Source organism: Dendrobates tinctorius, unplaced genomic scaffold (genome assembly GCF_039654945.1).
Source record: "Dendrobates tinctorius isolate UK_male_01 unplaced genomic scaffold, ASM3965494v1 ptg000231l, whole genome shotgun sequence".
NCBI classification, from domain to species: domain Eukaryota; kingdom Metazoa; phylum Chordata; class Amphibia; order Anura; family Dendrobatidae; genus Dendrobates; species Dendrobates tinctorius.
Genome location: NW_027361898.1, coordinates 26808117 through 27859185, shown reverse-complemented (window position 1 = coordinate 27859185; position 1051069 = coordinate 26808117). Strand labels below are relative to the sequence as shown.

Genomic DNA, 1051069 nt, shown 5'->3' with positions numbered 1-1051069 from the left:
TCTTCAATTTTTGCAATTTTCAAATATTTCATTTTTGTACCCTTAAATCAGAGAGTGGTGTCACACAAAATAGTTAATAAATAACAAATAACATTTCCCACATGTCAACTTCACATCAGCACAATTTTGGAAACATAATTTTCGTTTGTTAGAGAACATTATAAGGGTTAAAATTTGACCAGCGATTCCTCATTTTTCCAACAAAATTTACAAAACCATTTTTTTAGGGACCACCTGACATTTGAAGTGAGTTTGAGTGGACATTATAATAGAAAATACCCAAAATGACGCCATTTAGAATGGTAAGTCTTTCTTTCAAATAAAGTATTGTCGACTGTGTCTTTTTTTTACAATCTTACTATGGGGTTAGTCAAGGGGGTTTCTTATAAACGCCTCTCCATTACTAACCTTTGTGATTTATGGCTGCTGACCTCAACCCCACTTGCCACCACACCAGGGCAACTGGGAAGAGCCAGGCAAAATGCCATCATCCTTTTCGAGGGCAGCTGCAGGCTGGTATTTTTAGGCTGGGGGGAGCAATATCCATGGCCCCTTAGGGTGTGTGCACACGGAGTTTTTTGGTGGTGCGGATTTTGTAGTAAAATCCGCAGGACTAAAGTCCTGTGGTTTATCTGCAGATTTGCCTGCGGTTTCACACCTCATAATGGATGAGTGAAACCGCAGCGTTTCTGCACAAAAGAATTGACATGCTGCGGATTGTAAACCGCAGCATAACCGCACGGAAAAATCCGCAGCATGTGCACAGCGTTTTCCAGCTTACCATTGAAAACAATGGTACTGTACAACGCACCTAAATCTGCTGAAACGCGGATCCACAGCAGAATCCGCACCGTGTGCACATACCCTAACCAGCCTGAGATGTCTGCTTTAGCTTGGCTGGTTGTCAAAAATAATCACAAAAAAAGTAGCATGGGGACCCCTCTATTCTTGATAACCAGCCATGATGAAGTTGAGGGTTGCACCCCCAGCTGTCTGCTTTGCCTACGCTGGTTATCAAAAATGGAAGAAGTCGTCGGGTAGTTTTTTAAATTTATTTATTACACACACGCCGGCTGATGAATACTCCTATCAGCCGTGCCTGCTCTGTTATCAGAGCCAGCAGGAATAGGTTGATGAAAGTAGTACTGTCTCATCAGCTGTCGCCTGTGACCTGTAGTAAACTTTTTACAGCCGAACACAGCTGCTGGCTCACGCTGTCATCTGACAGCATGGAAACCACAGCTCTCTGACGGTAATACGTAATCTTACCGCCGATAAGAGCCGCCAGTGTTTTTCGCGCTGTCATGCAGATGACAGAGTGGAAAACGCTCAATGTTCAGGGTGTCAAACCTGAACAGAAACATGGACTACCTGCTCAGATCCGCCTGATTTATAACTTGGTCCCCGCATGTTGGACTGCATTTTCATGGTGACAGGTTCCCTTTAAGTTTATACTCAAGTTGATAGATTTGCTGTGCACACTGTACACCTCCATACATTCCTGTTACTGATGTAGTAGAAATTGTTTCCACATGCAAAATACTAAAACTGCAAACAACCCAGATTTAAGTCCTGGTAATAGACCTTAGACTACATTCTATAAAATCAGTAAAATAGGTGTAAACTGATGTGCCACTCACTTGCTGTTTTACCACTGTTTATCTTACAGAAGTAATGGTTGAATGCATTTTTTATTTTTTTTTATAGCAACTCACTAAGAAAACAGTGTGGTAACACACGACACATTATATAGAACTTTTTGTCTTTTTCAGAAGTTATAAGACTCTTCTGGTTTATATAAGTGGATATAAGGTGTGACTTTCATTTGTAACTGGTCTTTAAAGTAAACATATGGGCGTGAGCCATGCTTAGGTAATCTTCAGCCACTGGCGTCTTATTTTTCTGGATGTCCCAGCACACCTCTGCTTTACAGAAGACATTGATATCACTTGGCACTGTGCAATTATAAGTTTTCCCTATAGTCGCAGCACAGAAGAATTGAACACTTGCCTTGCAGATTAAAAGTGATTGCTTTGGGTCCAAGGATCTTATAACAATCTTTTGATTTATTTAAATAGAAAATCAAATCCACTTAACTTCATACAGCAAATTTAAGAGCTTTTTTCATTTAAGGTTTGAAAACCTCACCACGGGGAAAAAAGTGACGTCACTTTTTTGAGGCTGATTTTTTTTTTTGAAGTTCATTCCAACCTTATCACCTGATGAAGGCTCTGTCGAACACCGGTTTATGAATTTTTTTAATCCTAAATAAAAAGGTGTTTTAACTACTGCTTTCTCACCAACTTCATCAGTGGCACACCAACATAACTTTTTTGTTTCACTCCAAACTTGACGCTGAAGTAAAAAAAAAAAGGTTTCAAACTACAACTTGAAATAACACATCAAAAAGCTCTTCAAAACCACTTTAAAAGCAGATACCTTCAATAAATAAAAGCAGCGTTCTCTTGAAGTGGATTTACTCCTGAAAACTTCATCAAATTTTTCTGTCTCCAAAACCCTGTGTGTTTATAACCCAAAGTATTTTGCAATACTACTAATAGACCAATAGCTGACCAATACAAGAATCGGGCTGCTGGTACCTAGACAGAATCTCTGCTCAAATTGTCAAAATAGACTGTGGATAAATGTAAAAAGAAGGTAGCGCGCTCCAAACTGCATACAAATTAGACTAGAAACGGCCCAATGGGTTACAACAACAAGTTTGCCAGTATTATACGTAAACATTGGCCCATTCTTTAACAAGATAAATTGATAGGGGAACTTCTTCCTAGTAATCCTAGATTTGTGTAAAGGAAGTCACAAACGTTGGGGAGTCTTGTGGCTCCAACCACAAATATGGCTTTTAGAGGACCTAAAGGTCCACCAAAGGCCCTAAACCATAGCACTACAGGTTTCCTACCATGTGGAACTTGCTTTGGCTGTATCAATACCTCTTTTAAATACACGTCAGTTGACATTTTTTTAACTCCAGTGGTACTATTGAGTTCAATATAACAAAATATATCTTGTTTTTCTAGGGGGGTCATTTATTGCATCAGGTGCCCATGCAACAAATTGTATGTAGGCCGCACTAAATGCCGCTTGATGGACCGCATCAAGGAACATTTTTCAAATATCCACAAAGGCTTTATAGGACACCCGCTCTCACGCCACTTCAGGGATAAACACAACCAGTCCTTGAAGGGTGTCCTTTTTTGTGGTATTCAGGTTGTCCATCAGAACCAGAGAGGGGGTGATTTCCTCAAGCAAATTTCTAGAGCAGAGTCTTATTGGATATTCTCCCTGGACAGTTTGACCCCCAAAGGCCTTAATCATGAACTAGAACTATACGCTTTTTAATATTTTATATAAATAAACGTATATTGATGCCTGTAGCAGGCGTCATATACATTAATGAAGTATTTCTAATTAGCCTATGCACATTGGATATTTAAACATAAATTTTTTAATCATTATTACAGTTGGTTATTTAAAGAGTTAGTATGCCACAGATTTATATTTTTAATTAATATTAACATTTTGATATATAATCATGAAGGCTACGTATATTCACATAGACCAGCTACATCTATGTTATGTGGCTTTGTGAATACTTTTTAATTTGTATGCACATGCCAGCCCCTACCATACTTTTTATCCACCCCCAAAAAAAATTTCATGTTAATTTAATAAAGATCTAGTTTTTTTTAGCATTTATTATATTTGTTTCTACTACCATTATTTATCTAATATATAAAGCTCAATGTGGATGTGTGTGTATGTCCGGGATTGGCATCCGCACAGTCGCAGCTACAGCCACAAAATTTGGCACAGTCACACGTCTGGACCCCGAGAGCATCATAGGCTATGTTGTGAGGTGAAATTTTAACCCCACGCGTTCCAATTCACCAAACAATTTTGCCCCTATCTACATAATGGGGGAAAAGTGTATGTATTGGCATCTGCACCATCGTAGCTACAGCCACAAAATTTTGCAAAGTCACACGTCTGGACCCCGAGAGCGTCACAAACAATTTTGCCCCTATCTACATAATGGGGGAAAAGTGAAAGGAAAAGTGTTGGAGGCAAATTGACAGCTGCCAGATGTGAACAAAGGGAACTTAAAGAAAGAGAGCGATGGCGCCAAAGAGTATATACCGTACAGTTGCTAAGGTGGGGCCCTGACATGGGATACTCACCACACACGGGGATATGAACACACACAGAAAATGCGCCACACACTACCACGTGCTTCAACACATATACCACCCTCAGCACACATTTCACCACACATACACCAGCCTCACCACATAAAAGTTGAAACAAAGTCGCCACTCAAAACTCACCATGCTGTCCCAGAGCTGTTTAAAAGATGAAAAATGAGCTGTGATTGGTTGCTATCAGCAACAGTTTTCTTTGTAGACAGTTGTGGTAACTGAGGCCTATTATTATCTTTTCTATGGTGTTATTGTCCTTCTGTAAAGCTGGAAATAACACAATTTATTACCGTGCCAACACAGAACACCCTCTGACACAGACTGCAGAGGGAGCTCAGTATCACACAGGATAGGATTAGATACACGGCTCAGCAGTCAATATCATACAGGATAGGATTAGATACACAGCTCAGCAGTCAGTATCACACAGGAGAGGATTAGATACACAGCTCAGCAGTCAGTATCACACAGGAGAGGATTAGGTCCACAGCTCAGCAGACATCACACAGGATAGGGTTAGATACACATCTCAGAAACAAGATGTGCCAAAGGAGAGGACATTTTCATTCTAAGAAATCCACTCATTCCATCTGATTTGTTTTTTTATTTTAAACGCCTCCAGTTTCCAGCTCAACTGCTATTTGCAATGTCCATTAACAATGCCCAGGGACAGTTCTTGAAAGTAGTATGGATTGATTTGCAGTCTCCATGCTTTTCTCGTAGCCAACTTTACGTGGTCTGTTCAAGAGTTGGAACTGCCAAAAAAGTGTTCATCTTTGCACCAAAAGGAAAGACGAAAAATGTTGTTTATCAAAAGGCTCTTGAATGAGTTGAAAATAAAAAACTATCAATACTTGGGTAATCGTTTAGCTAATTTGTGTTGCAAGTCTGTAGTGTTGAATAAATGATGTAAAAGAAGGCCGACTTGCCTTCGAAACGCGTTGGTTTGATGGCCCCAGCTAGGCTCCGTAGCTCAGCTCTGTGATGTCACACGCTGTCAGCTCAGTACAGCGTCGACCATTATTCTGCCGAGTATCCAGGAAGCTTCCGGCCGGAGCGGCTCTGGCTCTGCCTGGCACCTCGATACATCTGTACCTCACACACTGCAGTGTGTCTGCTTCATGATCCCAGCCTGCTCTGCACCCAGCGTTCCCCATCGTGGACTACTTACCACGATCAGAACGGCACCTGCTCTTCAGCCAGAGTCAGGGTAAGCTTCTATGTGTTGCAGCACTAGCCTGTCACCGTGCACCAGTGTTATTGCAGGCGTGTTTGAATCCTACCTCCTTCACTCTTCTGAGAAGTGTTGGCTTTTTGTGATCCATTTACATTGGTAGCTCATTTACTTTCACTTTCACTCCTACTCTCATTGGGCCATTTCTAGTCTAATTTGTATGCAGTTTGGAGCGCGGTACCTTCTTTTTACATTTATTTTGCAATACCTTTCAAAGTTTAGTTAGCTTCTTCATTGGGCACAAAAAAAAGTTACTACTGGCCTAAGTTGACAATTGAAAGAAATCCTATTCCTATTGGACTTGTTTACCCATACCAAGTGGAAAAACATGATTGGTAACAAAAGATTAATTTGAGCTAAGGCCTTATATTTGGAGCAAGTGTGTCACATGGGGCCTAATGACTATAAAAGTAACTAGACAAGTATATCTGCTTTTCCTCCCCTGAACTCCCTATGCTGCTCAGGTGTAATCGCCGACAGAGGATAGATATCACGCTCAGTGTAGGATAGACTAAGTGGAAGGGGGGCCCAAACTAGGGAAGAAGGGAATGGAAATCCTTAGGCAGATCTAACGTCACCTTGTCTGCCATAAGAGACCCTAAATAGGTTCCCCACCTATTGCCGAGCGGGATACCTAGTCCCTGTCAGACCCTAATGGTAAGCCCTGCTTAGGAAAGGAAGGGGTGTGCTGGTCGAACCTCACTAACACTAAAGACAGCTAGGATACACAAAATAAGGGAAACACTTGGCTTGAGTACAGTCATGGCCAAAAGTTTTGAGAATGACATAAATATTATATTTTCACATGATCTGCTGCCCTATGGTTTGTATGTGTGTTTGTCAGATGTTTTTATCACATACAGAAATATAATTGCAATCATATTATGAGTAACAAAAGGTTATATTGACAGTTAGAATGAGTTAATGCAGCAAGTCAATATTTGCAGTGTTGACCCTTCTTCAGGACCTCAGCAATTCTCCCTGGCATGCTCTCAATCAACTTCTGGATCAAATCATGACTGACAGCAGTCCATTCTTGCAAAATCAATGCTTTTATTTTGTCTGAATTTGAAGGTTTTTGTTTGTCCACCCGTCTCTTGATGATTGACCACAAGTTCTCAATGGGATTAAGATCTGGGGAGTTTCCAGGCCATGGTCCCAAAATCTCTATGTTTTGTTCCCTGAGCCATTTAGTTATCATCTTTGCTTTATGGCAAGGTGCTCCATCATGTTGAAAACGGCATTGTTGATCGCCAAACTGCTCTTGGACGGTTGGGAAAAGTTGCTCTTGGAGGACATTCTGGTACCATTCTTTATTCATGGCTGTGTTTTTAGGCAAGACAGAGCCCATTCCCTTGTCTGAGAAGCAACCCCACACATGAATGGTTTCAGGATGCTTGACAGTTGGCATGAGACAAGACTGGTGGTAGCGCTCACCTGGTCTTCTCCGAATAAGCCGTTTTCCAGATGTCCCAAACAATCGAAAAGGGGATTCATCAGAGAAAATGACTTTACCCCAGTCCTCAGCAGTCCACTCCCTGTACCTCTTGCAGAATATCAGTCTGTCCATGATGTTTTTTCTGGAGAGAAGTGGCTTCTTTGCTGCCCTCCTTGAGACCAGGCCTTGCTCCAAGAGTCTCCGCCTCACAGTGCGTGCAGATGCACTCACACCTGCCTGCTGCCATTCCTGAGCAAGCTCTGCACTGCTGGTAACCCGATCCGCAGCTGAAACACTTTTAAGAGACGGTCCTGGCACTTGCTGGTCTTTCTTGGGCGCCCTGGAGCCTTTTTGGCAACAAGGGAACCTCTCTCCTTGAAGTTCTTGATGATGCGATACATTGTTGACTGAGGTGCAATCTTTCTAGCTGCGATACTCTTCCCTGTTAGGCCATTTTTGTGCAGTGCAATGATGACTGCACGTGTTTCTTTAGAGATAACCATGGTTAACAGAAGAGAAACAATGATGCCAAGCACCAGCCTCCTTTTAAAGTGTCCAGTGGTGTCATTCTTACTTAATCATGACAGATTGATCTCCAGCCCTGTCCTCATCAACACCCACACCTGTGTTAATGGAGCAATCACTGAAACGGTGTTAGCTGGTCCTTTTAAGGCAGGGCTGCAATGATGTTGAAATGTGTTTTGGGGGATAAAGTTAATTTTCTAGGCAAATATTGACTTTACAAGTAATTGCTGTTAAGCTGATCACTCTTTATAACATTCTGGAGTATATGCAAATTGCCATTAGAAAAAATGAAGCAGTAGACTTTGTAAAAATTAATATTTGTGCCATTCTCAAAACTTTTGGCTATGACTGTAGATTCAGAGAGAAACACCGTCGTACTTAAAACTCCAAAGAGGATGCTAGCTGACTGCTGCAGCTCCAAGCCTCAACAGGGAAGTGCAAATAGAAAATAACACTCGCAACTCCCAAAAGGCAGTTGGGAGATATAAACACCCAAATTCAGGTGACCGGAGATTTTCTGCAGCCAGATACAGTGTGATTGTCAGCAGTCTCTGACACAGCCATGACTTTAGAGATTATTCTGCTCAGATTCCTGTCCATTTGAATCTATGGCATGTCACCCTCCTGGTGCAACAATCGCCCCTTCTCTAGTATTCTCCCTACCCGATTACTACAGTCTTATAGTCTGTATACTTTGCTCAGTCTCTTCTTCGTGAACATGTCTGTTTGACATCATTACATTCATATTAATCTGTAGGAGTTATTTATCAGTGCTCCATGCGAAGATTAAATCACTCACAGGTAAAGTACATGACTGTAATTTGATTAGCGTTAAATTCTTGTGCTGGGGCTTTGCTCAAGGAAAATATCGTACCACTCCCCTTCATAAAGACACAGGATAAATTCCTGCCCGAAGCAGTGAAATATGAGAACAGGCAATTTGTTAAAAATAACGAGGCCTCATAAAATTTTACAACTAATATGTCCATAAAACAAATACACATGAACCATTTATCGAGGTTACTGTTTCAATGCACTATCGCTGCTGTTGCTTGGTAACATATTCTCAAATAAAGAATTATGTAAATTGTTGCATTTTTGTTACAATGGATTAGTGTAGTGAACATGTGTCACATGCAGGAGGGAAAGTAAAAAGGCTGGCCTAGCGCACGCTAGCGCAACACCAGTCTTGCTAGAGCGGGGGTCCCCAACCTGTAGCTCGGGAGCCACATGTGGCTCGCGGTCCCATGAGTTGTGACTCGTGACTGTCTGCCAGCTTGGTGCATTAGGTCCAGGTCTAGCAAACACGTATGAAGAGTACATCTCAAAATCGTGAATTCTGTGAGTAGCCCTGCACAAAAGAGCATATCTGGATGCACATTTACTAGTCTTAGGGGTTTAGAGATGTTTTAGGTATGTACGCTGGAGGATGGTACTACCTGTTAAAGGAGGTGCTCAAAGCTGGATTTGACAGTGTTGGGAGTCCTTGATGGGAGAATACTGAATGGGGGGATTGTGGGAACCCCTGGATCTCAATGTACTGTTTTGGAGTGATTTCTGTGGAAAAGCTTTGGTTATCATTATACCTAAAGTGGGGGCATTGGTTGACACTACTTTGAAGGGAGTAGGCGCTGAATGTGGCTTGCGACCCTCTCTTTAATCTGAATGTGTCTCTCAAGGTCAGAAAGGTTGGGGACCACTGTGCTAGAGTATATGGCACCAAATTTATTGACGCGTTCACTACTTAATGAATTTGGCTCGTCTTCTAAGAGGCACAAACTTCATGTGTAGTGCCTGAAATGCTACTCCAGTCACGGACTGATATAACATCTCTAGCATAACAAATGTCAGCATTTTTGATGAATTTGGCAGGCCTGCATGCCCAAGCCCTTGTCCTGCTCCAGCATCACCCATTTTAGCAGAGCTTATTCAAACTCCGGTGAAAGCGACAAAAGTTGTGAAATTTTTGTGCAACTACTTGTTGCATATAAATTTTACATCTTTTCAAAGCTTCATGTCAGTTTTCTGGCGTAAAAGTTTTGATTAATCGGACCCTTTGGAAATCTTATCTTCATAAGGACCTTCTAACATTTTCAGGTCCAATATTCTGTGTGGATTAATCTAATAATAATAATCAGAAGTCAGAACTTAAGATCTCCTGTACAGAGCAAGCCATCTGTAGAGGGAGTTTAGGGACTAAATGGCACACAGCTTTACTATTAAAGGGCTTCTGTCAGCACAGAATGACTGTTCAAACTAAGTCCCACTGCTCAATGCTTCACAGCAGGGCCAATAATTTATATACATGTTCCCACTTGCTTGTTTCTCAGCTATCTCCAAACCACTTATTTGATTGACATCTCTGGATTCAAAGAGCCAGAGATGTGGTGAAGATATATGGAAAACAAGCAGGTGGGAGGAGTTTATAAATGATTGGCCCCGTCATTGATGCATCGAACAGCCATTCTGTGCTGACAGTCGCTGTAAATAGTATGTACTATGCTTCTTCTAGTGGTGGTTGCAGACAGACTGTATCATATCGGTGAAGGATTGCTCCACTACTTTTTTATTTAGGATTTATCTGCAGGACAAGTCATCAGTATCAGATTGATGGGGGTTCTAACACTCAGCACCTCCATCGATTAGCTGTTCTCCGTACTGGTGGAGGCCGGATATTAGCAGTTGCAGAGCTAAGCACCATTGCTTAGTTGTGCAGGGGCCACTGCCACAAACTGCAACCAACTACTATTCATGTAAGTAGGGGAGTATCTACAGTCCAAGAAGTGGCCACTATTGGTCATCAATAAAAAAAAAAGTAGTGGCACAACTCTTTAAACCCTTTTTGGGGGAGGAGGGGTGGTCAAAACTGACATGGCATTATGTACAACTGTCTTGAACAAAAACCCTCTGGAGTAAGGGCCCCGTTACATTTAGCGATGCACCAGCGATCCCAACCACAATATGTCTTGGTAAGGATCGCTGGTGCATCGCTAAATGGTCACTAGTGAGCTGCCAAACAGGCAAATCTCAGCAGCGGTCGTTACCTGTCAGACACGGCGATGATGATGTCCTCCGCCCGCGTCCACGCATCGCTCGTTGGCGCCAGCAGGAAGCCAAGCAGGAAGCCGCCGAGAAACGGCCCAGGATGTTCTCGCGCGATCAGCGATAGCCAGCTGGGGAGCTGGTCGGAGGTAAGTATCACATGTAGCAATATCGCTAGCAATATCGCTGCTGCGTCACAAAATCGGTGACGCTTTAGCGATATTGCTAGCAATATCGCTATGTGTAAAGCCCCCTTAAGATGTGCCATATTTATTAAGAGGCAGACTTCTCTTCTCAATTGTGATTATCTTGGGCTTCCCATAGCAGAAGTAGATATAATTTTTGAACACTCAATTGAGCATTGGTATCTGCTAGAATTTATGCTGCTGACATAAATTGGTAGATGTCAATAAGCCTCATCTCCTTTTTAGAAAATGGCAGAGTTGGTGTAAAAACAAAAAAGGCACAGAACATCATACACAAAAATCTGCAACTTTTTTATAGCAGTTTTCTGGCAGTGATGCATTGATAAATTCCCTCCTATGTCTTTTCTTGACACTGGCCAAAAGTCCTGCAAGGAGTGTTCTGACTTGAAATGAGCAAATATATTCGGAAAATAATCGCAGAATCCAAATGTGCCTTATTGCTACCATATTTGTGGTAATTTTATGTTTGATAATAGTTTCCGAACATATTCGCTAATCTGTACTCCCGTTGACTAATAGCGTTTGGCTATGTTCGGCGAATAAACTGCAAATACGGCGATCGTAATCCGAACAGAATATTCAAATATTCGCACATCTCTAGTTCTGACTGCAATAGTGATAAATTAATATATATTCACAGACATTTTTATCCTGTTTAGAAGGGGACATATTAATTTTAAGTATTACAGAGAATAATAGACAGTGAAACTTGCAGCTAAACCAATTATTAATCTTCTGGGAAAGGTTTTCATAAGATTTGAGTATATCAGGGAATGGGTGATGATCCAGTCAAAAAAAGCATTTGTTAGCATATACTGAAGATGTGTAAGAGACAACATGCTGTAGACATGAATCAATGGCTAGAAAAGGAACTGAAAGACTTATACCCTAGAAACAGGCTCCGACTGGCACACCGGAGAACCGGAGGATTCTCCGGTGGGCCCAGGCACTGACACCTGCTGGCATACTTGCCAGTAGCTGCCTAGGGCCCCCACTGCTCCAAGGGCCCCCACTGCCCGAGGGGCCTCTAGTCAGTGGCTATGGGGCCCCTGAGTCAAGGGGGCCCACCCTGTGCCAGTGTAGCAGCAGCGGGAGACAGGATCCTGTCCCCGTTGCTAAATCAAAATGAATATTCACGCTTCCCCACGCGTGGAGTGGGCGTGGAGAGATGTCAATACCATTTCTCTGTAGCAGCGGGCAGCATTAGCCGCACCACCCACACACATAGCTGAGAGCACCGCACCACACACACACACACACACACATAGCTGACAGCACCGCACCACACACACATAGCTGACAGCACTGCACCACACACACACACACAGCTGACAGCATCGCAACACACACACACACACAGCTGACAGCACCGCACCACACACACACACACACATAGCTGACAGCACCGCACCACACACACAGCTGTGTGGTGCGGTGCTTTGTGTGTGTGTGGTGCGCTGCTTTGTGTGTGGTGCTTTGTGTGTGTGTGTGGTGCACTGCTTTGTGTGTGTGCTGCACTGCTTTGTGTGTGTGTGTGGTGCGGTGCTTTGTGTGTGTGTGGTGCGGTGGTATGTGTGTGGTGCGGTGCTTTGTGTGTGTTTGTGTGTGGTGAGGTGCTTTGTGTGTGTGTGGTGCGGTGTGTGGTGTGATGCTTTGTGTGTGGTGCAGTGCTTTGTGTGTGTGGTGCTTTGTGTGTATGTGTGGTGCGGTGCTTTGTGTGTGTGTGGTGCCGTGCTTTGTGCGTGGTGTGGTGCTTTGTGTGTGCAGTGTGGTGCTGAGTGTGTGGTGCTTTGTGTGTGCGGTGCTTTGTGTGTATGTGGTGCGGTGCAGTGCTTTGTGGTGCGGTGCTGTGTGTGTATGTGGGGCGGTGCTGTGTGAATGATGAGGTGCTGTGTGTGTGAGAGAGAGGGGTGTGTGGTGCGGTGCTTTGTGTGTGTGTGGTGCTTTGTGTGTGGTGTGATGCTTTGTGTGTGTGGTGCGGTGCTGTTTGTGTGTGGTGTGATGCTTTGTGTGTGTGGTGCGGTGCTGTGTGTGTGTGTAGTGCGGTGCTTTGCGTGCGTGGTGCGGTGCTTTGTGTGTGTGTAGTGTGGTGCTTTGTGTGTGTGTGGTGCGGTGCTTTGTGTGTGTCTGGTGCGGTGCTTTGTATATGTGTGTGTGGTGCGGTTGTGATGACACGGGTGACTGGATACACCGCCTCCAGCAAGGCAAATTTTATGACACCCGTGACCCTGGATACACCGCCTGCAGCTGGGTGAATTTAAACAATGTAACGTGCAGCCGGATACACCGCCTCCAGCAGGCGAATTTACAGAGTTAAGGGAAACACCAGGGAAACCGATACAATGGAGGGCCCTGCAATAGGGAACGGGGACGTGGAGACCTCCTGCACTCCCCTGAGTCAGTGTCTCTACACTCCTGACGGTCCCTAGGCAGGTTCCGCACCTGGCGACGAGCAGGATACCTAAAAACCCTAGCTCGCCCTGCACCTATCCCTTTCTAATGAATTGGACGGTGCAGAAACTAATCCCACGACTGCACTAAAACACACATAAGGAAAGTTACAAACAGGGAAAAACCACTTATCTTTGCTCTGTTGCTATTGCTCCCAGCAACAGAGTCCGGCACCTGAGTGCAGCTTTCCTCCTGAATAGCTGCTACTTCACCAAAGCTTTGTCAGAGCTGCAAGGAACTCCTCACTGTTGCTCCTTCCACACCAGGACTCTGACTTTGCTGTAAGGAACTCTTCTCTAGCTCCTTCCTCCACCAAGGATGGTTGGAAATTACCAATATCACCAACAGTGAGTGAAACCACCTGACTCTCATTTATAGGCAAGAGCCGGAGCAATCACACCTGCTAGTGATTCCCGTGTAATACTACTAGCCACCACCGGGGGCAAAACTAGAACTAAAGACACCACTGTGTAATGACCCTAATGGCCACCGGGGGCAAAACTAACTTTAAGCAAACAGCGTAAAGGAAATAAAAGGTTACTAGTGCTTTTATCTGTCACAATCCAGCATGGATCGTGACAGCGGTGGCTTGTGTGTGTGGTGTGGTGTGTGTGTGTGCATTGCTTTGTGTGTGTGTGGTCCTTTGTGTGTGTGTAATGCGGTGCTTTGTGTGTGTGTGGTGCAGTGCTTTGTGTGTGGTGTGGTGCTTTGTGTGTGTGTGGTGTGGTACTTTGTGGTGCGGTGCTGTGTGTGTGTATGTGGTGCAGTGCTGTGTGTGTGTGAGAGTGATGTGCTGTGTATGTATGTGAGAGGGGTGGTGAGGGGAGGCAATGATGGAGGTGATGGGCAATGATGGTGGTGGGGGGAGGCAATAATGGAGGTGATGGGCAATGATGGTGGTGGGGGAGGCAATGATGGAAGTGATGGTCAATGATAGCGGTGGGGGAGGTAATGATGGAGGTGATGAGCAATTATGGTGGTGGGGGAGGTAACAATGGAGGTGATGGAAAATGATTGTGGGGGGAGGCAATGATGGAAATGATGGACAATGATAGGGAGGCAATGATGGAGGTGATGGGCAATGATGGGGGAGGCAATGATGGAGGTGATGGTGGTGGGGGAGGCGGTGGTGGGGGAGAAGACAATGATGAAGGTGGTGATGAGGACAATGATGGGGATGGAGAGGAGCTGCATTATACTTTATGAGGGGGCTACATTATATTCTGTGGGGGACTGCATTAATCTCAGGGGACATTATATTCTGGGGGCTACATCATACTATATGAGGGGGCTACAGTATACTCTATGGGGGGCTGCATTATATTCTGTGGTGGTGCTACATTATATTTTGTGGGGTGCTGCATTATACCCTATGAGGGCGGCTGCATTATATTCTATGAGGGAGGCTACATTATATTCTATGATGGGGCTATCCCTCTATGATTCTACCCCAACCCCTGCTACATAATGAAGACGTGTACTACCTTATATTATACCCAGATATTAGCGCGTTTTATCGCACTATTGGTGGTCTTGTATTTATTTCTATGTAGCTACATAGTGGACCCCAAGAATGATTTTGTCTGCTGGGCCCAAGTTGCTCCAGTCCACCGCTGCGTAGAAATGTTCTAATTAGGTTGAATTTTCACCAATTGAGACCAAATAACAAATTATTAATATTTATAAAAGGGAAATGAAAGGAAACAGAAAATGCAAAATAGACTGAAGAGATTTTAAAATGGGTCAATGTCAGGTAGCAATATTCCTTATACTGATAGTTCTGAAACCAAGATAAACAGTTTTGTGACTGGGGAAAAACATTAAAAAAAAGTTTCAGAGAGCCCAGACAGAAAGAAAAAAGAGAAAAAAGAAAAAAAAAACCCTCAAGAAACATATTATATTTTTTTGAGGGTTTTTTATAAAAAAAATTTTTGAGAATTTTTTTTTCCTGTTATCTCTCTTTTCTGTTAAGTCAATATGCCACATTATTGTCTTATGAACTTCTATCATAAGATTTATAAGTATCATGCAATTTATAATTGGTATGTTTTTTATATTGTTTATCATGTTTATGTGTGTATATATATATACATACACTGCTCAAAAAAGTAAAGGGAATGCTAAAATACCACATCCTAGATATCCCTGAATGAAATATTCCAGTTGCAAATTTTTATTCATTGCATTGTGGAATGTCTTCAGAACAATAAAACATAACAATTGTCAATGTAAGGTCTGGATTTGTAATGATACTCAAAATCAAAGTGGAAAGTCAAATTACAGGCTGATCCAACTTCAGTGGAAATGCCTCATGACAAGGAAAAGATGCTTAGTATTGTGTGTGGCCTCCACATGCCTATATGGCCTCCCTACTGTACAACACCTGGGCATGCTCCTAATGAGGCAGTGGATCGTCTCCTGAAGGATCACCTCCCAGACGTGGATGAAAGCATACGCCAACTCCTGGACAGTCTGTGGTGCAACGTGACGTTGGTGGATGGAGCGAGACTTGATGCCCCAGATGTGCTCAATTGGATTCAGGTCTGGGGAACGGGCGGGTCAGTCCATAGCTTCAATGCCTTCATCTTGAAGGAACTGCTGACACACTCCAGCCGCATGAGGTCTGGCATTGTCCTGCATTAGGAGGAACCCAGGGCCACCCACACCAGCATATGGTCTCACAAGGGTTCTGAGGATCACATCTCGGTACCTAAAGGCAGTCAGGCTACCTCTGGCGAGCACATGGAGGGACCCACTGATAAACTGGTCATGCTGAAAGATGTTGCAGGCAGCAGATCGCTCTCCATGGCGTCTCCAGACTCTGTCACGTCTGTCACATGTGCTTAATGTGAACCTGCTTTCATCTGTGAAGAGCACAGAGCACCAGTGGCAAATTTACCAGTCCTGGTATTCTGTGGCAAATGCCAAGCGTCCTGCATGGTGTTGAGCTGTGAGTGCAACCCCCATCTGTGGACGTTTTACCCTCAGACCATCCTCATGGAGTCTCTTTCTAACTGTTTGTGCAGACACATGCACATTTGTGGCCTGCTGGAGGTCATTTTGCAGGGCTCTGGCAGTGCTTCTTGCACAAAGGCGGTGGTAGCGGTCCTGCTGCTGGGTTGTTGCCTTCCTAAAGCCCCCTCCACATCTCCTGGTGTACTGGCCTGTCTCCTGGTAGCGCCTCCAGCCTCTGGACACTACGCTGACAGACACAGCAAACCTTCTTGCCACAGCTCACATTGATGTTCCATCCAGGATGAGCTGCACTACCTGAGCCACTTGTGTGGGTTGTAGAGTCTGTCTCATGCTACCATGAGTGTGAAAGCAGAACCAACATTCAAAAGTGACCAAAACATCAGCCAGAAAGCATTGGTTCTGAGATGTGGTCTATGGTCCCCACCTGCAGAACCACTCCTTTATTGAGTGTGTCTTGATAATTGCCAATAATTTCCATCTGTTGCCTATTCCATTTGCACAACAACATGTGAAATTGATTGTCAAACAGTGTTGCTTCCTAAGTGAACAGTTTGATTTCACACAAGTTTGATTTACTTGGAGTTATATTCTGTTGTTTAAGTGTTCCCTTTATTTTTTTGAGCAGTCTATATATATATATATACACAGCTCTGGCAAAAATTAAGAGACCTCCGCATCAAAACCCTATCACGGGCAGCCCATTCTCCAGACCTGAACCCCACTGAAAACCTCTGGAATGTAACCAAGAGGAAGATGGATAGTCACAAGCCATCAAACCAAGGAGAACTGCTTAAATTTTTGCGTCAGAATCGGTGTGAAAGACTGGTGGCAAGCATGCCAAGATGCATGAAAGCTGTTTTTAAAAATCACGGTTATTCCACAAAATATTTATTTCTGAACTCTTCCTGAGTTAAAACATTAGTATTGTTGTTTCGAAATGATTATGAACTTGTTTTCTTTGCAGTACTTGAGGTCTGAAAGCACAGTTTTTTTTGGGGGGGTTTTCTTTAAATTTTGAACATTTTTCTTTGTCAGAAAAAAATACAAAATCTTTTGCTTGGAAATTCGGAGACATGTTGTCAGAAGTTTATAGGCTAAAAGAACAATTTACAATTTAATCAAAAATATACCTATAAAGAGAAAAATCAGACAAACTGAACATTTGAAAGTGGTCTCTTAATTTTTGCCAGAGCTGTAAATTTTTTGTATATATATATATATATATATATATTATCAACATGTAATTTTTACAATCACTGTTACGATCTGTATACATCTTTTTAGATATACAGTACAGACCAAAAGTTTGGACACACCTTCTCATTCAAAGAGTTTTCTTTATTTTCATGACTATGAAAATTGTAGATTCACTCTGAAGGTATCAAAACTATGAATTAACACATGTGGAATTATATCATTAACAAAAAAGTGTGAAACAACTGAAAATATGTCTTATATTCTAGGTTCTTCAAAGTAGCCACCTTCTGCTTTGATTACTGCTTTGCTCACTCTTGGCATTCTCTTGATGAGCTTCAAGAGGTAGTTACCGGAAATGGTCTTCCAACAGTCTTGAAGGAGTTCTCAGAGATGCTTAGCACTTGTTGGCCCTTTGGCCTTCACTCTGTGGTCCAGCTCACCCCAAACCATCTCGATTGGGTTCAGGTCTGGTGACTGTGGAGGCCAGGTCATCTGGCGTAGCACCCCATCACTCTCCTTCTTGGTCAAATAGCCCTTACACAGCCTGGAGGTGTGTTTGGGGTCATTGTCCTGTTGAAAAATAAATGATGGTCCAACTAAACGCAATCCGGATGGAATAGCATGCCGCTGCAAGATGCTGTGGTAGACATGCTGGTTCAGTATGCCTTCAGTTTTGAATAAATCCCCAATAGTGTCACCAGCAAAGCACACCCCACACCATCACACCTCCTCCTCCATGCTTCACGGTGGGAACCAGGCATGTAGAGTCCATCCGTTCACCTTTTCTGCGTCGCACAAAGACACGGTGGTTGGAACCAAAGATCTCAAATTTGGACTCGTCAGACCAAAGCACAGATTTCCACTGGTCTAATGTCTATTCCTTGTGTTCTTTAGCCCAAACAAGTCTCTTGTGCTTGTTGCCTGTCCTTAGCAGTGGTTTCCTAGCAGCTATTTTACCATGAAGGCCTGCTGCACAAAGTCTCCTCTTAACAGTTGTGTGGCATTGACCTGGTCTCTAATCTGAGCTGCTGTTAACCTTCGATTTCTGAGGCTGGTGACTCGGATGAACTCATCTTCCACAGCAGAGGTGACTCTTGGTCTTCCTTTCCTGGGGCGGTCCTCATGTGAGCCAGTTTCTTTGTAGCGCTTGATGGTTTTTGCCACTGCACTTGGGGACACTTTCAAAGTTTTCCCAATTTTTCAGACTGACTGACCTTCATTTCTTAAAGTAATGATGGTCACTCATTTTTCTTTACTTAGCTGCTTTTTCTTGCCATAATACAAATTCTAACAGTCTATTCAGTAGGACTATCAGCTGTGTATCCACCAGACTTCTGCACAACACAACTGATGGTCCCAACCCCATTTATAAGGCAAGAAATCCCACTTATTAAACCTGACAGGGCACCACTGTGAAGTGAAAACCATTTCCGGTGACTACCTCTTGAAGCTCATCAAGAGGGTGCAAAGCACTAATCAAAGCAAAAGGTGGCTACCGTATTTTCCGGCGTATAAGACGACTTTTTAACCCCTGAAAATCTGCTTAAAAGTCAGGGGTCGTCTTATACGCCGGGTGTCGTCTTTTACGCCGAGTGCATATGGCAGGGGAGTGGTCCCGATGAAGAAGGGAGGGTGTAGGTGGTGTTATCATCCCCTTTTACCTCATTGATGGCAGCGGTGCGGCGGTTCCTCCTTCAGCAGTTTGTCGGCTCTGTGCTGGGGGTCGGCGGCGGCGGCTCCTCTTTGTCCAGCTTGGTGGCGCTGTGCTGGGGGGCGGCTGCGGTGGCTCTCTGTCCAGCGTCGGGGCTCCTCCGGCATTTCCCCATAGCCCGGAGGCCCAGCCAGCTCCATTGCTGCGATGGGGTGGCCTCCGGGAAAATGGCCACCGAAGCCCGCGCACGCTCCCGAGATCTTGGGAGACAAGATCTGAATCTGAGCTCGCGCGGGCTCCGGCGGCCATTTTCCCGGAGGCCACCGCATCGCAGCAATGGAGCTGCCTGGGCCTCTGGACTAAGGGGAAATGCTGGAGCCCCGATGCTGGACAGAGAGCCGCCGCAGCCGCCCCCCAGCACAGCGCCCTCACGCTGGACAAAGAGGAGCCGCCGCCACCGACACCCAGCACAGAGCCGCCACACTGCAGATGGAGGAGCCGCCGATCCCCACAGCACAGAGACCCGCAGCACCGCTGCCACCAATGAGGTAAAAGGGGAGGATAACTCCACTTACACCCTCCCTTCTTCATCGGGGCCACTCCCCTGCCATATGAAGATTGCTCCGCACCCGGCATATAAGATGACACAATCGTATAAGAAGATCCCCGACTTTTAAGAAGATTTACTATTTTATCTGGAAAAGTTGGGGGGGTCGTCTTATACGCCTGGTCGTCTTATACGACGGAAAATACGGTACTTTGAAGAACCTAGAATATAAAACATATTTTCTGTTGATTCAAACTTTTTTGTTAATTATATAATTCCACATGTGTTAATTCATAGTTTTGATGCCTTCAGAGTGAATCTACAATTTTCATAGTCCTGAAAATAAAGAAAACACTTTGAATGAGAAGGTGTGTCCAAACTTTTGGTCTATACCATCTATCTGTCTATCTATCTATATTTATATATATATATATATATATATATATATATATATATACACACAGTGCTATGCAAATTATTTGAGACAAAGCATTTTGTGTGAGGTGTGAGTGCCTGTTCAAAGCAGTGAAAACTGGTTTAAATCACTGACTGGTAACCAACTTACGATTTTACTTAAAAAAATGCTTTCCCAATTAATTTGCACAGCACTGTGTATGTGTATATATATATATATATATATATTTATATTCTCCATTTCCATATACCGTACTTATGTATACTAATATATTTTGATATACTAACCTAATTGGAGTGTGGTGTTGATCCTATTTGATGAAAACACACCTCTTTGAAGTGTTAGTAGTCTCCAGTCTATAAAGACATTCTTCTTTTAAAAAATTTTTATAAGTACATATTATAGCTGATAAAGGCCGTTGCAGGCTGAAACGCATTGTTTTTTCTTAGGAAAGTGACCTAATAAATTCGATATCAAGCAAAATATCTCATCTTTAACCATCCTTGTCCTCCGTAAGCGCCGAAAAGGGAAATCTTCTATTTACTACTACATTCACATGCAGACCTTGCACCAAGGCTGGCATAGTTCCCGCAATCATGCTGCAGACAGGAGCATCACAAAGAGCTGATCCACTACACGGATCATTTGAGCGAATATACAAGACATCCAAAGGGTGAGTGCAAAACCATAATCTGTTGCAGCGGATGTAAACATAAACCTACACTTAGACTCTGCACCCCTTGTCTCCCCTGTTATCTTCCTCTTTATCCTTGCGTAGTGCTAAGACATGTCAATTTCAGGCTTCTCCATATGCACACACTCAGGGGAGCTGGGGGAGAGAAGCCGCCGAGGACGCGCCTGTCTGACTAGTCTCTCGGCAGCTCGATCCTCGGCAGCTATTAGATTATGGTTTTCTTGTTTCAGAGGTTACGAAGGTTACGAATAACATAATATTATAGGTAGATGATTGACCCAGCTTAGGGGAAGGAATTTTTTTCCCTATGGAGAAAATTGACTTCTACTCTGTGGGTTTTTTGCCTTCCCCAGGATCAACAATGCAGAACAGCTGCACTAAAAATAGGCTGAACTAGATGGACATAAGGTCTTCCTTCAGCCTTCAAAACTATGTTACTATGTATGTTAGAGTCAAGCAGACCTACAAGAAATCATACTGCCCTAGTCTAATGCACAGTGCCCACAGATCAGGCAGCATGTATCAGCGGTCTGGTTCACTTTAAGACTTAAAAAATACAGTTAGTAACAAATTTATCCAATAAGACAGTGGATAATCTAGATCAATAATGCACCCCTCCTCTCAAATATTGAATTGCAAATCTTTATATTTCTCCAGTGATTTTAAATGTGACACAGTTACAACTTCCCAAAAAGAGGTCCATTCTTCACTTTGCTCCCATCTGCGGATCGGCTTACACAGGTGAAAGACATTAACCTTTTTTTCCAGGAAATTGAATTACTTAAATGTAATAACATAAAGGAGTGTGTACTCAACTTTCTCCATAAGAAAGAGTATCAAAATCCCACAAAAGCTTAAGAAGAAAACATTGAACAAAACCATTGGGTCGATTAATGGTGCTACAACCTCAGCATGGACACATTTATCAAATCTGTGTCCACAGCTATCTACTGTATGCACATAGCAGGAAAAGTATTTTCCTAATTGAATTAATGATGAAAGGACAGCCCCATAGGAATTTAGGAAGAATGATGAGTTAACGGGTGGCCCCATGATGCAAACACAATACTGCAGCATTTTACAAACGTTAAAGGGGTTATCCGGGACTTTTATTTTTTTCCTTATGGACCTAAAAACCTGCAGGCAAGTAGTTGCTAACTACCTGTCCATTCTGCCTGGTGCCGATATCTCCCAGCTCAGAGCAGTCACAGAACGTCACGTTGCTTTTCTTCTGCTCGATCTGGTAAGGGGGTGTGAGTGTAAATGTCATGCTGATTGACAACTGGCTCCCCTATGCATAACTGCTGGAAGCTGGCTTTCAATCAACGTGACATCGACGGTCACAGCCCATCAACAGCACAGCCCAGAAGAGGAATACCTGTTCTGTTGAGGTAACGCTGCAAAAATCGCCGGCAGGAGATGGTCAAATCAAGCTGATAGTTAGCAACAAACTGCCTGTCAGCTCTTAGCCACATGAGAAAAGACGTAAAATAGTCCTCGATAAGTCCTTTAAATATGTGAATTTTGAATGACATCAAATCTACGTGCGCACGTTTAAGGTTAAGAGTGTATATTTTGATCTGTGTGGCGATCTGCCATTGGCAAAGCAATTTTACTTTTTAAGAGGAACCAGCACTAAACCATTTCAAATCTCTTTTTGCTCAGACCTCAAACCTTAAAAACAAAAAAAATTGGACAGATAGGTGGTTGGGTAGCAAGAACGAGATGGAGACAACCACACTCCAAAATACAACGCGGTAAAACAATATTGATCAGTCCTTTCTATAAAAGCAAATGAATACTCCGAAGCACGTTAGAATCATAGAATCATAGAATCGTAGAGTTGGAAGGGACCTCCTGGGCCATCTGGTCCAACCCCCTGCTCAAAGCAGGATTCGCTAAATCATCCCAGTCAGCCTTGGCTGCAATATAAACAAAGCAAAGAATAAGGATTTTTTCAAAGTTAAATAGCGATGAAAGACTAACTCTAGAGAAATTTAGGACAATCATGTCAGGTGGCAATATAGGGTGTTTGTCAGGACTAGGTAGGCATAGATCATCGTGAATAAAGAAATATATCCGATCATGACGGGATATCTAAAAGACTTGAGAACTCTGCATGTGTAAGCCAAAAAAGGTAAATTGATTTCAGGAAATGAACTGAAAATTCTGTATAATCATAATCTACTGCCACTTATAAATCATTACTAAAAAGATGCACACAAAAAATTCCAATTCCAGGAAGACTGATTGTTTCTGCATTTGGTGATCTTGCTGAGAGTGCTGGTCTCAATTTAGATCAAAATCGTCATTTATTCATGCAAGACCTTCTTTTCATCATGACACTGAGGACACAGGAATGACACCGTCACTGGAGCCACAAAAGTAGCAGGATTGGACATTGAATCTCTTTATGTTAATAAGCAACATCACTTAGTGGATGGCACACAGTGACCTTAGCACAAAAGGTATTCCATCTTCCCATTTCTTTGCTTATTTGAGGGGATTTATCACCCAATATGTGCTTCGGCTAAAGCAAATTTAACTTTTCGGGTGGTGGAAATGTTTTTCTTAGTTATTCATTAGAATATTTTGTACACTATTTGCTTTTGAGACATTACATAAAGATAATTAGGTTTATTTTTGTGCAGCCATTTTGTATGAAAAGAGATAGGAATAAATTTTACCTTTGAGGTCAATAATGAAGATATTATTTTTTTTAATTTGTAAATTAGCATTGATAAGGTTTTAGGGATCTAAAAAGATTTATTTAAAGGCCACTGCTATAAATAATTTGCTGCAATGGCAAAGCTAGCCTACCACTCGGACAATCCCTGCGTATTAGGAGGAACAGTCCAACTTAGGAATCCTTTTATGTTGAATTCAAAAATCTCTTTAATAGATACCAAACAAGGAAAGTTACAAAATAATACTTAAGAAAAACATATAAGAGAACAAAAGCATGGGAGAGAATTGGTATTGCCTGGACAGATCAGAAAATACTAACTTGCGGGATCAGCATCTGATGACATTGATTATGGGCTGAAAATGAAAATCATAAAAGTTGTAAAAAAATTTTTGCCAATTTCAAAAGCTAATTAAATAATCAGTGTTACTTACCCATTGTCCTTAGGATAAGTCATCAGTGTTAGGTTGATAGATTAACAACTTTATTAATGTGCAATCTAATTAAAATTATTTGTTAGATAAAATGTTAATGGTTTAAATTCCTCACAAAAAAGTTTTTTTTGTCTTCAAGGGAAGCAGTGAAGTTGTGATTTGAGTTAATTGTAGAGCCTTATATATTATCCTAATGTAGCATGCCAACCAATATTTTAGGCACTACAAGTAGATCACCTTTAAGGTTAACTCATGAAGCCTAGTGCTAATTGTGAGACGAAGCATAAGGATACAAGATTCCCTACGTCCCTTTATAAGATTAACTTTATTCATTCCCACATCAAAACTCAGCTGCTAAATCACCATAAAAAGTATTACGGAAAGAACAAGCTTTGCACTGTGATCAGAATAGGAAAAAAGCTTAATAACAGAATAAAACATAAGGCAGTGAGGAATAATATATACACTTTGAGAGATCATAAATATGTTAAAAACTTTTACCCACAGTCCATTTTTAATCTGTTGGATTTGTAAGTATATATGCTCCTCAACATTGAACGTGGAACACCAAGAAGGAAAGTTGTGGAATTATGGAAATAACAGGGTTTGTAGTCAAGTTAATGATGTGCAATTGATGAAAGATGGAAGCTAAATTTTCAAAAACATCTCAATTTAGCATGGAGTATGAGCTCCGCATGCAGAAATCCCCATGTTTACACACCTAGCTATTCTTAGCATAGGGACAAGATGCAGCTGTAGTGAGGGACGTTGTTAGGTTTTGCGTGTGCGCAGTTTTCCAAAAACACTCTCTATATGTACTCTGCACCTGTGTCTGTGATAGTACTGTGAGTAGCCAAAAGTTTTTATAATCTTCAACTGTGTCTGTGGCAGTGATGTGCACCTAAATATATTTTTCAACTCTTATGCAACCATGTCTGTGATAGTACTGTGCCAAAAGCCGCTGTGTGTACTCTTGAACCCATATTTGTGGGAGAACTGTACTTTTAAGCCACTGAGTGTACTTTTGTACTCTGCAACCTTGCCTGTGGGGGTATTGTACCCCATTGTCTGGGTGTGACATTTTTAATCCACTTTCTCAAGGAAAGGTGAAAACATGCTCTGTGGGTGAAATTTGTTATCAGCTTCTGTGGGTGAAATGTGGAAACATGCACTGTAGGTGAAATTTGTTACTAGCTTCTCTGGGGGTACTGTGCCCAAAAGCCTCTGTGCACTCTCTGGGCCTAATGCTCATTAAAGGATTTAACTACTCATTCCAATTACAGAGCCTCTAATTTCTCATGGATGGCTATTTTGACTCGCTACATCAACTGCTGACTCAGTTGAGAAATTGTTCATTTGCTTGACTACTGCCGTCCCTGGATGTGATACCAGGTTTTCAAGCTGCCGCACCGGAATAGAACCCAGATTCTCCGTTACCCGTGTGTACTCTGCAACCCCGCTTGTGGTGCCACCAGTTCCTTAACTTTGTGTTCCACTAGGTCCTCTCCTAATCATTGCCGCAGTTTGAACAAACTAGAAAATAGAAACGGAGTACAATTCCATTGTCCATAGCTAAAGTATTAAGGCATGGTTGCCTGCTGTGAACCGTAATATTTTCAACGTAAACTCTTAGGGCTTTGGGGCGTATTATGTTTTCCTCAGATGCATTTGCACTACACTCAGAACTGTAGCTTAAAGTTTTGAACATTTGGGGTATCATACCTATGCTCTGTGACTGAAATTTAGTGTAATCTTATGTGGGGATACTCTGCCCCATGCGCTGTGTCAATTTTTGAACTGGGCTGGCATTGGTGAAATAAGCCCTTTAAGTCATTTCCCTGTCCACATTTGTTTGCAGGGCGGGCATTTGTCCTGCTCTTACCCACAGTTTTCTTCCTTTTGCCGCCCCTGGCCCCTACTCTGACCATTTTACAGACATTTTACATCACTGAAGTTTGGGTTCTCATTGGCTTATATGGGGTTTGGTGTCCATGGTCAAGTTTGGATCAATTTCAGGTCTCGAACCGGACTTTTTAAAAAGTACGGCAGAACCCGAACATCCACTGGTTTGCTCATCACTAATGAAGAGTAAACACCTTGAAGCTGCAAACTGAATTTGTGGTTTATCCAAAGTCATGTGGCAAGGCTTGTTAAAGGGTCGATATTGACATTTGGGATTGCTAAATCCTATAGATGGCGCTAGAGATCAAGTCCTCTTCTTGTCTGAAGAGGCTATTTGCATATTCAACTAAATTCCCAGAGGTGCCTTGGTACTCTCCTCAAGGAGAAACCTTCCCGCATAGGGTCTCTGTAAACCCATGTTTTTTATGCTTTTATTCTGTGCAAATTTGTCACAAAACCTGAAGGATTTTTTTAGTACAAGCAAAGTGATTGAGAATCTTGAAATCTCATGCACATGTTGCTTATGTATTCCTAGGAATTTGCAGCAGCAATTTGCAGCATGTCAATTCTTTTAGTGTTTTTGCTGCAGATTTCACCCATACTAATGAATGGGAAATCGAATTAAAAAGCGTTTGAATTTTATGCTGCGTTTTTGCCAACACATCAGTATTTGCGGCTGATTTGCAGCCAATTTTTTTTCTGCTGCAAATACTAAATGTGTGCACATATCCTTTTACACACAATGTTAAGCTAGGAAATTTGAAAAACCAAAGTGAAGCAATCTACGGAAGAGAATAGAATGTTAATGCACTTTTGGAAAAGGTAGAAATGTTTTTGAAGTATCGAATTTTATACTCTGAATAAACCAATAAATCCTAAATAAGTCAGATACATAAATTAAATATTAAAATAGGTTTAGATGGTTTAGTGAATGAGTGCTATATCGGAAAATGGCCTGTAGACATAAGCTTTTTACTATCAGTATGCTAAATGGCAACATCATTATTATTCCCAAAGCAGACAAAGGTGGTGATCAGACAGACAACTTTCGATGAAAAAATCATTAATGACAGCACAAGGATACAGCACCTACAAGAAGTTAAAACATTGATGTCAGATAATCAAGTGAGTTTCATAGAAGGGAAACAGTCCCAATAGCCACCTGCATAGATCTGTAGATTGTGGATGGAAAAGATGGATGTAATCTTGTCAATAGATGCTGAGAAAGCATGGACAAAGTGCACTGGGGCTTCCTATGATTCATTTAGTGTGAATGCAATTAAAGCTTTGTATTCCCAACCTGCCGTCAAGATCGTTTCCAATGACTTCTAATGAGAAACGCGCCCCTTTTTCCCCACTATGTTTAACCTAACAGCAGAATCATATGCTTAAGTCATGAGGCACATTGCTGGTAATTCTGGAATCAAGTGACAGCTCTAAGAGCACTACGGCCCAAACTCATTAAAGTTTCCCCGTCCGGCTTCCTCTGTATGGAAGGGAATAAGGCGCCATTCGCAGTGCCTAGTTCGGGCCATAGGCCCTGGATATTATAGGAATGTCTGCAGGAAATATGGTACAAACTCATGCTACCAGAACATTATGTACTCCACGTGTCTCCAGCCCACAGCACCTTGAACTTCAACTTGTCACGAACTTCACACTACATCTCACTTAGACTAACGAACTCAAACCAGGAAGTGTTTCCCCTTTTTTGCTTGAACCATGCCTCACCCCATGCTGGGCTGATCCCAAACATTTAACTATATCCTATCCTATACTGTACACAATATCTTATACGCTCATAAGCCTACCATTTGCCATAATGTTTCTATTTGCCCTAATGTTCCTATCACTAACTAAGCCCTAAACTATGTGCTAAACTGTCTCTACCCCTGAGCTAAGTGTACCAGGTTACCTTAGGCATATCCAGTACAGTAGCCACACAGCAACATCAGTGGTCTATACATTTTTTACATTATACCATAAAAACGCAATGCAACCACATATCAGTATTAACACTAGAATTTTATACCTTCTGAAGACAGTGACAGCCCCTTACATTTACATACTATAGCGTTTTAGAGTGCAGCTTTAATGTGTTAGTTCAAATTAGGAGAGCACTGATTAGAGACACAACCAAGAGGCCTCTTGGTCACTCTGGAGGAGCTGAACAGATCCGCAGCTTAGGTGGGAGCATCTGTCAACAGGACAACTATTAGTCGCATATTCCACAAATCTGGCCTTTATGGAAGAGTGGCAAGAAGAAAGCCAGTTTTGAAAGTAAGCCATAAGAAGTCCCATTTGCAGATTCCAAAAAGCCAAATAGTGGATACGGCTATCATGTGGAAGAAGGTGCTCTGGTCAGATGAGACCAAAGTAGAACTTCTTGGGCTAAATGCAAAATGTGTGGTGGAAAAATAACACTGCATATCACCCTGAAGACACCATCCCCACCGTCAAACATGGTGGTGGCAGCATCATGCTGTGGCGATGCTTTTCTTTACCAGGGACAGAGAATCTGTTCAGAGTTGATAGGAAGATGGATGGAGTTAAATACAGAAGAATCCTAGAGGAAAACTTGAGAGACTGCAAAAGACTTCTAGTAGAAAAACAACAACCCTAAACATACTTCCAGAGCTACAATGAAATGGTTAGGATCAATGTTTCCCAAACTCCAGTTCTCACAACCCCAACAGATCATGTTTTCAGGAATTTCTTGGTATTGCACAGTTTCTGAAGTCTTGATGATAATTTCTGAAATACTGAAGAAGTCCTGAAAACTTGATCTGATGTGGGCCATCAGGACTGGAGTTTGGGAAACACTAGTTTAGATCAAAGCATATTCGTGTGTGAACAGCCCAGTCAAAGTCCAACCCATTGCAAATCTGTACCAAGACTTGAAAATTGTTGTTTACAGATGCCTCCATCCAATCTCAGAGCTGGAGCTTGTGTGCAAAAAAGAATGGGAGAAAATTTCAGCTTCTAAATGTGCAAAACTGGCAGAGACATACCCTAAAAGACTTACAGCAGTAATTACAGCTAAAGGTGGTCCTACAAAGTATTAACTCAGGGGGGACGGAATACAAATACATGACACAATTTTCAGATTTATATTTTTTAAATATTTAGAAAGCCTTATATCATTTCCTTTACACTTCACAAATACTTGCTACTTAGTGTTGGTAGATAAAAAAAACTAAGTTTGTGGGTGTAACATGCAAAAATTTTGAAAGTTTGGAGAAATCTTCATAACTAATCATACTTTAAAAAGTGGCAAGTCAAATTTACGTGCGAGATAGCCTCATAAATGATGGTAGTCTCACGTTTGAAGCAGTAGTGAAAGCTGAGGTATGGAGCCTGAAAGTCAAAAGTTAAAAACATTGTTACCCTATTGCTCATCACTGTAAAAAAAACATGGATTTGTCTGGAATAAGACATCGGCTTGCATATCAAGGATATCATTTTTTTCAGTTTACTATGACCTACATGCCTATAAAGATGGCTAAGGAGGGCTGATCCTACTGACAGATTCCCTTTAAATTTTTGGCAATGCCAAGGGTGCACCTAGCACCAGTAGTTGGGTTAAACAGTTATCCTGTGCCGATTTTTTTTTTTTTTTGTCCTTGAGAAAAGCTCCACATAGTAGAGGGTGGGCCATTTGTATTGATACACCTAAATATAATGGGAATGGTTGGTGATATCAACTTGTGGCACATTAGTATTTGGGAGGGGGGAAACTTTTCAAGATGAGTGGTGGCCATGGTGGCCATTTTGAAGTCGGCTATTTTGGATCCAACATTATAAATGGCCCACCCTGTAGATGAAAAATTGCTTGTACAATACCGGTAAATAAATCAAGTGCATTGCTTGCTAATCCGGGATTGCTGCCTTTTTCTTCACTATGTTGGATGGTGACAGCACAGTTGTGCTCCCTGAGGCTCCACACCCAGCCTAAGATACTATGCTGCCACATTTTCTTTTGTGTGACAACTTTGAGGTTCCACAGAACTGTAACGTGGACTTGTATGTGAGCTTATAAAGTGACTATATTATGACTATACAAGTCAGTCATATACAATGGAACATGGTTGAACTAATGTTACACTATATCACAAAATTTTAGCAATGTGTTTTTATAACTCCAACAAAGCTATACTATTGTTTTCTGCTTGTTTTTTATCCCACATGGACTTCATTTACGGATGCCTGATATAATGTGTTTATGCTGATCTGCATGCCATTAGGAGGGTGTGTCGGCCTTGTCACATCTGCAATATATTTTGTTTAGTCGCCTGTGCAGACATGTACTTAAATTCATAGCAAATCAGATCATAAAACCAAAATCCCCCCACATTTTAAAGAAAATATATACACAATATACTGGATATTACATTTTAAAGTCATATCTACATCTACTGTATGCAGGAGATATAAATCTACTGTATGCAAGAGATCTACATCAACTTTATGCGGGAAATTTACATCTATTGTATAAGAGAGATCTACATCTAGTACATGCAAGAGACCTATATCTACTGTATGCTAGAGACCTACATCTAGTGTATGCAAGAGATCTACATCTAGTGCATGCGGGAGCTCTACATCTACTGCTGCATGCGGGAGCTCTACATCTACTGCATGCAGGAGATGTACAGTTGTGGCCAAAAGTATTGACACCCCTGCAATTCTGTCAGATAATACTCAGTTTCTTCCTGAAAATGATTGCAAACACAAATTCTTTGGTATTATTATCTTCATTTAATTTGTCTTAAATGAAAAAACACAAAAGAGAATGAAGCAAAAAGCAAAACATTGATCATTTCACACAAAACTCCAAAAATGGGCCAGACAAAAGTATTGGCACCCTCAGCCTAATACTTGGTTGCACAACCTTTAACCAAAATAACTGCGACCAACCGCTTCCGGTAACCATCAATGAGTTTCTTACAATGCTCTGCTGGAATTTTAGACCATTCTTCTTTGGCAAACTGCTCCAGGTCCCTGATATTTGAAGGGTGCCTTCTCCAAACTGCCATTTTTAGATCTCTTCACAGGTGTTCTATGGGATTCAGGTCTGGACACCTTAGAAGTCTCCAGTGCTTTCTCTCAAACCATTTTCTAGTGCTTTTTGAAGTGTGTTTTGGGTCATTGTCCTGCTAGAAGACCCATGACCTCTGAGGGAGACCCAGCTTTCTCACACTGGGCCCTACATTATGCTGCAAAATTTGTTGGCAGTCTTCAGACTTCATAATGTCATGCACACGGTCAAGCAGTCCAGTGCCAGAGGCAGCAAAGCAACCCCAAAGCATCAGGGAACCTCAGCCATGTTTGACAGTAGGGACCGTGTTCTTTTCTTTGAATGCCTCTTTTTTTCTCCTGTAAACTCTGTGTTGATGCCTTTGCCCAAAAAGCTCTACTTTTGTCTTATCTGACCAGAGAACATTCTTCCAAAACGTTTTAGGCTTTTTCAGGTAAGTTTTGGCAAACTCCAGCTGGCTTTTTTATGTCTCGGGGTAAGAAGTGGGGTCTTCCTGGGTCTCCTACCATACAGTCCCTATTCATTCAGACGCCGACGGATAGTAAGGGTTGACACTGTTGTACCCTCGGACTGCAGGGCAGCTTGAACTTGTTTTGATGTTAGTCGAGGTTCTTTATCCAACATCTGCACAATCTTGCGTTGAAATCTCTTGTCAATTTTTCATTTCCGTCCACATCTAGGGAGGTTAGCCACAGTGCCTTGGGCTTTAAACTTCTTGATGACATTGCGCACAGTAGACACAGGAACATTCAGGTCTTTGGAGATGGACTTGTAGCCTTCAGATTGCTCATGCTTCCTCACAATTTGGTTTCTCAAGTCCTCAGTCAGTTCTTTGGTCTTCTTTCTTTTCTCCATGCTCAATGTGGTACACACAAGGACACAGGACAGAGGTTGAATCAACTTTAATCCATGTCAAGTGGCTGCAAGTGTGATTTAGTTATTGCCAACATCTGTTAGGTGCCACAGGTAAGTTACAGGTGCTGTTAATTACACAAATTAGAGAAGCATCACATGATTTTTCGAACAGTGCCAATACTTTTGTCCACCCTCTTTTTTATGTTTGGTGTGGAATTATATCCAATTTGGCTTTAGGACAATTCTTTTTGTGTTTTTTTCATTTAAGACAAATTAAATGAAGATAATAATACCAAAGAATTTGTGTTTCCAATCATTTTCAGGAAGAAACTGAGTATTATCTGACAAAATTGCAGAGGTGTCAATACTTTTGGCCACTACTGTACATCTACTGCATGCGGTAGATTTACATCTACTGCATGGGGGAGACCTACATCTACTGCATGTGAGAGATCTACTGTACATGTACTGTATGCGGGAGACCTACAGTTGCTGTATGCGGGAGACCTACGTCTACTGTATGTGGGAGGTCTACGTTTACTGTATGTGAGAGAGCTATGCCTCAACTGAATGTGAGAGACCTACGTCTACTGTATATGAGAGATCTGCATCTACTGTATGTGGGAGATCTACGTCCAGGGTCGGTCTGGCCTGGCGGGGTATCGAGGAAATCCCCGGTGCGCCCTTGGCAGTGGGGAGAAGGAGAAAAAGAAGAAGGAAAAAAAAGTCTGCAGTTTTTAGAGGCTCAGGCCCTTTAAAAGCGCAGGCAGAGAAGTAGGGGCGTGCACGAAGTGTTCATTACCTGAACTGCGGCGTCGCACGTCCCGATCGTATCTGTCAAGTGTGCACTCGTCATCATCGGCGTAAGACGTCAGTGTCATGCGCCGCATGCGATGGGCGCACATCAGCCGTCGGCCTCTGCTAGGTCAGCAGCCATTTTACTATGTGCGCACGGGATCTGCAGAGGAGGAGGACACCACTCTGTGCTGGGAGCACAGGACAGTAAGAAGAATCTTTTTTTCTCTCGCTCTCTCTCTGTCAGTCTATCTCTCCATGAAGCCAGCTTAAGGGGCCAGGATGGATATACGAGGGGCAGGGAAAAAGGACCAGGATGTATATAAGGGGGTGGTAGGAAGGATATATGGGGGCAGGACAAGATCGATATATGTGGGGCCAGGGTGGATTTATGGGGGGGCAGAACAAGAGTACAGGATACACATATATGGGGAGCCAAGATGCATATATATGGGGGGGCAGGATCGAAATGTGGGGGGCAGGATGAATTTATGGGGAGGCAGGACAAGGGACCAGGATGCATATATGGGGGTCAAGGATGGATATACATGGGGGAGCCAGGATGCATACACAGTGGGTATGGAAAGTATTCAGACCCCTTTAAATTTTTCACTCTTTGTTTCATTGCAGCCATTTGGTGAATTCAAAAAAGTTCCTTTTTTTTCATTAATGTACACTCTGCACCCCATCTTAACTGAAAAAAAAAACAAAAATGTAGAAATTTTTGCTAATTTATTAAAAAGAAAAACTGAAATATCACGTGGTCATAAGTATTCAGACCCTTTGCTCAGACACTCATATTTAAGTCACATGCTGTCCATTTCCTTGTGATCCTCCATGAGATGGTTTTATTCCTTCATTGGAGGTCAGCTGTGATTAATTAAACTGATAGGACTTGATTTGTAAAGGCACACACCTGTCTATATAAGACCTCACAGCTCACAGTGCATGTCAGGCCAAATGAGAATCATGAGGTCAAAGGAACTGGCCAAGGATCTCAGAGACAGAATTGTGCCAAGGCACAGATCTGGCCAAGGTTACAAAATAATTTCTGCAGTACTCAAGGGTCCTAAGAGCACAGTGGCCTCCATAATCCTTAAATGGAAAAGTTTGGGACCACCAGGAGTGATCCTAGACTGGCCCAGCCAGAGCCCTGACCTAAACCCAATTGACCATCTCTTGAGAGACCTGAAAATGGCTGTCCACCAACGTTCACCATCCAACCTGACGGAACTGGAGAGGATCTACAAGAAAGAATAGCAAACTTGTTGCATCATTCCCAAGAAGACTCATGGCTGTACTAGCTCAAAAGGGTTCTTCTACTCAATACTGAGCAAAGGGTCTGAATACTCATGACCATGAGATATTTCAGTTTTTTTATTCTAAATAAATTTGCACAAATTTTTACATTTGCTTTTTTCCAGTCAAGATGGGGTGCAGAGTATACATTAATGAGAAAAAAGGAACTTTTTTAAATTTACCTAATGGCTGCAATGAAACAAAGAGTGAAAAATTTAAAGGGGTCTGGATACTTTCCATACCCACTGTATAAATGGGACCAGGATGGATATATGGGGGAGCCAGGATGGATTTATGGGGGGAAGCCATGACAATGGACCAGGATGGATATATGGGGGTTCAGTTGAGATATAGGGGGGGCAATACAAAGCACATATTGGGGCCAGTATGGATAGCTGAGGGGCAGGATGGATATCTGGGGGCCAGGCTGCACAAGGGACATAGGGGGCCAGGCTGTGGCATATTATAAAATAAAGGGGGCCAGGCTGGGTGAGATGACTAAATAAAGGGGATCAGGGTGAGGGACTTAATTACTGTTTGTGGGACAGAATGAGGAACATGCTATATTAGTTTATGGTGACAAATGGGGAGCATAATTTCTTTAGGGTCTAATTAGGGACATTATTACTACTGTAATATAATTTACTTTTAGGACACTCTTTTCCATGGAGGGAACAAAAGGGGGTCCTGTTACTGTGCAGGGCGTCACTATGTCTCTTTTTTTCTTCATATGACATAGTGTAGAAATCAGGGAAAAAGTGGAGAAAGTGCTCTCAAAGCGATCAGCTATTGATGACTGTGTGTTATTTCTTTGCAGACAAGGGTCTTGGCTGAAAGAAGTGATGGCTGTCTGTTCTGGCTGAAGAAGAAAAGCAAAGAAGAAAGACATCAACTAGAGACATCACCGGTGAGTCAGTGTATTACATGTACACGCACACTATAAACTATAGACTGTGTACAGAGTTCCTGTGTATAATGTCACTGGTGATCACTGTATTATCTGTGCACTATACACTATACTGTATGCAGAGCTCATGTGTATAATGTCACTGGTGATCATTGCATTACCTGTACACTGCACACTATATACAGAGGTACTGTGTATAATGTCACTTGTGATCACTGTATTACCTGTACACTGACACTACAGTTGGGGAAAAAAGTATTTAGTCAGCCACCAATTGTGCAATTTCTCCCACTTAAAAAGGTGAGAGAGGCCTGTAATTGAAACCATACGTAGACCACAACTATGAGAGACACATTGAGAGAACAAATCCAGAAAATCACCTTTTCTGATTTGGCAAGATTTATTTTGCAAATTATGGTGGAAAATAAGCATTTGATCATTAACAAAAGTTCATCTCAATATTTTCGTATATATCCTTTGATGGCAATTACAGAAGTCAAACGTTTTCTGTAAGTCTTCACAAGGTTGGCACACACTGTTGGTGGTATGTTGGCCCATTCCTCCATGCAGATCTCCTCTAGAGCAGTGATGTTTTGGGCCTGTCGCTGGTCATCAAGGACTTTTAAATCCCTCCAAAGGTTTTCTATGAGGTTGAGATCTGGACACTGGCAAGGCCACTCCAGGACCTTCATATGCTTCTTACGAAGCCACTCCTTCATTGCTCTGGTGGTGTGCTTGGGATCATTATCATGCTGAAAGACCCATCCACATTTCATCTTCAATGCCCTTGAGGATGGAAGGAGTTTTGCAAAATCAAAATCTCACGATACATGGCCCCATTCATTATTTCATGTACATGGATCAATCGTCCTGGTCCCTTTGCAGATAAACAGCCCCAAAGCTAGATGTTGCCACCCCCATGCTTCACAGTAGGTATGGTGTTCTTTAGATGCAACTCAGAATTCTGTCTCCTTCAAACACGACGAGTTTTGTTTCTACCAAACAGTTCTACTTTGGTTTCATCAGACCATATGACATTCTCCCAATACTCTACTGGATAATCCAAATGCTCTCTAGCAAACTTCAGATGGGCCTGGACATGTACTGGCTTAAGCAGGAGGACATGCCTGTCACTGTAGGATCTGAGTCCCTAGCAGCGTTGTGTATTACTGATGGTAGCCTTTGTTACGGTGGTCTCAGCTCTATGCAGGTCATTCACTAGGTCCCCCTGGGTGGTTCTGGGATTTTTGCTCACCATTCTTGTGATCATTTTGACTCCACGGGGTGAGATCTTGTGTGGAGCCCCAGATCGAGGGAAATTGTCTGTGGTCTTGTATGTCTTCCATTTTCTTATTATTGCTCACACAGTTGATTTCATTACATCAAGCTGCTTGCTTATTGCAGATTCAGTCTTCCCAGCCTGGTGCAGGGCTATAATTTTGTTTCTGGTGTCCTTCGACAGCTCTTTGGTCTTCACCATAGTGGAATTTGGAGTGTGACTGTTTGAAGTTGTGGACAGATGTCTTTTATACTGATAACATGTTCAAACAGGTGCCATTACTACAGGTAATGAATGGAGGGCAGATGAGCCTCTTAAAGAAGAAGTTACAGGTCTGTTAGAGCAAAAAATCTTGCATGTTTTTAGTATTACCTGTACACTTACACTATATATAGAGCACCTGTGTATAATGTCACTGGTGATCACTGTATTACCTCCACACTATACACTATATACAAAGCTCCTGTGTATAATGTCAGTGGGGATCACGGCATTACATGTACTCTGACACTATATACAGAGCTCATGTGTATAATGTCACTGGTGATCACTGTATTATCTGTACACTATACACTATATACAGAGGTACTGTGTATAATGTCACTTGTGATCACTGTATTATCTGTACACTATACACTATATACTGAGCTCCTGTGTATAATGTCACTGGTGGTCACTGTATTACCTGTACACTATATGCAGAGCTCCTGTGTATAAGGTCAATAGTGATTCCTGTATTACATGTACACTGTCAGTACATACAGAGCTCTTGTGGTAATAACAGTGTTGTTAGTATTGTGGTTTGTATTCATGATCAATATTGTAGTATTCAGTCACTATGTGATGGTAATATGTTGTCTGGTCATGGTGGGATGGTATTCATCCCCTATATGTTGTATTATTTGGTCACTATGTGGTGGTAAACTGTAGTCTGGTCATGGTATGACAGTATTTATTCCCTATATGTGGTATTATTCGTCACTATATGGTGGAATGTGTAGTCTAGTTATGGTGTAGTGGTATTTCTCCTTGTATGTGGTATTATTTGGTGCTATATGCTGGTAATATATAGTATTATTCGGTCACTATGTGATCTGTTCATGGTGTGGTGGTATTTGTTCTCTGTATAGGGTATTATTTGTCTTGGTATAGTGGATTGTGTTGTGTATGGCAGTCATCTGTTCTCTTTGATATTAATTAGGAGAAGATCCTTTATTTCCATTAGAGATTAGATACTTGGATCACAGCGTCAGAGATGCTACAGGCGTTCTCCTGTGAAAAAAGTAATCATCTCGCCACAGGATTAGTAATAACGTATTGATTAGTGGTGGTGGGAGGGTCTGACTACTGGGACCCAGTCAGCAGAATGTGAAATTTTTATCCCCATTAAACTGGAGGGGTATGTCCGACTTGACCACTGATCCATTCATTCACTATGTGACTGCGAGCGCTGCTCTTGTTTTTTTCTGGAAGCCAAAACGAGAATGAATGGAGGTGCAGTCAGACATCTGAACTGCTTCTGCATTTTAAAATAGGGATAAGTGTCCTGTCATGGATTAAGCTTCCTCGTTCTTCCGATCTGTGCAGTTTCCAATGGTCGGACCTAAGCGATCACTTATCCTGTGGAGCCCAAGGATCGGTAATAATTTGTTTTAACCATAGAACCTTTAATGTAAAATACCGTAACTGTACATCCCAGTAATGGGGGCACACAGTAGATACTTCACTATAATGGGGATAATGACTTATAGATATTTGCATATAGCTGTAGGGTGGGCCCTTAGAGTCCATTTTCCTGGTGGGCCCCAGACACCCCTGTCCGAACCTGTCTACATCTACTGTATGTGGGAGATCTACATCCACTGTATGTGGGAGAGCTACATCTACTGTATGTGGGAGATCTACATCTACTATATATGGGAGATCTACATCTACTCTATGTGAGGGACCTACCTCTACTGTAAGTGGGAGATCTACATCTACTGTATGCGAGAAACCTATGTCTACTGTATGTGGGAGATCTACATCCACATACATCTACATACACTGTATGGTTCTAGAACCATCAACTGTATGCGAGAGACCTATGTATACTGTATGCGGGAGATCTACATGTACTTTATGTGGGATATCTACATGCACTGTATGTGGGAGATCTACATCTACTGTATGTGGGAGTACTTCATCTACTGTATGTGGGAGATCTACATCTACTGTATGTGGAACGAGGATGTGGAAAATCACACAAATCACGACTACTAGATCCAAATATTACAACAAATGATATACTTTATTGAGGAATGCGGACATTACAAGAGAAATGGGGGAGCATGTGCAGGGGACAATAAAGTGCGACAGTGCAAAAAGGCGCGCCAAACCTGACTGAGATCACACTATGTAGTGTCAATATATAAATGGCTGCAAGCAGACACCGATTGTAAAATTGAGTAACATGTGCCACATTACTATAATTTATGGTAACCCTCATATATGCATTCTTAATTTCATATTGGAACCATGATAAGAACTATAGGAAAATTAGCCCATAGGTCTATTAGGGAATGATAAGGTGATACAGTTGTCACCTGTCTCAGAGTATGACTGACATAATGTACACTCCCCACATGGTATCACAGAGGAGTCACAGACCAGGAAATGTTAGCTACATATAAGAAATGCACAACCCCCACAGGAGAGAGCACATATTGAGCTCCCACAACATGACAGGGGAAAGGAAAACAGAGGCCTTAATAATTACCTAGGTGGACACCAGTGCGGTCAGACAGACTGGCGGCGCGTCTCCCTGACGCGCGTTTCAGAGCAAGGCTCCTTCGTCAGCAGGCGTGACTCTGATGTGAGTGGAAAGGTAAAAATAGCGCCACGTCATGCAGCGGGAGGCACCGGGTGTGAATCCCGGTGTCCCCCACCTGCATAGAGACACCGCGGTCACCATACACGTCGGGGCATGGTGCACACGCGTGCAGGGCCGACATCATGGCAATTCATACATCATCAGTTCAGAAAGAGAGGGGGGGGACAAAGGAGGAGTAATAAAAAAATAAAAAATATTGTTATTCTTACCTTCCGGCATCCCGCGCAGCCTTCCCGCCATTCTCAACGCTCCCGGTCCCAGTAATCCTTTGCGAGAATGACCGCGATGGCGTCCGTTCTGCGGGATCACGACGTCTCGGGGTCATTCGCTATGACGTCGTGCTCCGACTTCATCGCGAATGACCGCGAGACGTCGCGATCCCACGAGAATGGACGCCATCGCGGTCATTCTCGCTAAGGATAACTGGGACCGGGAGCGTGGAGAGAGGCGGGAATGCTGCGCGGGATGCCGGAAGGTAAGAATAACAATATTTTTTATTTTTTTTATTATTTTTACATCCTATCTTTTACTACTGATGCTAAATAGGCAGCATCAAAAAATCCGGTACCACACAATGGTATAAAATTACAAAAACCACGTCTTTATTGAAAAATACATAATGACAAAGAATTGACTCAAGAAAGGTACAGAACAATAAAAAGGGACGGATAAAAATCCATGGGAAATCCTACCATAGCATATTGTCAGAGACATATAAGCACACCTATACAATTACACCACAAAATAAGAGGAAGCTAATAGTAAATGGATTTCTCTCAATCCCATCAATATTTGTGTATGGCTAATAATAAGGTTGTCATGCCGAAAAACACACAGACCCCTCAAAATTATGTTGTGAGTTATCCCCTGAACAGCGTTTGCCACAGGAAAGGTGAGCAAAAAAAATGTAATTGCCTGTAAAGTGTCAGCTAGGTGGTAAGTCCCAGGACGTCCCTTCTGCACTGCTTCTTCTGCTTCTTCTGCTATCTTTAGGTTACCATAAAGAGATTCAATTTATTGGTGGTATATTACCCCTAATTGGGATGTTATGATTATTGGGCAATTTTTGTGATTACATAGGCAGCATCAGTAGTAAAAAGTTGGTCACACTCGTCAAACACTATGTTTGACGAGTGTGACCAACCTGTCAATCAGTTCTCCAAGCGATGCTACAGATCGCTTGGAAAACGCTAGCATTCTGCAAGCTAATTACGCTTGCAAAACTCTAATTTTTCCGCGGGAAAGTCGCGGGAATTTAAAATGCAATTTTCCCGCGGAATGGAATCCGGAATTCTCGCGGTAACTTCCACGAGAGTTCCGCTACGTGTGCACATAGCCTAAGTGTATTTGCACACATTAACGTATTTGTTGCAGACATTCCTGTCCCAAAAACGTGTCTCTTGGCAAGAAAAACACAGCATAAAATACATAACTTTTTTACTTGTGTTTTTTACCCCATGAAGTGAAATGGGTGGAAAACACTAAAGGAATTGACATGCTGCAGATTTGAAACAGCTTCAAAACTCCAAGGAAAAAATAAGCAGCGTGTGCATGAGACTTAATGAATCTCATTCACTTTGTTCGTACTAGTTTGTGATCAAACTGCGTGGAACAAACAAGACAAAAATACAGAAAATACTTTACGTGTGCCTTTCTTTTCTCATTTTAGATTTTCCTTCATTTTGAATAATCTACTAGAAACCTGCATCTAAGGGTAATGCAGCTATACACACTTATGCATGTGATGATCTTTAGCATATTGTGGGCTCCATCACATTTGGACGTTACGTGTAAGATCCATCATTATTTAAAGTGCAAAAACAAATTTTTGTACATATCCTTTGGTATTTTGTGGATAATTTTCCATTTGTAACCAAAAATGGCACTAAAAATGTCCTGCATAAAAAATAATGCTTCATACAAGTGTCTGGAAAAAGAAACTATGGGCCTCATAATACAGCAAATAAAATTAGGCATTTTTTAATATGCACTAGGAGTCCGGTGCAGAACAATAAATCTGACAAAAGACTGACTGGCACATCCAAGCTAGTGTGAACAGGTGCATACTAGGAACAGTCATCCCCAAATACAGCAAACAAAAAAGTTGCACTCTGTAGTGCTAAAGCATGTAGACATGGAATATATGAAATATGAATAGCAATACTGCTTCTGGATACTAGGAAAAAACTAAGATGCATAGCACATAATTTGGCCAATTCATGCATGCCCAGCAGCCATTGACAAGGTGGTCTCAAATCTGCTGGGTCCTAACTGTGTCTAGTGTGAATACCTCCCTAAGACTGAAGTCTGAATTCCTGGGTAGATCTGAATACCTCTCTTCAAAGCAAGAATTTATGGGTAGGTAGGATCCTGTTTCAATTAAAATTCACCACATGCTGGGGGGGCGTAATGCTCGGTCAGAGAGCTAATATACAAATGACAAAAGACTGACTGGCACTAGCTAGTGTGAACAGGTGCATACTAGGAGCAGCCATCTCCATATACAACAAACAAAAAAAGTTGCACTCTGTAGTGCTAAAGCATGTAGACATTGAATATATGAAATATGAAAAGCAATACTGCTCTGGATAATAAGAAAAAATAGAGACGCTTAGCAATAAATCTGACCAGCGACCTCATCGGGACCTGATTGGATCAGATCTCGATGATGTTAATACCGTGTTATCTTCTAGATATTTTCACAAATAAGTACAAAAAATGTCAACCTAAACTTCCCAGAAACATAAAATACAATGTGTCATGAAAAAACAATCTCAGAATCACTGGGGCATATTGAAATTGTCCAGAGTTATTACCACTTGTGATGAGCTAATATGCTCGGATAGCATTTTCTTATCTGAGCACACTAGGGTATTATCCAAGCATCTGGGCGTGCTCGTATATTATGTTCGAGTTTCTGAAGCTACATGATTTCTGGCTGTTAGACAGCCTCAACACATGTGGGGATTGCTTAACAAACAGCTAATCCCCACATGTTCAGGCTGTCTAACAGCCACAAATCATGCAGCCGCAGGGACTATACAAGCATGTCCAAGATACTCGGATAACACCCGAGCATGCTCGGATAAGACGTTATCTGAGCACATTTGCTCATCACTAAATACTACATAAAGTATAGCAGAATTGAAAAGATTGGCCTGGTCAAGAATGAGAAAACAGACTGGGCACAAAAAGGTTAATGGTGCTTTGAAAATGTAGTGATTCTTAAAACCATGTTTGAAGCACTGAAGAATAGTTTGAACCTTTTATTTTGTTGCCATCCATGACATCAAAGCTTCAATTTGGTGCCAATAAAAAGCTCAAAGGGCCCATACACGATAGATCGCTGCTGGCCGAACCAATGTTTAGCTGGCAGCAATCTCTCCCATACACAGGAGAGCTTGCCTTGCCAAGAGCCCGTGATCCTTATAAGAGAGCCACTGTTATACTTCTTAAGCCCCCATCACACACAGCGAGATCGCTACTGAGTCACAAGTTTTGTGATGCAACAGCGATCTCACCAGCGATATCGCTGTGTGTGACACGTATCAGCGACCGGCCCCCCTGCCGGGTATCGCTCATCGTGCTCGAAAGCCCTGGACATTTTTTTGAACGTTGGTCTCCCGCTGGCCAGCACGCATCGCTGCATGTGGCAGGCGGGAGACCAGCGATCAGCGATCAGGTTTACCATGGTATCCAAGGTAAACCGCGCCGCGCGGCGCTTAGAAACCCGCTGTTTACCTTGGATAGCAGCTGCCTGCACCAGCACGCTGGTATCTAAGGTACACAGCAGGTAACTAAGCGACGTGAGCGCTTGTTACCCGCCTCGTCGCTGTCCTGATCACTGCTCACCAGCGATCATGTAGCGACACACCAGCGATCCTGACAAGCTCATATCTTTGTCGGGATCGCTTGTGCATCGCTATGTGTGATGGGGCCCTTAGGCAGCAGCTTCTCTTAGAGAACAAAAGGATCTTGCAGTCCAAAATCGGATGTAATGTATCCTTTTCTCCCCCGACATACAGTAACATGTCGATGGAGAGTCAGGAAAGCCCAATACACTTTAGACTGTCTGCTGAAGCCACCAATGTTGGTCGGTTTGCCAGACATTTTGTTCTGTAGCAGTAAAAAGACCGTTTGAATGTGGGTGTAATTGCCGATAGGAAATGCAGACTATTACATGCCGAGCAATTGTGGTTGTCTGCCATTTATCTTATCTGTATTTTACAGTTCCTGTCATGTCCATTGTCACTGGTTTACTTATTGTTATAAAGAAAGACTCAGAAGTTTGAGAGACTTTCTCCTACAGAGTTATACAACTGTCTACATCCTTTGTAACATTTATATATAGTGCCACTCCTAATTGATTTTTATTGAATACATTTAGTGTGATAAAGTCACACACAATAGGACTTGTGGGCTGGAAAACAGATCCAAAGAAGTGGCTCCTTCATTCATCCACTCAACTGCTGCTTCTGTAGGCCTCCATATTTGGTCAGTATTTTCCATCAGTGTTTGTATGCCCAAAACAGGGGTGGAACTTACAGAGAAAAGCTGTAATTTAAAGATTTACACCTCTTTTGTGTTTTGGAGACACTCCTGGTTTTGGCATACAAATACTGATGAAATACTGATGTATGAATGAAGCCTTACTCTGAGCTAAAATGTCCAGTAATTACCCATTTCAATTGACTCTAGTAACACTGGATCAGGCTTTATACGCACGTTCAGTAATTGGTCAGTATTTTACATGAGTATTTGTAAGCCAAAACCATTAGTGGTGACTCATCCACTCAATGCCGACTTTTATTCCCCATTGACTTGCATTGGGGTCGGGTTTCGGACGAAACTCCGACTTTTTTTTGCCCTAGTCGGACCAGTTTCATCAACTCAAATATTGTTTCATTCTGGTTTCACGAAACCCGATCCGACCAAAGTCGCTCAACCTTAGTGGTGACGTGTTTCTATGATACTTTTCCCCTAATTGTTCCTCTCCTGGTTTTGACTTACATATACTGATGTAAAATACTGACCAAATACTGAACATGTGAACGTGGCCTTAAACAAAATAAAAATATAAAAAACTTTATTGAAGATCACGAAGGTAACAAATAGATATATGCAAATTCCAGAAAAGGTCGTGCACATCTAGAAGTACTGTATAAAAAGCAAAATACATGTGTGGGAAGCAATTATTCTATACAAGAATATAATGGGAATAAGTGTATAGTACCTTAGATAGCTGTACATGTGGGCATAGCATTCAAAAGGCAAATGACATATAAAAACACATTTTATATGACAAATATAAATATATATAGTGGGCCATGTATATGGATACACCTAAATAAAATGGGAATGGTGACAGTTTTCTTGCGTAGGGTGTCTTGCATTGAACTCTGCTGCAATGACCCGGGTACTGCGTTCACCAGACATCAACACAATTTCTATCCGCTCCTCACGTGTTAACCTCAACATGTCAATGGCTGTAAACAAAGAGAAACTTGTAAATAACTAATGAAAGAATAAAGTTATGTTAAAACCAAGCACACCATTGTTTTTCTTGTGAAATTCTCAATAAATTTGATGTGTCACATGACCCTCTTCCCATTGGATAAAAATAAAAGCTGGATCCAAAATGGCAGACTTCAAAATGGCCACTATGGTCCCTACCCATCTTGAAAAGTTTTCCCCTTTTCGTATACTAATGTGCCACAAACAGGAAGTTGATATCACCAACCATTCCCATTTTATTTAGGTGTATCCATATAAATGGCCTTCACTGTGTGTGCGTGTGTGTGTGTATATATATATATATATATATATATATATATATATACACTCACTGGCCACTTTATTAGGTACACCTGTCCAACTGTGTGTTAAGACTTAATTTCTAATCAGCCAATCACATGGCGGCAACTCAGTGCATTTAGGCATGTAGACATGGTCAAGACAATCTCCTGCAGTTCAAACCGAGCATCAGTATGGGGAAGAAAGGTGATTTGAGTGCCTTTGAACGTGGCATGATTGTTGGTGCCAGAAGGGCTGGTCTGAGTATTTCAGAAACTGCTGATCTACTGGGATTTTCACGCACAACCATCTCTAGGGTTTACAGAGAATGGTCCGAAAAAGAAAAAAAAACAGTGAGCGGCAGTTCTGTGGCCGGAAATGCCTTGTTGATGCCAGAGGTCAGAGGAGAATGGGCAGACTGGTTCGAGCTGATAGAAAGGCAACAGTGACTCAAATTGCCACCCGTTACAACCAAGGTAGGCAGAAGAGCATCTCTGAACGCACAGTGCGTCGAACTTTGAGGCAGATGGGCTACAGCAGCAGAAGACCACACTGGGTACCACTCCTCTCAGCTAAGAACAGGAAACTGAGGCTACAATTTGCACAAGCTCATCGAAATTGGACAGTAGAAGATTGAAAAAACGTTGCCTGGTCTGATGAGTCTCGATTTCTGCTGCGACATTCGGATGGTAGGGTCAGAATTTGGCGTAAACAACATGAAAGCATGGATCCATCCTGCCTTGTATCAACGGTTCAGGCTGGTGGTGGTGGTGTCATGGTGTGGGGAATTTTTTCTTGGCACTCTTTGGGCCCCTTGGTACCAATTGAGCATCGTTGCAACGCCACAGCCTACCTGAGTATTGTTGCTGACCATGTCCATCCCTTTATGACCACAATGTACCCAACATCTGATGGCTACTTTCAGCAGGATAATGCGCCATGTCATAAAGCTCGAATCATCTCAGATTGGTTTCTTGAACATGACAATGAGTTCACTGTACTCAAATGGCCTCCTCAGTCACCAGATCTCAATCCAATAGAGCATCTTTGGGATGTGGTGGAACGGGAGATTCGCATCAGGGATGTGCAGCCGACAAATCTGCGCCAACTGTGTGATGCCATCATGTCAATATGGTCCAAAATCTCTGAGGAATGCTTCCAGCACCTTGTTGAATCTCTGCCACGAAGAATTGAGGCAGTTCTGAAGGCAAAAGGGGGTCCAACCCGTTACTAGCATGGTGTACCTAATAAAGTGGCCAGTGAGTGTATATATATATATATATATATATATATATATACATACTAGCTGAAGAGCCCGGCGCTGCCCAGGCATAGTAACTAACTGTGGTTAGTTATAACAAATTATAATTATCCTCCATCCCATAGTCCTGTGCCCATATACCCGTCATACATATCCACCATCCCATAGGCTCGTGCCCATATACCCATCATACATATCCTCCATCCCATAGTCGAGTGCCCATATACCCATCACACATCCTCCATCCCATAGTCCCATACCCATATACCCATCACACATATTCTCCATCCCATAGTCCCGTGCCCATATACCCATCATACATATCCGCCATCCCATAGTCCCGTGCCCATATACCCATCATGCATATCCTCCATCCCATAGTCCCGTGCCCATATACCCATCATACATATCCGCCATCCCATAGTCCCGTGCCCATATACCCGTCATACATATTCGCCATCCCATAGTCAAGTGCCCATATACCCATCACACATCCTTCATCTCATAGTCCCATGCCCATATACCCATCATACATATCCTCCATCCCATAGTCCCATGCCCATATACCCATCATACATATCCTCCATCCCATAATCCAGTGCCCATATACCCATCACACATCCTCCATCCCATAGTCAACCATTATGACATCATAATGAGCGGCGGGGCATGCAACCTATGATGGCATCAGCGTCGCCATGGCAACCATTATGACATCACAATGAGGGGCGGGGCTTGATACACACACACTTTTTCACCATTATGTAGATAGGGGCAAAATTGTTTGGTGAATTGGAACGTGCAGGATTAAAATTTCGCCTCACAACATAGCTTAGGACACTCTCGGGGTTCAGACGTGTGACTGTGCCAAATTTTGTGGCTGTAGCTGCAACGGTGCGGATGCCTATCCCGGACATACACACACATATACATACATACATACAGTTGTGGCCAAAAGTATTGACACCCCTGCAATTCTGTCAGATAATACTCCGTTTCTTCCTGAAAATGATTGCAAACACATTCTTTGGTATTATTATCTAATATTCTTATATAAAAGAATTGTCCTAAAGCCAAATTGGATATAAGACGGTGGACAAAAGTATTGGCACTGTTTGAAAAATCATGTGATGCTTCTCTAATTTGTGTAATTAACAGCACCTGTAACTTACCTGTGGCACCTAACAGGTGTTGGCAATAACTAAATCACACTTGCAGCCAGTTGACATGGATTAAAGTTGACTCAACCTCTGTCCTGTGTCCTTGTGTGTACCACATTGAGCATGGAGAAAAGAAAGAAGACCAAAGAACTGTCTGAGGACTTGAGAAACCAAATTGTGAGGAAGCATGAGCAATCTCAAGGCTACAAGTCCATCTCCAAAGATCTGAATGTTCCTGTGTCTACCGTGCGCAGTGTCATCAAGAAGTTTAAAGCCCATGGCACTGTGGCTAACCTCCCTAGATGTGGATGGAAAAGAAAAATTGACAAGAAATTTCAACACAAGATTGTGCGGATGTTGGATAAAGAACCTCGACTAACATCCAAACAAGTTCAAGCTGCCCTGCAGTCCGAGGGTACAACAGTGTCAACCCGTACTATCCGTCGGCATCTGAATGAAAAGGGACTGTATGGTCGGAGACCCAGGAAGACCCCACTTCTTACCCCAAGACATAAAAAAGCCAGGCTGGAGTTTGCCAAAACGTACCTGAAAAAGCCTAAAACGTTTTGGAAGAATGTGGAGAGATCTAAAAATGGCAGTTTGGAGAAGGCACCCTTCTAATATCAGGGACCTGGAGCAGTTTGCCAAAGAAGAATGGTCTAAAATTCCAGCAGAGCATTGTAAGAAACGCATTGATGGTTACCGGAAGCAGTTAGTCGCAGTTATTTTGGCTAAAGGTTGTACAACCAAGTATTAGGCTGAGGGTGCCAATACTTTTGTCTGGCCCATTTTTGGAGTTTTGGGTGAAATGATCAATGTTTTGCTTTTTGCTTCATTCTCTTTTGTGTTTTTTCATTTAAGACAAATTAAATGAAGATAATAATACCAAAGAATTTGTGAGTGCAATCATTTTCAGGAAGAAACTGAGTATTTTCTGACAGAATTGCAGGGGTGTCAATACTTTTGGCCACAACTGTACATACATACATACATACACACCCACATTGAGCTTTATATATTAGATATATATATATATATATATATATATATATGTATATATACTGTATATACTGCTTAAAGAAGTAAAGGGAACACAAACAGACTGTTTTTTGGAGCAATGTATATATATATATATATATATATAAACACATGTATATTGGTTTATACACCGCTTCAATAACATTTTTTATATTTTTAATCTTTGATCATATGGACTTTTATGATCAGTTGCTCCTTAATTTTTTCTTTATCAATTATTCCGATTGAAATATTTTTACCACTAACAGTCCTTTATATAATTACCCATGTAGGCTGATAATTATTCTGCATGGTCGCAGACTTACATCATAAACCTACCACCAGAATAACACTTCTACATGTTATTTTCTTTGTCATTCATCATTTGTTTCCATTTAAAATGGCAGAGTCTATTGAGTTTGCATTTGCAGCAGTCAATGAAAATACTATTGTGCATTTTGATTAATGGCAAAAAGCAAAACCTCGGAGTTTGTTACAAGTAATCTAAACTAAAATAGAAAAAGGAAAATAGAAGTAAAGTGCCCTGTATTTCAAATGGAGTTATATTGTATAAGATTTCCCATCCCCTCTAGAACAGACGTGAGAATACGATCATGTAATACAGGACAGACCTTATTATGTAAAGGTACCATTAAATAATCCATTGTGTTTATGATGTTTGTTTGGGAAGTGAAGGAAATCATGCAATGCGCCTCTGGAGCGAAACAACAGACCACATCAAAACACAGGAAGAGGCCGCTCGGCTGGACAAGGCTGACCCAATATTACTTCTTCAGTAATATTATGGAGGAAACCAGTTTGCTTAATGGCCATTTCAATAAAATCCCCTGTGCAATACATTATATCCTTCAACAGCAACAAGACAATTCAAGAGAAAGTATTCATTTATGAAACCGGAAAATAAACAAGGTTCTTACGGCAATCGCAGGCTCTCCAGGAACCCCAACGTGTGTTTGATCAGTCCTGGAAGACATTCCTTGTGTTAGTCACCATACATTGGTGTTTCCTGGACAAGGTCATGTAATGTCCATTAAGGGATTTTTCACACTTGAGTATGATTTGCAGTATTATTGTTCGTCATAAACCAATATACACTAAATGATGGTTACTAACGTCATTACCTTGTCAAAGGAGACGTGTAATCTTCTGAATGCAAATGTATGATGGTTTCCCAACCCAATAGATATCAACTGAAGACTTGGTTATTGATACCCAAAAATGTATCCAGAAAAATAATACAAAGCAAAAAATATTTATTTTTATAAAAAGTTGAGTTTAACTTGAAGATGACAATGTTAATTGATATACAACATAAGAGATTAGTCACATCACTATTTGCCTGTATAATCTAATTTTTAATTTACGCAATTTCTTGCATTTAACCCCTTTACCCCCCAAGGGTGGTTTGCATGTTCATGATCGGGCCAATTTTTACAATTCTGACCACTGTCCCTTTATGAGGTAATAACTCTGGAACACGTCCATAGATCCCGGTTATTCTGACATTGTTTTCTAATGACATATTGTACTTCATGTTAGTGGTAAAATTTCATTCATGTAACTCGCGCTTATTTGTGAAAAAAACGGAAATTTGGCGAAAATTTAGAAAATTTCGCAATTTTCCAACTTTGAATTTTATGCCCTTAAATCACAGAGATATGGCACACAATAAACTTAATAAATAACATTTCCCATATGTTTACTTTACATCAGCACAATTTTGGAACCAAAGTTTTTTTTCTTAGGAACTTATAAGGGTTAAAACTTGACCAGCGATTTCTCATTTTTACACCATTTTATTTTTAGGGACCACATCACATTTGAAGTCACTTTGAGGGGTCTATATGATAGAAAATACCCAAAAGTGATACCATTCTAAAAACTGCACCCCTCAAGGTGCTCAAAACAACATTCAAGAAGTTTATTAACCCTTCAGGTGCTTCACAGGAATTTTTTGAATGTTTAAAAAAAAAAAATGAACATTTAACTTTTTCACAAAAAAAATTAATTCAGGTCCAATTTTTTTTATTTTACCAAGGGTAACAGGAGAAATTGGACTGCAAACATTATTATGCAATTTGTCCTGAGTACGCTGATACCTGATATGTGGGGGAGAACCACTGTTTCGGCGCATGGCAGAGCTCAGAAGGGAAGGAGCGCCGTTTGACTTTTTCAATGCAAAATTGGCTGGAATTCAGATCGGATGCCATGTCACTTTTGGAGAGCCCCTGATGTGCCTAAACAGTGGAAACCCCCACAAGTGACCCCATTTTGGAAACTAGACCCCCCAAGGAACTTATCTTCACAGAAGTTTATAACGTACAGCTGTAAAATTAAAAAATCATATTTTTTTCAAAAAATGAACTTTTCACCCCCAATTTTTATTTTCCCAAGGGTAAGAGGACTCCAAAAGTTATTGTGCAATTTGTCCTGAGTACACTGATACCCCATATGTTGGTGTAAACGACTATTTGAGCACATGGCAGAGCTCGGAAGGGAAGCAGCGCCATTTGACTTTTTTGGCTGGAATTAAGATCGGACGCCATGTCGCGTTTGGAAAGCCCCTGATGTGCCAAAACAGTGAAACCCCCCACAAATGACACCATTTTGGAAACTAGACCCCCCAAGGAACTTATCTAGATGTGTTGTGAGAACTTTGAACCTCCCAGGGCTTCACAGAAGTTTATAACGTACAGCCATAAAATTAAAAAATCATATTTTTTCCACAAAAATGATCTTTTCACCCTCAATTTTTATTTTTCTTTAGGTAACAGGACCCCAAAAGTTATTGTGCAGTTTGTCCTGAGTACGCTGATACCCAATATGTGGGGATAAACCACTATTTGGGCGCATGGCAGAGCTCAGAAGGGAAGCAGCGCTATTTGACTTTTTTGGCTGGAATTGGGATCGGACGCTATGCCGCGTTTGGAAAGTCCATGATGTGCCTAAACAGTGGAAACCCCCCACAAATGACACCATTTTGGAAACTAGACCCCCCAAGGAACTTATCTAGATGTGTTGTGAGAACTTTGAACCTCCCAGGGCTTCACAGAAGTTTATAACGTACAGCCATAAAATTAAAAAATCATATTTTTTCCACAAAAATGATCTTTTCACCCTCAATTTTTATTTTTCTTTAGGTAACAGGACCCCAAAAGTTATTGTGCAGTTTGTCCTGAGTACGCTGATACACAATATGTGGGGATAAACCACTATTTGGGCGCATGGCAGAGCTCAGAAGGGAAGCAGCGCTATTTGACTTTTTTGGCTGGAATTGGGATCGGACGCTATGCCGCGTTTGGAAAGTCCATGATGTGCCTAAACAGTGGAAACCCCCCACAAATGACACCATTTTGGAAACTAGACCCCTCAAGGAACTTATCTAGATGTGTGGTGAGCACTTTGAACCCCCAAGGGCTTCACAGAAGTTTATAACGCCCGGGCGTGAAAATAAAAAAAATCATATTTTTTCCACAAACATGATTTTTAGTCCACAATTTTTTTATTTTGCCAAGGGTAACAGGAGAAGCTGGACCCCAAAAGTTGTTGTCCAATTTGTCCTGAATATACTCATACCCCATATGTGGGAGAAAACTACTGTATGGGCACACGTAGGGGCTCGGAAGGGAAGTAGTGACGTTTTGGAATGCAGACTTTGATTGAATGGTCTGCGGGTGTCATGTCGTGTTTGGAGAGCCTCTGATGTGCCTAAACTGTTGAAACTCCCCACAAGTAACCCCATTCGGGAAACTAGACCCCCCAAGGAACTTATCTAGATGTGTGGTGAGCACTTTGAACCCCCAAATGCTTCGAAGAAGTTTATAACACCCGGACGTGAAAATAAAAAAATCATATTTTTTTTCCACAAAAATGATATTTTTGCCTCCAATTTTTTATTTTTCTAAGGGTAACAGGAGAAATTGGACCCCAAAAAATGTTTTGCAATTTGTCCTGAGTAGGTTGATACCCCATATGTGGGGGTAAACCACTGTTTGGGCGCATGGCAGAGCTTGGAAGGGAAGGAGCACCATTTGACTTTTTCAACGCAGAATTGGCTGGAATTGAGATCAGACGCCATGTTGCATTTGGAGAGCACCTTGTGTGCCTAAACAGAGGAAACCCCCCAATTCTAACTTCAACCATAACCCCAACACACCCCTAACCCTAATCTCAACCCTAGCCCTAACCCTAGCCCTAGCCCTAACCCTCACCCTACCCCTAATGGGAAAATGGAAATAAATACATTTTTTTAATTTTATTATTTTTCCCTAACTAAGGGGGTGGTAAAGGCGGTGGTATGGCGGTTTTTATGTTTGGCAACTGTCACGCTAAAAGACGCTTTTTATTGTAAAAATAGTTTTTGCATCACCATATTTTGAGGGCTATAATTTTTCCATATTTTGACCCACCGAGTCATGTGATGTCTTATTTTTTGTGGGATGAGTTGACGTTTTTATTGGTACCTTTTTTGAGCACATGACATTTTTTGATCACTTTTTATTCCGATTTCTGGGTCGCAGAATGAACAAAAACCAGCATTTCATTCATTTCTTTTGGGAGGTGTGTTTACACCGTTCCGCGTGTGGTAAAATTGTTAAAGCGGTTTTATTCTTCGGGTCAGTACGGTTACAGTGATACCTCATTTATGTCTTTTTTTGTGTTTTGGCACTTTTATGCAATGAAAACAATTTTATATGAAAAATAATTATTTTTGCATCGCTTTATTCTGCATGCTATAACTTTTTTATTTTTTCACTGATGATGCTGTATGGCGGCTCATTTTTTGTGGAACAAGATGGCGTTTTAGCGGTACCATGGTTATTTATATCTGTCTTTTTGAATTTATTTGGGAATATTTTTTTTTAATTTATTTATTTAGCGATTTTTTTATAAATTATTTTTACACTTTTTTTTACTTTATTACATTGTCTCGGGGAGGGACATCACTGTCATGTGTCAGATCACTGATCTGACACGTCACACAGCGCTGTGTCAGATCAGCCATCTGACAGGCGCTGCACAAGGCTTCCTCATGCCTGCTCTCTGCAGGCAGAGAGGAAGCCGCCTTCCTGCAGGCCGCCGAAGGCCCCCACGGCAATATTGGATCTGGGGAATAGCGTAGCACATCGCGCTGCGCTGGGGGTCTCAGGGAAGCACAGAGGGAGCCCCCTCCCTGCCAATGCTTCTCTAAACCCCCGGTACACTGCGATAATGTTTGATCGCAGTGTGCCAGGGGTTAACGTGCCGGGGGCAGTCCATGACCACCCCTGACACATAGTGCCGGGTGTCAGCTGTGATAATCAGCTGACACCAAGCCGCAATCAGCGGCACCCCCCCGGAGTGCCGCTAATCGCGATGACGTATTATCCCATCCCCGGTCATAGGGGCCCGGATACCGTGGACGGGATAGTATGTCAGATGTCAGGAAGGAGTTAATTATTCATTATGTGACCAATTCCTAATCTATTTAGGCCCCCCTCACTTACTTTGTGTTTATAGTTTTGTTTAAAAGTGTTTTTTTAATTTTTACATTTTAATTGTCCATAAGCTTTCACTGTTCAAAAATAACAAACTTTGCTTTTGACACAAACAGCAAGTTTTAGTCTACTCTGGCTGTAGTGATCATATGTGCTATAGACGTGAGGTCAACACAGCAGCAGCGTCAAAGACCGGGGAGCCTCGTAGAAAAAGCCATGCAGAATCAGGTGAATGAACTGAATTTTGTTACTTTTGTCATTTTAAAGAAAGCAAGCGTATGGACAATGATATGTAAGAGAAAACAACCCCTTTTACTGTTTATGATAATTTAAATCATGAAAGTAGGGTATAAAGGGTTGCCCAGTCTAGCAAAAGTCAATAGGGAGAAATGGGCTGCACTTAGGAAGGAAGGCGAGGTGCTGGAGGAGTGGGTTGTTGTCCCAAATCGTCTGAGAAGCTATGTCCACCGCACTCTCAAAATCAATTTGGCAAGATGATTTTATTAAGAATGATTTTATTTAATAACGTATATACATTAAGGGTAAGAGAATCAAATGAGACAATAAGCAACAAAAATTAATGTTTTGAAACGTCCCAGGTAGAGTTGAGCGACTTTTGGTTTTTTAGGGTCGAGTTTCGTTTCGTGAAACCCGACTTTTCCAAAAGTCGGGTCGAGCAAGATCGGCCGATTATAGGGAAAAGTCGGGGTCGTCCCGAAACACGAAACCCAATGTAAGTCAATGGGGAATAAAAGTCGGCAGTGAGAGGAGGACAGGAAACACACCTACAGTGCCCATTTGAATGCCAAAAGCATCAATTCTTCTTACTTAAGCTTGTCAACCTTAATTAACTTCATAATACAAGTTACGCACTGAAAAATGGGGGTTATTTGGCTAAAGTTGTGGGGGGGTAGGGCTGGCTCCAGGTTTTCATGTGCCCTGGGCGAAAGAGCGCCCCTTTAACACATACCACAACTCATCATGCTCCGATACGGCAGAGAAATAGCGGTATAGTACAATGAAAAATACTTCACTTTTTACATCTCATGACGAGGCCCATCTATTTCTCCATACAGAATCATTGGTCCCATATAATGTTTGAAACAGTATATGATGAGCTCCACATAATGCTACAGTATATGTTGGTCCCCATGGATGAAGCTCCACTGTCTTATGGGCCCAAATAATGCTCCAAACATAATGGGCCCCATTTCTAATGCTCTAGTGTATAATGGGCCTTGTAAATGCTGCTCCAGTGTCTGATGTCCACCTTTGGAATGTTCCAGTGTATGGTGGGCCCCATCTATCATTCTCCAGAGTATAGTGCTCCCCAAAAATTGCTGTCCCAACATTGAAAACAATCAAATAAGTCTCCTCGCTAGGGAATCCCTGTACTAGTCTGGACTCCTCGTCGTCCCCATCTTCCATCTCACTGCACAGTATTTCAACCTTGCAAGTGCTGTGATCCTGAGCAAGCAGGGGGGGCCCACTCGTTGGCGACGGCACTGGCACAGGGCCCCTGATAGTACGGTGGTGTGTCTGATGGCGGGTGGGCCGAACCTGCACTTTCATCTGCAGCTTCCTCTTTGTCACCGTGTAAGATGGAACTGTATATGGGAAGGGTAACCTGAGTTTCATCAGGGTCAGATTCAGGCCGTGTAGCATGTGAGGGGAATGTAGTGGTCTGGGTCAATGTACCAGCAGATTCATCGAGCAGTGGCTGGGCATCAGTGCACTTGTGTCGCCCCCAGTAGTACGGTCGCCACAGTGGCATTACCTTCCTCCTAGGGAGTGTGATGTCATGCTTGGGAGCAACGAAGGATCTCTCTAGCAGGTTAACTGATTGGGCGGCGTTATTCCCACGAGTCATGACCCTCCAAACAGCGTTCATGAAGGCAAAGTGTTTGTTTTACGTGGGCAGTATGGTTGCAAAGCTGAACCTTAAAGGAGTGTCCAGAAGGGCACCACCAGGAGTGGAGCCTACGGTTAAATTTGACTCCACCTGGGAAACCTCAACCATGCCAGCTACAGAAAAGATGCACACATTGCAAGCTTAATTCCGTTAACGAACGAGACTCCGTCATGCCCCGCGGTCCGAGTCCGGCTTACTAGAGGGACACGTGAGGCTCTGGCACATGAGATTGGCCAATAACTGGTGTGTCATGCCCTTACATGTCCGTGGCTGCATGTGCGCTACACTGAAAAGGCCAGCGTTTGTCGCTTGCAGGTGCAGATAACCCGCTGAACAACGTTAGTGATGGGGATCACTGATTACAATTATTACCCGCGAACGATGATTTCCCAGTAAGTGCAGGTCAACCGCAGTTCCGGAATTAGGCCTAACCGTCATTCCTGAAAAAATGAAAAACTTACGTGTGCAAACCACAGGTGCTGTAGCTTGCTTAACAGCTCGCCAGCCGTTCTCACGCCCAGTATGGATTACACGTGATTGCACAAAGGTGAGAAAGGGTACCGTATCCCCGGATAACATGTATGGATAGTGTACACATTCAAAATATATGTCAATACATCAGGAGGCAGGCTCAGATGGTGTTAGGCCCAGTATGGCTTGCACGTGATTGCACAAAGGTGAGAAAGGGTACCGTATCCCCGGATAACATGTATGGATAGCGTACACATTCAAAATATATGTCTATACATCAGGAGGCAGGCTCAGACGGTGTTAGGCCCAGTATGGCTTGCACGTGATTGCACAAAGGTGAGAAAGGGTACCGTATCCCCGGATAACATGTATGGATAGCGTACACATTCAAAATATATGTCTATACATCAGGAGGCAGGCTCAGACGGTGTTAGGCCCAGTATGGCTTGCACGTGATTGCACAAAGGTGAGAAAGGGTACCGTATCCCCGGATAACATGTATGGATAGCGTACACATTCAACATATATGTCTATACATCAGGAGGCAGGCTCAGACGGTGTTAGGCCCAATATGGATTGCACGTGATTGCACAAAGGTGAGAAAGGGTACCGTATCCCCGGATAACATGTATGGATAGCGTACACATTCAAAATATATGTCTATACATCAGGAGGCAGGCTCAGACGGTGTTAGGCCCAGTATGGATTGCACGTGATTGCACAAAGGTGAGAAAGGGTACCATATCCCCGGATAACATGTATGGATAGCGTACACATTCAAAATATATGTCTATACATCAGGAGGCAGGCTCAGACGGTGTCAGGCACAGTATGGATTTGACGGCCCAGACTACACAGCGGAGGAGCAGGGAGAGGTAAAGATTGCAAATGCTGGGGCCCTGCCCAAGCAAGGGGGGCCCACTCGTGGGCGTCGGTACTGGCACTGGGCCCCTCATAGTACGGCGGTATGTCTGACGGCGGGTGTGCACCACCACCGTCAGAGACACTTGACTGCACTATGAGGGACCCTGTGCCAGTGCCCGCGCCCAAGAGTCGGCCTACCCACCTGTCCAGGGCAACGGCACTCACACGGTGTCGTGCGCTAGGTGGTGACCCCTGCCATGGGGGGTAGGCAGCACAGTTAGGGAGTTTTAGAAAGTGGCATATGTTGATGTTGGACATTCAGCTGATGCAAAAGGTGAAATAGGTCAAGTCCCAGGAAGAGGTGGACCAAAGCAAGCCATTTTTCTGTCACCCTATGTGTCATCAGGGGAAGGTGGGACAAAATCCTTGGAAACCCATGCATGGTTCATTTTAATGAAGGTTAGATCATCCACATTTTGGGTTGACAGACGGGTCCTTTTTTCTGTCAGGATTGATTCAGCTGCACTGAAGACTCTTTCCGATAGCACACTTGCAGCTGGGCAAGCGAGCTCCTGTAAGGCATATTGTGCCAATTCAGGCCAGGTGTCCAGTTTAGCGGCCCAATAGTCAAAGGGGAATGACCTGTGTGGGAGAACATCGATATGGGAGGAAAAATAGTTTGTAACCATAGTTGACAACTGCTGTCTCCTGTCACTTTCCATCGATGCAGTATTACCAGTTGTGTGAGCGGTACTTGAAAAATCAGTCCACAACATTGTCATGAAACCCCTGTCTCCAACGCCACTTCTGCTGTGTGCACCATGAACACCTCTGCCAAGCTGCCCCCGGCCTGTACGGCTCGTGTGAGAACCATCACCGCTGCTGTGTGCTGGGAATGCCTCAAGCAACCGATTTACCAGAGTTGCTTGTTTATTAGCCAATATTAGGTCAAGGTTCTCCTGTGGCATGATGTTTTGTAATTTGCCTTTATAGCGTGGATCCAGGATGCTGGCCAACCAGTAGTCGTCATCGTTCATCATTTTAGCAATGCGGGGGTCCCTTTTTAGGATCTGCAAGGCATAATCTGACATGTGGGCCAATGTTCCCGGTGTCAATGATGCACTGCGAGTGCTGGTTGGAGGAGCACTTTCTGGCAAATCCACATCCCTCCAGTCACGCACAAACCCTGTACCAGACCTTGCCACGCCAACATTTTCACTTGCCCCACGAGATGCATCCTCCTCCCCTAAGTAATCATCCCCATCATCCTCCTCCTCCTCCTCTTCTTCCTCCACCTCGTCCAGGAGAGGTCCCTGAGCAGACAAAGCTGAATGTCATCAAGGATTCCCTCCTCCTCTTCCTCCTCATCAACATTGGCTGCAGACGCCTGCTCCTTAAGGTGCGTCAAAGTTTGCATGAGCAGACGCATAAGTGGGATGCTCATGCTTAGGATGGCGTCGTCTGCGCTTACCAGCCGTGTGCATTCCTCAAAACACTGCAGGACTTTATAGAGGTCTTTCAGCTTCGACCACTGCACACCTGTCAACTCCATGTCTGCTCTCAAAGTGCCTGGCCATGTATCCTCCCACAAATGCATTATGGCCTGCCTCTGCTCGCACAGCCGCTCCACCATGTGCAGGGTGGAGTTCCACCTTGTTGCAATGTCGATAATGAGGCGGTGGTTGGGAAGGTGGAGCAATCGCTGCAGCTTCTGCATAAGAACGGAGTGTACAGGCGACCGGCGGATGTGCGCGCACAGTCTTCGCACCTTCTGGAGCAGGGCTGTTAACTCCGGATAATTTTTGAGGAAGCACTGCACCACCAGGTTCAAGGTGTGAGCCAAGCAAGGTATGTGGCTGAGTTTTGAAAGGGCTATGGCTGCCACAAAATTACGGCCGTTATCACTAACTACCTTGCCTGCCTCAAGATGTACACTGCCCAGCCATGACTCAGTTTGTCGCTTCAATTACTCGGCCAGCACCTCGGCGGTGTGTCTGTCGCCCAAACACATCATCTGCAACACAGCCTGCTGACGCTTTCCACTAGCTGCTCGATAGGGGGACACCTCGTGTGCAACAGTGGCAGCTGCAGATGGAGTGCTCGTACGACTGCGCTCTGTGGACGAGCTTTCGCTTCTGGAGGAGGAGGAGGAGGAGGAGGAGGAGGAGGGTCGAATGCCTACAGACAACTGTTTCCTATACCGTGGGCTAGGCAGCACTGTCCCACCACCGCTGTCCCCTGTGGACCCTGCATCCACCACATTAACCCAGTGCGCAGTGATGGACACGTAACGGCCCTGGCCATGCCGACTGGACCATGCATCAGTTGTGAGGTGCACCTTTGCACTCACTGACTGCTTGAGTGCATGGACAATGCGGTCTTTTACATGATGGTGGAGGGCTGGGATGGCTTTGCGAGAGAAGAAGTGGCGACTGGGTAGGTCATAGCGTGGTACTGCATAGGCCATGAGTTCGCGGAAAGCTGCGCTTTCCACCAACCGATAGGGCATCATCTCAAACGAGATTAGTTTGGCAATGTGGGCGTTCAAACCCAGTGTACGCGGATGAGAGACTGAGTACTTTCTTGACCTACTCTTAGTGTCTGGGAGGGTGAGCTGCACTTGAGAGCTGGATATGGTGGAAGTAGCGGTGGACAGGGTGGACTGAGAGAGGGTTGATGATGGTGATGGAGTTGGTGTTCTTTCTGATGGCCTAGATTCAGTATTTCGTTGATATAACAGTGGGATTCCCTGACTGCTGTGGCCTTGCAACGACACCTCAACATTTGCTGCTCTGCTAACCGGTGGGCTTACAGTGGGGGAAACAATGTAGCGTTGCTGACTACCTTCTTTGTGATCAGTTGCACATGTGGCACTTGAGGTTTGGTGTTGTGTCCACGCTTGCAAGTGCATGGTGGTTAAATGTCTAAGCATGCAACTGGTATTCAAATTTTTCAGATTTTTCCCTCGGCTAAAGGTCTTTGCGCACTTCTTACAGATAACCTTGGCCTTATCATGAGGATTTTGTTCAAAAAAGTGCCACACTGCACTCTTCCTACTTTGGCAGACATTTTGTGGCCTAGCACGCTGTGATCTTTTGACCCTCTGGACAAGCTGTCCAGCAACTCTTTTGATTTTTGGAACCTGTCTTTGGAGTGCTCCGGGCCTGCCAGATAACAGCTGTTGCGATGTCGATGTCTGCTGTGGATGCTCCTCATCTGAGCTATTGGAAGCAGCACCCTCTTCCCCCAATGGATGCCAATCTGGGTCAACAACTGGGTCATCCATCACCTCCTCTTCAATGTCATGTGCACCTTCCTCTGTGTCACCGTGTATGGTGGTATAGTGTGCGGGAAGGGGCACCTGAGTCTCATCAGGGTCAGAATCTGGCTCTGTACACTGCGTGGACAATGTAGTGCTCTGAGTGAATGTACCAGCAGAATCATCTATCAGCGGCTGTGCATCAGTGCACTCCATGTCAGATTCATCTTGGCCTGGGTAATTCACCATTTCACTTGATAATCCAGGCATGGTATGTGAAAACAGCTCCATGGAGTAATCAGTAGTATGGCCTGCATCATCCTTCAATCTTGGTTGGGGTGAAGGACACAAGGAAAGGTGTGGTTCATGAACATGAGCCTCCAATGACGACTCAGTGCTTTTACTTTTTACAACTTCAGAAGAGGAGGCGATAGAGCTGGAGACTGAGTCAGCAATGTAAGACAAAACTTTTTCCTGATGCTCTGGCTTTAAAAGCGGTTTGCCAACTCCTAGAAAACTAAGCCTTCGAAGCCTTATGGAGCCAGACGATGACGCAGGCTCAACACCTCCTATTTTGCTCTTGCCACTACCATCAGATCCACCACCAACACCATCATTACCAGCTGCCAACCCCCGTCCAATTCCATGGCCTCTTCCACCAGCCTTCCTCATTTTTTGTAGAAATGTAGACAAAATCCAACAAACTATATAGTAATGTAAAACAAGGTGTCTATAGGACAGGGGAGATTTTGAATTTCTGCACACACTTGTGGACACTGGACACTTATGGATTGTGTGAGGCCCACTGAATATCACAGCGCTATGTCACAGGCTCGATGGCACAGGTGTGAAAAAAGTGACTACAGGATAAGGGAGATTTTGAATTTCTGCACACACTAGTGGACACTGGACACTTTTGGATTGTGTGAGGCCCACTGAATATCAGAGCGCTATGTCACAGGCTCGATGGCACAGGTGTGAAAAAAGTGACTACAGGATAAGGGAGATTTTGAATTTCTGCACACACTAGTGGACACTGGACACTTTTGGATTGTGTGAGGCCCACTGAATATCAGAGCGCTATGTCACAGGCTCGATGGCACAGGTGTGAAAAAAGTGACTACAGGATCACAGAGATTTTGAATTTCTGCACACACTTGTGGACACTGGACACTTATGGATTGTGTGAGGCCCACTGAATATCACAGCGCTATGTCACAGGCTCGATGGCACAGGTGTGAAAAAAGTGACTACAGGATAAGGGAGATTTTGAATTTCTGCACACACTAGTGGACACTGGACACTTTTGGATTGTGTGAGGCCCACTGAATATCAGAGCGCTATGTCACAGGCAGAAATTGGCTAGTGTATCACAAACTACAAGGTGTATGTAGAATTGGGCAGAATAGGAATCTCCCTAGAGTGTAGGTCTGTAAGAACGGAACAAGTCCTCCACTTATCCTTCCACAGTGACACACAGATAGCTTCACTGTGGCCGTGATAACAGCCGTTACACGGTACTGAGAGGAGCGTGCACGTACACGGCTGTCCGGTGTACGTAAAATTGTCAAGCTCCGTGTTTTTTAAGTATACGGACTGACACACGCTGTCTCTCTATAGTTTTGAATGTGATCAAACAGCAAATATATTTAACTGTTTGAAAGCTAGACAAAACTAGTAGGTGCAGGTCTGTAAGAACGGAACATGTCCTCGACTTATTCTCACAGAGTGACACACAGAGAGCTTCACTGTGGCTGTGATAACAGCCGTTACACGGTACTGTGTGAGGAGCGTACACCGCTGTATGGTGTGAAAAAATGCACGCTCAGTACCTCAGCAGGACAAAAAAAAAATTGGGATTGCTTTTAAAAAAGCAGTTTGCAGAGCAGTGGGTAAACAGCAATGCAGCTGTCAGGAAGCCTTAGAAGGCAGCCTAACAACCAACACCGCTGATCCACCACAATATAGCCTCCCCTTGCACTGCACACACAGTGACTGGTGTGTTGTACAGGCAAAATCGCTAGCAGCAGAAGCAGTTTTTTTTTTCTTCTTCCCTGCCTAACGCTCTCCCTACAGAATCAGCAGCAGCAACCTCTCCCTATGCTAAGATCGGCAGAAGTAAGATGGCGGTCGGCGTGCACGCCCTTTTATAACCCCTGTGACGCCCACCAAAGCAAGCCAATCACTTGCATGCCCTTCTGAAAGATGGTGGTGACCCCTGCCTATGTCATCACGTTGCCCACAGTGTCCGTTGATCCTGATTGGCTGAAAAAGAGCGCAAAACAAACTTTTGAAACGCCTCATCCTAGGTCGGGTTTCGTTTCATGAAACCCGACTTTGCCAAAAGTCGGCGACTTTTGAAATTTTTCGACCCGTTTCGCTCAACTCTAGTCCCAGGTCTTTATCAAAAGTCACAGAATATCTGAAACTCTTAAATGCAGAACTTGGAGGCATAGACTTGTATGGCTAAGTACTGGATGTAATTGGTTCAGCTGACAAATAATGAATCGTAACACACGCATCTCGCGCCATCAGAGCAATAATGGTAACAGTAACTCCCTACATGCACAAGAGGTAATTAATGGAATATTCAAAGTAAATATACAATAAAGGATTAGATTTTCAATAGATTGGTGAATTTAATGCAGGGACAGTAGAAAAAAAAAATATATATATATATATATACAGTATATACACAGACAATAATTGCATAGATATATAGCCCATATTCAGTAAACATGCATATAATGGGAAAATAAAGGTAACTAAATAAGTATCACATATAGTAGTGCACCAGCTGAGGTAAAGAGGAGGGTGCCCAAAGAAAATCAGAATGGTGCAAAAACCAAAGTCTATAAAGCATAGAACAGGAGAACTAAGAGATTATACCTGAATCACTTAAATGCAAAGTTTGGAGGCGCAGACTTGTATGGTTGAGTGCTAGTGAAAGAATAAGGAAATATCGTGCATACGAGATAGAATAAAAAATCACCATCCCTCATAAATAAGAGAAAACAAGGGCGGGGGCGCAGACATAGGGCTTCACCTGGTATAAATCAATTAAAATATAAAAGTACTCTGGAGTACTCACCCTTTATGGGTTGTGTTCAGACACAACCACTCTCAACGTTTGTTGCAGTCATATAGCTGCTGCAGAGCTCGTGCAGGTGGACAGCATCCACTAGGTATCATAAGTTGAGGATCCAAGAAAAGCACTTCTGAGCATCCGCGCTGCTTTAGTGATAAGAATTCTTCAGAAATCCATATAAATCTTTCAAGTTCTTTATTATATGTACTACAGAAACTACGCGTTTCGAGGTGACAAACCGCACCTCTTCTTCAGGTTACAGTACCTATCCATTTCTGCATGTACTCCGTTCAGCTGAGCAGCAATGAATAGTAACGCAGACGTGTCCTGAGCCTTTGCAAAGTGTGTTGAGATTGCTGGTGAGGTGGTTCAAGTCATTTGCCCCAATATTACTTCTAGTGCCTAAAGGTCTCTGTGCCGGTCAGCTGATGCATAGTAGGTCAATGGCTGAACTCCGGCTATATATGTGATGTCATTGCGGATGTAGCAACTGGAAATTGAATGTTGAATATGAAGCTAGGTGATGTAGATGTCAATGGTGAGTGACACGGGTATCGTCATGTTAAGTGTGTCACTAAACATATAGGACATAGAGGGGATATCTAAATGAGGTGAACGCATCATAGTGGGCATGTTATACCGAAGATGACAGATGGTAATGTCATCACATAGAATAAAAACTAAAAGCGATAGACCAAAGTTAATATGTTGTAACGTCAGCACATAGCTGTAGGAGGAACTATAAGGTAATATACATAATGTAATACCAATTGTGCTAGATATCATGGTGAGAATATAAGGACAAACTTTTTAAAAATACCAATATTATGAAACTAGATGTGGGCCCGATGCTATCGCATTGGGAGGGCAGTGTGTGTGTGGGGGGGGGTGTCCTGCCGCTGCCTGCCCACCCACCTCCGTGCAGTCACAGCCAGCAAGAAAGACGGTGGTTTGTGGCCTGTGCTGGAGATCGGGTGGGGTGCCACCAGAGGAAGCCCGCACCCCATCTCCAGCACAGGCCACAAGCCGTGGTCTTTCCTGCCAGCTGTGACTGCATGGAGGTGGGTGGGCAGGCAGCGACAGGATCCAGTGCGGGTAGTCAGGTGGCGGGGGTTCAGTGGCGGCAGTGGCGGATTATAATGAGGTCAATTTGGGCAGTTGCCCCGGGCCCAGTGGGGTTAAGGGGCCCACAGCCCAGGCCAGTAAATTGCCCCATTATAATACGCCACCGCGCAGGGCCGGATTATAGGCAGGGCAGGCGGGGCTTCAGCCCCGGGGCCCCCACCACAAGAGCTTCTAAGGGGGCCCCCACCACATTCCTGCTGGCTGCTGCAATGGCACTCCATCTTCTCCCCACCTAAAAGTGAGTGACCGTGGGGGCGGCATTATGTGCTCTGCTACCAGCAGCATCTACAAGTAGCCTGAACGCTGATGCTGCTGGTAGCGTGCAAAGGCTTGTGATGAGCTCACAGGAGGTAAGGTGTCAGGGCCCCCGATCATGTGACCCCTGTCTCCTCCCCTCCTGTGACCTCATCACAGGTCCTGTGCGCACAGCACAGAGCACTGAGAGCAGCCATGTATGTGGAGTGTGGCTCTGCGGGTGGAGGTCGGTGCCGGAGGCTCCATTATTCTCTATGTGGAGTGGGGCTCTGCAGGTGGAGGTCGGTGCTGGAGGCTCCATTATTCTCTATGTGGAGTGCGGCTCTGCGGGTGGAGGTCGGTGCTGGAGGCTCCATTATTCTCTATGTGGAGTGGGGCTCTGCGGGTGGAGGTCGGTGCTGGAGGCTCCATTATTCTCTATGTGGAGTGCGGCTCTGCGGGTGGAGGTCGGTGCTGGAGGCCCCATTATTCTCTATGTGGAGTGCGGCTCTGTGGGTGGAGGTAGGTGCTGGAGGCTCCATTATTCTCTATGTGGAGTGCGGCTCTGCGGGTGGAGGTCGGTGCCGGAGGCTCCATTATTCTCTATGTGGAGTGGGGATCTGCGGGTGGAGGTAGGTGCTGGAGGCTCCATTATTCTCTATGTGGAGTGCGGCTCTGCGGGTGGAGGTCGGTGCTGGAGGCTCCATTATTCTCTATGTGGAGTGCGGCTCTGCGGGTGGAGGTCGGTGCTGGAGGCTCCATTATTCTCTATGTGGAGTGGGGATCTGCGGGTGGAGGTAGGTGCTGGAGGCTCCATTATTCTCTATGTGGAGTGCGGCTCTGCGGGTGGAGGTCGGTGCCGGAGGCCCCATTATTCTCTATGTGGAGTGGGGCTCTGCGGGTGGAGGTAGGTGCTGGAGGCTCCATTATTCTCTATGTGGAGTGCGGCTCTGCGGGTGGAGGTCGGTGCCGGAGGCTCCATTATTCTCTATGTGGAGTGGGGCTCTGCGGGTGGAGGTCGGTGCTGGAGGCCCCATTATTCTCTATGTGGAGTGGGGCTCTGCGGGTGGAGGTCGGTGCTGGAGGCCCCATTATTCTCTATGTGGAGTGTGGCTCTGCGGGTGGAGGTCGGTGCTGGAGGCTCCATTATTCTCTATGTGGAGTGGGGCTCTGCGGGTGGAGGTCGGTGCTGGAAGCTCCATTATTCTCTATGTGGAGTGCGGCTCTGCGGGTGGAGGTAGGTGCTGGAGGCCCCATTATTCTCTATGTGGAGTGGGGCTCTGCGGGTGGAGGTAGGTGCTGGAGGCTCCATTATTCTCTATGTGGAGTGCGGCTCTGCGGGTGGAGGTCGGTGCCGGAGGCTCCATTATTCTCTATGTGGAGTGGGGCTCTGCGGGTGGAGGTCGGTGCTGGAGGTTTGTGGCCTGTGCTGGAGATCGGGTGGGGTGCCACCAGAGGAAGCCCGCACCCCATCTCCAGCACAGGCCGCAAGCCGCGGTCTTTCCTGCCAGCTGTGACTGCATGGAGGTGGGTGGGCAGGCAGCGACAGGATCCAGTGCGGGTAGTCAGGTGGCGGGGGTTCAGTGGCGGCAATGGCGGATTATAATGAGGTCAATTTGGGCAGTTGCCCCGGGCCCAGTGGGGTTAAGGGGCCCACAGCCCAGGCCAGTAAATTGCCCCATTATAATCCGCCACCGCGCAGGGCCGGATTATAGGCAGGGCAGGCGGGGCTTCAGCCCTGGGGCCCCCACCACAAGAGCTTCTAAGGGGGCCCCCACCACATTCCTGCTGGCTGCTGCAATGGCACTCCATCTTCTCCCCACCTAAAAGTGAGTGACCGTGGGGGCAGCATTATGTGCTCCATTATTCTCTATGTGGAGTGCGGCTCTGCGGGTGGAGGTCGGTGCCGGAGGCTCCATTATTCTCTATGTGGAGTGGGGCTCTGCGGGTGGAGGTCGGTGCTGGAGGCCCCATTATTCTCTATGTGGAGTGCGGCTCTGCGGGTGGAGGTCGGTGCTGGAGGCTCCATTATTCTCTATGTGGAGTGTGGCTCTGCGGGTGGAGGTCGGTGCTGGAGGCCCCATTATTCTCTATGTGGAGTGGGGCTCTGCGGGTGGAGGTCGGTGCTGGAGGCCCCATTATTCTCTATGTGGAGTGGGGCTCTGCGGGTGGAGGTCGGTGCTGGAGGCCCCATTATTCTCTATGTGGAGTGGGGCACTGCGGGTGGAGGTCGGTGCTGGAGGCCCCATTATTCTCTATGTGGAGTGGGGCTCTGCGGGTGGAGGTCGGTGCTGGAGGCTCCATTATTCTCTATGTGGAGTGCGGCTCTGCGGGTGGAGGTAGGTGCCGGAGGCTCCATTATTCTCTATGTGGAGTGGGGCTCTGCGGGTGGAGGTCGGTGCTGGAGGCCCCATTATTCTCTATGTGGAGTGCGGCTCTGCGGGTGGAGGTCGGTGCTGGAGGCTCCATTATTCTCTATGTGGAGTGTGGCTCTGCGGGTGGAGGTCGGTGCTGGAGGCTCCATTATTCTCTATGTGGAGTGCGGCTCTGTGGGTGGAGGTCGGTGCTGGAGGCTCCATTATTCTCTATGTGGAGTGGGGCTCTGCAGGTGGAGGTCGGTGCTGGAGGCTCCATTATTCTCTATGTGGAGTGCGGCTCTGCGGGTGGAGGTCGGTGCTGGAGGCCCCATTATTCTCTATGTAGAGTGTGGCTCTGCGGGTGGAGGTCGGTGCTGGAGGCCCCATTATTCTCTATGTAGAGTGTGGCTCTACGATTCGTGACCCCCATCACGTGACGAGGGGGGCCCACAGAGTATGAACTGCCCCGGGCCCTGGCTACCCTTAATCCACCCCTGAGTGGCGGGTCCTGGCGGGGGTCCGGTGGCAGGGGTCCAGTGGCAGCAGTGGGGGGTCCAGCGTGCTGGATTGTGGGATTCGAAGACGTCCTGACGGAAGTGGATGAAGGCCAATTTTAAGCAAGTATATAATAGATATGATCATTATGAAATATGATCAGTGACAGTGACCTATGAGGATCAGGTATCATTAATCACTGCTGAATTGCATGGCACGTTATTAGAAATCAAGGAGTAAAAGATAAAAGACGATGAAAATAGAATCAAAACCGATGCTCTTACTATATCTGGAGCCTTCTAATTAAAGGGTCTGAAATATAGAAAAAACATAAGAGGGCATAATAAATCATGACAGTGGTATATCAAGATCCCTATTAAATCCGATAGGAGCCGATTCCCAAGTGTAAAGATCCAGTATAACTCCCTAGACTTTAGGAGTTTGATATGATCACCTCCTCATTTAGGTCTTAATACTTGCTCAATGACTTGAAATCGTAGCTGGGAAACCGAATGTCCCGCTGCTAGAAAATTATGAGGAAATGGGAGCCATGTCTTGGCACAACTCATTGAAGATTTATGACTCACTATGCAGTCTGTTATATGTTGGGTAGTCTTGCCAAAATATTAGAGACCGCACAGGCACTTGATCACGTAGATCACATTGTTGGTCTCACATGTGATGATGAAGACGCTGGGGCCACATACAGTGGGGCAAAAAAGTATTTAGTCAGTCAGCAATAGTGCAAGTTCCACCACTTAAAAAGATGAGAGGCGTCTGTAATTTACATCATAGGTAGACCTCAACTATGGGAGACAAACTGAGAACAAAAAATCCAGAAAATCACATTGTCTGTTTTTTTTTCATTTTATTTGCATATTATGGTGGAAAATAAGTATTTGGTCAGAAACAAAATTTCATCTCAATACTTTGTGATATATCCTTTGTTGGCAATGACAGAGGTCAAACGTTTTCTGTAAGTCTTCACAAGGTTGCCACACACTGTTGTTGGTATGTTGGCCCATTCCTCCATGCAGATCTCCTCTAGAGCAGTGATGTTTTTGGCTTTTTGCTTGGCAACACGGACTTTCAACTCCCTCCAAAGGTTTTCTATAGGGTTGAGATCTGGAGACTGGCTAGGCCACTCCAGGACCTTGAAATGCTTCTTACGAAGCCACTCCTTCGTTGCCCTGGCGGTGTGCTTTGGATCATTGTCATGTTGAAAGCCCCAGCCACGTTTCATCTGCAATGCCCTTGCTGATGGAAGGAGGTTTGCACTCAAAATCTCACGATACATGGCCCCATTCATTCTTTCATGTACCCGGATCAGTCGTCCTGGCCCCTTTGCAGAGAAACAGCCCCAAAGCATGATGCTTCCACCACCATGCTTTACAGTAGGTATGGTGTTTGATGGATGCAACTCAGTATTCTTTTTCCTCCAAACACGACAAGTTGTGTTTCTACCAAACAGTTCCAGTTTGGTTTCATCAGACCATAGGACATTCTCCCAAAACTCCTCTGGATCATCCAAATGCTCTCTAGCAAACTTCAGACGGGCCCGGACATGTACAGGCTTAAGCAGTGGGACACGTCTGGCACTGCAGGATCTGAGTCCATGGTGGCGTAGTGTGTTACTTATGGTAGGCCTTGTTACATTGGTCCCAGCTCTCTGCAGTTCATTCACTAGGTCCCCCCGCGTGGTTCTGGGATTTTTGCTCACCGTTCTTGTGATCATTCTGACCCCACGGGGTGGGATTTTGCATGGAGCACCAGATCGAGGGAGATTATCAGTGGTCCTGTATGTCTTCCATTTTCTAATTATTGCTCCCACAGTTGATTTCTTCACTCCAAGCTGGTTGGCTATTGCAGATTCAGTCTTCCCAGCCTGGTGCAGGGCTACAATTTTGTTTCTGATGTCCTTTGACAGCTCTTTGGTCTTCACCATAGTGGAGTTTGGAGTCAGACTGTTTGAGGGTGTGCACAGGTGTCTTTTTATACTGATAACAAGTTTAAACAGGTGCCATTACTACAGGTAATGAATGGAGGAAAGAGGAGACTCTTAAAGAAGTTGTTACAGGTCTGTGAGAGCCAGAAATCTTGATTGCTTGTTTCTGACCAAATACTTATTTTCCACCATAATATGCAAATAAAATGAAAAAAAAACAGACAATGTGATTTTCTGGATTTTTTTTTTCTCAGTTTGTCTCCCATAGTTGAGGTCTACCTATGATGTAAATTACAGACGCCTCTCATCTTTTTAAGTGGTGGAACTTGCACTATTGCTGACTGACTAAATACTTTTTTGCCCCACTGTACTTTGCTGAACTCTGAGTCCTGAATCAGCCCTATATCTGTACCCCTCCCTCACACAGGAAAGTGGGGAGTAATAGTGTATGAATATAAACAAAACAGGCTAACAAGGGAGGACATAAAGAGATAAATGAAATATCAAACATAGAAATATGCACTCACAGACAACAGAGAGGTACACCGGGGAGAAAAGAAAGGGAAAAAATAGGAGACGATTAGGATTTGTACACAGCTTGAGCACCAAGCAATAGTCACAGATCAACACTCCAAAAACCTCACCAACAACCGACTCCTCCACTCCGCAACAAGCAGTACAAGGCCAACCGTGAAAAAAATGGGAAAATCCAGCAACTGCAAAAATAATAAAACATCACATTTATTAGTTCATTAAAACATGAAAAGAAAATTTTTTAAAAACATGATAATGGTCGACGCATTTTGAGCTAAGGGTCTCTCTAACAGTTAATCATTTACATGCTACACATTCCCACTCCAGGCCAGCAGAGGGAGCTCTGAACCAGGATTGGGGGAGGAGCGCACTCTGAGGGTCAGGAAGGGAAATAGTTAGTTAGTGTGAGGAGGGCAACGAGTGTAGATGTGTGGAGAGAAGCTGAAGGTTGAGCTGAGGACAGAGAGCTCCCTCCTTGTGATTGCACATGATCTGGAGCCTGGTCTCCACGGTTGTATGGATACTGAAGGTCCTGCAACAGAAACCAGAGGAGTAGGAAGCTGTAAATGCTCTATTCCCACCTAAGACTCGGAGGCACAACAGCAACTGGTGAGCCAAGAGAGATAGAGGGCTACAGCTGTCTGCCATACGAGGTAGTTCTAAGAGAAGATAAGAAGGAGGAACATCAGTGTAACACAATACTGGATGTACCTCAAGCCAGTGCTAGGAAGGAGACTACACAACCCATCTGATAGAGAGATTCTTGAGTTGCTTCCAGGCTATCCTGCTCCTGTGCCATCTGTAACCAGAACCCTGGCCTGCATTTGCCAAGTAAAGGTAAAGAAACTGCACCCTGTTGTGTCCTCGCCTCCTTCCTGCAACATCCTCAGCACTTCTACATCTCTGTGCCAAACACTGCACCTTCTTCCTAACCCTTTATCTACACTGCCCTGGAACCACAGCCCTGCCTGTGGAGGGCTACCACATCATAGCTGCACTACACCATCAGTTCCAGAGGATCTGCATGCGGCGTCGGATTAACATCTTTAAATCACTTATAAACTTTATTCCCAACTCAACCCCTTTTACATGGGCGACCAGGGCCACGGACCGGGTCATTGCTGCTGTGACATTCCCATCTGAGAGACCGGCCCGGTACCAAGTACCCCACATTTTTGGCGTCATGAACAGGATTACGGAGCCCGGTATCCACGGGTCCTGTGTGCCAGTGACTGTGTTTTGTGCAAAAGACTGTTGGCGCCATTGCCGCCATTATCCCGCTGATTGGCACGCGGGAAACAAAAGAGGCGGGCCTTCTTGGGAGGAGCCTGCCGGAGAGCGCGAAGCAGTGAAGTACAGCACGAGAAGAGGACAGCGCGCGAGAAGTGAGAAGCTGGGGCCTGCAGTTCCGGTGTCCCCTGATCCAGCCGAGGAGCGGCCTCCGGTAAGCCAGCGCAACCCCGCGGCCTGGCTCACGTTAACTAGGGGGAGAGAAAATGTCTGAAGACAACGCCAATGCAGCCGCGGACGCTTCTGCAAACCCCTCAGTGCCGCAAGAAGCAGTGCCCACCGCAGTGGTCCCCATAATGCCTCTGTCCATGCCCTACATACCGGGAGCGGCCTGGCTACCGCAGTACTCAGGTGAGTCCCATACCCTGAGTGAATTTAAAGAGAGACTGTGCAGTTTGTTTGAGGTGTATCCTCTATCTGAAAGCCAGAAGGTGAACATCCTTATTGGACAGCTAACAGGTGCAGCACAGAGAGAAGTAAAAGCCTGGCAGGACACTCATAAAGAGACTGTTAAAAAGATCCTGGCTAAGCTGAGAAGCACCTTTGACACCCGCACTGCCGCTGAAATCAAGATGATATTCTTTGGATGTAAACAAAAAGCGCAGGACAGTATAAGGGACTATGCTCTTAACCTGCAGGAGGCGCTGCGAGCCGTCAAGCAAATTGATCCTGACAGTGTGAAAGAGGAAGACAAACTGTTAAAGGAGCAGTTCATTGAAGGACTCATATCCAGTACCCACCGAGCACAGCTGCGCATCATAACCCTACAAAACCCTGATCTAGACTTTGCTGATTTCAAGGACAGGGCAATCCGGGTGCTGCAGGAACCAACTGTCAGCCGTCCAGCGCCCCCTAGGCACCCAGCGATCACCTACCACCAGGAAGCAACATCTTTCCCTTCCATCCCTGTGGAGGCTGATGCACAGACTCTGGATAAAGATCCAACTGAAGAACTGCATCTTCAGGTCCAGGAGTTGACCAAAGGTATGGCTGCACTTACTAAAACTGTGCAGTCCCTGCAGGTGTCCTCCAAGGAGAAGATCCAGCTTGCTTCCAGTCCAGAGGATGTCCCGTGGCTCCGGAAGAGGAGAACCCCGCCACTCCGAGGATGGTACAACGATCGCTATGACCAGGACGGACGTCCCATCTGTTGTCACTGCCACGAGGCAGGCCATCTTGCAAGATTCTGTTATTTAAACGAGCAACCCCTGGGGCAGAGGGCCAACCCCCAGGAGTAGGACCACAAGTCCCAAGGAACTGGCGAGCCACGTATGTTGGAGGGAGACCGATCCTTCCAGTGGTGATTGACGGCATCCCCATGAACGCTTTGCTGGACACTGGCTCCCAGGTGACCACTATGCCCTATATCCTCTACAAGCGGTATTGGGCTGACTCTGAACTTACCCGAGGCCCAAGTTATGAACTCACAGTAGTTGCCAGTAATGGTTAGTCTTTACCACAAGTAGGGTGTAAAGAAATTACTGTTAAATTGGGTCGGGTAGAGTTAAAATCTCAAGGTCTGATAGTTGTGGATATTGATCGACGAGAATGTAATCCCATGATGACTCTTGGTACCAATGTAATTGAAAATTGTCTTTCCGAGGTTATTGTCTTGTTGCAACAGGTGGCTGAGACTGCTGGTTCCAGTGAACAACGAGTCCTGCAGAAGGAGATCAAGGCCCTGATGCAAAGACAGCAGATAGAACTCTCTGGCGGAGAAATTGGCAGCGTCAGAGTGAGTGATGCTTTCCCCATTGCAATACCCCCCAGATGTGAAATGTTGATTTGGTGTCGGGCAGCTATAGGTCTCAGAGGAAAGGATTACCAGGCATTGGTAGAGCCAGTAAACTCTGATAGCAGGCCTACTGTCCTGACAGCCAGAGGGGTAGTTGATGTACAAAAAGGGAGAGTACCTGTACACCTTTTGAATTGTGGGGAGGAGGAGGCCACAATACCTCGGTATGCAACAGTTGCTAAGCTGCTCACTGTCAGTAACAATGCAATGCAGGCAGCAGAGCCCTTGGTCTCATCTGACCAGTTGGAGGACAATGGCTCTGTTAAGCAGCTGGAGGAGTGGTGCCAGCAACTGCAGGTGGGAACTGACTCCACACCTTCATACCAGAAAAATGGGGTTTACAGAGTGACCCAGGAATATGAGCAGGTATTCAGTAAACACCCCCTAGACTTTGGGAAGGCAAAAGGGGTTCAACATCATATCCCCACTGGGAATCATCCTCCCATAAAAGAAAGGTACCGGCCTATACCCCCAACACAATATCAATGTGCCAAAGGTATTTTGAGAGAAATAAAGGAAGCTGGGGTGATCAGAGACAGTTGTAGCCCCTGGGCAGCTCCAATAGTTTTTGTTAAGAAAAGGGATGGTACCATGAGAATGTGTGTTGATTACAGGAAAATTAAAAGCATTACACATAAAGATGCCTACCCATTACCCAGAATTAAAGAGTCATTAGCTGCACGTAAAACTGCTAACTACTTTTCCACCTTAGATCTCACTAGTGGGTATTGGCAGGCTCCCGTGGCAGAGGCAGACAAGGAGAAAACAGCATTTACCACCCCAATGGGTCTCTGTGAGTTCAACTATATGCCATTCGGGCTCTGCACCACCCCAGGAACATTTCAACAGCTGATGGAGTGCTGCCTGGGACACATGAACTTTGAGACAGTCCTGTTGTACCTTGATGAACATTTCAACGGCTGATGGAGTGCTGCCTGGGACACATGAACTTTGAGACAGTCCTGTTGTACCTTGATAATGTCACTGTTTTCTCCAAGACTTATGAAGACCATCTGGAACACCTGGCTGAGGTGTTTGAAGCCTTGTCCAACTTTGGCCTGAAGGTGAAGCTTTCCAAATGCCACCTCCTGAAGCCCAAGGTACAGTACCTCGGACATGTGGTCAGTGCAGAAGGTGTGGCACCAGATCCGGACAAAGTCACAGTCATTCGGGACTGGCCGAAGCCCAATAACCTCCATGAAGTACGCCAATTTCTTGGGTTGGTAGGCTGCTACCGAAGGTTCATGAAAGGCTTCACTGAGATAGCCACCCCCATGCAAAATCTTCTGGTGGGGCAGTCCAAGAAGGCTAAACAGAAAAGTTCCACCTTTGAATGGAGTGAGGAGTTGGAGAGATCCTTCACCCGACTGAAGATGGCTCTCACAGGAGATGAAGTTCTGGCCTACCCAGATTATGACCAGCCCTTTGTGTTGTATACTGATGCCAGCAACATGGGACTAGGAGTAGTACTGTCACAGGTACAGAATGGCAAAGAAAGAGTGATCTCCTACGCCAGCAGGAAGCTTCATCCCACTGAAAGGAACTCTGACAATTACAGTGACTTCAAGCAGGAATTCTTGGCCATAGTCTGGGCGGTGACTGAGAGATTCAAGCATTACCTAGCTTCAGCCATGTATACAATCTTCACGGACAACAATCCGTTGATTCACTTGGAAACCGCAAATCTAGGTGCACTGGAGCAGCGATGGATGGCTCGGCTGTCTAACTATGAATTTACCATCAAGTACCGAGCAGGGCACAAGAATGCCAATGCTGATGCGCTGTCCAGAATGGCTTATCTGCCAGATGCAGGAGAAGACCCTGAGGCTCTTGAAGAAATAGTTACCTCCCTTCCACCGGCCAATTGCTGCCCAACGTGCTCAAGGAGTGAGAAACAGACAGGCTGGCTTGAAAGAGGTCACTCTAAATTCATTGCCCCATCATGACTGGGCAGAAACTCAGGATAATGACCACGCAGTCCGCTGATGAAAGAGCTACTGTCACAAGCTGACTCTCGCCCAGAGTCGGATGCTCCTGAAGAAACCCAGTAGTTGTGGAAGGAAAGAGGTCGGCTGTTCATTTATGAAGGAAAGCTGTGTCGGAGGAGTATCAATGCCCGCACTCCTGAGCTGGTCTGGCAGGTGGTAGTCCCAAAGAGAGAGGCATCAATGGTCTTGGAAGCATACCACAATGGAGCTGGACATTTCGGATGGAAGACGTTGGAAGCATTGCTCCGGGATAGATTCTACTGGGCTGGTATGAGGAAAGCCATTGAAAGGTGGTGCCGGGAGTGTGGACAATGTAACCTGTGCAGAAAGGATCGAAACAGACAGAGAGCTCCTCTGCAGCCAATAATAACCAAACAGCCACTCGAGTTGGTCGCCCTGGACCATGTGAAGCTGGTCCCAAGGCATTCAGGCTACATCTATGCACTTCCCATCGTGGACCATTACTCAAGATTCCTGGTAGCTGTACCTGTCAAAGATCAAACAGCCAGGACAGCAGCCAGAGCCTTTCAACAGCACTTCTGTAGACCACATGGATATCCTGAGCGAGTGCTTACAGATCAAGGTCCAGCCTTTGAGGCAGAAGTGTTCCAGGAATTCTGTAACTTGTATGGTTGTAAGAAAATCCGGACAACATCATACCATCCACAGACCAATGGCATGTGTGAAAAGATGAACCAGGTGGTGATCGACCTGCTGAAGACCTTGCCTTTGGAAGAGAGGAATCTGTGGCCAGAAAAGTTGCCAGATCTGGTAGACCTCTACAACCACATTCCTGTGAATTCCACCAACTGCACTCCAGCCTACCTAATGAGAGCGAGGCGTGGTAAACTGCCTATTGATTTGGATATGGGAGTCCTTACACCTGAGGTGACGTCACCAGATGCTGACTGGGAGACAGAAAGGCAACAGCAGTACCGTAGAGTACAAGAGTGTATGGAGAAGAGTCTAGCTCAGGCAAGACAAAAACAAGAAAGGCACTAAAATCAGTATGCACCTGCAGTTCCCTTGTCACCAGGAGAACAAGTCCTAAAGAGGAAAAGGAGGATGCATAAATTGGATGACCAATGGGAAGCTGAACCTTACACCATTCTACCCTCAAACTTTGACAATACCAAGGTGTGCCTTATTAGTAAAGATGGAGGAGAAACCTCAGCAGCAATATCCAGGGATCATCTGAAACTGTGCCCTGACCAGTTAAAAGAAAGAATGGAAGAACAAAATAATATCCAACCCATAGAAGAAGAAAAGGTCAGCACTATACTTGGAGAATTCCCTGCAAAATGGACTAAAGTAAATGATGCTATAGTGGTGCCAGTGTTGACATTTCCCCAACTGGTAGTACAAGAAGACGTGACTCAAGAGAACTTTGAGAATCAGGAAGTTCAGGTAGCAGATGCCATACCAGCAGTGGAGCCAGAGAACCCTCGCCCTGCCAGTGGTGAATCTGTCATACCCATGGTGAGTCTACGAGTTTGCAGACAGCTACTACCCAGTTTACCTACAGTGAGCAAAAGTGGACCTAGAAAATCTAGTATCCCTGTGCTACGTAGAAACATCAGTATTGTAGCCAGTTCAACACCAGTGGTTAGTACCAAACAACCAGTGAGGTCCCCAATCACACCAGTATTACGCAGATCCACTCGTACAACCCAAGGTATAACACCCATCAGATTCCGCATATAAATAAGTTCATGTGAATGTTAACCTGTACGTGTACATATGTAACTGTTTAAGTTTTGTGCCTGCAGATAATCTGTAAGATTGTTCCTTTTTGAATTTTTCATGCTTGTTTTCATGGACATTTTGACCACAGGACTGTGTGTGGTCACTACCTTGTAAATAGTTCACCATTTGCCCAGGAATGGACCATGGATGTTGATGCTGGACGTATCATCACAGGACTGTTTTTGGAGCTTGTGGTTCTTGTAATTTTTTCCTTTTTCAAATCTTGTAACCTTCATATTGTTTATCTGTTTATATGGTGTTCTATGTTTTTGTCAGCCCAGGAATATGGTGCTCTATGTTTTCTTCAGCCCAGGAGTGCTGACTTGCATTAGGGGGGAATGTGGCGCCCCCAGGAGTATGGTCGCCACAATGGCATTGCCTTCCTCCAGGGAGGGTGATGTCATGCTTGGAAGCAAGGAAGGGTCTCTCTAACAGTTAATCATTTACGTGCAACACGTTCCCACTCCAGGCCAGCAGAGGGAGCTCTGAACTAGGATTGGGGGAGGAGCGCGCTCTGAGGGTCAGGAAGGGAAATAGTGTGAGGAGTGCAACGAGTGTAGACGTGTGGAGAGAAGCTGGAGGTTGAGCTGAGGACAGAGAGCTCCCTCCTTGTGATAGTGCATGATCTGGAGCCTGGTCTCCACGGTTGTATGGATACTGAAGGTCCTGCAACAGAAACCAGAGGAGTAGGAAGCTGTAAATGCTCTATTCCCACCCAAGACTCGGAGGCACAACAGCGACTGGTGAGCCAAGAGAGATAGAGGGCTACAGCTGTCTGCCATATGAGGTAGTTCTAAGAGAAGATAAGAAGGAGGAACTTCAGTGTAACACAGTACTGGATGTACCTCAAGCCAGCGCTAGGAAGGAGACTACACAACCCATCTGATAGAGAGATTCCTGAGTTGCTTCCAAGCTAGCCTGCTCCTGTGCCATCTGTAACCAGGACCCTGGCCTGCATTTGCCAAGTAAAGGTAAAGAAACTGCACCCTGTTGTGTCCTTGCCTCCTTCCTGCAACATCCTCAGCACTGCTACATCTCTGTGCCAAACACTGCACCTTCTTCCTAACCCTTTATCTACACTGCCCTGGGACTATAGCCCTGCCTGTGGAGGGCTACCACATCATAGCTGCACTACACCATCAGTCCCAGAGGATCTGCATGCAGCGTCGGCTTAACATCTTCCTTGCCGAATACCACAGGTGGCATCACGAATCACTTATAAACTTTATTCCCAACTCAACCCCTTTTACATGGGCGCCCAGGGCCACGGACCGGGTCACCGCTGCTGTGACATTCCCATCTGAGAGACCGGCCCGGAACCGACTACCCCACAGCCCTGGGAGGGCGACCCAAGCTACACTAGTGTCCGATAATTACCAAGCTATCTCATGGAGATATTGTGTACGGTATAATACTGCAATCACCTCTTCCTTGTCCGAGGGTTTAATTATAGTAGTTATAAATCTGGTATCGCTGAAATCGCACTGTCCCTAAGAATAAAGTCGCCTAATAACTTATACCGCATGAGGAACGGCATAAAAAATAAAAACAATTCTTCATCTGTGGTGTTTTTTTTCATTCTGCTTCCTATAGAGCACAGTAAAGCTTGGCTCACTTTTGTCCTGTGCTCTGTGCTGAGCGCTTACACCAGGTTTCTGGCAGCGTCCGTCTTTTTATTAGAAGTGCATAAAAGTGCCGTTAGCTACAGTTTTGTGCACCTCTGAAAAGAAGGCCAGCACTGAACAGAGGCCAGACGGAGTCCAGAGTAACTTTGCTGCCTCATTATAGTGAATGGATCCCTTGCGGATTTCATCTGAATTATGTCACTCAAAGATTTAAAGGGTAGCCCCGATGTAAGTGCTCAGCATAGAGCGCCGGATAAATGAAATCCCAAATGTGGAAGTTCATTGAGCAGCAGGGTGGTGTACTGGTAAAAGGGAAAAAAAAACCAAAAAAAAACTTTTAAATCATCTGCCTGAGCGAGTGTGAACGAGCTGAGTGTGACCTGAGCGTAAGTGCGAACTGTGGTAAGTGTGTGACTTGAGATTCAGTGAAAAGGTGATTGGAAAACCTATAACAAATACCTGTGTGAGTTGCTGAATTGTAGGTTGCTGAGTGCTTTCTACCTATTCAATTTTTGGGGGGCTTGGGGGCTTGTTTAACCTATTTTTTTCTCTCTACAGGGTTAATCTCTTATTTTACTATCTGTGTTTTTAAGGGTTAACTATATTGCATTTAAATCTTGAGGTGTAACTATATTCACAAGGGGTTAATTAAGGGTGGGAGTTCATAATTAAGGGTTTATAAGGGGCAGCTGGTTGGGGCTCAACTCCTTTTGGAAGTGCATTGAGCAGCAGGGTGGTGTACTGGTAAAAGGGAAAAAAAAATCTTTTAAATCTTCTGCCTGAGCGAGTGTGAACGAGCTGAGTGTGACCTGAAAGTAGGTGCGAACTGTGGTAAGTGTGTGACTTGAGAGTCAGTGACTTTGGATTCAGGGAGTTTCCAAGGGAGGTATTACTGAATTGCTGTTATATTTTATTAATACTTTTTATTTATTTTTGCTTATCTTATTGTCTGGTGCAATCCCCATTAGGATGTGCTCCACTATTGCCAATGCCATCCAGTGCACATCTTGCCGCATGTATGAAATCCTTGAACAGCCGGTCGAGGGTGTATACTGCTGTGCGAGATGTGAGCACGTTGTGCATTTGGAAGCCCAGATACTGGATCTACATGTGCAGCTGGCAACACTGAAATCCATAGACAATATGGAAAGGAGTCTTCTGCTCACTGAGCAGACGCTCAATGGGATAGATGAGGGGGGGGATGCTAGGTTGGAGCTGCAGGACAATGAAGCAGCTAGCTGGGTGACAGTTAGAAGGCGGGGTAGAGGGAAGAGCACCAGTGAGGCTAGTCCTGATCTGGCACACCCCAATAAGTTTACTAAGTTGGCAGATGAGGGGAGTGTTAGTGCAGGAGTAGCACTGCTGCAGCAAGGCATGTCCTCTGAAAGCCGGAGGAGTGTCTGCTCCAGTAAGGGGGGAAATAGGAGAGCAGGGCAGTCCAGACAGGTTCTGGTAGTGGGAGACTCAATTATTAGGGGAACAGATAGGGCAATCTGTCACAAAGACAGGGATCGTCGAACAGCGTGCTGCCTACCTGGCGCTCGAGTCCGACACATCGCTGATCGGGTTGACAGACTACTGGGAGGGGCTGGTGAGGATCCAGCGGTCATGGTGCACATTGGCACAAATGACAAAGTTAGAGGTAGGTGGATGGTCCTTAAAGATGATTTCAGGGAATTAGGCTATAAGCTTAAAGCAAGGACCTCCAAGGTGGTATTTTCGGAAATACTTCCTGTACCACGTGCCACGCCAGAGAGGCAACGGGAGATTAGGGAGGTTAATAAGTGGCTCAGGAATTGGTGTAGGAAGAAGGGGTTTGGGTTCCTGCAGAACTGGGCTGACTTCTCAGTTGGCTACAGGTTCTACGCTAGGGATGGGCTGCACCTCAATGGGGAGGGTGCAGCTGTGCTGGGGGAGAAAATGGCTAGAAGGTTGGAGGAGTGTTTAAACTAGGGACGGGGGGAGGGTATTCCTTTTATAGGAGGGGAAGACAGTGCAGATAGAGACCTGGGTGCAAATAATGAAATTGGAGGTGGGGGTGGCATGGGGGGTGGGGTTAGAACAGTTAATAATTTAAGAAAGAATAGAGGTACAGAGAGATACATAAAGTGCATGTATACTAATGCCAGAAGCCTCGCCAACAAAATGGAGGAATTGGAGTTAATGTTGTTGGAACATAATTATAACATGGTGGGGATATCTGAGACATGGCTGGACAAGAGCCATGACAGGGCGGTTAATTTACAGGGCTATAGCCTGTTCAGAAATGACCGTACAAATAAACGAGGGGGAGGTGTGTGTTTATATGTAAAATCATCCTTAAAACCCATCCTTCTTGATAATATATATGAATCTAATGAAAATGTAGAGTCCCTGTGGGTAGAGATAAGGGGAGGGGGGAAAAATAATAAATTACTGATAGGGGTTTATTATAAGTCTCCAAAGATAATGGAAGCAACAGAGAATATCCTCATAAAGCAAATAGATAAAGCAGTGACTCAAGGAGAAGTCATTATTATGGGGGACTTCAACTACCCTGAAATACATTGGGGAATCGAAACCTGCAGTTCCAGCAAAGTCTTTTGACAACTATGAGAGACAATTACCTTTCACAACTGGTTCAGGACCCAACAAGAGGGGGGGCACTGCTAGACCTAATATTAACCAAAAGCCCAGACCGCATATCAAATGTAAGGGTTGGGGGTCACTTGGGTAATAGTGATCACAAATTAATAAGTTTTCATGTATCCTTTAATAAGATGTGTAGTAGTGGGGCTACAAGGACACTAAACTTCAGGAAAGCAAATTTCCAGCGGATGAGAGATGATCTTGGTGCAATTAATTGGGATGATATCCTGAGACATAAAAATACACAAAGAAAATGGAGACGTTTATTAGCATCCTAAATAGGACCTGTGCACAATATATACCATATGGGAATAAACAGGCGAGAAATAGGAAGAAACCACTATGGCTAAATAGAGCTGTAAGGGGTGCAATAAGAGATAAAAATAAAGCATTTAGAGAAATAAAGCAAGTAGGTAGTGATGAGGCATTAACTAAATACAGAAGATTAAATAAATTCTGTAAAAAGCAAATCAAGACAGCAAAGCTTGAGACTGAGAGACTCATTGCCAGAGAAAGTAAAAATAATCCCAAAATATTCTTTAACTACATAAATAGTAAGAAACTGAAAAATGATAGTGTTGGTCCCCTTAAAAATAGTCTGTGTGAAATGGTGGATGAGGATGAGGAAAAAGCCATTATGCTAAATGACTTTTTTTCAACAGTATTTACACAAGAAAATCCCATGACGGATAACATGATCAGGGATAAAAATGGTCCATTAAATATCACCTGCTTAACCCAGCAGGAAGTACGGCGGCGTCTAAATATCATTAAAATTGACAAATCCCCGGGCCCGGATGGGATACACCCCCGAGTACTGCAGGAGCAAAGTCATAGATAGACCATTATTTTTAATCTTTAAAGATTCCATAATAACAGGGTCTGTACCACAGGACTGGCGTATAGCAAATGTGGTGCCAATATTCAAAAAGGGGACAAAAACTGAACTTGGAAATTATAGGGCAGTGAGCTTAACCTCAACTGTTGGTAAAATCCTGGAGGGTTTTCTAAGAGATACTACACTGGAGTATCTGGAGAAGAATAACCTCATGACCCATTATCAACATGGGTTTACAAGGGACCATTCCTGTCAGACTAATCTGATAAGCTTTTATGAAGAGGTAAGTTCCGGACTGGACCAAGGGAATGCAGTGGACGTGGTGTACATGGACTTTTCAAAAGCTTTTGATACGGTGCCACACAAAAGGTTGATACATAAAATGAGAACAATGGGGATAGGGGAAAATATGTGTAGATGGGTTAAGAGCTGGCTCAGGGATAGGAAACAAAGGATGGTTATTAATGGAGCACACTCGGACTGGGTCACGGTTAGCAGTGGGGTACCACAGGGGTCTGTTTTGAGCCCGCTTCTTTTTAACATATTTATTAATGACCTTGTAGGGGGCATAGAGAGTATAATTTCAATCTTTGCAGATGACACTAAACTCTGCAGGGTAATCAATACAGAGGAGGACAATTTTATATTACAGGAGGATTTATGTAAACTAGAAGCTTGGGCTGATAAATGGCAAATGAGCTTTAATGGGGATAAATGTAAGATCATGCCCTTGGGTAGAACGAACAAGATGTATAATTATGTGCTTAATTGTAAAACACTGGGCAAAACTGTCACTGAAAAAGACCTGGGTGTATGGGTGGACAACAAACTCACATTTAGTGGCCAGTGTCAGGCAGCTGCTGCAAAGGCAAATATAATAATGGGAGGCATAGATGCTCATGAGGAGAACATAATTTTACCTCTATATAAGTCACTAGTGCGACCACACTTAGAATACTGTGTACAGTTCTGGTCTCTGGTGTATAAGAAAGACATAGCTGAACTGGAGCGGGTGCAGAGAAGAGCGACCAAGGTTATTAGGGAACTGGGGGGTCTGCAATACCAAGACAGGTTATTACACTTGGGGTTATTTAGTTTGGAGAATTGAAGGCTTAGGGGTGATCTTATTACAATGTATAAATATATGCGGGGACAGTACAAAGACCTTTCTAATGATCTTTTTACTCTTAGACCTGTGACGGGGACAAGGGGGCATCCTCTACGTCTGGAGGAAAGAAGGTTTAAGCATACTCACAGACGCGGATTCTTTACTGTAAGAGCAGTGAGACTATGGAACTCTCTGCCATATGATGTTGTAATGAGTGATTCCCTACTAAAATTTAAGAGGGGACTGGATGCCTTTCTTGAAAAGTATAATATTACAAGGTATATACACTAGTTTCCTTAATATTGCGTTGATCCAGGGAGCTAGTCTGATTGCCGTATGTGGAGTCGGGAAGGAATTTTTTTCCCCAATGTGAAGCTTACTGTTTGCCACATGGGTTTTTTTTGCGTTCCTCTGGATCAACATGTTAGGGCAGGTTAGGATAGGATATGGGTTGAACTAGATGGACTTAAAGTCTTCCTTCAACCTTAATAACTATGTTACTATGTTACTATATTCCTAACAAAAGCTTCAACTCAATCCACAAAAAAAGCAAGTTCCCACTCATGTCTGTCATTTGTTAATGGAAATATACAGGGCTTCCGTGTTACTGGTAGTACAAAGGCTCTGGAAAAGCTAAATGGCCCTTGGTCCCCAAAGGAAATTCAGTAAATTCTGTGTTATAAATTCCAAATGCCCCTCCCCCTCTGAGCACCAGTGTGCCTAAATCACTTTTGATGCCCACAAGTTTGGCATTTCTGTAGCAATGAGAGTTTCATGTTCCGCTACTGCGCCCCCTGACGAAGGACCGCTTCTGCCCACATCCATCTTTACTATCAGGTGATGAATCAGATATCTAGTACTAGTATGTTGCAGTTGCAACATTGAATACATTAGAAGATCAACTGAAGATAGTGAGAGAAAAACCTGAGATAGGCCATACATGTGACTAAATAAAAGTAAAGAGAACAAAATTGCTTAATAATAAAGCCTTTATTGTACAGAATGGCTCAACAGCATAAAAATATATATAATATAATATTAGTGCATGAGGCAATTAAACCGCTTTAATAAAATGAGTATGTAGGACCATAATAAATACAGATAGTGTATCCAACCAATGTATACTCAATACCTATACCCCACAGGCCTGTTGCAGGATAAAATGCAAATAAATAGCCAATGGTTTAGCAGCAAAAAAAATGCATATAGTGCTAAAAAGTGCAAAAAATCTGAATATTAACACAAAGAATGTGCATATAATGCAAACTACGCAAACCTATGTAGTGGTGCAGAAAATAGTGCAAGTAATATGCAAAATGTAGAGGTATCACCCGTCTGCAGAATGTGCAAGAGATGCAGTAGTGCAAAAAAATGCAAAAAGTGCAGAATATGTGTGATCCACAATCGTGAAAATTGTGTAATGTGCAAAATTGAAAAAGATATAAATACAAAATTTAACAAAATATATATATATATTAAACCAGGCCACATTTGTGAAAATCACATGTGCACTAATATGCTAAAGAATGGGCCAACACCATAAGGTTGCTGGCGGCAATAGTATGGAAATGGTGCTAAATACCTGCAGACCCAGGACAAGTGGGGGAAGCGGTGTGCCTGTATTACTCTCTATTTATGGATTTAATGATTTAATTATATACATTATATAAATCTATATATGTAACATGGGCAGTTGGTGTTTGTTGTGCCCCTATTTTGTAGGCTGTATAATGGTTTTACCATGCACTAACTGTTACTTGCCTGTACAATAAAGCAATTTTATTTTTTCATTTTTAGACCATTGGTTGTTATTTGTTTTTTCCTCCCCCCTTGAGCAATGAAAGTCCGCCTAATTTACGAGTGCGTGTCTTTAGAAGCACGAGCTGGGCACAATGTACTGGTCACTACAGTGTACTGGTCACTACAATGGCAGTTTTCAATCTTTACTCAGAATATCCACTGCTGCTTGATTCTGGAAAACACCCATGGAGTCAAAATGGTCACTACATCTGTAGATAAATTCCCAAATGGGTATTATTTCCAAAGTGGGGTCATTTAAGGGGGGATCTGCTCTTCTAGCTCTTAGGGGCTCTGCATATGGAGTCCACAAGCTATAATAGAAAATTCTGCACTCCAGGATGTCTCCTGTATAACTACTGCTTAGCCATATGGTGAGACTCGCGAGGGATGGGGCGCTATTTGCCAATAGCACTCCGTCCCAGCTGAGTCTCGCCATATGGCTAAGCAGTACTGTACAGCCACATATGAGGTATTTCTACAGTCAGCAGAAATTGTTGGAGAAATTTTGGTGCCATTTTTACAAATTTCCCAGTGTGAAAATGTAAAATCTGGAGCTAAAATTTTAATTATTTTCTTCATTGACCAATGGTATAAGATTCTGTGACCCACATGTGGGTCAATATGATCACTGCACCCCTAGATGAGTTCATTGAGAGGTGTAGTTTTTAAAATGGGGTCTCTTATGGGGGTTTCTGCTGTCCCGGCGCCTCAGGGGCTCTGATTAGTCCAGCAAAATGTGAACTCCAATATGGCGCTTCTTCCCTTCTGAGCTTTGCACTGTGCCTCAAAAGTAGTTTTCGACCACATATGGGGTATAGGCATACTCAGGAGAAATTGCACAACAAATTTTCAGGTCCATTTTTTCCTGCTATCCTTGTGAAAATAAAAACATTAGGGCTAAAATAAAATTTTTGTGGGGAAAATGTGATCTTTTTTATTTTCACTGCTCTATGTTATAAATTTATGTGAAGAAGCTGGGGGTTCAACATGCTCACCACATATCTAGATACATTCCTTGAGGGGTCCAGCTTCCAAAATGGTGTCACTTGTTTGGGTTTTCCACTGTTTAGGCACATCAGTGGCTCTCGAAGCAAGACATGATACCGGCAGACCATTCCATCAAAGTCTGTGTTCCGAAACATCACTCCTTTTCTGAGCCCTGCTGTGAGTCTAAACAGTAGTTTACCCCCCACATATGGGGTATCTGCCTACTCAGGAGAAATTGTGGAACAAATTTTGTGGTTGATTTTCTCCTGCTATCCTTGTGAAAATAAAAAACTTGGGACTAAATATTTTTGTGGGAAAAATGTAATTTTCTTTTTTATTTTCACGGCTCAGTGTTATAAACTTCTGTAAAGTTCAAGGTGCTCACCACACATCTAGATAAGTTACCTGAAGAGTCTAGTTTCCAAAATGGTGTGACACGTGGGTGGTTTCCACTATTTAGGCACATCAGGAGCTCTCCAAACACAACACGGTGTTTGCTAATTATTCCATAAAATTTTGCATTCAAAAGTCAAATGACGCTCCTTTCCTTCAAAGCCCTGCCGTGTGCCCAAACAGTAGCTTTCCCCCACATATGGCATATCGGCGTACTCGGTTGAAATTGCATGGTGCAATTTCTCCTGTTACCCTTGTGAAAATACAAAATTTGGGTTGCAGTGAACTTTTCTCAATTTTGAGAGAGTTTCACTGCAACTGAAACGTTGCCACGCCACATGGACTAAATAATGTCCACCTTATGTTTTGGCAAATAGTGGAGTGCTGCCTGATTTTTTGTTTTTATATTCTTGCAAATTGTGGATAATTTCTGGGAGGCCAAACACGCACCATGTTTGGATATACAGTGTGATGTTCCACCTTTTTAAATATACTGTATATATTCCCCACATATTGAGATTTATAAAAAAATAGAACTCACATATTCCAAAAAAATAAAATATTTGAATTTGTGAACTAGAAAAATGTTTTAGAGCTTTTAAAACTAAACGTATGAAAAAATAAATGTTCTAGGTCAAAAACAAGGGAAAATGGGCCAGTCTTGAACTAGTTGAGGCTTTCAACACTACAGTTCATTAGTGTTTCATTCATATGTGTAGTCAAAATGTGATGCATCACTCTACAAGCAACTGAACTCACTGCTGATCTGTAGAATTGCAGGCTAGGACACATCAGGGATGCCACAATCATTTCTCTCTAAACTTCTAAGACATTCTATGTTTTGCACCACACGCATAGTTGTACCAGTTTCTACTTGCATTGGCAACCTTGTGATCTCTTGAGTTGGCATCAAGATAGCGCTTAGTAAGAAAAAAGGATTAGTGCTGTACCTTAGTGAATAGAAATAGTATGACAAATCTATTACACATACAAAAAAATGCCAATGGGAAAGTAGTGGCAAGTTTTCTTAATCCAACTCTGGGAGAAAATTAATAGTCTAGCTGTTGGCATTTTGTGTTACTCCTTGCAAAATTAAACTTGCCTTAGGGCAGTTGCACATGTCAGTGTCTCCGGTACGTGTAGTGACAGTTTTCTCACGTACCGGAGACACTGACACATGTAGACACATTCGAATGAATGTGTCTATACAGATGTCAGCGTGTTTTCACGGACCGTGTGTCCGTGCGCAAAACACGCCGACATGTCCGTTTTTGTGCAACAGCACTGATCACACGGACCCATACAAGTCAATGGGTCTGTGTAAACACATACCGCACACGGATGCTGTCCGTGTGCTGTCCGTGTGCGATCCGTGTGCGTTTTTAAAAGTCAAAGGGTTAACATTGAAACTAATTTTTCAAATACACGGACACGGACAGCACACGGATGGTACACACGGACATACGGATAGCACACGGATGGCCTCCGTATGCACACAGACACACGGATAGCTCCGGTACCGGTTTTTCCGGTACCGGAATTATCTGGACGTGTGAAACTGCCCTTAAAGAGTTTTTCCCATTAGAAACATTGATGACATGTCATAGGAGGGAGGCCCACACTCATCTCAAGAAGAGTCTCCCTGATCACCTTTCTGCCCGGTAAGGTGGCCATCAGCTGTCACATCCATGCATGGAATGAATGGACAGGTGCTTGGTCATACATGTGTACGGGACTGCCCGTTAATTTATATGGGAATTACAAAAATGGCCAAGCAAATATCCTTTTAAAGCCTAACCGTGCCATTCTAGAATCGATTTTGGAATGTTGCTGGTTATGCTTTACGTGTGTAATCTTTATTAATGGCAGATCTGTTACATTCAGTTATTACTATAGATGAATCATAAAAAAAAAATATAAGACATGCGCCTGTAATGCGTTGTTGACTATTATAATTCCAAAAATGATATTGCAATGCAGTGTACAGCCTTGTGTTCCACGTGTTATCACAACATGTTATACTGCTGGGTGTATGTCAGCGATATTCACTACTAGAAACAATATATTTGTAAGATTATTTGGAAATCAACAGACATTAAATTCTGTATAATTGTTTGCAATCAGTATGGCCTCATTCTCCTCTCGGAGTTTTTTTTATTGCAATATTATAAAGTAGATGAGGACTAAGGCATTGGGCAAGTAAATTCATGTACAAAATTTTCTATACACTTGGAATAATAATCTTTATTTCTATATAGCGCTAACATATTCCGCAGCGCTTTACAGTTTGCACACATTATCATCACTGTCCCCAATGGGGCTCACAATCTAAATTCCCTATCAGTATGTCTTTGGAATGTGGGAGGAAACTTGTATTCTAAGAGTGGCTGTTTAATAACATATGTACTTATGTAAGTCTGTACCTGTAGGTACCTCTTCCCTGAGATTCATCATCATCATCATCATCATCATCATCATCATCATCATCATCAATGTTTGCTGCTTTTCAGCTCAGATCCACAGAGAACTGTGATCTATGACAGCTTCGATATAGTGTGTAAATGGAGTCTGAAATACACGTTCTTTCTGCAGCGGTCTCCCTACTCACTTCACCTCTACTGCCTCTGAACAGTGTCATTCACAATCTACTTAATGGTTAATATCTATAATAAGGTTGTATATGCGTATTACCATTTTCATCAATTTCTATGGATGGACCATCTGGTTCAATTACTTATTCTTTAGTGTATTGTGCCCAACCTAATTTACAAAGTGGTTCTCTGCTTAAAAAGTATTGGAGCATATATATCAATACTAGGGATGAGCGAACCTGAACGGTAAAGTTCAGGGTCCTTCCGGAACACCTAGTGTCGAGTACAGGACCCTGAACACAGACTTTTTAATGTTCGTCTGTTTTGCTGTTCGAGTTGCCAAACTAATAAAGCTTGTTGAAAGGGTGCAGCACAGCCATTCAACAAGCTTTTGGACTGTTGGCACTTCCGGAGCCATCACAACCATGGCTGTGAATGGTTGGCGCAGCACATAACCTAGCCTTTATACAGGCTGAATCATTATTGCCACCGCCATTCTGCTCTTATTAGTTTAAGGACAGGACACAGAACCTGACTGTGCACTCTGAGAAAAAGTGTGTGAGTACTCTGCAAACTCATCTATGGGAGCACTGTGCCAAAAGCCAATGTGAGCACTCTGCAACCCATATCTTTGGAAGTACTGCGCCTTTAAGCTGCTGTGTGCACTCTGCACCCACCGCCTGTGGTAGTAATGTTCTTCTAAGCTGCTGTGTATACTTTGCCCTACCCCCCGACTGTGGGAGTACTGTTCCTTTAAACCACTGTGTGTACTCGTCAGTAGTCTGAGAAATAAACAATTGGCATCAGCTGTCTCGTTGCCATTTGTAGGTTAAATAAATTATTTTTCTGGAAAGATTTTTTTTTCCTATTAGTGTTGCAAAAAAATAATTGGCGTTTGCCGTCTCCTTGCCATTTATAGGCTTGTTCACTAACGTTAGGAAAGACCAGGTCATGCACATTTCCCAGCATTATAAAAACTCAGCCTCCTCTAACTTTGTGCCAAAAACAGCAGTCATTGGTTCTTCTAAGCAGCTGCCCAGCACTCTAAAAATGAAAATGGTGGAGGAGAAGGCTATAATAAGATAGCAAAGTGTTTTCATGTTGCCCTTTCCTCAGTTGAAAATGTAATTAAGAAATGGCAGTTAACAGGAATAGTGGAGGTCAAGATAGGTTCTTGAAGACCAAGCACAATTTCAGTGACAGCTGCTTGTAGGGTTGCTAGAGAGGCAAATCAGAATCCCTGTTTTGACTGTAAAAGACCTTCAGAAAGATTTAGATTCTGGAGTTGTGGTACATTGTTCTACTGTTCAGAGACACCTGCATAAATATGGCCTTCATGGAGGCTTCATTAGAATAAAATCTCTCCTGCGTGCTCACCGTAAAATTCAGCATCAGAAGTATGCAAAAGAACATTTAAACAAGCATGATGTATTTTGGAAACAAGTTCTGTGAACCGATGATGTTAAAATAGAAATTTTTGGCCACAATGATCAAAGGTATGTGTGGAGAAAAAAGGGCACAGAATTTCAGGAAAATAACATCTCGGCAACCATTAAGCATGGGGATGGATTCTTTTATCAACTTCACCGGAATCACCCTTTTTTAACTCCAAAATAGATCGCAGAGCTAATGGATATTTCTTAATACCAGAATCCGGCCCAAAAGGAGTGTCCATCCTATACAGGGCTCTGAATGATCCTGATTTGGATATAAAACTTCCTTATATGTCTCTCTGGGATCGTTCACTGGGTATATCCCTGGAGCCGGGGGCCTGGAGGGATGCTCTGGGAGAGGTGTTACGGGTCTCATCAGGTCTTAACCATCTTGAACAACTGAAAAAAATTCACCTTCGTTGGTATAGGTTTCCGGTACAAGTGACTCACTTTGGTCCGGACCAATCCCCATTATGTTGGAGGAGATGTGGGCTTCGGGGGACACTAGAACACATGTGGTGGGACTGTCCAGCTTTGAATAATCTATGGAAGGATATTGCCAGATTAATACTAGAAGTCCTTGGGGTAGGCCTAACACTGTCTCTTAGCCTGGTAATTTTACATATTGGAACAGAGGGGTTTCCGCATATGATTAGGGGAACCTTATCTCACATACTGATAGCAGCTAGATTGCTAGTGGCGGCTAAATGGAAATTGTGCTACAGTTCCGACCATTTCAGAATTAGTTGAAAAATTAACTTTCACTGTGAGCATGAATTAGCCCTTACACAAACCGCCTCTGCAAAAAAGAAGACTCAGCGTATATGGGATCCCTGGCTGCAAAGCTGGTATTCAAATGTGTCGAGGTCATGTGATGTATAACATACGTTTGAAAACTGGTTCTACTGTTTTAATGTGTGATTTTTGGGTCCTACCTTTGGAATACGTCTGATGGCAAGAGGCTTATTACACTATCATACCGGGAGATAAGCCTGGGGGTTTTTTTTTTTCTTTCTTTTTCTCTTGTGTTAATGCCAGACATTTACTGTATGTTAATGCTTATGTCTTCTACTGTCGTGTTATGTGCTAATGTTGTAGCACTGATGTTTTTTATGTCAGTCTTTGTTTGTCATGTTTAAATACCAATAAATATGATGGGATCAGAAAAGCATGGGGATGGATCAATGATGCTTTGGGGTTGCGTTATAGCCAATGGCACAGGGAACATTTCACGGGTAGAGGGAAGAATGGATTTAATCAAATTTAAACAAATTTTTGATACAAACACCATTTCATAGAATCATAGAATCGTAGAGTTGGAAGGGTCCTCCTGGGCCATCTGGTCCAACCCCCTGCTCAAAGCAGGATTCGCTAAATCATCCCAGTCAGATGTCTGTCCAGCCTCTGTTTGAAGACTTCCATTGAAGGAGAACTCACCACTTCTCGTGGCAGCCTGTTCCACTCATTGATCACTCTGTCAAAAAGTTTTTTCTAATATCTAATCTGTGTCTCCTCCCATTCAGTTTCATCCCATTGCTTCTAGTCTTTCCTTGTGCAAATGAGAATAAAGTTGATCCTTCTACAATGTGACAGCCCTTTAGATATTTGTAGACAGCTATTAAGTCTCCTCTCAGTCTTCTCTTTTGCAAACTAAACAATCCCAAATCCTGCAACCTTTCCTCATAAGACAGGGTTTGCAGTCCGGTCACCATTCTGGTTGCTCTTTTCTGAACTTGCTCCAGTTTGTTGATGTCTTTTTAAAATGTGGTGCCCAAAACTGGACACAATATTCCAGATGAGGTCTGACCAAAGAGGAGTAGAGGGAAATAATGACTTCACGTGATCTAGAATGTATGCTTCTGTTAATACATCCTAGAATTGCATGTGCCTTTTTTGCTGCTGCATCACACTGTTGACTCATATTCAGTCTGTGATCTAGTAGTATACCCAAGTCTTTTTCACATGTGCTGTTGCTTAGGCCTATGCCTCCCATTCTGTATATGCTTTTTTCATTTTTATTGCCCAGTTGTAGTACTTTGCATTTTTCCCTGTTAAAAACCATTCTGTTAGTTGCTGCCCACTTCTCCAGTTTATTTAAATAAACAATACAGAGCCCTGTGGTACCCCACTTGAGACATTCTTCCAACTGGATGTGCAGCCATTTACGACCACTCTTTGGGTCCGATCACTAAGCCAGTTATGAATCCACCTAACAGTTGCCTGGTCCATTCCATACTTAGTCATTTTTTCAATAAGGATTGTATGAGATACTTATTTTTTGTAAAAAAACTGACGTAGAAAAGAGGATGGCTTCTACAAATGGATAATGAATGATCCTAAGCAGAAGTAAAAATCCACAATAGACTACCTTAAAAAGCACAAGCTGAAGGTTTTACAATGGCCCTCACAGTCCCCTGATCTGAACATCATTGAAAATTTGTAGCTGGACCTCAAAATAGCAGTGCATGCAAGATAACTGAGGAATCTCACAGAAAATTTTGCCAAGGAAGAATGGATGAAAATCCTTCAAACAAGAATTGAAAGAATCTTGGCTAGCTACAAAAGGCATTTACGAATTGTGATACTTTCAAAAGAGGGTGCTACTAGGTACTAACCATGCAGGGTGCCCAAACTTTTGCATTGACCCATTTTCCTTTTTGTAATTTTCAAAATGTAAAAGATGGAAATATATATATTTTTTGCCTAAAATACAAAGGAAATGTGTCATGTGTTCAACATTTTTATAAATGATCTAGATATGGGAATTGAAGGTAAACTTGCAGACAATGCAAAGCAAGGAGGGATAGCTAACACTAGAGAAGACAGAAAGGATTCAGAAGGATCTGGATAAGCTTGAACAGTGGGCAGCAACTAACAGGGGGAGTGCAAAATTCTACATTGGGTAAGAAAAATGAAAATTACATCTACATAATGGGAGGAATAGAACTAAGCATCAGCATGTGTGACATGAGTCAACAGTGTGATACAGCAGCAAGAATGGCAAGCACAGTTCTAGGATGTATTAAGAGAAGCATAGAGTCTAGATAACGTGAAGTTATTATCCCCCTCTACTCCTCTTTGGTCAGGCCTCATCTGGAAAACTGTGTCCAGTTCTGGGAACCACATTTTAAAAAGACATTGAAAAACTGGAGCAAGTTCAGAGAAGAGCTACAGTGATGGTGAGAGGACTGCAGTCTATGTCCTACGAGAAAAAGGATAAAGGATCTGGGAATGTTTAGCTTGTAAAAAAAGAATAAGACAAGACTTAATAGCTGTATACAAATATCTGAAAGGATGTCTCAGTGTGGAAGGATCATCCTTATTCTCATTTGCACATGGAAACATGAGAAGCAATGGAATGAAACTGAAAGGAAGAATATACAGATTAGATATTAGAAAAAACTTTTTCACAGTGAGGGTGATCAATGAGTGGAACAGGCTGCCACAGAGGTGGAGAGTTCTCCTTCAATGGAAGTCTTCAAACAGAGGCTGGACAGATATCTGTCTGAGATGGTTTAGTGAATAATAAAGTAACTTGGCACTCAACTGAATAATCCTTTGCAAATTAGATTTATTTTATAATTTATTGCAGTCTTGGAAACGTTTCGGCCTATTATCGGCCTTCCTCAGTCTGCCGACTGCTATCGCGAAATACTAATCCAGTACCCAAGTAAGGATTCTTCCTATGGAGATTTCAGAATGTCATGTTGATCTAAATGGTATTTCCTATTATTATAAGAGTGGATATACTGATTTAAATGCCTTGCAAAAAGGAATATATAACCATACATAGAGAAATGTATAAATCTCCTTGGAGGTATCATGGACGCTTAATCTGTTTGAAACTAGTGCTGTATAGTCCAGGAGGTAAATGGGTCCATATGAAGCTTGTTTAGATATGGAGGTGGCATACACAGGTGGGACGCGGTATTCCCCCGCTCGTCAGCTGGAGGTCCCTTCCAACTCTATTGTTCTATGATTCTCTGATCTTAAACTTTAGGTCTTTTAGAGATCATTTAATCTTCAACTTGCTTAACTTTTCACAATAACAGTAATTTTGACTGTGGGTGGCAAAACTTTCACATGCCACTGTATGATCTCATCCACACAACCTCTATTTTAGGGAAGACCTTGTATATTTCAGCAAGACTATGCTAAACCTCATATTGCATCCATCACAACAACATGGCTTTGAACATAAAGGGCTGCCTGCAGTCTAGACCTTTCTTTAATAGAAAACATCTTGTACATTTTGAGATTAAAAATCCAGCAAGGACCCAGGTCTGTTGAGCAATCCTACATCAGACAAGAATGGGACAACATTCCTCTCCCAAAACTTCGGCAACTAGTCTCTTCACTTCCCAGAGGTTTACAGACTGGTATAAAAAGAAGAGATAATGCTACACAATGGTAGACATGACCATGTCCATGTTTCAGCTTTTTTGAGGTGTGTTGCTGCCATCAATTTCTAAATGAGTTTTTTTTTCAAAAATAATGGAAAAATGTCGACCTTCAACATCTGATCTGTGTTTTTTTTTTCTTTTCTGAATAAAATAATGCTGTAGTAGCGTTCCAAATCATTGCATTGTTTTCATTACACTTTACACAGTGCCTCAACATTATTGAAACTGGGATTGCACATTGCACTCTAGGCCATACTAATCCATGCCCATTTCCTGCCAAACCATTACCCCTTGTTGAGCAAACTGCAAAAAAAGTCTAAAAGCACATAATAAATGTGATGTAAAAAAATGTAGCTTAGTAAGTCTCCCCCACTATATTGTTAGCCTTGCCTTTGTCTTTATCGATAAGCAGCATGGACCATCTGTGTGAGAGCTTGTGGTCGAGGGAAGGGACCTTGTTTTCTAGCCCACCCTACATATGTGTTTTAGACAGTCAGAGCCCAGTTTAGGACACTTGGGTCGCCCGCCAGGGCAGTGGGGTACTCGGTACCGGGCCGGTATCTCAGAGGGAAGTGTCACAGTAGCGGTGACCCAGTCCGTGGCCCTGGGCGTCCATGTAAAAGGGGTTAAGAGTGGCTGGTTAAAGTTTATAAGTGGATGATATGTGACGCCACCTGTGGTGCTCGGCAATAAAGGGGTTAAGCCGACGCTGCAAACAGATCCTCTGGGACAGATGGTGTGGTGCAGCAATGATGTTGTAGCCCGCCACAGGTAGGGTTGCAGTCCCAGGGCAGAGTAGATGAAGAGGATGGGTGTTGAGGAAGAGGGTGTAGTGTCTGGCACAGAGATGTAGCAGTGCTGGAGGGTTTGCAGGAAGAATGCAATGACACAACGGTGCAGTTTCCGTTACCTTTACTTTGCTTTGTAAATGCAGTCCAGGGTCCAGATTACAGATGGAACAGAGGCTGGCCGGCCTGGAAGCAACTTAGGAATCTCTCTATCAGATGGGTTGTGTAGTCTCCTTTTTAGCGCTTATTTGAGGTACACGCAGTACTGAGTTACACTGAAGTTCCTCCTTCTTGTTCTCTTTTACAACTCCCTCATATGGCAGACAGCTGTAGCCTTCTATCTCTTCTGGCTCACACGTTGCTGTTGTGCCTCCGAGTCTTATGTGGGAACAGAGCATTTACAGCTTCCTATTCCTCCGGTTTCTGCTGCAGGAACATCAGTATCCATACAACCTTGGAGACCGGGCTCCAGATCATGCGCTATATTTAGAAGTGAGCACTCAACTCTGCTCAATCTCCCAGCTCCTCTCCTCCACGTCCACACACGTTGCCCTCCTCACATGAACTCGCAATTTTCCCTTCCTGGCCCCCAGAGAGTAGCTCTTCCCCCAATTTTGGTTCAGAGCTCCCTCTGCTGACCTGGAATGAGAACTGTGCTGTGTGTTGTGATTAACTGACTGAGATACCTTTCATTGCTTCCAAGCATGACATCACACTCCCTAGGAGGAAGGTAATGCCACTGTGGCGACCATACTCCTGGGGGCGCCACACATTCTTACAGTGTGAATGTATTATACCTACCATTTAGTGTATTACATACCTAAGGGGACATATTTGCAGTGGATTTTTCCTCCGCATTAACTGGACACAAAATCACTGTGTACCAACATCATGGATGAGACTTCACAAAATCTAATTCACACACTGCGAAGAAAACTCACAGCGTAAATTGACTCGTGCATGTCAATTCAAGGCTTATTTGTCAGTGGATTGGCAACAAAATCAGTGTGAAACAGGGTTTGGCCACACAGTGTAGAGACACCATCATGTGTGATGCATTGAGACAAATTTCTGTTTAGGTAGCTTCTCTTCTAAATAAACACCATGGCACTAAGCAGAGGAGGACATGACTTTGGGAAGGATGGATCTTTATCTCTTGCAGCTGTGTTTGCATAGCGGTGTAGATTTTAAGCAAGAGTGATGTTGCTTTAAGAGGAAGGAGCTCAGTATGTCTGTGTCTGGTGTGTTACTGTGAGGAGGATGCAGTGGCGGATTATAATGAGGTCAATTTGGGCAGTTGCCCCGGGCCCAGTGGGGTTAAGGGGCCCACAGCCCAGGCCAGTAAATTGCCCCATTATAATCCGCCACCGCGCAGGGCCGGATTATAGGCAGGGCAGGCGGGGCTTCAGCCCCGGGGCCCCCACCACATTCCTGCTGGCTGCTGCAATGGCACTCCATCTTCTCCCCACCTAAAAGTGAGTGACCGTGGGGGCGGCATTATGTGCTCTGCTACCAGCAGCATCTACAAGTAGCGTGAACGCTGATGCTGCTGGTAGCGTGCAAAGGCTTGTGATGAGATCACAGGAGGGAAGGTGTCAGGGCCCCCGATCATGTGACCCCTGTCTCCTCCCCTCCTGTGACCTCATCACAGGTCCTGTGCGCACAGCACAGAGCACTGAGAGCAGCCATGTATGTGGAGTGCGGCTCTGCGGGTGGAGGTCGGTGCCGGAGGCCCCATTATTCTCTATGTGGAGTGCGGCTCTGCGGGTGGAGGTCGGTGCTGGAGGCTCCATTATTCTCTATGTGGAGTGTGGCTCTGCGGGTGGAGGTCAGTGCCGGAGGCCCCATTATTCTCTATGTGGAGTGCGGCTCTGCGGGTGGAGGTCGGTGCTGGAGGCTCCATTATTCTGTATGTGGAGTGCGGCTCTGCGGGTGGAGGTCAGTGCCGGAGGCTCCATTATTCTCTATGTGGAGTGCGGCTCTGCGGGTGGAGGTCGGTGCTGGAGGCTCCATTATTCTCTATGTGGAGTGTGGCTCTGCGGGTGGAGGTCAGTGCCGGAGGCTCCATTATTCTCTATGTGGAGTGCGGCTCTGCGGGTGGAGGTCAGTGCTGGAGGCCCCATTATTCTCTATGTGGAGTGCGGCTCTGCGGGTGGAGGTCGGTGCTGGAGGCCCCATTATTCTCTATGTGGAGTGCGGCTCTGCGGGTGGAGGTCGGTGCCGGAGGCTCCATTATTCTCTATGTGGAGTGCGGCTCTGCGGGTGGAGGTCGGTGCTGGAGGCTCCATTATTCTCTATGTGGAGTGCGGCTCTGCGGGTGGAGGTAGGTGCTGGAGGCCCCATTATTCTCTATGTGGAGTGCGGGTGGAGGTCGGTGCTGGAGGCCCCATTATTCTCTATGTGGAGTGCGGCTCTGCGGGTGGAGGTCGGTGCCGGAGGCTCCATTATTCTCTATGTGGAGTGCGGCTCTGCGGGTGGAGGTCGGTGCTGGAGGCTCCATTATTCTCTATGTGGAGTGCGGCTCTGCGGGTGGAGGTAGGTGCTGGAGGCCCCATTATTCTCTATGTGGAGTGCGGCTCTGCGGGTGGAGGTAGGTGCTGGAGGCTCCATTATTCTCTATGTGGAGTGCGGGTGGAGGTCGGTGCTGGAGGCTCCATTATTCTCTATGTGGAGTGCGGGTGGAGGTAGGTGCTGGAGGCCCCATTATTCTCTATGTGGAGTGTGGCTCTGCGGGTGGAGGTCGGTGCTGGAGGCTCCATTATTCTCTATGTGGAGAGCGGCTCTGCGGGTGGAGGTCGGTGCTGGAGGCTCCATTATTCTCTATGTGGAGTGTGGCTCTGCGGGTGGAGGTCGGTGCTGGAGGCTCCATTATTCTCTATGTGGAGTGCGGCTCTGCGGGTGGAGGTCGGTGCTGGAGGCTCCATTATTCTCTATGTGGAGTGCGGCTCTGCGGGTGGAGGTAGGTGCTGGAGGCCCCATTATTCTCTATGTGGAGGTCGGTGCTGGAGGCTCCATTATTCTCTATGTGGAGTGTGGCTCTGCGGGTGGAGGTCGGTGCTGGAGGCTCCATTATTCTCTATGTGGAGTGCGGCTCTGCGGGTGGAGGTCGGTGCCGGAGGCTCCATTATTCTCTATGTGGAGTGCGGCTCTGCGGGTGGAGGTCGGTGCTGGAGGCTCCATTATTCTCTATGTGGAGTGCGGCTCTGCGGGTGGAGGTTGGTGCCGGAGGCTCCATTATTCTCTATGTGGAGTGCGGCTCTGCGGGTGGAGGTCTGTGCTGGAGGCCCCATTATTTTCTATGTGGAGTGTGGCTCTGCGGGTGGAGGTCAGTGCTGGAGGCTCCATTATTCTCTATGTGGAGTGCGGGTGGAGGTCGGTGCTGGAGGCTCCATTATTCTCTATGTGGAGTGCGGCTCTGCGGGTGGAGGTCGGTGCTGGAGGCTCCATTATTCTCTATGTGGAGTGCGGCTCTGCGGGTGGAGGTAGGTGCTGGAGGCTCCATTATTCTCTATGTGGAGTGCGGCTCTGCGGGTGGAGGTCGGTGCTGGAGGCTCCATTATTCTCTATGTGGAGTGCGGCTCTGCGGGTGGAGGTCGGTGCTGGAGGCTCCATTATTCTCTATGTGGAGTGGGGCTCTGCGGGTGGAGGTCGGTGCTGGAGGCTCCATTATTCTCTATGTGGAGTGCGGCTCTGCGGGTGGAGGTCGGTGCTGGAGGCTCCATTATTCTCTATGTGGAGTGCGGCTCTGCGGGTGGAGGTCGGTGCTGGAGGCTCCATTATTCTCTATGTGGAGTGGGGCTCTGCGGGTGGAGGTCGGTGCTGGAGGCTCCATTATTCTCTATGTGGAGTGGGGCTCTGCGGGTGGAGGGCGGTGCTGGAGGCCCCATTATTCTGTATGTGGAGTGCGGCTCTGCGGGTGGAGGTCGGTGCTGGAGGCTCCATTATTCTCTATGTGGAGTGTGGCTCTGCGGGTGGAGGTCGGTGCTGGAGGCTCCATTATTCTCTATGTGGAGTGCGGCTCTGCGGGTGGAGGTCGGTGCTGGAGGCTCCATTATTCTCTATGTGGAGTGTGGTTCTGCGGGTGGAGGTCGGTGCTGGAGGCTCCATTATTCTCTATGTGGAGTGCGGCTCTGCGGGTGGAGGTCGGTGCTGGAGGCTCCATTATTCTCTATGTGGAGTGCGGCTCTGCGGGTGGAGGTCGGTGCTGGAGGCTCCATTATTCTCTATGTGGAGTGCGGCTCTGCGGGTGGAGGTAGGTGCTGGAGGCTCCATTATTCTCTATGTGGAGTGCGGCTCTGCGGGTGGAGGTCGGTGCTGGAGGCTCCATTATTCTCTATGTGGAGTGCGGCTCTGCGGGTGGAGGTCGGTGCTGGAGGCCCCATTATTCTCTATGTAGAGTGTGGCTCTACGATTCGTGACCCCCGTCACGTGACGAGGGGGGCCCACAGAGTCTGAACTGCCCCGGGCCCTGGCTACCCTTAATCCACCCCTGGGAGGATGGGACTTATATTGAGGAGGTAACTTTCCATCTCCCTCTTTCTCTCACCGGATGAACTGGAGGAAACATGTCTGCAGTGTCAGGGAGAATAACACTGGGGTTATCACCTCACATTACATTACAGCTGATAGGAGCACATTCACCTCAGACATCATGTACTAGTGTAGTATCAGCTCCTACATCATATATGGAATCAATATTACCTCAGAAATTCATGTTTCCTCATTTGTCAGCTAAAAGTTATCTCACACAGTGCAGAGGCAGCTGCTGTGTGACCTCCCTGCAGATATGGCTGACATATCACATATTACTGCTGCATTGTACAGAATCTTTATGAGTTTTGGGTGCTGCTGACTGTATAATATGGGGAACAAGGGCTGTGAGCAGATATCTGCCATGACACATACAGTGTCTGCCATTACTATGGCGGAGCTGGACAGTCACATGTACTAGAGATACTGGAGGGAGGGGAGCAGTTGGGGGATGGTATATGTATGATGATGAGAATCTGTACTTCATGACATCGCAGTGTATACTGATCCTGCTGTGTGCTGATTATTCCTCTTTCCAGTTATGGAGTCTGGTGACCTGTATGTGATCTCATCTCTGCTACATACTGATCATGCTGTGTATACTTGTAATAAACTGCAGGTACTGAGGATGTCGCCACGGATCCGATACAGATCAAGAGTTAAAGGTTTATTTACAGGGATTTTCTCTCCACGCAGGGAGGAGCAGCAGGTGGTTAAAGGTGACAGTATAAAACAGTAGTACAGGACAATAGAGCTATAGAAAGCAATAAAACAGTTATGCAGACATTGAAACGGTTAACCTCAGAAAAATAGAACTTCTCAGTCTGGGGAAAGCTTGATTGAAGGGATCTACTTCTCCCACGTTGGCACCGACAACAGCGGCACTTGCAGTCTCCAGAGTCTCTTTTCTAAATGAAACTGGGATCTCAGGGGTTAAAGCCAGGAGCAGGGAGACGCTGTGAACCTGACTCTCCCCTGCTCTGAGTCTCTATATGATACCCCGACTGTCTCTCCACAGGAACGATGCTACGCACACTGGGAAGTCTCTCTGCCACACTCAGGGACCCCAGCTTGTCACTGCGGTCTCCAGGACTGCGCTCTCGGGTCACTATCTCTGCACTGTCAGAGGGGAAGTCTCCTCTAGTCACGGAGGCTACTGGGTCCACGTACTTGCATACGGTGCTCTCTACATCTCGTCCTTCTGTCTCTGTCTCTGGACGGGGGGGTTATTGTTCTCTGGGAGTGCGGTGCTGCAGCCTGGCCTTTGTCCCGCGCACTCTGCTCTGCCTCTGGCGTGCTCTGCTTTTGCACCCTTTCCTTGCAAAGCTTCCTGTCCAGCACCTCTCTTGTCTCCCCCACGGTCACATGGTTCAGTCAGTCCGGGCCCGAATGTCTTCCCTCCGGCAACCCTGCTCTCTGGCTAGGTGGTTCCGGACGCATTGCAGGAAAGGTAACCCCTTTTAGGCTCTTCTTCTTTACCCCCTTACATTCCCCCTCTCTTAAAGCTTGCCATTCCACAGGTGAGGGTTCGTCATACTCCACGATGCTTACCTGGGGACCTAGAGCTGCCCAAAGCTTTTGCAATGCCTCCTGTCTCGCGGGCTCCAATTTCTTTCAGTAAGGCTGGTCGAAAATACTCCAGTCCTCATCTTCAACATCTGCAGAAGAAAATACTTTGGATGAACTTGGCTTTGTCTTCTTTTTTTTCTTTTTTAGCTTTGCCGCTAGCAGACATTTGAGTAGACGATTCGTCCTTTTCTCTGTCGTTATCGGAAACTTTAGGGATTCCTTGCTCGAGTTCCTCAGTCTGGGGGCTTAGTACAGGTAATTCTTTTCCATAGCTCCCCCCCTCTTTGACAGGAGCACTCTCATCAAAACTAAAACCAGATGGATTGACCATGCAGGCCGCACCCTTCATCATCCGCGTCAGGCTCTGCGGACGTCATTTCCCATGGCTCTTCAGCCACACTCCCTGTCTTACACAGCTGCTTCAGGAATTGAGGGTAAACTGATTAAATTTGCTTCATCCGAAAATGGGCAAATGGAAGCCAAGTCTTAAAAAATCTCAAATTTTTATTAAGGTATTATTTAAAAAAAAATTTTCATTAAATATGAAAATCAATTAGTACATAAAACATGAGGACACTGCAACAAGAAAAAAAAAGTACCGCTGCACCATGATGATAAATAGCATAAATGACTGAAGAAAATAAACATCCCAATTGATGTGAATTGATATTTACATATACAGGTAAAATATCCCCAAAAAAATACTGTGCAAAAAGCAGAGGTTTATTTCCACATGTATATAAAAAAATCCTGTGATTTAAATAAAGATACCATGACAGTATTCAACAGTGTTTCTAGCCACGAAGGCTACCTGGTCCACGTACTCAAATACGGTGCTCTCTACACATCGTCCTTCGGTCTCTGGACGGGGGGGTTCTCGTTCTCTGGTAGTGCGGTGCTGCAACCTGGCCTGTCCCCCGTGCTCTGTTCTGCCTCTGGCGCACTCTGCTCTGTGTCTGGCGTGCTCTGCTTTCGCGCTCTTTCCCTGCACAGCTTTCTGTCCAGCACCTCTACTCTCTTGTCACAGCCCCCCATGGTCACATGGTTCAGCTTGTCAGGGCCCGAATGTCTTTCCCCGGCAACCCTGCTGTCTGGCTAGGTGGATCCGGACACATTGCAGGAAAGGTAACCCCTTTTAGGCTCTTCTTCCTCTTCACCCCCTTACATACACATCCAGTATATCCAGGTTATTCTCACTATATATGTGATATCTGGGTACAGGCTCCATCACTGTGCTGTATACTTAACCTGTACCACAGGATCTGTATACATGATATCGCTTCTCACTATATATCTGGCATCTGTATGTGACCCCCATCTTTGCTATATATGGATCAATTTTTGTATACAGGTTATTTTCCTGGCTGTACATATAATCAGTACATGACTTCCAGATCAGCGCTTATTTCTGTAGCTATGGCAGCCTTTAGTCCTCTTATGTTACATGCTGTCCTGCCTGATATATCCATCCTGTTTCTGTATATTGTCCCCCTCATATGTTTACAGGATCGGTGTATACCCACCAAGTGCTTGTTTTATATTACCTAAGATGGTGGATAGCACAGATCTGAGTGATTTACCTGGAGCGTTATCAGATATGTTTTATCATATATAAAATAAATATTTGGGGAGTAACTCAGCACATGGCAGGGCGGTGAGTGGTACTACTCAGCACATGCGAGGTGGTGAGTGGGCACTAATAACTCAGTACATGGTAGGGCGGTGAGTGGGCACTCCTAGTGTGTTGCAGTACCTTGCTCTGGAGGACACATCACAAGCCCATTTTTCAACCCTGTCTCTCGTCTATTATATGTAGTGTGAGGCAGTGACTGGAGTTATATGCAAGGGTCACTATGTGTCCCAAATGATGTGCACAGAAGTGTATTGAGGATGCAGGAGTGCATTGCAGTCACAGGCATAGCGGTGATTGCAATGTAAAATAAAAGTAAGTTTTGATCTTGGGCAAGCTATTTGCCCAAGGCAGATTTAAGAAAACCCGCCATGGGCTTTTTTTTTGGAGCGTACTACAGGATGCTGGTGGGGCTGCCACTTCCTTCCGGCCAGGTCTTTCTTTTTGCAATAAATACATGAATAGTTTCTTAAAAGTATAGTTGAGCGAAACGGGTCGAAAAAATTCAAAAGTCGCCGACTTTTGGCAAAGTCGGGTTTCATGAAACGAAACCCGACCCTAGGATAAGGTCGGTCACGAGGTCGGCGACTTACGCGCCAAGGTCGCGTTTCAAAAGTTTGTTTTGCGCTCTTTTTCAGCCAATCAGGATCCACGGACACTGTGGGCAACGTGATGACATAGGCACGGGTCACCACCATCTTTCAGAAGGGCATGCAAGTGATTGGCTTGCTTTGGTGGGCGTCACAGGGGGTATAAAAGGGCGTGCACGCCGACCGCCATCTTACTTCTGCCGATCTCAGTATAGGGAGAGGTTGCTGCTGATTCTGTAGGGAGAGCGTTAGGCAGGGAAGAAGACCAAAAAACTGCTTCTGCTGATAGCCTGCACAACACACCAGTCACTGTGTGTGCAGTGCAAGGGGAGGCTATATAGTGGTGTATCAGTGGTGTTGGTTGTTGGGCTGCCTTCTAAGGCTTCCTGACAGGCTGGCATTGCTGTTTACCCACTGCTCCGCAAACTGCTTTTTTAAAAGCAATCCAATCTCCCTTATCCTCTAGTCACTTTGGTCACAGCTGTGCCATCGAGCCTGTCACATAGCGCTCAGATATTCATTGGGCCTCAAACTGCTTTTTTAAAAGCAATCCCAATTTTTTTTTTTTGTCCTGCTGAGAAGAAAAAAAAACTGCTTCTGCTGCTGATAGCAATTTGGCCTGCACAACACACCAGTCACTGTGTGCAGTGCAAGGGGAGGCTATATAGTGGTGTATCAGTGGTGTTGGTTGTTGGGCTGCCTTTTAAGGCTTCCTGACAGGCTGGCATTGCTGTTTACTCACTGCTCCGCAAACTGCTTTTTTAAAAGCAATCCAATCTCCCTTATCCTCTAGTCACTTAGGTCACAGCTGTGCCATCGAGCTTGTCACATAGCGCTCAGATATTCATTGGGCCTCACACAATCCAAAAGTGTCCAGTGTCCAAAAGTGTGTGCAGAGATTCAAACTCTCACTTATCCTCTAGTCACTTACAGTCATGGCCAAAAGTATTGACACCCCTGCAATTCTGTCAGATAATATTCAGTTTCTTCCTGAAAATGATTGCAAACACAAATTCTTTGGTATTATTATCTTCATTTAATTTGTCTTAAATGAAAAAGCACAAAAGAGAATGAAGCAAAAAGCAAAACATTGATCATTTCACACAAAACTCCAAAAATGGGCCGGACAAAAGTATTGGCACTCTCAGCCTAATACTTGGTTGCACAACCTTTAGCCAAAATAACTGCGACCAACTGCTTCCAGTAACCATCAATGAGTTTCTTACAATGCTCTGCTGGAATTTTAGACCATTCTTCTTTGGCAAACTACTCCAGGTCCCTGATATTTGAAGGGTGCCTTCTCCAAACTGCCATTTTTAGATCTCTCCACAGGTGTTCTATGGGATTCAGGTCTGGACTCATTGCTGGCCACCTTAGAAGTCTCCAGTGCTTTCTCTCAAACCATTTTCTAGTGCTTTTTGAAGTGTGTTTTGGGTTATTGTCCTGCTGGAAGACCCATGACCTCTGAGGTAGACCCAGCTTTCTCACACTGGGCCCTATATTATGCTGCAAAATTTGTTGGTAGTCTTCTGACTTCATAATGCCAAGCACACGGTCAAGCAGTCCAGTGCCAGAGGCAGCAAAGCAACCCCAAAACATCAGGGAACCTCCGCCATGTTTGACTGTAGGGACCGTGTACTTTTCTTTGAATGCCTCTTTTTTCTCCTGTAAACTCTATGTTGATGCTTTTGCCCTAAAAGCTCTACTTTTGTCTCATCTGACCAGAGAACATTCTTCCAAAATGTTTTAGGCTTTTTCAGGTAAGTTTTGGCAAACTCCAGCTTGGCTTTTTTATGTCTCGGGGTAAGAAGTGGAGTCTTCCTGGGTCTCCTACCATACAGTCCCTTTTCATTCAGATGCCAACGGATAGTACGGGTTGACACCGTTGTACCCTCGGACTGCAGGGCAGCTTGAACTTGTTTGGATGTTAGTGGAGGTTCTTTATCCAACATCCGCACAATCTTGCATTGAAATCTCTTGTCAATTTTTCTTTTCCGGCCACATCTAGAGAGGTTAGCCACAGTGCCATGGGCTTTAAACTTCTTGATGACACTGCGCACGGTAGACACAGGAACATTCTGGTCTTTGGAGATGGACTTGTAGCCTTGATATTGCTCATGCTTCCTCACAATTTGGTTTCTCAAGTCCTCAGACAGTTCTTTGGTCTTCTTTCTTTTCTCCATGCTCAATGTGGTACACACAAGGACACAGGACAGAGGTTGAGTCAACTTTAATCCATGTCAACTGGCTGCAAGTGTGATTTAGTTATTGCCAACACCTGTTAGGTGCCACAGGTAAGTTACAGGTGCTGTTAATTACACAAATTAGAGAAGCATCACATGATTTTTCGAACAGTGCCAATACTTTTGTCCACCCTCTTTGTTATGTTTGGTGTGGAATTATATCCAATTTGGCTTTAGGACAATTCTTTTTGTGTTTTTTCATTTAAGACAAATTAAATGAAGATAATAATACCAAAGAATTTGTGTTTGCAATCATTTTCAGGAAGAAACTGAGTATTATCTGACAGAATTACAGGGGTGTCAATACTTTTGGCCATGACTGTAGGTCACAGCTGTGCCATCGAGCTTGTCACATAGCGCTCAGATATTCATTGGGCCTCACACAATCCAAAAGTGTCCAGTGTCCAAAAGTGTGTGCAGAGATTCAAACTCTCACTTATCCTCTAGTCACTTAGGTCACAGCTGTGCCATCGAGCTTGTCACATAGCGCTCAGATATTCATTGGGCCTCACACAATCCAAAAGTGTCCAGTGTCCAAAAGTGTGTGCAGAGATTCAAAATCTCACTTATTCTCTAGTCACTTAGGTCACAGCTGTGCCATCGAGCCTGTCACATAGCGCTCAGATATCAGTGGGCCTCACACAATCCAAAAGTGTCCAGTGTCCAAAAGTGTGTGCAGAGATTCAAAATCTCACTTATTCTCTAGTCACTTAGGTCACAGCTGTGCCATCGAGCCTGTCACATAGCGCTCAGATATCAGTGGGCCTCACACAATCCAAAAGTGTCCAGTGTCCAAAAGTGTGTGCAGAAATTCAAAATCTCCCCTGTCCTATAGACACCTTGTACCTTGTTTTACATTACTATATAGTTTGTTGGATTTTGTCTACATTTCTACCAAAAATGAGGAAGGCTGGTGGAAGAGGCCGTGGAATTGGGCGGGGGTTGGCAGCTGGTAATGATGGTGTTGGTGGTGGATCTGATGGTAGTGGCAAGAGCAAAATAGGACCGAATGCAGGAGGTGTTGAGCCTGCGTCATCGTCTGGCTACATAAGGCCTCGAACGCTTAGTTTTCTAGGAGTTGGCAAACCGCTTTTAAAGCCAGAGCATCAGGAAAAAGTTTTGTCTTACATTGCTGACTAAGCCTCCAGCTCTATCGCCTCCTCTTCTTCAGTTGTAAAAAGTAAAAGCACTGAGTCGTCATTGGAGGCTCATGTTCATGAACCACACCTTTCCTTGTGTCCTTCACCCCAACCAAGATTGAAGGATGACGCAGGCCATACTACTGATTACTCCATGGAGCTGTTTTCACATACCATGCCTGGATTATCAAGTGAAATGGTGAATTACCCAGGCCAAGATGAATCTGACATGGAGTGCACTGATGCACAGCCGCTGATGGATGATTCTGCTGGTACATTCACTCAGAGCACTACATTGTCCTCGCAGTGTACAGAGCCAGATTCTGACCCTGATGAGACTCAGGTGCCCCTTCCCGCACACTATACCACCATACACGGTGACACAGAGGAAGGTGCACATGACATAGAAGAGGAGGTGATGGATGACCCAGTTGTTGACCCAGATTGGCATCCATTGGGGGAAGAGGGTGCTGCTTCCAATAGCTCAGATGAGGAGCATCCACAGCAGACATCGACATCGCAACAGCTGTTATCTGGCAGGCCCGGAGCACTCCAAAGACAGGTTCCAAACATCAAAAGAGTTGCTGGACAGCTTGTCCAGAGGGTCAAAAGATCACAGCGTGCTAGGCCGCAAAATGTCTGCCAAAGTAGGAAGAGTGCAGTGTGGCACTTTTTTGAACAAAATCCTCATGATCAGGCCAAGGTTATCTGTAAGAAGTGCGCAAAGACCTTTAGCCGAGGGAAAAATCTGAAAAATTTGAATACCAGTTGCATGCTTAGACATTTAACCAGCATGCACTTGCAAGCGTGGACACAACACCAAACCTCAAGTGCCACATGTGCAACTGATCACAACGAAGGTAGTCAGCAACGCTACATTGTTTCCCCCACTGTAAGCCCACCGGTTAGCACAGCAGCAAATGTTGAGGTGTCGTTGCAAGGCCACAGCAGTCAGGGAATCCCACTGTTATATCAACGAAAGACTGATTCTAGGCCATCAGAAAGAACACCAACTCCATCACCATCATCAACCCTCTCTCAGTCCGCCCTGTCCACCGCTACTTCCACCATATGCAGCTCTCAAGTCCAGCTCACCCTCCCAGACACTATGAGTAGGTCAAGAAAGTACTCAGTCATCCGCGTACACTGGGTTTGAACGCCCACATTGCCAAACTAATCTCGTTTGAGATGATGCCCTTTCGGTTGGTGGAAAGCACAGCTTTCCGCGAACTCATGGCCTATGCAGTACCACACTATGACCTACCCAGTCGCCACTTCTTCTCTCGCAAAGCCATCCCAGCCCTCCACCATCATGTGAAAGACCGCATTGTCCATGCACTCAAGCTGTCAGTGAGCGGAAAGGTGCACCTCACAACTGATGCATGGTCCAGTCGGCATGGCCACGTGTTACGTGTCCATCACTGCGCACTGGGTTAATGTGGTGGATGCAGTGTCCACAGGGGACAGCGGTGGTGGGACAGTGCTGCCTAGCCCACGGTATAGGAAACAGTTGGCTGTAGGCGTTCGACCCTCCTCCACCTCCTCCAGAAGCGAAAGCTCGTCCACAGAGCGCAGTCGTACGAGCACTCCATCTGCAGCTGCCACTGTTGCACACGATGTGTCCCCCTATCGAGCAGCTAGTGGAAAGCGTCAGCAGGCTGTGTTGCAGATGATGTGTTTGGGCGACAGACACACCGCCGAGGTGCTGGCCGAGTACTTGAAGCGACAAACTGAGTCATGGCTGGGCAGTGTACATCTTGAGGCAGGCAAGGTAGTTAGTGATAACGGCCGTAATTTTGTGGCAGCCATAGCCCTTTCAAAACTCAGCCACATACCTTGCTTGGCTCACACCTTGAACCTGGTGGTGCAGTGCTTCCTCAAAAATTATCTGGAGTTAACAGCCCTGCTCCAGAAGGTGCGAAGACTGTGCGCGCACATCCGCCGGTCGCCTGTACACTCCGTTCGTATGCAGAAGCTGCAGCGATTGCTCCACCTTCCCAACCACCGCCTCATTATCGACATTGCAACAAGGTGGAACTCCACCCTGCACATGGTGGAGCGGCTGTGCGAGCAGAGGCAGGCCATAATGCATTTGTGGGAGGATACACGGCCAGGCACTTTGAGAGCAGACATGGAGTTGACAGGTGTGCAGTGGTCGAAGCTGAAAGACCTTTGTAAAGTCCTTCAGTGTTTTGAGGAATGCACACGGCTGGTAAGCGCAGACGACGCCATCCTAAGCATGAGCATCCCACTTATGCGTCTGCTCATGCAAACTTTGATGCACCTTAAGGAACAGGCGTCTGCAGCCAATGTTGATGAGGAGGAAGAGGAGGAGGGAATCCTTGATGACATTCAGCCATTGTCTGCTCAGGGACCTCTCCTGGACGAGGTGGAGGAAGAAGAGGAGGAGGAGGATGGGGATGATTACTTAGGGGAGGAGGATGCATCTCGTGGGGCAAGTGAAAATGTTGGCGTGGCAAGGTCTGGTACAGGGTTTGTGCGTGACTGGAGGGATGTGGATTTGCCAGAAAGTGCTCCTCCACCCAGCACTCGCAGTGCATCATTGACACCGGGAACATTGGCCCACATGTCAGATTATGCCTTGCAGATCCTAAAAAGGGACCCCCGCATTGCCAAAATGATGAACGATGACGACTACTGGTTGGCCAGCATCCTGGATCCACGCTATAAAGGCAAATTACAAAACATCATGCCACAGGAGAACCTTGACCTAATATTGGATAATAAACAAGCAACTCTGGTAAATCGGTTGCTTGAGGCATTCCCAGCACACAGCAGCGGTGATGGTTCTCACACGAGCCGTACGGGCCGGGGGCAGCTTGGCAGAGGTGTTCGTGGTGCACACAGCAGAAGTGGCGTTGGAGACAGGGGTTTCATGACAATGTTGTGGACTGATTTTTCAAATACCGCTCACACAACTGGTAATACTGCATCGATGGAAAGTGACAGGAGACAGCAGTTGTCAACTATGGTAACAAACTACTTTTCCTCCCATATCGATGTTCTCCCACACAGGTCATTCCCCTTTGACTATTGGGCCGCTAAACTGGACACCTGGCCTGAATTGGCCCAATATGCCTTACAGGAGCTCGCTTGCCCAGCTGCAAGTGTGCTATCGGAAAGAGTCTTCAGTGCAGCTGGATCAATCCTGACAGAAAAAAGGACCCGTCTGTCAACCCAAAATGTGGATGATCTAACCTTCATTAAAATGAACCACGCATGGGTTTCCAAGGATTTTGTCCCACCTTCCCCTGATGACACATAGGGTGACAGAAAAATGGCTTGCTTTGGTCCACCTCTTCCTGGTACTTCACCTATTTCGCCTTTTGCATCAGCTGAATGTCCAACATCAACATATGCCACTTTCTAAAACTCCCTAACTGTGCTGCCTCCCCTCCATGGCCGGGGTCACCACCTACCGCACGACACCGTGCGAGTGCCGTTGCCCTGGACAGGTGGGTAGGCCGACTCTTGGGCGCGGGCACTGGCACAGGGTCCCTCATAGTGCAATCAAGTGTCTCTGACGGTGGTGGTGCACACCCGCCGTCAGACACACCGCTGTACTATGAGGGGCCCAGTGCCAGTACCGACGCCCACGAGTGGGCCCCCCTTGCTTGGGCAGGGCCCCAGCATTTGCAATCTTTACCTCTCCCTGTTCCTCCGCTGTGTAATCTGGGCCGTCAAATCCATACTGTGCCTGACACCGTCTGAGCCTGCCTCCTGAGACATATATTTTGAATGTGTACGCTATCCATACATGTTATCCAGGGATACGGTACCCTTTCTAACCTTTGTGCAATCACGTGCAATCCATACTGGGCCTAACACCGTCTGAGCCTGCCTCATGCTGTGTAGACATATATTTTGAATGTGTACGCTATCCATACATGTTAATCCAGGGATACGGTACCCTTTCTAACCTTTGTGCAATCCATACTGGGCCTAACACCGTCTGAGCCTGCCTCATGCTGTATAGACATATATTTTGAATGTGTACGCTATCCATACATGTTATCCAGGGATACGGTACCCTTTCGAACCTTTGTGCAATCACGTGCAATCCATACTGGGCCTAACACCGTCTGAGCCTGCCTCCTGAGACATATATTTTGAATGTGTACGCTATCCATACATGTTATCTGGGGATACGGTACCCTTTCTCACCTTTGTGCAATCACGTGTAATCCATACTGGGCGTGAGAACGGCTGGCGAGCTGTTAAGCAAGCTACAGCACCTGTCCAGACAAGTACAGGGATTCCCTAGCGAGGAGACTTATTTGATTGTTTTCAATGTTGGGACAGCAATTTTTGGGGAGCACTATACTCTGGAGAATGATAGATGGGGCCCACCATACACTGGAACATTCCAAAGGTGGACATCAGACACTGGAGCAGCATTTACAGGGCCCATTATACACTAGAGCATTAGAAATGGGGCCCATTATGTTTGGAGCATTATTTGGGCCCATAAGACAGTGGAGCTTCATCCATGGGGACCAACATATACTGTAGCATTATGTGGAGCTCATCATATACTGTTTCAAACATTGTATGGGACCAATGATTCTGTATGGAGAAATAGATGGGCCTCGTCATGAGATGTAAAAAGTGAGGTATTTTTCATTGTACTATACCGCTATTTCTCTGCCGTATCGGAGCATGATGAGTTGTGGTATGTGTTAAAGGGGCGCTCTTTCGCCCAGGGCACATGAAAACCTGGAGCCAGCCCTCCCCCCCCCCCACAGTTTGTAGCCAAATAAGGCTGGTTTCACATTTGCGTTTTTTAGCGCTGGAAAAAAACGCACACCTGCGCATGCGTTTTTTCCCCTATATTTAACATGGGTGCGCATACCTGCGCACTGGTCAGCGCATGTATGCGATTTTCATGCGCTGCGTTTTTTTGGGGTGTGCGATTGGATTTTCCAGACGCAGCATGTTGCATTTTTTGGCCCTGCAAAAAAGCGCATGCGCACATATGCGCACGTTTTGCGCTAAAAATGGCCATTATAGCCTATGGATGCGCATATGTGTGCACTGGCATGCTCATGTATGCGTTTTTTTGCATATGCGTTTTTTTTTTTAAACCATGGAATTTAGGGGTTTGGGTTAGAGTTAGGGTTAGTTAAGGGGGTTTAGGGTTAGGGTTATGGTCAGGGTTAGGGTTAGGGTTAGGGTCAGGGTTAGGGTTAAGTATGGTTTTGTTAAGGATTAGGGTCATGGTTAGGGTCAGGATTAGGGTTAAGTATGGTTTTGTTAAGGGTTAGGGTCAGGGTTAGGGTTAGGGTTAGGGTCAGGGTTAGGGTTAGGGTCAGGGTTAGGGTCAGGATTAGGGTTAAGTATGGTTTTGTTAAGGATTAGGGTCAGGGTTAGGGTCAGGATTAGGGTTAAGTATGGTTTTGTTAAGGATTAGGGTCAGGGTTAGGGTCAGGATTAGGGTTAAGTATGGTTTTGTTAAGGGTTAGGGTCAGGGTTAGGGTTAGGGTTAGGGTTAGGGTCAGGGTTAGGGTTAGGGTTAGGGTTAAGTATGGTTTTGTTAAGGGTTAGGGTTAGGGTCAGGGTTAGGGTTAGGGTCAGTTAGGGTTTAGGGTTAAGTATGATTTGGGTAAGGGTTAGGGTCAGGGTTAGGGTTAGGGTTAGGGTCAGGGTTAGGGTTAGGGTTAGGGTCAGGGTTAGTAAAGTCATGGTTTGGGTAGTGTGAGGGGCCACCTAAAAATGTTGGAAAAAAACGCAAACGCGGTAAAAACGCGCTAAAAACGCATACAAACGCATAAAAACGCTGCGTTTTTTTCATGCATGCTCATAAAAATGCTTGAAAAAAACGCAGCAGTTGTATGCTTATGTATGCGTTTTTTCAATGCGTTTTTTTGCGGGAAAAACGCGCTGCAAAAAAAAGCAAGTGTGAAACTAGCCTAACCCCCATTTTTCAGTGCGTAACTTGTATTATGAAGTTAATTAAGGTTGACAAGCTTAAGAAAGAAGAATTGATGCTTTTGGCATTCAAATGGGCACTGTAGGTGTGTTTCCTGTCCTCCTCTCACTGCCGACTTTTATTCCCCATTGACTTACATTGGGTTTCGTGTTTCGGGACGACCCCGACTTTTCCCTATAATCGGACGATCTTGCTCGACCCGACTTTTGGAAAAGTCGGGTTTCACGAAAGGAAACGCGACCCTAAAAAACCAAAAGTCGCTCAACTCTACTTAAAAGCATTAAACAGTTTCTATGGGCATACTTGTTTACCCATTCCTAAAATAGGTTTTTTGTTTTTTTTTTCACAGTGGCCACAGGTTCCTTGTATATACCCTGTAGCAAAGGGTTGGGTGTGTCAGTCTTGGTTTGCAACCTTGCAGAGCAGGAGGCTCTGCAAAGCTTCAGCCTGTGTGAAGCAACACGGAGCCAAGGGGAGACAAAAGGTCTGGCACCCCTCAGCGTACACAGCGGTGCTGTTGGTCTCGGATACGGATTGTCTTGTTTACCAGCTGCGATCCGGAGGATACCATTTGTTTTCCGTTTTGTGAGTATGCTGGACATTAAAGAGACTTTGCTCTTGAACTTTCCTGTGGTCACTGCCTGTCTATCACACTGCACCAACCCCGCTGCACTACATAAGGTAGCATGACTGACTGGGATACAGACCTTGCAGTTTTTTGCACATCCACCTATGACTGCAGGCAGCTTATACTAGACCTACATATTGCATAAAGTATTTAAGTGCATTAACACAAAGGTCAATATGCCTATTCCCGGTGCCCTTGAGCCAGTGGGAGCAGCTATAAGGGTAAAGTAATCAAGTGCAATAACATGAAGGGCAATATGCCTATCCCTGATGCCTTTGACCCAGTTGGAGTAGTTAACAGTAAATGTCATCAAGTGCCTGAAAAACAATTAACAATGGTGTGGCAGGGTTAGTAATAATGCCTTTGTAGACTTTATAGGTTTATTTCAATTACTATGATGTCCAAACATTATGAAAGTTATTTAATGGTTGGTTATAAAGCTGATGTTATATTGTGTATAGCTTTTAATTACTCCCTATTTATAAAATCTTTCTCTTTCTCTATATATACTCATCACTTTTCAGGTAGTAGTAAGTAGGTTTAAAAAAATATTACTGCAGAGCACAGCTACTGTACATGGTTCTAGAACCAAAAACTGAATTGGTGAATTATTGAATTATTAGAGCTGGCTACAATACATGCAGTATAATAGTTATTGAGGCATGACAGATGTCATTATACAGGTATTCAGACTGTGGCTACCCCTTTATTATGGATTACTTTCTACATTCCCCATTATGGGATCCTTATTGCAGGATGTTTTGTGACTGTTATTTCACTTTGGTTAGCGTATTATCAATCACAATTTGGTAACATTGCATTGATAACGTTAGGGCATGTGCACACGTTGCAGATTTACTCTTGTAAAAATCTGTGCGGATTCTTCCTCTCTTGGCAGAAAACGCAGTTGAAAATCTGCGCGTTTTTGATGCAGATTTTCATGAGGATTTTTCATGCGGATTTGTCTGCGGATTTGCAAGCTAAATAAAGATATATTATTTAACAAAAAAAAAAAAATATATATATACATACACATATGTATGTGTCAGCCAGATACCCTCATTAATAAAATGGTACATAAAGAGTTACAGTCATATGTAAAAGTTTGGGCACCCCTATTAATGTTAACCTTTTTTCTTTATAACAATTTTGTTTTTTGCAACAGCTATTTCAGTTTCATATATCTAATAACTGATGGACTCCGTTATATTTCTGGATTCAAATGAGGTTTATTGTACTAACAGAAAATGTGCAATCTGCATTTAAACAAAATTTGACCGGTGCAAAAGTATGGGCACCCTTATCATTTTCTTGATTTGAACACTCCTAACTACTTTTTACTGACTTCCTGAAGCACTAAATTGGTTTTGTAACCTCATTGAGCTATGAACTTCATAGCCAGGTGTATCAAATCATGAGAAAAGGTATTTAAGGTGGCCACTTGCAAGTAGTTCTCCTATTTGATTCTCCTTTGAAGAGTGGCATCATGGGCTCCTCAAAACAACTCTCAAATGATCTGGAAACAAAGATTATTCAACATAGCTTTTCAGGGGAAGGATACAAAAAGTTGTCTCAGAGATTTATCCTGTCAGTTTCCACTGTGAGGAACATAGTAAGGAAATGGAAGAACACAGGTACAGTTCTTGTTAAGCCCAGAAGTGGCAGGCCAAGAAAAATATCAGAAAGGCAGAGAAGAAGAATGGTGAGAACAGTCAAGGACAATCCACAGACCACCTCCAAAGACCTGCAGCATCATCTTGCTGCAGATGGTGTCACTGTGCATCGGTCAACAATATAGCGCATGCATAACGCCTTTTTGTATGACCAAACAACTCAATCTTTGTTTCATCAGTCCACAGGACCTTCTTCCAAAATGTAACTCGCTTGTCCCAATGTGCTTTTGCATACCTCAGGCGACTCTGTTTGTGGCGTGCTTGCAGAAACGGCTTCTTTCGCATCACTCTCCCATACAGCTTCTCCTTGTGCAAAGTGCGCTGTATTGTTGACCGATGCACAGTGACACCATCTGCAGCAAGATGATGCTGCAGGTCTTTGGAGGTGGTCTGTGGATTGTCCTTGACTGTTCTCACCATTCTTCTCTGCCTTTCTGATATTTTTCTTGGCCTGCCACTTCTGGGCTTAACAAGAACTGTACCTGTGTTCTTCCATTTCCTTACTATGTTCCTCACAGTGAAACTGACAGGTTAAATCTCTGAGACAACTTTTTGTATCCTTCCCCTGAAAAGCTATGTTGAATAATCTTTGTTTCCAGATCATTTGAGAGTTGTTTTGAGGAGCCCATGATGCCACTCTTCATAGGAGAATCAAATGGGAGAACTACTTGCAAGTGGCCACCTTAAATACCTTTTCTCATGATTTGATACACCTGGCTATTAAGTTCAAAGCTCAATGAGTTTACAAAACCAATTTAGTGCTTCAGGAAGTCAGTAAAAAGTAGTTAGGAGTGTTCAAATCAAGAAAATGATAAGGGTGCCCATACTTTTGCACCGGTCAAATTTTGTTTAAATGCAGATTGCACATTTTCTGTTAGTACAATAAACCTCATTTGAATCCAGAAATATAACTGAGTCCATCAGTTATTAGATATATGAAACTGAAATAGCTGTTGCAAAAACCAAAATTGTTATAAAGAAAAAAGGTTAACATTAATAGGGGTGCCCAAACTTTTACATATGACTGTAAATAAAAGACACACACACACACACAAAATCTGCTTCAAACGTAATATCTGTTTATTTTACAAAAAAAATTTTAAATTGCGTGGGTTCATGCATAGCTTTCATAACCAGCAGAGAGAAAGCTGAGGATGATGGTAATATTCTGGATAGAAGCCAATATCGATGGCCCCTTCCCAGGCTATTAATATCAGCTGACAGATGTTTGCTTAGCCTTTACTGGCTATTTTACAGGAGAACCCCAGAAAAAAATTGACATGGGGACCCCTATAAAAATCAAACCTGCAAAGGATAGGCAGACAGCTGCAGGCTGATATTAATAGCCTTGGAAGGGTCCATGGATATTGCCCCCCCCCCGGCTAAAAACATCAGCTCTCAGCCACCCCAGAAATGGCGCATCTTATAGATGCACCAATTCTGGAACTTAGTCTCCGCTCTTCCCACTTGCCCTGTAGCGGTGGCAAGTGGGGTAATATTTGTGGGGTTGATGTCACCTTTGTATTGACATCAAGCCCATGGCTTAGTAATGGACAGGCATTTATAAGATACCAATCGATTACTAATCCTACAGTGATATGGAAAATAAAGACAGACACCTAGAATAAAGTCCTTAAGTCCTTTATTTGAAATAATCACACAGACTTCTTTATTAATCTTAATTATCCGTACTTACTGCATCTCCTAATCCCCGAATCCCTCGATCTTCTGCAACAAAAATAAAATAATAAACCAACACAAATACTCCCTAGTCCGACGCAGTCTGTTATGATTGAGTCACCGAGGAGGAAAAAACAAAACACAAGCTCAGCCCAGAAAATTTAGAGAGGTTGGAAACTAGCGGATTGTAGACCCCTAATCCTATCACACAACTTGCAGTAGCCGTGGAGTGTTCCTACGGTGATCCTAGACACTTCGTCACAGCCGGAGATCTAAATAAGCCTAAAGAGAGAAAAGGGAAAAACTGACTGCCCCAGTGCAGACCCCAAAGCAATAGGCAGCCCCCAACATATAATGATGGTGAAGCAAGATGAAAACACTAACACAGATAGAAAGATATGTTGAGCAAACGATGGGGCCCAAGCTAACTAAAAAGGACAGGACAGAAAAGCTGCTGTCTGCAATCCGAGAAAACCCTGCTAAAAATGTTACCAACACAACTGATAAGCAAAAAGGACCCTGAAGTCACTAGACTTCAAACCCTATATCAGCACTCAGAATATTCTGAAAGCAGAGCAAAAGAGAACACTGATCAAGGTAAAAGAATCCAGCACACCCCCACCCGGGGATGGCTAAACTCAGAAAACAAGGTAAGCAAAACCAAAACTAATAAGTTCAATAGCAGAGCAAAAACTTATCTTTGGGAAGCAGGAATCAGACTGGTCTCCAAGAATCCAGCAGAGAAATCACCAGCCACTCAGAAGGGCATCGGCTGCCTTATATCCAGTCTGAAGTTCCCGTTACCCAGTCACAATCCACCTGATCAGGTGTTTGTTTTCTTTCATCCAAATCAGCCTTCCTTCACCAGAAGAGGGAGATCCTCGGACACAAAAGGTGAATGAACAGATGAGCTCACAACAGCAGTCCTCAATAACGAGTGTCCCATGACGATCTCACATTTATAACAGTCACATCGGGAGATGTGACTGCTCTACACAGCTCCGGTGATACACTGAGAGGTCACCGGAGTTCGTGCTCTCACTTATGGCACCACTGCTGTGAGAATTTTTCATGCAGCGGTGCTGCAAGTGACAGCAAGAGCTCTGGTGACCTCTGACGGTGGCGCAGTGATACACAGCAGGAGGATACCTCCTGTCACTGTATCACCATAGCTGTGTAGAGCAGTCACATCTCCCGATGTGACTGTTCTACATGTGAGATCGCCGAAGGGACACTCATTATTTAGGACTATGGCGGACCAGGGAGTATTTATGGTGGTTCATTATTTTATTTTTATTACAGGAGATCGATGCCATCAGGGAATTAGGTGTTTGGCGAGTATGAATGTGTTGGTTTTTTTTTTTTGTTTTACACTTGAACACTGTTGCCGGATGATGGGACTACTACTGTTATATGTGACACCAGGCATAGCCGGATGGGAGTAGTAGTCTCATCTGACGATGCCTGGCTACACACAGACACCCGCAGACAGACACAAACATACAAACACCCACAGACAGACACAGACACCCGCAGACAGATACCGGTAGACAGACACGGTCACGCACATAGTCTTCGCTCACACATTTCCTCCGCCCACACACTCTTTCTCCTCCCTATCTACAGCGCTTTTGGCACACAAATTCGCAGCTAATCCTCAGACCTTTTTTACACCTGCAGTTAAGCTGCGAATTTGACTGACTCAATATAAGTTAATGGGTGCAGAAACACTTCAGATCCGTAAAAAGAGTTGACATGCTGCGGAAAATAAAACGCTGCGAATCCGTGCTGAATTTTCCGCAGCATGTGCACACCAATTCTAGATTCCCGCTGATTTACATTGGTTGGGCAATACATTGCAGATTTGGTGCAAATCCGAGCGGAAAAAATGCTGCGGATCCACAAAAAAATCTGCAATGTGTGCACATAACCTAAATCTGTCGGAGCTCTGGAATTTTGTTACTTAGTTGAAAGAAGATCGGGCTGCGGGCACCTGTACCGAGTCGGGTTCAGAACCGTTGAGGCTGCCTCCCTTATTGACTGGGGGATGGAATGAGGAGTCAGACCAACCTCATGACCCAGGTAGGAGGGGCAGCTTAAAAAGAAAAGCATGTGCAACTGCAGGCAGTTTGGTGCAATCCAGCAGCAGCTCGCAGCCAGGTGAGCAGTGCGCTCCATTCTCTGAGTACCGGAGCCACGGCAGGCTGCGTTGTTTGGTCCTCGACGCCTCCAGCTGGACTGCTGCGGGAAGAAGTGCCGTGCGCTCAGTAACTGCCAGAGACAAGGGTGCCATGTGCTCAGTGACTGTGAGTACCGCGCACATGCAGAGGAAAGAAGGCTGAGTACCGGATAGACTCTGGCGGCATTCCCTGCCACTTGCTTCCCGCCCATTTACGTTTGACTCTGGCAGTGCTGTGGCCTTGTTTGCTTCAGCCGCACGTGCTTATGGACTAGGGGCTCAGCGGAAGGTACCGGAGATCGACTGCTGCTGCCAGAAAATATTCCAGCGTTTAAAGGACCCCATCTGAGGATATCTCCCCGGCCGCTGTCAGTTCTACAACCCCCCTGCGGGATCATCCGCTGCAGAGGAGCATACAGGACACGATAAGTGCCTTCATTGGACTGCTATTGTTTTACATTTGTTATACCTATTATCCCCCTTTAACCATTAACTTCCCTGTGAGGAGTGAATATCTTGTTCTATTAAATTGTTACATCTTGTTAACCCTTGCTCTGCCTCCTGTCTGTCACTGCATCCCGCAACCTGCTAACATATGCACAGTCTATCCATAGCATGTAGAACTGGTTGATGGCTTTATTAGGCATGGTTGATGGTGGTTGAGTTCATTTAAGGTGTCAAATGGCCTCTTTGGTGGCGGTTTAGGAGTCAGGTGGAAGTTGCAGACAAGTTAAGCTGGACTCATTTTAACTAATAGAGGATGTAAAACCTCATGGTGGTGAACAGGCTCGTCTTTGGTGGTCAGCCTCAAGGACGTTGTAATGGAAACATCAATCAGGGGCGGACACAGGGGTTAAGTACAGGAGTGAGGATAATAGGGTCATTGCTGCCCTGAAAGTTTACTGGCTCTGCTTGAATGGCAAGCCAGTGCGTGCCGCCCCTTTATGGCTGTCTGTCCTGGTGCTATATGTCAGACAGCTGCGGATATCACAGTACTTGTGAATCCCAATGTCCTAGCACTTCACCTGACTCCTACTGTGATTGTTTTAATCCTGTGATTTAAATAAAGCTGTGGCCATTTTGACAACCAAAAAATGTGCTTTGTGTATTTATTCCAGTGTCTAGGTTTATTGTAGTTATGGTTGTTTAAGATGGAGTACCCCAAATGAAAACATGTCTTTTGGATATGGGACGGACCCCCCGTCCCATATCCAAAAGACATGTTTTCATTTGTATGATAGAAGACAAAAGACTCCTTGGTGAAGTCCTGGTGATAAGAAACAGGGAAGAGTAGATGGACTCTGCTCACCTGGTGGAGTTGTGCATTTCTATTACTAATGGAATTTAGATGAGCAAATATATGTCGATGTTTGTGACCGTTATAAAGACATGTAGTCTAAGAGGTGAACTTTTCCTTTGTGCAGAGAACAAAGTTAGCATAAGAAGACTTATATAATCCTCCTCTGAGAGGAAGAGAACTGGAACAATAGTGCCACCTATTGGAAGTAGCAATCCTAAAAGTTGATAATTTAAGGGTCAATATTAATTTTTAGGATGGTTACCTCCAAGATGACTAGAGTTTCTGTCCTGAAGAGCCTATTTGCATATCTAAATTACATTGCAGGGCGTATAAATCTCCATATGCCAACATAGCACCATGTCAGAGACTTTCATTTAGCCACACCAGCTTTCCTTGTATTGCACTGATAAGGGAGAAAACACCCCAAACACATCTGGAAATTGAGTTTCTGGTTTGAATTCTTATCCGAAGTCATGTGGCAAACCTCTTTTAAGGGTAGATAGTGACTTTTAAGATTGCTACTCCAATAGGTGGTACTATAGGTCCTGTCCTCTTCCTCTCTGAAGAAGCTAGTTGGTTTGTTAAGACATTTAATACAGTTGTCTGGATCAGTTCTATTATTGAACAGCACAACTTTTTTGTTATTTGTGAATCTGAAATTGCAGTATGTGATTGGATCATCATGGATGGAGCTTACAGAAAGAGCAAAACATTATAAACTACAAAATACTAAAGCAAGACCTACCTGGGTAGTGGATTTTCTGAGTCTTCATGGATGGTGGTCTGACCCTCCAGTCTAAACTCCTATGTAAGAAATGGCCTCCTGTTAGCAGTGGTGACCAGTGAGTGGATTATAAGGTCACATAGACGCGAGCCATTGAAAGGAAGGAGACTGCAGAGTCAGGTTAGGGCTTATCCACACATCCGAGCTGTGTATAGCATCCTAGCATGTTGCCACACAGAATCTGCTGGATGTTGTAAATACAGAAATAGTCTCTGCTAAAACCAATACTGTGGCAGTTAATGAAGCATGTCCTGTTTGTCGGTATGAAATTCAATGCATACACTGGTATTTATGGAAGCATCTTTTCGCTCTATGCAAAACAGAGCGATGATATGGCGATTGCCTGAGGATCTATTTTGTTTTCTTGTAGCAAATCTCATTTCTGTGCTCCAGCTACTAAATATGCATCCATCTTGCTATCTCCAGCAGCTATATATGTTCGAAGTCTTAAAGGGGTTGTCCTCTACTCATTCCTCATGTTTGGCCCAGCTAAAATAAAAACACCAATACTCACTACTCACCTCCGGTGCTAGTGCTACTCCAGGGGTGTTGGCACTTGTGCTCCTGGGGCTCATGCAAGGTTGTTATGACAGTTGAGACTGGTGCCCAATCAGTGCCAGCTTCACTATCCCCGCCTTCAGACAAATCGAACATCAACAGGGAGTCAGGGCTTTGGCTGCTGTCTGACCTCCTCTTCATGTTCGATTTGTCCAAAAGCACTCAGCCTTCTATGATATATATGTCACATCAGCGTGTCTTTTTATCTATTCTCCCCACAGGTATGTTTGCTACTGCTAACCAGCTTTCCCTACCTGAATCCATCTGGTATGTTTGCAAGTGACCACTCCACTACCCCTCCTCACTTTTCTACATGACCTACTTGTTTACTCTGCCTATGGTATCTGTCATCTGTCTCTTCCCCCTGTTTCACACCTGAATGCATTTCTAAGGATATATATTGTGAGTAACAAAAATGCATAGACAGTTTGTGCTGCATCATCCAAGTGCATCATGTAAGTGTACTGCAATGAATTAGACCAGAATTGAATTACAAGGGAACTGAAGGTATCTGGATACATAGTCGCTGTAAACAATGTTTCTGCTTTTTTTCCAGTCTCACTCCCATGGGGATCCGACCATTGTAACTTCCATGGTCCCAAGAACTGGAGCTCTGAAGAGCATCATGTAAATGGAGCTGTGGTCAATCATGCACACTGCTGCACTATTGACATCTGGCTCTTCAAATAACTCCTTTAACACTCTTCAGACCCAAGCCAGTTTTCACCTTCCTGACCAAACAAAATTTTACAGTTATGACTAGTGTTACTTTATGAAAGCTGTAGGAGGAAATAGCGCAAAAAATAGGGTCTTATCTGGGATATAAGTGGCCAATACAATATGATTGCATTCATCAGACTTAGCTCAAATAAGGCATTATAAAGAATCGATGCAGCAGATCCAAGGGTCTAACGAGACCAAATGTTAGATGTCAGAAATGGGAGAAATTGTGGTTATTGTTCTGCGTTGCTGAATCACTGAAAGTCCAGACGTATTAATAATTGTGGTTTTATTCAATGCATTTCAGAGTACAGAAGACTGTCAATCATGTGTCTTATCATTGAACTTTGACATTGCTCATCAGGTGACCATATTGGCGCCAATATTTGAACTGTTTTCCTATTTAAAGGTCTGTATATGCTGTAGTGACACTTTTTGTGGTATTTCCTGATGGAGTCTTTTGTACTCTGAAACGCGTGGAATAAAACCACAATTATTAATACGTCTGGACTTTCAGTGATTCAGCAGCGCAGAACAATAACCATGTTTTCTCCCATTTCTGACATCTAGTGTCACTTTATGTAGTAATAACTCTTGTAAGGTAGCGCTGTTATTCAGTTAGGGGATCCTCGCTAGGCAGCGAACAAAACACATCCGGCACCGTGTTTTCCATAAAACCATAACTCCATGCGGTTTATTCCTCCATCATCATCCATCAGGCTCTTCAACCTCATAATTATCTCACCCACATCAGGGTTCTCTCATGGCTGTTGCTCCACGCTGCAGACATCCTCTCTCTCCTCTAGGACTCTCAGACGCTGGCAGCCATTACACCCAGCCACACACAGGCTGTTAGCCAGGAGACAACTCTCCTCACGGGACCTTCCGCTCTGGACCAACCAGGTCCCTGCATTCACCCCATGTGACCTACCCTGGCCACATTATATGGTCCAAAGCCACGCCCACCGGGTCACATAACTATGACCTCATCACAGGTCCTTCACACACACACATATACACTTTACAATAGCATTATTAAACACACCTCCTGGGTGGGTTTGTAGGTAACTAGTCCCTGACACATTGAACCAGCACCTCAGCAGTATCACTGCTGATTAACACACACACAAATCTCCATCTCAAGGCCACCCACCTTGAGATACAGTACAGACCAAAAGTTTGGACACACCTTCTCATTCAAAGAGTTTTCTTTATTTTCATGACTATGAAAATTGTAGATTCACTCTGAAGGCATCAAAACTATCAATTAACACATGTGGAATTATATCATTAACAAAAAGTGTGAAACAACTGAAAATATGTCTTATATTCTAGGTTCTTCAAAGTAGCCACCTTTTGCTTTGAGTACTGCTTAGCACAGTCTTGGCATTCTCTTGATGAGCTTCAAGAGGTAGTCACTGGAAATGGTTTTCACTTCACAGGTGTGCCCTGTCAGATTTAGTAAGTGGGATTTCTTGCCTTATAAATGGGGTTGGGTCCATCATTTGTGTTGTGCAGAAGTCTGGTGGATACACAGCTGATAGTCCTACTGAATAGACTGTTAGAATTTGTATTATGGCAAGAAAAAAAGCAGCTGAGTAAAGAAAAACGAGTGGCCATCATTAGTTTAAGAAATGAAGGTCAGTCAGTCCGAAAAATTGGGAAAACTTTGAAAGTGTCCCCAAGTGCAGTGGCAAAAACCATCAAGTGCTACAAAGAAACTGGCTCACATGAGGACGGCCCCAGGAAATGAAGACCAAGAGTCACCTCTGCTGCGGAGGATAAGTTCATCTGAGTCACCAGCCTCAGAAATCGCAGGTTAGCAGCAGCTCAGATTAGAGACCAGGTCAATGCCACACAGAGTTCTAGCAGCAGACACATCTCTACAACAACTGTTAAGAAGAGACTTTGTGCAGGCCTTCATGGGAAAATAGCTGCTAGGAAACCACTGCTAAGGACAGGCAACAAGCAGAAGAGACTTGTTTGGGCTAAAGAACACAAGGAATGGACATTAGACCAGTGGAAATCTGTGCTTTGGTCTGATGAGTCCAAATTTGAGATCTTTGGTTCCAACCACCGTGTCTTTGTGCGATGTAGAAAAGGTGAACTGATGGACTCTACATGCCTGGTTCCCACCGTGAAGCATGGAGGAGGAGGTGTGATGGTGTGGGGGTTCTTTGCTGGTGACACTGTTGGGGATTTATTCAAAATTGAAGGCATACTGAACCAGCATGGCTACCACAGCATCTTGCAGCGGCATGCTATTCCATCCGGTTTGCATTTAGTTGGACCATCATTTATTTTTCAGCAGGACAATGACTCCAAACACACCTCCAGGCTGTGTAAGGGCTATTTGACCAAGCAAGAGAGAGTGATGGGGTGCTACGCCAGATGACCTGGTCTCCACAGTCACCAGACCTGAACCCAATCGAGATGGTTTGGGGTGAGCTGGACCGCAGAGTGAAGGCAAAAGGGCCAACAAGTGCTAAGCATCTTTGGGAACTCCTTCAAGACTGTTGGAAGACTATTTCCGGTGACTACCTCTTGAAGCTCATCAAGAGAATGCCAAGAGTGTGCAAAGCAGTAATCAAAGCAAAAGGTGGCTACTTTGAAGAACCTAGAATATAAGACATATTTTCAGTTGTTTCACACTATTTTGCTAATTATATAATTCCACATGTGTTAATTCATAGTTTTGATGCCTTCGGAGTGAATCTAAAATTTTCATAGTCAAGAAAATAAAGAAAACTCTTTGAATGAGAAGGTGTGTCCAAACTTTTGGTCTGTACTGTACATAACGGTCATTCAGTATCTTGCCATTCATCCACTCTCCTGGGACATCCATACAGCGCCCCCTAGTGGACACAGTGGTCACTACACAACATACCTCCCCCTCTGTTTAAACTTGTGGGGTTGAACACACATTACACCAGGATCTCGAGACCGGGCACTCATTACACCTTGCCCCACAGGTCGAGAGATCCTTCTCCATCCATCATACGGCCTCCCCCGCCCCAGCGGTCATATTTCTTAGTTAAGCCTGAGTCTGACTCATTCGCGTTTCACAGGAACTACGGTCTCTCAACGTCATCCTGCCAGTCGAACTACCACTTGCTGACATTCTTCGGCCATCTGCCATGTCACTTCTTGGCGGAACCCTTCGGGTCCTTACATCTTGGGTTGAAGGCGGCCGCCACTTGGTGTTCCGAACCTCTTTATTGATTCGCCGATGGTCCAGCCTCAACTGCTCAATCTCTTGCAGGTACCCCACTCGATACTCCAAGAGCATCCGAAAGTTTCTCAGGCTTTCCACGGAGCCAACCACCAGGACAGGAATCCTACCCTCTTCACTGGATACCTGGTCTTCATCATCAGGAGGGATCCTGTTATGAGCTCATTTTCTGCTCCACCAGTTGAGAGTTCCCCATCCGTTCTCCCTCTGGTGGTGATGGGAGGTGGTGAGGTTGGTTTGAGTGGTAGTGATCTGCCACCTGGTGAGGAAGATAGTCATTGGATCTCTGGAGTATCAGACTGGATATAAGACAGCCGACTCCCTATCCTGTTGCTGGTGATTCAGTCTGTTTCTCAGGTCTAGGACTCAGCTCTGTTCCAGTCTTCTAAAGATAAGTTTGTTTTTTACTAATGTTCACACTTGCTCTTGTTGGTCTTTTCAGTTTTTTGTGTGGTCAGCCAGCCCGGCTGGGCTGTGCTGAATTTCCACTCTTATTTATCTGTATTTGCCAATTTGCTTTTTGTCCCTTACTAGTTTGGCCTCTTTTTGCTCTGTCTCAGAATATTTCAGAGTACTGATAGAGTGGGAGAAGTCTAGTGACTTCAGGGTTAATTTTGCTATCAGTTGTGTTGGACATTTTGTAGGGTTTTTTGGCAGACTGCAGACAGTGTCTTTCCTTTCCTTGCATTACCTTCCCGAATCTCCCAATGATTCTCCCAATCAGACCTTTGGGAACTGGAACTACCTCTTTCCGCAAACCCAACCGATCCATAGCCTCTCTTGCTAACTCTAGGTGTTGAGCAGCTTTCATATTACTCCACCTAACCAACTGTTTGACCTGGAGACAATGCATATGCATGTTTTTCAGGACAGCCACCCGCTTTGCTGTGTCTTCCCCGGCTGACATTATCACCAACTGCCGAGTCTCAGGCGCCCAGTGCACCTTACACGCTTTGACCGCCTCTTTGAAAGCCTCGTGCACACCTTCCTCAGCACAGGCCCCTTGCATGTCTTTTGGTACATCAATCACAAACTTGAAGGTCGTGGCCTTGCTCTCTTCCTGACCAGGAGGTTCTGGCTTTACCACGGATACTTCCCTCACTACAGTTGCCCCGACCGGGTGACTGTCTTCTTCAGTTCTCAGCTCTTCAACCTCACGAGATCTCCTCTCTTCCCGACCGTCTGCCAAGACGGGCACCGGCAGCTCCGTTCCACCACCCGTCGGACCCGGCCGCTGTACATCACTGTCCAAGCTCTTCTCCCGCAGAAGACCTCTTAGTTTCTTTGAGCTCCCTGACTTCTTTCTCGAGCTCCTCGACCCTTTGCTCGGCCGCCTGTCTCTGGTCTCTTTCTCGTCTGACATGTTCTTCCACCTCCTCTCTGAGGGTCTTGTTCACGTTTTGCCACGTTGACAGCTGACCTCTGAGCTCAGAGATTTCCTTCTCTAGCCCTTCTACTCTGTGCTCTCTTTCTCTCTTAGAGCCACAGTCACCCCCCGAGTCTGAGTCACCCAGGCCTGTCGAGTAACCCTTCCAGTTACCCACTAACCGTGTGAATACTTCAGCCATCTTATCAATCAGGTCAGCATCAGTCCTGTCACAAAACGTCAGATCCATCCGTTGGGCAGACGTACCCCTTCGTCCGGTCACATCCACCTCTGACCTGGTCATGTCAGGAGCCGTCACAGTCTCAATATCTGTTAGCCCAACAGTAGAAACGTCTCCAACCTCTTGCCATATGTCATCAAACACCACAAAGTCCCGGTCCTTCTCCAAGGCATAGACTAAGTCAGGGGGTATCCCACCCCCTTGGCACTCACCACCTATGGGCCCCTCAAACATCACTCTGTCTACTACATAGTTCACCGTGCCCCCGTGTTTACAGCAAACCTGCACCATTCTCTCGGTCAGACAGAGAGTGAGAGGAGATCCTGTCAGAGTCACCTGACACTTTGAGCCCAGCCGACCCGAGACTCCTTCTTGGTGCAGCATTACGGTACACACCTGTGGCCCCTCATTATCCGGAAAGAATATTCCACATTCCTCAAAACTCATACACCCACACTGCGGTTCCCCAGGGATAACCCCTGAGGTACCCAGTGCTGCCACTTTTACAAACTCGGCCCCTTTCTGGACCTCCATCCCAATTTGGGTCACCTCCCCCTTCTGGGACCCCACCCCTGTTTGGGCCACCACCTCCCACTGGGACTCCACCCCCTTTTGGGCTACTACCCCGGTTTGGGCCACCGCCCCCTTTCCGGGATTTCCCCATGTCCGTTATACCGGTCTTCTCAGACCACAGTTCACACAACACAGTTTGTCTCTTTTACGATACCACACAAGTCCTTGCTGGCACCACCACAGCTCCTGCTGTCACCGATCACCGACACTACCAGCTGCTGTTCACACACAGCGGCTGGTGTCCTGTTGTGAGTTCATTCTCTGGTTCACCAGTTGTGAGTTCTCCTTCCAGACTCTCTCTGGTGGTAACAGTAGGTAGTGAGGCTGATTTGATCGGTGGAATCTGCCACCTGAGAATGAGGATGACGATTGGACCTCAGGAATCTCAGATTGGATTTAAGACAGCCGACGCCTTATACAGTTGCTGGTGATTCCTTCTGGCTTGTCAGCTCTTGGTTTTCAGCTCTGTTCCAGTCATCTAAAGCTAAGTTTTTCTGCTAATGTTCACACTTGATTTTGTTGGTCTATTCAGTTTTTTTGTGTGGTCAGCCAGCCCCGGCTGGGGCTGTGCTGAATTTCCACTCTTATTTATCTGTATTTGCCAATTTGCTTTTTGTCCCTTACTAGTTTGGCCTCTTTTTGCTCTGTCTCAGAATATTTCAGAGTGCTGATATAGTGGGAGAAGTCTAGTGACTTGAGGGTTAATTTTGCTATCAGAAATGTTGGACATTATTTTTGTAGGGTTTTTTGCAGGTTGCAGACAGTGTCTTTCCCTTTCCTTTCCTTTCTAGTTAGTTTGGGCCCCATCGTTTGCTCAGTCTATTTTCGTAGGTACGCTCCACGGCTGCTGCTAGTTGTGTGGTAGGATTAGGGATCTGCAATCTGCATAGATACCAACCTCTCTGGTTTTCTGTTGCTTAGCTTGTTTTGCTTTTTTCTCTTCGGTGACCCATTCATAACAGAATCACCAGCCATACCGCAGATTCTAGCGTACTCAAAAGCAGGAAAAAGTTGTTAAAAAAAAATTTCTGACACTTTTTTTTTTTTAATATTTTTTCCTCTTTTTCTCTGGGGCCGTAGGAGAATTTTTTTTTTCTTTTTCCTAATGTAGATTGAGCAGTTGTCCGATTGTGTGGAGCAGCTTGCTGCTGAAGTGCAGGGAATTTCCACCTACCTCATTCAGTCACATGCTGCTGAACCTAAGATCCCTACTCCTGATGTGTTTTCTGGGGATCAGTCTAAATTTCTGAATTTTAAGAATAATTGTAAATTATTTCTGGCCTTGAAGCCTATCTCATCGGGGAGCTCTGTGCAGCAGGTTAAAATTGTCATCTCCTTGCTGCGCGGCGATCCCCAGGATTGGGCCTTTTCTCTGACACCTGAAAATCCTTTTCTGACTAATGTGGATGCATGTTTTCAAGCCTTGGGGTTGTTGTAAGATGAACCTAATGCTGTTGATCAAGCTGAGAGAACCCTGTTGGCATTAAACCAGGGTCAGGATTCTGCAGAGTTATACTGTCAAAAATTCCAAAAGTGGGCGGTCCTTACTACATGGAATGATAGTGCATTGGCATCTCTCTTTCGGAAGGGTTTATCAGAGTCCGTAAAAGATGTTATGGTGGGATTTCCTGTTCCCTCTGGTCTGGATGATTCTATGTCATTAGCCATTCAAGTTGATCGGCGTTTACGTGAATGTAAAACTACACGGGAGGAGCTGCCACCTTTTGAACAAACATTTGAACCTATGCAATGTGATGGGGTTTTGTCTAGGGTGCAACGTCAGGAGTTTAGAAGGTGTGATAAGCTGTGTTTTTTCTGTGGCGACGTCTCTCATACTATTTCTGTCTGCCCTAAACGAGAGAAACGTTTTGCACACACATTTGCTGTGGGCAGTGTACAACCTAAGTTTCTTTTGGCAATTACTCTGATCTGCTCCTTATCCACGTTTTCCATGAAGGCTTTTGTGGATTCAGGAGCAGCGTTGAATCTGATGGATTTGGACTTTGCTAAACGTTGTGGTTTTTCCATGACGCCTCTGCGGACGCCTATTCCTTTGAGGGGTATTGATGCTACTCCTTTGGCGGAGAATAAACCTCAGTTTTGGACCCAGGTGACAATGTGAGTTGCCCCAGACCACCAAGAAAATTGTACATTTTTGGTGCTGCATAATTTGCATGATACTATTGTTCTGGGTTTCCCCTGGTTGCAAACTCATAATCCAGTTTTGGATTGGAAATCTGGGTCTGTGGTGAGTTGGGGTTGTCATTGTGTTCTTAGGGATGCTCCTGTTTTCTCCACCTCTCTTCAGTCTCATGATATTCCTGATTATCTAGCCAATTTTTCTGATGTATTTAGTGAGAGCAAGTCTGCGTCTTTGCCTCCTCATAGGAGTTATGACTGTGCAATTGAGTTGATGCCTGGGTGTAAATTTCCCAAGGGTCGGCTTTTCAACTTATCAGTACCCGAACATGATGCTATGTGATCCTATATTAAGGAGTCATTGGAGAAGGGTCATATTAGACCATCCTCGTCACCTTTAGGTGCTGGGGTTTTTTTTGTGGCCAAGAAAGATGGTTCATCAAGACCATGTATTGATTATCGTTCCCTTAACAAGATGACGGTTAAATATCAGCACCCGTTACCTCTGATTTATTCTCCAGAGTTAAGAGTGCCTGCTGGTTTACTAAGCTTGACCTCAGGGGGCGTATAATCTTATTCGCATCAAGCACGGGGATGAATGGAAGATGGCGTTTAATACTCCGGAGGGACATTTTGAGTACCTGGTGATGCCTTTTGGGCTCACTAATGCCCCTTCTGTCTTCCAGTCCTTTATGAACGATATTTTCTGTGACTTTGTGGATAAGTTTTTGATCATCTAACTGGATGATATTTTGATCTTTTCTAGTGATTGGGATTCTCATGTGGAACACGTCCGGACTGTGTTCCGGATTTTGAGGGAGAATTCCCTGTTTGTTAAGGGATCGAAATGCCTTTTTGGTGTACAGAGGATTTCATTTTTGGGATTTATCTTATCTCCATCGACTATTGAAATGGACCCGGCCAAGGTACAGGCCATTTGTGATTGGGTTCAGCCTACTTCTTTGAAGGCCCTCCAGAAGTTTTTGGGTTTTGCTAATTTCTATCGTAAATTTATAGGTAATTTTTCTGGTATTGTCAAACCACTGACTGATCTGACCAAGAAGGGCGCTGATGTGCTGAATTGGTCTCCTGAGGCTATCTCAGCATTTCAGGGGCTTAAGCAGAGATTTACTTCAGCTCCAGTTTTGCGGCAACCTAATGTCTCACTTCCATTTCAGGTGGAGGTAGATGCTTCTGAGATTGGTGCAGGAGCTGCTTTGTCCCAAAAAGACCCTGTGACTTCTAAGATGAATCCCTGTGCCTTCTTTTCTCGAAAGTTCTCCCCATCTGAACGCAACTATGACATGGGGAATCGGGAATTGTTGGCCATGAAGTGGGCATTTGAGGAGTGGAGACATTGGTTGGAGGGAGCTAGACATCAAGTTGTGGTCCTCACCGATCACAAGAATTTGATTTATCTGGAGTCGGCCAAACGCTTGAATCCTAGACAGGCTAGGTGGGCCTTGTTTTTCACGTGTTTTAATTTTGTGGTCTCTTTTCTTCTGGGCACTAAGAATGCTAAGGCGGACGCCCTTTCTAGGAGTTTCTTTGCCAATTCTCTTAGTGTGACCGAGCCTACTACCATCCTAGGTGAAGGGGTAGTTCTTTCTGCCATTTCGCCCGATTTGAGACGCGCCCTGGAGGAATTTCAGGAGGATAAACCTGAGCGTTGCCCTATGGGAAAATTGTATGTTCCTGACCAGTGGAGAAAGAGAGTGATGTCTGAAATTCATTGCTCCGCATTGGCTGGTCATCCAGGTATTTTTGGTACCAAAGATTTGGTGAGTCGGTCCTTTTGGTGGCCTGCCTTATCTCGTGATGTCAGGAATTTTGTACAGTCCTGTGGGACTTGTTCTCGGTCTAAATCCTGTTCTCGTTCTAGTGGGTTGCTGATGCCCTTGCTGGTGCCCAAGAGGCCATGGAGCCATATATTAATGGATTTTATTTCTGATCTTCCCGTCTCTCAGAGAATGACTGTTATCTGGGTGATTTGTGATAGATTTTCGAAGATGGTCCATCTTGTACCACTCCCAAAGTTGCCATCTTCCGCTGAGTTGGTGCCCTTTTTTTTTTTTACAACAGGTGGTTCGGTTACATGGGATTCCTGAGAACATTGTGTCCGACAGAGGAGTCCAGTTTGTTTCCAGATTCTGGAAAGCCTTTTGTTCCAATCTGGGAATTCAGTTATCCTTCTCCTCCGCGTTTCATCCCCAGACCAATGGCCAGACTGAGAGAACAAACCAGACCTTGGAGTCTTATTTGAGATGTTTTTTTTCTGCTGATCAGGATGATTGGGTCTCATTTTTGCCCTTGGCCGAATTCGCACTGAACAATAGAGCTAGTTCTGCCACTTTGATGTCACCCTTTTTCTGTAATTTTGGGTTTAATCCTCAATTCTCTTCAGGGCAAGTGGAATCTTCGTCCTGCCCAGGTGTGGATACTGTGGTTAAGAGAATGCAGCAGATATGGGACCAAGTGGTGGATAAGTTTTCACTCTCTCAGGAAAAAGCCCAGCGGTTTTCCAACCGGCATAGGACCATTGGTCCCCGGTTTAAAGTGGGTGATATGGTTTGGTTGTCGTCTAAGAATATTCCTATGAAGGTTGCATCTCCTAAATTTAAGCCAAGATTTATTGGTCCTTATAAGATTTTGGAAATTCTTAATCCTGTTTCGTTTCGATTGGCTCTTCCAGTTACGTTCAAGATCCATAACGTATTTCACAAATCTCTGTTGAAGAGGTTTGTTGAGCCAGTGGTTCCTATGGCAGCACCTCCTGACCCTGTGTTGGTTGAAGGCAATGTGGAATATGAGGTAGAGAAAATATTGGATTCTCGTTTGGTTAGACGGAGACTCCAGTATTTGGTCAAATGGAAGGGTTATGGTCAGGAGGATAATTCTTGGGTCTCTGCCTCTGATATTCATGCCAATAGATTGGTTTGTGCTTTTTACCGGGCCCATCCTGATCGGCCTGGTGGCATGGATGAGGGTTCGGTGACCCCTCCTCAAGGGGGGGGTACTGTTGTGAGTTCATTCTCTGGTTCACCAGTTGTGAGTTCTCCTTCCAGACTCCCTCTGGTGGTAACAGGAGGTAGTGAGGCTGATTTGATTGGTGGAATCTGCCACCTGAGAATGAGGATGACGATTGGACCTCAGGAATCTCAGATTGAATTTAAGACAGCCGACCCCCTATTCAGTTGCTGGTGATTCCTTCTGGCTTGTCAGCTCTTGGTTTTCAGCTCTGTTCCAGTCATCTAAAGCTGAGTTTTTCTGCTAATCTTCACACTTGATTTTGTTAGTCTATTCAGTTTTTTGTGTGGTCAGCTAGCCCCGGCTGGGGGCTGTGCTGAATTTCCACTCTTATTTATCTGTATTTGCCAATTTGCTTTTTGTCCCTTACTAGTTTGGCCTCTTTTTGCTCTATCTCAGAATATTTCAGAGTGCTGATATAGTGGGAGAAGTCTAGTGACTTCAGGGCTAATTTTGCTATCAGAAGTGTTGGACATTATTTTTGTAGGGTTTTTTCGCAGGTTGCAGACAGTGTCTTTCCCTTTCCTTTCCTTTCTAGCTAGTTTGGGCCCCATCGTTTGCTCAGCCTATTTTCCTGCCTGTGTTTGTGCTTTCATCTTGTTTCACAGTCAATACATGTGTGGGGGCTGTCTTTCCTTTGGGGTCTGCTCTGGGGCAGTTAGTTTTCCCCTTTTTTTGCTTTAGGCTTATGTAGTCCTCCGGCCTTGATGAGGCGTCTAGGATCATCGTAGGTATGCTCCACGGCTGCTGCTAGTTGTGTGGTAGGATTAGGGATCTGCAATCTGCATAGATACCAACCTCACTGGTTTTCTGTGACTTAGCTTTTTTCTCCTCCGTGACCCATTCATAACAGTGTCCTCTTCGTAACCCCGCCAAGTTACAGGAAGCCGAATGTCCCCTTCGTAACACCGCCGAGTTACCGGAAGCCGATTGTCCCCTTCGTAACCCCGCCGAGTTACAGGAAGCCGCTTGTCACCTTCTTGACTCCCACTGAGCCACCGCAGGCTGAGTTGAGAAAAGAAAAAAAAAAAACACCACACAAAAAACTCACGTGTCCTGTCTGTGTGCTATTCAGGACGTACCGTTTCCACCTGAAACCGTCCAACACACAGGGCGCACCGGGTGCTATTCAGGGAGCCGACCCTCCTCCCAGGGTTTCCCAACACACCGGCCTCACCAGGTCCAGGGGCTCAGCAGGTGCTCTTCAGGACATCTGTCTCCGCCTGAGACTGCCCAACACTCACTCCTCACCAGATCCAAGGTCATACCACGTGCTCCAGGGAGACGATTCTTCTCCTAGAATCTCCCAACACTGACCCTCCAGGACCTTGCTCACTGAACCCTCCAGGTACACAGTCTTTCCCACTGACCCAGGTCAGTACAATACGAACACCTGTCCGTTACCTGTGTCGGCCCCACAGGTCCTTGGGTACCTCTTATCCGAAGAGGCACCCTATCAATCACCAGTCTCTTTCTCACTGACCCCGTTCAGTACAACACAGGGTTTTCACGTCCGTCACCTGCTGGCCGCGCAGGTTCTCGGACCCCTCTACCGCAGAGGTATCCTATAAGTCTCTTTCTCCTGGGGAATCGGCCGCACTGGGCTCACTGATCCAGACAGTGCCTTACTCACTTGGCCGCCCCACGGTTCCAGAACTGCAGCCGGGCAGTGGCTTCCCCAACCGTCAGCTTAGCAACCGACTTTGCAGTCCTCTTCCGTTGCTCCCAGCAACAAGGCTACAACAATGCCCATAGCTTTCTCCACCAATTGTGAGGTAGTGCTGTTATTCAGTTAGGGGATCCTCGCTAGGCAGCGAACAAAACACATCCGGCACCGTGATTTCCATAAAACCATAACTCCATGCGGTTTATTCCTCCATCATAAACCCACAGAAGCAACATAAACGGCATATAACAGCATAGCGTCCATTATAGCTTCACCCTGGTAGCAATGTCCAGCATACACAGGCTCTTCAACCTCATAATTATCTCACCCACATCAGGGTTCTCTCATGGCTGTTGCTCCACGCTGCAGACATCCTCTCTCTCCTCTGGGACTCTCAGACGCTGGCAGCTATTACACCCAGCCACACACAGGCTGTTAGCCAGGAGACAACACTCCTCACGGGACCTTCCGCTCTGGACCAACCAGGTCCCTGCATTCACCCCATGTGACCTACCCTGGCCACAATATATGGTCCATAGCCACGCCCACCGGGTCACATGACTATGACCTCATCACAGGTCCTTCACACACACACATATACACTTTACAATAGCGTTATTAAACACACCCCCTGGGTGGGTTTGTAGGTAACTAGTCCCTGACACATTGAACCAGCACCTCAGCAGTATCACTGCTGATTAACACACACACAAATCTCCATCTCAAGGCCACCCACCTTGAGATACATAACGGTCATTCAGTATCCTGCCATTCATCCACTCTCCTGGGACATCCATACAGCGCCCCCTAGTGGACACAGTGGTCACTACACCACACTCTAACGCTTCAACATATCTTACTGACTCGAATATTGCTTTTTTGAGACATGTTGTACTTCACGTTAGTGGAAAAGTTTGGTTCATATGATTTGCGTTTATTGAAGAAAATATCAAAAATTTTCCAAAAATTTGAAAGTTGTGCAATTTTCAAACTTTTAATTTTTATGCCCTTAACCCCGATGATGTACTTAAACAGTGGAAACCCCCCACAAGTGACCTTATTTTGAAAACTACACCCCTCAAGGAACTTGTTCAGAGGTGATGTAAGCACCTTGAACCCACAGGTGCTTCACATAATTTTATAATGTTGAACCGTAAAAACAAAAAATTAAATTTTTCCCACAAAAATGTTGATTTTGCCTCAAATTTTTCATTTTCAGAAGGGTAAAAGGAGAAAATGTGCAGTACAATTTGTTATGCAGTTTCTCCTTAGTACATTGACACCCCATACGTGGTGAAAAACTTCTGTTTGGGCGCACGGCATGGCTTAGAAGGGAAGGAGAGTCATTTGAATTCTGGAGTGCAATTATGGCTGAAATAGTTTCTGGATGCCATATCGCATTTGAAGAGCCCCTGGCAGGCTAGAACAGCAGAAACCCCCACAATGCCATTTTGGAAACTACACCGCTTGAGGAATTCATCTAGGCGATTCACAGAATTGTCTAACATTGGGCTGAATAAATGGAAAATTACAATTTTTCCTCTAAATGTTAATTTGGCCCCAAGTATATAATTTTCAAAAGGGATAATAGGAGACATTGAATGGCACAATGTGTTACAAAATTTCTCCTGAGTACGCCAATACCCCAATTGTGGTTGAAAATTACTTTAAAGGCCCAGTGCAAAGCTCAGAAGGGAAGAAGCCCCATATTGGAGTTCAGGTTTTGCTTGAATGGATTGAGGGTGCCATGTTATATTGGCAGTACCCCCATAAGTGACCCCATTTTACAATTTACACCTCACAATTAATTTATCTAAGGGTGCAGTGACTCAAAACTTTATACCATTAGGCAGTGAAGAAAAAATAATTAATTTCACACTAAAAATTTTGCAAGCCCCAGATTTTACAGTTTTACACAGGGAAATGGGTAAAAATGGCACCAACATTTGTCACAAAATTTCTGCTGACTGTGTCAATATCTCATATGTGGCTGTACCGTACTGATTAGCAACATGATGAGACTCAGGAGGGTAGGAGCGCTATTTGAGTCTTGGAAAACAAATTATTGTAGAATAGTCTGTGGACTCCAAATACAGAGCCGTTATGTGCCAGAAGAGCAGTAACCCCCCCCCTCAAGTGACCCCATTTTGGAAATTGCAACCCTCTCGTAATTTATGTACAAGTGTAGTGACAATTTTGACTCCATGGGTTTTTTTCAGAAACAAGCAGCAGTGGATGTTGCTGAGTGAAAATTGCAATTGTGACATTGCAGTGCCTAGTACATTATAGTACTCATACATTGTGCCCAGCTCATGCTTCTGCAGAAATGCACATGAAAATGCACATGAAAATTAAGCAGTTTCTAATCACTACAGAAATGCCAAACATGTGGACACTAAATATGGTTTAGGCACAATGGAGGTCATGGTTGGAGGCGTTTGGATATGGGAGCACAGAATTCGCTGGATTTGGTTTGGGGGGTGAGAACCCATAGCATTTTTTCCAGAAACTTTGTGCTACCAGTAACTTGAACACCCCCCTATGTTTCCATTGACAGAGGACGGACCCGAGTGGGGACTTGCTTTTTTGTGGAATGAGTTGAATCTTTACGCTGAGCATTTACATGGGGGTCTCCATCTAAGGTCACATTCACATGTTCAGCATTTGGTCAGCATTTTACATCAGTAACCCATGGGGCAGCACGGTGGCTCAGTGGTTAGCATGGAAGCGCTGGAGTCCTAGGTTCAAATCCCACCAAGCACAACATCTGCAAGGAGTTTGTATGTTCTCCCCCTGTTTGCGTGGGTTTCCTCCCACACTCCAAAGACATACTGATAGGGAATTTAGATTTTGAGCCCCATCAGTGTCCTTTTCAGAGGTACACAAAATTATGCTTTTATGCACACTTAAAAAGACGGGCACAGCCCTATCATAGGGCAGACCACATCCACAGTGCCTCCATCTGCCAAATTATAGGGAATCTTCCGCCGGGGGTTCTGTCTGAATCACATATTTGAGAAGTTTATTCTGAAACCCCAGTGCAAGCGCTCCGGACAAGATAAATGCAAGCCGAGCCTTACTGCGAACTTTGGGAGGCAGAATGAACTAATCACCAGCAGTTGAAGAATTGGTTTCATTTATTTTTTATATTGTTCCTTGTGCGGTATAAGCTATTATACAATTTTATTATTTTGGTTGGTGTTATTACAGCGATACAAGATTTATATTGAGATTTTCTCTTTGGCTGCTGTCACACACTAAAAGACAATATTTTTACCAAAGTTTTTGCATTGCCATATTTTGAGAGCTATAATTCTTCTATATTTCTGCTGATAGAATCATGTGATGTCTTGTTTTTTTGCGGGACGAGTTGGCGTTTTTATTGGTACCATTTTCGGGCACATGACTTTTTTTATTGCTTTCTATTTTGATTTTTGGGAGGCAGAATGAACAAAACCAGCAATTCAGGATTTTTTTTATGCCATTCCACGTGTGGTAAAAGTGATAAGGCAGCTTTATTCTTTGGGTCAGTATGATTACTGCAATACCACATTAAAAAAAAATCAATGTTTTTGCGACTTTAATGCAATAAAATCAATTTTATAGAAAAAAGAATTGCTTTTGCATGCACTATATTCTGAGAGCTACAAATTTTTCACCAAAAGGCGTCAGTTTATACTATATAGAATCTCTTGGTGTCCAGCACACTTATGTTTTACACTTTGGATTATTATAAGTTATTTTTTTAAATTACTTACGACTTCATCAGCGCTGGAGAAACTATGAAAGTTTTTGGTTCAGTGTATTATCGTAGAAAATTTTTTTACATCATTCACTAGGATATGTCACACGCATGTGTGAATGCAGACTAAAATAAATATGTGCTCTACTCACCCATTTAATCTCTGTTGTTAAAGTATCACGGCACCAATTCTGACTACAGGTCATTTATTTACTGGACTCATATTCACATTAATCTCTAGACAACCATAAAGCACTCATCACCCCTAATACACAAGGAAGAGAGTGCAATGGGATATTTCTGGCATCAGCCGTTACTACCTTTCTTTAGCAGGTGCATCTGTATCATGGTTGTGCAGCTGGGTGACTTCCCTTCCACAAACCTGCAGCACTAATCTGCTAAATAAAGACACACAATAGTGCAGATCATTCAGTTTGGGGAATAAAAACTTTAATTCTATATTCTCACAAGACTAACTTTTTTTTTGTTAAAGTGGGCCACTCAATTTTCACTCCTTAAGGACTAGGCAATTTTTTTTTTGATCTTTTGTTTTTTACCTCCCCTTCTTCAAAGAGCCATTACTTTTACTTTTCCATCAAAATTGCCAAAGGGACTTTTTTTTTCATAAGAGGAGTTATAATTTTGAATGCCACCATTAATTTTACCGTATAATGTATGTAAAACATGGTAAAAATGTAGCTGCTATATTGTGAGACTTTTTTTTATTGGTGCCGTTCTAAAATCCACTTGGCTTTTTGATCTCTTTATTATATATTTTGGGAGCTGATGTGGAGAGGGGAAAAAAAGTAAAAAAAAAAAAAGAAAAAGATTCTGCTATTTTTATTTTTGGTGTTCATGGTACGGATTAGGTATATATACATTTACATAGTTCAGACAATTATGAGTGCGGCAATACTAAATTCTAACTTTTTAGATTTTGCTATTTGCATTATGAGAAAATGGGATGATTCACACTTATATCTATTGGATTTTTTTAATGTGCATATTGTTTTATATTTTTTATTAGTTTTTACTTGTATTGAATTTCCAAATGTTCTAGTTGTGCTTATTTTACTTGCATTTTTTGTCCTTACAAATCCTGTGATTCATTGATAACATGATACCAATATTTCTCATAGAATGAGTTGTGATAAAAAAAAACAATAAAAATAGCTCACATTTAAGAAATTAGGAAAAAACAGTAGGTCTATGGTAGAAAAATATTATCAATTCGCAGAAAAATCACAAAAATATGCCTGACCTGAGGATTGTTGTATTTTTGAACAACTAACACAAAACATAACCTGAAAAAAATATACAGAAAGTGAATTCAATTTTATATTAAAAATATTGCAAAAAAACACAAAAAAACAACTGACAGGTAGCTCAGGATTTTAAATTGGTTCTGCTTTTTTTCTACAGTGTCAATCCTGTTGATGGGATATGTCATAGAGGTGTAGAACTGAAACTAGAACTAAAAACCATGTCTCGTATTACAAAAAAAAAACCTCAGATATTTCTGTTCCGAAGTTTTTCAGCTTTTAATGTGATTACAGGTCTAATTCCATAATGAGATGCTGAGCTTTGCATCCCATGCCGTACACCTGTCATAATAACTGGGAAGCTCCATCTCCTACCACACACACACAACCTGCCATATGTTATGTGGTCTTTCCTTGCTTATAAATATACACATTGTTCCAGGTAAAACACAAGGGAGACACGGCAAGAAATAACTTATTCAGCGCTCCATAGCTCCTACTCCCGACTAATGCATAGAAATAAGTCATTTCACAAAGTACATTGATATAATTTGTATAATATGCACAGTGGCAAGAGCCTGAATAATTAATAAGACGTGGATCATAATTGGATAATAATTCATAGACATCCTCTGCCGCCATAAATAAATCAGCATCCGCCACTTTCAAATAGGTTAAAGCTGATTTCTAAGCTGTTGAGAGTACTTAAGGAGCTGTAAAGATATCTTCTGCGCACAAAGTAGGTCTTTAATCTAGAACAGCTGTGGTACCTTATAATAAATTCTATTTATTGTACTAAAACAAATGTGGGAGTTTAGGGATTACTGTGCAAGGGAACACACTGGCTACATGGTAACAGGCCTTGGAGAAACTCCAGGACCTAATAAAAAAAAGTAACAAACAAGGTGAATTTCGTGTTCCGTAACAAGTTGCTGAAGACCATTCATCTCAACATAAAATAACGCTTAGTTCCCATATAATGACCCCAAGACGGGAACATCTAACCTCCCCCAATATGATAAATGATGGCCATATAGGGGATGGTGATCCCCCACCACCTTCTCTACCTCAAATCTGGCTTGATGTGTTGTGCAGCCATGACTCCTACAGTACTTAAGCAGTTAACTGCTCATACATACCCATGTGTTTTCAGATGTTCCTGAAAGAGGCAGACAGAATGTACTGCCAAATTATATTTCACCTCCCATGCTCCTGATTTGTGGAGAGCATTTTCATAGAGGAATAAATTCCTATTTCACTATCAAGATATCGGCTCAGTGATTTACTACTACCTACTGTAAAGTGCAGAGGTCCGCAGAGATTAGCAAACATCTCAAAATCAACACAAGATTAGTATTAGGCTACGTTCCCACGACAAGCTTTTGGGGAGTTTTTGATGTTGCAGGTTTTCTGCACACTCTGTCGGCATCATTACAGTCATCATTGAGGGAGGTTTGGACACAAGACCTGATGGAACCAATGAATGGGAGTCAAAACGCAATGTGGGGGATGGCACCATTACTGTCTATTCCCTTCTCTGTCAGCCATAATCTCCTTGCTCTTATGAGCTTGTAACACCAGAATTTGTCTCCATCCCTGGTTAGCTCATTCACACCACATATGATGGCACGGTCCCACATAGTGGTCATTGCATAAAGTTTCTATGTTAACGGCAAGCAAATAAATTAATTTCAATTCCTAACAAGTAACAATCCATTTGAAATCCACTTTGACTTTGATGGTAGAACCTCGATTGGGTCGAAGAGGGACAACTGTATAGAACAGGACACTAAATTAGGGCCCAATCCTAAATTTATTTGTTTGAAGTTACTTTTCTTTTTTGTATTGTTGTATTACGGTAGTTAAAGTTATCTGTGCCAAGATCTTCAAAATAGCGCACAAGTTTAATGAATTGCGCACAAAATCATCAAAGATGTCCCTTACTTTTTTTTTGTAGAGTAAGGATCCTTTAAAAATGTCACGTTAGTTTTCAACTGCACAGAATTAAAATTAGACAAATATTTTACTCCACCAGGGTAAAATTGCGCAAACATATTGCGATATTTAGAAAAGTCGCAAATGATTAATTAGGCCTCTTTCAGACATCCGTCTGTCACCATCAGTCAAAATCCACCGTTTTACAAAAAAAACGGATCCGCCATTTTTTTGGGCGGATCCGTTTTTTTTCCCATTGAGTTGCATTTCTGGCGGATTTTGACGGATGGTCAGCCGTTGGATACATTTTTATATGGATCCGCCAAAATGTTGGCCTCTCTCTCTCTTTTCCTTTAAATTTCTGCCTTATCCGGATCCGTCAAAATAACGGTCCGGTAACACCAGTTTGTTTCAATCCGCCAAGGGATCCGTTTTCCGCCATTTTGGCGGATTTCAACTGAGCTAAAACACGGATGTGTGAAACAGGCCTTAGGCTAGTACATCTGGATAACCAAAATCACGACCATATTGATGAAGAGAAACCAGACGAACCAAAGTAGCGTTAATGTAAAAAAGGCACAAATTACATAAAGGGTTAGGTGCAAACATAAAAGGTACTATTAGAATAATTTTTCTTCCAGTAAAAGGGCCAAAGACAATTATGAATTGGTGAGTTTGCTCACAACAGGTCCATTTGGTTGAGCCTATGTTTTTTTTTATGATGCATTTTTCTCAACTCAACTTCTTGCATAACAGCTCCAAAAATGAATATTGCTTTTTCTCCTCCACTTGGAAAAAAAACAGCACCATGTGTGCTAAAAAATGATTTTTTTATGTAGATTATGGAGCAGAATCTATTAAAAAATTCACATAAAAATCCTCTATGATCTTACAGCTTTAGAAACTAATCATTTTCTTGTTTGCAGTTGAGAAGTGTAAGGTCTCATTCAGATGTCAATTTTTCATGGATATTACTCATACCTGTAATTGTCTATGGGGCTGTACACATGTTCAATTTTTTTCCTCGGACCGAGTGGTCTGCTTAAGAAAACAGAGACATGCGTACAAAAAAGTGGGCATGAGGTGTCTATAAATCCTATTCACTTTGTTAGAACAGTAAGATGATTCTTGTTTAGTATAGCAAAAATATGCAGTGCCAAAAGCTCAGCAAAAACATCCATGGGCAGACAACCTTAATGTAGTGGTCTAAAATTAATATTGATTTTAATCCTTAATGTCTCTCTAATGTACTTTTTTCTTATATGGTTTAATTAAAAAGTCCCTTTCCTCGCTATTTTTTTTTTTAAACCTATTTCCAGTTTGGGGACACTTCGTTTGAGAATGGGATACCATCAGGGGGCAGAGGCTGCAGTCACTGCCTCAGCCTTTGTCCTCATCCTGAAACAGAGTAGTCAATGATGTCCATTTTTTGGTGGGGTGTCGGTTGTCAATTCTGACATATGCTCAATACAAGCTCCCTTGTCACTGTGCAATATTACTTTAAATACATAGTAACAGTGCACTCCCTCTTCGGCACTGATGAGGAATGACGAGCCAGCAAGAGAGCGCATTGTTAGGCCTCGTTCACAGGTTCAGTATTTGGTCAGTATTTTACATCAGTATCTGTAAACCAAAACCAGGAGTGGGGGATAAATCCACAAGTGTTGCCGTGTTTCTATTATACTTTTCCTCTGATTGTTCCACTCCTGGCTTTGGCTTACAAATACCAAGATAAAAAACTCGCCAAATACTGAATGTGTGCATGTGGCCTAAGTGTGGTGTATAAGAAGAGAATGTGGTGAGCCAAGAGAGTTGACACCAGCAGTGACAGCCCCGCCACTGAAACAGACATTATGACTTTTGGAATTCCATATTTAAAAAAACTTCAATCTAAAAGGATTTACAAAACACTGATGACCCATCCTTTGGAAAGGTCATGAATGTCAGATGGGTGGGGGTCTGACAGCAGGCACCCCCACTGATCAAATGTTTTAGGTACTCTAATAGGAGCTGTTCCGCAGTACGCGGCAGGGGCTGCTACCCAGTGAATGGAGCTGAGCAGTGCAGATTCATTCACTGTGTCCATATCCGGCTACTGCTGCCAAAAATAATAACAGCTGATCAGTGGTGTCGGACGGCCATCGATCTGATATCGATGATCTTTCCTTATACCTTGTGACTGGACAACCCCACCAAGGAGTGATGGAGATAGCCAAGAAAAGCAGAACTAATGACAGGTGTAGTGCACGGACTGGTTCTATCATTACCTGAAAATAATATTGAAACATCAATGCCATATGAACAACACTGCAGTGCAAGATATTTACACCCCGTCCCTGTAAATTCTAGGACTACTCCCAAACTGTTGTGAAATGCAAATTTTGCATAAATTCTCCCTTTTGCAATCGCTCTGCTGGAATTTGCCCCCTCAAAATTGAGACTGTTAGCAAGTCACGTAATCATGACAATTGCAGTTTGCTGCAGGGAAACCTTAAAAAAAGTTAACATTTTCAAGAAATCTTTGCCGGAAAAGCCACAAGAGACAAAATCGGTGTTCCGGCTGGAGTACCTTGCGCCCACCAGAGAAAAATCATTTCTGAGGCCCACCTTGCAGTTATACAAAAATAATACAAATTCTGTTGCAAAATGAGGTAATACCAAACAAAGTGTTTATTAGCCAATAAATAACCAATTTATCTTAATGTATAAATAACAAACTAAAGAAACACTCCAGGCAAAAAAAAACACTTGTGTCTGGTTCAGGGCCTGTTGGAAATTTGCATAACACAACAATAAATACTTTCAAGGTATATTTCCTTAAAGTATAAGTCCCACAAATGGAACTTGCAAATATTTTGAGCACGGGGCCCCGTCACACAGTGATGTAAGTGGTGAGGTAGACAAAATTCTGGCTATCGCTCCACTAACAGCAAAACAGATGCCTGATCCATTTATGAGAACCACATCTACTATTGTGGCACATCCAGGAAATATGGGAGTACCCATTAAAGTGCAAAAACAAAAAAATGAGTGTTATTTACTAGATAAAAATAAATATTATATAAAACTTTACTGAACAACATGTATAATTCCCAAAGAAATAGGAATTTCGCCTTTCCCAATTTTAAAAATTGGAAATCAAATTTGCCTACAAGCTATCTCAGCATATTCTTAGCATCTACTCAGTAATGCGAATACACAAAATTAGCTCAAAGTATGTTGAGAATATGCTGGGATCACCCAGCAGCACCAATGAAGCAGCACATCAAACTTGCCCCACTGGAAAAAGTTAAAAAATGATATGAACATTGTGAACTTTAGTTTTTCATGTTTCTTTCCCCTCTTTAGTACAATATCATTCAGTTGTTAAGATCTGCTGTATGGACTCATCATGTTAGATCACAGACTAAAGGTCATCACAGATTGGCTAGACTTAAGGTACTGTCATACTTAGCGATGCACCAGCGATCCCGACCAGCAATATGACCCGATCAGGATCGCTGGTGCATCGCTAGGTGGTCGCTAGTGAGCTGCCACACAGGCAAATCTCACCAGCGATGCAGCAGGGGTCGAGGCTCGCTACTTACCTGTCACACCAGGCGATCCTGGCGTCCTCCCGCCCGCATCCACGCGTCGCTCGTCTCCACAGCAGGAAGCCCCAGCAGGAAGCTGACGACGAGAAACAGTCCTGGACGTTCTCGCGTGATCAGCGATAACCAGCGGGGGAGCGGTCGGAGGTAAGTATCAGACACAGCGATATCGCTAGCAAAATCGCTATAACGTCACAAAAACCTGTGACGTTATAGCGATATTGCTAGCGATATCGCTTAGTGTGACAGGCCCTTTAAAGGGAATCTGTCACCCCTTTTTTCGAATATGAGCTGCCGGCACCGACATCAGGGGCTTATCTACAGCATTCTGTAATGCTGTAGATAAGCCCCCGATGTAACCTGAAAGTGAATAAAAAAGAGTTAGATTATGCTCACCGGGGGGGGTGGTCCGATCTGATGATTGTCGCGGTCCTGCTTGGGCAGGACAGCCGGCCAATCACAGCACTGCTCATTGCCTGAGCTGTGCTGTGAGGTCACACAAAGAAAACTAATGCTGATTGGCTGCATGTCAGCCGATCAGCATTAGACCACATCTGTCCACAGTGTTGAAGATGAAGAGCCAGAGACGGAGCACCGCAAACAGGAGACTGAGGGTCAGCTGTTGCATGCGTGTGTCTCTCTGGCTCAGCCTCACACAATCAGCTGTGCCTCTGACTGTACTGGGTGACTTGAGGTCGGCACTCTGCACACACACACATGCTGCGCACTGCTCTTAGCACATCAATAAAAGTGGGCAGTGGCAGAAGATGATGTGAAGGAGCTGCTGCGCAGCTACTCTTCACATCATTTGTTCTGTACAGCCTGCGCGCCGCTGCTGGCTATAGAATAAAGTGTGTATCGTTTGGTGCCAGGTCCAGTATTAGACAAAATGGGGCCCTGGGCAAAATTCAAAGTGCGGCCCCCAATCCTGAAATATTCCACCAACAACACTGTTAGGCCCCCTTCACATGTCCATATAAAACACATACGTGTTACACCAATATTGGTGTCACCAGTTTTTTCAATCAGTGTGTCATTCTTGTGCCAGCCGTGTTTTTCTGGTATGGATACTGGAAATGAAATTACAAAGCCTCTCACATACTTTCCATGTTAAACATGGACGGGCACACGTACAGTACATGGATGGCACACGGACGGCATGTTTACACGGACCCATAGACTTGTATTGGCCCTTGTCATATGTGCTGCTGTGAAAACATGGACAAGAATGCAGCACCATAGGTTAAATAGGGGACAAGTGGCATCCGTGAAAAACATGATAGTTCGTGTGAAGGGCGCTGTACAGTCATATAATAGAAAACATTAGCAGAATTGTCTTCTTTTTCTACATCCTACCTCACAAACAGCAGAATAAAAAGCGATCAACAAAAGTCCTACATGTCCTCCAAACTACTCTGCTAAATCCCCTCTGGCTCCGTGGCCAATGGTTTGGTGTCCCTGATTTTTATAGTATAGCTGCAAAGTGAATAATAACAAGGTGTTGCCACAAGACCACTGCAGCCCAGTGCTGAGACTGGTAGAGACCCCCGTAGCCATAAGATCACTGCAGCCCAGTGCCAAGACTGATGGAGATCCTTGGAGCCACAAGACCATTGCAGCCTAATGCAGAGACTGGCAGAGACCCCCCCCGGAGCCACAAGACCACTGCAGCCTAGTGCGGAGACCAGGGCCACCATCAGGGCATTACTGTCCTGACTGACGTATGGGGCCTGGTGGGCAGAGGGGGCCGCATCGGGCCCCGTCTCATCTGTTCACCAGCCCTACCGGCAGGCTAAACCGGGCCCTAGTGGCGCTGTGGCAGTTCAACTTTATTGATGTGCTGGCTCGAGCCCGCACGTCAATAGCTAATAGCCGCCAGCCAATCGGAGGCTGGCAGCAGGCGTCAGCCACATCGCGCATTTCGCTGGCGTCTGACGTCATTGTCATTCACTGGCGAGTGCGCGCTTCAGCTGCGTGAAGGGATCTTCGCCGCAGGAGCGCGGCAGGGTAAGAAGAATGTGTTTTTTTTTGTTTTTTTTATTGAAAGCGGCAATCCGGGGGCCCAGGGCAGAATGTGAGACACGGGGGCAGAATGTGAGACACGGGAGCAGCATGTGAGACACGGGGGGAAGAATGTGAGATACAAAGGCAGAATGTGAGACACGGGGGCTAAATGTGACAGTGAGACACAGGAGGGGGCAGAATGTGAGACACAGGGGGCAGAATGTGAGACATGGGGGCAGTGTTGTGAATTACCTGGCTCAGACTTCTGAGCTGAAGCTCCCCCTGCTCCCTCCGGTGGTTACTGGAGCTGGCCAAATTGACAGAGGTCTGCCAACTGATGATGATGACGATTGGAGATCTGGGGTAACTGATTGGAGTATTTAAGTCTGCAGACTTCCTGCAATCCCTGCTGGTGATTGCTTTCCTGTGCATTCAGAGGTCTGATGTCTCCTGCCCTGTTCAGCTAAGTGGTTAATTTGTTAATCCTTTGCATCTGATCTGGTTTTGTCTCTCTCAGCTTGCTCCTCTGGAGGCTGTGCTTGACCACCGCTCCATATGTTACAGCCTGTGTCAGTTTGTTCAGTCCCCTGTTATATTGGTCTCTTTTGCTTTGCTCCCAGTTCATACCGGAGTGCTGATATAGTGGGGGCGAAGTCATGTGAATTCAGTGTTTTTTTGTGCATCAGACGGTTTGGATTTTTCAGGGTTTTTGCGTGATTGCAGACAGTGTCTTTCCTTTCCTGTCCTGTCTAGTCAGTTGGGGCCCCATGGTTTGCTCAGTCTATTTTTCTGCCTGCGTTTGTGTTTTATCTTGTCTCACCGACAATATATGTTTGGGAGCTATCTATTCCTTTTGGGGTCTGCTCTGGGCAGTTACATTTCACCTTTCTTGCTTTAGGCTTAGTTAGCTCTCTGGCTGTGCCGAGGCGTCTAGGGCATCGTAGGTACGCTCCACGGCTACTGCTAGTTGTGTGGATAGGATCAGGGGTCCGCAGTCCGCTTAGTTACCAACCTCTCTGGTTTTCTGGTGGTTTAGCCTGTTCCTGCCATCCTCCTCGGTGACCCATTCATAACAGGGAAGAATGTGACAGTGGGACACAGGAGGGTGCAAAATGGATACGGGGCAGAATGTGACAGTGAGACACAGGAGGGGCAGAATGGATACAGGGGCAGAATGTGACAGTGAGACACAGGAGGGGGCAGAATGTGACAGTGAGACACAGAAGGGGGCAGAATGGACACGGGGCAGAATGTGACAGTGAGACACAGGAGGGGGCAGAATGTGACAGTGAGACACAGGAGGGGGCAGAATGTGAGGCACGGGGGCAGAATATGACAGTAAGACACAGGAGGGGGCAGAATAGACACGGGGCAGAATGTGAGACACAGGAGAGGGAAGGATGCGAGACACAGGGGGTAGGATGGGAGACATGCTGCAGGATCATGGGGCAGGATGGATACGATGTAGACAGATGGGGCAGGATTGGGAGATCATATGGGGGCAGAATGGATACTCATGAGGCCAGGATGAGAGAAAATATGGCTGGAGCCAGGAATGAGACAAACGGGGGCCAGGATAGGGGATATTATTACCATAGAGGCTAATTAAGGGATTTTATTACTGCAGTGATGTATTTATTTTATTTTTTTGAGGATACTGTTTTAAATGGGGGGAGGTCCTGTTACTGTGCAGAGCGACACTATGTCGCCTTTTTTACTTCATCTGGTGTAGTGTAGAAGTTGGGAAAAAATTAAGTAATGTTTTCTGCAAGTGGAGCTCTAGATAACTGTGTTATTTCCTACAGAGACGAGCCCTGGCTGGAAGACATGATGGCGATCTAGGCTGAATGAAAGATGAAAAGTGAAGCTGAAGGACTTCACCTAGAGACGTCACTGGTGAGTCAGTGTGTTACCTGTACACTGACACTATACACTATATAAAGAGTGCCTTTGTACAATGTCACCAGTGATCACTGTATTACCTGTGCACTGACACTATACACTATATACAGAGTTCCTGTGTACAATGTCACCAGTGATCACTGTATTACCTGTACACTGGCACTATATACAGAGGTCCTGTGCATAATGTCACCGGTGATCACTGTATTACCTGTACACAGACACTGCATACTAAGTACAGATCTCCTGTGTATAATGGCACTTAAGGTGATTGTATTGTTTTTATTAATGATCAGTATTGTAGTATTCAGTCACCGTGTGGTGATAATATGTGGTCTGGGCATGGTGCGGTGGTATTTGTCCCTTGTATGTGCTACTATTCTCTCACTGGTGGTAATATGTGGTCTATTCATAGTGTGGCTGTATTATTCCTTGTATGTGGTATTATTGGTCACCATGTGGTGGTAATATGGTGTCTGGTCATGGTGCGGTGGTATTCATCCCTTGTATGTCCTATTATTCTGCCACTGTGGTGGTAATATGTGGTCTGGTCATGGTGTGGCTGTATTTGTTCCTTGTATGTGGTATTATAGGTCACTACGTGGTGGTAATATGTGGTCTGGACATGGTGCGGTGGTATTTGTCCCTTTGGATGTGATATTATTGGTTATTTTAAAAATTGAAAAATAAATAAAAAATATACCTAAATTGTATTGGATATTTTAACAAATGTTTAATAGGTTAGAGTAGAGTAGGGCCTGGCCAAAAGAGTCTACCTTATCATAGTGGCAGATTTAAAAAATCTTTTGGCCAAGACAAGAGCTGCTGGCTATATATGTGATCTGGAGATGGGAACTGTTAATGTGTGATTGGTGAGAAGTGGAGTTTTTCCAAGAGAGAGTGGTAGGACTGTTGACAGTTCGAGGAGTGGAGGGCGGGACTGGGGTGGAGCCTGATCGGAGTCTCAAGGGGACCCCGAAAATTTTGCCAGTATGGGGCCATGAAATTCCTAGTGGCAGCCCTGGCTGAGACTTGCAGAGACCCCAGAACCACAAGACCACTGCAACCCAGTGCTAAGACTGGCAGAGACTCCCAAAGCCACAAGATCACTGCAGCCCAGTGCCAAAACTGATGGAGACCCTTGGAGCCACAAGACCACTGCAGCCTAATGCGGAGACTGGCAGAGACCCCGGGAGCCACAAGACCACTGCAGCCCAGTGCTAAGACTGGCAGAGACCCCCTGAGCATCGGTGCTGGAGCCGCAGCGGATTTATTATTTCATGCTAATTATTTTTACATTCTCAGAAAACCTCTGAAGTGTCTGTTCACACGCACCATTTTTGCTGTAGATTGATCTACAGTGTTGACAGGAAATATTCTGCTTTTTTTGAAGACTTTTCACTTGCATTTTTGTGTCCCATTCATTTGAATAGGGGAAAAAACGCTGCAGAAACGCTGAAAAGACGACAGCAACAGATTTATAAAAAAAAAAAATAAAGTGTCTCCTGGCTGGTGTCCGTGCCTGGCTGCTGAACTGGGATAGCACGGAATAGTAAAGTAGACTGCACTATTTCCACACTATAGAATATTAAGTCCTGTTCACACTGCGCTTCTGCAGTGCGTCCGGGGGCTCTGCTTGAATCCCCCTAAAATAGGATTCACATAAATCCCCTATGGGGCTACAGATGGCACTGACACAAGCAGAGGTCAAATGAATTTGTTTTTTATTCTGAAATTGACCGTCTGATTTATTTTCTCACGGTAGGTGCACATGATAAGGAATTGGCAGCACTTTGGACGCAGCACATGTCCGCTGCGTCCAAAGCGCTGCCGTCTATTGAACACAGGTTATTCCACATGTGATCACTGAAGCGTGCGGATTCACTGCGTCCAATACATTGCACAGGTGAAATTTATCTTGTGGAGACCAGCGTCTCTGCAACATAAATAGACATGCCGCGGTCTGGAAAGACGCGCCTCATGTCCATCTCCACGGGTGATTCGCAGGCGTCTGTGCACGCATAGTGGGCATGGGATTTCTTGAGATCCCATCCACTATGCTGTAACATCTGGATGCTGCACAAGTACACGGCTTCCAACCCGCAACGATTACTGATTGTGTGCACATACCTTCAGTCTGTGGTTTTTTTGTCAAAAAGTGTACACTTTTCTGTGGCTGTTGGAACAGACGGACACGTTCAGAAAAAAATCCATCACATGTGGAATTGATTTGAGCTCCATTCCTGTCATTACAGTCTATGGCTCTATAGGGGATTCAGGCAGAACCCACTGTCTGTAAGGAATGCTGTACACTGTGCACTTCATAAAGGGGCTGTAGACGCAGAGGGCCCCCTTTGTGGGTGGCAGAAGTTGGGGCTTGGGGTGGGCCCGGGCCCACCAGAGGATTCTCGGGTGTCCCGGTACCCCAGTCCGACCCTGGATAAAATGCTTGCTCTACTCAGGATCATAAAGCGATGGAAATGCATAGGAGCAGATATGGAGGAAAAGCCTCAGGAGAGCACTTGCCATGTTTGCATTTCATTTCCCATCAGTGATATAGATGTACTGTAGTTAGAATATTACATTTCTGGTGACATTATGGAGGGTAAGCTATATTCATGCTCTTCAATTAATTGTTTTCCAGTCTAGATTTACACCTTGTGAGGTTTAATGCAATCCAACCAAGAACGTCCGACTACAGCCATGACCAGTATATGTAATTCTATTCCACTCCTGATCAATATTTACAGTCTCATGAGCGTTTCGGTATAATAGTAATAAGTAAGTTATGAGAAAAAAAAAATGGATTTAGCTCAAATAACATTTTTTTTTTCTCCTGTCTACCAAAATATTCTTTTGTGTGTGAGCGATGACCGCTCAGAAAATGTGCCTTATAATTAATGGAGGGCTTATCTGATTGTGGTTAAAAGAAATCTTCCTTCAGAAAATACTAAATCTCCAGAGCCATACGAAAAATCAATCTGCTTTCTCCTATAAACAGCAAACAGCACCACACTTTCTTCAGGTTGTTTGTGGCATTGCAAATCGGTTGGATTCAAGTCAATGGGGCAGAACTGTAGCTTCTGACATAACCTATGGACAAGTGTGGTGCTGTTTCTGCAAAAAAAAAAAAAAAAACCTGTATTTTTTTGTAATCCTGTACAACCCCTTTAAAGGTGTTAAAGGACTTTAACTTTGATGGTCTATCATTACAATAGGTCATCAATAAAATCAACATGTGTCCTAATCATTTACCATGGGCACTTCACATAACAGTATCAAACCATCCCATAAATGTATATACAGGACCTCTTCTTTGTCCTGTATATACATTTATGGGATGGTTTGAATAGGTCATCAATGTCTGATCGGTGGGCGCGCAATGCCCAGCACTGATGAGGAGCTGAACAGCTCCATCGACGGAATAGTGGTCGCGGTTGGGTACTGCACATCCGCCCCCTATTGATTTGAATAGAGGGCAGCAATGTATGTGCGGTACTCAGCCGCATCCACTATACAGTCCGTGAACAGTTCTAGTCGACACCGATAACAGCTGATTATCAGGGTGCCAGGTGTCGTACCCTCACCGATCAGACATTGATGACCTATCTTAAGGATATGACATCAATATTAAAATCACGGACAGTCTCTTTAAGGGCGTAGTCAAACATCCATATATCACAGATGACAATTGCATGACATTGAACGGACTGGCCGGTGGCTCTCCTGACCTGAGCGTGACAGCTGCATAGAAATACATGCCATCACACTCGGGGGAGGAGAGCCGCCGGCCAGTCCGACCATTACGATGTGAGTCACTGTGTTACATGGCTGTGTGACTGCGCTCTGAGGCCGCTAACAACATTGGATTCTTTCAGGACAGCGTAAGAAACCTTTCCCTGCAGTGTCATTCTCCCAGAGATAGTCCCATATAGAATAAATGGAGCAGAGGTGCACATGCCCAGCCTCTGCTCTATTCAGACAGCGGGGGTCCCAGTGATCAGACCATCAGTGGGCAATATCTCAATTTGTATCCTTTGTACAACCCTTTTATCTTCAGGCGTGATCTCTGCAAGTATAATAGAACCAATTCTTCACCACCTTTGTGCCTTTTGTTTGCACCCAATTCATTATTTTATTTGTGGCTATTGTAAACTCTGTTTCAATTGTGCTCGCCTGTTTTATTTTGTTTTCCGCTTTGTGGGAGAAGTTTTTCGATTCCAGATGTTTTCAGCCGATTCATTAACTGCAGCTTTGAAATAGGTGCAAAATTTGGCACAATTTTACTCTAGCCACCACTGATGCATTTCTGAGTATGCCAGTATTTTGGTGTAATCTTTGCACCATTTTGCGACACATGCAACTTATGGCACCAAAGTCACAAAAATAGTTCAGGATAGGGGAAAAAAAAAAAAAAAATGAAGTTTTTTTTAAAAATATGAGACAAATTCATGAATCGTGTTCGGCGGTTTTAATAATTTGCCATTGAAAACTGCAACGAATACAAGAAGACAAAAAAAGGAGAGAAAGTGGCTTAAAAATGCAAACAATGGATTGGGGGGATTAAAAGGCTTAGATTCACCCAAAGTAGCCATTTTCTCAAAAATTTGGAAACTTTTCAAAGCGATTGCTGCCAGAATTCTGGAGAAATTACTTGGATGAATCGGGGCCTGTGGATTTTCCCCATATAATGTTCTAAAAAGCCACGTCACAAAGAATTTCTCAAAATTCCGGGATCATGGCTGCATATAATCGTGCAGCTGTAATCCTAGTCTTGGATTGTATGCATAATATTGTTTATTCTTACCTAATTGAATGTTTTAATAACAGTGTGCATAGACAAATTGTTCCATTATGCATTGGTTCATTTAATTTATACAACTATGCCTTGAAGTGAAATCTTCCTAGTCATGTTTCATTTATTCATGTGTTGCTGCATGTTACAAGTCATAATTAAATCTGGTCACAGACATCTGGATATGGGAGGCTGAAGGAGTCTGAATAACTGGTGTTAGTGAGCCCTCTAGTGGTTGTAATGGAAATGACATGTATCATCTGGTAGCCTATGTGACTCCAGTTTAGTAAGGTACTACCCCTAATGCAGGTTAGAAAGGAGTTTTCCAGCGATATAATGATTACAAACCCCTAAATCTTCTAGTGGCTGGGATTCGCTATTGCCACTCAGCCCCATTAACTTGAATAGGAGAGAGTAGAATTGGCAGCTGTTCCACTACATAATGTACAGAGCGGTGTCTGGTAAACAATGGAGATGAGCGCTGCAGACCCTTTTAATGGGAGTGCCAGGAGTCAGACCCCTACAAGTAAAAGAAAAAAAAAAGATCTGGAACACCCAAAATTTTCCATAAGGTTAGGCACCTAGCAAACTTTGGCGTCACATAAGCTGTTGCGGCCAAAGTCATCGTGAAATCCCAGCCTAAGAGTTTAAGAATGAAAACTGAACTCTGATTCATCGCTAAGGGGATACTTTTTTGTTAGAGTTTTGAAAAGAAATGCCAAATGTGTTCAGATTTGGTACGTTATGTTCATATGAATCCTTACATGTACTTTTTGCATGGAAAGCACATTCATAGGATGTGGAATTCACAACGCCAACCACATTAACTGGATATTGCCAGTTTAGTTCTCCTGAAAATAAATGACAAGATGACGTAAATCCGCAGCACATCTTAGTCAGTCTTGGATGTCCGCTACAGAAAACATACATCGAATCAATGGTGTGAACCCAGTTTTAGTATAGGCGCACATGGGTCACATACAGCCGGCGAAATAAGTATTGAACACGTCACCAACTTTCTAAACAAATCTATTTCTAAAGGTGCTATTAACAGGGGAATTTGCAACAGATGTTTGTTACAACCCATCCAATCCACAAAAGCAAAGCAATCAAACCATGGAGATCTATCACATGAATTATGTGTAATAATGAGAAATGACACAGGGAAAAAGTATTGACCACATGAAGAAAGAGAGGCGCAAAAAGCCATGGAAATTCGGAACACCGGCTAAAATCTATTAGTAACTAGAAAGCAAGCCTGCCAGTTAAATAATATTAGCTGGTTCATCTGACGGTCTCATTCCCAAGCCCCAGTTGGAAGAAGCTTAATGGAAACGGCGCTCGTCGGGCGCAGGGCTGGCCACAGCAGGCTCCCTCCATCTCCTTTCCATTGCACCTCCTCTCAGCACACTACTAATCAAGTAAACTTGCCCAATGACATTTTTATATACATGAATTTTCTTTTGTTGTGGTGCTATTTTTCCTAAATCAGCCCTGATAGAGGCTAATATGACTTCCTAGTCACTTTACGGGGAAAAAAACGTTTTCTTGTCCATGGTTTTTATGCAGCTGCACTAACAAAATAATATCACATTCTTTTGCCATGAAGGTGTTTCTATAGTCAGCCTAAGGGTGTGTGCACACGCTGCGGATTCTCCTGTGGTTCCGCAGCGGATTTGGCCGCTGCGGATCCGCAGCGGTTTTTGCTGTGGTGTACAGTACCATAATATCCTATGGATATTAAAAACCGCTGTGCAGCTGGTGCGGATTTTTCCGCACGGTTTCTAAACCGCAGAAAGAATTGACATGTCAATTCTTTCTGCGGATTCCACTGCGGTTTGCCATCTGCTCCATTGTGGAGATGAAAAACCGCAGGGCAGAACCGCAGGCTAATCCGCAGGTAAAACCGCAGGACTTTTGACCTGCAGATTTACCTGCGGATTTTACAAAATCCGCGCGGCCAAATCCGCAGTCAATTTGTACCACCATGGCACCTTTCCATGGTGGTTTTTGTGGTAATTGCTAATTGAAGTGCATCTAGCCTGACTTAAAGAGGATCGTGGGACTAATACATACAAGTTTGGTAATACATGTCACTTACGTGATCTAGCAATGAACCTCTTACACAATTATATCACTTTTTTTTGCCACACCCTGTGAGTCAACTGTGCACCATCCACCAGAGAAATGGAAGGGTGCTCTCATGGGTTGTTGAAAATCCCATTACCAGTACGTAATCATTTTCCCCATTCTTCATTACAGCACCATGGAGACTACAGAAGAATACCCAAGGGAGGGACTGCAGATTGTAGGACTTTTCTCCCAAAAGTAAGATCCCCAGCGCCTAAATTCAACCCATAGTGTTTGAATAAAGTGGAGGGTGAAGACCACTTGGCTGCCCTACAGATTTGTTCTAGAGAAGCGTTAGGCCTCTACCCAGGATGAAGAAACAGCCCTTGTGGAGTGTGCCTTAATATTATCAGGGGTGGGGGTGTTGGAGCCTCCTGATGTTTAGGCCAAAGAAATCCCTGTCTTGACCCATCTTGCTATGGACCCTTTGGACACTACCTGGCCTCTCCCTGGACCTTGAAAGAAAATAAACAGGGAGGTAGACTTCCTGACTTCCCTGGTTAACTCTAGATATTGTAAGAGGCATCTCCTAACATCTAGGGTGTGAAATTGGAATTCCCCTCATTTTTGGGGTCATCACAGAAAGATGGAAAAACTATTTCCTGGGACCTGTGAAATGTTGTAACTATCTTGGGGAGGAAGGCTGGGTCAGGGCTGAGCACAACCCTATCTGGGAAAGAGTCGTGTAAAGGGCTGGTTTATTGACAGGGCCTGTAGCTCCCCCACCTTAATGGCTGATATAAGGTTTGTTTCCAGTGTCAAGTCATAAAGGGTCCCTAGCACTGCAGCATGAACTTTAAGAGTACTCTTTTTCAGCACTTCCTCCAACCTTCTTTGTAAGAACACCCATAGAAATTGGGCTTTTTCTCAGTGGGTTTAATTTTGAAACTTTAAGAACTTACCCCATTCTCTGGAATAAATATCCGTGATTTTCTTTGTGGATATGATAAGAGTGGAGATCAAGTTTTCTAAGCATCCAGTAGCTGCTAGAAGCTTCCGCTCAAACGCCATGCTGTAAAATTGAGACCTCTATGTTATGATGTAACATGGGTCCCTGAGATAGAAGTTCTGGGATTTCTGGAAGTACCCAATGGTCTCCCACAGCCAGCTAGCATAGCCAGGTGAACAAGCCCTCATGGGCCACAAATGAGCTGTTATCACTTCTGCTTGGTCTGTCTGGATTTTCCTGAGGACTATTGGAATTAAGGAGAATAGAGGGAAAGCATAAGATATTCCCCTTGTGTCGAGAAGGGCACGAAGTTCTTTGGGATTTAGGGAGAAGAATTTCAGGGTTTTTTGTTTGCTCTGCTTGCGAACAAGTCTATTTGGTGTCTCCCCCAGCGATTGGCAATTCTTTGGAATATCCCTGGGTTTAAGGCGCAAAAAAGGGGTTCCAGATTCAAAGGTGTAAAAAGGTGTACAAAAGTTTATTTCAATTTAATTTAAAAAGATTCTATGGTGGAGAGAGACACAGTAAAGTGTTTTGAATGCATAAACTGCATTCTTTGTTGAGTTTTTTGTTTTTTTTGCAGTTTGCCACAAGTGTTTCCTTTATTTCCATGCTTCAGAACACTGGGAGCCTGGGTGAGCTGGAATCTTTCCTTTTTTCTTCCAAACCTGGGTTTAAAAGACCACTCGTCCTGGTCTATTAGGTGACAACTGAGGTAATCTGCCTTGGAGTTCTCCTCCCCCTTTAGATAACTTGCCAATATTGACCCTAGGGTTTTACACACAGCGATATCGCTAGCAATATCGCTAAAACGTCACTGATTTAGTGATGTTATAGCGATATTGCTAGCGATATCGCTATGTGTGATACTTACCTCCGACCGCTCCCCCGCTGGTTATCACTGATCGCGCGAGATCGGGCGGCTCCATTTCTCGTCGTCCGCTTCCTGCTGGGCCTCCTGAAGTGTGAGACGAGCGACGCTGGACGCGGGCGGGAGGACGCCAGGATCGCTGTGTGTGAAAGCTGAGTATCGTGCGCTGCGTCGCTGCTACATCGCTGTGAGATCTGCCTGTGTGAAAGCTCACTAGCGATCATTTAGCGATGCACCAGCGATCCTGACCAGGTTGGATCGCTGGTGCATAGCTAAATGTAAAAGCCAGAGTTACACTTGCAACTGCAATGCGAGAAACTCACGCAAGGCTCTCGCTTCAATACCCAGCACTGCCGCCGACACTCGGGACCAGATCGCTGAGCTGCATAGAAATACATGCAGCTGCAATCTCTGTTTCCGAGTATCGAGGTGAAAGTTTCTCAAATTACAGTTGCAAGTGTGACCCCGGCCTAAGGCTGGGGTCACATTGCATTATGGCAGTCCGTTAGATGGACTGTGTTACACCGCGGCATAATGCGGTGTAACGCAGTCCATTAACCCCTATTATCAGGCACATGGCCAACACATGCCATAATCAATAATCGGCATGCGCTAGCGATGTGCCGTCATTAAGTGACGGAGCCTCAGACGCGGGCTGCAGCGTCTGAGGCCCCGTCACCTGCTAGCGCAGATGAATCAAAAAACTGGTGACTACCTATGTAAATCCTGGGGAGATTAATGTACTATAGCGTTAACGCAGCCCGTCAATGCTATGCATTGAACGGGCTGCTTTAACGCAGTGTGACCCTAGCCTAAGAGAGATTTCTTTCACATTGCCATTTCAAAAGAATCTTTAAGATGGCTATCTCTTTTTGTCTGTTTTCTTCGGCTTTCGCCCCCTCTTCCAGAATTTCCCACTGAAGTTTCCTGAAGTGGGACTGTGCCCAAGTCACAGCAGTGGGGCAAGACATTAATCTCCCCAGGATTGACATAGGGTAGTCACCAGGTTTTTGATTAACTCAGATGTCAAACTACATACCTTTATTTTTTTCCCTTGGGAGGAAAGAAGTTTCACTCCTGGAATTTAACAAAATTTCCAAGAATATTTGCACCTGCTCTGGCTTCACCTAAGATTTTTTTTTTAAAGTTTATTATCCATCCCAGAAACCATTGTATCTCCCTGACTCGTTTTACCGCTTGTATGCACTGTCCTTCTGATTTTCCTATAATCAGAAAGTAGTCTAAAAAAGGGATTTAAAAAAAATGTTTTCTTCTCTTACATGAGCTGACATTTCTGTCACTACCTTTGCAAACGCTCTTGAGGCCATAGCTAGGCCAAAGGGGAGGACCTTAAATTGTACGTGTGTTAGGCATCCCTGAATGACAACTGCTACTACTGTAAAGTATTTTTGGTGGTTGTGACAGATAGACACATGGTATTAGGCAGCTCTGAGGTATTTAGTGGCCATAAAACATCCTGGGAAGAACTCCTTTACCATTGTCACGATCATCTCCAGTTTGAAGTGCTTGGGAATAAGAACTGATTTAAACATTTTAAATTTATAATTGTCCTGAAAGAATGGTATATTTTTCCACCTCAGAAATAGGGGGCTGTAGAACCCCTTCCCTTCTCCTTTTGGTAAGAGAGCCAACACACCTTTTCCTATCAGACACCATCTCCCTCTCTTTGATTTGAGCCAAGCACTGATCTTTCTGGTGAGGGTAGTAAAAAAAAATTCTAATGGACTTAGGGAAATCTGTTCCCAAGCAGGAAGAAAGTGTGTATCAGCCTTCCACCTACCTGGGAACGGGTGTCATTGTCTCATTTTTTTTTTTTTTTTGGAACCCAGATTATATATAAAAAAAGACACTGCTGGATTCCGGGTAGCCGTGCCCCTGGAACGGACGTCACGGCTTCTCTGCCGACTCCCAGGCTTGTACTGCGCACAGACAGGCCGTGCCCCTGGAGAAATATCCCAGTACGCCGCACTCCGTTCTCCAAGGACCTCTAAATGATAATCCATGCGATGCTGGAACCCTCAGGTAAGATCTTCCCTCCCCCGCATCACAAAGGAGCTGTAGCGTCTTCCTCAAGGACAGGAAACCACAAGCATACTAGTGGGCTCCGTCTTTTAAAGTTGAAAGGTTTCCTGTGCTTGGGGCGGCTCGTTTCTCGATCTCGCTCTCCATGATGCAGTCGTGGGGAATGGAAAAAACTCAAAAATGCAAAAAAAAAAAAAAAAAAATTTACTGACGTAACGTAGTTTACATAATTGGCACAGAAAATGTGCAAAATTAAAAACTCCTCAAAAGCTCATTGTGGGAACGGAGCCTAAAGGTGAGCTGGAAATTGTAGCTGCCACGCGGACTGATGCAGCATGACAGTTACATGGCCAGCTCTTTTCTTTGGGTGCGGTGTTGCATTTTTGATGTAGTAGAAAAATGAGCAGCCACAGATTTCTCACCTTTCAGAGGATCAGAAAATTTGCTGTGGAGGCTCATTGTGTGCATGAATTGTAAAAGTTAGAACTCTAAACATCAAGCAAGACTTTCAGAAATTTCAGTCACATTCTCTTCAAAAATCCTTTAGGTTCCTATCATCTCTGGACCATAATACACCATATGATCTTATCCTCTTTAGGAACAAGCGGGGGAAAAAAAAAAAAAATTGCCAAGACCTACATACAATAAACGCAGAAAAACAAAACCCAAAAAGGTGGACTTCCTGCTTTTCAGTACATTTTATGGTAAAGTAACCTACAAACTAAACTACAACTCATCTAATATATAAAGCTCAAAGTGTGTATGTATGTATGTATGTATGTATGTATGTATGTATGTATGTATGTGTGTGTGTGTGTATGTATCTGTGTATGTCCGGGATTGGGATTGGCATCCGCACCGTCGCAGCTACGGCCACAAAATTTGGCACAGTCACACGTCTGGACCCCGAGAGCGTCCTAAGCTATGCTGTGAGGCTAAATTTTAACCCCACGCATTCCAATTCACCAAACAATTTTGCCCCTATCTACATACTGGGGAAAGTTTGTGCGCGTCAAGCCCCGCCCCTCATTATGTCATAATGCCCCTATCTACATAATGGGGAAACAGTGTGAGCGTATCAATCCCCACCCCTCATTATGTCACAATGGTTGCCATGGCGACGCTGATGTCATCATAGGTTGCAAGCCCCGCCGATCATTATGATGTCATAATGGTTGACTATGGGATGGAGGATGTGTGATGGGTATATGGGCACTGGACTATGGGATGCAGGATGTGTGATGGGTATATGGGCACGGGACTATGGGATGGAGGATATGTATGGCTGGTATATGGGCACGGGACTATGGGATGGAGGACATGTATGATGGGTATATGGGCATGGGACTATGGGATGGAGGATATGTGTGATGGGTATATGGGCACTGGACTATGGGATGGAGGATATGTGATGGGTATATGGGCACTGGACTATGGGATGGAGGATATGTGTGATGGGTATATGGGCACTCGACTATGGGATGGCGAATATGTATGATGGGTATATGGGCATGGGACTATGGGATGGAGAATATGTATGATGGGTATATGGGCATGGGACAGAGGATGTGTGATGGGTATATGGGCACTCGACTATGGGATGGAGGATATGTATGATGGGTATATGGGCACGGGCCTATGGGATTGTGGATATGTATGATGGGTACATGGGCACGGGACTACGGGATGGAGGATAATTATAATTTGTTATAACTAACCACAGTTAGTTACTATGCCCGGGAAGCACCGGGCTCTTCAGCTAGTCTCTAATAAAACACCAGGTTAATGACAAAAAAAAAATGTTCTGGCCCCTGTCAGAGTAACAAAAAAAAAAAAAAAAAAAAAAAAAAAAAATCAAGTGTGCAAAAGTGAAAAAAAAATTACTTGATCCTGAAGTGTTATTGGGGAAATAGTTCTTTCCCCTCTAAAATATAAGGATTGCTCATTAATCGCAATACTGCAGAGGGGAACAATACATTTTGTTGTAGCAAAAATAAAGAAACTGCACGGCTGTTGCAATGTGTGAACATAGCCTTTAGGTTTTGTAGAGTAAATGTGAGAAAATGAGAGCCAAGGATAGGAAGAAAATGTCACTTTGTCCTTATTTCATTTGTGATACAGGTGTTTAGCATACGAGGTATTTCTAGGACAGACCGCCCTCCCACCCACTTTTTTTTTTTTAAACCAGATGAAGGGGGAGGATTGTCCCCCAAAACATGTTGTAAGCTAAGCAACTGTATCGCATATTAAATGGAGGATAGTTTCATAGTCTTCTAATCCTTGGAAGTGATGTGCCAACAACCTCTGCTTCTCATACATTCCTTACAAATTGCAAGAAAGATCCTCGGCAGCCATGCAAAGGAGGTCGGCAGGTGGCCATACTTGTGTACACAGGCTACCAAGGGTGCTGTGCTCCAGGCACAACCCCAAAAGACGAGACTCAGCGCCCCATATGGGTATTCTTGTCCCACATGTCAACGCGTTCTCCACTTTCTCTTCATTTCAGAGAGGGGTTCACTTATATGATCAGTGCCAGAGGGGGTTACAGCAGCCATATCTTGTCCACAGTGCATGGTTAGGATTTCTTCTAGAATCAGGGCAGAGGAAGGATTCGCAAAGACACTGGTGGAGTGAAACCATTGTTAGTGGCAATATCTGTAGATCTAATTGGAGGGAGCCACAATGATCACACACGGGGATTTTACCTTTAGGCTCTAATTCTGTAGGATCACATTTTGCTTTGCTCTGGTGTTGACGTATGTACACCATTGCCTTCCTGTCATGTGACCTTTACTCATAAGGACACATTCATATAAGGGGAGGTTACCTGACAAGTAGTGCATTCCCAGAATAGTTTCTTGTGTTTACATGGCTGTGGCACTAATACCAGGAAAAAAGACAAGAACAAGGTGTACATCAGACAACGGCAGGCCTCAACTGAAAAGCTACTGAGCTGTAGCAATGCCCCTTTAAAAAGTAAACAGGTGTGAAAATGGGCTTACAGATTGTATGGCATCAGTTTAAAGGGAACCTGACAATCCGTGGGCAGCAAATATAAGGCGCTGGCAGTGGGATCTATGCCAGATCTCTAAGCCAGGTATCTATGTAAGCATATAGGCAGAGACTGGTCAACCCAGGGGATCAGACACCTGTCCGACTAGATTAACGCATCCCCCGGTCGCTGACAGCTTCTTTTAAAATATTTTTTTTCTCTCCGAAATGCCAGTGTTTCCGTCAAACATACCTGGCTGAGATCATACAACCAGTGACTGATAGATGCGACTTGGGCAACTTCTTGCAAGAAGTGTGTATGAACTCAGGACCACTTAACAATGGATTCAAACAGTGCAGACAGAAGTGCTGTTCTCTAAGGCATGCATTAATCTGGTACATCAAGCAACAATAGCGCCTGCTAAGGTTGGATCCAGAAGGTGCTCCAGCACATTGGCTACACTTGATACATGTGTAATTCTACTGCACACAGTGAATGTAAATATACAGTTTTCTAAATGAGTTCCAAGAGCAAAAGTAGTACTACATGGCATCAGCACCCCACCTGTACTGCTTATGCTGATTTGCAGGTTGATCATACATTGCCAAGGCCACCAGAAAGCAATGGTCTGGTATGGGGTTGTACATCTAGTCAGTGTTTTGTGACGCTCCATACATTAGGATGTCCAGCTATAGGCATAGGTGGAAGAGGAGCAACGATCACCACTGCCACCAATGTAAATCTCAGTTACAATACACATTAGACTATTAGCATTCAGGTCACTCACTTTGTCATTTTAAAAGGAATCTGTCATCACATTTAACCCATTTAAAATGGTTACTATGGGCAGTAGGTTATAAACTGCTGATAACAGTCCTCCCTGTCTGCCTCATCAGATGCCTTGTTGAGAAATCATCTTTTATCACTTTATAGAAATTACATCTTCCAGGCTCTGGGTAGGATGGTGCCTGGAAGATAACTCTGCCTCCAGAGCTTGCTTTACATGAAGGGGAATTACCAGTGTGAGAAAAGTAACCAATACAGGAATTAAATTTGCCGTCTTAAAAACACATTTTGCTCCTCGCAGCTCTGCTGTATGTAATAATAGTGCAGCCCTGTCTGCCTGTTTCACACATCCATTTGTCACCATCAGTCAAAATCCGGCGTTTTACAAAAAGAAAAAAAAAGCATCTGCCATTTTTTCTTGGCGAATCCGTTTTTTTCCCCATTGACTTGCATTTTAGGCGGATTTTGACTAACGGTCGCCCGTTGCATCCGTATTTCTGCAGAGCCGCCAAAATTTTGGCATCCGCTGCCATCGCCGGACGGACAATGCAACTTTTTTTTTTGAGCCAGATCCGCATTTTTGCCTGTTGATACATATTTAACCCTAAATCCAATCTGGCTGCTGGAGAATATTCTCTCTCTCCTCGTCCCGCGATATCAGCGGTATTTTTTTTCAGTGCGGCTCCTTTAACTTTCCTAGATCGGCGGATCCCGGCGCACCAACGGTCCGGTGGCTCCCGTTGGCATTTCGATGGCTACGGATCCGTTCTCCGCCTTTTTGGCGGATTACAACTGACAAGAAAAATGTAAGTGTGAAACAGGCCTTAGCTGGAACCTGCCGATGTGTCAAGTGTAATCACACACAGCTCTGCAGTGATATCAGAACAGCTATCACATTGGTAACAATGGTAACCATTTACACATCACACTGGTAATTCTCCCTTATATTTAAAGCAAGCTCTGGAGGCAGTTAACCTCCAGGCACCATCCTCCCCAGAGCCTGGAAGAGGTCATTTATATAAAGTGATAACATGATTTCTCAGGAACAGCAAAGCTGATATGATACATACAACAAGGACTTTTTAGTAGTCTGTAGGCCCATATTAATAGTTTAACCCCTTTCTGACACTGGACGTACTATTCTGTCCATGTGTCCTGGGACTTAATTCCCACTGACGGAATAGTACGTCATAGGTGATCAGCCGCGCTCACCGGGGGATCACAGCTGAGTGTCAGCAGATTCTCACAGCTGACACCCTACACTAAGTGCCAGGTGCGGTCATGGACCGCTCCCAGCACTTTAACCCCCGGCACACTGATCAAACATGATCGCAGCGTTCCGGGAGCAAACAGAGGGGTTGTCAAATGTCACAGCCCCTCTGCCTTTTGTTCGGAGACCCCGCAGCATGATGCGGGTCCCAATCGCTCCCATGATAACCCGGATGTCGTCATGACGACATTGGGTTATCAGAGCTCAGAGGCTTCCTGTCATGCGCAGTGCATGTCAGGAAGTCTGAGGTTAGTGAGAAACTACATGCAGCGCTGACAGCTTCTATAGCATGCAGGTCTGCATGCCATATAAGAGATCAGTCTGCACAAAATGAGTGTCCAATAGTGGGACACAGTGTAAAACATAGAATGAAATAAAAAAAAAAAAAAAATGAAATTGTAAAAATATTAAAGGGAATATGTCACCTATTTTTAGCTGCGGCTTCCACCATCAGGGGCTTATCTACAACATTCAGTAATGCTGTAGATAAGCCCCCGATTTTACCTGAAAGATAAGAAAAATTAGTTATATACTCACCCTGGGGCGTTCTGGGTCCGATGGGTGGTGCGGTCCGGTGCCTCCCATCTTGTAGCGGTGACGTCCTCTTCTTGGCTTCCAGTCGCGGCTCAACAGGGCAGAGCAGCAGTGCGCCTGCGCTGGAACCGCAATGGGAAGCCAAGAAGAGGATGTCACCGCTACAAGATGGGAGGCGCCGGACCGGACCGCGACACCCATCAGACCAAAACCGGACCCAGACTGCCCCCGGATGAGTATGATCTAACTTATTTTTCAGGTTACAGCGGCGGCTTATCTAGAGCATTACAGAATGCTCTAGACAGGCTCCTGATGACTGTGGGCACAGCTGATAGGGCTAAAATGGGGTGACAGATTCTTAAGATTATTAAAAATAAATCAATATTTATTTTATCATTAAATCAATATTTGAATTAAAAAAAAATCTAAAAAGTACACATTTAGTTTCGCCGCGTCCATAACGACCCGACCTATAAAACTGTCCCACTAGATAACCCCTTTAGTGAACACCATTAAAAAAACAAAAAAAAAAAAACAATGCTTTATCATCATACCGACGAACAAAAAGTGGAATAACACGAGATCAAATAGACGGATATAAATAAGCATGGTACCGTTTAAAACCTCATCTTGTCTCGCAAAAAACAAGTCACCATATAGCTCCATCACCGGAAAAATAAAAAAGTTATAGCTCTCAAACTAAAGCAATGCAAAAATGATTTTTTTCTATAAACTAGTTTTTATTGTATAAAAGCGCCCAAAAAAAAAAAAAAAAAAAAAAAAAAAAAAGATAAGAGGTAATGCTGTCATCCAGGGCTGTGGAGACAGTAAGCCAAACCTGCGACTCCGACATATATTACTTATATTTAAGTGAAAAATGTATTGTAGTACAATGTGAACAGCAGACATTTAATCATTTTTATGATACAATAATCAAGATATTTAGATGGAACATAATATATATATATTGGAATACAACTTTAGAACACAAAAAACTAATTGTAAATATGTAATACACTATGTAATATCAATTACACATATATATTTTGTGTATATATATATATATATATATATATATATATATACACACACACACACACACACACACTATATAACACTATGTAATAAACTATGTAAGTGGCAAAAAACAGTTTTCAACAAAAACATACTAAATAACATTTGTGCAGTCTATGAATTTGTTCTAAGAAACAGAATTGCCTCCATCAGATCCTCCTTCATAGATGACCTCAAATCTAACCTAATAATTTTAGGACCAGAGAACAACCTCGATATACTAACTTGGGTTGGAGGCAAAGCCGTAACCACATGGGCAACATCTCTAACAATTTCCGGGTATAAAGGAGTTGCCTCATGCACAGTTCGTTTTGATGAACGGTTGAATTTTTTTATTTCTTTGAGAGCAAGTGAAACATTTTGCTGAAATATGGTCAATCCGCTTGCTATAGGCGACGGAGTGAAATCTTTTTCCTTGTGGCAACGCATTAACAAGTATTTGGATGACATGGAGCAGGCAAAGTCAAACTCCTCATCTGATGAGGATGAAGATATGGCAGCAGTAGCACTGTCAGGACCAGAGTCCTCTTGCGCCTGGCAGTCCTCCTGTAGGCCACTCTTCCTAACTGCTACCTCAGTCAGAGCTTCTTTTCCTTTAGTAAGCTGTTGATCATCAAGCAGTATACGATGACTTGGGTCCACATAAACAGCTGCCAGAAAAATTTTATTTTCCAATAGCTGTGTCTCTCTCCGTTTCATTGAAGCAGAAATGCCATCTGTGATTAAACCTCCTCTTTGGGACAGGCAAAATAGCAAGTTCTTCCACTCCCTTATGAAAATGCCAGGAGTTAAATCCTCAGCTTGTAATTTTTTAGTCACGGTAAATGGGTGATTAAGCAATTCCTTCAATTCAGCCACCTGTGTCAATTGACCCTCATTTAGGGTTACCTGAGGGTTCACCATATCTATAAGAAACGGTTTTAGTTCAAGCAATTGCTCAATCATTAAATAAGTGCTGCCCCACCAAGTGGCTTGATCGACATTTGCCCCTTTCCCAGCATGTCTCTTCAAGATGGAATCAATTTTAGGGGTCCTGGCGGCAATAACCAATTTCCTCACTTTTCCAATCAGTTCCAGCATGTCCCTCTTGCAGACTCTTATTGCCTGCTGCAGCGTGTGCACAACTTTCTCACTTTCTCCAGCTCGGTGCACAGGAATCAGATCCTATGTAGGGCAGACACCCCTCCCCCTCCTCTCTCTGGTGAAAACGTCAGAAGACAGGACAGAGGAGGGGAGATTGTCCTCCCGCCCCTCGCTGGCTACGGCCATGATTCACACAGCGTTTTTGCGGATCCGTTTTTTGCAGTAAAATGCAGTGACTCTGGGCATCCCAGCAAAGTCAATGGGTTTCAAGATATGACATTCAGACACATTGTTTTGTGAGGATCCATTTTTGGGCAGAATGAGCATGTCAGTTTGTGTGGCATTTTTCTAATCTGCTTTTACTATTGAAAACATTATCTATGAGCTCAAAAACCTTTCAGGTGATGCAGTTTTTTAAAAAGCTGATCTGCTATTGCAACTGAAAAACGTATCCTCAAAAAAAATGCAGCAAAGTAAAGCTGTGTGTGAATGTTGCCTTAGATCAGGAATAGAACAGCCATTTATAGGACATTTCATAACTTTCCAAAATTCCTATGAAAAAATATTCAGCACATTCTGCATTGAACTACTGTACCCATTTTATTATATATTTTAGGAGTCGGTCCATTTTATACCGACTCCGACTACACCAAAATGAGCACAGACTCCGACTCCACAGCCCTGCTGTCATCGTATTGACCCGAAGAATAAAACGGCTTTATCAATTTTAACCACACGCGGAATTGTATAAACGTCCCTCTGGAAAACAAATTCATGAATTGCTGGTTTTTGTTCATTCTGCCTCTCAAAAATCGGAATGAAAAGCAATCAAAAAAGTCAAGTGCCCGAAAATGGTACCAATAAAAATGTCAACTTGTCCCGCAAAAAACAAGACCTCACATGACTCGGTGGGCCAAAATATAGCTCTCAAAATGTGGTAATGTAAAAACGTTTTTTTGCAATACAAAGCGTCTTTTAGTGTGTGATAGCTGCCAAACATAAAAACTCGCTATAAATAGTAAAATTAAACCCCCCTTTAACACCCCCTTAATTAGGGAAAATAAATTAAAAAAAAAATGTATTTCCATTTTCCCATTAGGGCTAAAGTTGGGGCTAAAGTTAGGGTTATGGTTACTGTTGGGATTAGGGGTGTGTTGGGGTTAGGGTTGGAGTTAGAATTGGGGGGTTTCCACTGTTTAGGCACATCAAGGGCTCTCCAAACGCGATATAGCGTCTGATCTCAATTCCAGCCAATTTTGCATTGAAAAGTCAAACGGCACTACTTCTCTTCAGAGCTCTGCCATGCGCCCAAACATTGGCTTACCCCCACATATATATGGGGTATCAGCATACTCAGGACAAATTGCACAACTTTTGGGGTCAAATTTCTCCTGTTACACTTGGGAAAATAAAAAATTGGGGGGGGAAAGATAATTGTGAAAAAAATAGGTATTTTTACGGCTCTACAATATAAACCTCTGTGAAGCACTTGGGGGTTCAAAGTGCTCACCACACATCTAGATAAGTTCCTTAGGGGGTCTACTTTCCAAAATGGTGTCATTTGTGGGGGGTTGCCACTGTTTAGGCACATCAGGGGCTCTCCAAACGCGATATGGTGTCCGATCTCAATTCCAGCCAATTTTGCAATGAAAAGTCAAACGGCGCTCCTTCCTTTTCGAGCTCTGCCATGTGCCCAAACAGTGGTTTACCTGCATATATGGGGTATCAGCATACTCAGGACAAATTGTACAACTTTTGGGGTCCAATTTCTCCTGTAACCCAAGGTAAAATAAAACAAATTGGATCTGAAGTAACGTTTTTGTTAAAAAGTTAAATGTTTATTGGTTTTTTTTTTTAAACATTCCAAAAATTCCTGTGAAGCACCTGAAGGGTTAATAAGCTTCTTAAATGTGGTTTTGAGCACCTTCAGGGGTGCAGTTTTTAGAATGGTGTCATTTTGGATATTTTTTTTTATCATACAGACCCCTCAAAGTGTCTTCAAATGTGATGTGGTCCCTAATAAAAAAAAAAATGGCGTTGTAAAAATGAAAAATCGCTGGTCAACTTTTAACCCTTATAAATTCCTAACAAAAAAAAAAAATTTTGGTTCCAAAATTGTGCTGATGTAAAGTAGACATGTGGGAAATATTATTAACTATTTTGTGTGACTTATTCCTGTTTTAAGGGCATGAAAATTCAATGTCGGAAAATTTTCGCCAAATTTCCTTTTTTTCCCCAAACATGTCATATCAAAGAAATTTTTACCACCATCATGAAATACAATGTCACGAGAAAACGTCAGAATCACCGGGATCCATGGAAGCATTCCAGTTATTACCTCATAAAGGGACAGAGGTCAGAATTGTAAAAATTGGCCTGGTCTAATTAACATGCAAACCACCCTTGGGGGAAAAGGGGTTAAATAGGTTAAATATGGTGACAAATTCCCCTTAAAGATTCCCACATGCCTTCTCCCTTCAAAGTGGTCAGCGTGAAGAATTGTTGTGACTAATTATTAATCATCACTACAAATCCCACCCTACTCATGCAGGCTCCTGCCTTCTTACGCTTTCATACCGAAGTGGGCATTACAAAGATCCATGTGTCTCCTGCCAGAGATCTAGAAACCCTAGTAGGACTCTATGCAACTCTCACCTTGTATACACATAAGGCAATGCACACAAGGCCATTAAAAACAATTACAACATGATGGCTCACACTTCAATTCTTAATATACACTTTGCATATAATGCTCTAAAAGGATGGACACAAACCACAGGAAGTTAAAGCTCCCCAAAGTCAAATGCCTTTCTTAAAAAAAAAGAGTTTACATGGGTTGCCTACTCCTCGGACAACAGTTACTTAGGTAATATATTCTCCAGAGTAAAGAAAGAAAAAACGTTACAGTACTCATCCCTTGCATAATTCCAGTACTGTCAGCAGCAGATCCTAGTTAACTGCTTCTAATGGGTTGCTCCACTCACATTTCCTTAAATACAAAATATGGACATACGAGAGAAAAGTGTGAACGAAGCACACCATTAGCGGTTGCCGATTGGCTGCAGTTCTCATGTAGGCACATCGTCACGCATCCGCTTAATATACTTCAGCCTCACTGGTACAGCATGTGAGAGTCTTTTTAATTTTACAGTAAGTACAGAATTTAACGAGGTCGTCCACTACATTGTATGATACCCCAATTGGTTTTCACCTTTAAAGGGAATCTGTCACCCCTTTTTTCGAATATGAACTGCTGGCACCGACATCAGGGGCTTATCTACAGCATTCTGGGGGGGGTCCGATGGGTGTCGCGGTCCAGCGCCTCCCATCTTCATACGATGACGTCCTCTTTTTTCCGTCCTGTCGTGGCTCCGGCGCCTGCGCACTGCACTATTCAGCTCTGCCCTCAACAGGGCAGAGCAGTGCGTCTGCGACAGAGCCACGACAGGAAGAAGAGGATGTCATCGTATGAAGATGGGAGGCGCTAGACCGGACTGACACCCATCGGACGGAACCGCCCCCCCCCCCCCCCACACCCGGTAATCTAACTTTTTTTCTTATCTTTCAGGTTACATCGGGGGCTTATCTACAGCATTACAGAATGCTGTAGATAAGCCCCTGATGTCGGTGCCGGCAGCTCATATTCGAAAAAAGGGGTGACAGATTTTCTAACTATTTTTGTAAATATTTTCTACTGCCATATGTGCCCGTAAGCGCCACGATTGATGCTCGCTCAGTACACTTCACGTGACCCCGGATGCAGCCGCCACTGACATTCACTAATGTCACGTCAACTTCCGGATTTCCTGGATCCAACCAGGCATGACCCAGTAGCACGCACCTCCCGATTGACAGAGCTGTGGGGGCAGCATTTCACTGCACGTCACTGCCCACTATCCATGGATACTGTACTGTGACGTGCGGTGAAACGCACTAGCTAAATCCTTAAGCTTTATGTAGAAAACAGGATGTCTATTTTCCTGCATGAAAAAAATGATGAATGAACTCATGGAGATCAACATCCAACACTGCGGAGACACCATCACGTGTTTCTCAACGCAGTGATTCTAGAGCAAAGCCCCCATCCCTTATGGGAAATATGTAAAAATATGCAAAACAAGCCGCGGAGACACCATCATGTTTCTCAACGCAAGCAATGACTAGCCAGGTCTTTCCCCAGGAAGGAACCACGGGAAGGTCAGTCTCCAATGAAGGAAACCACCTATGCCAAAACATGGTATCCATCCACAGACAGCTGTTTCGGGGTATTGCCCCTCATCAGTGTGGAGTAGGAAACTGGCCAGTAGGAGCAATGCCTAGTAAAAGACTGTAAAAAATGAGGATGAATGAACTCATGGAGATAACATCCAACACTGTGGAGACACCATCACATTTCTCAACGCAGTGATTCTAGAGCAAAGCCCCCATCCCTTATGGGAAGTATGTAAAAATATGCAAAACACTGCATTGAGAAACATGTGATGGTGTCTCCGCAGTGTTGGATGTTGATCTCCAGGAGTTCATTCATCCTCATTTTTTAGTCTTTTATTAGGCATTGCTCCTACTAGCCAGTTTCCTACTCCACACTGATGAGGGGGCAATACCCCGAAACAGCTGTCTGTGGATGGATACCATGTTTTGGCATAGGTGGTTTCCTTCATTGGAGACTGCCCTTCCCGTGGTTGTTCCTTCCCGGGGAAAGACCTGGCTAGTCATTGCTTGCGATGAGAAACATGTGATGGTGTCTCCGTGGCTTGTGTTTTGCATATTTTCCTGCATGAGTCATAAGTCACTGCATAGGTCCCTGGCAGGAGTAGGGTCAGGAGTTAAAGAAGGGGGGGGGATGATAAATGAAGGGACAAGATTCCTCCAGTTTATACAAAGAGCAGAGAAAAAAAAAAAAAAAAAAAAGAATAAGACTGGGATTACACATGCGAGGATTATTAATATTAATGTTAATACCTGGCACTGCCGCCGGCACTCGGGAGCGGAGCGTTCAGCTGCATGTATTGCTATGCGGCCACACGCTCTGATCCGAGAGCCTGTGGTAGTGCCGGGTATTAACATGCGAGACTCGACCGTATTCCTCGCCTGTGTGATCCCAGCCTAAACAGGGTAGAAAGGCAAAATGAGCAATTGTAAGTACACAGTGCTATGTGATTGCAATATATTAGGAGGATAAAAACTTTGATGGCAGTGCTTCTTGCAATATATTAAGAGGATAAAAACTTTGATAGCAGTGCTTCTAGACAGAAGGGCTATATGATTGCAATATATTAGGAGGATAAAAACTTTGATGGCAGTGCTTCTTGCAATATATTAAGAGGACAAAAACTTTGATTGCAGTGCTTCTTTAAGACAGAAAATATTGTGACTTTAAAAACATACCTTCATTAGTCAATTCTTAAGAGATTTTGCAAGCCAAAAAAACCTAAAAGATGTAGTAAGAGACATGGGGAGGAGGCAAATCTCCACACAGCTTAAAGTACACAATTATAATACTTGCAGAACCTGATGAATGGGTCATACAGTTATGGACATGTTACTCTCACAAAAAACATTGTATACGTTCATTTATCAAAGTTTGGGAATATGTAATGAAACAAAGTAAAGCTAATGAAATGGTAACAAGAACTAAAGGAAATGAACAAGAGTCAGCAACTTGATATACAGAGCACTATGCGGCAGCACATGTACAAGTCCTGACCGGACAAGAAATAGAAGCATCGATCAGATTCATGGTTCAGCTTTAAAACTTTTATTCTTATTTGAAGTTAGCAGCCTCAGGTTTATATTTGACATAATAAAACAAGAACTACGTCCCCCGCTTCACGGTCAGATACGGATAGCCATGTGTATTATGTGAATTATGAGCAAGCATCATGTCAGACAGATTGTCTGCTACACATTACAAACACTGTGCAGGGACAGTGGCCGAAGGATGGAGCGATCGCTGCTGCTGCTACAAAAAGCTATACATTTTAAAGAAAAGAGTTTTCTTGTATTTTTTATTTCATCAAGCATAGACATTTGCTATAGTTCACAAGATAAATATCTCAAATTGAAACTAAATCAACAATTTCTACAGTATGTCAATTAAAATGGGCCATCAGACATACAGAATGAGAAAGAAAAAAATCTGACAAGTGTCTTTATTTACAGAAATCCTAACGTGAGTTTTACACATGTATACTTTGTCCTTGGATTTTCAACAAACTAATCTCTGACATTTAGAATCGTTGTGTGGCCATTTCACCCTTTGGTGCTGGAAGGAATTTTTTTTTTCAGGTTTTATAATTTTTTTTAAACCTCCCAGCAGCTTTTGTAAATAATACCCAAACCCACCCACCCCCCTAGAAGTTTAGGAATTATATACAAACCTAAATTAGATTAAATTCTGTGCAAAAGGAAAACCCTCTTAAAGAAAATTAAAAATGGTCACTTGTTAGATAAAGCTATGCTGAGTCATGTACTTGATGCGTATTCACTACCACAGAGTAACATCTAGAATGCAAGGCACAGATGCATCCGACACCCCATGCTACAGTGCAGAAAGACCCTTACCAGATTATAGAGAGCAAGTTGTTTTTATTTTTTTTGGGGGGGAGGGAGTATGACTGTTGGCATTAAAAGTTAGCTTGCTTCTTGAAGATTTTATATATGTTTTACGATATGGCGGGTACCTTCAAAGTCTAAGCGGCACTAACTGACCATTTAGTTGTCACACCCTAAAAAGAGCTTTTAAAAATACTAAAAAAGAAAAAAAAAAAATATATTAAACTGCTGCTTTCAACAAACCATGTACTGAACGGATTTACAAAAAAAAAAAAAAAATCGTGTGGTCTATGACATTACCATCTCAATAATTTATAAGTGCTAAGCACAAAGGATGAAGAGAGCGGCATGTTGCCATCTCAAAGGCGACTGCTCCAACCCAAAGCCTACTATGTTGTTGGAGCAAGCAAATAACCAGCCATTGTAGAGGGTTGCCCTGGGCACAGTTTGAGAGAGCTGCACCGCTTTACTGTTTCGGAAAATCCCCTACCTGCTGGGGTGATTGCAGACACAATGTCTTTTATATTCTAATAGTGTAATCTCAGTGCCATCTGCATAGCCCTGGCATATGTATATCTGGCATCATGGTTCTGCAGTGTTAGAAACTGACTATTCATGGACGGGGGACAGGGTGGAGGGTAGGAATCCAAAACCCCAGCAACGTATTTTTTCAACCTAAACCGATTCTTTTAGTACAGCGCCACTTATTGGTCATGTCCTCTGCTGTTTTATTAAAGCATTACCTTCACCTTGGAGTAGTGAAAAAGGAAAATACAAGAGAGACCTCAACTCTTATGTTCTTAAATGATCAGATTTCACTTTAGAGCCGAGTATGCTTCACTGCATGGGATCATGTGGGTGCTGGGCAGGTGCCCCGAAGGTTAGGAGGCGTCTTATCGGTTAAAACGCACGCATAATGCAACTAGAACCCAGGAAAGCACAACATGAGCAGTTAGCTGGTGCCTATTTACAAGTATTTGCTATGCTGGCAATGCTGTCATATGGCCAGAGGATTTAAGGAAGTCTAACCATCACATATTTTCATACAAAAAAAAAAAAAAATCTGTAGGCAAAGACAATAAGCATAAAATATACCACTGCATATATTTAAGGCTATTCCTGTAATTAAACTTTGACTTAAAACACAAGTGATTCTCACAATGATCCCGCTTGAAAAGTCCAGTACTGAGGCGCTCTTCCTAGGTATCATTCCAGCACTGAGCGTTTCAGCTTCTGCTCCTGCAGGGGGTGTAAGGAATGCCATCCTTACAAAATAGATATTTTGACTGTCGTGAAATGCAATGTTTCCATAAAGTCACTTTTTCCTCGTGGACCCCGTTTCTTAACAGGTTGTGAATTGTGGAGATTTTGGGAGGGAGAATTAGAAATGTTTAATTTCAACAGGACAACTCACTCAAAGCCAAAATCCTATTTTAAGCACCACTCAAAAAGTGGTCATAAAAAGCAATTTTCTCCTTCTCCGAGCCTAGAAACGATGGCAGCTTGGTAGACAGTTTGTAGCAACCAGTTCACACAACACTTTCTCTGTTTCCAGGCATCAGAACTGCACGGCGACAGATGGGACAAGTAGAGTTTTCAGAAAGCCAGCGATCGATACAGTGGACATGGTACTCATGTGAACAGGGGAGCTTGCGGAGCTTGTTACCTTCTGTGTACTCCGTTATGCACACACTGCACGTTTTCAGGGCATCGTTTTCACCATAATTACGGGTTGAGAGGTTGTCAATTTGTTCTTTGGTGAGGCCCCTGGGTTGATCATCATCATCTTCATTAAGCAAAAAAAATTGGGCCAGCCTAAGAAATGGCAGAGATCCACTTTCTTCAAATGTTACAGATCCTCGGTTATTACGAGCTTCTCTCCGACCACCGGATGTGGAAACGATTTCTGCATTGGCCTCTTCAGGTTCGACCACTGGCATGGGAGATTCGACAGGCTCTGGCACAGGAACAGGTTGTGGGACACTTTCGATAACGGGTTCACTGGGAGCTTCTACTCCCACAGTGACTGGCTGAGAGGCAGCAGCTGGAGTGCCAGGCTCTGCATCGTTATCACTGTACATGAAGTAGCTGAGCTCTCCAAAACCAGTCATTATCTGCCGGAGCATGGTCTGTATGGCAACTGAGGTGGTCTCGCTCAGGCCTGTGTTTAGAATCCGACGGATTGGGATTCTGATAGTACTGACATATGTCCTGACTCCAGCTCGCTCTGACCGCGAGAAAGTGCGACGGAATCCTCCACGTTCACTCTCATAAGTGACTGTATTGTTGGGGGTCTGAGAGCGCGAGCGTGTCCTGTTTGCAATGCTATCCCGTTGACGATACTCGCCTGGTCGTACCCTCCTAACCTGAAGGTCTAAAACTATGGTTGGTGGCCTCTGACCAGTACCTGCACCTTCTGCATTTTCTGGAGTCTCTGCAGGAGGAGGCTGAGGGGAGGCTCTGGTCTCTGGATTTGAAAGTACTACACTAGGATTCTGAGAATCAGTGGCTAGTACTTGTTGCCTGGAAATTACATGCTGTCTAGTTCTCGAGCTTCCCTCAGCCTCAGATGAGGAACTGCTCAGGTACGCAGTCACAAGCTGCCTGGTTCTAGAGCTACCCTCTGCTTCATCAACAGTGGGAGCTTCAACAGTCTGTGATAAACTATGCAAAGCCCTGCGAGTGGGTGGCTCCACAGGTCTATTCAAAGGTGATCTGCTTCTATCAGTCCTTGCCCGGATCCTTCGCTGGTCTGGGCTACGGCTTCTTGCCCTCCTTTGACCTCTCTGAGGACTTGGTTCCTCGGTAACTACTTGCTCTTGTACCACAACAGGGGGTGCAATTTCAGGTTCCGGTTCTGGCTCTGGTTCACCCTCTAGTTCCGTCTCGGGCTCTGGTTCAGGCTCTGGTTCTGGCTCTTGTTCAGGCTCTGGTTCTGGTTCAGGCTCTGGTTCTGGCTCTGGTTCAGGCTCTGGTTCAGGCCCTGGTTCAGGCTCGGGCTCTGGTTCTCCCTCACCTTGGCTGACAACTTCCATATCTTCAGCTGCATTGGTTTCTGATGACTGATCACCTGGAGGCAGATTCTGATTAGCAGCACTACGGTTCACATTTATCTCCAAACTAAACCTAAAATCTCCACTATTCGGATTGGTTCTGCTCACTGCCCTCCATGACTGGTTGCCACGCTGGCCACTTCTTGTTGTGTTTCCTGTCTGTCTGACTGAATTCAACCAGTCAATTATTGAATCGCCATTGGAAGAGTCCTCAGTCCCCTCTCCTGTAGGAGCTTAAAAAAAAAAAAAATGCATTAAAAATAGGTTAACAGTATAGAAATTGAGAAAAAAAAACAAACAAAACAGAATTGCAGAATTGTAAATGTTAAATCAGAATGCACCTAAGGCCGGGTTCACGTCACATTTTATGCTACGGTCAGTGGCTCAGTCAGGGTTTACATTTGAAGCCTGGGAAAACGAGATTTGAACATTTGCTCAGACAGTCATTGACTATTGATGCAGACAGGGTCACTGTGCTCTGTCAGACATCAATTTGGCCATATACGCCCATTTGTTATGGGCTCCAACATGCAGCTGACCACGTTCTGGAGCATGCTTAAAAAAATAAATAAAAATAAAATATCTAATAATTCAATCTGTATATCATTAACCCCTTAATGACCAGAGCTTTTTTTAGGCTTTGCGCTTTCGTTTTTCACACCCCTTTTTTCCAGAGCCATAACTTTCCGTCAATATAGCCATGTGACGGCTTATTTTTTTGCGGGACAAGTTGTACTGTTGAACGATACCATTGGTTTTACCATATCGTGTAACAGAAAACAGGAAAAAAAATTCCAAGTGCAGTGAAACTGCAAAAAAAAAAAAAAAAAAAAAAAAAAGGTGCAATCCCACAATTATTTGTTTGGCTTTTTTGCTAGGTACACAAAATGCTAAAACTGACCTGCCATTATGATTCTCCAGGTCATTATGAGTTCATAGACACCAAACATGTCTAGGTTCTTTTTTATCTAAGTGGTGAAAAAAATTCCAAAGTTTGCTTAAAAAAAAAAAAAAAAAAAAATTTACGCAATTTTGAGACCTGTAGCATCTCCATTTTTCGTGATCTCAGTAGGGCGAGGACTTATTTTTTGCGTGCCGAGCTGACGTTTTTAATGATACCATTTTTGTGCAGATACGATCTTTTGATCGCCCATTATTACATTTTGATGCAATGTCACGGCGACAAAAAAAAGTAATTCTGGCGGTTTGACTTTTTTCCCCTCGCTATGCCGTTTAACGATCAGGTTATTTTTTTTATTTTTTATTATTGATCGGGCGATTCTAAACGTGGCAATACTAAATGTGTGTTTTTTTGTTTGTTTTATTGTTTTGAACATTTATTTTATTTATATTTAAAAAAAAAAACCTAACTTTTGGCAGGCTTCAATAGTCTCCATGACAGATTAGAAGCTACTATAACTCGATCGGCTCAGCTACATACAGGCGATGATCAGTTTGTAAGAGATTATATATATATATATATATATATATATATATATATATATATATATATATATATATATATATATATATATATATACACACACACACTCACTGGCCACTTTATTAGGTACACCATGCTAGTAACGGGTTGGACCCCCTTTTGCCTTCAGAACTGCCTCAATTCTTCGTGGCAGAGATTCAACAAGATGCTGGAAGCATTCCTCAGAGATTTTGGACCATATTGACATGATGGCATCACACAGTTGGCGCAGATTTGTCGGCTGCACATCCCTGATGCGAATCTCCCATTCCACCACATCCCAAAGATGCTCTATTGGATTGAGATCTGGTGACTGAGGAGGCCATTTGAGTACAGTGAACTCATTGTCATGTTCAAGAAACCAATCTGAGATGATTCGAGCTTTATGACATGGCGCATTATCCTGCTGAAAGTAGCCATCAGATGCCTGTTCTTAGCTGAGAGGAGTGGTACCCAGTGTGGTCTTCTGCTGCTGTAGCCCATCTGCCTCAAAGTTCGACGCACTGTGCGTTCAGAGATGCTCTTCTGCCTACCTTGGTTGTAACGGGTGGCAATTTGAGTCACTGTTGCCTTTCTATCAGCTCGAACCAGTATGCCCATTCTCCTCTGACATCAACAAGGCATTTCCGGCCACAGAACTGCCGCTCACTGGATTTTTTTTCTTTTTCGGACCATTCTCTGTAAACCCTAGAGATGGTTGTGCGTGAAAATCCCAGTAGATCAGCAGTTTCTGAAATACTCAGACCAGCCCTTCTGGCACCAACAATCATGCCACGTTCAAAGGCACTCAAATCACCTTTCTTCCCCATACTGATGCTCGGTTTGAACTGCAGGAGATTGTCTTGACCATGTCTACATGCCTAAATGCACTGAGTTGCCGCCATGTGATTGGCTGATTAGAAATTAAGTCTTAACACACAGTTGGACAGGTGTACCTAATAAAGTGGCCAGTGAGTGTATAATATATATATATATATATATATATATATATATATATATATATATATATATATATATATATATATATATATATATATATATCTATATATATCTATCTATCTCTCTCTCTCTATCTCTATCTCTCTCGGAATTACTCACTTGTTATGAGCGCCGACCACTGGGTGGCGCTCACAGCAAAGTGGCAGTGACAATCAGAGGTCTTCAGGAGAACTCAGGTTATCATGCCAACCCACCGATGACCCGCGATCACGTGATGGGGCTCACCAGTGGGTAGATATCCGGGCCGATTGCCGGAATCGCATGTTGAATGCCGCTGTCCGTTTGACAGCGGCATTTAACGGGTTGATAGCCACGGATGGATCGCGATTCCACCCGCGGCTGTTCAAAACAGCTGCCTTGTGCCAGGAAAGATGTGGGCTCACCGCCGGAGCCCATATCAAAGGGAGGGAGTCCGACATCAGCGTACTATTATTGTTAGGTGTAGTTCACATTGCATTTTAGCCCACGGTCAGTGGCCAAGTCAGGGCTGACGTCTGTAACTCTGGAAAACTGATGGAGCCATTGTCTTTAACCCCTTACTTACGGAATAGTATGTCAGCTGGCGGTATCCCCCGCTTTGATGAGGCTCCGGCGGTGAGCCCGCATCAAAGCCGGGATATGTCAGCTGTTTTAAACAGCTGACATGTGCCCGCAATAGGTGCGAGTGGAATCGCGATCCACTCGCGCCTATTAACTAGTTAAATGCCGCTATCAAACGCTGACAGCGACATTTAAATGGCGCTTTTGGCCACCGGGCTGGAAATACGCGTCAGCATAACAACCAGAGGTCTCAGACTTCTATGGTTGTTGACGCCGGATTGCTGTTAGCACCACCCTGTGGTCGGTCCTCATAGCAATGTTGCCATTCTGCTACATAGAGGCAATCTGAGTATCGCCTCTTTGCAGCAGAGCCTCTCAAGCTATGGCAGCTTCTAGCTTCCCATTGAAGCATGCCAAAAGTTTAAAATTTATTTTTTTTCATATTTTTAAAAACAAGTTTAAATTATCCCCCTTTAGCCCCACTCAAAATTAAATAAAAGACAGACATTTGGTATCGCCGCGTTCAGAATCACCCGATCAATAAAATTTTTTTTTTTTTTTTTTTTAAAAAAAAAGGATTTTTTTTCCCCGTTTTCAAGTACCTGATATGGTAAAACCAAGGGTGTAGTTCAAAAGTACAACTTGTCCCGTAAAAAACAAGCCCTGACATGGCCATATTGACGGAAAGATAAATTTATGGCTCTGGGAAGGAGGTGAACGAAAGGCGAAACCGCAAAAACGAATCTACCTCTGGAAATTAAGGGGTTAAAAGAAGTGTCCAAGACTTCAAAGCGAACCTGTCATCAGGATTTTGCTACGCAAACTACAGGCATTGTCAGGTTGGCGCTGTTACACTGATTAAAATGATACCTGGGTTGAAGAAATTTGTCTTAATGTTGTTTAATGTATTACTATTGTGGCTTAAATGACAGGTCACTGAACATTCAATGACCCGCCTCCTATTTTAAGTACTGCGCTTGTGCAGTTAATACCGTGGTCTTTAAAAAAAAAATTCTGATTCCAGCTAAATGTTGCTGACGCATGCCCAGTACCATCTATCGCTGACTGGTAGATGCTACTGTGCATGCGTCGCCATTTTGGTGGAGTTAAATTTTGCATTTTTCTATTTGCTCCAACAAAATGGCGGTGGCGCATGCGCCCCAACCATCGACAAGTAATGCTCTCAATCTACATAAGCGTTGAGTGTTACTTTTTCCTTTTTTTTTTTTTTTTTTTTTTTTTTATTAAAGAAGACTGCAATATTAACTGCACAAGAGCAGTATTTAAAATAGGAGCCAGGTCACTAAAGATTCAGTGACCGGTAATTTAAACCCACAATGATAAATATGAGGCCAGAGCAGGGTGGATGAAAATCAATGTTTAAAAAAAAAAAAAAAAAAAAAAAAAAACGATTTTTTTGATTTAAATCGGATTTTTTTTTATTTAAATCGGATTTTTTTTTATTTAAATCGGATTTTTTTTATTTAAATCAGATTTTTTTCAATAAACTGCTTTTTGAGGAAAATATTTTACCATCCAAAGGTTCTGCCATCATGAGATAAAGCTGAGTTGTTTAACTCAGTAGAATAAAGGCTGTATATGTGTAACATTCACAATGCCATGCTCTTCCAAAGGTTTCTGTAGGATTAGTGGGCAGTTTCTCTCCTATATTATCACAGACGCTCGCTTTACTTGCGCAGTTCTCAAAACTGAATTTGACTTCGCAGAGGTCCCAGCCTCTTCTTCATGGCAAAAATGTTACAACATGAACAGAGTTGAGAAAAAGACCTTAATCCTATTGTTCTACAAACCTATGAATTCAGAATCAACCCCTTCAGTGCCAAGTCCAAGAAGTTAGACAATATGTTTCTGATTGTTTGGAGTGGAATAGATCTGCACAACACAAGAAGAATGTGAATCTAAGTGTGAGGAGGAGGAAGGGCAAGCAGACAAGAAAATGAAAGTGAAACTTTGAGCACAATACTGCAGCATAGCCACAGACAGACAAGTCTGGATCTGTTTGTGTGTACGATCTGAGGTTTATTACATTCTTTCCTTATAATGGCAGCAGGCCGTAAAAGAGACCCAGTTTGGGAATATTTTAATGAAGCTCCTTCGCCTATCGGTAAGGCAGGCATGCGTGCAAAATGCAAACGATGCAACAAAGAGATGCAAGGCCTGGTGGCGCGAATGAGGCAACATCATGAGAAGTGCGGTGATGAAGATGACCAAAGAAACACTTCTGAACAGGCAGGATCTTCAGGTTGGTAAACATTTTTATTGAATCCTATTTCTAAAGACTGAACTGTCACGTGTGAGAAAAATTATATCTCTTATTATTACTGCATGTTACTGTCATTTGGTACAGTTATGAAGAAAAACAAATATTCCTTTTGGGGCAGGGGCAGTGATGTGTTGTGTACAATAAGCAGAAATTGTATAAACAATAAAATAACAGCATTGACTTTTTTTGTTTAGGGGAATTCATGGATTCTGGAAACTATCCACCTCCAAGATCACCATCATCCTGTTCTACAGAGTTTCAGAGTTATCCATCCAGGATAGTGCTTCATTAGCAGCAGCATCATCATCATCAGACACCCACAGCCACATATCACCATCACCCAAAAGGAAGAAAAAAATCTTTACCTCCTGGAACCACCATAGATCGGTTTGTGATAAGAACTAGCAGATTAGAAAAAGAGTTGATTGATGAAAAAATTGCCCAGTTTATTTATGCAACAAACTCTTCTTTCCGTCTGACTGAGAACCCACATTTCATTAATATGGTTCAGTCACTGAGACCAGGATACAGTCCACCCAGCAGAGCTGATGTTGCAGGGAAACTGCTGGATCAAGTGTATGACAGAGAAATGAGCAATGTGCAACAGCTCTGGAGGGTAAAATTGTTAACCTAAGTATTGATGGGTGGAGTAATGTCCACAATGATCCTATTGTATGTGCTTGTATAACAGAAGGTGGTAAAGTCTTCCTTGCACAAACAACTGATACGTCAGGAAATGCACACACAGCAGAATACTTACAAGAAGTGGCAGTAAAAGCTATAACGACATGTGAACAAAAATTCAAATGTCTAGTACGCAGTTTGGTCACTGACAATGCTGCAAACGTATCCAAGATGAGAAGAGATTTAGAAGAGCAGGGAGGGAATACAAAGCTGCTAATAACATATGGTTGCAGTGCTCATTTGCTGCACCTCTTAGCCAAAGACTTAAGTGTTCCAGAAATAAAGGCTAATGTTGTTGAAATTGCTAAATACTTCCGTAATAATCATTTTGCTGCAGCAGCTCTGAAAAGGATGGGTGGAACCAAGCTAACGCTCCCACAAGATGTTAGATGGAACTCTGTGGTGGACTGTTCTGAGCAGTATATCAAAAACTGGCCTATTCTGATGACACTTTGTGAAGAAAATCGAGATAAAATAGATGGCACTGTCACGGCCAAAATCCTCAACATTGGGCTTAAGAGAAATGTTGAACATATGCTGAGCTTCCTGAAACCCATCTCTCAAGCTTTAAACAAAATACAGAAAAATAGCTGTTTTATTGCGGATGCTGTTGAAATTTGGAAGGAACTGAGTGAACACTTAAAAACAGAACTACACATGGACAGAATTAAATTACAAGCAGTAAACAAACGAATGGGACAAGCACTGACTCCAGCTCATTTTTTGGCAAATATTGTCAATATCCAATATCAGGGTCAAAACCTAAGTGCTGAGGAAGAGGAGTTAGCTATGACATGGGTATCCAGCAATCATCCATCTTTAATGCGAACTATAATAAACTTCAGAGCTAAGGGGGAACCATTCAAGAAATATATATGTTTGCTGAAGATATTTTAAGGAAGGTCACACCAGTAAACTGGTGGAAGTCACTTAAGCGCTTGGATTTAGAGACTGTTCAAGTAATGATTTCACTTTTAACAGCAGTAGCTTCTTCTGCAGGCGTTGAAAGAATATTCTTTTCCTTTGGACTCATTCATTCTAAATTGAGAAATCGGTTGGGACCCAATAAAGCAGGAAAGCTTGTTTTTCTTTTCCAGATTATGAATAGGAACAAAGAAGATGATGATGAAGATGACGACAAGTGAGCTACAGAGGACAGCAGGGACAGTAGTATTTAAGTTTTTCATGTGTCGGCTGGGCTGACAGTCTAAGTTTCTTAAAATATATATATATATATACTGTATTTTGTTTAGCCAAATTAGTTAACAAACATGGATGTTTGTTTAAGCAAATAACTTATGCTGTAATGTTGTTATTGTTTCAGTTGAATAAATCTATTTAAATTGTTATTAAGGTCAGGATTATTTTTCTCCTTCCTAAGTACAACAGAACAGTGGTGTCCAAATATGAATGATTAACCCATTAAACTGGGGAGAAAAAAGTTATATAAAAAGTGATTCTAAAAATCTTCATCTACTTGCATGTTAAAGTAGCAAGAACTAGTTTAGGTAGAAACTTTGATTTAAATCACTGATTTAAATCAAGCCTTACTGACTAGTGATTTAAATCGTGATTTAAATCAGTTAGATTTAAATCAAATCCACCCTGGGCCAGAGCAAGAAAAAAAAAAAGCCACCCTGGAAACCCCCCCCCCCCCCCCCCAGGCCACCCCGAAGCATGAGAACCTCAACTCAAAACTGAAACTACAGATTAAACAAGAACCACAAGTCAGATTTCTTCAACCCATGCATCATTTTAATCATTTAATCAGTAACAGCGCCAACCTGACAATGCTTGTTTACTTATCAAAATACGGATGACAGGTTCACTTTAACACTGATGCGTACCCTTAGAATAGATCATCAATATCTTATCAGTGGAGGTGCAACGCCCACCATCCACACCCATCTCAGCTGTTCCCGATGACGTCCAGAACTACTGCACAGCTCCAATAACTGTACAGTGACCGCAGTTGGGTACTGAAACTCTGTCCCTTATTCGAAACAATAGGGGGCAGAAGTGCAGTACCTGGCAGCGGGTACTATTCAGCTAAAGGAGCTTTGCAGCTCCGCAACTGAGCAGTTCCAGCTGCCACTGTGAACAGTTAATCGGCAGGGATGCCAGATCTCTACCGACCATGCATTGACCTTAGGGATAGGCCATCAATGTTAATATCCCAGACAAGGCCTTTAACTAAAGTGACACATTTATGACTTGTATGCCTTACATGCTCCCCCCGCCCAATCAGCGGTAAAATGTGTCAATTAACAAATGGGCACATTTTAACAAATGGGTACATTTTAATATATTTTGTGCTTTAACTGCCTCCTCCGGGTCTTCTCAATTTACCAATGTCTGACAATACTGCACATGAAATCAAACTTAGCCTCTAATAAATGGCCAGTTTCTTTAGACTCTCCAATCACAGTCACAAATTTATGTCCTGCAAATACAAAGTCTTGCAACAAGCTGCATGGTAAGGCCCCTATACACAGAATATTGGCTGAGCCTGCAGAAGTCAATGTGTTCGGCCCATGGTCTAATGCATACGGGGTCACCAGCTGACTGGTGGTCGGGAGGGATGTCAATTGTGCATATTCTATTTCAGTATTACCATCACAATGTTCTCCCAGAGATCAGCCCCTCAGCCTAACCAAAAAAACAGATTTCATAACCCCCTTGCAATATTAGTATTTGCTAGTGCTAATTAATATGCCATGCAAGTTTGTTATTTGTTAAGTACCTCTGTTTTCAGCATTTGGTTGAGGTGGTCCATCTTTAATTTGCTGCAACCTTCTCAGCAGCTCCTCCTTAGTAATTTCCCCTAAAGTGAGAAATAAAAAAAAATAAGTCAGATGTAAAGATATGAACCAACAAGCAAAAAAAAAAAAAAAAAAAAAAAAACCTATAACACAAAAACAATTCCACTTCCAGATGAGAAGCGCAACATTTTAAAAACACATGAAAATTATTTCAAGCTCATTTTGACTTAAGCAAAAGATTAGACTAGTACAAATTGCAAAGAAAGTCTCAGACGTGGTTTCAAATGGTCAACCTTCAACATTGTCAGAAACTGTACGTTTGTAGTGACAAGCCATTTTCAAGAGGAAAAAAAATGCTTTTATCCATCCATCCACATACAAACAAGAACAACCCAAAGCTCCTAGCTGGGGGAAGGCAAAAATCCCCACACTTCTCCATCACATCCCAATGAGAGCAGATGAGCAGGAAGTGCGGATCTGGGGACACATGTACAGGAGCTATTCTTACTGAAGGGTCAAGAGCACTCGTGTTTATGAGGCTAAATTCCTATGAGTATTTTAGGTGTATTTTGTACACAAAAACAGCGTCTTACAATTCTAGAAAGTTTATGGAATTTACAGACCTCTCGTGCCCACTGTGCTTTTTTTTTTGCGCTGAAGAAACTAACCTGGGGTGAGATCTTTAAATCTGCAACATGTCAATGTCTATTCATATCTTTCAGTATATATACATTTTGTGTGTGGATTTTTCTCCATTGACTTGAATGAATTTTTATTACTAGGCTTCCTGTAGTGCATTAGTATTGGGATCAGGAATTTTTTAAAGATGGCTACTTTTTCTATGATAATTTCCATGACTAGCTATGAATTCATACCCAGTATACTTCCTCTAGAGCAGTGTTCCCCAACTCCGGTCCTCAGGAGCCACCAACAGGTCATGTTTTCTGGGTTTCCTTTGTATTGCACAGGTGATACTTGCATCACCTGAACAGGTAATAATTCCATCACCTGTGCAAGGCTAAGGAAATCCTGAAAACATGACCTGTTGGTGGCTCTTGAAGACCGGAGTTCGGGAACACTGCTCTAGAGCAAAGAGCCAAATCTTGTGGATTAAACATTTAACAGCAAGAAGCAAGCAGACAATACTGAAATTCTTGTCTGGTGCAATGTAACGCCGAACACAATGTTCAACAGTAACTTAACCTGACATTTTTCAAGTTCAGAAAATTTCTTACAGGTCTCCATGCGAAGTTTGCAGAAACAGCACAAAAAAGACAAAGTAACAATTGTTGTGCTTGTATGCTCACAGTTGACCAAATTGGCTGTACCTGGAGTTCCTAATAAATTATTGTCCCTCATCAACCGGTAGTCCTCTTCATTTAAGTTATTCACAAACTGATAGAAAGCTTCTTCTCTGTCCAGCCGATCCATCTGACTCTGGCGCTGAGAATCGGATTGTTCAGAACTTCCCTTCCCAGGTGAATCCGTATTCTCCATGTTGATTTATGGATGTAAAGGTGAATCTGTCTAAGAGACAAGTTATGTAAGAAATGAGACTTGTTACATCAGCAACGATCGAGTGAAGGTTTCCAGTACATGTAACAATAGCAGAATGCAAGGAAATACTGGAGAAATCTCTGTCCTCTAAGGATGAAAACACACAGCATTTTCGTGGAAATATCACTCTCACTGCACTGTGGTCAGTTTTTTTTTAAACATTTAACGTTATGTAAACGCATTTCTTTCCCCTCTGCCCGTGGCTGCTGTTAAACCTTGTTGTCAATCACTGACAGCGTGATTTAAAACGCACCAGCAAGTCACAAATACCGCCCCATCTGCACCAGTCACGTGATCGCGGGGCGCCAATGGGTTGACATGACAGCCACTGGTCTGCAGAAGAATCCGATACCCGTCATTGTGAATCTCCTGTGAACGCCGACTCGTGCTCAGCGTTCATAAGAGATCATGATTTATGCTATAAATAGCAAAGCACAGGTGATTGGACGATCGCAGCTTCAAGTCCCCTAGGGAGACAATTCAGCAGAAAGTGTGTGTGTAATTTTTTTTCACCACTTTAAAAAAAAAAAAAAAAAAGCCTTTGTATGGGTGGTTTCTGCATACTCGTATTGACCTGGAGAATCATATTGCCAAGTCATTTTTACCATATAGTGAACATGGCTTCATGTTCGGATGGTACCCAGGGTCTGGAGGAGAGGAGACTCTCCTCCATGCCCTGGGTACCATATTCCTGTTAAAAAATAGAATGAAAATAAATAGGGATATACTTACCCTCTGTCGGCCCCCGGAGTCCTCCCGGCCCTCAGCGGTGCTTTGCGACAAAATGACTTTTTACGTCGCGGTACGTCACAAGCGGGAGCGCCGCTGAGGAGATTGGGGGCCGACAGAAGGTGAGTATATCCATTTTTTTAAAAAAAAAAATGTAACATTTACTATTGATGTTGCATAGGCAGCATCAATAGTAAAAAGTTGGTCACACTTGTCAAGCACTATGCTTGACAAGTGTGACCAACCTGTCACTTTCCCAAGCGATGCTTCAAATCGCTTGGAAAAGCGCTAGCATTCTGCAAGGTAAAAACACTTGCAAAACGCTTGTGTTTTGCGGGAAAACGCATGCAAATTCCGCATGCGTTTTATCCACGGCGGGGAGTTGCGGAAATGCTGCAGACAATTCCGCAGCATTTCTGCAACGTGGGCACATAGCCTTAAAGTTTCAGCAAAGCCTATGAGATTTCAGAAATCTCATTCAGTTTTTTTTGTCATTGGTAATTTGTGCTTTGCATAGTTTTTTGGACACATGTCACTTTCAGCGTTTTTCACCCATTGGAAGGAAAGGGTAATGAAAAAAAAAAAAGCAAGTACAGCAGTATATGAAACCTATTTGTGATTTTTACAGGTTTACCATCTTGTCTTGGTCACCTGACATGGCAGTTGGGATTAGTACAGATTAATTAAATGAGTGATGCATACAAAGTAAACACTGGCCGACAAAGGGGAGATTCAACACTGCTTGTAGCTGACCAAGGTGTGACACTGCACAATGCTTGAGCAAATCAATGGCAGACCAAAGTGTGAATAGACTGCCAGTGTCTTAAGAATCCAATTTCACATAGCGACGCACCAGCGATCCTGACAACTATACGACCTGGTAAGGATCGCTGGTGCGTCGCCACATGGTCGCTAGTAAGCTGCCAAACAAGCAGATCTTTTCAATGACGCAGCAATGATCCAGTGATCCGTATAACGACCTCAGCGGTCGTTGGTACCTTGTGACACACCAGCTATTTTGAACGATTCCAGCCTGCGTCCCTGAGTCGCCAACGAGATCGCTCGTTGGCGTCAAACACAGCGATGCTTGCTGGCCAGCGGGACGCCGATGATGAAAAAATGGCTCAGGACATTCCAGCACGATCAGCGATAACCAGCGGGGGGCCGGTCGCCGCTATGTGTCACATGTAGCGAGATCGCTGTTGCGTCACAAAATCGGTGACGCTTCAGCGATCTCACTAGCGATCTCGCTATGTGAGACGGGACCTTTAGGTAAATTATTCCAGGCCAATTCACCTCCCACACTGTTACATTTGTAGTGTATTTTTTCATTAACATATGCCTTGTATTGGTGACCTGTGTTCATGCATCTGTGGTGGAAGCAAAGCTGAACTTTAGGATCCACAAAAAGGCAAACATGCGTTGTTGACGATGCTTTTCTGCAGGTTTTGCTGCAGAAAAAAAGCCGCCTAGTGTGAACTTAGCCTAAAACTACTTGAGAGCTTAATCATCAGTTGAGCACTGAATGCAGAGTAATGATAAACACAATCATTTGTAATCTCCACATTTCCATAATTAAAAGGGTTGTCCAGGTTTACCACAAAAGTCTTAAGTCACTCTTTGTGGTTGTAGACTTATCAAACCTCAGCGTGTGCAACTCGCTGGTAGGGAGACCAAGAGGTGATGTGACAGCAAATATGCAATATTCAAACTATACACCCACAGCCTCATTCAATTCACTTGCATTAAGTGAGGCCATGAAAGTAGCTTGGCGTTACATTGACTTGGTGGTGGAACCAGTGGTATGGCCATTCACCAAAGTGTCCCAGGAGCTATTTGATAGGACAACACCAGAATGCATGTTTCTCGTACTACTGTGTAGCCTAAACCTGCAGCACCTGCGGACGTGTCTTCTATCGAGCACATCTGGGACATCATTGGTCGTCAATTACAAATGGAGCTGCCAGCAGCGGATCTTGATGAATTGCATTACCAATCTCATTTAGTATGGCAAAACAATCCTAGGACGTCCACTAGTACCCTTCATTGATAGCAGCCAAGGCTGCAAGTGCCAGGATTTCTGCCATGTGGCACTCATACTCCATAATTAGTTATTGCTTTGAAAAGGTTCTCGCTTTTCATCAATAGCATATCATTAAGATGTCTATCCATTTCATAATTTCCACAACTTTTCCTCCTCGGTTTTGCAATTTCAATATTGAGTGTACATAAAGGTCTTTTCTGGTCATTAGACCCACAATCGGCCCAGGACTTGTGCCCATACAGATAAAATGAAGTTCACAGGACCAATAAAACTGTTAGAGGGGAGTTGGGAGGCGCCATAATCATCAGATGTCGTGGGAAGTCACGGCTTGGGAAGTTTTACTTTAAACAGAAGATCTTTTTATTCTACCTGGAGATAACGCGCCACCAGAGAAGTCTGACAGCAGCTTAGTCCCTTCACCCTGAGGCAAACACATGAACACCAAGGGTTCGTTTACACGGACGGTTCGTGGCTAGTGCTGGGCGAGTAGCATGGTTGCTCGGGTGATCTCCGAGGATTTTGGTGTGCTCAGAGATTTAGTTTTCGTCGTCTTATCTGCATGTTTTGCGACTTGCAGACAGGCTGAATACATGTGGGAATCCCTAACAAACAGGCATTCCACACATGTATTCAAGCTGTCTAGCAGTCACAAATCATGCAGCTGAGATGACGAAAACAATCTTCGAGCACGCCAAAATACTCGGAAGAAACCCGAGCAACGAGTATACTCGCTCATCACTAATCATGGCACTAAATAGCCGGCGATGAGTAAACATTTACCGATAGGCAACTGTCATTCACAATAATCTTTCAGCATAAACCCACATAAACCCAGCTTCGTCCAGAGTCTGGAAATGTAGGAGAGTGGATAATCACGAACAAGTGTTAATAGTCTGAAAAAGCGATCCTATCTGCCCATTGGATAGTTTATATCTGCAAAAAGTCATTGTTCATCAGCAGCACATAGTCCTGTGTAAAGGGGATATGTTGCCAACAGCATGATACTGTATGGGGGCAGAACAATCGTGAGAAACAACTTCTAGCCAATTGGTGTTCACTAAGCTGCATTCATGGGCTGAATTGGCACATCTAAGTTATATGGGCACCTTTAGTCCGTTGAAGGGTTCTAGTCCTGTCTCTCAGACTTTACTACGACAAGAAAAAAAAAAAAAAAAAAGAGGAATCAGTGGAAATAGAACACGGCCTTTAGGTTGCTGGCAACAGCAATGTCTTGAAGGGGCATGTCACAGTTTTTAGACTTTAATGACTGTTCAAGACTAGAGAGTACCCCACACAAGCTTTGTAACCAGGTAAGGGATCAGCATATGGTCGCTCAAACACAGATCTACAGAAACAGTGACACTAAAGAGCCGTGTACCTAGCAGTACCTTTCTAGGGAGAGGCAGACACTAATATCTCCCCACTCAATTTTCCAGTGCTTCTTTCACCCTCGCCTTTTCCTCCCCTCCTTGCTGGACATATAAGGGCTTGATTTTTTCAGGATTTGCTGCATTTCTGAATGACATTAATTTTACCATTCACGGTACTGGTAAAAAAAAAAATCCAAGTGAAGTAACATTGTTTCCCCCCCCCTTCACCTCCCAAAATGCAGTTCCATCATTTGGAAAATCTACGTGCCTGTACACTGTCAGTAGTGGGCTGGGGAGTGTTTTTTTTTTTTTTCCAGTTTCAGGTCCTGAAACATGCCTGAAGAAAAAAAAGTCCAAGTAACTAGTGATGGGCGAGTAGCATTGTTGCTCGGGTGTCCTCCGAGTATTTTGGCATGCTCGGAGATTTAGTTTTCGTTGTCTCAGCTGCATGATTTGCAGACAGGCTGAATACATGTGGGAATTCCCTAACAAACATACATTCCACACATGTATTAAAGCTGTCTAGCAGTCACAAAACATGCAGCTGAGACAACAAAAACTAAATCTCTGAGCATGCCAAAATACTCGGAGACCACATGAGCATGCTCGGGGAAACCGGAGTAATGAGTATACTCGCTCATCACTACAAGTAACATCTTTTGAAGCAGCTCAAAAACTAAGCACCGTCCAATAAGAAGGCTGAAAATAAAATCTTCAAGAATAACTTATTTTATAGATCAATAGTTCAGGTGAGAATGAGCTTTGTTTCTTATTCTCATATCAGAGAAACCTGGTTCTTTTTTCTCATGGTCTGATATTTCAGTTTCAAAATCTGTGTTGGGTTGAATGTATGTCTGCCTCTAGCTCCTCCCTAGAGGAGGCAGAGTACCAACTGTCATCTTCTCTATCAGCAATGGAATAATCAGCTGTGTTCACTGAAAACAGATTTTACCTAAAGGCCCCGTCACACTAAGCGACTTACCAGCGATCCCGACACCGATATCAAGGTGTCAGGATCACTAGTAAGTCGCTATGTGATCGCTGGTGAGCTGTCACACAGACAGCTTCACCAGCGATCAGCACAGCGATGCCGAGCGCCCGCCATCGCTGTAAAAATAGAATCAAAATAAAAAATATAGTTATTCTCACCTTCCGACGTCCCGTTCAGCCATCCTGCCTCTCTCCACGCTCTGCTCCCAGTGATCCTTTGCACGAATGACTGCGAAATGTCACGGTCTCGCGGGATAACAGTCTCGCGGCCATTCGTGCAAAGGATCACTGGGACCGGAGCGTGGAGAGAGGCAGGATGGCTGAACAGGACGTCGGAAGGTGAGAATAACTATTTTTTTTTATTATTTTTTTACACCTGATCGCTGGTCTCCCGCCTGTCACTCGCAGCGATGCGTGCTGGCCAGCGGGAGACCAGCGACCAAAGAAATGTCCAGAGGTTTCTTCCAGCGATCCCGGCAGGGGGGCCGCTCTCTGATCGCTGTCACACATAGCGATCTCGCTGGTGAGATCGCTGCTACGTCACAAAAGTTGTGACTCAGCAGCGATCTCGCTACCGAGATCGCTTAGTGAGACGGGGCCTTAAGAATTGAGAATGAAAGATCAGGAAGAAAGAGAAGCAGATTTGTCTAGTAAGATCTTTTACAAATGTTGCTTATTTTCATGTGTACTATTGATTTAGGAAATAAAAATTAACATGACTTTTTCAGGAAAAAAGCTCTTCAAAAGTGCTTAACGCAATAAAAAACACCCAAAGGAGGAACGTTTCCTGAAGTGGTTTACACTTGAAAGTCATTTCTTACAGCCTCAAGAAAACCTCAGTCTGCACATGTGTGATACTTATGTGATATGAATGATGTATGATTGATATTAGAAAAGGTATCCAGATGGTAGGTAGGTGATCACGGGTCTTATTATTCCTTTTCAAAAGTATTCAGTACAACATTACAAGAGACTGGGGATTTGACCGCTGAATGACCTCTCTGAGTACATGATTAGGACATGCAGAAGGAATGTGAAAAACAACCATACAGCGCTTGCGTAACACGAGCAGAGCACAAGTTGAAATGTTCACTGCGCAGCTGTACAGCTTGTGTAAACATTACTTGTAGAAGTTGTAGTGCGCAGGACTAGATTCATATCTAGGAACAGTTTGTATATAACCGAGGGAATTTCCACTGGCGAGTAGGGACGTTCCAAGAGACTTATGGACGCATATCTTCTGTGATGGAGTTTTACGGGATATTTCCTCCTCGCCAATCGAGTCCCCCGATAGAGTGATGCTACAATATCCGGTAATATATTGATGCTTACTTTCTCTATGAATAGATGATGTATTGATCATGTAATATTAGACTAGTGCTGCTAAAATTCATGTGCAAATCTATATGTTAATTCATTAATATCTCTGATTTTAATAGAATAAAATACTATTGTTTTACGGAGCACAGAATTCTTGTCTCTTGCCTAATTAGTAAATTAGTATATTAGTGAGCGCTATGTACAGTCATGGCCAAAAGTATTGACACCCCTGCAATTCTGTCAGATAATACTCAGTTTCTTCCTGAAAATGATTGCAAACACAAATTCTTTGGTATTATTATCTTCATTTAATTTGTCTTAAATGAAAAAACACAAAAAGAATTGTCCTAAAGCCAAATTGGATATAATTCCACACCAAACATAAAAAAGAGGGTGGACAAAAGTATTGGCACTGTTCGAAAAATCATGTGATGCTTCTCTAATTTGTGTAATTAACAGCACCTATAACTTACCTGTGGCACCTAACAGGTGTTGGCAATAACTAAATCACACTTGCAGTCAGTTGACATGGATTAAAGTTGACTCAACCTCTGTCCAGTGTCCTTGTGTGTACCACATTGAGCATGGAGAAAAGAAAGAAGACCAAAGAACTGTCTGAGGACTTGAGAAACCAAATTGTGATGAAGCATGAGCAATCTCAAGGCTGCAAGTCCATCTCCAAAGACCTGAATGTTCCTGTGTCTACCGTGCGCAGTGTCATCAAGAAGTTTTAAGCCCATGGCACTGTGGCTAACCTCCCTAGATGTGGACGGAAAAGAAAAATTGACAAGAGATTTCAACGCAAGATTGTGCAGATGTTGGATAAAGAACCTCCACTAACATCCAAACAAGTTCAAGCTGCCCTGCAGTCCGAGGGTACAACGGTGTCAACCCGTACTATCTGTCGGCATCTGAATGAAAAGGGACTGTATCGTAGGAGACCCAGGAAGACTCCACTTTTTACCCCGAGACATAAAAAAGCCAGGCTGGAGTTTGCCAAAACTTACCTGAAAAAGCCTAAAACATTTTGGAAGAATGTTCTTTGGTCAGATGAGACAAAAGTAGAGCTTTTAGGGCAAAAGCATCAACAGAGTTTACAGAAGAAAAAAGAGGCATTCAAAGAAAAGTACATGGTCCCTACAGTCAAACATGGCGGAGGTTCCCTGATGTTTTGGGGTTGCTTTGCTGCCTCTGGCACTGGACTGCTTGACCGTGTGCATGGCATTGTGAAGTCAGAAGACTACCAACAAATTTTGCAGCATAATTTAGGGACCAGTGTGAGAAAGCTGGGTCTACCTCAGAGGTCATGGGTCTTCCAGCAGGACAATAACCCAAAACACACTTCAAAAAGCACTAGAAAATGGTTTGAGAGAAAGCACTGGAGACTTCTAAGGTGGCCAGCAATGAGTCCAGACCTGAATCCCATAGAATACCTGTGGAGAGATCTAAAAATGGCAGTTTGGAGAAGGCACCCTTCAAATATCAGGGACCTGGAGTAGTTTGCCAAAGAAGAATGGTCTAAAATTCCATCAGAGCATTGTAAGAAACTCATTGATGGTTACCGGAAGCGGTTGGTCGCAGTTATTTTGGCTAAAGGTTGTGCAACCAAGTATTAGGCTGAGGGTGCCAATACTTTTGTCCGGCCCATTTTTGGAGTTTTGTGTGAAATGATCAATGTTTTGCTTCATTCTCTTTTGCGTTTTTTCATTTAAGACAATTTAAATGAAGATAATAATACCAAAGAATTTGTGTTTGCAATCATTTTCAGGAAGAAACTGAATATTATCTGACAGAATTGCAGGGGTGTCAATACTTTTGGCCATGACTGTATGTAAGGACCATAAGTCCATCATATTGACTCGGTAAGACAACATGGCTCTAGGAAGTGAAGGAGTCAATGTCACCAATTTCTGTTATTTAGGGATTAATAGTTAACATGCGGCTCCTGTTAAAGTTCCAGTAGCGTCAGACAGATCTGTAACTAATGGCACAGCTGACATTACCACTGTGCATCTTACAAACTTCTCTACAAGGCAGCAGGCTGACCATGATGCATGTCGCAATCCACTTTCTGCCCTGCGCTCTAATGATCATGGCAATTAGCGGCACTCAATGATCTACCTGGTCAAAGTTGGCATGGGACCTGCCAATAGTGTTTGAAATATAAAACACAGGGACTTTATAGCAAGATTAAGGCCGGGGTCACACTAACCGACGCAAAATACGGTCAGTATTTTACATGCGTAATACGGATGAATGGCCCCTAAACAGTGCTCCGTATGTCATCCGTAATCAAGGTGTGGTCGCGTATTTTGCGCATGTAAGCATCCGAATGTAATCCGTATGGCGAGATTTTCTCGCAGGCTTGCAAAATGGACATATAATGGAGCCCTATGACAGGGTTTATAACAGAAACGAAAGAATAGATATAGACACGTATTTCTCACAAGTCACATGTGTGGTCCGTGTGTAATGCGTATTTTTTGCGCACCCATAGACTTGCATTGGCGTACTACGGCCGTAGTACGCTGACAATCGCAGCATGCTGCGATTGGCACGGAGCGTAGAATATGGATGAGAAATATACGGCTGGTGTGAGTGACCCCATAGAGAATCATTGGTCCGTGTCTAATGCGTGCTTTTAGCGCCTCTCACTCTGCCGTATTCCTCGCCAGTGTGACCCCGGCCTAACTCTCGACAAAGTGGGCCATTATACATGGGGTCTGACTATGCACCTGCAGTCATAAAGGAGGATTTCACCATCATTCTCTGTGCGGATAAGACAGTTAGGAATAATACTTTTCGCATGCCAATCATATTGTTTTACTAGTGTTCTAAGAGAGAATATACCCCACATGAAAGAATATGTCACCACAGAACATAGTTGTGTAGTATGCTGCCATCTATAAGGTGCCCTGAATACTAGGCGCTGCCACTATTCTGTTAGAGCTATATCAGCTTGCGCGGGTCTGTTGGGTACACGGCTCCACCTAGAGAGGTGCCCTCTACCTCATTCACTGTACACCCCTTCCATGTCAGTACAAAACTTAGTAAGAGATGGGAATAGAACATTATCTAAAACATGAGATTAAAGTCATTTGTGTATCTCAGTTCTGACAGATGTGCAATAGGTGCCATCTGGGCACTGTGTCCTGGCCCTTAAGCTATGTGCACAAGATGGCTTTTACTGGAATAACCTGCATTATTTTTGAAGCAGAAGCTACTAAAGTAAAACATCAGCTGTGCTTTTCCAGAAGCTTCATCTTTGCAGCTTTTTTTTTTTTTCCCCATTTCACACAAAAGATAGTGATAGCTTCCAAGCAAAAGCCGCCTGAAGAATGGTCAGGTCACTGAGCCACTCCACAGCCTTGGAAGCCTAAAAGTAGTAAAAAAAAAAAAAAAAAGTAGGGGAAAAAAAACTTAACAAATCAACAGTGTAATTTGTCTTAGTCCCCGGGACTAGGGTCCAACCCACAGTAATTATGAAGTTATATTTGATCACCTATTAATACAACTAAACTACACCAATGATTTTAATCTTGTATTTTTTTATATCATAAAAGTAATTTTTGATTTACATTTCTAACTGTTTCTATGTTTTGTACTGAGCTGTAATAGTTCATATCTGAAAGAAGCAAGGGAGCTCATGGTAGCCCACCAATGCCAATAATAAAAAGGATGCTATAATCTGTATGCCCATATTAATAGTTCAGATAAGTCAAATGTGGGGACACTTGTTTTAATCTGAGATTCTTGAATTAAGAGACTTCCCGCAAATCAGGACTGCAGACTCGGAGAGTCTGTCAAATTTGGTGGAGTCGGTATAAAATGGACAGACATCAAAAGTATATAATAAATTGGGTACAGTAGTTCAGTGCAGGATGTGCTAAATATGTTTTCATAAGAATGTGGTAAAGTTATGAAATGTCCTATAAATGTCTGTTCTGTTCCTGATCTAAGGATTTCAGCTTTTAGTTGAGATGAATCTGTGCTGCCCTTTATGTACATGCTCAGTAGTGACCAGTGCTGTGGAGTCGTAGATGAGATGAATCTGTGCTGCCCTTTTTGTACATGATCTGTAGTGACCAGTGCTGTGGGGTCATAGATGAGATGAATCTGTGCTGCACTTTATGTACATGATCTGTACAAAAAAAAAAAAAAAAAAGACAGATTGCACTCTGACCAATGTTATTCAATGGGTTACATCTTATCTGCTATTTTTTTCTCAGCTAACTGTACTGAGAAAAAAAATTGCAGCATGTTGCAATTTGACGCATATCTTGGACGAGACTTGTCAATGCAAGTCAATGGGTGTGAGGGAGAAAATAAAAAAATTGCACAGCATCATGTGAGTGCTCTCTGATTTTTACACATCGATATCCTTTGAAAAGCCGGCAATTCAGCAGCCGCGTACAACATCGGTGGGACCCCACAGGATAGAACAGATGGCTTACATACAGTATATACACACAATAGATATATAGATGTCAGTGACATATACAATTAGTGCAGTACATGTGCGGCTTTCTGTATTTGTATTTAATTACTAAAAGATTACTTTTCTGAAAAAAAAATGGCATTGGCTCCCGCATAATTTTCTTAGGCCAGGTTCACACTGCGTTAACACAGCCCGTTCAACGCATAGCGCTGACTGGCTGCGTTAACGCTATAGCATAACGCGATATGCGTTATGCTATACCACTAGCACTGACAATTCATCAGCGCTAGCGGTGACGGAGCCTCAGACGCTGCAGCCCCGTTCGCGATGTGAATGACAGCACATCGCGAACACGTGCCACTTTACGCCATGCGTCGTGATGCGTCACATAATGGGGGTCAATGGCAGCGTTAACGGACTGTGTTACACCAAGTTATAACGCGGTGTAACGCAGTCCGTTAAATGGACTGCCATAACGCAGTGTGACCCCAGCCTCAAGCAGCAGAGGGAAAGCCGACAGCCTGGGGGCCGATATTTATAGTCTAGGAAGGGGGTAATGCCCATGGAGCTTCCCAGCTATTAAAGTCAACTGACAGCTGTATACTTAGCATTTACTGGCTATTAAAATGGGGGACCTCAAAACAAAAATGAAGTAGGGTTCCCCTATCATAACCAGCAAAGGCTATACAGACAGCTGCGGGCTAATATACAATCCCTGAGAGCTGTCATAGTGCAACATTTCATTTAATGGTACAATCTATGCTACTACTACTGCTACAATCCCTGTTTGCTGTCATCTAGTGCAACATTTCATTTAATGGTACAATCTCTGCTACTACAATCCCTGTTTGCTGTCATCTAGTGCAACATTTCATTTAAAGGTATATAACAGTGCCTACTGAATGTTTGCTAAATTCATCTGTTGCATTGAACTCAATACTTACTGCTGCATAGCCATGTTGGGGCCAGTAGAGATGTTATCAGGTGTAAGGTGTTAAGGGGGTTTTACACTAAGCGATATCGCTAGCAATATCGCTAAAACGTCACTGGTTTTGTGACGTTATAGCGATATTGCTAGCGATATCGCTATGTGTGATACTTACCAGCGACCGGCTCCCCCGCTGGCCATCGCTGATCGCGCGAGAATGTCCGGCTCCATTTCTCGTCGGGCGCTTCCTGCTGAGACGACGAGCGACGCTGGACGCGGGCGGGAGGACGTCAGGATCGCTGTGTGTGAAAGGTGAGTATCGTGCGCTGCGTCGCTGCTGCATCGCAGTGAGGTCTTTCTGTATGAAAGCTCACTAGCGATCATTTAGCGATGCACCAGCAATCCTGACCGGGTCGGATCGCTGGTGGGATCGCTGGTGCATCGCTAAATGTAAAAGGGCCTTTACTAGCATATGGCTGTAGCCAGGCCCTGTGCCTTTGATTGTCTAACATCCCCTGGTGTGCTAGGCAATTGGTAATTTATTCCAAATCAGTTCCCACAATCCCTCTCACCTGATCCTCTACTCAGTCCTATATATTCAGATGCCTCCTAAGGGGGCACGTGTGTCTCCCTGAAGCATAAGTATCACCGCAGCAAAAGTATCGTGAAGATGCAGTATCACCGCAGCAAAAGTATCGTGAAGATGCAGTATCACCGCAGCAAAAGTATCGTGAAGATGCAGTATCACCGCAGCAAAAGTATCGTGAAGATGCAGTATCACCGCAGCAAAAGTATCGTGAAGATGCAGTATCACCGCAGCAAAAGTATCGTGAAGATGCAGTATCACCGCAGCAAAAGTATCGTGAAGATGCAGTATCACCGCAGCAAAAGTATCGTGAAGATGCAGTATCACCGCAGCAAAAGTATCGTGAAGATGCAGTATCACCGCAGCAAAAGTATCGTGAAGATGCAGTATCACCGCAGCAAAAGTATCGTGAAGATGCAGTATCACCGCAGCAAAAGTATCGTGAAGATGCAGTATCACCGCAGCAAAAGTATCGTGAAGATGCAGTATCACCGCAGCAAAAGTATCGTGAAGATGCAGTATCACCGCAGCAAAAGTATCGTGAAGATGCAGTATCACCGCAGCAAAAGTATCGTGAAGATGCAGTATCACCGCAGCAAAAGTATCGTGAAGATGCAGTATCACCGCAGCAAAAGTATCGTGAAGATGCAGTATCACCGCAGCAAAAGTATCGTGAAGATGCAGTTATTATACGGCAGTTAGTCACAGCAGGAGTCAGGACCCCACACTATGTACCTATCTCTTTTGGGTATGTCTGCTGAGTAAGCACTTCTTATTACTTGGACTTAGCTTTTCTTTTAACCTATCTTATTTCTTCACCATGCTTACATATGCCCTCACAGTGTTTGCGCCTTTAATCCTCACTCTCATTTGCTATCCCCAAGCCCCAGCACCCTCTAACCAAATAATCATCTCCCCTTCCCTCCCCACCTGACCACCTCTGCTGAACTGTTCCTCAACCTCAAATCTGTCCGAATGAAACATAAAACAAACTGCCCACTCTCCATCTGCTCTCCCTTTCTCTGCTTCTCCTCACTGCTGGCGACATATCTCCAAATCCTGGACCTCCACAGCTCATACGCCCCATTACTTCCCCTTCCTACTGCTCACTATCTAATAAGAACTACCGCAATCTTTCCAACTTAAAACCTGTGCCATTGACACCCAACCCCCTGCTCCCACTCTCGGGAGCACTTTGGAATGCCCGCTCCATCTGCAATAAGCTCCATGTGATTCATGACCTCTTTCTCTCTCGCAATCTTTCCTTCCTCGGCCTCACAGAAAGATGGCTGACACCCTCTGACACCGCCTCCCCTGCTGCGCTGTGTTACGGCAGCCTCCACTTCACCCACACTCCTCACCCTGGCAATAGACATGGTGGAGTGGGTCTTCCTCTTTCTTCCAACTGCATCTTCAACCCAATCCCACTACTTCCCTCCCTAATCCTCCCCTCTTTTGAAGTCCACTCTGTCCGCATCTACTCTCCCTCCAACCGGCCGTCATATACCAACCTCCAGGCCCGACCACTGCCTTCATTGACCAATTCTCTACCTGGCTTCTTCATTTTCTTTCAACTGACACCCCCACTATCATCATGGGTGACTTCAACATCCCCACTGATACCCTTCAGTCAGCAGCCTCCAAACTCCTGTCCCTTACTTCATCCTTTGGACTTACTCAGTGGTCCTCCACAGCCACCCACACAGACGGACACACATTAGACCTGGTCTTCACCCGTCTCTGCTCTTTCTAACTTGACCACCTCCTCTCTCCCACTATCTGACCACCATCTACTCACTTTCTCATCCCTGTCCTCCTCACCTGGCACCCATGTCCAGCAACACGGGCACCCCCACAGAAACCTTGCACACCTAGACACCCACGCGCTCTCTGACTCTATTCTACCACTGGCATCCATATCCTCATTCCACGACACAGACGGCGCCACTGCTTTCTACAATGCCACACTCGCATCAGCTATTGACGCAGTTGCCCCTCTCGCTCATAGCAGAATGCGACGTATCAAAAGACAACCCTGGCACAATAACACCACTAAAAAGCTCCAGCAAATGTCCAGGATGGCAGAGCGGCGCTGGAAGATAAATTCGCAAGATGACTTCACCACATTCAAACAGGCAACAGTCGATTTCAAGTCTCCCCTCTGCTTAACAGGCCTACTTCACAACCCTCGTATCTTAGCTATCTTACAACCCCAAACAGTTATTCAAAACTTTTAACTCCCTCCTCCGCCCACCACTGCCTCCTCCAACCTCCCTCATCTCTGCCAAGGACTTTGCCACACACTTCAAAAATAAGATTGACCAAACAAGGCAAGTCTTCATCACTCAACCACCACAACCCCTTTGTATACCAGACCAATGCTCAAGCCCCATAACCTCACTGAAGGGGAGCTTACTCGTCTCTTCTCCAAATCGCACCTCACAACCTGCGCACTCGACCCCATCCCATCTCCTCACCACCACACTTAGGCTTGTTTCACATTAGCGTTTACGGCCGCAGCGTCGGGCTGCGCACGGCCGCCGCTAAGCCCCGCCTCCGCCGGTAGCTCCGCGTACGGGCGCATGACGCTGCATGCGTCCCCTATCTTTATCACTGGGGACGCAGGCCGTGCGCAGTATGCGTTTGGCGGCGCATGCGTCCTTTTGATGGTGCACCGACCAGCGCCAAACGCAACCTGTTGCAATTTGGTTGCGTTCGGCGCACCGTCAAAAGGACGCATGCACCGCCAAACGCATACTGCGCACGGCCTGCGCCCCCAGTGATAAAGATAGGGGACGCAGGACGCATGCAGCGTCATGCGCCCGTAGGCGGAGCTACCGGCGGAGGCGCGGCGGGGCTTAGCGGCGGCCGTAAACGCTAATGTGAAACTAGCCTTATCCCATCCCTAACCCACCTCTTCAACCTATCACTAACGTCCGGTACCTTCCCTTCTGCTTTCAAACATGCCACAATCACGGCTATCCTTAAAAAGCCAACCCTCGACCCAACCGCTATGTCCAGCTATCGCCCAATATCGTTGCTCCCATTCACTTCCAAACTCCTGGAACAGCATGTCCACGATGAACTTTCCTCCCACCTCTCCTCTAACTTGCTCTTTGACAATCTACAATCTGGTTTCCGCCCCCATCACTTCACTGAGACAGCCCTGACCAAAATTACTAAAGGCCCCGTCTCACTAAGCAATCTCGGTAGCGAGATCGCTGCTGAGTCACAACTTTTGTGACGTAACAGCGATCTCACCAGCGAGATTGCTGTGTGTGACAGCGATCAGCGAGCGGCCCCCCTGCCGGTATCGCTGATCGCTGCAAGAAATCTCTGGACATTTCTTTGGTCGCTGGTCTCCCGCTGGCCGGCACGCATCGCTGTGTGTGACAGCGGGAGACCAGCGATCAGGTGTAAAAAATAATAAAAAAAATAAAAAATATAGTTATTCTCACCTTCCGATGTCCCGTTCAGCCATCCCGCCTCTCTCCACGCTCTGGTCCCAGTGATCCTTTGCACGAATGACCGCGAGACTTTGTTATCCCGCGAGACCGTGACATCTCGCGGTCATTCATGCAAAGGATCACTGGGACCGGAGCGTGGAGAGAGGCCGGAAGACTGCGCAGGACATCGGATGGTGAGAATAACTATATTTTTTATTTTGATTATTTTTTACAGGATGGCCAGCGATGCCGGGCGCTCGGCATCGCTGTGCTGATCGCTGGTGAAGCTGTCTGTGTGACAGCTCACCAGCGATCACTTAGCGACTTACTAGCGATCCTGACACCTTGTTATCGGTGTCGGGATCGCTGGTAAGTCGCTTAGTGAGACGGGGCCTTAACGGCCTACTTACAGCCAAATCAAATGGACAATACTCTATAATCCTGCTTCTAGACATGTCCTCTGCATTCGACACAGTTGACCACTGCCTCCTACTACAGATCCTCTCCTTCAGCATCAAAGGCCTTGCCCTATCCTGTATCTCCTCATACCTTTCCAACCGCACATTCAGCATCTCCCACACCACCCTCTCTCTGTTGGAGTCCCCCAAGGCTCTGTTTTAGGACCCCTACTCTTCTCAATCTATACACTTGGTCTGGGGCAACTCAAAGTCCCACGGATTCCAGTACCACCTTTATGCTGATGACACTCAGATCTACCTCTCTGGCCCATACGTCACCTCTCTGCTGTCCAGAATGTCTATCAACCATATCCTCCTTCTCCTCTCGCTTCCTCAAGCTCAGTGTGGACAAATCTGAACTCATCATCTTTCCTCAATCTCACAGATCTTCTTTACCTGACCTAGCTATAACAATTAATGACGTCACACTTTCCCCAGTACTGGAAGTCCGCTGCCTCGGAGTAACCATTGGCTCTGCCCTGTCCTTCAAACCGCACATCCAATCTCTTTCTACCTCCTGCCGCCTCCAGCTCAAAAATATTTCCAGAATCCGTCCTTTCCTCAACCCTCAATCTAATAAAATGCTTGTGCATGCCCTCATCATCTTCAGCCTCAACTACTGCAACATCCTTTTCTGTAGTCTCCCTGCTAACACCCTCGCACCTCTCCAGTCCATCCTTAACTCTGCTGCCCGACCAATTCATCTCTCTCCTCGCTACTCCTCCGCTTCTCCCCTCTGCAAGTCTCTTCAGTTCAAATTACTAATACTGACCTACAAGGCCATCTATAACCTGTCTCCCCCCATAAGTCTCTGAATTAATTTCCTGATACCTTCCCTCACGTAATATCCGGTCATCCCAAGACCTCCTTCTCTCCACCACACTTATTCGCTCCTCACCCAACTGCCTCCAAGACTTCTCCCGAACTGCCCCTATTCTCCGGAATTCTTTGCCCCAACAAGTCCCACTATCAACCACATTTGGATCCTTCAGATGGAACCTGAAAACCCACCTCTTCAAGAAAGCCTACAGCCTGCAATGACCCCGCTACCTCCTTCTCTCTCACCACTACCGGTGATATCACCTCAACCAACTGTCTCCTTCTCCACCATCCCTCCACCATCCTGTAGCATGTAAGCCCAAAAGGGCAGGGTCCTCTCTCCCCTATGTATCAGTCTGTCATTGTTAGTTTGTTTACTGTAAGTGATATCTGTAATTTGTATGTAACCCCTTCTCATGTACAGCACCATGGAATCAATGGTGCTTTATAAATAATAGCCCCTCTCCCCCTCAGCTAAAAACCAACTCTCGGCCGCCTCAGAAAAGGCGCATCTATAAGATGTGAGAATTCTGGCGCTTGGCCTTGTTCTTCCCTCTTGCCCTGATGCAGTGGCCAGTGAGATAATAGTGGGGGGGGGGGTTGATGTCACCTTTGTATTGTCAGGTGACATCAAGCCCCGAGGTTAGTAATGGAGAGGCGTTAATAAGACGCCCCATTACTAACCCCACACTTTAATTATTGTATTATCTTTATTGTTGTTACAGAATTTGTTGGCGATATACAAATGAACATTATTATTTTTATTATGTAAATCAGATGTTAGGTCAAAAAAAAAAAAAAAATTCGGATTGTACTCGCATGAAAATTGCAAGACACTAGTCCTACTTTTCTGGATAAAAATCGGAATTTTTTTCCCTCCCAACACATGGGTATGAGCCCTTAATGTGAGATTTGTGTCCACTGCAGGGGTCTAATGTGACCAGTAGGAGAGATTAGGCTGAAGGCCACAGCCATTGTGCCATCTGCCTGATTCAGGTCAGACAAGACACAGAGGCAATACAGAGCACTTCCTGCATTCCTCACTATCCCATCTTCTCCGATGTCACTGTCCAGCTGGATTACGGCTGTTATTACTTAGGAAAACACTGCAGCCTTTCCCTATGCCTCATTCACAGGCTGGGCCGCCATCACCACACTAATATTATGGGATTATCGGTAACATTGTCACCCACATGATAAAATCTTGTACAGCTTGTAGCAAACACTACAACCACTGTCTGAATGAGAAGAACTGCAATGGGCAGCATTGGATAATTTGGAGATATTTCACACAAGAGTCCATATCCACATGAGGCAGAAATGCTGCAGATATTCCATGCAGATCTACGCACAGAAGAATATCTTTAGTACCAGGAATGAGTGTCACAATTTTCACGGGTTGCGAAAGGTCTCCGGACCGAGGAGCTTAAAATCCTCAGCATCAATTTCTGTTGCAGATCTCACCCTGTTCAAAGTAAAGTGGAAAAATCCCCCAAGAATTCTGCAGCAAGTCATTATTACACAGGTGGATATTCCCACTGAATGTAGGAGACATTGCAGTGATACAGCTCATGCAGCTGAGGATCACTATATCCTTCAGATAAATCAGCAAAAAGCAAGTTACAAGGAAATCCAAGCTTTTACTACGACTTGCTTGTGGCGGTCATGGTACCCAGCGGATCACAACACAGTACTACGCTGCCATGTAACTGCAGTATACAGAGATTAAGTCCACAAGAGCTGTGCAGCCCAGGCCTAAAGGTTCTTGCACACAGAAGAAAAATGTATCAGTTAATTGCAATCTCCTACGAATTGCACAAGGACAGTACAGCAGATTTTCCACTAAACACCGAGCCATTCATTCCACAGCGCTTTACAGACCTTATGGGATCTGTCCTGATAATGGGGCTCACAATCTACATTCCCTATCAGTATGTCTTTGGAGTGTGGGAGAAAGCACACACAGGAAGACCATACAAACTCCTTGCAGGTGTTGTCCTTGGCACTTGAAGCCACAGTCCTACAGCCTGCTCTGCTTCGCTAATCCCCAACGTGCTCCTATGTAAATAACCCATATAAACAGCCTCAGAAGAGGACAGGATCTCTACTGCCACCTGCAGTAGGGAGCAAGAACAAGGACATCTGTAGCCAAGCTCTGGCAGATCCAGCCACACAGGAATGTGGAGGAGTCGCCACAACCGCCAATCATATCGCTGCTCTCATTTCTTCTACATAATGACTATAAAAAAATGAATTCTGATTGGTTGCCCAGGACACCATCCCATCTAAGGTAAGCTATATAACGGCGGGGGAGATCCAGCAGAGCATTATATAACCGCTACCCGGACAGGGGACACGATCACACGGAGCCAACAGGGTGTAATGGCCGTGCGCTGTAGAGGAAGGAGCTCCTCACATGACGCCGCACTGCCCTGCAGCACAGTCGTGGGCCTCCATACGGGAGCACATCATGGAGCAGGGCCGCCCCCTGTACACAAGGCCCGGGCTCTCACCTCCCGCTCACGGCCGCCATATCCCGCCATAATCCGGCCGCGGCTGGAAATACCCGCTCCTAACACATTGGGCCTAGTCATCCCCCTAAAGCCTGGGCCTCGCGTAGTTTTCCCAACCGAAAGTCCGCCACACAGCGAAGCCCCGGTATACGTGACCCGGCCAGGAAACCGACGACTGTTTTAGCTCCCACGCCTTCCATAAGCTTTTTCTCACGGTACAGACCTCAAGTAGAGCCCTCTTGCTCCGGTATCCGCTCTATTCCGGCTCCTCCACCCAGACCTCTCCTTATTCCGCCATCTTCTCCATTGTTACGAAGGCAGCCCGGAAGTAAGAGGAAGGGGTGTGGCCTCAACTAAGCTCAGGATGGTGGAGCGCCGCGAGACAACGCGGGATCTCTTACGTCACGTCAGTGTGGGGGCGCCATATTAGTTGTGGCAGGAAAATAGGATCTCGCGCCATCTAGCTGTGGGCTTAGATATTATGTAGGAAAAAAGTCGCTTAGTGGACACAATCTAGGAACAGTGATGGCCTGTCCGCCTCAGATATGTAGCTGGATATCATGTCATCTGCTAGTTATTGTTTCTATCATGGAGACAGAAGTCACAGAACACGGACACTTCTCACATAGAAGTTACCTACAATGTTTAGTCCAATTTTACAGGTTTGAGCCAGCGCTGCAGGCTTATACCACAGGCCGACACTGTACCTATGCAAACCATACCTATCCACACCGTACCTGGCTACACTGTACCTGTTCACACTGTACCTATCAGCACGGGGCGGCACGGTGGCTCAGTGGTTAGCCTTGCAGTGCTGGGGTCCTGAGTTCAAATCCCACCAAGGACAACATCTGCAAGGAGTTTGTATGTTCTCCCCGTGGTTGCGTGGGTTTCTCTGGGTACTCCGGTTTCCTCCCACACTCCAAAGACATACCGATAGGGAACTTAGATTGTGAGCCTCATTGGGGACAGTGATGAAAATGTGTGTAAAGCGCTGTGGAATTAATGGCGCTATATAAAATGAGTAAAATAAATTGTGTATTAGGTAGGGAGAGGTTAAAATGTTCTTCCAGTGTCCATCTTAATAGACCTCTTGTTAGAGGTAAAACAATATTTTGGAGCAGCCAGTGCCAGGCAGAGTTGCCAAGGCAAACAGGATTATGGGGTCAGGGGCACACCTATAATGAGGCCATTTGAGCCTGTTGCCTCAGGAGGCAGGCAGCTGCTGTGCACAGGGGCGGCATGTGCGCTCTGCGCTGCTGGTAGCTTGCAGAGGCTAAATTGTAATTGATGAGGTCACAGGAGGGAAGGAGTCAGGGCCCCCTGATCATGTGACCCCTGACTCCTCCCCCCAGTGACCTCATCACAGGTCCTGTGCGCACAGCCCTCAGTGTATGCAGGACTCTGCTGTGCTGGTCGTCATGGTGTTGGATGAAGGAAGTTTATGTGTGGGGTCAGGGGGGGTTTACAGGGTGGATGTAGCAGAGCCGTGTGTACAAGGTGTACAGAGCGGAGCCATGTGTGTACAAGATGTACAGAGCATGGCCATGTGTGTACAAGGTGTACAGAGCAGAGCCGCATGTGCACAAGGTTTACGGAGTGGAGCCATGTGTGTACTGAGTGGAGCCGTTTGTGTATGAGGTGTGCATACAAGGTGTATGGTAGGGAGCATTCATACTTCCCAACTGTCCCGGATCCAGCGGGACAGTCCCGATTTTGAGAAAGAGTCTGTCCCACTGCCCCGTGCCGGGAGCTTACTTTTCGCTCGGACACAGGAGTACACGGTGGAGCCCCGAGGAACACTTTAAAATTCGCACGTGACGTTCCACTGGACGTGACATGTTAGAAGCTGACCGGAAATGAGGTAATTTCTGGAGGAGATTGTGACAGAACCATGGAGGCAATTCAGGGAATGCTTCAGATCCATCACCGTGTCCTCCTCCGACAGCGCGGACAGCGGGATCGCCTTGGACTCAGGGATGTCGGCCATGTGAGCGGATCATGATATGTCCTGCACCAGAAGGCTCAGGTGGGCACTACAATGGGAGTCAGGATGCTATAGTATCTTTATAGAAGTTTTCTTTCTTTCTCTCTGTTTCTTTCTCTCTCTGTTCTTTCTTTCTCTCTTTCTCTCTCTCCGTTCTTTCTTTCCTCTTTCTCTTTTCTTTCTTTCTTTCATTCTCTCTGTTCTTTCTTTCTCTCTGTTCTTTCTTTCCTCTCTTCCTTTCTCTCTCTGTTCTTTCTTTCCTCTTTCTTTCTCTTTTCTTTCTTTCATTCTCTCTGTTCTTTCTTTCTCTCTGTTCTTTCTTTCCTCTCTTCCTTTCTCTCTTTGTTCTTTCTTTCTCGCTGTTCTTTCTTTCTTTCCCCTCTTTCTTTCTCTAATCTTTCTTTCTCTCTGTTTTTCCTTTCTCCCTCTCTGTTCTTTCTTTCTCTCTTTTCTTTCTTTCCCCTCTTTCTTTCTCTCTGTTCTTTCTTTCCTCTCTTTCTCTCTCTGTTCTTTTTCTATCTGTTCTTTCTCTCTCTGTCTGTTCTTTCTTTCCCTGCTTTCTTTCACTCTCTGTTCTTTCTTACCCCTCTTTCTTTTTTCTCTCTCTCTGTTCTTTTTTTCTGTCCACTGTTTCTTTCTCTCTCTCTGTTCTTTTTCTTCTTTCTTTCTCTCTATTTCTTTCCCTCTCTGTTCTTTTTCTTTCCCCTCTTTCTTTCTCTTTCTTTCTCTGTCTTTCCCCTCTTTCTTTTTTCTCTCTCTCTCTGTTCTTTTTTCCTGCCCCCTCTTTCTTTCAATCTCTGTTATTTCTCTCTCTGTTTCTTTCTTTCTTCTTTCTGTCTCTTTGTTCTTTCTTTCTCTCTCTGTTCTTTTTTCTGTCCCCTCTTTCTTTCTCTCTCTGTTCTTTCTCTCTCTCTCTGTTTCTTTCTCTTTCTTTCTTTCTCTCTCTGTTCTCTCTTTCTTTCCCCTCTTTCTTTCTCTCTCCTCTGTTCTTTCTTTCCCCTCTTTCTTTTTTTCTCTCTCTGTTCTTTTTTTCTGACCCCTCTTTCTCGCTCTGTTCTTTCTTTCTCTCTCTCTGTTTCTTTCTTCTTTCTCTCTCTTTTTGTTCTTTTTTCTGTCCCCTTTCTTTCTCTCTCTGTTCTTTCTTTTTCTCTCTGTTTCTTTCTCTTTCTTTCTTTTTTCTTTCTTTCTCTCTCTGTTCTTTCCCCTCTTTCTCTCTCTCTTTTCTTTTTCTTTCCCCTCTTTCTATCTCTCTCTGTTCTTTCTTTCTCTCTCTGTTTTCTTTTTTCTCTCTCTCTGTTCTTTCTTTCTTTTCCTCAGAACCAGTCAGTGTGCCCACAGTACCAGCCACTGTGCCCATAATGACAGCCACTGTGCCTTCAGTACCAGTCAGTGTGATCAGCAGCGCTAAATGTGTATGGTTGGGGCGTGGACATGGGTGTGACTAGTTGTGAAATGGATGTGGTCGGGGGCATGGCCAAAAATTTGCTTATATACATATACGTACAAAAATACGGAAGCAAATGCCAATTTTTTTTTTAAAAAATTGATAAATCTTTATTAAACAAAAAATTACATAAAATTTAAAATTTCAATGGGAAAAACAAGTTACAAAACAGATCTGCAAACACAGGGGTAGCCATACCTAAAGTATATTGTTATGAGCGGTGGAACGCACTAAATAAAATTAAAATAAAGTACGTTCACCGCTCGGGGTCCACCGTGCGGTAGATGACAAAACCGCTGCTGAAAGAGGCAGGGCACTCAGGCGGTGATGTGCACAGGACTTTAGCTGCAGTCAGTGCACCAAAGCGGACTCTGTTATATGCACAGAGCTGCTAACACATCATAAATACCGCTGAATCTGTTTAGGGTCACAGACTTCAGCGATGTGGACACGGTATTAAAGGTCACATAAATAGCCTTAAACACCAGGACTATCCCCTCTAGACCTACCGTAAAACTTAAGGGACGAGGTGTCGCAACTGCGAACACCCGGGAGGCTGCAACCGCAGCGCGGCGTGAACAGAGCTGCAAGCAAGGCGCTGCAAGGACGCTGGCGCAATGCAGGACGCTTAGCTGCTGCAAAGGTATGGCTGTAGCGCGCTGGCGCTAGCGCTGCTACTGGCGGTTGCCCAATCACTCACACAATCGTAATGTCAGAGGGAAGGGGTTTCATAATAAGTCATCCACCAGTCCAAGCATCCATTACCATACACACAGCAGCAGTATGAAAAATACTAGCACATGGCGGAACGGCCATGCGCACTTTTTATAGCGTACGGGACCTGCCGGAAATCTCCAGAGCCCTGAGCATAACCAATGGAATCAGGAGCAGGACCTGAGCACCTGACTCCTGAAGTCCAATGGGAGCTCATCCCATGAGCATGCTCAGAAGAAGGGACGAAGGACTTAGCCTCTGGAGACAAATGTGAGGATATGTGTTCCTGCATAGGTATTGTGGACACCAGATTCCTAACATATATGGTATGTTTAGTATCACTTTTTAGAAGTAATTAAAATCCTTTTTATATAAAGGATGAAAAGGTGGTAAAAATGATCAAAAAGTACTTCCCTTATGTGAATTTAACCCACATTCATTACATCAAGAAAAGTGGTTAGACTCTCTCAGGACATATATTTGCGTGGTTAGTGCTTGTGAGAGTCAACGTACAAAAACCAAGTACTAGAAAAAAAGAGATTTTCTGATATGGTCAGATTAAATTTTTAAGGCCTAATAGCAGTCATTGGAAGTCCAAAGATTGCTATATGTTGAACAGCAGTTAGAATATATATCCAAATGGACACAAATTGAGTGCAATAATGCGGAGGTCTAATTTAGAGAGGACACTACTGTGAAATTCAACACCAAGAAATAAAAATGGGTATTCAGTCAGACATATTTGATATCACGGTTAGTGCTCATAAAATTGATGTATAGAGCAACCTAATCATCACTGAAAGTAATGCACACATACCTTATACATCCAATAGGTAAAGTATACTAGAAGGTAAAATTTACAATGCTCAAAGCTTCCAAATGAAGTTAATGGCAGTAAATAGTATCTAGGATGAGTCCCATAGTATCAAGAGTATACATAGTGCTAAGGTGCATGGTCATGACCACTGACCCCAAAGGAAGAAGCTAACGCGAAACTCAGGTCGGAGCGCTACTATGCAACCAGGTCTTGTATACCTTTTGTTTCTAAGAGCTTTTCTCTCTCCCTTGCCATCTACCTAACTGGCTAGCACTTATAGTGGCACCATGCACCTTAGCACTATGTATACTCTTGATACTACGGGACTTGGTTTTTGTAAGTTGACTCTCACAAGCACTAACCATGCAAATACTGTATATGTCCTGAGAGAGTCTAACCCCTTTTCTTGATGTAATGAATATGGGTTAAATTCACATAAGAGAAGTACTTTTTTGCTCATTTTTACCACCTTTTCATCCTTTATATACAAAGAATTTTGATTACTTCTAAAGGTGATACCTAACATACCATATACTTTAGGTATAGCTACACCTGTGTTTGCAGATCCGTTTTGTAAATTGTGTTTCCCATTGAAATTTTACATTTTTTGTTCAATAAATCTATTTTAAAAAAAAAAATTTGGCATTTGCTTCCGTATGTTTGTAGGTATATGTTTAAATGTGGAAGTGCCACTAATAGCTAGTCCATGTTTCGTTTGTTTGTATAACAAACACAGTCACAGTATCATCTATATAATGTACTAGCTGTACTACCCGGCTTCGCCCGGGCTAATAACTGCTATTAGCAAAATAGAATGTGTTAACAAAAATTTATTCTGCACACAAAAACCACAAAACAAATAGATAGAAATATAATTATTAAAAGGCAAAAACTAAGCCAATAGAAGCATTTCACAACATATATTTCAACACCAGAGATATTCCACACAGATTTAAATAAATTGGCCAAGTAATGTGAAGTAATCTTCTACTACTTATTCAAGTGCCTTTTGATAAACGACATTCTTAGTTTTTCCTTCAGGTGCAAAGACCAACAGATTTTTGGCTGTTCCAACTCTTGAACAGGCCACATAAAGTTGACCATGAGAAAAGCATGGAGATTGTAAATCGATTCCAACCACTTTCAAGGATTGTCCCTGAGCCTTGTTGATGGACATAGCAAATGCCAGTCGAACAGGAAACTGGAGGCGTTTAAAATCAAAAGGCAAATCAGATGGAATGAGAGGAATTGTTGGAATGAAAACATCTTCTCCTGTGGCACATCCTGTCAAAATGGTTGCCTCAATTACATGTGGAAACAGGTTCTTAATCAAGAGTCTTGTTCCATTACACAGCTTTGGTGGATCCAAATTTCTCAATAGTAGAATAGGTGCTCCAGGTTTTAGAAAGAGGTTGTGAGGAGGAAGTCCTTGTGGCTCTAAGGAATTGAGGAACTCAGTTGGATAAAATAATGCTTGAGCAGGGTCTATTACTGTATCCACTGACTTGTAAGTTGTGCACACACCTGGAAGGAGATTTAGAATTTGAAGATTGATCTTGTTGACGCTGTCATTTTTGGGAGCTAGAATAGCCCTTTCACACAGCCAGACAGAGTTTTTGAAGTGGAGTTGAATGTTTGGAAAACCCTTTGCTTTCAACTCCTCAATGGAAGTCACAATGCAACAAAAGTTGCTTGGGAAGGTGATCTGTCCAGTGGTTGAGTTTACTTGTGCCTTGCCATCTCCAATAGTCAACAGCTGGCTCGAAAACAGTCCAGCAGAAACATCGCCTGTCATGTAGACCCTCATGTTTGTGTTCAGTGACATTTTGTTTACTTTTCTCCAAAGGTACGATGCTTTGAGACAGGCATTGAGTTCGTCTGCAGGGGTTGATCTTGGAATAACAGGTAGTGTTTGGCGGAAGTCACCTGCCAAAACAACAACTACTCCTCCCATGATATATTTGTTGTTACGCAGGTCTTGCAGCAATCTGTCCACTGCTTCCAGAGCCCTTTTGTGTGACATGGTGCATTCATCCCAAATGATGGCACTGCATTTTTGAAGCAATATGGCCAGTCCTGATCCCTTGGCAATATTACACACGGGGCTGTCACTATGAGACAGGTTAAGTAGTAGTTTGAATGTCGAATGTGCTGTCCTGCCACCTTTTAAAAGCGTAGCTGCAATTCCAGAAGATGCCACTGCAAGTGCAATCTTTTTTTGTTGTCGAAATATTGCCAGGAGCAAGTTGATTACAAATGTCTTTCCTGTTCCACCTGGAGCATCAAGGAAGACAATCCCACCTTTGTTGGTTTAACTGAGACTTAAAATGTAGTTATAGGCGTCCCTTTGATCTGGGACCAATATTGGCCCGTTCTGAGACACAAATGCTGTCAGTTCATCAATATTGTAGTTTGTTTCTATGAAAATCTCCCTACACATTTGGATGCCTTCAGGATTTCTTATTGGAGCAGGAAAACCAAGCAACTGTAAGGCTTTTCCTGACATTGCTATGCATTGATCTTCAAGGAGCATTAAAGTTTCATTGAACATTTCCTCAGTGCAGTTGATGAGTTGCTGAGGATTTTCCCTTCTAATCTGCATGAGAATGTCCTCGCTGAGATCATTTTTGTACTTTGTCCAAATCTCAAGAGGATTTGAAATGCTACACGTTGTTAGAATAATACCAAAGAGGTGTCTTAGTCGCTTTGGAGTTTGTGTGGCTGCTGCTTCATTGAGGGTCATGTTCCAGTGTCCATCATTTTCCAGAAGTCCTTGTCTTTGGCAAGCTTCCCTAAATGTTTCAAACACATGGCCTCTGACGGCCTTCCGGTCAGAAAATGATGTAGGACCTTTGACAACATGAAGTAACATGCGCAGGTAGAAGCACTTTGCATTTGACGGATGAACAGTGTAGACGCGACCCAGAGTATCAGTTGCTTTCACCCCTGGATAGCCTTCAATATCAAGCCCCCGTTTCCTCCATTCCAGTGTTTTTCTGCAGGCATTTCAAGTGTAGTACTTTGGTAAATCACAGTAGAGAATTGTTTTTGCAAAAGGGTCTTGTTGACACAGCTCAAAAAATGCCAAGAGGGTGGTCTTAGGTGGTGTTAGGAGCTGCTGCTGTAAGTTTGCTGGGTTAAAGTAAATTCTCGGTCCATTTTCCAAGTGCACACTCAGATGCACAACTGGTGGGTAGCGCTCATGAATGGAGAATCCTAGTATTCTCCAAACAGCTTCATTGCTGCTTATGTACCTGCCCATCTGGAATGCCTCCACTTCATCAATAATAGGTCCATTTTTCTGCAGTTCAAAAACTGCTTGATCACTTCCTTTGTGGACATATTTACAGATATACTTGATTGATTTAACAGAGTGACAAGATTCGACATTTATGTGGGCCTGGAAGATTTTTGACAGCAAAGGGTTGTAAGGCACTACCCACCTGTTGTCAATTTCTATCTCTTGCAGTGATGATCCAACACGCATTTTCAGCTTTGCTGTGAAACCACCATCCCCTGGCTTTCTTCTTCGGTAGACTGGATATCTATCTTGTCCTGTTTGGGTTTCTTGGACCAGGGATCGTGGGTAATGCTTTGAACAACTGCCATCAATCATACAGGGAGAATTTTTGTTGAGACTCCCACACAGACCATGGATTATTTTTTTGTGATGGTGTCAAATAGCAATGGGTCAGTCTGAAGGTCTGGCAATTCGGCACTGATGATATTGTCAATTTCAGAAGGCTGTATTTTTTGCTTCAGCCAGATCAAGATGTGGGCATGAGGAAGGCCTCTTTTTTGCCATTCAACTGAATACATCCAGCACTGTGTCTCACCATAAATATGTGATTTTGTGATGAGATTAGTCATTTTTGAAATTTTCTGTTTGAAAACCCGAGCAATAAGGTCATGGCGATTCACTGTTTTTTGGCCCGGCAACAGGTGCCCTCCAATTTCCTCCCAGGCAGGATTGCAAGTAAAGGTGTTGAAAGAGGAGTTTGCATTTTAAGATGTGATTTTCCCCTGCAAATCTTGTCATGATCCTATATGCATAGAAGTCCATGGCAGACACTTTTTTTCCTGAAGGGTTGCCTGTTGTAGGGTCTGTCTGAGGTATTCCAAAGTGATAGCCATCCTGTCCCTGCCAAAAGATGATTGGATATTGCAGTGCATCATAGGACCTGTGAGTTTCTGCTACTCGTTGCAAACTATTGTTACTTTTCTGAAGCACAATGTCACGGCTTTGAAAATCATTACCTACAATCAAGATGGCAACCTCATCAAATGAGGGAGCATTGAAACTTCGCTGATGTTCACCTTGTGGTGTTTTGTCAGCTCGAATGATAACCTTGTTATCGTCATTTGGCATGCATTCAAGTGCAGTCTTGAAAAGTTGAACATATGGATTGTTGGAGTGAAGGAACTGCTGCAAAATAGTGACAATATCAAGGGGAGTGTTAGGAATTAAAGAACATCTCTGCTGAGCCTCTGCTTCTGCATTTCCCATGAAGAAGAGTTGAAGAAATTGAGGTTCTTCTCCTTGTAATGGAAGCAGTGAGCCAATTGAGTGGTAAACCTGTCCTTGAACTTTAAATGTCGGCATAAATCCTGTTATAAACATTTCTTTTGTTGCACCAAATTATGTCATTTGGAAGCAGGACTTGTACTTCCTGATGTTGTCCAAGAAATGCTTTGATATTCTACTGGTACCTGTCATCAGAGACTTTGGGGGATCTGGTGGTGACAGGAGAGGTGGAAGTTTTATCTTGCCATTTGTACAGCATAAACATGGCGGTTCATCTTTCCATTTCAGGGCACTGCAGAACATGCAGACCACATCCATTTTTCCTATCTGAACTGTAGGATTATCCTGATAGTTTATGTGTGACTGGTAACAAAAGGCAGCATGTTTCAAATCTCTAACCTGTGCCCTGGTGGAAGAAATAGCAATTCTCCTAGTGGCAAGTAGGCCTTCTCTCTGCTGAGATGACTCATTGGCCCTTAAGGAAGCAGCTCTTCTCTTGTCTGCAAGCCTCGCTTCCCTCTCCTCAGAAAGTTCATTGGCCCTTGAGGAAGTAGCTCTTGTTCTCTTGTCTGCAAGCCTCGCTTCCCTCTCCTCAGAAAGTTCATTGGCCCTTGAGGAAGCAGCTCTTGTTTTCATGTCTGCAAGCCTCGCTTCCCTCTCCTCAGAAAGTTAATTGGCTCTTGAGGAAGCAGCTCTTCTTCTCTTGTCTGCAAGCCTCGCTTCCCTCTCCTCAGAAAGTTCATTGGCTCTTGAGGAAGCAGCTCTTCTCTTATCTGCAAGCCTCGCTTCCCTCTCCTCAGAAAGTTCATTGGCTCTTGAGGAAGCAGCTCTTCTCTTGTCTGCAAGCCTCGCTTCCCTCTCCTCAGAAAGTTCATTGGCTCTTGAGGAAGCAGCTGCTATTCTCATGTGTATCAGCCTTGTTTCTCGGTCTTCACATTTTTCATTGGCAGCTTTTCTTTTTGCATCAGCTGACCTTCGTGCCATGGACTTCCTTTTCTTATGAGGCATTATTGTTGTAAAAATAGTCTAGTATACCCACAGCCCATATACCCATCACACATCCTCCATCCCATAGTCAACCATTATGACATCATAATGAGCGGCGGGGCTTGCAACCTATGATGAATCAGCGTCGCCATGACAACCATTATGACATCATAATGAGGGGTGGGGCTTGATACGAACACACTTTTTCCCCATTATGTAGATAGGGGCAAAATTGTTTGGTGAATTGGAACGCGCAGGGTTAAAATTTCGCCTCACAACATAGCCTATGATGCTCTCGGGGTCCAGACGTGTGACTGTGCCAAATTTTGTGGCTGTAGCTGCGACGGTGCGGATGCCAATCCCGGACATACACACACACACACACACACATATACATACATACATACATACATATATACACACATTGAGCTTTATATATTAGACTAACTGAAGAGCCCGGCACTGCCCGGGCATAGTAACCAACTGTGGTTAGTTATAGCAAATTATAATTATCCTCCATCCCATAGTCCCGTGCCCATATACCCATCATACATATCCGCCATCCCATAGTCCCGTGCCCATATGCCCGTCATACATATCCTCCATCCCATAGTCCAGTGCCCATATACCTATCACACAACCTCCATCCCATAGTCCCATGCCCATATACCCGTCATACATATCCTCCATCCCATAGTCCAGTGCCCATATACCCATCACACATCCTCCATCCCATAGTCAACCATTATGACATCATAATGAGCGGCGGGGCTTGCAACCTATGATGACATCAGCGTCGCCATGGCAACCATTATGACATCATAATGAGGGGCGGGGCTTGATACACACACACTTTTTCCCCATTATGTAGATAGGGGCAAAATTGTTTGGTGAATTGGAACGTGCAGGGTTAAAATTTCGCCTCACAACATAGCCTAGGACACTCTCGGGGTCCACACGTGTGACTGTGCCAAATTTTGTGGCTGTAGCTGCGACGGTGTGTGTGCCAATCCCGGACACACATACATACATACATACACACACTTGAGCTTTATATATTAGATATACATCAATCTATATACATTATATAGGTGATACTGCTGTAATGTATATACATTATATAAGTGATACTGTGACTATACACAGCAGTTGCAGTATCACCTATGTAATGTATATACAGCAGTCTGAATGTGATAGGTGACACCGCATGTGCTGAATATATATCATATTGAGACTACTGCATATACATTATTTAGATGATACTACAACTACTGTGTTTAGTCACAGAATCACTTATATAATGTATATACAGCAGTGTCACCTATATAATGTATATAGATTGGTGTATATACATTATATAGGTGATACTGTGACTATTGTATATATTTTATGTACAGTAGGTGGCACTTCAATTATACACAGCAGTCTATCTATATTTCAGCAACTGCTTTGTATAATTACAGTATCGCCTATATGATGTGTACAGAATGCTGTATATACAATATATAGATGATATTCCTGCATATACAATATATAGGAAATACTGTGCAGTATCACCTATGTAATATACAGTTTTGTGCAAATTAATTGGGACAAAGCAAAAAAACACATATTTTTGAATATTTAATAATAAAATGTTATAATGCACGGTTACATACTAATTTTAGTAAGAAATATGAGATTTTCAATGCGTTTTGGCATTGATTCTACCAAGTTTTTGCATAAATTCCTCGATTCTTCATCATGGAACCACACTTGTATGGCAGTGTTTATCATGCGTTCTTTGGTTGTACAGTCCATTTTGCCAAGACCTCTCCACAATGCTCCACAAATTTTCTATAGGATTTAAGTCTGGTGAATTGCCAGGCCAGTCCAGCACTTTTACTTTATTTTCTTCCAGGAATTTCTTCACACTTGGAATTGTGGCATGGAGCCAAATCTTGTTGGAATCTCCCTTCAAATTTATGCATGAATGGCACAATAAAACGTTTTAAAACGACTATGTATACAGTATTTGGATGAATTCATCATACCATCGACAGGAAATAAGCTCCCTGTACCATTAGCTGTAAAATAAGCCCCAAAACATCTGTTTTTGAGGGTGTTTTGCAGTTTGATCAGCTCGCAATGTTTCAGTTTTGCTTCTTCTAACAACACTTGCTCTGTACCCTTGAACAAAAAGATGGGTTTCATCACTGAAAATTACCTTTTTCCACTAGCTAGTTGTCCAAGATTTATATTTTTTTGCCTATGCAAGTCATTTTGCCTTCATTGGAGATGTCAGAAGTTGTTTCTTTACTGGTTTTGTTGCCCTCCGACCAACTTCCAGAAGCCTGCGCCGTACAGTCGAATCGCTAATATCAATACCTGCAGCGAACAAGTCTCTTTGGAGGTCTTTACTTGTTTTTCTTGCATTAATTTTCCTATTTCTGATAAGTGTTTTATCAGTTCTTGGTGTCGTTTTCCTTTTTCTTCCACATTTCCCTTTTCGTTTTGGAGAAAACGATCCAGTTTCATTGTGTCTGCAAATTATTCTTGAAACAGTAGATTTTCCAATACCAACGGTGGAAGCAATTTCTCTTACAGTCAGACTTGTATGTTCATTAAGAGTAATAATTCTAGCCCTCTTCCGTGGAGTAACATCCATTTTTACAGGCACGAATCAAACTGAGAGAAAAAGTACACTAAACCACTCCTCATAGAAACAAGCTCTCAACTGAAGCTGAGGGGGCAGCTAGCTGTTATTTTCTGACTAAAACCAGTCAAACCACATTTTGTTACTCAAGGTTGTACGCTCACACCTGTTCAAAGCAGTTAAAACTGGTTTGAATCACTGACTGGTAACCAACTTACGATTTTACTTAAAAAAATGCTTTGTCCCAATTAATTTGCACAGCACTGTATATAGAGACATAGCAGTATGACCTACATAATGCACAGTGAGCATGTCATCCTACAAAATGGAGAGCAGGAGCACATAGCTCAAAAGAAAGAAAATAGTACATAAAATTGACAAAGTCTGTATAAAAATGTACAAAAGTCTTTATTATTAAAGTACTCACATACAAAAGGTATGGGCATAAATAGCTACAAACGACAACAGGACAAGAATAAGAGGGGTAGGAAACTAGGTGGCACTGGTCACATTGAGCCTCTCATACTTTTTACTGGTGTATAAACATATGCTCTGCGCACCCCCATAAAGTGGGCCAGCCCCAGACAACAGGGTACAAACAAATCACTATTACATATATTATATATGGGGCCCATAATACTGTTTGGAGCATTATGTGAGGACAGGGGATGACTTTCTGTGTGTTGTGGATCTGACCGCTGGGACCCCCATGATCTTGGGAAACGTAGCTTTGAAGAGCACCATGTAAATGGAGCTGTGGTCAATCATATGCACTGTGGTGCCATTCACAGAGCTCCTTTAACCCCTTCCCAACCAGTGACACAGTGAAAGTTGGTGCCAATCCAACCAATGACGCATATGCTGTGTCATGACTTGAAAGCCCCCTGCGGGTCAGGTGACCGGGGTCACTGAAAGGTCACCCAACCCGCGCACACACAGGACCCTTTGTGCTTCACCCCAGGGGGGTGGCTTAGCCCCCCCGTGGCTACGATCGCTCTGATTGGCTGTTAAAAGTGAAACAGCCAATCACAGAGCGATTTGTAATATTTCACCAATGAAATTTGGTGAAATATTACAATCCAGCCACGGCCGATGCTGCAGTAGCACCTGCCATATCAGACTGGATATAAGACAGACAACGCCCTATCCGGGTGCTGGTGATTCAGTCTGCTTCTCAGGTCCTGGACTTCAGCTCTCTTCCAGTCTTCTCAAATTTAGTTTGTTTTTTGCTAATGTCCACACTTGCGCTTGTTGGTCAATTCAGTTTTTTGTGTAATCAGCTTGCCCCTGCTGGGGCTATGCTGAATTTCCACACCTATTAATCAGTATTTGCCAATCTGCTTTTTGTTCCTTATTAGATTGGCCTCTTTTTTGCTCTGTCTCAGAATATTTCAGAGTGCTGATATAGGTTTAGAAGTCTAGTGACTTCAGGGTTAATTTTGCTATCAGAAGTGTTGGACAATATTTTTGTAGGTTTTTTTGGCAGATTGCAGACAGTGTCTTTCCTTTCCTGTCCTTTTTAGTTAGCCGGGCCCCATCGTTTGCTCAGCCTATTTTCCTGCCTTTGTTTGTAATTTCATCTTGTTTCACCGTCAATACATGCGGGGGCCTGTCTTTCCTTTGGGGTCTGCTCTGGGGCAGTTAGTTTTCCTCTTTTCCTGCTTTAGGCTTATGTAGCTCTCCGGTTGTGACGAGGCGTCTAGGACCATCGTAGGAACGCTCCACGACTGCTGCTAGTTGTGCGGTTAAGTTCAGGGATCTGCAATCTGCATAGATACCAACTTCTCTGGTTTTCTGAGACTTAGCTTGTTGTTTATTTTTTCCTCCTCGGTGACCCATTCATAACAGAATCACCAGCCATACCGCAGATTCTAGGGTACTCAAAAGCAGGAAAGAATTGTTAGAGAAAAAAAAAAGTGTCAGAATTTTTTTTTTTATTATGTGTTTTTCCTCTTTTTCTCTGGGGCCTTATGAGGATTTTTTTCCTAATGGAGATTAAGCAACTGTCTGATCATGTGGAGCAGCTTGCTGCTGAAGTGCAGAGAATATCCGCCTACCTTATTCAGTCACATGCTGCTGAACCCAAGATTCCTACTCCTGATGTGTTTTCTGGGGATCGGTCTAAATTTCTGAATTTTAAGAATAATTGTAAATTATTTCTTGCTTTGAAGCCTAACTCATCGGGGAGCTCTGTGCAGCAGGTTAAAATTGTCATCTCCTTGCTGCGCGGCGATCCCCAAGATTGGGCTTTTTCTCTGACACCTGAAAATCCTATTCTGACTAATGTGGATGCATTTTTTCAGGCCTTGGGGTTGTTGTATGATGAACCTAATGCCGTTGATCAAGCTGAGAGAACCCTGTTGGCATTAAACCAGGTTCAGGATCCTGCAGAATTGTACTGTCAAAAATTCAGAAAGTGGGCGGTCCTTACTATATGGAATGATGGCAGCTCTCTTTCGGAAAGGTTTGTCAGAGACCGTAAAAGATGTTATGGTGGGATTTCCTGTTCCCTCTGGTCTGGATGGCTCTATGTCATTAGCCATTAAAGTTGATCAGCGTTTACGTGAACGTAAAACTACATGGGAGGCGCTGCCACCTTTTGAACAAATGTCTGAACCTATGCAATGTGATGGGGTTTTGTCTAGTGCGCAACGTCGGGAGTTTAGAAGGCGTAATAAGCTGTGTTTTTTCTGTGGAGATGCCTCTCATACTATTTCTGTCTGCCCTAAACGAGAGAAACGCTTTGCACACACATTTGCTGTGGGCAGTATACAACCTAAGTTCCTTTTGGCAATTACTCTGATCTGCTCCTTGTCCACATTTTCCACTAAGGCTTTTGTGGATTCAGGAGCAGCTCTGAATCTGATGGATTTGGACTTTGCTAAACGTTGTGGTCTGTCCATGATGCCTCTGCAGAGGCCTATTCCTTTGAGGGGTATTGATGCCACTCATTTGGTGGAGAATAAACCTCAGTTTTGGACCCAGGTGATAATGCGAGTTGCCCCAGACCACCAAAAAAAGTGTAAATTTTTGGTGCTGCATAATTTGCATGATACTATTGTTCTGGGGTTCCCCTGGTTGCAAACTCATAACCCAGTTTTGAATTGGAAATCTGTGTCTGTGGTGAGTTGGGGTTGTCAGTGTGTTCTTAAGGACGCCCCTGTTTTCTCCACCTCTCCTCAGTCTCATGATATTCCTGATTATCTGGCTGATTTCTCTGATGTTTTTAGTGAGAGTAAGTCTGCGTCTTTGCCTCCTCATGGCTTTTCAACTTATCTGTACCCGAACATGATGCTATACGATCCTATATTAAGGAGTCGTTGGAGAAGGGTCATATTAGACCATCCTCGTCACCTTTAGGCGCTGGTTATTTTTGTGGCCAAGAAAGACGGTTCATTAAGACCATGTATTGATTATCGTTCCCTTAACAAGATGATGGTTAAATATCAGTACCCGTAACCTCTGATGTCTGATTTATTCTCCAGAGTTAAGAGTGCCTGCTGGTTTACTAAGCTTGACCTCAGGGGGGCGTATAATCTTATTCGCATCAAGCACGGGGATGAATGGAAGACGGCGTTTAATACTCCGGAGGGACATTTTGAGTACCTGGTGATGCCTTTTGGGCTCTCTAATGCCCCTTCTGTCTTCCAGTCCTTTATGAATGATATTTTCCGAGACTTTGTGGATAAGTTTTTGATCATCTATCTGGATGATATTTTGGTCTTTTCTAGTGATTGGGATTCCCATGTGGAACATGTCCGGACTGTGTTCCGGATTTTGAGGGAGAATTCCCTGTTTGTTAAGGGATCGAAGTGCCTCTTTGGTGTACAGAGGATTTCATTTTTGGGATTTATCTGGTCTCCATCGACTATTGAAATGGACCCGGCCAAGGTACAGGCCATTTATGATTGGGTTCAGCCTACTTCTTTGAAGGCTCTCCAGAAGTTTTTGAGTTTTTCTAATTTCTATCGTAAATTTATAGGTAATTTTTCTAGTATTGTCAAACCACTGACTGATCTGACCAAGAAGGGAGCTGATGTGCTGAATTGGTCTCCTGAGGCTGTCTCAGCATTTCAGGAGCTTAAGTGGAGTTTTACTTCAGCTCCAGTTTTACGGCAACCTGCTGTCTAGCTTCCATTTCAAGTGGAGGTGGACGCTTCTGAGATTGGTGCAGGAGATGTGTTGTCCCAAAAAGACCCTGTGACTTCTAAGATGAATCCCTGTGCCTTCTTTTCTCGAAAGTTTTCCCCATCTGAACGCAACTATGACGTGGGGAATCGGGAATTGTTGGCCATGAAATGGGCATTTGAGGAGTGGAGACATTGGCTGGAGGGAGCTAGAAATCAATTTATGGTCCTCACCGATCACAAGAATCTGATTTATCTGGAGTCAGCCAAATGCTTGAATCCTAGACAGGCTAGATGGGCCTTGTTTTTCACGCGTTTTAATTTTGTGGTCTCTTTTCTTCCGGGTACTAAGAATGTTAAGGCAGACGCCCTTTCAAGGAGTTTCTTTGCTGATTCTCTTAATGTGACTGAGCCTACTACTATCCTAGGTGAGGGGGTAGTTCTTTCTGCCATTTCGCCCGATTTGAGACGCGTCCTGGAGGAATTTCAGGAGGATAAACCTGAGCGTTGCCCTATGGGAAGATTATATATTCCTGACCAGTGGAGAAAGAGAGTGATGTCTGAAGTCCATTGCTCTGCATTAGCTGGTCGTCCGGGTATTTTTGGTACCAGAGATTTGGTGAGTCGGTCGTTTTGGTGGCCTGCCTTATCACGTGATGTCAGGAATTTGGTACAGTCCTGTGGGACTTGTTCTCGGTCTAAACCCTGTTCTCGTTCTAGTGGGTTGCTGATGCCCCTGCCAGTGCCCAAGAGGTCATGGACCCATATCTCAATCCATATCTCAATGGATTTTATTTCTGATCTTCCTGTCTCCCAGAGAATGACTGTTATCTGGGAGATTTGTGATAGATTTTCGAAGATGGTCCATCTTGTACCACTCCCAAAGTTGCCATCTTCCGCTGAGTTGGTGCCCTTGTTTTTACAACAGGTGGTTCAGTTACACGGGATTCCTGAGAACATTGTGTCCGATAGAGGGGTCCAGTTTGTTTCCAGATTCTGGAAAGCCTTTTGTTCCAATCTGGGAATTCAGTTATCCTTCTCCTCCGCGTTTCATCCCCAGACCAATGGACAGACTGAGAGAAAAAACCAGACCCTGGAGTCTTATTTAAGATGTTTTATATCTGCTGATCAAGATGATTGGGTCTCATTTTTGCCCTTGGCCGAATTTGCGCTGAACAATAGAGCTAGTTCTGCCACTCTGATGTCACCCTTTTTCTATAATTTTGGGTTTCATCCTCAATTCTCTTCAGGGCAAGTGGAATCTTCATCCTGCCCAGGTGTGGACACTGTGGTTGTGAGAATGCAGCAGATATGGGACCAAGTGGTGGATAAGTTGTCACTCTCTCAGGAAAAGGACCAGCGTTTTTCCAACCGGCGTAGGACCATTGGTCTCCGGTTTAAAGTGGGTGATATGGTTTGGTTGTCATCTAAGAATATTCCTATGAAGGTTGCATCTCCAAAATTTAAGCCAAGATTTATTGGACGTTATGAGATTTTGGAAATTCTTAATCCTGTTTCTTTTCGATTGGCTCTTCCAGTTACGTTCAAAATCCATAACGTATTTCACAAGTCACTGTTGAAGAGGTTTGTTGAGCCAGTAGTTCCTGTGGTGGCACCTCCTGATCCTGTATTGGTTAAAGGCAATGTGGAATATGAGGTAGAGAAAATATTGGATTCTCATTTGGTTAGACGGAGACTCCAGTATTTGGTCAAATGGAAGGGTTATGGCCAGGAGGATAATTCTTGGGTCTCTGCCTCTGATATTCATGCCAATAAATTGGTGCGTGCTTTTCACCGGGCCCATCCTGATAGACCTGGTGGCATGGATGAGGGTTCGGTGACCCCTCCTCAAGGGGGGGTACTGTCATGAACTCATTTTCTGCTCCACCAGTTGAGAGTTCCCCTTCCGTTCTCCCTCTGGTGGTGACAGGAGGTAGTGCTGTTGGTTTAAGTGGTAGTGATCTGCCACCTGATGAGGAAGATAACGATTGGATCTCTGGAGTATCAGACTGGATATAAGACAGCCAACGCCCTATCCGGGTGCTGGTGATTCAGTCTGCTTCTCAGGTCCTGGACTTCAGCTCTCTTCCAGTCTTCTCAAGTTTAGTTTGTTTTTTGCTAATGTTCACACTTGCGCTTGTTGGTCAATTCAGTTTTTTGTGTAATCAGCTTGCCCCTGCTGGGGCTATGCTGAATTTCCACTCCTATTAATCAGTATTTGCCAATCTGCTTTTTGTTCCTTATTAGATTGGCCTCTTTTTTGCTCTGTCTCAGAATATTTCAGAGTGCTGATATAGGTTTAGAAGTCTAGTGACTTCAGGGTTAATTTTGCTATCAGAAGTGTTGGACAATATTTTTGTAGGTTTTTTTGGCAGATTGCAGACAGTGTCTTTCCTTTCCTGTCCTTTTTAGTTAGCCGGGCCCCATCGTTTGCTCAGCCTATTTTCCTGCCTTTGTTTGTAATTTCATCTTGTTTCACCGTTAATACATGCGGGGGGCCTGTCATTCCTTTGGGGTCTGCTCTGGGGCAGTTAGTTTTCCTCTTTTCCTGCTGTAGGCTTATGTAGCTCTCCGGGTGTGACGAGGCATCTAGGACCATCGTAGGAACGCTCCACGACTGCTGCTAGTTGTGCGGTTAAGTTCAGGGATCTGCAATCTGCATAGTTACCAACTTCTCTGGTTTTCTGAGACTTAGCTTGTTGTTTATTTTTCCTCCTCGGTGACCCATTCATAACAGTGCGTCCATATAGGTAGGACTGCAAATGTTGCAGCGCCCAGACCATGGCCAGGCACTCCTTCTCAATGGTGGAGTATGCCACTTCCCTCGGCAGAAGTTTCCGGCTCAGGTACAACACGGGGTGCTCTTGGTTCCCCGAGTCGACCTGGCTGAGCACAGCACCGAGGCCAAACTCGCTGGCGTCGGTCTGTACCAGGAATGGGCGACTGCTGTCGACCGCTTTCAACACTCGAGAGTTGCACAGGGCTGTTTTCAAAGCTTGGAAGGCCGCCTCGCAGTCGGCCATCCAGATAACTGTTTGTGGTGGCCTCTGCTTGGTGAGGTCCGTCAAGGGGTATGCAAGGGCGCTATAGTCCTGTACGAACCGCCTATAGTACCCTGCAGTGCCCAAGAAGGACATCACCTGTTTCTTGGTCCTGGAGGTGGGCCAGGACACGATTGCGTCCACTTGCGTCTCTGGTTCTGGACTCATGGAACCCCCGTCTACCCGGTGCCCCAGGTAGTGGACCTCGCTGATGCCCATTTGGCACTTTCCCGGCTTGATAGTCAGACCTGCCTGGTGAATATGCTTGAGCACCTCCTGGAGGTGCTGAAGGTGTTCTTCCTAAGTGGAACTGAAGATGGCAATGTCGTCCAGGTACACCACAGCGTACTTCTCCAGTCCCTGAAGCAGGTGGTTGGCCATCCGCTGGAAAGTGGCTGTCAGGAACACCACACTGCACTTGCTCACTGAGCCAGTGAGCATGTCCTGAGTACAAAAACTGTGCACAAAGATACCTGCGCAGAGGGACAGCAGTGGTGACGATGCATGCTCCAGGCTCACAGGACCTGAAGCACGTGACTGCTGGGGACGTGGCCTAAACTCCACAGAGCTAGGAGCTGCAGGGAAAGTCCTAGAAAGGTAACTACTGGACAATGTTACCAAGGGGCATAGACAGAGACAGAAACCAGATCAAGCCGAGGTCAAAGCACGAGATCACACGACAGTACCAAAGGGTTAGACAGAATGGATAGTCGGGATGTAGCAATAAATCAGAAAACCAGAACAGGCAATAGACGGTACAATAGGGACAAACTGTAACGGAGTAATGATAGCCAAGCCAGGAGGTCAGAACCGGAAAAGACAATAGTACCAAAACGAGAGATGGAGTACAGAGTGAGGGGACGGACTGGGTCATACACAGGAAGCAAACAAGCAATGCAATATACAAGCACACCAAGGGCGTCAGACACACAGCCAGAATAACAGTATAGCTGACCGAGAACCCAGGTAAAGAGTGAGTATAAATACCCCTCCCAAATCCAGAAAGAGGCCACGTACACTTAACCCTGTGAGTCCAGGGCAAGAAACCTGATCAAACCATGACAGTGGCAGGGGCTTTTTTCATGCCAAAGGGCATGACCGTGGACTCGTACAGTCCAAAGGGGGTGATAAAGACAGATCTCTCCTGCGCCGCAGGGCTCAGGGGAATCTGCCAGTATCCCCGACTCAAATCCATGATGGCTATGTATTTTGCGTTCGCCAACCGCTCAAGCAGATGCTCGATGCGCAGCATCGGGTGTGCATCAGAGGTTGTGATGGCGTTGAGACCCCTGTAGTCCACACAGGACCGGGTGGTCTGATCCTTTTTTAGGTGAGGCCCACGCACTCTTGAACCGTCGAGTCACCCCCAGCTGTAACATCTCATCGATGCCTAATGTCACTGTTTGAATTGTCTTAACTTGTATTGAATTTATTGTCTGTACATGTCCCTGCTTAATTGTAAAGTGCTGCGGAATATGTTGGCGCTATATAAATAAAAATTATTATTATTATTATTATTATTATCGATCTCTTGGTGCATAACCTGCTGCACCTCCTCAGAGATCCGATAAGGTGTTCGCCGTAGTGGGGCATGAGTCCTGGTGTCCACCTCATGTACCGGTGACTCAGTCCATTCGGGTGGGTTGGAGAACACGGTCCGGAAGAGTTCCAGGATGGCCAACAACTGTGACCGCTGGTATTTGGATAGTGAGGCACTTACCTCCATGTCCTCAATGGACCCATTGGCCTTGGCTTGGGCCAGCATGTCCAGGAGGGGATCTTCCTCCCTGCCCTCGGGCAGGTTGCAGACCGGTAGGACACAGGCTTCACGTTTGTGATGAGCCTTCATCATGTTGACGTGAAAGGCCTTGTGCCTGCCCCAAGCATGGTCAAGCATGACCACGTAGGTGAAAAGGGTTGAGCTGTTGGTGGGCGACATATGGACCTTCCCAGGCTGCCTGAAGCTTATCTGTTGGTACGGGGACCAGCACCCACACCTTTTGACCCACCTGGTAGGTCCGCTTCTGGGCGTTCTGGTCGTACCAGTGCTTCTAGTCAGCTTGAGCCTGCACCATGTTGTCATGCACCAACTGCGTCAAGGTCTGCATCTTGTCACGGAAGCGCATGACATACTCCACAATGGACACTTCCGTGGGGTTTGGCTCATCTTCCCAGGATTCTCTTACCAACCCAAGGGGTCCCTGGACTCGCCTGCCATACAGGAGCTCGAAGGGGGAGATGTGAATTCTCTTAATCTGACTTTTGAGTCGGGGCTCCCTCTGGTGGTTACTGTGGGTAGTGCAGCTGGCCGGGTTGATGAAAGTTTGTCACCTGACTATGATGATTGGAGGTCAGGGGTTACTGATTGGGAGCATATAGGTGAGCAGGCTTCCCTCAATTGCGGCTGGTTAGTTTCTCTCAGTGCATTTGGAGGTCTGCTGTCTCTGCCTTATCCTGCATTTTTCAGTTAAGTTATTCTTTTGCTAACACTTCGCATCTGCGCTGGTTTTGCCTTTTTCTGCTTTGTGCTTTGCTTTGAGAGTTCAGCGTGCTCCCTGCTGGGGCAGCACTGGACCCCACTCCATATGTTACAGCTTGTGTTAGTTAGCTCAGTCCCCTGTTATATTTCTTTTGCTTTGCTGCCAGTTCACACCAGAATGCTGATATAGTGGGGGAGAGATCGTGAGACCTCAGTGTTTTTTGTACATCAGACGTGTTGGATTTTTTAGGGTTTTTGCGTGATTGCAGGCAGTGTCTTTCCTGTCCTGTCCTGTCTAGACAGTTTGGGCCCCATCATTTGCTCAGTCTACTTTCTGCCTGTGTTTGTGTCTCATCTTGTCTCACCGACAATATAAGTTTGAGGGCTGTCTATTCCTTTGAAGTTCTACTCCGGGGCAGTTTAGTTTTCACCTTGCTTGCTTTAGGCTCAGTTAGCTCTCCGGCTGTGCCGAGGCGTCTAGGGCATCGTAGGTATGCTCCACGGCTACTGCTAGTTGTGTCGTTAGGATTAGGGATCTGCAATCTGCTCAGTTACCAACCTTTCTGGTTTCCTGGTGGCCTAGCCTATTCCTGACATCCTCCTCAGTGACCTATTCATAACAGCAGTTGCCCTGCTACTCCCAGAAGACAACTGGGAACTGTATGAGTGCCAGGAACGGACGCAGTTATCCTTACGGTCCCGGCCGGGCTCAGCATCTTGCCGATCATTGACACTGGGGAATGTGACACCTGCGGTGACCCCGGAGCTACTAACACTCCCTCGAGCACGGGCATGGAGCCCGCTGGTGACAGAGTAGTACGGGACCACTGGGACAATGACTGGTAATGTGTTGTGAGTTCATTTTCCCCTTCACTACTGAGGCCCGAGGAACTCCCTCTTCTGGTGAAGAAAGGTAGTGAGCCTGATTGTCAAACACCTGGGTCTGATGATGATGACTGGCTGAGTGGAGTTAATGACTGGATATAAGGCTGCTGACGCCCTTCTGGCCTGCGGGTGATTTCTCTGTGGACTTCTAGGAAACCAGTCTGATTCCTGCTCATCTAAAGCTAAGATTTCTGCTTTGCCTTTTTGCATTAGTGTTTTGTTTTCCTTGCTTTTCTGGATTCTGCCATTCCCTGCTGGGGTGAGCTGAATCTCCTTTTGCCTGTTGCTCTGTCTTCAGAATATTCCTGAGTACTGACATAGCTTTTTTGAAGCCTAGCGTCTTCAGGGCCTTTTTTACTGTCAGTTGGTTGGCTCTTATTTTCATAGGGTTTTTCACGGATTGCAGACAGCAGCCTTCCTGTCCTTTCCTATCTAAGCTAGCGTGGGCCCCATCTTTGCTCAGTCTATCTTTCTGTCTGTGTTTTGTTCTTTCTTCTTGCTTCACCGTCATTATATGTGGGGGGCTGCCTTTTGCTTTGGGGTCTGCTCTGGGGCAGTTTAGATTTCCCTTTCTGTCTTTAGGCTATGTAGTCCTCCGGCTGTGATCGAGGGGCCTAGGGCATCGTAGGAGCCCCCCACGGCTACTGCTAGTTGTGTTGATAGGTTCAGGGGTCTGCAATCCGATAGCTGCCAACTTCTCTGGTTTTCTGGACTTAGCTAGCATTTCTATTTTTGCCTCCTACGGTGACTCAATCATAACAGAATCACCCGCCATACCGCAGATTCTAGGGTACTCAATAGCAGGAAAGAATTGTATAAATAAAAAAAAAAAAAAAGGTGTGTATATTTTTTCCTCTATATCTCTGAGGCCGTAGGGGGAATTTTTTTTTTTCTCTCAATGGAGAGAAAGCAATTGTCTGATCGTGTGGAGCAGCTCGCTGCGGAAGTGCGGGGAATTTCCGCCTACCTTGCTCATTCACATGCTGCTGAACCAAAGATTCCTACACCTGATGTATTTTTTGGGGATCAGTCTAAATTTTTGAATTTCAAAAATAATTGTAAATTATTTTTTGCCTTGAAGCCTAACTCGTCAGGGAGCTCCGCGCAGCAGGTTAAAATTGTCATCTCTTTGCTGCGTGGCGATCCCCAGGATTGGGTGTTTTCTTTGAAACCAGATGATCCTATTCTGACTAATGTGAACGCATTTTTTCAGGCCTTGGGGTTGTTGTATGATGAACCTAATGCCATTGATCAGGCTGAAAAGACCCTGCTGGCATTGAACCAGGGTCGTGATTCTGCAGAATTATACTGTCAAAAATTCCGAAAGTGGGCAGTACTTACTACCTGGAATGATAATGCCTTGGCTGCTCTCTTTCGGAAGGGGTTGTCAGAAGCCATAAAAGATACTATGGTGGGATTTCCTGTTCCCTCTGGTCTTGACGATTCTATGTCTTTAGCCATTCAGGTTGATCGGCGTTTACGCGAACGCAGAGCTGCACGAGAGGTGTTGCCACCTGTTGAACAGATGTCTGAACCTATGCAATGTGATAGAGTTTTTTCCAGAGAGCAGCATCAGGAGTTCAGAAGGCGTAATAAGTTGTGTTTTTTCTGTGGAGATGCCTCGCATATTATTTCTGTCTGTCCTAAACGCGAGAAACGCTTTGCACACACGTTTTCTGTTGGTGGTGTTCAACCTAAGTTTCTTCTGGCTATTACTCTGATCTGCTCCCTGTCCACATTTTCCGCCAAGGCTTTTGTGGATTCGGGAGCAGCTCTAAACCTAATGGACTTGGATTTTGCTAAACGTTGTGGATTTCCGATGACACCTCTGCTGATGCCTATCCCTTTGAGGGGGATTGATGCTACTCCTTTGGCTAAAAATAAACCTCAGTTTTGGACCCAGGTGGTAATGCGGGTCGCCCCAGACCATCAAGAAAATTGCAGGTTTTTGGTGTTACATAATCTGCATGTTACTATTGTTCTGGGGTTTCCCTGGTTACAAATTCATAATCCAGTTTTGGATTGGAAATCTGTGTCTGTGGTGAGTTGGGGTTGTCGGTGTGCCTTTAGTGAGGCTCCGGTGTTTTCCACCTCTCCTCAGTCGCATGATGTTCCTGATTATTTGGCGGACTTTTATGATGTATTTAGTGAGAATGAGTCTGCGTCTCTGCCTCCTCATAGGAGTTATGACTGTGCTATTGAACTGAGCCCGGGGTGTAAATTTCCCAAGGGTCGGTTCTTCAATTTATCTGTACCCGAGCACGAGGCTATGCGATCCTATATTAAGGAGGCGTTGGAGAAGGGTCATATTAGACCATCCTCGTCACCCTTAGGTGCTGGGGGTTTTTTTGTAGCCAAAAAGGATGAATCATTAAGACCTTGTATTGATTATCGTGCTCTCAACAAAATTACTGTTAAATATCAGTATCCGTTACCCCTGATTTCTGATCTATTTTCCAGAGTTAAAGGTGCTTGCTGGTTTACCAAGCTTGACCTTAGGGGGGCGTATAATCTTATTCGCATTAAGCATGGGGATGAATGGAAGATGGCATTTAATACTCCGGAGGGACATTTTGAGTACCTGGTGATGCCTTTTGGGCTCACTAATGCCCCTTCTGTCTTCCAGTGCTTCATGAACGATATTTTCCGAGATTTTGTCGATAAATTTTTGATTATCTATCTGGATGATATTTTGATCTTCTCCAAGGATTGGGATTCTCATGTGGAACATATTCGGACTGTGTTCCGGATCTTGAGGGAGAATTCCCTGTATGTCAAAGGATCTAAATGCCTTTTTGGAGTACAGAGGATTTCTTTTTTGGGATTTATTTTGTCCCCGTCAACTATTGAAATGGACCCAGCCAAGGTACAGGCCATTTACGTTTGGGTTCAGCCCACTTCTTTGAAGGCCCTCCAGAAGTTTTTGGGTTTTGCTAATTTTTATCGGAAATTTATAGCAAAATTTTCTAGTATTGCCAAGCCATTGACTGATTTGACTAAGAAGGGTGCTGATGTGTTAAATTGGTCTCCGGAGGCTGTTTCTTCCTTTCAGGAGCTGAAGCGAAGATTCACCTCCGCCCCGGTTTTGCGGCAACCTGATGTCTCACTTCCGTTCCAGGTAGAGGTGGATGCTTCTGAGATTGGTGCAGGAGCTGTTTTGTCCCAAAAGGATCCTGTAACATCTAAAATGAATCCCTGTGCTTTCTTTTCCCGAAAGTTCTCTCCATCTGAACGTAACTATGATGTGGGGAATCGGGAACTGTTAGCCATGAAATGGGCATTTGAGGAGTGGAGACATTGGTTGGAGGGAGCTAAGCATCAAGTCGTGGTCCTCACTGACCACAAGAATTTGATTTACCTAGAGTCGGCTAAGCGCTTGAACCCTAGACAGGCTAGGTGGGCCTTGTTTTTTACACGTTTTGATTTTGTGGTTTCTTTTCTTCCTGGAACTAAGAATGTCAAGGCTGACGCCCTCTCTAGGAGCTTCTTTACTGATTCTCCTGTGGTGAACAAGCCTGCTACCATCTTAGGCGAAGGGGTAGTTCTTTCTGCCATCTCGCCCGATTTGAGACGTGCTCTGGAAGAGTTCCAGGAGGACAAACCTGAGCGTTGTCCCAGTGGAAAGTTGTATGTTCCTGACCAGTGGAAGAAGAGAGTGATGTCTGAAGTTCATTGCTCTGCTTTGGCTGGTCATCCAGGTATTTTTGGTACTAGAGATCTGGTGAGTCGGTATTTTTGGTGGCCCTCCTTGTCTCGTGATGTCAGGAATTTTGTGCAGTCCTGTGGGACGTGCTCCCGGTCTAAATCATGTTCTCGCTCTAGTGGGTTGTTGATGCCTTTGCCTGTCCCCAAGAGGCCATGGACCCATATTTCAATGGATTTCATCTCTGATATGCCTGTCTCTCAAAGGATGACTGTTATTTGGGTGATTTGTGATAGGTTCTCTAAGATGGTTCATCTTGTACCACTCCCTAAGTTGCCGTCTTCCTCTGAATTGGTGCCCCTGTTTTTACAACAGGTGGTTCACTTGCACGGGATTCCTGAGAACATTGTATCTGACAGAGGAGTCCAGTTTGTGTCTAGATTTTGGAGAACTTTCTGTTCCAAGCTGGGAATTCAGTTGTCCTTCTCCTCTGCTTTTCACCCTCAGACCAATGGGCAGACAGAGAGAACAAACCAGACCTTGGAGTCATATTTGAGATGTTTTATTTCTGCTGATCAGGATGATTGGGTTTCATTTTTGCCCTTGGCCGAATTTGCTTTAAATAATAGAGCTAGTTCTGCCACTTTGATGTCTCCTTTTTTTTGTAACTTTGGGTTTCATCCTCGATTTTCTTCAGGGCAGGTGGAGCCCTCTGCCTGCCCAGAGGTTGACACTGTGGTGGAGAGAATGCACCAGATCTGGGACCAAGTGGTGGATAAGTTATCTCTCTCCCAGGAAAAGGCCCAGCGGTTTTCCAACCGACATAGGACCATTGGTCCCCAATTTAAGGTTGGTGATATGGTGTGGTTATCATCAAAAAATATTGCTATGAAGGTGGCTTCTCCTAAGTTTAAGCCTAGATTTATTGGACCTTACAAGATTTTGGAGATTATTAATCCGGTCTCTTTTCGTTTGGCTCTTCCTGTCACATTTAAAATCCATAATGTGTTCCATAAATCTTTGTTGAAGAGGTTTGTTGAACCTGTTGTTCCGGGGGTTGCACCTCCAGACCCTGTATTGGTTGAAGGTAACATGGAATATGAGGTAGAGAAAGTACTGGATTCCCGTCTGGCTAGACGGAGACTCCAGTATTTGGTTAAGTGGAAGGGTTATGGTCAGGAGGATAATTCCTGGGTCTCTGCCTCTGACATTCATGCCAAAAGATTGGTGCGTGCCTTTCATCGGGCTCACCCTGATCGCCCTGGTGGCGTGGTTGAGAGTTCGGTGACCCCTCCTCAAGGGGGAGGTACTGTTGTGAGTTCATTTTCCCCTTCACTACTGAGGCCCGATGAACTCCCTCTTCTGGTGAAGAAAGGTAGTGAGCCTGATTGTCAAACACCTGGGGCTGATGATGATGACTGGCTGAGTGGAGTTAATGACTGGATATAAGGCTGCCGACGCCCTTCTGGCCTGCGGGTGATTTCTCTGTGGACTTCTAGGAAACCAGTCTGATTCCTGCTCATCTAAAGCTAAGATTTCTGCTTTGCCTTTTTGCATTAGTGTTTTGTTTTCCTTGCTTTTCTGGATTCTGCCATTCCCTGCTGGGGTGAGCTGAATCTCCTTTTGCCTGTTGCTCTGTCTTCAGAATATTCCTGAGTACTGACATAGCTTTTTTGAAGCCTAGCATCTTCAGGGCCTTTTTTACTGTCAGTTGGTTGGCTCTTATTTTCATAGGGTTTTTCACGGATTGCAGACAGCAGCCTTCCTGTCCTTTCCTATCTGAGCTAGCGTGGGCCCCATCTTTGCTCAGTCTATCTTTCTGTCTGTGTTTTGTTCTTTCTTCTTGCTTCACCGTCATTATATGTGGGGGGCTGCCTTTTGCTTTGGGGTCTGCTCTGGGGCAGTTTAGATTTCCCTTTCTGTCTTTAGGCTCCAGCTATGATCGAGGGGCCTAGGGCATCGTAGAGCCCCCCACGGCTACTGCTAGTTGTGTTGATAGGTTCAGGGGTCTGCAATCCGATAGCTGCCAACTTCTCTGGTTTTCTGGACTTAGCTAGCATTTCTATTTTTGCCTCCTACGGTGACTCAATCATAACAGTAATGGCTTTTTAAGAAGTAAAGTTGTGCTTGTTGCACCCAGGAATGAGGAGTAAAAAAACAGGACTGTTCTGCGTCCCTGTGGGCAGAGGAGCCCTGTAACACCAGAGTCAGGTGCAGTGTTGAACGTTGAGCATTTCTGTTGAACATTGTTTTTCTTCCAAGGGCACATAACCCCTCAGTGTTAGGATCCTGCAATCCAGCTGTCTGTCTTTCCGTCTTTCCCTCAACCACTCCTTTTGGGATTCTCCGGGCACTGTCTCCCAGTACAACCTTCCTCTTTCCCAGAACACCCTCTCCTTATCAGTCGCGGAGGTGGGCATCTCGGCGAGGTGTCTCAATTTCTCCAGGCTCGCATCTGAGTGCAGAGCAGCCTGGAACTCGAGGCTGGAGGCAGCCAGAAGTGACGTCCAGGTCCCTTCCTCACTGGGACCCTCTGGAACCTGCTCTGGGTTCACTTCTGGTTCAGTCTCTCCTGTAGTGGAGGAGGGTCCAGAAGGCAGGGCGCTACGTGCGATCCGGACACTCTGACTGCGTGTGACAGTGGCTACGTATGCTGTCTCCCCGGGGATTTCTACAGACCCACCAGCCAGCGCTGCCATTGGCTTTACCTCCCCATCCATCCCCAACATTTCAGGAGCAGTGCTACTTATGGGCAAGTTACCTTCCTCGGTGGCACTGGTCAGTGGCATGGCATCACCTTCCTCATGGCTCCCATGCACCTCCCCATTTCCTGTAGCACCGATGTTTGCCCCTGCTAGGGGTTCCTCAGCCATCTCACTCCGCAGAGAGATGGGGCTGAGCACTCTTGTACCTGTGGACACATCAACCTTTGCAGAAAAATGGTTATCAGCTTCAGTTGACACAGATACATCATAATCAGCATCCTTCCTAGGGAAAGAATGGTTATTAATTTCAGTTGGCACATTTAAAACCTCTATATCAACAAATTGGTGAGATCCCTCACCCGATAAATATCATAAGGGGATATTCATAATATAACTGGTTACACCTACAAGGATAAACGAATAACCCCAAATACAAAACCAAATGAATGGAATAATTAAAATATTTTATTAAATACTGTTTAAAAAACAAAGGATAAAACCAGCAAAATGGACAAATATAATACCATAAACATAAGGCGTTACATGGTAGACAAAGGGCAAATGTAATATATAATATAATATAATATGCAATCTTAGTGAAACAAAACATAAAGTGCAGTAAACAAATACACCTGAATGCAATGCATAGTATGTAAATGAGATATATATACCAGTATAAAGTGCCAAATGCCTCTCCAACTCCAAGTTGGAGTTGGAGAGGCATTTGGCACTTTATACTGGTATATATATCTCATTTACATACTATGCATTGTATTCAGGTGTATTTGTTTACTGCACTTTATGTTTTGTTTCACTAAGATTGCATATTATATTATATTATATATTACATTTGCCCTTTGTCTACCATGTAACGCCTTATGTTTATGGTATTATATTTGTCCATTTTGCTGGTTTTATCCTTTGTTTTTTAAACAGTATTTAATAAAATATTTTAATTATTCCATTCATTTGGTTTTGTATTTGGGGTTATTCGTTTATCCTTGTAGGTGTAAACATTTAAAACCTCATCAACGTCATTCCTAGGGAAAGAATGGTTATCAGTTGCATCATTACTCATCAAGGCATTGGCAGGTAACACATTCAGTTTCCCATCATCATGATCAGAGTGAACCCTTATTATCAGGTTGGGGAGGGGTGGCAGGGACGTAGTATGCAACCATCCTCCCCAAATCAGTCCCCAATAAAACATCAGTAGGCAGGTTTTCGGACACCCCCACTTCCCTCACCCTGCTCCCAGCATCCCAATCAAGAGAAACCCGGGCCACTGGCAAGGCACAGCAGGTGCCCCCAATCCCATTGACAGTTAGGGTTTTCCCCTCAATAAACTCTTTAGTGGCCGCCAGTCCAGGACGGATGAGAGTTCGTTCAGCCCCGGTGTCCTTGAGGCCTGTAGCAAGACAGGCCCCCACCCGGACATGCTGCATGTTGTCATCAATCCTCCCAACCACACCTCCCACCAAAAGAACAGAGGTGTTGGGCCTGGAGGCCTTGGCTGGGGGGGTCTTCTGCTCCTCCGGACAGGTGGCGCTGATATGTCCAGTCCATTTGCAGAAAAAACACTGGCGAGGGTCTGATGTAGGCCTAGCGTTGGCAAAAGAGGCAGGGCCTCCGGAGGGACGGCTGGCAGGGGCACTGGGGTTGGTTGCAGGCTTACCCCCTCTCCAGCTGCCTGTGACTTGCTTCCGAGTCTCCAGTTTGCGTTTGGCCTCATAGTTGTCAGCGATCTGCGCTGCTTTGTCTGCATCCATTGGTTCTCGGTCCAGTATGAACTGTCGGACCTCGGCTGGGCAAAGATGCAGGAACTGGTCTTTTATCATCAGGTCTTTCAGCCAGTCAAAGGTGGTCACTGACAGCCCTTGGATCCACTGGTCAAAGTGGGTCCTTAGTCCTTGCACCACATCGGTATAGCTGTCGTGTGGGACACGTTGGAGGTTCCGGAACTTTCTACAATAAACCTCAGGTGTTAGCCGATATTTGGCGATTAGGGCCTGCTTTATGGCATCATAATATCATTGTTCGCTTGTGGGAGAGAAGCAAAAGCCTCCAGGGCTTTGCCCTTTAACCCTGCGGTCAAGTACCTGGCCCATTGGTCCATAGGCAGCTGGTACTGTCTGCAGGCTTTCTCAAAGGCCCACATAAACGTGTCCAGGTCCCCGTCCTTTTCCATCACGGGAAAATGCTCTGGCTGGGGTTTAGGACTCTGAGCACTGCTAAGCTCACTGCTCCGGGCTGCGGAGGGTGTTTCCCTCAGCCGGGTCAGCTGCAGTTCATGGGCTCTCTGAGCTTGGGCCTCTGCTTGGCACTCAGCTTTCTCTTGAGCTTGCAGGATCAGCTGTAGGTGCCTGTCCGTATCGTCGACGGAGATCTGTTGCAGGGCCATTTGCAGATAGCGGTCCATGACTTCCTGGCTGCCGGTCAGGTCGGCCTGCACCAGCTGGACATATGTGGCTGCACCATCGGCACTGGTGCTGCCTTCTGCACCCTGACTCCGCTCCCATTGCACCAGAGCCGCGACCAACTGTGCTTTGGTCTTGTCATCAATCTTGTCATCAATCTTGTTTTCTGTGCGCAGGGCCCTAAGGGCATCCTTCTTAAGCTGCTTATAATGAGATTCTCCCCGCGCAGCCATGGTTGCCAAATAAAATATAGGATAGAGAAATGAAGAGGAGGAAGGGGGTAATCACAAGTACACACAAGTGTCTCAGAACTAATAAGCACTGAGTTTCGGTCTCCAAAACTTTTGCTGCAGGGTCCTCAGAAGCACCATGCAAGTCTTTAGTGAGAGGAATGATTGCTCAAATCAAATCACTAATGCTCTATGATCCCACCGCTCTGCCACCAATATGTCACGATCCCACTGCTGCCACCAATATGTCATGATCCCACCACTGATACCATATGTCACGGACAGGGGGATGTGACTTTTGGCCGCACACGGCTATCACAGGCACAAGGGGGTTATCTTAGTTATCCCAAAGCTGGCACCATGTGATAAAAAACAGCAAGCTAGTCTTGCCCTAACAATTTACCACAGGGGGGGTTTATTTTGGTTATCCCACCACTGCCACAATGTTCCAAGCTGTCGGGATTTACGGATATCCCACTTTCTCAGTTCCACTTTGGAACTCGCAGCTCTCCGACGCCCCCTTATCCTCAGGTCAGTCAGAGAACTACACCTAGGATAATTAGTCGCCGGATGAGCTGCTTGTTGTGCGCTGGCGGTTAGGCTGCTGCAGTGAGGGAATTATAAATGCTTCGGCCGCAGCCACACAATCAGCTTATAAAACCCCTTCTGTCACTGCCAGCTAGACCATCTGGCCAAATCACACTTCGCTGCCACCAGCTATGACTCTCTTAATCAACCCCCAAATTAGTAGCGTAATTATCTTATAGGCACGTGAATTAGTCACAGAGCAACGAGACAAAACTAATAAGTTTTATAGTTTATTCCCAAAAATGGGCAGTGTTTATAGAAGATAAAGAAAGACTTTACAAAATGATACAGTAATATATGTACAATACAACTACAAATAAAATAACGGTTAAAACAGAAGATACACTTACATAATGCTTAGATCATGTCTGGCAGAACCATGCTGGGGGGTGGAGCCACATGTCACCACTCATTTGAGATCTTACTGGCACGGCATCTCAGGCAAGAATGACCTCCCAACTGAGTGAGTGTACTCCATAGTTCTGGGTCATGACATCATAAAAGGGACTGAGTTACCGAGGTCGTCCCCTTTTCTGTAAGTTACACTTTTGGTTCTGAAACCTTCTTGGCTATATAACTGGGCTTGGAAACTTAGCAGGGTACCCCCAGGGTACCATCTTCTCTTGAAATTAGCTTTCCAATGAGTCCACACACCGGCTGTCTATTTGCCTTCGTCCCAAAGAAATCCATTTCTCGGTTTCTGTTGGGGCTAGAACTTAGCAAGAACCACCGTAGTGAAGCCGGATTGGAGCACGTCGCAGAATTGTCTGTTTCATTTTTCTTTTGCGAGCGGGGTCCGAGGTAGGCCCATTTCACTATCTCCCATATATCTATGAGGGCACATGTTTCTCTTAGACAAAGGGAATTCTTTCTAATAGCTAATTAACATTCCTTTGGAGAGGGAGGTGACAGGAAAGACCTGGTGTAGGGTTACCAGCTGCAAGTGAAGCTGCCGGCAGGGGGGAGAATACAGAGCTGTAGCTGTTACCAGGGGGAAAGAAGGGGGGGTCTGTGCTGCTATGACTCCTTCTAGAAAGTGTAGAGAATGGAAGATTCTGGAATGTTCTGTAGAAATCATACATATTTTACATTACCATCACACCGGTGTCCAATATTAGGCTAATGTTATGCATTTTTTGCCTTCCCCAAAATATTGTGCTATGGTAGTTTACATACCTTTATTGTTAATGTTTGGCTAGTAATATACAGTATGTACACTGTATTCACATTGTATCCAGGTGACCCACCTCTGGTTTTTATTTGTGGTGCTCACTGGTTTATTTTTAACATGTTTTTATATATTAAGTACATTTGTTTATCCTATTAATCATCCAATAAAGTATTTTTTGCATTTTATTTGGGGTTTTATTGGATTCTTTTTGGTGTTATGTATTGATTTTTCAATATAGGTGTATTTATATTTTGAGGATCTTTTGGTCTATTTCACTTTGTCAGGTAGGTCCTATTTAAGTGATTTCTTGATTGTGAACAGGTATGGCAGTAATCAGGCCTGTATGTGGCTAGGGAATTTGAACCCAGCTTCCCAAATATGTGATAAACCACAGTTAATTTATGTTTTAAGGGGGGCAATCACTTTTTCACATAGGGCCCTGTAGGTTTGGCTTTTTTCCCGTAATAATAAATACCTTCATTTAAAAACTGCATTTTGTGATTACTTAGGCACAGAAAAACACAGTAAAACAAATGCGAAAATACTCTGTTGTAAAAAAGTAACAGTAAACAGCAAGTGATAGTAAAAAGATGATAACAAAACAGGGTATTTGGTTAATACGTTTTTTTGCAAAAAATGTATACTAAACCGCTCTACCAAACATCAAGGTATACCCATCTTAGAGCCATCCTAACTGATGTACTTAAAAGCCTGATCATGTGTATGTATAGTACTTGTATAAGCAGGATTCAGGCAAGCAACGTCCGATGTGGACACGCTTTTGTGATTACTTGTGTTATCCTCATCCAATATTTTAATTTGTTTGGTGATCTGAAACATTTAAGTGTGACAAATGTAAAAGAATAGGAAATCAGGAAAAGGAAAAACACCTTTTTACACAACTGTATGTTAATTTTCTTGTTTATTTACTTATTGTGAGGTCTTTTTTTACATTTTTAAACTTTTTCTTACTATCTCTACTAAAATGTAGTAATCGCAGGTACGCGGGATGCAATGATGAGACGGGAGACGGGATGAACTTAAGATGTAACTTTTATATATATATATGCCTTTAGGGCTATCTCAAGCAACCAAACAAGCTAACAATAGTTATCGCAGGGATCAAAACAAGAATACACTGGCAAAGCGAACACGACTAACCCGGCAAAGACCTGTCACTATAGGGCCACGGTATAGCCGATTATGGGTCCTGAGTATTAACTACAACGTGTAACTTATCCTCTCTGACGTCCGGCAGAGTGGTGGTCGGTGTTGCTTCAGCGATTCAGCCGCTGGGCCCAGTCGACGAGGATCTGGCGGAGACTTCGGGTGTTCCTACTCCCAGGCGAAGTGGGGGAACAGCAGGACCCTGAAGAGTTCCTCTGTGTCGCACCTCCTGGCGGAGGCGGGATGGCATTGCCCGAGGACCGGACGTGTAGGTCGCAGACACCAGCTGGGGATGGGCAGTGGCAGCCGCGCCGGAGCCGAGCTGCGGGGGCCGCGGGTGGAAGCGGACAGGCCGCAGCTGCGGGGTGGAATTGGGTGGCGGCAGCCGCGGGCGGCAGCGGACGGGCCGCACTCGCGGGCTGGAGTCGGGCGGTGGCGGGCAGCAGCGGATGGGCCGCACCCGTGGGGTGGAGTCGGTCAGTGGTGGCCGATGGGAGCGCGGTCAGGTGGTCGGTGTCTCTCCGTTGGACGGCTCGGTGCCGTTTCTCTTCTGTCGGCAGTGAGTCTCCCTTCAGTCTCTCCCGTCGCTGCTCTGCTCTCCTTGCTCTGGCTCTGGCTCTCTAGCGCCCTCTAGCTTCCTTGCTCCTTCTCTCCTGCTCCGTCAACTGACCTCTGCTGGCATCCTCAGCCCCTTTTATATTGGCTCCACTCCCAACCTTTCTAGAACTCTCTGTATTCCGTCCCCTTACTATGTCCCCCAGAAACAGTCCCCCTAGGAACCTTGGTGACAGTCCCCCTGGTTCCGGGCCGGATACACAGCGGGGATTCCTCCTCCTACACTTCCCCATCCTGTATGATCGCCAGTCCTCGGGTGAGGGCTTAAGGCGGCCTGGGCCGGTTCCTTGAGTTGACAGCCTTTTCTGCCATATGAACTGGTCCTGTTCATAGCGTTCAGGGGGTTTGCCAGCTGTAGACCGTTCGAAACATCATGGTTCAACTGTGATGGAATCTTCTGGGGTGGTGGAAGGTGGTGGGTCGACCGGGCTTGGTCGGTCAATCAGGTCCGCTGAAGTATCGTCTCTCGAAGTGTCCGTTTGCGCGGTGGGGTGATCTTCCTCGTCGTCCTCATCCCATACTGTTGGCGGGAGTTCTGAGACTTGAGGAGGGGCCTCGGGTTGTGCGGGACCAGTGGAGGTACAGGGTCGTAACATATTACGGTGGAGTGGTCTCCGTCTTTTTCGGATTGTATTTCATACACCGGTCAATCGGGGCTTTCTCGGAGTAACACCCGATAGGGACTTTCTTCCCAGCAAGGTTCCAACTTGTTTTGAGGGCATTGATCTCGTACAAGTACCCGATCTCCGGCCTGGAGGTCGATGGATTGAGGCAGAGTCCCCCTGGATGTTCCAGGTCCTGAAATTTTGTGTGAACGATTCGGTGCAGGGTTTGCAGTCGATGCCAGTGATTCTGGACCCACGAGGAGACTCCTGTCCACGGTTGTTCCTCTTCTGGGTTTAATTCCACCTCCGTGATCCCCTTGCCTTCCCGGCCAAATAGTAGCGAGTAAGGAGTGTAACCGGTGACTCGGTGTACCCGGTTCTTATAAACCCAGACCAGTTCAGGAATGTATTCAGGCCAGCGGGCCTTTCGGTCACTCTCCAGGGTGCGCAACATTTGGATCAATGTCCGATTAAATTGTTCGCAGGCCCCATTCCCTTGCGAGTGGTACGGAGTGGTCTGGGTTTTATCAATACCATATAGATGGTGTAGTTCTTCCATGACTTTTCCCAGGAAGCACGCACCCTGATCCGAATGGATTCGTTGGGGGCAGCCGTATACTTGAATAAAGTTTTTTCAAATCACGTAAGCGGCTGACTCCGCAGTTTGAGCTCGAGTAGGGGCTACTACGGCGAATTTGGTGAAATGGTCCACCATGAACCATGAGGAGACAGGGTTCATACCCCTGGTGCGTGGGGCCAATGGTCAAGTAGTCTATGTGGAGAAACGGGGTTAGTGGATGCTCTCGTCCCCTGGCACGGCTGTCTTTAGCAAGACTGCATGGACCAGGGCTCATATCACAGAATGCCCGCTCTATCACCTTGTGGGCAGTTCAGTGATATGAGCCCATTCGGGTCACGGCCCAGGCTCAAGCTGCTAGCGGCCACCACCTGACGAATGCAATCACACTTGGCCTAGAATGGCCGGTGGCACAAGCTCAGCACCTCTTTGAGTGTTTTCAAGAAAAAAAATATCGGAAGGGAAATTGGACCAGTCTCCCATATGGGACCCAAGCCAGGCTCAAACTGCTTAGCAGCCTCCACCTGACAAATGCAATTACACTCAGCCTAGAACAGCTGGTGGTACAAGCCCAGCTCCTCTTTGGGTGTTTTCAAGAAAAAAAATCGGAAGGGAAATTGGGCAAAATGCATGACCCCGGACCTGTGAGCGCAGGCTGGTCTCCCATTCGGGTCCTGGCCCAGGCTGCTTAGCAACTTCCAACTAACAAATGCATTCACACTCAGCCTAGAATGGCTGGTGGCACAAGCCCACCACCTCTTTGGGTGTTTTCAAGAAAAAAAAAATCGGAAGGGAAAAATGCATGACCCTGGGCCTGTCTCCCATTCGGCGACCGCCACCTGACGAATGCAATCACACTTGACCTAGATTGGCCGGTGGCACAAGCCCAGCACCTCTTTTGGTGTTTTCAAGATAAAAAAAAATCGGAAGTGAAATTGGGCAAAACGCATGACCCCGGACCTGTGGGTGCTGGCTCGTCTCCCATTCGGGTCCCAGCCCAGGCTCAAGCTGCTTAGTGGCTGCCACCTGCCAAAAGCAATCACACTCGGTCTAGAATGGCCAGCGGATAGTGTTGAGCATTCCGATACTGCAAATATCGGGTATCGGCCGATATTCGCTGTATCGGAATTCCGAAACCGAGTACCGATATTTTTACAATATTGAATACCGGACTCGGAAGTTCCCATAATGCAATGAGCCAGTGTTGTGGATGTGATTGGCTGCTGAAATGATGTCATCATGATGCGCGATCTGTGCGGGCCTGCCGGGGGTCTGTGCGGGCCTGCCGGGGTCTGTACGGGCCTGCTGGGGGTCTGTGCGGACTGCCGGGGGTCTGTGCGGGCCTGCCGGGGGTCTGTGCGGGCTGCCGGAGGTCTGTGCGGGCCTGCCGGGGGTCTGTGCGGGCTGCCGGGGGTCTGTACGGGCCTGCCGGGGGTCTGTGCGGGCCTGCCGGGGGTCTGTGCGGGCCTGCCGGGGGTTGTTTGTGTGTGCAGGCATCGGGCGATGCCTGCTACAATGACAGTGATTGACACTTTAGCCAATGATGGGACAGTAGTAGTCCCATCCTCCGGCTAATGTGTTGAATGTAAAATAAAAATCAAAACCATACATACTACATACATGCATACTACATACATACTACATATATACTACATTCATACAACATACATACATACTACATACATACTACATTCATACAACATACATACATACTACATACATACTACGTATATACTACATTCATACAGCATACATACATACTACATAAATACTACGTATATACTACATTCATACAACATACATACATGCATACTACATACATACTACATATATACTACATTCATACAGCATACATACATACATACTACATACATACTACATATATACTACATTCATACAGCATACATACATACTACATACTACATATATACTACATTCATACAACATACATACTACATACATACTACATATATGCAACATTAATACAGCATACATACTGCATAATACATACATACTACATTCATACAAAATACATACATACATACTACATATATACTACATTCTTACAACATACATACATACTACATACATACTACATATATACTACATTCATACAGCATACATACTACATAATACATACATACTACATATATACTACATTCATACAACATACATACATACTACATAATACATACATACTACATATATACTACATTGATACAACATACATACATACTACATACATACTACATGCTTACTCCATACATGCAACATACATACAACATGCTACATACATACAACATACATACTACATACAATACATTCATACAATACATACATATAGACATACAGTACATATAACATACTCACCATCACTTGTCACTTTGAACCCCGAAGCCACTGTCATCTCACTGTAAAAAATAGTAAAATAAAAAACAACTGATATACTCCCTGATCTGCAGAAATTCACGAGTGTCCCACGATGATCTCCTGCAGTGCATCACTGAGAGGTTACTATAGTTCACTGGTCTCTCTTTATGGCAAAAGCTGCATGGGAACTTTCTCACACAGCAATGCCAAAAGTGAGACTAGGAACTATTTTTTTTACAGTGGCGGAGGAATATAGTGCGGAAGGATACCTACCTCCCATCATTGTATTCCTGGGGCCCCTAGAGAGCGGTCGCATCAGCTGATGCTGCTGTTCTCCACGGGAGATCGTCGTGGGACACTCGTGGATTTCTGCGGATCAGGGAGTATATTGCTTGTTTGCTATTTTAATATTTTTTACAGATGACACTGGCTTCGGGGATCAAAGTGACAAGTGATGGTGAGTATGTACTGTATGTTGTATGTACTGTATGTCTATATGTGTGTATTGTATGAATGTATTGTATGTAGTATGTATGTAGTATGTATGTTGTATGTCTGTAGCATGTTTTATGTATGTTGTATGTATATAGTATGTACTATGTATGTATGTATGTATGTATGTTGTATGAATGTAGTATACATGTAGTATGTACTATGTATGTATATATGTTGTATGAATGTAGTATATATGTAGTATGTATGTAGTATGTATGTTGTATGAATGTATTATATATGTAGTATGTATGTATGTTGTATGAATGTAGTATATATGTAGTATGTATGTAGTATGTAGTATGTATGTATGCTGTATGAATGTAGTACATATGATGTATGTGTGTAGTATGTATGTATGTTGTATGAATGTAGTATATAAGTAGTATGTATGTAGTATGCATGTTGTATGAATGTAGTATATATGTAGTATGTATGTAGTATGTATGTATGTATGTTGTATGAATGTAGTATATATGTAGTATGTATGTAGTATGTATGTACAGTGGGGCAAAAAAGTATTTAGTCAGTCAGCAATAGTGCAAGTTCCACCACTTAAAAAGATGAGAGGCGTCTGTAATTTACATTATAGGTAGACCTCAACTATGGGAGACAAACTGAGAAAAAAAAATCCAGAAAATCACATTGTCTGTTTTTTTTTCATTTTATTTGCATATTATGGTGGAAAATAAGTATTTGGTCAGAAACAAGCAATCAAGATTTCTGGCTCTCACAGACCTGTAACTTCTTCTTTAAGAGTCTCCTCTTTCCTCCACTCATTACCTGTAGTAATGGCACCTGTTTAAACTTGTTATCAGTATAAAAAGACACCTGTGCACACCCTCAAACAGTCTGACTCCAAACTCCACTATGGTGAAGACCAAAGAGCTGTCAAAGGACACCAGAAACAAAATTGTAGCCCTGCACCAGGCTGGGAAGACTGAATCTGCAATAGCCAACCAGCTTGGAGTGAAGAAATCAACTGTGGGAGCAATAATTAGAAAATGGAAGACATACAAGACCACTGATAATCTCCCTCGATCTGGTGCTCCACACAGAATCCCACCCCGTGGGGTCAGAATGATCACAAGAACGGTGAGCAAAAATCCCAGAACCACGCGGGGGGACCTAGTGAATGAACTGCAGAGAGCTGGGACCAATGTAACAAGGCCTACCATAAGTAACACACTACGCCACCATGGACTCAGATCCTGCAGTGCCTGACGTGTCCCACTGCTTAAGCCTGTACATGTCCGGGCCCGTCTGACGTTTGCTAGAAAGCATTTGGATGATCCAGAGGAGTTTTGGGAGAATGTCCTATGGTCTGATGAAACCAAACTGGAACTGTTTGGTAGAAACACAACTTGTCGTGTTTGGAGGAAAAAGAATACTGAGTTGCATCCATCAAACACCATACCTACTGTAAAGCATGGTGGTGGAAACATCATGCTTTGGGGCTGTTTCTCTGCAAAGGGGCCAGGACGACTGATCTGGGTACATGAAAGAATGAATGGGGCCATGTATCGTGAGATTTTGAGTGAAAACCTCCTTCCATCAGCAAGGGCATTGAAGATGAAACGTGGCTGGGTCTTTCAACATGACAATGATCCAAAGCACACCGCCAGGGCAATGAAGGAGTGGCTTCGTAAGAAGCATTTCAAGGTCCTGGAGTGGCCTAGCCAGTCTCCAGATCTCAACCCTATAGAAAACCTTTGGAGGGAGTTGAAAGTCCGTGTTGCCAAGCGAAAAGCCAAAAACATCACTGCTCTAGAGGAGATCTGCATGGAGGAATGGGCCAACATACCAACAACAGTGTGTGGCAACCTTGTGAAGACTTACAGAAAACGTTTGACCTCTGTCATTTGCCAACAAAGGATATATCACAAAGTATTGAGATGAAATTTTGTTTCTGACCAAATACTTATTTTCCACCATAATATGCAAATAAAATGAAAAAAAAACAGACAATGTGATTTTCTGGATTTTTTTTTCTCAGTTTGTCTCCCATAGTTGAGGTCTACCTATGATGTAAATTACAGACGCCTCTCATCTTTTTAAGTGGTGGAACTTGCACTATTGCTGACTGACTAAATACTTTTTTGCCCCACTGTATGTTGTATGAATGTAGTATATATACACTCACTGGCCACTTTATTAGGTACACCTGTCCAACTGTGTGTTAAGACTTAATTTCTAATCAGCCAATCACATGGCGGCAACTCAGTGCATTTAGGCATGTAGACATGGTCAAGACAATCTCCTGCAGTTCAAACCGAGCATCAGTATGGGGAAGAAAGGTGATTTGAGTGCCTTTGAACGTGGCATGATTGTTGGTGCCAGAAGGGCTGGTCTGAGTATTTCAGAAACTGCTGATCTACTGGGATTTTCACGCACAACCATCTCTAGGGTTTACAGAGAATGGTCCGAAAAAGAAAAAAAATCCAGTGAGCGGCAGTTCTGTGGCCGGAAATGCCTTGTTGATGCCAGAGGTCAGAGGAGAATGGGCAGACTGGTTCGAGCTGATAGAAAGGCAACAGTGACTCAAATTGCCACCCGTTACAACCAAGGTAGGCAGAAGAGCATCTCTGAACGCACAGTGCGTCGAACTTTGAGGCAGATGGGCTACAGCAGCAGAAGACCACACTGGGTACCACTCCTCTCAGCTAAGAACAGGCATCTGATGGCTACTTTCAGCAGGATAATGCGCCATGTCATAAAGCTCGAATCATCTCAGATTGGTTTCTTGAACATGACAATGAGTTCACTGTACTCAAATGGCCTCCTCAGTCACCAGATCTCAATCCAATAGAGCATCTTTGGGATGTGGTGGAACGGGAGATTCGCATCAGGGATGTGCAGCCGACAAATCTGCGCCAACTGTGTGATGCCATCATGTCAATATGGTCCAAAATCTCTGAGGAATGCTTCCAGCACCTTGTTGAATCTCTGCCACGAAGAATTGAGGCAGTTCTGAAGGCAAAAGGGGGTCCAACCCGTTACTAGCATGGTGTACCTAATAAAGTGGCCAGTGAGTGTATATAGTATGTATGTAGTATGTATGTTTTTTTTTTTTACATTCAACACATTAGCCGGATGATGGGACTACTACTGTCCCATCATTGGCTAATGTGTCAATCACTGTCATTGTAGCAGGCATAGCCCGATGGGACTTGTAGTCCCATCAGACGATGCCTGCACACACAACTCCTGGCAGGCCCGCACAGACCCCCGGCAGCCCGAACAGACACCCGTCAGGGCCGTACAGACCCACGTCAGGCCCGTACAGACCCCTGGCAGCTCACACAGACCCCCTGCAGCCCGCACAGACCCCCAGCAGGCACGCACAGACCCCCGGCAGGCCCGCACAGACCCCCGGCAGCCCGCACAGACCCCTGGCAGGCCCGCACAGGCCCCCGGCAGGCCAGTACAGGCCCCCGGCAGGCCCACACAGACCCCCGGCAGGCCCTCACAGACCCCCGAGAGGCCCATACAGATGCCACCCGCACACACAGACACACACAGTGTCCGTCCACGCACCGCCCACACTCTTCCCCCCTCCCAAACTGGATGTGCAAGTAAAGAAAGGGGTTTTTTAATTCCGATATTTGTGCCCCATTGACTTGCATGGGTTTCCGGTATCGGAATCAGCGATACCCGATACTTTTTGGGTATCGGTCCGATCCAATCCGATCCGATACTTCACGATATCGGATGGTATCGCTCAACACTACCGGCGGCACAAGCCCAGCACTTCTTTGGGTGTTTTCAAGAAAAAAAAAATCAGAAGGGAAATTGGGCAAAACACATGACCTTGGGCCTGTGGGCTGGTCTCCCACTCTGGTCCCGGCCCAGGTGCAAGCTGCTTGGCGGCCACAACCGGACGGATGCAATCACACTTGGCCTAGAATGGCCGGTGGCGCAAGCCCTGCCCCTCTTTGGGTGTTTTCAAGAAATGAAAAATTCAGAAAGGAAATTGGGCAAAACGCATGTCCCTGGACTTGTGGGCACCGGCTGGTCTCCCATTCGGGTCCCGGCTCAGGCTGCTTGGTGGCCGCCACCTGACAAACGCAATCACGCTCGGCCTAGAATGTCCGGTGGCACAAGCCCAGCACCTCTTTGGGTGTTTTCAAGAAAAAAATTTGAAGGGAAATATGAATGAGCCCGTACTTGTGGGTCCCGGCCCAGGCACAAGCTGCTTAGCAGCCGCCATCTGACAAATGCAATCACACTCGGCCTAGAATGTCCGGAGGCACAAGCCCAGCACCTCTTTGGGTGTTTTCAAGAAAAAAAAAATCGGAAGGGAAATTAGACAAAATGCATGACCTCGGACCTGTGGGCATGGGCTGGTCTCCCACTCGGTCCCGGCCCAGGCGCAGGCTGCTTGGCGGCCACAGCCGGACGGATGCAATCACACTTGGCCTAGAATGGCCGGTGGCGCAAGCCCTGCCCCTCTTTCGGTGTTTTCAAGAAATAAAAAGTTCGGAAGGGAAATTGGGCAAAACGCATGACCCTGGGCTTGTGGGCGAGAGGTTGGTCTCCCATTCGGGTCCCAGCCCAGGTTGCTTGGCAGCCGCCACCTGACGAATGCAATCACGCTCGGCCTAGAATGTCCAGTGACGCAAGCCCAGCACCTCTTTGGGTGTTTTCAAGAAAAAAAAATTCGGAAGGCAAATTGGGCAAAATGCATGACCCCGTACTTGTGGGCGTGGGCTGGTCTCCCTTTCGGGTTCTGGCCCAGGATCAAGCTGCTTAGTGGCAGCCATCTGACAGATGCAATCATGCTCGATCTAGAACGGCCAGAGGCGCAAGCCCAGCACCTCTTTGGGTGTTTTGAAGAAAAAAAAATTCGGAAGAGAAATTGGGCAAAATGCATGACCCCGGACCGGTCTCCCATTCGGGTCCCAGCCCAGGCACAAGCTGCTTAGCAGCTGTGACCTGACAAATGCAATCACACTCAGCCTAGAATGGCCAGTGGCGCAAGCCCAGCACCTCTTTGGGTGTTTTCAAGAAAAAAAAAATCAGAAGGGAAATTGGGCAAAATGCATGACCCCAGACCTGTGAGCGCAGGCTGGTTTCCCATTCGGGTCCTGGCCCAGGCTGCTTAACAGCCGCCACCTGATGAATGCATTCATGCTCAGCCTAGAACGGCCAGTGGTACAAGCCCAGCACCTTTTTGGGTGTTTTCAAGCAAAAAAAAAATCGGACGGGAAATTGGGCAAAACACATGACCCCGGACATGTGGGGCGGGCTGGTCTCCTATTTGGATCCCAGCCCAAGTTGCTTAGTAGTCACCACCTGACAAATGCAATTACACTTCACGCTCAGCCTAGAATGGCTGGTGGCACAAGCCCAGCACCTCTTTGGGTGTTTTCAAGAAAAAAAAATCAGAAGGGAAATTGGGCAAGGCACATGACCCGGGACCTGTGGGTGCGGGCTGGTCTTCCATTCGGGTCAAAGCCCAGGCTCAAGCTGCTGCCACCTGATGAACGCATTTACGCTTGGCCTAGAATGGCCAGTGGCACAAGGCCAACATCTCTTTGGGTGTTTTCAAGAAAAAAAAACTCGGAAGGGAAATTAGGCAAAATGCATGACCACAGACCTGTGTGCACATATCCCATTCGGGTCTCGGTCCATGCTCACGCTACTTAGCGTCCACCACCTGATGAATGCATTCATACTCAGCCTAGCATGGCCCATGGCACAAGCCCAGCACCTCTTTGGGTGTTTAAAAAAAAAAAAAAATCGGAAGGGAAATTGAACAAAACGCATTACCACAGACCTGTGGGCACAGGCTGGTCTCCCATTTGGGTCCAAGCCCAGACTCAAGATGCTTAGCAGCCACCACCTAACAAATGCAATTACGCTCAGCCTAGAATGGCCGGTGGCATGAGCCTTGAATGGCCGGTGGCACGAGCCTAGAATGGCCGGTGGCACGAGCCCAGCACCTCTTTGGGTGTTTTCAAGAAGAAAAAAAAATTGGAAGGGAAATTGGGCAAAATGCATGACCCCAGACCTTTGAGCACAGGCTGGTCTCCCACTCGGGTCCTGGCCCAGGCTGCTTAGTGACTGCCACCTGATGAACGCAATCGTGCTCGGCATAGAATGGCCGGTGGCACAAGCCCAGCACCTCTTTGGGTGTTTTCAAGAAAAAAAATCAGAAGGGAAATTGGGCAAAACACATGCCCCTGGACCTGTGGGTGCAGACTGGTCTCTCACTTGGGTCCCGGCCCAGGCTCAAGCTGTTTAGCAGCCGCCACCTGACAAATGCAATCATGCTTGGCCTAGAATGGCTGTTGGCATGAGCCAACAGCCACCTTTTTGGGTGTTTTCAAGAAAATAAAAATCGGAAGGGAAATTGGGCAAAACACATGACCCCAAACCTGTGGGCGCAGGCTGGTCTCCCATTTGGGTCCCAGCTCAAGCTGCTTAGTGGCCACCACCTGATGAATGCAATCACGCTCAGCATAGAATGGCCGGTGGCACAAGCCCAGCAACTCTTTGGGTGTTTTCAAGAAAAAAAAATCTGATGGGAAATTGGGCAAAACGCATCACCCAGGACATGTGAACATGGGGTGGTCTCCCATTCGGGTCCTGGCCTGGGCTCAAGCTGCTTAGTGGCCATCACCTGCCGAATGCATTCACACTTAGCCGAAAATGGCCAGTGGCAAAAGCCTGACACCTCTTTTGTGTTTTCAAGAAAAAAAAATCGGAAGGGAAATTGGGCAAAATGCATGAGCCCAGACCTGTGGGCGTTGGCTGGTCTCCCATTCAGGTCCCAGCCCACACTCAGGTGTCTTGGCGGTTGCCACCTGACGAACGCAATCACGCTCAGCCTAGAAGGGCCGGTGGCACTAACCCAGCCCTTCTTTGGGTGTTTTCAAGAAAAAAAAATCTGAAGGGAAATTGGGCAAAACACATGACCCTGGACCTGTGGGTGCAGACTGGTCTTCCATTTGGGTCCCCGCCCAGGCTCAAGCCGTTTAGCGGCCGCCACCTGACAAATACAATCACGCTCAGCCTAGAATGGCTGTTGGCATGAGCCCAGCACCACTTTGGGTGTTTTCAAGAAAATAAAAATCGGAAGGGAAATTGGGCAAAACGCATGCCCCCTGACCTTTGAGCGTGGGCTTGTCTCCCATTTGGGTCCCGGCCCAAATTGCTTAGCGGCCACCACCTGTCGAATGCATTCACGCTCGGCTTAGAACCGCCGGTGGCACAAGCCGAGCACCTCTTTGGGTGTTTTCAAGAAAAAAAAAATCAGAAGGGAAATTGGATGACCCTGGACCTGTGAGCACGTGCTAATCTCCCATTCTGGCCCCGGCTCAGCTGCAAACTGCTTAACAAATGACACCTGATGGGAGCACGCACACACAGCCTAGAAGGGCTGCTGGTGCAGGCTTAGCACCTCTCTGAGTCTTTTCAAAGGAAAAAAACTCAGAAGGGAAAGATGGGAAGAACGCATGACCCCAGACTTGCCCATCTGCAACCTGCTTAGCAAGTGACACCTGACGTGAGCTCTCACGCACAGCCTAGAAGGGCCGCTGGCACAAGCTCTGCACCTCTCTGGGTCTTTCCAAGAGGAAAAAAACTCAGAAGGGAAAGATGAGAAAAATTGGTAAAAAGCATGACCTGTTGACTTGCTCACTGGTCTCAGCCTGGCTGCAACCTGCTGAGTAACTAACACCTGACGGGAGCACTCATGCACAGCCTAGAAGGGCTGCTGGCACAAGTTCAGCACCTCTGTGGGTCTTTTCAAAGGAAAAAAATTCAGAAGGGAAAGACACATGACCCCAGACATGTAAGTTTGCCTGCTGATCTCCCATTCTGGTCCTGGCCCATCTGCAGGCTGCTTAGCAAATGACACCTGACAGGAGCACTCACACACAGCTTAGAAGTGCCACTGGCACATGCTCAGCACCTCTCTAGGTCTTTTCAAGAGGAAAAAAACTCAGAAGGGAAAGATGAGAAAAATTGGTAAAGTGCATGACCTCGGACCTGTCGATGGTCTCCCATCCTGGTCCCGGCATGGCTACAACTTGCTTAGCAAATGACACCTGACGTGAGGACTCACACACAGCCTAGAAAGCCCACTGGCACAAGCTCAGGACCTCTCTGGGTCTTTTCAAGAGGAAAAAACTCAGAAGGGAAAGATGGGAAAAATTTGAAAAGCACACGATGTGTAGATTTGCCCGCTGATCTCTCATTCTGGCCCCAGCCCAGCTGCAACCTGCTTTGCAAAAAGCACCTAACGGGAGCACTCACGCACAGCCTAGAAGAGCTGCTGGTGCAAGCTCAGCACCTCTGTGGGTCTTTTCAAGAGGAAAAAAACTCAGAAGGGAAAGATGGGAGAAATGCATGACTCTGGACCTGACAATTTGCCCGCTGGTCTCCTATTCCGGTCCTGGCCCTGCTTCTCGCTGCTTAGGAACTGACAACTGATGGGAGCAGTCATGTACAGCCTAGAAGGGCCGGTGGCACAAGCTCAGCACCTCTGTTGGTCTTTTCAAGAGGAAAAAAACTCAGGATGGAAAGATGTATGTCCCTGGACGTGTCGCTTTGCCCACTGGTCTTTCATACTGGTCCCAGCCTGGCTGCAGGCTGGTTAGCAACTGATACCTTGCATGAGCAGTCACACGCAGCCTAGAAGGGCCGGTGGCACAAGCTCAGCACCTCTGTGGGTCTTTTCAAGAGGAAAAAAACTCAGAAGGGAAAGATGCATGACCCCAGACCGGTAGATTTGCACACTGGTCTCTGCCCAGCTTCAAGCTGCTTAGCAACTGATGCCTGACGGGAGTGGGATTTACGTGTTTCACCCCCAGCAGCTAGCCCTCAGGTACATTTCGTCCCCAGCATTTGGCTCCCCAGGATGTTTCGCTCCCGCACATTTCACCCTCGCACATATCACCCCCAGCAGTCCCCAGCAATTCTCCCCCAGATGTTTCGCCCCCGGCAGCTCGCCCCCGGATATTTCTCCCCCGGCAGTTCGCCCCCAGCAGTTTGCCCCCAGATGTTTCGCCCCCGGATGTTTCGCCCCTGGATGTTTTGCCCCCGGATGTTTAGCCCCCAGCAGTTCTCTCCCGGATGTTTCGCCCCCGGATTTTTCCCCCCCGGCAGTTCATCCCTGGATGTTTCGCCTACAGCATTTTGTTCCTGGATGTGTCGACATCTGATGTTTCACCCCTAGCATTTTGACCCCAGATGTTTTACCCTCTACATACCCTCTACATGGTGTCAACATGCAGGGAACAAAACATCTAGGGCTGAACATACCTGGGGGTAAAATATACAGGACCCCAACTGCTGGGGATTCCTGTGGCTGCCTTTTCAGCAGCTCACGCAGTATCTCTTCTGGTTGGCCTTAAAGGAGTATTTTCACCCTAGAACCCAAAAAACTGACATACTTACCTGTCGCAGCTGCAGCTCCTTGGGTCCCAGAGTGCAGTCTAGCGGTTCCCCGTGACCTATTCTCCTGCTTCTGGCTGTCTTTTCATCTTGCCTGGATCACTGATCCATGAAGCATGAAGAATACCGTGGCAGTGAGGCCGAATGTCTCCTGGCCGCTCACTGACATGACATCACTCCTGCCCCATTCATCAGTCAATTCAGGGGACAGAATGCCTCTCCTGTCACCAAGACACTGCTGCACATGCGCAGTGCCGCGATGAGATCAGGCAGAAGAAGAGGACGCTGGGAAGGAGAGGACTCTTGGTGGCCTCCGGATCCAGCATGATGATTGGCAGCCCACACAGCCAGGAGAAGATCATGCAAAAATGAGCAGAAGACCTCTAGGTAAGTACCAGGATGAGAAGATCAGCAGCATTCTTACCGCAACATGATTGCTGAAAGCATGCTGCCTTATTTTGCTGTTCGGCATGAGAATACCCCTTTAATGCAGGCTATGTATGGAAGCAGGGGGACTGTTGACTGACAACAGGGTTAATCCCACCAACCATCTCTGCAGAACTGAGATATTTGCTTTGCTGAACTAAAGTGGTGGTTAACCAGCTTCTACAGAACCTCTTTATCAGGTCTTCAGAAGGGGGGTTTTGGGATTAGCCCGCACAGAACACTCTGCCTGTATACCAAAGAATGGAGCCACAGATAAAAGTGGTATTCTCACTTCAGGATCCCTTTTTCTATTGATGCCCATTCCTCAGATTAGGCCAAGAATAGGCTCCAGTTGTATTCTGCATTGAACCAGCTGTTTATCAGCAGCTTTCAGTACCAACGACAAGTGACTGGAAGCTGCAGCCATAGCTCTCCATGTTTTCAGTGAGATCCAGGGAAGATGAGACAGCGCCTGGTAAAGAGCTGATTCACCGTGACATGCCTTATACAGGGGCATGCACTGCTCTGTGCTGAGAAATTCATGTTCTGGACAAGACTTGGTTGTGGGCATCCAGTCTTTCAGTAACAAACGGCCCTTTGGGGACAACCATTAAATTGGTGTGGCCCTTGGTGAACATGAGTTTGACACCCCTGGTCTAATACAAGTGACCATCATTTTACTGTCATGTATTATTGGTGTTACACTTAATGGCTTCTTTTTGTCATCCATTACATATCATACTGTATCTAGTGATGAACAAATCCAATCTGGAAAGTTCAGGCTTCGTATCGAATATTGCCTGCTCGGGTTCAGCCACACTGATCCCAAACAGGCAATGTTTGGAGTTTGCTGATCAGAAAATAAAAATCACTTCTCTCCCCTTTGCTGAGGTCCTAAAATGTGTGGAGAGTCTTCTTGACCAAGGGAATCCCTGTGAAGCTCTTGTTGATTTTTCAGACAGTTAATGAATCGGTATATATTTGGGAAAAGAGTACCACATGTTTCTTGAAAGCTACGGTGCCATCCTTCAACATCATTATTTGTTCGCTGTTGATCATTTAATGTTCGTTCATACATATTCCAAAGTTGAACTGGAAACAAAGGTGCCTGACGTCCTCTGCGAGTTGTAGTATGTGTGCCGACAGGGGGTGGTCCCTATCGGCTGCAGAACAGACGGGAGACAGACGCAGAAATCCGTTCAATCAGGTCCAAACTTTATTGGGTGTCCTCTTGACATCCACAGCAGACACAACAGCTTCTGCTCCCTGACCTGGGTACCTGTCACCTTCCTTCTGCTCCAGTCGGCGGAGACCCCTAGGTTCCTTCTCTGTGGCTGCCTTTAGGCCCACGGCCACAGCACTTCCCCCGACCAAGTCTGCATGCTGTAACACTTACTCTTCAGTGTCCAACTGTACTGTACTCCAGACCTCCGTTAGTCACTGCAGTCCTGTCCTGCAGCTGTCCTCTCAGGGCCACCCCCCTCGCCGAGTAACCATCTCTTCCTCTTCTGTCTTTCCTGAGCTTCTCCATCCTCTCCTGAGCTCTTCCCGCTTCTCTCTTCCTCCTGGGTGTCTATCCTGCCCCTGGGACTCTCCCTCCTAATATCTCCTCCTTCTGGAAATCCCCTTCCCAGTCCCGTAACTCCGCCCACCATGACTATGCAGTTTCCCTAGCCTAAGGCTTGCTGTTGAGTCCTTTTCTCACTACTCTATGTCCTCATCTTATGGCCAAAACCAGGTACTACACCATCTTGCACTAATTCTAGCTGTTGACCCACACATATACATACAAGTCAGAATAAAGCATTGTATACATCATCTCTTTTACATTTCCATCTTTATCAGACAGGTCCATAGGTCAGTCCACCCCCTACAGAGTCATTAGACCGATATAGGTATCTTCAAAATAGTTGGCAATGGGTATGGTTTCTTGTGGAAAGTAAGGATTTTCCACTAACTCTTCAAATGAAGGCACAACATTCTGTGTTGGTAGAAAGGCAAGAGCAGGTATCTTGCAAATCCAACGAGCAAATTCATGGTCACCTTGATATTGCACCTTGAGTCCTTCATTTTGAACTTTATGCCAAACTGACTGTGATAGGTGGAAGAAGCAACCGGTCTTCTCGAGGTTGGGGAATTCACTCTCAAATGCCTGGATTGCAGCTAGTTCAAAATCTAAAATAAAACTGTGTGGCTGCATGTTCTTCAGCTCTTGTAGCAATCTCTGATATGTTGAATGGCTCTTGTGCATCAGCAAGGCGTACACTACAGGAACAACAAGGCCACTGTGGACTATATGGATTGTATAAAGTTGCTCGAACAGGGATGGTGCAGTGGAAAACATGCCATCAGCAAACCACTCTTTACTTTAGGCCAGTAGATGGAGATTGTCTCTTGTTCCAAACATCAAGATACAGTAGTTGGGTGTCGGGTTTCTCCCTCTGAACAGGAGGAATCACGAGCCTTGCCTTCCGCAGTCTCCCATTCAGTCCCAGCCACAGAGGAGCCTGCTCAACAAAGACATCATTCCCAGGGTTGGATGCTGCTGCTGCCATCCCTGGTTCAGCTATAACAGCCTGCACTAGCCAGCGGTGAGCAGCTTCTGGGACTAAGTCCATTTTTTGCTCCACTGAGCATGCCCGTGGCTCAACCTCCCATTGGAGTTCAGGGGTCACATGCTCAGGTCCCGTGCCTGTTCCAATTGGACCACGGGGAAGGTCCCGAAGGTCGCCACTATAAAAGACACATGGCTGCTCGGCCATGCACTAATATAGACTCATATTGTCAATGGAATGTGTGATGATGGATGCATGTATCTGGTGAATGACTCCTTATGACTCCCTCTCTATGCTTGTGCTTGTTATAGGGTTTAGAGATAGAGTCAGCGCCAACACGTGGCTATGCTCTCGCCACCATGCTCCTAAGTATCAGCACACACTAGCGTCTGGTAGTGTCGTCCTGTACGTGGCACTACCGTACTGCACCAAGTCATAGCACCCGCCAGTGCAGCGTCATGTGCAAGTTGTGTGCTGGTTAGCCCAACCCTGGCTGCTTAGTGGTGCATGCCATAGTGGTGCCTTGCACACTTGTTCGCTACGTGTACATTCATATTACTTTTCTGCTGGCATCACAGCCATGGCACCGAGCACTGATGGTCTAGAGGGACTCTATCCCTTGTCTCTGGGGCAGGGTCCTGTGACCATTTAATAGCGCTCCTCCTGCCGAGTCCTGTGAAGTTAACAGGCTCTGGCATCTGTTCCAGCTGCTCTGTGAAGTAACAGAGTTCGCTCCTGTACACACTGGGTCAGTGGTTAACCTGCCAGTGTTCAATTAGTTCTCCGCCATTACCGAGCAGCAGGTTACTATCTCTGCACGGTGGACCCCGGGTTGCGATCGCACTTTCTTATATTTTATATTTAGTGCGATCCACAACCCTAACAATGGCTGTGTCCACTTCCTAATTAAAAGTGAAAGTATTAGTACAGGAAATAAAGAGAGACAAAATAAAAAGTAACAAGTAGCAGACAGAGAATTTCATGATGAATTCACAATAAATTTTCCTGATCAGAAGCATCTGTTGTTCATATCTCACATTAAAAACTCACATTTTGCTTCAGATTTTCTGATTTTATCAAAGAAACTTTAAATTGAAACAAAATCTGGCGTGAAGGGGCTAAATAATAGCTTTTTCTACGACATGTATTATCCCAGTGGAAATAATGTATTCCTGTTTGAAAATGTGACATTTTTGAAGCTTGGAAGCATTTTTAAAGTCGTGAAAGGATTAACGGCAGCAAAAACTAGCAAAATGCAGAATTCCATGACAATAAAAGGTTTACATCAGGAAAAACGAGCAAACACGTAAGAAGTATTTGTGAAAAAAGCATACTAACTCAATGGTTCATTAGGTCGGGGTCATATGCAACGTAAATGTCTAAATCCCATCCACATGCTGATGAAAAAATGCACAGCTAAAAAAAATGACAGACAGTCCAGCAGTGGTGTACCTACCATGTAGGCAGGGGACGCCACTGCCCCTGGTCTGTCAGGGGGTCTGTCGCCAAGGGGTCTAATGCACCCATTAACAGCTGGCCCCCTGGATCTATCATGCTCTGGTAGGTGCCTGTCACCTACTGGAGCATGGCAAGGATAAATTAATACCGCCTGCTGCTGCGCTGCGTTCCTCACTCTGCTTTGATGCAGATCCTGAGATGTGAGCGATCACATGATTGCATACATCATTCCAAGTCCTGTATCGCAGCAGAGCAACGCAGCGTGTGGCAGCAGGTGGTGAATATTAATTCACCCCCTGCCAAGCTCCGGTAGGTGACAGGCACCTACCGGAGCATGGTGTACCCTCTTCCCAGCACTAATTCAGCATTGGAACTTCATTTCAGGCTGTTGGCAGGGGGCATGGCTAAAGGGGCAGGCCATCGTGGAGGAAGGGGGGCCCAGGCCCCTTCAAAACTTTGCTATGGGGCCAGGGTCAAGCTACTTATGTCCCTGCATGTGAATGTATGCTGCCAATATGCAAAGAAGATTCCAGCCATTCAAACAAGGGGCTAAAATCCTGCACTAAAACCTGCACCTAAATCTATAGAGCTAAATAGAGATTTTGGTGTAGAATTATCTACACCAATCTAGCTGTAGATCTAAAGTCATGGACAATCCACAGAGGTTAGGAGACATGTTAATGAATCCTTAAGGTCCATTTACATGCACTAAATAGTTGCAGCAGACAATCTGCAGCTAATTTATAGCAGAAAATTCTACACTAAAATTGACATCTAGTGATGCGAGTTTGATGCGACAACCTTGTCCTCTGGCTGTGATTGACAATGGCTGGATACCTGCAAATCATGGTTGGTGGACAAGGTTACCACTCTGCTTATGAACAAGGCAGCCCACTGTATCTTAAAGACAGGACTTCTACTTTGAAGCTGAGCAGAGAATCAGACTGCAAATAAACAAGTGAGGCATAGTTGGAATCAGTAGCATTCACCGTACATTATACTATCCTCAAAGTTTCCCTTTAAGGCTGGAGTCACACACAACCATTAAAAAATCGGTCCCATTTTAACGATACGAAATCGCACAAAGAATTCTTGGCCAGATATCCGTCTGTCATCCCATTTTCCGGCAAGGAACCAATTTTAATCGCATCTAAGCATCAAATTGACATCCAGTGCCAATGCCTGATGCCCTATCCTGTAGACCTGGAGAAGTTGTGCGATTTAATCGCAAGTCACACGTTTGGTGCCTTTTCCATGCGTTTTTTTATCGCATCCATAGACTTGCATTGGGGAATCCGATCCGAAAATCGGTGACAATCGCAGCTTCCTGCTCTAATATCATCAAGTCTGACACAGTAACCCACCCACGTACAGGAAAATCATTCCCCATTCAGGGATACTATACCTGTGACTCAAACTTTGTTGTCTATGTGATTAAAAGCCCGTGTGGCCTCCTGTACGTGAGAGAGACGGCACAACATGTGAGGGATAGAATTGCGAGCCATAAGTCCACCATACGTTGTGGCAAGACATGGTTACCGTTACCGGACCACTTCATCAAACATAAACACACAGTAGCACAACTTAAATATCAGATCGTTGAACAGATATCAAAACCAAGGAGAGGGGGCAACCACGTTAGATTATTAAAATTAAGGGAAACATTTTGGATTCACAAACTTGATACCCTATCTCCAAAAGGCCTGAATAGGGAGATGGATTGGCTATTATGATCCTAATAATGTCTATTATTTTTTCAGACACGATAACCAACTGCCACACTTGGTAAGTGTATTATTTTTTTCCACTTAATTAATTTTTAATTTTTAATTTTTACTTTTATTTTATTTTTATTTTTTCAATTTTCTCTTATTTTTCTTATTTTTATTTGCAATTTTCTTTTTTTCTTATTTTTGTTTTTGTTTTTTGTCTTTTAGTTTATTTTTATATTATTAGGTCTATTTATTTTTAATTTTAATTTTAATTTTCATTAGGGGTTACCTCCATTTCTCTTAGCCCATATCTCATGTGCATATTCAAAATTCCCCTCTAATATTTAGCCTGAATTATTCTCTTATATAATTTTTGTCCTTCTAGTGGATATACCACTAAGTATGCTTTTCCCCAGCCTTCAAGCATGTATTCTTCCCCTAGACCGTCCTACTTGTCCTCTATTATGGCCATTATTGCCGCTGTATACTAAAGTTTTTTTCATCTACAGCCTCCTTCAATATGGCGGCCATAACCGCTACTGCGCCTGCACCACCGCTCTTCTACACATGCGGTACTTCCAACCGCGACCTCCTCCAACATGGCGGCCTTAGCCGTTAGTGCGCCTGCGCCGCCTCGTCACTTCCGGGCCGGATGACGCACTTCCGGTCCGGCGGTGCGCGCCGGCCTATTTCAATGCCGCTTGTCAGCTCTGGGCCACACTGGCATCCCCAGAACTCATATGGCAAGGCGCGGGAGTGCCGCCCCTACCCAGGCTCCTACGCATCTCTAACCTTCTCCCAGGTAACTCTCTTCACCTCCCCTCCTGGAACTAGATCTTCTCCAGCGTTGGGTTCCTAATGTTCTGCCATTTGCTCTTTAGGACTATTATCAGAAACGGCCCGCAATCCATTTATTCTGCCCTGACAGCATTCCTCATCACTGATGAACCACCAATGCATATAATATAATTTTTCTAATAGCATGTTGCTTACTCTTTAGGACTGCTATCAGAAAAGGCCTAAATACTATCTATTCTGCCCTGGCTGTGCTCAAAAGGTATTGACTCTTTTCCTATAGATGAATCACTTGTCTAAACACTAAACTAATGGGTTTTCACCCATCCTATAGGTTTACCTCATATAACACCCTCTATACGGCTGCAACAGATTATTTAAGGTAAAAATACCAAGGCCGCTTTTGCTCTCTTTATACTGAAGGTATATTCTCCGATCATTTACCTTCCTTCTATATGTGGTTGGTCCCTCAGGTCAAAAATACTATGTGATGGCTACTATAGCCCGTATTCAATCCTGGATTTAATGCTGAGGTACAACATAATACTTTGGTTACATCAATTTCCTTACACATGGATCCCAAACCTATTAATATTTGTACTGCTCTTCAAAAGCCTAGGCAGTTACAGTCGTATCTCATCTATATTCAACATAGTACCTGGGAGTACCTGGAAGGGTGACCTTCTTTTTCACATAAAGTGACTTATGCTGACTCTCTTTTCTTCAAGGTAAATCATCTTTGGGTCTCTCTCCCTCTCGGAACCTGTGTTCTTTCATAAATACAGTGCTATTTTTTATTTATTATATCTCTTTTGTTTGATATATATTTCTGAGTTCCTGACAAGTATTAATTCCTGGTGTACTATTATTACTGTCTTATACATATCTGTTTTCGCTATTGCCAGTCTACAGTCCTTCTTTTTGCTTTCCCTTGTATATGACCTCTTTGTTTATGTGTACCCCTGCTTTAGTGTATGATTTGTAATTTTATGCACTGTTTTACTTGTTTTGTAGTACCACTTGAGTAAGATTCGGGAGGATCAAAACGTTGGGTAGCTTATTGGAAAACTAATGTATATACACTGTCATTGTAAATTGTGGCACTTTTTTTGTCTTGACTGGAAAACTCTTTTTGAATAAAAATTCACTGATTTTTTGCAAAGTATCAAGTAGTTGTGTGCGGTGGATTACAACCTTTTCATATACCTGTTGAGAGTAGACACCTACAGCCAAGAAGGGCCATGTACGAAAGCTCAGTGCCACCGGGGGTCTTTTCAAGAAGAATATATTCAAAAGAGAAAGTTTGGCCAAAAACATGGAATGGAAAATGGATTTTGAGCTGGTCTCCCATTCCGGTACTGGCACGGCCTCAAGCTGGTTAGCAGCCACTACCTGGCGAGACCAGACATCTTCCGCCTGGAAAGGCCGTGTTCACAAAGTCAGCACCGCCAGTATTCTTTTCAAGAAGGAAAAACTCAAAAGGGAAAGTTAAGCCAGAAACACGGACAGGATCAGGGTTTTCTAGCTGGTCTCCTATTACGTTACTGGCCTGGCCTCAAGCTGCATAGCGTCCGCCAACTAATGAGAGTAGACACCTTCAGCCTAGAAGGGCAGAGTACGCAAGCTCAGCACCGCTGGGGTCTCTTCAAGAAGAAAAAACTCATAATTGAAAGTTTGGCCAAAAACATGGATGGAAACACAGATTTCTAGCTGGTCTTCTATTCCGGTAATGGTCCAGAGTCGAGCAGCTTAGCAGCTTCCAACTGATGAGTGCAAACACTTTCAGCCTAGAATGGCTGGGTACACAAGCTCAGCACTGCCTGAGGTCTTTTCAAGAAGAAAAAACTCAAAAGGGAAAGTTTGGCCAAAGATATGTGTGTGACCAGGGATTTCTAGCTAGTCTATAATTCCGGTACTGGCCCGGCCTCAAACTGCTTAGCGCTTGCCACCTGATAAAAGCAGACACCTTCAGCCTGGAAGGTCCTTGTACGCAAGCTAAACACCGCCGGGGGTCTTTTCAAGAAGAAAAAACTCAAAAGGAAAAGTTTAGCTAAAAACATGGATGGGACCAGGGATTTCTAGCTGGTCTCGTATTCGGTTACTGGCCCGGCATCAAGCTGCTTAGCGGCTGCCACCTGATAAGAGCAGACACCTTAAGCCTAGAAGGGCCAAGAACACAAGCTCAGCACCGCCGGGGATCTTTTCAAGAAACACTCAAAAGAGAGTGTTTAAGCAAAAACATGGACAGGACCAGGGATTTCTAGCTGGTCTCCCATTCAAGTACAGGCCTGACCTCAGGCAGCTTAGCAGTCGCCACTAGACTTGGGCGAAACGGGTCGGTCAAATTCAAAAATAGCCGACTTTAGCTAAAGTCGGTTTTCGCCGATAGAAACCCGACCATAGCGTGAGGTCGGCCATGAGGTCGCCGAGCCGAGCGCCAAAGTCGCGTTTCAAATAATGCTTCCAGCACCTTTTCTCAGCCAATGATGGAGGACGCACACTGTGGGCAACGCGATGACATGCGCAGCGGCCACCACCATCTTAGAGAAGGGCATTGAAGTGATTGGCTGGCTTTGTATGGCATCACAGTGGGTATAAAAGGCCGTGACCGCCATCTTACTTCTGGCGATCTTAGAATAGGGAGAGGTGCTGCTGCTGCTGATTCTGAATAGGGAGAGCGTTAGGCAGGGAAGAAAAAAAATTGTTTCTGCTGATAGCGCTTTTCACTGTACAGTTAGTGTGCAGTGAAAGGGGAGGATTTTTTTGTGTGCAGCAGCGCTGGTGGTGATTAGGCTGCCTTTTAAGGCTAGCTGCATTGCTGTGTGTACACTGCTGTTCAAACTGCTTTTTTCAAAGCACTCCAACTTTTATTATTTTGCTCTGGTGAGTTACTGAGCGTTAATTCTTTCACACACCGTATAGCGGTGTACGCTCCTCACACACTACCGTGTACCGGCTGGTATCACGGACAAATAGAAACTATCTGGGTGTGACTCAGGTAAAACAAGCCGAGGAGATTTTCCATTTTTCCAGACCTACACCTTATAGAGCTGTCCGCTTTTCAAACAGTTTCGTATATCTGCTGTTTGATTTCGGTCAAAACTAGACATAGACAGCATGTGTCAGTCCGTATAAAAATAGACAGAGATTGACAATTTTCCATACACACACCGTATAGCGGTGTACGCTCCTCACACACTACCGTGTATCGGCTGGTATCGCGGACAAATAGACGCTATCTGTGTGTGACTCTGGAAAAACAAACCCAGGAGATTTTCCATTTTTCCAGACCTACACCTTAGAGAGCTGTCCGCTTTTCAAACAGTTTGGTATATCTGCTGTTTGATTTTGGTCAAAACTAGACAGAGACAGCGTGTGTCAGTCCGTATAAAAATAGACGGAGATTGACAATTTTCCATACACACACCGTATAGAGCTGTCCGATTCTCAAACAGTATTGTAAATCTGCCGTTCGCATTACAGTCACATCTATACAGAGTCAGCGTGTGCGTGTGACACTCCGTAAATACAGATACGTAGATTGTTAGTTACACAAAAAACGTATACAGCTGTACACTTCTGATACAGTTCCGTATATCTGCTTGTTGGATTACGGTCAAATACATACTGTGAGAGCGTCTGTGACTAACAAAATATATACGTAGATTTAATTTTTTTAATACACCTTACACAGGTGGACACTCCTCATACAGTACCATCTCTCTGCTGATATTTTTGGTACATTTTCCCAAACATGAAGAAGTATGGTGGAAGAGGCCGCAGACGTGGGCAGGGGGCGCAGCTGGTACTGATGATGGTGGTGCATCGGCTGGTTCTGGCAAAAGCACAATAGCAGCTAAGGCAGGAGGTGTTGAGCCTGCGTCATTGTCTGGCCCAAGAAGGCCTGTAAGGTTCCCTTTTCTTGGAGTAGGGAAACCGCTTTTAAAGCCGGAGCATCAGGAACAGGTTTTGGCGTACATTGCCGAAAAGCCACCAGCTCTATTTCCTTCTCTTCTGAACGTACGAAACCTGCAAGCACGGAGTCGTCAGTGCAGGGTTCTGGTCAGGAAAAACACCTTTCCTTGTGTCCTTCACCCCACCAAAAGTTAAGGATGCGGCAGCCCACACTTCAGATTACTCTATGGAGCTCTTTTCACATACCATGTCTGGGTTATCGAGTCAAATCCTGAATTCCCCAGTCCAAGATGAATCTGACATGGAGTGCACTGATGCACAGCCACTGCTAGATGATTCTGCTGGTACACTGACCCAGAGCACTACATTGCCCTCGCAGTCTATTGAGCCAGAATCTGACCCAGAGAAAACTCAGGTGCCCCTTCCCGCATACTATGCCACCTTACACGGTGACACAGAGGAAGGTAAAGTGGAAGGTTCAGATGACTTTGAAGAGGAGGTGATGGATGACCCAGTTCTTGACCCGAATTGGCATCCATTGGTGGAGGAGGGTGGCTCTGGCAATAGTTCAGATAAGGAGAAGGATCCGCAGCAGGCATTGACATCGCAGCAACAGTTATCTGGCAGGCCCGTAGCTGTCCAAAAACTTGGACCAAAAACTAAAAGAGTTGCAGGGCAGCTTGGCCAGACGGTCAATTTAGCACAGTGCGCAAGGCCAGAAAATGTATACCATAGTAGGAAGAGTGCAGTGTGGCACTTCTTTGTCCAAAATCCTACTGATGAGGCAAAGGTTACCTGTAAGAAATGCGGAAGGACCAATAGCCGAGGTAAACAACTCAGAAATTTGAATACCAGTTGCATGCTTAGACATTTAATCAACATGCACTTGCAAGCGTGGACGGACTACAAAACCTCCGGGTAGCACATGTGCACTTGCTCCGACTGAAGGTAGCCAGCAACGCTCCATCGCTTCCCCAACTGTAAGGCCACCGCCACCGTTAAGCACACCACCAGCACTAAATGTGGAGGTGTCGTCGCAAGGCCAAAGCACTCAGGAAATCACAATGGTTTTGCAACACAACACTGAATCTAGGCCATCACCACTAATACCATCACCAACCCCCTCTCACTCCGTCTGGTCCACTGCTACTTCCCCCATATGCAGCTCTCCAGTCCAGCTCACCCTACCAGACACTCTGAGAAGGACAAGAAAGTACTCATCCTCTCATCTGTGTACACTGTGTTTGGACGCCTACATTGCCAAACTAATCTCATTAGAGATGATGCCCTACCGTTTGATTGAAAGCGAAGCTTTCCGCAATCTCATGGCCTACGCTGTCCCACGCTATGACCTACCCAGTCGGCACTTTTCTCGAAAAGCCATCCCTGCCCTCCACCGGCATGTGAAAGACCGCATTGTCCATGCACTAAAACAGTCAGTGAGTGGAAAGGTGCACCTCACAACAGATGCATGGACCAGTAGGCATGGCCAGGGCCGTTACGTGTCCATCACCGCTCACTGAGTTAATGTGGTGGATGCAGGCTCCACAGGGGACAGCGGCGGTGGAACAGTGCTTCCTAGCCCACGGTATAGGAAACAGTTGGCTGTAGGCTTTCAACCCTCCTCCTCCATCAGCGAAAGCTCATCCACAGAGCGCAGTCGCACGAGCACTCCATCCGCAGCTGGCAGTGTTGCACACAAGGTGTCCCACTATCGAACAGCTAGTGGTAAGCGTCAGCAAGCTGTGTTAAAGACGTTGTCTTTGGGCGACAGCAGACACACCGCGGAGGTACTGACCGTCTACTTGCAGTGACAAACTGAGTCATGGCTGGTCAGTCCACATCATGAGGCAGGCAAGGTAGTCAGTGATACTGGCCGCCATAGCCCATGCAAAACTCACACACATACCTTACCTGGCTCACACTTTGAACCTGGTGGTGCAGTGCTTCCTTAATAATTATCCGGAGTTAACATCCCTGCTACATAAGGTGCGAAGACTGTGCTCGCACATCTGTCGCTCAAACGTCCACTCCACTCGTATGCAGAAGCTGCAGCGATTGCTCCACCTCCCCAAGCACTGCCTAATCAAAGACGCTGCAACAAGGTGGAACTCCAACCTGCACATGGTTGAGAGGCTGTGCGAACAGAGGCAGGCTGTAATGCATTTGTGGGAGGATACACGGGCAGGCAGTTTGAGGGAAGACATGAAATTGTCGGGTGTGCAGTGGTCAAAGCTGAAAGACCTCTGCAAAGTCCTTCAGTGTTTTGAGGAATGCACACAGCTGGTAAGCGCAGACAACGCCATCATAAGCATGAGCATCCCACTTATGCAAAGTTTGATGCACATTAAGGATCAGGCGTCTGCAGCAGGGGAGGAGGAGGAGGAGGGAAGCCTTGATGACAGTCATCCATTGTCTGGTCAGGGAACTGTCCTGGACGAGGTGGAGGAAGAAGAGGAAGAGGAGGAGGAGGGGGATGAGGGGGATGATTATTTTGGGCAGAAGGATGCTTCTCAGGGGGCAACAGAAAATGTTGGCCTTCCAAGGTCAGGTACAGTGCTTGTGCGTGACTGTAGGGATGTGGATTTGCCAGAAAGTGCTCCTCCACCCAGCAGTGGCAGTGCAGCATTGACACCTGGAACATTGGCCCACATGTGCGATTATGCCTTGCGGATCCTAAAAAGGGACCTCCACATTGCCAAAATGATGAGGGATGATGACTACTGGCTGGCCAGCATCCTCGATCCATGCTACAAAGGCAAATTACACAACATCATGCCACAGGAGAACCTAGAGATAATATTGGCTAACAAACAAGCAACTCTGGTAAACCATTTGTTTGAGGCTTTCCCAGCACACAGCAGCTGTGCTTGTTCTCCGACGAGCCATAGTGGGCACAATGGAAGAGGTGTTCGTGGTGCACACGATTTCTCAAGTACCGCTCACACGACTGCTAATACTGCATCGATTAAAAGTGACGGGAGACAGCAGTTGTCAACTATGGTTACAAACTACTTCTCCTCCCATATCGATGTTCTCCCTCACAGGTCATTCTCCTTTGACTATTGGGCCTCTAAACTAGACACCTGGCCTGAATTGGCACATTATGCCTTATAGGAGCTCGCTTGCTCTGCTGCTAGTGTGTTATCTGAAAAAGTCTTAATGCTGCTGGATCAATCCTGACAGAAAAAAGGACCGTCTGTCAAAACAAAATGTTGATGATCTAAGCTTCATTAAAATGTACCATGCATGGGTTTCAAAGGATTTTGTCCCACCTTCCCCTGATGACACATAGGTTGCCAGAAAATTGCCTCGCTTTTGTCCTCCTCTTCCTCAGACTTCCCCAATTCCGCCCTTTGCAGCAGCTGAATGTCCAGCCAACACATCAACATATGCCATTTTTTAAACCTCCCTAAGTGGGCTGCCCACCCACCCCCCAATGGCTGGGGTCAACACCCGGCGCACCCAGGCAAGTGCCGTTGCTCTCAACAGGTGGATGGGCCCACTGATGGCCGACGGCATTGGCACAGGGCCCCTCATAGTACAATACAGTGTCTCTGATGGTGGGGGGCCCACTTGCCATCAGACACACCAGCGTACTATGAGGGTCCCTGTGTCAGTACCATCGACCATGAGTGTGCCCCCCCTGCTTGGTCATGGCCACAGCACTTGCAAGTTGCAATACTTACCTCTCCCTGCTCCACCGCTGTGTAGTCTGGGCAGTTAAATCCTTCACAGGGACGGCCACTAGAAATTTGGTGTATTGATCGATGATGGTTAAGATGTAGCTATAGCCTGTCCTGCTGGCCTCTACCTTCAGGTGATCAATGGCTACCATTTGTAATGGATGTCAACTTACAAGCGGATGCAGTGGTGCTTTATGATCACCTTTCACAGTTGTGATAGTCACAGACGTGTGACATTCCTGCCACCATTTTTCAATGTCTCCTCTCATGCCAATCCAATAGAATCGCCTACGGCTTGTGGCTTCTGTCTTTTGCACTCCAAAATGACCAGACACATCATGATAGGCAGTGAGGACCATGTCTACATCTCTCCCTGTGATCACAATTTGATGGAGACGAGTAACGGTGATGTGATCCACGCTACTGCGATAAAGCAAACCTTTCTTCACAAAGAACCATTTTCGCTGTCTCCACAGACACAGTAATTGAGGGTCTGCATCGCCTCTGCAACATCTACCGGGAGGTTTTCCCGCGATGAGTAATTCCCAAATTTCTACTAACACTCGACTTTCCGTTTGTACTTGTATCCATGTAGTTTCCAGTAGCAGAGAGTCTGGAATGGCTTACTGAGATTGAAATATATACAAAGATTTAAAAGTACCACAACACTGTATACTGTTGTATGCTTCGACTACCTTTCCCTTTTTCTGCTTTTTAAATTCTGGTGTAATACATAGTGAGCCTGTGAGTGTCTGAGTCTGACTCCGGAAGTATAGATGGAAATTTACAATTACCCCTAGACTGGATACACCTGGTATGTGCTGATAAAGTAACTTTGTTCAAAATTTTGTATTACGGTATCATCCATAGTGAGTGAGTGTGTGTGGTTTATGCCTTCTATATATACAGTGAATCGGAGATACCAATTTTTACCCTATACTCGATACAGCTTGTATCTTGTTATACAGTACCTTTGTTCGACATTTAGTATTACGGTCAAATCCATACTGAGTAAGCGTCTGAGAGTGACTACGGGACTATGTATACAGAGATTTCAATTGTACCCTTTAATATATATACTTGCTATCTTGTTATCCAGTACCTTTTTTACAACATTTTTTATTATGGTCAAACCCAGACTGAGTGAGCGTCTGAGGGTGACTCCGGAAATATATACCGAGATTTCAAATTTGGCCAACACTGTATACAGCGGTACACTTCTGATACAGTAACCGTTTTAGCTATTTAGATTCTGGTGTAATCCATAATGAGCCTGTGAACGTCTGTCTGTTACTCCGGCAATATATTAGGAGCTTTAAGATTACCCCAACACTGTATACAGCTGTACGCTTGTGTTACATTACCCATTTACAGCTTTTCATATTCTTGTGTAATCCATACTGGGCCTGAGAGCGTTTGTGTCTGCCTCCTGAAATGTATACGGAGATTCAGAATGTTTACACTATACTATATATACCTTGTATCTGGTGATACTGTACCCTTTTTCAACTTTTTATTTTATTGGGTAATCCATACTGAGCCTGTGAGCGTCTGTGTATGACTCATGAAATATATATGGAGATTTACTGTTATCCCTAGACTGTATAGAGCTGTACGCTTCTGATACAGTACCATATATCTGCTGGTATTTTGGGTCCATTTTCCAAAACATGAGGAAGTATGGTGGAAGAGGACGTGGATGTGGGTGTGGGGGGCCACCTGGTACTGATGGTGGTGGTGGTGCATCTGCTGGTAGTGCCAAAAACACAATAGCAGCTAAGACAGGATGTGTTGAGCCTGCATCATGGTGTAGCTCTGGAAGGCCTGTAAGGCTCTGTTTTCTGGGAGTAGGTAGACTGCTTTTAAAACCGGAGCATCAGGAAATGTTTTTGGCTTACATTGCTGAAACAGCCTCCAGCTCTATCGTCTCCTCTTCTAAAGTTTAAAAAATGCAAACACTGAGTCGTAAGTGCAGGCTTCTGGTCAGGAGCAACCCTTTTCGTTGTGTCCTTCGCCCACACCAAAAGTGAAGGATGCGGCTGCACACACTTCAGTTTACTCCATGGAGCTCTTTTCACATACCAAGCCTGGGTTAATTAAAAATGGGGCCCATCATATACTGGAGCATTATAAATGGGGCAGATCAGACACTGGAGCAGCATCTATGGGGCACATGATACACTGGAGCATTAGAAATGGGGCCCATTATATATGGAGCATTATTAGGGCCCATCATACACTGGAGCATCATCCATGTGGAAGAGGCTGGATGAGTGTTACGGCTCAGCAGAGGTAATAGAGAAAGCCTTGTTCAAAAGAATCAATGACTTTCCTAAAATATCTAACAAAGGTCTCCAGAAACTTAGAGAACTAAGTGACCTGCTAAATGAAGTCCAAGTTGCCAAATGTGAAGATGACCTACAAGGACTTGCATTCCTTGACACAGCCAGAGGTGTTAACCCTATAGTCCAAAAGTTGCCCTACAATCTACAGGAGAGGTGGCTCATACATAATTTCACGTACAAATACAAACAAAGCGTTCCGTTCTCCATTTTTGTAGACTTTGTACACCAAAGAAATAGAAACGATCCCAGCTTAGACTTTGCAATGCCATATGCCACACCATCACCAGCTGCAAATCCACGCAGAACGTCTGTGGCAGTGCACAAGACTTATGTTTCTTCTCCAGGTTCCAATTACAGGTCTGCTGGCTGCTCCCAATCAGAGACAAAGGTGCAGGACCCTGACAAGCAGTGCCCGCTCCATCAGAAGCCTCATCCTCTCCTGAAATGAAGAGCCTTCAGAGGAAAATCTATTCCAGATCGCAGAAGCTTCCTGAAAGAGAACGGTATCTGCTAAAAGTGCTGCGCATCCACAACTCATCTCACCAAGGATTGCAAGGTCAGTGTAAAATGCACAGAATGTGGTACCACAGATCATAACACTGCTCTACACCCTGGCCCAGCTCCATGGAGTACACAAAACACGCCAGCTGACAGTGAGCATGGCGGGGAGGAAAGGAACACTGATGCAGCTATGCCAGAGATCACTTCACGATGTACTGAAGTCTGTAAAGGGACAATAGACAGTAGGTCCTGTTCAAAAATATGCCTCATCAGTGTACCAAAAGGGCCATAGAGACAAAGCTGTAAGACTGTATGCTATCTTGGATGATCAAAGTAATCGATCCTTGGCTAGATCAACATTCTTTGACATCATCAAAGGGCCAAGCACCCCCTACTCATTAAAGATGTGTGCAGAAGAGCTACTGACTACCAAATTGAGTCCTTAGATGGACAATTCTGCCTACCACTACCTACGATCATCAAGTGTAACCAGATCCCAGACAACAGATCTGAAATACCTATGCCAGATGTAGCAATCCATCACGCTCACTTGAAATGCATAGCACACCTTATACCAGAACTCGAACATCAGGCCCAGATAATATTGCTGTTGGGAAGAGATATCCTACAGGTTCTTAAAGTGAGATGTCATATCAATGGACTCAACAATGCTCCCTATGCCCAAAGGCTAGACCTAGGATGCGTCATAATAGGAAACGTATGCTTGGGACGCATGCACGCCCCATCTTCTGTGACAAGCATGCTGACAAATACATTAGAGAAAGGACGCCTATCTCTGTTTCAACCTTGTAACAACGAGTTCCATGTCAGAGAACTACCACACATCATTCAACTGCCCAATCATTTGATAGACTTTACTCACGACAGCAGTATAGTGTCAGGAAGCTATGAGGATCAGTTAGGGTGCACAGTCTTCCAGAGAACTAAGCAGGACAACCAAGAGGCAATATCGGTAGAGGATAAGTTGTACTTAGAGGTAAAAGACAAGGGACTTGTTAAAGATGAGACCAACAGCTTGGTCGCTCCTCTTCCCTTCAGAACCCAGAAACCACATCTACCGAACAACAGAAATCAGGCATTAAAACGTTTATCCTCTCTCAAACATAATCTGCAAAAGAAACCAGAGATAAAAGATCACTTTTTCTCCTTCATGTCATGATTTTAGAGAATTGTCATGCAGAGCAAGCTCCCATTCTCAAAGACTCTGAAGAATGCTGGTTCCTACCCATGTTTGGAGTATACCACCCTAAGGCTGTGTGCACACGCTGCGGATTTTGCTGCGGTTCCGCAGCGGTTTTGGCCGCTGCGGACCCGCAGCAGTTTTTGCTGCGGTGTACAGTACAATGATTCCCTATGGGAATCAAAAACCGCAGTGCAGACGGTCAATTCTTTCTGCGGATTCTCCTGCGGTTTGCCATCTCCTCCATTGAGGAGATGAAAAACCGCAGGGCAAAACCGCAGAGCAATCCGCAGGTAAAACCGCAGGTCTTTTGACCTGCGGTTTCACCTGCGGATTGTACAAAATCCGCGCGGATGAATCCGCACCTTTTCCGCAGCGTGTGCACACAGCCTAAGACACCGGGCCAGATTAGAGTGGTGTTTGACTCCATTGCTAAGTTTGATGATGTGTTACAGACAGAACCAGACCTCAATGACAAATTGCTGGGAGTACTTATGCGTTTCCGTAAGGATTCCATTGCCTTTATCGCTGATATCCAGCAAATGTTCCATTGTTTCCTTGTGAGAGAGAGAGAGACAGGAACTTCCTAAGATTCTTCTGGTACAGAGACAATGATCCTACTAAAGAAGTCACAGAGTATCGCATGAGAGTGCACATCTTTGGCAACAGTCCTTCACCTGCAGTCACCATTTATGGACTCAAAAGGTCAGCTCGAGAAGGAGGAGCAGAATATGGATCAGATGTCAGACAAGTCATAGAAAAAGACTTTTATGTTGACGACTGTCTGAAAGCCATGCCTTCAAATGAGACTGCCATCAGTCTTATCAAGAGAGCCCAGGAGATGCTTGCTTGCTCAAACCTCAGGCTTCACAAAATAGTCTCAAACAGCCAAGAACTCATGGAAGCATTTGCTTCACAAGATTTATGTAACGGTCTCAGAGACCTGGACTTGGGGTCAGACCCCACACCAATGCAACGCAGCCGCGGGCTTCTCTGGAATATACAGTCAGACACTTTCACCTTTCGCACATAGAGGTGTCTTGTCCACCATCAACAGTCTGTACGATCCCCTGGGTTTCGCAGCTCCTGTCACTATACAAGGCAAAGCCCTACTAAGAGACTTAACTAGGGAAACATCTGACTGGGATGCACCTCTGCCACCTGATAAGAGAATCCAGTGGGAAGAATGGAAGAATTATTTATCAGCCCTCTCCAACCTGTACATGCCAAGACCATACACCCCTCTGCAGTCTACAGAAATACAAAGCCAAAAACTATGTATTTGCAGATGCTTCCGTCAAAGCAATTGCCGCTGTTGACTATCTCAAAACTATAGACTCCAAATGTCAGAGCCACATTGGGTTCATTATGGGGAAGACCAACCTTGCTCCACAACCAGTGCACACTATAGCCAGGTTAGAGCTTTGTCCTGGATTCTTAGCCATTGAGTTAGCAGAGTTCATCGCATCCGAGATGGATATCGACCTGACACAGGCAAAGTTCTACTCAGACAGCAAAGTAGTCCTGGGATATATACACAATGAAACTAGACAATTTTACGTTTATGTCAATAACAGAGTACTACGAATTAGAACAGTTCATCCAAAACAGTGGCATTGCATTCCCATGGACCAAAATCCTGCAGATCACGCAACTAGAGCAGTTGGCACAAGTCGACTAGGAAGCACAACATGGCTCTCAGGACCAAAACTATTGTACACTGAGGAATGTTTTCCAGACACCTTTGAACTAGAAGGAGAGAACTCAGATGCTGAAATCTGGCCTCAGGTGTCTACACTTCTTACAATTACTTCTGCTATCCAGCTTGGATCTCACAGATTTGACAAATTTTCAAGATGGAAGTCAATTATTCAAGCCATTACCTGCCTGACCCATGTAGCTCGCTCATTCAGGACCACCAGAGCTTGTGACACAGAAAAATGTAGAGGGTGGCATCTTTGTAAAAATACCAATGTTACCTCCGACTTAGAATTTTCCAGAAACGACATCATCTTTACTGTTCAAAGAGAGACCTACTTTGTGGAAATCCAATGTCTTATTAACAAAGCTCCAATACCAGCGAGCAGCGTATTGAGAAAACTCGACCCATTCATTGACAACAATGGCCTGCTGAGTGTAGGATGCCGACTCAAAGAAGCTAAAATGGAGTTTGAGGAGAAATTCCCTCTTATACAGTACTTCACGGAAAATGTAATGTTGCCTACTGTGAAGAAATCAGAGTATATCTTAATTGCCCAGACAGTTATGTTTTTGCAGGCCTGGAGGAATTGACTTTTTGTCTGTATATTTGGCTTGTGGATTTAAGTGTGGATTCTGGTGGGTTAAGAAGACTAACTTGCACAATGATATACCATGTAACTAAAGCCCCCGTTACACACTGCGATATTGCTAGCAATATCGCTGTAAAGTCACCGATTTTGTGACGTAGCAGCGATATTGCTAGCGATATCGCTACATGTGATACTTACCTCCGACCGGCTCCCCCGCTGATTATCGCTGGTCGCGCGAGAAGATCCTGGATGATTTCTCGTCGGGCGCTTCCTGTGGCGCCGACGAGCGATGCGTGGATGCGGGCGGGAGGATGTCAGGATCGCCGCATCTGACAGGTAAGTAGCGACCACCGACCCCAGCGATGTCGCTGGTGAGATCTGCCTGTGTGGCAGCTCACTAGCGACCACTTAGCGATGCACCAGCGATCCATATCGTTGTCAGGATCGCTGGTGCATCGCTAAGTGTAACGGTACCCTAAGTGTGTGCTTATCTGATGTTTGTTTATATTCTGGAATCAGTTTGTTGACTCTTAATGTAGATAGGGAAAGGCTGTGAGGGTGTACTGAAGGACACTGTGTAATTCTAAAAATAGCTTACCTGCCTCGAGTATAAAAAGACCATGAGACAGAGAGACAGGGTCTCATATCATCACTTAGAACTCCCAGTCAGACATTCTGCTAAACACCCAACGGACAAGAAACTCTTCAGGATCCCAGCTGAGGGTATGTCAGACCAAGCTGAAAGAACACAGGACTGCTCTCGGTTATCTCCCTACGCTTGTCGTGACCTCCTCTCTGTGTGTTATCACAGGTGGAATAGCGACCCTGGGAGCTCTGATATATCATCCTCTAGCATCCCGGTGAGTCAGTGGAGGGGTGAGACCTTGTAATGTGCACCATCTTGGGGAAATTGCTGGAATTGTTCTGTTTGTTAGTGGACGTTGTGGTTCAATAAAGCTTGGCGACACTGTTTTACCCTAACCCAGTGTTGTCTGTGTAGTGTTCTGCCCACAAGGACCGGGCCGGCGGATGAGAGCACCCACTAACCCCGTTTCTCCACACCTACTTAATCGTACATCACTACCACAATCTGGTCAAGCACCAAGGAAGACTATTTATAGCAGGAGCCATCAGAGCTGCTGGCTTGTGGATTGTCGGTGCAAAGAAACTCATCAGTAGTGTCATCTACAAATGCATTTCCTGCCATAAGCTTCGTGGTTCGACTCAAACACAAAAGATGGCTGACCTACCAGCAGATAGACTCAGCCCAGACCCTCCTTTTACCAGTGTTGGTCTTGATATGTTTGGGCTTTGGTCAGTAGTTACACATCATACAAGGAGCGGACAAGCCAATAGTAAACGCTGGGCTGTCATGTTTACCTGTATGTCAATTAGAACCGTCCACGTAGAGCTCATTGAGTCCCTTGACACTTCAAGCTTAATCAATGCTTTAAGACGTTTTATTGCCATCTGTGGTCCTATCAAGCATATACGTTTAGACAGAGGTACTAACGTCATTGGTGCAGCAAAAAAATTAGGAATACCTTCAAATCTAGATTATAAGACTCTCGAGAGGTTCCTCAGTGACCAAAGTTGCACATGATCATTCAACCCGCCTCACTCTTCACACATGGGTGGATCTTGGGAATGAATGACTGGTCTAGTACGGAGAATTCTTGACTCCACTCTTCTTCAAGAAGGAGCAGAGAGGCTTACCCACGAAAGCCTAATCACCTTCATGGCGGAAGCCACAGCTACAATCAATGCAAGGCCCTTGGTTCCAGTCTCTAACGACCCTGAGGAGCCCTTGTTATTGACTCCATCTACTCTCCTTACCCAGAAATGGGGACTGTCCAGTGCCCCTCCAGGAGGATTCGACGCTAAGGACCTCTACAAGCGCGAATAGAGACGGGTACAAATTCTTGCAAAGACATTCTGGGACAAGTTGCGCAAACTGTATTTGTATACCCTGCAGCTACGGACAAAGTGGCAATCTAATAGGCCTAATCTGGGCATTGGTGACCTCGTCCTTGTGAAAGACTCCCAAGTCCACCGGAACCAGTGGCCACTTGGTCTAATTACCGCAACATTCCCGAGCAAGGATGGTAACGTCCGCAAAGTTGTACTAAGGATGACCAAAGGGAATGAACCTAAGACATTTTTCAGACCCGTAACTGAACTGGTCCTATAGTTGCGTTCAGAAGGAAGGGATATTGACATCCGTTGATGCCAGATGGGGAGTGTTCTGTCTCCGACATCTAATTTGTAATCTCTGTTATCTGTTTGCTAATATTTGAAGTGTTTTGGCTCCCTCTAGTGGCCAGAGTCATAATCACAGTCTTATCATGTTGTTTTTTTCCTTTCTTAATGTCCGAATCTCCTCCCTTCTTTTGCAAAGCATTATGGTAGCTTTCCCTCCACTTTCCTCCATTTTCCTTCAGCCTGTATCTGAGAAGGATCTCTCCCATTGCTGTCCCCTTGCGATTGCATTGCCGGTAGGTGTTTATGTTCTTTATAGCTGATTCCTGTCCTAATTTCAGCCTGGTTTAGGCAGTCCTGCTCCCTGGTCAGCTGCTGGTGTATAGATGTTCATTCACAATGTATGTCATGTATAATGTGTATATCTGTTGTACCCTGTACTGATTATGTGTATTATATTGTTTTCAGTTTCACCGCATCATTATACCATCAAGATCAATAAAAGTACAGACTCAACTACAGTCTCCTTATTGGACCCCGGTATAGTGGTTTAGCTGTCTGTATAGCTGCAATAGTCTGCTTCATTCAGTGAGGACAGAACAATATTATTTTTATCTTTATGTCTACGACTGATTTTGAAAAAATGAAAAGTGCAATTACTCTTTCAATACTCCTATGAACTACTATGAAGATGTACTCTTCATTGACTTTTCTCTAGTTTGCCACATATGGTTCAGGAGACTTATGCCAATATGTTGGGTTACCAGAGGTGGCCACACAGTGGCCAATTAGTATTTACTGGCCCCTGCTCTGCACTAGGCACCATTCTGCTTTTTTTGCATGAAAACAGCATGTCAGCAGCCACCAGACACAGGCAAGTATATTATCATCAGATAGTTATGGCCACACGGAATGCCATTGTGGGATACATGAGACCTCTTGATCACAGGTTCTGCATCTATTCCCTAGGTCATGTCAATTATTTTTACCAAGTATGTAGCAGACTATATGATATAGAAATGCCCTGTACTTTATGTCAATTTCTAGAACTCCCACAACACTTCCTAGAAACTGAACTAATAAAGTAGTTGGTAAAATAGTTTATTTAATTTGTGGTACAAATATTGCTGAAATTTTGTTTAAAGCTTGTAGTTCTATAAACTGATGTCCCAATTGTAGTTATAAAGTTATTGGCCCAAAAAGTTTCTATCCATAGCTTCCATAAACTTCCCCGAGCTGCTTTGCAGATATCGACTCGGTTTCCCAGATTTGCCAATGCTGTGCAGGTTTTATATTTAATTTGTGTGACATTTAATCAGCACATGTTGAAAACCAGGGCTTAGTTTTTCATTATATCTCATTGTAGATTATGAGGATAGCTTAATACAAGATATCCATCTGATGCACACTTCTCCGTCAGGATCACTAGACTGGCTTCCAGATCAGAGATACTCATTAAGCTTTTTTACTTGGGAGGGATAAAAGATTTACCTATTTAATTAATAAACTAATCAATTTATTTTAGACTTAGCACCCAAAGCTTTCTCTCCTGACAAATATGGTGTAAAAAAAGACAAAATGATAAAATAATAAACCAGGTTTTTATGTTGTTTTGACCTATCAATCTAACAGTAAAATTCTGCTGACTCAGAATCTAAAAGCTCAGTGTCCACAAAAGTAGTCCTGAACATATTTAGTTCAACCCATGTTTATGTAGATTTCTTCTAGATGATCTGCTAATCTCTAAAAGATGCAAAATAGCATTTGGATAAGTTCAGTGCTGTCGTTCTATAGGTTCGTACATCACTCTACAGCGCTTATGCAGGAGTTTTGTGCTTTTACTTGCTAAATTGCACACTTCTTAGCCATTTTTTTAGTAATCAGCTCTTGTATATTAAAAAAATAAAATAAATGATAGATACGCTTAAAGAAGCACTTCCATCAAACTGTTTATCATCTCAATATATTGAAATCATCATATTATATAGTTATGTGTACTTACAATTGCTCCTTTTACCCTTCTACCCAATTAATCCTTCTGCTTTTCATTAGATCTATGACATCATTTAATTAAAAACTGACAAGCTGAATCCTTTTAATCTGTAGAAATAGGGAATCTCTTTTCCTTGCATGAGTCATCAGTAGATCTACAATTCTACATCACTGCAAGGTCCCTGTCAGCCCAGCACGACCCCCTCTTCAACTCCCAACTAAACTGCTCTGCTCCTCCCCCTGCCAGGGACTTTGCAGTGAGGTAAAATTGCATTTCTAATGATGTCTCATGCAGGGAAAATAGACTTCCCATCTTTACATAGAGCTTAGAAGGATTAAGCTAGTCAGCTTTTAATCACTTCAACAGGTCCTAGCAGCTTTATACTAGAACCCGTTGAAGTGTAGTGTGATGCAAAACGTCCTTCATCATGCATGTAGCTCACATACTCCTGCATCCATGGTTTTAAGTTGGTTTTGATTAAAAAAAAAAGTTATGGAACAGTGAGTGCCTCCTTTCAATCTCTGCTATTTTTGAGTGCCACTTGTTTTGGTGTAGCACTGCTGGTCAGAAGTTCCATTTAAGCAGTCCATGAGTGATGGTGACCCAGCAGAGATCGGCTCTATGGCGCCACCACTTGCCCCAGGTCAGTCAGGGAACTGCACCGAGGGCAAATAGTCACCGGAAAGGCTTCCCTTATAGATACAAGTTATTGAGGTGGTGCCAATGAGGGGGATATACAGCTCTGGCAAAAATTAAGAGACCACTGCACAGTTTTATAAAAATCAGCTTCTCTACATGTCTGACAGCCATTCCATTCCAGTGTCAGTTGAAAAACCAGAGTACACCTCATTCTACTTAATCTCTTAACCCCCAAGGGTGGTTTGCACGTTCATGACCGGGCCAATTTTTACAATTCTGACCACTGTCCCTTTATGAGTTAATAACTCTGAAACGCTTCTATGGATCTGGGTGATTCTGACAATGTTTTCTCATGACATATTGTACTTCATGTTAGTGGTAAAATTTCATTCATATAACTTGCGTTTATTTGTGAAAAAAATGGAAATTTGGTGAAAATTTTGAAAATTTCGCAATTTTCCAACTTTGAATTTTTATGCCCTTAAATCACAGAGATATGGCACACAAAAAACTTAATAGATAACATTTCACATATGTTTACTTTACATCAGCACAATTTGGGAACCAAAATTTTTTTTTGTTAGGAAGTTATAAGTTAAAAGTTGACGAGCGATTTCTCATTTTTGCAACACCATTTTATTTTTACGGACCACATCACATTTGAAATCACTTTGAGGGGTCTATATGATAGAAAATCTCCAAAAGTGACACCATTCTAAAAACTGCACCCCTCAAGCTGCTCAAAACCATATTCAAGAAGTTTATTAACCCTTCAGGTGCTTCACAGGAATTTTATGAATGTTTAAAAAAATGAACATTTAACTTTTTTTCACAAAAAAAATTACTTCAGGTCCAATTTATTTTATTTTACCAAGGGTAACAGGAGAAATTGGACTGCAAAAGCTATTGTGCAATTTCTCCTGAGTACGCTGATACCTGATATGTGGTGGGGAACCACTGTTTCGGCGCATGGCAGAGCTCAGAAGGGAAGGAGCGCCGTTTGACTTTTTCAATGCAAAATTGGCTGAAATTCAGATCGGACGCCATGTCACGTTTGGAGAGCCCCTGATGTACCTAAACAGTGGAAACCCCCCACAAGTAACCCCATTTTGGAAACTAGACCTCCCAAGGAACTTATGTAGATATGTGGTGAGAACTTTGAACCCCCAAGGGCTTCACAGAAGTTTATAACGTACAGCCGTACAATTAAAAAATCATTTTTTTTTTCACAAAAATGATCTTTTCACCTCCAATTTTTATTTTCCCAAGGGTAAAAGGCACTGGGCAGCCCCCCTATATGGTGTTACTAAGAGGTTGTGAGCCAGAAGCCCTGCATTCCCTGTGTGAACACTGCCACATGCGGATTATTTTTTCTGCACTGGTGTACCACACGGCCAATCCCTGATTGTAGGCTGGCTGTTTCATTTGGTATTTATGCACCTGTGCAGCTGCCATTTTACTTGGGTCCGCTGCACCCTGGATTAGTGCAGATGCATTTGGGCCTGTCTGGTTTGTAACTGAATTTTTTGGAGGATTTTTTCCTCTTTTTGTGGTTTCCAATTTATTTTAATTTACCAAGGGTAACAGGAAAATTGGACTGCAAAAGTTATTGTGCAATTTGTCCTGAGTACACTGATACCTGATATGTGGGGGGGGAAACTGTTTCGGCACATGGCAGAGCTCAGAAGGGAAGGAGTGCCGTCTGACTTTTTCAATGCAAAATTGGCTGGAATTCAGATCAGACGCCATGTCACGTTTGGAGAGCCCCTGATGTACCTAAACAGTGGAAACCCCCCACAAGTAACCCCATTTTGGAAACTAGACCCCCCCAAGGAACTTATCTAGATATGTGGTGAGAACTTTGAACCCCCAAGGGCTTCACAGAAGTTTATAACGTACAGCTGTACAATTAAAAAAATCATATTTTTTTTCACAAAAATGATCTTTTCACCCCCAATTTTTATTTTCCCAAGGGTAAAAGGACCATAAAAGTTATTGTGCAATTTGTCCTGAGTACGCTGATACCCCATATGTGGGTGTAACCGACTATTTGGGCGCATGGCAGAGCTTGGAAGGGAAGCAGCGCCATTTGACTTTTTTGGCTGGAATTGAGATCGGACACCATGTCGCGTTTGGAAAGCCCCTGATGTACCAAAACAGTGGAAACCCCCCCACAAATGACACCATTTTGGAAACTAGACCCCCCCAAGGAACTTATCTAGATGTGTGGTGAGAACTTTGAACCCTCAAGGGCTTCACAGAAGTTTATAACGTACAGCCGTACAATTAAAAAATCATATTTTTTCCACAAAAATGATCTTTTCACCCTCAATTTTAATTTTTCCAAGGGTAACAGGACCACAAAAGTTATTGTACAGTTTGTCCTGAGTATGCTGATACCCCATATGTGGGGGTAAACCATTATTTGGGAGAATGGCAGAGCTCGGAAGGGAAGCAGCGCAATTTGACTTTTTTGGCTGGAATTGCGACTGGACGCCATGCCGCAGTTGGAAAGCCCCTGATGTGCGTAAACAGTGGAAACCCCCCACAAATGACACCATTTTGGAAACTAGACCCCACAAGGAACTTATCTAGATGTGTACTGAGCACTTTGAACCCCCAAGGGCTTCAGAGAAGTTTATAATGCCCGGGAGTGAAAATAAAAAAATCATATTTTTTCCACAAACATGATCTTTTAGTCCCGAATTTTTTTTATTTCCCCAAGGGTAACAGGAGAAATTGGACCCCAAAAGTTGTTGTCCAATTTGTCTTGAGTACGCTGATACCCCATATGTGAGAGAAAACTACTGTATGGGGACACGTCAGGGCTCGGAAGGGAAGTAGTGACGTTTTGGAATGCAGACTTTGATGGAATAGTCTGCGGGTGTCATGTTGCCTTCGGAGAGCCCCTGATGTACCTAAACAGTGGAAACCCCCCACAACTGACACCATTTTTTAAACTAGACCCCCTACGGAACTTATCTAGATGTGTGGTGAGCACTATGAACCCCCAAGTGCTTCACAGAAGTTTATAACGCCCGGGCGTGAAAATAAAAAAATCATATTTTTTTCCACAAAAATGATATTTTTGCCCCCAATTTTTTATTTTCCTAAGGTTAATAGGAGAAATTGGACCGCAAAAGTTGTTTTGCAATTTGTCCTGAGTAGGCTGATACACCACATGTGAGGGTAAAACACTGTTTGGGCACATGGCAGAGTTTGGAACGGAAGGAGCACCATTTGACTTTTTCAACACAGAATTGGCTGGAATTGAGATCAGACGCCATGTTGCGTTTGGAGATCACCTGATTTGCCTAAACAGTGGAAACCCCCCAATTCTAACTCCAACCCTAACCCCAACACACCCCTAACCCTAATCTCAGCCCTAACCCTAGCCCTAACCCTAGCCCTAATGGAAAAATGGAAATAAATACATTTTTTTTAATTTTATTATTTTTCCCTAACTAAGGGGGTGATAACCGGGGGTTTGATTTACTATTTAAGGCGGGTTTTTATGTTTGGCAGCTGTCATACGCTAAAAGACGCTTTTTATTGTAAAAATAGTTTTTGCATCACCACATTTTGAGAGCTATAATTTTTCCGTATTTTGACCCACCGAGTCATTTGAGGTCTTATTTTTTGCAGGACGAGTTGACGTTTTTATTGGTACCATTTTCGGGCGCGTGACATTTTTTGATCGCTTTTTATTCTGAATTTTTGGACGCAGAATGAACAAAAACCAGCATTTCAAGAATTTCTTTTGGGGGGTGCGTTTACACCATTCCATGTGCGGTAGAATTGATAAGGCGGTTTTATTCTCCGGGTCAGTACGGTTACAGCGATGCCTCATTTATGTCGTTTTTTTATGTTTTGGCGATTTTATGCAATAAAAACAATTTTATATAAAAAATAATTATTTTTGCATCGCTTTATTCTGCGAGCTATAAAGTTTTTATTTTTTTACTGGTGACGCTGTGTAGTGGCTCATTTTTTGCGGGACAAGATGACGTATTCAGCGGTACCATGTTTATTTATATCCGTCTTTTTGATCGCGCGTTATTGCACTTTTTGTTCGGTGGTATGATAATAAAGCATTTTTTCTGGCTTTGTTTTTTATTTTTATTTTTTAAGGGGGTTAACTAATGGGACAGTTTTATAGGGCGGGTCGTTACGGAGGCGGCGATACCAAATATGTGTACTTTTATTGTTTTGTTTTCTTTATTTCCAAAAAATGAATTTATTAGGGGAGTTCTTTTTTTTTTATTTATTTAGAGATTTTTTTATAAATTATTTTTACTTTTTTTTACCTTTATTACAATGTCCCAGGGGCAGCGCAGTGCCTGCGCTTTGCAGGCACTGAGGAAGCCGGCTCCCTGCAGGCCCCCGAAGGTCCCCGCCGCCATTTTGGATCCGGGGACCTGCAAGGAAGGAGGCCCCCACAGCAGCACTGCACATAGCGCTGCTGTGGGGGTCGCAGGGAAGCACGGAGGGAGCCCCCTCCCGATGCTTCCCTAAACCCCCAGTACGCTGCGATCGTGTTTGATCGCAGTGTGCCAGGGGTTAACATGTCGGGGGCGGTCCGTGTCCGCCCCTGACACATAGTGCCGGGTGTCAGCTGTGATAATCAGCTGACACCCGGATGCGATCAGCGGCGCTCACCACGTGAGCGCCGCTGATCGCTATGACGTACTATCCTGTCCCTGGGAATTAAGTCCCAGGGCACATGGATGGGATAGTACGTCATATGGCAGAAAGGGGCTAATATGCTTCTCATTAGGTGATCACCTGAACCAAATCTTATTTAACCCCTTCCTGACATCCGACGGTATATCCCATCCATGGGACCTGGGCCCCTATGCCCATGGACGGGATAGTACGTCGGGCGCGATCAGCGGCGCCCACGTGGTGAGCGCCGCTGATCGCGGCCGGGTGTCAGCTGATTATCACAGCTGACACCCGGCACAATGTGTCAGGGGCTGTCACGGACCGCCCCCGACACGTTAACCCCTTGCACACCGCGATCAAACATGATCGCGGTGTACCGGGAGTTAAAGGGAAGCATCGGCAGGGAGGGGGCTCCCTTCGTGCTTCCCTGAGCCCCCCACGGCAGCGCAATGTGCAGCGCTGCTGCGGGGGGACTCCTTTCCTCCAGGCCCCCGAATCCAAGATGGCGACGGGGGCCTTTGGGGGCCTGAGGAAGCTGGCTTCCTCAGTGCCTGCAAAGCGCAGGCATGAGGAAGCCTTCTGCAGTGCCTGTGTCAGATCGCTGATCTGTCACAGTGATCTGTGATGTGACAGATCAGCGATCTGTCACAGGACAGTGATGTCCCACCTGGGACTATTTAATAAAGTAAAAAAAAAAATAAAAAAAAGTGTAAAAATAATTAAAAAAAAAAATCGCCAAATAAATTAGAAAAAAAAAAAATAATATTCCCCCAATAAATCCATTTTTTGGAAATAATAAAAAAAAAACAATAAAAGTACACATATTAGGTATCGCCGCGTCCGTAACGACCCGCCCTATAAAACTGTCCCATTAGTTAACCCCTTTAGCGAACCCCTTAAAAAATTAAAATAAAAAACGAAGCAAAAAATAATGATTTATTATCATACTGCCAAACAAAAAGTGTAATAACGCGCGATCAAAAAGACGCATATAAATATCCATGGTACCGCTGAAAACGTCATCTTGTCCCGCAAAAAACGAGCCATCATACAGCATCATCAGCGAAAAAATAAAAAAGTTATAGTTCGCAGAATAAAGCGATGCAAAAATAATTATTTTTTATATAAAATAGTTTTCATTGCATAAAACCGACAAAAACATAAAAAAAGACCTAAATGAGATATCGCTGTAACCGTACTGACCCGAAGAATAAAACCACTTTATCAATTTTACCACACGCGGAACGGTGTAAACGCACCCCCCCCAAAAGAAATTCATGAAACGCTGGTTTTTCTTCATTCTGCGTCCCAAAAATCGGAATAAAAAGCGATCAAAAAATTTCACGTGCCCGAAAATGGTACCAATAAAAACGTCAACTCGTCCCGCAAAAAATAAGACCTCACATGACCCGGTGGGTTAAAATACGGAAAAATTATAGCTCTCAATATGTGGTGATGCAAAAACTATTTTTACAATAAAAAGCGTCTTTTAGCGTGCGACAGCTGCCAAAAATAAAAACCGCCATAAATAGTAAATCAAACCCCCCGTTATCACCCCCTTAGTTAGGGAAAAATAATAAAATTAAAAAAATGTATTTATTTCCATTTTTCCATTAGGGTTAGGGCTAGGGTTAGGGCTAGGGGTGTGTTGGGGTAGGGTTAGGGCTAGGGTTAGGGTTAGGGTAGGGTTAGGGTTAGGGCTAGGGTTAGGGTTAGGGCTAGGGTTAGGGTTAGGATTAGGGCTAGGGTTAGGGCTAGGGTTAGGGTTAGGGCTAGGGGCATGTTGGGGTTCGGGTTGGAGTTAGAATTGGGGGTTTCCACTGTTTGGGCACATCAGGGGCTCTCCAAATGCAACATGGCGTCTGATCTCAATTCCAGCCAATTCTGAGTTGAAAAAGTCAAATGGTGCTCCTTCCCTTCCAAGCTCTGCCATGCGCCCAAACAGTGTTTTACCCCCACATGTAGGGTATCAGCCTACTCAGGACAAATTGCAAAACAATTTTCGGGGTCCAATTTCTCCTGTTACCCTTAGGAAAATAAAAAATTGGGGGCAAAAATATCATTTTTGTGGAAAAAAATGATTTTTTTATTTTCATGTCCGAGTGTTATAAACTTCTGTGAAGCACTTGGGGGTTCAAAGTGCTCACCACACATCTAGATAAGTTCCGTGGGGGGTCTAGTGTCCAAAATGGGGTCACTTGTGGGGAGTTTCAATAGTTTAGGTACATCAGGGGCTCTCCAAACGCACATGACACCCGCAGACCATTCCATCAAAGTCTGCATTCCAAAACGTCACTACTTCCCTTCCGAGCCCCGACGTGTGCCCATACAGTAGTTTTCTCCCACATATGGGGTATCAGCATACTCAGGACAAATTGGACAACAACTTTTAAGGTCCAATTTCTCCTGGTACCCTTGGGAAAATAAAAAAATGGTGACTAAAAGATCATGTTTGTGGAAAAAATACGAATTTTTTATTTTCACGCCCGGGCGTTATAAACTTCTGTGAAGCACTGGGGGGTTCAAAGTGCTCACCACACATCTAGATAAGTTCCTTGGGGGGTCTAGTTTACAAAATGGTGTCATTTGTGGGAGGTTTCCACCGTTTAGGTACATTAGGGGCTCTCCAAAGGCAACATGACACCCGCAGACCATTCAATCAAAGTCTGCATTCCAAAACGTCACTACTTCCCTTCCGAGCCCCGACGTGTGCCCATACAGTAGTTTTCTCCCACATATGGGGTATCAGCATACTCAGGACAAATTGGACAACAACTTTTAAGGTCCAATTTCTCCTGGTACCCTTGGGAAAATAAAAAAATGGTGACTAAAAGATCATGTTTGTGGAAAAAATACGAATTTTTTATTTTCACGCCCGGGCGTTATAAACTTCTGTGAAGCACTGGGGGGTTCAAAGTGCTCACCACACATCTAGATAAGTTCCTTGGGGGGTCTAGTTTACAAAATGGTGTCATTTGTGGGGGGTTTCCACTGTTTAGGTACATTAGGGGCTCTCCAAAGGCAACATGACACCCGCAGACCATTCCATCAAAGTCTGCATTCCAAAACGTCACTACTTCCCTTCCGAGCCCCGACGTGTGCCCATACAGTAGTTTTCTCCCACATATGGGGTATCAGCATACTCAGGACAAATTGGACAACAGCTTTTGGGGTCCAATTTCTCCTGGTACCCTTGGGAAAATAAAAAAATGGTGACTAAAAGATCATGTTTGTGGAAAAAATACGAATTTTTTATTTTCACGCCCGGGAGTTATAAACTTCTGTGAAGCACTGGGGGGGTCAAAGTGCTCACCACACATCTAGATAAGTTCCTTAGGGGGTCTAGTTTCCAAAATGGTGTCATTTGTGGGGGGTTTCCACTGTTTTGGTACATCAGGGGTTTTCCAAACGCGACATGGTGTCCGATCTCAATTCCAGCCAAAAATGTCAAATGGCGCTGCTTCCCTTCCGAGCTCTGCCATGCGCCCAAATAGTGGTTTACCCCCACATGTGGGGTATCAGCGTACTCAGGACAAATTGCACAATAACTTTTAGGGTCCTGTTACCCTTGGAAAAATAAGAATTGAGGGTGAAAAGATCATTTTTTTGGAAAAAATATGATTTTTTAATTGTATGGCCTTATGTTATAAACTTCTGTGAAGCCCATGGGGGTTCAAAGTTCTCACCACACATCTAGATAAGTTCCTTAGGGGGTCTAGTTTCCAAAATGGTGTCATTTGTGGGGGGTTTCCACTGTTTTGGTACATCAGGGGTTTTCCAAACGCGACATGGTGTCCGATCTCAATTCCAGCCAAAAACGTCAAATGGCGCTGCTTCCCTTCCAAGCTCTGCCATGCGCCCAAATAGTGGTTTACCCCCACATGTGGGGTATCAGCGTACTCAGGACAAATTGCACAATAACTTTTAGGGTCCTGTTACCCTTGGGAAAATAAAAATTGGGGTGAAAAGATCATTTTTGTGGAAAAAATATGATTTTTTAATTGTACCGCTGTACGTTATAAACTTTTGTAAAGCCCTTGTGGGTTCAAAGTTCTCACCACATATCTAGATAAGTTCCTTGGGGGTCTAGTTTCCAAAATGGGGTCACTTGTAGGGGGTTTCCACTGTTTAGGTACATCAGGCACTCTCCAAACGTGACATCGCGTCCAATCTGAATTCCAGCCAATTTTGCATTGAAAAAGTCAAACGGCGCTCCTTCCATTCTGAGCTCTTCCATGCGCCGAAACAGTCGTTCCCCCCCACTTATCAGGTATCTGCGTACTCAGGACAAATTGCACAATAACTTTTGCAGTCCAATTTCTCCTGTTACCCTTGGTAAAATAAAAAAAATTGAGCCTGAATTATTTTTTTTATGAAAAAAAGTTAAATGTTAATTTTTTTTTAAATATTCAAAAAAATTCCTGTGACGCACCTAAAGGGTTAATAAACTTCTTGAATGTGGTTTTGAGCACCTTAAGGGGTGCAGTTTTTAGAATGGTGTCACTTTTGGGTATTTTCTATCATATAGACCCCTCAAAGTGGCTTCAAATGTGATGTGGTCCTAAAAATAAAATGGTGTTGTAAAAATGAGAAATCGCTGGTCAACTTTTAACCCTTATAACTTCCTAACAAAAAAAAATTTTGGTTCCAAAATTGTGCTGATGTAAAGTAAACATGTGGGAAATGTTAGTTATCAAGTTTTTTGTGTGCCGTATCTCTGTGATTTAAGGGCATAAAAATTCAAAGTTGGAAAATTGCGAAATTTTCAAAATTTTCGCCAAATTTCCATTTTTCTCACAAATAAACGCAAGATATTTGAATGAAATTTTACCACTAACATGAAGTACAATATGTCACGAGAAAACAATGTCAGAATCACCGGGATCCATGGAAGCGTTCCAGAGTTATGACCTCATAAAGGGACAGTGGTCAGAATTGTAAAAATTGGCCCGGTCATGAACGTGCAAACCACCCTTGGGGGTGAAGGGGTTAATCAACAAAAGCATAAAAACCCTGCTATGGTGTTCACAATCCTCTTGCAATAGAACAAGCTGGATGGCAAAACAAGTGCTATTAATATCCCAAAAGTAATAGTAATGAAAAAATAACTCTTAACAGTGCCAAAGGAGTTGAAAAGAAAAGTGTTGAGTGAGGAAAAGAAGGGCTCCAATTTGGCTTTACTAGCAGAGGGATAAAGTGAGCATCATGTTGCCTCCATCCTTAACATTTCTAAGACGGCAGTCCATTACAACAAGGTCAAGCAGCAGACATTGGGAACAACAAAGCTACAGACCGGCAGAGGGCGAAAACTACTCTCCACTGACCGTGATGACTGTCATCTTATTCGAATGTCACTCAGCAACTGCAGGATGACCTCAAGTGACCTACAAAAGGAATGGCAAATGGCAGCTGGGGTGAAGTGCACAGCAAGAACAGTTCGTAACAGGCTCCTATAGGCAGGGCTCAAGTCATGTAAACCTAGAAAAAAGCCTTTCATCAATGAGAAGCAAAGGAGAGCCATGCTGAAGTTTGCCAAAGACCATAAGGATTGGACCATAGAGGCCTGGAGTAAGGTAATCTTCTCTGGTGACGAGTCAAATTTTCAGCTTTGCCCAACACCTGGTCGCCTAATGGTTAGACGGAGACCTGGAGAGGCGTACAAGCCAGTGACTTGAATCCACTGTGAAATTTGGTGGAGGATCGGTGATGATCTGGGGATGCTTCAGCAAGGCTGGAATTGGGCAGGTTAATCTTTGCGAAGGAAATATGAATCAAGCTGCATACAAGGTTATCCTGGAAAAACAGTTGATTCCTTCTGCACAGTCAATGTTCCCCAACTCTGAGGACTGGTTTTTCCAGCAGGACAATGCACCATGCTACACTGTTAGGTCAATCATTGTGTGGATGAAGGACCACCACATCAAATCCCTGTCATGGCCAACCAAATCCCCAGACCTGAAGCCCATTGAAAACCTCTGGAATGTAATCAAGAGGAAGATGGATGGTCGCAAGCCATCAAACAAAGAGCTGCTTAAGTGGCATAAGGATACCCAGAAGCATTGTGAAAGACTGGTGGAAAGCATGCCAAGACGCATGAAAGCTGTGATTAAAAATCATGGTTATTTCACAAAATATTGATTTCTGAACTCTTCCTGAGTTAAAACATTAGTAGTGTTGTTTGTAAATGATTATGAACTTGTGTTCTTAGCATTATTTGAGGTCTGCAAGAACTGCATTTTTTTTGTTATTTTGACCATTTCTCATTTGCTGAAAATAAATGCAAAATTTAGTGCTTGGAAATTCGAAGACATGTCGCCAGTAGCTTATAGAATGAAAGAGTAATTTACATGTTTCTCAAAATATACCATATTTTTCGCTTTATAAGATGCACCTGATTATAACACGCACCTAGGTCTTAGAGGAGGAAAATAAGAAAAATATTTTGAGCCAAATAGTGTGCAAAAACCTTTAATTAACCCCTTCATGACCCAGCCTATTTTGACCTTAATAACCTGGCCATTTTTTGCAATTCTGACCAGTGTCCCTTTATGAGGTAATAACTCAGGAACGCTTCAATGGATCCTAGCGATTCTGAGACTGTTTTTTCATGACATATTGGGCTTCATGTTAGCGGTAAATTTAGGTCGATAATTTTTGCGTTTATTTGTGAAAAAATCAGAAATTTGGCAGAAATTTAGAAAATTTCGCAATTTTCAAATTCTGAATTTTTATTCTGTTAAACCAGAGAGTTATGTGACACAAAGTGGTTACTAAATAACATTTCCCACATGTCTACTTTACATCAGCACAATTTTGGAAACAATTTTTTTTTTTGTTAGGAAGTTATAAGGGTTAAAAGTTGACAACAAAATTTACAAAACCATTTTTTTAGGGACCACCTCACATTTGAGGTCACTTTGAGGGGTCTATATGGCAGAAAATACCCAAAAGTGACACCATTCTAAAAATTGCACCCCTCAAGCTACTCAAAACTACATTCAAGAAGATTATTAACCCTTCAGGTGTTTCACAGGAACTAAAGCAACGTGGAAAGAAAAAATGGACATTTTAATTTTTACAACAAAAGTTTTCTTTTAGCATCAATTTTTTCATTTTCACATGGGCAACAGGATAAAATGGAGCCTAAAATTTGTTGGGCAATTTCTCCTGAGTACACCGATACCTCATATGTGGCCATAAACCACTGTTTGGTCGCACGGCAGGGCTCCGAAGGGAAGGAGCGCCATTTGACTTTTTGAATGGAAAACATGCTGGAATATTTAGTGGTTGCCATGTCACGTTTGGAGAGGCCCTGTGTGCCTAAACATTGGATCTCCCCCACAAGTGACCCAATTTTGGAAACTAGACCCCCCAAGGAACTTATCTACATGCATAATGATCACTTTGAACCCCCCAGGTGCTTCACAAATTGATCGGTAAAAAAAAAGTACTTTTTTTTCACTAAAATTTTCTTTTAGCCTCAGTTTTTTCATTTTCACATGGGCAACAGGATAAAATGGATGATAAAATTTGTTGGGCAATTTCTCCTGAGTACACCGATACCTCATATGTGGTCATAAACCACTGTTTGGGCACACGGCAGGGTCCGGAAGGGAAGGAGCGCTATTTGACTTTTTGAATGGAAAATTAGCTCCAATCGTTATCGGACACCATGTCGCGTTTGGAGAGCCCCTGTGTGCCTAAACAGTGAAATCCCCCCACAAGTAACACCATTTTGGAAACTAGACCCCTTATGGAACTTATCTAGATGTGTGTTGAGCACTTTGAACCTACAGGTGCTTCACAGAAGTTTATAACGCAGAGCAGTGAAAATAAAAAATCATTTTTTTTCCTCAAAAATGATTTTTTAGCATGCTATTTTTTACTTTCACAAGGGTAACAGGAGAAATTGGACCACAAAAGTTGTTGTGCAATTTGTCCTGAGTACACTGATACCCCATATGTGGGGGGGAACCAATGTTTGGGCGCACGGCAGGGCTCAGAAGGGAAGGAGCGCCATTTGACTTTTTTAAATGAAAATTACCTCTAATCGTTAGCGGACACCATGTCGTGTTTGGAGAGCCCCTGTGTGCCTAAACATTGGAGCACCCCCAGAAATGACCCCATTTTGGAAACTAGACCCCCTAAGGAACTTATCTAGGTGCATAGTGAGCACTTTGAACCCCCAAGTGCTTCACAAAAGATTATAACGCAGTGCTGTGAAAATAAAAAATATTTTTTTTTCCTCAAAAAATTATATTTTAGTGCGCAATTTTTTATTTTCACAAGGGTACCAGGAGAAACTGGAACCCAAAAGTTGTTGTCCAGTTTGTCCTGAGTATGCTGGTACCCCATATGTGGGTGGGGACCACTGTTTGGGCACACGTCGGGGCTCGGAAGAGAAGTAGTGACATTTTGAAATGCTGACTTTGAAGGAATGGTCTGCGGGCATCATGTTACATTTGCAGAGCCCCTGATGCACCTAATCTGTGGAAACTCCCCACAAATGACCCCATTTTGGAAACTGGACCCCCTACGGAACTTATCTAGATGTGTGGTGAGCACGTTAAACCCCCAAGTGCTTCACAGAAGTTTATAACGCAGAGCCGTGAAAACAAAAAAATCATTTTTCTCCTCAAAAAATGATTTTTTAGCTCGCAAGTTTTTATTTTCACAAGGATAACAGGAGAAATTGGACCCCAAAAGTTGTTGTCCAGTTTGTCCTGAGTATGCTGATACCCCATATGTGGGGGGAACCATTGTTTGGGCGCATGTAAGGGCTGAGAATGGAAGTAGTTATGTTTTGAAATGCAGACTTTGATGGAAAGGTCTGCGGTCGTCATTACGTTTGCAGCGCCCCTGATGTGCCTAACAGTAGAAACCCCCCACAAGTGACCCCATTTTGGAAACTAGACCTTCCAAGTAACTTATCTAGATGTCTGGTGAGCACTTTGAACCCCCAAGTGCTTCACAGAAGTTTATAACGCAGAGACGTGAAAATAAAAAAATCATTTTTTTTCCACAAAAATAATTATTTAGCCCCCAATTTTTTATTTTCCCAAGGGTAACAGGAGAAATTAGACCACCAAAGTTGTTGTGCAATTTTTACTGAGTACGCTGATACCCCATATGTTGGGGTAAACCACTGTTTGGGCACACGTCAGGGCTTGGAAGAGAGGGAGCACCGTTTGACTTTTTGAATGCAAAATTGGCTGGAATCAATGGTTGCACCATGTCGCGTTTGGAGACCCCCTGATGTGCCTAAACAGTGGAAACCCCTCAATTCTAACTCCAACCCTAACCCCAACACACCCCTAACCACAGCCCTAACCCCAACACATCCCTAACCCTAATCCCAACCTTAACCATAACCCTAACCCCAACACATCCCAACCCTATCCCTAACCCTAATTCCAACCCTAAGTGTCATGAACTCATTTTCTGCTCCACCAGTTGAGAGTTCCCCTTCCATTCTCCCTCTGGTGGTGACAGGAGGTAGTGCGGTTGGTTTAAGTGGTAGTGATCTGCCACCTGATGAGGAAGATAACGATTGGATCTCTGGAGTATCAGACTGGATATAAGACTGCCGATGCCCTTATCCGGGTGCTGGTGATCCAGTCTGCTTCTCAGGTCCTGGACTTCAGCTCTCTTCGAGTCTTCTCAAGTTAAGTTTGTTTTTTGCTAATGTTCACGCTTGCGCTTGTTGGTCAATTCAGCTTTTTGTGTAATCAGCCTGCCCCTGCTGGGGCTATGCTGAAATTCCACTCCTATTAATCAGTATTTGCCAATCTGCTTTTTGTCCCTTATTAGATTGGCCTCTTTTTGCTCTGTCTCAGAATATTTCTGAGTGCTGATAAAGGTTTAGAAGTCTAGTGACTTCAGTGTTAATTTTGCTATCAGAAGTGTTGGACAATATTTTTGTAGGTTTTTTTTGGCAGATTGCAGACAGTGTCTTTTCTATTCTGTCCTTTTTAGTTAGCCGGGCCCCATCGTTTGCTCAGCCTATTTTCCTGCCTTTGTTTGTATTTTCATCTTGTTTCACCGTCAATACATGTGGAGGGCTGTCTTTCCTTTGGGGTCTGCTCTGGGACAGTTAGTTTTCCTCTTTTCCTGCTTTAGGCTTATGTAGTTCTCCGGTTGTGACGAGGTGTCTAGGACCAACATAGGAACGCTCCACGACTGCTGCTAGTTGTGCGGGTAAGATCAGGGATCTGCAATCTGCATAGTTACCAACTTCTCTGGTTTTGTGAGACTTAACTTGTTGTCTTTTTTTCCTCCTCGGTTTTCCTTTCATAACACCTAACCCTAATTCCAACCTAAACCTAGTTCTAACCCTAACCCTAATTCCAACCTAAACCTAGTTCTAACCCTAACCCTAATTCCAACCCTAACCCTATTTCCAACCCTAGCCCTAACCCTAGCCCTAACCCTAGCCCCAACCCTAGCCCCAACCCTCTTTCCAACCCTAACCCTAATGGAAAAATAAAAATAAAAATAATTTCTTTATTTTATTAGTTGTTCCTGCCTATGGGGGTGATAAACGGGGGGTTTATTTTCTTTTCATTCTATTTTGATCACTGTGATAAACTCTCACAGTGATAAAACTAGAATGAATGAATCTGCAGCCATTTTCAAGATGGCGGCGCACATGAAGCAGCAACGCGGGACACCGGGAGCAGGAGAGAGACATCGGTGGTACCGGGGGGTGAGGGGGGTAGCCTAGAAAAGGGGGAGGGGAGCAGATAATAACGGCGGTGGCACATTGCCGCCGTCAGTCGATATCGGGGGCCGATCGGCACCGTGAGTCGTGGGGGGGACGGATCACAGATTCCAGCCATGTCTGATGCTACTGCAGCATTGGCCATGGCTGGATTGTAATATCAATTTTCATTGATGAAATAATACTATTGCTCTGATTGGCTGTTTCACTTTTAACAGCCAATCAGAGCGATTGTAGCCACGTGGGGGCGAAGCCACGCCCCCTGTGGTGAAGAACAAAGCCCCCTGTATCTGCAGGTCGGGTGACCTTTCAGTGACCCCGGTCACCCGACCCGCAGGGGGACTTTAAAGTCATGATGCTACATAGGCATCATGGGTCGTTTTGGCACGACTTTTCATGACGCCTATGTGGCGTCAAAGGTCGTGAAGGGGTTAAATAATAAAATATTATTTTAACATAGTAGAATCAACAGCAGCACTGTGGGTAACATGTAAGAACAGTCCCATGTACCATTAGTAACAGCAAGAACCATGTTCTGGCTAACAAGTGAGGAGAAACTGTAAGGCTGTGTGCCCACGATGCAATTTTTAAGCGTTTTTGCCGCGATTTTTGGCGCGAAAATGTTTAAAAATCGTGTCCAGAACGCCCCCATGCATTCCTATGGCATTCCGCACATGCTGTGCTAATGCTGCGCTTTTTTCCGCGGCGGAAACGCATTGCGGAAAAAAATCGCAGCATGATCATTCTTTTGTGCGGAATCGCAAAGAATTGCCGCGATTCCGCACCCATAGGAATGCATGAGAATCGCTTACTTCACGCATGTGGCTATGCCCACCATGCGGGAAGTTAAGCGTATCATGTACGGTCGGTACCCACGGTGTGGAGGAGAGGAGACTGTCCTCCAGGCACCTGGTACCATACCCCTGTAAAAAAAAGAATAAAAAATCGGGGTATATTTACCTTCCGACGTCCCGCGCTGCATTCCCGGCCTAAGCATTCCCAGTAATGCCTTGCGGCAAGGTCCTGTGATGACGTAATCTCGCGTGACTCTAGCGGTCTCGCGAGATCGCTATAGTAACGCGAGACCAACGTCATCACAGGTCTCACAAGGCATTACTGGGAACGCTGATGCCCGGGATGGCAGCGCGGGACGTCGGAAGGTAAATATACCCCGATTTTTTTTTTTTTATCATTTTTAACATTTTATCTTTTACTATTGATGCCGCATAGGCAGCCTCAATAGTGAAAAGCTGCTCACACTTGTCAAACACTATGTTTGATGAGTGTGACCAACCTGTCAATCACTTTCCAAGCGATGCTTCATATTGCTTGGAAAGTGCTTGAGAAAATCGCGGCAAAATCGCGAACAGAATCGCGGTAAAATCGCGCGGAAAAAAATGCGCGATTTCTGGGAAGGAGTCCGGTTTTCAGTGTGCGTTTTAACATGCAACGTGGGCACATAACCTAATACTCAGGCACCACAATCTTCTAGTCAGGGAATCCCAGGAATTCCTCATCAATGCCAAATAGTGTGCAAAAACTTTTAATTAAATAGAAAAATATTAATTTAACATAGTAGACTCAACAGCAGTCAACAACATTGTGGGTAACATGTAAGGACAGTCCCATGTACCGTAAGTAACAGCAAAAGGCATCTTGTGGCTAACAAGTGAAGAAAAACTTTATTTGTCAGACACAGGAATCTTCTAGTCAGAGAATCCCAGGAAATCTTCATCACTGCTGTCGGAGTCTAGGAAGCTCAGGTTCTAACAGTCATTAAAATGTGTCACTTTCTCCACTGTCCTCATGAAGCAAACCATCTTTGGTGACATCTAATGCATTGCTAATCCCACATTTCTTTGAATGAATGTATAACCGTCTCATCCTTTACTGATTGTCATTATGTTTCCACCCACTTACAAACTTGAGTGATAGTGGGCCTCTTCATGCGTCCAGTTGGTGTCAGGTCATGATGCCAGCAGCCATCTAGTTATTCAACTTTTCTCGCATGTAGACTTTAAACGGCTTGTTTATAGAAACATCAAGAGGTTGCAACTGGCTGGTAAGCCCACCTGGAATTACTGCGAGATGGGTCTTCACTAGTGTTGAGCATTCCGACACCGCAAGTATCGGGTATCGGCCGATACTTGCTGTATCGGAATTCCGATACCGACTTCCGATATTTTTTCAATATCGGAAGTCGGCATCGGAATCGGAAGTTCAAAGTTGATTGACAGCCTGACGTCATCATGATGCGCGGTGTGTGCGCATCATGATGCGCCGTCATTTCGGGCCTTCCGGGGGTCTCTGCCGGCCTGCCGGGGGGCTGTGTGGACTGCCCGGGGTCTGTACCGGCCTGCCGGGGGGCTGTGCCGGCCTGCCGGGGGGCTGTGTGGACTGCCCGGGGTCTGTACCGGCCTGCCGGGGGGCTGTGCCGGCCTGCCGGTGGTCTGTGCACCCTGTGGGGGTCTGTACCGGCCTGCCGGGGGGCTGTGCCGGCCTGCCGGGGGGCTGTGCTGATGTCCGGGGGTCTGTGCAAGCATCGTCCGATGGGACTATAAGTCCCATCTGGCGATGCCTGCTACCATGACAGTGATTGACACATTAGCTAATGATGGGACAGTAGTAGTCCCATCATCCGGCTAATGTGTTAAATGTTAAAAAAAAAAAAAAAAAAAAATACTACATACATACTACATACATACTACATGCATGCTACATACATACTACATGCTACATACATACTACATATATACTACATGCATGCTACATACATACTACATGCTACATACATACTACATATATACTACATGCATGCTACATACATACTGCATGCTACATGCATGCTACATACATACTACATACATACTACATGCTACATACATACTACATACATACTACATGCTACATACATACTACATATATACTACATGCATGCTACATACATACTACATGCTACATACATACTACATATATACTACATGCATGCTACATACATACTGCATGCTACATGCATGCTACATACATACTACATACATACTACATGCTACATACATACCACATACATACTACATACATACTACATACATACTACATGCATGCTACATACATACTACATGCTACATACATACTACATATATACTACATGCATGCTACATACATACTACATGCTACATACATACTACATATACATACATACTACATATATACTACATGCATGCTGCATACATACTACATGCTACATACATACTACATATATACTACATACATACTACATACATACTACATGCATGCTACATACATACTACATGCATGCTACATACATAACATATATACTACATGCATGCTACATACATACTACATGCTACATACATACCACATACATACTACATACATACTACATACATACTACATGCATGCTACATACATACTACATGCTACATACATACTACATATATACTACATGCATGCTACATACATACTACATGCTACATACATACTACATATATACTACATGCATGCTACATACATACTGCATGCTACATGCATGCTACATACATACTACATACATACTACATGCTACATACATACCACATACATACTACATACATACTACATACATACTACATGCATGCTACATACATACTACATGCTACATACATACTACATATATACTACATGCATGCTACATACATACTACATGCTACATACATACTACATATATACTACATGCATGCTACATACATACTGCATGCTACATGCATGCTACATACATACTACATACATACTACATGCTACATACATACCACATATATACTACATACATACTACATACAATACATTCATACAATACATACATAGACATACAGTACATATAACATAGAGTAACATACTTACCAATACTTGTCACATTGTTCCCCAAAGCCATTGTCTTTTACGGAATAAATATTAACATAACAAACCACAAAAATACTCACCCACGATCCGAAGCAGTCCACGAGTGTGTCCCACGACGATCTTGGGTAAAAAAAAAAAGTCCCTAGTCTCACTTTATGTCATTGCTGTGTGGGAATTTCCCACGCAGCAATGGCATAAAGTGAGACTAGGGACTTTTTTTTTTTAAGTGGCGGAGGAATACAGTGCGGAAGGATACCTACCTTCCGTCATTGGATTCCTGCAGCCCGTAGAGAACGGCAGCATCAGCTGATGCTGCCGTTCTCTACCCAAGATCGTCGTGGGACACACTCGTGGACTGCTTCGGATCGTGGGTGAGTATTTTTGTGGTTTGTTATGTTAATATTTATTCCGTAAAAGACAATGGCTTCGGGGAACAATGTGACAAGTATTGGTAAGTATGTTACTCTATGTTATATGTACTGTATGTCTATGTATGTATTGTATGAATGTATTGTATGTAGTATGTATGTAGTATATATGTGGTATGTATGTAGCATGTAGTATGTATGTAGTATGTATGTAGCATGCATGTAGCATGCAGTATGTATGTAGCATGCATGTAGTATATATGTAGTATGTATGTGGTATGTATGTAGCATGCATGTAGTATGTATGTAGTATGTATGTAGCATGCATGTAGTATATATGTAGTATGTATGTAGGATGTAGTATGTATGTAGCATGCATGTAGTATATATGTAGTATGTATGTAGCATGTAGTATGTATGTAGCATGCATGTAGTATGTATGTAGTATGTATGTGGTATGTATGTAGCATGTAGTATGTATGTAGCATGCAGTATGTATGTAGCATGCATGTAGTATATATGTAGTATGTATGTAGCATATATGTAGTATGTATGTAGCATGTAGTATGTATGTAGCATGCAGTATGTATGTAGCATGCAGTATGTATGTAGCATGCATGTAGTATATACACTCACTGGCCACTTTATTAGGTACACCTGTCCAACTGTGTGTTAAGACTTAATTTCTAATCAGCCAATCACATGGTGGCAACTCAGTGCATTTAGGCATGTAGACATGGTCAAGACAATCTCCTGCAGTTCAAACCGAGCATCAGTATGGGGAAGAAAGGTGATTTGAGTGCCTTTGAACGTGGCATGATTGTTGGTGCCAGAAGGGCTGGTCTGAGTATTTCAGAAACTGCTGATCTACTGGGATTTTCACGCACAACCATCTCTAGGGTTTACAGAGAATGGTCCGAAAAAGAAAAAAAATCCAGTGAGCGGCAGTTCTGTGGCCGGAAATGCCTTGTTGATGCCAGAGGTCAGAGGAGAATGGGCATACTGGTTCGAGCTGATAGAAAGGCAACAGTGACTCAAATTGCCACCCGTTACAACCAAGGTAGGCAGAAGAGCATCTCTGAACGCACAGTGCGTCGAACTTTGAGGCAGATGGGCTACAGCAGCAGAAGACCACACTGGGTACCACTCCTCTCAGCTAAGAACAGGCATCTGATGGCTACTTTCAGCAGGATAATGCGCCATGTCATAAAGCTCGAATCATCTCAGATTGGTTTCTTGAACATGACAATGAGTTCACTGTACTCAAATGGCCTCCTCAGTCACCAGATCTCAATCCAATAGAGCATCTTTGGGATGTGGTGGAACGGGAGATTCGCATCAGGGATGTGCAGCCGACAAATCTGCGCCAACTGTGTGATGCCATCATGTCAATATGGTCCAAAATCTCTGAGGAATGCTTCCAGCACCTTGTTGAATCTCTGCCACGAAGAATTGAGGCAGTTCTGAAGGCAAAAGGGGGTCCAACCCGTTACTAGCATGGTGTACCTAATAAAGTGGCCAGTGAGTGTATGTAGCATATATGTTGTATGTATGTAGCATGTAGTATATATGTAGTATGCATGTTGCATGCATGTAGTATATATGTAGTATGTATGTTGCATGTAGTATACAGTGGGGAAAAAAAGTATTTAGTCAGTCAGCAATAGTGCAAGTTCCACCACTTAAAAAGATGAGAGGCGTCTGTAATTTACATCATAGGTAGACCTCAACTATGGGAGACAAACTGAGAAAAAAAAATCCAGAAAATCACATTGTCTGTTTTTTTTTCATTTTATTTGCATATTATGGTGGAAAATAAGTATTTGGTCAGAAACAAACAATCAAGATTTCTGGCTCTCACAGACCTGTAACTTCTTCTTTAAGAGTCTCCTCTTTCCTCCACTCATTACCTGTAGTAATGGCACCTGTTTAAACTTGTTATCAGTATAAAAAGACACCTGTGCACACCCTCAAACAGTCTGACTCCAAACTCCACTATGGTGAAGACCAAAGAGCTGTCAAAGGACACCAGAAACAAAATTGTAGCCCTGCACCAGGCTGGGAAGACTGAATCTGCAATAGCCAACCAGCTTGGAGTGAAGAAATCAACTGTGGGAGCAATAATTAGAAAATGGAAGACATACAAGACCACTGATAATCTCCCTCGATCTGGTGCTCCACGCAAAATCCCACCCCGTGGGGTCGGAATGATCACAAGAACGGTGAGCAAAAATCCCAGAACTACGCGGGGGGACCTAGTGAATGAACTGCAGAGAGATGGGACCAATGTAACAAGGCCTACCATAAGTAACACACTACGCCACCATGGACTCAGATCCTGCAGTGCCAGACGTGTCCCACTGCTTAAGCCTGTACATGTCCGGGCCCGTCTGAAGTTTGCTAGAGAGCATTTGGATGATCCAGAGGAGTTTTGGGAGAATGTCCTATGGTCTGATGAAACCAAACTGGAACTGTTTGGTAGAAACACAACTTGTCGTGTTTGGAGGAAAAAGAATACTGAGTTGCATCCATCAAACACCATACCTACTGTAAAGCATGGTGGTGGAAACATCATGCTTTGGGGCTGTTTCTCTGCAAAGGGGCCAGGACGACTGATCCGGGTACATGAAAGAATGAATGGGGCCATGTATCGTGACATTTTGAGTGCAAACCTCCATCCATCAGCAAGGGCATTGAAGATGAAACGTGGCTGGGTCTTTCAACATGACAATGATCCAAAGCACACCGCCAGGGCAACGAAGGAGTGGCTTCGTAAGAAGCATTTCAAGGTCCTGGAGTGGCCTAGCCAGTCTCCAGATCTCAACCCTATAGAAAACCTTTGGAGGGAGTTGAAAGTCCGTGTTGCCAAGTGAAAAGCCAAAAACATCACTGCTCTAGAGGAGATCTGCATGGAGGAATGGGCCAACATACCAACAACAGTGTGTGGCAACCTTGTGAAGACTTACAGAAAACGTTTGACCTCTGTCATTGCCAACAAAGGATATATCACAAAGTATTGAGATTAAATTTTGTTTCTGACCAAATACTTATTTTCCACCATAATATGCAAATAAAATGAAAAAAAAACAGACAATGTGATTTTCTGGATTTTTTTTTCTCAGTTTGTCTCCCATAGTTGAGGTCTACCTATGATGTAAATTACAGACGCCTCTCATCTTTTTAAGTGGTGGAAATTGCACTATTGCTGACTGACTAAATACTTTTTTTCCCCACTGTATATGTAGTATGAATGTAGCATGTATGTAGTATGTAGTATGAATGTAGCATGTATGTAGCATGTAATTTTTTTTTTTTTTTTACATTCAACACATTAGCCGGATGATGGGACTACTACTGTCCCATCATTGGCTAATGTGTCAATCACTGTCATGGTAGCAGGCATCGCCCGATGGGACTTGTAGTCCCATCGGACGATGCCTGCACAGACCCCCGAAGCCTGCACAGACCCCCGGCAGGCCGGCACAGCCCCCCGGCAGGCCGGCACAGCCCACCGGAGCCTGCACAGACCACCGGCAGGCCGGCACAGCCCCCCGGCAGGCCGGCACAGCCCCCCGGAGCCTGCACAGACCACCGGCAGGCCGGCACAGCCCCCCGGCAGGCCGGCACAGCCCCCCGGAGCCTGCACAGCCCCCCCGGCAGGCCGGCACAGCCCCCCGGCAGGCCGGCACAGACCACCGGAGCCTGCACAGACCCCCTGGCAGGCCGGCACAGCCCCCCGAAAGGCCCGTACAGACCCCAGAGAGGCTGTACAAGGCAAAAACAGGGTTTTTCTTATTCCGATACCGGAAGTCCCATAGACTTGAATGGGACTTCCGGTATCGGAATCGGCGATACCGATACTTTTTTTAAGATCGGCCGATCCATTCCGATCCGATACTTTGAAGTAACGGACGGTATCGCTCAACTATAGTCTTCACTTCTTTAAACACCCTTTTTTGTGTTTTCACTAATATGTGCTCTGAACTGGTATAGCACTAACAGGGGTGTTTTTTTCAGAAGCCCTCCAGGTCGTTTGGACCACACTTTATCAACCCACAATCTCATTCTGTTCTCATCCATCCTTTCTCGTGAAAGTGCACAACAACTCCTCGTGGGATAGCTTCTTTGGGCATGTTCTTTCTTTTAAAAATTAACATTGGTGGCAGTTTCGTGCTATCGGCATAGCAGGACAACACAACTATGTAATGTTTTTTTTCATGTCCTGCAGTTTTTACCATTAGGCCGGGGTCACACTGGCGAGGAATACGGCCGAGTGAGAGGCGCTAAAAGCACGCATTAGACACGGACAAATGATTCTCTATGGGGTCACTCGCACCAGGCGTATATTTCTCATCCGTATTCTACGCTCCGTGCCAATCGCAGCATACCGTAGTACGCCAATGCAAGTCTATGGGTGCGCAAAAAATACGGATTACACACGGACCAGACTTGTGACCTGCGAGCAATACGCAGGTCTTTTGGCTGGTGACAGGAAATGGGCCAATCCATCATCAGGAAGCCTAGACATGCAAATAAGCTCAAAAAGCGCTCCAGACATCCCGGAAGTACGCCTCCACGGAGTACAGCAGCAGCATGGCGTCCACTTACATAAATGTGGAGATGCTCATTGTCCTGGTGCAGGAGCGTCCCGAAATCTGGGACCAACGCGATGCCAATTATGCAAACCGGGCAAGAAAGGAGGCATCATGGAGGCGCATCTGTCGCCAGATGTACCATGACTTTGGTGACCGACCACGTGAGGAGCAGCATAAAATTCGTAAGTACAAGGCAAAACATGAGTAACCTTAGCGCACAACAAAAAAGGAATATAGAATCAGCACCCCCCCTTCCTGTGCATGTACTTTTTGCCTCATGAGTCCGTTAGATTTGGATGTGACACGTGGATTCACACAGCCATAATTTGGGGTTAGGCCACAAGCTCCTCATCCTCCTAGACAAACCAATTATTAAGTGTAGCTAAAGAGACCCTGTGTATCTGCCCAATTAGATATGCCACCATGGGTAGAAAGCACACCCCAGAAGGCCCCATGCCTAGACTACTGGTAGCAAATGTGACCAATCAAATATGTGAATTTGACAATATTTCCTGTCACATTGCAGTGGAAGATGTGATGAAATGCTGGCGAAGCATCCGGGACCAATACCGCCGGGATCGCCAGCAGCGGTCCAGGAGTGGGGATGCGGGATACGTCAAAAGGAAATACATCTATTATGACCAGCTCTCCTTCCTCGCCCCAATTCTGGATCTGTGACCGTAAGTAGATACCTCACACCACATTACACAAATACTTTACAGGGCTAAAAATATTGATGTATTTTTGCCTCTGTTCTATTTCATAACAGAACTCAATCCAACCTTACGGATCGAGGAACGGCCTCAGAGACAGAGCCCATAATTGATCCTGTAGGGGATGAGGTGGCTGGGCCATCTTCTCCCCCTACAAGAAGGATGGCAGAAGATGAGGCATCACAGGTAGTGTTGAGCATTCCGATACCGCAAGTATCGGGTATCGGCCGATACTTGCTGTATCGGAATTCCGATACCGACTTCCGATATTTTTTCAATATCGGAATTCGGCATCGGAATCGGAAGTTCAGTTGATTGACGGCCTGACGTCATCATGATGCGCGGTGTGTGCGCATCATGATGCGCCGTCATTTCGGGCCTTCCGGGGGTCTCTGCCGGCCTGCCGGGGGGCTGTGCCGGCCTGCCGGGGGGCTGTGCCGGCCTGCCGGGGGGCTGTGTGGACTGCCCGGGGTCTGTACCGGCCTGCCGGGGGGCTGTGCCGGCCTGCCGGTGGTCTGTGCACCCTGTGGGGGTCTGTACCGGCCTGCCGGGGGGCTGTGCCGGCCTGCCGGGGGGCTGTGCTGATGTCCGGGGGTCTGTGCAAGCATCGTCCGATGGGACTACAAGTCCCATCGGGCGATGCCTGCTACCATGACAGTGATTGACACATTAGCCAATGATGGGACAGTAGTAGTCCCATCATCCGGCTAATGTGTTAAATGTTAAAAAAAAAAAAAAAAAATACTACATGCATGCTACATACATACTACATGCATGCTACATATATACTACATACATACTACATACATGCTACATACATACTGCATGCTACATACATACATACTACATACATACTACATACATACTACATACATACTACATATATACTACATACATACTACATACATGCTACATACATACTGCATGCTACATACATACTACATACATACTACATGCATGCTACATACATACTACATATATACTACATACATACTACATACATGCTACATACATACTGCATGCTACATACATACTACATACATACTACATGCATGCTACATACATACTACATATATACTACATACATACTACATACATGCTGCATGCTACATACATACTACATACATACTACATACATGCTACATGCATGCTACATACATACTACATATATACTACATACATACTACATACATGCTGCATGCTACATACATACTACATACATACTACATACATGCTACATGCATGCTACATACATACTACATATATACTACATGCATGCTACATACATACTACATACTACATATATACTACATACATACTACATACATGCTACATACATACTGCATGCTACATACATACTACATACATACTACATGCATGCTACATGCATGCTACATGCATGCTACATACATACTACATGCATGCTACATACATACCACATACATACTACATGCTACATACATACCACATATATACTACATACATACAATACATTCATACAATACATACATAGACATACAGTACATATAACATAGAGTAACATACTTACCAATACTTGTCACATTGTTCCCCGAAGCCATTGTCTATTCCGGGATAAATATTAACATAACAAACCACAAAAATACTCACCCACGATCCGAAGCAGTCCACGAGTGTGTCCCACGACGATCTTGGGTAGAGAACTGCAGCATCAGATGATGCTGCCGTTCTCTACGGGCTGTAGGAATCCAATGACGGAAGGTAGGTATCCTTCCGCACTGTATTCCTCCGCCACTTAAAAAAAAAAGTCCCTAGTCTCACTTTATACCATTGCTGTGTGGGAATTTCCCACACAGCAATGGCATAAAGTGAGACTAGGGACTTTTTTTTTTTTAAGTGGCGGAGGAATACAGTGCGGAAGGATACCTACCTTCCGTCATTGGATTCCTGCAGCCCGTAGAGAACGGCAGCATCATCTGATGCTGCAGTTCTCTACCCAAGATCGTCGTGGGACACACTCGTGGACTGCTTCGGATCGTGGGTGAGTATTTTTGTGGTTTGTTATGTTAATATTTATCCCGGAATAGACAATGGCTTCGGGGAACAATGTGACAAGTATTGGTAAGTATGTTACTCTATGTTATATGTACTGTATGTCTATGTATGTATTGTATGAATGTATTGTATGTATGTAGTATATATGTGGTATGTATGTAGCATGTAGTATGTATGTGGTATGTATGTAGCATGCATGTAGTATGTATGTAGCATGCATGTAGTATGTATGTAGTATGTATGTAGTATGTATGTAGTATATATGTAGTATGTAGTATGAATGTAGTATATATGTAGTATGTATGTAGCATGTAGTATGTAGCATGCATGTAGTATATATGTAGTATGTATGTAGTATGCATGTAGTATATATGTAGTATGTAGCATGTAGTATGTATGTAGCATGCATGTAGTATGTAGCATGTAGTATGTATGTAGCATGCATGCATGTAGTATATATGTAGTATGTATGTAGTATGTATGTAGCATGCATGTAGTATGTATGTAGCATGTAGTATGTAGCATGCATGTAGTATATATGTAGTATGTAGCATGTAGTATGTATGTAGCATGCATGTAGTATATATGTGTTATGTATGTAGCATGTAGCATGCATGTAGCATGCATGTAGTATGTATGTAGTATATATGTGGTATGTATGTAGCATGCAGTATGTATGTAGCATGCATGTAGTATATATGTAGTATGTATGTTGCATGTAGTATTTATGTAGTATGAATGTAGCATGTATGTAGTATGTAGTATGAATGTAGCATGTATGTAGTATGCATGTTGTATGTATGTAGCATGTAATTTTTTTTTTTTTTTTTTACATTTAACACATTAGCCGGATGATGGGACTACTACTGTCCCATCATTGGCTAATGTGTCAATCACTGTCATGGTAGCAGGCATCGCCCGATGGGACTTGTAGTCCCATCGGACGATGCCTGCACAGACCCCCGGAGCCTGCACAGACCACCGGCAGGCCGGCACAGCCCCCCGGCAGGCCGGCACAGCCCCCCGGCAGGCCGGCACAGCCCCCCGGCAGGCCGGCACAGCCCCCCGGAGCCTGCACAGACCACCGGCAGGCCGGCACAGACCACCGGAGCCTGCACAGACCCCCTGGCAGGCCGGCACAGCCCCCCGAAAGGCCCGTACAGACCCCAGAGAGGCTGTACAAGGGCAGGAAAGGGTTTTTCTTATTCCGATACCGGAAGTCCCATAGACTTGAATGGGACTTCCGGTATCGGAATCGGCGATACCGATACTTTTTTTAAAGATCGGCCGATACCATCCGATACGATACTTTGAAGTATCGGACGGTATCGCTCAACTCTAATCACAGGAGAACCAATTGGCTGCCCAACACACAACACCACCAGGACGGTCTGCTGCTGCCCCATCACCCATCCTGGAAGAGCCGGGCAACTTGAGCAGCAGCCCAACTGGCCATATCAGGGGATCCCCACAGGCTGCTGTTACATCCCGGTGAACACGAAGAAGGCGACAGGTCACTGTTCAAGAGAGCAGGACCAATGTGGACACAGGGGTGCTAAATTATTTATCAAGAGTAACTACAGATGATGGGGAGGAGGCCTACTCACGTAGCCTCACCCTTTATCTCCGTGCCCTTACCCGTGAGGTCAGGCTCCATATTAGGGGATGTTTTCAGATCCTGCTTGATGCAAGCACCCCCCCCAATACCCCATATGAGCTTTTCGAATATCTGGAGAGGTGGCAGCTTTCCCCCAGAAATCTAATGCGCATGAGACCATCCACACAGATGCTTGCTCAAGCAGGGTCCGAACATCCTCTAATACGTGGGCCTACACCTCACCCCCTTCCTCCCACTACCCAACCTTCTATTCAGCATCCACAAATGTCAGCCTCTAGCCAACCACACCAATATGGCCACTTGTACCCACCCAGTGTTGGAGGCTGGTCCCAACCTGGTTGGGGACGATCTGGCTATCTTGGTGGGTATGAGCCACGTGCCTACCACAGCCAACAAGATGCCCCTCCCCATCATTACTCTGGCCAGTATCCCCAACAATCCCAGGAGGCAGGACAATTCCCACATCATGGGCAACACTATGGCCCCAAACAGGGCGATGTTGGCCACAGTGTCCAGCAGCACCCACAGGCTGCGCTTCCACGTTCCCCTTCCCCAACCTATGAGGATTTATAAGTCTGATGGCCGTAGATGTCCAGTGCGGTTTCACTGGTGCTCCAAATACAAAGGAAAAGGTGTTCTCCATCATCAAACTTTGTTACAAAATTTAGCATTCTAATTTTTTAACAATGTTTTCCAATCATATTAAGAATCCATCATGACAGGCAAGGCTACCTCACGCCTTTCAGACAGATATTACATGTGTGTACAAAAGAGAATATTTAAACGCGCTATACTGTAAAGTCAAAGGATGAAAATACACTACTCACTTGCTAATGCCTAGGAAAGGCGTGCTGGCCTTAGTGAAGTAGTCACCTTTTTTGCTAGCAATCTATAGTAACAAATCAAGGCGACCAGCCTTCAGAATATCACGCTCTCTCTATGTCTTAACAAGTGAGTTTTGTTTTTTCATCCTTTCCAGTATAGCATGGTTAAATATTCTCTGTTCTACAGACAGGTAATATCTGTCTGAAAGCCGTGAAGTAGCCTTGCCTGTCATGGTGGAATATTTCTATGATTGGAAAACATTCTGAAGAAATGTGAGTGTTATCTTTTAGCATTAATTTTGTTGATGGAGCTCACCTATTTTTTTCCTTTGTATTTAAATATTCTCATGCAGCAATGTTGTTATTGCCTAATGTTTTTTTGGGTTATGTTATATAATTTTACTTTTCAAAAAAGTTTAAGAAGGCAAAAAGGGCCATTTTGCCCATTGCCAAAATGTTCATATGGCAATATTATGTTTGGCTTTAAGAAACAAAAAAAAAGGCAAAACTAAAAATTTGTCTACTATAGTTAACGTCTCTGTATGATTTCTCAAAAACCCTGTCAACATACTAACATACACTAACCAATGCAATGAAACAGTCATAGAATCATAAGGGGTTGAGTAATATATATTTAGACACACTTAAAGAAACAAATTATAACATAGACACAGCATGCTCTTGCCAAGAAGTTGCCCCCTCAGGTGAGATAAAGTATTTAGTGAAAATATCACGCACTTTTTAGGCCAGAGAGCAGTCTACGTTGAAGGTTCATAGGTGGTCTCACCCTGCGCACATTGTCCGGCCTACGCACAGCACCATCAGAGGAGGAACAATCATGTATCCTGGTGAAGTTATGCAGAACCACACAGGCTTTCACAACTTCATTCACATTTTGTTCACTCAACTGAATGGCAGACTGGAGTACCCGCCATTTGGCACAATGTATCCCAAAGGAACACTCCACCAGTTGCCTAGCACGTGATAGGCGCAAGTTAAAAATTCTGCGCCTGTGGTCAAGGTTGCGCCGGGGATATGGCCTCATGACATTGCGCGATAACTGAAACGCCTCATCTGCCACAAGGACATAAGGGACTGATTCTTCAGGGGAGCCTGGTAGCTGGCGTGGTGGTGGTAGATCCAACTGGTTGGTGCGTAGCTGCCGAGCCATTATGGAAATATTGAAGACTCTAGAGTCTCCCGTCCTTCCATAGGCCCCAATGTCAACAATTATAAACTTGTATTGAGGGTCTACCAGAGCCAACAATACAACAGAAAAGTATTGTTTATAATTGAAGAATTGGGAGCCAGAGTTCGGCGGCTTACGCACCCGGATATGTTTGCCATCCAGGGCCCCAATACAATTTGGAAACTGGCAGTCCTCCTCAAAGTCCCTTGATATCCTCAACCAGTCTTCCATCCTGGGCTCGGGCATGACCACTTGATGGAGTCTTGTCCAGATTTCTGTACATGTAGACCTCACTATGCCTGAAATGGTTGATCTTCCAATGAGAAACTCATGGTGGAGGGCGGCATAAGACAGGCCAGTGGACAGGAAGCTGTAGAACAACAGAAATTGATAATTTTAGAATGCATAAAGTCCAAAAACATCAGTTACATGCTGACCAAACTTGGTAGGAATTGAGATAGAATAACACACACATATTTGGTTGCACAATGACTAAGTGATATGCAGTACATATTAGAGCTAACATTCTGGTGTGCAAGTTGAAACATATTTGGAGTAAGATGAGGGCATTAAACTTAGTCCAAGAAGGCAAAAAAACATACTTTAGCCCACACATTATGAACATAGAGAATGTGGTTGTGTAGTACATACCGTATTGTGAGTAGAAGTCGCTCCTCTGCAGATATAGCTTTGCGCATCCTTGTGTCCTGAAAGATTATCCCAGGGCGCACTGTCTCCAAGAGTCGATCAAATGTGGAAATGCTCATGCGACAGTATTGGTAAAATTTCAGTGGATGCTCCTGCAGAGAAGAATAGAGGCGGTGAAAATGACCTCTTGTGAGTCGTTGCCTCAAAAGTGGATGGACCCACATGCGTCTCCTCCTCCGCGGATCCACTATCACTGGGTATGGTTGCCCAAAGCGCCGTGACAAAAGCCAGTTGGAGAGAACCTGCTCAGTTGTATTGAATCTCAGACCCTCTGCCATGTTGCACAAAGAACACCAACACACCTCGTGAAAGCAAGGTCACATATGGACAGAATGGAGGCAGCCACCTGTTTCTGATTGTATAAATAGGGTGCAGGCTAATGATTTAAATTGTTAGCAGGCCTCAAAACCGTTAAATGTCCATTTTGCAAGGCAGCGAGAAAATCTCGCCATACGGATTACATACGGATGCAGACATGCGCAAAATACGCGACCGCACCTTGCTTACGGATGACCTACGGAGCACTATTTAGGGGTCATTCATCCGCATTACGCCTGTAATCTACGGACCGTATTTTGCGCAGGTTAGTGTGACCCCGGCCTTACGGTTTTGGCACCCTTTGCATCAACAGTCCTGTTGGATGGCACATCAAAGGTTAGAGGGACTTCATCCATATTCCCAATCTGGCCTAATTCATATCCATTTTTCTTTGTGCAGACAATTAGAAACTTGTGGAAAGACATGATCTTGGTTTCATATTCTTGTGGCATTTTTTGGGCAATTCTAGTTTTGGTGCGCATAGCAAGGTCACATCTCTTCATAAATCTGAAGCACCATGATGGTGATCCAGTAAAGTTATTGATGCCTTTCTCAGCAGCAATCCACTTGGCTTCGCATATGATCATTTTTGTTGAGACCGAAAGGCCATTATTTCTGTGGTGTATGATCCATTCTTTTATATCCACGTCTAAATCTGGCCACTTTGGACCACGCCTGTGAAGACCAGATTTGCTTTTTCCCATTTTTTTGCAGCTCATCCTCCTGTTTCCTCCACTCTCTTAACATTTTTTCATTTGGATGCGATCTGAAATGTCTCTCCACTGCTTTGTTCCCATGCACTTTAGCGTATTTTATGACCTCCAGTTTAAAGAGAACCCGTCACCCCTCACAGGCGTTTTTAAGTAAAAGAGCCACCTTGTGCAGCACTAATTCTGCATTCTGTCAAGGTGGCTCTTTTATTTAGCGTCCCTTCCACCGCCAAAATAATCGTTTTTAAAATTGGTCAGACATACCTGATATTTGTCAGAGGGGCAGGACTTTCCCCCCTGGACACACAGCCTCACATACGTCAGTCATGTCCAGCTTTTGAATTTGGCACCGCCTCCTCAGTGTGCATTTCTTTTTCTCGCACCTGCGCTGTAATATTCTTTGAGTGGTGCAGCAGGACCTGTGATGACGTCAGCACCATGTTACCAGTAGGGGTGGAACTCAGCAAGCAGTGGTGCCAGCAGGGCCTGTGAAGACGTCAGTACCATGTGACCAGTAGGGGCGGAGCTCAGCAGAGCAGTGGGTGCAAGCAGGACCTATGATGACGTCAGCACCATGTGACCAGTAGGGGCGGAGCTAAGCAGGGCAGCGGTGCAGCAGGCAGGAGAAAAAGAAATGAACGCTGAGGAGGCAGCACCAAATTCAAAAGCTGGACATGACTGACGTATGTGAGGCTGTGTCCAGGGGAGAAAGACCTGCCCCCCTGACAAATATCAGGTATGTCTGACCAATTTTAAAAACAATTATTTTGGCGGTGGAAGAGACGCTAAATAAAAGAGCCACCTTGACAGAATGCAGCATTAGTGCTGCACAAGATGTCTCTTTTACTTAAAAACGCCTGGGAGGGGAGACGGGTTCTCTTTAAAGGGAATTTTATATGCAAGCCTTTTCTGCTTTGACATTCTTGAAAAATGCACAATATGGAGCAGCCAACTGTATGGTATTTTTCTACAACAAAATACAGTATTGAAACAACTGTTAGCTCTGTCCTTCATAGTTATGGGGGCATTGCAACTGAGAACATGAATAAATACGGTACCATTGCCGTAGAAAAGACATGAGCTGCACATCCAAAATTGATCAAGTGGCAAAAATATACTGTATTGAACTGAACAAGAAGTTTTTAGGTTAAAGGGAATCTGTCACAAGTTTTTGAGCCTTTGAACAAATGCCACCACCTCCAACTGCTCCTGTGCTGCATTCCACAAATGTGTCTGTCAGCTATTGACTCCCCCTGAATGCCCCCAAAAATACCATTTTACATGCTTCCACGCTGTATGTAAATAAGAGTGGTCCGGTCCGATGGGCATTTTTGCTGTGGCATACGTCCCTCCTCTCTGCTCCTAATCACGTCCTCCTGCTTTGATTGATATGATTCATCATCCACATAGCAAACCTAGAGCTCGCGCCTGCGCAGTAGCCTCACAGGACTGCGCAGGCGCACGCTGCTCTGCCCTACTGTGAACAGAGCGTAAAATGGCAATGTGCAAGCACATAGTTGTGATTGATGTGAATGGCGAACCAAGATCTCGCGCCTGTACAGTAACCTCATTCAAATGACATCGCAATGCGCTAGCACAGTGCTGTTTAATGCTCTACTCACAGTAGGGCAGAGCACGGTGCGCCTGCATGGTCCTGTGAGGCTACTGCGCAAGCTCTCAGTTCGTTATGTAAATGGACGCATCACATCAATCAAAGTAGGAGGACGCGATTAGGCCATCTGTGGTGATGCACTGTTATGGGGGATCTGCATGATGCACACTTACTGGAGGATTTGCGGAAGACACACTGTTATGGGGATCTGTGGTGATGCACTGTTATGGGGGATCTGTGGTGACACACTGTTATGGGGTATCTGCATGGTACACACTTATGGTGGGATCTGCGGATGACACACTGTTATGGGTGATCTGTGGTGACGCACTGTTATGGGATCTGCATGTTACACACTTATGGTAGGATCTGCGGATGACACACTGTTATGGGGGATCTGTGGTGACGTACTGTTATGGGGGATCTGCATGGTGCACACTTATGGAGGGATCTGCGGATGACACACTGTTATGGGGGATCTGTGGTGACACACTGTTATGGGGATCTGCCGGGTACACACTTATTGGGGATCTGCGAATGATGCACTGTTATGGGGATCTGTGGTGACGCACTGTTATGGGGATCTGCATGGTACACACTTTTTGGGGGGATCTGCAGATGACGCATTGTTATGGGGGATCTGTGGTGATGCACTTTATGGGGGATCTGCAGGGTACACACTTTTTGGGGGGATCTGCGGATGACGCACTGTTATGGGGTATCTGTGGTGACGCACTGGTATGTGGGATCTGCAGGGTACACATTAATTGGGGGGATCTGCGGATGACACACCGTTATGGGGATCTGTGGTGACGCACTCTTATGGGGGATCTGTGGTGATGCACTGTTATGGGGGATCTGTTACCCCAAATATGGCTTCAACACCCATCATCCGTCAGAATGCACCCATTGGTACAGTATATTCTGAAGGATGATGGGGGTTGTGCTTCCCTTCAATGTGTGCTCACCTCTCCCAGGGATCTCGGACTAGTAAATAACAAGTGCTACACTATATATTGTGCAGAGATAAGATATCTGATTGGTGGAGGCAGTTCAGCAACAGTTCCCTCCACCAATCAATATCTATCCCTGCAAAGGAGGAGGAGAATCATGCTTCTCCCCTCCTCTGCGTTAGGTCTCCGTGTGCAGCAGAGCCCAAAATTGTCCCTGCTGCCAGCTACTGGTATTTGCCGAGAACTACTGCAGTGCATGCGCAGATCTAGAGCTTAGTGACTGAGCGCTCTATCTGCACATGCGCTGGTTCGGCGGCCATTTTGTTGAAGTTCTGTGCAGTAGACACAGGCACTCATTCCGGAAACCAGAAACTCTGGATGCCGGAAGTGCAATGGCGCCGGCCTGCATTATGCCACCCACACACAGCCAAACACCATAGATAACCGCGCCGCCACCCCCAGCTCCAGGCCTGCTGCATTGCCCCAGCGGTGACCTTACCTACTACCAGTCTGCTCCGCAGCTGCCGCCAGCCCCTCAGTAAGCAATGTTTTCTTCACTTTTTCCCTATTTTTTTCCACTATTCCGATTGTAAGATGCACCCCAATTTCCCCCCCAATTTGGGGGAATTAAAAGTGTGTCTTAGGCTAGTTTCACACTTGCTTTTTTTTGCAGCGCGTTTTTCCCGCAAAAAAACGCATTGAAAAAACGCATACAAAAGCATACAACTGCTGCGTTTTTTTCAAGCATTTTTATGAGCATGCATGAAAAAAACGCAGCGTTTTTATGCGTTTGTATGCGTTTTTAGTGCGTTTTTACCGCGTTTGCGTTTTTTTCCAACATTAGGTGGCCCCTCACACTAACCCAAACCATGACTTTACTAACCCTAACCCTGACCCTAACCCTTAACCCTAACCCTGACCCTAACCCTAACCCTTAACCAAACCATACTTAACCCTAACCCAAACCCTAAACCCTAACTAACCCTAACCCTGACCCTAACCCTAACCCTGACCCTAACCCTTAATCAAACCATACTTAACCCTAACCCAAACCCTAACTAACCTTAACCCTGACCCTAACCCTGACCCTAACCCTAACCCTAACCCTGACCCTAACCCTTAACCAAACCATACTTAACCCTAACCCTGACCCTAACCCTTAACCAAACCATACTTAACCCTAACCCTGACCCTAACCCTGACCCTAACCCTAACCCTAACCCTGACCCTAACCCTAACCCTTAACCAAACCATACTTAACCCTAACCCTGACCCTAACCCTTAACCAAACCATACTTAACCCTAACCCTGACCCTAACCCTGACCCTAACCCTAACCCTGACCCTAACCCTTAACCAAACCATACTTAACCCTAACCCTGACCCTAACCCTAACCCTAACCCTGACCCTAACCCTTAACCAAACCATACTTAACCCTAACCCTGACCCTAACCCTAACCCTAACCCTGACCCTAACCCTAACCCTAAACCCCCTTAACTAACCCTAACTTTACCCAAACCCCTAAATTCCATTGTCTAAACTAATGGTAAAAAAAAAAACGCATGTGCAAAAAAACGCATACATGAGCATGCCAGTGCGCACATATGCGCATCCATAGGCTATAATGGCCAATTTTAGCGCAAAACGTGCGCATACGTGCGCATGCGCTTTTTTGCAGGGCCAAAAAATGCAACATGCTGCGTCTGGAAAATACAAACGCACACCCCAAAAAAACGCAGCGCATGAAAATCGCATACGTGCGCTTACCAGCGCGCAGGTATGCGCACCCATGTTAAATATAGGGGAAAAAACGCATGCGCAGGTATGCGTTTTTTTCCAGCGCAAAAAAACGCAAATGTGAAACCAGCCTTAGGCAAGCTTCACACTAGCGTTTTAGGCCGCAGCACACGGCCGCCACTAAGCCCCGCCCCTGCTGCGCCCCCTACTGTCAGCTCCGCCTAGTAGCGCACATCGCTGCATGCGATTCTGCACACCTTATCTTTAGCATAGGGTGCGCAGACCGTGCGCTGACCGTGCGCTAGTAGGATTTTTGCGTGCGCTGCGCACTTTTGAAGGTGCACTGAGCGCACCAAAATGCAACATGCTGCGTTCGGCGCACATTGGTGCACCTTCAAAAGTGCGCAGCGCACGCAAAAATCGTACTAGTGCACGGTCAGCGCACGGTCTGCGCACCCTATGCTAAAGATAGGGTGTGCAGAATCGCATGCAACGATGTGCGCTACTAGGTGGAGATGACAGGAGGGGGCGCGGCAGGGGCGGGGCTTAGCGGCGGCCGTGCGCTGTGGCCTAAAACGATAGTGTGAAGCTAGCCTTACAAAGCGGAAAATATGGTACCTCTAAAGAAAAAAATCAGACAAACTGAAAATTTTGCAGTGGTCTCTTAATTTTTGCCAAAGTTGTATATCACCAGTCCAGGTTGGGTGTTATGATTAGGTCACCGAGGAGGATAGCCGGGGAATAAGCTAGGCAACCAAAAACCAGAAAGGTTGGTAACTTAACGGATTGCAGACCCCTAAACCTAACAACACAACTAGAATTAGCTGTGGGACATGCCTACGATGTGCTAGATGCTTCGGCACAGCCAAAGAGTTAATTAAGCCTAAAGCAAGAAAGCTAAACTGCCCTGGAGTAGAACCCCAAAGGAATAGATAGCCCCTAAACATATATTGCCGGTGAGACAAGATGAGGCACAAACACATGCAGAAAATAGAGTGAGCAAATGATGGGGCCCAAACTGTCTAGATAGAACAGGACAGGAAAGATACTGTCTGCAATCACGCAAAAGCCCTAAAAAATCCAACACGTCTGATATGCAAAAATACTGAGGCCACACGACCTCTCCCCCACTAGACCAGCATTCTGGTGTGAACTGGAAGCAAAGCAAAAGATACTGATATAACAGGGGATTAGCAATACTGAACAGACTGACATAACCTGTGACATATGGATCAGGGTCCAGCACCGATCCCAGCAGGGAACAGTACCACTACACTACTCACTGCTACCCTCACGCTGACTGTCACTTACTGCACTTGCCACTAATGCTCAGTTCCCCCTCCCAAACTGGGCCGGCCACTACAGTTAACTCTCTCCCAGCTAACTGCAGCTCCAGTGGGTGTAATACCTTTATTACATACATGGGGATCAAATACACTTAACCCTTAAGAGTCAGGGAGCAATCCATTAGCTCCCACCACTGTTACAGATATTACACATCACACTGGTAGCATAGGTCAAATGTGGGGTCATATTCCCTTTAACCTCCCCCAAGCTACACAGCAGGCATCGCTGACAGAAGTTAACTCCCGAGCATCCCAGCCTAGAACTCTAAGTGCAAGATGACCCTGAACTACAGTAGCTGCCCCGCATCAAACGCAATGAAGTACAGTGCTGCACAGCGACAAGCAAAGACAGGAAAGGAAGGCATTGGTACAGATATCACAGTACCACTCTCATCTTACAAGGGGCCTCCAGTCCTTTAGGGCCAGGCTTGTTTCTGGAATCTTCTGACAACGTTGTCAGCATTGATGTTTCTAGCTGACACAAAAGATCTTTCCCCTATTGCATAAACCAATATATTGAAGAGATTCTCTCACAAAATGAAAGTCAAGTATCTTTTGTGAATTTTATTCAAAATCAGACTGGGAAGAGGATTATTGACCGGGTGAACAGGCGAAAGGTACATCCTGAACAGAGATTTATGAAATGCGTTGGGTATACGGAAAGAAAATGGGAGTTTTAAACAGATGGCTTTGGGGTTGATGATATCAGTGATTTCTTGTGGACCAATACATTTGGGCCCTTGTTTACTGGAGGGAATCTAACATTTAATAATTCTGATGGATATTCACACCTTGTCACCAACCCCAAAAGAAGGTTCATCAGAACATATTCTAGTTGCAGAAGATGTTTGTCTGCCCTTGCCAGCATCAGGGGTGTGACCTTTGACCACATACGGCTATCACAGGTGCAGGGGAGCTTATCTTAGTTATCCCTCCACTGCCACACTGTGATGAAAAACAGCAAGCTAGTCTTGCCCTAACAATTTTCCGCAGGGGGGCTTATTTTAGTTATCCCACCGCTGCCACAATATCACGAACTGCCGGGATTTATGTATATCCCACTTTCCAGTTCCACTTTGGAACTCGCAGCTCTCTGGCTCTCACCTTACCCTCAGGTAAGTCAGAGAACTGCAACTAAAACCGAACGGGCTACTTGTTGTGTGCTGGCTATTAGGCACGCTGCAGTGAGGGAATTATAAATGCTTTGGCCGCAGCCACACAATCAGCTTATAAGACCCCTTCCGTCCCTTCCAGTGGTACCCACCAGCCCAGAACACATTACACCGCCACCAGCTCCGATTTCTATATTAATATTACTCAATTAATAATAATTAATAAAGGGGTCTGAAGCTAACCCAACTTAGTAGCGTAATCACTTCAGGCACGTATGAATTCATCACAGAGCAAGGAGATAGAACTAATAAATGTTATATTTACTCCAAAACAAGGTAGGCAGTGTTTACAGAAGGTATAAAAAGGATTTTACAAAAATGAGACAATTAAAAGTATTCACAATGTGAATGCAAAATGAAGAAGATGAAAACAGAAAATGAACATGCACATGATGCTTAGATCATTTCAGGCAAAACCAGGCTGGGGAATGGGCGACACATCCCAATGCATGTGGAGGTCTTGAGACAACAGCATCCAGGCAGCAACTGGGCTCAGTTGCAGACTTATATGTCTGGGCTTGTCACATCACTAAAGGGGCTGAGTTATGGCCGCCCTCCCCCTCTCTCAGAGTACAGACTTGGTTCTGAAAACTTATATTAATCATATCTCGCAGAGGGTACCTCGTATAGAAACACACATAGTATCATCTTATCCAGCTTGTCGCTGGCATTCATTCAAAACCAAGCACGGAGCGTTGGGCTGCCCCGGCTGTACAGAAATCCACTTCTCGGATTCCGTTGAAGTTAGAACTGGGGAAAACACAGGTTTCAGGTAGTTTTCATTCCCCTAGCACAACCTCACACCATTTTATGACCAAATCATTAGATTCTCATTATTGTCTATGGGGAGTGAGAGCACATGAGAGGACAAAGAAGCCCCCTGCTGAGAGTTGGGAATTCAGTCACTGGTATTTCAGGTTACACTGAGTGTGTGTGTGAGCTGAAGGGGGGAGGAACAAGAAGGAGTGAGGAGAGCTGTAGTCTCAGGTTACAGGCTGTGAGTGAGCCGAAATTTGCAGGCAAAGGGAAAAGAACAGGGGGGTCAAACCCTCACCACTGACATAGCAGATTTCAGTATGTGAATAGCAGAGTCTGGACTGTTCCAGAAAATGTGATCATCAGGGAAATCTTACATCATATTTTACATTATCATTACACCACCCCCTTTTAGAGTGCGCTAAGGAGGCAGGCCCTGTCGGTTCACATCCATGCGCACCTCAGCGGGTTTGCCCCAGAAGGACATTGTCACAGATAATGTCACGATGTGACTTGGCCCTGTGTGACGCGACCCGACGATCGGTCGGTCACTAAAACAACAAGACAAAACAAGGGGACACTGGGGACACAATTACAATGGTGGGCCCTACAATAGGGAACGGGGGAGTGGACACCTCCTGCACTCTCCTGAGGCCATGTCCCTGAACTCTCCTCATGTTCCCTGTACAGGTTCTTTTAACCTGTCACCGACTAGGATACCTCAGTCCCTCATGAGCCCTGCACCTGTCCCTTACTAGGGAACTGGATAGTGCGGACACTGGTCCCACTGCTGTCCTAAAAAACAAGGAAAATAACAGACAGGGAAACCAAACAACACAGCTTTGCTCAGCAGTCATGCACCCAGACACAGTTTCCAGCAGAAACACCAACGCTCCAGATAGCTGCAACAGCACTGCTCCAGATAACTCCTCTCTTCAGCAAGGTTGGTTAGTGAATGACCAGTATCACCAACAGAGATCTAGAGCACCTACTTGCCTATTATAGGAAGGAGGGGGTGATCACACCAGCTGGCTACTTTAAAAGTGTAGTAACACCAGCGGCCACCGGGAACAAAAACCCATTAGCAGAGCAACTAAGGTTGTAGTAACACCAGCGGCCACTGGGGGCAAAAACTAATATTAAGCCCAGATGGCTTGAAAGAAAAAAAAGGTTATATATGAGCCCGGATCTACCACAGATCCAAAAATGGATCGTGACAGACATCACCTGTTTCTTGGTCCTGGGGGTGGGCCAGGACACGATTGCGTCCACTTTCTCTGGCTCTGGACTCATAGAACCCCGCCCACCTGGTGTCCCAGGTAGTGGACCTTGCTCATGCCCATTTGGCACTTTCCTGGCTTGATGGTCAGACCTGCCTGGTGAATACGCTTGAGCACCTTCTGGAGATGCTGAAGGTGTTCCTCCCAGGTGGAACTGAAGATGGCAATGTCGTCCAGGTATGCCATGGCGTACTTCTCCAGTCTCCAAAGCAGGTGGCTGACCATCTGCTGGAAAGTGGCAGGGGCATTTTTCATGCCGAAGGGCATGACCGTGGACTCGTACAGTCCAAAGGGGTTGATAAAGGTGGATCTCTCCTGCGCCACATTGCTCAGGGGAATCTGCCAGTATCCCAACTCAAATCCATGATGGATATGTATTTTGCTTTCGCCAACCACTCAAGCAGATCCTCGATGCGCAGCATCGGGTGTGCATCAGAGATTGTGATGGTGTTGAGCCCCCTCTAGTCCATGCAGAACCGGGTGGTCCGATCCTTTTTGGGCACGAGAACTACAGGTGAGGCCCAAGCGCTCTTGGACTGTTGAATCACCCCAAGCTGTAACATCTCATCGATCTCTTGGCGCATAACCTGCTGCATCTCCTCAGAGATCCGATATAAGGTGTTCACCACAGTGGGGCATGATTCCCGGTGTCCACCTCGTGGACTGCTAACTCAGTCCATCCGGGTCGGTTGGAGAACACAGCCTGGAAGAGTTCCAGGGTGGTTAACAACTGCAACCGCTGGGATTCGGATAGTGAGGCACTTACCTCCATGTCCTCAATGGACCCATTGGCCAGGTTGCAGACCGGTACGACACAGGCTTCATGTTCATGATGAGCCTTCATCATGTTGACGTGTAAGGCCTTGCGCCTACCCCGAGCGTGGTCAAGCGTGACCACGTAGGTGACCGGGTTGAGCTGTTGGTGGAAGACGTACGGGCCTTCCCAGGCTGCCTGAAGCTTATCCTTTGGTATGGTGACCAGCACCCACACCTTTTGACCCACATGGTAGGTCCGCTCCCGGGCGTTCTGGTCATACCAGTGCTTCTGGTCAGCCTGAGCCTGCACCATGTTGTCATGTACCAACTGCGTCAAGGTCTGCATCTTGTCACAGAAGCGCATGACATAATCCACGATGGACACTTCAGTGGGGTTTGGCTCATCTTCCCAGGATTCTCTTACCAACCTAAGGGGTCCCCGGACTTGCCTGCCGTACAGGAGCTCGAAGGGGGAGAACCCCGTTGAGGCCTGCGGAACTTCTCTGTAAGAGAATAGCAGGTGTGGGAGGTACCGCTCCCAGTCGCGCCCTTGGATCTCCACCAGCATGTGGAGCATCTGTTTGAGGGTACCGTTGAAGCGTTCACACAAACCATTGGTCTGTGGGTGATACGCACTCGATACCATATGCCTCATCTGCATTTTCTCACAGAGAGCCTCCATTAGGTGAGACAGGAATAGGGTCCCTTGATCAGTAAGCATCTCCCTGGGAAATCCTACCCTTGTAAAGATGGTCACCAGTGCATCCACCACCTTATCCGCCCTTGCTGAGGACAGAGCTACTGCCTCTGGGTACCGGGTAGCGTAGTCTACCACGGTGAGAATGTATTGCTTTCCAGAGCTGCTGGGGATAGCCAGCGGGCCCACAATGTCCACGACGATTCTCTGAAAAGGCTCCTCCATGACTGGCAAAAGGATCAGGGGAGCCTTAAGAGCAGGCCCCGCCATCCCCACTCTTTGACAGGTGGCACAGGAACGGCAGTATTGGGTCACGTCTGTCCTCATCTTGGGCCAATAGAAGTGTTGAGACAGCCGGGTGTTAGGACGGCGGAACGCACCAAATATAAAATAACAGGAGGTGCGTTCGCCGCCCGGAGTCCACCGTGTGGTAGGTGACAAGACCGCTGCTGAACAATGGCAGATGCACCTAATCAATGAGGTACTGCGCTCGGGTTAACGTCACCCGAACGCTAAGGACGGCTCTGTTCTGGCACAGTCGCAAGAGGCAATGTGATGCCGAGACGCGGCTCTGTTAATGTCACAGAGGCCTGCGTATGGAGTCGCAACAGCGACCAAGAGTAGCTGCGGTTAGTGCAGCGCAGCGGTAGGTAGAGCCGCAGACATCGGCGCTGAGACACAGGCGCCGACGGACGCTAGTGTAGGCGAGGATCACGTGGCGTGTAGCTTGCCACAAGCTGAGACTGACTATCCAACTCTCTGTCACCATTTGTAATATCCGAGGGAAGGGGTTTCATAATGCGTCAGTCACCAGTCCACACATCCGTCACCATACACACACAGCATAATATGCTACACTTGCGCATCGCCGAGCCGCCATGCGGGCTTTTTATAGCGATGCGCTTCCGGGACCTTCCATTAGCTTGGGAAGGACCAATCAGATCCTATGTAGGACCTGAGCATGTGACCCCTGCTCTCCAGTGAGAGGTCAAGTTGCGGGCATGCCCAGTAGCACGGCATGAGGACTTAGCCTCAGGAGCAGATCCCTGCAGAGCAGGTTGCGCTGCTATTGCTGCACCAGAGGTGGCAGCAACATCTATGCTGTCAGAGCGAGTCTGAGCAGCAAGCCTGGCTCGCCGTGTTTGCTGAGCAACACCCTGAGCGGTTGATGAAGAATGGGAGACCGCAGGATGTCTGGCTCTGGACTCCCGCTGTGCAGTGCCAGGAATCCGATGCCTAACACCGGGCCTTAGTTTTGCTGATCCAGTGTGTCCAGCGAGTGGAATCTCATGGGCAATCCGTAACAACTCAGCCCAAAATTGATAGGGGACTACCAGCTGTCTTTCCCTCAACCATTCCTTTTGGGATTCTCCGGGTACTGTCTCCTGGTACAACCTTCCTCGTTCCCAGAACACCCTCTCCTTATCAGTAGCGGAGGTGGGCGTCTCGGTGAGGTACCTCAATTTCTCCAGGCTCGCATCTGAGTGCAGAGCGGCCTGGAACTCCTGGCTGGAGGCAGCCAGAAGTGACATCATGGTCTACTCTTCACTGGGACCCTATGGGACCTGCTCTGGGTCTTCTTCTGGTTCAGTCACTCCTGTGGTGGAGGAGTGTCCAGAAGGCAGGGCGCTACCTGCATTCCGGGCACTCTGACTGCGAGTGACAGCAACTATGTAGGATGTTTTCCCGGGGATTTCTACAGACCCACCAGCCGGCGCTGCTATGGGCGTTACCTCCCCATCCACCCCCAACATTTCAGGAGCAGTGCTACTTATGGGCCAGTTGCCTTCCTCAGCGGCACTGGTTAGTGGCAAGGCATCACCATCCTCACGGCTCCCATGCACCTCCCCATTTCCTTGAACACAGTCGCTTGCTCCTGCTAGGGCTTCCTCAGCCGTCTCACTCCGCAGAGCGACGAGGCTGAGCACTCCTGTACCTGTGGACACATCTACTGTTTCAGAAAAATGGTTATCAGGTTCAGTTGGCACAGATGCATCACTATCGGCATCATTCCTAGGAAAGAATGGTTATCAGGTTCAGTTGGCACATTTACATCACTATCAGCATCATTCCTAGGGAAAGAATGGTTATCAGAGGCATCATTATTCAATAAAGCATTGTCAAGTAGCACATTCCGTTTCCCATCATCATCATCAGGGTTGCTGTTACCCTTTGTATCAGGTTGAGGAGGGGTGTCAGGGACGTAGTATGCAGCCATCCTCCCCAACTCAGTCCCCAATAAAACATCAGTGGGCTGGTTTTTGGACACCCCCACTTCCCTCACCCCGCTCCCGGCACCCCAATCAAGAAAAACCCGGGCCATTGGCAAGGGATAGCGGGTGCCCCCAATCCCGGTGACAGTTAGGGTTTCCCTGGAATTATCTCTTCAGGGGTCGCCAATCCGGGTCGGATGAGGGTTCGTTCGGCCCCAGTGTCCTTGAGGCTTTTAGCGAGACTGGTCCCCACACAGACGTGCTGCACGTTGTCATCAATCCTCCCAACCACACCACCCACCAAAAGAACAGAGGCATTGTGCCCAGAGGCGATGGCTGGGGGGGGTTCTTCTGCCTCTCCGGACAGGTGGCAGTAAGATGACCAGTCCGATTGCAGGAAAAACACCTGCGAGTGTCTGAAGTAGGCCTGGTGTTGGCAAAGGAGGCAGGGCCTCCGGAGGGACGGCTGGCAGGGGCACTGGGGTTGGATCCAGGCTTACCCCCTCTCCAGCTGGCGGTGACTGGCTTCCGTGTCTCCGGTTTCCAGTTGGCCTCATAGGTGTCGGCGATCTGCGCTGCTTAGTCCGCATCCATTGGCTCTCGGTCCAGTATGAACTGTCGGACCTCAGCTGGGCAAAGATGTAAGAACTGGTCTTTGATCATCAGGTCTTTCAGTAGCTCAAAGGTGTTCACTGACAGTCCATGGATTCACTGGTCAAAGTGGGTCCTGAGTCCTTGCACCACATCACTATAACAGTCATGTGGGCCATGTTGGAGGTTCCGGAACTTCTTTCGGTATACCTCAGAGGTCAGCCGGTATTTGGCGATCAGGCCTGCTTGATGGGGACCTAGTTACTATCTTGTTCTGATGGGAGAGAAGCAAATGCCTCCAGAGCTTTGCCTTTTAGCCCTGGGGTCAAGTACCTGGCCCATTCATCCATAGGCAGTTGGTACTGTCTGCAGGCTTTCTCAAAAGCCCGCAGAAACGTGTCCAAGTCCCCGTCCCTCTCTATCACGGGAAAATGCTCTGGCTGGGGTTTCGGTATCTGAGCACTACTGGACTCACCGCTCTGGGCTGTGGAGGGTATTTCCCTCAGCCGGGCCAGCTGCAGTTCATGGGCTCTCTGAGCTTGGGCCTCCCGCTCGGCTCTCTGCTCTTCTCGAGCTTGCTGGATCAGCTGCAGATGTCCAACATGGTCTTCGGCAGGGAGTTGCTGTAGGGCCATTTGCAGATAGCGGTCCATGACTTCCTGGCTGCCGGTCAGGCCGGCCTGCACCAGCTGGACCTCTGCGGCTGCACCATCAGCACCGGTGCTGCCTTCTGCGCCATGGCTCTGCTCCCATTGCACCAGAGCCGTTACCAACTGGTCTTTGGTTTTCTTGGCGTCGTCAATCTGGATTGCCCTGCACAGGGCCCTAAGGGCGTCTTCCTTAAGCTGCTTATAATGATATTCTCCCCTTGTAGCCATGGTTGCCAAATAAAAGATAGGATAGAAAAGTAAAGAGAAGGGAGAGGGTAATCGCAAGTACACACAATTGTCTCAGGACTAATAAACACTGAGCCCGTTCTCCAAAACTTTTGCTGCAGGGTCCTCAGAAGAACAGTGCTAGTCTTTAGTGAGAGGAATGATTGCTCAAACCAGATCACTAATGCTCTATGATCCCACCGCTCTGCCACAAAATTGTCACGATCAGGGGTGTGACCTTTGGCTGCACACAGCTATCACCAATGGCGGATCTTAATAGGGGTGGATGGGGCGGTCGCCCCGGGCCCAAGGTTTTTTGGGGGCCCAGGGGCAGGGGCAGGGGCGGGCTGGGCCGGGTGGCAGAGAGACAAATGCCACCCGGACCGCTCCCCCAGCACCTGTACAGGGCCGGCCGTGCCCTGTGCTGTGACGCCGCCGGCAGCAGACAGCCGCCCGTGTCACATTCTATGAGGGGCCGGGAGCTGTGCATGGCCGTCACCTTGACGGATGCTCAGCTCCGGCTCCCTCTGGCTGTACTTCCGGGTCAGATGTCGGGCATGCGCGATGATGTCATCGTGCACGCGCCGACATGTCCCGGAGGATGCTGAAAGCAGAGGCGCTGCTGGGGAGCGAGCCGGCTGTGAGGTAAGTATGGGGAACTTTTTTTATTTTTTTTTATTTATAAAATGAATTAAATGGGGGAGGGGGTGAGTGGGGGCTGTACACAATGAAGGGGGGGTGACTGGGGCCTGTATATGATGACGGGGGGTGACTGGGGGCTGTATATGATGAAGGGGGGTGAGTGGGGGCTGTATATGATGAAGGGGGGTGACTGGGGGCTGTATATGATGAAGGGGGGTGACTGGGGGCTGTATATGATGAAGGGGGGATGACTGGGGGCTGTATATGATGAAGGGGGTGACTGGGGGCTGTATATGATGAAGGGGGGGTGACTGGGGGCTGTATATGATGAAGGGGGTGACTGGGGGTTGTATATGATGAAGGGGGGTGAGTGGGGGCTGTATATGATGAAGGGGGTGACTGGGGGCTGTATATGATGAAGGGGGGGTGACTGGGGGCTGTATATGATGAAGGGGGTGACTGGGGGCTGTATATGATGAAGGGGGGATGACTGGGGCCTGTATATGATGACGGGGGGGTGACTGGGGGCTGGATATGATGACGGGGGGTGACTGGGGGCTGTATATGATGACGGGGGGTGACTGGGGGCTGTATATGATGACGGGGGGGTGACTGGGGCCTGTATATGATGAAGGGGGGTGACTGGGGGCTGTATATGATGACGGGGGTGACTGGGGGCTGTATATGATGACGGGGGGGTGACTGGGGGCTGTATATGATGAAGGGGGGTGACTGGGGTTGTACAGGATGAAGGGGGTGAGTGGGGGCTTCACAGGATGAAGGGGGGATGAGTGGGGGCTTCACATGATGAAGGGGGTGAGTGGGGCTGCATATGATGAAGGGGGGGTGAGTGGGGCTGCACATGATGAAGTGGGGGGTGAGTGGGGCTGCACATGATGAAGTGGGGGATAAGTGGGGCTGCACATGATGAAGTGGGGGATAAGTGGGGCTGCACATGATGAAGTGGGGGATAAGTGGGGCTGCACATGATGAAGTGGGGGATAAGGGGGACTGCACATGATGAATTAAGGGGTAAGTGGGACTGCACATGATGAATTAAGGGATAAGTGGGACTGCACATGATGAATTAAGGGGTAAGTGGGACTGCACATGATGAATTGGGGGTAAGGGGAACTGCACATGATGAATTAAGGGGTAAGTGGGACTGAACATGATGAAGTGGGGGTAAGAGGGACTGAACATGATGAATTGGGGGTAAGGGGGCTGCACATGATGAATTGGGGGTAAGGGGCACTGCACATGAAGTGGGGGTAAGGGGGACTGCACATGATGTGGGGGTAAAATTAACTGCACATGATGATGGGGGAGTGGGGCTGCACATGAAGTTGGGGGGAAGGGGACTGCACATGAAATGGAAGGGGGGATAAGGGGCTGCAAATGATGAAGCGGCACTGCAGATGAAGTGAGTGGGTGATAGGGGACTGCAATGGATGAAGTAAGGGGACTTCAAATTAAAGTGGGGACATTAAAGTGGATCCCCTATGGCCAGGATCACGTTGGGCGATTTTGTGCGTATTGGCCGTAGGCCTACAGCTTATGTGCAATGTCTTTTTAGGCCATGTCCACACGTGGTGGAATGGTGGCGGGTTTTCCGTATGGACCCGCAGCAAACCAAGTGCTGCGGTCCGTACGGCTGTCAATTCCCGCACGGGGACCGCAGCGCTCAGGTGGGAAGGGGGGTACAGGGGCCCAGGTTTTATGAACAGCCCCGGGCCCATAGTCCACTTAATCCGCCACTGGCTATCACAGGTGCAGGGGGGCTTATCTTAGTTATCCCTCCACTGCCACACTGTGATGAAAAACAGCAAGCTAGTCTTGCCCAAGCAATTTACCGCAGGGGGGCTTATTTTAGTTATCCCACCGCTGTCACAATATCACGAACTGCCGGGATTTATGTATATCCCACTTTCCAGTTCCACTTCTGGACTGTTCCAGAAAATGTGATCATCAGGGAAATCTTACATCATATTTTACATTATCATTACAGCCGTGTCCCATCCTCAGATATTTTTCTGAATTCAAACCAAATTAGTATTAATTTGTCTATGAATTTTCCAACCTCAGGTATCCAGTTCCGACAGCTAAGGCTGTGTGCACACGCTGCGGATTTTGCTGCGTTTCCGCAGCGGTTTTGGCCGCTGCGGACCCGCAGCAGTTTCTGCTGTGGTGTACAGTACAATGATTCCCTATGGGAATCAAAAACCGCAATGCAGATGGTGCGGAATTTTCCGCGCGGATTATCTGCGGTTTTCAATCCGCAGAAAGAATTGACATGTCAATTCTTTCTGCGGATTCCGCTGCGGTTTGCCATCTCCTCCATTGTGGAGATGAAAAACCGCAGGGCAAAACCGCAGAGCAATCCGCAGGTAAAACCGCAGGTATTTTGACCTGCGGTTTCACCTGCGGATTTTACAAAATCCGCGCGGATGAATCCGCACCTAATCCGCAGCGTGTGCACACAGCCTTAAAGGAAACAAAGTGATGATGATACTCAAGATGGCAGAAGAATGGATATGTCTTAATAGAGTCTTGATACTGATAGTTAATGTTGAATTCAGCAGATTGATGGTCAGAGATATAACACCAAAGAAATTTCTTGAGCATCTAATTAGCACATTTAGTCTGACCTTTGGTTTGTGGATGTATGCAGATGAAAAGGACAATTCTATTTTGATCTTGTCACAGAGTGCCTTCCAGAATTTGGAAAAAAATGGGTTTCTTGATCAGAAGCATGTAGACAACTACAATAACCCCGATTCATTAACACTGGGGTTTACTACGTCAGTCTTAATGAGAGGCATGGAGGAATAAGATGCTTCAAATTCATTTAGAGATGAACACGACATAAGAAATTCGGTACAAATAACCTGAGGAAGCCAAAACTCAGCAATAGGGATTTCTCTTCCCCACAGGGATTTTTTATATTACTTAATCCATTACCGCTCTCACCTGGACTGCAACTACCTCTGTCCCCTGGTGCTTTTATTGTTGTTGTTATTATTATTATTATTAACAACATTGTTCATGTGTTTTTTGATGTTTTGTTATTTTTTTCATTATTGATTTTTTTGTGTCATTATTTGAGCCTAGAATGTTATTTCTATTATGACATATTGTTTTGTGCATTTTTATAATTGGTTTTAACTTGTATGTATTTGGTATTTTTCATATTTTTGAATTTCAATAAAATATTGACTTTATTTTTTGGGTTGTGCCTATTTACGCACAGTTTCCGTTTTTTTCCCTAATTGACATAATAAATTCATTGGTGTACACCCCTGTGTGCTTCGCAATAAATTTTTACTCCAGTAAGAGACTAGAGCAATATTTTTGTCATAAGGAACAATGCTACTTTTGCTGAGTTTAACTGGAAGACATTGCCACTCCCTGTCCTTCCAGGCTCCTCCCCAACGTGTTTAATAAACAACTTAACCTCTTCCCGTCAGAGCAATTTTTCATTTATACGCTTTCATTTTTTCCTCTCCTTCTTCCAAGAGCCATAACTTTTTTTATTTTTTCCATTAGCATAGACTTATTAAGGCTTGTTTTTATGCAGGACAAATTGTACTTTTGAATCAATCAATGGAAATTGATGGAAGAGCGTGGATTTAATCTACGCCACTGAATAACTGAAAGTCCAGAAATGATCACATACAAAGTGTGGTTTATTCAACAGGTTACAAAGTATTATGACTTCATCAGGAAATGCCACATACATTTTTTTTCTCCAACAGCAAGAATCAATTGTATCCTGTGATGTACTCGAAAGCGGTAAAAAAATTCCAAGTGCAGTGACAAAAATGCGCAATTTCAACATTGTTCTCTTACAATTTGTATCTATAGTGTTCATTATATGGTAACAATAACCTGGCAATTAAACTTCACAGATCAGTGCGAATACTGCGATACCAAGAATACGTCATTTTCTTTTCATTTAAGTGGTGATAAAAAATGTGAAAATTTGTGAAAAAAAAATGTGTTTGTGTCACCAATTTCCAGTTGATGGAGTTGTGGGAGGGCTTGTTTTTTTGCCTTAAGCTGACTTTTTTTTATTGATGCTATTCTGGGATAGACAATGTTATGGTTGCCTCTTGTTGCATTTTTTTTGTGGAGTTGAGGCTGCCCAAAAAATATTGGCATTTAGAGTTTGTTTTTCATTATTTTAATAGATAAGACTTTTACAGACGTGGAGATACGTTTTTTTTTTAAATGTTTCTTTATTTTTAATAGGGGAAAAGGAGGGTGATTCAAACTTTTATATATATAAATATTTTTTCATACTTTTAAAAGCCATTTTTAATAGCTTTGTATTGTTTTTTATAGTCATCTTAACACTTGTACTAAAGATGGCAATCCTAGAGTACCTCTGTGTATAGCAAAAGTCATGGCCCCAGGCTGGCATTCATAGGAATACAGTCATAACAGGTCTTCAGCAGTCCCCTGGCTGTCATTGCAAATCATCAGTGCTGTGTTCTGTACGTGCGACTATCATAGATTGACAGCAGCATTTATCAGGTTAACAGCCAAGGGCGGAGTTCTGCTTGCAGTAGGGCAGAGCAAAGTGTGCCTGCACGGGCCGACGATGCTACTGTGCAGGCGCGAGATTTCATAGGCGTATGTGAATGACACAGGAAGCATCATCCACATTAATCAGGGCCAGAGGATGGCTATAAGAAGCAGAGAGAGGGCACAGATGCTGCAGCAATGACGCCAATTGGGCTGACCATCCTCATTTAAATTTGACCAAATCAAATGGTATTTTTGGGGTGCACAGCAGGAGTCAGGAGACAATGTAAACTTTTGTAGAATGAATAAATGTGGTGACATTTGTCGAGAGATGCAAAAACCGGTGACAGGTTCCCTAAAAGAAATGCACTGTGTATATTATAATGGACTGGACTCACAAATGTACAAAGGACAACATACATGTTACTCAGTGAGTATCATTGGAACGGATCTACACATTGCTAATGAAATGAAAGTAAATTACAACTGTTTACAAGTAATCTGAAAATACACATGTATATCTCTGGATATGATTTGTAAGTGGTATCTTATATGCCTTCCAGACTCTCATTCAGGCCCATAGGTTCTAAAGTCTACAACTTAAATATCTAAAACATCGCACTTTTTTAAGTTACTAAAACAGTGTCTTTGTTACTTATTTTATAGGAGTGAGCTTAAGGTCATGAAAGTTCCAGTTGTGATGTCTGGCACCATGTTAGGAAACACTGTGTAACGGACAGGCGTTAGTGATATTCTTATATCAGTTAACCTGACACATCAGAGTCAATTGTTTACAGCCTATATACTGGAGGACACATGTACACTCATGTAAATAATGACGTCTGAACCATAATTGAGAAAATAAATTCTCAAAAACTTACTTTATTGTATTTGAGTGGAATTCCTTCTCACGATGGGTGACATCATCTGCATTTCTTATGGTTGCACATAATGGTTACATAATTTGCCTTAAAGTATTTTTTTACGTCTCCATTGGTTTGTCAGGGATGTTACCTCTTATACAGGGGTCATACTTGAGTATATGCCAGGCTTTCAATTATCTTTTTATGTTCCTTAGTAAATATAGTTCTGAAATTAGTGAAAGGTCCTTTGTATGCATATTGGGCTGCCAAGACTTCAGGCCTTGATCTTGACCAATAAGGCTAGCTTTCCGTTTTGAATTTAGGATAATAGATTTTGGATAACCTTTGGGAAGGAATCTGTTTGTGAGGATATTGCTTTGGATTGTGTAGTCAGACTCAGGTGTACAGTTTCTATACAAGGGTGGATTAAGGGTATCCAGGGCCACGGGCTGTTCAGACTCTGTGGGCCCCCCGGTCATGTGACGGGGTCATGTGATGGGGTCGGGAAGTCACTAAAATACTTAAATACTGAGGTAAAAAACTCAGCAAATACACATCGTGTGTACGAGGCCTCACAAATACTGAGGTAAAAAACACCAAATACTCAGCGTGTCCATGAAGCCTTACAAATACTGAGGTAAAAACTCATCAAATACTCAACGTGTGCACGAGGCCTTAAAAATACTGGAAGGCTTCCACCCAACATCTAGTCCTGACTCACCTGTACCTAACATCGAAACCAGCTAATAGTCTGCAATCACCTGCTGACCTGGACCCATGACCTGTCAGAGAAGTTACTTCACATGAGTCACACAGAGCCTTCTGCTTCTTGAACTTCCCCAGATAGAAGAAGCAACCTCCGATGTGCAGCCTGTGGCCGAATACACAGGAAGAGACGCTACTTGTCACAGGCTGTGCCCAACATGGCAGCAGAGGGGTTAACGCCACAGACAAGTCGCCGTTTCCTCACACACTGGATATGACGCTGCATCTGGCGATGAACAAGCGCGCATTGCGCAATGTTAGTCATGTCCCAGATGTTCAGCATGTGGAGGACCAAGAGGGGACCAAAAAAGACCCCAGGATTGGAACAGGAGCATGGGAAAGTGAACGGCGGTCAGAGGGGAAGGGTTTATATAGGGGTCGGAGTAAGTAAATATTTATATACAGTATATATACACACACACACACAATACTACATGTGGGCAGCGCACACATGCACAATCCTCAGGTTGTATAATTTTCAACTGGTCAAAACATTTCTCTCAGTAGGCCAAGAAAGAAATGTGGCAGGAATAAAGTACACCTCATAGTAACTTATGTGTGAGGCAGAGGTGACAAGACCCACCATCTTGTGCCCACCTTTCTAGAGGTGCCCACTGCCCACATATAACAATGTTGATGGAAACAGACGACTTCCACTATGATGATTGGTTACTGGCCACCTGACCACACCCATTTCACAACTAGACACACCCATGTTCATGCCCCAACCACACCCATTTAGCACTGCTGATCACACTGACTGGTACTGAGGGCACAGTGGCTGGCATTATGGGCACAATGGCTGGCATCGTGGGCACAGTGGCTGGTACTGTGGGCACACTGACTTGTACTGAAGAAAAGAAAGAACAGAGAGAGAAAAAAGGAAACAGAGAAAGAAAGAAGAAAGAGAGAGAAACACAGAGAGAAAGAAAGAAAGAACAGAGAGAAAGAAAGAGGGGACAGAAAAAAAGAACTGAGAGAGAAAAAAAAGAATGGAAAGAAAGAACAGAGACAGAAACAAAGAAAGAAAGAGAAAGAAAGAGGGGAAAGAAAGAATAAAGAGCAAAAAAAAGAGAAAGGAGAGAAAGAAAGGAGAGAGGAAAAAAACAGAAAGCGAGAAACAGAGAGAGAAAGAAAGAACAGAGAGAAAGAAAGAGGGGACAGAAAAAAGAACAGAGAGAGAAAGAAAGAAAAGGGGAAAGAAAGAACAAAGACAAACAAAGAAAGAAAAAGAAAGAAAGAGGGGAAAGAAAGAATAAAGAGAAAAAAAGAGAACGAAAGAAAGAACAGAGAGGGAGAGAGAAAGAAAGAGGGGAAAGAAAGAACAGAGAGAGAGAAAGAAAGAACAGAGAGAGAAAGAGAAAGAAAGAGGGGAAAGAAAGAACAGAGAGAGAGAAAGAAACAGACAGAGAAAGATTCTATAAGGATACTATATCAGTCCGGCTCACATTGTAGTGCCCACCTGAGCCTCCTGGTGCAGGACATATCATGATCCAATCACATGGCCGACATCCCCGAATCCAAGGCGATCCTGCTGTCTGCACTGTTGGAGGAGGACATGGTGATGATCTGAAGCATTCCCTGAAGTGCCTGCATGGTTCCGTCACAATCTCCTCCCGAAATTACCTGTCACTTCCGATGGAATGTCATGTGCGAGTTTTCAAGTGCTCCTCGGGGCTCCGCCGTGTGCGCCTGTGTCCGCAGGAAAAGTCAGCTCATGCTCGGGGCAATGGGGCAGACTCTCAAAATCTGGGACGGTTGGGAGGTATGAATGCTCCCCATCATATATCTTGTACACGCATGGCTCTGCACACCTCATGAACACACAGTTCTGCTTTGTATGCCTCGTACACACACAGCTCTGGTCCGTACACCTCACACACACACGGCTCCACTTCTTAAACCTCGTACACATGCGGCTCTGCTCCGTACACCTTGTACACATGCGGCCACGCTCTGTACACCTTGAACACACGTGGCTCCGCTCCGTACACCTCGCACATGCCCAGTTCCGCTCCGAACACCTCGCACACGCGCGGCTCCGCTCCGTACACTTCGTACACACGCGGCTCCGCTCCGTACACCTCGCACATGCCCAGCTCAGCTCCGTATACCTCGCACGCACACCTCGTACACGCACGGCTCCGCTCCATACACCACTTACACACGCAGCTTGCTCCGCTCCGTACACATGCAGCTCCGCTCCGTACACCTCGCGCACACACAGCTCTGCTCCGTACACCTCTGGCTGGCTCTGTTCTGTACACCTCGCAGACGTACGGCTCAGCTCCGCACACTTCGTACGCGCGCGGCTCAGCTCCGCACACCTTGCACACGCGCTGCCCAGCTCCGCACACCACGCACGCGCGCTGCTCAGCTCTGCACACCTCGCACATGCGTGGCTCTGCTCCGCACTCCTCGTACACGCGCGGCTCAGCTCCGCACACCTCGCACACAAGCGGCTCAGCTGCATCCACGCTGTAAACCCCTCCTGACCCCAAGCATACTTCCCTCATCCAGCAACAATGACAACCAGCACATCAGAGTCCTGCATACAGGACCTGTGATAAGGTCACAGGAGGGGAGGAGTCAGGAGTCACATGATCAGGGGCATCTGAGGGCAGGCAGGAGGGCGCAGCAATGATGCAACATTACCAAGGGCCCTGGGCAGGCAGGGGAGGGCTGTAGCAAATTGCAGGCAGCAGGGATCACTCGGAGCTGCAGGGGGGCCCGGCCCTCATATTGTGTGTGGAGGGGGCCACAGCAATGATGCAGCATTAATTTCCACCAAGGGCCCAGGGCAGACAGGGGGGGTGCAGCAATGATGCAGCATTAATTTCCACCAAGGGCCCCAGGGCAGGTGGGGTGGGGGACCGCAGCTTTCCAACAACAGGGCCCAGGGCAGGACACAGTATAAAAGATAGAATTTAAAAAAATAAATAAATAATTGTAAAAATATAAAAAAAAAAAAAATTCTATCATTAAATCAATATTTGAATAAAAAAAATCTAAACACTAAAAGTCCACATATTTAGTATCACCACCGCATCAGCAGCGACCTATAAAATTGTCCCACTAGTTAACCACTTTAGTGAACACCATAAAAAAGGCAAAAGAACAATGCTTTATCATCATACCGCCAAAAAAAGTAAATAAATAAACGTGGCACCACTGAAAACGTCATCTTGTTCCGCCAAAAACAAGCCGACATATAGCTCCATCACCGGAAAAAATAGAAAAAAAATATACTGTAGGTATCAGAATAAAGCGATGCAAAAATAATTATTTTTGCTATAAAATAGTTTTAATTTTATAAAAGCACCAAAACATAAAAAAAATAAGTGAGGTATCACTGTCATCATACTGACCCGAAGAATAAAACTGCTTTATCAATTTTACCACAAGCGGAAAAGTATAAAGGCCACCTCCCAAAAAGAAATTCATTAATTGCTTGCTTTTGTTCATTCTGCCTCCTAAAAATTGGAATAAAAAGCGATCAAAAAATGTCATAAAAAATGGCACCAATAGAAACATCAACTCTTCCCGCAAAAACAAGACCTCATATGACTCTGTGGGTCAAAAAATGGAAAAATTATAGCTCTCAAAATGTGGTGATGCAAAAAAATTTTTTTGCAATTAAAAGCGTCTTTTAGTGTGTGACAGCTGCCAAACATAAAAACCCTCAATAAAAACCTGCTATAAATAGTAAATCAAACCCGCTTTATCACCTGCTTAGTTAGGGAAAAATGATAACATTCAAAAGTGACCAAAACATCAGCCAGAAAGCATTGGTACTGACATGTTGGCTGTGGTCCCCACCTGCAGAACCACTCCTTTATTGAATATGTCTTGATAATTGCCAATAATTTCCATCTGTTGTCTATTCCATTTGCACAACAGCATGTGAAATTGATTGTCATTCAGCATTGCTTCCTAAGTGGACAGTTTGATTTTACAGAAGTTTGATTTACTTGGAGTTATATTCTGTTGTTTAAGTGCTCCCTTTATTTTTTTGAGCAGTGTATATAATGATACAGATTTTTATTGTCTGTAGCTAAGGGTACATCTAATCTTGCTACATTATTGCCTTTTTCTATTAAACCGTTATGACTACTTATCTGGATGTATGTAGGGTTTTATAGGGCATCTTAGGGTCTGCCACCTTATTAGCCCAATAATAAGGTGAAGATAGTCCAACTATGCTTTCTATAATTGTGTAGCAACATACCTGGATTTATACTTCCCTCCCCCTGTTTTTTCTTGCTTTTTCACCCTCCCCCCCCACTCACACACACCTATTGAAGGAGTGGGCATTCTTGACTTTTCTGCTTGCTTTGACAAGTTAGTGTTGTTCTATTGTGGCTAAAGGATTTTGGTCTTGGATGTTTTGTTATTCATGAGGGCACACTATGGATTTCAGGGAGAGCCGCTGAGGGGCGGGGACGCCACTGTCGCATATTAAGGGTGCCAACCTCTGCTGTTTAGGCTCAGGAAGGGTATGTAATAGGGTGATACATAGGATCCAGGATTATCTACACTTTCTCTACATTTTAAGTATGTCATGTGTGAGTCTAATTTGTGGTTACTCCTATTTTATGTATTCCATTAATAAAGTTAATTATTTTAAATTAAAGGTTTGCACATGTTAGCTACTATTGACCCTTGTTTTGCCCAGCTTTTGTAAGTGCTTTGAGCAGCAGGGTGGTTTGTTGGTAAAAGGGGAAAAAAAATCTCTTTTAAAATTTTTGCCTGAGCGAGTGTGAACGAGCTGAGTGTGACCTGAGCGTAAGTGTGGACTGTGGTAAGTATGTGACTTGTGATTCAGTGAAGAGGTATTTGGAAAACCTTTAACAAATACCTGTGTGAATTGGTATGAGTTGCTGAATTGTGGGTTGCTGAGTGTTTTTCTACCTGTTCAATAGTGGGGTCTTGTTTAACCTATTTTTTTCTCTCTACAGGGTTAATCTCTTATTTTACTATCTGTGTTTTTAAGGGTTAACTATATTGCATTTATATCTTGAGGTGTAACTATATTCACAAGGGGTTAATTAAGGGTGGGGGTGCATAATTAAGGGTTTATAAGGGGCAGCTGATTGGGGCTCAACTCCTTTTGGAAGTGCTTTGAGCAGCAGGGTGGTTTGCTGGTAAAAAAGGGGAAAAAAAATCTCTTTTAAATCTTCTGCCTGAGTGAGTGTGAACAAGCTGAGTGTGACCTGAGTGTAAATGCGAACTGTGGTAAATGTGTGACTTGTGATTCAGTGACTTTGGATTCAGGGAGTTTTCTAGGGAGGTATTACTGAATTACTGTTATATTTTATTAATACTCTTTATTTATTTTTAGTTATCTTTTCTGTCTGGTGAAATCCCCATTAGGATGTGCTCCACCATTGCCAATGCCATCCAGTGCACCTCTTGCCGCATGCATGAAATCCTTGAACAATCGGTCGAGGGTGCATACTGCTGTGCAAGATGTGAGCACATTGTGTATTTGGAAGCCCAGATACTGGCTCTAAATGTGCAGCTGGCAACACTGAGATCCATAGACAATATGGAAAGGAGTCTTCTGCTCACTGAGCAGACGCTCAATGGAATAGATGTGGGGGGAGGATGCTAGTTTGGAGCTGCAGTACAGTGAAGCAGCTAGCTGGGTGACAGTTAGAAGGCCTTTTAGAGGGAAGAGTGCCAGGGAGGCTAGTCCTGATCTGGCACACCCCAATAAGTTTGCTAAGTTGGCAGATGAGGGGAGTGTTAGTGCAGGAGTAGCAATGCTGCAGCAAGGCAAGTCCTCTGAAAGCCGGAGGAGTGTCTGCTCCATTAAGGGGGGAAATAGGACAGCAGGGCAGGCCAGACAGGTGCTGGTAGTGGGGGACTCAATTATTAGGGGAACAGATAGGGCAATCTGTCACAAAGACAGGGATCGTCAAACGTTGTGCTGCCTACCTGGCGCTCGAGTCCGACACATCGCTGATCAGGTTGACAGTTTACTGGGAGGGGCTGGTGAGGATCCAGCGGTCATGGTGCATATTGGCACAAATGACAAAGTTAGAGGTAGGTGGAAGGTCCTTAAAGATGATTTCAGGGAATTAGGCTGCAAGCTTAAAGCAAGGACCTCCAAGGTGGTATTTTCAGAAATACTTCCTGTACCACGTGCCACACCAGAGAGGCAACAGGAGATTAGGGAGGTTAATAAGTGGCTCAGGAATTGGTGTAGGAAGGAGAGGTTTGGGTTCCTGGAGAACTGGGCCGACTTCTCAGTTGGCTACAGGTTCTACACTAGGGACGGGCTGCACCTCAATGGGGAGGGTGCAGCTGTGCTGGGGGAGAAAATGGCTAGAAGGTTGGAGGAGTGTTTAAACTAGGGATTGGGGGGAGGGTATTCCTTTTATAGGAGGGGAAGACAGTGCAGATAGAGACCTGGGCACAAATAATGAAATTGGGGTTGGCATGGGGGGTGGGGTTAGAACAGTTAATAATTTAAGAAAGAATAGAGGTACAGAGAGATACATAAAGTGCATGTTTACTAATGCCAGAAACCTCGCCAACAAAATGGAGGAATTAGAATTAATTTTGTTGGAACATAATTATGACATGGTGGGGATATCTGAGACATGGCTGGATGAGAGCCATGACTGGGCAGTTAATTTACAGGGCTATAGTCTGTTAAAAAATGACCGTACAAATAAGCGAGGGGGAGGCGTGTGCTTATATGTAAAATCATCCTTAAAACCCACCCTGCGTGATAATATATATGAATCTAATGAAAATGTAGAGTCCCTGTGGGTGGTATGGTGTAGTGACCACTATGCCCGCTAGGGGGCGCTGTGTGGGTGTCCCAGGATGGGCCTACAGGCATATCCATTGTGGTAATGGGTATAGGATGCTGAATGACCGTTATGTATCCCAAGGTAGGTGGCCTTGGGATGGAAGCTTGAATATGTGTATTGATCAGCAGAGGCACTGCTGAGCTGTTGTTACACTTTGTCAGCGAGAGCTACCCACAAACCCACCTAGGGGGCGGTGTCTAGAATGCCTTAATAGTGTGTATGAATGCTTGTAGGACCTATGATGAGGTCATAGCCATGTTACCTTGTGGCCGTGGCTACGGACCATATAAGGTAACCAGAGTAGGTCACATGAGAGAGAGCACATGGATCTGATTGGGCCATGTGGAAGGTCCCGGCAGGCCTAGGTGGAGGAAAGTGTGCTACCTTCCTGAAGACCACATGCTGAGGCTGCTGACCCTATGAGGCCTGTGGATATTGGCTGTATGTGAGGATGGATAAGCCTCCTATGTTTGCTGAGGCTCCAGGACTGAGCCTGAAATTATGGACACTTATGCTTGCTTTCGCCTGAGCTAAAGGCTATTCCTTGTGTTATGTGCTGCTGTATGGGTTATGAAGCAATAAAACCTGTGAACTTTTAAAAGGAACTTGCCTCCCGATTGACTCCCGTGGCTCCTGAGCGAGTTGAATCCCTACAATTGGTGACAGACTGCGGGCAGCGATTCCAAGAAGCACATACTAGCCTACTAGCGGCTCTGAGCCAGGAGAACAGACGGTCTGGAAAATCGTGAGTAATACTGAGCGGGGTCAGAGAAAGTGACTGAATTGATATTTGTGGGATACCTCTGAGGAGAAGAGGAAGAAGAGGAAGAAGAGGAACCTGTGTGGCCATCACCAACAGGTAACAGACAGGAGTCTGTGGTATGTTGACCTGGGTCAGTAGGAAAGACTGTATACCTGGAGGGTTCAGTGAGCAAGGTCCTGGAGGGTCAGTGTTGGGAGGTTCTAGGAGAAGAGTCGGATCCCTAGAGCACGTGTTATGACCTTGGACCTGGTGAGGCGTGAGTGTTGGGCAGTCTCAGGAGGAGATGGATGTCCTGAAGAGCATCCGTTGAGCCCCAGGACCTAGTGAGGCCGGTGTGTTGGGAAACCCTGGGAGGAGGGTTGGCTCCCTGAATAGCACCTGGTGCGCCCTGTTTGTTGGACGGTCTCAGGTGGAGACGGAACGTCCTGAATAGCACACAGACAGGACACGTGAGTTTTGTGCGGTGTGTTTTTTTTTCTTCTTAACTCAGCCTGCGGTGGCTCAGTGGGAGTCAAGAAGGTGACAAGCGGCTTGCTGTAACTCGGCGGGGTTACGAAGGGGACAAGCGGCTTCCGGTGGATCAGCGGGTCCACGAAGACGGCGTAGCAGGAGCTGCAGTGACACCAGCAGCTGCTTGTGAGTGACAGCCGGAGGTGCCGGTGATTTGTGACAGCAGGAGCTGTGGCAGCGCCAGAAGGAACTGGTGTGGTGTAGTGCTTAAAGGGCCAGTACCAGCCCAAAAAGACAAACTGTACTATGTGAACTGTGGCATAAGAAGTTCTGAAGAACGGACATGGGGAAATCCTGAAAGGGCGCGGTGGCCCAAATCGGGGTGGTAGCCCAAAAGGGGGTGGAGTCCCAAAACGAGGCAGTGACCCAAATTGGAGTGGTAACCCAAAAGGGGGTGGAGTCACAGGAGGGGGCGGCGACCCAAATTGGGGTGGTTCAGGAAATGGCAGCACTGGTTGCCTCAGTGGGTATGTCTGGGGAACCGCAGTGTGTGTGTATGAGTTTTGAGGAGTGCGGCATGTATTTTCCTGATAACGACAGGCCACAGGTGTGTACCGTGATGCTGCATCGGGAAGGAATCCCTGGTAGGCTGGACTCAAAGAGTCAGGTGACTCTGACAGGAACTCCTCTCATTTTATCTCTGACCGAGAAAAACGTTAGGGTTCGCTGTGACCATGGGGTCATTGTGAATTATACGGTGGACAGAGTTATGATTGAGATGACAAAGGGGAAGTGACAAGGTGGTAGTATGCCACCAAACTTAGTGCATACCTTTGAGAGGGGCCGAGACTTTGTCGTGTTTGATGACGTATGGTCGGACGATGAAGACGTTTCAACAGTGAATCCAGTAGACACTGAAACAGTGATGCCTTCTAAAGTGGACAGGTCAGAGGTAGAACCGACCGGAAGAAAAGGTACATCTGCCCAACTTAGGGACCTGACGTCTCTTGACATGACAGATGGTGGGCTGGGAGATGAGACTGATGGGACTGACCCAGTGGTACCCTTTGACAATATAATTAAAGAGGTAGTGGTGCGACACGTGCTGGACAAAAGAGAACAAGATCATGAGATACAGGTAATAAAGGAGACAGTGGAAGAACATCTCGAACGAGAAAGAGTCCTAACACAAATGGCCGAGCACAGGGTGGAAGGGCTTGAGAAAGAAGTCTTGGAGCTCAGAGGTCACCTGTCAACGTGGCAAAATGTGAACAAGACCCTTAGGGAAGAGATGGAAGAACTCAGAGGAGTAGTAAAAGGTCTTCAGCGGGAGAAGAGCTTGGATGGAGATGTACAGCGGCCAGGTCCGACTGGTGGTGGAACGGAGCTGCCGGAGCCCGTCTTGGCAGAGGGTCGTGAAGAGATGAGATCTTGTGAAGTTGGGGAGCTAAGAGCTGAACAAGATATTCCCCAGGTCGGGACAACTGTATTAAGGGAAGTTTCCGTGTGGAACCCAGAGCCGTCTGTCCAGGATGAGAGCAAGTCCATGACCTTCAAGATCGTGATGGAGGTACCCAAAGACGTGCGAGAAGTATGTGCCAGCGAGGGTGTGCATGAGACCTTTAAAAAGGCAGTAAAGGCCTATAGTGTGAACTGGGCACCAGAGACAGACCAGTTGGTGATACTGGCAGAAACGGAAGACACAGAGAGAAGGGTGGCTGTCCTGAAGGAGATGTACCTACAATGTCTCCGCACGAAACAGATGCTCGTGGTGCGTAATAGGAAAGCCGCTCGACGTGTGGAGCTTGCGAGGGAGGCTCAAAGTCGGCTGGGCTTTGTGGAAGACATAATTCCATTACCCAGAAATCTGGTGGGGAAAGTCGTTGGCAGACTTGGAAAGGTGATGCAGGAGATGGTAAATCGATCCAGTGTGAAGAGAGTGAGGATCCCACCTGCTGGGGAAAGCAAAGTTTCTGTTGAAGATGACATGGTTCCAGTCATTGTGGTTGGCTTGATGGAAAGCATTGGGAAGCTTTGCATGCTCCTGGAATATCTGGTAGCATACCTGAAGGAGATAGAGCAGCTAAGACAGGACCGACTGCAGTTGAATAAGCAGATACAGAACGTCAGGTGGCATCCACCTCCAACCCAAGGTGTAAGGACCCGAAGGGATCCTCCAAAAAATGAAAGGACAGGTAGTTGAAGGCAAGAACGTTGAGAGTCCGCAAGTGGCAGTTCTAATCTTAGTAGCATAGGCACGAGACCCGGTGGTGGACGTAGCGACAGAGGGTCAGACTCAGACCAGCCAGTTAGCCCAACTGGACGTGGGACTCATGACTGTACGAACCGGGAGAGCCGGCCAGTGAGAGAAAGGTCGGGTGACGGAGCGCATTGCAGACAGGTGGAGACTAAAAAGTGTGTGGTCATGCTGACGGACGTTGACGGGAAGGCCAAAGCCCAAGGCCGAGATACTGACCGCTGGGGGTGGGGGAGGCCTAACGTAAATATGATGCAGTATGACTACCGAAACAGACGGAGATGGTCCTCTCGACTTGTAGGGCAAGGTGACATGGGTGCCCGGTCTCGAGATCCCTGGGTGATGTCGTGTTCAACCCCACAAGTTTGGAAAGAGGGGGGAGGTTTGTGGTTTAGTGACCACTATGTCTGCTAGGGGGTGCTGTGTGGGTGTCCCAGGATGGGCCTACAGGCATATCCATTGTGGTAATGGGTATAGGATGCTGAATGACCGTTATGTATCCGAAGGTAGGTGGCCTTGGGATGGAAGCTTGAATATGTGTATTGATCAGCAGAGGCACTGCTGAGCTGTTGTTACACTGTGTCAGCGAGAGCTACCTACAAACCCACCTAGGGGGCGGTGTCTAGAACGCCTTAATAGAGTGTATGAATGCTTGTAGGACCTGTGATGAGGTCATAGCCATGTGACCCGGTGGGCGTGGCTACGGACCATATAAGGTAACCAGAGTAGGTCACATGAGAGAGAGCACATGGATCTGATTGGGCCATGTGGAAGGTCTCTGCAGGCCTAGGTGGAGGAAAGTGTGCTACCTTCCTGAAGACCACATGCTGAGGCTGCGGACACATTGAGGCCTGTGGAAATTGGCTGTATGTGAGGATGGATAAACCTCCTGTGTTTGCTGAGGCTCCAGGACTGAGCCTGAAATCATGGACACTTATGCTTGCTTTCGCCTGAGCTAAAGGCTATTCCTTGTGTTATGTGCTGCTTTATGGGTTATGAAGCAATAAACCCTGTGAACTTTTAAAAGGAACGTGCCTCCTGATTGACTCCCGTACCTTCTGAGCGAGTTGAATCCCTACAGTGGAGATAAGGGGAGGGGGAAAAAATAATAAATTACTGATAGGGGTTTGTTATAAGTCTCCAAAAATAATGGAAGCAACAGAGAATATCCTCATAAAGCAAATAGATGAAGCAGCGATTCAAGGAGAATTCATTATTGTGGGGGACTTCAACTACCCTGAAATACATTGGAGAACCGAAACCTGCAGTTCCAGCAAAGGTAATGGGTTTTTGACAACTATGAGAGTCAATTACCTTTCACAAGTGGTTGAGGACCCAACAAGAGGGGGGGAACTGCTAGACCTAATATTAACCAACAGGCCAGACCGCATATCAAATATAAGGGTTGAGGGTCACTTGGGTAATAGTAATCACAAAATAATAAGTTTTCATGTATCCTTTAACCCCTTCACGACCAATGACGCCACATAGGCATCATGAAAGTCGGTGCCAATCCGGCCAGTGACGCCTATGTGACGTCATGACTTTAAAGCCCCCCTGCGGGTCGGGTGACCGGGGTTACTGAAAGGTCACCCGACCTGCAGATACAGGAGGCTTTGTACTTCGCCACAAGGGGCGTGGCTTTGCCCCCACGTGGCTACGATAGCTCTGATTGGCTGTTAAAAGTGAAACTGCCAATCAGAGCGATAGTAATATTTCATCAATGAAAATTGATGAAATATTACAATCCAGCCATGGCCGATGCTGCAGTAGCATCGGACATGGCTGGAGACCATGATCCGACCCCCCCACGACTCACGGGGCCGATCGGCCCCCGATACCAAATGACGGCGGCAATGTGCCGCCGCCGTCATCATCTGCTCCCCTCCCCCTTCTCTCCGCTCCCCCCACCTTCCGACCCCCCTCACCCCCCCGGTACCTCCAATGTCCCGCTCTGGCTCCCGGTGTCCCGCAGTCTTGTTCCATGGGCGCCGTCATCTTGGAAAATGGCGGGCGCATGCGTAGTGCGCCCGCCGGCTCCAGATTCCATTCATTAATTTTGATCACTGTGATAAACTCTCACCGTGATCAAAATAGAATGAAAAGTAAATAAACCCCCCGTTTATCACCCCCATAGGCAGGAACAACTAATAAAATTATTTTTATTTTCATTTTTCCATTAGGGTTAGGGTTAGGCTTGGAATTAGGGTTAGGGTTGGAATTAGGGTTAGGGTTAGAGTGGAATTAGGGTTAGGGTTGGTATTAGAGTTAGGGTTAGAATTAGGGTTAGGGTTGGAATTAGGGTCAGGGTTGGAATTAGGGTTAAGATTTGGATTAGGGATGTGTTGGGGTTAGGGTTGGGATTAGGGTTAGGCTTGTGGTTAGGGTTGGGATTAGGGTTAGGGGTGTATTTGGGTTAGGGTTATGGTTAGGGTTGGGATTAGGGTTAGGGATGTGTTGGGGTTAGGGCTGTGGTTAGTAGTGTGTTGGGGTTAGGGTTGGAGTTAGAATTGAGAGCTTTCCACTGTTTAGGCACATCAGGGGGTCTCCAAACACGACATGTGCAACCATTGGTTCCAGCCAATTTTGCGGTCAAAAAGTCAAACGGTGCTCCCTCCCTTCCAAGCCCCGACGTGTGCCCAAACAGTGGTTTACTCCAACATATGGGGTATCAGCGTACTCAGGAAAAATTGCACAACACCTTTGGGGGTCTAATTTCTCCTGATACCCTTGTGAAAATAAAAAATTGGGGGCTAAAAAATTATTTTTGTGGAAAAAATTGTTTTTTTATTTTCACGTCTCTGCGTTATAAACTTCCGTGAAGCACTTGGGGTTTCAAAGTGCTCACCAGACATCTAGATAAGTTCGTTGGAAGGTATTGTTTCCAAAATGGGGTCACTTGTGGGGGGTTTCTACTGTTTAGGCACATCAGGGGCTCTGCAAACGTAACGACGACTGCAGACCTTTCCATCAAAGTCTGCATTTCAAAACGTCACTACTTCAATTCTGAGCCCTTACGTGTGCTCAAACAATGGTTCCCCCCATATATGGGGTACCAGCGTACTCAGGGAAAACTGGACAACAACTTTTGGGGGCCAATTTCTCCTGTTACCCTTGTGAAAATAAAAATTAGCGAGCTAAAAAATCATTTTTTGAGGAAAAAATGATTTTTTATTTTCACAGCTTTGCGTTATAAACTTCTGTGAAGCATTTGTGGGTTCAAAGTGCTCACCACACATCTAGATAAGTTCCTTGGGGGGTCTAGTTTCCAAAATGGGGTCACTTGTGGGGGGGTTCCACAGTTTAGGTACATTAGGGGCTCTGCAAATTTAACATGACACCCGCAGACCTTTTCATCAAAGTCAGCATTTCATAATGTCACTACTTTCCTTCTGAGCCCCAATGTGTGCTCAAACAGTGGTCCACCCACATATGGGGTACCAGCATACTCAGGACAAACTGGACAACAACTTTTGGGGTCCAATTTAGCGTTTTACGTTTGTGGAAAAAAAATTGTGGGCTAAAAATCATTTTTTTTGAGGAAAAATAAATTATTTTTTATTTTCACGGCTCTACCTTATAAACTTCTGTGAAGCACTTGGGGGTTCAAGGTGCTCACCACACATCTAGGTAAGTTCCTTGGGGGTCTAGGTTCCAAAATGGGGTCACTTGTGGGGGGTTTCCACAGTTTAGGTACATCTGGGGCTCTGCAAATGTAACATGACGCCCCCAGACCATTCCATCAAAGTCAGCATTTCATAATGTCACTACTTCCCTTCCGAGCCCCGAAGTGTGCCCAAACAGTGGTCCCCCCCCACATATGGGGTACCTGCTTACTCAGGACAAACTGGACAACAGTTTTTGTTGTCCAATTTCTCCTGGTACCCTTGTGAAAATAAAAAAATTGCGCAGTAAAATATAATTTTTTGAGGAAAAAAAAATATTTTTTATTCTCACGGCTCTGCGTTATAAACTTTTGTAAAGCACTTGGGGGTTCAAAGTGCTCACTCTGCATCTAGATAAGTTCCTTAGGGGGTCTAGTTTCCAAAATGGGGTCATTTCTGGGGGAGCTCCAACGTTTAGGCACACAGGAGCTCTCCAAACACGACATGGTGTCCGATAACGATTAGAGGTAATTTTCCATTCAAAAAGTCAAATAGCTCTCCTTCCCTTCTGAGCCCTGCCATGCGCCAAAAAAATGGTTCCTCCCCACATATGGGGTACCAGCATACTAATGACAAACTGGACAACAGTTTTTGTTGTCCAATTTCTCCTGTTAGCCATGTGAAAATAAAAAATAGCGTGCTAAAAAATCATTTTTGAGGAAAAAAAATGATTTTTTATATTCACTGCTCTGCGTTATAAACTTTTGTGAAGCACTTGGGGGTTCAAAGTGCTCACAACACATCTAGATAAGTTCCATAAGGGGTCTAGTTTCTAAAACGGGGTCACTTGTGGGGGGTTTTCACTGTTTAGGCACACAGGAGCTCTCCAAACGCGACATGGTGTCCGATAACGATTGGAGCTAATTTTCCATTCAAAAAGTCAAATAGCGCTCCTTCCCGTCCAGACCCTGCTGTGCTCCCAAACAGTGGTTTATGACCACATATGAGGTATCGGTGTAGTCAGGAGAAATTGCCCAACAAAGTTTAGGATCCATTTTATCCTGTTGCCCATGTGAAAATGAAAAAACTGAGGCTAAAAGAAAATATTTGTGAAAAAAAAAGTACTTTTTTTTTACGGATCAATTTGTGAAGCACCTGGGGGTTCAAAGTGATCACTATGCATCTAGATAAGTTCCTTGGGGGGTCTAGTTTCCAAAATGGCATCATTTGTGGGGGAGCTCCAATGTTTAGGCACACAGGGACTCTCCAAACGCGACATGGCAACCGCTAAATATTCCAGCATATTTTCCATTCAAAGAGTCAAATGGCGCTCCTTCCCTTCTGAGCCCTGTCGTGCGCCCAAACAGTGGTTTATGACCACATATGAGGTATTGGTGAACTCAGGAGAGATTGCACAAAAAATGTTAGGATCCATTTTATCCTGTTACCCATGTGAAAATGAAAAAAATTGATGCTAAAAGAAAATTTTTGTTGGAAAATGTCCATTTTTTCCTTCCACGTTGCTTTAGTTCCTGTGAAACACCTGAAGGGTTAATAATCTTCTTGAATGTAGTTTTGAGTAGCTTGAGGGGTGCAGTTTTTAGAATGGTGTCACTTTTGGGAATTTTCTGCCATATAGACCCTTCAAAGTGATTTCAAATGTGAGGTGGTCCCTAAAAAAATGGTTTTGTAAATTTTGTTGTAAAAATGAGAAATCGCTGGTCAAATTTTAACCCTTATAACTTCCTAACAAAAAAAAATTTTGGTTCCAAAACTGTGCTGATGTAAAGTAGACATGTGGGAAATGTTATTTAGTAACTATTTTGTGTCATATAACTCTCTGGTTTAACAGAATATAAATTCAAAATTTGAAAATTGCGAAATTTTCTAAATCTTCGCCAAATTTCTGATTTTTTCACAAATAAACGCAAAAATTATCAATCTAAGTTTACCACTAACATGAAGCCAAATATGTCACAAAAAAACATTCTGAGAATCGCTAGGATCCGTTGACGCATTCCAGAGTTATTACCTCATAAAGGGACACTGGTCAGAATTGCAAAAAATGGCCTGGTCATTAAGGTCAAAATAGGCTTGGTCATGAAGAGGTTAATAAGATGTGTAGTAGAGGGGTTACAAGGACACTAAACTTCAGGAAAGCAAATTTTCAATGGATGAGAGATGATCTTGGTGAAATTAACTGGGACGATATCCTGAGACATAAAAAGACACAAAGAAAATGGGAGACGTTTATTAGCATCCTGAATAAGACCTGTGCACAATATATACCGTATGGGAATAAACATGCTAGAAATAGGAGGAAACCACTATGGTTAAATAGAGCTGTAAGGGGTGCAATAAGTGACAAATAGAAAGCATTTAGAGAATTAAAGCAAGTAGGTAGTGATGAGGCATTAACTAAATACAGAAGATTAAATAAATTCTGTAAAAAGCAAATCAAGACAGCAAAGATTGAGACAGAGAGACTCATTGCCAGAGAAAGTAAAAATAACTCCAAAATATTCTTTAACTACATAAATAGTAAGAAACTAAAAAATGATAGTGTTGGTCCTCTTAAAAATAGTCTGGGTGAAATGGTGGATGAGGATGAGGAAAAAGCCAATATGCTAAATTACTTTTTTTCATCAGTATTTACACAAGAAAATCCCATGACGGATAACATGATCAGTGATTAAAATTCTCCATTAAATGTCACCTGCTTAACCCAGCTGGAAGTACGGCGGTGTCTAAAAATCACTAAAATTGACAAATCCCCGGGCCCGGATGGGATACACTGCAGGAATTAAGTACAGTCATAGATAGATCATTATTTTTAATCTGTAAAGATTCTATATTAACAGGGTCTGTACCACAGGACTGGCGTATGGCAAATGTGGTGCCAATATTCAAAAAGGGGACAAAAACTGAACTTGGAAATTATGGGCCAGTAAGTTTGCCACTTGGGTTTTTTTTGCCTTCCTCTGGATCAACATGTTAGGGCAAGTTAGGATAGGATATGGGTTGAACTAGATGGACTTAGTCTTCCTTCAACCTTAATAACTATGTTACCATGTTACTATGTAATGGCTCTATTGCTGCATCTCCTCTTGGCTTGATATACAGGGTGGGCCACGTACAGTCATGGCCAAAAGTATTGACACCCCTGCAATTCTGTCAGATAATATTCAGTTTCTTCCTGAAAATGATTGCAAACACAAATTCTTTGGTATTATTATCTTCATTTAATTTGTCTTAAATGAAAAAACACAAAAGAGAATGAAGCAAAAAGCAAAACATTGATCATTTCACACAAAACTCCAAAAATGGGCCGGACAAAAGTATTGGCACCCTCAGCCTAATACTTGGTTGCACAACCTTTAGCCAAAATAACTGCGACCAACCGCTTCCGGTAACCATCAATGAGTTTCTTACAATGCTCTGCTGGAATTTTAGACCATTCTTCTTTGGCAAACTACTCCACGTCCCTGATATTTGAAGGGTGCCTTCTCCAAACTGCCATGTTTAGATCTCTCCACAGATGTTCTATGGGATTCAGGTCTGGACTCATTGCTGGCCACCTTAGATGTCTCCAGTGCTTTCTCTCAAACCATTTTCTAGTGCTTTTTGAAGTGTGTTTTGGGTCATTGTCCTGCTGGAAGACCCATGACCTCTGAGGGAGACCCAGCTTTCTCACACTGGGCCCTACATTATGCTGCAAAATTTGTTGGTAGTCTTCAGACTTCATAATGCCATGCACACGGTCAAGCAGTCCAGTGCCAGAGGCAGCAAAGCAACCCCAAAACATCAGGGAACCTCCGCCATGTTTGACTGTAGGGACTGTGTACTTTCTTTGAATGCCTCTTTTTTCTCCTGTAAACTCTATGTTGATGCTTTTGCCCTAAAAGCTCTACTTTTGTCTCATCTGACCAGAGAAAATTCTTCCAAAATGTTTTAGGCTTTTTCAGGTAAGTTTTGGCAAACTCCAGCCTGGCTTTTTTATGTCTCGGGGTAAGAAGTGGAGTCTTCCTGGGTCTCCTACCATACAGTCCCTTTTCATTCAGACGCCGACGGATTGTACGGGTTGACACCGTTGTACCCTCGGACTGCAGGGCAGCTTGAACTTGTTTGGATGTTAGTGGAGGTTCTTTATCCAACATCCGCACAATCTTGCGTTGAAATCTCTTGTCAATTTTTCTTTTCCGGCCACATCTAGGGAGGTTAGTCACAGTGCCATGGGCTTTAAACTTCTTGATGACACTGTGCACGGTAGACACAGGAACATTCAGGTCTTTGGCGATGGACTTGTAGCCTTGAAATTGCTTATGCTTCCTCACAATTTGGTTTCTCAAGTTCTCAGACAGTTCTTTGGTCTTCTTTCTTTTCTCCATGCTCAATGTGGTACACACAAGGACACAGGACAGAGGTTGAGTTAACTTTAATCCATGTTAACTGGCTGCAAGTGTGATTTAGTCATTGCCAACACCTGTTAGGTGCCACAGGTAAGTTACAGGTGCTGTTAATTACATAAATTAGAGAAGCATCACATGATTTTTCAAACAGTGCCAATACTTTTGTCCACCCTCTTTGTTATGTTTGGTGTGGAATTATATCCAATTTGGCTTTAGGACAATTCTTTTTGTGTTTTTTCATTTAAGACAAATTAAATGAAGATAATAATACCAAAGAATTTGTGTTTGCAATCATTTTCAGGAAGAAACTGAGTATTATCTGACAGAATTGCAGGGGTGTCAATACTTTTGGCCATGACTGTATATTGATACACCTAAATAAAATGGGAATGGTTGGTGATATCAACTTCCTGTTTGTGGCACATTAGTATATGGTGTTAGGCGTTGGGTTCCTGCCTCTACACAGGAGGAATCCAGAGCCTTGCCGTCTGCGGTCTCCCATTCATTTACGGCTGCAGAGGAGTCTGCTCAGCAAAGGTGTCGTTCCTAGTGTCTTGCTCAGTCTACTACTGTCGGCTTGGTTACTGCTGCTAATCAGGGTTCAGCTATAGTAACCTGCAATAGCCAGCAGCGAGCAGCTCCTGGACTAAGTCCTTCTTTCGGTCCACTGAGTATGCCCGTGGGAAGTCCTCTCATTGGAGGTCTGATGTCACATGCTCAGGTCCTATTGCCGCTCCCATTGGATCACTAGGAAGGTCCCGGAAGGACGCTGCTATAAAAGAGTTGCATGGCCACACAGCCATGTGCTAGTATAGACTCTTATGCTTATTTGTGTGTATGATGATGGATGCATGTATCTGGTGACTGACTCATTAAAACTCCTCTCCCTTGGATACGCATGTTGGTTAGGGATTCAGAGTTAGAGTCAGCGCCAATAGGTGGCTATGCTCACGCCACTGTGCTCCTAGTACTCTGCACACACTAGCGTCCAATGGTGTCGCCCACTGCGGGGCACTATTGTACCGTGGCAAGTGGCAGCTACTGCCTGTGTAGTGCCTTGCGCAACCTGTGCGCTATCTGGCCCAACCCTGGGCGATTAGAGGCATCTGCCTGAGCGGTTCTTTGCACACCTGCACGTTTATCTGGGATTATTATCCCGTGCTGGCACCGCTGCAGCGGCGCCGAGCGCTAGTGGACTAGAAGGACTCTAATCCCATGTCCTTGGGACAGAGTCCTGTGTCTGTACTCTAGTGCTCATCTGGCTGAGTCCTGTGAGCTTAAAAGGCTTCGGCATTTACTTTGTGCGGCACCGCGGTTCTGTGAAGTAACAGAACTCGCATTTGTACACACCGGGTGATGCTAAGCTGCGTGTATTCATTTATTGTCTGCTGTATAACCTCCGCCATTACTGAGCAGCAGTTCTACACCTCTGCACTGTGGACCCCAGGCTGCGAACGCACCTCATTGTCATTTTTATTATTTAGTGCGCTCCGCCAGCCTAACATTATACTAGCGCCAGGGTCTGGCTAGTAATGGCGGACGAACAGCGTCTGCTTCAGTATAACCGGCAGCTGGAGGGCAGGTTGGCGCAGGGGTGGATTAAGGGTAGCCAGGGCCCGGGGCAGTTCAGACTCTGTGGGCCCCCCTCGTCACGTGACGGGGGTCATGAATCGTAGAGCCACACTCTACATAGAGAATAATGGGGCCTCCAGCACCGACCTCCACCCGCAGAGCCACACTCTACATAGAGAATAATGGGGCCTCCAGCACCGACCTCCACCCGCAGAGCCGCACTCCACATAGAGAATAATGGAGCCTCCAGCACCGACCTCCACCTGCAGAGCCCCACTCCACATAGAGAATAATGGAGCCTCCAGCACCGACCTCCACCCGCAGAGCCGCACTCCACATAGAGAATAATGGAGCCTCCAGCACCGACCTCCACCCGCAGAGCCGCACTCCACATAGAGAATAATGGAGCCTCCAGCACCTACCTCCACCCGCAGAGCCGCACTCCACATAGAGAATAATGGAGCCTCCAGCACCGACCTCCACCCGCAGAGCCGCACTCCACATAGAGAATAATGGAGCCTCCAGCACCGACCTCCACCCGCACTCCACATAGAGAATAATGGGGCCTCCAGCACCGACCTCCACCCGCAGAGCCACACTCCACATAGAGAATAATGGAGCCTCCAGCACCGACCTCCACCCGCAGAGCCACACTCCACATAGAGAATAATGGAGCCTCCAGCACCGACCTCCACCCGCACTCCACATAGAGAATAATGGGGCCTCCAGCACCTACCTCCACCCGCAGAGCCGCACTCCACATAGAGAATAATGGAGCCTCCAGCACCGACCTCCACCCGCAGAGCCGCACTCCACATAGAGAATAATGGAGCCTCCAGCACCGACCTCCACCCGCAGAGCCACACTCCACATAGAGAATAATGGAGCCTCCAGCACCGACCTCCACCCGCAGAGCCACACTCCACATAGAGAATAATGGAGCCTCCAGCACCGACCTCCACCCGCAGAGCCGCACTCCACATAGAGAATAATGGAGCCTCCAGCACCGACCTCCACCCGCAGAGCCGCACTCCACATAGAGAATAATGGAGCCTCCAGCACCGACCTCCACCCGCAGAGCCGCACTCCACATAGAGAATAATGGAGCCTCCAGCACCGACCTCCACCCACAGAGCCACACTCCACATAGAGAATAATGGAGCCTCCAGCACCGACCTCCACATAGAGAATAATGGAGCCTCCAGCACTGACCTCCACCCGCAGAGCCACACTCCACATAGAGAATAATGGGGCCTCCAGCACAGACCTCCACCCGCAGAGCCGCACTAAACATAGAGAATAATGGAGCCTCCGGCACCGACCTCCACCCGCAGAGCCGCACTCCACATAGAGAATAATGGCGCCTCCAGCACCGACCTCCACCCTCAGAGCCGCACTCCACATAGAGAATAATGGAGCCTCCAGCACCGACCTCCACCCGCAGAGCCACACTCCACATAGAGAATAATGGAGCCTCCAGCACCGACCTCCACCCGCAGAGCTACACTCCACATAGAGAATAATGGAGCCTCCAGCACCGACCTCCACATAGAGAATAATGGAGCCTCCAGCACCGACCTCCACCCGCAGAGCCGCACTCCACATAGAGAATAATGGGGCCTCCAGCACCGACCTTCACCCGCAGAGCCGCACTCCACATAGAGAATAATGGAGCCTCCAGCACCGACCTCCACCCGCAGAGCCACACTCCACATAGAGAATAAAGGGGCCTCCAGCACCGACCTCCACCCGCAGAGCCGCACTCCACATAGAGAATAATGGAGCCTCCAGCACCGACCTCCACCCGCAGAGCCGCACTCCACATAGAGAATAATGGAGCCTCCAGCACCGACCTCCACCCGCAGAGCCGCACTCCACATAGAGAATAATGGAGCCTCCAGCACCGACCTCCACCCGCAGAGCCACACTCCACATAGAGAATAATGGAGCCTCCAGCACTGACCTCCACCCGCAGAGCAGCACTCCACATAGAGAATAATGGGGCCTCCAGCACCGACCTCCACCCGCAGAGCCGCACTCCACATAGAGAATAATGGAGCCTCCAGCACCGACCTCCACCCACAGAGCCACACTCCACATAGAGAATAATGGAGCCTCCAGCACTGACCTCCACCCGCAGAGCCACACTCCACATAGAGAATAATGGAGCCTCCAGCACCGACCTCCACCCGCAGAGCCGCACTCCACATAGAGAATAATGGGGCCTCCAGCACCTACCTCCACCTGCACTCCACATAGAGAATAATGGAGCCTCCAGCACCGACCTCCACCCGCACTCCACATAGAGAATAATGGAGCCTCCAGCACTGACCCCCACCCGCAGAGCCACACTCCACATAGAGAATAATGGGGCCTCCAGCACCTACCTCCACCCGCAGAGCCGCACTCCACATACATGGCTGCTCTCAGTGCTCTGTGTTGTGCGCACAGGACCTGTGATGAGGTCACAGGAGGGGAGGAGACAGGGGTCACATGATCGGGGGCCCTGACACCTTCCCTCCTGTGATCTCATCACAAGCCTTTGCACGCTACCAGCAGCATCAGCGTTCACGCTACTTGTAGATGCTGCTGGTAGCAGAGCACATAATGCCGCCCCCACGGTCACTCACTTTTAGGTGGGGAGAAGATGGAGTGCCATTGCAGCAGCCAGCAGGAATGTGGTGGGGGCCCCGGGGCTGAAGCCCCGCCTGCCCTGCCTATAATCCGGCCCTGCGCGGTGGCGGATTATAATGGGGCAATTTACTGGCCTGGGCTGTGGGCCCCTTAACCCCACTGGGCCCGGGGCAACTGCCCAAATTGACCTCATTATAATCCGCCACTGGGTTGGCGGCTCTAGAGCGTTGAGCCTCAGCTGCGGATGTTACTGCGGTCGCTGTTCAGACAGCCATGGAGGCTGTCTCCCGTGTGACCCCTGCCATCCCTGCCCCAACTTTGTCCCACCTCCCGCTGCCCGAGAAGTTCTTGGGTGACAGGGCTTCCTGTAGGGGCTTCGTGAGCCACTGCTCTATACAGCTAGAGCTGCTGGCGGCACGATTCCCTTCAAAGTGGGCTAAAGTGGGATTTGTAGTTTCCCTCTTGTCGGGCAGGGCTTTGGAGTGGGCTAAACCGCTGTGGGAGCGTGGCGATCAAGTGGTGCAGAGCGCTTCTCAGTTCTTGGCCGCTCTGAAACAGGTCTTCTAGGGACCGCGAGCCACCCATGACACCGCGCTCCAGCTGCTGGCATTATCACATGGCTCGTCCTTAGTCAGCCATTTTGCCATCCAGTTCCAGACATTGGCCGCAGAGTTGGAGTGGCCAGATAAGGTCCTCGTTCCGGCTTTCTGGAGTAGTCTGGCTGACCATGTGAAGGACTCCCTGGCCACCAGGGAGGTTCCCACCACACTGGAGGAGCTTATCACCATCTCCACCCGCATAGACCTTCTCTTTCCAGAGCGAAGGCTGAAGCGGTCACAGTGTAGGCAGAGGTTTAGGTTGGCACCTGGTTTTACTAAACCTCTAGAATCTCCCGATCAGTCGTCCAAGCCTCCAGAGGCTTCCCGTGCAGGATCTAGGCCCCGGCCCGCTCGAGCTCCTGTGACTAGTCATGTTTGCCAGATTATAGAGGAAAAAGTTTATGGATTAAAAGTGCGCTGCTTGACAAATCAATTCTTCCAGGTTTAATAAACTGTACTTTTATTTCCCTGGGAAATAAAAGTACAGTTTATTAAACCTGGAAGGATTGATTTGTCAAGCAGCGCACTTTTAATCCATAAACTTTTTCCTCTATAATCTGATGATTTGTGGTCACGGCGTGGCCCTTTGGATGTGCAGCAGGCTGACTACATACTTCTATGTGTCTGAATCTCTCCTGTATAAGGTGAGTATAATGAATTGATTTCATATCAATCTCTACTTGGGTAAGACCCTATTACGTTCTTTTCTTTTCAGTTTTTTTACCATAGTCATGTTTGCCGGCAGTCTGGTCACCTTGCCAACCGGTGCCCACAATGGTCGGGAAAACACCCGCGTCTAGTAGCCATAGGAGGCGGCTCACTAGAATCAGCGGCGTTTTCCTCCAAGCTTTCCTTTAAGGGGACGCTTGAGTTTGGTTCTTCCACTCTTGTGGTGAAGGTTTGCGTGGATTCCGGAGCGGAGGGCAACTTTATGTCATCTGCCTTCACTCAACGGCATGCAATACATCTGATTATGATATCTAAGCCAGTCACCATCAGAGTGGTGAACGGCGTGACTCTGCCCTAACAGATTACCCACCAGACCACCACTTTGATACTCTCAGTGTCTCTATCCCATCAGGAGACGATATCCCTCCTCGTCATGCCCGAGGGTATCGGCCAGGTCCTTCTAGGAGTCCGCTGGTTGTGGTATCATTCCCTCATATAGAGTGGTCCTCGGGGGAAATTCTGGGTTGGAGTAAATCATGTGAGGGTAGATGTCTGAGGGAGTGCATCCAGGTTGCCTCCACTGAGGTCCCCGCAGATCTTTCCTCGCTCCCCAAACACTATCGACAGTATGCGGACGTGTTCTCCAAAAAGGCGGCGGAAACCCTTCCACCGAATCGCCCCTATGACTGTCCTATTGACCTCTTGCCTGGTGCTGAGCCTCCCCAGGGTTGAGTCTACCCTTTATCTCTCCCGGAGACAGAGGCCATGTCTCAATACATCAGGGAGAATCTGGCAAGAGGATTCATTAGGCTACTTTCACACATCAGGTTTTCGGCGTCAGGCACGATCCGGAACGCCGGATCCGGCAAATGTTTAGTAAAACCGGATGTGACGGATCCGGTTTTCTGCCGGATCCGTCTTTTTCTTGACAGACAAAACCGGATCCGTCTCATCCGGTTCATCCGTTTTTCTATCCGTTTTTCGACGGATTACGCCGGATCCGGTTTTTAAAATTGACCCTTGTGGCCTTCCGAACGGGATTGGCTACTGGAAAACTATATATAGCATGTTCCTACAGCCCTTCTTTGACAGGTTGTAGAGGAGAAAGTGCAGGTTGGAGAGAAGAGCAAGTTACTGGCGAAGATGGATGTTGTCATTGGAAATATTTTGAAGAATTTGGCGGATTTTACAGCGGAGGCAAATCGTTTGAGGGTGATTGTTCTGGAGAAGGAGAGAGCGAGACAGCAGCGCATCAGGCATCGTAGACGACGTTTGTGGATCCACCCCATCACAGCCAAGAGAATGACGCGTGGGGTCTATTCTACACTATGCATGGACCTTCGACGAAACCCGGATAAATTTTTTGGATATGTTAGGATGAAAATGGAGAATTTTGATTACTTGGTGGAGCGCATTGCACACCTCATAAGAAAAGCGGACACCTATTGCCGCTTCTCTGTTTCACCCGCAGAGCGTCTGATGGTGACTTTAAGGTAAGCCACATTTATTGGATATGATCGCATCAGAGCACACTTTCACTGCAATCTTGTTGGTGGTAATTTGTATCTCCAAGTGTTAGGTCAGTTTTGGTATGTAATGCTGTGATTTAAAACTAATTTATTGTTTTTTAATTCCCCACAGATTTCTTGCAACTGGAGAATCCCTTTCGTCACTGCATTTCCAGTACAGACTCGGGATTTCCACCATATCTGGAATTGTGAAGTACACATGCCGTGCACTGTGGGACTCCTTAGCTGAAGAGTTTTTACCAGAGCCCACAACAGAGAGGTGGATTGAAATTGCTGACAAGTTTCAACAGATATGTCAGTTTCCAAACTGCTTGGGCGCTGTGGACGGGAAACATATCCGCATTGTAAATCCAGCTGGATCGGGATCGGAATATTTCAATTACAAGAAATATTTTTCAATTGTCCTCATGGCCATCGCTGACGCGGAATACAAATTTATTGCGGTTGATATTGGGGCCTATGGCCGCTCCAATGACTCTCAAGTTTTCAAACTGTCTGCCATGGGGCGTAAACTGTATGGAAACACCTTCCAGTTCCCACCACCTAGACCGCTGCCGCAAACATCTGGTCCACCTATGCCATTTGTCTGTGTAGGGGATGAAGCCTTCCAGCTGTCAGAACACCTTTTGAAACCATACTCTAGCAGAGGATTGACAAGACCAAAACGCATTTTTAATTACCGCCTCACAAGAGCAAGAAGAATGGTTGAATGTACCTTTGGTATTCTGACAGCCAAATGGCGGGTCCTATTGACTGCGATCAACCTCAAGACAGAAACTGTGGACGAGGTGATCAAAGCGTGCGTGGTACTCCACAATTTTGTTATCTGCAAGGAACCCATTTCCATTGAGGACACCTCTGAAGAAACCACCTTGCAAGATTAGGAATTTAAAAGTTCAGCCTTCTCAACATCCTGTCTTACCATTTCATCATTTTCATCCAGGGGAACAGTCTTGAGGAGATCATTTGCATATTCCCAGTGCCTTCTGGGATAAGTGAAGAGTCTCCGCGGGCTCAACGATCACTGGGTTTTGGCCGTTACAGCTGAAAAGAGGAAATCGGAAAACCAGGGGAACAGTCTTGAGGAGATCATTTGCATATTCCCAGTGCCTTCTGGGATAAGTGAAGAGTCTCCGCGGGCTCAACGATCACTGGGTTTTGGCCGTTGCAGCTGAAAAGAGGAAATCGGAAAAACCTTTGGCTCATCTTTCATCGTTTTTAAGAAATCTCAAGATGGAAGAGGCCAGGAGCCATTTGGTGAGCTGCATTTCTTGCTACATGTTCACAGATTTACCAGTGGAAAAGCCAAACTTCACATGCCACAAATGCAAGCTGGTGTCCCTGTTGGAGGAAAAGTTGCAAAATCTCGAAGAGAGGTTAGCTACGTTGAACATCATTAAGGAAGGTGAAGAGTTCTTGGACAGAGCAGAATTATCTCTTCATGTTACAGAAAGAGAAGAAATTCGAAGTGCACCTGAAGAAAAAGAGGAATGGAGACATGTGACCCAGAGAAGCAGGAGGATCAGGAGGCAGTCAGCACCCATACTTCTCAGGAACCAGTACCAGGCTCTCACGCAGGAAAACGATGAAGAAATACATCAGGATAAGACTTTGCCAACAAACAGCAACCTTGTACACCTTCAGAGTCCTCCTGGATGGAGAAAGAAAAATGTTGTGAAGAAGAAACGGAGAGTGGTGGTCATGGGGGATTCCCTGTTGAGAGGAACAGAGGCCGCTATCTGCAGACCGGATATAACTTCAAGAGAAATGTGCTGTCTTCCAGGTGCAAAAATTAAAGATGTGTCTGACAGGATATCAGGACTCTTCAGACCTACAGATGACTACCCATTCCTGCTACTACATGTGGGGACAAATGACACCGCAGGAAACGACCTGGAAACCATCTGCAGAGACTTTGAAGACTTAGGCAAGAAAGTGAAAGAACTGGGAGCGCAGGTGGTCTTCTCTTCCATCCTCCCAGTGGATGACCATGGAACAAGGAGGTGGAATAAGATTCTGCAGGTGAACAACTGGCTACGTCGATGGTGCCGTCAGCAACGATTTGGATTTCTGGATCACGGAGTGGACTACTTATACGATGGACTACTTGCTAGAGATGGGGTGCCCCTTACGAAGACTGGAAAGCATGTATTTGGAAGTCGCCTTGCTACACTTGTAAGGAGAGCTTTAAACTAGAACAACATGGGAAGGGAAGCAAAAGACCAGAAAAAGCCATACACCTGACAAATGCTATTGAGAACTCTGCTATTAGAAGTGGAAAGGAAGAACAAAGACGAAAGAATCTAATTAATAAAAACATTGGAGAAAGAGAAACCAATCACAAACTAAAATGTTTCTATACTAATGCACAAAGCATGGGCAACAAACAAGGAGAATTGGAACTACTAACACAGGAAAAGAAATATGATGTCATTGGAATCACTGAAACTTGGTGGGACAATACACATGATTGGAATACAAGACTAGAAGGATACAACTTATTTGCAAGAAACAGATTTGATAAGCGAGGAGGGGGTGTCGCATTGTATGTTAGAAACGCGTATATCTGCACAGAGATTGAAGCTTCAGAGACTGGGAGTTCTGTGGAAACTGTTTGGGTAAGAATACAAGGACAGAACAATGGAAAGGACACCATTGTAGGCATTTACTACAGGCCGCCTGTGCAAGCTGAAGATATGGATGAACTCTTTATGCATCAAATGGCCAAGTTCTCCAAAAAATATGACATAGTTGTCATGGGAGATTTCAACTATCCAGACATTTGTTGGGAATCTCTCTCAGGCAAAACTAACAGGTCAAGGAAATTCTTATCCTCTGTTGCTGACAACTTTATCTTCCAAAAGGTAAGGGAGAAAACAAGGGGAACTGCTACCTTGGATCTAATCCTTATAAACAGGGAGGAAATGGTTGAGGAGGTAAAAGTGGCTGGGACCCTAGGAGGTAGCGACCATGCTATTTTAGAATTTTGGATAACTAGAGGCGGAAGACCTGTGAAGACTCAGACAACAAGGTTAGATTTCAGAAAGGCAGATTTTAAAGGATTCAGAAAGAGAATTGGAGGGATCCAATGGCTGGATATCCTTAAAGACAAAAATGTCCAGGAAGGATGGGAAATCTTGAAAAATGAAATTCTCAAAGCACAGTTGTTAACAATTCCGAAAAGAGGGAAGAATAGGAAGCATTTAAGGAAACCAGGATGGATGAACACAGAACTTAAGTACATGCTAAAAAGGAAGAAAAAAATGTTTATAAAATGGAAAGAGGGAGGCATATCTAAAGAAGAATATAATGCTGTCTGCAGAACCTGCAGGGCACAAATCAGATTAGCTAAAGCTGAAAATGAATTGAGGCTTGCAAGAGATGTCAAAAGCAATAATAAAGGATTTTGGGGATATGTCAAAAGTAAAAGAAAAGTCAAAGATGCTATAGGATTTTTACAGGATGAAAATGATGAAATGGTAAGACAGGATGTTGAGAAGGCTGAACTTTTAAATTCCTATTTTGCATCTGTTTTCTCTCAGAAAGGAAATGTAACATCAACTGTTATTCACTGTCCTATTAAGGGAATAGAAGAATCCAGGATATCTATAAACAGAAAGATAGTGAGGAAACACTTAGCTAACCTAAATGAATTCAAGTCTCCAGGTCCAGATGAATTACATCCCAGAGTACTGAAGGAGATAGCAGAAGAAATTTTCGAACCCCTCTCCATAATCTTTGAAAATTCTTGGAGAACAGGAGAAGTGCCAGAAGACTGGAGAAGAGCAAATGTTGTTCCTATCTTCAAAAAGGGGAAGAAGGTGGACCCAGGCAACTATAGGCCGGTGAGTCTGACTTCTATACCAGGAAAGATCTTTGAACAAATTATTAAACAACATGTATGTCAATACCTGGATAAGAATGAAGTGATTAAACAGAGTCAGCATGGGTTTGTAACTAATAAGTCATGTCAGACTAACTTAATTTCCTTCTATGATGGTATCACTGATTGGGTGGATCAAGGAAATGCTGTAGATATAGTATATCTTGACTTCAGCAAAGCATTTGACAAAGTCTCTCATACAATCCTTATTGAAAAAATGACTAAGTATGGAATGGACAAGGCAACTGTTAGGTGGATTCATAACTGGCTTAGTGATCGGACACAAAGAGTGGTCGTAAATGGCTGCACATCCAGTTGGAAGAATGTCTCAAGTGGGGTACCACAGGGCTCTGTCCTGGGCCCTGTATTGTTCAACATCTTTATCAACGATTTAGATGAAGGAATTGAGGGTAAACTGATTAAATTTGCTGATGACACAAAGCTAGGAGGGATAGCTAATACTAGAGAAGAGAGAGAGAGGATTCAAAAAGATTTAAATAAACTGGAGAAGTGGGCAGCAACTAACAGAATGGTTTTTAACAGGGAGAAATGCAAAGTACTACATCTGGGCAATAAAAATGAAAAAAGCATATATAGAATGGGAGGAATAGGGCTAAGTGACAGCACATGTGAAAAAGACTTGGGTATACTAATAGATAACAGACTGAATATGAGTCAACAGTGTGATGCAGCAGCAAAAAAGGCAAATGCAATTCTAGGATGTATTAACAGAAGCATACAGTCTAGATCACGTGAAGTCATTATTTCCCTCTACTCCTCTTTGGTCAGACCTCATCTGGAATATTGTGTCCAGTTTTGGGCACCACATTTTAAAAAAGACATCAACAAACTGGAGCAAGTTCAGAAAAGAGCGACCAGAATGGTGACCGGTCTGCAAACCCTGTCTTATGAGGAAAGGTTGCAGGATTTGGGAATGTTTAGTTTGCAAAAGAGAAGACTGAGAGGAGACTTAATAGCTGTCTACAAATATCTAAAGGGCTGTCACATTGTAGAAGGATCAACTTTATTCTCATTTGCACAAGGAAAGACTAGAAGCAATGGGATGAAACTGAATTGGAGGAGACACAGATTAGATATTAGAAAAAACTTTTTGACAGTTAGAGTGATCAATGAGTGGAACAGGCTGCCACGAGAAGTGGTGAGTTCTCCTTCAATGGAAGTCTTCAAACAGAGGCTGGACAGACATCTGACTGGGATGATTTAGCGAATCCTGCTTTGAGCAGGGGGTTGGACCAGATGGCCCAGGAGGTCCCTTCCAACTCTACGATTCTATGATTCTATGATTCTATGATTACCATGACATTACCACTAGAAGTTCTGTGACGGTTTCAGTAATGAGGGACAATTTTGCACTATACTTTATGTCACCTCAAGGCAGAGTACACTGGCAGGATGACAGAGTGTGAAAGATTTGTGCCCTAACCAAACTTGTGTACCTTCTGTACCAACAGTATATACCTTTGCTAACCAAAGTTGGCTATCTTGTCATGGTCTCTATTTTTAGCTTTAGGCCACAGGTGTGTACCTGGTTGTGTTTTATGCAAAGTATTTCACCTTTTAACAAAAGTTGTGTACATTGTTAGGAAATCACCAACAATAAACACAACTTTTTAGGTGAAATACTTTGCTTCAAACACAACCAGGAACACAACTGTGGCAAAAAGCTAAAATTTACCCACAGTTATATACCTAGTTTTGAATACCATTTCACCTTTTAAATACCCTGTATTTAACCTTTTTCGCCGCAGAAAGAAATGACAGACAACCAGTGTAAAATAATTTAACTTTTATTGAAAAATGTTTTTTTTAGTAAACTTTTTTAAAATTTTAATAAACTTGTTTAATAAAACTTTGAAACTATAAAACTGAAACCATAAAACTGGTCATTTTTATTTAAATACACACATTATAATTCTGTGTAGTGTGTGGTGGAAATACTGCTGTAGGGGCTGCGGGACACTTCGACACTGGGAGTGTGGAGAGAGGACTGGGATCGTGGTGGGGAAGGAACAGTTAGAGGTGAAGGTGTGGAAAAAACTACAGAATGGGTGGACATGTGGGAAGCAGAAGAGGTGGTGGGTGGTGGAGTGGAGGGTTGGGCAGGGACTGTAGGAGCAGATGATGTTGATGGCAAGTTGTATGGGGAAGGAGTTTGGTACGGGGCAGGTTGCTGGAAGTGGGGAGATGTCTGGTACGGGGCAGGTTGCTGGAAGTGGGGAGATGTCTGGTACGGGGCAGGTTGCTGGAAGTGGGGAGATGTCTGGTACGAGGCAGGTTGCTGGAAGTGGGGAGATGTCTGGTACTGGGTAGGTTGCTGGTACTGGGGAGTTTGCAGGTACTGTGGAGGTTGCTGGTACTGGTGAGGTTGCTGGTGCTGGGGAGGTTGCTGGTGCTGGGGAGGTGGATGGTGCTGGGGAGGTGGATGGTGCTGGGGAGGTGGATGTTGCTGGGGAGGTTGATGGTGCTGGGGAGGTGGATGGTGCTGGGGAGGTGGATGGTATGTAATAGGAGGGGGAGGATGGAAAGTGGCTGGAGGTGGATGGTATGTAATAGGAGGGGGAGGATGGAAGGTGGCTGGAGGGGGTGTAGATGTAATAGGAGGGGGAGGATGGAAAGTGGCTGGAGGGGGTGTAGATGTAATAGGAGGGGGAGGATGGAAAGTGGCTGGAGGGGGTGCAGGTGGAGGAACTACTGTGGTGGGAGGAGGAGGAGGTTGGGAGGTAACTTGCTGGAGAGCAGCGTGGCATGAATGTATTACATGCATCTGCTGGGCAGGAGAGAGCGTTTCCATGCGCTCCACAACAGACCTGAAGAAGGTGTGGTTTGGCGAAGATCTTGCTTCTGAATGCATGGTTTGCAGAAGTGTCTTCACCTCCAGAATGCTGGAGTTGATCTGCTGATAGCCTGCGGAGATTTGCTCTGACAAGACTTTTAGACAGTTCTGGAAAGATGCATTCAGATGCAAGAACTCTGGCACATAAGTCTTTTCCTGACCCCTCTGCCGCTGCCGCCCAGTACCCGCAGGTGTACTAGAGGTGGCAGGGGCAGAAGGGTGGGGTAAAGGGAAAGCGATCTCCTCACCAGCAGCTTCATGTAATGTAGGCGGCCACGATGCTCCTGTGCTGGTGGATGGGACAGATGGGTCGAATGTGTTGGAAGGCTGGGAAGGTGCAGCTGTACCGGGGCGGTCGAAGTGTCCCTCGGTGCCAGTCTCCTCAGGGATCGCCTCAGAAGGGTCCAATCGTGCCGGCTCCCGAGTGCTGCTCACCGTGCAGTGGAATAAAGAGAAAAAAAAACAATTAAAATACTGACATGGTATGGCCCTGGCTGAAAAAAAAATTTACATCTAACATTTTTTTTCACATGTGGTGTGTAATATTTACCTTCTGGTGACCATTGTTTCCCGGAGGAACGACAGGGCTTCTGCGTACTTGTACTTGCTCCTGCGTCCTCCAGATCCACTCGCGGCCCGCATCTCTTTATTGAACTCCTTCTTGAAACGATCTCTCACAGACCGCCACCGATTCACAATTCTGTTCCCTGAAACGAGAAAGGAGTGGTTAGTATACAACATCAGTGTTTCGCAAACTCCAGTCCTCATGGTCCCTAGGGGTCATGTTTTCAGGATTTCCATAGTAAATAGAAATCCTGAACACATGATCCGTGGGGACCACGAGGACTGGAGTTCGGGAAACACTGGTTTAAATCAAGCAACCGGTACTGTATATACTTACGCTCTGTAATCTGGGCCCGAACATCGAGGTCCTCCCAGTGGCCCACAAGGAGCGAACAGATTTCCTCCCAGAGTCGTCGGGTAACGATCAGGTCAGCGTGGCGGCGGTCAGCCATATTCCAGAGCGGCTCCCTTTCTCTGACGAGATCGATGAGGCGGTCCACATCAATCCCTCCATCCTCAACGTCAGAGTCGGGAGCACGCTGTGAAGGCTGTTAAAGAAAAAGACAAAAATAACATAATTAGCCTCCACAAAAGAAATGAAATAAAAAGTGCAAAAAAACAAAGCAAAAATATTTATACTTACACGCTGGTGACCGCCGCGTTGCTGTCGCCGACGACCCTGGGAGGCACTGCGAGGACCTCTTGGCCAAGCACCAGATTGGGAAGACTAGAGAAGAAAACAAAAAAAGTTATGTCTTTGGATGTAGGCATTTGTTTGCTGTGTGTGGTCTGCAGAACATTGTTTTCTATGTGTTGTGTGTAGTGTGATGTTGTGTTTCTGCGTTTGATGCAAAAAACTTACCAATTGTGAGCCCACTCCAGGTGTCTGTCCACCCCTTCCTTCTTCTTCTGGGAGCTCCTCTTCATCTTGTGATTCCTGTTTTGAAATAAAAGGCCATGAATAGACATATATTACAGAGAAGATGGATTTTGGAAATAAAAACTTACCGTCAAACGCTGACGATGCGAGGGAGGGCTCCCAGAAGATGATGTGCTGTCTTCCTGGTGGCCACACTCCATGCCTGTGGGTGGTGTTCCAGCTGCTGCCATTGCTGCTGCTGCTGCATCTATTGGGCGGCTGTTGAATAAAGAGAAACAAAGGGCCAATGACTATCTTGATATTCAATAGCCCTAGTTTGGAGGAATGGGTGATTTGATAATTACCGTCTCTCATCTGCTGCTGGACTCCCCTCCCGTTGTTCAGCATGCTGCTCCAATTGGGGTGGTGCTGATGGTGCTGCTGCAGATGTCTCCTGCCTTCTCCTGCGCCTGGTTGCTGTCTTGGGTGGCATGTTGGGTGTGGCTGTGGGTCCCACTGTCTTGCTTTTATATATGTCTTGTGGGCAGAGCTACTGAGCATGCTCAGACCAAAAAACCGGATCCGGCCGCCGGATCCGGCTTTCGCCAAATCCGGCGCATTGCGGCGCTCATAGGCCTTCATTGTGTGAAAAAGCCGGACGCGCCGGATCCGGCGTGTCCGGCTTTTTCGCCGGAGACAAAAAACGTTACAGTAGACGTTTTTTCCAGACGCCGGATCGCGACACATTGCGACACATTGCCGGATCCGGCGAAAACCGGATGAAACGCATGGCCATCCGGCGCGATCCGGCGCAAATGCAAGTCAATGGGGGGGAAACCAGATCCGGCATTGCATTTCGCCGGATCCGGTTTCTGTCAAAAGCGCCGGATCGCGCCTGACGGCGAAAACCTGATGTGTGAAAGAGGCCTTAGAAAGTCAGTGTCACCAGTGGGGGCGGGATTCTTCTTCGTCCAGAAGAAGAATGGAGAACTACGTCCGTGCATCGATTACAGGGGTCTTAACGCCATCACCATTAAGAACAAGTATCCTTTGCCCCTGATATCGGAACTGTTTGATAGATTACGGGGAGCGAGAGGTTTCACCAAATTAGATTTGCGGGGGGCCTATAACCTGATACGCATCCATGAGGAGGACGAATGGAAGACGGCATTTAACACCAGGGATGGCCATTATGAGTACCTGGTCATTCCCTTTGGTCTCTGTAATGCTCCGGCCATCTTCCAGGACTTTGTCAATTATATCTTTTGAAATATGCTATCCACCTCGGTGGTTGCCTATCTGGATGACATTCTCATCTTCTCCCCAGACATGGACTCCCACCGGAGAGATGTTAATGAAACAAAACAGGGCGCATCCACTGTGTGAAACCTTTAAACCTTTACAACACAATTGTAATGGTGAGGCAAGGAGAGACTCACCTGATAAGGTTGTGAGATTTCGGTCACAACACCTATAAACGCATGAAACAGCTGCTGCAGTCTGCACGAGGTCCAAGGACTTGTAAGTGGAGATGGCTTTAAAGTGCAATAATACACTGCGCTGCTGTAGGTATATTTCAAGAAGCTTTAATGGTGCCTACACGTTTCCTGAGCTGTCCCAGCTCACTTCATCAGGGCATGATACAAGCATACAATGCAGGAGTTTATATACAATCCAAGAAGAAAAAAAAAAAGAAAAGAAAAGGGGCAGGGCAAGTAACTGCCACATCAGCAAGGCAATGATATAAAACACACTAAAATAATTACGTTTAATGGAATATATTAAAACCGCATATAAGATTACGACTCAAAAAGCAATAAAAAAGACAATATATATATTTCTTTAAAAATAGACACGGGGGATCACGGGGTCCAATAAAAAATAGTTGGAACCATCCTCAAAGGGTCTAGAACACAGTTCTAAAGTTCTAATGTTGAAAGTGTATAGTGTTTTAGTCCAAAAGACCATGGTGACTAGTGAGGAATGGGGTATGATTTTTCGGTTCAATGTTAAGATCAATGCATTCTCTTCCAAAAGAAAAAACACTAGATATAAGAAGAAAAAAAAAATATATATATATATATATATACGGTATATATATATACACTCACTGGCCACTTTATTAGGTACACCTGTCCAACTGTGTGTTAAGACTTAATTTCTAATCAGCCAATCACATGGCGGCAACTCAGTGCATTTAGGCATGTAGACATGGTCAAGACAATCTCCTGCAGTTCAAACCGAGCATCAGTATGGGGAAGAAAGGTGATTTGAGTGCCTTTGAACGTGGCATGATTGTTGGTGCCAGAAGGGCTGGTCTGAGTATTTCAGAAACTGCTGATCTACTGGGATTTTCACGCACAACCATCTCTAGGGTTTACAGAGAATGGTCCGAAAAAGAAAAAAAATCCAGTGAGCGGCAGTTCTGTGGCCGGAAATGCCATGTTGATGCCAGAGGTCAGAGGAGAATGGGCAGACTGGTTCGAGCTGATAGAAAGGCAACAGTGACTCAAATTGCCACCCGTTACAACCAAGGTAGGCAGAAGAGCATCTCTGAACGCACAGTGCGTCGAACTTTGAGGCAGATGGGCTACAGCAGCAGAAGACCACACCGGGTACCACTCCTCTCAGCTAAGAACAGGAAACTGAGGCTACAATTTGCACAAGCTCATCGAAATTGGACAGTAGAAGATTGGAAAAAACGTTGCCTGGTCTGATGAGTCTCGATTTCTGCTGCGACATTCGGATGGTAGGGTCAGAATTTGGCGTAAGCAACATGAAAGCATGGATCCATCCTGCCTTGTATCAACGGTTCAGGCTGGTGGTGGTGGTGTCATGGTGTGGGGAATTTTTTCTGGGCACTCTTTGGGCCCCTTGGTACCAATTGAGCATCGTTGCAACGCCACAGCCTACCTGAGTATTGTTGCTGACCATGTCCATCCCTTTATGACCACAATGTACCCAACATCTGATGGCTACTTTCAGCAGGATAATGCGCCATGTCATAAAGCTCGAATCATCTCAGATTGGTTTCTTGAACATGACAATGAGTTTACTGTACTCAAATGGCCTCCTCAGTCACCAGATCTCAATCCAATAGAGCATCTTTGGGATGTGGTGGAACGGGAGATTCGCATCAGGGATGTGCAGCCGACAAATCTGCGCCAACTGTGTGATGCCATCATGTCAATATGGTCCAAAATCTCTGAGGAATGCTTCCAGCACCTTGTTGAATCTCTGCCACGAAGAATTGAGGCAGTTCTGAAGGCAAAAGGGGGTCCAACCCGTTACTAGCATGGTGTACCTAATAAAGTGGCCAGTGAGTGTATATATATAAATTCAATTGCGGTGGTGTTTTAATATTAAATATATTAAATCATATAAACATGGTAAAAATGATAAAATGAGAGAAAAAAAAGAGGTTGTAGTGTTATAAAAAGACACTAGATAGTGCTATCACAAGGTTCAAGAAGTGTCAAAAGCTTGAGAAGAATACTACAGTTAAAAGAAAGGGCTTTCTATGCAAAACCGATGTGTGGGATAAAAGGATAAACCAAGATGTTCAGGCTAAACATCCCAATGGAGGGTTCAGTATACATGGAAGACAAGGACAAAACACTCCAAAAGGCAAAATGGCCATTTAATAAAAGACATCAGATATAATATTTAGTCCAAAGGGTTCCAGGGATTTTAACTTGTAAATCCAGTACACCTCTTTCCTATTAAGTGTCTGGATTCGATTTGGTGTATTGTCTGGTATCTGTTCAATGGGGTAAATAGTCAGTTTCTTGATGTCACGACCATGTATAAGGTCAAAATGATGTGATAGACCATGTTTCTGAAAGCCAATTTTAATATTATGTCGGTGGGAATTTAGCCGACAATGAAGTGCCTGGGTGGTACGTCCAACATAGATTTTGGGACAAGTGCATGTAATAATATAAATAACGTGTGAGGACAGACATGTGAGGTGATATTTAATAGGGAATTTTTCTTGAGTGATAGGATGCAAAAAAGTGATAGTCTGATGTGCAATATTGTGACAGCAACTATATTTAGAGTGATGACATTTATAGATGCCAGGGGATAAGGAATTGTTCTACTTATGAGATGGAACAGTGAGCCTGCTGGGTGCCAGTGTGTTTTTTAGTGATTTAGCCTTCCTGAAAGTTATAGCAGGATTTTCTGGGATGATTTTGTTTAAAATAGGGTCTCTTTTGACGATATGTCACAGACCTTCTATGATGTTCCTGATAGATTTGTGTTGTGAACGGTAAGTGGTGATAAAATTGGTACAGAATTTATCACCTGAGGGTTTGGGGGTGGGTTTTCTAGACAATAAAAGATCTTGATTAGAATTTTTAAACACATTCTCACATGTGGAAGAAACTAATTTTCTAGGGTATTTCTGACTTAAAAACCTCTCTTTTAAAATGTTAGCCTGGTTAGTAAAATCATCATCACTAGTACAGTTCTTGCGGATCCTTTGGAACTGGTTATGAGGGATATTAAAAAGCCATTTCTAGTAGTGGCTACTACTAAAATGGACATAACTATTTGTATCCACCTGTTTAATTTAAGTCTTGGTGCAAATCTTACTATTCTTGACATAAAAAGTAATGTCTAGAAAATTCATGGTATGGTTACTAATATGAGGGGTGAATTCCAATCCCCAGTTATTATTCTGTATGGTGGAAATAAACTGATTAGCACTTATAAAACGTGTGTCCCATATTAAGAAAAGGTCATCTATATATCTTTTATAAAGGATTATGCTTTTTGCAAATTCAACTGTAGTAATAAAAACCTCCTCAAAAACACCCATGAAAAGATTTGCATAAGTAGGTGCGACCCGTGATCCCATGGCTGTCCCACGTGACTGATGATAAAAAACCCCTAAAAAAGTAAAAAAATGATGTGTTATTGTGTAAAATAAAATCCATACCTCTCAGTGCAAACATTTTTTGAGTATCAGACAGTCTAGCATCAGAATTAACAAATTTCTCAAAACACTTTAAACCTAATTGGTGATCTATATTTGTATACAGGGCAGATACATCAACGGAAATAAAACAGTATTGGTCATCCCACTTAATGTTCTTTGTAAGGTTAATCAATTGAGTGGAATCTTTTAGATGACTATTTAGACTCATAACATGGTGCTGCATAATCCTGTCAATATAGAAAGCTAGACTGCTAGTGAGTGACCGTATGCCAGAAATAATAGGTCGCCCTGGAGGGCTAGTGGTATTTTTATGTATTTTTGGAAGGTGATAGAGAAAAGGTGTGGAGGGGTTTTTTATGGTAAGAAACTTTTTTTCTTGTTCATTTATGGCATTGTTAAAGAAGGCTTCAGTTATTAAATGATTGTATGAAAAAATAACCAATGGCATAGGGTCATTTTTAACAGGTTTATAGAAATTAGTATCTGAGAGGATTCTATTGGCCTCTTTAATGTAATCAGATCTATATTGTACCACAATTGCTCCCCCCTTATCAGCAGGCTTTATGATGATATCAGTATTTTTCTGCAACTCTTTGAGGGCTAGAACCTCTTTTTTAGTTAAATTAGATTTGTCAGGCATAGAAGAATTCAATTGAAGATTGTGGAGCTGATCTAGAAGGAGGTCAGAAAAAGTTTCTAGATGGTGACCTCTACTTTCAACAGGATACTAATGAGACTTAGCTCTCACATTCAGGTGTAGAGAAGAAATAGTATCATCAGTTGGAACATTAGTCTTACTATTATCATTGGTATTGGAGGGGGCAGATAATTTTTGAATCTCAGTGTCTGATCAAAGTCAATTTACGGATATATTTTTGCACATCTAAAAATTGTTCAAATCCATCACTCTTATTCGTAGGACAAAAGGATAAACCTTTTCTAAGTAGTTTTTCCTCATCACTGGTGAGAATGTGAGATGACAGATTGACTATATTGGTTTTTACTGGAGAGAGGGATCGCTTTTCCCTTTCTTTTTTACTTTTGTTTCCTTTCCCTCGGCATCCTCTATAAGATGTTTTCTTTTTAACTGTACTTTTGAAAAAAATGAGTAATGTCAGGGTTTTTTACAATGGTATTTCGAGGAGTTTTAATGGCTGCAGGCAGAAAAGATACTGCTGCAGAGGTGCCAGAGAGAGGTTTGCAAAGTCTTCACCCGCTTACGAGCTAACTCCCTCTATGCCAAGTTGGAGAAGTGCCTGTTTGAGCAGGAATCCTTGCATTTACTGGGCTATATCATCTCTGCCCAGGGTTTGGCTATGGATCCTGCCAAGCTGCAGGCGGTAATGGGCAAGCAGGAACCCCACTCTCTCAAAGCGGTGCAGCGCTTTTTGGGGTTCATTAATTACTATCGCCAGTTCATTCCCCACTTCTCCACCTTGGTAGCTCCCTTGATGGCCCTCACCAAGAAGGGAGCAAACCCCAAGTTGTGGTCGGAACTGGTCTCCAAGGCCTTCTCCTCCATCAAGACCCACTTTGCTAGTGCTCCCATTCTACATCGCCCCGATGTAGATAAGCCATTTATCTTGGAGGTGGATGCCTCCTCCGTCGGTTCCGGAGCGGTCCTCTTCCAGAAGGACGCTCATGGTCAGAAGCAGCCTTGCTTCTTCTTTTCCAAGACCTTTTCACCGGTGGAGAGGAATTATTCCATCGGGAACAGGGAGTTGCTAGCTATGAAGTTGGCCTTTTCGGAGTGCAGACACCTCCTGGAGGGGGCCCGGTTCCCCTTCCAGGTGTTTACCGACCACAAAAACTTGGTGTACTTACAGACAGCCCAACGGCTAAACTCTCGCCAGGCCAGATGGTCTCTGTTCTTCTCCCGGTTCCACTTTACCCTCCACTTTCTCTCTGGAGAGAAGAATGTCCAAGTCGATGATCTTTCTCTCTCCGTGGTGTCATCGGTGGAGGAGGAGACTGAGCCTCATCTGATTGCACCATCTGAGAGCCTGAGGACCGTGGCTCTGGTCGCCCTCGAGTCGGTGCCTCCCGGCAAGACGTTTGTCTCTGCCCCTTTGCGACCAGAGGTCCTCTCTTGGGCTCATGCGTCCAGGGTGGGTGGACACTTTGGGGCAAAGCGGACATCTGAGCTCCTGGCGAGGACGTACTGGTGGCCGCATATGGCCTGTGACGTCAGAGACTACATTTGGGTGCGCGTCTCTTGTGCCAAGAATAAGTCTCCTCGGCAATGGCCTGCTGGGCTGCTTTACCCCCTGCCAGTGGTGGACAGGCCCTGGGAGATGCTCGGTATGGAGTTTGTGGTGGACCTACCCAAGTCAAGTGGCATCCCGGTCATCTGGGTCGTCACCGACCATTTCTCTAAAATGGTGCACCTGGTGCCTCTCTCACGGCTACCTTCTTCATGGGCCTGGCAGCACTGTTCATCAAGCATGTTTTTCGCTTGCACGGCATGCCAGACAAAATTGTCAGTAACCGGGGTCCCCAGTTTGCACCTCGGTTCTGGAGAGAGCTCTGTCACTTGCTCAGCATTGAGCTGAATCTCTCCTCGGGCTATCATCCCGAGACGAACGGGTTGGTAGAGAGGGCAAATCAGACTCTGGTGACATATCTATGACATTTTGTCTCGGCCAGGCAGGATGACTGGGTATTCTTGCTGCCTTGGGCGGAGTTCACCCTGAACAATGCTGTGGCCGACTCAACCGGTCAGACCCTATTCCTCCTTAATTATGGCCAGCATCCGCGCATCCCTGTACCCATGCCCGTGTCTTCCACCGACTCTAGGGTGGCAGACTGGACGGTGGAGGCACGTGATATTTGGAACTGCACCCAGGATGCCATCCGGGCCTCCAAGGAGAGAATGAGGGTCTCCACAGACGCAGACTGGCACCCCGCTCTGGCCTTCGCTCCCGGCAACTTAGTGTGGCTCTGCGCCCGTAATATCAGGCTGCGGGTCGAGTCCATTAAGTTCACACCTTGTTACATTGGTCCCTTCAAGGTCCTCGAATAGGGCAACCCTGTGATCTACCATCTGGCCCTTCCTCCACACTTGTGTATCACTGACACCTTCCACGTGTCCCTCCTTAAGGCCGTTCACATGTCCCGATTTTCAGAGTAAGGACATCAAGCATGTCCTTGGACGAGTACAAGGTGAACACCATCGTGGGGTGAAAGGTGGTACAGGGCAGAAAATATTATCCGGTGGATTGGAAGGGTCATGGCCCAGAGGATAGGACCTGGGAAGAACATTTGTGCTCTCTTGCTCATTGGGCCTTTGAGCATAGCGAGGCACATGGGGAGGGTAATGTTAGGTTCCTGCATCTGTACAGGAGGAATCCCAAGCCTTGCCGTCTGTGGTCTCCCATTCCTCTCCGGCCGCAGAGGAGCCTGCTCAGCAAAGGCATCTTTCCAGGCATCTTGCTCAGTCTACTACTGTTGGCTTGGTTACTGCTGCTAATCAGGGTTCAGCTATAGTAACCTGCTATAGCCAGCAGCGAGCAGCTCCTGGGACTAAGTCTTTCTTTCGGTCCAATGAGCATGCCCGTGGGAAGTCCTCTCATTGGAGGTCTGAGGTCACATGCTCAGGTCCTATTGCTGCTCCCATTGGATCACTAGGAAGGTCCCAGAAGGATGCTGCTATAAAAGAGTCTTATGCTTATTTGTGTGTATGATAATGTTTGCATGTATCTGGTGACTGACTCATTAAAGCTCCTCTCTCTTGGATATGCATGTTGGTTAGAGATTCAGAGGTAGAGTCAGCGCCAATGGGTGGCTATGCTCTCGCCACTGTGCTCCTAGTACTCTGCACACACTAGCGTCCGATGGTGTCGCCCACTGCAGGCACTATCGTACCGCAGCAAGGGGCAGCTATCGCCTGTGCAGTGCCTTGCGCAACCTGTGCACTATCTGGCTCAACCCTGGGCGATTAGAGGCATCTGCCTGAGCGGCTCTATGCACACCTTCTCGTTTATCTTGGATTATTATCCTGTGCTGGCACTGCTGCAGCGGCGCCGAGCACTAGTGGACCAGAAGGACTCTAATCCTGTGTCCTGGGGACAGAGTCATGTGTCCGTACTCTAGCGCTCATCTGGCCTAGTCCTGTGAGCTTAACAGGCTTCAGCGTTTACTTTGTGCGGCACCGCGGTTCTGTGAAGCAACAGAACTCACGTCTGTACACACCTGCGTGTGTTCATTTATTGTCTGCCGTATAACCTCCGCCATTACCGAGCAGCAGTTCTACACCTATGCACGGTGGACCCCAGGTTGGGAACGCACCTCATTGTCATTTTTACTATTTGGTGCTTTCCGCCAGCCTAACATATGGGAGGGGGGAACTTTGCAAGATGGTTGGTGACCATGGTGGCCATTTTGAGGTCGGCCATTTTGGATCCAACTTTATTTTTTCCAATGGGAAGAGTGACACATCAAACTTATTGAGAATTGCACAAGAAAAACAATGGTGTGCTTGGTTTTAACGTAACTTTATTCTTTCATGAGTTTACAAGTTTCTCTTTTTTTACAGCCATTGACATGTCGCAGAGGTTAACACGTGAGGAGTGGATAGAAATTGTGTTGATGTCTGGTGAGCGCAGTACCCGGATAATTCCAGCAGATTTCAATGGAAGACACCCTACGCAAGAAAATTGTCACCATTCCCATTTTATTTAGGTGTATTCATATAAATGGCCCACCCAAAAAAGTTTGCCTCATTACTGAACATAACGTTCTGTGTAAACTGAGGGTCCTTTTCCAATTTTTGTTTTGCCCATTCTGCAAATTCAGCTCGCCGGTCTGGCATCAGTCGAACATTCCTTTGGCGGATATTAGCAACTCACAAATGGCACCCTTACAAAATCGAACTGCTGCAGCATCTCAACGAGGATGACCCAGAACGGCATGCTAAATTTGCAGAATGTGCCATTTATTAGATAGCTCAGTGTTTGCACTTGGCTTTCTATTGCATTTTATCTATTCGGTGGCACATCGGACTAAATTACTATGCTCATATTCACAGTCATCTATTGATCACGGGTTCCAGGTACCATATTTAATGAAATAAAAGCGCTCCACATATTTGATTTTTTAAAATAGATTTTTTCATTTCTCGGAGTCTCAGTTTATTTATTGATTGTATTGGTTCATTGAATTTAATAGTCTCATGAACAGATTTGCACATTATAAACATAGTTGTTATTCATAATTTTTCTTTTTTATATTTTTTTATTTAATGATCACTATACATGTTTTTTATATAGATTTTTTATAAAATTTTAAAAGTTAAGCAACAATAAATGCAATGTATAAACAGTTTACATTATTTCACAAGAAAATCCTATTTTCTTTGTCTGTTTTCTTTGTCTTCAGCTCTTTAAAATAAAGTAGGAAGAAGCAAAAGAACTTTGACTTGTCAGGTGTCTCTTTGACACCAATTTTATTTTTTGCTAAACCATGTGTATAACTATGTTCACCTTCCACTGTCTCTATATATAGTTTGTGTCCTGAGGAAGAAGTGTGGAATGATCCACCCGCGGACATTAACCTGTTAAATGCCGCTGTCAAACGCTGACAGCGGTATTTAACATGCACTTCCGGCAATCGCGCCAGAAATCCGCCCACCGGTGACACCAGTCATGTGATCGCAGGTCACCGGTGGGTTGGCATAACAACCAGAGGTCTCCTGGAGACCTCTATGGTTGTCACTGCTGGCTTGCTGAGAGCACCATCCTGTGGTCCATGCTCATAGTAAGTTCATCTGCATATAGGCGAACTGATCATCGCCTGTATGTAGCTGAGCCAATCAAGTTTTGGCAACTTCTAGTCTCCTTTGGAGACTATTGAAGCATGCCAAAAGTTAAAAAAAGTTTTTAAAAATATAAAAAAATAAAAAGTTCAAATCACCCCCCTTTCGCCCCATTCAAAATAAAACAATAAAAAAATCAAACATAGGCCTCTTTCACACATCAGTATTTTTGATCAGTATTTCATCAGTATTTGTATGCCAAAACCAGGAGTGTCTCCAAAACAAAGAACAGACATCAGTCTTTCAATTATATTTTTTTCTTGTTAAGTTCCATTCCTGGCTTTGGCATACAAACACTGATGCAAAATACTGACCAAATACTGACGTGTGAATGAGCCTATACACATACTTGGTATCCCTTCGTTCAGAATCGCCTGATCTATCAATAAAAAAAAGACTAACCTGATCACTAAACGGTGCATCGATAAAAAAAAGTCAAAACGCTAGAATTAAATTTTTTTGGTCACCATGACATTGAATAAAAATGGAATAATGGGCGATCAAAAGATCATATCTACACCAAAATGGTATCATTAAAAACATCAGCTCTGCACGCAAAAAATAAGCCCTCACCCAATCCGAGATCTACGAAAAATGGAGACGCTACGGGTATCGAAAAACGTTGCTTTTTTTTTTAACAAAGTTTGGAATTTTTTTTCACCACTTGGATAAAAAAGAACCTAGACATGTTTGGTGTCTATGAATTCGTAATGACCTGGAGAATCATATTGTCTAAGCATTTAGTGAACCTAGTAAAAAGAAGCCAAGCAAAAAGCAAGAGTGGGATTGCACTTTTTTGCAAATTCTTTTCCCATTTTCTAGTACACGACATGGTAAAAACCAATAATGTTGTTCAAAAGTACAACTCGCCCAACAAAAAACTAGCCCTCACATGGCCATATTGATGGAAAAATAAAAAGTTATAGCTCTGGGAAGAAGGGGAGCGAAAAACGAAAACACCTCCAGGAGTTAAACCTGTTTTGAAAAATTTGTCAAAAACTTGGTGTATTTATTTCATTAAAAGACTTTTTAATTAATGTCTGTGTGAGGTTTTTAACCCTTTAGAATCATAGAATCATAGAATCATAGAATCGTAGAGTTGGAAGGGACCTCCTGGGCCATCTGGTCCAACCCCCTGCTCAAAGCAGGATTCGCTAAATCATCCCAGTCAGATGTCTGTCCAGCCTCTGTTTGAAGACTTCCATTGAAGGAGAACTCACCACTTCTCGTGGCAGCCTGTTCCACTCATTGATCACTCTAACTGTCAAAAAGTTTTTTCTAATATCTAATCTGTGTCTCCTCCCATTCAGTTTCATCCCATTGCTTCTAGTCTTTCCTTGTGCAAATGAGAATAAAGTTGATCCTTCTACAATGTGACAGCCCTTTAGATATTTGTAGACAGCTATTAAGTCTCCTCTCAGTCTTCTCTTTTGCAAACTAAACATTGTCAAATCCTGCAACCTTTCCTCATAAGACAGGGTTTGCAGACCGGTCACCATTCTGGTTGCTCTTTTCTGAACTTGCTCCAGTTTGTCGATGTCTTTTTTAAAATGTGGTGCCCAAAACTGGACACAATATTCCAGATGAGGTCTGACCAAAGAGGAGTAGAGGGAAATAATGACTTCACGTGATCTAGACTGTATGCTTCTGTTAATACATCCTAGAATTGCATTTGCCTTTTTTGCTGCTGCATCACACTGTTGACTCATATTCAGTCTGTGATCTATTAGTATACCCAAGTCTTTTTCACATGTGCTGTCACTTAGCCCTATTCCTCCCATTCTATATATGCTTTTTCCATTTTTATTGCCCAGATGTAGTACTTTGCATTTCTCCCTGTTAAACTAACCCTTTCTTAGTATAGGGTTAATAATGGATCAGTGTCTTATTGACACCTCTCTATTATTAATCGGCTTAACGTCACCTTACAATCGAATAGTGACATTAACCCTTTGTTACATTAACCCATTCGCCACTGCTACAATGGGAATAGAGAGGATAAGTGCCAGAATTGGCACATCTTATAGATGCGCCATTTCTGGGGTGTCTGGGGGCAGATTTTTGTAGCCGGGGGGGCCAAAAACAATGGTCCCTTTCATGGCTATTAAAATCTGCCCACACTCACCTGCTTAACCTCTGTGGTTGACAAATCACAGCGGGAGCCCACGCATTTTTTTACAACAAATTAACCCCTTAAAATAACACCTACACATCCCAAATTTTGCACACAAACCCTCATCTAATTATTAGTCAGGGACATATAAAAAAACATGGAATTAAATGGTTTACTGAATGTAAACCATGTGTCATTTCATGTCGGGTTGGGGAATGATTTGACAGAAGCCGGCAATTGAATTAGCGGCTATTCTGCTATGAAGAACTCTATGAAATATACATATATATATATATATATGTTTGTCTCAATGACTTGTGTGTGTGTGTGTATATATATATATATATATATATATATATATATATATGCATTCTATGTGTCTATATCTATTCTTTCGTTTCTGTTAGAAACCCTGTCATAGGGCTCCATTATATGTCCATTTTGCAAGCCGGCGAGAAAATCTTGGCATACGGATGCCATACGGATTACATACAGATGCTGACATGCGCAAAATACGTGACCACACCTTGCTTACGGATGACATACGGAGCACTATTTAGGGGTCATTCATCCGTATTACGCATGTAACCTACGGACCGTATTTTGGGTCGGTTAGTGTGACCCCGGCCTAAGAGAGTCATTGTCTCAAGTGTCATTATGTTTCAATTTTTTTCACAGATTCTGTCAGTAAAAAACAAACATTTGCACTGCCTCATTGAATAACATGGGTCAGTATGATATCCAATAAAAAAAAAAATTGGATAACTCTCGTCTGATTTATACAGTGGTGTGAGCGAGCCCTAACATCTCCACTCATATACTTTTGTTAATCACCGACCGTCCATAATTACCTTCAACTTTAGCCATTAAACTTCCCTTAAAATCTCACTAAAATTGACCTGGCCTATTAAAACTACTGTTACCCCCATCTCTAGTACTTCTCCAGTGAAGTGCTACCTATCTTTATGTAATTTCCACATGCTCACTTACCTTTTATACACTAAGAACCTGATTAATCAAAGCTTTGAAAAGTTGCTAAATTTTGGTGTAATGTGAGGCTGGGTGTCATGATTCCTGTTCAGAGTGTCTAGGACGTGGTGATGGAGCCCTGTCATTCTATCCTGTGCTGGGGTGTGCTGAACTGTCAGTGCTTTGATTGACAGCTCGGTTGACCTATCTGAGACTGGAAGGGGCAGAGATTTCCACAGGTGCTCCCTGTTCTTGGTGATTGCCCTGCTATTTAGGTGAGCTGCCAATCAAAAGCTTGTGCTCCCTGGTGTGTGTTTACCTGTTCCCTGTGCTGCTGCTGACTACAACATTATTTATACTGTGTTCTGACTACTCGTTTGTATTTGCCCCTTTGCATCTGATATTCTGCTGCTGACCTTTGGACTGTGTTCAGACTACCTGTTTGTTATTGCCCCTTTGTATCTGATATTCTGCTGCTGATCTTTGGACCGTGTTCTGATTACCCGCTTGTTATTGCCCCATTGCTTATCCACTATTTCTCTGGTATTCTGACCCTGGCATGTGACCTGACTTACAACTTCGCATTTTCCCTTGGTTTACTATGTACTCTTTTGGGTATTGACCCCGGAGCGTCTGAATTCACTGACTTATGGCCTGTCCGTGAGTCACATTTTGACTGGCCTGAAAAGTTTTTTTTTTTTCTCTCCCCCAATGGATCCCATTCATGCACTTTGTAATCAGTTGGCAAATATAACCCATATGGTTCAGGATTTGGTAAGGGAACACCAAAGACTAGAAACTTCACAGTCCCAGCTGCAAGGTCAGGTTTCTAGAACTATGGATGCTTCCCACCACTGACTGTATCAATGACTCCTGTACCTTCTAACGTGCAGTTGGTCTCTCCCGAACCTGTAGTGGCACTTCCTGACAAATTTTCGGGGAGAAGGATCAGTTTAGGGTGCAATTTATTTTTTACCTTACGACCTGGTCTTCAGGGGATGAGTCTTAGCGGATGGGAATAATTATGCCCCTATTACGAGGGGGTCCTCAGAGTTGGGTATTCTCTTTGTCCCCACTAGCCCCAGAATGGTCTTCCATTGATGCCTTAGGGATGATCTATGATGAACCTGAAAAGGCCCAGGTCGCAGAAGCTAAGATCATAAACCTGACACAGGGGGGCTGCACCGCAGAGGACGATAGCTCTGAGTTCCGGCAATGCTCCTCTGAGATTTTGTGCAATGTTGCAGCTCTCAGGTGTCAGTTTTACCGTGACCTTTTGGAAACTGTAAAGGATGCTTTGGCTTTGCATACTCCACCCTGTTCCCTGGGGGAGGCCATGACCCAGGCCATTCGAATGGATCGCCGAATTCTTCAGAGACATGGTGAATGACGGGGTTTCAGTCATCCTGCCCAAGTCTGTTCACTTACCAGAGACAGAACCAATGGAGGTTAGAACAGTCCGCTCTAGGGTCATGGAGAGGAGGCGTCAGCGTGATCTTGGACTCTGCCTTTATTGTGGTCATGCTGGACATTTCCTCAAAGATTGCTCGATACGCTCTCAAGCCAGCAAGCCGACGGTAAAACGTCTAAGTCTGGGTGCCCTTTTACTCGTCAGATAAAGTATTGCTGAACGTGGAACTTTGTTTTCTGAACCTGTGGTTATATGCTCTTGCTTTTGTTGACTGTGGATCTGCTGCCAATTTCATTGATTTTGGACTGGTTTTTAAATTAGGATTATGGACAGTTACCATATTTTTTGGACTATAAGGCGCACTTTTTTCCCAAAAAATTTGGGAGGAGAATGGGGGGAGCGTCTTATAGTGCGAACACAGGCTTACCGGGAAATTGCGGCAGAGATGTGGTGATGCGGTGGGCGGTGCAGAATGCACCTGAGCAGGGTCCCTTCCTCAGGCGGCAGAAATGTGTCCACGCCGCGGCCCGGTATCCACACCGCGACCCGGTGTCCACACCAAGTGCATCACCAGTTTCCCTATGGCCATCTTCCTCAAGTTGTGGGCCGCTGGAGGCTTCAGGAGAATGACCGCCGGAGGCCGCGCATGCGCAGATTGAGATCTCGGCAGAACTTGGCTTCAGGAAAATGGCCGCCGAGATTTTAAGCTGCGCACGCGTGGCTTCCGGCGGCCATTTTCCTGAAGCTTCCGGTGGCCATTTTCCTGAAGCCACTGGCTGCCCATGGCTTCAGGAAGATGGCTGCAAGGAAACCAGTGATACACCAGGCCATAGCGTGGACACATTTCTGCCGCCGGCATCCTCAGGAAGGGACCCTGCTCCCATGCTCTGCCTCACCGCCGACACCAGACCTGCAGCATCGCATCCTGGGACTGCAGCATTGCCCCACTTCTGCCCCCGCCAGCTTCCTGTGTAAGGGACCATGCCTCCCTTGACCCTGCTGTACCACCACCAGCCCTCAGGTAAAATATCTTAAATTTGGACAATAAGACGGACCCCTATCTTATAAAACTCTTTTTTCTGCTATTTTCCACCCCTATTGATAAAACACTGCTACTCCAGAACTTTGTCCAGCTGGTAATGGTGGAATTCACTCTTGGGCCACATGCACACATTCAGTATTTGGTGATTTTTTTACCACAGTACTTGTAAGTCAAAACCAGGAGTGGGTGAAAACTTCAGAAGTGGTGCAAATGTTTCTATTATGCTTTCCCTCTGACCATTCCACTCCTGGCTTTGGCTTACAAATACTGGGGTAAAAACTCACCAAATACTGGATGTGTGCATGTGACCTTAGAGTGGGAACTCTTCACTCTGAGTCCATCTCCTGCTATGTGTTCAATAATTTACTTGCTGGGTTGGTGTTGGGATTTCCATGGCTGCATATATATAATCCTGTAACTGATTGGTGTCGGAAGGATATTGTTAAATGGAATTCATGCTGTCATCAGAAATGTCTTAACTCTGTGCAAATTGCTCCACTAGTCTGGAGGGTCTGCCGGCTTACCTGAAAGATTTCGGAGATGTGTTCTCGGAGAAAGAGACTGAGATACTACCGCCCCATTGTCCGTATGATTGTGCTATAAATCTTTTTCCTAATGCCAAATTACCAAAAGCTTGCCTGTATAATTTGTCAGGACCTGAATGGACCACCATGAAAGAATATGTAAGTGAAAGTTTATGGAAGGGACATATCCATCCTTCCTCCTCACCTATAGTTGTGGGATTCTTTTTTGTGAAAAAGAAAGATGTAACCTCCGTCCTTGCCTCGATTTCCGTGAACTTATCAAAATTGCGGTTAAGAATACTTACCTGCTTCCACTTATCCCCGACCTATATACGGGTGCAAAATGGTTTTCTAAGCTTTACCTTAGCGGGGCATATAATCTGATACGTCTCTGGGAGGATGATGAGTGGAAAACGGCATTTTTAACGTCAGAGAGTTTATTTGAAAATCTTGTCATGCATTTTGGTTTAATCAACGCACCTGCAGTCTTTCAGTACTTTATGAATGACATTTTTTCTGATATCATTGGAAGGTTTATGGTGGTATATCTGGATAACATTCTAATCTTTTCGCCTAATCTGAATTCTCACTATGAGCACATTCGATTTGTTTTACAGAAACTCAGGGAAAATTCTATGTTTGCTAAATGGGAAAAATGTACTTTTTCTGTTCAGGAAATATCGTTCCAGGGATTCCTTGTGTCTGCTGAAGGGTATAAGATGGACCCTGGGAAAGTGCAGGCTATAATTGATTAGGTTCAATCTCGTGATCTGAAAGCATTGCAATGATTCTTAGGGTTTGCTAACTACTACAGAAAGTTTATTAAGGATTTTTCTCAGATCGTGAACCCGCTTACTGACCTCACACAAAAGGGGGAGGATCTTAAGGTTTGGTCATTGGATGCTGTTGGCTCCTTTAATAAATTAAAGGAGTGTTTCATGTCAGTTCCAGTTTTGATTTAACCTGATCTCCAGAAACCATTCATCGTAGAAATGGATGCCTCAGAGGTTGGGGTGGGGGTTGTTTTGTCTCAAGGTTCCAAAACTCTTAGCAACTTGCATCCATATGCATTTTTCTCCAGGAAATTTTTATCTGCTGAAAGGAATTATGATGTGGAGAATCGCAAGCTGCTAACTGTCATGTTGACTTTTGAAGAATGGAGACATTTTTTGGAGGGAGCTATTCATCCTGTTGCTGTGGTGACAGATCATAAAAATTTAGCCTGTATTGAATCTGCTAAACGTTTAACCCCTAGACAGGCCAGATGGTTCTTATTTTTCTTTAGATTCAATTTTTCCATCAGACGGGGTCTAAGAAAGTTAGGGCTGAAGCTTTGTCACATAGCCTTGATTCCGTTTTCCTCCAGAACCTCCATACTCCATTCTTCCTCTAGGAATTATTTTATTGTATCCTCAGAATTGGAAGCTGAAATTTATGAGGTCCAGCCATTGGCCCCATCCGCGGCTCCTGAGCTTAAATTAGTCCCCGTGTATCTTAGATTACGTCTATTGCAGGAATTTCATGACTCTGTCTTAGGTGGTCACCCGGGAGTCACTGCTACACAGAAAGCTTTTGCTAGACTCTTTTGGTGGCCATCCATGCTTAACGATATTAAGGGATTTGTATTCGCTTGTGAGATTTGCGCTAAAATATATCATAACTGGCAGGCCGAGGAATGGGCTCCATTGCCTATTCTGGAAAGGCCATGGACTCATTTGTCCATGGACTTTATTACGGATTTGCCTTTATCTGGTGGAAAAACGGTTATTTGAGTGGTTGACAGATTCAGTAAACAAGTTCACTTTGTTCCAATATCTGGGTTACTTAATGCTGAAACACTTTCCAGGTTATTTATCAATCATGTGGTGAGATTACATGGTATTCCTTTAAACATTGTATCTGATAAGAGGGTGAAATTTGAAGCAAAAAGTGCTGCGTGCACCACAATGAGACTAATCCAAATCACTTAAATAGCAAGGTGCTACTAGATGCATGGAAAGGAAGCTACAAACCTCATGCGAAGAAAAAGGCCATGACATATGACTAGTGCACACTTGTATGTCAATAATCATAATACTTTATTAACATCACAGAAACACACACAAGGTTAAAAACAATTAAAACCAACTGTCCGTACCCATGTCCAAATGGGGACAACCTTAAGTAGTTAAATTATGTGCATCAAAAAATTATAAACATCGGGTAGACATGATGATATAGTCTGACTAATGACCCTGACCTAATAGAACAATGCCTAAAACATAACTGACCCCAATGGTGGGGGACCATGAAAAATTCTGGTATCATTGAAAAAATTCATCAGTACGAGTCCAAATCCCAAAAGCTGAGAAATATATATGCCCCTGAGTCAATCAGAATATAAATATATGGCTGTCAAGGGCGTCCACATAGACAGAAATAAACCAACTTCACAGGAGAAACATAAATGTTGGAGCACTGGGTTGTCCGCCTCCCTAACTCTCATTGAACAGTGAAGAGACGGTAAAGAGAGGGCTCTAATGACCGAAGATAGTAATAAAATATGCAAGAAATCCTAAGTCCGCAAAGGGACAAGGCAAATGAGACCAAATGTAAACGGTCAGCCCAAATTGTACTCAATAGATAAGAAAGAAAATCACTTCATGTCAAATCTCCTGTGCCCTGTTCTTAAACCTCTCGTCCCTGTATTATGGGTGTTCTCTCATTGGTATCTCCTTTTGGAAGTCGCAGATTCGGGTAATTTCTTTCTTATCTATTGAGCATGAAATTAGGAGGGTGAAATTTGTCTCTAAATTCTGGAGGGCACTTTGTATGAAGTTGGGGATTGATTTGTCCTTTTCTTCTGCTTATCATGCTGAAAGAAACAGTCAGACAGCGAGGACAAAACAATCACTAGAACAAATTTTAAGATGTTTTGTAGCTGTGCAACAGGAGGACTGGTCCTCATTTTTGCCTCTTGCTGAGTTCGCCTTTAACAGTTGGGTCATTCAGTCCACTGGAACTTCTTTTCTTTTGCAACTATGGTTTTGATTCTCATTTTGCTGAATTCTCCAGGATGAGTTCTGGATGCCCTGGAGTGGAAGTGACCATTCAGAAACTTGGGGATGTTTGGAGGAAGGTTCAGAGGAATATTGGGGTGTCTCAGTTTCGGCAAAAACATAAGGCCGAAAGGGAACATTTGGCTGGTTAAACTTTCAAAGTTTGGTTATCGTCCAAGAAGATTAGGTTAAAAGTACCTTCGGCAAAGTTGGGTCCGAAATTTATTGGCCCGTACAAGATTCTGGAGGTGATAAATACAGTTGCCTTCAGATTAAAGCTTCCGCAGTCCCTTCGTGTCCCCAATGTTTTTCACAAATCCCTGTTAGACGTTTGTTCCTTCTGTGTTGCCTGTCTCTTCCCCTCCTCTTCTGGTCTTTGTTGATGGAGATTTGGAGTACGAGGTGCAGAGGATCATGGATCGTCAGAAATTCCCTCCAATATCTTGTTCACTGGAGGGGATACACAGACTCGAGGAGAGATCCTAGGTTCCGACTCACTCGGTGAAGGCTGATTGTTTGGTCAGAGCTTTTCATCATAGGTTTCCCGGGAAACCTGGGGTTCCGGTGGTCCCCCCTTGAAGAGGAGGTACTGTCACGATTCCTCTGTTCAGTGTCTGGGACTCAGCGATGGACAGCTCTGTCTTCCTATCCTGTGCTGAGGTGTCAGTGCTTTGACAGGTCGGTTGTCCTATCTGAGAGTGGAAGAGGCAGAGATTTCCACAGGTGCTCCCTGTTCTTGGTGATTGCCCTGCTATTTAGGTGAGCTGCTAGTCAAAAGCTTGTTCTAAGCTTGTGCTCGCTAGTGTGTGTTCGCCTGTTCCCTGTGCTGTAAGTTCTGATCTGCTGCTGACCTTTAGACCGTGTTCTGACTACCTGTTTGTATTTGCCCCTTTGCATCTGATATTCTGCTGCTGACCTTTGGACTGTGTTCAGACTACCTGTTTGTTATTGCCCCTTTGTATCTGATATTCTGCTGCTGATCTTTGGACCGTGTTCTGATTACCCGCTTGTTATTGCACCTTTGCTTATCCGCTATTTCTCAGGTATTCTGACCCTGGCGTGTGACCTGACTTACGGCTTCGCATTTTCCCTTGGTTTACTACGTGCTCTTTTGGGTCTTGTCCCCGGAACTCGTCAAATTCACAGCGAGCAGCGATGGTGTTCCTTACGCCATAATTCTTATTCCAGTCACCAACTGGAGTAATATTTATGACACAACAGATGTAGAGTTGTGTGCACCTCAAATCTGCAAAACTGAACTCACCATTAGGCCTCGGTCACATCAGCGTAAATAAAAATGCTCCAAAGTTGTTCCTGAAAAGTAGGACGAGTGTCATGCAAGAGTCTTACGGGTACAATGCTTTTTTCACATCAGCTTTTAAATACAGTAATTCTCTGTATCATTTCAAGCTAGTTTTCTAACTAGCAAAACAATCTTAACTACAGTGTCACAGGTTTACCACGACGAATGTCATTTACCATCCCCTGATGAAGCTGTGGGTGTCACAGCGATACGCGTGTGGTCCTTCTCGTACTCCCCCGTAACCCTTTACAGCACCCCTCCTGGCCTCTGTCACTATAGGTGCCAGTAGGTTTACTCTGACCCCTCTCTATCTCATGCATTGATACTTCATTTCAATTTGTGTTTGGCCGCATCTCACTCTCCACCTAGTGATTTGGGCCATAGCTCTATTCTTTTCTTATACCAGCTATCTCTTATTTACATGATAGAGTAGTTATCCCATAATGTATGCTCCTATATTTCATTTGATATATTTTGCACCTTGTTTCCCATTAGACCTACATGTCAAGCATATTGTTTTGTATACCAGTTGGGAACTTCATTTTGGGGGGTACCTTTCTTTCTGCCCCCTTTTGAGTGTACCAGGAGGTTTAAATAACACGCATGACACATGGGTTTATGTTTTTAGACCCGTTTATTATATGTATGATTCTGTACCACTATTGGTGGTTCTGGACACTATTGTTTTTTATATTTTAACCAAAGGAATCTGTTCGTAACACAGGCTGGTATGTACTGTGGTGCGTACAACTGGCACATTATTGCCTAGGGGGTTGTTACATAGTAATTATTTGTTTTTTTTCATGGTTTTAGATGTCTATGTTTCTCAATAAACCTTTGCATATTTTATCTCCTCTTGCTTCCTCAAACTCAATGTGGACAAATCTGAACTCATCATTAGAGTTGAGCGAAACGGGTCGAAAAATTTCAAAAGTCGCCGACTTTTAGCAAAGTCGGGTTTCATGAAACGAAACCCGACCCTAGGATGAGGTCGGCCACGAGGTCGGCGACTTACGCGCCAAAGTCGCGTTTCAAAAGTTTGTTTTGCGCTCTTTTTCAGCCAATCAGGATCCACGGACACTGTGGGCAACGTGATGACATAGGCAGGAGTCACCACCATCTTTCAGAAGGGCATGCAAGTGATTGGCTTGCTTTGGGGGGCGTCACAGGGGGTATAAAAGGGCGTGCACGCCGACCGCCATGTTACTCATGCTGATCTCACAATAGGGAGAGCTGCTGATGATGATGATTTTGTAGGGAGAGCGTTAGGCAGGGAAGAAGACACCACAAACTGCTTCTGCTGCTAGCGATTTTGCCTGTACAACACACCAGTCACTGTGTGTGCAGTGCAAGGGGAGGCTATATAGTGGTGTATCAGTGGTGTTGGTTGTTGGGCTGCCTTCTAAGGCTTCCTGACATTCCTGCATTGCTGTTTACCCACTGCTCCGCAAACTGCTTTTTTAAAAGCAATCCCAATTTTTTTTTTGTCCTGCTGAGAAGAAAAAAAAACTGCTTCTGCTGCTAGCGATTTTGCCTGTACAACACATCAGTCACTGTGTGTGCAGTGCAAGGGGAGGCTATATAGTGGTGTATCAGTGGTGTTGGTTGTTGGGCTGCCTTCTAAGGCTTCCTGACATTCCTGCATTGCTGTTTACCCACTGCTCCGCAAACTGTTTTTTTAAAAGCAATCCCAATTTTTTTTTTTTGTCCTGCTGAGAAAAAAAACTGCTTCTGCTGCTAGCGATTTTGCCTGTACAACACACCAGTCACTGTGTGTGCAACGCAAGGGGAGGCTATATAGTGGTGTATCAGTGGTGTTGGTTGTTGGGCTGCCTTCTAAGGCTTCCTGACATTCCTGCATTGCTGTTTACCCACTGCTCCGCAAACTGCTTTTTTAAAAGCAATCCCAATTTTTTTTTTTTGTCCTGCTGAGGTACTGAGCGTGCATTTTTTCACACCATACAGCGGTGTGAAAGTTATCACAGCCACAGTGAAGCTATCAGTGTGTCACTCTGTGAGAATAAAACGAGGACATGTTCCGTTCTTACAGACCTGCACTCTAGGGAGATTCCTATTCTGCCCAATTCTACATACACCTTGTAGTTTGTGATACACTAGCCAATTTCTGCCTGTGACATAGCGCTGTGATATTCATTGGGCCTCACACAATCCAAAAGTGTCCAGTGTCCACAAGTGTCTGCTGAAATTCAAAATCTCCCTTATCCTCTAGTCACTTTTGTCACAGCTGTGCCATCGAGCCTGTGACATAGCGCTCAGATATCAGTGGGCCTCACACAATCCAAAAGTGTCCAGTGTCCACAAGTGTCTGCTGAAATTCAAAATCTCCCTTATCCTCTAGTCACTTTTGTCACAGCTGTGCCATCGAGCCTGTGACATAGCGCTCAGATATCAGTGGGCCTCACACAATCCAAAAGTGTCCAGTGTCCACAAGTGTCTGCTGAAATTCAAAATCTCCCTTATCCTCTAGTCACTTTGGTCACAGCTGTGCCATCGAGCCTGTCACATAGCGCTCAGATATCAGTGGGCCTCACACAATCCAAAAGTGTCCAGTGTCCACAATTGTGTGCAGAAATTCAAAATCTCCCTTATCCTCTAGTCACTTTGGTCACAGCTGTGCCATCGAGCCTGTGACAGAGCGCTCAGATATTCAGTGGGCCTCACACAATCCAAAAGTGTCCAGTGTCCACAAGTGTCTGCTGAAATTCAAAATCTCCCTTATCCTCTAGTCACTTTGGTCACAGCTGTGCCATCGAGCCTGTGACAGAGCGCTCAGATATTCATTGGGCCTCACACAATCCAAAAGTGTCCAGTGTCCACAAGTGTCTGCTGAAATTCAAAATCTCCCTTATCCTCTAGTCACTTTTGTCACAGCTGTGCCATCAAGCCTGTGACAGAGCGCTCAGATATCAGTGGGCCTCACACAATCCAAAAGTGTCCAGTGTCCACAAGTGTCTGCTGAAATTCAAAATCTCCCTTATCCTCTAGTCACTTTGGCCACAGCTGTGCCATCGAGCCTGTCACATAGCGCTCAGATATCAGTGGGCCTCACACAATCCAAAAGTGTCCAGTGTCCACAAGTGTCTGCAGAAATTCAAAATCTCCCTTATCCTCTTGTCACTTTTGTCACAGCTGTGCCATCAAGCCTGTCACATAGTGCTCAGATATTCATTGGGCCTCACACAATCCAAAAGTGTCCAGTGTCCACAAGTGTCTGCTGAAATTCAAAATCTCCCTTATCCTCTAGTCACTTTTGTCACAGCTGTGCCATCGAGCCTGTGACATAGCGCTCAGATATCAGTGGGCCTCACACAATCCAAAAGTGTCCAGTGTCCACAAGTGTGTGCAGAAATTCAAAATCTCCCTTATCCTCTAGTCACTTTGGTCACAGCTGTGCCATCGAGCCTGTGACAGAGCGCTCAGATATTCAGTGGGCCTCACACAATCCAAAAGTGTCCAGTGTCCACAAGTGTCTGCTGAAATTCAAAATCTCCCTTATCCTCTAGTCACTTTGGTCACAGCTGTGCCATCGAGCCTGTGACAGAGCGCTCAGATATTCAGTGGGCCTCACACAATCCAAAAGTGTCCAGTGTCCACAAGTGTCTGCTGAAATTCAAAATCTCCCTTATCCTCTAGTCACTTTTGTCACAGCTGTGCCATCGAGCCTGTGACATAGCGCTCAGATATCAGTGGGCCTCACACAATCCAAAAGTGTCCAGTGTCCACAAGTGTCTGCTGAAATTCAAAATCTCCCTTATCCTCTAGTCACTTTGGTCACAGCTGTGCCATCGAGCCTGTCACATAGCGCTCAGATATCAGTGGGCCTCACACAATCCAAAAGTGTCCAGTGTCCACAAGTGTCTGCAGAAATTCAAAATCTCCCTTATCCTCTCGTCACTTTTGTCACAGCTGTGCCATCAAGCCTGTCACATAGCGCTCAGATATTCATTGGGCCTCACACAATCCAAAAGTGTCCAGTGTCCACAAGTGTCTGCTGAAATTCAAAATCTCACTTATCCTCTAGTCACTTTGGTCACAGCTGTGCCATCGAGCCTGTCACATAGCGCTCAGATATTCATTGGGCCTCACACAATCCAAAAGTGTCCAGTGTCCACAAGTGTCTGCTGAAATTCAAAATCTCCCTTATCCTCTAGTCACTTTTGTCACAGCTGTGCCATCGAGCCTGTGACATAGCGCTCAGATATCAGTGGGCCTCACACAATCCAAAAGTGTCCAGTGTCCACAAGTGTCTGCTGAAATTCAAAATCTCCCTTATCCTCTAGTCACTTTTGTCACAGCTGTGCCATCGAGCCTGTGACATAGCGCTCAGATATCAGTGGGCCTCACACAATCCAAAAGTGTCCAGTGTCCACAAGTGTCTGCTGAAATTCAAAATCTCCCTTATCCTCTAGTCACTTTTGTCACAGCTGTGCCATCGAGCCTGTGACATAGCGCTCAGATATCAGTGGGCCTCACACAATCCAAAAGTGTCCAGTGTCCACAAGTGTCTGCTGAAATTCAAAATCTCCCTTATCCTCTAGTCACTTTGGTCACAGCTGTGCCATCGAGCCTGTCACATAGCGCTCAGATATCAGTGGGCCTCACACAATCCAAAAGTGTCCAGTGTCCACAAGTGTCTGCAGAAATTCAAAATCTCCCTTATCCTCTTGTCACTTTTGTCACAGCTGTGCCATCGAGCCTGTCACATAGCGCTCAGATATTCATTGGGCCTCACACAATCCAAAAGTGTCCAGTGTCCACAAGTGTCTGCTGAAATTCAAAATCTCCCTTATCCTCTAGTCACTTTTGTCACAGCTGTACCATCGAGCCTGTGACATAGCGCTCAGATATCAGTGGGCCTCACACAATCCAAAAGTGTCCAGTGTCCACAAGTGTGTGTAGAAATTCAAAATCTCCTTTATCCTCTAGTCACTTTGGTCACAGCTGTGCCATCGAGCCTGTGACAGAGCGCTCAGATATTCAGTGGGCCTCACACAATCCAAAAGTGTCCAGTGTCCACAAGTGTCTGCTGAAATTCAAAATCTCCCTTATCCTCTAGTCACTTTGGTCACAGCTGTGCCATCGAGCCTGTGACAGAGCGCTCAGATATCAGTGGGCCTCACACAATCCAAAAGTGTCCAGTGTCCACAAGTGTCTGCTGAAATTCAAAATCTCCCTTATCCTCTAGTCACTTTTGTCACAGCTGTGCCATCGAGCCTGTGACATAGCACTCAGATATCAGTGGGCCTCACACAATCCAAAAGTGTCCAGTGTCCACAAGTGTGTGCAGAAATTCAAAATCTCCCTTATCCTCTAGTCACTTTGGTCACAGCTGTGCCATCGAGCCTGTGACAGAGCGCTCAGATATTCAGTGGGCCTCACACAATCCAAAAGTGTCCAGTGTCCACAAGTGTCTGCAGAAATTCAAAATCTCCCCTGTCCTATAGACACCTTGTACCTTGTTTTACATTACTATATAGTTTGTTGGATTTTGTCTACATTTCTACAAAAAATGAGGAAGGCTGGTGGAAGAGGCTGTGGAATTGGGCGGGGGTTGGCAGCTGGTAATGATGGTGCTGGTGGTGGATCTGATGGTAGTGGCAAGAGCAAAATAGGACCGAATGCAGGAGGTGTTGAGCCTGCGTCATCGTCTGGCTACATAAGGCCTCGAACGCTTAGTTTTCTAGGAGTTGGCAAACCGCTTTTAAAGCCAGAGCATCAGGAAAAAGTTTTGTCTTACATTGCTGACTCAGCCTCCAGCTCTATTGCCTCCTCTTCTTCAGTTGTAAAAAGTAAAAGCACTGAGTCGTCATTGGAGGCTCATGTTCATGAACCACACCTTTCCTTGTGTCCTTCACCCCAACCAAGATTGAAGGATGACGCAGGCCATACTACTGATTACTCCATGGAGCTGTTTTCACATACCATGCCTGGATTATCAAGTGAAATGGTGAATTACCCAGGCCAAGATGAATCTGACATGGTGTGCACTGATGCACAGCCGCTGATGGATGATTCTGCTGGTAAATTCACTCAGAGCACTACATTGTCCTCGCAGTGTACAGAGCCAGATTCTGACCCTGATGAGACTCAGGTGCCCCTTCCCGCACACTATACCACCATACACGGTGACACAGAGGAAGGTGCACATGACATAGAAGAGGAGGTGATGGATGACCCAGTTGTTGACCCAGATTGGCATCCATTGGGGGAAGAGGGTGCTGCTTCCAATAGCTCAGATGAGGAGCATCCACAGCAGACATCGACATCGCAACAGCTGTTATCTGGCAGGCCCGGAGCACTCCAAAGACAGGTTCCAAACATCAAAAGAGTTGCTGGACAGCTTGTCCAGAGGGTCAAAAGATCACAGTGTGCTAGGCCGCAAAATGTCTGCCAAAGTAGGAAGAGTGCAGTGTGGCACTTTTTTTAACAAAATCCTCATGATCAGGCCAAGGTTATCTGTAAGAAGTGCGCAAAGACCTTTAGCCGAGGGAAAAATCTGAAAAATTTGAATACCAGTTGCATGCTTAGACATTTAACCAGCATGCACTTGCAAGCGTGGACACAACACCAAACCTCAAGTGCCACATGTGCAACTGATCACAACGAAGGTAGTCAGCAACGCTACATTGTTTCCCCCACTGTAAGCCCACCGGTTAGCACAGCAGCAAATGTTGAGGTGTCATTGCAAGGCCACAGCAGTCAGGAAATCCCACTGTTATATCAACGAAAGACTGATTCTAGGCCATCAGAAAGAACACCAACTCCATCACCATCATCAACCCTCTCTCAGTCCGCCCTGTCCACCGCTACTTCCACCATATGCAGCTCTCAAGTCCAGCTCACCCTCCCAGACACTATGAGTAGGTCAAGAAAGTACTCAGTCTCTCATCCGCGTACACTGGGTTTGAACGCCCACATTGCCAAACTAATCTCGTTTGAGATGATGCCCTTTCGGTTGGTGGAAAGCGCAGCTTTCCGCGAACTCATGCCCTATGCAGTACCACGCTATGACCTACCCAGTCGCCACTTCTTCTTTCGCAAAGCCATCCCAGCCCTCCACCATCATGTGAAAGACCGCATTGTCCATGCACTCAAGCAGTCAGTGAGCGGAAAGGTGCACCTCACAACTGATGCATGGTCCAGTCGGCATGGCCAGGGCCGTTACGTGTCCATCACTGCGCACTGGGTTAATGTGGTGGATGCAGGGTCCACAGGGGACAGCGGTGGTGGGACAGTGCTGCCTAGCCCACGGTATAGGAAACAGTTGGCTGTAGGCATTCGACCCTCCTCCTCCTCCTCCTCCTCCAGAAGCGAAAGCTCGTCCACAGAGCGCAGTCGTACGAGCACTCCATCTGCAGCTGCCACTGTTGCACACGAGGTGTCCCCCTATCGAGCAGCAGTGGAAAGCGTCAGCAGGCAGTGTTGCAGATGATGTGTTTGGGCGACAGACACACCGCCGAGGTGCTGGCCGAGTACTTTCAGCGACAAACTGAGTCATGGCTGGGCAGTGTACATCTTGAGGCAGGCAAGGTAGTTAGTGATAACGGCCGTAATTTTGTGGCAGCCATAGCCCTTTCAAAACTCAGCCACATACCTTGCTTGGCTCACACCTTGAACCTGGTGGTGCAGTGCTTCCTCAAAAATTATCCGGAGTTAACAGCCCTGCTCCAGAAGGTGCGAAGACTGTGCGCGCACATCCGCCGGTCGCCTGTACACTCCGTTCGTATGCAGAAGCTGCAGCGATTGCTCCACCTTCCCAACCACCGCCTCATTATCGACATTGCAACAAGGTGGAACTCCACCCTGCACATGGTGGAGCGGCTTTGCGAGCAGAGGCAGGCCATAATGCATTTGTGGGAGGATACACGGCCAGGCACTTTGAGAGCAGACATGGAGTTGACCGGTGTGCAGTGGTCGAAGCTGAAAGACCTCTGTAAAGTCCTTCAGTGTTTTGAGGAATGCACACGGCTGGTAAGTGCAGACGACGCCATCCTAAGCATGAGCATCCCACTTATGCGTCTGCTCATGCAAACTTTGACGCACCTTAAGGAGCAGGCTTCTGCAGCCAATGTTGATGAGGAGGAAGAGGAGGAGGGAATCCTTGATGACATTCAGCCATTGTCTGCTCAGGGACCTCTCCTGGACGAGGTGGAGGAGGAGGAGGAGGAGGAGGATGATGGGGATGATTACTTAGGGGAGGAGGATGCATCTCGTGGGGCAAGTGAAAATGTTGGCGTGGCAAGGTCTGGTACAGGGTTTGTGCTTGACTGGAGGGATGTGGATTTGCCAGAAAGTGCTCCTCCAACCAGCACTCGCAGTGCATCATTGACACCGGGAACATTGGCCCACATGTCAGATTATGCCTTGCAGATCCTAAAAAGGGACCCCCGCATTGCCAAAATGATGAACGATGACGACTACTGGTTGGCCAGCATCCTGGATCCACGCTATAAAGGCAAATTGCAAAACATCATGCCACAGGAGAACCTTGACCTAATATTGGCTAATAAACAAGCAACTCTGGTAAATCAGTTGCTTGAGGCATTCCCAGCACACAGCAGCGGTGATGGTTCTCACACGAGCCGTACGGGCCGGGGGCAGCTTGGCAGAGGTGTTCGTGGTGCACACAGCAGAAGTGGCGTTGGAGACAGGGGTTTCATGACAATGTTGTGGACTGATTTTTCAAGTACCGCTCACACAACTGGTAATACTGCATCGATGGAAAGTGACAGGAGACAGCAGTTGTCAACTATGGTTACAAACTACTTTTCCTCCCATATCGATGTTCTCCCACACAGGTTATTCCCCTTTGACTATTGGGCCGCTAAACTGGACACCTGGCCTGAATTGGCACAATATGCCTTACATGAGCTCGCTTGCCCAGCTGCAAGTGTGCTATCGGAAAGAGTCTTCAGTGCAGCTGGATCAATCCTGACAGAAAAAAGGACACGTCTGTCAACCCAAAATGTGGATGATCTAACCTTCATTAAAATGAACGACGCATGGGTTTCCAAGGATTTTGTCCCACCTTCCCCTGATGACACATAGGGTGACAGAAAAATGGCTTGCTTTGGTCCACCTCTTCCTGGGACTTGACCTATTTTACCTTTTGCATCAGCTGAATGTCCAACATCAACATATGCCACTTTCTAAAACTCCCTAACTGTGCTGCCTCCCCCCCCATGGCCGGGGTCACCACCTAGCGCACGACACCGTGCGAGTGCCGTTGCCCTGGACAGGTGGGTAGGCCGACTCTTGGGCGCGGGCACTGGCACAGGGTCCTTCATAGTGCAATCAAGTGTCTCTGACGGTGGTGGTGCACACCCGCCGTCAGACACACCGCCGTACTATGAGGGGCCCAGTACCAGTACCGACGCCCACGAGTGGGCCCCCCTTGCTTGGGCAGGGCCCCAGCATTTGCAATCTTTACCTCTCCCTGCTCCTCCGCTGTGTAGTCTGGGCCGTCAAATCCATACTGTGCCTGACACCGTCTGAGCCTGCCTCCTGATGTATAGACATATATTTTGAATGTGTACGCTATCCATTCATGTTATCCAGGGATACGGTACCCTTTCTAACCTTTGTGCAATCACGTGCAATCCATACTGGGCCTAACACTGTCTGAGCCTGCCTCCTGATGTATAGATATATATTTTGAATGTGTACGCTATCCATACATGTTATCCGGGGAAACGGTACCCTTTCTAACCTTTGTGCAATCACGTGCAATCCATACTGGGCCTAACACTGTCTGAGCCTGCCTCCTGATGTATAGACATATATTTTGAATGTGTACGCTATCCATACATGTTATCCGGGGATACGGTACCCTTTCTAACCTTTGTGCAATCACGTGCAATCCATACTGGGCCTAACACCGTCTGAGCCTGCCTCCTGATGTATAGACATATATTTTGAATGTGTACGCTATCCATACATGTTATCCGGGGATACGGTACCCTTTCTAACCTTTGTGCAATCACGTGCAATCCATACTGGGCCTAACACCGTCTGAGCCTGCCTCCTGATGTATATACATATATTTTGAATGTGTACGCTATCCATACATGTTATCTGGGGATACGGTACCCTTTCTAACCTTTGTGCAATCACGTGCAATCCATACTGGGCCTAACACCGTCTGAGCCTGCCTCCTGATGTATAGACATATATTTTGAATGTGTACGCTATCCATACATGTTATCCGGGGATGCGGTACCCTTTCTAACCTTTGTGCAATCACATGCAATCCATACTGAGCCTAACACCGTCTGAGCCTGCCTCCTGATGTATAGACATATATTTTGAATGTGTACGCTATCCATACATGTTATCCGGGGATACGGTACCCTTTCTAACCTTTGTGCAATCACGTGCAATCCATACTGGGCCTAACACCGTCTGAGCCTGCCTCCTGATGTATAGACATATATTTTGAATGTGTACGCTATCCATACATGTTATCTGGGGATACGGTACCCTTTCTCACCTTTGTGCAATCACGTGTAATCCATACTGGGCGTGAGAACGGCTGGCGAGCTGTTAAGCAAGCTACAGCACCTGTGGTTTGCACATGTAAGTTTTTCATTTTTTCAGGAATGACGGTTAGGCCTAATTCCGGAACTGCGGTTGACCTGCACTTACTGGGAAATCATTGTTCGCGGGTAATAATTGTAATCAGTGATCCACATCACTAACGTTGTTCAGCGGGTTATCTGCACCTGTAAGCGACAAACGCTGGCCTTTTCAGTGTAGCGCACATGCAGCCACGGACATGTAAGGGCATGACACACCAGTTATTATCCAATCTCATGTGCCAGAGCCTCACGTGTCCCTCTAGTAAGCCGGACTCGGACCGCGGGGCATGACGGAGTCTCGTTCGTTAACGGAATTAAGCTTGCAATGTGTGCATCTGTTCTGTAGCTGGCATGGTTGAGGTTTCCCAGGTGGAGTCGAATTTAACCGTAGGCTCCACTCCTGGTGGTGCCCTTCTGGACATTTCTTTAAGGTTCAGCTTTGCAACCATACTGCCCACGTAAAACAAACACTTTGCCTTTATGAACGCTGTTTGGAGGGTCATGACTCGTGGGAATAACGCCGCCCAATCAGTTAACCTGCTAGAGAGATCGTTCGTTGCTCCCAAGCATGACATCACACTCCCTAGGAAGAAGGTAATGCCACTGTGGCGACCGTACTCCTGGGGGCGACACAAGTGCACTGATGCCCAACCACTGCTCGATGAATCTGCTGGTACATTGACCCAGACCACTACATTCCCCTCGCACGCTACACGACCTGATTCTGACCCTGATGAAACTCAGGTTACCCTTCCCATATACAGTTCCATCTTACACGGTGACAAAGAGAAAGCTGCAGATGAAAGTGCAGGTTCGGCCCACCCGCCATCAGACACACCACCGTACTATCAGGGGCCCTGTGCCAGTGCCGTCGCCAATGAGTGGGCCCCCCCTGCTTGCTCAGGATCACAGCACTTGCAAAGTTGAAATACTGTGCAGTGAGATGGAAGATGGGGACGACGAGGAGTCCAGACAAGTACAGGGATTCCCTAGCGAGGAGACTTATTTGATTGTTTTCAATGTTGGGACAGCAATTTTTGGGGAGCACTATACTCTGGAGAATGATAGATGGGGCCCACCATACACTGGAACATTCCAAAGGTGGACATCAGACACTGGAGCAGCATTTACAGGGCCCATTATACACTAGAGCATTAGAAATGGGGCCCATTATGTTTGGAGCATTATTTGGGCCCATAAGACAGAGGAGCTTCATCCATGGGGACCAACATATACTGTAGCATTATGTGGAGCTCATCATATACTGTTTCAAACATTATATGGGACCAATGATGCTGTATGGAGAAATAGATGGGCCTCGTCATGAGATGTAAAAAGTGAAGTATTTTTCATTGTACTATACCGCTATTTCTCTGCCGTATCGGAGCATGATGAGTTGTGGTATGTGTTAAAGGGGCGCTCTTTCACCCAGGGCACATGAAAACCTGCAGCCAGCCCTCCCCCCCACAACTTTAGCCAAATAACCCCCATTTTTCAGTGCGTAACTTGTATTATGAAGTTAATTAAGGTTGACAAGCTTAAGTAAGAAGAATTGATGCTTTTGGCATTCAAATGGGCACTGTAGGTGTGTTTCCTGTCCTCCTCTCACTGCCGACTTTTATTCCCCATTGACTTACATTGGGTTTCGTGTTTCGGGACGACCCCGACTTTTCCCTATAATCGGACGATCTTGCTCGACCCGACTTTTGGAAAAGTCGGGTTTCACGAAACGAAACTCGACCCTAAAAAACCAAAAGTCGCTCAACTCTACTCATCATCTTTCCTCCATATCACAGATCTTCCTTACCTGACCTATCACAATTAACGACATCATGCTTTCCCTCGTACCAGAAGTCCGCTGCCTCGGAGTAACCTTTGATTCTGCCCTGTCCTTCAAACTGCACATCCAAGCTCTTTCCACCTCCTGTTGCCTCCAGCTCAAAAATATTTTCAGAATCTGTCCTTTCCTCAATCTGCTAAAATACTTGTGCATGCCCTCATCATCTCCCACTTCGACTACTGCAACATCCTTTTCTGTGGCCTCCCTACTAACACCCTCGCACCTCTCCAGTCCATCCATAACTCTGCTGCCTGACTAATTCATCTCTCTCCTCGCTACTCCCCCACTTCTCCCCTCTGCAAATCTCTTCACTGGCTCCCATTCCCTCAGCGTATCCAGTTCTAATTACTAATACTGACCTACAACGCCATCTATAACCTGTCTCCTCCATATGTCTCTGAACTAATCTCTCAATATCTTCCTTCACGTAATCTCTGGTCCTCCCAAGACCTGCTTCTCTCCTCCATACTTATTCGCTCCTCAACCAACCGGCTCCAAGACTTCTCCCGAATATCCCCCATCCTCTGGAATTCTTTTCCCCAACATTTGGATCCTTCGGACAGAACTTGAAAACCCACCTCTTCAGGAAAGCTTACAGCCTGCAATGACCCCACTGCCTCCTCAGCACTACCGGAGCTACCACCTCCCACCATCCTGTAGAATGTAAGTCCGCAAGGGCAGGGTCCTCTCTCCTCTGTATCAGTCTGTGATTATTTGTTTACTGTAAGTGATATCTGTAATTTGTATGTAACCCCTTCACTTGTACAGCACCATGGAGTCAATGGTGCTGTATATGTAAATAATAATAATAATCTATATTTAGGTGTGCTCATCATTAAGTGGTGTCTCTTTCTTCTCTTCCTTTAGCATCTATTTGTTTTCCACATGATGTAGCATCCTACCTTTTGATATTTGATTAGTGGTACACCCTGCTTTCCCTTATATATCTAATCAGTGCTTTGCGTGTGTATTTTTCCTGTACATTTAGCTACTAAATAAATATTTTTTAAAAAAGGGCATTTGGTTCCCCTTATTTTTATTAACCAGTTGAGGAATGGGACTTTTAAGACCAGATCTCAGCTGTCTGCATTGTTTCAGCTGGTTACTAAAAATAAGGGGGATCCCACATCATTTTATTTCTTTATTTGATAGCTAAATACATGTAGAGTAAGCTACACACGCACTGCATTAATTTTATATCTCACTGACATCTTTCTATCTATTCTAACAGTTTAAGCTGTGAATTTACTGTACTCAGCTGATGAAATGTAGGGTTTCATAAGAGAATAGATGCATAAAAATCACACGGCACACACATGGTCCCATGCTGTCCCATTTTTTAATCACACCCATTGACTAGCATTGGCGGGTCTTGTCCACGATACATGGCCACTCGCAGGATGCTGCAATTTTTTTCTCAGTCCATTCTGAGCTGAGAAAAAAATTGCAGATGAGCACTGCATCAATGAATTACATTAGTCAGCATTCAATCCAGATTTTTTTTTATCAGACTGCACTCATCAGATTTATATGTAGTTTGTGTATGAGCCCTTAAAAGGAAATTAAAATCTCGTACATTTATTCCATATCCACAGGAATGTATATTATGACGTATATTAGATGCAGATCCAGCTAATAGGAACATCTATGTCGAGAATAGGGCACTCTCTTGCTGCTTGCAAAGATGTTCAAATTTCCTATACAAATGAATGACAGAATTCCATAACATATGCAGTTTATATTCTGAAATCTGGTGACCAATCTGCTCCAAAAGTGATGCCATTTTAAAAACCACACCCCTCAAATACTTCAAAACTGCTATCCAGAAATTTTTTAACCCTTGAGCTGCTATATAGTAATTAATAAAAAGTAAAATGAAAACAAATTGCAATTTTTAATCGTTACGTTAACCCCAATTTTTTCATTTTTACAAGAAATTTACATTTGTTACCTAGTTTCTACTGAGTGATCTGATACCCATATTTGGTCAGAAACTACTATTTTGACAAATGTCAGGGCTTGAAAGTGAAGGATCACCATTTGAATTTTGGAATGCAAATTTGGCTGAACTAGATAGCGGGCACCATGTTGCATTTGCACGGCCCTTAAGGCAACCAAACAGCAGAAAACCCCAACAAGTGACCCCATTTTGGAAACTACACTCATCAAGGATTTTATCCAGGGGTATGGTGAGCATTTTGAATCCTCAGGTACTACACAGAATTTGATAACATTAGGTCATTATATTGAAAATGTTAATTTTTTTTCACAAAAATGTTGCTTTAACACCAAAGTTTTCACTTTTGCAAGAGGTAATACAAAAAAGTGGAGTCCAAAGATTGTTACTCACTTTCTCCGTAGTGTGGCAGTACCCCACATGTAGTCAAACAGTTTTGTTTGGACATATTGCAGGGCTCGGAATGGAAGAAGCCACACTTGCTACAGAACTTTTTAAAATGTTGATGCGAAATTGAAAATTATGTTTCTACTGCTAAAATGTTGTTGTTAGCCCCAAATTCGTAATTTTCAAAATGAATAACAGGGAAAAACGGATCCCATAATTTCTTATGCAATTTTTTTCCTAACACAAAGATACCCATATGTGGAAAAAATTGCTGTTTGGGCACATGGCAGAGCTCAGAAAGGAAAAAGCGCCATTTTATTTTCGGGGTGTAAATTTTTCTACAATGCCATGCCGCATTTGCAGAGCCGCTGCCATGCCAAAATAACAGAACTCCCCCCCATAAGTGACCCCATTTTGTAAAGTATACCCCTCAAGGAGTTCATCTAGCATTTTTAACCTACAAATTATTCACTAAACTTTAAAACATTTAGAAGTGAAAAGAAAAAAAATCCCACTAAAATAGTTTTAGCACCAAATTTTTAATTTCCACAAGGAGAAAATGGACCCCCTAATTGGTTATGCAATTATTACTGAATGCAGATGTCACTGGATTTTATTTGAGGTGGGGGATATTGCTTTTCCAGAGTCTCTGTTCTACCAGTAACATGGGAACCACTATATTTACAGTGACAGATGATGGACCTAAGTGGGGGCTGGTTTTGTGTGAGATAAGTTAGGGTTTTTATTGGTAACATTTTGGGGTACATAATATTTTTCAATGGCTTCCAGTATAAGACGGGAATTGCATTCTTATGTTCTATGCTGAGCAGTTACCTTGGGGTTTATGTCTAAATCCCACAAAAATATGATTCAGACGAAACCACCGATGGAACCACTCACTACATTATAATGAGGCAGATGGACTCTGTTTGCTGTTTGGTGCCGGTGGCATCCACCTAGATGGACTCTGTTTGCTGTTCGGTCCCAGTAGTATCCATCTTCTTAAGCGTTCACATAACAGTGGTCGACCATGCTTGTGCACTAAAAAGACACCTAAAATCATGGGACACCAGCTGAACAGAGACCAGATGGAGTACAAAAGTGACTCCATCTGCCTTATTACAGTGAGTGGTTCCTTGGGGATTTTTGTCTGAATCACGGTTTTTGGGTTTTCACGGAAACCCTGAAGCAAGCAGTCAGGGGAGAATGCAGGATAAATGTGCACCGAGCCTTATTCTGATTTTTGGGAGGTAGAATGAACAAATAGACAACAGTACAAGAATAGTTCTTATTTATATTTTCCAGGATGTCCCTCCTGACAACACCACCAGGAGGTTTCTATAAACCTAAAGAAATTGAGTTTCAGACCAGAAAGAAAGCAAGTGTTTCTTGGGGCACTCCTGGATTCTGAAAAGGATTACTCATTCCTTCCACTCCACAAACCGACAATCAAACAGGACATTCAGATGGTACAAAAGCTAAAATACATTTCCATAAGGAAATCCATGAGAGTCCTGGGTTTGATGACATCATGTTTTCCTAGCGTCCAATGGAGTCAGTTCCATTCAAGGAGCTTACAGCTGTGAGGTCCTTTCAGCATGGAATGCAAATGAGGCATCATTTGACAACGGGATATGATTATCTGGAGAGGTAAAGCGGTCATTGTCATGGTGGACCATTACAGCAAATCTCAAGAGAGGAAGACCCTGGAGAGCATTCCCATGCGTAAACAGCACTATAGATGCAAGCCTGAAAGGTTGGGGAGCTCACATGGAAGGACGTTACCTCCAAGGAACTTGGCCCACATCAGTGTGCAACAGGTCCTCAAACCACAGGGAACTCAGAGTAGTCTGGGAAGCATTGAAAATATGCCAGAAAGAGCTACAAAATCAACATATCAGGATCTTCTCGGATAACTCGACCACAGTATCCATCCTTCTACATCAGGGAGGTCTGAGGTACCGACACTTACAGAATTTGTCAGACACAATATTTTCCTGGGCAGAACTCTCTGTAAAATTAATCATGGTAGTACACCTGACAGGTGCAAAAAATCAGGTGGCAGACTTCCTAAGCAGGGAGAAGGTTCAACCCTCAGAATGGTCTCTAAACAAAGAGGTCTTTGTTCAGCTGACCCAGCACTGGGGGACACCAGAAATAAACTTTTTCGCCTCAAGGAAAAATACAAAAGCAAAAGAATTTTTCTCGTTAAATCTAGGAGACAACCTGACCAGGCTAGACGCCTTGGCACAGAGCTGGAACATGGGGCTTGCTTACACTTTCCAATCACTCACTCTAATACCGAGAGTCCTGAGGAAGATCCAGAAGAGTCAAGCATCAGTAATCCTAAAAGTCCCATACTGGCCCAAGAGGAGCTGGTTCTCCCTATTAAAGTGAATGACGTTGGAAGACCCAATGCTCCTACCAACAAGACCGGATCTTTTCGTTCAGGGCCCTCTAGTTCATCAAAATCTAGAGATGTTACAGCTGTCGGCTTGGATCCTGAGGAGATCCTGAGGTCAAAGGGTTTGTCGGGATCTGTCATCTCTACCATACAAAACACCAGGAAGCCGGTAACCTCAGCAATATATTGGAAGGTCTAGAAGAAATTCTGTTCACAAAGTACAGTTCCAGTATCCATCACTCAGGGTCCAGATATTCCTCAGATTCTATACTTCCTTCAGGCTGGCTTTAATAAAGGTCTGACCAACCACCCTCCTATACCACAGAGGGGGAGCTGAGCCTACTCAAACTAGGGAAGGTCAGCGACCAGGATTCTGTGGCAGCTAAGCATGTGGACAAGGGGAAGACACGTAGGACTTGATAACACCGCACAACTTCTGGTATAAAGAACGTAAAGTTTACTAAAGTAAAGTCACGCAGTACATATATGAAACAGGGCTATGCCAGGTTCCCGATTCCACACCTCCCAGAAGGGTACCACCCAGTGGACCCCAAGGCACCAACGGATCACCGAGTCACACATAGGCAGGAAATTGGGACACAGGCAGGACATAAGGGTACATAAAGACATCAGGACACAGGCTGGACATCAGGACACAGGTTGGACATCAGGACACAGGCTGGACATCAAGACATCAGGACACAGGCTGGACTTGAGGACACAGGTTGGACATCAGGACACCGAGACACAGGTTGGACATCAGAACATCAGGACACAGGTTGGACATCAGGACACAGGTTGGACATCAGGATATCAGAGTCACCGGAAGACATAAAACAGGAGTCGTTCGGTTCCAGGCATCCGACATGACCTACAGGCACCACTGCAGTCATCAAGCTCCAGGCAGCGGTCATCAGGTTCCAGACTGCGGTCGTCAGGCTCCGGGCATCGGACCTAGGAAGGAACTCAAGCGTGATGGTGCTAAAACCGCAGGATTGCTGGGCCTGCATGGAGCTAGCACTGAAGGGAAAGATTTTCCAGCTCACCGCTTCTGCATCTTGTTAGTGCCTGGAGCACGGACCCGCTGTCAGGGCGTGAGGAATCCAAAATGAAGTAGAATGTCCAGCTCAACAGCGTAGTGAAAAACTGATCTGACCATCTGTAACCTGTCATGCTGATGTTTTATCCTCTGTTTGGAATGTGTCCATGGTGAATAAAATTTTGTTTTTCACTACGCTGTTGAGCTGGTAGTCTGAGCACAGGGTAGTAGATGCTCAGCAGAAACACCGGTTACAAGAGACTCAGTCACTGGGTGCGAGGCTCCAGACACAGAGGGATTCCAGGAACATAACACAGCAGACAGGGTCAGGTACAGGACAGGTACAGGATCAAGGATTTGGGCCTGGATATACCGCCTCCAGGGCAGGGTGCAGGAACAGGACAAAGCAGGAATCAAGGCAGGGACTTTGGTTCCAAAACATAGACAGGAGAGGTCCAGAGACACAGACACAAAACACATATGGCAAGGTTCAGGAACTCTGAGAGAAGCTCTGGCAACGCCCAGCAGGGATGGGGAAGTTTATATAGGAGCTGCCCCTCAGCAATAGGCTGGGGACAGAATTTCAAGTACACACAATAACCCTGATAAAAGCAGGGGAGGTGTGGCCGCGCACGCCCTAAGCACAAACAGAAACCATTACAGCACAATCCGTGCAAGAACTGAGGCGCAGAGCACCTGGCAGCGGCTGCACGCCCATACACACGTGGAAAGTCATGCACCAGCTGCAAATGACCTCGCAAACGGCAGACAGCTTCCACAGTGGCAACCAGGGACTGCACATGTGGATGTGGTCATGCAGCAGAGCAAAGACCTAACACATGCACGGCTACGCAGCAGAGCAGGGAATGAGCAGGCTCCATACAGGTATACAGGTAACAGCCAGCAGTATCCCAGCTCAATAAGGGGGAAAGGAGCAAAGGGTTAAAGCAAAGATATGCATTGTCACGCTGACAACCACGTACAGAAAGAATGGTGTGACACTTTCCATAAGAGACCCATATTTAAAGATTCAGGAGGACTGTATTGTCTTAAAATTGGATCCTGCTTTCCTTCCCAAAGTAGTTTCTGACTTTCACAGGAATCAAGAAATAGTGTTACCCACTTTCTGCCAAAAATACAGAAATGAGAAGGAACTCTCTCTTCACTCCTTGGACAAAAAAAGGACAGTTCTTCAATACTTAAAGCTCACAGAGAGCTGGAGAGTGGACTCTAACCTCTTCGTCCAGATGGCCGGAAAGAACAAAGGGAAGAAGGCTTCAAAAGCTACTTTAGCCAGATGGATAAAGTCGACTATTAGCGTAGCGTATATCTCGGCGGGAAAGACTCTGCTGGAAAACCTCAGGGCTCACTCGCTGAGAGCAATCTCGGACTCGTTGGCAAAGAGTGCTGGGGCTTCCATGGATCAGATCTGCAGGGCTGCAACTTGATCTAAGTTAAATACCTTTTGCAGACATTATAAGTTGGACGTTCTGTCAAACCAACAGATGGCCTTTGGGAGGAAAGTCCTCCAAGCAGTAATCCCACCCTAGTATGAGTTATTTGGTATTTCTCCTAATGGTGCTGTCAGGAGGGACGTCCTGTAAAGTAGGAATTAGTCCTACCAGTAATGTTGTTTCCAGCAGTCCATCATGACAGCACCCCTTCTGTACCCTCCCTTGGATTTCCTGTCTGATATGTGATATGAACATGTGTAGAGAGGAAGTTCAATAAAGTAGTGTTGCATCCATCCTGGTGTGGTACTTGGGAAAATCACTGAAGGGTGGTGGTGGGGAGGGACTATTTAACCTCTTCTGCGTTCCTGTCCCTATCAAGGATACGAAGGACAACCTCCTGGTGGTGCTGTCATGATGGACTCCTGGAAACAACATTACTGGTAGGACTAATTCCTACTTTTGCATGGTTAACCTTACACTATAAGGGATAAGACAGATTTATTCTTCGGGTCTGTACAATTCCAGCTATACCAGATTTAAATATATTTTTTTGTTTTGCTACGATCATAAAGTAAAAAATTTTTTTTAGAAAAAGTAATTTTTTGTCGCCATATTCTGAGAGCTGTAACTTTTATTTTTTGGCGAGCAGAGCTTTATGAGGGCTTTTTTTTTGGCTGACAAGTTGGAGATTTTTTAGGGACTATTTGGGGAACACAACGTTTTTTGCTCACTTTTTATTCAGATTTTTTTACATACAGATTGAACAAGAACTAGCAATTCAATTATTGTTTTATTCTTTTGCGCCGTTCAACCGTGCAGTAAAAGTGATAAGATCGATTTGTTCATCGGGTCAGTAAGATTACAGCAATACCAGATTTATATTTTTTTTAGTTTCAACGATTTTATTGAAAACATGAATATCTTTTAACATGAAAGACATTGATATCAAAGCACAAGGATCCCCTCGCAGGGGGACATATGTGTGAGGATAACTGGAAAAATATACAATATCCTTATTATCATAGTCTTAGCTTTATAAAACTATAGAATAACAGTCTTAACACAACTAAGTTTGGGTTAATGGGGAAAGAGGGGGGATGGACAATGAGTGCTGTTATTAAGAAATGAGTCGATGCGAAATAGTGGAACATTTGTTTCATGTCCTATGTTCAACAGTGATAACTATATTTATATATTACATGGATAGGGATATCATTCTAGGTAGATCATCATTGTTTTGTGCCTGGATCCAAGGTTCCCATATACCTCTGAAAACATTAACCCCTTAAGCCCCAAGGGTGGTTTGCACGTTCATGACCGGGCCAATTTTTACAATTCTGACCACTGTCACTTTATGAGGTAATAACTCTGAAACGCTTCCATGGATCCCGGTGATTCTGACACTGTTTTCTCGTGACATATTTTACTTCATGTTAGTGGTAAAATTTCATTCATATAACTTGCGTTTATTTGTGAAAAAAACAGAAATTTGGCGAAAATTTCGCAATTTTCCAAATTTGAATTTTTATGCCCTTAAATCACAGAGATACGGCACACAAAAAACTTAATAAATAACATTTCCCACATGTTTACTTTACATCAGCACAGTTTTGGAACCAAAACTTTTTTGTTGGGAAGTTATAAGGGTTAAAAATTGACCAGCGATTTCTCATTTTTACAACACCATTTTATTTTTACGGACCACATCACATTTGAAGCCACTTTGAGGGGTCTATATGATAGAAAATACCCAAAAGTGACACCATTCTAAAAACTGCACCCCTTAAGGTGCTCAAAACCACATTCAAGAAGTTTATTAACCCTTTAGGTGCGTCACAGGAATTTTTTGAATATTTAAAAAAAATGAACATTTAACTTTTTTCACAAAAAAATACTTCAGGTTCAATTTTTTTTATTTTACCAAGGGTAACAGGAAAAATTGGACTGCAAAGTTATTGTGCAATTTGTCCTGAGTACGCTAATACCTGATATGTGGGGGGAACCACTGTTTCGGCACATGGCAGAACTCAGAAGGGAAGGAGCGCCGTTTGACTTTTTCAATGCAAAATTGGCTGGAATTCAGATCGGACGCCATGTCGCGTTTGGAGAGCCCCTGATGTACCTAAACAGTGGAAACCCCCAACAAGTGACCCCATTTTGGAAACTAGACCCCCCCAAGGAACTTATCTAGATATGTGGTGAGAACTTTGAACCCACAAGGGCTTCACAAAAGTTTACAACGCACAGCGGTACAATTAAAAAATCATATTTTTTCCACAAAAATGATCTTTTCACCCCCAATTTTAATTTTCCAAAGGGTAACAGGACCCTAAAAGTTATTGTGCAATTTGTCCTGAGTACGTTGATCCCCTATATGTGGGTGTAAATGACTATTTAGGCGCATGGCAGAGCTCGGAAGGGAAGCAGCGCCATTTGACGTTTTTGGCTGGAATTGAGATCGGACACCATGTCGCGATTGGAAAACCCCTCATGTACAAAAACACTGGAAACCCACCACAAATGACACTATTTTGGAAACTAGACCCCCAAGGAACTTATCTAGATGTGTGGTGAGAACTTTGAACTCCCAAGGGCTTCACAGAAGTTTATAACGTACAGCCGTACAATTAAAAAATCATATTTTTTCCACAAAAATGATCTTTTCACCCTCAATTCTTATTTTTCCAAGGGTAACAGGACCCTAAAAGATATTGTGCAATTTGTCCTGAGTACGCTGATACCTCACATGTGGGAGCAAACCACTATTTGGGCGCATGGCAGAGCTCGGAAGGGAAGCAGCGCCATTTGACGTTTTTGGCTGGAATTGAGATCGGACACCATGTCGCGTTTGGAAAGCCCCTGATGTACCAAAACAGTAGAAACCCCCCACAAATGACACCATTTTGGAAACTAGACCCCCCAAGGAACTTATCTAGATGTGTGGTGAGCACTTTGAACCCCCCAGTGCTTCACAGAAGTTTATAACGCCCGGGCGTGAAAATAAAAAAATCGTATTTTTTCCACAAACATGATCTTTTAGTCACCAATTTTTTTATTTTCCCAAGGGTACAAAGAGAAGTTGGACCCAAAAAGTTGTTGTCCAATTTGTCCTGAGTACGCTGATACCTCATACGTGGGAGAAAACTACTGTATGGGCACACGTCGGGGCTCGGAAGGGAAGTAGTGACGTTTTGGAATGCAGACTTTGATGGAATGGTCTGCGGGTGTCATGTTGCTTTTGGAGAGCCCCTGATGTACCTAAACAGTGGAAACCCCCCACAAGTGACCCCATTTTGGAAACTAGACCCCCTAAGGAACTTATCTAGATGTGTGGTGAGCACTTTGAACCCCCCAGTGCTTCACAGAAGTTTATAACGACCGGGCATGAAAATAAAAATATCGTATTTTTCAACAAACATCATCTTTTAGTCCCCATTTTTTTATTTTCCCAAGGGTAACAGGAAAAATTGGACCCCAAAAGGTGTTGTCCAATTTGTCCTGAGTATGCTGACAGCCCATATGTGGGAGAAAACTACTGTATGGGCACACTTCAGGGCTCGGAAGGGAAGTAGTGACGTTTTGGAATGCAGACTTTGATGGAATGGTCTGCAGGTGTCATGTTGCCTTTGGAGAGCCCCTAATGTACCTAAACAGTGGAAACCCCCACAAGTAACCCCATTTTGGAAACTAGACCCCCTAAGGAACTTATCTAGATGTGTGGTGAGCACTTTGAACCCCCCCGTGCTTCACAGAACTTTATAACGACCGGGCGGAAAATAAAAATATCGTATTTTTTCAACAAACATCATCTTTTAGTCCCCATTTTTTTATTTTCCCAAGGGTAACAGGAGGAATTGGACCTCAAAAGTTGTTTTCCAATTTGTCCTGAGTACGCTGACACCCCATATGTGGGAGAAAACTACTGTATGGGCACATGTCGGAGCTCAGAAGGGAAGTAGTGACATTTTGGAATGCAGACTTTGATGGAATGGTCTGCAGGTGTCATGTTGCCTTTGGAGAGCCCCTAATGTACCTAAACAGTGGAAACCCCCCACAAATGACCCCATTTTGGAAACTAGACCCCCTAAGGAACTTATCTAGATGTGTGGTGAGCACTTTGAACCCCCAAGGGCTTCACAGAAGTTTATAATGCCCAGGCATGAAAATAAAAAAAATTGTATTTTTTACACAAACATGATCAATTAGTCTCCAATTTTTTTATTTTCCCAAGGGTAACAGGAGAAATTGGACCCCAAAAGTTGTTGTCCAATTTGTCCTGAGTACGTTGATACCTCATATGTGGGAGAAAACTACTGTATGGGCACACGTCGGGGCTCGGAAGGGAAGTAGTGACATTTTGGAATGCAGACTTTGATGGAATGGTCTGCTGGTGTCATGTGCGTTTGGAATGCCCCTGATGTACCTAAACTATTGAAACTCCCCACCAGTGACCCCATTTTGGAAACTAGACCCCCCACGGAACTTATCTAGATGTGTGGTGAGCACTTTGAACCCCCAAGTGCTTCACAGAACTTTATAACACCTGGGTGTGAAAATAAAAAAATTATTTTTTTCCACAAAAATTATATTTTTGCCCCCAATTTTTTATTTTCCTAAGGGTAACAGGAGAAATTGGACCCCAAAAGGTGTTTTGCAATTTGTCCTGAGTATGCTGATACCCTATATGTGTGGGTAAAACACTGTTTGGGCGCATGGCAGCGCTTGGAAGGGAAGGAGCACCATTTGACTTTTTCAACGCAGAATTGGCTGGAATTGAGATCAGATGCCATGTTGCATTTGGAGAGCACCTGATGTGCCCAAACAGTGGAAACGCCCAATTATAACTCCAACCCTAACCCCAACACACCCCTAACCCTAGCCCTAACCCTAATGGTAAAATGGAAATAAATACATTTTCTTTTAGCTTTATTATTTTTCCCTAACTAAGGGGGTGATAACAGGGGGTTTGATTTACTATTTATGGCGGTTTTTATGTTTGGCAGCTGTCACATGCTAAAAGACGCTTTTTATTGTAAAAATAGTTTTTGCATCATCACATATTGAGAGCTATAATTTTTCCGTATTTTGACCCACCGAGTCATGTGAGGTCTTATTCTTTGCGGGTCGAGTTGACGTTTTTATTGGTACCATTTTCGGGCACGTGACATTTTTTGATCGCTTTTTATTCCGATTTTTGGGATGCAGAATGAACAAAAACCAGCGTTTCATGAATTTCTGTTGGGGGGTGCGTTTACACCGTTCCACGTGCGGTAAAATTGATAAAGCGGTTTTATTCTTCGGGTCAGTATGGGTACAACGATACCTCATTTAGGTCATTTTTTTATGTTTTGTCGGTTTTATGCAATGAAAACTATTTTATATGAAAAATAATTATTTTTGCATCGCTTTATTCTGCGAGCTATAACTTTTTCATTTTTTTGTGGATGATGCTGTATAGCAGCTCGTTTTTTGCGGGACAAGCTGACGTTTTCAGCGGTACCATGGATATTTATATGCGTCTTTTTGATCGCGCGTTATTGCACTTTTTGTTCGGTGGTATGATAATAAATCATTTTTTGCTTTGTTTTTTATTTTTTAAGGGGTTCGCTATAGGGGTTAACTAATGGGACAGTTTTATACGGCAGGTCGTTATGGACACGGCAATACCAAATATGTGTACTTTTATTGCTTTTTTTTATTTTCAAAAAATGAATTTATTGGGGAATATATATATTTTTTTTTACTAATTTATTTAGCGTTGTTAAATTATTTTTACACTTTTTTTTTTTTTTAACTCTATTACATTGTCCCAGGTGGGACATCACTGTCCTGTGACAGATCGTTGATCTGTCACATCACAGATCGCTGATCTGTCACATCACAGATCACTGTGACAGATCAGCGTAGTGAATGAGAGGTGTATGGCGAGTGTATATCCAAATCTTTTGGTAAAGGTCCCGTGGCCCAAATCAGACTTTCCAAGGTGTAAGGTGCTATGTGAGAGTTTTCTATTTGTGGCCAGATAGGTACCTGCTGTTCAGCGTTCACCACTGCCAATTGAGCAATCTGGGCCGCCTTATAGTAGAGAGCAAAATTCGGTAGTGAGAGTCCTCCTTGTCTTTTGTGTCTAAACAAGGTATACTGAGATATACAGGGTTTTTTATTGTTCCAAATAAAGCGCAGAATGTGTGAGTTTATCATTTTAAATGTCATTTGAGGTATCAGAAAAGGCAGGGATCGCAATAAATATAGAAATTGAGGCAATATAACCATTTTTACCGAGTGGATCCTTCCCAAAAAAGAAAGGGATGGGGAAGACCATTTTGAAAGAGTTTGCGGTAATTTATGATGGAGAGGGGCATAGTTATATTTAAACAGAGTGGATTTGGACGTTGTAAGTTTAATTCCTAAATAAGTGATATGTTGCTTTGCGCGTCGGAAATGAAAATGACTTAGTATGGAAGCTTGGACCGTAGGTGAAATATTCAGGAACATAATCTCTGATTTATCCATATTAACCTTAAGTCCAGAGACCTCCTCAAAATGATTAAGTGTTTTTATAAGATTAGGTAGCGATACGTGAGGATTCTTTAAAGTTAATAGGAGGTCGTCGGCAAAAAGATTGACCTTGTATTCATGTTTACCCACATTTTGGTCCACTATGTCGGGGTGTAGGCGGATCTTTTGAGCCAGTGGTTCCATCAACATAGCGAATAGGGCAGGGGACAGAGGGCACCCCTGCCTAGTTCCCCTGCTAATAATTATTGGTTCGGGGGTGGTCGAAGGTAACTTCAAGTAAGCCACTGGGTTATTATAGAGGAGCTTAAGTGAGTCAATTAATTGTTGTGAAATCCCCATTTTATACAGCATATGGAACATATATGGCCAGATGACAGTGTCAAAAGCCTTTTCTATATCTAAAGCCAACAGGACCAAGGGAGATTTTTGTTTATTGGCGGTATGAATAAGATTTATTTTCCTGCGAATATTATCTGGGGCCAGTCTTGTTGGGATAAATCCGACCTGATCTTTGTGAATGAGGCTGGGTAAACATTTATTGATCCTATTGGCTATTATGGATGAGAATATCTTAAGATCTAGATTTAATAGAGAAATAGAGGTCTGTAGTTCTGGGTAAGTAAAGGATCCCTCTGTTGCTTTGGAATAACTGCAATATGTGCAGTATAGAATTCTGGTGGCATTGGCAGACCTGTTAACATGCTATTACAGTATGCTTGGATATGTTTAGTCAGTATTGTTGAAATTTTTTATAATATAGTGCCGTTAGCCCATCAGGGCCTGGGGCCTTCCCAATTTTTAGATGTTTGATAGTAGAGGCAATTTCCTCCTCAGAGATAGGAGAGTGTAGTGTTGTAGCCTAAATTGGGGTTAAAGAGGGTAGGGGGACATTAGACAGAAAGTCATTTAGTTTGGGCAAAGAGAAATTCGTATTATCAGTGTACAGCTTTTGATAATTTTGGAATGTTTTGTAACTCCTGTTTGGGTTAAAAGTAGTTTTGGACTGCTAGTCTTTTATAGAGAAGACAGAGTTTAAACTCTCTGTTGTCATGATCCATGGTGGATCTGACAAGTAAATGGACAAAGTGAACTTTTTTTCCTTTGGCTTGGTGCCAAAGTGGGTTGATTGCCCCTGGTGGCCATTAGAATTATTACACGTGGTGTCGTTTGTTCTAAGTTGCCCCGGTGTGGTGAGTGGTATTACACTTTAGTTTTAATGTGCACGTATTACAAATCAGGTGTGAGGCTCTATAAAAGTTTCAGGTGTGTTTGATGATCGTTGGTGATATTGATAGTTCGTCATTTGGGAGCAAGCTTGGGTGATGAAGGAGCTGAATGAGAGTCCTGGGCAGCCCAGCCAGAGGGGTTGAGTCAGCTATAGAGTCTGCAAGGAGTGCTGGCATGGGTTGGTGGAGTCCAACGATGTGGTCTGCAAGAAGGGCTGGCATGGCATGGTGGAATCCAGTTTATGGTGTCAGCAGGAAGTGCTTGCATGGCTTGGTGGAGTGGCGACTATGGTGAGAGTTGCACTCAGCATGCTGGACTTGGTTGCTGAAAACTGGACTCAAGCATGCTGGACTTATTGGCAGAAAAGTTGGACTCAAGCATGCTGGACTTTTTGGCAGAAGCTGGACTCATTCTTTGGGACTCTGTTTACGGGGCAGCTGCAACTGGTGGTGGACTCTGCTCCAAGGCTGCACTATGATGATGGATCCGGTTGGCGAAGATGCACGCAGGTGGTGGGCTCTGTTGCTGGGAGCGTAAGCAACAGAGCAAAGCTAAGTGGTGTTCCCCCTGTATTGTCATTTTCCCTTATGTGTGTTTAGTGCAGTGGTGGGATTAGTTTCCGCACCGACCAATTCCCTAGTGAGGGTTTAGGTGCAGGGCGAGTCAGGGTTTGAGGTACGCGTGCGTCGCCCGGTGCGGAACCGGCATAGGGAACGTTAGGAGTGCAGGGACACTGGCTCAGGGGAGTACAGGAGGTCTCCACATCCCTATTCCCTATCGCAGGGCCCACCATTGTTATTGTTTCCCAGGTTTCCCCTTTATTATTTAAATTCACCTTACTGGAGGCGGGGTTTCCAGACTACTGTATATACAACGTGTATTACCTAAATTCGCCAGTTGGAGGCGGTGTATCCAGCTGCACGTTTTATTATTTAAATTCGCCCTACTGGAGGCGGTGTATCCAGGGTCACTCGTGTCATGGGTTCGCCTTGCGGTACTCACTGCGTCCAGACACACGTGACCGTAACATCTGTTTGCTTTAATTTTCTTGCAAGCATTCGATCCATTTTGTTGGAAAACAGATAAAATGTCGCTTGTGTCCACCGTATTGCTCTTTCAGTACGAGTAGTTAATAAAGTACTTAATTGCAATTTTAAATCGTATATTCGTTTGGTTAGGTATAATGAGGAGCATGACTGGCGATTTCTAATTTAAGAAGCTCATTTTCAAGTGATATTTGGTCTTGGAGACGATCTCTCTTTTTTTGGGAGGCGATCCTAATAAATATACCCGTGATGTATTTTTTGTGGGTCATCCACACGTTACCCACAGACACATCAGGAGTAGTGTTCGAGAGAAAGAAGGTTTTAAGTTCGCGTTCAACTAATGATCTCGTTTGGGGGTCCGATAATAAGGATTCGTTTAATCTCCATTTATAGAGTCGTGAGGCTGCTAGGTCAAATTTAAACATAGAGAGTAGACTATCATGGTCAGACCATGAAGAGGGGCTATGTCTAGAGTACAACAGTGAAGGTATATTTTCTGAGTTAGTAAGAATCCAGTCTATCCTGGAATATGAACGGTAGACTCTAGAAAAGTAGGTATAACCTCGTTTGTCGGTGAGTTTCTCTCCATGTATCAACCAAGTTATGAGCTTGGAGAATAGCTTTAAGTACAGTTTTTTCTTTCTGTGATATGTCAGATCTCTTATTATTAGAGCTATCAAGTGCTGCATCTATGGTCAAGTTGAAATCTCCCCCCATATGATATCGTATGGAACAGAGTTCAGTGATCTTGCAATTGATTTAATGGTCTTCATTTGTAAGGTTGGGGGTGCATAACAACTAACGAAGCAAACTAGTTTCTCCTCCACCTTACCCCAGAGGATTATATAACTGACCTCTGTGTCTTTAATTATGTCCTCTTGTATAAACGGAAAAGAATTGTGAAGCAGAATGGCGACTCCTCTAGTTTTTTTATCATGTGAAGCTAAAAAGAATCTTGAGTAAAGCTTATGGAGGAATTTGGGGGATGAATTATTAGAAAAATGAGTTTCTTGTAGGAATATCACATCAGGGGAATGTTTTTGATAATCAATATGCTAATTATGCAAATTGTCTCTTCAGAGAGGAAGAGGACTAGAACTCTAGTGCCACCTATTGGAGGTAGCAATCCTAAAAGTCAATGTTGACCCTTTAACGAGCCTAGTTACATGACTTAGGATAAAAGCCAAGCCAGAATCTCCATTTGCAGACACTGTGTTTCGGGGTACTGCCCCTCATCAGTGCAAAGTGGGAGAAGATCTGGTTTGGCTGTGAGAGAGGCGTCTGACCGATATCCAAGAAGTATCATTTCTCCTTGCGGAGAATAACATGCTAAGCATGTCGAGGTGTGGAGACTTAAAGCCGCAATGCTCCTCTGGGAAATATGCTAATTATGCAAATTGTCTCTTCAGAGAGGAAGAGGACTAGAGCTCTAGTGCCACCTATTGGAGGTAGCAATCCTAAAAGTCAATGTTGACCCTTTAACGAGCCTAGTTACATGACTTAGGATAAAAGCCAAGCCAGAATCTCCATTTGCAGACACTGTGTTTCGGGGTACTGCCCCTCATCAGTGCAAAGTGGGAGAAGATCTGGTTTGGCTGTGAGAGAGGCGTCTGACCGATATCCAAGAAGTATCATTTCTCCTTGCGGAGAATAACATGCTAAGCATGTCGAGGTGAGGAGACTTAAAGCCGCAATGCTCCTCTGGGAAATATGCTAATTATGCAAATTGTCTCTTCAGAGAGGAAGAGGACTAGAACTCTAGTGCCACCTATTGGAGGTAGCAATCCTAAAAGTCAATGTTGACCCTTTAACGAGCCTAGTTACATGACTTAGGATAAAAGCCAAGCCAGAATCTCCATTTGCAGACACTGTGTTTCGGGGTACTGCCCCTCATCAGTGCAAAGTGGGAGAAGATCTGGTTTGGCTGTGAGAGAGGCGTCTGACCGATATCCAAGAAGTATCATTTCTCCTTGCGGAGAATAACATGCTAAGCATGTCGAGGTGAGGAGACTTAAAGCCGCAATGCTCCTCTGGGAAATATGCTAATTATGCAAATTGTCTCTTCAGAGAGGAAGAGGACTAGAACTCTAGTGCCACCTATTGGAGGTAGCAATCCTAAAAGTCAATGTTGACCCTTTAACGAGCCTAGTTACATGACTTAGGATAAAAGCCAAGCCAGAATCTCCATTTGCAGACACTGTGTTTCGGGGTATTGCCCCTCATCAGTGCAAAGTGGGAGAAGAGCTGGTTTGGCTGTGAGAGAGGCGTCTGACCGATATCCAAGAAGTATCATTTCTCCTTGCGGAGAATAACATGCTAAGCATGTCGAGGTGAGGAGACTTAAAGCCGCAATGCTCCTCTGGGAAATATGCTAATTATGCAAATTGTCTCTTCAGAGAGGAAGAGGACTAGAACTCTAGTGCCACCTATTGGAGGTAGCAATCCTAAAAGTCAATGTTGACCCTTTAACGAGCCTAGTTACATGACTTAGGATAAAAGCCAAGCCAGAATCTCCATTTGCAGACACTGTGTTTCGGGGTATTGCCCCTCATCAGTGCAAAGTGGGAGAAGAGCTGGTTTGGCTGTGAGAGAGGCGTCTGACCGATATCCAAGAAGTATCATTTCTCCTTGCGGAGAATAACATGCTAAGCATGTCGAGGTGAGGAGACTTAAAGCCGCAATGCTCCTCTGGGAAATATGCTAATTATGCAAATTGTCTCTTCAGAGAGGAAGAGGACTAGAACTCTAGTGCCACCTATTGGAGGTAGCAATCCTAAAAGTCAATGTTGACCCTTTAACGAGCCTAGTTACATGACTTAGGATAAAAGCCAAGCCAGAATCTCCATTTGCAGACACTGTGTTTCGGGGTACCCTAAGTCATGTAACAGTGTTCACAGTATAGAATAAATTACATGCCAGTTTTATAGATTGGGTTGCTCTGGACACGGTGATAGCAATTATGTGTACTTTATGTTTGCTTTAACACAAACACTGTTGTTTTAGTAGCTAAACAATGTTTTGTGATTTGTGTGCACGTTTTTGCTTTCTTTTTTTACACATTTTATGATTTTTTTTTACCTTTTCACTTATTCCCACTGTTGAGCATTTATAATTTTTACGCTGATCGGTGGGTCTCCTGCATTGCAGTACTTGTGTCAGTGAGTCACTGACAGAGCCTGTGAGACCTTGCTTCTATAGCTGGATCTCACAGGTGCACTGGACCCTGGGATCATCAAATGACCTCAGCGTACCATGGCAACGATTGGTACCCGATCACACTTTCAGATTTGCTGTGGACTTTCCACAGCAAAACCACAAGTACCCACAGTGAAGTCAGCACATCTTGCTGCAGATTTCCATGTGGCCTATTTTGCTCAAAAATACAGTAGAAAAAAGATACTCACCCCTGAGAGTGATTTGTCCGATCTGAGTGAATATTAGCCTCCTGTGCCAGCAATTCGTTTTAAAATGTGACCACTACAGCATTTGATTGGCTGTAATCATTACATGGGGCAGAACTTGTTTCCAGGAGGCTGGGATGTGCCGAGACTGGGAAATAAGCCCTGCTGGGATTGGAGAAAACCGCAGCAGAGGTGACTTTATTGTGTTTTTGTTTCGTACTTGTATGTAACTTTTTTTTTAACGTCTTCCATTTGAATTTCACTGGGTTTCCCTGGGTACCAGCAGTAAACTCCACTGTATGGAGTATTTATCGTAGATTTTTATTGCTCATTTTTGCCTAGTGGGAAAATCTGCAATAAATCCACATTATTTAGGCCGGTTTCACATTAGCGCTTTTTCAGCGCACGCACGGCCGGGGGTAGCTCCGCCCCCGAGCCGGCTCTCTGCCCGGCGTGCCCGCCCCTTGCTTGTAGCGCCGCCTACTAGCGGACAGCGGCGCCTGCGATCGGCGCACCCTATCTTTAGCATAGGGTGCGCAGATCGTGCGCAGGCCGTGCGCTAGTTGCGCTTTGACCTGCGCTGCGTACTTTTGACGGTGCGCCGTGCGCGCCAAAATCCGAAAAGTTTGATTTTGGCGCGCACGGCGCACCGTCAAAAGTGCGCAGCGCAGGTCAAAGCGCAACTAGCGCACGGCCTGCGCACGATCTGCGCACCCTATGCTAAAGATAGGGTGCGCCAATCGCAGGCGCCGCTGTCCGCTAGTAGGCGGCGCTACAAGCAAGGGGCGGGCACGCCGGGCAGAGAGCCGGCTCGGGGGCGGAGCTACCCCCGGCCGTGCGTGCGCTGAAAAAGCGCTAATGTGAAACCGGCCTTACACAGACAAAATTGGCATCTCATGGATTGAAAAATTTGCAAAACAGATACATGTCCAGCCTGAAAATAGAAGCAAAGTGTGGCTGCGATTGGAAGTGTCACCCTAATAACTATTTTATACTATATTGAGGTACATTTGCTTCTGGCGCTCCTCGCTATCCATTCACTGCCTGCCTAAAATTTCAACTTTAATAAATAACAAATTTTCTACTTTAATTTTTACAACTCTTCTAGGACTGTTAGGCCATATTTACACGCTCAGTATTTGTAAGCCAAAATCAAGAGTGGGACAATCAGAGGAAAAGTATAATAGAAACCCGTCACCATTTCTGTATTTATCACCCACTCCTGGTCTTGGATTACAAATACTGATTTAAAATACTGACTAAATACTGAATGTGTGAACGTGGCCTAAGGCTGTGCCCACAATGAGCTTTAGGTGAGTTTTTCACACTGCCTATTTTCACTACATCAAAAACACAGCATCTTTCAGTTCCAGCAAAGTGGATGCGATTTATAGAAATCTCCTGCCTACTGTTCTTTTTTACTCAGCATAAACTGAACTGCGGTGCATGTTTAAAATCTGCAACATGTCATTTTCTCTTGCAGGTATGTAAGGGATGTGTTGGGATTGTGCAAATATCCTTTGTTCTCATGATGGTGTAAATGTAAGTTATATTCTTGTTTTCCCCGGTACTGTATGCTATAGAGTATATAGCTATACAATATGTTGTATATATGTGCATTGCTGTAAGTAGAGAGAGTGTAGTGCCCAACCTCAGCCGTTAGATGGGGGCACAGAGACCATAGTTCTGTATATAGTATAGTAGGCATAAGGGAACCAGTGTGTAGATAGTTAAACATAGGAGGGGCATGGTGGGATAAGTTAGGAAGGACTTCCTGATAGGAGTCAGTCAGAGCGAGGGCGCCCATTAGCTCTGGAGGGCTGGGTAGCCCTGGGCAACAGTGTCACGCAACGTTCTGCATAAGCCACAGGCACAGCATATAGTATCCGTGACCAGGATTGTTGCAGAGGGATCTACAGCAGCAGTACTGGCAGTGCAATATAAGTGGGTCTGCAGTTCTAATGAAGACTAAGCAGTATGGGCACATCACTTAACATGTGGCAGCTTATCTCGTGGGCTGATGCCCTCACAGTTGGGGCAAAATGGCTGAGGGAACACCCAACTGAGTGAGGCTGGGCACAGAAGATGCTGTGGGACCGTTCGACACGGTCCGCCCCGGAAGCGGGCTTAGTGACAGAGAGAAGGAAAGGGACAGAAGAGAAGTTGTATGTAAAGAACTCTGATGATGATGATGCTGGAAAGAATATGAAAATGCTGTGTACAAGTCTCAGTAAAGTTGCTCAGTTTAAAGTTGAACTGGATTGTGACTCCATTATTTCTAAAGTGGATCCTGAAGTCCTCCAGAAACGTACAGAGAACTCTGATAGAGCTGTGAAAGGTGCTGCAGGTATGCTGAGTGATGGGCAGCTTGTTTATGTAATGGGAGGCCAGGGCACACTGTTGCAAATGTTAGTGGCCATGACTACAGCCCTGTCCGTCCCTCACTGGTATGCCGAATTTTGTGTGTATATTTTTCCCATAGACTTGCATTAGATGTGGAAAATCTTCAGGTAAAATATGCACATATGTCTTTAGTGTGTTTCAGCAATGAAAATGCATCAAAAACACATGTAATCTGCACATGGATATCAATAAAGTTTTGTTATCGACAAATACCAGGAAGTATCAAAACCAAAGCAACTTTGTTTTAAACATGACATACCAACAAGAGACAAAAAAAGGCAGCGTCCAAAACGTGTTGAAAATGCAATGAAAAATACGCGAGTATCCTAATATAGCTAATAGGTGCAGAAAATCTATAACATCAAAATATCATTGTGGAAATGTAGCCAAAAATCTGGAAAAAATACATTGCATACCTTTCAGTCCCTACTTACCTTTCTAGGCCTTAGTTAGAAGATAATGGTGGTCATACATATTATCATACATGATTATGACTTTTTCACATTATCTACAGTATATACAAAAAAATAGAAATCAGACTGACCATTAGTCCTAATACAGACGTATATTTTTTTTTTTAGCAGCTGTATGGACAAGCAACAATACACCGCCTCTGACCATACTGACTCGTATACAAACATTTTCTGGGCATGCTCTGGTTTGGCCTGAGGTCATTGTGAAGGGAGGGGGAGAAGATGAGCCGAGACAACACTTATTTGTGAATAGTGGATCATGTGTTATACACTATATACAGAGCTCTTACTGTTTGTAGAGTGTCACTGTAAGGGCCCACTCACACGAGCATATAAATCGGAGGAGTGCAATGCGAGAAAACATCACAGTGAACTCATCTACGAGTTTTTTCTCAGCTCGGATCAGACTGAGAAAAAAAGTCACACCATGCTGCAAGTGGATGCAAGAATAGGATCGCACTCACCAATGCAAATCAATGGGTGTGAAAAAAAAATTGCATGGCGCACGGATCATGAGTGTGCCATCATAGGCTGTGAATTGTGATAACCTTACTGATGTCAGCGCTCGTCACAGCAGCCAGATTCAAACGCTACTCTCGGTGTATTCCAGCGGCCGTGCTGAGCAGTCACATTACTGATGTCCCCACTTAGCGCAGCCTCTGGATGTAGCAGTGTCGGGGATCATTGTGAGAACTCCGTGTTATGGATTTAAGACAGACCCACTTAGATTATTTTATTTTTTAATGGTATTAAAGGGGTAAAAGAGGGTCAGGGAATCGGAGATCATTGTGAGACCTCGGTGTTATGGATTTAAGATGGACCCACTTAGATTATTTTATTTTTTAATGGGGTAAAAGAGGGTCAGGGAGTGCTTTTTACAGTTAAAGGACTTTCTCTGTGTGCATTTACTTCGACTATGGGGTTAGGTATGGGGGTTTCTTATAGACACATCTCCATTACTAAACCCTGGGCTTGATGTCAGTGAACTTTACACAGCTACCATCAACCCGAAAACTACTACCCCAATTGTCAATGCACCAGGACAATTGTAAAGAGGCAAGGCTAAGCATCAGAATTTTCTACATCTGATAGATGCACCATTTCTGGGGCAGCTGAGGGCTGGTGTTATTAGTTTGGGAGAGGGCAAATATCCATGGCCCTTTACCAGCCTATTAATATAAGCCCACAGCTGTCTCCTCAATCATTACTGGTTATTAAAAATAAAGGGGACCCCACGTCATATTTTTGGGGGTAACCAACCAGTAAAGGCTATGCAGTCAGCTGTGAGCTGTTATTAATAGTCTGAGAAGATCCATGAATAGTGGCCCCTTCCCAGTATATTAGCACCAGCCCCCAGCTGCTTTTCCTCAACTGGTTATTAAAAATAAAGACGACCATACACCATTTTTTTCCAATTAACTATTTATTAGGTTTAATAAGCCTAAACTCCCTTTAGTGCCACATGAAAGGCACTAAAGGGTGCTAGTTTATTATATGTAGGGAGCTTGCGACATTAAATATCTATAGAACAGCTATCCTATCTATCCATCTATCTATAAGATTGCTTTATTAGTTTGTAAACAAGCTTTAAATGACCGAGAATTACTGTCTCTAAAAGCTGATGTTAAAAACGCATTGCGTACGTATTGCATACGCATGTCATATGAATGCTAGGTGAGAAATCGCAGTGTACTCACATGACCTACTTTTCTGGATCAACATTGGTAGTGAAAGAGTTAAAGAGTTCACAATAAATCCAATGAGAAATATATACTATAAGCCAAGTTCACACGGTAAGTATTTGGAAGGTATTTTATCTGTGTTTGTAAGATAAAACCAGGTGAGGAACAATCACAGAAAAAGTGTAATAGAAACACGTCACCACTTCTGTATTTATCCCCCACTCCTGGTTTTGACTTACAGATACTGATGTAAAATACTGACCAAATACTCAATGTGTGAACCTGGTCTATAAATTGATTTCAACATAAGCTGTTGGAGTGATACTGAGCAGGGCTGGACAGTCGGTTATAGATTTCAAGGCATATAAATGAATGACGTACATCAACACAAAAAAAGATAAAAATAAAATAAAACGAGAATTTCAAATTAAGAACAGTTTGTTTTTATTTATTCCATAAACAATATACCAAAACTCAGCATGTTAACAATGTGACATTTTCACCATACAGGATCAATCACAAATATTGAAAAAACTTTGCAACAAGAACAACAAAACCTCAAATCTTACAAGAATAATTTACAAGGGAATCTATAAAACAGCAAAGAGCTCACAAAATTCTCAATGAATCTTTACACGAAATCACTACACTCTTTCACAATATTTGTTTTTATTACAAAATTTCCAACAAAAATTACTTTTTTTTTCTTTGTATTTTGGTTTTTAAAACCAGGAACCTTTAAATATACATCCTTTTAGTGACACCCCAGGGTGCCAGAAAAGGAATACCCACACATACAGACACTTCACAGCACTTCTCTAAGAAAAATATACACTTACAAAATATATTACAAATTGGCACACTTAAAAATATACAAGTTTTTTTTTTTTTGTAGGCGTCTTCGAGTGATCCCTTAAAGAATTATACTTCGATTGATTCTACAGATATTTATAAAGCTTATTCTAAAAGAAAGGCAAACCAAAAACGTTAACATTGCAGAAGTTCATCTTAAAACAAAACATCTGTTGTTACATTCATATAATGGGGCCTGCATTAGTTTATGTAATACTGAAGGAGAGTACTGCAAACCAACTATCATTAGCACCTTGAAACCCCTTAATTATTTTGTTAATATTATTTAAATTTTTTTAATAGTTTTTGCAGGGAGATTGTGAGAAATCGTATAGTAATCACCTCTCCAGGACTGCACAGCTTAAACAATAATAGTAATAACTTGTAAAGGCGCATGCAATGATAAGAAACTAAAACAGGAGGGAATACATTCAAATTTCTGTAATCAAAAAAAGCAGACAGTAGAAGGCTGATGGAATACCCAATATGGCATAGTACCTTCCATGGTAGCTGTGCGTACTTCTGAATTTGGGATATACTTGCTTTAGGTGTGGCAAGTCACACTGCTGACAAAAACATTTTTATTTGTATATTGGAGTGACAATTAATTCCAGAAACACTATGTATTTTCAACTCACAATTAGAAAAGTTTTTTTTTTAATTTTAAATGTCAAGAATTTGGGTTGATGCATTTCTGACTTTTGACATCTAGAGTTGCTAACCTGTAATATATCAGTAGGTTTTCTGCATAAGAACAAATGAGTGGTTACTAAAGGCGCCAGTAAAAGGTCAGATTTGGACATGCAGCTCATCTGATGCCACCAGCTGGCAGGAATCTAATATATTAAAGTCTGTTCTCTTGTTACTTTTAGCTATAAAATACATTGCAATCTCAATTCAAAACTACTTTGACAATGAGCTCAAATAATGCAGTGTCAGAATAAGGGCTCCTTCAGACGTCCGTGATCATCGGTCAGATCTCAGATCACAATACATGAACTGACTGCACGCCTGTCGAACCGAATGTGACCGCCTCACAGAATTATATAAAGCCATCACGGGAGACATGCATTGTGATCCGAGATCGGTGCGATGATCATGGACATCTAATATCATCCCAAGGCTGAATTCACATAAATACGTCAACGCATAGATGGCGTGTATCTCCTGACCTAAGCCTGATGGCCTCATTTATGTCTGAGGTTGATGAGTTTGGGTCAGGAAGCCGGCAGCCAGTCTGTGAATCATTGACCGTGCCCTATGAATGTAGCATTAGGGTAAAATCACATGCCCTGGCTGCTGTACGTGCCTGACTCTCTCCCATCCTTTTGTGGCCAATGACTGCACAATTTTAAAGGATTTACATGCAATACTGTGCACTCATTGACATTGCAGGTCAATGATAACGCTGGATGTCCCCCTTTAGCTTGGAAAATATCAACATACACTTTTTTATGCAATGATCTGATCATTTGATTTCATTATGTCCTAAACAATTTGCATTTTAGGAAAGTAACAGATTTCCAATATATTTCACACTGCTCATTAATTTCTTCCTTTATTATAACATTAAACCTCAATGTCCAGATGAGCAAACCTGAGAGCTTGTTGTAATAAAATGACCTAATTCATTCAACGCAGTTATACACAATGAAGTACAGTAATCATTTCACAGATGCTTTCAGAGCCCTAATTGGCATCCCCCAGTCTACGGCAAGATTCATACTAAGCATTTCAAAAGGAAGGTAGTGAGGGGGTTGCTTTGATAAGATAACATGTTCTTTAAGGCCCTTTTACATTTAGCGATGCACCAGCGATCCGACCAGCGATCCGACCCGGTCAGGATCGCTGGTGCATCGCTAAATGATCGCTAGTGAGCTGTCACACAGGCAGATCTCACCAGCGATATAGCAGCGACGCAGCGCACGATACTCACCTTTCACACACAGCGATCCTGCGTCCTCCCGCCCGCCTCCACGCATCGCTCGTCGTCACAGCAAGAAGCCCAGCAGTAAGCGTCCGACGAGAAATGGAGCCGGATATTCTCGCGCGATCAGAGATGGACAGCGGGGGAGCCGGTCGCTGGTAAGTATCACACATAGCGATATCGCTAGCAATATCGCTATAACGTCACAAAACCAGTGACGTTTTAGCGATATTGCTAGCGATATCGCTTAGTGTAAAACCCCCTTTAGTTGTCAAAATGTAAAGTTACAAACCTGGCTATAAATTCTAAATACTGCCCAATTTGAGACCATCCCATTTTTGGATCTAGAATCTCCACTTCTACAATCTGCCCCCTTGTCTTGTCTCAGAAGTGATGGAAAAGGGGACTGGCTTAGCTAATGAACTGAGCCAGACAAATAGTATGTTACTGCCAGAGACAATGGCAAGAAAGCTTTCTAAACAAGTATAGCAGTGGAGGCCTTGAATCAATGACTTCGCACAATAATACATTTCAATAAACTAAAAGACTTATTTTATCACCAGACAACTCCATGGGAATAAAAGAAGCTATGACTAAATAAGATTCTGTATTGGGCTACAGAGCAAAGGGGACCAATCTTAGACTGGGCTCACACATCCAACTTTCACAGTCCAAATACAGACAGCTAAGGCCTGAATATTTGCAAATCACCAGATCTGAGGTCAGTAGCCTCATAAGCATAAATAAGGCTGTTGAGTTTACGTAAGGAAACTTAGACAGATGTTATAGTCCTTAGACCATATGGGATATATTTATGGTATGAAACTAAATGGGAGAAAATACAGATTTGATAGTAGAAGAAACTTTTTGGCAGTGAGGAACCGGAATGACTGAGGAATGAGTGGTGGTGAGTTCTCCTTCAATGTAAGTCATCAAACAGAGGCTGGACAGATATCTGTCTGAGAGGGTTTAGTGAATCCTGCTTTGAGCAGTGGGTTGGAGGCGATGACCCTGGAAGTTCCTTCCAACTCCAACATTCTATGATTCAATGAGCATGAAAGTTGGATGTTTGAAACTGGCCTAAAGAGAACAAGGGTTTTAATAAAATAAATATATCCATGGAGGATCTACTAAAGCCTTGTACAGTAGCGTGTTGCTCTCTACTGATATACACAATTTCTTTGTAGTTGAATTCTATTGAAAACTAAGCTTATAATGTGGTTACAATGATTTTGACTTTCTGTGTTGGCATCAATATATAAAATCCTTTAAGGTGCTTGTAACATATTTTTGCAGTATGTAATACTTTAATTCCCAAAAGACTCCATTAAGAAAAGTGAATTCTGTTTTCACACATGCACAAGGCTCTCTGTATGAGGTGTAAAATAGACCTTAGATAAAAAAACCCCATAAAACTTATGTTGTATGTTTCTATAGTACTTGCATTGTAGATCACAGCATTTCATCGTGTTGCTAAGTCTAAAGCTACATTCACACTTATGTTTTGAACTTCTGTTTGTCTGTTCCATTTTTAGGAACGGACAAATCGAATTAGAGCTCCTAAAAATCAGAAGAGTGCTATCCGTCAATGAGGTTGCGCACATATCCGATTTTTTTCCTCTGATAGAAGAAAAAAATCGGTGTGCATGATTTGCCTCCGATAACAGGAACCCACTCGACCATTCAAGTCTGTGGGTCCGATAAAAAAAAAATTGGACCACACTTGGATGACATCCAAATGTAGTCCAATTTTCACAAACAGACTGAATGGAGAAGATGAAGAAACTTTTTTTTTTTATTCTTCACATCTGAGAAAATGGGACCACACTCTGATCACATTTTTGATCAAACTCAGATTAGAATAATTGAACCAATTTATTCAGATGAAAAGAGGTTGTGTGACCTTAGCCTTAATGTCCAAAATAGATCTGTTGCATTGCTGAAGCAAATATAAGCAGAAGAGTGGTCCTGCTGATTAATATGGGGTCCATCAGGGTTCCGGTTTGCGTCCAATTTCGGAACACAATAAAAAGCTTAGCATGCAGAAGATTGGAACCCAGCCGCAGCCATAATAATCGAGTGGGCCCCCTGCTTTTGATTCGCTTTTAACATGAAGGTTGTCTGTTAATAAAAACTGACATGAGAAACAGAAAATCAAAACACAAATGTGAACGTCATCTGAAGTCTGTTACACATGGCAGAAACATTTACAAATTTGCTAAAGCTTCAGCCTCCTAAATAGAACATCTTCTGTTTTTTCCCCATACGTTACTTTAACTGAAAAGTACCCAAAAATATCAAAACAAAAATTAACATATAAAAAAATTCTTTAGAAACTGTCAGCAGAATTGTCTATTGCCTTCCCCAGAAAGGTTTACACTTGAAAATGTACGGTAAATTAGAAATGGAACCATAATCTGTTTATGAGTTACGACACGTCCCCAATTCTATAGAATGTTTCACTTTATACATTTGGATTTTTTTTCAGTATTTTAATCACTTTAAATATTGTAAACATTTTTCATACCAGCTACATTTATAACATGCACTTTTCTGGTGATTAGTGCTACGGAGAAGCTAGAAAATGCCATACACACAGAGCATTTCTCCGAAAAGGTTTTTTTCTTGTGGCATTTTTCAATCACATCTTTAAAAGCAAATTTGCTTTGCCAAAAATATCATACCAAGAAGTGACCTTAAGTCTATATTAAAATATAAAATACATACATTGCATTCTCATTTGTGGCGTTTTATTGGCATTTGTTCCAAACACACCATGCTCTGGTCATGTTGTCTATTTCTTTCTTATTTATAGCCTTCTTTATGGGATTCAAAAATGACAGGAAAAATGCACGTGCAAAATGGAATAGATAGCAGAACACCACTCAAAATCCTCATATAAAAAAACCTGCTGTGAAAAAAGCTTGAATTACGGTGTGTCTTAAAGTGCCCTTATTCACAGTCTTTTTTTTTTTTTTTAAGTGTTTCATCAACAATTAAAAGCTGAAAGTTGCAGAGAAAAATACGATTTAGACCTCTTCAGGGTTTTGGAGCCCCTGATTTTGGCTTATAAAATACCAATGAAACATGGATAAAAAAAAAAGGTGTAAGTAAAGCATAAGCCGGCTTTTTCTAAAGGCTCCTTTTGGATACGTTCGTACAGATTTTCTTGACAAGGATTTTGTTGATCTGCTCCAAAATTCTCATAAAAACACAATTCAAAGACTTTTTGATGAAGCTTACTATTGATTTTAATGGAAAATGCTGAAAATAACACAATCGCCGTGTGCACTAAAGAAGTGTTTTTCTCTTTGCAATCAATAGTAAGTGTAATCAAATAGTATTTGACATTGTTTTTCATTGGGATTTCGGAGCAGATCTACTTTAAATCCTTGTGAAAAAAAACAACAACAAAGTTTGACCCTACCCTAATAGGTAGGCTACAATTGTAACAAAATGAAGAAATGCCCCCAAAAACGCTTGTAAAAAATGCTACAATAAAAATGTAAACGTATGGCTTTTTTTCTATAATAAAAAATGGCCTAATAAAGCTTTTCACTGTATTTTTGGGGTTTTTGGCAAAGCAAAAATGTTGCAGGAGATGTTACATCCAAGTCTGTATTTAGGGTCATTGTAATTATTTTTTGCACGTTTTGGCTATGGCTTTTTCTCTTGTGCTTTTTTTTCCTCAAGGGCTTCTTGATAGGACTTGAAAGATGTTTGTGTATGATTGGGACCTGCACCGATCTTGAGAATGAGGCTCGGACTAGCGCCAGTCTGAACGGGTAGCTGGCGGCACATGTGCATCTTTCTCCAGTCGCTTCTACAGGTGCTGCAAAAACGGTGGGATTTACATCTATTACACATTATGGATGTCTGAGATGAGGACACCCCTTTTATACTGAGACATATCACAGTCTGTGGGAACACTTCCATATAGGTTGCATGTATTGGTACGGATTGAAATATTACATGTAGAATTGGTTATTTGAGCACAGTATTGAATCAACCAAAAAAAAAAAATCGATATATTGTACATTAATGTTTTGTACTTTATAACCGATATTATATTTAACTATAATGAGATAATTATGATATTGTCTAACCAAACGAGAAGATATAAAAGCGATACTTGTAATTGGAGGGATAATTAGCCAGCAGTACTTTATAGTGCCTCTAGATGTCACCTTTATTTTACACTTGCTAAAAAACACAGCATGGAAGAAAAAAAAAGTAAAAGCTTTTCTAATACTAGGCGACTACAAAAAATACCAGGTCATCTAAAAAATAAAGATGGCTAAAATAAAAAAAGTGAATAAAATATGAATGATAGAACAATTTCTACACAGTCAATTTTCCAAGGCTTTTTGCCTGAATATATAAAGAAGCCATAATGCCTGATGTAAAAGATACCATGGTAAAGCGAAATTAGAAAATGGAAGGTTCCCACTTGATCATGTACCTGATACTACTGCAATAAGGGATGAGATATGATTATGGAAAATAAGAGCATGGGAAGGGGGAATCTGGTGAATTGATTAGCCGGACGGACGTCTTTGGATCAGATATGAAGGTCAGAGAGCATTTCCAGGGATAGGTAGACACATACGATTTGGTGCAAAATGGTTTCCCTATATTTCAGCTACTATATTGATGAGGTTAGGTTCACATCTGTGGTGGGGGCTCAGTCTTATTTCTCTGTCACAGGTTCCATCATATTTGCTGGAAGTAGAGCGCAGCACTAGTTTATGGCCGCTAAAGTGATTGGCACCATATCGGAGCCCAGTGCCCCCTAGGATAGTATGTGGGGTCCGTCGTGCTCCACTGCTATCCTTTATATTATGGATCCTGCACAACATAATTTTCAGTTATCTGCTCTTATGATGGGAGTGGGAATTGGAAGTGTTGAGATGTGACATGAGGGCTATATACCTAGACATCTATCCGGAGAGTCCACATCTAGCTGGAATTACACTAGATGCTTAACATTGGCACATTTCACTGGTGCAAACAACTTCATGAATGCATCTGTAAAAGGGACATAAATATCTTGTATTAGGAGCCAAGAATACAAGTAACCATTGTTGTGCACAGGAGATGTACATAGAAAGACATATTTTCAAAATTGCACAAATACCCTGGTATGTACAGTCATATGTAAAAGTTTGGGCACCCCTATTAATGTTAACCTTTTTTCTTTATAACAATTTTGGTTTTTGCAACAGCTATTTCAGTTTCATATATCTAATAACTGATGGACTCAGTTATATTTCTGGATTCAAATGAGGTTTATTGTACTAACAGAAAATGTGCAATCTGCATTTAAGCAAAATTTGACCGGTGCAAAAGTATGGGCATCCTTATCATTTTCTTGATTTGAACACTCCTAACTACTTTTTACTGACTTCCTGAAGCACTAAATTGGTTTTGTAACCTCATTGAGCTTTGAACTTCATAGCCAGGTGTATCAAATCATGAGAAAAGGTATTTAAGGTGGCCACTTGCAAGTAGTTCTCCTATTAGATTCTCCTATGAAGAGTGGCATCATGGGCTCCTCAAAACAACTCTCAAATGATCTGAAAACAAAGATTATTCAACATAGCTTTTCAGGGGAAGGATACAAAAAGTTGTCTCAACGATTTAACCTGTCAGTTTCCACTGTGAGGAACATAGTAAGGAAATGGAAGAACACAGGTACAGTTCTTGTTAAGCCCAGAAGTGGCAGACCAAGAAAAATATCAGAAAGGCAGAGAAGAAGAATGGTGAGAACAGTCAAGGACAATCCACAGACCACCTCCAAAGACCTGCAGCATCATCTTGCTGCAGATGGTGTCACTGTGCATCGGTCAACAATACAGCGCATGCATAACGCCTTTTTGTATGACCAAACAACTCAATCTTTGTTTCATCAGTCCACAGGACCTTCTTCCAAAATGTAACTGGCTTGTCCAAATGTGCTTTTGCATACCTCAGGCGACTCTGTTTGTGGCGTTCTTGCAGAAACGGCTTCTTTCGCATCACTCTCCCATACAGCTTCTCCTTGTGCAAAGTGCGCTGTATTGTTGACCGATGCACAGTGACTCCATCTGCAGCAAGATGATGCTGCAGGTCTTTGGAGGTGGTCTGTGGATTGTCCTTGACTGTTTCCACCATTCTTCTTCTCTGTCTTTCTGATATTTTTCTTGGCCTGCCACTTCTGGGCTTAACAAGAACTGTACCTGTGTTCTTCCATTTCCTTACTATGTTCCTCACAGTGGAAACTGGCAGGTTAAATCTCTGAGACAACTTTTTGTATCCTTCCCCTGAAAAGCTATGTTGAATAATCTTTGTTTTCAGATCCATTTGACAGTTGTTTTGAGGAGCCCATGATGCCACTCTTCATAGGAGAATCAAATAGGAGAACTACTTGCAAGTGGCCACTTTAAATACCTTTTCTCATGATTTGATACACCTGGCTATGAAGTTCAAAGCTCAATGAGGTTACAAAACCAATTTAGTGCTGCAGGAAGTCAGTAAAAAGTAGTTAGGAGTGTTCAAATCAAGAAAATGATAAGGGTGCCCATACTTTTGCACCGGTCACATTTTGTTTAAATGCAGATTGCACATTTTCTGTTAGTACAATAAACCTCATTTGAATCCAGAAATATAACTGAGTCCATCAGTTATTAGATATATGAAACTGAAATACCTGTTGCAAAAACCAAAATTGTTATAAAGAAAAAAGGTTAACATTAATAGGGGTGCCCAAACTTTTACATATGACTGTATATTGCATTTTATGAGAATGAGAGTTTTTTTCAGTTTACCAATCTTCCCAAAAATTAACGTATAAGGCTGGGGCTACACTGTGACTTTGGCTGCGATGTCAGTCGTGCGGCCAAATTTTGCTAGGTGTCGTTGTTACTTCGCAGCACAATACAAGTGAATGGGGTCATGTTTCGACCCCTGAGGAATGTATCTGTGACAAGATATTCACAAAAAATCCAAAGCGGTTGTACTTCTTGAGACTTTCTTGTGGCACTCGCATTACCTTTGTGGTTGCGATGCATCCCCATTCATTTGAGCTTGTAGCAGTGACACCTAGTGAACTTTAGCTGTGCAACAGGTGACGCTGCAAAAGTCGCTGTGTAGCCCCAGACTAAAAGATATACCTGAAAGTAAGGGATGTTATGCCATAAGCATCAAAGATATAAATGGATCAAAAATAGTGTAGTAACAGACTCACCACATGTACCAGCACTGACCAGTATAATGTCACTATGTCTTTAATTGCACGATTCTCTCAAAATGTCTGCCAAATGTTGGTTCAGAATATGGGAAACAAAAAAAAGCCCTCACTGGGGCAGGCACAACAAAAAGAGGACAAAACTGCCAGTAACTGAAGTTGCAGCCCGGGAGAAGTGGTTTCTCCTCGAGTCCCCATGACAGCACTTCCAGTTTTGACCTACAGTGGTTTAGAATCACAGGGACCCTAATACCCAATTGGACAAAAAGTTGCAGGAAATGTGAGAACCAATGAGTTTCACATGCAACACACGTTCTTTGTCAATTTAGTAAAATTTTAGTAAAATTGAAAGTTTTTATTTCTTGCAAGATCGAACCTCAATGGCTGCTGTTAAATAGTATTGGGTAGGATGAGGCATCTCAGTGAAGGGAAATCTGGATCCACATGTCCCAAAAACAATGATGAAACACCAAGTTACAAGGCAAGAATCTCCTTTTAAAGGCATTCTGTTATGTCAGCTGCTGACGACTTAGCACATGAATAAGGCGATTTTCTTCAAAATTAATAAAATTAAAAAAAATGTGTGCGAGTTTCTCCCTACTTGCTTCCGTTTTCCTTTTTTCTGATCCTTTTTTTTTCCACTGAATCAGATAGACTGTCCTATTTTTTATCCATTGACTCTTAACAATGTATCAATTAAAGTTCAGATGAAGTACAAAGTCTGTCTTCCTAGTTTCATCCATGCCTCACAGATCCCCGTAAACTTTAATGGCTGAGATTGATCCTCAAAATGGATGAGAATAGGACCTGCTCGGAGTCTAAAGGCTGTTTCAGACATCCGTGACCATCGGTTCCATCTCAGATCATAAGGAACGGACTGGCTACGTGTCTCCCAACCCGAGAGTGATGGCTTCATACAAATCTATATCAGTCTGAACATTGCGGGCAGAGATTGGACAGATAATCACGGACTTCCGAAAGACCCTTTTATGGATCAGAGACACCAATCTGTTTTTAAAACTGATGTTTGTATAGCTCAATAAAACTATGGGTCAGTGTGATGCCCAAGAAAAAAAACACTAATATGTCACACGAACCGCACATGGACACGTCACACGGATGTGTGAATATTGCCTAAGGAGGAAAGGTGGAATCTGCATTTCATGGTCAGATTAAATATTCACTACCAATGATTACCGTGATCTCTAGTAGATCAGCACTGTGTATTTTATGTAAAAAACTGTCACAAAATGGTTGTCAGGAAATCGGCAGACATAGGAAAGCTCTGTAACAATGGAAAGTTCCTGTGTGACAATGTATGGCTTTTGTTCTAGAATTTTCCATATTTCAATAGTGATATGTACACTATGTATATCTTGTGTAAACAGCAAGCTTGGATACATAAATCCGCAATTGTTTTACAAGACATGCAGCGGTATAACCAATATCACAATTCAATATATATCATATCCTTGGGTAAAATCCCTTCATATAATGGCATGGTCAAACATGCAATGACATAAAAGTGAAGAAGAAATGAACATTAAGCCAAAGTATAAGTGATACAATAATCTCTTCTAAACACATATTTCTTTTCAGCTTGTAGTCTCGTTATATGATTGTTCTGTAAGAAAGGCCATTGGGATAAAACAAAGGGCGGCGCTGTCTGTATATAAGGTTGTCAATCATTGGCTCAGTGTAGAAAGACAAACCTGCTGAAGATCAGGAAACCTTTGCCTCGATTCCACTCTAAAGGAAAGGCTTTTCTATTAAGAGATTTACAGTGGCTGCTTTTGGGAAGCATTGCTTTATATAAAATACTGGCATTAGGAATCAAAGTCTGTGCAGTACTAAAGACTTATCTATGTCCCCATTTTTTTCTGGGGTTCTGCAGCATATTGCTCCGCACTTCAGTGCTGAAATGTTTCAGGATGAGATGAAGACAAGGGATCTAGATTCTACGTCACCTTTGGTCTTCTGTGGGTTCATAGATGATATCAAACTGATATTTCCTCAAAATACCACGTACCTTGCCATCAGACTATGATATGAGGTAAGATAATATGGCACTATATATTCACCTTTATGAACGAGTCTGTCCCCGTGTAATGGTCACTTTAGGTTTTTCAGGTGCTTTTTCAGGTGACTTTCTATATGGATTTTGGAATGTTTGCAGTAAAGCAAAAGGCTCAGATCCAGACTGAGAATACCCACTAATGAAATGCAGTAATATATATATATTTGTGTCTATATGTATATATATATATTATATATATATATATTTAATAAAAATATGTACAGTCACAGATCAGAGTTTGGCACAATTTCATTTCTTTTGTGGGTTGTAATAGTGCATTAACTACTGTACGACAGTATGACTTTAAAACAGTCTTTCACAGAGAATACCAGATTAAGCTGCCCTTCAAACAAGTCATCACAATGTAAACCCTGGATTTCAGCACTTAACAGATCAACAAACCACAAGGCATATATTTTTTTTTCCCCAAAGAAACAAAAACATAAACATCAATGTATTTTTTTCTAGAAAAAAAAGGAAAGTCTATTTTTTAATTCAAAATGTTTTTTTTTTCCTTCTGCTTCGAATGCATTCGTAAATTCCTGCAGAGGAAAATGCTTGGTGTCAGCTCGTTACAGTAGTAGGGACAATAAAGAGTTTAACGCATTTGGAATCTCCAATGCAGATCCTGTGAATGTGCAGCAGGGGGAGCTGAAGAACGCATCATGGGACCACGTGAACCTAACCAACATAGGCGTTGCAAATCCTATAGACTCCACATTGTGGCATTTCAATGCATAATTTTCCTTTTTGTACCTTTTTTTGTTTAATTTTACAAGGTTTTTGGAAAAAAAAGTAAATATTGTGTTAGAAACAAAGAAGCACAAAATGTAAATAAAGAAGCCAAAGAGCAGAAAGTAGAAGTTCGTGTTAGCCTTCAGTCGTTGCAAACCCCAGCCAAGTCGGGAACCAGTGATCTTAGGTAGCTTGTTAGCATTTGTCATGCGTGCACTCTTCTTTATTTGCAAGGCAGTGACTATCATGCAGCTTTAGGCTTTTTAAGATTGTTTAAAAAGAGAAATAAAAAAGGACCAGCAGGCTTAGCAAATGCAGAGAAAAGAAAAAGATGCACTTTAGAGCTTTTGGTACAACATTACCTCAGTTTTTCAAATGCAGCTGTGATCACGGGGTCCTTGTGTGCTTGGTCCGTTCTTTTCCCTTTACAGTTTTCATCTCGCAGAGACTTAGATGTTGATTTATGACGATACAACTTTTTGTGTGTGGGTACGTTATTGGTTAAAATACTGAGGTTTCCAAAGTTCTTATCAAAGAAGGCTGCGTGAAGGTTGGCTCCATAACCTAATGTACAGCTTGGATCAAAGCCTCCAAACTTAGCATTGTTCTTACCTGAGCCCTTGTTGGTTGACTTCTTGGAGCCCCCCGCCGCACTGCCATTTGCCTTTTTCTTGAAATCTTGTGGTGTCCCAGCTAAGATTTTCAATGTTTTTAATTTTAGGCTGTTTGACTCTGGAGACAATAGTATATCGGGGATGTCACTTGGTCCCACAGGGTTGTAAAAAGGCTCCATTGATGCCATCATGAACCTCTGAACATCAGCCATTCCAGATGCGATATTGGAAAGAATATTAGACGGTTCCTCAAATTCTCTTTGATCATCGTCAAGAAGATTGTTTCCATTCCCTACCTTAGGTTCAGGCCAAGGAGTCTTGTTACCTTTATCAAGCGTCCATTCATTGACCCCAGCTATGTGCTTCCCTGTTTTGGATGAGCCAGGCTCATAAAGCTGCAAGCAGTCAGTTAAAGCCTGTTTTGTAGGGTTTGCATTATTCAATAGACCTGATTGATTGCCTGCACTTTGGAGTTTTGTGCCGTTGGCATTTTTTCCTTTCTTGGGTGTTTTAGGAGCTGTTTGTCGAGGAGTCTTTGTTTGTGTTTTATCTCCCCCTTTGTAGGCTTTAGGGGTTTTCTTCTTGCTACTTTTTGGAGAAGAACTTTGGTTGGCACCTGTGTTTTTGCTAGTAGACAGTTTCTTTTTTGACTTTGAGGCTTTACCATTGGTATGAACAGGAACAGCAGACTCATCAAATGGTAAACATGGACCTTTCTCCAGAACACTGACAGAATCTTCATCATTAAACATATGAAACTGAAACTGATGGTTATTTAGTGCAAAACCACTATTGTTCTGCTCCTGTGGAGGAAGAACAGTACAGTTCCACTTGGTCTTCTCTGATCCATTAATCACTACCTGGGAACCATTCTGAAAAGCCTTTATGTTCCCTACTGACTTTGCATCTGTTGCTGTTATTTGAGGAGAGAGGTTGGGGGTATCTGGTGGAGACATCTCTGATAGGGATGAGTGGCGGAATTTGTCAGGGGTGAAGTTGGAGATGTCAAGAAGGTCAGTAGATTCCTTCAGTGGGGTGATTTCATCAATGCTCTGCTGAATTACAAGTTTTGGGCTGCAGTGAGCTAAGAAATCATCACTTATTTCATCTTCCCCATCTTTTTCACAAGATTTCATGCTTAAAGAGCTATAATTACTGGAACTAACTGACAATGAGCCCACTGAGTCAAAACTAATAAGCCTTCCATTGTCTGTACTGAGTGTGCCTCTCTGCAAAACAAAATGCCCATCTCCACTGTTATAATGACAGGACTGATAGGAGTCATCCTGCTGCATCTGGCCTTCTTGCAAATATGTTTTGTGGTACAGCTGTTTGCTGCTGTTTGGCTGAACTTGACTATATCCAGAGGCTGTCATGTCTGTATCCGATACAGCAGCAGGACCACCAAAATCTCCGGGAATGATGGTCACTTCCCTAAGATTAGATATGAACTCAGCCTGACTGCTAGGGGGTTTGCCATGCCACATGTCTGGGAAGTTCTGTTCCATATCCAAGTGATGGGGTGACTGCTGAAGCTCAGACTCTGAAGGGGGGGAAAGCACACAGCTCTGCGCAAGTTGAAGGGAACTGAACTGTTTTTCTGTCGGCATGATGTTAACTGAGTGCTGCCCCAAGGGATGAGGGGCAAAGTATGTTATACCAGTGCCACTAGATGAATCTGATGCATCTAACAAAGTCTGTAGATACCCTCCAGGGATTACTGGTACATTGGTAGTGATGTGAGCAGATGGTAATGGCTTGTCAGGAGAGCAGGTGGCTTGTAGAAATTGAGAATTTTTAGCTTCGTTGTCAGCATGGCACTGAGATGGATGGGAACTGTCTGATGCATTGTGAATGGTTTCCTGTTTCAACAGAACCGCTGTATCCTGGTTCTCAATCGCTGGGAAGTTTTCAATTGGATCGGCTGTACTAATTTCAGTCTCCTGCTCTCGCTTGAGCTGTTTGCATTTCAGCCTCGCTTCACTTTTAAATTTTATTCTTCTTATCACTTTACGGTCAGCACATTTTAATTCCCTTTCTAAAGATCTACATTTTACTGGCACCACATCTGCTATGTCACTTAAGTGTAAACCATTTAAACAGCTTGGGGTTTCCAGAGTTATAGAACGCAAGTCATTAAGGCTAGCCTCATCTTTGCTACTGCATCCCTGTCTGTGGTCATAAGAAGAGAGCATCTCCCTGCTCAATGGTTGCTCTATAGTTTGTATCCTCTGTAACCGATGCCGATTTGCTAGCTGTCCTTTTCTCTTCCTTGGTGGAATGGCATTCTCACTTCCATTAAGAATTCTCTGTGCATTCATGGCTGACGCGTTCCTCCTTTTTTCTTCCCAGTAGTCTTTAAGTGGAGCAAGCTTTTGGTATTTTCCCAACTGATCATCACTCAAAGTGACTGTTGACTCATTTGCATCAAGCTTCCCAAGCTTTATTAACATGTGCTTCTCACCTTTGAACCTATTGATAATGATGTACTTGATGATTACAGGTGGCTCCTTCCTACAAACTTTCCGACGTTTCTTGGGACACCAGTCATCATCGTCTTCTTCTTTGGGTCCATCTGGTGCTCCTTCCTTCTTCTCAACAACCTTTTCATTCTCCAGTGAATCCATATCGTACAAGTAGTCATCACTGTACCTGACTTTTCTTTTAACCCTCAGACCATAATTTGGTTGAATCAATGAATGAGAGTGTTCACGTGAAAGATATCTTGTACAGTCCTTGATGTCTCCTAGCACATCATATGAAGATTCACTGTATGAGCTATCATCACTATACTCGCCTGAGTCTTCAGCTGAGTTAACGGAATCCAGAAAGTGACTTCGTTTGGTGCTTATATATTGCACCACGTCCATGTTTCCACAGGTCTTATTTAAGCCAGCTTTTACACCTTCAACCTCTTCTTCTTCATCTTCTTCATCATCATCGTCTTCCCAAATCCCACCTTCTTCCAGTTTGAATTGAGAAGGGTCGACTAACCTTTTCTTTGACCCTTTACTTTCTCTCTTGGGACAGTTGGTGAAGACACTTGGAAAGAAATTAAACTGAGCATCTTCTTGTAGGGCATTTGTCTTCTCTCTCACGTTATCCTGAAATGATTCATACCTGATTTTTAAGGAGCATACATCACTGCCAAGTGTTGAATCATCGTCATCAAACATGTAATTATCCACATCTTCTTCTGAAAACAAATTAACAGACAGCTCATTTTTAGAGCACAAGTCAAGTAGTTCAATTTTGCTTTCACTAATAAACGACTCAAAGTATCCCCATTCCTGGTTAGGGTTAGCCAGCAGAGCTTCATCTCCATTGCATTTGTCCAGTAGTAAACCATCATAATAGTTCTTTTGAGCCGAGTCCTCTGAATCACTGTCAGATTTGTCATGGTCCCTTTTATCAGACTCTTGTGACTTGTGGACAGGGAAGCTTAAGAGCTGGTCTGAGAGTAGTTGATCACCATATTTTAGACTATCAGCCGTACTCATGCAGTGAATCCCCATGTCTGAAACTGGACATGTGTCATAATCTCTACTTATATCTCCCATTTTCAAACTGACGCCAGGCTCTGGGTCTACTCCATCCTTTGTTTCTATAAAACAACCCAAGCAAGTCCGACTTTGCTGCATCAAGCAGTCACCAGTCAAGGTTGACATTGTCCCAGGCTCCATGATGGCGAAAGGTGTTTTGTCACTATCGCTGGGCAAAGACCAAGAACTGAGGCCTTTAGTGACACAGGTTGTCAATGATATGGCCTGAGCTGATGGGTCACTGCTAACATGTTCTGCTGTATCTGACAAACGTAGGGGAGAAGGTGGACCCAGCAAGCAAGGCTCTTTGGAAATGATGGGTGGCAATGCTCTGTTACAGGCATGGATTTCTTTCTGATTTAAGGCTGGAAATGTGACAGGAGCATCTGCAGCATCAAAGGACTTCACATCATCCACAGGATCATGCGGCTCTGCAGGGGGGGGATAAAAGATACAATGTTTTAGCTGTTTTGTTCATCAAGCTGTTCAATGTATAAATGTATATAAACATCAATACACAGCAGGATACAGTCACTAAAATGCAAAAGCTATTAACGATCGTTAACAGCCATTCAAGTGAATGACTGTTAACGATTGTTAATAGCCTCGACACTGCAGAGAATGGACCCCTAGGTATGTAAACTAATTATATTTCAATATAGGTTTGATCAATAATTATCTGACATATGTATACAAACACACATAATGACATTATTTATGTGTGGGCATGTTCTTAAAAATTATATCCCAGTCCAATTTCTCTTTTGTTAATAGCTGAATGGGAACTTAATTATAAATGTTACAACATAGATGACATTTGTCATATAAGTGCCTGTAGCTTTTGGCTACTATTTATAACATATAATTCTACATATTTTTTTTTTATTTAACAGAAAGACACAGAAAGCCACATATTTTTTTTACATGCTCTCCAGGACTTGACCTATAACGAACATTGGTTCTCATAAAGTTTTAAAAGGTGTTTTCAAGTTTTGAAGTTAACTTGTATCCATAGATTAGGGGACAATTCCCTAATGACTGGAGGTCCAACCACTGGAAGCCCCACTAATTTCAAGGACCTCTGATGAGCACCGTGTGAGTATAGAGGTGTGCACTACCGCTCTATTCACCTTTATGGGACCACCTGAGATAGTGAGACTCAGTGCTCGGGTGTTCTTCAGTACTCCCATAATAATGAATATAGCAGCAGTCCGCATGATCAACCACTGCGCCGCTCACATGGGACTCTTCAGAGCCTTAGTTCTCGGGATTGGCAAGAGTCCTAGCGGTAGAGCCCCTAGCAATCAGGAAGTGATCCCCTATTTCATGGAAAAGGGATAATTTCCAAACTTGGGAATCCCCAGTTTGCTATTAAAATAAAAAATATAAATCTTTATTTTTATATAGCGCTAACATATTCCGCAGCGCTTTACAGTTTGCGCACATTATCATCATTATTAAAGATTATAAATGTGAGTGCTCTTCACATAGAAATAACTTTGTACATTTCAATAGAAAACACAATGCAACAAAAAAAAAACAGAATCACTTGTTTTCCCAAATGTAGTGACTACTGGTGCCCACCTCTCAAACTTGATCCATAATCTGAATGCACACACATAATAGAGATAGGGACCACACTGTGTTTATTTTTACTTGAAAGTCTGTCTCTATATCAATTCTGACTTTCCCCAAAACCCAGTTCCACAGCTCCCTATAATTCCTTTGTAGAACATCTAAAAATAATCTTACCATTTCCACTAATCCCATTTATTAGAAGTGTGGTGGCTGCTTGGGAAGCAGACTCGCTATCGACCTGGTCGTCCATCAAATTATCTTTCTGGGTCTCACTCCATATCTCTCCACTTGTGTCCAATCTGTAAAATAGAAGGGTCAGTGTTACACCATTATGACTCGGTTGTAACAGTATCATTTTGATGTAATGTAGTTTGTTTAAATAGTTATAAGCAAACAGAAGCTTTTGTTTTTACAGTACCAACAAAAGCTAGGTGATTTCAGATGTCTTATGCTCAAGCTTGTTTCTTTCCTGACTGAATTTGAGCCTGGCAGTGTTTTTGAAATCTGCAGCATGGCAATTATTTCATCATTTTTTCAATTGTAGAAAGTAATGAAAAAGTGCAAATAACACTGAAAAAAAGCAGCAAAGTATTTGTGCTGTAGAGATGTACTGTAGAAAAATCACGTGATCATACCTGAAAAAAACTGCAAAGAAATGTCATGTGTGAACACAGCAAAAACATGCCTGCTTTTTTCTGGTATCAGGGATAAAAAGAATCATAGAATGTTAGAGTTGGAAGGGACATCCAGGGACATCCAACCTCCTGCTCAATGCAGGATTCACTAAACCATGTCTGCCCAGCTTCTGTTTCAAGACTTCCATTGAAGGAGAACTCACCATCTCTCGTGGCAACATGTTCCACTCATTGATCACCCTGTCAAAAAGTTTTTTCTAATATCTAATCTGTGTCTCCTCCCATTCAGTTTCAACTCATTGCTTCTCGTTTTCCATGTGCAAATTAGAATAAAGCTGATCCCTCTACAGTATGACAGCCAATGAGATATTTGTAGACAGTTATTAAGTCTCCTCTCAGTCTTCTTTTTGCAAGCTAAAAATTCCCAAACCCTCTAACCGGTCCTTGTAGTACATAGTTTGCAGACTGCTCACCATTCTGGTAGCTCTTCTTTGAACTTGCTCCAGTTTTTCAATGTATTTTTTTAAAATGTGGTGCCGAGAACTGGACACAGCATTCCAGATGAGGTCTGACCAAGGAGGAGTAGAGGGGAATAATTACTTCACGAGATCTAAACTCTAAGCTGCTGCCAATAGAAGTCAATGTGTCCTTGAAAAACACGTGCTGCACATGGATTGCGTCCATGTGGCAGCTGTGTGCAGTCCATATTTAACATTGTAAAGGATACGTGAAGCTTTGTAATTTATTTATCCATCCATGAAAAAACATCGATAACACACTGATCCAAAACACTGATGACACACTGAGCAAATACTGATACACTGATCCAAAACACTGATGACGTTGATACCATTTTTATGCGTACATGAACACTGATGTCTGAATTGGGCTTAACATACATATAATAAAAGTAGGCACCAATAACCAAATAAAAATTGTACTGAGTGATGACTTATATAGTTAACTTTCAGAGCCCCAGCTGTATGCCTGACTATGTAGGATAGGTCATTAAAAAGAGAGCTCGGAAATGTGAAGATCTGAGATTGAAGGGAGAGCTCAGCTCTATTCTGGGGAGCTGAATACACTAATGATCAAGGTTTCTTCAGCAGTGAACGGATTTGGTTGTTACATGGCTTTCCATATTTTATTCTGCTACAGATTTGAAATAGTTAAAAGCAAATACTCTTATATTGTGTATTTTTAAGAATCTGCAAAGTCTGGAATCTATCACGAATCAGCAAAGATGAATGTAGAAATATCTGAATATATTACAGCACGGGTTTGGGAACTTTTGGTTTTAGATTGTTTTTATGTAAAGTGCAATCTCCTAATAGGTCCAGAATATCACAATCAATGGTTCAGTTAATAGAGTAGTGCACATACATTTTCTTCCGATTCCCAGCAGATTCTCTCTTCAGATGCTCTTCATAGCGTCTGTGTCACTGGAGATCACAGCTGGACACTCTACATTGACGTCGATGTACTACATAACCACACAACCATTCCACTGATATCTCCTAAATCTCAGACTTGGGAATACATTGCCGCTGAATATAACAAAGTTGCTAAGTCAAATGGGAGTTATTTATGAATCCCAAAGTACCCTTGTAACATGGGTCGTTGTATCCCGTCTTTGCTTCTCTTGCCGTTGTTTTTTATGTCTTTATTTAAGAACCCTTTATTTGGCTCATGGGAAACAGACACAGGAGGTGTTGGATTATTACATTTCCAGATAGATATAGAACCACTGGGGTACCAGCGTTCAAAGATGTCTACCACAGGTGAACTTTAGGCAATTCATTGTTTTTTCATTTAGTACTGCCATAAAAATCTAGAGCTTCTTTTTCAACAACTCTCATTTTTGTCACATTAACTTACCCCAATTCATAGCTTATGCCTGTCTGAAATTCAGATGGATTGTTAAATTCATGGCATCATCTCATTTTTTGAGCTTATGTAATGTGAACATATTTTAAAGGTCTTTCCCTTTTCCCCAACTGGCTTCACAATTTTATTTCCTTAGCTCAGCCACTCAGGGGTCAAAGTTATAGGGAACCCATTAACCGATCTGTATGCTTTTGAAGTAAAGGAGGAAAGTACATGAAGGAAGCCCACTCATACACCAAACGCCATGAAGATGATATACTAAGTTGGAGTTGAACCCAGTACCCAAGTTCTGAAAATGCTAACCGCTGAGCCACCATGATATTTACAGACTTGTACAGGTTATGTAAGGTTAGATAAATTAACTGATAAATATGGGGATCTCATCTAAGAGCTAGTGTAGACTATTTTAGAATCAGGTTCAAATTTATGACATTGCAATGATGTTTTATATTGTGCACGCTATACATAAAAGTACAGGATTTGCAAGACCTGTTTTGGAGACTCCATTTGCAGCCATTTTCATTGCACTTGTCATATTTGCTGGAAATAATTGCACGAAATGCAGGGTTGTATTTTCTGGTAAAATGAAGCTGCATGCCACACTTTTTTTTTTGCAACATACTGACAGACTATGAGGTCCGTCTACCATCATTTTTCATTTTCTGCTCCTATGATGAGACAAAAATGTTTAGAGTAGATGTGCAACCAGCCTACGCCTACAGGTTCTGCATGTGCTTACATGTAATAAATCCAAGCGTATGTGCTTCTGAGTGGTGCAACTGAGAAATACATAGCACTTACTTAGCAAAGAAACATCATTAATTGTAAGTATGACCGGATCTGTAATCAGGACCCTGTAGGGATGCTGCAGAATCTTTATGATACAGACTTCCTACTAAACAAAAGGAACAGCAATACCTCACCGATAGCATCATATTCTAATGGCGTCATTGGATTTATCTGCATACTGCAGCTACAATTTACAGCATAAGGTTATGTTAGCAAAAATAAGAAACAATGTCAGATAATGTCAATTATTCCTAGTTGTAGCATAGCATAATATTATGACAGCATGACTGGTCGCTAGCAATGACAAGTTACAGAAAAATCTTAAAGTAGTGCAGCACTTCTCAAAGTTGCCATAGCAGTTTTCATTCCAAATATTGTACAATTCCTATGCGTATTTTTACTTGGTTCGCTATAGAGAGGAACCAGGGTATGTTCTCATTAAATGCTTGAAAGTAGCCAAGGCTTCTCTAGTCAGCATGACGCCTCATAGACAATGCTGACATTTCCAAAATACAATTCAAAGAACAAACACCGTCAAAGGTTTTGATTCTTAAAAAGTTGTTTCAAGACCGAAGTGTATGGAGCAAGGCTGCGCCCACCAGACAGCTTCTGCTCAGGAGTATGCATATCGCATGCATCACCGTCGCTCAGAAACCGGTCTAAAGGGGCCATAAAACAACACATCTTTATATATAGGTTACTGAAGCATGCAGACATCATAGACTGCCCTGAACAATTCTCTAAAGAGGATTTCTCACCAGCTTTACAATGTTAAGGTTGTCCTTTCTTTTGCTAAATGTCTGCAGTCAATATGACTTCTGAATCCTCACAGCGTGTGGAACACACACTGTCTGGATTCTCCAGTGTGGGCTATGAGACCGGGTAGTCATGTGACCACAAGAAAGCAATTTCTATCCTTCCTGTCACATTAGGACTAAATGTGTGCAGCCTCGCTTCATATAAGTGAATTGAGCATGTTTAGTCGAAATGTGGCTGAAAGTATAGCGGGATTGCATACTTTAACCCCTTTCTGACATCTGACGTACTATACCGTCCATGTGACCTGGCACAATTTGACCTTGAACGGTGTAGTACGTCATAGCGATCGGCCGCGCACACTACTGGTGTGCGGCCGATGGCGGCCGGGTGTCAGCTGATTCTCACACAAAGTGCCTGCAGCGGTCACAGACCACTCCTGGCACTTTAGACCCCCGAAATGCTGCAATTGAGCACGATCACAGCATTCTGGGAGCAGGCAGAGGGCTGACAGCCCCTCTGCCTTTGGATCGGTGACCCCACGGCGTGACGCGGGGTCCCGATCGCTGCCATGGTAACCCGATGTCGTCATGAAAAAAAAAAAAAAGGCAAAAAACAATGCTTTATCATACCGCCGAACAAAAAGTGGAATAACATGCGATTAAAAAGACGGATATAAATAAACATGGTCATCTTGTCCTGCAAAAAAACAAGCCCCTATACAGCTCCATCACCGAACAAATAAAAAAGTTAGAGCTCTCAGAATAAAGCGATGCAAAATTAATTATTTTTATATAAAATAGTTTTTATTGTATAAAAGCTCCAAAACATAAAAAAAGATATAAATGAGGTAGGTATTCTGTAATCGTACTAACCCGAAGAATAAAACCGCTTTATCAATTTTACCACATGCGGAACGGTATAACCGCCCCCCCCCAAAGAAATTAATGAATTGCTGGTTTTTGTTCATTCTGCCTCCCAAAAATCAGAATAAAATGCGATCAAAAAATGTCATGTGTCCAAAAATGGTACCAATAAAAACGTCAACTCGTCCTGCAAAAAACAAGACCTCACATGACTCTATGGGCCAAAATATGGAAAAAATATAGCTCTCAAAATGTGGTGATGCAAAAACTATTTTCTGCAATAAATGCGTCTTTTAGTGTGTGACAGCAGCCAAACATAAAAACCCGCTATAAGGCCTCTTTCACACGTCCTGATATTTCCTGTACAGCAGATGCGCCAGGGAAGACGTTTTACAGTAAGCGCTGTTCCCCGGCGCAGGGTGCTGAACACGGCTCTCATCATTCTCCCCTGCTCTGCCAGCAGTTTGCACAAGCAGGGGAGACCAATGAGAGCCGTGTTCAGCACCCAGTGCCGGGGAGCAGCGCTTACTGTAACGCTTCTTTCCCAGCGCCGATCCATGTCACATGGATGACATCCATGTGTGTTATGTGTATGCACGTGTGCTGGATGCTTTGTGGCCCGTGCTGACATTAAAGAACAGACATGTCAGCATATTTTGCGCACGGACACACTGTCCGTGGAAACACACTGACATGTGCACAGACCCATTCACTTGAATAGGCAAATAGTGCTCCATTCCTCCCGAGTCTCTCCGCATGGCTAAGTAGCACTGTACAGCCATTCAGTAGAAATTGTGGGACAAATTTTGTTGCCTTTTTTACCCACTTCTTGTGTGAAAATGTAAAATCTCTGACTAAAACAAAATTTTGGTGGTAAAAATGTAGTTATTTTGTCCTCACTGCCCAATGGTATAAAATTTTGTGACACACCCATGGTGTCAATATGATCACTGCACCCCTAGATGAATTCATTGAGAGGTGTAGTTCGTAAAATGGGGTCACTTATGGGGGGTTCTGCTGTTTTGGCATCTCAAGGGCTCTCCCAGTGAGTCTTGGCACCAGCAAACCACAACAGTAAAATCTGGCGCTCCTTCCCTTCTGAGCTCTGTCATATGCCCAATCAGTGGTTTACCCCCACATATGGGGTAGCAGCGTATTCAGGACAAATTTCACAATAACACTTGGGGTCCAATTTCTTCTGTTACCCTTGGGAAAATAAAAAATTGGGGGTGAAAAGATAATTTTTGTGGAAAAAATGTTTTTTATTTTTACGGCTCTACATTATAAACTTCTGTGAAGCACTTGGGGGTTCAAAGTGCTCACCACACATCTATATAAGTTCCTTAGGGGGTCTAGTTTCCAAAATAGAGTCACTTGTGGGGGGTTTCCACTGTTTAGGCACATCAGAGGTTTTCCAAACATGACCTGGCGTTCGATCTTAATTCCAACCAATTTTGCATTGAAAAAGTAAAACGGCGCTCCTTCCCTTCCGAGCTCTGCCATGCACCCAAATAGTGGTTTACCCCCACATATGGGGTATCAGCATACTCAGGACAAATTGCACAACAACTTTTGGTGTCCAATTTCTCCTGATACCCTTGGGAAAATAAAAAAATTTGGATCTGAAGTACATTTTTTTGTGAAAAAAGTTAAATGTTCATTTTTTTTAAACATTCCAAAAATTCCTTTAAAGCACCTGAAGGGTTAATAAACTTCTTGAATGTGGTTTTGAGCACCTTCAGGGGTGCAGTTTTTAGAATGGTGTCACTTTTGGGTATTTTCTATCATATAGATCCCTCAAATTGACTTTAAATGTGATGTGGTCCTTAAAAAAATGGTGTTGTAAAAATGAGAAATTGCTGTTTAAGGTTTAACCCTTATAACTTCCTGACAGAAAAATATTTGGGCTCCAAAATTGTGCTGATGTAAAGTAAACATTTGGGAAATGTTACTTATCAAGTATTTTATGTGACATATCTCTGTGATTTAAGGGCATGAAAATTCAAAGTTGGAAAATTGTGAAATTTTAAAATTTTTCGCCAAATTTCCATTTTTTTTTCACAAATAAACGCAAGTCATATCAAAGAAACTTTACCACAATCATGAAGTACAATATATCATGAGAAAACAATGTCAGAATCACCGGGATCCAAGGAAGCGTTCCAGAGTTATTACCTCATAAAGGGACAGTGGTCAGAATTGTAAAAATTGGCCCGGTCATTAGCATGCAAACCACCCTTGGGGGTAAAGGGGTTAAAGAAAAGTACGGACAAGCCCTTTAACTGGTAATATAATATTTCTTTTATTTTTTAAGTACTCATCTCTAAGACATAGATATTAGCTTGTAAAGTTTACATTCTAATTTTGCACTGATTCTTCTCTGGGAGCATTTACTTTTTACTCTGCATTACGCCCAAATATAAGCAGACAGCCCTGCTCTCATATGTGATTTCACTGCCGGTAGCAGGGCCAAATTCAAACTCTTATGCCCGTCTAGCAAAGCATTTCCTAATATGTTTTTAATTTAGTAAGAAGAATTTAAATTCCAATTAAATCTTATTAAGCAGAACAAAAATTAAGGTAATCAAACTAACTTAATTATAACCCAGAAAAAGTAATTAACTAAAGTCAAGCTCGGGCGTCGGCCTATATATACTCGTCTGTATTCCTGAAGCTTCTACTCATGAATGTTCAATTATGATCTAGAGATGTCGAGATCCCATGGCCACTTAAATTTCCTCCACTCCCATTCCCCGTTCTGGCCACTCACAGTTGCCATGTCTGATGGCATAGATGCCCCTCCTCCACTACTCTTTAATTCTTGAATATATCTGACAAAGCCAAAACACTACTTCACTGCCGTTTGCTGTAATGTTCCCTTTTGGGGGCATTTAACCGCTTAGTGACAGAGCCAATTTGGTACTTAATGACCAAGCCATTTATTACAATTCTGATCACTGTCACTTTATGAAGTTATAGTTCTCGAATGTTTCAACTTATCCCACTAATTCATAAACTGTTTCTTTATGACATATTGTACTTCTTGCTAGCGGTAAAAATTTTTTTGATATACCTTGTGTTTAATTATGAAAAAAAAGGAAATTTGCTAACAATTTTGAAAATTTTGCAATTTTCAAACTGTAGATTTTTTGTGCCCTTCAATCAGAGAGTGTTGTCACACAAAATAGTTGATAAACAACATTTCCCACATGTCAACTTTACATCAGCATAATTTTGGAAGCATAATTTTTTTTTGTTAGGAAGTTGTTTTTCATTTTTCCAACAAAATTTACGAAAACATTTTTTTAGGGACCACCTCACACTTGAAGTGAGTTTGGGGGTCAATATAACAGAAAATACCCAAAAGTGACACCATTCCAAAAACTGCACCCCTCCAGGTGCGCAAAACCACATTCGAGAAGTTTAGTAACCCTTCAGGTGCTTCACAAGAACTAAAGCAATGTGGAAGGAAAAAATTTACATTTTACTTTTTTCACGAAAAGTTTAGTTTGGAACTAAATTTTTTTATTTTCACAAGGGTATCAGGAGAAAATGAACCACAAAATTTGTTGTGCAATTTCTCCTGAGTACCCTGCTACCCCGTATGTGGGGGAAAGCCACTGTTTGGGCTCAGAAGGGAGAGAGCACCATTTGACTTTTTGAACCCAAAATTGGCTGGAATCATGGTGGGTGCTATGTCGCGCTTGGAGACCCCCTGATGTACCTAAACAGTGGAAACTCCCCAATTCTAAGTCCAACTCTAACCCTAATCCCAACCCTAACCACAACCATAACCCTAACACACCCCAATCCTACACTCAACCCTAACCGTATTCCCAACTATAACCCTAACCCTAGCTTAACCTAAACCTAATTTTACCCCCAACCTTAACCTAGCCCAACCCTATCCCTAATGGAAAAATGGAAATACATTTTTTTTATTTTATTTTTACCTAACTAAGGGGGTGATAAAGGGGGGATTGATTTACTATTTTTTATTTTGATCACTGTGATAGACCCTATCACAGTGACCAAAATGAACCAATAGGAAAAATTTCCTATTGTTGCCGGGTGCAGGCCTGGAGATCTCGGCGGAAGCACTGCGCATGTGCCTGCCATTTTCTTCCCAAAATAAGACGGTGGGGGACAGGACCAGGGGATGCAGGAGGGTACAGGGACACCGGAGGTACCGGGGTGGTTTGGGGGACAACATTTCTCTCTCCTCTGATGTGCTAGATCACATCAGATGAGAGATAAATTAAATGGAGAGAGGGGATCTGCCCTTCAGGGACAGGAAACATACAGAAAAAAGGGCGGTACCTCTCCCTCGAATCAGTTGGTTTCCTGTCGGCAGTCGTTAAGGGGTTAAAACATTTAATAACTTTTTTAAATCTGAATGACCCTGTAACTAGGCCTGTTATATTAGCCACAATTACAGTGGAAATGCAGCCTCCTAGCTACTTAGCATTGCTGTCTGGATCTCCTAGACCCAGTTCCTGCTCCCTTACGAGAGAGAGTGATCATATGACCGCTGGGTTAGGATGATGCGCTGTCAGCGCTTCCTATATGCTGTGTGCCCCCTGCTAGTTCAGCACTGTGTACACTTCGGTCCTCTACTTGCAGCTTGCCTCCCCACTCATGCAACTACAGTCACACGCAGCTGCAATACTACGCTGCAATACTACGCTGCAATACTAGACTGCACTTTACACATCTGTGCAGTCTGTGTTCTCCTCTGCATTGACGCTCTAAAGTTTACGGGTGGCTTGCATGAAATTAAAGGGGGTGTCCACCTTTCTTGTCATTTTTTTAACTTAAAGGAGTTTTCTCATGAACAAAGTTAATTTTTTTTTTAATTAAAATGTTCGTGGGACAACCCCTTTAAATGCAAATAATTTGCTCTAAAAAGATAACTTTTGCAATTACGTTACATTACAAATTTTGCCCCATTTGGCTTTTACAGACTTTCTTTCCCTGCACATTTAACTTTCATGTACAGTAGTCTGTGGCCATAAATCAAGCTGAGAGGAGCTTGGAAAAAGACAGAAAAGAGTTACAAACTCTCCTGTTAGACAATCAGAATGAGCTCACTGACTGATTCTCCAAGCTTTCTCATGTCAGGGCGGCTTTCCTCACACACTGACCAGCTCCTCTGTCCATACAATGGATGCTGGCGGGGGAGCATGTGACCAGGGCGGTCCATCAGCTTTCCCATGTGAGGTGTTTTGGAGGCCTACTGTGTATGTTGATACTTGAAGACGGCTGCCAAAGAGGAGCTGAAATTCTGCTTGTGTCTTAGGGAATGAGCTTCTCTTACTTCACCCACATCTATGGATTGCTTCTACTCTCTTCTTCTGTAATATAGATATACACATACACTCTACATATTCTTAAGTAAATATTTTTGAATAACCCAGAACATAATATAACAGAATTCAACCCATTTTTTTGTAATTCCTAACGTCTTACAATGACAGATAGAAATACAGAACAGCTTTGCTCTTTAGCAGGTCCATTTGCCGTTAGTACTTGGTCTTGTTTCCTGTGTGCTACACGATAGGCGGCTTGGAGCTGACATTCTCCGAGCCAAGTGCAATCTATCATGATTAGCTGGCCCAGCTAAGGAGAGCCCTGCTGTTCCAGTCGGCAGGTGGGGCTGCAGGTCAGAGCTGGCTGAGAATAACTCAGCAATGCCAGCTGGCTTTAGAAATCCTTCTTCAAAGATTTCCTTGTTGCACTGACTATCCGTTTCACTGCTGGCTAGAATTCCCCTTCCTTGTGCAAATGAAAGTAACTCATTCAGAGCTGATCCAATAAATGGAGCTATACGTGTGCATTCATTATGCATACAGCACAAGATGTCAGGGGCGTTGGGCGTCTTTCTGTCTATCTTTGAGGGCAATTTACATAATTTAGCTTGATATGACCTACAGGAGAATGACAGTTGTGCTTCAACCCATAATAACATAATGTGTGACTATGGCAGCATAACGTAACATGTGTTTGTATATATTTGTGTGTGGGTATATCTGTCTATGTATGATGTATCTATGAGAGCATGTGTGGGTAATTAATACAATATATAAAGCTCAATGTGTGTATGTATGTATGTATGTATGTATGTCCAGGATTGGCATCCGCACCGTCGCAGCTACAGCCACAAAATTTGGCACAGTCACACATCTGGACCCCGAGAGCGTCATAGGCTATGTTGTGAGGCGAAATTTTAACCCCACGTGTTCCAATTCATCAAACAATTTTGCCCCTATCTACATAATGGGGAAAAAGTGTATGTATTGGCATCTGCACTGTCGTAGCTACAGCCACAAAATTTTGCACAGTCACACGTCTGGACCCCGAGAGCCTCATAGGCTATGTTGTGAGGCGAAATTTTAACCCCGCGAGTTCCAATTTACCAAACAATTTTGCCCCTATCTACATAATGGGGAAAAAGTGTATGTATGTATTGGCATCTGCACCGTCGTAGCTACAGCCACAAAATTTTGCACAGTCACACGTCTGGACCCCGAGAGCATCATAGGCTAGGTTGTGAGGCGAAATTTTAACCCCGCGCGTTCCAATTCACCAAACAATTTTGCCCCTATCTACATAATGGGGAAAAAGTGAAAGGAAAAGTGTTGGAGGCAAATTGACAGCTGCCAGATGTGAACAAGGGGGACTTAAAGAATGAGAGAGATGGCGCCAAAGAGCATATACCGTACAGTTGCTAAGGTGGGGCCCTGACATGGGATACTCACCACACACGGGGATATGAACACACACACAAAATGCGCCACACACTACCACGTGCTTCAACACATATACCACCCTCAGCACACATTTCACCACACATACACCAACCTCGCCACATAAAAGTCGAAACACAAAAGTCGCCACTCAAAACTCGCCACGCTGTCAAAGAGCTGTTTAAAAGATGAAAAATGAGCTGTAATTGGTTGCTATCAGCAACAGTTTTCTTTGTAGACAGTTGTGGTAACTGAGGCCTATTTTTCTTATCATTTCCATAGTGTTATCGTCCTTCTGTAAATCTGGAAATAACACAATTTATTACCGTGCCAACACAGACCACCCTCTGACACAGACTGCAGGGGGACCCTAGTATCACACAGGATAGGATTAGATACACGGCTCAGCAGTCAGTATCACACAGGATAGGATTAGATACACAGCTCAGCAGTGAGTATCACACAGGATAGGATTAGACACATGGCTCAGCAGGCAGTATCACACAGGATAGGATTAGATACGCAGCTCAGCACACAGTATCACACAGAATATTAGATACACGGCTCAGCAGACAGTATCACACAGAATAGGATTAGATACACGGCTCAGCAGTCAGTATCACACAGGATAGGATTAGATACACGGTTTTTATGTGCAATATAATCATTATAATTTGTTATAACTAACCAGAGTTTGTTACTAAGCCCAGGCAACGCCGGGCTCTTCAGCTAGTATATATATATATATATATATATATATGTATATACACTCACTGGCCACTTTATTAGGTACACCTGTCCAACTGTGTGTTAAGACTTAATTTCTAATCAGCCAATCACATGGCGGCAACTCAGTGCATTTAGGCATGTAGACATGGTCAAGACAATCTCCTGCAGTTCAAACCGAGCATCAGTATGGGGAAGAAAGGTGATTTGAGTGCCTTTGAACGTGGCATGATTGTTGGTGCCAGAAGGGCTGGTCTGAGTATTTCAGAAACTGCTGATCTACTGGGATTTTCACGCACAACCATCTCTAGGGTTTACAGAGAATGGTCCGAAAAAGAAAAAAAATCCATTGAGCGGCAGTTCTGTGGCCGGAAATGCCTTGTTGATGCCAGAGGTCAGAGGAGAATGGGCATACTGGTTCGAGCTGATAGAAAGGCAACAGTGACTCAAATTGCCACCCGTTACAACCAAGGTAGGCAGAAGAGCATCTCTGAACGCACAGTGCGTCGAACTTTGAGGCAGATGGGCTACAGCAGCAGAAGACCACACTGGGTACCACTCCTCTCAGCTAAGAACAGGAAACTGAGGCTACAATTTGCACAAGCTCATCGAAATTGGACAGTAGAAGATTGGAAAAACGTTGCCTGGTCTGATGAGTCTCGATTTCTGCTGCGACATTCGGATGGTAGGGTCAGAATTTGGCGTAAACAACATGAAAGCATGGATCCATCCAGCCTTGTATCAACGGTTCAGGCTGGTGGTGGTGGTGTCATGGTGTGGGGAATTTTTTCTTGGCACTCTTTGGGCCCCTTGGTACCAATTGAGCATCGTTGCAACGCCACAGCCTACCTGAGTATTGTTGCTGACCATGTCCATCCCTTTATGACCACAATGTACCCAACATCTGATGGCTACTTTCAGCAGGATAATGCGCCATGTCATAAAGCTCGAATCATCTCAGATTGGTTTCTTGAACATGACAATGAGTTCACTGTAGTCAAATGGCCTCCTCAGTCACCAGATCTCAATCCAATAGAGCATCTTTGGGATGTGGTGGAACGGGAGATTCGCATCAGGGATGTGCAGCCGACAAATCTGCGCCAACTGTGTGATGCCATCATGTCAATATGGTCCAAAATCTCTGAGGAATGCTTCCAGCACCTTGTTGAATCTCTGCCACGAAGAATTGAGGCAGTTCTGAAGGCAAAAGGGGGTCCAACCCGTTACTAGCATGGTGTACCTAATAAAGTGGCCAGTGAGTGTATATATATATATAATGTCTATGTATCTGTGTGTGCAGAACAAGGAACACTTAAACAACAGAATATAACTCCAAGTAAATCAAACTTCTGTGAAATCAAACTGTCCACTTAGGATGCAACACTGATTGACAATCAATTTTACATGCTGTTGTGCAAATGGAATAGACAACAGATCGAAATTATTGGCAATTATCAAGACACCCTCAATAAAGGAGTGGTTCTGTAGGTGGGGACCACAGACCACATCTCAGTACCAAAGCTTTCTGGCTGATGTTTTGGTCACTTTTGAAAGTTGGTTGTGCTTTTACACTCGTGGTAGCATGAGACGGACTCTACAACCCACACAAGTGGCTCAGGTAGTGCAGCTCATCCAGGATGGCACATCAATGCGAGCTGTGGCAAGGAGGTTTGCTGTGTCTGTCAGCGTAGTGTCCAGAGGCTGGAGGCACTACAGGAGACAGGCCAGTACACCAGGAGACGTGGAGGGGGCCATAGGAGAGCAACAACCCAGCAGCAGGACCGCTACCTTAGCCTTTGTGCAAGGAGGAACAGGAGGAGCACTGCCAGATCCTTGCAAAATGACCTCCAGCAGGCAACAAATGTGCATGTGTCAGCACAAACGGTTAGAAAACGACTCCATGAGGATGGTCTGAGTGCCCGACGTCCACAGTTGGGGGTTGTGCTCACAGCCCAACACCATGCAGGACGCTTGGCATTTGCCACAGAACACCAGGATTGGCAAATTCACCACTGGCGCCCTGTGCTCGTCACAGACGAAAGCATGTTCACACTGAGCACATGACTCTGGTCTGGAGACGCCATGGAGAGCGATCTGCTGCCTGGAACATCCTTCAGCATGACCGGGTTGGCAGTGGGTTAGTAATGGTGTGGGGTGGCATTTCTTTGGAATGCCGCATGGTGTTGGGCTGTGAGCACAACCCCCATCTGTGGACATCGGGCACAGTAAAATGTCAGTGAGAGCTGCTCATAGGATTGCTAGAGAGGCAAATCCGAACCCCAGCTTGAAAGCAAAAGACCTTCAAAAAGATTTAGCAGACTCTGGAGTTATGGTACATTGTTCTACTGTTCAGAGACACCTGCACAAATATGGCCTTCATGGAAGAGTCATCAAAGGAAAACCTCATATGTCCTCAACATAAAATTCAGCATCAGAAGTATGCATAAGAACATCTAAACAATATGATGCATATAGGCAACAAGTCCTGTGGATCGATGAAGTTAAAATAGAACTCTTTGGCCACAATGTTCAAAGGTATGTGGGGAGAAAAAGGGCCCAGAATTTCAGGAAAAGAGAATCTCGACAACTATTAAGCATGGGGGTGGATCAATCATGCTTTGGGATTGTGTTGCAGCCAATGGCACAGGGAACATTTCATGGGTAGAGGGAACAATGGAGTCAATGAAATTTCAACAAATTCTTGATGCAAACCTAACTAGAGGATGGCCCAAACTTTTACATGCCACTGTATATCTGTATAAATATGTGTTCATCTGCCCATGTAATATATACAGTGGGGGAAAAAAGTATTTATTCAGTCACCAATTGTGCAAGTTCTCCCACTTATTTAAATGTGACATCATAGGTAGACCACAATTATGAGAGTCAAAAAACAAATCCAGAAAATCACCTTGTCTGATTTGGCGTGTGTATATATATATATATATATATATACACACATACATATATATATAATGTCCATGTATGTCTGTGTATAAATATCTAAGTGTGCATGTGTGTATATACACTCACTGGCCACTTTATTAGGTACACCATGCTAGTAAGGGGTTGGACCCCCTTTTGCCTTCAGAACTGCCTCAATTCTTCGTGGCAGAGATTCAACAAGGTGCTGGAAGCATTCCTCAGAGATTTTGGACCATATTGACATGATGGCATCACACAGTTGGCGCAGATTTGTCGGCTGCACATCCCTGATGCGAATCTCCCGTTCCACCACATCCCAAAGATGCTCTATTGGATTGAGATCTGGTGACTGAGGAGGCCATTTGAGTACAGTAAACTCATTGTCATGTTCAAGAAACCAATCTGAGATGATTCGAGCTTTATGACATGGCGCATTATCCTGCTGAAAGTAGCCATCAGATGTTGGGTACATTGTGGTCATAAAGGGATGGACATGGTCAGCAACAATACTCAGGTAGGCTGTGGCGTTGCAACGATGCTCAATTGGTACCAAGGGGCCCAAAGAGTGCCCAGAAAAAATTCCCCACACCATGACACCACCACCACCAGCCTGAACCGTTGATACAAGGCAGGATGGATCCATGCTTTCATGTTGTTTATGCCAAATTCTGACCCTACCATCCGAATGTCGCAGCAGAAATCGAGACTCATCAGACCAGGCAACGTTTTTCCAATCTTCTACTGTCCAATTTCGATGAGCTTGTGCAAATTTTAGCCTCAGTTTCCTGTTCTTAGCTGAGAGGAGTGGTACCCAGTGTGGTCTTCTGCTGCTGTAGCCCATCTGCCTCAAAGTTCGACGCACTGTGCGTTCAGAGATGCTCTTCTGCCTACCTTGGTTGTAACGGGTGGCAATTTGAGTCACTGTTGCCTTTCTATCAGCTCGAACCAGTCTGCCCATTCTCCTCTGACCTCTGGCATCAACATGGCATTTCCGGCCACAGAACTGCCGCTCACTGGATTTTTTTTCTTTTTCGGACCATTCTCTGTAAACCCTAGAGATGGTTGTGCGTGAAAATCCCAGTAGATCAGCAGTTTCTGAAATTCTCAGACCAGCCCTTCTGGCACCAACAATCATGCCACGTTCAAAGGCACTCAAATCACCTTTCTTCCCCATACTGATGCTCGGTTTGAACTGCAGGAGATTGTCTTGACCATGTCTACATGCCTAAATGCACTGAGTTGCCGCCATGTGATTGGCTGATTAGAAATTAAGTCTTAACACACAGTTGGACAGGTGTACCTAATAAAGTGGCCAGTGAGTGTACATGTGTGTCTGTCTATGTATGAATCTATTTATGAGTGTGTGTTTGTATATATAGTTGTATGTTTATATAGAAAATGGAGAAGTTTGCCATTTTTATTATAGGTACATTCAACTGTGAGAGACAGAATCTTAAAAACAATTCCAGAAAATCACATTGTATGATTTTTACATAATTAATTTGCATTTCATTGCATGAAAAAAGTATTTAATACAACAGAAAAATAGAACTTGCGGTAATATTTGGTACAGAGGTTAGACCTTTCCTGTAGCTCTTGAATAAGTTTGCACACAATGCTGCAGGGATTTTGACCCACTCCTCCATACCGATCTTCTCCAGGCCTTTCAGGTTTCGGTGCGGCTGTCGCTGGGCAACATTGAGTTTCATCTCCCTCCAAAGGTTTTCTATTGGGTTCAGATATAGAGACCATTCCTGGACCTTGAAATGCTTCTTACGGAGTCACTCCTTAGTTGCCCTGGCTGTGTATTTCAGGCAGTTGTCATGCTGGAAGACCCGGCCAATGCACTTACTGAGGGAGGTTGTTGGCCATAATCTCGCGATACATGACCCCATCCATCCTCCTTTCAGTATGGTGCAGTCGTTCTGTCCCCTTTGCAGAAAAGCACCCTTAAAGTATGAAGTTCCCCCACCATGCTTCACGGTTGGAACGGTGTTCTTGGGGTTGTACTCATCCTTTTTCCTCCAAACATGGCGAGTGGAGTTAATACCAAAAAGTTCTATTTTGGTCTCTTCTAACCATGTGACCTTCTCCCATGCCTCCTCATCCAGATGGTCACTGGCAACTTTCAAACGGGCCTGGACATGTGCTGGCGTGAGAAGGGGGACCTTGAGTGCCCTGCAGGATTTTAATCCATGATGACATAGTGTGTTACTAATGGTAATGTTTGAGACTGGGGTCCCAGCTCTCTTCAGGTCATTGACCAGGTACTCCTGTGTAGTTCTGTGATGATTAATGACCTTTCCCAGAATTTTCCTTACCCCATGAGGCAGAATCTTGCATGGAACTCCAGACCGAAGAAGATTGACAGTCATCTTGAGTTTCTTCCACTTTCTAATAATTGCTCTAACAGTTGTTGCCTTCTCACAAAGCTGCTTGCCTATTGTCCTGTAGCCCATGCAAGAATTGTGCAGGTCTACACTTTTGTCCCTGGTGGAGAGGTTGGAGTGTGACTGAGTGTGTGGACAGGTGTTTTTTATACAGGTAACGAGTGAGAGACAGAATTCTTTCTGGTTGGTAGGTGATCACATACTTATTTCATGCAATAAAATGCAATTTAACTATTTAAAAATCACAGAATGTGATTTTCTGGTTTTTATTTTTAGATTTTCTCTCACAGTGAAGTATACCTACAATAAAAATTACAGACCTCTCCATTCTTTGTAGGTGGGAAAAATTGCAAAATTGGCAGTGTATCAAATACTTATTTTTCCCACTGTATATGTCTGCCTATTCATGCATCATATAGCCACCTCCATTATCTGTCGATGGTACATCCCATGCAGTGGCTTGTATTGCCATGGTGCTTCATGTTCCTGTTCTTCCTTCCAGATCTGCCATTGTTGCTGCCATAGGCTTTCTATCAGCATCTCATCTTTTGGCGCCATTCTTCTGATGTATTCCTGGATACTCCTTGTTTCATCCGTGATGGTGACTTGGATGCTTATCAACTGGCTGCACTTCTCCAGTCCAAAGGACATCCCGATGTTTTCACTGTGGATCCTTTTCAGGTGGATCAGTGAATCGATGTCTCGTTTGTTTTTTGCATACAGCTTGATGTCATCCATGTAGAGGAGGTGGCTGATGAGGCATATAAAACTTCTTTCTCACCCCCCACCGGGGGTGATCTCTTTTGTCCTTCCTCATTCTCGGATCCTCTACCAGAGGCCTGGAAGTTTGAGGGTTCTGCGCAGTATCTTAGTTGTTCCCAGCATTGCGCTTTTATATATATATATATATATATATATATATATATATATACATACATACATACTTACTGTCATGGCCAAAAGTATTGGCACCCTTGAAATTGTTCCAGAAAATGAAGTATTTCTCCCAGAGAATTACTGTATATATTTATATATAACTTACATCTATCTATCTATATATGATAATAGAATTTAAGATGTCGTGTAATGAACTGCCTTTGTACTTAGCTCACCTATAAAAGGACATGGTACAAAAATGATGAAATGTGTTTGCCAATTTTCATTAGGTACATAAAGCCATTTACAAGGCGCCAAGGCTAAAGAAAGAAATATAACATTTGCAGACAGATCTGGGAGATTTGCTTGGAAGGAGTAAAGGTCGGCCATCACGTAATAATGTCTGATTTTCCATATGAGTAGCATGAGTGGCAGTTGTGCAGGAAAGGAGGCAATGCTTCAGGCATGTGCAGGGGCATGAGAAGATTGATTGCAGCCCTGAAAATAGTTGGGTAGTTGGGCACAAGCAGATTGGCCAAATCTGGTTTTCTGACAAGTGCACCTGCTAAAGCTCAGAGATTGAGATTTAATATTCCAGGCAGGAGTCTGCCAGCTATAATCATCCCGCGCACGTTACTCTACACAATGGTTAGCCGGGCGATGAGGACACATGCTTGGCTTTATGAACCCAGCAGTGGATTTTACCTGTGGCTTCAATTATTGGCTAATTCACCTAGTGAGACGTGCCCGGTCCTCATGCCAGAATTCACAAAGCTAATATTACGCAACAATCACATATTCTAGATCTGTATGTGATATACATTCATGTTACTTCTTGTATATTATTACCAGGTTTACAAAACTAAATCACAAGTCAAGCACTAATGAGAACATCCACTGGCTAAAACGTCAGAGGAAAGGTGGACAATGTGACATTTCGGGCACATGTGATTCTACATAGCTTTCATTTGTTACTCAGCTGAGAATAAAAATATAAGAGAGGAATTGTATTTAAAAATGCCCCCAATCCCAACTAATGCATGAGAGAAAAGAGGACCTGCCGGCTCTTTGTCAGTATTTATTTTAGAACTTTGCATCGTGCCATTCCTCAGATATTAAGGGGGTTTTACACATAGCAATATCGCTAGCAATATCGCTAAAGCAGCACCGATTTTGTGACACAGCAGCAATATTGCTAGCGATATCGTTATGTGTGATACTTACCGCCGACCGGCTCCCCCGGTGTCTGTCACTGATTGCACAAGATCGGCCAGGTCCATTTCTCGTCGGCTTCCTGCTCGCGCCGACGAGCGACGCGTGGACGCGGGCGGGAGGACGTCAGCATCGCTGCATGTGAAAGGTAAGTAATGACCGCTGCTACGTCGCTACATCGCTAGTTTGGCAGTTCACTAGCGACCATTTAGCGATGCACCAGCGATCCTGACCGGGTCGTATCGCGGTGCATCGCTAAATGTAAGGGGGCCTTTACTCCTGGAAAAGTTTAAATATGTTTACAATGCTATTTTACCATTCCCCTTGACAATAAGGTGTCTCTCTACACAGTCTGTCCTGTCTAATCAATGCTCATAATGTGAGACCCACCCTGCTGGTAACAGAATTGTAACACCCTGCTGTCAATTTATTCATCTGTTTCCAGAATAACTAACAGAGGAACAGTAAAACATGGTGTTTTAAGAAATATTCTCCAGAATTGCTATATTATGGGGGAATACAAGTATTCACAAAAGCAGACCTTTCAGGAGGGTTGACAGATCCTCTTAAACTGAGCTTTCTAGAATCAGAACATTGATGGTCTATGGCTGCAGCCTTTACAACGTTTATATCTGATGTCTAGTAATGAGCGCAAGTGCTCATTACTCGAGTTTGCCTAGGGTACTTGTGTATGCACCGAGTATCTCAGGTGCTCGAGTGACATGTTCAACTCCCTGCATGTTTTGTGGCTGTTAGACATCCAAAAAACATGCGGAGATTGCTTGTCAAACACGGGCAATCCCCGCATGTTTTATGGCTGTCTAACAGTTGCAAAACATGCTTCTGCGGGCAGGGTGGCCACTAGGAATTTCGGGGCCCCATACCGGCAAAATTTTCGGGACCCCCTTGAGACTCCACCCAGGCTCCACCCCAGCCCCGCCTCCACCCCTCAAACTGTCCACAGTCCCACTGCTCTCTCTTGGAAAAACTCCTCTTCTCACCAATCACAAATTAACAGTTCCCATCACCAGATCACATATATAGCCAGCAGCTTTTGTTTTGGCCAAAAGATTTTTTAAGCCACCACCATTACAAGGTAGACTCTTTTGGCCGGACCCTACTCCAACTTATTAAACATTTGTTAAAATATCCAATACAATTTAGGTATATTTTTATTTATTTTCAATTTTTAAAATGACCAATAATATCACATACAAGGGACAAATACCACCGGACCATGTCCAGATCACATATTTCCACCACATGGTGACCAATAATACCACATACAAGGAACAAATACCACCACACCATGACCAGACCACATATTACCACCACCTAGTGACCAAATAATAGCACATACAAGGAACCACTATTGCCATTAAACACAGGAGATCTGTACCTGGTATGCAGTGTCTGTGTACAGGTAATACAGTGATTACCAGTGACATTATACACAGGAGCTCTGTATACAGTATCAGTGTACAGGTAATACAGTGATCAATGACATTATACACAGGAGCTCTGTATAAAGTGTCAGTGTAAAGGTAATACAGTGATCACTGGTGACTTTGTACACAGGGCCGCTCTATATAGTATACAGTGTATAGTATCAGTGTACAGGTAACATACTGACTCTCCAGTGACGTCTCTAGGTGAAGTCCTTCATCTTCACTTTTCATCTTCATCCAGCCCTGGCAGCCATCACTTCCAGCCAGGGCTCATCTCTGCAGGAAATACCACAGTTATCTAGAGCACCGCTTGCAGAACACATTACTTATTTTTTCCCAACTTCTAAACTACACCAGATGAAGAAAAAAAGGCGACCTAGTGTTGCTCTGCAAAGCAACAGGACTGCCCCCCCATTTAAAACAGTATCCTCAAAAAATAAAATAAATACATCACTGCAGTAATAATATCTCTTAATTAGCCCCTATTGCAATAATATCTCCCTTCCTGTCCCCATATGTTCTCCCATCCTGCTATCATGAGTATCCATTCTGCCCCCATGTGATGTTCCATCCTGCCCCATATGATCTCCCCATCCTGCCCAATGATACTGCCCCTTCTGTCCCATGATCCTGCCCCATAAATCTCCATCCTGCACCATCCTGCCCCATCTGTCTCCACCCTGCCCCCTTGGTCTCTATTCTGCCCCGTGTCTCCATTCTGCCCCGTGTGTCCCCCATCTTGCCCCTGTGTCTCCCATTCTGCCCCCATGTCTCCATTTTGTCCCACGAAGGATGGAGACACATGGTTCATGTGGTGCCACTAATCTAAGTTTCCTGTAACCTGTCTTCTGTTATCGGCACTGCTCCAGACAGTCTCCAGCAGTTTGTAATCTGCCAGATCATTCAGGTGTTTGCTGGGTGCTCTGGAAGTCACAACCCAATGTAAGGCTGAGACCCAGAATGTGGAAAGGACAAAGCTCTCATAGACTTACACTGAGAGCTTGTGACCGTTACCGCTGACTTCCGCTCAGTCAAGAGCTGCTGTCACAAAATTGGCGGCGTGGTGCCGGAGCGGCACCAGGAAGAGCAGAAGACAGTGGCTGGTAAGTAGAATACTACGGATAGGAAACTTACATTAGTGGCACCACTCCAGTACTAAAATAAAAAATTATGGGATGGTGCTTGAAATGTTTTAATTAAAAGGTACAACTTAAAGAGGGTTTTCTCATAATCAATCTTCAGGAGCAAACAGTTCCTCTGACACCAGGATTCTTGGTTGCAGGGGTTGTGTGCTCTGAATGATTGTCATTCTGGACCCGCGCCATGGTTGCACCACTGGTCCAAACTATGTCGTCTCTCAGGGTACCAACAGAAGCAGAGGCAGTTTTGCATCTGCAGCATGGGAGGGACTAAAGCTGGTTGGAACCAGTGATCCGGCCAACTTCAGAATGACACAAGCAGGCTGTAAAGCATGGAGCCTACAAGCGGCGAGAGCTTCTTGCCAAGGTGACCAATTACTATGAGGCTGCAGGTTGGCCCGTTGACCTAGGCAACAAAATGTAATGTAATAGTTTACATTATTGAGAAAAGAGAGGGATTTTAATAAGAGGTAAATTGCAATGTTGCTGTGAGGCTCTGAGCCATGTTCCTGTTCTGTTTGACTTTGCCCTTACTTTTGCCCTTATCAAAGATGGAGTAAGTAGCTTCACAAGGGGCCATCTTGTTCCTGTTTGACTTTGCCCTTACTTTTGCCCTTATCAAAGATGGAGTAAGTAGCTTCACAAGGGGCCATCTTGTTCCTGTTTGACTCTTCCTGTTTCCTACCTGCTGTGTACAAAAGGGACTCAGCACATTATACCTGTGCTTGTGTATCTGGATCTTCACCTGCTGCCAAGCTTGGAGAACTCGCATTGTGCCTGCTTCTTCTATACCTCGGGATTCCCCGTTTGTTACTTACCTGCCGTCCTGCCTGACCGCCTCTGCTTCATTCATCTCTGCGGCCTGCTCTCCGCTTGAAGCCTGGTCCAGGCTCAGGACTTTAGGACTGTGTGCTCCCGGACCTCAGACTCTCGCCAGTTGGTTCGTACAGACTCTACCTGTTGCCAGAACTTATATCTGCTTACCGTGTAATACTGAAGCCTGCTTCCTGCAATACCCCTGAACTATCTTTGCATAGTACTGTGACCTGTTGCTACAATACAATACTGAACCTTTGAACATATACTGTGTCTGTCTTCTCTGACCCATGCTACCGAGTTCCATAGAATCTATAGTACCAATTTGACAGTTGCTTTTTTTTACAAGCACTTTACAATTCTACCCTTCTAAGAACTTGAGACCCTTTAAACCAGAGGAAAGTGACCAACAAAAACATCTATTCTGAGGACAAGAATGAACGTTTACTTTGGACTAAGTACACTTTATGTTGGAGTCGGTGTAGAATGGAGCAGCACAATAGGTTGCATTTCACTCTACGAGATACAAATCGGTAGTGGTATCAAGCACAGAAAGAAGTAGGGTGCTGCCCTGGGACAAACCATGGTGGCAAAGTCCAGTAACTCAATCCACAGAGGTCACTCCAACCTCCCACTCCCACAGAAAGGCGACATTCTGACTGTGTGCAGCCATTATAGGAGTAATGAGCCCCAGTAGATTGAGCAGTCATGACAAATGACACGATCAGGCCATCAGAAGCACGCTGGATTATTGCTTCAACTATTCAAGACGTACGGATTCCAGAGCACTGCTGCGAGGCGGCTTCGTCACACAGTGAAGCAAGCCGAGCTGTTAAATTAGGATTTATTGAGATTTGCAAAGAGGGGAAAAATAGATATTTATAGTACAAGAGAGACTGATGAAATGATTCATTTCTGATTTCCAGAGGACAAGCAATGATTAACTCTTTCTGTGCTCATGAATATCATCGCTTGCCCCGAGGAGAATGCATGTGCTATGCTAAAAATCACAATTTATAATTCCTGTTACAAATCTGTAGCTAAAATCTGCCTGCATACTCATTCCCTCCCAGCATACATGGGTCAAAAACTGTTGGCTACAGATGCTAACCATTGGTCCTATAGAGGGCGCTCTTCAACAAGCCAATTACAGTACATGAGGAAAAAACCCTGTTGCAAATACATGGAGGTAACAGTGCTATGTACAGCAGAAAATCTCTCACTGCTTTCCACTGTGTCTTAATCTGTCTACTATATCACTTTAATCGTATAAACCGATCATGAAGATTTGCACATAAAAGAACATAGGCTGAGCGCCATATGAAGCAGGGTTCTAGCAGATTATGTAACTGGATGATGTCTGGTCAGGAGTAAACAAATTATCTGTAAAAAAAAAAAAAAAAAGCCTTGAGAAGAAGAAAAAGCAAAAAAAAACAACTTAGCACGTTTTTTTTCCCATCATGCTGATCTAGCTGCCAATGTCTCATTCTTCTGCAGGACTTATATAAATTCCAAGGCTTCTATTTCATTGCAACTAGATTTTAATTGTTCGTTTTGCTGTGAGTTTCCTTAGAGGCTGAATAGCTTGAAAGGTGTTTAACATATATAGAAAGAGAATGACACAAACTGACATATTTGTAAGACTGTAATAAAAAAAAGTTGCCTCAAGGAAACCATTGTTCAAAACTCAATAGAGAGTGTGAAAAGAAGTGTATATGCAATATACATCAATTAAAAATGGCGCGTGGTTGCATATATACAGCACTTTATATTTTCCTCTGTAAGTGCACTGTGCCATTTCTCCTATTGTGGAATGTTGGTCCAGCTTCACTGCATAGTCCGGGCATAAAGAACTGTGTGCAAAATAGTTACTGTATGTGGATGTAAGAGGGAGTATGCATATACAGACATGTGCAAAAGCTAGCCTTATAGCTAGTCAGAGCCGATGTGGATTTACGTAATAAGTTGAATAAGTTGAAGGAGAAGTAGTGCATATGCTCACATGCACACTAGGAGTAAAAAGATCAATGGAGCTATGATAAAGAAGGCAGTGGTATATTAAGCGAAAACCTCATTGTCATGAATTTGCCACATTATGCTGGGACCTGTGGTACATTTGAGATTAAAAGATCGTGGCGATTAGCTGAACACAAGTCTTGTGGCATGGAAAGGGATTAGAGTTCCTTGTGGTCTATTGGCAGTACTACATATTGGAGCCACACTCTTCTATTATATAAACTTGTGTCTGGCTTCCCTCTATGCAAGCATTAGAATATTCAGTCTGTTCCTGGCTGCATTGGAGAAGGTGTTTCTGGAGTGTCGCTTTTCTCGTTTTGAGATTGTTTATGCAGTTTGGTGTGAATACCTCTTCCTTCCACTTGTTGGCGGTTCTTCAAGGTGCTTTTCTGCCCCGTTACTGAGTACCCATCTTCCCTTTGTATTTTATCCTGTGTGCCTGTCGTTTGATTGTGCCTTGGTTTGCCCGTCTGTCCAGCCGGTGTTACCCCTGCCTTTCCTCACTAGGGGAAGGGTGAAAGCTGCATAGGATTTCATGAAATCACAGAGAGGTACAAGAACGAGGCATCTCCACCTTCAGGGGTAACCCCCGGGGTTAGGGATAGACTAGGGTTCCTTTTCCCCGTCATTCCCCGTAACAGTGTGACACTCATAATCACAAAAATAGGTGGGTCTCCATCTGTAGACATAAATAAATGGAGTTTTGATTTCTGAACCACCCATCATGAAAACATATGTAAAAGTAGGATAAATATATGATAAATATAATTAAACTGTCCCAAAAAGATGTGAACAAGTGCAGGAAATTCTGCAGCTAGCAGTATTTCCCAAATCAAATGGATCAGAGTGAATCTGGACCACAAGGTCAGGGAGGTAGGTGGAAAGTATCCAGCAGGCAGATAAACAAAGAAAATGAAGGCAATACATCATTTGAAAAAAAAAAATACTATTTAATAGCTCATAATGGTGATGTTTCCAGGTGTGAGCCTTTCTCAAGGTTAGCTTGACACTTGGTGTCTAAACGTCACCATTATGGGCTATTAAATAGCATTTTTTTTCCACTTTTTTCAATTGATGTACTGCCTTCATTTTCTTTGTTTATACATTAAGGACTTGGTCCATGCCTGGGAGCCTTAGCATCCTAATTCCATTACTGGTGCTGTTTCTATTTTATTTAGATAGATAGTAGATAAATAGTAGAAAAAAAAGATTAACAGTTCAGAATAGACCGTGCTGCTGTAGAAAGGAAACATAGATTGTGCTATGCAGTTTGTTTTTTTAAAAACGAGCTCGGTGCCAGCACGAAATGCATAAAAATAAAAACTACGAAATTGCTATTCCACACTGGAACTGCTTCCTTTCTGCAGCAGTGAGGTCTACTCTGAAACGTCAGATTCCTTTTTCTACTATCGATATCGATAATTTAATTGATATGCAAAAGAGGGTTGACGTTCATTTGCCAACAGGACTGCAGCAGCTGTAATATTCATGGGCAATTATTGGAGTTGTGACAATGACAACTGTTTCAGGTGAGCATCTCCATAATTACCTTCTCATCTGTGCCTTTCAATATCACCCTATGTGGGCTTGCCCCCTCCACTCCCTTTTTTTAATGATAGATAGATAGATAGATAGATAGATAGATGTAGATAGGCAGAATGAGGTGAGGTGCTAGCAGAAGTTGACTTCAATGCACTCCAAACTTCTGCCTGCCCACATCAACAGAATAAAGACCACAGAAGCAGAGCAATTAAAAAAAGTGGAAGTGACACCGGGCAGTGATGTTTTTGCATTGATACGGGTTAAATAGATGATGTGCTTAACTTCAAAGATTTTTTTTCAATTCTTGTAATAACCCTTTAATGGAGGGTTCGCACAAGACATACGGTAAGTTGCAAAAAAACAATTGTTATAGCGTTCACTGCAGTAAATGATTCAGTTTTTTAACTCAATATTCACCATAAATTTCACCCTGCTCATTCAAAATGAAAATGTCGGCAACATGCATTGACATGCTGTATAATAATTAAACGTTATTGTATTATTAGTATTATAATCTATTAGTATTAGTATTATAATCTACACCGTACGTTCATTTCTGCTTAGATTGTTTCGATCTCATCTACAATGATGTTTTTGTAATAATCAGGGTGGAAAATTGCAGCGTATCTTTCCTATGTAAAGGTGCCAAAGGGTTACAAATAAGAACATCTTTAAAAAATTTCCTACCTCTCCACCGTTGTGGTGCACCGATGAATGTATGGCAAACCTTACTTTCCAATTACCTCCTCCATCAGTTTAGGTTATGGTGCTTATGGCCCTTACTCTTTGTCTTATGCATGGACACATAATTTTACTCTTGCATTTCATTCTCAACTGTCTCTTCCCATTGAGGCTTCTGAGGTGCTGGATCCTAAATTATTGATAGTTGCACCTCTGTGCACAGTGTACTCCCACCAGATCAAATCTTACCAATCTTGAAAAACATCTCGAAAAAGTTCTTTGGCTGCCATTCCTCACTTTGGACTTGTGGGCTAATTGGGCATGATCTAAGGAACTGCACAAATTCTTACACATTTATATAACTGCTGGTCTACTAGTCACCTAGTGATAACCTGCTGGTCAAAGTGTTTTTTGTTATTTGGTGTGTTTTTTTTTCAAACTACAGCAAGTAGCACAGTGCTGAAACATAGCTAGGATCATGGTCGCTGTCTCTAGAATATACTGCTCTCCGATTAGGGGAGTATTTCAATCGGGTTGAGGTCTGGACTTTTAGTGGGCCATTATAATACCTTGATTCTTGTCTTTTTTTTGGCAATTCTGATGTAAAAAAAAACAAGCTCATCACCTCACCAGTATCCTGGACAGTTGGTATGTATTTACACTGATAATTTTTGGTTTGGTTTTTCCTAACTTGGGCAATATGGCCAAACATCTCCACTTTGATCTTGTCCGTCCAAAGGACATTGTTCCAGAAGTATTGTGGTTTGTTCAGATGCAACTTTGCAAGCTTTAGCCATACAATTATGTAATTTTTAGAAAGAAGTGGCTTTTTTTCTGGCAGCCCTTCCAAACAATTCATATTTCTTCCTTCTTCAGTCTTTAAATAATTGTACTGTCATGATCTTGAACATTTTACATGGTAAATGAAGCCTTTAGAATTTTGAGCTGTAGCTGTAGCTGTTTTACAATTGCAAGATCTGACCCTGTGGTGAATTTGCTGGAACATCAACTCCTGGGAAAATTGTTAACTGTATTGCATTTTCAAGACCACCAAACTGCCAAAACTCCTGTTTTTATAGAGGTGGCCACACTTGCTAATGACCATTTGAACATTTAATCTAGGGCATTTGATTGTAGGCACCTGGCTGCTACTTACCCTATTAATTCCAATGGAAGCAGTAAGGGTGTACTTAATTTTTCACACCTTGCTTCTGCATTTTGCCCTAGTTTTTGCTCTATAAATAATTGCAATTTGTCAGATTTATATCAATGCATACATATTACATAATATTATCAAAATGTTCCTTCAATAGAATACTGCTGCAGTAAAACATAAGTAGACTCTGATGTCATTTTAGTGCTATTTGGTCACAGAAACTGCACGGATTGTGCTGAAACATAAAACGTAAACTTGTAGTCTTCAGCCTATTGACTCTCAGCAGTCAAACACAACAACATGTAGCCTGATGGATCCACAAGCCAACCTTGGGCTACATGATGCAGATAATAGAGGACTGCTATTAGTCCAGTCATTTTAAGTGCATATGCCATTGTGCAGGTCAGCATGGCAACAAAAAGCAAGTTGTGAATTTGGAAAGCCAGAAAGCTCACATTCATGTTCCACTGTGTTCTCTTATAGAATCTCAACTGTCCTTCATTTAATCTGTACAATGCACAAACAGAATGAATAACATTTTCTCCATACCCATTCTGTGCTTCAGAAATGTTGTCTACACCTCTTCATGGGCATGATACCTCTACTACTCATCCTAGTGAATTATTCTTGTCATTTCACATCCTTATGATCTTTTGTGTCACGGTCATTCAACCTTAAATGGTTGAAAGACTGGGTTCCAGTAAGCCTACTGTATAGCACAATGATGGCGAACCTTTTTAGAGACCGAGTGCTCAATCTGCAATCAAAAACCCACTTATTTTTTGCAAAGAGCCCTGAATACTGAGGTTTTAGATTAGAAAGACAACTCGTACATTAGCGTGCTATAGAGTCAATATCAAAGAGCTTGTAAGCACTGCACTCCAAGACTATGATACTAGCCACCAATTGTAGTGATGGTCTGTTCTTGAGAATGGAGAGGATTTTTAATCAAAAGTAAAATTGCAAAGTTGTTCCCTACAAACAAAAGTGCTCCCAAACAGAGTATGATACTCCCACAGTGAACTCCTCCACAGTACCCTCCACACACACAGTATGATGACCCTACTGTACCCCTCCCTCAGTTTCCCCAACAAAGAAAGGTGACCCCCATCACAGTAAGATTCTCCAACTGTAATCCCCACACAACCCTCCATACAGTATAACGGGAATATATAGTCCTCCATACAGCATAATGGCTCCACATAGATCTCCATAGAGTATAATGGCTCCACATAGTCCTCCATACAGTGTAATGGCCCCCACATAATCCTGCATAAAGTGTAATGGGTCCCACAAAGTGCTCCATGCAGTATAATGGACCCATGAGATGCTCCATACTGTATAATGGCCCCAAATAGTGTTTCATACTGTATAATGCACTCTTAGTGCATCATACAGTATAATGGCCTCACATTAAAACTAAATAAATACCGTATATACTCACGTATAAGCCAACCAGAGTATAAGCTGAGACACCTAATTTTGACACGAAAAACTGGGAAAACATATTGACTTATGCATAAGCTAGGTATGCATTGTCTCTTAATCTCTATTCTGGTATGCATGGTTCCTTAGCTCCATGGCTCCTTATCCCTATTCTTGTCTGCATGGCTCCTTATCCCTATCCTTGTCTGCAAGGCTCCTCATCCCTATCCTGGTATGCATGGTTCCTCATCCCTGTCCTAGTATGCATGGCTCCTCATCCCTATCCTGGCATGCATGGCTCCTTAACCCTATCCTGGCATACACGGCTCCTTATCCCTATCCTTGTATGCATGGTTCCTTATCCCAATCCTTGTCTGCATGGCTCCTTATCCCCATCCTTGTCTGCATGGCTCCTTATCCCCATCCTTATCTGCATGGCTCCTTATCCTCAGCCTTATATGCATGGTTCCTCATCCCTATCCTGGCATGCATGGTTCCTCATCCCTGTCCTGGTATGCATGGCTCCACATCGCTGTCCTTGTATGCATGACTCCTTATCCCCATCCTTGTATGCATGGCTCCTCATCCCCATCCTTGTATGCATGGCTCCTCATCCCTATCCATGCATGGTTGGTTCATCATCCCTATCCTGGTATGCATGGCTCCTCATCCCCATCCTTGTATGCATGGCTCCTCATCCCTATCCATGCATGGTTGGTTCATCATCCCTATCCTGGTATGCATGATTCCTCATCCCTATCCTGGTATGCATGGTTCCTCATCTCTATCCTTGTATGCATGGTTCCTCATCCCTATCCTGGCATGCATGGCTCCCTAACCCTATCCTGGCATACACGGCTCCTTATCCCTATCCTTGTATGCATGGCTCCTTATCCCCATCCTTGTCTGCATGGCTCCTTATCCCCATCCTTGTCTGCATGGCTCCTTATCCCCATCCTTATCTGCATGGCTCCCTATCCTCAGCCTTATATGCATGGTTCCTCATCCCTATCCTGGCATGCATGGTTCCTCATCCCTGTCCTGGTATGCATGGCTCCACATCACTGTCCTTGTATGTATGCCCCTCATGAGAAAAGCATTAAAAAAAATTCCTACTTACGTTCCCTGCACGCCTGCGCAGCATCTTGTTCCGGTGCCAGCAGCTGCCGGGCGATCACATGTCCCCAGCTCATTAAGGAAATGAATATTCATCTCTCCAGCCTATGGGAGAGGAGGGAGGTGAATATTCATTACCTTAATGAGCGGGCACCCGTATTAGCCCGGCAGCTGCTGGAAGCCGGTGGCTGTGGTTGAAACTGCAGGCTATAAAAGAAATGAATATTCATTGCCAGTGCAGTGAATATTCATTTCTCTTTAGCAGCGGGCACAGTTACAGCCACAGCCGCCGGCTCCTGCCTCCTGTGATCCGCTGCTCCCCTCCCCTGCCATCTTCTAGTCCTGAGGAGATGGCACGCGTGCCCACCGGGAGGGCTCTGCATGCTCACTTTGGCACGGATGACATAGGTTTGCCACCACTGTTCTATGTCATTCCAGTAATACCCTTTGTCCTTGTGTATCTGTCACCCAAACTTACCCTACCCCTGTGGCTTTTATGTGCTGACTACCCTATTGTTTTTGGCATTCTGAAGTATTTGACCCTGCTCTTCACAATATTCTTTCTCTTGTCATCCATTCATGATTTTATGGCACTATGACCCTATTTATAGTCTTCTGCTTAGTGTTCTCAAAATCCTTTTTATCTAATTTACGCTCCTTCTTTTGTCTTCTTTGAATTTTTTGAAGATTTTTAGGACATTTTGGGATTTTTCTGCCTCCTTAATTTTACCACAATGTCTGATGATCAGTCATGGGTACTGAGATACCATCACATCCTAGGACCTTAACTGTGCTGCTAGTTGCATTATTCTTTTGATCAACAAAACCAACCTGATATTCCTCCAAATATGGATTTTGGCCCAGTTTTGCACTGAATTCATGTCTGATATAAAGGTACCTGAACGCTTACACACTACTTTAGCAGTTTCCTTATTAGGGTAAGTGCACACGTAGTTTTTAGGGTGTGCGGATTTTGTAGGAAAATCCGCAGGACAAAAGTCCTGCGGTTTATCTGCGGATTAGCCTGCGGTTTCACACCTCATAATGATAAGCTGTGAAACCGCAGCGGAAACCGAACAAAGAATTGACATGCTGCGGATTGTAACCTGCAGCAAAACCGCGCGGAAAAATCTGCAGCATGTGCACAGCGTTTTTTTTTTTCATAGGAAATAAAGGTACTGTACAACGCAGCAGAATCTGCTGCGGACCCACAGAGCCAAAACCGCTGCGGATCCACAGCAGAATCCACAGTGTGTGCACATACCCTTAGGCCAGTCTGTAACATGATCTACTAAGTCTGTAGTATATAAAAGATTATTGTTGTGTAATCCTAAATTGCATTTCATAAAATGTATACACATATACATCTGCATTGTACACATTTTTACATCCACCTGCTCGCTCTCCTTTACTGCTCTGCCTCTGTGCCTCATTAGTTTTGGCAATACTGTATTTCTGGTAACTTATTTAGGATCTACAGTATAGTGCTATAGTCCCTTTCCAAATACAGTAGTAGAGCGCAGCAGTGCATGAAAAGATAATGGAAAATCTAAGCTTTAGATCTAAATATAAAGTATTGTGTATTTAGAACCAAAGAAAAAATAGACTCTTAAAATATAACGTTTAATTATATACTAAAAGTGAAAATTACATTTTATACTTAAAAACGGTGCACAAGACAAATAGGGGCCATCAGGGAAGGAAGGAACTTGTAACAATTCTAAATATAGTGACCAAATGTGAAGATAAAAACTAGTTTCTCCCTAAAATGCCCTGAGAGTCACCCTACCTATGAACGGAGGTTGGCACCCTAGTTGTTGACGTGAGGACCCCAATGCACCCTTAACATACTAAACATAGAAAAAACATACACATCCATAGACAATAAACGTCAAGATACCCCTATTGGGGAGACAAAATAGTCTCATGGGGGAGTAGGTCAAAAGGCTGTAGTCCTAAATATGTAAAGAATAATATGCTGCTATGATGCTCTATTCCCCCTGTGTATAGTAGATCCGAAGAGTATAGCAGTGTGAATATCAAAGCATTGGTTCATATCCTCTACAGTGTGCCTACTTCCAGAGAAGATGTAGGTTGCAGACAAATAATACTAAAAAAAGGACTAATCTTGAACAGATACATGGACCACAGTGTAAATAGGTTATTGATGATAGAAAACCCCATATCTGAAAGATAGACCCCTCTTCCCAGAGGTTCAAACAAAATTGTACATTACCGACTGTTCTGGGCATCCAATAGATAATGCAAAGTGTATAATGACTGGTTAGGGTTACAGCATTGATCTCATCCATTGCTGGACATTGAAACCCTCAACTCTGGATTCCCTGATGTACCCTGACATTTTAAAAAGACTGGTTCCTGCCAGTTCTGAATTGATGGCACTGCTGGACACCTTCTGATTTTGAAGGGGAGTGTGATGCAAATTTAATTAAAGGGGTTGTCCGGGCTTTTCACATAATCTCAGTACATATCTGGGCTGCAGAATTATGACAATAAGTAATTTACTTTCTGTCACTAGTTTGCACGGTTTTCTAGATATTCTGAACAGAACGTCCAAGGGGGGTGTGTTATGGCATTGAAATGAGAACTGGTCGTAACCTCCTACTCTACTCCAAACATGCCCTCTATAGGAACAACCCCACCCTCCATAGCTACAGGCCCTCCCCGACCACATGAAGAAGCCCTCATCACACAGTAATAAATCCTCACCCTCTAGCAGCCTCACTGCAGAGAGCAGACCACCCAGCTGCTCCTCCCCCAGACACACGCTGAACAGTGATCTATGGAAAGTGAAACTAGTGAGGAGGGTAAATCGTAAAGTAAATTACTTATTGTCATAATTCTGCAGCCCAGATATGTACTGAGATTATGTGAAAAGCCCGGACAACCCCTTTAAGTTTTATTGGCTGACTGCTGCATCCATGGCCCTCACCAGCACCCATTTCTTTGTGATTCTTCAAAAGTGTTTGTACAGCACATCTTGAAACCTGAGTCTGCTGTTAAATCTTTGCTTGGGAGAAACCTTACTGATGCAGTATAACTACCTTGTTTCTTGTTTCTGTTCTGTCCTCAGTCTTGCCATGATGTATGACCTGATATATCACACTGTCTTCAGCAACGTCGCAGAGTTTGGCTGTTTCTCACCCGGTTTTAAGCCTACTACCCCCATTTGTTTCTGTTTCAGTTAATGACTGTTTTTCTACCTACATATGAAAATGACTCATACACTTGACTATAATGCTACAAAATCCCTGACTTCGTGCAAGTGTACCTTGAAAAATTGATTCTTTAAAGTGGCTTTTGAAGGTAAAGGGTGGCCACAGCAAAAGTTGATTTAATTTAGATTTCTCTTCTGTTCAATCATTTTGCATTGTGTTCATTGTTAAAACAATACTACATTGTTAACACTTCTATTTATAAAAGCATTCTTAGTTTGCAGCATCTTTCCACCCCTGCCTAAATCTTTTGCACAGTAAAGGTTTGAAATTGAACTTGATTATTAGTAAGCCACGCTGAATCATTAGGTTTCCTGGCAATACTATTTAACATTTATCTCAAGTTCTTTCTTTATTCTCAAATTCCTAATTTTTTTGCCAACAAACCTGCCCCATCTTACCAACCTGCGCTTTCTTGAACTATCGCCAACATCCTACGTCTTCTTGACATGCCTACCTTCAATCTATTGCGCATTGCACCATAAGGGACTCTAATTTACGATATATGAGGCTTAGAACAGGCAATATATGTCTCAGAGCTGTAAGGTGCATTTCATTAGTGAGACATTTCCAGGCTATTAGTGATGAGATGTAATTTATGAATATACAGCAGAGCAGAAATAGCCCTTTTGAATTGACAGTGAAATTTTAAGGCTTCTTCTGGCATACTCAGTCTTAATCAATGTGCTTTGTGTCTTGACCATGTCATGCCCTGCTTTGGATACCTTGGAATTCTTACGAAGAGGTGAAGATACTAAATACCCCAAATTAATGCAGAACTTTATAGCTTACATGGACTTCAGAATGCCAGTGGGTTAAAAAGTAAATCTCAAGGTCCCTTTCACTTAGGACGTACATGTACATTTTTCAGCTAAATGAATCCATGTCCTTTAATACATTATGTAATGGCAGTCATTATAAGAAAAGTTTGACAGTGAGACAATATTGTTTTTCATTGCATCTATCTGAATAATATACCATGGGGTGAAATTATAAACTGCACACTATTACGTCAATGGCAGTGCTGAATTATTTATGCTTCTAGCGCTCAGTGCTAATTTTTAGCCGTTCATTAATGTGTCTGGTTTAGATGGACTGCAAACATTCAGACGCATTAAATAATTCAGCAGTGCACACAAGGGAGGTATATATCAGTGGTGGAGTAAGAGGTCATTTGGATAAAGAAAAGGTGTGGAGTCAGAGGAGCTGCCCTGGATGGAAAAGTTATAATGAAGTCAGAAGCATTTCTATCTGAACACCAACAGACAAATAATGTCTAGAGGCGTAGTCAACCTTTGACACCCCAGTTTTTGTGGAACTGCAACCCATTTCATTCCTGCTGCTACTGGGCATGTTGGAAGTTGTAATGCGGTAGGTTCTTGATCCCGTGGCCTAGAGGATTCTTGTTTTTGCAGTACAAGATGTTCCTGAAGGCTCACACTTCTTAACCTCCCCAAACACCTTAGCTGGCTGACAACCAAACGATGCATTTCCAGAGAGCTCCTTTGGTCAAGTGGTCCTGCTTTCTCGATCAGATAGCGGCCACTAGACATGTTTGGCAGCAGTTTATCTTTGGGAAAAACAAAACGATTGGCAGGCCAAATTCTGACATGTCAGATCCTTAACTCCTCTGACAATCAACTGGCCCCTCTACAGATAAGGCTGTCAGCCGAACAAGTTGTTACCATCAGATTCGGCCGACGTTAGTTTACTGTGTATGGGGGACTTTATTCTGCATTGTGTTGACTATTTTAAACGTAGGCAGAGAATTGTATGGGGTTATTGACGACGTGTTGACGTACTTGTGGCATCACTCAGATTCTAGAGACTGTCAAAGTCTAAAATCATTTATGAAAACTTTTTTAAGTTTCTCTTATCTTGCTTTTAAGGTCTTTGCTCCAAATTTGTAATCTTGACTCATCTATACATCTCATATTTACACATAAGTATTATTTTCCAAAGTTGTGCACATGTAGTTACATATAGTACATGCTATAGGTTAAAAAAAACTGTACTCCTGCAGATTTACCATGGTCCAAACAACTGATGCAGGTACCAGTGCCAGATTTTACATAGCACCATATCTTGTACTGGTATATTTAAGTCCTGTAGCCCCTTTCATTTGAATAAGCTCCAATACTAGAAATGGACCAAAAAGATTCTCCTTTTTTGCTAAAACTGTGCAACACACGTTAATTAGCTATACAATTATGTGACGTACTGGTACCTTCTCATTCAGGCTTCTGAACTTACAGCGACTTTGCCGGCACATTCTGTATCAATGATGCCTTCCACTACCTTCAGACTATTCTGAAACACAACATTGGAACATGTAATTGTCCCAAGATAAGAAGAGATATATGCAATATATGTATTAAAAATATAAAATTTTATTGAGGCAATTTAAAAAGATATATAATAACACACTATGGCTGTAAAGAGAAAACATCAAAAAAGAGGCACTTGACATGAGTTTCTTACAGAGCCAAGGAATGGAAAGTGCCCCTTTTTTGAGGTTTTCGGTATAAGTGTTTTATTATATATCTTTTTAAATTGTCTCAGTAAAATTTATATTTTTAATAGATATTTGGCATATATCTCTTCTTATCTGGGGACAACTATGTGTTCCAAAGTTGCGTTTTCAATATACCTTAGAGAAGTGGTATGCACTAATTATCGTTAATGAATTGATACATTAATTAGGATGTGTGGCTATTCTCTGCCATGGACTTTGGCGTTAGGATGCCTTCGTTTTGTACGATTCTTTTTCTGTAGGACCAATATGTTTATACGATAAAAAATGTATGATAATTATAGTATATGTATGTCCTCAGTTAATAATAATATAATGATGATATAAAAATATTTATGTATTATGCTTTGTAAGATCTGAGCTTTGATGTATAATTGTGCATGCGCTGTCCTTTTAGCCATAGACATATATATGATGTGTTGTATTTTATCTATCCCATTCATTCTATTTATCATCTATTTTAATAGAATGTGGGCTTTTATGGTGGTATTTTATGTTCCTTTATGTGTCTGGTTTAATACTGCACCTGTATATATTTATATAGAGGTTTTTCCTCTTTTGCCCTTCTTCCTATATCGTCTTCTCATGCTTTACCCATTTCCAAGATGGCCGCCGGAATCTTTGATCTTTAATGCGCATGCACCACCTATGCCCCGATTTTACTGGCTCTGGCTGCCTCTGTACGTCCGGTGCCTGATTACGTGGGGCCTCGAGTGCTTCCGGCATCGGCGGTCATGTAGGAAGTCATCCATTATTATGATAATTGCGGCGTCTGATGTAATGTCCGGTAGTGTTACTACTTATATGTGCGTCTTTCATATCTAAACACGCCCCCTAAGGAAGGAGTTACCCTCCAAAACGCGCGTCAGGGTGGGCCAGTATACCACCTACAAGCCATCTGCAATTTCACCACTTTACTCTGCATAGGTAATTATTCCTAATGTATTAACGCTGTGATTTGGTCTCTTGATTCTGGCTTACAACTGGTGTAATTGTATCTATTGCCTTCAATGGTACCTCATTATATTTTGGGGATAATTTTTTTCACTATGATATATTATTATCATCATTATCTCGCATATATCTATGGTGGTTTTTACCGGCTCTTATAAGGATGCTGTTTGGATTTGTACATTTACCCTTTCCATGCCTTTTCCTGATTTTTTGCTAAATAAAGATTTTTTGATATTTATACCCTTTTGGTCCATATGACTGTGCTTATTTCTTTGTCTGTATATATTTACTGTTCTGCAGTTGGTCCAGATTTGTGGTCCTTATTGATACCAGGATGTTAATTTATGAGAATAGATGTTCTTATCACCACTTTGACATGATACTATGGGCGATAATTTATCATTTTGATTTTTGTGGTATCATCCTGGTATAATATGCTTGACATCATTTATTATTTAATTATCGCTAAGGACTAGCGGTTAATATAACTTAACCTCATTCTGTGCTTTCATAGAAGTGCCAAAGTCTCCTTCAGCCCCGTAGATAAAAATCAGTATTTAGCATCCCTGGAAACTTTATATAAATTTCTACTGACAAAAACTTTGTGGGAAAAATGTGTGAAAAGCCCTAGAGGAACCACTCAGCAGAATTTAATTGTTAAAATCAGTAAATAAAATTAACCATGTATTTGTTAATGACTCAAGCACAAGAATAATTGAAAGCTATATTACCAATAAATATTACTTTTTATCTTTGTAATTCTAAATCGGCAACATATTTTGTGCTGAAAATATCAACTAGAAAAAAAAAAAAACACTTTGGGCATGATATTTTTATAGCAAAAAGCTGTAAATTTAAGGGCTAAGCTGCAGGTCGGCTCCTCTCTGTTCCATCTTGTCACATCTTTCAGTTGGAAAAAGCGTTACTTACAAGAAACGCAGAATCCACTCAAGTTTCTCTGGCAACAAGGTTAAAGTTAGCTCAAAGTTGTCAGCTTAATTGACGCGCAGAAAATGGCAAAAAATAAATGCGACGTGCCGTATAATCAATAGCTGTCATAATATGTGTGTGTGCTCCCTGCCACTCCTGTTATTATGCAGCAAAACGCTCAGACATATCATTGGCTCCTGCAAGTAGGCCGCAATCAGCACAAATGGCCGGATAAAGTGTTGTGACACCTTACACAATTGTCTGTTTTACAGATACTGTGAAGCACGAGGCCCTTTCACTCCGCGGTTTGAGTAGCAGTCAGAATTCACAAATGCCCAAATTGTAGAATCAAGAACTGTACTTTACTAATTAGAGGTATGCAATGGGATAGCTAATGTTAGACAAGGGCCAGGCACTTATTGCTACATCAGTCTGACTAATTGAGCTGTCACCATCCCGAAATAATTCCTTCTTAATAGTAGATCGATTGTTCCCAATTCTCTCTCTTTTTTTTTACTATTTCTTTCAGAGAAACTTCTTTTTTCGCTGTTCTATAAAAACAGAAGAATGACCCAGCTGCAGACTGTAGTAAAAGTCGTACATAGAATCAAAGACAAAAGGCATCTCTTACAATTTAAGGGTTACTTCAGTTCATTAAAGGGAATCTGAGAGCACTATAATGTAGGAGCGCAGACCCTGATATCAGTGATGTGACCCTTACTAGTTCAGTATTTTGCTGTTTTACCAGCAGGAGATTATCACTTGAGGACAACTGTCCTCGTGGCTTTCTAGTCCAACCGTGCCCCCAGAACTGGTGAGCTGCTCTCTGTCACCACGTATCATAACAACCGCATGAGAGCCCCAGAAACGTGAGTGCCAACACCACTGGAACGGCGCCGGCACAGGAGGTGTGTATAAGTTTTTATTTTATGGGGCCCAAGCGTGGGGTATGAGAAGGGGTTTCCCACGTAGTGGACAACTTCCTTAAAGACAGTAAGGTATAAGTCGCTCTATTCTCCACTCCAAACCGATGGGCATATGTTTTGAAAGGAAACCGTTTGGATGTTCCCAATTTGTAAATTGTCAAGCTTGTAATGCCATATGAGATGCTAAAACATTTACGATTGCAGTAACAGGAGAAACATCCGCATTATGTGACTTAATTGCAAGTCCAAGGGGGTTGTCTACATCGCACATGTCCAAGTTCAAAAATGATATTAGTAAAACATTTTGTGAACTTAAACAGAGAATAAGGAAACTTGTAGGTGACATGTTCCCTTATAGGAGAATACACTTATATCTGGACTTAGGAGGATGGTACATAATGGTAGATCAGAACAGTTAAGGTTTTGTGGTGTGGAACCAGTAGGGCCACCCATGGGAAAGGGTGACTGAGACTGGATTCACCTGCAAAACGACATGTGGATGTTTACAAACAATTGTAAATATACTATATTCACAAGGGTGTAACTATATTAGGAGCAGGGGTTGAAGTTGCACCCAGGCCCTGAAGTCCAAGGGGCCCAATATGGTTGCTTTAGCCCATATTAGAAGACAAATTTTAATACAGATGCATAATAGTTAGGGGCCCCGTTGGAGATTCTGCATTGGTGCCCATGAGCTTCAAATTATGCCATTGTACATTGATCGAGACCTTCTGACCTTTTTAGGGGGTATGCTTTTTATTGTTCGTTATGTTTTTATATTTCATAGCACTGGGCTATCAACACAACCCTATTCATTTTGTGAATGATATTGGATCACTCTTATGGTTTACAATTGGCATAAGGTAGAGTACAGAGAACCGACAGAGTACCAATAATGATGTAGGAGATAATGTAATAATACCCAGGCTATTAAGAGCCATTCATTGGTTTCAAATCACTCAGTGTGATTGCCAAATATATTGTTCAGCACCTTGGTCAGCTCCTCCATGTACAATGTGCAAATTGCCTCTTCAGAGAAAAAGAGGACTTGAACTCTATAGCGCCACCTGTTGGTAGTAGCGAACCTACAAGTCACAATCAACCCTTTAACGAGTCTTGTAATATGACTTGGGATAAAAGCTAAATCAGACTCCATGTACAATGGGCATACATTGCACTCCCAACATGTTAGGCACTGTATGAGCACAGAGTGACGCTTTCTAGCGTGTTCCGGAAGAGTATAATGACTGAATGAGGGAACATTGCAATATTACCGTAAGACAGAAGGCATACCCCAGATCTGAGCATGAACAGTCTGAACATGGCTACTTTGGGCACATCATATGAAGACAGAAATCACTGGAGAAGGACATAATGGTCAGAAGAATATAAGGAACAAGACAAAAAGGAAGATCAGCAACCCGATAGTTTGCTATTATCAAGATAACGGAAGAGAAGATGGATCATCCTACATCCATCAAGTCACCATGGCTCGAGATCGAGCCGAAGGGCATTAAATAAGTAATTAATTATAAAGGTTGGATCATGATTGGCTGGTTTACATATCACGTGCACTAGCAGCAGGCGCTCCCATTCGTGACATTCTATCAGCTGTAACATAGTAACATAGTAATTAAGGTTGAAGGGAGACTAAGTCCATCTAGTTCAACCCATATCCTATCCTAACGTGCCCTAACATGTTGATCCAGAGGAAGGCAAAAAAAAACCATGTGGCAAACAGTAAGCTCCACATTGGGGAAAAAAATTCCTTCCCGCCTCCACATACGGCAATCAGACTAGCTCCCTGGATCAACGCAATATCAAGGAAACTAGTGCATATACCCTGTAATATTATATATACCACGGCCATTGCTAGTAACATTTTTGAAGCCCACTTTTTTTGTGTATGACAAGCTGACAACTGATTATGACATCAAGACATCACACCGACTACAGGCTGATCACTATTAAAAACAAAATGGCCTTTAATCACTGCAGCACAGGGTACTCTACATCAGGTATTGATCCTGTTCTTATTATGACAGTCACATGGCTAACTTTGAATTATACCCCCTAACTTCACCCCAACCTGAGCCTTGGCCTGTTGTGGAGTAGGTATCTGTTGACCCTTACTATTATAGCTCCGTTCAATGGTAGGTATGACACCCGGACTGCACTATTGTATGGCAACGATTACTGCTAGAGATCACATCAGAACAAAGTATGGAAGAAAATTATGGTTTCAGTTGGACACTATACAGAACATATCTTCCCAGTAATGAAGAATGAATTAACTAACAGAATTGTGTTTGGTATATAAAGGTCTTGAACAATCTTTTGGGAAATAGATTGTTCTTGTGATTTATTAGGGAAAGTTACTAGAATACGAGCACTACATGGACATCCAATGGACAAGCACTTCAGCAAGGTATGTGATATAACACAAGTTGACCACACAGAATGGTGAGGGCTGACGGCTTATGAATAACACTTAAGAGAAAAACCTTTGGCAAAGACTGGATATCTTGCAAAAAATGTGATTTATTGTAAACACATATTTAGAAGATAACAGAACCCGATATTGGCCTTTATCATTGACTTTTATGTGAGACATGCCAACCTCTTAGAGGCTTCTCCCTCGCTCTCATCTACTATAAGCATACAGATTGTACTTCTGCCTACTTGCACAATACAGATAACCTTGATTAAGGCCAATATCGGCCGAAACGTTAGGTTCTGTTATCTTCTACATATGTGTTTACAATAAATACACTTTTTTTTTTTACAAGATATTCAGATAGTCTGTGCCAAAGGTTTTTCTTTTAAGTTGAATTGACGTCTTTCCTGATGGCACTATTATAGAGTATTGCTGTTCCCCTTTTTCACTATATATAATGGCTTATGAATAACAATTCATTGTATATCTCACTGTCCTTAATGATTAACGCATTACAATTTGCTTATGTAACTCCATAAGTTCCACAACTTAGTTTACAAAATGTTTTACCAATATCATTTTTGGACTTGTGCAACGTAGACAACCCAATTGGACTTGCAGTTATTAAAGTCACATAATGCGGATGTTTCTCCTCTCATATAGCATTACAAGCTTGACAATTTACAAGGTCTTATCGGACTATGTTCCATTCATCACTAATCCTGATGCCAGGGTCAGGATGCTGTCTGACGTTGTGCCTGAGAGTGAAGAGGAGGGCAGGAATGGGGACAGGTTAATGTAATGCTAAAAAGATTCAGGATCTGGGGGATCTGCATAAGAGAAAAAGAGAAATCAATGTGAAATTTTACATTTAGTATGGTACGAGATCTGGGAATGAGTACAATGTAAAGAAAAGTCCAATCATGCGGGTGGCAGAATGTTGTGTTTCGGGTGAAGGTCTTCAATATTGAAAAAAAAATGGTTGTAAAAAAACCATTGAGCTAAACCTTCCATACACACTCTAAATGATAAAATAGTAAATCCAATGGATATTAGGGTATATCACAGCCAGAAATGATCTAATAACCCATCAGAATTAGTCTACATCCTCACATCTAACAGCACATGGACCCAGAGTTTCATGGATCCAACACACATCCGACTAAACAAAGGATTCATGTGTCTGATCCGTGAGACTCGGAGCTAGCCCTATCCTCATCCATTTTTCGGATCAGACTCGGCCTTTGAAGTCTACAGGGATCCATTAAAATAGATAAAAAATAGAAGATACTTTTAACTTCACTTTTCCTTCCATGTTTCATCCGTTTTGAAATAGAGTCAATAGATAAAAAAAGTTCAATCTACTTGCTTCAGGTTTTTACAAATGGATGAGCTAAAAAAAAGCAATGCAACAAAAATGTAAAACAGATGCAAGATGCAAGTATGAGAAAAACTGCCCGTTTCTGATGGATGTAAAAATGGAAACAGATGTGTGAATGTAGCCTTATTATCTACCTAACTGTAAGTGGTATAATAATCGAGCATTGCCCAGCAAGACCACAGCAACGCAGCCTGAGACAGCTGTCAGACCGCAAGGAAACCACAGGAAATTGGATTTTCCCAATCGCTTGCAGCTGTGATATCATGTTGCTGTCATTTATAAAGGGAAAAGCATATTACACTCTACATAATACAGACCAGTACTCACTAATATACAAGTGAACATGCACATATATACGTAGATGCACAACTGATTCCTTAGTGACTGCTACGTACAACCATACAGGGGTTAAAATAACAAACCCAGCTGTACTCATCCTCCACTGCTCCAGAGCTGCCACTCTGTTGCTTATCCTAGTCTTCATTGACAGGCTGCAGCAATAATGTCACAACTACAGTGCACATGATCGCTGCAGCCGATCACTGGGTGCAGCGGGCTCGTGATAACTAGCTTGTTATCACTGCCGAACTCAGTGAATTGCTGCAGCACTACAGTCGTGATGTTACCGCTTCAGCCTGTCAACCAAGATTGCAGCGCTGGAGCAGAATTAGCTGAGTATTAATAAGGTTGCTCTGAGCCTTTATAAGTCCATAGAAAATAAAGGAACTTTTTTATAGATTAGGTATTATTTTTTATTATTTTACTGTAGTGCAGAAAATAGAGTACCGTTAATAATAATAATCTTTATTTTTATATAGCGCTAACATATTCCGCAGCGCTTTACAGTTTGCACACATTTTCATCACTGTCCCCGATGGGGCTCACAATCTAAATTCCCTATCAGTATGTCTTTAGAGTGTGGGAGGAAACCGGAGTACCCGGAGGAAACCCACGCAAACACGGGGAGAACATACAAACTCCTTGCAGATGTTGTCCTTGGTGGGATTCGAACCCAGGACTAATCACTGAGCCACCGTGCTGCCCTTTACTGTTTTCTATCAAAGATGGTATTAAAATTGTTCCCATTAGATATGAGAGTGTTGTGGTTGTCACATCAGAACCCATCCTGTCGACATAACATAAGCTCTGCTTGGGACCCCACTATTATCTAGTGCAGATGACCCCACACAGAGAGGGCTGAATACACACAAAAAAAGGCAGATCACCAACAGTATCCCACACTTTAAGGCTATGTTCCCACAATGAGCTTTTGGAGCATTTTTGGCTCTGCATATTTTTGCTGCGTCAAAAAAGCAGCATGTACACATTTCCAGCAAAGTGGATGGGATTGATAGAAATCTCAGTGAAAACTGACCTGCGGTGCGAGTTTCAAATCCGCATTATGTCAATTTCTCTTGCGGGTACGCTGAGTCTTATGTACGGATTTTACCCATAGACTTGCATCAGATTTGGAAAATTTGCAGGTAACAAAAACACATGCGTTTTAGTGCGTTTCCGAGGAGGAAGCACATGTAACCCGCATCTAAGTATATCAGTAAAGTTTTCCCAAATACAAGGAAGCTTTAGTTAAAAGACACACCAAAGAGAGACAAAAAAATGCAGCGTCAAAAACACGATAGTTAGGTTACGGTTATGCGTTTAGTTATTGGACCCATGTATTGCCCAATCAGTATAATGGTCTCATATAGCGTGCCATACGGTATAATGGAACCCATATAGTGCTCCATTCAGTATAATGGGCCCCACACAGGGCTCCATACAGTATATTAAGCACAAGATATTGCTCCATACAGCATAATAGGCCCCTTATATTGCTCCATTCAGTATATTGGCATGACATAGTGCTCCATGCAGTGTAACGGACCCTATATATTGCTCCATTAAGTATAATGGCCTTACATTAGAGCACCAAACACAATGAAAAAAAGGCAAGTAACCTAATTAAAACAATAGGTGCAGAAAATCTACAGAGTCAAAAACTCACCAAAATCTTATGGTGGAAACTTGGCCTAAAATCCAATTCTCTTTGCATATACCATTTACATATAATGTAATCTATATAGGGTTTGTGATACCATTACTTATCTTTATCATTTATCTCATCTCCTTCAGAAATAGAGCAAGAAGAATTAATTTAATTTGATATAAAAAGGCATGATGTTCGTGGCCACTACCCTCTGCTGTCCATCCATACAAATTGTATCAGCAGACATAAGATGCCACTCTAATTGTGCGCTGTAGCCTTTGTGTCACAGCAGGTATTAGAAGACAGCCTGCGGTCCCCTGGGAGTTAAGGTACATGCATATGTCCTCCTAAGGCATCTGTCAATGGCTGACAAAGTGTCAGACCCTCAATGCATCCACTGACCCCAGTAATACACGCAGTGGTAGGAGTCCATCGTGCCGCTGTGCAGGTGCTGCTATCAACAAGATGTTTGGGCATATTCGATAATGTTTGGAGGAAGAAAAAGGCAATATAGTGAAAGGTTAAAGGTACTTGTGACAGGGGAGAAGACAAATTAAATACATTGTGCAAGAGAATGGCAGAAGCCTGATCAAGGCACAAAAGACAAAGGGGTGTAATATGTTTTCCCGTGAACGCAGGTGTCCGATGCATACTGAACAGTTTTTTTTGCTGCTGAGTGCATTTCCAATAGTAATATTATCTGGGAGTTTTAATAATGCAATTACACTCTGTTGGAGTAATTAGAGAAAAAAAATGAATTGGGTTAAAAAAAAATTAAAAAAGGGGAGATAAGATGTGGCAGAGATTTCTGCAGTTCTGCAACTTAATATATGTTAAACACAACAAAAGCCCTCTAGAATTTATGGGTAATTTAACCCATAAGATATATTTTTCAAAACAAAAATGGTTAAAAATAACCAGGAGAGTATAAACCCTTAACATTTATTTTACTAAAATAAATAAATATTAAAATTGTTTTCATACAAAAATACTACTGGACATTACAAAAATGGAGACGCCAAACCATATATCATATCATGTCACATAGCATCCTGTGCCTTATATGCAGGAACACATAATATCCGGGGCTTTCCCCACATGTGAATCAATACATTATAACATTAATCCATGCATTATATCATCAGTAGCAAGATGGCATTACTTATGGTACTTAGAAATGGAGTTTTAGGAAGTGTCCCCAAAGCACGTTTCATCTCAATACTTCATCAGGAGGCATGTGTTGGGGAGGGGGTTGACGCCATATTTAAAGAACAAACCACCAATCGGAACATTACAATAGGGAGATGTGTATAATGGACAGAGTAACCATACAATCAGAAGTAGCACTGTTCGGCTCGTCATTTTTATATGTAAACAATTTTAATATTTAATTTAATAAAATAATTGTTAAGGGTTTATACACTCCTGGTTATTTTTAAAAGTGTCCTTCTGTACCTTTCCATTTGGCTTCACATAACTCCAAAATGTGTGGCTCAAGTTGAGTTAAAATAATAAAAACAAACAAAAATAAATAATTTTGTGATACTCTGTTGGGAGATACTTGTGCTATACATGTTTGTGGAGCCACGCAGTGGACGTGAAGTGAATTGCAGCCAGGGTTTTTGATAGCACATTGCATCAATCAATTGAATTTGTATTTTGAGAATTTGTGAATCCTTAACAAAATTTTCAAAATAGTAAAAGTGGACATGTTATATTATCCTTATATGTTATATTATGCAGTGACCTTGAATTCAGCCCAATATATGTTTTGGGAGATAATTTTATGTCGATGGTGAGCTAAGTCTCTGAATCACTCTACCTGACCATGACATGATGTGTAGAGCAAGAGAGCACACAATAGATCACATCCTCTGTGAAGTCAACTTAACACATCTTTTGGGAGATTATTTTATGTCTAAGGTGTGCTATATGCTTCTAGGTCACTGGAAGATGATCAACAATTTGATGTGAGAAGCAAGGTGCACACTATAGATCAGTTTTGGAGGTGGAAGTAGGGGGTGTTGGGATATATTATTTACAAATAAAACCCTTTTTCACAGTCTATGTTCCCATTCGAGGCTACATCCATCCCCATTCTTGCCACTTAATGTGCATCAAGACAGTGATACTTGAAGTAATGGTAAGCAAACGTTGCGAAAGCAGTGCCATGCACAAACTTGCCAACAATTCTGCTATACAGAAGGGCACCTTTTTTCCAGAAGACTGAAAAAGAATTGGAAGTATAATATATATATATATATATATATATATATATAGAGAGAGAGAGAGAGAGAGAAGAAAAAGCCTTTATTTTGTTCAGCAGCAAAAGCAAAGAAGAGTCAGCTATTTGGAAATGTCTTCAAATCAAGAGAAATCTTTACACTATTTGTTTAGTAGGATATCTACAGGAGATCTAAGTTAGAGCAGTTGTCACGAGGGTGTCACGTCCCCCTGGAAGACCTGGAGTTAGACTGTCACCGGAAATGGATGGCAGGTTTTCTGTGGAGATGGCGTGATTTGTGTCCCAAAATAAATGGATTTAGTTTTTTCTGATGTTGAAGCGGTTAAAGACCCTTTCTATGCTGGTCTGAAACATGCAGCTCCATCTCGGCTGCGTCTGATCTGATTATAACCTCTTCCTATATAAACTGGTCAGACCTAGTTGTCCCTGCTGGTGAAAGATTCGTCTTCCTGTACTGTGTGCTAAACCTAAGCTGTAGGAGTGGAGTTGGTGTAGTGGTCTGTGGTATATATGCTGTAGTATGTGTGTGTTTATCTCCTGGTCCCTGTTCCCATTTACTTTATTCCTCCCTGTCCCTATCCTCCTCCATATTGTTGGCTAGTGGTTTTGCTTGATAGAGGTTTTCTTTTATCCCTGTTTTGTCTTTGTGTCTGGTTTTCATTACATTTCTGTCCCATGCCTCATGTAGTGGAGGTGGGGACAGATCAGGGTTTAACAGAAGCATAGTAAGGTTGGAGACACGGGCCTCTCTACCTTCAAGAGTACCTCTGGGTAATAATTAGGGTCCCAGTTCCTGGGAGTTTTAGGCCCCCCTTCCTTACGGAAGACTGTCATTGCGTGACAGACGTTCAGTTCCCTAAATAATAATCCATCCGGCCACCATTTTAATACTTACTGTATATCCTAACCACCTTTCACACAGGCTGCCACTAATCAGTACCCTCACATAGGTTAGCAAAGATCTCCTCCAATAACCGTACATGACGTTTCCTTCTCCCAGTTTTGCAATGGCTTTTTTTTTTGTCCTGATGAATGGAACAGTAAACGGTCAAAGAAACAAGACGTTTCCCAAGAAAATATGCAGTACATACGGCAACAGTCAAGAAGCACAAACGTCTTCTAAACAGAAGCTTTCCCTGTAAGGGTTAATAAATCCCTAGCTTCTGCAGATTTTTTATTTCAGCCTGCAGACTTGGGAAATACTGAATGTCAGCGGTCACTTCATCAAGATGAACTGCTCATTACATACAAAGAGGAGATACAGTCTTCAGCCGTGTCCTGGTCTCTGCCATCACAAGTCATAAATCTTGGAGAAGCTAATTCACTTCACCACAGATAAATACAAGGATGTGTGTTAGACGCATTATATGTGATCCCTAAATCCTTTAGCTCATGGGGAAAAATAAGTCTGCTAGAGCAGGGATATAAATCTGCCTCTGGGGAGAGTAGATAAATGGAGTAAAGGGGAATGACACTTCCCTTTTTAGCTGATTGCGTGGTGACATTAAAACTGGCGCATAAGTTTCTGCAAGTGCCACATCATTTTATTAATTAGTTCCCTAAAGAAAAGAATGGCTATATTTAATGATGCTCATATATTAAGGAATGTCACTCTATCCCCATCTTTTGTGTTTCGGGCCAACATGGAATAACTACTTCTTGGTCCCGGCCACCAATGGTGGAGTTCTGAAATCAGCCACTGTACCACGGTGTTTTGCGTAACTTCCATCAAAGAGCAGTTATTCCAATCTCAGCCATGAAAAGCAGAAATGAGAATAACCTTTTATCTTAAAAGTCTAGATTTTTAGGACATATAAAGGGATCCATGTATACATGTTTACTCCCTTCCCGACTCCTTCAATTTTGCAATCATGTATGCCCTTTCTACCTGCATCTTACCACCAGCAAACGAAGACCAAGAGTGACCACTGGCATTGGTCACAAATTAGTATGAATGTTTTATTTCCAACACTACCAAAATTATTCAGTCTTTCTTTCATATTTTTTGTTCTTGTTACCCCATTTTCCCAACCGACCTGATTAAAAGGGAAAAGTGGAGAAAACAAAACATAAAAAGCAAAAAAAAAAGCAATTTATCAATACGGTTGTATTTTCTCAACCACCTTTCCCAGTACTAGTGCAGTTCTTTCCTCTTTGAACTTTAGTGCATTTTTCTCAACTAGCTTCTCTTGTCATAATCTGAACTCAAGCTGAGACAGCTGGTGGGTCAGTTTTCCAATAATGAGTCTCAATCCCAAGACACAAGTGTGTTGTTAATGGGCCTCAAATCGGCCTTGGGAAATGATGTCACATATCCACGTTGGACTACTTGCAAAACCTGATGTGGAGCACAACAGAGGGCAGAGGACCCAGGGGAAGGACAAAAATTTCACATATAGCCCTACGCACCAATAAAATCAAACAAGAGGTAATAGAGAACCTGAACATGTAAAAGTCAAACAAATGAACCAGTAATGTTCAAACACAGTGAAACACTTGGGTTTGAACTATGAGACCGGCATATTAAATATCGTAAAATGATAAGATAGCAATTATATTAGCATATCTTGGTACATTGATGAGGATAAGAAGGATTCCCAATGAAACCATTTTGCAGCCACTTTGTTAGGCTGGTTTCACATTGGCGTTTGGAGGCGCAGCGGACGCTCGCCGTGAAGCTCCACCCCCTGCCGCGTCTCCTCCGGTCAGCTCCGCCTATGGGCGCACGACGCTGCATGCGGCCTGCGTACCCTATCTTTAGCATTGGGTACGCAGGCCATGCACAGGTATGCTTTTGCCGCCGCATGCGTCCTTTTGACGGTGCGGCGACCTGTGCCTAAATGCAACGTATTGCATTTTGGTGGGATCGCCGCACCGTCAAAAGGACGCATGTGGGGGCAAAAAAAACCTGAAATCCATCTCAGCTGTTACAGACAGATTTCACTTGACAACAGGCAGCCAAGAAAAGGTTATAAGGAAAACTAGTAGATGCCTTTTTAAAATGATTTTCAGAGAAAAGACAAAATACCACATCTAAATCTGTCTGTCAAATGAGATTAAAATGTCTTAAAGAACAGAGGCCGTTTAGGCAACTGATTACGTTACCCAATATATATCGCAACCATATGAAGTGGTGTAGTGAGTAAAGATACATGTAATTGACCCTTTACCGGTATGAAAAAGTTATTTTAGTGCCAAAGAGCTTCTTAATGGATAATTCCAAAGGGAAATCTGTTTAAAATAAAACTCACAGAGCTTACCTACAGCAACATGTCCTCAATGTACCTACTGCAGTCTGACATGACACTCGCTCTTTAATTACCAATCCTATGGGACATCCTTGTCTTCTGATTTGAATGCCCATAGGTGAATCCAATGGTAGAAGCACTACCTACATCTCAGCTCTGGAAAAGCTTAATAAGTTGTCTAGCTGAGAATGTCTAATTACTAATATTAGAAAATTCTGTCTAATGGAGCCCCTCTCCATTAGACAAAGTGGAGAGCAGTTACTACGGGAGTCTCTCAGTGATCTAACATGTCTGTGCATTAGATAGACAGCCCACAAATCGTTATTGTGAAATCTTTCCTCTGGGTGCAACAGACATCCTGGCAAATGGTCAATGTTGCGGGAATAATATAAAGAACTAGCTGAAGAGCCCGGCGCTGCCCGGGCATAGTAACTAACTGTGGTTAGTTATAGCAAATTATAATTATCCTCCCTCCCATAGACCCGTGCCCATATACCCATCATACATATCCACGATCCCATAGGCCCGTGCCCATATACCCATCATACATATCCTCCATCCCATAGACCCGTGCCCATATACCCATCATACATATCCACGATCCCATAGACCCGTGCCCATATACCCATCATACAAATCCTCCATCCCATAGTCGAGTGCTTCACTGAAGTGGACGAGTGAACAGCCACCATAATCCTAATTATTGAGGTTTTGTTGCATTTATTTGGAATTCTACATCACACAGGAGGCAGGCTATTAATGAAAGATTATGATGCTGTCCTATGAAATAGCAAAAACCTGCAGACAGATTCCTTTTAATAACTCTTATATGGTACAACCATAGTAAGAGAGGACAAATGAGCAGCTAGTGTACTGTAGTTCAGAATATATTTCAAAAATAGATGATCACATAGAGCATTTATATACAGGAAAATGTGATTTGACCTAATGCCAAAAAAATGGAAGCCACACCAGTGGCATGCTCCAGGTGTGAATGCCAAAGCATATGCTTGGAATATCAAGTGAATCCCCTAAGGAAGCTATGGTAAGTGGTATAAATAGATAATATCTCCTATTAACCCTCTTGCTTCCATTTTATGCTTACCCTTTGTATCAGTTTAGCACATTATAAACCGCAACATGTCTATGAATAATACATGAAAGTTAACAAGTTTCTATGAGCTGCCTTTCATCACTGACAACTCTTAGGCACACACAATGTATCACTGACAAACAGCACAGTGTTACAGTAGCTTTTTAGGTCTTTGGGTATAGAACAGATAGTGCTAAAACGTTGCCGGCACAGACAATAAAAGCAATGAATCGACTCATCCATCAACTGTGGGAGATTTACGGTTTGGGTCGCCACTAACGGTACTTTCACAATGTGTTCAGCGATTCCTGTAATGTAAGTTATTAGTGAATAGCTGACACCATAGGTTATAGCTTGTAACTTAATACCTGCGTAGAGTTACAGTAAAATTGAAGATGAGTGTTATGACGAACGCCAACCAAGGTCTGAAGAAGGTAACAGCTCAGTGGCTGCAGGAACTGGAGGCACAATGGTTGATATCCACACTGGGTACTATTCGCCAGGCAGGGCATTGTGAGATGTAGTCACTTTATGGCTCCTAGAAGCAACATTTCTACTGAGTTGAAGTTACTTTCACACTTAGCTGTCATGTTTTCCCAAAGCAACGATAGGAAACCACATAATGCTACAATAAATTCACAAAGTGCTACCAACTCCAAACTCAAACTATAGCAATTTTTTTGTGAGTTATGAAACTCATTTCTGCTACGTTTTTATTGACCGGGTGGACAGTTACATCAGTGTATGATTAATCGCTTACTATGACATAAAAGGTGTATAACTGCAAAACGGCAAATAAATTGGTAATGGGATTTTGCAAGATACAATTTTTGATCCTGCAAAATATATACTTGTATATCATGTAATTTGTGTTACACCTCTGCACCAAGAGTTTTCGCGACGCAAGTTGTGGGTCCCCTTTTCAGAAGCGTAAGACATTGTGACATATATGATATCAACATAAGACATGAGCATCCATTTAATGGAACCAGTGCAGCTACACAAACCAGTGTAAATCAAGGAGCAGAATTACTGATGGTGATCAGAAACCAAAGGTCATGTCTCATGAAATGCCATGGATTCTGGTCTGTTATTACAAGAAGGAAAATGTGAAATCTACAAAATGCAATGACATTTTTTTGTGTACGAGCAAGATTAGGTGTCCACACTAAATAATGACATAGTAATGGGCTGGTTCTGATTACGGAGAACTTCATTCTTTAACACATCACCCTGATGTTACAATGTTTCCCCTGCAACATTTCAACACATAACGTACACAACCTATACATCATGGATGGATCAGTAGTTGGGAGCCATCGCCTCTGTGTGCTGCACTACAGGCTCCACTGGGTCTATATAAACCGGGCTATTCTGTAGGAGAGAATATTTCACAGAGAATTTCGGCATTTCCAACTTCTCCACACCTGTAATAAATCCTGTAAGGACCACCAGACTGAAAAAACAAAATGGCTTTGATTGAGATCAGGGATTAACAGGAGCATAGTAAGGTTAGAGACTCGGGCCTCTCTACCTTCAAGAGTACCCCTGGGGCAGGGCTAGTTAGGGTTCCAGTTCCAGGGACAGTTTGAAGCCTCCCTTTGTTACTAAAGACTGTCACAGCATGGCAGGCCATTCCTCTCCTTCCACCCCATCTCTCCAAGCGCAAGTGTTGTCCTATGATGTGCCGTCTTAGTTTTTTTTTCTTTAGATTTAATGAAGAGCGAGTATAGTCGTTGCTCGGGTCTCCCCAAGCATGTTCGGGTGGTCTCCGAGTATTTTGGCGTGCTCGGAGATTTAGTTTTTGTCGCCTCAGCTGCATGATTTGCGACTGCTAGACAGCTTAAATACATGTGAGGAATGCCTGTTTGTTGGGGAATTCCCACATGTATTCATCCTGTCTACAAGTCGCAAATCATGCAGCTGAGACAATGAAAAAGAAATCTCCGAGCACGCCAAAATACTCAGAGATCACCCGAGCAACAAGTATACTTGCCCATCACTATTTAGATTATGATATCAGAGGCAGTACAGTACAGTAGAGGCCCTATACATTATAGTGCTAGTCCTCATATGGCTTTGTACTAATCAAGGATGCTGGCATTAGGCCATGCAAATATATAACATTATATGTGAGTATTTCAGCAAAATGTGAATTCATTTATGGTAACATCATATCAGCATTTGTGAAAAAAGGTAATATTGCTTTAAATCTTAAGTGCAACAAAACAAAAAAATCCTTACAAATATCAATTTCCCCTTATAAAAATAGAGCGTGCTACACTAATAAGCCAGAAAGAACTTGATAATCAATTCTCTTTGTGCTAATGATGCTGTTTATCATGAGCAGACAATGTGTGCTGTGATTATATGGGGTAAAGGACTGGAGGTGTTACCTGCAGCTCAGTATTCCTGGAGCTGTATCATTCTAGCCGAGCATCCAGTCATGTTCCTATATACTGTATATAAGACATACTGGTTTTGTCGGCAATGTAACAAATGTTAAAATGGCTGTCCACTACTAATAAGAGAAAAGCAAACATAGCTCGATTGCTCCGAGCACTCCATCCCCCTGCGATTTCGCGACAATGTGTCACATGAACGCTGCAGCCTATCAGTGGCCATCGACTGGTCCATCTGACGGACCTGGGAAGATTACAGCCCATGAACAGCTGCTGATTACATGCAGCACTCACGTGATATAAGCGTGAGATGGCGGGGGGAAACAACGCTTAGAGCTGCACCAGTCCAGGAGGTAACAATGCTTTTTTCATACATTATTACGCATATTTGTGAGATTTAAATGGGGTTGTCCAGGAGTGACCTATGTTTCACACGGAACATCTCCAATACGTGTTCTTCATATTCTCCAGATGTATCCACACACACATTTTTATAGAGATTTTGCAATAAAGCATTCAGTATTTTTTAACAGGGAAAAATGCAAAGTACTACATCTGGGCAATAAAAATGAAAAAAACATATATAGAATGGGAGGAATAGGGCTAAACAACAGCACATGTGAAAAAGACTTGGGTATACTAATAGAACACAGACTGAATATGAGTCAACAGTGTGATGCAGCAGCAAAAAAAAGGCAAATGCAATTCTAGGATGTATTAACAGAAGCATACAGTCTAGATCACATGAAGTCATTATTGCCCTCTACTCCTCTTTGGTCAGACCTCATCTGGAATACTGTGTCCAGTTTTGGGCGCCACATTTTAAAAAAGACATGAACAAACTAGAGCAAGTTCAGAAAAGAGCGACCAGAATGGTGACCGGTCTGCAAAACCCTGTCTTATGAGGAAAGGTTGCAGGATTTGGGAATGTTTAGCTTGCATAAGAGAAGACTGAGAGGAGACTTAATAGCTGTCTACAAATATCTCAAGGGCTGTCACATTGTGGAGGGATCATCTTTATTCTCATTTGCACAAGGAAAGACTAGAAGCAATGGGATGAAACTGAATGGGAGGAGACACAGATTAGATATTAGAAAAACTTTTTGACAGTTAGAGTGATCAATGAGTGGAACAGGCTGCCATGAGAGGTGGTGAGTTCTCATTAAATAGCAGTCTTCAAACAGAGGCTGGACAGACATCTGTCTGGGATGATTTAGCGAATCCTGCTTTGAGCAGGGGGTTGGACCAGATGGCCCAGGAGGTCCCTTCTAACTCTACGATTCTATGATTCTATGAGTATAATAAATACTGCTTACATAATACATAACTTCCTAAAGAAGGGATTGCTTCATGGTAAATTGATTGTGGTGCTGCAGAACCTCTTTAAGCTTCAACTCAATGTACACTTATTACACAAAGCCTTTATCCTACTCTCCCACAGAACAGCTGGGCTGTTCAATATAACAATTCAGGGTTAGCAAACTGGATACTTACCCAGGCTCCCCATTTTCTAAGGTAGCATTAGGAATGGAAACTCCAGGTGAAAAATGAAAACACCTATTAATTTAGAAGTATAGTGGTATTTTAAGGCAATTAACAGGATCAACCCTCCTAAGCCGTCTATATGGCCATGTAGGTCATAGGAAGCTGAAAAAGATAATATCTTGATATCTGCAATCAGATGTCTCATTACAGAGAAATCCGTGTTTTTCTTATACATAAATGAGCTGTTTCAGGCTATGTGCCGGACACTGATCTGCATGAGAATTTGCCTCCAGAGATTATTATATAAGAAAGGGAATCACTGATAATCTGCTCTCTTAATCACACATAGCTCTGCAATGAGATCACAAGTACAACAGAATTGAACTATGTCTCATTACAAACCTTTGCAACAGTGCTTTTTCTCTCATAGTATTGACAGCTCTGCTTCAGAACGGTGCTTGATTAAAATCAACACAGTACAGCAAAGTTGAACCTTGTATAATTACAAACACAATAAACACATTTGCTGTTGTCTTCTCACAGTACTATCAGCTCTGCTGTACTGCCTCTTTCCCACTATGTTTACCCATGAGATGGAAGCGGAAGCATTGAGAGAAAACAACTGCAAATGTTTTAGTAAAGAGACAAATTTCACTTCCGCTGTATTGTGTTATATTGTACTGTGTTAGCTCTGCTGAACTGTATTAGCTTTGCTGCACTGTTAGCTCTGTTGTACTGTGTCAGTTCTGTTGTACTGTGTAATTTCTACTATACTATATTAAATCTGCTGTGCTGAATCTGCTGTACTGTGTTAGTTCTGCTGTACTGTGTTAGCTATGCCATACTTTATTAGCTTTGCTGCACTGTTAGCTCTGCTGTACTGTTAGTTCTACTGTACAGTGTGATTTCTACAGTACTGTGTTAGGTCTGCTTTGTTAGAATTACTGTACTGTGTTGGCTTTGTTGTAGTGTTAGTTCTGCTGTGCGGTGTTATTTCTGCTGTACTGTGTTAGATTTGCTGTGTAAGTTTTGTTGTACTTTATTAGCTCTGCTGCAATGTATTAGCTTTGCTGCACTATATTAGCTCTGTTGTACTGTATTAGTTCTGATCTCACTGCAGAGCTGTGTGTGATAAGAGCTGACTGTCAGCCATTACATGTCTCACACTAGTAACTCCCCCTTTCATTTGTAATAATCTCTGGAGGCAGATTCTTATGCAGATCAGAGTTCGGCCCATAATCCTGAACAGCTTATTTACATAAAGAAAAATGTGAATCTCTATTTTCTATGACCTGCATGCATATGCAGATGGCTTAGGTGGGTTGGTCCTACTGACAGATTCCTTTTAAATTGTAGTATTATATGGGAACTCCATTACAGTATTATGTGGGCTCTGCAACAGAAATTTATTTGAATGCTGCATATCACATGGGTGCCTATGGCACGTGCAGGCACGGACTGGCCTACAGTGGAACAGTTGAATCCCCCGTAGACCACTGTGGACCACCACCCCTCTATATGCGCAATACACTTGATTTACTATGTACAGACACAGGCAGCATGTCATCACTTATATTACACACTCCCCAGTTTATTATTACATAAAAGTTTAGGTAAATTTGTGAATATAATACTTGCATGTAAATGAATAGTAGGCCTCAAAAGTTCATATTACCAGTGGGTACCTATATATAATCACTATGTTAATGAATAGGAGAACATTAGGGTGTTAATAAATAGGAGTTAATATCCCAAGCATTGCAGGAAAGCATTGTCCTCTTGCTTTTTCTATTTGTCCCCTGACGTTTTACATTGACCCATTTTTATTACAATACATAACGACTTCAATGCTAAGTAACCTGTACACCGCGCTCTTCCACAACCCGAATTTATATAACACAATCCTGCCATTCAAACCAAAGGAACAAGGATCTTGCAATTGTAATCAGAGCAGCCCCCCCAACAAGCTCGGCCCAGCGTGCGTTTTCAATTATATTTGGATTACCATCATTCCACTAATTGTTTTTATTTTCATGTAATGCTATTATGCCAGTGTGTGCCTCCTTCTCTTCACTCAGTGTTATCAATTACTCACACAGGCGCTGTGAGCGGGTGCAGGTGGTCGCGGGGGGCATAAAATGCAAAGAAACTATCATTTCTTCTCTGAAAGCAAGATCAGAACAGCTACCCAAAAAAAGTGTGTGTAACATGGTGTCACCGCCTTGGCAGCAATAGCACAGCAAAATCATATCTTCATATACAGTCAAATAGGATTGATTTTTTAAGCCCCGCTACTATCTCACGGGCTAATGCAATGCCGCAGCACTCAGCAGTAATCTGTCCTCTGTCTGCTGACTGCTAATGGGGGCTTCTATCTCACTGAGAGCAGACGAGGTTAGCTTCTCATGGTTTAATAAGAGCGGTGTATACATTTCACATAGTATACTGCAGGATATATGCAACTGTATGGCTATAGAGACGGTCGGGCCCCTCTGCTGCATGCGAACATGTCATGTACAAAAGTAGTAGGAGGGGGTCTTTTTAATATTTTGGATCCAGACCATAGCTGGCTCCTCACTGCTCAGCACCTTCCTACGATACAGACGGAGCAATGGGGAGATACATAGTGGTTGTTACATATTAAAGAGAATCTGTCATTTGGCTTTTGCTATCACATCTGAGAGCAGCATGATGACGGGGCAAAGACCATGTTTCCAGTGATGTATCACTTACTGGGCTGTTTGCTGCAATTTCTGCAGTTCCTAATTTTCTATGCTGCAGATCTAGCAGTTCTCTGAATGCTAAGCTCTGTATACCCCTGCCTATACCACTGATTGGCAGTTTTCTGTGTGCACTGTGCATAGGCAGAAATCTATGGTGGATGTGAACTTTTATAGAGCTCATGAATATGGAGGACTACATGGCAGCAGGTTTACTAGTCCTCAAATGATAATCTTCTGATAGTAAAACAGGGACTTTATCAAAACTACAGCAAGCAGACCAGTAACACATCGCTGGTTTCAGTTTCTCTGTCTCTGCATTATGTTGCTCTCAGATTATGTAGCAAAAAAAGATGACATATTCCCTTTAAGTTGGGGCTAATTTTATAATTAGATAGCCCTATGGCTGGCTGATTATATATATATATATATATATATATATACAGTCATGGCCAAAAGTATTGACACCCCTGCAATTCTGTCAGATAATACTCAGTTTCTTCCTGAAAATGATTGCAAACACAAATTCTTTGGTATTATTATCTTCATTTAATTTGTCTTAAATGAAAAAGCACAAAAAGAATTGTCCTAAAGCCAAATTAGATATAATTCCACACCAAACATAACAAAGAGGGTGGACAAAAGTATTGGCACTGTTCGAAAAATAATGTGATGCTTCTCTAATTTGTGTAATTAACAGCACCTGTAACTTACCTGTGGCACCTAACAGGTGTTGGCAATAACTAAATCACACTTGCAGCCAGTTGACATGGATTAAAGTTGACTCAACCTCTGTCCTGTGTCCTTGTGTGTACCACATTGAGCACGGAGAAAAGAAAGAAGACCAAAGAACTGTCTGAGGACTTGAGAAACCAAATTGTGAGGAAGCATGAGCAATCTCAAGGCTACAAGTCCATCTCCAAAGACCTGAATGTTCCTGTGTCTACCGTGCGCAGTGTCATCAAGAAGTTTAAAGCCCATGGCACTGTGGCTAACCTCCCTAGATGTGGCCGGAAAAGAAAAATTGACAAGAGATTTCAACGCAAGATTGTGCGGATGTTGGATAAAGAACCTCCACTAACATCCAAACAAGTTCAAGCTGCCCTGCAGTCCGAGGGTACAACGGTGTCAACCCATACTATCCGTCGGCATCTGAATGAAAAGGGACTGTATGGTAGGAGACCCAGGAAGACTCCACTTCTTACCCCGAGACATAAAAAAGCCAGGCTGGAGTTTGCCAAAACTTACCTGAAAAAGCCTAAAACATTTTGGAAGAATGTTCTCTGGTCAGATGAGACAAAAGTAGAGCTTTTAGGGCAAAAGCATCAACATAGAGTTTACAGGAGAAAAAAGAGGCATTCAAAGAAAAGTACAAGGTCCCTACAGTCAAACATGGCGGAGGTTCCCTGATGTTTTGGGGTTGCTTTGCTGCCTCTGGCACTGGACTGCTTGACCGTGTGCATGGCATTATGAAGTCAGAAGACTACCAACAAATTTTTCAGCATAATTTAGGGCCCAGTGTGAGAAAGCTGGGTCTACCTCAGAGGTCATGGGTCTTCCAGCAGGACAATAACCCAAAACACACTTCAAAAAGCACTAGAAAATGGTTTGAGAGAAAGCACTGGAGACCTCTAAGGTGGCCAGCAATGAGTCCAGACCTGAATCCCATAGAACACCTGTGGAGAGATCTAAAAATTGCAGTTTGGAGAAGGCACCCTTCAAATATCAGGGACCTGGAGTAGTTTGCCAAAGAAGAATGGTCTAAAATTCCAGCAGAGCATTGTAAGAAACTCATTGATGGTTACCGGAAGCGGTTGGTCGCAGTTATTTTGGCTAAAGGTTGTGCAACCAAGTATTAGGCTGAGGGTGCCAATACTTTTGTCCGGCCCATTTTTGGAGTTTTGTGTGAAATGATCAATGTTTTGCTTTTTGCTTCATTCTCTTTTGTGTTTTTTCATTTAAGACAAATTAAATGAAGATAATAATACCAAAGAATTTGTGTTTGCAATCATTTTCAGGAAGAAACTGAATATTATCTGACAGAATTGCAGGGGTGTCAATAATTTTGGCCATGACTGTATATATATATACAGTGGGGCAAAAAAGTATTTAGTCAGTCAGCAATAGTGCAAGTTCCACCACTTAAAAAGATGAGAGGCGTCTGTAATTTACATCATAGGTAGACCTCAACTATGGGAGACAAACTGAGGAAAAAAAATCCAGAAAATCACATTGTCTGTTTTTTTTTCATTTTATTTGCATATTATGGTGGAAAATAAGTATTTGGTCAGAAACAAAATTTCATCTCAATACTTTGTGATATATCCTTTGTTGGCAATGACAGAGGTCAAACGTTTTCTGTAAGTCTTCACAAGGTTGCCACACACTGTTGTTGGCATGTTGGCCCATTCCTCCATGCAGATCTCCTCTAGAGCAGTGATGTTTTTGGCTTTTCGCTTGGCAACACGGACTTTCAACTCCCTCCAAAGGTTTTCTATAGGGTTGAGATCTGGAGACTGGCTAGGCCACTCCAGGACCTTGAAATGCTTCTTACGAAGCCACTCCTTCGTTGCCCTGGCGGTGTGCTTTGGATCATTGTCATGTTGAAAGACCCAGCCACGTTTCATATTCAATGCCCTTGCTGATGGAAGGAGGTTTGCACTCAAAATCTCACGATACATGGCCCCATTCATTCTTTCATGTACCCGGATCAGTCGTCCTGGCCCCTTTGCAGAGAAACAGCCCCAAAGCATGATGTTTCCACCACCATGCTTTACAGTAGGTATGGTGTTTGATGGATGCAACTCAGTATTCTTTTTCCTCCAAACACGACAAGTTGTGTTTCTACCAAACAGTTCCAGTTTGGTTTCATCAGACCATAGGACATTCTCCCAAAACTCCTCTGGATCATCCAAATGCTCTCTAGCAAACTTCAGATGGGCCCGGACATGTACAGGCTTAAGCAGTGGGACACGTCTGGCACTGCAGGATCTGAGTCCATGGTGGCGTAGTGTGTTACTTATGGTAGGCCTTGTTACATTGGTCCCAGCTCTCTGCAGTTCATTCACTAGGTCCCCCCACGTGGTTCTGGGATTTTTGCTCACCGTTCTTGTGATCATTCTGACCCCATGGGGTGGGATTTTGCGTGGAGCACCAGATCGAGGGAGATTATCAGTGGTCTTGTATGTCTTCCATTTTCTAATTATTGCTCCCACAGTTGATTTCTTCACTCCAAGCTGGTTGGCTATTGCAGATTCAGTCTTCCCAGCCTGGTGCAGGGCTACAATTTTGTTTCTGGTGTCCTTTGACAGCTCTTTGGTCTTCACCATAGTGGAGTTTGGAGTCAGACTGTTTGAGGGTGTGCACAGGTGTCTTTTTATACTGATAACAAGTTTAAACAGGTGCCATTACTACAGGTAATGAGTGGAGGAAAGAGGAGACTCTTAAAGAAGAAGTTACAGGTCTGTGAGAGCCAGAAATCTTGATTGCTTGTTTCTGACCAAATACTTATTTTCCACCATAATATGCAAATAAAATGAAAAAAAAACAGACAATGTGATTTTCTGGATTTTTTGTTCTCAGCTTGTCTCCCATAGTTGAGGTCTACCTATGATGTAAATTACAGACGCCTCTCATCTTTTTAAGTGGTGGAACTTGCACTATTGCTGACTGACTAAATACTTTTTTGCCCCACTGTATATATATATAAATATATACAGCTGTGGCAAAAATTAAGAGACAACTGCAAAATTTTCAGTTTGTCTGATTTTTCTCTTCATAGGTATATTTTTGAGTAAAATGTAAATTTGCCCTTTTATTCTATAAACTACTGACAATATGTCTCCGAATTTCCAAGCACTAAATTTTGTATTCAGGCGGCGTTCACACGTTGCGTTTTTTTCGCGGCGGTTTTTAACGCGCGTTTTTGCCGCGAAAACGCAAAAAAAAAGCATCCCATGCAATCCTATGGGATTCCGCAATGCTGTGCTAATGCTGCGGATTTTCCCACGGCGGAATTGCATCGCGGAAAAATACGCAGCATGCTCATTAATTTTGCGGAATCGCGGGGATTCCGCCCACATAGGAATACATTGTTCTGCTTACTTTCCGCATGTGGCTGTGCCCACCATGCGAAAAGTAAGCAGAACATTTGCGTATGGTACCCACGATCCGGAGGAGAGGAGACTGTCCTCTAGGCTGTGGGTACCATATTCCTGTAAAAAAAAATAAAAAATAAAAAATCGGGTTATATTCACCTTCCGGCATCCCGCGCAGCCTTCCCGGGCCTCAGCGATGCTTCCGTTCCCAGTAATGCCTTGCGAGACCTTTGATTACTGTAGCGATCCCTATTCCTCGTGAGATCGCTACAGTATCGCGAGACTGCGACGTCAAAGGTCTCGCAAGGCATTACTGGGAACGGAAGCATCGCTGAGGCCCGGGAAGGCTGCGCGGGACGCCGGAAGGTGAATATAACCAGATTTTTTTTATTTTTATTATTATTAACATTAGCCTTTGCTGAAGCATCCCCAGATCATCACCGATCCTCCACCAAATTTCACAATGGGTGCAAGACACTGTGGCTTGTACGCCTCTCCAGGTCTCCGTCTCACCATTAGACGACCAGGTGTTGGGCAAAGCTGAAAATTGGACTCATCAGAGAAGATTACCTTACTCCAGTCCTCTATGGTCCAATCCTTATGGTCTTTGGCAAAATTCAGCCTGGCTCTCCTTTGATTCTCATTGTTGAAAGGCTTTTTTCTACCTTTACATGACTTGAGCCCTGCCTCTAGGAGCCTGTTATGAACTGTTCTTGCCGTGCACTTCACCCCAGCTGCCATTTGCCATTCCTTTTGTAGGTCACTTGATGTCATCCTGCGGTTGCTGAGTGACATTCGAATAAGATGACGGTTATCCCGGTTAGTGGGGAGTCGTTTTCGCCCTCTGCAGGTCTGTAGCTTTGTTGTCCCCAATGACTGGTGCTTGAACTTGTTGTAATGGACTGCCGTCTTAGAAATTTTAAGGATGGAGGCAACATGACTCTCACTGTATCACTTTGCTAGTAAAGCCAGAATTGAGCCCTTCTTTTCCTCACTCAAGACTTTTCTTTTCTACTCCTTTGGCATGGTTAAAAGTTATTTTTTCATTCCTATTACTTTTGGGATATTACTAGCACTTGTTTTGCCATCCAGCTTGTCCTATTGCAAGAGGATTGTGAACACCACAGCAGGGTTTTTTATACTTTCCTTCATTAAATAAGATTTGGTTCAGGTAATCACCTAATCAGAAGAACATTAAGTACAGGGTGGGCCATTTATATAGATACACCTAAATAAAATGGGTATGGTTGGTGATATCAACTTCCTGTTTGTGGCACATTAGTATATGGGAGGGGGGGAAACTTTTCAAGATGGGTGGTGACCATGGTGGCCATTTTGGATCCAACTTTATTTATTCCAATGGGAAGAGGGTCATGTAACACATCAGACTTAAGGTATGTTTTCACGGTCAGGAAACGCTGCGTGTTTGACGCTGCGTACAGCCGCAGCATCAAACACAAAGTGTCCAGATGTTACAGCATAGTGGAGGGGATTTCATGAAATCCCGTCTCCACTATGCATTAAAAGATGCAGGCGGCAGACCCGCGTAAACGGACATGCGGCGCGTCTTTCCAGAACGCAGCATGTCTGTTTATAATGTGGCAACGCTCTGTGGCCGCACCATAAATTTACCATAGACTATCACTAGATGTGGTAAAACTGCATCTAATGATTAGTCACATGCGTAATAACTGCGTAAACTCAGCTTACTACGCATGTCTACTAATTTAAACAAAGTTCTTACCTGTCCCGCTGCCGGAAATCCGCGTCCACTGCAGTTCTCGAGATAACTTAGCTTATCACGAGAACTACCATGTTATCGCGAGAACTGCCATGTACGTGACCAGGGGTTATCTCCAGTCACTAGGCTAGTTCTCACGGTCAGCTGACCGTGAGAACTACAGTGTAGATGATCACCGGACATCTCCAGTGGCCATATACAAGCTTTGCTATATCCGGAAGTCATGCATCCAGATCTAGCAGAGCTGGACTCGTCGTGGGACATTCGTGATTAAATGGACTACGTCGGAACAGGAAGTATTTGTGTTGGTTTGTTATTTTATTTTTTCAGGAGATCGAGGGCTTCGCTTGGATTTGGGTGTGCAATAAAAAGATGGAAAACTGTGTTGTGTTTTATTTCATTAAAATACTTTTTCTGGTTGTGTCTTTTTGTAACCCTTTAACTATAGGATCAATAATGGATAGGTGTCTTATTGACACCTCTTCATTATTAACCGGGCTTAATCTCACCTTACAATCAAAGGTGACATTAACCCCTTATTACCCCATATGCCACCGCTACACAACAGTGGGAAGAGAGAGGCTAAGCGCCAGAATTGGCGCATCTTAGAGATGTGCCATTTCTGGGGCAACTGAGAGCTGGTGTTTGTAGCCAGGGGGGGCAATATCCATGGACCCTCTCTAGGCTATGAATATCAGCCTGCAGCTGTCTGCATAGCCTTTCTGGCTATAAATTATAGGGGGACCCCACTTCATTTTTTTTTTTTTTGGGGGGACCCTCTATTTTAAAAGCCAGAAAGGCTAGCTGCGGGCTGATATTCATAGGCTGGGAAACTCCATGAGTATTAACCCCCTCCCAGGCTACAAACATCGGCCCCGGCTGTCGGCTTTCCCTCCATGACACAGAAAATTGCGCGGGAGCCCACACCATTTTTATACAAAAATTATTTATTTATTAAAAAATAACAAGGAAAGGTCTGAGTGCCGGTGGCAGTGTCGGGTATTGACATGAGAGACTCGTAGGAGTTTCTCGCATGTCTGACTCCGGCCTAACGCAGATTTTGTGTATGTCTTTAATTCTTTATGTACCATTTTATTATATTCATTACTAAACATCGGGCTTGGTATTATCTATAGATAGATATATCGATAGATCTATCTATCCCATATCTATCTATCTATCCCATATCTATCTACAGTCATGGCCAAAAGTATTGACACCCCTGCAATTCTGTCAGATAATATTCAGTTTCTTCCTGAAAATGATTGCAAACACAAATTCTTTGGTATTATTATCTTCATTTAATTTGTCTTAAATGAAAAAACACAAAAGAGAATGAAGCAAAAAGCAAAACATTGATCATTTCACACAAAACTCCAAAAATGGGCCGGACAAAAGTATTGGCATCCTCAGCCTAATACTTGGTTGCACAACCTTTAGCCAAAATAACTGCGACCAACCGCTTCCGGTAACCATCAATGAGTTTCTTACAATGCTCTGCTGGAATTTTAGACCATTCTTCTTTGGCAAACTACTCCAGGTCCCTGATATTTGAAGGGTGCCTTCTCCAAACTGCAATTTTTAGATCTCTCCACAGGTGTTCTATGGGATTCAGGTCTGGACTCATTGCTGGCCACCTTAGAGGTCTCCAGTGCTTTCTCTCAAACCATTTTCTAGTGCTTTTTGAAGAGTGTTTTGGGTTATTGTCCTGCTGGAAGACCCATGACCTCTGAGGTAGACCCAGCTTTCTCACACTGGGCCCTAAATTATGCTGAAAAATTTGTTGGTAGTCTTCTGACTTCATAATGCCATGCACACGGTCAAGCAGTCCAGTGCCAGAGGCAGCAAAGCAACCCCAAAACATCAGGGAACCTCCGCCATGTTTGACTGTAGGGACCTTGTACTTTTCTTTGAATGCCTCTTTTTTCTCCTGTAAACTCTATGTTGATGCTTTTGCCCTAAAAGCTCTACTTTTGTCTCATCTGACCAGAGAACATTCTTCCAAAATGTTTTAGGCTTTTTCAGGTAAGTTTTGGCAAACTCCAGCCTGGCTTTTTTATGTCTCGGGGTAAGAAGTGGAGTCTTCCTGGGTCTCCTACCATACAGTCCCTTTTCATTCAGATGCCGACGGATAGTACGGACTGACACCGTTGTACCCTCGGACTGCAGGGCAGCTTGAACTTGTTTGGATGTTAGTGGAGGTTCTTTATCCAACATCCGCACAATCTTGCGTTGAAATCTCTTGTCAATTTTTCTTTTCCGGCCACATCTAGGGAGGTTAGCCACAGTGCCATGGGCTTTAAACTTCTTGATGACACTGCGCACGGTAGACACAGGAACATTCAGATCTTTGGAGATGGACTTGTAGCCTTGAGATTGCTCATGCTTCCTCACAATTTGGTTTCTCAAGTCCTCAGACAGTTCTTTGGTCTTCTTTCTTTTCTCCGTGCTCAATGTGGTACACACAAGGACACAGGACAGAGGTTGAGTCAACTTTAATCCATGTCAACTGGCTGCAAGTGTGATTTAGTTATTGCCAACACCTGTTAGGTGCCACAGGTAAGTTACAGGTGCTGTTAATTACACAAATTAGAGAAGCATCACATTATTTTTCGAACAGTGCCAATACTTTTGTCCACCCTCTTTGTTATGTTTGGTGTGGAATTATATCTAATTTGGCTTTGGGACAATTCTTTTTGTGTTTTTTCGTTTAAGACAAATTAAATGAAGATAATAATACCAAAGAATTTGTGTTTGCAATCATTTTCAGGAAGAAACTGAGTATTATCTGACAGAATTGCAGGGGTGTCAATACTTTTGGCCATGACTGTATCTATATATCTATCTATCCATCTATCCCATATCTATCTATCCATCCCATATCTATCTATCACATATCTATCCATCTATCTATCTATCCATCTATCCCATATCTGTCTGTCTGTCTGTCTGTGTATTATTTTTCAATGGAGTACGTAAAAGAGGAGGTTGGACAAGGAAATGACATCACAATTCTTTTTTTTTGGTAAATATATCTTTATTTAGCTTTCAAAAACGCATGTAAAAAACACATAAAAAATGCAGGTGACCTACCAGTGACCTCAGGTGCAGAATTGGTGCAGATTTCACCTGCGTCAAATCCTGAGCCATTCCTGACCATGGAAACATCACACTTATTGAGAATTTCACACGAAAAACAATGGTGTGCTTTGTTTTAACGTAACTTTATTCTTTCATTAGTTATTTACAAGCTTATGACCACTTATAAAATGTGTTCAAAGTGCTGCCCATTGTGTTGGATTGTCATTGCAACCCTCTTCTCCCACTCTTGACATACTGATAGCAACACCGCAGAAGAAATGCTAGCACAGGCTTCCAAACCTCCTGTGTATAATGTCACTGGTCATCACGGTATCACCTATACACTATATGCAGAGCTTCTGAGTAAAATGTCACTGGTGATCACTGTACTACCTGTAGGTGCTCTGTATATAATGTCAGTGTGAAGGTAATGTAGTGATCACCAGTGACATTTTACACAGGAGCTCTGTACAGAGTGCAATGTCACTGGTGATCACTGCATTACCTTTACGTTATATACAGAGCTTCTGTGTATAAAGTCACAGGTGATCACTGTATTATCTGTACATTGACACTATGCACAGAGTTCCTGTGTATAATGTCACCGGTGATCACTTTATTATCTGTACACTGATACTACAGTGAAGGAAATAATTATTTGATCCCTTGCTGATTTTGTAAGTCTGCCCACTGACAAAGACATGAACAGTCTATAATTTTAAGGGTAGGTTAATTTTAACAGTGAGAGATAGAATATCAAAAATAAAATCCAGAAAATCACATTGTATAAATTATATACATTTATTTGCATTTTGCAGTGAGAAATAAGTATTTGATCCCTCTGGCAAACAAGTCTTAATACTTGGTTGCAAAACCCTTGTTGGCAAGCACAGCAGTCAGATGTTTTATGTAGTTGATGATGAGGTTTGCGCAAATAACAGGAGGAATTTTGGTCCACTCCTCTTTGCAGATCATCTCTAAATCATTAAGATTTGAGGCTGTCACTTAACAACTCGGAGCTTCAACTCCCTCCATAAGTTTTCTATGGGATTAAGGTCTGGAGACTGGCTAGGCTACTCCATGACCTTAATGTGTTTCTTTTTGAGCAACTCCTTTGTTGCCTTCGCTATATGTTTTGGGTCATCAACAAGTAATCAACAATAAGGCCACGTTCTCACATTCGGTATTTGGTCAGTATTTTACATCAGTATTTGTAAGACAAAACCAGGAGTGGGTGAAAAATACAGAAGTGGTGACGTGCTTCTATTATACTTTTTCTGTGATTGTTCCTCTCCTGAATTTGGCTTACAAATTCTGAAGTAAAATACTGACTCCATGCTGAAAGTGTAAACGTGGCCTAAGGATAAGTGATAAGTTATTGATTGATGGGGGTCTAACAAGTGGGATGTGCACCGATGGGCAGTTTATGCAACTTTTATCCCCATTAGCATGGAGCGGCATGTGCGACTCGACCACTGATCCATTCATTACCTAAGAGGTTGGGAGTGCTGTATTTGGCATTTTCTGGAAGCCTCAAAGAAAATGAATGGAGGTGTGGTCAGACATCCCACCTGCTGCTCCATTTTACAATGCAGATAAAAGTGCCTTGTCAGGGATAAAAGTTCCCCATTCTTCCATACACTGCTATTTCCAATGGTTGGATTCCACCGATTATTTAGTGATCACCTACCTAACCTGTGGATCGGTGATAACCTGTTTTCATCAAAGAACCCTTTAATGCAAATTACCGTAATTATACATCCCATTATGGTGGTGCACTGTAGATGTGCAGGAGCCGCCTGTGTTTTACTATCAATGCTCCACTCTATCTGGGATAAGGGCCAACAGATATTTGTATATACTGTAGCTGTAGGGTGGGCCCCTACAGTCAATTCCTCTTCTGGGCCCTAGACACCCCGATCCGACCCTGTGTGACCCTAGCCTTAGGCCATGTTCAAACGTTCAGTATTTGGTCAGTATTTTACATCAGTATTTGAAAGTCAAAATAAGACATGGAATAGTCAGAGGAAAAGTATAATAGAAACATGTAACCACTTCTGTATTTTCTACCTTCTACTGATTTTGGCTTACAAATACTGATGTAAAATACTGACCAAATACTGAAAAAGTACTATAAAAGCAGGCACGGACACTTCAGGGTTACTTCCCTTAAATTTCCAGAAGCAAAGGGATTTCAACACTGAGCAGGGGGTTGGACATAATGACCCTGGAGGTCCCGTCCAATGCTAACATTCTATGATTATAAACCAGCACAAAGAATATTCAGGGTCAGCCATAGACCCTTTGTACATAGATGGTCAATGCATGTCATTTCACAGAAACTAATATGATAATCTGAAGACTTTGCAGCAGGCACAAGGACACTAACATGAACTGCATTTAAGGGACTATAGGGTAAAGCCCCCTATGCACTCACCCCTAGCTCCATCACGTATCTGTATTCCTACATTTAGTGATCCATAGAAATCCATTGGCAGAGAAGGGAAGAACGGTAAAGAACACTTGTAATTGCAGCATGAAGTGGTGTTCAGCAATCACAGCTGGTGTCAGCCGACTGGGGGCCCTCGGGTGCTGGAACAGCTTGTCACAGAGCTAGGCCGCTGCTTGTTCTGTGGTAAGCTGTCTTGAACGCTGTGCAGGTTTCCTATTATTCTGTTTCCAATGAGATTTTCAGTCCATGGTCAGACCTGGTAATGGGAGTGTTGAGCCTCCAGACATCATGCATGTGTCACAGCTAGAGTTGAGCGACCTTGGTCGGATCGGGTTTCGTGAAACCCGACTGAAACAAAATTTGTTTCGGATGAAACTGGTCCGACTAGGGCAAAAAAAATCGGAGTTTCGTCCGAAACCAGACCCCAATGCAAGTCAATGGGGAATAAAAGTCGGCATTGAGTGGATGAATGTCATCCGCTCAATGCCGACTTTTATTCCCCATTGACTTGCATTGGGGTCGGGTTTCAGACGAAACTCCGACTTTTTTGCCCTAGTCGGACCAGTTTCATCCGAAACAAATTTTGTTTCATTCGGGTTTCACGAAACCTGATCCGACCAAAGTCGCTCAACTCTAGTCACAGCCCATTCATTTCTTAATGAGATGTATTCAAGCCACACAGACCATGCGGAGTTAACTATAGACTGACAACCTTTAGTCTTCCAGCTGTTCTATAGAGCTACATCTCCCATGATCCTCTGCCAGCTAACAAACTGCTATTTTGGACCTTTTTTATATCTGTATGGTACATTATCCATCATTTTCCACTTAAAATACGTGTTAGATATCATGTCACAGGAAATCAATGTGAAGTGATCAGGAAATAACAATCAATACTCCTGAAATACTCAAGTAACTTGCATCCCACTGCTCTGATTGTGTATCAGTCTTCACAACAGCGCTGATAGTCTTTTCATGATATCCAACGATAAGAATTACCAGGCCTATCACCAGATAGCAGATTACCGCAGTGAATGGACTTGTGGGAAATATACAAGAATGTAAATGTCAAAATGAATAAAAACGTGCGATTATCATGATTAAGCAAGGCCACATCAATGGTGAGAATCCATGGAGGCCTCTTTCACCAACTCAAACATGAAGGCACACACACGATGCAGATGATCCAACGCACGGTTGACTTGCTTCAGTTCCCAATTCTACCCCCCAAAACTTAACATAGATGGAAGCAGCACTTGGCACATAGCATATTTTATGTTCTTGTTCTTATTTTGCATTGTACCTTGTAAGAAAATCTAATTAAAAAACACATCTGATTGAGTTCTTCAGATGCTGTAAAATTATGGATCTGTTTCTATAAAGCTTAGCGATGGGCACATACGTAATAACCCAAGATCTGATCACAGGTGTGATCCAAGGAATCCATAAATAAAGGTAGCTACCGGGACTACTATGTGACCCTTGTAAATGAGGGCCCATAAATAGTAAAAGTAAACCACTTCTTTATCACCGGATACTCTAACAGTATTAATAAGATAGTTGAGGCCCAAGCAGCCGTTAATTTCTGTAAGGCACAGAAAGGGGCAAATAGAATCAAAAATCATAGAATCATAGAACCATAGAGTTGGAAGGGACCTCCTAGGCCATCTGGTCCAACCCCCTGCTCAAAGCAGGATTCGCTAAATCATCCCAGACAGATGTCTGTCCAGCCTCTGTTTGAAGACTTCTATTCAAGGAGACCTCACCACCTCTCGTGGCAGCCTGTTCCACTCATTGATCACTCTGTCAAAAAGTTTTTTCTTATATCTAATCTGTATCTCCTCCCATTCAGTTTCATCCATTTGCTTCTAGTCTTTCCTTGTTCAAATGAGAATAAAGATGATCATTCTACAATGTGACAGCCCTTGAGATATTTGTAGACAGCTATTAAGTCTCCTCTCAGTCTTCTCGTCTGCATGCTAAACATTCCCAAATCTTGCAACCTTTCCTCATAAGACAGGGTTTGCAGACCGGTCACCATTCTGGTCGCTCTTTTCTGAACTTGCTCCAGTTTGTTGATGTCTTTTTTAAAATGTGGTGCCCAAAACTGGACACAGTATTCCAGATGAGGTCTGACCAAAGAGGAGTAGAGGGCAATAATGACTTCACGTGATCTAGACTGTATGCTCCTGTTAATACATCCTAGAATTGCAATTGCCCTTTTTGCTGCTGCATCACACTGTTGACTCATATTCAGTCTGTGATCTATTAGTATACCCAAGTCTTTTTCACATGTGCTGTTGTTTAGCCCTATTCCTCCCATTCTGTATATGCTTTTTTCATTTTTATTGCCCAGATGTAGTACTTTGCATTCTTCCCTGTTAAAAAAAATACTGAATGCTTTATTGCAAAATCTCTATAAAAATGTGTGTGTGGATACATCTGGAGAATATGAAGAACATGTATTGGAGATGTTCAGTGTGAATAATAGGTCACTCCTGGACAACCCCATTTAAATCTCACAAATATGCGTAATAATGTATGAAAAAAAGCATTGTTACCTCCTGGACTGGTGCAGCTCTAAGCGTTGTTTCCCCCCGCCATCTCACGCTTATATCACGTGAGTGCTGCATGTAATCAGCAGCTGTTCATGGGCTGTAATCTTTCCAGGTTCGACAGATGGACCAGTTGATGGCCACTGATAGGCTGCAGCGTTCATGTGACACATTGTCGCGAAATCGCTGGGGGATGGGGGATTTCACGTGTGCTGTTGCTTAGCCCTATTCCTCCCATTCTATATATGCTTTTTCATTTTTATTGCCCAGATGTAGTACTTTGCATTTTTCCCTGTTAAAAACCATTCTGTTAGTTGCTGCCCACTGCTCCAATTTATTTATATCTTTTTGAATTCTCTCTCTTCTCTAGTATTAGCTATCCCTCCTAGCTTTGTGTCATCAGCAAATTTAATCAGTTTACCCTCATTTCCTTCATCTAAATCATTGATAAAGATGTTGAACAATACAGGGCCCAGGACAGAGCCCTGTGGTACCCCACTTGAGACATTCTTCCAACTGGATGTGCAGCCATTTACGACCACTCTTTGGGTCCGATCACTAAGCCAGTTATGAATCCACCTAAGAGTTGCCTTGTCCATTCCATACTTAGTCATTTTTTCAATAAGGATTGTGTGAAATACTTTGTCAAATGCTTTGCTGAAGTCAAGATATACTATATCTACAGCATTTCCCTGATCCACCCAATCAGTGATTCTGTCATAGAAGGAAATTAATACATGGTGGTTTTCCTGTTCTAAGATGGAGTTGTGTGATCAACACTAGTAGGGAATCTCCTTCTTTTTTTTACTATACTTCCTATTATAATTTTTTACTATACTCCCTTTTAAGTACAGCCAGGATGCTAACAGATATAGAATCCAGGTAATGATGAAGAGCATTAAAGGGGTGGTCCGAAACTAACATTTATTTTAGTCCTAAATGTCTATTTATAATCTAATCTCTTTTCCTAGTATATTTTAAATAGAAAGTTCCCTCTGCTTTACTTTTTTTTTACCTACTTTCCGTTTGATGACAATTCATTTGAGAGCCCCCAGTGCGTGTACTGAGCATGCATCGGTTTTCAATTCTGACGTACACGCAGTAGGATCTTGTCACTGTGCAATATTATTTTTAATGCGCAATGACAGTGACTACCTAGTAAGAGAGTGCACTGTAACATAGTAACATAGTTTTGAAGGCTGAAGGAAGACCTTATGTCCATCTAGTTCAGCCTATTTTTAGTGCAGCTGTTCTGCATTGTTGATCCTGAGGAAGGCAAAAAAACCCACAGAGTAGAAGCCAATTTTCTCCATAGGGAAAAAAATTCCTTCCCCTAAGCTGGGTCATCAATCTACCTATAATATTCTGTTATTCGTAACCTTCTATACTGTTACTCACAAGAAAAGCATCCATTCCTTTCTTAAATTCATTCAGTGAGTTGGCCATCACCACTTCCTCAGGAAGAGAATTCCAGAGCCTCACTGCTCTTACCATGAAGAACCCTCTTCTATGCTGGTGCAGAAATTGTCTCTCCTCCAAACGAAGAGAATGCCCCCCTTGTTCTTGTCACAGTCCTTGGTACAAACAGTTCATTGGAGAGATCTCTGTATAGCCCCCTGATATACTTGTACATATATATTAAGTCTCCCCTAAGTCTTCTCTTTTCTAGAGTAAATAGACCTAATTTTGATAACCTTTCTGGGTATTGTAGTGAACCAACTCCATTTATCATTTTAGTAGCCCGCCTTTGAACCCTTTCAAGTTCAGTAATGTCTTTCTTGAGCACCGGCATCCAAAATTGCACACAATACTCCAAGTGTGATCTGACGAGTGATTTGTACAGAGGGAGAATTATGTTTTCATCTCGTGTCCCCAGACCTCTTCTAATGCATCCCATGACCCTATGTGCTTTGGTGGCAGCTGCCTGACACTGGGCACTCCAATTTAGCTTCTTATTGACTAAGATGCCTAAGTCTTTTTCCATGTCTGATTTCCCCAGCAGTTTCCCATTTAGTAAGTAATTGTAGCATCTGTTTCTCCTTCCCATGTGCATAACCTTACACTTATCTGTGTTAAACCTCATTTGCCATTTTTCAGCCCAATTCTCCACACTGTCAGTGTGCATTGTAAGGTGAAAACACGGCTAGCAGAGACCAGCCCAGCCCCTGCAATGGACTAGCCCAGCACCTGAAATGGACGTCACTGATGACACTTCACTTGACAATTATTGTACTACAAATTGGTGCAGACTTATTGTGCAGAATCCACACCACAATCCACAACATGTCATCTTGGCCTAACAGTAACTGTGTAAATCGCCACCAATATCCTCTCCCTTAAGCTGTATAGCAGCCATCATCATGTGGGTATAGATAGGATGACCAAACTTATGGGTCAATCAATCAAAAAAGGAAGAAAAAATAAAACAAAACCAAATGCCTTCTGAAAGGATAAATAAGCACTTTCCAGCCTTGGAGGGACTTGGTATCTCCAAGGTCTGCATCAATCAATCAAGCAATAGCATCTTTTATATTTACTGGCATATCATTGCTTTGTATTTCAAAAGGGCTCTCTTCATTTCCATCATACAACCAGGATGTAATAAAGACGGTGTCAGCACAAACATGACATTCTCACACCCAAAGAGCATTTTTGATCGTGTTTGCCGAGAGTGGCTTTAAAATAATTCCAGGGGAGAAAAGTACACACGTATTCTACAGCGGCCCCATCCTAGCCGTCAGCCTGTCACTCCTCCATTGTTGTGTGCACTCTCCTCTCACCGGGTAATCACTGCACATCCAGGACAAATTGAATATGATTCCAGGTCATAAACCTTGAGGAACATTTGTGATAAAACTTCAGCACTTCACCAGTGTGCTTTAAGCTTGAATGCAGAACCAGAACCCTAATAAGGTTTCTTGAAGAGTTTCTCTACTTGGGTAAACATCCCAGCTTTACGTCCACTTCCAGACAATGATCTACTTAGTTGGAAGACTGAGATAAAATATTATTTCACAGAAACTGGAACTTCAAAGGTACTTTTCATTCTATCCATTAAAATAAATAGTCCAAGATCATGGAATGCATTAAGTAGCAAAAAAAAAACAAAACTTAGACTCAACAGCTAAATCACCTGCCATTCCAGCAGTCTTATCTGTCTATTTTTTATCTGTCCTGAAGTGATATAACAGGACTGTAGTTTATTTTTAATCTTTTTTTAATCAGATGTTTTTATTAAACAAAACCACTTTACATACAGTTTTCAATTTTCTTTCTCTAAACGGGAAGAGGAAACAATAGCATAAGGTATTGACATAGTTATAGATTAGTTCAAGGCAATCATAGTATTTGTATATATAGATGTCAATTAATCAAAAGCAACCATAAAAGAACAGGAATTGGTATTAACTAGCCTTTGAGTACAGACAATATCCATCCATGTAACCAAGAGCTGATTCTCATTAATTGTTCGGTCATAGAGTTCTAATTTTGGTTATCCCTTCTATGGCATCCCACATCACGTGCATTAAGTAACCATTCTCGCTATCACACCTAGGGCAAGCTACATTTTGAAAGGGAAGCTTGGATTTGTATACACCCTGTGGACAAGATATATTTGGGACAATCTTTGGATTTCAAACAGGACTGTGTTTACCTGGGCGCTGCAGTCAATCACTGGGTGCACTGGTCACATGATGGTAGTTGGAACGCAGTCATTGCAGGAGGGCTAACAACGACAGGTGGAAGCACTTACGAAGCGGGTTCTTTTCTAGGTAAATATAAATTATTTTTTCATTTTAATGCACCCTCTCTGCTTTCTAACTATTTTTGAAAAATCTTAGGCAACCTGTTTAAAGAACTGGAAATATCCTAGTGAAGCAAAACAAACAGAAATAAGCTGGCCATATAGAGACACAAGCAAATGCAATTCTATGTAAGGGCTAAGCTCTGTTCTTTAACCCTCTTCAGGAATAAGGTTGTCATGGAGGAGGTTTCCTACCCAGTAGCCCCGTCTAGTTACAAAGGCCAAGAGCAGCTGCAATTCGCGGTTATCTGTTCACAGTAGCTATACTTGCCCATTGACCAAAATTAAGGTAGTAATACATCTCACCACATTGTGAATGTGATCGTTCACCATCCCGTTGGTGGAGCAATCACTCCTGGTGAAAGCTTTAACCCCTTAACGACCAGGGGTATTTTTGGTTTTGCATTTTCATTTTTCCCTCCCCTTCTTTCCAGAGCCATAACTTTTTTATTTTTCCGTCTATATGGCCATGTGAGGGCTTATTTTTTGCAGGACGAGTTGTACTTTTAAATGACAGCATTGGTTTTACCATGTCGTGTACTCGAAAACGGGAAAAAAATTCCAAGTGTGGTGAAATTGCAAAAAAAGTGCAATCCCACACTTGTTTTTTGCTTGGCCTTTTTGCTAGGTTCACTAGATGCTAATCTTACCTACCATTATGATTCTCCAGGTAAATTACGAGTTCATAGACACCAAACATGTCTATGTCCTCTTTTATCTAAGTGGTGAAAAAAAATTCCAAAGTTTGCTAAAAAAAAAAAAAAATTGCACAATTTTCCGAGGCCCATAGCGTCTCCATTTTTCATGATCTGGGGTCGGGTGAGGGCTTATTTTTTCTGCGCCGGGCTGACGTTTTTAATGATACCACTTTTGTGTAGATACGTTCTTTTGATCGCCCGTTATTGCATTTTAATGCAATGTCTTGGCGACCAAAAAAACGTAATTCTGGCGCTTTAAATTTTTTTCTCGCTACGCCGTTTAGCGATCAGGTTAATGCTTTTTTTTATTGATAGATCGGGCGATTCTGAACGCGGCGATAACTAATATGTGTATGTGGGATTTTTTTTTACTGTTTTATTTTGATTGGGGTGAAAGGGTGGTGATTTGAACTTTTAGGTTTTTTAATTTTTTTTATTTTTAAACATTTTTTTTTTTACTTTTGGCATGCTTCAATAGCCTCCATAGGAGGCTAGAAGCATGCGCAACCCGATCGGCTCTGCTACATATGGGCGATGAGCAGATCGCGCATATGTAGCGGATTACTGCTGTGCTTTCAGCGCCGACCACTGGGTGGTGCTAAAAGCCATATGCCTGGAACAACCATAGAGGTGTCATAGAGACCTCTGGTTGTCCAGGCAACATGAAGCCGACCCCCGATCACGTGACGGGGGTCGGCGATGACAGCGGGATTTATCTAGTTAATAGGCACGGGCGGACGGCCATTCCGCTTGCGCCTATTGCGGGCACAAGTCAGCTGTTCATAACAGCTGACATGTCCCGGCTTTGATGCGGGCTCAGCGCCGGAGCCCTCATCAAAGCAGGGGAGATGTCTGATGACGGACTGTGTCCATCATTGGACATTAAGGGGTTAAATAAAGTGCGGAGCACGTAGTTTTAAGCCATAGGTCTGCACTATTATGTTACTGTTCTCCCTATCAGTGGTCGTAACAATGGATACCTAAGTTCCTGCAATGCCTGCACATGAAGAAAGATACATAGCGAATCAGAAAAACTATACTACATTTCTAATTGGAGGTATTTTCTAATATTATTATTACACCTACTACATATTGGAATATGATCTTGGAGACAGGAATACCCCTTTAATGATGCTCTTATTTTTCCTAGATAGCTAGTAGATACTGCAGGAGCATACTGGAAGTGGGGGGGAGTCCAGTATTCAGGGCAGAGAGGATAAGGAGGAAAGCAAAGTCCATAACAAAGAAGAGTTTCTTGAAGAGCAGACAAGATCCAAATCCAGAGCCCTTCACCTCACCGGAAGACAAGACAATCTCTGCTTCCTTGTATTGCCGTCCCCCGCGCTGCCATACAGCCAGGTCTATAGAGCAGCAGGGGGAGGAGTCGGTTGCCGAGTGTCAGTAGACAGGAGGAGGGAGGAACTGCAGGAGCAGCCTGTTGTCAGATGAGCTGCACTACTGATCTATTCTCCCTCTGGTGATTGGCACGGCAGCGGAAGCAGGGAGGTGGAGCTACAGGAAGCAGGGAGGCGGAGCTACAGGGTGCAAGGAGGCGGAGCTACACAGGTACGCAAATACAAATACCACTTGCCGGGGAAAGCCTCAGTGTGCACCTGGGTGCAGCTGGCTAGACATTCGGAGCAGGACACTTATGATAGGAACCTAGCGACACCACTGCCTGCTGTTCTGTAGACCTCAGGCATAGGCCGGGGTCACACTGGCGAGGAATACGGCCGAGTGAGAGGCGCTAAAAGCACGCATTAGACACGGACCAATGATTCTCTATGGGGTCCCTCGCACCAGGCGTATATTTCTCCTCCGTATTCTACGCTCCGTGCCAATCACAGCATGCTGCGATTGTCAGCGTACTACGGCCGTAATACGCCAATGCAAGTCTATGGGTGCGCAAAAAATACACATTACACACGGACCACACATGTGACTTGCGAGAAATACGCACTCGGTGTCTTTTAGCAAAGCCGGCAATTCAGTGCGCTATACAGTAAACTCACCCTGACAGGTTTAATAAAGAAAGAAAGAATAGATATAGACACATAGAATACATATATATAGATATAGATATATATATATGCATTCTATGTGTCTATATCTATTCTTTGGTTTCTGTTATAAACCCTGTCATAGGGCTCCATTATATGTCCATTTTGCAAGCCTGCGAGAAAATCTCGCCATACGGATTACATACGGATGCTCACATGCGCAAAATACGCGACCACACCTTGCTTACGGATGACATACGGAGCACTATTTAGGGGTCATTCATCCGTATTACGCATGTAAAATACTGACCGTATTTTGCGTCGGTTAGTGTGATCCCGGCCTTAGAGCTACCTGCAGTCTACAGAACAGAGAGCGGTCGTGCAGGGTGATTGCGGTATTGCAGGGCTTAATAATATCGGTGCGCTGTGCACGCTGATATAGTTTACAGAAACAGCAGCTGAGGGTGGGCCCCTCACAGAGCGGGGCCTGGGTCAACTGCCCCCTCGTACGCTACTGAAACCAATGCATCTAAGGGGAACTGTTATGAGTCAGTATTTGTATGATATGGTCACCACTATGTGCTGCAAAAATGACAATATTCTGCTCATGCACACGGGGCGAGAGAACAATGTTGGAAGTTTAGGCGTCGATCCAAGGAAGGTGTGAATATCCATTTTCCTGGTAAGTCATATGTGCATTCACGCACACACAAAGCTCATTTGTGCACAATAGAAAGCAACATAATGAAAGGTTTGAAAACAACAAACCGGAAGCATATTCAAGACATAATTCATCATCCCCCCATTCCTCTAAGCTATTTAGCTCATACTTGTCATTCATGTTAGACAAAATTCTAAATGTAATAACACAAAATGATTAACAGTCTGACTGCTATGTAATTATCATGTTATATCATTTTTAATGACTATACCATTCTCGAGAAAAACCCACCATAAATCGCTGGCCCCCAACCTATATCACACATGCATTAGGCAATATGTGTGTATACTAATTAAAAGGGCTGTCCATGGTGGATAACCACATTTCAAATTGCAAGTTCCTCTGAAATAAGATTAAGGCCTGTTTCACACTTCCGTTTTTTCAAATCCGTCAAAATCCGTTGTTTTCCGTAAAAAAACGGATCCGCCATTTTTTGCAGGATCCGTTTTTTTTGTCCCATAGACTTCCATTACGGTTACCGCGGATCCGTCAAAAAAACGGATCCGTTTTTAAAAAAACGGATCCGTTTGCATCAGTTTCCGTCAAAAAAAAGGAAACGGATCCGTTTGGCGGACACAAAAACGGAAGTGTGAAACAGGCCTAACGAGTACCAGGAGTGTTCAGATTCTGAGATTTTATAGAATCGGCTGTTATCTTTGGGCTACAGCACTGTAATTACTAATTTTTTTTTGTGGCCACAAATACATATAGGGCCTCCATAGAATCCCATGGGCAGCTATGATTTGACTGTCTGCCTGAGGTCCTCCAATGTGGGCCAAGTCCTCCAAACCTGTGGACCTTATTTTGACAATAGTGCTGGATGCAGATCTCTGCTGTAGAGAACGTGGGTAGGGAAACCCAAAGATGGTGTCAGCATAGCATGGTATATGAAAGGGTCAGCCAAATCATTCAAGCTTGAATCCATTGTTATACGAAGTACATTTTTTTTTAGTAAAGTTTTATTTACTTTTTAGGACAACCAAAGCTCTTTATATATTATCAACTGAAAGTATACACAAATGTAGACAAAATTGTTGGTACCTTTCTGTTACCGTAAGGAAAACCCACAGCAGTCACTGAAATAACTTGAAACTGACAAAAGCCATTTTCAGTTTCAATTCATTGAGTATTAACTAATGAAAATCAGACAATGCTTTCATTTTTGGTTTAACAGAAAAATAGAAAAACTTATGAAAATGGCCTGGAGAAAAATGATGGTATCCCTAGAAAAGATTGAAAATAATTTTACCATAGAGATAGGTTACACTAAACTGGTTTCTGTAATTAGCATCACAGGTGTCTACAAACTTGAAATCGGTTAGTTGGGCTATTTACAGGGTGAAAAGTAGTCACTGTTCTTTTTGGTAACATGATGTGTATACAGCCGGGGTCACACTAGAGAGAAATACGGACGAGTGAGAGGCGTAAAAACAACGCATTGCACTCGGACCAATGTTTCTCTATGGGGCAGCTCCCATCAGCCGTATATTTCTAGGCCGTATTTTACGGGCCGACACAATCGCATGCTGCGATTGTCAGCGTATTCGGGCCGAAATACGCCCATGCAAGTCTATGGGTGCGCAAAAAATACGGATTACACACGGACCAGACGTGTGACTTGCGAGAAATACGCACCGGTGTCCTTTAACAAAAGCCGGCAATTCAGTGCGCTATACAGTAAACTCACACTGACAGGTTTAATAAAGAAACGAAAGAATAGATATAGACACATAGAATACATATATATATACGTGTCATTGAGACACACACACACACACACACACACACAAACACACACACACACACATATATATATATATATATATATATATATATATATATATATATATTTATATCACTATTTAGGGAACATTTCTCCATATTACGCATGTAAAATACGGACCGTATTTCTCGTCGGTTAGTGTGACCCCGGCCTAACACTGAACAATGAAAAAAGAAAGCTAAGGAGAGAGTTGTCTCAAGAAATTAGAAAGAAAATGATAGATCAACATGTTAAACGAAAAAGGGACATAATACTGTGTGAAGGCATCCATGTTGAGCATCATACTGTGTGGAGGCATTCTTGAGGGGCATCGTACTGTGTGGAGGTATTCTTGTGGGGCATCATACTGTGTGGAAGCATCCATGTGGGGCATCATACTGTGTGGAGACATCCATGTAGGGCATCATACTGTGTGGAGGCATCCATGTGGGGCATCATACTATGTAGACGCATCCTTGTGCGGCATCATAGTATGAGGAGGCATCCATGTGGGGCATCATACTGTGTGGAAGCATCCATTTGGGGCATCATACTGGGTGGAGGCATACAAGTGAGGTATCATACTGTGTGGACACACCCTTGTGGAGCATCATAATATGTAGAGGCATCCATGTGGGGCATCATACTGTGAGGTGGCATCAATGTGGGGCATCATACTGTGTGGAGGCATCTTTGTGAGGCGTCATACTATGTAGAGGCATCCATGTGGGGCATCATACTGTGTGGAGGCATCCATGTGGGGCATCATACTGTGTGAAGGCATCCATGTGGGGCATCATACTATGTAGACGCATCCTTGTGGGGCATCATAGTATGAGGAGGCATCCATGTGGGGCATCATTATAGCGTGTATAAGCATCCATTTGGGGCATCATACTGTGTGGAGGCATCCAAGTGAGGCATCATACTGTGTGGACACATCTTTGTGGAGCATCATAATATGTAGAGGCATCCATGTGGGCATCCATGTGGGGCATCATACTGTGAGGTGGCATCAATGTGGGGCATCATACTGTGTGGAGGCATCCATGTGGAGTATCACTGTGTGGAGGCATCTTTGTGAGGCGTCATACTATGTAGAGGCATCCATGTGGGGCATCATACTGTGAGGTGGCATCCATGTGGTGGGGTATCATACTGTGTGAGAGGTCTATGGGGGCATCATACTGTGTGATGATTGGGTAAGTGGGAGCATTATACAGTGTGGTGGGCACTGTTGTGGCATTATACTACGTTTGAGGTACTCTGGGGACAACTTCCTGTACACGGAGGACTGTGAAAACCATGAAAGACGTACCATATTGTGTGGAAACAATAAAGAGCAACACTAGGAGCAATACTTCAGCGTAGAAGCATATAAAGAATTGAGCGAGGTTAGGGTACAGGCTTAGTGCAAAATAAAAATTGCTGTAATGTGTCCATTTCTAATTGTTCAAAGTTAGGAGGTATGCACTGATCTTACCATTGTCAGTAAGCACTTGTACCCTTTTTGCCTGCGTGAGAGTCTCTAGACAGTGTTTAATAGAAGGGAGAAATAGTGAGGGCAGCAATGTATCCATCTTGAGATTGTATAGGAACATCAAGAAGATAGGTGTAGGTAGAGTGGTCGGGCATGTGTGAACTGTAGGGTGGATACAGCCTGAGCACACTGCCTCCTAGGAAACGTAGTCTAGAGCTGGCAGGAAGTTTACAGTCTGACCAATAACAGTCCAAAAGGTTGTGTCTAATGGGGGCTGAAGGGGATCCCCCCAAAAAAATAAAGGAAAAAAGTTTTTTTATATATCGTATATATCTTTTGTGCCTGGAAAACCTTTTAAACAATATAGTATCCGTTCTATTAAAGAATATGGTGGATGCGGCACTGAGAGAGATTGGCCCAATTTTTGCGCAGTTTGCCAGTATTAATACAAGTTTTTACTATTTTGACTGTAGAGATATAGGACAATCATACAAATATATTGCCTTTTCTGGAGTGCAAATAATAATTTGCCATCTTCTTGGCAGAGAATAGGAAGAGGGCAACCTTATTTAAAGTATACATGGCTTCTGAGAGGTAGTAGTCCTAACTATTATGCTTTTTTTGTATTTCCCTGGGAACCATATATGGTCTAAATGACAAAGACAGGGGTCTCCTTGTGCCATTAAAGATCTGGACATAGAGGTACGACATATCTAATACATATCTGATCCTTGAAGGTAAGTAATTCTGTAATTGCAGGGGGTGGTTGGCCATCTTCTAATAAGAGCATGAGAAGGAGTCAACTGTGCTGACTACTGAGCCATTTTTTATGGATATTAATGAAGGCAATAACTGCGGCACAGTTACACATGTAATAACATTAGTCCAGTATCTGCACCCAAAGGACTCATATCCATACACAACCCCAGAAAGTATCCCTCCAGCTGAATGACCTGTCTGCTACGAGCCAACTACTACATTACACGACTGGTTCATTTTTGGCAGCGTGTGTTGGCTGTCTCTGTAGGGCTGGTGCGTCCATTGTTTGGAAAGAAAAGCATCTGTCTGAGCTTGGCCCTATACGCAGCTCTAACAGCAGCCTTTCACCTCTTCATTATCCCTTGTTTTGTATGTCAGCTGGTCCTGTAGCTCGCAGCGGTAGCTTTGTGAGTTGCGCTATCAGGCTGCCATGCAAAGAACAAAATAAAAACACCACTGAATGGAAGGTGGTTGCCTAAATGTACAATAAGCAGGACTCACAATGAGAACCTCTGTTCTTTAGAAATTGCGTTATTTTAGCAGAGGTATAAGAGAATCCAGAAAAACAAGGCTATGGAGCCAACATGGACCTGCTTCATACATAAAGGTCAATGGGAAAGTATTTCCTAAGACTAACATTTCGTACATCAGAACAAACCAGTTAGGGGGCTCAGACCGCTTATCCAATTAGTTGCATAGTTGCTTGCCCATGTGCCAGAAAACCAAGCCTACGTAGATCCCATGTGTCTCCAGCCATTAGGTGGACTATCATCAGCACTTCCTGTGCCTAACAGGAAATGGAAGAATGTTCTATTTCTTAGCATTTTACAACATTCCCGATGAGATCTTCTGATAATAGACACATAACTTCCTCACAACAAATCTTATTGCGTAAGCGGGCTTTATCTTTGTGCGGGGTTGCCGGGGAGAGAAGGCCTGTTCTCGGCAGTCAGGAAGCGTGCTCTCAAAGGCCGCAGAACAAACCATGTTTGTCCTTGAAAACCTTTTAGCATGTGACAAGCGGCGCGGCTCACCAGTTATGCAGTGACGAAAATCAATACTGAAGGTTGAACATTATATGTGTGTGGAGGTAGCAGGCGACAGGCGTACGCTTTTACATGACAAGCTCGCAATGCTAACGTGTTCTCAATACCACTGGAGAGTAGAAACACAGCGACATGTCACTTCCATGTACATGGATGTAATACGGTACACATCATCCTCCAGACTGCGGATATACAGAATTACATTGTTTACACTGGGTACTTGACATCTATGGTCATTGACCCAAACTCATTTTAAAACGCTAAGCATCATTTACGGATGAACACTTAATTCCAATGGGAGAACAACAGTAATGAAATAAGTGGTTTTATGTATAATGCTAAATTATCTGTTACACATAATAGCTGAGTGGACTAATGATAGTGAAATGGGGTGGAATTGTCTTAAATGTTCCTTTCTGAGTAACCATATGGAAGAAGTATATTAAAGGGAAAATGTACCCCATCTGAGTGCAGTGACAAGCCATCCATTTCTGCATTAGCTCCCCTAATAATAGGCTTTCTCCAACCCTCCATTCTGCCCTTACGCACTAAGAACATTTACTACGCTTCACAGACATTGTAGACGGTGACCTCCGACTAATGTTAGTTGCTACACTTGAACCGTACTTATAAAATACATCATAAATACGAGTGGGTTCATGGTCATCTTCATCATTTTAGTACACTGAGCTAATATTAAAGGTGACTGATTCTTCAGGTAACAGATATAGATCTAGGAATGGCGATAGGGTTAGTTCTTTATCGTAGGTCAAATGAATCAAGAATTTTACAGTTCTCCGGACAACTAAACTGTTACTATTACTGACACACTAACCATTGCATTAACATAATAATATGTATTCAGTTCATTGGTAGGTGGCCATGTTATAAGATGATACCGCTTTGCGCCATCAATCATTTAAACAGTAGCTCATTTGTTGTAGGTTAAATATGTACTTAATCCGGAAGAAGAATCATAAAGGAAAATTCAAAGTGACATGGACTGTTCCGCTCAAAAAATGATAGTATGCTTACAATAGGAACATACACAACTTGGATCTCATACGATCAGCTCCAGCCCTGATCCACTTCCTACTTGGTTTGTACAAAACAGAGAATTACCTGTGACCAGTGTGTAAAGGGGATAGCTAAACCAGCAACTTATGTATATCAGCATATCTATATATCATATCTAGTGATGGGCGAGAATGCTTGATACTGTTAGATATTCGAACGATCATCAGTGTGCTCCATCGAGTATCGAGCAGTGCCGAGTATCCGAGTATTGTGTGGTGCTTGAATCCCATCTGACCCGCGGGCCGCACTGGAGTGCAGAGAAATTCGAGCATTTTTTTGTGACAGTCAACTCTTCCCTAGAGTTGTTCACAAAGAGTCCGTCGCTCTCTGGGTTTAACCAGTTCATGAGCTAGGGTCCTTATTCTCGCTACTCGACTCGAGCCCGTCTGACCATCCGATGTGCTCGATTCTGGCTTAGCTACTGAAATGACCATCCGATGCGCTCGATTCTAGCTTAGCTACTGAAATGAGACAGTGATTAAACTCACAGTGTAGTGGGTATGTGTAAAAATAAAGCATCAGTAAAAGTAAGCAGCATTGCTCAGTTTGTAAAGAATGGACCAACTACTGCTCCTCCTTGTGCTAATTATGAACAATGGCAACCGCAATAAGTGCCGTAGAGCGGCGGTACTTGTTCGGTAGCCTCAATGACCATACTTCTACCTATGAGCCGACATCTTTTCCCTTAACGCCCAATGGTTCCTTGTTTTTTGTCTATTAAGTCTGGACCTAATATCTTGATATCGGAACACCCCTTATTATCTCAAATATCTTAGTACATTGTATAATCTCTCTTATCATTGTAACGATTGTACTCACTTATGTGCGATAGGAGGAAGACAGGAGGCACGTTCCTTTCAAAGCCAATGTGGGTTTATTTGTTTCATAAACCCGGAAGTACCAACAAAAAGGAAAACAGCCTTTAGCGCAGGCCAAACAAATATTAGTGCCCATAGCACAGACCTCTAGCTCCTCCGAGAGCTATGTGGGAGTTCCTGCTCTCCCAAGACACCAGCCACTGCTAACTCACATGGCCAGGTCACATGACCCTGACCTCACACAGGTCCTGGCAGGATTCTGCTCCCTCAGGCCTGTGGGCACACAGGCTGGTGTAATGTCCAGCACTCAGGCTTTGTCTGGAGCCACATACGCAGGAAGACTTCTCCCTCTCTGCACACAGACCATGTGCCAAACAATTACATAAGCTGTAACCACACCCACCTACGAGGTTTATGGGTAGCCAGACCCACCCATCTCTCCTCATAGCTACCCGCAAGCCGGACCCAGGTGCACTAAACGACATCTTAGTGCTCACGTGCACTAAAGCAAAATACTCCGGGTTGCATTGCAGGGAGCAGCCATCTATGCGACAAACACCTCCCATCGATTATACGGCCATTAGCCTCCTTACACCATTTAAAACACATAAAACACATCTTATATGCATTTTTCAACCTGGACAACCTTGCAGTAATTCTTTATTGTAGTCCAGAACTGCATTCTCATTTCTGCTTTGGACAGACACATTCAAGTTTTAAGTCACTGTAACTGCTTAGCCAAGCTCCCACTATATAGGGGTCACAGTTAATTTTTCTATCTTCAGATGATTGCACAGTCATGGCCAAAGGTTATGAGACTGATACATAATTTGGTTTTCATAGGTTGCAGCTTCAGAATTTTTTGATCTTTTAGCCAGATGTGTCTATAGTTACTGAAGTACAATTATAAACATTTAATAAGTTACTTTTAATAGCAAATACATCAAGTTTATGCAAATCCCTAAGGATGGCAAACCATTCTTAATCAGTGTTTGGGGTTTATTACAAAGTTCTACATTTTATTTGTCCACCCTCTTTTGAAGGTTGACCACTGTTCAAAAAGCGGATGGACAACACTGTAAATATTGTCTTCTTACGTAATCTTGATGAATTTGTCTATAAAAGCACAATAATGTCTGAAATGCTTATAATTGTACTTCAATAATCCTAGAAACATCTGACTCAAAGATCTAAAAACACTAAGGCAGAAAACTGACGTGAAAATCAAAATTGGTGTCACTCTCAAAACTTTTGGCGAGAACTGTACAGTAAGCTGTAAGAAAGCTAAAACAAGTAGTCCAATACAAGATGAAATCATTATGTGTTTATTATCATCAGCAAAAAGGTCTGTGTGCGGTCCGCCAATGTTTCGGTCACGTGACCTTGTTCACGGCCAGAAAAGGATACAGACTGACGCAGGCTCATGTAACATGCTTCCGCAGTAATATTTACCTTGATATTGAAATGATCGCTGTTGTTTCAACAAACTTTCCACAAATCAACAGTACACACTACTATAACAAACTTTGCAATACATCCTAGAGAACCATGCCATGCTTCTTCCCCTTACACCTCCCACCGGAACTTAAGATCCAACCTGAAAAATAGCTAAAATTTGTCTTGGTCAAAGAAGGACTGACAGCACGGTGAGGTGTCAGGTTTCACCTCCTTTCATACGCTAGTAAGCAGGGAGAGGAACTGAGGAGCAGAGGAAGAAAACAAGCAGAGGCAGACAGGACAGGCAGATCCTACTGCAGTTACTGAGTGATTTAGCTTATGGCAGAGATGGATCCACAGTCACACAGCTAAGTACCGCTGTCTAATGTTCTTTATGCTGTTGCTACTACTTCTGAACATGTGCTAAGCAGAAAAGCAATTGTCACTAGATGTGTGGAGTGTATGGTTCTCAGTAGTGTGTATTAAATGTATATATGTCATTGTGTGTGAAGTATTTGTGTATTCACGTGCACTGAAATCGTTTTCTACTACCCAGATAACCCCTTCTGAATCCCTACATTTTCACCTCATAAAATACTTCCATTGCCAGCGCTGTTCCAGTGATGTTGGGACTGGCTCTCCCGGGGATCGTGTGACATTGTTACATCACATGAGCCCTGTGGCCTATGAGTGCTTGCTTCAGCAGCTCTCACTTCCTCCGGATGTATATCTGATTTCTTCGAAGGTGGGGAGAGTGAAATCAGCGCTGATTGGCTGCAAGGATCACATGACATAACATTGTCACATGAGTCAGATGAGATCCAGTGGCGACACCGCTGGAACTGCGCCAGTAATGGAGGTGAGTATAAGTGTTATTATGTTACGGGAGTAAACAGAGAGATTCAGGAGGGGTTGTCCGAGTAGTAGACAACCTCTTTAAGGTTTTGTGTAGAGTTTATGCAGAAGTGTAGCTTTGTTCTATTACTAAACTTCCACTATGGTGACACATTAGCAATCTCTCAGTGCCTATTCTGAAGTGTATACGGTTATCACTATATTTGCATATAGAGATAACAGGACCTTAAAACAGCAGCAGTGATTAGTAGATCTGCTCTGGAAACTGCTGATGCCGGAGGCTGGTAATTTTGCAATATTGATAACAGCAATACAAGCATGAACTGAGATGGGGGGGCAGCTACCTGATGTATAGAAATTAATGGGCTCGAGAGAGAGAGAGGTGGCTGGAACCTCAGGAAATAACTCCTCAGCCAGCAAGGTAGCTACTTCGTGTACTTGGCCAGACTATGATGGTTGATCTCATTGGTTAAAAGCTGTACTCTGTGTAAGATAAAAGCTCTCATAGCATGAGAATGATAGCAGAAAGAAAAAATAAGTTAACTGAAATCCTGCTTATTTTCATGTCTATCTATATCAATTTCATAACATGAGAATAACCCTTTAACCCCTTTCTTACCTTAAACATACTATTCCATCCATGTACCCTGGGACTTAATGCCCATGGACGGAATAGTATGTCATCGGCGATCGGTCACGCACAAGGGTGGTGTGAGGACAATCGCGGCTGGGTGTCAACTGATTCTCACAGCTGACACCTGGCACTAAGTGCAGGAGCGGTCACGAACCGCTCCCGGCACTTTAACCCCCAGAATACTGCAATCAAACGAGATCACAGCGTTCCGGTGGCATAGAGAAGCATCGCACAGGGAGAGGGCTCCCTCATGCTTCCCTCAGACCCTCAGAACAAAGATATGTGATTGCGTTGTTCTGAGATTCTCCCTGCCTGCAGACCCCCGGATCCAAGATGGCTGCGGGGACTTTACAGGTCCTGCAGGGATGTGGCTTCTCAGTGTCTGCTGAGAACAGGCACGGCAAGCCTCCTTCACTGCCTGTCAGATCGCAATCTGACATTATATAGTGATGTCCCACCCTGGGACAATGTAAAAAAGTTAAAAATAAATAAATATACTGTGTAAAAATATTTTTTTTAAAAATTCCTAAGTAAGAAAAAAAAATACATATTTTTCCAATAAATACATTTCTTTATGTAAATAAAAAAAAAACAATAAAAGTACACATATTTAGTATCATCGTGTCCATAACGACCTGACCTATAAAACTGTCCCACTAATTAACCCCTTTGGTGAACACCGTTAAAAAAAAAAACAAGGCAAAAAACAATGCTTTATCATCATACCGCCAAACAAAAAGTGGAACAACACGCGATCAAATAGACGGATATAAACATGGTACCACTGAAAACATCATCTTGTCCCACAAAAAATGAGCCGCCATACAGAATCATCAGCGAAAAAATAAAAAAGTTATAAAGCGATGCAAAAATAATGATTTTCTATATATAATAATTATTATTGTATAAAAGCTCAAAAACATTAAAAAAATGATATAAATGAGGTATCACTGTAATCGTACTGACCCAAAGAATAAAACCGCTTTATCAATTTTACCACATGGAGAACGGTATAAATGCCCCACCCAAAGGAAATTCATGATTTGATGGCTTTTGTTCATTCTGCCACGTAAAAATCATAATAAAAAGCGATCAAAAAATGTCATGTGCCCGAAAATGGTACCAATAAAAACATCAACTCGTCCCGCAAAAATAAGACCTCACATGACTCTGAGGGCCAAAATATGAAAAAATTATAGCTCTCAGAATGTGGTAATGCAAAAACTATTTTTTGCAATAAAAAGCGTCTTTTAGTGTGTGACAGCTGCCAAACATAAAAACCTGCTAAAAATAGTAAATCAAACCCCCCTTTATCACCCTCTTAGTTAGGGAAAAATAATTATTTCCATTTTCTCATTAGGTTTAGAGCTAAAGTTAGGGTTAGGGTTGGGGCTAAAGCTAGGTTAAGGTTAGGGTTGGGATTAAGGTTAGGGGTGTGTTAGGGTTAGATTTGTGGTTAGGGTTAAGGTTAGGGCTGGGATTAGGGTTAGGGGTTCTGTTTGGGCACATCAGGGGCTCTCCAAACGCGACATGGCGTCCGATCTCAATTCCAGCCAATTCTGCGTTGAAAAAGTCAAAAGATGCTCCTTCCCTTCCGATCTCTGCCGTGCGCCCAAACAGTGATTTACCCCCACATGTAAGATATTGGCTTACTCAGGACAAATTGGACAACAACTTCTGGGGTCCAATTTCTCATGTAACCCTTGTAAAAATAAAAAATTGGGAGCGAAAAGATAATTTTTGTAAAAAAATATGATTTTTTATTTTTACGGCTGTAAGTTAAACGTCTGTGAAGCACACATCTAGATAAGTTCCTTAGGGGGTCTACTTTCCAAAATGTTGTCACTTGTGGGGGGGGTTTCCACTGTTTAGGCACATCAGGGGCTCTCCAAAGCGATATGGCGTCCAATCTCAATTCCAGCCAATTTTGCATTGAAAAGTCAAACGGCGCTCCTTCCCTTCCAAGATCTGCCATGCGCCAAAACAGTGGTTTACCTGCATATATGGGGTATCTGCGTACTCAGGACAAATTGTACAACAGCTTTTGGGGTCCAATTTTTCCTGTTACCCTTGGTAAAATAAAAAAAATTGGACCTGAAGTAATTTTTTTGTGAAAAAAGTTAAATGTTCATTTTATTTAAACATTCCAAAAATTCCCGTGAAGCACCTGAAGGGTTAATAAACTTCTTGAAAGTGGTTTTGAGCATTCCTACTGTCGGGGGGGAGTGGATTATTTGCAATGGTAAAATGTATTTAGCATTGTAATATCCTGATGCTCATACACTAAATAGCACTGTTGCTTGTATGTCTGAGGTCATATATTGAAATGACATGCCAGCGCTGCAGCAGAATTTGAAAACCCTGCATTTGCCAGTAGTTAAAATTGCCATGGGGATGTGAAATATGTATTTCTATTCTATTTACTTTTTTTTTTTTTTTTTGCTGCAGTGCTGCAGTAATTTAGGAGCATGCTGTGCTTTGTGAACTGCAGCACACTCTGGATGTTGAGTGCTTGGCATTGATCTTTCCTGTTGACTTCAAATATACAATGTCTAAAATAAAAAAATAGATGTGTCTGTGATTTTTCTTGGTGTGCTTGTGCAGGTTATTTCCGTGCTCATATTAGTATTCTGCACAATAGATTTTCAGTTTTCCTTCAAGCAGATATAATGCAGTTCTCAAACACAATACTATTGTAGAGCCTTAAAGTGGCTGTGCTACATTACAAAAGTGTAGAAACAGTGACCCTTTTTACCATAGGCTATGAGTAGTAACTACAATACCACACATACTTTGTGGACAGAAGTGGAGATGACTGGCAGAGAATCCTTCTAATGCTATGACATATTAATAACATTGCTCCTCTATATACAGTGCGCCCACATATTGCACCAGTTGGTAGCTGCAATGAAACAAGAAATCTGACCTAGTTGCTGCATCATTAGTTGTTTGTATGCATGGCATTAAAGGGAATCTGTCAACAAGTTTTTGATACTTAATCTGAATGTTGCATAATGTTCGGACAGAGACCCTGATTCCAGGTATATATCATTTACTGGGCTGCTTAGTGCAGTTTTTATAAAATCACTGTTGTATCAGAAGATTATCCTTAGAGAAGTACGTGGCTTGCTGCCAAGTAGTCCAGCCTCGCCCCCACCAAAGATTGGCAGCTCTCTGCCTATGCACAATGTACATGTAATGCTGCTAAGACATTGTAGTGCGCAACCTCCACCAGGGGGTGTTGGTGGGGAAAAAAGGTTGCACTAACAGTAGAGCACCACAACGCCGCAGCACAGGCGCCACTAGGTGGCCGAAAAGAAGTCAGACAGGGTCAAGAACCAACAGGAAAGGAAGTACCAGGGGACACAGCAATACACGTGGTCAGAAACAAGCCAGAAAAGTCAGAGCCGATCAGGAGCAGGAACGCCAGAGATGGAAGACAGATAAACAGGTCAGAGGGCAAGCAGGGTCAAATACCAAGGAATCACAATACAAAAAGCAAGCACTAAGATGAGCGTAGTCACAGGGGAGAGCGGGAACGGGACTAGGAAAACGGGCAGAGCACAAATCAGGGTACAACGGGGTCAGCTGCTCAAGCCAGAGGCAGGAACTATAACTGATGCTGCCTGCAGGCATCAGCGGTCTGAAATAGCTAAACAGATCCCAAAATGAGGTAGGGAAAGTTATCCCCCGCATGACCAGACCGGGGAGAAGATAAACAGAAAAAACCCCGACCTGGATCATGACAGTACACAGAAAGCTGCCAATCAGTGGTGTGGGCGGAGTTATACAGAGTTCAGCATTCAAAGAAAACAGTTTTTAATTAAAATGCAGTAACCAGTAAAGTACAGGTGCGTCTCACAAAAATAGAATATCATCAAAAAGATAGAGTCATTACAAACAAAGTGATCTATTTCAAGTGTTTATGTCTGTTAATGTTGATGATTATGGCTTACAGTCATTGAAAACCACAAAAGTCATTATCTCAGTAAATTAGAATACTTTATAACACCAGTTTGTAAAATGATTTTAAAATCCGAAATGTTGGCTTACTGAAATGTATTAAACTTTAAATATTATCCCAAATAACAGTGAGTTTATTATAGGTAAATAACTCAATATAAATGACATAATACTAACAATCCCCTATTGGTCAGTAAGGACAAGGAGGAAAAAAAGAGTATTTTATACCAAATAAGATTTTTATTTCAGTCAGAATGCATACAAAGAAAAAAATACAGAATAAAATCTGCCGAAGCAGGAGTAACGGGGAATCCACAGTAAAGCATAAACAGCCAGTAATTAAATTCTCCAATGACAATGCCTCAATTATAATGGAGGAGATGTGAAAGTGGCTCATAAAAATATATAAAGAACGCCATAAAATTTAAGGCTAAAGCATGCCTGGCGGTGTTTTAGATTAACCACAATACAAGATAATACTTCCAAGATAGCCATATAGTAATGCAGCGAAGGCTAAATGTACTCAATGAAAAAAATAAAGTGCTAGAATAGTGCTAATGGTATATAAAGCCACAATAATGAGAAGAATACTGTGCAATTACTTACTGATGATTTCAAGTGAGGGGACCCCTGCCTGCCGCCCCAGGCATGGGTCCCCTCAAGCAGCTTGGATTGTCTGTCTCTCCACTCTTCCTCCAGACTCAGGGACCTTGATTTCCAAGGTCTAGTGTGAAGTTTCCACAATCAGTGATGGTTTGGGGAGCCATGTCTGTGATTTATCAAGACCAAAGTCAGCGCAGCAGTCTACCTGGAAATTTTAGAGAACTTCATGCGTCCCTCTGCCGACAAGCTTTTTGGAGATTTAATTCTCCAGCAGGACTTGGTGCCTGTCCACACTGCCAAAAGTACCAATACCTGTTGTAAAAACAACAGTATCACTGTGCTTGATTGGCCACTAAACTCACCTGACCTTAACCCCATAGAGAATCTATGTTGTATTGTCAAGAGGAAGATGAGACCCCAGACCCAACAATGCAGACGAGCTGAGGCTGCTATGAAAGTAACCTGGGCTTCCATAACACCTCAGCAGTGCCACAGGCTGATCGCCTCCATGCCATGCCGCATTGATGCAGTAGTTGATGCAAAAGGAGCCCTGACCAAGTATTGAGAGCATTTACTGAACATACATTTCAGTAGGCCAACATTTCTGATTTTAAAATCATTTTTCACACTGGTGTTATAAAGTATTCTAATTTACTGAGATAATGACTTTTGGGTTTTCATTGGCTGTAAGCCATAATCACCAACATTAACAGAAATAAACACGTGAAATAGATCACTCTGTTTGTAATGACTCTATATATGAGTTTCACTTTCTTTATTGAAGAACTGAAATATATTAACTGTTTGATGATATTCTAATTTTGTGAGAAGCACCTGTAAGTGATACATCGCTGGAATTAGGATCTGTGCCCCAACATCATGCTGCTCTCAGATGCTGCAGCAAAATCTTGGTGACAAATTCCCATTAGGGCTCGCTCACGCTAACGTATAAATTGGACTAGTGCACTCCGATAGAAAAAAATAGGACTGCACTCGGACCAATATTATTCAATGAGGCGGATCTGCGTATTTTTTCTTTCATGTGTTCGGCATGAGAAAAAAAAAAATCTAGATTTCTCTCTGATAGGTGTGAGAAACATATTTGGAGGCCATACAGACCATCAGTACAGCATCTGATTTTTCCGGATACATTACAATTCTGCAATAGGAAACTGTAAATGATCCTGTAAAAGATTAATAGCCGCTGCTGTAAAAAAAACGGATTGAACGCGGATGACGAGTGAGAAAAAAAATCGTCCCGCTCTCCTGGATGAGAATGGGACCGATTCTTATACGCCCGTGTGAGCGAACCCTCGAGATGACACTTTCAACGTAACGATGTGATCTGGCTCACCTTGAAGAGTGCATTCCCGTCTTATCTCTGGGCCTCCGAGAGAAATCTGCAGGCGGCTTGTCGGACACTTCGTATTGGCATCCTGCATTCTTCAACACCTGCAGAAACGTAAGATAGAGAACCATCAACGACAAAGTCTTTGCATTATATCTACTATGTATGAAGATAGCGTGTTTACAATGGAAATGTGACCTTCTTAGGTATACGGTATATATTCTGCGGTGCCCCACTTAGATGCAGCTGTGCATATACTCCTGACGGTGGCATACGAACATGACTGTACGCTACATTATTATTATTGTTTTCACAGCAATTTATTGAAAATCAATTCAAATAAATCAGTTCCACTTAACTCGTTATGTCTCGTCCATGTAGTATCGACATCTACTAGAAAGCCGCTAAAAGCGGGTCCATAAACCAGAACTCTGGTTGACCTGTGTCTCATGGTAACATATATACTGCAAATTTCTTTTGCTCAGACTTTCTACTATATGTTTAGTGGACATCTGTGTACTGTATTATATTGGATGAGAATGACTATATGTAGTTATGTATTACGGAGATTATCATTGAATCCCAGGAGGGCAACAATTAAATAGATTGTACTGATATTAGTCTACCAACAGTGCCACACCTGGCTATAGGCAGAATCTGGAATTGCAGCGTGACCCTATTTATGTAAATGGGCCTCATCTGCAATGTCAAACATAGCCCACCAACAAGAGAAGCTTATAGAAAAAATCATATTTTTGGATTCCCATATAACCTTTTTAGGGTAGGAATTTTAACACCAAAATGAATAACCATGCTTATTTTTTATTCATTTCCCCCCCCCCATAATTATAGCACATTGGGCAATGATGAAGTCAATGCACATAGAGTTGGGCTATCACCCCTCCGAGAAAACCAGAAGATCATCAGATCTGACACAATAAGGAGCCGCAAAGGGTTATCACCCGACAACCTATTTGGATATTTTGCCACAGGGTCTATGAATTATTAATATATTTGACACTATTGATGAGGACAACAGTAAAGTTTACAATGCAATTAAAAGTGGATCTGCCAAGCTCCTGTACAGATGGAAGAACAGTCCGACATTGAGTGTAATGATGTTGTCAGTGCACCAATGATATGCCGTGCCCCTAACAGAAAACGGAAAGGAGCAGAAGTGGAAACAAATGCTGCATGCTAAATGTATGTGAGCCTTATAGATATTCATTCCTGTTATGAAACAAGGGATGCAGGCTTCTTTTTATGGTAAATATTATATGGAATCTGTCAGCAGGTTTTTTGCTATGCAACCTGAAATCACAATGAAGTACAATCGGAAACCCTGATTACAGGGATGCGTCACTTAATAGACTGGATTTTGCTATTTCAAAACAATCAGTGTTTTATTAGCAGCGGATTTTCAGTACAGAACTAGATAACCCGTGCGTCCTAGTCTAACCACATCGTCAAAAAGCTGTGGTGTGAATGATGTTGTACACAGCTCAACAACTGAGCTCTGCTAAAGCTGCAGAGGAGAAAACTGAGACTATATCATAACTGCTGCACCCAGCAAACTAAGTATCACATCATTTTAATCAGGGTCTCTGCCCCATATCATGGTGCTGTCAGATTACATAGCAAAAATCTGCTGGCAATAAATAAAGATGCATTGAATTTATTTGCCTTTGTAGATATACAGTAGTTTGTGAAATAGTCACAAGTACATGACGGACTGGGTAGAAACAGGGTCTCTATACGTCATGCTGCCGACAAAATTGCTGCTGACAGATTCTCTTTAAGGAATTGCCAGACTAGTATTACACAATCAAGCATGTTCCATAACTCCCATGTTTATTATCACATAAGAAAAATGTTTTAGATTTTAATGTCTCCATCACTGTCAAACGTAGTATTCGTCCATTTCTATACTTTTGCCTGAAGTTGGAGCACTGGATATATGGGCCATTAAACGCTAGGCCAGACTGCCTGCACACGGTGACAACTACATATGTGCTGTATAGATAGATTGATACTGTACTCATCACAAGTCATAACGGAGAAGAAAACGCTGCTTTTCTTGGTGTCGCGGAGCAAAGCAATTCACATACAAAGACCGGATCCAGAAGAGTTTGATTCCAGAACTGTCTATCTCCTAATCAGATTTCAGGCAAGACGGCTCATCTGAAGAAATGCAATATTTTGAATTCTCTTTTTCCTTAAAAATGCAAGAAATCTCCTCTGCTTGGAGCATAAATACCCATTTCACAGATGGCACTGATTCAGTTACTGTGTATGAAATTCATTTTGTACACAGTATGCAGACAGACAGTTCAAAAGAGATCTGAAGGCTCCATTCGTATGCATGACAAGGGTCCCCTGGCAATAACTGTGACCAGCACAGGAGAAAGATAAGCCAAGCACTGAACATGTGGTGCGAGCGGCAAGAAGCTCTGCCGGGCCCACAGTTTATCTATTTGTGTTTTTTTTCTGTAAAGGAAGTGTCCTGGATATACAGCATTATCATCATCATCACCATTATCATCACTTTCATCACCATCACCATAATCATCAGCACCATTATCATCACCTTCATCATCATCACCATAATCATCATCACCACCATCATCATCACTTTCATCATCATCACCATAATCAACAGCACCATTATCATCACCTTCATCATCACCATCACCACCATCATCATCACTTTCATCATCACCATAATCATCAACATCACCACCATCATCATCACCATAGATAGAACCATGCAATTAAGAAATAATTACACTCTAGTGAGAATTTTATTACACCACAGCCCAACATATTCTAAGACCTAATCATTAGTCTATGTGACTACCTATTTCTTCCGTACCTGGTTATAGACTACCAAGGGTGACATTAACAGCAGTATGATAGACGGCCCCGTTTACTACTGCATTTGTGCATTTATTTTTTGTTTACTTTTTGGTGTTTTTCATTTTATATGTGCCTTTTTTTACTCTCATTTATATCTGTTCACCTGTTTATTTTCTATGTCGGTATGTTCTTTTTTCTCTGTTTTCTGTGGGATTTGACGGGTCCAGAGACTCCAGGTGTTTTGTTCTGTTTCATTAAAGAGGTTGTCCACTACTCGGGCAGCCTCATCTGAAGCCCAATGTCCCCCCCCTAGTAAAATAATAACATTTATACCCACCTCTGGTGCCGGCGCCATTCCAGCGGCTCTCGCGGGGATTGCATGGCATTTTTAATTAGCGTTGGCATCGCTGTCCTCGCCTTTGGACAAATCAAGACATCTGGAGGAAGTGGAAGAACAGCCACAGCTCTCACTTCCTCTTGATGTCAATTATGTCTGTAAGAGAGGTGAGGCCAGTACTGACTGTTATGTCATACGATCCCTGGGAAAGCCAGTGTTGACACCACTGGAAAGGCACAAGCACCGGAGGTGGGTATATAAGTGTCATAATTTTACTGGGGATAGACAAAGGGATTCAGAAGGGGTTATCCGAGCAGTGAACAATCCCTTTTTTTCAACTTGTTAAAAATTCACAAATTTTTGGTGCAAATATCCTCTATTCCTGACTCTCCCTAAACTGACTTGTGTAAATTTCGCATCATTTCAGCAGAAGATGCAACAAGTCACAAGAAATAAAAAATAAAGCGCATTTTTTACTCTTCACAAAATTCATGACCCGACTTGAAGAATTTGGAGTAAAAACATCAATGAATACCAACAGACAAAAAAAGAAAAGTGACTTAAAAAAACCCCCATACAAATGAAGAATAGGGTCCATTGACTACTAGAACAATGAGAAGAATAGAAGAAAATATACATAGGACTTCAGAATTTGCCTGGCTATCTAGTGATACTTCTGGGATCCATCATTTGATTTTATGTTTGGAACATACAGCTTATTGCTTGTGCATTACCAGCAGATGTACCACGGATCCAACTGAATGTTTGTGGCTCTTGACATGTTGTAATGTTAATGCAAAGTTCACGCATAATGGAATTATACTGTGCTGACAATTCAGTTATTTGACCGTTTTTTTTTCATCCTTTTCGTTGCATGGCATTTATGGCAAGAATCCAAAGCATGCAATTTAGCAATTTGGAATGGATACAGTTAAGGTGACATTTTAATGACTTCGACAACAAATTTTCCCTTTAAAGGGGTAATCCACTTAAGCAAAAAAAAAACAAAAAAAAAAAAAAACTTTAAGCATATTTCAAATCATAATATATACAGCTTACTAATATGGGACCAGGAAGAAGCGCCTGCTCAGCGCGAAACGGCTGTCGTCCATATCCAAAAGTATGCCGTTCACTACCGACTTGGCATAATGTTTTCCGAATTTTTGGCGCACAGGTGAGTGCTGCAATTTCATTTCTTCTACTAATATAACCAATATACATCCACTTGTAAAGATACCCTAATGTGAAAGTATCAGCGGCAGTGCCGGCAGCTCTACTTCTGGATCACCTGTACCTGTGCCAGCACATGGCCCGAACTGTGTGTTAAGGAGGTTCGCATTTTTCCCTGACTATGAATGTAGGGGAACTCCCTGACTATGAATGTAGGGGAACTACGTGCCCATTTAAGTGCCATCCCCACCAAGACTGACATGGAAGGCTACATCCAGCGTTTGGAGGCAGTCTGCAAGGGGGAAATTGGCTCCCTCAAAGAGTACGTTTCCAACATAAATTCTACCATCACTGTGTTAGAGGCTAAAGTAGATGAGCTATCTTCCCAGCTTCATACTCAGCAGCAACTCTTAGATCAGCATTCACAGAATTTTGATCTAGTTATGGACATGCTAGAAGACTCTGAAAACAGAAATAGGAGAAACAACATTAGACTGCGTGGTCTCCCAGAGTCGGTGGCCCCACGGGACCTGAATTCAGCCCTACAGCTTGTTTTTAATTCATTGCTGAGTAGATCCACGGATGAACGTATTGAATTGGACAGAGCTCATCGATCCCTGGGCCCAAGGCACCCTGACCCATATAGATCGAGAGATGTAATTTGCAGGATCAATTTTTTCAAAATTAAGGAGGACATTATGCGTAAAGCTAGGGAGAAAGACGCTATAGACTTTCATGGCATAAATATTCAACTTCTAGCGGACCTCTCCCCTATAACTCTGGCTAAGAGAAGGGCCCTGCGACCTCTCCTGGAGGCTCTGCGCGAGAAAAACATTGCCTATACGTGGGGATACCCTTTTCAGCTACAAGCTCAGGGGGACAGTGGCATGGTGATCCTGAGATCCCCGTCGGATCTCCTGGATTTCTCATCGGCTCTGGGGTTGCCACCGGTCACCCTGGGGGAGTGGCCCCGTTTTTTTCTCTTTTGGGTTCAGGGGAGTTCGAGGAGGTGGGAGAGTACCATCGGAACGTGGGAAGAAGAGGAGAAGAAATCTACGCCGTGATTCCGGTGGTCCCTCGGGTGACGCCTGAGCACTGAGGAGTTTGTCCTATATTAATCTTGCTCTCTCCACTGTCCTTTTCCTTGGGTCGGGGAATATTGGTGGTTTTCTAACGGGGGCCTTGTATCCCCGGTGTGGAGCCTTATTATGCATTATAGTGGTTTACTATAACTAGAAAAATATTCTGCAGGGATCCTCATCACCTCTGAGTTGCCTCTGGTATTATGTTGTGTTTGTGGGGTATTTGTTTGGATCCAATACATAGTCAGTATAGCCTTGAGGCCTGGGGCACTGAATCTGTTTGGTTGTTTAACATGTATAATTACTGTAACTTGCTGTGGGGGCCTGGCGGTTCGCTCTGTTTTAGAGTCCAGTCACCTCCCAAGTTAGGGTGTGTCTTTGACACTTTCTTCAGAGTATTTCTCTGCTTAATTCTTAGCCCATAGGAGTAGCTACCTGTGGTCTAATAAGACGGAATATTCTGCTCCGTCTGAAATTTTTGTTAATATTTCTTCATACATTATATTCTGCTCTCTTCTATTCTTCCCTCAGAACTTCCTTCTACATCCTTTTTCTTAAGAGCTTTCTCTTCTTTACCCAACACATCTTCCCCCCTACCACCACCTAGTCCCACTACTGATACTTGTACTAGTTTACGATGGCCACCTTGAGCCTTTGTTCCTTGAACATCAGAGGGTTTAATACTCCTGAAAAACGCTCACAGGTTCTTTATCACATGCACAAGAAACGGGTTCATGTGCTGCTTCTGCAGGAGACCCACTTTAGATCAGATCGGATACCTTCACTTAACCATAAATTTTACTCACACTGGTACCATAGCGGCAACCGAGACTCAAAATCCAAAGGAATTAGTATTGCCTTACACAAGTCGCTACAGGCTCAAGTAATTGCCTCTAAATCTGATATGCAAGGAAGATATTTGATTATAAGATTAAAATTATCAGAGATGTATTTACCATTGCTAATTTTTATCTCCCTAACCAGGATCAGATCAGAACTTGTAAAGCTTACCTACGCGACCTCTCGGCATTCGCAGAGGGTGCGGTAATTGTCGGAGGAGACTTCAATTTTACATTGGATCGAGTCCTGGACTCATCTTCGGGTAGGTCGTCCGTCTCCCCCTCCCAGTTGGAGAGTCTGAAATCTAAGCTAACGGAATATAGACTGGTTGACGTTTGGAGACTGATCCACCCAACTACACGTGACTATACTTTCTATTCTGCGGTACATGATTCGTATAGTAGGATAGATTATTTTTTAATTAGTCACGGGCTGCTCTCGTTTCACCCGACGACACAAATTATGACCCCACAGCTTTGTCATATCAGTGGGAGGCCTTAAAAGGAGTTATAAGGGGAGTATTCATCCAACAGGGGGCACGATTAAAGAGAGAAAGGGCTTCTGCCATTCCTAATTTGATGACGCACATCCAAGCTTTAGAGTTGGAACACAAAAGGTCACAAAATCCACAAGTCATGACTGACCTGTTGAAAGCTAGAACCGACTTAAGCTTATTGCTAGATACAGTAACAGCAAGACAGAGAGACCGCTTCCGCAGATACCTATACGAATACTCTGACAAGCCTGGTAGGGCCTTAGCACGATTTTTACACCCACGAATTCCTACTACCTATATACCTACCATTAAGTCTGGGTCAGGTAAATCCCTCCACTCCCCCTTGGAGATTGCAGACTCATTTAGGGGTTATTACAACTCCCTTTACAACCTTAGAGGACCTTTGGCAGACATGGCTGTGTCCGACTTCCAGGAAAGAGTGGATAACTATGTAAATAGCACTCTGATTCCTCCTCTTCCATCTGAGGACGTAATGGCCCTTGAGACCCCGTTCTCGGAACAGGATACAGTCAGGTCTCTGGCAAATGGCAAAAGCCCCGGTCCGGATGGATTCCCGGCTAACTTTTATAAGATATTTGCATCAAATTTAATTCCATTTATGACGAAACTCTTCAACTCTATCTCTGAGAATTGCCCTTTTGCCCCCCAAACTTTAGCTGCCACGATTGTCGTTACTCCCAAGCCAGGAAAGGACCCCTTATTATGCGCTAATTATCGGCCTATCTCCCTAATTAATGTTGATGTAAAAGTATTCGCCAAAGCAATTGCAAAAAGACTAAGCCCCCTACTCCCTGGCTCCATTCACAGGGATCAGGCTGGTTTTGTACAATGCAGGGAGGCTAGAGATAATACTGTGAAAACATTGCTCCTTGCCTCTCATATGCGTAAACATAAAATTCCAGCATGTCTATTGTCCATTGATGCGGAAAAGGCGTTTGATCGTCTAGGATGGACCTTTATGAGATCTGCCTTGACACAGCTTGGTTTGGGACCTGACATGAAGGGTAGGATTTTGGCACTATATCAAGGCCCCACAGCCCGACTTAGAGTTAATGGTACTTTGTCATCCCCCTTACAAATAGCTAATGGCACACTTCAGGGGTGCCCTCTTTCGCCCTTACTTTATATTATTGCAATGGAGCATCTTGCAATCGCACTGAGGAATGCTCCTGATATCAAGGGCCTTCAGGTTGGTTGGAATCATGTTAAATTGTCTATCTATGCAGATGACCTATTGATCTATATCACTAACCCGACCATTGCCTTCCCAGTGCTGATGAGAGAGTTCCAACGGTTTGGAGAAGTATCTAACTTTAAAGTTAATTATTCAAAGACAGAGGCCCTTAATATCTCTCCCTGATGACCTGGTCCAGAGACTCCGGGCTTCATTCCCTTTTAAATGGAAAGATAAAGCTATAAAATACTTGGGAGTTTGGATCCCCAGAAACGAAGTGGATCTTTTTTCCCTAAACTATGTCCCACTTTTACACAAAACTCTATTGGATCTTTCGGTTACAATCTGCTATTAATAGTTTTGTCTGGGGAGCTCGTAGACCCCGAATTAGGCTTTCGGTTTTGACCAGACCCAAGACACAGGGGGGTACAGGTCTTCCTAGCTTCAAAAGATATTATCATGCTATTCTCCTGACTAGAATAGTTGACTGGAGATACAGCGACTTACATAAACAGTGGGTGATTTTAGAAAAACTCCTCTCTCCTTGCTCTCTATACTGGATACCATGGTGTGGTGCCAATTTTAGGCCCCCGATCTCGGACTTTCCACCTCTTACGCAGATAGTGTTGAGATTTTGGGATAGAAATCGGGGGAGACTGAGACTTTGTAACATTCCGAGTAGACTGGGCCCCCTCTTTGACAACATTGCTTTCCCTCCAGCAGTGGACAGGACTGTGTTTCTATGCTGGAGATCTGTCGATCGGGTGAGACTGGGCCAGGTGGCGGACAGACTCTATGGGCTCTCCACTGTGGGGGGGTTGCGGAACACCTGCCATAGCAAATCGCTATCTTGGCTTGAATTCGCTCAGTTGAAGGACTTCCTTTCGGGTATTTCCTTTAACACATCGACCCGATTTAAGTCCTTGATGCTGGCCGCGGAGGGTCCTACCCACACAGTCTCCTTGCTTTACAGTTTGATCCTGGAAACGTTATCTATTGACACCCCCAGCTTTATTACAGCTTGGGAGAGAGATCTGCGGATCACCCTCTCTGAGGCAGACCGTCCGAAGATCTTTACCCTTACCCACAAGACCTCTATATCTTGCAGATCACAAGAGAAAATTTATAAAATATTAACGCGTTGGTATAGGTGTCCTGTGCTCCTCCATAAAATAAATCCTGCAATTTCAAACTTATGCTGGAGATGTGACAATGAGGAGGGGTCTATGCTTCATATATGGTGGTCTTGCAGTCTTCTACGTCCATTTTGGGAAGCTGTTTTTGGAGCCTTTCACTTGATGACGGGCGTTCGCTGTGAGCCATCCCCTCAAATAGCTCTCCTTTCATTGATTCCTGGGTCTATAACAACCATAAAGAAAGGAATTATGAGGTTCTGCTTAATAGCGGCCAGAACAATTATTCCCCGGTACTGGAGAGCGACAAGGGTTCCGTCTGAGGTAGAGTGGGTGTCCGAGATGGATAGAGTGAACCGAATGGAGTCGCTGATGGCTCAAGATGATGAATCTGTGACCGAGCGGGGACAAATGTGTTTCCTCTGGGAGACATTCTAGGAGAGTTCGGAGTTTCCGGGCTGGTTAACTGAGTTTCCATAGTTTTCGTAGGGTAGCTGGGACTGAGGGTGGTTTATTTCCCACTCCCCTTCCCCTATTTCTTACCCACTTTCTCTATTCTCTTTCCCTCTTCTTGACTTTATTTCTCTATATCTGCCTTTTTCCTACACAATCTCAGAATGATTAGTCCAAAGGTTACTAAAATGTGAATGGACATGACGTGTCTGATTTGAGATATCTAGGATTACAAGCTTGTTTTGTCCCTCACAATGTTGTATCTTACCTGTCTGTATATTCTGATGTATTCATATGTATATCATCTTTCTGGATTGTTGTACCCTATTTTGAAAAGTTTAATAAACACATTTATGGAAAAAAAAAGGAGGTTCGCATTTTTATTGAAGTGGACAACCATTGAACACTAGAGAACTACTCTGTAGGTTACGCTTTAACATTGCCAGTTGTGAATGCCGATTTACATAGGTAATATTGGATATTTACTCTGCACAATAATAGACCGCTCTTTGGCTGTCAAGGTTTATAATAGCTTTTATTTCTCAATGATGCCTATATGCATTTTTTTACTCATCTCTCTCTCCGACCCTGACAAGTCTGTTGCTTTTTGCCAATTATATGTCCCACTACATCTTCTAGTCATCGTAGGGTTGTGACATTGCATCCTCTAGCACATGACCATGGCAGCCAATTTCTGGTTGGCATGGTAACCAGTTGTTTTTTAGTAGTTTAGAGCCAGTTTATACATATTGTTAAGATGAATAAAAACTTGTTAATTCATAAGGATGCAAAAATTCAGTTCTTGAGAAGGGTGGTAACTATGTATGTGCTGTATGTATTTATACATAATGGACTTAGATACATGAGCTACCATAACGGTACCACAGTGTCTGGGACTGTAATTGGTGACTCTTGGTCAAAAAATAAGAGAAAGTCTTATTAGCTTTTCGCACCCTATTACATTGCATTGAAGTTCTTAAAAAGGAGAATTTAGGATGCTAGGAAAATCTTCTGTGCAATATCACCTTCTGATCATCCATAAGTTCCACGAGTCAGTAAGACATACGGTAACTCCGCGTAAGTAAATTTCCTATAATTAAGCACCGATCCTAGGTAAATTCCATACAAAATCCAACAAAGGGGCTATCAGTTTATAAAAAGAATCGGAGGTAAAGTCTCAAACATGAAGTTAAAAATGTCTACCGCGTTACACTCATTTGGAAGATTAGTTAGGGACACTTCACTAGCCACTTTATATTAAGGGTGTAAACCAAAATTAAGAGGACCAGTGTGTCCACATTAGTACAGAAGCCGTGAGAAAAATCCACTGTTCAGGTCAGCCATCTCTATATTCTAGACCAGATTGGAGGGTAGCACTTTATCGCCTCCAATCCAGGATATTCAGGCCTACTCACTGCTGAATACTGAACACAGACAGTGCAGACCACAACAAGCTCAAAGTAGTATAAAATTTTATCTCATTCACAAAAGTAGATTTAAAGCGCATGGTTTGTATGTTTTTGTAATTGGGACGTTCAGGGTGTGTTGTATTTAAAAGACAGGAAATTCTTAGGTCATGCCCCTGGATGAAGACTCAAAGGAGAGGCGAAACCCTGGGTCGGGCAACTAACTAAAGTGCCACGAGTTGGCTTTTTAGTGATCTGTTTTGTGATTTTCTACAAGCGATTGTATGCGCTTCTATATCTATTTTTTGAGTATAATACAATTTTGCCCCACTTTAAGCTTGCTGGGGTCTGAACTATCGTTATTCATTACTCAGCAGCACAATATACAGCATGTTCAGAGGAGAGTAATCAAGGTTATTAAAGAAATGGAAGGAATACAATACCAAGACAGGTTATCACTAGTGATGAGTGCTGGGGTAAGATATTATCTGAGCACCCTCGTGTGCTAACCGAGTGACTTCGGTGTACTCGTACTCGAAAAATATGTTCGAGTCCCCGTGGCTGCATTTGTTGAGGCTGTTTGACAGCTGCATCACATGTAGGGATTGTCTATTAGTTAGGCAATGCCGGCGCGGTGACTCAAACATATTACGGTATTTGAGCACGCCGAAGACACTTGGTTAGCACCTGAGCATGGTTGGATAACGCCTTATCAGAGCACGTTTGCTCATCCCTAGTTATCACACTTGTGGTTACTCAGTTATGAAGGCTTAGGGGCAATTTTATCACAATGTACAAATACAATACATGAGGCGGCAGTACAGAGCTCTTTCTAGTGATCTTTTTACACCTACGACTGCAACACTGACAAAGGGGCATCCACTATGCGAGAGAAGGAATAATTGTCAGACGGCGATTCTTTACTCTAAAAGCAGAAGACTATAGGACTCTCTGCCACATGATGTTGTGATGATTGATTCACCAAACATATTCAAGAATGGTTTGGATTATTTATTTTAAAATATGAAATTGCAGTTTTTCTTTGGTTCTAGACTTCTGGAGGGAGATAGGACACTGATATATGACTTTTTTTGTGATTTCTATAATTTTCCCCCCCCGAATATTGGGCCATTAGCATCTGCATCATTGGGTTTTTTCCTTCTTCCGGATAAACACATGTAGATAGGTGATTGGACCTTTTTTCAACCTTATCAGCTATGTAACTAAGTAACAATGCCCCATTACATCATTCTACGATTAACAGGACTCTCCACCTAGCTGAAAAAATGTCAGCATAGAAAAACACTCTCATCTTTATAATATATCTTGTTTGATGCTTTTACTACCATACTATTATATAACCTTGTCCAGAATAATACAATGCTTCCTATTGCTATCTGGAAGCTATCAAGTAGCTAGTATTAACAGATCTATTAAGAGGTTTTTTTTATTGTTATTTTTTATTCTTTAAGATTTTTAAGTCCCATGAGCACAATATGAGGAGAAATCCAAGGCTGCAGTCCCGTATTTTCGTATTGTTCAGACCGCCCCATGCATAATGACTACTTCTTCTGCAGACCTGAAGGAGTAGTTGGAGGGAGTCCACGAGCATTGATAAGACATATGACCCATCACTCTTGCTCAGTAACTCAAGAACCGATAGTCGGCAAGGATATAGGGACCATTTGGTAAAGAGTTGGAAGGAGAGACAAAGTAAAATTAAGTAAATCCAAATTGAAGCTTCTTTTTATCTATTTTTATTTCTCTAATTAAAGTAAAGAAAGTAAAATTAGGAAATGTACGTTTTGATTAAAACTTCACTGGGCCCTGACAATGGAGCTATATCTGCGACAGAAGCCTAATATTCTCTGTATTACCAACTAGATTGTTCATACTTTCTTGTGTACACAAGGATACGAATAATCCCTTTGTATTCCTTCATATTGCTCTGGCAGCAGTAAGATTATGTAAACTGTCCATTGCTTCAGAAGATTTATAGCAAATTCTATTCCTATTCTGTTCCCTGGGAAGCATTTGACATCATATAGTCACCCACTCCATAAAAAGAGTCATCAACACATTTACAACTTGATGCTGGAACTAACATATGTCAGCAAGTGACTGACAATACTGGAACATATGCATTTCATAATTGCAACAGATGTAAAATGTTATATGCTCTATACGCTGCCTTCTAGTAAAAGACAAAACAGCAGATAAACGACTTAAAACGCACCTTATAATTCTCTAAGTCTATGTGCAATGATAACTGCTGTAAAGCGGATGTACACCTTGACAATTCCTACTTATACAAGAAGTGACCCCCAGTGATCAGCTGCAATCTGTGGTAAAACCTGTCATTAAGTGTTCAATTTTTATGTACAGTAGCATCACTACAGGGGAAATTAAGTATTACACATCAGCCATGTAAAGGCAATAAGAAAATAACCTAATTGTTTGTGTTAAATTCAACTGCTCAAAAAAATGATGGGAAAACTGAAACAACACAATGTAATTCAAAGTCAGTCACACTTCTGATAAATCCTGTCCAGTTATAAAGGAACATCGATTGTGAATCAATTTCTCCTGATGCTGTGCAAATGAAAAAGACAACATGTAGAAATGATAGGCAATTAGCAAGACAACCCCTATAAATAAGTAGTTCTGTAGTGGGTGACCACAGACCATTTCTCTGTTCTCATCCTTTTTGGCTGTTGTTTTGGTCACTTTTGCATTGTGTCATTGCTCTCACCTCTAGAGGTACAGTTGAATGAGGCAGTGGCTAAAACCCACAGAAGTGCCTGAGGTAGTGCAGCTCATTCAGGATGGCACATCAATGTGAGCTACGGCACTAAGGGTAATGTGAGCTATGGCACTAAGGGTAGCTGTGTCTGTCAGCAGTGTCCAGAGCATGGAGCAGATACCAGGAGACAGGCCAGTACACCAGGAGATGTGGAGAGGCCGTAGGAGAGCAACAACCCAGCAGTAGGACTGCCACCTCCTCCTTTGTGCAAGGAGGAACAGGAGGAGCAGTGCCAAAGACCTGCAAAAAGACCTCCAGCATCAATGTGTCTGCTCAAACTGTCAGAAACAGACTCCACGAGGGTGGTATGAGGGCCCGACTCCATAAGTGGGCATTGTGCTTCCTTCATGATGAAAGCATTGATGCTATGGACTGGCCTGCCCAATCTCCAGACCTGAATCCAATCAAGCATATCTGGGACTTTATGTCTCGTTCCATGCTCCAACGCCACGTAGCACCATAGACTGTCCAGGATTTGACTGATGCTTTAATCCAGGTCTGGGAGGAGATCCTTCACCAGAACATCCAGCACGTCATTAGAAGCATGCCAAGGCATTGTAAGGAGGTCATACAGGTACGTGGAGGCCGCACACACTACTCAGCATCATTTCCTTGTATTGAGGCATTTCACTGAAGTTGGATCAGCCTGTAATTTGATTTTCCACTTTCATTTTGAGTATCATTCCAAATCCAGACCTCTATTGGACATTAATTTTAATTTAGGCTACGTTCACACGTAGCGGAACTCTCGCGGGAGTTACCGCGAGAATTCCGGAATTCCATTCCGCGGGAAAATCGCATTTTAAATTCCCGCGATTTTCCCGCGGAAAAACTAGCGAATTGCAAGCGTAATTAGCTTGCAGAATGCTAGCGTTTTCCAGGTGATCTGGAGCATCGCTTGGAGAACTGATTGACAGGTTGGTCACACTCATCAAACATAGTGTTTGACAAGTGTGACCAAGTTTTTACTACTGATGCTGCCTATGCAGCATCAGTAGTAAAAGATAAAATGTAAAAAATAATAAAAAAAATAAAAAATATTGTTATTCTCACCTTCCGGCATCCCGCGCAGCCTTCCCGCCTCTCTCCACTCTCCCGGTCCCACGTTATCGCAGTCATTCTCGCAAAGGATTACTGGGACCGGGAGCATGGAGAGAGGCGGGAAGGCTGTGCGGGACGCCGGAAGGTGAGAATAACAATATTTTTTATTTTAATTCAATGATTTGCAGGGATATGGTACCCACAGCCCAGAGGACAGTCTCCTCTCCTCCAGACCGTGGGTATCATCCGCAAATGTTCTGCTTACTCTTCGCATGGTGGGCACAGCCACATGCGGAAAGTAAGTAGAACAATGCATTCCTATGTGGGCGGAATCGCCGCGATTCCACTAAATTAATGAGCATGCTGTGTTTTTTACCGCAAAGCGATTCCGCCGTGGAAAAAAACGCAGCATTAGCACAGCACTGCGGAATCCCATAGGATTGCACGGGATGCTTATTTTTCCCGTTTTCGCGGCAAAATCGCGTATTTAAACCCGCCGCGAAAACGCGAAAAAAACGCGACGTGTGAACTCAGCCTCACATTGATTATTTTTATGTTTTATTGTTCTCAACACACTCCAATATGTAATAAATAAAATTTGGAACTGGAATATTTCATTCAGTGATATCTAGGATGTGGTATTTTAGTGTTCCCTTTATTTTTTGAGCAGTGTATAGTTTTTAAAATGTTGACAATATTTTATCTTTTCTTTTTTACATATCACATTACATATGAAAAAAAGAGAAATCTTGCAATTTTCACACCAGCCACTGGGACTTTTTTAAACTCAAACTTCCTGTTGTTTCAGGAAATTCACATGAACATTAGCAACAATGAAAAGACTCTGACCCTACCTTTTGTATTGAAGCATTTAATGAGCATGTGCAAAGGTCATTGTGAAGGGAGGAGTAGCAGGGGAGCTGTGATATTGACTGTTGTGATTGGGAGATCCTGTGTTATCAGCTTTATAGTGGGGTTTTGCCTGACATTATAATCCTGATCAGTACATAACAATGGCTTACACAGTGCTTACTAGTGTTTCAGACTAAAATGAAGCATAATGTACATTATCAGAAAATTTCGATGGCAGTTCTGGCTTGATAATTTACTTTGGAAATCAACTACAAGCAATGTGTCAGTGGATCTGATATTTACGGTAGCTCAAAAATGTATTCCTTACTGGTCTGACATGGACACCCACTGCTTCTACATGAGCGGAATAGAGCTGATGGATCAATCACACTGAGTATTGACGCTTGATCATAATCAATACTGCGTGTTCTTGTCAAAATTAGTGCAGTTTTATAATAAGTACATCCTTCAGATAAAATCAACTAGGTAAATCTAACGAGTCAACTCTTACCAGCATCATTCTACCATATGTTATTTGTTATGATGCTTCTTTGTCGGCCTTAGTTGCCCTCTCCTCCACCTACTCCACATAGTGACTGAATAAAGAGTAGTGAACTTTCCTCTGCAGTGGTGAAAGTTAGCAAATGACAACTGTTTTGACTAGGGAGGTAATCACTGTAGAAGTAATATGGCCGCCGCCTGTCCTAGAATGTTGGGAAAGGCGCTTGTGAGCATGTGCAGTAGCTTATCAGTGTAACAAGGCGGCGGCCATATTCATTGTATAGTGATTACCGGTACCTCCCTAGACAAAACGATTGTGATTTTCTAATTAAATGTATTTAGGAACTTATTTATAATGATATTTCCTTTGTTTATTATTATTATTTGTAATTTTTTTTTCAAATCCTAGAGAACCCCTTTAAGTTGAGTATTGTGAAATAAAGCTGCTTCATTCCATGGTTTACATGCTATTTTCATTTCCACCAATTTGTTGCATTTAACCTATTTTGTAATAATGCACTTATCCTTTCCCCTAAAGAACTGGTTATCACAGTAATGTAGTCATTGGATTATAGTGGTTTAATAAAATCAATGTACTATTATTCTGGGTCTTGGATTTCGTGCAGAGAGCCAAAACTTTGATTTTTAATGTATTTTTTTTTTGCTAGTTAAAAAGATGCTAGCAAAAACAGAAAAACACAAAAATCACTCCCAGTAGACCCAGAGAAAAGGCAATACAAGTCAGCAGGGGTCAGTCTCTGGCAGAGCTAGTGGGAGAAGTGTAACTCCTGCTGACCTCCTTCCCAGCTCATGGACCAATTAGCTGCAATTCTGCCTATTAGTTGTGGAAAATGCAGAACAATTATGGAGAAACACAACAGCTTGCACGCAGAATACACAGCAGAGACTGAGCTGCCAATCATTCCGATACCCCCCCTTGTTCCAAGCACACAGCACAGCAATGTTACAATCCCAGATGTCCTGTTTTTTTTCTTTGTGAACGCTGTTGAAACGAATTGCTAAAAAAAAAAAAAAAAAAAAAAAGCTCTGAAATCCTAGGACATGCTAGATTTAGTCTCTATTATTCCGTAATGTTTCCGAAATAACACATGAGACAACTGCAAAGGAAAAAAATGTCATTTTAAGGATTTTAAGAAATCTGTAGACAAAGGCTGAACATATAATTTAGAAGGAAATCAACAATCTTATCAGGGCTCAGTCTATACGATGTGATCAAATACCCTGTACATTATCAGTCATAAACTTGGGGGTCCTAAATTATAAGGACTGTGGAAGTCACCTGACCACGGCAGCCAATCACAGGTCCCCTCTGCTTTAAATGGTGCTGACTTCCCGCTGGGTAAACACAGACCATGGAGTCGCTGCGCTGGATCCATTTAAGTGCCGGGAGGTGAGCATCTCTTTGTCATTTTTTAACATACAAAACTATCGGGAACATTTTCATTTTGATCAAACATCCCCTGTAATGACCGATGATCAAAAAAGAAATTTCTGATTGCCGGTTGTTTAGTTCAAATATTGTAAAGGATGCTGTACGGATTATTCTAGTAATGACACATGGGTCAAGTAAGTTGTCAGAGTAGGCCAAAGATTACATTGTAATTTATGTTTGGGGGTATAAAAGGATGCGGCAACATGTTTCCAAATGCACCGCTTTATTTATTTGCCCATTTTGTTATAATGGCGCTATGTACAACAGTCAGTCATGTATTTGTGACTAGTTCATAGTATATATACGTACAAAAGCAAAAAAATTACATGCATCTTTACTTATTAAAGGGAATCTGCCAGCAGTTTTTTTGCTATGTAATCTGACAGCACCATTTTGTAAGTCAGAGACCCTGATTCCAGTCGTGCGTTACTTAATTTACTGGGTGCAGCAGTTAGATATAGTCACAGTTTTCTTTGCAGCAGATCTAGCAGAGCTCAGTTGTTGAGCTGTGTATAACCCCCCCACACCACAGCTTTCGGTGTACAATGCACTGCTAATTAGTGCTGGGGGTGAGGTTGGACTAGGAGGCACAAGGACAGTTGTCCTGTAGTGATAATCTCCTGATGATAAAACACTGATTGTATGGAAACAGCAAAACACCGCCCAGAAAGTGACACATCTCTGTAATCAGGATCTCTGCCACTCCATCATGTTGCTCTCATATTACATAGCAAACACTCGCTGACAAATTACCTTTCTCTTCCTTCTTTTAGTGCGCCTATATTGATACCCAGTTGCATAAAGGTCTGAAATTATTCATGATTGCGAGAAGGAGCAAAGCAACATAAAAGTCATGTACGCATACAGATCAGCTCAGAGAGAAGACATATTTGGCCATGTGAGCTCCTCGCAGAAAGGAATCAATAGATTTTACAGAGCTTAAACATTTTTTAAAAATGTATTTTATTTTCATGACTAAGTCTAAGACCGAATATAAACGCTTTTACATTGCAGTGAGGGTGGCACAAGAGTTAAGTTGGTATTTCCTGCACTCTGTCTCCAGGAATGATATCTGGTTACCATGGTAATGAGACCACTTTGCCGGCTTAGAATGGTTAATGATGATTAGTGCAAATCTGGGGTCTCTGAACCTCGATGGCTTCAAACTGTTAGGTGCAAAATCATTTGTGAAAGTAGGCAATCGCTTAAAAGCCTGAGGTGAAGTAATTACTCCTAAATTTTGGAATGGGTCACCTTATCGCTGGCTAGAGTTAGGTGACGGACCCCCAGTGAATGCTCCACCCTGTATAACAATTATCATCTCCCTCCCAGGAAAACTAACAAGAAAAGTTTCTGGAATAGGAGGACGTCGACCAACTTACATAACACTGACGAAGCCTGGGAAAAGTATTCAGCTCCCAGTTATCAGACCAGTGTCCAATTTACGGTAATCATTAGTGATGAGTGAGCGTGCTGGGATAAGGTGTTATCTGAGCATACTTGTGTCCTGAAAGAGGAGATAGAAGAGGGTTCCAGTGCACGGACAGTATATGGGCCCTTTGCCCACAGCTCATCCTAATGCTTCTGTCTGTGACAGAAGATGCTCTATGCTTTGAAGGTGGAACTGGGCCTCCTTGGCTCCTGTGCCCCTATGCAGCTGCAAACATGGGGGGCGCCAGTCTTAATGCAGTGTTCGCTGGAGTATACTGAAAGGATGTCGCCAGAAATGTCAGCCATCTGGAGACTGGTGTACAATTGTGGAGTATGTTAAGGTGGCGTAACTTATGATGAATTTGACCATGTCCCTTCGACGCCACCCAAAATGGTGTAACTGTCCAAAACTGGCCTGAAAGCGCCAAAAGTTGCATTATTTTTGCAGAACTGCTGAGTTTTGTAAAAATTTTGCAACTTCTTAAAATTAGCAAAATGATTAAGATTTCTGGTGTAAGCACCTTAAGGCTATGTGCCCACGTATGCAGAAAATTCCTGACTAAAAACTGGACTCCTTCCCAGGAAAAATGCATTTTTTACGCATTTTTTTTCCGGACCATCCACATTCTCATAGAATATAGTTGGAAATGTGTTTTTTCCCGCAAAATTAATGAACATGCTGCTTTTTTTTCAGCGATGCCTTTTTTGCGGAAAAAAAACGCTTCATGTGTACAAAAATTGTGGAATGCATTATAAGAATGGGATGCTTAATGTATGCGTTTTTTAAGCGTTTTTGCAGGGAAAAAAATGCTTAAACGCGAAAAAAAAAACGCTTACGTGGGCACACAGCCTAATGAATCGCCCCCGAAGACTTTAGATTCATTTTTTACTTTGTTACTTCCATTTTTGTGGCTTCTTGGGCCCACCAGAGGAAGGAATTTCTTTTCATCTATACAAACCATGGGCACCGGAGTACAATGTGACATTATTTTTATCACTGTACTCACAGCACAAATAATTCATAAGGACTAAAAGGGAATTTGTGAATTAACCCATAAGACTCAAATGCAAGGCTCTGATGTCTGCACCAAATTAAGATTTCTCCTGCTAGACATTTGAGGTCTATTATCGTACCAGAGACCCCAGTACCCTGCTGGGCCAGGCCATCCCTGGTAATTAGTTTCTGATGCCATTTGTGAAGCCATATTCAGAATCATATAGAATCGATTGCCAAATATAATTTTTTTTATGGTATTATGTTATAGCTTGCACGTCCTCCTTTAGATAGTTGTTCCCTTAGCTAACGCAAGAACATATTAATTATACGTTACCTTCCAAAATGACAGCTGTGCTTTTCATGCACGTGAAAAATAATGTATATTATGCAGTATACAGTACGTTGTTTTACGATGCGAGTCTAACGGTAACATATGCATACAACGGCATGACAACTGAGCGTAAATGACAAAACTAATCCAGCGTACAACAATAAACCAGCTTACAAAGACGCACTAATCGGAAGATTTCCTAAATGGCTTTAGGAACATTTTGCACCTGATTAGACACTTTTGTGACACGTTTAGAAAAACGGCATGGCTAAGGAGAGGCATCAAATACGGCTTAATTAAAGAGTGCACACATTTTTTGCTGCAAAATAAGTGGTGCAAAGTAATCTAAGTTTGAGAAAATGCAAGGAATATAAAGAGTCTATAGGCCCCCATACACATTAGACTAATGTTGGCTGAGCCCGGCGATACCTTTCGACAGTCTAATGTGTATGGCGGCACAGGTCGAATATTGATCGGGAGAGATGTCAATCAGGCATGTCCGATTTCGGTCTGTTGATCGATCACATTGTTATCCCAGAGATAGGCTAAAGGCAGAGAAGTCCGTCAGTGACTTTCTCATAGAGAACACAGGAGCGCATGGCCGAGCGGGAATCGTCTGAGATTGCTGCTGGCCGAATGATGGGCCGAAGCATCGCTCGTCCGACAGCCATCCAATATTTATGGACAGCGTTCAGTATAGCAAAATGCGACAAATCAAACAGTGCTCACAGCCATGATAAGTCTTCAGTCTGCCTCGTCTACACAGCATTAGGAATTGTGGGTCTATATTTTTACCCCGTGTGGATGTTAACAAGTAGACAACGTAGTATATAGTATTACTGAATCCTTTACTGGCTCAGCAGACAGATGAGGCTCAGACATAGTGCTCTGGTGCTGAAGCAGTTAACAGAGGAAATGTGAAAAATTCATAATGCATGAATGCGATGAACTCGATCAATGCAACCATGCAGAATGCAAGAGGCCTGGAATCTGGCCTATGTGAATTACAGAGAGTTCAGTGTGTCATATTCCAGTCCCTCGGAAAATCACAGCAATATTATAGGATTTACTCTGGGGTAACCTGAATGGCGGCCTCATTTGTAATAACCCACATGCAATGAGCTCTAATAAACGTCGTACATTGGGAATTCAGCGCCGCTCCACGGCTGGGGAGGAAGGGAGGGGGAAAATCTCTATCAAATGGCATCGTCAGGCAGAAATCCACTCCGTGCCCAAGCTTCGTAGATCTTCAGATGTTCTGCAGTCAGCACAAAACCTGGAGTTCCCTTTGAATCAGTACAGTAATAATAGATGGCGGTAACGCTCACGTCCTGTACATCCGACAGACTCACAACGCACCTACTACACACACTTCTGTCCTAAAACCTGCCACATATGCAATCCATCTACAATGTACACAACAGTAGATATAACAGCGGCTTGTATTGATCAGTTATTTCCAATCAGTGGTCAGTCCGACAGACTGTGTCTAATCCCATAAACAGGATTAAAACGGACCATACCATAGTAATGTCATTTCTGCTCCGAGACGTTAGGCAGATGATGACATAAAGTCATTAAATTGGCAATTCTCCTGCCTAGTTCTGCCTACACTATACTTGCAGGATATATCTATGGAGGGAGGAGGGCTTGACACCTTTGGCACTGCTCATCTCTGGGGAAAACAACAGATGATCATCCAAAAAAATACAACATTGCCAATCCTATTTTCCTTCCTGAAAATCTGCAGGCATCAGACCTATAGACATTAGTTCTTCCGAAAACAATGGGACCCGCAGACAAAAGGCCAATATCGACCGGCCATCCAGGGAAAGTCTCGGAAGGGGAAAATTTGTTGCATCTTCAATGATAAAGGTCTGGAGCAGGGAATATCGGAGTTGCACTCGGGGGCAAAAATAGCAGGAATGTATCAGAAAATACAGACATAACTTTAAGATTTGTTTAAAAGAAATAGAAGCACAGTTTATTGCACATTTGTTTATTGCACATATTTCCAAAGATTTATGAAGGCAGCTTGACAATGGTGGATGCATCTTAACCAAATGACCCTAAGAAGGTGATAAAAGTAATATAAATTTCTACATATTCGTGTGCATAAATCTTTCTCTTTGTTTCATTGTCAGTGCAATAAAAAGCACTTAAAGGGTTCAACAAGAAGCTGGAAAATTAGCCTGAAGCCTCAACAATAACACTTGTCCTTGTAGCAATTCTCCTGGCAAAAGTAATTTTGTGTCTGCTCCAGGATTCCATTATCCCGTATTAGTCAATGGTGCTACTATCTGATTAATGTCGACACTGTGCGCCCCGATGACACATCCCATAATATATAAATATTATTTGAAGATACTTCTCCTTAGATTTCCTCATTAATGACACAATAACAGCTTATTTGGAAGATGTCAATGTTTTGCAATTGAAAGCACAATAAGTGATGCACAGGTTGGGAAAAAAAACAAACATTGGATGTGAGGAAGATAAAGGGGGGAGATGTGAGGAAGGGTCTCACTTGTTTTCTTTGCTCAAAATTTGCCTCTTACACAAGACTGCAGAGCTGTCATGAAATCAATGTAGCTGCCAACAATTTGCACAGATTTGCAGGAATTCTGGAATTAGTGCTGATTAAGGTGCGGTGCACAGATACCCAACTTTCTGTGAATTACTCAATATGCGCAGGATGCCATTCTGTAAACAGGATTTCCTTGTCAAATAAAAAGAAGTCCCTATTTGTGTGCAAAGGTCCTATATTTTTTTAGCGGTCATTTCTGTATTTTTTTTTATGTTAAAGAAGACCTGTCACTTGTGCAAAAAATTGAGAGAAATACCTTGTAAGAATCCCTGAGGTCCCCTGATTCTGACACTTTTTTTCCCCATTTTGCACTGTGTCATTCTATTACAGAGATTTTCACAATTGTTTCTCTTGGAGCACAATATGTGAAATCTCTGCTTACAGTTGAACTGGGTGTTTCCTCAGGCAAGTGCTTTCAACCCTCCCTCAAGCCGCAAACCACAGGTTAGCAGCGTCTGGGACTACTAGATTAGTTGCTGAGTTGTGTTTGGCAGTGCATGAGAAGCAAATTTGAATGCATATGTCCCAGAGAACACTCTAAAGTGACAATGGTCTGCCAGCAGAGATTTCACATACTATCTCCAAAAGCAACAATTGTGAATAACTCTGTAATGGAGTGACGCAGAACAAAATTGAAAAGGTCATCAGAATCAGGGGAGCTCATGGATTTTTACAAGGTATTTATTGAAATTCCTTTTTTTAGTACAGGTCCTCCTTAAAGGTGACCTACCATATTTTAGTTAGACTATTTTCGTCAATATTTATGTTCACTATAAAAAAACAAAAACAAACAATCTCCAGCATCTTTTCTTACAACCTTGCATTATGCTGCTCATCTAGTATTACTCCTGCAAATGTATGTATGTATTATTGTCAATAGGCTGTCACCCCACACCCTCTGGCGGTGTCCAATCAATGAGGCTAGTGTCAGTCTATGTAAGCACCTATGGCGATGACAAGGAGATAATACCCAAAATACGTAGAAATATAGCAGTAATTAAATATTCCAAGTGTAAATACCGTACTTTACAATTAGCAACTATTCTATAATAACACAGGCAAATCACCTCCTTATGTGACGATTTAAAGCAGGACAATAATGTGCACAGTGCAAGAAGCATAAACCTGAGCAAAATGTCATCAGTGACCGAGCTTACCACCAAAATGCGCCATAACTCCTTAATGCTCTAGAATTAAGAGTTCTAAGAAATGATGATTTTATGGTTTTATAAGCTCAAAGTATTGATTAAATCTATCATACAAATGTAAGTACATATACACTCACTGGCCACTTTATTAGGTACACCTGTCCAACTGTGTGTTAAGACTTAATTTCTAATCAGCCAATCACATGGCGGCAACTCAGTGCATTTAGGCATGTAGACATGGTCAAGACAATCTCCTGCAGTTCAAACCGAGCATCAGTATGGGGAAGAAAGGTGATTTGAGTGCCTTTGAACGTGGCATGATTGTTGGTGCCAGAAGGGCTGGTCTGAGAATTTCAGAAACTGCTGATCTACTGGGATTTTCACGCACAACCATCTCTAGGGTTTACAGAGAATGGTCCGAAAAAGAAAAAAAATCCAGTGAGCGGCAGTTCTGTGGCCGGAAATGCCATGTTGATGCCAGAGGTCAGAGGAGAATGGGCAGACTGGTTCGAGCTGATAGAAAGGCAACAGTGACTCAAATTGCCACCCGTTACAACCAAGGTAGGCAGAAGAGCATCTCTGAACGCACAGTGCGTCGAACTTTGAGGCAGATGGGCTACAGCAGCAGAAGACCACACTGGGTACCACTCCTCTCAGCTAAGAACAGGAAACTGAGGCTACAATTTGCACAAGCTCATCGAAATTGGACAGTAGAAGATTGGAAAAACGTTGCCTGGTCTGATGAGTCTCGATTTCTGCTGCGACATTCGGATGGTAGGGTCAGAATTTGGCGTAAACAACATGAAAGCATGGATCCATCCTGCCTTGTATCAACGGTTCAGGCTGGTGGTGGTGGTGTCATGGTGTGGGGAATTTTTTCTGGGCACTCTTTGGGCCCCTTGGTACCAATTGAGCATCGTTGCAACGCCACAGCCTACCTGAGTATTGTTGCTGACCATGTCCATCCCTTTATGACCACAATGTACCCAACATCTGATGGCTACTTTCAGCAGGATAATGCGCCATGTCATAAAGCTCGAATCATCTCAGATTGGTTTCTTGAACATGACAATGAGTTTACTGTACTCAAATGGCCTCCTCAGTCACCAGATCTCAATCCAATAGAGCATCTTTGGGATGTGGTGGAACGGGAGATTCGCATCAGGGATGTGCAGCCGACAAATCTGCGCCAACTGTGTGATGCCATCATGTCAATATGGTCCAAAATCTCTGAGGAATGCTTCCAGCACCTTGTTGAATCTCTGCCACGAAGAATTGAGGCAGTTCTGAAGGCAAAAGGGGGTCCAACCCCTTACTAGCATGGTGTACCTAATAAAGTGGCCAGTGAGTGTATAATAAAAAAAGGAAAGCACTCAGGTCCTTTTAGAGATGGGAGACCACCATTAAGGCTGATATTGCAGTGTCCACAGGGACTTTAGCCCATCATTCATAGGATCCATAGTGAAAAAGGTGCCACGTTGGGCAACAATTGCTCCACTCCTACCAAGCAGCCAACTTATTGACAATTCCTTTGGAAGTTGTGATCACAGGTACGTTGGTTGTCACAAAGCTATCCACAGATATAACGAGAAACAGCAAGATTTTTTATTGTATTAAAGAGGACCTGTCATTAGACCAAAAGTTTTTTGCTCCTATTTTGTTTCTTGCTGATCTCCTGAGTATACTTGTTTTTTTTTTCTATTTAAAATCCAACGTAAAGTTGTAGAGATATGGGCCTTTTTATTTAGTACCAATGCTTATGGTCTTTACAAGAGGGCGTGGCTCATAGGATTCTCTGGGGCGTGTCTTTATACTGCTCAGCATAATTACCCTGTGAGCCAAGTGTCATTGGTAAAAATAATACAAATTATCAGTAAACATAAAAGGCCCACATCTCTTTAGCACTGTGTAAACAGCTATCAGGAAGGCAGAGATGATAACATCTTGGTGGCAGCCCATTTTCTAGACCACCATGGGGGTTCCCCGGACTCCCTGAGAGTCATGGGCCTACAGGGGGTTCACACCAATATCAGGGGGGGGAACACGGTTGATAAGCTTCTCCGACGGGAGGCTAGATGGATTTTCCAATTTGGGAGCCTCTCACCTTATGGGCTCAATGAGGAGCTACTGTACACTGGCTTCTACAGGAAGTATTAATTTGGGACCCCCTTGTTTGACCAGTGTGCAGTGATGATAACCATTGTAGCTCCTTGGTCCCTTCATAGATTTTCCCTGGTTCCTTTACAGATTTTCTCTCTTCATTTCTTTTAGGTCTCTAGGACAGGAGGTTTTAGAGAATTATTGTCCAGATGGTTCAGGATACATCAATATCAACATGAAGATCCTTGTTTACCAATCAACGGCCTTTTGTCATGTGTGGACTATTACCTCTAATGGACATTTTTTACACTAAATGATTAACTTTGTACAATGCGGGACTTTTTCTTGTATATATCCCCTACTGGGGCTTTGAATACTATTCCCTAGAGTTTCAACTGTGCAAGTATGTTGCTGATATATGGCATATGTCCCTTTCTGGTTGGCCCAATTTTTCTTGGGCGAACAGTGCTACATTTCCAGTTGCCATTGTGCACTTTGTGTTGATCTATACCATGATGTTGCGACTGTACTGCACTTTAAAATATCCATTACTACTACTATTGCTATTTAGGTTGGCTTATGGTACAATAATCTGTATACTTTAAGTTTCTTTGTATATAGATAAAAGGGGAGATAGTTTTGCCTTGAACCTCCCTAGAGGGGATTTTTACCCTACAGGATTTCAGATTAATTTATGGTTTGGTATAACGATTGTCATACTTTGATTGCTTTGTAGTAAAGGGCCATATAAGATAGGCTTGTATGGAGTGTTTAATACACTAACACACTGCTACTGTTGATGACTAAACAAATTTACTTTTATATAATAACTCTACCTTATTATGGGGTCTGATGTAGGACTTACTCTGTCTGTGTGTCCTTTTGGTCTAATATGCTGACCACTTTGGTCTGTACAAGTCCATATTATTTTAATACTCATGTCACTTTCAGGAACCTTAATCTTCATCCACTGTATAGCACACCTCATCAAAGGAGCACCGCCAGCACTCCTCATCAAAGGAGCACCGCCAGCACTCCTCATCAAAGGAGCACCGCCAGCACTCCTCATCAAAGGAGCACCGCCAGCACTCCTCATCAAAGGAGCACCGCCAGCACTCCTCATCAAAGGAGCACTGCCAGCACTCCTCATCAAAGGAGCACCGCCAGCACTCCTCAAAGAAGCACCACCAGCACTCCTCATCCAAAGAGCACCGCCACCAATTCTCCTCCTCGGAGTCCCGCCAGAACTTCTGCTCAGATCACCGACACGACTACATCTCCAAGCATTACCGCCACTTCTTTGAGCACTGACACGATTTCGTCTCATATGACATCCACCGCCGCCACTTCTATGAGCACCGACACAACTTTGTCCCCTTCTAGGAGCACCGCCACTGCCACTTCTAGGAGCACCGCCACCACAGAGCAGCAGAGTGGTGACCCGCATTCGATATTTTACAGGTCAACGCCACGGTCCACCATCTCCAAGCGGTCGAGCAAAGTAAGGCGGTCACATGGTGGAAGTCGGTCCAGGCAGGATACTCCTGCGCCAAAGAAAAGAAAAAAAAAAAACTTTGTTCGTCCATCCACCCTCTCCTCCTAATGTGTCTCAACCTGCCTCCATGTCCATTCCAAAGCTCCCTTCCCCCAGTACTTTCGTCACCCCTTCTCCTAGAACCCCTTCCTCAACCTCCAGCCGTTCCTCATCTCTCCACACCCCCAAAGTATCCCAATCTTCCCCCAAACGTCATTCCTAATAAAATCTTTTTTTTTTTTGTTGTAAAAATAAATGTACAATTCTGCTTTCAAAATATTTGGATTGGTTACTGTGTCAATCGCCGACTACACACACTGTGCTGTACACTTAGCGTTTTTGCCACCAGATATCTCCATTACTGAGACATGTTTCTTGTGTCAGTCTTGGAGATTCTTGTGTCAGTCTTGGAGATATGTGTTGTCAAAACAACCAATCTATATGACTTGTCTTTTCCACAGCAGTCTCTAAATTCTTGTAATATTGCACAGACTGGATCCAGCAGGGTTCCCCAACTCCAGTCCTCAAGGGCCACCAACAGATCATGTTGTAAGGAAATACATATTTTTATTTTTACAACAATTTAGTTCTAGACCGACACAAGAATAATCAGTAATGGAGATATCTGGTGTATTGCACAGACTGAATTGAGCAGGGTTCCCCAACTCCAGTCTTCAAGGCCAACAAACAAATCATGTTTTAAGTAATTCCATTACTCTGGTGATAACTGCATCACCTGAGGAAAAAAAAATTAAATCCTTAAAACATGATCTGTTGGTGGACATTTAGGACTAGATTTTGGAAACCCTGGCATAGAGGATGGTGTTGAGTGCAAGGCATATCTGTTGTTACCTTGCCTATTTTGTACCATCATAATTTAACTATTAGAGATAAGGCAAGGAACTGTAGATATACCTTGTAATTAACCACATACTCTATTACGTGTGTGTTGAAGAAACTGATTAATGATGGTGAAAATAAATGTTATATATACTTCACAAATACCCTGACCTTGTATCATCATCACTATCACACCTGGGCAGGTGAATACACATGAGTTTGAACCTGCAGCGTTGCTTAACTCTCCATATATTTGAAGAACAGTGTAGTGATGCTGCAGTTTAATGTGTATTCTCCTGCCCATTTGTGATAAATTTGTGAAGCATTCGTCACTTCAGCATGACACCAGGCCTGGGTATTTTACCAGTGAGCTTTCAAAATCCAAGCAACAGTGCTGATCCTACAAATAATATTTATAGTCACACGTTTCGGTGACATAAAAAGTGAAGTATTCCAGTGAATCCAAAAATCACTATTTGTAAAATCACCCCATGTGACACAAATATTAGTTGTGTTATCTCCACGGTTGCTGTTAATTGAACACACACTGTAGAGATTATAAAGGTAATACAACTTGTGTGTATGTATAGTTACCTACTCAGGAGTATTAGTGAATTCATGATGCACAAAACACAGCATCATAAATTCACTGATACACCTGGCTACTTGCTAATAGTATTGGGAGTGTAAAAACACAGAATGCACTCAGTACAGGTATCAAAACAGTGTTTTTTATTAACATACCAACAAGACAATTTTTTTTTACACCATTTGCTCTTGCCATTCCACCCACCCTACATCTGATTTGAAGTCGGCCGCAAATTGGTCCCTCATTTGGCCAACTTCAACGGATGACCTGAGAGGGTGCTGAGTAAATTCAGGCAATGGGTTAGGAGCAACATCATCAAGATCTAGGTTCGGGTGCTCTCTAGGAATTACAAAATTATGTAGAACGACACACGCCTTCACCACCCACTGTTTCCAGTTTCAGATTAATGGCTGTGCCAAGAATGCGCCATCTAGATACAAGTATACCAAATGCACACTCTACTGTTCTTCTGGCCCTGGTCAGCCTGTAATTAAAAATTCTTTTGTTGTGGTCCAAGTCCCGGCTGGAGTAGGGCTTGAGCAGGTTTTGGCACATCTGGAATGCTTCATCACCAACCATTACAAAGGGCTGTGGCGGACCTTCGGTGTTGGGAAGAGGCCGTGGCATGGGAAAATTGAACTGGTTGCCATACAACCTCCTGCCCATGTCCGATGTCTTAAAAGCCTGGGAGTCATTCCCACGGCCAAATGCCCCAATGTCCACAGCAATAAACATACAGTCTGCATCCGCAATGGCCATTAGTACAGTCGAAAAGTACTTTTTATAGTTGTAGTACTCAGAGCCTGTTCTTTTGGGCTTGATAATCCGGATGTGTTTCCCATCCACCGCTCCCAAACAGTTAGGGAAATTGCAGACAGTCCAGAATCTTTCGGCGATTTCCAACCACTTTTCTGCGGTGGGCAGGGGCATGAATTCTGGACAAAGAACGTTCCACAAAGCCCGGCAGGTGTCCGCTACAATTCCAGACAACGTGGAGATTCCAATACGGTACTGGAAGTGCAGTGAAGAGAGGGTCTCTCCAGTAGCCAGGAATCTGTGACACAAAGAAAAAAAAATTAATATTTGTGAATAGGGATTTTTGTACACACTTAAAATTCAATAAAAAAAAAAAAAAAAAAAAAATATCTGCAGCCTTTTGTTCAATACATGCCATAAAAAAATTACAGCAGCCTTTTGTTAACTACATGGCAGAACTATAATTCTGCCACATTTGGAAGAGTACATGTCACAACAAAGAAAATTATGCAGGCATTGGTTTTGCAAAACTACGCACCGTAATGTAACCAGGAGCCGTTCCTCAGGAGTAATCGCACGCTGGAGCTGCGTGTCCTGTATAATCCGTAAATTTCTCCGCGTTTGCCTGTAGCTCACTGTAGAGGGTGTGGTACGCTCCACGGCTCTCCCGGAGTTCAATAATGGGATGTATCCACAAACGCCGCCGCTGCCGTCTTCGCTGCCTCTCTCTCTCCCTCTGTTTACGGCAAGCAACTGCATAAGCCTGAGCCATCCTGATGTCCAGATCCAAGTCAAAGTAAAAACTCTTCCAGCGCAGATCCATGTTTCACAAGGCAAATGCAAGCAAATGTGAAGAATTCAGCTGTAAAAAGGGGCTATATAAAGAATTTCCATAAGACACGCCCACTGCTGTCCCATTGGTGGAGTGTGTTGCAAGAATTTTTCAAGGATTTTCCTCCTGTGAAGTGACACCATTGCGTATAAAAAATGCAAATGCATGAAAAACGATTACAAACGCATAAAAACGCTGCAATTTTTTGTCGTAATGTGCACAATAATGCTACAAAAAACACAGCGTTTACAAGCGTTTGCATGCACTTTTGACATGCGTTTCATGTGCGCTCGATACGCTGCGCAAAAAGGCTGAAACTAGCCTTAGAGCCTGTTTGCTTCATCATTGCTTTGGTGCTTATTTTTGGCAAGTTTGTGGTGGGTTTTTTTTTGCCTGTTTTTCCTTTGTTCCTTGTTATTCTTTTAATTTGTGACATTTTAAAGTCTATTTTATGTGTGCTCAGTTGTGTTTTTTTATGTTCATCATGTATACTGTAAGGATTGGTGTTTCTGGATGTTTTTAGCTAGTTTATTACCATATCTGCAACTTTTTTAAAAGTCACAACATGTTTGTGCACATGCCCCCCTCTATGGAGCAATTTTATGTACATCTGATTTTTTTCTTGCACATAAATTTGCAACATTTAGCAAAAAGTTGCAAAAAAAAGTTATAAACAAAAAGAACATTTGGGATTTTTTTTTTTTTGCATAATTCATGAACTATGTGTGCCATTTTTAAGAATTTGTCAAAAAAAACAAAACAACCCAAAACACAACATAAAAATAATAAAAGTGGGTTAAAAAATTAAACGCAAATGATAAATTGGGTGCTATGTGTTTCAAGTTCTGAAATCCATCCAATATTTCAAAGATTTTAATACCTTTTTTTGATGAGGACTATGTAAAAGGTGCATCAGTCAGGTGTTGAAAACGGACCTTTGGAAATGCACTGACATGAATGTGTCGCACCCTGCTAGGACCTGTGGTACATCTGGGATTAGAAGATCACAGCGGTTAGCTGATCACAGGTCCTCTTTGGTATCTGAATGGCCATTCATGAGTTAAACAAGTTTATGGTTTCTTGTTTTATGGAAGGGGTTAAGAATTCCTTGTTTAAATTTTGACTTCCATGGGCTCTAGTGTCATCTATTGAGGCTACTCCCCTTTCATTACTGAAACCCTCTCCTAGCTTCCCCCCCATGCCAGCTATAGAGTTTCTACCCTGAGCCTTACTTTTATGGAGGTGTTCCTTGAGAAGGTGCTGTGTTCCTTTAGATACTTATGGAGTTCCATTTGTTTCCCCTTGACTATCTCACTCCCTATATTATATTATTGTAGTTGTAAGACTAGTGTCTTGCTGTCCTTCACACTATCCACGGCTTGGTCCAAGGTCAGCTAGGGTTTAGGCACATGACGGCACACAGGGGGAAATACCCATCAGGTGCGATAGGGAGCGCAGGGGTCAGCATTATGTGAGTGTGTAGGGGTCACCATCTTCTCCCTATCGTCTGGGCTCCCCTTTACCTGTTTTCTCACCTCTCCCTTTGCATTGCACACCGAGCCTCTCTCTGCCCTTTATTCCTAATATATACTGTCATTATGTGTTTTCTCCGCTGTCAGGACATGAAATTAGCCAAGCCATATTCTCAACATTACACATGCATATTCATATACATAAACATTTTATTCTATAGGAACTGATTAGTTACATTAGTTTTGGTTACAAGACACAATTGCAATTATTAAAATTAGCAAAATAAATAATACAATGTATCACATATTTTTATATATATATTGTAAGGTAGCGCCTATTGTTCATGTTGGGGAGCACTCACTTGGCAGCAAATAAACCAGGTCCGGCACAGGCTTTTCATATAAAAACAGTCCATACGGTTTATTGTGCAGCATAAACCATAGCAGCATGAGGAAAACGATAACAGTCTTACAGCAGACAAAAACGAATGTTCATAGTGGAGCTCCGCTACCTTAGCCCTGTGTTCACACAGGCTGTGCTTTATCCAGCCATCAGGTTTTACAGTCTCTCAGATAATTCCCCCCTCTGGGGTTACCTCATAGCTCCTTCTCAGTCCTGACATCCCTTTCCTCCTGGGGACTCGCCAGCACTCACAGGCTATTACACAGGCCACACACGGTCAGCGGCGTCCACATGTGCGCATCAAGAAGGTAGCACACCTCCTAGCACGTCGGCCTTCCAGGACCTTCTACACGGACCAATCAGATCCAGGCATTCCCTCATGTGACCTACCCTGGTCACCTTATATGGTCTGTAGCCACGCCCACAGCATCACATGGCTATGACCTCATTGCAGGTTAAAGATGAATCCCAAGATCACTGTGGTTGAGCTCCACAGATTAAGTAGGAAGATGGGAGAAAGTTCCACAAAGTCAACTTTCACTGCAGTCCTCCACCAGTTGGGCCTTTATGGCAGAGTGGCTCGATGGAAGCCTCACCTCAGTGCCATACATATGAAAGCCCGCATAGAGTTTGTAAAAAAAAAAACACATGAAGGACTCCCAGACTATGAGAAATAAGGTTCTCTGGTCTGATGAGATGAAGATAGAACTTTTCGGTGATAATTCTAAGCGGTATGAGTGGAGAAAACAAGGCACTGCTCATCACCTGCCCAATACAATCCGAACAGTGAAACATGGTGGCGGCAGCATCATTCTATGGGGCTGTTTTTCAGCTGCAGGGACAGGACGACTGGTTGCCACCGAAGGTAACATGAATGCAGCCAAAAACAAAGATATCTTGGGTGATAACCTCTTCCAGAGTGCTCTGGACCTCAGACTTGGCCGAAGGCTCACTTTCCAACAAGACAATGACACAGCACACAGCAAAAATATCAAAGGAGTGGTTTCAGAACAACTCTGTGTTAATCTTGACTGGGCCAGCCAGAGCCCTGACCTAAACCCAATTGAGCATCTCTGGAGAGACCTGAAAATGATTGTCCACCAACGTTCACCATCCAACCTGACAGAACTGGAGAGGATCTGCAAGGAAGGATGGCAGAGGATCCCCAAATCCAGGTGTGAAAAACTTGATGCATCATTCCCAAGAAGACTCATGGCTGTAGCTCAAAATGGTGCTTCTGCTCAATACTCAGCAAAGGGTCAGAATACTTATGACCATGTGATATTTCAGTTTTTCGTTTTTAATAAATTTGCAAAAAATGTTTCCATTTCTGTTTTTTTCAGTCAAGATGGGGTGCAGACTGTACATTAATGAGAAAAAAATGAACTCTTTTTTTATTTACCAAATGGCTGCAATGAAACAAAGAGTGAAAAATTTAAAGGGGTCTAAATACTTTCCGTACCTCGTGTGTGTGTATATATATATATATGTACATACATACATACATACCATATGCATATATGTCTAGAGAGAGAGAAAAAAAGAGAGGTCATCTGGAAGCTCATGAGTTAACAATCATGTATTCCAGGATTGATTGCTTCGAAGCAATTGTCTGGGTCTTGGTCTTGCCCGTGTAATAATCAGCGTTCCTGATGCTGTAGATCTGCACTGCAGTAATTCTACATGTGACCAAACACAAGGAAAACAATGCTGTCGGCTCCTCCGCGCTCAGTGAGCTGTTAAAGCAATAACAGGTTAATTTCCCACTGTGCGGGCAACCCCTGACTAGATCCGGCCTCACAAGCGGTGGCCAGTACGGGGGGCCAAGAAGAATTGGGGATCTGGGATAATAGACTGACATATTTAGATCATATCGTAACGCACAGGATCCACATCATATTTGCTACCCTCGCCCAGTATTCCTCTGCCTGGAAATGTCCTCACACCTCAAAAGTACGCTCTGAATATACCGTAAGTGTTTGTCAGATGTCATAAATCTATAAAAGGAAACATAAGCGTACGGGCATACGGCGTCTTTTCCAGGCGGTCGAACCCGCTGAGTCCTTCAAGAGAAAGATGTTTGAAGAAATGCTAGCATTTTTTTCTGAAGCTTATTTTTTTTGCATTTTTTTGGTCATTACATTAGTGCTGTTTATGTTTTTGATCGCCGGTGGGTTTTCTGAGTGTTTTCCAGGGTTTTTTTGTGGCATCTGTTTTGCTGGCATTTTTTGACTCTTTTGTAACATCATGCATCAATGAAGAAAACCCTAGCAGCTTTACGAGGAAATGCGCTGACAAAACGACACCCAAACGTCTTACAGGGGTCTTTTTTGAGCCTTGCCATTTAGGCTGGAGTCACACTGGAGAGGAATACGGGCGCGTAAGAGGCGCAAAAAACACGCATTACACACAGACAAATGATTTTCAATGGGGTCACTCGCACCAGGCGTATATTTCTCATCCGTATCCTACGCCCCGTGCCAATCGCAGCATGCAGCGATTGTCAGCGTACTACGCCCGTAGTACGCCAATGCAAGTCAATGGGTGCGCAAAAAATACGGATTACACACGGAACACACGTGTGACCTGCGAGCAATACGCAGGTCTTTTGGCTGGTGACAGGAAATGGGCCAATCTATCATCAGGAAGCCTAGACATGCAAATGAGCTCAAAAAGCGCTCCAGACATCCAGGAAGTACGCCTCCACGGAGTACAGCAGCAGCATGGCGTCCACATATATTAATGTTGAGATGCTCATTGTGCTGGTGCAGGAGCGTCCCGAAATATGGGACCCACGCGATGCAAATTATGCGAACCGGACAAGAAAGGAGGCTTCATGGAGGCGCATCTGTCGCCAGATGTACCATGACTTTGGTGACAGACCACGTGATGAGCAGCAAAAAATTCGTAAGTGCAACCATAAAAACATCATTAACTTTAGCGCGCGCTTAAAAATGATTCTACAATCAGCACCCCCCTTCCTGGGCATGTAATTTTCTTAGCCTCATGAGGCCGTTATATTTGGATGTGACACGTGGCTTCACACAGCCATAATTAGGGGTTAGGCCACAAGCTCCTCATCCTCCTAGCCAATAAAATTAGTTTCAGTGTAGCTAATGAGACCCTGTGTATCGGCCCAATTACATATGCCACCATGGGTAGAAAGCATACCCCAGAAGGCCCCATGCCTAGACTACTGTTAGAAAATGTGACCTCTCAAATATGTGATTTTGACAATCTTTCCTGTCACTTTGCAGTGGAAGATGTGATGAAACGCTGGCGAAGCATCCGGGACCAGTTCCGCCGGGAACGCCAGCAGCGGTCCAGGAGTGGGGATGCTGGGCATGTGAATAGAAAATATATATACTATGACCGGCTGAACTTCCTCGCCCCAATTCTGGATCTGAGACCGTAAGTACATAGCTCGCACCACATTACACAAATACATTACACAAATACTTTACAGGGACAAAAATATTGATGTATTTTTGCCTCTGTTCTATTTCATAACAGAACTCAATCCAACCTTATGGATCGAGGAACGGCCTCAGAGGCAGAGCCCATTATAGATCCTGCAGGGGATAAGGTGGCTAGCCCATCTTCTCCCCCTACAAGAAGGATGGCTGAAGATGAGGCATCACAAGACCACACAATGGCTGCCCTACACACCACACCACCAGGACGGTCTGCTGCTGCCACCTCACCCATCCTGGAAGAGCCGGGCAACTTGAGCAGCAGCCCAACTGCCCAGATCAGGTCCTCCCCACAGGCTGTTGTAGCATCACAGCGAACAAGAAGAAGGCGCCAGGTCACTCTTCAAGAGAGCAGGACCAATGTGGACACAGGGGTGCTAAATTATTTGTCCAGAGTAACAACAGATGATGGTGAGGAGGCCTATGCACGTAGCCTCACCCTTTATCTCCGTTCCCATACCCGTGAGGTCAGGCTCCGTATTAGGGGATGTATTCAGATCCTGCTTGATGCAAGCACCGCCCACCAATACCCCATATGAGGTTTTTGAATTTCTGGAGAGGTGGCAGCTCTCACCACGAAATTTAATGCGCATGAGACCATCTACACAGATGCTTGCTCAAGCAGGGTCTGAACAGCCCCTAATACGTGGGCCAACACCTCAACCCCTTCCTCCCCCTACCCAACCGTCTATACCGCAGCACCAAATGTCTTCCTCAAGCCAACCCCACCAATATGGCCACTTGTACCCACCCAGTGTTGGAGGCTGGTCCCAACCTGGTTGGGGCCGATCTGGCAATCTTGGTGGGTATGAGCCACGGGCCTACCAGAGCCAACAAGAAGCCCCTCACCATCATCAGTACTCTGGCCAGTATCCCCAACAGTCCCAGGAGGCTGGACAATTCCAGCATCATGGGCAACAGTATGGCCCCACACAGGGCGATGTTGGCCACAATGTCCAGCAACACCCACAGGCTGTTCTTCCACGTTCCCCTTCCCCAACATATGAGGATTTATGATTCTGATGGTTGGAGATGTCCAGTCAGATGTAACTGGTGCTCCTAATCTAAATGTAAATACAGGTGTTCTCCTTCACCAACATTTATAACATAATTTAACATTCACATTTTTAAACAATGTTTTCCAAACATATGAAACAATCCATCATGACAGGCAACGCTACCTCACGCCTTTCAGACAGATATTACATGTGTGTAGAAAAGAGAATCTTTAAATGCGCTATGCTGTAAACTGAAAGGATGAAAATACACTACTCACTTGCTAAGGCATAGAAAAGGCGTGCTCGCCTTAGTTAAGTAGTCACCTTTTTTGTTAGCAATCTCTAGTACAAAATTTCTAGGCGACAAGCATTCAGAATAACCCGCTTTCTCTATGTCTTAACAAGTGAGTTTTGTATTTTCATCCTTTCCGGTATAGCATGCTTAAATATTGTCTGGTCTACAGACAGGTAATATCTGTGTGAAAGCTGTGAGGTAGCCTTGCCTGTCATGGTGGAATCTTTCTATGTTTGGCTAACATTATGTGGAAATGTGAGTGTTATCTCGTTGCCTTTATTTTGGTGATGGAGCTCACCTTTTGTTGGCAAATCTAGGTTAATCTAGTGATGCAGCAATGTTTTTTTTGCCTAATGTTTGTGGCTGTTTTGTTCAGTAATGTTCATTTTACAACAAGTTAAAGAAGGCACAAAGGGTCATTTTGGCCATTGCCAAATTTGTCTTATGGCAAAATTATGTTTGCCTTTAAGCGAAAAAAAAAAAGGCAAAACTAAATATTTGTCTACTCTACTTAACGTCTCTGTGTGATTTTTCACAATCCCTCACAACATACTAACAGACACCAACCAATGCACTGAAACACTCATAGAATAATAAGGGGTTGAGTAATATATATTTTGACACACTTAAAGCAACAAATTATAACATAGACACAGCATGCTCTTGCCAAGAAGTTGCCCCCTCAGGTGAGATAAAGTAATTAGTGAAAATATCACGCACTTTGAGGCCAGAGAGCGGTCAACGTTGAGGGTTCATAGGTGGTCTCACCCTGCGCACATTGTCCGGCCTACGCACAACACCATCAGAGGAGGAGCAATCATGTATCCTGGTGAAGTTATGCAGAACAACACAGGCTTTCACAACTTCATTCACATTTTGCTCACTCAACTGAATGGCAGACTGGAGTACTCGCCATTTGGCACAAAGAATCCCAAAGAAACACTCCACCAGTCGCCTAGCACGTGGTAGGTGCAAGTTAAAAATTCTGCGCCTGTGGTCAAGGTTGCGCTGGGGATATGGCCTCATGACATTGCGCGATAACTGAAAGGCCTCATCTGCCACAAGGACATAAGGGACAGATTGTTCGGGGGAGCCTGGTAGCTGGCGTGGTGGTGGTAGATCCAACTGGTTGGTGCGTAGCCGCAGAGCCATTATGGAAGTATTGAAGACTCTAGAGTCTCCCGTCCTTCCATAGGCCCCAATGTCAACAATTATAAACTTGTATTGAGGGTCTACCAGAGCCAACAATACAACAGAAAAGTATTGTTTATAATTGAAGAATTGGGAGCCTGAGTTCGGCGGCTTACGCACCCTGATATGTTTGCCATCCAGGGCCCCAATACAATTTGGAAACTGGCAGTCCTCCTCAAACTCCCTTGATATCCTTAACCAGTCTTCCATCCTGGGCTCGGGCATGACCACTTGATGGAGTCTTGTCCAGATTCGTGCACATGTAGACCTCACTATGCCTGAAATGTTTGATTTTCCTATGAGAAACTCATGGTAGAGGGCGGCATAAGACAGGCCAGTGGACAGGAAGCTGTAGAACAGCAGAAATAGTAAAGTTTAGAATGGCTAAAGTAAAAAAAAATCAGTTACATGCCAACCAAACTTGTTAGGAAATGATAGAGAAGAACACACACATATTTGGTGGCACAATGACTAAGTGATATGCAGGACATATTAGATGTAACATTCTGCTGTGTCAGGTGATTCATATTTGGAGTAAGATGATGGCATTCAACTTTGTCCAAGAAGGCCAAAAAAACATAATTTAGCACACAAATTAGGAATATAGAGAATGTGGTTGTGTAGTACATACCATATTGTGAGTAGAAGTCGCTCCTCTGCAGATATGGCTTTGCGCATCCTTGTGTCCTGAAAGGTTATCCCAGGGCGCACTGTCTCCAAGAGTCGATCAAATGTGGCAATGCTCATGCGACAGTACTGGTAAAATTTATCCGGATGCTCCCGCAGAGAAGAATAGAGGCGGTGAAAATGCCCTCTTGTGAGTCGTTGCCTCCAAAGTGGATGGACCCACATGCGTCTCCTCCTCCGCGGATCCACTATCACTGGGTATGGTTGCCCAAAGCGCCGTGACAAAAGCCAGGTAATGAGAACCTGCTCAGTTGTGTTGAATCGCAGACCCTCTGCCATGCTGCACAAAGAACACCAACACACCTCGTGAAAGCAAGGTGACAAATGTACAGAATGGAGGCAGCCACCTGTTTCTGAGTGTCTAAATAGGGTGCAGGCTAATGATTTAAATTGTTTGCAGGCCTGAAAACCGTTAAATGTCCATTTTGCAAGGCTGCGAGAAAATCTCGCCATACGGATTGCATACGGATGCCACACGGATTACATACGGATGCACACATGCGCAAAATACGCGACCTCACCTTGATTACGGATGACATACGGAGCACTGTTTAGGGGTCTGTCATCCGTATTACGCATGTAAAATACGGACCGTATTTTGCGCAGGTTAGTGTGACTCCAGCCTAACTTGTAATATAACATATTTTGAGCATAAAACGCCTGAAGAAAGCTCACATCACTTCCTTAAGCCGCTTGGCTTCTTAGGAAGTCTGAAATTTAAAAGAAGCTCAAAAGACAGAACATATCAACAGCAAGTCGCTTTTAGGGCTCGTTCACACAAACGTATTTTCAGCCAGTGGAAAAAACGGACAGCACTCAGACAGTTGTTATTCAATGGGACAGTGCAGATGAGGGATTTTTTCTTTCACTGATTGAATTTACATGTGAAAAAAAATCACAGGGGTACTAGTTTCTTCTGTAAATCACATGAGGTTCAGGCCAGGAGTTTGTATATCGCATACGTGCTGTCACGTGACTGCTGCTACCGGCTCTGACAGTGGAGAATCCTCACAGCGCTAAGTGCATGCACTGGGGAGATTCACAAGTCTGCAGTCACACAGAGTAACTGCAGACTTGCCACTTTAGACCAGAAAACACCTTTAATCCCTTCACAACATATTAAGTACTTATATTTGTTGATAAGGAAAAACGTCCTCAATTGTAGACATTGTTTTAATAAATATCAAAGCTGGCCCGCAACTTCGCTTAAGTTTTTAATTTTGGCCCTCTGTGCATTTGAGTTTGACATGCCTGCTCTAGGGCTTGTTCACACACTGTTTTTCCCATACATTTTTCAAGGGTAAAAAAAAAGCTGCACTGTACAGGACCAGTAAAGTGATTGATATTTCTGAAACAAGCTGATTATATTTTTCTTGCAGATTTGAATGAGTAAAGTGTTTTTGTTTTTTCTCCCCCAAAATCTGCAGAATGTCAATATTTTCAACGTTTTTACAATGTTTTTCACCTGTCCAAATGAATTGGGGGGAAAAAAAATCACTGGCAGACACAAACAGAAGAGTCCCCTGTGCAAGAACAATAGATCATAAGAATGTACAATTTCACTGGCTCTGGAGGTATGACTGGGCCCCCTTACCTTTTGGGCCCCTGTGCGGATGCGCAGGCTGCATCACTGATCTATCCGCCCCTAAAAAATGCATGTAAAAATGCAACAAAAACAAACATAAAATGCTACATAAAATGCATCAAAAACCTGTGTAGTTTACGCTGAGTTATTGCTGCCAACACTTTTGGTTGGTTTTTGGTACAGAAAAATCTGCTGCAAATACTGAACGTGCGCGCATACCCAAAGGTGCACCACATTGTTATAGTGTGATGGTGTAAAATCTGTGGCACTGGTTTAACAAAGAAATGGCGAGGAACCCCATTTATTGAAATATCCTTAGACTGGATGGAGCAGATACAATGGACACGCAGAGTTACATTTACAAACTCAGCTCTACATCGTCATCTTTTATTGGATTATTTATACACTTGCAGACATTTTGACATTATAAATCCTATACAAAAGGAGACAACAGATTTATTTGTTTTTGGTCCTTCATGTAAGATGTAGGAGCTATAGCACTTGTAAGGTGGCAGCACAAGGAGATGACAATTGTCCCGAGCACGGATTACCTTGGCATACAAAAGTCCCAACAAGGGAGGGCCTACTTCAACTGCAATAGTCAAACCTGACAATGACTCCAACACGGCTCGTATGTTAAACTGAGTGCTACGTGAGCAGCCTTCCATTGGAAACACCTAACAATGCCATGTTAAATGTAACCCTATGGCTAGCGCCATACCTCCTGCTGCATTCTAAATAAAAGCACAAATTCATGCAAGACGTTCTGTCTCTCTGTATCAGCGCACAGCTCCTCTACCATCTGCATGATTCACTGTGCACAAGCCTCTGCCAGTGCAAAATGTTACATTTGGCTTATAGGCTTCACAGAAACCTGTGACATCTCAGATGCTATACGGGCCAGGAAGAAGAATTGGCTGTCAGCAAAGCCTAGTCATTGCCATCTACAATAACTGATGTACCTGGAAGATGTAGGAACATCCTGCGGATGCTTGATATTTCTAGCAAGTATGAAGAAACTCCTACAGGGTGTTCAGACAGCCATATTTTATGCTCATGCAAATCTTGCTATCTACTTGTGATGTTCCGCCCATGAAGATAACAAGATCTTGCATCATAATTGAATTATTGTGAAGTCTTGCTATCTGAAGGCCCTCTGACACTGTCTTTAGCTCTGCGGAGAATGTCAGAGTAAGCTAGAAATAACATTTGTTTTTTTATTGACCACTGTAATCATTTAAAGGGATTTTCACAACATCAATAACGGTTAAAGTACGAAGTACTTGTAAAAAAAAAAAAAGCAACTTTCCAATTTTGATCTTATGAACAATCCTCTCTGTTCTCAAGAATGTAGAGATTTTTAATTTTATTGCTTAATGCTCATTGCTACCGTCCATGGCTGTAGTCTAGCTCACATACATACAGGCTCTTTCCAATAAGCACTGATCAATAGCTGGCTGCATCACTGGGGTACACAACCTGACCAGCATCAGTGTCTCTGCACTCCTCCGATTATCTGAAAGTGCATATTTTGGGCCAGCGGCACGATTATGCTGCTGGTCCCAAACTGTCAATCTTCACGACTGCTCCACCCCTGGCAAACAGGAAGCTAGGGTGACAGGAGAGTGGTGTGTTTCTGAAGATTAAACCTGAGAACAACCATGTAATTGCCACTATACCTACTAATTAACATAAAACCAACAGCACCAATAAGGAAGCAAAAAGCTGTAAAAGCAGTAAAAGAAGGGGACACCAGACTTTCTTTACTTTTTGACATAACTATACTCTATGAAATACCGGTTCTTATCAATTTTGTTAATGCACAATCCTCATAAAAGTGTATGGAAAGTTTTCAAAATATGGATTCATCTAAATATCATCAGTATTGCATTAGAAGGCCAAGTTCACACAGTATTTTACATTAGGAATTGTAAGCCATGCAGTCAAGCAGAGGTTCTAATTTGTCTCTCTAGCAATCCTATAAGCAGTTCTCACTGAAATTTTGCTTAGTCTTCCAGACCTTATCTTGACCTCCACTGTTCCTGTTGACTGCCATTTCTTAATTACATTTTGAACTGAGGAAATGGCAACTTGAAAACGCTTTTGCTATCTTCCTATTAGCCTTCTCCTGCTTTGCGATTCTTCACCATTTTCAGAGTGCTAGGCAGCTACTTAGAAGAACCCATGGCTGCAGTTTTTTGGCACAAGGTTAGAGGAGGCTGGGTTTTTATAGAGCTGGGAAATTTGCATCACCTGACATTTTCTAACAGTGATGAACAAACAATAACCCTAAAAGGCTATTTATGGTCTGAAACCTTGGCCAAAGTTACCTGAGCACACAAATCTGCAAGGGTGACCAAACTTTTGCATTGGCCCTTTTTCCTTTTTGTAATGTTTAAAATGAAAAAAATTACATTTTTTTGCCTAAAATACAAAGCAAATGTGTCATCTTTAACTTAAGGTCTTTTAGAGATATTTCATCTTCAACTTGCTTAACTGGTCACAAGAACAGTAATTTTTGGCCAGGGGTGCCCAAACTTTTACATGCCACTGTATGTATTAGTATGTATTGGTATGTATTGGTACTATTATGTATTAGTATGTCATTGGTACTATATCAGTAAGTCCTCATATCACCAGGACTGTAGCCATATCCCATTAGCAATACAATTGTATGTCATCAGTATTGGGTTACATTCACAATAACGTCTTTTCAGTCCGAATGGTGTCCATGAAAAAGATTGACATCATACATACAGCACTTGGACCGATTTTATTCAATGTGTCTTATCAAATGTCCACATGAATAAAATTACAGCGTGCACTAGTCTCCTAAGTATTTAGGATGAGACTTACCTATTAAAGTCTATGGATGCTCAAAAAAAAACAAACAGATCCCATATGATTGAACCATAGAGCATCCGATTTTTAATGATACATTGTCATTACTACTCTAGAAAACTGTATTTGATCCTGTAAATTGTATACACTGCTGATATATAAAAACACAGGCCATACAGATGACAATACACATAATCAAATCTGATTTTCAAAAAGGAAAATAAAGACTTGCGTGAACTCACCCTTAAGGTACTGTCACACTAAGCGATATCGCTAGCAATATCGCTATAACTTGTGACGTTATAGCGATATTGCTAGCGATATCTCTGTGTCTGATACTTACCTCCGACCGGCTCCCCCGCTGGTTATCGCTTATCACACGAGATCATCCAGGACCGTTTCTCGTCGTCAGCTTCCTGCTGGGCTTCCTGTGGAGAGACGAGCGACGAGCGTGGAGCCGGGCGGGAGGATGCAGGATCGCCTGGTGTGACAGGTAAGTAGCGACCCCCGACCCCTGCGATGTCACTGGTGAGATCTGCCTGTGTGGCAGCTCACTAGCGACCACTTAGCGATGTACCAGCGATCCTGACCGCGTCATATCGCTGGTCGGGATCGCTGGTACATCGCTAAGTGTGACAGTACTTTTACACTGCTACATCCATATGTAATCAGTTTTGCATCTGTATTTGAATGGGTTTGCTTTACAGATATCTTGTTCCAGTCTTAAGATAGTCTTAGTTTGCAAAAGAGAAGACTGAGAGGAGACTTAATAGCTGTCTACAAATATCTAAAGGGCTGTCACATTGTAGAAGGATCAACTTTATTCTCATTTGCACAAGGAAAGACTAGAAGAAATGGGATGAAACTGAATGGGAGGAGACACAGATTAGATATTAGAAAAAACTTTTTGACAGTTAGAGTGATTAATCAGTGGAACAAGCTGCCACGAGAAGTGGCGAGTTCTCCTTCAATGGAAGTCTTCAAACAGAGGCTGGACAGACATCTGTCTGGGATGATTTAGTGAATCCTGCTTTGAGCAGGGGGTTGGACGAGATGGCTCAGGAGGTCCCTTCCAACTCTACGATTCTATGATTCTATGATTCATCAGTACAAAAAAATTAAATGCAATACTGGTAACATTTGAATACCATTTGACATATTTGATAGAACTATTCAATGACACTCCCATGATCCCTACTATGAGAAACTCCTCTTCTTCCAAGGACACAGCACTTATCTGATACTTGGCCAATACATGGGCTATGTACTGAAAGATTGATGATCGCATTATCTCTCGATAGACACTAGATGAGAAGAGAGTGGGGAAATGGATTTATTGTGGAGTTCTATTATTTTTTGGTGTCATGTGACAAATCCCTTTAATGGGTCAATATTGACTGTTAGGATATCTACCTCTAATATGTGGATCAAGAGTTCCTGTCCTCTTCCTCCCTGAAGAGGCTAATTATATATTTAATTTTTCAGAGGAACGGTGCATGACTAATAAGTCTTCCTATGCCAACTTGGCTCTCTCTAAAAGGAGAAACTTTTCCCCTCTTAGACTATCACTTACTGAGCAAACTGTTAGTAATATTTAAAGGGAACCTGTCACCAGGTTTGTCCCATATGAGATAAGACCATCACCTCTCAGCCCTCATATGCCATATTCTAATATACTGTATATATGCCCACATCCGGCCTGCAACAAAAGAAATGCACCTTTTATTATACTCACCCGTGGGGCGGTCAGGTCCGACAGGTGTCGCTGGTCTTGGTCCAGGGCCTCCCTTCTTTTTTTGATGCTGTCTTCCTTCTACGCGTCTTGTGGATAACGCGTCCCTACGTCATCTACACAGGCTCCCTGGCATGGCGTTCCTGCACAGGCGTACTTTTGTGCCCTATTCAGAGCAGTGCAAAGTATTGCGGTGCACAAGTGCCAGGAAAAGTAAAAGAGCCCTGGCGCATGCGCACTGCAGTAATGTACTCTGCCCTGGGCAAGGCAGAGTAGCACGTCTGCACAGGAGCACGATGTTGGGGAACACTGTGTGGATTATGTAGGACGTGTCATCCAACCAAAGCACAGAAGGAAGACGGCATCGAAAGATGAGAGGAGCCACACCAAGATCAGTGACACCCATCGGACCGGACCGCCTCGCAGGTGAGTATTATAAAAGGTGTTTTTCTTCTCTTTTGCAGGCCATATTGGGGCAGATATTCAGTATATTAGAATTTTGTATATCAGGGCTGAAAGGTGGTGGCCGTATCTCATAAGGGACAAACCTGGTGACAGGTTCTTTTACCACTAGATTGACTATGCTTGTGCTTCTTTCTCACACACAGATTTCCTCTATCCTAGAGTTGTTGAAATATCAGAAGTTATCTTTGTACAAAATTAGACTAATGTGGTTAATTCTCTAGCTTCTTTCAAGCTCCACCACTGAAATGTTCTACACATCAAGCTATATGTTATCTACATTTTAGCCTGAACCAGTTTTTAACTATAGTATAATTATTCTGCTAAAACTTCTTTCCAAATGTTCAACTGCATTCATAAAGCCCAGACCATAAAATGAATCAGCCTGCCTTGTATGATGACAACTTATCTTCTAAAGAACCTATTTTTTTACTTATAGTTCTTTAAAATCCATTTCTCGCACAAAATCTGTCCGTATTTATCTGCAGAAAACACTCTCTAAGCCTAATCACAGGATTGACAAAAGCCTCTGTTATCTAAATAGGCAACGAAAACAACAGTCAGATGGTAACGATTTATCCTGACAAGACATTGTATTACGCCCAACACTGGCAAAACTTAACTGTGTTCATACCGATGCTGCAAGTAACACCACGTCGAGGCTGGATTTATACAAAATGTTGACTTGCTTGCCACAGATACAAATCAGAAAGGAAGACCTAATCAGCGCAACTTTTCTATGTGGAAAAATGTTAAACGGTACAAAACAAGATGGAACTTAGCTCATGGGTGCCATGTCAATGTTGGAGTATAAGAAGGGGAAGTTCGGGATCTAGCAGCTTCCTATTTCCTCCTTAAATATACAATGGATACTTGGTGTTGACTGAAGAAGCAGAGATCTTGACTTTACATGCATGACGACAAAAAAAACTTTTGTCGGCATCTAGTAAATGAAAATCAAGGACTATGCAACAAATGAATACTATACACAGTTGAAAAATTGGAATAAAGAGGACTAGGAGGGTGTAGATTTTCTTTGAGCACTATACAGTGGCATGTAAAAGTTTGGGCACCCCTGGTCAAAATTACTGTCATTGTGAACAGATAAGCAAGTTGAAGATGAAATAATTTCTAAAAGGGCTAAAGTTAAAGATGAGACACATTTCCTTTGTATTTTAGAGAAAAATATATATTTTCATCTTTTACATTTTAAAAATTACAAAAAAAAAAAGAAAAAATGGACAGATGTAAAGTTTTGGCACCCTGCATGATTAGTACCTAGTAGCACTCCCTTTTGAAAGTATCACAGCTTGTAAATGCTTTTGGTAGTCAGTCAAGAGTCTTTCAATGCTTCTTGAGGGATTTTCATCCACTCTTCCTTGGAAAATTCTTCCAGTTCTGTGAGATTCCTGGGTCGTCTTGCATGTACTGCTATTTTGAGGTCTAGCCGCAGATTTTCAATGATGTTCAGATCAAGGCACTGTGAGGGCCATTGTTAAACCTTCAGCTTGTACCCTTTGAGGTAGTCTATTGTGGATTTTGACGTGTGTTTAGGATCATTATCCATTTGTAGAAGCCATCCTATTTTCAACTTCAGCTTTATTACAGATCGTGTTATGTTTGCATCATTTTTTAATTACATTGAATCCATTTTTCACTCTATCATTGAAATATTCCCCGTGCCTTTGGCTGCAAGCATGATTGATCCACATGCATGCTTAATGGTTGACAAGATTTTCTTTTCCTGAAATTCTGGGTCCTTTTTTTTTCCACACATACCTTTGATCATTGTGGCCAAACAGTTCTATTTTAACCTCATTGGTCCACAGAACTTGTTTCCAAAATGCATCATGCTTGTTTAGATGTTCTTTAGCATATTTCTGATGCTGAATTTTATGATGAGGATGCAGAAAAGATTTTCTTGTGAGGTCTCTTCCATGAAGGCCGTGTAGGTGTGTCTGAACAGTAGAACAAATTACCATAACTCCAGAGTCTGCAAAATCTTTCTGAAAGTCTTTTGCAGTCAAGCGGGGTTCTGATTTGCCTCTCTAGCAATCCTATGAGCAGAATTCAATTACATTTTGCTTGGTCTTCCAGACCTTATCTTGACCACCACTGTTTCTGTTAACTGACATTTCTTAAATTCATTTTGAAGTGAGGAAACGGCAACTTGAAAACTTTGCTATCTTCTTATAGCCTTCTCATGCTTTGTGGGTCTCCACCATTTTCATTTTCACAGTGCTAGGCAGCTGCTTGGAAGAAAGCATGGCTGCTGTTTTTTGGCACAAAGTTAGAGGACGTTGGGTTTTAATAAAATTGGCAAAATTGCATCACCTAGCATTTCCTAACAATGATAGTGAACAAGCCATAACTCTAACAGGTTAATTAAGGTCTGAAACCTTGGTCAAAGATATCGGAGTGCACAAATCTACAAAGGGTGCCCAAAATTCGGCCCATCTTCCTTTTTGCAATTTTTACAATGAAAAAATAACAATTTTTTTGTCCTGAAATACAAAGGAAATTTGTTATTTTTCACTTTTTGCCTTTTATAGATTATTTCCTCTTCAACTTGCTTAAATGTTCACAATAACAGTAATTTTGACCATGGGTGCCAAAACTTTTACTTGCCACTGTATGATGTTCTGATCCCACATTAAGTATTACATACTTTAGGTGACAAAGTCTATATACAATCTATTATTTCCATATTTCATTATTCTGTGAACCTAAGTGCATTATAAAAATAAACTTGCATGATCCAGTAAAAATAATCCTTTGACAGTTCTTTAAAGTTCTAGGTGTTTCATCCAAAACACTTCCATCCTAAGACAAAAGAAACTGGGGCTGTCGGCTCTTCCAAGCCTACACATTCCACTGGGTACTTTACTGATGCATTAGGGACATTCGGCATAGCAAGTCCTTTTTCCCTTTTGGTTAAATCTAGCCACTGGGACTGAGTTCTAAACATATGGGGAATTATACATAAGAAGTAACTACTACAAAGTATAAAAAAGGGAATAGGTTAGTCACACAAAGGAAAGAATTCAATCAAAAGTTTAGTTTAGAAGAAAGGTATGAAGAAGCCACAGCTATCCAAAAGGAGTCGTCAAAATTAAGATTTTATTTTAAAACAACATTAGGATTAAATAATGACCATTACCACTGTTACTACCACTTTACTGCATAGACTTTTAATTTTGACAAGAGGTGCACAGCCTATAGCCCACGTTGATGTTGCATGTGACCCCCAACTATCACGGCAGAGAGATCACTGTGTGCATCCTTACGAGTGAAACCCAACTATCATGGCAGAGACATGATTGTGTGTGTCCTGACGTGTAACTGTACCGCCCCAAGAGGGCCGCTACAGACACGGTACTGGTGCATGGCGGTCCGAGTGCTGGTATGGTTCTCTGCTGTAATGTAGTGTAGCCTTCCTGCTGCCAATTATACTTCTGGTAAATGATTCTTTGGCTCCTCAGGGGTCCAAAGTAAACAGTTACTGGATCCATGATCCCTTTCAGCGAGCACGCAACATGAATCCTGTCAGAACACTTACTTCTTACAACAGTGTCGCTGATTCCATGCAGTTGCTGAACTCATGGGTAATAAGTACTCTTCTGCTAGTTACCGTATATACTCGTGCATAAGCTGAGGCACCTAATTTTGCCACGGAAAACTGTGTAAGCTTATTGACTCGAGTATAAGCCGGGTATGCATTGTCCCCTCATCCCTGTCCTGGTAGGCGTGGCTCCCCCTGTCGCTGTCCTGGTATGCGTGGCTCCCCAGTCCTGTTATGAGCTCATTTTCTTCTCCACCAGTTGAGAGTTCTCCTTCCGTTCTCCCTCTGGTGGTGACAGGAGGTAGTGAGGTTGGTTTAATTGGTAGTGATCTGCCACCTGGTGAGGAGGATAATGATTGGATCTCTGGAGTATCAGACTGGATATAAGACAGCTGACGCCCTATCCTGGTGCTGGTGATTCTCAGGTGTTGGACTCAGCTCTGTTCCAGTCTTCTCAAGTTAAGTTTGTTTTTGCTAATGTTCACACTTGCTCTTGTTGGTCAATTCAGTTTTTTGTGTGGTCAGCCAGCACGGCTGGGCTGAATTTCCACTCTTATTTATCTGTATTTGCCAATTTGCTTTTTTTTTGTCCCTTATTAGATTGGCCTCTTTTTGCTCTGTCTCAGAATATTTCAGGGTGTTGATATAGTGGGAGAAGTCTAGTGACTTCAGGGTTAATTTTGCTATCAGATGTGTTGGACATTATTTTTGGTAGGGTGTTTGGCAGATTGCAGACAGTGTCTTTCCTTTCCTGTCCTTTCTAGTTAGTTTGGCCCCATTGTTTGCTCAGCCTATTTTCCTGCCTCTGTATGTGTTTTCATCTTGTTTCACCGTCAATACATGTAGGGGGCTGTCTTTCCTTTGGGGTCTGCTCTGGGGCAGTTAGTTTTTCTCTTTTCCTGCTTTAGGCTTATTTAGCTCTCCGGTTGTGACGAGGCGTCTAGGACCAACGTAGGAACGCTCCACGACTGCTGCTAGTTGCGTGGTTAGAATCAGGGATCTGCAGTCTGCATAGTTACCAACCTCTCTGGTTTTCTGAGACTTAGCTTGTGTTGTTTTTTTTTTCCTCGGCAACCCATTCATAACAGAATCACCAGCTCTACCGCAGATTCTAGGGTACTCAAAAGCAGGAAAAAAAAAAAGTAACAGAATTTTTTTTTTTAAATGCATTTTTTCCTCTTTTTCTCTGTGGCCGTAGGACGATTTTTTCCTTAATGGAGATTAAGCAATTGTCTGATCGTATGGAGCAGCTCGCTGCTGAAGTGCGGGGAATTTCCGCCTATCTCGCTCAATCACATGCTGATGAACCCAAAATCCCTACTCCTGATGTGTTTTTTGGGGATCGGTCTAAATTTTTGAATTTTAAGAATAATTGTAAATTATGTCTTGCCTTGAAGCCTAACTCATCGGGGAGCTCTGCGCAGCAGGTTAAAATTGTCATCTCCTTGCTGCGCGGCGATCCCCAGGATTGGGCGTTTTCTCTGACACCTAAAAATCCTATTCTGACTAATGTGGATGCATTTTTTCAGGCCTTGGGGTTGTTGTATGATGAACCTAATGCCGTTGATCAAGCTGAGAGAACCCTGTTGGCATTAAACCAGGGTCAGGATCCTGCAGAGTTATATTGTCAAAAATTCCAAAAGTTGGCAGTCCTTACTACATGGAATGATAGTGCATTGGCAGCCCTCTTTCGGAAAGGTTTATCAGAGACCGTAAAAGATGTTATGGTGGGATTTCCTGTTCCCTCTGGTCTGGATGGCTCTATGTCATTAGCCATTCAAGTTGATCGGCGTTTACGTGAACGTAAAACTACACGGGAGGCGCTGCCACCTTTTGAACAAATGTCAGAACCTATGCAATGTGATGGGGTTTTGTCTAGGGCGCAATGCCAGGAGTTTAGAAGGCATAATAAGCTGTGTTTTTTCTGTGGAGACGCCTCTCATACTATTTCTGTCTGCCCTAAACGAGAGAAACGCTTTGCACACACATTTGCTGTGGGCAGTGTACAACCTAAGTTCCTTTTGGCAATTACTCTGATCTGCTCCTTGTCCACGTTTTCCACTAAGGCTTTTGTGGATTCAGGAGCAGCTCTGAATCTGATGGATTTGGACTTTGCTAAACATTGTGGTTTGTACATGACAGCTCTGCAGACGCCTATTCCTTTGAGGGGTATTGATGCCACTCCTTTGGCGGAGAATGTAGTTTTGGACCCAGGTGATAATGCGAGTTGCCCCAGACCACCAAGAAAATTGTAAATTTTTATTGCTGCATAATTTGCATGATACTATTGTTCTGGGTTTCCCCTGGTTGCAAACTCATAACCCAGTTTTGGATTGGAGATCTGTGTCTGTGGTGAGTTGGGGTTGTCAGTGTGTTCTTAGGGATGCTCCTGTGTTCTCCACCTCTCCTCAGTCTCATGATATTCCTGATTATCTGGCTGATTTCTCTGATGTACAGTGGGGAAAAAAAGTATTTAGTCAGTCAGCAATAGTGCAAGTTCCACCACTTAAAAAGATGAGAGGCGTCTGTAATTTACATCATAGGTAGACCTCAACTATGGGAGACAAACTGAGAAAAAAAAATCCAGAAAATCACATTGTCTGTTTTTTTTTCATTTTATTTGCATATTATGGTGGAAAATAAGTATTTGGTCAGAAACAAAATTTCATCTCAATACGTTGTGATATATCCTTTGTTGGCAATGACAGAGGTCAAACGTTTTCTGTAAGTCTTCACAAGGTTGCCACACACTGTTGTTGGTATGTTGGCCCATTCCTCCATGCAGATCTCCTCTAGAGCAGTGATGTTTTTGGCTTTTCGCTTGGCAACACGGACTTTCAACTCCCTCCAAAGGTTTTCTATAGGGTTGAGATCTGGAGACTGGCTAGGCCACTCCAGGACCTTGAAATGCTTCTTACGAAGCCACTCCTTCGTTGCCCTGGCGGTGTGCTTTGGATCATTGTCATGTTGAAAGACCCAGCCACGTTTCATCTTCAATGCCCTTGCTGATGGAAGGAGGTTTGCACTCAAAATCTCACGATACATGGCCCCATTCATTCTTTCATGTACCCGGATCAGTCGTCCTGGCCCCTTTGCAGTGAAACAGCCCCAAAGCATGATGTTTCCACCACAATGCTTTACAGTAGGTATGGTGTTTGATGGATGCAACTCAGTATTCTTTTTCCTCCAAACACGACAAGTTGTGTTTCTACCAAACAGTTCCAGTTTGGTTTCATCAGACCATAGGACATTCTCCCAAAACTCCTCTGGATCATCCAAATGCTCTCTAGCAAACTTCAGACGGGCCCGGACATGTACAGGCTTAAGCATTGGGACACGTCTGGCACTGCAGGATCTGAGTCCATGGTGGCGTAGTGTGTTACTTATGGTAGGCCTTGTTACATTGGTCCCAGCTCTCTGCAGTTCATTCACTAGGTCCCCCCGCGTGGTTCTGGGATTTTTGTTCACCGTTCTTGTGATCATTCTGACCCCACGGGGTGGGATTTTGCGTGGAGCACCAGATCGAGGGAGATTATCAGTGGTCTTGTATGTCTTCCATTTTCTAATTATTGCTCCCACAGTTGATTTCTTCACTCCAAGCTGGTTGGCTATTGCAGATTCAGTCTTCCCAGCCTGGTGCAGGGATACAATTTTGTTTCTGGTGTCCTTTGACAGCTCTTTGGTCTTCACCATAGTGGAGTTTGGAGTCAGACTGTTTGAGGGTGTGCACAGGTGTCTTTTTAGACTGATAACAAGTTTAAACAGGTGCCATTACTACAGGTAATGAGTGGAGGAAAGAGGAGACTCTTAAAGAAGAAGTTACAGGTCTGTGAGAGCCAGAAATCTTGATTGCTTGTTTCTGACCAAATACTTATTTTCCACCATAATATGCAAATAAAATGAAAAAAAAACAGACAATGTGATTTTCTGGATTTTTTTTTCTCAGTTTGTCTCCCATAGTTGAGGTCTACCTATGATGTAAATTACAGACGCCTCTCATCTTTTTAAGTGGTGGAACTTGCACTATTGCTGACTGACTAAATACTTTTTTTCCCCACTGTATTTAGTGAGAGTAAGTCTGCGTCTTTGCCCCCTCATAGGAGTTATGACTGTGCAATTGAGTTGATGCCTTGGTGTAAATTTCCCAAGGGTCAGCTTTTCAATTTATCTGTACCCGAACATGATGCTATGCGATCCTATATTAAGGAGTCGTTGGAGAAGGGTCATATTAGACCATCCTCGTCACCTTTAGGCGCTGGGGTTTTTTTTGTGGCCAAGAAAGATGGTTCATTAAGACCGTGTATTGATTATCGTTCCCTTAACAAGATGACGGTTAAGACCCATTGCCTCTGATGTCTGATTTATTCTCCAGAGTTAAGAGTGCCTGCTGAGGGGGGCGTATAATCTTATTCGCATCAATCACGGGGATGAATGGAAGACGGCGTTTAATACTCCGGAGAGACATTTTGAGTACCTGGTGATGCCTTTTGGGCTCTCTAATGCCCCTTCTGTCTTCCAGTCCTTTATGAATGATATTTTCTGAGACTGTGTGGATAAGTTTTTGATCATCTATCTGGATGATATTTTGATCTTTTCTAGTGATTGGGATTCCCATGTGGAACATGTCCGGACTGTGTTCCGGATTTTGAGGGAGAATTCCCTGTTTGTGAAGTGATAGAAATGTCTCTTTGGTGTACAGAGGATTTCATTTTTGGGATTTATCTTATCTCCATCGACTATTGAAATGGACCCGGCCAAGGTACAGGCCATTTATGATTGGGTTCAGCCTACTTCTTTGAAGGCTCTTCAGAAGTTTTTGGGTTTTGCTAATTTCTATCGTAAATGTATAGGTAATTTTTCTAGTATTGTCAAACCACTGACTGATCTGACCAAGAAGGGAGCTGATGTGCTGAATTGGTCTCCTGAGGCTGTCTCAGCATTTCAGGAGCTTAAGCGGAGATTTACTTCAGCTCCAGTTTTACGGCAACCTGATGTCTCACTTCCATTTCAAGTGGAGGTAGACGCTTCTGAGATTGGTGCAGGAGCTGTTTTGTCCCAAAAAGACCCTGTGACTTCTAAGATGAATCCCTGTGCCTTCTTTTCTCGAAAATTCTCCCCATCTGAACGCAACTATGACGTGGGGAATCGGGAATTGTTGGCCATGAAATGGGAATTTGAGGAGTGGAGACATTGGTTGGAGGGAGCTAGACATCAATTTGTGGTCCTCACCGATCACAACAATCTGACTTATCTGGAGTCGTCCAAACGCTTGAATCCTAGACAGGCTAGATGGTCCTTGTTTTTCACGCGTTTTAATTTTGTGGTCTCTTTTCTTCCGGGCACTAAGAATGTTAAGGCAGACGCCCTTTCTAGGAGTTTCTTTGCTGATTCTCTTAATGTGACCGAGCCTACTACTATCCTAGGTGAGGGGGTAGTTCTTTCTGCCATTTCGCCCGATTTGAGATGGGCCCTGGAGGAATTTCAGGAGGATAAACCTGAGCGTTGCCCTATGGGAAGATTGTATGTTCCTGACCAGTGGAGAAAGAGAGTGATGTCTGAAGTCCATTGCTCCGCATTGGCTGGTCATCCAGGTATTTTTGGTACCAGAGATTTGGTGAGTCGGTCGTTTTGGTGGCCTGCCTTATCTCATGATGTCAGGAATTTTGTACAGTCCTGTGGGACTTGTTCTCGGTCTAAACCCTGTTCTCGTTCTAGTGGGTTGCTGATGCCCCTGCCGGTGCCCAAGAGGCCATGGACCCATATCTCAATGGATTTTATTTCTGATCTTCCTGTCTCTCAGAGAATGACTGTTATCTGGGTAATTTGTGATAGATTTTCAAAGATGGTCCATCTTGTACCACTCCCAAAGTTGCCATCTTCCGCTGAGTTGGTACCCTTGTTTTTACAACAGGTGGTTCGGTTACACGGGATTCCTGAGAACACTGTGTCCGATAGAGGGGTCCAGTTTTTTTCCAGATTTTGGAAAGCCTTTTGTTCCAATCTGGGAATTCAGTTATCCTTCTCCTCCGCGTTTCATCCCCAGACCAATGGGCAGTCTGAGAGAACAAACCAGACCCTGGAGTCTTATTTAAGATGTTTTATATCTGCTGATCAAGATGATTGGGTCTCATTTTTGCCCTTGGCCGAATTTGCGCTGAACAATAGAGCTAGTTCTGCCACCTTGATGTCACCCTTTTTCTGTAATTTTGGGTTTCATCCTCGATTCTCTTCAGGGCAAGTGGAATCTTCGTCCTGCCCAGGTGTGGACACTGTGGTTGTGAGAATGCAGCAGATATGGGACCAAGTGGTGGATAAATTGTCACTCTCTCAGGAAAAGGCCCAGCGTTTTTCCAACCAGCATAGGACCATTGGTCCCCGGTTTAAAGTGGGTGATATGGTTTGGTTGTCGTCTAAGAATATTCCTATGAAGGTTGCATCTCCAAAATTTAAGCCAAGATTTATTGGACCTTATAGGATTTTGGAGATTCTTAATCCTGTTTCTTTTCGATTGGCTCTTCCAGTTACCTTCAAAATCCATAACGTATTTCACAAATCACTGTTGAAGAGGTTTGTTGAGCCAGTAGTTCCTGTGGCGGCACCTCCTGACCCTGTATTGGTTAAAGGCAATCTGGAATATGAGGTAGAGAAAATATTGGATTCTCATTTGGTTAGACGGAGACTCCAGTATTTGGTCAAATGGAAGGGTTATGGCCAGGAGAATAATTCTTGGGTCTCTGCCTCTGATATTCATGCCAATAAATTGGTTCGTGCTTTTCACCGGGCCCATCCTGATTGGCCTGGTGGCATGGATGAGGGTTCGGTGACCCCTCCTCAAGGGGGGGTACTGTTATGAGCTCATTTTCTGCTCCACCAGTTGAGAGTTCTCCTTCCGTTCTCCCTCTGGTGGTGACAGGAGGTAGTGAGGTTGGTTTAATTGGTAGTGATCTGCCACCTGGTGAGGAGGATAACGATTGGATCTCTGGAGTATCAGACTGGATATAAGACAGCCAACGCCCTATCCTGGTGCTGGTGATTCAGTCTGCTTCTCAGGTCTTGGACTCAGCTCTGTTCCAGTCTTCTCAAGTTAAGTTTGTTTTTGCTAATGTTCACACTTGCTCTTGTTGGTTAATTCAGTTTTTTGTGTAGTCAGCCAGCCCGGCTGGGCTGTGTTGAATTTCCACTCTTATTTATCTGTATTTGCCAATTTGCTTTTTTTTGTCCCTTATTAGATTGGCCTCTTTTTGCTTTGTCTCAGAATATTTCAGAGTGCTGATATACTAGGAGAAGTCTAGTGACTTCAGGGTTAATTTTGCTATCAGATGTGTTGGACATTATTTTTGGTAGGGTGTTTGGCAGATTGCAGACAGTGTCTTTCCTTTCCTGACCTTTCTAGTTAGTTTGGCCCCATCGGTTGCTCAGCCTATTTTCCTGCCTTTGTATGTGTTTTCATCTTGTTTCACTGTCAATACATGTGGGGGGGCTGTCTTTCCTTTGGGGTCTGCTCTGGGGCAGTTAGTTTTCCTCTTTTCCTGCTTTAGGCTTATTTAGCTCTACGGTTGTGACGAGGCGTCTAGGACCAACGTAGGAACGCTCCACGACTGCTGCTAGTTGCGTGGTTAGAATCAGGGATCTGCAGTCTGCATAGTTACCAACCTCTCTGGTTTTCTGAGACTTAGCTTGTGTTGTTTTTTTTTCCTCGGTGACCCATTCATAACACAGTCCTGTCCTGGTATGCGTGGCTCCCCCATCCTGTCCTGGTATGCGTGGCTCCCCCGTCTTGTCCTGGTATGCGTGGTTCCTCCTTCCTGTCCTGGTATGCGTGGCTCCTCCCGTAGCTGTCCTGTTATGCATGCTTCCTATTAAAAAGAAAAAACCATCCTACTCACCCCTCCAGCATGCTCTCGCAGCATCTCGTTGGTGCTGGCGCTCTCGCAGCATCTCGTTGGTGCCGGCTTCCTGCAACTCTTCCTCTGCTGAGCGATCACGTGGCACCGCTCATTAATGTAATGAATATACGCTCCACGCCTTTAGGAGAGGAGACGCGTGCATATTCATTACCTTAATGAACGGAGCCACGTGATCGCTCAGCACAAGAAGAGCTGCAGGAAGCCAACAACAACAAGATGATGAGAGGGCGCCGGGACCAATGAGATGCTATGAGGGCACGCTGGAGGGTGAGTAGGATCAGATTATCTTCTGGAAGCTGGCAGCTGCAGCTGTCACTGTGCTATATATTCATTTCACTTTAGCAGCGACACAGGCTTTAAGCCACAGCCGCTGGCTCCTGCCTCTGTGACCCGCTGCTCCGTTGCTCCCCCTCCCTCGCCGGATTTGTGGGACAATGATTTGGGGGTGTTTTCAGCACTAAACAATGTGCTGAAAAACTCGGCTTATACACGAGTATATACGGTATATAAAGACTGAACAGAGTAACAGTTTAGCACTGACTATGAAAGTCTCTGTGCTTCAGGGACTGGTACCCTGCCTTATGCAGCTGTCCTTGCAGAAAACACGCTGCTTTTCTCTGCATGCAGGATCTCCATCACGCTAGTTCTTCTTCCTTCAAACTACAACTTCACAAGCCCCTCTGAGGTATCGTCCACACTTCCTGGTTCAGGCAAAGGTGTACAATCAGCCAGTAAGGGATTGGGTAAAATGTGTGGATGCAATTATAACAGTATTAAACTTAGCCCTCACCATAACTGGCAATGCCGATAAATTATACACAAGCAGGCATTTTGTGGCGCTACAGGCACAGACGCCACATGACCGCCAACTGTCATGGCAGAGATATGATTGTGTGTGTCCTGATGTGTAACCCCCAACTATCATGGCGGAGATATGATTGTGTGTCCTGACGTGTGACCACCATCTATCATGGCGGAGATATGATTGTGTGTGTCCTGACGTGTAACCTCCAACTATCATGGCGGAGATATGATTGTATGTCCTGACGTGTGATCCCAAACTATCATGGCAGAGATATGATTGTGTGTCCTGACGTGTAACCCCCAACTATCATGGCGGAGATATGATTGTGTGTCCTGACGTGTGACCACCAACTATCATGGCGGAGATATGATTGTGTGTGTCCTGACGTGTAACCTCCAACTATCATGGCGGAGATATGATTGTGTGTGTCCTAACGTGTAACCCCCAACTATCATGGCAGAGATACGATTGTGTGTGTCCTGACATGTAACCCCCAACTATCATGGCAGAGATACAATTGTGTGTGTCCGGACGTGTAACCCTCAACTATCATGGCACAGATATGATTGTGTGTCCTGACGTGTAACCCCCAACTATCATGGCAGAGATATGATTTTTGTGTCCTGACGTGTAACCCCCAACTATCATGGCAGAGATATGATTGTGTGTGTCCTGACGTGTGACCCCCCAACTATCATGGCAGAGATATGATTGTGTGTCCTGATGTGTGACCCCCAACTATCACGGAAGAGATATGATTGTGTGTGTCCTGACGTGTAACCCTCAACTATCATGGCAGAGATATGATTGTGTGTCCTGACGTGTAACTCCCAACTATCATGGCAGAGATACGATTGTGTGTCCTGACGTGTAACCCCCAACTATCATATCAGAGATATGATTGTGTGTGTCCTGACGTGTAACCACCAACTATCATGGCAGAGATATGATTGTGTGTGTCCTGACGTGTGACCCCCCAACTATCATGGCAGAGATATGATTGTGTGTCCTGATGTGTGACCCCCAACTATCACGGAAGAGATATGATTGTGTGTGTCCTGACGTGTAACCCTCAACTATCATGGCAGAGATATGATTGTGTGTCCTGACGTGTAACCCCCAACTATCATGGCAGAGATACGATTGTGTGTCCTGACGTGTAACCCCCAACTATCATATCAGAGATATGATTGTGTGTGTCCTGACGTGTAACCACCAACTATCATGGCAGAGATATGATTGTGTGTGTCCTGACATGTGACCTCCAACTATCTTGACATAGATATGACTGTGTTTGTTTCCTGACCACATAGAAAAAAAACTTTTGAAACGACAAAAGGGTTCATCTCTGTTCTCCGTTCTCTGGCTGGCAAAGTTATGTATTACTGGCACTATGTGGGTGGTACTGTGAGTTGCCAGAATGCACAACCACTTTATCTTTAGAGTGCAGAACAGAGGAGTAAGGGTTCCCATTCTCCTGATTCATGGGAGGCACAAAATGTGAAGCCATAATCTCTGATTGGAACACCCCTTTAAGTTTTAAGGCACAAAATGTGAAGCCATAATCTCTGATTGGAACACCCCTTTAAGTTTTAAGGCGGTCCTTAGTTTTAGTGCAATTTGATAATGTGGTCTTTAGACTAAAAAAGCCTCTGATTTAGATATATAGTTAATAATAGTTATAATGAGCCGTAAAAACATTTAGCCAATTAGCAACAATTATTTTAACCCCATTCTGACATGGGACACAATAGTCAGTAACTGAGCCTGCTCCATACCAAGTGGGTGCTGCCTGCATAATACAGCCAGTACTAACCTTTAACAACAGCGACTGGAGCGTGCTCCGATAGCTGCTGTTTAATCTTTTACATTCTGCTGTCAATATCTGACAGTGATAGCAGCATATAAATGGTTGCACTGGGTCTGCACACTTATTCAAGAGCCCTCTGACACCCTATGCAATGACATTTCAGGGTGCTAATAGGCAATCATGGCAACTGTGAACCCTTTGAAGGCCTCCATCACCATCATGATAAGGCTTCAAAGAAAATCGCAATATTTGGCATACTGTGCAATACTGTAAAGGATCAATCAATAGCAGTTTACGTCCCCTAGGAAGACTAAAAAACATGAGTAAAAGTTAGTTTAATAAGAAAAAAATATATAATTTTTTTAAAATTAACATTTTAATACCCCTCATACTGCTTTTAATTTAGAAATGGAGTAAAAACAATTTTAAAAAACACACTTTTAACGCAACATCCTTAAACCTATTTATGACATTATAAAAATAATTATCCTGTATTGTAAATGCCATACTGAAAAGATCGAAACTGAAAAAAAAAAGTAATAACAAGCAATGAAAATGTTATTCCAAAATGGTAGTAATAAAAAATACAACTAACCATGCAAAAAAAAAAAAAAACATCCATTACTGGAAAAATACAACATGAAGAATCATAAGTGCTGTAGACATGTAAGCGAAAAAACGTCATCATAATTTCTTTTTTTTACTATTTCTCCCCACTCTTTCCTGTTTCTTATTTTTTTCCAGGACATTATAGGGTAAAATGAATGGTTTAATTCAAAATGACAACTTACCCTGTATAAAACAAGTGTAAAAAAAAAAAAAAAATACTCATGACTCTTGGAAGAAAAGGAAAAAACTAAAGCTTAAAAACGAAAAGAATGGGCGGAAAGGGGTTAAAGATGTATAACAACAAAGACTACATTGTGTCCTGTACATTTCTATACTAGGCTATCCCTCTAAACTTGCTGTCTGTAACAGAAACACAGGGGCTCATTATAAGCGTAAGATTGTATCCCAGAGTGAAAATTCTTTACAAACAGTATATCTTTAATAACAGTATATCTTTTAAACATGGGTATAAAGTAAAATAATGGGTCCACTTGCAACATTTTCTCAATTCAAATTATTTGTTGCCCGAGTTAATGGACACACGGGACAATAGAGAATCTTAATTTCACAGTTTTGTCTCAATATCCATCAAATATAAAAAGAATAACATTGCATAGTATCTATAATAAAGGAACAAATATGAGAAGTGCTGAATGATGCTTATGCCACATTTGTAAGACCGTTTGGCCCACGTATGAAAGTACAATAAGCCAGTTAAACAAATACAATTCATAGCAGCTCTTTCGTGCAGATTTTGTATCTATTATCCGGCCAATATTTTGTGCCAAAAATAAGTGTTATGCCGCCTTCTTCTACAGTGACAGGGAAAGATAAGCAGGGCGTAGAAAGCCTCATAAATAATCATATTCCAACAAACATTGCTTACTACTTCCAGAATGTAAAGTTCCAGACAAGCAATATTTAAATGGAAGGAAGAAGTCACTTGGGCCCATTTATATTGTATAACTCATTAGCAAGATAAGAACCCTGATTACTGCACCTCTTAATTATCTATCAGCTCTTCTGTTGGATGTTAGCTCTGTCTTTTACATCTAGTGTAAACACTTGATGTGAAGAGATATTCACAATTAAATTATATGTTATAACTATTTATCAAAAAGCCCTGACAACAGATTTTCGATTCATACATTATTAATCAGATATCTTAAATCTAAGGAGAATGGTGTACTTACTTTGAAAAGCCTTGTCACAATAGCTTAATGATCTTTATATTAAAATGAACTTGTTATGAGCCTAGCTGAAAAGTAAGGGAGCTCATTCATCCAAGTGTATTCAATCTCATACTCTTCAACCTGAGAAGCTCCTCAGTGTGCCTCCTTCCTGCTGAGATCTCACACTGATCAGTACAAGCTGCAGCTATGAGTCGGGCTGGGTGGGCAGAAAGTGAATATACTTGGACTCGAGCTCTTTCACTCTATAGCCGGACTTATAAACAGTTAATTTCCATGTTGGTTTCGAGGATATCCCACATACACACCGTACTATAGTGTTTCATACTCTCACTGTAGGTTAAAAACTGGAAAGAAGAATAAAGATAAAATCTAGTGGCAAAAGCAGAGCAAAGGAAAGCAGAATCAACAATGTTGCTTACATGTGGCAACGCACATCTACCTACTACCTAGAAACATGCACATTTAGCTTTGCTGAAGATGCTTAATCAGTGGGGTAAAAGGGAAAAGGATCGGACATGTCAAAATTGAAAATGGCCAGTCCCTTTTACCTCAATATTTCCCCTTCAGGGAGAGTTTGGAGGTTGTTCTATGCATTAGATCATTGATGGATCCTGCCACAAAGGGATTGCTTGGCAAAATATTGTCTAATGTGCATGGACAGCTTAAAAGAGATTTTAGTAAGGAAAAAGTCATTAGCTAATCGCGGGTTAGATGGTAACTTATAGATTGTGGGGGTCAGACTGTTGGGACCCCACCAACTGCCAGAACAGGACATTTTTTATTCACATTAGAATGGAGCGATATTATACATGCTTAACCGTCACTCCAGTCATTCATTATGTGACTGTGACATAAAGGGGGTAGAGTGAATGAACTGAGCGGTCGATCATGCAGACTGCCCCTCTATTCTAATGGAAATACAAGTGCCCCGTTCTGGCGATCAGTTAGGTCTTCATAGTCGGTCACTCACTAATGTACAGTACAAGTTATCAGCTGGGCAGCATATAAATGATAATTACTACCTACCGGAACACAACTTTAAAGTGAACTGGTCATCAGGATTTTATATACATAACTGTGATATGTGTGTAAAGGTCATTTGCGTAAATTTTTACCTTCCATGTAAGTTTTAGAGAAATCCAGTGCTTATGCTAATCAGTCACAAATGCAGCATCATGAGCACTGCGCCAGCGCTCCTGCCTCTAGCCCTATTCCTACCCACTGCTTGTCTGCAGTCTGACAGAGAGGACACTCTTGTCTCAGGGAACGGGATCCCGTGCCCCAGATTTCACACAACCATCATCACTGACAGCTGGCATGCGAGACATAGGGAGAGAGGCCGGAGAGTTTTAAGTGCAGTATCTTCAAATGTGATTAAAAAATTATGTTAATTTATTAGTGAAAATAGTCCAGAGAACAAGAGAAACGTTTCGGTCTAAAAATCGACTTTCATTAGTCTTCGCTCGGATTATAGAAAGACTGCACGTGCAGCGCTGGGAAGTGTGGGGTGTCCACCACTGTAAGGTAAAGCGCTTCACCTTGTGTACACACACCACACTTTTGTTTTCTGCATTATCTACGTGAATAAATTAACATCATTTTGAATCACATTTGAGTGCCAATGGGATAAGATCCAACTTGTGCCCCAACACTCCAGAAACGCCATGCTTTATGTTTTCGTCAGTGCAGTCTCCGCCCCACTGCACTTGTGACTCATCAACATAAAATTTTGCTGGATTTCTCTAAAACTTCAAAACATAATTCTGTAAGCAAGGTACGGATTTAATCAGCATTACTCACATGCCATTAGGAGCATAAAAGAAAGGTTCCCATTAAGCGCTATATGAGCAAATGGATTAGGGGTCCATCCAAAGTTAACAACAGTGATCCAAAGTGTTTTTCTTTTCCATAGATAGAACTGCACAGTTCTCATTTTCCTTCATCAAGTTATCATGTGCTATTAGTACACAAAAAGCCCTGCTCCAACACATATACAAGGAGCAATAATGCATTTTCACAATCTTTGTCTGACATTGTACAGGGTGATACGCAGAGAGCACCGGGTGAACCTCCCATCAGTATGTTATCTTTAGATATTAAGAGGCCATTCACATTATGGGAAAACTGAACGTATGCACTTCTATTGGAAAAGAATAACAAGTTTACTCTTACGGAACGTTTTGCTGATGATATAATGCGATGTGCCAGGAAAACAGATTCCATTTGGCCTCACAACTAAACCTAGTAATTGTATGTACGATGTCCTAGCACGACGCGCACATTTACTCTGATTTTGACTCGTGATTCACCATGTTGATTTTAAACAGCAGCATAACAATGGAGCATATGTACATCACGTAGAGACAGAAACAATTGTCCTCATGTGAAAAATCCACAAACTTAAAAAAAAAAAAAATATATATATATATATATATATATATATATATATATTCGCAAAACACTTTGCAAAAAAAAAAACAAGAGTCTCTAGATTCTCCACATTGCAGGCTGAATGGGTTAAATCCATTTTAATTGCCTTTTATATTTCAGTTTAATTGTGACAGTTTGGTTATATTGATTGATATCGCCCTGCATTTGGAAGCAGGCACAATGCCTAGTTTTCAATTGAAAGTTTTAGCAAATAATTACAGATAACAAGAAGCTGTTCTCCGCACAATTACCGCAGGACTCGGCTCTAATTTGCAGGCGACGTGTAGAGAACATACATGATCAGGAAAGTGCCACCAAGACTGCAAACACAACATTATTGGACCTGGATCAGGAATTATGGTAGGCCTCGTAGTATCTTACATCAATAAAAAAAAGACAAAATAATTAAATTAAACATGCATGGTTTATGTCTGATTCACAGAACATAGTACAATAGAGGTCACATCTGCTCAAATAACTGTTTGGTGTCTCCTTATCATTGTTAGTTTTCTCTACATCAATGTGCATGTCACATATATGAAGTATTTTCATGGAAAATACTACATTTGCATTTCTTTTTGAATTTATTAAATAGATTAACATATTAAAGATTATAAAGTTATCTTGGTGGTGATTAAAAGGAATCAGAAAGTAAGATCAACTCCCCAAACCGTATACATGCAGGTCTTTGAAAGCTAAATCCGTTGACATCTTTATATCATCTATCTGTTGCTGCATTCCTGAGAAATCGGTGGTTTAATTCATATGCAAATAAGCCATTAATTGTTCTGGGCATGAGAGAGCACTTTCTGAGCCTTCCCAAACACCAGCCTCTTTAGTTTGATTGATAGTTCAACCTCTGATTTTTTTTGCCTGGCAGCTAATATCACACAGACAGTGAGCTATCAATCAAAATAAAAAGACTGGTACTGGGGGAAAGAGGAAACAGTTAACATGAGAAAGAGGCTCGGGAAGTGCCGTCACACCCAGAGCACTTAATGTTTCATTTGCATTTGAATTAAAACACTAATTTCTAGAGAATGCTGCAACAGATAGAACATATAAAGGTGCTGATGGATTTAGCTTTCAAAGAACTGCATGCCCATATACTGTAGGCAGTTTGGAGTGGAGAGGGGAAATTGGTCTTAATGACAGATTCCCTATAAAAGGAATGTGTCACCACATTTGAGCTATCTGATTTACTAATATGGGCATGCAGGTTATATACTGCTGAAAAACGTGATACCTATATGCCTCATACCAGATGCCTTGTTATGGAATCCCACGTTGTCACTGTGTCTGCGCCAGAAAACACCGGTGAGCATAAGTTACAGTGACTCTCCGGCGACTGCGCAGAACAAAAGTGAAGCCAATGCCCATAGAAGGGAGGAACAGGAAACAGGAGGTGCAGGATTTACAGCTGCGCACCTGACGTCACAGTGATGATGAAGAGGAAAGATAAGATAATGAAGCTCTGGAGGCAGAATTATTTTCTGGGCAGCTTACGCCCCATAGACTTGAAAAACTCATTTACATAAAGCAATAAAAGATGATTTTTTCATAACAAGGCATCTGACATGAGACATAAGCTATGACGTTTTTCAGCAGTCTGCAACCTTTAAGCCTGTATTAATAGGTCAGATCACTAAAATGTGGTGCAGATTCCCTTTAATTAATACTTCAGACAGACTATATCTAACAAGTAGTTGATGAGCACAGTGATATATACTCACATGGAAAGGCTATTATGGATTCAGAAATGACATGACTAATCCTCTATGGTCACACGGTAGGGTTATTATGGACTCCCAGAAGACATAACTAGCCCTCTAGGGTAACTTGTCATGATTCTAACAGACTCATAGAGGATATGACAGTTCCTCTATAAACACATGGCAGGTGTATTATAGATTCACAGAGGACATACCTGGTGCTATGTGATCAGATAGCAGGCCATTACAGACTCACAGGGGTCCTCTGTAGTCATATGGAAAGGCTATCATGGATTCACAGAGGACATGACCGGCTCTCTATGGTCCCACGGCAGGTCTATCATGGATTCACAGCGGGTATGACCGGTTCTCTATGATCCCACGGCAGGGCTATCATGGATTCACAGAGGGTATGACCGGTTCTCTATGGTCCCACGGAAGGGCTATTATGGATTCAGAGAGGACATGACCAGTTCTTTATGATTCCACGGCAGGGCTATCATGGATACACAGAGGACATGACTGGTTTTCTATGATCCTACGGCAGGGCTGTTATGGATTCACAGAGGACATGACTGGTTTTCTATGATCCTACGGCAGGGCTGTTATGGATTCAGAGAGGACATGACCAGTTCTCTATGATTCCACGGCAGGGCTATCATGGATACACAGAGGACATGACTGGTTTTCTATGATCCTACGGCAGGGCTGTTATGGATTCACAGAGGACATGACCAGTTTTCTATGGTCCCACGGCAGGGCTATCACAGAGAACATAACTGGTTCGCTATTGTCCCTTGGCAGGACTATCATGGATGCACAGAGGACATGACTGGTTCTCTATGGTAAAAGAAAAAAGCGGGAACAGCTCCTAATAGTTATCAAAGAGTAATAAGGGGTGCAACTACTGCACATGTAAACATGTAATGATCCAAAGAGAAAGAAAGACAAATGGAAGTGCACACACCGCAAATAGCAAGTGAAAAAGGCTTCCATTGAGATCAAATAGTGCACAAAAATAAATTAAAAACAATTAAAAAGCATAAATAGACATACACAAACTCCAGATAGAGTATACATGAACAAATTAATAATAACAATGCATCCTAAATAGGATAACTATACCCCCCGTGCAAGGAAATCACAAGTAACACGAGTGAAAAAAACCCCCAAATGAATGGAAGACCATGCAAGCATCCAGTCAATGTGTGGACGGTAGTAAACTATATATCACAATATAATAACCACCTTGAGTCAATTAATAATAGATATAATATTACAAAAACAAAGAGTGTGGAAAACAAAAGTGATACAAAGTCTAAGACAAGATAGTCATAGACAAAACAATTCTGATTACCACAAACTGACCCATGCTAGTAATCAGTAAAAAATATACATGATGAGGTATATACTTGCCACAGCACAGGATATGGTGATGCCCAAAGTTCCCAATGCGTTTCACTAACCCATGTTGCTTCATCAGGGCTGGTCATGGACCAGTCAGTCATGTCAGGTATATATACTCTAGCAAGTGCACTTACTACCATTCTCATGATTGCAAACACCTGGAAGGGGCAATCACAGAACATTTGATAGAGCTATCGCTGGTAGTATGTTTGCACAATGGGTGGCGTTCAATACAAATAAGCTTCCGGTCATGTAGTAATGTGTAATCGCATGAAAAAATGCCGTCGGCGCGCAGGCGCAGTAATCATGTGTTCTGCTAACAACTGGCTGTGTATGCGATCCATCAGCCGGGAGTTGACACAGCGCAGGCTCGAGCAGCCAATATGCGTTCCACATAGAGGAAACACCAGAAGATGCGCTCCAAATACCGGAATGACGGCACCACACCTGCGCAATAGGTACATATGCATTCCAAGAAGGGTCCAGAATGTGTGCCACCACAACAGACATAGGCAACATATGTAAAGTCTTAGGACAGAGCAATGAATATTGGCATAACATAAGATTCCTACAAAAAAAAAAGTTGTATGTAAATAGACAAACAAAAAAAATTCAGGAAACTGAAAACACAGCATATCCATAGCAAAATAACATACGTAAGTATATATTGCAAAATAACCAATTATAAATAAAGGCAGCAATTGCCGAACAAATGAAATGAAAAGGGGGAGGAAAGGGGGAAAAACAAAAACAAAAAAACCTGCATGGAAAAAAAACATATTAGAATTAAGACATCAAAAATCCTATAAATAGCAATTCCTCATTTAGGCCTACAGGGGTAACTGTATTGAGTCTGTAAATCCACCTGGATTCCAACCTCAAAAGTTCACCTTGGTGATAAGACTTACGTACGTTATTGGAAAGTTTCTGCAAGCCCACCACCCGCAAACCTCAGGTACTGCTTGAGTGCATCTACAAAAAATGGTTAGCAATAGACAATATCGTCTTACCCTTCATCAAATCCTGTCTGGCCAAAATTAATATTAGAAATATGCCGTTTTGTGCGTCTGCGGAGTTACTGTGAGGTCTGACCCACATACACCTTGGGGCAGGGGCACACAAGAGCATAAATAACAATATCAGATTTACAATTAATGTACTCCCTAAGTCCATGTACAGAAGAATCCACAGGATTAATAAAAGAAGTACAACGTGTAACAAACATTGCAATCCCCGCAAGGATAGGAACAACGTGGAGAAGGCCAGAACAAATTTTAGTAGTGGGTCTCACAAAATGGCTTCTGGACAGGGAGTCATGAAGATTTGGTGTTCACCTGGCAGTCAAAATTGGGAAATCAGGCAGCAAATCTGAGACTCTGGGGTCAGTTTTCAGGATACACCAGTGGCGCTTAAACAATTTAGTGACATTGTCCCACTGATTATGAAACGTAGTAATGAATCTCAAACGATCATCTGGACATCTAGGTGTTGGACTGAGCAAGGCATCACTGGACATAGCATTCATGCGTTGAAAAGCCCATGAGACAACAGATCTTGGAAAACCCCTTGCATAACACCATTCAGTAAGGGGCTTGGCTTGGGTAAGGAAATCACCCGTCCGGGAGCAACTGCGTCACAATCTGGAAAATTGTCCAACAGGTATATTTTTAAAATGTCTTGGATGGAAACTCCCAAAATCAAGGAGACTATTCGTGGCTGTAGCCTTATGGAAGAGATCCATGCCAAGCAAGTCACCCTGGCGAGAGAGCCTCAAATCTAAAAACTCAGCTGTTGAAGAAGAGATAGGATAAGAAAAATGTTTAAAGGGAACCTGTCCCCCCCCAGGTGGTTTTAAGTAAAAGAGCCACCTTGTGCAGCACTAATGCTGCATTCTGTCAAGGTGGCTCTTTTATTTAGCGTACCTTCCACCGCAGAAATAATCGCTTATGAAATTGGTCAGACATACCAGAATTTTGACCGGGGGGCAGGTCTTTCCCCCTCTGACACCGACGCCTCGCATCCATCATTCATTTGGTCCTTTTGCCTTTGTTCCGCCTCCTCTGTGTTCAATTTCAAAAGCTGGCGCCTGCCCTGTAATATATTTTCTTGGGCATGCGCAGTTAGCGCTGCCCGTTCTCTCACATCACTTCATGGCCTGGCTATCGCACCTGCGTGGATGTGCTGCCAGAGACCCCGCCCTGCAGTCGCTTATCATTTATTCACACTGCGGGGCTGGGAATCTTGGGCATGCGCATTAGTTCTCTGCGGCTCTCATGTAGCTCGACGCCAAGGCTACCAATGTCCGACATTATAGGCCTACCCGTGCTGTGGCAAGTATATGCCTCATCATGTATGTTTTATACTGATTACTAGCATGGGTCAGTGTGTGGTAGTCAGAAATGATTTGGCTATGACTATCTTGTCTTAGACTTTGTATCACTTTTGTTTTCCACACTCTTTGTTTTTGTAATATTATATCTATTATTAATTGACTCAAGGTGGTTATTATATTGTGATATATAGTTCCCCCTCTTTGTTTCATGATTTTGTAATATTATTTCTATTATTAGTTGACTCAAGGGGGGTTATTACGGTATATTGTGATATATACTTTCCTGCCGTCCACACATTGACTGGATGCTTGCATGGTTTTCCCATTCGGTTTTTTTTCTCTCTTGCTACTTGTGATTTCCTTGCACGGGGGTATATTTATCCTATTTAGGATGTATTAGTCTTGTTCATGTATAGTCTATCGGGAGTTTGTGTATGTCTATTTATGCATGGTTTTTTAACTGTTTTTAATATATTATTTGTGCACTATTTGTTCTCAATAAAAGCCTTTTTCACTTGCTATTTGTGGTGTGTGCACTTCCATTTGCGCTGTCTTTTTTCTTTTTGGCTGGTTCTCTATGGTCACACGGCAGGGCTATCATGGATGCACAGAGGAGATGACTGGTTCTCTATGGTCCTTCGGCAGGGCTATCATGGATGCACAGAGGAGATGAGATGACTGGTTCTCTATGGTCCTACGGCAGGGCTATCATGGATGCACAGAGGAGATGAGATGACTGGTTCTCTATGGTCCTATGGCAGGGCTATCATGGATGCACAGAGGAGATGAGATGACTGGTTCTCTATGGTCCTATGGCAGGGCTATCATGGATGCACAGAGGAGATGAGATGACTGGTTCTCTATGGTCCTTTGGCAGGGCTATCATGGATGCACAGAGGAGATGAGATGACTGGTTCTCTATGGTCCTACGGCAGGGCTATCATGGATGCACAGAGGAGATGACTGGTTCTCTATAAGCTCATGGCAGGTCTTTTATGTATTCACAGAGGACATAACTCATTCTCTATGATTACGTAAGAGATCTATCCTGCTAACAATGAAATACAAAAGATTCCAAAAGGGTGAATTTCTACAGGAGGGTTATATATAAAAGAGTACTGAAGTTGGACAAATAGGCACAACTCCAGTTGTAGCAGATAGAATTGCTGTAGATGTAGCTCCATCAGCCGACACTGGTGATCCAGAGTAGAAAATGCTAATGTATTGAAAGGAAAATCGCGGTGAACAGAAGTTCTGGTGGGACTGAAGATGAAGTTCAAGATCTTGTTTAACATGATTATGATAATTGAGTTTTGGCACTGATCTCTTCCCTTGATCCAGCATCTTAGGTCCATCATGGACTTGAGGAAGAAATCAGACCAATCTCGAAACTGATAGTAATAATAATACAGATCTTGAATGTTATTTTCTGTCCCAGCAGTGCTTCTGTTCACCGCGATTCTCCTTTGCTGTACACTGGCATACCCTACTGATATGGCTGGGACTGTTGTCCAGTGACCAACAATGACGGTTGTCCTGTAAGTCCGGGCACATTTTGTATTCACCATTGGTCTGTAGTTATTCCTTGTCTTGAAATCTGCAATATTACAGATATCGTAATTGTCACGCCTAACCATTCCTGAAGGTGAAATTCAGAAAAAAATACATGTACAGTATAAAAATACTTCTTATAACTGAAACAGCAGTACATTTCAGGGCTTAAGTTCTCTGACAGAATGAAAAAAAAAAAAAAGTTTAATGGAAGAGAGTTTTTTTTCTTTTTTTTTGCCTCAATTCATTTCCTGAAATGTAACAACCATTATTTAAACCTTGTGTATTATCTTCTAAAATTGCATGCTGTGCGTCTGAATTCCACTTTTAGAGAAAGAGGAAGTGAATGCATTTCTGAAGAGGATAAACTAAAAGCAAAGTGAAAGGGGAGAGAGAAAAAAAACACATAAAAAAAAACTACAATTACACTTTTCAGCCATGAGAAGTAAATCAGATGGTGCTAAAATCCCCGCAGAATACACAGATTAATTAAAGTCTGCTCTTTCCAAATCTGTTATTCAGCTAAACACAGCTGCTGGAAAAATGAAGCCTTTCCTATAATTTCCTTGTGCTATCACAGAGATAAAATACAGTAGGCTACAGACATACAGTATACAGAATGGATGAGGCGCTCATTGGACAATATCGGTGCCAGTTGTAGTCTGCAATCAACATTGGAATACTGGCAGCGACCCCCGAGCAGACGTCCTGGTGCGCAGCCATACAATAAAGGCATCTGCATTGCTAGCGATGGATTTACCTTAATGTTACTGCCCAACGATTGTGTCTCTCCTCTATGTACCCAATGCCTTATTATATCTAATTAACATATACTCACTTCACAACCTGCTCTGTAGGCCGAAGTTCAGTCTGATTAGACATTAAGAGGCAATTTAATGTACAAGGGGTCTGTGCAGGGTGAGTGCTTCCATTGATTCTACGTCTCACCGTATCTGCAGTGTGGTCATGGGCATGTGTCATTTTGGCTAATAGGCTGTCACAATAAGGTTTTATTCTGTGTGAAAAAGTTCTATGCTTAGAAGGAAACTTCAGAAAATAGTGGAGATCCCCATTGTAATGAGTTGTGAATTAATAATTTTTTTTTTTTTTTTGTGTTAGTTGTGACAATTATGTTTTAAAGGAAATCTGTCAGCAGGATTTTACCCCCTCTCAAACTATTTATATGTACATGTAGCTCTTTTAAATACAAGTCTAGCAGTACATTTATATGGCCAGTCCGTTCCTCCGTTACGGAGATATCAGTGTTTGAATTGATATGCAAATGAGTCTAAAGAGCTAGTGTAGATCTGAAGCCTCTGTCACTCCAGCTCTATTCCATGCTCAGCGGTGCCTCCTCCTGCTTGACTGCAACTCCTTGGAGGCTATCGGTCAAACAGGAGGAGGCAGCATTGGGCAAGGAATAGAGCTGGAGTGACAGAGGCATCAGTTTCATTTTCATACCAATTCAAACATTGATATCTCAGTAACGATGGAACAGGCTGGCTATGTAAAGGTATTTGTTTGAAAGAGCTACATGTGCATATAAAGTCTGTGGTGTGAAATCCTGCTGACAGATTCCCTGAAGCAATATTTAGCAGCACAGAAACCCGGTTTTCAGAGGGCTTCAATTGAAGTAGCAAATCTACTTCAATTGAAGCCCTACATCAAAATGGCGCCGGTGGCTGCGCCTGTGCATTAGCATCTATCGGGTACCAATAGATGCTACTGCACATGCGTCGCCTCCGTCGCCATTTTGTTGTAGTGTAAATTTTTTTTGGCTGCAGCAACAAGGAGCCGTCGGAGGTGCTTGCGCAGTAGTAGCTATCGGAAAGCGATAGAGGCTAATGCACAGGCACAGCCGACAGCGACATTTTGATGGTGATTTTTTTCTTTTCAACACAGCAATATAAGAGGCACTAACTGACAAGTGATGGTGCACAGGCGCCACCATTTTGATTAAGTAACATGTTTTTTTTCAAATACACACATTAGTACATTCATTATGCAAACTAGGGGGCAGGTCAGTGAGGGATCAGTGACCTGTCAGCAGGCTGTATTATGAATATATAATCAGAGCATACACCAACCCCACCTTAGGACATGGGCATATCATTAACTAAACACAGAAAATAAGGATTAAAAAAAAGCACAAGATGGATTTCATCAGCTTGGCATCATTTTATTCAGTATAACGGCACCGACCTGACACTGTCTGTAGGTTACTATGCATAATCCTGCTGACAGGTTCCTTTTATGGCCGGGGTCACACTAACCGACGCAAAATACGGTCCGTAGTTTACAGGCGTAATACGGATGAATGACCCCTAAATAGTGCTCCGTATGTCATCCGTAAGCAAGGTGTGGTTGCGTATTTTGCGCATGTCTGCATCCGTATGTAATCCGTATAGCATCCGTATGCAATCCGTATGGCGTGATTTTCTCGCCGCCTTGCAAAATGGACATATAATGGAGCCCTATGACAGGGTTTCTAACAGAAACGAAATAATAGATATAGACACATAGAATGCATATATATATATATATATATATATATATATACACACACACACACACAAGTCATTGAGATAAACATATATATATACATATATATATATTTCACAGAGTTCTTCATAGCAGAGTAGCCGCTAATTAAATTGCCGGCTTCTATCAAATAATTCCCCAACCCGACATGAAATGACACATGGTTTACACTCAGTAAAGCATTTCATTTCATGTTTTTTTATATGTCCTTGACTAATAATTTGATGCGGGTTTATGTGCAAAATTTGGGAGTTGTAGTTGTTATTTTAAGGGGTTCATTCTTTGTTAAAAAATGCGTGGGCTTCCCATTGCCCTGTAGCGGTGGCGAATGGGTTAATCTGACAAAGGGTTAATGTCACCTTACAATCGAATGGTGACATTAACCCTTTGTTAGATTAACCCACTCGCCACCAATATAGGGCAATGGGAAGCCCATGCATTGTTTAGCAAAGAATTAACCCCTTAAAATAACAACTACAACTCCCAAATTTTGCAAACAATCCCTCATCTAATTATTAGTCAAGGACATATAAAAAAAACATGAAATGAAATGCTTTACTGAATGTAAACCATGTGTCATTTCATGTCGGGTTGGGGAATGATTTGATAGAAGCCGGCAATTTAATTAGCGGCTACTCTGCTATGAAGAACTCTGTGAAATATATATATGTTTGTCACAATGACATGTATGTATATATATATGTATTCTATGTCTATTCTTTCGTTTCTTTATTAAACCTGTCAGTGTGAGTTTACTGTATAGCGCACTGAATTGCCGGCTTTTCTAAAATACACCGTGTGCGTATTTCTCGCAAGTCACACATCTGGTCCGTGTGTAATGCGTATTTTTTGCGCACCCATAGACTTTCATTGGCGTACTACGGGCGTAGTACGCTGACAATCGCAGCATGCTGCGATTGGCACGGACCGTAGAACACGCCCGAGAAATATACGGCTGTTGGGAGCAAACCCATAGAGAATCATTGGTCCGTGTGTAATGCGTGCTTTTAACGCCTCTTACTCGTCCGTATTCCTCGCCAGTGTGACCCCGGCCTATGAAAAAAAAACAACAGGTATCATCCAGCCTTCTTAACAGCGAACTTTTCTTCTTCATTTCAGAGCGAGTACATTTTATGCCTCGCCCACAGTAGGTCCAGCGGAGGTGGTTAGAAAAACAAAGTTATAAATTACTATTTAACCAAGTCACCGACGGCTCAGTCACATTCTTATTACCTTGTTTCAGCGATCATTGAAAATCTTGGTTTATAGCAATTTTTATGATTTCCGTCGGTGACCCTTAAAGAGTTGGCTTCATTAAATCGTTAACGCTATCATCTGCCAACAGTTTCCATTATTTCAGCCTACATTACAGTGTACAATGATTTACCGTATATACAATGATTTACCTATATTCAGTAAATTAGAGCACTGCAAAATCAGGCAGTAGAAGTCCATATAGACCTGTACAGAAAAGGTGACTCAATTACTGACCAATCTCATCACCAATCAAATAATATCATATATGCGTGTCCAATGATTTCAGTAACAAGCAGCAGAATTAGGATTTCTGCTTTGGAGTAACAATATGTTATAACTCATAATAACTCATAATAATAAGTATACAATAAGAGTAATTTTTAGGTAAAATTCCAGTAATTGTGGTTTTACATCATCGGAGAGGCAGGGTTTTTTTTTATATATCTACAGGCAAACGTTTGTTTTTCAGATTGCTTTGTGTGAAGCTGAAATGCATTCTGCCATATCCGGCAGTACTTGTCCTAATCTGAAGTCTTGTTAACTTTCTAATGAAGTCAGCCCACATTCATTAACCTTTACTTAACTGTCAGTTCCTGGAATAATAAAACTGGAATTGTGACATAAAAAAAAAAAAGGTTATGTGCACAACTAAATTATAATGTGTCTGCAGAAGTATAAAGTCATCACCCATGTCAGGGGCTGTCCCCTTTCAGAAAACTTTTGCCTGCCGGCTAAGTCATTGCAAAAAAACAAAACAGAAAAAAACGCACTTTAGGCTACGTTCCCACGATGAGCTTTTGGCGAGTTATTGAGGTTACATATTTTCTTCTGCACCCATTAAGTAAAAAAAAGTCACTTGCATTTTTTCGAAAATTTGCGGCGTAAAAAACGTACTAAAAACTCATCATGGGAACGCAGCCTTACTTACCCGTCTTAGTTCAGTTTGGTGATTGTGTACTGGCTGCAGTGGTGAAGTCACGTTGACCACACTGCAGCCAATCACTGAGGTCAGCCGATGAAGACAGCAAGAGCTGCTAAGTTCAGTGATTGGCTGCAGCGCTGTCAGCGTAAAATCATCAGACAGCGCCAACACTGGAGACACAGTGCTGGACCTGGGGAGGGTAAGTAAAGAGTGGTGTTGTTTGTTTCCTTACAATGAACTTAGTCAGCAGGTAAAAGTTTTCTGAAACAGGACAACTCCTTTAAATAGAGCAGAAAAAAAGCATCTCAAGCACAATTTGATGGCGTATTAGGGCACATTCACACCAGTTTTTGGCGTTGCATATTTTCACTGCGTCAAAAACCCAGCGTCCTAAATCTCCTGCCCACTGAGATTTTTTTTTCGCAGGGAAAAAGGACCTGCGGTGCTTTTTTGCAATCAGTAACATGGCAATTTCTCTTGCGAGTACACTGAGCTTTATGCCTGGACCGTCTCCATAGAATTGAATTATATGCAGAAAATCCACAAACAAAAAATGCATTTGCGCTCTATGTGCTATTTACACACATAAGTCAGGGAAAACACGGTCTGCATTTGGCATTTCTTCCTCTTCAACTTTTACAGACAACACATCTTTTTTCTCTTTTTTTTAAAAATACCAGCATCACTAAACAACCTTTGTGGTGGGTGATTCACACTCAAGATGAATATTGTTGAAAGGTAAACCCACATAAAAAGTATGATTATCTTCCTATCTAATCATTTCATTTTTGAAACTTTCATTTTCTTTTTTTTAAATGGAATCTGTGAATACATTCACGATGCCCGAACCAAATCCCTGACAGGCTCCCTGCTTACTCCATAACAATACTGAGGCATTAAACCTATAGAAAAGACCACTAAGCAATATATGGGAGAGTAAAGCATCGCTGACCGAGATGAGAAGTATAAGGGTATGTGCACACGTTGCGGATTTGTCTGCGGATCCGCAGCGGATTTGGCCCTGCGGATCCGCAGCAGTTTTCCATGCAGTGTACAGTACCATGTTATCCTATGGAAAACAAAATCTGCTGCGGAAAATTCTGTGCAGATTTGCTGCGGTTTATTTCTGCAGCATGTCAATTCTTTGTGCGGATTCCACAGCGTTTTTACACCTCTTCCATTATAGGAATCCGCGGGTGTAAAAATGCAGGCGAAATCTGCAGAAAACCCACAGGGAATCTGCAGGTCATTTTACCTGCGGATTCTACAGAATCTGTGCGGAAAAATCTGCAATGGAATCCGCAACGTGTGCACATACCCTAAAGGGACACAGCAGCACATGTGTCCATGGTGGACATGTGCTGCTGTGCCCTTTCATCTGTGTCAGGTATGCTTTACTCTAACCATATATGCTTAGCCGTCTTCTCTATAGGTTTAATGCCTCAGTATTTACTGGGCATACCTTATAGGCTTGTGACCAGCATATCGCTGTGAATATCAGTATGAGCACTTTAAACTGTTGGCCCACTGCCAAATATAATTTATATACTGTATGACATTCAGCGTGCACATTGTGTCCTTGGATTATTTATTATACATATGCACTTTCACCTCCCCATTCAAATCTGTTCCTTTATTTGTAATATTTACCGTAATAAAGTATTTACATTTTTATACCTTATTGGACCGTTTGATCGTTTTCTCTTCTTGCTTTGTTTGATGTTCGTTTTGGCGATCGGACCCCTTATTTGTCCTCCATATGAGCGCTACAATGAATAATATGATATTGGAATGTACTCAGTCATTTGGCAATGCTAATTTTCAGCTGCTTTTTACAGTACCAGCAAAGCCTATGAGATTTCAGAAATCTTATGCACAGACATTGTTTTTTGTGTCATCAGTATTTTGTGCTTTGCTGCGTATTTTGGACATAGAGCATGTCACTTCTTTCAGCGTTTTTGCTGCGTTTTGTCAGCGTTTTTCACCCACTGAATGGGTGTTAAAAACAAACGGTTTCATTTTTTGCAGCGTTTTTGCTGCAGAAAAGTCATGGACATTAGTATGGACAAAGAGACAAAAAAAAAATGCACCAAAAACGCATAAAAAAACTCACCTAAACCTGCGTTTATGCAGCAGCTTCTTTCCTGCCAAGAAGATCAGGTTTTGCTGCAGAAAAAAAGAGCAGCAAAAGAGTCCTGTGTGAACTTACCCTTATACTGCACTTGATTCGAGCTGTATGAATGTTCTCTTTAGGCGGGGGGTCACACTTGCATGTGCAATGCGAGAAACTCATGAGTCTCTTGCATCAATACCTGGCACTGCCGCCGGTACTCAGGACAGGATTGTGCAGCTGCATAGAAATACATGCAGCCATACACTCCAGGCCCGAGTGCTGTCGGCAGCACCGGGTATTGATGTGAGAGACTTGCGCGAGTTTCTCGCATCACACTCGCAAGTGTGACCCCGGCCTTATAGGGAATCTGTCACCAGGTTTTTGCCACCTAATCTGAGAGCAGCATACAGTAATGTAGAGACAGAGACCCTGATTCCAGCAGATTATCATTGAATGAATTGAATGCTGCCATGGAGTCCTCCATATTCATGAGATCTCTGAAACTCCACCCCCATCACTGATTTGCAGCTTTCTTCCTATGCACAGTACACACAGAAAGCAGCCAATCAGTGGTGTGGGTGGGGTAATACAGAGCTCAGCATTTAGAGAACTGCTAGACTTGCAGCAGATACAACAGTGATTTTATCAAAATTGCAGAAAGCTGCTCAGTAACTGATACATCGCTGGAATCAGGGTCTCTGCCCCCCTACTTCATGCTGCTCTAAAATTGGGGTCACAAAACTTGGTGACAAATTCCTTTTAATTAATAACTATATATTGACAATCTGCTTAAAATAAATGAGGTTGTTACAGCCATAACTTTGTGATGAACAGGATTATGACTGGCAAGTACTGAGGTGGATAGTCAGACATTAAGTCAACTTTTACAAACAAATGGAAGATATTTTGCCCACGGCCATGAAGTTGAAGAAGTAGAATAGTTTCTGGAATAATTATCCTGGTGGCTGGGTCTTTCCTTATAACAGTGAGTGGTAATAAATTATACATCTGGCCAGTATCTAATAACCTCTGCACTAGTCACTTTCTTGCACCCTCCCTGACGAAGGCAACACCGAAACGCACGTTGGGGTGGACGCTGGTCTTCCACTTTTCACCTGGATAACATTCTTTATATTTGGATATTTTACTCTGGCGGTGTCTCTTTGGCACATTATTTCAGGGAACCATTCTGTATATTTTGCTACTCGGGTGCTTATATATTGTCATCTGTTATGGTCATTGGTCTATTTTTATACTTATGATGTATGTCTTTACACCAATATGATTATACATATTATAAGACCATCCGCATGCACTTTGTTGTCCTTGGACTTTTTTAATGCACATATGCACTTTCTCTCCCATTCATTTGCTCTCCTCAAAAATCTAATAAAATATTTGCAATTTTTAAAACTACCCTGGACCTGTCTGATCACTTCTTTTCTAGTTTTTTCATTGTTTAATGCTGCGATTGGTCCGTTATTTGTCCTATACTTTAGCACCTATAATGATATATCTGTCATGCATGTTTGGTCTATTTCTACAATTATGGTGCTTACTGTTTTGCTAAGTTTCCTTCTCTCAGTATCTAATAATCCCTGACAACTTCTCTTTCACAAATGCTGCAGTTTCTTATAATCTCCAGCATTTCAGCTGCATGGAAGGAACCACACAGAAGGAGCAAGGAGATGGCTCTGTATGTGTAACATGCAGCTGTGGCTCCTGCTCCTTACAAAGGAAACAGAGGCTACTATCTCAGAGAGTGTCTGTGACTGACAAGACATTAAGATACTGTTAGGCTAAGTTTACAGTGGACTGGGATTTTCCTTTGAAGAAACAAGCTGGAAAATTCTCAATATATTCACATGTATAGGGAAAGAGCTGCATACATAAGAGGCATAAAGTCTATCAGCCTGACCACAATGTCAATTTTGCTAACTTTAAATTCCAAATGAGTTGGTCACTGTGTATTTTTTTTTCTTTTTACAAAACGTACAGGAAAAGGCCATTTGTTCCACTTAAAGGTGTGGTCTGATATACAAATTAATTTTAGTTCTAAATCTCTAATTATTTTATGCCATAACCAAAACTATTTTTGCTGTCTTTTGCAGAGAGGCGCTGGTCTCTGCATGCCGGGGTATTCTGACAACGCGCGCTGACAATGCGCTCTGTTGCTGGCTGAGCCAGCGAGAGTGCACTGTCATTGTACAAATCGCACAGTGTACATCATGCAGGGACTAACTCAGCCTCTGAAACAAATGTCACTGTTGACACTTTGTTTAAGGGAAAGGGAAGAGGCAGTGACCCCAGCCTCTGCCCCCTGATGATTCTGATTCTTTGTTTGAGTATCCCAGCATGCACTGGGATTCTTATAAGAAGCATCATCAAAAAAGGAAGTAGTAAAAAAAGAAAAGCAGTTAGATAGTGATAGTCTATGAAGCGGAATTATTAATCCAAGCATATTAGAAAATAGTTTAGATTATGTCATTAAATAAATAGGGATTTAGAAGGAAAATTATTTGCATTTTGGAACACCCCTTTAACGATAAAATGTTGCTATATACAGTGGGGAAAAAAAGTATTTAGTCAGTCAGCAATAGTGCAAGTTCCACCACTTAAAAAGATGAGAGGCGTCTGTAATTTACATCATAGGTAGACCTCAACTATGGGAGACAAACTGAGAAAAAAAAATTTTCATTTTATTTGCATATTATGGTGGAAAATAAGTATTTGGTCAGAAACAAAATTTCATCTCAATACTTTGTGATATATCCTTTGTTGGCAATGACAGAGGTCAAACGTTTTCTGTAAGTCTTCACAAGGTTGCCACACACTGTTGTTGGTATGTTGGCCCATTCCTCCATGCAGATCTCCTCTAGAGCAGTGATGTTTTTGGCTTTTCGCTTGGCAACACGGACTTTCAACTCCCTTCAAAGGTTTTCTATAGGGTTGAGATCTGGAGACTGGCTAGGCCACTCCAGGACCTTGAAATGCTTCTTACGAAGCCACTCCTTCGTTGCCCTGGCGGTGTGCTTTGGATCATTGTCATGTTGTCATGTTGTCATGTTGAAAGACCCAGCCACGTTTCATCTTCAATGCCCTTGCTGATGGAAGGAGGTTTGCACTCAAAATCTCACGATACATGGCCCCATTCATTCTTTCATGTACCCGGATCAGTCGTCCTGGCCCCTTTGCAGTGAAACAGCCCCAAAGCATGATGTTTCCACCACAATGCTTTACAGTAGGTATGGTGTTTGATGGATGCAACTCAGTATTCTTTTTCCTCCAAACACGACAAGTTGTGTTTCTACCAAACAGTTCCAGTTTGGTTTCATCAGACCATAGGACATTCTCCCAAAACTCCTCTGGATCATCCAAATGCTCTCTAGCAAACTTCAGACGGGCCCGGACATGTACAGGCTTAAGCATTGGGACACGTCTGGCACTGCAGGATCTGAGTCCATGGTGGCGTAGTGTGTTACTTATGGTAGGCCTTGTTACATTGGTCCCAGCTCTCTGCAGTTCATTCACTAGGTCCCCCCGCGTGGTTCTGGGATTTTTGTTCACCGTTCTTGTGATCATTCTGACCCCACGGGGTGGGATTTTGCGTGGAGCACCAGATCGAGGGAGATTATCAGTGGTCTTGTATGTCTTCCATTTTCTAATTATTGCTCCCACAGTTGATTTCTTCACTCCAAGCTGGTTGGCTATTGCAGATTCAGTCTTCCCAGCCTGGTGCAGGGATACAATTTTGTTTCTGGTGTCCTTTGACAGCTCTTTGGTCTTCACCATAGTGGAGTTTGGAGTCAGACTGTTTGAGGGTGTGCACAGGTGTCTTTTTAGACTGATAACAAGTTTAAACAGGTGCCATTACTACAGGTAATGAGTGGAGGAAAGAGGAGACTCTTAAAGAAGAAGTTACAGGTCTGTGAGAGCCAGAAATCTTGATTGCTTGTTTCTGACCAAATACTTATTTTCCACCATAATATGCAAATAAAATGAAAAAAAAACAGACAATGTGATTTTCTGGATTTTTTTTTCTCAGTTTGTCTCCCATAGTTGAGGTCTACCTATGATGTAAATTACAGACACCTCTCATCTTTTTAAGTGGTGGAACTTGCACTATTGCTGACTGACTAAATACTTTTTTTCCCCACTGTAAGAAGTCTAGTGAAGCCTCCACCAGGGGGAGCTGGTGAGGGAAGAGAGGTTACACACTACGAGTAGCAACACTGAGCAACCGCATAGGTGTCACAGGTAATGAGAGACTGGTCAGACAAACTGAGTCATAAACGATCAGGAGCAGACGTACCAAAAGTAGCAGCCATACACGTAGTCAAAATACCAAGCCGAGGGTCAAAAAGCCAAACATGTGCACAGGGTCCAAAAACGTGAGGCGAAAGACGTGGTCAGGGTACAAGCAGGGGAAATCAAAAGCCAGACAGAGAACGTAGCAGCAGAGACGAATAGCAAGAGACGGGGTCAGAGATCAGTCCGGGTCATACACGTGGATACTAGTCAGAGGCAGGAGGATCACCAAGGTACAAGGGTCAGAGGCTCTAAACTGGAAGCTTGAGCTATCACTAACACTGGTCAGCAGGCTGTGACAGACTGATATAGCCCAGCTAGCTCCAGAACGAGGCAAAGGAGATTAACCCCCGCATGACCAGTCGAGAGAGGACAGCAGAAAATAAACTCTGGACTGGACCATGACAAGAAGTATATATCTGCTAGTATTAAAAGAGGCATATATTAATGTAAGGTCTTATGCACATGACATCGCTATGTACACAGAAACAGTCCCTTTGTATGCCGCCTGCATTTTGCACCATAATAAGGAAGCTATGCTTCTACAGGAGAATATATCCATAACAAGACATCTGAGGAAGCATGCCATCAGTGTTTTGGTTAGATTGACATAATGTTTAGATCTCCATTTCCAGTGCTTACAGCTTACAAAGCAAAACGATGACACTCCTTGCATCATTACCCAAGACCAAATCTTGGCATTTAAAAAAAAAAAAAAAAAAAAAAAAAAAAAAAAAGAGTCAATAATTAGTAACAGTGAGTAAAGCAAAATAACAAGCGAATGCCACAAACAGGGAGTCTATAATTATAAAACAAGGAGCTGGAGCTTGTACTCTGTGTATACATGTTGTTTCCTCTGTAATGAGACTGAAATGGAAAAGGCAGCCATAATTTTGCCAGAGGAATGCATCAGCGCAGGTCAGATTAGTGCACATCATTCCACTAATGCTCTTTTCATTATTCGCTGCGCTTACAATAAGGGTAAAATGCTTTTCTATTTCAAATTCCCAGAACATTGTAAACTGTCATTATTAAACAGCTTTAACAAAACAAGAACACTTTCATCTTTTTCTGGGAGATTCTGCTGCACATTCACATCTTTAGAGCTTGGTCTTTATATACTGACTGCAGTTTCATCGCTCCTTGGTATTGAAGGGGATATACTGCAGATAAGTATAATGGAAAGACAAAAATAAAACATCACAAGGCTGACTTTCAATACCATGTAACACACTAGGCAATGTCAACCAAGTTCATCAGATGCATCCAAAATGGTGGACAACCGGAGCTGTCCATGGTGGCTGTCCTGTATATATCCCACTGCTCGACATGGAAAAAACGACAATCTGCATTACTTACAACAGTTCGACCATAAATGAAGGGGCAGATGTCTGTACTTGCAACTAATATACATTTAAAAGGTTGATAAAGGGAAGGACAGCGCTGCTTATCTTTACTAACTTTGTGGACCTCTGTGCAGTCTATTCTTTTTTAGAAGAGTTGTCCAAGTAGATGACATATTGTATCCATTTCTGAACCAAGTTTTGTATCCATTTCTGAACTTTTGCAATAAATTAAAGGGGTTGTCCACTACTAGGACTACCCCTTCTTGATCTAAATGTTTGACCCTGATAAAATAAAAAAAAGCTTATACTCACCTCCCGTGCCGTCCTGGTGGTGTCGGCACTCGTGGTCCCGGGATTCTTGTGTGGTGCTGTGACACACGATGCTTTGCGCCCAATCAGCACTGGCGTCACTGTCCGCGTCTTCATACGAACTAACATGAAGAGGAAGTCTGAGATTAGCCGCAGCCCGGACTTCCTCTTTATGTTCAAAACGTCCGAAGGAGGGGACTGTGACGCCAGCACTGTTTGAGCTCCGGGGTCATGTGTCATAACAACTGCATGTGAGCCCGGAATCACGAGTGTTGATACCATTGGATTGGCTTGCACTATAGGAACAGAAAAGCGCAAATAGGGTCTTATCCGATAAGATTATAGAAATATATAAATTCTACTCACCCGTTGTGGGAGAGAAAAGGCACATAGGATCAATGATAAGCTGCTGCACATCCAAGGCTCAGATAAATGACCGCTGAAGTATAAAATCCAATGGAGCTATTTTTGGACTTTGTGCGCTGCTTTAAATAACATACAAGATTACAGTTGAAAGATCAATGTTTTTATTCCCAATGCGTTTCGAAGTATGAGCTACTTCTTCCTCAGGGGATGACAGACATGAAAAAATAGCGCTGCTTCCAGACTAAATACACTCCACATTTAAAATTTGGCGCCGATAGTCACAAGTTTTTACAAGAAGTCAAAGTTCATATCATGACGTATAAATCTATCACATGGTAAAACACGATCTTGAAAATCTTTATAAAATAACATTCTTTTATTTATTCACAGATAAAATTTAAAAAAAGAAGAATTTAAGAGAAAATATATATAAAAAACGAAAAAGAGGAGTTATATCAGAAAAAGGTACGAACCAAATGAAAAAAATCAGAAAAAAGAAACGCGTTGGGAATAAAAACATTGATCTTTCACCTCAACTGTAATCTTGTATGTTATCAAAGGAGCGCACGAAGTCCAAAAATAGCTCCATTGGATTTGATACCATTGGATTGGCGTCGGCACGGGAGGTGAGTATAGGCTTTTTTTTTTTCACTTTATCGGGGCCAATCATTGAGATCAAGAAGGGGTTGTCCTAGTAGCGGGCAACCCCTTTAAAAGTTATTGCAACAGTTCAGAATGTCATCTACTTGGACAACTCTTCTAAAAATGAATAGACTACATGGAGTTCCACAAGGTTAGTAAAGATAAGCAGTGCTGTCCTTCCCTTTATCAACCTTTTAAATTTATATTAGTTGCCAGCACTGACATCTGCCCCTTAATGGTTGTACTGTTGTAAGTAATGCAGATAGTCCTTTCTTCCTTGTCGAGCAGTGGGATATACACAGTACGGCATCATGAACAGCACCATGGACAGCACCGGTTGACCACCGTTTTGGATGCATCTGATGAACTTTGTTGATATCGCCTTGTGTGTATCTATCTATATCTATCTATTAATCATCTATCATTTATCTATACTGTATATAATCTATTTATTTTCTATCTATCTATGTACATCTACCTCCATGTAGACATATGTATTTACAATATGTGCTTGTGTTCCTATGTTACAAAATTTCTCCGAACTGCGTCCATTCCAAATTCTATTCTATAATTCTGTAACATGAAGGAAACCTCATCGCCAGGTTCAGAGATAAGGATAAGGCGCTGTGAATCAAACGCTTCCATTCACAGATAGAAACTGCTGAAGTACAGTCAGTTTGAGATGGAAAAACAATGTCTCAGTGCTGCCAGGACGGCATTAGCATTCAAACTTCCATTGCTGTGAAGAATAAATAACTTTCATGTAAAGGGACAGACAATTGCCTCTACGACTCTACTGTCAAACTTGGGTTGATCTGTATGCAATTTCCACCTCATCCAGTCTGCTCTGTAGTTTTAAATCTGGCTTTGTGCATCCTAATGATTATTTTATATTCTGCCTTTGCTTCACGTCTCACAGATGTCTTCAGCACAGAGTGGTTAAACAGTTCTCTAGGAACCGGGGCTACTAGAGCAAAATAATTGGAGCATCTTTCTGGGTCAATGTGGCCAGCTGCTTGTGAAGAACGGTGACGGGATACACAGGTCTCACATGCCCTCACTCTTACAACATTTTGCTCCATGGGTAAGCTGGGTTTTAGCAGCGTGATTTCCTCCGCTAACACGATGTTAGGCTTTTGGCTGGTGACACGTCAAATATCCGAAGTCTATAGACCTGTAAGGCCCCGCGGAGGAGGCATCACAACGGATCATTTAATGCATTCATGCTAACAAAAAGGTAAAGTATTACGAAGGGTAATGGCCGCATCATTAGTAAATCTCAATACAGTCAGGTCATTTATGGTGACGGTGAGCTGTCATGGGACTGAGTACAACCAAGACGTGAGGGTGTGAGCTTGTTTTTTGTTACAGGCTACTTCCAAATACATGGTACATGTTTTATCATCATTCAATGGCACGGACTAATAGGCTAGGGCTGTGGAAATCCAATATATTGCCATGTCTGCTGTGGAGCTGTGCCGTATATAATGCATCCTTCACTTATAGCACAAGCACTGGTGTACAACGTATTCCCATGGGATCGTAGAATCCGCTCTCTGTATCACTACACATAGTCATTAGATATAACATCCATGGCCTAGAGGAGATCGGAGGTAAGTATTCAAAAAAGTGCTCAGGCTTAGCAGAAGATGGAGGAGCCCACTTGTCATGCAACAAAAAAGGTCTAAGAATTTGCATCAAGAGCTGGAATAAATATTAGAACACCATGACACCTGCACTGACAGGTAAGGAAGTGACAAACTTATTAAGAGGCCTAAGCATTTTCAAAAAATTGTGACATTTTACTCTTTTGTGCTTTTAGTTGCTTTTAGTTTTTGCTACCCCATCTGAACACAGCATAATGTAGGGGCAGATACCCGGATTCCAGTGATGTATCACTTACTGGACTGCTTGCTGTAGTTTTAATAAAATCACTTTTTTTCTGCTTCTTCTCTAATGCTGAGTTCTGTATAACACCACTAATTGGAAGCTTTCTGTGTACACTGTGCATAGGCAGAAAGCTGCCAGTTAGTGATGGGGGTTTGGTTGGACTACATGGCAACAGGTTCACTAGTCCTTTAGTGATAATCTCCTGCTGATAAAACGTATGAAAACTACAGCCCAGTAAGTGATGCATCCATTATGCTGCTTTCAGATTAGGCGGCAACAATCTAGTAACAGATTTCCTTTAATGTATAAAATTTTAATATACCGTACTCCTTCCACTGTTTTCTGCTGTATATTTCATTCACAGATTTACAAGGCAATGGTCAGACACTTAAAGCATGGTGGCTCATTGGGTAGCACTGCAGCCTTGCAGCCCTGGGTTCAAATCCCACCAAGGAAAACATCTGCAAAGAATTTGTATGTTCTCCCCGTGTTTGTGTGGGTTTCCTCCCACACTCCAAAGACATACCGATTTTAGATTGTGAGCACCATCGGGGACATTGATGATAATGTATGCAAATGTAAAGCGCTGTGGAATATGTTAGCGCTATATAAAAATAAAGATTATTATTTGCTTGTACACTACTATTGGGACACTTATATTCATACAGAAGAAATTTTGATAATACAAAACAAGTCAAATAAGTAATAACTCCATGGAGTTATTTGTGTAATAATTAAGTATAGGTTCAGCAAAACGTTCATTTTACATCTTTATACTTTTGGATTCCATATATTAGGATCCTGTAACGATAGACATAATGCTGGACAAAATTTTGGAGAAAGTGTTGTAACACTGCAGTGCGTAATTGGTAACATTAACGGGGAGAAAAGTAACAGTGAAATTCTGAAAATGTCAGATTTATCCTGGGCTGTTTGAATAATGTAACACTTGACCAGTGATGAAATACTTTGCTTTCTGCGTCTTTTTTTCCAATAATGTGAGTGCATTTTCAAGTGCTTTTTAACTCACTGGACTGCAAACAATAGACAATGAAAACTATTGCAAGAAGTGGAACCATATAGTCTGATGCCAAAATTCTACGATGTCTTAAGCACGTACAACTGTGTCAGGGAACAGCACATCTACTCTCTGGATACTGCAGCACCAATTTTATATACAGTAGTGGCATGCACTTTATTGCTTCTCGGGGAGTATATTGACCCCTCATGGATGCACCATACAACAGCACACGGACGCAGCCCATTTTAGTTTTTGCATCTCCATTTTTTCCTCCCCTTTTGCAAATAGCGATAACATTTTTATTTCTCTGCCGACAAGGACATATGAAGTCTTGTGTTTTGCAAGACGAATTGTGTTTTTGAATGACACCATTCATTTTGCCACAGTAAGGAAAAATTGCACACACAAAAAATTCTAAGTGTGATGAAATGGTGAAAAGGCAACTTCAATCTTTTTTTTTAAAAATTGGGATTTATTTTTATGGCATTAATTGTACATTCAAAATTATATGACAGCATGATTTTCCATGTCAGTATAATTATGGCGATGACAAACATGTTTTTTTTTTAATAATTTATTGGCTTAACAGTCTTTGAGACCCAAAACTTTTTTACTTTTCTATCACTGAAGCTGTTTAATGGTTTATTTTTTGTTTGGCACTGTGGTGTTTTTATTTATATGATTTTGGGGTAGATACTATATTTTGATTGCTTCTTACTCCATTTTTTGCATTTTTGTGGTGACCAAAATACCGTACACAAATCTGTCATTTTTTTTAGTTTTTTCCTCTTTACATTGTTTACCAATCAGGTTAATTAATTTCATAATTTGATAGATCTGAATTTTACAAATGCTGTGGTGCCAAATACAGAATTCTTTTTACATTTCTTTATTTATAACTGTGTAAAAGTTCAGGCCACTTGTGTCACAGCAGGGGATCTCACCTTTAGCTTGGCGTAGTCCTGGGCGTCCTCCCGACTGAGGTCCAAGTAGGCCTTTAGCGCACCACCCCTCAGGAACGGAGCCACCACTTCAGCCCACTGTGATGTTGGCAGGTTCTGCAATACGCTCATAGACGGTGAGGAAAGCTTCCACATCATCTTCTGGACTCAGTTTCCTCAAAGCGGAGAGGACCTTGTCTCTTTTGCATTGCGACATTCTGGGGTCGGTGCCTCACGAAGGGCTGCAATTTGCTGCAGCAACAGGTTGTTTGTTGCTGTTGTTGCTGTGTGAAGACCAGCTGCATCAGGATCTCCTCCGTTTTTTCCATTTCAGGCCTGGGTTGAAATGTGGCAGGCCTAATGACAGACATGCAACTGGTGGTGGGGTATGCCTCAATTCACACTGCCCGCATTCTCCACCATATGTAAAGCAGCTGTGTCCACACTGTGCAGTGATGAGGCAGTGATCCAAGCAAGTTCAAAACAAAACGTGTTTAATGTCCAAAACTCACACAGTGCTCAGCATGCTGTACCCTCCGCATCGCAGACGAGATAAACACAAAACAGTTTGGGACAGGTTGCCGTGAGCGACCGCGTTGCCGTGTAATGCAGGGGTGCCAGACCCTTTAGCTCCGCTTGGCCCTGTGTTGCCTCACACAGGGAGTGCTCTGCAGACCAACTGCTCTGTCTGCTTGCAGGACCCAAAACTGACACACCCAAAACCCTCTTGTAGGGTTTTTTTCTCTTTCCTCCAGACTCTGTGGCCATGGGCCAATTATAACATCTGAGCTGGAGGAAACGGACCAGCCCCACTACCTTCCTGCAGTCCGTTTAAAAAATAAAATCTCATACCTGGTTTTCCTGAACAATTCCTTGCTCACATATCGACCACATTCACACTCACTTTTATTCTGCCTTGTGAATCACAGGCAACTTGCTGTGAGCACAAGGCACTCCAGTGGATCTAATACACTTCTGAGCACATCCTTGGGGACACATAGCGACCCTCACATATGATTCCGGTCACTGCCTCACACAATATACAGTGGCACCCATCACCACTGTTAAACACAGATGCCATCTATACAACATAGTGGACATCTGCCTTGTGTGGTGAAGGCCCAATTCTTGAGAGAGCTCCAAACACCATGACACACTCAATGATATAATAGTGTCATGAAGCTTTAAGGGGTCAAACACATGGAACTCAATAAAATGGCAGAAATCTTTATTGTATACAAAAAGCTGACAGATTTTCATCAGATTCTTAGATCCAACTTTAATCAGTACTTAGTTGACTTATCAACTTGTACCATCAATTTCATCAGTTTTTTTGAGTATGAAAAGTTTCCTTAAGCTTCTCCTATGAAACAAACATGAAAATAAGACAGAAAATGGATGGAAAGTACTATCTGATTTTTTTCATGGACCCGAAGACTTGCAGTGGTGATTTTGATCCATGTCTCAGGTCAATATGGGACAAGTCTCCATGTTATGCTGTGAACTACTTGGTCTGCAAAAAAGCACAGGCATGTGAATAAACCCACAGACTATAATGGGAATGAGTTATAACCATGAAAAACATGGAAAGAACTTGCATGTGAAAAAAAGGAAGTATGAATAAGGCCTTACTGTGGCGCCACACATGGTCCATACATGAAACAATGCCATGAACATGAACCCTGGAGCAGAATAATATGTATAATAACAGTGTTTGCAGCATACAAAGTTATCACAGGCCACACAGTACCAGATCACTTCTTCAGGACACTCCTCAGAACTGTCCCACCAGGCCCGGTTTACTCCATACAGGATGGTACTAGTTGATATGTCACAGTACTGCTAGATGAATTTTCAGACGAGAAGGAAGAATTTCTAGACTGTTTTAATGTACATTACAAGGAATGTTTCCTATCAACATCCGTTGTCAGGATCTTTTACAGCACTTGAATGAGTCGATATGTGGTGGCAAGCACAAGCCGTTCCGATTTTTATTAGCACCTGACTATTTCAATGAAGGTTTTATCTTTAGTCCATGAATTTGTGCAGATTTGGTTCTCTGGGAATTAACCAGAGAGTAGCAGTTCGATTTTTCGTCTACTTTTGTTACATTTCATTTAATGGCTTTTAACAGACTCTCCCCATCACAGTCAACACGTATTAATTACTTGAGAGTATTCTGGCTCCTGATTTACTCATGCGAGAGATGGGAAGAGCTCTGTGGCAGTGATGTAATTAGTTTTGGCCTCCCTATCTTTCATTTTAAACTTTAATCATGGATTTTAAATCAGACTGACAAGCACATGGACTAAAGTAAAAGGCCAGCAACTTGGTATAAGATTAGTGTGCAGCAATCTGGGTCTTAATATTAATATGAAACAAGCTATGACAATGTCATGCTACATCCTAGCTCAGCTTACCGACCCTTCATATACACAATAATGATCAGATAATATATTCATAACTAAGCTTTATAAATAAAATACCTACCTTGGAATGATTTTTAACAACATATCTGAAAAGTACCTAAAGTGAATGTTTAAAGAGGACTTTTCACCAATTTTTTCATTTTGAACTACACTGTGACACACTATGTATTAGTGGCTGCAGAATAAAACATTTTAATTTCTTTGCATCTCCAGTTGTACACATTAGCAATAAAATATGAATCACCTAATGAGTTAACTTTAATTAAGTCCAAGTGGGTGTGATTAGATAGTTTTCACTGGGGGCGTGTACTTCTTCCTGTCGCTGACCAATCATAAGCAGTGAGCAACATAGACGTGCAGAAGGATCTGTGATGATGTCATTAAGTTCACATCACCCACAGGTTCTGTCAGCCGTAGTGTGCAGCATAAATAGGCACTGAAAATATGTTACGCAGCATGTTAATGTGGAAATCTTTAGTCCAGTTATCATTTCCACACTTCTGTGCTTTTTAATATCTCTTCAGTGGTTATTTAGGCTGTGGACTCTGGTCATGTGACCATGATGACATCATTACAAGGCTTTCTGCACTTCTATGTTGCAGCCTGCTTATGATTGGTCAGCGTCATAGAGCAGGGTTCCCCAACTCCAGTCCTCAAGGCCCACCAACAGATCATGTTTTCTGGATTTCCTTAGTATTGCTCAGGTGATAATTGCATCAGCTGTGCAATACAAAGGAAATCCTGAAAACATGATCTGTTGGTGGGCCTTGAGGACTGGAGTTGGGGAACCCTGTCATAGAGGATGCAGAAGTACACGCCCCCAGTGAAAACTATCTAATAACACCCACTTGGACTAAACAAAAATTAACTCACTTGGTGACAAATAGTTGATTGCTAATATCTCCACAACAGAGAGGTGGAAAAAAATCCACTCTGCAGCCACTATTACATGGTGTATCCAGTTCAATGTGAAAATGTTATGAAAGGTCCTTTTTAAGACAATGCAATCACAGAAGCACAGAAAATAGTAAATTATACGCTTCTGTATACCTACAGTCACCACTTCCGGAAGCTTAGAAGTGTTCTACACAGTCAGATTATTGACTTTATAGCAGATCTGTCACCATATTTCACATTACAAATTGCATATATTATGAAATAGATAACTTAGATCTGATGAGACTGGTGTAATTATTTTGAAAGTCCATGTCAGAAAGACTGTATAATTCTGATGTTAACATGAGCATTTTATGAGTGAGAGATCTCAAGTGTCCACGTGTATTCAGTCTCTGCCCACACAACCTACCTGACAGCTGCAGCATGTACTGAGCGCTGTGAGATCTCACCAGCAGCAGAGAGGAGGGGCACTGAATGTCCCATTATGAATAGTGATTTGAAGGTGACCAGACCATTCCCAAGTTAGCGTAACTCATATTAGCTCTTAAATCCAGTAATGTTTAAATATACAACTATACTGTGGTATATTTTGTGTTGCATACTGTATGTTTCTAAGAAATTACATTGATACAACTGTCACTTTCAATAATAAACTTTACTTAAATGATTGTTCACTAAGCATGGAGGTCAAACTCAGGTAGGATTTCGAGTGCGGTAGACTGTCTGATTACTTACAAATAAGCAGAAGTTGGTCAGGAGGAAGCATCTGCCTGACCGTGCTTGAGATAATCCACTAACATGAAAAGACACTCATGTGCGTCTCAGGGGGTGTTACACTGTGACCGCCACTGGCAAGGACCCGTCTAAGTGAGCTTGACTTCACACAGTTTGCTGATTCAGATGTCTAACTTATTCCTCTCAAAAAACGAAGCAACTTTAAATCCCAATCACACAAGTTATCCATTTCTTGAATATAAGTGTATCAGATTCTATTAAACTATTTACCAGTGAGTGAACAGGTTCAGCGACGACTATGTGTGACTTATACATCAGATGTAATGGAACAAAACTGTAGTCAGAATTAGGACCTGGGAGAGAACAGGGCAGAGAAGCTCAACTAAGTGGAGTGCTTGAACTTGGGGTTGTATTGCAGATAAGTAATGTAGAAAATAATGGTAATGTGTTTAGACCTTGAGATTTATTAGACTGGTAAAAAAAAAACATTTTGCAGAGAATGTTAGCTTGGGTTGCATGCAATGGTTTTAAGTCTAATAAAGGCTTCATCTATCCATAATGAAAGTGTGCAATATTAGTATTAGCACACTTCAACATGAGGGTCCGTGGTACACAGAACTTGGACTGAACTTCATCAATTACAAAAGAACTGTGGCAGATGAGCATCATGTAACCGGGTTTGAGAAGAGGGTGGAGAAGCAGAATATTAAAGGTAAAATATTTACACACTCACGGACACTAAAAAGTAAAAAATTATTGAATTTTTTTGTTGCAAACAGTTTAAAATGACTCTGTAATTGGGGCTCCCAAAAGAAAGATATCTGCACTCGCGTAACCAGATATACTGATCTGTATTGGCTAGGCCCAATACTCTGTACAGAAACAAGTGCCTCTAGCTTGCTGATATTGGTGTTCTGAGGCGATAAAGAATATGTTCTTTTTGAAGGGCTTTGATTTGCATATTCTTCTCAATAAGAGTTGACTAAAGTCCAATTCTTCATGAAAGGAGTTTCCTGAGACTGCTTCACCAGGGGTTTCCTTACATTATAACACTGATAATTTATCCTAAAAGGGTTTCCCCAGCAAATGCTGTAATCAATTATCCATAGGATATGTGATAAGTGCATAGTCGACCGTGGAAAGCCGTACCAAAGCCAAGAATTGGGGCTCCTTGTGTGAATACTGCCGTCTATATAGAAGTGAACAGAGCATTAGCCACACAAGCACACTACCACTTAATTCACACAGGAGACTTAAGGACCCCCATTCATCGTATTGATAGGGTTCTAGGCAGTTGAGCCCCTTAATTCATTATTTTATCACCTATCCAGTGGACATGTAATAAATGCATTCAGTGGGAAAAACACTTCAAGGTCATCAAGGCCTGGTCAATGGGGTCTAATGCCTTGTATCCATGCCAATTAGAAAAATGAAATTATGTTTTGCATTGCAGTTCAGACTCATTCAGGAATATTCTGAAAATGCAGGCAAAGCCAAATGTTTGGTGTTAAAACCTGGGTAAACAATAAAGGGTATGTAGAGCTTGAGGGAACAATGCCCCTGTAAAGAAACACTGACTGTGTGTCTTTAAGTGTACGCACCAGAGGGAGAGTTGTAGAGGGGGCAGCAGTCTCGTGTAGGAGTGTGAAGCCGCCGCTGTGCGCAAAGTCATACCAGAGCAGGACCTAGTGGGACACGTGACCACAGAGTGAGTGGCCTGAGGTGGAGTCAACCCCCGTGCGAGAGAGGGAGAGTGAAAGCCGGCAGTGCAGGAAGAATAGCCAGAACAGCCGAGGTCAGTAACCGGAGGGTAACACAGGAGCCTAGGGATGAGACAGGAGTAGAGTACAATACGAGCCAAAGTCAGAAGCTGGAAGGGAACGCAGTAACCAGGGACACAGACGAGAGGGAAGTCAGGAAACAAACCAAGGGTCGAGACTGGAGAGCTATCAGTAGTACAGAATCATGATACAGACACAGAACGAGGAACAAGCCGAATCAAACAAGCACACAGAGGAGCAAACAGTATACACAAGTATAACTTGGGTCAGCTGCTCAGCCGAAGAATGGAAGTATCACTGACAAAGAGCCTGGCTCAAAGTAGATTTAAATAGCACTCACCAAACCAAATAGAGACCATACAAAGTTAACCCCAACAAATCCAGAACGGGGAAGGAAATCCCATCCTGAACCATGACAGCCCCCTTTTTATCTAGAAGAAAGAGGTACTAGAAGTGCTATCAATATAACAGTGTCAGAAAATGATTTTGAGAGGAAGCAACTGTACTACTAGGTGGAAAAAATCTGGAAAGGGACCAAGCTACTAGAGAGGAGCAAGTAAAGAAGCTTCTACTCCAATCTGTACAGTTGAGGGTGCGACCTTCATATTGAATTAATCAGATGTCAGATGTAATTGCCTTTTAAAACTTCTGCAGCTTAGTCTAATCTGAGAAAGCCATTTTGAAAACATTATTATCATCACTGCCATCTTGTGGGTGTCATCATAAGAAATGGTATGGACAGCGCTTGTTTTGAGGTGCTGGACCTTCCATCTTGACAGCTAGGAATACTGAAGTGTTTGGACAGTGGCCAGACGATCTAGGATTTTATTTTATAGTGTGATGTAAATTGTTTTGTGGCATATGAGAAGATGAAGCTGGTTGATGTCACTAAGTGAAAGCGTTGTAGAAAAGATTCTTTGCTGTGCCAACCATCCATGCCAAGGAGATGGCAATCTCATGAGATTACCCAAAGTTGTCAAGAATTGTATCTACGGATGAATCTAAAAGACATATTACATGTTGGATGATGTTGTAATCTTAGAAGAAGAGGGCAAAGGTTGAATATTTGTCCACAAAGTGATTAGTTCTGGGATCTATTTCTTTTGTGAAACATTGACTTGAGTAGTTACGTAAATGTAGCGATATAGGGAAAATATTCTTCCAAGAAGAAGTAATGAAATTAGGTCATATGATTGGAACTATCACCTATATAACCTATAAGAGTATGTGCAGACAATTTCTATTAAATGCCGGCGCACTAGCTGAGTTTTCCCAGGTGGAGCTGCTTAAGAAAAATGCAAGAGGTCGTTTTCCTGAAGAGACATTGCCGGTTGGTTCTGCCATCATTCTTGCCCGCGTCTTTTATTCTATGCTTCCAAGTGTAGGGAGTAGAAACTGCCCGAAGACAGGTCGCTCCTTTTAAGCTATTCAGGGATTTCGGAAACCTGAAAACATGACATAAGAACGAACATGTTCACAGCAATGACACAATGATTTCATGGGCGCCTTTGCGGCACTTTTTCAGGCCTGAAAAGGGCGCTGTGTGCACACAACCTAACAGAAGGCATCTGCTTGGCTCAGATCACCATGATGTTCTTTGCCTCTCAGACAAGACTGAAAAAAGAACTGTAATGCTGCCTAACAAATCCTAGTAAAACATAGCAGCTTCTACCTTCACCACCATCATCTTCAATGCCATGATCCGTTTTTCTTAGATTATCTTAACTGGGCAGAATACAAGGCACTTGATCCACTTTGCAGCCACCACACGAGCCGGAAACATATGTTCCAGATGAGAGCGGGGCTGGATTTCCCAGCTGGCAAGGAGCTATGCAGATAGCAAACACAAATAGAAGATGGGATTAGTGGAGGGGTCAGTCTAATGATTAGACAGGATCTCTTTGAAAGGACTAAAAAACAGAGCTTTAATTATCTTTGTGTACAGCAGCAGACGCCGCTGGGGAAAGATGGATAAACATTAAAAATAAAGCTATCCAGCTTCCTCTTGAACTCTGCTGCCTGCCATGACGGACAGCAAATAGGGGCAAAATGTGCACGAGAAGAGATGGCATCTATGAGTTCTGCAGAAGGAAAATATGACATCTAGGCAACAACTCAGAAAAAAGTGGAAAAAATGAAATGCAATTTTTTTTTATAAAGCTTAATACTTAGATTATTCTGTACATCATGAACTCCCAGTATATGGATAGGAATACCTTAATATAGCCTCGTTAACTCATCAACAATTTTTCTCACTATTATTTTCTCCAGAAAATTAAGGAAAACCTATTACAAGTTAGTGATGTCAGTAATCTGGTGTAAACAGTGTACTGACATTTCCTGTGTTATATCCCCAAGTGATGTCATCCTATGGGACACTGATCTCCCAAAGAATCTGCCTCCAGAGCTTGTTTTAAATTAAATAAGGAGTGTTAGCAGTGTGAGACATGTAACGACTGACAGTCTGCTCTCCTGGTCTACATGACTCACACTGGTAACTCTCCTTTCATTTATAATAATCTCTGCAGGCAGAATCTCCTAAGGTACTGTATCCAGCTCATAGATCTTAACAACTCAATTACATATTAAGAAAAACAGATTTCTCTGGAAAAAAAAAATTGGATCGTAGATATCAAAGTACCATGTTGTTCAGTTTCCTATGACCTACATGCCCATACAGGCGGCTTAGGAGGGCTGATCTTACTGACAAATGCCCTATATGAAGAAAAAATAATGCTGTATTAACAGAACTTTGGAGAGATATCCTCTACTCACACTGATATGACCATTGAACAGTGAGATGTTATTGCTCAAGGAAATCCTATTTGCTGGACATTAATTGGAGCATTAATCATATGTCAGCTCAATGCTACACCCATGTTCACATAATCCTTATGGAGAGTCATATTGGATGTACTGTCCATGGGCTTTGATACCCAAGTCATTATATGAGGAGTATTTTGTGCACTGTTACCAGTCTCAGGTTTGGTTACTCTAATCAACGATTTATATAATAATTTTCATTTCTTTTACTCTATTCATTTACAGCCTACACATGGCAGCATTGTTACAATTTGAAATAATTGCCATTTGATTATACATATACAATTGTATCTCTCATGAGCAAATTAATTAATAAATGACTTGTCCTTCATGCACTTAATCCTTAGAGTGCACTTTATGGATGTATAGTTGTGTTAATTGTTTTATTAATACAATGTATTTCAATATACAGCTAATCACTTATAAAATATTTTCTGTGCTAATGTAGATATGGAGTTTTCTTTCTTTATTATCATATAAACCAGAAAAGCACACAATCGATTATAATATATTATGTATAATATAAAAACCTATATTCATCCTAGATATGTCCCTCAATTTTTGTGGTCTTGGTTTGTACTATGAACTGGCTTGCTAATTATGGTGATGATTTTTTTTTCTTTTTTTATTAAGGAAAAACCAAGATTGGCGTCTAAAGAATGGATTGCTAGTTTTTGGCTGATAAAGGCAAAACAAAACTGCACGTACAAACTGCAAGGCATAAGCGTGAATAAGGGTGGTCCTAAATTTCCTCTACGGATGATATAAAAACAATTAGGAACCTCATGCATAAAAAAAAATAACAACCAACAACTCTTTAATTTTAAAATATTTTGGGGAGAATTTTGTAAACCAATAGGTTGCATTTGAAAAAAAAATGTTTTCTTAGAATACTTGTTAATGCATAAGCCCTAAAATGTTCGTGAAGTGGTACACATTGAGATTTATTAGAACTACATACATAGTAGACGTATACATATACAAACTCTACTAAGAAAATATAACTGAAATGGTTCTTACTAATCATAATATTCTACTATATCCTAAACACATTTTAGATGAAGTAACCACTAGAAACAAAACAATGGGATTCATTAATCTCTCCATACATACCGTATTTTGAAGATTATAAGACGCACCCCAAATTTTGAGGAGAATAATAGGACAAAAATTTTTTTTTACTAAAATGGTGGTGCTTCTTATAATCCATGCGTCTTATTGCTTACCGGGGGTGATGGCTGCGGGGAAGCGGGGTGCCAGGGTCGCAGCTGTTGGAGGCAGGAGTGGGGCGATGCTGCGGACCCATACTGGGAGAAAGGGGTGTTCAGATGTGTGAAGCTGCAGGTGTTCGGTGGTGCAGGGGCTCCGACAACATTTTGTGAAAGCCCAGAGCCCCGGTACTTCCACGGTTTACTTTGCGGTGGACTCCGGGAAAATGGCTGCCGGAGGTGGCGCATGCACAGATGGAGATCCTGGCACTGAGATCTCATCTCCTGAGATCTTGGTGCTGAGATCTCCATCTGTGCATGCGCCACCCCTGGCAGCCATTTTCTCGGAGTCCACTGCAATGTAAACCATGGAAGTGCAGGGGTCCCGAGCTTTCACAAAATGTCAGTGAAGCCACTGTGGGGAAGGTGACTTGACGGACAGACTTGACTGAAGGAAGAAGGGACAGTTTGTGCACTATAGACGGATATTGGCAATGACAGAAGGGAAACAGCTGGGGAAGGTGGAAAATGAGTGCAGTACCAAGATTTGACCACAAGATAGCAGGGGGGAGCGTAAACCAGGACTTGACAGCAGCTTAGGGCTATGAAACCGCTTAGTCATGGGTGGCGGGGAGATAGGAACCCAGGAGGGAAATTCCCGAGGAAGGGGATAAATAGGACAGGACAGGGTTCCAGGCTAGGCTAGTCCCGGGAGGACCTCAGGAGGAGAAGACTCAGTACAGAAGACTGACAACGGTGGAGAGCTTGACCAGGGGACTGACACTAATAGACAGTCAGAGGGGTGGCCCTGACACGAGGAACCGCAGGACAGACGAGGCCCCAGGGGTACCGATTGGACGACGACCTCGGACTGGTGAAGCGCTGGCAGTAGATAAGCCTAGGGCAGCCCCAGCGAAAGATCCGCGAGGAACATCACTACGACTGAAGGAAGGTGAAGGCACTCGGGCCTGAATACGGAGAGCTGTAAAGGAGCTGCGGTGTATGGCTATGGTCGTCAGGAGGACGGCCAATAAACTCGGACCTGTTGCAACCGAAAATCTGCCTCCGTCTCGTCTGTGTCGTCTGTGCGCGGTAACCAGTGGACCACCCCCCAATCCGGGCCATTACCACACCACCGAACACCCGCAGTGTTGCACCTCCAATCACCCCCTCATCCCAGCCTGCAGCAATGTGCCACTCTTGCCTCCTCCAGCAGCGACCCTGGGACCCTGCTCCACCACGGCCGGTAAGGAATATTTGAATTATAAGACGCACCCCATTTCCCCCTCAAATTTGGGGGGAAAAAAGTGTGTCTTGTAATCCGAAAAATACGGTACATAGAGCTGTGTGTTAAGTTATCCACTTGCTTTCTTATGGCCAGAACTTTAAAACCATAGATACGCTTTCTTTATTCGGTCACTTCTTGCGGCTTTTTGCTTTGGCTTGAATGTAATATTAATCTATGTGCAATTTTATTAACCAATAAGTTTATTGACCTCCAGATAACATTTTATTGCAGTACTTTTACATAGGCTTTGTTTCCTATGACTAGTTATTATTTTTATATCAAGTTCATGTTTCTTTCAAAAATGTACTACTTAATTGTTTCCAAAAAAACATTTTATTATAAAGTATCTTAAAGGGAACCTGTCAGGTCTGATAAGGTTATTAATCTGCAGATATAGGGTTCTCCTGAGAGCCGGCAGCTTTCAGTCATGCAGGTATATCCAGAGCAATTACTCACCGCTGAGAGCGTCTGTAGGCACGCCCTTGTACGGATTGCCGGCTCTGCATTGTCATAGTGCTGGGGCGTGATAGCAATGTGCTCACTGTAATGTCAACGGTGACTGTAGCTCCTACCTGCACTGGCCCTGATAACTGTAAGCAAGCAGCTGCAGAGAGAATAACATTTCCTTTTTGTAAATTAATTTAGTGGTGAAAACATACAGAAATTGATTTGAATTCTTTTTTTTTTGTTTGTGTTGCTATTTTCAGAGACACATAACATTTTAATTTTTTCTTTGATGGAGCTGTGGGAGGGGATGTTTTTTGTGGGGCAAGCTGCTGGGCTTTTTTATTATACCATTTTTGTATAGATTCAACATTTTGAACGCTTCTTATTGCTTTTTTTATGTAACATTGTGACGACCAAAAAAAAATCATTTTAGACATTTTAAATGTTTTCTGTTTATGGCACTTATCATTTGGGTTCATTGATTTCATATTTTATATTTTGATAGACAGGACTTTTATTGAAGCGGTGATATCACATATGTGTATTTTTTAATATTTTTTTCAATATACTGTATTTTTAATGGGGATGATTTGAGTTTTGATGTTTTCTTTACTATTTTTGTTAATATTTTCTAAAACATTTTTATTTAATTTTTACTGTATTTTCTAGTTCCCTTAAGGAGATTGAACCTGTGATCGTCTAATTGATTGTAATATACACAGCAATACCTCAGTAGTGGTGTGTCCTTGGAAAACCACTGTTGAAGTTCAGACACAGCCTGGCTTTCAAAGGAGCTTTGTTATGTCAGCAGACCCCTGGCTGTCAGGGCAACACACTGGTGCCCCACAATCATGCTGCGAGTGGAACAATAGGCAGGGGAACGGTGCACCTCCTAGTCTGCCCATCTTGACTAGACTGTCAAGACTAGACTGCTGCAGTTTGGTTGCGCTCAGCGCACCGTAAAAAAGGAGCATGCGCCGCCAAACGCATATTGCGCACGGCCTGCGCCCCCAGTGATAAAGATAGGGGACGCAGGACGCATGCAGCGTCATGCGCCGGTAGGCGGAGCTACCGGCGGAGGCGCGGCAGGGGGCGGGGCTTAGCGGTGGCCGTGCGCAGGCCGTCGCTGCGCTCAAAAGCGCTAGTGTGAAACTAGCCTTACATGCTGCTGTCACAGATTGACATCCGTTGTAGGAGCTCTGTCCACAGTTGTTAGAGGCAGATCCTGACTGTGACACACAGTCATTATATGCCGGGCATGGTGCAGACTCATCCTCTGAGCCTGCTCCATACACCATGCGCCGTACATGTACAGCAGCTATCGATAATGGGTTAAAGGGAACCTGTCACTTTATACATGGATCTCTGGACAGGTCAGGATATAAAAGGAGAAACTGAGTAGAATGGTGTATCGGTCTATGGGAAAAGATTCAGCATCATTAGTGAGTAATTCCTTTAATTTGCTGATGTTTGTATGAATATGAGTCCAGTGGGTGGTCCTACAAATGACTGACAGCTGCAAAGTCATACAGACAACACTGCCAATCACTAATAGCTCCGCCCACTGGACTCATATATATATATATATATATATATATATATATATACAAACACTAGGGATTTCAATGAATAAAATACAAGTTTTACTCAAATTTTTCCACAAAAATGTATATTAATCTGATCACCTACTCCCGCTCTATAACACCCTACCACTTGGGGCATTTTCCCTAAAATGGAAAAGGACGCAAGTGGTTAACAGACAGGATAAAAAATGATAAAAGACTTCTTATGTGATTTGCTTCCATTTAGTCAGCAGATTTGGTTTAGCTGTGGGACAGATTAGTGTAACTTCAGATCTCCCCGGCAGTCACAGGGAACCTCTGGTGCAGTTACAGTACAAACAAGTGTCGCTTTGTACAAGGTTGTGTACTTTATCATTCTGCACATTCCCAACACTATATGGAGAAGAAAACGCAGTGTTAACGCCAGCATGGAAAGCTGGGATTTCACTCTAGTCACTGAAAATGTTTGTTCAAGCTGCCGTACAGTTTTCTATGCTCTTTTAAAGCTCTAGAGTTGCTATTGTTTGGCTGCTGCGGGTTTTTATAATTAAGGGAAATTCAATTATAACAGCCCTACCTGTATATTCTGTCCTGCCTATGGCACCGCTGGGAGGCTAGCGGGAGATAGTGCCAATAACTGAGATAACCTTTTCATTCTGAAATACAGGAATATTAATATGTAGCTTATAATAAAGGAGAAATCCGGTATTAATAAGTAAAGGTAAAAATCCAAATTGTGTCATATTTAGTACTTTGTACACATCTTACGTGCTATAAATATGGCAATCTGTACTTATGAACAAGACAACAGATATCAGCAGTTTCTCATTCCGGCACAAGCTGCATAATATACAGGGGTCAGATCCAAATGGGAAGAGAGATAAACAGTTTTCCATTATAAGTCCAGATTCAAATGGTAAATGCTAGTCATGTCCGAAAATGGTGGATGCGACTGGCTCTGCGGGCTCGTCCGCATTACGGATAGATGCTGAGCTGTCTTCCATTGCATGCACTAATCTTTTTCATTACGTGTACGCAATGGAAGACAAATGGTCCATATGGAAATTTGCCCATATGCATTGGTAGACTGGCTATAATGGGTCTGAAATGCACATGGACAGCACACAGACTCAATATAAGCTCATGTGAACAAGCCCTAAAACAGAGCTATCCGATTCTCACACTCCAAAGATATGCTGATATGGAATTTAGATTGTGAGCCCCAATGGGGACAGTGATCATAATGTATGTAAAGCACTGAAGAATATGACGGTGCTATATAAGCAAACCATAATAATATAATACGTGCAGAAGGCAGGACATAATGTCCCTGGGACCACAAGCTATGGCGCCAAAGCCCTTAACCACATGCACGTTACTTGACAAACAATAAGGTTTTTAATATTTGAGTTAGGACTGTCCGATTTAGGGTCACCGTGAAGTGGTGGGATGGCTTTTGCATTTTTTTTTTTATCAAAAACATGTTAACTAAGTACCATATATGTTGTGAGTTCATTTTTCCCTTCACCATTGAGGTCTGATGAACTCCCTCCTCTGGTGAAGGAAGGTAGTGAGACTGATTACCAAACACCTGGGCAGCTAGATGATAACTGGGTGGCTGGAATTGAGGACTGGATATAAGGCTGCTGACGCCCTTCTTCCTGGCTGGTGATTTTCCTGCTGGGTTCTTGGAGACCAGTCTGATTCCTGCTTCTCAAAGCTAAGTTTTTCTGCTCTGCTTTGTACTCTTCAGTTTTGTTTTTGTTTTGCCTTGTTTTTTGGGAGTTCTGCCATCCCCTGCCGGGGGTGAGCTGAATTCCATTTTTGTCCCTGATCTGTTGATCTTTTGCTCTGTCTTCAGAATATACCTGAGTGCTGATATAGTCTTTTGAAGCCTAGCGACTTCAGGGCCTGTTTTTCCTATCAGTCGGTTGGCTCATTTTGATAGGGTTTTTGCGGATGGCAGACAGCAGCTTTCCTATCCTGTCCTATGTAGTTAGCTTGGGCCCCATCATTTACTCAAACTATCTTTCTATCTGTGTTAGTGTTTTCATCTTGCTTCACCGTCATTATATGTTGGGGGCTGCCTATTGCTTTGGGGTCTGCTCTGGGGCAGTTTAGTTTTTCCCCTTTCTGTCTTTAGGCTATTTAGCTCTCCGGCTGTGATCGAGGGGTCTAGGGCACCGTAGGAACCCCCCACGGCTACTGCTAGTTGTTGTGGATTGGTTCAGGGGTCTGCAATCCGATAGCTGCCAACCTCTCTGGTTTTTCTGGACTTAGCTGGTATTTTGTTTTTTTGTCCTGCGGTGACTCATCATAATACATATATTATTGTCATGCACTATAGCTGTTTATTTACTGCGGGGTATTCAATCATCATTTTTCTGTCTTTGTTTTTTTCCTGTTCAGTGGCTAGTGAGAACGTGCACTTACACGCTGCATGCACACCAGTTTATATCCCAGTTCATACTTTCAGTTTTTTTTAACTCTATATGCCACTATACATCCTTATAGGATAACATTACAAAAATATTCTCGTCTAGAATAAAAAGGCAGAATATAGAATTTAGCATATAAAAATGACTGTATATCTTCACATTAATCAGGGGTACACAAAGGCCTCATAAAAGTCTTTTAGCAAAGTTTGGGACTTCCCAGGGTCACCCTAAAAAAATGGCTGTTTTTCGGTAGCATCCTACCAAGCTCTGCCCCTTTGAACCCAGTCAAATCAGGACTTTTGGCAAGTACGTGATTTATAAACAAATCTGTAGAGTTGTAAATTAAAAAACAATTTACTAAAAGATGCATGTCCTGTGTTAGTACCCAAGTAACTAGTGGCTGTTTGCTTGCTGGTTGCCGTGGTTACATATGGGGACAGTATTCCTGCACGCACACTTTCTCCTCTAGTTTATTTTAGCAAGAGCACAGATGTTTCTTTTTCTTTTAAAATGTAAAATGAAAGGAGCTTGATCACTGTGGATATATATGTCCCTGGACATACAATGGCTTTCTTCATCTAGAAAAGTGGAAAACAACAGACGGCAGACATGAAGGGTTTATATTACACAGTGAACCAGTCCCGCTCACTGTAAACATGTCACTTTGTGATGGTGCCTACCAATTTTTACACCACAAAAATTGTGGTTATTTATTGTTAAAGACTATACAAGTACAGCAGCCATTAGTGAGGAAGACAATGGCTCTGATTCATCAAAGGGATTACACCAGAATTTTAGAGCAAATCACTTTGAAAAGTCCAAAAAAAATTTGAGCAAAAATCTTGTATCTTTTGGTGTTTTCAGACCAGTTTTCTTCAGTTCTGCCAAAAGGAGCAGCACTAAGGCGGGATGGGGGCGTGAGACCACAGCTTGTTTAAATTATGACGAGCTGTGGAATACCTTATGCCACAAATTTTACTCTAGTGCCTGACTGGAGTAACATTTGTGGTGAAGAGCAGGAGTCATGCACAACTTGTCAGACAGACGATTCTGATTCTTTTAGAGACATGCACCTCTTTATGAATCTGAAGTCTTTGATTCCAATGCTTCCCTTCATAAAGACTAGTATCAGCAGGTGAACACCATCATTTTAACCCCAGTGACAGCCTTTCAGAAACTACATACGACTCTCACTATCATTCATAGAAGGGAGTTGAATCTTTGTGCCAGATCGGTAACGAACCACACATCATTAGTCTAAACTCCATTCTTAATTGTACTGTTTCGAGGGTCTGTTCAGGCAAAATACATTCCAAAGCATTTGCTAGGAGGGAGGAATGAAGGGCAGATGCGTTTCAGACCTTAGGGCCTTTAGTTATTGCAATCATTAAAGACCCTCCTATGGAGTTGTGACCATTATGCTTGAATTAAATTCTTTTTAGTCCTTTTTCAATAAACGTTTGAATTTTTATGGGAACCGTGGAGCTGGATCCTTCTTTCCACTATCGACTTATCTTCCTGCTGCACTGCTGATCTTTTGTGCTGCAGATCTCCATATGGGTGAGCTGACTTTATACTTTTTCTTTTCCACATTTGCAAGTATACTTACCTGTATTTGGAATATGCTAATTTACTTTAGACCTTTTACTAATTAGGCCTTTAATTTTAATAATTATTCTTAAGCTGTATCTTGAGCAGGACAGAGATTTCCAGTCTTTTTCACTTCTTTGTTGCTGGAGGCGGGCACTCCTCCTTGAGTGACAGTTCTGGTCTATAGCCTTGTCCTGGTACTGTGACCCATAAATGGTCTGACAGTGCTTGTTCTGAAGTCTTCAGTGTTATCACTATATTTGCATATAGATATAACAGAGCATTGAACACATGGCTCTGGAAAGTGAGAGTAGTGATTACGAAAACAGTTTTGGAAAATGTCCAATGCTGGGAGTCAGGGGGCTGGTGATTATGTAGGACTGATAACAGCAGCTTGGTCAGGAGCTTTGAGGGAGGTAATCAACTAATTGCTGTATAGAAATCAATGGGCTGGAGAGAGGTTGCTAAGATCTCAAGAGTTAACTCCTCTCCTGGAATGCATTTACTGGTCCAGGCTCTGGTGGTCGGTCTCCTTGACAAAAAGCTGTACACAAGGTAAGGTAAAAGCTCTCACAGCAGGAAAATAACAGCAGATAGAAAAAGCAAGTAAATTGCAAACCTGCTTATTTCCATGCTATCTAACAAACTACCGCAATTTACTAATTTAAGTATATGCTTTAGGGAAAAGCTGTATCTATATTTTATAGCACTAGTTCTGGAGATATAGCTAGCTACAAAGATAAAAAGAAGAATGTACAAACATATGGGGCACTATGCAATTATGGGAATTAACCCAGTGTTTTTTTTCACTATGTGATGGAAATTTTCAGGGAACCTGATGATCAGCAAGTTGTTTTGTTGCTTATAATCCCTTAGTCCTTTCATATACACATCGAAATCCAATACTGAACTACAGGCAGTTCCTAAAAGTGATAGATAAAAGCCTATCACGGTGATGCACAATGTGAATATATGCACTGGTAGTTTATTTTAATAAGCAGCTGAGCATTTTTTCTTAGGTTAATATCATCTCCGAGATCTGAGGAGAGAAGCGATCATTATGCTAATACAGTCAGCAGTCACTTACCCAATGCTCAATTATCTGATTCTTTCAGTTAACTGGAAGCACATAATACAACAGAGATGCAGGCACCAGAATTACAAATTACGGTACTGGCCTACTTTGCTCCACGCCCTTCATTGGTGCAAAGGAAATACAAGACTCTGCTTACTAGATGTTCTGCTCATTTCTAGCGCCATTCAGTTATGATAACACTGAATCTATAGCAAAGCTGAGTTGGAGGTAGGAGAACACACACTGAACTGTCTCCTTCTGTCATGTAAATGTGAGGAATCCATAGTAGGCTTCATTCCAGCGGAAGTGACTCTCGCTTTCTCAGCCATTCATTACTCACAATTTTATATAATAAGGTTTTAACTGGAGCAAACAAAATGCTTTCTTACCTCGTTAACCACATAACTGTGGTCATGTACATGGATACACGGAGCTTGTCTGTAATAATGGTGCCCTTCCTATAGTTTACCCAGGAGAAGTGAAAAAATAAAAAGCCTATCACTTTAGATTAATCATACCCATAATCCTAAATAAATAAGGCAATAGTCACGTCAGTAAATATATCCAAACAAAAATCAACATGAGGTATTTCATGAAAATTGAAGAAGTGAAGACAATAGTGAATTATTAAAAAAGTTCCCCCCTTATAAGAAATAGGCCATATCCTTCTATAGTGCTGCTGCACTTTATTTAGCAATTTCTTGCATTTATTGGTGATTTTCTGTCCAGAAAGGAATTTTTCTATTGTTGGGGGTCTACGGGCATTATAGACTATAGATGTAATATCATGTTCTTAAACTGCTACCATACTCTGCACCTCATGGGGAACTAAAATATTTATTTTTGCTGGTCATCCTTATCCCCCTTTTTTGTTGGGACCCCTCATTATGTCTTTTTTATGCAATTCCCTACTGATTGTCTTCACTTCTTCAATTTTCATGAAATACCTCATGATGATTTTTGTTTGGATACACTTTAGATTAATGTTAATCTGTCAAATAGAAAGCCCTGCAGCCATTTACTTTTCAGAGAGTACAAAGTACCAGCAGTCCCATAGACTATGAATGGAACAGTGGTTGAGCACATAAACCTCTGTTCTATTGAAGCCATGTTCACAAGGTTCCACAGCCCAAATCTTGGGATTGATGAGGGTCCCAGTGGTCAGATCTCCAGTGAAAAGCAAATAATCCCCTATACTATGCATTGGAGATAAATTGCTTATTTGGGGAGTAACCTGTAAAGGGCATTCATTAGATACTATGAGCAGACATTACTCAGCAAAATGTGACTTATAACATAAGTAGTGGCCTAACTAAGGAAAGCTCACTGCATTCAGATGTATACAACTCCCACTGGATCCAATATCAGCTGCATAAATCCATATTCAGTTAGCCCCTCTTCATGGTGACAGCCTGCTGTCAGAATTATACCACTTATCAAGAAACAAAACAGAGGTCAGTGAAGCTGTAAACTCAAAATAGGCCACCACGTACAAACTTTGTAATAACCACTCTGTTTAGTAAGTCCCAGGAGCACCAAGAGTTTACCGCTAAATCTGGCCTTCACGGCAGGGGCTCCTGGGTTGGGTTCATGAAGTAGCTACCAAGTGATGCAGTAAGCAGAGAGAAAAACACGTATGTCTTCACAATAACAAAATCAGAGCAAGAACATGAGAGATAGCCCGATTTAATCACAAAAATAATAGTGCACCAGCATAGTATGATATGCAACAACTGCTAATGGCAGAGACCAAAAGGAGTATGTAACTAGAGAGACCAGAACATCCATTGGCCACCAAACCCCCGCTGACTTTCTGCCGTTCAGTCCTAGCATTAGGCCAGGCAGCAGATCAACACGGAGACTGTCAAACATGGTGGCAGGAAGATATGTGCCCAACCAAAAAAAGCACCATCTTCACCATCACCGCCAGAAATGGAAAGTCAGCATCTGAAAGCAATCACTGGCATGGGAGGGGGGTGGAGCATGTATGCAATCGCTCTCCTACACAGACATATTATAAAATAAATCAGCGCAGAAGTGGGTAGCAGCTTTAATAAAGTCAAAATACTTTTTGTGGAGTTTTAGTTACATCATGGGGTTTTTATGGGGCCCTATGGTTTTTGTGAGCACCTCATTATCATTTCTGTGCTGTGTTGTGTGTAAATATGTGATTCTTCAGATGTTGTATTGGTCTAGCCTGATGAAGAGACCTGAGTAGTCTTGAAAGTTCGCAATTTGTTACCATCTTTTCAGTTAGCCATTAAAGGGTATCAACCACTGTGGACTCTCAAATCTTAATATTTTCCCCTTTATCTAAGTCGTTTGTTTTAGAATGCCTGAATTACAACAGAAAACACATTGTTACAAAGAAAGACAGCATACATACAATTTCAGGTGGAATTTTCAGAAATAACAGTCATCAACAATATCAATGAGAACGTGTTTAAAAGGCCATGTAATTAAGGCCCTTAACGCTTCAAGGCCTAACAGATTTACATTTTTCACCTTGCCCTTGAGTCAGTTTAGATAATACGCAGTAGTCCCAATAGTCCCACACTATATCCATGCATTATCACTGTTGACAGCAAATTCAGAATTTGCTTTCTGTGTCTTGTACTACAAAATTTTGGGAAAGATCACCTGCAATTATGTAGGAGACATGGGTAGCAATTAAATGAATGCATGTAATGGAAGTAAGATTATTTTGGTTTCAATACGATTTATGATTGATTGAGCCTGTTTTCTCTTCCGCAGGATCTATCTCTAATTTTCAGTTATCTCTGAATGAGTGAGTGGAGATTAGTTACTATGATGTCTCCCATACACAGTACACTGAGACAACAGGGATTCATTCCTGCTCCCATATCTTACTGTAACATACCAGACTAAGACAACGCAGAAAAGAGGAAAACATTATATCGCAATACTGAACGGTGTAACTGTAAATCCAGCTCTTTGGACAGGTAAGTCACTTACTAGAAAGCATCAGAAGAATCTGAGTATCGTTCTTATTGGATGATATGCCCTTAGCTATTTACCTACCTAATTAAAAAAAAATAAATTAACCATTTTTGGCAAATAATTTTAAACTTTTTACGCTTTTCAATATGACTACATGTATGTGTACACGATGACGTTTAGACACCTTGTGAAACAACATGTTTTTTTGCTATAATAAGATGCTTCAGCAAAATGCCTATGTTGTTTTCTTTGAAGCGTCTTTTCTTATATCTTTTTGTGTACAGTGGCTTTTCTACCAGTTTTTTTTCATAATTTCACATATAATATAGTAGGGTTTTCAAGTGGAAGCGAACAGAAGAATGGAACGGTCACTTCTTTTACCACTTTACGGCTTTCAAAACTCATAGCGGTAAAAAAAAAAATGAAAAAAAGATGGACCATATGCACAGCAAGTTACTTTCATATTGTTGTGCATATGTTAATTATTTCTGGTGTTTTTTTAGTGCTTTTTCAGGCGAGTTAGGATATGTTTCCACAGTCATTAAATGCTGCGGATTGGACGCTGCGTACATCTCATCTCCACTATGCGTGCAGGGATGCCTCCGGCTTCCCTGCGTATATGAATATGCGGCTCGTCTTTCTATGCAGCAGCATGTCTATCTATCTTGTGGAGACGCTCAGTCTCCGCAAAATAAATATCCCAGTCCAATGTATAGGATGCGGTGATTCCGAGAGGGTTCAATGAACACATGCAGAATCACCGTGCATACAAAAGCCGACAGCTTTTTGGACTGAGCAGACATGTGCTGCGTCCAAAGCGCTGCCAATACTGACCGCGGAAACATACCCTTAAAGGTGTCGTGTGCACAGATACTTAGGTTGGAGAAATTGATCTACAGCGATGAAACTACTGAGGCATTACTGCTGTTACTTTGTGTAAAACTTTTGAGATAGAGACGTTTGTGTTTCCTCTTCCTCTCATTCTCTAACTAAAAGTAATTATACTTCATCATTCCTTATACAGTGAAGGAAATAAGTATTTGATCTCTTGCTGATTTTGTAAGTTTGCCCACTGACAAAGACATGAACAGTCTATAATTTTAGAGGTAAGGTTAATTTTAACATTGAGAGATACAATATTAAAAATAAAATCCAGAAAATCACATTCTATAAATTATTTGCATTTTACAGTGAGAAATAAGTATTTGATCCCCTACCAACCATTAAGAGTTCTGGCTCCTACAGACCAGTAAGACGCTCCTAATCAACTCGTTACCTGCATTAAAGATAACTGCCTTAAATAGTCACCTTTATAATAGACTCCTGTTCACAGACTCAATCAGTCAGACTCTAACCTCTACAACATGGGCAAGACCAAAGAACGCTATAAGTATGTCAGGGGCACGATCATAGACCTGCACAAAGCTGGAATGGGCTATAAAACCATAAGTAAGATGCTGGGTGAGAAGGAGACAAGAGTTGGTGAATAGTAAGAAAATGGAAGAAACACAAAATGACTGTCAATCGACATCGATCTCTGGCACCATGCAAAATCTCATCTCAAGGCGTATCCTTGAGCATGAGGAAGGTGAGAGATCTGCCTAAAACTACACAGGGAGAACTTGTTAATAATCTCAAGGCAACTGGGACCACAGTCACCAAGAAAACCATTGGCAACACATTACGCCGTAAAGGATTAAAATACTGCAGTGCCCACAAGGTTCAGCCTGCTCAAGACGGCACATGTGCAGACCCGTCTGAAGTTTGCCAATGAACACCTGGATGATTCTGTGAGTGACTGGGAGAAGGTGCTGTGGTCAGATGAGGCAAAAATTGAGCTCCTTGACGTTAATTCAACTTGCAGTGTTTGGAGGAAGAGAAATGCTGCCTATGACTCAAAGAACACCATCCCCACTGTCAAGCATGGAGGTGGAAACGTGATTTTGGGGTGTTTCTCTGCTAAGGGCACAGGAATACTTCACCGCATCAATGGGAGAATGGATTGGGCCATGTACCCTAAAATCCTGAGTGACAACCTCCTTCCCTCCACCAGGACATTAAAAATGGTTCGTGGCTGGATCTTCCAGCAAGGCAATGACCCAAAATAAACAGCCAAGGCAACAAAGGAGTGGCTAAAAAAGAAGTCATGGAGTGGCCTAGCCAGTCTCCAGACCTTAATCCCATAGAAAACGTATGGAGGGAGTTGAAGCTGCGAGTTGCCAAGCGACAGCCTCAAAATCTTAATGATTTATAGATGATCTGCAAAGAGGAGTGGACCAAAGTTCTTCCTGATATGTGCGCAAACCTCATCAACTACAAAAAACGTCTGACTGCTGTGCTTGCCAACAAGTATTACCGTATATCCGTATATAGTCGAGTTTAAGCGGACCCGAGCATAAGCCGGGGGCACCTAATTTTACCACAAAAAATTTTTTTTTGATATTCTATCTCCCAATGTTAAAATTAACCTACCATTAAAATTATAGACTGTTCATGTCTTTGTCAGTGGGCAAACTTACAAAATCAGCAATGGATCAAATAATTATTTCTTTCACTGTACTTATTTTTACATTTTCTATTTATATTAGAAATTAGGTAAAAAGCTAAATATTTGGCTTAATTTGAACACAACTCTTGCAAATCTTCCCATTTTAGCTTGAGATTGGCAAGTGCTCAGTAAGATGGATTATGGACGCCATTCACATATGAGGAATTGTCAGCGTGTTGGTCACAAAACCTCACTATCTGTGTTCTTAATATTAAGTCACGTTCCACCCAGCAAGCATTTTGTTGGAATAAATTACTTTACTCCCAAACATCCTGGAGTGTTGTTCGCAGTCTTCAGTCTGGGATTTGAGCAGAGCTACAGCAACAAAAAACTAATGTGCAGCCTGTTCCGAGACGTACAGTATCCTCAGCAGCATAAAGTATCCAGCTTTAAACTTCCGATTTACACGCGCAGCTCGTCCATAACTGCTCTCCGATGATTTCTGTTGTTGCATGACTCCCAAGCATTAAATGATAAGTTAATGGTCTATACATCAGCAGATGCTCTTCCTATTCATCCACCAAGTACCCTTGAGCCAGTAATAGATCTCACTGTGAGGCTGCAATGGAAACTTCACCAAACTGATATCTCTTCTATTAACCCTAGGAGTGCTTGCAGATCTTAATCACTGTGCCATTTATTTCACAAGTTTGGTTTACAGTCTTTTATTTCTATCGATCTTCTAAATTTCACATTTCATTATCCTCCTTTCCTAGTGTCTGTCTGACTCGACCACGGTCTCCAACAATTTCTTATAGTTTTCACTCAATGTCCATCCTTTCACCAAGAAAATACACCTTGGGTCTTATTCAGACATCTGTGTTTCATGCATGTGTTTTACTTGTCTTTTTCATGGCTGGAAGATGAACCCATTAACTCTTAGGATTTTATAGGGAAGTAACCTATGGGCATATGGACACCTTAGGCCCTGATTCATCAAGACTGGTGATTTTCTCCTTGGTCTTGATGAGGAAATGTGATGGAGTCAGATGCCACTTCATGAATCCGATGTGTCTGCCGAGTGGAGTGCGCCTCCGTGCGACAGAAACCATAATCAAGTCTGACTTGAGTAAACAGAATTAAACGAGCTGTGGCATCATGTCCTCACCGTGCACCCTTCCAACCCCAGCTCTGCCCATTTTGGCAGAACTTTGAGAAACTAGAGTGAAAACGTCAAAAGTCGACTTTTAAAAGCACTTTATGCTAGAATTCTTGTGAAAATTGCTTTGATGAATAGAGGCCTTAACGTAATCTCTCTGCAATAGAAAAAATACATTTTTCAAAACTGCATATCATTAGAAGGACTTCCAACGTTCTAGGGAATAAGGTGGACTTATTCCTCTCGGATTCTTTAACTAGATCTCGGCTGGAGATTGCCTATTGGCTCGGTCAGAATTTAAGTTTTTTTTTTCTTCTATTCTGATTCTTTTCCTCTTTCCTCACCTATCCCCTCTTCTCTTTCCTCTTTTCCGCTTCTTCTTATCCCTTTCTATGGTCTTTATATTGTTAGCTCCCTACCATAGGGTCCATTATAGTAAAAGTACATGATCCCCTGCTGGCTGGAAGGATTCCTAACCCCAGAGGACATACAGTAAACATTACATTATTCCACTTATATTGTCTTCTCTGATTGTTATTGATACTTATAAAAGTAATGCTTTTGTATTATTTACTGATGCAATTGCTTTTACGTGGATACAACCTCCTGGGTCAATTATGTCTGTATTTTTACTGCTTATGACAACTGATGAGTGGGACTAGGTGGTCCAAGTGATAATGTACATCATTTTCATATGTAGGTTGAAACACAGTTACTAACTGAAACAGAAACAACTGTGTAGGAGGCTTAAAACTGGGTGAGGAACAGCTAAACTCGGCTACAAAGGTGAGGTTGTTAAAGAGAATTTCATTCCACTGGCCATACACTATGATACCACAGTATATGGCAACAAGACACTAGGTAGTTATACTGCATCAACAAAGTATTTCTCAAGCAAATATTTTAAAGCAGACTGAGATTACAAGATGTGCTCTTCAAACGCTTTTGAAAAAGGACCAAAAAAAGGGCAACACTGAGGACCGTAGGCAAAACTGTCAGCCAAGTAAACAGTCCAGCAGATGAAAGACACTTCAGACACTAGGTAGTTATACTGCATCAACAAAGTATTTCTCAAGCAAATATTTCAAAGCAGACTGAGATACAAGATGTTCTCTTCAAACACTTTTGAAAAAGAACCAAGAAATGGGCAACATTGAGGACTGTAGGCAAAATTGTCAGCCAAATAAATAGTCCAGCAGACAAAATAAACATCATGCTTACTTCTCTTTGAAATCAGAAGATGTTCTGGAGTGCCATCTGCTCAGAACTGTTAGCAAGAAAAGTGGCGCAAACAGCTGGTAAAGGAAGAGTGGTGCTGGTTGAACAGGAATAAACCAAAAAATTGTAGAGAACAGTCAAGCAGCCACACTCTTGTGGATGCAAAGAAGAAAATTGAATTAAATTTTCCTCTTTGCATCCACAAGAGTGCGGCTGCTTGACTGTTCTCTACAATCTGCTCAGAACTGGCAACAACCAGTGGGATCCAGCTATATACATCTTCTATTTGGAGATGCCTGACCAGAAATGGACTTCATGTTAGCATTGCAGCCAAAAACTCATACCTTCAACATAGCAACAAGGTCAAGGAACTCAATTAAGCGCAAAAACATAAGAGCTGTGGTGCAAGAAGGACAGCAACAAGTGCTCTGGCAAATGGGACAAAATGTGATTTCAGATCTCCAAGATGTTTGGAACAACCTCTCTGCCAAGTTCTGTCATTAAGTGAATCTAGAAGAATTGATACTGAAGGCAAAAGGTGGTCACACCAAATATTCATGCGATTTAGATTTCTATTTTTTTCCATTCTCTTTGCAGTTTGTTAATTGAAAAAAAAAATAAAGTAACACCTCTTTTTTATAGCAACCCATCTTTGCAGCATTTTTTTCATACCAGCCTCAAACATTTTCATAGAATTGTGTGTTTGCGTATATTGCGTATATTGCGTGTGTGTGTATATATATATATATATACAGTGGGGCAAAAAAGTATTTAGTGAGTCAGCAATAGTGCAAGTTCCACCACTTAAAAAGATGAGAGGCGTCTGTAATTTACATCATAGGTAGACCTCAACTATGGGAGACAAACTGAGAAAAAAAAATCCAGAAAATCACATTGTCTGTTTTTTTTTTCATTTTATTTGCATATTATGGTGGAAAATAAGTATTTGGTCAGAAACAAGCAATCAAGATTTCTGGCTCTCACAGACCTTTAACTTCTTCTTTAAGAGTCTCCTCTTTCCTCCACTCATTACCTGTAGTAATGGCACCTGTTTAAACTTGTTATCAGTATAAAAAGACACCTGTGCACACCCTCAAACAGTCTGACTCCAAACTCCACTATGGTGAAGACCAAAGAGCTGTCAAAGGACACCAGAAACAAAATTGTAGCCCTGCACCAGGCTGGGAAGACTGAATCTGCAATAGCCAACCAGCTTGGAGTGAAGAAATCAACTGTGGGAGCAATAATTAGAAAATGGAAGACATACAAGACCACTGATAATCTCCCTCGATCTGGTGCTCCACGCAAAATCCCACCCCGTGGGGTCAGAATGATCACAAGAACGGTGAGCAAAAATCCCAGAACCACGCGGGGGGACCTAGTGAATGAACTGCAGAGAGCTGGGACCAATGTAACAAGGCCTACCATAAGTAACACACTACGCCACCATGGACTCAGATCCTGCAGTGCCAGACGTGTCCCACTGCTTAAGCCTGTACATGTCCGGGCCCGTCTGAAGTTTGCTAGAGAGCATTTGGATGATCCAGAGGAGTTTTGGGAGAATGTCCTATGGTCTGATGAAACCAAACTGGAACTGTTTGGTAGAAACACAACTTGTCGTGTTTGGAGGAAAAAGAATACTGAGTTGCATCCATCAAACACCATACCTACTGTAAAGCATGGTGGTGGAAACATCATGCTTTGGGGCTGTTTCTCTGCAAAGGGGCCAGGACGAATGATCCGGGTACATGAAAGAATGAATGGGGCCATGTATCGTGAGATTTTGAGTGCAAACCTCCTTCCATCAGCAAGGGCATTGAAGATGAAACGTGGCTGGGTCTTTCAACATGACAATGATCCAAAGCACACCGCCAGGGCAACGAAGGAGTGGCGTCGTAAGAAGCATTTCAAGGTCCTGGAGTGGCCTAGCCAGTCTCCAGATCTCAACCCTATAGAAAACCTTTGGAGGGAGTTGAAAGTCCGTGTTGCCAAGCGAAAAGCCAAAAACATCACTGCTCTAGAGGAGATCTGCATGGAGGAATGGGCCAACATACCAACAACAGTGTGTGGCAACCTTGTGAAGACTTACAGAAAACGTTTGACCTCTGTCATTGCCAACAAAGGATATATCACAAAGTATTGAGATGAAATTTTGTTTCTGACCAAATACTTATTTTCCACCATAATATGCAAATAAAATGAAAAAAAAACAGACAATGTGATTTTCTGGATTTTTTTCTCAGTTTGTCTCCCATAGTTGAGGTCTACCTATGATGTAAATTACAGACGCCTCTCATCTTTTTAAGTGGTGGAACTTGCACTATTGCTGACTCACTAAATACTTTTTTGCCCCACTGTATATATATATATATATATATACACACACACACACACACACACTGTGTATATATATATATATATATATATATATATATATATATATATTACACATTATTACAATTTATTGTTTGTTCCTACTTTTTTATTCTTACTGTGTATTCCTAAAGGAGCTTGCCAGATATATACAGAGTCTTAGCTATTCCCTTTTGCTGAGTCCATATCATTGTAAGTGCACTTTTAACACCTGCTCAGATTTGTGAAGCTACATGAGGACAAGTTGTCATGTAGAGGCCAGAAACTGTGCAGACATGTAGCTTTCAAGTTGTTTGTTAATGACTGCACTTAGGGAGGAACACTCTATTTTACCTCCAGAACAATGCAGACATTAACAATGTGCAATATTTTTTTTATAAAACCACACTTTGGCATGTTGTTTTGGCCACCATATTGCTGCTACTCATCTCAAAGGAAATCTGTCATCAGGTTTTTGCTGCCCCATTTGAGAGCTACATAATGCATTGGTTGGGACCCTGATTTCAGCGAAGTATCACTTACTGAGCTGCTGGCTGTAATTTTGATACAGTCACTGTTAAAATAATTTCCCAGTTTTCTGAATACTGAGCCCACCTGATTGGTAGCTTTATGCCTATGCACTGTGTAGATGGAAAGATGTCAATCAGTGGTCAGGTGTGGGGATAGGTAGAGCCAGGGCCGGACTGGGACTAAAATTCAGCCCTGGCATTTGAAGTTACACAGGCCCACTAGTCACATGGTGACTATATAATATCTTTGTACACTTGTAGGTTATAAGAAGTGAGAGGATATTAACACGACTATATAACATGTAGTCACAGCTGTGCCCGGGATTTCAGCTCAGTCCTATTTATTGCTTTTAGGTACAGTACTCCTCCCAAAGCTCTGTCCCCTTTTGTACGCACGGTGACAGAATTCCTGGCAGAACTGCTATCCATTGGGCAACCAGACCCCCTGGTCATAGCTGCCCCTATCATACCTCCCAACTTTTGAAGAAGGGAAAGAGGGACAAAGACTGCAGCGCGCAGCTGCAAATTTTAGGCCACGCCCGGCCACACCAATTTTGCAACTAGTCACACTCATATCCACTGATCACACTGACTGGTACTGAGGGCACAGTGGCTGGCATTAAGGGCACACTGACTGGCACTAAGGAAGAGAGAAAACAGAGAGAGAGAGAAAAAAGAAAAAAAGAGAGAGAAAGAAAGGAGAGAGAGAGAAAGAAAGAACAGAGAGAGAAAGAAAGAGGGGAAAGAAAGAACAGAGAGAGACAGGGAAAGAACAGAGCGAGAAAGAAAGAAGTAAAGAAAAGAAAGAACAGAGAGAAAGAAAGAGAGGGGAAAGAAAGAACAGAGAGAGAGAAAGAAAAAAGAAAGATTAGAGAGAGAAAGAAAGAACAGAGAGAGAGAAAGAAAATGAGGGAAAAACAGAACAGAGAATGAGAAAGAAAGAACAGAGAAAGAAAGAAAAAGAGAAAAAGAAATAAAGAAAGATTCTATAAAGATACTATAGCAGCCCGGCTCCCATTGTAGCGCCCACCTGAGCCTCCCGATGCAGGACATATCATGATCCGCTCACATGGCCGGCAACCCCGATTCCAAGGCGATCCTGCTGTCTGCGCTGTCGGAGGAGGACACGGTGATGGATCTGAAGCATTCCTGGTTCCGTCACAATCTCCTCAAGAAATTATCTCATTTCCGGTCAGCTTCCAGCACATCACTTCAGGTGGAACGTCATGTGTGTGTTTTAAAATGCTCCTCGGGGCTCCGCCGTGTACTCCTGTGTATGTGGGAAAAGCCTGCTTTGTATGCTTCATACACACTTGGCTCCGCTCCGTACACATATGGCTCCACTCCGTACACACACGGCTCCGCTCCGTATACCCCATACACACGCGGCTCCGCTCCATACACCTCGTACACGCGCGGCTCCGCTCCGTACACCTCGTACTCGCTCCGCTCCGTACACCTCGTACTCACGCGGCTCTGTTCCATACACCTCATACACACACGGCTCCTCTCCATACACCTCGTGCACACACGGCTCCGCTCCGTACACCTCGTACACACACGGCTCCGCTCCGTACACCTCGTACGCACACGGCTCCGCTCCGTACACTTCGCACACACACGGCTCCGCTCCGTACACCTCGTACACACACGGCTCCGCTCCGTTCACCTCGTACACACACGGCTCCACTCCGTACACCTCATATATAGATTTATAGATAATTAATAGATAGATAAATAGATAGATAGTGGATAGATAGCTAGATAGATAAATACTAAAGATACATAGATAATAGATAGCTAGATAGATGTTTCCTTCCTTAACTTTTGGAGCAAAACATTGAACAAACATGAACAACAATTCTGCATCTGATGGACATTCTGACTGATGACATGCTCCAGACATTAATGATATGAACCCTCCATATTTGGGTTCACCCTGACATGGCTGGGTTGCTTTTGCACTTTGTGATCAAAAAACTAAGTGCCTTACGTTTTCAGTGTGAATAGCATTAGTGGAATTCTCGTATTCATTAGGGCACAACTTATGCATGTCCTTCACCATCCGTCTCCAATACTTTCCCAATGTGTAAAATAAAATCTGTTATTGTATGCTTTCTACTGGATGGGGCAAGATTGTATTAAATTAGTATCATGAAAAAAAAAATGAACACATTGTAAGTAAAGTTGATGATATCTGTAACTTACGACTTTTAATGACGGTCTTCATGCAGTAACAGGTGATATGATGCACTGTAGCTTCTTGATGACTTATCTGACCGATTCACAGTCATTACGGTTTTATTATTAGTAAGTTAAATAATTAAAACTTTTTCTATTCTTCATTCTATAAAGAGAGGCCAATATTGGTCTAGTGTGATACGGCAATAAATACTTAGGAAATATCAATATAATAATATCATTGCAGCTGCCTCCAGAACAAATCCCTGCAATAAATCAGCGGCAAGCCTTCGTTCTTCAGGCTTGTCCAATTTCAATCTGTGCGCTTTGCAGACGAAAAACAGATGGATCACTAAGTGACATAATGAATAGCACACTATGTGATTGCTTCGGTGCAAGTAATAATGTTTTTAAACTTTTCCCATTTTATTCTCCTTGTTAGCAGAAATTGCCACAGTGCCCAGATATGTTCCAACTACTAATCCTCAGAAATAAACTCTGTCAGGCAGAACTGGTCAGCAAGTTAAAGAGTAGAAGAGAGTGAAATCTTTGAAATTCACTATATGACATGGCATTACCAGCAGCGCTGGATTCTAAAAAATGGCAATGGCTAATTATGCCAATTCAGTGGAGTGATTCTATCAAACATTTGTGCACAGATGTACAGCAGCAGAGCTAAGGCTAGGCTCACATTAAATTTAATCTGTGACCAGGTTTTTGCCACCCCATTTGAAAGTAGCGTGATGTCATTTACTGAGCTGCCTGCTGTCATTTTGATAAAATCACAGTTTTCCCCGCTGCAGATATAGCAGCCCTCTGAATGCTGAGCTCTCTATAACCCTGCCCACACCACCAACTGGCAGCTTTCTGTGCTCACTGGGCATAGGCAAAAAGCTGCCAATCAGTGGTGAGGGTGGGGTTTCACAAAGGAAAATTAGATTGTAGGCACTAGGCAGCATGCAGTAGTATAAGCAGCGTCCGTCCGTGTACAGATGTGTCCTTCCTTACTTTTCTTCCTGGTTGGAAAGACACCAAAATTAATGGTGCAGGATTGCCAGCTTTATATATAAAAAAGTTTTGGTTGCTATGTCATGCCAAATGTTTTTTTTCTCAAAGTTGGTCATTTTGCGCCAATCATACTGAGATTGAACTAAACAATAAAGAGGGCACTTCGCAATAAAAAAAAATCAACTTTGAACATAAAAAAAGAAGTACAATATATAGAGAATAAGAAGTATGTACATCCAAGAGATCACCTATTAATATTTATTGGCACGTAAGCCAAAAACATACATTTAAAAACATATAAGAAATAACTAGCCAAAAAGCCAAAAATAAGGCTTTAGTCTCACCCATCTGTCACCGTTTTGAATAGGAAACCACTATAAACAATGATAAAGAATGACCAACCAGTAAAATAAATATAAATGTCAGTATGACAAATGCTAAAATTACACAGCATACCCAGATACCATAATAATGGAATATAGTCCAAATATATATGAATTTGAGAAGGATTAAAAATGACAAACAACATACTACCAGCACAGTTATAGGAGTAGTCCAAGCGGAAAATATTATGGTAGCCCATAAAAAGATAAGTGAACAAATAGGGAGAGAGACCCAATCCGTATTGCCACTAAAACTGTGGCTTCATCAGAAACAAAAGTGTAATGCTGAAGGCTTATGATGTACTACTTATATGCATATAGATAGATAACAAATCAATTAAATTATTACCAGGCCTTGTGCACATGCGTATATCAGGGCGTATAGATGTCAGTTATTGTGTGCTTGCGCTAATTGTACCAACATATGAAGCGTGATCGTGTAGTGACCCGGTCCAGACTGGGTATGTCCCTTTAAGTAACCCTGGACCGTGAGTAGGTTTTGTACACCTCAACTCACCCCTAAGTTATCCTTTTACAGTTATATGGTTTAAATGAATCCATTACTCATTAATCTCATATATTCATAATTTATATACTAATCTCACTATGTGAAGTCTGACACAACAATTGAGAGTTATCCTATTGGTCGGTGACCCTGTCACCAAGGGATCAGTGGGAGGAGCTACGTCCAGTCTCTGTGGAGACAAGACAGGGTTCTGGAAAATTCCCTGAGGAGTCTGGTTCAAGATGTGACCCAGAGCAGACCTCATGTGAGGGGTCTCCTGACCCCCTCCAGGCTCCAAGCCTGGAGGTTCATCTTTCTCTTCATCTCAAAACTTACATCCAGGTCTAATGCCTTGGATCTTCCCATGACTTCTACAGCCAAGATAGCTGAAGACTTTTAACCATTTTTTTAACCCTGGATCCCCGCTGTCCAGTTTAAGGCGTGCTTCTCCAGCATTAGGATGCACTAAATGTGTACAGAAGAACCTGTTGCTCTGCGTGTTGAAGAAATTGAGGGTCCCCCGCCTCACCGCAAATTATCCGTTATTTACTTCAAGTATATTTCTGCTTATGCCGTGACCAGCTGAGGAAATAAATATGGGATTTCAGGTCTGTACATATGGCCATATATTCCCTCTTCTGCCTTTATGCCACCCCTTTGAGCTTCTTATAATTCCCTGCAAGTACTGCTCCTAACTAATCCAGGATCTTACAGCTCCAGAACCTCAATTCTGTCAGTATCCAATCCTGATCTGTACTGGCCATGGATTCCCCACGTGAACTGTTACCATAACTCCATGTTATATCTCCCTGTTCTGCTGAAGTAAAGCAGCTGTTATCCCCGAGACCTGTTGTCTGTGGTTATTCAATCGGCTGTGGACACTGCGTGGGGGTGGATAACAGTGAACGGAATGGCCCCATACCAGTGCTGTTGCAATCGTATGAAGCTTCTTTGGAAGACTGAACAATACACCTGTCTGATTACATTGCGCAAATATCTTTACGATGAAGCCATACATTTTCAACATACAGCAGAGGAAAACGTATGATAATATTAATACACCAAAAGTTGGAGCTAAAAATAACAGATCATTTGTTCCCGAAAAACAGGGCCGGACTGGCCATCTGGCAATTTTGGCAAATGCCAGCAGGGCCTGTCTGGTTGTGGGCTGCCTTGTCTGCTACATTGCTAACAGAATCCATGTCTAAAGACATACATAGTATTAAGAGTTGTAATGGAGAGCAAAGTTGCTGGCTCCGTCACTTACCCCAACAGGCCACGGGTATTATTAGAAATATTGGTCTTGTAGTAAATCTTGCTTTCCTCCATCAAGGGTAATATTAGTAATATATCCCATCTGGTGCGTGGGGACAGGGACAGCTTGGGCCTGTGTGATTTCAAATAGCAGGGTTGAATTTCTGTCCCAGTCCGTACCTGCCGAACAATCAGCACATACACATTGTACCATGGATGGCAGTTGTATGAAAATATCAGACATGTCCGATCAATCTGTCGGACGACTGTGAACGTTAGTCATCCAAAAGTCCATCATGTGCCATCTAGAGAACTGAACGACAAACAACCGAGCTAGTTGAAATCGTCATTTTGGTACAACTTTGGTCTAATGTGTATGAGGGTCTTAATAGAAAAGCCAAACTGGTTCAATCTACCAGAAGGCCAACAACAATCAAAAGTTCCACTTTTCTCCATTAAGCAGTATATGGTTGTTAGCCGTACACTGCTGCTAATGTAGTCATAAATCAATACTACCCCTGTGTTCACATTCAGCATCCTCACCTCCCAGTATAATTTATATGTGCACACCCAGACTGTCCTCCACCCAGTATAATGTACACAGCTCCTTCATAACACAGCTCTCCCTCCAGTATATTTACACATCAAGAGTGAGGCGCCCCCTACATGAAAAAACAGTGCTGTGAATACAATACACATCCAGAGAACCCCTCATAATATAATCACATCCATAGGCTTCCTGCCAGTATTATTAAATACATACCCCCCTGTATAATTGCATCCATAGGCTCCCCAGTTTAATCAAATCCATCCATAGGCTTCCCCCTGTATAATCACATGTGTAGCCCCCAGTATAATTGCATTCATAGGCTCCCACAAGTAAAATCACATCCATAGGCATATCCCTCAATTTAATATCATCCATAGGATCCCCCAGTATAATCACATGTATAATTGCATTTATAGGCTCCACCCAGTTTAATCACATCCATCCTTAGGCTCCCCCCAGTATAATCACATCAGTAGTCCCCCAGTATAATTGCATTTATAGGCACCCCCAAGCAAAATCACATCCATAAGCTTACCCATCAGATTCAATATCATCCACAAGCTTCCCTCAGTATAATTACATCTGTAGCCCTCAATATAATTATATTCATAGGGTCCCCCTAGTATGATCACATCTGTAGCGTTCCAGTATCACATTCAGAGCCCCCAATCATAATTGCATTCATGACTCTCCCTAGTAGGATCACATCTGTAGACCCCATATATAATCATATCAGTATCCCCTAATATAATCGTATTCATAGGCTCCACCTAGTATAATCACATCCGTAGACCATTGCCTAATCATTTTTAAACTTCCCCCCTGAAGATCACATCCATAAACTCACCTCTCACCTCTAAACCCACTCACCTGTATAATCATATCAACAGACTCCACCTTTTACCCAAAATGATCACATTCACATGCTTCCCTAGTGTAGTCACATCCATAGCCCCCTCCAATTTAACATCGATAGTCTCTACAGACCCCCTCTGAAAATAATGACATACACAAGCTCACTCAGAATAATCACATCCATAGGCTCCCAGTATTACGGCTTCCATAATTCCCTCCCAACCATTGCATCCAGCGGTAAGGCACCCCCAATCCGCCCACAGTTCACAGCAGTAAGTTCCATCTCACTCCAGCAGCTCTCCTCTGGTGGTAACAGCAGCTCTTCACCCGCTGCACTGTTTGATCTGTGTCTATCCTAAAGAGGTAAGTCATAAAAATATATATATAGTCCACGATAACACACCCTCGCTAAATCGGCTACTAGGAGTAGTAGAACTGCCTGTTGTGTTTCCGAGATAGCCCTTTAAAGTGTGTAGTAAATACAGTATATGCCATGTATACCTCGTGCCTGTGTGGTACAACGCTTAGCGGTAAAAGGCTTATTGTCAGACGTTGTAAAGACAGAACCTTCTCACAATATTGACGTGAATTTGAGTACAATATATTCTGTAGTATGGCAGAATACTGAAGACGGCCCTGGGAATGAGTAAGTAGGCAATACCGACATGGCCGGCAGGCAGGAAGCCAGACTCTCTGAGTCTTTGGGATTTAAGAGACAGGTGCGTTGGGGTCAGGAAGCTGCCCAAAAATTGGCCCTGGGATTTATCTGTGCATTTGCCTCTGTTTGGTAGAGTCTGAAAGTCATTACTCTGTGACAGGCACCAACTGGGCTAAGTGAAATAATGTGCTTTCTGTATCCTCCCTGGTGGGCAAGCATCCGCATTACAAAACTACCAATAAAACTGACACTAATTGGCCGCTCGGATGATGGGTCCTGAAAATTCAGAGGGAAACGTCTGCACATTAAGATCTCAGGGGCAGATTCACCCATCCTCGGAAAGTTTAAAGTCTGGAGCACATGAAGTCATGCCCTGAAAATCTGCTGCGGTGTGCGTGACACGAATATCCAATTTAACTCCTTATTTCCTTGACTTTCTCTGTGCTTCCTTGTTACCTAACAGTTTATTCAGATCAGCTATCTAAAAATCAACCTAAAAAAACCCCCAAAATGTCTCTTTCCTTTTATAAAATGTGTCAGATCCAGTTCTGAGTAATAGGGAATCACAGGGAGAAAGTGTTACAAATGCCTTCTAACAAACGCTTTCTATATAGCAATACAAGTGAACGCGTTTGGCACCTAAGGACCGGTAAGGCTGGATTCTGACGAGTGTATGACTGTTTTTCGTCCTGAAAAAAGTGACGTTTTTACACCTGCATTGTAATCCGTATGTTAGTTTTTTGTATCTGTTTTGCATCCTTATCCTTATGTCTATTTTTACATCCATACGTCATATGGCATAAGAATTTTATATGGATAATTTAATAAAAAATTAAATCCGAATAAAGTTTGCTATGTGAATAATTGTAACAGATCCATGAAAAACACACCTTATGGATGGTAGTCCATATGTGATTGGGTTTTTTGCACATATTCACTTAAAATGGGGGAATCTGATCCAAAATACAGATCACGGTAGTGCAAGCTGCAATTTTTTTCTACACACAAGTCATCAATTCATGAGTAAAAACGTTCATGTGTACTACTACACTGATTTGCTTTGGACCTTGTGCTGTCTATACCCTGTCCGTTTTGCATATGGACATTTCATATGCTCATCTGAACAAGGCCTAAGGCTACTTTCACACTAGCGTTTTTTTGCGCTGCGTTAGGAGCGCACATGAAATGCATGTGAAAAGCGCATACAAACGCTTGTAAACGCTGCGTAGCATTATTGTGCGCATAACGACCAAAAATCGCAGCGTTTTTATGCGTTTGTAAGCGTTTTTCATGCGTTTGCATTTTTTATGCGCAATAAACTAGAGGAAAAATCCTTGGAACATTCTTGCAACACACTCAAGCAATGGGAAAGCAGTGGGCATGTCTTATGGAAATTCTTTATATAGCCCCTTTTTACAGCTGAATTCTTCACATTTGCTTGCATTTGACTTGAGAAACATGGATCTGCGCTGGAAGAGCTTTTACTTTGACTTGGATCTGGACATGAGGATGGCTCAGGCTTATGCAGTTGCTTGCCATGAACAGAGGGAGAGAGAGAGGCAGCGAAGACGGCAGCGGCGGCGTATGTGGATACATCCCATTATAGAACTCCGGGAGAGCCGTGGAGCGTACCACACCCTCTACAGCGAGCTCCAGGCAAACCCGGAGAAATAAACGGATTATACCCGGATGACCAAAGAAACCTTTCACTATTTGCTTGGTCGGGTAAAAGAAGTCATCCGGAGACAGGACACGCAGCTCCGGCGTGCGATTACTCCTGAGGAACGGCTCCTGGTCACATTAAGGTACGTAGTTTTCATAAACCAAAGGCTGCAGAATTTTTTTTTGTTTTTGCTTTTTTAATTAAACGTGTGTAAAAAAATTATGTATACAAAAATATTAATTATTGTTTTCTTTGTGCTACAGATTCCTGGCTACTGGAGAGACCCTCTCGTCACTGCACTTCCAGTAACGGATTGGAATCTCCACGTTGTCTGGAATTGTAGCGGACACCTGCCGGGCTCTCTGGAACGTTCTTTGTCCCGAATTCATGCCCATGCCCACTGCAGCAAAGTGGTTGGAAATCACCGAAAGATTCTGGACTGTATGCAATTTCCCAAACTGTTTAGGAGCGGTGGATGGGAAACACATCCGGATTATCAAGCCCAAAAGAACTGGCTCTGAGTTCTTTAACTACAAAAAGTACTTTTCTACTGTACTGATGGCCATTGCGGATGCAGACTGTAAGTTTATTGCAGTGGACATTGGTGCATTTGGCCGTGGGAATGACTCCCAGGCTTTTAAGACATCGGACATGGGCAGGAGGTTGTATGGTGATAACTTCGATTTCCCCATGCCACGTCCTCTTCCCAACACCGAAGGTCCACCACATCCATTTGTAATGGTTGGTGATGAAGCGTTCCAGATGTGCCAAAACCTCCTCAAACCCTACTCCAGCCGGGACTTGGACCTACAAAAAAGAATTTTTAATTACAGGCTGACCAGGGCCAGGAGAACAGTAGAGTGTGCTTTTGGTATACTTGTATCGAGATGGCGCATTCTTGGCACAGCTATTAATCTTAAACTGGAAACAGTGGATGAAGTGGTCAAGGCCTGTATTGTTCTACATTATTTTGTAATTTCTCGAGAGCACCTGAACTTTGACCTTGATGATGTTGCTCCTAATCCTTTGCCAGAATTTACACAGCACCCTCTCAGGTCATCTGTTGAAGTTGGCCAACTGAGGGACCAATTTGCGGCCTACTTCAACTCAGATGTAGAACGGGTGTAATGGCAAGAGCAAATGTTGTAAAAAAATTTAATTGCATGTTGTTGGTATGTTAATAAAAAAAACTGTTTTGATACCTGTACTGAGTGCATTCTCAGTTTTTACACTCCCAATACCATAAGCAAGTAGCCAGGTGTATCAGTGAATTTATGATGCTGTGTTTTGTGCATCATGAATTCACTAATACTCCGGGGTAGGTAACTCTCTACATTCGTGTAATATTGCACAGACTGGATACAGCAAGGTTCCCCAATTTCAGTCCTCAAGGTCCACCAACAGATCATGTTGTAATGAAATAAAAAAGAGGATTCCATACAACATGATCTGTTGGTGGCCCATGAGGACTGGAGTTGGGGAACCGTGCAATATTACAAGAATGTAGAGATTGCTGTGGAAAAGACAAGTCATGTAGATTGGTTTGGTTTTTTTTAAACCAATCTATATGATTTGTCTTTTCCACAGCAGTCTCTACATTCTTGTATATTGCACAGACTGGATCCACCAGGGTTCCCCAACTCCACTCCTCAAGGTCCACCAACAGATCATGTTGTAATGAAATAAAAAGAGGATTCCATACAACATGATCTGTTGGTGGCCCATGAGGACTGGAGTTGGGGAACCGTGCAATATTACAAGTTTTAGGGGGAGTTTTAGACAAGTGTCTAGACATTGTTTACTCAAAGTGCGTGTGCGCACAAGGCGCTGAAGTGCGCGGTGCCAAGCGCTCGTCAACGATCACATAGACTGTAATGCTATTTTTGGGCGCACATCGAGCGCACACGTGCGCGCGCGATTTTTTAAAGTACGTAGGCGGAACAAAAAATGCAATATGTAGCGTTCGGCGCGTCCGGGCACACACCTGTAAAATGCGCAGCGCACGCTAAATGCTGATGAGCGCGTACATTCGCAAGACCCTGCGATCACCATGTTAAAGATAGGGGAACATTGCGCGTGCGCCCGATAGCACACGATGCGCTGCGCGATCAAACGCTAGTGTGAAACCAGCCTAAGAAAGACAAAATACTTTAGTTCTTACTATATACTGATATCGTTAAGATGAAAGTGGGTTTTACCACTCCATGATTGAAAAAAGTGTGAAATGCGCCATGATCTCCTGAAATAAAGTATTCTTCTCCTATGATCGATAATAGGTTTTTTATTAACCACACATTTCAGAGTTAGATCACTGTCTTTTTCAAAAAAAGTCAACGGTCCGAAATGCATAGTTAACAAAATAAACCTTTGATCGATTATTGGAGAAGGATCCTTTATTCAAGCAGCTCAGCCCACATGTCGTGAACTATCCCCTTTGGTCAATCATCTCCTGGAGTTCGGATTCTCCAGCCAATGGGCAGAGGTAGCTGGTTTTCATGTTTAAACCTGCATAACAGTTGAGCCTAAGGGTGCTTTCACATTGCGTTCTGTGTCCCCGTCAGGCATACAGCCGAAATCACCTGCAAAACGGGGTCCAGACATATGCACCGATGGGGCCAATAGACTGTAATGGTGATGGCAGAGTGAATGTGCGCTCTGCCGTGCATCATTTTCGGGACTGTATGCCTTTTTCCTTTTGATTGGCGGCAAGCAAATATGGTACTAATATTCAAAAATGGGTGTAAAAGGGAACCTGGAAACTATAGGCCGGTAAGCTTAACATCTGTTGTGGGTAAAATTTTTGAAGGGTTTCTAAGGGATACCATTATGGAATATCTCAATGTTAATAAAAGTTTAACTCCATATCAACATGGAATTATGAAGGATCGTTCCTGTCAAACTAACCTGATCAGCTTCTATGAGGATGTAAGCTCTCAAATGGACCAAGGAGAATCATTGGATGTCATTTATCTCGACTTCTCTAAAGCATTTGACACTGTCCCACATAAAAGATTGGTAAGTAAGAGGAGAAAGCTTGGGCTAGGGGAAATGTGTGTAGATAGGTAGGTAGCTGGCTTAGTGATAGAAAACAAAGAGTGGTTATTAATGGTGCATACTCAGATTGGGCCAGGGTTACTAGTGGGGTACCACAGGGTTCTGTATTGGGCCCCCTACTATTTAATATATTTATTAATGATCAAGTGGATGGCTTACACAGTAAAATATAAGTATTTGCAGATGATACAAAACTATGTAAGGTAGTTAACACAAAGGAGGACAGTTTGCAACTACAGACAGATTTGAGTAAATTGGAGAATTGGGTTGAAAAATGGCAAATGAGGTTTAACACAGATAAGTGTAAGGTTATGCACATGGGAAGGAGAAACAGATGCTATAATTACTTACTAAATGGGAAACTGCTGGGGAAATCAGACATGGAAAAAGACTTAGGTATCTTAGTCAATAAGAAGCTAAATTGGAGTGCCCAGTGTCAGGCAGCTGCCACCAAAGCAAATAGGGTCATGGGATGCATTAGAAGAGGTCTGGGGACACGAGATGAAAACATAATTCTCCCTCTGTACAAATCACTCATCAGACCACACTTGGAGTATTGTGTGCAATTTTGGATACTGGTGCTCAAGAAAGACATTATTGAACTTGAAAGGGTTCAAAGACTCGCTACTAAAATGATAAATGGAGTTGGTTCACTACAATACCCAGAAAGGTTATCAAAATTAGGTCTATTTACTTTAGAAAAGAGAAGACTTAGGGGAGACTTAATATATATGTACAAGTATATCAGAGGGCAATACAGAGATCTCTCCAATGAACTGTTTGTACCAAGGACTGTGACAAGAACAAAGGGGCATTCTCTTCGTTTGGAGGAAAGACAATTTCTGCACCAGCATAGAAGAGGGTTCTTCACGGTAAGAGCAGTGAGGCTCTGGAATTCTCTTCCTGAGGAAGTGGTGATGGCCAACTCACTGAATGAATTTAAGAAAGGAATGGATGCTTTTCTTGTGAATAACAGTATAGAAGGTTACAAATAACAGAATATTATAGGTAGATGGTTGACCCAGCTTAGGGGAAGGAATTTTTTTCCCTATGGAGAAAATTGGCTTCTACTCTGTGGGTTTTTTGCCTTCCCCAGGATCAACAATGCAGAACAGCTGCACTAAAAATAGGCTGAACTAGATGGACATAAGGTCTTCCTTCAGCCTTCAAAACTATGTTACTATGTTACAGGATGTGGACACTCAGACGTAGTAGACTGCATCTCATTGTCTGCCTCCTGTAATTGTACATTCTGGAAAAAAGTACACGGGCAGAGCACACGTTCACTCTGCCTTCACCATTACAGTCTATGGAATCATCGGGGAATGCACCCACACACGGTTTTGCAGGGGGAATTTCAGACATATGCCCGACAAGGACACAGAACGCAATATGATAACACCTTAACACAATAGCCTCAGATCTTTGCACTCCCTCATAACGGTATCATGCTATGTTCGTTCACTCAATTCCCATTAGTTTTCTTCTAATATTCCATAATGACAGCATTTTTTTAATGTAAGACCTTTAAATGCTTAAGTCAAACATGTCATTAGACCCCTATTGGCCAGAAGCTTGCGAGAATACACTGCTCAAAAAATTTAAGGCAATAGTTAAATCACACATTGGATCTCAATAACCAAAAGTGTCAAACTTAAAATCTTTAATGACTTTCTTATATATCATTTATGGAGATTAAAATAATGTATCAATGATCAAAGAAAACCAAAATCATCAACTACTGAGGGCTGGAGTTCAGATCAAAGTTCACTGCAGTTCAAATTCACCGCAGTGAACTTCTCCCGGTGAACTTGCCTCTGCACCGTGAGACTTTCTCACTTTGCTAGCAGTGATCTCACCAGTTCATTTGCCCGGTTAGGAACGCAGCCTCAGTGACCCGCAGTAACCCCGCAGTAACCTCAATGACATCACATTTAGTCACTGAGGCTGCGCTCACAGCAGCTAATTCACCACTGGTTCTCAGCCTGGACGGTCGCTTCATGGCACCATCCAGGTTGAAAACTATTTACCGTATCTCCCAGACATGGCCTACGGTGTGGGACAAAACAATGAAGGGGTGAGAAATGCTGTTTTTTATTTTTGTTTCATTACAGGAGACAAGGTATTCAATGGAATGGGCGTTAACTGAGTTTGCTATTTTTAAATAAAAATTGAAAACTGTTTTGTTTTATTTCAAATAAAATACTTTATTCTTGCTGTGTCTTTATTTACCATGTAAGGCCAGCTTCACATTTGCATTCCTCAGAGCTGCGAAGGGCTGCAGAGTTCCTCCGTGAAGCTCCGCCCACTGCCGCACCTCCTCCGGTCAGCTCCGCCTATGTCCGCATACTTCTGCATGCGGCCTGCGTACCCTATCTTTAACATTGGGTATGCAGGTTGTGTGGATGTATGCGGATGCCTCCGCATGCGTCATTTTGACGATGCGGCGACCGCATCAAATTCTAACATGTTGCGTTTGATGCTGTCCGTGACAAAAAGAGAACAGTGAGGTGGGTTTACTTATCTAGTCAATAACTTTATAACCCAAAAGTGTTTCTCCAGCAGCAAGAAACTGCATTTTGAAGTTGTGTCTGGACGTGCATAGGTGTGTGATGCACTCACAGCTTCTGAACCTCACGCTGTATTTCATACCTAGCAACAACCTGTCCTGGCCGACTGATAGGTCAGTGGCCGTTAACCAGAGCAAACGACCTGTCAATCAGCCGGGTACTGTTAAGTAGGAAACACACTGTGAGGCTGAGAAGCTGTAAATGCTTCATCACACCCCAATGTACTTCCAAATACAACTTATCTAACTGATTTGGGTTCACAAAACGATCGACTGATTTATCTTTTAACCCCTTTCTGCCATCCGACGTACTATCCCGTCCACGGTACTCGGGCCCGTATGACCGGGGACGGGATAGTACGTCGGCGCGATCAGCGGCGCCCACGTGGTGAGCGCCACTGATCGCGGCCGGGTGTCAGCTGATTATCACACAGCTGACACCCGGCACAATGTGTCAGGGGCGGTCACGGACCGCCCCCGACACGTTAACCCCTTGCACACCGCGATCAAACACGATCGCGGTGTACCGGGGGTTAAAGGGAAGCATCGGCAGGGAGGGGGCTCCCTCCATGCTTCCCTGAGCCCCCCACGGCAGCACAATGTGCAGCGCTGCTGCGGGGGACTCCCTTCCTCCAGGCCCCCGAATCCAAGATGGCGACGGGGGCCTTCGGGGGCCTGCGTAAGCTGGCTTCCTCAGTGCCTGCAAAGCGCAGGCATGAGGAAGCCTTCTGCAGTGCCTGTGTCAGATCGCTGATCTGTCACAGTGATCTGTGATGTGACAGATCAGCGATCTGTCACAGGACAGTGATGTCCCACCTGGGACTATTTAATAAAGTAAAAAAAAAAATAAAAAAAAGTGTAAAAATAATTAAAAAAAAATCGCCAAATAAATTAGAAAAAAAAAAAAAAATATTCCCCCAATAAATCCATTTTTTGGAAATAATAAAAAAAAAAAACAATAAAAGTACACATATTAGGTATCGCCGCGTCCATAACGACCCGCCCTATAAAACTGTCCCATTAGTTAACCCCTTTAGCGAACCCCTTAAAAAATAAAAATAAAAAACGAAGCAAAAAATAATGATTTATTATCATACCGCCAAACAAAAAGTGTAATAACGCGCGATCAAAAAGACGCATATAAATAGCCATGGTACCGCTGAAAACGCCATCTTGTCCCGCAAAAAACGAGCCGCCACACAGCATCATCAGCGAAAAAATAAAAAAGTTATAGCTCGCTGAATAAAGCGATGCAAAAATAATTATTTTTTATATAAAATAGTTTTCATTGCATAAAACCGACAAAAACATAAAAAAACGACCTAAATGAGGTATCGCTGTAACCGTACTGACCCGAAGAATAAAACCGCTTTATCAATTTTACCGCACGCGGAACGGTGTAAACGCACCCCCCCCAAAAGAAATTCATGAAACGCTGGTTTTTGTTCATTCTGCGTCCCAAAAATCGGAATAAAAAGCGATCAAAAAATTTCATGTGCCCGAAAATGGTACCAATAAAAACGTCAACTTGTCCCACAAAAAATAAGACCTCACGTGACTCGGTGAGTCAAAATACCGAAAAATTATAGCTCTCAATATGTGGTGATGCAAAAACTATTTTTACAATAAAAAGCGTCTTTTAGCGTGCGACAGCCGCCAAACATAAAAACCGCCATAAATAGTAAATCAAACCCCCCGTTATCACCCCCTTAGTTAGGGAAAAATAATAAAATAAAAAAAATGTATTTATTTCCATTTTTCCATTAGGGTTAGGGCTAGGGTTAGGGCTAGGGGTGTGTTGGGGTAGGGTTAGGGTTAGGGCTAGGGTTAGTGTTAGGGCTAGGGTTAGGGCTAGGGTTAGGGGCGTGTTGGGGTTCGGGTTGGAGTTAGAATTGGGGGTTTCCACTGTTTGGGCACATCAGGGGCTCTCCAAATGCAACATGGCATCTGATCTCAATTCCAGCCAATTCTGAGTTGAAAAAGTCAAATGGTGCTCCTTCCCTTCCAAGCTCTGCTATGCGCCCAAACAGTGTTTTACCCCCACATGTAGGGTATCAGCCTACTCAGGACAAATTGCAAAACAATTTTTGGGGTCCAATTTCTCCTGTTACCCTTAGGAAAATAAAAAATTGGGGGCAAAAATATCATTTTTGTGGAAAAAAATTATTTTTTTATTTTCACGTCCGAGTGTTATAAACTTCTGTGAAGCACTTGGGGGTTCAAAGTGCTCACCACACATCTAGATAAGTTCCGTGGGGGGTCTAGTGTCCAAAATGGGGTCACTTGTGGGGAGTTTCAATAGTTTAGGTACATCAGGGGCTCTCCAAACGCACATGACACCCGCAGACCATTCCATCAAAGTCTGCATTCCAAAACGTCACTGCTTCCCTTCCGAGCCCCGACGTGTGTCCAAACAGTAGTTTTCTCCCACATATGGGGTGTCAGCGTACTCAGGACAAATTGGACAACAACTTTTGGGGTCCAATTTCTCCTGTTACCCTTGGGAAAATGAAAAAATTGGGGACTAATTGATCATGTTTGTGGAAAAAATACGATTTTTTTATTTTCATGCCCTGGCATTATAAACTTCTGTGAAGCCCTTGGGGGTTCAAAGTGCTCACCTCACATCTAGATACGTTCCTTAGTGGGTCTAGTTTTCAAAATGGGGTCATTTGTGGGGGGTTTCCACTGTTTAGGTACATTAGGGGCTCTCCAAAGGCAACATGACACCCGCAGACCATTCCATCAAAGTCTGCATTCCAAAACGTCACTACTTCCCTTCCGAGCCCCAACGTGTGCCCATACAGTAGTTTTCTCCCACTTATGGGGTATCAGCATACTCAGGACAAATTTGACAACAACTTTTGGGGTCCAATTTCTCCTGGTACCCTTGGGAAAATAAAAAAATGGTGACTAAAAGATCATGTTTGTGGAAAAAATACGAATTTTTTTATTTTCACGCCCGGGCGTTGTAAACTTCTGTGAAGCACTGGGGGGTTCAAAGTGCTCACCACACATCTAGATAAGTTCCTTGGGGGGTCTAGTATACAAAATTGTGTCATTTGTGGGGGGTTTCCACTGTTTAGGTACATTAGGGGCTCTCCAAAGGCAACATGACACCCGCAGACCATTCCATCAAAGTCTGCATTCCAAAACGTCACTACTTCCCTTCCGAGCCCCGACGTGTGCCCATACATTAGTTTTCTCCCACATATGGGGTATCAGCATACTCAGGACAAATTGGACAACAACTTTTGGGGTCCAATTTCTCCTGGTACCCTTGGGAAAATAAAAAAATGGTGACTAAAAGATCAAGTTTGTGGAAAAAATACGAATTTTTTATTTTCACGCCCGGGCGTTGTAAACTTCTGTGAAGCACTGGGGGGTTCAAAGTGCTCACCACACATCTAGATAAGTTCCTTGGGGGGTCTAGTATACAAAATGGTGTTATTTGTGGGGGGTTTCCACTGTTTAGGTACATTAGGGGCTCTCCAAAGGCAACATGACACCCGCAGACCATTCCATCAAAGTCTGCATTCCAAAACGTCACTACTTCCCTTCCGAGCCCCGACGTGTGCCCATACAGTAGTTTTCTCCCACATATGGGGTATCAGCATACTCAGGACAAATTGGACAACTTTTGGGGTCCAATTTCTCCTGGTACCCTTGGGAAAATAAAAAAATGGTGACTAAAAGATCATGTTTGTGGAAAAAATACGAATTTTTTTATTTTCACGCCCGGGCGTTGTAAACTTCTGTGAAGCACTGGGGGGTTCAAAGTGCTCACCACAAATCTAGATAAGTTCCTTGGGGGGTCTAGTATACAAAATGGTGTCATTTGTGGGGGGTTTCCACTGTTTAGGTACATTAGGGGCTCTCCAAAGGCAACATGACACCCGCAGACCATTCCATCAAAGTCTGCATTCCAAAACGTCACTACTTCCCTTCCGAGCCCCGACGTGTGCCCATACAGTAGTTTTCTCCCACATATGGGGTATCAGCATACTCAGGACAAATTGGACAACAACTTTTGGGGTCCAATTTCTCCTGGTACCCTTGGGAAAATAAAAAAATGGTGATTAAAAGATCATGTTTGTGGAAAAAATACGAATTTTTTATTTCCACGCCCGGGTGTTATAAACTTCTGTGAAGCACTGGGGGGGTCAAAGTGCTCACCACACATCTAGATAAGTTCCTTAGGGGGTCTAGTTTCCAAAATGGTGTCATTTGTGGGGGGGTTCCACTGTTTTGGTACATCAGGAGTTTTCCAAACACGACATGGTGTCCGATCTCAATTCCAGCCCAAAACGTCAAATGGCGCTGCTTCCCTTCCGAGCTCTGCCATGCGCCCAAATAGTGGTTTACCCCCACATGTGGGGTATCAGCGTACTCAGGACAAATTGCACAATAACTTTTAGGGTCCTGTTACCCTTGGAAAAATAAGAATTGAGGGTGAAAAGATCATTTTTGTGGAAAAAATATGATTTTTTAATTGTATGGCTTTATGTTATAAACTTCTGTGAAGCCCATGGGGGTTCAAAGTTCTCACCACACATCTAGATAAGTTCCTTAGGGGGTCTAGTTTCCAAAATGGTGTCATTTGTGGGGGGTTTTCACTGTTTTGGTACATCAGGGGTTTTCCAAACGCGACATCGTGTCCGATCTCAATTCCAGCCAAAAACGTCAAATGGCGCTGCTTCCCTTCCGAGCTCTGCCATGCGCCCAAATAGTGGTTTACCCCCACATGTGGGGTATCAGCGTACTCAGGACAAATTGCACAATAACTTTTAGGGTCCTGTTACCCTTGGGAAAATAAAAATTGGGGTGAAAAGATCATTTTTGTGGAAAAAATATGATTTTTTAATTGTACCGCTGTACGTTATAAACTTCTGTAAAGCCCTTGTGGGTTCAAAGTTCTCACCACATATCTAGATAAGTTCCTTGGGGGGTCTAGTTTCCAAAATGGGGTCACTTGTAGGGGGTTTCCACTGTTTAGGTACATCAGGGACTCTCCAAACGTGACATGGCGTCCAATCTGAATTCCAGCCAATTTTGCATTGAAAAAGTCAAACGGCACTCCTTCCATTCTGAGCTCTGCCATGCGCCGAAACAGTCGTTCCCCCCCACATATCAGGTATCTGCGTACTCAGGACAAATTGCACAATAACTTTTGCAGTTCAATTTCTCCTGTTACCCTTGGTAAAATAAAAAAATTGAACCTGAAGTATTTTTTTTATGAAAAAAAGTTAGATGTTCATTTTTTTTTAAATATTCAAAAAAATTCCTGTGACGCACCTAAAGGGTTAATAAACTTCTTGTATGTGGTTTTGAGCACCTTAAGGGGTGCAGTTTTTAGAATGGTGTCACTTTTGGGTATTTTCTATCATATAGACCCCTCAAAGTGGCTTCAAATGTGATGTGGTCCTAAAAATAAAATGGTGTTGTAAAAATGAGAAATCGCTGGTCAACTTTTAACCCTTATAACTTCCTAACAAAAAAAAATTTTGGTTACAAAATTGTGCTGATGTAAAGTAAACATGTGGGAAATGTTAGTTATTACCTCATAAAGGTACAGTGGTCAGAATTGTAAAAATTGGCCCGGTCATGAACGTGCAAACCACGCTTGGGGGTGAAGGGGTTAAAGGGCCACATAATTACATTAATGAATGGTGTAGGCAGTAAAAGCTTCTGTCAGGCTCCATTGAGTCAGACATGAACTATAGTAGATTACAAGGTGACTATACATTTTAAGCCCCCGTTACACACTGCGATATCGCTAGCAATATCGCTGTAAAGTCACCGATTTTGTGACGTTGCAGCGATATTGCTAGCAATATCACTGCATGTGATACTTACCTCCGACCCGCTCCCCCGCTGCTCATCGTTGGTCGCACGAGAACTCCCTGGACCATTCCAGGCATGGAGGCGGGCGGGAGGACGCCAGGATCGCCGTGTCTTACAGGTAATTAGCGACAGCCGACCGCTACGATGTCGCTGGTGAGATCTGCCTGTGTGGCAGCTCACTAGCGACCACTTAGCGATGCACCAGCGATCTATATCGTTGTCGGAATCGCTGGTGCATCGATAAGTGTAACGGTACCCTTAGATCTTGAACATTAAGCTTACATTGATGACTATGCCATTCAGTATATGACTGCTAACTAAAACAATGAAAAAGAACAAGGTTAACAAGTCATAAACCGAACTGGCGATTTTTCAAAATGCCAATAGACTAACCAGTATAACACATAATTTGTTGCATTTTATGGGTGCAGACACAGGAATGGATCAAGCACAGTCTGTGACAAGTGAGAACGGGGTCTTTTTAGAGCCAATGTGACCATAAAATCTCATTGTAAGACCACGTCCAGATGGTCCACCCGTTATTACATTACACAAGATGTTTCCGAATGTATAGACAGATGCTGGGGTCTGTCTTGGAAATAGACAACATGCTAAGAATTCATAAACGCAAAAAGTCAACGGGAAAGCCTTTGTGTCGTCCAGGTGTTTACGAAAACAGACGACTGGAGTATGGAGAAGAATTGTAGTATACTGGAAATGAGGTTTTATCAGGCATTAAATGCATATGAAAAAAAGTGCAGGGCGGAATTGCCATTGTAGGCTGTGAATGTGAAAACATTATTGTTCAGACTGATGAATTATACACATTTTATTATTTTCATGGAAATGTGTTTTTTTTTACTGTACAAGCTATAATCACATTTAGCATTTTATTGTTTCCTCAATCACTCAGCTCGAGGTGAATATAACATAATTGAGTACAAATGGTCCCGATCTCTTGTCTACAAACCGCATTACTTTTATTATGGCATTTCTATAAAAAAAAAGGGAGCATGCCATATTAATCTGAATTAATGAAATAAGTAATAGGTTTGTGTGGAGCACAGGAATATTTATGGAACCACAATACAATATGAAAAATCTGGTTGACCGAGTAGTGTTCTTAGTAATAAGTGGCTATTTAGTACATTCAGATGTTTTATAAATTATATAAAATACTTACCGTAATCCCATTGCAGGTATTATTACAACACCCAAATTGATGGCCCCTGGAGCAGGACCCTCCAAAAAGAAACCTGTGTCTTGTATATTCATTTCACACACTGCAAGGCATTTATGTGCATACGCAGTGCTAAGTCAGGCACAAACTGTCACAGAGCATTGATCCTTCAGTCCATTTTGTTCTCAAATGTCCATAAGTAGTGTGGTAACTTATTAATAAAAGTAGAGATATTATTAACCCCTTCACCACCTTGTGATTTCCCATTTTTGTTTTTTGCGCCCCTTCTTCCCAGAGCCATAACTTTTTTATTTTTCCGTCAATACTGCATAATGAGATCTTCTTTTTTTTTTTTTTTTTGTAGCGAGACGAGTTGTACTTTTGAATGACATCACAGGTTTTACCATACAGTGTACCGGAAAACAGGAAATAAATTCCAAGTGCGGTGAAATTGCAAAAAAAGTGAAATTCCACAATGGTTTATTGGGTTTTTTATTTACCATGTTCTATAAAAACTGACCTGCCAATATGATTCTCCAGGTAATTACAAGTATGTAGATACTAAACAAGTATAGGTACTTTTTTATGTAAGTGGTGGAAAAAAAAAAAGGCGCTATTTTCCGAGACTTGTAGGTTCTCCATTTTTCGTGATCTGGGGCTGGGTGAGATCTTAGGCCTGTTTCACACTTCAGTTTTTTGCGTCAGTTGAAATCCGCCAAAAAGGCGGAATGAAGAATTTTAAAGGAACCGCTGCCTGGGAAGGAGAGAGAGAGAGAGAGAAGAGAGGAGAGAGAGATAATTTTTTATCTGTCCGCCAGAAATGAGTTCAGGGTTAAATTTCCTCCTGACTTCATTCCTCCGGGCATGCGCTGTATTAAAATGCGGATCCTGCACTACAAAAAACGTTACATGGTCCGTCCAGGCATCTGGGCGGACGCAAAAAAATTGACGGATCCGCCAAGAAACGGATCCAACGGATGGCCATCCGTAAAGATCCGCCGGTAATGCAAGTCAATGGGGAAAAAACTGATCCGCCAAAAAAAATGGCGGATCCGTTTTTTTGCAAAAACGGCGGATTTTGACTGATGGTCAAAAACGGCAGTGTGAAACAGGCCTTTTCTTTTGGGGACCGAGCTGGTATTTTATTGATACCATTTTGGTGTAGATACGATATTTTGATCACCTGTTGTTGCATTTTATTGCAATGTTGAGTCAACCTCAAAAAAATGTCATTCTGGTATTTCGATTTTTTTATTGTTACGCCGTTCACCGATCAGATAAATTACTTTATGTTTTGACAGATCCGACATTTCTGAAAGAAGCAATGCTAAATATGTGTTTTGTGAGTTTTTTTGAATGGGGCAAAAGGGTGGTGATTTGAACTTTTATGTTTGTTTAATTCTTTTAATATTTTTTAAAACAGTTTTTGCACTTTTTATTTGCTTCAATAGTCTCCATTGGAGACTAGCATAGCATAGAAGGGCTATGTGAACCAAAAATCACAATCTATGAACATCGGCCTCGGGCCAGGGTTCATGGAAGATCTAAGAATACAGGCACAGAGGTCATCTGTAGACTCCCGGCTGTCATGACAACCCATCGGCGCCCCATGAACATGTGACAGGGGTGTCGAAGGGCGTGTCTTATGACAAACTTCCGATTATGCGAGTTACATGCCGCTGTCAGAGTTTCACAGCGGAATTTAATATGTTAACAGCCGCGAGTGAGCATCATAAACTGTTTGGCTTGTGATTGGTTTAAAGTTCAAACAGTCATGTTTTGCTAGCAGACTCTCTTAATGTCTGGTATGAACCAACTATAAATTCAGTCATTCTTGGGTTGCTCTTTAGAAAAAAAAGTTAAAAACTAAATCTCAACTTTTTCAAATTCTTTGAATATTTTCCAAGAAAATATTTAACATAACAGAATAAAACTCTAGATATAAATGAATAATTAATCCTAATATTCTGTCTTCGATCACTGCCCCATTGAATATAATGGAGAGGAAACCATACTTATGCTTTCCAATTACATCCAAGTAAGTTACTGAAAACCATCAAGGGGCAGACAGCACTTTCTTTGAGGCTACATTCTCACAACTGTATTTTCGGTCTGCGTGCCATTAATGGGGAAAACTGATACAGTAGCTTTAGGGTCATGTTATTCAATGGGGCTGCAAACATGACCATTTTTTTACCAATGAAAACCAAGAACAATATCATCCGTTTGTTTTTTTTGTCTGGATGAAAATCAGACGACTTTTTTTTATATGCTCCTGTTAAATTATCCTCATTTTTATAGATTTTGATTGGGAAACTGGCTGCAAACAGATATGCAATAAATGTGTAAGATGTATAAGATTACAGTACATCATAAAATTACATATTAAGGTATTTTATAATAAACATTTTTTTTAAAAGATTATTTTTATCTCCATATAAAAAAAACCTTGAAATATTCTAGGCCATAAAAAAGTTACTCCTACATATAATAAACCTTGTATTTTCAAACAAGGACAAGAACGCTGGAAAAACAGCCCAAACGGAACGTATTGAAACCACTTTTGTCTCGTGCTCTATGGCTCTGGATAAGCTACAAGCTGAACACTGTCTGAACATTTTTGGGGAATCAAGACAAAACACCTAACGGAAAGGCCCAAAATGTGAAAAGTCCCTAAAATTCAATACTTGAGACATTCCTTTTTATGTTTGCATAATTTATAAAATGTATTGGAGCAAAATATTTCTAAACAGATTTTTAACAATACATTATGAAAACTTAAAACTAAAAAATTAATCATCAAGAAATTGCTGTCAAAAAGAAGAATTTGTTCCTATTACTGCTATTCTTGTATTATTAGGAATAATACTATTTAAGCAACTACCACTTTATTGTGGCTTATTTTAACAAAAAGACAAATTCAATTGGAAAAATCGTCTTCTAATCAACCGGAATGTTTTTTTTCCCATTTAGTTTTAAAACAAAGGCCACTTATCTTTGACATGTTTCTGCTGCCACTAAGCCCATTATTTATTGCAGTCGCTGTGCGTTATACCATAAAAACATGATAACAGTTCTGTACAATGGAAAATGCTAATGGGATTATGGATTTCATTGGAAAATATCAAGTGTGCTATTAAATAAGAAGTTATTTTTCTACTTACCGGTTGCTAAGAGGACCCATTCGATAACGCTTCTCTTCCGCCTCAATGTGGACTGTGGAGCCTACACAAAAATGAGAAAAAAGTGATGGTTGAGTGAGATTCAATTCGAGTGCACCTGCTTTCTACTCAGAAGCCAAAAAAAATACACAGGTGGGGACAGAATTCAAGGCTGCGCTCACACGTTCTAATCACCGCTGGGAAAGCTGACATGGTAATTGCAGATCAGAAGCATCAGTTGCACTGTATTTATCTTTTATCTTCCCATTCCTATCTTGGGCTGAAACAATGTCGTTATATCAGCTACAAATTATTTTTTATTGCAAGCCATTGTGATGTATGGTTCCTGCTGATGGAAATATTTTGACCTATTGTGTCTATTGTGTGAAAATGGAAATTGCCTTGTATTTATGGTGATCCGACTTTTTTAGGAGTGTTTTGTGTATAGGCATCCCCATCCAGCTGTCTAAAAGCAAGTCAATAGGAAGGACGTAGGAGTACTGATAAACGAGATGTAGCCGTGTATGCCTCCTATCGGCATCTGTTCTCCTTCTTTTAAAGAGCATTTTCCCATCAAAAACTCAAGTTCTAGTATTCTGCGCAGTGGTTTCGTAGTTATTTCAGCATCTTCTGAAGTTGGCTGGAAATCAATAGTCATCGCGACAGCTACAACTTGGGTTATCACATAGCTTGCTCAGACTTGTAAATGACAATTTTACCTAATTATTCAGTTAAAATGGATGTTCCATCCTTTTCTTTACTTAATACATAGCCCAAATGTGCTACTGAAATAGTTAAAGGTGTGGTCCGAAAGTAATATTTTCATCCAGAATGTCTATTTATTTTAATAAAATAATAGTTTTTATAATATGATAAAATTAAAAATTTCCTGCTCTTCACTCTCTAATCTGTCTTATTTTTTTTAAGTATTTCCATTTTGATGATGCTTTGTTTGAGAATCCCCAATGCATGCTGGAATATTCAAATGGGACATCGTCAGGGGGCAGAGGCTGCGGTTACCACCACAGCCTTTGTTCCCACCTTCAAATGAACCATCAGTGATGTCTGTTTCAGGGGCTTGGCTAGTCCCAGCTCTACTGAGCATGCATCAGTTGTCAATTCCAACATATACTCAGTATGAGCACCCTTCTTACTGTGCAATATATTTCTCAGTGCACAGTGACAATGCGCTCCCTCACCACCTCAAAGTAGAAGTGACGAGCGGCAACATAGTGCACTGTCAGTACATATTGTAAGGTGATAACCTGGGTTGCAGAGACCAGCTCCATCCCCGAAACAGCCAGCGAGGGAGCGCACTGTCACTGTGCACTGAGAAGAATAAAAAAATAAAGCAGTTATACTAGACACAGAAGGGTACTGACTTTTTAATGAAACCATATAAGAAAAACTATTATATTAATAAAATACATAGAGACATTTATGATGACAATCATTATTAGTTTTGGACCATCCCTTTAACATCAAGGTCAGGAGGCAGCTGACCAGCAGTAAGGAGGAGCGGCAGTGCAATGATAGGTGAGCATGTGCTGGTTATTATTGGATAGTACACTAAGGCCATATGTTAAATAAAAATAAAGGGTGGGAACACTCTTTAAACATACTTTGATGTATTCCTATTTGATATTCTGAATTTAACTTTCACATAAAAATATAAGTATAAACATGATTTATTTTTTTATACACAAGCAGTATTTTGACCCTATATTCACAATGTGTTTCGCCTGATGCGAAGACAGCAAATGTTTACAGTTCCTTTAAGAGTTATGGAGGTTACAATATTCAGTCCTTTAAAGAAAACAATAGGAGGTGATCTAAAAAAAAAAGCTCATCCCATGGGGTTAATATGAAAAGAGATGGTCTAAATACAGACCACGAAGAACAACGTGGTTATATGTTGAGTTTAGTACTTATATAATACAGGACGTGAACGGACTTTCAGTAATTATTTAGACTAGTCTTTGCCCTAGCTAATAAACAATTATTGAGTGTGATACACGCCTTATTAACTTAATTTAGTAAGTGCATCTTGTACTAAAGATTTGTACCGAGGTTCTATGTTATTACACTACGTGGTGCTATTTTTTTTCCTTTATTTTATAATATGTATTAAAATTACTTCTTACTTTTTAATTCATCCCATGAGAGTGCAACAAAGATAGATGACATTCCGATGTCCTATGGTGATATTCCCATCATTCTAATATTGTTCTTTTCATTTGCATGCCAATTCATTGGGTCTCATTCTGACATCTATGTTTTTAATGTATAAAAAAACCGAGAGTCAGAGATTTTCATCTGAGCTTCATCAGTGCTTGGGCAGGGTCAGGTTTTTACCATCAGTGTTTCATGAATGTTTTTCACAAATGGATAAATGACTACATTACAAAACTTCTCCCATACATTACAATATTAGTCATGGACAGCACTTGGACTGCACACTGACGCCAACTTTGTGCTTGCCAAGATTTTCATGGACCCACACATGGATTTGTATTGGTACTTTTCATCCGTGATGACAGAAAAAAAAAGGTCCACAAGACTGTTATGTAATTATGTAAATAATAATTTATGTATTTTACAAGTAAGTTTAACATTTATCTCTTTGTCACCTGCATTTTTTGCATAAATATTTGTAATGAAGGTATGTTTTTTATGCCTGATGAAGATCCTAGTTTGGGATTGGAACGTGTTGCTTTTTTATATAACAAAAAAAATAAACAGAACATCTTTATTCCACCAATACGATTCAGCATTGATTCTATTGGATGGAGTATACAGGGGAAAGTCAGCCACATCCAGATTCTCTGGATAGGAGCTAGTGTAAAGGAACGTGGGGCCTACTGATTGCACAACTGGATCAGGTCAGGGTGTAGTGTGACCAACTACATTGACAGCTCCTATACCTAATGATATTGGTCTAGGGAGAGTCCCTCTGAGGAGAAGTCATCTATAACACATTGGCTTGGGGCCATCACTCGGCACCCCCTATCAATCAGCTACTTTAGGTCTTATGGATATCCCATCAATATTTAAGTTCCCGAAAATCCCTTTAATGCATTCAGACATACAAGTACACTAAAGAAATACTGTCACCAGTGAACCCATTAAGCTGAGTATTTCCTTAAATGCCATTTTTATCATATTATGTATGACACTGGCTGAAAAGTAGTGATGTTACCCCCGTTGTATTACCTATATGTTGTGAGTTCATTTTCCCCTTCACCATTGAGGTCTGATGAACTCCCTCTTCTGATGAAGGAAGGTAGTGAGGCTGATTACCAAGCACCTGAGCAGAATGATGATGACTGGGTGACTGGAATTGCTGACTGGATATAAGGCAGCCGACGACCTTCTGCCTTGCGGGTGATTTCTCTGAGGGATTCTAGGAGACCAGTCTGATTCCTGCTCCTCAAAAGCTAAGTTTTCTTCTCTGCTTTTTGCATTTGTGTTTTGGTTTTGTTTTGCCTTGTTTTTCTGGATTTCTGCCATTCCCTGCTGGGGTGAGCTGAATTCCTTTTTGCTCTGTCTTCAGAAAATACCTGAGTACTGATATAGTCTTTTTGAAGCCTAGCGTCTTCAGGGCTTTTTTCCCTATCAGTCTGTTGGCTCTTGTTTTGATAGGGTTTTTGGCGGATTGCAGACAGCAGCTTTTCTATCCTGTCCTATTTAGTTAGCTTGGGCCCCATCATTTGCTCAGCCTATCTTTCTATCTGTGTGAGTGTTTTTTCATCTTGCTTCACAGTCATTATATGTTGGGGGCTGCCTATTGCTTTGGGGACTGCTCTGGGGCAGTTTAGATTTCCCTTTCTGTCTTTAGGCTATTTAGTTCTCCGGCTGTGATCGAGGGGTCTAGGGCACCGTAGGAACCCCCCACGGCTACTGCTAGTTGTTGTTGATAGGTTCAGGGGTCTGCAATCCGATAGCTGCCAACTTCTCTGGTTTTCTGGACTTAGCTAGTATTTCTGTTTTTTCCTCCTACGGTGAGTCATTCATAACACCTATATGTTCATGTCTTTACATATTAAATTAAAAAAATATAATGTCTGGTGGGTAAACACAGCACAATTTCAGTAAGATTATGCCTAATGAGGACGCCCTAGGCACAAGGGCGTAACTTCCATGGTCACAATGGTCGACCATGCCTGGTATGTGAAGGACCCCTACTTCAGCTTGATGCGAGTCCTTGAACGCACATTGAGCTGAAATGTTTTGTAGCATACAGACCTGTTGTGAATTCGCTTTCTGGTCTACCTCTGGTTACTGATGGTGGAGCTGGTCAGGTTGACGGAGGGGTTGCAAGTTCTCTTTCTGGGCTCCCTCTGGTGGTTACTGAAAGCAATGGAGCTGATTTGATTAACAGAGGCTTGCCACCTGATAATGAGGACGACGATTGGAGATCTGGGGTTTCAGACTGGATTTAAGACAGCAGACTCCCTCTATCCCTGCTGATTTTTTCCTGCCTCCTGAGGTCTTAGTTTCCAGCTCAGTCCCTGCATGCTCAGCTAAGTGTTCTTTTGCTATTCTGTTCACATTTGATCTGGTTTTGTCTATTTCAGTTTTGTGTGGGTCAGCCAGCTCCGGCTGGGACTGTGCTGAATCACCATCCATATGTTACTGCTTGTGCCAGTTTGTTTATGTCCCTTATTAGATTGGCCTCTTTTTGCTCTGCTTTCAGAATATACCAGAGTGCTGATATAGTGGGCGAAGTCATGCGACTTCAGTATTTTTGCATCAGACGTGTTGGACCTTTTTGCAGGGTTTTTGCGTGATTGCAGAGTGTCTTTCCTTTCTTGTCCTGTCTAGTCAGTGTGGGCCCCATCGTTTGCTCAATCTATTTTCCTACCTGCGTTTGTGTTTTCATCTTGTCTCACCGACCATATATGTTTGGGGGCTTTCTATTCCTTTGAGGTCTGCTCTGGGGCAGTTTAGATTTCCCCTTTCTTGCTTTAGGCTTAGTTAGCTCTCCGGCTGTGCCGAGGCGTCTAGGATCATCGTAGGCATGCTCCACGGCTACTGCTAGTTGTGTGGATAGGATCAGGGGTCTGCAATCCGCTTAGTTACCAACCTCTCTGGTTTTCTGTGGCTTAGCTTGGGCTTGCTCTCCTCCTCGGTGACCCAATCATAACACAGACCCATTAGCTCCATGCGCTGCAATACACACTGCCGACTCCCATCACACACCGAAATAAGCTGCTAATTTCAGAAGTGGACGCTGCGGAGCGTCAGAGCGCTGCAAAGGTGGGTAGGAGCATTTGTTGCTTTTTTTCTGCGTGTTGAACAACAGCAGGGCCATATACCAGGATGAGGGCCATATTTATACCAGGTTGAGGGCCATATACAAGGATGAGGGCCATATACCACGATGGGGGCGATATATCACGATGGGGGCGATATACCAGGATGGGGGGGGCATTATACCAGGATGGGGTAACATATACCAGGATGGGGTAACATATACCAGGATGAGGACAATATACCAGGAGGGGAGCCATATACTAGGATGTGGCCATATGCAAGGATAAGTTCATATACCAGTATGGGGGCTCAACATGAGGGCCATATACCAGGGCGGGGGCCATATACCAGGATGGGGTCAATATACCAGGATGGGGGCCACATACCAGGATGGGCCCATATACCAGGATGAGGGTCCATATACCAAGATGAGGGCCATATATCAGGATGAGGGCCAGATGCCAGGATGGGGGACATATACCAGGATGGCTTTGCATTATACTATATGGAGGCCTATGGGTTGTGCATTATATTACATGGATGACTATAGGCAGTGCATTATACTACATGGATGACTATGTGGAGAGCATTATACTGTATGGAGGACTATGGGCTATGCATACTACATAGAGGACTATGGGGGTGTGTCATATTTTATGGAGGGTGCATTATATTATTTGGAGGACTATGGGGTGCATTATACTCTATGGAGGAGTATGGGGAGAGCATTATAGTATATGAAGGACTATGGGGGTACATTATACTATAGGGCGGACTATGGGCTGTGCATTACACTGTATGTTGAACTATAGGGTGCATTATACTATATGGAGGAGTAAGGGGGTGCATTATACTATAAGGAGGACTATGGAATGTGCATTATACTGTATGGAGGACTATGGGGTTCATTATACTGTATGGAGTAGTGTGGTGAGTGCATTATACTATATGGAGGACTATTGAGGTACACTATAATATAGGGCGCACTATGGGCTGTGCATTATACTGTATGGAGCATTATGGAATTTATTATACTGTATGGAGGAGTATGCATAGTGCTTTATACTATATGGAGGACTATGGGGGTGCATTATACTGTAGGGGGACTATGGGCTGTGTATTATTCTATATGGAGGACTATGGGAGTTAAGCTATTGACTAGGCAAATGCCTGTCATGTAGTTTTATACGAACAGAACTTGCATCATAAATATCAATTCGATTTTGCATGATTTTCTTATAAAATAAATCAGCAAGGGTTAATTCTATGAAGATACAAAGTGTACAACCAAATGCGCATTCCTCTCTTGACCTCCCCCTAAGCATTCTAACACTAGCCCTCTCTCTGTGAGCAACGGCCTCCCATATTACATCTGTCAATGTGTTGGAAATGCAGATTTTGTATTTTGTTCAGCACCAGGCGGTCTGAAGATGAGCATTAAAAGGCAAGAACCTGATCAAAAGGTCACTGGCTCCCTTCTCTTTGCCAGATTACCGTACTTGTATTATTCGCATGACTATCCATTTCCAGCCTAAACAAGTATAGAGGAAATGAGTATGACCATATAATTCTGCAAACACAGACTGACTCTATCCCTCATACCTAAAGAACAGTAGACATGATTTACTAAAGATGTCTGTTAGAGACAGACAACATAGACAGTCTTAAAATGTGCCAAATTTGTCACAGTGGCTTATGCTGGTTGATAAATCTGGTGAATCTTGAGACTCTGCTCTAGCTTACACCATTTGGTAGCAGGCTTGTTTTGTTCCACAAACTTTAAACAAATGTTCACTTTTTGATAAGCCATGTACCCTTGATGAGCAAGTCCAAAATGTGTCTACAATGTGTCTAAAACATAATAAATGTGGCAAAATAACATGGAAGACCTTTTTTGCCATTAATTAGGCCACACACATAGCTTATCCCCAATGAATTTATAGAATTGCTTGTCTCTCAAAGCATTTTTTCAATATTTCAAAAATCAAATATACAGAAAGGTTTTCTAATGCTGCGAATCTCTTCTACTTATCTACTTGTAGTCATCCACTTATCCATAGATTACACAAGGTTTTTTTCTCCATTCACATATGCAATTTAAGGAAAATTCTTCTTGGTGCTCGCTATTTCAAATTTGTCTGAAATATCACTACCACACATAGACGTTTCATCTAACAGTTCTGTTACTGTACTCTCAGCTCCAGAAATGCGTGGTAACAATTGCTTTAGATGTAAAAGGAAAATCATCAATTAACTCAAAATCAACTACCTTTGCTGTCTGGAACTGGCTAGATGAAGCTAGATATTGTTGCCCTCCACAACAGTTACAGTCTCTCATGTGGTTCTCTACAACAGTCACACACTGTGACAGTCTTCAGTAAGGAAGGGGGGGCATCGTACTGTCCCTGGAACCCTAACTATCCATGTCCCAGGTGTACTCTTGAAGGTAGAGAGGGCGGAGTCTTCGACCTTACTATGCTCCAGTTAAACCCTGATCTGTCCACTCCCCCACCCCATGAGGCATGGGACAGAAATGTAGGGTAAACAAGATATAAACAAAAAAACTGAAAAAACAGAAACCCTCAATCATGCAAAAGCACTAACCAACAATAGGAGGAGGATAGGGACAGGGAGGAATAAACTAAATGAGAACAGAGACCAGGAGATAAACACACATGTACTAGAGCAAACGAAAGAACACTTCTAAACAACTCTACTCCACTTAGCTTTAGCACACAGAACAGGAAGACAAATCTTTCACCGGCAGGGACAAGAATGTCTGACCAGTTTTTATAGGAAGCGGTAATGACCAGATAAGAAGCAGCTGAAATGGAGCTGCATGTTTCTGACCAGCATAGAATGGGTCATTAACCTCTTCAGCACCATTTAATATGAGACACAAATCACACCATCTCTAAAGAAGACCTGTGATTCATTACCCAACGTGATCGTCCAACTCCTGGTCTTCAAGGGGGACATGACATCCTCATGATACAGTCTCTCATGTGGCCCCTTGGGAAAACTAATTGCGCACCCCTGCTATAGAACATAAAAACATGTCACTGCAGGTTATAGTATCAAGTTTATATTTGGGGTAGACTATACATATGACGTAGAGCATGAATGGTGCACAGGTAGCAGATCAAGGACTGTGGTGTCTTAGGCTGGTTTCACATTAGCGCTTTTGTGCGCAGCGCATCGTGCGCACCCGTGCGCATGCGCACTGCGCACCTATACTTAACATGACGTGCGCATGGTCTTGCGCATACTTGCGTTTTCGTGCGCATGCGTTTTTTTGTCTTTTGCGCCAGACGCAACATGTTGCATTTTTGGTTCCGCCCTGTCTCGTCAAAAAAACGCATGCGCACGCTTGCGCACGGAATGCGCAAAAACACCACATTGGAGCCTATGGGAACGCATGCGTGCGCATGGTCTTGCGCACGCTTGCGTTTTTTTGCGCATGCGTTTTTGAGTTAAACAAGTCTAGAATGTTCTCTAGACAATGGAAAAAACGTCACACTTAAAAACGCATGAGCATAAAAAACGCCAACGCATGCAAAAAACGCATGTAAAACGCAAACAACGCTGCGTTTTTTTTACACATCAGCATGCGCATGACGTTAAAAAAACGCGCGTTTGTTTTGCGTTTTTCTTTGCGTTTTTTATGCGCCCGATGCGCTGCGCAAAAAAACGCTAATGTGAAACTAGCCTTAGCAGGTACAGGAGGTAAGACAAAGTACGGTAGTTTAAGTATTCTTCTGCTGGTCTGCTAAGATGTAGTCATTCATTTTCAGTTTTACATCAGTACTTTTCTTGGCTCAGACTGCAGCTGAGAGCTTATACACTTGCGCAACAACTCCATCTGCCTTTGCAAAACTCTGGTCCCGTCTGTGCTCGGCGGGGAGGTAAAAATCTAAAAAGCGTTATTGCAATATGAGTTATGTTTTCCTTTTTTCTTTTTTTCTAGCTTTCTCATATTGATTTGGCACTCTGCTGTTTGGAATGTGTGAATGTGGGGAGGTGAAACTGAAATTCTCTGCTATAATTCTAGTCTTCCATCCCTATTTAGCTTTTCCTACACATGGCAGAAGAGTGGAATGAGACTAGAAACATGATTGCTTCACAATTTTAATAGGAACTCAACAACACCTTTTTCAGAAAAGCCCACAGTACACAAATATCTCTGTATTTATACATATTAGACTTTTTTCACATTTGTTTTTAGCTTCTCTTAAAAGCTGGGAAAACTTACAACATACTGTACATGGTTACTGGCATACTACACCCATAGGATTTCATTGTAAAAGAACAAATACCACACCTGCTGAACTATCCCATACAAATTAAAGACAGAAACGAAACACTAATTTATGCTACTGTTTGCATCCGAGAAAATATGAAAAGTGGCACTCTCCAGATATGCAATTAAAAGTCCTTTATTCCTTACTCCATAGAACATGTACAGACTAAGCGGTTGGCAGAGAGTGTGTGGGAGAGAGGGAGAGGACTGTCCTTCTGATTCGAAGGATGTATCACTTATTACGCTGTGTGCTGTGGGTTCAGTACAATCAGTGTTTTATCATCAGGAGACTATCACTGCTGGCCTAGGTCTCATGTCAGGCCAGTCCAGCTATTCAGGGCAACCCCACCCCCAACGGAGATAGACAGTTAGCTGACAATGTACAGTGTACACAGGAAGCTGCTAATCAGTGTTGTGGGCGGGGTAATACAGGGCTCAGCATTCAGAGAACTGGTACATCTACCAGAGAGAAAAACAGGATTCTAGTAAAACTGCACCAAGCAGTCCAGTAAGTTATACATTGCCAGAATCAGTGTCTTTGCTCCTACATCCTGCTGTTCTCATATTACATAACAAAAACCTGACAGATTCTCTTTAATTGAATACTAGTCTCTCCTGTACATAAGTTTGGGTCGGCCAAGCGAACATCTATTCTAAATATTGGAGTGAAATAAGCTACTACCAGACATATTGGTAGGAACAAAAAGATTGAGTTTCTTGAAATACTACTGCTACATCTTTCTACCAACATCTGGTGTTGGAAGACAATCAGAACTTCCACATACAAGTCAGAAGATCAGCAGACTTGGCTAACTTTAATGTGCATGACGATCTCAACATAATGATGCTAAAGTCCAAGTGACTTCTTTATACATTACAACCCACTGATTACCTAAAATGCTTTGTATCCACAGATCTTCAAAATAGGTACATCTAAATGTGTAAATAGTACAATCATAATTTACTCTATGAAAATACAACACAGGTTTATAACACAACACCTTCACAAAGGAGAAATCATGGACTCATATTTCCAGGTACTCTTACTTATGCACTATGCTGTTAGATGTAAATAGAAGTTACAGAAACAAAGGAGGACAGTGCGCACTTCCAAGTTACAGAAACAGTAGGAAAGTGTGCACTTCCAAGCTACAGAAACAGAGTAGGACAGTGCGCATTTACAAGTTACAGAAACAGGGTAGGAACTACGGCACTTCCAAGTTACACAAACAGAGTAGGGAAGTGCACACCTCCAAGCTACAGAAACAGAGTAGGAAACTAAGCACTTCCAACTTACAAAAAAAATAGCAAAATTCGCACTTTCAAGATACAGAAACAAAGTTGGACAGTGCGCACTTCCAAGCTACAGAAACAGAGTAGCAAATTGCGCACTTCCAAGTTACAGAAACAGAGTAGGACAGTGTGCACTTCCAAGTTACAGAAACAGAGTAGGACAGTGTGCACTTCCAAGTTACAGAAACAGAGTAGGAAACTACAGGAGGAGGACAAAAGAGCACCGCGCTGGAGTTGTAAAAATCTCAAAAGTAGATGAAAGAATAGTCTGCCTACCTTGCAAGGATTGAATGGTCCAGTGTAAGTAGGGTGATCCTATGAAGGAGATTCCTGATCCACCAAAAGATCCACAGAAGCGGCTGCAGCAGAGGATTCTGTGCACTGGAGCAGGGGGGTGGGAGCCAGTGAATATGTAGATACTGGCAATAGACACCAACGGCACAAAGAGAGTGCTGTACACTCCAGGCAGAGGACAAGTGGGGACAGGGGAGCATCCCCCCCTGGATAGTGGGTCCCACCTGAACCTCACCAAGAGTGGAGGCGCGCGGCGTGCATCGGCTGAGAGACGCCGCTGACAGTGCCGAAGTGTCGGGGGGCGTGGTCTGGGTGACGTCACCTAGAGCAGGGAACTGAACACAGGGGGAACGGAGGCTGGGAGAGACCAATTGCCTACGCGTTTCGAAGGTGCACGGACCTTCTTCATCAGGGCTGTTGGTCTGGCCACCGTCCTAACCCTTAAATGTGGAGACAAGGTCCCTGCCTCTTTTGTTGTACTACACCCACCTCCCTAAAAGCTCCTTGGCAAAACAGAATAATATTTCTGTTAAACTTAATCTGAAATTATTTAATAAGGTGCAAGAAAATATTCTAAAAAAATTTTTTTTAGAATATTTTCTTGCACCAGCGCAGAGGCTGTCCCAGCGCCTGCAGCTCTAGTTTGCATTAGGTGGAGCGCCGGTGTTTACTTTTAGAGTAGAAAACTACGCACTTCGATTAACAGAAACATAGTACGAGAGTGTGCACTTCCAAGTTACATAAACAGAGCAGAACCCTACGCACTTCCAAGTTACAGAAACAGAGTAGGAAACTACTCACTTCCATTTACAGAAACAGAGTAGGAAATTGCGCACATCCAAGTTACAGAAAGAAAGTAGGAAAGTACACACTTCCATTTACAGAAACAGAGTAGGAAAGTACGCACTTCCAAGTTACAGAAACAGAGTAGGTAGGGCAGTGCACACTTCTAAGTTACAGAAACAGAGTAGGACAGTGTGCACTTCCAAATTACAGAAACAGAGTAGGAAATTACGCACTTCCAAGTTACAGAAAGAAAGTAGGAAAGTACACACTTCCATTTACAGAAACACAGTAGGAAAGTACGCACTTCCAAGTTACAGAAACAGAGTAGGAAAGTACGCACTTCCAAGTTACAGAAACAGAGTAGGAAACTATGCACTTCCATTTACAGAAACAGAGTAGGAAACAACACACTTCCAAATTACAGAAACAGAGTAGGAAAGTGCGCACTTCTAAGTTTCAGAAACTGAGTTGCTCCGTGTGATGCATCAGGGATCCTGACCATGCACAATTTTTTATCAGCATTATTTTTCACTTAGGCTATGTGCACACGTTCGGAATTGCCGCGGCAATTCCGAAACTCCCTGCCGCAGGAAATACGCATGCGGAATTGGCATGTGTATTCCCGATAAAAACTAGCGTTTTGCAAGCATAATCAGCTTGCAGAATGCTAGCGTTTTCCAAGCGATCTGTAGCATCGCTTGGAAAACTGACTGACAGGTTGGTCACACTTGTCAAACATAGTGTTTGACAAGTGTGACCAACTTTTTACTTTTGATGCTGCATAGTAAAAAGATATAATGTTAAAAATTAAAAAAAAAATAAAAAATCGTGATATTCTCACCTTTCGGCGGCCCCCGCAGCCTTCCCGATCCTCGCAATGCTCCTGGCAAATCCCATTCCCAGCGATGCCTTGCGACAATGACCCCAGATGACGTAGCATCACTCAAGACCGCTACGTCATCACAGGTCATTGTTGCAAGGCATCACTGGGAACGGGAGCCGCCGGAAGGTGAGAATATCACGATTTTTTATTTTAATTCTTTTATTTTTAACAGGGATATGGTACCCAGGGCCTGGAGGAGACTCTCCTCTCCTCCAGACCCTGGGTACCATCCGCACATGATCCGCTTACTTTGCAAATGGTGGGCATAGCTACATGCGGAAAGTAAGTGGAGCAATGCATTCCTATGGGTTTAGAATCGCCGCGATTCCGCACAGAGAATGAGCATGCTGCATATTTTTCCGTGATGCGATAACACCGTGAAAAAATACGCATTAGCACAGCATTGCGGAATGCAATTGAATTCAATGGGTTGTGTTGTGTAAGCGTTTTCGCGGCGAAAAAATGCGGCAAAAACGCTTACAATCCGCAACGTGTGCACATAGCTATCAATTACACAAGTAATTGCATGACTTTTTTAAAGTATTTTTATTGCTTTGCATTTTTTCCTATAGAAAAGTCTTCGAAAAAAGTTCCAAAACACACTCCTTGCATGCTGTGTTGTGAGAAATGCTACTGACCCTAAAAAAGCCATCTATCTGCAAGAAAATAAAACATACTATAAGTAGTGGGTTTTATATTGCACTTGCCAGGACATCTTTTTGAGGGTTTTGTCAGTGTTTTTGCTTTAAAAATTTATCATTTTTTCATTCTTTTAAAAATGTAAAAAAAAGTAGAAATAGTCAGTAAAAGTATGCTGAAAGAAAGGCTCAAAAAAGGATGAAAAAGTCCTACAAAAGATGCACCAGGTTGATAAAACTCGAGAAAATCAGCGATTCCTGGAGCGTCTTCTGTTTGAAAAATGAACATTTTAGACCTCTGGAAAAAGACTCAGTGTGAACATTAAGCTAAACTTTTTAGGTTAAGACTCCACAAGCTTAGAAAAAAGTAACAGAAAAGTGTATTCTGTAATACTTCATACCTTACATATATTTCTTGATTTACAGCAAACATCTAGATGCATTTTTTTACAGCAAAAACCCACTTGTCACAGGTTCTCTAAGATTTGAACATTCGCAAATAGTTTTTCTTTGTGTTTCTGAGTTCCAAGTAAGTGATATGCCTGCCATGAATGCGAAGAGCAATCTTATTTCAAGAAACAAGTAAAGGTCTAGAAAAATAGAATGTCTGCTTTTAGTTGGTAGAATTTACTTACAGTGCCTTGAAAAAGTATTCACAGCCAGCCCATGAGCTTTTCAAAAAAATGTTCATGTTACACCCACAAAATTAAATGTATTTTCTTTGGGATTTCCTGTGATATACCGACACAAAGAATGAAATATTCGTGAAGTGTAATGGAAATTATATATGTTTTTCTAATTATTTAAAAAATATAGATCTGAAAATTGTGACATGCATTTATATTTAGCCCCCCTGTAGTCTGATACCCCTACATAAAATCAAGAGTGGCGAATTACTTCCAGAAGTTACATAAGTAGTAAATTGAGTCCACATGTGGATAAATTATTATCAGTATAACTAAATCTGCTCAGTGAAGGCCTCAGATGTTTGAGAATATTAGGGATCAAACAGCATCATGAAAACCAAAGAACACACCAAACAGGTCAAGGATAAAGTTGTGGAGAAGAGTTAGGCTATGTGCACACGTATGCAGAAAATTTCGGCATAAAAACAGGACTCCTTCCCAGAAAACACGATTTTTACGCGTTTTTGCCGCGTTTTTTTTCCGCGCGTCCACAGACACATAGCAAAAAGCCAGAAATGCCGAATTTTCCGCGAAATTAAAGAGCATGCTGCGTTTTTTACCGCGAAGTGCAAAATGCATTAAAATGAATGGGAAGCTTCTTTTAACCGTTTTTTAAGCTGATGTTTTGGTAAATCCGTGAAAAAAAAAACGCGAAAAAAAAACGCTGTGTGTGAACACAGCCTAAAGCAGGGTTAGGTTATAAAACAAAAACACCAAGCTCTGAACGTCGCACGGAGCACTATCCAATCCATCATCCAAAAATGGAAGGTGTATGGCATAGCTGCAAACCTACCAAGACATGGCAGTCCATCTAAACTGACATCTCAAGCAAGCAGTCAAGAGATCCATGGTCACTCTGGAGGAGCTGCAAAGATCCACAGCTCAGGTGGGAAAATCTGTCCACAAAACTACTAGCTGTATACTACAACTGTGGAAGAGTAGCAAAAAGAAAGCCTTTCTTTTAAAGTAAGCCATAAGAAGTCCTGTTTCCAGTCTGGAAAAAGTCATGCAGGGGACACATGTGTTTTGCATCTAGTGTTTGGGCTAGATGCAAAACACTATGTGTGGGGGGAATATTACCACTGCACGTCACCCTGAATACACCATCCCACTGTCAAACATGGTGGTGACCGCTTCATGATGTGAGGAGGCTTTTCTTCAACAGGGACAGGTAAGCTGGTTAGAATTGATGGAAACATGGATGGAGCTAAATACAGGGCAATCCTGGAGGAAAACCTGTTAGAGGCTGCAAAAGACTATGATCCAGACCGAGTTTTGTATCCTGTCTCCCTTTCCCGGTCTGATCATGTTAAGGGTTAATGTTTCCCTGCCTCGTTCTGGTGCCAGGCTGGCAATTTCTCTTCACTGCATCCTGCAGGCAGTGTCAGTTATAGTTTCTGTTTACACCATGAGTAGCTGACTCCGTGTATACCGGTTTGTCCTTTTGCTGTTGCTGACTTTGCCCTTGTCTGTTTTGTTCCCCTCTTCCCGTTATGACTCTGTGTTCCCCCTTTCATGTTTTGGACTCTCTGGTATTTGACCAGGATTGGTCCCTGACCTGCTGTTCGTCTCTTGTCTTTGGCACATCTGCTCCTGACTGGTACTGACCCATTTGGCTTGGTTCTGACTCTGTGTTTGTTTATTCCTTTGGTACTGCGCTACAGACTAATATCGACCCGGCTTGTTTGACTATTCTGCTGCCACCTGCTGGTAGGCTCGCAGCTGCGCTGCAGGTCTCCTCTTGCTGTGTGCAGTCCTCCCTCCACTCTATTCCCATCTAGTGGAGCTTGCATCTACCTGCATAGCAGCAGCGTGACACTGGGGAATAGATTCACCTTCCAGTAGGATGAGAACCCCAAACATACTGCCAGAGCTACAGTAGAATGCTTTTGAGCAAAGCATATTCATGTATGTGAATTGTCCAGTCACAGTCCAGACCGAAACCCCATTGAGAATCTGTGGCAAGACCTGAAAACTGCTGTTCACAGACGCTTTCCATCCAATCTCACTGAGCTGGAGCTAGTTTGCAAAGAAAAATGGGCAAACATTTCACAGCCTAGATGTGCAAACATGGTAGAGACAGACCCCAAAAGACTTGCAGCAGTAAGTAGGTGTATTCTATCTATTCTATTATAACCTATTTTATTCCATACTGTACCCGGGAGAACATTTGCCGGCTTTTACTCTATCTATTATATATGTTTTGATGAATATTTTGTTTTAAAACGATGTGTAAATGAACATTTCTCTATGTAAAATCTCATGTTGAAATCGCATTGTAGTCGGATAGCAATCGCATTGTAGTCGGATGTAAATCGGATGCTCAGTGTGAAAAATCAGATTGTACTCGCATAAAAAACACATGACACTCGCATGACAATTGCATTACACTCGTACCTCGTACCAGACTGATTTTTAATCACTAGTGTGTCTCTGCCCTAAAGGTGGTCCTACAAAGTAATGACTCAGAGGAACTGAATACAAATACATGTTACAATTTTCAGATTTATATTTTTAGAATATTTAGAAAACCATGTATCATTTCCTTTTACACTTCACATATACTTGTATAGCACATAAAATCCCAATAAAAAACATTTACGTTTGTGGGTGTAATGGGAAAAAAAACATGTATGGAAAAGTTCACGGGGTGTGAATACTTTTTCAAGTCACTGTAAATGCTTGTAAACAGAACACATCTGTTTAGCTGTCTACTGTGCCATGTCTTTGCTGAGATTTTGGACAGTCATGGCAAAAACAGTGCGGCACAGTCAGAAAATCATGGTCTCTGCCTGACAATAGCATTGGACCCTTTCTAGTTCACTTACGCATCAGAAAGGCGATGGCAGGGTCATGTGGGCAGTGCAGGGGTTAATAGCTGAACAGCCATGATTGTGTCTGCTCAGCATGGCGGTGTACCTGCCGCAGCTTGTTTTCTGAGATTTGCGGCTGTTTCCTCACGTCCTTTCCCCTTCTATTTTTCACTTGTCTTGTGGTGCAATATTAAAGTAGACAAGTGCGAAAGAATCAGAGGCAGAGACAGCATTAGGTGCAGCGGCTGACAGGTCAAGGGCGGATAACGGATCGTCTCCAGGGGCAGAAGCGGAGGGGAAGGATCCAATGTACGTAAAGGTGTATGTCAGCGGATGACGGCAGGGAGAGATAAAATGTGCCCAGGTGGCATATGGCATCAATACATAATTCACTGTTCTAATGGTATGAGTTTGCAGTCAAGCAGCGGCAGTGATAATGAGGTGCCAGGTTAATGTTGCTGTCATGTGGTATTAATAAGGTAGCGCATTTTCATTCCACCATCAGTAAACAGACATTTATATCCATATATAATTATTTCTTGCTCTTTTTTTTTTTTAAAGAAAAGCAACATGAGGGATATGCTGCATACAGTGAAACCAGAGAGATCGGAGTGTTGTGTTGCTATGAATTAGCGGCAGGGTTCAGCCTAGTGATTGTCCTGACCGCACGGGTCCTATTCACTCCTTACTCCATACACAGCACTGAGAAACGTTATATTGTACAGCGGCTCCTGGCACTAGTAGGCGTCACAGCTTAGATACACCACACACTCACATATACTAGGAAGCCATACTGTCTTAAATAATCTGTCGCCTGGTTTTTGCCACCTATTCTGAGAGCAGCATGATGTCGGGGCAGAGACCCTGATTACAGAGATCAGCAGGAAACTATCACTAGAGGACTAGTAAACCTGCTGCCATGTAGTCCTCCATATGCATGATTTCCGTATAACTCCCCTCCTCGCCACGTATTGGCAGCTTTCTGCCTATGCACAGTGTACACAAAAAGCTACCAATCGGTGATGTGAGTGGGGTGATACAGAGCTCAGCATTCAGAGAACTGCTAGATCTGCAGCAGATAAAGCAGTCATTGTATCAAAACTGCAGCAGGGAGCCCAGTAAGTGTCACATCACTGGAATCAGGTTTTTTTGCCCCTATATCATGCTGCTTTCAGATAGGGTAGCAAAAACATGGGAACAGATTGTGGCCCAAGAATATCTCTTCTTTTTTTTTTTTTTTGAATTACAAAATATCAGTCGCCTTCTGCCCCACACTGACATGCTGTCATCTGCTATGCATCATACTGCCTGGTCGTGCCATACAGGCCTGATTTAGGACAAAAAGAGAAAATGGGCAAAAGGTTGAAGATCACAGTAGCTGACATGAGTGACAAGGGACAGTGTATCCCCGTGAGCCCGTTCTGTGCAGGGATGAGTACGGTATGTGAAGCAGCGTGTATTTTTCCTTTCACCCAACGACAGAGAAATGATATTTGTGTGTTTATTGTGCATCCTATTTACCAGTCTTTTTGCATTCATGCCTGTTGTTAAAAGCCAAATCCTGCCAAAAAAGCTTTGTATCTCAAACCCACGGAGACTGACTCAAAAGGAGAGATAATTGCCCAGCAGAATCAGGCGTTTTACGATCTCTCTATTTCTGTAAATAATCCCACTGGCATCGCATCAGATTTGTTTTTTACTATTTAATCATAGACATTAGTAATATTTTGAACCATATCATTGGCCATTTCCAGCTGGGTGCAAAAAGGTTTCTAGTTCGGAAGTTTAATTAATAAAACACAAACAAATGCCTGGTCATATTATTAGCAAACCCTTGGAGAACGCCACATTTCCTACTGGTGACTAGAGAACTAAAACATTACATTTTCGTCATGTCACTTTTTTTCAGTTGTTTGTGCACAGTACATTTTCACACTTTTTAGGGCCAACTTATTTACTACAATTGGATTAAAAACACATGTGACATGCACACATATGAACAAGTCGGTAGGACACTGTTCATACCACCCACTGACTCAAACACAAACAGAGAGCACAGAATGACAATTGTGCAGAAATACCCTGCAGTAAAACATATAACAGTAGTCAGCAAGTGCCAAATGATAAATTATCCGCATCGCTTGGCTTTGCTTTACCTCTTAGTTGATATTCCTATTAGCTCACACAGCACATATCGAGCCACACTCAATTCCATTTAAGCCACACCCCTTCCACTAAGCCAAGCCCTTTGGCTAACACAATGGAAAATGTGTCTAAAACACTTAAAGGAAGTGTGTCAGTGCAAAATGATGCTCAAACCGCAAAAAGGCATTTGGTGCACCTTTGGAGCGGCCATACTTCTCAGTGCACTTTCCCACTTACTTATTTGCCATCTATCTCCATTCTCCTCTGGGTCCTGCAAAGTGAGAACTGTCAATTAAGGAAGAGGGAGGCGGAGACAGATAGAAAACAAGTAATTGGGTAAGTGCACTGAACTGTTTGAATACGCCAAGGGTGCACTGAGCACCTGTGCTTAGTATGAAGAGTCATTATGGGACTTCCTTTAAAAAATGAGGTATGCAACATATGTGCTAAAATTCAGGCTGAGATGGAGTCAGGTTTTTGTTGTATATTGAAAGGTAAATCTGTTCTAATGTGTGGCTTTTTACTCTCAGGCAACACATCTACATTCAAAGAGAACCTGTCTTAGGAAATAACTGTATTTCTTAGTGAGACATGAATTTTGGAGCATCTTTTCTTAAAACTTTATTTTCTGATAGTCATCTGTTAAACTGACAACTGGGAGTTCCCCATCAGTGCTGCCAGTACTAGGCTTTGTAAACACACACCCTTTTGACAACTGGAATGGTAACACAAACACTTTGTTAGCCTCTAATGAGTTGTAACTTACAATGCCACAGTCTAGTAATCTATTATTTTCTGCTTGTAGTTTCTCGTTATTGTCGTTTGAGGATTATGACACTTGCATTTAATTAAATCATAGCCACATTAAATAGTAACTAGAAGAATAACACTGCTTTCTGCCCAGCAACGGAGGACTTGGGAAGACAGCACAAGAAATTATTCTGTTTCAGAATAAACATATGCACGGGGCGTAACAAACGCAGATTGAGACCGCGACCCCAAATGGGCCCCTGCGGGAGGAGGGCCCTCTGAAACCAGTGCCTACTTCAGCTGAATGTGTATCCGAGAACAAATATTCAATAATAATCTTTATTTTTTATAGCGCCAACATATTCCACGGCGCTTTACAGTTTAACAGTTCCAAACACAACAGTCAAAAGTAACAACTTTAACAATAATACAATGATTAAAGCAAAATAAGACGACCATGATCGTGAGAGCTTACAATCTACAAAGAGGTGGGGGAGATACAAAGTGCAGGTGTGTATTTATAATGATGTATTTACAGTGATGGTCCAGCCATCTTCAGGGGGTAGGGGATGGATGGAGATAGTGAATGGGCTACACACACACACTTACACATAAAATGACTGATTAGGGAACGTGATAGGCTGCTCTGAACAAATGTGTTTTGAGGGAGCGCCTAAAACTGTGCAAGTTGTGGCTGGTCCTAATTTCTTGGCGTAGAGCATTCCAGAGCATTGCAGCAACGCGGGAGAAGTCAACTTCATTCAAATGAAGTTTACTGCTGCGCAGAGACCCGTCATTTCCCTGCACTTCAATACACGCCGCCGGCCAATCAGAGACTGGCAGCTAATGTTGGTGTGCAAGACACCAGCAACATATGGCAGTGACATCATGCGCTGCCCATGCCAGCAGAGTAAAGCCAGTCACAGAAGAGGACGCCACACGTCTTGTGATCAGAGGAAGGTAAAAACAATCTTATTTTTTTGCTTGCTTTTTTTATTTAATGTGTTGAAAAAGAGCGACAGAGCATTATACCAGCATGAGCATTATAAAAGAAAGGGGCTTAGGATGGAGAATATTATACAAGAAAGGTGGCCAGGATGGGGAGCATTATACAAGGATTGTCCGAAGATGGGGATCTTTATACAAGGACTGGCCCAGGATAGGGAGAACTCACGCCTACTCACACTTTATTGTCAGTTGATTGAAAAAACACCAGACGCTAATTTCACTGTCTGTTTATCTTACAGGCTCACATACTTTTGCCACTCAGACATGTGATATTGAATCATTTTCCTCAATAAAAAAATGATAAAATCTAAGATTTTTTATTTTTTTTCTCTTTATCTACTTTTAGGACTTGAGTGAAAATCAGATGGGATCTACTGTATATGAGTTCCGTTATGTGTCAGTTTTTAGAACAGAAAAGGTATTCATGATACGGTTATTTGACACACAACAGAACCCAGATGGATCCCAAGATAATCAATGGGGTTCTTCTGCTCCTGATTGTATCACTTATGCAACAGATAGATTTTGGAATAGAGTTCCGTTAGTTTGTCCCTAAGGCCGGGGTCACACTGGCGAGGAATACGGCCGAGTGAGAGGCGCTAAAAGCACGCGTTACACACGGACAAATGATTCTCTATGGGGTCCCTCGCACCAGCCGTATATTTCTCATCCGTATTCTACGCTCCGTGCCAATCGCAGCATGCTGCGATTGTCAGCGTACTGCGGCCGTAGTACGCCAATGCAAGTCTATGGGTGCGCAAAAAATACGGATTACACACGGACCACACATGTGACTTGCGAGAAATACGCACCAGGTGTCTTTTAACAAAGCCGGCAATTCAGTGCGCTATACAGGAAACTCACACTGACAGGTTTAATAAAGAAAGAATGAATAGATATAGACACATAGAATACACATATATATATATATATATATATGCATTCTATGTGTCTATATCTATTCTTTCATTTCTTTATTAAAACTGTCATAGGTCTCCATTATATGTTCATTTTGTAAGCCTGCGAGAAAATCTCACCATACGGATGCCATACGGATTACATACGGATGCTTACATGCACAAAATACGCGACCACACCTTGATTACGGATGACATACGGAGCACTGTTTAGTGGTCATTCATCCGTATTACGCATGTAAAATACTGACCGTATTTTGCGCAGGTTAGTGTGACTCCAGCCTTACACGAATTCCCAAATGAAGGTGTGTACACAGCCTAAATAAACAACACATGAAAAAAATATGATTTTCTAATATATTTTTTGTAAAGAAAATTCGTCACAGTGTTTAAAATCTCTGCTTGTAGGGCACTGAATGGAAATCAATAGTTTATTTTCAGAGGATAAAATTGAGCCGTGGTCATGTGATTGTCAAATGACTTTTTACAAGACTGAGCTAGCAAACAATGAAGAGCAAATATCATACCTTTTTATTACACAATGAGGATGCTTTATTTACTGAATCTGGAAACTAAATTTTAGCCACTACATAGGAAAGCAACCTATGAATCCGGCATACAAAAATGTAGAAACACTGGTCTTACGGCTATCTTTACATACTGTAGAATGGAATAGCATGACAGAGAACAGCACAAAACCAAATCCAAATCTACCTATTCCTTGTTAGTACGCTCCTACACAAGCCACATCATTGTTGAGGCTGCTGTAATCACAGGACTCTACAATCTATCAAGGTCTACAGTATCTAAGATTTTCAACTCATTACATCTATTTCACTCTTGTTATCTATATGCTGCTGCAACTTTCATAGTCAGGGAAAACGCTAAGGACTGAAGTAATATCAAACCTCCTCCTCTGTCCTATATTGAAATGAATGGAGAATATAGCCTGCAAGTGAATGAAGCTGGCAAATAACAAAGCACTCCTTTTTAATTCTAGATTTGAAGCCTGAATTTACACCCTCACGTCCAATTCCTAAGAAGGTTGAGAATGGATCAAAGCTTTAATTTTTTAATACAGAACATGATATACTTGACCTTGCATATTTCTAAGTACATACAGTATTGATTTATCATCCAATTTATACAACAGGAAACTAAGCTAATTTTGCTGCAGTGTTGTTCCAAAACATTCACATAATAAATGTTGCAGGAAACCAGAAAATCATCAACAATCTAAGATCATGAAAAAAAAACAACTTATACTTTATACCCAACTACACATATGCTAAATTTCTTACTACTATGATAGTCAAAGATTTACTACAACTTAGGGCCAAATAAACAAATTACCCTTTAAATTATCTGGCAACAGAAATGTGCTTTACACTTGCTGTAGCTGTTATTTGAATTTTCATTCTATCAGGAATCTCCAACACACGGCTTCCAAATAGTCAGGCTACCACAGTCCCATGTAGGGCGCCAAAACTGTTGTAGTAGTTTTGCTCTGATTCAAAGTCAGATTGCCAGATCACCATTGAGGCTAAATAGAGACTAGGCCCTCCTGTTGTGAACACTTTTGACCTGGCTTCTGAGTTTGGGCTCCCTCTGGTGGTTGCTACTGGTAATGGAGCTGGTCTGGCTGACAGAAGTCAATCACCTGAGCAGCATGATTGGAGGTCAGGTGTTACGGACTGGAGTGATTTAAGTGAGCAACATTCCCTCAGCTCTTGCCGTTGATTTGGTTTTCTTGCTGAGCTTTTTGGAAGTCTGCTTGCCTCCTGCTTCGTCCTGCATCTTTCAGATAAGTTATTTGTGTGCTTGAACCTTTTTGCATTTCTGCCTTGCTGGTGTTAGTCCAGCCTGGTTCCCTGCCTCAACTTATGTCAGTCTTTGCAGTATTTCTAGTCCCCTGTTATACAGTGGGGAAAAAAAGTATTTAGTCAGTCAGCAATAGTGCAAGTTCCACCACTTAAAAAGATGAGAGGCGTCTGTAATTTACATCATAGGTAGACCTCAACTATGGGAGACAAACTGAGAAAAAAAAATCCAGAAAATCACATTGTCTGTTTTTTTTTCATTTTATTTGCGTATTATGGTGGAAAATAAGTATTTGGTCAGAAACAAAATTTCATCTCAATACTTTGTGATATATCCTTTGTTGGCAATGACAGAGGTCAAAAGTTTTCTGTAAGTCTTCACAAGGTTGCCACACACTGTTGTTGGTATGTTGGCCCATTCCTCCATGCAGATCTCCTCTAGAGCAGTGGTTTTTGGCTTTTCGCTTGGCAACACGGACTTTCAACTCCCTCCAAAGGTTTTCTATAGGGTTGAGATCTGGAGACTGGCTAGGCCACTCCAGGACCTTGAAATGCTTCTTACGAAGCCACTCCTTCATTGCCCTGGCGGTGTGCTTTGGATCATTGTCATGTTGAAAGACCCAGCCACGTTTCATCTTCAATGCCCTTGCTGATGGAAGGAGGTTTGCACTCAAAATCTCACGATACATGGCCCCATTCATTCTTTCATGTACCCGGATCAGTCGTCCTGGCCCCTTTGCAGTGAAACAGCCCCAAAGCATGATGTTTTCACCACCATGCTTTACAGTAGGTATGGTGTTTGATGGATGCAACTCAGTATTCTTTTTCCTCCAAACACGACAAGTTGTGTTTCTACCAAACAGTTCCAGTTTGGTTTCATCAGACCATAGGACATTCTCCCAAAACTCCTCTGGATCATCCAAATGCTCTCTAGCAAACTTCAGACGGGCCCGGACATGTACAGGCTTAAGCAGTGGGACACGTCTGGCACTGCAGGATCTGAGTCCATGGTGGCGTAGTGTGTTACTTATGGTAGGCCTTGTTACATTGGTCCCAGCTCTCTGCAGTTCATTCACTAGGTCCCCCCGCGTGGTTCTGGGATTTTTGTTCACCGTTCTTGTGATCATTCTGACCCCACGGGGTGGGATTTTGCGTGGAGCACCAGATCGAGGGAGATTATCAGTGGTCGTGTATGTCTTCCATTTTCTAATTATTGCTCCCACAGTTGATTTCTTCACTCCAAGCTGGTTGGCTATTGCAGATTCAGTCTTCCCAGCCTGGTGCAGGGCTACAATTTTGTTTCTGGTGTCCTTTGACTGCTCTTTGGTCTTCACCATAGTGGAGTTTGGAGTCAGACTGTTTGAGGGTGTGCACAGGTGTCTTTTTATACTGATAACAAGTTTAAACAGGTGCCATTACTACAGGTAATGAGTGGAGGAAAGAGGAGACTCTTAAAGAAGAAGTTACAGGTCTGTGAGAGCCAGAAATCTTGATTGCTTGTTTCTGACCAAATACTTATTTTCCACCATAATATGCAAATAAAATGAAAAAAAACCAGACAATGTGATTTTCTGGATTTTTTTTTCTCAGTTTGTCTCCCATAGTTGAGGTCTACCTATGATGTAAATTACAGACGCCTCTCATCTTTTTAAGTGGTGGAACTTGCACTATTGCTGACTGACTAAATACTTTTTTTCCCCACTGTATCAGTGTCTTTTGTTTGCATCCAGTTACACCAGAGTTCTGATTTAGTGGGGGAGCGGTCATGTGGTCTCAGTATTTTGGCATATCAGACGTGTTGGAGTTTTTCTTAGGGTTTTTGCATGATTGCAGACAGTATCCTTTCCTGTCCTATTCTATCTAGACAGTTTGGGCCCCATCATTTGCTTATTCTATTTTCTGCCTGTGTTTGTGCCTCATCTTGTCTCACTGGCAATATATGTTCGGGGGCTATCTATTCCTTTGGGGATCTACTCCGGGGAAGTTTAGCTTTTCCCTTTCTCTCTTTAGGCCGTTAATTCTTTGGTTGTGCCGAGCAGGGCTGTGGAGTCGGTAAGCCAAACCTGCGACTCCGACTCCTCAATTTCCCTTACACCGACTCCGACTCCAACTCCGACTCCGACTCCACGACTCCGACTCCGACTCCCACACATATTGCTTATATTTAAGCGAAAAATTTATTGTAGTACAATGTGAACCTCAGACATTTAATCATTTTTATGATCCAATAATCAAGATATTTAGATAGAACAGAATATATATTGGTGTACTACCCGGTTTTCATTCTTTTTGGTACAGATACGATATGGATAGACAGATATGGATAAATGGATAGATAGAGCAGATTTCTAATCTGCTTTTGCTATTGAAAACATTATCTATGAGCTCAAAAACCTTTCAGGTGATGCGGTTTTTTAAAAAGATGATCAGCTTTTGCAGCGGAAAAACGTATCCTCAAAAAACACAGGAAAAACGCTGTGTGTGAATGTAGCCTTAGATCAGGAATAGAACAGCCATTTATAGGATATTTCATAACTTTCCCAAACTCCTATTAAAAAATATTCAGCACATCCTGCATTGAATTACTGTACCCAATTTATTATATATTTTAGGAGTCGGAGTCGGTCCATTTTATACCGACTCCAACTCCGACTCCACGAAAATGAGCACCGACTCCGACTCCACGACTCCGACTCCACAGCCCTGGTGCCGAGGCGTCTAGGGCATCGTAGGTATGTCCCACGGCTAATTCAAGTTGTGTTATCAGTTTAGGGGTCTGCAATCCGCTAAGTTACCAACCTCTCTGGTTATCTGGTTGCCTCGCCTATTCCCGTTATCCTCCTCGGTTACCTAATCATTACACCCTCCCAAATAACGAGTGCTCGCAGAAAAGCATGCACACTTGTGAGCCAAACAATCCTGTATATTATTCTGTGAATACTTCTTATACCATTTACAGACAATGTAATTCTCATTTAGAAATCTCCACCCACCGCACTCTATAAGCAGGTCATGATAACTTTTATTAACTTTCAAAACACTGCATATGAGATAACAAAGTATTAAATCAAGTACGAAACCTTGAATATGAGACTATAAAGCTTGTTAGTACTAAGCAAAATGTAGAACAGAGAGGAAAAACATTAACCCTTCTATATTGGCCCCCTGATAAAAAGGATAGTCCTTCTTTAGATATTTATGACATATACTGTATACGGCAGGTTAAACCTTTGAAACCCACAATAATCTAAAAAAAATGGGGTCCTACATAATTATTCGGCTGTTACCGAGATGCACATGCATACAACCCCATTTTCTGACTAGATTCTCTTACCTGGAGATAGGTGTGGGCTATATGGATCGCATAGATCCGTTGACAATTCTTTTGCTTTCCCCATGACTCATAATCCAGAAACGTCAGTGGCTGGATGAAAGATACAAGAGTCTGTCTGGATCCCAGAAACTCACTTAGCTTTTATGCACACATACTGATTACAAGCAAACAGGTCACAGGTGAGGATGTTACCTTTAGTAGCCAGTCAAACCTATTTGTGTCAACTTCTGTGCATGTTATCAGGCCAAAATCACCAGGGTATGTAAACTTTTGATCATCGTCATTTGGATGTTTTGGGTTGTCATTAAGATTTAAAAAGAGAAAACACCGTAGTTTGACAATAAATGGCTTCACCCAACCACTAATCATGAGAGAAGAAAAAGTTTTGGTGTTATCATTCATATTCTCTGTAAAAAGCCCAAGAAAGCAAAAATTCTGCCGGGTTATGTAAACTTTTGAGCACAACTGTATATATATATAAAATATATTCAGTAATGCCGCATCTGTAAAAGACCAATCTATTAAACTAAAATTAACCTATACTATAAACGCTTTAACTAAAAAAAAAAAAATTAAGTTGCTGTTTTTCAGTCTTTGCATCCCAGTAAAAAAAGAGTGCAACAAAAAGTGATCAAAACATTGCACGTACCCCAAAGTGGTTTCAATAAAAAACATCAGTTTCCTATTTGAAAAAACATTCAAGACCCCACACAGCTCAATCGACAGAAATATGAAGAAGTTCTCGGCCTCTGAAAATGACGACACAAACAAACTATTTTTTTTTCTATGAATTTCAGAATGTTTTTTACAACACTAAAATAAATTAAAAAGATTAGTGTTGTCGTAATCATACTGACCTGTAGAATTTTTACTAGGTCACTTTTATCACACTAAGTACACTGTAAAAACAAACAAAAACGGCTTCAGATACATATATATAAATGTAAATTGATGTGATAAAGTAAACTTCCACTGTCTTTCTGGAGACAGAAAATGAATTCTAGAGTTCAAAATCAAATAGTCGGCTTTTCATCTTCCCTCTATTAGGAGAAGGTTATAAAGGCAATCATTAAAACTTCTTCCTGCTCTGTCTTTGTAGCGTTGAGAACACACAAAAAAAATAAAATGATGGTTTGCATAATCAGCTGCAGTAAGATTTTTGAACCAAATCCTGCTGTAAGATTGGCTCATTCAGGATTAGCCTCACACACAATAATAACAGAACCGAGGTGTCTGTGATAGAATAATGGCTCTATTGTTTTTATGAAATTGCAAATATTCTGGGAGAGATAAAGGTACTGTTCAGTGCATTCAGCAGAAATAATGGTCCTCTGCACAAATAATGACACTTCCATGTGCTCGTGAATGTTCTACAAAAAAAGGAACAAGAGGGAGCAGAAGTTTATGCTCCAGAGCTATACTTCCACGAAAGCAGGAAATTGCAGCCATAATCAGCTATTCTATTTATTAAATTGCTAGAATGTTATATACTTATATTTCACCAGTCTCTAGTACCAGTGAAAAGGGCATACATATATATCTTAGGCGAAGGGTTCCAAGGATCATGGGTGCTAGAAAACAAACATTTTACACTCCTATCCAGCAACATCAATTAACAAAACGGCTCATTTTAATCTTTTCCATGTCCCCCTCTTCTTTAAGTAAGCCACTGAAAGTTCCATGTTTGTAAATCTTGTGTATGTTAGTTCCCAAATCCTCATACCTCTGTCCTCTGGGTCTTTGCAGATAAGTACACAAGTGGCTTCTATTTCAGTCATGCTGCTCCCCTGAGTATTCCAGTGTTTGATTTTTTTAAAATCCGACATTCGGTCCCAGAGATATGGGTCTTTGTATTTAGTGTTATTGTTTATGGTCTCTACAAGGGGGCGTGGCTTGCAGGATTCTGTGGGGGGGTGTCTTTAGGCTGCTGTACATTATTACCCTGTGAGCCACGCCCCTTTGATAAAATCCATAAAAAATAGGCACTAAATAATAAGGCCCATGTCTCTGGAACTGCATGGTGGTTTTTTAAAAAAGAAAAGAATAGAATACTGTGGGATAAGATACAAAACTGTCCACTTTTGACCTTGCGACAAGACCCCTTTAAATACCTTGTAGTGGTATTATCATTATGCACAAATCTAAACAGAATTTTATTTTTATTTTTCCTACCATAATACCTTGATGCACATTTCTACAAGCAGAAGACGTGCTTGGATCCATCCACATACTATATAAATATATCATAATCGGATAATGTGATACCAGGCAATAATATATAACAGTATAGGACATCAGTTGTGTGACGCCACTAAGTGGGAGAAAAAAGTTTCTTTCATATAGGAAAGTTGAATCAATGAACGCAGTCGTTGCCAACATCCATCATACGATACTAAATATTATTACCCACTTTTCAAAGGCTGCACCTTCGAATCAATAACTTTCCCAGGAAATGATATTGAATCTTTTGGCCCTGCAATGTTAGAAATCCAGGAGATGTCAGCTCTGATATCCCTGTATAAGTGTTCGAAGAACAATGGAGTGACAGGGACCAATATATTTCCTTGTGCTCTTGGAATTGAGAAAGGTCAAGTGAGCGGGCCTGGTGATAGACTGCTACAAGCCGCACCATCAATCTCCTACACGGAACAGCTTACTGCAATCATTCTGCAATCCCTTCAGTCACGCAGATATACGCAGAATACACTGTCCTGTCCGTGGTCTTTTACACTGTGTATTGTGAGCGCTTACACAGCGGAGCGCTACGTACCGACCACTCTGTGCAGGTCAGAAGAACAAACCTGTGCACACCGTAATCTCATTAGGAAAAATGCAGCCAGACAGTGACAGCTGTCATCTTACATTATATTTCCTAATCTACCGGCATATGTTGTGGAATCATTATTCATGCATAAAACATATCTGATGGAATCTGTGCTGATAGGGAGGATAAAAAGAAACGTCAGGAAAAACAGTCTAAACAGGTAATTGGGCAGATACCATTCTAGCTTTGCAACATAGCAGAAAAAAGTCAGCTCTATTTACCAACACAGGACAGAAAGCGAATGCACTACAGACCCCCATGATAACGGCGGAGGCAACATTGGTGCAAAGCACTGATGAACAACCACTCCCAGAATGAAAGGAACTGAATACTCAGGCGAACAGTGGGAATAAAATAAGCAGAAGAACTGGCCACTTTTACTTGGTGACAGGTCCTCTTGAAGCAATGCTAAGTCTATTTTGATCACGAAAATATAATGATGTTGTTTTTTCCTTCTTGGGCTAGTATTCTTTATGCTGGACTTAAACAGTATTTGTCAGCATAAAATGACCATTCAAACCGTGCATCCTTATTGTGGCAACTTCCCACGTACTTGTTCTGCATCTACATCTACCTCCTTCTTCCGTGATAGACAGCTCTGGCTTAACAGAAGTTATAGAACCACAGGGTAAGGCTGGGTTCACATAACGTTATGGCAGTCCATTAAACGGATTGCGTTAGACTGCGGCATTAACAAGATGTAACGCATCCATTAACGCTGCCATAGACTGCCATAATGTGGCGCATCGCTAACGTATGTTAAAATCAGCATGCGTTAGCGATGTGCCTTCATGCTGTGACGGACCCTCGGACGCGGTCTGCAAGAAGCTGCGCTAGCGCGATCGCATAACGCGATCCAAAAATGAAGTGGCGTTAGCGCAGTCAGTTTAAATTCCCTGAACACATGGGATTGGTTTGAACAGTCACTTATTGCTGACAAACTCCTTTTAATGTCTTGGAGAACCGAGCAGTTGTAGGTTAGGACCACTCCTTAAAGGAGTTTTCCACTTTTCTTACAACAAAAGTGAATTAAAGGGAATCTGTCAACAGTTTTTTTCCACCTAACATAAATGCAGCATGATGTAGGGGCAGAGACCCTGATTCCAACCATGTATCACTGACTCGGCTGGTCAGAGTAGTTTTGATAAAATCAATGTTTTGTGAGCAGGATATTACCATTAGGCTATGTGCACACGCTGCGGATTCTGCTGCGTTTCCGCAGCGTTTTTGGCCCTGCGGAACCGCAGCAGTTCCGCAGACATGGTACAGTACCATGTTATCCAATGTGATTTCCAAACCGCAGTGCCCACGCTGCGTTTTTTACAGCGCGGTTTTTAATCCGCAGCATGTCAATTCTTTCTGCGGATTCCGCAGCGATTTGGCACCTGTACCATTGTCCAGGTGTCAAACTGCAGTGGAAAACCACAGGCAAAACCACAGGTCACTTTACCTGCGGTTTTACCTGCGGATCCGCACAGAAAAAAAACGCAGATTAATCTGCAGCGTGTGCACTTAGCCTTAGATTACTCGTAAATCTGCTACCATGTAGCCCTCCATATTCATGAGCTCAGTATAACCCCGCCCCCATCACTGACTGGCAATTTTCTGTGCACACTGTACATGGGCAAAGAGCAGCCAATCAATGATGTGGGTGGGGTTATACAGAGCTGAGTATTCCAAGAACTTTTAGATCTGCAGCAGATAAAACAGTGATTGTATCAAAATGTTAACAAGCAAGTAAGTGACACATAGCTGGATTCAGGGTCTCTGTCCCTACATTATGCTTCTGTCAGATCAAGTAGCAAAAACTTGACTACAGATTCGCTTTAAGGAATAAGGGACTGGTAACTGTGTACACAATGGTGAATTGATAATCACTTGTCTGAATGGTGGACAAGGAATACAAGGAAGGTTATGTTCTGTATAAATCACAAACGTATAGATATGTATGTAAATCTAATCCATAGATGACGATACTCATGTTAATGCATATGTATGAGAGCAATACACAGGATCAATTAAGAGCAGCCACTGCTAATGCATTTGATCGCAGCCCATTCATGGCGGCCCATGCATTGTTTAGGGCAGATAACCTTGACAGAAAGGTCTGCTATTGTAATTGGCATGTTATCCAGATTTACAGCTGAATTATTCAACATGCACTTCACATAGGAAAGCCTTTTTGCTTAAGGTCCTGACACATTTCTACCACAAATACACCCTGTGTGCCGCCGCTATTATCAGCTCCACAAGGACCCGTATAGGCTTTACTTTAAAATTACGATTAAAATGTCACAAGCAAATCCTTGAGCTGATGGGAATGCCTCGGAGCGCTGTCCTGGCAGACCGAGCTCTTGTTTTATTACAGCACATCAGTCAGAACAGGACCGGGATCCGTATTGCACATTTGCTTTTGCCTACTAGGACGTGTTGTTTTGGATTGATAAGTTTACAATTATCCAAGGATGTTCATTGATAGAATTTACCATGAATTTCTAGTGATACTTCTCTATGTGTCAGGTAGTCTTTGGCATACATGTGGATCCATTAGCAGGAGGGATATATGTGATAATATGGCAATGCTTCTTTATTAAATGCCGTAAATCCTAATATAAAAGAATTTTCTTTTGGCATATTCATGCCCAGATGAATCAATTATATTCTATGATTTTTTGTGAAAATAGAGTTCAGAGAAGAGAAATTGTATTATTCAGTAGGTGATCACGTGACTAGAACTGCAGAGAAAAATAGCAAATCCAGCAAAAAGAATCCTTAAAAAACAATAAAAGTTTATTGAAATCCATTAAAAACCAAACTATCATTTTGAAAATCGCAGACGTGTTTCAGACAGCATGCATCGACTAAAGATGTCTGAAACGCGTCTGTGATTTTCAAGCTAATTGATTGGATTTTAAGCCGATTTTTTTAGGGATCCTTTTTACTGGATTTGCTATTTTTCTCACCTGGGATATATGCCATACTACAAGGTTTTCTGTACAAACAGGACTTCCTACCTCGGGTGAAATGATGGTTTCTTTATTTTGACTTTGGCTGACTATGATTACAACTTCTTGTAGCTACCTACTGTGCGTATGGGGTTAGGGGTAATTCAGATGTCAGCGATTGTTCTGTTTTTGATGCAATTTTTATCAGAGTTTGGCCTGTATCAGTTTTGTACCATCGTATTTTCTCAAATGAAAAAACAATGATGACGTTTTCTTAAGCTTCTCCCATCTTAAACAGTCCATGAAAAACAGACAGCACAAAAGCACGAACATGTGAAAAGCCCCACAAACTATAATAGGTACGAGCTCCATATACGGATAGAACTGGTACGAGACGAGGCCATGGTCATGGTCTTAGGGTCATGAATCAAACCATTAACCTAAAGTAATTACAAAATACTACTCTTAATTGCTAATGCTAATGCAACCTCTTTGAAAATGTTGAACCCTAAGGATATATACAGAAAAGCAAAAGTCTGACGTATTTATCGACCAATCATAATAAAACAACAGTATCCTCATGGTGTCAATAAGATCCTTTAGGGTGCCTTGTATCTGTCATGGATGGATACCTTAAAACCAGATACCATGATAGCAAAGACATCAACAGCAGTTTACAGCATAACAATCTTTTATCAACTGACTCCAATGCTTTTTACAGGCGCGAAGCAGTCGCGGGCATGAAAGGGTTAACAGACCGATGCAGTTAGCAGGTAAAGTTGCGGTAAATTGGTGGCATGCACCTTTTTAAATCAACATCTGGATGGAAAGGAATTTCATTATATGTGCCCTTTCAGAAAGCTCAAGAAGTAATATTGCTGTGGTAATAGTCAATATCACATTGCAATTTCTTCCCTGTCACCATGAAATGCCAGAAAACACTTTGGTGCCCTTGTATCGCTCAGCCGTCTGCTTCATCCCTCTCATAAAAATTGAAGCGTTTCTACTTTTATATTCCATAGAGCCTAACGAATCGCGCCATCCTGCCATTTTAAGCACAATTTTTTTCCCCAAGATTTCAAAAGTCATGCCCTTAGATGCATATATACATATCTCTATATACATGAGAGGTCAATAGAGTAACAGTCTTCTTCACTACGGTTTGCTCTGCCTAATTACCAACATATGCCTGTCTAGAATGACATAGAAGAGAGACACCGTGCCAGATATCGCCCCCTCCAGCGACAGTCATAACACAATGGCCCCGATTCATCAGTTCTGGCATAAAAAAAACTTTGAAAAGTAGCAAATTTTAGAATCACTGAATGTTCGAGTTGGAAGGGACCTCAAGGGTCATCGTGTCCAACCCCCTGCTCAATGCAGGATTCACTAAACCATCTCAGATGTCTGTCCAGCCTCTGTTTGAACACTTCCATTGAAGGTGAATTTGCCACCTCTTGTGGCAGCCTGTTCCACTCATTTTGCAGCCTTTTTGACCTCTTCTCCGTTCTTTGCCTATCGGCTGCAGAAATAGCCAAGTGCTGTACTCAGCTTTCTTAGATCGGACTTTGCAGAACCCAGTTTTCCAGGGAGCTTCTCCGGTTGTCCCAGTGGTTGGACCTCAAGCCATCAGTAGATTATCTCCGATCTTAAAAGAAACGGGGGGGCTTTAGATTCACTTCTAATTTCTAGCTTTTATATACAGATGCATAGAGAAATAATGAGAGGATGTACTGCTTGATGCGCCACTAATATGCTCAAAATGCACAATTGGTGGAGACAGGTTGAACTTGATGGACCTAGGTCTTTTTGAACCTATGTAGATAATACTGTATTAAACGCTTATTAAAAGAGAAATATATTCCAGATACGTCTATGTAAAATTGTTAAATTGCCATATTTGTCTACTTTGCGCTCGTCTCAGCGTAGATCACGTCTCTCGTTATTAGTTTTAATTACAGCTATGGTACAAAATCCAGAGTGAGTGACTAGCAATAAAGGCCCACGTCTGCCTGTGTGTCACTGAGAAGACTCGTATTTGATGTCACAGAAGATGGATGGATTTTGCATTTCATTCTGACATCACAATACTTTCTTTGGACCATTTGGCGTTCTCACTTGTCACATTTCCGTCAGCGGTTTTATCATTTGGATGGTTTCATAAAAATCAATGTTTTTCTTTCTTTTTCCTGGGACTCGTTTCTCTGGAGGTCCCACTGGTACGGCCCTGTCAGCCAGTGCAATATTATCAATTTGTTAGCCTGGGGCGAGGCCCACATTGAGCTGGCTTGAAAAGGAGGAAGGCAGCTGCAATGCAATTATTTTCCTCAATCCCTGTGTAATACCAAAGATAAAACCTCCGAATTGCTACTTACCATTTTGCGACATTGTTTCCAAAGTCACGTTAAAAACAGCTGCACAGTCTTATCTTTTAGCACATCTAAATAAAGCGATGTGTGCAGGCACTAAGGTTAACAAAATGGATTATGCTCCTCTATGCTATACGATATATGTCGTCCAAATTAATTTTTGATTGAAAGAAGCTGCTAGAATAATGTTTTTCTACTTAAACGGTGTATAGGTATATCAGTACTCTATTACATTTATTTACGGCATTTTCTTGCCAGTAACCGTGTTTGATGTACTATGAGATCCTTTCAAAGAACAGAGTAGGTTCCATGAATGTCACCCATATTGAATGTATCACACTTTGAGCAGTGCCACACTCCTACATTGTGGAATCCTAATTTAAAGGGGTACCTGGGGAGCTAAAAATTCTTGTACTGTTCCTACACTCATACACTATAAAGATGAGATGTCCAGTGCAGTGCTATTATCTTTATAACACGTGTAATTCAATGTGACAGGAGCTGCTCCTCACTGCTCCCCCTCCTGTCTGGGACAATATGTCACAAAGCAGTGTGAAGCTCCATGCTGTTACTATCAGTCAGTCTCCTCATAAAAGCTGTTTCTTTTCAGTCCGATACTGGGGGGCATGGTGGGGGGGTGGCCTGCGGCAGGCTGTTCCTAGCTGACAGCCCCCTGATATCTGTCTTTATTCAGTTGGATAATAGGAGGCGTGTCAGGGCCATGGTCTGCAGCAAGCTGTTCTATCAGCCCTGCCTTGCTCTGCAGAGAAACAGATTTTATAAGGAGAATGGCTGATAGTAACAGTATAGAGCTGTGTGACATATTTCCCCAGACTGGAGGGGGCAGCAGTGAGGAGCAGCTCCAGTCACAGTGTTCTAAAGATAATAGCACTGCACTGGGCTTATCATCTTTACAGTGTATGAGTGCAGGAACAGTACAAGAATTTATTATCTCCCCAAAGTACCCCTTTAATATATCCAGTGCACATCATACTGTATACTCATACATCATACATAATACTGTATGTTTTACTATTAGATAGCAGATTCCAGGACGGTGACTGTAACAGAAAATGCATCCACTTAACGTCAGAGTTCTTGTATATACACACATATACAGTATATGTTTACTGTAAATATCCATTCTTAAATTACTATGTGGAATTAAGAATAATAGAGTTAATGCATTGGCATTTATTTTGAATACAAAAATACCCAGGGCAAATCAAAGTGGAGATCCCTTTGTGTGTTGCACCATTGGTGCACTTTCCTAGACACTTGTTGAACCACTTGGCAAAGAAACCACTTGGCACTGTAGCCAATGATCCGATAGGTGAGCGACGTGTCCACCACCCCTGTCCCCTCCATGCTTACGCAGCAGTAACCACTTTACCCAGGAGCCACTAAGCATGGACCCTTGTGCTTTCTAGCACTCCCATCACACTGTACATTTCTGTACAGAACTTTGATATGTGCACGAAATGCAGCAGGAGGAGCTGAGCCAATTGCACAGGTTAGTGTAGCGGAAGACATCACTCCTACACTGCTGAGTGCAGGGCACAGTGATGTAAGTTTGGAGGATACGGCTTCCTTCACAACCCACCCCACAGCCACCTAGTACCACCCAAGTCATGCTGTATATTCCTGTACTGCACTTCAATGCGGAGCTGACTGTGAGTGTAGTAGGAGTCGTTCTACGCTACACTGGTGAGAGGATGGCATGGCATTGTTCTCCCTCAACCCCCACACTGGGATAGTGAGTGCAAGGGACAGTGTTCTTTAGAGTATAAACAATTAGGTGTCAAGTCCCTCTTTACTAGCCCTCTTATATTAATGCCTTAGCATGTCAGGTAGTCATCTAACCGCATAGTGGCAGTATTTTGGCTACAAGCCAACACAAGACATGCTAAGGCACATGCAATATGCTGGACACCTTGGATGCTGCAAGGGCACAAAGTGAAGGTAAGTAAGAGTTTTGTTTTTTTTTCATGCTTTTCTTATGGGAGGCCATGCATTCAAGGATAGGAATGAGGAACCATGCATACAAGGATAGGGATGAGGAGCCATGCATACAAGGATAGGGATGAGGAGGCATGCACACAAGGATGGGGATGAGGAGCCATGCATACAAGGATGGGGATGAGGAGCCATGCATACCAGGATAGAGATGAGGAGTCCATGCATACAAGGATAGGGATGAGGAGCCATGCACAATAGGATAAGGATGAGGGGGGCCATGCATACAAGGATGGGGTTGAGGAGCCATGCATACAAGGATGGGGATGAGGATCCATGCATGCAAGGATAGGGATGAGGGGACAATGCCTACTCGAGTCAATACGTTTTCCCAGATTTTCGTGGCCAAATTAGATGCCTCGGCTTATATACTCGAGTATATACTTTAATCTTATATTATAACAACAATCTGGAAAGCATGGGCAAGGTTGCATTTTCCTCCTGATCACACACAACAGTGCAAGAATTCCATTCAAGTGAACAGGGCTGTGTTGACATTTCCAACACAAGGTAGCCAGGAGTGATACTGTGAAGGGAAAATCAACAACGGTGTCAAGGCATTTAAAGGGATGGTTCAGGACTAGAAAATCACAGCTGTTTTCTTCCAGAAACTGTGACACCATTTCACAGCTCAGCTCCACAGAAGCGAATGGGTTGCAAAACAATATACCCTGTGAATAAATATGGATACGTTTTTGAAACAAAGCAGCCATGTTCTGCTTACCCTGTACATCTCCTTTAACTAGCATTGCAATCTCTTTATTCCATGTGTTCTGGGGGTTTCCTCAATGATCAATAAGTCATGGCATATCCTAGCAATACGTTTTTCCTTACTTTAGTAGTCATATTTGTATCCAGCACTACAAGCCAATACCTCATTTACGCAATACAATAAGATTAACGAACTATAAAAGCCGAAGGGACATAAAATTCTAAAAAGGGGTCTTACTTCACAGACCCCAACCAAGGCAATCTTCTGACTTGCCATACGTATGGCATTTCATAACATTGTTTAAACAGGTCAGTCACTCTAGACCCCCAATCGTGCTATTCAATTTATGCAAATAATCTTTTCAGAAAGATGGAGGCCACTTTCACCTATGGGAGGTAGCAATCTAATAGTTAGTAACCACCGTTAAAAGGGCTTTGCCACATGACTTAGAATAAGAAGCCAAACCAAACACTTCATTTGCAGACACGTGTTTCGAGGTGTTTGCCCTCATTAGTGCAGGGTGTGAATACTGATTTGGCTGGGTGAGAGCCCTCTGACAGGGGACCTAAGGGGTAAACTTTCTCCTAGTGAAGAGTGCCAAGTTAGCATAAGGAGACTTATAATTCATGCAATGACACCAATAAGTAGTACTAGAGTGCAAGTCTTATTCCTCTATAAAGATATTGGCATATTTAAATTCCTAAAGGAGCATTGCATGGTCTTTAAGTCTCCTTATGCCGGGTTGGCACTTTCCAGAAGAACAAGCTTAGAGGCCCCTCACATAGCCAAATCAAACCCCCTGCTTTGCAATGATGAGGGTCAAACACCCAAAAACCATGTCTACAAATGCAGTGTCTGGTTTGGCTTCTTATCCTATTGACGTTTAGGATTGCTACCCCATTGGGCAGCACTAGAGTTCCTATCCTTCTCTGAAATATTGGCATATTTAAAAGGCTAGAGGAGTAATGCATGGCCTTTAAGTCTTCTAACACCGACTTATTGCTCTCCACTAGGAGAAACTTTTTACTTTATTCTATTTCACACACGTATCTAGACTAGATCACTTTGGAGAAGACATGTTTTCCACCCACTCCACTTGTCATTAGGTGGGAACGACATGGCACGCATGTTTTTACATGGCAATTTTAATAGAGAACATATGCAATACTTAGGTGATTGACACACTTTTTAAACCCATCTGACAGGAACCCACATTTTTTTAACAATGTTTTAATGCCTCCATGGCAACCATAATCTGAGTGGCTTCTACTGATCTCTTGACTAACAATGGCAGACTAATTAGCTCATAGATGAGAAAAAGTTACTAGTTAGGGTGAAAACGAAATGACACTAAAACTAAGAAGATACTAATTCTGTACAAGTAAATAGGCAAGATGACTGGTAGAAAAGAGAACATCTGCCTGAGGGATTCCAGTATTAACAGAGCCAGTATGTCTTCTAATGGCTTTAAATAGCTATAAAAGCCAGCAAACAAGAAATTACAGGTTTCTTACAACTGAATACTACAGACCGATCAAAAGGCGACATGAGGATCCTACAAAAACCTTCCATGGGCAAAAATACTCCCCATGGCTCTTATAAAGCTAAGGACAGGCCAATAACGTATAACCCTGTAAGTCATAAAGATTCAAAAGACTTAGATATTAGTCATTCTGATCAGTTCTTACTGATGGCAATTTGCTTGGTCAAATGCACTGAACCATAGACTAAAATGAATGTTATGACGTGCTGCTCATATTGGTGCAGTCCACTGTCTAATGCAGATGAGGGCTGCCAACTGATCCCCAAATGCACATGATTGAAAAAAAAGAAGAAAAAGACATTTTGGATTTTAACGTGCCTCATCCACAGTCCAATCTGGATTTAAACCTCTCTCAAAATTGCTTAGAATTAGCTTTTCTATCTCCCCAATAACCCTTTAGTGACAAGGTCATATTTAATTTTTGCGCTCTTTTTTCCTTCCATTTGCCCCAGGAGTCATATCTTTTTTTATTTTTATGTTGACCTAGCATCATAAGGACTTGTTTTTTGCGGAATGAATTATAGTTTTGAAAGACACAATTCCTTTTACCATACAATGTCCAGGAAAATGGAAAAACATATAAAGTGCAATGAAATTGCAAAACAAACAAACAAAAATCCTTTGCAGTTCTGAAATTTTTTGGGGGTTTTGCATTTTACAGCATTCATTGTGTGGTAAAAATGATTTGGCAACGTGATTCTACAGGTAGGTACAATTACAGCGATACCAGACTTGTCCAGTATTTTATTAATTTAGCAAAGACATTTTTTTTTACATTTGTGCAAAAAATTGTTTGTTGTCACTTTCAAAGAACTTTAACTTTTTTTTTATTTTTCCAGTAAATGGAGTTGTGTGGGGGCTTGGTTTTTGCACCCTGAGCAGACATTTTTATGGATACCATTTTGTGGTACATAAAACATTTTGACTGATTTTAAAAACACAGTTTAAAAAATATATATATACCGTATTTTGATAGGCCGGACTTTTTTGGACAAGTTTTTCCAAATTTTTTTTTTATTTAAATATTTCTTAAGCAAAAAAAGTAGATGATATATGATATATGATATATATATATATATATATATATATATACACCTTTACTTTTTTTTAACTTTCACTATATAGTTTAGTCCCCCTAGGGGACTTCAACATGCAACCATTTAATTACTTATACTATATACTGTAATAACACAGTATTGCAGCACATAGAAAGATTGTAGTTTTGCTATAAAGTCAAGCTGTGACTGTGCTTCCTAGAAGGAGCAAGATGGCCTCCAGCCGGCCCCCAGCTCCGAGCCGGTGTAGCAATAACGTCTTTTTAATGTCACAGAGCTTGAGAGTGGCATTTAAATGGATAAACCGAATGATAGGAACAAGCCCTAGTCACTGCAGTTATAGGCAGATGTCGGCTATATAGCACAGCCAGTGTCAGTCGGCTATATAGCACAGCCTCGTATGGTGCAGACTGCACCTAAGCCGACACCATGCTTTGTTTTGTAACTTAGAACGAAAAGGTACATCATAGGTTGTTTACTAATTAATATGGAATTCAACAAACAATTAAAATCAACTTTTCTCACTCAAAGCACAGCTTGGAAATTCTTGTTGTCATTTGGGCAGTGGTCAACGGAGGTTGCCATCTTGGTGCTCTTCTCCAAATAACCATTATGGACAATTTCATAGGAAGTTAATAAGATCTTAGTTTATTTTTGGTATGTGGGACAAACTTGGAGTACCCAGAACATTTTTTAACAAACATAGGAGAACACGCAAACTTCATGCAGATGTTGTTGGTTATATTTGACCCCAGCACAGTAAAGCAATAGTGTTAATGGGAACCTGAAAGCAAATATATGCTACCAGTACCATGGACAGCAAGTATCAGACACTGGCTGTATGAATTCAGCCATGTATGTTTGAGACAGAGAAAAACATACCGGTACCCTACTTTAAAATTTGCCTGGGATCAAGGCAGATGGCAGACTAGTTGAAAAGTTGAGTTGCCTTAATCTTCTCCATGTCCACTCTACTTGTGTGACAGATCTCTACCTGCAATTGTATATTATGTGAGCATATTTTACTCGGAAAAACACACTCCTAAATAGAGCCATTTTCTTTATGGGGATGTTGCTCACAAATTATGCAAAAATCCGTGCTTCTTAATCTGGCCTGTGTATATAATAATACAATGTAGTAATAATATCATTAAAAGGAAATTAAAGTGAAACTTCTGCACTTTTAATATGTTCATAAAAACACCCTTTATTGATAGATTATTAAAAGAGCTTAACATACAGTACATAATAGAATAGCTGACATGTTTCTGATGTCTCCCGCGCACTTAGTGTTAGGGGCTATGTCTTAGACACAATAAGGATGCAGGAGGCAGCAGTGACATGTCAGTGGTTTCAATGTAATTTGCATTTGTTGTAGATAACCAATAATGAATATTTTTATGAACAGACTCAAAGTGCAAAAGTTTCAAATTTTATTTCAATTAGTGGAAACGAGCACTCCTGAACTTTGGACCCATGAAATGAGTAATAGGAGGAATTTAAGTACAGTTTCAAGATAACGCTAAAAGCAGCATACCAGGTGACTGCTATAGCACCCACCTGCCATCACAATTTGGATGCAGATACAGTTGAAAGTAATAATGGAACAGGGAACACTCAGCTCTCTCCTCCATCATTCTCCATGTCTATCTGAACTCTGACGTCTCAGCACAGTGGAAACGATGATCTGACTTCCCCGCGCCCACTGTGCAGAGCTATATGGGAGCCTGTGAAGAAACAGCATTGTATCCTAATTAACTAGATGTCTATTTTAAGTAAGCCAGAAAGAATAGACTGTTATCTATATGTTGACTTTTGAATTTATGTGTTTCTTTCTGGTTGGTTAATAAAACAGACTTTTACTTTTGTAAGCCTGTAATATTGACTTGTAAGTTGACAATTTATTATAATATATTGTGCATTTATCCTGGATGACTAGTCAAAAAGGGTCACGGAACTATGATGCTTGCTGATATGTTGATTACACATTGTCTAGGCCAGCTAGTTTGTTGACTTTTAAAATAGAGGAAGAAAATCTATGCAAATAGATTAAATACTCAAATGATGCTACATGATCTCATCACCATTCTTCACTTTTACCTGTGAATACTAAATGAAGGATACTTGTTAACTCTAAAAAGAGGTTTTAAGCCACAGTAAAGGGCCAAGTAATTAGCCAAGACATCCAAACATCCAAACAACCAGAGAATCTTTATAAGACAGCACCTAAGACATCATGGCTCAATCATGAGGGACACAGAATTGTCATTCTACAGGATGCCAGCTTAGGGGACCATGGTCCCGACTGTAAAAATACAGATCTGCTAAATTGACAATCATTGAACTATGGATACATTTGTGAAAACCAGGAATGCGACCTGCTGGTCACCTGGCTTCAAGGAGATGTTTGGAGAAGCCAGGTTGTGACCCTCCGGTCAACTGGCCTCGTACCTGAATGGACTGTCATCTTCCTAAGCTTGTCGTTACCTTCTACTGTGCCTGCCACAGGTGGGGTAATTAGGCCTGGAAACTCTGAAGTAACAGCTACTCTCATCCCAGTGAGTCAGCGGAAAGGTGAGACTCTGAAATGGGCAACATCTTGGGGTACTTTGCTGGGACTGTTTTACGTATTATCTGCCTCTTTTGTGGTTCAATAAAGTATTGCCATACTGTTTTACTCTTATCCTGTGTTGTCTGAGTAGCATTATGGAGAGCAGGCATTCAGTGGGACGATCCCTGGTCAATGTGGTTTTGGCTAGCAGACCAGGGTGGCCGCCGACCCCCTGTGTCACCACAGGGCCATCATACTGTTTAGAGGGCTGTGGGTGGCCATTATACTGCTTGGAGGGCTAGTGAGGGTCATTATATAGTGAAGGGTACATTGTGAAGGGTTGTGTGGTGTGCATCATAATATTTTGAGAGTTGTGTGGCGGCTATCATACTGTGTGGAGGCTATCATATTGTGTGGAGCCCATTATACTGTATGGAGGGCCACAAGAGAAGAAACGTACATGCATAATGAACCAGGATCACCACAATATATAGAAAAGTACAACAATATATAGAAAAGTACAAAAAAGTTTTTATTGTTTTGTACTTTTCTATATATTGTGGTGATCCTGGTTCATTATGCATGTACTTTTCTTCTCTTGTGAGCTATGCTGTGTTTTACATGCATCTGGTGATCCCATACTTAATATTTCCATGGTTATTTAAGCTGATGGTGCCCGCTCTATATTGATTGTTTGCTGTATGGAGGGCCATCATATTGAGTGGAGGGCTGTGTTAGGGCTATCACACCGTGTATGGGGGCCATCATACGGTGTTGGGGTTACCATGGGGATATCATACATTATGGGGGGAGTACTGTAGGATCATGATGCTCTGTGTATAGAGTACTGTGGAAGATTTCACTGGGGGGAATCATACTGTGTTAGGGGGACATTTTTGTTTCCATCACAGTCTAAGGGGGATATGAAAGGGGCATGTTAGTGTGTGGAAATACTAAGGAGTTGTGCTGTCTGGATTATACAGTCATTGTAATTTCATTTTTACATGCCAGCTGTGACAGACTCAGCTTCTGCTGAGCCGATTTTTTGAGTGGACCCTCTGGGTCGTGGCACCCACCCACCGAGGGCGAGCTTTCCTTGTGAGAAACCACCCCCTATACAGGGAACGTCAGGGGCAAGACCAAGGGTGTGAGCCACCACAACTGCTGGGACCAGACGGCCGGCTCAGGGGAACACTATGTGCAAGTGTCTGACGACAAGGACGAGCAGGAAGCAAGACAAGACAAGAGGTAAGTTCAAGGTATCTTCATTATGAATTTTAGGATAACATTCAGTGTGAACGTGAAAACAAGCAACACGGCAGGGTGCGTGGGCACGCCAAGGTCCATAGCATGGTACGGGCCAGGAGGCATGCCTGGATACAGGTAAAGGCACAATGGCATCGGACTCCGGACAGCTGGCAACGATCGACACGATCAGGGCATCAGGCTGCGGACATCAGCTCTGGACATCAGGCCGCAGTCATCAGGCCTACGATCTCTGGCAGTGATCGACAGGTTCCGGGCATCCAGCAGGCAAACCAGGGTTCAGGCAAGGAGGCATGACAGATCTCCAGGCATGGTGCGTGTTAGGGAACATGCCGAGGTCCAAGGCAGGATTCCAGGCAGGATGCGTGCTAGGGGCACACCATGGTCCAGGGTAAGGTGCAAGGCTAGGTGCGTGTGTACGGGACACGCCAGGGTACAAAGCAAAGTGCAAGGCAAGGTGCGTGTGTAGGGGACACGCCAGGGTTCAAGGCTTAACAAACGAGACAGGGCGCATGTGTAGAGACACGACAAGGCACAAGGTACAAGACAGAAGGGTTCAAAGTGCAACAAACAAGACAGGGTGCTTGTGTAGAGACACACCAAAGCACAAGAAACAAAGCAGAGTCCTGCGCGTGCAAAGAGTCACGCCAGGGTTAGGGTTCAAGGCAGGGTGCGTGCTAGGAGCCACGCCAGGGTTCAAGGCAGGGTGCGTGCTAGGAGCCACGCCAGGGTTCAAGGCAAGGGTGCATGCTAGGAGCCACGTCAGGGTACAAGGCAGGGTGCGTGCTAGGAGCCACGCCAGGGTTCAAGGGGGGGTGCATGCTAGGAGCCACGCACAAGACACCTCACTGGCCAGTGCACACGGCTGTACACAAACACGAGGCACGACTCAGGCACAGGAGGCGGCCAGGGGAACCCACGCCGGGGTTCAAGGCAAGGACAAAGCAAGGAACTAGGCAAGACAGGGTACAGAAACAGAGCCAGGTCAGAGCGAGGACAAAGTCTAGCAGCGGAGCGTAGGCCGAAGCCCAGAGCCGGGCCAAGGGAACACCTTGGGACTAGACTTGGAAACGAGACATAGAACTAGCAGCGGAGCGTAGGCCGAAGCCCAGAGCCGGGCCAAGGCAGAGCCTTGGGACTAGTCAGGGAGTGTGCTAGAGAGCACCAGAGGACAGAGTCTAGCAGCGGAGCTTAGGCTGAAGCCCAGAGCCTTGGGACTAGACATAGAAATGTGCAAGAGAACACAGAACACAAGAAACACGAGAAGTACTACAAGGCTCAGAATAGCAAAGACGAGACATGGCGAAACAGGCAAGGCAGAGAACAGAGGAAGGACTACAAGTCAAATAATAGCTAAGGCGAGACATAGCAAAACAGGCTAAGGCGGAGAACAGCGGAAGTACTACAAGTCCAAGCATGATACGGACAAAACATGGCACAAAGGACAACACAAGACATGGCACAAGACAAGAGGCAGAATACAAGCACAGAGCGTGTGCAGAGAAGCACTACAGGGCAGAGTGCAGGGGCACAGAATACAGGGAGCGACCGAGCAGACCAAGCAGCCATGCAGGGAAGCAACACAATAATCAGGCCCTGACCATAGGGAGAGGCAGTCTGATATAGGGCATTAGCACCTCCACTTCCGGGTCAGGACCAGGGGAGAACTTCCAGTTCAGATCCTCCAGGATCACAGAGAGCTGTCACATGATTAGGGATTCCAGACATGCAGAGATGATTGCAGAACCAGACAGTGCTGGAACCTAGGAAAGGACACATGATCAGGGATTCCAGACATGCAGAGATGATTGCAGAACCAGCCAGTGCTGGAACCTAGGAAGGACACATGATCAGGGGTTCTTGGAACACAGAGATGATCACAGCAGGCAGAGCAGAAACGCAGGCATCTTGCAGCCCAACAGTCATGAGGTGAGTGTGCACACTGCTCTAGGGAACATGCAGGATAGCAGACATGAGATGTGCGTGCACACCGCTCCAGGGGTCATGAGGCAAACAGACATGGTGGACATAGCAGACGTGACACCAGCCTTGGATGAGGGGAATGCTGGAGTAAGTAGTGAATTTCAGCTGGTATTAGCCAGCACAAAGAAATGTACTCCAGCTAGAGGCGTACATGGAAGTCATGGAACCCAATAGAGGAACTCCTAATTGGGCCACCTTACCTAAAAAATATATTCGGCGGAGTCACAAAAGAGCATATCTCACAACTTTACAGCCATTACAAAGTAATTTTGTTGCTTGTATGGTATGGATTCACATTCAAGGGGCGCTGAGTATCTACAAATATAGAGAAACAGAACCATATTCTAGAGTCTTACAGGTTTACCTCAACCAAATATTTATTTTTATATTCCAGACCTCTAAAAAAACACTGCTTGCGTTATTATGCCTATTAGTAATGTTTCAGGTCAAAAAACTCTCATCAGGTAAGCCATGTCAGTAGTCATGAGGGTCCTGTAAGGAGGCACTAAGAGGTTGGTGCTCCCAATGGCTCTGATCTGGTAATCTGTAGAATGCTAGTGAGCAACAGTGAAAAACACCAGCCCAAGCCCCTCCTGACCAGGATCGTCATGACTGTTTCACGTATTCTGTCTGATGAAGGGTCTTTGACCTGAAAAAAAAAATATACACCGATATATATATATATATATATACACTCACTGGCCACTTTATTAGGTACACCATGCTAGTAACGGGTTGGACCCCCTTTTGCCTTCAGAACTGCCTCAATTCTTCGTGGCAGAGATTCAACAAGGTGCTGGAAGCATTCCTCAGAGATTTTGGACCATATTGACATGATGGCATCACACAGTTGGCGCAGATTTGTCGGCTGCACATCCCTGATGCGAATCTCCCGTTCCACCACATCCCAAAGATGCTCTATTGGATTGAGATCTGGTGACTGAGGAGGCCATTTGAGTACAGTGAACTCATTGTCATGTTCAAGAAACCAATCTGAGATGATTCGAGCTTTATGACATGGCACATTATCCTGCTGAAAGTAGCCATCAGATGTTGGGTACATTGTGGTCATAAAGGGATGGACATGGTCAGCAACAATACTCAGGTAGGCTGTGGCGTTGCAACGATGCTCAATTGGTACCAAGGGGCCCAAAGAGTGGCAAGAAAAAATTCCCCACACCATGACACCACCACCACCAGCCTGAACCGTTGATACAAGGCAGGATGGATCCATGCTTTCATGTTGTTTACGCCAAATTCTGACCCTACCATCCGAATGTCGCAGCAGAAATCGAGACTCATCAGACCAGGCAACGTTTTTCCAATCTTCTACTGTCCAATTTCGATGAGCTTGTGCAAATTGTAGCCTCAGTTTCCTGTTCTTAGCTGAGAGGAGTGGTACCCAGTGTGGTCTTCTGCTGCTGTAGCCCATCTGCCTCAAAGTTCGACGCACTGTGCGTTCAGAGATGCTCTTCTGCCTACCTTGGTTGTAACGGGTGGCAATTTGAGTCACTGTTGCCTTTCTATCAGCTCGAACCAGTCTGCCCATTCTCCTCTGACCTCTGGCATCAACAAGGCATTTCCGGCCACAGAACTGCCGCTCACTGGATTTTTTTTCTTTTTCGGACCATTCTCTGTAAACCCTAGAGATGGTTGTGCGTGAAAATCCCAGTAGATCAGCAGTTTCTGAAATACTCAGACCAGCCCTTCTGGCACCAACAATCATGCCACGTTCAAAGGCACTCAAATCACCTTTCTTCCCCATACTGATGCTCGGTTTGAACTGCAGGAGATTGTCTTGACCATGTCTACATGCCTAAATGCACTGAGTTGCCGCCATGTGATTGGCTGATTAGAAATTAAGTCTTAACACACAGTTGGACAGGTGTACCTAATAAAGTGGCCAGTGAGTGTGTATATATATATATATATATATATATATATATGTAGCGCTTTTTGGGACGGTTGAAATATTAAAATAAATCTGTGATTAAGACAAACCGTAAGGCTCTGAAGCGCTGTTCTGCTTCTCTAGGTATGGTTCTATTATCAGTAATAAGATTTTAATGATCACAGCCATAATGCATTTTTTTCACTAACTTTCTGAGACTGCTAAATCACTACTGGACTGAAAACCATTTTTATACAATATGTATTTCATAGCAATTTACTTTTGTACCATAGTGATCATTGTTTATACCTCCACGCACCTGTCTCCATAAATCACCGGCTGAAAGGCTAATTCTGAATTGTGTGAAGCCGAGCTATAACTGAGGGTTATGCTGCGTTTACCTTCCTGCTCAGAAACCTTTTTCAGATGAGAGCACTGGCTGCCATGAATTGTATTCTGAGCCCCTCCAGCTTCAGTGGGGTTAATGATAAGGTGAGACATAAAAACATTTTTCTATGCAGCTGTGCTTTCTATTCCATAAAGAATAAATGTGTTAAAAAGTCTGATTACCAGCTCCTTCCATGCAATTATTCCTTCATTAGGAATAAAAACACAAGCTTTGGCAGTGCATGATGATTAACAGGCAGAACTAATTCATAGAAAATACACTTACAGAGAAATCAGTCACCTCTGTCTGTGTATATTCATGCGCTTTGCTAGTATTTTGATGGTAGAGGTGGGAATTACATAGAGTACAGTAATGCATCCCTGGTTATACCTGGAGAATACAATTAGTCACATCAATCCTCCTTCAGTGACTACAGGTTTCGGTGCCAAAAGACTTCAGGGAAAATTAAAAGATTAACAATTTTAATAATGCTGTCACGTCTTTATTTGCATTTCACAACGTAGATAAGGGAAACGACAATATCAAATGTGGCCAATCAATCAAATGATATATCCAAGGTTGCATTAATGGCATTGAAGGGAAATTGTCACCTGAAAAAATGCTATTAACCTGAAGAGATAGGGTTAATCTGCAGGTTAGTAGTGTTTTGAACCTGCCCAGCACCTTCACTTTGAGCCCAACTGCTGGGAAGAATTAAACTTTATTCCTCCAGGCAGCATTCAAGTTTGATTCTCGGGAGTGGCGCCGGCGTGTGTTCAGTCGACGATCTGCTGAAACCCGAAAGGGACAGGTTCAACATCACAATAAGCAGGTTAATTCTCAAACTTTAGAAAGATTCTATATTGGGTCAAAATGTTGTTTGTTTGGTGACTAAAGCTTTCTGTAACATCTGTGTCTCCTCTGTTTTGCTTTGGCTTCTGGGCAGCAGAACACCTTTATTCCTGACGTGTGACAGTCCAGTTTTTTTCCTAGGACTTTTGGTGCCACATAACCTGGGGTTAATTTTAGTCTGGTATTGTTCACTCTTCCTTAAGAGCCCTGGGTGGGGCTGTCAGCTATTTAAACTCCTGAAGCTCTGACGTCACTGCCAGTCAATAGTTCTTCTATCTGGTTTAAAGGTCTGCACTGTGCTCCTGTTGTACCGCCCTGATTTATCCCATTTTCTGACATGCATGGCCTTAGTAAATTATTACTTTTTTGGAATCTCATTTTCTTTTTAAAGGAAAACTCATGAAATAATGAACCATTGTATTATGCCTGCTGGAGGGGTGAGGATGGGAGTTGCATAATAAAAACACTCTCTTTTTGGTTTTCTTTGAATCCCTATGTCATGTTCCAACACCTTTCAGTCTTGCATTTGGAATAACAGATTATAGCCTTTTGCCTGGAGTTTTCTTTTAAAGCTGTCCAGTGCACTTGCTAACTAGATAAGTCTCATTGACATGCATCTGTAAAAACAACTTTTCAGTTCATAAGAAAAAAGTACAGAAAGGTTAATAATATATACAAACTCTATCAAGAAGAAGACAATTAAAGTTTCAAGCAGGTTACATATTGAGCAGTCTGTTTGTAGCTCCAGCTTAACCCCTTAAGAACCGAGCCATTTTGTAGGTTAATGAATGGGCCACATTTTTTTAAAATCTGACCAATGTCAGTTTATGAGGTAATAACTCTGGAACACTTCAACGGATCAGACTGATTCTGAGATTGATTTTTCTTAACATATTGTACTTCATGATATTGGTAAAATTTCTTCGATATGACTTGCATTTATTTGTGAAAATATCAAGTTTGGCAAACATTTTGAAAATGTCACAATTTTCCAAATTTTAATTCTTATGCCCTTAAACCAGAGAGGTATGTCACACAAAATAGTTAATAAATAACATGTACTACATGTCTACTTTACATTAGCACAATTTTTGAAACATTTTAATTTTAAAGTCAGAAGGGTTAAAAGTTGATCAGCAATGTCTCATTTTTACAAAACCTTCTTTCAGGGACCTTATCACATTTGAAGTGACGTTGGGGGTGCCTATATGACAGAAAATACCCTAAAGTAGCACCATTCTAAAAACTGCATCCCTCAAACCAACATTCAAGAAGTTTATTAACCCTTCAAGTGCTTGACAGGCATTAATGTAATGTGGAACAAAAAAATGAACACTTTACTTTTTTTTTCACAAAAATTTTACTTTAGCCCCAATTTTTTTATTTTCACAAGAGTAACAGAAGAAAATGAACTCCCGCGCTGTATGTAAATAAGGGTGGTCCGGTCTGATGGGCGTCTTTGCTGCGGCGTACATCCCTCCTCTCTGCTCCTAATCGCATCCTCCTGCTTTGATTGATGTGATGCGTCATCCACATAACAATCTGAGAGCTTGCGCAGTCACCTCACAGGACCACGCAGGCGCACTCTGCTCTGCCCTACTGTGAACGAGCATTAAACAGCACTGTGCAAGAGAATTGTGACATCATTTGAATGAGGCTACTGCACAAGCGCGAAATTTCGGTTCGCCATTCACATCAATCATAACTATGCGCTTGCACATTGCTATTTTATGCTCTGTTCACAGAAGGGTAGAGCAGAGTGCGCCTGCGCGGTCCTGTGAGGCTACTGCGCAGGCGCGAGCTCTAGATTTGCTATGTGATGACACAACATATCAAGCAAAGCTGGAGGACGTGATTAGGAGTGGACAGGAGGGACGTATGCCACAGCAAAGATGCCCATCGGACCGGACCACTCTTATTTACATACAGTGCAGGAGCATATCAAATGGTATTTTTGGGGGCATACAGGGGGAGTCAATAGCTGACAGACATATTTGTGGAATGCAGCACAGGAGCAGTTAAAGGTGGTGGCATTTGTTCATAGGCTCAAAAACTGGTGACAGGTTCCCTTTAAAGCTTGTTCGTGCAAGGAAGACAACATATATCAACACAGTCCAGCCGTCTTCTCTGGGCTAAAGCTCATTTAAGATGGACTGAGGCAAAATTTAAAACTGTTCTGTGGTCAGATGAATCAAATGTGAAATTCATTATTGGAAGCCACAAATGCCGCATCCTGCAGACTCAAAAGGGAAGAAATCGTCCAGCTTGCTATCGGTGCACAGTTCCCGCATCTCTAACAGTAAGGGGTTGCATTAGCTCTTATGGCATGGTGAAGGGAACTATCAATGATGAACATTATAAGAAGTAATAGAACAACATACGCAATTATTCAGACATCTATTTTAGGGAAGGCCTTTCATATTTCAGCAACACCATGCTAAGCCGCATCCTGCATCCATCACAACAACATTTCACCTGTGCAGAAGCCGAGCTCAGATAATGACCTGGCCATCTGTAGTCTAGAGCATTCACCAATACTAAAGGTGTGCCGCATGAATGAAAAATCCAAAAAACTAGAACCAGAACAGTGGAGCAGCGACAATCCTACATTGGACAAGAAGGGGACAACATTCTTCTCCCAAAACTACAGCAATTGGTTTCTTCACTTCCCAGACGTTTACAGACTGTTGTAAAAAGGAGAGTGGATGCTACACAATGGTAGACATGGCCCTGGCCCAACTTTTTTGAGATGTGTTGCTGCCATTAATTTTTAAATTAGTCATTTTTTTTCAAATGAAATGGAATAATGTCTAATGTTCACCTTCTAATCTGTGTTCTATGTTCTGTTGTGAATAAAGTATGGAGATTTCCACATTATTACATTCATTCCATTTTAGTGTTCCAACTTTGTTGAAATTGAGGTTGTTTATTCTAATGGGAATAAATTATCTGATAAGTATGGGGCACTCCTAAAAAATAATCAGCATGATGTATCTAAACTTACTGGATAAGGCTACAGCCAAAAGAAGTATCTTCTCATTGAAATATAAAAACATGCATTATCTTTTTTCGGTAGCGGTCATCTTTCCATATACTTAGTGCAGCAAACAGTCTTTGTGGCATAAACCAATAAGCACCAACAAACCTTCTCTAGTGATGTGGGTAGCTCCACTGCAAAAAAAATAGGTATCTATAGGACTCCTTAATAAATGATTACAATAATAAATCCTGGTTTTAACACAGTACGCCTTTAAGTGAGAACTAATGATTCGCTCAGGTTTGCGAAAACCAGATGAGACACGACAGACTGTTCAAGCATACCATCTTACCATCTAACTATCATCTAAGCAAACACGGATCTAAGCCACTCATCGCACACTGCAGAAATGATCTACGGTAATGGCACACGAATAACACATATACATCTATACGTCCTAAAGGTTTAGGACTTTAGCAATAAATACTGTTCACGGAGCAATCACTTGTTATTACAATTCACAAAAAAATGTAAAAAAATTACTATATTTTTTTCGATTCCAGCGGTTTGAAAACAAAAACCTGAAGCTGTGAGGTTTCCATGGTTCTGTCTCAGTTGGTAGCTGATCATATTTAGTGTATATTACAGGAATAAACTATAGGAGTCAGCAAGCTTCTTATCTCCCTGCTTTATGATTGCCATTATACAATAATACAAAGTGTTCCATTATTGGACATTAATGTCATGGAACAAATGCACCACAAATGTTTTCGACATTGCGGTGTATAGAGTATGTTGAATATTTTATCGATTATTAAAGGGAATCTGTCACCCCATACGCAGGTACAGGCAGATGTAGGCGGAGCTGAATGGAAGAGTTGCGGCAGTGGGAGGGGCTTAACAGAGGAAGTACGCAGCCCTCCGCAGCTCTGTCCCAACACAAGTGTGAAACCAGCCTTATAGATCTAGTACCATGAAAAAGTTTTTTCCCCCCAATATTCTTCTAAATGCAAAATGCTTAACTAGAAACTATTTTTTTCAGTGTGATACAAACATAAAGATAAAAAAAGAGAAAATATGCAAAAAACCTAGCAAGCTATCATTTATCGCATTTCACAAAACAATTACAAGTTTAGAATGGTTACCGAATAGTGGCCAATGCTCAGCTAATGTCAAAGAGCCGAAGCAATAAATATCAATAATGTCAAAGAGCAGAAGCAATTAAAGTGATACAAGAAAACATGTTCTAATGAAAAATGTTATTAACCTGCAGATTAATCCCATGTCTGCAGACAGATAGCGTTTTTTCATGTGACAAGTTCCCTTTAAGGCTATGTTTACGTGTAGCTTTTCGAACAGTTATTTTTGAGTAAATCCTCTGCAAAATATTCTTTAAAAACTTTCAAAATCGCTTGGAAAAATAATCCTATTCATTTCTATAGGAAGCCCATTTGGTACAGGAGATTTTTTTGCTTGCAGATTTAGAAAAAAAAATCCTACCTTTAAAAAAGTGTATGTCATTCCTATGAAGCAGAACCTGACAGAAACCTCTTTAATCTCTGCAACGACAAATCAAAAGTCTGCAAAAAGAAAAAAAAGAAAAAGTTTTAGAGAAAAAAATCTTCCTAAACTGTTTAAAACAGCTTTAGTAAAATAAAAAAAACTCTTCCAGAAACTCTCCAAGGCTACATTCTCAAGATGAGCTTTTTAGGTTTCAGAATTTCTGCACCCATTATTTAAATTAGGTTACTTGCTTTTTTTATTGCGTTTTTGTGTGTTTTTTTTACATGCGTTTTTATCACGTTTTTGTTGCTTCAGGTTTTGTCTCTTTTTGACATGTCATGCTTTAAATAAAGATGCTTTATTTTTTATACTTCCTGGTATTTAGTTTTGACAAAACTTTATTGATACAGTCATGTTGAAATTACAAGTTTTGATGCGTTTCTGCAGCGGAAACGCACTAAAAACACCTGAGCGTTTTTTACCTGTGGGAAATTTTGCATAAAGAATTGAGCATACCTGCAAGAGAAATTGATATTTTGAGGATTTGAAGCACGCACCACGGGTCAGTTTACACTGAGTAAAAAAGAAGCACAATGGGCAGATTTCTATAAAGCCGGGGTCACACTTATGAGTGTGATGCGAGAAACTCGCACGAGTCTCTCACATCAATACCCGGCACTGCAGCCGCGACCTGGGACCAGAGTGTGCGGCTGCATGTATTTCTATGCAGCCGCACACTCTGGTCCCGAGTGCCGGCGCCAGTGCCGGGTAATGATGTGAGAGACTCGTGCGAGTTTCTCGCATCACACTCACAAGTGTGACCCCGGCCTAAATCCCATCCACACTGCTGGAACGGAAAGAAGCTGCTTTTTTGATGCAGAAAATATACCAAGCATCAAAAGTGCACCAAAAGCTCATCTTGGGGACGTAGTCCAAAAGTTTGGCTTGAAAAACTTGTCATTTTTTAACTCCTTAAAAACTTTCATGTCAGCCTAGTCTGTGTATGGGCACTCAATTGGCCTCAGTCATAAAAATATATAAAAAAGAAAAGACATCAGTAGTGTGTATAGCTTTTGATGGCATTATAAGAGATGACCTGCAGAAATATATTGTAGATAATAATATAATAGCTACCAGCCAGCACGGATTCATAAAAGATAGATTATGTCTAAGCAACATGTTGGGATTCTATGAGTAGGGAAGTGCAAATATGGATGTTGGTCCTGCAACTGAAGTGATATATCTGGACTTTGCAAAGGCATTTGATACTGAACCACATAACAGCCTAATACTGAAGCTCCAGAAGCAGGGACTGAGGGAAAATATATTCAGATGGGTAAGGAATTGTCTAAAAGACAGGAAACAAAGAGTCATCATAAATGGTACGTTCTCTAAATGGGATATAGTCAGCAGTGGGGACCACAAGGATCTGTACCTGGAGCAGTGCAGACCGCTGGAATCTGTGCTAGGACCGATTCTTTTTTACCTCTTTATTAATGACCTTGTGGATGGGGTTGAGAGTAAAGTGTCAGTCTTTGCTGACGACACCAAACTATGTAGGAGATTAAAATTTGACCTTGACATTACAATATTGCAAAACGATCAGGATAAGATGTCTGAATGGGCAAACACTTGGCAAATGAGATTTAACATAGATAAATGTTTTGTAATGCACCTAGGATGGAGTAATCCTATTGCTGCATACATATTCAATGGGAGTGTACCCAGGACTACAGAACAGGAGAAGGACTTGGGTATTCTGGTTACAAATAAGCTGAGCAGCAGCCGCAAAAGCAAACATTTTAGGATGTATAAAAAGAGATAAGATCCCGCGATCCCAATGTATTGTTACCCCTTTATAAATCACTGGGGATCCAATTTGGAAACCCACAGTCATTTCAAAGGCAACTAGATTATTACAAGGGATGGAAGGCCTCTCATATGATGAAAGGCTGGAAAAGTTGGGCTTGTTTACCTTAGAAAAAAAGATGCCTCGGAGGAGGTCTCATACACATGTATAAATATATGCGTGGTCAGTACAAAGGACTGGCACATGACTTATTCCTTCCAAAGACCACACTAAGGACCAAGGGGCACTCATTACATGTGGAAGAAAGGTGATTCTGGCAGCTAAATAGGAAAGGGTTCTTTAGGCTGAGTTCACACGTAGCGTTTTTTTCGCGTTTCCGCGGCGGTTTTAACCGCGCGATTTTGCCGCGAAAACGCGAAAAATAAGCATCCCATGCATTCCTATGGGATTCCGCAATGCTGTGCTAATGCTGCGGTTTTTACCGCGGCGGAATCGCTTCGCAGTAAAAACCGCAGCATGCTCATTAATTTGCGGAATCGCGGCGATCCCGCACCCATAGGAATGCATTGTTCCGCTTATTTTCCGCATGTGGCTGTGCCCACCATGCGAAAAGTAAGCAGAACATTTGCGGATGGTACCCACGGTCCGGAGGAGAGGAGACTGTCCTCCAGGCTTTGGGTACCATATTCCTGTAAAAAATAGAATTTAAAAATAAAAAATATTGTTATTCTCACCCTCCGGCGTCCCGCGCAGTCTTCCCGCTTCTCTCCACGCATCCGTTCCCAGTAGTCCTTTGCGAAAATGCTCGCGATGACGTCCGTTCTCGCGGGATCGCGAAGTCTCGCGGTCATTCGCGCGACGTCATCGCGAATTACCGCGAGACGTCGCGATCCCGCGAGAACTGACGTCATCGCGGGCATTTTCGCAAAGGATTACTGGGAACGGATGCGCGGGACGTCGGAGGGTAGGAATAAGGCTGGTTTCACATTAGCGCTTTTTAAGCGCACGCACGGCCGGGGGTAGCTCCGCCCCCGAGCCGGCTCTCTGCCCGGCGTGCCCGCCCCTTGCTTGTATCGCCGCCTACTAGCGGACAGCGGCGCCTGCGATCGGCGCACCCTATCTTTAGCATAGGGTGCGCAGGCCGTGCGCTAGTTGCGCTTTGACCTGCGCTGCGCACTTTTGACGGTGCGCCGTGCGCGCCAAAATCCGAAAAGTTTGATTTTGGCGCGCACGGCGCACCGTCAAAAGTGCGCAGCGCAGGTCAAACCGCAACTAGCGCACGGCCTGCGCACGATCTGCGCACCCTATGCTAAAGATAGGGTGCGCCGATCGCAGGCGCCGCTGTCCGCTAGTAGGCGGCGATACAAGCAAGGGGCGGGCACGCCGGGCAGAGAGCCAGCTCGGGGGCGGAGCTACCCCCGGCCGTGCGTGCGCTTAAAAAGCGCTAATGTGAAACCGGCCTAACACTATTTTTTATTTTTTTTTACATCCTATCTTTTACTACTGATGCTGCATAGGCGGCCTCAGTAGTAAAAAGTTGGTCACACTGTCAAACACTGTGTTTGACGAGTGTGACCAACCTGTCAATCAGTTCTCCAAGCGATGCTCCAGATCGCTTGGAAAACGCTAGCATTCTGCAAGCTAATTCCGCTTGCAAAATGCTAGTTTTTCCGCGGGAAAATCGCGGGAATTTAAAATGCGATTTTCCCGCGGACTGGAATTCCGGAACTCTCGCGGTAATTTCCGCGAGAGTTCCGTTACGTGTGCACTTAGCCTTACAGTTTGAGCAGTCAGAATGTGGAATGCCCGACCACAAGAGGTAGTAATGGCAGAGACTATAACAGCTTTTAAAGAAGGGCTGGACGATTTCCTCAGTACATATAACATTGTGGGTTATAGTTAAATTAGTGACAAAATGTACAATTGGTGGAGAAAGGTTGAACTTGAAGGATCTAGGTCTTTTTTCAATCTATGTAACATAACAAAGTTTGAGTTATTTATTTGGTCAGCACTGTTAGAGGTGGGTCTATCCAGTGGGTTTCTGAAACCTTCATGTATAGTGTTTGTTCAAAGATCCACATACACTTTAAAGTTGTCATATTTGATGGCATTTCTGTTTGTCTTTGAACTACGAGAAAACAATTCCATGCTATGGTTTTAAAAGGATGTGCAGCTCTCAAGAGGCCATTACTAAGAAACAAAAATAACTAAAAAGACAATTATAATGAATGAACTCTGGTCAACTGAGATGTGAAAGATATGGATTCATGAATCTAAAACTGAGATCCTTGGAAGTAACATTCTTCAAATGATCTACATGAAAGATGTGAAGTTAGTGAAACATTGGAAATAAGTAACAACATCTGAAGTTAAGATTTGTGTTTGGTTGAAGGCAACATTTTAATACTTCATACAATACTTTCTGGAAAAAAGTATGGCTGTAAAAAAATTATTCTACAGCAGGATAATGGCTCCAATGATACTACTTTTAAAGATCAAGATGTAGTTACCAAGCAAAGAAGCTTCTGAAGTTCTCACAATATACTGGCCACCACAAGGTCAGAGACTATATCAATTACTAAATATGTTTGGGATTAATTGGGTCATAAGAATCTGAAAATTTACCTAACGTCTAAGAACACTGGGATTTCCTAAGAAATGTAATATATCCTGGCAGACATTTTTAACAAATCTTCTGAAAGAAAGGTCTAATAAAGGAAAGGAAGCTAAAGTTATTAAAAAATATACATTACAATAAATTGAAGAGCGGAGGGATTTTTTTTTTACTTCAAATTTAGCAATTTCGTCACATTTATAAAATTGATTTGCAGCAAATAAATTCACCACTAGTGTTGAGCATTCCGATACCGCAAGTATCGGGTATCGGCCGATACTTGCTGTATCGGAATTCCGATACCGACTTCCGATATTTTTTCAATATCGGAAGTCGGCATCGGAATCGGAAGTTCAAAGTTGATTGACAGCCGAAATGACGTCATCATGATGCGCGGTGTGTGCGCATCATGATGCGCCGTCATTTCGGGCCTTCCGGGGGTCTCTGCCGGCCTGCCGGGGGGCTGTGTGGACTGCCCGGGGTCTGTACCGGCCTGCCGGGGGGCTGTGCCGGCCTGCCGGTGATCTGTGCACCCTGTGGGGGTCTGTACCGGCCTGCCGGGGGGCTGTGCCGGCCTGCCGGGGGGCTGTGCTGATGTCCGGGGGTCTGTGCAAGCATCGTCCGATGGGACTAAAAGTCCCATCTGCCGATGCCTGCTACCATGACAGTGATTGACACATTAGCCAATGATGGGACAGTAGTAGTCCCATCATCCGGCTAATGTGTTAAATGTTAAAAAAAAAAAAAAAAAACTACATACATACTACATACATACTACATGCATGCTACACACATACTACATGCTACATACATACCACATATATACTACATGCATGCTACATACATACTACATGCTACATACATACTACATATATACTACATGCATGCTACATACATACTACATGCTACATACATACTACATATATACTACATGCATGCTACATACATACTGCATGCTACATACATACTACATGCTACATACATACCACATATATACTACATACATACATACTACATGCATGCTACATGCTACCTACATACCACATACATACTACATACATACTACATACATACTACATGCATGCTACATACATAACACATATATACTACATGCATGCTACATACATACTACATGCTACATACATACCACATACATACTACATACATACTACATACATACTACATGCATGCTACATACATACTACATGCTACATACATACTACATATATACTACATCAATGCTACATACATACTGCATGCTACATACATACTACATAAAAAAAAAAAAGTCCCTAGTCTCACTTTATGCCATTGCTGTGTGGGAATTTCCCACGCAGCAATGGCATAAAGTGAGACTAGGGACTTTTTTTTTAAGTGGCGGAGGAATACAGTGCGGAAGGATACCTACCTTCCGTCATTGGATTCCTGCAGCCCGTAGAGAACGGCAGCATCAGCTGATGCTGCAGTTCTCTACCCAAGATCGTCGTGGGACACACTCGTGGACTGCTTCGGATCGTGGGTGAGTATTTTTGTGGTTTGTTATGTTAATATTTATTCCGTAAAAGACAATGGCTTCGGGGAACAATGTGACAAGTATTGGTAAGTATGTTACTCTATGTTATATGTACTGTATGTCTATGTATGTATTGTATGAATGTATTGTATGTAGCATGTATGTAGTATGTATGTAGTATATATGTGGTATGTATGTAGCATGTAGTATGTATGTAGCATGCATGTAGCATGCAGTATGTATGTAGCATGCATGTAGTATATATGTAGTATGTATGTAGCATGTAGTATGTATGTAGTATGTATGTAGTATGTATGTAGTATGTATGTAGTATGCAGTATGTATGTAGCATGCATGTAGTATATATGTAGTATGTATGTAGCATGTAGTATGTATGTAGCATGTAGTATGTATGTAGCATGCATGTAGTATGTATGTAGTATGTATGTGGTATGTATGTAGCATGTAGCATGCATGTAGTATGTATGTAGTATATATGTGGTATGTATGTAGCATGTAGTATGTATTTGGCATGCAGTATGTATGTAGCATGCATGTAGTATATATGTAGTATGTATGTAGCATGCATGTAGTATATATGTAGTATGTATGTAGCATGTAGTATATATGTAGTATGCATGTTGCATGCATGTAGTATATATGTAGTATGTATGTTGCATGTAGTATATATGTAGTATGAATGTAGCATGTATGTAGTATGTAGTATGAATGTAGCATGTATGTAGTATGCATGTTGCATGTAGTATATATGTAGTATGTATGTTACATGTAGTATGCATGTTGTATGTATGTAGCATGTAATTTTTTTTTTTTATTTTTTTTTTACATTCAACACATTAGCCGGATGATGGGACTACTACTGTCCCATCATTGGCTAATGTGTCAATCACTGTCATGGTAGCAGGCATCGCCCGATGGGACTTGTAGTCCCATCGGACGATGCCTGCACAGACCCCCGAAGCCTGCACAGACCACCGGCAGGCCGGCACAGCCCCCCGGAGCCTGCACAGCCCCCCGGCAGGCCGGCACAGCCCCCCGGCAGGCCGGCACAGCCCACCGGAGCCTGCACAGACCACCGGCAGGCCGGCACAGCCCCCCGGCAGGCCGGCACAGACCACCGGAGCCTGCACAGACCCCCTGGCAGGCCGGCACGGCCCCCCGAAAGGCCCGTACAGACCCCAGAGAGGCTGTACAAGGCAAAAACAGGGTTTTTCTTATTCCGATACCGGAAGTCCCATAGACTTGAATGGGACTTCCGGTATCGGAATCGGCGATACCGATACTTTTTTTTTTTTAAGATCGGCCGATCCATTCCGATCCGATACTTTGAAGTATCGGACGGTATCGCTCAACTCTTTTCACCACTGAAGTACTGAAAAGCCATCCAATCTCTGCAAAAGACGTGTAAGACTCAAGAAAACTCCTAGTACTGTACTGAACTCCTTTTGTTGAGTTCTTTAATGCAAAGAAAGCCTTAGTAATGTCTAAGTAACCTCAACATATATGGTTATATATGGTAAAAGTCAGATGGTAACTGGTGTTATCCAACAGCCTGTTTAATAATACACAGCACAGACAGGATTTTAAAATGTAAAAATGGTCCAAAAAAATCAGTTTGCCTGCTTTCCTGGTGTTTATACACAGGCAGCATACACGGAAAAAACTCTGCTTTTTGGCAAGCAGTGGTTAAAAAATTATCCCTGTTTGAGGAACAGCAACCGTTTTGTCAAATGAAGAAGCTTTTACAAATAGGCAAAAATATCCCTTTTTTGTGAGCAGAAATAGGTTTTCTGTTGGGAAAAAAAATAAGCAATAGTTTTTAGCAAGCTGTCCAAAAAGTATCCCTTTTAATGGGAGCAACAAGTTTACGATTTTGAAAGTGAAGAAGCAATTATTTCTTTAAAAAAAGTGTCAAAATTATTCCCTTTTGTGAGAGCTGTTTCAGATCCAGGCAAAGAGGGAAAGCACTAGAGGATCCAGCAATACAACATAACTAAAGAACACAATGAGGAAGCAGGAGATGTGTGGCAGTCTACCGGCAGAGGCAGCGGTAGGAGCAGCATAGTATAAAATATGATGAGACAGGTAAGGAGTAGTGATAAGCAAACATTCTCCGATAACGTGTTATCTGAGCCTGCTTGGGTGTTATCCGAGTATCTTGGGTGTGCTTGAATAATATATTCGAGTCCCTGCGACTGCATGTTTTGCGGCAATAGACAGTTGCTACATGTGAGGGGATTGCCAAACAAACAGGCAATACCTGCATGTGTTGTGGCTATAGACCGCCGCAAAACATGAAGCCGCAGGAACTAGAATATATTATTCGAGAACGCCTAAGATACTCGGATAACACGTTATCCGCGCATGTTCGTTCATCACTAGCAAGATGTCCAGCTGTGTAGAGCCAGCACTGGCAGTTACAGGAACACAAATACAGATAAATTATGGACAACACACACAGGTGAGCAAGAGCCACTGGCACAGATGGCAGCAGAACAGTGTAGAAAACAATGGACCAACAGGCAAATGCCACGGCTGATCTAATCATTACCATTAGCCAAGTGCGGATAAAAATAGGCTCTGATCCATGTCTGATTTACTTTTGACAAATGTAAAGTTTGTACTTCAACATAGGACAGTATGGTCCATTAGGGCATGACAAAGCCACATGTTGTGCAGAATACTCTCTCTACCAGAGCACTGGAGGCTGTACATTATAATATGCCAATTGGTAACTGGGACAGTTCTTGTCACTGGTTCAATCGAGGGACCAAGAAGTCTATGGGGTTGGTGCTAAGAGTATCTGCCAGAGAAAGGACAAAGTCCAGTTATGACAAAACTTGCCTATTCAGGCAGTGCATCTTTTTGCTGAAATGTGTTACGTTGGCACAGAGGCAGAATAAACATTTCGTCATTCACATCACATGTAATGTAATCAATTTTGTTGAGCGGTCGTCAGGTGTCTGCTCAACAAAATTTTCACTGAGCAGGGAGGATAGGTTGTCCTAGTAATGAAACAATTTTCACTTTCTATCGTAAGCCATTAACATTTTTCCTCATTTTGCCAAAAGTATGGTTATACAAAAATAATCCCTTTGCTTAATACTGACGATACACCTACATAACATAGAACATAGAACTTGCTATGCCCACCAGCATAACTCCAGACCTCACTGGATCTCTTTCCACAACCCACTGTGAAGGTTGGACTGTCATGGCCAAATTTAACATCGCTTTCACACTGTCATCCTCATCCCCTGACTGTGCCTGGGATAACACAACATCCACCTGCTGCTCTTCCTTTTCCTCGTCCCTCTCCTTCTCATCATGCTGCATAGAACATTAACCGTGAGGTCCTCAACAGCCCCAGGGAAGCGATGAACAGAAGATGAGTTCTTTCTCCATTCCTTTTGCAACCTTCTGAGTACTTTTTCCGATATAAATATAAGGGGATGACATAGTTGATAACACAGTTATCCTGTGATACTTTTTTTTGCCTCTTTGAAGAGTTTCAGTGGGTGCCATGCATCTCTCATCAGCTGCCACAGGTCAGGAGGGTTTCAAACTAACCCAAACTCATTTGCCTGCTGCATGAAATAACCAGTCACTGCTTTTGCTGCCCTTGCACACACTCCAAAACATGTATCGTTGAATTTCAAGTTGTGCTCAGGCAGTCCATTCTAGGGCGTTCTTTGCCACATAAGAATGGTTGCAATGCCCAGCACACTCCAAGCCAAGGCCACCTCCATTTTCAAGCAAATATATTTATTTGAAAATATTGCATGCCTCTATCTGGAATTTCTGGATTACATAAACACGGTGCTTAGGGTTGTGATTCCTACGCATCCTCTGGTTTGTGTCTTTGGTTTTGTGGACAGGGTTACTGAAGATGCAAACATAGGTTTGGCACTTAAAAGAATGTTATATCAGGCCAGAAAAATTATAGCAGAGCATAGGTTGGATAGGGCACCACCTACGTTTAGGGAATTTATGCTAGTACTATATCAAAAGAGCAGAGCCCTGCATAAATTCTGTAAAATATGGGAGGACTGGAAAATTCACCAGGGCATGGATGTTATGTCCTTACTTGAGGGTGCTGGGTAATATTATTACTTGTGTCGAGAGAGATATGTCTGATTAAGGTCCTTGGACTGCTGCATATAAAATCTGTTTCCATAACGTCCTTCCTGTTTCAGGTGGAAACTAAAGAACTTGGAGACTTGGGACTTATCTTTCAGAATGTTTATTTGCTTAAATATGTTGATTAATATAATAAGATACTTGCTAATTGCTATGTGGTCCGGATCAAGGAGGAGGGTTTGGTTGGGTGTCGTCTTTTGTTGTATGTTGAAAAATTCAATAAAAATGTATCTGATTTAAAAAAAACCTCTACATTAAAAAATATGTCTATTTTAAAAAAAAATAAATTCAAACCTACTTCCCAAAAAGAACATAACAAGAAATATTAAGAAGGTACATGTCCAAAAAGCCAGCACCTACAACAGGTCACTATATTAGTGTGGCGTGTACAAATATAAAATCTGAGCAGTAAAACAGGTTTACAAATAAAAAAATATATATTTTCCCCCTTTACACAAACAATTGCACAAGAAATGCAAAATCTCAGTACAGTCGCTTGTGACAAGCAAGCACACCTTCTCTAATTGATAGTAACTTCCGATTATTTAGCAAAAAAAATTGTGCTTGCTGCTGCTTTCTAGTGCATTAAGAATGGAGGGAAAAAATGGCTAATTGTAATTCAAATGCAGCAAGACAGATGACAGCTACACCATATCACTGATGATTCATACTGGTACTTCTGCTGGCATCTCTCCTTATCTTTCACTCCCTTTATCAATTGAATCTTTTTATTATTCACAGACTACTCTAATCTACTGAAGTGCAGAAGTTGTTCAACACGTTACAGTCTGGAGTATTTAGCCAATATTTTAAGTCTTTCCCCTCTCCATAGCTCTATTGCCAAGCAGAGAACACTGACATCCTCTCATCCTGAATTACCCTAAAATGGTTGCTGCATTCCCTGCCTAAGTTTTTATGCAGGCTCTAATAGCTTATCATGTTTGGCTGTGATGTACCATGTGACGTAATAGCGGCAAAGAATAATAGGGAAGTATAATGTCATGTCAGCATTCTGCATATTATGCAACCTCCTGCAATGTATTTAACGGGAGTGGGAATTTTGGGGAGTCTAAACAGTCACCATATTATAAATTAATGGAAGTACAGGGATTTACAGAACCATACTTTGTCAATACTGCTTTCAAATAAGGCTCTATCATACACTAAGCTCCATTTGTGCTAAAGTTTATGTATCAGACACAAAAACTGACACATGATGGCTTTTGATACAACCAAAATATGACATTATACATAGGTTGATTATTTAATTTCTCATTACTTTTAGCAGTAGATGCTGGTTTTCAATCTATCCAAATATTCAGGTGTGTAACCTTTGTAACCCTGCAGGAGTACCGACCGGTATTGGCAGAAGTTACATTTTAGGGGATAATTTATTGGTTTGTATAAAGTAGTGTAATGGTTAATATCTAGCAATCTTTGAGACATTTGGGCTTCTATGACACTTAATCGATAAAATCTATCATGGCTCTCCTGCTCTTTCACTCTCAACCTACAAAGATTTATTTTCTAGTAAGACACATCTATTCATATCATCTGGCACTGCAGTGTGCGTGACAATAGACCCTGAGTCAATAAACGTTCTATGGTGTTTATCAATCCACATCACCTGTAGAGGCACTTTAAGGTACAGTACAAAACCTGCGCACACGCCCCGACACCATTTCAGTATGATTAAATGGAATTACTCCCGCTGTCTATATCCAGTGAATTCAACTATTACCAGAACTACACTATCTTTCTAATTACTGAGAGGATGGGAATGTAGAGTCTCCTACACCTGACACAGAACAATGTGCTTTAAAATCTTATACGAGAATATTGGAGATAAAAAGAATCCAAAAACTCTTAGAACTTACCAATTTATTATACACTAAGCTAATACAAAGGAGGCCAGATCATATGACAATGTATAGGTGGATCCCGTAATATTTCTTTACATTGTAGGAACTCCAATCAAAGTGACTACAGCAGTGCTCACTCACAGTATAGTGAGCGGTGGTGACTCTGATAGCTCCGTGTACCATGGCTACAGGAGGAATAAAACTTTATTTTCTCCTTGTAGCTCCTACTCCAGTTAAGCAGCCTAATTATTCATTATTACATACCGTTTCTGGACATGACTGGTTCTTATTAGTGTGGATTGATTTTCACATTACTAAGATAGGAGATAACAATTGCCTGCTTATGAAAGAGGGAGGAGGAGGAGCTGGGACACAGCTAGACACTTACAGCAGACTTTCTGCTGAAAATTCTCCTGGAACAACACTTACACTTTAAGGCAAATCCACCTATGTAGAACTGTATATGGTGCAAATTTGCAGCTCTGTGCTTCATACTTAAAGCTATACTTATATCCCACTCTCTAAGAAAGCACATGTGAAACGCGCGTCGGAGTAAGGGTGGCATGGACACATCTCCAGTATTAATTTGGGTTAGTAATTCTGTCCTACGTACATTCAGATATTCCGTACCACTAATCTTTAACAAATATTTTAAGTACATATCCTCATACATATTTTTTCTACATTTTTGCACTTGTCACTTTATGTGTACTAGCACATATGTAATATAATTTTTACACATAAATCTTTTTCTGACCTAGGACTTTGCATTTATTATCTCGGGCTGCTGTTTTCCTGCCTCCCTTTTTATCATTTATGTATGTTATAGCGTCTTGAATGCTTTTTTAATCTTTGTCTGTCATACCTTGTCTTACGACATAAACTAATATTGATTCTACCTTTTATGTCATTTTTACAATATTGTCCTAAATTGTTCCTTTTGGTTATTTATAGTTGTGCATCTATTTAGGCTGTCTCATTATTTATGGTACTTTTGGGTTATATTCTTCCGATCATATGTTTAAGTTACATGAATTTTACCTTCCTCATTGCAGCAGATAAAAATAAATGTATACATTTCCCAGAAAAGCTAAGCAGTTCAGTCATGGAGATTTATTTTACAGGCACAGACAATACTTACAATCTAACAGGGAACTGAAAGCTGTTCTTGACATTGTCACATTGGAATCATTCTGTTGGGGAGTCCAAACACTTTGAGTCTTTGGGTCAGGTTTCCCAGCCTGAATGATTCCTCATTTTATTCAAACTATTGAAATGCTTTCTTTAAATATCCTTTTCTTCAGCAAATGACCCTTTCATGTGAAATGGTACCTTCTGGGAATGAGAGTCAGAGGATTCACGTTCCAGCTGTGATGATAGAACCAGAAAAAAAAATACAACTACTCTGGAAACTGTAGATCTTGGGAATGAAACAGACATGGAGATGTCTAAATTATGTCTACTGATTTATCAACGCAGAACTTTGGTATAAAGGCATGTGGAAACAGAACAGCGATTGATATCAATATATTGCGGAAGGAGATTAAGGCCTGGCCTACACCACAACTTTTGTAGCGCTACTGGTTCATTTTAACTATTTAGCTTCAGCTGCAGTCCAAAGCAATACATTGGGTTATCTGCAGTCTGGTCGACGGCAACTAACACTTAATAGTTAAAATCAGTAGCGCAACAAAAAGTCACAGTATAGCCCAGGCTTAAAGGGAATCTGTCACCAATTTTTAGCCCTATAAGCTGCAACCACCGCCATCAGGGGCTTAAATACAGCATTCTGCAATGCTGTAGATAAGCCCCCGATGTAACCTGAAAGATAAGAAAAACGAGTTAGATTATACTTAACTTCCTGCCAATTGCCTGTTGTCTCCAGCAGAAACAGTTAGGTGGATTACAGGAAGTAGGGTGTGGTGGTTTTTCGCCTCCCTGCGCCTTCTCTCTTGGCATATCTGTATACTGGTTAGTAATACTAACTGTACACTACCATAACAAAATTCAGTTCAAGGTATACGAGCCACTGAATGGCAGGAAGAATGCATGCTGGTAAAGCAGGAAAAGGATGTTCTTGCACATATAGTGCTGGCAGAATAGTGAAGAGGAAACATCCACACAAAAACAATAGATACCAATATACATTAGTTATAAATATAAATATTTGCGCTAAGAATAATATCCAATGGCCCAATAAGAAAAGGAATTGAGAGGAGGACAATTGTATAAATATAAAAAGTTGCTAACATCTAAAAGGAGGGGTCAAATAAAGCACACAGTAGCATTAATAGATGTTAGCCTCAATACGCTGATAATAAATAATGATATAATTCCTAAAAATTTCTTTAAATTTCCTGTATGCAGTAAAATCCTTAATGTATAGATAGCAGTATAGTTACTCCTAAAATACCTTTATATAGCTAGGTCCTGGTCAACGCTGTGTTCCTGTTCCAGGTCCAGAGCAAAGTAACTATTTAGAATATAAGCCAGAGAGAGGAACGGTGCATAATAATTCACCTCTGTGCAGGTAAGTCCCGGTTCTTCTTTGGAAATAAGTTTGGTCCTCTTAGCGCTCCTTAGCCGATCACGTGACATACCACGTGAAAAGACCTAAATTGTTTAGAAAGCTTATATTCCTGGGAGAAGGCGCTGCTGCAGGGTCATGTGGTGTAGCTCTACTGCCCATCCAGAGGACCCAAACACAGCAGACGAGGGGTGAGTGACTGCTCGACAATGCAATCTTAGGTTTGGAAAAGTGTTTAAAGTACCGTATTTTTCGGACCATAAGATGCACTTTTTTCCCAAAAAATGTTTGGGGAAAGTGAGGAGTGCGTCTTATGGTCGCAATATACTTACATCCATCCATGGCTGGTGCGGGTGCCACGGGGCTCTGTGGTGCGGTGGTGGCAGCGGGCTATGCTCCGGTGCAGGGGTAGCGGCTCTCTGTGCTCAGTGGGGGGCTCCGCTGGCATTTCCTCGAAGCCCGGAGGCCCCCGCACATCCGTTGCTGGCTGCTGCCATGTTGCGGTGGCCTCCGGGAACATGGACGCCGGGAAGATGGCCGCTGGTCCGGCGCATGCGCAGGTTCAGATCTTGTCCCGAGATCTCGAGGGACGAGATCTCGTTGCCAAGATTTGAATCTCGCCTCCCGAGATCTCGGGACGAGATCTGAACCAGCACAGCCCACCTGCCCCAGCACAGAGCCTTATGGTCCGGTGCGTCTTATAGTCCGAAAAATACGGTATATTTATTACATATCTATTCTATTATTTCTAAACACTGTTTTTCGGTGATTCCTTTGTATCCCCGCTCATACTGCACCCACACACACACACGATACACCATTTGAAAGGTAAACTTGCCCCTTCAGCAAGAAAATAGCCAAACAAACCACACATTCACGATTAGATCACAAAATACAGTTTAAACATTCATTTTCATAAACCTGCAGTAAGGAAAAATGACCTGCAGGTGGCACCACAATACCCCAAAGCACACTACCAACACATTTGTAAACATGCACTGCTTTTTCGCTGATTACTTCACCCAACACACACACACATAATACACCATTTCAAAGGTAAATTTGCTCCCTTCAGCAAGAAAACAGCCAAACAAACCACACATTCATAATTTTATCACTACAGTTTAAACATTCATTTTCATAAACCTGCAGAAAGACGCAATGAGCTGCAGGTGGCACCTCAACCGGAAGACATTTTTTGGCCTCTACTTATACAATTTATTGTATTGCCAATCTACATATATAAATACCTGTATGTGTTCATCAGCTCATGAAATACTGTACATTTACATTTGAATAATATAAGCGGGGGTCTACTTTACCAATACCGATCAAAAATGTATATAGCAAATTGGTATGGAAATAATGTATAATTGTATTAAAACTTAACTTTTAATCTTAAATTAAAAACTGTATATTGCAAATTAAGGTGCCAAAAAAAAAAAAAACATAAAGTGATAGTGCCTGTGCAAACGTGCCCATAAAAACAAATTGTAATGAGACGCCTCCTATTGTCCAAATATGAGCGGATTATTATCCTCTTTAGTGTCTAAATATGGCCAGGTATTAATAATACCAAACACTAGCCATAGAACATCTCAGTATATGCAGCGACACACTTTTTTTAGAGGTTTTCTTAGGTAACTAAACCATTATTATAATTCCTGTTCTCATTTCCATCATTGTGAACAATTATCATTAGAAAGCGAATCATAAAAAAATATCTATTTCTCCAAAATCAGATATCCATTACATTGGCATATTTTACAGGTCAAAATGAACAATATATAGCACCTATGGAGTCCAGTATAGTGTAGTGCCTATATTCCACAAAAATACTGCATATTAAATACTCTCATGATGCGTTATTAATATGTCCTTATACTCATCTCATGTGTATTAGTCCTATACACTGATGCCTGTATATGCGCTCTTGTGAGAAAGGCCCCCAGTCTTAAAAGAACTTCATGTCTGCATTCATCTGGACAGCCTTAGTCCAACACCGTTCTCCCAACGCGTTTCATCTAATCAGGACTCATCAGGGGAGTTTATGGAGTTCAATTAGACACATGGCGCGCCAATATAGCGCCTTTTTTTTCCCTTATCTATTTTAAATGTGAATGAAAAGATGGTTATGGAATCCATGCAAAGTGTCCATTAATAGGGTATTCAGCAAATTGAAAAAGTCTGAATAGATTATTATATATAATCTGGATGTAGCCGCTTCTAATATGATTGATCAACAAGCTTATTGATACAATTGGGAGATAGCGGTAGAGAGCGCGACCAGATGAAGGATATGCAGCGTCGGGTTACTATGGACACTATGGGTCATGTGAACGGTGCTGTGATGACGCTGTACCTCCGAGACCGGATGTGATGTAAATGGCCGTAAGCCGAGCCCAGGAAGTGGGGCATGTAGATGGAGATGGGCCATTACATATGGTGGGACCGGAAATGAGGTACCCGGCGTCCGGAAATGGATAGGATACAATGTGGTGCTCAGTTATATAAAAGAAAGGCGATATTTGCGCGCCATGTGTCTAATTGAACTCCATAAACTCCCCTGATGAGTCCTGATTAGATGAAACGCGTTGGGAGAACGGTGTTGGACTAAGGCTGTCCAGATGAATGCAGACATGAAGCTCTTTTAAGACTGGGGGCCTTTCTCACAAGAGCGCATATACAGGCATCAGTGTATAGGACTAATACACATGAGATGAGTATAAGGACATATTAATAACGTATCATGAGAGTATTTAATATGCAGTATTTTTGTGGAATATAGGCACTACACTATACTGGACTCCATAGGTGCTATATATTGTTCATTTTGACCTGTAAAATATGCCAATGTAATGGATATCTGATTTTGGAGAAATAGATATTTTTTTATGATTCGCTTTCTAATGATAATTGTTCACAATGATGGAAATGAGAACAGGAATTATAATAATGGTTTAGTTACCTAAGAAAACCTCTAAAAAAAGTGTGTCGCTGCATATACTGAGATGTTCTATGGCTAGTGTTTGGTATTATTAATACCTGGCCATATTTAGACACTAAAGAGGATAATAATCCGCTCATATTTGGACAATAGGAGGCGTCTCATTACAATTTGTTTTTATGGGCACGTTTGCACAGGCACTATCACTTTATGTTTTGGTTTTTTTTGGCACCTTAATTTGCAATATACAGTTTTTAATTTAAGATTAAAAGTTAAGTTTTAATACAATTATACATTTATTTCCATACCAATTTGCTATATACATTTACATTTGACCAGCTTGCTTTTTCTGAAATTGCCTGCGCCCCCGACGACCAATGTGCAAAAATTTTGCACGGCCCAAGCTAGTATATTAATATTAGTAACATTTCTCGTTTCAGTTGTTTTGTGGATAAACCATTTTAAAACAATAATCATAAAGTCCTGCCTCATTGTTAAGCTTTCACTAGTTGTCTGAACTCAAGAAAACAGTTGATTAAATAAAGTACCTTCTCAAAAGGAAATCTGTCCTGTTTCGCATACCGCCACTAGTGAAATATTTATCATCTCTGACAGATTCTGTCTGCCTTTGGCCCTTGCAGTACTCAAACCAAGAGTTCCCTTGACCTAATTTTAATTACAGTGTATGAATACTCAGCCACTGAGACACTCGGATTGTGCTACATCCACAGCAGCTACTGTCACATTTTGTATTGCCTATTGCAATATACACACACATTTCTCTACATACAGAGCATTCCATCAATGTATCTATACTGGATCAAGACCGATAAGATTATAATCAGGTGTCAAGGCATTAAATGATGATAATATTGCACTATTCTTTTATTAAAGTTTTACTCTGTTCATCTCCAGAAGAACAGTGCGACTGTCACTCTAAAATCGGACATGTCTAATCGACATCTCTCCCAACTATAAGTCGGCCAGCTAACTCGGACACAATTGACCGTCAGGCGAACCTGTTTGGTATCGTCGGGTTCAGTCTACGTTGGTAACGTTAAGTGAAGTTGGATGTTTATTTTTACCTTTTCTGGGAAGATTAGGCCTCGTGCACATTGCATAGCTACGTGAAAGGGTCCTGGAGGTACAAAGAATTGAGGCTCTGCACTTAGGAGAGGTGGGAATTCTATTTGAAGCCATGTGGTGCCTTGAAACATCATCACATCATGGCGATATTCTCAGATTATAGGAAAATTTCTAGAGGAGATTTTCTCACTGTTATGACATACAGTGTATCTAAATGAATGAAATCTTTGTTAAACATGAAGGTGTACATGATATTAGATGAACATTGGCTAATCTCACAGATATAAATTGCACAAATTGACAATCCAATGTGTAAAAGGGTGTCCAATCTCTCCTCCAATAGCAAATGTCATGAGCAAGAAAGATCAGGCAGCTCTCCTCTAATAGCAAATGTCTGGAGAAATTAGTATCCGGCAACTCTCCTCCAATAGCAAATGTCAGGAAAAAGAAGGATCATGCTACTCTCCTCCAATAACAAATGTCAGGAGAAAGATCAGGTAACTCTCCTCTAATAGCAAATGTCTGGAGAAATTAGGATCACGCAACTCTCCTCCAAAAGCGAATGTCAGAAGAAAGTAAGATCAGACAACTCTTCTCCAAAAGCAAATGTCAGGAGAAAGAAGAACCATGCTACTCTCCTCCAATAGCAAATGTCAGGAGAAAGAAGGATCATGCTACTCTCCTCCAATAGAAAATGTCAGGAGAAAGAAGGATCATGCTACTCTCCTCCAATAGCAAATCTCAAAAGAAAGATCAGGTTACTCTGCTCCAATAGCAAATGTCAGAAGAAGGATCATGCAACTCTCCTCCAATAGTAAATGTCAGGAAAAAGAAGGATCGTGCTACTCTCCTCAATAGCAAATGTCAGGAGAAAGAAGGATCATGCTACTCTCCTCCAATGGCAAATGTCAGGAAAAAGAAGGATAATGCTACTCTCCTTCAATAGCAAATGTCAGGAGAAAGACGGATCATGCTACTCTCCTCCAATAGCAAATGTCAGAAGAAAGAAGGATCATGCTACTCTCCTCCAATGGCAAATGTCAGGAAAAAGAATGATAATGCTGCTCTCCTCCAATGGCAAATGTCAGGAGAAAGAAGGATCATGCTACTCTCCTCCAATAACAAATGTCAGGAGAAAGAAGGATCAGGTAACTCTCCTCTAATAGCAGATGTCAGGAGAGAAAAGGATCCTGCTACTCTCCTCCAATGGCAAATGTCAGCAAAAAGGATAATGCTACTCTCCTCCAATGGCAAATGTCAGGAGAAAGAAGGATCAGGCAACTCTCCTCTAATAGCAAATGTCAGGAGAAAAAAGGATCATGCTACCCTCCTCCAATGGCAAATGTCAAGAGAAAGAAGGATCATGCTACTCTCCTCCAATGGCAAATGTCAGGAGAAAAAAGGATCATGCTACAATCCTTCAATAGCAGATGTCAGGGGAAATTAGGATCATGCTACTCTCCTCCAATAGCAAATGTCGTGTGAAAGAAGGATCGGACATCTTGGATTTCCTGTTTATTGATGAATGGATGTGCTTATTGTACGCAATCTCTTTTTAGGTTTTCGGTTATGTGCACCAATATATTTAGTTCCCAGACACAAGAATTTCAGTTCGAATTGTTCAAGATGTAATCTATGATGTTACCCGATGCATTTCCTGTGTATGTTATTAAAAATGCTAAACTTTCACTGAAGCAAAGACATATTTATCATTCCAATGATACAAGCAGTGATAGCAGGTCTGCATTTGTCATCTAATTATATATGCCCTCTGTGTTTCCCACCCCTTGTTAAACTGTTCTGGGAATAAAATAAATTGTGGAAATATACCAGGTGCATAGGAATAATGATTTTGCTGTACATCTGTGGATTTCTCCCTGCTTCTATAGATTCCTAGTAAAGAAGACTTTAGGGTTGCTTATGTCTGCCTCTGGTGAAGATTTGCACGTGTCAGAAAAGAGGTGTGAAGGTAGTGTGCTACTACTAATTCATTCCACATTCTCATATACAGATTGTATTGAGTAACATAAATTAGATAATAGAAAAGTCACAACCTACTGTTACAGTGGTATGTAAAAGATTGGGCACCCCTAGTCAAAATTACTGTTATTGATTGTGAACAATTAAACAAGTTGAAGATGAAATTATCTCTAAAAGGGCCAAAGTTAAAGATGACACATTTCCCTTGAATTCTAGGCAAAAAATAAATACGGTAAATTTTCATATTTTACATTTTAAAAATTACAAAAAGGAAAATGGGCTGATGCAAAATGTTAGGCACCCTGCATGGTTAGTAGCACCCCCAAGTATCACAGCTCAACCGATTTTTGTAGCTAGTAAAGAGTATTTTAATTCTTGTTTGAGGGATTTTCATCCATTCTTCCTTGGAAAATCCATTTGTAGATGCGATCCTCTTTTCAATTTCAGTTTTACAGATGGTGTTATGTTTGTATCAAGCATTTGTTGAAAAATCCATTCTTCCCTCTACTCGTGAAAAGTTCCCCTGCTATTGTCTGCATCACAGCCCCAAAGCATGATTGATTCACCCCCATGCTTAAATGCTTGGTGAGATGTTCTTATCCTGAATTATGTGCCCTTTTTTCTCCACACATACCTTTGATCATTGTGGCCATAGAGTTCTATTATAACCTCATTGGTACACAGGACTTGTTTACAAAATGCATAAGGCTTGTTTAGATTTTTATTCATATTTCTGACACTGAATATTATGGTGAGGATGCAGGAGAGGTTTTCTTCTGATGACTCTTCCATGAAGGCCATATTTGTGCAAGTGTCTCTGAATAGTAGAACAATGCACTACAACTCCAGAGTCTACAAAATCTGTCTGAAAGTCTTTTGCAATCAAGTTGGGGTTCTGATTTGTTTTTCTAGCAATCCTATAAGCAGCTCTTAGTAAAATTTTGCTTGGTCTTCAGACCTTATCTTGATCTCCACTATTCCTGGTAACTCTCATTTCTTAATTACGTTTTGAACTGAGGAAAGGGCAACTTGAAAATACTTTATCTTTTTATAGCCTTCTCCTGCTTTGTGGGCCTCCACCATTTTCATTTTCAGAGTGCTAGCCAGCTGCTTAGAAAACCACATGGCTGCTATTTTTTGGCATAAGATTAGAGGAGGCTGGGTTTTTATAAAGCAGGGAAATTTGCATCACCAGGCCTTAATAGTGAACAAGCCACAACCCTAACAGGCTAATTAAGATTGGAAACCTTGGTCAAAGTTATCTGAGCACACATCTCTAAGGGTACCCAAACTTTTGTATTGGCCCTTTTTTTCTTTTTGTAATTTTTAAAATATAAAAGATGACTCTCTCTCTAAATATATATATAAATATATATATATATATATATACCTAAAATACAAAGGAAATGTGTAATCTTTAACTTTAGGCCTTTTAGAGATCATTTCATCTTCAACTTGCTTAGCTGTTCACAATAACAGTAATTTTGACCAGGGGTGTCCAAACTCTGCCATTGGCAACACTCAAATATGGCCAATATCAGAAAAACTTCAATGAATATACACTATAGGAGGAAAGAGCGCAATAGGGTCTTACCTGGGTAAACTTTAAGAAAAGATGAAATAATTATACTCGCCCTTTGCAGGAGAGATTTAAGCACGTAGATTCAAGTCAGCCTGCTGCACGTCCAAGTTTCCACTCTGTGGCCACCAAAACATCAGTTTTATAAGGAATACATTTATGGACTTTCGTGCGCTGCTCGACAAATTACCACATCCAAGCTGTGTTGAAGGATTAACCATTTAATTCCCAACGCGTTTCGAAGTATACAGCAGGAAGAAGTGCTGCATACTTCGAAACGCGTTGGGAATTAAATGGTTAATCCTTCAACACAGCTTGGATGTGGTAATTTGTCGAGCAGCGCACGAAAGTCCATAAATTTATTCCTTATAAAACCAATATCAGAAAAAGTTACAGCGTCAAGTATTAAACCAGAAGCAGGACAAAGCTCCTTTAAGTCGTTTATCCACTTGTGCAAATTTTTATCAATAAGATGGTGCACAAGTGACGGATTCATGACGCTGTCAAAAAACGCCAATTTAATCAGATTTTTGGAACACCTGTGGCAATGACCCTGCTAAGTACAATGCAGTCAGAAAAAGTATATCTATTCATGAAAAACAAACCCATGCAGACAAATGCACAATTTTTGTGACATCACAACTGTGTCAAAACTGCGTTATGTAGCTTTGTATTAACAAAATCTGCATAGAATCATGTGCACACCCCACAGGCCGCATGTATGTTACTGGTATACGTTACCATCTTTACCCAACACCTCTATAAAATCCTTTGTCAATGCTCTTCTAAGAACACTAAATCTAGAAATTCTAAATCTAGAAAATTTAGAATGTTTAAACAATACGAAAAATATAGTTGTCGTCACTGGTGACGAGTGAGCATGCTCGGGTGATAACAGGGTATCTTCGGCATGATCGAGTAATATGTTTGAGTCCCCGCGGCTGCATTATTCACGGCTGTTAGGCAATCCCCGCATGTACATGTAACATGCCGCCGCAGGGACTTGAACATATTATCTAAACACGCCCAATATACTTGGATAACATGTTACCCGAGCACATTCACTCATCACAAGTCCTCACTGATTGTTAGTCTGCAGCATTTTCAGGATCATCCTGAAGCAGTCAGTCTGCATGGAAAATAGGGGTTAATCTACTGCTGATCAGCTCCATCTTAGGCTGAAGGCCAGTCTAAGCCTTGCCATTTAAGCCAAGGGAACAGGGCTTAGTGATCCTTTGTTCTACTGCAAACAGATTACAGCCCGGAGGATTGTGCCGCAGCCAGTTGTCTTACTGCCAAACACAGGATAGTGAGAGAGTGGGGAGGTAGGGGATATGGCCGAGCTACTGGGACCCACAGAGAAGACCTCTTTATATACTCATGCATTATTCGCTTCAGGTCACGTGACCTACTCATGGAAGACAAAAAACATTCTCTTCTTTCCTCATTTTTTACATTCTTGGAATGGATGCTAAATATTTCGTTATGAGTCACGTTTGTAGAACATTGAAGTTATAATGAAGCAGGAGTAGGGCACCCATAAGCAAATGTAGGACCCTACGGTACCTCTATATTCAGCTGATTAAACATAAAAAATGTATCCATATATTTATAAAAAAGTCACACAATTTTTACATATTGAATAAGACTATGTTCACACGTTGCGTTTTTGTGTTTTTTTTTATGCCATTATTTAGCTGCCAGCAAAGTCAGAAATCTCATGCACACAGGGTTTTTTTTTCAAAGAGCTGCGTTTTTGGAAAATGGAGCATGTCGCTTCTTTCAGCGTTTTTACACACTAAAAGCAATAAGTAAGTGGAAAAAGAGCTGCAAAAAATGCAGGTATCAGGTTTTGCTGCGTTTTTGGTGCCAAACCTAATGAAATTGAATCAGATTATTTTTTTATGCACTAAAATTTATCAGCATGCGCAAGAGACAAATGTATCCAAACAAAAACGAAGCAAAAACATACCAAAAATGCAGCAAAAACATACCAAAAATGCAGCAAAAACACTCAGCAAAACCTGCTTTTTTGACAAGAGAGCAGATTTAGCCTGTGGGAGAAAACGCATCAACAACGCAACGTGTCAACTTAGCCTTATGTAGGTATTGTAGCAGAAGGTATTCTTGGGAGCGAGTATATTTTCAATATACAGAGTACGATGGAGCACCATATAGTAGCATATAAGTCCTTGTAGATATACATATATATTTTTTAAATACATTTTATTTTTTATATTAACCAGGGCTATTTCACCTCTCCAATATCCTCCCGTAATCACTACACATACATAGGTTTCCATACTTATTCTGTCTGAAATACAGAGAAGAGCTTGGCGGTTTTGTCCCCAGCATCATTTCCATATCGGTCCAATAAAAGCGCTAACAGTCAATACTTTCCTGCATTTGTGTTGTTCTCTGCTGGATAAAAAAAATAAAGAGAATAGGAGGCAAATGCATCTCTTTGCAAGCAACTATTAATCTGCATAATTATTTGAGCCAAGGGCGCAGATGGAGCACGGGATGTGAATGGGGAACTGTTTTATGAATATTTGTCACGTTCCTGGGTTATTGTTATTCTGCATATGCAGTTTTATACCAAACAGCTAAATGATTTTATGGAAAATAAGGTAACATGTCTTCGTTTGTGAGAGCCAATGGCAAGCAGTGTTTACGAGAGTATCTGATGTACGAGGAGCAACACATTTCCTTCTTTATTATTATTGGGTTTTTTTTTACAGAGCTTTAAAATATATGGTTTAATAAAATATTTGTTAGGGAAATGATATGTGCAGAATTACAAGTTTTACAGAAAAATAGCAAAAATATCTCGGAGGTGATGTTTTAAGGGTGATATTATAAATTTCGGAGGATTTGCATACGTATGCCCAGCAAGGTCGGTCTACCCTTATGCTTTATTAGCTTTCACTGAATGCATTAGAATTCATTGGCGAGGCAATGCATTTGCGATAACTGTAGGGTGCAGACTCACACGTTTCCCATGACATTTTTGTTCTTGTCGTTTTATTGTACTGAATCATTGCAAGTGCATGCAATTTGAGATTGTCATTTTTGCATGAGGTTGAGGAGACAAATGACAGATCCAAACAACCTTACGGAGGTTTCCATTAAAAGTAAAGTGGTATTCCCAATTTAGACACTTATGACACTGGAAATGCCTGGATTGTCTGATAGTCGGTGAGATCAGAGGTCCCTTGCTTCCTTCCGTCCCTTAACTGGTGGTCGCAAATGCATGGCCGCCTAATCACTTTTATGGGAATTTCAAAAATTGCTAAATAAGCACCTTCATCAATACGGAGTGCAGTCACTATACTAACTATTAGGACATGTGTACGATACCTGTTGGGTTCCTCCAGACCCGGTGTCAGGTCAGGTAGAAAGGTTTCACAAATCCTTTAACATAATGCTATATTTATTTCAAGCCCATGTACGCAACGTTTCGGCTCTGGCGATGAGAATTATTTTCATTGCCAAAACCGAAACGCGGTCTACATGGGCTTGAAATAAATACATTTCACTTTTAGGAAATGGGGTGCTTTCATTGTTCGTTGTCTGTATGATGAAGTTCAGGGGTCTGGACTTTGTGGCTTGCACCTGCACTCTTTGTTTGGTGCTGTTTTATCCCCCTTTTTTCGAAATCCGCATGCTAAAGGTGGTGCTCTGTGTAATTTCGTACGATGTAGCAAAGTCCTTCATATAAGATATTCACGCCACTCACATATAGGCTTCATCCAAATGTTTCAGTTATTTGCATAAAGTGCATGCAGGAGACAAGCGTACAGCAGCAATGATTGCTTCACATCCTCAGAGGCTTTCTCAAAACTATATATCCCAAGAAGGATGGTCCGCCCTCTTGTGGATGGTGGGCTCTCGTGAATTTGTGCATTTAGTACCGTCATTGTATAAGAATACTCTATATAGCAGCAATGCAGTCCAAGTTTCATATATTCAAAGATTACACATCTTAATGCTTATAGAGTGCTGCTGTATTCTTGTGTTTTTATACTGTATCTATGTACATTCATGGCCCAAAGTGTTGAAATTGTTCCACAAAATGAAGTATTTCTCCCAGAAAATTATTAAAATTACATGTTTTGTTATACATGTTTACTGTATTTCCTTTTGTGTGTACTGGAACAACACAAAAACACAGAGTAAAATAAGGCAAATTGGACATTTCAGACAAAATCCCCAAAATGGGCAGGACTAATATTTGGTTACACTTCCTTTGGAATAAATAACTGCAATTAATCGGTTCCTACAACCATCAAGAAGCTTCTTACACCTCTCAATTAAAAAAATTGAACCACTCTTCTTTTGCAAATGCTCCAGGTCTCACATATTTGAAAGTTGCCTTCTCGCAACAGTGATTTTAAGTTCTCTCCACAGGTGTTCAATGGGATTTAAATCCAGACTCATTGCTGCCACTTCAGAACTCTCCAGTGCTTTGTTTCCATTCATTTCTGAGTGATTCTTGAAGTATGTTTGGGGTCACTGTCCTGCTGGGCACTACATTGCAACTCAAAATCCTTGGGAAGCTTCAGATTTCATGATGTGTTGCACACAGTCAAGGCACCCAGTGCCTGAGGCAGCAAAACAACCCCAAAACATCTTTGAACCTCCACAATATTTGACTGTAGGCACTGTTTTCTTTGTAGGCCTCATTCCGTTTCGGTAAACAGCAAAATGATGTGCTTTACCAAAAAGCTCTATCTTGGTCTCATCTGTTCACAAGACTCTTTCCCAGAAGGATTTTGGGTTACTTATGTACATTTTGGCAAACTGCAGTCCAGCTTTTTTTATGTCTGTGCCAGCAGTGGGGTCCTCCTGGGTCACCTGCCATAGCGTTTCATTTTATTCAAATGTCGACAGATAGTTTGGGATGCACCCTAAGTGTGCAGGACTGTGAAGGATTGATGCACCCTGAGTGTGCAGGACAGCTTGAATTTCTTTGGAAGTTGATTGACACTGCTTATCCACCATCCAGACTATCTTGATGTGTTGTTAGGTTCATTTAGAGATCATGCTTGTGTGTCTTATTTTGCCCTCCATTATATCCTTTAATGCAGCACTGGCCTGTAATCACTGTATGTGCTTTACTGTGTTTCCCTAGTACTCTTTTCCCAGTATGTGCACAGAACCATGCTAAACCAAGAACTATGTAAGATATAAAGTTTAACAATTGTAATAATGTATTTTTTTTTTGCATAATATACTTGTTTTCTGGGCCTTTTTTATGCCCTTGTTCTACTATTGTATTGAGTTTATTGACCTCATTTCTAATTGCTGGTGAATCCTTATTGAGAATTTAACGTTTAATCTGTAAGGAGTTTAGGCCCCGTAACACACAGCGAGATCACTGATTTAGTGACGCCACAGCGATCTCGCCAGCGAGATAGCTGTGTGTGGCACGCATCAGCGACCGGCCCCCCCCCGCCGGGTATCGCTGATCGTGCAGGATTGTCCTGGGCCATTTTTTGATTGTTGGTCTCCCGCTGGCCAGCACGCATCACTGCGCCTGGCAGCGGGAGAGCAACGATCAGCGACGCTAGGAGCTGGTATCCAACGTAAACAGCGGGAAGCTAAGAGCCACGCGGCTCTTAGATACCCGCTGTTTACCCTGGAAACCAGCGTGCACGCTGGTTTCCAGGGTAAACAGCGGGTATCTAAGAGCCGCGCGGCTCTTAGTTACCCGCTGCAAACCTTGGATACCAGCTTGTTCGCTGGTCCTGATGGCTGGTGAGTCTGTCTATGTGACAGCTCACCAGCGATCAGCTATGTCCTAGCGATCCCATCCACGTCGGATCGTTGGTGGGGTCGCTGGGACATTGAAGCGTGTAACGGGGCCCTTTGTATGTTATCCCGTGCTTGTGTGGGTTTCCTCTGGGATCTCCAATTTCCTCCCACACTTCAAAGACATACTGATAGGGAATTAAGATTGTGAGCCCGAATAGGGACATTAGTGATAATGTCAGTATAGCACTGTGGAATATGATAGTAAATAGAAGTACTCTAAATATATACGGTGTATATATATATATATATATATATATATATATATATATATATATATATATATATATATATAGTGTGTGTGTGTGTGTGTATATATATATATATATATATATATATATATATACACATTTAGAAAAACACCACAAAATGGTTGTTCATAGGGGAATTATTTTTTGTAATGGTATCTCAATACTTTAAAAACATTAAATAAGTCATTCTTATCTCACCGATCCTTTGCAACACCTATCAGACTATATTTCCTAGTTCCATCTTGAAATGACGCTAAGGCTGGTTTCACATTAGCGTTTGTGCACACAGCGTTTGATACGCATAGATCTGCAAGCGTCATGCATACATATATTTAACATGGTGTACGCAGGGGCATGCGTCATTTTGCGGTGTGAGGAGGGGTCCGGCGAACCCAACATGTCGCATTTTTTGAGGCGTCAAAAATCCGTCAAATATGCGCAGGCATGCGCATGCAGATGAGTGCGTCAAAAACGCATTACTGTCTATGGGAACGCATTGGTACGCAAAGACATGCGTACGCATACGTTTCATATGGATGCGTTCTTAAAAATGTAAATAGAAATCCCATGAGACATGCCCATTTTTGTCTGGTGTCATATCGAATGCATGCGCATAAACAACGCAAAATCATGCAAAAACGCATACAAACGCATGCACACACAGAGTTTTTTTTTCCGTCAGGCGTAAGATGATGCATATACTGTAAAAACCCTGCGAAAACATGCGTTTTGCACGCGTCTATGAATGCGCATGATACACTGCGGACTCAAACGCTAATGTGAACCTAGCCTAAGCCAGTTCTTGGTGGAGATGGTTTACAGTCTCTCACCTGTGCAGTAGAATCGGAGAGCTGCGCATGCACGCCTTGCTATGACCCATAGTGATTACTCTGCGCAGGTGCGAGACTTCGGGCACTACGTGGATGCCAGAGAGACATGCAGTTAGAAGATTCAACGTTTGAAGCGACTTGGGCAGCGTTTGAAGGGACCAGATCCCAATCTGGAAACACCCACCGGGCCAGTCCGTGCAATAAAAACACTTTTTCTGAGCTATGCAGGGACATGTCTGAGGACATAAAGGGGTTGAAGGAACCCTATTCTTATTATCTTAAAGGTGATGGGCATAGTTTATAAGCAAAAAAAATCGCATCAGTTTCCATTGAATTTTAAAGATAAAATTGCTAGAAATTCATCCCAATGATCCACAGCCTTCTGTACTCCTTTCTGCTTCTGCTTTTCAGCTGCTGTGCTGCATAAAATATACAATATGCTAGAATCAATACAAAATGCTCCTGCCTGAAATTTGCTAAGAAAGCAAAGCAGATAAATATACATCCAAGAGAAAATGTATGTCCCCCCCCCTGACGGCTCGCTGGGAGCGATGACGTGCAGTCATTTACAATATAACACCACTTAGGGGTGCGAGATTCAGCGGCTATTGGTGGAGCAACTGCAGAGATAAAAGACATTAGCATTGACATAGTTGCTTGATTGAGCCCCCAGAGGCCTGGTGCCAACAAGATTAAATCAAGAATGTATCTGTTCTGTGTCCAGGGGGAATTCTGATTAGGCAGCTTTAGAGAAAGGAACAGACGCAGGGCTCCGAGGGTAATTGTTCCTAAAAAAAAAAGGGAGCAAGGAAGAATTTCTGAATTTATATGTTATAAAAGGCAGCAATGCATGCCTCATTTGCATGTTTTTGCTCCTACATATACATATATCGGTCATTACGGGAGGTTTATTCACTTGACAATTCAATTACAGTGGAAATGAGGACTGCACTGTACAGTTTTGTCACAAAATGCCTTGCAGCATGCGTCTCTACAATGCCATTGTTTCTGCGGTGCCTCATGCATGTGGCTTTGTAATTGTACAATGCAATATTCCAGCCTCTGTCACTAAGTATGGAATTATTTTTCATAGGGCTGCCAAAAATTATCCTGTCTCATCAGGTGCTGTACTACAATAGAAGCCACTGCCGTCTAGAGCGCCATCCGGAGACTCTCGAGTCCGAATCTGATCTTTCACCCTGCAGCTGCGTAGTTTCTGACAAAAAAATAAATATTTTGAATGCTCAAATGGAATAGAAAAGAAATCCCATGTTATAGTCCATGCCATTTACGGCGGTATGCCAACTGTCACGATCCATTTTTGGATGTGTGGCAGCTCAGGTTCCACTATGATTTAAATGTAGTTTTTTTCCTTTCTGGCTTGCAGGGGTTAATGTCAGTTTCCCTTGCTGGCAGCCTGCTGCAACCCTTGCTAGGTCAGCTGATGTGGTGGTGACCACTCCCACCATCCTTGAAATGGCCACCTGATGCATCAGCTGACTGCTGGTGATAGAGTTATTGCATGGAGACCAGCCTTGGAGTGTGCAGCTCTCTGGTGTTAGCACTGTATCAGCTACTTCTGGAGTTTGAAGTCCTGTTTCTGTGTCCTCTGCAGTGTGAAGCTTGACAGCAGTCTGGAAGCTAAGTGTGGTGTTTTTACCTTGTCAGTCTCATGCTTGTCACCAACCCCCGTGTTGTACCATCTGCAGTGGTGATGCTAGCGTCCTTGCCGGCCAGTGCACTAGTCAGGGCAGTGCGAGGTGACTAGGTTCGTGACGGCTGCGGGGGGGGGGGGGGGGGGAGGACCTGCTTAGGGCGTTAGGGGAGTGCAGGGACAGGCTCAGTTCCGTGCTCATGAAGTGTCCCATCCTTCATTCCCTATCGGTAGGGCCTTCCTGTCCCCACTTCCATCCTGTTGAGTGTGTGTTGTGCTGTCCGCTGACCAACCCACTGTTGGGTCGTCACACCCAGAATGAGTTTTAGGTGAGTTTTTGATGGTATAGATTTTCTACACCAATTACTTAAATAAGGTTACTTGCATTTTTTAACATGCATTTTTGTTTCTAGTTAGTATGTTATTTCTTAAATAAAGCTGTTTAGTTTTTGATACTTATTGGTATTTGGCTTATTTGAATATTTGAAAAAAGTTATTACTACAGTAATGTGCGGATTACATGCGCTTTTTTATGCATTTTCGCTGTGGAAACGCACTAAAACACGTGCATTTATTACCTATGGATTTTCTGCATCTCATGCAAGTCTATGAGAAAAATGTGAACATAAAACTCAGTGTACCCATTAGAGAAATTGACATGTTGCTGTGAGATGCTATTTTAAGTGTGGGGGTGCAATATCAATGGCTCCTTACCAGCCTGAGAATACCAGCCCCCAGCTGTCTGCCCGTCAAAAATGGGTGGGACCCAACGCTGGTTTTTTTAAATTATTTATTTAAATAATTAAAAATACGGCATAGGGACCCCTCTATTCTTGATAACCTAATAACCTTGATAGTTGCTAATATTTGAATAGAAAGCAACGCTCACAGCCATGTTGTATCGTCGTGAGCGGCTAATTCCCTTCAGGATTACTCCAGCTCTGTCCACATCACTAGATACAGAAAGAGGCGATTGTATCAGTCGGGTTCTTTCTCTCAATGGTTTTGTATTTTTAGTCTTTCCTAAGCTTCTTTTCAAGGTGACTAAATTGAAGTGGAAACAATAACGGATGCCAAGGTGAAAGCCGTCTATGCCTGTTCTCTGGGACTGAATAGAGTGGGTAGGTCACAGGCCAGCAGGACTGCACCAAAATAATTAGCGGTATGGCAGGAATTAACCCCTTGCGGGCATGGTCTTTGAGTGAAGTCACATAATGTCTTTGTTGGTCTACGTTCCAGCGCTCTGTTGTACGGAGGGAGAAAAAAAGCTTAAGGGACATTAAGACCTGCACTATAATGTTCTATGTCAAGGTGATCAGCCAGCCTCTAAACCGACATTTTCATAAAAAGGAAAAAGAAATTGGCAAACCTGTTGCATAAAGTTAAATAACATATAATCATAAATATGAATATATTAAGGATATAAAGGATACTAATAAAAACAACATATATATATATTTATATAGATTTCTAACAGGTATAATATAAAGAACAAGATGCACGTATTTACAATTTTTAGCAATACGATTATAAAAAAAGGAAAAATAAAAATATAAAAAATATATGAAAAAAACATGATTGCAATAACAAGAATGAAAATAAAAATTGAGGATGAGAATTCATGAAAATGACACATCTGGGCACTGCAGTAAGGGGGGGGGGGATCTCCTTGTGTGAAACCAGTCAATAACAAAAAGTTTAACGGTGCCCAGAAATGTCTTTCTTTTTTAAATACGTAGTACACAGTCATATAGACGATATACTGGTAGGTGTTCTCTGAAAAAATCCTGCAAAATTAGTAGACAATTTATTTATTTTTTTTGCATTCTTTGATGAGTCATATATAATTACAAGATAAAAAAATAATCATATCACTTGTTTTATTCATAAATCCCTATGGGATTTATCTATGAGATCTGTCATGTATGACACATCAGTTGATTGTCTGCACCTGCTTTATTAAAAAAAAATCAACTAAAAATTATACTTTTTTTTTAATAAAAAAAAAAAGCAGATAAACTTCGGCACTGAGTCAGTGAGTAAGGTAACCCCCTCGTGCTGGAACCCAGTGGTGCAGTCTGAATACTGTGTGCGAACGAAGGAGTGCTGCGAGGATGGGGGTGTGACGGTGCGCTCAGCAATATGAATGGCTGACACGCTCTGGCTGCTTTCTAATGGTTTATATTCAGCCGGCGTGGAGCTCTGAGTCATTCCATTTTATAGCTGCCAGCAGATTATCTGTTCATAGGTCTCACTTCATATCCTCTGCAATGTACCTTCATGACACTAAGTGCAAATATTACCAAGGAGCAGTCTATGACAGCCATGCCGGAGAGATGGGTCCTCTCCAAATGCAGTCTGCTAACATGGCTACCTGTTTATGAGGGTGTGCGGATGTACCAGAGCAAACATAAAGCTCCATGTCCTTGGCTTATCACACATGGGAACCAAGGCTAAACTAAATCACAAGTCTTCAGTAATGTACAAGAATGAGCAGCAGCTTTACATCGGACAGACCGACGCTCTCCTGTCATCAAGACATACATGCACGCCCTACAAAAACATTCAACCCTATTTAAAAATAAAAAAAATAATGGGGCATATCAGTAATGTCTAATTACTAGGTGCAAACCTAGACTAGACAGTCTCAAAATGAGCCAGATTTATCCTAGCGGTTCATGCTATTTCACAAATCTCACGCATCTTTACCCAAATCTACATTTACAACTTTCAGGTGGTTTAATAGTCACCAGAAATGTGCACCAAAAGTTTTGCACATTTTTTGGGTGCCTAATATCCTAATGGGCATCTAATATGCCGAACGTTAGACCATGCTTTTTATTTACCATGTAGAGGGGTCACGTTCCTTTGATGGACAAGGAGCAGCATGTGACTAAAACACTGTAAATAATAATAACATAATCAAGCTTATGGAACCGTAAAAAAATCAGGCATCATTGTGAGGTCATCCAGGTGGTCTCCATTTTTCCCTGACTGATAGGAAATGGATGAGAAACCTCCATCAGTTTTTTCTTCATCCCAAAAAAAGTGATGAAAATCTCACCAAACTTTAACGGTAAAAACTAACACGCTCACCAAATAGTGATGAGTGAACGTGCTGGGATAAGGTGTTATGTGACCATGCTCGGGTGCTAAACGAGTGACTTCGGTGTGCTCGAATATGTTTGAGTCCCCGTGGCTGCATGTCTCGATGTTGTTTGACAGTGCAACACATGCAAGGATTGCCTGTTTGTTAGGAAACTCCTGTATGTGTTGCGGCTGTTGAACAGTCACGAGACATGCAGCTGCGGGGACTCAAACATATTATTCGAGCATGCCGAAGACACTCAGTAACACCTTATCCAAGCATGTTCTCTCATCTATATGACCAAACTCTGATGACACTGATCAAAAAGACCAATGAACTTCGGACCATTTTTTAGGAGACAAGAAATACACTGATGTGTGAACGATCCTTAAATAGTAGAAGCAACCTATAACGTGGTCAATTCATTCCCAATCTGTGGCTCACCAGCTGTAGCAAAATTACTACCAGTGGGTTCATGCTGCAGGCTACAGAACAACGGAAGGACAGCCATCAGCGGAGATCACTGGTAGGACATTGACCACTTTATAAGATAAATAGCTACATGCACCATTAGACATGACAATAAAATCACTGATAGGAAAAGTGAATAACATTGATTATATCATGACACTGACACCTGCCAATGGTTAGGTTATGTCAGGTAGCAAGAAAACACTTAGTTCTTGACGTGTTGAAAGAAATACAATATGGGGCAAAGTAAAGGTTTTTAGAAACTTTGACAAGTGATAAACTGGCTGGAAACCTTTGTCAGGACATCCTCAAAATGATAGGTCCTGTGAGTATTACTAGTACACACTGCTTGTTACATACCAAAAGGATGGACAAAAGCTGAACAAGGTCATGGTAGTCCAGGGCTCATTGATGTGTGTGGGGTAAAAAGGCTTCTCCATCTCATCAGATCTGAAAGAAGAGTAACTGCAACACAAATTGCAAGCTAAGTTACTGCTGGTTATGGTGGAAAGGTGCATTTTATTTTCCAGTGTGTGTGTATTAAATTGAGTAGATGCAAACTAGTCAGAGTGACTAATCCATTAAGTGCCAAAAGCATTTGCAATGAGCACGAGCTTCAGAACTGGACCATGGAACAATCAAAAAAGTGGACTGGTCTGAGGCATCCCATTTTCTTCAGTCCTACATAATGTAATTAGCAGCAAGCATGTGTACTGCTTACCTGGAAACTATGGGAAGAACACAAGCAGAATGAGGCACTGTACAGCTCCGGAGAATGTTTTGCTGGGAACTCTTTGGTCATGGATGATACTTTGATATGCACCTCCTACTTAAACATTGCTGCAAAATACATATAATCCTTTATGGCAATAGTAATCCATAATGACAGTGGTGCCATATTGCAAAAATTCACAAATGGTTTGAGAAGCATGGCAAAAAGTTCAAAGTATTGAAATGGCATCCAAATGCCCAAGGTCTCACCCTTTCGATAGTTGGTTGTGTTGGAAAGAAAATAGTTAGATCCATAGAGGACAACTTACGTTACTTAAAGTGTACCTGTAATTTGAATGCTGAAAACGTAATATGTATCCACAGTCCTATATTATGCATGATATATGTGCTCTTCTTTTTCATCCTCCCACAGCTGCCTGACTCACTGATAAAATGTCTATAATTTCTCGGAAGAGCAGGGAGCTTGTACTATGCTTGTACTATGCGGAGTTTACTCCTTACTTCCATTCTTCCCTTACGTCCCACAGCACCGATCAAAAAAGGAAAACATGTCTGTTAAACGGAATCTGTCCAAGTTTGTAATCTGATGACAGCAGGAGCTAAAGGCTGAAACACAGAATTCGGAGATGTGCCACTTATTATGCCGTGTCCTGTTATTTCCATACAATGAAGGCTTTATCACTAGGAGATTATTACTGCCTGGCCCATGGTCCACCTGGGCCCTGATCCGACCACGCCCCCCTCCTGTGATAAGCAGCTCACTGACAATGTACATAGAAAGCTGTGATGTAGGCGGAGTTAGCTTTCTCAGCTCGGCTACAGAGCTAAGAACTCTGATTGTGTCACAACGGCTGCATCCAGTAATCTAAGTGATACATCGTTGGAATCAGTTTCTCTGCCTCTACATTATTCTGCTCTTAGAGGAGGTGGCAAAAACCTGCTGACAGATTCCCTTTAAGGCAGTCTAGGTAGGCCTCATGATCACAGCGTTAATATGTTGTATGGATCCATTACTAGTACCACATTATCCCTCCATGTGTACCACAGAGGAGCTTTCTCATGCTCTACTTGCTCCCCCTTGTGCTTCTAAGGGAGATTATAGCGGCATTGTATGGCAGCAAATGGATTGTCTACGGCACTGTAGCAGGGAGATTCAATACTAAGATAATCATCATTCTAACAGGTTTTTAAAAGTGTAAAAGGTAATGAAATACATCTATGTTATTGTGGCGCCCCCAGGAGTATGGCCGCTACAGTGGCTTTGCCTTCCTCCAGGAGAGGGTAATGCCAGGCTTGGAGGCAATGATGGGTCTCTCTCGCAGTCAATCCATACATGCAAAACAGTTCCACTCCAGGCCAGCAAGGGGAGCTCTGAACCCGAATTAAGGGGAGGAGTGCTCTCTGAGGGCCAAGAGGAAGGAGTGGTCAGTTAGTCTGCGGAGGGTGAAGTGTGCAGACGTGGAGAGAGAAGCTGAAGGTTGAGCTAGGAAAGGAGAGCTCCCTCACAGTGAGCGCATGAACTGGAGCCTGGTCTCCACGGTTGTACGGATACTAACGGTCCTACAACAGATACCAGAGGAGTAGGAGGCTGTAAATGCCCTATTCCCATGTAAGACTTGAGGGCACAAGAGTAGCTTGGATAGAGAGCCGGGACTCAGGAGAAAGGAGCCCCCGAGATAGGGTACAGCTGTCTGCCATGCAAGTAAGGTTCTTGGGAATATCTGACAGGAGAAACTTCAGTGTAACTCAGTGCTTGGAGTACTTCATTCAAATAGGCGCTAGGAAGGAGACTGCACAGCCCGTCTGCTGAGAGAGAATCCCTGAATTGCTTCCAGGCTAGCCTGCTCCAATACCATCTGTAATCAGGACCCTGGACTGCAGTTATCAAGTAAAGGTACAGAAATTGCACCCCGCTGTGTCTTGTCTGCTTCCTACCTTTCCGGCACTGCTACATCCCCGTGCCAACCACTTCTACACTGCCCTGGGACAACAGCCCTGCCTGTAGAGGGCTATACTCATTGCTGCACCACACCATCTGTCCCGGAGGATCTGTTTGCAGCGTCGGCTTAACACCTCCCTTGCCGAACTTTCCATTCCATTAACTACATTCCCCCATTACTTGGGCGCCCAGGGCCACGGTCCGGGTCACCGCTGCTGTGACACATCCCACTGACACCGGCCCGGTACCGAGTACCCCACAGCCCTGGGAGGGCGACCCATTATCAGGATACAAGTAGTCCACTGACCACATCTCACACCCAGTGAAGCAATGGCGGCCTTGTGATGATCGCAGCAGTATGCATCCGTTTTGACTCAACACAAAGCAATAAACAACTTGCCTTAACATTACCTTAAGGAACGAGTTTGTGTCACAGAGATATGTAAACCAATTAGAAGGTTGATTTGTCGTTCACCATCCGGTGGGGACTGCAGCTACCGGCATCTATGTCCCTCAGTATCCCGCGCTGCACAGAGTTGCTCAGTAACATGTCTCCTATTTGTGCTTTATGTATTTGACAGTGCCAATTGAAAGTGTCTATCAGATCCCACTTCTCCTCCGTGAGCGGCACAGAATGCAAACCCACAACAGCTAGGGAAAGATGAATAGCAGAGAAAATTGCTTTTGTTCCGACACAAGTTTACAGTGACCTGCGAAAGGATATACTTGCTCTCAAATGTGACGTGTCTGCAACAAACCCTCTGCTTCAATTCAAGGTGAAGCTGTTTCTGTAAGTAAATAATACAATACATGGCCTACCGCAACAATGCAGAGACATTCACAGAAAGGAGAGAACCATGGTAATGAAATCCTCACATTTCTATAGAGGGAAATAGTCGTATTGTACGAGCCTTCTTCTATTTGTAAATCATATGTAAAGAAGTTGCAGACTGCTCGAATTTAGACCTCATTAGTGCAGAGAAATGCACTAACGAGACGGCATGTTGCAGGAACAATGTATTTTATATTGTCTTTTTTGCCCTTGGATAATATCCTACGTCTTTGAGAAAGAGAACAGAGCAATCAAGTGTTTACACAAAGACGGAGGCGGCGCACTCCGCACACTACGGACTGCTTTGTGAATTGCACGTACTCAACAGGACATTAAGTTACGCACAATATGATGTAAAAAGAAATTCTACTTGGAATATATGCAATTGGAGCCTGTCTATAAAATCAGCCTTAGACATACACCTGGAGACTAAGGCACTGGTAAAAGTCTAAGAGTCCCAAGAACACCTACTGAAGAGGTCAAAGCACGATGCAGTATTACAATCGTCAAAATGTCGCCATAATACAGTGTTATTTAGTGGCATGGTATGGCAGTACGAAAAGTGTACACCGCTCCAAACAGCATATCAATTACTCATCAGCAAAAGACCAGCGGGATTCGGGTGAGCAGTCTGAGGACGTTAAATTATTCCCCTCTAAAAGTATGCAATCAGGGAGAATCCATAAATGGATCATGAGTCCTTGTGCACGTGGCCATTAGACATAAAGCCAAAGCCAATATTTATCTATGCAAGTGGTGGCATATCATTGGGGCAACTTGTGTGGCCCAAGAGGTAATTGGGCCTACTGATGCCTCCAAAGCAGGTGGAATTACGCAGTATGATGAACTATTGGGCTGCAAAGGACCCAGACGCTGTTCTTGTACAGGGGCCCTTTTCTGTCTGTGTTTGCCAATGTGGGGCCCTACTATATGTACTAAAAACGTAAGTACAGGGTGCAGTAATACTGGAATAATGGCACCGGAGGTGAGTATAAGCTTTATTTTATGGGGGCCAAACATTTAGATCAAGAAGGGGCTGGCCTAGTAGTGGACAAGCCCTTTAATACTTAGTTTGTTTTGAGAAAAAAAAAAAAAACACAAACTGTAGCTATAAGGGAACACTGACTCTACAGAAATGTACAATAGTTATCACAATGACGACCGGGTTGTACACTTGTTTTCTTTTCCTTTTATGCACATACACACAAATATATTTGCAATATACGCACCATTGTACCAAATATGCACACGTTCTGCCAATTATATCCTGACACAATGCATTTTATGTTGCACGATACAAAGCATTGCTAATAATGTAGAAATGAATGATTAGTCACCATGCTTGGCTGACTATCTCATAATAGTAGATGTGCTTGTAATTTTTAATGATGGTTGCCTAGCTGATAAATAAAAAGCTTTAATAATAACGACCCCAAATTGTTATTAAGAGATGGGTCAATGAATAACTGTCACAGGTTTACTCAGCCCTGCAGATCGCTGCCGGAGACAGGTTTACGCCCCTTAAAATCACATTAAAATATAATCTGTCACCTATTGCAAATATGCTGAGGATAATTTATCTGCTAGTGCCTGATGGTAATGACTAAAAACCCAGAGCCATCTATTCAGATGTCAGATATCGGAAACAAGAACACAATCCTGCAGAGATTGGGGAGCAAATTCGTGGAGAAAAATGCCAGCGGCAGCCATGCTCCCGGGAGACTAAAGTGTTCTTCAATCTGTGGCATTTACAAAAATAGTAACAAATGCTGCACACAGAAACATTGAATGTGACGGCAGATAAGAACCATTTAGGCCACCCAGACTATTAGCCACAGATGGAACACCCAAGAGTCTATTTACCTCTCGCCCTCACTTTCTCATGATGACTTTTCTCTCCCCTCATGTGGTCATGCTGCTGTTCAGAGATTAGAGAAAAGTCAGCAGTTGCCAAATATATGATGAATTTTACATCACATTGATCTGCCTAGGAGGTATCCCAACTCGAAGATCTATAAGCCTTCCAGTGAGGCCAATAGACCAAGATGAAGCCGAAGGTGATTGCTACAGAAGAATTAGACCGTAGAGCAGAACTAAGTAAGCCGCCTCTGGTTTAGTAGATACGTGGCACCTCAAGACACTAAAACAGAATGGAAGCAAAAAATTAGTTGCTCTCACAATAGTGGTAGGAATTTTGAGAGCTAAAATAATAGGCAACCATTCATTAGGAATTAGTAGTTTACAAATCCATATTTTAATCAAGATTACCTTGGGCTTTTTCGGAAGTGGTCATGCACTTTTGGACAATTGGATCTCAATTGATAACATAAGAAATAAACAATCTAAAAATCCTTTTATTTCAAAATGATGTTATTTTACTCCAGCTAAATAACTACAAAGTTCCACCTTCTTGATTTCTCCTTCCTCCTACAGGTTTAATGTGTCTCCTATCAGCAGAGACACCTACACAGATATCAAGAAGAAGGGATGGACCATGAACCAGGTCTCCACGTCAGAGCTTACGTCTAGAGACCTGGAAAATGAGATTTGGGGTACAGTACGTGCTGAAGGGGCCATTGACTGTACTGATGCACATGGAGTCACTGTGTGCTCTCTTCAATATCATTTTTAAGGTTGGGCTCCAAGACATGGTCTTGAAACCTGCCCTAAATAGGTGGATACGGTCAAAAATGATGTCTGACAGAGCACACAGTGACTCCATATCCATTATTGCAGGCAACGGCACCATCAGTATACATGCTCAAGTCTTGTTTTCCAAGGCCACAGACGTAAGTCTTGATGTAGTCACTGACGTGAGGGTAAAATGCAATGTAAACATAGCCTTAGTCTCTGCTCTTGCTGTTCTGTTTGTCAAAAATATATCGAGTATTGTTTTTTGCTGTATTTTCCCCTTTTCATTTGGTCTTTTTATGCTATTATTTTAGATTTATTATTACTAAAATGTTTTTTTTATTTCTGAGTTGGAATCTCTTCACATCTAATATCATCTGCACTATCGGATTATGTTGTTGAATTGTTCAAAACTTATACAAGTGTAACAGAATGAGAGGCTTTCATTTTGTTTAGGCAAGCCACTGGACAAAGGCAACCACAATATATGCTGGGCAATGAGAAGAAGAAATATCCAGCACCTATAGTGCTGGTAGAATGATGCTAAGGAACAGCAAGACTTATAAATGCAAGGGTGACAAGTAAAGCAAGAACATCAGGGTCATTCCTGGACATGTTATAACTGCTATGTGCAACAAAACCATTATCACTGTATTCATATATAAGGCCTCGTATTATTTGGTGGCTACAAATGTGTCAGCCATGTCTATTCTGTGGCTGTATTTACATCTACACGTCAAGCAATATCTTTTGGAGATGCTTATAACAAGTTATCCCTTTGAAGGTACACTAAATAAGGAAAAGGCCTTTTTTGTCTCATATTACACCTAATTTTAAAACTCCAAAATCTTCTGTATGTATGCGTCTCAAGATCTCATCCATGTCCACCTCCTTTAAAAAGGTTGTCCACTACTTTAACATTAATATTGATGACTTATTTTCAGGATAGGCTATCAATGTCTGATTGGAGGGGGTGCGACACCTGGCGCCTCCGCCAATCAGCTGTTCTTGGTATTAGAATCAATAGGTGGCAGATGTGCAGTACCCGTCTGCGGCCACAATGCTCTGTAACTGCTCAGCTACATCCGCCGCTGACACCCTGAACTGCTCATCGGTGGGGTTGCCGGGTGTCGCATTGATCTTAAAGTAGTGGAAAACCTCTTTAAAGTCTTGCGTGTGGCTGTAAGACAACCTCCTGCAGCAGAAGCCTTCATCTATGTCTTCGGTGCAGAAAAACAAAAGAATTTTAGTCCACGCCTTTCTGGTGTAGGGAGTTTTGGGCTTAAGCCAAGCACCAGTTGAAGGAGACTATCAGCAGACAATTATTCTCTGCAGGTCTGACTGTTTCACCATCATGCACTAAATGCTGCAGAATAACAATGTTTGGTAACTATATTTATACTTTTATATAATTTAAACAATCGTTTCTTGCCATAGTATTCCTTTAAATCCTCTCGCTTGCTGTTCAGAGTAAGTTTAAAACGAATTAGTTTAGAGACGATATGTGTGGTAATCTCTTGGCTCTGAGGAGCCCAGGACTTCAGTAATCCTCCCCGAAGCACCATGCATGTTACTGTACACACAAACCCGAGAAAGCCGGCCATGTCAGTGGGAATGAGACGAAAATCCCATCTAATCAACTCAGGTGAAAATCCCCAGCCAATTACGCAGACTCCTACAACCCGGACGCTCTTGAAGTAGGACTCTGTCGATTAGGAGATAGAGATAAAGTGATTTTATTGACACTTTGATCATTAAAGGGTGCTTTAAATAGCTCGCTATCAAATGTTACAAGGCTATTAAATCGATAGCCATCTATTTGAGAATCTTATAATGACGTAAGCCTTAAAGTAAAGAAGAAAAAACGTGAGAAAAACTTCAATCTTCGTAGGTTCCAACAAACAAAACTAATTTGCTGCATTCAGGAATAAAAGTGTGTCGGGAAATTTACAGAAATAGATATGATAATAATTAGCTTTTGGAATGAAACAAGCCTGCATGCTCGGATTAAGCTGGAAAACGCAGAATGTCAGAACTCTGCACAATCCGGGTCTCAGTCTGTATTGTAAAATGAGGCAGGAGAAACAATTGTGATAAGACTGTATCATCATTTTTAGCACTAGAAGGCAAAAAACTCAGGATCCTATGTAAATTAGGATTCAGATCCAAAGCCAAATGTTGCTGAAAGCCTGTAGGATTTGGCTAAATCGTAGACAGAATCCCAGCTTAAGAACATGCCTACTAGTGAACCCTAAATATTTGTTATCAAATATCGCCAGACCACCCACCGCCATGTGTGGGAGTCCAGCTGAGATCTGGTGATTATTGAATTTATCGTATTAACGATGGGTTATGGTCTTGTGAAGACAGGAACTATCACTGCAGCATAGATATTGAGCTACAGCAAATTACCAAAAACTAAGAGTGACTTCCAATCTGGTGGCCATTATTCCAGCCTGTTCATGTTCTACAAGGATTGCCATTCATGTAAATAGGCAGTATGACAAACCCCATTTCCCTTGCAGCCATAGGCGGACTTGTAGCATTGCAGTCTTTGGGGATCTAGTTGTCTTGAAAAAACAACCTTTTTACACACAGGTGATCATATCACACACATTGTACAATGTCATCAGATTAGCTCCCATTGTAAATGCATAAACACATGAACCCACGAGTACTAAATATTTATAATTATAACTTATCGTTTAGAAACAATGAGGCCGATTCATTAGGACTGGCGTTGTACATGCCAGTCTTAAAAAGTTGTCCACTACTTTAACATTGATGCCCTATTCTTAGGATAGGGCATCAAGAACTGATCAGCCAGGGTCCATCATTTGGCACCCCTGCCAATCAGCTGTTATCAGTGCCGGCGGTGGCTGCTGGTCGGAAGTACGGTACTTACTTGCAAAGCTGGCTGTCTTCTAGTAGTGGCTGGGGCTTGTTACTACACATCCGCCGATATCAGCTGAATGGTGGGGGAGTCGAGTGCCGGACCCCGGACGATCAGACATTGATGCCCTAGCTGGACAACCTCTTTAATTATGGGTGTTGTAGAGTAGGATGTGCCAAATTCATTAAGAGGAACATGCTACTTAATGTATTAGATGCATCCTGTGGCGTGGAATGGAGTAATATTTCTGGTATATGGTATAATGCCTAATGAATTAGTCGGGTGGGTGCTGTCTTGCCCCGTCCCACCCATGCTCTGCCCACTTTTTTAATGCATTACACAAAATTTTTGTGACTTTTCCAAATTCTTTACACCAGTTTTCTGGTGTGAACACTTTGATAAATCAGACCCTATATTTTCAATGCTTAGTAGAAAGCAAGAGTGCCACTAGAAGAACTTACATCCTATGCAATGTAAATGCTACTAGATCTAGTGGAAACAAGTATCCAGCCCCCAGTAAATTACAGACTTAATATATATATATATATATATATATATATATATATATATATATATACACATATTATACATATAAATAAAAAGCAAGCAGCTCTGTATTTAGGGTGGGTGCAATACTCCAGCAATAGAGTAAGCAGCCCTACAATATGAAAACACGGGATGGTTTGACAGTGAGGGTGATCAATGAGTGGAACAGGCTGCCACGAGAGGTGGTGAGTTCTCCCTCAATGTAAGTCATCACACAGAGACTGGACAGACATCTGTCTGAGATGATTTAGTGAATCCTGCATTGACACGATGACCCTGGGGGTCCCTTCCAACTCTAACATTCTATGATTCCTTTACTCACTCATATCTGAGCAGCGTCTCAGCTTTGAAACATGGTTTGAGAAAGGTTCCTGCTTTTAGAGCTAAAATGTTGCGCAGATAATGATAAAGAACCTATAAATATTATATATGTAAGTCCCATAAACAATACCAGTGGCAGCATGCATGCGCAACAGCTCCTCCATTAAAAGGAACCTTTCACTTCCTTTTCCAAAAATGTTTATTAAACATTTTTAAAGACAACAACAAAGTGATAAGGGGGAGGGTAGAGGGAGGAAGGGGTGGGGTGGGAAGGGGAGGGGAGTAAAGGGAGGACTTGGTAGTCCGAGGTTAAATGTAGTTTCAAAACTCCATGTGACAAATACTTAGCAGGATAGTTGTAATCCTAAATGTAAAACGGAGAGATAAGTGCATTACTCAGATGACATGTCAGGGGGTGGTTTCAGCCAAACATGACCATTTTTTAGAGTACTTGTTGAAACAATTGCTGATTATGGCGAATTTGTGTTCACACGTTTTGTGGCGAGAGATTCTATTTATTATGTCTTGTCGTTTGGGCGGGTCAGGTTTCTTCCAGTTAAGTGCAATTACGTTTGGAACCTTTCATTTCCAACCAGTTATTTGCCGGCACGTAATCTGCAGGTAAATAGCATTTTTGGAGCAGATATGTTCTCTTTAAGGCAGGGAAACACAGGACCCCCCAAAACCAGACATTTATCACCTACAGTATCTTCTGGCTAAGAGATAACTTTAATTTAAGACAACCCCTTCAAAACTTTTAAAACTCCTAGTAATAAAAAGACTTTTTGCCTTTTAGGGAAGGATGAATTTTCGGATTCTTTTCATCCTCATCTTCTGATGTTATTTTGTGGTTAATTAATGCATCAAATGTTTCCTATAAATCACCGACTCTGAAAAGGTAAGAGCACAGTATCTATTTCAAGTGTACCGACTGGGGGAAAGCAGTGCTGCATTTTTTAAAAGGTCACAGCTTGTGTAATCATGAATTTTGCATGTAAGGAGAGAGATTCCTGTGACAACGTGAACAGCGTAATGTGACTTGAATGAGTAACAACATGTGTTGCAAGACATGTATTTGATATTGACAAAACTGTGCACCAAGGAACTCCCACCAGTATTAGGAATATATACATGGCACAAAACGTTCATAGGTAAGGCAGTTCTACATATTTCTGCTAATGCCCCAACCAATACACTTTATATTCAATGAGCAAGGCCCTCTAACTGTGTCCTTTCCAGTCCTATGTGGACCTGGTCATACTGACATGAAAGTTATCAATATCATTAAACAACACAAAGGGTTAGATGCTAGCTGAAAAATTCTAGAACAGGCTACCTGATGATTTTAGAGGTTACTCAAAGGGAATCTATCACATTGTGCGAGCAGTTCGATCAGTATAGAGGAGACGCTGAGAAGCATTATACATCGTTTTGCTGTAAAGGGTTCAGTAATTCTTGTATTTTATTCATTGACATCCTTGGTGTTGTATGAATAGGAGTTCAGTGGGCCGATCCTACTCAGTGAGTAACAGCTATCTCTGCATGCACCGTCATACAGGGAAGACTGTCAATCACTGATAGTCCAGTGGGCGGTCCTGCTATACATATAAACACCAGGGATTTTAATTAAAAAAATACAAGTCATATTGAAACTTTTCCTAAATGTATACCAATCTGATCAGCTCCTCCTGCTCTGTAATAAACTGACAGATGACATATCATTTTTAAAACAATAGGTTCCTTTTAAAATCTTAACTATAAAGGTTTTCCTGGATGGGTCAAAATTAGGCTAAATCTAAAAAAATATAAAATAAGAAAAGATCCATTACTTATCTGATAAATCCTCCTCTGCTCCAAGTAATAAAAGGCTATTTCTTTGGTGATACTATTTGCAACCTGTCTAGATTTGACCAATTTTGTACAACTCTTTAAAACCCTCTTTTAAAAGGTTTCTTAGTAGCGATGATCGAACGTGCTCGGATAATGTCTTAACTGAGCACGCTCAAGTGTTATCCGAGCATCGGGGCATGCTCCTATATTATGTTCGAGTCCCTGCGGCTGCATGATTTGCAGCTCTTAGCCTGAACACATGCGGGGATTGCCTGTTTGTTTTGCATTCCCCACATGTGTTGTGTTTGCCTAACAGACGCAAATCATGCAACTGCAGGGACTCGAACATAATATACGAGTACGCCCAGATGCTCAGATAACACCCGAGCATGCTCATGTAAGACGTTCGCTCATCACTATTCATTACCATCATGAATTGGAATCTAGCAGCTGACATTGGAAGAGGGTTCAACTCATCTCAATTATGGGGCTTTGCATTGATCATTAGACTTTGGGGTGGCGTGCTAGAACACATCATGGACATTTTGTTCAGGGTGTATGACGATGTAAAACATGAGACATCTACAAACAAATCTGGGCTTCTTCAGTTTTGCAAACCTCCTCTCCTGTTTGTACCAGACAACTGAATAATTTGAAGGGCAAATTGGAAAGCCAAATATGACTCAAACAAAACAGATTAAGTTTTCATTAGGAATGATTTAGAAAATGTCTCAATTATCTAGATATTGCGCTTCCTGGTGTTTTTTTGTTTCTTCGAAAGTCCATCTAATGAATCCAGTGTTGTTGGGAAGACACGCAACATGAGCTGATTTTCACTGTCCTGAACAAAAGCAAACAAATCGATCCACTGACCATGTACTGGATCACTATGTACACATTAGGCCGGGGTCACACTTGCGAGTGTAATGCGAGAAACTCACACGAGTCTCTCGCATAAATACCTGGCACGGCTGCCGGCATTCGGAACCGGAGCGTTCAGCTGCATAGAAATACATGCAGCCGCACACTCTGGTCCCGAGTGCCGGCGGCAGTGCCAGGTATTGATGCTCAAGTTTCTCGCATTACACTCAGAAGTGTGACCCCGGTCTTAGATGGACAATGTCAAAGGGAATTGAAAGAATAGCAGGGGGCGCTATAACAAATATTTAACAGAATATCAAAACACAGGAACAATATTTAATATTAGATGGTGGCCCTATTCTCACGCATCGGGTATTCTAGAATCTCTCTCTCTCCGCGCCGCAAATCTCCCGACGGAGGCGTGCTTCGTTTGAATGCGCTGATTGGTCGCGGCCAGCCGGGCGTGACCAATCAGCGCCGCGGGATTTCCGTTACAGACAGACAGAATTAGACGATTATACAGTTGATGACACAAACCGAAACATATTGTCAGAGAACTACAGACTAAATATGACATTAACTCGGGGGCAACCTTTTTTAAGATTATTGGTGCATTAAATATACAGTAGTGTGCTAAAGTTTTAAGCAGATGTGAAAAAGAACGCTGAAAAGCAAGAATGCTTTAAAAAACTGAAATGAGCATAGTTTAGTTTTGTTAACAAAATGCATACTAAATGAACAAAAGAGAAATCAATCAAATCAATATTTAGTGCGACTTCTTCTAGGCACTTAAACAATTTGTGAAGGAACTCCGGAGGAAGATTATCCCAAACATCTTGGGGAACTAACTACAAATAGTGGATACAGGCTTCTGCAAAACATATTATCTCTTCATGTAATCCCACACATACTGGATAATGTTGAGATCAGGGCTCTGTAGGACCAAATCAACATTTCCAGGACTCCTTGTTTTTCTTTACGATTATGGAAAGTTAATAAAGGATTTTTATTGAAAACTTCAAACACAGTTATTAAACAAACACGATGCATAATCAAAACCGTGCTGAAAAAAATATATAGGAAAGGAAAAAGACGGAAGGAAGGAGAGGGAAAAGGGTCAAAGGAAGGGAAAGAAAAACAAAATGGGGTAGAACGATAAAGAATACAACAAACAGTTTTCACTAATAAAGTCTTACGAAAAAATATCTTTCTTTGGGTGTCGTTGCAATATACACAGACTTACTTTACTACACCTATGTTCTATATTTCTATTACAGACAGTGGTCAAAATAATTTATTTTTGCAAATTCTTGACCGAGAGAAAATATCCCTTGGATCACAGCTGAAGTGTCTAATAAAATCAGAGCGAGAGGATACTTTTGAAAAAGCTGAACTTCTTACAATATCATAAGCCTCAGTCTGTTGACTGTCAGTGACAGCATATTTTCACCCTATGACTTTGGGCAAAAAATGCAAATAACTTTTAAGATCTCTGTATGGAACTGGTGCTATGAATGTCAGTAGTTGGAATGTGCAATGTGACACAGCAAGAGCAAGGCTAACAAAAGCCATGACTGAGGCTTATGGAGGAACCTCCACTCAATATAATTTCATCAGGGACCTTAAAGATGTAGCACACATGAAAGAAGGGTTCGGGGTTGAGAATATGGCCAAAAGCAAAATTGTGCAGATCGCGTAAGATGTTCCATAAAATGAAGCATCATTAAAATGTATTTGGAATTCGGGAAATAAACTCATTATACTGACCAGAAATGCCAAACACCAAGTTTGATGAACAAAGCAGGATTTAGTGCTCCCAATGTTGAATAGCAAGGCCTTTCAGTATGATAATGAGATAAGGCCCAAAACAGAACTTCAAAGCTTGAGTAGGAGCCACGCCAGCATGGGGCAGGAAGGGGCCTGGGGGCTTCAATTAGAATATACCTGTCAGCTAGACACAGAAATACACATCCATTGTCTCTCCCAGCCGCCCTGACTCCATCCTAGGACCATGGATTATGAGCACATCTTTCGAGTTATGGACTCATGGAAAATATCCGAGTGACCCTGAGGAAATAGCGCATTTGGCAGTGCGACTCGAGTCAGTGAGGGCTCTGGGACCTGAGATATAGAGATTGGCCCTCCACAGCGACTCAATGGAGCCATGTTTGCTCTCCACACGACAGGCAAAACAAACCACATTCACTGGTACCCCTCATGTCCTGATCCGATCATGCTGTTGAAAGTTACCCCATTTCTTAGATATTGGGAATAAGTTCTGCAGGGAGCTAAAGGGTGGAGATTATTAGCCCACCCTCTGACACAGGGGGAGGAGCCTAGCATGCTTAAGAATTAGCAGCACATGGCAGAGACTCACTCTCTCTCAGAAGAACCAGACGATGATGATCTAAGAAGGAACTGGGGACAGGTCTGCCAAGGGGAGCAGCGGTCGCGCTTTGGGGTCTGTCCGGCAACTAAGATTCTTGTACCTGTGGACTGCAGAGCTCCCGGCACCCACATGCAACCTACAATCTGGTAAATTGACCTCCAGCTTAATATCTTCAAGTCTTGAAGATATATTGTTATATTTTACTCTGACTGCAAATCCACTGTAATTCCATTGTATAGCTTACTGTACATTTCTGTAATTTTATAGTGCGCCCTTAAGGCAATAAAACCATAAACTTAATCTTGGGCTGATGCTTTTACTCTGATTACGAATCTTAGAATACCCAGCGGGAAACAGGACATCCTCCCCGGCGGTTAATTGCTCTAGGTGCAGTTCCCTTACTGACCAGAGAGACCAAGGGGGCGCCGGAGAGCTGTGCCTGTGTAGTTACGTCACATTGGTGACGTGGGAGGAACGGGTCCTGTTCCTCCACACTAAGCATGCACATAATTGCTCCTTTACATAGCCCGTGTCCAGTTGTGCTGTGCTCTGAAACCTTCCAGTCTAAGGGCCCATTTACAAGCTGCCAATCACTTGCCAAACCAGCAAAACACTTGTTGGTTGGGTGAAACAATTTTGAAGCAAGCGTTGTTCTCGGCAGCACACCATTCTGTGTATACAGAACATGTGCTGGCGAAAACATGACGAAGGTAAAAACGAGCCGGCAAAAAAAAAAAATAGGTTGATCGCCTTGCATGTAGTCTGTCGGTGGACATTTAGCAGCTGGGTTCATCCAGGTGAGACGCAGCCCAATGCATAAATATCCTATGTAGAAAATCACTGACACCACTAAGAAATTAACTCATTTTTTACTTTATCCACACAGAAACTTAATGTCACTATTCTCGGCCCTCGATTGACGTCTTCTCTATTATTACACAAATAGAGCTATGGTTTATGTCATTAAAGGTGAATCCTATATGAACATATCAGGTGTTACTGCATTTCCTATAGGTGTATGATGCATAAATAATAAGAGGAGGGATGAAATGTAAATCCCTGAGAGTCATTTACACTGGGCAGGCGTATGTATTATCCGCCAGCTGCAGACTGCAGAGACTGCTATCTAAAAATAAAAAGCATTTTGATGCGGTGGATCACAAGGTGTTATTCATAGGGAATATGTAAACATTACTACCGCTATATAATTAGGAAAATATCTATTCGCAGTCCAATGCTCTTGTATGGTAAGAATATTTGACTAATAGGCTTCGGGACTCCTGCACATGGACACACAAAAGGGTAATCTAGATAAGTTCAATGAATTTCATTACATCTCATTCCAAAAGTTAAAAAACGTAATGATTTATTACTCTGAAAAGTTTTGTACAAAGCCTTTACTTTATTTGTCCACATTGTTGTTTTCTTTTTGTTTCTTTGGGTAGCAATCAGTGTTGAGCATTCCGATACCGCGAATATCGGCCGATACCCGATATTTGCAGTATCGGAATTCCGATACTGAGTTCCGATACTTTTAGCATATCGAATACCGGAATCGGAAGTTCCCATAATGCTATGAGCTAGTTTGATTTGATTTAGCCAATGACGAATCCTAAGAAGTGTGGGCACATCCTGTTAGGCATGTAGGCATGTTAACTAATGGCATGGCTGTGATTGGCTGCTGAAATGATGTCATGATGCACTATAAAAGCCGCCGCCATTTTGGGTTCACTCCGCTGTGAATTCAGTTAGGGACAGGACGCTGCTCTTCTGACTCTGAGGGACAGTTAGAAAAAGCGATTTTCTATATTGTGCTTTACCCAGGCTACTTTAGCAACCCCTGTGTGAAGCTTTCTTTTGCCTTGCAGCGCTGTTCACAGCTGTCTGCAAGGTCTCTGTGTGTGAGTGCAGCTCACGGTGTATTGTGTTCTGCAGCCACCTCTGGTTGTAGGCCGCTCAGCGTGCCTCACTGCCTCATACGTATTTTTTTTTTTATTGCTGCTCATTTTTACTGATTTATCCTATTAGTGTGCATCCATCCGTATCCATCTAATTGGTTGCAAACACTATATAGGAGTAGACAGCGGAGCCTTTCTACAGCCTTTCAGTGCTAGTGCCCAGTTCTCTGCACTGTTCACGGCTGTCTGTCAGGTCTATGTGTGTGAGTGCAGCTCATGCTGTAGTGTGTTCTGCAGCCATCTCTGGTTGTAGTCCGCTCAGCGTGCGTCACTGCCTCAAACATTGTCCTTTTTTCCTTTTTTACTGTAGTGCTGCTTATTTTTCCTGAATTTCTCCTATTAGTGTGCTTCCATCCGTATCCAGCTAGATTGGTTGCAAACACTATATAGGAAAAGATAGTGGAGCCTTTTTGCTGGCTTGTGCCCTGCAGCCCCAGCCAGATTAATATTAGCCTATTTTTTGGAGCCTCATCTATTGCATTGTAGGTTACCTTCCTGCATTGTAATAGCTCCAAAATGTTTGTGATACTATCGCTTTTACATCTTTGGTCACATCCGTTTTGTTTTCTTGAAAAAAAAAAACACGTAAATAAAGTTCACCAAACACTGCACTTTACAGTTGTGTAGGCCACATTAGCTCATATTAAAGTGTAGTCCACACACTTTATAAAATTAGTGTTTCTTATACCTGTTAGCAGCTGTTCAGGAATAAGCACACTAAGCCCTTAGTACTTTTCTGCCTATCTTTATCAGTCTACCAAGATGAAGAAGGCAGGGAGTAAGGCACATGGTCGTGGGCGTGGAGTTTCAGCAGGGAGAGGACGTGGGGATTCTGTGCCTGCTGCGGGCACCAGTGACACAGCATCCACCAGTTTTAACTTGGAACAGTCCTTTATGCGCAGCTTTGTAGGAGCTCGCCGTACCCCACTGCTGCGGGAGGAACAAATTGAAGCCATTGTCGGAAGGATGGCAGCTAACGCATCGACTTCAATTACTTCCACATCCTCTCAGGGCCAGAGCACTGAAGAGCAACCATCTGTCTCTTCACCACCTGCCAAATTGCCCAGGCAGTCAGAGAGCCCTGGACAGGAGCCATCTCATTCTCTACTTCTGTTCTCTGAATCTGTTGGCTTGGAAAGAGGGGGCCAGCCAAGCAGCATTCTAGAATGTGAAGAGGGAGTATGCAGTGATGCGCAACAGCTTTGTCTCTCTGAATCTGAAGAGGCGGGTGGGCCAGTGCCTATGGTCAGCACACCTCAGTGCGCATCTGATGATGAGACTCAGGTGCCACTTTCTGGTGCGTACTGTGCTGGCGAGACTACCCAGGAGAAGCAGGTGTTTGAAGAGGGTAGTGTAGATGATGAGGTCCTTGACCCATCATGGCGTGAGGAACAGGAAGGTGGTGGGAGCAGCTCTGAGGAAGAGATTCCCCAAACGGCCAAGACAGGATGGAGAGGGAGGGGGCAGATTTGGTTGCCTGTAGCCTCCACTTCGGCACCCATTAGGAGCATTCCTCTTCCAAAACCCAAAACGGGCGCTCACAGAACTTGCAGTGCGTGGTCCTTTTTTGACACAGTTGCAGATGACATTTGCTTTGCCAAATGCAAGCTGTGTCATCAGAAAGTCAAAAGAGGAAAAAGTGTCAGCAACCTCAATACCACAAATATGTGGAAACATGTGCAGACCAAGCACGAGGTGGAGTTACAAAGACACACTGAAGACGTAGGCCAACCTACAGCACCACCTACCACGTCTTCAGCTCGTGTTGTAGCCTCTTCCTCCAGCTCACACACAGCTGGTTCGGCATCCTCAGAGGATCGCCATGGAAGAACCTCTGGCACTGTTGTACAGAGACCCAGTGTAATTACACCCACAGCACCACGTTCCGTGTCATCCTCACACTCCCAGGCCACTCTACAGCCATCGGTAGCACAGGCATGGGAGAAAAGGCGGCCATATTCGGTAAACCATCCCCAAGCACAGGCTCTGAATGCTGGCATTGCAAAACTATTGGCCCTTGAAATGCTCTCATTCAGGCTGGTGGAGACTAACAGCTTCCGTAACATCATGGCATTGGCAGTCCCACAATACAATGTGCCCAGCCGCTTTTATTTCAGCAGGCAAGCCATCCCTGCCCTGCAAAAGCATGTGGAGGGAAAAAATAAACATGCGCTACTAAACGCCGTCAGTAGCAAGGTCCACCTGACCACCGATACGTGGACCAGTAACCATGGACAAGGACGATACCTTTCCCTCACTGCCCATTGGGTCAATGTTGTGGAGCCGGGTACAGATCTTGAGAGTGGCGCTTTACGTGTTCTGCCAACTCCAAGAATTGCAGGAATTCAGTCTGCACACATTGACTCCTCCTCATACTCCAGTTCCTCAGAATCAGCGCTGCAGGAGCCGTCACGGTCTACCTCCACATGGACCCGTGAACGCTTATCTGTTCCGACCGATATGAGCACAGCCGTGGCCAAACGTCAACAGGCCGTACTGAAATTAATTTCTTTGGGGAATCGAAGCCACACAGCGCAGGAGCTCTGGAATGCCATCAAGCAGGAGAGCGACGTGTGGTTTGTGCCAGCGAATCTCCAGCCAGGCTTGGCAATGTGTGACAATCGCCGAAATCTGGTGGCAGCTCTGGGCCTAGGCAACCTCACTCACATCCCATGTCTGGCACATGTGCTCAATTTGGTTGTGCAGAGTTTTTTGAGGGACTATCCGGCTCTTAATGCACTGCTGCACAAGGTCCGCATAGAGTGCGCTCACTTGTGGCGTTCCAGCATGGCAAGATCGTGCACTGCAGCTCTGCTTCCAGAACATCGCATCATATGTGACCTACACACCAGGTGGTATTCAACGTTACATATGTTGGAGCGGTTGTGTGAGCAGCAGGCAGCAGTAATGGAGTACCAGCTGCATCAGGCGCAAACAAGTCGCACTGCGCGCTGTTCACACTTCACCACCACTGGGTGGGCCTCTATGAAGGACATCTGCCACGTTTTGCGTGCCTTCGATGATTCCACGCGGATGGCGAGAGCAGATGATGCACTAGTCAGCATGACTGTCTCCCTTATCTGCCTGCTTCAAAAAACACTGAAAGTACTAAGGGAGGAGTATTATGAATGAGTCACCGTAGGAGGCAAAAAACAGAAATACTAGCTAAGTCCAGAAAACCAGAGAAGTTGGCAGCTATCGGATTGCAGACCCCTGAACCTATCAACAACAACTAGCAGTAGCCGTGGGGGGCTTCCTACGGTGCCCTAGACCCCTCGATCACAGCCGGAGAACTAAATAGCCTAAAGACAGAAAGGGAACTCTACACTGCCCCAGAGCAGACCTCAAAGCAATAGGCAGCCCCCAACATATAATGACGGTGAAGCAAGATGAAAAAACACTCACACAGATAGAAAGATAGGATGAGTAAATGATGGGGCCCAAGCTAACTAAATAGGACAGGATTGAAAAGCTGCTGTCTGCAATCCGCCAAAACCCTATCAAAACAAGAGCCAACAGACTGATAGGGAAAAAAGCCCTGAAGACGCTAGGCTTCAAAAAGACTATATCAGTACTCAGGTATTTTCTGAAGACAGAGCAGAAGGAATTCAGCTCACCCCAGCAGGGAATGGCAGAAATCCAGAAAAACAAGGCAAAACAAAACCAAAACACAAATGCAAAAAGCAGAGCAGAAAACTTAGCTTTTGAGGAGCAGGAATCAGACTGGTCTCCTAGAATCCCTCTGAGAAATCACCAAGGCAGAAGGGCGTCGGCTGCCTTATATCCAGTCAGCAATTCCCGTCACCCAGTCATCATCATCCTGCTCAGGTGCTTGGTAATCAGCCTCACTACCTTCCTTCACCAGAAGCGGGAGTTCATCAGACCTCAATGGTGAAGGGGAAAATGAACTCACAACAGTACCTCCCCCTTGAGGAGGGGTTACCGAATCCTCATCCATGCCACCAGGGCGATCAGGGTGAGCCCGATGAAAGGCACACACCAATCTTTTGGCATGAATATCAGAGGCAGAGACCCAGGAATTATCCTCCTGACCATAACCCTTCCACTTAACCAAATACTGGAGTCTCCGTCTAGCCAGACGGGAATCCAGTATCTTCTCTACCTCATATTCCATGTTACCTTCAACCAATACAGTGTCCGGAGGTGCCACCCCAGGAACAACTGGTTCAACAAACCTCTTCAACAAGGACTTATGAAACACATTATGGCTTTTAAATGTGAAAGGAAGAGCCAAACGAAAAGAGACCGGATTAATAATCTCCAAAATCTTGTAAGGTCCAATAAATCTAGGCTTAAACTTAGAAGAAGCCACCTTCATAGCGATATTTTTTGATGATAATCAAACCATATCACCAACCTTAAACTGGGGACCAATGGTCCTATGTCGGTTGGAAAACCGCTGGGCCTTTTCCTGGGAGAGAGATAACTTATCCACCACTTGGTCCCAGATCTGGTGCATTCTCTCCAACACAGTGTCAACACCTGGGCTGGCAGAAGGCTCCACCTGCCCTGAAGAAAATCGAGGATGAAACCCAAAGTTACAAAAAAAAGGTGACATCAAAGTGGCAGAACTAGCTCTATTATTTAAAGCAAATTCGGCCAAGGGCAAAAATGAAACCCAATCATCCTGATCAGCGGAAATAAAACATCTCAAATACGACTCCAAGGTCTGGTTTGTTCTCTCCGTCTGCCCATTGGTCTGAGGGTGAAAAGCAGAGGAGAAGGACAACTGAATTCCCAGCTTGGAACAGAAAGTCCTCCAAAATCTAGACACAAACTGAACTCCTCTGTCAGATAAAATGTTCTCAGGAATCCCGTGCAAGCGAACCACCTGTTGCAAAAACAGGGGCACCAACTCAGAGGAAGACGGCAACTTAGGGAGTGGTACAAGATGAACCATCTTAGAGAACCTATCACAAATCACCCAAATAACAGTCATTCTCTGAGAGACAGGCATATCAGAGATGAAATCCATTGAAATATGGGTCCATGGCCTCCTGGGGACCGGCAAAGGCATCAACAACCCACTAGAGCGAGAACAAGGTTTAGACCGGGAGCAAGTCCCACAGGACTGCACAAAATTCCTGACATCACGAGACAAGGCGGGCCACCAAAAATACCGACTCACCAGATCTCTAGTACCAAAAATACCTGGATGACCAGCCAATGCAGAGCAATGAACTTCAGACATCACTCTCTTCTTCCACTGGACAGGAACATACAACTTTCCACTGGGACAACGCTCAGGTTTGTCCTCCTGGAACTCTTCCAGAGCACGTCTCAAATCGGGCGAGATGGCAGAAAGAACTGCCCCTTCGCCTAAGATGGTAGCAGGCTTGGTCACCACAGGGGAATCAGCAAAGAAGCTCCTAGAGAGAGCGTCAGCCTTGACATTCTTCGTGCCAGGAAGAAAAGAGACCACAAAATCAAAACATGTAAAAAACAAGGCCCACCTAGCCTGTCTAGGGTTCAAGCGTTTGGCCGACTCCAGGTAAATCAAATTCTTGTGGTCAGTGAGGACCACGACTTGATGTTTAGCTCCCTCCAACCAATGTCTCCACTCCTCAAATGCCCATTTCATGGCTAACAGTTCCCGATTCCCCACATCATAGTTACGTTCAGATGGAGAGAACTTTCGGGAAAAGAAAGCACAGGGATTCATTTTAGATGTTACAGGATCCTTTTGGGACAAAACAGCTCCTGCACCAATCTCAGAAGTGTCCACCTCTACCTGGAACAGGAGTGAGACATCAGGTTGCCGCAAAACCGGGGCAGAAGTGAATCTTTGCTTCAGCTCCTGAAAGGAAGAAACAGCCTCCGGAGACCAATTCAACACATCAGCACCCTTCTTAGTCAGATCAGTCAATGGCTTGGCAATACTAGAAAATTTTGCTATAAATTTCCGATAGAAATTAGCAAAACCCAAAAACTTCTGGAGGGCCTTCAAAGAAGTGGGCTGAACCCAATCACAAATGGCCTGTACCTTGGCCGGGTCCATTTCAATAGCTGACGGAGACAAAATAAATCCCAAAAAAGAAATCCTCTGAACCCCAAAAAGGCATTTCGATCCTTTGACATACAGGGAATTCTCCCTCAAGATCCAGAACACAGTCCGAATATGTTCCACATGAGAATCCCAATCCTTGGAGAAGATCAAAATATCATCCAGATAGATAATCAAAAATTTATCCACAAAGTCTCGGAAAATGTCGTTCATGAAGCACTGGAAGACAGAAGGGGCATTAGTGATCCCAAAAGGCATCACGAGGTACTCAAAATGTCCCTCCGGAGTATTAAACGCCGTCTTCCATTCATCCCCATGCTTAATGCGGATAAGATTATACACTCCCCTGAGGTCAAGCTTGGTAAACCAGCAAGCACCTTTAACTCTGGAGAATAGATCCGAAATCAGGGGTAACGGATACTGATATTTAATAGTAATTTTGTTGAGGGCACGATAATCAATACAAGGCCTTAATGAACCATCCTTTTTGGCCACGAAAAAAAAAAACGGCACCTAAGGGTGAAGAGGATGGTCTAATATGCCTCCTTAATATAGGATCGCATAGCCTCGTGCTCGGGTACAGATAAATTGAAGAGCCGACCCTTGGGAAATTTACACCCTGGGCTCAGTTCAATTGCACAGTCATAACTCATATGAGGAGGCAAAGACGCAGACTCATTCTCACTAAATACATCATAAAAGTCCGCCAAATAGTCAGGAACATCATGCGACTGAGGAGAGGTGGAAAAAACCGGAGCCTCACTAAGGGCACACCGACAACCTCAACTCACCACAGACACAGAATTCCAATCCAAAACTGGATTATGAATTTGCAACCAGGGAAACCCCAGAACAATGGTATCATGCAAATTATGCAACACCAAAAATCTGCAATTTTCTTGATGGTCTGGGGTGACCCGCATTACCACCTGGGTCCAAAACTGAGGTTTATTTTTCGCCAAAGGAGTAGCATCAATCCCCCTCAAAGGGATAGGCGTCCGCAGAGGTGTCATCGGAAATCCACAACATTTAGCAAAATCCAAGTCCATTAGGTTCAGGGCTGCTCCCGAATCCACAAAAGCCTTGGCGGAAAATGTGGACAGGGAGCAGATCAGAGTAATTGCCAGAAGAAACTTAGGTTGAACACCACCAACAGAAAACGTTTGTGCAAAACGTTTCTCTCGTTTAGGACAGACAGAAATAATATGCGAGGCATCTCCACAAAAAAAACACAGCTTATTACGCCTTCTGAACTCCTGACGTTGCTCCCTGGACAAAACTCTATCACATTGCATAGGTTCACACACTTGTTCAACAGGTGGCAACACCTCTCGCGCAGTCCTGCGTTCACCTAAACGCCGATCAACCTGAATGGCTAATGACATAGAATCGTCAAGACCAGAGGGAACAGGAAATCCCACCATAGTATCTTTTACGGCTTCTGACAAACCCTTCCGAAAGAGAGCTGCCAAGGCATTATCATTCCAGGTAGTAAGGACCGCCCACTTTCGGAATTTTTGACAGTACAATTCTGCAGAATCTCGACCCTGGCTCAATGCCAACAGGGTCTTTTCAGCCTGATCAATAGCATTAGGTTCGTCATACAACAACCCCAAGGCTTGAAAAAATGCGTTCACATTAGTCAGAATAGGATCATCTGGTTTCAAAGAAAACGCCCAATCCTGGAGATCGCCACGCAGCAGAGATGACAATTTTAACCCGCTGCGCAGAGCTCCCTGACGAGTTAGGCTTTAAGGCAAAAAATAATTTACAATTATTTTTGAAATTCAAAAATTTAGACCGATCCCCAAAAAACACATCAGGAATAGGGATCTTTGGTTCAGCAGCATGTGAATGAGCAAGGTAGGCGGAAATTCCCAGCACTTCCGCAGCGAGCTGCTCCACACGATCAGACAATTGCTTTATCTCCATTGAGAGAAAAAATTCCCCCTACGGCCTCAGAGATATAGAGGAAAAAATATACATACTTTTTTTTTTTTTTTACAATTCTTTCCTGCTATTGAGTACCCTAGGATCTGCGGTATGGCTGGTGATTCTGTTATGAATGAGTCACCGTAGGAGGGAAAAAACAGAAATACTAGCTAAGTCCAGAAAACCAGAGAAGTTGGCAGCTATCGGATTGCAGACCCCTGAACCTATCAACAATAACTAGCAGTAGCCGTGGGGGGTTTCTACGGTGCCCTAGACCCCTCGATCACAGCCGGAGAACTAAATAGCCTAAAGACAGAAAGGGAAATCTACACTGCCCCAGAGCAGACCCCAAAGCAATAGGCAGCCCCCAACATATAATGACGGTGAAGCAAGGTGAAAAAACACTCACACAGATAGAAAGATAGGATGAGTAAATGATGGGGTCCAAGCTAACTAAATAGGACAGGATAGAAAAGCTGCTGTCTGCAATCCGCCAAAACCCTATCAAAACAAGAGCCAACAGACTGATAGGGAAAAAAGCCCTGAAGATGCTAGGCTTCAAAAAGACTATATCAGTACCAAGGCAAAACAAAACCAAAACACAAATGCAAAAAGCAGAGCAGAAAACTTAGCTTTTGAGGAGCAGGAATCAGACTGGTCTCCTAGAATCCCTCTGAGAAATCACCAGCAAGGCAGAAGGGCGTCGGCTGCCTTATATATAGTCAGCAATTCCAGTCACCCAGTCATCATCATCCTGCTCAGGTGCTTGGTAATCAGCCTCACTACCTTCCTTCACCAGAAGAGGGAGTTCATCAGACCTCAATGGTGAAGGGGAAAATGAACTCACAACAGAGGAGGTTTTGGAAGAGGTGGAGGATGAGGAGTCACAAATGCCATCTGCTTCTGGACAGTCTGCGCAACGTGGTTCCTCACAAAGGCCTAGGCAGGGGACACTGTGAGGAGGATGAGGAGGAGTCAATGGAGGAGGAAGACATCTCTCCAGAGGAGGGAGGTACACAATGCTCTAGTAGTCAGTATGTAGAGCGAGGGTGGGGTGATGCAGAGCAGGCAGAGATGACGCCTCAAGCAGGAGACAGCATTTCTTGGCCAGTTGGGAGTCTGCAGCACATGGTTGATTTCATGTTGCAGTGCCTGAGAAACGACCGCCGCATCGCCCACATTCTCAACACGGCTGATTATTGGGTGTACACCCTCCTAGATCCTCGCTACCGGGACAACTTACAAAGCCTCGTAACACCGTTGAACCGGGAGCGTAAAATGCGGGAGTACCAAGACACACTGGTGCATTCCATCATGTTCTCCATTCCACCTGAGAGCAGTGCTGCTAGTGCTTTAGAAAGCAGCTCTGTGCGTCGAGGCAGTTGAGGAAGTTCTGCACAAAGAGGGAGCAGAGGCAGCGCCTCAGCACAAGGCAAGACCAGTATGGCCCAAATGTGGCAAAGTTTTGTGTGCCCGCCACAAATGTCAACACCATCACTGACGGCTCCAGTCAGCAGGAGGCAACGTTTCCGTCAGATGGTGACAGACTACATGTCTTGCCCTATCAGTGTACTCCAAGACGGCTCTTCCCCCTTCAAGTTTTGGGTCTCCAAGCTGGATACATGGACAGAGCTTAGCCAGTATGCATTGGAGGTGCTGGCTTGCCCTGCTGCTAGTGTATTATCGGAACGTGTCTTTAGTGCCGCAGGTGGTGTACTAAAAGACCGTCGCACGCGACTATCCTCCGATGACGTTGACCGGATTACTTTTCTGAAAATGAACAAGGCCTGGATCTTGCCGGAATTTGCCAGTCCTCTTCCAGAATGAATAATTGGTTGGCAACAGTATCCAGGTCTCCTGCTGTGTTCATGTTTCTAACACCTGAACTGTAATCCCTGTGCTCCAACACCGCCAGTTGCTGCTCAGAAGTGCCGTCTGCACAGAGAAAAACCCTAGATCTTGAGTTAGTGGGTTCAGTAACGTCAGCTGCTCCCCTGCTGTGTGTCCGGCAATATCTCCTGCTCCCTCCACATTCACACTACAACTGATTTTAAACTTGCTCCAATTAGGCCTCAGTCTACTCCATGATTGACCCTGGGCTCCAACACTGCCAGTTGTTACTCAGAAGTGCCGTCTGCACAGAGAAAAACACTAGCTCCTGTGTTAGTGGGGCTCAGTAACGCCAGTTGCTACCCTGCTGTGTGTCCGGAAATATCTCCTGCTCCCTCCACATTCAAGCTACAACTGATTTTAAACTTGCTCCAATTAGGCCTCAGCCTACTCCATGATTGACCCTGGGCTCCAACACCGCCAGTTGTTGCTCAGAAGTGCCGTCTGCACAGAGAAAAACACTAGCTTCTGTGTTAGTGGGGTTCAGTAACGCCAGCTGCTCCCCTGCTGTGTGTCCGGCAATATCTCCTGCTCCCTCCACATTCATCCCAACATCAGATATTAAACTTGCTCCAATTAGGCCTTAGCCTACTCCATGAATGACTCTGGGCTCCAACACCGCCAGTTGCTGCAATATCTCCTGCTCCCTCCACATTCACACTACAACTGATTTTAAACTTGCTCCAATTAGGCCTCAGCCTACTCCATGATTGACCCTGGGCTCCAACACCGCCAGTTGTTGCTCAGAAGTGCCGTCTGCACAGAGAAAAACACATGCTCCAGTGTTAGTGGGGTTCAGTAACGTCAGCTGATCCCCTGCTGTGTGTCCGGCAATTTCGCCTGCTCTGTCCACATTCACACTACTCCAGATTTTAAACTTGCTCCAATTAGGCCGCTGGCTACACTCTGTTCCTACTTGTAATCCCTGGGCTCCAACACCGCCAGTTGTTGCTCAGAAGCGTCTGCTGGTCCTTGGTAGTGCTTTCTAGCACAGGTACCTCCTGCTTAGTAACCGGGTTTCAGTACCATCAGCTGGTCCTCGGTAGTGCCATTGGCTCTTGTTCCTTCTGCTGCCCCTCCAGGTTCCAGCACCGTCAGCTGGTTCTCGGCAGTGCCTTTGGCTTAGGTGCCTCCTTCTCGGAATCCGAGCTCCAGCAACGTCTGCTGGTCCTTGGTAGTGCTTTCTGGCACAGGTACCTCCTGCTTAGTAACCGGGTTCCAGTACCATCAGCTGGTCCTCGGTAGTGCCATTGGCTCTTGTTCCTCCTGCTGCCCCTCCATGTTCCTGCACCGTCAGCTGGTTCTCGGCAATGCCTTTGACTTAGGTGCCTCCTTCTCGGTATCCGAGCTCCAGCAACGTCTGCTGGTCCTTGGTAGTGCTTTCTGGCACAGGTACCTCCTGCTTAGTAACCAGGTTCCAGTACCATCAGCTGGTCCTCGTTAGTGCCATTGGCTCTTGCTCCTTCTGCTGCCCCTCCGGGTTCCAGCACAGTCAGCTGGTCCTCGGTAGTTCCATTGGCTCTTGTAGATTCTTCTACCCATCCGGGTTCCAGTACCGTCAGCTGGTTCTCGGCAGTGCCTTTGGTTTAGGTGCCTCCTTCTCGGTATCTAATTTTCAGCAACGTCTGCTGGTCCTTGGTAGTGCTTTCTGGCACAGGTACCTCCTGCTTAGTAATCGGGTTCCAGTACCATCAGCTGGTCCTCGGTAGTGCCATTGGCTCTTGTTCCTTCTGCTGCCCCTCCGGGTTCCAGCACCGTCAGCTGGTCCTCGGTAGTTCCATTGGCTCTTGTAGCTTCTGCTACCCATCCGGGTTCCAGTACCGTCAGCTGGTTCTCGGCAGTTCCTCAGCCTTCTTGTACCTTCTGCTACATTTCCAAGGTCAAGTTTTTTTTAAATGGTTTTTGGTAATCACTCTGGATCTCCCTGACGATGACCCTGAAGACCACCCCGAAGAAGACGACCCTGAAGACCACCCCAAAGAAGGCGACGACCCTGAAGACGATGACCCTGAAGACCACCCCAAAGAAGACGAAAAAGATGATCCTGAAGAAGATGACCAAGAGGACAAAGAACATGAAGACAACCACCAAGATGGAGAACAACAAGAGACAGAAGACCAAGAAGCAGAAGAACAAAAAGCAGAAGAACATTAAGCATAAGACTAAAAATCAGAGCAAAAGATATTATCTAAATTATAAGCAGAAGAAGACTAAGCAGTGTATGGGGGTGAGTCCGTTCCTCCTCGTGGTACCCCTGGAAAATGCCTGCTGCTGCAGGCCAAACTGAACGGACAAATCCTGTTGTAAATCTTTTGTGACAGGCAGAACGGAAGTGTAATCTTCAAACTTTTATAGATAACAACTACAGGAATGCCTGTCACAAATAAGAATATGATGAAGAAGAAGAATAGGAAGAAGATGAAGTAGAATATGAAGAAGAATAATAGTTGAATAAGAAGATTATGAAGAATGTAAAAAAAAAAAAAGAATAATAGGAAGAAGGTGAAGAAGAAGATGAATAATGTGAAGAATTTGATGAAAAAGATGCTGCTGCTGAGGATCGTGAAGAAGAAATTGTGGGAGAAGTAAAAAAAGAAGGTGACGAGCATGGAAGTAGTGAAACATACATATCTGACAAAATATAACAAAGGTTAACACAGTCAATATCTTTGTAACTCCGAACGCCTTAAAAAAAAATATATATATTCCTGCTATTCCATTTGATTGGGCTAAACCTCTATGCCTTTAATGTCTCCTCCACCTCCCCCAATACATTCTACATTATTCTTAGTTGTTTTTCTTCATGTAGAATTAACCTACAAGGAAAGAAAGGGTTTATTTTAATTCCAATATTTCTGTCCCATTGACTTGCATTGGTTTCTTGTATCGGAATCGGCGATATCCGATACTTTTTGGGTATCGGTCCGATCCAATCCGATTCGATATTTCACGATATCGGAAGGTATCGCTCAACACTAGTAGCAATGTTATGTTTGCACTCGTCACAAAGTACATTCATTTGTTACATTCTAGAAGTGAATGCGCTTCGGTCTGCTTATTTTGCCTATTCCTACACCTTTGGAAAAGCTCATATGCCTAGTCCTGAAGTGTTGAGGTTTCATGCACTGCGTTCTTTAGAAAAATGCCACTTCAGTTTTTTAGATAAAATTGGATCTAAATGCAAAAGGATATATAAAAGTAAAATTTAGGCTTCTCCTTCCTTCTAGCTATATGTATGATTCTGCCTCAAAACACTACAGTGGTGTTTTACCAAAAGAGCGCTGAGCGTGAAACCACCCTTACACTTTGTTTCTATTCTATAGAAGTACATAGGGTTTACTGTACCTCTGTATAGCTTTGATATTATACAAAAGCATACAGAAGGTTTTTTTTTTTGTTTTATTCCGAATTCAACTGAAAAAAAAAAAAAATTAACTCCCTAAGTACAGAGGTATATAATGTTTGATGAACCCTGACAAAAATAGTCTGAAAATGTGTGAAAAAGGTGAAACGCTGTACGAAGTTTTTTAGGTCACCTTATTTTGCCATACTATATGATTTACTAAAAATAAAAAAGGTTATGGCATACAATTAGTGGTAGAAACTCCACACAATTTAATGTAAAACACACGTCTAAACTAAAACTCTCTAAGTCTAGATTCACATTCCTTTGACAGTAGTAACAAAAAAGTAAAATGGGACATACAGTATTTCGTCTTCTAAAAATCAATCATCAACACAACTAAAGCTTTGCTTCATGAATTGTGTACTCATGGCCAGAAATACACGCACCTACACGCCTTTGCATGCTGTGAATAAGGTTATTAATGGCTGTTTGAGGAATATTCTGCCACGCTGATTAGATTTGAGCAGCAAATCATCAAGATCTTCTGCTGGCATCTACCTTTACAATTGAAGACCAATGACGTACCATGCACAATGGTAGACAAGTCCGGATATGCTAGTGGCCATGTTAGCACCTTTAAGCCATGCAAGCTGCTCACAATACTGCCAGCAACTTTAAGCCTGATGGTGTCATGTTGAAAAATGGCTCCTGAGACACTCTGGAGAAATGGTCATACAACTTGTTCCACCACCAAATCAATGTAACACTGAATTATTTTTAAATGCGACAAGGCCAGGCCACTTGTTGCTATTGTGAGTGGCCTGCATGGCCTAAACATGGTGCGGCCAGCAGCTTCTCTGGACTTGTCTCCCATTGCGCACATGTCGAAAATTGCAAATGGAGCTGCCAGCAGTGGATCTTGATGATTTGCCCAAGTTCATTCAGTGTGGCAGAACATTCCTCAGACAGGCATTAATAACCTCACTGATAGCAGCCAAGGCCTCTCTGGCCCAGACGTCACCTCTCTGCTGTCCAGAATCCCAGAGTGTCTATCAGCCATATCTGTTGTGAGTTCATTTTCCCCTTCGTCACTGAGGTCTGGTGAACTCCCTATTCTGGTAAAGGAAGGTAATGAACCTGATTATCAGGCACCTGAGCCTGATTATGATGACTGGCTGAGTGGAGTCACGGACTATATAAATAAATAATAATAATAAGTGCATATATTTCTTTGAATGCTGCTCATACTCGATACTGAAGATATTTTTAAACTTTTACTTCGATTTTTTTCATCGTTTGCATATCAGTAACATGTCTATCCATCCTGTGATTTCCATTATTCAGCGACTTTTCCATCTTGATGTTGCAATTTCAATGTATATGTATGTTAAAACTGCAACAATATCAAGCTTTTAATGTTTACTTTAGCTGATGAAACGCACAGAAATGAAAGTGTTAAGCAAGAAGATGAGCTCAAGTTAGCAGTGATAGAAGGGAGACATTAGCTTCAGACTGTCACGCTCTGCAACCACAGCAGAAGCCGGGGATTAAACTCGCACAGGATTTCAATGTAGCTTTCATCACTACTTGTGGCGCGGAGGCCGGAGCATCCTAATGGGACACAGAATGTGGAAGGTTTCATGTGCTACACAATTACTTTAAACTCACCACTGTGCAACCTGGCTGAGCAGAACGAATTTCACTTCTAGAATATATGCGTAATGAGGCATCTCACATACGAGCACTTTCCTCAAGAAAGTGATGCACCATGCTTCAAGACATGCCCTCTCTGCCCTTTGTTTCTGATATCCCCATTATTGACTGACTGATTTTTTTTCTATGTGGCTTATTATTGTTTGCTTAGTTAGTAAAAAAAAATATGATTACCGTATATGTCTCCTCTTCAGCGCTTAAGTGTCTTCATGGTCTTTTGCGTTTTAGCTCCAAAAAATCCATAGTAAAAGCTCAAACTAGCTGAAAATGGCCATCCCCAGTAGTTGGCCAAATGTCCATTTGATGACACATAAAGAGATAAAGTGGCACGCGTCTGATTAAACATGACTGGCGCACATGGCACCATTACAGCAATGTCTAAGAGTCTGTCTGCATCCAGATATAACGCACTCTCCAGCTTTATACATACCGTATATACTCGTGTATAAGACGAGTTTTTCAGAACATTTTTTTGTGCTGAAAACGCCCCCTCGGCTTATACACGAGTCAACAGTCCCAGAAAGCCGGCGAAGGAGGGGGAGTGGCGGAGCAACGTGTGACAGAGGCAGGAGCCGGCGGCTGCGGCTGAAGCCTGTGCCGCTGCTAAAGAGAAATGAATATTCATTTCCCTTATAGCGCGCACAGTGACAGCTGCAGCCGCCGGCTTCCAGAAGACATCCTACTCACCCTCCAACTTGCACGCCCTCGCTGCATCTCATTGGTCCCGGCGCCCTCGCAGCATCTCGTTGGTGCCGGCTTCCAGCAGCTCTTCCTGTGCTGAGCGATCACATGGCCCCACTCATTAAGGTAATGAATATGCACGCGTCTCCACTCCCATAGGCGTGGAGGGAATATTTATTACCTTAACAAGCGGTGCCACATGTTCGCTCAGCACTGGAAAGGTTGCTGGAAGGGCACGCTGGAGGGTGAGTAGTATGTTTATTTGTTTTTTTTTGGAATAGGAAGCATGCATACAAGGACAGGAGAGGGGGGGCACGCATACCAGAACAGCTACGAGGGGAGCCATGCATACCAGGACAGCGATGGGGGGGAGCCACACATACCAGGACAGCGACGTGGGGAGCCACGCATACCAGGACAGCGAAGGGCGGAGCCACGCATACCAGGACAGCGACGGGGGAGCCACGCATACCAGGACAGTGACGGGGGGAGCCATGCATACAAGAACAGGAATAGAGGAGCCATGCATACCAAGACAGGGATGAGGGGACAATGTATACCCGGCTTATATTCGAGTCAATAAGCTTACCCAGTTTTCCGCGGCAAAATTAGGTGCCTCGGCTTATAGTCGGGTCGGCTTAGACTCAAGTATATACGGCACATATTAGATAAATTGACTTTAGTCTCCAAGATTGCCCTAAACAGGTACAGTAAAGTGTTATGGGTCATAATAATGCATGCACTCATGTTTTACTGATCCGTAAAATCGCACGTATAGACGTCTGAGGGCCTATGTTGTACTTAGTGAGCCTACAATTTAGAAACAAGCATTGGTTAGTTTCGCAAAGATACATAAATTGAGAACCATGCCATGTTGTAATATTTGTGGTACCATGGATCTATGCACCCCTTGATACATTGCTTATAGGGAATATGGTCTGGCTAAAAGCACCACCACACAGTGGCACATAAAATACCTATGATTTTGTGATATAAAACCGTGAAGATCGCAGGTGCTGCCAAAGGCATACAGTCTGATTGGCCTCTAAACAGGGCTTCTCAAACTTTTCCTTATGAAGTCTTATCAGACTGGCCAAGGATTATGCCTGGGCCTCACCACAAAGACCAAAATATTGCCCAGGCCTCACCATATCGACCAAGATAACACTCAGGCCTCACCACACAGACCAATATAATGCACAGGCCTCACCAAACAGACCGAGATAATGGCCAGGCCTCACCACACAGACGAAGATAATACCTAGGCTTCACCACACAGACCAAGATAATTCCCAGGATTCACCACACAGGCCAAGATAATGCTCTGGCCTTACTACATAGACCAATATAATACCCAGGCTTCACCACATAGACCAATACCTAGGCCTCATCACACAGATCAAGATAATGTCCAGACCTCACAGACCAAGATAATGGTCAGGCCTTACCACACAGGCCAAGATAATGGCCAGACCTCACCAAACAAACCAAGATAATGGCCAGGAATCATTAGACAGACCAAGATGAAGTCAGACTTAATACTAAAATTCAAATTATTTCTAAATTTCACTTTACATTTCACTTTTTTTGTCTCCTGAACCCACTAAAACATTTTTATTAATTTCAGAATGAGTCATATGTGTTGTTAAACTACAGATTGCTGCGGCCATAAAAAGGACTGTGCAGCACGTGTCACTTATTTGAAAACTGCCTCCCCAGCCGTGCCCACCAATAACTAGGGGGTACCACCGTAGTGAGGCCAGCCTTACAGTTTGAGGTGCACTGCACTAAATAATTCATATTCCTAGAATTTTTTTTCTATTTTTTCCATGCAGATAAGTGAATCAATAAATGTATTGGAATATATATGATCAATCATAACACTAAAAACTTCTTAGAGGAAAAAAAATAAATAAAACTGATTATCTGGTGACAATGACATCTATGAGGGGATGAGATATAAAAGGCAACAAGTAAACGCTCAGGAAACGCCTCAGTTCTTAAAGCTGATGTGTTATAAGCAGGACAAATGGGCAAGCATAAGGATTAGTGTGACTTTTACAATGGCCAAACTGTATTCAACTGGGTCAGAGGACGTCTTGTGGATTTTCCAAAAATGCAGCAGTTAGTTCTTACCAATAGTGGTCCAAGGAAGGACAACCAGAGAACCCGTGACAGCATCATGGGCTACCGATACTTGTTGATACTGTGTCACATCACAAGTGTCTATAATGGGCATATAAGCATTACAGCTGGAAGTTTGAGCAAGGTAAGAAAATGGTTGAATCATATTTTTTCTTCATTCATGTGTTCAATTTTTATTTTCATCATGCGTGCAGGGTACGGTGAACCCACTGGAAAAGTTGTGCGGACTTTATCTCCAAATTTTCCAGATCTGAATCCAATGAAGAATCTGTGCGATGTGTGGCACAAAGGAGGTCAATCCATGAAGGCCACATGTCACATCTTAAAGGACTTACAGAATCCACTGATAACACATTGGTGTTACAGTTCAGCAGCACAGGACTAGGGTAGGAGGGGGAAAACTGACCCTGCACTGCGACTAGGCTGATGCCCTACGATAGAGTGGGCGACCCATTCCTTGTGAATAGACCCACCGACGTTCCTAGGATAATCTCAAGCGAAGACCTATAGATAGGGGGAAGAGGGTCCCTGAAAGATATAAGGACTTTGTACAAAAATGGGTCACCTCCTAATAGAAAACACAAAGAAGGCTGCAGAAACAAACTGAAAACAGAAACTAAGGGTATGTGCACACGCTGCGGATTCTGCTGGGGATCCGCAGCAGTTTTGGCTCTGCGGGTCCGCAGCAGATTCTGCTGCGTTGTACAGTACCTTTATTTCCTATGGAAAAAAAAAAATGTTGTGCAGATGCTGCGGATTTGCTGCAGTTTACAATCCGCAGCATGTCAATTCTTTGTGTACTTTCCGCTGCGGTTTCACACCTTATTATTATTATGAGGTGTGAAACCACAGGGCAAAACTGCAGGCTAATCCGCAGATAAACCTCAGGACTTTTGTCCTGTGGATTTTTCAACAAAATCCGCACAACCAAAAAACTACGTGTGCACTTACCCTTAGACTAGCAGAACCAGAAGTCCCAGAACTGCACTAATTAAACACACAGAATGCAACGCAAGACTTCAAGCGGATTAACACTGTTGTCCAGCAAGGAATGGGAGACAGGTGCAGGTTAATATAGGGTGATACAGTCACCTGACCAAAGGCAAAACCAGCACCAGGGGAAAAAGACCAGCAGCCAGAACACTACAAGAAAATGGCAGCTAGTCACAAACTGAGCAGTTTCTAACAATTGGTACCTGATACAGAGTACACCTTCCAAGTACTTGCAAAGTTCAAGGCCCAGAAGATGAGCATAGCTTTGGCAGATGGGGAATTACACAATATTAGGTCAGTGGTTTTAATGGTAAGACAGAGCAGTATAGAAAGGGGGAATAAGGCAAAATCAAAACACTATAAAAAATAGTATATTTTTTGACTGTAAGATGTGCTATTTATCAATAAAATAGCAGGCTAAAAAAAGTGTCTTATATTCCGGAGGCAGCTTCCCATGATTGAGGACAACACTGACATAGCGTCCTTCTCGATCACTGAGAGAACTATACAGAGGAACAGTTCTCTCTTCTCTTACTCAACACTGATCTATATGATCAGTGTCGGCAGGAGAGAAAGTTACAAAGACCTGCACATCATTAATGCTGCACAAATGCTGCAGATTCTCACTAGGTGAAGGTCCTTTCAGGTAATGTAATCAGTCACATGCCTGGAAAGAATTTTAAAATGTGGTAGTGTATACAGACTGTATAGTCTGCAGCAGAGTTTTGTGTGTATGTGAATGTAGCAGAGCTGTGTGTTGATGTAGCAGAGATGTGTTAATGTAGCAGGGCTGAGCGAGTGTATGCAGCACAACAGTGTATGTAGCAAAGTTGTGTGTGCGCCTTGAGTGTAGAACTGTGTGTATGTAGCAGAATTGTATGTGTAACAGAAACAGAATTGTGTGTGCTACTAAGCTGTGTCATTGTTTGTATGTTAGCAGACTTCCTTGTGTATATACAGCAGAGATGAGTACGCATTGTGGTGTAGTGACCACTGTGTCCACTAGGGGGCGCTGTGTGGATGTCCCAGGAGAGAGGATGAATGGCAGAGTCATGAATGACCATTATGTATCTCAAGGTGGGTGGCCTTGAGATGGAGACTGATGTGTGTGTTGACCAGCAGTGATACTGCTGACGTGTTGTGTCAATGTGTCAGGAAGAAGTCTCCAGGTAACTGGGGAGATGGGCGAGCCCAGCTACCTACAAACCCACCCAGGGGGTGTGTTTAAGAACGCTATTCCAAAGTGTGTGTGAATGGTTCACGGACCTGTGATGAGGTCATAGCCATGTGACCCAGTGGGCGTGGCTACGGACCATATAAGGAGGCCAGGGCAGGTCACATGTGGTGAATGCAGGGACCCGGTTGGTCCGTTTGGAAGGTCTCGCTGGGAGATGTGTCTGCCTCCCTGAAGTGCCTGTGTGTAATGGCTGCACATGTATGAGAGTTTTCAGAGGAGGGAATGGACGTCTGCAGCATGGAGAAGCAGACATGAGGTAAAACCCTGACGGGGTGAGAACTGAGGCTAGAAAGCCTGTGAAATGGATATTGCATAACCTGTGTGAGTACAGGATAATCAGAGTGGAGCTCTGTCATGGACGCTATGCCGTGTGATATGAACTTTATGTTGCTGGTCATGGTTTATGATGCTGGATTAACCGCTTGGACCACGACTGTTTTATGGAAAACCTGTGCCAGATGTGATTTGTTGGCTGCCAAGCGAGTGATCCCCTATGTGAATGACAGCGCTACCTCACAGCATGAACAGCACATGGCAGTGTGGTATATACATGTGCACTGCACAGCATACATAATGCACATGCTGTAGACAAATATTAACAGTAGATCTATTAGGCTGGTTTCACATTTGCGTTTTTTAGCGCTGTAAAAAAACGCATACGTGCGCATGCGTTTTTTCCCCTATATTTAACATGGGTGCGCATACCTGCGCGCTGTCATGCGCATGTATGCGATTTTCATGCGCTGCGTTTTTTTGGGGTGTGCGATTGTATTTTCCAGACGCAGCATGTTGCATTTTTTGGTCCTGCAAAAAAGCGCATGCGCACGTATGCGCACGTTTTGCGCTAAAAATGGCCATTATAGCCTATGGGTGCGCATTGGCATGCTTATGTATGCGTTTTTTTGCACATGCGTTTTTTTTTTACCATTAGTTTAGACAATGGAATTTAGGGGTTTGGGTAAAGTTAGGGTTAGTTAAGGGGGTTTAGGGTTAGGGTTAGGGTCAGGGTTAGGGTTAAGTATGGTTTGGTTAAGGGTTAGGGTCAGGGTTAGGGTTAGGGTCAGGGTTAGGGTCAGGGTTAGGGTTAAGTATGGTTTGGTTAAGGGTTAGGGTCAGGGTTAGGGTTAGGGTTAGGGTCAGGGTTAGGGTTAGAGTTAGGGTCAGGGTTAAGTATGGTTTGGTTAAGGGTTAGGGTTAGGGTTAGGGTTAAGTATGGTTTGGTTAAGGGTTAGGGTCAGGGTTAGGGTCAGGGTTAAGTATGGTTTGGTTAAGGGTTAGGGTCAGGGTTAGGGTTAAGGTTAAGTATGGTTTGGTTAAGGGTTAGGGTTAGGGTCAGGGTTAGGGTTAGGGTCAAGTATGGTTTGGTTAAGGGTTAGGGTTAGGGTCAGGGTTAGGGTTAGGGTCAGGGTTAGTTAGGGTTTAGGGTTTGGGTTAGGGTTAAGTATGGTTTGGTTAAGGGTTAGGGTCAGGGTCAGGGTTAGGGTTAGGGTCAGGGTTAGTAAAGTCATGGTTTGGGTTAGTGTGAGGGGCCACCTAATGTTGGAAAAAAACGCAAACGCGGTAAAAACGCACTAAAAACGCATACAAACGCATAAAAACGCTGCGTTTTTTTCATGCATGCTCATAAAAATGCTTGAAAAAAACGCAGCAGTTGTATGCTTTTGTATGCGTTTTTTCAATGCGTTTTTTTGCGGGAAAAACGCGCTGCAAAAAAAAGCAAGTGTGAAACTAGCCTTACCTCCCTATTATACCCTAGTACATTAAAATTTGTGATAATAATTTGTCACCTTCTTTACACCGCCAGGGAAGTTTAACAAGTTATTTTCTACTGTCTAAGGCCTGTTTCACATTTCAGTTATTTGACGTCAGTCAAAATCCGCCAGGTTGTGAAAAAACGGATCCATTTCCGTTGTGGCACAAACGGATGCCACCGGATCCGTTTTTTTTTTTACGGATCCGCTTAAGCAGTTAGTGACTGAAATTTAAAGGAACACTAGTCTGGGAAAAAGGGGAGAGAGCGAGAGAGAGAGAGATTTTTCTGCTGCCATAACGGAATTTGGGGTTAAATTTCTGGCAAGGAAATTCAAAAGCGGATCCGTTGCCGGATTCCGTCAAAAAACGGTTGGCAACGGATCCGCCACCCATAGGAGACCATTATAACAAATGGCGGCGGATCCGTTGCTATCCGCTATTTTAACGCAGACAAAAAAAAACGTTTCATTGTCCGTCCACTGAAGTCAGCGGATGCCAAAATTTTGGCGGAACCGTCAAAAAACGGATCCAATGGATGACCATCCGTCAAAATCCGCTGCTAATGCAAGTCAATGGGAAAAAAAGGATCCGCCCAAAAAAATGGCGGATCCGTTTTTTTTGCAAAGCAGCGGATTTTGACTGATGGCAACAAACGGAAATGTGAAACAGGCCTGTAGTGAGTCCTATGGCCTGCAAAATACAATGTATAAAAAATGTTTTGATATAGGAACTGCCAAACAAAACAGAATAATGAAGAACACATCACAACGTGTTAGTACATTGTATTTTTATAACTAATGTACAGTTTAAATGGGTATTAGCTTTTTGAATATTCTCACAAGGAGAATTTTTGTTAAAAAGCTATACAATGACCAAAATACAGAAAAAATGACCAAGAACGCTAAGGTACATTCATAAATACTCTCACTGACAGTTTTTGAACAGAAATGAAACTTAATATGGCACAAGAGTGAGAAAGAATATTAAAGAACTCATCTGGCCTAATTTGATGATGTAGTGGTGCAAAATTGTTGGTCAGACTACGTCAGATGAGGCAATTGTACACCATTTAGTAATTTTATGCACGTCAGGCCGCATGTTGCTTGTGCCACTGTGAGAATCCTGTGTGGCCTAAATGTGCTAACATGGTTTGCAGGGTCTCCAGACTTGTCTCCCATTGGCAATTACAAAAGAAGCTGCCAGCAGTGAATATTGATGATTTCCCAAAGTGCATTCAGTGTGGCAGAACATTCCTCAGGAAGACAATGAAGCAGGTTTTTGCTATATAATCGGAGGACAGAATGAGGAAGGGGTTAAAACATAGAATTCAACAATGTGTCACTTATCAAACTGTGTGCTGTTGGTTTTATCATTAGGACATTATCATTGCTGTGACTAGCTGCCGTGCAGGCACTCATCCGACTCAGCCCCCTCTTGTGATAAGCAGCTCACTGTCTACAGACCATATACATACAGAGCCTGGTGTGGACAAGGGAAGAATTCTCAGCTCAATGCTGCATTGCATTGCTAATTCTAAAAACTCTGTGTCACAATTGCTGTACCCAGTAAGTGATACATCATTGGATTCTGGGTCTCTGTGCCTACATTATGCTGCTCTCGGATGAATAGCAAGAACCTAGAGACAGATTCCCTTTAATAACCTCATTTATAACAGCCACGGCGTGTAAGTGCGTGCATTTTTGTGCGTGGAACTCATACACAATACTGAATAAATGTAGATGTTTTGAAAAATTTTGTTTCCATTTTTTCATGATTTACATATCAGTATGGTGTTTCCACCCGGCGATTTCCATAACTCCAAGACTTTTCGTTGTTGGTGGTGCAGTTTCAGTGTTGGGGAGTGTAGAATAGATCCAGCATGTTACACACAGAGCCAGTTCTTAGCATATATACTCTTGTAGCATGTACATATTTTTTCTACGATACACAAATGAGAACTAATAGTACAAAGCCTGCCTTTCAATCATCTCTAAACTGAGTGAAAAAAAAAAATTACATGGAATAAGTGCGGGTATTCTGTCCCCAGGAGACTGCTGATTTTACAGGCATCTCGGCAGCATTCAATCTATAGACGAGCGCCTCTAATTCTCTGCTGTATGCTTAATGTGCCATCCGACTGCATGCCTGCAATGTAAATAAATCATTGCCTCGCATATTTGTGTGGGAGTGTGGCTAACATCTGATGAAGACTCTTCATTATGTGTGCTGGGCTATTTTCAACTCACTTGCAATCATATATTTTTTCTCTCTCGCTCTCTTCCCTTTTTCTTCTCTGCTGCGCCCGTTTGTCCTTGTTTAAAAATTCTTCCTGCCAAACACTTTCAAATGAGGAAACCTGCATTTTACAGTACTGAATATTTTCCTCCCTCTCCTACCGGAGAAAGGAATCAGAATGATTAGGTTTTGCTCTGCTGCAGTACTATACATACGCACATGTACTCACATCCTGCTATTCTGAATACTAGGCCGCTGGGCCTCCGGGGCATCTTGCAATGGTCGGATCGCATGTTTACAGAGCTGAAAGAAGCCAAAAGACTTAATGGAAACAAATATTGCACTTGAATTGCCTTAAATAAATAATGTAGCTTGGCTGGGACGTCGGGCATAAGAAAGTATTGAGTGATGGGGGGTTTAGCAATTCTCCAGCTAAAGCTGCTTAGGTTTTGTTACACTGGTCCTTTGTGCATTTTCAGCTTGCTTTACCTGTTAAATTGACCTCTGCAGGCATTGTGTTGTTGTTGCCTAATTGAAGAAAATGCTGATATAGCAGTGATGTGACGATGCTTGAAGTCACTCCACTGGAAATCTGTACTTAAAGTGACTTCCACGTTATGTTGGAAGGTGGTGATTTGCATCAACCCATAACTAGTGCTAAACTAGTGATATATTGGGATATGATTTGCAGGCAATGGAAGCAAAAAAAAAAAAAGGAAACCATAAAACCATAGGGGCTGCAGTACAGTACATTGGTTTTAGTAGTCACCTGCTATTATCTGTGGCACATGATGCGCTCAGCTAAGAAGTAAACTCAGCCCTTCCATACCGGACAATATCAGCAATACAACACCCGTACATTTATAGGTCTGTGTATTACTGCTTTAAATGGGAGGCTCAGTGGTTAGCACTCTTGCTTTGCAGCGTTGGGGTCAAGAAGGACAGCATCTGCAAGGAGTCTGTATGTTCTCCCCATGTTTGCATGGGTTTTCTCCAGGTTCTCCGGTTTCCTCCTACATGCCAATGATATAGAATTTAGACTGTCAGCCCCAATGATGCAGTAATTATGGTACAGCGCTGTGGAACATGATGGAGCTGTCTTTGCCCCTCCAGTCTGCAGTGTCAGTCATGGAGATACAGCAGTGGAGTTGTCTCTGCCCCTCCGTTCTGCACTGCCAGTCATGGAAATACAGAAGTGGAGCTGTCTTTGCCCCTCCAGTCTGCACTGCCAATCATGGAGATACAGTAGTGGAGCTGTCTCTGCCAATCCATTCTGCACTGCCAGTCATGGAAATACAGAAGTGGAGCTGTCTTTGCCCCTCCAGTCTGCACTGCCAGTCATGGAGATACAGTAGTGGAGCTGTCTCTCCTCCTCTAGTCTGCAATGTCTGTCATGGAGATACAGTAGTGGAGCTGTATCTGCTCCCTCCAGTCTGTACTACCAGTGATGGAAATACAGTAGTGGAGCTGTATCTCCCCCTCCAGTCTGCAGCGCCAGTTATGGAGATACAGTAGTGGAGCTGTCTCTACCCCCTTCAGTCTGCAGTGCCAGTCATGGAGATACAGTAGTGGAGCTGTCTCTGCCCCTCCAGTCTGCAATGCCAGTCATGGAGATACAGTAGTGGAGCTGTCTCTCCTCCTCTAGTCTGCAATGTCTGTCATGGAGATACAGTAGTGGAGCTGTCTCTCCCCCTCCAGTCTACAGCGTCAGTTATGGAGATACAGTAGTGGAGCTGTCTCTACCCCCTTCAGTCTGCAGAGTCAGTCATGGAGATACAGTAGTGGAGCTGTATCTCCCCCTCCAGTCTGCAGGGCCAGTCATGGAGATACAGTAGCTGGAGCTGTCTCTGCCCCTCCAGTCTGCATGGCCAGTCATGGAGGTACAGTAGTGGAGCTGTATCTCTCCCTCCAGTCTGCAGCGCCAGTTATGGAGATACAGTAGTGGAGCTGTCTCTACCCCCTTCAGTCTGCAGTGCCAGTCATGGAGATACAGTAGTGGAGCTGTCTCTCCCCCTCCAGTCTACAGCGCCAGTTATGGAGATACAGTAGTGGAGCTGTCTCTACCCCCTTCAGTCTGCAGAGTCAGTCATGGAGATACAGTAGTGGAGCTGTATCTCCCCCTCCAGTCTGCAGGGCCAGTCATGGAGATACAGTAGCTGGAGCTGTCTCTGCCCCTCCAGTCTGCATGGCCAGTCATGGAGGTACAGTAGTGGAGCTGTATCTCTCCCTCCAGTCTGCAGGGCCAGTCATGGAGATACAGTAGCTGGAGCTGTTTCTGCCCCTCCAGTCTGCATGGCCAGTCATGGAGATACAGCAGTGGCGCTGTCTCTCCCCCTCCAGTCTGCAGTTCCAGTAATGGACATACAGTAGTGGAGCTGTCTCTACCCTCTTCAGTCTGCAGTGCCAGTCATGGAGATACAGTAGTGGAGCTGTCTCTCCCCCTCCAGTCTGCAGTGCTAGTCATGGAGATACAGTAGTGGCACTGCCTCTCCCCCTCCAGTCTGCAGTGCCAGTCATGGAGATACAGTAGTGGAGCTGTCTCTCCCCCTCCAGTCTGCAGGGCCAGTCATGGAGATACAGTAGTGGAGCTGTCTCTCCCCCTCCAGTCTGCAGGGCCAGTCATGGAGAAACAGTAGTGGAGCTGTCTCTCCCCCCTCCAGTCTGCAGGGCCAGTCATGGAGATACAGTAGTGGAGCTGTCTCTACCCTCTTCAGTCTGCAGTGCCAGTCATGGAGATACAGTAGTGGCACTGTCTCTCCCCCTCCAGTCTGCAGTGCCAGTCATGGAGATACAGTAGTGGCACTGTCTCTCCCCCTCCAGTCTGCAGTGCCAGTCATGGAGATACAGTAGTGGAGCTGTCTCTCCCCCTCCAGTCTGCAGGGCCAGTCATGGAGATACAGTAGTGGAGCTGTCTCTCCCCCTCCAGTCTGCAGGGCCAGTCATGGAGAAACAGTAGTGGAGCTGTCTCTCCCCCCTCCAGTCTGCAGGGCCAGTCATGGAGAAACAGTAGTGGAGCTGTCTCTCCCCCCTCCAGTCTGCAGGGCCAGTCATGGAGATACAGTAGTGGAGCTGTCTCTCCCCCTCCAGTCTGCAGGGCCAGTCATGGAGATACAGTAGCTGGAGCTGTCTCTGCCCTCCAGTCTGCATGGCCAGTCATGGAGATACAGTAGTGGAGCTGTCTCTCCCCCTCCAGTCTGCAGGGCCAGTCATGGAGATACAGTAGTGGAGCTGTCTCTCCCCCTCCAGTCTGCAGGGCCAGTCATGGAGATACAGTAGTGGAGCTGTCTCTCCCCCTCCAGTCTGCAGGGCCAGTCATGGAGATACAGTAGCTGGAGCTGTCTCTGCCCTCCAGTCTGCATGGCCAGTCATGGAGATACAGTAGTGGAGCTGTCTCTGCCCTCCAGTCTGCATGGCCAGTCATGGAGATACAGTAGTGGAGCTGTCTCTCCCCCTCCAGTCTGCAGGGCCAGTCATGGACATACAGTAGTGGAGATGTCAAATAGCTTGGGATTTTTCTAATGGTCACAGCAGCTCACCACTGTGCTGTCATAAAGAGCTATAGGTAAGATACAAATGCGGCTCCTGCGGGGTCACAACCTGAAAGAGTCACTTTATAAATTCAGTTTTGAAGAGACAGTAAGTGCCTCCTCTGGGTTCTGGAACATTATGGACAATCTCCTTAAGGTCATTTTTGTACTCTTAAGTATGTAGACATTTTCACTAAAAGCAGCTGATACACTCAGAGAAGAGGCACAACTGAGAGGATTCGGAAATAACACAAAAACTCTCAATACACTTGAAAAGAAGAATTTGCTTTAAAGTTCTGACATCTTTGCTTCTGCACAGATGTTACATAGCGTAATTTCTGAGCAACACTGTTAGGAATCCAGATATAAACAATTCAGTCTGCACAATGTTAGAATGTTACATTCACTTATTTTACATTATTATTTTTCTGTTATTTTTACAAGGTCAAAGTTGAAACATTCAAAATGTATTCCTCACATGATGTCTTCTTAGGATACGTCATTCATGCAAAATAGCTAAAGTAGCTATAAAATTCCCACTGTACGGTCAGTGCTTTTCCCCATCAACATGGCCCCTTATGTCTACATTCTATTGATGGCTTTAGGAAGATCAGAATGATCTCAATTAATTCCAATAATAAAGGCTATGCATACCTTGGCACAGATTCTCCTTCTACTGTTCATTTGTTTCCTAAGTGCTAAATTAAGAAACTTTCTAGATAATCTTCATTTTCAAAAAAATCCTACCATTTTTCTGGCAATACCTGACTGTGCTGCTACTCCTAAGGGTGTGTGCAGACGCTGCGGAATCCGCTGCGGATTAATCCGCACGGATTTTGCAAAAACCGCAGATAAACCGCAGGTCAAAAGACCTGCGGATTATCTGCGGTTTTGCCTGCGGTTTGGTCCTGCGGATTCACCATCTCCACAATGGTGGAGATAGGAACCCGCTGCGGATTCCGCAGAAAGAATTGACATGTCAATTCTTCCTGCGGTTTCAAAACTGCAGGAAATCCGCGAGGATTTTTCCGTACCGTCTACACAGCGGTTTTTGTTTACCATTCATTTGAATGGTACTGTACACCGCGGCCAAAACCGCTGCGGAACCGCAGCGGAATCCGCAGCGTGTGCACATACCCTAACACTGCTCCTACTTCCGTTACTGATCCCAGATTTCCCTTCTTTTAATGTTAGTGATAGTTACCGTCAAAGAAAAGTGTAACCCAGTCATGGTCACTTTGTCCTTAAGTTTGGAAGTTCATATTAAATTTATACCTCACCCCTCACCCATCTCAAACTACAAATACTACCTGCTAGTGTCAATGCTGCTGTGATCACAGGACTTAATTAATTAGCAAGTTTCCTCTACAAGCAGCTTTCAATACAGTATATATATACAAGTCTCCTCACTCTTGAATGAAGCTGCAAAACAGAATACAATTCTGATATTTTTTATTTTAAATTAAAAACTTGAAGTCTAACTAAACTGCTTAACGCAAGGTTATTGAGGGAATTACAGCTCCCATAATGTATCATGCTAATTTGAATAGTAGATTTTGATCCTGCAAATGTTCCAGGTGTTAAAAGACAATTTGGTCCTTGGTTTAGTGATAAATATCACTAGACCTAAGAATGTATGAATATATGGAAAGTAAAGGTCCACATACACATTAGATATGAATGCTCATTCGGTGGACAATGCTCATTCGGTGGACAGCTACCATCCCCAGCTCTCCCCTCTATACTGGAAAGTTTAGGTCGGCTGAGAGTTCCACTGACACAATCCAGTGGCCTATCGCGCAGAGAACAAAAGGATTGGACACTGGAAATCTAAGAGGCCGTATCATTCTCTCTCCAACATCATCTGTTGGGGGAAAAGTTGAAAGGAAAGTCGGGAAGCCTTTGTACATATTAGAATGTGGGCCTATCCTCCTCCCTATATTGATGGGTTCAGTGAGAATAGTCTAACATGTATGGGAGCCTTAAAGGTGCAGCTGTTCAATTAACATTAAAAATGCTTTGAGTATGGAACGATTATTATATACGAACATTCCTATGAATACTTGTTCCCTGATAATCAACCGGTGTAAACAGGAGCAAAACACTCTTTCGTAGAATTAAATTATTTTTAAGCGTCCTGCCGAGAACAATGGCAGCCTTTGACCACAGAACCATCTACTGTATTACTGATCATTCAGTGCGCATGGAAAACACAATCTGCCTGTCTAAACAGATTATTAAATGACTGCTGATCGGCAAACGTGTATCCGATTGGTGGTCCATTAACACCAGAAGTCGAGTAGTATCAGCGAGCCGTTATCCGCCAATTAACAGTAGGCAAAGAATAGCTAAACTGAAGAACTGATCTAAGGAGAATCTAGCTGTTAAGTCTGTAACCCTCATGATACTGTATCTTTTCTACTGTCACAGTGCTCCGCATTAACGTGTTCAGAAACTGTCTGGCAGTGACAAAGTTAATTAAGAGAGAAATTGTGACAGTAAAATGCTAATATTGAAATCTAAGCCCCTTATTTATCTCAGCGCCTCTCCACATAGGGAAACCTCCTTAATTAGCTACGGGCAGGAAAACAATTTTTGCCAAGTTTTAAATATGGATTTTCCTCTGGAGCTTCCATGAAGCAGAAAAGTAAGCTTGGCTCCCGGCCATTAAACATAATTACTTATCTAAAATTATTTTAAGTATTTAACTGCAATTGCTAATTGCAACTGAGTGTTGCATGCAGAACAGCAGATCCCATGAACTCCAGTGCTGAGAAACAGCCACCTCCTGAAGGGCAGCAACCTGTAGAATGAGACATTTATTACAGTAAAGGTTAACTATACATCCATTTATAATGAGAAGCTGGGAACAACGAAAGTTAAAGGATGAAGAACAGGGAGTGGTTCTCTGAATCGTCAAGATCAGCAAGTTTATGCATTGCAGATAAGTGAGAAAGGAACATGGACAAATGTATTTCATATAGTCTATACACAAATATATACATACACACATTGTCTGTCTGTCTCCCCCCCCTCTCTCTCTATATATATATGCACGGTAGGTATACATATTCCCTGCATACAGTATATGCATAGATCACCGACAATCTTATGTGAAAGGACAAATAGCTTAAAGAGCTTGTCAACTACTTTTACACTGATAGAATAAAAAACGAATCTGAACTGAGAAAGTAAGTTAATGTGTATGCACAATGTAAGTGCATATTAACACATGACCATTAACCAGAGAAAACAAAAAGCAAAAAACACAAATATCCTGAACTAAAAAGTAAAAAATAAACTGCAAATAATGCATGAAGGTAATAATAATAATAAGGGTATTTAGTAAACATAATTTTGATCAAAATAATGTACAAGCCATCCCGCCACGTCACAGCAACCCTTGTGGGACAGTCCCTACTCTAGTATTTAAAACCTTTTCACTTGCCAAGTGACGTGAATGTGAACAAGGATCGAGCGGCTGAACCATTAGTAACAGCTTAGGCCAGACTGGATGGCTTTCCCAGCTCAGAAAGAGGGCGGTCACATCCCTATATGCACAATGAAATGAATAAATAACAAATCTGAACTGAGAAAAGTAAGTTAATGTGTATGCACAATGTAAGTGCATATTAACACATGACCATTAATCAGAGAAAACGAAAAACACAAAATATCCTGAACTAAAAAGTAAAAAATATACTGCAAATAATGCATAAAGGTAATAATAATATTAAGGGTATTTAGCAAACATAATTTTGATCAAAATAATGTACAAGCCGTCCCGCCACGTCACAGCAACCCTTGTGGGACAGTCCCTACTCTAGTATTTAAAACCTTTTCACTTGCCAAGTGACGTGAATGTGAACAAGGATCGAGCGGCTGAACCATTAGTAACAGCTTAGGCCAGACTGGATGGCTTTCCCAGCTCAGAAAGAGGGCGGTCACATCCCTATATGCACAATGAAATGAATAAATAACAAATCTGAACTGAGAAAAGTAAGTTAATGTGTATGCACAATGTAAGTGCATATTAACACATGACCATTAATCAGAGAAAACGAAAAACACAAAATATCCTGAACTAAAAAGTAAAAAATATACTGCAAATAATGCATAAAGGTAATAATAATATTAAGGGTATTTAGCAAACATAATTTTGATCAAAATAATGTACAAGCCGTCCCGCCACGTCACAGCAACCCTTGTGGGACAGTCCCTACTCTAGTATTTAAAACCTTTTCACTTGCCAAGTGACGTGAATGTGAACAAGGATCGAGCGGCTGAACCATTAGTAACAGCTTAGGCCAGACAGGATGGTTTTCCCAGCTCAGAAAGAGGGCGATCACACCCTTATATGCACTGAATGCACAATGAAATGAATAAAAAACGAATCTGAACTGAGAAAAAAAATTAATGTGTGAAATATTCGCTCATCTCTAGTCCTGAAGAAGAGTTCTAGCTCCATTATAAATAGACACAAGCAATATTATTACTCGCTAATAATCTGTGGCCACAGCTACTACTTCCCGTTGACAATCATATAAAGTGCTAACCCAGCATTGGGAATGCTCACTGCGTTGCGAGTGGACAATGTGACATTTGGCTGCACCATGCGCCCCGATGTTTATGACACATTCATCATGTGAAGCACAGGCTCTTGCGGCAGCAGGATTTACCCTTTGTCTAAATTAAATCTATTGACCACAATCCATAAGAAAATCACAAATGGAAACGCTTCAAGTCAGCCGAAGCTGAAGGTCTGTATCAATTTTTGCAGAAGCACCAATATTAATAAACAGTTCCAGATGGTTGAACACTTACATTTTTTGTCATCCTTCTTTGCTGAGGACAGTAAAATCCTTAATAATGTCTGCTTCTAACTAGCACCATTGCAATAAAGACATGGTGAGAGCTAGACTACTGGAACACTATCTGAATAAGTCGGATGTGCCATGCTAGAAGAAAACTTGAGCAAACTCAATCATTCTAGGTGAAAGGTGTCCATATACCTGGGGTGGCCAAAGCGAGGATATATCAGCATGGTAGTACTACACCAGGTGACTTCTCAATTTCAATAACAATAATAATATTAATAATAATAATGTGTTAACATTTTTACTGCAACTTAAAACACAAGACTAAGGACATAATCAATAATCATTATGTTTACTAAATACCCTTATTATTATTACTACCTTTATGCATTATTTGCAGTATATTTTTTACTTTTTAGTTCAGGATATTTGTTTTTTGCTTTTTGTTTTCTCTGATTAATGGTCATGTGTTAATATGCACTTACATTGTGCATACACATTAACTTACTTTTCTCAGTTCAGATTTGTTTTTTATTCATTTCATTGTGCATTCAGTGCATATATGGGTGTGACCGCCCTCTTTCTGAGCTGGGAAAGCCATCCAGTCTGGCCTAAGCTGTTACTAGTGGTTCAGCCGCTCGATCCTTGTTCACATTCACGTCACTTGGCAAGTGAAAAGGTTTTAAATACTAGAGTAGGGACTGTCCCACAACGGTTGTCGTGACGTGGCGGGATGGCTTGTACATTATTTTGATCAAAATTATGTTTACTAAATACCCTTATTATTATTATTACTACCTTTATGCATTATTTGCAGTTTATTTTTTACTTTTTAGTTCAGGATATTTGTGTTTTTTGCTTTTTGCTTTCTCTGTCCTTAGGATAGGTCATCAATGTGTGATCAGCTGGGGTTCAGCACCAATCAGCTGTTATCCGAGGTGGCAGCCGGAAGAGCCTACTTGCAGAGCTGCTCCATCTACTTGTAGTGGCCACCGCAGGGTACTACATATCCGCCTCCTATACAAGTCAATAGGAGACGGGTGTGTAGTACCACGCCCCGGCTACTACAAGTAGACGGCCAGCTCTGCAAGCACTTCCGGTTGGCGGCTGGCGCCACTGATAGCAGCTGATTGGCGGGCGTGCCAGGTGCAGGACCCTGGCTGATCACCTATCCTAAGCAAAGGCTATCAATGTAAAAGCAGTGGACAACCTCTTTAAAGTAACAACTGAGATCTGTAACATTTACCTTATATTCTTGATCTTGAATAAGTGAGTGGGAATTAATCACCTCCATTCTACATTGTAAATATGCATTTGAAAATGAAAAAAAGGAAAAAAATACATGGGTAATATGCAGTTTCCCTGGAATTAGGTGTCCAGCTTTTAGGAGTTCAGTAGAGGCTTTGCTACCATAGGACAGACATAGGACAGACTCACGTGGTAGTGGATTTACACAGATTACATAGTACTGTAGATTTAGGCTTGCTACCTTTTTATTAAAAGAGCTGAAATTGGGGTATGGTTGGAGGAGCGAAGGGAATGGGGGTGCTGTTTTTGCAGGTGTGTGATTCCACAGCGGTTGTGATTTGTCAGTTAGAACATGACTATGCTTTCCAATCACATAGAAGTCGCGTCAAAGTAGCCATCCGGCAACTCAATGTCCACTCGCAGAGTTATAAAATAAGGATGTAGATTCGTGCACTGGCTGCTCCTGGGGATACAGGTATGTGGTGGACTGCCATGGCGCCTGGCACTAGTGAAATGGAGGGGGCATGAGCCTGGCATTAGGGTGTCAAGGTGTTATCCCCTGGTCCATTGGACTTGTTCCATTTGATATAAACCTATCTAACATTTATGTAACCAATAATTTCCCCCCTCTACCCACAGCATCTATGTTGCCTACATATTTACAATATCCTCTATTTTTTCCTATCATAAACCACAAGAAAAATAAACTATTCTAAGTAGTTATTGATTGATTTATTTCAACTTCTCAACATTTCCAAGTTGCACAACCAAGATTTCCATAGCCACTATCCATCAGTGTCTTGCCTGCACCCTCCTCACTCAAGTGCAAGCTTTCCCTAAAGCCACATGGCCATTTCTACAGACTATGCTTCCTGATGGCACTGGTCCTCAGGGGGTGCAGGGTTGAGTTTGATAAAAGGTGACATAGATGGTGAAGTTACAACCTGTAAGTGAGGGTATGGCAGATGTGTAGAGGCACAAACTTGAGTGTGGCATCAGAGAGCACCTGGGTCATGACTTAGTGAAAGGAAAAGACATGATTTAGATCATAGCTGAGCAGTTACGGACAGTGGCACTGAGTGCTTGACCAGATAGGCATAAATGGAGTACCAGCTTATAAATGGATGAATTATTAGAGAGGTTTCAATCTTCATGATACTGGATTTTTTATTTAATGAAAAGATGTGTCCTCAGGAGTGGATAGGACCATGAAGGCCAGTGACTGTGGACTAAGAAATGGCACTGGTAAAGCGGGGAGAGCTCTAATTTCCACAACTTACAGGTCTTTAGTAGTGCTGATATGAATAAAATACCGTTATTGGCCTCCGGCAGGAATACCGGGTTGATCTGTGCTTTACCAGGTGATAGGCTGCAACTTATAGCATATAGGTCTTCTAAATGTTTGTCTGCTCCTACAAAATGTTGTAGAACATGGCAGAGTGCTACTCAGAACATCAACCACTTTTTGCAGCTTCCTACTGTCCCTCCCTGGGTGCCATCCTTATACCCCAATGGTGCTTTAAGGTGTGAATGCAATTAACATAGGATTTCATAGAATCATAGAATGGTAGAGTTGGAAGGGACCTCCAGGGTCATCGTATCCAACCCCCTGCTCAATGCAGATTTCACTAAACCATCTCAGACAGATGTCTGTCCAGCCTCTGTGTGAAGACTTCCATTGATGGAGAACTCACCACCTCCCGTGGCAGCCTGTTCCACTCATTCATCACCCTCACTGTCAAAAAGTTTTTTCTAATATCTAATCCGTATTTCTCCCTTACATATGAACACAAAAAAGTTCAGTGAATACCTATGAAACTATTCTCTTTCTAATTTATGCCATGGCTGCTCATGGGCAAAGGCCTATTTGTGCTTTTATTTAAATTTGGCCATTGCCCCAGGTGACACAGTATAAGTAACAATATATATACCACAAAAGTGATAGGTAAGAGTTAATACTTCTCATAATGGTAATAAAATATCCTGACTGCTACGCTATGGGAAGAGTCCAATTCTAAAATACCTCCATAACAAGAAATCCACATTTCATGTCTTTTTATAGAACAATAGATGATCATCTCTATGAGAATTATTAATGTACTATTCATCAAATAATCATGGCTCCTCTCACATACTTAATTTTCTTTATGCTTTACAAAGACTATGCTCATGTTAATGACTGAAGCAGTTTCAGCACTGGACAGCTCACGTCTCTGGAACACAAACACCACGGAGAGCGCCTGGCTTTAGGAGTGATCACATACAGATACAGTACAGCAGACCCCAATGGCTCATTTCCCTCTTTAGGACCAGCCTATATACATGTTAAATCACATTGTAAGTTTTCCTATGGAAATCACAGTCAACATATTGGAATATCACTATGAGAGGTGCTAAATGTCAAACATTTCCCTGTTATTTCTACTGAACTCAGCCATGTCATTTCTAGATAGTGGAGACATATAGGCGCATTTCTGATTAGCGGAAGGTCATAGAAAACGTAACTGTATATTGCATCCTAATTCATGTACATTACGATTAATTGAAATTGTCATTATGTAGCTTCACAATTTATCATCTGCTGAATATCATACTGTATAATCAGATGGGCAGAATGTGGCCAGCTTTATGGCACTTCTCCATCATCATAAATAATACATACATCTTCATTCCTCTGGTGAGGTTCCCAAGCATATATTTATTGCTCCAGTCTCCGTATGAACAGCAGACATTAAGGAGCTGAATTCCATCCATAGACAGCTCTGCACTTAACCTACGTTTATAGGACCAAACACAGTAAAAAGACAATTAGACACATCTGGAGCTGTTTTCCAACGCCAATCTTACCTTGCTGAGGCTAATGAAACATGTAATATGCCTTGTGGCACCGGAGATTGTTAATGATATTTTGCACAAGTGGGGGATGCCAAAAGGAACTTTCTTTTAACCTCTGACTACCAGTTGGTCACAACATTGTATTATTTTTGTATAATTAAAATGCAAGCAATTTGCAGCAAGACTGATGATAAATATGATAAATCTCTCATATGAATGTGCCAATATACATCTATGTGCCCCATGTTTATATATTATCTATATTTCAGCAACCTCAAATCTACTGATCCTATACCTACTCATAAATATAAGTTGATCCACACGGAAGTCTACGTGGATCTACTTATACGACTTTTTGCCATACACCAGACAAGTGAGTTGATGGCCTTTCTTGTTACTATCTACTTATCAATGTTACTGATGTATGTTTCTACCATCCCAAATATATGTTTGCTTGTCATGTTTAGATACAGTATTCATCTATTATATATCACTATTATTTATCTTACTGATGTGTTTCATAGATAGCTGACAGTGTAACTCTCTCATGTTTTAATATATATATATACATACACACACACAGCTCTGGCAAAAATTAAGAAACCATCACATCAAAACCCTGTCATGGGGAGCAGCCAGAGAGAAATATATATATATATATATATATATATATATATATATATATTTTTTATATATATATCTATATCTAGATGTAGATATACACATATCACATATACATATATATGTATCATTCTATTGCGCCTATCGATTGATCTATAAATATATAATCTATATATACATATACAGTACAGACCAAAAGTTTGGACACACCTTCTCAAAGTGTTTTCTTTATTTTCAGGACTATGAAAATTGTAGATTCACTCTGAAGGCATCAAAACTATGAATTACCACATGTGGAATGATATAATTAACAAAAAAGTGTGAAACAACTGAAAATATGTCTTATATTCTAGGTTCTTCAAAGTAGCCACCTTTTGCTTTGATTTCTGCTTTGCACACTCTTGGCATTCTCTTGATGAGCTTCAAGAGGTAGTCACCGGAAATGGTTTTCACTTCACAGGTGTGCCCTGTCAGGTTTAATAAGTGGGATTTCTTGCCTTATAAATGGGGTTGGGACCATCAGTTGTGTTGTGCAGAAGTCTGGTGGATACACAGCTGATAGTCCTATTGAATTGCTTTTTTTCTTGCCATAATACAAATTCTAAGTAAAGAAAAACGAGTGGCCATCAATACTTTAACAAATGAAGGTCAGTCAGTCCAAAAAATTGGGAAAACTTTGAACATGTCCCCAAGTGCAGTGGCAAAAACCATCAAGCACTACAAAGAAACTGGCTCACATGAGGACTGCCCCAGGAAAGGAAGACCAAGAGTCACCTCTGCTGCGGAGGATAAGTTCATCCTAGTCACCAGCCTCAGAAATCGCAGGTTAACAGCAGCTCAGATTAGAGACCAGGTCAATGTCACACAGAGTTCTAGCAGCAGACACATCTCTACAACAACTGTTAAGAGGAGACTTTGTGCAGCAGGCCTTCATGGTAAAATATCTGCTAGGAAACCACTGCTAAGGACAGGCAACAAGCAGAAGAGACTTGTTTGGGCTAGAGAACACAAGGAATAGACATTAGACCAGTGGAAATCTGTGTTTTGGTCTGATGAGTCCAAATTTGAGATATTTGGTTCCAACCACCGTGTCTTTGTGCGACACAGAAAAGGTGAGAGGATGGACTCTACATGCCTGGTTCCCACCGTGAAGCATGGAGTATGAGGTGTGATGGTGTGGGGGTGCTTTGCTGGTGACACTGTTGGGGATTTAATCAAAACTGAAGGCATACTGAACCAGCATGGCTACCACAGCATCTTGCAGCGGCATGCTATTCCATCCAGTTTGCGTTTAGTTGGACCATCATTTATTAGAATCATAGAATCATAGAATGGTAGAGTTGGAAGGGACCTCCTGGGCCATCTGGTCCAACCCCCTGCTCAAAGCAGGATTCGCTAAATCATCCCAGTTAGATGTCTGTCCAGCCTCTGTTTGAAGACTTCCATTGAAGGAGAACTCACCACCTCTCGTGGCAGCTTGTTCCACTCATTGATCACTCTGTCAAAAAGTTTTTTCTAATATCTAATCTGTGTCTCCTCCCATTCAGTTTCATCCCATTGCTTCTAGTCTTTCCTTGTGCAAATGAGAATAAAGTTGATCCTTCTACAATGTGACAGCCCTTTAGATATTTGTACACAGCTATTTTTCAACAGGACAATGACCCCAAACACACCTCCAGGCTGTGCAAGGGCTATTTGACCAAGAAGGAGAGTGATGGGGTGCTACGCCAGATGACCTGGCCTCCACAGTCACTAGACCGGAACATAATTGAGATGGTTTGGGGTGAGCTGGACCGCAGAGTGAAGGCAAAAGGGCCAACAAGTGCTAAGCATCTCTGGGAACTCCTTCAAAACTGTTGGAAGACCATTTCCGGTGACTACCTCTTGAAGCTCATCAAGACAATGCCAAGAGTGTGCAAAGCACTAATCAAAGCAAAAGGTGGCTACTTTGAAGAACCTAGAATATAAGACATATTTTCAGTTGTTTCACACTTTTTTGTTAATTATATAACTCCACATGTGTTAGTTTTGATGCCTTCAGAGTGAATCTACAATTTTCATAGTCATGAAAATAAAGAAAACTCTGTGAATGAGGTGTGTCCAAACTTTTGGTCTGTACTGAATGTATAATTCTATTGCATCTATTGATCAATCTAATATATATATATATATATATATATATATATATAAGCTCAACGTGTGTATGTGTGTATGTTTGTATGTACCGTATATACTTGTGTATAAGTCGACCCGTGTATAAGTCGACCCCCCCCTAATTTTACCTAAAAAAACTGGGAAAAATGTATTGACTCGCATATAAGTCGAGGGTGGGAAATGCAGCCTTAGTGGGAGACAGCAGGAGGCTGAGAGAGACAGCGGGAGGCTGAGAGAGAGAGAGGCAACTTATGACAGGCTAACAAGCCTTTCACTTTATTGTTTTTTTAATACAGTATTTCATAACCTCATAGCAGGCTCCGTACGGGCCGTGCTAGAGGAAAACCCAGCCACCCACCTCACCTCCGCTCTTTTCAGCACGCAGCTGCGTATGAGAATCAGAGCAGGGAGGGGGTGGGGGTGGGAATGCAGGACAGAGGAATTGAAAGTTAGAGCTGCAGAGCCGGAGGGGGAGGCGGGCCAGAGCGGCCAATTGCATTTCTCCTAAGTTCTCTGACTGGTGATTCACCAGTCAGAGAGAAAGCTTCAGCGCTGCAGAGCCGGAGGCGGCCAGAGCGGCCAATTACATTAGTCGTTCCTTCTCTGACTGGTGATTCACACGTCTGGACCCCGAGAGCGTCATAGGCTATGTTGTGAGGCGAAATTTTAACCCTGCACGTTCCAATTCACCAAATAATTTTGCCTATTTTTCTTATCATTTCTATGGTGTTATTGTCCTTCTGTAAAGCTGGAAATAACACAATTTATTACCGTGCAAACACAGACCACCCTCTGACACAGACTGCAGGGGGAGCCCAGTATCACACAGGGTAGGATTAGATACACGGCTCAGCAGACAGTATCAAACAGGATAGGATTAGATACACAGATCAGCACACAGTATCTCACAGAATAGTATTAGATAGACGGCTCAGCAGACAGTATCATACAGAATAAGATTAGATACACGGCTCAGCAGTCAGTATCACACAGGATAGGATTAGATACAGTACACAGCTCAGCAGTCAGTATCACACAGGATAGGATTAGATAAACAGCTGAGCAGTCAGTAACACACATGATAGGATTAGGTACATGACTCAGCAGTCAGTATCACACAGGATAGGGTTATATACACGGCTCAGCAGACGGTATCACACAGGATAGGATTAGATACACTGCTCAGCAGAAAGTATCACACAGGAGAGGATTAGGTACACAGCGCAGCAGTCATTATCACACAAGATAGGGTTAGATACACAGCTCAGAAACAGGATGTGCCAAAGGAGAGGACATTTTCATTCCACGAATTCCACTCATTCCATCTGATTTGTTTTTTTATTTTAAACGCCTCCAGTTTCCAGTTCAAACAGAATAGGATTAGATACATGGCTCAGCTGTCAGTATCACACAGGATAGGATTAGATACACGGCTCAGCAGTCAGTATCACACAGGATAGGATTAAATACACGGCTGAGCAGTCAGTATCACACAGGATAGGATTAAATACACGGCTGAGCAGTCAGTAACACACGATAGGATTAGGTACACGGCTCAGCAGTCAGTATCACAGGATAGGGTTAGATACACGGCTCCGCAGACGGTATCACACAGGATAGGATTAGATACACTGCTCAGCAGTCAGTATCACACAGGACAGGATTAGATACACGGCTGAGCAGTCAGTAACACACGATAGGATTAGATACACAGCTCAACAGAAAGTATCACACAGGAGAGGATTAAGTACACAGCTCAGCAGACATTATCACACAGGATAGGGTTAGATACACAGCTCAGAAACAGGATGTGCCAAAGGAGAGGACATTTTCATTCCAAGAATTCCACTCATTCCATCTGATTTGTTTTTTTATTTTAAACGCCTCCAGTTTCCAGTTCAACTGCTATTTGCAATGTCCATTAGCAATGCTCAGGGACAGTCCTTGAAAGTAGTAGGGATCGATTTGCAATCTCCATGCTTTTCTCATGGTCAACTTTACGTGGTCTGTTCAAGAGTTGGAACTGCCAAAAATCTGTTCATCTTTGCACCGAAAGGAAAAAACAAAAATGTTGTTTATCAAAAGGCTCTTGAATGAGTTGAAAATAAAATACTATCAATACTTGGGTAATCGTTTAGTTAATTTGTGCTGCAAATCTGTAGTGTTGAATATATGATGTGAAATGTTTTTATGTGCAATATAATCATTATAATTTGTTATAACTAACCACAGTTAGTTACTATGCCCAGGCAGCGCCGGGCTCTTCAGCTAGTATATAGATATATATACAGTGGGGCAAAAAAGTATTTAGTCAGTCAGCAATAGTGCAAGTTCCACCACTTAAAAAGATGAGAGGCGTCTGTAATTTACATCATAGGTAGACCTCAACTATGGGAGACAAACTGAGAAAAAAAAATCCAGAAAATCACATTGTTTGTTTTTTTTTCATTTTATTTGCATATTATGGTGGAAAATAAGTATTTGGTCAGAAACAAAATTTCATCTCAATACTTTGTGATATATCCTTTGTTGGCAATGACAGAGGTCAAACGTTTTCTGTAAGTCTTCACAAGGTTGCCACACACTGTTGTTGGTATGTTGGCCCATTCCTCCATGCAGATCTCCTCTAGAGCAGTGATGTTTTTGGCTTTTCGCTTGGCAACACGGACTTTCAACTCCCTCCAAAGGTTTTCTATAGGGTTGAGATCTGGAGACTGGCTAGGCCACTCCAGGACCTTGAAATGCTTCTTACGAAGCCACTCCTTCGTTGCCCTGGCGGTGTGCTTTGGATCATTGTCATGTTGAAAGACCCAGCCACGTTTCATATTCAATGCCCTTGCTGATGAAAGGAGGTTTGCACTCAAAATCTCACGATACATGGCCCCATTCATTCTTTCATGTACCCGGATCAGTCGTCCTGGCCCCTTTGCAGAGAAACAGCCCCAAAGCATGATGTTTCCACCACCATGCTTTACAGTAGGTATGGTGTTTGATGGATGCAACTCAGTATTCTTTTTCCTCCAAACACGACAAGTTGTGTTTCTACCAAACAGTTCCAGTTTGGTTTCATCAGACCATAGGACATTCTCCCAAAACTCCTCTGGATCATCCAAATGCTCTCTAGCAAACTTCAGACGGGCCCGGACATGTACAGGCTTAAGCAGTGGGACACGCCTGGCACTGCAGGATCTGAGTCCATGGTGGCGTAGTGTGTTACTTATGGTAGGCCTTGTTACATTGGTCCCAGCTCTCTGCAGTTCATTCACTAGGTCCCCCCGCGTGGTTCTGGGATTTTTGCTCACCGTTCTTGTGATCATTCTGACCCCACGGGGTGGGATTTTGCGTGGAGCACCAGATCGAGGGAGATTATCAGTGGTCTTGTATGTCTTCCATTTTCTAATTATTGCTCCCACAGTTGATTTCTTCACTCCAAGCTGGTTGGCTATTGCAGATTCAGTCTTCCCAGCCTGGTGCAGGGCTACAATTTTGTTTCTGGTGTCCTTTGACAGCTCTTTGGTCTTCACCATAGTGGAGTTTGGAGTCAGACTGTTTGAGGGTGTGCACAGGTGTCTTTTTATACTGATAACAAGTTTAAACAGGTGCCATTACTACAGGTAATAAGTGGAGGAAAGAGGAGACTCTTAAAGAAGAAGTTACAGGTCTGTGAGAGCCAGAAATCTTGATTGCTTGTTTCTGACCAAATACTTATTTTCCACCATAATATGCAAATAAAATGAAAAAAAAACAGACAATGTGATTTTCTGGATTTTTTTTTCTCAGTTTGTCTCCCATAGTTGAGGTCTACCTATGATGTAAATTACAGACGCCTCTCATCTTTTTAAGTGGTGGAACTTGCACTATTGCTGACTGACTAAATACTTTTTTGCCCCACTGTATATGTGTGTGTGTTTATAATTCTATTGCATCTATCTGATATATATTTATCATTTATCTAATTATCACTGAACTGAACTGCTATCTGTCCATCTATCACATATCTATTTTCTGTTTACCTCTCAAAGTATATATTTCATATCGATCTAATATTTCTCATTTCTATCTATCTTTAATGTATCTAATTTGTTCAATCTATTGAACTACTATCAATTTATCTCTCTAATCACATATATTTATAATCTAAATATCTCTCATTACTGTTGGTCTCTTTATCATATCTACTTATCATGTATCTAATCTATCAACCTTTATATATACACAACTGTCTTTGACATCACAAATATCAGACATGACATGTTATCAGGCACCAACAGTACAGCCCATGCTGATTGCATTGTTGTACATTTACATTTCCTATAGAAAGGATACCTACAAGCCTTGTTCTTGTTTTGACAAATAATTATGGCAGGATTGAAAATGAAGATGCTTATAGCCATCAGTTTATATAATCTATTACCCAATATGTCCAATATATTTACAGCAGATGTGTTTTTTCATGAAAATCTAAACCACTTTATCAGAATCAGTAGTCAGACTTCATACTTGTAAGCAATTGTTCATAAATCGTGATACATTACTTGTGTGCCAGGCAGAGCACAGCGTATATTAACCGTATGAGGGCTTCTATTACAGTATACACCAGGCACATTTCATCCCTGTACCTCCATACGTTGTAAAGAACTGGTTAAAGCCAATCTCCTTATATCATTGCTGGGTAAATTCTGCTTCTCATTTATTGATCCATAGGTGGAATAGAAAATGCCTGCACATATCTTTCATCAAATACTGTACAAAAGGTTCCATTTTTGGAGGTGCCAGTCAATTAAGTATTAATAATGTCACTAATAGATTTTCTAGATATTCCCAAGGTTACAGTGTGTGGAGCGAGGCAGAGTGAAGAAAACAAGTATTATTAGATAGGTAACCACGGAGATCTTGTAACCCGACTGTCCTTAGTGGCAGATGAAAAAAAAAATCTTTATCTCAACAATTAGTCTTGTGCATGAAGTCTGAGATTCTGATTTTTTTAAGCAGAAAATGTTCTAGAATTATTTCTGTAGAAAAGAATCTTAAAAGATTCAAGCCAGTGTTATCCCGATGCAAAATAAGAGCCGACAGAATAAGGCGCCGCCATTACTGAGCCAAACACACACAGCTACATTTTGGCTCTAAATAGAGATTATCTCATATCATATATTGCTGGTGTAATGGTCAATGTGTGACTGGACACACCGCCTCCAGCAGGGCGAAATTATATGACACACGCGACCCTGGATACACCGCCTCCAGTAGGGCGAATTTAAATAATAAGATGTGCAGCCGGATACACCGCCTCCAGCAGGCGAATTTCAGAGATACACGTGAAACTCGATACACCGCCTCCAGCAGGGCAAATTTAAATAATAAGGGGAAACACCAGGGAAACAATTACAATGGTGGGCCCTGCGATAGGGAACGAAGACGTGGAGACCTCCTGCACTCCCGAGTCAGTGTCTCTACACTCCTAACGATCCCTAGGCCGGTTCCGCACCGGGCGCCGCTCAGGATACCTTTAAACCCTAGCTCGCCCTGCACCTAGCCCTTTCTAGTGAAACGGCCGGTGCAGAGACTAATCCCACCACTGCACTGAAACACACATAAAGGAAAGGCACAAACAGGGAAACACCACTTAGCTTTGCTCTGTTGCTCTTGCTCCCAGCAACAGAGTCCACCACCAGAATGCAGCTTTCCTCCTGAATAGCTGCCACCAAGCTCTGTCAGAGCTGCAAGGAAATCCCCTCTGACTCCTTCCACACCAGGACTCTGACTGTGCTGCAAGGAACTCTCTCTAGCTCCTTTCTCCACCAAAGATGGTTGGAAATGAACACTATCACCAACACTGATTGCAACACCTGACACTATTTTATAGCAGAGCCAGAGCAATCACACCTGCTTTATAATCACATGTACTAAACTAAAGAACCAGAGTGCAATGACCCTAACGGCCACCGGGGGAAAACTAGAACTAAAACCACCACAGTGCAATGACCCTAATGGCCACCGGGGGCAAACCCAAACTTAAGCACACAGATTAAGGAAAAAAAAAGGTTACATGTGCTTTATATCTGTCATGATCCAGCATGGATCATGACAGTTGGGTCCCGAGAAAACATTATTGACATTTCCTACTTGAGCCATGTAATAACGATACGTTGATGTAACCTAAAGCCCTAAATCACAAGATCTCAGCATTTCATGGCAAAGCAACATATACAGTGGGGCAAAAAAGTATTTAGTCAGTCAGCAATAGTGCAAGTTCCACCACTTAAAAAGATGAGAGGCGTCTGTAATTTACATCATAGGTAGACCTCAACTATGGGAGACAAACTGAGAAAAAAAAATCCAGAAAATCACATTGTCTGTTTTTTTTTCATTTTATTTGCATATTATGGTGGAAAATAAGTATTTGGTCAGAAACAAGCAATCAAGATTTCTGGCTCTCACAGACCTGTAACTTCTTCTTTAAGAGTCTCCTCTTTCCTCCACTTATTACCTGTAGTAATGGCACCTGTTTAAACTTGTTATCAGTATAAAAAGACACCTGTGCACACCCTCAAACAGTCTGACTCCAAACTCCACTATGGTGAAGACCAAAGAGCTGTCAAAGGACACCAGAAACAAAATTGTAGCCCTGCACCAGGCTGGGAAGACTGAATCTGCAATAGCCAACCAGCTTGGAGTGAAGAAATCAACTGTGGGAGCAATAATTAGAAAATGGAAGACATACAAGACCACTGATAATCTCCCTCGATCTGGTGCTCCACGCAAAATCCCACCCCGTGGGGTCAGAATGATCACAAGAACGGTGAGCAAAAATCCCAGAACCACGCGGGGGGACCTAGTGAATGAACTGCAGAGAGCTGGGACCAATGTAACAAGGCCTACCATAAGTAACACACTACGCCACCATGGACTCAGATCCTGCAGTGCCAGACGTGTCCCACTGCTTAAGCCTGTACATGTCCGGGCCCGTCTGAAGTTTGCTAGAGAGCATTTGGATGATCCAGAGGAGTTTTGGGAGAATGTCCTATGGTCTGATGAAACCAAACTGGAACTGTTTGGTAGAAACACAACTTGTCGTGTTTGGAGGAAAAAGAATACTGAGTTGCATCCATCAAACACCATACCTACTGTAAAGCATGGTGGTGGAAACATCATGCTTTGGGGCTGCTTCTCTGCAAAGGGGCCAGGACGACTGATCCGGGTACATGAAAGAATGAATGGGGCCATGTATCGTGAGATTTTGAGTGCAAACCTCCTTCCATCAGCAAGGGCATTGAATATGAAACGTGGCTGGGTCTTTCAACATGACAATGATCCAAAGCACACCGCCAGGGCAACGAAGGAGTGGCTTCGTAAGAAGCATTTCAAGGTCCTGGAGTGGCCTAGCCAGTCTCCAGATCTCAACCCTATAGAAAACCTTTGGAGGGAGTTGAAAGTCCGTGTTGCCAAGCGAAAAGCCAAAAACATCACTGCTCTAGAGGAGATCTGCATGGAGGAATGGGCCAACATACCAACAACAGTGTGTGGCAACCTTGTGAAGACTTACAGAAAACGTTTGACCTCTGTCATTGCCAACAAAGGATATATCACAAAGTATTGAGATGAAATTTTGTTTCTGACCAAATACTTATTTTCCACCATAATATGCAAATAAAATGAAAAAAAAACAAACAATGTGATTTTCTGGATTTTTTTTTCTCAGTTTGTCTCCCATAGTTGAGGTCTACCTATGATGTAAATTACAGACGCCTCTCATCTTTTTAAGTGGTGGAACTTGCACTATTGCTGACTGACTAAATACTTTTTTGCCCCACTGTATCACCTATCCATAGGAATGAAGATATGTATGACCGCTCGGGGTCCAACCGCTCCCCCCCCAGCAATCACAAGAGTAGAGACTCCAAAGTCTCCCATGTGAATGGAGCAGTAGTGACCACGTCACCATTGTTTTTTTCACTGCCCATAGCAGTGGCAGCTGCAACTGCTCAGTACTGCTTAATTCACATGTGGGAGTCTTAGATCCCCGTTTTCTCAGTACTGCTTAATTCACATAGGGGAGTCTCAGATCCCCATTTTCTGAGTACTGCTTAATTCACATGGGGGAGTCTCAGATCCCCATTTTCTGAGCACTGCTTAATTCACATAATTGAAGTCCCAGATCCCCATTTTCTGAGCACTGCTTAATTCACATAGGGAAGACACAGATCCCCATTTTCTGAGCACTGCTTAATTCACACGGGGGAGTCTCAGATCCCCGTTTTCTCAGCACTGCTTAATTCACATAGGGGAGTCTCAGATCCCCATATTCTGAATCGGTTATCATCTCAGCAGCTGGATCCCAAAATGATACATCAATTATTCTGTGAATAACAGACAAATGTTTTTTATGAGGTGACCCCTTCAGAGAGATGTGCACATTACACTAAACCCAGCCAAACCTACTCATTTCAGCAGGACCAGCTGACCATCTAATGTTCTTAATTCACATAGGGGAGACCCAGGTCCCCATTTTTCAGTTCTGCTTAATTCACATAGGGGAGTCTTAGATCCTCATTTTTCTCAGTATTGCGTAATTCACATAGGGGAGTTTCAGATGCCCATTTTCTCAGTACTGCTTAATTCACATAGGGGAGACTCAGATCCCCATTTTCTCAGTACTGCTTAATTCACATAGGGGAGACTCAGATCCCCATTTTCTCAGTACTGCTTAATTCACATTGGGGAGACTCAGATCCCCATTTTCTCAGTTCTGTCTAATTCACTTAGGGCTCAGATCCCCATTTTCTCAGTTCTGTTTAATTCGCTTAGGGGAAACCCAGATCCCCATTTTCTCAGTACTGTTTAATTCACATAAGGGAGTCTCAGATCCCTATTTTTTAATCGGTTATCATCTCAGCAGCTGGATCCCCAAATGATACATTTATTAATTATTCTGTGGCTAACAGACAAATGTTGTTTATGTGGTGACCCCTACAGAGCGCTGTGCACATTACACTAAACCCTGCTAAACCCACTCATTTCAGCAGGACCAGCTGACCATCTAATGTGTATGGGGGGCCTCTTGGCACTACCCAAAAAGGTGATGTCACGGAGGCAAGAATCGGGCATTTTGAATTTAAGTAAAATAAAGTCCAGCTCGCCCTAGTAGACATCCTTAGGCGTTCGGAGCATGGGGAACGCTGTGTCAAGGCGTGGAGCAATCAAAACAAATTTTAACAACCAGTTCTTTTGGGCAATACTCCCCTCTCCCCATTGAAAACACTCTATGCATATAGCGGAGTAAGTAAAGATATAGAGGAGTAAGTAAAGATAAATGTCAGGCAGACAGCTATCTAAGGTATATGGATACTTCAAAGACTGCACACGGGCTGTTGTTAGCTACCATATGACTGATTTAAATAAATAGTATTGTCACCAAAGTTAAAAGTTAGAATATACAGTATTTCAGCTTCTTAAAAATAATAAACTGAAAAAGTGACAAAAATTAAATTTTAAGGGCTTCATTTATCATTTATAGCTTTTCTTTTTTGTCTTCTTGAACTCATTGACATTTTCACCTGCTAAATTGTTCAAAATAGCTCACATGGTTTAGGAGCTTTGCACAAAATCAATAATGTTCTTCATATTTTCTGCCACTTGTTAGGCTATGCACCCAAGTTATTCATGCAAGAAGAAAAATGGAGCAAACAGGTGAGTACAGTAAAAAAGTAGTCATCTTTATTAAATAAGTACAGACAAATATAATGACAAGTAGTAATAGGAAAAATAGTAAAAATGACAACACCGCAGAATAAAAGAACAGAAACCCCCGGACACAAGGACAACCATCATGCGTGTCGTGGTGTACAAATGTGTATAACTCAATAGTAAATATCACCACACAGCATCCACCTGGACAAGACTGCACCGCAGAGTATAAGTGTGGAGGTATCCAAGAGGCGCTGAATGCGCCACATGTAGAGAGTGGTATCTTACCACAGGTGGAGGCAGAGGCTGTAGAGGTCCGGGGCCAGGTTAGGGGCGAGCCCGACGCGTGTTTCGCGTGTTTGCACACACGCTTTCTCAAGGGAAGTAACACGGGGAAGGGTAAAGGACCTTCTTATGCACCAAGTGGCAAGATCACATGACCGCCAGTAAACCAATGGGAGTGGTATAAATCGGCGCATGCGCGGTGGGCACAGCAAACGCCGGCAATGCAGGGACAAAGCGTCACACATCGCCCAAGGCCTAGGGGAGGGGGGAATTCCCGGAGGCCGAGAGAGACGCGCAAAGACGCTCGCCCTGCAGCCGAGCGGAAGCAGGCACAGCGGGCATGCGCACAACAAAAGCCCAAAAGTAAAAGGCAATATACAGGGCTAAGCGTGAGCTGATCATATACAAGAACCATGTGCACACATGAATGATCAAAAAAATAGCACTAAAAAGGGGACAACAAGAGAAACAGCAAAACAATCAGAAAATCATGCAATAAAGTATAAGATGCATAATAAATAGAGGGTATTAGAAAAACCGGTTCCCCTATAAATATGCGGGGCAAAGTTCCCCACTCCACATATACTTATATATATGAGACTATAAAATAACCAAATGCAGATAGTCATGCAAACAATGCAAAATACACATATATAGGGAGATGCGTTATCCTCCAAACTGCAGCTCTTGTATCCTTGTACAGAATATGATGTCGATACAATGGTGTATATGGAAAACAGCAAACACACGACAAATCCATCTCCCATGCAGAAAATGTACAACGGGGCACAAGAAGGTCCGAAAAAGAACTAGAAAGAAAAAATAAGAATAAAACAATGAATAAAATGTGATATAATAAAACCAGAAAAGAACCCCCAAACACTGGAATGGGGAATAACAGAGAAATGAAAGGGCAAGGTAAATGAAACAAAGAAGTTATATAAGAAGTGTATTTTTAAATGTGTACATGAATATAAGCAAACAGTAAGGGTCACCTACAAAAAAGAGGCAAAAGATAACGATTCATTTAGGCCCTTAGGGGTCAGGGTGTCCAGTGTGACAATCCATTTAGCTTCGACTTGGGCCAGTCTCCGTTTGTAGTTACCACCTCTCACCCCCAAATGGACCTGATCAATACCTCTAATTTTAAGAGAAGTGGGGTCACCATTATGATACTGCCGAAAATGGCGAGGCAGAGTCTTAAGAAGGGAAACGTCAGTCACTGTCTTGGACGCACAAATGTCCCGCACATGCTCACGCACCCTCCTCCTAAGTTCTCTGGACGTGAGACCAACGTAAATTTTTGAGCAGCCACATGTGGCGTAATAGATCACATTTGTGCTGCTACATGAAATCCGATAACGAATATCAAACTGTCTCTGTCCATCGGAGGAGGTAAAGGTGTCGCAGCGCAGGACATTTGTGCATGCAAGACAGTGACCACAAGGTATGGAGCCAGGTACAGGGCCCCTAGACCCAAATACATTAGTCGACACTGGGAGATAGTGACTCCTCACCAGAAGGTCACTAAGATTTCTTGACCTTCTTGCGGTCATTGAAGGATATCGACCCAAGGATGGACCCAGGGCAGGTTCAGTCCCAAGAATCGACCAATGTTTGGTGAGGATCTGCCTCATGTTGTCCCATTGATGGTTAAAATGTGGAGATGAACCTAATTGGTCCATCCATGGTCTGTCGAGAGGCCCTATTGCGAGAAACCAAAAGACTACCGCGTGGAGTGGCTCTTGCTCTTAAGTAGCCTTTTTGGTTGATTCTTGGGACTGAACCTGCCCTGGGTCCATCTTTGGGTCGATATCCTTCAATGACCGCAAGAAGGTCAAGAAATCTTAGTGACCTTCTGGTGAGGAGTCACTATCTCCCAGTGTCGACTAATGTATTTGGGTCTAGGGGCCCTGTACCTGGCTCCATACCTTGTGGTCACTGTCTTGCATGCACAAATGTCCTGCGCTGCGACACCTTTACCTCCTCCGATGGACAGAGACAGTTTGATATTCGTTATCAGATTTCATGTAGCAGCACAAATGTGATCTATTATGCCACATGTGGCTGCTCAAAAATTTACGTTGGTCTCACGTCCAGAGAACTTAGGAGGAGGGTGCGTGAGCATGTGCGGGACATTTGTGCGTCCAAGACAGTGACTGACGTTTCCCTTCTTAAGACTCTGCCTCGCCATTTTCGGCAGTATCATAATGGTGACCCCACTTCTCTTAAAATTAGAGGTATTGATCAGGTCCATTTGGGGGTGAGAGGTGGTAACTACAAACGGAGACTGGCCCAAGTCGAAGCTAAATGGATTGTCACACTGGACACCCTGACCCCTAAGGGCCTAAATGAATCGTTATCTTTTGCCTCTTTTTTGTAGGTGACCCTTACTGTTTGCTTATATTCATGTACACATTTAAAAATACACTTCTTATATAACTTCTTTGTTTCATTTACCTTGCCCTTTCATTTCTCTGTTATTCCCCATTCCAGTGTTTGGGGGTTCTTTTCTGGTTTTATTATATCACATTTTATTCATTGTTTTATTCTTATTTTTTCTTTCTAGTTCTTTTTCGGACCTTCTTGTGCCCCGTTGTACATTTTCTGCATGGGAGATGGATTTGTCGTGTGTTTGCTGTTTTCCATATACACCATTGTATCGACATCATATTCTGTACAAGGATACAAGAGCTGCAGTTTGGAGGATAACGCATCTCCCTATATATGTGTATTTTGCATTGTTTGCATGACTATCTGCATTTGGTTATTTTATAGTCTCATATATATAAGTATATGTGGAGTGGGAAACTTTGCCCCGCATATTTATAGGGGATCCGGTTTTTCTAATACCCTCTATTTATTATGCATCTTATACTTTATTGCATGATTTTCTGATTGTTTTGCTGTTTCTCTTGTTGTCCCCTTTTTAGTGCTATTTTTTTGATCATTCATGTGTGCACATGGTTCTTGTATATGATCAGCTCACGCTTAGCCCTGTATATTGCCTTTTACTTTTGGGCTTTGGTTGTGTGCATGCCCGCTGTGCCTGCTTCCGCTCGGCTGCAGGGCGAGCGTCTTTGCGCGTCTCTCTCGGCCTCCGGGAATTCCCCCCTCCCCTAGGCCTTGGGCGATGTGTGACGCTTTGTCCCTGCATTGCCGGCGTTTGCTGTGCCCACCGCGCATGCGCCGCTTTATACCACTCCCATTGGTTTACTGGCGGTCATGTGATCTGGCCACTTGGTGCATAAGAAGGTCCTTTACCCTTCCCCGTGTTACTTCCCTTGAGAAAGCGTGTGTGCAAACATGCGAAACGCGCGTCGGGCTCGCCCCTAACCTGGCCCCGGACCTCTACAGCCTCTGCCTCCACCTGTGGTAAGATACCACTCTCTACATGTGGCGCATTCAGCGCCTCTTGGATACCTCCACACACTTATACTCTGCGGTGCAGTCTTGTCCAGGTGGATGCTGTGTGGTGATATTTACTATTGAGTTATACACATTTGTACACCACGACACGCATGATGGTTGTCCTTGTGTCCGGGGGTTTCTGTTCTTTTATTCTGCGGTGTTGTCATTTTTACTATTTTTCCTATTACTACTTGTCATTATATTTGTCTGTACTTATTTAATAAAGATGACTACTTTTTTACTGTACTCACCTGTTTGCTCCATTTTTCTCCTTGCATGAATAGATTGCTTTTGGAGTGGGTGCTTTGTGGCTTTTTGCCTTGGGGGGGCTGTTTTGTTACAGCCTTACCTTTCTGTTGACATCTAGATAATGTCACTGAGGTTTGTGTATCTATGCGCCCAAGTTGCAGAAATGCTGCGGAATTGTCCGCATTTCCGCAACTCTCTGCCGCAGGTAAAACGCATGCGGAATTCGCAAGCGTTTTCCAGCAAAATACATGCATTATGCAAGCGTTTTTAGCTTGCAGAATTTAAGCGCTTTTCCAAGCGATTTGAAGCATCGATTGGAAAGGTGATTGACAAGTTGGTCACACTTGTCAAGCATAGTGCTTGACAAGTGTGACCAACTTTTTACTATTGATGCTGTTTATGCAGCATCAATAGTGTCACGATCCATGCTGGATTGTGACAGATTTAGTACAAGTAACCTTTTTTTTCCTTTAAGCTTTTGGCTTAAAGTTAGTTTTGGCCCCGGTGGCCATTAGGGTCATTACACTGTGGTGTCTTTAGTTCTAGTTTGGCCCCCAGTGGTGGCTAGCGTTATTACACGTGAATCACTAGCAGTTGTGATTGCTCTGGTTTACCTATAAAGGAGTGCCAGGTGGTTGCAATCACGGTTGGTGATATTGGTCATTTCCAACCATCCTTCGTGAAGGAAGGAGCTAGAGAAGAGTTCCTTGCAGCTCAGTCAGTGTCTTGGTGTGGAAGGAGCTACAAAGAGGAGTTCCTTGCAGCTCTGACAAAGCTTTGGTGAAGTAGCAGCTATTCAGGAGGAAAGCTGTATTCGGGTGCCGGACTTTGTTGCTGGGAGCAATAACAACAGAGCAAAGCTAAGTGGTGTTTTCCCTGTTTGTATATTTTTCCTTGTGTGTGTATTAGTGCAGTGGTGGGATTAGTCTCTGCACCTTCCAGCTCACTAGTAAAGGATAGGTGCAGGGTGAGCTAGAGACTAAGGTATCCAGCTCGGCGACAGGTGAGGAGCCTGTATAGGGAACGTGAAGAGTGCAGGGACACTGGCTCAGGGGAGTGCAGGAGGTCTCCACATCCCCGTTCCCTAGTGCAGGGCCCACCATTGTATCTGATTTCACCGGTGTTCCCCTTGTTTGTCCTTATGTTAGTGCCGTCCTGCGGGTCGCGGCATAGAGGACAAGTCACACCGTGACATTATTACCAGCCCTAAATTTTTTGCTGGTGAGCCATGGGTCAAATTCAGACCAGTGAGCAGTGGCTGGAGGGCCTCGCTGAGGTGAGAGAGGAGCTGAATGCTGTGCTGAAGCAGTTCCAGCAGCAGTTATCAGGGTCTGGGGCCTCCCCTCTGGCTCAGCCAGAAACCCAATTTGCGGCGTTGGCCAATATGCCCCCTGCAGTTCCTGCTCAGGTCTTGCTTATACGCGCATAGTATAATGAAAACCTGGCACTCAACTTAAATGCTTAAATGGAACAGTTTATTTGTAGTACCAAACAAAACGTTTTGGTCAGTGCAGACCTTCAACACAGCGTCCATGAGGACCAGGCTTGCACTTTCCCTGCCAGACAGATAAGACTTAACTGCGCTCCAGCAGCACACTGACATTTGGCTTTACAGGGACATACAAAAAGCACCCTCCAATCTAAGTACAGACAATCTTTGAGCACGTAACTGATGAAGGTCTGCATTGACCGAAACGTTTTGTTTGGTACTACAAATAAACTGTTCCATTTAAGCATTTAAGTTGAGTGCCAGGATTTCATTATACTATATATGGTTTGGGAACCTACCTCGGCACCACCACAGTTGTGCACACGGTGTTTTTTCCTTGCTTATACGCGCAGACGCCCCCAGGCAGGTGGGAGGAAATGGTGTCCCCATGGTGCTGCCTGGTGTCCCCCGAAGTGAAGGAGTACATCCCTGTAGTGAGCAGACTGATGATCTGGTCTGCGGGGCTCATGCCAAAACTTCTGTTCCAGCTCAGAAGCCGCGCCCCCCTGGTCGTGTGGAGGAAGACGACCTGGGAGTGTATATTTCCTCCTCTGCGGCTTTGGCGATGATGCCCCCTGGAGTCCCTGCTGGGGAGCAGGACTTGCTTATACAGGCGGACGCACACAGGCAGGTGGGAGGAGTTGGTGTCCCCATGGTGTTGTCTGGTATCCCCCAAGGTGAAGGGGTACGCCCCTGTAGTGAGCAGACTAATGATTTAGACCGTGAGGCTCTCGCCGAAATTTCTGTACTGTCAAGAGAAGCCGTGTCCACCTGGTCATGTGGAGGAAGACGTCCTGGGAGTTTACATTTCCTCCTCGCCCTCTCAAGGTACTATGTCAGCAGCAGTGGTGATTGGCGAGGTACCTGAGGGCATACTGGGGCTTGTGAACAGTGGAGAAGTCAGTCTGGTGGATGCTCGGTTTGTCCAGACTCATGGTCTGAGGTATAAGACGCTGGACAAACCCCTAAGCGTCCAGACCATTAACTCTGTCCCACTGAGCCAGGGGAGGTTAAATCAAGTCGTAAAAGACATTTAGCTGCATATAGGACATCCATCATGATGAGTCCCAGTCATGCTACGTCTTGGAGTGAAGGCCAGTACCTAACGTTTTGGGCCCCCCTAGGTCGAAAAAACACAACCCGGTCTTAGACTGGCGGACTAGGGAAGTAGTCAGCTGGGAGCAGTCGTGTGAGGGCTGCTGCCTGGGTGCTACTGTCTCTGCCGTCTCTCTACAACAGTCCCCTTCCTCTCCAGTGAGGTCAGCAGAGGTGCTGCTGGAGAGTAGGGGCAAGTCTCAACCCTCGCCATTAGCCAGCAGGCCTCGTAGTAGGAGGGGGCGGAGGGTGGTGTTTCCCTCTGGGAATTGTGGGGGTGTGAGTGTGGTGTGGACACAGGGGGGCGCCTCTGTTGTCAGTTCCAGAAAGAGTTCACCGAATTGTGACAATCGAATGTACGGCAATAAACGTTCAGGTCCGGACCTGTGTGTGAACGAGCATGTATGGGTGGCCACCAAAAGCATCCAGTGGAAGTGTGTTGCGGGGGTCTGGAATTCTCAGGTGATTGGGCCGTATCTGGTGTCGGCCATCCTCGGCCCGGAGACTTACCAGCTGGAAACATGCACATACACAACTCGTTCCCCAGGTCGGCCCTTTGGAGATGTATGGTGCCTCCAGAACATACATTGCCCATAACAGCGGTGCTCGTGTGTCATAAACCTGAAAATCAGGTAGTTGCTGGAGTGAACTCTGGACCTGGGCGTCCCCACTGAAGGTGGTTCCCTGATGAGGAGTGGTCTTGAGGGTCCTTAGGCCCCTCACTGAGGGAGGGTACTGTCACGATCCATGCTGGATTGTGACAGATTTAGTACAAGTAATCTTTTTTTTTCCTTTAAGCTTTCGGCTTAAAGTTAGTTTTGCCCCCGGTGGCCGTTAGGGTCATTACACCGTGGTGTCTTTAGTTCTAGTTTGGCCCCCGGTGGTGGCTAGCGTTATTACACGTGAATCACTAGCAGGTGTGATTGCTCTGGCTTACCTATAAAGGAGTGTCAGGTGGTTGCAAACACGGTTGGTGATATTGGTCATTTCCAACCATCCTTCGTGAAGGAAGGAGCTAGAGAAGAGTTCCTTGCAGCTCAGTCAGTGTCTTGGTGTGGATGGAGCTACAGAGAGGAGTTCCTTGCAGCTCTGACAAAGCTTTGGTGATGTAGCAGCTATTCAGGAGGAAAGCTGTACTCGGGTGCCGGACTTTGTTGCTGGGAGCAATAGCAACAGAGCAAAGCTAAGTGGTGTTTACCCTGTTTGTATATTTTTCCTTGTGAGTGTATTAGTGGGATTAGTCTCTGCACCTTCCAGCTCACTAGTAAGGGATAGGTGCAGGATGAGCTAGGGACTAAGGTATCCAGCTTGGCGACAGGTGAGGAGCCTGTATAGGGAACGTGAGGAGTGCAGGGACACTGGCTCAGGGGAGTGCAGGAGGTCTTCATGTCCCCGTTCCCTAGTGCAGGGCCCACCGTTGTAACGGTTTCCCCCGGTGTTCCCCTTTACTCTGTAATTTCGCCCTGCTGGAGGCGGTGTATCCAGGTACACGTGTAATTATTGAAATTCGTCCTGCTGGAGGCAGTGAATCTGGCTGCACGTGACAAATAGTGAAAGATAGAATGTTAAAAATAATTTAAAAAATAAAAAATATGGATATACTCACCTTCTGTTGGTCCCCGATCTCCTCAGCGGCGCTCCTAGTCCTCAGTGGTGCTCCCGGCCCGTTCCATTTCCAGGCGTGCTTTGCGAGAATGACCTCTGATTACATCACAAAGGTCATTGTGTTGCAAAGCAAGCCTGGGAAGCAACGCTGAGGACCAGTAGGACTCCACGGGCCGACAGAGGGTAAGTATATCCCTATTTTTTATTTTAAATTTTATTTTTAACAGGAATATGGTACCCAGGGCATGGAGGAGAGTCTCCTCTCCCCCAGACCCTGTATACCATCTGCACATGAAACACTCACTTTACATATGGTGGGCAGAGTCACATGCGTAAAGTGAGCATTTAGATGGAATCCTATGGCGGCGGAATCGCCGCAATTCTGCAAAATTAATGGACATGCTGCGCAAATGCGACTCCACAGCAGAAAAATCCGCAGCATTGGCACAGCAACTGCGGAATCCCATAGGATTGCATGGGATGTGTTTTAACTAATGCAAAGTGGGCACACAGCCTCAGATGACTTTTTTAGGCTATGTGCACACGTAGTTTTATGGGTGTGCGGATTTTGGAGAGAAAACCGCAGGTAATCTGCGGTTTTGCCTTCGGTTTTGCCCTGCGGTTTTACACCTCATAATGGATGAGGCGTAAAACTGCAGCGTTTCTACACCAAACAATTGACATGCTGCGAATTGTAAACCGCAGCAAAACCGCGCGGAAAAATCCGCAGCATGTGCACAGTTTTCTTTTTTCCATTGGAAATAAAGGTACTGTACAACGCAGCAGAATCTGCTGCGTTTCCGCAGAGCCAAAACCGCTGCGGAAACGCAGCAGATTTCACTGCTTGTGCAAATACCCATAGTGGAAAACGTTGCACATTCTGCTAAAATGTTGCAAAAATTTATTTGGCGTACAAATTACTCCGGGAGGGACTGGAAAACCTTTGCACAAAAAGTTTTGTGACTTTTTTAAAAGTTGCAATTGATGAATCAGACAGAAAAATCTGAAAACCCTAACCCCCATCCACTATTGTGAACCCCCAAAAAAACAAGGCGAAGAAATATAGAATAGACTTTAAAAAAGGTGTAAATTTAAAGAAAAAGGTACAATGAAAAATATGCGAAAAATACCAAAAGCTAGACAAAAAAAGGCGCCAATGCAATAATGACTCAGGCTTTTCTCAAATACACGTAATTAGCAAATAAGATTATTTTCCTCACTATTTCTTAAAAGCCCTGGTGATTTTCTCATCTCTGGGAGTCTGAATGATAAATGGAGCCTTGTGCTCAGATGTGGTCAGGATTTAAGGAGAACAAATCAATTCTCCTGTTTCATGGCTTTGTTGAGTAGCGGACCACAGAATACAATGGGAGAATCAATTGACCCATTTTTCTAATAAATTCACCAAAAGCAAGTACAAACATTGCAAATTACTTCACCAATAAATGGCAATGTTCTGCGAATCAGCAAATTCAAATCAGGTGAACATTTTTCTCATTTCCTCCACCAGGAGTTTTATAACCTCCCAAAACAATATTTGTACGCCAAAATTGTGTCTCACACAGTTACATCCACTGAAAAATATAAAAAATGTTTTTTTAATGCAGATATAAAAAAAAAATATATATATATAGAAAAATTTGAAAAATTGCTGGGACAATACAAAACTAGGCATTAACGTGTTAACCCTTTCGGCATCCTAACAACTCCACATCATAATCAGGGCACACGTAAATGAAGCGGGCTCGGGAGCAAGACGCCATATACTGGGCAGACACCGGCTGAAGTGACTATGGGTTGTTTTGGCAGACTGGAACCTACAGAAGGCCCCGGTAGCTGCCATCATAGTTTTCCTTTGAAGCTCATCTTTAAGTTGGGTTTCATTGGGGAACATCAATTTCAATTGGATAACGTCAATTACTGACATATTGCAGTCAGAGTAGGTCTGAGTCGAATTGCAGGTCCATCGACCACGTCAGTAATCTGTGGTTGCTGAACAGGCATTCTGAGAATAACCTCCTCCCTCCCAGCATTCATGGCTCTTCTTTTGATAAGCCGGCACAGCGAGACATCTTTGTTGTGGCATGACACGCGTGATGTCCCACCAGGCCGGCTAATCAAAAGAAGAACCATGGATGCCTATCAATTATGAGCCGATGACGTTAGGTCGGATGCGGTTCTCAGGGCTCCTGTCCAGCGTCCACAGGTTATAGCTTGGCCAATTGAATGGGTCCTGCAAATTGTTTTGTAAAAAGTGCAGTATATAGCATAAGCAATCAAAATATGGGAGGTTCAAGTTCCCTAGACAAACTAATAAAATTACGTAAAATTGAAAAAAAAAAAGTTTCAAAAATATTTTAAAAATAAACAAACAAATATAAAAGTTTGAATCACCCCATTTTTCCCAATTTAAAAGACATAAAAAAATTTTTTATCGTGTCAAAGGCTAAAATATAAAATGATATATAAACTGCACATTAAATGGCAAAAAGAAAAGATTATTTGACATGCCAGAATCACCATTTTTGATCACCTCACTTCCCTCCAAAAAATGCAAAAGTGTTTAAGTATTTAAAATGTAAGAACTTTAAAAAAGCATTAATAAAAAATATTGTCTTGGCATGCAAAATAACAAGCTCTCACACTCCTAGGTTCATTGATAGGCAAGTAAAAAAGTTACAGATCTCAAAAAAGGTGACATAAGTTTGATATTCCTGTAATTATACTTACACACGTGGTCAAAATTGTTGGTAACCCTCGTTTAATGACAGAAAAACCCACAATGGAGACAGAAATAACTTGAATCTGACAGAAGTAATAACACATCAAAAATCTATGAAAATGAACAAATAAAAGTCAGACATTGCTTTTCAACCATGCTTCCACAGAATTTAAAAAAAAATAAAACTCATGAAGACATAGGCCTGGACAAAAATGATGGTACCCCTGAAAATGTGACAAATGGGACATATTAAATCAAGGTGTGTCCACTAGTTAGCATCACAGGTGTCTACAATCTTGGAATGAGTGAGTGGGCCTGTATAGAGGGCTACAGATACTCACTGTGCTGTTTGGTGACATGGACCAGAGGAAGCGAAGGAAAGAGTTGTCTTAGGAGATTAGAAAGAAAATTATAGACAAACATGTTAAAGTTAAAAGTTATAAGACCATCTCTAAGCAGTTTAATGTCCTGTGACTACAGTTGCACATATTAATCAGAAATTTAAGCTCCCTGGACGTGGCCGCAGGAGGAAAATTAATGACAAATCAAAGAGACGGATAATACAAACGGTAACAAAAGAGCCCAGTAAAACTTCTAAACAGATTAAAGGTGAACTTCAAGCTCAAGGAACATCAGTGCCAGATCGCAAGATCCGTCATTGTATGAGCCAAAGTGGACTTCATGGGAGACGACCAAGGAGGACCCCATTGTTGAAAAAAATTCATAAGAAAGCCAGACTGGAATTTGCCAAACTACATGTTGACAAGCCACAGAGCTTCTGGGAGAATGTCCTATGGACAGATGAGACAAAAATGAAACTTTTTGGCAAGGCACATCAGCTCTATGTTCACAGATGGAAAAATGAAGCATGTCAAAAAAAGAACACTGTCCCTACTGTCAAACATGGAGGAGGCTCTGTTATGTTGTGGGGCTACTTTGCTGCATCTGGCACAGGGTGTCTAGAATCTGTGCAGGGTACAATGAAATCACAAGACTATTGTTAGGCGTCGGATTCCTGCAGCTGCACAGCAGGAATCCAGAGCCATACATCCAGCGGTCTCGCATTCCCTTCCGACCGCTCAAGGACCTGCACAGCAATCTCGGCAATCCAGGCGCCCTGCTCAGACCAGCTCTCTGGGTCTGGATGTTGCTGCCACCTCTGGACCAGCAATGGTAGAGCAACCTGCTTTGCAGGGAACCACTCCAGAGGCTAAGTCCTCTCGCCGCGCTACTGGGCATGCCCACGAGACGATCTCCCAGTGGAGATCGGGGATCACGTGCTCAGGTCCTTCTCTTGATCTGATTGGCCCATCTCAGAGGTCTGGAAGGTCCCGGCAGCGCATGGCTATAAAAGGCCCGCATGGCCGCTCGGCCATGGGCTAGTATAGACTATACTTGCTATGTGTGAATGGTGACAGATGTATGATTCTGGAGACTGACTCATTTGAAACCCCTTCCCTCTGATATTACGTATGTGGTTAGGGAGTTAGTGTTATAGTCAGCGCCAGTCAGTGGCAAGCCATACGCCACATGCATACCGCACCGCTACACTAGCGTCCGATAGTGTTATGCCTCACGGCACTGTCGTACAGCGGCAGTAGTGACCGCCGCTCTGCAGTTAGCAGCACTTACCGGCATCCGCGGTAGCGACCCCGCACGCACGGTAGATCAAGACGGACACCGACCTTTGCCTTGGGCCGTGTCCTGTGACCATATACCATGTGTGCACACCAGCTGAGACCTGTGAAGCTAACAGGCTCGGCGTTTATGCTTTATTTATACTAAAGCACCTCTGTGAGTTTAACAGAGTCCGCTCTGCGCACCTCGGGTGACGTTTAACCCGAGCGCAGTATAACGCCATATAGCGAGTCTGCCATTACTCAGCAGCGGTTGTTACACCTACTGCACGGTGGACCCCGGGCGGCGAACGCACTTCCTATTATTTATACTTAGTGCGTTCCGCCGTCCCTAACAACTATCAAGGGATTCTAGAGAGAAATGTGCTGCCCAGTTTCAGAAAGCTTGGTCTCAGTCGCAGGTCATGGGTCTTGTGACAGGATAATGACCCAAAACATACGGCTAAAACACTCAAGGATGGCTAAGGCCTGTTTCACACTTCCGTTTTTGTGTCCGCCAAACGGATCCGTTTCCGTTTTTTTGACGGAAACTGATGCAAACGGATCCGTTTTTTTAAAAACGGATCCGTTTTTTTGACGGATCCGCGGTAACCGTAATGGAAGTCTATGGGACAAAAAAAACGGATCCTGCAAAAAATGGCGGATCCGTTTTTTTACGGAAAACAACGGATTTTGACGGATTTGAAAAAACGGAAGTGTGAAACAGGCCTAAGAGGAAAACATTGGACTATTCTGAAGTGGCCTTCTATGGGCCCTGACCTAAATCCTATTGAGTATCTTTGGAAAGAGCTGAAACATGTCATCTGGAAAAGGCAACCTTCAAATCCGAGACAACTGGAGCAGTTTGCTCTTGAGGAGTGGGCCAAAATACCAGTCGAGAGGTGCAGAAGTCTCATTGACAGTTACAGGAATCGTTTGATTGCAGTGATTGCCTCAAAACGTTGTGCAACAAATTAAGTTAAGGGTGCCATCATTTCTGTGCATGCCTATTTCATGAGTTTTATTTCTTTAAAAATTCTGTGGAAACATGGTAGAAAAGCCATGTCTGACTTTCATTTATTCATTTTAATAAATTTTTGATTTATTCTTACTTTTGTCAGGTTCAAGTTATTGCAGTCACCATTGTGGGTTTTTCTGTCATTAAAAGAGGGGTACCAACAATTTTGACCACGTGTGTATCTGGAGAATCATAATGCTGGGTCATTTTTACTCCAAAATGAACACAGTAAAATCTATCTCCCAAAAAACAATGGTGAAATTGTGCAAAACAAAAGCAAAAAAAATGGAAAATCCCCCAATTATGAAGTTAAAGGGGTGTTCTAAAGTTAAAAAGTTATAGTATCCCCATAGAGTAGATAAGGGATAACTGTCCGATTTCTGGGGGTCCGACCACATTCCTGAGTATTGGGGTTCTGAAGAGTCCTGGATGATTGGAGCGGAGGTTGATCATGCTCATTGCTGTTCCATTCATTGTTAAATGGGAGAGAACCGGAGATTTTTGAGGGCAGCGCTGTGATGATCTTCAGCGCTCCAATTAGAATGAATGGAAAGGCAGTGAGCATGACAGATCTCCGCTCCATGTACTTGGGGCTCTTTCATAGCCCTGGTTCTTGGGATTGGTATATCTGCGCCAGCTATCTTCACGCCAGTATAGTGTTGTAGACGCCAAACCTGCATACCCCACGAGACCTCTACAGCCAAATATTGGTCACAGCGTTATATGGGCACAGACAATATCAATGGTGGTGAGCAAATGTGTCGGATAAGGTGTTATGCGCGCATCCTCGGGTGTCTTCGGTGTGCTCAAAAAATATGTTTGAGTCCCTGTCCCTGCATGTCTCGCAGCTGTTCTACAGCCGCACCACAAGCATGAATTTCCTGTTAGGCAATCCCTTCAAGTGTTGCAGCTGTCTAATAGCTGCGAGACATGCAGCTACGAGGACTCGGAACATATTTTTGAGTACGCTGAAGTCACTCGGTTAGCACCCAAGCGAGCTCTGAAAACACCTTATCCGACACGTTCGCTCATCACTAATTATTAACCAACGGGGCAGGAAGATTTGTTGCTTGCTTCCCAAGAAGCAATACCTGCTCAGATTCTTACTACTGATTATAATAAGGGACGCAGCTAACCTGGGCAGGCTTTCTTCTTCACAGGCCTCCATAGCAGCTGCATGAGCTGGCTCCATGGTAGGTACAGTGTGCTCTTGTCCACTCCCTGACCCACACGCCTGCAAGCAATTACATCCTATCCTGCCTTTATTACCATTTTCTGCAATTCTCTGATCTATTATTCAGTCGCTGTAAAGGTGGATCTGAACATGAGATATATTGGACTTTCCTATTATACTGAATAATATGTAATATTCGCAAACAGAAAGGATTTTTCAGAATTCTAGTAAACGTCAAATATATTCAAAAAGATGAGGGAAGTTTGGTCATTATTAAGTTACCCTCAAAATAATTTTTTGTCATTTTTTTTTTAAAGAATGAAACAATTTTGATCTTTGGAAAATACAGATTGTATGAGTTATCATCCACACTTTAATATAAAGTGCAGGTGAACTTTCCCTCCCACTGTCCTAATCTGGCAGTGATACAGCTTTTAATTAAAAAAAGTAATTTTAAAAATCTCTATACAGTATCACAATGTTAGCGGAGCACTATGAATCCCAAGGGCGGCGGGGAAGCGAGATTAATAATCTCATTCTCTATTGTTACCTTAGCTGTCATTAAGGAACATTCTATGTAGCTTTCACTATTATTTTTGGGCTCTGAGACAGAGTCTAATAAATCATTATTGGTTTTTAAGCATGGCCCAAACCAAAGAATTACCCTATTAGCCATATGAGGCCCTTACCATTGTATGATGTACAACAACAACATATTTGCACGTTTTCCTGCAGATGCACATCTATTAACCGCATATATTTGATCAGTAATACAAGCAATACAATACTAATATCACAAAACTGAATTGGAGATTGATTAGATTAGTTTTTTTTTTCTTATAAAAACCTGCTAAAAAAGTGACAAGTTAGTAGATCTTTATAATAGGACAAACATTTAATAAAATCTTGTACCATGCATTATCTTGGTTGTATCTGTTCATATACAGGGATTTCTTTACAGTAGTGGTCTGATTTTCTAATACAGATCTCCAAACCCCCCGAATAGAAAATGTAATGATAAATTATGATCTGTCTGCACCCACCACTAGAGGGAGCAAAAGAAATTACTGCAATCAGCGCTACTATGGCGTTAAAGGGAACCTGTCAGCTCGTTTTTCTGCAATAAGATGCGGCCACTGCCTTTCGTGGCTTATCTAAAGCATTCTGTAATGCTGTAAGATAAGCCCCCGATCTAACCTGAAAGAGAAGAAAAACAAGTTTTATTACACTCACCCAGGGGCGGTCCGGTGAGGTCCAGGTCTGATGGGTGTTGCAGGTCCGGGTCCGGCGCCTCCCATCTTCTTTTGACGATGCCTTGCTGCTTCCTTCATTGCTCCAGGGCCATAGTGTTCTGTGCAGGCGTACTTCTCTGTCCCGTTGAGGGCAGAGCAAAGTACTGCAGTGCGCAGGGGCTGGTAAAGGCTCAACAGGGCAGAGAAGTACGCCTGCGCAGAAGCGCTATGGCCCCGGAGCGATGAAGAAGCAGGACGGCGTTGAAAGACGATCGGAGGCGCTTAAGCTGGACCTGCGATGCCCATCGGACCGGACCGCCCCCCCCAGGTGAGTATAATAAAACTTGTTTTTCTTCTCTTTCAGGTTGGATCGGGGGCTTATCTACAGCATTATAGAATGCTGTATATCAGCCCTGAAAGGAGGTGGCCGCAGCTTATTGCGGAAAAATGCGCTGACAGGTTCCCTTTAAATGTATAACTAGTATGCATTAAGGTCCTAAAATACCACTGTTGGGGGCTGCAGGTAGCAAGAATTGCATCAATTAACAGAAAGAAATCAAATCACACAATATTTTGTCAAAGCAGATAGAGAAACACTGGCACCTTCCTATCATGTCATGTAGTGTAGAGACTAGTGAAGACCTCCAAGTACAAGGAGCAGTATAGAAAGTATAGGAGAAATATAACACCTCTGAAAACTAGTGTCAAAAAGTTGAAAATGTGTTGCAAATTGTATTTTCTCTCTTCTGGTATCTTTCTCTCATCCTTCAAACACGCTATCATAAATTTATTACAAAAAAAGAAATCATCAAACTTCGCTGCCAACTACTGACCCGTCTCTAATCTTCCCTGGAACTCCTGGAACACTGGGTCCAATCTCGTCTGATCCGCTGTCTCTCGGATCACTCAAAGGGATGTCCAACCACTGGCTGTCCAGCTGCTGCATAACTATAACTCCCAACACACACTGAACACTGCAGGCTATTCTGGGAGATGAACCTATTAAAGTGATTTTCCCAACCAGGAAATTTATGGCAGGTCGCGGCATCTACCTTCAGAGGTGTGCTCGGTAATTTTCAGAGAACTCAAAGAACTGGCATGCATAGCCACATCTCCATTCCTTATAGCGTGTGCAGCGACCCCATTCTTAACATTGATCGGCAATAAATGTCTATACAGTACATGTCTTCATAACACTGTCACCACATTCATAGAAAGCATGGCTGACCAAGGGTCAATAGACGAGGTCTCCTGATTAGATCACTGACATATTTGCCAGGGCAGGAAGGGGCTACCAGGAGCGTCTCTTAGAAGGTCTCCATACATTACAATGCAATCACTGGGTTTATTTCAATGGAAACTGTTGACTGAGTCTTAACTAGTTGGAGTTGCAATGCTTTATAGATAAAGGATCTGAACACTTTCCAAACATGCTTCACTCTCCTCTACTAATGGAGGAATAGGACAAGAACACTGGATTATCAGCTGAGTGCAATATCTTATTTATGGGAAACACTGTACAAGACCTTCCCAGAACAATGCCACAAGCACAATGGCCACAATGGCTTCTGGATTCCTTTGGTTGATCCAATTCGAGCACAGACCATCTGTCATGATAAAGACACCTGCCATTTATCCAAAGACTAAGAAGAATCATGATTTTAGCACGTATATTGTCTTCCACATTGTAATTAGCAGGGGTCCAGTTTCAGAAAACCCCTGACCCATAGCTGCAGAAAAGAAGCTGTACTGTACTCACCCTCTACAGGTCCACTGCTGAGTCTGTGTTATTGTCTTCAGCACTGATAACCCATCGACAGCCAATCAGTGAGCTCAGTAGCTCCTGCCATCAACTCAGGCAAACCACTGAGCTCACATACTGGCTGCAGACAACACAGGGGAAGCAGCAGCACTGGACCTGGGGAGGCCAAGTAAAGCTTTGTTCTTGTTTTCTTTTTTGGGGGGACAGGTGTTTTCTAAAACTCCTTTAAGGCTGTGTGCCCACGTTGCGTTTTCTATGAGTTTCCGCCGTGTTTTTGCCGTAGCGGAAACGCTTAAAAAAGCTAATAAAACTCATCCCCATGCAATCCTATGGGATTCCACAGTTGCTGTGCCCATGCTGCGGATTTTACCGCGGATTCTTCTGCGGAATCGCGGCGATTCCACCTCCATAGGATTGCACTGAAATGCTCACTTTATGCGTGTGGCTAAGCCCACCATGCGTAAAGTGAGCACTTCATGTGTGGATGGTACCCAGGGTCTGGAGGAGAGGAGACTCTCCTCCATGCCCTGGGTACCATATTCCTGTAAAAGAAAAAGAATTAAAATAAAAAATAGGGATATACTTATCTTCTGTCGGCCCCCGGAGTCCTCCCGCCTCTAAGCCACGCTGCTAGCATCTTCCGTTCCCAGGAATGACCTCTGATGACGTAATGGTGTCACGAGATGCTACGTCATCTGAGGACATTGTCGCAAGGCATCCCTGGGTAACAGAAGTTGCCGGCAGCGCCAATGAGGGGCGGGACGACTCCGGGGCCAATGGAGGGTAAGTATATCTCTATTTTTTTTAATTATTTTTAACATTCCATCTTTTGCTATTGATGATGCATAGGTAGCATCAGTAGTAAAAAGTTGGTCACACTTGTCAAGCGCCATGCGAATTCCGCATGCGCTTTACCCGCGGCAGGGAGTTGAGGAAATGCTGCGGACAATTCCGCAGCATTTCTGCAACGTGGGCACATAGCCTAACTATCAGTCTTAGCCCAGCGTCACTGCAATTCGCATTACTTAATGGCTTTGCGTCTTAATTTTATTAATATAAATTTTAAGACTCCAGGGGAAGAAAATTCTTCAAAAACACATTGCTGCTTTACACAATGAAAGATCAAACCTTTAACAATAAACTGTGATTGAACAGGAAATGTGACCTAATTCTTATTCTATGTGAATGCAGAATGGTAAGAAACAAACTTTTGTGTACGAGTCCTTTGTTACACTGTGCGTATCCTCAGCAAAGCTGAAAATTTTACCCCAGAATCTCATATGCCAGACATATCAAATGGAACAAACAGCTAATTTCGCAGCTTTACCGGCAGTAAAATGTGTTTAATCTGCAGTTATGACTAATTTTACATTGACATTAAAAGCCTAAACCTCCTGGTAATGTTATAAATACGATCAGCACAAGCACCAGGAAGGTGAGCGATCATTTGGTGATTGCGACTGACGATGCTACCACACCATTAATGACGTATAATATACACTGGGTCACAGAGTCTTATATATTAATGCTATAACAGACCTCCAGAATTTTTTGTCCCTCCCATAATTCATACCTCAAAAATGCTTGGAGTAGTTTTAGTTTAGTTTTAAGGTTGAAGGTAGAGTTAACATTTTAGGCTATGTGCATACGATGTGGATTCTGCTGCGAATCCGCAGCGTTTTTGGCTCTGCAGAACCGCAGCAGATTTAGCTGCGTTGTACAGTACCATTGTTTTCAATGGTAAACTGAAAACCGCTGTGCACATGCTACGGATTTGCTGTGGGTTCAAATCCGCAGCATGTCAATTCTTTGTGTGGAATCCGCAGCGGTTTCACACCTTCTCCATTGTAGATGTGTGAAGCCGCAGGGCTAAACTGCAGGCTAATCCGCAGGTCTTTTGACCTGCAGATTTTCCCAAATCCGCAGCACCTAGAACTACGTGTGCACATAGCCTTACGGTTCTTGCCCGATGCTATGCCCTGCCTTAGATTTGTTGACTACTTTCCCAAACATCTTTGAGTAGGACAAAATTAGTCCATCCTTACTGTAAAAGCTCCATTCAACTGAATGAGGTCATGCTGAAGTTTCTTGCCAGGAGCGCTGCTGTGCAGGGGAAATGTTAAAGGGAACGCAGCGCTAAATCAGACCTAAAGTCCCTTTAATTTCCTGGATTATTATGGATCTTGGCAATCAGACCTTTGATTAAAAAGTTATGGCATATCCTATTTAGATGTGTGATGGAAAGAACTGCTTTAACTGGAAGCATCAATTTACTGATAGGCTTCATGAGTGCAAATAGTGTGTTATCAAAGTGTTATCTAAAAGGGAACTGCTTGGAAAAAAAATTGTCAAAATGACTAAAATGGACATTACAAGCAGTGGGATTGTAGTGAGGAACACAGGACTACTGGCTGCCTGAAGATCTGTTGTGGATTCCGAAAAAAAAAAGGCAGTGACAGAGTTCACAGTAAGGCTGTGGGCCCACGTAGCGTTTTTTAAGCGTTTTTGCAGTGCTTTTTGACAAGCGATTCTGCTGCAGAAACGCTTGAGAAAAGCATCCAATTGATTGTTAATGAAAAACGCACATCTTGTGCTAATGGTGCGTTTTTAACCGCTGCGGAAACGCTTAGCGATTAAAAAAGCAGCATGTTCATTAATTTTGCGGAATCGCATGCGATTCCGCATACCATCAATTATATTGGCAAAAACGCTTAGGAAAACGCATGCAAAAACGCTTGACAAACGCTTACAAAGCGCGTCAAAAAATGCATGCGTTTTCCTGGGAGCAGGGTGTGCGAGTCTGCTCCGGTTTATTCTGCTTCAGAATCGCTACGTGGGCACAAAGTCTAACACTATCACATTGTACAGTTTGTCACTGATAGGCTGGAACTGCCAATGAAATATGTAGAAAGAATTAAAGGGAATCTGTCAGTAGTCTTAACCCTCCTAAGCCTTCTATATGGACATGTAGGTTATAGGAGGATGATACCATGATATCCGCAATTAGATGTTTTATTCCAGAGAAATCCATGTTTCTCTTATATGTAAATGAGCTGTTCAGGGCTATTATTTGTATACTAATCTGCATGAGGATCTGCCTCCAGAGATTATTATAAATAAAAGGGAGAGTTACCAGTATGAGACATGTAAATAACACCGACAGCAGAACTGAAGTCTGTCTTCTTACAAACACATTTGCTGCAGCTCTCACAGCTCTGTTGTATTGTAACAACATTTTAATACTGGCTCCAGTGAGATGGAAGCTGTAAGCTGAGAGGAACCTGTAGATGTGTCAGGTATAATCACACACAGCTCAGCAGTGAGATCAGGAGAGCAGAGAGCGGCCATTACACATCACACTGGTAATTTACCTTTTTATTCAATCTATACTGTGAAAGCAGATTTTCATGCAGATCAGTGTCCAGCATATAGTCCTGAACGACTCATTTACATATAAGAAAAAAGTGGATTTCTCTGGAATAAGACATCAGATAACAAGGTATCATATTATTCAGCTTCCTAAGACCTACATGCCCATATAGGCGGCTTTAGATGGCTGATCCCACTGACAGATTAGCTTTAACGTGCTACATATGTAACAGTAGAATTCACTCCACATGTCAATTTTCAGTATGTTTGTGTGTGGATATCATCTGTTTTAATCTCATCCACTTCCTCTGATGAAGCTGTATTCCTTTGTGAATTTTCTGCTCCAAATCCAGTAAAATAAAATTTGTACTATTTCCACTACATCTGAATGGATCCATAATCATGAAATAAATTATACCAATGAATGCAATTAAAGGCGAGATTTGCTAGTGTATTGTGATGCTTCTAAATACACATGACGATGGACCAGAAACAAGCTATATAATAAGCAGTACAGAGTTTCCCTCTGTATTCACCTGACAGTAAGGCCAAAAATTAACTCAAGAAGGGGGAAGGTGTCCAGGCACGCTCTTGGTCTATATGCAGAGTATACATCTAGATACAGCAACCAAATCCATTAGTGACACTCCCCTCATTATTGACACCAGAACCATAGCATAATGTCTATCTAAACAATTTATAGCATCACAATGGTTAAAAGCCCTATGATGTTTGGTGTCTTGGCACTCGTGAGACCTTGTTTTTTCATGTGTGTGCTAAGGAAATTGGGTTATTGATTCTCAAAGCAAACACAAGCTGTTAATGTGACCACGGACCTCTAGTCTCCATTGGGATCAGTCATGTTACAGGCAACCTTTTACAGCTAATCTGTAACTAAGGCTTGAACGTAATGGCTTGCTTTAGATTTAACAGGCATCTATCCTATTATTTCCCTTGCTTTTTAATTAGAAGATATATATTAAAATCTAGTTTACATATATAACTTGTAGAATGGGCCATAATATAGTAACCGACAGCTGTTAGATGCAGAAGTGCTTCTTATGGTCTCACTTATCTTTTACAGATTTTGTCACTTTCACTTATCTTCAGATATACAGTAAAATTCTGCAGGTTTCCTGTTACTACAGAATAGTGTATTGTAACCTACAAAACATACATGAGTTCAAAAACGCCCAGATTCAAAGAATCACAAGGAATGAAGCACACAAAAAAGTTTTTTTTGTGCAAAAATCAGTTAAATACCTTTATTGATATAAATATAAAAACACGTATAAACACAAAATACATGAGTACATAAGGTGGAATACTCAACAGCAACCACCTTAAAAATTATAGTCATAGCAGCTAACGCCATATAGGCGAAATGGCCGAAAGGCAAAATCTAGTATTGATATTATAATAATGCAGGAATATCAGTATATCCTGAGAAACCTATAAGTAAGGAAGTCCTTGTTCATACAATATAGTATATAAGAACCCATTCAATAAACTAAAGGACAGGGGCCCTGCAGTAATAGGCCCAAGACCTCACTAGTCACTCAATCAGTTTACCATGCCAAGCGGTCAAAGCATACAAGGACTAAAGTTTCTTACCCATGTGGGAATTTCAGGTGGCGCTGGCTCGGCCCCGACTCGTTTCGTTCCAAAGGGCTTCCTCGGGGGGCTGTGTGACTTGTGTTATGGACTAGGACCCTTTTATAGCGGCACTAATAATCCTGACGCGCGGCCATCTTGCGCATGCGCGGTGGACACGAATTCCCCGCCGCGTGATTTCCGGCCATCCCGGAAGTCGGCGCGCGTCATGGCATCCACATCATCATGGGAACCCAACGAGCGCCGAAGCCGTTCGGATGCCTTTCATGACGTGGCAGGCATGTGCACAGCGCACGCGCCTACCACAGAAGTCATTACTAATAATGCAAATAGAGGGGCACAAAGGGAAAAGGCAAATATGCACATAAATCCCCATCGTGTCTACAAGTACCAGCTCTATGTGTGTCGACAAATCAGCAACAGGAATTATATTTGAAGTAACAACTAAATACACACCATATAAGGCCATTATGACAAGGGTAAAGGGAAAATATAATATAATATAAAAGGCAAATATTACCCAAAGCAGATAAACTTGCCAACATATCACATATACATAAAAAGGTGTATATAGAGACACATAGTATGACATTCAATGCGGTACTAAAATGAGCACACTCATATGTATCCCTTCTTCAAGTCAGGCTATAAAAAGGTCCATATCTTCACAGCTTGATGACAATAGATCGTCTTCAAAAATCCAGATGGTCATATATACTTGAACTATACAGATAAAAAACAGATATTTTTAATTAAAACCAACCCATAACACCAAATAAAATCAAGAGAAAATGAGGAAAAGTTATTATAGAAATGGTGAAAATGATAATTTCTCATTCAGGCCTTTAGGGTGCATTGTGCCGATGGTGACAATCCATCGGCACTCAAGCTGTGCCAAAGTACGCTTCAGATTGCCATCCCTAATCCCACAATGGACCCGATCAATCCCACGTATCTGTAACCCAGATGGATTAGAATCATGACAGAGTCTAAAGTGTCTGGGAATCGTCTTTAAGCCAGGGATATCCATAGATTCCTTCGCTGCCAGGATATCCCTGACATGTTTGCGGGTCCTCACACGCAGCTCACGGGATGTTAAGCCCACATAGATCAAATTACAAGGGCATGTCGCATAATATACGACATACCGTGAGCTGCAGGAAATATAGGTCAGGATACGGTAATCTTTACCACCATCAGAAGATGTAAAGTTGAAGGTCCGTATAATATTGCTACATGCCCGGCAAGTGCCGCAAGGGTAACAACCCCAACGCTGTTTCTGTGCACCGAAGGGGTTAGGATTAGATGCCACATAGTGGCTTTTAACTAACAAATCCCTCAAATTTTTCCCCCTCCTTGCCGTCATGAGATGACGATCAGGTAAAATTTGACTCAAAGAAGCATCCGTCATAAGGACTGACGAATGTCTCTGAAGGATCTGGCGCATATCTAACCACTGATTATTAAACGTTGCAATAAATCTCAGTGGCTGATCTTTGTTATTCCTGCGCTCAGACTCACAGAGAAGTTGGTTGCGTGGAGTACCTCGGGCCCGAAGTAAACCTTTTTTAATACATCTATTGCTATAGCCACGCTCACTGAACCTGGAACTAAGGTCACGAGACTGACCCTCAAAGGCTGCATCCGTAGAACACACTCTCCTCATCCGTAAAAATTGTCCGGTGGGAATTGCTCGGATGGTCGATGGGGTATGGGCAGAGGTTGCATGCAATAAAGCATTAACAGCAGTGTCTTTATGAAAAATATCTGTCTGAATTCTGCCCCCCCATCGACCATGATCTTAATATCCAAAAAATCAATAGTTCTAGCGTTGATTTTATACGTTAATCTGATGTTATACATGTTCTGATTAAATGCACGGATGAAGTCCAAGAGGGCAGCCTCGGGACCCTGCCAAATCCAAAAAACATCGTCCTCAGGACGTCTGTAGTACACGAAGCTCGACTATGGTATATGGGTCCACTATGGTATATGGGAACCGTTTTCGGCTAACCAGTCAGATCAAGTGGCTGAAATCAGAGGTGAGATAAATCACTGCACGTTACTAAAAGTAATGAATGTTGAATGCCACTATGTACAGTATATAAATGTAAAGTTAACAAGAAATAACATAAAATCTGTACACAATTGTTTTAGAGCTCAATACCATTAACATACTGTACCCAAAATTGCTCCAAAACCAAATCACTGATCACATGTGTTACTTGGGAAAGATAATACTTCCCCTAAGTCCTAAATCCTCCTCTTTGTGTCCCTTTTCTGTCTCTTTTTCACTAATCTAGATGTGCAATCTTTTATCTTTGCAAAAAGGTTGTCCAGGAATACAATTTTTTTATATAATGTCTCACACATACTTAAAATAAAAAAACAATGCTCACTTTTCCTGGTGCTGCTCTGGTCATTCTTACCAGATGCGGCAGCATTATAACTAAAGTGCATATCACTACCACAGCCATTCAGTGAGCTCTGCCGCCAGTGGAGTCTACATCTGCTCGGTGATTGGCGCTGATGCACACTGTAGCCACAAAGTCACTGCTGCAGCCAGCAAACAAAGACTGGAGCAGCAGCGAAGAGGAAGAGCAGGACATGGGGAGAGTGAGTGAGCGGAAGAGCAGGACTTGGGAAGAGTGAGTGAGAGGAAGAGCAGGACAAAGGAAGAATGAGTGAGAGGAAGAATAGGACATGGGAAGAGTGAGTGAGAGGAGGAGGTGTAGGACATGGGAAGAGTGAGTGAGAGGAGGAGGTGTAGGACATGGGAAAAGTGAGTGAGAGGAGGAGGTGTAGGACATGGGAAGAGTGAGTGAGAGGCAGAGCAGGACATAGGAAGAGTGAGTGAGAGGAAAAGCAGGACATGGGAAGAGTGAGAGGAAGAGCAGGACATGGGAAGAGTGAGAGGAAGAGCAGGACATGGGAAGAGTGAGTGAGAGGAAGAGCAGGACATGGGGAGAGTGAGTGAGAGGAAGAGCAGGACATGGGAAGAGTGAGATGAAGAGCAGGACATGGGAAGAGTGAGTGAGAGGAAGAGCAGGACATGGGAAGAGTGAGTGAGAGGAAGAGCAGGACATGGGAAGAGTGAGAGGAAGAGCAGGACATGGGAAGAGTGAGTGAGAGAATGAGTAGGATATGGGAAGAGTGAGTGAGAGGAAGAGCAGGACATGGGAAGAGTGAGTGAGAGGAAGAGCAGGACATGGGAAGAGTGAGCGAGAGGAAGAGCTGGACATGGGAAGAGTGAGAGGAAGAGCAGGTCATGGGAAGAATGAGTGAAAGAGCAGGACATGGGAAGAGTGAGTGAGGGGAAGAGCAGGACATGGGAAGAGTGAGTTTCATTGACTTTATTATTTTAGACCTTTAGAATAAAAAGGGTATTGCCATACCACCCCTTTATGGCAACTCTGAGTACAACTCACAACCCAATCTAGACAGTCTCTTGGTGACCAAAGCTGGGCCATGACTGCTAATGCTGAAGACTCCGTTGACAATATGTTTATGACCTCTTCCTTCAACCCTCTCCATGCTACGGAACATGAAACAAACAGTGTTGGCCAAACCTTCCAACTGTTTGAAAAGTTACAATCTGTGAAAGATACTATAAGTAGAAATAAAGAAGTGAATTTCCAAACTTGTACACAATAACTTACAAAAATAAAGCAATATGCAAACGCAAAGACAGGCAAAGGCGAAGCTTCCACCAAACTTTCATGTTGTAAGAAAGAAAGAAAAAAGGATAGAGGATAGATATAGATAGATAGATAGACAGACAGAGGAGATAGATTACAGATAGATAAACAGATAGATAGATAATAGATATATAGACAGACAGATAGATATGAGATAGATTATAGATAGATAGATACACACGTGGTCAAAATTTTTGGTACACCTCGTTTAATGACAGAAAAACCCACAATGGTCACAGAAATAACCTGAATCTGACAAAAGTAAAAATAAATCAAAAATCTAGGAAAATGAAAACATGAAAGTGAGATATTGCTTTTCAACCATGCTTCCACAGAATTTAAAAAAAAACTCATGAAATGGGTCTGGACAGAAATGATGGTAACCTTGAAAATAATGTAACAAAAGGGACATGTTAAATTAAGGTGTGTCCACTAATTAGCATCACAGGTGTCTACAATCTTGGAATCAGTGAGTGGGCCTGTATAGAGGGCTACAGATACTCACTGTGCTGTTTGGTGACATGGTGTGCATCACACTCAACGTGGACTAGAGGAAGCGAAGGAAAGCGTTGTCTCAGGAGATTAGAAAGAAAATTATAGACAAACATGTTAAAGGTAAAAGTTATAAGACCATCTCCAAGCAGCTTGATGTTCCAGTGACTATAGTTTCACATATTATTCAGATATTTAATCTCCATGGGACTGAAGCCAACCTCCCTGGACGTGGCCGCAGGAGGAAAACTGATGACAAATCAAAGAGACGGATAATACAAATGGTAAAAAAAGAGCCCAGAAAAAGTTCTAAACAGATTAAAGGTGAACTTCAAGCTCAAGGAACATCAGTGTCAAATCGCACCATCCGTTATCGTATGAGCCAAAGTGGACTTCATGGGAAACGACCAAGGAGGACACCATTGTTGGAAAAAAATTTTTAAGAAAGCCATACTGGAATTTGCGAAACTACCTGTTGACAAGCCACAAAGCTTCTGGGAGAATGTCCTATGGACAGATGAGACAAAAATTGAACTTTTTAGCAAGGCACATCAGCTCTATGTTCACAGATGGAAAAATGAATCATATCAAGAAAAGAACACTGTCCCTACTGTGAAACATGGAAGCGGCTCTGTTATGTTCTGGGGCTGCATCTGGCACAGGGTGTCTAGAATCTGTGCATGGTACAATGAAATCTCAAGATTATCAAGAGATTCTAGAGAGAAATGTGCTGCCCAGTATCAGAAAGCTTGGTCTCAGTCGCAGGTCATGGGTCTTGCAACAAGATAATGACCCAAAACACACCGCTAAAACACCCAAGAATGGCTAAGAGGAAAACATTGGACTATTCTGAAGTGGCCTTCTATGAGCCCTGATCTAAATCCTATTGAGCATCTTTAGAAAGAGCTGAAACATGCCGTCTGGGAAAAGGCAACCTTCAAACATGAGACAACTGAAGCAGTTTGCTCTTGAGGAGTGGGCCAAAATACCTGTCGAGAGGTGCAGAAGTCTCAATGACAGTTACAGGAATCGTTTGATTGCATTGATTGCCTCAAAAGGTTGTGCAACAAAATATTAAGTTAAGGGTACCATCATCTCTGTCCAGGCCTATTTCATGAGTTTTATTTTTTTTATAAGTCTGTTGAAGTATGGATGAAAAGCAATGTCTGACTTTCATTTGTTCACTTTCATAGATTTTTGATTTATTTTTTTCGTCAGATTCAAGTTATTTCTGTGACCATTGTGGGTTTTTCTGTCATTAAACGAGGGGTACCAACAATTTTGACCATGTGTGTAGATAGATAATAGATCGATAATAAACAGATAGATAAACAGATAGATAAATAGATAGATAGATACATAATACATAGATATAAGATAGATAACAGATAGATAGATAGATACATTTTTTAAATCTTTTTTTTCTACATTTTTGTGAGATTTCTTTATAGATAGATAGGTAATGTAAGAAACAGTGTTTTAATAGAGGATTTTCTTCTTTGCTAATAGACAAATAATGATGAATCATTATCTTCAGGGGATAGTAGTGAAAATAATTAATGCCATCAAATAGACATATCATAAAGTGGATATTTTTAACTCACCAAGAACTGCAGATACCAAATACCTGAGGGTCCAAAGCTTTATTTTCAGCATAATTAACATGCCAGGCTTTGTCATGAGTATAATTAACAAGATGTTATCACAAGCCTTCAAATCTCTAGTAATAAATACAATTCCTTTTCTTCTGGCCCTGAAAATGCCACAGTTGATGTGAAATTCTACAGCCTGGATAACAACCACAAAATACACATTTTATTTCAAGCATTTGCCTTTCCTCATTAATAAAATCACTCTGTGGCTTGGTTTCTCGTCTACACAACAAGCCTCAGAGCACAGGCAGAGTCTACACCAGGGCTACACTGCACTTTCTGTAGTTTTACCTGTCCTGTTACAGTTCGGGTTCACAGTTGGTATTGATGTTTTTGCGTGTTATAGTCACCTAGACTTGGACAATGGTTGCATTTAACTTTTTTCTTCAAGATATTAGATTAGTAAATCAGCTGCAACACATGCAGGGATTAGCTAACAAACAGGAAATTCCTGCATGTGTGGTGGCTGTCGAACAGCCAGGGCACACATAAGAGAAAAATCATGCAGAAAAAAACATGCAACGTTTCCGCCACGCAGGGCGTTTATCAAGACATTAAGAAGGTGTACATGGAATGATAAAGGCCCTATGTGGCCAAAACATTGCATGTTTTTTCTGCATGATTTTTCTCTTGTGATGGATTTTTCGGTGTTTGCAGTGCCTTGGATTTTTGTAATTGACTGCAGCTTTACAACCTTGTGCAGGGTTGTACTAAGCTAGCACGAACTATGGAGTGGTGCATGGAATATCTCGATAAATGTTTTTCATCTAATTAACAGAACAAAATCACCCATACAAGGCTATATTTTGGTCACACATTACGGCCCATGTACAATCCATTAACAGTCTAATGGATAGAATACTTGCAATATTTTTATTTATTGTAATGACTCACGAATGGTAAAAACTGACATACTGACCAAACACTGATGAAAATCAGATAAAAAAAAGAAATCTGAAATTGCTTTTTTCTTTATTTGTTTACTTGGGGTCTGAGGCAATCATATGGTATGAGCAACATTGTGGCTGCAATATATTTGTATGAATACTGATATATACAAATAACATCGACTTACAAAGAAGTCGACTACGTTTGAAAAAATCGGAGCCAATTTGATTTTCTAAATGACATAGGTATAATATCATTTGTAGAGTTCAGAACAATCCCCAAAAGTTCGAACAGTTCTGGGTTTGCAGCTTTCTAGGCTGTCAAGTCCTTAAATAAATAGCTCTTTCTTATGTCTCATTAAAGAAATGTCATCAGAGCGCTAAAAATGATGGCATCACTTAATACATATTTTGAGGCTATACAAATGGGTTTTATATCCTCCATACAGTTTCAGGGATATGGACATTCTTAGTAATGCAAATTTGTATGGTCTTCACAAGGGGGTGTGGCTCACAGGGTAATAATGAAGAGTGACCTACAGGCACGCCCCAGAGGATCCTGTGAGCCACGCCCCCTTGGAAAGACCATAAATATTAATACTAAATTAAAAATGTCTGCTATACAAAATTACATTTACAAGAAAACTGGAAATGAGCTACAGTCAAGCTGCATATGCTACTAATGGGTAAGGTAATACCCAGAGTGGATAGACATAAAGGGCAATTAGGGGTCAGGACAATAGGGGAATACAAGGACAGGACATACTTTGTTAAGGAATAGACCATGCTGTGCTTCCTCTCTAGATTTAGAATATACTGAGTTGCACAAAAACTGTGTTGCTTAGCCCCAAAAAAACACTATCTGAGTCAGATTGTTGCATTACATAGCTGCAAGTAAAAGAACTCTCAATATGGAGCAGAAGAACAGAACTGCTTATTATTTCATCACCATCTAAAATACGGTAACCATTTCATTTCCAAGCAGGATTGTTTCTATAAGAAGTAAATGTTCCCTACTATGTGTTCTGACTGTAAAGCCTCCATACACAAGCCAGTCAAATATGTGGGGCCTTTCCACTCTATGATGGCACATTATGTTGGAGCAGAGAAGAATAGTAAAGTTGAATTTCAAAACCGATCCTTTTGTTTGTAGAGATTAAAATTACCACAAGGGGTGTCAGGCAGAAGCTTACTCCACTCTCCCCATTAAAAACACAAGAATGCTCAGCCAAACTGATCTTGCCAGCACATTAAAGGGCCAGGAGAGCTATTGAATGTGAATGGGCACATTAAGAAAGTAATAAGTAAGTGCAGTGGTCCCTCCAGCACAGACATATTTGTAAGATTCAGTCAATCAGAATGGCTATATCTCTAGTAGAACACCTGGGTTTTTGTAGAGAATGTATGGGTTGGTTGTGTAGTAGACTCCTTCTCTAATCCATACTAATGTATTGTACTACTCATTACATGTCCCAGGATGAGCTGATCCTTTGGACTCCATTTTTTTCTGGTAAAAAGCTCCTAACCCCAACATACAAAGTGATCTACAGCTTCAGCAGTGATTTTACAACTGCGTCATTGACTTATTCTTCATTTTTTGGGGGGGTTGAAATTTGGAGCCAATTATTGAATTTCCATAAAGTTGACTTTTTATTTATTTTTTTACTATTTTGCAAACACTTTCAATTTAGCATGTGCAGACCAGACTACTAGCTGATTCAACCAATATCATCTGGTTCTTTAGTCAAACATGTTGGAGATACCAACAGAAAAACTAGTGCTAGCTATAAAGTCTCATAAAATGTATATCTTTATTGCAATATTTAATAAAAATAACATTAAATAAAGAGAAAGACAGAGTGTCCCAAGAGGAGAGTCCACTGCACAAACATTTCAATATGAATGTAGAACAGATGATTTTAAGTAATCTGTGCTATAAGGCTTATCCCTAGACTGTCAAAAAAGACCAGGTGTACCAAGTTAAGAAGACTTCACTTACATCAAATTATGTGACAGCAGGTGTTGTGTGTGGTATGGTCAAAAGACCCCTACGCACGTTTCACCGTAAGCTTCGTCAGGGGGTAATATTAACATGCTCGGCAACTGAACTGGCACCTCCCGGTGACTGAAACCGTGTTGCTGCAAGGGAATAAAGTTTATTTTCTCACCACAGCGTTCTACTATGTTCAGGCGCTGGCACAGTTAAAAACGCTAATAACCTTCAGCTTAACCTCACATTTGCAGGTTAAGTGTTTTTTTTCTGGTGACCGGTTCCCTTTAAAAATGTAGCAGTCATTTTTCATTTTTTCAAGAAAATTTACAAAATTTATTTTTTGGGGGGACCTATTCTGTTTCGAAGTGACCTTGGGGGACCTATATATTTGAATCCTCCGCCACTCCCCAATTTTTAAAGCAGCACCCCTCAACATATTCAAAACTGCTGTCAGGTGGTTTTATTAACCCTTCAGGTGCTTCTCAGAAATTAACGCAAAGTGGAAATACAGTAATGAAAAATGTAATTTTTACCAATAAAATATTGCCAACATTTGAAGAGGCCACTATGGCCGGTAGAGTCTAACACCATTACTTGGCCGTGGATTGCCATGTAAAACATCAGGACTACGCAATCCAGATCTCAGGGTGCTGGTTTGGTTAAAGAGGAAGCCCTCATTCTCTGTTAACCATCAAGATGCCTTAGTCACTATTGATAGCAGCATACAAGGCGTTAAACAACCATGGACGGTGCCAGCCCAATGGTGACTGATGCAGCAGGGTGTCAGATATAGTGCAACAATACAGAGAAAACTGATCACAGACAATAGTTGAAAAGTGGATCAATATGTTGCACTTATCACAGGAAAAAAGGTCACAGAATCACAGGAACCAGTGCCAGTGGTATTAATGCAATCCTAACGGTTCCAGGCTACAGCCGAGGGAGGAAGCGGCATTACTGGGCCGATATTTGTTCATCCCCTGCCTTGTTTACTTGTGCCTGCCGTCAGCTCTATTCGGGGAGGAGGCTGCCTCCACAAACTATGGATGGCATTTCCCCCGCACCTCTCAATGCAGGGTCTCTGGTAATCAGAGTGTTCAAACATTCACCCAGGCTTCATCCGGGGAACGCATAGGAGAGATTCAGCAGACTCTATGCCAATGGGTTAAACAAAAATGTGCTTTTCTCATTATGTAAATGCCACTACTGCAGTCAGCCATCAGCCTCTATTTACTAGAGATACTAAATAACATCTAGTGGCGAATAGGAAATGGTAGGAGAAGCTGCGCCGGTCTGTTCTGCAGGAAACGATTGTGAGGATGAAGATACAACGTTACAAATAGACCATGTACAAAGCATCTGGGCGTCCACTGCAGTGTGCCACTCCTGGGGATCATTAGATTTGCTCAGGTTTATCATTTACTCTTTAGATGTACACAACTCAAGTTCGCTGATCATTAAAATCAGTAACACAAATGCTACAATCACAGAATTCTTACATACAGGGTAATTATAAATACAGACAAACAATCCTGATGTTAGACTGAATTCACACTACTTTATTCAAAAGTGTCCAATTTTCATCCACAAAATAACGGACGATTTTTCATCCGGATTGTCATCCGTTTTTCTACGTTAGTAGTGAATAAAATTTACTAGGCCAAAATCAGTTTCCTATGTTAAGTATTGAATGTATTCATAATGGAGGCAATAAGGATGAATCGTAGGGTACCTGATTTTTTGGAATAGGTGAGTCACATCTGATACATACAAAAGAGATAACTAATTCATGCTGCCATTTTTTTTTTTCACACAGACATATGGTTCATGTGAAAAAAAAAGTTTTTTGAACCGTACTATAGAATAATATTGGTCTTAGTGATGTCTGTGTCATGCCATTTTTTTTTTGCAGACATCACTTGGACTGAAAATACAGACGGGAAACTAGTGTTTTAGTGTGTTTAGACCAGTGTTTCCCAAGCAGGCAAAAAGATTCACTTTAAATGCAGAGAATGGCGGGTTGGAAGTGATTTCTTAGTGTCCGCCCTCACTTGAATTTCCACATTGTTATTCAGCAGTATAGGAGGGAATATGACATTGCCTGGGTGTCCATCCATTGGTGTCTGATATGTGCACGATATAAGTAGTTCTGTAAGAAATTCTTGACAAATACAATACTAACCATGCTGGTAACAATGTGACAGATTGTTGTTTGCCTTTGGCTTATCTCCATTAGCAAACAACAATAGTTTATACCTCCTCAGAGAAGCAACTTTAAATCACCATATTCTATGATTGAAGGACAAAGGCAGACGCCGAAACAAGCGTCAGGGTGGGCGCATTCAAGGAACATCATACAGTGTATCAGGTAATACACCATTTATATGAATATTTAAATATACTATTAACAACTCTGGTTATAAAGATATGCTCCTGCTGGTGTGATGTCAACCCCCGGAAGAAGGCTGAATGCCGAAACGTGCATTGGGGCTGGCATCATCACCCACAGGAAGTAAAGTTCATTTTTGCACTGCAGGTACTATTTGAATAGGTCCGGTGATCTTTTTGAGGTTGAACTTTGTGGTCTTGGGGACACTTTCTCGCTGCAACTTGGCATTGAGAAGCAATTTTTGGGTTTTTTTTTGGATCTGTGCAAAACCTCTAACTATTAGGGATGTGGGTGGTGGTGCCTCTTTTTGGGTTTCCCACTTTTTAACTTGTATGTTTTGTATGTCTTATATAATAAAGATTGTCACATTTTTGTGATTTTGGGTTCATATTTCTGTTTTTCGGTTACATCCAATTCTATTTTGAACCTAGGAATGGGTCCATTATTTAGTAATATGTTGTTGAATATGCTCTGCACCTGGACTTCAACACTTTGGCTATGCCACAGTAGCTATGAATTGCTAGGCAATACTTTTTGTATCACCCTCATTGCCTTTGTGCTCTAATCTATTTCAGACAGAGCATTACTGCTTACCTCTTAGTAGTTTTTGCACAGCGATTCCATTGCATATGCACTTTATTCCTTCCTCTTCATCTTACCCTTTATTTCTTACCTGTATTCAGCTCTATATGGTTATACAGCAAACTAACCTGCAATACATACTATGTATAGTATACTGAGATTTTCAGGCTTTATGATTACAACTTTGCACACAGGCTTTTTACTATTTATTACATGACATCTGAATTTTGCTGCTACTATTATTTATATACTTTTTTATTCTATTTTGTCCCTTGTGGTGTGTCCATTTTTTCTGGTCATTTGTTCCCTCCCCTACCGCACCTGTTTATGCTTGTAAAACCAATAAAGCCATTATTTGTGTCACACATTTTGGACTTTTGAAGTAGTTTTTTCTATTTGTTTTTATTAATTATTTACCAAGATGTCCTATACTTTGTCCTAAGTACACATGTAGTGGTGACAGTATTAATTGCTTCAATCACGAACTCTATAGATATTATATTTATCATTGTCTACATGTGTACATTCCCTTTGAAGCAATTTTCCCACTATTGTAGAAGAATAGGTTGGAGCAAAACAGAAAGGATCAAACTGAATGTATTCACTTTGTCATGTGAAAAAACGCTATTAACCTGCAGATGTTGGGTTAATCTGCAGGTTAATAGCATTCTAAAGTCATGCGGTTGTCAAGCTGAAACCCCAGTAACCGAGGGAAAATGAACTTTAATCCTCCTGGCAGTCTCCAGCTTTCAGTTATAGAGGAGCAGCCAATGTGGCTTCATTCACTGCTCAGGTGATCGGCAGATGTAACCATGTCCCGGCACTGACTGACAGCCAGCTCAGCAATGCATCAGTACAGAGACAGATGTCAGTCAATGATGAGGCGTGGTTACAGCTGCCGCTCAGTAAGTACTAAGTGACTAAAGCCACACCAGCCACGCCTCTATGACTGAAAGCCCAAGGCTGCCATGAGGAATAAAGCAAGCACCCAGTACAAGTTCATTGCAACTGCCTGGAGTACATTTTTTCTCGTGGTGGCTCGTGAAAGCGTACTCCAACACACTCCCGTAGAAAACGCCAATTTTGATGGATGGGGACCTGTATGTATTCTCCACTTGGGTACAGCTCTACATAGAATATGAAGAAACCATATAAATAGAATTTCTTTTCTATACCATTACTAATGGAATCTGGGACGATCCAAAAATAATGCAGCGCATCTAGGGGAATTCATATTCCTCAAGGTATCCCTGGTACAGAATCAGCAGGCGACAGTTTTATGTCTGTGTCCTATTTGCAGATTAAGGAACGCAGTAAATGACATTCTATGGTTAAATGGAAAATGAAGTAAATATGGGAACCCCGAAAATCCACCAGCTGAACAGCTTTTAGATTGTACCTGAACATATATATTCCAGGGAATATAATGTCCTCTTTAAAAGTTTCCAGTTTTCACTTATTTACTGCTCCCAGGCCGTGATGCTTTATGGTGACTACATCCCATGATATAAATCAAAGTGCACTCAGCGAAGAAAAGGCCCTTTAAATTGAAGTCCATTAATTGAAGAAAAGAAGAAGTCAGCTCCCTGTTTATTCTCCATGTGAGTGGCAAGTGACAGTGTTACAAGAGTAGAGCTTGACAGCACTGCAAAGAGGGAATGGAGACACCACTGCATATAAAGTAGCAGGCAATTATTAGGCACACTGAGTGACTGTCGGAGCAGCAGGATCTGTCATCTCCCACAGAACCCATTTTACAATTTGCAATTTTCAATCTCCCAAGAATGATCCCAAGTATCTTTATTTATCCATGGACACACAATGTGCACAAAATGAATACAATTCAATAAACATCTCCACTGTCACTCTCACACACATAACAAGGTGTTTCTCAGGTCATGGGAATACATCTGCTCTTTACGTCCCAATCCTGTGTATGACGGAATATCAGAGGTCAGGTGAGTATTAGCCTGAAGACTGCCGATCTCTAGGGTGAAACTGACTGGCACCGGACGCCAGAGCATGGGAGGTACTGGTGAGCATCACACTTAATGTAAATCAGGATGGAGTGCAGATCTTGTAGACCATGGCTGCAGCGAGGTTGGGGATACCTAGTAACAGTTACAGAATCAGCTCATAGAAAATTCTATATCTCTGACAATAGCCATCCCATCTCTATTCTTGACTGTTCTCTTGTAGGGTAGCATAGGAGACCTGACTCATATCCTTAAGATCTTAAATAGAGAATATGGATGCTCACATCACATGTATATCATGCACAACATCGCACCAGGTCTGCTAATCAAAAGAAGGACATCAGATACAGAGAGGATCAAGAGCTGGTGCTCGCGACTCCAGTTTAGCAGATTGACTTGGCCCCTAGACTGGGTCATGTGAATCAATTCACACCAACTCTAGGCAACATTTCGAAATATGATACAATGGCAACCACTCAAGAGAGCACATACATTAGAGAGGACGTTGTGGCAAAAACAGTGCCACCTAAGGACTCTTTCACACTTCAGTTTTTTGCATCAGTCAAAATCCGCCAAAAGGACGGATGGCGAATCTGTTTTAGTACTGATGACAATGGATGCCACCCATCCGTTTTTTTGACGGATCCGACAAATGAAGAATTTTAAAGGAATCGTAGCCTGGAAAGAGAGAGGAGAGAAAGAGAGGGAGAGAGAGAGAGATTTTTTGTCCGGCACCCAGAAAGAATTTCGGGTTAAATCAGTGTCTGGAGGATCCGCCAGAGAAAAAAACGTTGCAAGCTCCGTTTTGAAATCTTTGAGGATGGTGACGGACAGCAACTTTTGGCGGATCCTCAAAAAAAACGGATGCAACGGACGGCTATCCGTCACAATCCGCCAATAATGGAAGTCAATGGGGAAAAAAAACGGATCCTCAAAAGAAAATTGCGGATCCGTTTTTTTTCAAAACCTGGCGGATTGTGACTGATTGTAAAAAACTGAAGTGTGAAAGAGGCCTAATGCCTTTAAATCCTCATGAACGAAAGGTCCAACATTTTGTACAACTTGCTTGCTAACCATGAGATATCTAAACTTATTTTTGGTAGCTTCAGTTATTTCTATAAGTTATCATAAAATGGCCTATTGTTTAAATCAGATTTTTTTTTGCTACATGTATTTTTAGAACATTTTTATACTCCTTTTATCAATAATACGATATTTATAACCAAAACAAATAATTAGTAATCTTGCAATCTTCACAGTTGCCCCCGGGGCTTTATAAAAATCACAGCTACTGTCCTTTCAGCAGGATTTTTCCGGTGATGACCCTGCTCCTCTCCCTTCACAATGACCTTTGAATAGGATACAAAAAAATGGGGTTGGGGGTTTAACCTTAGTGGCTATGTACATACATTATTTCCTGAAACAACAGGAAGTTAAAAGTCTAAAGAAAAAACCGTGGCCAGTGTGAAAATTCAAAGATTTCTATTTTTATTTTTAATAAAGTATTTGATATGGAATAATGAGAAAAAACATAAAAAAAGGTAAAACTTAAATTAAAAATAGGTTTCCATTTAAGTGCTCTCTTATGGTCAATATGCAGGATCTTACATAGAGGGAAGGGCTACAATAAAAAGCTTCCTGAGATAAGAGGCAGGTGCACAACTAATCTTCTCTTGAAATGTTTCTTGTAGCACCGTTGTATCATTCATACAAAGGCGAGAAGCCCTACAGAGCTCTTACACAGGGTCGCTACACCCATCACTGTGAGACTGCTCCCACTCCCGAGCAGGACATCTGTTCTATCCGTCCATGATAAATGTTGCAATTGACATGAATCTGGGTATCAAAGGATAAGGTAGGAAACTTGGCAGGTATTCAATACTTGGGACAGAGAAGCCTGGTGAGGGAACAATATTTTACTGCCGCAAATATGGGATCTACATTTTCCTTGCGCGGCAGGAAGCAGTTCATTACAGAAGATCTAACTTTTTAAACTTTCGATTACTCATCCTACAGAGCTTACAGAGTGCGGCAGTACTCTTTGGTTTGTATATTGCACAATCACAACAGCTTTCACATATTGCCTCTTACTTTATTCTATTAGGAAGCGCTGGTCAGTTTTCGTTTTCTGAAAAATAATTATTTAAAGGGAATCTGTCACCTATTTTTTGTCCTATGAGATGTGGCGACTGCCATCAGCAGCTTGTCTACAGCATTCTGTAATGCTGTAGATAAGCCCCCGATGTAACCAGAAAGCTAAGAAAAACGAGTTATATTATACTCACCGGGGGGGGCAGTCCGGGTCCGATGGTTGTCGTGGTCTGGGTCCGGCGCCTCCTATCTTCTAGCGATGACGTCCTCCTGCTTGCTTCATGCCACACTCTTGCGCAGGCATACTGATCTGCCCTGTTGAGGGCAGACCAGAGTACTGCAGTGCGCAGCCGCCGGACTTCTTACCTTTCCCGATGCCTGGGCACTACAGTACTTTACTGTGCCCTCAACAGGGCAGATAAAATACGCCTGCGCAGAAGCCGCTGTTGAAGTAAGGAGGAGGACGTCATCGCTAGAAGATGGGAGGCGCCGGACCTATGACGCCCATCGGACCGGACCCACGGGTGAGTATAATCTAACTTGTTTTTCTTATCTTTCAGGTTACATCGGGGGCTTATCTACAGCATTACAGAATGCTGTAGACAAGCTGCTGATGGCAGTGGCCGCATCTCATATGGCAAAAAATAGGTGACAGATTCCCTTTAAATAATTATTTTTCAGAAAACAAAAACAGACCAGCGCTTCCTAATAGAATAAAGTATTAGGAAGCGCTGGTCAGTTTTTGTTTTCTGGCCGCATCTCATAGGGCAAAAAATAGGTGATAGATTCCCTTTAACATAAAAACAGCCAGACAGCAACACAATTGTGCATCTCCCAGCATCCACTGTTTGCTTAGTGTTTGCAGAGATCTTAAATTGTTCCCCCTTAGGGATGTGTAACAATTTGTAGTTGCTCAACATTTTAGGATTATATTTGTACCGTATATACTCGAGTATAAGCTGACCCGAGTATAAGCCGACCCTACTAATTTTGCCACAAAAAACAGGGAAAACTTATTGACTCGATTATAAGCCTAGGGTGGAAATTGCAGCAGCTACTGGTGAATTTAAAAAATAAAAATAGATACCAATAAAAGTAAAATTGAGACATCAGTAGGTTAAATGTTTTTGAATATCCATATTGAATCAGGAGCCCCACATAATGTTCCATACAGTTCATGATAGCCCCATAAGATGCTCCATACAAAATACACACTGTCATGATCCAGTGTTGGATCTGGCGGTATTAAAAGCACAAAGTGAACTTTTTTTACTTTGGTTGAGTTCAAAGGTGTTTTGACTGTCCCCGGTGGTGGTTTGTAGTATCGCACCTTAGGTTTAGGTTAATGTTCACTTAATTAGGGATCAGGTGTGACTCCCTATAAAGGTGTGCTCAGGGTGTTCACTCACGGCTGGTGATATTTCTTGCTGAGTTGTTGGAGAGCCTGGTGGAAGGATGGAGCGGGATAGGAGTCCTGCGCAGTCAGCCAGAGAGAATGAGTGCCAGCTAATGGTGTCTGCAGGAAGGACTGGCATGGCTTGGTGGAGTCGCAGTTTATGGTGTCGGCGGGAAGTGCAGGCATGGCTTAGAGGAGTGGCGACTAGGAAGAGAGTTGCACTCAGCATGCTCTACTTGGTTGCTGAGAACTGGACTCGAGCATGCTTGGATTCTTGGCAGAGGCTGGACTCATCTTGGGACTCTGTGTACTGGACTGCTGCAAGTGGTGATGGACTCTGCTCCCAGGCTGCACGATGGTGATGGATCCAGTTATGTGATGGATCAGGGTGGAGGAGAAGATGCACACAGGTGGTGGGCTCTGTTGCTAGGAGCGCACGCAACAGAGCAAAGATAAGTGGTGTTTCCCCTGTATTGTCTCTTTCCTCATGTGTGTTGTTAGTGCAGTGGTGGGATTAGTCTCCGCACCGACCTATTCCCTAGTGAGGGTTTAGGCTCAGGGCGAGCAAGGGCGTTAAGGTATGCGTGCGGCGACAGGTGCGGAGCCTGTTTAGGGAATGTGAGGAGTGTAGGGACACTGGCTCAGGGGAGTGCAGGAGGTCTCCATTGCCCCATTCCCTATCGCAGGGCCCACCATTGTTAAAGTTACCCAGGTTCCCCCCTTATTATTTAAATGCGCCTTACTGGAGGCGGTGTTTCCAGATATATGTATGCATGGCGTGTAATACCTAAATCCGCCAGGTGGAGGCGGCGTATCCACCTGCACGCTTTATTATTTAAATTCGCCCCACTGGAGGCGGTGTATCCAGGGTCACGTGTGTTATGGGTTCGCCTTGCGACATCATCTGCGTCCTGACACACGTGATCATGACACACCCCATATAATGCTGCACAAAGATTAATAATGGCCCCATAAGATGCTCCATAGAATATTATGCCCCATATGCTGCTCCATAAAGGTTATGCCCCCATAAGATGTTCCATAGATTATGCCCCCATAAGATGCTCCATAGATTATGCCGCATATGCTGCCCCCATAAGATGCTCCATAGATTATGCCCCCATATGCTGCCCCCATAATATGCTCCACAGATTATTCCCCCATATGCTGCCCCCATAATATGCTCCATAGATTATTCCTGCATATGATGCCCCCATAAGATGCTCCATAGATTATTCCCCCATATGCTGCCCCCATAAGATGCTCCATAGATTATGCCCCTATATGGTGCCCCCATAAGATGCTCCATAGATTATGGCCCTATGTGCTGCTGCATTTAAAAATAAAAAAATGACATACCTCTCCGTCGCTGGGGCCAGGTGCCGGTGTCACTGCTGGCACCTGAGATACTCACCTGTCCTGTGTCCATGGCTGCTTGCTGCTCTCTGGCACGTCATCTGTCTGTGACGTTCAGACTGCAGGGGGCGCGGCGCGCACTAACCACGTCACGGCGCCCTTTGCTGTCTGAACAGACGACGTGCCAGACAGCAGCAAGCAGCCATGGACGCAGGACAGGCGAGTATCGCTATACTTACCCGTTCTGATGCTGTCTCTTCAGCCCCTAGCTTCTCCGCGATCTCCCTTCCTTCTTTCAGCGGTCACGTGGTACTGCTCATTAAAACTCATGAATATGCACATATTCCTGAGTTTAATGAGCGGTACCATGTGACCACTGAAGAAAGGAAGGGAGATCGCGGCGAAGCTGGGGGCTGAAGAGACAGCGCCAGGACGGGTAAGTATGACCTGACACCCCCCCCCCTCCGACCCCCTGGTGTACATGACTCAAATATAAGCCGAGAGGGGGACTTTCAGCCCAAAAAAATGGGCTGAAAATCTCAGCTTATTCTCGTACGGTACATAAAATATTATTAATATATGGATATAACCGTCAATGTGAATCTTCTAAACACTATCCTTCTGACAGACAAAAGTTGTCAGCGCACCTCAATGTGTCTCCTGATGATGAAAACTCTATTGAAGTTTTTTTTTAGGCCATGCTGGAAGGATTGGATAATAGGGACTGGGATAACGGCTTAGTATTTGGCTGCCATAACTCAGGTTTGCAATATGTGACACTTTTTGCTCTTCTTCGAGAACTCAGCTGGGTTACCCGTCTCCTTCAATATATGATCTAGATATGGAACACCTATCTACTACATTCTGCGCCAATGACTCAATTCAACACTTCAATATAAGGACACGTTCACACGTTCAGTATTTGGCCAGTATTTTACATCTGTATTTATATGCCAAAACCAAGAGTGGAGGTAAAATACTGACCAAATGCTGAACTTGTGAACGTGCCCATGCAAACTTTTATAATATACATATTATCTGCTCTAATATCTAACATCCCCTAAAACCTCCATAACTATTTGCTCTTTTAGTCATTTTAATTTAGGAAACTTTGCTCTTTTATTAATTTTTTATGCCTATAACCATAATAAAAGAATTATTTAATGTTGCACCTCCTTCCATTTTATCTGTCGTTCTTCTCCTTAAGGCTATGTACGCACGTTGCATATTTGCTTGCAGAAATCTCTGCAAGGTTTCTGCATCTATCGGCACAAAAACGCAGTGGAAAATACACACGGTTTTTAGGCATTTTTGTTGCAGTTTTTCATGCAGTTTTGTAAATCCATAGAGCTAAATAAAGATATATTATTAAAAAAAAAAAATAAAGAATTGTGATGTAATTTCCTTGCTCAACCTCTTTTTCATTCTCCATTGAAGACCACAATGTTATTACATACCATGTTGAAGGATGTTGCAGGCAGGAGATCGCTCTCCACGGCGTCTACAGACTCTGTCACATGTGCTGAGTGTGAACCTGCTGCCTGCAACATCCTTCAGCATTACCGGTTTGGCAGTGGGTCAGTAATGGTGTGGGGTGGCATTTCTTTGGAGGGCCACACAGCCCTTCATGTGCTTGCAAGAGGTAGCCTGACTGCCATTAGGTACCGAGATGAGATCCTCAGACGCCTTGTGAGACCATATGCTGGTGCAGTTGGCCCTGGGTTCCTCCTAATGCAGGACAATGCCAGACCTCATGAGGCTGGCGTGTGTCAGCAGTTCCTGCAAGATGAAAGCATTGAAGCTATGGACTGGCCTGCCCGTTCCCCAGACCTGAATCCGATTGAGTACATCTGGGACATCATGTCTCGCTCCATCCACCAATGTAACGTTGCACCACAGACTGTCCAGGAGTTGACGGATGCTTTAGTCCAGGTCTGGGAGGAGATTCCTTAGGAGAACATCCGTAACCTCATCAGAAGCATGCACAGGTGTTGTAGGAAGGTCATACAGGCACATGGAGGCCACACACAATATTGAGCATCATTTTGACTTGTTTCCACTTCAATTTTGTCTTGCTTTGATTTTCATTTTGACTTGTTTCCACTTTCATTTTAGGGGTCTCTCCAAATCCAGGCATCCATTGGTTCAAAATTTGATTTCCATTGATGAATTTTGTGTGATTATATTGAGAGCACATTCAACTTTGTACAGAACAAAGTATTCAATGAGAATATTTCATTCATATAGATCTAGGATGTGTTATTTGAGTGTTCCCTTTATTTTTTTGAGCTGTGTATATATTAGCAAGCCGGAGGTTTAGTAATGAACAGGTGACAGCCAGATACCCTCATTAATAAAATGGTACATAAAGAGTTAAATAAAGACACACACACATATAGCCAGAATAAAGTCCTTCAGTTGAAATAATCACACAGACTCTTTTATTGAATCTAAATTTACCATACTTACTGAACGCCTAATCCCGACACCCTCGTCTCCTGCAAACAATCAAAAAATAGTAAACTGTCCTGTCCGACGTAGTCCATTTAATACCGAGTGTCCCACGGTGATCTCACATGTACAACAGTCAGTCACATCGAGAGATGTGACCGCTCTACCAGGCCTCCTGCTCGCTGCCATGAGAGTTCACTGGAGTTCATCAGCTCCGGTGCTCTCACTTATGGTACTACCGCTGTGTGAGAACTTTCTCACACAGCGCTGCCATAAGTGAGAGCAACGGAGCTGATAAGCTGATGTACTCAGGTGAACTCTCACGGCGGCTCGGTGATACACTGGGGGAGCGATTACTTCCTCAGTGTATCGCCGGCGGCCGGGTGACATCGCTGTGGGACACATGATATTAAATGGACTACGGCAGACAGGGAGTATATGTCAGTTTATTATTTTTTATTGATTCCAGGAGAAGTTTTGATTTTTTTTTTTAAACTGAACTCAGGCGCCAGACGATGAGACTATTTTGCCATCGGCTCATGCTATCTCTGTATATGTAATAAAAGACGTAACAGGATGGGAGTAGTCCCATCAGACAACGCCTAAGTACAATCACTATGGGCTGTTCGTCGCATGGGTACACACAGACACAGACAGACATAGACACACACACAGATAGACACCCGCAGACAGTCACAAACATATTCTCAGCTCGCACATATTCTCCGCTCACACACACACATTCTCCGCTCACACATATTCTCCGCCCGCGCAGACATTCTCCGCCCACGCACATATTCTCCGCCCACGCACATATTCTCCGCCCACGCACATATTCTCCGCCCACACACTCTTCCGCCTTCTGACATCATTTCCTCTGACAATTCGCAGCATTTTTGGCAGGAAATCTGCAGCAAATACGCAAACCTTTATACACCTGCGTTTTTGCTGTAGATTTGACGGACTTAATTGAAGTCAATGAGTCAAAAACGATGCAGAAACGCAAAAAGAATTGACATGCTGCAGAAAATAAAACGCTGCAAATACGGATGGAAATTTACCATGTGCACAACACTTCAGGATTGTCATTGCATTACCTTGCTTTAGTATTCCTTTGCATTTTTGGAGCATTTCCACGCATAAAAAAAATTTCAAAAACGCATCAAAAACACATTGTGTACATATAGCTTTAAGGCTCACATGTTGCATTTTTGTTGTGTTTTTCAATGCAAAGTCTATGAGATTTCAGAAATCTCATGCACACATTGTTTTTTATTTACTGACTAATTTGGAAAACTGCAGCATGTCACTTCTTTCAGCGTTTTTTTTAGCGTATTTGCAGATTTTTTTCACCCAGTGAAAAAAAAGGGGAAGTGCAAAAACGCAGCAAAAACAGTTTTTGCTGGGTTTTTGGTGCAAAAACCTAAGGAAGTCAAATCAGGCTTTTTTTGGGTGACTAGATTTAAAGGGGTTGTCCGGGCTTTTCACATAGTCTCATTGCATATCTGGGCTGCAGAATGCTGACAATAAGTAATTTACCTTCTGTGGCCAGTTTGCAGGGTTTGCTAGATATCATCTCTTGCTTGTAAGAAAAACGTCCAGGGGGGGTGTTCTGGCATTGAAATGAGAACTGGTCGTTTCCTCCTCAATAGTTTCACTTTCCATAGATCACTGTTCAGCATGTGTCTGGGGGAGGAGCAGCTGGGTGGTCCTGCTCTCTGCACTGAGGCTGCTAGAGGGGGAGGATTTGTTACTGTGTGAGGAGGGCTTCTTCATGTGGACGGGGAGGGCCTGTTGCTATAGAGGGCGGGGTTGTTGCTATAGAGGGCATGTTTTTAGTAGAGTAGGAGGAAACGACCAGTTCTCATTACAATGCCAGAACACACCCCCCCTGGACGTTTTTCTTACAAGCAAGAGCTGATATCTAGCAAACCCTGCAAACTGGCCACAGAAGGTAAATTACTTAAGGTACTGTCACACTTAGCGATGTACCAGCGATCCCGACCAGCGATATGACGCGGTCAGGATCGCTGTTACATCGCTAAGTGGACGCTAGTGAGCTGCCAAACAGGCAGATCTCACTAGCGACATCGCTGGGGAAGGGTGGTCACTATTTACCTGTCACACCAGCCGATCCTGCGTCCTCCCGCCCAGCTCCACGCGTCGCTCGTCGTCACAGCAGGAAGCGCCGCAGGAAGCTGACAACGAGAAACGGTCCTGAACGTTCTCGCGCGATCAGCGATAATCAGCGGGAGAGCGGGTCGTTGTTAAGTATCAGACACAGAGATATCGCTAGCAATATCGCTATAACGTCACAAGTTATAGCGTTACTGCTAGCGATATCTCATAGTGTGACATGCCCTTTGTCAGCATTCTGCAGCCCAGATATGCACTGAGATTATGTGAAAAGCCCGGACAACCCCTTTAATCAACATGCCCAGGAGACAACAAAAACACAGCAATAAAAAAAAACAGCAAAACTCAGCAAAACCTGCTTTTTGTAAGCAGCTTCTTTACTGCCAAGAGAGCAGGTTTTGCCTGCAGGAAAAAAAATACCGCAAAAACGCAACATGTGAACATAGCCTTACTGTTATAGATTAATTGAGTACCTAGGGATTAATGTGCCCTTAACCCGTAACAAAGCTTATAATCGAAACTTTCTCCTTTCTGCAGAGGTAGAAAAAAGATCTATAAATCTGGAAGAAAAGGAGAGTCTGTATCACATTAGCAAAATTGAGCAAGAAAAACAAAATAATCTGCATGTTAGAATGTTAATGAGAGAACATTCCCGATGACTGGAACTTATAAGAACTAATAAGTAGGCAATCACAGCTGCTTTGTGCTGATGTGGAGATGATTATCATTACACACTGCACCAAATTTATCCCAAGGCAGAGTCCATTTTACTATCCAACCTGCAATGCCGCGCTGAACACACTGCAGTGACTGAGCAGATGAGACGCACATGACAAACATAGGCAGAAACGGCATATAACAGATGTGTCCTCTCTTCTAGCATCTCCCCAATGTTATTTAAAATAGATTACAACTGCAAACACCTCCGTCTACTGTTCCTCTCAATTTACAGCTATAAGGCTCAATTATCCATGAATGTTACCATGTACGCAGGCAGCACAAAGCACCACAAAAATAAGCAGATGCATAAAATCATTAACCCACGCCGCAGCCTATACTGTCAGCGCTGCCTTCACCTGCCAGGATATCCAGAATAGGCTTTCTTACATCCTACATATATATTCCATTCTCTCGACTGTTACCAGACCATACTGTATACTGCACACACATACGTAACAGACCTCAATTGTATCATGGATTCCAAAGGGAAAACCACCAGTGTGACGGAAAAAGTAGCTACTATGGGGGCCCTATATTGAAGGGGGATCATTTCCCTTAATGAGACCATATCATCAGATTCATGTTGCTCAAACTATGGGGAGCATGAATCAGACACTGGCTGGCAAAGGACAAAAGGTATATTTTAGAGCAGGGGTCTCAAACTCGGCAGAGTAATAAATGGGCCGCACATAAAAAAATATTTGAGCTGGGGGTCCGCATTCCTTTCAAACTTAATACACCCTGTACACGCACGGCTCCGCTCCATACACCACGTACACACAGGGCTCTGCTCCGTACACCCCGTACACACAGGGCTCTGCTCTGTACACCTCGTACACATGCGGCTCCGCTCTGTACACCTCGTACACACAAGCCTCCGCTCTGTACACCTCGTACACACAGGGCTCCGCTCCGTACACCTCGAACACACAGGGCTCCGCTCCGTACACCTCGTACACACAGGGCTCCGCACACCTCGAACACACAGGGCTCCGCTCCATACACCTCCGTACACCTCATACACACAGGGCTCCGCACACCTCAAACACACAGGGCTCCGCTCCATACACCTCGTACACACATGGCTCCACACACCTCAAACACACAGGGCTCTGCTCCATCAAACCTGTAAACCCCTCCTGACCCCACGCATAAACTTACCTTCATCCAGTACCATGACAATCAGCACACAGACAGCAGCGTCCTGCACACACTGAGGCTCCGATCATGTGACCCTTAACTCCTCCCCCTCCTGTGACCTCATCACAGGTCCTGTGCAGTGTGTGCACAAAGAACAGCCAATGCCATCGCCGATCCTGAATGCATGCCTTCCCCCTGCCTCAGGGAGTGAGAAGTGGTGCACCGCGGGCCGCAGATGCCTGCCTCAGGGGCCGCATGTTTGAGACCTCTGTTTTAGAGTATATGCACCAGTTAAGTATTTGGTGCAGAAATGACTGCATCACTTAGCAGAAAGTAAAAGCAGCTGCAAAAACTCACTATGTGGTGACATCACTCTGTATTATCTCTATGTGGTGTCATCACTCTGTGTTATCTCTATGTGGTGACATCACTCTGTGTTATCTCTGTGCTGCGACATCACTCTGTTATCTCTATGTGGTGACATTATCTCTGTGCTGTGACATCACTCTGTGTTATCTCTATGTGGTGACATCACTCTGTATTATCTCTGTGCTGCGACATCACTCTGTTATCTCTATGTGGTGACATTATCTCTGTGCTGTGACATCACTCTGTGTTATCTCTATGTGGTGACATCACTCTGTATTATCTCTGTGCTGCGACATCACTCTGTTATCTCTATGTGGTGACATTATCTCTGTGCTGTGACATCACTCTGTGTTATCTCTATGTGGTGTCATCACTCTGTATTATCACTATGTGGTGACATCACTCTGTATTATCTCTGTGCTGCGACATCACTCTGTTATCTCTATGTGGTGGCATTATCTCTGTGCTGTGACATCACTCTGTGTTATCTCTATGTGGTGACATCACTCTGTATTATCTCTGTGCTGTGACATCACTCTGTTATCTCTATGTGGTGACATTATCTCTGTGCTGTGACATCACTCTGTGTTATCTCTATGTGGTGACATCACTCTGTATTATCTCTGTGCTGTGACATCACTCTGTTATCTCTATGTGGTGACGTTATCTCTGTGCTGTGACATCACTCTGTATTATCTCTATGTGGTGTCATCAATATGTATTATCACTATGTGGTGACAACATTCTGTATTATCTCTGTGCTGCGACATCACTCTGTTATCTCTATGTGGTGACATTATCTCTGTGCTGTGACATCACTCTGTGTTATCTCTATGTGGTGACATCACTCTGTATTATCTCTGTGCTGTGACGTCACTGTGTTATCTCTATGTGGTGACATCACTGTATTATCGCTGTGCTATGACATCACTCTGTATTATCACTATGTGGTGTCATCACTCTATATTATCGCTATGTGGTGTCCTCACTCTGTATTATCTCTATGTGGTGTCATCACTCAGTATTATCGCTATGTGGTGTCATCACTCTGTATTATCTTTATGTTTGTATTATCACTATGCGGTGTCATCACTCTGTATTATCTCTGTGCTGTGACATCACTCTGTATTATCTTTATGTGGTGACATCACTGTATTATCTCTATGTGATGGCATCACTATGTATTATCTCTATTTTGTATCATCACTCTGTATTATCTCTGTGCTGTGACATCACTCTGTATTATCTCCAAGTGGTGATATCACTCTGTATTATCTCTATGCTGTGACATCTCTCTGTTACCTCTATGTGGTGACATTACTGTATTATCGCTGTGCTTTGACATCACTCTGTATTATCACTATGTGGTGTCATCACTCTGTATTATCGCTATGTGGTGTCATCACTCTGTATTATCTCTATGTGGTGTCATCACTCTGTATTATCATTATGTGGTGTTATCACTCTGTATTATCACTATGTGGTGTCATGAATATGTATTATCACTATGCGGTGTCATCACTCTGTATTATCACTGTGCTGTGACATCACTCTGTATTATCTTTATGTGGTGACATCGCTGTATTATCTCTATGCGATGGCATCACTATGTATTATCTCTATTTTGTGTCATCACTCTGTATTATCTCTGTGCTGTGACATCACTCTGTTATCTCTATGTGATGACATTATCTCTGTGCTGTGACTTCACTCTGTATTATCTATAAGTGGTGACATCACTCTGTATTATCTCTGTGCTGTGACATCACTCCGTGTTATCTCTATGTGGTGTCATCACTCTGTATTATCATTATGTGGTGTCATCAATATGTATTATCACTATGTGGTGACATCACTCTGTAGTATCTCTGTGCTGTGACATCACTCTGTATTATCTTTATGTGGTGACATCACTGTATAATCTATATGCGATGGCATCACTATGTATTATCTCTATTTTGTATCATCACTCTGTATTATCTTTGTGCTGTGACATCACTCTGTTATCTCTATGTGATGACATTATCTCTGTGCTGTGACATCACTCCGTGTTATCTCTATGTGGTGACATCACTCTGTATTATATCTGTGCTGTGACATCACTCTGTGTTATCTCTATGTGGTGACATCACTGTATTATCGCTGTGCTATGACATCACTCTGTATTATCACTATGTGGTGTCATCACTCTGTATTATCATTATGTGGTGTTATCACTCTGTATTATCAATATGTGGTGTCATCAATATGTATTATCACTATGTGGTGTCATCAATATGTATTATCACTATGTGGTGACATCACTGTATTATCTCTATGCAATGGCATCACTATGTATTATCTCTATTTTGTGTCATCACTCTGTATTATCGCTATGCGGTGTCATCACTCTATTATCACTATGTGGTGTCATCACTCTGTATTATCACTATGCGATGACATCACTATGTATTATCTCTATGTGGTGTCATCACTGGATTATCTCTATGCAATGACATCACTGTATTATCACTATGTGGTGTCATCACTCTGTATTATCACTATGTGGTGACATTACTCTGTATTATCTCTATGCGATGAAATCACTATATATTATCACTATGTGGTGACATCACTCTGTATTGTCTCTAAGTGGTATCATCACTGAATTATACTTACACGGGAGCGGTACCTCCCACACCAACTATTTGCCTACCAAGAGGCTCCACAGGTCTCAACGGGGTTCACCCCCTTCGAGTTCCTGTATGGGCGACGTGTACGAGGGCCCCTTGCTCTGGTGAAAGAAGCATGGGAAGGAGACTTGGCCACCCCTGGAGTGTCGGTCATTAACTACATTGTGCGCTTCCGGGACAAAATACGGCCTTGTCGCGGCTGGTGCAGGACAATTTAGCCCAGGCTCAGGCTGACCAGAAGCACTGGTACGACCAGAACACTTGGCAGAGGACCTACCAGGTGGGTCAGAAAGTGTGTGTACCGGTCCCCGTTCCACAGGACAAGCTTCAGGCAGCCTGGGAGGGCCCATACCCCGTGCACCAGTGGCTCAATGATGCCACGCACCTGGTCACCCTAGACCACGTCCGTGGAAGGAGGAAGGCCTTCCAAGTGAACATGATGAAGGCCCATCATGAGCGGGAGGCCTGCGCCCTCCCTGTGTGCAACCTTCCCGAGGAAGGAGAGGCCGAAACCCTCCTGGATCTGCTCACCCATGCCAAGGCGGGTGGATCTATTGAGGACGTAGAGGTTGGCCACCAGCTCACCGAGGACCTATGGTCCCAGCTGGCGGATACTCTATGCCCCTTCCGGGAGCTGTTCAGCAACCTTCCCGGAAGGACCGAGTTGGCTGTCCATCACGTGGACACTGGGGATCAACTCCCGATCTGGCAGTCAGCATATCGGGTCACTATCGAGGTGCAGCAGCAGATGCACCAGGAGATTGACGAGATGCTGAAGCTGGGGGTGATCCAGGCATCCAACAGCGTGAGGGTGTCACTCGTAGTCCTCGTCTCCAAAAAAGACCGAACAACCCGATTCTGCGTGGACTACCGGGGCCTGAACGCTGTCACGGTCACCGATGCATTCCCTATTCCACGCTTCAATGACCTGCTCGATCAGTTGGCCAGGGCTAAGTACCTGACCATCATGGATCTGTGCCGGGGATATTGGCAGATACCTCTGACCTACAAGGCCCGGCAGCGCTCTGCCTTTATCACCCCGTTTGGACTGTACGAGTCCATCGTGATGCCATTTGGCATGAAGAATGCCCTTGCCACTTTTAAGCGGATGGTCAACACGCTGCTCCAGGGACTTGAAGAGTATGTGGCTGGGTACCTGAACGATATTGCCATCTTCAGTCCCACATGGGAGGATCATCTAGAGCATCTGACACAGGTGCTTAGGCGGATTCACTTGGCAGGTTTGACCATCCAGCCGTAAAAGTGCCAGCTGGGCATGAGCAAGGTCCTCTACCTGGGTCACCGGGTAGGCGGGTGGGGTTCTGAAGCCAGAGCCCGGGAAAGTGGATGCCATTGCATCCTAGCCCACCCCTAGAACCAAGGAGAGATGGCAGGAGTACGCTCGGGGGAACACAGGAATGTGATGCCCCCTAACACCCTGTAAAGCGGGGAGGTGTGAGGGACAAAGTAAAAGTCTCTTCCCTCCTAAAATGTGCCCCCACCCTTGGGATTCCACAGGATCATTATTTTTTTTTAATTAAAAAGAGCCAGGAAAAAACTCTTTGAAGCTCTTAACACAAGGGTGCAAACTTTTCTGCAGCTGCAGTCAGCTGGCTCCCTTTGTCTGACTGAAGCACATGGAGACAGCGCGGCACAACAAGTCACAACAGGCTCTGAGGTATTGAACCTGGAAAATGACCTAAAATAACAGAAAGCAATATCTCTGAGACTAGCCGAGCACATAATCAGAATCAGCATTCCTTTCCCCACGTGCCCATATTATTTAGCCACCTCCAGAACCCTGCATTATGGAGTTATAATACATAGCTAACAGGAATTACATATGGTAGGCATATTTGGTCTCTATGCACAGATAAAATCCAGTGGAACCTAGTGGCGGCACAACCAACCCTGTTGTGAATTCGCTTTCTGGCCTACCTCTGGTTACTGCTGAAGGTATTGGAGCTGGTCAGGTTGACGGAAGGGATGCGAGTTCTCTTTCTGAGCTCCCTCTGGTGGTTACTGGAGGTAATGGAGCTGATCTGATTAACAGAGGCTTGCGACCTGATAATGAAGACGACGATTGGAGATTTGGGATTTCAGACTGGATTTAAGACAGCTGACCCCCTCTATCCCTGCTGATTTTTTCCTGCCTCCTGAGGTCTTAGTTTCCAGCTCAGTCCCTGCATGCTCAGCTAAGTGTTCTTTTGCTATTCTGTTCACATTTGATGTGGCTTTGTCTATTTCAGTTTTGTGTTATGACCCAGTCATAACAGAATCACCAGCCAAACCGCAGACTCTAGGGTACTCAAAAGAAAGAAAGAATTGTATGTATGTAAAAAAAAAGTGTCAGAATTTTTTTATATATTTTTTCCTCTTTTTCTCTGGGGCCATAGGAGGATTTTTTCTTTCATGGAGATTAAGCAATTGTCTGATCATGTTGAGCAGCTCGCTGCTGAAGTGCGGGGAATTTCAGCCTATCTCGCTCAATCATCTGCTGTTGAACCAAAAATCCCTACTCCTGATGTGTTTTCTGGGGATCGGTCTAAATTTTTGAATTTTAAGGATAATTGTAAACTATTTCTTGCCTTGAAGCCTAACTCATCGGGGAGCTCTGTGCAGCAGGTTAAAATTGCCATCTCCTTGCTGCGCGGCGATCCCCAGGATTGGGCTTTTTCTCTGACACCTGGAGATCCTGTTCTGACTAATGTGGACGCATTTTTTCAAGCCTTGGGGTTGTTGTATGATGAACATTAAGCTATTGATCAAGCTGAGAAAACCCTATTGGCATTGAACCAGGGTCAGGATTCTGCAGAGTTATATTGTCAAAAATTCCGAAAGTGGGCGGTCCTTACTAAATGGAATGACGATGCACTAGCAGCTCTCTTTCGGAAGGGTTTGACAGAAACCGTAAAAGATGTTATGGTGGGATTTCCTGTTCCCTCTGGTCTTGACGATTCTATGTCATTGGCCATTCAAGTTGATCGGCGTTTACGTGAACGTAAAACTATACGAGAGGCGTTGCTGCCTTTTGAACTAACGTCTGCAACCCATGCAGTGTGATAGAGTTTTCTCTAGGGCGCAACGTCAGGAGTTTAGAAGGTGTAATAAGCTGTGTTTTTTCTGTGGAGACGCCTCTCGTGCTATTTCTGTCTGCCCTAAACGAGAAAAACGTTTTGCTCACACATTTGCCGTGGGCAGTGTACAGCCTAAGTTCCTTTTGGCAATTACTCTGATCTGCTCCTTGTCTAAATTTTCCGCTAAGGCTTTTGTACATTCAGGAGCAGCTTTGAATCTGATGGATTTAGACTTTGCTAAACGTTGTGGTTTTCCCATGATACCCCTGCGGACTCCTAACCCTTTGAGGGGTATTAATGCTACTCCTTTGGTGGAGAATAAACCCCAGTTTTGGACCCAGGTGATAATGCGGGTCGCCCTGTACCACCAAGAAAATTGTACATTTTTGGCGTTGCACAATTTGCATGATACTATTGTTCTGGGTTTTCCCTGGTTGCAAACTCATAATCCTGTTTTGGATTGGAAATCTGTGTCTGTGGTGAGTTGGGGTTGTCAGTGTGTTCTTAGTGACACTCCTGTTTTCTCCACCTCTCCTCAGTCTCATGATATTCCTGATTATTTGGCTGATTTTTCTGATGTATTTAGTAAGAGTAAATCTGCATCTTTGCCTCCTCATAGGAGTTATGACTGTGCAATTGAGTTAAAGGGAATCTGTCACCCCTATTTTGGCCTTTCAGCTGCCGGCATAGACATCGGGGGCTTATCTACAGCATTCTGTAATGCTGTAGATAAGCCTCCGATGTAACCTGAAAAAGAAGAAAAAAACGTTATATTATACTCACCAAGATGGGCGGTTCGGTCCGATGGGTGTCGCAGTCCCGTCCGGTGCCTCCCTTCTTCATGCGATGACGTCCTCTTCTCCCGTCCTGTAATGGCTCCGGCGCAAGCGCAATACTCTGCCCTGTTGAGGGCAGAGCAGAGTCCTGCAGTGCGCAGGCGTCGGGAGAGGTCTGGAGCCTGCGCACTGCAGAACTCTGCTCTGCCCTCAACAGAGCAGAGCAATGCGCCTGCGCCGGAGCCATTTCAGGACGGGAGTAGAGGGCGTCATCGCATGAAGAAGGGAAGCGTCGGACCGGACCGCAACACCATCAGACCGGACCGCCCACCTCGGTGAATATAACGTATTTTTCTTCTATTTCAGGTTACATTGGGGGCTTATCTACAGCATTACAGAATGCTGTAGATAAGCCCCCAATGTCTATGCCGGCAGCTAATAGGCCAAAAAATGGGTGACAGATTCCCTTTAATGCCTGGGTGTAAATTTCCCAAGGGTCGGCTTTTCAACTTATCGGTAACCGAACATGATGCTATGCGATCTTATATCAAATGAATATATGATATAAGATCGCATAGCAATATGATCTTATAAAATGAATCCCTGTGCCTTCTTTTCTCGAAAATTCTCCCCATCTGAACGTAACTATGACGTGGGGAATCGGGAATTGTTGGCCATGAAATGGGCATTTGAAGAGTGGAGACATTGGTTGGAGGGAGCTAGACATCAAGTTGTGGTCCTCACCGACCCCAAGAATTTGATTTATCTTGAATCAGCCAAACGCTTGAATCCTAGACAGGCTAGGTGGGCCTTGTTTTTCACGCGTTATTTTGTGGTCTCTTTTCTTCCGGGCACTAAGAATGTTAAGGCGGACGCCCTTTCTAGGAGTTTCTTTGTGGATTCTCTTATTGTGACCGAGCCTACTACCATTCTAAATGAGGGTGTAGTTCTTTCCGCCATCTCAACCGATTTGAGACGTGCCCTGGAGGAATTTCAGGAGGACAAACCTGAATCATAGAATCACAGAATCATAGAATCATAGAATTGTAGAGTTGGAAGGGACCTCCTGGGCCATCTGGTCCAACCCCCTGCTCAAAGCAGGATTCGCTAAATCATCCCAGTCAGATGTCTGTCCAGCCTGTTTGAAGACCTCCATTGAAGGAGAACTCACCACTTCTCGTGGCAGCCTGTTCCACTCATTGATCACTCTAACTGTCAAAAAGTTTTTTCTAATATCTAATCTGTGTCTCCTCCCATTCAGTTTCATCCCATTGCTTCTAGTCTTTCCTTGTGCAAATGAGAATAAAGTTGATCCTTCTACAATGTGACAGCCCTTTAGATATTTGTAGACAGCTATTAAGTCTCCTCTCAGTCTTCTCTTTTGCAAACTAAACATTCCCAAATCCTGCAACCTTTCCTCATAAGACAGGGTTTGCAGACCGGTCACCATTCTGGTCGCTCTTTTCTGAACTTGCTCCAGTTTGTTGATGTCTTTTTTAAAATGTGGTGCCCAAAACTGGACACAATATTCCAGATGAGGTCTGACCAAAGAGGCGTAGAGGGAAATAATGACTTCACGTGATCTAGACTGTATGCTTCTGTTAATACATCCTAGAATTGCATTTGCCTTTTTTGCTGCTGCATCACACTGTTGACTCATATTCAGTCTGTGATCTATTAGAATACCCAAGTCTTTTTCACATGTGCTATCACTTAGCCCTATTCCTCCCATTCTGTATATGCTTTTTTCATTTTTATTGCCCAGATGTAGTACTTTGCATTTCTCCCTGTTAAAAACCATTCTGTTAGTTGCTGCCCACTTCTCCAGTTTATTTATATCTTTTTGAATCCTCTCTCTCTCTTCTCTAGTATTAGCTATCCCTTCTAGCTTTGTGTCATCAGCAAATTTAATCAGTTTACCCTCAATTCCTTCATCTAAATCGTTGATAAAGATGTTGAACAATACAGGGCCCAGGACAGAGCCCTGTGGTACCCCACTTGAGACATTCTTCTAACTGGATGTGCAGCCATTTTTGACCACTCTTTGGGTCCGATCACTAAGCCAGTTATGAATCCACCTAACAGTTGCCTTGTCCATTCCATACTTAGTCATTTTTTCAATAAGGATTGTATGAGAGACTTTGTCAAATGCTTTGCTGAAGTCAAGATATACTATATCTACAGCATTTCCTTGATCCACCCAATCAGTGATTCCATCATAGAAGGAAATTAAGTTAGTCTGACATGACTTATTAGTTACAAACCCATGCTGACTCTGTTTAATCACTTCATTCTTATCCAGGTACTGACATACATGTTGTTTAATAATTTGTTCAAAGATCTTTCCTGGTATAGAAGTCAGACTCACCGGCCTATAGTTGCCTGGGTCCACCCTCTTCCCCTTTTTGAAGATAGGAACAACATTTGCTCTTCTCCAGTCTTCTGGCACTTCTCCTGTTCTCCAAGAATTTTCAAAGATTATGGAGAGGGGTTCAAAAATTTCTTCTGCTATCTCCTTCAGTACTCTGGGGTGTAATTCATCTGGACCTGGAGACTTGAATTCATTTAGGCTAGCTAAGTGTTTCCTCGCTATCTTTCTGTTTATAGATATCCTGGATTCTTCTATTCCCTTAATAGGACAGTGAAGAACAGTTGATGTTACATTTCCTTTCTGAGAGAAAACAGATGCAAAATAGAAATTTAAAAGTTCAGCCTTCTCAGCATCCTGTCTTACCATTTCATCATTTTCATCCTGTAAAAATCCTATAGCATCTTTGACTTTTCTTTTACTTTTGACATATCCCCAAAATCCTTTATTATTGCTTTTGACATCTCTTGCAAGCCTCAATTCGTTTTCAGCTTTAGATAATCTGATTTGTGCCCTGCAGGTTCTGCAGACAGCATTATATTCTTCTTTAGATATGCCTCCCTCTTTCCATTTTATAAACATTTTTTTCTTCCTTTTTAGCATGTGCTTAAGTTCTGTGTTCATCCATCCTGTTTTCCTTAAATGCTTCCTATTCTTCCCTCTTTTCGGAATTGTTAACAACTGTGCTTTGAGAATTTCATTTTTCAAGATTTCCCATCCTTCCTGGACATTTTTGTCTTTAAGGATATCCAGCCATTGGATCCCTCCAATTCTCTTTCTGAATCCCTTAAAATCTGCCTTTCTGAAATCTAACCTTGACGTCTGAGTCTTCACAGGTCTTCCGCCTCTAGTTATCCAAAATTCTAAAATAGCATGGTCGCTACCTCCTAGGGTCCCAGCCACTTTTACCTCCTCAACCATTTCCTCCCTGTTTATAAGGATTAGATCCAAGGTAGCAGTTCCCCTTGTTTTCTCCCCTACCTTTTGGAAGATGAAGTTGTCAGCAAGAGAGGATAAGAATTTCCTTGACCTGTTAGTTTTGCCTGAGAGAGATTCCCAACAAATGTCTGGATTGTTGAAATCTCCCATGACAACTATGTCATATTTTTTGGAGAACTTGGCCATTTGATGCATAAAGAGTTCATCCATATCTTCAGCTTGCACAGGCGGCCTGTAGTAAATGCCTACAATGGTGTCCTTTCCATTGTTCTGTCCTTGTATTCTTACCCAAACAGTTTCCACAGAACTCCCAGTCTCTGAAGCTTCAATCTCTGTGCAGATATACGCGTTTCTAACATACAATGCGACACCTCCTCCTCGTTTATCAAATCTGTTTCTTGCAAATAAGTTGTATCCTTCTAGTCTTGTATTCCAATCATGTGTAGCATCCCACCAAATTTCAGTGATTCCAATGACATCATATTTCTTTTCCTGTGTTAGTAGTTCCAATTCTCCTTGTTTGTTGCCCATGCTTTGTGCATTAGTATAGAAACATTTTAGTTTGTGATAGGTTTCTCTTTCTCCAATATTTTTATTAATTAGATTATTTTGTCTTTGTTCTTCCTTTCCACTTCTAATAGCAGAGTTCTCAATAGCATTTGTCAGGTGTATGGCTTTTTCTGGTCTTTTGCTTCCCTTCCCATGTTGTTCTAGTTTAAAGATCTCCTTACAAGTGTAGCAAGGCGACTTCCAAATACATGCTTTCCAGTCTTCGTAAGGTGCAACCCATCTCTAGCAAGTAGTCCATCGTATAAGTAATTCACTCCGTGATCCAGAAATCCAAATCTTTGCTGACGGCACCATCGACGTAGCCAGTTGTTCACCTGCAGAATCTTATTCCACCTCCTTGTTCCATGGCCATCCACTGGGAGGATGGAAGAGAAGACCACCTGCGCTCCCAGTTCTTTCACTTTCTTGCCTAAGTCTTCAAAGTCTCTGCAGATGGTTTTCAGGTCATTTCTTGCGGTGTCATTTGTCCCCACATGTAGTAGAAGGAATGGGTATTCATCTGTAGGTCTGAAGAGTCCTGATATCCTGTGAGACACATCTTTAATTCTTGCACCTGGAAGACAGCACATTTCTCTTGAAGTTATATCCGGTCTGCAGATAGCGGCCTCTGTTCCTCTCAACAGGGAATCCCACATGACCACCACTCTCCGTTTCTTCTTCACAACATTTTTCTTTCTCCATCCAGGAGGACTCTGAAGGCGTACAAGGTTGCTGTTTGTTGGCAAAGTCTTATCCTGATGTATTTCTTTATCGTTTTCCTGCGTGAGAGCCTGGTACTGGTTCCTGAGTAGTATGGGTGCTGACTGCCTCCTGATCCTCCTGCTTCTCTGGGTCACATGTCTCCATTCCTCTGTTTCTTCAGGTGCACTTCGAATTTCTTCTCTTTCTGTAACATGAAGAGATAATTCTGCTCTGTCCAAGAACTCTTCACCTTCCTTAATGATCTTCAACGTAGCTAACCTCTCTTCGAGATTTTGCAACTTTTCCTCCAACAGGGACACAAGCTTGCATTTGTGGCATGTGAAGTTTGGCTTTTCCACTGGTAAGTCTGTGAACATGTAGCATGAAATGCAGCTCACCAAATGGCTCCTGGCCTCTTCCATATTGAGATTTCTTAAAAACGATGAAAGATGAGCCAAAATGCGCGCACCGATAGGTTTTCCGATTTCCTCTTTTCAGCTGCAACGGCCAAAACCCAGTGATCGCTGAGCTCGCAGAGACTCTTCACTTATCCCAGAAGGTACTGGGAATATGCAAATGATCTCCTCAAGACTCTTCCCCTGGTTTTCCGATTTCCTCTTTTCAGCTGCAACGGCCAAAACCCAGTGATCGTTGAGCTCGCAGAGACTCTTCACTTATCCCAAAAGGCACTGGGAATATGCAAATGATCTCCTCAAGACTCTTCCCCTGAAATTTGCCCTATGGGAAAATTGTATGTCCCTGACCAGTGGAGGAAGAGAATAATGTCTGAAATTCATTGCTCCGCGTTGGCTGGTCATCCAGGTATTTTTGGTACCAGAGATTTGGTGAGTCGGTCTTTTTGGTGGCTTGCCTTATCTCGCGATGTCAGGAATTTTGTGCAGTCCTGTGGGACTTGTTCTTTGTCCAAACCCTGTTCTCGCTCTAGTGGGTTGTTGATGCCCCTGCCGATGCCCAAGAAGCCATGGACCCATATCTCAATGGATTTTATTTCCGATCTTCCTGTCTCTCAGAGAATGACAGTTATCTGGGTGATTTGTGATAGATTTTCTAAGATGATCCATCTTGTACCACTCCCAAAGTTGCCATCTTCTTCCGAGTTGGTGCCCTTGTTTTTACAACAGGTGGTTCGGTTGCACAGGATTCCAGAGAACATTGTGTCGGACAGAGGAGTCCAGTTTGTTTCCAGATTTTGAAGAGCTTTTTGTTCCAAACTGGGAATTCAGTTATCTTCTCCTCTGCATTTCATCCTCAGACCAATGGGCAGACTGAAAGAACAAACCAGACTTTGGAGTCCTATTTGAGATGTTTTATATCTGCTGATCAGGATGACAGGGTCTCATTTTTGCCCTTGGCCGAATTCACGCTATACAAAAGAGCTAGTTCTGCCACTTTGATGTCGCCCTTTTTCTGTAACTTTGGGTTTCCTCCTCGATTTTCTTCAGGGCAAGTGGAATCTTCGACCTGCCCAAGTGTGGACACTGTGGTAGAGAGAATGCAGCAGATTTGGGACCAAGTGGTGGATAAGTTGTCCCTCTCTCAGGAAAGAGCCCAACGGCTTTCCATCCGGCATAGGACCATTGGTCCCCGGTTTAAAGTGGGTGATATGGTTTGGTTGTCGTCAAAGAATATTCCTATATAGGTTGCGTTTCCAAAGTTCAAGCCAAGATTCATTGGACCTTATAAGATTTTGGAGATTCTTAATCCTGTTTCTTTTCAATTGGCTCTTCCAGCTACGTTTAAGATCCATAACGTGTTTCATAAATCTCTGTTGAAGAGGTTTGTGGAGCCAGTAGTTCCTATGGCGGCGCATCCTGACCCTGTATTGGTTAAAGGCAATGTGGAATATGAGGCAGAGAAAATAATGGATTCTCGTTTGGCTAGATGGAGACTCCAATACTTTGTCAAATGGAAGGGTTATGGCCAGGAGGATAATTCCTGGGTCTCTGCTTCTGACACTCATGCCGATAGATTGGTTCGTGCTTTTCACTGGGCCCATCCTGATCGGCCTGGTGGTGTGGATGAGGGTTCGGTGACCCTTCCTCAGGGGGGGGTACTGTTGTGAATTCGCTTTCTGGCCTACCTCTGGTTACTGCTGAAGGCGGTGGAGCTGGTAAGGTTGACGGAGGGGTTGCGAGTTCTCTTTCTGGGGGCCCTCTGGTGGTTACTGGAGGTAATGGAGCTGATCTGATTAACAGAGGCTTGCCACCTGATAATGTGGACGACGATTGGAGATCTGGGGTTTCAGACTGGATTTAAGACAGTCGACTCCCTCTATCCCTGCTGATTTTTTCCTGCCTCCTGAGGTCTTAGTTTCCAGCTCAGTCCCTGCATGCTCAGATAAGTGTTCTTTTGCTATTCTGTTCACATTTGATCTGGTTTTGTCTATTTCAGTTTTGTGTGGGTCAGCCAGCTCCGGCTGGGGCTGTGCTGAATCACCATCCATATGTTACTGCTTGTGCCAGTTTGTTTTTGTCCCTTATTAGATTGGCCTCTTTTTGCTCTGCTTTCAGAATACCAGAGTGCTGATATAGTAGGCGAAGTCGTGCGACTTCAGTTTTTTTGCATCAGTCGTGTTGGACCTTTTTGCAGGGTTTTTTGTGTGATTGCAGACAGTGTCTTTCCTTTCCTGTCCTGTCTAGTCAGTGTGGACCCCATCGTTTGCTCAGTCTATTTTCCTACCTGCGTTTGTGTTTTCATCTTGTCTCACCGACAATATATGTTTGGGGGCTATTTATTCCTTTGGGGTCTGTTCTGAGGCAGTTTAGATTTCCCCTTTCATGCTTTAGGCTGTTAGCTCTCCGGCTGTGCCGAGGCGTCTAGGTTCATCGTAGGCACACTCCACGACTACTGCTAGTTGTGTGGATAGGATCAGGGGTCTGCAATCCGCTTAGTTACCCACCTCTCTGGTTTTCTGTGGCTTAGCTTGCGCTTGCTCTCCTCCTCGGTGACCCAATCATAACACAACCCATTCAGAGCTTTGGGCGCAAAGTTATAGGCCATCCACGATTCTGGACAAAAACTTTTATTCTCAGACATGGGAGGAGGGAGGCAGCCTAGCCCAGGGGTGAAAGCAGAGTGTGGGAGGGAACAGCCTAGGAGATATAAGGCAGACCCTCATTTTGGACTTAGCTTTCTACTGGCAGGAGGACCCGTTAGCTGAGGCGGCCAAGGGAACCACGTAACTAGGATTTGGACCTGTGATCCATCAGCACCTCCCTGTGATCACATGCTACATAACATGGTAATTGCAACCTATCTATACCCTATCCTTGTACTACATTTGCGACTGTATATTGTTCTTGTAAATATATACCTGTATATTTCTAGTGCGCCTGATTAAATATAAAATTAATCTTGGGCTGCTCTTTTATCTCAATACACGAATCCCCATGTCCGCACACTCGGTTGGTCAATTTTATGCTACCCGGGTTGGTTTCTGACCCGATATAAACCTGTTATCGGACGGGGCTTATGTCGAACGAGGAACTGGTGGCAGAATACCGTATTGTTTTAGTGAGGAAATCTTTCCGGTGACTATTTGCCCTTGGTGCAGTTCCCTGACTGACCTGGAGCAAGTGGTGGCGCCAGAGAGCTGATCCCTGCGGTTCCTTCTCTCCTGTCCCCCGAGGTGAGCGAAGTCGACGCCCCCCTTTTCCTGTGAGATCCCTCACAGGCCCACATTACAACCATTTTTTGTTTACTTGATTTGCTAATGTAGATGTGCTGTCATTTTTGGTGTAAAACCACAGATAATGCATTACATATATATCCAGAATAGTTTCTTTGTGATCTTGTTCCATATTTCCTATTGTTATTCAGGACTGTATAGGACGCAGTTGCAAATGTGAAGCATCTTATACATATGGCTCTTAGCGATGATTCATTTGATCATTAAAACATTTCCTTTACTATGACTCATGTATTGATCTTCATTGAGCTATCATAGATCAAGATGCCTTCCTTAAATGGACGCTATCCCTACAGTCTTATCTACATTTGTCATAGTTGAATGCAATCTATTGTCCTATGTAAGCAGCCACTTCATTCTGGAGTTCTATAATGCTGCCTGGACAGGATGTAAAGAAAAATTACTGCCACTATAATCGCTAAATTATCTACTATATCTCCAGTGCTGAGAACCTTTAGAAACTGACATGCAAATGTGTGAATTATATTAGCAGTCATTTTATAAGCTGCTCTTTCACAAGATCTATACTTCAGCTTTAATGAGCCTTTAGAGAGGACCCGTCACCTCTCCTGACACTCTGTATTAGTAAATATTTATATTCCCCATAATAGAACAATTCCAGGAATTCTGTCCATAGAACTCTGTGTTACAATTGGTGTTGTTGTTGGGGGTGTCACTGCACTCGGACAGTGTCCAATCAGTTATGACAATTTCAAACTTTTAACAAGGGAAATGGTAACGTGCAGTTGTCCAATTTATGTATACATTTCAAGGTGGAAGTACAGAGGAACAGCCCAACAGAGAGTAAAATCCTTTTGCTCTTTTCTTGAGTATGTTATCGTATGGATGGAAATATGAATGTGTCGTGCTGTTTGCTATGTGACACCACCTATATACAATCACTGGTCTCATGATGTCTAACTCAGCATGACCGCTAAGCATAGTGACTGGCTGCAGATGTCCATAATGTGACACCACTGCTCGCGCCACGTCAACAAAGACCTGCTTTCCTTTATATGAAGAATATTATTTGTTTTAAAGGGGATTGTCCGGTCTGCAGTCACTCTATGTGACTGCCCACTTGTGCGTCTTCATATCGCTCCCACTGCTGTGGGCGCGAAAACGCAAATATGTGATCTACATACATGCAGTCACGTGTCAACTAAATGGGTGCAATCTCGATCAATGCAAGTGAACTGAGTGAGGTCAGATATGGTCTAGTTAAAATATGTCTGGAAGTATGCAAATTGCATACCTGCGGTCACATTGCTGGCGGCTCCCAGCGTCGTAGAATCATCTCAGCGCACCGAGCGCGCGATGTGACAACTCACAAGTTTGCAGTCACATACATTGACTGTAGACTTGTACCTTAAGACTGGACAACCCCATTAAGTGTAACACCCTTTTAATTCCAACCACTATCTTTACAGCGCAATAACATTTTTGCAATACAACAAACGTCTACAAATAAAACCTGAATCCTGATAAATAAAATAATCTGCAGGACGTTCTACACCCAGTCATGTAATTAAGCAGCATCAGGTCATGCAATATTGTTTATACATTTAATAGCACATAAAATACAACAAAGTCATACACCTGTGAAAATTTCTCAGCTATGTCCCAGCCGCTTACAGCCCTGTGAAGGCTCTGCCAATATCTGCACTTAGTAAAAAAGTGAGCAGTAAATCTGCGCTGAAAGCATGCTTTATGGCCCACTATACAGATAAATTGTTTAAAAATCCGGCATGGTTTTCACCCTATTGATCTCCTAATTTTTCACCAGTTTATACCAGGTGAAAGGAAAGAGGCTCTCTGCTGCTGCAGTGAATAATGACAGAGGCAGGAAGCTAGCCATTCATCTGATTTGTGTTTGTTTCTGCTGGAGTTATAAATGTAATGTTAGCTTCCCAGCTGGGACAGATACATTGCTACTGGCAAAGTGAGTGCTTTATTATCAGACTGCTAACAGCAAGTCAAGGCAAGAAGGGAATACACAATAGCTCCAGTATAAGGCTACACAAGCAACAATTGGCACAGATTCTACAGGGAGAAGGGATTCAGGAGGCATCTAACATTGTGACAAACTTTTTAGGGGGGATATGTAAAGGCACACATCTCTCCCATGTCGGATCAGTGCCCATAGCATCTATTGTCAGCAAAAGACAGGGGTGCACAACCTTTGCTGGTCCAAGGGTCACATTGCCATGCTGAACCAATCCGGGGGCCGCACTAAAAATAAAAGAGGTATTACCTTCTGTGACATTTGGGGCATATCGAAAGTATGTACCATATATGTCAGATAGGTACAAATTCTACTTACAGGACTCAACCAGTCTAATTGTTACTGCCCATCTGCCTACATATACATGTACAAACCGTGCAAGATTCCAGCAGTACAGAACAAGTACCAAGATTATACCCAGTGCTCAGGGATGTCTTCTTTTTCCGACTGTGATGTTGCAAAGTAGAAAGTATTACATTGCATTGATAAAGCCAGGAGCGTTATATCCATGCACCAAGCTCTGATTAATATCCCCTGATGTGTCCTTGCGAGCATCAGCCCCGGGGGTCCACAAAGAGAAAGAGAGAGGGCAATCGAATTAGAAAGGGGTGAGCGGAAGGACAATTCCACTTCAGGAATACAGAACAAGACAAGGCCAAGAAAAGCTCCTCTGGCGCGCTGGATCCTGGCTACACCGGGCACGTGTGAACTCTACCAGACTCATAAGAATCAGACATCCACACTTCACAAGTCTGGAGAGAAGCACGAAAATATGGAAGAACCGAGCATGAAGATGTAACAGGGATTGAGGACGCCTCAAATATTAATTAACAGAAGACAAACAGCCTCTTTAGCATCACTTCACAGTTTATAGGAGGTGACGAACCAGGTAGGTTCAGGATGCTTATAAATTAGGAATCTGTGCCGAAAGCAGCGAGTTTTCCTATCAATGTAAAAATACACATTGCAGGGAATTTACATGATTCGTGGATTAGTATTACTAGACATGGGGCAATAAGATTAATGAAACCCATAAATAGGTTCCTAAAATTCTACCAAAATTTGGTGCTTTGACCTCACTGCTGTCTATGTGAAAATCCACCCTCCACCACCATCACTAAAAGCACAAGACTGCACATTTCCCAGGGACATCACATGGCTTCTCCATATACAGTAGGTCACCCAGGGTTTGTGTCCTGATACATCCTAAGTAAGTATACGCATCCCTACATATTCTCATTAGTTCCAGTCCAGTGCAATAACCCCGACTGACAGTTTCTATTAACCCCTTGGCATCACAGGCAGATTTGGCCTTTTTTCACTTTTCTACAGTCGCATTACAGGAGCCACAACTTTTTTTTATTTTTCTGTCGACACAGTCAAAATCAGTGTTTGTTTGTTTTTTTTGTTTCCGGGATCAGCTGTATTTCTCAGAGGCATCATTTTGGGGTTCATAGCGCCTATTAACAAACCTTTATTTACTCTTCATAGGAAGAAATATAAACTACGGTAATTAACTTTATTCTGTGGGTTAGTGCAAATATGACGATACCCAAATTAGATGGTTTTTATTTATTTTGTACAATTAATACACTTTTGGAAAAAAAAAATCATTTGATATGGGGTCACCATGTTCTGAGAGCCATGAGTTTCACAAGATTTCATTAACGAAGCTGAATGAGGGCTTATTTTTCTGTAGTCTTCATTGGTGCCATTTCGAGGTATATGTGACATTTTGATCACTCTTTGTTACTCTGGGAGGCAAAAAGAATTTTAAAAAATCAGCAATTCTATTTTTTTTACATTTTTTTTTAATATCAATGACCGTTCGGAATAATTGGCATGTTATGGCATTCAACACGATCATGGCAAGACTAAATCACTTTAGGGTTGTTTGTTTTTTTACAGGATTTGCTACTTTTGCACAAGAAATCACATTTAAAGGAATACATAATTTTTTGTGTCACCATATTCTGACACACCTAACTTTTTTATTTTTCTGTAGACAGAACTGTATGTGGCTTGTTTTCACTTGTAACCCTGTACTACTTTTTGATCTGTGTTTATGTTCTTGTACTAGGCATAAACTAAACTTTAAATATGGAATTCACTAGCTCACTGGATCCCAATGATCCCAATAAGGGGGCATTCCCAGGGGTGGTATTTGCACCTACTCGTCATTTATAGTCTGTTATAGCTTGTTAATTTGCCATAAATGCATAACTGTGCCATGGACAATGGCTTTATCAGCTTTTGTATGACACAAAGAACAATAATAATACAACAACCATGAAGTTCTGGGCTGCTGCTATTTTTTTCACATTATTTTGCATTCCTTTCTTGTCAAAAATGATATTACTTTATAGTTCCTTTATATTTTTATTTAATTTGCAAAATAAACTTTCAATACATTAGTTAATGTTCAACAAGAAAATGGCATATTATATTACTTTCCTATAAAATTCGCACTAACATCCTAACCGCGGCAGGAGCACACTGCCAAAAAATCAGCCCAGAAAAGTCATTTTAGCTTTCTGTACAACCACAGAAGCAATCAGCAGAAATCTTGGCAAATCCAGTGACACACAGGATCTCAGCGCACGGGCCAAATTTTATGAAAAAGGCAGAAAAGGCTTTGGCGCCACTATTATCACAACTAACGTACAAGAAACCAGGGTTTACGAATAAGCAATGTTTAATTATGGTACTGTCAAGATTTACTCATAAAAGTAGTCTTAGTTGACGAGGCAGGATAAAAAGCTTTTACAATCAGAATTTTCTTCCGTATGCCCAAAATGAACTTGCATTGCTTGGGCTCAGTCTATGGGACTGCGGGAGACAGTCAAGTACAGCGCTACATTTCAAGGGGTCATTTTAGAATCCTGTTCTCAAGCAGGTACAACACTTTTAAAGGGAACCTGTCACCACGTTTTTTTGCTACTTAACCTGTGTCCTGAGCCATGCGGATCAATGCGTGAGCCACGGTGGGTTTAAGATCCACTTTGCTTGGGACACTCTCATTTCATACCGTACAGATATACCTTGGTAAAGGTCCTACGTGGCCGAAACGTTGGCTAATTTCTGTAACCCACAAGTCGGTTCATTTTAATAAAATTATCCACCTTCTGAAAAATTGCTTGCCGAAGTTTCATTTTATCACATCAGATGATATCAGTAAGTAGAGAAAAAAAATGAATGACATAAAATGCCACATCCGCGCATGCACTGGTGGTCCTGAGAAGAGAGGTAAAAACACTTTTACCTATGACTAAGGGTGCCTTTGTGCACCAGAAACGCGTCAGGTGTTTTTTGCATTTTAATATGGCATATTAGCCTAATAAAGTTTTTTTTATTTATGCCGGTGTGCCGAACGAACTTTCTTCTTCTTGTGAATATTATTACTCGCTAATAATCTGTGGCCACAGCTACTACTTCCCGTTGACAATCATATAAAGTGCTAACCCGGCATTGGGAATGCTCACTGCGTTGCGAGTGGACAATGTGACATTTGGCTGCACCATGCGCCCCGATGTTTATGACACATTCATCATGTGAAGCACAGGCTCTTGCAGCAGCAGGATTTACCCTTTGTCTAAATTAAATCTATTGACCACAATCCATAAGAAAATCACAAATGGAAACGCTTCAAGTCAGCTGAAGCTGAAGGTCTGTATCAATTTTTGCAGAAGCACCAATATTAATAAACAGTTCCAGATGGTTGAACACTTACATTTTTTGTCATCCTTCTTTGCTGAGGACAGTAAAATCCTTAATAATGTCTGCTTCTAACTAGCACCATTGCAATAAAGACATGGTGAGAGCTAGACTACAGGAACACTATCTGAATGAGTCGGATGTGCCATGCTAGAAGAAAACTTGAGCAAACTCAATCATTCTAGGTGAAAGGTGTCCATATACCTGGGGTGGCCAAAGCGAGGATATAATGGTAGTACTACACCAGGTGACTTCTCAATTTCAATAACAATAATAATATTAATAATAATAATAATAATATGTTAACATTTTTACTGCAACTTAAAACACAAGACTAAGGACATAATCAATAATCATGTTTACTAAATACCCTTATTATTATTATTATTATTACCTTTATGCATTATTGGCAGTTTATTTTTTACTTTTTAGTTCAGGATATTTGAGTTTTTTGCTTTTTGTTTTCTCTGGTTAATGGTCATGTGTTAATATGCACTTACATTGTGCATACACATTAACTTACTTTCTCAGTTCAGATTTGTTTTTTATCCATTTCATTGTGCATTCAGTGCATATAGGGGTGTGACCGCCTTCTTTCCGAGCTGGGAAAACCATCCTGTCTGGCCTATGCTTTTACTAGTGGTTCAGCCGCTCGATCCTTGTTCACATTCACGTCACATGGCAAGTGAAAAGGTTTTAAATACTAGAGTAGGGACTGTCCCACAAGGGTTGCCGTGATGTGGCGGGATGGCTTGTACATTATTTTGATCAAAATTATATTTACTAAATACCCTTATTATTATTACCTTTATGCATTATTTGCAGTTTATTTTTTATTTTTTACTTTTTAGTTCAGGATATTTATGTTTTTTGCTTTTTGTTTTCTCAACTTTAAACACAATACTAAGGACATAATCATACTGGACCTGAATAAGAAACTTCTTCAAAAGAACAGGAAGAATGAGACTAGTTTTAAATTTAGCATCCAATGTAAGAATTGCCCGAGTTAACATAGAGTGAAAATGGAAAAAACATTATCAACATTTAACAAATAATACAATAAACATAAAAACGTGATTTAAATATCCTGATGATACAGCTCCTTAAGCATAAGTTGAGTAATATTTTACAAATATAAAAAATACAAAAATGAATTTAAAAGGTAACAAAAAAAAATTTTCTACAAGTTTTTTTTTTGCAGCAAAAAAAATGGAAAAAATAAATGTACATACCCTGTAATTGTCAACACTACAACTGCCTTGTACAATAAAATAAAGTACCGTATTTAACCCGTTTCATAGCTGGCTGCAGGTACGGACTGGGGCTGAAATTCAGCCCTGGCATTTGAAATCACACAGGCCCATGTTGTCCCTGTCCCCGAGCACCAGATGGAATATATTACTAATATTACCCTGCATGGGGGAAAGGAAGATTTACTACAAGACCAATATTTCTAATGATACTTGTGGCCTGTTGTAGTAAGTACTCTGTCACATCTCTTAACAGTATGCCCACGACCAGACAGGCCCTTCTGGCATTTGTCAGATAGCCAGGCCGGCCCTGGCTGGCTGTGTCAGGGCTTGTTTTTTTGTGGGACAAGTTGCACTTTTCAATGGCATCATCAATTTTACCATGCAAGTTCATGGAAAGTGGAAAAAAATTTAAAACTGCGGCAAAATATTGAAAAAAAAAAAGTGTAATTCTGCAATTGTTTATTTTCATGTATAGCGTTCATTATAAGTTAAAAAAAGAAGTGGCAATATAATTCTCCAGGTCCGCATGATTGTGGCAATAACAAACATGTGAAGGTTTTTTCAATGAGGTGGTGGAAAAAAATTCTGATATTTGTAAAAATAAAAAATAATGAAAAAAAAAAATGCTTGTGGCTTAATTTTCCAAGACCCAAAACGTTTTCAATTTTTGATGGACAGAGCTATGTGATGGCTTGTTTTTGTCCTGTAGGCCGACGCTTTGATACATATCATCTTGCTGTACATACAATGTTATGATCCCCTCTTATTGTATTTCTTATGCATTGTTGCAGCAGCCCAAAAAACACAATTCAGATGTTTTGATTTTTCTTTCTCATTATATAGTTTACTGATTGGATTAATCAATTCTGCATTTTGATTGATTGGACGTTTACAAAAGTGGAGATACCACATGTGTTTTTTTTGTTTCTTAATTTATAATGTAGGTGATTCCCACTTATGTATTTTTTACTATGTTTTAAAAAATATATTTTTACTCTTACCTGTATTTTGTAGTCCCAGTCCGTTTATGCTATATACAACAATAACAGTATTTCTATAAATGACAAATATCACGGTGTGCTATGAACGCCAACTACGGGCTAGCTTGCGTAGTAGTATCATCATGATGACATGTATGGTGGTCTTCAGCAGAAATTCGGCTGTCATGGTAACCCATCGGCGCCCTTTTGATCGAGTCACGATGTGCGGTTAGAACAGCGCACCCAGAGACGCGTGCTGGAAACGCCACCGGCACAGAATGAAAGCCTCATTTAACAGGATAACAGCTGCAGGCTGAGCTCCACTTCACATGTGGCTGATAAAGGCAGAGGATGGTTGAATAACTCAGCCATCATCTGCCAGCAAAGATGCGGGCTCATATGTTAGTAAGGGGTTAATGGAAAAGAAAAACTAATTAACCATGTCAAAATTGCTTTTGTTCATGCTCCCTCCCCCCAAAAAAAGAATAAAAGCTAGGTAATCAACAACTGTCATTCAAAAAAAAGAAAACCCGAGAAGGACCCGTAGAAGCGCAGATGCGCGAAACGGCCGTCGTCCGATTATCATCCACTGGTTCTAACTCGTGCCTGCTTGTATGAAGATGTTTTTACGCTACACAAATAAAGTCTGGATTTTTTAAGAACAGTGAGTGCCACCCTTTTTCTTTCTCTTGAATGACATGGAATGGACTGTTCTTAATGGGTTGGCACCCGTGAATTCTTGCAATTTAGCTAGAAGCGAGGTGATTGTGTACAGCAGACATATGGCTCTGGAGTGATAGCGGTGCATTTTTTTCTTTCTTGGATACTTGCTTAATCAACAATTGTCATTTGCACCGCAAAAAGGTACTAATGAAAACTTCAACTTGTCCCATAAAAAATAAGTCCTCTTGCAAAGGCTCTTGAAATATGGCAACACGAAAAACAAATCAATTTTTAGAGTATTAGTTTTATTTAAAAAACAATATAAATAAAGCATCACGATGATCCTAACAACCCAGAATCCCATCCTCCCATCGTTCCAAAACTGTTTTAATTAGACCCAAATATAGATGGATCCCTGCCATCCCCAGTTTATTTGAGACTGAGGCACAAAGAGGGGGAGTCTTTATTATCGAGGTTACCTTGTCGCTGATAGATGGGCTCATTTGATTTCATAAATGAATGCCACAGAATAAATCTAATGTCATTTATACTGCGCAATGAATGCCCTTAAAAAGAACCCTGAAAACTGTCATGGAATTAATGTTTTGTTTTTTTCATTTCCTCTAAAAACCAAATAAATAAAAGTTATTTATTTAATGCATTATCTGTTCCCTACATTAATGTACGGTAATTAAAAATACAACTCAACCCACAAAAAAAAAACGTCAAGCCCTTATAAGACTGCATCAACGTACAAATGGAAACGTTATGAGACAAAAGCAAAAGTCTATAAAAATAGCAAACAATATTAGGGATCACTGATAACACAATGAACATACAGGGGATGCTCCGTCATACAGGAAGCAGCTTGTCTAAAAGCAAGATAAATATTTTTATTGATACTGTAGTATCTCTCTGCAGTTATGATAAAACATGCAAGCCCAAGAATGGCAATAAGAAATACAAACTACGCCATCAGGACACAAGCAGTCCATAATTTCATAGACATAGCGCCTAGACCAGTTCCCTCAGGCATTTAATACGTGCTAAAATTTACATCTAGTATAAAAGGATAAAACAAGGTAATAGCAGAAGCTTGGGCCAAAACAGAGAACATAAAAATAACTCACTTTTATTTTCAAAATTTAACAAAACAAATGTCCTCCTACTACATGCCGAGAAATCTTTATATTTATTCCAGGCCATCAGAGCTCCTTGTGAAGCAGCAAAAAGCTGGAAATCCAGAGAATGAAGGTCAGATGGCAGGTTATAGCAAAATAAAAGAAAACTAACGGTTCTAGCTGACCTCAACACTAACTCGCCATGCGGGCAGAGCCGTTCCGTACACTACTGTAAGTAATTTCAAGAAAATCTAAAAGACACAAAGAAAATTATAACCTTTTCATACTGTCAGTCCCAGTAAGATGCCGTAAAAGACCAGGAAAGGTAATCAATCTCTGAAATGGTGGGGACACCAATAAACATGACAGCCAGTTCTTGTAAGATGCCATAAAATGCCAGGCAACATTGTCAATCTCAGAAATGGGGGAACCCGAAAACATGGCTCTAAAAAAACACAATAAGGCCAGTAAACCTTACAAGTCATGTAAAACTCTACAAATTATGTATCATCACCTCCAAAGGGAGGGACACTAGTAATCAAGAGAGACAGTGAAATACCATACAATGCCAGACAACATCATCAATCCCAGAAATGGGAAAAAACAGAAAATATGACTGTAAAAAACACAAGACCAGTAAACCTTACAAGTCATGTAAAACCCTACAAATCATGTATAATCAACCCCAGAAATGGGGGACAATAGTAATCAAGAGAGACAGTGAAATACCATACAATGCCAGACAATATCATCAATCTCAGAAATATAGAAAACCAGAAAACGTGACTGTAAAAAACAACAAGACCAATGAACCTTACAAGTCATGTAAAACTCTACAAGTAAAACTCTTCAAGACCTGTAAAACCCTACAAATCATGTGTCATCAACCCCAGAAATAGGGGAAACTGGTAATCAGGAGAGACCATGAGCTACCAAACAATAACAGGCAACATCATCAATCTCAAAACTGGGCAAAACATTACTCTAAGAAATCCTACAAGACCAGGCAAGATCATAAACCCTAGAAATGGAGGACACTGGTTAACAAGACAGACACTGAGATGACCTAGAACACCAAGAAGAATCACCCCTCTTACAAACGGAAAGACACTAGAAAACAAGAGTATGTAAGATGCCATAGCAGATAAAACTTCTAGATAAAAATTGTATCATTGAAAAAATAGTTATTATATTAGGATTATATGTTACCAGATCTGATTATTAAATGAAATAAGAGGAAAATTCATAATTTATATCTGTCAACTAACATTTTCTGTAAGTCGACATTTTTTTTCCTTTTACTACATGTTATCTCCTTGCTTTACTGTTAATTGAATCTTTGTAAAATTCCAGACTATCAACAGTTTTTATAGACTTTTCTGCACGAGGCGAAACTGCCTCAAAGTAACCAAAAGGTCGTCTGGTAACCCTGACACAATAATGGGTATAGCACTAGACAGCATTTTTAGAGTTTATTACATGCTAAGAGAGATATTTTGATTAGCTGACTCAGAAATAACATATTTGAATGTGTATAAATCTATGTGTCCTGCATAGATTAGTAGTAAGGTCTCATAGATACTTCCTCTTGTGTTCTGACCCATGGCATATAAGCCCAATACTCATTATCCGGCACAAATAAAATCTGGTACTTGATTTGGCTTTCCCTAGCTCCACCAGCCAGGTCATCCACAGAAACATGTCATATAAGCCTTCACCAAATGAGCACGTATTTGCAGTTCCAGTTTTTTCCACCATAAAACCAGTATAAAATTCTCGACTGAGCAGAATTACAAATTTCAGCAGTGACTTACAGTGTAGGGCATGGGGTGGTGTTATTCTGTATATCCAGACAGGGTTTGTCTCAGAACTGTAACACAAGCCCAGACCTTTTTTTTTTATCCTAAGGGGAAATCTTAGGTATAAACAAAGAGAGAAACCACACAGCTGCCTTTCTCAATCTAAACCCCAACACCGTGTTATTTTGCTATTGTTGCAAGGACATAGAATACAGTTAACTGAAACAGGACTCAGGGGACTACTTAGCAGCCAAACTCCATTAGCAATGTCAAACTGTACTTTGGAGGTTGTAATACCTTTTAATGGGTTGAACATATAAGTAAAGCAAGATAATCTGCAGCAAAAGATTCTAGAGCTTACTGAATATTAACCCCATTTAATCTAAATGTCTTTTATGCCCATGATAATTCGGGAAGACCATGGACTTGTGATAATTATATAGACATACTGTATATCAGGGAAGGACAAACTACTGTAGACTGTAGGACCCAACTAGACCATTAAAATAGGCAAATGGGCTTTTAAGTGACCTTGTAAAAATAATTTATTATTTAAAAGAAAACTAAAAATAGGTCTCCAAGATTAACACTATTAAATTGTGCACACTTTCAAAATGAATCTATGCATATAGATATTTCTCGTAAAAGTTCTCAATGACAGTAAATATAACAATCATCTTCTGATACATTTTATGTGGTATGAGACAAATGAAAGGCCAGTAGCGCAAAGAATATTCTGGTGGGATTGGCCCTGTATTCTATAACTGCAAATGTCAAGAAGATAAAAGCAAAGGGGGCAGGAAGAGACCTCAGGGTTCAAATAGAAGAAGTTTCCATGATTAAGGGATGGTGCCTGATCCAGTTATTGATCTTCCTAACTTTTCACTTTCCATGGAATCAGTTCAGTGATGTCCACAATTAAAATAAACAAGTATATAATTAAAGTTTTTTTTTTTTTTAAAAAACAAAAAAAGTTTACCGGTAGAAGTGCAACATTACTCTATCTCAGTTTCCTGTTTGCTCTTGGAGATTGACAGTTCAGATCAGCTGCATGTTTGCACTGCTCTTATGAACTGAGCACTCACCGAATCGCATCACGGAAAAATACGCAGCATGCTCATTCTTTGTGTGGAATCGCGGGAGTTCCGCCCACATAGGAATGCATTGTTCTGCTTACTTTTCGCATGTGGCTAAACCCACCATGCGCAAAGTAAGCGGAAAATGTGTGGATGGTACCCAGAGTCTGGAGGAGAGGAGACTCCAGGCTCTGGGTACCAACCATATCCCTGTAAAAAAATAGAATTAAAATAAAAAATCATGATATTCTCACCTTCCGGCGGCCCCCGCAGCGTCCACAGGCCTCAGCGATGCTCCCGCCAACTCCCGTTCCCAGCGATGCCTTACGACAATGACCCGTGATGACGTAGCGGTCTCGTGAGATGCTACGTCATCTGGGGTCATTGTCACAAGGCATCGCTGGGAACGGGACTTGCCGGGAGCATCGCTGAGGTCTGGGAACGCTGCGGGGACCGCCAGAAGGTGAGAATAACACGATTTTTTATTATTTTAAACTTTGCATCTTTTTACTACTGATGCTGCATAGGCAGCCTCAATAGTAAAAAGTTGATCACACTTGTCAAACACTATGCTTGATGAGTGTGACCAACCTGTCAATCAGTTTTCCAAGAGATGCTACAGATCGCTTGGAAAACGCTAGTATTCTGCAAGCTAATTACGTTTGCAAAACGCTAGTTTTTCGTGGGAATTAAGCATGCGGATTTCTCGCGGATTTCCCGCGGCAGGGAGTTGTGGAATTGCCGCAGATTTCTGCGACAATTCCGCAACGTGTGCACATAGCCCAAGACTTCAGTAGTGATATGTAAAGTAGACAATGATCATTAAACAAAGTTAAAAATCTCTCCAGTCTTGTGAATGGAGAAGATTTTAAATAAGATTACAACTGGAAAGCTGCTTGCTTTTGCAAGCAATTTGCTATTTTAATCACTGATGTTGAGACAGCCCATTTAAACAAAGAGAAATAATGGGCTGACGATCTATTACTAATCCGTAAAAGGGATTTTAGAAATGTATATCTAAAGATGCAGAAGTGGAATTGGCCATCTGCTTTTTGGCATAACGCAAGAGTCCTGGTAATGGATTATGTAGTACGTAGGGCGACACTCAACAAGAATTGCAAAATAGATACGGTAAATAAGCAATAGACTTTATTACACCAAACACATCCCAAACAGTCAAGAAATATAATATCAGCCCAAAAACAACTCAATTACAAGATATGCAATCCAGCATCCATTTTCAATATGTTTGGTACCCCTCACCACTCCCCCCCCAACTCCGATTATATAAGGAGGCTTTCCAATAGTCTATAAAGAGCTCAGTAACTGTGAGTTACCTTACATTCTGGCATGTAAAAAGTGATTTCAGCCAGGTATGTTGGTATTGTTCTATCAGAAAGTCCAGTTAAAACACCTCCTCCTAAAATCATGTAACCACTATTAATAAAATTCATGTTTTACTATCTCATACCAGTGAAGATAAACGAATGTAACTATCTGTCCGCTTCATTATGTTGCAAAAATTGTAAGATACAAGGGAACCTGTTTCTCCAGTTCTCAACATGTGAAAATATCTATTCTGTAGAAGTATATGTGATCTTATTTCAAAAGTAAGAAATAAGCCCAAAATTGGCACTATTGAGTTTAGAAATGGATAAGATCCCAAAGGAAGCTCAGTGAGTAGGAGCTCATGTCTTAGATGCAGAGGTAGGTCTATTATCATCATGCTGGAAATCAACTTATTGCCTTAAAATGGAAGAGGCGAAAATAAAGGTAAAGATCTTCCAGCAATATGAATTTGGCTGGAGAACTAGCAATCTTGTATAGATCTCTATAGAAAGATTTTGGGAAGGTGGTCAAAAAATTCCCATTTTGCTAGCGGACTGGAAAAGTCTTTATCGTCAAATGCTCTATTCTTTCTCTTTCATACTTTTCCTAACTTTTTATTTTACTCTTTCTACTTCTCTGTGCACTTTTGAGAGTTAGAAGCATCTATAGTGTCTCTTGATGATTGCTGGCTCTCTGTTTTTCTTTTGCTTATTTTCTTTTCCTTTCTCTTTTAGGTTTTTTTTACTTTTAATAATATTTATTATTATGTCAAAGGTCACAGAATTTGTCTGGTATAAGAATATGGTAAAGTAAAGACTTAAAAAAATAACTAAAAATGTAGTCTAAACGTGCCAATATTTTTAAACAATGTGTGCTGAAAAATTATGCATGCTTTGCATCACATTTATAAAGTGTACCTCACTTATTAAGAGTGCATGGCTTAAAATATATGTGTGTGATTTTGTGGAAAGGGAGTGTGGCTTAAAAGTGCTAATGTGCACCAAACTGAAATTCAAAAATTGGCACAAAGTAAAGCAAACCAATAAGTGGTGTAAAGCTGGACAAAACTGTCTAAAGATTTGACAAAATGTATCATTTGGCTGTCTAGTCAAAGTTTAAAAAAAATCAAGACTGAATGAGTAAATATTCCCCTCTGTCTGCCAAAGTCTAGACCAGAGGTCCCCAACCTTTCTGACCTTGAGAGTCACATTCATCTATGAAAGATGGTCGCGAGACGCATCCAGCTTCTGCCCCACTCACAGTAGTGACAACCAGAGCCTCCATTACCGGTATAATTATAGTCAAAGCTTTTCCACTGAAATTACAACAAGGCAGTATGCCAAGCTTCAGGGATTCCAATCTTACACCCATTCAGATCTGCTCTTCTGTGCAGGGCTACAAACAAAAGTCACCATCTGGAGATACGCTCTTAACAGCTGTTTGCTACACCTGGTGATAGTGAACCAAGCTGGCAGACAGTCGCGAGCCACACATCACAGACCTGCGAGCCACATGTAGCTCCCGGGCTACAAGTTGGGGACCCCTGGTCTACACACTTGTTGTTAGGCGTCGGGTTCCTGCCACTGCACAGCAGGAATCCAGAGCCTTGCACCCAGCGGTCTCCCATTCTTCTTCAGCCGCAGTGGAGCCTGCTCGGCGGATTCGTCGGTCCCGGCGCTCTGTCCGGGCCATCTCCGTGGGTTTGCTTGCTCATGCCACCTTTGGCACAGCTATGGCAATGCAGGCTGCTCAGCAGCGAGATTCTCCGGGGACTAAGTCCTCATGTCGGGACACTGAGCATGCCCATGGAGTGATCTCCCATTGGAGATCGAAGGTCACGTGCTCAGGTCCTGCTCCTGTTCGGATTGGCCCATCCGCGAAGCCAGGAAGGTCCCGGACGCTCGCGGCTATAAAAGGTCCGCATGGCCACTCGGCCATGCGCCAGGATACTCTGTATTTTCAGACCATGAGGAGTGAGTGATATATGCACGTATGAATGTCTCTGGTGACTGACTCATTATGAAAACCCTACCCTTGGTACGCATGTGTTGTGCAGCCTAGCCTGCTAGCGCCCAGGCTTAGGTGTAGGTAGGGCAGAGTCGGAGTCAGGCATTAGTCCCCATCAGTGACTCGGCACGCCACAATGCACGTGCTCCACACTCCGTAGCCAGCGTCTATAGCGGCGTTCGCGGCAGTGACGCCGTGCACTCAGAGGGCCTAGAGGAACTCTAACCCCGTGTCCTTTGGGTAGAGTTCTGTGGCCGCTTTCTGTGCGATTTTTGCCTGGGCTCTGTGAGCTAAACAGGCTCCGGTATTTATGTTCAGCGGCTGTGCGGCTCTGTGAGTCAACAGAGTTCGCCCCTGTTCACACTGGGTGACGTAACCCACGTGTGACTGTTTTCACACCGCTCTATTCTTCCGCCATTACCTAGCAGCAGTGTACCACCTCTGCACGGTGGACGCCGGGCTGCAAACGCACCTACTATTATTTATAATTTGGTGCGTTCCGCCAGCCCTAACATTATCCTAGCACCAGGGTCTGGCTAGTAATGGCGGATGAAGAGCGACTGCTGCAGTACATCCGGCAGCTGCAGGGCAGGTTGGCGGCTCTCGAGCGTTCAGCCTCAGCTGTGGATGTTACTGCGGTCGTTGTTCAGGCAGCCACAGAGGCTGTCTCCCGTGTGACCACAGCCATCCTTGCCCCGACTTTGTCCCGCCTCCCGCTGCCCGAGAAGTTCTCGGGTGATAGCGCTTCTTGTAGGGGTTTCATAAGCCAGTGCTCTATACAGCTGGAGCTGCTGGCCGCACGATTCCCCTCTGAGCTGTGCAAGCGTGGTGATCATGTGGTGCAGAGTGTCTCGCGGTTCTTGGACACTCTGAAGCAGGTCTTCCTGGGACCACGAGTCACCCATGACACCGCGCTCCGGCTGCTGGCATTGTCACAGGGCTCGTCTATGGTCAGCCACTTTGCCATCCAGTTCCGGATGCTGGCCTCAGAGTTAGAGTGGCCAGATAAGATCCTCATTCCGGCATTCTGGAGAGGTTTGGCTGGCCATGTGAAGGACGCTCTGGCCACCAGGGAGATTCCCGCTACACTGGAGGAGCTTATCACTGTCTCCACCCGTATAGATCTTCACTTCGCCGATCGAAGGTTGGAGCGGGACCAGTGTAGGCAGAGGTTTAGGTTGGCACCTAGTTTTGCTAAACCTCTGGAATCTTCCGATCGGGCGTCCGAGCGTCAGGGGACTTCCCGTGAGGGATCCAGGCCCCGGTCCACTCGAGCTCCTGTGAGCTGTCATGTTTGCCGGCAGTCCGGACACCTTGCCAACCCGTGCCCACAGCAGCGGGGAGAACGCTCGCGCCTAGTGGCCGTAGGAGGCGGCGCACTAGAATCAGCGACGTTTTCCTCCAAGCTGTCCTTTAAGGGGACAATTGAGTTTGATTCTTCCACTCTGGCGGTGGAAGTTTGCGTGGATTCCGGGGCAGAGGGCAATTTTATGTCGTCAGCCTTTGCTCAATGGCACGCTATACCCCTGGTTATGATGTCTACACCAGTCACCGTCAGAGTGGTGAACGGCGCCACTCTACCCTCACAGATAACCCACCAGACCGTCCCCTTGTTACTCTCAGTGACTCCATCTCATCAGTAGACGATATCCCTCCTCGTCATGCCCGAGGGTATTGACCAGGTACTTCTAGGGGTCCCCTGGCTGCGGTACCACTCCCCCCATATAGAGTGGTCATCAGGGAGGATTATTGGGTGGAGTAAATCATGTGAGGGTAGATGTCTGAGGGAGTGCGTTCAGGTTGCCTCCACCGAGGTTCCCGCTGATCTCTCCTCGCTCCCCAAACACTATCGACAGTATGCGGACATGTTCTCCAAAAAGGCAGCGGAGACCCTTCCACCGCATCGCCCCTATGACTGTCCTATTGACCTCTTGCCTGGTGCTGAGCCTCCCCGGGGTCGAGTCTATCCCCTATCTCCCCCGGAGACAGAGGCCATGTCTCAATACATCAGGGAGAATCTGGCAATAGGATTCATTAGGAAGTCAGTGTCACCAGCGGAGGAGGGATTCTTATTCGTCCAGAAGAAGAGTGGGGAACTACGTCCTTGCATTGATTACAGGGGTCTTAACGCCATCACAGTTAAGAATAAGTATCCTCTGCCCCTGATATCAGAGCTGTTTGATAGGTTACAGGGAGCGAGGGTGTTTTCCAAACTTGATCTGCGGGGGGGCTTACAACCTGATTCGCATCCGTGATGGGGACGAATGGAAGACGGCATTTAACACCAGGGATGGGCACTATGAATACCTGGTGATGCCCTTCGGCCTCTGTAATGCCCCGGCCGTCTTCCAAGACTTTGTGAACGATATCTTCCGGGATATGCTTACCACCTCGGTTGTAGTCTATCTTGATGATATTCTCATCTACTCTCCAGATATTGACTCCCACCGGAGAGATGTTTGCAAAGTTTTCGTTCGCCTGCGGGCAAACTCCCTCTATGCGAAGTTGGAGAAGTGTGTGTTTGAGCAGGAGTCCTTGCCTTTCCTGGGCTATATCATCTCCACCCGGGGATTGGCCATGGATCCTGCCAAGCTACAGGCGGTGATGGATTGGCAGAAACCTCATTCTTTCAAAGCGGTGCAGCGCTTTATGGGGTTCTTAAATTATTATCGCCAATTCATCCCCCACTTCTCAACTTTGGTAGCACCCTTGGTAGCCCTCACCAAGAAGGGTGCAAATCCCAAGTTGTGGTCGGAACCGGTCTCCAAGGCCTTCTGGTCCATTAAGTCCCATTTAGCTAGCGCTCCCATTCTACATCGCCCCGATGTAGATAAGCCCTTCATTCTGGAAGTGGATGCCTCTTCAGTCGGAGCGGTCCTGTTTCAGAAGGACGCGCAAGGTCGGAAGCACCCATGCTTCTTTTTCTCCAAGACCTTCGCACCGGCGGAGAGGAATTATGCCATCGGGGACAGGGAGCTGCTAGCGATGAAGTTGGCCTTCTCGGAGTGGAGACATCTCCTGGAGGGGGCTCGCCATCCTTTCCAGGTATTCACGGACCACAAAAACTTGGTGTATTTGCAAACAACCCAGCGGCTAAACTCTCGCCAGGCCAGATGGTCTTTGTTCTTTTCCCGGTTCCACTTCACCCTCCATTTTCTCTCCGGGGAGAAGAACGTCCGGGCCGATGCTCTCTCCCGCTCCGTGGTGTCATCGGAGGAAGAGGAGGAGGAGCCTCGGCTGATCTTCCCATCCGAGAGCCTGAGGACTGTGGCTCCGGTTGCCCTTGAGTCAGTACCTCCGGGCAAGACATTTGTCCCTGCTCGTCTGCGACCGGAAGGTCCCGGACGCTCGCGGCTATAAAAGGTCACAATGGCCACTCGGCCATGCGCTAGGATACTCTGTATTTTCAGACCATGAGGAGTGAGTGATGTATGCACGTATGAATGTCTCTGGTGACTGACTCATTATGAAACCCCTACCCTTGGTACGCATGTGTTGTGCAGCCTAGCCTGCTAGCGCCCAGGCTTAGGTGTAGGTAGGGCAGAGTCGGAGTCAGGCATTAGTCCCCATCAGTGACTCGGCACGCCACAATGCACGTGCTGCACACTCCGTAGCCAGCATCTATAGCGGCGTTCGCGGCAGCGACGCCGTGCGCTCAGAGGGCCTAGAGGCACTCTATCCCCGTGTCCTTGGGGTAGAGTTATGTGGCCCTTTCTGTGTGCTTTTTGGCCGGGCTCTGTGAGCTAAACAGGCTCCGGTATTTACGTTCAGCGGCTGTGCGGCTCTGTGAGTCAACAGAGTTCGCCCCTGTTCACACGTAACCCACGTGTGACTGTTTTCACGCCGCTCTATTCTTCCGCCATTACCTAGCAGCAGTGTACCACCTCTGCACAGTGGACCCCGGGCTGCGAACGCACCTACTATTATTTATAATTTGGTGCGTTCCCCCTGCCCTAACAATTGTCTAGCCCTAATATATACAGAATCTTTGCTCTTCCAAAATAAAAAATTACAGCTATGTCGGGTCCTGGAAAGCAAAGAATGTCCTCTTTGCTCCCAATACTAGATGAAGGTCCAGAATGAAGAACTGATAACTCAGAATTGATTACTAGGTCTCAGTGAGATGTCCATTTCTTTGGAGCTGTTCACATGTCCGTGTTTTTTTGTAAACCATGTATCCGCAAAAACACCCATCAAAATATTTATGGTCTTGACCTGAGTCACGGATCAAAATCACCCATACGAGTCTATGAGCTCATGAAAATCACTGATTACACACTTTACTGTGTGCAGTCCGTGTGTTGCCCATGACTAACACTGTAACAGATAGAAGTTTTGAAGTTTATTCAACTTTTTCATACAAGATGAAACACTGATGGTGAAAAACAAACACTGATGAAATTCTGATCCAAAACACTGATGACGCTAGGACCACAAAAATCACTGATGTCTGAATGAGGCCTTAGAGTATTTGACATTTTTTTCAAATATCAACAATCCCTTTAAGGTTTGTCTTCTATGACTGAGGTACATTTTTTCCAAATTGGGAAAGACATTTTACTACCTAATTATTCAACCCATTTCATCATATGCTTAAGGGGGTGGTCTGAAATTACCATAACAATTATTTTAATCCTAAATATCTGTCTATTTAATGTAATAATCTAAGCTCTTTACCAATATACTTTAATAAAAAAATTTCCTATCGCTCCCTCACTACTGTTTTATTTATTTTTCACCTACTTCCTGTTTGATAACGCTTCATTTGAGAACCGCCAATGCATGCTGGGACACGCAAACAAGATGTCACAGGGAGCAGAGACTTGCCATCATCTTCAAACAAAGCGTCACCAGAGTTAATTCTAAACTCTACTCGTTGGATTTTCTCCTTACAATGCGTGCTGACAGTGCACTCTTGCTGACTCATCACTTCTCGTCAGAACTGGCAAGGGAGTGCACTGTCACTGTGCATTAAAAAGAATATTGCACAGTGACAAGGTCCCACTAAGCTTACATTGGAATTGACAACAACACATGCTCAGTAGAGCAGGTACTAGCTCAGCCCCTGAAATATGCATCACCGATGAAGCTTCAGTTCAAGATGGGGGCAGTGGCTGTGGCCTTTTCCCCCTGATGACGTCTCGTTTAAATATCCCAGTATATTTAAAGAAGAATTCGGCACTCCAAAATATGTGCTGCATATTCTATTCCCTCCAGCACTTTTTTGCAATTCTCCCTAGTGCACCAGTACGCGTCATATGCTCTAATTTGATCTTGCGCTCTACAAACACTGAACACAATAGTTCTGATGAAGGCCTAAGAATTGGCCGAAACGTCAACGTTTTTGTCTACAGTGCACCTCATTCCTTCGGAGTGCCACGCAACCTTTTTCTATAAGTATCCTAGTATACACCGGTAGTAAAGAAAAAAAAAAAAAAGAGTAGTGAGGGAATGATAGGTAGTTTTTAGTATTTTAGAAAAAAGATTACATTATTACATTAAACAGACATTTATGATTTAAATAAATGTTAGTTTACCACCTCTATAACCAATTCATGGGCACACAATGGTAAATGAGACAATGGTTTACAAAATATGTGATAGTTTCAGGGCTACAGTAGGTACAGAAAGTATTCAGATCCCTTTAAATTTTTCACTTTGTTAAATTGCAGCCATTTGGTAAATTCAAAAAGTTATTTTTTTTCTCATTAATGTACACTCTGCACCCCATCTTGACTGAAAAATAACAGAAATGTCGAAATTTTTGCAAATTTATTAAATAAAGAAAAACTGAAATATCACGTGGTCATAAGTATTCAGACCCTTTGCTCAGACACTCATATTTAAGTCACATGCTGCCCATTTCCTTGTCATCCTCCTTGAGATGGTTTTATTCCTTCATTGGAGGTCAGCTGTGATTAATTGAACTGATAGGACTTGATTTGTAAAGGCACACACCAGTCTATATAAGACCTCACAGCTCACAGTGCATGTCAGACCAAATGAGAATCATGAGGTCAAAGGAACTGGCCAAGGAGCTCAGAGACAGAATTGTGGCAAGGCACACATCTGGCCAAGATTACAAAAGAATTTCTGTAGTACTCAAGGTTCCTAAGAGCACAGTGGCCTCCATAATCCTTAAATGGAAGACGTTTGGGACCACCAGAAGTCTTCCTAGACCTGGCCGTCCAGCCAAACTGAGCAATCGTGGGAGAAGAGCCTTGGTGAGAGAGGTAAAGAAGAACCCCAAGATCACAGAAGCAGAAGGGAGATAGGAGAAAGTTCCACAAAGTCAACAATCACTGCAGCCCTCCACCAGTCGGGCCTTCATGGCAGAGTGGCTCGACGGAAGCCTCTCCTCAGTGCCAGACATATGAAAGCCCACAGTTTGCTAAAAAACACATGAAGGACTCCCAGACTATGAGAAATAAGATTCTCTGGCCTGATGAGTCAAAGATAGAACTTTTTGTGATAATTCTAAGCGGTGTGGAGAAAATCAGGCACTGCTCATCACCTGCCCAATACAATCCCAACAGTGAAACATGGTGGTGGCAGCATCATGCCATGGGGATGTTTTTTTAGTTGCAGGGACAGGTCGACTGGTTGCAATTGAATGCGGCCAAGTACAGCGATATCCTGGATGAAAACCTCTTCCAGAGTGCTCTGGACCTCAGACTTGGCTGAAGGTTCACCTGAGACAATGACCCTAAACACACAGCTAAAATAACAAAGGAGTGGCTTCAGAACAACTCTGTGACCATTCTTGACTGGCCCAACAAGAGCACTGACCTAAAGCCAATTGAGCATCTCTGGAGAGACCTGAAAATGGCTGTCCACCAACGTTCACCATTCAACCTGACGGAACTGAAGAGGGTCTGCAAGGAAAAATGGCAGAGGATCCCCAAACCCAGTTGGGAAAAACTTGTTGCTTTATACCCAAGAAGACTCATGGCTGTACTAGCTCAAAAGGGTGCTTCTACTCAATACTGTGCAAAGGGTCTACATACTTATGACCATGTGATATTTCAGTTTTTCTTTTTTAATAAATTTGCAAAAATTTCTACATTTCTGTTTTTTTTCAGTCAAGATGGGGTGCAGAGTGTACATTAATGAGAAAAAATGAACTTTTCTGAATTTACCAAATGGCTGCAATGAAACAAGGGAGTGAAAATTTTAAAGGGGTCTGAATACTTTCCGTACCCACTGTAGACACATGTTCGCATGATACATCCATGAGACTATGTATGCAGTGTGTAATAAATACCAGTGATGTGTACAATACATTATAGGAATGATATATTCTTGCATTGATTATCTGACCCAAGATCTGGATTTTCAGGATGACGCTTCTGTATAATGGTGTAAACTTGCACAGAGCTGTACACGTTTTCAACTGAAGTGTTAAGTACATTATCAGCAGGAGAAATGTCTTGAGAATACAATTACTAGACACCTAGCAAGATGTTTGTACCCCTTGGAATAATGCCTCCAGAGCCCTCACATGGCCTGACATCTCGTATGCAGTGCATCAAGTAAGGATGTCTATGAATAGTTACTAATCTGATAGTTATCATACTTGTAAACCAAATGGGAGGTTTCATCCAACAGGATACACGGAAAGAGATCCTAAAGTGGAGCCTGAACAGACTTGTGCTAAAAGTGGTCAATAAATGCCTGTTCAGAAAACTGTGAAATCCTGGGTATTAGTTAGTAAATAACAATAATAAGAGAGCCACATAACAATACGTACATTTCATCAATATTTTGTATTTCATATGCAAAAACATTGTCTATGGAACATCATTCAGATCCTGGGATAAAAGATGACACATAATGCCTGCAGAATATTCGGTGGCAGCCCCTATTGGCTTGCCATATACATTTAAAGCTCCACATATTTCTGTCTCTTACTAATCAATCTGCTCAATTTATTGAGGGCTTAGATACACCTGGAAATAAAAGCATTATATTGTACAGATCTTCTGGCATGTTGGAGAAGTATTCTGGAAGACCACGTATGTGGACTCCCACCAAATGCTGGAATAAATGTGTCACAGTGCCCCACTTAAATCAATGTCAGAAGCTTCATGGTCAAAATGAATTCAATGAAAGTGCTATGAGGATACATCATCTATCCCAACTTGTCCCAGGCTTAGTTGAAGAAACATGGAAGTCAGATACTGATGTCTTAAAGGGGTTGTCCAGGATATTTTTTTTCTAAGATTCTAAAATAGGCAGGTAATTGCTAACAGAAGTAACTACCTGCCTGTTCAACCTGGCGCCAGATCAGAGCGGTCACTAACCGTTCCGGCTAGCGATTCAGCTGCTCCATGTCAACAACATGGCTTTTCTTCTTCTGGGCTTTTCTCTCGATGGGGGGTGACTGCCGACGTCATGCTGGTTGACAGACGGCTCTCCTTAGTTAGAGAGACAGATGTCAATCAGCATGGTATTGGCAGTCACGCCATGTCAACAGAGTAGAGCGGAAGAGACGCCGCTGCCCTGTCCAGGTGACGTCAGCGGAAGCCTCTGAATCGTGTTTCAAATACTACCGTTTTTGCGCAATGCAACTTCTGGCATTTCAACATAAATCCTGGCCAACAACGCCAAGTTCTTGAAAAGCAAGCAAAGCTGTGGAGGGATGAGGCATGGCTTAGCAAGCAATGAAAGGTGTAAATTGTGACTAAGTGTTCACTGACCCCAGACTTTACATTTCTGGCAGTGGGACATGGTCGCTGAAAGATGTACCAAATTCACTAAAAAGGCATATGCCTAATAATGACTTTGGCGCATCCAACTTCAGCGATCGCTTCATTAAGAGGAGCTGTTGTGAAATAACTGTTGTATAGGAGCTGGTCTGTAATAACCGCCATCAGACACAACACATGTATGGTGCTAAGCAGCGCTGCTCTATTCAATATGTTTATATCCAGCCGCTGCTGGACCTTATAACATCAGATCGATGGAGGTGCAAATCTTGGACCCCCACCAATCAGATGCTGATGACCTATTCTACTGACCGGACAACCCCTTTAACTGCACTACTAGAATGCAAGGCTCTTTGCTGCATTATATTCTGGAAGGCTTAGGGTACGCTCATACATCCTGCATGTACATTACAAGAGGATCAGTCGTAAAAATCTGGGGTGTACGCTCTGGCAATCAAACAGTAGATGGTACAAATACAAATCAACAATATTCATTCTGAAAAGATTGTAACCTACCAAGGCATAATGAAATGTGTCCTCTCGGGAGTCTGCAGAATGGTAAATTTAGCTCTGGGTTACACTACGTGATGATATCTACTTATACTCTAAAGTAGTGTTCAAAAATGGACATATCCTTTAGTGATGAGACATAAGAACTTGATTCTGTGACAATATTGCATATCCCATAGATTTCATGTCACCTCCAAGATCTGCCTGGCATTAGCCGTCTAGGACACTGCCAGTACAATCAATATAGTGATCATCATTCATCGGAGGACTAATTCTGCTGCATTCACCTTGGTAGTGGATTTGTGGTGAAATGATGATCTACCTTAGCAATAAATGAAAGAGAAGGTCCTGGAAGCCACTGCATCCACACAAGTACCGTAATAGGTCATGTTTTTGGCGTTGGGGTGGAGTATCAGCGCTCTTGCTCACAATGCAAAATTATTGGACTTTTGAAGGCATCCAATGTGGATGCTCCCTTCAATCACCTGCACTATCATACATTTCAATGATGCTTATTGTAATATTATAAGGCATGATTGATGTTTTGTAATACAAGTATTGGAATCAATGTAAATTACAGCCATTAACTCTGCTCACTAAAGATACAGAAAAAATACTAAGAACACAAAACAGAATATTCCCCAAAAAATATATAAAACACACTGTAATACTAATACAATACTATGGGAAATGAAAGCTGGGGTGATGTCAGATGACAATTCATTACAACACATCTAAATATATATAGGAGTAATCACGCGGTCTTTTTTAATGCAGCCATTCTCTTCTGCACTGTGTATATCACTTGTCCATGGATCGACCACAGTAAACAAATCAAAACTGGGTTTTGGAGTGTAAGCATCTATAAACCGATTTACACAAGGACTTCGCTCATTTCAGACTTGCATACAAGCACATGGATCAGTCAGAATTGTGTACATCTGGTTTAAAGCTGAAGGGGGCCAATGACCACGGCAAACTATCTGCCATATGCCCACTGGATACATAGAGAAGAAAAGGCAGAGAATTCAGGAAACTTTAGTAGGTTTATCCCATTGATACTGTTTGTCCTTTATCATCAACACAACCCATCTCATCTTTAGAAAAAGCAGATGGAGAAGAGCTTATTCCAAAATCTACCTCTTTGACGGTGCAATATTACGGAGATTAGATGAAAAGTCCTATGTAAAACCTCAAAGAAATATTACTCAACTCATCCCTGCCATACCTGACACACCTGGCACTGCTACATAACAAAAGGGCAGGTAAAACCCTACAGTGATTGCCAGCTATGATTCCATAGCAAGGGCTCAATGCTTATCACACGTAATATTTTATGATTTTCCAGGTAAAACCCCACACCGTGTAAAAGGGTTAAGCTCGATATCCACAGGCGCAAGGAATCTGACACTGTAACTGAATGTTCCCGGTGGAGATTTCCATTACTCTTGACACAGATGGTTAATTGTATTAGCAACCCAATTTTTTTTTTTGATATTCTTTCCAAGCAGTCATTCACATATGCGACTATTTGCCAGCTACCTCGTTAATATGTAAATGATAGCTACCCCATGTTTCTATTTTGGCATTATTTTTACTTGTGAAATATCATTTTGGCCCAGTAACTCACTGCATGGTTGTAACCGCTCCAGAGAAATGCATTACGACAAATTGTAGGCAGAGCACATAAGAAAGGGAGACATCAGAACGTGGAAGGAAGGAGAGGGAACAGCAATGGCCCTTGGCAAAGACAAAATCCACTTGTATCACACATTACCGCTTGGATATCACAAGCGCTAAGAGCAACACATTATGCACAAAATGAGAGTTGTAAGATGGGTGTTGCGTGGTGCCATTTAGCAAACCTCTGCGCTCAATCATTCCCTGCTTGATGTACACATCAGGCCTCTAGTAAACAGGACCATGTTCTGCATGAAATCTGCCGAGCATGACTGCACGCCTACCATACCACTCAATCTATCAAGAGGACGCGGCGATGAGCTGCTTACAGGGGTCCGATGTGGCCCCACAATCTACATACTGTATCATTACACCCGTAGAAATGCCATTAGAGTCTCAATATTAAACAATAAATAGGTAATATTGACCCAAATACAACGTCAATAAAACCAAACTATATGTTGCAAAGGTGATAAAGGGTTTAAAGAGCAAGTGCTGCATATAGACAGATCCCAGGAGACCGGGAACCAATTTGCTGCCAGTCTCTAACTTTCTATTGGTGTCTATGAAACTTCCAAGCACCGAACCAATAATGCATTCTTCTTGCCCCTGACTTCTACATCTGTAATGCCACTACCTTGCGCTGGTGTGTACTATATTATTCTATATCTTTATATCCAGAATGTATCTTTTACAATGTATAGGAAAGGATTGGTCATAAATGCATCTGGTCCTTATATGATCCATAGCCATTGGTAACTGGGTAGAAAATAATGTTATTAATTCTATACCCGGCAGGGTACCAGGGACTTTCTGGAATAGCTACAGAACAGGCCACACATCAGTCACTTTACGGCAGATAAACGTTGCAAGAAATACATTGAAGTGGGCACCTTTCCATCACCCCAACCAATGATAGGGATGCCAGGTCAAGTGGGCAAAGAGAGCTGTCCAAGTCAATGCGAGCCCTGAATAATGGCCATTACTCCGTCCACGAGCTGTAATTACGGAGTGAAGTGGCGGCGTCCTCTCATTATCTCTGGATAGGTTATTCCGTAGAGACGATCCACATGATGGTGAATTATGCATGCTCCCAGCAATGATCACAGTGTCCACCCACCCTCCGCACATAAGCCTGGATGTTCCCTAGGAAAGTCACCGGCAGCGGGAGAATGTCAGGCAGATAACGTAAATGTCAGGCTGAGCCCATGAGCAGGGGGTGCTGCACTCTGGAGAAAGGGCTTTTTAGGAAATGTGAGCGTGGCCCTTGTCATTGGTCGGCTCCATAGGAGGCGCATGGCAGCCCTGATGCTGGCACACCAGCCCTGGATTCAGGAACAGCTGCACCAAATGGGCTGTAAGTTCCAGGCCATCCCATAATAGAGAGGCTGGTGACCATGGCTGTACCCCTGGCTCACACAATGCCAGCAGTGATCTCTGCTGAGCATCCATGGGGCCTGCCCACCTCTCCTGGCACCAGAGGCCTCGCACACAGCATGGCACACACGCTGCCACCACACTCACCTGCAGGGAGGCAGCTGCACCTGCCTGGCACCGCTCTCCTCTGGCCGGGTCCCCTCCGGAGCTGTGACATGCAGGATGGCTGCCTGTCCTGGAGCAGCGAGTTCCTCCCCAGTGAGCAGGCAGTGCCCCCGTCACCTGTGAGCGCCCCCGGCTCAGTGCGTGCCCCCCACCCCTCTGCAGCAGTCACTGTGGCACACAGGCTGGCAGCCCCGGTTGCAGCAGGTGGATGCTCCTCCCTGTCTCTGCTCCTCCTGCAGGATGCTGCATCCTCCCCAGCGCGTACAGCCTTTGTGCATCACCCTGGAGGAGGAGGGCTGATGGGCCGGAGACACCGGGCGCTCACGAGGCCTGACGAGCCGGACCGGGCATCCAGGAGGGCAGTACCTTCCTCTCACTATCGTCATGCGGTGCCCGGCGCTGCCATTGTTTCCTCCAGGACGGGCGAGAGCGCGCTGCGACCTGTCATAAAGGGCGCGCACCCGGCTGGCGAGGACGTGCAGATAGAGGGGGCTCCGACACGTGGCCGCGCAGCGGAGGGGATGCTGGGGGGCGGGGAGGAAGGGAGCGAGCTGCACATGGTTAACCCTTGTGATGGCAGAAGATTACCAGAGGACCATGTCAGTGGGGTCTGCTATACGCCCACCATGACTCTCAGAGGAACAGGGTGGCACAAGGACCTATTACCTGTAATATGTGTCCAATTGGAGGTGCTACACCTGGCACTACCCGCCTGACCATGGTGACAAGTGCTGCCTTCATTTAACGCTTATGGGCCCCAATGCAAAACCTCCAAATGGGCCCCAATTATTGCAAGACTTGGTCATTCATACAGGCCAAAGGGACTTTTCGGGCCCCTAGGCTCCAGGGCCCAGGTGCGATTGCAACCCCTGCACCTATTGTAGTTACATCTCTGGCTGCCAGTGATCCAATGTGTATGAGAAGGAAGGACGGGCAAGTTGGGCGCCATAGTGCCCAATATGACGTGCGAAGGGTGGCCGGAGTATGGTAGCATTTACGTAGGCACGCCACAGGCCGCTGTTTGCCACCATATTCTCAGCTCGCTTCTAGTACAGAGCTCGGCCGGCCATCCTCTTCACAATGGCTTCTACCAAATTCTTTATGACCCCATGTCAGATGGGGCGCGTATACTCACACATAGGCTGTGGACGCCAGATTACAGATCCAGACATTTCTGTCATGTGCCTAAATAGTTTACACCATGCACTACAAGGCATGAGAGGAGTTTGTACTCCATTACAGCCAATGCAGGCGCTATCACCTCTTCATTTCTATAATCAACTGAGCCAATAATATGCATAGAGACCACCATTTATGTTTCACTTAAAGGGGTTGTTTCAACATCATTTTGCACTGCTCCAATGCCTCCGTTTCCTGCTTGCTGGGGGGCATAAACTCCTGACAGGTAATATGGCCGCTCCACTGGTCCGAACTGCTCACTCTTGATGATGCAAGCAGGGGCAGCTTTGACTCTGCATCATTGGAAGAGCACAGGACCGCTGGCCAGATCCAGCTTCAGAGCAGCGCTTACAAGCTAGATAGCCAAAAGCTTGTAAGCACTGCTAGAATAAGTCATCAGTGATAAACTGCAGAGGTGGCCGGTAACCTAAGCATCACAAAGCCATAACACTGAATATTCCTCCTTTCTGAAGAATGTAGAGATTTTTAACAATAACTAAATTACAAAGTTACTTGTTTTTACGATCACTTTGCAGTTTTACTCAATTATGATGTTGGGAAAGCTCCTTTAAAACTATAACGTAAATGTATTTTCCCATAATGTTCATTTGTATCCATGAAAGGTCAGTTTTCATCAGCAATTATTGATCATTTAGTACATTTACATTCAGTAAGCATTGTCACATTTGCTACTAATGAACTGTAACAATAATTATTGATGTAAAATGACCTTCAAAGGGTTTTCCCCAAATTGTAAAGGGCATCTGTCAGTAGGATCACCCCTCCTAAGCCATCTATATGGGCATATAGGTCATAGGAAGCTGAATAATATGATACCTTGATATGTGAGATACAATGTTTTATTGCCAAGAAATACATGTTTTTCTCTATATGTATACGAGTTTTTAAGATCTATGGACTGGACATAGATCTCCGAGAATCTGCCTCCAGAGAATAATTTAAATGAATGGTGGCATTACCAGTGTGAGACGTGTAGATCAGGAGAGCAGAATGTCAGGCATTACATGTCTCACACTGGTAACTCCTCCTTTTCATTTGTAATGATCCCTGAAGGCAGATTCTCAGGGAGATCTATGTCCGGCCCATAGATCTTTAACAGCTCATGTCCATATAAGAAAAATGTGGATTTCTCTGTAATAAGACATTACATTGCATATATCAAGGTATCATATTATTCAGCTTCCTATGACCTACATGGCCATATAGAAGGCTTAGTAGGAGTGATCCTGTTGACTGATTCCCTTTAAGGAATTTGCCACTGTGTAGGGAATGTTACTACCTTCTGGAATGGACACATTCTGTACATGCAAATAACTCCACTGAGGCCAGTGATTGGCTGCTGCAGTCCCATCATAAATGTTGGGCAGGGTACGTTCACTGTTGGACCATTGGGGACTGTCAGAGTGGGGGTGCTGGAGTGCCAGTGGTTATAATTGGTAAGTATTGGTTAGAGTCAATCAAAACTGACCGTTTCCTCATCTCTAAGATAACATTGATATCATGCACACTGACGTATCCTAGATTTTTCCTTTGCTGTTGCACATACATTGATTGCTCTCAGGTTAGAGATCGCTGCGGCAGCTCTTTCATGAAGCCAATGACCTTTTCTGGGTACAGGAAATTAGAAGTTAAGCTGCTGTCCCAACTACAAGCTTGAAATGGATCTGCCTCTAGATTTCTCAATGCATACTATCTATATCTATAAATTGGCTCTATTATTACTGAAGAGGCTGGTGTACTTACTTTGAAAATTCATGTGAAGATAGCTGTATAATCTTTATGGAAAGTTTTTCTGCCCGATATTAAAATAAAAGTTCTGCTCTTGCTGTAAAAAATTATTTACAGTATAAACTGTGCCACACACCTGAATGGTGTTTCCGCATTATATGTATGGATTATTATTCATTTCTGCACATCAGCGGGATAGCTGCAGCTGTGACTATACCTTAACCAGTCAATTTTGAAACATTTTTGACTGAAGCAGTACAAGTCCTATAACTCAATACATAAAATAGTACTAGAAAGCAGATATAACTTTACTTACATCATATAATATTAAAAGGATTTTTACCCCCTTTGGCTTTTTTATCCATTTTGTTACATTACGACCTGTGTTTAAATATTTTTATAATCCGATTTATGTGTGATGCATCAGCACTAAATAGTCTAAGTTGGTGAAGTGAAGTGAGAAAAATATAGGCATAAATTAAATTTATGGGATCAAATAACTAAAAATTTGGTGTGTGCATATGTATTCACCCCTTTTGCTATGAGGCCTCTAAAAATTCACCCCCACAATTATATTATTTTTGGTGAAAGTAATCCCCTTCAAAATTCCCATGCTTAGTGACAGGACATCATCTGTGCGCAATCTAAGTGTCAACTGTCTGTCAGTATATACATTTTTCCTTTTCTGAAAGACCACAGAGGCTGCAACACCATTAATCAAGAGACAACATTAACCAAATAACACCATGAAGACCAAGTAGATCTCCAAACAAGTCATGGACAAATGTGTTGAGAAGATCAAGTCAGAGTTGGGTTATAAAAAAAATCCCAATCTCTGATGATCCCCCGAGCAACACCATTAAATCCATTATCATCAAACGGAAAGAACATGGTACCACAAGAAACCTGCCTTGAAAGGGCTATCCACCAAAACTATCATCTCAAGCAAGGAGGACATTAATCAGAGAGGTAGCACAGAGACCAAAGGTAATCCTGAAGGGGCTGCAGAGTTCCCAAGCAGAGACTGGAGTATCCGTATGACCACAACAAGCCGAACACTCCTTAGAGGAGGCCTTTATGGAAGAGTAGGGAGAAAAAGCCTTTACTTACATTCAAATTGTAAGGCTCAATTTCAGTTTGCTAAAAGATGTGTGGGAAACTCTGCAAATGTATGAAGGAAGGTGCTGTTCTCAGATGAGACCAAAATTGAACTTTTGGCTACCCTGGTAAAAGCTGTGTCTAGTGCCAAACTATCAAAACTTATCACTCCAAAAACACCATTCCCACAGTGAAGCGTGGTGGAAGCTTCATGCTGTGGGGATGTTTTTCGGCAGTAGAGATGGGGAAAATAGAATCGAGGGAAAGATGGATGGTGCGAAATACAGGGATATTCTTGAGCAAAACCTGTTGCAGTCTGTCAGTGATCTGAGAATGGGACAGAGGCTGACCTTCCAACAAGACAATGACCCAAAGCATACTGCTAAAGCAACTCTCGAGTGGTCTAAGGAGAAACGTGTAAATGTTTTGGAGTGGCCTATTCAAAGCCTAGACCTTAACCCAATTGAGAATCTGTGGTCAGACTTGAAGATTGCTGTTCACCAGAGGAAACGATCTAACATGAAGGAGCTGGAGCATTTTGCCTTGAGCAATGGACAAACATCACAGTAGCAAGATGTGGAAAGCTCATAGAGACTTATCCAAAGGGACATGCAGCTGTAATTATCGCAAAAGGAGGCTCCATATTCTTCTGTAGTCCGCAATCATAAAATAGGTTAACTGGTAGTTGCTGCACCAACAAAGAACCTACCACTAGCTTGCATGCTTGTGTACTCTACCTATTGGAATTGTCCATCTTACCCACAACTTGCTGGACCTTAACCACTATCAACAACATGTATATAGCAAGTTGCTTTTGCTTATTCCTAATTGGCCTTTGTGTAGCGCGGTGATTATTTCTATTACTATTTAGCTTATACTTTCTGACAGGATAGGCACAGAACCTGTCCTACTCACCAGCAGCTTCAAAAGCCCTCCTTTTTCCTCACTTCTCCACCTCTGGTGTGGAGCGCCAGTGTCTATCCCATTTAAATGTCTTATCACCTCTCGGATGCAGCTTTAAATACCTTCCCCTCCTTGTGTTTCCTGCTGGTGATAGACTTTGTTGGAGTCATTCACTGGGCTGTAGTTTCTGTTGGTTGCAGTTGTTTTGTGTGTGATTCCTTTTATTATTAGGCAACTGCTACTCTAGTGATCTCAGGAGCTACTAAGGACATTCAGGTACAGTGTGTATGGAAAGTATTCAGACCCCTTTATATTTTTCACTCTTTGTTTCATTGCAGCCATTTGGTAAATTCAAAAAAGTTCATTTTTTTCTCATTAATGTACACTCTGCACCCCATCTTGACTGAAAAAATACAGAAATGTAGAAATTTTTGAAAATGTATTAAAAAAGAAAAACTGAAATATCACATGGTCATAAGTATTCAGACCCTCTGCTCAGACACTCATATTTAAGTCACATGCTGTCCATTTCCTTGTGATCCTCCTTGAGATGGTTCTAGTCCTTCATTGGAGTCCAGCTGTGCTTAATTAAACTGATAGGACTTGATTTGTAAAGGCACACACCAGTCTATATAAGACTTCACAGCTCACAGTGCATGTCAGACCAAATGAGAATCATGAATTCAAAGGAACTGGCCAAGGAGCTGAGAGACAGAATTGTGGCAAGGCACACATCTGGCCAAGGTTACAAAAGAATTTCTGCAGTATTCATGGTTCCTAAGAGCACAGTGGCCTCCATAATCCTTAAATGGAAGAAGTAAGGGACCACCAGAAGTCTTCCTAGACCTGGCTGTCCAGCCAAACTGAGCAATCGTGGGAGAAGAGCCTTGGTGAGAGAGGTAAAGAAGAACCCAAAGATCATTGTGGCTGAGCTCCATAGATGCAGTAGGGAGATGGGAGAAAGGTCCACAAAGTCAACTATCACTGCAGCCCTCCACTAGTCTGGCCTTTATGCCAGAGTGGCCTGACAGAAGCCTCTCCTTAGTGCCAGACATATGAAAGCCCGCATAGAGTTTGCTAAAAAACACATGAAGGACTCCCAGACTATGAGAAATAAGATTCTCTGGTCTGATGAGACGAAGATAGAACTTTTTGGTGATAATTCTAAGCGGTATGCGTGGAGACAACCAGGCACTGCTCATCACCTGCCCAATACAATCCCAACAGTGAAACCTGGTGGCAGCATCATGCTATGGCGGTGTTTTTCAGCTACAGGGACAAGACGACTGGTTGCAATTGACGGAAACATGAATACGGCCAAGTAAAGAGATATACTGGATGAAAATCTCTTCCAGAGTGCTCTGGACCTCAGACTTGGCCTAAGGTTCACCTTCCAAAAAGAGAATGACCCTAATCACACAACTAAAATAACAAAGGAGTGGCTTCAGAACAATTCTGTGACCATTCTTGACTGGCCCAGCCAGAGCCCTGACCTAAACCCAATTGAGCATCTCTGGAGAGACCTGAAAATGTCTGTCCACCAATGTTCACCATTAAACTTGACGGAACTGGAGAGGATCTGCAAGGAAGAATGGCAGAGGATCCCCAAATCCAGGTGTGAAAAACTTTTTGCATCATTCCCAAGAAGACTCATTGCTGTACTAACTCAAAAGGGTGCTTCTACTCAATACTGAGCAAAGGGTCTGAATACTTATGACCATGTGATATTCAGTTTTTCTTTTTTAATAAATTTGCAAAAATTTCTACATTTGGTTTTTTTCAGTCAAGATGGGGCGCAGAGTGTACATTAATGAGAAAAAAATGAACTTTTTTCAATTTACCAAATGGCTGCAATGAAACAAAGAGTGAAAAATTTAAAGGGGCCTGAATACTTTCCGTACCCACTGTGAGTGGGGGCGCCATTACATTATCTTAGGGTGCCACTCCCCAGGCAGGGACAGACCATTGTCAGAGAAGGGATTTTCCAAGTATGAACAGGGACCTATCAGGTTTAGGTATTTGTCTTCCTGGGTTGTACATTACCTGTGTGATTGGCAAGCTCTCTGTTTGCCAAAGTTTACATAAAATAAAACAAAGTAAAGTTGTTTTTTTAGAACAGCTCCTGTTCTTTCTACCTTTGTCAGCATGCGAGGCAATAAGAATGGACAAGGTAGGTGTAGGCAGTCTGCATATATTTTCTTGTAAGTGAATAATAATTGAAACAATATGTAAGCGGCATCATGTGATATATATGATATCATTATATATATTGAGCTACATAGTCACAATGATATTACCATACTGATTTATACTTGTGAGTGTGAAAAGGAGCAAGAGAAGTGAAATCTGCATGTAACGGAAAAGAAAAGGTACGTAAAAGGTCTGAGTAAATGGTGCATAGCAATAAACAGCTTTGCAGCATAGAAAATCAATTTCTGAATTAAGGAAACAACAAACATTTCTAAATTACAAACATTGTTCTAGAGAAAAAATTGACCTTCATTCATCATATACGCCAACTAGGCAAGTGATTAGAGAAATACCCTTAAACGGACAGATTGGAAATTGTCACTGTTATTGGTATGATCGCTATCAATAAGTCACGAAAGCACAAATACATGCATTTTTGGGTAATATCTTTTTAACAGCTCATTTACATATCAATAGAAAGGGATTTTTTGTGGAATAAGACAGACTGCAAATATAAGGTATAATTTTATTCATTTTCCTATGACCTATATACCCATATAGATGGCTTACTGACAGATTCCCTTTAACCCCCAGAGCATTTTTCGGTTTTGCGTTTTCGTTTTTCGTTCCCCTTCTTCAAAGAGCCATATCTTTTTTATTTTTCTTTCAGTATGGCCACGTGATGGCTTTTTTTTTTTTTTTGCGGGACTAGTTGTACTTTTGAACGACACCATTGGTTTTTACCATGTCGTGTACTGGAAGACGGCAAAAAATTCCAAGTGCGGTGAAATTGCAAAAAAAAGTGCAATCCCACACTTGTTTTTTGTTTGTCTTTTTTACCAGTTTCACTAAATGCTGAAATTGACCTGCCATTATGATTCTCTAGGTCATTACGAGTTCATAGACATCAAACATGTATAGGTTCTTTTTTTCTAAGTGGTGAGAAAAAATTCCAAACTTTGTTTAAAAAGAAAAAAAAAATGGTGCCATTTTCCGAGACCCTTTTTTGTGATCTCGGGTTGGGTGAAGGCTTATTTTTTGCGTGCTGAGCTGACGTTTTTAATGATACCATTTTGGTGCAGATGCGATCTTTTGATCGCCTGTTATTGCATTTTAATGCAATGTTGCGGTGACCAAAAAAAATGTAATCCTGGCGTTTTGACTTTTTTCTTGCCATGCCGTTTAGCGATCAGGTTAATCCTTTTTTATTGATAGATTGGGCGATTCTGAACGCAGCGATACCAAATATATGTATGTTTGAATTTGTTTTTATTTTATTTTGAGTGGGGAGAAAGGGGGGTGATTTGAACTTTTATATTTTTTATATTTTTTTAGATTTTTAAAAACATTTTTTTTTTGCTTTTGGCATTATTCAATAGTCTCCATGGGAGGTTAGAAGCTGCCATAACCCGATCAGCTCTGCTACATAGAGGTGATGATCAGATCACCTCTATATAGCAAAAGTACTCACTATGAGCGCCGACCAGCAGGTAGCGCTCACAGCAAGCCAGCACTAACACCATAGAGGTCTGCAGGAGACCTCTGGCTGTCATGCCAACGAACCAGTGACCCGCGATCATGTGACGCGGGTCACCGGTGGGCGGATTTCCGGCGCGATTGCACTAAGTGCTTGTTAAATACCGCTGTCAGCGTTTGACAGCAGCATTTAACAGGTTAATAGCCACGGGTGGATCGCGATTCCACCCGCGGCTATTCCGGGCACATGTCAGCTGTTTAAAACAGCTCATATGTGCCGGGAAAGATGTGGGCTCACCGCCGGAGCCCACATCAAAGGGAGGGAGTCCGACATCGGCGTAAATGTACGCCTGATGTCGGAAAGGGGTAAAACGTCTGCGTCTTCTATGTTTCATAGCATGTAGTAAAAAGCATAATGAGACAACAGTGACTTTGTCATATAGGATGTTATGTTAAGAGGGTCTGTAACTCCTTTGTCTTTTCTGCACAATTTTAACAAGCTGATATATGACAAAATCAAACGTCAACTTTTATGTGATCTTATGTCACTGAGGAACAGAGGAAAAGACTTGCACATCCTGCCTTTAGAATAACTTCAATGACTGTTTATTCATTCTGCAGTCTGCTATGTATTGTGATACATAGAGGCTGTAGAAACCAAATGATTTAAAACCTTTAAAGGGTTTTACTCTTGATGACTGTTCAGAAGCACACTGCTCCCCAGCCTCTCATCTTCCTGCTTGCCTCAGGTGGTTTGTCATTAAATAGTTGGCAATTCGGATCAGTGGTATTGTGACGTCACTGAATTGTGCACTCTCCAATGCTGTAAGCAGAGTCAGATATGCCTTTACAGTATTGGAAGAGCACAGGGACACTGACATCCAGAATTAGCAATCCTGCCAGTTTCAGAGCAGCACTTTCAAGCTCCATGGAATACAGTGCCTTGAAAAAGTATTCACACACTGTGAACTTTTTCACATCACACACACAAATTCAAAAATAGTTTATTGAAATTTATGTAATATACCAAAACAAAGTGTCAAGTATTTGTCAAGTGTAAATGGAATGATACCTGTTTTTCTAAATAATTGAATAATCTAAATTTAAAAACTGTGACGTGCTTTTGTATTCAGCATCCTGAGTGACCAATTGCCTCCAGAAGACACATAATTAGTAAGTTGAGTCAACTTGTGTGTGATTTTTTTCTCAACTACAGCTGTTCTATGAAGGCCTCAGAAGTTTGACTGAGAACATCAGGGATCAAACAGCACCATGAAAACCAAGGAACACACCAGACAGGTCAGGGATAAAGTTGTGGAAAAGAGTAAAGCAGGGTTAGGTTATAAAAATAAATAGCCCAAGCTCTGAACATATTATTGGCCCCAAAGCAGTTGCGTAGTCTGTCATTATGGACTGTACTCCTCTTCTTGGATGGATCAATATAAGTTTAGAGAATCAACAATGTTTAAGCCAAGATTTATTTTATTTGAAGGAAAAAAAACACAGGATTCTCATGCTTAACAGTATTATTTACTTCTAGATGTCAAATGAAAGCGAACAGCAGGAGTGACTTTATTGTGTAGAAAAGGACTTGATATAAAATATAAGAAATATTATATAAAACAATAGTGGCAAGCAAGAATTGCAACAAATGACAATGTCTCCTTTCAGAAGCAGAAGTTGAGTACATGGCTCACATCAGATATGTACATTTTAACCAGTTTGCTTGGAAGGCATAAGATGCCAATGTTCAGGTGAGCGATGCAACCTGAATCTATTTTTGTGCATACAGGATCCCTCCCCAGAGGATTATTGAGTTGACACCAAGGCCTGTGTGCTGTCAACAGACTTGAAGTGACCTTTCACTTGTTGCATTAGACAGATATGCTCAGCCTTCAGGTTATGAAAAGCACATTGTGTTTTTAAAGTCCTGACCTTTATAGCTCTTTTTTCTTCATTTTATTCTAAAACTGTTCCACTGGGTTAAGAACTTTGTGAAAATTCTCATGGATCCAGAAATGAACTAAAAAATATCATTTATAAGAACCTTGCTTAGCTGATTCAAGGCAATAATGTGCCACTTCTAAAGGTACTGTCACACTAAGCGATATCGCTAGCAATATCGCTATAACTTGTGACGGTATAGCGATATTGCTAGCGATATCGCTGTGTGTGATACTTACCTACGACCCGCTCCCCCGCTGGTTATCGCTGATCGCGCGAGAACGTTCATAACTGTTTCTCGTCGTCAGCTTCCTGCGGCGCTTCCTGTGGAGAGACGAGCGACGAGCGTGGAGCCGGGCGGGAGGACGCAGGATCGCCTGGTGTGACAGGTAAGTAGCGACCCCCGTCCCCAGCGATATCGCTGGTGAGATCTGCCTGTGTGGCAGCTCACTAGCGACCACTTAGCGATGTACCAGCGATCCTGACCGCATCATATCGCTGGTCGGGATCGCTGGTACATCGCTAAGTGTGACAGTACCTTTAAAGACGTCGTAAAAGCCATCTAGGTGTGTAACAAACTTAGTAATCAGATATGGAATCCCAAACTTATATGCTTGGACAATCCAAAGCTACACTTGAAGCTTTATCAAATCTTTTCATCCTCTAGAATGAATCACCTTGGCTATATAAAAGCTGTTTTGGGCAGGAGACCTTCCCTTTTACACTCTTTAATTATTGAATTTACAAGGGAAAGTCAACTGCTATAAGTAACGTGAACTGTTACAGTTGATCCAGACATACTCATACAACTACTATTGTCCCTACCATTGATTTATCTACCAGGTTAAAATTAGTATTGTGTAGGCAAACATACTAAATTGGCCATTGCATATCTGGCACATCCTCGGTAATCTAAGAAATCTGTCTAACACATATCTAAAGGCACTTATATAGATTAAAAGTCTAACCCACCCTTTGTTCTCTTGTGGGGCATTCATGCATGTAGGGATGTTGGATGAGATTAATGCCAGCTGAATATGTGTTCAACTGACATCTATCTAAGACATGTAAGCAACTTTGGTCTGTCATATATCAAAGCAGAATGTATTTGGTGGGCATCCTGTAAAGAGTGTGAATGGATGGCGTGGTATGCTCCTTTAAAGGTACAGATACCTTTGTTTGTCAGAGTTGTTTCCGAACTCAGACATTGCAAAAATAATGCAGACCATGGGCGGACATACCCCCGGTTCAACCCATGCGGCTGCACCGGAGCCCAGAGGCTCCAGGGGGCCCCTGCAGGGCGGCTAATGAGGGCAATCTGGTCAGTTTCTCCAGGCCCGAGGTCCCGGGGGGCCCCTGGCCAGATTGCCCTCATGTGCGGCAGGCAGGGAGTGATCCCAGCAGCTCCGCTGCCTGCAAGGGAAAATAGCCGAAGCTGAGCTGCAAGGATCCATCCTGCTTCCTGCCCGGCGCCCGCACTTCCTGTCTCTGACACAGAGTGCTGCGCCGCTGGATGACATCGCTGGATGTCATCATTCAGTGGCCGCTGTGCCAGAGCGAGGAAGCGTGGGCGCCGGTGATGCTGCGGCTGCGGACAGGCAAGAGGTGCTGTGTGTGTGTGTTTTGTATGTATGTATGTATGTGTGTGTGTGTTTTGTATGTATGTGTGTGTGTCAGTAGAGATGAGTGGTGGTGTGTGTGTGAGTGTATGTGTGTGTGTGCTTGCATGCGTGTCGCTGCGGGGGAATATGCAGAGAGGTCAATGGTGCTGTGTGTGTCTGTGTGTGTGTAGATGGAGGAGAGGGGAATGATGGGAGTGATGGGGAGAAGGCAATGATGGGGGTGATGGGGAGAAGGTAATGATGGGGTGATGGGGAGAAGGAAATGATGGGGTGATGGGGAGAAGGCAATGATGGGGGTGATGGAGAAGACAATGATGGGGTGATGGAGAAGGCAATGATGGGAGTGATGGGGAGAAGTCAATGATGGGAGTGATGGGGAGAAGTCAATGATGGGGGTGATGGGGAGAAGGCAATGATGGAAGTGATGGGGACAAGGCAATGATGGGAGTGATGGGGAGAAGGCAATGATGGGGAGATGGAGAAGTCAATGATTGGAGTGATGGGGAGAAGGCAATGATGGGGTGATGGAGAAGGCAATGATGGGGTGATGGAGAAGGCAATGATGGAAGTGATGGGGAGAAGGCAATGATGGGAGTGATGGAGAGAAGGCAATGATGGGGTGATGGAGAAGGCAATGATGGGAGTGATGGGGAGAAGGCAATGATGGGGGTGATGGGGAGAAGGTAATGATGGGGTGATGGGGAGAAGGTAATGATGGGGTGATGGGGAGAAGGTAATGATGGGGTGATGGGGAGAAGGCAATGATCATAGAATCATAGAATCATAGAATCGTAGAGTTGGAAGGGACCTCCTGGGCCATCTGGTCCAACCCCCTGCTCAAAGTAGGATTCGCTAAATCATCCCAGTCAGATGTCTGTCCAGCCTCTGTTTGAAGACTTCCATTGAAGGAGAACTCACCACTTCTCGCGGCAGCCTGTTCCACTCATTCATCACTCTAACTGTCAAAAAGTTTTTTCTAATATCTAATCTGTGTCTCCTCCCATTCAGTTTCATCCCATTGCTTCTAGTCTTTCCTTGTGCAAATGAGAATAAAGTTGATCCTTCTATGATGTGACAGCCCTTTAGATATTTGTAGACAGCTATTAAGTCTCCTCTTAGTCTTCTCTTTTGCAAACTAAACATTCCCAAATCCTGCAACCTTTCCTCATAAGACAGGGTTTGCAGACCGGTCACCATTCTGGTCGCTCTTTTCTGAACTTGCTCCAGTTTGTTGATGTCTTTTTTAAAATGTGGTGCCCAAAACTGGACACAATATTCCAGATGAGGTCTGACCAAAGAGGAGTAGAGGGAAATAATGACTTCACGTGATCTAGACTGTATGCTTCTGTTAATACATCCTAGAACTGCATTTGCTTTTTTGGCTGCTGCATCACACTGTTGACTCATATTCAGTCTGTGATCTATTAGTATACCCAAGTCTTTTTCACATGTGCTGTCACTTAGCCCTATTCCTCCCATTCTATATATGCTTTTTTCATTTTTATTGCCCAGATGTAGTACTTTGCATTTCTCCCTGTTAAAAACCATTCTGTTAGTTGCTGCCCACTTCTCCAGTTTATTTAAATCTTTTTGAATCCTCTCTCTCTCTCTTCTCTAGTATTAGCTATCCTTCCTAGCTTTGTGTCATCAGCAAATTTAATCAGTTTACCCTCAATTCCTTCATCTAAATCGTTGATAAAGATGTTGAACAATACAGGGCCCAGGACAGAGCCCTGTGGTACCCCACTTGAGACATTCTTCCAACTGGATGTGCAGCCATTTACGACCACTCTTTGGGTCCGATCACTAAGCCAGTTATGAATCCACCTAACAGTTGCCTTGTCCATTCCATACTTAGTCATTTTTTCAATAAGGATTGTATGAGAGACTTTGTCAAATGCTTTGCTGAAGTCAAGATATATATATATGATAGGGGTGATGGGGAGAAGGCAATGATGGGGTGATGGAGAAGAAAATGATGGGAGTGATGGGGAGAAATCAATGATGGGGGTGATGGGGAGAAGGCAATGATGGAAGTGATGGGAGAAGGCAATGATGGGAGTGATGGAGAGAAGGCAATGATGGGAGTGATGGAGAGAAGGCAATGATGGGGTGATGGAGAAGGCAATGATGGGAGTGATGGGGAGAAGGCAATGATGGGGTGATGGAGAAGGCAATGATGGGGTGATGGAGAAGGCAATAATGGGAGAGATGGGGAGAAGGCAATGATGGGAGTGATGGAGAAAGCAATGATGGGGTGATGGAGAAGGCAATGATGAGGGTGATGGGGAGAAGGCAGAGTGATGTCTAACACAGTCCCTTGGTATATAGTGTACATACTTATTCTGTATAGCACAGTCCCTTAGCATATAGTGTACTCACTAATTCTGTATCACTAATTCTGTTTAACACCATCCTTAGTTACATAGTTTCCTCTTTTATTATGCATAACACCGTCCCTTATTACATATCATCCTCTCTAATTAGATTGGAGTGGTGCTATTTGCAAATAGATGAGAAATTAAGAAAAAAAAACACACCAGAGTAATCATGTACATCTTCATGCTCTACGTTCAGTACTTTGCACCTCACTACTGCTGCTATCTACTGTAGATCCAGTTAGATGAAGATGGGTTGCGCTGCTGGAGTAAATCAATTTTTCAGAGATGAGAAGTTTTTTTTATTCACAACGCGTTTCAATGCTGTACCAGTGTTTTTTTCACTTGATTAAGACCCCAATACAGCGTTGAAACACGTTGTTTCTGAAGAATTGATTTACTCCAGCAGCGTAGCCCACCTACTTCTTCATCCCACTGGATCCAATATGTCCTGGGGGATCTATCCACCAGCCACAGGGCAGCAGTAGCTGTTTTTATTTATGATGCCTACATAGGAGTTGTGCCTGTCACAACTCCAACAGGTGAGCAAAACCAACACTTTCCTTCTCGCCCTCCATAGCGTATCACCGTATCACCCTATTGTGCGCTCAGTTGCCCACCTCTAGATCTACTGCCACTCTGTGGAACTCTGCCTGAGCATATTTATGCCAGGAATTTTCATATATATTATTGGCTCACACACCACCAGTCATTTTCATCACACACTTAGCACTTCTCTAGGTCTGTGTCACACACATTGCATGACAGTAAAATGTAACATTTGGGCTTGTGCTTGTATTTTGAGTTTGGGCTTGTGCTGGGTTTGGGTTTTGGCTTGGATTTTGAGCTTGTGTTGAGTTTGGGCTTGTGTTGGGTTTGGGCTTGTCTTGTGTTTGGCTGGGTTTGGGCTTGTCTTGGGTTTGGGTTTTGGCATAGCTTTTGGGTTTGAGCTTGTCTTGGGTTTTGGTTTGTTTTAGGGTTGTGTTGTGTTTGGGCTTGTATTGGGTTTGGGCTTGAATTGGGTTTGGGTTTTGGCTTAGCTTTTTGGTTTGAGCTTGTCTTGGGGTTTGGTTTGTTTTGGGCTTGTGTTGTTTTTGGACTTGTGTTTGGTTTGGGTTTGTGTTTGGTTTGGACTTGTGCTGGGTTTGTGATGGGTTTGGGCTTGTGTTGGGTTTGGGCTTGTGTTGGGTTTGGGTTTTGGCTTAGCTTTTGGGTTTAAGCTTGTGTTGGGTTGTGTTGGGTTTGGGCTTGTGTTGGGTTTGGGTTTGTGCTTGGTTTGGGCTTGTGTTGGGTTTGGGCTTGTGTTTAGGGAGCCTAGTATAGGTTTTGTATTTATTTAGGAGTCAGTAATTATAGGTGTCAGCGGTCTGTTCTGTAGTTTGTATGTGTTTATTGCCATCTCCTGTGGAGATTGTTCTGAGGTCCCTGCTTAGTGAATGATCTCATACGAGTAATGACTGCAAAAGTTTAGCGTGTTTGGGGTCTGGGTTTATTTAAGGGATTTTGTCTCTTGTCTGCAGTTCTTCTAGGACCTGTTCTGTGTCTTTATTATATTAAAGGGTTAGTCTCATGTACTGAAGTTCTCTTAGTCAGGTAGCTATTGTGAAAATAAACAACTTTGCAATTAACTTGATCTTTCTAGTTTGCGATCCTATCCAGATATTGTATTTATTCAGTTTCATTGAGTACAGCTCGTTGCCTAGGCGACCGGCCACCAGGAGTGTGGCCGAATATGCGCAGCAGAGACTTTACATATAAGCTGACCAGCCGGGATGTCAGCGTCACATATTTTGGTATTCATCAGGAAAAGTCATCATGGTGGACTGGGCCATGTGGAGAGTAGGATGGAAGAGAATGAGTCCAGAGAATGCTTTACCATATTTAATTACTGGATGTGTAGAGGAGCTGCACCACTCCTAACAATTCTGTTTTATTAAATGCTTATATTCCACATACAGTATCTGTGTGCCTACGGTCTAATTGATAATTGGGTTCTACCATAACCCTTGTTTAAGGGAATGTGTTACTACTGTCTGGCAATGTCAGCAATGACTTGGCACTGTCAGTGTGTGGGTTGGAAGCCCTTTGATCTGAGGAATGGCAACTCCTAGTTAATGATACACAGAACGATGGTGATGTCTATAGACATGGCATGGTAGGATGATGTTGGAAGATGGGGTAGACAAGAATGGGGAGCAGCATAGGGCTCGTGATCTAATTTATCTGCAAATGCATCCCAGTGTCACATCTGACTGCCTTGCATCATCTGGTACACAGATTTTCTTTTGTTATTTTTTTATGAAAATCAATACCCCATACACTAAAGATTCCATTAAGGTGAACCAATGAAGAAGACAGGTCACTTCGACAGCTAATTGCACTTACTAAATGGCCAACAATAGGCTTAGCCCGCAAGCTACTATGTATATAAGATAGAAAACAGTATAGACAAACACCATCCCCCTGGCAAGTCTGCGATATTTCGGTACATACATTTTTTATATATACAGTATATCAATCATATGAAAAAGTGTGCAATTTTACATAAGACTTTTTGGAATGTGTAAATATTTTAATATTTATGGGGCACTGTAAAAAAGTACCTTTTTAACTATAAATCAATTTAGTAGCAGATAAAAGCATTCTGAAAATGTTCCCATATGATATTACTGAAATTACAGTATAACAACCATCATATACGCATACATCTACAGTGTATGGTTAGGCTCACACCAGCTTAGATTTTCTCCTTCAAGAAAATCAGGTCGATTATACAAATCACTGTCTGATCAAACTCTGATTAGAGTTTGATCTGAGTGTCATCATAGTGTGATCCGATTTTCCTGGCTCAGGATAACATGGAAACAATTTTTTCTCCATCTTCTATCTTCTATGTTGTGTTAATGTGTGGAAATTGGACTGCACTCAGATGTCATCCAATTGCAGTCTGATGTTTTTTACCGACTCAGTGACTTGTATGGCCAAGTGCGATACGAATATCAAATCAAACTCGGACATGCTGCAGATTTTTGTTCCCCGGAAATGTGCAGTGCCCCATACACTAACATTGGTCCAAGTGTGATCTGATGTTTTGTCAGATCACACTCGGACCGATAATGTTGTCTGCCCGAACTCTATGTCAAACAAAACTCACACAAACTGATTTCGGAATACAGCTCTTTCTTTTGTTTGCTTTTTTAGAAATAATATACACATTTCAGAACATAGAATAAAAAAGACTTTAACCTGGGTGAAAGGGACAATTCAGGAGAAAACATAAAAATAAATAATAAAAGCACATTTACTGCATACATTTTTATTATAGAGTTCTAGAGTGGTTATATAAATTTCTATGCAGTTAAGTCCTTCTAAGTAAAGCTTCAGGCAGGGAGAATTGTATCTTTTAGCTGGTGAAGATGATAAATCTTATTTGTGCCTATACAGTATGGATTTATGATAAAATATTCAAGTTTGTTGATCTTTGATGATCTGATATGGGTCAGAAAGAAAGTGACATTAAAATAGGTTTGAATTTTCCTCTAGAAGAAGGGGGCATTCCCCATATAACATCAAGTATTATGGAATACAGTAGCTGCTCAAATTCAATATCTGCCAGAAAGGAAAAAAATTACGGTAGTTTTTTTTAGATTTATTGTAAGGTTGTGTCATGTGGATCCAAAATACTCCAGACAATTGTACACAATGATGTGCACTAAATAAGGTTAATATTTGGATCAAGGACGCACATAAAATTAATGGGACCCCACAGCAAAAGTTTTAGTTGGGCAACCCTCTAAAAAAAAAAAAATCTCTTCCAACTGTTACAAACAGGGAGAGAGTAGTGTATTGAGGCACATACTCAATTATTATGCTCATATTAAAGACCCTTAGTGTTCTTACCCACCAAACCTTTCTATGGCCATTACAGAGTGCGATGTTCTCAAAAATGCCATCTCGCACACAGATATTGTATAATACCTCAATAACTGTCTGTATGATGGCCCCCACAGCTATCTCTCAGCATGATACCCCCTCACATTATTATTGTCCCCATGATTTCCACGACAATATAATGGCCCCTCCCACAACTCCCCATACAGAATGATGATTGCCTGTCAGTATGATTGTCATGCTCGGACACGGGTAAGTCTGGCAGACGACACAGCATACAACTACAATGGGATGGAAAAGGGAGATGAAGGGAGCGAGGGATGGGACACCTCCTGACACCAACCTGTGCATGTCCCTAAGCTCCTCTAACGCCCTATGCATGTCCTTCCTCCACCACTGTCACATGCCTAGTCCCTGATTGCCACCTCAATATACCCTCCCACCGCCTCTGAGTATGATGCTCCCACAGACCTCACTCTGGATGATCACACCACTGAGTATGATACATTACAGCCACCAGCCCACACACAGTTTCACGGTCAAAATAGTCCCCCACACATCATGAGACCCACATAGCCTTCCCATGATCAGCATGAGACTCACATAGCCTCCCCATGATCAGCATGAGACCCACATAGGCTCCCCATGATCACCATGAGAGCCTCATAGCATCCCCATATCCAGCATGAGAGTCCCATAGCCTCCCCATATCCAGCTTGACAAACTCATAGCCCCCCCATGTCCAGCATGAGAACCTCATAGCCTCCCATGTCCAGAATGAGAGTCCTATAGCCTCCCCATGTCCAGCATAAGAGAATCATAGCCTCCCCATGTCCAGCATGAGAGCCCCATAGCCTCCCCATGTCCAGCATGAGAACCTCATAGCCTCCCATGTCCAGAATGAGAGTCCTATAGCCTCCCCATGTCCAGCATAAGAGAATCATAGCCTCCCCATGTCCAGCATGAGAGCCCCATAGCCTCCCCATGTCCAGCATGAGAGCCCCATAGCCTCCCCATGTCCAGCATGAGAGCCCCATAGCCTCCCCATGTCCAGCATGAGAGCCCCATAGCCTCCCCATGTCCAGCATGAGAGCCCCATAGCCTCCCCATGTCCAGCATGAGAGCCCCATAGCCTCCCCATGTCCAGCATGAGAGCCCCATAGCCTCCCCATGTCCAGCATGAGAGCCCCATAGCCTCCCCATGTCCAGCATGAGAGCCCCATAGCCTCCCCATGTCCAGCATGAGAGCCCCATAGCCGCACCATGTCCAGCATGAGAGCCCCATAGTCCCACCATGTCCAGCATGAGAGCCCCATAGCCCCACCATGTCCAGCATGAGAGCCACATAGCTCCCTGTAGGCCACTGTTTTCAGCCTCTCGGCTGTATCGATCTGCGAGCTGGACGGGAACAGCCAGAGGGTCAGATGTGGCACAAGTCTGGACTATACTGTTCTCCAAAAGTTTTTGTGTAATATGTAGAGTTGAGCGAAACGGGTCGAAAAAATTCAAAAGTCGCTGACTTTTGGCAAAGTCGGGTTTCATGAAACGAAACCCGACCCTAGGATGAGGTCGGCCACGAGGTCGGCGACTTACGCGCCAAAGTCGCGTTTCAAAAGTTTGTTTTGCGCTCTTTTTCAGCCAATCAGGATCCACGGACACTGTGGGCAACGTGATGACATAGGCACGGGTCACCACCATCTTTCAGAAGGGCATGCAAGTGATTGGCTTGCTTTGGTGGGCGTCACAGGTGGTATAAAAGGGCGTGCACGCCGACCGCCATCTTACTTCTGCCGATCTTAGTATAGGGAGAGGTTGCTGCTGATTCTGTAGGGAGAGCGTTAGGCAGGGAAGAAGACAAAAAAACTGCTTCTGCTGCTAGTAATTTGGCCTGCACAACACACCAGTCACTATGTGTGCAGTGCAAGGGGAGGCTATATAGTGGTGTATCAGTGGTGTTGGTTGTTGGGCTGCCTTCTAAGGCTTCCTGACATTCCTGCATTGCTGTTTACCCACTGCTCCGCAAACTGCTTTTTTAAAAGCAATCCCAATTTTTTTTTTTGTCCTGCTGAGAAGAAAAAAAAACTGCTTCTACTGCTAGCAATTTGGCCTGCACAACACACCAGTCACTGTGTGTGCAGTGCAAGGGGAGGCTATATAGTGGTGTATCAGTGGTGTTGGTTGTTGGGCTGCCTTCTAAGGCTTCCTGACATTCCTGCATTGCTGTTTACCCACTGCTCCGCAAACTGCTTTTTTAAAAGCAATCCAATCTCCCTTATCCTCTAGTCACTTTTGTCACAGCTGTGCCATCGAGCCTGTCACATAGCGCTCAGATATTCATTAGGCCTCACACAATCCAAAAGTGTCCAGTGTCCAAAAGTGTGTGCAGAGATTCAAAATCTCCCTTATCCTCTAGTCACTTTGGTCACAGTTGTGCCATCGAGCCTGTCACATAGCGCTCAGATATCAGTGGGCCTCACACAATCCAAAAGTGTCCAGTGTCCAAAAGTGTGTGCAGAGATTCAAAATCTCCCTTATCCTCTAGTCACTTTGGTCACAGCTGTGCCATCGAGCCTGTCACATAGCGCTCAGATATCAGTGGGCCTAACACAATCCAAAAGTGTCCAGTGTCCAAAAGTGTGTGCAGAGATTCAAAATCTCCCTTATCCTCTAGTCACTTTGGTCACAGCTGTGCCATCGAGCCTGTCACATAGCGCTCAGATATCAGTGGGCCTCACACAATCCAAAAGTGTCCAGTGTCCAAAAGTGTGTGCAGAGATTCAAAATCTCCCTTATCCTCTAGTCACTTTGGTCACAGCTGTGCCATCGAGCCTGTCACATAGCGCTCAGATATCAGTGGGCCTAACACAATCCAAAAGTGTCCAGTGTCCAAAAGTGTGTGCAGAGATTCAAAATCTCCCTTATCCTCTAGTCACTTTGGTCACAGCTGTGCCATCGAGCCTGTCACATAGCGCTCAGATATCAGTGGGCCTCACACAATCCAAAAGTGTCCAGTGTCCAAAAGTGTGTGCAGAGATTCAAAATCTCCCTTATCCTCTAGTCACTTTGGTCACAGCTGTGCCATCGAGCCTGTCACATAGCGCTCAGATATTCATTGGGCCTCACACAATCCAAAAGTGTCCAGTGTCCAAAAGTGTGTGCAGAGATTCAAAATCTCCCTTATCCTCTAGTCACTTTGGTCACAGCTGTGCCATCGAGCCTGTCACATAGCGCTCAGATATCAGTGGGCCTCACACAATCCAAAAGTGTCCAGTGTCCAAAAGTGTGTGCAGAGATTCAAAATCTCCCTTATCCTCTAGTCACTTTGGTCACAGCTGTGCCATCGAGCCTGTCACATAGCGCTCAGATATCAGTGGGCCTCACACAATCCAAAAGTGTCCAGTGTCCAAAAGTGTGTGCAGAGATTCAAAATCTCCCTTATCCTCTAGTCACTTTGGTCACAGCTGTGCCATCGAGCCTGTCACATAGCGCTCAGATATTCATTGGGCCTCACACAATCCAAAAGTGTCCAGTGTCCAAAAGTGTGTGCAGAGATTCAAAATCTCCCTTATCCTCTAGTCACTTTGGTCACAGCTGTGCCATCGAGCCTGTCACATAGCGCTCAGATATCAGTGGGCCTCACACAATCCAAAAGTGTCCAGTGTCCAAAAGTGTGTGCAGAGATTCAAAATCTCCCTTATCCTCTAGTCACTTTGGTCACAGCTGTGCCATCGAGCCTGTCACATAGCGCTCAGATATCAGTGGGCCTCACACAATCCAAAAGTGTCCAGTGTCCAAAAGTGTGTGCAGAGATTCAAAATCTCCCTTATCCTCTAGTCACTTTGGTCACAGCTGTGCCATCGAGCCTGTCACATAGCGCTCAGATATCAGTGGGCCTCACACAATCCAAAAGTGTCCAGTGTCCAAAAGTGTGTGCAGAGATTCAAAATCTCCCTTATCCTCTAGTCACTTTGGTCACAGCTGTGCCATTGAGCCTGTCACATAGCGCTCAGATATCAGTGGGCCTCACACAATCCAAAAGTGTCCAGTGTCCACAAGTGTCTGCAGAAATTCAAAATCTCCCCTGTCCTATAGACACCTTGTACCTTGTTTTACATTACTATATAATTTGTTGGATTTTGTCTACATTTCTACCAAAAATGAGGAAGGCTGGTGGAAGAGGCCGTGGAATTGGGCGGGGGTTGGCAGCTGGTAATGATGGTGTTGGTGGTGGATCTGATGGTAGTGGCAAGAGCAAAATAGGACCGAATGCAGGAGGTGCTGACCCTGCGTCATCGTCTGGCTACATAAGGCCTCGAACGCTTAGTTTTCTAGGAGTTGGCAAACCGCTTTTAAAGCCAGAGCATCAGGAAAAAGTTTTGTCTTACATTGCTGACTCAGCCTCCAGCTCTATCGCCTCCTCTTCTTCAGTTGTAAAAAGTAAAAGCACTGAGTCGTCATTGGAGGCTCATGTTCATGAACCACACCTTTCCTTGTGTCCTTCACCCCAACCAAGATTGAAGTATGACGCAGGCCATACTACTGATTACTCCATGGAGCTGTTTTCACATACCATGCCTGGATTATCAAGTGAAATGGTGAATTACCCAGGCCAAGATGAATCTGACATGGAGTGCACTGATGCACAGCCGCTGATGGATGATTCTGCTGGTACATTCACTCAGAGCACTACATTGTCCTCGCAGTGTACAGAGCCAGATTCTGACCCTGATGAGACTCAGGTGCCCCTTCCCGCACACTATACCACCATACACGGTGACACAGAGGAAGGTGCACATGACATAGAAGAGGAGGTGATGGATGACCCAGTTGTTGACCCAGATTGGCATCCATTGGGGGAAGAGGGTGCTGCTTCCAATAGCTCAGATGAGGAGCATCCACAGCAGACATCGACATCGCAACAGCTGTTATCTGGCAGGCCCGGAGCACTCCAAAGACAGGTTCCAAACATCAAAAGAGTTGCTGGACAGCTTGTCCAGAGGGTCAAAAGATCACAGCGTGCTAGGCCGCAAAATGTCTGCCAAAGTAGGAAGAGTGCAGTGTGGCACTTTTTTGACCAAAATCCTCATGATCAGGCCAAGGTTATCTGTAAGAAGTGCGCAAAGACCTTTAGCCGAGGGAAAAATCTGAAAAATTTGAATACCAGTTGCATGCTTAGACATTTAACCAGCATGCACTTGCAAGCGTGGACACAACACCAAACCTCAAGTGCCACATGTGCAACTGATCACAACGAAGGTAGTCAGCAACGCTACATTGTTTCTCCCACTGTAAGCCCACCGGTTAGCACAGCAGCAAATGTTGAGGTGTCGTTGCAAGACCACAGCAGTCAGGGAATCCCACTGTTATATCAACGAAAGACTGATTCTAGGCCATCAGAAAGAACACCAACTCCATCACCATCATCAACCCTCTCTCAGTCCGCCCTGTCCACCGCTACTTCCACCATATGCAGCTCTCAAGTCCAGCTCACCCTCCCAGACACTATGAGTAGGTCAAGAAAGTACTCAGTCTCTCATCCGCGTACACTGGGTTTGAACGCCCACATTGCCAAACTAATCTCGTTTGAGATGATGCCCTTTCGGTTGGTGGAAAGCACAGCTTTCCGCGAACTCATGGCCTATGCAGTACCACGCTATGACCTACCCAGTCGCCACTTCTTCTCTCGCAAAGCCATCCCAGCCCTCCACCATCATGTGAAAGACCGCATTGTCCATGCACTCAAGCAGTCAGTGAGCGGAAAGGTGCACCTCACAACTGATGCATGGTCCAGTCGGCATGGCCAGGGCCGTTACGTGTCCATCACTGCGCACTGGGTTAATGTGGTGGATGCAGGGTCCACAGGGGACAGCGGTGGTGGGACAGTGCTGCCTAGCCCACGGTATAGGAAACAGTTGGCTGTAGGCGTTCGACCCTCCTCCTCCTCCTCCTCCTCCAGAAGCGAAAGCTCGTCCACAGAGCGCAGTCGTACGAGCACTCCATCTGCAGCTGCCACTGTTGCACACGATGTGTCCCCCTATCGAGCAGCTAGTGGAAAGCGTCAGCAGGCTGTGTTGCAGATGATGTGTTTGGGCGACAGACACACCGCCGAGGTGCTGGCCGAGTACTTGAAGCGACAAACTGAGTCATGGCTGGGCAGTGTACATCTTGAGGCAGGCAAGGTAGTTAGTGATAACGGCCGTAATTTTGTGGCAGCCATAGCCCTTTCAAAACTCAGCCACATACCTTGCTTGGCTCACACCTTGAACCTGGTGGTGCAGTGCTTCCTCAAAAATTATCCGGAGTTAACAGCCCTGCTCCAGAAGGTGCGAAGACTGTGCGCGCACATCCGCCGGTCGCCTGTACACTCCGTTCGTATGCAGAAGCTGCAGCGATTGCTCCACCTTCCCAACCACCGCGTCATTATCGACATTGCAACAAGGTGGAACTCCACCCTGCACATGGTGGAGCGGCTGTGCGAGCAGAGGCAGGCCATAATGCATTTGTGGGAGGATACACGGCCAGGCACTTTGAGAGCAGACATTGAGTTGACAGGTGTGCAGTGGTCGAAGCTGAAAGACCTTTGTAAAGTCCTTCAGTGTTTTGAGGAATGCACACGGCTGGTAAGCGCAGACGACGCCATCCTAAGCATGAGCATCCCACTTATGCGTCTGCTCATGCAAACTTTGACGCACCTTAAGGAGCAGGCGTCTGCAGCCAATGTTGATGAGGAGGAAGAGGAGGAGGGAATCCTTGATGACATTCAGCCATTGTCTGCTCAGGGACCTCTCCTGGACGAGGTGGAGGAAGAAGAGGAGGAGGAGGATGATGATGGGGATGATTACTTAGGGGAGGAGGATGCATCTCGTGGGGCAAGTGAAAATGTTGGCGTGGCAAGGTCTGGTACAGGGTTTGTGCGTGACTGGAGGGATGTGGATTTGCCAGAAAGTGCTCCTCCACCCAGCACTCGCAGTGCATCATTGACACCGGGAACATTGGCCCACATGTCAGATTATGCCTTGCGGATCCTAAAAAGGGACCCCCGCATTGCCAAAATGATGAACGATGACGACTACTGGTTGGCCAGCATCCTGGATCCACGCTATAAAGGCAAATTACAAAACATCATGCCACAGGAGAACCTTGACCTAATATTGGCTAATAAACAAGCAACTCTGGTAAATCGGTTGCTTGAGGCATTCCCAGCACACAGCAGCGGTGATGGTTCTCACACGAGCCGTACGGGCCGGGGGCAGCTTGGCAGAGGTGTTCGTGGTGCACACAGCAGAAGTGGCGTTGGAGACAGGTGTTTCATGACAATGTTGTGGACTGATTTTTCAAATACCGCTCACACAACTGGTAATACTGCATCGATGGAAAGTGACAGGAGACAGCAGTTGTCAACTATGGTTACAAACTACTTTTCCTCCCATATCGATGTTCTCCCACACAGGTCATTCCCCTTTGACTATTGGGCCGCTAAACTGGACACCTGGCCTGAATTGGCCCAATATGCCTTACAGGAGCTCGCTTGCCCAGCTGCAAGTGTGCTATCGGAAAGAGTCTTCAGTGCAGCTGGATCAATCCTGACAGAAAAAAGGACCCGTCTGTCAACCCAAAATGTGGATGATCTAACCTTCATTAAAATGAACCACGCATGGGTTTCCAAGGATTTTGTCTCACCTTCCCCTGATGACACATAGGGTGACAGAAAAATGGCTTGCTTTGGTCCACCTCTTCCTGGTACTTTACCTATTTCGCCTTTTGCATCAGCTGAATGTCCAACATCAACATATGCCACTTTCTAAAACTCCCTAACTGTGCTGCCTCCCCCCCCATGGCCGGGGTCACCACCTAGCGCACGACACCGTGCGAGTGCCGTTGCCCTGGACAGGTGGGTAGGCCGACTCTTGGGCGCGGGCACTGGCACAGGGTCCCTCATAGTGCAATCAAGTGTCTCTGACGGTGGTGGTGCACACCCGCCGTCAGACACACCGCTGTACTATGAGGGGCCCAGTGCCAGTACCGACGCCCACGAGTGGGCCCCCCTTGCTTGGGCAGGGCCCCAGCATTTGCAATCTTTACCTCTCCCTGCTCCTCCGCTGTGTAATCTGGGCCGTCAAATCCATACTGTGCCTGACACCGTCTGAGCCTGCCTCCTTATGTATAGACATATATTTTGAATGTGTACGCAATCCATACATGTTATCCGGGGAAACGGTACCCTTTCTAACCTTTGTGCAATCCATACTGGGCCTAACACCGTCTGAGCCTGCCTCCTGAGACATATATTTTGAATGTGTACGCTATCCATACATGTTATCTGGGGATACGGTACCCTTTCTAACCTTTGTGCAATCACGTGCAATCCATACTGGGCCTAACACCGTCTGAGCCTGCCTCCTGAGACATATATTTTGAATGTGTACGCTATCCATACATGTTATCTAGGGATACGGTACCCTTTCTAACCTTTGTGCAATCACGTGCAATCCATACTGGGCCTAACACCGTCTGAGCCTGCCTCCTGAGGCATATATTTTGAATGTGTACGCTATCCATACATGTTATCTAGGGATACGGTACCCTTTCTAACCTTTGTGCAATCACGTGCAATCCATACTGGGCCTAACACCGTCTGAGCCTACCTCCTGAGACATATATTTTGAATGTGTACGCTATCCATTCATGTTATCTGGGGATACGGTACCCTTTCTAACCTTTGTGCAATCACGTGCAATCCATACTGGGCCTAACACCGTCTGAGCCTGCCTCCTGAGACATATATTTTGAATGTGTACGCTATCCATACATGTTATCTGGGGATACGGTACCCTTTCTAACCTTTATGCAATCACGTGCAATCCATACTGGGCCTAACACCGTCTGAGCCTGCCTCCTGAGACATATATTTTGAATGTGTACGCTATCCATACATGTTATCTGGGGATACGGTACCCTTTCTCACCTTTGTGCAATCACGTGTAATCCATACTGGGCGTCAGAACGGCTGGCGAGCTGTTAAGCAAGCTACAGCACCTGTGGTTTGCACACGTAAGTTTTTCATTTTTTCAGGAATGACGGTTAGGCCTAATTCCGGAACTGCGGTTGACCTGCACTTACTGGGAAATCATTGTTCGCGGGTAATAATTGTAATCAGTGATCCCCATCACTAACGTTGTTCAGCGGGTTATCTGCACCTGTAAGCGACAAACGCTGGCCTTTTCAGTGTAGCGCACATGCAGCCACGGACATGTAAGGGCATGACACACCAGTTATTGGCCAATCTCATGTGCCAGAGCCTCACGTGTCCCTCTAGTAAGCCGGACTCGGACCGCGGGGCATGACGGAGTCTCGTTCGTTAACGGAATTAAGCTTGCAATGTGTGCATCTGTTCTGTAGCTGGCATGGTTGAGGTTTCCCAGGTGGAGTCGAATTTAACCGTAGGCTCCACTCCTGGTGGTGCCCTTCTGGACATTCCTTTAAGGTTCAGCTTTGCAACCATACTGCCCACGTAAAACAAACACTTTGCCTTCATGAACGCTGTTTGGAGGGTCATGACTCGTGGGAATAACGCCGCCCAATCAGTTAACCTGCTAGAGAGATCCTTCGTTGCTCCCAAGCATGACATCACACTCCCTAGGAAGAAGGTAATGCCACTGTGGCGACCGTACTCCTGGGGGCGACACAAGTGCACTGATGCCCAGCCACTGCTCGATGAATCTGCTGGTACATTGACCCAGACCACTACATTCCCCTCGCACGCTACACGACCTGAATCTGACCCTGATGAAACTCAGGTTACCCTTCCCATATACAGTTCCATCTTACACGGTGACAAAGAGGAAGCTGCAGATGAAAGTGCAGGTTTGGCCCACCCGCCATCAGACACACCACCGTACTATCAGGGGCCCTGTGCCAGTACCGTCGCCAACGAGTGGGCCCCCCCTGCTTGCCCAGGATCACAGCACTTGCAAAGTTGAAATACTGTGCAGTGAGATGGAAGATGGGGACGACGAGGAGTCCAGACAAGTACAGGGATTCCCTAGCGAGGAGACTTATTTGATTGTTTTCAATGTTGGGACAGCAATTTTTGGGGAGCACTATACTCTGGAGAATGATAGATGGGGCCCACCATACACTGGAACATTCCAAAGGTGGACATCAGACACTGGAGCAGCATTTACAGGGCCCATTATACACTAGAGCATTAGAAATGGGGCCCATTATGTTTGGAGCATTATTTGGGCCCATAAGACAGTGGAGCTTCATCCATGGGGACCAACATATACTGTAGCATTATGTGGAGCTCATCATATACTGTTTCAAACATTATATGGGACCAATGATTCTGTATGGAGAAATAGATGGGCCTCGTCATGAGATGTAAAAAGTGAGGTATTTTTCATTGTACTATACCGCTATTTCTCTGCCGTATCGGAGCATGATGAGTTGTGGTATGTGTTAAAGGGGCGCTCTTTCGCCCAGGGCACATGAAAACCTGGAGCCAGCCCTCCCCCCCCACAGTCTGTAGCCAAATAACCCCCATTTTTCAGTGCGTAACTTGTATTATGAAGTTAATTAAGGTTGACAAGCTTAAGAAGAATTGATGCTTTTGGCATTCAAATGGGCACTGTTGGTGTGTTTCCTGTCCTCCTCTCACTGCCGACTTTTATTCCCCATTGACTTACATTGGGTTTCGTGTTTCAGGACGACCCCGACTTTTCCCTATAATCGGACGATCTTGCTCGACCCGACTTTTGGAAAAGTCGGGTTTCACGAAACGAAACGCGACCCTAAAAAACCAAAAGTCGCTCAACTCTAGTAATATGGGAAAGTTTTAGCTGTCCTCACTGTTCTCAATTGGTTAAGCCCCTTTTTATATAATACTCGCTGAAGAGCCCGGCGTTGCCTGGGCATAGTAACTAACTGTGGTTAGTTATAACAAATTATAATGATTATATTACACATAAAAACATTTCACATCATATATTCAACACTACAGATTTGCAGCACAAATTAACTAAACGATTACCTTATTGATAGTATTTTATTTTCAACTCATTCAAGAGCCTTTTGATAAACAACATTTTTGCTTTTCCTTCCGTTGCACAGATGAACAGATTTTTGGCATTTCCAACTTTTGAACAGGCCACGTAAAGTTGACCATGAGAAAAGCATGGAGATTGCAAATCGATCCCTACTACTTTCAAGGACTGTCCTTGAGCCTTGTTAATTTACATTGCAAATGCCAGTTGAACTGGAAACTGGAGGCGTTTGGAAACACTTGATCCCGAGAGAAATTGCACTAATTGCAATAAAGCGTATCATATACACAACCTACTTCTTCTGTAGCACCACACTTTTCTCCTTTAGACCTAGTTCTCACGTTATTTGGTCAAAATTTTTAACCTCAGTAATTGTAAGCTAAAACTTGGAGTAAAACAATCAGAGGAAAAGTATATTAGAATCACGTCACCACTTCTGTATTTTTCTCCCACTAGTGATTTTTGCTTATAAATACTAAGGTAAAATACTGACCAAATACTGAACGTGTGAATGTGGCCTTATACACAACCTTAACTTGCAGTGCCTCACTCTTCTCTATACACAGCTTCATATTGCCGCAACACCTCACTTCTCTCATTTCCCCCTCACATCTCTCATTTTCCCCCTCACATGTCATTTTGACGTCACACCTGTCATTTTCCGATCAATCCACTATTTTCCCCTCACTCCACTATTTTCCCATCACTCTACTATTTTCCCTCTCACTCCACTATTTTCCCCCTCACTCCACTATTTTCCCCTCACTCCACTATTTTCCCCTCACTCCACTATTTTCCCCTCACTCCTCTCATTTTCCCCTCCTCTCATTTTCACCTCACTCCCCTTTTCTCCTCACACGTGCACAGGAACTTCCTGTTATGAACACAGCGGTGTAATCCATGAGGCTCCTCCCTTTCCCTTGACCTCATGCCTCACAGGAGCAACTCCATTCTAGACGCGATGGAGCTAGATGTTGCCTGTGCCTGCCGCATGTAACGGCCGGTACTCTGGTCGTTGCTCGGGATAGAAATACGACGCTGTTATGGCTGACTCAGGACACAATATGAAAGAAAACCAACTTCTCTTTAGAAATTATGTAAAAAACAGCAGAATTCTCTCTCTCCACAAAATATGGGCCACAACAGCCCCAAACCACACAGAACAAATTATGCAGCCTGAGAGACCCCAAGTGCCAGCTTCACGGACAGGAATCAGACTACCTCATGACTATGCCGTTCCCTCCCTTATCCGTAACGGGGATATACGGGGTTCTACTGTGACTGAGACATGTGATCCTCTCCGGAATACAATCTTACTCCCGCCTCCCACCTAATTACAATAGGACACGGTTACCCTTTTTCACCTCAAATATATATATATATATATACCCGATAAATCACTTCAACCAACACAGCATAAACACAGTATATTCACAGCATATTCATAGTATTTCTAAACACTGTTTTTCGGTGATTACTTTATATCCCCGTTCATACTGCACCCACACACACGAATGATACACCATTTGAAAGGTAAACTTGCCTCCTTCAGCAAGAAAATAGCCAAACAAACCACACATCCAGGATTTGATTACAAAATACAGTTTAAACATTAATTTTCATAAACCTGCAGTAAGGAAAAATGACCTGCAGGTGGCACCACAGTACCCCAAAGCACACTACCAACACATTTGTATACGTGCACTGCTTTTTCGGGGATTACTTCGCCCCACACACACGATACACCATTTGAAAGGTAAACTTGCTCCCTTCAGCAAGAAAACAGCCAAACAGACCACACATTCACAATTTTATCACTAAATACAGTTTAAACATTCATTTTCATAAATCTGCAGAAAGACACAATGACCTGTGGATGGCACCTCAACCTGAAAACATTTTTTTGGCCTCTACTTATCAAAAGAATTTATTGTATTACCAATCTACACATATAAATACCTGTCTGTGTTCATCAGCTCATGAAATACATTTACATTTGACCAGCTTGCTTTTTCTGAAGTTGCCTGCACCCCCGAAGACCATTGTGTGAAAATTTTGCACAGGCCAAGTCTTATTAGTGAACGCTCAGAGCGTACGCCTTCACAGAATATGCTTCAATATTAAACAACTGAACTTGCTATATGGACGTCCAGCCACTAGAGTAAACAGCTCTCTAAGCCACCAAATCTTCTGGTGCAGATGCAGATGAAGTTCCCAATCAGTTCCAGCAATATTTCACAGTCAAAGTCATGATACACAGGAATCCTCAGTCTTTATCAGTTCATATGTAATTCTTAATAACGTGTCCAATGTCCATAAATATGCTGCAATCTCTATCTGACTATCCCTGACTAACTACACAGTCGGTGACTGGTCACACTTCTCAGTTTACTCACAGGAGCCGCTTCCTAGGGATCACACTGTCCAACACGAATCCTTCAGGCTCTGGATCTTCTCCCAGTCACATCAACAAGCTCTTTCTCCTTATTTGCCCAGGAAAAATCTCTGAGGCTGCATTTCCAGTTTCTAGAGTTTTCTGTTTGTTACTCAACGGTGATCTCTGGTGGCCAAAACAAATTATTGCATCACCATTGTTTATAATGGGAAACACCAACATCCTACAAGCGCACTGATACTCTGAAGGAGGCTGCCCTGATTGTAGTTCACAGCGGATGGGACATCGCAGCAGGTGAGTTTTGCAGGGTGGCTTTCGAGGTGAATGTGTCTCCACCCATGTGCTCTAACATGGGTCATGTGGATAGGGCTTTGTGTGTGGAGTGAGTGTGGCTATGCAGAGTTGGCGGGGGTATGTGGAGTGGGCGTGGCTTGATACATACACACATATATACACTACACTCAGCTTTATACATATAGATGGCCAGCCATTTTTAGGCCCAGGTTTACCATGGAGACAATTGACATAACGCGATTGCATCATATTATGCTGATGGGAGCAGACAGGGAGTTCACTTCCTTTATGATGCCCCGCGATGTTGCTGTCACTATTGACAGTATCATCACAGGGGTTCAATGCCCGCAATCATTGGGTGTTGCTCTCATATAGAGCTGACATCCGCATTTGATTGCAGCGGTGCTCAGCATGAGCCAGCGTGAACATTGCACCGTATATATACTGTGATTTGTGTGGACGCAGCTCCCGTGATGCCGCATGTCGGGAAGGAGTTAAAGTGGTTTTCGCACTGCTACTAAAACCTTTCATTGCCCCATCCCATTACAGGAACAGAGTAATAGAAAGTTGGCTGTGGACAGATTTTTTAGACGCACACCAGTAGAGCCCAGCTGTCCCCACTGACTATAATGAGCTCCAGCAACTTTGTGTCAAGATCCCCATCACATTTCACACCTAAATAAAGTACACAGAGGTATGGCATTCCAGAATCCGGAGGGTGCTCAGATAGTGTCCAACCCCGTGATATATGCAGAAAAGAATCTGGCACTCCAAAATAAAAAAAAATCTTGAATTTTTTTTAGTACAATCCACAAAATCCAATGCTGTGCATTTAATTGTGACGTTTCCATTCTTGCAGCGACTTGGTCGCATTACCATTGTGTTTTGTGCCAATTGCAACTCCTCTTACTCCGGCCACTTTGTGCATATTTGAGAAAGGTCTGATAGACTAAAACGTCACATTTATATGACATTTCGGTCATGAATCCTGAGGAAGAAGAGCATGTCACTTTGAAATGTGGTTGAACAAAAACCATATGTTTGAAAATATTTCTTGAGAACTGACATCTTCAATAATTGGCAGAGAGTAAGGTATCCACAAATTCTCCATGCTTTTATTTAATCGATTTGACAACCTGTGGATCCATAGCAGCTGAACAAAGTTTCCAAAACGCATTGATTTATGGATCAATGATAAATCTTATAACTGTTTGTAGGGTAAGATGCTATTCGCGCTATTTTCTCCCCAGTGATTTTCATACATACTCTATAAGAAATTCTGAAATCAGTTAGGTGCTTTATCAATAATCAGGAAAGCCATGGCTTACTTGTCTTAATATTCACCATCAGGCCTAATGTAAAAAATGTGCAAATCTAAAAAACAATATTAGTTTGGTGACAAAGAAATACAAGGACCCAGGAGTCTGGGAAACACCCAGGGAACATCACGTGTCCAGGCTGCATGGTGTGAATTATATTATTAGCCGGCAGCATAATCACTTATCTGGTCGCCATATACAAATGATGCACTGTAGCACATTACTAAGGGGGCCACTATGAACATCTCCATAAGCTAAGTATCAAGCTATACGGTACACTAGTTATCAAAAGTCATATGTATAATGAACTTACATGGTATATACTCCTGATGTGCCTACTGTAGGGGAGACGCATACTTACTTAGTACTTGAGTAAGCATATTTTGTACATGTATCTGAGTGAAGTATACGTTGTATTTTGAGTAAGCTTATTTTGCTCATTCTATCATGCTGAGGTATCATTCAGGTTTGGTATACTCAGGGCCGGATTTAAGAGGTGGGTGGCCCGGGGCCCATTTTGGTGGGAGGCCCATTATTCAAGGTGTTGCAATATGAAATGCAAAAACACAAAATGAAACGAACGCAAGTTTATTTACAAAAATCATTTACGCAGAGTGATACAGGTAAAATCATTCATTTTTTACAATCCAGGCACTTTCCTAGATTTTCGTGCTGCAAGATCACTAATGATGTCACTAAAGTCCAATTCACGCAGTATGTCTGACTCGATGCTCATGATAGCCAAATTTACAAGTCGTTCCTGCTCAATGGATGTCCTTAATCGGTTTTCAACTAATTTGAGTTTTGAGAAGGAATGCTCACCACTGCAGTTTGTTACCATCAAAATTAGATATATCCTTAGAGCTATCTGAATATTTGGGAAAGTGTTCTGCACACTCTTTTTCATGATAAGCTTGTACATGAAAAGTTCAGTGCTGATATCTTTTGGCTCCTCGTCTGTGAATAAATTGGCAAATGTTACAAACTGACACAGTTCATCGATAAATGTATTGTCCAAGTCATCTGAATAAGACCTGACGAGTTGCTCTGCTGCGGCCTTAAGCTCGTCTGAAGACAGTTCTTTCAGATGGCTGAAAAAGCTAAATTTGCTTGATATATCTTTATATGCTTGAAGATGTTGGTCAAGAGAAGCGATAAACTGATCAATGATAGGCAACAAAGTTTCTGTTCTGTATTTTTCAGAAGGGCTGAGTTGTACTTCTTCCGTATGGCCATAAGCCAATGGATTGAGACACACGTTTTGGCACCTGTGTCGAGTTATCGTCTGAACTTGCTCAGATGAACCAGACAGCTCTTCGCCTTGCTTCTCATAAATTTTGAAGGAGTCACGCTTTGATGCGACATAGTTTTTAAGCTGGTCAGTGACGCCACAGCAGTGTTTAGTTCGAGTTTTGCGTGTTGTGGATTTTTACTAGTAGCATCTGTTCTTTGCAGGATATCATTCCAGAAGGTGGTGTTAATACCAATTTCAAGCTGATTTATTTGTCTTAACAGTCCTTCTGCTTCACACCGTACACAGCTTTTTTCTTCAAAGTCATCAGCAATCTGTTTAAGTACATCTTTAATCTGCTGATAGTCATGCTTAAGAGCCTTAATAGTGTCCGCTCTGCAGGACCAACGCGTTGTTGTGACACAATTGAGAGTCATTGCTGTTGCTGAGTCAATATTTTTCAAAGCCTCAGTCTGAAGCTGATGCCGATGCATTGAAACTGTGAAGAAGAAGAACAGCTTTTCAAGGAAGTAAAAAAAAGTACAGCGCTTGAGCAGCTTTCTACAGCATTTTTAGCAACCAGATCTAAAGAGTGTGCCGTACAAGGAATGCAGGATGCAAGATTGTTCTTCTCTCTCACTTTGGCTTGCAGGCCGTTGCATTTGCGGCTCATTGCAGATGCATTGTCATAACTTTGACCGCGGCAATTTCCCAGGTCTAGGTCATGTCTCTTCAAAAATTCCAACAAGGCACTGAACATGTCTTGAGCGCCATGATCTTTGTTTGCCATGAATGTTACAAAGCGTTCCACAGGGCCATATTTCTCCATATACCTCAATACAAGGGTTAGTTGGTCAACGTGAGCTGCATCGAGTGTGGAGTCCAAAGAGATGGAGTAGTATTTTGATTTAACTCGAGAAATAATTTCTCTGAGGACTTGTTCGCCCATTACATTGATAATTTCTTCCATAATTGTAGATGACGGGTAGTTTGTATGACCCTTGCCGCGATTGGCTTGAGTTTTGATATGCAGTGCAAGAAAGTTGTCGTACTGGGCGATGAGTTCAAGAATGCCCAGAAAGTTTCCATTTCTAGGTGATCCAACCAATTCGTTATCTCCTCTAAATGCAAAGCCACTCTCGGCAATAAACTGAATAACATTTACTACTCGTTTCAATACTGACCTCCAATAATGCTCCTGAGCCTCGACCTGTTGTGTAAGCTCCGTATCAATTCGCCCAATCTCTTTTAATCTCAAAGGTAGCTGAACTGAACAAACTCTGATTTGATCTAATCCGAGAGCGATATAGCTGAATAATTGCGCGGCGCACCTAGAAGCTTCTGTTGGGATCGGAGAAGGCTGGCGCATGCCATAAGCTAAGCATTAGGTACAGGTAATAAGTAGTGTTGAGCATTCCGATACCGCAAGTATCGGGTATCGTCCGATACTTGCTGTATCGGAATTCCGATACCGACTTCCGATATTTTTTCAATATCGGAAGTCGGCATCGGAATCGGAAGTTCAACGTTGATTGACAGCCTGACGTCATCATGATGCGCGGTGTGTGCGCATCATGATGCGCCGTCATTTCGGGCCTTCCGGGGGTCTCTGCCGGCCTGCCGGGGGGCTGTGTGGACTGCCCGGGGTCTGTACCGGCCTGCCGGGGGGCTGTGCCGGCCTGCCGGTGGTCTGTGCACCCTGTGGGGGTCTGTACCGGCCTGCCGGGGGGGCTGTGCCGGCCTGCCGGTGGTCTGTGCACCCTGTGGGGGTCTGTACCGGCCTGCCGGGGGGCTGTGCCGGCCTGCCGGGGGGCTGTGCTGACGTCCGGGGGTCTGTGCAAGCATCGTCCGATGGGACTACAAGTCCCATCTGGCGATGCCTGCTACCATGACAGTGATTGACACATTAGCCAATGATGGGACAGTAGTAGTCCCATCATCCGGCTAATGTGTTAAATGTTAAAAAAAAAAAAAAAAATACTACATACATACTATATACATACTACATGCATGCTACATACATACTACATGCTACATACATACTACATACATACTACATACATACCACATACATACTACATACATACTACATACATACCACATACATACCACATATATACTACATGCATGCTACATACATACTACATGCTACATACATACTACATATATACTACATACATACTACATACATACTACATGCATGCTACATACATACTACATGCTACATACATACTACATATATACTACATGCATGCTACATACATACTACATATATACTACATGCATGCTACATACATACTACATGCTACATACATACTACATATATACTACATACATACTACATACATACTACATGCATGCTACATACATACTACATACTACATACATACCACATACATACTACATGCTACATACATACTACATATATACTACATGCATGCTACATACATACTGCATGCTACATACATACTACATACATACTACATGCTACATACATACCACATATATACTACATACATACTACATACAATACATTCATACAATACATACATAGACATACAGTACATATAACATAGAGTAACATACTTACCAATACTTGTCACATTGTTCCCCAAAGCCATTGTCTTTTACGGAATAAATATTAACATAACAAACCACAAAAATACTCACCCACGATCCGAAGCAGTCCACGAGTGTGTCCCACGACGATCTTGGGTAGAGAACTGCAGCATCAGCTGTTGCTGCCGTTCTCTACGGGCTGCAGGAATCCAATGACGGAAGGTAGGTATCCTTCCGCACTGTATTCCTCCGCCACTTAAAAAAAAAAAAGTCCCTAGTCTCACTTTATGCCATTGCTGTGTGGGAATTTCCCACGCAGCAATGGCATAAAGTGAGACTAGGGACTTTTTTTTTTTTAAGTGGCGGAGGAATACAGTGAGGAAGGATACCTACCTTCCGTCATTGGATTCCTGCAGCCCGTAGAGAATGGCAGCAACAGCTGATGCTGCAGTTCTCTACCCAAGATCGTCGTGGGACACACTCGTGGACTGCTTCGGATCGTGGATGAGTATTTTTGTGGTTTGTTATGTTAATATTTATTCCGTAAAAGACAATGGCTTCGGGGAACAATGTGACAAGTATTGGTAAGTATGTTACTCTATGTTATATGTACTGTATGTCTATGTATGTATTGTATGAATGTATTGTATGTAGTATGTATGTAGTATGTATGTAGCATGTATGTAGTATGTATGTAGCATGTATGTAGTATATATGTGGTATGTATGTAGCATGTAGTATGTATGTAGTATGTATGTAGCATGCATGTAGCATGCAGTATGTATGTAGCATGCATGTAGTATATATGTAGTATGTATGTAGCATGTAGTATGTATGTAGTATATATGTGGTATGTATATAGCATGTAGTATGTATGTAGCATGCATGTAGTATGTATGTAGTATGTATGTAGTATATATGTAGTATGTATGTAGCATGCATGTAGTATGTATGTAGTATGTATGTGGTATGTATGTAGCATGTAGCATGCATGTAGTATGTATGTAGTATATATGTGGTATGTATGTAGCATGCAGTATGTATGTAGCATGCATGTAGTATATATGTAGTATGTATGTAGCATATATGTAGTATGTATGTAGCATGTAGTATGTATGTAGCATGCATGTAGTATATATGTAGTATGTATGTAGCATGTAGTATATATGTAGTATGCATGTTGCATGCATGTAGTATATATGTAGTATGTATGTAGCATGCATGTAGTATGTATGTAGTATGTATGTAGTATGTATGTAGCATGCATGTAGTATATATGTAGTATGTATGTAGCATGTAGTATGTATGTAGCATGCATGTAGTATATATGTAGTATGTATGTAGCATGTAGTATGTATGTAGCATGCATGTAGTATGTATGTAGTATGTATGTGGTATGTATGTAGCATGTAGCATGCATGTAGTATGTATGTAGTATATATGTGGTATGTATGTAGCATGTAGTATGTATGTAGCATGCAGTATGTATGTAGCATGCATGTACTATATATGTAGTATGTATGTTGCATGTAGTATATATGTAGTATGTATGTTGCATGTAGTATATATGTAGTATGCATGTTGCATGCATGTAGTATATATGTAGTATGTATGTTGCATGTAGTATATATGTAGTATGAATGTAGCATGTATGTAGTATGCATGTTGTATGTATGTAGCATGTACACTCACTGGCCACTTTATTAGGTACACCATGCTAGTAACGGGTTGGACCCCCTTTTGCCTTCAGAACTGCCTCAATTCTTCGTGGCAGAGATTCAACAAGGTGCTGGAAGCATTCCTCAGAGATTTTGGACCATATTGACATGATGGCATCACACAGTTGGCGCAGATTTGTCGGCTGCACATCCCTGATGCGAATCTCCCGTTCCACCACATCCCAAAGATGCTCTATTGGATTGAGATCTGGTGACTGAGGAGGCCATTTGAGTACAGTAAACTCATTGTCATGTTCAAGAAACCAATCTGAGATGATTCGAGCTTTATGACATGGCGCATTATCCTGCTGAAAGTAGCCATCAGATGTTGGGTACATTGTGGTCATAAAGGGATGGACATGGTCAGCAACAATACTCAGGTAGGCTGTGGCGTTGCAACGATGCTCAATTGGTACCAAGGGGCCCAAAGAGTGCCCAGAAAAAATTCCCCACACCATGACACCACCACCACCAGCCTGAACCGTTGATACAAGGCAGGATGGATCCATGCTTTCATGTTGTTTACGCCAAATTCTGACCCTACCATCCGAATGTCGCAGCAGAAATCGAGACTCATCAGACCAGGCAACGTTTTTCCAATCTTCTACTGTCCAATTTCGAAGAGCTTGTGCAAATTGTAGCCTCAGTTTCCTGTTCTTAGCTGAGAGGAGTGGTACCCAGTGTGGTCTTCTGCTGCTGTAGCCCATCTGCCTCAAAGTTCGACGCACTGTGCGTTCAGAGATGCTCTTCTGCCTACCTTGGTTGTAACGGGTGGCAATTTGAGTCACTGTTGCCTTTCTATCAGCTCGAACCAGTCTGCCCATTCTCCTCTGACCTCTGGCATCAACATGGCATTTCCGGCCACAGAACTGCCGCTCACTGGATTTTTTTTCTTTTTCGGACCATTCTCTGTAAACCCTAGAGATGGTTGTGCGTGAAAATCCCAGTAGATCAGCAGTTTCTGAAATACTCAGACCAGCCCTTCTGGCACCAACAATCATGCCACGTTCAAAGGCACTCAAATCACCTTTCTTCCCCATACTGATGCTCGGTTTGAACTGCAGGAGATTGTCTTGACCATGTCTACATGCCTAAATGCACTGAGTTGCCGCCATGTGATTGGCTGATTAGAAATTAAGTCTTAACACACAGTTGGACAGGTGTACCTAATAAAGTGGCCAGTGAGTGTATGTAGCAATTTTTTTTTTTTTTTTTTTTTTTTTACATTCAACACATTAGCCGGATGATGGGACTACTACTGTCCCATCATTGGCTAATGTGTCAATCACTGTCATGGTAGCAGGCATCGCCCGATGGGACTTGTAGTCCCATCGGACGATGCCTGCACAGACCCCCGAAGCCTGCACAGCCCCCCGGCAGGCCGGCACAGCCCCCCCGGCAGGCCGGCACAGCCCCCCGGAGCCTGCACAGCCCCCCGGCAGGCCGGCACAGCCCCCCGGCAGGCCGGCACAGCCCACCGGAGCCTGCACAGCCCCCCGGCAGGCTGGCACAGACCACCGGAGCCTGCACAGACCCCCTGGCAGGCCGGCACAGCCCCCCGAAAGGCCCGTACAGACCCCAGAGAGGCTGTACAAGGGAAAAACAGGATTTTTCTTATTCCGATACCGGAAGTCCCATAGACTTGAATGGGACTTCCGGTATCGGAATCGGCGATACCGATACTTTTTTTTAAGATCGGCCGATACATTCCGATCCGATACTTTGAAGTATCGGACGGTATCGCTCAACTCTAGTAATAAGGAAGTCTGGCTAGCCAGGTCAATTGATGCTGATGCAGGTGCCATGACTCTGCCGCTCTGCGCCAGCCACTGAGATGTAGGACCGTAGCCAGGTCCCTACACTTTCTCTTTTGTTAAATGTTCTTTATCATTATAAACAGTTCACAGCAAAGAGAGACGTGTATTTTACATGTTTTGAGATATTTATCCCTATATTGGTGGGAGGCCCCCGCTTGGTGGGTGGCCCAGGGCCCGGGCCCCTTGGGCCCCGCTAAATCCGGGCCTGGGTATACTATATGCATTTGATTTGATTATTTGATTCGATAATTTGATTTGATAATTGTTATATTAAGCTGCGCATTCAGTCACAGTTTGTTTGGATCACACAGAAGAACATTTGTGAGACGCAGAACAACTGGAAAGATGCTGGAAGAGAGCCTGACTGTTATGATTAGGTAGCCGAGGAGGATAGCAGGGGAATAGGCTAGGCAACCTTGGATTCATCTGTCCAGAACACTTTTTTCCAATCTTCCACTGTCCAATGTCTGTGTTCTTTTGCCCATATTAATCTTTTCCTTTTATTAGCCAGTCTCAGATATGGCTTTTTCTTTGCCACTCTGCCCTGAAGGCCAGCATCCCGGAGTCGCCTTTTCACTGCAGATGTTGACACTGGCGTTTTGAGTGTACTATTTAATGAAGCTGCAGGTTGAGGACCTGTGAGGCGCCGATTTCTCAAACTACAGACTCTAATGTACTTGTCTTGTAGCTCAGTTGTGCAGCGGGGCTTCCCACTTCTCTTTCTATTTTGGTTAGAGCCTGTTTGTGCTCTCCTCTGAAGGGAATAGTACACACCGTTGTAGGAAATATTCAGTTTATTTGCAATTTCTCACATGGAATAGCCTTCAATTCTAAGAACAAGAATAGAATGTCGAGTTTCACATGAAAGTTCTTTTTTTCGGGCCATTTTGAAAGTTTAATGGAACCAACAAATGTAATGCTCCAGATTCTCAACTAGCTCAATGGAAGGTCAGGTTTATAGCTTCTCTAATCAGCCAAACTGTTTTCAGCTGTGCTAACATACTTGCACAAGGGTTTTCAAGGGTATTCTAACCATCCATTAGCCTTCTTACACAGTTAGCAAACACAAAGTACCATAAGAACACTGTAGTGATGGTTGTTGGAAATGGGCCTTGTGAGAATCATGTGGGAATAGTGGATGAGGGCAGGTATATCTCGCCCAGATTCCTTTCCTATGTGGCCTAGTCTGGTCAGTATCACACCTGCTTACTAATGGATAATGGGAGGTGGATATAAAAGGATGCCAGGTGGTTGTGTGAGTGTCTCAGCCTGGGAACACAGAGAGCCTGTCTGTGTGAGAGACACACGTGAGTGGAAGCAGTGCCCACTGCAACTGTGGTTTGGCTGGACGGGAGAAGCCCGCCAGTTGGTAGTTAGGTTGTACCTTGTTTAGTTAGTGCCGGACAGGCAAGGATTTGTTTTATGTTCTATTTCCTTTTTGCATTGCTTTCACCTTGAATAAACCTGACCCATTGTCAGTTATACCCGAATCCAGCTCTGCGCCTGAGTTTCATGCTGAACGCACGTGACCTTTGACCCCAGCAAAGACGATCCCGGAGTGTTTTATCACATTGTGGTGGAGAACGCAGGCAGCACGTTGCAAGCATGAGCATGGAGGACGTGGTGAAAGCGCTGGTACAGTCCACCGCCGTCCAGCAAGAAGCTAATCGGGTGATGATGGCCCAGCTGAAGGAGTTGGTGGACATGACAGTTGCCGATCGTTCGCTTCTCCAGCAGGTGGCGCAGCGCTTGGCAAGTTTACCTGAGCTTAACCTGGAAGCCGAGTCGAGAGTGATTCACGTGAGTCGGTACTGGCAGAAAATGACGACCGAAGATGACGTCGAGGCATACCTGACCACGTTTGAACGGACGGCTGTGCGAGAAAAATGGCCGAAGGCACGATGGGCCGGCCTGATTGCCCCGTTTCTTTCCGGTGAGGCCCAAAAGGCTTATTATGACTTAGAGCCTGAAGCCGCGCAGGACTTTGACAAATTGAAAGCCGAGATCTTGGCCCGGCTGGGAGTGACGACCGCTGTCCGTGCACAGAGAGTGCATCAATGGACTTATCAGCCGGATAAACCACCGCGGTCCCAGATGTTCGACCTGATCCACGTGACGAAGAAGTGGCTACAACCCGAGGTGTTGACAGCGCCAGAGATAATCCAGAGAGTCGTCATGGACAAGTACCTGAGAGCTCTACCGCCAGCCCTGAGGAAGTGGGTAAGCCATGGAAATCCTACGACGGCAGATCAACTGGTGGATCTGGTTGAACATAACTCCGTGGCGGAAGGACTCCGAGACGACGCTACCCCACCTCGTTCTTCATCATCTCCACGTGGAACCGGTAAGACTGTTCCAGGGAGTAGGGGAGATGGAAAAATCCCTAAGACAGTGGGGGAGGAAAACGGGACTGCCCGCACTGCGAGGCCGAGAGTAACGAACTATGGTCTAAGCAAGGGGCCCGTTAGGTGTTTCCGCTGCCAAGAGATGGGACATATTGCTGCGAACTGTCCGGTCACTACTGAACCCATGCAGTGCGACGTCACAGACTCTAAAAACCGCATGTCTATGGTTGCACGGGTAGTGAGTGTGAATGCCGGTCAAAAGGATGTGGAAAAACACTTGTGTGATTTAACTGTTGATGGCAAAAATGTGGTGGCATTGTTAGACTCGGGAAGTGTGGTGACTCTGGTGAAGGCCAGTCTGGTGTCAGCCCCGACTGGACCATCAGACAAATTTTCTGTAACGTGTGTGCATGGAGACACCTGTTCGTACCTCACCACGGTCATATGCATTACTACTTCCTATGGGTCTGTGCAACATAAAGTGGGACTCGTCTCGGCGTTATTGCATGATGTTATCCTGGGCCGGGATTTTCCCCACTTCTGGCAATTGTGGGAGAATCAGTTGATGCCCTCGGGTAATAGTGTACATGATTCTTCTCCCAGGGAGCGTGTGGGTCCCGAACCCCTGGAAGAGGTCTCCCCGGAAGACTCGGGGGAAGAGTCTGTGGGAAATAACCTGAAGTTCCCGTTTTCAGTCATGGCGGGTGATAATGAGGAGACCGGGGAAGAGGAGGAGGCTGACAGCCGTCCACCTCCCCGTTTGCCGGATTTAGAAGTTCAGAAAGATGACTTCCAAAGCAAGCAAATAAAGGATCCTACCCTTTCTCAGGCTAGGACAAATGTAAAAGTGATAAATGGGGTACCCGTAGAACCTGGCTCTAGGCTAGCATATCCTTACATGGTTCTGGAGAATAATTTACTCTATCAGATAGAGAAAAAGGGGGAAGATACGGTGCAACTATTAGTCGTGTTGGACCTGGCCCACGGACATGTGATGGGAGGTCACCTGGGAGTCCAGAAAACCACCGAAAGGATATTACACTGTTTTGTTTGGCCAGGCATGCATCACGATATTCGAGTATATTGTGAGTCTTGTCCTGACTGCCAAGCCTCTGCACCTAAGCCCCGTTTCTGTAGCCCTTTGGTACCCCTACCTATTATTGAAGTCCCGTTTGAGAGGATTGGGATGGATTTAGTTGGGCCCCTTCCACGGTCTGCACGTGGACACCAACATATCCTGGTCATCTTGGATTATGCCACTCGTTACCCGGAGGCCATCCCTTTGTGTAACACGGCCACCAAGACGATTGCCAAGGTACTGGTGCATGTGTTTAGTCGGGTCGGTATACCAAAACAGATACTCACCGACCAGGGGACCCCCTTTATGTCCAGGATAATGAAGGAGCTCTGCCGATTGTTACAAATCGAACCGTTACGCACATCCGTGTATCACCCTCAAACAGACGGGTTGGTTGAACGGTTCAATAAAACTCTGAAGCAGATGCTGAGAAAGGTGATAGACAAGGATGGGAAGAACTGGGATTATTTACTTCCGTATTTGCTTTTTGCCATCAGGGAAGTACCCCAGTCTTCCACGGGATTCTCGCCTTTCGAGTTATTGTACGCCCGACGTCCTCGCGGACTGTTAGACGTTGCAAAAGAAACCTGGGAGGGTCAGGTCACTCCATTTAAAACAGTGATAGATCACGTCACACAAATGCAGGACCGTATTGCGGCTGTTATGCCTGTCGTCAAAGAACACATGATACAGGCTCAAGGAGCCCAAAAAAGAATCTATGATAGGGGTGCCAAGATCCGTACGTTTGCACCCGGAGATAGGGTGTTGATCCTGGTCCCCACGGTGGACAGTAAGTTCCTGGCAAAGTGGCAGGGCCCCTTTGAGATCAAGGAAAGAGTTGGTGAAGTAAACTACAAAGTATACCAGGCAGGTAAACGGAAACCTGAACAGATTTATCATGTAAATCTGATAAAGCCCTGGAAGGATCGGTCTGCCTTGTCAGCGGAGCTGGCCCGTCCTGTCTGCTCGCATACCGTACCGGAGGTATGGGTTGCAGAGACTCTCTCGGAGCGGCAAAAGACTGAGGTCAGGCAGTTTCTACTTCACAACCAAAAGTTTTTCTCAGAAAAACCCGGGCAGACTATGCTAATGAAATATGACATCATAACGGAACCTGGTGTCACAGTTCACGTAAAGCCCTACCGAATCCCGGAAGCGCGCCGTGAAGCCGTTTCCCGAGAAGTGAAGGCAATGTTAGAGTTAGGAGTCATTGAGGAATCGCACAGTGCGTGGTCCAGCCCGATTGTGCTAATTCCTAAACCGGACGGCACCATCCGGTTCTGCAATGACTTCAGGAAACTGAATGCGGTCTCAAAATTTGATGCCTATCCTATGCCCCGGGTCGACGAGTTAATAGATCGGTTAGGAAAAGCCCGGTATATTACGACCCTAGATCTAACAAAGGGGTATTGGCAGATCCCTCTGGCTGAGGCTGCCAGAGAAAAGACGGCATTTGCTACGCCGGAAGGTTTATTTCAGTATGTGTATATGCCGTTTGGACTGCACGGGGCACCGGCGACCTTCCAGAGACTGATGGATCGAGTCTTGAGGCCACATAGGCGGTATGCTTCGGCCTATTTGGATGACATTGTCATTTACAGCTTGGACTGGGAGACTCATCTCCAGAAAGCACAAGCTGTGATTGACGACCTGTGGGAGGCAGGTCTAACCGCGAACCCCAAGAAATGTCACATCGGGCTAGAAGAAGCCCGGTATTTGGGGTATGTAATTGGGAGGGGTGTTGTTAAACCCCAGGTTGATAAGATTCAGGCGGTTCAGGACTGGCCACAACCTGTCAACAAGAAGCAGGTGCAAGCCTTCCTTGGGATCGCCGGCTATTATCGCCGGTTCATACCCAATTTTGCAGCCACCGCTACCCCCCTGACGGATCTTACAAAAGGGAAAGACTCCGTCATGATTAAATGGAGTTTAGCGGCTGAAGAAGCCTTCCATAGCCTAAAACGGGCACTTTGCTCTCAGCCCGTACTGGTGACTCCGGACTTCCGCAGTGAGTTTGTGGTACAAACGGATGCCTCTGATACCGGTATCGGGGCTGTACTCTCACAAGTGAGGGACGGAGTGGAACACCCAGTCCTCTATCTCAGCAGGAAGCTGAATAAACACGAGCAAAGGTATGCAGTCGTAGAAAAAGAGTGCCTCGCCATTAAGTGGGCTCTAGAGGCCCTCAAATATTACCTGGTGGGCCGAAAGTTCAGGCTGATCACTGACCATGCCCCTCTCAAGTGGATGCACTTGAACAAGGAACGGAATAGCCGGGTGACCCGGTGGTTCCTTGCCCTGCAGGCCTACACTTTTACGGTGGAGCACCGCCCAGGGGTACAGATGGGGAATGCAGATGCCCTGTCCCGAGTGCACTGTTTGGCGGGTGTCATTGCTCGACCAGAGTGGTCTGAGCAGAGGGGGGGGATATGTGAGAATCATGTGGGAATAGTGGATGAGGGCAGGTATATCTCGCCCAGATTCCTTTCCTATGTGGCCTAGTCTGGTCAGTATCACACCTGCTTACTAATGGATAATGGGAGGTGGATATAAAAGGATGCCAGGTGGTTGTGTGAGTGTCTCAGCCTGGGAACACAGAGAGCCTGTCTGTGTGAGAGACACACGTGAGTGGAAGCAGTGCCCACTGCAACTGTGGTTTGGCTGGACGGGAGAAGCCCGCCAGTTGATAGTTAGGTTGTACCTTGTTTTATGTTTTATTTCCTTTTTTGCATTGCTTTCACCTTGAATAAACCTGACCCAGTGTCAGTTATACCCGAATCCAGCTCTGCGCCTGAGTTTCATGCTGAACGCACGTGACCTTTGACCCCAGCAAAGGCGATCCCGGAGTGTTTTATCACAGCCTCTATACACCTATGAAGATATTGCATTACAAACCAGACATTTGCAGCTAGAATATTCATTTACCACATTGGCAATGTATAGAGTGTATTTCTGAATCATTTAATGCTAGCTTCATTGGAAAAAAATGTGCTTTGCTTTCAAAAATAAGGACATTTCTAAGTGACCCTAAACTTTTGAACGGTAGTGAATATATATTCTATGTGTATACATGTATTCTATCTTTTGTATTCTAACCTATCAGTGTGATTTTCCTGTATAGTCGCATATGAATTGCTGGCTTTTCAAAGGACACCGATGCGTAAAAATTGGACAGCACTCACATGGTGCGAGTGCTGTCCAATTTTTTTCTCGCAACAATTGACTTGCATTGGCGAGTCTCGTCCGAGAATCGCAGCAATACTTAGCATGCTGTGATTTTTTTTCTCAGTTCTATTTCGGCTATTGAATAACATTGGTCCGAGTGCAATCCGATTTTTTATTGGATTGCACTCGTCCGTATTTCTCGCCAGTGAGTATGAGCCCTATGGGTGTTTTCCAGAAACAAGCAGCAATGAATGTTGCTGAGTAAAAATTGCAAACTGCCTTTTTAGTGACCAGTACGCTGTAGTGACCAGTATGTTAGGTCCAACTCATGCTTCTGAAGACATGTACCTGTAAGATAGGTGGGCTCTCATCGCTTCAGAAATGCCAAACATGTGGATGCTACAGTGGGTACTGAAAGTATTCAGAACCCTTTAAAATTTTCACTCTTTGTCTCATTGCAGCCATTTGATAAATTCAAAAAAGTTCATTTTTTTCTCATTAATGTATACTCTGCACCCCATGCTGACTGAAAAAAAAGAAGTGTAGAAATTTTTGCAAATTTATTAAAAAAAGAAAATCACATGGTCATAAGTATTCAGACCCTTTGCTCAGACACGGATTTAAGTCACACGCTGTCTATTTCCTTGTGATCCTCCTTGAGATGGTTCTACTCATTCATTGGAGTCCAGCTGTGTTTAATTAAACTGATAAGACTTGATTTATAAAGGCACACACCTGTCTATATAAGACCTCACAGTGCATGTCAGACCAAATGAGAATCATGAGGTCAAAGGAAGTGGCCTAGGAGCTCAGAGACCGATTTGTGGCAAGGCACACAGCTGGCCAAGGTTACAAAAGAATTTCTGCAGTACTCAAGGTTTTTAAGAGCACAGTGGCTTCCATAATCCTTAAGTGGAAGAAGTTTGTGACCACCAGAAGTCTTCCTAGACCTGGCCGTCCAGCCAAACTGAGCAATCGTGGGAGAAGAGTCGTTGAGAGAGGTAAAGAAGAACCTCAAGATCACTGTGGTTGAGCTCCACAGGATGCAGTAGGGAGATGGGAGAAAGTTCCACAAAGTCAACTATCACTGCAGCCATTCACCAGTCAGGCCTTTATGGCAGAGTGGCCCGACGGAAGCCACTCCTCAGTGCCAGACATATGAAAGCCCGCATAGAGTTTTCTAAAAAACACATGAAGGACTCCCAGACTATGAGAAATAAGATTTTCTGGTCTGATGAGACCAAGATAGAACTTTTTGGAGATAATTCCAAGCGGTATGTGAGGAGAAAACCAGGCACTGCTCATAACCTGCCCAATACAATCCCAACAGTGAAACATGGTGGTGGCAGCATTATGCTATAGGGGTGTTTTTCAGCTACAGGGACAGGTCGACTGGTTGCAATTGAAGGAAACATGAATGTGGCCAAGTACTGAAATATCCTGGATGAAAACCTCTTCCAGAGTACTCTGGACCTCAGACTTGGCCGAAGGTTCCCCTTCCAACAAGACAATAACAAAGGAGTGGCTTCAGAACAACTACATGACCATTCTTGACTGGCCCAGCCAGAGCCCTGACTATAATCCAATTGACCATCTCTGGAGAGACCTGAAAATTGCTGCCCACCAACGTTCACCATCCAATCTGACAGAACTGGAGAGGATCTGCAAGGAAGAATGGCAGAGGATCCCCAAATCCAGGTGTGAAAAACTTGTTGCATCATTCCAAAGAAGACTCATGGCTGTACTAGCTCAAAAGGTTGCTTCTACTCAATACTGAGCAAAGGGTCTGAATACTTATGACCATGTGATATTTCAGGTTTTTTTTTTAATAAATTTGCAAAAATTTCTACATTTCTTTTTTTTCAGTCAAGATGGAGTGCAGAGTGTACATTAATGAGAAAAAAATGAACTTTTTTGAATTTACCAAATGGCTGCAATGAAACAAAGACTGAATAATTTAAAGGGGTCTGAATACTTTCCGTAACCACTGTATATAACAAGTAAGTACACTATATACTACGGTTATGTCACTATTTATAACAAGAAAGTATACTAAAGTATATACTAGGGGACAACACTAGTACATTATATACTAAGGGAATGTGCTATACATAATAAGGCTACATTCCTGCATTTGTGTCAAGTGTCGGTGTGCTGCTCAACTTTGTTTCTTGGACAGCACACAGACCCATTGAATATATTCTATTCTGATCCTCAAAATCACATCAGAAAAGCTGAAGCATCTCGTTGATTTCATTCTTGGATTTTCACAAATATATAAATTGATGTATGAAGCCATGAGTCTGTGTGCCTGATAAAAACAATCTGACAACACACAGACATGTCACATGTCATGAGAATGTGGCCTATGGAATGTTGTGTTACAAACAACAGCATTACTCCAAGTCATATAGTATAAAGAACAAATACTTACATCCAGTGACCACTGACGTCTCGTTTGATTAGAGTCGTTTTCTGTTGTTTCTTCTCCATCTTGTCACATCTTCATATCGACATCTTTCATCCACAACTCATCGTGTCACACTGATTACCGCAGTCTTGAAAATAATAAGGTTACATATATTGTATACGAGCAACATCGAATAACATTGGGACGAATGCAATGCAATTTTTTATCGCATTACATTCGTCCGATTTAATCGCTAGTGTGACTCCAGCCTAAGAGAAGAATCATGGTGAAAAATCTTAAAAGCTATTGAGCCAATGGATTGAAATTATTGATTGAAACCTTTTTTCCCTTTTTATTTTGCTTTCCTGGCTCGGCCAGTTCCCTAGGGGTGAAAGTGTCTAAATGGGATCGAGACTTTGGAAAAAAAATGTTTTTCTTTATTATCCAATGTTGGTATGAAAATACATAAAAATCGGGAATGAAATGCAAAATATCTGATGTAGAATAAGTATAAAGTTGGAGAAGTGAGTTAAATAGAAGGGTAAGGAGTGGAATTTTGCCAACTCTGTTCTATGCTCCAACAACACAATCAGATACTTCCCTATAGCTCTTGTGTTTGAATCAGAGCTTTAAGATGTAACATGTAACAGAGCTCAGAAAACTACCTACCCCCCTCCCAACCATAGCTTTCTATGTACATTGCCTATTGACAGTGAGCTACTTATCACAGGAGGGGGCGTGGTCAGACCAGGGCTCGTGTGCATTGTGGTCTGAGAAGTGATAATCTCCTGGTGTTAAAACACTCACCTTATAGAAACAACAGCATACAGCTTAATTAATGACATATTCCTGAATTCCATGTTCCAGACCCTACCCCATGCTGTCCTCAGATTACATAGCAAAAACCTGCGGACAGAGTCCCTTTAATTTATCTGATCCCTTACTTCAGAGACAGAACCACGCACTCAGCTTACCCCACTGCTCGTGCTTGGCAAGTGGAATTATTTAGTTTGAAATGCAGACAGATTAGTCATCAGATTTCCACACAAAGAGATAAGGAATATACATTTGGAGAAGCAGCATAATCACTTCTGACACATGGTAATAGATTTTTATAGCTAGCTGGAGGTTGGTGGAAACTCCTGTGTATTTCTGCTACAAAGAAGAAGCTCTTGAGGTCACTGGTAGGTAAACGCCACATTTACAACCATTGTCCTTGTTTGAACTGTTGAATTTTAAGACAAGATACATTACTTTTACAATTGTGGCACTCTGAAGTTATGCGGAGACTGCAGTTGCACATTGGCCCTAAAGCAAGAAGGAGTCTGTCTGCTGAAGGAAGTAGCAATTTTGATTATCTCTTTACAATTCACCTCTTATTAAAAATCATCTTCATTCTCAAGAATGGATGGATTTTTTAATCTATAGTGTGCAGCTCATTGCCCTTGTATGTATCTGCAAGAACTCTCTCATTGTCACTTTGCCGAACTCTTAAAACCCTCATTTAAATATATAATGGAAAACCTTTACACACAGCCACACTGAGCTGGATTTTTAAAGTAAGTACACAAGCCTCATCATGTCTAAAAGATCTTTTTAGCCCCTTGAAGACACGATCATATTTTTTTTATGCTTTTTTTTTTCCTCCCTTTTTTCCCATATATTTTATCATGCAGTGTACTGAATTAAAAGGAAACAATTTCAAGTGAGGGGAAATTGGAAAAAAAAAAACTAAATGTTTCCAATTGTTTTTTTTTTGTTTCTTTTTTACCATGTTAATTGTGTTGTAAAAATGACCTGACAACGTGATTATTCAGTCACTACGAATACTTCAATGCCAAACCTATTACATATTTTCTAAAATCAAAAAAAAAAACAAAATAAAACCCAGAGCTTTATTAATGAAAATGTGGGTATACGTATGTCTCCATTTTCTGTGTCAACAATTATCTGCAGACCCATAACTTTTTATTTCTCTATATTTGCATGGTACAGTATAGTATTTATGGATACCATTTTGGGGTATATGCTACGTTTTGATTGAACTTTATTATTGCATTTTTTTTTTATTGGCAAGTAACAAAAAAGTCAGTTTTGGCATTTTGATAGTTTTTCTTTATGTTGATTGCCATTTGGATTAACTTTATATTTCACTAGCTGAAGAACCCGGTGTGGCCCGGGCACAGTAACTAACTGTGGTTAGTTATAACAAATTATAATGATTATATTGCACATAAAAACATTTCACATCATATATTCAACACTACAGATTTGCAGCACAAATTAACTAAACAATTAACTTATTGATAGTATTTTATTTTCAACTCATTCAAGAGCCTTTTGATAAACAACATCTTTGTTTTTTTCTTTCGGAGCAAAGGTGAACAGATTTTTGGCAGTTCCAACTCTTCAACAGGCCATGTAAAGTTGACCATGAGAAAAGCATGGAGATTACAAATCGATCCCTACTGTTTTCAAGGACTGTCCCTGAAGAAATTGTCACTGTTGAACCTCGCAATGCTCCCGCACTGATACATCCGACGCCATTTTGTTGAAGCAAAAAATTGTTTTTAACACAATTTTAAACCCTTAACAACTGCCAATATGACTTTTAACGGTGGCAGTTAATGGGCCTTATTCCTCCTGCACCTCATGCTCCTGCTTTTTACACAGCCTCCTCCTGCACCTCACATTCTTCCTTTATACACAGCATTTTTCTGCAGTACAGCTTTTCCTTTTTATAGTCGCCTGCTGTGCCAGCGCCTCACACTCCTCTTGAATATACAATTGGAAACACTTGATCCCGAGAGCAGGGCCAGCATTTGGAGCAGGCAGACCAGGCAGATGCCTGGGGCCCCCACCCACAAAGGGGGCCCCTTGCATCTGCAGCCCCTTTATGAAGTGCCCAGAGAGTGTACAGCCGTGAATAACGCTGTGTATCCTCTGTAGTCCCGGAGCGTATCTTCCAAACCCCCCTCCAGCCCCCCTCTCTCCCTCTTTCTCCCTGCAGTAAGGTTAGAATTTGAGAGTGAGGGGGAGGTGCCCAAATACAGCACAGCAAAGGTCAGAGTGGGGCCAGGAAGATGCCTGCAGTCCTGTTGGTCTGTGTCATCTCCTCCTGAGTCCTCATCATGGCTGCTCCTAGCACGGTCCTGGGAATGGCTCTGTACAAGTGAAGCCACAGAACCTCGTAAGTATATATCTATATGTGTATCTGTGTGTGTACATGTGCAGTATACAGTGTGTGTCTGTATGTGTATATAGTATGTGTGTGCTTATATACAGTATATAATATGATTGTGCATATATGCATATCTGTGGTGCATGTGAGTACATACTATATATATATATATATATATATGTCAAGGCAGAAAAGTCCAGCAAGCGGAAACTTCAGGTGGTATAATAAAATCCAAGAATTTTAATTTACCATCCAAAGTTCGGAGGTTAGCTGGTCTATGTGTTGTTTTGCTAAATATATATATATATATATATATATATATATATATACATGTACATACACTATATAGCATGTTTGTATATTATATTTGTATACTGCCTGTCTGCGGTATATAGTGTAAATATGTATAAACTGTATATGTATGTGAGCAAACTATATATACTGTATATAAACTGAATGTTTCTGTGTGTATATCCTTTATATATGTGCTTGTACACACTGTATGTATCTGTATAATGTATATCTAATACTAGCTGAAGAGCCCGGCGTTGCCTGGGCATAGTAACCAACTGTGGTTATAACAAATTATAATGATTATATTGCACTTAAAAACCATGCATCTAATCCTATCTTGTGTGATACTGACTGCTGAGCGGTGTATCTATTCCTATCCTGTTTGATACTGCTGAGCCGTGTATCTAATCCTATCCTGTGTGATACTGACTGCTTAGCTGTGTATCTAATTCTACCCTGTGTTACTGTCTGCTGAGCTGTGTATCTAATCCTATCCTGTGTGATACAGTCTGCAGAACCGTGTATCGAATCCTATCCTTTGTGATACTGTCTGCTGAGCTATGTATCTAATCCTAGCCTGTGTGATACTGACTGCTGAGCCGTGTATCTAATCCTATTCTGTGTGATACTGTCTGCTGAGCCGTGTATCTAATACTATTCTGTGTGATACTGACTGCTGAGCTGTGTATCTAATCCTATCCTGTGTGATACTGCCTGCTGAGCCACGTGTCTAATCCTCTCCTGTGTGATACCAACTGCTGAGCTGTGTATCTAATCCTATCCTGTGTGATACTGACTGCTGAGCGGTGTATCTATTCCTATCCTGTTTGATACTGCTGAGCCGTGTATCTAATCCTATCCTGTGTGATACTGACTGCTGAGCTATGTATCTAATCCTAGCCTGTGTGATACTGACTGCTGAGCCGTGTATCTAATCCTATCCTGTGTGATACTGACTGCTTAGCTGTGTATCTAATCCTACCCTGTGTTACTGTCTGCTGAGCTGTGTATATAATCCTATCCTGTGTGATACAGTCTGCTGAACCGTGTATCGAATCCTATCCTGTGTGATACTGACTGCTGAACCGTGTATCGAATCCTATCCTGTGTGATACTGTCTGCTGAGCTATGTATCTAATCCTAGCCTTTGTGATACTGACTGCTGAGCAGTGTATCTAATCCTATTCTGTGTGATACTGTCTGCTGAGCCGTGTATCTAATACTATTCTGTGTGATACTGACTGCTGAGCTGTGTATCTAATCCTATCCTGTGTGATACTGCCTGCTGAGCCACGTGTCTAATCCTCTCCTGTGTGATACTGTGTGCTGAGCTGTGTATCTAATCCTATCCTGTGTGATACTGACTGCTGAGCCGTGTATCTAATCCTATTCTGTGTGATACTGTCTGCTGAGCCGTGTATCTAATACTATTCTGTGTGATACTGACTGCTGAGCTGTGTATCTAATCCTATCCTGTGTGATACTGCCTGCTGAGCCACGTGTCTAATCCTCTCCTGTGTGATACTGTGTGCTGAGCTGTGTATCTAATCCTATCCTGTGTGATACTGACTGCTGAGCCGTGTATCTAAGGGTACTGTCACACTTAGCGATGCACCAGCGATCCCGACAACGATATGGATCGCTGGTGCATCGCTAAGTGGTCGCTAGTGAGCTGCCACACAGGCAGATCTCACCACCCACATCGCAGCGGACGGGGTCGCTACTTACCTGTCAAACGCAGCGATCCTGACGTCCTCCCGCCCGCGTCCACGCGTCGCTCGTCTCCACAGCAGGAAGCTGACGACGAGAAACGGCCCAGGCCGTTCTCGCACGATCAGCGATAACCAGCGGGGGAGCCGGTCGGAGGTAAGTATCAGACATAGCGATAGGCCCTTAATCCTATCCTGTGTGATACTCTCTGCTGAAATGTGTATCTAATCATATCCTGTGTGATACAGTCTGGTCAGCTGTGTATCTAACCCTATCCTGTGTGATACTGACTGCTGAGCCGTGTGTCTAATCCTCTCCTGTGTGATACTGTCTGCTGAGCTATGTATCTTATCCTATCCTGTGTGATATTGACTGCTGAGCTGTGTATCTAATCATATCCTGTGTGATACTGTCTGCTGAGCCGTGTATCTGTTCCTATCCTGTTTGATACTGACTGCTGAGCTGTGTATCTAATCCTATCCTGTGTGATACTGACTGCTGAGCCGTGTATCTAATCCTATCCTGTGTGATACTGCCTGGTAATCCATGTGTCTAATCCTCTCCTGTGTGATACTGACTGCTGAGCTGTGTATCTAATCCTATCCTGTGTGATGCAGTCTGCTGAAATGTGTATCTAATCCTATCCTGTGTGATACAGTCTGCTCAGCTGTGTATCTAACCCTATCCTGTGTGATACTGACTGCTGAGCAGTGTGTCTAATCATCTCCTGTGTGATACTGTCTGCTGAGCTATGTATCTAATCCTATCCTGTGTGATACTGACTGCTGAGCTGTGTATCTAATCCTCTCCTGTGTGATACTGTCTGCTGAGCTATGTATCTAATCCTATCCTGTGTGATACTGACTGCTGAGCTGTGTATCTAATCATATCCTGTGTGATACTGCCTGCTGAGCCGTGTATCTATTCCTATCCTGTTTGATACTGACTGCTCAGCTGTGTATCTAATCCTATCCTGTGTGATACTGACTGCTGAGCTGTGTATCTAATCCTATCCTGTGTGATACAGCCTGCTCAGCTGTGTATCTAATCCTATCCTGTGTGATACAATCTGCTGAACCATGTATCTAATCCTATCCTGTGTGATACTGTCTGCTGAGCTATGTATCTAATCCAATCCTGTGTGATACTGACTGCTGAGCCGTGTATCTAATCCTATCCTGTATGATACTGACTGCTGAGCCATGTACCTAATCCTTTCCTGTGTTATACTGACTGCTGAGCTGTGTATTCAATCCTATTCTGTGTGATACTATCTGCTGAGCCGTGTATCTAATACTATTCTGTGTGATACTGTGTTCTGAGCTGCGTATCTAATCCTATCCTGTGTGATACTGTCTGCTGAGCCGTGTATCTATTCATATCCTGTGTGATACTGCCTGCTGAGCTATGTATCTAATCCTATCCTGTTTGATACTGACTGCTGAGCTGTGTATCTAATCCTGTCCTGTGTGATACTGCCTGCTGAGACATGTGTCTAATCCTCTCCTGTGTGATAGCGACTACTGAGCTGTATATCTAATCCTATCCTGTGTGATACTGATTGCTGAGCAGTGTATCTAATCCTATCCTGTGTGATACTGACTGCTGAGCCATGTCTAATCCTCTCCTGTGTGATACTGACTGCTGAGCTGTGTATCTAATCTATCCTGTGTGATACTCACTGCTGAGCTGTGTATCTAATCCTATCCTGTGTGATACTGTCTGCTGAGCCATGTATCTATTCCTATCCTGTGGGATACTGACTGCTAAGCTGTGTATCTAATCCTATCCTGTGTGATACTGACTGCTGAGCTGTGTATCTAATCCTATCCTGTGTGATACAGTCTGCTCAGCTGTGTATCTAATCCTATCCTGTGTGATACTGTCTGCTGAACCGTGTATCTAATCCTATCCTGTGTGATACTGTCTGCTGAGCTATGTATCTAATCCTATGCTGTGTGATACTGACTGCGGAGCTGTGTATCTAATCCTCTCCTGTGTGATACTGACTGCTGAGCTGTGTATCTAATCCTATCCTGTGTGATATTGACTGCTGAGCCGTGTATGTAGTCCTCTCCTGTGTGATACTGACTGCTGAGCTGTGTATGTAATCCTATCCTGTGTGATACTGACTGCTGAGCTGTGTATCTAATCATATCCTGTGTGATAAAGTCTGCTGAGCTGTGTATCTAATCCTATCCTGTGTGATACTGACTGCTGAGCCGTGTATCTAATCCTATCCTGTGTGATACTGGGCTCCCCCTGCAGTCTGTGTCAGAGGGTGGTCTGTGTTGGCACGGTAATAAATTGTGCTATTTCCAGCTTTACAGAAGGACGATAACACCATAGAAATGATAAGAATAATAGGCCTCAGTTACCACAACTGTCTACAAAGAAAACTGTTGCTGATAGCAACCAATCACAGCTCATTTTTCATCTTTTAAACAGCTCTGGGACAGCGTGGCGAGTTTTGAGTGGCGACTTTTGTGTTTCGACTTTTATGTGGCGAGGTTGGTGTATGTGTGGTGAAATGTGTGCTGGGGTGGTATATGTGTTGAAGCACGTGGTAGTGTGTGGCACATTTTGTGTGTGTTCATATCCCCGTGTGTGGTGAGTATCCCATGTCAGGGCCCCACCTTAGCAACTGTACGGTATATACTCTTTGGCGCCATCGCTCTCATTCTTGAAGTCCCACTTGTTCACATCTGGCAGCTGTCAATTTGCCTCCAACACTTTTCCTTTCACTTTTTCCCCATTATGTAGATAGGGGCAAAATTGTTTGGTGAATTGTAATGCACGGGGTTAAAATTTCGCCTCACAACATAGCCTATGATGCTCTCGGGGTCCAGACGTGTGACTGTGCCAAATTTTGTGGCTGTAGCTGCGACGGTGCGGATGCCAATCCCGGACATACACACATACACACATATATACATACACACACACATTGAGCTTTATATATTAGACCTCGCCACATAAAAGTCGAAACACAAAAGTCGCCACTCAAAACTCGCCACACTGTCCCAGAGCTGCTTAAAAGATGAACAATGACCTGTGATTGGTTGCTATCAGCAACAGTTTTCTTTGTAGACAGTTGTGGTAACTGAGGCCTATTATTCTTATAATTTCTATGGTGTTATCGTCCTCCTGTAAAGCTGGAAATAACACAATTTATTACCGTGCCAACACAGACCACCCTCTGACACAGACTGCAGGGGGAGCCCAGTATCACACAGGATAGGATTAGATACACGGCTCAGCAGTCAGTATCACACAGGATAGGATTAGATACACAGCTCAGCATTCATTGTCACACAGGAGAGGCTTAAGACCCCGTCACATATAGCAATCTCGCTAGCGAGATCGCTACTGAGTCACAAGTTTTGTGACACAACAGCGATCTCACCAGCGAGATCGCTGTGTGTGACAGCGATCAGCGACCGGCCCCCCTGCCGGTATCGCTGATCGCTGCAAGAAACCTCTGGACATTTCTTTCGTCGCTGATCTCCCGCTGGCCAGCATGCATCGCTGCGTGTGATAGGCGGGAGACCAGCGATCAGCTGGTAACTAACGTACACATCGGGTATCCAAGGGACGCACGTCCCTTAGATACCGGATGTGTACGTTAGTTACCAGCTCCCTGCATCAGCGCACTGGTAACTAACGAACACTGTTTGACAGCTCACCAGAGATCACATAGCGACTTACCAGCGATCCTGTCACGTTGATATTGTTGTCGGGATCGCTGGTAAGTCACTATGTGTGACTCCAGCTTTAGACACATGGCTCAGCAGGCAGTATAACACAGGATAGGATTAGATACACAGCTCAGCAGTCAGTATCACACAGAATAGGATAGATACATGGCTCAGCAGTCAGTATCACACAGGATAGGATAGATACATGGCTCAGCAGTCAGTATCACACAGGATAGTATTAGATATACGGCTCAGCAGTCAGTATCACACAGGATAGGATTAGACACACAGCTCAGCAGTCAGTATCACACAGGATAGGATTAGATACACGGCTCCGCAGACAGTATCACACAGGATAGGACTAGATACACGGCTCAGCAGTTAGTATCAAACAGGATAGGATTAGATATACGGCTCAGCAGTCAGTATCACACAGGATAGGATTAGATACACGGCTCCGCAGACAGTATCACACAGGATAGGACTAGATACACGGCTCTGCAGTCAGTATCACACAGGATAGGATTAGATATACGGCTCAGCAGTCAGTATCACACAGGAGAGGATTAGATACACAGCTCAGCAGTCAGTATCACACAGGAGAGGATTAGGCACATGGCTCAGCAGTCAGTAGCACACAGGATAGGATTAGATATACGGCTCAGCAGTCAGTATCACACAGGAGAGGATTAGATACACAGATCAGCAGTCAGTATCACACAGGAGAGAATTAGATACACGGCTCCGCAGTCAGTATCACACAGGATAGGGTTAGATACACAGCTCAGCAGTCAGTATCACACAGGATATGAATAGCTACACAGCTCAGAACACAGTATCACACAGAATAGGATAGATACATGGCTCAGCAGTCAGTATCACACAGGATAGTATTAGATATACGGCTCGGCAGTCAGTATCACACAGGAGAGGATTAGATACACAGATCAGCAGTCAGTATCACACAGGAGAGGATTAGATACACGGCTCCGCAGTCAGTATCACACAGGATAGGATTAGATGCACAGCTCAGCAGTCAGTATCACACAGGAGAGGATTAGATACACGGCTCCGCAGTCAGTATCACACAGGATAGGATTAGATACACAGCTCAGCAGGCAGTATCACACAGGATAGGATTAGATACACAGCTCAGCAGTCAGTATCACACAGGATAGGATTAGATACACGGCTCAGCAGTCAGTATCACACAGGAGAGGCTTAGGCACATGGCTCAGCAGACAGTATCGCACAGGATAGGATTAGATACACAGCTCAGCAGTCAGTATCACACAGAATAGGATAGATACATGGCTCAGCAGACAGTATCACACAGAATAGGATTAGATGCACGGTTTTTATGTGCAATATAATGATTATAATTTGTTATAACTAACCACAGTTGGTTACTATGCCCAGGCAACGCCAGGCTCTTCAGCTAGTACTTTATATATGTGCTTGTACACACTGTTTGTGTCTGCATACTGTATATACAGTATATAGTGTATGTTTCTATATTTATAACGTGTGCTGCATATATAGTTCTGTTATTGTAGTGTCGCCATAACAGTAATCAGTAGTTTACCGTATTTTGCAGATTATAAAACGCCCCGGATTATAAGACGCACCCAAATTTTGAGGAGAAAATAGGAAAAAAACCTTTTTTTTAATAAGATGGTGATGCTTCTTATAAATAATCCATGCGTCTTATTGCTTACGGAGGGGTCGTGGCTGCGGTGAAGCGGGGTCACAGGGTCGCTGTTGGAGAAGGCAAGAGTGAAGTGTTGCTGCAGGCAGCAGGCTGGGATGAGGAGGTGCTCAGAAGTGCGGCGCGCCGCTGCGGGTGTTTGGAAAATGGCTGCCGAGATCTCCATCTGCGCATGCGCCACGCCCGGCAGCCATTTTCCCGGAGTCCACCCCATAGGAAACCATGCAGCTGTGGGGCTCTGGCCTTTCACAAAATGTTGGCAGAGCCCCCACAGCACCGTAAACCCGCCGCACTATACACCCGCAGCACCGAACACCTGCAGCAGTGCATCGCACATGCGTTCACCCCTTCATCCCAGCCTGCAACCTGCAAACGACCCTGTGACCCTGCTCCACCGTGGCCAGTAAGGTATATCTGCATTATAAGAAGCACCCCCTTTTTCCCCCAAAATTTTTGGGAAAAAAAGTGCGTCTTATAATCCAAAAAATACGGTATGTCTAATGCCTGTGTCTTACATTAGGGCCTGTTCACACTGTCTTTCTTTACTGCTCCCGGTGGGTTCTGCCTGAATCCCCTATAGAGCCATAGATTGGAATGATAGGAATGGTGTTCAAATGAATAACACATGTGATGTTTTTTTTTCTGAACGTGTCTATCTGTTCCAACAGCCACAGAAAAGTGGACACTTTTAGACAAAAAACCACAAACAGACTCTGAGGGTAGGTGTACACGATCAATAATCGCTGCGGGTTGGACACTGTGTGGTTCTGCAGCGTCCAGATGTTACAGCATAGTTGATGGGATCTCAAGAAATCCCATGCAGACTATGCATCCACAGATGCCCACGGATCACCCGCAGAGACGGACATGCGGCGCGTCTTTCCAGATCGCAACATGTCTATTTATCTTGAGGAGACGCAATAAATCTCACCCGTACAATGTATTGGACACAGTGAATCCGCACGGTTCAGTGATCACATGTGGAGTCACCTGCGTTCAATAGCCGTCAGTGGACATGTGCTGCGTCCAAAGCGCTGCCAATTTATGACATGTGCACATGATAAATTATATTTTTTTAATATCTATTCTATTATTTCTAAACACTGTTTTTTGGTGATTCCTTTATATCCCCGTTCATACTGCACCCACACACACAAATAATACACCATTTGAAAGGTAAACTTGCCCCTTCAGCAAAAAAATAGCCAAACAAACCACACATCCAGGATTTGATCACAAAATACAGTTTAAACATTAATTTTCATAAACCTGCAGTAAGGAAAAATGACCTGCAGGTGGCACCACAGTACCCCAAAGCATACTACCAACACATTTGTATACATGCACTGCATTTTCGGGGATTACTTCGCCCCCCACACACATAATACACCATTTGAAAGGTAAACTTGCTCCCTTCAGCAAGAAAACAGCCAAACAGACCACACATTCACAACTTTATCACTAAATACAGTTTAAACATTCATTTTCATAAACCGGCAGAAACACACAATGACCTACAGCTGGCACCTCAACCTGAAAACATTTTTTGGCCTCTACTTATGAAAACAATTTATTGTATTACCAATCTACATATATAAATACCTGTCTGTGTTCATCAGCTCCTGAAATACATTTACATTTGACCAGCTTGCTTTTTCTGAAATTGCCTGCGCCTCCAACAACCAATGTGCAAAATTTTATAGCTAGTTATATTTATAATTAATTTTCACTTTAATTTGTAGCTGATCTAGGGTTGTTGAATCTGCGAATAATCGATCAGTTGTTCTGATGCGCAGGCGCCGGACCTCTCTGACCTTTCTCGGTGCCTGCACACTGCAGTACTCTGCTCTGCCCTCAACAGGGCAGAGCAGTGCAGCTGCGCAGGAGCCACAACAGGAAGTAAAGAAGAGGACGGCATCGTATGAAGATGAGAGTTGCCGGACCCGGACCTCGACACCTATCGGACCGAAACGGATGCCGGGGTGAGTATTATCTAACTCTTTTTTCTTATCTTTCAGGGTACATCGGGGGCTTATCTACAGCATTACAGAATGCTGTAGTTAAACCCCTGATGTCGGTGCCGGCAGCTCATATTCAAAAAAAGGGGTGACAGATTCTCTTTAAGTAGCTGCCTAGCACTCTGAAAATTAAAATGGTGGAGGCCCACAAAGCAAGAGACAGCTATAAGAAGTTAGCAAAGAGTTTTCAGGTTGGCCTTTCCTCAGTTTGAAAAGTAATTAAGAAATGGCAGTTCTCAGGCACAGCGGAGACCAAGATAAGGTCTAGAAGACCAAGCAAAAATTCAGTGAGTTGCTTGTAGGATTGCTAGAGAGGCAAATAAGAACCCTCACTTGATTGATAAAGACCTTCAGAAAGATTTAGCAGACTCTTGAGTTGTGGTACATTGTTCTACTGTTCAGAGACACCTGCACACATATGGCCTTCATGGACAAGTCATCAGAAGAAAATGTCTCACGCTTCCCCACCATAAAAGTCAGCGTCAGAAGTATGCAAAAGAACATCTAAACATGCCTGGTCCATTTTAGAAACAAGTCCTGTGGACTGATGAGGTTAAAATAGAATTGTTTGGCCACGATGATTAAAAGTATGTGTAGAGAAAAAAGGGCACAGATATTCAGGAAAAGAACAACTCGCCAACTATTAATCATGGGGGTGGATCAATCATGCTTTGGGATTGTAGAGGGAAGAATGGATTCAATGAAATTTCAACAAATTTTCAATGCAAACATGACACCATCTGTAAAAAAGCTGAAATTGAAAAGAGGATGTCTTCTACAAGTGGATAATGATCCTAAACACACCTCAAAATCCACAATAGACTACCTCAAAAGGTGCAAGCTGAAGGTTTAACAATGGCCCTCACGGTGCCCTGATCTGAACATTATTGAAAATCTGTGGCGAGACCTTAAAGTAGCAGTGCCCCACAGAACTGGAAGAATTTTCTAAGGAATAATGGATGAAAATCCCTCAAACAATAAATGAAAGACCCTTGTCTGGCTTCAAAAAGCATCTACAAGCTGTGATACTTGCAAAATAGAGTGCTACTGAGCACTAAGCATGCAGGGTGCCCAAACTTTTGTATGGGACAATTTTCTTTTTTTGTAATTTTTAAGATATATACATATAATATATTGCCTAAAATACAAAGGAAATGTGTCATCTTTAACTTTAGCCCTTTTAGAGATAATTTCATCTTCATCTTGCATAACTGTTCACAATAACAATAATTATGACTAGAGATGCCCAAACTTTTACATGCCACTATAGTTAGTGTTCATAACCATGGATACCTAAGGTACTGTGTCACGCCCGGAGGTGGTGCACCCAGTTCGTGCCACGGACTGGACTTAGCCAGGAGAGGCTTAGCTATGCAGCTACTATTTGTGTTCCCTGGAGCATCTAGTGGTGAGGTCAGGCTTGTGCAGCAGGTAGCTGCCAAGTGCCACTCCAGGGCAGTGTCCAGCAGTAGCAGCTGATCCCAAGGCTCAAAGCCGGTATTGCGAATAGGGAATCCTAGACAGGGCAGGACGGCCACATTGGGGCAGGTTAAGACTGTGTGCAATTTCTGGATATCAGAAAGGACGGCCACTTGAGACAGGTACAGATACACAGGTCTCCGGAAAACTGTTCAGGTACCTTCAATGTGGCCACTGGTTACCGACACCGCTCAGGACTACAGGGATAGGACAGGGTAGGGAATCACTATAATAGACTATGAGAACACAGGATACAGGAATAGCTTTAACAGACTAGGGATGGGGATGGGGGGACTGGGGACCTGGCAACATACAGTTGCACACACCAACACACCTAATACTAAACTATAGAGGTTGCTCAGGCACCTCCCCATTGGCCTCCCAGCAGAAAGCTGGGGGCATTTTACTATGTGTGCTGCCCCTTTAAAAGCAAGGAAGCAGGTGTACGTGCATACTAGGTCCTTCATCGGACCACAGTGTGGCGCTTACAGAGGAGGAGGAAACCGCTTGCAGGAACGTTGCTGCGGCCTGGGTGGTGAGTAATCCGATGTCCCTGCATGTTGAGAGGAGGGTAACCATAGGAAGGCGCTGACAGACACTACATACTGCAATGCCTTGCACATGGAGTAAGTAATATAGCTTATCAGAAGAACTATACTACATTTCTAATTGGAGATATTTGCTAATTTTATTAATATCACACCTACTACATATTGGAATAGGATCTTGAAGTTGGGAATACCCCTTTAAATAGCAGCAATCAAAGCTAACTGTCTGCTTGGTGCTGCTAGTGGCAGAGGCTCCATGAATAACACAGCTCAGCTGGCATCTGCCCTGTATAGAAGGCAGCCCGAAAATGACATATGTGTACGTCATGGTGTGCGATGGGGTATAATGTATGCTGTTTGTATGTTCTTGGTTGTGTTGTATCCATTTATCAATCCTATGGCCGATTTGTATATAGAATGGAATTGTTTTGTGTTATGTGATAATAATTTATCATTATATAAAAATGATCCCAAGTGTTCACCTCATGTATGAAACCTAGTGGTGGTAAGAAGTGGAGGTGTTGCCCACCATGGGAATGGACTTCTGTGTGTTATTACAATGGGTGTTGTCAGCATGTAAGAAACTTTGAGAATATTTTTGGATGTGTGAACCAACATATGATGTTTTACTATTGATAGGAAATATAATTGTCACAAGTAATTATTCATCTGCCATATCTGCTACATAAGGCATTGTACATTGAACCTAGGCTACATCAGTGATTGCCACTAATTACTATTTATACAATATATTTTCTCATTGAGTAATAGTAGAAATATCTGTAGTATTTGAACAGATGTTATTTTTCTTGTACTAAAAATGTCTCCGTATCTATGCAAATAAAAGCCTATTTGTAGATCGTTAAGGACTGACGCTTAGAGAATTACTTCTTCTCGCTAAGCAGACCTTTATCTATTTGTGGGGGACGTTTTTTTGATTTGAATTATATTTTAAATGTGCTTGGCTAGTTACAGCCTTCCAAAAATTCTTATTTAGAAAAGCTTTCTTTTTTCACTCTCTCTCAAAACAGCTTGAGACCAAAACTTAAGCAGATGGAATCATGCCTGGAGGATCTTGGAATGTTTTCAGAAACTACTTGCAGCCAATAGATGGGCTAATTTGAACCAACATATGCCAACGTGGCCAGTCATGTAGGCTTTCATGTGGCTCCATCAGGACTGGTGCCAAGGAGATGGTAAAATAACTCAAAACTTGTAATCCTCACCAATGCCAAGGGGGTCTTCTACATGTTGGGCGGAAAAGAATGATTGTTGAGAGTAATTTTGCAAATATTTATAAACAGCACAATATTTTTGTTTTATGGATTTTTGTTACTATGGCTATGGTCTTATTATAAATGTGCCTGATTTGACCTAAGAAAATCTAAAATGCCAGACAAAACAAAACTTTAATCTCTAGGAAATATTTCCCTTCTCCCTTGCACTCGGTTTCAATCCTCCTTTTGATCTAAAACGATGTATGTGAGATGAATCTCAACCAGATGGCCCATCAAGAAGGGCATGATATGCTTCTGACCTAGGAGCATCCATAGCAGTCTGTAGCTTGAAATTTCTGCAAAGCCAACATCCACAAAATAATCCTTCAGCTGGATTACCCGGAAATAGTTTAATAAATTTTAATTGAGGTGGAAAGGGTAGTATTTGAAGCTAAGGACATGGAACGGAGGAAACATATATGTAATTGCTGTCATCGGGGCAAATTAACTACCATAAAAAGCAAATGTTAAACATGTTATAACATGATGTAAAAGGCTTTCTCAGCTTCTTCTGCAGTAGCGCACCACTACCCTGACTCTCAGCTTCCTGCATGCCAAGGAGCTGTTTGGGTCCTTCTCAACTGACAGTTTGGGTCAGCAGCGTCATTGCCTTGCTGGCCCCATTGTGCGCTCTCCAATGCTGCAAGCAGAGGCAGATATAAGATCAATTGGAAAGAGCTTGTAAGCACTGCACTCCTTGCCTAGGAGACTGACTCACGCTGACAAACTTCAATGGCAATCTAAGCAAAAAAACGTAGACTAATTTATTGTGTAGTAAAATGAGCCACATTTATTACTGGAGTGTGACAATATTTGGGTGCAAAATGCTCACGTAAAGTATACCACCCAGGAGACCAGGAGATGTCATAAAAAAAAACATGAGTCTAATGTGCACCAAAGATTTGACAAACTATCCAACTGTAAATCCCACTGTAGATGATTTGGCACATCTATACAATTCCTATGAAAACCGATAGCCATCAAAAATTGCAGACTGCAAATAAACCCTATGTGTTCTAATTGTAGTCATATGCCCTTCTATCTGTCCCTTATTTCATGAAATACTAATGTTTGTAAGTTAGTGATAATTTGACTGAAAGAACAAACTACCGAGGTTGTTCCTATGTAAGGCCTGTTTCACATTTCCGTTTGTTGCCATCATTCAAATTCGGCCGTTTTGAAAAAAAAACGTATCCGCCATTTTTTTTGGCGGATCCTTTTTTTTCCCATTGACTTGCATTAGCGGCGGATTTTGACGGATGGTCATCCGTTGGATCCATTTTTTGACGGATCCGCCAAAATTTTGGCGTCCGCTGACTTGAGTGGACGGACAATGAAACGTTTTTTGTCTGCGTCAAAATAGCTGATAGCAACGGATCTGCCACTATCCGCCATTCGTTATAATGGTCGCCTATGGGCGGCGGATCCGCTGCCAACCGTTTTTTGACGGAATCCGGCAACGGATCCGCTTTTTGCCACTGAGCATGACCGGAAGAATTTCCTTGCCAGAAATTTAACCCCAAATTCCGTTCTGGCGGCAGAAAAATCTCTCTCTCTCCCTCCCCTTTTTCCAGGCTCGTGTTCCTTTAAATTTCCACCACTAGCCTGATAATGCGGATCCATCAAAAAAAGGAACTGGTGGCCTCCGTTTGTGCCACAACGGAAACGGATACGTTTTTTCACATTCTGGCGGATTTACACTGACGTCAAGAAATGGAAATGTGAAAAAGGCCTAAGCCACAAATACCTAGAGAACCAGTCAAAGGTTTGGGCACATCTGTTCTCGGAATAGTTTTCCCTGATCTTATTGGAATGTGCACATTGCAGATTTAAACTGAAGGCAGCAAAACGATGAAGGCACATATATGGAAACAAGGAGTACAGAAATATGTGGGAAATAAACCTAAATATGTGCTAATCTTTAGATTCTTCATAGCACCTACTTTTACCCTGATGAAAGCTATATTCACCCTTGATATTGTCTCAAGCAGCTTTATTAGATTGTCACCTGGAATGGCTTTGTAACAATCTTGAAGGCGTTCCCAGAGGTGATGGGCACTTGTTGGCAGCTTTGCTTTCATTTTGCCATTCAAATCATTTTAATCTTAATTGGGCTTAGGTCAGTTGATTGTGAAGTCCTTGTTATCTGACGCAGCACTCCATCCCTCTCCTTATAGGTCACAGGTAGCCTTTACATAGCCTAGAGGTATGTTTTGGGTCATTGTCTTGTTGCAAAAAATGATCCCACTAAGTGCAAACCAGATGTGATGGCATGTTGGTGCAGAATTCATGCAGCTGTGCTTGATAAGTGCACCTTAAATTTGGAATAAATTACCCTCAAACCAGCACCAGTAAAACACCCTCACACCAACTCCATGCTGCTCGGTGGGCACCACACATGTAGAGACCATCTGGTTATCTTTTCTGAATCTCACAAAAATATGGTGATCGGAACCAAAAAATCCTATTTTGACTCATGAGACCACAGTGCAGATTTCCACTGATCTAATGTTCAGTCCTTTTGTTGCGTGGCCAAAACAAGTCTCCTCTGAATGTTTCCGGGTCTCAGTAAGTGGCTTCTTTACAGGAAAAAAACCTGCTTCTTCCTGATTCCTCTGGTCAGTTAATTTTGAGATGTGTCTGCAACTAATTTACGAGCATTGTTATCTGAATTGCTGTCAATTTGTATTTTCTGAGGCTGGTATCTGTGATGAACTTATCCTCTGCAGCAGAGGAAATTCTTGGTCTTCCTTTCCTGGGGCAATCTTCATGAAAGCCAGTTTCATCATAGTGATTTATAGTTTTCAAGACTACACGTAAGGATATTTTCACGGTTTTACCAATTTTCCAGATTAGCTGACCTTAAGTCTTAAACTATTGATATACTGTCATTTCTCTTTACTTGAGTGTTTCTTATATTCTGGCTTAGAATAGTTGTGGAATAGGGCTCAGCACTGTATATAACTGTGCAACAACACTGCCTCTGCAAAACATACTGGATGGTCACAAAAACTTTCTAAAAGCCAGTGATTCCACAAATGAGCTTTTGACAGGGCAGACCTGTTTGAGGCCATTCTAGGTGACAACTTAAAGCTGCTTCTAAGATTGCCAAAGTAGTGTAAAGCTTTCATCAGAGTAAAACAAGGGCGCTTTGAGGAATGTAAGGTTTAACACCTATTCTGTTTTGTTCCACATGTGTGTCATGATCCAGACCCGGTTTTGAGTCCTGTTCTCCCTTTTTCCTGGTCTGGTCATGTCATGAGTTATCTTTATGCAGCCTCAGTCTGGGTTCAGGTTGACTATTTATTGCCGCTGCTTCCTGCAGGCAATGTCAGTTATAGTTTTTGCCTAGGGCTAAGAAGAATGAAAAAGTTTGATGGAAAAGATTCAGTATAACTTGAAATACGTGGTGGTTGCATACAGTTGTGCTCAAAAGTTTACATAGAGTGGCAGAATTTTTGCTTTCTTGGCCTTTTTTCAGATAATATGAATGATAACATCAAAACTTTTTCTCCACTCATGGTTAGTGGTTGGGTGAAGCCATTTATTGTCAAACTACTGTGATTTCTCTTTTTAAATCATGACAAACCAAAACATCCAAATGACCCTGATCAAAAGTTTGCATACCCCTTTTCTTAATACTGTATATTGCCCCCTCTAACATCAATGACAGCTTGAAGTCTTTTTTTGTGGTAGTTGTGGATGAGGTTCTTTATTTTCTCAGATGCTAAAGCTGTCCACTCTTCATGGCAAAAAGCTTACAGCTCTTTTAAATTCCTGGGCTATCTAACATGAACTGCACACTTGAGATCTCCCCAGAGTGGCTCAATGATGTTGAGGTCAGGAGACTGAGATGGCCACTCCAGAATCTTCACACTTTTTTCTGCTGTAGCCAATAACAGGTCGACTTGGCCTTGTGTTTTGGATTGTTTTCATGTAGGAACTTCCAAGTACGTCTCATGCGCAGCTTCCGGGCTGATGATTGCAAATTTGCCTCCAATATTTGCTGATAACGTGCTGCATTCATCTTTCCTCCAACTTTGACCTAGTTTCCGGTGGCTTTGTAGCTCACACATTCCCAAAACTTCAGTGATCCACCTCCATGCTTTACAGTAGGAATGGTGTTCCTTTCATCATAGGTCTTGTTGACCTCTCTCCAAATTTAACGTTTATGACTGTGGCCAAAAAATTTGATTTTAGTCTCATCACTCCAAATTACCTTGTTCCAGAAGTTTTGAGGCTTGTCTCTATCCTGTTTTGCATATTGTAGGTAAGATACTTTGTGGCATTTGTGCAGTTATGGCTTTCTTCTGGCGACTCGACCATGCAGCCCATATTTCTTCAAGTGCCTCTTTATTGTGCATCTTGAAACAGCTATACCGCTGGTTTTCAGAGAGTCCTGTATTTTAGCTGATGTTATATGTAGATTTTTATTTGCATCCCTAATGATTTTCCTGGCAGTAGTGGACAAAATTTTTGTTGGTCTACCTGATCGTGGTTTTGTTTTTACAGATTCCCTGATTTTCCATTTGTTAGTCAGTTTGAACACTGCTGACTGGCATTATCAATTCCTTGGATATCTTTTTGTATCCCTTCCCTGTTTTATACAGTTCAACTACCTTTTCCCGTAGATCCATTGACAATTCTTCTGCTTTCCCCATCAATCAAAATCTAGAAACGTCAGTGGCTGGATGAAATATGCAAGAGTCTGTCTGGATCCCAGAAGCTCACTCAGCTTTTATGCACACACACTGATTACAAGCAAACAGGTCACAGGTGAGGATGTTAACTTTAGTAGCCATTCAAATCCATTTGTAAACCACAGATAGAGGAAAGAATCCTCCAATAGTTGAGAAAAAACAAAACAGGCAGAGATGCTTACTTGTATAAACAGGCCTCAATACAAATGCACTAACAGGGTGCAGCGGACCCAAGTAAAATGGCACCTGCACAGGTGCAATTATACCTAATGAAACAGCCAGCCTACAATCAGGGATTGGCCGTGTGGCACACCGGTGCAAAAAAATAATCCGTATGTTGCAATATTCACACATGGAATGCAGAGCATATGGTTCACAGCCTCTTAGTAACACCATATAGGGGGGCTGCTCAGTGCTAACTATAATGCATCCCGTGTGAACAGAGGCCACAGTTTACAGAACCATTTGGGCCCAAGAGCACACTGAAAAGATAAAAAGTGCACAAAAACATATCAATATATGTAAGGTATTGGTTAATATTATGGCCATAATACGTAAACTGGCAAACTAACGTCAAAGTTCCTTACACTTGCCAGTCCTACTCTAACATGAAAACCACAGAAAGAGGACAGAATCCTCCAATATTTGAGAAAAAAACAAAACAGGCAGAGATGCTTACTTGTATAAACAGGCCTCAATAAAAATGCACTAACAGGGTGCAGTGGACCCAAGTAAAATGGCAACTGCACAGGTGCAATAATACCTAATGAAACAGCCAGCCTACAATCAAGGTGTCACTTGGACCCGTCCTGTGTGACATGGCTCGCAGGCCGGTAACTAAAACAATAGGACGTGGCATGTGATACTGTCCTGTGTGACACGGCTCGCAGGCCAGTAACTAAAACAACAAGACAAGGGGTAGGGAAAGAGTTACAACGGTGGACCCTGCGATAGGGAAAGGGGACGTGGAGACCTCCTGCACTCCCCTGAGTCAGTGTCCCTAACGCTCCTAACGTTCCCTATGCCGGTCCGCACCGGGCGCTGATCACGAACCTGTTGCCCTAGCACACCCTACACCTATCCCTTGCTAGGGAGCTGGGTGGCGCAGGCACTGGCCCCACCGCTGTACTAATACACACTAAGGAAAAACACAAACGGGGAAACACAACTTAGCTTTACTCTGTTGCACTTGCTCCTGGCAACAGAGTCCACCACCAGCATGCAGCTCTCCTCCTGAATCGCTGCCACCAAGCTCTTTCTAAGGAAATCCCTTATGACTCCTTTCACACCAGGCTCTGTCAGAGCTGCTCTCCAACTCCTTCCTCCACCAAGGATGGTTGAAATGAACACTATCACCAACACTGATTGCAACACCTGTGACTCTTTTATAGCAGAGCCAGCAATCACACCTGCATAATAATCATGTGCACTAAACAACAGAAACTATAGTGCAATGATGCTCACCACCACCGGGGGGAAAACTTAGAACAAACGACACACAGTGCAATAATCCTAATGGCCACCGGGGGCAAAAATACCATAAGCACAGCTTAGGGAAAAAAAAGGTTACCTGTGCTTTACATCAGTCCTGATCCAGCATGGATCATGACAGTACCCTCCCCTTAATGAGGGGCCTCTGGACCCTCAAGACCGCTCCCCATCAGGGAACCACCTACAACGAGGACGCCCAGATCCAGAGTTCACCCCTGCAACTACCTGCACCTCAGGTTTATGACAAACGAGCCTGCTGGTATTGGCAACGTATGTTCTGGAGGCAACACACATCTCCGAAGCTCTGACCTGGGGAACGGGTCGTGTATGTGAATGTTTGGTATGAGCTGGTAAGACTCTACAGCACACTTCCACTGGATGTTTTTTGGTGGCCACCCATAAACGCTTGTTCACACACAGGTCCGGACCTGAACGTTTATTGCCACTCGTTCATTTGTCACAACTTAGAGAACTCTTTCTGGGATTGACAACAGAGGCGTCCCCCTGTGTCACCACACACACCCCTGACCTCACCAAGGGGTACACCACCCTCCAACCCCTTCCACCACGAGGTCTGCGCCTCCCAGGGTTGGCCAATGGCGAGGGTCGAGACTTGCCCCTACTCTCCTGCAGCACATCTGCTGCCCTCACCGGAGAGGAAGGGGTCCGTTGAAGAGAGACGGCAGAGACAGTAGTTCCTAGGCAGCAGCCCTCACACGAGTGCCCCCAGCTGGCTACTTCCCTCGCCCGCCAATCTTTTACCTCCGGTACGCCGCCAGCCAAGACCTCTGCTGACATGGTACTTTGGGAGGGCAAAATGGAGGAAATGTATACTCCCTGGTCGCCTCCCTCCAAGCGACCAAGGGAGTGCGGCTTCTCAGATGACACAAATAATTTGGCGCACAATGGGCAAGCCTTCAGGACATGACCAGTCTGCTCACAGTACAAACATGCCGACACCACTCCCCGAACCGTAGGCAGCTCCGTACACAAACTAGCTCCTCCAACTTGCATAGGTTCGTAAGGAGACTTGGCATGAACTGGGCAGGCTCTCATAAAATGGCCAGGCTTCCCACAGGAAAAGCATACCCCCACAACGACGAGCCGCAGACACCCCCTTTTTTGTATCAACAACACCGGGCTGTCTGGGTTCCTACGTCCGCACTGGTGGGTCCTCCTCCCTAGCGAGGACATCAGGGGGCACTTTTTGTATATGTCTTTCCCTAAGGCGTCTATCCACCCGGATGGCAAGTGACATGGCGGCCTCCAGCAACCTGGGAGCGGCGCACTGCACCAGAGTATCCTGCAACTTTGGAGACAAACCCTGCACAAATTGACTCCTAAGTGCAGGGTCATTCCACTGAGTATTAGTGGCCCATCTCCTGAACTCTGAGCAGTACTCCTCAGCGACCTGGGCTCCCTGTTTACACCTACGGATTCGAGATTCCACCAGGGCAACGCCATCAGGATTCCCATACACAAGCGCCAAAGATGCAAAGAACTCGTCCATGGATTCTAAAGATGGAGAATCTTCCGGTAGGGAGAAGGCCCAGGATTGGGGATCCCCTTTAAGAAGGGACATAATGATTCCCACCCGTTGCTCTTCACTCCCTGAAGAACGAGGGCGCAGCCTGAAATACAATTTACAGGCTTGTTGAAACACCAAGAATTGATCTCTCCCTCCAGAAAATCTGTCAGGGAGGGATATCTTGGGTTCGGGCTGAGCCTGTTCCTGGACCAAGCCCCCAGAGCCCACCAACAGCCACAGCTGCCGCACCAACTCACCGCGCAGCCCACTAATCTCATTAATAAGGGTCTGCAGCAATTGCGCAAAGGGCTGAACTGGGTCCATGGCTCAGCCGAAAAAAAAGTTTAGGTTGGTGATAAAAGTCACGTGGACCCATCCTATGTGACACGGCTCGCAGGCTGGTAACTAAAACAACAGGACGCGGCATGTGATACTGTCCTGTGTGACACGGCTCGCAGGCCAGTAACTAAAACAAGACAAGGGGTAGGGAAACAGTTACAACGGTGGGCCCTGCGATAGGGAAAGGGGACGTGGAGACCTCCTGCACTCCCCTGAGTCATTGTCCCTAACGCTTCTAATGTTCCCTATGCCGGTTCTGCACCGGGCACCGATCACGAACCTGTCGCCCTAGCACACCCTACACCTATCCCTTGCTAGGGAGCTGGGCGGTGCAGGCACTGGCCCCACCGCTGTACTAATACACACTAAGGAGAAAACACGGGGAAACACAACTTAGCTTTACTCTGTTGCACTTGCTCCTGGCAACAGAGTCCACCACCAGCATGCAGCTCTCCTCCTGAATCGCTGCCACCAAGCTCTGTCAGAGCTAAGGAAATCCCCTATGACTCCTTTCACACCAGGCTCTGTCAGAGCTGCTCTCCATCTCCTTCCTCCACCAAGGATGCTTAAAATGAACTCTATCACCAACACTGATTGCAACACCTGTGACTCTTTTATAGCAGAGCCAGCAATCACACCTGCATAATAATACTGTAGATATAGTATATCTTGACTTCAGCAAAGCATTTGACAAAGTCTCTCATACAATCCTTATTGAAAAAATGACTAAGTATGGAATGGACAAGGCAACTGTTAGGTGGATTCATAACTGGCTTAGTGATCGGACCCAAAGAGTGGTCGTAAATGGCTGCACATCCAGTTGGAAGAATGTCTCAAGTGGGGTACCACAGGGCTCTGTCCTGGGCCCTGTATTGTTCAACATCTTTATCAACGATTTATATGAAGGAATTGAGGGTAAACTGATTAAATTTGCTGATGACACAAAGCTAGGAGGGATAGCTAATACTAGAGAAGAGAGAGAGAGGATTCAAAAAGATATAAATAAACTGGAGAAGTGGGCAGCAACTAACAGAATGGTTTTTAACAGGGAGAAATGCAAAGTACTACATCTGGGCAATAAAAATTAAAAAAGCATATACAGAATGGGAGGAATAGGGCTAAGTGACAGCACATGTGAAAAAGACTTGGGTATACTAATAGATCACAGACTGAATATGAGTCAACAGTGTGATGCAGCAGCAAAAAAGGCAAATGCAATTCTAGGATGTATTAACAGAAGCATACAGTCTAGATCATGTGAAGTCATTATTTCCCTCCAGGGTGGATTTGATTTAAATCTAACTGATTTAAATCACGATTTAAATCAAGATTTAAATCACTAGTCAGTAAGGCTTGATTTAAATCAGTGATTTAAATCAAAGTTTCTACCTAAACTAGTTCTTGCTACTTTAACATGCAAGTAGATGAAGATTTTTAGAATCACTTTTTATATTACTTTTTTCTCCCCAGTTTAATGGGTTAATCATTCATATTTGGACATCACTGTTCTGTTGTACTTAGGAAGGAGAAAAATAATCCTGACCTTACTAACAATTTAAATAGATTTATTCAACTGAAACAATAACAACATTACAGCATAAGTTATTTGCTTAAACAAACATCCATGTTTGTTAACTAATTTGGCTAAACAAAATATATATATATTTTAAGAAACTTAGACTGTCAGCCCAGCCGACACATGAAAAACTTAAATACTACTGTCCCTGCTGTCCTCTGTAGCTCACTTGTCGTCATCTTCATCATCATCTTCTTCTTTGTTCCTATTCATAATCTGGAAAAGAAAAACAAGCTTTCCTGCTTTATTGGGTCCCAACCGATTTCTCAATTTTAGAATGAATGAGTCCAAAGGAAGAGAATTTTCTTTCAACACCTGCAGAAGAAGCTACTGCTGTTAAAAGTGAAATCATTACTTGAACAGTCTCTAAATCCAAGCGCTTAAGTGACTTCCACCAGTTTACTGGTGTGACCTTCCTTAAAATATCTTCAGCAAACATATATTTCTTGAATGGTTCCCCCTTAGCTCTGAAGTTTATTATAGTTGGCATTAAAGATGGATGATTGCTGGATACCCATGTCATAGCTAACTCCTCTTCCTCAGCACTTAGGTTTTGACCCTGATATTGGATATTGACAATATTTGCCAAAAAATGAGCTGGAGTCAGTGCTTGTCCCATTCGTTTGTTTACTGCTTGTAATTTAATTCTGTCCATGTGTAGTTCTGTTTTTAAGTGTTCACTCAGTTCCTTCCAAATTTCAACAGCATCCGCAATAAAACAGCTATTTTTCTGTATTTTGTTTAAAGCTTGAGAGATGGGTTTCAGGAAGCTCAGCATATGTTCAACATTTCTCTTAAGCCCAATGTTGAGGATTTTGGCCGTGACAGTGCCATCTATTTTATCTCGATTTTCTTCACAAAGTGTCATCAGAATAGGCCAGTTTTTGATATACTGCTGAAAACAGTCCACCACAGAGTTCCATCTAACATCTTGTGGGAGCGTTAGCTTGGTTCCACCCATCCTTTTCAGAGCTGCTGCAGCAAAATGATTATTACAGAAGTATTTAGCAATTTCAACAACATTAGCCTTTATTTCTGGAACACTTAAGTCTTTGGCTAAGAGGTGCAGCAAATGAGCACTGCAACCATATGTTATTAGCAGCTTTGTATTCCCTCCCTGCTCTTCTAAATCTCTTCTCATCTTGGATACGTTTGCAGCATTGTCAGTGACCAAACTGCGTACTAGACATTTGAATTTTTGTTCACATGTCGACGTTATAGCTTTTACTACCACTTCTTGTAAGTATTCTGCTGTGTGTGCATTTCCTGGCGTATCAGTTGTTTGTGCAAGGAAGACTTTACCTTCTTCTGTTGTTATACAAGCACATACAATAGGATCATTGTGGACATTACTCCACCCATCAATACTTAGGTTAACAATTTTACCCTCCAGAGCTGTTGCACATTGCTCCATTTCTCTGTCATACACTTGATCCAGCAGTTTCCCTGCAACATCAGCTCTGCTGGGTGGACTGTATCCTGGTCTCAGTGACTGAACCATATTAATGAAATGTGGGTTCTGAGTCAGACGGAAAGAAGAGTTCGTTGCATAAATAAACTGGGCAATTTTTTCATCAATCAACTTTTTTTCTAATCTGCTAGTTCTTATCACAAACCTATCTATGGTAGTTCCAGGAGGTAAAGGTTTTTTCTTCCTTTTGGGTGATGGTGATATGTGGCTGTGGTTGTCTGTTGATGATGCTGCTGCTGCTAATGAAGCACTATCCTGGATGGATAACTCTGAAACTGTAGAACAGGGTGATGGTGATCTTGGAGGTGGATAGTTTCCAGAATCCATGAATTCCCCTAAACAAAAAAAGTCAATGCTGTTATTTTATTGTTTATACAATTTCTGCTTATTGTACACAACACATCACTGCCCCTGCCCCAAAAGGAATATTTGTTTTTCTTCATAACTGTACCAAATGACAGTAACATGCAGTAATAATAAGAAATATAATTTTTCTCACATGTGACAGTTCAGTCTTTAGAAATAGGATTCAATAAAAATGTTTACCAACCTGAAGATCCTGCCTGTTCAGAAGTGTTTCTTTGGTCATCTTCATCACCGCACTTCTCATGATGTTGCCTCATTCACGCCACCAGGCCTTGCATCTCTTTGTTGCATCGTTTGCATTTTGCACGCATGCCTGCCTTACCGATAGGCGAAGGAGCTTCATTAAAATATTCCCAAACTGGGTCTCTTTTACGGCCTGCTGCCATTATAAGGAAAGAATGTAATAAACCTCAGATCGTACACACAAACAGATCCAGACTTGTCTGTCTGTGGCTATGCTGCAGTATTGTGCTCAAAGTTTCACTTTCATTTTCTTGTCTGCTTGCCCTTCCTCCTCCTCACACTTAGATTCACATTCTTCTTGTGTTGTGCAGATCTATTCCACTCCAAACAATCAGAAACATATTGTCTAACTTCTTGGACTTGGCACTGAAGGGGTTGATTCTGTATTCATAGGTTTGTAGAACAATAGGATTAAGGTCTTTTTCTCAACTCTGTTCATGTTGTAACATTTTTGCCGTGAAGAAGAGGCTGGGACCTCTGCGGAGTCAAATTCAGTTTTGAGAACTGCGTAAGTAAAGCGAGCGTCTGTGATAATATAGGAGAGAAACTGCCCACTAATCCTACAGAAACCTCTGGAAGAGCATGGCATTGTGAATGTTACACATATACAGCCTTTATTCTACTGAGTTAAACAACTCAGCTTTATCTCATGATGGAAGAACCTTTGGATGGTAAAATATTTTCCTCAAAAAGCAGTTTATTGAAAAAAATCCGATTTAAATCAAAAAAATCCGATTTAAATCAAAAAATCCGATTTAAATCAAAAAAATCCGATTTTTTTGATTTTTTTTAAAAAAACATTGATTTTTATCCACCCTGTTTCACTCTACTCCTCTTTGGTCAGACCTCATCTGGAATATTGTGTCCAGTTTTGGGCATCACATTTTAAAAAAGACATCAACAAACTGGAGCAAGTTCAGAAAAGAGCGACCAGAATGGTGACCGGTCTGCAAACCCTGTCTTATGAGGAAAGGTTGCAGGATTTGGGAATGTTTAGTTTGCAAAAGAGAAGACTGAGAGGAGACTTAATAGCTGTCTACAAATATCTAAAGGGCTGTCACATTGTAGAAGGATCAACTTTATTTTCATTTGCACAAGGAAAGACTAGAAGCAATGGGATGAAACTGAATGGGAGGAGACACAAACTAGATATTAGAAAAAACTTTTTGACAGTTAGAGTGATCAATGAGTGGAACAGGCTGCCACGAGAAGTGGTGAGTTCTCCTTCAATGGAAGTCTTCAAACAGAGGCTGGACAGACATCTGACTGGGATGATTTAGTGAATCCTGCTTTGAGCAGGGGGTTGGACCAGATGGCCCAGGAGGTCCCTTCCAACTCTACGATTCTATGATTCTATGATAATAATCATGTGCACTAAACAACAGAAACTAGAGTGCAATGATGCTCACCACCACCGGGGGGAAAACTTAGAACAAACGACACACAGTGCAATAATCCTAATGGCCACCGGGGGCAAAAACACCATAAGCACAACTTAGGAAAAAAAAAGGTTACCTGTGCTTTATATCAGTCCTGATCTAGCATGGTTCATGACACAGGGATTGGCCGTGTGGCACACCAGTGCAAAAAAATAATCCGTATGTGGCAATGTTCCCTGTGTGAACATTGCCACATACGGATTATTTTTTTGCACTGGTGTGCCACACAGCCAATCCCTGATTGTAGGCTGGCTGTTTCATTAGGTATTATTGCACCTGTGCAGTTGCCATTTTACTTGGGTCCGCTGCTTCCTGTTAGTGCATTTGTATTGAGGCCTGTTTATACAAGTAAGCATCAAATCCATTTGTATCAACTTCTGTGCATGTGTGGTAACTAGCATTGCCAGAGTCTGGAAGTCCTTGCGTAGCTCTCCTGATGCTTGGCCTTCCACAGTGGGGAGCAGAGCGGAGGAAATTGAAGGTCCCGGTGAGAAGGCCGCAGCTGCGGCTTGGAGCAGAGTAGAGGCGGCCGCGGGTCTCGATGTGGAGGCCGCAGCCGCGGTGTGGAGCAGAGATAAGGCGGCTGTGGGTCACGATGTGGAGGTCGCAGCTGCGGTGTGGAGCAGAGTGAAGGTCGCCGCGGGTCCCAGTGACGGGGTCAATGGCGTTGGGTGGACTGCCCACAGAGAAGAGCCGTCTAATACACGGGGGGTGCCGCGCCTGAGGATACACCGTGGCCCGCTTTCTGCAGCGGCTCGGGGAGAGACTTCTGCTCCGGGCACACAGTCGGGGCCCTCCACTCGGTCAGGTCGGGTGCTGTCTCCACTCTCTCGGAAGTGCTGACTCACATCTTAGGAGAGAGGTCCGCTTGGCTCCTCCCTCTTATGTCTCCTCTCTCTTCCCACCCAGTGTCCCTTGTTTACGTGCACTGCTCATTTTATAGTCGACCCGACCCCTGTTTGGCTGATCAAAGGTTGGTCCTGGCCTGCAATCATACCGCCCGGGAACATGGGTGACGGCCCTCTTAGTTCCGGCCCAGAAACACGGTCGGCCCTCTTTCCTGGACCCACTCCCCTACATTCCCCCACCCTTTTTGCTCGCCAGTCCACAGGCGAGGGTCTCAGGGGGTTCGGGCACCTTTTTCGGCGCCGGATTCGCCTTTGCTATATAAATTGGTCCTGTTCGTAACGTTCAGGGGGATTTCCTGCTGTTCACCGCTCGGAGCGTCGTAGGTCGGAGGGTGCAGTGGAGTCCTCAGGGGTGGTGGAAGGTGGATGGGTAGCTGGGGCCACGGGGGTGTCCGCCCCCGGTGGATTGGTATTTGCTGTTAGGAGGATTTCATCTTCTTCTTCATCCCAGACTGCTGGTACCGGGTCTTGGGCTTCAGGAGGGCTCTCAGACCACTCGGAGTCCGTTGATATACAGGGCCATAACATGTTGCAATGCACCGTTCAAGTAAGTCATCTTTCACCTTTTTCAGATTGTATTTCGTATACAAGTCCATCTGGACCCGGTAAGGATCCTCTTCCCACAGGTACTCCAGCATGTTCTGGGTGCGTCGCTCCCGTACGAGGACACGATCTCCCACTTGGAATTCTGTGGGTTGTGATGGGGGTTTTCCTTGATGTTCCAGCTCTCAGATCCTTGTTTGTACTAGTCTGTGTAGAGTTTGTGGACGATACCGGTGGTCTTGGACCCACGAGGAGACCCCTGCCCATGGACGTTCTTCTTCAGGGTCTAGCTCTACTTCGGTGATCCCATTTCCTTCCCGACCGAAGATCAGCGAGTACGGAGTGTAATCTGTGACTCGATGGACACGGTTATTGTACCCCCAGACCAGTTCAGGGATATACTCAGGCCAACGGGTTTTTGGATCATCTTCCAGGGTACATAGCATCTGGATGAGGGTACGATTGAATCGCTTGCATGCCCCGTTTTTCTGAGGATAGTATGGTGTGGTCCGGGACTTATCGATGCCATACAAACGATGTAACTCCTCCATTACTTTTCCCAGGAAACAAGCACCTTGATTCGAGTGAATTAGTCGGGGACACCCATAGATTGAATAAAGTTTTTACAGATGGCATAGGCGGCAGATTCCGCCGTTTGGTCTCTGGTGGGTGTCACTACGGCGAACTTGGTAAAATGGTCTACCATTACCAGGCAATGCTCGTATCCCTGGTGAGCTGGTCCGATGACCAGGTAGTCTATCATCAGCAATTCTAGCTGCGCCATTGTCACTATCATCTGTACAGGAGCTCTTTGTTTCAATGGCTTAGTCAGTTCGCACTGGCGACATTTCCTGCAGACCTCTTCGACCTCTATTTTTAGGGATTGGTAGACTATTCGCTGCAGCCGCTGGAAAGTCTTTTGAGCCCCGAAGTGGGCCCCGTTCTCATGTGCCTCTTGGGCAATTTCAGCCAGTCGAGTTCCCGGTACTATCACCTGCCAGGTGGTCTTCAGCTCCACCGGCAACTTTACTTTTTGATACAGCAGCCCGTCTTTAATCACCAATCTCTCCCACTGGCGTAGCATTAGTAAAGTGTAGGGAGAGAGATCCCTTCTCTGGGCGTCACTGGGTAGCTGTTCCGAGGACACCCATTGACGTAAGAGGGCGATTTCTCCATCTTCTTGTTGCAGTTGCATCCACTCGTCTCTGGACTTCTCCAGGATGCCGTCCCTTGGCCCCTGATGGGACTGCTGTTCTACAACTGCTACCGTGCCGGTGGAGCCCGAGGAAAATGGGATTTCTTCTCCTTCCAATTCCCTGTCCCGACTCCGGCTCGGGGGTGTGTGTCGGATTCTGGAAAGGGCGTCTGCGTGTACATTCTCCGCTCCCCGTTTGTAAACAATCTTTTGCTTGAACTTTGCCATTCTGGCCACCCAGCGCTGTTCCAGGGCCCCCAATTTGGCATTCTTGAGATGGGCCAGTGGATTGTTGTCTCTGTGTACTAGCACCTAGGAGCCTGCCTGGTACTCTGCGAACCACTCCGTCATGGCCCACACCAACACGAGTAGCTCTAGCTTAACAGAAGCTGTAATTGTCTGGATTTCATTCGGAGTCGTGAAGGGACCAATTGGCGTCGGTGATCACCTTCTCTCTTCCGTCCTGCATCTAGAACAACACAGCCCCCAGCCCGTGCAAGCTCTCGTCGGTGTGTAGGATAAACAGTTGTGAAAAATCCGCATAAGCCAACACCGGGGCCTACGTAAGCGCAGCTTTGAGGTATTGGAAGGCTTCCTCCTGAGACTCTTGCCATTGAATCTTCCAGCTGTTGGCGCCGGCTGGGGTTCCTTTCAACAGGTCTTGCAATGGCCAGGCTCGGCGGGCAAAATTCTTCACAAAACGACGGTAATATCCGGTCAGACCCAGAAATGCCCGCACATCCTTTACCGTCTTGGGAGTAGGCCACTCCCATATCACAGCGATCTTCTCCCGAGATGGTCTTACGCCTTCGGCAGAGACGACATGTCCCAGATACTCAATCTCCGTGCAGAACAGATGGCATTTCTGGGGCTTCACCTTCAACCCGTATTTCTGTAGTCGGCCGAGCACCTGGCCTAGGCAATACTGGTGGTCCTAATGTAAAACGTGGCGGCGTAGATGATAATGTCATCCAGGTAGATTAGAGTGGCCTCGAAATTCAGGTCACCCAAGCACCGCTCCATTAATCATTGAAAGGTCCCAGGGGCATTGGCTAGGCCAAAGGGCATCCGATTGAACTCAAACAGCACCATGGGCAGGATGAAAGCTGTTTTGGCCCGGTCCTGTTCTGATATGGGTACCTGCCAGTATCCGCTGGCCAGGTCCAGGGTAGAGAAGTATTTTGCCTTTCTCAAGGCAGACAAGGATTCCTTTATACGGGGAAGCAGATATCTGTCTTTGATATATGTCTTTGATGGTGAAGGCGTTTAGCTTTCTAGAGTCCACGCAAAAACACAACATGCCATCTTTTTTCTGTACCCCCATGATGGGAGTGGCCCAGGGGCTTTGACTTTCTCGGATAACCCCTTTTCACAACATTTGGCCCAACAGTGTCTTCACCTCCTGATATAGCTGTGGGGGGGGAATCTGCCTGTAGCGTTCCCTGATAGGGGCCGTGCCTTCGGTGGGAATTCCGTGAGTAATGGCTGTCGTGCAGCCAAAATCATCTTCGTGGCGGGCAAATACATCCCTGTATTGGCCTAGGAGAGCCTCCACCTGTTGCACCTGGGACTGGCCTAGTCCGGAGAGCTCTGCTCGCATCTGTTCCAAGATTGCTCAGCCCTCTTGAGCAGGTAAGGGCCCCGAAGTCTGGATTGAGTTTACAGTCACGGCCCAGGGGTTCCCCGGGCATATCCCTAGCTGCAGCACCGGGGGTGGTAACACCACCTCCAGTGGCTTCACCACCTTGGCCACCTTGCTGCAGGGTCTCACGATGATATCTTGGTCCTCCCGATTGACGCAGTGTATGAGCACTGTCCCCTGCCTCACGGTAGCCGGGGCGCTGGCCACCAGGAGCCCCGAGGGTAACTGTTTGGGAAACGATGGCTCCACCTGCACCTCCACTCTGTCCAAGGGTACATGGGCTCGGATGGGCAACGAGATCACTGTCTGGCCAGGTGGTAATACGAGCTGTGCCGCCACGGGCGCGATTACTTTGCCTAGCACTTCTCCCTCCCGGACTCGCGCCCCACGCATCAACTGTTGAAAGACCTTTTCTTGGGAGGTGTGGGTGCTCCACTGTTTCAGAGTCTCTTAGGCCGGTTCACTGAGAAGGAAGGTGCCGAATTCTTTTAGTACGTTCATTCCCAGGGTGACGGTATGTCCGTCGCCCGCTTCCCCTCGACTCAGGGCCACACCTCGTCAGCCCAGTTCTTTGCCGCACATAGAGAACTGCATCCATGCTACACCGATGACCTGAATCGGTAACTAATTGGCAGCCAGCAGCTTGATTACGGGCCCCCACTAGGGCCTTATGGCCTCGGAGAAGTGCCGCTGGAAGTAGGCCTCTGGCATAGTTGTGACTTGTGAACCCGTGTCCACCAGACAGCGCACGACACAGCCCTCAAACTCCGCCCAGATTAGTGGACACTTTGCTACTAAATCCTCGGGACTTCCACCACCTCTTTGTGTGGGTTCTGGCTCCAAGCGGCGTCCCCCCAGCTCGGAGCCCTCTAGTTTAATGGCCGGCGGGGTGGGTTCCTCCTGCACTGTGGGAACTCTCGGGTGAAGTGTCCCAATACTCCACAATCATAACAGGCGAGGGATCATGGAAACCCGCTTAGGCGAGGGCCGCGACAGTTCATGACTTCTTTGCCTGGCCCCTGCCGGCTACCCGTGGCCTCAGCCTTCTTCTTCACTTCAGCCAATTTGCCTTTGATACTCTGTAGCTCCCGCCTCATTTCTTCCACCCATTGGGGTTCACCCACGGTGTTTACGGAAGCTTCGGTACTCCGGGCCTTCCCCATGGGGACTGTCACCCCCTGCTCCCGTTCCCGTGTGCGCACCTCACTCCCTATCTCCGAGAAGGTCAGACGCAGGTTCACTCGTACCCACTCTCGCAGTGCCTGTTTCATTAGGGTGTCCTATAGCCCGGTCACTAAAAGGTCACGTAATGTCACATCTACGGGCCCCACCCCGACCCCATCTTTCCTTTCAATGGCCATATACAGTTCCTGTAAAACATTCATATATTGTGTCACCGTCTCCCCCTCTTTTTGCATGCGACTAAACAACCGGGTCCTCAGTTCCCCTACGTTGGTGGGGTCCCTATGGGTCTCTTCCAGGATCTGCAATACCCTGGCAAAGCTATTCCGCTGCCTGGGGGTCGTAATATTACCAATTCTGGGGCTTCCCCATCCAACGCCATAATAGCGACCTCAGACTCCAAGTCAGGGGTCATTGGGTGCATCCTCAACAACCCTCGCATCCGCTCCGTCCAGCTCCAGAGCATAGTATTGCTGCCCGTGAACTTTGGCAAGTTATTCAACATAACCCCCAATGATCTGCTAGACCATGGACCACCCCCCGCCCCTTGGTCTGCCGCCTCCACGCTGGTAGACTGCATCCTGCTGACTACACCAAAAGGTGGTAACTAGCAGGTACACAGGATACATACATACTACATGCATGCTACATACATACTACATACATACTACATGCTACATACATACCACATATATACTACATACATACTACATGCATGCTACATACATACTACATGCTACATACATACCACATATATACTACATACATACTACATGCATGCTACATACAATACATACATAGACATACAGTACATATAACATAGAGTAACATACTTACCAATACTTGTCACATTGTTCCCCGAAGCCATTGTCTTTTACGGAATAAATATTAACATAACAAACCACAAAAATACTCACCCACGATCCGAAGCAGTCCACGAGTGTGTCCCACGACGATCTTGGGTAGAGAACTGTTATATGTATGTACTGTATGTCTATGTATGTATTGTATGAATGTATTGTATGTAGCATGTATGTAGCATGTATGTAGTATATATGTGGTATGTATGTAGCATGTAGTATGTATGTATGTAGCATGCATGTAGCATGCAGTATGTATGTAGCATGCATGTAGTATATATGTAGTATGTATGTAGCATGTAGTATATATGTAGTATGTATGTAGCATGCATGTAGTATATATGTAGTATGTATGTAGCATGTAGTATATATGTAGTATGCATGTAGCATATATGTAGTATGTATGTTGCATGTAGTATATATGTGGTATGAATGTAGCATGTATGTAGTATGAATGTAGCATGTATGTAGTATGCATGTTGCATGTAGTATATATGTAGTATGTATGTTGCATGTAGTATATATGTAGTATGCATGTTGTATGTATGTAGCATGTATGTAGCATGTAATTTTTTTTTTTTTTACATTCAACACATTAGCCGGATGATGGGACTACTACTGTCCCATCATTGGCTAATGTGTCAATCACTGTCATGGTAGCAGGCATCGCCCGATGGGACTTGTAGTCCCATCGGACGATGCCTGCACAGACCCCCGAAGCCTGCACAGACCACCGGCAGGCCGGCACAGCCCCCCGGAGCCTGCACAGCCCCCCGGCAGGCCGGCACAGCCCACCGGAGCCTGCACAGACCACCGGCAGGCCGGCACAGCCCCCCGGCAGGCCGGCACAGACCACCGGAGCCTGCACAGACCCCCTGGCAGGCCGGCACAGCCCCCCGAAAGGCCCGTACAGACCCCAGAGAGGCTGTACAAGGCAAAAACAGGGTTTTTCTTATTCCGATACCGGAAGTCCCATAGGCTTGAATGGGACTTCCGGTATCGGAATCGGCGATACCGATACTTTTTTTTAAGATCGGCCGATCCATTCCGATCCGATACTTTGAAGTATCGGACGGTATCGCTCAACTCTACTCTTGATGATTGACCACAAGTTCTCAATGGGATTAAGATCTGGGGAGTTTCCAGGCCATGGTCCCAAAATCTCTATGTTTTGTTCCCTGAGCCATTTAGTTATCACCTTTGCTTTATGGCAAGGTGCTCCATCATGTTGAAAAAGGCATTGTTGATCGCCAAACTGCTCTTGGACGGTTGGGAGAAATTGCTCTTGGAGGACATTCTGGTACCATTCTTTATTCATGGCTGTGTTTTTAAGCAAGACTGAGAGAGAGCCCATTCCCTTGGCTGAGAAGCCACCCCACACATGAATGGTTTCAGGATGTTTGACAGTTGGCATGAGACAAGACTGGTGGTAGCGCTCACCTGGTCTTCTCCGAATAAGCTGTTTGCCAGATGTCCCAAACAATCGAAAAGGGGATTCATCAGAGAAAATGACTTTACCCCAGTCCTCAGCAGTCCACTCCCTGTACCTCTTGCAGAATATCAGTCTGTCCATGATGTTTTTTCTGGAGAGAAGTGGCTTCTTTGCTGCCCTCCTTGAGACCAGGCCTTGCTCCAGGAGTCTCCGCCTCACAGTGCGTGCAGATGCACTCACACCTGCCTGCTGCCATTCCTGAGCAAGCTCTGCACTGCTGGTAGCCCGATCCCGCAGCTGAAACACTTTTAAGAGACGGTCCTGGCGCTTGCTGGTCTTTCTTGGGCGCCCTGGAGCCTTTTTGGCAACAAGGGAACCTCTCTCCTTGAAGTTCTTGATGATGCGATAGATTGTTGACTGAGGTGCAATCTTTCTAGCTGCGATACTCTTTCCTGTTAGGCCATTTTTGTGCAGTGCAATGATGACTGCACGTGTTTCTTTAGAGATAACCATGGTTAACAGAAGAGAAACAATGATGCCAAGCACCAGCCTCCTTTTAAAGTGTCCAGTGGTGTCATTCTTACTTAATCATGATAGATTGATCTCCAGCCCTGTCCTCATCAACACCCACACCTGTGTTAATGGAGCAATCACTGAAACGATGTTAGCTGGTCCTTTTAAGGCAGGGCTGCAATGATGTTGAAATGTGTTTTGGGGGATAAAGTTAATTTTCTAGGCAAATATTGACTTTGCAAGTAATTGCTGTTAAGCTGATCACTCTTTATAACATTCTGGAGTACATGCAAATTGCCATTAGAAAAAATGAAGCAGTAGACTTTGTAAAAATTAATATTTGTGTCATTCTCTAAACTTTTGGCAATGACTGTACATTTATATAGCACCATTTATTCCATGGCGCTTTACATGGGAAAAGGGGAAATATAGGCAAGTACAATAAACATGTGCAAGACAAGGGACACACAAGTACAGAAGGAGAGAGGACCCTGCCCGTGAGGGCTCACAGTCTACAGGGATGGGTGAGGATACACTAGGAGAGGGTAGAGCTGGTTGTGCGGTGGTTCAGTAGACTGAGGATCATTGCAGGCTGTAGGCTTGTTGGAACAGGTGGGTCTTGAGGTTCTTCTTGAAGGTTTCTGTTGTTGGCAGGGTCGAACTGGCCCATCGGGATACCGGTGAAATGCCCGGTAGGCCCCTGGGCCCCAGAGAGGAGGCGGAAGACCAAAAAAAAAATTTAAGGATGCGGGCCCTTTAAAACTGAAGGAGGCCGAGGCAGAGGCGCGCGGGCGCATGCACGCTGTCCCGACCCACCGCTAGGACAAGGGCCAGCGGCACCACCACCTGACGAACCAGGTAGGCTCTGGGGGCCCTGGGCAAATGGGAGTGGGACAGTCAGCATGGGGTCAGTGAGTTGGGCCCCCCCCCGGCACCAGCGCTGGCATCGGGGCCCTCCTGTAATACTCACCTCTCCTCGTTCTGGCAGCTGCAGTGTCTTCAATCAGTGCCCTGTGACTCTGCGACATCACTGTGTGCTCAGCCTCTCTGTCCTGAGCGTTGCAGAGTCTGGAGAGACACTGAGTGTACAGGACCTGCGGTGGGAACGGGAGAGGTGAGTACTTGATTTTTTTTTTCTTCATGTATGCAGGGGGGGCCCATAGTATGCTGCATGGAGGAGGGGGGGCCATAGCATGTGGCATAGAGGAGCAGGGGGGCCATAGTATGCGGCATGGAGAAGCAGGGGGGGCCATAGTATGCTGCATGGAGGAGCAGGGAGGCCATAGTATGCTGCATGGAGGAGCAGGGGGGGCCAGAGTATGCTGCAGGGGGGGCGGGGGCCTCTAATGTTGCAAGGAGGAGCAGGGGGGGCATAGTATGATGCATGGAGGAGCAGGGGGGGCTATAGAATGCTGCATGGAGGAGCAGGGGGGGCCATAGCATGCTGCATGGAGGAGCAGGTGGGGGCCATCGTAGGCTGCATGGAGGAGCAGAGGGGGCCATAGTATGCTGCATGGAGGAGCAGGGGGGCCATAGCATGCTGCATGGAGGAGCAGGGGGGCCAGAGTATGCTGCATGGAGGAGCAGGGGGGGCCAGAGTATGCTGCAGGGGGGGCGGGGGCCCCTAATGTGCTGCATGGAGGAGCAGGGGAGGCCATAGTATGCTGCATGCAGGAGAAGGGGGGCCAGGGGCCCATAATGTGCTGCATGGAGGAGCAGGGGAGCCATAGTATGCTGCATGGAGGAGCAAGGGGGGCTGAGGGCCCATAATGTGCTGCATGCAGGAGCAGGGGGGGCCATAGTATGCTGCATGGAGGAGCAGGGAGGGCCATAGTATGCTGCATGGAGGAGCAGGGGGGGCCAGAGTATGGTGCATGGAGGAGCAGGGGGGGCCATAGTATGCTGCATGGAGGAGCAGGGGGCCATAGTATGCTGCACGGAGGAGCAGGGGGCCATAGTATGCTGCATGGAGGAGCAGGGTGGGCAATAGTATGCTGCATGGAGGAGCGGGGGGGCAATAGTATGCTGCATGGAGGAGCAGGGGGGTCATAGTATGCTGCATGGAGGAGCAGGGTGGGCCATAGTATGCTGCATGGAGGAGCAGGGGGGCCATAGTATGCTGCATGGAGGAGCAGGGGGGCCATAGTATGCTGCACGGAGGAGCAGGAGGGGGCCTAGTATGCTGAATGGAGGAGCAGGGTGGGCCATAGTATGCTGCATGGAGGAGCGGGGGGGCAATAGTATGCTGCATGGAGGAGCAGGGGGGTCATAGTATGCTGCATGGAGGAGCAGGGTGGGCCATAGTATGCTGCATGGAGGAGCAGGGGGGCCATAGTATGCTGCATGGAGGAGCAGGGGGGCCATAGTATGCTGCATGGAGGAGCAGGGGGACCATAGTATGCTACATGGAGGAGCAGGCGGGGCCATAGTATGCTGCAGGGGGGGCCCATAATGTGCTGCATGGAGGAGCAGGGGAGGCCATAGTATGCTGCATGCGTGAGCAGGGGGGGCCAGGGGCCCATATTGTGCTGCATGGAGGAGCAGGGGAGCCATAGTATGCTGCATGGAGGAGCAAGGGGGGCTGGGGGCCCATAATGTGCTGCATGCAGGAGCAGGGGGGGCTGGGGCCCATAATGTGCTGCATGGAGGAGCAGGGGAGCCATAGTAGGCTGCATGGAGGAGCAGGGGAGGCCATAATGTGCTGCATGGAGGAGCAGGGGAAGCCATAATGTGCTGCATGGCGGAGCAGGGGAGGCCATAATGTGCTGCATGGAGGAGCAGGGGAGGCCATAATGTGCTGCATGGAGGAGCAGGGGAGGCCATAATGTGCTGCATGGAGGAGCAGGGGAGGCCATAATGTGCTGCATGGAGGAGCAGGGGAGGCCATAATGTGCTGCATGGAGGAGCAGGGGAGGCCATAATGTGCTGCATGAAGGAGCAGGGGAGGCCATAATGTGCTGCATGGAGGTGCAGGGGAGGCCATAATGTGCTGCATGAAGGAGCAGGGGAGGCCATAATGTGCTGCATGGAGGCACAGGGGAGGCCATAATGTGCTGCATGGAGGAGCAGGGGGGCCATAATGTGCTGCATGGAGGAGCAGGGGAGGCCATAATGTGCTGCGTGGAGGAGCAGGGGAGGCCATAGTATGCTGAATGCAGGAGCAGGGGGGGGCCAGGGGCCCATAACGTGCTGCATGGAGGAGCAGGGGAGGCCATAATGTGCTGCAATGAGGAGCAGCGGGGCCATAATGTGCTGCATGGAGGAGCAGGTGCCCCATAATACTGTATGGAGGAGCATTATATGGGGCTCATAATACTGTATGGCGGACTATGAGGTGCCCATAATACTGTATGGCGGACTATGTGGTTGCCCATAATACTGTATGGCGGACTATGTGGGTGCTCATAATACTGTATGGCGGACTATGTGGTTTCCCATAATACTGTATGGCGGACTATCAGAAGCCAATAATACTGTATGGCGGACTATGTGGGTGCTCATAATACTGTATGGCGGACTATGAGGTGCCCATAATACTGTATGGTGGACTATGTGGGTGCTCATAATCCTGTATGGCAGACTATGTGTTGCCCATAATACTGTATGGCAGACTATGAGGTGCCCATAATACTGTATGGCGGACTATGAGGTGCCCATAATACTGTATGGTGGACTATGTGGGTGCTCATAATACTGTATGGCAGACTATGTGGTTGCCCATAATACTGTATGGCGGACTATGTGGTTGCCCATAATCCTGTATGGCAGACTATGTGGTGCCCATAATATTGTATGGCGGACTATGAGGTGCCCATAATACTGTATGGCGGACTATGAGGTGCCCATAATACTGTATGGCGGACTATGTGGGTGCTCATAATACTGTATGGCGGACTATGTGGTTGCCCATAATACTGTATGGCGGACTATGTGGTGCTCATAATATTGTATGGCGGACTATGTGTTTGCCCATAATACTGTATGGCGGACTATGTGTTTGCCCATAATACTGTATGGCAGACTATGTGGTTTCCCATAATACTGTATGGCGGACTATGTGGTTTCCCATAATACTGTATGGCAGACTATGTGGGTGCTCACAATGCTGTATGGAGGAATATGTGGTTGCCCTTAATACTGTATGGCGGACTATGTGGTTGCCCATAATACTGTATGGCGGACTATGTGGTTGCCCATAATACTGTATGCCGGACTATGTGGTTGCCCATATTACTGTATGGCGGACTACGTCGTTGACATAATACTGTATGGCAGACTATGTTGGTGCTTATAATACTGTATGGCGGACTATGTGGTTGCCCATAATACTGTATGGCGGACTGTTATGAGTTCATTTTCTCCTTCACCTCTGATGTCTGATGAACTCCCTCTGCTGGTAAAAAGAGGTAGTGAAATTGATCTGGATGGGAAGAACCTGTCATCTGAACAGGTGGAGTGTGATTGCACATCCAGAATTTCTGAGTGGATATAAGGCAGCCGACGCCCTGCAGGGTTGCTGGTGATCCTTTCTGCTCTGAGCTCTGGTATCCAGTTTAGTTCCTGTCTACTAAAAGCTAAGTTTTTGCACTGCTATTTTTCCATGAGATTTTGTCTGTTTACTTAGTGTTTGTGTTCAGCCTGCCCTGGTTGGGATGGGCTGAACTCCATATTTGTCTCTGATCAGTTGATCTCTTTGCTCTGTCTTCAGAATATACCTGAGTGCTGATATAGTGATTTTGAAGTCTAGTGACTTCAGGGCCTTTTCTATCAGACGTGTTGGACATTATTTTTGGCAGGGTTTTTTGCGTGATTGCAGCCAGCATCTTTTCTGTCCTTTCCTATCTAGTTAGTTGGGCCCCATCATTTGCTCAGCCTGTCTTTCTGTCTGTGTTTGTGTTTTCATCTGTTTTTCACCGACAATACATGTTGGGGGCTGTCCATTGCTTTGGGGTCTGCTCTGGGGCAGTTTAGATTTCCCCTTTCTTTCTTTAGGCTTATTTAGCTCTCCGGCTGTGACGAGGGGTCTAGGGCACTGTAGGAACCCCCCATGGCTACTGTTAGTTGTGGTGAATAGGATCAGGGGTCTGCAATCCGCTAGCTACCAACCTCTCCGGTTTTCTGGACTTAGCTTGTGTTTTTGTTTTTTCCTCCTCCAGTGACTCATTCATAACAGCGGACTATGTGGTGCTCATAATATTGTATGGCGGACTATGTGTTTGCACATAATACTGTATGGCAGACTATGTGTTTGCCCATAATACTGTATGGCGGACTATGTGGTTGCCCATAATACTGTGTGGCGGACTATGTGGTTTCCCATAATACTGTATGGTGGACTATGTGGTTTCCCATAATACTGTATGGCAGACTATGTGGTGCTCATAATATTGTATGGCGGACTATGTGTTTGCCCATAATACTGTATGGTGGACTATGTGTTTGCCCATAATACTTTATGGCGGACTATGAGGTGCCCATAATACTGTATGGCGGACTATGAGGTGCCCATAATACTGTATGGTGGACTATGTGGGTGCTCATAATACTGTATGGCGGACTATGTGGTTGCCCATAATACTGTATGGCGGACTATGTGGTTGCCCATAATCCTGTATGGCAGACTATGTGGTGCCCATAATATTGTATGGCGGACTATGAGGTGCCCATAATACTGTATGGTGGACTATGAGGTGCCCATAATACTGTATGGCGGACTATGTGGTTGCTCATAATACTGTATGGTGGACTATGTGGTTGCCCATAATACTGTATGCGGACTATGTGGTGCACATAATATTGTATGGCGGACTATGTGTTTGCCCATAATACTGTATGGCGGACTATGTGTTTGCCCATAATACTGTATGGCGGACTATGTGGTTTCCCATAATACTGTATGGCAGACTATGTGGTTTCCCATAATACTGTATCGCAGACTATGTGGGTGCTCATAATGCTGTATGGAGGAATATGTGGTTGCCCATAATACTGTATGGCGGACTATGTGGTTGCCCATAATACTGTATGGCGGACTATGTGGTTGCCCATAATACTGTATGCCGGACTATGTGGTTGCCCATAATACTGTATGGCGGACTATGTCGTTGCCATAATACTGTATGGCAGACTATGTGGTTGCCCATAATACTGTGTGGCGGACTATGTGGTTTCCCATAATACTGTATGGCGGACTATGTGGTTTCCCATAATACTGTATGGCAGACTATGTGGGTGCTCATAATACTGTATGGAGGAATATGTGGTTGCCCATAATACTGTATGGCGGACTATGTGGTTTCCCATAATACTGTATGGCGGACTATGTGGTTGCCCATAATGCTGTATGGCAGACTATGTGGGTGCTCATAATACTGTATGGCGGCCTATGTGGTTGCCCATAATACTGTATGGTGGACTATGTGGTGCTCATAATATTGTATGGCGGACTATGTGTTTGCCCATAATACTGTATGGCGGACTATGTGCTTGCCCATAATATTGTATGGCGGACTATGAGGTGCCCATAATACTGTATGGCGGACTATGAGGTGCACATAATACTGTATGGTGGACTATGTGGGTGCTCATAATACTGTATGGAAGACTATGTGGGTGTTCATAATACTGTATGGCGGACTATGTGGTTTCCCATAATACTGTATGGCGGACTATGTGGTTTCCCATAATACTGTACGGAAGACTATGTGGGTGCTCATAATACTGTTTGGCGGAATATGTGGTTGCCCATAATACTGTATGGCGGACAATGTGGTTGCCCATAATATTGTATGGCGGACTATGTGGTTGTGCATTGTATTGTATGGTGGACTATGTGGTTGCCCGTAATATTGTATGGCAGACTATGTGGACCCAATCGGCAAAATGTGGAGCTTTTATCCCCATTAGACTGGAGTGGCATGTCTGACTTGATCACTGATCCATTTATTCCCTCCGTGGCTGCACTTGTTTTTTTATAGAAGCCCCAAAGACAATGAATGGAGCTTCGGTCAGATATCCCACATGCCGCTCCATTTTAAAATGGGGATAAGTGTTCTATCAGGGATAAAACTTCCTCATTCTTCCAATCGGTGCAGTTTCTAATGGTCGGACCTAAGCGATCCCCTATCCTGTGGACTATGTGGTTGCCCATAATACTGTGTGGCGGACTATGTGGTTTCCCATAATACTGTATGGCGGACTATGTGGTTTCCCATAATACTGTATGGCAGACTATGTGGGTGCTCATAATACTGTATGGAGGAATATGTGGGTGTTCATAATACTGTATGGCGGACTATGTGGTTTCCCATAATACTGTATGGCGGACTATGTGGTTTCCCATAATACTGTATGGCGGACTATGTGGTTTCCCATAATACTGTATGGAAGACTATGTGGGTGCTCATAATACTGTTTGGCGGAATATGTGGTTGCCCATAATACTGTAAGGCGGACAATGTGGTTGCCCATAATATTGTATGGCGGACTATGTGGTTGCCCATTGTATTGTATGGCGGACTATGTGGTTGCCCATAATATTGTATGGCAGACTATGTGGACCCAATCGGCAAAATGTGGAGCTTTTATCCCCATTAGACTGGAGTGGCATGTCTGACTTGATCACTGATCCATTTATTCCCTCCGTGGCTGCACTTGTTTTTTTATAGAAGCCCCAAAGACAATGATTGGAGCTTCGGTCAGATATCCCACATGTCGCTCCATTTTAAAATGGGGATAAGTGTTCTATCAGGGATAAAACTTCCTCATTCTTCCAATCGGTGCAGTTTCTAATGGTCGGACCTAAGCGATCCCCTATCCTGTGGAGCCCATGGATCGGTGATAACTTGTTTTAACCAAAGAACCCCATTAATGTAAACTACTGTAATTATACATCCCAGTTATGGGGGCGCACAGTAGATGTGCAGGAGCCGCCTGTGTTTAACAGCCGATGCTCCACTATAATGGGGATAACAACTGACAGATATTTGCATATAACTGTAGGGTGGGTCCCTAGAGTCCATTCCCCTGGTGGGCCCCAGACAACCCAGTCCGACCCTGGTTGTTGGTGAGAGTCTGATGTGTTGCGGCAGAATATGGGAACTCTCTGTTGATAATTTGTTTTCACCGAAGAATCCCTTTAAAGGGGTGGTCCGAAACTAATATTGATTTTCATGTTTAAGGTCTCCCTAGTTATTTTAATAATATACCGTAATTGTTTTTCTAATATGGTTTAATTTAAAAGTCACTATCCTTCCCTCTCTAATCTAACTGCTTGATTTTATTTTTTTAAATCTATTTCCGTTTTAAAGACGCCTCATTTGAGAATCTCCAGTGCATACTGGAATACTCAGACAAGACTTTATCAGGGGGCAGAGGCTACAGTCACTGCCACAGCCTCTGTCCCCACTCTAAAATGAAGCGTCATCAGTGACATCCATTTCATGAGCTGGACAAGTTCTTGCTGTACTGAGCATGCATCACTTGTCAGTACCAACGTGTGCTCAGCGTGAGCTCCCTTTTTACCGTGCAATATTCTTCTCCATGCACAGTGACAGTGAACTCTCTCACCGATTCTCATGAGAAGTGACAAGCTGGCAACAGAGCACACAGTCACTGCGCATTTTAAGGAGAGAATTCGGCTAGCAGACACTAGCTGTGCGCCCCATAGGAACATCTGTTCCCCATCCAGTATAATGTCCCTCTTAAGAGAGGCCTGGGGTCAGAATCAGATCGCTGAGGGATTTGCCCTAACTTCCATACCAGAGATCCCTTTAAGAGAGGCCTGGGGTCAGTACCAAAGCGCAGAGTGGATTTGCCCTCACTTCCGTACCAGGGATCCCTTTAAGAGGGGCCTGGGGTCAGAACCAAAGTGCTTAGTGGAATTGCCCTAACTTCCATACCAATGATCACTTTAAGAGACCCTGGGGTCAGAACCACAGCGCTAAGTGGAACGGTCCTAACTTCCATACCAGGGATCCCTTTAAGAGAGGCCTGGGGTCAGAACCAGAGAGCTTAGTGGAATTGCTCTAACTTCCATACCAATGATCCCTTTAAGAGACCCTGGGGTCAGAACCACAGCACTGAGTGGAACGGTCCTAACTTCCATACCGGGGATCCCTTTGAGAGGCCTAGGGTCAAACCAAAGCGCTGGATGGATTTGCCCTGACTTCTATACCAACGATCCCTTTAATAGAATCCTGGGGTCAGAATTAGAACGCTGAGGGATTTGCCCTCACTTCCTTACCACAGATCCCTTTAAGAGGGAAGATGTGCTTGTGGGATGGAGGATGTGTGATGGGTATATGGGCACGGGGGGGGGGGTCATTTCTGTCATGTGCTCTCTGCTGCTTTCTGGGGGGCAGAGAATGGCTGGGAGCTTATGTTTCCGGGGATGCTAGATTTCTCCCACCCGGTCACTGTCTGCTGAGGTGTTGTTGTCAGGTGCTCATAGCAACCAGTCACAGCTCAGCTTCTTTTAAACAGCTCTGGTGAAATGAAAGATGCTTATTGATTGGTTGCAAGTAAAACTGTTGCTCATAGCAACCAATCACAGTTCAGCTTCTTTTAAACAGCTCTGGTGAAATGAAAGATGCTTTGTGATTGGTTGGTGATACACACACACACACACATTCAATTTTATATACTGTATATATAGATAACATCCTGTTCCCTGTGTCCTTCTGCATAGCATGTCGTAGGCGGCACAATGCAGTGAAATCAATGCATTGACTGTGAAGTTATCTGATCCCTCTAATAGGCCTGTGGTGTGTATTGGTATTGTAGGGAGTCAGTGGTTATAAAAATAATAATAATAATTTTATTTCTATAGAGCCAACATATTCTGCAGCACTTTACATTTTAGAGGGAATTTGTACATATAATAAAGACATAACAGAATAACACATAAATCAACAGATACCAAGAGGAGTGAGGGCCCTGCTCGCTGCTTACAATGTATGTGGAACTAGGGGAGACACTAAAGGTAAATGGTAAAAAGTGCTTGTATTGTACGGTCCAGCCATCAATATAATAAATACGGTGTTCACATATGCTGCATGAACCGGTAACAAACCAGTATGTGTTGTGATAAAACACTCCGGGATCGCCTTTGCTGGGGTCAAAGGTCACGTGCGTTCCGCATGAAACTCAGGCGCAGAGCTGGGATTCGTGTATAACTGACCCTGCAATGCAAAAGGAAATAAAACATAAAACAAATCCTTGCCTGTCCGGCACTAACTAAACAATGGACAACCTAACTACCAACTGGCGGGCTTCTCCCGTCCAGCCAAACCACAGTTGCAGTGGGCACTGCTTCCACTCACGGGTGTCTCTCACACAGACAGGCTCTCTGTGTTCCCAGGCTGAGACACTCACACAACCACCTTGCATCCTTTTATATCCACCTCCCATTATCCATTAGTAAGCAGGTGCGATACTGACCAGACTAAGCCACATAGGAAAGGAATCTGGGCGAGATATACCTGCCCTCATCCACTATTCCCACATGATTCTCACAGTGTAAAGACACAGGTCTATTAAGTGCATGGACGGTGTGTGAACACATAAGAGGGTCCTGGTTATGATGAAAATTTTGTATGCTCAAAACAGTGATAGTTAAGTATGTTGAGGTGGTAGGTCAGTCTGAAAAAAATGTGTTTTTAGGGGACACTTAAAACTGTGGGTTTTGGGGATTAACCGAAATGTCCTGGGTAGTGCATTCAAAAGAATTGGTGCAACACGTGAGAAGCTAATACTTTTCAACTTTCAACTAAAGATGCACATCTAGTTGCATGGCACCAAGTGTGCCAGTCCAAGACTGGATATGTCATGTATATTATGTTCAGGCTGTTTCTGGCAATAATGACAGCTCTGGGACTGTCATATGAACCTCTGTGACTAGCAGCACTTTGAGCGCACTTTGGATGGCACTGTAAACTGTATGAGTTTTGTGTTACATAGCTAAGATATAATCAGGAATGTGACCTTTATAGCAAAAGGAAAAAAGAAAGATTGTTACTGAGCTTGTCTTTTGCAAAATGCTGTCTGTGTGCTGTCTGTGTGTGATCCGTGTGTGTTTTTAAAAGTCAAAGGGTTAACATTGAAAATAATTTTTCAAAAACACGGAAACGGACACAAGGACAGCATACGGACAGCACACGGATGGTACACACGGACATACGGATAGCACACGGATGGCATACTTATGCACACGGACATGGATAGCTCCGGTACCGGTTTTTCCAGTACCAGAATTATCTGGATGTGTGAAACTGCCCTGAGGGCATGTGCACACAGATTCTTTTTAGGGCAGTTTCACACGTCAGTGTCTCCGGTACGTGTAGTGACAGTTTTCTCACGTACCGGAGACACTGACACACGTAGACACATTCGAATGAATGTGTCTATGCAGATATCAGCGTGTTTTCACGGACCGTGTGTCCGTGTGAAAAACACGCTGACATGTCCGTTTTTGTGCAACAGCACGGATCACACGGACCCATACAAGTCAATGGGTCCGTGTAAACACGTACCGCACACGGATGCTGTGCTCCGTATGTCATCCGTAAGCAAAGGTGTGGTCGCGTATTTTGCGCATGTCAGCATCCGTATGTAATCCGTATGGCATCCGTATGGACTCCGTATGGCGAGATTTTCTCGCAGCCTTGCAAAATGGACATTTAACGGTTTTTAGGCCTGCCAACTATTTAAATCATTAGCCTGCACCCTATTTATTGGCTCAGGAACAGGTGGCTGCCTCCATTCTGTCCATTTGTGACCTTGCCTTCACTAGGTGTGTTGGGGTTGTATGTGCAACATGGCAAACAGTCTGACTTTCAACACAACTGAGCAGGTTCTCTTCAACTGGCTTTTGTCATGCCGCTTTGGCCAACCATACCCAGTGATAGTGGATCCGCGGAGGAGACGCATGTGGGTACATCCACTTTTGAGGCAACGACTCACAAGAGGTCATTTTCAGCGCCTCTATTCTTCTCTGCGGGAGCATCCGGCTAAATTCTACCAATACTGTCGCATGAGCCTTGCAACATTTGATAGACTCTTAGAGACAGTGCACCCTGGGATAACCTTTCAGGACACAAGGATGCGCAAAGCTATATCTGCAGAGGAGCGACTTCTACTCACAATACGGTATGTACTACACAACATTATTCTCTATGTTCATGATGTGTTGGCCAAAGTATGTATTTTTTGCTTCTTGGAGTAACTTTTATGCCCTCATCTTAGTCCACATATGTGTCAACTTACAGACCAGAATGTTATGTGTAATATGTACTGAATATCACTAACTCATTGTGCTAACAAAGATGTGTGTGTTATTTGCTCTGAAATCCTACCAAGTTTGTTATGTATGGACCTGTTTGTTTTGTAAATGTGTACATTCTAAAATATTCCTTTTCTGTTGTTCTTCAGCTTCCTGGCCACTGGCCTGTCTTATGCTGCCCTACACCATGAGTTTCTGATTGGAAGATCTACCATTTCTGGCATAGTCAGGTCAACATGTAGTGAAATCTGGACAAGACTACATCAAGTCGTCATGCCCGAGCCCAGGATAGAAGACTGGTTGAGGATATCAAGGGACTTTGAGGAAGAATGCCAGTTTCCAAATTGTATTGGGGCCCTTGATGGCAAACATATCCGGGTGCGTAAGCTGCTGAACTCTGGCTCCCAATTCTTCAATTATAAACAATACTTTTCTGTTGTATTGTTGGCTCTGGCCGACCCTCAATACAAGTTTATAATTGTTGACATTGGGGCCTATGGAAGGACGGGAGACTCTCGAGTCTTCAATACTTCCATTATGGCTCGGCGACTACGCACCAACCAGTTGGATCTACCACCACCACGCCAGCTAACAGGCTCCACTCAAGAATCTGTCCCTTATGTCCTTGTGGCAGATGAGGCGTTTCAGTTAACACGCAATGTCATGAGGCCTTATCCCCGGCGCAACCTTGACCACAGGCGCAGAATTTTTAACTTGCGCCTATCACGTGCTCGGCGACTGGTGGAGTGTTCCTTTGGCATTCTTTGTGCCAAATGGCGTGTACTTCAGTCTGCCATTCAGCTGAGTGAACAAAATGTTAATGAAGTAGTGAAAGCCTGTGTGGTTCTTCATAACTTCACCAGGATACATGATTGTTCCTCCTCTGCTGGTGTTGTGCGTAGGCCGGACAATGTGCGTAGGGTGAGACCACCTATCAACCCTCAACGTAGACCGCTCTCTGGCCTCAAAGTGCGTGATATTTTCACTAATTACTTTCTGGCACCTGAGGGGGAAACTTCTTGGCAAGAGCATGCTGTCTCTATGTTGTAAATTTTGGTTTGATGTGTGTCCAAAAATATATATTTCTACCCCTTCTGAATCTATGACTGTTTAATTGCATTGGTAAGCGTATGTTGATACGGTTTTTGAGAATTGAGACAGAGACGTAAAGTGTAGTAGACAAATTTTTACTTTTGCCTTTTTTTTAGGGTTTTTTTTTCTTAAAGGCAAACATATTCTTGCCCTATGTAAAACTTGGGCAATGGGCCAAATTGGCCATTTTGCAGATTTGAACATTGTTGCAAAATAAACTTTACAAACATATCCAACAAAAGATATAATGCACTAACAACATTGCAACATTAGACAATTGGATTCCAAAGTCAAAAAGAGGAGGTCTCCATCATCAAAATGATCTAAAAAATATAATACAAACATTTATTATGAATGTTTTCAAATCATATTAATAAGCCACCATGACAGGCAAGGCTACCTTACGCTTTTCTGAGACATATTACATGTCTGCAAAAAAGACAATATTTCAGCCCACTATACAGGGAAACTCAAAGGATCACATTACAATACTCACATGATAATACATAGAGAGAGTGTGATGTTCTTGAGGTTGTTTGCCTTGATTTGGAAAGAAAGTTAGCTGCCCACAAATTTACGAATTTTATATGGACAGCATGCCTTTTCTATGTATTATCAAGTGAGTAGTCTATTTTGATCCTTTGACTTTACCAGTATAGCGCAGTGAAATATTGTATTTCTTACAGACATGCAATATGTCTCAGAAATGCGTAAGGTAGCCTTGCCTGTCATGGTGGTTTATTAATATGCTTTGAAAACCTACATAATAAATGTTCGTTTTATAGTTTTTACATCATTTTGATGATGTAGAGCACCTCTTTTTTACTTAGGATTGTGATTTTTAGCACCAGTTGTAACACACTGGACATCTCCTGCCATCAGTCCACTTATGGACACTGATGTACAGTATGCATCAACAATTTGCATGTTTGTAGCCACTTATAAATTGTGGAATGTTGGGGAAGGAGAAGGCGGAAGAGCAGTCTGTGGTTGCTGCTGACTATTTTGAGCAACATCGCCCTGTGTGGGTGCATACTGTTGCCCATGATGTTGGTACTGACCTTCCTCCTGTGATTGTTGGAGGTAGTGGCCAGAGTAATACTGCTGAGGGGCTTCTTGTTGGGGCGGGTAGGCCCGTGTCTCATACCCACCAATATAGCCATGTCGTCCCCAACCAGGTTGGGACCAGCCTCCAACACTGGGTGGGAAAAAGTGGCCATATTGGTGGGGTTGGCTAGAGGCAGACATATGTTGCTGCTGTAGGGAAGGTTGGGTAGGGGGAGGAAGGGGGTGAAGTGTAGGCCCACGTATTAGAGGATGTTCAGACCCTGCTTGAGCAAGCATCTGTGTGGGTGGTCTCATGCGCATTAGATTTCTGGGGGAAAGCTGCCACCTCTCCAGATATTCAAAAAGCTCATATGGAGTATTGGGGGGTGTGCTTGCATCAAGCAGGATCTGAAAACATCCTCGAATACGGAGCCTCACCTCACGGGAAAGGGCACGGAGATAAAGGGCAAGGCTATGTGAGTAGGCCTCCTCCCCATCATCTGCATTGACTCTAGATAGGTAATTTAGGACCCCAGTGTCCACATTGGTCCCGGTATCTTGAACAGCCATCTGCCGCCTTCTTCGTCCTCGCCGGGATGTTACAGCAGCCTGTGGGGAGCCCTGGATCTGGGCAGTTGGGCTGCTGCTCATGTTGCCCTGCTCCTCCAGTATGGGTGATGGCCCAGCAGCAGACGGTCCTGGTGGCGGTGTTTGTTGGGCAGGCAATGGGTTCTCGTGTGATGACTCTTCACCCATGCTTCTTGTTGGGGGAGAAGATGGGCCAGCCACCTCATCCCCTACAGGATCAATTATGGCCTCTGTCTCTGAGCCGGTTCCTCGATCCGTAAGGTTGGATTGAGTTCTGTTATGAAATAGAACAGAGCCAAAAATACATCAATATTTTTGGCCCTGAAAAGTATGGGTGCAATGTGGTGTGAGGTACAGTATCTACTTACGGTCTCAGATCCAGAATTGGGGCGAGGAAGGAGAGGCGGTCATAATATACGTATTTTCTTTTTACGTAGCCCGCATCCCCACTCCTGGACCGCTGCTGACGTTCCCGGCAGTACTGATCCCGGATGCTGCGCCAGCGTTTCATAACATCTTCCATTGCAATGTGACAGGAAATATTATCAATTTCACATATTTGATCGGTCACATTTGCTACCAGTAGTCTAGGCATGTGGCCTTCTGGGGTGTGCTTTCTAGCCAGGGTGGCATATCTAATTGGCCCATCCAGGCCAGATACACAGGGTCTGAATAGTTCATGTATCAAGTAACTACACTTAATAACTTGGTTGGCTAAGAGGATGAGGAGCTTGTGGCCTGGGCAAAATTATGGCAGTGTGAAACTATGTGTTACATCAAAATCTACCCGCCTCATGAGGAAAAAAGTAGAAGTACGGGAAGGGGAGGGGGGCAGAATCTGTATGCATTTTTGGTTGTGAGGTAATTTTAATCATTTTTGGGCCTTGTACTTACTCAGTTTCTGCTGCTCCTCACGTGGCCGATCACCAAAGTCATGGAACATCTGGCGACATATGCGCCACCATGACGCCTCCTTTCTTGCCCGGTTTGCATAATTGACATCCCGTTGGTCCCAGAGTTCTGGCTGTTCCAGCACCAGTACAATGAACATCTCCACATTTAGGAAATATAGCACCATGACGCTGCTGTACTCCATGGAGGCTGACTTCCTGGATGTCTGGAGCGCTATTTGAGGTGATTTGCATGTCTAGGCTTCCTGATGATGGATTGGGCCATTTCCTGTCACCAGCCAAAAGACCTGCGTATTTCTCTCAAGTCACACGTGTGGTCCGTGTGTAATCCGTATTTTTTGCGCACCCATAGACTTGCATTGGCGTATTACGGGCGTAGTACGCTGACAATCGCAGCATGCTGCGATTGGCACGGACCGTAGAATACACCCGAGAAATATACGGCTGTTGGGAGCAAACCCATAGAGAATAACTTGTCCGTGTGTAATGCGTGCTTTTAACGCCTCTCACTCGTCCGTATTCCTCGCCAGTGTGACTCCGGCCTACCGGAATTATCTGGACGTGTGAAACTGCCCTTAGGCTGATCTGCTCTGTAACCCACCTGAAAGTGCTAAATATACGCTAAGGCTGGAGTCACACACAATGATTAAAAAATCGGTCCGATTTTTACAGTACGAAATCGCACAAAGGTTTCTTGTCCAGAGATCCGTCTGTCATCCCATTTTCCGGCGATGAACCGATTTTATTCGCATCTAAGGCTGGAGTCACACACAACGAATAAAAAATCGCTCCGATTTTTACGGTACGAAATCGCACAAAGAATTCTTGTCCAGGGATCCGTCTGTCATCCCATTTTCTGGCGATGAACTGATTTTATTCGCATCTAAGCATCAAATTGACATCCAATGCCAATGCCTGATGCTCTTTCCTGTTGACCTGGAGAAGTCTTGCGATTTAATCGCAAGTCACACGTGTGGTGCGTTTTCAATGCGATTTTTAATCGCATCCATAGACTTGCATTGGCGATTCCGATCTGAAAATCCGTGACAATCGCAGCATGCTGGATTGTCTCGGTCCGAGGAACGGATCTGATAAAAAAATTGCATGATGGGAGCAGCACCATAGAATAACATTGGGATGAATGCAATGCGATATATATATGCAATGCAATGATATATATATCAGAGAGATATATATATCACAAAAATACTTAATAAATAACATTTCCCACATGTCTGCTTTACATTAGCACAAATTTGGAACCAAAATTTTTTTTTGTTAGGAAGTTATAAGGGTTAAGGCTATGTGCAGACAGTGCGGATTCTGCTGCATATACGCAGCGGATTTGGCCCTGCATATACGCAGCAGAACTGCATGTGATGTACAGTAGCATTAAAGCCATGTGAAACAAAATCCACTGTGCACATGCTGCGCTTTTTTCCGCGCATATTTGGTGCGGAATGAAAAAAGCAGCATGTCACTTCTTTTGTGCGCTTTTGGTGCAGTTTTCCACCTACTCCATTCTAGAAATCCGCAGGTGGAAAACCGCACAAAACATGCATTAAAACCGCACAAAAAATGCACTAAATCCGCAGGAAAAATGCAGGTCATTTGACCAGCGGATTTAGTGAATTCTGCGCGGAAAATTCCTAAGCAGAATACGCACCTTATGCACATACCCTAAAAGTTCACCAGCGATTTCTCATTTTTACAACATTTACAAAACCATTTTTATTACAGACCACATCACATTTGAAGTCACTTTGAGAGGTCAATATGCCAGAAAATACCCAAAAGTGAAACCATTCTAAAAACTGCACCCCTCAAGGTGCTCAAAACCACATTCAAGAAGTTTATTAACCCTTTACGTGCTTCACAGGAACTGAAGCAATGTGGAAGGAAAAAATTAACATTTAACTTTTTTCACAAACATTTTACTTCAGAACCATTTTTTTTTATTTTCACAAGCGTAAAAAGAGAAAATGAAAACAAAATTTGTTGTGCAATTTCTCCTGAATGCGCTGATACCAAATATGTAGGGGTAAATCACTGTTTGGGCGCACGGCAGGGCTTGGAACGGAAGGAGCGCCGTTTGACTTTTTCAATGCAGAATTGGCTGGAATTGAGATCGGACACCATATTACATTTGGAGAGCCCCTGATGTGCCTAAACAGTGGAAACCCCTAACAAGTGACACCATTTTGGAAACTAGATCCCTTAAGGAACTTTTCTAGTTGTGTGGTGAGCACTTTGAACCTCCAAGTGCTTCACAGAAGTTTAGAAGGTAGAGCCGTGAAAATAAAAAATCATATTTTTTTCCACAAAAATGAATTTTTGCCCCCAAATTTTTATTTTCACAAGGGTAAAAGGAGAAATTAGACCCCCAAAGTTGTTGTGCAATTTGTCCTGAGTATGCCAATTCCAAATATGTGGGGGTAAACCACTGTTTAGGCACATGGCAGAGCTCAGAAGGGAAGGAGCGCCGTTTGACTTTTTCAATGCAGAATTGGCTGGAATTGAGATTGGACGCCATGCCGCGTTTGGAAAGCCCCTGATGTGCCTAAACAGTGGAAACCCCCCACATGTGACACCATTTTGGAAACTCGACCCCTTAAGGAACTTATCTAGATGTGTGGTGAGCACTTTGAACCCCCAAGTGCTTCACAGAACTTTATAACACAGAGCAGTGAAAATAAAAAATCATTTTTTTCTTCAAAATGGATTTTTTAGCCCGCTATTTTTTTATTTTCACAAGGCTAACAGGAGAAATTGGACCACAAAAGTTGTTGTGCAATTTGTCCTGAGTACACTGATACCCCATATGTAGGGGGGAATCACTGTTTGGGCACATGGGAGAGCTCGGAAGGGAAGGAGCGCTGTTTTGGAATGCAGACTTTTGATGGAATGTTCTGCGGGCATCATGTTGCGTTTGCAGAGTCCCTGATGTGCCTAAACAGTAGAAACCCCCCACAAGTAAACCAATTTTGGAAACTAGACACCCAAGGAGCTTATCTAAATGTGTGGTGAGCACTTTGAACCCCCAAGTACTTCACAGACATTTAGAACTCAGAACTGTGAAACTAAAAAAATCATTTTTTTTTAATTTTCCCAAGGGTAACAGGAGAAATTAGACCTCCAAAGTTGTTGTGAAATTTGTCCTGAGTATTCTGATGCCCCATATGTTGTGGTAAACCACTTGTTTGGGCACACATCGGAGCTCGGAAGGAAGAGAGCACCGTTTGACTTTTTGAATGCAAAATTGGCTGGAATCAATGGTGGCGCTATGTCACTTTTGGAGACCCTCTGATGTGCCTAAATAGTGGAAACCCCACAATTCTAGCTCCAACCCTAACCCCAAATCACCTCTAACCCTAATCCCAACCCTAACCCTAATCCTATCCCTAACCCTAATTCGAACCCTAACCCTCACGGAAAAATGAAAATAAATATATTTTCATTATTTCATTACTTTTCCCTACCTATGGGGGTTTATTTGCAAAATTTACAAATTTTTTTATTTTGATCACTGTGATAGGGTCTATCACTGTGACCAAAATGAACCAATGGGAAAAATCTTCCTATTGTTGCCAGGTGCTGGCCAGCAGATCTCGGCGGGCGCACTGGGCATGCGCCTGCCATTTTCTTCCCGGAAGAAGATGGCGGCGCCCATGGAGGGGAAGCACGCGGGCTGAAGACGACCGGGAGTTATCGGGGGGATCGGGGACCCTATTTCTCTTTCCTCTGATGTGCAATCACATCAAAGGAGATGCACATCAGAGGAGAGAGAAATTAAATGGCACATCAGACTTTTGTTTTTGCGGTCGCCGTTATACGGTTAATAACAGCGATCGCAAAAGTGGGGTCGATAAAAACCAACCCGAATCATGTTCTCTGGGGTCTCGGCTACCCCCAGGAACCGAGACCCAAAAGAAAAACCGACTCAGGGGGCGCTATACACTTTTTCCACACCGCCGTTAATTAACGGCGCTGTGGTTTAAGTACCCTTAACTACCATCGTTAAAAGGCGTATCGGCGGTCGTTAAGGGGTTAAAGATGTCTGAAAAGACAACTAGAAAAAAAATAAAAAAAAGTTAATTCAGAAAAAAATGACGACTATGTGTCCTGAAGCGTCTTCTGTCTGAAAAACTCTATTCATTCACAGATGTCTAAAATAAGTCATGTGCACTTACTCTGACAGTGTCCATACCCATCAGACCCCTATACACATTAGACTAAATTTGGTCAAACCCACCGATATCAAAAGGTTCCACTGATGATTGTCAGAGGAGATTAGAATCCAGCTTGTCCGATATCAGAGTATAGATCCTTTTGCTCTTTAAATGTTAAGCTGCTGCCAGAGGTGTCCAATAGCAGCTCTCATAGAGAACACAGGAACACTCATCAGAGTGAGCAATTCTGTATATAGGAGAGCCGGTCAAGATAGCTGCCAGATGCTTTAGTCAATTTCTTGTTCAGGTGAAAGACATTCAGACAGCTGTATTTTTAGTCCAGCACACTGACCTTATAATGATTTTATTTCAAGTTTGATAAATTAAAGATTACAACATCGACATAAGACGCTCCGGATTATAAGACACAAACCAAATTTTGAGGAGAAAAATAGGAAAAAACTTTTTTTAATAAAATGGTGGTGCTTCTTATAATCCATCCGTCTTATTGCTTATGGGGGGGTGGTCGCTGGGGTGAATCGAGGTCCCAGGGTTGCTGCTGGAGGAGGCAGGAGTGGAACGTTGCTGCTGGGATGAGGGGGTGTTTTGATGTGCGGCGCGCCGCTGCGAGTATTCGATGCTGCCGCTGTGCTATGTCCCCAGTGTTGCCGATTGTTGCTGTCACTGCGCTCTGTCCCTGGTGCTGCCACCCGCTCTGTCCCCCTGTGCTTTCCGCCGCCGTGCTCTGTCCCTGGCACTGAAATCTCGGGAGATGAAATCTCATCTCCCGAGATTTCAGTGCCGAGATCTCCATCTGCACATGCGTGGTGGCCATTTTCCCGGAAGGAAACCACCGCACAGGCACAGGCCAGCATGGATGGAACGGCAGAGCCCCCCCACGCAGCACGGGAAAGAGCGCAGCAGCGGCAAGCACCGGGGGACAGAGCGTGGCAGCAGCACCCGGCAGCACCAGGGACAGAGCACGGCGGCACAGATAAGTTATATCCACATTGTAAGACGCACCCCCATTTTTTGGGGGAAAAAAGTGCATCTTACAAAGCGAAAAATACGGTATATCAAAAGAACCACCGTCAATAGAGTAATACATCACTACAACCACCGTCAGTATAGTAATACATCACCAGAACCTCCATCAGTACATGAATACATTGCGAAGCTTAGTACAGCAATAAATTGTAGTGTACGGTCACTCACAATACAATTGTAGAGTGTAACAAGGTGGCACGGGGTGGTAGTCATGGGTGAGTCTACTATGGCAGAGTCAGTCCACACCCCAGCCCCTTGCACATAAAATGACAGTTCTAATCTCAGTCCCGGGTCACAGTGGGTTACCTCAGTCCTGCAGCTGTTGTCCACAATGGGACAACGTCCTCCGGATGAACCACGCTTTACACTGTATAGGGCCCAACAGTGGCAACTTGAATTTTAATAATAAAGGTGTAGAAATGAACAAGAGATGAATGATTACTGTCCCTAGACACAGCAGCGGCTGCAGCAGCAAAGTTCATATGCCGAAATCTGGACGCTTAAAGTCCCTTTGGCGAGGCACCTACGTAGTCCTGGTGCCCATTTCACTGCCTATGGGTCCGGGGCAGCACTCTCTGTTCCCTCCAGGGGTCAGACCAGCTCCCAACAGGGGAGCACATCTTGCCACAAGCCTAGCCCAGCTCTGCCCAGGAAGCTGGAGCTTCCTGCTCCCATGAGGCTGCAAGTCTAGCCCCCTCCAGTTAACCACTTCTGTCCCTGCCTCTAGCAGACACAGCATATTTAACAGTGTAACAACCAAGGGGATAACATTAAAGCATAAGTGGCACATAGCATTACACAACAGCATAAAACACATGACAATACATAGACATTTTACAATAACGTCTTAACACATAGGAACACCATCCAGGTACCGCATGAAGCACACGGGACCACCATGAAGGAGGAAGGGGAAGCAATGGGGTTTTCTATCACCTCCTTACACCCCTCCCCTCTAAAACATGGCCGTCCCCGGCCATGATGACCTCTGTATGGGTAAAACAGTCATACTACCCCAATGGCCAACTTATCCTACCATCTTGACCCGGCTCGGTCCTCGGGTCCTCCTGATCAAGCTATCTCCCTCCCCCTTTAACCAGACCATGGGCTTAGCAGCAAAATTTGTGTGCAAACAAACTTGAAGGAGGAGGGAAACAAATGAGCACAGTCCTTACTTGGTAACTGTGATGGCCGCTCCTGACGCCTCAGTCCTTTAGCAACATACAGGGTTCCCTGCTCTCTCAGGAATGCAGAACAGTCCCTGGTATTTTTTCACAGGTGCAACTGGCACAACACAAACATTTTCCTTTTGGAAAAAGACCACATAATTTGTTGCCAGACATCTGAACAGCATAATGGGCTGCATTCGGGCCCTGCACCACATGTACATGTGGCCCGAAGATTCACTGGAAGAGGATTTCCCGCTGTTCCTTCTGCTTCCCACAATCCTCAGTGGTGAGTCCAGGGACTCCAGAGCTTCCAGCTTCTTTCCTCCAGCAGCGGCTGGCTCTGCAAAATTTGGAGCCTCCCACTCCGGTGACCCAACTGTGGACACCAATTTCCTTGAGGGCGCCTCTTCCCTCTAGCTTACTGTGGGGGTAGCGACTATTGCAGGCGACCACACATAACACCACGCTTCCCACGCCTGTCTGTCCTCGATGCTGGAGAGCACTTTTACTGCCACTGCATACGGTCCCCGGGGCTGGAGTAGATGCAGGGACTCGGGTGAGGATAAGCGTCGCACTCATTGTGACTGCATCCGGCTGCAACAGTTCTCCACTGCAGCGGCATGAACTCAGGATCTCGGCCGCAGCAGTCCCTCTTTCCACCGCTTCCACTTTCTCGACTGCTCCTTCTGGCTCAGGGTCCTCCAAATCCGCAGTGCTCCATCTTTCGACGATCTTCCTCAGGCCCTGCACTACCATATACATATGGCCCGCAGATTCACTGGAAGAGGATTTCCCACTGTTCCTTTTGCTTCCCTCACTCCTCAGCGGTGAGTCCAGGGTCTCCAGAACTTCTGGCTTCTTTCCTCCAGCAGCGGCTGGCTCTGCAAACTTGGAGCCTCCCACTCCCATGATCCAACTGTGGACACCAATTTCTTTGAGGGCGCCTCTTCCCTCTGGCTTACTGCGGGGGTAGCGACCATTGCAGGCAGCCGCATATAACACCGCACTTCCCGCACCTGTCTCTCCTCGATGCTGGAGAGCCCTTCTACTGCCACTGCATACGGTCCCCGGGGCTGGAGTAGGTGCAGGGACTGGGGTGAGGATAAGCATCACACTCACTGTGACTGCATCCTGCTGTGACAGTCCTCCACTGCGGCTGCGCAAACTCAGGATCTCAGCCGCGGCGATCCCTCTTTCCACCGCTTCCTCTTTCGCGACTGCTCCTTCTGACTCAGGGTCCTCCAAATCCAGGGTGCTCCAGCTTCCGATGATCTTCCTCACTGGCTGCTGCACATGGACAGTTAACTCACTCAGCAATGGTGTCTCTCTTCTGGATATGCCGGCTTGCGCTGCTTGATTCCACTCATACATGGGTGGGGTCACACTTGTCCGCTCTACCTGTTTCCTTGGGTTTGGCTGCATGCGTGGGGACATCTTCACCCGCACCCATTTAGGGCGGGCCTTTTTCACCGGGAGGCGCAACCTTCTGCCTTTTGGTACCATATCTTCTCCATGACGCCCAAACAAGGCGGCAACATCTCCCATTTTCACGCCAACAGCTGTTGTGAGCTCATTTTCTCGTTCACCGTTGATGTCCGATGAACTCCCTTTGCTGGTGAAAGGAGGTGGTGAAACTGATTTGGATGGGAGAAACCTGTCACCTGAACAGGTGGATTGTGATTGGACATCCGGAATCTCTGAGTGGATATAAGGCAGCCGACACCCTGTAGGGTTGCTGGTGATTTCTCTGCTCTGTGCTCTGGCCTCCAGTTCAGTTCCTGTCTTCTAAAGCTAAGTTTTGCTCTGTTATTGTTCCATGAGATTTTGTCTGATTTGCTTTGTTTTGTGTTCTGCCAGCCCCGGCTGGGGCTCTGCTGAATTTCCATTTTTGTCTCTGATTGGTTAAATCTCTTTTGCTCTGTCTTCAGAATATATCAGAGTGCTGATAAAGGGATTTTGAAGTCTAGTGACTTCAGGGCCGTTTTTCCTATCAGACGTGTTGGGACATTTTTAGTAGGGTTTTTGCGGATTGCAGCCAGCATCTTTTCTGTCCTTTCCTATCTAGTTAGTTGGGCCCCATCGTTTGCGCTGCCTGTCTTTCTGTCTGTGTTTTCATCTGTTTTCACCGACAATACATGTTGGGGGCTGTCTATTGCTTTGCGGTCTGCTCTGGGGAAGTTTAGATTTCCCCTTTCTTTCTTTAGGCTTATTTAGTTCTCCAGCTGTGAAGAGGCGTCTAGGACCACCGTAGGAATGCTCCACGGCTACTGTTAGTTGTTGTGAATAGGATCAGGGGTCTGCAATCCGCTAGCTACCAACCTCTCCAGTTTTCTGGACTTAGCTTGCATTTTTGTTTTTTTCCTCTTCCGGTGACTCATTCATAACAGAATCACCAGCCATACCGCAGATTCTATGGTACTCAAAAGCAGGAAAGAATTGTAAAAAAAAAAAAAAGTGTCAGAATTTTTTTAATTTTTTTTAATGTATATTTTTTCCTTTTTTTCTCTGGGGCCATAGGAGGATTTTTTTCTTAATGGAGACTAAGCAATTGTGTAGAGCAGCTCTCTGCTGAAGAGCGGGGAATTTCTGCCTATCTTTCTCATTCACATGCTGCTGAACCAAAGATCCCTACTCCTGATGTGTTTTTTGAGGATCGGTCTAAATTTTTGAATTTTAAAAATAATTGTAAATTATTTCTTGCCTTGAAGCCTAGCTCATCGGGGAGCTCTGTGCAGCAGGTTAAAATTGCCATCTCTTTGCTGCGCGGCGATCCCCAGGATTGGACGTTTTCTTTGACACCTGATGATCCTATTCTAACTAATGTGGACGCATTTTTTCAAGCCTTGGGGTTGTTGTATGATGAACCTAATGCTATTGATCAAGCTGAAAAAGCCCTGTTGGCATTGAGCCAGGGTCAGGATTCTGCAGAGTTGTACTGTCAAAAATTCCGAAAGTGGGCGGTCCTTACTACCTGGAATGATGGTGCCTTGGCAGCTCTCTTTCGGAAGGGTTTGTCAGAAACCGTAAAAGATACTATGGTGGGATTTCCTGTTCCCTCTGGTCTTGATGATTCTATGTCATTAGCCATTCAGGTTGATCGGTGTTTACGTGAACGTAAAATTACATGGGAAATGTTGCCACCTGTTGAACAAATGTCTGAACCTATGCAATGTGATAGAGTTTTGTCTAGGGCGCAACGTCAGGAGTTCAGAAGGCATAATAAGCTGTGTTTTTTCTGTGGAGATGCCTCACATAATATTTCTGTCTGCCCTAAACGAGAGAAACGTTTTGCACACACATTTGCTGTGGGTGGTGTACAACCTAAGTTTCTTCTGGCAATTACTCTGATCTGCTCCCTGTCCACATTTTCCACTAAGGCTTTTGTGGATTCAGGAGCGGCTCTGAACCTGATGGACTTGGATTTTGCTAAACGTTGTGGGTTTCCTATGACACCTCTTCGGACGCCTATCCCTTTGAAGGGTATTGATGCTACTCCTTTGGTGAAGAATAAACCTCAGTTTTGGACCCAGGTGGTAATGCGGGTCGCCCCAGACCATCAAGAAAATTGCATATTTTTGGTGTTGCATAATTTGCATGATACCATTGTTCTGGGGTTTCCCTGGTTGCAAATCCATAATCCAGTTTTGGATTGGAAATCTGTGTCTGTGGTGAGTTGGGGTTGTCGGTGTGCTCTTAGTGACGCTCCTGTTTTCTCCACCTCTCCCCAGTCGCATGATGTTCCTGACTATTTGGCCGATTTTTATGATGTATTTAGCGAGAATAAGTCTGCGTCTTTGCCTCCTCATAGGAGTTATGACTGTGCAATTGAGCTGAGCCCTGGGTGTAAATTTCCCAAGGGTTGACTTTTCAATTTATCTGTACCCGAGCATGAGGCTATGCGATCTTATATTAAGGAGTCATTGGAGAAGGGTCATATTAGACCATCCTCTTCACCCTTGGGTGCTGGGTTTTTTTTCGTGGCCAAGAAAGATGGTTCATTAAGGCCTTGTATTGACTATCGTTCCCTCAACAAAATTACTGTTAAATATCAGTATCCGTTACCCCTGATTTCTGATCTATTCTCCAGAGTTAAAGGTGCTTGCTGGTTTACCAAGTTTGACCTCAGGGGGGCGTATAATCTTATTCGCATTAAGCATGGGGATGAATGGAAGACGGCGTTTAATACTCCGGAGGGACATTTTGAGTACCTGGTGATGCCTTTTGGGCTCACTAATGCCCCTTCTGTCTTCCAGTGCTTCATGAATGATATTTTCCGGGACTTTGTGGATAAATTTTTGATCATCTTTCTGGATGATATTTTGATTTTTTCCAGGGATTGGGACTCTCATGTGGAACATGTTTGGATTGTGTTCCGGATTTTGAGGGCGAATTCCCTGTATGTTAAGGGGTCAAAATGTCTTTTTGGTGTACAGAGGATTTCATTTTTGGGATTTATTTTGTCTCCGTCAACTATTGAAATGGACCCGGCCAAGGTACAGGCCATTTGTGATTGGGTTCAGCCCACTTCTTTGAAGGCCCTCCAGAAGTTTTTGGGTTTTGCTAATTTTTATCGTAAATTTATAGCTAATTTTTCTGGTATTGCCAAACCATTGACTGATTTGACTAAGAAGGGTGCTGATGTGCTGAATTGGTCTCCAGAGGCTGTTTCTTCCTTTCAGGAGCTGAAGCGGAGGTTCACTTCTGCTCCGGTTTTGCAGCAACCTGATGTCTCACTCCCGTTTCAGGTAAAGGTGGATGCTTCTGAGATTGGTGCAGGAGCTGTTTTGTCCCAAAAAGATCTGGTAACATCTAAAATGAATCCCTGTGCTTTCTTTTCCTGAAAGTTCTCCCCATCTGAACGCAACTATGATGTGGGGAATCGGGAACTGTTAGCCATGAAATGGGCATTAGTGGAGTGGAGACATTGGTTGGAGGGAGCTAGACATCAAGTCGTGGTCCTCACTGACCACAAGAATTTGATTTACCTTGAGTCGGCCAAGCGCTTGAATCCGAGACAGGCTAGGTGGGCCTTGTTTTTCCCACGTTTTGATTTTGTGGTCTCTTTTCTTCCGGGCACTAAGAATGTCAAGGCAGACGCCCTCTCTAGGAGTTTCTTTGCTGATTCTCCTATTGTGACCAAGCCTGCTACCATCTTAGGTGAGGGGGTAGTTCTTTCTGCCATCTTGCCCGATTTGAGACGTGCTCTGGAAGAGTTTCAGGAGGACAAACCTGAGCGTTGTCCCTTTGGAAAATTGTATGTTCCTGACCAGTGGAGGAAGAGAGTAATGTCTGACGTTCATTGCTCCGCATTGGCTGGTCATCCAGGTATTTTTGGTACTAGAGATTTGGTGAGTCGGTCTTTTTGGTGGCCCGCCTTATCTAGTGATGTCAGGAATTTTGTGCAGTCCTGTGGGACTTGCTCCCGGTCTAAACCTTGTTCTCGCTCTAGTGGGTTGTTGATACCTTTGCCGGTGCCCAGGAGGCCATGGACCCATATTTCAATGGATTTTATTTCTGATATGCCTGTCTCTCAGAGAATGACTGTTATCTGGGTGATTTGTGATAGATTCTCTAAGATGGTCCACCTTGTACCACTCCCTAAGTTGCCATCTTCCTCAGAGTTGGTGCCCTTGTTTTTGCAACAGGTGATTCGCTTGCATGGGATTCCTGAGAACATTGTATCAGACAGAGGAGTTCAGTTTGTCTCTAGATTTTGGAGGACTTTTTGTTCCAAGCTGGGAATTCAGTTGTCCTTCTCCTCTGCGTTTCACCCTCAGACCAATGGGCAGACGGAGAGAACAAACCAGACTTTGGAGTCTTATTTAAGATGTTTTATCTCTGCTGATCAGGATGATTGGGTCTCATTTTTCCCCCTGGCCGAATTTGCTTTAAATAATAGAGCTAGTTCTGCCACTTTGATGTCACCTTTTTTTTGTAACTTTGGGTTTCATTCTCGATTCTCTTCAGGGCAGGTGGAGTCTTCTGCCTGCCCAGGTGTTGACACTGTGGTGGAGAGAATGCACCAGATTTGGGACCAAGTGGTGGATAAGTTGTCTCTCTCCCAGGAAAAGGCCCAGTGGTTTTCCAACCGGCATAGGACCATTGGTCCCCGGTTTAAGGTGGGTGATATAGTTTGGTTGTCATCTAGAACAGGGGTCCCCAACCGCCGGTCCGCGGCCCAGCACCGGGCCGCTGCAGTGCCCTTGCCGGTCTGCGGACACAAGGGGAGCCAGGGGCGGTCAGTGGCGTAGCGGGGGCTGGGGCGGCGTGTGTAGCGGCGGCCAGGGAGCGATCCAAGCAGCTCCGCTGCCTGCAAGAGGGAATAGCAGGAGCAGGAGCGGAGCTGCAAGGACCCGTCCAGCTTCTTGCCCGCCGCCCGCGCTTCCTGTCTCTGACTGACACAGAGAGGAGCGCGGCCGCTGCTGTGTCAGAGCGAGGAAGCGCGGGCGGCGGGCAGGTGAGAGGAGAGAGGTGGTGTCTGTGTGTGTGTACGTATAATATGTATGTGTGTGTATGTGTGTGTGTGTGTGTGTGTGTGTGTGTGTGTGTGTGTGTATGTATTGGTCTGTGTTTGTGTAGCCTGGCCCTGGAGGAGATGGGGACATGAGGAGAAGGCCATGAGGGAAGTGATGGAGAGACAGCAGTGATGGGGTGAAGGCAATGATGGGGAGAAGGGAGTGATGGGGTGAAGGCAATGATGGGGAGAGGGGAGTGATGGGCTGAAGGCAATGATGGGGAGAAGGGAGTGATGGGGTGAAGGCAATGATGGGGAGAGGGGAGTGATGGGGTGAAGGCAATGATGGGGAGAAGGGAGTGATGGGGTGAAGGCAATGATGGGGAGAAGGGAGTGATGGGGTGAAGGCAATGATGGGGAGAGGGGAGTGATGGGGTGAAGGCAATGATGGGGAGAAGGGAGTGATGGGGTGAAGGCAATGATGGGGAGAAGGGAGTGATGGGGTGAAGGCAATGATGGGGAGAGGGGAGTGATGGGGTGAAGGCAATGATGGGGAGAGGGGAGTGATGGGGTGAAGGCAATGATGGGGAGAAGGGGGTGATGGAGCACTCATTCAAAACCTATGGTGAGTTGAGTCACATTATAAATGTTATTTAATTATAAGTATGCACTGCTACACTACAACCGTGTCCATAGCCCCGCCCCCTTATGACCAAATCCCCACTCCTGCCACACCTCCATCCCCGCCCTGCCGGGCCATGGAAGAATGGTCTTGCTTGAAACCGGTCCCTGGTGCAAAAAAGGTTGGGGACCACTGATCTAGAATATCTCTATGAAGGTGGCTTCTCCAAGTTTAAACCTAGATTTATTGGACCTTACAAGATTTTGGAGATTCTTAATCCGGTCTCTTTTCGATTGGCTCTTCCTGTTACATTTAAGATCCTTAATGTATTTCATAAGTCTCTGTTGAAGAGGTTTGTTGAGCCAGTAGTTCCTGTGGTGGCACCTCCTGACCCTGTATTGGTTGTAGGTAATGTGGAATATGAGGTTGAGAAGATACTGGATTCTCGTCTGGCTAGACGGAGACTCCAGTATTTGGTTAAGTGGAAGGGTTATGGCCAGGAGGATAATTCTTGGGTCTCTGCATCTGATATTCATGCCGAAAGATTGGCTCGTGCTTTTCATCGGGCCCATCCTGATCGGCCTGGTGGCGTGGATGAGGGTTCGGTGACCCCTCCTCAAGGGGGAGGTACTATTGTGAGCTCATTTTCCCCTTCACCGGTGATGTCCGATGAACTCCCTCTGCTGGTGAAAGGAGGTGGTGAAACTGATTTGGATGGGAGAAACCTGTCACCTGAACAGGTGGATTGCGATTGGACATCCGGAATCTCTGAGTGGATATAAGGCAGCCGACGCCCTGTAGGGTTGCTGGTGATTTCTCTGCTCTGTGCTCTGGCCTCCAGTTCAGTTCCTGTCTTCTAAAGCTAAGTTTTGCTCTGTTATTGTTCCATGAGATTTTGTCTGATTTGCTTTGTTTTGTGTTCTGCCAGCCCCGGCTGAGGCTCTGCCGAATTTCCATTTTTGTCTCTGATCGGTTAAATCTCTTTTGCTCTGTCTTCAGAATATATCGGAGTGCTGATATAGGGATTTTGAAGTCTAGTGACTTCAGGGCCGTTTTTCCTATCAGACGTGTTGGGACATTTTTGGTAGGGTTTTTGCGGATTGCAGCCATCATCTTTTCTGTCCTTTCCTATCTAGTTAGTTGGGCCCCATCGTTTGCTCTGCCTGTCTTTCTGTCTGTGTTTGTGTTTTCATCTATTTTCAACGACAATACATGAGGGGGCTGTCTATTGCTTTGGGGTCTGCTATGGGGCAGTTTAGATTTCCCCTTTCTTTCTTTAGGCTTATTTAGTTCTCCGGCTGTGAAGAGGCATCTAGGACCACCGTAGGAACGCTCCACGGCTACTGTTAGTTGTTGTGAATAGGATCAGGGGTCTGCAATCCGCTAGCTACCAACCTCTCCGGTTTTCTGGACTTAGCTTGCATTTTTGTTTTTTCCTCCTCCGGTGACTCATTCATAACAAACAGCCACCATCTTCTTGGTAGCGGTCGACGCCATCTTTCAATCTTCAGCAACCGCTATGGTTGCCTCTTTCACAGCGAACAACATCTTCACATCACTGTCAGCCGCCATCTTCAATTCTTTCACGGCGGACAACAGCTTAACATCATGGTCAGCCGCCATCTTTAATTCTTGCATGGCGGGTAACAGCTCAACATAACTGTCAGTCTCTTGTCCAGTTCCAATGAGGAAAGTTGCTGGGGACGCCATCTCAGCTGCTCCCACCTCGGTCGTAGACACCGCCGGATCCTTTAAAAAGTCACTGTCAGTCTCTCTTCCAGGTCCAATGGGGAAAGGTGCTGGGAACGCCATCTCAGCTGCTCCCGCCCCAGTCATAGACCCCGGATCCTTCTCTGACAGTCTTAGGGTTTCAGTGCTGCTGAGTTCAATCCTGGTGACTACACCAAAAGTAACAAGGTGGCACAGGGTGGTAGTTGCGGGCGAGTCTACTACAGCAAAGTCAGTCCACACCCCAGCCCATAGCACATAAAATGACAGTTATAATCCAAGCCCCAGGTCACAGTGGGTTATATCAGTCCTACAGCTGTTCTCCACAATGGAACGACGTCCTCCAGATGAACCATGCTTCACACTGTAGAGGGCCCAACAGTGGCAACTTGCAGTTTAATAATATTGGTGTAGAAATAAACAAGAGATGAATCATTCCTATTCTATACCTAGACACAGCAGTGGCAGCAGCAGCAAAGTCCATATGCCAGAATCTGGACACTTAAAGTCCCTTCGGCGGGGCACCTACGTAGTCCTGGTGCCCGTTTCACTGACCATGGGTCCGAAGCAGCACTCTCTGTTCCCTCCAGGGGTTCGACCAGTTCTCAACAGGGGAAAATGCGCTGGGCTTTGACCAGGAAGTAGGAGCTTCCTGCTCCCATGAGGCTGCAAGTCCAGCCCCCTCCAGTTAACCACTTCTGTCCCGGCCTCTAGTATGTGAATTACAAACACAGCACAACAGTTATACATGGCAGACACAGAACATTTAACAGTGTAACACACAAGGAGATAACATTAAAGCATAAGTGGTACATAGCATTACACAACAGCATAAAACACATGACAATACATAGACATTTTACAATAAGGTCTTAACACATAGGTATACCATCCGGGTACTGCATGAAGCAGTCTGCCCTGTGTATCCTATAAGTGTATATCATACAAGTGTGATGCTCAGAATTAATCCAGAATGATATATACAGATTGTACCCTGCCATTTGACACAATCACACTCTAATCAGCATGTCCACTTATCTACTCTCTCGCTACAGGTACGTCACCCAGCTTTTCTACACAGACGTTTCTTACCTCTGCTGCTAGCATTCACTCAGTACGTCCCCTGCTTTCATACACAGACTTTTCTTAACTCTGCTGCTAGCATTCACTCGGTATGTCACCCAGCTTTTCTTCACAGACTTTCTTACCTCTGCTGCTGGCATTCACTTGGTACATCTCAACTAACCCCTGCTTTACCCCAATGTTATTTATGAGTTTGTTTACACTGCCTTGACCACATGAATCTGGCTCATCCTTAATTATCTGTCCAAGATGAGCACAGACCACTCCTCTCTGCTTCAGACCTGAATGCACTTTCTAGCAAATATATTGCAGACTCTAAGTCTGTCAAACTGTCAGTCTGACCCATGTATCCTATAAGTGTGTATCATACAAGTGTGATGCTCAGAATTAATCCAGAAGGGAGCTGAAGGTAACTGGATAGTAACTGTAAACAATGTTTTTGTTAGTTTTCACTCTCACACCTATAATCCTTCACTTTCTGCTAACCCCTCCAATCCCTATAATCCCTACACCTAGTAAGGAACTGTTCCTCCCTTCTTCAGTCCTCCCCATCCATCTCACCTCCTCCTCAGATCTGTTCATCCACATACAGTCCTCTGTCTCCAAACACAGACAGCCCCCTCATGCCCGCTCCTGCTCCCACCTGCTCCTCCTCACTGCCAGTGATATTGCTCCAAATCCTGGTCCTCCTCACCACATCCCCTCAGTCATTTCTACCTCCCATCCACGCTCTATCACAACTTTCCGTAACCTCTCTAACCTTATACCCATTCGCCCAGTCCCCGCTTCCCCAGTCCCACTAACAGGAGCTCTATGGGTTGCCCGCTCTGTCTGCAACAAACTTCCATGAACTTTTCATTACTCACAATCTTTCCTGCCTCGCCATCACCCAAACCTGGCTCACCCCCTCTGACATAGCCTCTCCTGCTGCACTCTCGTGTAGTGGATTCCACCTTTCCCACACCCCCCACCCCAGCAACAAGCATGGTGGAGGAGTTGGTTTTCTGTCAGATAACTGCTTCTTCACCTCAATTCCACTACCACCCTCTGCTACCATCCCTTCCTTTGAGGTGCACTCTGTGCGCATCTATTCCCCCTTAAACCTCCAACTGGCTGTCATTTATCACCCCCCAGGGCCAGCCACCACCTTCTTTGACCACTTCACCACCTGGCTACTTCATTTCCTTTCCGCTGACTTCCCCACTATCATCATGGGTGACTTCAACATCCCCATTGACACTTCCCTCTCAGCTGCCACAAAACGTCTATATCTAACTTCCTCCTTCGGCCTCAATCAATGGTCTTCTGCAGCCACTCACAAATATGGCTACACATTTGACCTCATCTTCACCTGTCTGCTCTCTAGCCAACCTACTTACATTCTCTTCCCTCTCCACTCCTTGTCCACAATCCCCATTCCACAAACTTGTGCACCCTCGCAGAAATCTGAAACTCCTCAATCTACACTCACTGTCTGAATCCCTTCTCCCTCTTAGAGCCATAAGTTCCCTACACAATGCGGAAGCTGCTGCTGCTCTATAAACACCACAATAGCTGAAGCTCTGGAATCGGTTGCCCCTCTCACACATACCAAAGCTCACAAAATCAAGACAGCCCTGGCACAGACACCAGCCTGACCAAACAACTGAGACGGGCTACCAGAGTTGCAGAGCAGAGATGGAAAAGATCCCACTCCAACGAGCACTTCATCGCATTCAAACAGTCCCTCACTACTTTCAAGGCCACACTCGCCGCAGCAAAACAAACATACTTCTTTTCATATCCTCCCTATCTCACAACCCTAAACAGTTATTCAACACTTTCAACTCTCTCCTTTGTCCCCCAGCAACCCCTCCCTCTCCACTCATCTCAGCCGAAGACTTTGCCTCATTTTTCAAGCAAAAGATTGATAACATCAGAGACAGTTTTGGTCGACAATCTCCAGAGCCCTTCCTCCTAAGTGCTCAGCCCTCCTCCTCTAAAACCAACTTCTCCTCCATTACAGAAGATCGACTCTCACTTTACTCTCAAGATCACATCTCACCACCTGTGCACTTGACCCAATCCATCCCACTTCATCCCAAATCTCACCACAGTCTTCATCCCAAACCTAACCCATCTCTTCAACCTATCACTAACAACTGGTGTTTCCCCTCAAGCTTTAAACATGCCTCAATCACACCTAGCTTGCTCCCTCTTCGACCGCTTACAACTTGGCTTCCGACCGCATCACTCCACTGAAACTGCCCTAACTAAAGTCACCAATTACCTATTAACCGCCAAATCCAAGTGACACTACTCTGTCCACCTTCTGCTGGACCTGTCCTCTACCTTTGACACAGTGGACCATCCCTATTACTACAGACACTCTCATCTGTTGGCATCACAGACTTGGCCCTAACATGGATCTCGTCATACCTAACAGACCAGACATTCAGCATCTCCCACTCGCACACTACCTCCTTGCCTCGCCTCCTATCTGTCGGAGTCCCACAAGGTTCAGTCCTAGGGCCTCTGCTCTTGTCCATTTACACCTTCGGCCTTGGACAACTCATAAAATCTCATGGCTTTCAGTATCACCTCTATGCTGATGACACACAGATCAACATCTCTGGACCAGATATCACCTCCCTACTAACCAGAATCCCACAATGTCTTTCTGCTATTTCATCAATCTTCTCTGCTAGATTTTTTAAAACTTAATATGGACAAAATAGAATTCATCATCTTTCACACATCTCACTTGACTCCCCCAATGGACCTATCCATTAAAGTAAATGGCTGCTCACTCTCCCCAGTCCCACCAGCTCTCTGCCTCAGGGTAATCCTTGACACTGATCTCTCATCCAAACCACATATCCAAGCGCTTTCTACCTCCTACCAACTTCAACTCAAAAATATTTCACGCATCCTTACATTCCTCAACACTCTCGCACCCCTCCAATCTATTCTAAACTCTGCTGCTCGATTAATCCACCTGTCTCCCTGCTACACCCTGGCCTCTCCCCTCTGTTAATCCTTGCACAGGCTCCCCATTACCCAAAGACTCCAGTTCAAAACCCTAACCATGACATACAAAACCATCCACAACCTGAGTCCTCCATACATCTGAGACCTCGTCTCCCGGAACTTACCTGCATGCAACCTTCGATCCTCACAAGATTTCCTTCTATAATCCCCTTTTATCTCCTCTTCCCACAATCGCATACAAGATTTCTCCCGCTCATCAACCCTACTCTGAAACTCTCTACCACAACATGTCAGACTCTCGCCTACCATGGAAACCTTCAAAAAGAACCTGAAGACCTACCTCTTCCGACAAGTCTACAACCTGCA

The 1051069-nt window shown here is 43.4% G+C and overlaps 2 protein-coding genes and 1 pseudogene across 4 annotated transcripts; all 3 read right to left on the bottom strand.

Moving 5' to 3' along the window:
- Window positions 1-173207: 173207 nt before the first annotated feature.
- Window positions 173208-207405, bottom strand: RLIM (ring finger protein, LIM domain interacting). 2 transcript variants are annotated; one of them, XM_073556212.1, is made up of 4 exons: window positions 207247-207405; window positions 187154-187348; window positions 185807-185887; window positions 173208-177306 (listed from the first exon to the last, which is right to left on the bottom strand). In XM_073556212.1, the coding sequence occupies exons 2-4, from the start codon at window positions 187320-187322 to the stop codon at window positions 175550-175552; spliced, it is 2007 nt and encodes a 668-aa protein (XP_073412313.1). In that variant the 5' UTR covers window positions 187323-187348; window positions 207247-207405; the 3' UTR covers window positions 173208-175549. The 2 variants fall into 2 exon arrangements, with proteins under 2 accessions (XP_073412313.1, XP_073412312.1); XM_073556211.1 differs by having other exon boundaries at window positions 187154-187352; window positions 207247-207401.
- Window positions 207406-214992: 7587 nt separating this feature from the next.
- Window positions 214993-215804, bottom strand: LOC141059977 (uncharacterized; annotated as a pseudogene).
- A 220307-nt stretch (window positions 215805-436111) lies between these two features.
- NEXMIF (neurite extension and migration factor) lies at window positions 436112-928875 on the bottom strand. Of its 2 annotated transcripts, XM_073556210.1 has the most exons (6): window positions 928379-928875; window positions 737289-737368; window positions 683497-683557; window positions 540778-540875; window positions 445290-445414; window positions 436112-443968 (listed from the first exon to the last, which is right to left on the bottom strand). In XM_073556210.1, the coding sequence occupies exons 4-6, from the start codon at window positions 540789-540791 to the stop codon at window positions 439740-439742; spliced, it is 4368 nt and encodes a 1455-aa protein (XP_073412311.1). In that variant the 5' UTR covers window positions 540792-540875; window positions 683497-683557; window positions 737289-737368; window positions 928379-928875; the 3' UTR covers window positions 436112-439739. The 2 variants fall into 2 exon arrangements, with proteins under 2 accessions (XP_073412311.1, XP_073412310.1); XM_073556209.1 differs by lacking the exon at window positions 737289-737368.
- Window positions 928876-1051069: the final 122194 nt, after the last annotated feature.

Excerpts from the sequence above, each read along its gene's own strand:
- RLIM (XM_073556212.1), bottom strand. The coding sequence starts at position 187,322 with ATGGAGAATACGGATTCACCTGGGAAGGGAAGTTCTGAACAATCCGAT. Across the intron at positions 185,888-187,153 it reads TAATTTATTAGGAACTCCAG|GGGAAATTACTAAGGAGGAG; the intron begins GTACAGCCAATT and ends TTCTCACTTTAG. Across the intron at positions 177,307-185,806 it reads ACCAAATGCTGAAAACAGAG|CTCCTACAGGAGAGGGGACT; the intron begins GTACTTAACAAA and ends TTTTTTTTTAAG.
- NEXMIF (XM_073556210.1), bottom strand. Across the intron at positions 443,969-445,289 it reads AAATGGGATTAGTGGAAATG|AGCCGCATGATCCTGTGGAT; the intron begins GTAAGATTATTT and ends CCCCCCCTGCAG.